Source organism: Schistocerca americana, chromosome 2, assembly GCF_021461395.2.
Source record: "Schistocerca americana isolate TAMUIC-IGC-003095 chromosome 2, iqSchAmer2.1, whole genome shotgun sequence".
NCBI classification, from domain to species: Eukaryota; Metazoa; Arthropoda; class Insecta; order Orthoptera; family Acrididae; genus Schistocerca; species Schistocerca americana.
This window is the reverse complement of record NC_060120.1, coordinates 841,845,624-842,999,056: the sequence shown is the minus strand read 5'-3', so window position 1 is coordinate 842,999,056 and position 1,153,433 is coordinate 841,845,624. Positions and strand designations below refer to the sequence as shown.

The window sequence follows — 1,153,433 nt, the reverse complement described above, 5'->3', positions numbered from 1 at the left end:
CAAGAGCGCACATATGCTATTATCTATCAATAGAAAGCCACAGCTCCGTTCGTGACAACCTATTAGATTAGATCATTCCACAGTATTCCGATGCTGTTGACGCACTGCAGAGCGGTCTAAAGCGCTGCAGTCATGGACTGTGTGGCTGGTCCCGGCGGAGGTTCGAGTCCCCCCTCGGGCATGTGTGTGTGTGTGTGTGTGTGTGTGTGTGTGTGTGTGTGTGTGTGTGTGGTGTGTGTGTGTGTGTGTTTGTCCTTAGGATAGTTTAGGGACTGATAACCTTAGCAGTTAAGTCCCATAAGATTTCACACACATTTGAACATTTTTTTGCTGACGTAACTCAGCGCCTTGACTTCAATATCGTTGTGAGAACCCAGTGTATATCGCTCACATTTATCATTTTTATATCTTTGGCTATCTTTTGCTAGCAAGCTGTGGCTACACACACGTAATGTTTAATACGGTTTAGTTGTAAGTTTATATTTCACGTGCTCTTGTCGTGCGTGAGATATCTAATGAGACTAGATTGTGTCAGGTAGCTAACATTTTTTTTTCCATGAACTGTTCGTGAATTTGTACCTTCTGAATCAATAAGGAAAGATATATGTGTCGGCCAAACTTTGCCATCTCCAGTAGAAACACAACAGTACTTTATTTAATATGCTCGATCTGGGAAAAGAAAAGAATATTTATAAATTTCACTGAATAATATTCATTAAGTACCAGTCAGAAGAATAAAACCAATTAGCTATGGGAGGCCACAGTCTGGACATAGTTTTCTTTTCTTCGGCAAGTCACTTTCATAATAATAAGGGAAATATATTTTCTGTATGAGTCTGCCATCACTGTGAATATTTTGTGAATCAAACCGATCTAGATCGCTTAATAAAATAAATTTATTACACCTTGTAAGCTACTGCCAGCTTTAGATACCTGCAACTAAGATTGAAGAAACGTAAAAAGCGGTAGGTGTTTGTTACACAAGAAGCTACACAAATGAAAAATCTGCTTTAGAAAAGTTGTTACATAAAAATTTAGAACTTACAAAACAAGGTTTAGTGTCGATATTAAAAAACCTCTTCCTAATAGGGGCGAGAACTAACAATTTTTGCTCAAAAAAACAAAAATATTTACGAAGGATTAAGTTGTAGCCTCCAGGTGGCGCTAGTGTGGTGGGCGTTATCGTCAAATTTTATTTATTTTTTCCCTTTGTACTTATTAAAAACAGTCTTTAAATTACAAACTTTCAAATTATAAAAGTTGATTTAAATTAGTATTGCTTCATACTCATAAAATTAAATTTACAGGTGCAGGCAAATGGTAAATAAGGAGTTCATTTAACGACAGCTTTCATTGAATCTGCTACACAATATTTGTATTCTAACAACTTTTCTTTCTTTACTGTTATTCCAGTTGCCGACAGGATAAAATGGGCTGCAGCAGATAAGGCAGCTTCTGCCAAATGTTATATAAATTGAAACTGTTGAAACTTCTTAAAATGATTTTACTTACTTGGGCTGAAATAATTGGGAAGATGAAACTTCTTTATTTAAATTTTCTGCTTGTATTGCTAAGTGAAATTTACTATACTGTCTCTTTACCATTCTTTATCATTTCAACACTGACCCACAGTATCCTAGCGCAACGCAATCAGACTGCTCAAAAAATGATAACGTGAATTCAAATAATTAATACTAGAGAATGGCCCTGAATTAGAGGAAATCCTAACAATAACCTACACATTACGTAAGTCACTTACCTCACCAAAATCTTCATTACCCGAACTACTGCAACAAAGCAAGAGCGAATACAGCCAGATAAATAAAAGATTCTGACTACTGAAGGTTCTAACTACTAATAGGCGTGTGGTTAACAAAGGAAAGATTTTGTTGCAAAGCAAACATTGTATTTTTATATTAATAATGTGACATCCAGTACAAAAAAATATATTTGTCGGTGACATCCAGGTCCAAAAATTATATAATCATGAATAATATTCAATCTCCAAGTCGGACACCTCCAGATCGTCCGCTCGCGCTAGTACTGCAAACCTCCAACATTGCTAATTATTAACCGCTAACGTCAATCATTGCTGACTATTCACTGCCAACTGCCATCACCACTGACTTAACTTCCAACTGCCAGTGCGACCAGCCACAGAGTCTCTTACAGAGTGCGCACAACGATGTCAGAGTTATTAATGCAGAGCGCTACATAGCGCTGCCAACATACAAACACATTAACAACATACTTACACAGTATTTTTAAAACACGAAAACAGATGACAATTTTTTAAAAATATTACAGTTGGCCGAGCGGGGACACCTCTGCGTGAAGTCATGATAGCCGTTGGGAACCTCTGAAGTATCTTCGACATTAGTAAAACATTATTAGCGTTCAGTCATTTACTTACAATATTTACAAGTCGTCGTCGTCGTTTGGCACCAGCCCAGGCTGTTGTCATTCAGTTGCTTGCTGGGTTCTAGCTGAACCCCGTCGAGTCAGCTCAATGTGTGCAAGCCCAGGAGATGTCAGCGACCTAGCGCTGCAGCGGACTGCCGGCTAGCAGGCGCGCCCACTGCGCAGCGCGAAGTAGTTGTGGCGCCGGACGCTACTGTGTGTGCTCTATCCCACTCCGAATTCTACGATGATCCTTGACGACCCATCCGCAATGTACTTGGCGCTGGTACTTGCGTGGCCGGATCATCTCCTCACTACCCCTGGTAGGTATCACCATTCAAAGGCGTCTCAATGTTGAACAGGAATCTGGACCCCACGAGGCCCTGTTGCTGGCTTCCACGTCGAAGTACAGCACTGACAGCAGTCTACGATGTTGTGTCGTCGGAAAACAGTCAGTTCCTCTATCACTAGAGGGTACTGTATTGTATTGTATTGTATGTTAACCGGGGACCTAGAGACGACGAAGAGGCTCCGTCCTCGCCGCAGCCGCAGTGGTCTACAACCCCACGACGACTGTCGCAGTCCACTTCACCCCTCCGCCGCCCCACACCGAACCCAGGGTTATTGTGCGGTTCGGCCCCTGTGGACCCCCCCCAGTGAACGTCTCACCCCAGACGAGTGTAACCCCTATGTTTGCGAAGTAGAGTAATGGTGGTGTACGCGTACGTGGATAACTTGTTTGCGCAGCAATCGCCGACATAGTGTAACTGAAGCGGAATAAGGGGAACCGGCCCGCATTCGCCGAGGCAGATGGAAAACCGCCTAAAAACCACCCACAGACTGGCCGGTTCAATGAACCTCGACACAAATCCGTCGGGCGGATTCGTGCCGGGGACCAGGCGCTCCTTCCTGTCCGGAAAGCCGTGCGTTAGACCGCACGGCCAACCGAGCGGGCCATCACTAGAGGGTAGGTAGGTGGCGGGTAGCATAAAGTTCATCCGGTGAAGGCCACAGATTGTGCTGGAGCGCCTAGGACAAAAATTCACTATAGTATCGTAATCTGACGAGAGCTGGATATTTAAAGGGAGCTAGGCTCGGTTCGTATAGACCGCATGAGTTATTTTGCTATATTCACTTAAAAAGCGGTTAACTGCTGCGCCAGTATCTCGCTATATGCTCTTATGGAAAATATGAGTTTCTTGCCACCTGTCTTACGAGCTACGAATATGCTTGTCTCCTTTCTGCTGAACACTTATCTTAACTCGGCAGACTGTGTGGTAATGTGTGGACGACCTGACCCACTTCCGACATACTGACTTCCTTCCTGCTTCCGCCTCCGTCTGTGGCATCACTTGAGTTTGCCTGTGGCAATGTCAATGAATTTTAATAAAAATTTTCTAATTTTTGTCTCTTACTATTCCGTGCCATAAAAATACATACAGTAACAATAAGAACTTTAGTATTCCATAGGTTTAGCATTAACAAGATGCTACGATTCTAAAAGCAGCTCTTGCTGTAATAATTACGTACGTCCGATAAACAAACTGTGCCCTGTGAATTAAAACTTAGCCGAACAATACACTAAAATGCGTTAAAACAGATTATAAAGAATAGACCAAAAGGCAGCTGCACGTTGCTCTCATGGCTAGGTCGTTGGCCGGCCCAGCACAACGTGAGGCGACCAGTGGCTCAGCCAACAGCTGGACAGAACGCCACTGTCAACACACGTCACACCAGTGTCGAAACACCTGTTAGGGCTATATCCATTCCGTTCGCTCAAAATTGTTTTCGAAGCTGTTTCTGTGGGTAAAAATTCTGGGTCTTCCAGCATTTTTAGGCATGTCCCTTTGGGAGTCTGTGGAATACTTCTTTGCTTTCACTTATCTGACCAAACTTCAGCTTTTTTTTTTTTTTTTTTTTTTTTAACTGTGTTGTTAATGCGCTAACGCTGGCATCTTAACATTGGCATTAATTTCCTCGAGGTGTTCGTGCAGGAACTTTTCACAATTGTTGCAGTTCATGTTATACACCCCTGTATCACTGTATTTTAAGCGTTTATTTCCAGGTTTAAGGACCAACATTTTTCCCAAGCTACGAGAGGCGTTCAATACGTAATGCAACTCTTTTTTTTCTGAAAGCAGGTTGGTTTTATTCAGGATTTCAATACGTCATATTATTCCCCACTCTTTAGGCTACAAAACCCTACTTTTCAACAATCTGTGTTCAATGCGACGGCGCTACACTGCTTTATTACGAGAGCCTCTATGCCCGCGTGGTACCACTACGGGTCGACGTCGGAGCCAACCTCTCACTGATCAGTAACCTCCCCATCAGCCACGTACTGCTGCCCTCGAAGTATATCCTTAAACTTCTTTATTTAAATGTGTGAATCTGTACTTAAATTGCCGAAGAACTGAGAAGATGAAACTCAAACAGCTGAGTAAAACTGAACGTACTGAGCCTACTTTCTCTTTACTTTTTCTTATCATGTCAACACAGACCCACAATATTCTAGCCCAACGCAATCTGACTGCTCAAATGAATTACAACCTGACTTCACGTAAGTAATACAAAAGAATGGCACTGAATAAAAAGTAATCCTGACTATAACCTATACATTTCATTAATCACTTACGTCCCAAAATTCTTCATTACAGCAATACAGCGAGCGTCAATACTGCCAGCTAAATAAAAGATTCTAACTGCTAAAGCCACTAACTATTAATAGGTGTATGTTAGCAAAGGAAAGATTTTGTTGCAAACAAAGTAATGTATTTTTTACCTTAATAATGTGAAATCCAGTTCAAACACGAATATAAATCGTCATTGATATCCAGTACAAAGATGTATAATCGTGAATAATTTTCAATCTCCAAGTCGGATCGTTAGCCTACGCTAACACTTCAGACTTCTGCCTTCCATCAATGCTAACTTCTCACATTTAACATCCATTACTGCAGGCTGTTCACCTCCAACTGCCCAACAGTACTTCCATCATTGCTAGCGACTAACTTCCAACAACGAATCCGACAAGCCACAGAGTCTCTTCCAAAGAAAGACAGGTCAGAGATCCAATGCAAAGCGCTGCCAACACACAAGCAGCCCACTTACAATCCTCCACTGGACCAAACAGGTGAAGTCGGAAGGTGCGAGATCTGGGTTGTAGGGTGGACAAGGAAGAGCAGTCCAATGAAGCTTTGTGACCTCTCGGAAGCACAGGTTTCAGTGTTGATTGTTGCGCCATGAGGGAGAACATGAAATATAATAGCTCCCTCAGAGATTCAGAAGTCGGTCACCGTGACTTCCGGCTGCGCGTGCGGCTACGAACTTTTTATTTGGGGGAAAGGGTGTGGAGCCATTGTGCTTGTTTTCGGTTCGAAGTGATGAACCCATATTTCATCCCCTGTGACTATGTTCGGCAAAAAATTGTCGCGATCATCCTCTTAACGCCCAAGCAATTCCGCACAGATGGTCCTTCGTAACTCTTTATGGTCTTCTGTTATGTGGCGAGGAAAGCAGTAGACACACACCTCCGAGTACCCCAACTGATGGACGAGTGTAAGCACTACCAAGAGAAACGTCCAGTTGTAGAGTGAGGTGTGTGAGATGCGTTGATCACCTCGAATGGGAGCGGCAGCACGTTGCAGCACAACAGGAGCCGTAACTGTGCGCGGCCGACCGGCACGACGGAGTACGGACAGGTTTGTGCGGCCATGTTGCTGCGACGACAGACGCCTCCCCCACGACTCACCGAGCTTCTGTTCACTGCCTGGTCTCCGTAGACACTCCGCAGCCGCCTATGAACATCTGAGATCATCTGTATTTCCACCAACATAAACTCAGTGACAGCTCTTTGCTTGGAACCTTCGACCATAGATAACTAGTAGACTGGCCTTGCTGTGCAGAAGCTGTGGCTCCAACATAGACCACGTGACTGTTGGCAAAACGTGGCGGGATTTCAAATCAGCGGTCTGCCATCCTATCGTATTTTACCCACATTTCTCAATTGACTGTCAAACGCTTCCAACGAAAATTACTTTTCTATTTGCGAAAAATTATGTCAGAACTACATTTGACCTGAATTTGTTCACAGAACCATTTATAAAATCTAACAAATACATCGAACGCCCCTCTGGTGGGCAGTGGGACGAAATTACTATAAACTGTCAATTAAAGTAAACTGTCGTTAAAATTCTTTTAAACAGTAAGAGTGGGCTCGTGTCAAAACTTTAAATATTGGATTCGCCACGTTTTGAGCTCTGGTCACTTATAAAAGAAAATGGGATATGGGAATTACGTCAACTATAGGTGCCAAAATTGTCGACTTTAGGAGCAGGTCCATTTTAGAGTATCAATTTTAGGTGCACTTCTAAGGTTCAGTTCCTACTATTTTTACAAAAGTTTAAACTATCAGATATTTTAGATGATAGGTGAGACTTTGAAGTTTCAGAAAATAATTTTGGAGCCTACATTTATTTAATAGTATTAAAAGGCAGAAAAAATTATCTTCGTGTGTCGACTATAGGTGCTCTTACTTTACTGTAATCTCACTTGTATATACAAAAAGGCGCGTATGTGCAGATGGCTTAAAGTTTTTCCGTTTGAGGGCATGTATCGAAAGCTGCCTTCGGTTTTCATCCTTAGTGAACCTATGAGTAGGAACGAGAAACAGTTATACTTATTTCTGTAACCGAATTATCACAGATACTTTCCAAAATGTAATAGGAGTCTGATTTTACAGGCATCACTTTCAACACTTCAATTTGCGTGATACTCTATTTCAAGTGTAAAAGTCACTTCAGCAGATTTCAATAAACGCATCTGCACTATCATAGAAACACACGTGAAATGTAATGCCATTTCCGCTGACAAAAAGCTGAGTACAGCCATAAGCGCAACACGAAACAACCATGTTTTGCCAACATTCACGTGACTTTAGCCCAGAGATGTTGGAGCCACGAAAATGACGTCAGGACCAGTCTATTATATTTATGGTCGAAGCTTGGAACACATTTCCGTTATAAACGCCATTTTGGTGGCTACGCGGAGCACCGCCGTCTATCGGAGCTTCATGTAACTATAGGGGCTGAAGCAGAAGTATTTACCTTGTCCCACAGCAAATTCTGCATTTTTTCCAACCGAAACTGGCCGAGAAAAAAAACGGTGCATTATTTATTTATTTTAAGGCCTGTATCGACTACTTTATTGAAAGGGTGAGCACTACTTGCAGAATAAGAGCCACTAAATTTGGAAGCGGCGTATCTTATTTTATTGCATTCCTACTCGAGTGCTTTTTCCGTATGTAAAGGTCTAGTGCTTCTTGATGATACTATTACTGTATCCGCTTGCACGACCTGTTTGCATAATTATTTGAAGCTCTTTCTCAGTCTCATCTATGGATAAATTCAAGATTTTATGTATCGTAGACCTGAAACAGGCATACTTATACCTCCGAGGATGACAATTCCGCCACGCGGGGTAGCCGCTTGGTCCCTTTTTTTTTTTTTGGTGGGGTTTAAGGGCGCTCAACTACTGAGGTCATTAGCGCCCAGTCACAGTTGTTAGAGCACATGGAATCTAGTAAAACTCAAGGGGAGGGGGGAACACCAGAAAGTCCTGACAAAGACGCAGATAAAATACGTAAAAAAGTTAGATGTCTTTGGACAAGCCAGTCAAAGTTATAAAACGCAAAACACGAGCAGCTGCTCGAGTGTCATCAGCTAAAATATCCGGTAAAGTAGATGGCAGGGACAGGGCAACACGAGATTGACTAAAGCGGGGACACGACAATAAAACATGGCGCACTGTTAATGCCTGACCACAAGGGCACTGCGGGGCTGGGTCACCGGAGAGCAGGTAGCGGTGGCTAAACCGGCAATGCCCAATCCGCAACCTGGTCAGAAGGACCTCTTCTCGCCGAGATGGTCGGGAGGAGGATGTCCAAGCAGTTGGGAGCTGTTTTACTGCCCGGAGCTTGTTTCCTCCGCGTGGTCCAGGGCGCCTTGCCACGGTTCGCATGGCTCCCCCCGTCGGAGGTTCTAGTCCTCTCTTGTGCGTGCGTGCGTGCATGCGTGCGTGCGAGAGAGATAGCTGATGAATTCGCAATTGCAAATAATGACCACCATCAGCTGTAGAATGGAATGACTACAATGAAAATTTGTGATAGACGGGGATTCGACCCCAGATTTCCCGCTTATCGCGAGTGGTCGCCTTACCATTTGGCTATCCGTACACGACCCACGGCGAGACCCGAACTTCCATATGTCGTCAGCAATACGTCTACGATCTGTACTCTGACATCCATTATGTGTATTCCCGTACAGATCAGACGTTGTTCTTGAAAGACGCATGCCCGGTATCGACAGATGAATACGATATTGCAGTGCCCTGTGTTATTCTGATGGCGATGCCGGGCATGTGACTTTCAAGCACAACGTCCGGTCTGTGCGGGAACACACACAATGGGTGTGCGAGTACAGATCGTAGACGGATGACTGACGACGTATGGAAGTTTGGGTCTCGCCGTGAGTCGTGCACGGATAGCCAAATGGTATGGCGATCACTAGAGATAAGCGAGAAATCCATGTTCGAGCCCCGGTCAGGCACAAATTTTCATTGTCATTCCATTCTACACTTGATCGTAGTCATTATTCGCATTAGCTAATTCATCGATGTATTCCGCATTAATGCTCACATCTGTGTTTGTTTCGTGTGTATATTTTGTACCGCCATTCATTGTCAGTAATTAGCTCCAGAATGGTTATGCTCGGATCCTTCTGTAACTCTACAATGACAATTTTAGAATCCGTGGCACTCATCTTCCTAGCCATTTATTTTATTTCATCGGCACTACCTCTGTATAATAAAATGCTATCGACATCCTATACCATTCTCTATGCCCTGGTTTCCTTAAACGAATACGACCTCTGCTATTGTACTGGATAAACATTGGCTATTGCTAGTCAGTCTTTCTGTCGATACTGTCAAAGGTGTTAAAATACTAACTTGAGAAGGTCTCATTTTATGGTACTTCAATAATTTCTAATGATTCTGACAACAGTTAATTTGTATTCTTGTTTAAAGGTTCAGGGATTTCAATTTCGTTTACAAATGCCACAGTCATAATAGTTCTTAACACCACAGGATTTAGTATCTAATTTTTATAGCTTGATGTAGAAAAGACGACTGTCGCTCTTCATTTTCTTCTAATCTTAAGGTACCACCTGATTGCAGTGCCGAAACGGTGGAATTTATTAAGCGGTCTACATGGTTTTATTATGAAGAAATTTTCCACTTTATTAGCGAACAAGCAAACAAAACGCTCAATTCCGTTCCTACATTGCATACTTGTGGTAATGCAGCTACTGTAAGAGCAGTAAAGCCACTTGACAGACAAAAGAGGAAGGGGGCAACATTTTATTTTTTTACGAGTTGCTGGCCAACGCCGCACACGTGAATGTACACAAACGTTCATTTTTCTTTGATTGGCGTAAAACGACGTTGCCTAGAGCCGAAGCAAAAATTTAGTTGAGCGTCTGGTCTCAGCATTGTCAAGGGACTTGGTAACAGAAACAAAGTCGCTACAGTTGTAAGACGTATATATTTCTATTGTTTATTGTCAAATCACAATTTATGAAAGATGTTTGTATTTTATTAATAGGATTAAGTAGGAATAATTAATATTTGTCATGTTGGAAATAATTGTGGTAGCAGGGAATGTCTGCACCAAAGTATTGTTGACAAGAGAGACCGCAAATTGATATACGAGTAATTTTAAAAAGGGCGGGAGAGACCGCGTATGGATACATTTTAAGAAAAGAGCGGGAAAGACCGCGCATATGTACATTTTGTAATGGTAGCAGGGATTGTCTGCACCAGAAAGCATTGTTGGCAGGAGAGAGCACTTCAGCGTTCGTAGGAAGTCAGTAGTAAGCGAGAAGTGAAGCGAGTCAGTAGCAAGTCTGAAGCGAGAGGTTGAGAGGAGCGGTGTGCCTGCCAGCCACTAGCTATGATATACATGAGATTATAAACGGATGTACAGAGACATCAGCTAACTATTATAAGAGAAACTAGTATTATTGAATTATTTTCTTTGCGAAACTCAAGACTACTGAAGGTATGTTTGCGCAATGCTAGTTGTAAGATTATTGTAAAACTTAAGCCCCATTTGAACGTTTGTAAAATCATTTCATTACCAACAGTAAATATTTGAAGTGTTTTCAGAATATAATTTTTGCCAGCAATGTTGCATTACTGATTATAATCCATCCCAAAAACCATCAACATAAAACTTTGCAAAAACTTTATTGTTGTCAAGAAAAAGTAACTATGAATTACGTAACTTCAGTCAAATTAATTAAAGAATAACGTCAGCTTTGCTAATAAAGAATAACGTCAGCTTTGGTAATAAATACAGCCACTTATGACAGGCCACCAGCAGTTAATAGAGTATAGTAAAACAGAGTAAGTGTATTCATGTCGCAGTTCGATGTAGCAGTCAGATGGCGATCCAGTAACAGTAAAAAAGGTAAGGAACAGTTTTGGGTTATTGCAGATAACGACTGAGGGCACGACGACGACACATTCTATGTTTCGTCGAAATAATCGGAAAATAACTTTTAATAAGCAGCATTTAAATTTGTATGCTAAGATTGAGAAAGAGAATTAATTTCAAAGGGAAGATTTCATTTGTTATTATTATGCAAGAGATAGAAATCCCAAGGAAAGGTTTCATAGTTTATTGTAAAAGGGAAGGTTATCAATAACAAAAGAGATATAGAGGAGACGGGAAGGTTTCGCAGTGAAGGAAAGGAACGATGGGAACAATTACATAACCTTCACGAAATCAGCGGAAATTTATTAGTATTATGATAAATGTTCTGGTTTCGATGTTTACTGCCACTGAACGTTGTGTTGTGGCTAATCATAACTGAAATACTATTCTGCGGTTTCGTTGTCCTAACGTCGCGCTACAGAACCGCAACGTCCATTTCGAACATCGCACGCCACCAATCACTTCGTATATATTTTCAGCAAAATTCTCAATTTAAAAAATCATATATGGTTTATATGAGAACGGAGTTCTCGAGGTTCTACATTTTTTCGTATGTCACCCTAGTATGTGGCGTTTTTAACTGACTTGCCTTTTTCTGTAAACAAGTTCTGAAGTAAAGAAATACGTGAAGGATAAGACATTGAAAGATTTGTGGTTAATAAGCTGACTTTTGCAGAATCTTAGTTCTGTAGATTGTTATTGATTAAAAGTGTGTTGATTTGTCGCACCTACCGAAGCTGATATGAATTCAGAGGACGTTGTAAAGTCTTCAGCCGGCCCATAGTGCTCAGAGCCATTTGAACCATTTTTTTGTAAAGTCTTCAAGTACTTGCTGGGAATCTTAATAGGTGCGGAATCGGATCCACGGTTCGACCGTCGAAATTTGAGTCAAACCATCATTATTAATTTTCGGCCTGTTACTCTGTATGATCGTTTCCAATACAGCTTTGAACTATTCTAAGAACGGAGAGGAGGCAAAACGTCGATACTATTTGGTTTAATGTCAATCGAATGTAAGGTGAATCGAAGTTACATTCTGAAACGTCCCCTTAGAAAAATTATAAATGACTGTGCTTAAACTGGCAATACTTTTAGCGCAACGCAATCTGACTTTCAAAAATTCCTACAAAAGAATGGCCCTGACTAACAATAACCTATACGTTTCATGAATCACTTACCTCACAAAAACCTTTTCTCGAACTACTGCAATACAGCGAGCGCCACTACTGCCAGCTAAATAAAAGATTCAAACTACTGAAGGCACTAACTACTGACAGGCATAGTTAGCAAATGAAAGATTTTGATAGAACAAACAATGTATTTTCCTTAATAGTGTTCAAAAGTCATAATATATATATCAGTTCATGACATCCAGTCTTACAAATTTACTGTCTCTGATAGACACGTCCAGATCATCCGCTCTCAAAACTGCGCTCTCTCCCTCCCCACATCCACCACTGTTGGCGGCTCACCAACTGCGGAACGCTACGCGCTGTTACCAGCTACAGTGGTCACCCAGTAGCCAAACAACCATTTCCAGTCAGTGATCGGTTCGGTTGGACCAGAGGACAGTCCATTCCATGTAAACACAGCCCATACCATTGTGGAGCCACCAGCACTTTGTACAGTACCTTATTGAAAACTTTCATGGCGACTATTCTAACAATGCAATCCAACCACAGCCTTCACACAGCAGTCAGTGATTTTCATATAGAGCGCTACGTGGCGTTACCAACATAAAAACCTAAACACCCTACTTACAATTCTTGAATTACTTGTTTTAATAAATGTAACATTTTGTTAGGGTAGTTAATTATGTTACTATAAATATATTTCTGACCATCTTCCCATTAATTAACTGATAATCATGTTTCTGTATTACTGTGTATCAATTGTGACAGGCTAAATTCCTTGCTTGAAGTGAGAACAGATCATTACGCATCTACACTGAGATGGGATAGTGATATACACGTATATAGATGACGATTGTATCGCATACACAAGATATAGAAGAGCAGTGCATTGACGGAGCTATCGTTTGTACACAGGTGATTCATGTGAAAGATTTGACGTGATTATGGCCACAAGGCGGGAGCCGACTGAACGCGGAATGGTAGTGAGAGCTAGACGCATAGTACATTCCATTTCGGAAATTGTTAGGGAATCAATATTCAGAGACCCGCAGTGTGAAGAGTGTGCCGACAGTACAAAATTTCAGGCATCATCTCTCACCACTGACAGCGCATTGGCCGACGGCCTTCATTTAACGACCGAGGGTAGCTGCGTTTGCTTAGAGTTGTCAGTGCTGAAAGACCAGCAACGCTGAAATAACAGCAGAAGTCAATCTGAGGCGTATGACGAACTTATCCGTTAGGATGGTAAGGCGACATCTGGGGTTAATGGGCTGAGGCAGCCGACGATTGACTGAAGTACCTTTGCTAACAGTACGACATCGTCTGCAGCGCCTCTCCTGGGCTCGTGACGATATCAGTTGGGCTCTAGGCGACAGGAAAACCGTGGCCTGGTTGGATGTGTCCCGATATCAGTTGATAAGCGCTGATGGTAATGTTCAACTGTGGTGCAGACCCTATGAAACCAAGGATCCAAGTTTTCAACACGGTACTGTACAAAGTGCTGGTGGCTCCACAATGGTATGGGCTGTGTTTACATGGAATGGACTGTCCTCTGGTCCAACCGAACCGATCATCGACTGGAAATGGTTATGGTTATGTTCGGCTACTGGGAGACAATTTGCAGCCACTCTTGGACTTCATGTTTCCAAACAACGCTGTCATAGTTCTGGCAATACCGGCCATAACCTCCTCCTGTGCGGATGCACACACATTCCCCAAACTCTTACGGGACTTTGTAAGAACGTCTTCCACGAGTAATGAGTGTGTTGGAGTGGGACACTACGAATGTTGTGTCTAGACATAAGGTGAGAATGTGTGTCTCGCGGGAAGTGTGCGCGAGATAGTCACTGTAGTCGCACTATCCCGTGTGCCCTCGGTGGCTCAGTTGGATAGAGCGTCTGCCATGTAAGCAGAGCCCGGGTTCGAGTCCCGGTCGGGGCACACATTTTCACCTGTCCTCGATATATATCAACGCCCGTCAGCAGCTGAAGCTATTCATATAATTCTGATTTCTTTCTACACTGCTGTAGCTCATGAACAGACACCATATCTATATAAGCGTGGTAGTAGAGATGACAGGGTTGCGTTGAGGTGACCAAACGCGTCACCACTGTGTACGCCAATGACTGATACTGCCTTCGAGGGCGAACGGCAATCATATCGATTCGCGACTATCAACATCACTAACATCGGGTCGCGTGCGAAGGTGTCATTCCTACACGACACACGTTATGCGCCCGACACTGTCATGACCTTGTTGCAGGAAGTATACGTTCTTTGCTTCCAGGACATCGCAGGATACACGACATGCGTATTACACGCGTCGGAAACGTTCCGTGGCTGCGCAGTACTTCTCAAAGAAAGTTTAATAGCCACCAGTATACGATACCTACAGAATGCCAGGGCTATGGCGCTTAAGGTCCAAGGGAAACACTTCGTCGATATTTACGCACCGTCCAGTACGAGCAAGAAGCGTGAACGTTCACTATTCTTTACTGAGGGATTAACCAATCATGCCAAGGCAGGACAGATGATATGGTGAAGGAGTGATTTTAATTGTACACGATCAGCTAATGACCAAATTCCTCAGCATTCACCAATCCCAACACTTGGCGCTGTCATTCGCTAGCTCGGTCTGGTAGACACTTGGGACATCGTCTATGCCGATAGACAGGGTTTCACGCACTTTATTGAACTGTCATCTATCAGAATTTATAAGATATATACCTCTTGGTCTCTCAGGAATGCGGTCACGGCAGCCGAGTTGTAGCCGGCTGCATTTACTGACCACACTGCTTACGTTTTTACCATCACGCTTCGACGCCAACATGTGTGTCGCAGCCGCAGCCGGTGGAAATTTAAACACCGCTCACTGGCCTCAACGGAATGCCAGGCGGCGGTGGGTGACCTGGAGACGAGAGGCATATACGTCTGCTTTACAGTGATGGCTGGACTGTAGCAAGCCGAAACTTCGAGGATCTTCGAAGATGATTAGTATGGAAGCTGTGGCAGGGAGGCGCAGTACTACGGAGTTCTATTACGCCATCCTCTGAGAGCTCTGTTACGCCTCCATCAACCGACCGCCAGATGAGTCACCCGAGCAAAAGCAAAGACATATTGACACGTCAACATCTGGAAGGGATCATTCGTACAAGTCAAACTGTCAGAATCGCCAACTAAATGCTCTCCACGGAAAGAAAGCGCAGACACAGAACATTGATCCATGAGGTGACGACAGAAGACTGCGTCCTTCACGTCAAACACACAGACATAAGCAATGCATACTTTACCCATTATTCTCACCTGTAAGTGGAGACGAGTTCTGATCCAGAAATCATTACTGCTGTCGCTGGTTTGACGCACAGTTACTCTGTAAATCCAACAGGAATTGCTAGAACCTGTGACAAGTGTTGGATGCCATAGGAAAAAGGGCACCCAATAAGTCACTAGGATCTGATGGGGTACACTGAGTTTTCTAGGACTTTCCAGGGGCTATTGGTGCCCTGCTCGACTACTATAGGAAACTAGAGGTGCAACTTTGGGCTGCCTTTGTGGAAGGCATCATACCAATCCATAAACCTCACGGACGATCACGTATTATTGACTACCATTAACTTTGAGCTTTGATATGAAAATCTTCACACCTCTACTGGTAGCTCGAATTCTGCGTACGTCGTCTCGTGTCTTACCAACGGATCAGGCATCAGTAGGTGGGAGCCCAATACACGCGCCGCCCTGTGGCGTTACAGGGACCTGACTGCCCTCGCTGAAGTCGCTTCCTGTACCGGGAGCGCTGGCTGTGATAGTCAAGCATTTGATCACGTCAGTCGTATGTACTTCACTGCTGTTCTTCAGACCGCATTACCCGAGCGCTATCGTCAAGGTGATACTCCTACGTGGCGCAACATCTGAAGTACTTAACGGTAGGCTTTGTACCTTGCACATTCGTCGCTCTGTTAATGATGCCCATTATCGACAACGCTGCACGCTTTAGCATCAGAACCTTTGTTGTACAGTCTGCGACAACGCCTCACGGGTTCGTCTCTTGGTTGCTTCATTTTTAGGTACACTTTGCATGCAGATCTGATAACTTGGTGACGAATATGCTGTACACGGTGCTTTGGAATGGTTAGTCACTTATGGTGAAGCTTCCGGAAGCCGTACAAACGTACATAACCATGGTCTAACATTTGCACTGGGATGACACCTGCAAGCGTCGTCCCATTCAGACTGAGAAAATCCGCTGTCTCGGTATCTACTTCTTGAACGACATCTCACGCATGACGACCCTTAATTATCGGAGCATCTTGCAACACATCCGCCCTGGACTTGTGGATCATCGTGTCCATGCCTTGGACCTTCACAATGGACTGAGTTTACTAATTTATCAAGCATCACGAATTCCGCATGTAGCGCGAACACTACCAATGCCTAAACACACAATACGAACATCATGGCAGCATTCGGTTTGTCAGCGCTGGAATGTAACGTGCGATATGATTCGTTCACTCGCCCTAGTTTCATGATTGAGCAGTGTCTATACGTTAGTGGCCACCTCAAGCTTTGGCGGCGGTCCTAGATTAGCCTCATTGGCTTCTTGACCTTCCGGTGGCGCTTACTGATATACTAATGCTTTTTTCGTACAATGGGACGTTTTATCCGGAGTACAGCTACCTAAGGGACGTCCTCCCTTCTCACCAACGGCCGATGACCTCTATCGCACACTACTTTGACGCCGGACGCCTAATGTCGTCTGAGATGTCCCATGCATTGGAACGTCAACGCGGTAACGCTAGATTCAGAGGTACATTCGACCTGGTATTTGACGGTTAACAGAAAAATTGCCCGAGAGGGACTCCAAAGGATCCATCTTGCAGATTCGCTTTTATGTGTGAGCTGCAACGTCCGGGATGGAGAACACTGGCTACATCGTTGCCTCAAATTTTGGCTCTTTTTATGGATGTCGCCCGCCTCTGTTTATCTCCCCTCTCCTCTATCCGAATACTGTTTATTACCCGACTAAGTCACTCCATGATGGGACAGCGACGTCCGTGGAGTAGAGCCGCATGTGCGTGTTACAGGAGTGACTTTTCCAGAGACAAGTCATGGAGAACGCGGATTTATTTGTTTGTCCAATAAATGAATATCCTTCCGTCGCTATTTATCCCTTCCAAGTGTTCCTGTTTGGCGGCTGAGACATGCCTCGTAAAATGACCCTTGCTCACGTTGCCCCGAGACTATTCCTTTACCCTGTGGTTAAAGAAGTATTCGAGCTTCGTAAGAGCAAACATGTAGCAGGCGACAGTTCCACTCCTGCTCAAACTCAGTTTTTAATCTATATTTTTTCATCACTTGATATTTAATTTGTATGTCATGTGATAGGTAATAAAACAATGTATTTGCATGAACTTTTATTGAATCTCGTGTGACTAATTTTTAACTAAATTCAATAAGTAGAACTAACATTTACAACTATCTACAAGTAAATGAAAATCTTGTTTCATGGAAAGGTATGCCTGGCGTCATTTACGAAATCACTTAAGTTCGAACGTTAACCACTTCACCATTAACAACGTTCGGCACCTACGGTACATCAATCATATAGTAAATGCGTAAAACTCTTGCAACTTTCTCTGAATTTCCAAATAAATGCATTTTATTATTCCCACATTGTTTTAATGGCTTACGAAAGGTGTACAAACTTTGAAGGAAATCTATGATACAAAAGTCGTGGCCCCATCCTATAAGGGAAGTCTTAAAACATCCTCCGATTCTTTGAAGTTGTTGCCACCAATCGCCGCCCACCTAAATGTCATATTGCATGTTCGTCTATTATGATTTGAGTACATTTAGTGACTTGCAACGTTTTATTTAGTGATGTAAACTTTTCACAACTTATATTTTATTATCTATATCTGTGTTTATTTTGTACCAGACCAGTTACTTTGTTGCAGCTTTCTTCTGTTTTGATTGAGTAAATACTTACGCTGTAATGTTCTTTACGATGTTACCTAACGACGCAAGTTTCATGCTGTTAGTATGAGTTTTTCTTCCATAAAATTAGTATAAATGTATTTTGTCAAGTTGTTCACGATGTGCTGATATACTTAATCGCAGTGAAGAGAAGTTACTCTGACTAGCTCTCTGTGGTTAATGCTAGCGCCACCTACTGGACTTCGTTTACCTCTGATAGCTTAATCGTCACACACTTTGCACTGGTTATATTCGGACTGACGGCACTGTCAAATGTGCCCATATGGGAGTACCGGTAACTGAAATTTCTGTGTATTTGAATACTTAGACGCGTACTTAAGCATATATTTCGTATCAGTTTTCTTGTACACTTCATTCCACAGCTTCAGCCTGATGAAAATTTGAAATGCGTAACGTTTAATAGAAAACTGTGCGACCAAGACCTTTATTTCCAACTTGAGCCAAATCTGGATGGTCGCCTTCCTCTACCATGGGTGTATTTCTCTCCAAGTAATTGTACATAACAATGTTAACCAAGTTTAGCAATTTTCAGCTACGTTCCTCAGAAATTTTGTGAAACAACTGCTTTTGAGTATTCTTCACATATAACAAAGTACCCTGTTAAACAGTCTTGTGTGACAGGTCAAACAAGTTAGATTTTTGCATTTTTGTACTTTTGTATTTTTGTTTTTCCTGAGTGGAAACGTTTATACCTTACATGTTTTAAGAGTTTAATTATTGAACTTCCTGGAAAGAAAATTTATCGTTCCAAGAAAAGTACAATGGGTCTAGTTCTCTCTGCTTTCGACACAATCATTTAAATATTTCAGTAGTTCTTAAATGCAAATTGTTTTTCTCGTTTAATATTTAGCATGAATAAGTCTGAAATTGTTTTGTTAAAGAGGAATGTCGACGTAGTACTAATTTTAAAAAGAAAACCCGTTTATACAGTTCAGATTTATTTTGTGAAGTTTTTTTTACCAAGCACCCAAGGCAATGCAACTAATGAGAGGGAGGGAAAACGAGAGAGAGGGAGGCGCCAAATGGAATATTTGGGTGGAAAAATATATTCTTGAACTAGCCCTGAAAACGAGAGTCTGATATTTGATAACCACAGCACAGATACAGCAAGACTGATGTAGCATATCGGCAGTTTGCCCTTGTCAAGTGTGCATACTCTCAAAAAGATGTGTCGTAATCCCATCACAAATGCCACGTAAAGGAGGAATGTGAAACAGTAATTTCTACAGGGTAGACCGAACATTTCTCCCTCAAGTTTTGTTGGAATATTTTATTACATAATTCTGTATAAAAAGATGTTTACATTTAAATGAATGATTTGGGTGGTCATCTGCTCACTTTGTTTTCTATGGTATCCCTGATTATGAAAACATTCGTCTACAAAAACTGTAGGTACTATCGCCTCTTCAGGGAAGACAGTTCTTGCCTCCCGCACATGTGCAGTGAGCTGGTCTGTTGCGTGGACGATGTTCTTTGAGGACTGCATCCTGTGGTGTGCCCACAGGTGCTGCTGCACCATAGGGTGTAAGTCTGGACTGTTTCCAGGCCAGCATCCCCAACAAGGAATCTCTCCCAAAGTGCTATTTGGCTGAGTGAGCTCTCACTATCTTGCATAATAACAGCATTCATTGGATTTGGTAGACTACTATTCTTTCTGGACCGCTTCAGCACAGACAGGTGCAATCCTTTCCCAGTAAGCACCAGAGACATTTCTGTATCAGTCAGAAGCAGTTCAGATTTCCCATAGCCACACACACTGCCAGGAACCATTATCTTAGCAAATGGGCGTTGTTTTACTCTTTGCTTGAGGTATGGCATAACAGAACCCTTCCCAAACTTTCACAAAATTCCTGATCAATATTTTTTGACAGCACGAGATTTTGACTGGACGTAAGCATGTTTTCCCAGGATTTTCTACGAATAAAGTCCTTTACAACTGTCCTACAGATGGCCTGTCTTTACTGGTAATCATACAAGAAGTCAGACTTTTGGCAGCTGCCTAAGTAGCAACGCCAATTTCTTACTTTAGTGTTTCGTCTGAGTTGTTGGTTGTCCAGCTCCGTTGCTGTCATGTTACCTTCACCTCAATTCACCCAAAGTCTACTAGCTTTCAGAACAACAACCAATACGCAAGCACTTTTGTTAGACATTCTACTGACATGGGGGCATTTAATCTGGGAACAAACATGTTCACATTTTGGTCCCATTAATGACGCCCTTAAAGAAAAATAATTTTAGGGCAGTATACAGATGAAGTTAAAAACTCAAGTAAGCAATGTGTAATCCATTACGTTGAAGAAAAATTTTAAATGACTATATCCCTACTTAATATTTAGAGAATTATTTTTCTGTTCTTTGATTAGGTGAAAATATACTTGAATACACAAAAATGGACTTTTTCATTAACTTACCTAGTACAGATGTTTTAAAATTATGAAAATGATCTGCTCGGAAGTGTACCACCACAATTCTGCCAACAGTAAACTAACAGCTGTGGGAATTTTTCTACTATGATTCATCAAGTAATACGGACTGGCATAAAGTTCATACAGGGAGCACGTTCTGTGAGTAAAATGGTACTCTAAGACATCAAATCTAGTTTGATAAAAAAACTGGAGAAACTTCCCACCACCCTCCATTTTGCAAATGATTTCATACTGTAAGTTCACATTTGCTTCAAGCTTTTTTCTGAACACTTCGAATACAAACTGTTAATGTTTCTTCAGTACCTGGTACATCTATTCATTAACCTTCGAACTCTGATTTTACACAACGCAGAGTTTTACAGATAAATAGCGATGAGTGACAGCTAATTTCACATTTTTTATTCAGTTTCACCCTTTCGAACATCGAATTTCTGTATGATCATTTTACTGTATTTAGATGTTACCTGTATGATTTGAATAAGTTATCGAAATTTGGAACAAGGCAGTTTACAGAATGTGTGTAAGTGATTATCCTACTTATGAAACTACACTTAGAAACTAGTATTTTGCAAAGCTACCATTGTTTGAATCAAAGTATGTTCGTAAAATAGGAGTTTTGCACGAGAAACGATATAGGTTAGATCTGACACTTCACTATCTTTGGCATTTTGTTATACTGTGCAAATAATAAACTTTTTTTTGCTTATTTAACACCCAGGGCCAGTAACCGTTTTAAACATAGTAATGATAATTTTTCCCTATCATCTTGTATGTATGGAATCACTATCCTGAAACGGTGTTGAATTATTTATGACCAATTTGAAATATGTCATGGGGTGCAGTTAACAAGCCCAACTGCTTGAGGAGAACCTACATGGTGACCCCAAGTGGCCACATTCTTACTGCTTGGTTTTGTGCAATCAAAACTTTTTAAGTGATAGGCTACCCCAGAAAGTTATTCCATATGGCATTATTAAGTAGAAATATACAAAATATATCAAGAGTTTCTTTGTTTCTGTGACTGGCAGTTATATGAAGAGTGAACTCATCTAACAACTGTTTGAGCTGCTCAGTAATGTGTTTCTTCCAGTTCAAGTTTTCATCAGTACTTACACCCAACATCTAGCATTGTCTCATTGTTCGTCTGCTATGTACATATGTACGTATGTACATATGTACGTAGTGTGGAAGTGAATGTTGTGCGTGTTCCCAAAATAGAGTCCATTTTCAGGGAACCACTTTTGTCACTAAAGTATTTGGAGTAGTGTAAACTGCACCTACTTAGAGTTTGTGGTCTAAATATGCTTAACTGAAATTCTTGTGGTGTAGGCAACAAAGTATAATAATTTCATCACACTTAACCTTTCTGGCAGATGAACTAATATTTGTAAATACTAATGAGATCAGTATACTTGTTTTTGTTTATAACTGACCTAAGAGCCTTACCTTTTCTTGGAATGAATCGAATTTCTTCAACACTGCATGTCCATTTAATTTCAAGTCAGATCCAGACATTTCCTGATCTTCAACTTTGTGGTGACTAACAATTTTAGAATTTGACTTTACTTTTTGATTGTCATATGGCAGTCAGCACCGTGTACTTTGTGTTGTCACTGTATGTAATTTGACAAACAGGACTCAAAACAGGATTCAAAACAGGCAATTCTCCTGTTATAGCTGAATAATGAAAGAATTAAGAATCTTGCTTTTATTAAAAGTAATCTTAAAATCTGGTCTCACTGTCCATACATCTCAGCACAGCTCTTGTCATAACGAAAATAGCTCTCAAACTTAAGTGTTGTCACCCATTTGCGATGACTACATTCGGCATGATAGCCATTCTGCACATTGCGGCCACAGTCTTTAGTCCATTCACATTGCGGCCACAGTCTTTAGTCCATTCACATTGCGGCCACAGTCTTTAGTCCATTCACATTGCGGCCACAGTCTTTAGTCCATTCACATTGCGGCCACAGTCTTTAGTCCATTCACATTGCGGCCACAGTCTTTAGTCCATTCACATTGCGGCCACAGTCTTTAGTCCATTCACATTGCGGCCACAGTCTTTAGTCCATTCACATTGCGGCCACAGTCTTTAGTCCATTCACATTGCGGCCACAGTCTTTAGTCCATTCACATTGCGGCCACAGTCTTTAGTCCATTCACATTGCGGCCACAGTCTTTAGTCCATTCACATTGCGGCCACAGTCTTTAGTCCATTCACAAAGCAGCTTCCATCATCTCAGATCAGTGCTCTCCATTCACTTTCCTAGAACAAAGGAATACCATTATTCATGAGCTGAAATGGTAAGACACTATCAGTTTTATAAACTTTGATGAATGCACTAACAGGAAAAGGTTTAGGAACATGTTAACTAGATTTCTACTTGCAAAATCACCATCAAAATGGTAATCAGAAACTGGCATAGTGTTAAATATCTTTCGAAAGGCGAAAGCCTACAGATTTATTTCAAATATTCGGTAAAGTCGTTTATCAAACCATCTCAAAAAAAAACTGAAAATAGGCTTTGAACAAACAGACAGGCTACATGGAAGGGTTAACAGATTTCACTGAGCATACGTGTTCAGATTACAAAAATATGGAACTTCATTTACGTTACTGCACTTTTACTGATTTTGTACGCCTTGTCTGTTTCCTATCCATCATGAGATATGGTGTTCCGCCATCTGTGGGCGTCACTGCATCCGAGATAGCTGAGCATATTGCTGGCCGACTGGCTGTCGACGAACTCTGTACAAATTTTGAAGACAATGTCGTCATATCCTTTAATTAAAATTGAAATAAAATGAAACGTGAAAGTGGTACTACTTTGTATCTGGGCTAGTGAGCACACCATTAGGAAGTTTTTCTCTGTAGAATTCTTTGTCCCATGACTGCGAGTGATGGGAGATGATTATGAAGAGAAGTTATGTGGAGGATCGAAGCACTGAGCAGCTATAACGAAAAAATATGTAGTTTCAAGAGACTCCGAGAGAATTTTCAAAAGGTGAATGGGAAGTTTTAAGCGGAGATTCTCTTACTGACATCTTACAGGAAAAACGAACGTTCTTAGGCGCCAGTTTTTACCAACATCAAGGATGGAAAAACTTATGACTATTGAATTTGGCTATTGTGAAACGTGTATAACTCGTTGCATAGATTTGGTAATTTGTCTGGTCTTTGAAGGTTTCAGTGACCTGTTAAAGGAAATGATACGATGCCAGTAACAACTTCATGTGTGTTAAGTAACAATATACACAGCTACGAAATCTGAGCAGAGTTTCAGTGTTGCTACTTTGATGAGGCTTCAGTAAAAGATATTACCGACTCCCTATTTCATAAATCCTAGTAATATTCATAGCTAGATAGTACAGAGGAACTTTGTTGAGTATTAATAACTGTTTAGGGGGGAGACGTTCTTGTATGTGACAACATGATCAGTGGCTGATTGTGCTATATAAATACATTATGAAGTTACTGAAGAATGTTTTGGCAGGCATTTTTTCATTTTACGTCGAAAAAGCTGAGCCAGTACGAGATTAAATCGGCACGACGTCAATAACAAAGTTAATTTAGGCGTTGAAAGAAGAGATTAACAGGCTACTTTATTAATAACTCTTTGGAAAAATTCGCAATTACAATCCGAGTTTTGACATGCATTTTACGACCAGGACCTTATTGCTTTTGTTGCGCAGCCCATTAATTTGAGGATGATGTGACTACGAAGTGAAGGGAGATTTCCTGTTTGCACTGAAAGCACAGTTTTCAGTGTTCTACGACCACTTGCGGATGCCGGAAACACTCCTGACATTATCAAGCTAAGGAATCATTGAAAATCGTCGTCCAGTAAGCAAATTTGTCGAAAGTTTGAGCGAACCAGAGACTGTCCGTGGAAGGGTTATTATAGCATAGTCACATAACCGAACCACTTCTTTGAAAAGTATTGCCTTAAAACTGCTGAAGTGTCTTACCTTGTGCACCCTTCTGACCGGATATTCATCAACCCGAGGTACGTGATTTTTTCACGTACTTTTTGCAGCAACTAGCCGAGGGTCATGCACCCCAGCCACCAGCTAAATTCTGCAGCTGAGTACTAATCGTCTGGCGTGGCATTCTGCAACACTGCAGCGGTAGGATAGCTTACTTCATGCAGTGGCGCAGCGCAATTATCTGGCAGCCGTCTACGTGACGGGAAACTGCCTCTTGTAATAAACCTCAACTCGTCCGTTAACAGCACTTGTTGACTTCTGCCGGTGCCGTGAGTCTCCAGAGCAGACGACTGTCCAATCTCAGTCACTACAACCTCATCGAAGAACATGATCAGTTAGGTGAGGCCGCTGGTCGACGAGCCGCCATATGGATCCAATGGTTCTGGGTCTAATTTTTACAGCCCAAGAGGAGACGTCGCACTGTGTGTTATCACTTGACACTACAGCAGATTGCAAGGGTCCTGGGTTCAAAAAGCAGCGTCTCCTCGCTCTTGCTGGCCAATTCGAGTTGCCTACGGTATATGTACGGGCATTCATAAACTCACAAGCCACCGAGCTGACTTCAACAGTTCATCAGCAAGTCCACACTTGTTGCCAGCCATCTTATACTAAGATAGCACGCCACCATCCTCGTGTACACATTCCCCGCCCAGTGCCTACGCGCAGACAACGCCTCTTGTCTAGAATCCATATTTAATCCACTGAAGTGACCGATGTCGTGGGATACCACCACTTATCTTGGACCTCCTTTGCCGGGCTTAGAGCACCAACTCGACATGGCATGGCCTCAAACCGTTCGAAGTCCCCTGCAGAAATAGCTATGCTGTCTCCATAGCCGCCCTTAACTACGAAAGTGTGGCCGGTGCAGGATTTGTGCACGTAGTGACCTCTACTATCTCCCATAAATATTCGATGGGATTCATGTCGAGCGGTGTGAGTGGCCAAATCATTTGCTCTGTCTTCAATTGCGAACAATTATGGCCCAGTGACATGCCTGGGAACATTAAGGCAACAAATGGCTGGAAACTGTAAGTAGCCGAATGTAAGTTTCCAGTCGATCGGTTCAGTTGGACCGTATGAACAGCCCATACCATTATGGAATCAACAACAACTTGCACAGAGCCTTCTTGACAACTTGAGTCTGCTGTCATAGCCCATTAACGCGAAATTTCGCCGTACTGTCCTAAAGGATACGTTCGTGTCGTTCCACAACGTTTTCCGTTATTTCAAGCAGAGTTGGTTGTCTGTTAGCACTGACAATTCTACCTAAACGCCACTGCTCTGTTAAGTCAAGGCTGTCGGCCACTGCTTTGCCCGTGGTGCTAGGTAATGCCTGAAATTTGGTATGCTTGGCACTATGGATTCCCTAACGTTTCCCGAAATGGAATGTCCCATGCGGCTAGCTCTAACTACCGTTCCGCGTTCAAATTCACAATTCCCGTCGTGTGGCCATAATCACGTCGAACCTTCTCACATGAATCACCTGCGTAGAAATGAAAGCTCCGCCAATGCATTGCCCTTCTACACCCTGCGTACGCGATACTACCGCCATTATTATATGTGCATATCGCTACCCATGAGCTGTTACCTCAGTGTGAATAACTGCGTTATGGAATGACGATCAACCCCGCACTCACCGCGGTATTGGGAGATCAAAATACATAGATCCCACACGCGCCATTCTAGGGCAGAAGTGGTCGCGTTGGCTGGTAAGCCTACTGATGTCTTGACCAACTCCACTACGCCATTACACATAGAAAATAAACACCGAGAATTATTTCAAGGAAGTTTCGCAAACATTTCATTGTAAGTACATATTTGTGTTTTGCTAATCATTTTCAGAACTGACATGTAAGATCACCTGCATAATTAATAGAATCGTCCACTGTTTAGTAAAGCAAGCTGCGAGCCATTCCCTTTTGTTATTTGCCTCAAAGGATTTTTTGTTTAATTGTGCCGTAAGATAAATGTGTCTGTAATTCCGAGTATAAGACCAGGCCCAACTTTACTAAACTGCTGAAGTCAGAATAATTTCCTAATTAACCACATGAAGTATCTAGTTCTGCTCGATTACCTAACAGTATTTTCTATTCCAATGACACTGTTGACATGTAAACAAATGAAATTACTCTATTACTGATAAAGTTAGGAAAATAACCCATAGTAATCCTTTAGGTATTCATGTAGCTAATTTCCAAAACATGGTAGCAACATCAGTACTTAGTTTCTTGGTAATTAACACATGTATGGTATTGGCAGTCAGCTGTTTTTTTTTACAGGTTTCGTCATCTAAGGCGTATTTCAGTCAAGTCCTTATTGAAACAAATTTCAAACCAAAACCAATTTCTCTGCATTATTCAGTTAATTTGAGCTGTAAAATTCGAATCGTAAATCATCGAAGTTGCGGATTTCACAATTTTCAACTTTGTAGCTATTTTTGCAAAGCTATGTAAGCACTGGACGAAAAAGCCATTTTAAGTCAGCCTGTTCTGAGATCTCGAGCTTGGCACCTGTGTCAGTCAAAACAGACAAAATGTACAGGGCTATTACAAATTATTGAAGCGATTTCATAAATTCACTGTAGCTCTATTCGTTGACATGGTCACGACGCACTACAGATACGTAGAAAAACTCAAAGTTTTGTTCGGCTGAAGCCGCAATTCAGGTTTCTGCCGCCAGAGCGCTGGAGAGCGCAGTGAGACAAAATGGCGACAGGAGCCGAGAAAGCGTATGTCGTGCTTGAAATGCACTCACATCAGTCAGTCATAACAGTGCAACGACACTTCAGGACGAAGTTCAACAAAGATCCACCAACTGCTAACTCCATTCGGCAATGGTATGCGCAGTTTAAAGCTTCTGGATGCCTCTGTAAGAGGAAATCAACGGGTCGGCCTGCAGTGAGCGAAGAAACGGTTGAACGCGTGCGGGCAAGTTTCACGCGTAGCCCGCGGAAGTCGAATAAAGCAAGCAGGGAGCTAAACGTACCACAGCCGACGGTTTGGAAAATCTTACCGAAAAGGCTAAAGCAGAAGCCTTACCGTTTACAATTGCTACAAGCCCCGACACCCGATGACAAAGTCAAACGCTTTGAATTTTCGGCGCGGTTGCAACAGCTCATGGAAGAGAATGCGTTCAGTGCAAAACTTGTTTTCAGTGATGAAGCAACATTTTTCTTAATGGTGAAGTGAACAGACTGTGCGGATCTGGGCGGTAGAGAATCCTCACGCATTCGTGCAGCAAATTCGCAATTCACCAAAAGTTAATGTGTTTTGTGCAATCTCACGGTTTAAAGTTTACGCACCCTTTTTCTTCAGCGAAAAAAAAAAAAACGTTACAGGACACATGTATCTGGACATGCTGGAAAATTGGCTCATGCCACAACTGGAGACCGACAGCGCCGACTTCATCTTTCAACAGGATGGTGCTCCACAGCACTTCCATCATAATGTTCGGCATTTCTTCAACAGGAGATTGGAAAACCGATGGATCGGTCGTGGTAGAGATCATGATCAGCAATTCATGTCATGGCCTCCACGCTCTCCCGTCTTAACCCCACGCGATTTCTCTCTGTGGGGTTATGTGATTCAGTGTTTAAACCTCCTCTACCAAGAAACGTGTCAGAACTGCGAGCTCGCATCCACGATGCTTTCGAACTCATTGATGGGGACATGCTGCGCCGAGTGTGGGAGGAACTTGATTATCGGCTTGATGTCTGCCGAATCACTAAAGGGGCACATATCGAACATTTGTGAATGCCTAAAAAACAGTTTTTGTATGTATGTGAAAAGCATTGTGAAAATATCTCAAATAATAAAGTTATTGTAGAGCTGTGAAATCGCTTCGATCATTTGTAGTAACCCTGTACTTGTGCAATAATGTTTAACTTAATATGAAACCGGAATGTGAATTGAAACTTTATGACAATATGAGGGTTAACTAAAATGCAAAACCGTCAGTACCTAGATTCCGAGTGTGGAAACCACGTCAGTCTGAAGAATAATAATGTGACGGTACAATTTTGTGTTGTGAATAAGAAGATGGACAGTGGTGGACAATTAACATCGATTGCTGCTTAGTTTTTATGTTAAAGTGTAACACGTGTTGTTCACCTGAGTCAGACTGTTGGTTAAGCTATACTGCACAGTGATTCTCATGTAACTAAAAGGTGCAGCATGTGCATACATGGTAAATGCAAATTATGTAATTAAGACACGGATTGGCCATAACTAATTCAGTAAGAGGTCTGACATTTATGGAAGTAAATGTCTGAAACATTTTGTGTGTGTGGGGGGGGGGGGGGGGCGGCGGGGAGGGGAGGGTGGCTGTCCTATTCTTGAACGTAGATAGTGCAGTACCCACCCATACTTAATTTTTCGCCCTGATCGCTGCCACCGAGGACCTGTGCAAGCTGAAGCTAAAATATGGCCGGGCATGTCACAAACGCTGGCAAGCTTCTTGCCCCATTACCTCGTAATAGTGATTGGTGGCACTGTTCCGTAAGTCATTCTCAGCCGTTTCCGTTCATTCGAGAGGGACAGCGATTGCTATTACACCGACCGCTTAAGAGCTATCGTGGAAAATAGTGTGATTCATGATCATTTTTTGTTTGTACAACCCTGTGCTTCAATATTTGTTAGTGACCTATCCAGCACAGACAATAAGCCGAGGAGAAACTTTTCACACCCCAGGTTCTAGGGAGAAGGCTGCTGTGGCAGGGCAATGGTTCTGGTCAGGGTTGAACCCAGAGTTGCCTCTTAAGTACGTTTGAAATTTGTTTTGCTTGTAGGGGAGACTATGGCGTCTATTGAAAATCTCCCTCAGCTCTGAAAACAATTTTTGTTGAGGTCGTATGTCTTCATTCAGCACATTACTCGCAGTCTTTGAAAAGTTAGTGTTTCTGTGGGTGATACTTATGACTAGTGAGAAGATTTCAAGTTTTCAATTTCAAATTCATTTTGTTAGACATGGGAAATGGCACAAGAAGTCATGTACTTAACGAAGTTTTACAAACCCATGGCAGTATGACTAGGCTCTATGGATCTGAAACTTTCGTTCCCACGTAAAAGCAAGTGACTGTGGTTCAGCCTTCAGAAGAGAAATTTCTCCATAGCGTTAAAGCGTGCACCAGAGGAAACTGCTTCAGAAATGAAAATATTATAAATGAATTACTAGTTCATTCACTACAAGAGAAAATAGATGTAAATCGAAACCGATTGTGGGAACTTGTTGGTAGAATGCAAGGCAATAGACTTAAAATACTTTATGACAAACAAGATGGACAGAGAAGACCACACTAACTTGTTGAAAGGTGAAATCACCTAATCCATGAAAAGAGTAATCGAAACTGCATTATTTCCATCAAATAACACAGTCTTAATGCGACTACTACGTGGAGCTGAGTGTTCCTAACACTTTTACAATGGTCTAGGGATAGAGTGAATGTTAAATCGTCCTAGCTCTCCAGTTCGAACAGACATTGTTTAAATTCTGAATATAAATCAGCAATGCCGGCCGAAGCCTTCCCGCATAAGAAGTCACCATTGTTCTTCGAACAACTTTGTCGAAGATGGCAGAGGAGTGGATAGATGTTAAGCACACACTTGCCCTTTGGAAGGTAAACTACTCCAAAAAGGAGATGAGCAATGACCAACGGCGTGAGGATATAGAAGGCAAAGAAAATCAGTGCATTTGAGATAATGTGTATCAACAGGACATGTGGCCTGTAATTGAGTCATTATCTCTCCATTGGCGAAAGATTTCAGATTAGTCCCACATTCAGGTCTCCAGGAACAGACTGACAAGGGGGTGGAGACCATGAGAATGAATAACCAGCTATGAAATAACATTCTATGAACCAAGTTTAGAAAGTCAAAAGTTTGAACGTAGGTAGGAAACCTAAAAAATTATAAGAGGGAATACAAAGGCGTATGTAGATAGAGTGGGTGTCAGTGAAGTGAAATGGAAAGGTAACTTTAAGGCCAGACAAACAAGGGTAATAGCATCATGAAATTGGATAATTAGAGTTAAATTGGTAAAGCAGGACAAAGAGTTATTGTTAATAGTTCAGTGATAGGGTTGCTCTCATTAGATCTGACAGCAAACTAACACCGGCAATGATAGTTCAGGTACACATGCCAACGTCGCATGCAGGAGACTGAGAACGTATCGAAGTATTGAACGGGAAATTCAATATTAAAAGGGAGATGAAAATCTCATGTGATATTGGAATGCGGTTGCAGGAGGAGGAATAGAAGAAAGTGTTACAGAAGAATAAGGGCTTAGTAATAGGAACGAGAGAGGAGAGAGTTTTGCAGATTTCAACCAGTAATACTGAATACCCTGTTCAAGAATCAGAAGAGGAGATAGTATACTTGGAAAAGGCCGGGAAATATAGGAAGATTCCAGCTCGATTAAATGACCGTCAGATTCCGCAATCAGACATTTGGTTGTACGGTGCACCCATGTGCAGATACGACTGTAGACTGATCACAATTTAGTAACGAGGAGTCTACAAGCTTAAAAGGAACGTAAGAATCAGTGAGGAAGTGGGATGTTTAAGAAAGGAGGAATGATGAGACGTGTTTTAAGTTTGCTGAAGACATTGGCAATACGCTAAGGAATGCCACCGTAGGCACTCCAGTTACTGAGTGGACATCCTTAGAAAGGGCAATCATGGAGGTTGGAAAACCAAATTTAGGTGCAGGGAAGATAATCGCGAAGAAACCTTGTATAGTAAAAACTTAGAACTGACTAAGAAGGGGAGTAAAAGTGCTCAGAAAAACCGGAATACAACGATGTAAAGTTAATAGAAAGTGCAGTCCAAGGCAAAATGACTGCAGGAAAGAGGGGGAGAAATGTAAAAGTAGTGATCGTCTTGAGGACTGACTGTAGAAGTGTCTAAACAACCTTCGATGAAAACAAAAGCAAGAGTGGTAATAATAGTGCAATGGGAATTCCACACTGTTTAATGCAGAGGAAAGAGCGGATAGGTGAAAAGACACGCAAAGCCTACATGCAGGAGAGGAATTGATGAGACAGAAGAAATTGGAGTCTATATGGAAGACAGGAGATCCATGTATTAGAATTTGGAACAGTTCTGCAAGACTGGAGATCAAATAAGGTAGAAGGGTTATGTATCATTCCATCAGATTTTCTGGAATCAATGCAGAAAGTGCCAACCAAACGATTATTGAAGTCTGTGTGTAGAATCTGACACAGGCGACGAACCATCAGACTTTCGGAAAATCGCACAGGTTCGAAGATAGCAAGGACAGATTAGTGCGAGCACTATCTTGCAATCAGTTTAACTGACTAAGCATCCAACCTACTGACAAGACTAATATACAGAGAAGTGGAAAAATTTTAGTTGAGTAGTTTGGCTTTAACATTGGTAAGGGTGCGAAAGAAGTTGCGTTTGACAATGGAAGCAAGATAAAAAATCTAACCACAATCATACGATTTTTTTGACCTAGGAAAAGGGTTCCACAATTTAAAATTGTACAAGATGTTCGAGATTCTGAGAGGAACGGGAGTAAGCTGTAAGGAAACATGAGGAATATACAATATGCACAAGAACCAATAGAGAACAGCAAGACTGGAAAGCCAAGAACGAAGTGCTCGGATTAGAAAAGGTGTAAGACACAAATGCAATCTTCCGCACCTACTGTTGAAATTATACTTTGAAGAGCCATGACGGAAACTGAGGACAGGTTCACAAGTGAAATTGCAGTTCAGAGTGAAAGCTTTTGAATATGGTTCGCTGATGACATTGCTATCCTCAGTGAAGATAAGAAATACAGCATCTGTTGACTGGAATTAATCTAATGAGTATAGAATGTGGATAAAGAATAAATCGGAACAGGAGTAATAAATAGAAATGAGCACAACAAAAAACTTATCAAATTTTATGACGAAGTTACGGAATTATGTTACCTTAGAAGCAAAGGAGCCATGACAGATGAAGCAAAGGCATAAAAAGCAAGTTAGCACAGTGAAATAGGGCATTCCTGGAGAAAGGAAGTCTTCTGGTATCAAATATTGACCAATTTGAGAAATAAATTTATGATGAGAATGTGTGTTTCTAGCACAATAGTGCAGAGTAATCTTAGAATGCGAGAAATCCAGAAGAATAAGCATTTGAGCTGTGATGCTACAGAAGGATGTTTAAAGAAAGGATGTGCGACATGAAATGCAGAGGTTCTCCGCAGAATAAATGAAGAAAAAGGGCCTTAATGATATGACGTGTTCAGACACAGGGTATAACCTCTTTGGTACTACCGGGAGCTGTAGACGGTAAAAACTAGTGGAAGACCGATTGGAATAGACCCTACAAATAACCGTGGGCACAGGGTGCAAGTGCTGAGCTGAGATAAAAATGTTAGTGCAAGAGGAATTTGTGGTGGGCCATATCAAACCAATCAAAAGACGTGACTGAGAAAGGAACTTCGTAATTTCTTCGGTTTCTTTGCAGTCAGGAATGTAAACAAAAGCAGATCTCTTTGGGGTCCAAAAAACTGGTGAATCTTGATAAAAATTGGCACATAGCTTTCACTTACGCATACTTTGCTAGATGTGCATACTTAAATTTTACTCTTCACGAGGAAAAATCACTATTGACTATTTTAGTGGCGGCAAGAATACGGAATGTTCTGACGGAAACTATGTTCGTTCCAAAAAGCGAGGGCTGGGAAGAGATTGCCGAATGTTTGAAATTGCATTGTTGCACTCCTTGGGAAGCATTTCAGAAGGGAAAAACTGGCGAACAGTGGTTCAACAAAATTCATTTACAGATCGTACCATTTGTGTTAATGACATGCTGCGGACTATGGATTACTTACTACGGTCGACACGGATTATATTTAAAGGAACAGTGACTGAGAAATATTTAGTGCTTCTACTATCAAGATAAAATATGAAGGCCTATTTGCTCGATCGTACACGGAAATATTCTGATTATTTTGTTCCTTAGATCGTAAGTATGCACATCTAGTTTACATTTTAAGGAAATGTAGTCTCCTGTCTTTTGCGAACGGTAATATAATTTTTAGATGACTACATGAGCGCTCTCGGCCTCACGAAAGAAAACTCCCAATATTCACTTTGTTGCATATTTTCTCCCATTAACAACTGCGTTGTCCGTGTGTGGAGTGCCTAATTTATATAGTTCTATGTAAGTAGCATTATTTCAGCTTTTGATCTAATAAGGCCCACTATGTACCTCCACATCTTGTTATAAACCTGTTCACTGTTTAGTATTTTCTGTTGTGCCATGACAAAACTTTTACTCCAAGGTTTTCCAATGAGTTTTGGATGTAATATCTTGTGCAGAGTTATTCAACAACATTTTATTTTCTTCGAAAGCCATCATTTACTCTCCGTCAATGGTCTGCTACTATGAGAAATAAGAAATACTACGTAATATGCACTTTGTCCAATAATATCAAATAAAAAATCCTATTTACAAGCTTCTCACTGTTCGCCGTACGCAATATTTCACGTGTCTGAACGTGAAAATATTCTATCAGGTTGCAGCGGACAAATTTATTAAAGTTTTAATCTGTTGAGACATTTTACCTCTTAGTGTTCCTTAACATCCTTTGTTGCGCCGTAACTGACGTAGGTAGTTTTTAGAACTATTCGACCACAAAAGCGAATTATAATGCCCGTTCTGGTAGACATACGCAAGTCCAATGGCTTGCTTAATTGACATACAACAGATTTTGTAACTCAACACTAAACTTGGAATAAAGTCCAAAGGGATGGGAATAATTTGTAATTCAAAATTAGTAAGTACCGCAACAAAACAAAGTATGTAAATCTTTTAAATATTTCTAATTAAATGAACGAAAGTGCTACGCCGTTAACAGTAAGACTAATTGTTAGTTTCAGCAGTCTTCCTACATTCAGTCCATTGTATCAGCCTGTATTTATGAAAGTTTTGGAATACCTACTGAACCACGTCTATGGCAAGAGCAAAAGAAATTCAAGAGAACGAAGTCAGAGCCAGAAAATATTGTTATGGTTTGTACATTGCAACAGATATGGTAAGAGGCCGAATGCAAAACCCCGAGATATCTGCATCATGCACCAAACTATAAGAAACTGGGAATATCTGAAGCGCTATCACTCTAGCTAGATCGATAGGAACATGCACTTAACGTACTCCTGTAGATTCGATCTGTTATTGCAGACCGTATTATTGTGTGCCTCAATCCATTGGAAACAAGGTGTCGATTACTAAACAGTTCTAACAGAAGTGGGATACGTTTACAACAAATTGCAGTAACCCCTCCCTCAGACAAATTTTAGTAATTAATATTAGTTGTTTAGGAAAAGTTAGGACTGAATTTGTTTCCAGTGTTCGCTTACTTTTATTGCACAGAAACCTAATGATTACTCAAACAGGCACTAGTTCACTAACAATGACTTGTGCTGTCTGACAAACTCTACTTATACAAATTTGCAATTTCAGTAAGAATTGGGGTATTTGTGATTTAACAAAACTCTACTACAAAAATCCCGAAGTTTTACTCACATTTTAAGACAATTTTTGAAAGATTTGTGAAAGATTGCTTTTATTGAAAACAATTGCTGCCAATGCATGAAGTATCACTTGCAAAGTTACGCGTATCTAGCAAGCAACTGGACCGCCTCCAATTGGTACAAGGTACGGACAAATAACTAACGCTATCGGCTCAGGGCTCAAGCCGCTCCGTTATCAGTACGGGCGAGTTTAGGTACAAAGAGCAGCAACGTCACCGGAAATGGGTAAATCCCGAAAGTAGGGAATGTAGGCAGTTGTTGCTCGCATTGTCTTCATGCAGGAAATGCACCAGAAGTGGTGGAGTATAAGACAAGCTGAAAGGCGGCTTCCTACAGCTCATTTAGAATCTATAATAATTTACGGTCAAGTATTAAAGCAAATCTACACACACATGGGAATTCAGAAAAATGGGGTACATCGAAGGAATTCAGAAAAATGGGGTGATCGAATGAAAAGATTTTCAATACCAAACAATGGAAGTTAACATTGCACAGTCAAAGACTTTCACAATGAATCTCTGAATTAATTTACTAACTCTTTTATACGATTTCAACAAACGATATTTTCGATGACAGCACTGCACCACACTATCATCCCTGAAAGTCACTCATCTGTGTTTTATTGACTTATGACGTCTCTTATGAGACTGTGACATATCACCATTCTCCACAATTACTCAGCAAATAATTATAGCACGAGAAGCTCACATACAGCTGCGTAGTCATTTAATGGCCAGTTCACTATTTTGCCAGAAACTTTATGTAAATAACTACAACTTATACAAAACCATGTTAATTTAAGAATTTGTGAAACATTGCTTAACCAATACCTCCAGTGTAAGAGTGCCAAAGGATACTTCTGACAAACGGGCCTAAATAAGTGTTCAGACAATATTTGATGATTGTCTTATTTATTGCGAGCATATTTGCACGAAAATATTGGGTTTTTGATTTGTGGACAAATACACTACTCGCCATTAAAATTGCTACGCCACGAAGGTGACTGCTACAGACGCGAAATTTAACCGACAGGAAGAAGATGCTGTGATATTGAAATGATTAGCTTTTCAGAGCATTCACACAAGGTTGGCGCCGGTGGCGACACCTACAACGTGCTGACATGACGAAAGTTTCCAACCGATTTCTCATACACAAACAGCAGTTGACCGGCGTTGCGTTGCCTGGTGAAACGTCGTTGTGATGCCTCGTGTAAGAAGGAGAAATGCGTACTATCACGTTTCCGACTTTGATAAAGGTCGGATTATAGCCTACTGCGATTGCGGTTTATCGTATCGCGACATTGCTGCTCGCGTTGGCCGAGATCCAATGACTGTTAGCAGAATATGGAATCGGTGGGTTCAGGAGGGCAATACGGAACGCCGTGCTTGATCCCAACGGCCTCTTATCACTAGCAGTCGAAATGACAGGCATCTTATCCGCATGGCTGTAACGGATCGTACAGCCACGTCTCGATCGCTGAGTCAACGGTTGGGGACGTCTGCAAGACAACAACCATCTGCACGAACAGTTCGACGTCGTTTGCAGCAGCATGGACTATCATCTCTGAGACCATGGCTGCGGTTACCCTTGACGCTGCATCACAGACAGGAGCGCCTACGATGGTGTACTCAACGACGAACCTGAGTGCACGAATGGCAAAACGTCATTTTTTCGGATGAATCCAGGTTCTGTTTACAGCATCATGATTGTCGCATCCGTGTTTGGCGACATCGCAGTGAACGCACATTGGAAGCGTGTATTCGTCATCGCCATACTGGCGTATCACCCGGCGTGATGGTATGCAGTGCCACTGGTTACACGTCTGTCAACTTGTTCGCATTGACAGTACTTTGAACAGTGGACATTACATTTCAGATGTGTTCGATCCCTGGCTCTACCCTTCATTCGATCTCTGCGAAACCCTACATTTCAGTAAGATATGCACGACCGCATGTTGCAGGTCCTGTATGGTCCTTTCGGGATACAGAAAATGTTCGACTGCTGCCCTGGCCAGCACATTCTCCAGATCACTCCAATTGAAAACGTCTGGTCAATGGTGACCGAGCAACTGGCTCGTCACAATACGCCAGTCACTACTCTTGATGAACTGAGGTATCGTGTTGAAGCTGCATGGGCAGCTGTAATTGTACACGCCATCCAAGCTCTGACTCAATGCCCAAGCTTATCAAGGCCGTTATTACGGCCAGAGGTTGTTCTGGGTACTGATTTCTCAGGATGGATGCACCCAAATTGCGTAAAAATGTAATCACATGTCAGTTCTAGTGTAATATATTTGTCCAATCAATACCAGTTTATCATCTGCATTTCTTCTTGGTGTAGCAATTTTAATGGCCAGTAGTGTATCTATAGTGAATGGTCTGAGTATGACTAATTCAACAGTTAAGTCGAGCAAGTGGTCAAGTTTAGTCAAATGATGTCTGTAGAAAGAACGAGGAAATGCAAACCGGCTTTTTATAGTGAAGAGTTCACGGAAGCGTTTCTGGGGACTTCTACATTACTTCTGCAAAGAGGCAGACCTGCCTGTGGAAACAAGTGGTGTTCAATCATTGAAGTGTTTGATGTTGTGCAGTGAAAATTCGCTACCTTACTTCTGAAGGAACTATTTTAAGGGGTCTTAATGTGCTCCATAGTAGGACTGACGTTTTCCACTTTTACTGCGAAACTGAGCAGTACTAGTTACTATTCTTTGTACCACATGCAGTAATTTGTAAATCATCATGTTTAGCTCTGAGCTGTTTAATATTTGATGTATTACGATTTCCTGTCTGTATTTTAACCGAATATGACATGTATTATTTGAGATGTCCTTTCTTGAACAACAACAATTCTGTCGTCTACATCAATTGCTGACATAATGCAACCCCTATTATTAAATGATTCATTTAGATTCGTGTATTTTTTTAACTCTCCATTTTAGCCAATGTATAAGCTATTTGACTGTGGGATCGCAGCTACAGTTTATTTACAGAGAATTAGCTGCAGGTCATCAAAAACGTGCAGCTTGATCCTATGACTACATCGTGTTATTCTTTTTAAACAGAAGCCGTGCATAGGCCAAGTACCTAAAGTACAAGCAACTGCAGGGAAACGAGTGGTTTGCTTGTCTGGGACGCTGTTCAGAAGGGCAACTCAGCAGCAGAAAGCTGTTAGGTGCCCTCACACACTACGCAAATCACTGTTACAAAATACACAACCTAACAAAAATTGTTTTGAGTCACTTTTATTCACTAAAAAATTGAGCTACTGCATGTCAGTCCAGTACATCCTCTACACAAGGAAATATCTAAAAGCAAGTGTTTTGCTACTATCTAATTTTTAATCTAATTTTGTATAGAACTCTGGGAATATTTATAGCAAATTACTACCAACGAATACCACTTACATCTTTATAAACTGAAAAATTCAAATTGGCAAAATTATTTTAAGTACTATTTAGTTTTTATTCTTAATGATACTCTTCAAATAAGATAACAGGAAATAGGTTCGAATTTCAATTAAAAACGGCCAAAGAAAAAGCTTTACAACTGAACTAATTCTACAAAACCATATTCAGAAATAAAACCAAACAGAACACAGTCAGGAGTACAGTCTGAAGACAAACTGTTCTTCCTCTGACCGTGCCGGCGACGACAGTATGTAATAATGTCTGTTATAGAAAAGCTTACTATCAGATTCTTCAGTTGTCCCACTATCACCAACGGCTCTAATTATGAAAGAAACTCCTTTTCATTGGTGTCGCGCCCAGTGCTATGAAAGAGTTCAAATAGCGTGACAACTAGCATATCATGCGTCTCAATCTCGCGACACACCTTGACATGCATTCGCGATATACAGGCTGCTGGAGGGATATGACCGTTCAGTGATAACTATTGTTTTTTAGTTTTGTAAAAAATCACCATCTTCTGGTGACACCACTTTCAGTAGGCACCAAAGGATCACGATCACTCGTACAATGAACATCCTTGTTGGTTTTAAATTGTTTATTGCTGTAGCAGTTTCTCACCGCCTTGTGCAGCAAGATGAGAATTTAGCCCTGTACTGGTTCGTCGTAAGAGTAATCATACGAACATTACAATATGCATCCTTGCTGAAACCTCACTGGATTTTGTTTCACGTGGAGTGGAAACCAAGTTGAGTACAGGCAAGTAAGACAGCAACGATACGTTTTGTGCTCCGAGTCAAGCGCACATCGACTTCGCGATGATACAGGACAACTTTATATCTACATCTATACTCCGCAAACCACAGTGAAGTGTATGACATAGGGTACGTCCTATTATACCAGTTAAGGTTTCTTCCTGTTCCATTCACATATGGAGCGCGGGAAGAATCAATGAATGCCTCTGCAGCCAGTAATTATTCTACTCTTATCCTCACGGTCCCTCTGTGCGATGCGTAGGGGCTGTAGTATGTTATTAGAGCTGATATTTAAAGCCGGTTCTTGAAACTTGAATAGATTTTCTCGGGATAGTTTACTTCCCGTCTTCAAGAGTCTTCAGTTCCTTCAGTATCTGACACTCCCACGGATTAAACATGTGACCGACCATTCGTGCTGCTCTTCTCTGTGTACGTCCAATGTCCTGTGTTAGTCCTGTTTGGTACGGGTTCCACACACTTCAGCAACATTCTAGACTCGATCGCAAGAGTCATTTGTAAGCAATCTCCTTTGTAGACTGATTCAACTTCCCCAGTATTCTACCAATAACTAATTCTACCACCTCCTTTAACACGACAACCTATGTGATCATTCCCTTTCATGTCCCTACGAAGTGTTACAACCAGGTATTTGTGTGAGTAGGTCGATTCCAACACTGACATTGTGGTCTTACTATACATTTTTTCGTTTTGTGTAGTGAACAGTTTTGTATTTCTGAACATTTAAAGCAAGTTGCCAATACCTGCATCACGTTGAAATCCTACCAAGATCTGACTAACTCGTCATCCAGGATGCAGAGTACAACATATTAATTAAAAAACATCCCATATTCTTTTGAATCTGAACCATATCGAGATTATCCACAATTATTTATACGAAGTCATTTTATGTGAAACATACAATCACAGCAGAAAGAAGACGAACAAATACTGTAAAAATACCTCAGCAGTGAAGTCATATCAAAGATCTTTGATGTAACTTGACGCTGAGGGACAAAAAGAATACTGCACCCTACCACCTATTTGCTATAAATTATTTCGGAAGAGACATCAGAAGTGACGAAGGGACTGGAAAATACGATGGTCAGCAAGGAACAGGAGGATGATCTTACTGTTAAACAAAATGTTGTAAAGACTGCAGTGCATAACGTATGTCGAAGTGGACGTATTAAGCCACGTAACGTAAAGAAAAGAAAATAACCGAAAAGTTGCACAAATAGTTGACAGAAGTTTAATATCTTCGTCTTCAATTTCAAAACATTCATGGGCTGAAAACGGTGCCTCAGGCTAGAGAAAAAACCATTAGTACGGTTGTGTGACGTTTGAAGTTCTTTAACCCAGAAAAACACTGAGAAAGAAGAGAAATTGATGCTTTGAGTGAAAAAGTTGCTTAACGTATCATTAGTATTGTGATTAACAGCGACATAAAGCCTCTACCATGTAGACTGCTATGCTAAATTAGTGTAATTCCTCCTATGTTCGGAAAGAAAGCGTCTTCATTATACCAACTTTGATACTGTTTTCCAAGAAGTTGCAATTTTGTGGATTCCTCAGAGGAACGTGAAATTTCAGTCCACGCTTTATTGTAGAATGACAGTCTTCCAGAAGGGAAGACACTGATCATAAAAACACTAAAGACAAGGTGGAGCCAGTTTTGCCACAATGGCTTAGGAAAGAAGGGTTATTTTCGTGACAGTTGCCGTTAATTGTTGAACCAATGGTACAATGAACGAACTGTCAAATAGATGAGCTAAAAGCGGAAGGAGCTGCAACCATCAACGGTGAAGATACAAGGCAGTCTCTATAAAATTACCGATTACTCAAATGTCACAGATTTCACTCCAGTTACGGTTCCTGAATATTTAAAAGAACTTGTAAGGAGTGTGGCCGTTTCAGAAGATATGCGTGTTGAAGATGCTGAGGAGAAAGCTGCACTAACACGACATTTTACAGAACATTGAGGACAGTTTATGTATATTATCTATAACTGCTGATTTGTTCAGCAGAGACATACTTTAGATGTGTGTTTTACGTATGATTCTAACTGAACTGTAAGGAGGATAATTTTTGATTAGTTCTACAATAATTCTAAATTCTGATGGATTTTGATTTCAGTATAAATATTAAAGTGCGTAACATTGAGCAAAATCTACAGAATTTTTCTGAATCGATAAATAAGTTTTAAAAGTAACTTCACTTTTTCACTTTCAGATTTAGTACTAACATTTATGTAGGCCTAATACATAAATGTTTGTTGTATGCGGAGCAGGTTGCTGTTCGGAAACTACAGAAAGATTTTGCTGATTTAGAACCAAAGTTGGAAAGTGTATGAACTTTTAGGCTAATGGATTTTTTATCTCGCAGATATATTGTCTCGAAAACTGGTTATGCTTCCGACATGTATATGACCATCTTTCAGAAGTACACTGGAAGTATTTTGTCAATGTCTTCGAAAAATGAACCGTTCTACGTAAAAATTGAAAATGTAAAAATTGAGAGGGAACTTTTCTGTTTCTTACCGCCACTTCGCCTAACTTTTCCCAGAGCTCCAAAACTTAAATTATTTTCCCTAATTTGGCTGGTGTGCAACTGTTTAAATGTGTGAGCCTGAGCAGCTCTGCTGCATGGGAGCAGCAGTCAATGTAGGTCAGTGCAGTGCTCTCACTGCTGGAATAATCCTTCGCGTTTTATTGCCCCTATTAATAGACTTCAGTAAAACTAATCTCTCAAGAATAATTTTGTACTGCTCTGCCGAATGTGCACGTAAGATTGCAACAATTGCCGACATTTTCTTCAAAACTTAAAATTCCGCCTAGAAATCATTTTCATTGTAACGGGAAAGAAACCTTTTCCGTTGATACTGGCCGTCGCATGAAAGACGTGATCTGTATTTGTTTGGACTGACTCCATCTACATATCGCAAAAACGATATTGCTGATATCAGCCGAAACACCAGAACAAATGCTCCTGACGATTCTTAGGACCGACACCCTAGACAAAGAGTGAGTGTGTGTGTGTGTGTGTGTGTGTGTGTGTGTGTGTGTGTGTGTGCGCGCGCGCGCGCGAAACCGTTTCCGTGAGTATCTAAAATAATGGGAGAAAAATCTAAGTGTGCCCAAGAAAAAAATATTTTCTAAAATAGATCTCAGTTATTACAGGAACAAATAAATTAACTAGGGAAGTCTCATAGCTGTCCTCAAAGAAGATTTACACCACGAGTTTGGAATGAAGAGTCCTGAGTACGAGATACGGGTATGGTAGCCGAAGAAAGCCAGATTAGATGTGATTAGCGATAAACTTATCAAAATTGACGACAGAAGTAGAAGTGAAAGTTCTATAAGGTTTGCAGGAGAGCTTCTGTGAAGTTTGGGAGGTAGGAGACGAGATACTGGCAGAAGTAAAGCTGTGAGGACAGGGAGTGAGTTGCTTGGGTAGCTCAATTGATAGAGCACTTGCCCGCGAAAGGCAAAGGTCCCGAGTTAGAGTCTCGGTCCGGCACAGTTTTAATCTGCCAGGGAGTTTCTTAGAAGTGACAGCATTCTGTTTCCTTTGAAGCAAAATAACGTGACGTACGCAACGTGGGGAATATAAAAACCAAACTAGCACTGGCAAAGAGGGTATTTATGGACAAAATCTACCAGTCAAAGATAGGCCTTAATTTGAGGAAGAAATTTCCGAGAATAGTCATTTGGTGCAGCAGCATTGTGTGTTATGAAACACGGACAGAGAAGCTGAACGTTTGATATGTCGCACTATAGACAGATCTTTAAAATTAGATGGATAAGATAATGAATTTGGAGGTACTCCGCGGAGTCTATGAGGAAAGGAATATATGGAAAACGCAAAAGGTACAGGTTCATAGGACACGTGTTGACATCAAGCAGCAACTTCCACGTTGAGAGAGCTGTAGAGGATAAAAGCTGTAGGGAACACATTTAACAAACTGAGAACATTGGCTGGCTAAAGCTACTCCGAAATTAAAGACAGGAGCGACATTTGTGGTAGGCCGCAGGAAACGACTTAGGTTGAATTTGCTTCAGCAATACAAACTAGTATCTTCCAGTGCACTTTGATATTTTCAGTTTAATATGTATGAAAGAGCATCACTGCCCAATAGCTCCTTACTCCTGGGATGGGGGTTCCCTACTCGGTGTCTTGTATTCTCCGCCCTGCGAATTTTCCGCCCAGAAAAGGTCGAGAAAGGGTACACTAATCCACTGGGGACGCGAGCTAGAATGCTCAAGCTGTACGGTACTGGCCATACTATAAGTTGCATATAACAATTTCAGTGTTATTAGTTCTGATATGTATGTTTTAACGAAGGGAGTTCTTACTGATTAAAAGTAAAAAATTATTCTATTAATTTATGCAGAAATTTGGTTTAGAACACATACACAGCGACGTTGTCAAAGTGGAGCACAAAATAAGTAAATAAATAAACAAGTAAATCGCGGTCAGGTTTTTGAAGGGCCATATGTTGGCTGGTTCAATGCTGAAATTTGTTAAAGTTACGCCAGAGAAGCACTCAACCCAAAGCACTTGAAAGAAAGCGCAAAAATATTATAGTTCAAGAGTGCATTTGTAGATGAAAAAATTGAGACTAACAAAAATTAAGGACCTACTAAGGAGGTGGTTCTTGATAAAACTGAAGGACTTAAAACGTAGAAAATTTTGCACGTAACTGTCATGCAAAAGAAAACAGTATTAGTTGAAAGAGCAAATGAAGAATCCAATTAAAGTAGTAGTAATATCTTTTCTGACATTTGTCAGTGACCTTTGACTGTCTTGGAAATCTAACAATTGAATCATCAAAATAGTAAGTGACAAAAAAGTTAAAAACAAACATTACTCATTCGTTTTTGTTTAATAGACAATGAGATAAAAAGATGCGTTAACCAACAGTTAACGTCTGACTGCTCCTATATCAGCCACAGCGTGAGTTTTTAGAACTTTGATGGCACATTCAACTAAAAATCACAGTTTGTACTATTCTTGTTTTAGTCTCTACCACAGAGAGTCTGGTAATAATGCAAATACAACTGGGTAGATAGTAGTCTCATTTTTATTACTTTTAAAATCTGCATGGATTGTACACATCTGAAAACTGCTTGCTACATCACTAAGTACCATCTATGAAAAAGTCTGACTTTTTAGAGCCTTTCTCCCTGCTCTTCCACAAAAAACTTATTATCCTGTCTCCTGATTTATCTTCGCTTAACAGGACACTGCTGCCATCATTCATAGTTATTAGCTCTGCTTTAAGTCCAATCTTCTTTTGTCTCTGGATCCCTCTCACTTCCCTGCGACTTTGCCCTTTCCTTGTATAAGGTCCTCTTCGTTGTTCGCTGCTCCTTCATTTCTGTCACAAAGTCGTACCCTCTATTATACAGGCTACCTAGCTCCTCTGAATAGATTTTGGGAATAGACGTATTTTCCTCTGGTGCCCTCTTCTTTGCCTGGTTTAGAGTCCTCTGTACTTCCAACCTTGCGTCATCCGGAGCTCCGCATTGATGCTCGTGCGAAAAGAGCACTGTAGAATCCTTGAGTTTAAGCTTTCCACGGCAATGCTTCTCTTTCTGTTTTGAACAGCGCCAAATCCCAGTCCCATCTTCCTTCGTTTTCTTCGCTGTGTAAGAATAACCTTCATAGTGGCAACTACGCTTACCACGAATTGCCGTTGAAATTTCGGTATCACAACTACTGAGATGGTAATATCCAAGTAGCGCGATCTGAAGTCTACGAAAACTAGAGCGATACTAACAGGCAGATGGGACTGTGCGGGCGGAGTTCGGCCAAGTCCAGGGAACAGGTAAAGCAAGGGGATTAGGACTGTCCGGCTGCGGGTAGGACGGGACACAATGGACGCAGGTACGAGGCGGAGAGTTGGCAGGGCGGAGAATTCATACATTCCTCCTACTCAAATACATATGACTGTAGTCACAGTGAATGATATCGTTTAAATATGTTAACGATATGTAAAACTTATTACCCTTCGGATTCAAGCGATATATAGAGCACTATAATGCCAAGACTGCATACACAATTTCGTGAATCTGTAACCTAACACCATGTACAGATCGAATTCATGAAATTTACTAACTCGCTCATTTTTTAAATAACATCTCTGAGTTATGTAAACAACTGACATAACTATGGCAAATTTAATTCAAAGCTTGCTCTTCCGCAACGCAATAAAAACATTTTCCAAAAATGCGACCTTTCCAGCCAGTGTTGCTTTAATTACGTGACCAACTTTTTGGACTGACTTTGAATGCTCATACTAAAAGAGGTTGAAAGTAGCTTAATGTGAGCTGAAGCTTTTTGTTCCTCTAGTGAAAGACAACGCGAACAAAGTTTCAAAACTGGGCAACAATTTTAGCGTGACAAGTTTTAGGGGCAGTCTGCAGGCATGTTAATGTGTCAACCAGTACCGTACCAATCCAGACGAGAATCGGAAAGGCTGCCCTTAAAGCCTAGACAACAGTTTGGAAAAATCTGTATGCATTCTTAAGACGAAAATGTTTCAACAAATTCCTTAGAAAAGGAAACCAAAGAACAAAAAGATCATGTCCCAGTGAATGCCTTAAAATACGCTCCTACCCACAGCGCTATTACAGTGCAATGTAACACGTACATGACCGTCCTTTTAGTTACCTAACGGGATAAACGCAGAATTCTAGCCATGTGATTGAAGTGAGTTCCATGTCTGCTATTCCGTTTCCAGCAGGATGGGAAACGGATAACGCGGTGTTGATAGCATCACGAGTAGTGAGCAGTGCGTCAACAAGTCAGCTTTCACCAGCTGCGTGATCGACGACACAGTTACTCGACAGCACACGTATTCACCACGGCTACAACATGTCGTAATCTGGATTTTTGATGGACTTACCTCATCTATCACCGAGCTTGAATTACCATTTGTCACGCGCGAACAATGCTACGAATGCTATAGTTACATCAATTTGACGGGAATACACAATTGAATCATTCGATACCACTTCGTTAATGCCGCTTTGCCTTGCGCACACATGGCAACATTAAGGGACGAAGCCAACAGTGTCGGTAGGTGTGCCGCGTCCTTTTATACAACTGAGGGGTATTTTCATAAAACAAGGCGATGAATAGCCAACATTAAGACCATGTTCTTTCTTTACAGCAAAGATTATGCTTAGACACTTCGTGTCATCACTTCAGACTGGCACCAACGGTAAAATCGCGTTCGTCAAATACTCATCAGTCCAGGTGAAACACTCCCATACCGTGGATCTGTGGATGCCAGTTAATACAAAATTGAATTGTTTTTAAACAGTGAGCACTTAATTTCACACAAAAGTGATTTAAATGTGCAGCACAAAAAATAGAATACAACACCGTCGTTGCCAACCAACAACCTTCAATAAAAGAAATGTCAGGATAATTATGGCCAACTGCGACGTCCCGCAGGGGGGAGGGGGCAGAACAGCATTACGGTGAATTGAGATTAGTCACACGATACCGCGTGGATGGATATCCAGTTATAAAACATTTAGGTACCTAACATGAAAACATCACAATGCGACATTTACTGGACCTCCGCGGTGATAGGGTGGTTGTGAGGAGACTAGGTTCACGTCATTAACGCCTGCCAACTTATCAAAGAAACTAAAATCTTACCACAGTGTGGGGAGGGGGCGGGGTGAGAAAACTGCTATTCAACAGACTGTTTCTGCAAGTTATCGGGCATCTCCATTGCACCTGTGTGTCTAGTAAACTACACAATGTAGCACCAATACCAAGCAAAAATTATTCACGACGTTACACCTTTAAGACATACCAAAAATTCTAAAGATTTAATAATATGAATAGTAGTATGTACAGAACGAGATGAGAAAACCTCAGATTTCTGCAATGACAATGCCACCAATAATTTATGGTGGTGAAACTACAACTGCAACAACTGGAAAATAATGAATAGCAGCTCCGGAAAAAGAATCTTTAGAAAACAGTAACTGGCTACTGACGTACGACAAAAATTAGGATTTCAAAGAATAAATGAATAGATCAAATAATATAAAAATGGAGAAATCACGACAAGAATAAACGATAATAGAATGCCTGAAACAGTTATGACTTATCGACCAACAAGGATATCAACAGATCAAGAAAGAGGGGCACAGGTCAAGCAGTAACCAACCATATACTGCAGTCATTGAAAAGGAGGATGTAGCAGAAAGTGCGTACAATTTTAAGAAAGACATGTGGAACAATATACGGATGGTTCGCACTATCTACAGACTCTGGTGTATTGTATACAGTAATTTACCAATCTCTTCAATAGAACTGCCATACGCTATGCTCACCTTTAGTGGTTGTCGGCGGCACAGTTCCGCTGCTCTGTCCAGCTTCTGCTACCCCGCGTGTTGTTTGTGGCGCCTTCCGTCGCAGAGAAGCAAGCGCAGCAGCATTAGAGAAGCAGAAGCCCTTAGAAGATTTAGCGGCTCCCCCTCCACGCTGGGCGTACACAATAACCATGGGTTTTAATCGTTTCTGCCTCACCGGAGCCATCCGCATGAGCTCCATACGCTCGAGTACGTCGGCTTGTTCGAGAGTGGGCCACTCTTCCAGGCAAAGATTGAGAGGGCCCTGTGGTGTCTGGGAGTACACCACCACCCTGGGCGTCTCCACAGGGGATGACGCCTCTCCCTGTTCCACCACCCTGAGCTTCTCCGAATGTGGTGACGCCTCTCCCTGCACCATCACCCTGGGCTTCTCCGAAGTGGTGCTGTTCGCCCCAGACTTCAGTATGACCTTGACGGAGTGGCGGTAGTGCAGGGGGGCAGCCACGGCCACGGCCTTACCCCGCTCTACCGGCGACAAACAAGCCGCCTCGCCACAGCCTTCGGTCTCGACGCGCTGCGGTGTGTCTGGCGACAGCATGGCTCAGCAACTGGCGAGCTGGGCGCTGGGCGCTGGGGGCTGGCGGTGGAAGCCTCTGGCCGCCACACACTGCTGCCAACTTGTGGCGGAAAATCACACTGCTGCAGGCGAACCTCGGAATATTCGGCAGGAAATTCCAGGAGGTTCGTTTGAGCAGTTACCAGACAACAGGCTGTACTGCGCATGCGTAGCTACGCTGACGAGACAGTCCGTGCTCGGTGCTTGCTCTTCTCATACGCTTTTCGTCGCATTTCTGGTGGAATTTCGTCCGTGGTGAGGTATCACGTGACCATGTGCAGCCCTGCGGCATGTTGTTGAGAGGACATACAGAGTTGTATGTAGAGCAATTGTTTTATCATATCCCACGCAGGTAAAGGATGCAAATAAGGAAGCAGTTCTTGGCAAAATATCATTTTAAAATTAGACTCCACAGTTCGGGGTGAATTTGACAGATTTTTTTTTTTTAATTAGTACTCTGCAATATTGTTATGTAGCATTTCCAACAGGCTTACATCTACACAGCACTGCATAAAGCTAGTAGGATGGAATACAAATGTCTTGCAAAAAAAAGAAAAAAAAAAAAAAAAGAAACAGAAACAATTTCTTCTATAACTTACACCGGAATAAAGGACAATAAATTTCATGACTATTTCAAAATGTGCAAAAAATTAACAAGGTTGTCTGTGAGGCAAAGAAACTGTACAACTGACAGCTGGGATTAAATATGAAGCCATGTGCGGAATTAAAACGATAAAACACCGTATGCCGCCCGTCTACAATTTACCATAGAACAGCATTCTATAAATTTAAGACGTAAACACAAATTAAGAAATAACTTCAGGCCTAGAGGAAGTGCTAGACACGTGCCTTGTGATCGAAAAACACTTTCACAGAAGGCAAATTTGTAAAATTCTGCAACAGCTCTCATTATATTTGAAACAAAAAATTTAGTTTAAAACTACTGACCAAATTTGCCTACTTAAGTCAGCTTCAAGTAAATGTTTACATATGTTCGTACGTATACAGCATTAGGAGATCTTACAGTGTCATAAAAGGAACAGGACATCAGAGACTACTCCAGCCAGGATCGGAATTTCATAAACCATACTAATATCCTTCATTCCGCTCTAATTGCGCATTTCTATGTCCAGATGCACTCTGAAGTACCTGATATTCAGCTTTTCATGTGGTTTTCGTGATACGTTTTCTCGGAGGTCCAGTACTGTATTCTCATGTTTGGTTCTTTATTATCGTATAATGTCATTCCTCCCAGAAAATGAAAATTTGCACTTGAAATTGAACGAAGTTGAAAGTAGACAATAGTGCGGAAATAAACTAACTGCCTCAGCGGAAAACAAATTAATAGAAGCAAATTTCTCTACAAAACAGATAGAAATAGCTTCATTAAGACATTAATGGTTGATTGCTAATAAGGTGGAAATAATATAAAATCAGAAAATTGAAACTACTAACTTATTTTGGTCTTTCATGGTTATGAGAATGTATATTAATTCACTTGATGGCTCCTGGCCACAGAAATCTGTTTTGATTTCATTTGACGTGGGAGCTGTAGACGGAGACACCAGCAATATTACGAAGACACAAAATATATACACGGGTCACGTGGGGTAGAATCCCTCTCCCCCCACTATAACTCAGCTTGCTCTGCGCATGCGCGAATCCGGCAGCTTGGGCGCGCCGGAAAAATTTTTCCGGGTAGCATCTGGCTACTTGCTGCTACTGCTCATACAGGAAACAGCCTCGCTTCAAGTAGCCAGAAGCGGGAGGAAGGCACTGCTCATACGCGAATTCAGCTCTGCGCATGCGCACGAGCCCGCTGGCAACTGCTCATACGAACCTCCTGTTACCATACGCCAGTCACGAAGCGTTTGAAAACGATATTGTCTTGTATATACCACTTGGTTGACACAGTGTAACTTTTTAACAGTTAAGGTCTGCTACTCACGCACCAACTTAACGGCCGGTCAACTGACCGACCACTTCCGTGACAGCCTACACACCTCCCCACCGATTGCACTCAGCGATTACAGGGCCACCCTGTTTTTGTGATTTGTTTATCTTTAGTTTATTGTATTTACGTCTTGGTTTTACACAGAAACAAAAACGGGGGCTTGACTTGGCTGTTTTAAAGGTAACAAGGCAAAAAAAAGAAAGAAAATGACCAAGAGAAAGCTGTGGACAAATAAGTGGACAATGCAAAGCAAGAAATACACTCGCGTTCTCTTACGTAAGCAATTGGGAACTGGTGATTTTCGTTATTCAAATGGCTCTGAGCACTATGCGACTTAACTTCTGAGCCCGGTTCCAGACTGTAGCGCCTAGAACCGCACGGCCACTCCGGCCGGCATTTTCGTTATTATGTAAGACTGGGTGAATCATGAATTTCGGAGCTACTGAACATCATCAGACCATTCTTAATGAAAAAGAATACCGTCACCAATCGCTTATCTTGGTCCAAAAAGGAGTCCAATATTCAGGAACACACATTTTCAATAAATTGCTAGCAACCATTAAAAACTTATGTAAGTCCGCAGGCTTTCGTGGCCGTTGTTACTATAGGTAAAATCTTCTGGATTGTTAGGCCACGTCATATTTCCTGTAAAATAATCGACGTTTCGACCGCCCTGTTGGGGGCTTCTTCAGGATCTTCCGGTGTTCACTGTTGCTAGAACACTTAGAAAATTTTAACATCATTAAAAAATTATTTTCAGATAAAGTGCAGTTTAAACAGAGTTTGAAAGATGAACATCTTAACAGGGACTGTTAGACCACCTTAAATAAAAAGGTTGTTAGATTTCAGGTTTGACAGCACTCAGTCACAGCAGTCAAGATCAGGTATTTTGTGTATGATAAATTTACTAAAAGTGTATACCTATGTTTTCTTCTGACAGTGAATTAATTCTGTAAATATTAGCAGATCCAGGTTACTGTAGCGTTTTCACATATCTTGACAATCTTCTGACAAATGATCAAGGAAGTGAGTATTACATTCAGAGAGAGGTCGTAAGCTGCGAGGAGAGGCTGCTAGCTACTCTACGATTTCTAGCCACTGACAGAAGTGGTCTTAGATTAAGTGCTGTTGTATTCTTACAGTTATAAACTCCTGAATCCTGCAAGTTGGTTCATAGCTGACCGAGGAAATACATCACGATAATGCAAAATAACTAAAATAAAAGACCTCCATGTAAACGTTTTCAATTTATTTTTGTACATTGCATAGAAGATGACCTGCAAGATTAGAAAACTCGTTTCAGATCCGAAGAAGAAAGACAGCACACTGCGGTAGCACACATCACCTATTAAATACAACAACATAAGAGATGAAGTATTTAGGAAATGTTAAAAAAAAAAAGGTCCCACACATTGCTCTTCACAGCAGAGGGCTCGGATACCTAGACTGGACTTTTAAACACTTATAACAGTGAAGCACGTAAGCTTTATGGATTAACATCCATTAAATGGCGATATTTCGGTTTTTAGATTTCATTTTTGGTAAGTATCGAAAAAAACCTAAAAACATAATTACTGAAGGTCGACGGACTTTTATTCTCTCGACGTGTCACACCAGTTATGTATTTGTTAAAAAAGCGAAAAAATGCATTTCTTGCATCGATATTGCTATACTTCTCGCACGACATGTCCCACAGACATCTACAGTTTTTAAGTTTCTCCAGAAACTCTGTCTTTAAAGTTTCGTCCACCCCACACCCTGTCACGTATAACAGCATTTAATATTATGCGCAGTGGCGAAAGACGATTTTTCCCGGGCAGCTGGCGCGATAGCGCTACACAGGACAAAGTTCCTAGGGCACGGCTGTGGGCTCGGGGGTGAGGACGGCGGGGTGAAAGCGGTTGCCTTTGAGTGGTCCTGTCCTCCCGCCATTCCCACAAGGAATGTTCGTCGGCCGGTCGGTCGGTCAGAACGTATACGTCCGTTGGCTGGTTCGTGTGTAGAGCCCTGAACAAGCCAGCGAATGCAAGCATTTTATGAAACTGAACGCACATCCCCTTCGCCTCATTACGGTACAAGCTTGCTTCTACAATCGTATGTTTGTACTTCCAAAACGTGGTGCTCGAACGACATTTCCTTGTTTTACCCAACCTTGGCGTTATGATGTGAAATAAAAAGACAAAGAAGAAGACGTGTGGTCTAAATATTGGTTAGTAATATGGAAAACTTATTCTCAGACTAATGTACTCTGTAAGTTGAAGATTGATTATTTCAGGATCGATGGAGAAAGATATTTGTAGCTTCTATCAATCGTAACAGTATTAATTGAAAAGCGAGATACAATAGTGAGAGAAGCTGTAACACTGCACGAAAGACTGAAAACAATATTCCGATTTCTTGTCAGCTGAAGCTTTTCTTTTCATCAGTCTTCGGACTGGTTTGATGCGCCCCGCCACGACTCCTCTCCTGCGCCAACCTCGTCATCTCAGAGTAGCACTTACACTCCACCTCCTCAATTATTTGTTGGACATATTCCAATCTCCGTCTTTCTCTACAGTTTTTACACTCCACAGCTCCCTCCACAATCATGGACGTTATTCATTAATGTATTAACACACTCCTGTTATCCTCACCCCCCACCCCTTGTCAATGTTCTCCATATCTTCCTTGCCTCGCCGATTCTGAGAAAAACCCCTTTTCCCCACAGTCCCTGATTCGTTTCCACATAGCAGTGTACTCCAAATGCACGTTCTCAGAAGTTTTTTTTTCTAGAATTAAGGCTGATGTTCCATAGTATAATAGTAAGTTTCTTGTGTCCAAATGGTTCAAATGGCTCTGAGCACTATGGGACTCAACTGCTGTGGTCATAAGTCCCCTAGAACTTAGAACTACTTAAACCTAACTAACCTAAGGACAGCACACAACACCCAGCCATCACGAGGCAGAGAAAATCCCTGACCCCGCCGGGAATCGAACCCGGGAACCCGGGCGTGGGAAGCGAGAACGCTACCGCACGACCACGAGATGCGGGCTCTTGTGTCCAGGATACCCTCTTTTCTGTGCTAGTGTGCTTTTAATGTCCGGCTTGCATCCTCCATTATGTCCGCCCCCGGTAGCTGAGTGGTCAGCGCGACGCACTGTCAATCCTAATGGCCCGGGTTCGATTCCCGACTGGGTCGGAGATTTTCTCCGCTAAGGGACTGGGTGTTGTGTTGTCCTAATCATCATCATTTCATCCCCATCGACGCGCAAGTCGCCGAAGTGTGCTGGCGCGGTAACTCAGCGCGTTCGGTCAGAGGGTTAGCTGCCCTCTGTAATAAAAAAAAAATAAAAAAAAACTGAGTTAATGGATCAACGGCGAACTAAAACGGGTGTCTTGGGACGTCCGCCCCGAGCAGATACAAAGAACGAAGACGAACAAAAATGAGATTAAAAAAAAAAAGTAGTGTCAAGTCGAAAGACTTGCACCAGGCGAGCGGTCTACCCGACGGAAGGCCCTCGTCACACGACATTATTATTATATCCTCCATTATGTGACTTTTTTTTGCGAAGTAACAGAATTTCTTCACCTCATCTACTTCTTGGTCGCCAATTTTGATGTTCAGTATGTCGCTGTTCTCATTTCTGCTACTTCTCATTAGTTTACCTTCTGTACTCGTTAGACAGTTTACTGCATAAATGGCTCTGAGCACTATGGGACTTAACATCTGAGGTCATCATTCCCCTAGAACTTAGAACTACTTAAACCTAACCAACCTAAGGACATCACACACATCCATGCGCGAGGCAGGATTCGAACCTGCGACCGTAGCGGTCGCGCGGTTCCATACTGAAGCACCTAGAACCGCTCGGCCACATCGGCCGGCTCACTGCGTTCAACTGCTCTTGTTATTCTTCTTCACTTTCCTTTCATCTTTGAGTTTTAATACCATTCCTGAAACTTTCATTTTTAAACGAAATTGCTGCTTGGATGCATAGATTGGTTGACGCTATCCACGGAAATGTGCGGATACTGATTTTCCAAAGTCTGATGATGTATCTCCAGTCTCATAGTTTCTAAAAACCACTTTGAATCGTCATTTCATTGTCACTTGCCTCAATGATTTTAGAAATTCCAAAGGAATTATTAGTCGCCTTCAAATCTTGCTAAACTCTTTTAAGCTGAAGGTGCTATGAAACTTCAAATACGCGTCTATATATTTGTAATACGCGAGTGTTGACTATGTACCTCATCTTACCCTGTCCCATATTAGCTAATATTTTCCATATTTTCTCTCCTGTCGTTATTTCTGGGAGTATTTACATTTTTAACAGCGAGGTGTCTCCCTGTGCAGGGCCCCTTGCTTTGTGCCTGGTTAAAACTATAATACATGCGACATATCTCTTTGCCTTTCCGTGATAGCCTTACGATTTAATGCCACTGAAGCAAGGTTATCTTCCACATACTAGAATAAGATATTCCAGCGATTTGCATTATATAGCTTCATATTGTTCGACATAGTGGCGCTACGAAGCTTCCCTCGCTATTGACGTATACTTGCGCACAGTCTGTACACACGCTCAAGCGAGTGCTCGTTTGTATTTTGTACAATCTTCCATGACTGAAAATCGATCGATGCTCAAGCAGTTTGAAAAGTCCGAATGCTTACGCAATGTTGCCCTGTTGATGGTCAGATACGTTTCTTTTCAAGCTTTTGCAGGTACTTGTGTGGTCACCTTCACAGTGCGACGACATCTTCATATTCTAATTGCACTGCGGACCGTAATTTGAATAATACAGAAGATAAAAGTGAGACCAACTTTGTTTCTCCTGTAGTCTTCCTGAAAACCTACTACCTATAGTGAATGTCGCGTTGGGAAGCCGTGTGGTCTGAGGCGCCTTGCACGGTTTGGGTCGCCCCCCCCCCCCCCCCCCCACCCTCGTCTCGTAGGTTTGAGTCCTCCCTCTGGCATGGATGTGTGTGTTGTCCTTAGTGTAAGTTACTTTCAGTTAGATTAAATAGTGTGTAATCCTAGGGACCGATGACCTTAGCAGTTTGGTCCCATAGGAACTTATCCCTACCACTATAGCGAATTGTTTCTTCACTTTGTAATAAATAAACAAAAACTGGCATCATCCGGAGGGTTGGTTTGAAAACAGCAGTGTTTACTGAGTATGGCGCTATTTTATTTTGCATTCGTAAAATCTTTCATCAGTGGTACCCTGACATGTACAGTGGGACCTACAGTTTAATGTGGACTTTGAAAGACGACGCCGTTCGACATTTTTCATATTAACAAATCAATGGCAGAGAGCACTGCCTTCGGATGGTGGTCCAGCACTTACCCACTGAAGCACAGAGCCGTACTTTCCTGTCTGTAGCTTTCCAATTTACCAAAGTATCGGCCTTAGGCGTATTTTGGGTTTCCAGTTTTTAGTGTAATAATTTTTCGTGGGAGTTCTGTTGTTCTCTTGTCGTTACTACTGGTCGTGTATCGTTTGTCACGACTGAGGGCAGAACTCTCGCTCATTTTCCTAATAGCTCCCCATTAGGGGGAGTGCTAAATGTGTTCCGTGTTTCTTAGAGCTGCATTGGTCCGTCGGGTCGTTAACTTGATTCTTCGTTTGAGGAAACTTTTGAATCGGACTCAACGAAATTCGTATTAATCGCCTTACGTTCAGTGTGTACTTGCTGTAAATAAGTGGGAAACAAAGTGCCTCTGAATGACATCAATGTATGAGTGTATTACATGCAAAATTTACATTTTCAGCAGGGATACCACAAGTACACCACAAGTCAGTGCAATCAGCACGACCACAACCACGTGGTCCAGACCATATTGTTGCAATACTGCCTCCATCTGATGATGAACCTGCAGTGACACGGATAATGAATCATATCAAAAATCCAGAAAACAGTTTATACCCAAATAAACCGCCAGTTTAAATAGCGGCTGCAGTTCACCTTTCACGATGGATGTAGTGAAATATTGTCTTTCGTGTTATATCTTGTATTGCTTGCAGATAATTTCAATCTTTAACAAGATAATTGAAAATATATCATTGAAAAATAATAAATTTACTTCACGCAAACAATACATGAGCACTAACAGGTGGCACTGGTTTTACTTTCATTACACAGTGGCTCACATGGTGTTACAAAGTAAATTATATAATAAATTGAGAAATAAGAGAAAAATTAATTGTATGTTAATGTCTTGAATTTCATGTGTTATTCCGACTTGTATACAATGATGCATTAGATACAATGATATAACTACTAATCACACATCATAAAGTCAGTAAAACAGTATACAAACTGAAAAAATAGCCCTCTATGAATTAACAATATGTATACTGGAACAGTTCCCAAAGAGCATACCTTTAAAGCTTTTTAAATAAAACCATTCTACATTTTACTCTTCATATCTACATATTTATTTCTCAACGTAGTCACCCTGGCGACGAATACCATTCTCCTAACCAGACCTGTTTATTGATACCGTCACTGTAGAATGTTTGACTTTGTTGGCAGAACCACAACCTCATCTCTGCTTCCACCACTTCATCACTGTCAAAGCGAAGTCCTCGAAGGTGTTCTTTAAGTTTTGGAAACAGATGAAAATCGGATGGGGGTTCCAAGCCGGGACTGAATGGAGGATGATAGACGACGGTGTATCCGTGGTGACGGGTTGTTGCAGGTGCCGCAGCTCTCGTGTGTACTCTGGCATTGCCATGCTCCAAGTGTGGACGACTGGAAACTCGATTGCAGTCCGCTGTTTCTCACGCCCCCACGTACTCGTAGTTACGTTACACAAAGCTGTTTTACACGCTCAATTCGAAGCCCTCTAGCAGCAGAGTTCCAGCTTGCCTCAGTGAAGCGAGAAAGTCAACCGAGTAATATGCATGGCATGTAAACACCTCAACCGACACTGAGAACAGAAGAAAACATTTGGAGGCTTTACTTTTCAGCACGCCTCGTAGAAATATGGACTCAGCCACAGTAGAATTTACAAAAGTGTTTCCAGATGCTTTCGATAAGGATTAGCGTCTCTCACGCATATCCTTAAATCTGTCCAAAGCTTACATGATACTATTGACGATAACATTCTACTAAACAAAGTAGAATCATTAGAAATAAGAATTGTAGCTAACGAATGGTTCTAACTCTAGCTTGCAGAAGGGACACAAAGAGTAGAAATGAAAGCTAAAATAAGATCAAACTTCTAGTGAAACACCAATCAGAATTAAAACACATTAATATAGGGTTCCCTCAGGATGGCACATTAGGACCAATACTGTTCTTCGCAGTAGTGTTAGTCACGGAAAGAAACTTCGCTTTGCTGAGTACATTATAGCTACTAAAAAAATCTAAAAAAAAAAAGCAAGACAAGTATTTGCAGAGGATCAGATGAAATCCTGAAGGAATTCCACAACTGATCAATATGTAGTAAAGCAACATTAAACACAAAGAAACAAGTGCCATGTATTTCAAGTTGAAGAGGGAAGATGACTCTGTTAAAGTAAATGTAGATGGTACCTTTATAAACAGCGGAACAGACTCGACATTTCTAGAAATGAAAGCTGATTATCATTTGAAGCAGTGTGAACGCATAAATATAAATGCAAATTGAGTGTCATCAGCATGTTATACTCTTAGAGTCCAGGTCATCAGTGTGTGGCATCCAGAACCTTTCAGTTACACTCAGTTCTTAGCTATGGTACTCCTTTCTGGGGAACAAATGTCCACAATATGAGAATAGTTTTAAACTGTAGAAAAGAGCCATAACAGTAATAAATGAAAATAGTAACTGAGTTGTGGGTAGAGCAAACCAAAGACTGCGATTCATTGGCAGAACACTTAGAAGGTGCAACAGGTCTACTTAAGAGACTGCTTACACCACGCTTGTCCGCCCTATTCTAGAGTATTGCTGGATGTGCTGTGTGGGATCCGTATCAGGTGGGACTGACGGATGACATCGAAAAAGTACAAAGAAGGGCAGCTCGTTTTGTATTCTGGCGAAATAGGGGAGATAGTGTCACAGACATGATACGTGAATTGGAGTGGCACTCATTAAAACAAAGACGTTGCGACGGGATCTTTTCATGAAATTTCAATCACCAGTTTTCTCCTCCGATTGCGAAAACATTCTGTAGACACCCACCTACATAGGGAGAAATGATCATCAGGATAAAATAAGAGAAATCAGGGCTCGCAGAGAAAAATTTAAGTGCTCGTTTTTTCCGCGTGCCGTTCGAGAGTGGAACGGAAGAGAGACAGCATGAAGGTGGTTCATTGAACTCTCCGCCGGCCACTTCACTGTGAATATCAGAGTAATCACGTAGATATAGATATAGAGTTCATTGTAAAGATAAGTTCAGAACAATGTGGAATTTAACTACTGTACTCTATTTGAGTATATCTACGAACCATTCAAGCACATAAAATAACTTGATTATTACTGCACAAACAGCTCTATCCATGACAATAAAACATAATCTAGACTTAACTTACACTTGGTAAAAACAATAAACATAAAACAGCATTTTCTGCCCAGGAATAAAATAGTACAATTAATTATCTAAAGGGATTAAATAGATCACTAAAACAAATTTTAAAACACAGTTAAAAACTATGTATTGCACATTACATTATGTACAGTGAGTGACTGCGTAGATAATACAGAGTAGTGGTTTGATAAAAAATAGTCTAACAGAAATAACTCACTATGGACATGTGCGGTCTCAATTTTTCAGGGAAGCTAACAGGAATTTGGAGAACATAACATGGAGACCAAGCGTGATTCTCTTGGTCCTGATGCCAACCGATACAGTGTGCATAGTTGTGCGTAGTGTGTGCCGGGATTGACGTCGGAAAATGAATGAGTATTCTAGATTTTTAGATTATGAAATCAATTGTTTACTGGAATGTGTAAACAGAGCGGTATTAAACGTTATTTACGTATCGGACGAGTTCTGCTGTTCTCAACAGACTGGCGTTATTCGGGAGAATGATGACTCCAATCTCCGCCATGTCATCTTGATTTACGTTACATCAATCAAATGTCTGGACGGTTGCTACTAAAAGGCTACAGCTGACTATCTGTGCCCTTTTTATCCTTAAACTATAATATGTCCGGTTTCATCTTAAAAGTAATTCACGCTTGAGTAAACTATTACTACTACTATATTTAAGTCTGTTGAACATTGTATATTAACATGGAGGAGAATAGGCAGACTCTCTGATTCGTATACAGATGCGAAAGCTAAAAGAAGAATCTTGATTTCGAATAAGCTTCGCGTTATACTAGAATGAAGAATCTTTTTCTCATTTTTGTAATATTTATTGTTGAAATAAATACAGGTGCACTGTATTGAATTTCTGGCTACAGTTGCTAGCAACTAATATCTTCAGCGTTCCAGCAACGTTGGTTATAGCAAGATTTTCATGTCTCCAGATATGTTATTATGTTTCAGAAAATCTAGGCCAGCATATAACGAGAAGCTGCGGCCGTAATTGAGTATCGTATTCTATACTGAAGCAGTTGTCAATTAGGGAGTGAAGAAGAGCACGAACTAAGAGCACCGGGAGACTTGGCCCACAAGATAAAAGTATCTCGTTAGATAAAGGGGAGGAGGGGGCGAGGGGGGGGGGGGGGGGGGGGGGACAAGCGTGGATGTTCTCGTACGTGACAAGGGGAAGACTATACGGTATGACATCAGCAATGCTTGCTACCACAGACTCCGCTACAAAGAGGTAAAGAAGTTTGTGTATTTCAATTGTGGTTCGTTAATACAACACATCCACTGCACAGCACCGCTTCATTTCGTCTGTCTAACTATGACGAAAATGAGGGCCTGAAACAAACTTTTCTTTGGATGCATACGAGGGTTGGAACTTAAATAGTGGCAACTATTTACTCACAACCGATACGAAAGAGTTACATGTTTGCACCTGTTACTGTCCTTCAAAGTAGTCATCAGTGTTGTGTAGAACCCGTCGCCAGCGATGTGGAGGGCGTAGTATACCGTCAGCAGAGCCTGTTCTGTTGATGGTGCGAATGGAGCGGTCTACTGTCTGTCGAACCTCTGGAACAGTTCTGAAGCGAATGCCACCGTTAATGCACAGTATTACTGTTCGTTTTTGGAGCATCACCTGCGACCAGCTTTGCGAAAGAAACGGCGACAGCCTACCCATCATTCGGCCCGACGCTGCGCGGGCGCATACAGCGCAAGCTGTGGCTCCTGTGCTCGGTCTATGGGACTGGGAAGTACTGTACCATCCACCATACTCCCCGGACTTAAGTCCTTGTGACTTTGATTTGATTCCGAAGATGAAGGAACCACTTCGTGGCATTCGCTTCAGAACTGTTCCAGAGATTCGACAGGCAGTAGACAGCTCCATTCGCACCATCAACAGAACAGGCTCTGCTAATGGTATACTACGCTCAGATATTGAGTGATCTCTGTGAAGGACGCGGAGATGCCTCATACTCGTACGATACAGCGTTATCAGCACCTGACTGAGTTTGAAAGAGGCCTAATTGTGGGTGTCCATTTAGCCGGCTGGTAGAATCGTTCAGTATCCAGATTTGTGTGGCGTTCTGACGCGACAGCGGCCCGATGTGACATGGGAACGTGAGGGCAGACTCACTCGTCGTTAAGGTTCTGGTGGATCACGTCTGACCACCACAACGGAGGATGGCAGTATTGTGCACCAAGCCTATCTTATCCCATTCACATCTGCGCCTGCCATCCGGGATCAGGTAATGGATGCCCCGCACTACTGGACGGAGACTAGCAGCAGTCGGACTAGGGAATTACCGTCGCATGGGTGGAATGCCGTTAACGCCATGATCGGGAGGCATGAACTGCTGATGAATGGCATGTCGAGCTCAGCGATGAATCGCGGTTGTGTTTTAGTCCGAATGGCGAATATGGCGGTGACCTGGGGAGAGGTCCCACTCCATTGTTTTGGAGAGAGACAGCGATGTTACTGCTGACGTATGATATGAGGAGCGAGACCTACGAAAAAGACAGGACGCGGCGCGTACGTCACGAAGGTAGGCCCGCGCTCGCTCGCTCAACTGAATAAACAAACTACGTTTCTACACCTGTTAACTCGTAACTAGGTGTGTACGTTCAAACGAGAATTGCATCTTCTACTGGAATCCGCTATTGTGGAGTCTTACTGTTATTATTCCTACAGTCATCGGAGCTCCATAGGCGTACTTATAATTTGTAACAACTGTACTGGGGCACAATAAAATTAATATCATGCCAAAATATTATCAATTGCATAAGGCACCACTTCATGTATGAAATGAGGACTGTTAAGCAGAAGAGACTAAATGCTATAAAACAAGCCGTTCATTTATATCGAGTACTGGTCTTAAATTTTGTTGTAGGACTGTTAAACGGTAAGACTTCATAACAACAGATTTCAGTAGAAGAAGCTATTCTCGTTAGTACGTTCATGCTCATCTGAAAGTTAACAGGTTTAGAAACGCATTTTGTCTGCCGAGCTGAGCGAGCGAGCGAGTTGAGGCCTACCTTCGTGACGTACGCGCTGCAGCCTGTCTTTCTCCTGGGCCTCGATGGGGAGCCAGCGAGTATTATCTTTAGGTCAGGGCTGGTAGTGATTGAGAGAATTCTAATCGCATAGCGCTATGTCATGTGTTACCTCTCATGCGACAGTATCATGGAGTCATTTTTCAAAAAGACAATATTCGTCCGCACATGACATGTGTCTTTACAAACCGTCTGTGCCAAGTTGACACATCCCGCTAGTCAGTAAGATCTGTAAGTCTGTCCCCGATAGAACACCATCGATCGGACGTCAACTCTCTTACAATGCCAGCATCCAGTATATTAAGGACCTGTTACAACAATCGTCTGCCAGCTTGCCTCATAAGAAGATACAACGCCTCCATGACACTTTCCCAAATGAAGCAATGCGTGTAGCAGTGGCGGCTCATTACCAAAACAGATGGTAGTGCACTTAGTTCGCCAAGAAACCAATTAACAGAGAAGAGAAAATGGTTCAAATGGCTCTGAGCACTATGCGACTTAACTTCTGAGGTCATCAGTCGCCTAGAACTTAGAACTAATTAAACCTAACTAACCTAAGGACATCACAGACATCCATGCCCAAGGCAGGATTCGAACCTGCGACCGTAGCGGTCGCGCGGTTCCGGACTGAAGCGCCTAGAACCGCTCGGCCACACCGGCCGGCCGAGAAGAGAAAAATAGCGCACTGCTCGTGATATAAGCAGATCGCTCAAACATGTTACTATAACATCTACTCATAATAACACCAAAACGTGTATACAGAAGAAAGGAAATTAAAATGAACTGCAAATCTATGCACGCGAAAAGTAGTAGGCGTACCGTATGAACCTGCGAAAAGTAGTGGGCCTGCCGTATGAACCTTTCTAGAAAGATCGATATTTATACTATTCGACAAGTGTCTGCCGTTTTATGTGGTGGTGATCACTTTTGCAGGAATTACAGTCTTCTTTCCTCCATATCTGCAGCCTTTTCAGTCACTCTTTGAATGAAGTCAGGAGTTTCTAAAACGAGGTCTCGGTCAATAGAGATCATTGCAAGCGCTGATAGTCTTCGTTGGCCAGTAATATTCCCTAAGATGGTTCTGAGAATTTCAGTGATGGAAGACAATGGTCTGCTTCTGACACGACCATTGTAATTGCAATTATTGCTTTCAAGAGTTACGCAGAGTCGCTCAGTTGTTGCCTTCAGTCGCTTCAACAATGTTTACAACGCATTGCGCGTTGCCGTATTGACTTTGCTATTACTGTCGTTGTTGTTATTGTTGTAATTACCGTCAACACGGTTATTAAATCATTCATCAGATTTCACAAGTTTGAAGAATTAGAAATCAAGAAGCAAGCTATTTAGGCCGACTCCTACTTTAACAATTTGGCAGGTGGTTAACATGAAAAGTCCTGAACTCAATAGGAAATTAAACTCCAAACTTGTAACGGCACTTGCTACATGTTTCCAAAGACTTATACGTAAGATAAAAAAGGAAGCGTTGCGTTGCAGCACAGATGCAGTTAGATGAGAGAGATATGACTGTCGCGGTTTTTTTTACCGCTCTTACTATTGCAATAGTTTTGTTAATAATTTTGGATTTTGGGTTAATATAAATAACATGAAGTTAATTACAGTGTCTGTCTATTTATTTGACAAAAAGTTCATCACACCGCATCAAAATATGAGTTCCTTTCATTAGGTGACATTGTACCCAATTAGCAACTTCTACAGCGGATGTATTCAAGACGACCATCGCCGCAGGAAGAAGAGGTAAAGATTCCCACCGAAAAGAAAATAAACTAAGAACATTTACCATTAAATTCCCTAGATAATTTATTTCAGATATATTTGGTGGTGTCTGTTCGGGAGCTGCCTATAAAAGCATTTCATTAACTTCCAGTTATGACTTCACAGTTAAAAGTCAGAAAACATTTCCAATTCAAAAACACTAATTCATTATGCATCCAATAGTAAAAAATAAAATAGAATACACCGAAAACCGAACAGAGACCAGGTCTCGCAATATTCGGATCGTCAGTAAAACACAATGTGATTGTTGAAATATTAATATTGTATTCTTTGTTCCATATATACATCAATGAGGACACAATGAGAAGATGAGAACTCTACAGGTAAGAAAGGAATAAAATTAAGGAAACTGAAGAAAGTTTCTCCAGAGACCAGTAATTGAACTTCATGGAATGTGGACTGAGATACGTCAACCAAAGGTAGGATCAAGAACATTCCATTGATTACAGCACGCAAAAGAAATTTCGCCACAATATCCTGATCATTAAACTGCTTAAAACATTTTTGCAAGCAACAATATTTATGGCAGAGTTGGTTTTTCATTGCAATAGTAAACGGTTTTTATATATGCAACAGAACATAACAGAGGCCATCTTGTCGCGAACGTACATAGCGCGTGAAATTTTTCACACCTATTGAGTTTCTGTTACCTTTCAACAATTCAATTACAGTATGTACCTTTTATTGTCAGTAAAATGGAGTCAAGTGTCAGTGAGAAAATTAGTACTAACAGTGCTCGTCACGGAAGTACTGAATCAGAATGTATTAGATAATGAAAATTACAAAGCATCGCAAAAGGATAGCAATGTTGCAGTCGAAAACAGTACACAACTGAACTCAACTACAATGAATGGACAGAATGTTAGACCAAATGATGTCTCGTGGCTAACAGTCGATGATATTAATTCGCAATTCTCAACAGAAATTTCTCTTTTCAATATAATTTGGACAGAAACAATGCAACAGACATAGGAAATTTTCCGAGCTCGATACTGAGCGAACGGAACGAACACACATACAGTCAGGCTATACCACATTAGACAATCATCATTCATAGGTATTAATCATAGAACAATCTTTACAGAAATTAGTACAAATGAATACTGAGTTACGTACAGACGTGAGCGCAAAAATCGCAAACGTGTCCACTGGTCTCTACAAATTTAGACCAAATTACCTTAGGCAAAAAAATCACGAAACTTTCGAACGGCTTCGAAAATTTGATTGCTAACTTTTACACACAATTGCCATATGCAAATTAGATACAAAATTTCCTAATATATACAACCGTCTAGACAAAAAACTTTCTAGTATGAGCGAAGATCAAAGTGCTCGTGAAGTTGAGGGACGCGGAACGGCCCACAGTGTTTCACAAAGCGCACTTGAAAGCTTAGCTAAAGTGGTAATAGTTCAAATACATGTATCTGAAATGAAGACTGCCTGTGAAAATTTACTGAATGATGAATGGGACAGCGTGAAGGTGGTTCATTGAGCCTTCTGCCAGGCACTTTATTGTGCGTAGCAGAGTAATCACGTAGATGTAGATGTACAAAAACTCACGCATGACGCAGGTTCAAATGGCTCTGAGCACTATGGGACTTAACTTCTGAGGTCATCAGTCCCCCAGAACTTAGAACTACTTAAACCTAACTAACCTAAGGACATCACACACATCCATGCCCGAGGCAGGATTCGAACCTGCGACCGTAGCCGTCGCGCGGTTCCAGACTGTAGCGCCTACAACCGCTCGGCCACTTCGGCCGGCCATGACGCAGGATTTCTGATTTTAGGACAAACTTTTTTGAAAACCAAGTACGAACATATCAGAAAGAATGTAAAAAGATTAAATGAGAGATCTGCAGCCGGCGCCTCTGACAGCGATTCTATCCTAGTTGAAACGCGCACCAGGGAACTAAAAACTTATGTTGACGCGATTGAGAAGGTCATAAACAAAAGAGAACATAAAATTCTCGCGAAAATGGATAGTGATACGAAAGCAATAGACGGTAAGATTCGTTCCGAGCCAATCAGTGAAAGAGATAGTTCGAACGAACCGCTTTCCGCCGCCAACCAAGAGAGCAAAGCAGTACGAGAACGGTTTTCAAACATCAAACTTAATAGCCAGTGTCAACACTGCCGCCTCCGAAGAAGCGTAGGACGGCGTCGCAATCTGATGACGTAACGCCTGAGCTATCGTTAGTCATAATAGAGGAGTGTCTAATGAAACATAGACAGTTCCCAGTCATATCACAAGAATCCATGAAAACACATGCTGTTGTCTTTGTGAGAGCTTTTCGTTATGTTTTACTTCGCATTGGTCCGGAATGCAAAAGTTTCAGTTCGTTTCATACAAGTTGATGCGCTGCTGTGGGCAGGCTAAGAGGTAGGTCCTTGTCGAACGTATGAAGAATCTGAACAGGCCTTCGTACAGAAATACTGGCAGCAGGGAATTCAGGAAAGACTACGTATGGAAGGTTTTGATCCACAGCCATTGAAACGTGAAAGAAGGCGGACTGCGCCGGTATTTCGAATGATACATGAACAAGACTAGATGCTGGAGCATTCCGATATCACATGTCGATGTTTTGAGAATATTAAACAGCCATTTGCCGAATAACATTAGTGAGAAACTGATAAATGTGCCAGTTTATACCCTAGAATACTTCCTCACAGTCTTGGATTCGATTGACCTCATTTCTGAGAGCAATCAAAACACAAATGAATGTAACAGAAGCTAGTCGGTCCTCAGTAGTCTGACAATCTCTTAGTTCCTTCCTTATCCCAATCCGAGACATACATTTCAGTTCTGGAACTGTTATCTGCTACGTTGATAACGAAGCGATCAACAACGGAATCCAGGAAGCCAACCTTCTCTTCATTTATGACCTGCCGTTCTATATCCCGCCAGCGTTCGGCAGACATGTGAAAAAGCTGAGTTCTTTAGTTCCAGTACGTGTGCCAGCGTAAATCTTGTTATTTCTTGGGTCAAATCTTTTATCTTGGCCCCAGTTCAGTTCTGTTGGGTTCTTATTGTAACGGTGCAGCAGCAAACGTAAAACTGCTGCATTTCTACACGTGTTCAATGCTATGAAAATAACTGCTTTTCATGTTTCTACGACACTTACCTGCATCTGCGGTATAAAACAATGGACATAGTCCAAATAAAAAGTATTTGGTTTTTCATTTCTGCCTTAAGTAATTAAACTGTTATGTTTTGTTAATTTAAGCAACCTTTATTAACAGTCTTTCATAAAACATCGATAATTAAGAATTTATGCTTGAAATGTAAACAGGTATTTCGTGTGCAATATGTAATTAGAAACAAGAAGAACTGCATTATTCATAAAAAATGATGATGAATTTTATAAATACGAGATGTAGGTATTTCAGATTGAACGAGAGAAAAAAAGACTGGAACCAGCGTGTCATAAATTACAGTTATTTATGAGTCTACCACGCTATCAACTCTGCTACCAGGCTCGTATTTCGGTACGAGCTGTAGCTAATAGTCACTCGAAACTTCAAAGCCGATTTTTTTCACTAAATTTATGAAAAGCATTAAAAACAACCTATTTCTCGGCACTTTTCAACAATGTTTCATACGCGTGTTTCACTACGGAAGAGCAAGCAGACTCAGCCATTTTCACAGTGGGTATTAACAGCGCGACAATCAGATCCCAACAGTGCAGAGGCTGTGACTGTACACGATTTTTGAAACAAAAGCTACATTGCTAAAGCGTGATTAAGAAAAACGTTGATGGCTGTCAATACATTTGAATATCTTAAAGATTCATTTAACGTAACTTTGTAGTAATATATCGAGTACATAAGTAGGATCTACTTCCAAGAGCATGACATCAGTATACGTGTGCTACGGCTTCTGACCAGTCATCGCGTTTGTGTTTGTTTACATCAGGTTTATTCTTATGATGAATGGAGTGTAGGAGCTTCAATGTCTTGATGCGATTTTGCAGCTCTGCGCTTGCGCTTATCCTCGCGGCGTGGTGAGATGATGTCTCGTTTGTGCGTGTTGGTCAGCTCGCTGCTGTCTTCCCCGCTCCACTCAGCGAGGCTCACCTGTGGTGTTTACACACCAAAGTCCCTTCTACGAGTACAGTGTTGCCAAGTATTGCCTGCGCACACACGCCGCCCCCACCCTCGCCCTCCCACGCCGAGACACCCCGATATGCGTTTCCAAGCGTGCTGCAACCCAAGCCGCCGTCAGAAAGATTTTGTCCCACTCAGCTGCGTTCGCTGCTTAGAGCCGGGTATTTTAACAGAGATAACTGGTGCTTCTTCACTTTTATAGGAAACTCAAAAAGCAAAAACAGTTAAACAAAATTACTCCTGAGGGTAGCGCAAACTTGCAAGCCGATATACGAGCTGCACCTGGCGTGTACCCAGAGCAGACGGTGTTCAAAGGCGTACTGAGAAGTGGTCTCACACAACCATGTTCTTTACAAATTTTATTTGATTTTGTAACGGTGAAATAACATCTCAACCCATTAAGTTTGCTTCTTTTTCCTCCTCTGCTTCTGCATGCTTTCACTTCTTTTGTCAGACAGTACATATGGGTGTATACGAGCTTCACTCAAACCAAGAATCAACGTGCCACTGATGCAAAAGCCAGGATGCAAATGCAGACATCAAAGCTACCGTTCTTATGTTAAATATTGAAACTATTACTGAATACAAATAGATAAGAATATAATAATTATCATATGCTCTAAGACAAAAATTTAGTGCACCACAAAGGAATTAACCGATGGGATAGAAATCGGTTGATGCGATATGCACGTACAGATACACAAATGGTTACAATTCCAGAAAAACTGGGTGATTTATTCAGGAGAAGGAGCTTCACAAATTGAGAAAGTCAGCAATGCATTGGCCCTTCTCTGGCCCTTATACAAGCAATTGTTCAGCTTCGCATTGATTGACAGGGTTGTTGGTTGTCATCCTGATGGATGTCATGTCAGATTCTGTCCAATTGGCGCGTTAGATCGTCAAAACCCCAAGCTGGTTGGGTGACCCTGCCCGTAATGCTACCAAACATTCTCAATTGGGAAGAGATCCGGCAATATTGCTGGCCAAGGTATGGCTTGACAAGCACGAAGAAAAACAGTAGAAACTCTCGCAGAGTGATGGCGGGCGTTATCGAGCTGAAATGTAAACCCAGGCTGGCTTCCCATGAAGAGCAATTAAACTGGGCGAATAATATCATCGACGTACCTCTGTGGTGTAAGAGTGCCCCGGCTTACAATCAAAGGCGTCCTGTCACGAAAAAAAAATATGTCACCCCAATCCATTACTCCCGGTTGTTGGGCCGTATGGCAGGCGACGGTCGGCTTTGTATTCCACCGCTGTGTGGGCACAAACAGACACGTCTTCGATCTGGAATCTTATTGGCTGGAGCAGAATTGTCTTCAGTGATTAGTCACACTTCGAACTGAGCCCCGATGACCAACAAGATATGTCTGGAGATGACCCAGGCAGTGGTGAGACACCAACCTGACTATCGCCTGCCATACGTTCCGATAATCAAGAGCGATGGTCTGGGGTGCCATTTCATTTCATAGCAGGACACCTTTGGCTTTGATGCACCACACCCTTACAGCGCAGTAGTACGTCGACGATATTCTGCGCCCCATTTTATTGTTCTTCATGGTAAGCCACCTTGGGCTTGCATTTCAGCCCGCCAGCACACTATGAGAGTTTCTACTACTTGCCTTCATGCTTGGCAAACCTCACTTTGGCCAACAAGGTCGCCGGATCTCTCCCAACTGATAACGTTTGGAGCATTATGGGTAGGGGCCTCCAACCAGCTCGTGGTTTTGACGATCTAACGTGCTAACTGGAAGACATCCAACAGCTGTATCAATCAATATCAAGCCTAATAACTGCTTGTTTAAGGATCAGAGGTGGACCGACACGTTCTTGACTCGCTCAGTTTGTGAAGCTCTTTCTCTTGAATGAATCATTCATTTTTTTCTAAAATTATAATTATTTTTTCGTCTGTTCATGTACATCACATATACCGATTTCCTTTACCATTCAGGTAATTCCTTCGCGGCGCGTCGTGTTTTTTATTTGTTGTTTTTTTTTGTCTTGGAGTATATGTAAAGGAGCAACAAACGAATTATTGTAATGTCGTGAACCACACGAGGGATTTATTCAGGAAACGAAATGATCAGTACAAAAAGGCAGCAGTGAGGCAGGGTGATGGAGCTGACGTTGCCCGAAGCTGTCTTTGAGAGAAGACGTAAGATATACCCGGATCAAAATAACTAAGTGATTGACAGCGAAGCACCGTTGAGCGTGGAAGGGGGCGATACTCCTTTGCCGGTCCGTGTGCGCGCATTATGGCTGTAGTAGTAACAGCTGTATCCGCCTGCTTAACTGGGTGGTAACGTGCTTGCTTCCCATGCACTGGGTCCGGGTTCGATTCCCGCCCAGTGTGGCGCCGCCTGAAACAAGACTTGCACTTGGCGGCCGAATCCGACTGGGACATCCCGGCCAACAGTGCCATACGATCATTTCATTCCAGCAACAGCTGTGCGGTTTCTTACTGGACTACCTTCTCACGCCGCCTTCTAATGTGCGGTACTGAGTTCGCTTTACAGGATCGTTATTTCCTTGTCGCTTGACAAACGCACTCCCGTATATAAAATGATACCGTGTTCCTGTTATTTGTATATCTCAATAAAAGCAACAGGAAGAGCATTGTTTTTACAATAATCAGAATGAACCACGTTCGGTTGTATTCGATGCATAAGGAGTGTTAAAATGGATCTGAATCGTTCATGCAAATACAATAACAACATTCCTTGAGTACTTAGGAATCACCCAATCACTGTAGGGTGTACGTGATCTGTCGTACTTGTGCGGAGGAGTAGTCCTTATTTAATATGATATTTATTGTGCAACTGTAGTATACTCCATTCAGTCAATAGTATGAAATACAAACACAAAAATAAAGACAAATTAAGGCAAAGGGTAAATGCCACTTAGTTCAGAATTACTTGCTTCCTCACACTATCGTCATCTGAGCTCTGGTCCGTGGACGAACCACTGGAATTGCCCAAGGATATAATTATATTTTCTTTATTACCCTCGACAAACACTTCACTTTTCTATGCTTCTTTAACAACCGTTTCCGTATGGCGTACAACATTTCTCCACTTCTCGGGCGTTGTTTGTGCCCTGCTTCCTCTAACAGTCTTTGAATTACTGCAACAGCGAGGCTTTTGTTATTCGTTGCCCTGTAATTTTTAATTTGTGCCCGAGTCATTTCGATGGCGTTAAAGTGGCAGTGGTATGGTGGAAGCCTAAGAACCCTGTGGCCGTGTTCAATAGCTACCTCGTGCACAACATACTGTTGAGACTTTGGCTTATTTTACTTTACTATTCCCATGATCTCTGCCTTACGTAAATCGTCCTGAATTTTCGCGTTGTAGCGTTTCAACAATGTCGGCTTTTTTCTTTGCCATCGTTGGATAATAGCTGAGTGGCATGGGGTATTATCCATTACAATGACAGACGGCCGATTTAATTTAAGTTTTCCTATAGTTGCCCCTTGAACCACTTCAGGAAACGATCGTGGTTCATCTGCTCGTGGTAGTCATTTGTTTTCCTCGATTTGTAAACGAGGAGACAGTTAGGTACGAAACTAAATGGCTCTGAGCACTATGGGACTTAACATCTGTGGTCATCAGTCCCCTAGAACTTAGAACTACTTAAACCTATCTAACCTAAGGACATCACACACGTCCATGCCCGAGGCAGGATTCGAACCTGCGACCGTAGTACGAAACTAGATGCAGTTCCAGCATGAAAGACAATAATGCTTGCTCCCTTTCCCACCGGAACTTCCACATATGCTGTCATCTGCCCGATCTTTTCTGACAGAATGAGCTTCGTTTATCCAGGTTTCATCGAGCCACACAATGTCTTCAGACTGCACTGTAACTATAGCTATCAAAAATCGACAACGGCATGCTACGGTGTCGCCTCTCTCCATTATAATTTTCTGTCCATTAATTTTTTTATAGCGAAAACCGAGGGCTCTGACAACCGTTAACAAAGACGCATTGCTGCCACTGAATAACTCTACCTCGCGCAGAGTAACCCACGGTTTTTTAAGAGTTGGACATTCTTTTCTCTCGTAATGTCCATATACGTGGTGGCGTGTTTATTGCAGTAAAGAAATTCGATAAAATCCAGCGAGGTTATCACGGATTCCGAATGTAAATTAATCTGGGTGAAATTGAGTGTCAAAGAATGGTCAAAAATGGTGATCGGATTCTTCTACAGACCACCTGTTTCAGGATCTGTAGCTGTAGAGCGTTGCAGACAGAACTTGCAGAATATCATTAGTAATTTCCTGTCACGCCGTTGCAACAGGGGGTGACTTCAACTTGCCAGGTATACATTGGGAGTGTTATGCCATCAAAACTTGTGACAGAGACAGGGAATTCGTGTGGCATTGTCCGAAAATTGTCTTGAGCAGATAGTACGAGAACCAACGCGTGAGGGTAAGGTCTTAGACCTCCTGGCAACGAACAGACCTGAACTTATCGAATCAGTTAACGCAGAGGAAGTTATCGATGATGATTAGGCTGACAGCATCTATGATGACGGGTCCTACAAGGAATGTTACGAAAAGTAAGAAGATATATTTGTTCAGCAAGAGTGACAGAATGCAAATCTCAGAATATGTCAGCAGTCACCATCAAATATTCGGTGATGAGGACGAAGATGTGGAGACCAAATGGAAAAAATTCAAAGGCATCGTTCAATATACCCTAGACAAGTATGTTCCGAATAAGGTCTTGAGGGATAGAAAAGATCCACCACGGTTTAATAGCCGTGTTAGAAAAGCGCTACGTAAACAAAGAGCACTTCATCTCAGATTCAAGAGAAGTAAAAACCTAGCTGACAAACGGAACGAAGCGAAAATGAGCGTAAGGAGAGCAACGAGACAACCGTTCAACGATCTTGAAAGTAAGACGTTGTCAACCGACCTGAGTAAAAACCCTAAGAGATTTTGGTCGTACCTAAAATCAGTAAGTGGGCCAAAATCATCTATTTATTCTCTCAGAGACCACATCGGCATCGAAATGGGTGATAATAGAGAGAAGGCCGAAATACTGAATTCTATCTTCCGAAGTTGTTTCACCGCGTAAGATCGTAACACTGTCCCTCCCTTCAATCGTCGTACAAACGTCGAAATGGCAGATATTGAGATAACCGATCGCGGAATTGAAAAGCAGCTACAATCGCTTAGTAGTGGAAAGGCGTCAGGACCAGATAAGATACTTACAAGAGTCTATAAAGATTATGCGGAAGAACTTGATCCCTTCTAGTAGTAATTTATCGTAGATCGCTTGCGCAACGAAATGTACCTGGAAAAGCTACCACTGGAAAAAAAGCGCAGATCATTCCCGTTTTTAAGAAAGGCCGTAAGACAGACCCACGCAATTATAGATCTTTATCTTTCACGTCAATCTGTTGTAGAATTATGGAACAAGTTTTTGGAAAATGAACATCTCCGTTATAAAAATCAACATGGATTCCGCATACAGAGATCCTGCGAAACTCAGCTCGCTCTGTTCCTCCATGAGATAAACAGCGCAATGGACAACGGCGCTCGGGTTGATGCTGTGTTCATTGATTTCTGTAAGGCATTTGGCACCGTCCCGCGTTGCCGTTTAATGAAAAAAATACGAGCTTACAGAGTGTCGGAGCAGACTTGCGTTTGGATTCAAGACTTTCTTGCAGACAAAACTCAACACGTCGTTCTTAACGGAACAAAATCGACAGATGTAAAGATAATGTCCAGAGTACCACAGAGAAGTGTGATAGGACAGTTGCTGTTTACGATATATATAAATGGGCTAGTAGAAAGCGTCGGATGCTCTTTAAGGCTATTCGCAGATGATGCAGTTGTCTGTATCAAAGTAGCAACGCCAGAAGAAGTTGCAGAACGACCTTCAGAGGATTGATGAATCTTGCAGGCTCTGGCAGTTGACCCTGAACGTAAATAAATGTAACGTATTGCGCATACATAGGAAAAGAAATCCACTACTGTACAGCTACACTATTGATGACAAACAGCTGGAGACAGCGTCTGCCATAAAATATGTAGGCATAACTATCCAGAGCGACCTTAAGTGGAATGACCACATAAAACAGATAGAGGTGAAACGTCCCCTTTGAAAAATTATGAATGGCTGTGCTGGTAATCTTCTACGTTATTTGATTTTCAAACAGCTGAGCAAAACTCAACGTACTCAGACAGTTTTCTCTTTACTTATTCTGATCATCACTAAACTGACGCACAATATTTTTAGTGCAACGCTATCTGACTTTCAATAATTCCTACAAAAGAATGGCCCTGACTAACAATAACTTATGCCGCGCGGGATTAGCCGAGCGGTCTAGGGCGCCGGGATTAGCCGAGCGGTCTAGGGCGTTGCAGTCATGGACTGTGCGGCTGGTCCCGGCGGAGGTTCGAGTCCTCCCTCGGGCATGGGTGTGTGTGTGTTTGTTCAAATATGGTTCAATTGGCTCTGAGCACTAGGTCATCAGTCCCCTAGAAATTAGAACTACTTAAACCTAACTAACCTAAGGACATCACACACATCCATGCCCGAGGTGTGTGTGTTTGTCCTTAGGATAATTTAGGTTAAGTAGTGTGTAAGCTTAGGGACTGATGACCTTAGCAGTTAAGTCCCATAAGATTTCACACACATTTAACAGTAACCTATACTTTTCATGAATCACTTACCTCACAAAAATCTTCGTTACTCGAACTACTGCAATACAGTGAGCGCCAATCCTGCTAGATAAATAATACACTAACTTCTGATAGGCATAGTTAGCAAATGAAAGATTTTGGTAGATAACAAACAATGTATTTACCTTAGTAGCGTTCAAAAGTCATTATATATATATATATATATATATATATATATATATATATATATATAATTTTGCGACATCAAATTAAACAAATTTCTTTTTTCTGATGGACAACGTCCAGATCGTCCGCTCAAATCTCTGGCATCTCCCTCCCCACATCCACCACTGCTGGCGGCTCACCTCCAACTGCCCAAAGCTACGCGCTGTTCACATCCAGCTGTCCAACACTACAATAGCGAATATTCCAACAATATGAACTAGCCACAGACTGCACACAGCACAGTCAGTGATTTTCGTACAGAGCGTTACGTGGCGTTACCAACATAAAAACCTAAACAGCCTACTAACAGAGGGAAAAGCAGACACCAGACTCGTATCATCGAAATAATCTTAAGGAAATGTAACTCATCCACGAAAGAAGTGGCTTATAAGGCGCTTGTTCGCCCGGTTCTTGAATATTGTTGATCTATCTGGGATCCATATCAGGTAGAAGTGATACGGGAGATTTTGAAGATCCAACGAAGAGCGACGCGTTTCGTCACAGGATAGTTTAGGTGGTGAGAGAGCGTTCCGGATATGCTTAACAAACTCCACTGCAGATGTTGACAAGAGAGGCGTGGTGCATCACAGACAGATTTACTATTGAATTTTCGGGACACCACTTTTCAGGAGGAGCCGGACAGTACATTATGTCCCCCCACATACTTCTCACGTATTGACCACGAGGAGAAAATTTGAGAAATTACAGCCAATACAGAGACTTACCGACAATCATTCTTCCCACGCGTTCGAGTGGGACAGGGTTGGAGGGATCAGATAGCGGTATCGGATGTACTCTGCGCCACACACAATTAGGTGGCTTGCGGAGTATGTCGTAGATGTAGGTGAAAAGCATCTTGTTGAAAAGAGTCCAAGTTTGTTACATGTGGTTCTGACCATTTCTTCTTTCCGGGTTTCCGCAGTTTGGATGAACTTCTCCTTCTGCACAGTATTTGACGATAGTATTTTTGTATATCTTCTAGGCACCTGCAGTTCTTTCGACTACCTTCGCCAGAGGCAAAAGAATTGCACTATTATTCCTCTCTTTGTCGAAATATTCTCGCACCGAGCACACAAACCCAAGTGATGACCACGCGAAACATATGTAGATCGCTGGCTGAACTTCCCGTTTATCAGCCACAATTTTTTGCACACTTCCACTGCAAGCTTTAGACATTTTGAAGCAGAAAATAAACTCCCCGCACACAGAAACAAAGCACACAACGAAACGAACTGCAGCTGTTTACGTCATCGGCCGCGAGCATCGTCTACAATTGGCTACAGTAGCTGTTACCTGTAGTGGCAGAGAGATCTGACAACGGTGAACGGTACAGGAGGTGCGGCCAACCGCTTTCTATAATAGGCTGCAGCTGTGGAACAGTTAGACGTCAATCACTTTGTTATTCCGAATCGTGTAGCCAGTGAGAGTGGGACGAGGCGTGAGGCATTGGCACTTGCCAGTAGCCATACCACAACAGCTGATGGACCGATGGATCGCCAGGAGACAACGACACACCACGTTGTCTTCTCAGAGACTCCAGTTAAAATCACATGTCAGGTTCATGGAGCCATTACTATCAAACAGGTGTTACTGTCGGGGCTAATGACCGATCCTATTAGCACAACAGCATAGGAATAGGACGCTACCACTGTTTTTAAAACTGCCCTAGTAGACTCAAAAAGTTTTTACTACCGCGGACGATTTTAACTGTAATGTTTCACAGTTCCACTTCAGTACCTTACGATTTATGCTGAAGATAGTTGATTTTGCGCTAAATGCACTGAACTTCAGCGTACGGCCATATTTCTCGATGCCAATGCAGTCACTGATACTACTCTACTCAGAACTTCCTTTTTCAAATGTTACCTTAACTGAGAACTACCAGTGAGCAGCTAGGGAGTCTGCTGGAGTCGACTTGCAGAATAAAGCGCTAAGAAGGCATCGCAGATTAAATGAAGTATAACACCATCACAGAACTGTGACCAGCTACGTTTGCCGGCCGATGTGGCCGAGCGGTTCTAGGTGCTACAGTCTGGACCGCGAGGTTCGAATCCTGCCTCGGGCATGGATGTGTGTGGTGTCCTTAGGTTAGTTAGGTTTAAGTAGTTCTAAGTTCTAGAGGACTGGTGACCACAGAAGTTGAGTCCCATAGTGCTCAGAGCTATTTGAACCAGCTACGCGAATGCATAAACTGAAATATTTCTTCACTTCCCACTGCCTATTTTTGTTTCTTAGTTAACTTTCAAGCTTACGTCTGGAACACATTTGTAACTTTCTAAAGACTAGACAACAACTAGTATCTTTTGTTCTAATGTAGATTGGGCTTTACTTCTTATCAATTGAGAATCGTCTTCTAACAATGCGGCAACGGCCTTGCCGCAGTGGATACACCGGTTCCCGTGAGATCACCGAAGTTAAGCGCTGTCGGGCGTGGTCGGCACTTGGATGGGTGACCATCCAGGCTGCCATGCGCTGTTGCCATTTTTCGGGGTGCACTCAGCCTCATGATGCCAACTGAGGAGCTACTCGATCGAATAGTAGCGGCTTCGGTCAAGAATACCATCTTACGACCGGGAGAGTGGTGTGCTGACCCCACGCCCCTCCTATCCGCATCCTCCACCGAGGATGACACGGCGGTCGGCACTCGTGGCCTGAAGACGGAGTGAGTGCTTCCAGCAATGTTATCTGGGATGTTGCATTCAAAGCTGAAGTTAGTGTGGTGTGACAGAACAAATATTTATAAATATATTATTTAATATATTATTAATATTATATTACATATATATTATATAATATTTTAAATAATATAAATATTATTTTATTATTTCAACTGTTATAATTTCTTAGACTTTCTCGGCGATTCGTTGTTATCTCGCAGAAGCACCTGATTCGACGCCCAGTTACGACATCGAAATATATTGGGAAGACGCGGCCATCGATAGTACACTCGGTCCTACAAGGCGATTTCAAGTGCTACTGTTGTGACGATTACATGTAATCGTTACAGTTAACTGTGAAGACTGGAGTGATCGCCATTGTGGACTTCCCTCCAAACGGTCGAGAAGTCATAAAGGATATCCAAGTCTTAGCCAGCAGTTATACTTTTGTGCGGGGTACAACTTTGTAAACGTGCAGCAGTGTCTGGCAGTAATTTAACGGCATCAACAGACTTCAGGCAAACACGCGTGTTCCTCTAGTCAATACTACTATAATTACTATAATGGGAGTGTTCTGTTGTATCCGTTGCAGTATCATAAGGAAAAGAGGTCCAACTGCCAAATTATTGTCAAGATATAACGAAAAAGACAGCTGTTTGTCATTTTATTACTTAGAAAAGACATAAAAGTCAAAGTAGAAGTAGTCGTGAAGGAACATCTTTGTTGAATAAAAGCATGATATAAATGTAACCAAGTGGTAGCGTTACAACATCGGAGGTCCTGGCTTTTCTTTCTAGGTGATTTATTCAGTGCATATTTAATGCTCTGGAAAAGATGCATTCCCAAATCCGTTATTTCAGTACACCTCTCATATCGTATTTAGAAAACCTCTTAAACATTTTATTGCTTTCTCTTGTAAGGTAAATGAGACTATATTTTGTTTAGATTTCCGCATTTTGTATTTTTCATATTGGTATACCTGTCAAGTTGGGAAAAAATTGGATATTTGTGGTAAGTTCCTATCGGATCAAACTGCTGGGGTCATCGACCCCTAGGCTTAATCCAACTTACGTTAAGGACAACACGCACACCCATGCCCGAGGAAGGACTCAAACCTGCCAGGGTGGGGTGGGGGTGAGGGGTGGGGGCTACCCCGCGCGTCGTCGAGTTGGATTTTGGCGCAAATACATATGACTGAGTAACAGCTAGTTGGCCAGACTGAAAAGGAAGTACGTTCAAAAAGCACAATCTTAAACCTCAGTGAATATTACGACATTGTCGGAAAATTTGGGACTATCTACAGACTTGGATCTGATACACATGTTGCTGACTGGGAGAAATCGTTTAAAGATGCCATGAAACCTCCCTCTGCATGCCAGAGGCCTTAATTAAAAAGAAAGGTCAGAGTCCTATTACTATTCAAGAGGAACAAAGTTACAACCCTGATACTGGATGTGGTAAAAGTATCTACAAGAAGGGTAAATCCTGGATGGGAGTAAAACCAGCGAAGGACTTGCTATCTGAGGACTTTCACAGGCCCTCCGTCTTGTGGAGAAATCTTCGAAGGCTATGAATATGCAAACCTCAATCTGCAGCTGAACCTCTCGCTCCTATTGAGGATTTAAATGAGGATCTAAATGAGTGTTTCATCACGCCTACATCACTACTTGACCAAAGCACAACGACGCAAACCATCGATTCCCTTTTAGTATCTGCGGCCAGCACAAACGAAAAATTTTTTTCTGCAGCCGGTAAGCCTTAACACTGGCAGCAAATCAACTGCGTGAATTGGTTGTGCAGTGGCAGGACACAACAGTATTACAATACAAATGATCAGTTTCCCCGTCGATCCATTACTGCCGATAATGATGTATATTTTTAACCATTCTCTAGCCTCCAGCATTTTCCCAATTGCCTGGAGAAGGGACTCATTAAACCTCTGCCCAAAAAGGAATCTGCCGAAGGACCTTCTGACTATAGGCCCATTTGCATTCTAGCAGCATTATTTAAAGCTATGGTTCACAATCAGCTTACCGGTTACTTAACCTCAAATAACCTCCTGGATGAATACCAATCTGGTTTCCAGATAAATCGCAGTGCGACGACTGTTCTTGTAAAAGTGAATGACGAACTGAAGCTATGGACAAACACGAGCGACTGTTATGTGCATTTGGGATTTCAACGAATCTTTCGACACTGACGATTTTGTTATTCTACTTGCTAAAGTCAAAACTTTTCTTCAAGTGCTGTACAATGGTTTCAGTCATACCTTACACACGGCCAAAAGTGTGTATTGAACGGAAAAAAAGAGGTCACAATGGAAGAATATAGTATCAGGTGTCCCACAAGGATCATTATATGTTAATGATGATATGTTGAGTATTATCTCCCACTGCAAATACCATTTATACGATGATGACCTTCAGTTATACCTAAACCCAACGAATCTGCGCACTGCATTCCAGAGCGTAAATGCTGACTTGCTTTATCTGAATGTGTGCAGAATATAGGTTTGAAACTTAAAACATCTGAAAAGCAAATTTTCTTCCACAAAACCTATCATCTGCCACTATCCCAACGACTTGCTGTGTGGCACGATTTGAAACAAATGTTAGAGTGGAAAATCATCGCGTCTTCCACGTCACCTTACTGCGGTCCTCTACTTGTTGTAAGGAAACCCAACGAGAATATCAGAGTTGTTTTGGATGCAGGTGCAATTAATGAGATTATATTACCTGTTCGCACGAAACATAAGAATTTAGAGGAGCAACTCCAGAAATTTTTAGATTCTAAGTATTTTTATACGATAGATTTGACCAATTGGTTCTGGCAAGTCGAAATCACGCCAGATTCTAGAAGGTATACCGCGTTTATATTCGGGGGCGAACCTATCAATTTTGTGTCCTTTCCTTCGGTCTGAACGTCAGTTCAGGCATGTTTGTCACCACATTGGATACTGTACTTGGTGACGAATTGGTTGAATCAGTTACTCTCTACATTGATGACCTGCTCATAGCTAGTAAGACTTGGTCTGAACACATTGATACTTTGAAAAAGATTCTGCATAAATTCACACAAGCTGGACAGTTAATCTCAAAAAGTCGAAATTTGCTTACAGTGAAATTAACTATCTTGGACATATTATTAATGCTAAAGGTATACGATCTGACCCAGGTAAGTTAGACACAGTCATGAATTTTTCAGTCCACGGAGTAGAAAGCAAATGAAATCTTTCCTTGGACTTTGTTCTTTCTTTCGATTTTTACCACAACAACTTTTAAACAGCAAACATCTGTCGAACCTGTTCAAAAATAATCAGATATGGATATGGTCTATTCAGTGCCAGAAAGACTTTGAAAGTATTAAGCATGCTTTGGTTAACGCAAACATTTTGGATCGCCCTGATTTTAATTTAGATTTTTGTATGACATGTGACGCCTCATCCTATGGCTTAGGCTGTTTATTTCAAGTCGTAAAGAATGGAGAACAAGAATATGTGAAAATTACTGGTTTTGAGAGCCACACACTTAGCGAATATGAACGCACATGCTCTACCACAGAACTTGAAACATTCGCTATTGTGTGGGTCTTTATTATTATTTGTCTGGTATGCACACTAAAATTTATACTGTCCACCAAACCCTCACATTTCTGTTAACTTGTAAGCCTGTACATCCCAGATTATCACCCTGGGCTTTATCTTTGCAAAACTATACCTTTGAAATTGTTTATATTAAGGGTAAAGGCAACATTATTGCCGTCTACCTCAAGGTTTGAATGAGTGTAACTCTGATCTGGAAAATGTGAATGATTACCGAATACTTCTTATGCAGGATAAGCTATATCACAAGTATTATATCGACTAATGTAGAAATATGTAAGAGTTTTACTCACAAATCAACCTGAACATCCTCTGTCTAGCCGATATTTGATACATAATGATGTGTTATTTTATCGCCGTCACTACTTGGTGTGTTTGTATTCCTAAGGATTCTGAACACAATCTAATATGGCACACACATTTTGTTTGGGGTCATTATGGTACCAAGAAGTGCCTAGCAAATCTTAGTACCTACTGTTACTTTAGCAACATGAGACGTAAGATCCACAGTGTACTCAAAACATGTGCGATTTGACAAGAATCTAAACCGCTGAACTTGGCTACGAAGACTGGTTTGCGTAAACCTCTAGAAACTGTAAGTTCTGACGTAAGTGGTCCACATCCCACAATCAGTGGTGATGTGAAATATATTCTTGCATTTTACGATTTATGTTAAACTGTTTGCTGTAAGATCTGCTACTGCCACTGCCATCGTTCGTCGTTTCTCACGTGACTACATTCCTCACGTGGGTAAACCAAAAGCTATTTTATCCGACAATGCTGCAAACTATACTGGGTACAAGTGGTGTAAATTTCTCAAACACTATAGTATTAAGAGCATTTTTATCTCAAGGTATAGTCCCGAGTGTAATCCCACTGAACGAGTGTTCCGTGAGATAAGAGATTTATGAGAACCTACATCTCTACCTAACATACCAATTGGGTAACATATTTGTCTTTATTTGAAGAGGTACACAACAATCTCAATGTTTATGAAACTCCGTATACGCCTAATGAGCTCATGTTCGATCGCAAAGAAGACAACGATTGTACAACGCCGTTAACAAAACTTTCTTTTTAGCGAACAACACATGATGTGTAAGGTGTCAGGCAAATCCAACACCTTCCATGAAAACCCTGACATGATAGCAAATCCGGCAGTATGTCACATAGCTCCCAATAAATCCTGACATTAAATTAACTGAAGTAATACGATCAACGAGTGAGCAAATGGAATACCACAGACTAACACAAGAACGCCTAAATGCATGTCATACCTTCCCACCGTGAAACAGAAGCAGTTCGGAGGGAAGAAACGAGAACAGAAGCCAAGAGCAGAGTCGTGTAGGCTAGGAGGCCCTACGATAAGGAACGGACACCCAAATCGCCAGCCGACCGCCAGGACCACCCCCCAGCCCATGTTAAAAGATACAGCCCTCCAGAAGAACAGTATAGATCTTACGATAACACTATAAGGACCACACCAGCTGAAAGTTTTAGCGTGAGACTATACGCGTCTCTGTTACATTGTAACACCCCACCCGTCACTTAGCTGGTTTTGGCGTGTGTTCACCCCAACTAATTGACCAACAGATCAACAGAGAGTGCAAAACTGCCGCAGTATCGGATAACGCAAAAAAGTAATATGGCCCTGTGACTCCTGATTGAACTGCGGTGGCAGTGTTGACATTAATTTATTCAAATTTGATCACTTTTAATTAAAAAGGGGTGCACATTGATGTTATATTCAGCTATTGAACACCAGATGCAAATGTTGAACATAAAATTAATTAAGAAAGTGACTTGGGATTTCAACTACTTGATTGAAAACAGATGAAGTCGATTAGCACAGATTTATTTTAACTCACGACCTTCAATCATCACATTACATGACTCTCCTAACAGGCAGTGGTAATAAATTGCGTTTGCCTGGAGTAAAGAGCGATAAATCAAAAGTAATTCCTATCGACTGACCCAGGCGTAATGCGAAGTGCGAGAAGAATTCTACAATACATGTCCCATGACACCGTCATGGAAACTTTGCTGACGTGATCCAGCAAATTAATCAGTGGCTGGAGCAGGCGCAATATCACCGAATTCAGCGTTGGGGGGCGGTGTCATTGTGCGGATGTCAGCTGACCTCATGGTGCTGCAACACTGCGCTTGTCTATTCACTCCTAGCTATCTTGCTCAATACATAGCTGAACCAAAACTTCCTATCTCCAAGCTCAATCGTTTCATTTGCTAAGTCCTAAACTGCAGAGATGCTCACTCTTTCTCAGGCAAGCTGAGTAAAGAACAACACGTCCACACTCTAGGCCTAGCTGGGAACGGAAGACCCCTACAGGGACTTCTCCCAGTCAGCTCTTCACCTCGGTTTCCCCTCCAGCAAAATCACTTACACCAATTGCAGTGCAAGCCGCATTAATTATGCATCGCTTCCCAGTGCCGACCAATGCCTGCTCTGGGAAGTGAACAAATTCCCACAAAATTTCACTTCCTCTCAACTTCTGCTATTTAGCACCTCCCAGGCCACCCATCAAGGTTAGCGTCTGCACAAACACCAAATTTTCCGGAATTCTGACTCCCAGGAGAGTACTTAAAATTCCTTGGTCCTATGTTCCCATCGGAGGCCGGCGTATTTCATTCGGTCGCTCTTCACCTGATGTACTTCAGACTCTGTGGACCGTGAATTCAGCGTGAAGTTGCTGTAGTCACGAACACGCATATTTTGACCTCTGTTGACCGCTCCACCGCAGCTTTCTCACATGTTTCACTGAAAACGGGACGATGGACATTTATCTACAGGCGTACAAGTTCCCGGTACACCAGCATGGGGTCAACCACCTACTCACTGTCTCTCATCTTAAGGCCGCTGGAGGCCGTGCCCCGTTACCACTTTCTCAGAGCTTGAGGCGCCCTAAGCTGCCTGTTGTTGCTTCCCTTAGCCGTTCCCCAGCCGCATGCCACGGTCAACTCTGTATACTTCCTTGGGCTAAACTACCCTCCAGTAAATTGACACGTTTCCACAAAGTTTTCATGTCGTGTGAATTACTTTAAAACCATCACCTGACAATGATTATTCCAGTATGTCCATACTGTACCATCTACAAGATGCATTATGCCTTGTTAGTCATTTTGATCATCCCTACTGTTCGCTCAATGTGAGTTAGGTGATTTTTAATGACTTCATGTAAGGGGCATGGCTCTTGCCATCATAGAACTAGAATAATGTGGCTGAACAGTGGGCAACAAAATTTAGATAAAGGAATACTTTTTGACTGACTTAGACAACAATTCAATCATTGCCTAACTTCAGTGCAAAAATTAAGTTCGAAGGGTGGTGATATGTAAGGTGTCAGGTAAATCCAACACCTTCCATGAAAACCCTGACATGATAGCAAATCCGGCAGTACGTCACATAGCTCTCAATAAATCCTGACATTAAATTAACCAAAGTAATATGATCAACGAGTGCACAAATGGAAAACCACAGACTAACACAAGAACACCTAAATGCATGTCATACCTTCCCACCATGAAACAGACGCAGTGACGAGAGAAGAAATGAGAACAGAAGCCGGGAGCAGAGTCGTGTAGGCTAGGAGGCCCTACGATAAGGGACGGACACCCACATCGCCAGCCGACCGCCAGGACCACCCCCCCCCCCCCCAGCCCATGTTAAAAGATAGAGCCCTCCAGAAGAACAGTGTAGATCTTTCGATAACACTAAAAGGAACACACCAGCTGAAAGTTTTAACGTGAGACTATATGCGTCTCTGTTATGTTGCAAAAGTGTAAAATATTGCCCCACCACGAAAAATATAACATTTCTCATTGGATAGACAGAATTTTTGTAGGCGGAGCTTAAGATTAACATTGAGACCCTGACTGGTCAGTTGAAAACACAGCCAGATACCTTTTTTACAAACCAACTTCGGTAAATTGTATTAAGGAGAAGTTAGGAGAGAGTTGCTTCCGAGATGGCGAGGTGCTCCGAGCTGCACCACCCGCCACCCCCTGACGCTGACTAAACACCAAGAAGATAATGAACGCACGCGATGCCGCCATAATGCTTCACTCAGAACTGCAGAAGTCTCATCTGTTACATCCCCTTTTTACGTAATACTGGTGTCGATCGTCAATTAAACTTCGTGGTATTCACATTTGCTACTAGAAGTTAAAATCTGAAACGCGATGATTTTTCTGTTATATAATTATTGAGAAGCCACATCAGCCACTGTAATTTACGACAAGTTAAATAAGTAATTAAAGATAATCGAGGGTCACTGTAGACCATTTTGATAATTTTCTCTTTTATGAAACTTAACTTAAATCTAGATCATAGAAGTGATATAGCATAGGTCATCCTTCGATCCATTGTAGAACTTGGAAACCCATTCAGGGAATATTCGTTCACATTTTTGTTGAACGCAGTTGGTTTTTATCATTTTGTATTAAAATACATCCTTTCATCAGTAGTCAATTTATAAACAATGTTTTGTGTGTAGAATAAAAATTCCAATAGTAAACTTAACTACTTTTTCGACGTTATTTTACCAGCTAACTAAAAAATAGGAAAGCCTTGAACCCCTTCCACTAAATTTAGTTAGTATTAAGATTCTCTTACAGGGAGTGCAGTGGAGTTGACGCTGAAATAATTAAGTATTTGATTATATCATCGCTAGTCTCTCTGAACTCTACATGTCATGTGTGGTCTGGCGTCTCCTTACGAACAAAAGGTTCCAGGTTCAAACTAGTCAATTCCCTAAAAAACACGCTCACAGTGTCGTTTCGCGAAAGTGGTAGGGAGACACGACTTAGAACAAACAGACACCATGCAGAATGTTAGAGAATGGCGACCCTGCCAGGTTGGTAAAATACCAAGATTGAAGGTCGACCACATGCCTAACTAGGTCAGAAAAATATCCTGTTGGAAAATTTTCGTAACAAAAAATTTTTCTGAAAGGCATAAATAGTCGAAAACAGTGGCTGCAGCAATAGATAGTAAGATAGTGTTCAATAGAAAGTGAGACATTCTAGCGGAGACAATAGAATAATTAAGTTATGAATTTTAATATTGTTAGAATTACGTTTTCTCTCCAATGCAAGCACACAGGTGGCGGATACATCGTTGGTTCTGACCCAACAAGTAAGTGAATGGATTGTCAGTCTTGGGTATAATAAGTGTCAAGTCGTGTGAGCATAAAGTTTATGAAAAGCGTGAGATCGTATGAGCGCATGTTGACGCGAAGTAGGGCGCGTGAATTGCTTTTAAAACAGAAAATAAGGGATTCGGGAAGATTAGCATTGGCAGATCGAGACATTGACCGAATTGAGGTAGAGACCCAGCATGAAGATGGACAGAGAATAGAGGGCAGTACAACAGACGATGCAGTATCGCGAGAAATAGGATAGATAACGCACCATAACGAGGATAATGTACGCCAAGGCATAGAAAACGTAGGTCAGCATACGACAGAGGAGCAGGAAAGTAGAGAGACAGTCGATGAGGATTCTAACTTGTGTCTTGAATACGTAGAACCCATAGTACAAGTAATCAGAGCTCCCTCACCACAGAGTACAAGGAATTCGAGCAGAAACGTGTCACCGCACAGTTCAATGCAATCGGTTGCAAACCAACACTTGGGCGAAAGTACACAGCGTAGGACGTCGGAAGAAAACGCAATGTTGTTGTTGTGGTCTTCAGTCCTGAGACTGATTTGATGCAGCTCTCCATGCTACTCTATCCTGTGCAAGCTTCTTCATCTCCCAGTACCTACTGCAGCCTACGTCCTTCTGAATCTGCTTCGTGTATTCATCTCTTGGTCTCCCTCTACGATTTTTACCCTCCACGCTGCCAGTACTAAATTGGTGATCCCTTGATGCCTCAGAACATGTCCTACCAAGCGATCCCTTCTTCTAGTCAAGTTGTGCCACAATCTCCTCTTCTCCCCAATTCTATTCAATACCTCCTCATTAGTTATGTGATCTACCCATCTAATCTTCAGCATTCTGATGTAGCACCACATTTCGAAAGCTTCTATTCTCCTCTTGTCTAAAACATTGATCGTCCGTGTTTCACTTCCATACATGGCTACACTCCATACAAATACTTTCAGAGACGACTTCCTGACACTTAAATCAATACTCGATGTTAACAAATTTCTCTTCTTCAGAAACGCTTTCCTTCCCATTGCCAGTCTACATTTTATATCCTCTCTACTTCGACCATCATCAGTTATTTTGCTCCCCAAATAGCAGAACTCCTTTACTACTTTATGTGTATCATTTCCTAATCGAACTCCCTCAGCATGACCTACTTAATTCGACTACATTCCATTATCCTCCTTTTGCTTTTGTTGATGTTCATCTGAAAACGCAATAGGACCCACCAATCTGGCAGAATTATTGCAACAAATGACGGAAACCACGACAAGACAAAATAAAGAAATTGCGAACCAAATTAAAATTCAGAATGCAGAAACGACGAAACAAATTGCAGAAACCACGAGACAAATGCGTGAGATAAAAGAACAAAACAAAAAAATTCAGTTACACCGAAGGCATATTGGAGACGAGGCAAAATAATCTCGAGAAGTGATAGGAAACTTAATAACAGGTCACAATCAATTGAGAACAGACACATACAAGGTACAAGCGGACGTACAAACATTGCGTAATGACATTCAGGACGAGATCAAAACATTACGTAACAACATCCAGGGAGAAGTCAAGAAACTAGAGAAACAGATAAACGTAATTACTAGACAAGCAGCAGGTACAGCGCGTGAAGTGGTTGAAAACAGTGTGTTACACAAACGTATCACAAAAGCAGCGCTGAAAATATATGATAACCGCATAGCCAAAATAGAAGCGCAAACGAAGCGACAATTTCAGAAATGGCGAACAGAGTTGTTGCAAACTATTGAAGAGCGTAGTGAACATGATCGAATAAGCACTGAGTCTGCAACCCCATCCGTATCTGTAATAGCACCGGAAAAACAAGCAATTAACGAAGATATTACGCATTTGCGATTCCAATCACAGGCGGAAGGTAATATACGTGAAATCAGACAGCCTGCACAGCAACAAGCACGTTTCGAAATTCTTGATGAACAAACGGCACCACAAACACATGCAGAACCACAAATGTATGTTTCAAGACAGTCCGGATCGTGCAATGAAGCGGCAAGGTTAGCCAGACAAGATACCGAACCAATACGTGACAATGGAAAGCCAGGTCGCGAAGAGTACAGTGCAATGCATTCAGCTACATGTTCACAACCCATGGAAGAAAATTATTGCGTACCACTCCAACGATACTACGCAAGGGTAGGCGAAAGTTACAGTGGACAATATCCAATGGATCTACCACAACCGGAAAGAACGACGGGAGAAATGATCAGAAACAAAAGTGGCGAAGAATCGTGAATTTCATATGGAACTATGACGAAGTACGACAACGATCATTTCCTCACAGTCAGAAAATTTCAACACTTTAGAGAAGGAAACTCATTACATCCACGAACTTTTATTGATCAATTCCGAGTAGGATTACCAGAACACTGGACGCTAGCACACAAATTAGACTTTATATGTGCACACATGTCAGGAACAGTCGCAGAAACCATGCAGAATGTTACAGCGACATGCCGATCGTACGAAGATTTCAGAGAGAAGTTTCTCTCACGATATTGGTCCAGCGAAGCACAGAACAGAGTGAAGTACGAATTATTACAGAACCCATATTTTGAAAATTCAGGAGAGAATAGCCCCGTGAAATTTTTCGAAGTAATGGCAAAGAAAAATCAATGCTTAGATGTACCATACAGTGACGGAGAGTTGATTAAATTATGCACGATGAAGTTACCATTGAAATACCAGCAATTATTAGTAGGTCGCGGAGGCAATGACGTCGAAGCATTCTAAGGAATTCTAACGGAACTAGAGTTTATATTTTCGGAAGATGTCGCAAGAAAAAGACGAAGCGCACGTGAAAACGAAAGCAAAAAGCAGTGGAATCCACAAGACACAGTACGAAGAAACAATAATTACGAACCACGTGATAACTTCGCACCAAGAAACGACAACAGATTTCAACAAAAAAACGGTTATGGATTGAGAAGAGAATACGGCAATAACTTCCCAGGAACGGGAGCTATTACAGAGGGAACAATGACAACCGGAACGGGTATTGGAGAACCAATAGATCGACAAATTATCAACAAAGAAACCAATATCATCAAGCGGAACAAGAAAAGAGAATACAGATAGAAGAGGTGGAGGTAAGACCACCAAACCCCGAAAAACGTTCGAATTGACAACTAAGCGCCCATGCTAAAGAGAATGACGCACCGACCCAGGATAATTGCAGCACCTTGATCAGAGAAGTAAATACCTTATCATGAGAAGAGAAGAAGCAAGAAACAAAACCGCAGGGACCAGATGAAAACGAAGACAAGAAAATAACAATATCGTGTTGGGACGAAATTAATTGAGAGAATACTGACGAGGAAGATGAATTACCAGAGGCATGCCCAACGATTGTAGGAGGAAAGGACGAAGTAATGAGTATTGCAGAGCTATTTCAGATGGAAAACAGGGGAAGCGAATTCAGTGAGGATAATGCGCAGTCGACAGAAGTTGAAAATAAGCTACTAGTGGGCACACAACCCAACGTATATAATGAACGAAGTTATGAAGCGATAATTAGAGCATTTAAATGCGATTATGTGGAAGTAGCGACGAAGAAGGAGAAGATAGACGAGGATGAGGAAAAAGTAGAGGATGTTTGAAGAAAGCGTAAATGAAGGAAGAAATAGAGAAGAGGAAATAAAAGAGAGAGAAGTAGCAGTCGAAACTTATCCTACAGAAAGTTCGAATTCACAAGGGAAATTCCTGAAAAGATTCATGTATGATTCAGTGGAGGATTCGTTGATGCAAGAAGAAGAAGAACAGAACCAACCCTTTCAAATTCAACCAATTGTGAAGGCCATGGTAAAGCATATCCCAGTCAATATTGTAATTGATAGCGGAGGTGAACTGATCGCGATCTCGGAAAATTTATTCATGCAGTGTAATGCCAGTGAGGAATTGCCAGTTCTGAAAACACGTAAGATTAAAGTAAGAGGTCCTATTAGACACAATGCTGCGGAAGTTACGAGACAAACAAGGTCAAATATTTCGTGCCAAGGTCAAAAGATCGAAGCCAACTTCGTGATTATACCTAAACTAACTGTAGATTTGATTATAGGTGCAGATTTTTTAAATGAGAGACGAGCGATAATAGATATGGGGAAAGGTAGCGTAACATTCGGGAATGTCACACTTCTCTTTGAGCAAAAGCTAAAATTAGAAGAAATACCAGTTATAAACAAACAATTAAGAATGATGCGAGATAAAGAGGATGAAGAATTAGAATGGTATGCACAAAAGGGGGAATCGCTTCAACTCATGTTAGAAGTCCATAAAGAAATCGATGAAAAATTGCAAGAAGTTCAAGGTATTTCGGAACACAGTAAAAGAGAATTAGAGGGTATTTTACGAGATAAAGCACAGGTATTTTTACCTAAGACTGGCAGTATTAAACACTTTCAGTACAAGTTTGAAGTAAAACAGCACAAACCGTTTAGAGTGCCACCCTATACAATCCCATTAAGCTACAGGAATAAAGTATTCCAGGAGATATCTCAAATGTTAGATGATGATATTATTGAACCAGCTACCTCCACATATAACAGCCCGCTCCGTATTGTACAAAAACGAGATGGGAGCATCAGGTTAGTGCTTTATTCCAGACAGATCACCACAATCATAATTACTGAGACAGATCGCCCAGAAGAATTAGAGGAAATGATACAAAACTTCCACGGTGCTAAGACATTTTCAACTGATTTATGGAGTAGTTTCTTGCAAATAGAATTGGCCCCAGAATGTAGAAAATTTACAGCATTTATCGTATTCGGTAGATGTTACCAATTTAAACGATTGCCATTTGGTTTAAACATATCATCAGCAGCGTTTATTAGGGGATTTAATACTATACTCAGTCCTGAAATTTTACAAAAAATTACTTGTTATGTTGATGATGTGATTATAGCAGAACCCTCTTGGGAACATCACAACGACACATTAAATCAGTTTTTACAGATCATGAAAGAGCATGGGGTCACAGTAAATACAACAAAATCCAAATTTGGAAGGCGAGAGGTCAAATTTATAGGAGACATAATTTCAGAGAAAGGGGTAATGCCCGACCCAGAAAAACTAACGGCAATCAAAGAATTCTGTACTTCATATATTAAGAAAACTCTCAGAGGATTTCTAGGTCTCACTGGATTCTATAAAAAATTTATTTGGATCGACTCTCTCGCAACACCACGCCTATATGCATTGACATGCCATGGGTATGGGATCAACAAGCCAATGAAGACTTTTTAAAAGTGAAAAACGCACTAACAATAGCACCGATTTTAGCACATCCTGATCTAACACAAAATTGTTGTATGGCCACTGACAGCGCGAAAACAGGTTTAGCAGTTGTTTTATTCCAAGAATACGAACAGGCAGGGCTAAGATCATATAGAGCAATTGCATTTGCCAGTCGTGTACTCACAAAAAGCGAGAAAAACTATTCATTCACGGAGCTGGAAGCATTGGCCATTGTATGGGGGCTTCCAACGTTTTCGATACTTGCTATTCGGAAGAAAAACAAAAGTATACACTGACCACAAAGCATTAGAATTTCTGTTATCCGCCAAACTAACTCATGGAAGGTTAGCCAGATGGATGTTAATACTACAAGAATTTGACTTCACTATTACACACATACCAGGACCAGCGAATGTATTAGCAGATGCTTTATCACGATGTCCACAGGGTGCATCCAAAAAATGGTTCAAATGGCTCTGAGCACTATGGGACTTAACATCTGAGGTCATCAGTCCCCTATAACTTAGAACTAACTAAACCTAACTAACCTAAGGACATCACACACATCCATGCCCGAGGCAGGAATCGAACCTGCGACCGTAGCGGTCGCGTGGTTCCGGGGGTGCATCCAATAACATAGGTTTGGAAGCAGCAGAAGACCAGTTTACAATGTACTACATGAAACAAGTACCTTTCGAAAACTACATTACGACAGCATTGAAAAACATAGGCAAAAAATAGGACAAGGATCCCGAAATACTAGGAATCAAACACAAGTGGAGAAGTAAGGATTTTCCAGACATTGAAAGGTGGCTACACTGAGCCACTGCGCCAGAGATTGCGCCAAAGAGTATTATTTAGCCGCCTCCACAGTGCTTGGAGAGAGCTCGTAGTAGTCGGTGCCTGTTAAGAACTCGTAGCAGTGAGTGCTTGGAGAGAGCTCGTAGTAGTCGGTGCCTGTTAAGAACTCGTAGAAGTCAGTGCTTGGAGAGAGCTCGTAGTAGTCAGTGCCTGTTAAGAACTCGTAGAAGTCAGTGCTTGGAGAGAACTCGTAGAAGTCAGTGCCTGTTAAGAACTCGTAGAAGTCAGTGCTTGGAGAGAGCTCGTAGTAGTGAGTGCCTGTCGAGGTCTCGTGGTAGTCTGTGCTGAGATGTTGTAGCAGAGAGTGTTTGTTGAGATGTGCTATTAGGCAGTGCTTGCTGAGATGTGATATTGGAGAGTTCTGGTTGAGATATAATGTAAGGATTAGAATGATTTTCGTCAATATAAATGAGGTAATTAACTCAGTTTGTTTTTATTTTAGTGTCCTAAATAATGCGTCATTACAGGTTCAGTCAACAAAGCATCTGGCGTGTGTTCTTGTATTAGAGTGTAATTCTGCTTTCCTTACGCAATTATCGTATTTCTAATTTTCTTTTATCACGTCAGTAAAATTGGTATTTAAAAATTCTTGTCTTGTTGAAGAAGAACCGTGCCAGATGTCCGTTGAGTCATACTTCCACATATAGAACAGTTATACTTATGCTTTGGTTTCGTAGGTTTCATAGTTGCTGGGGACTTAATTAATTAATTGTGTTAACGAAAAATTTCATTTTATTCTTGTTGTTGTTCTTTGCAGTCAGATAGCGTAATAATACTAGTCAGGGCCAACCGATTACGAGACACAGCGTAATCGGACATACAGCTACGAAAAATTTAAAAAGTATTTTCAATCATATTTAATTTGATAGCATTATCTCGTAAAAAACAATGTTTTATTTTTTAGACGAAATGTTGCAACGAATGAATGGTTAATTTATATCCCAGATCAACTAATTAATAAGTACTTGTGGTATACACATTTAAGTAATAGCCACTTTGGACCAAAGACATGTTTTTTAAAAATAAATCAAACAAGCCATTTTCCTAATATGGAAATGCAAAAAATGTATGAGGGCTAAACGTGTCACTTTCCAAACCAAACCACCATTGTTTCCAATAATCCCTAAAAAATTAAAACAAGTAGCTGCAAAAGATTTTATGGGGCCCCTCCCATGCACAAAAAATGGATATATTTTCATATTTGTCATTTTGGAACTTACTTCTAAATATGTTACCTTGACACCATTAAAACGGGCAACAGGTCTTACTATAAGTAAATCATTTAGACAAGATTTTCTCAGACAAGTAGGTCAAGTGGAACGAATAATTTCGGATAATGGCCCACAATTCAAATTAGTGCAATGGCAGAACACGTTAAAACAACACAAAATAAAACCCATCTACATATCTAAGTACAAACCTAGCGTAAATCCAGCAGAACGATCTACGAAGGACATAGGCACTTTATGCCGATTATATGCAGGCAAAAGACACAACACTTGGGATATATACCTTAAAGATTTTCAAGAAGTAATAAATGAAATGCCACATAGCACTACACTACTACCTCCAATTACTGTACTTAAAAATATTGAACCCCCAAACATAACCAGAGAAAATGTTAGATTTCCTATTGTACCACATAGACAGCACTAACAAGTCATAGCAACAGCACTCTCCAACATCAGATAGGCAGCCACTAAAAGAAAAGAAAGAGGAGATAGAACAGCAATTAAAAGAACATTCTCAATAGGCCAGAAAGTATTTGTAGAAACTCACCATCTCTCCAGCAAACAGGAACACAAAATACGTGTTTTATGCTGCATACAAAGGACTGGTCATAATTAGCCAAATTGCTCATGATAATGCTGTGGAAATAATGAACCTAAAAACAGGCAAAACCTTAGGACTTCACCATGTGAGCCATATCAAAAAGTTTGAAAATTAATTTTATTACTGGTAAATAATTAGCACAATATTTCAAGTTTATGTTGCAGATAAGATCATCAGGAGAAAGAAGAATGGAGAGAGAGGAAGGTGGGGAAAAGAAAGTAGTTTCAATAAAAACAAAAACAAAAATTACACCAATAGTAGCATAGATTAAGGTGAAGGGATAAAACATAGATAGTATAACAGCATGAAATACTAAAATGTTATACACCATGACACTACATAAAAATAAAAAACGAATTTGAGGATTCTTGTAGAAGTTAAGACTCAAAATATCTTAGAATTATAACATGGAAAGGGCGCCAAAATTTGTAAAGCTTTTTAAAAAGGTGTAAAACAATGTAGGTACTAGACATATGTTAGATGATTATAAGTAAAACTTTTTGTAAGAATCATTGTGAAAACTCCAGCAAGAAGTAAATGCAATGACCCACAAGTTGCAACAAGAGAAGTATCAAGAAAAGAAAGGACATAATTAGCAAGACAGGATTCCTACAAGACAGAAGCGTCGAGAGAAGGGAAAGGACAGCGAAACCAACAAAGGGAACTTGTATCCAAAGTCGGCAGTAAATCTACAGCTAAGGCGAACCCTGCTGGGACACGATACGACACGGAAGGCCAGAAAGGTCCCAGGACGCCCCGACTCAGCGGAGCGAGCAAAAAACGGCCTGACGAGAAGACCGCTTGGGCAATCCACCACTGGCAAAAAAAAGTGTGTAAAAGTCACACTACTGCTATTAAACAACATGCTGATGCACAAAACTGAAGAAAACTTCCACAAAGTAGAACTGACATGTCCAAACAATTGATCAAACTGTTACTAAGAGGAGAACTTCAAAGCAACTAGTTATCAACAAATATTCCCATATCCTGCCTAGAGAAGAACCAAGAATCAAGTATGAAGCAGAGAAAAATCAGGAAGAACAGAAGTTGACGATTCGCAAGATTGAGACCAAGAAAGAAGATGGGTGAAGAATAGACGACATACCTTCCCAAATCCCTATCCTATTATAAACTAGTCATTTGCGAACTATTACAATGAAAAACGACCGCTTTCAGCGGCACATAACGATGACTTTCACACATACAAAGCCAGTAAACCACGAAATTCTGCACTCACAGCTCCATTCCATTATGGGACCTCCACAACAGCAGCACACAGTTGCAAACCAACAAGGAATGATGGAAGAGGCTGTACATCAAATATTTGCCCACATCCATCTCGCTCAAGTCCATCAACTTCGTGCAAAAACATTCGTCAGCTTCATGCATAAACATTCATAGGATAATGAAAATGTGTGAAAGCATGTGATGTAGGAATTGTGCAGAAGACGCGTTTAAGAAACTAAATAATTAAAGCACACCAGTCAGCTAATAAACTACAAAATAACAGTCATTGTCTAAGGACTTAAGTAAAAAATAGACTATCGATAAAAATAAGTCATTAGTTCTGAAATGGACAGTATATAAAGAACAAAAGTAAGGCATAATAAACACTAAAACTATATGCCACTTATTTACTCCGCATAAAAATAAAAGAATAACTATATTTTACTTATTTTCTCCTTATAAAAACAAAGAATAAAAAATTATTTTGTTGGATGTTTTCCCCTTTTTTAACATTGTACCACTTGTAATTTCTTAGACTTTCCTGGCGATTTGATGACATCTCATGGAAATCGGGTTTTCTGCCGGATATCAGTGTCTTCCAAACACGATATTTCGACGTCATTACTTGACGTCTTCATCAGGTGTTCCCTGAGACTGGCTGCTTGCTGGACCGGGTCGCATATTTATGCCTGCCCGGTGCCTGGTGTTCTGTTTGCCGTTCCCTAGTCGGTCCGCGCCCGCGAGTCGCGCTACCCTGCCGCTCGAGGTGTTCCCTATTCCGTCCGCGCCCACTCCGGCCGCCTCCAACTGCGGTGGTGGCCTCCTGGGATTCCCTTCTCGGTCCGCGCCAGCGAGTGGCGCTCCCCTGCCGCTCTGGACGTTCCCTATTCCGTTCGCGCCCGCTCTGGCCGCCTCCGACTGCGGCTGAGGCTTCCTGGTGTTCCCTTCTTGGTTCGAGCCCCCAGTGTGCGGATGTCTGAGGCTCGTTGTTGGTGTTGGAAACATATTTTCTCCGGTATTGCTCCAGCAGTTCAAATGCCGGCTTCCATGCAGTGCTTAGGTGGTATCTTGCTTCCCGGTTAATCAGGTTTTGTGCGATCTTTATCTCTATAGATTCAGTGATGACACTATCTCAGAACCTGGGGGTCTGGATCATGACCTTGGTGTTCTCATAATCCATGGAATGTTCCAACTCTAGGCAGTGTTCTGCTATTGTTCAGCAGATATGCGACCTGGTCCAGCAAGCAGCCAGTCTCAGGGAACACCTGATAAAGACGTCAAGTAATGAGGTCGAAATATCGTGTTTGGAAGACACTGATATCCGGCAGAAAACCCGATTTCTATGAGATGTCATTGTACCTTTTGTTAGGATAATATCTCAATACTTGTGTATGTATATTTCTTTGTCAAAGCAATTCTTGGAAATAATTCTTATTTGTTAGTGTAACAACGTTGAAATGAGTGTCTAGAAAAAAAAACATTTTACTTGTACATGATGTTTAGAAAATGTGTTAGGGATAGATTTTACTTAATTACTACATTTATAAAAAAAATATTTCTAAGAAAATCGATGTGAAAGACTCCTCACTTTCGATAACAAACTTCTTAAAAAACGAACTTCACACTTAAATAAAGAAAGACAACAAATAAAAATTAATAATGATAATAGCATAAAAATATTCTTCACTTCTAAATAGAAACATATTTTTGAGAATAATGTGGAAGAATATAAAAATATAAATTAGTAATACAAACTAGCATAGAACTAGAATAACATGGCTGAACAGTAGGCAACAAAATTTAGATAATGGAATAATTTTTGACTGACTTAGTCAACGATTCAATCATTGCCTAACTTCAGTGCAAAAATTAAGTTCGAAGGGTGGTGGTATGTGAGGTGTCAGGCAAATCCAACACCTTCCATGAAAACCCTGACATGATAGCAAATCCGGCAATATGTCACATAGCTCCCAACAAATCCTGACATTAAATTAACCAAAGTAATACGATCAATGAGTGAGCAAATGGAATACCACAGACTAACACAAGAACACTTCAATCCATGTCCTACCTTCCCACCGTGAAACAGACGCAGTTCCGAGGGAAGAAATGAGAACAGAAGCCGAGAGCAGAGTCGTGTAGGCTAGGAGGCCCTACGATAAGGGACGACACCCACATCGCCAGCCGACCGCCAGGACCACCCCCCCCCCAGCCCATGTTAAAAGATAGAGCCCTCCAGAAGAACAGTGTAGATCTTACGATAACACTAAAAGGACCACACCAGCTGTAAGTTTTAGCGTGAGACTATACGCGTCTCTGTTATGTTGCAAACGTTAAAAACATTGCCCTACCACGAAAAGTATAACGTTTCTCATTGGATAGACAGAATTTTTCTAGATGGAGCTTAAGGTTAACATTGAGACCCTGATTGGTCAGTTGAAAACACAGCCAGATACCTTTTCTTCAAACCAACTTCGGTGAATTGTAGTAAGGAGAAGTTAAGAGAGAGTTGCATCCGAGACGGCGAGGTGCGTGGAGCTGCGCCGCCCGCTGCCCCCTGACGCTGTCTAAACACCGGCAAGGTAATGAACGCACGCGGTGCTGCCATAAGGCTTCACTCAGAACTGCAGAAGTCTCATCTGTTACATCCCCTTTTTACGTAATACTGGTGTCGATCATCAATTAAACTTCGTGGTATTCACATTTGCTACTAGAAGTTAAAATCTGAAATGCAATGATTTTTCTGTTATATTATTATTGAGAAGCCACATCAGCCACTGTAATTTACGACAAGTTAAATAAGTAATTAAAGATAATTGGGGGTCACTGTAGACTATTTTGATAATTTTCTCTTTTATGAAACTTAACTTAAATCTAGATTATAGATGTGATATGGCATAGGTCATCCTTCGATCCATTGTAGAACTTGGGAACCCATTCAGGGAATATTCGTTCACATTTTTGTTGAACGCAGTTGGTTTTTATCATCCTGTATTAAAATATTTCCTTTTATCAATAGCTCAATTTATAAACAATGTTTTGTGAGTAGAATAAAAATTCCAATGGTAAACTTAACTACTTTTTTGACGTTATTTTACCAGCTAACTAAAAAATAGGAAAGCCTTGAACCCCTTCCACTAAATTTAGTTAGTGTTAAGATTCTTTTACAGGGAGTGCAGTGGAGCTGACGCTGAAATAATTAAGTATTTGATTATATCATCGCTAGTCTCACTGAACTCTTCTGAACTCTACATGTTATGTGTCGTCTGGCGTCTCCTTACCATCAACAGGTCCCAGGTTCAAACTAGTCAATTCCATATAAAACACGCTCAGAGCGTCGTTTCGCGAAAGTGGTAGGGAGACACGACTTAGAACAAACAGACACCACGCAGAGTGTTAGAGACGAAAAGGTAAGGGAAGTCTTTGCGACGGTGTCTGCGGACGCCAAAATTAGGAACAAAACTTATGCACACACTGTCAAGAGGGAGCAGAAATTTAAAGTTGGTATGTTAGTGCTTCTGCATACTCACCATAAGTCGTCTGCTCTTCAGCGGCGCAACGCGAAGTGGCGTCTACTGTACGACGGTCCTTATGTTATTGTCAGCATTCCGCATGCTGCAACATCCTTAAAAACAGATTTATTGGACTATATGCTCACCGTGATCTTAGAGTATATCATGCTCAACAGTAAACACATCAATGGATCATGCTTAAGTTATACCTCACAGTACTTCTACAGAAGTTACGTAGTATAAGAGTTTTATTTAAGCTATTCTTGTCAGCAGCAGAAGGAGAAAGAAGAGATTCGTCTTCGCCGAATACTTACAGCAGCCACGTAAAATTTTAAAGCAAATTTTATATTAACTTTTATACAGGTGTGAAGAAGATAGATTTTCAGCCTACGAGATTGACTATCTGCACCGTCAGTCTTCGACTACTAACGTCTGATTGACGTGAATACTTAATCATTCTACACCCTTACACTTTCACCTTGAAACTGACTGGATACGCATCTCACCATTGAACACACACACTTACGATAGCTAAGGCATGCTTACAATGCACACTTACACTCGTGTCGAAGTATTTTTTGTGTTTGGTGTCAGTTCAAAAAATGGTTCAAATGTCTCTGAGCACTATGCGACTTAACTTCTGAGGTCATCAGTCGCCTAGAACTTAGAACGAATTAAACCTAACTAACCTAAGGACCAGAAGATATAACCTAAGGACATCACACATATCCATGCCCGAGGTTGGTGTTAGTTCATTGCTTTTGTTATTTGGTTATTTGTATTTGTGCGCTTGGTATTATTGCTGGTGGAGAATGTCGTGTCAAATCCTCCTCTATTTCAGGTGACATCATTTGCAGGAGCAAAACACGGATCTAAACTTGTGATGATTGTAAATACTGTAAATATTGTAAGCTTATGTAACGCTATATAAAAATATTTCTATGTGACCAATCATACTTGTATGCAGACAAAAGAAAAACGTTTCTATGTTTATGTAAAGCCAATATGTAATATGTTTGTATGTATTTGTACCTACGTAAAAACCTATATGTAACATGTTTCTATGTATTTATCTGTATATACGTAAAGCTAAATGATATATGCTTATTTGTATATGTTATCTGTAATTGCTACATGTGTCCATATATGAAAAGTTATGAGACTTGCATAACCTGAAACTATGTGTGGACGTTTACCGTACATTGCTGAACTTGTAACTACGAGGAAACTGGTGTGCAAAACCACATAATTGAGAAAGACTATTCATGATGTATTGCTGTGTGTATAGACGTGATGAACTATTTATGTTTGAAATTTGTTTAGAAACTGTTAATATAAAGTCGTGTTACGAATTGTTTGCAGAAAGACTTGTCAACGGACATCTGTTCCACCTCACAACTACTTGTGTACGAATATTTGTATATCGCCTGCCAAACTGAGTATGTGAAAAAACTGTCATAGTGAAGTGCACCGACACTTTTGAGTGCATCGCAAACTGACATTTACTGCGCTGCATCTCTGTGTATCTGCATCTCTCCAAGTACAAATGGTTCAGAGCACTATGGGACTTAACATCTCAGGTCATGAGTCCCCTAGAACTTAGAACTACTGAAACCTAACTAACCTAAGGACATCACACACATCCATGCCGGAGGCAGGATTCGAACCTGGGACCGTAGCGGTCACGCGGTTCCAGACTGAAGCGCCTAGAACCGCTCGGCCACCAACGGCCGGCCATCTCTCCAAGTCTGAATAGCAATAACTGGTTCACAACTGCACCTATGATGCAAAACGATTAAGACTACTCGACGGGTGGAGTAATTTTGGACGGGTCCTCAGCAAGCAAAATGTTCTCGGAAATGATGGACACTCTTACCTGGTCTAAAGGAGGTTCGTGCCGTCCGAGGTCCTACTTCCATGCCTTCACGAACTTATTCTGTGGAAAAGGAATCCACCAGTCTTCTATCAGGCGATGTACGACCCAGGGCAAAAAAAAACCGTGACATCAGTCTAAATAAACAGTGTAACCAGTGAAAAAATATAAACTGCAAACTGTGACATTTAACTGCTATAGACAGCCTTTATAATGTTGTATGTTTTTGGTTCGTGGAACTGTGAAGACGATACGTCTTGAAAAGACGTTATATCTGAAACATAAGACATTTCAAGCTCAATACTGTGCGAAAGACTATCAGCAATAAGAATTTGCAATTTTATGTTAACCAATGTTGTAACTTCAGGATTTTGTACCGGTTTTAAATGTTAATCCACATTTGTGAAATCCATGAAGATAAATCTTGTCTCTGCCACGTCGTGTGCACATGAAAACACGGATTGAGTATAAATTATGTACCATTGAGTCGTGTGATGAACTCGCTTCGCAACGGCCGCGCTAGTACTGAACTTCACGCGGTAGTTGCAATACCAACATGAAAACTATTACAGGCGCACGCGCCACATTCAATCATTGAAAATCTGTTTTGTGTAAATATTATTATATGTATGTTATATATGATACGTATATGTATTTGTAGACTTACGTATGCAATGTGATTTAGAGTGAGCTGTTCGCCTGCAGGTGTGCCCTTTCGCCTCGCAACAGTTTAAAGGCACATTTGCATGCTGAGCTTTTACTACCAGAAAACGTAATTATAAGTAATGAAATAAAGAAATAATTTGAGCCATAGATATTGTCCACGGCTGTATAAATATTGCATGCAGCCACTGGAAACATTTGAAGATTTTTGATCGCCAAATTATTAGCAGAATAAGAGGCCCTTTTTGTTTTCAAGGTCTTGTCCAGATTAGACGTATTTTGGCACACCGCCATTAATATTGCGTTATTTTATCAATACATTCACGAGTTGCAACCAAACAGCACTCGTAATTGCATAACACAAGTTTCAATGTAAGTGTCGTAATTTGTGTTTTATTTCAGAATATACTGTTATTACTAACCTATGTATGTTTTGTTTTGTATCTTTAGTCATTGTAAGATTGTTGGGCGACTTGGCATGGCAAAAGGTTCCGTACTTCTAAGCAAAAAGTCGTCCAGCTCGATCCACCGTCGTCTTCGACTGTCTTATTATGAAGTCCGATTGTAGTAACACACAGACAGAAGAAACACAGTTAAAAAATACATGAACTGACCTGTAACAAAAAAAAACCATGCTCAAACGTCGAGAGTTTGTATGATATTTAATATTCATTACTATAACTCAGTGTATTGTCTCGATCCAGGTACGAACGACCTAAAATTAAAGACTGTTTTGTGATATTTTTTGTATATATGTTTTCTGGCCAGATGTAAGAGAGGGTCCTAACGCCATAATCTGGTCAGGCTGAATAAGCAACAAATTCATTAAAAAATCAGGTGGTGACAGAAACGTCGTCCATGTTTGCAACCCTCCTCAGCACGCTTTGGGGGAGCTAGGGCTATCTACTTGCAAAGTTTTTTATGACACCAAATACTTAGCACACCTGCTGTTAAATTTCACATTCAAAGGCACGCAGTTCCTTGAAAATCTTTCTGATTTTTTTGTAGGCTGCGAATTGCGAGTGATCTTCAACAATAATAGACTAAGAGCGTTTTCAAACTAGATCTCATCAAGCTGTAGTAATTTGGAAAAAACGGCGCCACCTTGTGCTTTAAATTACTCTGGCAGACGCGATGAACAATGTTGGAAAGCGATCTTCAAACTTGAGAAAATTTGTGACCCAGTACATTTACACAACAAGTTACTTTCTTTTAACAAAAGATATTCACACAAAAAGTTAAAAGTACTCGAGCAGTTTTGTCACATGGCAGTTACCTTTATTTAAAACCATTTATGTGATGCTCATAAGAAGTTAATTTGGTGCTAATGGAAACTGTCATGCTTTTATCAAAAGAGTAACTGTATAAAAATAGCATAATGGTTTCTAAAGTAGTTAGGTTGAGTTACTAGAGTGTATTCAATCAAACGAACAATCTTTCGTATAATTTAAAGCACAGAACATTATCACGCTGGGCACTTGATGGGCCTCTTCGTATTCACTTGAACAATATTCAGTCTACAGGGTTAATGACGATACTGGCGCTCTGTAGATGATGTCAATAGCATCCATTATCCTGTGAGCTCCCTACCTTCTATTGTCACGAAACTTTTCATTGTTAATGGTGTTTTTTAAAACAAAAAGAGTTATCAATTGATGACCAAGTGGACATTCCTTTGTTGAGAAGCGGAACTCATTGTAAGAATCAAAACTGCTTTCAGAATTGTAGGAAATGTAGAGTGCAGTTTAAGTGGTTCACCATGGATCCTCAGATTATATGAACTGATAGTGGTTTGGAGACCTGCCATCCAATGTTTCATTGGACTTCTTCGAACAACACGTGGATAAGTTACGGCCAAAGATTACTTCATAGCTTTAGTAGTAAACAAGCCACCTCTGTCCTTGATTCGAGGTTTCCTACCGGTTAATGGATTCAGAAGTAGCCTATAATATCCAAAAAATTGCTACTATAAATTTACCCCATAAACAGGAATATGAATTATGGTTGTTGTTTTGTGGTTTTCAGTTCGAAGACTGGTTTGATGCAGCTCTCCATGCGACTCTTTCCTGCACGAGCGTCTTCCTCTACGATTTTCATTCCCCCCCCCCCCCCCCCACTCACACACACTCTTTCCTCAAATACTAAATTGGAGATCTGTTGATGTCACAGAATGTGTCCTTAATAACCTAATAACCAGTCCCTTCCTTTGGTCAAGTTGTGTCACAAATTTATTGTTTCCCCAATTCTATTCAGTACCTCCTCATTAGTTACCTGATCTACCCATCTAATCTTCAACATTCTTCTGTAGCATCACATTTCGAAAGCTTCGATTCTCTTTTTATTTAAACTGTTTATCATCCATGTTTCACTTCCGTGCATGGCTGTACTCGCAATACCTTCAGAAAAGTCTTCCTAACACTTGAATCTAAATTCGATGTTAAAAAATTTCTCTTCTTCAGAAACCTTTCTTGTCATTGTCAGTCTACATTTTGTAGCCTCTCTACTTCGGCCATCACCAGTTACTTGCCGCCCAAATAGCAAAATTCATCTACTAGTTAAGTGTCGTGTTTCGTAATCCAATTCCCATAGCGTCACCTGATTTAATTCGACTACATTCCATTATCTTCGTTTTCCTTTTTGTTGATGTTCATCTTACCCTCCTTTGGAGACACTGTCAATTCCGTTCAACAGCTCTTCCAAGTCCTTCGCTGCCTCTGACAGAATTACAATATCATCGACAAACCTCCTTCATCTTTAATTTCTGCTTCAGACCTTTCTTTGATTACCTTTACTGCTTACTCAATGTACAGATTGAATAACATTGGGGATAGGCTACAACTCTGTCTCACTGCCTTCGCAAAAACTGATTCCCTTTTCATACCCTTCTACTCTTATACCTGCTGTCTTGTTTCTGTGTAAGTTGTACAGTGAGCAAAAGACTGCCCCTGCTACCATCAGAATTCCAAAGAGATTATATCAGTCAATATTGCCAAAAGCTTTCTCTAAGTCTGCAAATGCTGTAAACGTAGAGTTGCCTTTCCCGAACCTATCTTCAAAAATAATTGGTAGGGTCAGTGTGGCCTCGCGCGTTCCTACATTTCTCCGGAAGCCAAATTGATCTTCCCCTTGATTGGCATCAATCAGTTTTTCCATTCCTCTGTAAAGAATTCGTGTAAGTATTTTGCAACCACGACTTATTAAACTGATAGTTCGGTAATTTTAACAGCTGTCAGCAACTGCTTTTTTTGGAACTCTGTAAAATTCTTCGCGCAGTGTCATATATCTCATCTCATCTTCATTTACGTCCCCTTCCCTGTTTATAACATTGCTTTCAAATTCATCTCCCTTATATAAACCCTCTATATACTTCTTCCACCATTCAGCTTTTACGTCCCCTTCCCCGTTTACAACATTGCTTTCAAATTCATCTTCCTTATATAAACCCTCTATATACTTCTTCCACCATTCAGCTTTTCCTTATTTGCTTAGGATTAGTTTTCCATCTGAGCTTTTGATGTTCATAAGCTACTTCTTTTATCCACAAAATATCTTTAATGTTCTTGTACGCGGTATCTATCTTTCCCCTAGTGAAATGTGCTTCTAAATACTTACATTTCTCCTCTTAGCCTTTTTGCACTTCCTGTCAGTCTGATTTCCAGGGGCAGATGTGGACTCTAACCACATTCCCTTAGATATTAACTGTACATTAAAGCCGAAGAAATTAGAGAAAGGTACGAAATTAAGGAGATGGGACCTACATAAGTTGAAAGAACCAGACTTTACTGAGAGTTGCAGAGGGAGCACTAGGTAACGGTTGACTAGAAGAGGGCAAAGGAATACAGTAAAAGACGTGTGCGAAGCATTAAGAAATGAAATATGAAGGCAGCAGAGGATCAAATACGTAAGAAGAGGGCCATTAGAAATCCCTGGATAACACAACAGAAATTTAATTTAATTGACGAAAGGAGAAAATGTAAAAAAAAAATTAAAAAAATTAGCAAATGAAGCAGACGAAAGGTAATACAAACGTTTAATAAAACAGGATGACATGAAGTGTGAAATGGCTATGAATGATTCTATTCAATAATATACAAACTGCCACGACCAACCTTTTTATTACCACCGTTTCATTCTGCTTTGCTCTACAACGCGAATATGAAAAATCTGTCCGAAATAATGCACACATAAATAACCTCAACTGTTTATGTACTTATCACTTATATTCCTCCACTCTGCGAACAGCGTATTCATCAGCGCTGTCGTGTTGGCAACCAACACAATATGCATCTACATCACCCCACTATTTACTCATATAACCACTTACACACTGATACCTGTTGTGTTGCCCTTTGTCCAAAGATAAGCTGCCTTTATCGAAGAAGACGGCTTGCCAATGGCTGAACCATTCGCCTTCCCGGATCGGTTTTCATGTTTCATTTTCTGTTTACACGGAGGTCACAAATGTCATGGGATAGCGATGTGCAATTATTATAGATGGCTGTAGTGTCGCGTACACTAGGTATAAAAGGGCAGTGCATTGGCTTAGCTCTCATTTGTACTCACAAGGGGAGGCCGCCAATTGTGAAATTCAGATTAGACTCATACAGCGCATAATAAAAGCTCATGGCCAGAGGTGTAATGTGGCAAAGCACCAAGATGCACTTCTCAGCCGTTGTCGAGAAAATGAACAGTTAAAAGAAACCGTTGCGGTGAAATACTCTCTACGATTTATATTTTCTTTAGCGTCGTGGCGCAGCGGTAAGCGCTCGGGTTCGTTAACCGAAGGTCGCTGGATCGAATCTCGCGCCATGCAAATTTTTTTTTAGTACTGTGACTAAACTCAAAATAATAAACAAAACACATGAAACATTTACAATACATCAAATTGGATACTCAAATAAATGCTGTGAAGGTGAAGTTGTCCATAAACTAGATTGTGACATTTATGACCAAGTGGTATGTGGAGCCAATTCCTTGCAACTCAAATCTCATTAGAAACACCCAGCCAACCCAACATTAATTGCTGCTACAGTAGTGATAACTCAGACAATGAACACCCAAGACAGAACAAAGTTAGAAAAGACGAACACGCGCACTCTGCTGAGCTCTGATTATCACCTAGCAAAATTCCCTGATTTTCCGGTGCTGCGGACGTACATTACCAAGCTGTCTTCTTAACTGCAATGACACGATCTAGCATACTGGAGGTGATGGCTGGTTGCTTCGATGTCCCGTCGTGGTGATGATAATGTCGTGAGTATACCCCGAAACAAATTCTCCTGGTCTGGTTGTTCCAGACTAAAGCCTTCCTAGCAACACAAATACGCCTCTGAGGGAGACAAAGAAGGCTCGCTACACAATCACTGACGGTACAGTGAGTGATTTTAACAAGAGAAGTCACACTGTAACTCCAGTACAGTCAACTTTAGCCAAAACTGCTCAAGACGGACAACATAGGCCGCTTGTATGCAGAACGCTCAATTGCCAACTGTACTCGGAAAGTTACATTGAAGTCGAAACTTCAGCAACTTCGTCAAACAGTTACAATTAAATGAAAGTATATTAGACAGCCAACGGAAGGCAGGCTGTCCAGAGCAGCGAGAGCTCAGACTTGTAACCTACTCTGACTGAAAGGCGAGAGCCGACTCTCTCAAGAGCACCTGTATAAGCCGAACACAGATCATTCCTGCCCCCACGACAGTGGCCGTGGTTAAACGTTCCAATCAGTAACTCGAAGACAGGCGGAAAATTCCACTCTATTGCCGAAGCACTACCATTCCACCAATGGAGATTCTTGGCGCCAATTTATGCGCCGATTTTGCTACGTCACGGAGATATGCCCTGAGCAAGCGAATCACAGTTACGATTTTGCAGAAAACGCGGGAATTTGCCCACCAAGACTGCCTGGGAACACAAGTCATTCCCACGCCTCGCTGGTAGCCCGCCAGAAAGTGTTTTCACGAAGTTTCTGCGAAGTAACGGAAACTCTAGCCCAGCCGCTGCGTCAGGCCCCTGTGGGCGTATCGCCGCCGCTCTTATGACAATATCGGCGTTTGGAAAGCATCCAATCGACTCCCTCACACCCGTCGGCTTAACACTTTCAAGCTCAGCAGAACTCGCCTGTCACCTGACCGCCCGGGTGATGAAAGACGCTGCGTGGGAAGTCCGCGTGTGAAGGAATAGCAACTTTTCACCACACGCAATTAGAGAGGAAAATCGAATTACTCAGAGTAAGATAGAAATATGAGAGGGGGCTCATGCCACCTCTCACATCCTCTTGACCTTTTTCCAAGTTTCCTCTTCTTTTCTTTCTTCTCTTCTTTCGGGACTCCTTAGTGGCCATCTGTGCTACATACTCTGCTTTATCAACGCAAACCTTGTCCATCTGCTCAAGTTCTCTGATGCAATTTGCTTCAGGATTAATTCCCATATGCTGTAGCGCTTTCACCCTGCCAATATTGCCATCATTAAAAGCAATAACAGCATCACTGACCCCCCACTTTAATGTCTTCAGTCCAAGAAAAAGATTTTTTGGTAAGCGAGTCCATATAAGATTACTGAACGACTCCTTGGGATTTTGAGTCTGACCACGCAGACACTTCTTCAGTAATTTAGGATCTGCCAGGTCTCTGTAAATAGGTTTTATGATACACATGACTGCTGCTGGGATGGAATGTTTATGGCTCTATGAACTGTTTGAGTACTGGGCATTGCGGTAATTGCACCATGAATCAGGTCCATGAGGGCTTATTTGGTGTACTGGTTTTTCATCAGTTAACAGCCTGTGGATGAAGGTAGCCTATACTGCCTGCTTCAACAAATCCTCAAATCCTCAGTATTATTTCTAATGGTCTTCCCATAATACTGCTGTAGTTCATCAATAATTTTGTCTGTCAACCTGCCTCTTATGGTTTTATCACCAGAACGTTTCTTGTCTCTCAAACTTTGTTTCAACTTCCACAACCTGATGCCCACCCTCTTCTGGACATGACCAACACATTCCAGTTTTGTGATAATCTTCTCACCATAAGGCTGAGCGGCTACTACACTATTATACGCTATTGAGTCTCCATCACCTAAGAACTTAGTCTAACACACTCCCCTTTTGTTCACAAATCGACTGAAAATTTCAATAGCTCCAGAGGCCTCCATACCACCACTTATGCCTTCATAATTTCTGTCACAGATATGCCCTTCTTCATTCCCTGATTTACACTTATAACAATGTTTGGTTAAAATCTGGAAATCTATTACCTTTACAGTATCCACACTGGTCACTATAGCAACTGAATTCTTAGAACTACAGCCACACTTCTGTCAAGTGCCATCAAAAGTTACAGTTATATCAGTCATACCATCATTTATTTCAACAGCTTCGTTTGCAGCACCCTTCATTGACTCACTTGCAACAGATTCCACAGCAGCTCAAATAAATCCTGCATACTTGTCGATTTTACAAGGTGGGCATGGCATATTCATCATGGCACACATTGTTTCTGCTGCAGTGTGTCATTTGCCAATAGCTCTCAATCCATAAAACCACCTAACATTTACTTCAAAATAATTATCTTTACACTTATCAGAATTCCAAAATGAATGAGTATATTTACAACTGGCACAATTAATGATAAGTTTCCTGGCTAGTCCATTTGGTACCTCACTGTCTTCATGTGTACTAACTGGCCCTCCACATATTTTACAACACACACATGAGGATGAGTAAACCTATCAGAATATAACCTAACCTGCCATTTACATCAGTTTTGAGAAAACTGTACATCACAACGTTTTTTTAATCTTCGAAGTACTAATGGGTGTTTCTCTAGATACTGACGAGTTTGCCTGTATTTCATTGTCCGTAACTTCACTTGCCACATGTTGAACATAGTGTTTCCCTTTATCCGAAAATCTATTACCATGAAACCCACATTTCTTAAAAACACTTCGTTTTGGCGTCATACTTTACTTTTTGAGAGATTTAGCAATCAATTCGTCGCTTTCCCTCGGAGAAACGTTATCACTTCGACATACAACGCGTGTTTATACTATGAAACGATACGATACTGTTTTTGACTGTGCTACCAATACAAACACGTAATTTAACCTTTATAACACAGCGATCCACAGTCTTCTATATAAAAGATTACCGATTTTATTAGATCTTGAAGTAATACACGTAAAAGTTTTAACATTTTCAACCGTTGTAGACCTCTATGCTGATTATTTGCTAGTTTTTTATGTTTTAATTAAAGACACACAGTTGTTAGTAATTCCTAGAATCACCATTTACACATTACAATAAGAGGTAGTCTTCTGCATTATATCAGGTGTTATCAAAGAGAAACATTTTTCCCTTTAGAATGAGATTTTCACTCTGCAGCGGAGTGTGCGCTGATATGAAATTTCCTGGCAAATTAAAACTGTGTGCCAGAACGAGACTAGAACTCGGGACCTTTGCCTTTCACGGGCAAGTGCTCTACCATCTGAGCTACCCAAACAAAACTCACGACCATTCCTCACAGCTTCAATTCTAGCAGTACCTCGTCTCCTACCTTCCAAACTTCACAGAAGCTCTTCTGCAAACCTTGCGGAACTACCACTCCTGGAAGAAAGGATATTGCAGAGACATGGCTTAGCCACAGCCTGGGGATGTTTCCTTTCTTCCAGGAGTGGTAGTTCTGCAAAGTTCGCAGAAGAGCTTCTGTGAAGTTTGGAAGGTAGGAGACGAGGTACTGGCAGAAATGAAGCTGCGAGGACGGGACCTGAGTGGTGTTTGGGTAGCTCAGATGGTAGAGCACTTGCCTGCGAAAGGCAAAGTTCCTTAGTTTGAGTATCAGTCTGGCACAAAGTTTTAATTTGCCAGGAAGTTTCATTTTTCCCTTTAGTTTCAAATTTTACTTTGCTGTCTGTCAGACGTGTTATATCAATTGCTAAGTGATCAAAATTTTGGTTGCAGCACTGTGGACCCTGTTTATGATACAAACACCCTTAATGTGGGTTAATGAATGTTATTTCTTTCTTCCGGTATTGCAATTATGCACATCATTCTTCCCATTGAAGTGCAGTGGATTATTTATAACAAACTTCAGGAGGCGGGTAGACTGACACTCACACACTGTATAGCGGAAACCACATCTTGATGTAGTTGTCCTTCCTCTATTTTGGTTGGCGCGTCTTAACTATCCATGTTTCCTCTTGTATAATCACCTATGTGATATATGCTGGTTGGTCTACAGATGCTACTACACAGCTACTTCTACGTTTACACCTACATACCCCGAAAGCCAGTGTTCAGTGCATGGTCGAGGGTACTTTGTACTTCTGTAAGTCATGACTTTCCTATTCCTCTCACAAATGGAGGGACGGAAACTGATTGGCTTCACGTCATTGTACCAGCAGTCATTTCCTTATTTAGTATTTCATGTCATTGTCTTGTTTTCTTGAAGGATTTCCATCAAATCTCAAGAATTATTTCTGTAGTAATGTAGCCTGTTTATATGCTTCTATGTTGGCAGTGCTATAGACTGTAATTAATATCGCTGACAGCGCTCTGCCCCCTCGATAAGGTTGAACAGACTTGCAGCTAGCAGTTAGCAGTTAGCAAGCAGACAGTGATGGGCTTGGACATGATCTGTTAGTGGAGACTCAGTGTTGGTAGGACATGCATTGTAAAATGAGGGCGGATGTAGTTGGTAATGTTTGGGTAATGGAATTATTGACAACTATGTAATTTTTGGAACTGGATGTCACATGAATAAGATCCATTAAATAATAATTTTATGAGCCACATTCTTAAAAAAGAGCACTTGGAAAGGAAAAAACAATAAATAGGAGAAGAGACTAGTAACAGGAACTGCATACATAATTCTCTTTTCAGGGACTTGGTAATTTTTTTTGGTAGAATAAGTTGTTGTGGTGCACCACTTTAGTCTTAAGATGTGATATAAAATCATTGCATTTCTCATGGGAGATAGAATAGATCTTGTTCCTTGTGCTGACACTTTGAATAGTTTTGATGATCACAGATACACATATGCTATTGTAAGCTTACAGATATTTCCCTTATCTGCATTGCTGTCTTTACTATAATATTTTTTCTGTTTGTGCTTTCTCATGTTTAGGTATAAGTTATTGTATTTGCTGCTGCTACCTGTCGGGCAATGTCCTACTGAATTTTACTCTGCATTACTGTGATAAGCAAGTTTTACCTCTGATTTATTTTCCTTGTCTACTGCATATTGCCTTATATTAATTGTAATGTTGCATTTGCTTTACTAATTTAGATATGCTGCTGCTGCTTGCTTTGCCACTTTGCATTTTTGCCATTTCCTCATTCTCTAGTTTATGTATCTGATCGCAGTAGATTTAAGTTAGCTTAAGAGGAGGTATGGTATATAAGAAAATGAGTTATGATGAGTTGGGAAGAAATGCATTGAGAAGCTATAAGAAAAAGGTTTGGCCAAAAAGTATTGTATGACAAGGAATAATTATTTTGAAAGAGGAAATGAAGTAGTTTTGGTTAAATACAGATAAATAGGATTTTTCTTTTGTGGAAACAAATGTTGAAGTAAGAGTAGTTGGCGAGAATCAAATGAAGTTTTTGTTGGAAATGAAAGTAAAGCAGGTATGAGCATAAAGTTGGTATAGAATGCTCAACACAAGTACTGCAGTACAAAATGTTACACTTAGACACATTTACACTTGAAAACAGACCCTGTTCTTTCCTTTTGTGTTATTCCGCTACGTTTCTGTATCCTTGTGTGTCTGTGTTCTTCCTATCTCTGTGTGTTTACCTGATAAGATAAATTTGGTAGAATTTTTTTGGTCTAATACTTAGCTGCATTCACTATGATGAGGAATGCTGTTATCCTTAAATCTAATCTCTGTTTCTGTACCATGTTCTTAACATTAGAAAGATCTTTAGACATTATTTATTCTGTTATGCTTCTACTGACATTCTCATTTTTCATTTATTTACTTATGTCATAATTCTGGTAATACTCGTATATATGCTTATTTTTATCTTTTTTGTAAAGCCTGGGTTACTACAAATGTTATTTGTGCTATCATATTCTTTACTATAATGATGTTTTCTTTACATTTGTGCATTCGGGAGGACGACGGTTCAATCCCGCGTCCGGCCATCCTGATCTAGGTTTTCCGTGATTTCCCTAAATCGCTCCAGGAAAATTCCAGGATGGTTCCTTTGAAAGGGCACGGCCGACTTCCTTCCCCGTCCTTCCCTAATCCGATGAGACCGATGACCTCGCTGTTTGGTCTCTTCCTCCAGACAATCCAATCCTTTACATTTGTAATTGTATTCGTATGCTGTAAGGCTGTAATTGTATAGACACCAGTTCTTCGACTTAGGTAAGTAGTAGGGATTCATTTTACTGCACATATTTGTCTGCTGGTCATACTATATATATAAAATCACAGAGATTATATGGCTGTGTTAGTGTTTGCATGTGTGTTGATAAATCAGCAAGGGATTGGTTAAGAGCATTGCTGGTTGTAAGGATATTGCAAAAAAAAAAAAAAAAATTAGAGTGCACAAGTGGGTTCATGGACTTGCTACATTATCCTCAAGATTCTTATGATTGTGCACTCTCACAATCGCAATGGATGGCTGCTGTCCAAGGACTACAATGGGTCTGCACCTTTGGTGGCCCAATACTACCACAATCTCTACAAGGAATACTGTAGGTCTGCTCTATGGTGACCCACCAATTTTACCAATATTCTTCAAGACTTCGACTGACTCTGCTGTGGGTCTGCTGTGTTGTGGCCCATTACCAATCTTCTCTACTGAACTCTTCATATCAAGAGTTAGCACTGTGTTTCCATGGGGAGGACAACACTACTTATTCAAGATTGCATGGTTGTCCACTAATTATGTGTGCATTTTCTTTTACTACTCAGCCTTTGTCCATAAAACTGGCATAGTCTTCTGCTGAATTAGAACTGTCTTTAGGGACTGTGAGGAGAATTTTTACTTTATTGACCAACAGCATGTTACTTAACCTTTGTGTGCATCTGATCTGTTTGATATTATTAATGTAATTTTTTTTAACAACTTAGTCTTGGTCACACTTTGTAAAATTTTTTGAGGGGAGCAGGGGTGCTATTAAGTAACCTGTTTACATGTTTGCATGTTGGCAGTGCTATGGACTGTAATTAATATCGCTGACAGCGCTCTGCACCCTCGGTAAGAGACCCTGTGGTTGGACGAACTTGCAGTTAGCAAGCAGACAGTGATGGGCTTGGACATGATCTGTTAGTGGAGACTTAGTGTTGGTAGGACTTATATTGTTATATGAGGGTGGATGTAGTTGGTAATGTTTGGGTAGTGGAGTTATTGACAACTATATAATTTTTGGAACTGGGTGTCACATGATTAAGGTAAACTCTGTCAAATACACTGTTTGCTCTTCAGCAAAATCTTTCTTTTCCTAACCATATGCCTACTAGTAGTTAGAGCCTATAGCAGTTTAAATCTTTTTATTCAGCTGGATGTAGTTGATGCTTGCTGCAGTTGCTGTAGTTCGTGTAATGAACATTTTCTGTGAGGTAAGTGACTTATGAAATGTATGACTTATTGTTAGGATTTCTTTTAATTCAGGGCCATTCTTTTGAGCTAATCATTTGAAGTCATGTGGTCATTACAGAGCAGTCAGATTGCGCTAGGCTTGTATATTGTGGGTAATAAATGAATAGTTTAAGTTTGAGTTGTCTTTGACAGGCAAAATTCGGTAGGTCAGTGTTTAAATAAAAAGAAATAATTAAAGACTTAGCTTCAGTACTTTCGTAGTGATCTAACCGACTCGTAACAAATCTAGCACCACATATCTAAACTGCTTCGACGTCTTCCTTTAATACGGCCTGGCAGGAATTCCAAACACTAGAGCAGTACTCAATAAGGCAACGAGCAAGCGTTCTGTATGCCATGCATTTTACGGAAGTGCTAATTTTCCCATAACTCTCCCCAATAAAACTTAGTCGACCGTTCACCTTCCGTGCAACTGTCATTACGTTCTCGTTGCATTTCACATTTAGCAACGTTACGCCCGGATATTTCCACTGCGTATTTTTTGTGATCTGCTGTAGGCGCTTGAGTAGGTAGATCACATTAATCACTCAGAAAAAGATGTGGACATCGGCGGCCTTCTAAAGTTACGATTAATTGTTTATGACGAATTTCTTTAGTGGTGTCGGTATGGACATAAGCTTCTTCCAAAAATGTGATGAATTGTTTACGATGAATTTCATTAATGAACACATATACACAGCGAAAATGCAGTTAAGATACCTAACTCCTTGAGGAGATACCTAAGAGATAACTGCGGGTGAACGCCTTAAGCTATTCTTACTGCTCGCTTTTGTGCAATCAATATTTCCTTTCTAAGTGATGAGTTACTGGTGAAATTATTCCATAATTCGTTAGCGAGAGAAAATACGCAAAATATGTCAGGAGGTTGATTCGTTTGTTTCCAAGACCAGCAATTATACGGAGAGCAAAAGTAGCTGAGCTTAATTGTTTGAGCAGCTCACTAATACATTTCTTCCAGTTCAAGTCTTCACCACTATGTACACCTAAAAATCTAGGAAATTTTACCCTTTTACTAACTTCTGTTCACGTGCTACATAATTTTTTTTGCATGACTAATTGTTGTAGAGAACTGAATACAGTAATTTTTCTCCAACTGAGGTAGAGTTCATTTTCAGACCACCAATAAGTAATTCTTTGGATAACATCACTTTCTGTTGATTTCTCGCTAACGGGATTCATAACACTAGTGTCATCTGCAAAAGGTACCAGTTCTGCTTGAGGAACGTTAAGCGGAACGCTATTCACATACATAACGAACAAGAGTGGAACAGAACTAGAACCCAGTCGCTGAAATTTTCTGTCCTTCGAACACTGCTGAATTATTCAGTATAATTTTTTGTATCCTGTTGGCTAACATGATTCAAACTAGTTGCTTGTAAAGCCATTAGTTTCATAAAACTTAACTTTCTCTGAGTGATTAACATGATCTACTTTTTTAAGGGCAAATAAAAAAAATCACTGAGGAAATACCCAGGCGTAAAGATATCCTGATTTGAACCTCATAATATCTCTTATGAAAATCAAGGAAAGGTCTTACGTCACGTAAATCACGCAATGGAAAAATCAGAATACAGCATCTACTTTTACCCATGTAAACCTCTCTTATTACACAGGGTGAGTCACTATTATTGCCACCAAGAATATCTACGAAAGTATGATAGGAGCTGAAAAGTTTGCGGGACAGAAGTTGAATGGGACAAAGGGGGCCATAATATGACGTTGATTTTTTTGTAGCTAGGTGGGGTCGCTTTAGAGATATGGTCAATTTGGTTTTTTTTTAATGGAATGCTATAGCTTGGTACTTATTTTCTGATAGCGGCTATCGAGACGAATCCAATGATGTGCAACAGTAAGGTCTTTGAGGGTCAACGATGGTCATACATTTGGCATAAACGTCCAGTTACAGAAGGTGTTTGAAGTGATGACCACTGGTATCAATGCAGTGCTGCAATCTTCTTATGATGGATTGAGTGGTATTCCTTACCACATCGGCACTTATCGAGGAACATGCTCTGACAATTCTCTCTCACATATCTCCAGGTGTAGTTGGAATGTCTTTATTAACAATGTCTTTTACGAATCCTCACAAGAAAAAATCCAGAGGCGTCAAGTCTGGCGAATGAGCTAGGCACGACACATCTCCTCCGCGTCCAATACAACGATTTGGGAATTGTCTCTGCAACTCATTTCTAGCCATCAGCAAAAATGTGCCAGACACCCATCGTGTTGATACCACATTCTGTTCCCTGTTCCTAAAGATATTTCTTCCAATAACAGACCTAATGTTTCTTGTAGGAACGTGGTGTACTTCCTACCATTAAGATTTCCTTTGATGAAATAGGGGCCTATAATTCCGTCCTCCAAAACTCCACACAATACATTCACCAGCCACGGTTTTTGGTATGCAACTTGCCGCAGCCAACATGGATTTTCGGTTGTCCAATAACGCATGTTATGCAAATTAACATTTCCATGGTTCGTGAATATAGCCTTGTCAGTAAATAAAATCAAATTAATATATGTGTCATCCCTCGGAATCTGAAGTTGAGCCCATCGGCAGAATTCAGTGTGACGCATACAATTCGCACCAGTTAATTATTAGTGGAGACTTATACGGTAAGAATGATATTTATGACGATGCAGAACACGAACAACACTTATCTGGCTCATGCCAGATTTCCTTGCGATTTGACGGTAACTAACATAAGGATCTCGAACCACAGTGGCAAGAGTAACAATTTCTGTTTTCTAGTTAGTAACTTTCCTTTGCCGGATATGTGTCCTATGCGTTGAAGATCCAGTTGTTCTCAGTTTATAAATTTACGACGTGTAGGGTGAGTACGTTGAGGATATCTTTCAGCGTATAAGTCTCTAGCTCTCATTAAGTTTTGTTGCCGTTCTCCGCACATGAGAAGCATATCGACTTGTTGTTTGAAGAAATACATCATTCACATTCGCTTGATTCGACGATATTAGTTTAACTGTTCCTGTTAGTATTGTATTGAGAAACCGTCGAATGGCGTTTACATGTCAATGGCACGTTAGATGGCTGCGCAGTATTCAGGGAATATTTACTATTTGCATAATATACGAGAGAGAACTGTCAGAGCATGTGCTTCGATTAATGCCGAAGTGATAAGGAATACCACTCAATCCATGATAAGAAGATTGCAGCACTGCATTGATACCAATGGCCATCACTTCGAACACCTTCTATATATGGACGTTCATGCCACCTTTGTGACCTTCGTTGACCTTCAAAGACCTTACTGTTACAAATCATTGGACTCAGCTCGACAGCCGCTATCAGAAAATAAGTACCAAACTATAGAATCCCATTTAAAAAAAGAAGAGAAAATCAAAGTTGACCTTCATATCTCTGAAGCGTCCCCTCCTAGCAACAAAAAACCAACGTCATATTGTGCAACATTTGTCCCACAAACTTTTCATCTACTATCGTACTTTCGGAGTTATTCTAGTGGCAATAGTTAGTGACTCACCCTGTACAACATTGCGTTAAAGATTTGACGGGATTGTAACTTGAGTTTCTTTTAAATATTCCATTCAACTGATTTATTCAAAAGTCATGATGAATGATGTACATAAAGAAAATGTACTCAACAATATAATGTACATGTATATTCTGCACTTTAAATAAAAATAAATTCGAAGATATATCAACACAGAATAGCTAATCTTTTATAAGAAGTTCATATTATTGCACAGGACTGTGTGGTTGGCGATGGAATGAATATGCTCACAAAAAATTGGGATTAGGATAGAAAATAAATTAAAGTGGTTCTCCACTACCAGTAAGTAACTGCTGCCAAATTTAACTCATACTCAGTGTAGAAATCTTGGCTCAATCCAGAGCACATACCAAACCGTGAACAATACATTAAATTACACGTCACAAAAACCAAGAAAATCAATGCACTTGTGTAGGTACTCGTTGTATTCCACAAGTTTAGATCTATTAAATCATTAGCAAAGTACTGAATTTGGATCCACTGTGAATGACACATGGCTGAACATTTCTGTTTTGCACACAAAGGAAACCCATATATTCCACAAGATAACTCAACCGCAGTGCAGAAACCCACACATATATTTTATCACTGCAAGTGCAAGTATTACCTGGAGATTAACGAAAGAATGAACTCAGTTTATACCACCAGTAATGTGGAGTCATGGCTGAACAAAGCCACTAACTTTTAACTCCCTACATATCATGAAAAATGCAAAAAACCTGCACCACATTTTGCAGAATTCTATTTAGGATATTTACTTTATATATTGAAATCAGTTCTACTTTACTAAGAAAACAACTAAATCACCGTTGTGATTGTAATATCAAATGCTTAAAATGTTGACCTTGAACACTGATACATGCTGTAATTGGATTTCGTAGACACAGTACACCATGCTGAATTTCATCTGGTCCCTTCGCAGCACAGGCTCGTATTGAATAAAAAGTTCTCGGTAATCTTGCCGAGTCTAAATTTGACGTGGTAATTTTACTGAGACCTTTCTTTCCAGTAACTCCGTCACGGAAGACTTCATAACCAGGTTTGTCTTGTACAGCATTCCTATCATTGCTGTTTCCTTGTAGACATGTTATTTTAATTTTCACTGCAGCTAAAGTGTACAAGTTTAGATTTGGTCAGCGTGCAGGCCATTTTGTGTCGCCAATGACCCATCCAGCATCTCCAAATATTCTCTTGAGACGGTCTGTAATTATCAATGTTAAATGGGCGGGAGAGTAATCGATTTGTTTCCACATAGATCGCCTCATGTCGAATGAGACATCTTCCAGTAACAGCAGCAGTTTATCTATAGGGAAATGTATTCACTAGTGGCTACTTAGAGTCTAATCAATAAAACTGGAACCAATGATGCGATGCTTGATAAACTAACAACACACGTTGACAGCTCGAGTCGTTTATCCTATTCTCTCAGCCAACGTGAATTTTCAACTGACCGGTGATGCACCCTCCAAAGATTGATATGTCCATGGTCCGTAAACGAAGCTTCATACTGAAAAAACTGTGCACAGAAACTCTGCATTACTGTACAATGTAGTTGACACCATTCGAAGAACTGTAACCGATTTTGAAAGCTATTGCCATGTAGCTGTCGACAGAGCGAAATGAGGAAAGTCGAAATGATTTGGAATGCAATCTACGTAGGATACTTCTTTGACCCCACTCACACATTCAGGCTGCCTCGTAGAGACGTGTATGTCAGTTGTACTTCTCTAATCCATTGCTGCTGTTTTTTGCTGGCATAATTTGTACGTCAAAACTTCAATTTCTTGAATTTTTCCATTATTTTTAGAAAGAAAGGTCGCGAGGACTTGATATCATCAGGATACATTTCATCATTCAATTGAACTGCTGCCGAAACACTTTCGCCACGTCTGCCCTAATCTAAAACATATCTGCTCTCTCGACTGTCCGAATGTGCGAAAGTCTGAATAGCTTCACGAACAAATCATCAGGTTGGTATAGCAGCACAACAGATCACAGAATGATGGATGGGTTTCAAGTGCACATATAAATACACGAAACGTAACTGAGCTACGTGATTACTTATATTGGATACAGTAGGGAACACGGGATATCGTCTTCTGATGTCGCTTTTATCCTGTTACTGTTAGATCAAGTTTCACATAAGTTATATCACTGCCGCACTAGATTAACTACTTAGATCCGCGATTCACAGTAGCGTTCGAGTTTTTTGTCTTTGTGTATTTTACAGTCGATTAGAAACTCGCTTAAGCAATTTCTGCCGCCTTTGTTACGAAGAGGAAAGCGGAATGGGATGAGTTAATTATGTCTCTACTGAGAACATGTCAGATGCCATTACTGGCTATGAGAATAGTATGTTCAGTTTTTTGTAAGAACGTTAGAGAGAAGTCAGTAAAGTGAGTTAATACACAATTATGGACTTGCCTACATAATTTAACATAGTTACTTAACCAGTCAGTCAGTTAGAGTAAAAAAAAAATCAACTTGCAATGCAATGGTATATCATATACAGGGTGTTACAAAAAGGTACGGCCAAACTTTCAGGAAACATTCCTCACACACAAATAAAGAAAAGATGTTATGTGGAAATGTGTCTGGAAACGCTTAATTTCCATGTTAGAGCTCATTTTAGTTTGTTCTTCCACCTACGCTCAATGGAGCACGTTATCATGATTTCATACGGGATACTCTACCTGTGCTGCTAGAACATGTGCCTTTACAAGTACGACACATGCACGATGGAGCTCCTGCACATTTCATTCGAAGTGTTCGTACGCTTCTCAACAACAGATTCGGTGACCGATGGATTGGTAGAGCCGGACCAATTCCATGGCCTCCACGCTCTCCTGACCGCAACCCCCTTGACTTTCATTTATGGGGGCATTTGAAAGCTCTTGTCTACGCAACCCCGGTACCAAATGTAGAGACTCTTCGTGCTCGTATTGTGGACGGCTGTGATACAATACGCCATTCTCCAGGGCTGCATCAGCGCATCAGGGATTCCATGCGACGGAGGGTGAATGCATGTATCCTCGCTAACGGAGGACATTTTGAACATTTCCTGTAACAAAGTGTTTGAAGTCACGCTGGTACGTTCTGTTGCTGTGTGTTTCCATTCCATGATTAATGTGATTTGAAGAGAAGTAATAGCTCTAACATGGAAAGTAAGCGTTTCCGGACACATGTCCACATCACATATTTTCCTTCTTTGTGTGTGAGGAATGTTTCCTGAATGTTTGGCCGTACCTTTTTGTAACACCCTGTATAGGGTGTATCAAAAAGAATCATCTGATTTAAAAAAATCATAACTATTATGTTATTTGAGATATGTGCTTGAACATTGTACTGTTGGAAAGAGCAAACTCGAGTTTTGCATGGTTCCCGCTAAGTAGCAGCAGTGTGCGTCCACTTCAGTTCTAGTGAAAATGGTGTCGGGACAGCAGAAACCGTTTCGTGTTCTACGTTTTGCGCAGAGCGGGTCAGTAATAACTGTTCAGCGTGACCTGTATACTAAATATGCTGTGAATTCTTCTACAACACAGAACATTAGGAGATGAACAATTCCAAGAAACAGGTTGTTTCTGCAAAGGCAAATCGCCTGGCCATCCCCGAGTGTCTGACACAGACGTTCAAAGCTTCCGTATCCGTCACAGTTTCACAAGGAGTTCGCAGAAATCCGTTTACCGTGCAGTTCGACAGCTCAACATGTCCCCAATGTCAGTCTGGCGTGCTTTCTGTCGACGTTTACACATGAAACCATACAAAATCCAGCTACTGCAAGATCTTCGTGAAGGTGACAGACAACAATGTGTCCAGTTCTGTAATTTCGTTTTTGCCAAGATGAAGGATGACAGACAATTTTCTTCCACGCTTTGTGTTTAGTGACGAGGCAACATTCAGTTTGAATGGAAAGGCGAACCGTCATAAAATGAGAATATGGGGTACGGAACAACCACGTGGAGTTGTACAAAATGAGAGGGACTCTCCAAAATTTAATGTGTTTTGTGCAGTTTCACAAGAAAAGGTATATGGACCACTTTTCTTTGCCGAGAACACTTTTACAGGAAGCACATATCTCGATATGCTTGAGAACCTTTCTTTTCCCACAGTTGGAGGCTGATTCGAACGACTTTATTTACCAACAGGATGGGGCGTTGCCACACTGGCATCCAGAAGTGTGGGAATTTTTAAATCAAAGAATTACTGAACGACAGATCGAACGCACTGGACCAAATGATTCATCCTTACATTACTGGCCTCCAAGGTCACCGTACATGACTGTACGTGATTATTTCTTTTAGTCGTTTATAAAAGACTGTCTTTATGTGCCTCTGTTACCAACAAGAATGAATGAACTGAGACATCGCATAACAACACCTATGGAAGCTGTAACTCAAGACATTTTTATACACCCTGTATGGTATTTGCCTCTCACAAATAAATACAGGTTGGTACCCATACCGAAATTTAAACAAAATACAGAAAGAGGAATTAGCAGTAAAATCGGAAAAGAAGTATATAACTGGAAACAAAATTATCCGATAATGAGCACCAGACGTGTAGGACGCCAAATAATGAATGTTGCTCTGGGACCAGAGAATGGACAGACTAAGAAGTGATGTCTGAATATGAAGAGTAGTTGTGGGATACGAGAAGCAATTCCAGTCAATCTAGGTACACATATGACTTATTATCTCGGATAACACTGCGGTAGAACATTCCTAGCATCTCTGTATGGGACGGGTGGGGATGGGACAGTGATAAAACTGAAAAATAATCGAAAATGACTGATATTATTGCCATTTCCATAGTCACTGGGGTCACTGACTGCTAACTATCATGCAATTATTCTTCTAAGACGTGCAAATAAACTCTTTTTACATAGAGGCAAATTTGATTTCTTTTACTATCTGATGTAAGACTGGGATAAATAAGTAACTGGGCAGTGACAGGCAGTCAACAGGTGTCATGTATGTGACATACATATATTAAGACGATACATAACAGGCTGCAACAGCAGCTTCAAAAATGGTTCAAAAAGATATAAAATGTGGTAATAAATCAGATTCCAACATTAAAATGATTACTTTATCTTTTATGAATGTCTCGTAAATAACACTTCTGCTTTGACTAAACATGTATGGGTTAAATGTCCTTTGATGATAACAATACAAGAACTGGAAGTGGCGCATGTTGTTTCATATAGCTAATGTTCATACTAACACTGCTAACAAGTTGGGAATGGAAATTAGCACGCACATGCACGGTTTGGTTTAGCGAAGAAGCCCACTTTCATTTGTATGGGTTCATCAATAAGCAAAATTGGCGCATTTGGGGGCTGGGAATCCTCACTTCGCGATCGAGAAGTCTCTTCACTCTCAGGAGGTGAGTGTTTGGTCTGTAATGACCACTTGTCCAGTCACGGTGTAATCAGTGCTATATTCCTTAATGGCACGGTGACTACCGAACGGTACATTGAGGTTTTGGAAGATGATCATCCCCATTATCCAAAGTGACCCTGATTTTGACGAGATGTGGTTCATGCTAGATGGAGCCCGAGTCGATCCCAGCAGGAGAGTGTTTCATGTCCCGGAGGAGGCATTTGGGGATGGCATTCTAGCTCTGGAATACCCATTTTTAGGGCTAGAGTACTTGACTTACTGATCACCCAATTAAACTGTCTTTGCCAACCGCGATCCACCAAGTGGAGTAGTAAATAGCCTGTTAGTGGTTTAGGGTATTCAATCTACACTACTGGCCATTAAAATTGCTACACCAAGAAGAAATGCAGATGATAAACGAGTATTCATTGGACAAATACATTATACTAGAACTGACATGTGATTACATTTTCACGCAATGGTACGCATTTCTCCTCTTTACACGAGGCATCACAACAACGTTTCACCAGGCAACGCCGGTCAACTGCTGTTTGTATATGAGAAAGCGGTTGGAAACTTTCCTCATGTCAGCACGTTGTAGGTGTCGCCACCGGCGCCAACCTTGTGTGACTGATCTGAAAAGCTAATCATTTGCATGTCACAGCATCTTCTTCCTGTCGGTTAAATTTCGCGTCTGTAGCACGTCATCTTCGTGGTGTAGCAATTTTAATGGCCAGTAGTGTGTTAACTTAATTACAAGCTCTGATACTGAGAGTAGGCGACATATGTCGACTTAGATTGCCATATTCAGAAAAAGAAAATAGAGAAGAGGTGTGATTTGTTCATTGCTGGCTCAGGACGACGAGGTACGTGACGACGACAGCGATCGCAGAGACGAGCAGGCGGCGGTCGATGAGGACCAACCCGGCGGCCGTGAATCGCAGCGGCGGGCCGTGCAGCGTGAGGCGCAGAAAGCGGTCGAGCTCGACGCTGTGCCAGTCGGAGAGCGCCCAGGCCCTCAGCAGCAGCACGCCGGTGTCGGCCGCCGCTGCAGCTGCCGCCGCACACGCCAGCGAGATGGCCGCCAGCCGGAGGCAGTGGTAGGCCAGCCACAGCGCCGACGTCGACACCGCCTGGCTCAGCGCCAGCCGCACGCGCTCGCGCGGCCCCGCCACCATCCGCACGACCTCGTACGAGCTGCACAATGCGCCCGCCACGCAGTAGGCCACTTCGACAGCCAGCGCCCAGCCGAAGTGCCGCTGCAGGAACTCCGCCGCCTGAGCTGAGGCCACGTACGCCTCTCGCAGCCGGCGCAGACCACCTGGACGCGCAGGCGGCAGCGACGTCGACATCCCGCCGAACAACGCGCGCATCTCGGGCACGCGGAGGGGTGGAAGGGATTCCCTCAGACTGGCGTTTACACTCCGGAACCTCTCCCACAACTCTAAAACCAGACAGACGAACTGCAGCGTTATCATAGACTCGAACAAGGTATGGACCACGTTACCGAGCGTCACGTGAATTTCTCCAATCCCTCTCACTGTGGTACCACACACGGGGAACACCACTAAAAAATAAACGGCCGGTAGCAATTTACCGAGGGCTTTTCCGTTTCCTCTTCGGCAGCCACTCAGGCAAGAGTCTACAAGCACGAGAGCCTCGATGTAGGACTGTAAATGACACAGTCCAGTCGAGCTGCATATTGCGTACACGACCAACACTTTCAATCTTCCTAACCACTCCTGTACCATGTACGCTACTGTTTCGATATCCCATTCGCGTAAATACCACAGGTCGTAGCTGTAGCTCATCTCTGCCGTGAGAAGCACCATCGTGAACAGCCAGAGAGACTGACGATTTAGCAGCCTCTTCACTCGACACTGCCTCGGTTTCAGCCATCGCATTTCGAGCCTCGTTTTCGTTTCCAGTGGTGCCAGGCCAGCCGCTTTCCACACCGCATACAACGCTGCAGAAATGTACCGAAAACTCGCTAAGCAACTTTCTTGCATAGTAGTTGCGTTCGTGTGTCTTGGTCGAGGCAGCTTGAGACTATCACAATTAACTGAAAAGCTGTTGCAGTGTGTGATCCGCTTTATAGCGCCTCTCAATTAATTAGCTAAGTCACCATTGATTTTCTGGAAAATTACTTGTTTTTCTTCGTTTTAATTTGGATATTGCCTGCACGTGCTGTCTCCGTTGTAAAGGAAGCTGTCCACTTCACTGCCAAAGCTTGTAATGTTCTTATCAAGGGTAAATTGGATTCAAAGTTTGCCATATGTCTTTGAAGTTGCTATTAGTACGTAAAATCCCAATTCGTTTTCAATTTTCATCAGATTTAATTAAGTGGCTGTAGCGAAAGACTTCATCAATAAATCTCATCCCAACAATTTTGTGACTATTTCTTCGGTATAGCACAGAAAAAAATATAAATTAACCCTATTTGTTATTAATTAATTAGACCTGATCGCAAAGAGACATTTGAGGTTAGCTCAAACGACACATTGCAATTGCTTATTGCTGAAACAGTTTCCAGTGGAAAATTAATCAACTTCGTATTACGTATACTCCAGTTTTTGGGACGTTCTGATGTACCTGTTAGACAATTACGAAATCGGAAGATACAGCTTACTTCCAGCTGTACCTCCGTGCTGACATTTATTCTGACTTGTAAAATGATTCGATGACTGACCTATTTGTCTGCCCTTGAAAGTATACACTCACTTTCTTGATTGACAGACTTGACCAACACTTTGTGTCCCAGTCCAATCACTTACAAAAGAAATGGATTACTTAAATGTTGCTGGTATCAGAGAACATCATGACCTGCTCTCTAACATATGCGTCTTTTCTAGACCATGAGAACATCTATGTATAATTAACAGCACATGAGAAGGGTATTTAAATAATGTACTGAAGAATGAAATATATGACCCAACTGGCCAGGGTGAGGTTCAAATAGCTCTGAGCACTATGGGACTTAACTGCTGAGGTCATCAGTCCTCTAGAACTTAGAACTACTTAAACCTAACTAACCTAAGGACATCACACACATCCATGCCTAAAGCAGGATTCGAACCTGCGACCGTAGCGGTCGTGCGGTTCTAGACCGAAGCGCCTAGAACCGCTCGACCACTCCGGCCGGCCCAGGATGAGGATCGAGGGCTGTAAGAGCATCACGTCGAAGAGCAAACGAAGAACTATCCAAGTTCTCAATGAAATTTACGTAACTGGGGAAGTTCTGTCATATTGTGAAAAGAATATTATCATTATTCTTCCATCAGGCTTGGTGGTCCAGTGGTAAGGTACTTCCTTGCAATTCGAAAGGCCATGAGTTTGAATCCTGGTCAGATCACAGAATATTTCAATCTGTCTTTAACGTAGTATTTACTTCTCACTTCTTACTTTTCCAGAAAGTAGACACTGTTCAGATTCCATGTTAACCTGTACGTCCCCTTCCCCACCCCCACCCCCCTCCCTTCCTTAGGCCATTGAACATTGTTTTAGCCTCTCGACTGCTTGTTCTCACATTGCTTATCCCCAGGTTCCAGCATGTCAAACAGATCGCAAAATCACCTCTAGTTTTACTTCATTGTTCGCCGCGATCTTCACAGTTTGGCGCTTCCAGTGATAAGGACTGCCATCTCGAGACAATGTAGTGGGGACTTCCTGCTCCTTGTCAGTCTGTCTCGGCCTGGCGTGCTGTGCACATCCGATGGGAGTTGCATTGCATCTGGTTTGTATCACTGGAGGAACGACAGGCTTAGCAGTGCCGAAACGACGATACTCTAATCGTAGCTACTTTCTCATTTACACTGATCAGTCATAACACCTTGATCACCGACCTACTATCGATATATACACGACCAGGCGATAGCAGCATCACGTGGCCAGGACACATGCACAGAGTCAAGGTGCTGTCTGTGTGTAGAATGGGGAAGGTGCACGGTCTATCTGAGTTGACCGAGGGCAGATAGTGATGGCCTGGAGGCTCGGCATGAAAATTTCTGAAACTGCATGACTTGTCGGGCGTCCGAGGAGTGCTGTGGTGAGTATCTTCAACACCTGGCGAAACCAAAGTGAAACCATGTCCAGACATCGGGGAGTTGGGTGGGCATCCCTCATTATAGATATCGGACATTATAGGCTGGGTAGACTGGTAAAGCAGGACAGGCAGCAAACTGTGGCGGAACTAACATCAGTCTCTAATTCTGAGCAGAGTAAAAATATGCCTGAAAACATAGTGCACCGAACACTCCTAATGATGGACTCCACAGCTGATGACCCCTGCTTGTGCCAATGTTAACACCACAACATCTGCATCTACGACTGAAATGGGCACGCGACTATCAGCACTGTATATTGGCACAGTGTCAGAATGTTGCTTGGTCTGATGAATCCTGATATCTTCTTCATCATGCCAATGGGAGGACGCGAATCCATAGTCTTCCAGGGGAACAGCACCTTGACACTTGTACTGCAGCACAGGAACAAGCTGGTGGTGGGTCCATTATGTTCTGGGGAACATTCACACAGGCATCCATGGGTCTAGTGGAAGTCGTGCAAGGCGCCATGACAGCCAAGGAGTATCGTGCACTGGTTGCAGATCACCTTCACCCCTTCATGACCATCATGTTTCCCAATGCCAGTGGCATTTTTCAACAGGATAATGCGTCATGTCACAAGGTCAAGAGTGTGGTAGAGAGGTTCCAGTTCCAATTGATGTGCTGGCCCCCTGCCACGCCAGATCTGAACCTGATCGAATACATCTGGGATGTGATCGAACGTGGCGTTAGAGCTCATCACCCCCCTCCCCGGGATTTGCGGGAATTAGGTGACTTTTGTGTACAGATGTGGAGCCAACTCCCTCTAGCGACCTACCACGGCCTCATTCCTTCCATACCACGACGCATCACCGATGTTATCCGTGCTGAAGATGGGCATCCTGTCTATTAGGTAAGTGGCCATAATGCTCTGGCTGATCGGTGTATAGGAGTTTGAAGGCACTTGGCATAGAACTGGCTGGAGCCTCTAATCTGCAATAAATTATTGAAGGACTCCATGTTTTCAGATTATGTCACTTAAATGATTCTGCATTTTTTGAATGGAGCATTTATAGGAAGCTTCAGATGGACCTTTCCAACTCGGAACTGCATCTGCAGGCCAGCCACTCATGCGGTTCTGCAGCTGCAGTGGTGCCGGCGCAGCGCCCTGCAATACCATATTTGCAGTGGTTGACAGGGTTACTACACGGTATTACACAATGCAGCGTTTCCATGTCATGGGAGTCTATCTGCTATCATAACACACCTGGCTGGAGGGAGTATAAATGCTCCCAGCTCAGTAGCATTATTCCTTTGGTGTCAAGCATTCGACTGGAGAAGTCTCCGTACCAGTCCTCTGTTAAATCCACAACCAAGCTACTCCAGCTTCATTGAGTAGCATCTATAACTTGCTCTTGTTTTGGGTATCAGCATGATACAGTTCACTGACGACATAGCAGTAGTAGCCGAGAGTGAACAACAATTGAGTTGCGTACTTAATGAAATGCAGAGTGTGCTAGACGATTACATTAGTATGCACATGAACTAAAAGAAAGCTAAGGTAATGTTGTGCATCATATGTGAAAATGCTGGATGACTACACCCATCAACAAGAGTTTTGCATACGAAACTAAAACTTATCTTGTTACTCTCTCTTAGGCGTATCCTCTCGCAACAATAGAACTATTGTGGAAATTAGTAAAACAGTGATACTTGTATTAGCAACCACTCGAGAAAATACCCCGTAATAGAGAATATCTCGAAACCATTCAATTTGTAATACACGTAACCAAGAACATAAGGAATAAATCCAATGTAACTGGTCTCAGAACAAACTATAATAATAAATGGGGACATTAGCGACAACAGAACACAGTCAAAAGTATTACACATTCATGTGTAACTTCTCTTAGCACCACCACGATTGCTTTTGATAATGTGTATAAGAATATCTAAAAACTGACACACACCATTTAATGTAGAAGGCTTACCACTACTGTATGTGCTTCCACTATTTGCTGATTTATTACCATTTGCAAATGGAAAACTTGACCTGAGCACAAACAAACGCATCCATACTTTCTCGAGGCTCAGGTCAAAATGACGAAGAGGATTCAACATCGATTTCAGTGTACGCAACACCGTTGAAATGGGCAATGTGCACTCGTCTAGTCCTATTTCGTTTTCATTACACCTCAGAATTTTCTAACACTCATCTAAACACATTTCCTTTTGAGTTGTGGGTCATTTTTATGTATTCCTTGTATGTGATCGATAGCAGATCATTTGAGTAGACAATTAAACAGTGAGTAAATATTGACGCCTAAGTAGGTCTGTTACTGCTTTCAAAATTTAAAGTTTGTACAAATATTCTTGTGCCCACTGACTGCAAAAGGTTTAGGCCCACATCCAAAAGTAACCAATGTAACCTGGTTGATCCACTACAGCCAACAACCAGTACACGGCTCAGAAATTTAAATTGGGCTAGAACGTCTATAGGGTAGGACGCTTTCAGCCACCAGCCATCAGGTTTTGTAAGTCACAGGCGGGCACCCAACGGAAACCAAACTGAGTCTTCCAATGAGGTAACACGTACCGCTTATTAAACGTTGTGTTAGGCAACTGATGAAAGGTTCTGGGTCAAAATTATCCAGTCCTACCTACTGACAATTTTAGTTATTCCCTCCCACCACACCAAAAATGAGTCCACGGTTCTCGAGTGCCAAATCCAAACCGACACCAGGGCTTCCCAGGCTCTCAGTCAGTTAGTGGCTGAAGGTAAAACCCCAGCCACATAAATCTTCCAGGGACCAGAAGAGTGTAAAAATTCCCACAGTTCACCCCTTAGCAGTTGGCCTTCTGTATTCGTAATAGACCAACGAGACTCACAACTGGAAAGGCAAAATGTTTAGTATACATTTTTCCAACAGGGAGACGAAGGCAGTTCCACAACATTAGAGGCCTCTCGCACAAGCGACGAGGATAAAACATTTGGTGCTCAGGTTTAGTAAACATCCGCAAGACTTAATGATCTGGAGTTGTTTATATGGCCATCGAAGTACACACTTATTGACATCTACTCCAGTACCAGCAACACAAACGGTTTCGTCAACATATACAATCTGTGATCCACTTTGTGTGAAAATTGCACTCATTCAGTGCCTCGACGCGTGAACCCGAATGAGAATAGAAAGTCTTTACGTTGTCACCACTGCCACACTACGGGCTTACGGAAGCTTACCCGGGAAGGCACAAAACCCCGGCCAGAAAGTGTTCCCGAGTCCCAGAGGTCTAGGCGTTCGCGCAGAGAATGCAATGCTGTCAGATCCTATGAGGGAAGCATGTGGATTATTCTGGCAGCCGATACACCATAATTTTTTTTCTTCTCCGTACCATGAATCTTAGTACCCGCGTAAGCAGCGCAACATGCTGTACAGAATAAGCAGTCGATACAAGCCGAGAATTTAATTTGCTTAACGACTATCGACCTCACCAGCACAATCAATATCAAATGAACCTTTCAAATTACGAAGAATCTAGCTGCTGATTCAGTCTACAGAAAACTCCACACAGTGGAAAAACCACGCAACGATATAATTTCCACTTCTGACAGATTGTTATGAAGTTGGAGAATATCAGAAACATAGGCGTATTTTAGTGCGGTAAGGAGGTTTAAAACCTTAGTCTCTGAGAATGTGGTTGAAACAGTATCCCTTCCATTATTGAGTTGGACTTACCTTACTGATTTTAAGCCCGCATCTCGTGGTCGTGCGGTAGCGTTCTCGCTTCCCACGCCCGGGTTCCCGGGTTCGATTCCCGGCGGGGTCAGTGATTTTCTCTGCCTCGTGATGGCTGGGTGTTGTGTGCTGTCCTTAGGTTAGTTGGGTTTAAGTACTTCTAAGTTCTAGGGGACTTATGACCACCGCAGTTGAGTCCCATAGTGCTCAGAGCCATTTGAACCATTTATTACTGATTTTAAAACGATTCTATTTTCGTTAGGGCGTCACGTATCTAACAAGACATTCACAGTTTGGTGTATTCATCTTTCATTCATTGACATTACACAAAACCTATACAGAGAAATGTGGAATAAGCTTCCCATACATCCTTTAGAACACGAACACTACCTGCTGCCATTTAATGTGCATTACAAAAAGCTTTAAAACAGTTGTTGTGAGATTGAAACTCAGAGACATTTTATTTTACTACAAGTTCCGCTGATACTAATAGCAGCAGAGTTGCTACAACGTGGAACGAGTTAGGGTTTCACTTTTTACTAAATTTATTTTAATGAGAACAGACGATGTACAGAATGGTACATATCCATCGACGTAATGTCTTAAAGCAGGAAGATAAATATAGTATCTTATACAATAAAACATAAGAATTGATTAAGAAGTGTTGATAGAGAACACAACCAGCCACAATACCGGCTTTGGCCGATTATGCTCATCTTCATATCGCTACACTTTTTTCAATACATTGTCAGAATCACCAGCAACATGTCGTCTGCTCTTTTCTTACAAATTTCTAGCAGAAGCGTTTAAATGTAAACAGCATTGGGGGGGGGGGGGGGTTGGTTGTTTGGGGGAGGAGACGAAACAGCGAGGTCATCTGTCTCATCGGATTATGGAAGGACGAGGAAGGAAGTCGACCGTGCCTTTTCAAAGGAACCATCCCAGCATTTGCCTGGAGCGATTTGGGGAAATCACGGAAAACCTAAATCAGGATGGCCGGACGCGGGATTGAACCGTCGTCCTCCCGAATGCGATAAACAGCATGAACATATGGCACAATGAACTATGTGACACAAATAATTCACAATATTCCTCATGAAATTTTCAGCTTCAGATACGTACTTTACATTTAAAGTTTTTGTCGTTCTCTATGATCAATCCTTAACTGAATAACAACCATTGAGTTCAACAAGATCCAACACGGGTAGAATAACATAAGAATTTATATTTACATCTACACGAGGGATTCATTCATATTAGTCCTCACGTCTAGTGAAGTAATGTATCTATACATGAAAATTAATATAATATAATTTATAACAAAAAGTAAGAATTTGTATTTGTATGTATATTAATTGGGCATCTACGAAACACAACAAAAAACGCGTAGCAGCATGCTCTTTTACTCCTAATAATTTTCCGATTGAGTAAAAGGAATTTTCCAGCAGATATTCCTTCATTTAGCTTTTTAAGTGTGGCGTTTTGATGTCTGTCGATACAGCATTGGACACTTTCGCACCTGTGTTGTTTACTCCTGCCTGAACAAGAGTGAATTTTATTTTATTGCTGTGCAAGTCCTATTTCCATCTCGCATGGTGACTGGTATGCGGACTAGTAGATTTAAAGTGAAAACAGTCGTTAATAACTAATCATACAACGAAGAAGATACATTATGATGCTATTGTAAAAACCTGTAGTTTCGGGAACAGGTGGCCGCCATTCTCCACTCTCTTCTGAGCAACAATTACTGTTTTTACCTTACGTGGATTGCCCCAAAATATGATGCTAACAGACAACAGAGCATAAAGTATTCTAAGTCATTCTAAGCAAACAATCCTGTACCCACACTTGCATGTGGAAACAAAAGTTGCTGAAATAAGTATTTTTGCCAGATCTAAAAGATAGTAGGACCAGTTCCGTGTGCTATCAGTTAGAGGAGTCTGCTTACAAGGCAGACTGAGAAAAGTGTTGCAGATGTACGAGATACTATGAAAGTTATTGGTTCTCGAATGCAGTCTATGTAACTGCTTCTCTCGAGAGGTTTTGTCATATTTGTGATATATCAGTCGTTGTGTGGCATCATAAGTAAATTGCCTGGCACAAAAAGTGAAGCACCCAGAAGGGGAGAAGGGAAGAAAATGGAACTTCAAGGGTCGAGAGGGTATATGCTGTCATTTCACCGGTTACGACATCGAGTCAAATTTACAAATTTGGCAGTATTAGTCAGCTTACCAGTATAACAGATGTAATAATTATAATTAAAACAACAGGATGACAATGATACTGAAGTTACGAATATTTCGATTTTGACGTTTCAGTGCTTCTGGCATGGATGCACGCACTGTTTCATTTACGAAAGATGTCATAAAGCCTATTCTGTTGAAAAATAACTCCACGACATCTTCGCAAGATAGGTAACACAATGTATGCTGCAGCAAGTCTGTGAGATATAGTTGCGCCATCAGAGCTCCCTCTGTCACTACCAGCGGTGACCTGAAGCCACACACGACGGCTTCCCACGCCACGACTCCCGGAGTAGCACAACAGTGCCTCTCCAAGATATTAGAAGAATGGGACTTGCTCCACGTCGCAGTCATACGCGCCGATGGTGGTCACTCAGGATAGTGCAGACCGCAAACCACTGTTGAGCACAATGTGAAACCAGAATGAGATTTTCACTCTGCAGCGGACTATGCGCTGATATGAAACTTCCTGGCAAATTAAAACTGTGTGCCGGACCGAGACTCGAACTCGGGATCTTTGGCTTTCGCTGGCAAGTGTTCTGCCATATGGTAGAGCACTTGCCCGCGAAAGGCAAAGGTCCCGAGTTCGAGTCTCGGTCCGGCACACAGTTTTAATCTGCCAGCAAGTTTCACAATGTGAAGCCGTTCATCAGCACTCAATGCTTCCCGGTCACGGCAACAATACAAACACATCCGTTTGTGTTGTGGCGTCGCCAGCAGTCCCTAGTTTGACTGTTGCTAGTCTCCGACGAATGGTGCGGGACGACGCACAGTATTGCAGGGAATCGGTTACTACTTCTGGGATGGCAGACGCAGATGTGAAGGGGTCCGAGTACAGTGACCCTCCCTTGTAGTGGTCAGATGTGATCGACCAGAAAGGATGCTAACACCTGTGCTCACGTTCCCATGGAGTTCACAAATGGGCCGCTGTAACATTCATATGTCCTCCAGATCTGTACAGGGTGGGCCGCGGTAAATTGCTGATTTGGAAATGAAATAAGGAAATAATGAATACTTAGAAACTTAAATTTTTATTTTTCTCATACTGGACAATAATGGAAGTTTCTTATTACACGGTTTAAAGAGTGTATCTGCTAAATGTCTACCTTCACAATCCACACACTACCGCAGTCGTTTTCTGTAATTGCCATGAACTCTTTCAAGCATGTCTCCTGCTATCCTTGTAATTTCAGCCTCAATATTGTTCTGTAGGTCTTCCGGGGTGTTGGAACGTTGCAGTACACCTTTGACTTCCGGTAGCCACAAAGAAAAAGTTCGCATGGGGCTGAGTGTCGTGAACGAGCGAGCCATTTGAGATCCCCCATTCAAGAGATAAACCTTCCAGGAAACATTAGCCTCAAAAAATTAATGGTAATGCCCGTCTTGTTCAAAACAGGTGTCCTGTAATAGCACTGCCTCGAGAGCCGGCTGGAAAAACTCTTGCGGCGTAGTTAAGTAACGATCCGAATTCACAGTTACAGCACGACGATTTTCCTGAAAAAAATAAGGGCCAGTGATAGCTACTCGTGATATGGCGCACCACACAGTGATGCGGTCTGTGTGCAGGGATCTCTGGTGAATTTGCCTTTGGTTCTTGTCGCTCCAGTACCGCATATTCTGTTTGTTTCCACACCCACTGCACTTAAAATGTGCCTTCACAAGATGTTCTTCGTGTTACATAATCCAGAACTGACAAATACTGGACCACGCACTGTTTACACGGGTGAAAATTCAATTCATTATAAAGAACCCGGTAGAGAGCGTCTTGCCAAGAGCAAGTGCGTGTTTCCGAGCAGAGCGCTTTGCAGATTGTAGTATACTGCTGCTCTAGCTCGTTCGACATTTCGTGATGTTGTAACGCTTCTCTCAGGTTCTCTTCGTGCAGATGACACATCCCCCGTTGTTCTGAATACATCCACCCAATTTAAAACTTATTGCCGTTCAGGAACATGTCCGCGTGCGGGTACTGTGAGTCGCAAATGAACAGCACTCTGCACTGCAATGATCAAATGAGAATTCGAGAAATACAGTTCAACACAAAATGAGCGCTCCTCACGTGTCCATTGCATAATCGCAACGGGACAACAACTGAATACAGACCTCCTGTCGGGCACTATGAATCATGCCCACTCTCCCCTCTATTCGACCAACAGTGCAGCCACAACGCGAATTCTAAAAAAGCACTTTACTGCCCCTCATCCTGTATATTGAACCGTTCGACCATATGATCAAATGGCAACAACAAAGAGGTTCATTTCAGTCTTTGTCAGACGCTGACAACGCTATCTCACACGAGTAAGCAACTTCTCCATGCCCTTCAGAGTAATCACTGATGTGAAGCTGTACACCCTCTTTATACACTTACGAGGCTTGGTAACAACACTGTCTGTTCTACCTGTCACACACAATAGCAAATCTAATCACTAACGTACCTGTGGATGGTGTGTATATCTATGAAGTCACATTGACCTCCAAACGTGCTACGATGAATCATATTATTATTTTTTTTCTTTCTGCGTTCTGTTTATATAAAGCCAAAGGTAAAGTAACGAGTTATTTTGTGGCAAAGGTAATGTTTTGATACAAAAAAAGAGAAGAGGTACGCTCTTCAATTGATTAATTCCAGTATTTTCACCTGTTTGTTTTTAGAAGTGGTAGCGGGCGGACGTATGACTAGCTCCGTCGTACCAGTATTGTTTAAAAATGTGTATTCCAACCATATACTAAAAAGTGTTATAAAAGTTATTAGGAAGGCCAAGTTTATTCATAAGTTTACATCAATCACACCCGTCTGTTCATCATTTCGCCCGCGCCGAGAGCCCTGCATCAGGAGGTTCGAAGCAGACAAGAGGAATTTGCGTGAGCAGCGCAGGGGCGATTCTGTGTCAGCATTGTCATAATCAGAGCTATGCACTATGGAACTAATGTGAAGCAGTACGTAACAAAAAATCTGAATATTGATCTTAAATGTATTGACATTGAAGGTCTGTTGATATTAGTACCAGTTAAAATTCACCCAGGATACGTGTACAGATTTATAAATTACCTTCCAGTTTCTTACAGTTATTCTTTCCCATCATTTTTTAAAATTATTCAAGCAGCAATTATTAATCAGTTTCAATTATTTTGCCCCCACTCATATGACACTACTCACTGCCATCCGGTGCATCCTAAAAATAATTTATGAATCGAGCGAAGTTTAGGCTCTGCGAGCTGATAAATGAGTAAAAATCTCCGAGTTATATATATTAGTATTTTACCACTGTGTGATATTGTTGAGTCGCATAAACGTCAAACATTGGTGTCCTGTAAAGGTGTAAGAAAGTTAATGACTTTAGAGACATCAGATTCATTTGTACTAATTATTTATTCAAACCAAGGCCAGTTTCGGTATTTTAAAATTCCATCTTCAAGAGTATGAAATTATTGTGTTTGGTAACACATAACATGCGGTGGGCCAGTCAGTGCAAGAGTGCACAGTTGTAGTTGGCATTCCTACAGTGTGGCTGCCACGCGGCCGACAGTTTCCGCCAACATGCAGTTGATTTGGAGCTCTTGCACTGACTGGTCCGACCGCATGTTATGTGTTATCAAATACAATAATTTCGTGCACCTGAAGGTGGGTTTTTAAAATCTCGAAACTGTCCTGGTTTGAATTAATAATTAGTACAACTGATGTGGATATTTCTAAATTAATTATCAAGCCTCTCAGTTGCGGATGTACTACACACCACATCTAGTGGAATAAGAAAGTGTCAGTGCATACATGTTAGTTTCCAAGATAGGCGCAATCCAAATGTGAGACCATGTGGAGTGAGCAAAATTATTTAGGATTTTAAACTGCGTCATTGTGAAAAACTAAAATCTCCGTAAAACTAGCGTGTCGATCGTGTTTGGAGTGAAACTCTTTACAGTGGCTAAACTGCTAGGTTCTAGGGACGGTCTTTCCAATATACACCATCCAATTTTGTATGTCACTTGGCAACAACATCACATTCTGATATGTCATTGGAGACTTATAAATCAAGATTCCTTTGAGGGTAGGTGAACGGAAAGCTAGTGCCTGTGTTACTCTAGCAGATGATTCGCAGGCACCAGCGAATCAGCAACTTGTACTCACTGGTTGCCTCTTTTTGCTGTAGTATGTCGATGCCGCATAGCAGTTGTCCTATGGTTGCTTGTTTATTTTGTTTGTCACTCTGATGTCACCCATTACAAAGACCTACCGAGCGAGGTGGCGCAGTGGTTAGCACACTGGACTCGCATTCGGAAGGACGACGGTTCAGTCCCGCGTCCGGCCATCCTGATTTAGGTTTTCCGTGATTTCCCTAAATCGCTCCAGGCAAATGCCGGGATGGTTCCTTTCAAAGGGCACGGCCGACTTCCTTCCCTAATCCGATGAGACCGATGACCTCGCTGTCTGGTCTCCTTCCCCCCAAAAACAACAACAACAAAAACAACAACAACATTACAAAGACCGTCGGAATATCAGCTTTGTAGCTGCATTAATATTTCATAATATTGCGGCCTAACATCTGCCGGCCGCGGTGGTCTAGCGGTTCTAGGCGCGCAGTCCGGAACCGCGCGACTGCTACGGTCGCAGGTTCGAATCCTGCCTCGGGTATGGATGTGTGTGATGTCCTTAGGTTAGTTAGGTTTAAGTAGTTCTAAGTTCTAGGGGACTGATGACCGCAGATGTTAAGTCCCATAGTGCTCAGAGCCATTTGAACCATTTGAAGCCTAACATTTACAGGGTTTTAATCTAAATGTTTTAGAATAGTTGTGAAGCAGAAGATAGACATCCATAAAACAAGAAAATATTGTTCGTATAACCAAACAGTTCGTAGAAGAACTCTCTAACTGTTGGTTCAAGATCTGTATGTGCATGTTATTGCCATTGTCTGTTCAAATGTGAAAAGAGAAAAGCGTAGACGATTTCCTATTTTTCTAAATCGTTTTATCATAATGAAGCTTCTACCAACTAGAGTGCCATCCCTGCACTTCTATGAAGATATCCAAATACACAGTAACTTGCGTTTATAAGCTTTAGCGCCTTATCGGGACTACTCACTTTAATTTCCATGTGAGTGTCTCCCAAACTTTGTTGCATTCTCATTATGCATTCTCTTCCAGGTGCAGCCTATGTCATGTAAAGACTTCGTTTTAACTCTAATGTACTTGCTGAAACGCAGCAGGCTGTAGTCAGCCTCGTGTTTCACTCTCTTTTTTTTTTTCATCCAACAAATTAGATTCGTGATATGACCTAACAATTTATTCTGTAATAGCAAATGTATATGCAAGAGAGAGCATCATTGTCCGTGGGAGTGTGTGATGATTGCTGCGGTTACCCTTTTCTTCTTTTTGATTATAATATGCATAGCTAGTTCGTTTCTTTAGTGGTTACCTGGGAGTGCTGTGGTGTGGCCCAGAGGTTCTCATTAACCGCAGCATCAGGCGGGGGGGGGGGGGGTCGGGGGGGGGGGGGGGACACAGTTCTGTCCTAAGCCCCCAGGGAGTGAGGAAAGAGGGCACTCAGCCCATTCACTGCGGCCTAAGGCGGCGCAGGCTTCGACGGATTAGCAACACTGGCGGTGAACGGTACCTGACGGGCCGTGAGTTTATTGAGCGCCATTAGTTCTCGCCTTTGTTGCAAATATGCATAATTTCCCCAGAAGACTTTTTATCACCCGCGAAGTCCCAAAGTCTAGAACAGATAACATCTCACTGCAGCGTGGGAGACACAGGACTCCTCCCTAGGCAAGGCTTTGTGTCGTGCTGCTTAAGGAAATTTTACAGACATTTCAGATGGGACGGCCTTTGATTTGGTCGGCATTCACAACCTTCGGGAACGGCGATTTGCCATAGGTTGGCACTCGCAAGTTCCAGAAAGTTGCATCGAACGTTCTAGAATATGGCTGCGGGAACGTTGTTAGAGGATTTTCAATTGGGAGAATTAGACATGCGGCCATGAATTCTCTTAAAATTCATAAGAGCACTGGGGCGTTCGTATTTAGGTGGAGTTCTACGATCAGGCAGTTTCCCGCTTTTGGGCTGAATCATTCATGCCGAGCCCTTTTTACATTCCGGGCGGAGACGCCTCGTGAGCTGTTGATGCAGGAGAGCAGAAGAGACGCGGCATGCCAGAGTACAACACCACCTTCAACCTTAGCTCACCTTGTCTCACACGTTTTGTGTGTTGCAGCGATCTGACGAGTACAGAACTCATACATGTTGACAGGCACGTTTTCACAGATTAATTAATCATTTTCTTTCGAGGTGACGTCTCGGCCATGACTTTCGACATTGGGGGTCTTATTCTTGATACTCACTAACCAACAGATGCAGTCGCCACCAATGACTTAATTCCGCATTCATCCAGAACAAAATCGCATGTTCTTTATCATTTCAGTTTTATCCTGTTTGAGCACTCCCATTTATTTCTTTTCCAGTGATTACTTATTATTACAATTTTGAGATAAGTACCCACGCTCATATTCTCCAGGCCAGGTATTCGTTTCAGTGTTTGTTTTGATTATTACATTACGCTAGTAACCAATAAATGTAGATGATCTGGAAACTTTGTCTCGTTCCAGTAGTCGATAGTTCCCATCACTACACAGTAATTATTAATGCTTATCGGGACACACAGCCACGGTTCACATGTCCAGGTCAACCTTCCTTCCATTACCTTCCGCACAGAACATTTCAGTATCTCTCAACTCGGTGCATTTCAGTGGCAAATTGATAGACTATAGCTTACCCCAGTCGCACGTTCCATTGCTTACGTGAATATCATAAAATAATCTTACATCGGTGTACAGGTTGTAGCAGCTGAGGAGTGCTCCGCCTACCATCCTCCAAGGAAGCCATGGGTCTGAAGATGGTTATATAAAAATAACCGAAACCGGTCACCTATGTCATTGAGACATAACTGTTGTGATCAAGACTGAACTTAAGTTAAAATATAATAAAAGAAGGTCGAGGAAGAGACCTGGAGACACCAGACTGTTTCAGATTGGTTAGGTAGGGATTAAACAAAGATTTAAGAATCAGATTTTAAATTGTAAAACAGTTCCACAGACAGATGTGGGCTCTAATCATAAATTATCGGTTTGAACTGCAGATTAAAATTGACGAAATTGGGAAAAGATAGGGCATTAAAGAGATGGGACCTGGATAAGTTGAAAGAACCAGAGACTTTTGAGAGTTTCAGAGGGAGAATTAGGCAAAGGTTGAATAGAACATGGGAAAGGAATGCAGTAGAACACGAAAGTGTAGCTTTAAGAGATGAAATAGTGAAGGCAGCAGAGGATCTAATAGAAAAAAAGACAAGGCCTAGTAGCAATCTTTGAATAATACAAGAAACATGGAATTTATTGAATGAAAGGAGAAAATTTTAAAATGTAGTAAATGAAGCAGCCGAAAGGGAATAGAAACGTTTAATAAAAGAGATAGGCAGGAAGTACAAAATTGCTAAGAAGGAGTGGCTAGAGGGCAAATGTAAGGACTGAGAAGCATTTTTCGCTAAGGGAAAGATAGACACTGCGTACAGGAAAATCAAACAGACTTTTAGGGAAAACAGAAGCAGCTGTAAGAAATCAAGAGCTCTGATGGTAAACCAGTTCTAAGCAGAGAAGGGACAGCTGAAAGGTGGAAGGAGTATACAGATTGTCGTAAAAGGGAGGGGAAGTTAAGAGCAATATTGTAGAAAGGGAAGTGGACGTAGATGAACATAAAATGGGGGATACGATACTGTTAGAAGAATCTGACAAAGCTCTGAAAGATCCAAGTCGAAACAAGGGCCCCGGGGGTAGACGATATTCCGTCAGAACTACTGACAGCTTTGTGTGAGGTAGCCATGACAAACTCTTCCATCTGGTGTGTAAGATGAATGTAGTAATATCAATTCCAAAGAAAGCAACTGCTAACAGATGCGAAAATTACCGAATTATCAGTTTAATAAATCATGGTTGCAAAATACTAACACGAATTATTTACAGAAGAATGAAATAACTGGTAGAAAACGACCTCGGGGAGGATCATTTTGGATTCCGGAGAAATGTAGGAACACGCGTGGTGATACTGGCCCTACGACTTACCTTAGAACACGGGATAGGGAAAGGCAAATCCATATTTATAGCATTTGTAGACTTAGAGAAAGCTTTTGATAACGCTAATTGGAATACTCTCTTTGAAATTCTGAAGGTAGGAAGGGCCAAACACAGGAAGTGAAAGGCTATTTACAACTTGTACAGAAACCAGACTACAGTCATAAGAGTCGAGGGACACGAAAGAGAGGCAATGGCTAAAAAGCGACTTTGGAATATGAATTAAAGTTTCTGGGAGAAGAAATAAAAACTTTGAGATTTGCCGATGACATTGTAATTCTGTCAGAGACAGCAAAAGACTTGGAAGAGCAGCTGAACGGAATGGGCAGGAACTTGAAAGGCAAATGTAAGATCAAGATCAACAGCAGCAAAACAAGTATAATAGAATGTAGCCGATTTAAATCAGGTGATGCTAAGGGATCAGATTAGGAAACGAGACACTTAAAGCAGTAGATGAGTTTTGCTATTTGGGCAGCGTAATAACTGATGATGGCCGAAGTAAAGAGGATATAAAATACAGACTAAGAATGGCAAGAAAAGAATTTCTGAAGAAGAGAAATTATTTAATATCGAATATAGATTTAAGTGTTAGGAAGCCTTTTCTCAAGGTAGTCTGGAGTGTAGCCATGTAAGGAAGTGAAACATGGACGATAAACAGTTTAGATAAAAAGAGGGTAGAAGCTTTTGAAATGGGGACTACAGAAGAATGCTGAAGATTAGATGGGTCGATCATGTAAATAATGAGGAAGTACTGAATTAAATTGACGAGACAACAACTTGACAAAAAGAAGGGATCAGTTGACAGGACACATTGTGAGACATCAAAGGGTCACCAATTTAGTACTGGAGGGAAGCGTTGGTGATAAAAATCGTAGATGGAGACCAAGAGATGAATGGAGTAAGCAGAGTCAGAAAGATGTAAGTTGCAGTAGTTATTCGGAGATGAAGAGGCTCGCACAGGATAGAGTGGCATGAAGAGCAGCATCAGACCAGTCTTCATCTACATCTACATCTACATCTACGTGATTACTCTGCTATTCACAATAAAGTGTCTGGCAGAGGGTTCGATGAAACACCTTCATGCTGTCTCTCTACCGTTCCACTCTCGAACGGCACGCGGGAAAAACAAGCACTTACATTTTTCAGTGCGAGCCCTGATTTCTCTTATTTTATCGTGATGATCATTTCTCCCTATGTAGGTGGGTGCCAACAGAATGTTTTCGAAATCGGAGGAGAAAACGTGATTGAAATTTTGTAAGATCCCGTTGCAACGAAAAACGCCTTTGTTCTAATGATGGCCATTCCAATTCACGTATCATGTCTGTGACACTATCTCCCCTATTTCGCGATAATACAAAACGAGCTGCCCTTCTTTGTTCTTTTTCGATGTCATCCGTCAGTCCCACCTGATGCGGATCACACACCGTACAGCAATACTCCAGAATAGGGCGGACGAGCGTAGTGTAATCAGTCTCTTTGGTAGACCTGTTGCATCTTCTAAGTGTTCTGCCAATGCATCGCAGTCTTTGGTTTGCTCTACCCACAATATTATCTATGTGATCGTACCAATTTAGGTTATTTGTAATTGTAATCCCTAAGTATTAGGTTGAATTTACAGCCTTCAGATTTGTATGACTTATCGCGTAATCGAAATGTAACTGATTTCTTTTAGTACTCATGTGAATAACTTCAACTTTTTCTTATACGTTGTCAGTTGCCACCACCACACAGATATCTTATCTAAATCATTTTACAAGTCGTTTTGATCATCTGATGACTTCACAAGACGGTAAATGACAGCATCCTCTGCAAACAATCTAAGACGCCTACTCAGATTGTCTCCTATGTCGTTCATATAGATCAGGAACAATAGAGGGCCTATAACACTTCCTTGGGGAACGCCGGATATTACTTCGGTTTTACTCGATGACTTTCCGTCTATTACTACGAACTGTGACCTTTCTGACAGGAAATCACGAATCCAGTCGCACAACTGAGGCGATACTCCGTAGGCACGCAGTTTGGTTAGAAGACGCTTGTGAGGAACGGTGTCGAAAGCCTTCTGGATATCTAAAAATATGGAATCAATTTGACATCCCCTGTCGATAGCACTCATTAATTCATGAGTATAAAGAGCTAGTTGTGTTTCATAAGAACGATATTTTCTGAATCCGTGCTGACTATATGTCAAGGTGCGTCAGAACGTTCGAATACAGTATATGTTCTAAAACCCTACTGCAAATCAACGTTAGTGATATAGGCCTTTAATTCAGCGGATTACTCCTATTTCCCTTTTTGGGTATTGGTGTGACCTGAGCAATTTTCCAGTCTTTAGGTACGGATCTTTCTGTGAGCCAGTGGTTTTATATAATTGCTAAATATGGAGCTATTTTATCAGCATACTCTGAGGGGAACCTGACTGGTATACAATCTGGACCGCAGGCCTTGCCTTTATTAAATGATTTAAGCTGCTTCGTTACTCCGAGGATATCTACTTCTATGTTTCTCACCTTGGCAGTTGTTCTTGATTGGAACTCAGGAATATTTACTTCGTCTTCTTTGGTGAAGGAATTTCGGAAAACCGTGTTTAATAACTCTGCTTTAGTGGCACTGTCATCAGTGACTTCACCGTTGTTATCGCGCATGAAGTTATTGATTGCGTCTTGCCTCTGGTGTGCTTTATGTATGACCAGAATCTCTTTGGGTTTTCTGCCAGATTTCGAGACAGAATTTCGTTGTGGAAAATATTAAAAGCATCTCGCATTGAAGTGTGCGCTATATTTCGAACTACTGTAAAAACTTTGCCAATCTTGGAAATTTTGCGTTCTTTTAAATTTGGCATGCTTTTTTCGTTGCTTCTGCAACAACGATCTGATCCATTTTGTGTACCATGGGGGATCTGTACCATCGCTTATGTGGTATATACCTCTCAATTGCTGTTGATACTATCTCTTTGAAAACATCCCACAACTTTTCAACACTTACATGATCAGATCGGAAGGAATGCAGACTGTCTCTTAAAAAGGCGTTAAGAGCATTTTTATCAGCTTTTTTTTCTTTTTAATGGTTGTATGCATTACGGTATTCAGCCTAGCAGCAACTGCCTTGTGGTCACTAATCCCTCTATTCGTCACAACACTCACTATTTGTCCAGGATTATTTGTTGCTAAAAGGTCAAGTATGTTTTCGCAACCATTTACTCTTCGAGTGGGCTCATGAACTAATTGTTCAAAATAATTTTCTGGGAAAGCATTCAGTACAATTTCGGATGACGTTTTATGCCTTCCGCCGGCTTTAAACGTATAATTTTTCCAGCATATCGAGGGTAGATTAAAGTCACCACCGACTATAATTGTGTGAGCGGGGTACTTATTTAAAATGAGACTCAAGTTTTCTTTGAACTGTTCAGCAACTATATCTTCTGAGTCAGGACGTCGGTAAAACGATCCAGTTAATAGTTTAGTCCGATTGTCAAGTATAACCGCTACCCATACTATTTTGTAGGAACTATCTACTTCAATTTCACCATAACGCAAACTGCAAACTACTTCTGACAGCAATAAATACTCCACTACCAACTGAATTTAATCTGTAATTTCTGAACACTGTTAGATCGTTTGAAATATTTCGGCTGAACTTATTTCCGGCTCTAACCAGCTTTCTGTACCTGTAACTATTTGAGCTTCAGTGCTTTCATTTAGGGCTTGGAGCTCTGGTTCTTTCCCAACACAGCTAAGACAATTTACAACTACAATACCGATCGTTTCTGTAACTAACTTACTGTTACTGTGTTTTACCTGTCCCATTTTAGACGGACACCCTTTCTGTGGTTCCCTGAGACCCTCTAACCTAAAAGACCGCCCAGTCCTTTCCACACAGCCCCCGCTACTCGTGTAGCCGCCTCCTGCGTGTAGTGGACTCCTGACCTATTAAGCGGAACCCGGAAACCCACCAACCGATGGCGCAAGTCAGGGAATCTGCAGCCTACACGGTCACAGAACCACCTCAGCCTCTGATTCAGACCCTCCACTCGACTCTGCACCAAAGGGCCACAGTCGGTTCTATCGACGATGCTGCAGATGGTGAGCTCCGCCTTAATCTCGGAAGCAAGACTGGCAGTCTTTACCATTTCCGCTAGCCGCCCTAAACCAGACAGAATCTGCTCCGATCCAAAGCGACACACGTCATTGGTACCGACATGAGCGACAACCTGCAGTTGGCTGCACCGTGGGCTCTTCATGGCATCCGGAAGCACCCTTTCCACATCCGGAATGACTCCCCCCAGAATGCACACGGAGTGCGCAGTGGCTTCCTTCCCTTCCTTGGCAGCCATGTTCCTAAGGGGCCCCATTACGCGCCTAACGTTGGAGCTCCTAATTACCAGCAAACCCACCCTCTGTGAATGCCCAGACCCTGCGGGCCGAGAAGCTTCCTCTGGAACAGGCTGCCATAACTATTGCAGTTGATTCAGGTTCAATTGAAGTAAGTGTAATATCAGAAAGTTCTGAAGATGAAGATGACACACTTAGAACAAATTCTAATGAGGTTGTCTGGGGGCCAGTTACGGGTAAATGCTGGTGTAAATGCTTCTGTTGTACAAGCTCCCAAAGGCAAGACATCACATGATTTCTTCAACACCGCAATGTTGAAAACTTCTTTCTACTGTAGCAATAGATGCAGGTAGACAAGCAAATATTTGGTACAGAGTGCCGTGCGGTCTAGGGCGCCTTAACACGGTTCGCGCGGCTCCTCCCGTTGGAGGTTCGAGTCCTCCCTCGGGCATGGGTTTGTGTTCTGTCCTTAGGGTAAGTTATATTAAGTCGTGTGTACGCCTAGGAGCCGATGACCTCAGCAGTTTGGTCCCATAGGACCTTACCACAGATGTTAATGATGTACAGCGTGTGCAAAGTAGGATAGTCAGATCTAGGACAAACAGACAACGCTTGCATAACAAAATCACCATCATTAAGGGCGTTTATACTCGTTTGCTTGTACTGAAGAATCCCTCCCGATAGTCTCTTTTTAATCACAAAGAGTGATTCTTCTTCGACTAGTACTTTTTACTTATTCATTCTTTCTGCTTCTGAATGTAAACTTGCTTCCTATTCGGCGAATAGTCCGTATTTATAACACTACGTATCGAAGGATCTCTGTAGAAGAAAACAGCGGAATATTCGCGACTTTTCTGGAACAAATGCCAGACAGAATAACGTATCGAGATCACTAGAATGGCCGCGACTTCTCTCATAGGTATGTGTTAGCTATCTATGTGCCAGACAGAAACGTATAAAATACGATGACGCTGAGGCGCGTGCTACATGGAAAAGTACAGCTGCTCGATAACTCAATTCAGTTGAGTCAACTGACGAAAGAAACGAACGAATAGCGTGAGGGCTGACTGGTGGGATCGGCGCGGGTGGCAAAGCGGGCGGCCCCACATTGCATGCATTCTTGCCTTATGTTGAAATGCTGTACTTATTTGTACAAAAAAATGAAACTGAATTAAGGTGTTGTAATACAACGCAGTTAGCATTAGAAAAATAGTGAACGCTGTTAGATCTCCGAGGTTGACAGCGATCTGAAAAACAAGGCCTTCGACGCGAAGCGATTGTTTAGGAGTTTAAATTCGTCCGTGGTGTGACACGACATTGTTAACTCTGTCTGTCTGTCTCACCAAGTTTCTCGAAGTAATCTGCTTGTTTTACGTACGATTAGCAATGCCGATGACTGAGAACAAGCGAAGTTGTAAATTCACGTAAGACTTGCAAAAAGAGTTCTATTTTTTATAGAAGCGTTCAACACATTCTGAGAACGGTGTAGCATATGCAAAGGGGTGTTTTCGGTTTCTCACGGGGGCAAACACAATATGCAACGACATTTCATCTGACAAGCTTGAAAAAGCGCTGAACTCTGCAAGTCAACTTACTTCCGTCAAGAAAACTACGGCGATCAAGAACTTAACAAAAGGTTTCTGGGCCTTCCATACGGTAAGTCACAGTCACAGTTTTAGATCGATGCAGTGCACTTCTAAATTAATTCAAAAAGTATTTGAAAGGAAGTTTCGCTGCGAGAAAACTAAGAGCGAGGCAGGTGTAAAGCCGTATTCTTTAGACTTAATGGTCCCATTATCTGTATATGTACAGATGTTTCAAACCATAAATACGTCAAAATATTTCCATTGCTAGTGTGTACTTTTATCCTACAACTTCAGTTAACGTCAAAATATTAGATATCCTGAATTAACCTAGCGAAACAGCAGTAATTATATATGATTCTTTAATGAACATTCTTGGAAAGCGCAACCTTAAAGAGAAATTGATTGTAATTTATGCTGATAGTGCCAATACAAATTGTGATGGAGTTCGACGTGAAGGAGAACGTAACGTTTTCTTCAAAGTTCAAGAGGGCTTAGGAATAAAAATAATTTGTGTGGGTGCGCAGCACACATCGCACATAACACTATACAAACATCAGCAGATTTCTTATCAGTGGACGTCGAATATATTGTTACGAAGATATATTCGTAGGAGCTCTCAAAGATTCTTGCGAAGAGTCAGAGATGCAGCAAAGAAGAATTCTGGGATATACTAAAACAAGATGGCTTGCACTTTTGGTTGCATTTGAGAGAATTTTGCACATGTATGTAGCATTGAAAGCTTACTTTTTATCGCAAGAAAAATGTCCAGCTGTTCTACATGCATTCTTCTCTAAAGAACGCTCGGAGATGTGGCTAAAATTCGTACATGTTCAAGCTGCATTATTTACCGATTCCCTGAAAATGATGGAAGGACACAATATTAGCTTTACAGAAGTTTCTCACTTGTTTGTGAGTATGAAAAACAAGCATACAGATCTCTTAGAAAACGATTATATTCCTCTGAGCACACAAAATAAGTTAAACAAACCGCAAATACAATATACTAACTGTCTGACCACCGTCCAGTACCCACTCTGTCTACCAGGGACGAACGCACCTACCGAACGAGCATTTTCGTTGACGAATGCCACGTAGACAACAAAAAAAGTCACTTAAAGCTGAAATGCCACGTGCAGTGGTTATTGTAAAATTTAATATGGCAATGTGCGAAATTTTTTATGAAATTCTAAATCAAAATCCAGAACTATGAATTTAAAAATTGATGGACACATTAGTAACTTACGTGTCATTTCTAATTTCAGTGCAACTGAGATACTCAGTCACTTACCTCCAGTGCCCACCCACAACCACAAAATGTCCCTCACTGAGTTTTTGTGATGTTGGTCGCTTTACTTGGCACTGCTCATGATTGCCGGCAGCGGTGATTACGAGAATGTTTGGTCACAAGAAGACCAGGCTCCGGACGGTTCAAAATGGTTCAAATGGCTCTGAGCACTATGGGACTTAACTGCTGAGGTCATCAGTCCCCTAGAACTTAGAACTACTTAAACCTAAGGACATCACACACATCCATGCCCGAGGCAGCATTCGAACCTACGACCGTAGCGGTCGCGCGGTTCCAGACTGTAGCCCCTAGAACCGCTTGGCCACTCCGGCCGGCCTCCGGACGGTCACGTGGCACTACCGACAGGAAAGACTATCGTGTTCGACGTATGGATCTGGTACGTCGTACTGCTTCTGCCTTAGCAGTTTGAGCAGTAGTTGGCACCACAGTGACGCAACGAACTGTTACAAGCCATTTACTTCAAGTACAGCAGCAAGTCAGATGCCATGCAGCGTGGCATTCCGCTAATCCCAGATCAACGCCATTTACGACTTTAGTTGTGTCAAGCGAGAACTTACTGGAGAGCAGGGTTGGGGTCAGTTATGCTTTCAGCCTCGATGCTAGTGATAGCCATGAGTCGGTTAGAAGAGGCTAGTTGAGGGCCTGGAAGCAACCTGTCTGCATGGAAGATGCACTCGATCTGCGCTGGGATTTATGGTCTGGGGTGCGATGACAGCAGGAGCACTCTCGTGGTTATGCCACGCACCTTGACTGCAAATCTGTGCGTCAGTCTGGCGATTCGACCTGTTGTGCTGCCATTGGAAGAACGGGGAAGTGTTGAACTTATTATAACATCTCTGTGGTCCCCTAGGATAGATGCATCCACTGTGCCTTCCAGAATGACTACATTACCCAGCAAATGCCACGAAAACATTGTACGGACCATAACACTCCCTTCCAGCCTCGACCCTTCCGATAGTTGTTGTAGAATGTTTGCTTTGAGATGGAGCATAAGACGTGATTCACCTGGAAACGCCACCTTCCGGCGCTCAGTGGAAATTCAGTTTGCCACGCCGGACATTTGCCACGCCGGACATTTGCCACCATTTTACCTGCACCGAAGGGTTGGATCCCTTGTCTCCCCCACCTCCTCCTCATGGCTGTCGCGCAGTAAAAGTACTTACTGAGCCTTTCCGCTGGTTTTCTTAACATAGGACCAGATTTTCTTAACATAGGACCAGATTTTCCGCCACATTTCTAGAGAGACTTTCGTTGTGGAAATGCATCTTGCATTGAAATCCGCACCAAATTTCGAGCCTCAGTAAAACTTCGCCAGTCTTGGAGATTTTGCGTTCGTCTAAATTACACGTGCCTTTTTCGGTGCTCCTGCAGCAGCTTTCTGTCGTGTTTTGTGTACCATGGGGGATCAGTTCCGTCTCTTATTAATTTATTTAGTATGAATCTCTCGAGTGCTACAGTCTATTAACTAATGTTTCGCCGCAAGGGATATCGGATTTTAGAGAGTAAATTAATATGGAGTATGTCGTTCTTCTTTTCAAACATTCACATACCCATTTCTTCTTTCCTTATTGTCTTTTGGGCATGCAGTTGTAGTAATTAAAGTAGGCACAAATGCAGTGATCAAAAAGAAATGATTAGCGTACATTTGCATTCTCTTTACATCGTTCCTTTCTTGTTGCTCCCTTGGCGATGGACTGTTTCTATCGCAATCAGTAAGCGTGAAAGGAAGCTACCGTACAGAGGGCTCTGTATTTATACTTGGCAGAACTAATTACATTCTGACATAATCGTTGGTATTGCTTTCGTTTCCCAAAAGTAATAAATATTTCGATTTCGAGAAAGATGCTCTGTATTTCGCCAAGATGTGGAACAAGAAGGTTCCTTATGTACTGGTTGTATCGAGTAAAATGTGGAGACGGAGGTTTGAAAGTGGACAGAAGAAGTACGAGGAAGGGCGTCCCTTACCTGAGGGATCGCTACTCAAGCTACCTGGCGAAGGGGCAAGTGTGGCAAATGTCCGGCGTGGCAAATGTCCGGCATTCGTGTTTCCCACGTCTGTCTGTAAACTCAAGAGCGAGCAGCGCTTTTGGTGGGGGAAGTGGCCTTTCCCGGAAGAACGCTGCCACCGGCCTACAGGGGCACCCAAAATCTGTTGCCCGTTACCTGTCCAGAGGTGTAGATCGGCGTGCAGTGATATACGTCGTTTCTGTTCGTCTGATCTTAGTTGCCAGTGTCAGTCATTTAACTTTGTATACTTACTGATATACTTCGATTTCCGGAAGTGATGAATAATCGTCTAGCATTGCAAGGAAATGTGCAGAATACGAGGAAGCGGAGGTATTTGCGGAGTAACGAGCGTTCGATCGTCTCTAATGTTATTACATCGTGTATTAAAGAGGCGACCCAAAAAGAACTGTTGGCTAATATTACCAGTCCCTATCAAAGGGCTGCAATTTATGCAAACGTCAGCCTCCTCCAATAGGACGCATAAGGAAGGAACGCGAAAATTAGCCACATGGTTTAGTGGAATTGCCACGAAGGAAAACTAACAATCTTGGGAGGAAACCGATCGTTATAGACAGTTTCTAAATCACGTATAACCTTTGATGCTTATGGAACACTAAATCTCTATCACGGTCACTCTTCACCTGATTCTGAGACACATTGCTTGAAATTTGTGCGCAATAGCTATTCTAAACACTGCTGAAATTTTCTTCGAAACATGTACGTGGATTCTGGACTTCTAAGCAAAAAGCTTGACATATGAAATGCGTTCACGTATTAATTTTTTTTTGGTAAGAACTTTATTTGTTAATCTACAGCATTACATACTATACACTTGTGCCATTGCTTTTTCCAATTTTCGAAATTCTTTAGGAACTGTTTCTTCGGGGTAGCTGACAGGTCTCTTAACTGTGCATTTTTAATCTCATCCATGCTTGTAAAACTGCTGCCCTTTAAGGCCTGCTTTGAAATGTTTATACCACTTGTATGGCCTTGGTTCACTTATAACAGGCTCACCAAAAGCAATATTTAACATTTCTAAAAATTTCATACACTTCATTACATTCCTATAACAAAATTTAATACAGATTCTCTAATCTATTTTTATACAAAACAAATAATCGTTGATGCTACCAAAACACATGTAACCTTTTTGACAGCTGACAGCAGAGTAAATACCCAATATGCATAATATTGTACACATACTTTTGAGACATGTTTACGAAGACAGTGACAAAAAGTAGTGCAAGTCGGACTAATACAACACACAAAATAATAAATTTCTGCTTACTTTTTAAACACTCTTCGTGTTGCAAAAATTGTTAAGTTTCAATGCAGTCCTTCAAAGAAAACTTCTATCTCTTAGTAGAAACACAAAGTAAGAACAAGCCTCAAATTCTACAGATTGATTGCATTATATGGGGTTCGTTTTACGAATAGCAACAGAGGAACATACAATACATTCACATGAACAGGCATTCGGTTCTATGTTTCTAGTATAGTCCTGACTTCCATTCTTATCTTAATATTATTTACTCTATAATATTGTGATTCGGAAGAAGGTATCGTTTTTTGTATTCCTTATGGTCTTAATACATTTGTCTAAAAATGAACGCAGCCCAGACGTATCTGTACAAGGCATTGCCACAGATTTAAAGTGCGCCCCGCGGCAGGGGCGGTACTACTTTGTGAAACAGTCTGTAGAAGACCCTTGTGACGTAGCTGACTTGGTAGAGTGGGGACTCGCTCGCTCGCTCTTCAATTTGCCGACAGACTGTATAACGCTCGCGACATACCGCTGTTATAACCCAACACGCTCTGCAGAGTGTCGACATGTTGTCTTGGCCTGCTCGATCACCAGATCTGTCTCCAGTCGAGTACATACAGGACATCATCGGACTACAACTGTAGTTATCAACAAATAGTATTAACTGTCCCTATGTTTCACTACTCTACGTTAATTATTTTTTGGTTTTGCGATTTTTTTCCCTTAGTTTGCAAGTACATCTGAAATCACTTTCTTTCCGGTTTTAAAATGTGCCAGTTGCCGTACCATTAATTTCAAGTTTGGATTATTGTTTTTTATCGGCTTTTTACTAATTTATTGCGATTTTAGGATAGAGCTGAATTTGCCTCATCGCCTCAAAAAAGGTATAAATGTCTGGACTGCAGGAATATAACTTTAACAAGCATTGGTGATTATCTATTACAGCTTAGTGTCTACTCACATATATGGAGGAAAGAGTGCGTTTTCTTCTAAATAAATTTCCACTAAGTAATCACAAAACGTTTGCAATTTTTCCGATGGAGGCATCACTGACATGAAATTCTCAAGTCACCAACTATACCAGGATCCACCATAGGCAAACCAAATATATAAGACAGAAACCTTCCAATTTCGCGTAACTGCCATGTGCAAGTCCCAGTGTTTGTATTTTCTTGCCACCAGTTCTGGGTTAAACGAAATTTGCATCCTTGGATTCTTATATCAGTCCATTTCACTTCCAGCTTTCACTACGCTGTCTTGAAAGTCTGAAAACATCATTGATGTGGAAATTTCAGAACTAGACATTACATTTATCGACTACTGTTTGAAAAACATACTGATAACGACGAAGTTTTCTTGTCGTTTAATAAAGGAGAAACCATTGGAATATAATGTCAATTAACCAGGCCGAATGTTGTGAACTGTTGACAAAAGACTGTGCAACACTTCACTGTTCCATCAACATATATTGTGTCACGCTGCGTAAGTATTTTAGTCTACAGATTCACAAAATATTACAACCTTATTCTCGGCTTTATTTTCTAACAAAAGAATTTGTCCCATTCTTTGTTTCCTCATTTAGCGTGTTGATAATACATGAATCTCTTCAGCATTCGTCGGCAATTTCAGCAGAATTTTCGGCTTAGCTTTATAAATAGATTTACGAAAGCTGTCAACATCTCTTGATTGTTATTTCTTGCGTATTTTTTTCCTTTTAACTGTTTGTAAATTAGATTTGATGGTTTCACAAATATCTTCTGTGGTCTTTCTCTTCAGATTACAAATTATTTTTTGCCTCTAAATTTTGTCACAAGGTATTTCAGCGTGATTGTGGTCTTCTTGAATCCCCACAACATCCAGCTCCTCAATAGAAACAATCATGTTGCACGTTCATCGAGCTACACCACTTTTCAACAATTTTTGAAACCAGAAGGTGTTAACCTTCAGAAATAATATTTTCCCTCTCATTCTGCCTACAGAAACTGTAAGCGCGTCAGAGGACATGTTCCCTCTAAACAGATCTGCCGTAGACTGAGAAATGAGCCCACGAACCGCTGAGAGGTCTCGGGGCTGTAACCTGCAGGCCATTAGGCTAGTTCGGGAGACATGGGTCCTGTTACTTGCTAACTTACCTGGTTTCGGGAGGAATAAGTCCTGCCGCCGACCTAAGATTTACCGAAAAGCATCTCCCCGGGTCGCTGCAGTGATGCCCCGCTTACAGAGAGTGTAGACCGATCTGCCTGACCGTTGCCCCTTGGCCAAGGGCGATGGCGAGCTATCCTCAGCAGTGGCGAATCTTTCAGAAATCGCGAAAGTCAGCGCCCAGGAGAGTTGCCTCATCCAGTCAACAGGACTCTCTTGAGACTGAGGAAGCTCGCTTTAATTTGACTGAGCGATAGAATTTTGCTAGTTCATTACCACTGAAACCATTTAACTGGTCGTACGTACGCGACTGTATGCATTAAAAGCTCCTTCAGGCATACAGTTCTTTGGTAGCTGGTTTAATATAGGTGACCATGTGGTTGCAGAAACTTGACCATGAGCGGGATAGTTTGTGCCTGTTACTAGAGAATAGCGGAACGCCAGCACCATTAGGCGCAAATGGGGCAGCTCGATTGCTAGTGTGAGCGACTCACCTGCCAGTACAGCAGTCATTTCTAAAACCTGGTCATCATTACTAATTTGAAATTCAGTCACAGCTGGCTCCGGCAACACCTTTAGACTGAGGTGATGAAAAGTCATGGGATACCTCATAATATCATGTTGGACCTCCTTTTGCCCGGTATTGTACAGAAACTCGACGTGGCATTGACTCAACAAGCGTTTGGAAGACCTCTGCAGAAATATTGAGTCATGCTGCCTCTATAGCCGTCCGTAATCGCGAAAGTGTTGCCAATGAAGGACTCTGTGCACGACTGACCTCTCGATTATGTCCCATAAAGGTTAGACGGAATTCATGTCAGGCGAACTGGGTGCCCAAATCATTCCTTCGAATTGCACGGAGTGGTCTGACGTGGCGCATTGTCATCCACAAAAATTCTATCGCTGTTTGGGAACATTAAGCATATGGATGGCTGCAAATGGTCTCCAAGTAGTTCCGAAATGGAATGTTCTACGCGTCTAGCTTCAGCTACCATTCCGCGTTCAAAGTCTCTTAATTTGCGTCGTGAGGCTATAATCACGTCGGAAATTTTTTGACATGCATCATCTGAGTATAACGACAGCTCTGCCAAAGCATTGATCTTTTTTACCGTGTCTACGCGATACTGCTGTCATCTTTATACCTGCATAACGCTATCCCATTAGTTTCGTCACTTCAGTGTATAGACTCGACCACGAATCATTGCCACATCGCGACTGTGAGGTGCTCCAGGACATTAATCACATCTTCTTCAGCGTCTCTCGATGCAGTAGAGAGATCAACTGGCTGATTACAAAGCTGATCTGCATGTATCACCATTTACACTACTGGCCATTAAAATTGCTACACCACGAAGTTGACGTACTACAGACCCGAAATTTAACCGAGAGGAAGAAGATGCTGTGATACGCAAATGATTAGCTTTTCAGGGCATTCACACAAGGTTGGCGCCGGTGGCGACACCTACAACGTGCCGACATGAGGAAAGTTTCCAACTCATTTCTCATACACAAACAGCAGTTGACCAACGTTGCCTGGTGAAACGTCGTTGTGATGCCTCGTGTAAGGAGGAGAAATGCGTACCATCACGTTTCCCACTTTGATAAAGGTCGGATTGTAGCCTATCGCGATTGCGGCTTATCGTATCGCGACATTGCTGCTCGCGTTGGTCGAGATCCAATGACTGTTAGCAGAATATGGAATCGGTGGGTTCAGGAGGGTAATACGGAACGCCGTGCTGGATCCCAACGGCCTCGTATCACTAGCAGTCGAGATGACTGGCATCTTATCCGCATGGCTGTAACGAATCGTGCAGCCACGTCTCGATCCCTGAGTCAACAGATGGGGACGTTTGCAAGACAACAACCATCTGCACGAACAGTTCGACGACGTTTGCAGCAGCATGGACTATCGGCTGGGAGACCATGGCTGCGGTTACCCTTGACGCTGCATCACAGACAGGAGCGCCTGCGATGGTGTACTCTACGACGAACCTGGGTGCACGAATGGCAAAACGTCATTTGTTCGGATGAATCCAGGTTCTGTTTACAGCATCATGATGGTCGCATCCGTGTTTGGCGACATAGCGGTGAACGCACATTGGAAGAGTGTATTCGTCATCGCCATACTGGCATATCACCCGGCGTGATGGTATGGGGTGCCATTGGTTACACGTCTCGGTCACAGTGGACATTACATTTCAGATGTGTTACGAACCGTGGCTCTACCCTTCATTCGATCCCTGCGAAACCCTACGTTTCAGCAGGATAATGCACGACCGCATGTTTCAGGTCCTGTACGGGCCTTTCTGGATACAGAAAATGTTCGACTGCTGCCCTGGCCAGCACATTCTCCAGATCTCTCACCAATTGAAAACGTCTGGTCAATGGTGGCCGAGTAACTGGCTTGTCACAATACGCCAGTCACTACTCTTGATTAACTGTGGTATCGTGTTGAAGCTGCATGGGCAGCTGTACCTGTACACGCCATCCAAGCTCTCTTTGCCCAGGCGTATCAAGGCCGTTATTACGGCCAGAGGTGGTTGTTCTGGGTAGTGATTTCTCAGGATCTATGCACCCACATTGCGTGAAAATGTAATCACATGTCAGTTCTAGTATAATATATTTGTCCAATGAATACCAGTTTATCATCTGCATTTCTTCTTGGTGTAGTAATTTTAATGGCCAGTAGTGTATTTCTCACGTTTTAATCCTTTTGCTTACGAAGAATTTAGACATTTACAACTTGCTAGTGCAATCTGTTTTACAAGCTGGAACTGAATTGAAGAAAACAAATACCAAAAGCACTATTGAATAATTTTATTTAGCCACCAGTATCGGTTTCGTCATAGGCACCGTCTTTAGCCTCCTATAGACGAACGTTGGTAACTCATCCAGTTGTCTGGGACCATAATGTCCAGCTGGGTTCTGTAGACTTCAAAAACTTTTCAGCCGATGAAGGCACTTCGCACCTCTAACGATAACTTGTTAGAAGCGTAAGGGTCCTTTTAGAAGCCTACAGAATGCAGTCTGATACAGTGGTTGCTATAATAGTGCAAACGACTGAATGAATACCTAGTTTCGTGCATAAGGGCCTAAAGATGGTGCCGATGAGGCACCGATGCTGGTCGCTAAATATAATTATTCAACAGAGATGCGGCTGTTGGTATTTTTTTTCTTCAACTCATCGACCAGCCAAAGTCTCATGCCATTCACACAAAATTGAATTACAAAAACTTGTACTGTAGCTGTAGCTTTTGGGTATGTGTTGTGTTTATGTGTTTGACAGGGGAGGGGAGAGAGGGTACTGGTGGTGGCGGGGGGGGGGGGGGGGCTGGAGGGGGTTTACTGTGTTGGTTGGAAATTTGAGTGTTATCTTACAGGGCCGATGTATTTTCATCTATATTACTTTGTTGTGTGTTTGGTTTTCTGCATTATTCACCAAGGAATTGCAGTTTGTTTTACAGTGTTAAAATATTGTATATTTGGACTGGCTGTGTGGGTGCGACTGAAGGCCAATAAAAAAAAAAGCTGGCAATGTGCACTCGAAGGACAACGGTTAAAAATATTTAGAAGCGACAGAAATGGTGGATACGGGGGAGTTATATCTGTAGTCGGAAAAAATTTAATCTTCATTGTTCGAAATACACAGACAAATAATATTTTCATATTTTCTTCATATTTCTGGTTGTGTTTCTTTTTCTTCTGCCCAGTATTTTTTCACACTTTCATTCTGCTGTTTCTTCCAATCCTTGGTGAAGATTCTTCTGTATTTGCTTTTTTTATTTTTCCTCGAAAGTCTCCAAATTTCGTAATTTAGGTTATGTAGTCTGTCTGCACTCAGTCATGTGATGCCAACTGAGGATCTACCTGACCAAGTAATGAGTCTACTATCTGCCAAAGGCAAGGAATGTAGTGTGCTGACTCTACCCCCCTGCCCCCGCCTCGATACTGCATACCGATGATGCTATTAGTTGAAGATGAAATGGCATTCGGTCAGACCTGACTGGCCCGGCTGTGGCTAGAACTACAGTGCTTTAATTCCATGGCGATACACATTTGTACTCAGGCGATTCATGTGAAAATGTTTGCGACGTGATTATGCCCGCACGACGGGAATTAACAGACTTTGAACGCTGAATGGCAGTTGGAGCTAGACGCGTGGGACATCTCATCGGAAATCGTTAGAAAATTCAGTATTCCAAAATCCACAGTGTCAAGAGTGTACCGAGAATACCAAATTTCAAGCACTGCCTCTCACCACGGACAACGGAGTGGCCGATGGCCTTCGATTAACGACCGAGACCAGCGGCGCTTGCGTAGAGTTATCAGAGCTAGCAGAGAGACAACTCTGCGTATAATACCAGCAGAAATCAATGTTGGACGTACGACGAAAGTAAGTGTTAGGACAGAGAGGCGAAACTCGGCGTTAATGATCTATGGTAGCAGATGACCAACATGAGTACCTTTGCTAACAGCATGACATCTCCTGCACCATCTCTCCTGGGTTCGTGACCATATTAGTGGACTCTAGATGATTGGGAAACAGTGGTCTTGTCAGATCAGTCTGGATTCCAGCCAGTAAGATCTGATGGTAGGGTTAGAGTGTGGTGCAGACCCCATGAAGCCATGGAACCAAATTGCAGATATGGCATTGTACAAGCTGATAGTGGCTCCATAATGGTGTGAACTGTGTCCTCTGGTCCAAGTGAGCCGATCATTGACTGGAAATGGTTATGTTACTTGGAGACCATTTGCAGACAACAACGATGGAATTTATGTGGATCACAATGCTCCGTGTCACCAGGCCACAATTGTTCCAGATTGGTTTGAAGAAAGTCCTGGACAGTTCGAGTGAATGATTTGGCCACTGCGATCGCCTGACATGAATCCCATCAAACATTTATGGGACATTATCGAGAGGTCAGTTCACGCGCAAAACCTGCACCAGCGACACTTCGCAGTTATGAATGACTATAGACACTGCATGGCCCAGTATTTCTGCAGGGGACTTCCAATAACTTGTTGCGTCCACACAACGTCGAGTTGTTGAGCTATGCCGAGCAAAAGGAGGTCCGACACAATGTTAGGAGGTATCCCATGGCTTTTGTCACCTCTGTGTATGTATTGGTACGTAAATGTAAGGATTCGTTTATGCTGCCACCTCCCTGCTCGCCGACATATCACAGCGATGATGAATCACGCCAACTGAGTTTTCTCGGCTCATTTAACCGGCACCATCGCTGCTCGCTACGGAAAGTGGCCAGGCGATGAAATCAAGCTGGTTTGTGTTTCACACCTTGACCATCGCCGTGTCCTGGAACATGAACCATGATTGGCTGGTCCAAGGTCACTCCAGCAGTGCCGCGTTTGACTATGCTAGCAGTCTGCTTGTTATATGAGCTGCTGCAGGATGATTATTCCCATTGAGCAGCGACGCTGCAGCGTAAATTTAACAAGGGACCCAGCGGATAGCAACGTTCCATGTGCCAGAAGTGAACAGTGAGGTGCCAGCATCAGGGCTGCAACACAAACATTTCCTTTGACTCTGTAGATCTCTGAGGAGGTTTCTGTAAGATATTTCGTTAACGATGTTACATTATATTCTTATTGCTTGTTTCTGTACAATAAACTCTTTTTTCGCCAGTAAATCTACTGCCATAGGACAGAACGGAGTGAAAGTATGCGAAGTGTGTCAGCAACCTCATCTGCAGGCCAGCACAATGAGAGAGAGATTTCTGAGAGCAAAGCAGGCAGGCCTGAGCTTTCTGGTTAATCTATCCATATGCTGGTGCCACCTCATTTTATTATCCATCTGGATACCGAGGAACTTCACACATGGAGGCTGATCTGGTATATGACCATTGATCTCTACTTCTAGTCCCTGTGGCCCTTTTTTATTTGCTTAGAATTGATTAATGTGAATTTTTGCAAGATTAATGATTAAATTGTTGGCTGTGAACCAGTTGTCAATCTGTTCCATTACTCTGTAACAATAATGGAAATTCCTGGATCAAGCAATAAGCAAAATATGGCAAAGGCAACCACTCATCTTTACTAGTCTGAGGTGTGGAGCATAGAAACATGTAACAGAAAACAGAAACAGAAGTTTCGAACTTCTTCTCTTTTTTCGGCAAAAGTAAACACATTCACACACACACAACCACACAGGCACCCAAGCCCACACTTCCGTGGCCACAGTGAGTCTCACTTTTCCCTTATTTTATGTGTTCCATTATGCGTTTCTGGTATGGATGTGCTTGGACCTGTTATCTATATACTTTTGTCATCAGCAAACATTACAGTTTAGGAAGCATCCTATAACATCCCTGGTAACTAGTTTATTTATATTAGGAACAGGAGTGGGTTAAGCACTGAACCTTTCAGGGCATCGTATTTAATATTTCCTCACTCTGAATTTGATCTGATTTCTGCTGCATTATTTGCTGATGTGACCTTCTGTTTTCTGTTGTTAATATACGACTCAATCCACGCAAGGGGGCCGGCCGAGGTGGCCGAGCGATTCTTGGCGCTACAGTCTGGAACCGCGCGACTGCTACGGTCGCAGGTTCGAATCCTGCCTCGGGCATTGGTGTGTGTGATGTCCTTAGGTTAGTTAGGTTTAAGTAGTTCTAAGTTCTAGGGGACTGATGACCGCAGAAGTTAAGTCCCATAGTCCTCAGAGCCACGCAAGGGAAAGACCTTTAATCTCATACCACTTTAGTGTCGCTAGCAGAATTTTGTGAACTAAACAATCAAAGGCCTTGGCAAGATCACAGACATTCCAAACATGGTAATTTTTACATTTTAGTTCCATCAGAATTGTTCTTGTGAGACCATATACTGCATTATCAGTAGTGAAGCCTTTATAGAAGCTAAACTGAGCTGTTGTTAAAATGTTATGCTCATATAGATGGTTCAGTATTCTGCTGTTAGCCACATTGCCAAAAAAATTTGAGAACACAGGAAGGAATGAGATCTGTCTATAATTAGAGGTCACTTGCTTGCGTCTCCATTATTGTATATTGGTGTTACTAAAGCGTACTGAAGTCTTTTAGGAAATACCCCTTGACTCATCGACTATCAAGTCAGCCCAAGTTTTTAGTACTTTGGCTAACATCACAGAAAGATGTAACCTAATGATTTTTAGGGTTTCTCTAACACATGAGTAAGGAAAACTGTCGTCTGAATATGGAGTAAGCATTACCTGTCTATGCAAATATAATGGATCTCCTGTTGGTGGATGATATTTTGTCCCTGTAGTTTCAACTACTGTTAGGAAGAATTCACTGAATTTAGTAACCAATTATTTAAATTTCGTGTCATCTGTCTCATTGCTACTGGCATCTGGTAGTTCAGTATCATTTGCATTGCCAAGTTTATTTATTTCATGTCTAATACCTCCCAAAATTGTCATGTTTTGCTCTTGGAATTTTCAATTTTTGTGAATAGTGCGTGGTTTTTGCCTTTCCGATGATGCACAGAATTTTGTAATACCACTTATAATGCATTTTCAAGTCTTGATTAGAGCACTGTATTAAATAAAGCTTGGTCTTTCTAGCACTTTGATCCCAGATGCTCGCCATCTTTTTTTCTCGGGTCCCACTGTAGGTGTTCCTGAGCTGTTGTAAAGGAAAACTGGATTCGTAACGTTGTTAGAATATTTTTAGGAAAGAATTACATTTCTCATCTGCTGTGAACCCTTGATAAACTACTTTCCAATTTTTCATCCAGTAAATTCTGTCTCGGTAGTATAAGGGTCAGCATTTATAATTCTGTAAAATTTTACTTTGCCTTTCTTAGTTAAACCCGATTGATGGGAAGCATTATTACTAGCATTTGACCATCATAGTCAGATAAACCATTTATTATGAGGCTTACATCTATTTGATTAAAGACAGATGAATTTAGAAATAAGATATCAATTAATGTTGCACTATGTCCTTCTATTCTTGTTGGAAATGTTACTGTGGAGGTCAAACCAAAGCTGGACATTAGTAGTCTTAGGTATCCTCGAACAGAACTCTCATGATATCTACCTTTAAATCTCTAGACACAATCAATTCCCAGTTATTTCCACTGAGTCTAATTGCTTAATGAAGTTTAAAATATTTACTGTTTGCCAGAACTGCCGTCTTGTATGAGTCCAATTCTATTACTGCTGTAGACATCCCAAACAGGTGTTGAATGCAGTATTCACAGAAGTCTATTGTCTGTGACTTTATTCCACTTTTTGTCTATATAGCCACCCAACACCTTCCCACATTACACATACTGAAATTATGGTAGCTTGTATTCTTCTAGCTGCATCTACTTAGGGTCTGTACATTGAAATGATATTCTGTTGTGGATAGTACGAGGGTTATTCCAAAAGTAAGGTCCGATCGGACGCGAAATGGAAACGACTATGAAAATCCGATAAAGCTTTGCACAGATGTGTTGGGTAGTGTCTCTAGTATAACCCCAGTTAGCATCACGTCGCTCTTCTCATTTCTGAGCTCGCAGTGAGTGCGTAAAGATGTCTATAAAATAGTGTCTGCCGCCAAGTACGAGGGCCTGGTGAGAAATTTCGCCTGAAGCTATGCAGCCAACATTACATAACTGTCGTGCTGTTTCGTCTTCACGACAATTCTCAGCCGCATTCTGCAGGGGCAATGAAGATGCTCCTGCATCGTTTTCAAATGGAAATGTTAGATTGCCCACAATACAGTCCGCAATTGTCTCCCCCTGAGTTTCATCTCTGGTCACATGAACCGCTGTCTTTGAAGACAACATTTTGACACAGACAACGAGGTGTAGGCCAGCGTGGAGAATTGGCGGAAAGCACTGGCGGCTGCCTTCTATGATGAGGCTATTGAAAAGTTGGTACAACGCTATGACAAAAGTCTAAGTCAGAACGGCGACTACGTAGAGAAGTAGCTGAAAGGTGTAGCTAATTGTTACAAGTAAAACATTTCTGATGTTCACTGTGGTTTCAATTTGGCAATCAATCGGACCTTACTTTTGGAATAACCCTCGTACATCTACAGGAATACGTTTAGATTTTTAACTGCTTTGAGAAGCTCATTTTCCTTATAGTACAGACTTCTTATGTTTTGCCGGTAAAGTTCAGATGTAGGTATTACGATTGTCATACTTCGAGCTGTCTCGGCTGCCAATTGTTTGTTTCTCCATTTATTATTGTGGTGTACCTACAGTTATTCGACAGCTCTGTTGCCCAGAAATATTTACCCCGAAATACCTACTGGCCTGGTTGTACTGAATGCTTTCATTCTGGAAATTCATGGTGTCAGCAAACTTTTTCAGGAAACATTCAGATGTAGATCATACAGTGTTTGCTGTGAGGTGTGATGCATCAGTCACGCCCATGTATGAAAACTGTTCCCAGCACTCCCAATAACCATTCCACGACTTTCTTTCAAAAGTTGTTTCCCCAGACAGATTAATCCACAGGTGACATCGCAGAGCCCTTCACTTGACGTAAAAATACTAAATAATTACCGGTACGTGGGATTCACTACCCAGGTAGCTTTTTACTGGTTCAAACATCACTCTCCCTCGACCACTTCTTAGCAGAAGGATCTTATTGATCTTTTTAGTTGATATTTTTTGCAGTGTCAACTTGTGGTACGGGTAGATCTGCCTAAACCAAATAGTGTTATCAAATGACGAGTAATGAAATTTTGATACTTAGCTACCAATTTACACTACCTGCAAGTTAACCATTACATGTATGTTTTACTATTAAGCTACAAACTTTCTTAATATGTTTTATTGATGTATTTTATATTTCATTATATGTGCCGTATATTCCTAATTCTTTCTGTACTTTAAGCTTGACGCAGTCTGGCCGTTAATGGCCGTTGAATGATTAAGATGCGGTAATACTTCATGCAGCAACAGTAACTCATGATCTATTTTCGTATTATGAGTGAGTGACTGGAAGTTTATCGCTTCCGACGATTATAGAACTTACAACAAATAACTTCTCGGCAATGTCGACAGCACTCGAACTGGTACTTTCTACAATATGATTCGTTTACTACGATGATCTTATCGGTTTCATTCAATATGTTACACATGTCGTTCACATTAATTTATTGATTTGTTGTGTCTTAGGGCCGGTTGTACGAAAGCGGAACTATTTCTAGTTAACATTTGTTCTCGGATTAGCGCACTAACAGTGTCGTAAAAATGCAGCATAACAACTAACTGGATTGTAAAGACTGGGTAAGCACCGCGATTTCAGGCGAGGACATAAATTTCACACCAATATTTGTTTAATGGCTGACCAATTTCTAACAATTTAATATACTATGAATATATTTCACAGCTTACAGTTTTAGATCAGCACTCGTCCGACTTTACTCGCCTTCAATTATTTATATTAACGAACTTAGGCCTACATCTTTTTTATGTACTGTACATTATACAAAAAAAACATTCCGAACAGCCATCCACGGTTGATTCTTATCTGAAAACAACCGTATACCCCTTCGATTCATTTACAAAAGACTCATCACGACTACACTATCATGACAGCCGAAGACGTTTTGTTAACATAGATGATACGATTTCGGAAATATCTTTGTTTCTCGAAGGCAAAAAGTCGATAGAAGAACTCATTGTTGTGTTTGATTGCCTGTATTTTTTTCGAAGACTGGAATTATTTTGTAAAAGGTAATGTAAAAATGTTTTAAATGAAGAAACAGTGAATTTTGTTTTACTTGAACTCAGTTGCAATTCCCGACGCAGTACATTCGTTCGTGATCAGAGTGCAAAACGGTTTTTTACATTTTCGTACACACTCTGCAAACACGTTGTACGGCGTGTTAGGGTTTCTTCACGTTTGGCACGCGGGAAGAATGACGGTTCAAATGCTGTAATCAGTTTAATGTTGTCTTCGCGATCCCTACGTTAAGGCTGAATCGTATTTCCAGATTCTTCACTTAATACTGAGTCTTGAAACTGTAAATTGTGGTGACAATTTTCATAATCCTCAAGCGTCTGGCTGTACAGGTTTTACTTTCCTCGGGGTGTATTTTTGTGAGCGTATAGCTGATATTCTCCCACGAGCAAAATAAATGTGATCATTCGTGCTGCCCCTCTTCGATTGCCCAGTATCCTGACAGTGAACCAAAGCCTTCCATCTCCTTTACAGCTGAGTTTTTGTATCATTCCCTTCGATATTCACACAAATTGTCATTCAGTTCCATATCCATAAAAGTTGTTACACTCTGGTATTTGTTTCAATTGGCAGATTACATTGATTGTGGTACTCATCAGTTTTAGTCATAAGATACTATTTTTCTCAATTTGTGAAGTGCAACACTTTACCATTAATTTATCTATGAAAATGGTTGTTGAACTGTGTGACTGTGGATTAAATTACTCGAAGAAATACACCTCCCAGCCTCTTTTTATATACGTTTGTTTATGCTGAGGTGCACTTAGGGTTTTCATCCATCCTCAGTTGATGTACCATAATATATTAAAATATCATAATCAATACTACTTTTTATTGACTGTATTTGTAACGCTGTAGCTGCCTGCTGTTCTGCAACTTGTAGCTCCTTGTTTGGTGTTTGCAAGCACAGTACACACAGCGTTTGCTTTTTTGATAGAGCTCAGGATTTGCCATGTGGATGACTTTTGTGTTTTATTTTTTATTTTTTTCACCAGAAATAACATCTAAAGTTGAGTTACAATGTTCTTATACATTCAGCAACTATCACTAACTCTGATTTGACATTCCAGCACTTTTATTTAAAGCAAGTTCCAATCTTTTCACCTTATTGAAATCTTATCAAGAGCGGACTGAGTATTTGTGTAGTTTTGTTCAGGTATTACTTCATTACATCTTCTGCAAAATGTCAGAGGTTGGGATCTGGTTGTACTACTAACATTGTCTGCCAGTTCGCCAATATACAAAATGGACAGAAAGGACCCTAACACACTTCCCTGGGAAACATCCTATGTTTTTTCCACTTCTGTTGATGACTCTCCATCAGAGGTCACAATCTGAGCCCCCCCCCCCCCCCCCAAAAAAAACCAATAAATCCTCAGCCCAGTCACAAATTTTGTTTGATATCACCTCATCTCACCCGGGATGTGGAGGAGGCCCTGCCGGCGGCGATAAAGAGCATTGGGTGCACCCGACTGCAAATTATTGCTCATGTCGGCACCAATGACTCCTGCCATCTGGGTTCAGACAAGCGATTGGCGGAGTTGGTGAAGGTGGAAAGCCTCGCTCGCGGGGTGGAATCTGAGGTAACTATTTGTGGTATCGTTCCCAGAACCGATCGCGGTCTTCTGGTTTGGAGCCGAGTGGAAGTCTTAAACCAGAGGGCTCAGACGATTCTGCGGAGATCTGGGGTGCAAATTTCTCGACCTCGGCTATCGGGTGGAGAAATGTAGGGTCCCCCTGAATAGGTCATGCGTGCACTACACGCAGGAAGCGGCTACAAGGGTACCGAAGTACGTGTGGAGTGCATATGTGGGTTTTTTTTGGTTAGAGAATTCCTTCCCTAGGCCCGACAAGACGTCTTCTGAGACGCAACAAGGTAGCAGTAGGCAAAACGCAACAGGGAATGACAATATTAATGTGGTAGTAGTAAACTGCAGGAGCGTCTATAGAAGGGTCCCAGAACTGCTCTCATTAATAAACGGTCACAATGCCCGCATAGTACTGGGGACGAAAAGTTGGCTGAAACCAGACGTAAACAGTAATGAAATTCTAAACTTAGATTGGAATGTATACCGCAGAGACAGGCTGGACAGTGAAGGGGGAGGCGTGTTTATAGCAATAAAAAGTGCAATGGTATCGAAGGAAATTGACGGAGATTCGAAATGTGAATTAATTTTGGTGAAGGTCACGGTTAAAGCAAGCTCAAACATGGTAACTGGATGTCTCTGTAGGCCCCCTGGCTCAGCAGCTGTTGTGGGAGAACACCTGAAGGAAAATTTGGATAATATTTCAATTAGATTTCCCGACCATGTTGTAGTTTTGGGTGGAGATTTTAATTTACCAGATATAGACTGGGAGACTCAAATGTTTATAACGGTTGGCAGGGACAAAGAATCCAGTGGATTTTTTTAAAGTGCATTATCTGAAAACTACCTTGAGCAGTTAAACAGAGAACCGACTCGTGGCGATAACGTATTAGACCTTCTGGTGACAAACATACCCCGAACTATTTGAAACAGTTAACGCAGAACAGGGAATTAGCGATCATAAAGCGGTTTCAGCATCGATGATTTCAGCCGTAAATAGAAATATTAAAATAGGTACCGTAGGATGATTTTTCTGTTTAGCAAAAGTGACAAAAAGCAGATTTCAGAGTACTTAACAGCTCAACACAAAAGTTTTATCTCAAGTACAGATAGTGTTGAGGATCAGTGGACAAAGTTCAAAACCATCGTACAATATGCATTACATGAGTATGTGCCAAGCAAGATCGTAAGAGATGGAAAAGAGCCACCGTGGTACAACAACCGAGTTAGAAAACTGCTACGGAAGCAAAGGGAACTTAACAGCAAACATAAACATAGCCAAAGCCTTGCAGACAAACAAAAATTACACGAAGCGAAATGTAGTGTGAGGAGGGCTATGCGAGAGGCGTTCAATGAGTTCGAAAGCAAAGTTCTATGTACTGACTCGGCAGAAAATCGTAAGAAATTTTGGTCTGATGTCAAAGGGTAGGTGGATCAAAACAAAATGTCCAGACACTCTGTGACCAAAATTGTACTGAAACAGAGGATGACAGACTAAAGGCCGAAATACTAAATGTCTTTTTCCAAAGCTGTTTCACAGAGGAAGACTGCACTGTAGTTCCTTCTCTAGATTGTCGCACAGATGGCAGAAAATTTGTAGATATCGAAATAGATGACAGAGGAATAGAAAAACAATTAAAATCGCTCAAAAGAGGAAAGGCCGCTGCACCTGATAGGATAACAGTTCGATTTTACACAGAGTACGCGAAGGAACTTGCCCCCTTCTTTCAGTGGTGTACCATACGTCTCTAGAAGAGCGTAGCGTTCCAAAAGATTGGAAAAGGGCACAGGTCATCCCCGTTCTCAAGAAGGGACGTCGAACAGATGTGCAGAGCTATAGACATATATCTCTAACGTCGATCAGTTGTAGAGTTTTGGAACAAGTATTATGTTCGAGTATAATGACTTTTCTGGAGACTAGAAATCTACTCTGTAGGAATCAACATGAGTTTCGAAAAAGACGATCGTGTGAAATCCAGCTCGCACTATTCGTCCACGAGACTCAGAGGGCCATAGACACTGGTTCCCAGGAAGATGCTGTGTTTCTTGACTTCCGCAAGGCATTCAATACAGTTCCTTGCAGTCGTTTAATGAACAAAGTAAGAGCAGATGGACTATCAGACCAATTGTGTGATAAGATTGAAGAATTCCTAGATAACAGAACGCAGCATGCCATTCTCAATGGAGAGAAGTCTTCTGAAGTAAGAGTGATTTCAGGTGTATTGCAGGGGAGTGTCGTAAGACCGTTGCTATTCACAATATATATAAATGACCTTGTGGATAACATTGGAAGTTCACTGAGGCTTTTTGCTGATGATGCTGTAGCACATCGATAGGTTGTGACAATGGAAAATTGCACTGGAACGCAGGAGGATCTGCAACGAATTGTCACGTGGTGCAGGGAATGGCAATTGAATCTTAATGTAGACAAGTGTAATGTGCTGCGAATACATAGAAAGAAGGATCCTTTATCATTTAGCTACAATATAGTAGGTCAGCAACTGGAAGCAGTTAATTCCATAAATTATCTGAGAGTAGGCATTAGGAGTGATTTAAAATGGAATGACGATATAAAATTGTCAGTAAAGCAGATGCCAGACTGAGATTCATTGGAAGAATCCTAAGGAAATGCAGTCCGGAAACAAAGGAAGTAGGTTACAGTACACTTGTTCGCCCACTGCTTGAATACTGCTCACCGGTGTGGGATCTGTACTAGTGGCGTTGATAGAAGAGATAGAGAAGATACAACGGAGAGCAGCACGCTTCATTACAGGATCATTTAGTAATTGCGAAAGCAGTACGGAGCTGATAGATAAACTCTAGTGGAAGACTCTGCAAGAGAGACGCTCAGTAGCTCAGTACGGGCTTTTGTTGAAGTTTCGAGAACATACCTTCACCAAGGAGTCAAGCAGTATATTGCTCCCTCATATGTATATCTCGCGAAGAGACCGTGAGGATAAAATCAGAGAGATTAGAGCCCACACAGAGGCACACTGACAATCTTTCTTCCCACGAACAATACGAGACTGGAATAGAAGGGAGAACCTATAGAGGTACTCAAGGTATCCTCCGCCACACACCGTCAAGTGACTTGCAGAGTATGGATGTAGATGTAGATGTAGATGCTCAAGCTTTTGTTAATAAACGTTGATTTGGTACAGAGAAATGCATTTTGGAAGTAAAGAAATCCAGCATCGATTTGATTGCCTTGATCCATAGTTTTCAGAATGCCATGTGAAAATGTACGGAGTTCACAGAATTGCGGTAGCATAATATATTTAGTCAGAAATCCCAACAGTTTTCATTTCAGGATCCAACTACCCACAGAATTGCTAACCAACCAGAGGAAAGCAGTGGAAATCAAATAAATAATAATTAAGACCCACTGCTTCAGACTTGTTGTCTCATACAATTTAAAATTTTACGTGTAGGTCTTACTTTTTTATATCAAAATGTTCGGTAAAAGTGTATGTATGGTGTTGGTGCCTTTTGCATTGCCATTCTGCAGTTGTTAACTGTTTGCACGGTGAATAGTGGGAGGTGAGCATGACAAATAATGATTCAGATGTCAGAACCAATGAGAAAATGGCATTCAATAAATGCCATCATGATGAGGAATGTATGAAATTACATGGTGGCGTAGTGGATTATATTGTGCAGGATGTCATATAAAAGAAGAATATTTCATAAAACTGAAACTGTACTCTCGGAGTCCTGCATAACCACAACCTCCGAAATCGAGACAGTTTGGAACAAAGTTTTTGAAATGATATTTGGGCTAAACTGGAGATCAATCCATCAACAGACTCAGTTTTCCTCCAGTCACATTCATTGGAAAAAAAAAAAAGAAAGAAAATAGCACTGGAATATGAAACAATATCCCAAGAAACCTTGCCATATTCTGAGAAATATACAAAATAATAAATACATACAAAAACCAGCAACTGACTTTATAATCCATGATAGCCAGCTCAATAATTGTCACTATACCCATGTCAAAAACAAAAGTCATCAATTTGTATTTTCCGCTAAAAAAAAGAAATTAGATTCAGCAATTTTCATTGGCTACACTATATTATCACCAGATTGACTACAACAAAGGGAAAACAAATTGCTAACAGCGACATGCAGTGGAAGGGCCACCAACACCACAAGTGTACCTTAACTATATGCTCAATTTAACCAAGGAAGAAAAGACTGCAGCAACTTCTGATTTATTCATCAATTTAATGTAGAAATTAGATTAGTATGGCCTTTCCAATGATATCACAGAAATTTTTCAAGTATGTAATCAAAGCAAAAGAAATACTGTGTACCACCTATAAGTAAGAGCTCACACATAAATTGACATAGATTCGTGACAATTGCAGACTGAAAAGCAGTGTGAACAATAATATTTATTTAAAATATGAAATTAAAGCAAAAGAAATACTGTGTGCCACCTATAAGTGAGAGCTCACACATAATTTGACATAGATTCATGACAGTTGCAGACCAAAAAGCAGCATGAACAATAATATTTATGTAAAGTGTGACAGTTGCTTTTATCAGTTAAGTTTCACAGCTAATTAAGAACTGTCATAGAAGTCCATGAATTGAAAAAGTGGCCTAGTGTAACTTATTATAACAAATTTCATTTGATAAACCAGTAATTAATATTTTTCGACATGAGATCAGATCTTAAAAATAGTATCTTTCCTTCCAGAAATTTTGTATAAAGATTGATTGCATATTCCTATCAACTTTTCCACCATCAAAGCGAATGGAAACTTGATAAACAACAAGCCGGAAGTCGAAAACATTTTGAATAATCATTTTTTAAATGTTGTAGAGAAAATAGGATCTAAATGTTCATTAGAAGAAGCAAGGCAGTTAATGGAAGAAACCTTACCCACACCATTTGATACAATTGAAATTCCACTCACCTCTCCTGCTGAAATTAGGAGGATGATAAACTCTCTCTAGAATAAAAGCTCACATGGAACTGATGGCATTTCCAGCAGGATAATAAGAACTTGTGCCCAAGAAATAAGTGGGATTCTTAGCCACACATGTAATAGCTCTCTGAAGCAGGGTATGTTCCCAAATAGACTGAAGTATGCCATTGTTAAACCACTGCATAAAAAAGGAGATACATCTCTCTTCTGACTGCCTTATCCAAAATTTTTGAAAAAGTAATGTATTGTAGAGTAGCTTCACACCTTTGTAAAAATAAAGTTTTAACGAAATGTCAGTTTGGTTTCCAGAAGGATTTTTCAACAGAAAATGCTATACATACTTTCACTAATGAAATATTAAATTTTCTGAGTAACCGGAAGTCACCCGTTGGGATTTTTTGTGATCTATCAAAGGCTTTTGATTGTGTAAATCATGGAATACTTCTATATAAGCTCAAGTACTGTGGTATGAATGGGACAGTGCCCCAATGGTTTAAACCATACCTAACTGGAAGAGTGCAGAAAGTTGAAATAAGCAGTTCATATAATATGCAAAAAACTGGTGATTTCTCAAACTGGGAAACAATCAAGAATGGGGTGCTGCAAGGTTCGGTCTTCGGTTCTCTGCTGTTCTTAATATATATTAATGACTTGCCATTCTATATTCCCAAAGATGCAAAGCTGGTACTTTTTGCCGATGATACAAGTATAGCTATCACACCCAGCAGACAAGAATTAACTGGTGAAATTGTAAACGATGTTTTTCAGAAAATCATTAAGTGGTTCTCTGCAAATGGGCTCTCATTAAACTTTGACAAAACACAGTATATACAGTTCCACACAGTGAATGGAATGACACCATTAATAAATATAGACTTCGATCGGAAATTGGTAGCTAAGGTAGAATATTCAAAATTTCTAGGTGTATGCATTGATGAGGGGTTTAACTGGAAAAAACACACTGAGGATCTGCTGAAACGTTTGAGTTCAGCTACTTATGCTATTTTGCAATTTTGGTGATATACATCTGAGTAAATTAGCTTACCATGCCTATTTTCATTCTCTGCTTTCATATGGCATCATATTCTCGGGTAACTCATCATTGAGTAAAAGAGTGTTCATTGCACAAAAGCGTGTAATCAGAATAATTGCTGGAGCTCATCCAAGATCATCCTGCAGACAATTATTTAAAGAGCTAGAGATCTTCACTGTAGCCTCACAATATATGTATATTCACTTATGAAATTTGTTATTAACAATCCGAACGAATTCAAAAGTAATAGCAGTGTACATGGCTACAACACTTGGAGAAAGGATGATCTTCACTGCTCAAGGTTAAATCTAACTTTGGCTCAGAAGGGGATAAATTATGCTGCCATGAAAGTCTTTGGTCACTTACCTAATAGCATAAAAAGTCTGACAGATAGCCATATAGCATTTAAAAGGAAATTAAAAGTATTTCTTAATGGCAACTTCTTCTACTCATTAGATGAATTTTTGGATATAGTAAGTGGGCAATTTCCCCAACCCCCACAAAAAAAGTGTCATGTAATATTTTGTGTAATGTAATATCTTGTATAGACACCTTTTATTAACCTGACACGTTCCACATCATTACAAAGTGTAGTATTCATGATCTGTGGAACAAGTACTACTCTAATCTAATCTAATCTACCATTATGTCTGGCAGGTAGTGTAATTCAGAAGCTGTGATGTTCCAAAAATACTTTTGATGGTTACAAATTGACAGTCATAAATTAGACTATATTTGCTGCTATTTTTCAGCTGATTTGCCATTTTAAATCTTTCTGATTGTGACGATACATCTTTGAAAAAGTATTACAGCTTGATCATCACAGAAATTCAAATTTTGTCAGCAAAATGACTTTGATGAAGAAAAATTGATTTAACAACAGTTCCTCCAACATTTAGGAGACTGTTACTGGAATTATAGAGCAGCAAATGACAAAGTGAAGCATCTAGTTACCAAAAGAATACTTTTGCAAATCTTCTTAACTTTATGAATTCCTTAGTTTTGCAAAGCAATATCATTATGTGAGCTACAAAATTAAAGTTTGCTTCAATTTTTAAAGTTATTTCTTTTTTCTCATGTCATCATATGATACTAAAAAGTTCAAAACTCACAGAATAAGCTTAATGGATCATAAATATTCATAGTTCTTATGTTGAATATGGGACATCACATACTGTGAAGTGTAATAACCAAAAGCCAGTATAATCATGCACCTGAGGAAACAATTAGTGCTTCACTTATTTTTTCAACAGCATGCAGTTAGTGACTTGCATTATCATCCTCCAAAAAAACAAAGGAGGCCACAAAATGTGGCTATGAACAGGCAAATTTTTCTGTTATAGTTTTTGGTGAAATTTATACCTCATGTTCACCAAGTCATATTTCCAAATTTGTTTTTTCCGGAGCAAATTGATAGCAAAACAATGAAATGTAGAACTTTAGTGTTGATTTGATGTGAGAGAGGACTAAGTTTTGTAAAAATTAATTTTTCGCATGTCCTTCCATATTTTTCTTGGATGATCCATTTGTCATTTGCTTGAGAAGCTTTACTGGATAATTGAACACCTTAAAGGAAAAAAAGCATTCATGGAAATTTAATACTTAGTAGAGAAAAAGTTGCTCTTTCAAATAGCGGTTAATGAAAGTATGAATCAGGCATCCCTTATCAGGTACAACAGTTCAAAAATTACCCTAATTACTTTGGCATTAACTTTGTTTTCAGGCAACTTCATCCCTGTGTGTCTCAAAAACTATAAACAGAAAAGTGATGAGGCTACCAAATTTTATAAACAAGCTACTAATCAATAATGTCACAAAAGAAAAGGCTTATAAACCAACTACACAAAGAGATCAAGTTCCTTCAGCTTGGGAGAAAGTTTGCTGCAACAAAATTTATTGACAACCTGAGTGCTACTTTGAGCAAAAATAGTAAGCCAAATGGCATAAAACTTACAAAATGTGCACAATGCAGACTGTTCAACTATCTTTCCAAATTTTGCAGGCAGACTAAAATTATCCTCTGTTGTAATTAGTTATAAGTACAGCACAACTATTATACTGAACACAACTTTATTCCACAGAAGCATTACCAATTTGAACACAGTATTTAAGTAACATTCAGCGGAAACCAATTACACACACAAAGAGCTGTAGCAGTACACTTAGAGAACTGAGGCTGAGTATAGCTTGGCTAGACTTAAATAGACTGGGGCCTATTGTGGGCCCTGATGGTGACCTCAAACACAGAAGCATACACACGCTCACAAACACATCCAAGCACACTCTGCAGATGACACAGCACTGCTACCAGCCATTTGAAAGTATGTGCGCATGTCACTGCATTTCTCCTTTCTTAGGGACATCATAGTTTCTTGAGATGTCAATGTTGTCCTTGTCCACTGGGCTCTGGGTAAGGTGCCATGTTGCAACGGGAATGTGCGGTCTGAAATGCATTGGATGCAGACACATTCTACGAGGGTCACTCCAAGAGAAATGCACACTATTTTTGTAAAAATACAGATTTCAGTCTGCACGTGTGAACATTTTACAGTGTGTAGATACATCCTTCCCGCTTGTGTTCAAACTTAGTTCAACCTATTCCCTTGAGTGACAGCATCACAGAATGTCTTCAAGATGGCTGCTACACTTGACGTTCGTGAGAAGCAACATGCTGTCATAGAAATCCTGTGCTGTGAAAATGAGACAATGGGAAACATCCATAAGAGGTTAAAAAGGTATACGGAGATGCTGCTGTCGATCGCAGTACAGTTAGGTGGTGGGCAAGCAGGTTACGTGATGAAAGCGGGCACGGCAATATTGAGGATTGTCCTCGCAGCGACAGGCCACGTACTGCACACACTCCAGACAATGTGCAGAGAGTTAACAAATTGGTGGCTGCTGACAGAGGCATCATAGTGAACGAATTGTCACGCTACATTGGGATAGGGAAACTGAAAGACTCTCTTTGTGGAACAAGGTTTGAAGATGATGACTCCCTTGTGCACGCTGCCAACAGTGGCTCCAACAGGTTGGTCCAGAATTTTACTGTGCGAGTATACAGGCGCTGGTTCCAAGATGTTGTAAGGCAGTTGAGAGGGATGGAAATTATGTGGAGAAATGAAAATATTGTTCCTAAAGGATGTATCTACACACTGTAAAACTTTCAAACGTGTAGAATAAAAGGTGGATTAAAAAAAATAGTGTGCATTTCTTTTGGAGTGACCCTCGAACACCCATCTTCCCATATCAAACCATATGGCAAAATCGGCGATGCTGGGGCTGTTTCCATGTCAGCCTCGGGCATTAGCTCTGGTGGCAGTGCTCACGGTGCTGATGACACTGGTATCAGTGGTTGCTCAGGGACTGGTGATGGAATCCCTGGCAATGGTGCAATGGTGTCAGAAGCCCTCACCTCCACTGGAGTGGAGAACTGGCAGCAGCAGGTGATGTGACACCTGATGTGGATGCACTCAGAGGCAGCGGTCTGACATCTGGTGATTCCCGGCCATCCATGCGAAGTCGAATCTGATCACAGTGTCTCGAGCAGAGGCCATCCCCTAGGTGGATGCCACAGAAATACTGCCTCCGATGTCTGGCAATGACAGCTGGAATCCATTTAGGGTGACATCTGAAACCGTAAGCCCAGACATCCACACTCAGTTGGAAGAGGTGCAGTGGTTGCACAGGTTGATGTCCAGGTGGAGGACGCAAGAGGTGTAGCAATGTCCTCAGCTGGCACCTTTGAAATAGCTCTGCCAGGCTCTTCTTGCCAAATTCATGAAACAATACAAGGAGAGAAACTGACTAAGTCAATGTTGAACAAAGAGTTGGCAACATACTTTTTCATTTCAGTGTTGAATGGTAACACTAGTCATTCCACTTCACCATTATGTTGTCATTCCACTTCACCATTATGTTGTGGATGGAACGGCAAGGCAAGGATGTGATGGACACCGTGGGAATCACAAAATGCCGCAAACATTGCGATGAAAGTTGTGAACCATTATGGGACAATAACATCGTGGGCAAGGCCTCGAGTGAAAAAAATTTGGACAAGGCTGTGACGGTGGTAGTTGTGGATGTGGAAACACAACAATCAACATACAACAGCATCAGCCAAGGGGAGGACGACACCTGGGGAGCTGCTTGGTGTGCCCCACATTGTAAAAAGGAAGCAACAAGGCAGGTAATGTCATCGTCCAAGCCAGGCCAAAGCACGTATCGACAGGCCACCACTTTTGCGTGTGATACACCCCTGTGATCTCCATGTAATAAATGGAGAACCTCCGAACAAAGCATTCAGGGGATCACTACTCAAAGGGCTGCGTAATCCTTGTCTAAAAGCAGAGCACCACCCACAAAAAAGAAACAATTTCAAAAGATGTAATAATTATGGAGGGGTCGGATCCACAAGAAGGTGGTGAATCCGGCCAGCCATGTTGTATGAATATTATGATCTTCCATAAAATGGGATCCGAAGCTACAGCCTTTGTGATCCATGTGCCAGTTACAGGAAAACCATCGACCATCTACTGTGCAGCGACATCAATGTGGAAACAAAGCAATGCTTCCTGATCAAATCCTGGGCCCAGACAAGCCAGCAGGCAGATAAGCATCAGCATTTGTGTGTCAGTTCATAGGGCAGAAATGAATCTCATAGTTGTAAAGTGAAAGGAAAAGAGCGCAACATTGAATGTGATGTGCGGCTTGATCTGGTAATGATGTTAAGGTCTGAATAAGGAAACCTTTTTTTGTTTTTTGATCAGTGACAAGGTGGAATTTGGCACTATAGAGAAAACATGGAATTTCTTCATAGCATATACAAAGGCCAAAGCTTCCTTTTCTATCTGAGATTACCTGGTTTGAGCAGGAGTCAGCATTTTTGAGGCATAACCAGTAGGCCACTTGGAGCCATTGGTATATCAATGAGTTAGCACCACCCCCAAACCGTACTGTGAAGTGCTCGTTGTGAGGACCAAGTGGAGGCCTGGTTGGTATGTAACTAAGTAGGGAGCAGACTGCAACGTGGTCTTAAGGATGGAAAACATGGTTTCACAAGCCAGCGATCAGCCAGCGAAACTGAGTCCCTTTGTGTAGCATTGCTGCACGATTGTCGCTGATCCAGGCAAAAATTTATAGTTGAGGGTGACTTTGCCTAGAAAAACCTGAAGTTCTTTGACTGACATGGAGCATGGAAGCCACACAATAGTAGAAACATGTAGATGCATGGATTTGAGAAGCTCGCAAGTAACTTCAGACCCAAGATAAACAATAGAAGGTTTAAAAGATTGACATTTTTTCTAAATTACACATCAGCCTGGCCACTTGAAGGACAGAGAAAAGAGTACAGAGATTTTGTAAATGTTCTTCAGTGGAGGCACTAGAAACTACAGTGTCATGCAAGTAACTCACAGAACCTGGTACAGCTGTAAGTCATTCCAAAAAACATTGAAAAATATCAGGAACACTGGCGACGCCAAAAGGCGTTCGGTAAAGTCCAAAAGGAGTATTGACAACTAACATGCATTGTGATTCTGTATCTAAAGGGAGTTATAAATAGGCATCCAATCAGTTAATTTTTGAGATGTATTGACCGGCTGAAAACTTTGCAAAAAGTTCGTCCAGATATGGTATCGGTCTGGGTGCTCATGTTTAATGAAACAATAAGGGCAGGATGAGGGTGTGAAATGCATATGTTGTTGTATACTGGCCTGTATACTTTGTTGGTGCGGCAGCTCTGGAAGCAAGGGCAACCATCTTGACCCTGTGGTTGTGTGCAGACCACCATGATGTGACCATGTCTTCCCCTGCAAACTATCTCAAGCTTGGTGTGGAGGAGAGGGTTGAATTGCTGACACCTCACACCATGACTCAGTTTTGTTACCCGCAGCTTGTAACACCTCAAATGACTTCAAATGACTGTGTAATAGCTAAAACCTTGGAGAGGGATGGATTTTCACACTGAAGAGCATGCTCTCATACCTCACAATCCAGCTATAAATGAATGTTAGCATCTCTCACCATCTGATCAGCATACAGCTCTTTGTCCATATTGGACACAAAATTACAATAATGACTTAACCCATGGAGTTCAGCTGCCCATGCTTGATAGGCTTGGTGTGGTTGTTTCCCTCTGCAGTGAAACTCAATCTGGGATGAAGTGACAGCAGGAATTACAGAGAAAACAACAAAAACTTTCACAGAGATTCCAGGAATGATTGTAGAAGAAATTGGTGATTAAATGATTGAAAAGATTATAGTAGGCCACAGTATGATCCTGTTGAAGGGCTGTCTGGGGGGGGGGGGGGGGGGGTCAGATAGATTTCTCAACTGGGGTAACGAGTAGGTATCACATCTGAGGTCTGATCTGGGATAAACACTGATAACATGTGACTCTTCAAGCTTTCCCAGTGGATGTGTTGTAAATAGTCTTCAAGGGTTTGCCGCCGGATCATGTTGTACAAATTCCACAATATTTCCTTAGAGCAACAGTCCGACATCTTCAGGTGGTTCAACCTTACTCATGGCTAGGTACAACTGACAGTATCCGCACACTGACGCCCAGTTTTTAGAAAACGTGTTCTAAAAATGGGGTGTCAGTGTGCGGATACCTTCAGTTGTACCTAGCCACGAGCAAGGTTGAACCACCTGAAGGTGTCGGATAGTTGCTCTGAGGAAATATTGTGGAATTTGCACAACATGATCCGGCGGCAAACCCGTGAAGACTATTTAAAACACTGATAATGCTTAGAAAAGGACCATGGGAGAAAGGCTGACTAAGGAATCAATGTATACACAATTGAATTCATTCCATATGGAGAAGGGGAAGGGGAATTTTTGGGAGAATTTTTTGAAACTGCTGAGAAGAAAAGGAAAATGAAATTCAAAGAAAAGGTTGTAAATAAGAATTTGAGGAATGTATTTCACTGGGCTGAATCAAGTGAAGAAATGAATGGTGAGAATTCAAATGTACATGACAATGAAAATCCTAGTTTAAAAATTTTGATGTATAGATAGTGCTGTTTATTCTGATGCTGCAGCTGATAATACAAATGTTGTGTGTGTGTGTGTGTGTGTGTGTGTGTGTGTGTGTGTGTGTGTGTGTGTGTGGTGAAACATAGGCTGTGACAACAAAGGCAGTGTGATCTGGTGCATTATAGGGGTGCAGTTTCCACACTGCATGGAACTCCTTTTGGACATAGGCGACCCTGTGATTCAGTGTCTGGAGCACTGCCTTGATTAGATTAGATGTAAAATTGAGCATTGATGGTCTGGCTAGTGGGTACAAATTCATGCTGCACTTATCCCCTTTGCATCAAACAAATAAAATGTGCATGGGCTTCACCCAGGACTTGCTTATGCAAGCATTCTTCTGGCATGGGGATGACATCTTGTGCCATTCTTCACTCTGCCTCTTAGACTCCAGGTCATTCTGAAAGATCCATGACTCATCCCCAGTGATCACATTGTCCAGGAAACTGGGTTCATCTTCATAGAGTTGCTTGAGTTCTTCGCACAATCTACTTGGTGTTGCTTTTGGATGTCAGTCAAAAGTCTGCGTACAAGTTTTGTGTAAATCTTCTTCATGGCTGAATCTTATGATACAATCTCATCAACAACTTTTTCAGCAAATCTGATATATCTGACATCAAGTAAAAACTCATGTGATGGTCTGAATTCAGTAACTGGTGCATACGAGTGACCTGGTTCATAATGTTCATAATGTTGATGGGCCTCCCGCACGAGGCTTGCCTCCTCCTGACTTTCTCTAACTATCTTGTGCCACCTGTATGACTGTGGTCTGGAAAGATAATCATCCCCAAAGGTTTCCTTTAGCATTCCAAGATTTTATAGCAGGGTCTTGTTGAGCCTCACACAAAACTTTATTGCATTGAATTGCTGTAAAGTTTTCTCCATTATCACTGGAAAGCTAAGGGGTTCACCCCACCTTCCCAACTGGTCCGACAGCTCTGTGACATATAGTCGAGTCATGAAAAATTGCATCTCATTACTTTCTGGGCACACCCTGTATGCTATTGCTCATGTTGATGCTAATATAGAGGTTGAAGTAATGGAAGTGGATCCACATGATGATATGATGTTGTGAGTGGTTGTAGAGGAGATCTTCCTGAAGTTATTATTGAAAACAGTGCTTCTGATGTTTTTGATGTAGCCAGTAGTGTTGCAGGATCAGATACTGAGTGTAATATAGGTGTTCTCAGTGTAACTGTTTGTTCAGGAACTGAAGGAAATATTTATTGTGGTGGCACTAGCAGTTATACCTAATGAAAATGGCATTGTAGTGGTGGCAATAAATGAAACTATGAGTAAAAATTGTAAACAGAATGGCATTTCATATTTTTGGGTAGCAAAATCAGGGCTAGATGAAATTAGTGGAGAAATTGTAAAAGTGGTCAGCAGTGTAGAGCAACAGGAGAACTGGCAGCCAGAGATATTAAAGCATTATGGAGAAAAAATTTACCATGGGGGAAATGAAATAAATAGAAAGTATTGGCAGCTACTGAAGAACCTTTTGACCAACCTGGTATAGTAGAGGGCAATGTTTTTCAATGTGATGTGAATACAGGAGTGAATACAAATAGTAGGTATGTAAATGTGAGTATAAAATGTGTTTAATTAAAATGTATGTAATGTTGTTGCTGGGAGTAGTAATAAGACAATGAATCATACAGAGGGATAATTCAATGTTATAACCATGGAAGGAGCTAGAGATGACTTTAATATAATTGAGGAGGATCTGTTTGAGGAAGAATCTTTGAGAAGTAACACGGTGGTAAGATTACAACCAAAAATTAAAGTAAATTTAGGGGGTTTCAGGCAGTGAGGTTAGTGTAATCTGTGAAGTGTTTTATGAACATCTGAAATCTATTACACAAGCTATGGAACTGTCAGCTGTTGGATTTTGTATTAGTTGTGCAATAAACAGGTTATGCAAACATGTTAGGACTCAGGTTATCATGTGTTTCAAGGTGGATGATACACAGTTTTGTACAGCTGTGTGAAAAGAAACCAGTTAAAAACAGAAGAAAGTGGCACTAATTTATTCATAGACTATAACAAGGAATTAACTGGGAATCACGCTTAGTGGACAAAATGGTAAGAAAATTAGTTAACAGTGGAGGGAATACTACAGGGATATGAGAAAGACAGTGTCAGAAATTACAAAATTACATTCAAAAGTTGATAATGTAGAAGGAATAAGTGAGAGACAGAGGGGGGAGCTGCATGGTCTCCTGTGTGACTATGATGATTTCTTTTCTGGTGTGTCAGGAAGGGTAAAAAGCTTTGAATATGCTATAAATGTTAAGCTACCATTCATTCAGAGACCACACCATATAGTAATTGCATTAAAGCAGTGGAAACTGAACTGGAAAGAATGTTGTGGAGAGAAATAATGGGGAAAAGCCATAGGAAGAGGGATGAATCTACTGAGGCTAGTATTGGACACTAAATAGCAGAATACCATAATCTGTAGGAAAACTTATCATTTAGAAAATATGGATGATATGCTCTATCAACTCCACCATGCTGAAATAAAATCAAGTGTTGACATGATAACTGGTGTCTGGTAAACGCCCCTGCCAAGAAGAGTAGGTAATATACTGCTTTCTCGTATGGGGCAGATGTTACCAATTTAAGGTAGTTCCATTTGACCTAAACATCTCTCTGGCAGTTTTCATAAGGGCATTAGAATTTGTTTTATGTAGGGAACTTATGAGCAAATGACAGTCTGTGTTGATGATATTTTGCTGGCATCTGTGTACTGGGAAAGTCACTGTCATTTACTGAAAATGTTAAGTGCTCATAGAAAGGGTGGCATGAAGCTAAAACTAAACAAGTTTGAGTTTGCAAGAAAGAGAATTTTTGTGACCTGTTATCACATCCATTGGAAAGTTGCCAAAGAAAGACATGGTAGAGGTTGTAAGTAAGTGCCCTATCGCTAATAGTGAAAAACAAGTCATTTCCTTTTTAGGAATGTGGAATTTCTACTGAAAACTTGTCAGGAATCAAATTTGGAACACGCCAGATGTTGGATGTCAATATCCTGTATCCACTTCCAACATTTGGCATATTAGGACTTTGATTGCACCAAAGATTTTCAGGAAATAAAGAATAGCTTGAGTTACAGTGGATTACTATACCACCCGGATCCAATCTTGCCTTAACTGTTTATGTACTGACAACAGTGACTGTGGCTTGAGGGTAGCAGTGTCACCAAAAATGGTAGGTGTGCACAAGGAACTGAGGAATATAGCTTTTGCGTCAAGAACACTTTCCAAACATTAGTGGAGCTGTGGTATCACTGAAAAGGATTTGTTAGCAGTTGTGTGGTGGGCATTCACCAAGGTCAGAAAATACCTGTGGGGTGATGAGGTGATTGTTTTCACTGACCATAAAGTATTGAGCTATTTACATAAATGTAAATTGTTGAACAGTAGATTAATGAGATGGGTTCCTACAGCAATTTAATTATATCATCCAATACATAAAGGGGACTTAGAATGCTGTGGATGGTGCTTTTTCAAGGTTGCCAGTGGGAAAGTGAGATATTTAGTGGACAAAGAGGATGAAAACAAAGAATTTAAAATATTACCTATAAAAGATTTGCCAAGTAAGAAAAACATCAGTGGAGTATGTAAGGACATGAGAAGATCACAGGATGAGGATCCCAACCTACAGTAGGTAAAGAGTTGCCTGGGAAGTAGAGGAGAGGAAAATTTGGATAAATATTACAAAATACATAAGGGACCTTTGTTCAGAAGGAGACATGAAAACAGTCACGAGTGGAAGTTACATTTACCGAAGGACTATGACAATAATGTAATTCAGTGCATGCACTTGGGCTATGACACTATAGATCTTAAAAATGCACTGAAGTAATCAAGGAAAAGGCTGTATTCAATAATGGTCAGACGATTATGAAAACAACTTGAGAGCTGCAACATCTGTGAGAGAGTTAAGGTTAACCAAGCACAAAGTCAGGGATACATGTGATGTATAATACCAGAGAATTTCAGACATCTGCTAGCAATTGATCTTTTTGGGCCATTCCCAACTGCAAGAGGTGGATGCAAATGCATCTTTGTAGTAGTGGATGTATTTAGTGAACATATAAAGAGTGGCCAAAAAGTTTCTGTTTGAGGGCTTTTCTGCAGCGTATGTGCAACATAGTTTGACTCTGATTGAAAGCACCGACACATAGGCAAGGGATTAGTATGTCATTTGTGTCTTTATGATGTGTGTGCAGTAAATTTGGAAACATGAAGTATGCCAATGTTACTACCAAATGCATCCAAAGAGGACTAGTATGCTGTTATTCTTTCCTTGGCTGCTGAAGAACAGCCAAGGACAAGCAGTGCTAGACATCCATCAGAGAATGAAGAATGTGTACGGAGCAGTAAGTCTGTAGAAAACCATCATTTTGCTTCCGCTTCATGGTAACACATGTCCCCATACCGCAGATTTTGTAACACAGAAGTTACACCAACTCAAATGGGATACACTCTAACACCTGCCCTATAGTCCTGATCTGCCCCATGTGATTATCACACCTTCAGTCCCTTGACAAAGGCCTTGAAGCATCAATGATACTTGTTGTACAAGGATGTGTAGCACACAGTTACGGACTTCTTCATACAGTAGGACACAATGTTTTATCAGACAAGTATCTTCAACGTGGTGCATCAGTAGAATGATTGCGTCAATGCTCACGGTGATTTTCTGTGATTGCCATACCATTTCTGGACTGTACAGTCTTCGAACAGAAACTATTTGATCACCCCTTATATCAAGTTGTATACAAACAAATAAGCAACCAGTAAGAGTCTGACCTCCAAGTTCACACAAGATTATTTTTGGTTGATTGCTGTACCCTAAGTAGCAACGCACCCCAGTTCATTAGTAATGACTGGTTGATTGCTGTACCCTAAGTAGCAATGCACCCCAGTTCACTAGTAATGATTGGAATAAGTTATAGACACTGCAGGAATAAAGCATATAAGAATATGAGAGTATAGCATCCTTCAGGTATTCCTGCAGAACGATGCAGGAAAGATTTGGGAAGACTCTGCAAGATATATTGCAGCAGTACAAGTCACTCTTGGGTTCAATATCTAAAAGATTTTGAAACCACAATGAACTGTGTGAGACATAGCCCAAAGGGGTTTTAGCATGGGTGGTGGAGTTTGACACAAAGTCACCAAATCTGTTCTCAGGACACATTCGTTTCTGTCCACAGAAGGAAGTGACAAGAGAAGAGTTGGAAACATTTATGAGGCAGAACATGGAGATAACAGCAATACAAAGAAAGCAAAAATGCGATAGAAAGATGAAAGTAATAGAAGTAAGAGTTGAGGGTCTGGTATTGGTGAGAACAAAGAAGAAGTCAGGTGAGCACAACAAGGAGAGAAAGAAATTTTTTGAATTATTTTATGGGCCTTTAGAGTCTGAGACAAAGTTTTATAAGGAATGAGGTTCACGATGGAACACCTTGAAGTGAGGAAGGCTGGAGAGACTGAGAGAGAGCTACTTTTGGAGGGTAAGGATTCTGTATTAGCTCTGAGAAAAGGTTATTAGTTCATCAGTCATCATGTAATAAATTCAGTTATGTGCTGTGTATTTACCAAGTTACACAGACAAAATGTAAGATGTAAAGGAAACATTTTGTACATTTTAAAAGGGAAAAGATAATTTTGTTTTTGTGGTCTGTGCTGTTTGAATATTTTGTGTGACTTTGTGAAGTGTGCATTTGAAGATTTTTGTTGTTGTATAGATCTTAACTTACATGTGGTTGTTATAGACACAGCAGGAGAGTAAAATGAATCATTTGATTTGTATGAGAGGTATAGTTGGGGTTATTAGTGGATATTTTTCTTGTGAGGTATGGCAGTTAGAGTTTTAGTTTTATTGATGCTGAGAGAACAGTTATGATATCACAGCTGGGAATTATTATTAATTTTTCATGTTAGTTTGAGAACTGAATCCCAACTAAAATGTATGATTTGTGCTTTGTTTTGTTTTGTTGATGGCTTGTCATAGTAAAATTTCAGTATTAGGAGTTTTATTTGAATATCTTGTTTTGATTGACGTTTAGAGGTCCAAGTATGTGTATGAGTAAGGATGGATGAATGGGCTGCAGACTGAAACTGATACTGAGCTCATTTCTTTTGTTATGGAGTCACATTTTGCATCACATTTTGCATGTGGATGCATAGGGAGATACTTGGAATGTCAGTGAGTGAACACTGGGGTGAACATATTGGCTTACCACTGGAAGAGGCAATACTGGTGAAACCTGAGGAATCTGTGAATGTTGAAAGCTTGTGCCATAATAGTGAAACTGAGAGCAGGGTACCAAAAAGTGCATAAAATATGCTTCATTGGTGTAAAGTTCATATATGTGTGGTTTTCAGGGACAAAGAAAAAAATTTAATTATCAAAATTCTGGCCTGAGCTGCCAGAGTTGGCATGAAGTGTGCATGCTTGTGTGCATGCATGGTGTGTGTTTCTCTGTTTATCTTTTGGTGATGAAGACTGTGGCCTTCCTGCAACTTAATGCATTTTCTTTATGATAAGTAGCAATCCATCTTTCCTTATGTTATTTATTTATTAAATTGACACAAAGATGTCATATGTTTGTTGCTTGAAAAAATTCTGAGTGGTATAAGAGTAAACTCATTTTAAAGCCATTCATTGTACCTTTTAACAATCTTGACAATTTTAAAAGATAAATGTGTATTTTTGTGTATGTGGCCATTTGACATTGCACGGAAAGTAATTTGAAGTATCTTCTACATCTCTGGTATGTAGGATAATGCTATCTGTATATGTTGTAAATATTTGAGTTTTGTTTACTTTTTAGTTGACACCTTATGTATTATTTACAATTCATTTTATTTTATATTGGAATGTTTATTGATGTTTGACCAAAATCTCTGGTGCTAATTATAACTTTTCAATAACATCAGTGGTTTCACCAGAAATCGGTACTCTTGGGTAGGGTATTCGTGCACTACAGAGGCACATGGGCAAAAATGTATGTGTCAGTCAAAACCCGTTTTTAGTTAGAACGCATTCTTGCTAGTTGAAACTACTGAGTCACTTTGTCAAAACTCATTTTGCCTAGAAATTGTAGTTGTAACTAAGGCTATCAGTATCAACTAGTTTCAACTAGTAAGAACACGTTCTAACTAAACTAAACAGAATTAATTTTCACTAAATTTATTTAGGGGCAAATATTAAAATTAACTGTGTGTTCATTAAAAAAAAAAAAAAAAAAAAAAAAACAGCATTTTTGTATTTTGCAATGCAATATTTATTGAGAATATTGATCATACATTTAAGTCATTAATATTAACTACAGCAATACAAAAATAACCATACACTGAAGAAACAGTTTAAGGAACATTACAGAGCCATATTGACAGTATTAGTTATGAAAGTGGAAACAAAATAATCATATAGTAAAAGTATATTAATTATTCATACATTTGACAAAAGTTGCAACAGCCTTAATAAAAGAGACACGTAACAAAAATATTTAACAATTGCTATCGCAAGGCAAGCTGTCATGACATTTTGAGTTACAAAGCTTTCTTTTTTTCCTACAAAAGCGCTTTTTAGAAATACATGCCTTCTTACACATACAGCGAACAAATCCTTGTCCTGATCCTAAGGCTACCATCTTGGCAGCAGTTCTTAATGATACCTTTGTCTCTGGCACATCTTCAGCAAGAATTTCTCTTTGGACACGTTGAATTTGGATCTGGAAGGGAACTTTTAATTAGCTTGTTTGAAAGGCGATTAAGTACTTAATGCATATTATAAAATATATTACAATGTAAGTTTTAAAACTTAAAATGTTAATTAATTACTTGAATAGTTAGCAACATTTTGAGAGCATTAAATCAATGAAGTAATGAATATGTCTGACATTTGTCCTTAATTATTGAAATCAATTCAGCAATATGTATGTGCAATACAATTTGTCGAGTATCCCATACAGGGTTATTACAAATGATTGAAGCAATTTTACAGCTCTACAATAACTTTATTATTTGAGATATTTTCACAATGCTTTGCACACACATACAAAAACTCAAAAATATTTTTTAGGCATTCACAAATGTTCGATATGTGCCCCTTTAGTGATTCGGCAGACATCAAGCTGATAATCAAGTTCCTCCCACACTCGGCGCAGCATGTCCCCATCAATGAGTTCGAAAGCATCGTTGATGTGAGCTTGCAGTTCTGGCACGTTTCTTGGTAGAGGAGGTTTAAACACTGAATCTTTCACATAACCCCACAGAAAGAAATCGCATGGGGTTAAGTCGGGAGAGCGTGGAGGCCATGACATGAATTGCTGATCATGATCTCTACCACGACCGATCCATCGGTTTTCCAATCTCCTGTTTAAGAAATGCCGAACATCATGATGGAAGTGCGATGGAGCACCATCCTGTTGAAAGATGATGAAGTCGGCACTGTCGGTCTCCAGTTGTGGCATGAGCCAATTTTCCAGCATGTCCAGATACACATGTCCTGTAATGTTTTTTTCGCAGAAGAAAAAGGGGCCGTAAACTTTAAACCGTGAGATTGCACAAAACACGTTAACTTTTGGTGAATTGCGAATTTGCTGCACGAGTGTGTGAGGATTCTCTACTGCCCAGATTCGCACATTGTGTCTGTTCACTTCACCATTAAGAAAAAATGTTGCTTCATCACTGAAAACAAGTTTCGCACTGAACGCATCCTCTTCCATGAGCTGTTGCAACCGCGCTGAAAATTCAAAGCGTTTGACTTTGTCATCGGGTGTCAGGGCTTGTAGCAACTGTAAACGGTAAGGCTTCTGCTTTAGCCTTTTCCGTAAGATTTTCCAAACCGTCGGCTGTGGTACGTTTAACTCCCTGCTTGCTTTATTCGTCGACTACCGCAGGCTACGCGTGAAACTTGCCCGCACGCGTTCAACCGTTTCTTCGCTCACTGCAGGCCGACCCGTTGATTTCCCCTTACAGAGGCATCCAGAAGCTTTAAACTGCGCATACCATTGCCGAATGGAGTTAGCAGTTGGTGGAGCTTTGTTGAACTTTGTCCTGAAGTGTCGTTGAACTGTTATGACTGACTGATGTGAGTGCATTTCAAGCACGACATACGCTTTCTCGGCTCCTGTCGCCATTTTGTCTCACTGCGCTCTCGAGCGCTCTGGCGGCGGAAACCTGAAGTGCGGCTTCAGCTGAACAAAACTTTATGAGTTTTTCTACGTATCTGTAGTGTGTCGTGACCATATGTCAATGAGTGGAGCTACAGTGAATTTATGAAATCGCTTCAATCATTTGTAATAGCCCTGTATTTCCTTCCAATCTTGTGCAAGCCCTGTTCATCTTTCTAAAGAACAATTCCAGTAATATTGGGGAGATCTGCTTTTGCTCTGTCGATAACAGGAATCGGTATAACTATATTGTCACTGATTTCTACAGTGGCATTTATTGAATTTGAAGCCATCTTCATTCTTTTGGCCTGTTTCATCAGGTTTTCATGAGTGTTTTCTCTAGCTGTTCATATTTGAGATTGTCGTTTCATAATAGCTTCAGCTTCTGGATCTTTGTGACAAGCTGGAGTTATTTGAGGCTCTGCACTCGTACTAGCTATGGCTTCTGGATCCTCTTGATTGGCTGCTGCTGTTGTTGGAGACTGTATACTTGTACTGGGCAAAGCTTCTGCATCTTCTTGTCTGGCTGCAGCTGTAATCTGTCCATTGCTACTAGCCATAACCGTTATCTTCTCTGAGTCATGTGATAGTTCCAGTTCATCAGGTGTCACATTTACTGCGTCTACCACATTAATTTTATTTAAAGCCTCTTTAAGATCATCTTCATCTTGTATCTCCTTAATAACATCTAGAGGCAAACTCGAAGTCATGAGCCCTACTTGTGGTTCTGTGCGAAACATAGCTTTGTAAGGTGTTTGCTTCGATACCAGAATGATATGCTTGATTTTTCATAAACTGAACAAAGCGAAGACCGTTTGACATGTTGGTGGTAATGTTGCCTTGCATCCATGAAGCCAATATTTTTTTCAACGTCTTGGTTGGCACGTTCAACAGAACCTTGACTTTGGCTGTGCCTCGGTTTTCTGTGAACCAGTTTACACTCAGCCCAAAATACAGCCAGCTTGTTTATGACAGAATTAACAAATTCTCTGCTATTGTCAGAGTGTAAAATATGAGCACCAAATGTCAAAAATATATCTGCTAAATGATGTGCCACTTCCTCTGCCCTCTTGCTTGTCAGTGCATGTAACAAAACAAATTTTGTCAGTTGGTCTTGATACACCATTATATGCTTAAATCCATGATCTTCTTGAGTTTGCATGTCGATCAGATCAACTTGGAAATGACTGTTCATTTCTGAATGAGGTATAGGCTTTGAAACATGCGCCCTTTTCTTTACGCTCCTTTTGTGCTGACATGTTTCACACATAGACAGGTAAATGTTCATCATCTCCACTGTTATGTTTGCATATTTTCTTGAAGTTTCAACCTTTAATCTGTCTCAACCTCCATGACCAACAGCCTGATGAGCTGCTTCAATAATGTCGAAAATTTCTTTGACACATAAGTACTACTTCACAGGCTCTTTTCTTGTCACTAACGTCCTGGTCCCACAAACATTAATAACCTTGAATCAATTTAATCTTCTGTACTGCTTCTGTGTCTTTTTCTCAGCTGATTGTGCTTCTTCAATTTCGTCCACTAATTTATCGTAAGATTCTTTTGTCATAACATTGTAGTGGTTTTCTCTTTTGTTGCGTTCTTCAATCTCTAACATCCTTCTCACAAATTCTTCTTTTCATCGCCTTTCTTGATTTAGATCTGCCATGATAAATACATACAAGCTGATCTGCACGTGCTTAACTCATTGACCTTGTTGTTTGTTGTGGCGAAAAGCACCCAGTGGCGGGCTATTGTCAGCCATTGCAGCGCTGCTCAGGTGGGGAATTTTGGTGCCTAGAACTGTTCCCGCACATGTAATTCTTTCTGCGCCTCTAGCACTTATTGTAGCGGCACGTATTTGACACGCTTACGTGTGATTGTTGTGGGGGCAAGTGATTATCTAACAACTGAATACTTAACAATTCGAAGGTTTTCACAGTAGTAACACTGTTGCAGAATTAAAAATTACTTATTTTTAATTTTTAGATAATGAGGAAGGGTTTTAGTGGTAGATCTAAAGGAAACACAGTTTCTTGAAGAATATTTATTAGAAATGACTCTTTGTATGGTATAGCTCAAAGCGTGGTATTGCACACAATCCAACATCACACTCTTCACAATACACATGTGTTTCTCTTCTTATGTTTTTCCCATAGTGCTGGACTGGGGCAGGTTACAGAGGATTTAGGTTCACTGTGTAGAGGCTTTACTAAGGAAGATGCAGTGGTTATTGTGGGTGGGCCGGGCAGCAGTATTGACAGAGATCTGGGGTACAGCATAGAGTGTGACCTGGCAAAAATTGCATCAACATCGAGTCATACCAGTGTTGGGTTTGTATCGGTTCTGGAGCGCCATGACTGACCTCATTTGAGCTCTTCTATCAGTAGAGTTAACTTGGAGTTAAAACGGCTACTTGGATCTGATGCAGGGTCACACATTGATGTGGTTCCTGTTGATTTACTCTGTAGGTGGGACTATACTAGACATGGCCTACACCTCAACAAGAAAGGGAAGGGTAAACTGACTGGGCTGATAGCAGGAAATTTAAAGGGGGGAGGAACTACATCTCATGGAGGAAACTCTTTTTTAGTGTAAGATCAGTGTCCAGTGGGAAACTCAGCCAGGCAAGTACTAAAGATGTTAAAAACATTCAAGATATTCACAAATGTAAAGTGAAAAATAGTGTTAGTATATTTCATCAAAATATTGGGGGATTGAAGAATAAAATTGATGAGCTTCTGCTTTGTTTAGAAGATACAGAAACTGAGAATGTAATAGATGTACTATGCCTGTCTGAGCATCCCCTTGTCACTGATATGCAAAAGGTTAGCGCCAATGGGTACAAATTAGCTGCACATGTAAGTAGAGATAATATGATGAGAGGAGGAGTTGCCATATATGTCAAAAGCTTCCACAGTGTAAAAAATGTAGAAACTAAAAAATTTTGTGTAGAGCAACATATGGAAGCATGTGCCACTGAACTTAAACTAAATGATGGCACTTTCATAATTGTAACACTGTATAAGTCCCCCTCAGGGAATTTCCAGCCATTTCTAGAAAACTTGGATGCTTTGTTGTGCTATCTGTCAGACAGGGGGAAGCAAATTATCATTTGTGGGGATTTCAATGTTGATTCCCTGAAAGAGTGTAATAGGAAGAATGACCTTGTAGTATTACTCAGTTCTTTCAGTTTGAGCTCCATCATTGATTTTCCTACTCGGATAACAAAGAACAGCAATACATTGATAGATAACTTTTTTATAGACCAAGATAAGTTTAAGGGCATAAATGCTTATCCTGTTGAGAATGGTCTTTCAGATGATGGTGCACAGCTAGTTACAGTACATGACATAGCTCCATGCAGTATATCAAATCAGACTTTCAAAGCAGTGCATTCAATTAACAATATAAATATTGCAAACTTTAGGGAAAGCCTACAGTAGCTAGACTGGGATGAAGTGTATAAGGAAACCGATGCAAACTTGAAATATAACTCATTTCACGATACATTTTTAAGGGTATTTGAAAATTGTTTTCCCAATAAAATAGTTAAACATAATTCCAAGAAAACATATAAGAAACCTTGGCTAACTAAAGGAATAAGAATATCTTGCAACCATAAAAGAGAACTGTATCTAACAGCAAGAGGGAGTACTGACCCCGAAATTGTTCAATATTATAAAAACTATTGCGTGGTACTAAGAAAAGTTATTAAAAAGTCCAGAAGCATGTCTATCATGTCTGAGATCAGTAACTCTGATAATAAAATTAAAGCAATTTGGAATATTATTGAAAGGGAAACAGGGCAACCAAGAGCACAGGAAGACTTTAGTGCCAGAAAACTGAATGACAAGAGTACTAACAAACAATCAGAAATTGAAAATATTTTCAATAATCATTTTTTAAATGTTGTGGAGAAAATAGGATCTAGATCTTCACTAGAAGAGGCAAGGCTACTAATAGAAGAGGCCATACCTGTGCAGTTTGAAACAACTGTAATTCCACCAACCTCTCCCTCTGAAATCAGTAAAATAATAAACTCACTGAAAAGTAAAAGCTCTTACAGAATTCATGGCATTTCCAGCAAGGTACTTAAAGCTTGTTCCCCACAGATAAGTAGGATTCTCAGCCACATATGTAATAGCTCTTTGGAGCAGGGTGTTTTCCCTGATAGACTGAAATATGCCATTGTAAAACCATTGCATAAAAAGGGGGATACGTCGGATGTCAACAACTACCACCCAATCTCTCTTCTGACAGCTCTATCAAAAAATTTTGAGAAAGTAATGTATTCAAGAGTAGCCTTCCATGTTTGTAAAAATAAAGTACTAACAAAATGTCACTTTGGTTTTCAGAAAGGCTTTTCAACAGAAAATGCTATATACACTTTCACTGATCAAATATTAAATGCTCTGAATAATCGACCATCACCCATTGGTATTTTTTGTGATCTCTCCAAGGCCTTTGATTGTGTAAATCATGGAATTCTTTTAGATAAGCTAAATCATTATGGTTTGAGTGGGGCAGTGCACAAATGGTTTAATTCATACAAACGGACTCTCTTTAAATTTTGATAAAACACAGTGTATACAGTTCTGTACAGTAAATGGCACAACTCCAGTAATAAATATAGACTTTGAACCGAAGTCTGTAGCTAAGGTAGAATTTTCAAAATTATTAGGTGTGTCCATTGATGAGAGGTTAAACTAGAAGCAACACATTGATGGTCTGCTGAAATGTCTGAGTTCAGCTATGTATGCTATTAGGGTTATTGCAAATTTTGGTGATAAGAATCTCAGTAAATTAGCTTACTATGCCTACTTTCATTCACTGCTTTTGTATGGCATTATATTCTGGGGTAATTCATCATTGAGATGAAAAGTATTCATTGCTCAAAAACATGTAATCAGAATAATTGCTGGAGCCCACCCACAGTCACCCTGCAGACATCTATTTAAGGATCTAGGGATCCTCGCAGTAACCTCACAGTATATATATTCACTTATGAAATTTATGATATGAATATAATAGAGGGAAACATTCCACGTGGGAAAAATATGTCTAAAAAGAAAGATGATGAAACTTACCAAACAAAAGCGCTGGCAGGTCGATAGACACACAAACAAACACAAACATACACACAAAATTCTAGCTTTCGCAACCAATGGTTGCCTCGTCAGGAAAGAGGGAAGGAGAAGGAAAGACAAAAGGATATGGGTTTTAAGGGAGAGGGTAAGGAGTCATTCCAATCCCGGGAGCGGAAAGACTTACCTTAGGGGGAAAAAAGGACAGGTATACACTCGCACACACACACATATCCATCCACACATACACAGACACAAGCAGACATTTGTAAAGGCAAACTCTTTGCCTTTACAAATGTCTGCTTGTGTCTGTGTATGTGTGGATGGATATGTGTGTGTGTGCGAGTGTATACCTGTCCTTTTTTCCCCCTAAGGTAAGTCTTTCCGCTCCCGGGATTGGAATGACTCCTTACCCTCTCCCTTAAAACCCATATCCTTTTGTCTTTCCTTCTCCTTCCCTCTTTCCTGACGAGGCAACCATTGGTTGCGAAAGCTAGAATTTTGTGTGTATGTTTGTGTTTGTTTGTGTGTCTATCGACCTGCCAGCGCTTTTGTTTGGTAAGTTTCATCATCTTTCTTTTTAGACACACTTATGAAATTTGTTGTTAATAATCCAACCCAGTTCAAAAGTAATAGCAGTGTGCATAGCTATAACACCAGGAGAAAGGATGATCTTCACTATGCAGGGTTAAATCTGACTTTGGCACAGAAAGGGGTAAATTATGCTGCCACAAAAGTCTTTGGTCACCTACCAAACAGCATCAAAAGCCTGACAGATAGCCAACTAACATTTAAAAATAAATTAAAAGAATTTCTAGATGACAACTCCTTCTACTCATTGGCTGAATTTTTAGATATAAATTAAGGTAGAAAAAGAAAGAAAAAAAAACTTAAACATTAGTGTCATGCAATATTTTGTGTAATGTAATATCTTGTACAGACATCTTTTATTAACCTGGCACGTTCCACATCATTACAAAGTGTCGTATTCATGATCTATGGAACAAGTATTAATATAATCTAATCCAATCTAATCATCCAGTTTGCAGCAACACTCGCCATTTTCATGTCGGTGCCTTCTTGTTTTCACTGTCTTGAATATGTTAGGATGTATGATCAATATTCCAATAAAAATTGCATTGCACAATACAAAAATGCAGCTTTTTTTTCTTTTTTTTTTTTTTTTTTTATTTCAATCAACACGTATTTGCTCTTAATTTTAATATTTGCCCCTAAATAAATTTAGTGAAAACTAGTTCTGTCTAGTTCAGTTAGTGTGCATTCTTACTAGTTGAAACTAGTTGATACTGATAGCCTTAGTTACAACTAGAATTTACTGCTGGTCAAAAGCGAAAGTCAGTTAAAAGTAGTTTTAACTAGGCAAAATGCATTTTGATGAAGTGGCTCAGTAAAAACTAATTTTAACTAGTAGGAACGTGTTCTAACTAGAAATGGGTTTTGACTGTAACATATGCTTTACATGACATGGAAAATTTTCTGTAGGAGTAAAACAAGGTATTTATATTTTATTAAGAACAATGAAATTTAGCTTAAACTATATCTTAGAATGTCCCCATGTTTAAAACTTGTGAACATTTTGTTATTTTAGAGGGGACTACTTGTATGTTGGAAATGTGGTAGAAATGTTGCAAGTGGTGAGAGGCCCAGGCATGTTGTTCAGGGTATTTTCTGTGTGTGTGTGTGTGTGTGGGGGGGGGGGGGGGGCAGTGCTGGAGTGTGAACTCTAAATGAAAGAAGGTGCTGTATGTCATTAAACTGTGATTTTATTTGGCACAATTTAATGTATGCATAGCCGCATACATTAAACAAATCGTGGTGAAACACTAATACTGCCAAGGAACTGAGTGACATTAGCATATTATAGAGAGGCACAGAGTAAACTGTAACTTCAACAAGATTTTCATAGTGAGCAATATGCTTGACATCTATTTATTGCAGATTATCGGAACATATTCTGGGCTCAAAGCTAATGAGGTATTTCAAACAAAATGACCGGTCAGATGGAGTCCAAACACATCAATCATGTGGAACCCAGTTAGCACTTTCCTCATATTATGTCCTGAAAATCATCAGTCAAGGCAGTCATGTAGCTGCAGTGTTTCTTGATTTCCAAAAAGCATTTGACTCAGCTTATTTTCAAAAGTACATTCATTTGGGGTATCAAGCAAAATTTTTGATAAGATTCGGAATTTCTTGCTAGTGAGGATGCAGCATGTTATCTTGGCTGGAGAGTCATCAGCAGATGAAGAATTAACTTATGGTGCTCCAGCAATATTCAGTAGGACACTTGGTGTTCATGTTGTGTATTAATGACCTTGCAGATAATATTGCTAATAACCTGAGACGTTTTGCAGATGATGCAGTTCTGTGTAATGAAGTACAATCTGAAAAAAGCTGCACAACTATTCAGTCAGATCTCAACAAGATTTCAAAGTGGTGGAGGAATTGGCAGCTTGCTTTAAAAGTGTAGAAATATAAAATTGTGCACTTAAAAATAAGAAGAGAACATATTATACTATGACTGCAATATCAATTATTCGCAACTGAAGTCTTCAACTCAGTCAAATATCTAGGTAAACAATGTGTATGGAATGAAATGGAAAGATTACATAGGCTGACTTGTAGTTAAAGCAATGGCAGACTTTGGATCTTGGTAGAATACTAGGGAAATGCATTCTATATAAAGTGGAGATTTGCTTATAAAACACTCAAGTGACCCATCCTAGAATAGTGCTCAAGTGTTTGGGACCTTTACTAGACAGAGCTTACATCGAATGGAGACAAAGAAGGGAAGCACAAGTGTTCACAGGTTTGTCTGATCTGAAACAGAGTGTCAAGACATGCAGAAGAAACTGAACTCTGAAACACTTTAATATAAACACAAAGTATACAGAGAAAGTCTATTCACAAAGTGTCAAAAACTAGCTTTAAATTATGAATCTAGGAATATCCACTGAACATTTATTATAATCTCAAATTAATTAAAAGCATCTTGACAAATCTAAAATAAGTTGTAGCATACTTACAATAATGAAATAAAATTATGCACAACAAGCTACATGCTTTCTGTCCAACACCACATAAAGTACTTACTTACATTGCCAACATGGCTGTAACTATTCATATTTTCTTAACAATCCTGAACAATCTTCAGCATTGTTTAAAATGATTATTTGATTAATTAACAATTAAAACTCTCATCCTAAAACAAGTGATACATTTCAATGATTACCTTGACTCTTATATATTAAACACATGAGTGAATTCTAGTCTCTATATAAATTGAAGTGTGTATAAATGCTTAGGTATCAAATGTTAACAATACACTTTTTATATTTACTAATTACAGACGATTCATATCATATAAAATATTCCTACCAATTAATGGACTTCTACACATTAAATTAAGATTCCATAATTATTTTCTTCATAACTTTTTCACAAGTATGTATTTCCATACACCTCTATGTCATAAATTACTGTTTATGGTTAAAATTTATGTGTTTAAATAGGTTTTAATTAGACTGTTGCATTTCAACAACCCTCAAAAGAATTTGTGAAACTGAAAGCTGAACAAAACCTTTTCTGACAGATCTGCGTAACAGTTCTCATTTTACAAGCAATTGGAGGAACAAACAATTTGCGAAAGATGTGTACTACCTCAGCACTATTCTCTGTAATTTATATTGAGATTTACATATAGTATCGAATAACAAATATATTATTACAATATAGCACAAGTAAATTCTTGGAGTATAGTTCCTCAGCAGTTAACATACTTCACCCTACATATATAGATAGAATGAAATGTCTGACAAATGTCCAATCTTTCCATTTTTCATATGTCAAAACACTTCCAATGCCACTTTCCCACCTTTACAATCATTCAAACATTAATTGATGTATATTTTTAGGAATATTTGTGCAACACAGTTGTTGTTTTTCCCTTCACAGTAAGTGCTAAAAATAATGGAATGCGACATAAGAGTGTGGTTATGTATTACTTTGAGTGATAATATACAATAACTTGAGTATGTGACTAATACATCATATTGGTTGTGTTTTATATGTAATTGAAACAGAACCAATAACTATGTGGTTGGGCCTTATATATAGGTATGTAATCACCACTTGGGTGTGAATACACAATAAATGAATCATAAATGAGATACATTGGTAAGTTCACCACTTAGGTGTGAATACACGATAAATGAATCATAAATAATTGGTACATCATGACAATTATATGGTTGAATATTATACATTGATAATTGGTTCATAAGTGCTAGATACATCACGAGAATTATGGTTGAGCATTATACATTTGTGAATTGGTACATAAGTGACAAATACATCATGACAATAATATGAATAGCTTTTATACATTGATAAGTTGGTTTGAGCTGAGCAATATATCTGAAAACAAAGATGATGTAACTTACCAAACGAAAGCATTTGTATGTTGATAGAGACACTAACAAACACAAACACACATACAAAATTCAAGCTTTCACAACCCACGGTTGCTTCATCAGGATAGAGGGAAGGAGACGGAAAGACGAAAGGGTGTGGGTTTTAAGGGAGAGGGTAAGGAGTCATTCCAATCCCGGGAGCGGAAAGACTTACCTTAGGGGGAAAAAGGGACAGGTATACACTCGCACACACACACACACACACACACACACACACACACACACACACACATATCCATCCGCACATATGTGCGGATGGATATGTCTAATATATATATAAGTAAATTCAGTATCTTCAATAGTGCAGAAATACTAGTTTGTTTCTCGGATTATACTATAAAATAGGCTTTAGTCAACAACGTCAAGTGTTGACACGGTAAATTAGAATGATCTCTGCAACAGAGGTATGTGAATGTGGACAAGGGGAAGAATAGCTTTATACTCTGATGAGAAGTAAGAAATGAAATAGAAAATTCAGAGTGTTGGAGTTGAAGAAGAAAAGATGATACACCCCACAGATTAGAACAGCATTACACATGAAACATAATTGCGTGACAGAGAATAGTATAAGCAAGTCATTCCTCATGACAATGTAGTGACAAAGCATCCTTGCATATAAGTGAGTGTTCACAATTTCGAGTGCTGGTATATAGCAAAATAAGTACATAAGTAAAATGTTTACCAATTTGGTGACAACATACAATAAAATCAGACATAAATGAATAATATAGACTCACAGAGCATAATTACATCTAATAACACAGAAATGCTAGCTTGTTCCCCATCTCCTCCTATAAAATAGGTTTTAGTCGCTTAGTAAAGCTGACACCGTAAACTAGAAGGGTCTCAGCAATAGAGACATCTGCATGTGGACAGAGGGAAGGATAGCTTGGTACTCTAATGAGAAGTAAGAAATGAAATAGAAGGTTCAGAGTGTTGGAGTTGAAGAAGAACAGACGACAGACCCCAAAGACAGGAAACCCCCTCTACCCAGGACCCCCACTGTTTCAGTACTTCACTGTGGTGCCGGAGGGAGAAGAGTGTTTGGCATTCCCTGCAGAATGGGCTTGCCACAGCTTCACCTTCTCAGTCCCCAAAAATTAATCTCAACACTCCATATTGACTGATCAATGAAGGGTGAACAATTAGTATTCTGCAGGACAGAGTAAATGACACGTATAAACATGAAAATATTAAAGTGAGGTACAGAATTATTGTGTTCTTCTGATATACACATGAAAATATGGAAATAAGGTGGCCAAATGCATCGAATTGCAGCATATCTCATATCAATAAGTAAACAGAGTCAACTACCTCATTGGGCAGATCATCCAAGTGTTACAATGTTCACATTATGTGAAGTACTTTCATATGCATCAATATATTTGCTAAACACTACAGAGTCAAGTGTGATAATGACAAAAGAAATTTTTGTTACATTTTCAAAATTAAGCAAGAGGCAGGTCTGATAAATAAAATTAAAGTTGATGGAATCTCAGCCAAGTGATATATAAGTTTCCTCCCCAATTGTCATGGCATATATAAGTCTTACATTAAGTTCAAGGACATAGTTCATGTGTTTATAATGTTACAAAATTTTATATAAGGCAAAGACAAAAGATATATGTTTTTCAAGTGGCAAGAAGTATAAATAAACAGTTGCTAGCAGAGTAATAGAATCAGTTTTAGTTATGATATTGCTGTTAATAATAGCTGGGGTAGGCTATATGCCACAAGAAAGCAGTTTACCTTTTAGACTATGAATAATTACAGAGAATTAGGTTGCATGTGACAGCACATCATAGTATAATATATGTGCCTGTAAGTTGTAGATTAATTAAAATAAGTATATTTCTTTGAATAGAGCATTGATAATAAGTGATTATTGAGAACCATGTGGCATGTAACAGTATATCATTGTGTTAAGTAGAGGTAGAAAATATTTCAAACAGCAGTGCGTATGAATAAACACTCATAAGTTTGAGAATACATTGGCAATGGGTGATTAAAAGAATTATATTGCATGTAACTGTATATCATTATATTAAGTCTAGATAGACCAGATTAAACAGATGATTATAGTATGCATTGTATCATGTAAAGGTAGTTGTCAAGTAATTTACAAGGAACAGTAATTGTTAGCCTTTCAGACATCTATTTTCATGGAAAAAATTATTTTAGTTTTCAACTGTTGAAATGCACTTAGACACAATGACTGTACCACTTGTAGGATCAAACATCCTCATTTCTTTACAAGTCAAACTCAAACTTTAGAGCAACTGAACCGACTTGAACATTTCAGGTCAGGAAACCACAAGGACGGATAAAGGGATTTGCCCACAATAACTGTCAAAGGCACCTTGTTCTCATAGCTTGAAAGTCGTCATCCCAAATTTTTCAGCATCTACTCGTAGAGACTGAGAGCCACTATGGCCACATGCCACTGTAGAATCAGATTTACATTGGTAAATTAAGTACCAGCAGGTTACTTCCAGAATACATACTGCTTAACAACTAGTTGGCTGATTTCTCATTGGTCATCACCACATTAGACATGATGTACCAACATCAGACCAGACAGTAAATAACATTGGGCACAGATAAGGTAAATTCCAACATAGGTTAAGGCAAGGGTAAAGTACCAGTGGTTAAATATGAATGAGTTAATATCAGGAGTAAAATGGTTAGTTCAGCCATTCTAAAGGTATGATAAATATATATTTCCTCATCAGTTGTGTATTAATGAATCAACTACACTTCAATTGAAAGTAGATGTCTGCAAGAACCAGAACTACACCTTGAATACAAATCCTCAATCTTTAGTTTTTGCTCTGCTACTCATTACACATGAATCATTAGTGGTCACCAGAATATTTTCAATAAGATATTGGAGAAATTTAACCAGTTTTCATTAAGAATCATATTGCATTGCATTGTATTTTTTATTGGTCATGTTGTCTACATATCACCTTAAGCATAAGACAGTGGACAAGTCAAGTTATAAATATACAGGCTGAAAGTCATTTCAAGGCATACATATTTAAGGTTGCAATAATACACTTTACACGTAAGTATTTATATAACACATTTCATAAATTTAAATATTCATCAGGCTGTAAATATGACTTTAGAGATTTTCCAAATGTATTGACCTCTGTGATAGCTTTTATGTTTTCAGGAAGTTTGTTATAAAGCTTAACTCCCATGTGAAAAGTACCTTTTTGGCACAGTGCTGTGCTGATTTGAGTCATATGTAAGTTTCTGTTTTGTCTGGTAAAGTGATCATGTATATCACAGTTTTTTTGCAGTCTCCAGTCGTTACCTGTCACATTTAATTTAAAGAACAAAAGGGTTTCCATAATGCATACACATGGTAATGGAGCAATAGCAGATTTCGTAAACAGGGGTTTACAAGAGTCTCTAGGCTTGCACCCAAACAAGATTCTAATGGCCCTTTTTTGTAGTTTAAAAGTGCTATTATCTGTTTTAGAGTTTCCCCAGAAGGTGACCCCATATCTAAGACGAGAATGAAAGTACGCATGATATGCATTCAATACTGTTTTCTCACTACAGCATGATTTTAATGAACAAAGAAGGTAACATGTTTTGCTCAGTTCTGCATTGAGATATTCAATATGCTTGTTCCATCTGATGTTACTCTACAGCCAAAGTCCTAAGAATTTGGTTTCAGTACTGTTACCAACTGGTTCGTCATTGATAGAGACTGATGGGAAAAACATGTCCTTGTGAGGAACATTGTGGAATTTTAGAGCAATGGTTTTCTTACTGTTTATTACAAGCTGATTACTCTGTGTTAGCTAACATTTGTATATACTGAAAAACATTGACTTGCTGTAACATACAACAGTATTGAACAGTTCAGATTTGTGTAGATATTGTGACAAAGAACACCTCGTCTCTATACTAAGGAGGTAGCACAACTTATACAGATACCAGACATATAGCAAACCATATCCCTATTTTATAGTACTAAGATTGCAAAAGAATAATTAAATAAGACTACCAGTGGTTTGGTCATTGAAGTGGTGTGACTCTTAAATCCTGGGAATCAGAACAGTTCTGTCCCAATAACTATCTCCAACATAAAATTCCATTTTCTTCATGCTCCACAGATGGATTACAGAAGTAATACAAACATAATAAATTTCTTTCTGATAAATGTTCCTTTTCTAGTTACACAGTAGATCTAATACATGTTAAGGATGAGATCATGACATAAAGTATTTTCATACTTGATAGTAAATCAACGTCTATCCAGTGACTTTCACATAATAGGTATAGTAACAGGTCAATCCAAATGAGAACACATATATATGGCTACAAACAGTCTAACCTAATTGTAATCACATCTCAGTTGTAAAGTGATAGGATGTCACTGTAACAGCACAGATATCTTAAGTAAACTTCACACCAACTCTAAACATTTTCTCAACTTTTCACAAAATCATAAGCACAATGAGAGTACAACATTATCATCACAGTGAGAGTATCACATCCACAATGTAAAGTAACAGAGCCTCATTATAACTGTACAGACATGATAAGTAAATATTACACCAACTCTCCTCAAAATTCATACTCTGGTTGTATTATTAAACCACACATTATTAAACCCACCCTAAGTTTTTACTCATATCCAAATAACCAGGTAAAGGCAGACCAATTCCTTTTGGCATCCAATCTCTAACTATTTGTCTGAATCGGAAAGTGTAAGAAGGTGAGTTTGTACAGAAAAGTGAGAGAGGATGTGACTTGAAAAGGAAAGAGCTATACCAGCTCGGTGACTTGGATTCGCCACCCCCAAACTGCAAAAAGAGCTTGCAACCTCCTGAGGAAAGACAATCCTCGTGATGTTATATGAGTGATGAAGGCTGTTTGTATAATTTCAGCTGCGTAACATTCCTGAGTCCAAATAATCTTTTGGACTTTCTCATGACCTTTTTTCCCTAAATAACTTTTAACAGGTTTCCAATGATCATCACAATTTTGATATCTTCTCAATTGATTACAGATTTTTCTAATTTCACTTTCCTCTTTGACACCTTTAAAATACATTATTTTAAACTTTCCCTCCTGACTATTGTTACCATTATCATTTCCATTCCCCACTGGCATTCTTGACAGGCCATCAGCAATGGGATTTTCCTTACCCTTTATAAAATAGGTTTTAATTAGTTGATATTCTTCATGGGTTTGCAGCCGGATCATGTCATCACCCAGATAATGACATGATCCGGCTGCAAACCCGTGAAGAATATCAGCAGTTATTACACCGGGAAAGTTTATGAAATCAGGTTTTAATTAGACTGCTACATTTCAAGTGGAAGATATAATTATGACTCTAGCGAAAATTAAATGGAGGTGGGCAGCACATACTGTATATGTGTTAGATGGACCAAAAAATTTTTGCTGGATTCCAAGAGATATGAAAAGACTGAGATAATAACTTAAGGCCTCTGGTAATGATCAGAATTGTTTGTGAAATTCACTGCTTCCTATCCATGAAATAGTCAAACAAGAACACAGATATACCAACAAAGTTCGTCAAATTTAACCCAATCTTTGAAACAGCTGTCAAGCCATGCATATTGTGTTCGCAAAGTATTTTAACACTAGTAATACAAAGCATTTTTTCCATTGACTTTAGCATTGTGTATAAAGAGGGGAAAGAAAATAAGATCTTAGTCCAAGAAAAGGCTGAAAGTGAGAGATAAATATACCCCAGAAAATCTGCTAAAGGGAATATCACATTCAGAACCTGATGATTACATCAACTTCCTCCAAATGGACAGTCAAACTTTTGATAATTTGTTAGAATTGTGTTGCACTTACTTTGAAAAAGAAGACAGTTATGTGAAAATCTATTCTCTTCTACTCAGACCTGAGATGAAAGTTCACCAAAATACTGCAAGATGGAAACATATACATTATCTGTGGAAGAACCACAGAGCTTTGAGTTTTTTACTTTATTGCGCTCCCGTTCGTATGACATGTATAGAGTGTTCATTTTCTTCTTAACTTTTTCCTGCATGATGTAAGGCTGGGAACCTCTACCATTTTGGTAACTGCATTATCCTCAAGTGTGGTTTCCACAATTGTGGAAATTTGCAATACAGTGTGATAAATTGTAACAAAAGCTCTTTCTTGCTTAATGTGCACAGTGAAATTTTGACCGGAGCTATATCCATCATCTCATCAAACCAGCCATTGATCAAAATTTCTCTCAAGCATATCAGATACAGTCTATGTTTGACAAACACAAAGCGGCACACACTCAAATAATTTGACAAACCTAGTGTATTCCAGAGAGTGGATGTAAAATTCAATCTTGTTGTCAGTGATTCAAATCCCTCTCTATGGCATCCCTCCCCTTTTTTATTTGGGAGAGGGGGGGGGGGGGGGGGGAGGGAGAGGGCATTGGCAATGTTCTTGCCAACATGGCTATCCATGCACAACTCATGACCTAGTTTCTCTACATGTATTTATTTACTTTACAGCTTATTGCCTACCATTCTACAATACACTATGTTTACTGTCTACAGTTTTCTCTCTACATTCACTTTAAATAAAATAGTAATGACTACCGCTAAAATTATACTTTCACTTCAAAATGGGTCAGTTGGTAAGACCAGTGTCTACAAAAGGCAATGGTCTGGAGTTGAGTCCTAGACCAGCTCGCAGTTTTAATCTCTCAAGAAGTTTCATAACAGTAAGCACACTGCTGTGTAGGTAAAGGCTAGTTCCCGTGATCAACCCTCATACACACACACACAAAACCACAATCACACACACATTCTCTCCTTGTCATCAGTCTTCTACCAGGTTCCATGTGTTGTCAAACCTATAGTGCACATAGCAAACTTGTCCCTTAGTGAAGGGATATTTCCAGACAAACTTAAAATCTCCAAAGTGATACCTCTATACAAAAATGGTGACAGACATAAAATAGAAAATTACCGACCTATATCTCTCCTCCCAGCCTTCCCCAAAATACTTGAGGAATTAATGAAAATCAGGGTTACAAAATATCTAGAAAAACATAAACTAATAAATAACAGTCAACATGGCTTTCGAGCAGGGCACAGTACAGAAACAGCCATATTGGACTACACAACAGAAATAGTAAGAAATTTGGAGTCAAATAAACAGGTTGTTGGAATTAATCTAGATTTATCCAAAGCCTTCGATACTGTGAACCATGTAATATTACTAGAGAAACTTGAAGCAATAGGCATCAGGGGTACTGTTAAAAAATGGTTTGAATCTTATCTGCAAAACAGGTCACAATATGTTGAGCTGAGGTCATCCAACAATCTTCACAATTTTAAACTCATATCTGAACCAAAACAAATTGAAATAGGTGTTCCACAGGGCAGCATTCTGGGCCCATTGTTATTTCTAATTTATATCAATGATATACAGGCTCCAGACAGCTCAGCCAAAATTCTACTATTTGCAGATGACACGAGTATCATAATTAGTGATATAAAAGAATCATTGTGTACTACAGCAGAGAAAATGCTCTCATACATACAGTCTTGGTTTTATTCAAATAAGCTGACATTAAATACAAAGAAAACAAACTTTATACAGTATGGAAGCAAGTGTCAAGGGGAAAATATGTGCCTTATTCTGGATAGCAAACAAATAGAAAAAGTGTGCACCACAAAGTTTCTGGGAATGCGAATTGACCAAGATTTAAACTGGAATGAACACAGTGTATATCTTACTCAGAAACTTAGCTCAGCATGTTTTGCCTTAAGAATAATATCCAAGGTATGCAGCAAAGAATGTATTAGAGCAGTGTATTTCAGTTATTTCCAATCAGTTGCAAGCTATGGCATAAGTTTTTGGGGAAAAACCAGGTTAAGACTAAATGACATTTTTATTATGCAAAAAAGAGCTATTCGTATCATGACACACAGCCCACCACAAACTCACTGTAGACCCTTATTCAGACAACTAAAGATACCTACAATACCATCAATATATATTTTTAAATGCCTGGAAATGATAAGTAAAAATAACTGCCATCTCCAAACCAACTCAAGCTACCATGATCACAATACAAGGCATTGTAAAGACTTCCACATTCCCTATGTAGCACAAACTAGAAGTCAGAAACATGTTAGCCACTTAGGAATAAAGCTTTTAAATGCACTTCCATCTCAAATTAAAGAACTGAGAGGCAAAAATAATTTCAAGCATGAAGTAAAAAAATACTTGATGGAAAAATGCTACTACAGTGTAAATGAATACCTGTCTCAGACTGTGGATTGAAACCTGTAGCCTACTTATTTTTTAAAAATTCAGACTAATTTTATGATGTTTTCAACTTTGTAATTATGATACTTAGGAAAAATCTGTTAAATATCCGTAATATGTTTTGTGTTTATCTGTAACACGTTTTGTGTATAAGGCATAGTTCATGATCTAAAATTGTTTATCGTGAGCACGTATTTTTGTTTTTTGGGTAATAAGTTCTTGTACACTACTTATGTACTATGTGTATGTAATTTGTTTGCTGTTTGTATATGTTTGTCAATTTATTATGTGTATGTGTTGTTATGTGTTACGTGTAATCAAATGACAAATCCTATATCACATGTGTGATCTATTGGATGCTAAATAAATAGATAAATAAATAATAAATAGGTTGACATGGTCTGCCATAATTACCTTTCTTTTGCCAATCTCTTCATCTCAGAATAATGCACCCAATGTCCTCAATTATTCGTTGCATATGTTCTAATCTTTCCCTTACCCTGCAATTGTTGTTCTCTGCAGCCCCCTCTAGTGCAATGGAACTTATTAACGTAAGTCCTTCTGCTACTTATGTCTCCCATGTATTCTTTTCCTTGTTAACTCTGCAGAGAATCTACTCATTTCTTATCTTATAAGTCCACTTAATTTTCAATGTCCTTGTATGATCCCACTTATCAGACCATTTGATTCTCTCCTTTCCTATTGTCCCACAGTCTTCACTTCTATACAATTCTATAGTCCAACTGTGCATTCTCAAAAATTTATTTCTCAGGCAAAGTCTGTGTCTGGTACTAGTACACTTCTTTTGGTGAGAAATGCTGTCTTTGGCTGCACGAGACTGCTTCTATCAGCATCCCCTTGTTTAATTCATAAAGTGTTATTTTACTTTCAAGTTAAAAAAGAACTCCTTCACTTCAACTACATGAGTGTTAAAAATAGTTGTATAACATGTTATTCATGACCCAAGGAACTCTAAATTAATCCTGCCATTACCTTCTCATGAGGGAACCTCAAGACCAGTGATCATCAAATTGTGGCCCATGGACCACATGCGGTTCAAATCAAGTATTCATGTGGCCCCCAGTAGTCAGCTGTATTTCATAATAATGTGCAACAAGCAACTAACAGCCAAATCTGAAAACATCAACTAATTAAAAGAGTGTAGGTCTCCTGCTCAGTAACAAATACTTAAGAGACAGTAATATTGTAAGTTGTCACTGAATTCAGCCTTGAGCTAAGCAAAGTTGTCTGCTTTCTTCAGCATCAGAGGGGTAACTACTGCAGCTACTTCGGAGGGGTTGGCGTGGATGGGAATATTTTACTGTTTATCTTTGAGTACTGACAACTCAAGGGCATTCGTGACTCACGCCAGTCAGCTGCTGTGGAAGGACAGGGAAGTAACATGAAATCATGATGCATGCACATTACAGAGATGATCATCTTCAAGCACAGTACATATCTGCAGCAACGGACACAAAATTAAATTAAATCTACTGTAATACAACACATCTTCAAGAAAGGGGATAAAAGGAGATGTGAGAACTACAGAGGAATCACCCTGCTATGCCACTATGGAAAAATCTATGAAAAGATCCTGGAGAAGAGAATAAGAAGCAGTATTGAAAGTAGACTGCAAGAGGAGCAGTATGGTTTCAGACCTCATATTTGCGGTGAGGCAACTGCAGGAAAGGCACTATGAGTAAGGGAAGGACTTAATCATGGCCTTTTTAGATATTGAGAAGGCGTATGACAGTATCTATAGGGACAAGCTCTGGGATGTGCTGAACGCAAAAGGGATAGATGAAGAGATAACATGAAAAGTCAGAAAAATGTATGAGGGAAGTGAGAGTTGTGTGAAAGTGGGGAGGGAACGTACTGCATGGTTCAAGCTGGAAAATGGACTGCGACAGGGAAGTGCACTTTCGCCTTTATTGTTTATTATTGTTATGGATGAAATCCTACAGCAAGTATCAGATGCAATTGGAGATCATAAAATGAAAGCAGTGCTTTTTGCCAATGACCTGATGTTATGGGGAAATTGCGAGAAGGAGGTGCAAGAGCAGTTAGATGTATGGGAGGCGACGGCAGCACAATATGGAATGCATTTCTCTGCAAAGAAAAGTGAAATAATTGTCACAACAAGGAAGAAGAATAGGCCAAATGTGGATATAACTTGTGGAGGGGAAAAACTACAAGTGGTAGAGAACTTCAAGTACCTGGGAAGCATGATTGAAAGTAAGGGGGGAAACGCAATGGAAATAAAAGAAAGGTGCAGAAAAGCAGGGCAGTTCTTCAAATGCATTAGGGGGCTTATTTGGAGCAAGGAGGTGCCACAGAAATCCAAGGGAATTATATACCGAACCTACTTTGTCCCCATATTGGCATACGGAAGTGAGACATGGGTAATGCACAAAAGCGACAAAAGTAGAATACAAGCTAGTGAAATGAAGTTCCAGAGGAGCAGGTTGAGTGTAACAAGACGAGACAGATTGCGAAATGTGTATGTGAGGGAAAGACTAAAGGAGGAACCAGCACAGGACAGGATAGAAAAATCAAGACTGCAGTGGTATGGACACATGTAGAGAATGGATGAGGGAAGAATTCCAAAGAGGATGTTTGATCTGCAACTGGAGGGGAAGAGGCCCAGGGGAAGACCAAGAGATAGATGGGTGAAGGGAGTGAAGGAATGTGTGACGAGAAGAGGAGAGAACTGGACGAAGGTGGAAGAGGGGGAATGGTGGAAAGACAGAACACGATGGAGAGGCTTGTGTTCCCGACGGACCCAGCCAGTGGCTGGAAACTGTCCAAGATGATGATGATGTAATACAACACAATGAGCAGAAGAAAAACTATGTTCAAAACATTTGTCGTCATGGTTCATGCAGCATAATGATTTGAATACAGCTACTATCATTAACCAGTTAGTCATCGCACAGACAGACAACACAGTAACACTTCTTCAGACCTTAACAGTGTCACAACTTTGGGGTCACTGAGGTGGCAGCAACCTGAAACAGAGAACAGTTGACATGAAGTTTGAGTACTTGGGAGCTGACAGCCAAATTATCATGTTGTTTGTATTTTGTATTTGTATTTGTATTTCTTTATTGGTCATGTAAATCGTGGTTAGGTACATATTTTGCACAAATGATGTAGGACAAGTCAGGTTGGTGCGGTATATACATCATCATACACATTGTTATTTTGAAAGGATAAATAATTAAAAATTATTCAATACATAATGAATATTGATGACAAATTTAATATAATAAAATAAAATGATAGACTTCTTAAGAATAATTGAGCAATTTTCTGGTACTCTAAAAACTCGGAAACAGAATAGAAGCAGTGCTCAAGCAAGTACTCTTTCAGTTTCACTTTAAACTTTTGTAAATTTTGAATATGTTTCAAATAGGATGGCATGTGATTGTATAGCATTATGCCAGTATGATACACTCCTCTCTTACAAATGTTTGTACTTACTGTATTGACATGCAAGTAATGCTTCTGCCTAGTATCATGAGGGTGGTAATCACAGTTATACTTGAAGATATTTCCATCTTTTAAAATACTTCCTTTTGTGAAATTTAATATTTCATACATATATAAGCAAGGAAGAGGCAATATACTAAGATTTTAAATATTGGTCTACAGGAGTCTCTGTACTTAGCATGGTTTATTATTCTAACAATCTTTTTTCTGTAGCCTAAATGTTTTGTTTGTACCTATGGAGTTCCCCCAAAAGATAATCCTGTACATCAGCAGTGACTAATTACTGCCATGGTACATTGTGATCATAGATGCATGGCTTGTATTTTGTGCAAGGATTCTTACTGCATACGTAAGTGTGTTTAGCTTTTTATTTACGTGGTTAAGATATGTCTCCCATTTTAGGTTTTGCTGAATATGTATACCTAAAAATTTTGTGTCGCTCACAGATGAGACAGTTTTTCCATCAATTTTAAAAATTGGTCTTGCAGGATGTAGTTTCTGTGAATTGTGGAAATTGACTGTCACTGTTTTTTCATTATTTATTATTAGCTTGTTTGTTCTGAACTATTGTGTCAAATTTTGTATTATACCTATAGCTGTTTTTTACTATAGTTAATCTGTTTGGGGGGGGGGGGGGGTCGTAACACTAAATTTATGCTGGTTAACAACTGAAGAGTGCAAGTGGAAAACAGTCTCATTGCCATTTTTTCAGAAAATGCTTTTTCAGTGCTTTCGTGTTCTCAGTACTCTGTTGCATGTCATTGGACATGTTCCAAGTGTCAGGTTATAGAGAAAATAGTTTGAAACATTTGTTACTAGATGGTGTACAGCCTTCATGTGTTATCAGTTATACCCAAAGGAGTTTCAAATGCCATACATCAAGATCTCCATGTAACATGGGTGCTAACATTTATTTCTGTGATGAGTAGAATAGTTTTTTGAACTGTGACAGAGATTTTGCAATTAAAGAGAAATGAAAAAAGATGAGCAAGGCCTTTGTTCCACAAGTGTCATGCAAGACTGATGAGTCAGCTAAAGCTATGAATCTGTTCCATGTAATTCCAGTGCATATATCTGACTTATTTAAAATCAAAGATGCTCTGAAACATTGTTGTCAACGCAGGGTATGAAATCTACCAAATGTAGCATCAGTGCGGTCACAGTGCCTCATATTTGCCCACCTCAAAAAGCTTTATAAAAGTTACTTTGAAACAGTTCAGTTGAAAAATGTCAATGTATTTAAAAGAGGAATGACCATTGCAGATGTATGCCATGCCACACTTCGTCTGAAAGACCAGCTTTGTTAATCATTTGTAAAACAGAAAGACCTGCTCACAATGTTGCCATTTCATCCTCAACAACATAGGGAGTTATACAGTAAACTTTGCAATAGCTGATGCCAAGAATGAAATTGTGTGAGAAATCAAAATTGATGCTGAGATATTTTTTCTTTGAATTTAGTTAATTTATTCCTTGTAAAAAACTTAAAAGAAATGTGATTTTTTTGTTGACTTCAATTCTACTAGTTAAAATTTCATGCTCTATTTCTATAATAGTATTACCAGAGATAAAATGTAGTGTCTCTATATTAATGATACTTGAAACAAAACATCGTAATTAGATCTTAGAACCAGCCAATTTCCAGGTATGTGTTGGACTGTTTCTAATAAATTTTTATTTTCTCATTTGTCTCATTATTTTGTGCACTGGTGATTTGAGCACCAAAATTTTGTGGTATAGAATATCTTCTCAAGTTTTTTGGTTACAAATAAGTGATGTACAAAAAGAAATATATTGTTTTTTTTTCATTCTCCTGAAAAGCATGAGATTTGGCAGTTAACATTTCGACTCTTCAGTTACTAACAATAAGGATGGAACATATGTGGCCCAACATACTGCACTACATTATCAGTATTGGCTCTTGAGGAAAAACATCTAACAAGCACTGCTCTAGACTGTTTTGATTCTCTTAGTACCAGGTTTGATGCATACCTTATTATATATTTTATCAGATGTCCATTTCCATTTAGCTTGTCTGCATACCTAAACCACTGGAGAAGTCTTGACTAAAATCTGCAGATGTTTAATGGAACACACTAATTTTTTATTTATTCATTTATTTTTTTTTTATTTTTTTTTTATTTTTTTTTTTTTTTTTATTTTCATTTTTTTTGTAGTTATAATAGAGATTTAACATTGATTGAAAATGGAACATTAATCCATCATGGTTAGTGGAATACCAACAAAATTACCTCAGTATAATGTTGAAATTAATAATTCAGACAAATAAAATTAAAATCTGTTTAGGAAATAGTTAAAAGAGAAAGTGCGAAATCACTTAAAGAATGTTGGGAGTGTATTGTTAAAGAAACAGACAACTCACTTCTGGAGGTAGCTCAGAATGTCGGCATGGACAATTCAAGTGATACATTGATAGAATACATCCACGTAACAATGCCACATGCATGCTGTTCCACTGCATTACTCCATGCTCTGCCAAACAAATTAATAATGTGATTAACTACATCTAAAGAGTTGATAATATCTCAAAATAAATTACTAAAATCCTTTGATTTTATCCATACTGGATGAGAGGTCATGGTTGTGAATGTCAATGTTAAAAAATATATCGGCTCAACCACTTGTTTATAGTGTAGAACACTAAGATGACAAGTTTTGGAAGTCAAGCTTCCATCATCAGATTAATAAAAAGTAAAAGAATCTTAGTGTTTTACACTATAAACAAGTTGCTGAGCCATATATTTTTTAACATTTACTAAAATCCTGTGCTTAATGCATATGCAATGTATTCAGTTGCATATGAAATATATCACATGGGGTGTGTCAAGGCAGACTGAAATGCATTACTGTCTTAGCACTATGCAAGGAAGGTGTTGAGATGTATATTAATAAATTTGACCATTCTCACTACTCCTAAAAGCTACTGGGAAAGATTATGTATGACAGATATAACAGGCCTGCACAGTTCTCCCATAATAAGATATTCAGTTTGAGTTTGGATTTCAGAAGTGTCTCTCCACAAAATATGCTACTATTCAGTTCATGAACCAGATCATACAAACCTTAAATGACAAAACATTGCCAACTTGTACTTTCTGCGACTTATCATATGCATCTGATTGCGCAGTCCACAGTATTCTCCCAGGAATTCTCAGATATTATGGTATCAGAGATTTTACTAATTACTAATTTTCACCTATCTAACTAAATGGATGCAGTGTGTCACATTACAAAACTGAGGGAGTGTACACAATGAAACAGCATCTTCAGCATGGGGACTGATCATGGGTTCACTCTTGTTCTTATTGTATATAAATGACATTCCATCAGATATCTAAAAAGCAGAAATAGTTCTCTTTGCTGATGATTCAAGTATTATAATCAAGCTTAATACAGTAACTGTAACTCTTAAAATTGTTAATTATATGTTCTTGAAAATCAGTGTCACTGAACTTAAATAAAACACAGTACATGCAATTAAGTACTGCACAAGGCCTGACTGCACAATTAAATATAATGCCTGAGGGCAAATGAATAAATGAAACATTATATTCTAGATGCTTTGATGTTTGTATTGATAAGAACCTGAACTGGAGCTCACATGTCACAAAGCCATTTAAACATCTAAGCTCTCCAACATTCACATTATTGATGACATCATATGTTGGAGATTTAAGTGCCAAACAGTGGCTTAATTTGACTTAGTTTTCTTGTTTTCATTTACTAATAACTTAATGGCACTTGGCATAATTCAACGTTGAGGAAAAGGATAATATGTGTAGAACCTCTTGTTGACAGCGCTTCAAACAGTTGGGTATTCTGACAGAAGTCAACCATACAATTAGTGCCTAAAGAAGTTCATTGTCAATAGCAGTCAGTTACAGTTTCAAGATAACACTGATATTCATAAATGTCATACTAGAATGAGAAATGGCTTTCACTCTCCACCTTACATCCTTAGTTTGGCTTGGAAATGATTAAGATGTTCGTGTAACTTACAGGAATGCAGCCAGGTGACACATCGACAGGAGCACACCCTACTGTTTTCTACGCAAAACTACGGCAAGTAAGTGCTGTGCAAGCGAATTTAAAACATCAGTTTTCAGAAAACTGTGTATTCCACACACACACACACACACACACACACACACACACACACACACACACACAAAGACACTACCATCACAAACCAAAGATGGCTGATGTCAGAAATTGTTGATAGTGGAATGAACAAAAAATGGGTGACATATAATAAACTCTGGCCCTCTGTTTTCTGACAAGTGAGAGAGCAGGATTCCATGCAGAATTTGAACAAAAGCACCAACTCTATTTTTAAGGTTACTTGCTAATTTAATCTCAAAAGCTTTTAGTAACATTCTCTCAGCTGAAAGTGCATGTCAGAATCTTCGTGTTGTATTCAGTAGGATGACCGGTGCCAAGATAATGTTCTGCAATGGCAGATTTGCTCAGCTGTTGTAAGCATGTGTGCCGTTTATGATCAATACACCAGTCCTCCACAGTCCTGATAGTCTGATCAATGTATGACATGCCACAGCTGTAAGGAATATGGTAGACATCCACCTTACACAAGTGAAGTTCATCCATTATGGAACCTATAATGATCCTGATCTTAGATGGTGATTGAAAACATGTTTCACATAATATTTCTGCAAAATAGGACCACTCTTGTTCGAAATGCTCCATGCGTAATGCAGAAAGACCAAAGATTTTGGTTGGTTGGTTGATTTGGGGTAGGGTACCAAATAGCGAGGTCATTGGTCACATCAGATTAGGGAAAGATGGGGAAGGAAGTCAGCTGTGCCCATTCAAAGGAACCATCTTGGCATTTGCCTGAAGTGATCTAGAGGTTGGCGAGACATGAGTTTGAACCATCTTGCTCCCAAATGTGAGTCCAGTGTGCTAACCACTGCACCACCTCACTCCACCTCACTCGGTGCCATAGACTTTGGTGCCACCTAAGTATTATCATCACTAACACAGTGCACAGTTGGTCGATAGCGCAAACCATGTCTAATCTATCTTTCACTATAACCATTCTGACAAAAGGTGGCTTCAAAAGGGACTAACTCAGCTGACAAACTCTCAGGGTGTGAGATGAGATGGGCCCTGTGAACCATGGTGTGAAGTACCCCTTCACACTGAGCAGGATGGTGACAACTATCAGCCTGTCAGTATGAGTATGCTTCCTATAAATGGCATTTCCCAACATATCATGCCCTTCCTCCTGACCTACACATTAAGGAAGGGAAGTCAGCCATCGTGAAACGAATATTCAGGTGGATTGAATTCAGGTGTTCTAACAAGCTGTTTAAATTCTCACTGCCATGAGGCCAAACAACAAAAGTATCATCTACATATCTGAAAAAACTCACAGGTTTCAAAGCCACTGACTCCAAGGCATGTTCCTTGAATCTTCTATACAATTGGCAATAATGGGTGACAACGGGCTTCCTATCACAACTCCCTCTTTGTACTTGTAGTACTGGTCATTGTATAAAAAGTAAGTGAAAGTCAACACACACTGAAATAGGTTTGTTAATTCAGCACCAAACCTAACCTCAATCAACCGCAATGAACAGAGGAACATGAGTGAAGAGAGAGATCAAACTTACTAGGACATCAGAGTCATTCAAATGCATTCCCTATAATCATTTAAGATCAGAGTCATTTTAGGTTCTGTAAACTATGAGCTCGGTTTGCATATTCCCTGCAGTTGTGGCATGTCATATATTGGCCAGACTATAAGGACTGTGGGGGATCTGTGTACTGAGTATAAGCAGCAGACACACAGTTACAACAGCCAAGCAAATCCGCCATTGCAGCAAATTGTCTTGGCACTAGTCAACCTATGGAACACTACAATACGGAGATTCTGGCATGCACTTCCAGCTATTGGGATACTGTCATTAAGGAAGCTGTTGATATTAAATTAGCTAGTAGCCTTATAAATAGAGAGGGTGGTTTTCATTTAAATTCTGGCATGCACTTCCAGCTATTGGGATAGTGTTATTAAGGAAACTTTTGAAATTAAATTATCAAGTAATGTTATAAATAGAGGTGGCGGTTTTTATTTAAATTCTGCATGAAATTCTGCTCTCTCACATATAAAAAAACAGAGGGACAGAATTGATAGCTCACCTGTTGATTAGCAACTTCATTATTAATAACTTCTGATGTCTGTCATCTTTGGTTTTGTGATTGCACTAGTGTTTACAGTGTGTTTGTTTGTTTGTTTTCTGTGTGTGTGTGTGTGTGTGTGTGTGTGTGTGTGTGTGTTCAAAATATTGGTGGTTGTCAATGATGTCACCCGGTTGCATTCCCATAAGTTATTTGAGCATTGTATATCCTGGGGAAAGCAAAGGTCTCACATGATTAAAAATATTTGACCACCTATTCAGCATTGTAAGGAATTTAGTATATGATCAAATTAACTTCAGACACAAAATGAAATCATATCTGCCAGCTAACTCTCCTGCTCCAAAGAAGAATTTCTGAATGAATGATAAGAATTATATGGTATTTATGTGTTGTTTAAGAGAGAGAGAGAGAGAAAGAGAGAGATTGTTTATTTATTGTGATACATATACCATAGGCCATTATTATGTGGTAGCATGTGGATCAGCAATGACTCAAAACATTTAATTCATTAATATGTTCATGTCATTAATAATCACATACAGAAGTTAAAATACAAATTAACAATCAAAAATACAACCAACAAATACTATTAATCAAACACGGAGTTTGTAAATACAAATTTAAGCTATTATCTAAGCACAGACTATGATTTATAAAGTATAAAGACTATTTTCTTGACTTACATCACATCACACAAACAATGTGATTTATAAGGTGTAAGTAAAACAGCAAAAGATATTAAAATTGGAAACACAATGCCTAAGGACAGTAATTACAGCATTAGGGATGACCCGGATGAAGTAGGAGTAGCCGTAGACACACAAATGTAAGTTTTTTGGAGGTCCTGCAGTTCTGTGACCAACCTTATTAACACCGCTCTGTGAGAACAATGGGTTGAGCGGGCTGCTGCTAATTGAAATGAAGTCTTATATGAGTGCAGAGTCTGTAGATCAATTGGGAGTTGTGGATATACTGAACACAGCCTACAACTGAACTGGAAAGGAAAAGATGGCTGGCTGAGCTTCTTGTAGATAACATACAGGGGACCAACATCACACAAAGCAATATCCATGTGGTTACTGCTGTAAGAGAGGTACCCTTTTTGCGTTAAAATTGGGATTCAGGCACCCTGTTTTGAAAGAAATCAAAATAGCAGAAGAATCCCACAAAAGGCTCAAGAATGCACAGAAAAGTAAGGATAGCTTTTTTCATAAAAATATTAGAGGATTGAGTAATAACGTAGAAGAGCTTCTTGTCTGTTTGGAAAATTTAGAGAGCTCTGAAGAGATAGACAACCTACACCTATCTGAGCACCATGTAATCACAGGGTTAGGTAAGACATTAAACAGGACATTAAACAGCCATATACAAAACTATGGACCACAAGAGGGATTTAAGTACCTTGTGAAAGGAGAATGGAAATACATCTGGTGGCAAGAACAAGTACAGTAGTTTCACACTACAAAAACTGCTCAGTATTACTGAGAAAGATTATTAAAAAAATAAAGGAACATGCACATAATGTCAGAAATTAGTAAGTCTGATAACAGACTTAAGTAGTGCAATGAGAGGCAGGGCAGCCAGCCACAGAACAGAATAACATCACTATTGAACTGAAAGGAAGGGCTATAAATGATGAGTCACAGATAGAAAATGATCACACATCCATACAGTTCACAGGCCTGCTTATAGAGGCTACCTGGGCTGGCTCTAGGCACACTCTGGTGAACCGCCAAAGAAACAGTATTATTTAAATGATCACAAACAAGTTCTTGTCCTATTCTGTAACCTGTATTACTGTTGTCCAGTAAACGTGTTCAATGCTATGCTCACCCTGAACTTCATTTTATCTTACATGTTGCTCTATAAAGTGCTATGTTCCGTAAATTGTGTTTGTTCTTGCTGTAGCAGCTGATACATTTAATAACAATTTGTTAAATGTTGGAGAAAGTATAGGGACAAACAGTTCAAGAGAAAAATCATAGCAATGGGTTGAAAAAGTAACTCACATGAAATTCAATAATATGAATGTATCACCAAACTCTCCTGAAATTAAGAAAAATATATATTCTTTCAAGAATAAAAGCACATCTGGTTTTGATGGTGTTTCCAAAGATTTGTTCCCACACAACAAGGCTAAGCTTATCTGAAATATGTAATGCATCATTAACTCAAGGCATTTTTTCAAAGAGACTGAAATATGCTGTTGTCAAACCTCTCTTTAAGAAAGGAGAGGGGAGAAATGTCAATAACTACCAACTTGTTTCACTGCTGACATAATTTTCCAAAATTTTTGAGAATGTGATGTATTCTAGAATAGTATCTCAGCTGAGCAATAATAATATTCTCAGTAAATCACAGTTTGGATTCCAGAAGAGGTGGTGTACTGAGAATGCCATTTTCTTGTTCACTCACCAAATTTTACAAGCATTAAATAATAAAATAGTGCTGGTTGATTTTTCTGCAACCTGTGTAAGGCATTTGTATGAATCAAAATATTTTCCTAGATCAACTGAAGTTTTATGAGTTTAATGATATAGCCAACCAATGGATAATGTTATATGTAACCAAAAGAATGCAGACAGTTGTACTTAATAACTCAAACAATATAGTAAGGGGACTTATTCTGACTGGGACAAAAATCCATGTGGGGTTACCCAAGGCTCAATCTTAGATCCACTGTTGTTCACCATGTATCCAAACAATCTTCCATCTCACATACAGCAAACATAATTAGTTCTTTTTGCAGGTGATACAGGTATTTTAATCAATCCAAGCGTACATACAGAAACAGAAGAAATGGTAAACAGTGTTATTAAAAGTACCATTGACTGGTTTTCTGTGAATGATCTTACTCTCCACTTCAAAAAGACTAACATATTCAGTTCTGCACGTCTAGTGGTACTACACCAATGATAAGTGTAATACATGGTGAGGAATTAATAGCTAGTGTGGAAACTTTACAATTTTTAGCTGTCTGTATTGATGATAATTTAAACTGGAGAAAGTACATTTTGGAATTCTTAGGCACATTTGCACATAGAGTCATTGCAAATCTTGGGGAGAGACAGATCAATAAGTTCAGATATTTTGCATATTTTCATTCAACAATGTCATGTGGAATAATGTTCCTGGGGAATTTGTCTTTAAGAAAGAAAGTCTTCATAGCTTAAAAAAGTGCTATAAGGATAACATGTGGTGCTCACCCACAATAATCTTGTAGATATCTGTTTAAGGATTTGGTCATTGTTACCAGTGCTGCAAAGCATATTTATTCCCTCATTAAGTTTGTTGTAAATGATCTATTGCAGTTCAAAAGGAGCCGCATGGGTTAGCCGTGCGCTCTGAGGCGCCTTTTTATGGTCTGTGCGGCTCCCTCCATTGGGAGTTCGAGTCCTCCCTCAGCCATGGGTGTGTGTGTTGTCCTTAGCATAAGTTAGTTTAAGTTAGATTAAGTAGTGTGTAATACTAGGGGCTGGTGACCTCAGCAGTTTGGTCCCACAGGAATTTACTGCAAATTTCCAATTTTTTTCAAAAGGAACAATGATGTACATACCAGGAGGAAAAATGACAGTCATTACTCCAAATGAAGCTTGTCCTTAGCCCAAAAAATGGTGCACAGTGGTACAACTAAAATGTTTGATCACTTACCCCAGGTTATAAAATGTCTGACAGACAGTGAAGTAAAATTTGAAAAAAAAAAAGCTGAAAAAGTTCTCCTTGATAACTCCTTCTATCCTGTAGAAGAATTTCTATTATTGTAGTGTGTGAAAGATGGTAGGTAGGAATTACTAACTCACATTTGTATATTTTAAGAAAAGTAAAAAGACATATTTGTTCAGCATGTAACTATATTGACAAATTAATTTTTGATGTGAATGTAAAATGACTCATTCCGCATCGTTAGAATTTATTGCACAAACATGAAAGTAACAGAATGATGTGGCTTCTTATGTCATGAAGATGGTATGACTCACTTGTTTCATATTGAGAAATGTGAAGCATGAATAGCATGTTCAAAAAGAGACATTAAGAGATAGTGGTTACTATCTCTACTTGCTTAAAAAGATTATGGCATGAGGTTCTTGGAGGCTTTCCACACACAACTCTGGATGGTAAAGACTTTTTCGATAGCAGTGAATTGGCCTAGAAGGTGATTCCATTACACATCAGTGAACAGAAGCAGCCAAAATAAGCAGATTTTGATGCATTGACATCTTCAATGTTAGACATTATTCACAAAGCAAGTATTTCTGAACTAACCCTTTTCAAGGTTTGGAGGATATAGTGTTCCCAGTTAAGTCTATCATCTACACAGACACCAAAGAATTTTGAATAGCATATCTTATGGATTTGCTGACTCTCATATGCAATATTAATCACCTGTGGGCTTTTGTGAACAGAATGGAACTGAATCTCATTAGTCTTACTGAGATTTTTAGCTACAGAGTTTAGTGCAAAGCACTTCAGAAAATCTGCAAGTAATTATTTGCCATATAAATCTAAGTTAGTGGATGTTTTGTTGTCTCCTGCAATGCTTAGGTTATCTGCATAATTTGTGAAGTTGTTTGCTTTGCTGGAGGACAGAGGTAGGTGATTGGTATATACAAGAAATAGTAGGCCACCAAGGACAGAACAATGTTGGACTCCACAGTGTATTGTTCCCCAGTCAAACTTTATCCTTCCTATGAGAGAGAGAGAGAGAGATCATAATTATTTACAAACCACTTGAACAAATCTATAGTTTAAGATAACAATCATGTAAGTGGTCAGTTTGTTGACAATCATCACTCAGAAAGCACACTGTAATTGTAAAATTGACTCATTCCACATCATTGTGAAAGGTCACAATTATGGTCCATGGGACTTGCAAATAACTAACTAACTCATTCCTTACATTCTCTTAATTAAGTTGATAAAGCATTTCACACAAAGAACAACAGTATGAGTCCATGTCTCACACTGCATGAAGTTATCACATTATCAATAGATACATTGCAAGTAATGACTGGTAATGGATTTCCACCAACTGTCATCACCACAATACAAGCTTCCCATCAAACTTTATACACCATGAACTCAAAAGGATGTTTGACAACATTGGACCAATACCACGCCTTAACTTCTAAAGCCAAGCATATCATGACTCCACCGGAACATCATACTACACATTCGATCATCTTTCCAAGATTATAAACAACTTGCTGTTCCTGATTCCATACTCGCACCATGTTTTTATTCTATCTAAGGTTACGAGACCTTTTTCCTGTTGATGTAACTGTTTAAGCATTCCGTGAATCAGAAATTTGATTGCAATATGTTTTAATCTGTGTATTTATTAGTTTGACCTTGTGGCTAACTGAGTAACAATCAGTCTACAATTTCAAAGGTCAAGGGTTCAATCATCAGTCAGTCCGAGGATTTTTTCATCTCTTGTATTACCTCTTTCGTCTCTGCCAATGATTTGCAAATATGAGAAATAGCAAATTGCATCAGGGTTCAGAGTCTACTTTAAACTGAAGATCTCCCTAAACTAGTTGAGTAAGCCTGTTGAAAGATCAGAGGACAGCAAGATTGTACCTCCAGGAGGACTGTGCCTGTTATAAAAGGCTGGCCTGCTCAAACCCATCTTCAGAATGATAACAGATTTGCATTTTACTTGTTTGTTACCTCTGCTCACAGTCACTCTTTTTAGAAGCTTGTTCAGTTTTTTTATTCATGTCTGATTTTCATTTTGAATCATATAACATACATATTTACAGACATCAACAAGCACAACAATGACATTCATTCATTCATTCTCTGTTCTGCAGATACCATAAAGAAGAATATTCTGGGATGCAGAATGATCACAGTACACATACAAAAAGAGCAGAGCAATCTTAGAAAGTTAATATGTTCACTGTGTCAACATGAACTGTCACTGTAGTGCTTGATAGTATGTGTGCTTATACCAGGTAAAAGTAACCAAGAAATTAGAAGGAAATCCACTACTTCCTCATATATATTAAACTGTTGTTGATTGCCTCCTACTGGAAACTTAACATTTATCTGAATGCATTGGTATTTTTGAAGAGAATGCTTTCCTACATCTGTAACAACATAGCCTTGTTTACAGTGTATTACTGCTTGTCATACAACTTTACAGGGAGATACTTACCTCATAGGCAACAGGAAACTAGCTAATCAGGTAATTTGTAGAAGGTGCAGCTAAATATATATAGTTTTTAATTTTCTTGTGCTTTGTGAGGATTCCCAATTTCTTTCTTTATCTCTCTCACTAAGAGAGTTTTGTAACAGATTTCTCAAAAAGAGCTTCCCACAGCTGCCATACTTTTTAAAGTAGTTCAGTATGCAATCCATTTGGCCTCTGTTTCTGAAGAAACCTTTTAAACGTTTTCTTTAGAGCAATTTCCATCATTCAGCAGCTTGTTTAAAAGCTAAAACATTACACCACTAATCTCAAAATGTATGAAAGATAGTTTTGCAATGGATATTCAGTTACATTTAGAATATATATCATATGGAACTTAGTGTTCTCAAGAACTTTTGAAAGTTACAAGATTTTACAATAATGCATGGACAACCATTCACAATCACTTGAGAATATTTAACACAAACTACATGTAATTCAAGCTGCATTAAGAAATTTTATGCCTCTCTTCTCAGCTTGTCATATGTCCCTATCCATATGTGCTTGTAGATATCCTTATTTTATGACATTGAATGATCTGTTTATGTATTGTTATTGTTTCACATTTTGTGCCCTAAGTTTCTTCCCATTATTGTCTATTGAGAATAAGGGGATAAAATTACTATTGCAACATTGGTTTACTTCATACATCATTGTGATACACACTTATATCCTTGTTAGTCATTTTGTGTATAGTATGCTTTAAATGATGAAAGAGCAGTAACTGGCAATGCTTAAGTTATTTATGACAGATTGGAAGAATGTCTCATAAAATATATCATTGGAAAAAATCTTTCCATTGCCACATGGCTTGAGTAAACTGGATCTGTTCCCCATGTTTATGCAGCTTCTGAATATGCCTTCAGTTTCTTGGTCAAAATCCATTAATATGTGATAAGCAGCTGTCGTAAAATTGCGTGTCTGAAAGAACAGATTACCATGCATTCATATAAATAAATAGAATAAGCATAACGCCTTAAAGGGCCTCACTGTTTGCCCCACTCCCATTCAGTCATGGAGGACTTGTTAAAGACCTTTTCTCTTTCTCCGGGCCCCTACAGTGAAAACACTTTTTTTGTCTTCAACCCTACCAAGTAGACTCAACCAAAGACCAATGCTGAACCCTGCCTGACTCAATTCACTCCTCCATCCTACTGTGGTCCACCCCGACTGTCACCAAATAACCCCCTGTTAACTTTTCAGAATTTCTTTACCTCAAACCTTGCCTCACCATCATTCCCCAAATCCCTCAACATGCTAACTAACCTTACATCTGCAGACCATTTAAAAACTGATCTTGACCTTATAATCCTAGCTCCTGACAAAGGATACACCATTGTTGTTTTGAACTGCAAGGATTATGTGATAGAAGGATCCCCCCCCCCATCTGTCAGTTTCATCCACCTACAAACTCTACTGCAGTGTCCCCATTCTAGAAATCCAGCAGGATTTCCAGTCTATCCTCAAATCCTTAGGCCTACCCCAGAACCTCTCCCTGGAGTCCATCTCTCCCCTCACCTCTACCATTCCGCGCACTCCTACCTTCTACATGCTTCCTAAAGCCCAAAGCCAAACCACCCTGGTTGCACCATTATAGCCAGTTACTGTGTCCCTGCTGAAAGGATCTCTGGTCTTGTAGACCAACACCTTCAGCCTATTGCCCACAGCCTACCCTCCTATATAAAAGATACCAACCATTCCCTCCACCAACTCTCATCCAGATCCTGTTCCTTTACTACTAGTGACCTGCTCATTACTGCTGATTCCACCTCCCTTTACACTAACATCTCTAATGCCCATGGCCTTACCGCTATTGAATACTACCTCTCCCAGTGCCTGGCAGATTCCAGACCAACAATCATCTACCTAGTCACCTTAACCAACTATATCCTCACTTCTCCTTTGAAAGCATTACTACAAACAAATCCAGGATGTGGCTATGGGCACCCACATATCACCATCCTATGCCTATGCCAATCTACAACCAGAATCCCAAACCCCTCACCTGGTTCAGATTCATTGATGACATCTTTGTGATATGGGTCAAGGGTCAGGAAACCCTATTCACATTTATCAAAAACCTCGACACCTTTTCATCGATTCACTTCACCTGGTCCTACTCAACCCAACAAACCACCTTCCTCAGTATTGACCTCCACCTCAAAGATGGCAACATCAGTACATTTGTCCAAATCAAACGTATTAACCACCAGCAGTACTTCCTTTGACAGCTGCCATCCGTTTCATGCCAAGAAGCCTCTTCAATGGAGCCTTAGCTACCCTTGGTTGTCACATCTGTAGTGACAAGTGGCCTGTGTTGAAATATACTGAGGATCTCACTGAGGCCTTCACAGGCCATAATCACCCTCCCAACCTTGTACAAAAATAGATCTCCCATGATTTATCTCTCCAGCCACCCACCACCTCCCAAAGTCCCACTGTCCGCCCACAGAAAACCATTCCCTTTGTGACTCAGTACCACTCAGGACTGGCACAAATTAATCGTATTCTCCACCAGGGTTTCAACTACCTCTAGTCTTGCCGTGAAATGAGGAATGTCCTTTTCACTATCCTTCCCACCCCTCCCAAACTGGTATTCAGCCGCCCACCGAACATATACAATATCCTTGTCCATCCCTACACAATCCTTGCTCTCGACCCCTCACCCGATGTCTCATACCCCTGTAATAGACATAGATGCAAGAACTGTCCCACGCATGTTCCCACCAACCCTACTCCAGTCCAGTCACAAACATCACCTATCCCATCAAAGGCAGAGCTACCTGTCTAACCAGTCATGTGATCTACAAGGTAAGTTGCAACCACTGTGCTGCATTCTATGTGGGCATGACAACCAACAAACTGTCTGTCTGCATGAATGGCCACCAACAAACTGTCGCCAAGAAACAGCTGGATCACCCCATTGCTGAGCACGCCACCCAACATGATGTTCTTCATTTGAATGACTGCTTCACAGCCTGTGCCATACGGATCCTTCCCACCAACACCAGCTTTTCTTAATTGTGCAGAAGGGAACTCTTCCTGCAATATATCCTACATTCCCATAGCCCTAATAGCCTCAACCTTTGTTAGTCATTGTTCTTACCCACCTAACCCCTTCCTGTTGCCTTTCCAGCACTACCAGCCCTCTGTTCCACCAGCGCACCTTCAGTCTTTTTATTTCTCTCTTTCTGCTACCACCCCATCCTCTGTCTAACCTCCTGACTGCACCTAGCTGCCCACCTGCCCTACCCTCTCTACCTCATCCATGTACACTCCCACAAACGGCATTTTGCTGTCCCCTACCCCTACCCTCTTCCCCCGCTCCCTTCCCGCCCCAGCCTCATCCTTACCCCCATAACCTGGTTGCCTCTCCCATCATGCACTGCTGCTCGCAGTCTGGCTTCAGCAGCCAGAGACGTGTGTGTCTGAGCTGCATTTGCATGAGTGTGTGCATGTATGTTGTCTATTTTCAACAAAGGCATTGTTGGCCAAAAGCTCACTTTCTGACAGTCTTCTTGTTGTGCCTATCTGCAATTCAACAATTCTGCTATATGGTGAGTAGCAACCATCTTTTTCATATTATTGTAAAATTGTTTGTTGTTGACAAAGATATAAGATACACATGTCAGTTTCTTCTTCTTCTATTTATCTTTCCATTGTTCACTTATAATCATTTGTGTGCTTCAGGCATTCATTTCCATAAACTTACAGCATTTCGTGACATTAATACAAGTACAGCTCTGTTTTTAAGAAAAGTTTGTTTGTTTGCACCAGTCTGTTTTTTTCTTTGCTTCTCTCCATCTTGTGTAATTTTGTTTCCTTAGCAGAAGACTTTTCCATATTTTCTTTTGTGTCGTGAACTAAAGCACAGAATTATGGGGTGCAAGAACACATACCAAATTAAACGCTGCGGAAAAAAGCTGTCAGAATTATTTGTGTTGCCAAACCCAGACATTCATGTCATAACCTGTTTCCAAAATTGTGCGTTTACTGCTGTAGCCCTGTATTTAATACTCGGATACATGCCGCAGGTCTGGCTATGGCATGCTACACTTTGAATATACTATCAATGGCATATGCACAGACTGGCCACCAGACTGCTGTGGGCCATATGACTTATGCACATAGTGTGACATCCACTGCGCTGTCTACCAGAGCCCTCTTCTTTATAAGTGCATTGCAGCAGGCACTACCCTCATATTGTGTTCATGATTATTGTCAGCGATGGCCCATATCAGTACCTGGATTGTCTCTATGTTTGTGTCTGTGTTCTCAACTGTTGTGCGCTTGTATGTGGAAGGAGAATAAACTTTGGTTCATTGTAGTCACACTGTTGTTTATGTTCTACAGTACATTACAGTTGGCAACAAGTGTGGTGTTCAGTTCCAGTTACTTAGGTGGTTGTTCCTTCGGTTCTTGTGTCCATGGAGGCAGGGTTCCAATCACTTCTTGAGCAGCTGCACACTCTTACAATCACTGTCACAAACTTGTTGGACACATTGACTATGCAGGCTTCCATGCTGTCAGCATACTCTCTGCCCGTCTCCATTATGATGATGTGGGCGAAGACTGGGAGGCTTGTGAAAGGTGGCTTCAGCAATACCCTCTCATTTTTAGTGGCACTGTTGCAAACATATGTAAGGCTTTCTTGGATTTCTCCTCAAACCTACCAAATGTGACAGTTAGCCCCATTCCAGGAACTTGTGTTGCTTTCATTTGATGAAATGTTGCCCAGTTATCAGTGTAAACACTCACTTGTCATTGCAGCACATGTAGAGTAAATGTCTGAAGATGGCCTTGTAAGTCAAAAACCGGTTAGCAATAAAAATAATATTGTAGAACAAAAGCAAACTGGTGCTTTTCATTTATTATTACATGCAGAGTTCTATCATTGGCACAAATAGCTCCATTAGTCCTACTGGGCTTGGGAGGTTGAACTCCACAGTCTCAGTTGCAAATGTCATTTTGTTGCTGATGGTTATTGTGATTCCTTTGCTGATTCTAAGGTCTGTGACACAATCATTCGGTTGGCTCATGACAAGGAAGTCCGTCATCGAGCACTACAGTCGAGAATCCATTTTCGACTGAAGTGTTAAATATTGTTTTGTCTTTCAAGGAATCTTGTGCTGCTGGTGATAAGATTGAGGATTGGTGAAACATGGCCATAGTGGCCCCTGTTTCTGATCATTGGGCATCAGTATGTTCTTGGAGAGAGCATGATGTGGCAGCTGTACAAAAGCAGCCTCCATGCTGCACTAGAAAGTGACATGCCCCACAACAACCACAGCAATGACAGGGCTCTGCACTTCCATCTCACCCATACTGTTTCGTGTAATGCAATAGGTCATGTGCCCTAAGTGCTGGGCACCTTGCAACAACTGTAGAATAAAAGGACATATAGCATCTATGTGTCATTCCCAGCCCCTTCATGCAGATGTGGACATGGATGTTAATTGTGTGTCTCCAGTGCTTGTGAATCATAACAAAGTGTTTATCAAAGTGCAAGTGATGGACAAAGTGCTCAAACTGCAAGTGAACATGGATGCAGCTGTGACTTTACCGAATTCACAAATTTATGTGGATTTGGGATCTCCTGCATTGTTTCCAATAACTCGACATTTGGTGAGTTTCAACAAGTAGCAAATTCCAACTTTGGGACAATTTATGGTTCCCACTGTGTATAAATCTGTGGTTTGCTCCTTGACTTTTTGGTAGTAGATGATATTGGTACCGCAAATTTGTCCTGTCTGGGTGGTTTCAATGCTTTCAGTTTTTCCATCACGGATATGATGCTCCTTATTTCCAATCAGGCCCCTTACTATCAATTAGGTTCTCTGTGTTCTGAGTTCTTGTCTCTTTTCTGTGATGGGTTCTGTTGCCCCACTAATTTTGCAGCCCACATTACCCTGAAACCTTACAGTATGGTCGTGCATTTTCACTCGCCCTATTCCAGTGGCTTTGCATGATCAAGTGAAATCATAGTTGAACAGGCTGACATTGCTGGAGGTCATATCCTATTACATTGAGTGAGGTTGCTAACCTCTCTCATGACTGTTAAAAAACTGACCGGTCAGCTTCACCTCTGCAGCAACTTTAAAGTTTCGGTTAACGCTCCCTCTATCATTGACACCAGCCCTGCCCCATCCAGATGAGTGATTGGCTACACTCACCGGGGGCCCGTTTATCCCCAGAATTGATTTGTCAGAAGCCTATTGACAGATTCTGTTGGATGAGGATTCTGAACGACTCGTGATATGTCAAAGAGCTCCAAGCAATTTTAGGTAAAACTGATTACTATCACAAATTTTTTCTGGGTGCATCTGGATTGGCCCAGTCTCTCAACAAGTTACTGCACAACAATATTTCTTTTCAGTTGTTGTTGGCTGCTTTCCATCGTGGCTACCATCTGGTTTTGGCTGTGGACACCTCTCAGTATGGACTTGGGGCTGCTTTCGCACATTGATATGAGGATGGTTCTGAACATCCAATAGGTTATGCAACAAAATTATCAGTTTCACTAAGCAGCGCTACTCCTAAGTTGAAAAGGAAGCACATGCTATCATCTACACTCACAAAAAGTTTCATGTGTTCTTGCGTGGGTCTAAGTTCCACCCATTACTGACCATAAGCCCTTGGTTTCATTGTTAAATCCTTCTTCTTCACTGCCCAACAAAGGAGCACATCGCCTCCAAGGTTGGGCCTTGTTTCTATCTCACTACAGTTTTGAAATACATTTTCGGCCTGTCAAGCAACATTGCAGGGTCGATGCAATGTCCAGTTTACTATTGGGCTGAATAATACTTTTTATGAGGATGAACTCCTTTTTTTTGTTAGATGCTGAGGTGCAGCATATAGTGGAAGGGTTTCCTATTACAGGTTCACGATTTGTAGCTGCTATTGCTGCCAATCCTGTTTTGCCTCAAGTTGTTCACTTCTTTCAGCATGTTTGGCCAGACAGGCTTTTGGTCAGGGCCTCTGATCCTTTGTGTAACTATTTTGTCCTCCATCATTGGCAGCATGTGCTTAATTTCTTACATCAGGGACTGGGTGGGGCCTCAAGTACCAAGTTACTGGGGCATCATAACATGTTTTGGCACAGCATCGATTGTGAAATTGTACATCTTGACATGGCGTGCTCTTAGTGTGGTACCCAACATGTGGAGCTGTGGGCAATGCCCTCTCCGTGGCCCTCACCACAGTACCTACGGGAACATGTCCATGTTGATTTTGTGGTACACTTCCTAAATTCTTCCTGGTTGTTGGTTGACATGCTTCTTGAGTTCCTACAGGTTTCTTTACATAGGCAGGGTATCAAAGTCTGGTCAAGATGCTCCATGGTCACCAGCCACACACTTTCTTGCAAGGCCCATCCTGCCCCACCAGTGCTTGTTGGCATGGCCCTCATGGCAGCTCATTCCTGGCTCCATCTCTGGGATCTTGTGTTCTGCTGCCTATTGAAGTATTCTGTCCATAATCCACAGCTACTGAGGCTGCTGCCTTTGAATGGTGCACACCAGTGATGGGCTGGTGGCGTGCTACCATGACCAGCTGTGTCCTTGCACCACTGCAAGGGGCATGGGTCCCCCACCTCTGCCTCTTCCCTCAGCACCTGTCCCAACCACATGGTTCATCCCTGCTGCAGAGGTGGACCTGCCCTCCTTGAGGATGTTGCCACCTCCTGTCTCTCTTCTGGGCTCCAGCTCTCCTGCACCTACTGCCGGGCCTTTGCACGATGCTTCACTGCCACTGGCAATTCCACCCTCAGCTGGGCCAGCACCTTTGGGCCCCTTCAACACCGGTATCCCCAGTGCCTTCCGATCAAGTGGCCAACACCTAAATGACATCAAGCAACCGGATGTCCATGCTACCAACACCCTAGTCGCCAGTTCTCTTATGGTACTTTGCAGGGGAGCGGCAACAAGCATGTCCACGGGTGTACCACTTTGTCTCCTACACACCGGTTCTGGTCCAGAATTTCCTTCTTTGTGACTGCTAGTGTGCTACACTTTGAATATTCCACCAACAGCGTCAGTGCAGGCTGGCCACCGAAGGCCACCTGCAGTGGGCCACATACCTTGTGCATACAGCATGGCATCAACTGTGCCATGTACCAGAGCACCCTGTTTATAAGTGCAGTGTAGTAGGCACTCGTAATATTGTATTTATACTTATTGTCAGCAGCTGCTCATATCAGTACCTGGATTGTTTCTATATTTGCGTCTATGTTCTCAGCTCTTGGTCACTTGTATGTGGAAGAGGAATAATCTTTGGTTCATTCTTGGTGTGTTGTTGTTTGTGTCTTACAGTAGGATACACTTACCCTTCCTAAAAATTTAACAGCCCTTCCTATTATCAAATTAAAAGGCTAAATCAGAATAATTTCAATAGAAAATCCATTTTATTCTGAGTTTTTTGTCTTCATGAAAAATAAATAGAAATGTTGTCCTTTGTAAATATTTGTCACAAGCAGTCAGATGACAGAAAAAATGTAACACTGTTTCATATACATTAAGAAATGTTAAACATATTAAAATGTAAAGTATATTGTCAAATTCAAAACCTTTGTTTATAAATTGTAAACTTTATTTTTCTTACCTAAGGTGTTCAAAGGAATAATCTGTGTGATGTCTGCATTAGTCATGAGATTGTTGCCGATCACCTTGCCACTGTGGTAACACATATTTCCATCAGATCACTGAAGTTTAGTGCCATCAGACTTGGCTAGCATGTGGATAGGTGACCATCGAGTTCTGCCAAGGGTTGTTGGCGAGGGGAATGCACTCAGCCCATCTGAGGCCAATTAGGAGACCTGTCATCTGTGGATGACAAGGCAGTCAGTTGGTACCGTTGGGCCTTCCGAGGTCTGTTTGGACGGAGTTCTTCTTGAGATTGTGATGATTATTCGATGTTGAATAAATGTTATTATAATTATTGTTATTATTGTGATGTTTAGTAAGAACTTTGTTATCCTGATTTTCCCTTAAACTGGCAAAGTGATTTACTTAGCTCACAACTGCCATGAAGGTACGCTTAAATTTCTTTATGTACCTTCCATCACTACTTCATATCATTCGCTGTTTCTGAAGAAAAATTACTTTCATTCAATATCTCATCAGTGTTTCTTTCTTTCTCTTTTCACACACACACACATCCAGCTCCACCTCCGTTCTTGGTTGGCTGATTTGGGTGAGGGGATGAAAGAGTGAGGTCATTGGTCCCAGCTCCATTGTGCCACCAGAATTATCAGTGGTGTGATTGTAGTTCGGCATCAGACAGGGATGAGAGAATGTGTTGGATGGAATGAGTGACAGAAGAAGGAAGCTGGAGGAACTGTTCGAGATAGGTGGCTGACATGTCAGAGGGAGGCAGCAGGTGTATGGGATGGGAATATAACAAGTTCACAGGCACCTGCTAAGTACATGCAGCACATGGGAAAGCTGATGTGGAGAAATGGATGGAGACAGGGTGATACAGCAAAAGAAGAGGAAATTGTGAGAAAGAGGATGTTGATGTTTATGCAAGCCCTCATCACCAGTTTTGTAAAGACCTCATTGCTACTGTTGTGGAGGCTGAGTTGCCACCGTTGTTACAGTAGGCTGAGTTTGTGGAGTGGCTTCTGGTGCAGTACACTGCTGAGATAATTTCTCCCTGCCACTATTACACAGCTATACCCCAGGGTCAGGTAACACGAGTGTTCTACAACATTCCAAAAAATTAGCAACAAACTCACAAAATTGAATTAAAAAGGTTTACTTATCTCTCTGTCTGACTTGTTGAATAATGAAGTCTGCAATACTGCATGTAATATAATGCAAGAAAATCCCTCAATGACTAGGTGCAAATAATTGTAGGTAAACTTCACAGTACATAGCAAAAGCAATTTACAACAACAGTCTGTTCACTTGTAAGAGTTCACTAAATAAAATTCCTTGTCTAAGGTGGTTCTGGACGAAGATCTATAACCAAGTGGTTGAGAGTTGCTCTTCTATCTTTCAAGTAGGCTTCTGTCAATTGACATCTGGTCATGGTCGGATTGTACTCAGCCAACAATTGGCCAAGATGAAGTCAATATCTTTATTGTCAGTGCCGCCTGTGGTGCTGGTGGAACTTGTGCAAGCAGTGAGTCTCTAGGCACTGGCACCGAATCGCATCTTAGTGCCTGTGGTGCTTTTTTTACCCTGGCTGTCTCTTGTTCAGATGACACAGCAGATGTAATATGAGTGAACTTGTGGTCCTGGGATAGGGCATTAATGAAAACTGTTGCCAGGGGGATCTCAGAAATGAGGAATGTATTGCAAGGATAACACTCATGATGTAGTTAAGAAAAACTGGTCAGAGGGAAGAGATCCAGACAGCACGGTTTCTAAAGTAGCCACTGAAGTTGAGCATTTATTGCAAGGATAACACTCATGATGTAGTTAAGAAAAACTGGTCAGAGGGAAGAGATCCAGACAGCATGGTTTCTAAAGTAGCCACTGAAATTGAGCATTTTGTGCTCATCTGCATGTTTCACCAGTGTTCCTGGCCACAGTTTGATGGTTGCCATTCATTCAGGTGGACACTCACGTAAAATGCTATGTAGAAATTGCACATGATATATGACATGACTACTTTCACAGGTGGGATAGTACAATCTTGTGATGCCATTGTATTATAACATAGCTAAAAGTGTTTCCTCTGTTGGGATTTGGAAAAACAGAGTAGGACTGTGAGTTCAGCACGACTGTACTTAGGTGTAGGACTGAAAGTGATGCCTTTGTACAGGATTGTACCTTCTGTAAGATTGAGATTTTTCGGTGGGTAGGTTGACAACAGTGTTTTTGATTTGTTTAGGCTCTGTTTGCTTTTGGGATGTTTAGAGGGAGTTGTGGGGGATGTGGCAGATAGAATAGGTTGTCATGGTAGCTTCTGGGAGCTATGAGGGGTTGATGATGGTGTTAACTGGGTTAGGATAGGTGTTTGTGGGTAGTGGTGCTCCGAGCAAGGAGTGGGATTTCAATAAATTTCTTAATTTGTGTGTCATTTTGGTCTGCATTATACATGCATAAGATGCTGTGAAGTTCATGTAATTTAAATTATCATTGCTACGTGTTGACATTGGTTGTCACTGTGTTACAGTTATTTTCATTGCATGCTCTCAACTCTGTTTACTCTGTTGATGAGTACTACTGATAGTTCCATCTCACCATGTTGTCTGAGTGGCTGCCCTTCCTTTTTAGTCTTCTCCAACTTATCCCTCTCTCCTCCCTGTGGAAGGAATGACTAGTTCTGAAGTATAGAACAGTGTTGTTACGTTCATTTTTATGTAGGTCTGTTAGTGGTACTAAACATTTAGCGGACACCAAGACAATGTTTTCTGTGATGTCATCATAGCAATGCACATGTCCCTACACTCAGATAGTTGCCACAATTTATTCACAGGCAGGACCTTAAACAAACAAAGTGGACAGAGTCAGTAAAAAATCAAAAATTCACCACTAATTGAGAGGTTTTCATCACTCGTCTTCGAGGGTCAATCAAATATAAACCAGATTTTTATTATACATATATTCATTTAAGCATCAAAAAAATTCATACACATTAACTTATTTTTATATATAGTCTCATGAACAGGAAACACATTTTCCCCACAAGACAGGAAGTTTCTTGATCCCATTTCTGTAAAATGAACATGGCTGTGACAGCAGCCATTTGCACATTAAGACTTTGACAGCCCCGTTGTCAAATCTGTATCCTCCAGCTGCTTTCTTTGGTGGTTCAAACAAATGAAAATCACAGAGTGATAAATCTGGACTGTAGGGATATATGCTGTATATAACAATGAAAATAATAAATTATTGATAGTATAATATAAATGGATAGATAAAAAAAATCAACTCAATAAGCTGTGGCAGGGGAACACACACAAAAGGATTTAACTTTTACAAGTTTTTAGAGCCAGTGGCTCCTTCTTCTGGCAGAAGAGTTGAAGGGGAAGGAAGAGGGGTGAAGAAAGAGGACTGGAGAGGTTTACGGAAAGGCGTACATTTCAGAAAAGTCATCGAGAACCCCAAGTCAGGGGAGACTTATCGGACAGGATGAAAACGGAGGACAGATTACTGGAGACTGCTCCAGACAAGATTTGAAAACCTGAGAGCCTAAAGGTGAAAGACAGGCTAAAATACAAGACAGAGATTACTAATAAAACCATGCACAAGTTACACTACTGGCCATTAAAATTGCTACACCAAGAAGAAATGCAGATGATAAACTGGTATTCATTGGACAAATATATTATTCTAGAACTGACATGTGATTACATTTTCACGCAATGTGGGTGCATAGATCCTGAGAAATCAGTACCCAGAACAACCACCTCTGGCCGTAATAACGGCCTTGATATGCCTGGGCATTGCGTCAAACAGATTTTGGATGGCATGTACAGGTACAGCCGCCCATGCAGCTTCAACATGATACCACAGTTCATCAAGTGTAATGACTGGTGTATTGTGACAAGCCAGTTGCTCGGCCACCAATGACCAGACTTTTTTAATTGTTGAGAGATCTGGAGAATGCGCTGGCCAGGGCAGCAGTCGAACATTTTCTGTATCCGGAAAGGCCCGTACAGGACCTGCAACATGCGGTCGTGCATTATCCTGCTAAAATGTAGGGTTTCGCAGGGATCGAATGAAGGGTAGAGCCACGGGTCGTAACACATCTGAAATGTAATGTCCACTGTTCAAAGTGCCGTTAATGCAAACAAGAGGTGACCGAGACATGTAACCAATGGCACCCCATACCATCACACCGGGTGATATGCCAGTATGCGACCATCATGATGCTGTAAACAGAACTTGGATTCATCTGAAAAAATGACATTTTGCCATTCGTGCACTGAGGTTCGTTGTTGAGTACACCATCACAGGTGCTCCTGTCTTTGATGCAGTGTCAAGGGTAACTGCAGCCATGGTCTCCGAGCTGATAGTCCATGCTGCTGAAAAAAACATCGTCGAACTGTTAGTGCAAATGGTTGTTGTCTTGCGGACGTCCCCATCTGTTGACTCAGGGATCGAGACATGGCTGCACAATCCGTTACAGCCATGTGGATAAGATGCCTGCCATCTCAACTGCAAGTGATGCGAGGCTGTTGGGATCCAGCACAGTATTCCATATTACCCTCCTGAACCCACCAATTCCATATTCTGCTAACAGTCATTGGATCTCGACCAATGCGAGCAGCAATGTCACAATACGATAAACCGTAATCGCGATAGGCTACAATCTGACCTTTATCGAAGTCGGAAACGTGATGGTACACATTTCTCCTCCTTACATGAGGCATCACAACAACGTTTCACCAGACAACGCCGGTCAACTGCTGTTTGCGTATGAGAAATCAGTTGGAAACTTTTCTCATGTTAGCACGTTGTAGGTGTCGCCACCGGCGGCAACCTTGTGTGAATGCTCTGAAAAGCTAATAATTTGCTTATCACAGCATCTTCTTCCTGTCGGTTAAATTTCACATCTGTAGCACATCATCTTCATGGTGTAGTAATTTTAATGGCCAGTAGTGTAATAAGAGTGAAAAGCTAAGTGCATTGTATGTAACAAAGTGGGAGAGGGGACAGTGAAAAATAGACAAGTCAAAAAAATTAAAGATGTAGAAAACTAAAATGGAGTGAAGAAAAGAGTAGTTACTGAGAATAAATGCTAAAATGGAAGGAACTGACGTAAATTAATGCCAGTTGGGTGGCAAGAACCAAGGACATGCAGTTCCCATCTGCAGAGTTCTGAGAAGGGCGAAGAATCCAGATGGCACATGTGAAGAAACAGGCACTGAGGTCATGATTGTTGTGTTGTATACAGCCTCTGTCTATCCCCATTCATCCTGACTGATAACTGGATGGTAGTCATGCCAATGTAAAAGGCCAAACAATGTTTACATGACAGGTGGTATATGACTTGTTGTTTCGCAGGCAGCTCTTTCATTGATACTATATGTTTTGCCAGTTACAAGACTAAAATCGGTGGTGGTAGGAGGGTGTATAGGGCAAGTCTTGCAGTGTGGATGGTCAGAAGTGTAGGAGCCATAGGGTAGGGAGACAGATGCAGAGTCTGACAAGGATATTGCAGAGATTGGGAGGGTGGCGAAACACTATTCTAGATATGGTGGGCAAAATCACAGACAGAATGGATCTCATTTCAGGGCACAATTTTAGGAAGTTGTGGCCTTGTAGAACTAGCTGATTGATACATTCAAGATCAGAATAATATTGGGTGGCAAGTGGTGTGCTCTAAAGTTGTTTTTTGGAGGGATCAGCAGTAACGGTGTTGGATGTGATGGCCCAGGAAATCTGCTTTTGTACTAGGCTGTTGGGATAATTATGTCCAGTGAAGGCTGAAGTGAGAGTGGTGATTTATTGCTGTAAACAAATACGTTTGCGTCAAATGCCAAGACTGTATGGGAGGGAATGTTTACCATGGAAAGGATGGCAACTGTTAGGGAGAGATCAACATCAATGAAAGCATGGGATTCGGAGTAGGACCATGTGAAATTTAATTGGGAGAAGGTATTTAGAGATTCCAGGAATTTTAACAGGTCAGCCTAACCATGAGTCCATTACAGCAAAGATGTCCTCAATGTACTGAAGTCAAACCAGGGGCTGAAGACTTATGGATCCCAGGAAAGCCTGAAGCCAAACCAGGGGCTGAAGACTTACGGATCCCAGGAAAGCCCTAGACATGGTATGTCTGCTGCTGAACATTTCCTCAGTAAATGCTCACCTGACTCCAAGACTATTACATCCATCTTGCTCATGTTAGTCAACTTTGTACTTACCAACAATGACTTCACTTTTGAGGGGTAGACATACAAACAGATAAGGGGTACAGCCATGGGAACAAGGGTGGTTCCTTCCTGTGTCAATCTTTTGTGGGTCACTTGGAGGAGGAGGAGGGGGGGGGGGGATGTTGGTATAGAGAGAGATGGCATCACTGGTGACAAGCAATGTGTGTGGTGGGATGTAGATTTCAGATGATGTAGGAAATGGTTGGTGTCTTTAATATAGGAGGGAGGTCTTTGTACTATGGGTTACAGGTGTTGATCAACTAAGGCAGATATATGTTCGGTATGTACTTTGAAGCGAGTAACTATAGAACAACCAGGATTATTGGGTTTGTGGATCTTAGGAAGAGGGTAAAAGGTGGGGGCACATGGATTGAGGTGTAAGTCCTTTGCAGCCCAGTCCCGTAACCTTTCAACAGCAAACTTGACATTCAGCCCTGCCTTGAACAGTTCCTACTATGATCCCAACTTGATCCACCACCACTACCTCAGAATCATCCCCTACAATCCTTCCAAGAGTTCCTCACATCCAGTATTTCTTCACAATACTTCCCTACAACATGACCCTAACCTGCCCTATGCAGAACTCCAGACTGTGTGTTCCCTAAAAGCTGATGACTCCATCATTATCCTCCCGGCAGACAAAGGCTCTACCACAGTGGTACTTGACCAAGAGGAGTATGTTATGAAGATCTACACCAGCTGTCTGATGTCTCTACATACAGTGTCTGCTGTCAAAATCCTTCCCTGTGATTCAAACTGACCTGCAGTCCCTCCTAAAACCCCCAGGCCCCTCACAAGGACTTAAACCTCAATCCACGCACAACCACCATTTACTTTCTTCCTAATATCCACAAACCCAATGATCCTGGTCGTCCTACAGTTGCTGGCTGAAAAGCACCCACTGAACATATGTCTGCATTAGTTGGCAAACACCTGCAACCCTTAATATGAAGACTGCCCTCCTATATTAAAGATACCAAACCTTTCTTAGGTCGTCTGAAATCTGTTCCTATCCCACTCCCACAACACGTGCTGCTTGTCACCATTGATGCCATCTCCCTCTATACCAACATCCCCCATGTATGTCGTATGTCTGCTGCTGAACATTTCCTCAGTCGATGCCCACCTGACTCCACGCCTATGACATCCATCTTGCTCATGTTAATCAACTGTATACTTACCAACAATTACTTCACTTTTGAGGGGCAGACATACAAAGAGATAAGGGGTACAGCCATGGGAACAAGGATCCGTAAGTCCAAGGATCCACAAATCTTCAGCCCCTGGTTTGGTTTCAATACATTGATGACATCTTTGCTGTATGGACTCATGGTGAGGCTGACCTGTTAAAATTCGTGGAATCTCTAAATACCTTCTCCCAATTAAATTTCACATGTTCCTATTCCAAATCCCACACCACTTTTGTTGATGTTGATCTCATTTTCAACAATGTCCAGCTGCATACTTCCATCGATATCAAACCTGCTAACAAACAACAGTACTTTCATTCTGACAGTTGCCAGTCAAACATTCCCTCCCCTACAGCCTTGGCATTCAAGGCAAATGTATTTGTTCAGATGCAGACTCTTTACAGCAATACATCACCACCCTCACTTCAGCCTTCACTGGACATAATTATCCCAACAGCCTAGTTCAAAAGCAGATTTCCTAGGCCATCACATCCAATCCTGGTACTGCTGATTCCTCCAAAAAACAACTTTGGAGCACACCACTTGTCACCCATTATTATTCTGATCTTGAATGTACCAATCAGCTACTTCTACAAGGCCACAACTTCCTAAAATTGTGCCCTGAAATGAGATCCATTTTGTCTGAGATTTTGCCCACACATCTAGAATAGGATTTTGCCGCCTTCCCAATCTCCGCAATATCCTTGTCAGACTCTGCACCCATCTCCCTACCGTATGGCTCCTACGTCTGTGACCATCCACACTGCAAGACTTGCTCTATACACCCTCCTACCACCACTGATTGCAGCCTTGTAGCTGGCAAAACATATAGTATCAGAGGGGGAGCTGCTTTGAAACAACAAGTCATATACCAGCTGTCATGTAAACAATGTTCAGCCCTTTACATTGGCATGGCTACCACCCAGTTATCAGTCAGGACAAATGGGCATAGACAGAGGTTGTATGTAGGCAGAGCATGCTGTACAACACAACAGTCATGACCTCGGTCCCTGTTTCACCACATGTGCCATCTGGATTCTTCCCCGGACACCGGTTTCTAAGAACTCCGCAGATGGGAACTAGCACTACAACATATCCTTAGTTCTAACCACTCACCTGGCCTTAATTTATGTCAGTCCCTTCCATCTCAGCACTTGTTCACAGTAACTACTCCTTTCTTCACTCCATTTTAGTTTTCTACATCTTTCATTTTTCTGATTTGTTATTTTTCACTGTTCCCCCTCCAACTCTGTCACATACTTGGCTTTTCACTCTTATTAACTCATGCATGTAATGTCTGTTTTGCATATTACCCTATCTTTCACCTTTAAGCTTTCAGGTTTTCAAATCTCATCTGGTGCAGTTCCCAACAATCAGTCTTCCCTTTTCATCCTGTCCGACAAGTCTCCCCTGATCCAATGAGGTAGGATCACATTCCAGATTGGAAAGAGCACCTTTTCTGGTGATATGAACATTTTGTCTGATCCAACAGTTGGCAGTAGTATGTAGCATTCCCAGTACGATGTTAATTGAGAAAATCAGCCAGAAGAACTCCTTTAAAATAAAAAAGGTCTATTGCAGAAACCTTTACCATGGGAAGAAGGTTTTTGACTTTGACTGTTGAACATTTTTCCTTTTTGCACTATTAAATGCTGCTTTTTTTTTTTAAATTCTGGGATGTAATGGTGCACCCACATTCATTGTAGGTCACAATCTGGTGCTAAAATGTTCTCTTTCAGTTTGGTAGCGTGTCAGTAATTGTTTGTGCACCTCAGGACGATTAAATTTGTGCTCTACAGTGAGAAGACAAGGCACCCACCTTTTGGAGCCTTTCTGAAATCGTAGTTTACCAGTCATGATCATCTGAGTGCTATTGTAGTTTATTTCAATGTTGGTAGCATTTCCAGCAACTGTTATTTGGCAATTTTGTTCAGTAAGCTTGCTAACAAAGCGAATACTGTTCTCAGTCATGCTGGGCCTCAGGTGATAGTGGTGAGCTGCTTTCTCAACTGTTTCTTGTCTTCATAAAAACTGTGGTTGCCATGTGAACACCTGAGTCTTTCTCAAGGTGTTTCTCCCAAACTGTGCCACAAGTATTTTCAAAATTTTGGACAGTTTTATGCCCTCTGTTGTGAGAAACTTGATTGTAATGTATTGTGCAATGGATGACAGTACCTCTTGTTCTGACAATTTGATTTCGAGTAAAGTAATGGTATGAAAAGGTTCTAGTCGTTGACAACAATCATTGCAAATGAAAGCAACAATGACCAGAGAGCACACTGCTCGCTATTTACAGAATGATGTGAAAAACAAAAATTCCAGTTTATATTTGATTCACACTCATATATTATTCTCCATTTTCCAAGTTTACTGTCAAAGGTTGAATAGTATGGGGTTTGAGATCTGTTCAACAACTGGTTGAGTTCCTTCCTAAGTAATTATAAATAAGCAGTAAGCATCAAGCACACTATTATCAATTTTCAAACGCTTACGAGAGTATAATCTAATTAAATATGGTGTAACTAAAGGATCAGTAATGGGCCAGTCCTGTTCCTTTTATGCATTAATGGTCTAACCTTAAATATAGATTCTCATAACGCTATCATATTTGTTTATGACACCACAGTTGTATTAAAGGAGAAAGTAAAGAAGAATTACAGCAGATACATAAAACAAATTAGCAAATGATACCAGACAAATCAGCTCATAATAAACAGTAAAATAATTTCACATTACTCTAAACAAGGATATGCACATCCCATTTGTCACTGTCAATGATGAACCATTTGGTAACAGTACAGAAACTGAATATTTAGGATTACAGTTGCAAATCAATTTCAATGGTTCAAATGGCTCTGAGCACTATGGGACTTAACATCTATGGTCATCAGTCCCCTAGAACTTAGAACTACTTAAACCTAACTAACCTAAGGACAGCACACAACACCCAGCCATCACGAGGCAGAGAAAATCCCTGACCCCGCCGGGAATCGAACCCGGGAACCCGGGCGTGGCAAATCAATTTCAAATACAATTAGCATATGGCATATCAGAATGCAAAATTAAGCAAAACCTGCTATCTTTTTTGCTCACTAAAATTCTATTGTAGTGAGAAAACAGTAAAGAGTGCATATCACGCTTAATGTCATTCTCACCTTATATGTGAGGCACATTTTGGGGAAACTCAAATGTAAATATGTAGCATCATAGTAAAGTACTGTCAAAACTGAACTGTTAGAATATCTGCCAAAAATGTATTTTTACATTTCATAACTGTGAGAAATATTATTCTTACCAAGACAAGACAGAAAGACTTTATATAGATGAAATATGGTTGTCACTTCCAACTAAATGCCATTTCATAATGGCAATAAGGTGAAACAAGACTGTTGTGTAAAATATTAAAACAACATATTACTTTATTGAAGCATTCATTTCCATGATGTCTTATACTGATATATACTATGCTGCGGTCCCAGCAAAGCATAAAAAGCTTGAAAGCAGCTAAAGCACATTCAGTTTGCAAAAATGGGCCATCAGGATCATGTCTAGAGACTCATGCAAACCACAGAGGTGATGCTTGCAATGTTGACTGTATTGCTGATAAAGCCACACATTCCCCATGGATAGTTGTAACTGGCAAGTACCTCATAGAGTTGAGCATTCACTTTCTGGGTATGAGATTGGTTAAACTGGGTTTCCTGAGCTGGGGAAGTGCCACCTGCCTTCTGTAACCATAAGCTCTGGGCGTGCTTCAGCAATCACATTGTGGCATGGTGGTGGAACGTTGTGTGTCACAAGGAATAGGGATCTTGGCTTTACCATATGAATTGCAAGGATGGTATAAAAATCAAGTAAAAAGATTCTCGATCTCAAGATGTGCCACACACTGATGAGGCACATTCCTGTTGAGGCAGAACAGTCATTGCAGAACAGTCATTAATGGGCAACCTCTGGGGAAGCTGCCTAACCTTATTTATCTAAGGCTTACTGAGGCGAACAGGACTCTGTCTGGTTGGACATTTACTTCCCTACATACTCATGGAATGTCCATGAAGCCTACATCTCTTTCTAATACCCCAGTGGTTTGTGACAAATTAAAACACCTACAGCCATCCTTATGATTTTATTTTATTTTATTTTGTTGCTACCAGTTTCAACACTACAGTGCGTCATCTTCAGGCTGTTTTAGATGCGGTACTTGTTGATATGAGCCCCATATGTAACACACCAGTTGCCAGCATTACTGGATATGCAGATAATGTGTCAGCACTCCAATCATAAATTGCAGTTGATGATTGGAGTGCAGACACATTATCTGTGTATCCAGTAATGCTGGCAACTGGGGTGCTATGTATGGGGCTCATATCAACCCATAGCGCATCTAAAACAGCCTGAAGATGATGCACTGAAATGTTGAAACTGGTAGCAACAAAATAAAATAAAATCGTAATGATGGGTGTAGGTGTTTTATTTCGTCACGATAGTAAACAGCCGTTGTCCCAGAGATCTCCTGCCAAAAGGATGGACATACAAAACCCAGTGGTTTAGGTGGTTCAGTGGGAGTATTGAAACCCAAGCCCAAAGAGGCCTTTTGTGGCTAGTCCACCCAAGATGTCTGCTTATATAAGAGAAAGTATTAATAGTAACAGACTACATTCTGTGTGGTAGATAATGTATTTATTATTGTTAAACATTTAGAAGGTTCATCTGAAAAGCTGCAGAGTGGCTGCTTAGAAGGGCAGTTGGGGCTTTAGTTCCACCACTGATGAAGTATACAACTACTTATTTTCCATGTAGGAGCTGGATTCTGTGTTATCTGCAACTTGTGACATGTTCCGTGATCATGGTAGGGTCCATTATAGTATGTTGCAGCACCCCACAGGGTAAAGCAAAGAAATCCTCTTCACCTTTTTTAATCTCATTTTGGAGTCAGGACACTTCCCCGACTCATGGTGACATGGGGAAGGACCATAGATACTCAAGTCTTATCATAGTGTTGCCCCCACTAATTGTATGAGAAAGAATGAGAAAGATCTTGGAGCAGGTGTTCAACTGCTGCCTTGCCTGGATCTTAGAATTCAGGCACCCTCGTAGTCACTTTGAGTGTGGATTCAGAAGATGTTGCTCGACCTTTGATAACCTGGTCCTCCTGGAAGCACCTTTACAATAGGCTTAACTGTAACAGCTTCACGTAATGTGTGTATTTTTTACATTAGAAAGGCCTATGATACTGCTTGTAGGCACAGTATCATTGGACAGCTCCATGAATGGGGGTTTTGTGGATGTTTTCCCATCTTTATATCATCTTTTCTCTTACCGCACTATTTTGAATATCGAGTCAGTGATGTCCTCTCTGACCACTTGGAGTAAGAGAATGGTGTTCCTCAAGGTATTATCTTAAGTTTGACTGTCTTTGTCATAGCTGTTAATTGTATAACATAACTGCACATTGCTCAGCCAACAGCAGCCTACTGCAGATTGACACTTAGGGACACCAAATACAAATCGGCATCGAGAGATAAGCCTTGTCATATGGCACTCGCGGTGTATACGCTTAAATTAAATGTAAATAATACCTCTTCTTTTGTGGGTATCGCTCTCCTGCAGTGTCACACATGATGCGTAAACAGGAAAACAGTAGAACATCTGTGTAGGGCCATGTTTTTAGCAAAACTGTCATTTGGTTGAATGTGTATAAGGCTCAGTGGCATCATTTAAACAGAGCCAAATCGTCACAGTGGCTGTCTCTCTGATAAAGGCGGCGTCTGTCCTCACCTCAGTGAAGATTAAAATGAATTCGGCCCTGTCCAGTGTTCTATGGTTGTTGGTGACTTCTTTATAGTTTGTTCCTTCTTGACCTTTGCACCAACAATTCATCAGTTGGAACTGACCATTTGATGGTAGGAGGAATGGATGGAGAGCAGAGGTTTGTGTTGTTTTTAACCACTCACATTGTGTTTTAAACTTACCTGAATTGAGGATAGGGGACACTTCTAAATTTTAAAGACACAGTGAGGTTTCTGGACCTCACATTTGGCTCCAACATTTCATAGTTGCCACACATTATGGATCTGAAATGACAGTTCCTCAACACACTCAGTATTTTAAACTATCTTAGCCAAAATTCAAGGGGAACAGAACAAACTTGTCTGCTCCTTTTACAGAGCCTTCATGTGGCTTGATTATGGATGCATGGCATATGGGTCTGCAAGACCCTCTTATTTAAAAATGTTGCACTTAATGTGTCATGAAGGAATTAGACTGGCTACTGGAGTCTTTTGAACTAGACCCATACGAATCTTTGTGCTGAAGTTAGTGAGCCACCACTCAACATCAAGCAGCAGTTCCTCCTAGTCTGACAGGCCTATAAAACAATGTTCACCACAAACACACCTGCACACCACACCACTGCTCAGCCACTAATGGAAAGGTTTTTTCATCATCAAAGAGCAACAGGGCCGTATGCAATTGACATGAAGGCTTGCCTTTTGGATATGGCTGATTTTAAAGTTTTACTTCAAGGTTGGAGCAGATCTGCACCTTGGCTCCTCCAGGGGCAGAGAATTATTTTAGACTTGATGAATTATAAGAAAGACTGCACTCCAGATTTTATATTTCAATCGCTGTTTTTTTTTTTTTTTTTTTTTTTTTTTTTTTTTTGGACAGACATCAAAGTTTCAAAGTTGTCTACACTCTGCCTTCAGGATTCGCCTTCCTTGTGAATTTACTGTATGTACTGCTAAGCACCAAGCAAGTAGATGAGGCACTGTCAGGACAAACTGTGTCTCATCTGCTCTGATTTCCTTAGTGGCCTACAGTCACTGCAGCATGTGTACCCAACAGAGAAAATAGTCCAGTTAATACACCAACAACTGTACTTTCCTCAACAATGGGAAAAGCAAGTATCATTCTGTTGGGGAAATTACTGTATTTTATGGACTACAAGACACACCTTCTCTTCGAAAAATTGCCTCCAAAATTCAGGTGCATCTTATACTCGAAATTGATATAAAAATGTACAGTGTTTGATTTAAAATTCCCACCAGTCTTAAAAATGGCCATATACTTGATGCTGCGCGAAACCTATCTCTATCTGGCAACACTGGATTCAACTGGCAGCAGCAGTGCACCGATGCGACGAACATGAGTTGTGGGGATTCACAAGCTTTCTAACACTGTCTCCATCCTGTCCTGCCATCATAATCCCAGAACAGTATCTAGGCTATAATGTGTCATGGCAGTCTACGGTGCCAGTGAACTTCTGTTGAAAGTGATTTATGTTATTGGTTGTAGTACAATATTTTTGTTAGTAACTTGTTTCATAGCATAAAAAACTGAATGGTATTCTTATGATACGGTCTATAATTTGAAAGTAATAGCATATGCTTAAGAACATGGAAACAGAGCAGCATTTTGGTCCTCCACCAACAGAAAAAACCATTTGCAATTGATGGGATAGTAAAGAAGAACTGAAAAAAATGAGGAAGACTAAATGTACACAATGGGCAAAACTAGAACTTGAATTCTATTCAAGGGCACCCTTAAAATGGCATTTGAATGAATACACAAATAATTCAAATACAAGCTCATAAGCTAGCGCTGCAGTGGAACTTGACAGACTTTAAGGGTGGAGATGGTTGGTGCTACAGGTTTATGAAACGTCATGGACTTAGGATGCAAACCAAAACCAAAGTACCTCACAAAATGCCAAAAGAGTATGAAGAGAAGATGTTATCTTTCCATCACTTTATTATTTAACATCAAAAGAAAACCAGTGTGGAACTAAGCCAAAAGCAAATATAGAAAGTACTAAACTTTTCTAGCACAAAACATTGCCAAAACCTTCTGAAATACCACTAGGTGGTGTTGTTCATGTACATGACAAGGGCTGGATGGACCTTGCTGGTACAAATGGTTCAGATGGCTCTGAGCTCTATGGGACTTCATCTGACGTCATCAGTCCCCTAGAACTTAGAACTACTTAAGGACATCACACACATCCATGCCCGAGGCAGGATTCGAACTTGCGACGCGTGGTTCCAGACTGAAGCACCTAGAACTGCTCGGCCATACTGGCCGGCCTTGGTGGTACAAAATTATGGATTAACAGAGTGTGGAAGAGAAGGAAAAGTGCTTTATTGAAGTAGAGTTCTCTTCTTGTGCTAGATAAGTTTAGTAGCCATTTGAAAAATTCTGTGAAGGAGAAATTGAGACAGGGAAATACAGAGCTTGCTGTTAGTCTGGTAGGACTTACATGATAATTGCAGCTGCTTGATGTCTTCATAAATAAACCATTTAAAGTGTATACAAGAGAGGAATGGCACAAATGGATGATGAATGAAACCCAACATGAATTCACACTGAAAGGAGCTTTAAAATTACCTACAATCAAACAAGTGTGTCAATGGATACAAAAGTCATGGTCTAGAGTGAGAGAAGACATTATTGTTAAATCTTTCAGGAAGTGTGACGTAAGTAATGCTCTTGATGGCAGTGAAGACCATCTTAAATATGAAGAGGACAACAATGATGATGATGAAGAAGAAGAAGAAGAAGAAGAAGGAAGTTCAGATGTCAGTTTTCAGGGAGTTTAAAGGCCAGTTCTGTTTTATAAACTAAGAGTTTTTTTTTTTAGTCAGGCTTTGCACTCTAATAATAAAAATGGTAAAAATTTATTTAAAAAAATTGCTTAAAAATTAAGGTGCATCCTATAGTCCATAGCATCTTATAGTCTATAGAACACGGTGACAAACACACCAAGCTTTCAAGGAGGCTGCAGAGAACATGATGTGACACAATATTTTATTTCACTGGATGCTGTCATTTCACTAGGGTATCAGAGACCCACAAAATTGTGGGAGAGAAGTGGCTGGTATGGAGGGACAATAAGCTAAGGTTGGTGAAGTCAACTATCTAGCTGTGGCATTCCTCATGCTAGCCACTCCAGCAGGATGAGTTGATCCTGACCAACTTCTGAATTTGCCATTGTCCCCAACACATAGCTTCCTACTCACGTGAGAAGACACCCCCCCCCCCTCCCCCTCCCCAGTCTGTAATGCCTATGGTTGGTATATCACTGTGTGCCACATTTTTAATGGGTGCATCTTATATTGTGATAAGCGGGCAGAAGCAGATTTAGGTGGAGAACTGTGCTCTATGTTAGCTGATGATGAATGTGGTAAAGCTCTTAAAATTTTGTTAAGTGTTTGGACTCTGAGGTAAACTTCTAAGCTGGAGATTTTAGTGTGTAGCAGAGTGACTGGCTCATCCCTTATATTCCTGCAATCATCCAACCTTAGCCATCTGTTGTATTATATTAATTCTTTCCACTGCCTGTTTTTCCCTTTTTTACTATAAGTTTTGGGTATAACAATGTGATTTTTGTTATTTTTTGTTTTGTGAGTGCATGTGTGCACATGCACACACACGTGCATGCGTGATTGAGGCATTCTTTATGTTTAATTTTGCAGTTCACATTTTAATAATTTGTGACCTTAACCGACAATTATAAAGTTTCAGTATGGGCACACAACCATGTCATATCGTCATCATCCTGTAAACTACTGTGCGAAAACATTGATATTTGTGATCACTTCATCAGAGGGAACAACAACTTGTGCATTGTCTTATGCATAAGCTGCTTTTATAGACAAGAGGACTAATACACATGTACATTTCTGTACAAAAAATTTTATGTGAACAGGTAAAATGTGTCCTGATCATATTATGCAAAATTTGACTTTTTGTTTCCTCATACTATCACAGTGACTGAACATGAATTGCTGCCTGCTCCTGTGCTTCAAGGAAATGTCAAGTCCTCCGAAAATCTGTAGCAGACAATGTAAAGTACTGTTCATGTTCTGAAGAAAGTTATTATCACTTGAACAATTTTGAACTTGGTATGAAGTGTGACAGCATGGAAACCATTATCACAAATGAGTGGCAATGTTGCAATGTGATTCATACATTCTTTTTTCTCATAATTTCATAGTTTTGTCAAGTGAATTTTCCTTTTGATATAATGCTTCTTACGGAGTTTTATGGGTGTAAAGGACTGCCATGTGTATTGAGAAATTTGTGTAAGCTGTGTAGATGCATTTCTGTAAGCTTCATTGCCTATCTTTATTTAGTTGTTTTACTTTACAATTGAGCACTACAGATATTATATTTTCAGCATTATAAAACTAAATTTAATAGTAAAAATTATTGTGATGATTGATTATTGCATTAATAAACTGTAATATTTATTTATGAAAAATGTCTTACATTTCCAAAAAGAAAAAAAAAAAGAATTTGGAGTGGACAGTTATACTGAGATTATGTGGTCTGTTCTTTTTTCAGCAATAAATGAGTGAAACCGAGATGAGTCTAAACACTGAAAGAGATGATTCATTCCCTGTAATTAATGATTATGAAGAGTTCCTGAAAAAGTCAAAAACTCACTTTGAAAATACCTTCAACAAGAAAGTATCGACCACCATGTCTATTGAAGAGTTCAGTTGTATAAGAACTCTAGGCACTGGTTCATTTGGCCGTGTCATGCTTGTCAGACATAAGGGATCTGGAAATTATTATGCTATTAAAATTCTGGATAAATCAAGAATCGTTAAACTAAGACAAATAGAACATACATTAAATGAGAAGAAGATACTCCAGGCTCTCCGATTCCCTTTTATAGTTTACCTAGAATATTCTTTTATGGACAGTAATTATATTTATTTTGCAATGCCATTTGTATCTGGTGGTGAAATGTTCTCTCTTCTCCGAAAGAGTGGAAAATTTGAAGAAACACAGTCAAAATTCTATGCAGCGCAGGTAGTTTTGGCTTTAGAATACATGCATTATCTTGATATTATTTATCGTGACCTAAAACCAGAAAACATTTTAATAGACAGATTTGGCTACTTAAAAGTTACAGACCTTGGTTTCTGCAAAGTTATAAGTTCTAGAACATGGACACTTTGTGGCACACCAGAATACATAGCTCCTGAAATTATTTTAAGTAAGGGATATGGCATGGCTGTTGACTGGTGGTCCTTTGGTGTTCTTGTATATGAAATGAGTGCTGGCTTTCCACCTTTCTATGCCAAAGAGCCAATGAAGATTTATGAGAAAATACTATCGGGCAAGTATCGAAATGCACCTTCTTTTGGTAGTGACATTAAAGACCTTATAAAAAACTTGCTTCAGGTTGATGTTACCAGAAGGTTTGGCAATCTTAAAAATGGTGTTGATGACATTAAGAATCACAGATGGTTCAATAGTATTAACTGGATGGAAATCTTAAACAGAGAAATCAAACCCCCATATGTACCATCTTTAAAATCTTCTGGGGATTCAAGCAACTTTGACCAATATAGAGAGGAGCCTCTGAAGCAGTCGGGGACAGACAGATATGCAAGAGAGTTTAGAGATTTCTAAATAAAATCAGAATTGTCATTCAGCTTAGAAAGGGAGATGGGTGGTATTATTTTTATAAAGTAATCAGTTGACAAAATTTCCTCCTGTAGATTATGTGGATGAGTAATATGACAGTTCCCTAATGACTGCAGTGTTAAACTACTGACAGTCTTACAATTTATCATGGAAGTTATTGTGATCATGATAAAATATATTAAATCCCTGTTTTTGTAATTAGAATATGTATTTCCTAAGATAAGATGCACCATCACATATTCCTCTTTATGATTCTTATTTGTGTGTGTTTGTGTGTGTGTGTGTGTGTGTGTGTGTGTGTGTGTGTGTGTGTGTGTGTGTGTGTGTGTGTGTGTGTTATTTTAATATACATTGTTGCATGTAACACTGCATGTTTATGGTGTGTAACCAATAGTATAGATGCTTACTATATAGTATAGATGATTGCTGTAACGTTGTAATTTTGTTATGTAACAAATATTTGTTCCAAATTGTGCTGAATATTAAAAAAAATATTTAATAGTTTGCTTAGAAAATGTAAGTGTTATTCACATTATCACTAATAAAAGTTTTAAAACAGTTGTGCATATGCAGTATACACTGAACTTTAATTAAAAACATTGCTTGGGACGTAAATCTGTAGTTGTTGTATTGTATTGTCTCTGTCTTGTTCAGAATATTGTCTATCTTGTTAGTCTCTTAGAACCATCATAACTGCAACAACATGTTTAATGAATTATTTATACTGATTTACCTTTGTCAGGTGCAAAGAACTCTTGCATATCACAAATATTTGCACCACAGTGTCATATCTCCATAGCCAACTGTGGTTAATGAGTGTATAAGTGCCATGTGGCCAATCAAAAGGTCTGGGGTTCAAGACCCAGTCAGTCATAGGATTTTTTTCTACTACTTATAGCTTCTTTGCCTTTGGAAATGATTTGTAAATGTGAAAAATGCCAAGTTCCATGGTGGTTCAGAGACTGTGTTAACTGTAGGATTTCCTATAATTGACTGAGTAAATCAGTTTAAAGATTGAGGCCAGGATATACCACCTCCAACAGGACCATGTCTAGTAACCCACTATGATGTTTAAAACACCCGTGGTTTGAAGCATCACTACTACTAGCAATATAAAAAATTAAATCCCAAGTATACATTTTTTTTATGATGTCACAGGATATATAGATTGCCATTATGGATTAGTTCCTGAATATTCATTGCAGTTTTTCTATGTATACAAGTAGATGATTAAAATTTGCTAGCAAAATTCAGTGTTTTGAGCATTTGTTGATCAAGAGTGTATATGCCTTAATTGGGGATCATAAGGTTCCCACCAGAAACTGTTACATAGATTATAGAAAGTGGCGTAAAGATGTCAAATGTTACTAGAAGACATAATTAAGACTTCATTCTTTACTCCACTTTAGATTAAAAATATTCATTAGTAACATGCTACTAATTCAAACTGCACTTCAGTAAAGATGTTTGTAGGTTTTGTGCACTTACATCCTGACAGTACAGAAAACAATAATGAAGCACTTGTACACAGCAATGAAATTACTATTAATTCACATCAGTTGCTGAATTATTGAATCACTGAATCAATCACTGACACAATAGGACAGCAAAAAACTGATATGTATGTGCTACAAGGACACAGTTAGCAACCGTTTGAAATGATACAGCAACAAAAGACAAATAATAGAAGGAGACTAGGTAACCACTCACCATTTAGTTGAGGCATGACAGGTCAACAAGTAGTTGAGCTGTGCATAAGAACAGTCTATCCAGGTGAAGCAATACAGACATGCATGTGAATGTACATTTTGTATTAGATAGCTCTGAAGAAGGAGATTGACCGAAAGCCCAGCAATATTTCTTGCCTATTTGAAGTTCCTGTTGGTGCTTGACATCTCAACTAAACATTGAGTGGTTATCCTTACTCCTTCTGTTATATGTGTTCCACCCAGGACTTTCTAGTATCATTCTAGTAACAGAAGACAGCTATGTTAAAACTTCTTTATCACTGGATAGGTAACATAACACTTATGATCTTACTTAGCAAATGTTACAGAACAAACCAAGGCAGAAAAATCAAACTGAAATTAGTGTATATGTACTCATATAATTTTCTTTTATTCAGTATAGACTATTAAATACATCCTATAAAAATCCAGGGTAAAATAACTATTGTATCATGAAAATGACTGACTGCTATTCATCATCTAGAGGAATTGTTGAGTTGTGGACAGGCACAACAAAAACACTGCTATACTTTCGGGATTTTGGCCATGAGTCCTCCTCCTAAATTAAAGTAGGAGAAGCCTTTTGACTGAAAGCTCATATGTTCAGCACAGTGCTGTAGCTGGCATAGCTGCTTGTTAATTGATGAGAGACGAGCAACTGCTACCTCATCCATCACTGCTGCTGCCAGCAGCTTAAACAGATGCAGTATTTCGTGTGAGTGAATGTAGTAACTGTTAATGAATACGAAATGTGAGCATATTTACTTGCTTTATTTCCTCCTTTAGCAACTCTGATGGTGTGTTGTGCTGCATGCTGTAGCCTCTCCTGTGATACAGTCATCCTTGTGACGATATTTCCGTGGTGATGTCACTGGTTTATCTTATCCATTTCTGTAGATGTTAGTTTTGTAATAATGTTGCTCAAAATGCTGAGGCTAAATTCATTCTTATGTGGTGTTTCTTTGAGTTACTTCTGCGTTTGTGTTACAAATAATTCTATTCCCTTTCCTCCATTATCCGTGATTCTCTTGCTCTGTATTTGTAATTGTTCCTTTTTTCCAGTCTTCTTTCCATGTCATAGGTTCAGTTATACTGAACAGAAGGCATACTTCCACAAGTTCTCCACTCAGTACTAAAGTGTTTTTTCCCCAACACAGTCAATGGCAGCTAAATAATAAGTGTCTCAGTTAATTCCCCCCACTTGTACACTAGCATTTTTGCCCTGATGAATCTTAATTAACTATTTCATTGTACTGCTGCTTATCAAAGATGATGCTGTTCTCAACAATGTTGACTTCATATTATTGGCAATTCTTGTACCAGTACTGTTGCCAGAAACCATCTTTCAATGCTTATTTTACTTAACCAAAGTTCACCCATTTAGCTACTCCATGCAGTCACTTATCTTGCATTTAGCCAGTAAAATCAAAATCCTTTTTCTGATTTGATGACCCTGTGGATATAGGTTATACTTACTTCAAGATAGCTGTTGGGTACAAGTTGCCAGACATCTTGAATCGTTGAAACTACTGCACATTCGGACAATAATCTACCGGTACCCTGTCTGATGATGCAACATGTGCCTCATTTGCTCAGCAGTCATCTTGTATTCTTCATGTAACAGCTATTTATGATATGAAACAATTCATACTGTGGTGCGATGGTAGATGACATGACATGATAGTGATTGATTTCAGAGAAAAATAGAGTATTGTAAGCCAACAATTCATTTTTACAGTTTCACTTTGTTGTACATATCCCCCCCCCCCCCCTCTCTCTCTCTCTCTCTCTCTCTCTCTCTCTCTCTCTCTCTCTCAAAAATTGGTCATTACAAAAAGGGGATATGTTGGGGAATGTAATTTTTGAGATAATAAAACATTTTTCTCCTTCAATAACTAAGTAATATTTATAGCCTTTTTCCTGGGCTCAGTTTAATGCTCAAGAAGATTAATAGTGCATATTTGAAGTGTAGCCTGCCTCCATAGGTGAGTGATCAGTGTAGGTAGCTGTCTTGCAGAAGGTTCAGGTTTGACTCCTGCTACTGCGCAGGATTTTTCCTTGTGGGAGGACAGCCATGGGTTGCACTCAGCATCATGATGCCAATTGAGAAGCTGCTTGAATGAGAAGTAGTGGCTCCATGATCTGACAAGTCAGCCAAATGGCTGGGAGAGTGGTGTGTTGACCACGTGCCCCTCCATACAGCAGCCACTCCTATAAAAAGAATTGAAAGGCACTGCATAGGAAGCAGCATTTTGTTACTGGTTTGTAGTATAAAAAATGCAATATATTGAAAAGCAACAGGAAATGAAGCATTAATGTAAACATCCTGCTTAGCCAAAGTCCTATAAGATAAAATAACTCCACATTAAAGAGACAAAATGGAGTTGCTTTCAGTAACCTTTATTACAGCTTAATAAAGAGCTACTTCAGTCTTATAGCAGATATTTCAAAGTGAACCCCCAAAGTTAAAGGTAGAACTTCAGATATATAAAGCATCACTTTGTCAAACCTTGTCCTCAGCTCATTCCTTGTCACAAGATGACCATTCGTGTATCTTTATAGAAGCAACTGTGTTGTGTCAGAATGTTCTGCTTCTCTTCTTGAATGTTCTGAAGTTTTTTCATAGTAATGGAAATTTTCACATTGAGTGCCTTTCGTCTCAGCAGTGTTACAGATACAGTGCCAGGTTTTTGTGAAGAAAATGCTGAGTAGCTTCATTGCCAGTGTAAAATCTAGCACATACAAATCCAGGTTTATTGTCTGAAATCGCAAATACTAAACTTGCACATTATTTTCTCTTTGCTTTTTACCCTGAGTATGACTGTTGAGCAGCAGGTCCTCTAATAATATTCTGGCCACCAGTCTTTTTAAGTTTGGAAGATCATTAGAAGTGACTGCATTTTCAGCAAATTTATTATTTATGCTAGCATACTTGATTGATGTATTATTTTGTTCTTGCAATTACACACTGTCTGGTCTTCTAACTTTTCATTTCATAAATGAATGACCTCATTGTTCAAATAGGAATGGTCTTACAAAACATTCCCAGATGAATCAGAGCAAGTGTAAGTTGAATAACACTAAGGTTTTTAATTTGACCCCTTCATTTGTCTGGAAAATACAGAGTTCTTTCACTGATGAGAGGCTATTATTCTGAAAATAATGAAGCAGAAATGAACATGCCTTATTTGGATACTGCCTTCATATAATGTAAAGAAACAGGTTTTAATGTCTTTCAGATTCTTAATACTACAGTTGCTTATAACAGAATATTTCTTGTCGTGATATATGCTACAAAAAAAGGTTCCATATAAAACTGAAACACACTTCTAGTACAGCATATTGTTTGTACATTTTTCCTGCGCTTCTTATATTTTAAAATAAAATATCTTACAACAATCTTTGAGAACCACAAGTTCCCCAACGGGTGCTGCCTTGTCAGAGTCACACACATTTGAGATTCATATTTTAACCCCTTGCTCCTCATACTTATTACAAACACCCACTTGTGGTCAGCCAAAGCGCAGAGAAACATTTTCAAGAAAGTAGTTTAAACAACCCCCCCCTCCCCCCCTCCCCCCCTCCTCCCCCATGAACCATGGACCTTGCCATTGGTGGGGAGGCTTGCGTGCCTCAGCGATACAGGTGGCTGTACCGTAGGTGCAACCACAACGGAGGGGTATCTGTTGAGAGGCCAGACAAACGTGTGGTTCCTGAAGAGGGGCAGCAGCGTTTTCAGTAGTTGCAGGGGCAATAGTCTGGATTATTGACTGATCTGGCCTTGTAACACTAACCAAAACGGCCTTGCTATGCTGGAACTACAAGCCGCTGCCGTAATTTTTCCCGAGGGCATGCAGCTTTACTGTATGGTTAAATGATGATGGTATCCTCTTGAGTAAATCATTCTGGAGGTAAAATAGTCCCCTATTTTGGACCTCTGGGCGGGGACTACTCAAGAGAGCGTCATTATCAGGAGAAAGAAAATGCATTCTATGGATCGGAGCATGGAGTGTCAGATCCCTTAATCGGGCAGGTAGGTTAGAAAATTTAAAAAGGGAAATAGATGGGTTAAAGTTAGATATAGTGGGAATTAGTGAAGTTCAAGGAGGAACAAGACTTCTGGTCAAGTGAATACAGGGTTATAAATACAAAATCAAATAGGGGTAATGCAGGAGTAGGTTTAATAATGAATAAAAAATTGGAGTGCAGGTAAGCTACTACAAAAACATAGTGAACGCATTATTGTGGCCAAGATAGACATAAAGCCCACGCCTACTACAGTAGTACAAGTTTATATGCCAACTAGCTCAGCAGATGATGAAGTAGTTGATGAAATGTATGATGAAATAAAAGAAATTACTTAGGTAGTGAAGGGAGACGAAAATTTAATAGTCATGGGTGACTGGAATTCGAGAGTAGGAAAAGGGAGAGAAGGAAACATAGTAGGTGAATATGGATTGGGGCTAAGAAATGAAAGAGGAAGCCGTCTGGTAGAATTTTGCACAGAGCATACGTTAATCATAGCTAACAATTGGTTCAGGAATCTTAAAAGAAGGTTGTATACATGGAAGAATCCTGGAGACACTAGAAGGTATCAGATAGATTATATAATGGTGAGACAGAGGTTTTAAATTGTAAGACATTTCCAGGGGCAGATGTGGACTCTGACCACAATCTATTGGTTATGACCTGTAGATTAAAACTGAAGAAACTGCAAAAAGCAGGAATTTAAGGAGATGGGACCTGGATAAACTGACCAAACCAGAGGTTGTATAGAGAATCAGGGAGAGCATAAGCGAGCAATTGACAGGAATAGGGGAAAGAAATGCAGTAGAAGAAGAATGGGTAGCTCTGAGGGATGATGTAGTGAAGGCAGCAAAGGATCAAGTAGGTAAAAAGATGAGGGCTAGTAGAAATCCTTGGGTAACAGAAGAAATATTGAATTTAATTGATGAAAGGAGAAAATATAAAAATGCGGTAAATGAAGCAGGCAAAAAGGAATACAAACGTCTCAAAAATGAGATTGACAAGAAGTCCAAAATGGCTAAGCAGGGATGGCTAGAGGACAAATGTGAGGATGTAGAGGCTTATCTCACTAGGGGTAAGATAGATACTGCCTACAGGAAAATTAAAGAGACTTTGGAGAAAAGAGAACCACTTGTATGAATATCAAGAGCTCAGATGGAAACCCAGTTCTAAGCAAAGAAGGGAAAGCAGAAAGTTGGAAGGAGTATATAGAGGGTCTATACAAGGGCGATGTACTTGAGGACAATATTATGGAAATGGAAGAGGATGTAGATGAACATGAAATGGGAGATACAATATTGCGTGAAGAGTTTGACAGAACACTGAAAGACCTGAGTCAAAACAAGGCCCCGGGAATAGACAACATTCCATTAGAACTACTGACTGCCTTGGGAGAGCCAGTCCTGACAAAACTCTACCATCTGGTGAGCAAGATGCATGAGACAGGCAAAATACCCTCAGACTTCAAGAAGAATATAATAATTCCAATCCCAAAGAAAGCATGTGTTGATAGATGTGAAAATTACCGAACTATCGGTTTAGTAAGTCACAGCTGCAAACTACTAACACGAATTCTTTACAGACAAATGGAAAAACTGGTAGCAGCCGACCTTGGGGAAGATCAGTTTGGATTCCGTAGAAATATTGGAACACGTGAGGCAATACTGACCTTACGACTTATCTTAGAAGAAAGATTAAGGAAAGGCAAACCTATGTTTCTAGCATTTGTAGACTTAGAGAAAGCTTTTGACAATGTTGACTGGAATACTCTCTTTCAAATTCTAAACGTGGCAGGGGGAAAATACAGGGAGCGAAAGGCTATGTACAATTTGTACAGAAACCAGATGGCAGTTATAAGAGTCGAGGGGCATAAAAGGGAAGCAGTGGTTGGGAAGGGAGTGAGACAGGGTTGTAGCCTCTTCCCGATGTTATTCAATCTGTATATTGAGCAAGAAGTAAAGGAACGAGGGGCATAAAAGGGAAGCAGTGGTTGGGAAGGGAGTGAGACAGGGTTGTAGCCTCTTCCCGATGTTATTCAATCTGTATATTGAGCAAGAAGTAAAGGAAACAAAAGAAAAATTTGGAGTAGGTATTAAAATCCATGGAGAAGAAATAAAAACTTTGAGGTTCGCCGATGACATTGTAATTCTGTCAGAGACAGCAAAGGACTTGGAAGATCAGTTGAACGGAATGGACAGTGTCTTGAAAGGAGGATATAAGATGAACATCAACAAAAGCAAAACGAGGATAATGGAATGTAGTCGAATTAAGTCGGGTGATGCTAAGGGTATTAGATTAGGAAGTGAGACACTTAGAATAGTAAATGAGTTTTGCTATTTGGGGAGCAAAATAACTGAAGATGGTCAAAGTAGAGAGGATATAAAATGTAGACTGGCAATGGCAAGGAAAGCGTTTCTGAAGAAGAGAAATATTCTAACATCGAGTATAGATTTAAGTGTCAGGAAGTCATTTCTGAAAGTATTTGTATGGAGTGTAGCCATGAAGGGAAGTGAAACATGGACGATAAATAGTTTAGACAAGAAGAGAATTGAAGCTTTCAAAATGTGGTGCTACAGAAGAATGCTGAAGATTAGATGGGTAGATCACGTAGCTAATGAGGAGATATTGAACAGAATTGTGGAGAAGAGGAGTTTGTGGCACAACTTGACTAGAAGAAGGGACCGGTTGGTAGAACATATTACTCAAGTCAAAGAGAAATGAAATAGCACCATGGAGGCTTGAAAAATGGGTCCTGTCCCACAGACCAAAGAAACTAATGAAACTACTGAAGCTAAGTCTTCATCTTCAGGACATCACTACGAATCTGATAAGAACATCCCTGTGATCATCGAAGACAGCAGCAATGCTCACATTGGTAATCCACAAGATGTTCGACAGGCTTCCACTTGACAAAAGACCTGCTTTATTAGGGAAGCTCCAAGAATGACTCATAAGGCAGAACTGAAATTAGGCAACCTGACTCAGAAAGTACTGGAGGGACTTCAGCTGCAGTAGTCACTACCACAGATGTCGTGAAGGCTTGCCCATATGTGATGACACAATTGACTCAGATCCCAGAAGATAGCAGGATATTATTGATGATTGTGTTTGAATGACTTTGGTCATGAGAGGCCCTTAAAGAAGTTGAAGAATGTCCTAAAAACGTGGACAACCAGCACTTCAACCCAGCACATTACTGCTATTTTTTGAAGCATCTAGAAAAAGTATGCAAAGAGCAAGGACGCCGTCTTTTGCTTTCATTGCAAACTTTTTTTAGTGGTCTTCAGTAAAAATTGCAAAGAATGATATAAGTGACTGGCAAGACCTCGCTTTTTATCCCAAAAGTAATGGGAAGTGTACCATACACTTGAATTCACACAAAAAGTGTATCATGCTTCCGGAAGGACCGAAAAATTCAAGTGCTGTTGATGGCCCTCATCAAAGGCTACTGAATACTGAAAACAAACACTGGAAAAATGTTCTTCAGTATTTAATAGCAATGACAAACATCCTGGGTCAGCAATGTTTGCCTTTGAGAGTCATGTCTTTCACATGACAACAGAAACATCTTGAAATTCATTGAATTATATGGAAAGTTTGTTGCTGTGATGAGGGGGTACCTGCACAGAACAAAGCAAGGTGAGAACAAGGGTAATCATCATCTTGGAAAAGACACAAAGAATGAAATAATTTGTCTAACTGGGTCATCTATAACCAACACCATTTTATTAATGATGAAATTTGCAAAGTATTACAGTGTCTATCTGGACTGTACATCAGATAATTCAAATGTTGAGCAGACGACAGTCATGGTACACTTCGTCCAGGAAACACAACTGTAAGGTGCATATGATGCCCAAATTTGTGAGCATTTTCTGGGATTACTTCCAGTGGCTGGTTCTTAAAGCTCCGCTTTGGTGCAGGTTGTACTCAAGTTCATGGAAGATGAAAAACTCTCGTTGGTTACTATGAGAGGTCAAGGGTACGTCAACTGGGCAAACATGAAGGGAAAGCAATCTGGTCTCCGGAAAAGAATTTTAGGTTTGAACAAGAGAGCATTCTATTTACCATATAGCATTCACTCACTGACTCTTGCTGTAAACGATTCCCCTATATCTTCCCAGTAAGCTGCTTCCATGTTTTCAACAATGAAGAGTATGTATGATGTCTTCTTGTCCTCCGTTCGGCACTGATGTTGAAGCCGCTGAGTGATACTAGGTGGGAAAGCTGCATCGATGCACTTACTCCCATGAGATTTCAAATTGGAGGAGTTTATGATGTGCTTGTTCACTTATGAGAAGAATTCAATGGCATGACCACTCACGAAGCCTCAACACTTGGAAATAAAATAAAAAATTACACCTTTCTTAATTCTCTACTACTTCACACTCATGTAGTCCTTCCAAAGCATTGACATAAATGTTTCTGAGGCAGAGGAAATGCTTGAAAGGATGAAAGCACATCTTTTAGATGTAATCACCACATCTTTGGATGAGAAATTTACTCAGTTGAGGTCTCATTTTGATTTTCTGCACAATGGCAAGTTGAAGAATACATCTCCTGATATCCCGGATGAAAAGTGTAGAAACCTCACAGTGGTTTTGCAAGACAATGAGTCAAGTGATGTTGATGCACTGGAGTTGAGGGAAGAACATGCAGTGCTTTCGGTGTTTGGTGAATATATCCAATAGAGACTTTGAAGTATATAGGAAGATATAATTTTTGACCCAATGTTAACATTGCTCCAACAGTTCTCCTGTACAATAAGCTAAACTCATTTAGGTGAACTTGCAACCATATCAGTTGAGCATGGGCATGCAGAAGACTGAAATTATGAGGACTGAGTGAAAGGTTTTGTGCAAGCGAATGCCAGGAAGGTACAATTTGTCTTTTTTTTTTTTTTTAAATATTCATTTGCTTAGTTCTTTACTGTGTTGTTTTTTATTTTGTTCAATGCAAAATAAATTGTTATGGTACACATTACTGTTCAAAGCAAATTAATATGAAAATTTTAAATTGTGTTGTTATTATACAGGGCTATTACAAATGATTGAAGCGATTTCATAAATTCACTGTAGCTCCATTCATTGACATATGGTCACGACACACTACAGATACGTAGAAAAACTCATAATGTTTTGTTCGGCTGAAGCCGCTTTCAGGTTTCTGCTGCCAGAGCGCTCGAGAGCGCAGTGAGACAAAATGGTGACAGGAGCCGAGAAAGCATATGTAGTGCTTGAAATGCACTCACATCAGTCAGTCATAACAGTGCAACGAAGTTCAACAAAGACCTACCAACTGTTAACTCCATTCGGCGATGGTATGCGCAGTTTAAAGCTTCTGGATGCCTCTGTAAGGGAAAATCAACGGGTCGGCCTGTAGTGAGCGAAGAAACGGTTGAACGCGTGCGGACAAGTTTCACGTGTAGCCCGCGGAAGTCGATGAATAAAGCAAGCAGGGAGCTAAACGTACCACAGCCGACGGTTTGGAAAATCTTACGGAAAAGGCTAAAGCAGAAGCCTTACCGTTTACAGTTGCTAAAAGCCCTGACACCCGATGACAAAGTCAAACGCTTTGAATTTTCGGCGCGTTTGCGACAGCTCATGAAAGAGGATGCGTTCAGTGCGAAACTTGTTTTCAGTGATGACGCAACATTTTTTCTTAATGGTGAAGTGAACAGACACAATGTGTGAATCTGGGCGGTAGAGAATCCTCAAGCATTCATGCAGCAAATTTGCAATTCACCAAAAGTTAACGTGTTTTGTGCAATCTCACGGTTTAAAGTTTACGGCCCCTTTTTCTTCTGCGAAAAAAACGTTACAGGACACGTGTATCTGGACATGCTGGAAAATTGGCTCATGCCACAACTGGAGACCGACAGCACCGACTTCATCTTTCAACAGGATGGTGCTCCACCGCACTTCCATCATGATGTTCGCCATTTCTTAAACAGGAGATTGGCAAACCGATGGATCGGTCGTGGTGGAGATCATGATCAGCAATTCATGTCATGGCCTCCACGCTCTCCCGACTTAACCCCATGCGATTTCTTTCTGTGGGGTTATGTGAAAGATTCAGTGTTTCAACCTCCTCTACCAAGAAACGTGCCAGAACTGCGAGCTCACATCAACGATGCTTTCGAACTCATTGATGGGGACATGCTGCGCCGAGTGTGGGAGGAACTTGATTATCGGCTTGATGTCTACTGAATCACTAAAGGGGCACGTATCGAACATTTGTGAATGCCTAGAAAAACTTTTCGAGTTTTTGTATGTGTGTGCAAAGCATTGTGAAAATATCTCAAATAATAAAGATATTGTAGAGCTGTGAAATCGCTTCAATCATTTGTAATAACCCTGTATTTTGTTTTCTGCAGCATACATTATCAGTACACAACTGTAAAAAAAGGTTCATTTACAGTAGCCATAAAATTATTATCAAGAGGTATATTTGTTTAAATTATGAGGCTGACTTTTCATGTCAGATTTCCTCATCTACCAAAAAATTGACAGATTTTAATATTACACAAACATCTTTTTAAAAATGGGTAGGAGGCAATTTTGTAGCTCACACAGGGCAGAGTTAGGCTTGCACCAGCCCCATTTAGGCCTCAATAGTGTTTCACAAAAATAGCATTGTCTTCTGCCCAAGAATTCCCATTTGATTTCATGAAGTATTCCTGTAATACTTGCATGTCGCTCGAACACATCGGTAACAAATATAGCAGCAGCACATCTGAACTGCTTCAGTGTCATACTTCAGTCTGACCTGATGGAGTCCTAAGCACTCAAGAATAAAATGATCTTCTTTACAAAATGAGCTACACTTTCCCAAAATTCTCCCAATAAACCAAAATATATCATTCTTCTTTTCTACTGTTGCCCTTACATGCTCATACCATTCCATACCAGTTTCCGACATCATGCACAGATATTTAACTGTTAAGACTGTGTCAAGCAGCACACCACCAATATTGTATTCAAACATTATAGGGTTGTTTTTCCTCCTGATCTGCATTACCTTACATTTTTCTAAATTTAGAGCAAGCCACCATTCATCACACCAAATAGACATTCTGTCTATGTCATCCTGTATCCTTCTACAGTCACTCAAGTGATGATACTTTCCTATATACTACGGAATCATCAGCAAACAGTTGCAGATTGCTGCTCACTCTGTCTATCATATCATTTGTGTATATGAGAACAAGAGTGGTCCTATCACACTTTCCAGGGGCACTGCTGATGATACCCTTGTCTCTGACGAATACTCGCTGTTGTGGGCAATATACTGAGTCCTATTACGTAAGAAGTCACTGGGCCCCTCACATGTCTGGGAACCTATTCTGTATGCCTTCACTAACAGTCTGCAGTGGAGCAATGTGTCAAATGCTTTCTGGAAATCTATGAACATGGAATCTGTCTATTGTCCTTCATCTGTGTTTAACAGGATATCCTGTGGAAAAGGGCAAGTTGAGTTTCACAGAAGCAGTGCTTTATAAATCCATACCCGCTGTCCACAGCTCGTGGTCGTGCGGTAGCATTCTCGCTTCCCACACCCGGGTTCCTGGGTTCGATTCCCGGCGTGGTCAGGGATTTTCTCTGCCTCGTGATGACTGGGTGTTGTGTGATGTCCTTAGGTTACTTAGGTTTAAGTAGTTCTAAGTTCTAGGGGACTGATGACCATAGATGTTAAGTCCCATAGTGCTCAGAGCCGTTTTCCATACCTGCCAGGGTAGTCGAGAGCGCTAATGCGCTGCTTCCTGGACTCAGTAGGCACGCCGGCCCTGGATTGAATCCGCCCAGTGAACTAACGACGAGGGCCAGTGTGGTTTTTAGGTGATTTTCCACATCCTGCTAGGTGAATACCAGACTGGTCCCCATATTCCACCTCAGTTACATGACTCACAGACATTTGCAACACACGTTTGCACTATTCCATGGATCACACTAGATGCAGACAGTTGGGGTACACACATTCCGTCCTGGGGGGGTATGGTGTGGTGACAGGAAGGGCATCCAGCCACCCCTTAATATTAACATGCCAAATTCGGTTAACCATAACAGCAGACCCCGCAATTCGGGATGACTGCTTGGAAAGAGAAGAAGTGCTTTCTACATACATGCTGATTTGTGGAAAGAAGCTGTTCTCCCCCGAATTTTTTTTATGTTCAAACTTAGAATATGCTCAAGAATTCTGCAGCAAAGGATGCTCATCTGTAATCTTCCATATCCATTCTTTTACTCTTCTTATGTCTGCACTTTCTTCCAGTCGCTTAGGACTATACATTGGGCACGAGATTCATGATACATAAGAAAGGAACCAGTGCTGAGGACTACTCTGCAAAGCCGAATTCCGATGCCACCTGGACTTATTTGTTTTCAACTCTTTCAATTGGTTCTCAAACCCAGGAAGTCTGTGTGATGGTCAAATGGTGGCATGTCTCTATGATCCACCTCTGTGAATGACATTTTTAAATGCCAAATTTAAAACTTCAATTTTCCTTTTGCTGTCTTCTGATGCTACATCAGACTGCTCAAAGAATGACTGGATAGAAGCCTTTGACCAATTTAATGGTTTTATACATAACTAGAATTTTCTCTCATTCTCAGCAAGATCTTTCTCTGATCTATGATGGTGGAATTAGTTGTATGTCTCATGCATTGATATCATTATAGTTGCAGGAATTTCTACAAACATTTGCCTATCAACTTTTCTACATCCTTTTTTGATCCAAGAGTGCAAAACTCTGCTCCCTCAGTTTTTTCCAAATTTTGTTATTAAACCACAGCATGTCTTTTCCATCCTTATTAACTTACTCAGCACATACTTCTCCAGAGCATGATTTACCATCAGTACAAACTTTGCCCATAATTCCCCTACATCCATCATAATTTAACTAAATGATAATAGTTTGTCGTCTAAGTAGGATGCTAATAACTGCTTATCTCATCTATCCAGCATAAAAACTTTCCTAGCCTTCTTGATGTATTTGTGAACTGCTGTAACCATTGACGCTATATTGACATCATGATCACTAATCCCTGTCTCTATACTGACACTGTTGACAAGGCAGGCATGTTTGTTGCTATCTATCTATATCCGAATCCCACTCCAGCTACTGCCGGGTCTGGGTGCTGATGAGTCCTCTCCATTTGGCTCAGTCCTCCCACCACTTTTCTTCCTCCACTTGCAGCCAGTCCACACCTCTCCTTTCTACAGATATTCTCACTTTTCCACCATGTTCTTGGGCACCCCTAGGTGTTTTCCCATCCATCTTTAGTTCTTCCATAATTTTGGGGAGTCTCTGCCCATGCATCCTCTTAACATGCCACACCATCTTAATCTCTTTCTTTCAATTTCTTCTCTCATACTTTCTTGTTTAAGGTCCTTTCTAATCTCTAAATTCCTTACTCTGTCCATTCTTGTTTTTCCCTTAACTGCTCTGAGAAATTTCATTTCCCCTGCTTGCAGTCTGCTCCAGTCCCTTTCTGTCATTGTCCATGTTTCTCCACCATAGGTGACAATAGGGATGTAATACTTCTTATACATAAGGAGTTTTGCTCTTTCTGAAACTTCATTATTCCAAATCAGGTGTTTTATTGTTTGGTAGAAACTGCCTCCCTTCTGTAACCTAATATTAATTTAGTTAGTTATTCTTCCATCCCTAGATATTTCACTCCCTAAATAAGTGAATCTTTCTACCACTTTGAGGGGTTCTCCATTCAAGGTAATATTTCCGTTGATCCCTTTCTCTCTTCCAAATATCATTACTTCACTCTTATCTTTATTTATTTTTAATCCATACCTTTTCATTATTTCCTTCCACGCATCAAGCTGTAACTGTACATCTACCTCTTTATCACCCCATATTCCATATCACCTGCAAAAATCATCTTTTTGTCTTTTTCTTTTACTATATCTTTAACTGCCCTATTCATTCCCTCCATCACAACATTAAAAAGTGCAGGAGATAGAATACTTCCCTGCTTAAGTCCTTGTCTTATTTCAAAGTATTCAGAGTTCTAATTCTACAATTGTGTCCTCTGTACATTGTCTTTATAACATTAATGTATCCATCTTCTATATCTATCTTCTTCATTTCTTCCCAGAGTCTTTCCCTGTCAACTGAGTCACATGCCTTTTCTATGTCTATAAAAACCATTATCAACCTTTTGTTATACTCCCAACTTTTTTCCATCAGTTGACAGATAGAAAATATCAGGTCGATAGTGTTTCTTCCTTTCCTGAACCCATGCTGTTCTTCACTCAGCTCCTTTTCTATCTTTTCACTTATTCGATTTAGTAAAATTCTTTCAAAAATCTTGGCTGTATGACTTGTAAGGGTTATTCCCCTGCAGTTTTTACAAAGTCTTTTATTGCCTTTCTTGAAGATGGGAACAATGTCTCCTGTTCTCCAGTCATCAGGTATTGTACTATTTCTCCACACGCTTGATAGGACTCTATACAGCCACTGCATTCCCACTGGACCTGCTGCTCTTATCATGTCCACTGATGCTTCATCAGGTCCTGGGACTTTCCCCCCATTCATCTTCTTCACAGCTTTTTCCATTTTTTCCCATGTAATTTGTCCTAATTCTGCTTCCCAACTTCTCCATTATTTGTTGTTTCCTCATGTACCTGCTCCTCAGCGTTTAACAGCTTCTTAAAATGTTCTTTCCAGAGATCTTTTATATTCCCTGGATCTTCAATAATGGTACCATCTTCTTTTTCCATCTTTACTGGTACTTCAGAAGCCTTCCTTTTATTTTTCATCATTTTATAGAACATTTTCTTATTGCTCTTCACATCTTCTTCAAGTTTTTTTTGTAAACTCTTCCCATGCCTTTTTCTTTGCTGTTTCCACTATTTCTTTGCACTTCTTCTTTTCCTCTATATATCTTTTATGGTCTTCATCATTTTTAGTTTTCCACCACTTTCTCCATGCTCCATTTTTTCTTCTAACTGCTTGGATTGTGGTATCATCCCACCAACTTGTCTGTCTTATTTTTTCCTTTCCAGATGTTCTGTCACGTACTTTTTGTGCTGCTTCGACTAAAGTGTCTTTGAATAAACTCCATTCTTTTTCTACATTGCAGGAAACTTCTTTTGGAAATTTTTGTGTGATTAATTCTCTGTACTTCTCAGCACATTCACTCTCCTTCAGTTTCCAATCCCATATTCTCATCACTTTCTTCTGTTTTCTATTTTTCACACACTGATTCATTTTCCATTGTCCCACCAGTAATCTATGGTCTCCATCTGCACTCACACTTGGAATTACCTCCACATTTGTTACTTTCTCTCCCCATTCGCTATCTACTAGAATATAATCAATTACACTCTTGGTTCTTCCGTCCCAACTGTATCTGGTGATAACATCACTTTCTCTCTTCATAAACCAGCTGTTTGCTATTTTCATTCCATTCCTCTGGCACAAATCCAGGAGTCTTTCCCCTTCTTCATTTCTGCCTCCATATCCAAAACATCCCAATACTTGCTCAAATCCCTTTCTGTCTTTGCCTACCTGTGCATTAAAATCTCCCATCACTATATTAGCACTCTCTATACGGTTTTCTAACACATTTTCAAAGTCCATCTTCTCTTCTTCGCTACATCCCACTTGAGGTGCATAAATCTGGATTACTTTTAGTGTTTCTTTTTGGAATCAAGGGTTTAAGATTATGATCCTGTCTGATATATATCTCACATTTTCAATACAGCTTTGTACATTCTTATTCACCATCACTGCCACACCATTTCTTCCAGACCTGTTATTCCCACCCCAGTACAGTTTTCCTCCTTCTCTCAAAATCTTCTCACCTTCTCCCTTCCACTTTGTTTAGCTTAATCCCAATATATCTAACTTCCTCTCTGTTAGTACATCTGTCATTTCTTACATTTTTCCATTGAGGATTAATATATTAAGGGTGCCAATATTTAGGTTATTTTTTAGTCCAGTTGGTTTCATCTTCTTGTACTGATGAATATTATCAGGTCTCCCATCATTTGCACCAGTACTTGAAGAAGCAGTGGGGTCAAATCCTGAGTGGTTCGTTCCAAGGCTCGTCTGTGTTTCGAAAGCAATATATGAAGACTTTCCTACTGGCTTGCTAGCCCTAACGCAAGAAAGGATTTTCTGTTGGGGTTGTCTCCCTTAGCCTTTGGAGTTTCTCCTCCATCACAAGGCATTGGTTCCCTTCTCATTTAATCCCCAGAAAGGAGGGTTGCCTCATCTGCCAGCTACGCCGTTCCGAAGTCTTCCTTCTCCGCCATCACTGCCATCTACATCTACATCTACATGATTACTCTGCAATTCACATTTAAGTGCTTGGCAGAGGGTTCATCGAACCACAATCATACCATCCCTCCACCATTCCACTCCCGAACAGCGCGCAGGAAAAACGAACACCTAAACCTTTCTGTTCGAGCAATGATTTATTTTATTTTGAATATCATTCCTACCTATGTAGGTTGGGCTCAACAAAATATTATCCCATTCGGAAGAGAAAGTTGGTGACTGAAATTTCGTAACTAGATCTCGCCGCGACGAAAAACGTCTTTGCTTTAATGACTTCCATCCCAACTCGCGTATCATATCTACCACACTCTCTCCCCTATTACGTGATAATACAAAACGAGCTGCCCTTTTTTGCACCCTTTCAATGTCCTCCCTCAATCCCACCTGGTAATGATCCCACACCACGCAGCAGTATTCTAACAAAGGACGAACGAGTGTAGTGTAAGCTGTCTCTTTAGTGGACTTGTTGCATCTTCTAAGTGTCCTGCCAATGAAATGCAACCTTTGGCTCACCTTCTGCACGATATTATCTATGTGGTCTTTCCAACTGAAGTTGTTCGTAATTTTAACACCCAGATACTTAGTTGAATTGACAGCCTTGAGAATTGTACTATTTATCGAGTAATCGAATTCTAACGGATTTCTTTTGGAACTCATTTGGATCACCTCACACTTTTCGTTATTTAGCGTCAACTGCCACCTGCCACACCATACAGCAATCTTTGTAACTGATACTTGTCTTCGGATGACCTTACTAGATGGTAAATTACAGCATCATCTGCGAACAACCTAAGAGAACTGCAGACCATTAAGGTCTTCACCCGTAACCCTGGGCATGGGTTCCGTGTTATACCCCACAAGATTGGGTACGTTTGTAGCTACCAAGTCTAAATTATTTTCATTGTGGCAGGTTGTTGAACTAGCTACTCAGGACTGTTTTTGGAAAATGTGTTCTGAACTGCTTCACAAGACTGACTGCTATGGATCCATAGATGTCCTAGTTGTGACGTATAATTTTATATATATAAATTTTCGGTGGCTACAGTGTCACGTCTTTCAGTGTCACACAAATTTTTGTTTTTAAAGGGGATCGCTTAAGACTATTTCCATGGGTTCGCCCCTCAAATTTCTCCCTCGTATCACAAAATTGTCGTCTGATGTAGTACAAACTGAAAAAATAAATTCCTTTTAAAGCACAGTTTCGAATATAATTTATATTCAAAACCTTACACCTGTGTCACAGAACAAATCCTACATCGAGAATACTTTACACAAGTTTAAGGGAAGAAATGCTTCCGATAATTATTGCAGTATTTAAAGAACATCAAAATATGAACAGCCTAAAATGAACAAACAGTACACGAGACTATGTTAATCAATTCAACTGTGAAAATCCAAGGAGCATATTATTAGCAAGATGAGAAATATGCAAAAGTGAAATGCCAAAATGAGCACTTCTCAACTGAGAGTAAATCCAGAATGGCTGAAAGACAGCACAATTACATGAGCCATAAACGAATAAGAGCTAAGCAACTAAGCAAATAAGAGAATAGGCAAATATGAGATGCCAACAAAATGAGAGCTGGCCGAACTCCGTTGGCACTTATACAAGGTTGCGCTCGTGGCAGCACCTCGCGGCCCGTATGCAGTCCGTGCACCTGCGATCGCAATGCACTCTTAGTGCTCGCGGTGGCGTCTAGCGGCCCGTACGCAAGTTGGGCGATTGCTGTCGCAGGTCAGCACTTAATCTATGATGTTACATAGTGTATACTAATTAGGTTATGTTAGTCACCTCCAACTAAAACTCCATGGTTGGAATACTTCTGCGCTACTGAACATAGACTTTCTTTGAATGATTCTTCAACTGTTACAGTGATTCAATTGAATTCACCTACGTCACTTACTTGCATCCAGATATCTTCACAATCAGAATCAATTTCAACCTCGATGATGTTTCCTGTAGTGTACAAACACTGAGGTGATTTGCTTTTTCAACATCCCAAAAATATTTCCATATCTAACGTCAGATAGTCCCATAACTACCCGGCCTAACCAAGAGACAGCAGTCATTGTTGAAAAATATCTCTGGATTAGAAAGTATACGATCTATGAAGCATATGTCTCAAGATTGAAGACGTCACACTGTTTAGTATTTGTTTGCCAGCCATCAATAGTGAACATTCTGAGTGAACTTGTGAAAATGGAGAAAATTGGTCATCATTATGTGATACAATATTTTTTTTTGAAAGCCCTCAACCAATATTAAAGCTGAGCTAGATTCTATTTTGAGAGTGTCTGCTCCTTCATTGACAACAGTAAAATATTGGGTAGCTGAGTTTCAACAAGGCCATACGAGCTGCCACGACAAGCATCACAGTGGTTGATCAAATCAGGTGACGACTCCAGAAATGGTGAAGAAAACCCACAAATTGGTACTGGATGATCGCTGCCTGAAAGTGCGCGAACTAGCAGACGTATCAGGAATTTCAAAAAGTGTGGTACATCGCATATTATGTGAAAATTTGGACATGAGAAAACAGTACACAAGGTTTGTGCCGTGTTTGTTCACACTCGAGCAAAAACAGTATGGTGAAGATGTTTCAATTGAGTGTTTAGCGAATTTTAGCTGGAACAAAGCTGATTTTCTGCATCATTTGATAATCATGGATGAAACATGGGTCCACCACTTCACTCCCAAGACAAAAGAACAATCAAAACAATGGACACAAATTGGAGAACCACTCCAAAGAAGGCGAAGATCGTTTCATATGCAAGCAACGTCATGGTGCAGGTTTTTTGGGATGCGCATTGGATAATTTTCATTGACTACCTTGAAAAAGGAAAAACTATCAAAGGCAAATATTATGCGAATTTATTGCAACATTTGGGCAAAGAAATCAAGCAAAAACGGCTGAATTTGGCCAAGAAGAAAGTGTTGTTCCTTCAGGAAAATGCACCAGCTCACAAGTCCATTATTGCAATGGCCAAAATTAATGAATTAAAGTTCAAACTGCTACCTCATGCACACTATTCACTAGATTTAACCCCCATCAGATTATTTTCTGTTCCCAAACTTGAAAAAATGGCTTGGGGGTCAAAGATTTTCAACAAATGAAGCTGTTATGTCAGCAGTTAATGGCTATTTTGAGGAGTTAGACAGTTCTCATTATAAAAAGGGTGTATAGAGCTTAAAGGAGATTATATTGAAAAATAAATACTTTATTCCAAAATTTTTGTGTTTTCTTTGTTGGATCGGGTACTTATCAATCCACCATTGTAAAATAGACATGATAAACAACTTCTTGACAACTAAATCTGTTACATTGTTTAGAACTTTCCTTGCATGAACAAAACTGTTTAAACACTTCACTAAACATTCCATGGCAAGTTTTTGTTTATATAAACTCTAAGGAATTTAACTGTTTGCAGTGATCAACTCTTTGCCCTTATAATTGAACTGTGGTATATATTCAGGAGTTAGTTTGGTCCTGATATGTGCAATTTGTGTTTTTGTAAGGTTCAGTTTTGTGTCATTGTTATGTATTGAACCTGTAAGTTCTTGAAGAGCTTGTTTTGTATTCTGTGCTAGTTCTTTATTGTTTTTGCAGCAAACTACTGCTATTGAATCATCTATGTACAGAATTGTTTCAAGTTTATCTTATATGACATTTTATTTACATAATACAGAAGCAGTAATGGTCGTAATATAAACTTGTGGGGTACAGCTGCTTGTATCTCCTTCCAATTAGGCACTTTCACTTTTTTGTTGCACGAATATCCTCTGTTTTCTATTTTTGAGATAGTATGAGAAAGAACTTTAAGATTTTCTATGGAAATTGTAAGCTGCCATTTTGTGGACAACAGCTTATGGTTTACTATGTCAAATGCTTCAGTGAGATCGCAAAAGCCAATGGATACGCACAGCTTGTTATCAAGGCATTTCCTTCCTTTAGTGACGAGTTCATCAAAAGCATGCGCAGCACTCCATCCCTACCTAAATCTGTACTGATTATCCAGAATAATGTCATAAATTCTGTTATACTCCCTTTGTCAGGACAGGTTTTCTTATTTCTGAGTTTGCAATACTAAAAAGGAACAAATGTTGTTATCTTACCTGGTATGTGTACTTCCTTGAAATGACCTTGACCATGTTTCTGCACAAAATCACTAGATGGCAGGGCTGTGCTTAGCAACACACTGTTTAGGTTCTTTGCACATTAATTATGGCGACACAATGGATGCTGATTGTGAGCAAACAGTGAACATTAAGTTCTGCATTGAGCTCGAGAAAAAGCCTAGTGGAACGTGGACAATGATTAAGAAAGCATATGCAGGTTAGGCACTTCGAAGAGTCATGTTTTCGAGTGGCATGAAAGGTTTTGAAGGCAGAGATTAATGCAAGACGATCCCAGAGCTGGTTGCCTGTCTACGGCACATACCAATTCAGCATGGAGGGCAGTTATTGCAAGAAGACAATCACATAACTTTGCGATAACTTAATTTGAATCATGATGTGTGTCACACAATTTTATGTGAAGATTTAGGGAAATGGATACTTTATGCAAAACTCGTACCTCAAACACCTAAAGACAAACAGAAAGTGGGGCAAAGAACTTCTGCTGAACTACTGGATAGAGCCAGACATGATCCCATACTCCTGTCAAAGATTATTGCTGAACATGAAAGTTGGTGCTACCAGTATGACCCTCACACAAGGCGTCAAAGTGCTGAATGGCAGAGTCCTGAATCATCAGCCTTGAAAAAAAATATTTGAGAACAAAGACAGTGTTGATCGCATTGTTTGATTGTAAAGGATTAGTTCACCACAAGTATGTTCTTTCAGGTGAAAAAGTGAACCAAACTCTTGACACTGAAATCTTAAAAAGTTTGCGACAAGCAATTTGATGTTGCCACTCTGATTTGTGACATTCTCATAAACGTTTCTTTCTGCATGGTGATGCAAGACCCCATACTGCTTTATGTTTTATGAGTACCTGGCCAGACATTCTGTTATTGCCACCCCAAATCCGCCATATTCACTCAACCTCTGACCTAGTAATTTTTTCTTGTTTATGCGAGTGTAAAGGTAACTGGAAAGAAAGCTTTCATCAACATATCACAGACATCCAACAGGCTGTGACAAATGAACTTACAAGCATTGCAGTTGATAACTTCCCTGCTTGCTTTCAAGACCTCCAGAAACGTTGGCAACTGTGTATAGATAGCCAAGGGGAGTACTTTGATAGGAGCTAGGATCATTACTTGGTAAGTGAAAATTTCTAAAAAAGGCTGTCCTGGAATTTTTCTGACTGATTACACACTGTTCACTTGGATATTTTAGAAAGAAATTTATAGTACTAGTACTAGGTGGTAATTTCCTATCTCATTCTGTCTAGCCCTTTTATGAATAGGGCAGAGGCTCAGAAAACTACTCACTTTAATCCCAAACTAGAAACTTATGGTGAAACTGTCAAAAGCTCCAGACAGACCTGTGAAGAATGCAATGTGTACTTTATAACTTCAAATTACTAAATTACTTCTCTCCCCCTTCGTATGATGTGTTATCAAAAGTTTTGCTAAAAGGCACAGGCAACAAAATAAGTGTCCAAGGAATAGAAAAGCAACTGAAATCACTCAACAGAGGAAAGTCCACAGGACCTGACAGGATACCAGTTCGATTCTACACAGAGTAAGTGAAAGAACTTGGCCCCCTTCTAACAGCTGTGTACCACAAGTCTCTAGAGGAATGGAAGGTTCTAAATGATTGGAAAAGAACACAGGTAGTTCCAGTTTTCAAGAAGGGCCATCAAGCAGATGTGCAAAACTATAGGCCTATTTCTCTGACATTGATCTGTTGTAGAATTTTAGAACATGATTTTTGCTCTTGTATCATGTCATTTCTGGAAACCCAGAATCTAATCTGTAGGAATCAACATGGATTCCGGAAACAGTGATCGTGTTGGACCCAACTCGCTTTATTTGTTCACGAGACCCAGAAAATATCAGACACAGGCTCCCAGGTAGATGCCATTTTCCTTGACTTCCGGAAGGCGTTCGATACAGTTCCGTACTGTCGCCTGATAAACAAAGTAAGAGCCTACGGAATATCAGACCAGCTGTGTGGCTGGATTGAAGAGTTTTTAGCAAACAGAACACAGTATGTTGTTCTCAATGGAGAGATGTCTACACACGTTAAAGTAACCTCTGGCATTCCACAGGGGAGTGTTATGGGACCATTGCTTTTCACAATATATATATAAATGACCTAATAGATAGTGTCGGAAGTTCCATGCAGCTTTTCGCGGATGATGCTGTAGTATACAGAGAAGTTGCAGCATTAGAAAATTGCAGCGAAATGCAGGAAGATCTGCAGCGGATAGGCACTTGGCGCAGGGAGTGGCAACTGACCCTTAACATAGACAAATGTAATGTATTGTGAATACATAGAAAGAAGGATCCTTTATTGTATGATTATATGATAGCAGAACAAACACTGGTAGCAGTTACTTCTGTAAAATATCTGGGAGTATGAGTACAGAACAATTTGAAGTGGAATGATCATATAAAATTAATTGTTGGTAAGGCAGGTGCCAGGTTGAGATTCACTGGGAGAGTCCTTAGAAAATGTAGTCCAACAACAAAGGAGGTGGTTTACAAAAAAACTCATTCCACCTATACTTTAGTATTGCTCATCAGTGTGGGATGCGTACCAGATTGGGTTGACAGAGGAGATAGAGAAGATCCAAGGAAGAGCGGCACATTTCGTCACAGGGTTATTTGTTAAGCGTGATAGCATTACGGAGATGTTTAGCAAACTTAAGTGGCAGACTCTGCAAGAGAGGCGCTCTGCATCGTGGTGTGGCTTGCTGTCCAGGTTTTGAGAGGGTGTGTTTCTGGATAAGGTATCGAATATATTGCTTCCCCCTACTTATACCTCACGAGGAGATCACGAATGTAAAATTAGAGAGATTCGAGCGCGCACAGAGGCTTTCCGGCAGTCGTTATTCCCACGAACGATACGTGACTGGAACAGGAAAGGGAGGTAATGACAGTGGCACGTAAAGTGCCTCTGCCACACACTGTTGGGTGGCTTGTGGAGTATAAATGTAGATGTAGATGCATATTTCAGCCTGTAGGTGAAGCAACCATCATCAGTTGACTGAATTGTTATGTTGCAGAGGGGCTATTATGGCAATCTGCCTTAATTGTATTGGTTTTAATTTCATCCCAGCCTACAGGTTTAAGTTTTTTATGGATTTTATAATGTTAGCTGCTTCACAATAAAAACAAGAGTGAATTTAAATCCTGCAGATCGTTGCTGCATTCTGTTGGGATTTACGAGGTGTGATCAAAATGTAATGGGAATTTTTTTTTCTTAAAGGATCTTTAATCATCATCATCAACCTTCTCCCCAGGAAAGTAATCCTCCTCAGACATAATACACTTGTGCCAGCACTTCTTCCAGTCTTGGGAGCACTTCTGAAACTTACTTTTTGTTATGATGTTAGCTCCTTCCTTTCATGGTTCTCTTCAGCCTCAGGAAGAGAAAGAAGTCACACAGGGCCACATCCAGTGAATACGATGGCTGTAACTACATAACAGTTTTGCTTTTTGGCAAAATATTACAAACAAGCATTTAGGTACAAGCGTGAACATTATCGTGATGTAATTTCCATGAGTGGTTTTACCATGATTCTGGTCATTTCCTTCGGATTGCTTCACTCAAACAGCACACAACTTCTAGGTGGTATTCCTTATTGACCATATGACCATATGGCAGGAACTCATGATGCACTATCCCATTGTAATCAAAGAAAACAGTGAGAAGAACCTTCACATGTGATCGAGCATGTCGAATTTTTTTCGGTCTTGGCTCTTCAGGCAGTTGGGATGGTTGGGCCTTAGTTTCAGTGTCATACCTATATACTCATGTTTCATCACCTATTAGAACCTTCTTTAGAAGTTCTGGATCATTGTTGACTTCATTCAGTAATTCCTGAGCAATGTCTACCTGATGTCACTTTTGGTCGTAATTCAACAATTTTAAAACAAACATCTTTGCTACATGTTTCATGCTCAAAACATCCAAAATAATTACTGGACATGAGCCAAAGGATATGCCAATGTCATCAGCAACATCTTTGATTGTAATTCAGTATTTTCCAGATCCACATTGTCATCAGTAAATGATGTGAAAGTGTATCTGGGCATTGTCATGTTCACAGTCTTCGCAACCCTCTTTGAAAAATTTATACCACTTGTAAACTCTTGTCTTACCCAAACAAGTTTCACTAAAAGGCACAGGCAACACTTTGAATATGGAGCTGCACTTTATTCCATTTTCTAAACAATACATAATGCAAATTCTTTGATCCTTCTTTTTAGAAAATAAAAATTTGCTGAGCATTCAAAAACATGTAGTACCTTTTCAACTGTCAACAATTACTAAATGTTCAAAACAGATGAACATGCAAACAATCGGATATATAAAATCTGCAAAATTAAGAATTCCCTGTTACTTTTTGATCACACATCGTACGAAGGGGGAGAGAAGTTATTTACTTATTTGAAGTTATAAAGTACACGTTGCATTCTTCACGGGTCTGTCTGGAGCTTCTGACAGTTTCAGATTTGGGATTAAAGTGAGTATTTTTCTGAGCCTCTGCTTCAGACTTGACTATCTGCAAAACAACATGTGATTTGTTTATGGCAACTAATATGAATTTGCTGTTTGCCATTTGTTTTGTGTGTCTTGACTGTCAAATATTCATTTGCATTTGCTTACATACTTCAGGAATTCTATATCACATTTGCTGTTTGCTTCTATGTCCAGCTTCCTCTTTCGAATCTACACATCTTGATGCCTTTAATTGTCCATGAGTTTGTTTTACTGTATTTAAGGAAAGAGAGGCACACAGCAATCAGTCGTGGTCCCATTAGTTTTTATTACTTTTGCATATCTAGATTTTGGCTATAAATAACCATCTTCAGTGCATTTGATTTACAACCCAACAAACTCACGGCAGTATCTGTCACCATACAATCTTAGTGGTGTGTAGGTAGTTTCCTCCTGCCTTTACACCAATAAGATTGTATGGTGGCACACACTGCTGCGAGTTTGCTGGATCGTAACTCAAATGCACTGACGACGGCTATTTATAGTCGAAATCTAGATATGAAAGGATAATAAAAACTAATGGGACTGCGACTGATTGCTGAGTGGCTCCCCTTCCTTATAGTCTACAGTCGCTGTACACAACAGTTCCTTACGGGATCAATGTTGGTTTTGTTTTACTGCATTTGTTGCATACTTTTATGAAGGGGAAACCTTCATTGAATAAACCCATGAATTCAGATACAAAGGCACTGCAGTTTCTGTTTATTGAATGACCAACCAGTTTTATTCTGTTTAGACACAAATATATTGACATTTTGTTGACTAAACCTCCTAACTTTTTTCACTAATAGGTGCTATCTAAATTTAGCAATGAGGAAAAAACAGCCAAATGGTCCGATATCCCCAAGTTGTTTAAAATGAAATTTTCTGTGCACTCGTTAGCAACATTTATTGAAGTACATACATGCCATGTTAAGCACTTTCTTTCATAACTACTAATGTCTCACAACATTAATAAATTTTGTAAAGAGATTTTTCAGTTTCAGATCAGTTAGTCTATTTTCTCTATGTACACTCAAGCAGTCTTATGGATCTTACCTGAGAGGCAAGGTTGTTACAGTTACATTGGTGAAATGCAGGAATTGCAGCACTGTGAGGAAATTTGTAATAAAGGCACTAGCTTCATTTCTACAGACGTTATTAGCAGCTCTTAAGAGACCACGACCATTATTACTTGTGAGATTGAAGCATTCTTCGTTTACATTCACAATAACACTGTCAAAAATTGCTTCAGGTTTTACAATGCCAGAAACGTGATCACTGTCATTAACATAGTTTACCAGTACTTCCGATATGTTGCATGCAAGACTGTTGACAAATCATTTCACCATCATCTGTAACAATTCTTCCTTTGCTAAAATGTTGTCCATTTTCCATTCACTATACGTCTCTGAAGAATTGTTCTTACAAGCGTCTATAAGAACATCTGAGATTACTGCATGGAGATGAGATTTGTTTTGCAGCTCCCTGATCGTTATGACTGTCTTCTTTTAATAATATACACTTTGTACAGTGAACCAGTATGTCCCATTTTGTTTATGACAAATTCTTGATTGTGATCTAGTGATCGAGAGACATGCACTTTCCTTTCCAAGAATGTCCACTTATCCTTCATAGAAATATAATTTGTATTTAGAGCAAATGTATCACTTTGAATATCTCATTCTTTTCTCTCATTATATCTATAGATTTGTTGTCACAGGTGCCACTAGCATATACGAGACAAGACCTTGAATAATTGTCACTACAAATTAATGCTTAATATGGAACATTTTTTCATGGAACTAACAGTGACAGCTCCTACAATGGATATCTTAATGTTAGTTTTTTGCTACACATCTAGTTTGCACATTTAGATCCATTTTTATTGGTCAAGGTTTCCTGTAAGACTTCCCATGTGGCACCATCTTGTGGTAGGTGAGGTGTGAACCTTTTCCTGATATCTGAACGAATACACCAAACAAGGGAAAATCCAGGATGGAATGTAACAATATTATGAAAATGAAAGTTGCTACTCACCATACAGTGGAGATGCCTGGTCGCAGATAGGCACAACAAAAGACTGTCACAAATAAAGCTTTCAGCCAGTAATGTCTCCATCAGAAATAGATGACACACACACACACACACACACACACACACACACACACACACACACATGACTGGGGTGGGGGTAAGGAGGAGGCTAGGGTGGGAGGGGGGAAGAATAATAGGGTAGGGGTGGCGGACAGTGAAGTGGGAGTGCTCAAAGTTATACGGAGGACAGGGTGACGGGAATAGTGGAAAAGGAGAGAAATAAAAAGACAGGCTGTGATGGTGGAATGAGGGCTCTGTAGTGCTGGAATAGGAACAGGAAAGAAGCTGGATGGCTGAGGACAATGATTAATGAAGGTTGAGGCCAAGGAGGTTACGGGAATACAGGATATATTGTAGGGGAGTTCCCACTTGCACATTTCAGAAAAGCTTGTGTTCGTGGAAAGGATCCATATGGCACAGGTTGTGAAGCAGTCATTGAAATGAAGGATGTCATGTTTGGCAGCACGCTCAGTAACAGGGTGGGCCACTTGTTTCTTGGCCACAGTTTGTCTGTGGCCATTCATGCAGCTTGTTGGTTGTCATGTCCACATAGAATGCAGCTTAGCTTGTAGATCACAGGTAGCCCTGCCTTTGATCGGATAGTTGATGATCGTAACCAGACTGGAGTAGGTGGTGGTGGGACGGTGTGTGCGACAGGTCTTGCATCTAGGTCTATCACAGGGGTATGAGCCATGAGGTAATGGGTTGGGAGCAGGGGTTGGTAGGGATGGATGATATATTGTGTAGGATCGGTGGACGGCAGAATACGACTGTGGGAGGGGTGGGAAGGATAGTGGGCAGGACATTTCTCATATCAGGGCACAATGAGAGGTAGTTAAAACCCTGCCAGAGAATGTAATTCAGTTGCTCCAGTCCTGGGTGGTACTGAGTTACAAGAGGAATGCTCCTCTGTGGCTGGACGGTGCGACGTTGGGAGGTGGTGGAAGACTGGAAAGATAAGGCATGGAAGACTTGTTTTTGCGCAAGCTTGGAAGGATAATTACTGATTTTGAAGGCTTCAGTGAGACCCTTGGTATATTTCGAGAGGGACTGCTCATCACTGTAAATTCGACGACCACGGGTGGCTAGGCTGTATGGAAGGGACTTCTTGGTATGGTACAGATGGCAGCTGTCAAAGTGGAGGTATCGCTTGTGGTTGGTAGATTTGATATGGATGGAGGTACTGATGTAGCCATTTTTGAGGTGGATGTCAACATCTGGAAAGGTGTTTGGTTGAGTAGGACCAGGTGCAGCAAATGGGGGAGAAGTTGTTGAGATTCTGGAGGCATGTGGACAGTGCATCCTCACCCTAGATTCAGATCGCAAAGATATCATCAATGAATCTGGACCAGGAGAGGGGTTTAGGATTCTGGGTGTTTAGGAAATATTCCTCTAGATGGTCCATGAATAGGTTACCATAGGATGGTGGCATGCCTCTCCCTCCGCCACTGTGCCATATTTTCACGTCATTTCCCACACCTTTCCAGTGCCACATGATCTTGTTTCTCAACCTACGAACCCCTCCCCAACTGCTCTCATTTTTTCTGCATGGGCTCTCTTCCTTTCCTCTGTCCATTTTGTTCCTCCTTTCTTTGGAGCTTCGTTCTCTGACAACTTCCTGTACGTCAACTTTCTGCTTATATACCTTTCTGTTCAAAATATCTGAATAATTTGTCAGAGCTTTTTGTGAGGCCTTCTTGTACCCCGGATATAGTTTTAAGTCCTTCTGTGTACCCAATAATTTCATGCATAAGTCTTGTTTTGGGAAGCCTGGAGACAAGCCCATAAAATTTTAATCGTCTTTTTCTAATGTCTGCTGCAAGGTCGGGCAATTTCGCAGTTGTTTGAAGAGATTGTAGTCTACAGCCTTCTTCTGTTTTCTTATATAATTTTTCTGTATAGATGCAGATGGAAGGAGCAAGGATCCATTGTGGTGGAAAAAATTACGCAAACAACATAGAATAATATCCAAAAAAATCTTACTCAAATATGTGTGGGAGTCGATGATAGCGAAAGTTGAAAACTCACTAAAATTGGCATGTTGTCACATTGAGATCAAAGAAAAGATACAAATAATGAATGTGTGTGTGTTTATTTTAGTGAGTTTTTGCCTTTCACTATCATCGATTCCCTCACATTTCATCTCACTTCCCCCTTTTTGCACCTGTTTAATCCTTCTGATTTTTCACATGTATTTGTATTTCTGCAATTTTTTCAGACATTATTTTATGTTATTTAAGTAATTTTTCGCATTTTTTGCACCACCATGGATCCTTGCTCCGTCCACCTGCATCAATACAGAAAAGTTTCCTTATCCCTAGCTAGAACTCAGTCCCACTTTCCCTGAAATGTATCCTACATTCCCTAACTCTCCTGGGCTCAACCTTCATTAGTCATTGTCCTCACCCATCCAGCCCCTTCTCTGTTCCCATTCCAGCACTACACAGCCCTCATTACACCATCACACCCAGTCTTTTTACTCCTCTCCTTTTCTGTTACTCCTCCTCCCCCCCTCTCCTCACATCTCACCTGCCCTCCATCTAACCTGCAGCACTTAACTCCACTGTCCACCACCCCTACCCAACTATTCCTCCCCTCCCCGGCTCTTCCTTTATTTTTATTTTTTTTCCAGTTTTATTTGTGACAGTTTTTTGTTGGGCCTACCTGCAACCCAGCATCTCCCCTATATGGTGAATAGCAACTTTCCTTTTCATAATACTGTAACTTAAAACACCACCTTACTTGGTAGTTTTATCAATGGTATTACCTGTTTTCAAACTAGTAATCCAGGGCAAAGCACAGTTGTACAGGATTTGGTTTATACATTAAAGTGCCATCATTCATAACTTGATATTGCTCTACCCATTGATAACCTGTATGACAACTAGGCTGTTTCTACCTTGTGTTCATTGCCTATGCACATGTTCAGTTACTTACTAGTTAGTAATGTGTGAGATAAGTGTTGGGCCCATTGGAATCGTGCAATTAATTTCCTGAAGGTACTACTATGAAGCAATGGGTTTAGTAATTAATTACACGTGCCACACATTGTGCTGACACTGACACAAACAGAACATAAGTGGATTTTACTAAGCAAGACCAAAGTAGCACTAAGAAGGAGGTCAGTGTACAATGTGTGGGGATAAGGTAAGAAATTGTCAGATTCACAATCTGATGGTTTGGAGAAACAGTTACATTTTATAAGCTGAATCCAGCTAACAGGCATACCTGCTTAAATGTACTTATTACAACTGAATAGATGAGTTGGAAAAGGAGTCATGTCCACTTTTTCTTTCAAATTACATTTACTGGACATAACTGTTCTTTATATCAATACACATCATTTGATAAACAGGGACTCATGTTCCATCAACAGAAGTGTTCGTTAGAAGGGCATTGTGTTAGAGAACGGATCCATATAAAGAAGCTTACAGGGGACTTGTTCCAATGAAGATGAAACCAGACAATGTAAAGAGAATTCTACAAGTGTACCCACCATTGTCTGCTTTGCTGTATTTTGCTTGCAATTGTTTTTTGGGCACATTATAAATATACTTGTATGCTCATTACACACTCTTTTATTGCTACTGTTTTAATGACTATGAGCAACATAAACTTGTATAACACAGTCCTTCTGCTGCAAACAGAACGCTAGTTGCCTCATCATCAGATTTGAAAGGGGTCATCTCCAGTACTTTCAAACTTGATTACTGAGCACAGTAGATTGCTAAAGTATGTTGTATTGGTGTACATTGTTTAACCCTGGGGCCAACTGCAACATGGCAACTCCACGACACCATGCTTAAACCCACTATGCAATAAAAGAGTTTTTTTGTCTCTTCTCAAAAATTTACTTACTGGGACATGACTACATTTCCAACTCACTGATTCAGTTACTTAAGTTCATACAGTTATACACGTTCATACAGTATACAGAGACAGATGACCACAGAATATTCCATTTTTCATAAAGGGACTTTACAAAAAAAAGTTAGTGAATGGGAACTCTAGCCAGAGAATTTCAATTGGCATCTGAAAGAAGAAAAAGAAGATTACGGTTTAGAGTCCCATTGATGCCCAGGTCATTAGAGACTTGGCACATACTCAGAAAGATAGGGAAGGAATCTGATCATGTCATTTTGAAAGGAACCATTCCAGTATTTGCCTTAAGTGGGACTTAGGGAACATACAGGAGACCAAAATCTAGATGGCGGAATGGGGACATAAACCATCATCTTCTTGACTATGGGTTCAGTACAAAGTTCAGTCATCGATAGGTACACACAAAAGAAAAAAGAAAACTTGCTAGCTTTCAGAAGATATCCCCCCCCCCCTCCCCCTCCCCTCGGAGGTTCGAGTCCTCCCTCGGGAATGGGTATGTGTGTTGTCCTTAACGTAAGCTAGTTTAAGTTATATTAAGTAGTGCATAAGCTTAGGGACCGATGACCTCAGCAGTTTGGTCCATAAGACCTTACCACTTAATATCCTTTGATGAGCTAGAGTATGCACACTATCTCCCCCCCCCTCCACCCCCCACACACACATACATACACGCACTTGCCTTACATTGTTGTCAGTTCAACACACAATACTGCAACTGCATTTGGCAGGACGACTAGGGTGGGGCAGGGGTTGCGTTGGATGGTGTGGGTAGAGGATGAACGAAGTGGGAAACAGGAATAGGAGTTGGAGATAGGTAACTAGTGGCTTGGAGGGAGGCAGCAGATGCACTGGTTATGAATGCAGGAGGGAGCAGTGGCAGATGCATGGGCTAGGCAAGTGATACCCATGTACTGGCGCTGGTGAGGTGCGGCACACAATGAAGATGACATGAAGGCATGGATTGGGAGGTGGTGACAAGGCAGAGGAGGGGAAAATTGTTGGGTAGAGGGTATGGGGGCAATGGGTTAGCAGAGACTGAAGGCAGGAGGATTATAGAAGCAAAGGATGTGTAGCAAGGATAGCTTCAGAGTGTGTGTTTGTGTGTGTGTGTGTGTGTGTGTGTGTGTGTGTGTGTGTGTGTACTCTAGCTCACTAGTAAGTGGCCCTTTACTCCTAAATTATTTACACATAAATATGACTTCAGTGTCTTAGCACTGTACCCCACTCAGTGGACATCTGGAGGCAAAGTGAGAGCTTTTACAAATGTTCTGTTGCATTTGCATATTATGGCACAGTTGCAGTCTGCACATTAACTGCCATGAAATCTTGAATTGATGGCTATGCCTGGCCATTCTGACATATAAGAAGTATCACCACACTAGAGTATAAGTTCAGGAGAATGATGCTCCAACAGCATTAAAAGAAACTTGATAGTTAAGTAATAATGATACACAAACATTCCTCACAAGCAAACTTTTTGTAAAGATTGTTCAGTAAAATAAAGCTCAGTAATGGACTTTCAGTCAAATAAACTTGAAAATTTTCAGTGTAGAATAACCCTGGGTGGAATATGAACATGGGTGTGTTTGAGAAAGACAATCACTCACCATATAGAAGATATGTTGAGCAATAGATATAATGGTCACCATACAGAAGATTGATTATTTTAAGCCAGATTTCAAACTTGTATTTTTCTTTAGAGCTGATAAAAAGAAGCCTCCTTCCACACAGAAATATTTACTCAAGAAATTTGCAATAATAAACAAAAATACTATAAGAAAACATCTGAAATCATTAATTACCAGACTTTGGCAAAACTTGCATCATGATAACTCACAGGAAAATGGTTGGTTCTAGAGGGTGTTCCAGAAGAAATGGTCAGAATTCAGGGATATGATTAGAATGATCATTCAAAGCCAAAAACTCTAGTAAAAATGGGCTCTAAAACACATACTTTAAGAGCTGTGAGCACTACTTCACCTTAATTCCTCTCAAATTGTAGAAAGCAAGGAGCTTGCAGTAGAAGAGATTTGTTTCTCAGTATCAAAGCTGAAGATCTGCTCATAGCTCATGAAGTATCCATTTTAGAGCCCACATTTACTAAACTTCTTTGCTTTGCACAGTAGCTCCTGTTATATCCCTGAATACTAATCATTCCTTCTGGGACACCCTGTACAATGGTTAGGCAACCAAAAATGTATCTTGTGGCAGATAATTGTTATTCAAAAATTCCTTTTGGGAACGCACCCTACTGCAATTAAAATGCATAAAATAAATTCTATTTAGTTTTATTTTAACATTATCAAGCATCATTCCTGAATAACTATTTTGTTTGCAGAAATAGTCATTTTTCTTCTGGATAGTCCTCATTACTTAAACTTTGAAAACTTCCTAATAATACTTTCAAACATGAAAAAATTAATTTTTGATATCAATAGTGAATAAAAGATAAGATATATTGCAAATGAATGTCAATTTGAAAATACTGAATGTCTGGTTACATTCTAAATTCTCAAATGCTTAAATGCAGTGTTTTTATAATTTTATTGTGACCAATGATATTATAAGGCTACCAATGCACATTTCCTAGTTGTCCATAATACGTACTGAAACAACAAAACTATGTTAAAGCTTTAGAAGCTACTCTGTCACTGCTTTTCTTCCTCTTCCAATGCAATTTACATAATAATAAATTAAAACAAAAAGTAAGAGAAACACAATTTCCTTCTGGAAGATATTTTTCTCCCATTTCATTTGAGTGGTATCTTTATTTATTCACTGAATTGCCTGCTACATCATCAACACTATACAAATGGACAACTAGATGAGCACATACACACACATGCAATTACACAAACAAACAAAGGAACACTGGATTACATATATTTAAGACACAGATCTCCTACAATAACAGAACACACTAATTCAAATGTAAAGAAGCAAACTAATACAACCAGAATATTTTGCACTAGTTACATTTAAAAATGACACATTTAATATCACAACATCATACGGCAACACCTAGTTACTACATTAGCAATGTATCACAAAAACGTTACAGACAGCTATTCTCATAATAATTTCCTTTTACATATCTTAGAGGAAAATGAGTAAAAAGTATGCATGTAAATAAACATATTTTACATATAAATACGTATTACCTGCAGGTGTCAGTAAGTATACACATGGAGTAGTTGCAGATCATTTTTAGGTCTATATGTAATTCACATACTGTATTGGAGATACTGTATAATGGACCGATAATCTTGTCAAGTAGTTTACATACTTGGAAGGCATGAGAATCTTACAGTTTATAACACCTAATTAACACTGAAGTCACAACACAGAAACATAGCTCTATTTAAATACTGCAGCATAATTACTTTCTTAAAACTGCAATGTCAGGAAGAATAGGCCTTATCTGGCAAACATGTCAACAAAGCTCACAAAGTCAAACTGCATGAAAAGCCATATAGAAGCAATTTATCCACAAAACAAACCAAAAATCATTTCTCTGAAAGAGAAATACTAAGGATCAACAAATTATTCCAAAAAAAGAACAGAATATCTGACTACAAATGGGCAGTGATCTTGTTGATAACGCATACACAGAGAAGCACCAAACTACAGTTTCACCAAAACTGTAACTTAAGCCAATGAAAAAATTAAACACATAATGTGACCTCTTGTTAGAATATAACGAAAATACAACAGTTAATGCAGAGTGTGAGCAATGGGCATGACAACAGAGACAGAAAGTAGAAAAACCCGTCAAGATAAATAAAGTTACAAAAGCAAGGTATTCTTTCATAGACACCTGCTCTGTGATCATTTCTCATCCTACAGGACTCAAATAATACATTATTTCCTCATCTTTTATATTTTCTACCTGCTTTTTTACTCTGTGCCTTCACTGCAACTACAGTTCTGTTTATCTCACATCCAAATATTTACTTTTAATTTCAATCAAATTCAATTTTCTCAAGGATTCTTTTCACAAATCCTGTAGTTATCATTTATTCAAATGTCATCATCATATTTCTTATTTACTTGGCCAACATGACCAAGGAAAGTTTTGTAACCATGTAGATGATGTATACAGCAGTTTGGATTAACTGCAATTAACCATCATTCTTTGTTTCATGCACATCACTTTTCCATCACTATAAAGACCAAATTAAGCAGTGGTACCCCTCAAAACAGCAATCTGACCCCCTGGTAACTTTTTAATGAGGAGGTGGAAATGAAATCACTGTTCTCTCTAATCTCTTTTCCTATCTTACAAAGCTCTGATATGAACAAATGAAATATGAAAAGAACAAGTATAGTTTACTATACTTCTGCACACAAGTAGATCTTCTCATCAGGTACTAGTTATATAGACCTTTATAAAAAAAATAGCTATCCACATACTGTTACTGACTTCAGTAAAATTTACTTTCTGTTTAAACAGAATAGATACACTGCACAAAAAAATAAATCACAGTATAAAAAGTAAAGAATACATTTCAGCGATTATCACTGAACAAAACAGTAACAAAAAATAGTTTACACTTGCATGCAAGCAATAAGAAATAAAACAATCAGTTCCAGTAAAGCAATGGGGACATGAAAACACTGCCTTCATAGCTTATCTGGTCTATATAAAATTAAAGTGAGTATATCATGTAATTATAGACTTCATGGAAGTTTTCTGAAAGTCAAGTCAATGTTATTACATAATTAATTACACACTTTGAGGTGTTTAAATAACTGAAGCTATGAAAAGGAGGAAACCTCATTTCTCTTCTTCACACCAATACTCAATATGTGGAAGTGACTCAAATCTTTCAAGGGTGTTACAATTACTGTGGTGGTGGCTGGTAACTTGGAAACCTGCTCTGGTCATATCCACCATACTGACTTTGAGGAGGGGGGCCATGTGGCCCAGGAGGTGGCATTTGGCCTGAAGGCGGACGATACTGGGAATACCCTTGTGTTGGCGGAGGAGGATATGACTGTGGTCCATACCCAGGTTGTCCATGAGATGGGTAGCCATGTTGAGGAGGATAACCTTGTGGCTGACCAGCCTGGGGAGGTGGCGGAACATAGGTCTGAGTTGTGGCTGGATGTGACTGGAGAGGTGGGAGGCCATAACCACTAGGAGGATTCTGTACTGAACCAGGAGGTGGACCCTGTGGTCCACCTGGACCTCCAGGGGGCTGAAAGCCTGCCTGTCCAGGAGCAGTGCTCGGTGGGTGCTGTGGAGGCATGTACCCACTCTGAGTCACAGGTGGATAGCCTGCCTGTGTAGTTGGAGGGTACCCACTTGATTGTGTAGTTGGAGGATATCCACTTGACTGAGTGGTTGGAGGGTACCCTCCAGACTGTGTTGTTGGTGGATAGCCACTGGACTGTGTTGTAGGTGGAAATCCACTTGCTTGTGTTGTTGGAGGGTACCCACTGGACTGAGTTGTTGGAGGGTATCCACTTGCCTGTGTCGTCGTAGGATACCCACTGGATTGAGTTGTGACAGGGTACCCACTACTCTGAGTACTTGGAGGATAATTGCTAGCCTGTGTGCTGGGTGGAAAGCTGCTACCCTGTGATGGTGAAGAATAAGTAGTTTGGCTCGTTGGAGGGAAGCTTCCACCCTGTGTAGACGGTGGATAATTGCTTCCCTGTGATGACTGCGGGTAACCACCAGCCTGGCTCGAAGTGGAGTACACTCCTCCTTGTGATGATGGAGGATAAGCATTTGACTGTGATGAAATAGAATATATCGCTCCACCTGACTGTGATGAAGCCTGATATCCACCAGACTGTGATGTTGAAGGGTAAGTAGCAGATTGGGTAGAAGGTGGAAAAGTGCTAACTTGAGTTGTTGGAGTATATCCACTAGCAACAGACTGTGCGGAAGGAGAGTAGTTGCTACTGGACTGCGTGGTGGCAGGATAGTTTTGTTGTTGTGGACCAGCTGAAGGCCCTTGAGGATAAGTTTGAGTAGAAGCTGATGGTGCAGAACTGGTAGTAGTTCCAGTTTGTGAGTAAGCTGTCTGAGGAGATCCAGTAAAGGGTGGTGAGGTTGCAGCAGAAGAGCCATAGCCTCCTACTCCAGGACCTGGACTTGAGCGGCCCACGTATGTACTAGTTGATGTCTGAGAAGGGCCTTGGGCTTGAGTAGATGGAGGTGCAAAATTTCCTGATGGACCATTCCCTGGACCTCCATAATTTCCTGGAGCTTGTGTTTGTTGGGACTGTTGCTGTGGTGGCTGCTGCTGCGATGATGGCTGCTGTGATGGTGGCTGCTGTGATGATGGTCCATGAGATGGATGTGACGGATGTGATGGATGTCCCTGATGTGGTTGGAAGTTGCTGCTTGTAGGTCCAGATCCTGGACTGGGGCCAGTGCTGTTAAATGGGGGTCCAACCTGTCCTGTCTGAGTTGAAGATTGTGCCACTGGTCCGTAACTTGTCTGAGAGCTAGCAGACCCATAAGCTGGTTGTGGCTGACTTGTAGGAATTGGCCCATGACTGTAGCCACTGTTAGCCTGATGAGATGGCGTACCACTTGACACTTGATAGCCACTAGGTGTTGACTGTGATAATGCCTGTCCAGATCCTGGAGGTGGTGGTCCATATGGTGAAGGTAAATTTGGTCCAGTGGGCCCACTGCCTGTAAAACAAAAAAATCTGTGCTACATATTTTGTTATCACTTGAACTTTTGTTATTGCTGAGAAAAACATTTAATTATTTGTGACTAATCTGATTTTCATATGACAGTGTAACATAGCATTTAATTTACTACATAGCAGTAAGAACTTTGCCAACTAGTACAAAGAAATCACGTTTTTGAGTAAATTTTTATGTGGCAATAACAATGTATATTTCACAGTTTCGATTAAATAATCAAAGAATAGATTCCTTCTGGTGGAGGACAGCAATGTTTTACCATTATACAATGTACATAAATTTGGAGTAAAACACTAGAGATAACATAAAGACCAACAACAGAACTATTTATCTCTCTTTAAGACCACAACGCTACTACTACAGACAATTTTTTAAGAAGAAATACCTACTATGTGGGAACTGTAATACGCCCTGTGGACTCCCTAGTTCTGACTGGTAACAGTTGGAAGACTTTACGCTGTAAGTTGTACGTTGCCAACAGTACAGCATACCACTAGCTGGTTTCTTATTTATTTATTTACACGTCAAGATCCATAGGGCCAAATTGAGGAGCAAATCTCCAAGGCCATGGAACGTCTCAATACATGAAATTACAACATAAAAGAAAGAAAAAATAAAATATTTATGAACCCAAAAAACAAGCCATAAGTTTAAGTAAACGCAATCAACAATACAACAAGAAAGTATTTTCCAAGGAACTTCTCAACAGAATAGAAGGAGTGACTCATGAGGACACTGTTCAGTTTTGAATTGAAAGTGCATGGATTACTGCTAAGATTTTTTTAATTCTAGTGGTAGCTTATTGAAAATGGATGCAGCAGTATACTGCACACCACAAGAGTTAAGGAAGTCCGATCTAAATGCAGGTTTGATTTCTGCCGAGTATTAACTGACTGAATGCCGTTTATTCTTGGGAATAAGCTAATCTTGTTAACAAGAATTGACAGTAAAGAATGTATATATTGAGAGGCCAATGTCAAAATACCCAGGCTCGTGAACAGGGGTAGACAAGAGGTTCATGAACTTACACCACTTATTGCCTGAACCGCCCGTTTCTGAGTCAAAAATATCCTTTTAGAATGGGAAGAATTACCCCAAAATATAATACCATACGACATAAGGGAATGAAAATAAGCAAAGTAGACTAATTTTCGTGTCAAACAATAACTCACTTCAGATACTGTTTGAATAGTAAAAATGGCAGTATTAAGTCTTTGAACAAGATACTGAATGTGGGCTTTCCATGACAGTTTACTATCTATCTGAACACCAAGAAATTTGAACTGCTCAGTTTCACTAATTATATTCTATTCTGTGAAATTAAAATGTTGGGTTTTGTTGGATTGTGTTTTATAAACTGTAGAAACTGAGTCTTACTGTGATTTAGTGTTAGTTTATTTTCTACAAGCCATGACCTTAAGTCATGAACTGCACTATTTGAAACCGAGCAAATGTTGCACACTACATTCTTTACTACCAAGCCAGTGTCATAAGCAAACAGAAATATTTTAGAGTTACCTGTAATAGTAGAGGACATATCATTTACATAAATAAGGAACATGAGCGGCCCCAACACTGATACCTGGGATACCCTCTATTCGACTGTACCCCACTCAAATCCCACATCGCAGCCATTCTCAACACTGAATAATGGCCTTTTCCTGTCTGGTGCTAAAGTAAGAGGTGAACCAATTGTGTGCTACTCCCTGTATTCCGTAAGAGTCCAACTTCTGGAGCAATATTTTGTGATCAACACAATCAAACGACCTAGTTAAAAAAAAAATTTGCCTAGCATTCGAAACCTTTTGTTTAGCCCATCCACTACTTCCACTACTTCAGATAGAGAAGAGAATATAGCATTTTCAGTTTTTAAACGACTTCTAAAGCCGAACTGTACATTTGATAGCAAATCATGTGATATAAAATGAACAATTATCCTTACTTACACAGCCTTTTCAATAACTTGAGCAGACACTGATGGCATATAAATAGGTCTAAAATTGTCTACATAATTCCTTTCTTCCTTTTCATAAAGCGGCTTTACTACTGAGTACTTTAATCATTCAGGAAACTGACCATTCCTAAAGAAAAAATTACAAATCTGGCTAAACAAAGGGCTAACATGTACAACACAGCACTTTAACATTCTGATAGGCACTCCATCATATCCATGAGAGTCCTTAGTCTTCAGTGACTTAATGATTGTCTCAATTTCCCACTTGTCTGTATGACAGAGTATTTAAGACACCCCTGTAGAAACTAAATTTTTATTTTATTCAACAACAATGCTCAGAAAATTATTTTAAATACTGTACTTATTGTCGTAGAAGAAGCTGAGTAGCACTGTCACTGTGGTGTAGTGGTTATGATACTAGACTGTTGCATGGAATTGTAAAATGTTGCACGAACTGCAAAATTTTAATTTCTATATTTGGCTCAAGGACATTCTAGAAGTATTCACAAATAACAAAAAACATTGTACTGGAATGTTCTGCAACTGTATATATACCGTATGTGTTCTGGCTGGAGGCAGTTCGCTCCGCGCTCTTGTATGTGCAAGTGCTCAATAAACCTTCATTAAGTGAAGTTAGTGTTCGTCATTCATCTAATTACACTTTCTTCTACGTGACATTATTCTGGTGGAGATGCTGGGTATTGGAACTTGTGATAGCGCACATTATCGACGACACAGTGGCTCCCATCAGGCCACGACAGTTTACGTGGCGAGAAACCCAAGTTCGAGCCATATTCCACAGACTGCACTCTATCGGAGACAGAAGAAGAGGAGGATGTTACGATTACAGCAATTGTGTGCCACCACATGAGACATCCTTCCAGGTTCTTTGGTGATGATGGCCAAGATCCAAACAAGTAGCTAAAGGTATATGAGCATATAGCCAGATTTAACATATGGGATTACACCGTGTATTTGGCTAATGTATTTTTCTACTTGGAGGGCACTGCCAAGCAATGGTATGAGAACAATGAGGAGAAGTTCACAAGTTGGGAAGTATTCCAGGCGGAACTGCTCAAGTATTATGGCGACACATAACGACAGAAGTGCAAGGCTGAAGATAAATTACAGTGCAGGGCACAGCGTCCAGGAGAAACGACAGCATCCTACATTCAAGATGTCTTTGAGTTGTGTAAAATAGTGGAGCCTAGAATGAAAGAGAAAGATAAGGTTGCACATCTCATGAAGGGTGTTGCTGAGCACATGTATCAAGCTCGACTCCTGAAGGAGGTTTCGACAGCAGACGACTTCATAAAATGGTGCCAGTATATCGAGACAATGCATCAAAAAAGAATTACACGCAAGAAGTTTGAACGGCTTTCAAATGTCGTATCGATGTCTGCGATGGAGGAAGATACTGATTTCACACGTGTTCTTCATCAGATAGTGAGAGAGGAAGTTCAGAAGGCACTTGGATTGCACGGCGAGCAAAAAACCGAGACGCTTCAAGAGATCGTAAGGGAGAAAGTGGAACAGACATTGAACCCAATCTCTCGTCCTTCATTTCCCCTTAAAACCATGAAAAAGTCAAGACCCAGGTGGAGTTACATTCCTACAATGAGGAATCTGTTTGAGCACCAAGGAAGACTGACGTCTGGAGGACCCAGGATATCCAATCAGTATGTTACCGCTGTAGATGATCAGGACATGTGGTACACTATTGTCGAGAAAGGCAGGGGATATTTGATGACACCTGTGCCAGAAGACAGCAGACCGATCTTAGTCAACGCCAACTCCGAGACAATGAAGATGAACAAGATGTGGGTGCAGGACGACGTATGTCACCATCGCCGCAAGCTAGCCACTGGAGAGGACGCTCCCCAACACACTGATAAAGGTCTCCATCACTGTTTAGAAGCTCCAGCCAATCACCTAGCCACCACAACCTGGAAAACTAAAGGGTGCGTCCTTCCTTGGAGGTGAGGCCGCCGAAGAGAAAAATCCTCCGCCGTCGATCACTACAAAAATGATAGGAACCTATGTCGAAATCTTCATGGATGGCCGACCAGCCCAAGCTCTTGTGGACTCTGGAGCATCATAGTCAGTCATTTCGGAGAAGTACCATTGCCAGTTGCAGAAAACCGTATTTGTCGACAACAAAACATCTCTGCTGAAGGTGGTTAATAGGAAATATGTACAACCTACAGGAAGATGTATCATTCGTGTGGGTATAAGTGGCCATACACAGCTCTTAGAATTCATTGTCTTACACAAGTGTAGTCATGACATCATTCTCGGATGGGACTTCTTGAAAGCTTCTCAGGCAATTATAGATTGTGGTCGCTCGAAGATTATGCTAGACGAGATGAGATACTATGGACAGGAAGATGCGCATCCGAGTGTGTGGAGATTGTGTGCTGGGTGAAGTGATCATTCCTGCAGTCAGCGCTAGAAAGGAAACTGTCATGTGTCATGCCATGCATCAACCCATGGATCTTGTAGTGGAATGTAAGAGAAGCATATCACTGAAGAATAACTTGGTCATCCCAGCTTCTGTCGTCTCATTTAATTGTGAACTGTAAATAGTTAACTGTCGCCGAGAACCGCACATCCTTCCAAGACGTATGTGTGAATCAAATACTGAGCCGTTAATTGCAGAACAGCTGAGTGTCATAGAAGCCACCCATGTCTGTGGGCGAAATTGGCACTACCACTACGAGACAAGCTCTTCTAGCTCAACTATCACCAGATCTCACTAAGGAACAACTGAAGAAGCTACTTGCCATTCTTCAAGAGTTCTCTGAATGCTTCAATCCACAGGTGAAGAGCAAATGAGATAAATCGATGGTGAAGCACCGGATTAGCACTGGATACCATCAACTAATAAGCCAGAGAGCCTACCGTGTATCACCAACGGAACGTCAAATAATTCGTGACGACGTAGAGAAAATGATGAAGAATGACATCATTCAGCCTTCACAGAGCCCATGGTCGTCACCTGTTGTTCTCCTCAGGAAAAAGAATGGCAGTTGGTGCTTTCGTGTTGACTACAGGAAGCTTAATAAGATAATTAAAAAGGACGTTTACCCTCTTCCACAAACTGACGATACACCAGATTGTCTGAAGGGGGCTAAGTTTTTCTCAACCATGGACATGTACTTGGGATACTGGCAAATTGAAGTAGATGAAGCTGATCATGAGAAAACTGCATTCATCACCCCTGAGGGCCTGTATGAGTTTAAGGTAATGCCGTTTGGTTTGTGTAATGCACCAGCAACTTCTGAATGGATGGTGGATAATCATCTAAGTCACTTGATGTGGACGATGTGTCTTTGTTATTTAGATGTCACTATAGTGTTCTCAGAGACATTTGATGAATACATAAAAAGTGAGGGCTGTTCTTAAGTGTATCCAACAAGGGGGACTGAAACTTAATTCAAGAAAGTGTCTCTTTGGAGCAAAAGAAATCAAAATACATGGCACCTTGTGTCAAATGAAGGTGTGCAGCCGGACCCAGAAAAGGTGAGATCTATAACGGAATTTCCTATTCTTAAAAATATTAGAGATGTGAGAAGCTTCCTTGGATTATGTTCTTATTACAGTTGTTTTATCAAAGACGATTGTATCAAAGCCAGGCCACTCGAAGAGTTGTTAAAAGCTGATGCTAAATTTATCTGCTCAAGAAGATTCTTTCGATGTGATGCGAAAAGCTCTGACGACTGAGCCTGTACTTGGTCTGTATGATGAGACAGCACCTACAGAACTACACACAGATGAAAGTGGGTATGAAATCGGTACTGTCCTGGTGCAAATTTCAGATGGAAAAGAAAAGGTTGTAGCCTATGCTTCTAGGGTGGCAACGGCCTTGCCGCAGTGGACACACCGGTTCCCGTTAGATCACCGAAGTTAAGCGCTGTTGGGCGTGGCAGGCACTTGGACGGGTGACCATCCGGGCCGCCATGTGCTGTTGCCATTTTTCGGGGTGCACTCAGCCTCGTGATGCCAATTGAGGAGCTACTCGACCGAATAGTAGCGTCTCCGGTCAAAGAAAACTATCGTAACGACCGGGAGAGCGGTGTGCTGACCTCACGCCCCTCCTATCCGCATCCTCAGCTGAGGATGACACGGCAGTCGGATGGTCCCGATGGGCCACTTGTCGCCTGATGATGGAGTGCTATGCTTCTAGGACACTAACAAAAGCCAAGAGAAACTACTCAACTACAGAAAGAGACTGTCTTGCTATGATCTGGGCCATGTGCAAATTTTGACAGTGTCTCTACAGAAGACCATTCACAGTTGTTACAGACCATCACTCACTCTGTTGGTTGACAGGTCTTAAGGATCCAACAGGACGACTCGCCAGGTGGGCATTACATCTTCAAGAGTATGACATATCACCATAGTATAAAAAAGTGGAAGAAAACACCCTGGGTAAGACCATCAAGACTTTGATGAAGATAGTGACTGTCTCGCACTCCAGGATCTCTCTGCTGAGTAGAAGGAGGACGCCAAGATGTCTCAAATTATTCTTGCCTTAAATCGATCAGAGGATGTGAAAGGACAATTCAAAGTAGTTAATGGATTACTTTGCAAGAAAAACTCTGATCTGTTTGGAAAGAGGTGGCTACCAGTGATTCCTAAACACATGCGCTTAGATGTTCTTCAGAAATTCCATGACATACCTGTGGCCGGACATTTAGGATTTATTAAGACATATGATAGGATCCATAAAAGATTTTTCTGGCCTGGTTTATATAGTAGTATCCGTCACTATGTGTCGCACTGTTGATAGTGCCAGTGGAGAAAGGCAGTTCCTCAGAAACCACCTGGCCGACTAATACCTATTTCACCATCCGAAACGCCTTTCCAGCATGTTGGGATTGACCTCCTTGGATGATTTCCAACGTCTGCTAGTGGCAATCGATGGATTATTGTTTGCACTGATTATCTGACATGCTATGCCATTACAAAAGGCATGAAAACAGCCGAAGTATTCGAGGTAGCCAAATTCATTGTGGAAGACGTTGTATTAAAACACGGTGCCTCAAGGTCGTTCATTACAGATTTAGAGAAAGTTTTTCAATCGAATCTTGTGACAGAGATAAACCATTGGTGCAACGTTACTCATCACATGACGACTGCCTACCATCCGCAAACTAACGAGCTTCCTGAACGCCTTAATAAGACCTTGGCTGACATGCTATCAATGTTCATCAATGTTGAGCAGAGCAACTGGGATGATGTGCTACCTTTTGTGACGTTTGCCTACAGCACAGCCAAACAAGACACCACAGGATTTACGCCATTTTTCCTGGGGCATGGGCGTGAAGCAACTACGACGATGGACACTGTGTTTCCGTTACATCCTGATGACGTGGACAATGACTACATCAGCCAGGTGTTAACCAGAGCTGAGGTAGCTCAGCAGTTAGCTTGACTGCGCATGCTGCAGGTTCAAGAAAACCATCGCCGAAGGTATGACGCGAGCCACCGCCCTGTTGTCTACCAGCCTGGTGATCTCGTTTGGATCTTCACTCCTGTTCGGAAGGTTGGTCTCTCTGAGAAGCTCTTCAGGTGCAACTTTGGACCTTATAAGGTTGTAAGACAGTTGTCTGATGTTAGTTATGAAGTTGAAGATTTCAACCCTGACACAAGACAATGAAGGATCCGAGATACGGTCAACATCAGTCATCGGGAGTCGGATTATGCAGGACCGATGACTCGTTCCTAGACGAGGACGATGTAACACCGAGATGCTGTTCTCTTAAGGAGGGAGCAATGTTGCAGAAGAAACTGAATAGCACTGTGGTGTAGCGGTTATGATACTGGACTGTTGCATGGAGGGTTGTGAGTTCAAAACTCACCTCAACTGTAAAATTTTAATTTCTATATTCGGTTCAAGAACATTCTAGAAGTATCCGCAAATATCAAGAATCATTGCACTGGAATGTTCTGTAACTGTATATATACCGTATGTGTTCTGGCCGGAGGCAGTTCGCCCCGCACTCTTGTATGTGCAAGTGTTGAATAAACCTTCGTTAAGTGAAGTTAGTGTTTGTGATTCATCCAATTACATCTTCTTCTAAATGACAATATAACTGATTTATCAGTAACAGATATATTTTTACTACGAACTGGCTTTATATAGCCGGCCTTGTGCTCCTGACCAGACACTTCCTTCACAGCTGACCATATGGTTTGAATTTCATCCTGTGAATTAGCTATTTAATTTGCTTACCACATACTCTTTGCCTTCCTAATAATATTTTTAAGCACCTTACAGTACTGTTTGTAATGGGGTACTGTAGCTTGATTGTGACTACTTCTAACATTTTGATATAATTCCTGCTTTGTTCTACACGATATCCTTATCCTACTAGTCAGCCAACTATGCTGCCTTCTACTGCTAGTACCCCGTTTAGAATGTTCTAATGTAAAGCAATTCTCAAAGAGCATGAGAAAGGTGTTAAGGAAAGCATTGTATTTGTTATGTATGTTATCAGCACTACAAACATCCTGCCACTCTTGTTCCTTGATGAGGTTTAAAAAATTCACTATTGCTGTTGGATTAACTTTCCTAAATACATTTGTAATTATATGCGACATTTGCTTGAGTACAAAAGCCTTTTAGTGTTAAAATTTGTGCATCATGGTCTGAAAGGCCATTCACCCTTTTACTAATAGAATGCTCATATAGTAATGAAGAATGAATAAAAATATTGTCTATGGCTGTGCTACTGTTCCCCTGCACCCTAGCTGGGAAAAACACAGCCTGCATCAGATCATATGAATTTAGGAGATCCACCAACATCCTTTTTCTTGCTGCATCATATACAAAATTAATATTGAAGTCACCACATATAACTAATTTCTTGTATTTCCTATAAAGTGAATCAAGAACCCTTTCTAGCTTGAGCAGATATGCTCTGAAATTAGAGTTAGGAGATCTGTAAATAACAACAATTAGAAGATTAGTTTCACTAAATTCAACTGCCCCTGCACAACATTCAAATATCTGTTCAAGCAGTGCCATGGACTGAAATGTAATACTGTTTTTTATGTACATGGCCACACCCCCACCCCGCAAGTAACTCCTTGGAAAAAGCCAAATAATCTGTATCCCGGTAAAGGAATCCTTTGAATTGCCAAATTATTTAAGTGGTGCTCCGATATACCAATAATTTCAGAGTCAACATCTACAAGCAGTTCACTAACTTTATCTCTAATACGTCTTATATTTTGATGAAATATGCTAATTCCTTTTCTATTTGGAAACATGACATCCTCTGAAGGCGAGCCCTTAGTTAGAGGGACTTTCTCTAAGCAGATATACCTATCAGCTGACTTCAATCTAAAAAAGGTGCAGCTCTAACACCAACTTCTACAGAAATTTTTCCATCAATGATCCCACCACCACCCACTACACTGTCACCTATAAGCTTTCCCAGCCTCCCCTTCCCATACCCATTGAGGTGCAGGCCATGCCTAGTGAAACCCGATCTACTGATAGGCTCATCAACTACACCACTGAAATGTGACCCATGACCTCTGCCATCAGTGCCCTCCCCAGGCCCCATGTTAAAGCACCTAACAGCCGCACTAAGAAGAGGCCGATCACACGATGTTGGAACAGCTACACGAAATGCACATTAGTGTTGACTGCATTGTATGTTTTGTCGCTGAGCTGTGATGCCACTGTCTGTGTCTTGTGGCACTACTTAACTGCATTATTCAGTAGTACTTAACTGATTATCACCTATGTCATGCACATTGCTGATTTCTTGGAAGCTCAAACCACAAGTTTGTGTTGGCTGCACTGTGTACTTACAGGACATGGATGCGGAGTTTGTCCCCCCTGCAGCATGCCCTGTGCCCTCTGCCACAACCCTCATGCTCAACAAATGTTGAGTTGTAGTTCGTGAGTACTACTATGTTTTAAATATATAACACACAATATGCCTGCCAACTTATTTAATCCATTTACATAAAGTTACGAGTTATATTGTAGTTTGTACTTTAATACAAATAGTTACTTACTCAACTTAAAACATCGAATAAAACATTAAACTTCAGTTATAAATATCATAATTGAAAGTCCTGGTGAAATGTGAATAATTTAAGGATTACGGTAACAACTCATCAAGTAGTAAGTAGAGGCACCGAAACATTAAAACGCACATAAATATGACAGGAAACTTTGCTAGCTTTAAGCTAAATCCTCTACTACAGCACATTCCCCCCTCCACGCACATATACCTACCTGTATCACCACACTACCCTAGCTAACTATACTGTGCCAGCACTTCAGCTTGGCTAGGTGCGGTGTTGTATCAGGTGGTGAGACCGGGGGAAAAGTAGGAGACAGGGAGTGGGAGGGAGGTTTCTGGAAAGGTGGCAGATTGCTGAGAGGGAGAATCAGCAGGTGCAAGGGATAGGAATGTGGCAATGGGGCTATGGTGAGTTAATTCTGGCCACTGACAAGTGCAGTTGTACACAGTGCACAATGGCATGGAGGAGTGGGTTAGAAGCGTGAGATTGAACAGGGGAAGGAGAAAGTAATGAGAAGAGAGTGCGTACGCAGGATGAGTTAAGTTAAGGTCCTGGGACAGTGGAGGAGATGTAGGTCAATGTGGGGCAGAGGCAAGGGCTAACAGAGATTGAGCCCAAAGGTCAACTCCCATCTATGTAATTCTGAGAACCTGGTGTTGAGAGGAAGGATTCAGATGGCATGCGATGTGAAGCAGTTAGCGTAATTGAATATGTTGTGATCAACAGCGTGTTCTATTACAGGGTGGTCAGCTCTGCTCTTGGTCCATTCATTCTGTTGGACAGTTCATTGGCGATCGATCATGCCCACATAAAATGCTCTGCAGAAATTGCAACACAACTGGTATATGATGTGCCTGCTCTTTTACAGGTGACCCAGCCTCTAATAGGGTACGATAGGATGGGAGAAGCCTATGATGGACTGGAATACAATGTGCTGGTTGGGTGTTTCAGTATCCAACAGTGACTTGGATTCTCCACCCAGCTCAAGTATTGACATGGATAAAAGGTTAGAGATACCTGGAATTCATGGTCGCAGTTTGCTCCCACAGGGGTTGCCATCACCAATGTGGCAATGTCCACTGATGCAACAGTGTCCGTAAATACATCTGCCCCCAAACTTTGTCCAGCAGTTCTCCATATGCTCAGATGCTTTCGTTTGTGCCACTGATAGTAAAGCAATTGATCTTGCCTGTATTTGCATTTTTCGATTTGGACTGTTCCCAGACTGTTTGCGTATGCTTAGTGTGAGAACAAAAAGAAAGCCAGTAGTCTATGTGCTGACTCGCCGCACTGGCCAGCATAGTTATACGCGCCTACTGAAGCACACAAAGATCGCTGGTTTGCCTGCTAGTCAAGGTGTAGCAGTGCCCTTATGGGTAGAATGTTATGTGCACTCCATTAGCTCTGTAGTCTTTCTCACACATTTCACATAAACAAATTGATAAAATAAAATAAAATTTCATGTTACTTATAGCTTTATATGTCAGCTTCATGGTGGAGGACCCATACTTTCAATAACGGTAATACTTAACATGATATTTGCTTCTAAGTACAACACTGTGAGGAATTCAAAAAAGTTTGCAAAGAAAAGTATGGGGCACTACGATTTTGTGTATGGTGCATATTACACCATATCTTGCTGCCAATGAAATTTAGCTAAGCTACTGACTCTTTCTTTAGGCTTGAGAGGAGGGCTGTACCTGCCTCCAGTGTCAAGAAAATGAAACTTATGTAGCACGATCACTTCTAACCGTACTCGCACGAGAATGAAATATTCATAACATATCTCTCGCAACTGTTCGAGATACCGACACGAGATTTTGGCAAGTGATAGCATGCAAAGAGGAGAGTATTTTGCTATGTGGTTAACACAGGGAACTTTCTTATCTACAGCAATATAGGAGAAACTATGGTTTTTATTTTATTTTTTCAATTCAATAGCGTAATTTTTAAAGAGTCTTGAACAACTATTGAAGAGAGAATTTGCTAGTATGAACCTAAATTGAAATTTCTTTTACAGCAAACCAAGACAATGAGGTTTTCCATAAGCTATCGACCAAACTAGTCGCCTATCACATTTTCGTAAGACACCCTGTTTCACAATTTTGTTGCAATAGGTATTGCAAGGTAAGTTAGTGCAACTTTTACCATATTATTACCAAAAAGAAAAGCAAAATTAAATTTGTCAACAAGAGAAATGTAGCTGTTCCTCATTATTGATGATGTTTCTTCAATGAGAAATAGTTAACAATTTGGACACAAATAAATTGCGAATTCTGTTGCAATTTTAGTGGAATCCTGAAATCCATCATATTTTCTACATCCACATGGATCCTCCACAAATCACATTTAAGTGCCTGGTGGATTGTAATAGAGTACAACTGGAATGGAAGCTTACAAAACGATTTTCTCTCAATTTTTTATCTGAGAAATATGAAAATTATTCGCAGCAAACAGTGTACAGTATATCTGTTGCTATCCCCATTCAGAGTGAAGTGGTGAACTTTTCCACCATAATTATCTTTTAATCTGTTATAGATAGATTGTATATACTTATGGTCTATTCTAACCTTAAGGAGTAGTTTCAAACGGTTCATGAAGTAAGGGAACAATGTAATTTTTAAGGACCATCAACAGTGAACTGTGGGTTTATACAACAACATAAGTAAAGAAATTGCACATTTATTTTCGTATCAAGGATGTACTTCTTGCAAGTTATCAACCTGATTTGTCCTCAGTTCCTCACTTAATAAACCACTGTTTCAGAAGGTTTAAGATGCAGAAGAAAAATCATTTACTAGGTTTCATACCTCCTGTTCCCTGTTGAAAAGGCACTTGGTTACAAGGCTACTCTGAAGTTGCAACAAAAGGAATAATTTATTTGGCTTGACTTGTTAACTTTCTCTCTTTCTCTCTTTCTGAAAAGCATAATTAGCGGTGAAAATAAATTGCCAGTTCTGTTACAATTTCAGGGAAAGCCTGTAACACAGTGTCTCTTTAATAATGAACAGCTGGGGCTGAAACTTACCAAAGGATTTTCTTTCTACACCTCAGATAGATTTGACACATGAAAAGGTACAGCAAATAGTGTACCATAATTCCATTCCTATCCCCGCACAGAGTGAGGGAGGGAATCTTCTTACTACAAATATCTTTTAAATCATCAGTGATACTGACTTTGACGAACAGTTCTGCAAGACAGTGTTCACAGATTCAGAGTTACGAAAGAGTTTTTACTGGGTCATTTCTACTTTGCAGCAAAAATGCAGTATCGTTCTATATGAAATAACAAATCAGGTGCCTGTGTCTCTGTGGATAACACTATTACAAGAACATGACAGTCATTACTTTATGAACTACTTGATACTACTCATTAAGAAAACATATCCCCTTTGATAAGTTTCAATTCCAGTCATTCGCTATTAAAAATATGATGGGATACAGGACTTGGCCAAAACTGCAACAGAACTGGCAAATTATTTTTGTCTGAATTGTTAACTATTTCTTATATGAAGAAACAACATAAATGATGAAGAATGGCTTTTTTTTGTTATAATATGGTACAAATTGCACAAACTTATCTGACAATAAACAGAGTCTTATTAAAATGCAGTACATGAATAGTCTGGCCAAAAGCTTATGGAAAACTTCATTGTGTTGGTTTGGTGTAAAACAAGGTAAGAAATTTCACATTTAGTTTCATACTAGCAAATTCTCTTTTCAATAGTTGTCTAATACTCTTAAAAAATTACAGTACTGGATTGGAAAAAATAAAATAAAAACCCTAGCTTCCGTTATATCACCGTAGGTAAGAAAGTTCCCTATGTTAATCATATAGCAAAACACTCTCCTCTTCACATGCTACCACTTGCCAAAATCTCGTGTCGATATCTCAAACAGTTTAGGAGATATAAGGTATGTTATGACTATTTCATTCCTATATGCATGTGGTCGAGATTGGAGACAGACAGAGACCTCCTCCCAAGTCTAAAAAAAATTTCAGTATCTAAGCTAAACTTCATTTGCAGCAATACGTGGTGTAATATGCACCAAATGAAAAATCATACCCACCCCATATTTTTCATTGCAAACTTTTTTGAATTCCGCCCAGCATCGTACTTAGATGTGAATATCATCTAAGTATTACCATTATCGAAAGTTTGGGCACTTCACCATGAAGCTGATATACAAAGCTATAAGTAACATGAAAATAATTCTTTATTTTTTTTTTTTTTAACGATCAGTTTCTGTAAAATTGTTCGAAGAAGACTGTAGGGCGTGCACCTCGATTCTGTCAGTGCAGAGAGTTGCCAACCCGCATGCCGAAAGCGAGTGAAGGATGTCTCGTTCATTCTGGCTAGCCGCCAGCTAGCCAGCAGTCACGGGCCCGCTAGCTCATTGGATAACAAGGGGATATTTCCCGCACTGGGTCAAGCTGCTTTGCGCTATTCCGCCTGTGCAGGTAGCCTGCTTTTTCTCTGTACATACCCTTATGTCACATTCTGAACTTTGCTTCTGGCTGGCTGTTTGCTTTGTGAACTCCACCCACAGAAACCGCCTGTTTAGTCTTGGTGTCCACAACACTGCCAGTATGAGTTATCATAAACTATGTTCTACCTAAGCTGAGGAGGATATAAATGTGGTGACAAGGACTTTCTCACTAAGTAACTGTTCACTGTGAGGCATATATCTGAACAACATATTACATATTTTCTTCAAAGTTTTTTTCTGCAACTGGCAATTTATTATCACTTGTTTCAGAAATTTTTGCAATTTTCAAGTGAGTTTCTAAAGTTCTGGCAGCAGCATTGCAGTTGCAGTTGCAACAGCAAGAAAAGGAATGGGGAGGCCAGTGGGAACAACAGCAACAACAGAAATTGGTGTTACAACTTTTGCAAAACCAACAAGTTCCCATTTGCTTGTTGTGACAACGCAAATGACAGTTTGGAGGCCTATTTACATTGTTTTGTTTTTCACTGCAAAGCACGTGATATAAGTAACTCTGAATATCACATTGCACCCTTACTGTCTTCCTGTAATAAACAGCATGAAGTGGTGCGAAAACTACACCTACTCTCAGACTCCACTAGTTTGTGATTTTCTGATGATTGTGGTTTGCTGACTGACTATTGCGGTCACTAAACCTGCATAGTTACAACTTGGGTCAAATGTAATCAATGTGTTAAGCAATGTAAGCAAACATATGTAGCAGGAGCTGCTGACTTGAAGGCTTACCATACAAGTGTAATTTGTCCTGTAAACAGTGTGGTACATCATATGTGGAATCATTAATCCATGATGATATTATACTTCTAGCTCCTGACACAGAAGTTACCATGAAGGCTTTAAAGTCACCAGATCCAACCCTGAATGATATGCTAAAAATTGCCAAAGCTCACGTAGCAACAGAATTAGTGCAATCTGTTTTTCACTATACTTCTAGTGTTGACTTTCTTAATAGTGCTAGTCGCCACTGTGTTCACCTTCAACTGATGACAAACTTATTATCTGAGTCACAAAGAAACTGATAGGCCAATAGTTCGGTGAGATGGGATGGGATGTAGTAGTTAGATCAGTTCTTAGTGCTCCGCCACCCTCACTGCTGGTAGATGCGCATGAACAGAAGCACTCTGCCCATTGTTGGCATGTCTCAAGCGTCGTTATCAATAAGTCCCAGAGAAGTTAATGCAGTCAAATCATGCTGAGACTATGGCCCAAGGCATCAACAATATAGCTGCCCGTTAAGTGATGTCATCTGTTCTGTATACCACAAACTGGAGCATCTAGCACGTGCCTGCCTTGGCCGACGCATGATAACAATGGCTGCCAGCGCACTGCACGCTATCCTCCTAATACCAACACAAGCAGCAGAAGATGGGACACACAAACTCATGGTGCAGCTGGACATTAAACAAGCAGAGGCAGAACCAGTTTGACACAGTTGCAGCCACTTCTGGTTAATGTGGGTACCCACTGGTGCATTGGCTCCCCACAGTTTCCTCAGTGCAGAATGGTGAGATGTAATGGACAGTTGATACTGTTGCACGGTCAGATCATGAACCAAGATAAGTATATGAATGCTGCTTGGTAACTAACCTTGCTGGTTGTAAACTCTTGGATGACAGCCAATATTTCTGAGCTTAGACACTTTTGCACTTTTCGGTTTCCAAATTCAATACAGAATAAATGTGGTTCCAACCATGATTCCACTGAAAGAACTTGATACACTGTGTGTGCAAAATAAGGGACTGTTTGAACCTGCATCAGGTTGTGCAACAGGGTTCCAAGAGTACCTATCCTTTGACCAATCAACACTAAGTATTGTTGAGCACGTCCAGTGTCTTCCACCATGTGCAATCAAGTTAAGACAGAACTAGATAGACTGAAAAGGATGGAAGTCATATTCTCAGCATTATCTAGTGAAGTGTAACATACCAATGACATACCCCCACAGTCGTAGTTAAGAATTCAAATTGGTCACTTCAAATATGAGGCGAATGTAAGTCTACCACTAATGCTCAAGCTAATCTATATCCAATTTCTAGGTGAGAGGATTTGTTGGCAAATTGGCTGGAGGTCATTATTTTTCCAAGATACATCTTGCTGACTCCTAATTTCAATCACCTGTAGACCATCAGACATAACAGTTTTTAGTAACTAATACACCATTCACCATGTATCGTTGCAGCAGACTGACATTTGGTGTAATAAGCACTCCCACAATATTTCAGAGGTACCTTGAGGAATTCATCCCAGGCACCCCTAACAGTGTTAATTATTTGGATGACTGGCTAATTATCATGGTCACATGGAGCAGCACCTACAAAATCTACAATTGATGTCTGAGTGGTCTGCAATGTTGTCTCGACAAATATAGTTTCTTTGAGTCAAGTGTAAAGTACAATGACATATGGCCACACACGATCATGTGAGCACCATCTGTAACTTACCTCTTAAGAACTACAGTCGTTCATAGGCAAAGTTAATTATTAAGCGATATTCATTCCCAGCCCGGCCCAAATTTCGTATTCACTTAATGAACTGCATAAAAAAGGTGTTGATTTCATTTGGTCAGAGGTATGCCACAAAGCTTTCCTATGATTTGAAGACTGCCTTAGATCAGTCTCTTGTTTAGCAATATTCCATCAAGGCGAATGCTTAACGCTAGCCACTGATGCAGCACTTGTGCAGTGCTGTCCCATAGTTATGCTAATGGCATAAATAGTCCTTTGTGTTTGCATGTCAGACATAAAATGTAGCCCAGCAAAATTATTTGCAAATTGAGAATGAGGTATTGACTACCGTACATGGTACCAAGAAGCTTCACATTTATGTGTTACTAAACTTCACCAAGCACAAGTCTTTCATTTCACTATTTGGTCTCCACTTGAAACTTCCTGATAAGATGGCGGAGTGGCTTCAACAGTGGGCATTGTTTCTTCCTAACTATTAACTATGAGATCCATTATAGGCTCACCATGCAGCACTCAAAAGCAGACTCATTTTCCCACATGCCATGCAGCCCAGATGCTGAGTTTGACAGGCACTAAGTGCTGTGTTTTGCCTTAGACACCAAGCAGTGACTCATCTCAATGAATTCCCAATTATGGCACAAGAAGTAGCAGCAGAAACAGACTGTAATCTGCTACTTTGCATGGTGTTGTCTGTTGTACAGTGCTGTTGGCTGGAATACCTTTCTAAAGGTGCTGATCCCACATGGTGCAACCAATCATGTCTTATTGTTAGCCACAGATGAATCTCAATGCCAGGTGGTCATTCTACCCTAGCTCTGACCCTGCATACTGACATTTTTCACACGCCACATTAGAGAATGTGCAGAATAGTGCAGCCTCATGTGTACTGGCCTGGTGTTACTTCCACCATAGGACATTCAATCTGGATCCGTAAGCACTGTACCCACAATCAATCAGCAGCGGCACAGTTTTCAGCCCTTAGCCACAACCTGACCACCCCTAGCAATGGGTGCATATTGATTTCACAAGACCATTCCAATCAATGGTGTCACTGGTAGCTGTCAGTGTGCTCTCCATCACATTTGCAATGGAGAGTCTTACACCCTGATTTCTGACCATAGCCTTCAATTCATGGCACCTGTGTTTTGGGACTTTTGTAAATGTGGTGGTATTGATCACCTACTCTTGGTCAGGCCTTTCAAAAGGATGATAACAGCTGAATCCAGGGAAGCACTCACCAGCTTTCTCACAACCTACTAGTCCGTCCCCATAAACAACTGTAGTCCAGCCAAAATTTTACAGTCGCACACAATCCTACCATCATTCATGAGGCTATCACATATGGGATTGCACTTTTAGCTGCCAGAACCCAAGCTGGTGGTGGTGGCAGCAATAGAGAACTGCAAATGCTTCAGGTTGCAGCCACCAGGAGCACACAGTAAGGCTTTGCAATCCACTCTGAAGGCAACAAGTTAAGTGCACCTCCCCCGCTTCCCCTCAGTAACTGACTGAGCATGAGTTACACAACCACACTTAGGACAGTTCTGCCCAACAGCCTGCTTGCCACTGCTACAATATCTACCCTTATTTTTGGTGCCAAATGAGAGTCAACAATGACCAGTGATTGAGGTGGAACCACTTTCACCCCCTAAGCCACTTATGGCTCCCACCAAAATAAAAATTTGCTCCCCCCCCCCCCCCCCCTCCCACACCAGGAAATCAGTGGAGGTTCCCAAGGAGGCCAAACTCTTGTCTTGACCTGAACTATGGCTAGCAGCCACTCTCCTACAGACAGGACCAATAAAAGCCCCGGAAACCATCGATCGGGACAAATCTATAGACAATGCCAATATCTGTTCTGGCCTTTCATGATGCAGATATATGGTGGGAGCCTTTGGTGGAGATTCCAGCTCTTCCTCAATGAAGGCGGCATAGTCCCTACATGCTGATTAAGAGAGGAGTAGATTCAGATTTCCTGCCTAGCCTGAGTAATGATGTGGAGAGGTACTGAGGCTTCATACCACATAGGGTGCTGCTGCAGTCATGTCACATGGACTGGTCCACTGATGCAAAATCGTTGGCAAATAATGTATCCCAAGAGTAGCCTGGCAGTTCTAGTTACACTCTGAAGCCCTTGTTAGGAACCACTGATAGTAGAGTAATTGACTTTGCCTATGTATGCGTTACTCAATTCAGATCGCTCCTGCTGTGGTAACACCAGTAGCCAGGCCAGGAGCAGATCAAAGGCACAACACAGCCCTGATCAGTGCACGCATGCCAAACTATTTCCTACCTCTGCTGAAACTAAGTGAGAGTCAAACAAACAGAAGTGTTACTCCACAAGATGACTATTTAAGGCCCATGTCCCACTGGCATTGAGCAGTTCCAATGTAGCCAGCTGCACTGGAGAGACTCCTCCTGGACAACATGCTACCATGATCAACTACTCTTTGAGATGTCACTGTGAAGTGGGATGGCCGTATGGAATGCTGCAGAGTGGAGAGGACTCCTACAATTGGAATGCATCGGAATTGGTGCCAGTATTACAAATTTTATCCCACAGACTTTTAAAGAGATTCAACCTGTGACTATTACTTTGTGGAACTCAGATTATTTTAGCATTCATTCAATCAAGAAAGCTTTTACTTTTGTTATTCAGAATTTTGTTATTGTGTTCATCCCAAATCTGTGAATTTATTTCTTGGATTCAAAATAAAACTGTTTAGCTGGTATAGCTGACTACTTTGGAAGTGGTGGGTTGGATGTTTCTCATTTCCAGGTACAGAGATAAATAGTCAAAGCCCTGGAAAAGGATATGGTTGAGCTGGCTCAGTCCAGGATGATACTGTGTAATTATTTTGTGTGTGTGTGTGTGTGTGTGTGTCCGCAGATGAGGTTTGGGAGAAACTGACTGATTGTGACAGCCTTACTAGGCTTCAGAACACTGGGCAAGAGATTTTTCCTCACTGTAGATATACTGTTCAGTGCTGACCAGATTATATGGGAGTGATTTTGTGATGTGAAAGCAATGACATCTGTCAAAATGCAAGTACTGGTAGGGGTTAGTGGGCTTGACTTAGAGATAGATTTGAATGAAGCAATCAAAGAGGTTGGGGTCAACAAATGTTCAGGACGGTGCCACACTGGGCTTACTAGGACCGCATGAAATGGATGGGAGAGAAGTGTTGGTGTCTTGGAAGAATGAGGATAGTGTGTTTTGGCTGTCGGTCCGTATGATGAAGGTATCAGTTAATCAGACAAGCAGTTTGGGATTAATTTTGGCTTGGAAGGTTTCCTCTATATGACATGTAAACAAGATGGCATAGAAGGGTGTCATGCAGGTGCTTATGACCATGCTGCAGATCTGTTTGTACTTCCTCCCCTCAAATGGCAAGTAATTCCATGTGAGGATGTAGTTCGATGCATAACAAATGAGGTGATGTGGCTTTGGAATTGGAAGGACGTTGGGAGAGGCAGTATTCGGTAGTGGCAAGGCCATAGGCATGACGGATGTTGGTGTACAGTGAGGTGGCATTGACAGTGATGAGTGGGAATCCAGATATTAACAGGGTGGTGATAGTAGAGAGCCAGTAAAGGAAGTGGTACATGTGTTTCATGTGGACGACTATGCTCCAGGCAGTTCATTGGAGACATTTGTCAATAAGAGCGAAGAGTCTTTCAATGGGAGCATAGTAAGCAACTACAAATTGGATGTCTACAACTGTTGCCTTTAATGGATTTTGGAAAGCATGCAGGAGGTGGGTGTGCGAGGGGGTCACTGAGATAAGGAGGGGGAAATGGATTCAGTAGCGGAATTCTGGGATAGGCATAAAGATTTTATAGGGCTTTGAGTGTATGGTAAACTTATGAGATGGAATCATTATTTTTCATGGTAAGGGAGCTGGGAGAAAGAGGGTGAGGCAAAGTTGGAGGTAAGGAATTCATGGAAGGTAATGATGGAATGCTAGGGTGGGGGAGGATGAGGGTCAAATGATTCAAATGGCTCTAAGCACTACGGGACTTAACATCTATGGTCATCAGTCCCCTAGAACTTAGAACTACTTAAACCTAACTAACCTAAGGACAGCACGCAACACCCAGTCATCACGAGGCAGAGAAAATCCCTGACCCCGCGGGAATCGAACCCGGGAACCCGGGCATGGGAAGCGAGAACGCTACCGCACGACCACGAGCTGCGGACGATGAGGGTCACAGTTAGATCTGGTGGCTCTGATTGGCTTTGGCAGGAGGAGTTGATGGCAAAAGAGTGCTTCCACTGGTAGGAGGAGGGTAGGTCTTTGATGAATCCAACTTGGCTGATTTTTCGTGTGAGGCTAAAAGATAAGGCCATTGGATATGACAAACTTCTGTAGTACAGAGTTTTTTTGATGGATAGGTTGACAAAAGTATTTTGGCAGATGGCAGTTGGTCTCCTTTTCCTCTGTTCCATTCCTCTCCACCTAACTGTGCACGGCTCCTCCTACCTGTGGCCAGAATTATCTCGCCAGTGTCCATTCCTATCACACTCACCTGGCATCTCACCGTCTCAGCCCTCAGTCACCCTTCCCAATGACCCTCCACTCTCACCCCTTTTCCTGCCCCACGCCAACATTCCCGCCTTTCCACTCTGCTCAACACAATCCGTAACTCCAGTTAAGCTGGAGTGCCAGCACAATATATTCTGTCAATAATATGTAGTATGTAGTTGTACAGATATATATATCTGTGCGTGTGGCCGCATGCGCACTGTATAGAGATGAAAAAGGAGAAAGGCATCTTTATTCCTTAAATTATAAACTTTGATCATAATCACTTTACATTAATTGTTAAATGTTGAGCTGAGAGGTGACTCTTGACTAAACATTTCTAGATATGAGATTGGTTTGTGATTCAGTTCACACTAAGATAGAAATGAAAGTGTGGTATTATCGATGCCTACGCCATGATGCCTGCTGCCACAACGCCGCAGGTTACAGGTCACACAGCCCACAGCTGGTAGTTTCCGACTCATGAGCAGTGCCACCCAGCTAGACAATGCGGGCAGAGCCTCTGCAAATAGCTGCTTCAGCAGTATCGTAGCAACACCTGGGAAGCGTGCCCTCATAAAATATCTCCCACCGGTGCTGCTCCAAACATGTCGTATCACGCCACCATGGATCACCAATGGTGGTCATATTTGTACCACACCAGGGCTTCATAAGCACACGCAGCACCATAGTCAGGGAAGTCTCATCCTAGAGTCCTCCACTGCTGTTACCACAAAGCCACAACACTTTAGGATTTCTTCTACTTACTACTCTGATCTCCAGTTCATCCACAGACTTTGTTAATCGCCATCCCAGTGGTAGCACTAGCAAGTCACTGAAGATGTGTGTAAGTCTGTTTTCTGTCTTTGTTGGTAGAGGAATAAACTGTGTTTGTTACTCATTAATTCTGTTATTTGTTGTACCTCCATTAACGGATACAATAAATTAGTGGCAAAAGAGGCTGGTTCTTGTATTGGCTTCCAATTCTTGACATTGTAGTACGCACTCACTTTCCAGTTCTGTCTAATCGCCTCCAGCAAGACTGTTGTGCAATTCATGAGTGGACAGTATTTAGCTTTAAGTTTTGAGGGAGTTCCAATTTGGTTATTTTTCTTTCTTGGATCTTGTCTTAACTTGTCACTTATTTTTTTTATACCATCATTATCACAGGGACAAGGTGACATTGCTGTTGGAGGACAAACAGCTTCTGCATCAAGCTCTGCTGCAACACGTCACTCAGGTTTATGACAAAGACAATAGACACCAATCTGCTCTGCCTTTCACAAGTTTGATTCAGTCACAGAGGGGTGAGTCAAATAAAGCCTCCAGCTGTTTCAAAACTTTGTGGCCTACAACATTTTGGTTTATGTTCAATGTTCATATTTATTTTCTTGGTTTGGCATAGACATTTTGTGCATTTGCATTAAGCTTTTCCCCCTTACTCAGCCTGTATTGGTTCCTTTCCCAAAGGTCATTACTGCTTTTGATAAGTATTTCGACTCCCAGGTGTTGGTCGCCACTGTGCGGTATCAGTTCTTGTGAATGAAATGACAATCTACCCAGTCCTATTGGCAATGTTTCATGGAGTTATGTACCTTTAGGACACTATTGTTGAATATGTTACTGATTCCCGACTTTGCACACAAATCCTTAAACTATCAGACGCCTCACTTGAGGATGTCATTTGTATAATTGAGGTAATTGTTTGACAATGGCAATGACGCCTCCTGTGGTGAGAGCTCTTGACACCTGTCAGTCTTCTCCATATAGCAGTTCTGCTGGGCTCTGTAAACAATCTATGGCACGCCTGCAGCTGCTGTGCATCGGCAGACAAATTGCAATTCTGCCCTCATAGCTATGTCACTCATGGTTAGGGACACTTGCTGGTTCCACAGAAACAATCGTCTGTTTTGCAAACAGATTGGGCACATCCGAGGCATTTGCTCAATGAAATTATGAGGCACATGTGTTAACATGGCTGCCCACGATTATGAAGCATGGATGTCAATCAAGTCAGTGTCAAATGATGTGGTGTTCCTGAACCATTTGGTTTCTGAGGAGTTGTTTCCTGTTGAAACCTGCTACAGCATTTCCTCAATGCATGAATCATCCTGGGCTGTCAGTCCCCTACAGCATCTTTCTACGGTTGTTTGTGAGCCAGAGAAACTTTTATTCAGCTGTGTATTCAAAACCGGGATGTCCAAATGTAGCTCGATGCTGGGTCATCCATTATGTTGATTAATAGGTGCATGTTCAAAAAGTTCGGCTCCCCACGGCTCGAAAATCCAACACAGGTTCTCAACACGTACAATGGGGACTGCATGTCTTCTACAGTGGCACTACAGATCTACAATTAAGGCAATCCCAATCACAGTACTTCATTCTTACAACAGTTATAACAATTTTGGCCTCAGCTCCTTTGACATCTTCAGCCTCCAAATCTCAGATAATATGGCAATGAACAATTCCCTTGTCCACCATTACAGCATCACGAAGCTATATGACAAATACCATCAGTTATTTCAGGACGCTTTGGATGAGGCAAAAAACTTTTTTGCCCGCATTACCTTGAAAGATACTGCCCAACCACGATTCATCAAAGCACAAGATGTCCCCCACGCCATCAGAGAGGAATTTGCGGCAGACTTGAGATGTATGCAGGACCTGGGGGTTATCAAGCCCATCTCTGCAGTCAATGGCTGTCACTCATCGTCATTGTCAGAAAATCAATTGGACAACTCCATCTTTGCACGGATTTTAAGTCCACCATCAATGCCCACTCTGTTGTGGATTTGCACCCTCTCCCTCACTGCAAACAGTTAATGGACAAATTACAAGGGGACATGCTCATCTTGCTGACTGATCTCAAGGACACCTATGTGCAACTCTAGCCACATGATGTGATGAAATCCTTCATTGTAATCAACAATTACATAAGGCTGTTCCAATGCCAGTGACTACCCTTTGGCAGAACTTCTGCTCCGGTCATCTGCCAACAGTTTTTAGAGCTACTGATGTCGAAGATCCTTTGGTGCTCCAAATATCTGGACACTGTCATCTCTGGCAGTACTCCAGAGGAGCACCTCTGGGACCCGGAATGCCTCTTCTAAACCCTCATTAACGCAGGACTCCAAATGCAAATTTTTCTGTACCCAAATGGAATACCTCAATCACGCCAATGACTCCCACAGTGTTTGCCCTTCTGCCAAATGCTTGGAAGCAACTTGGAAACTCGTTTCTCTGAAGAATCTTGTTGAACTCGAAGATATCCTCTGCAAGATCTCATATTATTTTCGCTTCATCCCTAACATTGCTCAGATTGCAGCCCCCTTTCATTTTCTAAGAAACATGTTCCCTCTGTCTGGCTGCGTCAGCAGGAAACGGCTTTCCAGACATTAAAAAAGTCTTGCTGTGCAGCAGATGTCTTGTCTGCTTTGATCCTATGAAACCTGTGATTCTTTCAGAAGATGCCTCCTCCTACAGCACTGGGGCAGTTCTGTCCCACAAGATCAGCGCCACAGACCACCCAACTGCTCTCACACTGAAACTGCTTAACAAAGATCATGTGACTTAACAAAACTCACGTGAAGTGTAGTCAACTAGAGAACAAGGCCTTGGCAATCATCTAAGGCATTTCCCAGTTTCATCAATGTCTTTAAGGATGGAATTTTTTCCTGGTAATGGACCACAAGCCTCTCACCAATTTATTCCACCCAGCCAAAATTGTGCCTGTCCAACCAGCAAAAAAACTCCAACATTGTGTGCTTACCCTGGTCATTTATGAAATTCTCTGGTATGCCACAGCAATGTGAATACTTTATCTCATTTACCTATAGGATCAGAGGCAGAGTTTAATTCTTCTCAGACTGCTTGCTTTCACATTGATCAGATCGACGAAACCACAGTGCTTACCTTTGTAATTGACCAATGTAAAAGTGCTACGGCAACAGGTTAGGATGGTACCCTCAAGCTCCTTCGCCAGGTTATTTAGTCAGGCTGGCCTGTGGATAGGAAGTTACCTCCCAATGAGTGTCTTAGGTGTTGGGTTTCCCAACAGGATGACTTTTTGGTCCAAAATGGAGTTGGCTCCTACACACACCTAATGAACAGACCTGGCTGCTGATACCAGTATCTCTGCAGCAGCAACTGTTGGACTTACTTCATAAAGAAGATTGAGGCATCGTCTGTATGAAGCAAGTGGCCAGACGGCACTGCATATGGCTGGGTATGGACACATGATTACATATTCGAAGTGATGCACTGAGAACCTGCCTGCTCCTTATCAGCAATTGTCTAACTGGCCCCAACCAGACACCCCGGGCAACGAATTTGTATTGGTTTCACAGGAACATTTTGGGTTCGTGATGGCCTCTCATACTGGATGTTTTTTTCAAATTTCCTTTTGTGGTCCCTATGCATCCCAAATGCTGGCCAGCACAATTTGAGCTATAGCAACTATATTATTCCAAGGGGGATTACCAACTACTATTGTATCTGATAATGACCTGCAACTGATTTCAGCTGAATACATGTCTTTTTGTAATGCAATGCAATCACCCACATCAGATGAACACCCTTTTCACCAAAATCTAACAGTGACATGGAGCAAGTCATGCATAATTTTGAGGTACAGATTTTGAAATTAAGGCAGTCCCACTCCAAGGAAAATGCTCTGCTCCTGTTCTTCTCAATGTAATGTAGGCCACCTCAGGGAGGTAAGTCACTGGCTGAACTTCTGCATGGCAGATCTCTTAGAAGTACACTGCACCTCCTCATCCTTCTCAGTCCACAGACACTCTTCTGTCTCTCACAAAATTCCAGGCCAATGCCAAAGTGTATCATCAGGGTCTTTAACGGTGGTTATTCATGGGAACCTGGGATTATAGTCAAATCTGTGGGGAGAGTAACCCCTGTTATTCAGGATGGATCAGGACACCATCATCGCAGACCTTTCTGTTCCGGAGAATGTTTGAGCAGACAGTGTCTCCTCCTGCGGGTAACATACCAGCTGCCTAGCGCTACCAGAAAAGTTTCTGCATCACAGCCACATTCATCACCGCCCTAGTCACCTTGGCCAAAGGTGCTGCACTCTCCATCACAGCAGGCTCAACCAACACAGACCCTGGTGTTGCTGCCTCCATCATTGCACTCTACGGCATCACCACCACTGCGGTCACCACCATAAACACCAGTCCTCTTGTCATCTCAGCCACTGTCCTCTTCACCGTCGGCTACCAAGATGCCCCTGGATGTGGATTCGCCTGTATCAGCGGGGGATTGTTCACACCAGGAAGGGCAGCAAGTGCATTTTGCCACCAGTTTTTCTGGGAACCTGTGCAGCGAATGCTGGAATGCAGGTCACCCAGCTCCTAGTCTGACCTCATCGCCCTGCCTCCAGCCCGGACCACCCCATCATCGTCATGGCCTCTCAAAGTACACCATCCCTGTGAGGCACCTTGTGGGAAAGTGTGGTATCATCAGTGCCTACACCATGGGGCCTGTCGCCACATGGGTACAGGTCACACAACACAATGCCCATGGGTCAGGTGTTTCCGTCTCATGTGCAGCATTACCCAGCCTAACAGTGTAAGCATGGCCCCTGCACATAGCTGCCTCTGCGGAATCTTGGCAACACCCAGACTGTGGCATCACCTCACGTAATAGCTGCACACCGGTGCTGCTCCAACAACGCCGTGCCCCGCCACTCTGGACTCACCAATTCCTATGCTGCCAGAGCTCCATAAGCGCACATGGAACCACACTCAGGCAGTCTCATCCTGGATTCTGCTATTGATGTTACCACAATGCCATAACACTTGGATCGCTCTGGACTTTGACTCTGCTTGGAGCTAGACTATTTCGGAATTCCTTCTACTTGGTGTCATCCATAGACTTTGATATTAACTGTCTCCATGGTAGAGCTAGCCACTCATTTAAGTTATGTATAGTTCTGCTTTCTTTCTTCATTGGCAAAGGAATAAACTGTGTTGATTACTCATGCCTTTTGTTCTTTGTTCTACCTTCATTCATGGATACAACAGTAAGGTTAATCAAAGCTTGTTCTGTAAACAATGAGATCAGTAGATGTGAAGCACATTGCCAGACTGGACAAGAATAGGGAATAAAACTGGCTGTATTCTCTTCAAGGGAACAACACACTTACAGATAAAGCCACAGGAGGCAATTCAGTCAATCTAGAGCTGTTTGATTTTGCAATAACGTAATTTATAGACAGATTCCTAAGCTTTGTAAATATGTCAGGTCACAAGATGATATAACCCCAGCTGGACTAATTCAAATGTCTTCCTACGTTCAAAAAAGGAGACCTGAAAAATTGTGATAACTACCAAGGAATAAGCTTACTAAGCTCAGCATATAAAATTGTTGCCAATATCATCAAAAATAAATTGTACAGACATTATAACCCCACTGTGGGTAAGGAGCAAAACGGCTGATAATATTCAGGTTACTTCCAGTACAGGCACCCATAGATCATGAGTCACTCCTAGTGCGTTAGTGTACTCCTCTTTTAAACTTAGTATTACAGTCACAAGAGGAAATATTTGTAATCTAGTGACATTTTATGACTTTTTAAGTGTCTACATATCATATATCATTTATCCACAGCTTCTCGTTTGTCTGTTCTTATGTTTTGTTTGTTATCTTTTTCCCTTTCTTTGATGTCCCTGTATATGGCACTGTACAGTGAATAAATCACTTTATTTCTTACAGTTTCACCATCGCTTAACAAACTATTCCATGCTGCTCTTTTTTCATTACCTCCTGGATTGCTCATGTCTTTTTGTTTCCACTACTGTGTTATGAATTCAAAGGACAGGCTAACTGCAAAATGTCATGTATGGCAACTAATTTACATATACTTTGAATGAACTTGTTCAAATGAAAAGCTATCGCATTCTGTTCCGACATGCCCCCAAACACCTTTCTTTTTTTTGTGCCCGATTCCAAAATAACAGAACTAATATCAATCATACAAAATCTATTAGTACAATATATTGATGTCTTTATACATTGTCTACAAGCCTGACTGTAAAATCCTTTAAAATCAAAGTTGTCTAGGAAGTACTATTCTGGCCATATTCCTTTGCCAACAAATAATTTTATCAGAAACAATTTAGACACTATGAAATTCTGTTGCAACATTGCCGCATTCCTACTTGAATTTTATCATGTTCTCACTAATTTACCCCAATTAATTTAAAAGAAAAAGACAGGAAAATTAGAATGAGAATACACATTTATGTTCATACCGTAATTACTACCCTGAGGTGGTTGTCCAGGCCCCTGACTGATGAAGCTGGGACCAGTACCAACAGATGTAGTGGTAGGGGGTGACGGTCCATATCCTCCAGATAACTGCTGTTGTGCCTGAGGCTGGGAGGGTGGTGGTTGTTGCTGTTGCTGCTGCTGTTGTTGGTGTTGCTGCTGCTGCTGTTGTTGTGACTGTGGCTGTTGCTGCTGTGATGGCAAGGAACCAGGTGTTTGCTGTGGTGCTCCTCCTTGCCCATAACCTTGCTGCTGTGGTTGCTGCTGTTGTTGCTGTGATGAAGGCCCACTATATGTGGTACTTGGTGCACCTGGTGGGTAACTACTACCCTGCTGTGGGGCAGAGTTTACAGACATCTGCTGTGGCCCAGTACCAGTAGTTGACTGTGGTGGTTGAGGACCTGGTTGTTGTGTTTGTGCAGATCCCTGTGTTGCTTGTGGTGGAGGTGGTGGTGGTGCAGACTGTGATTGTCCTGGGGCCTGTTGTTGTTGTTGTTGCTGCTGTTGTTGCTGCTGCTGCTGCTGCTGTGGTTGTGGTTGTGATGGTGGTGCAGTGCCCTGCTGCTGCGGTGGCCCTTGTTGTTGTGATGGTGGCCCTTGCTGTGGTCCTGGTTGTGGTCCCTGTGGCCCCTGCTGTGGTCCCTGCTGTGGTCCCTGTGGCCCCTGCTGTGGTCCCTGTGGCCCCTGCTGGGGTCCTTGTGGTCCCTGCTGGGGCCCTTGTGGCCCCTGCTGGGGTCCCATTGGAGGACCGTAACTCTGTTAAAAATATCATGAAATACATCAAATCTGCAAGAAAAATTAATTCACACAAAATGAATGATAAAGAATAGGTTCAGAAATATTTAATATGCTTTTGAATTTGCAATGTATGAATACTGCTGTGGTTATCAACACAAATATACTTCGTATTTCAACAGATACCCTGTGGCTAGAAAAGAGAGATCCATACAAAACAGACTTATTTTCTGTCTGCCAGTCACCATTTTTATCTAAAAATTATTCGTTTTTAGCAATGTCGTCCATCTACAGATCATTTCTCATAGTTACAGAGTAACAAGCGTTAAGAATTGCGTTTGTATTCAAGGTGCCCCCTACATTAGGTTGGTATACAAGCTCTTAGCATTTTTGTTTTACATGTTTGTTCCCTGGTTGCTATGGGTTTCTTTATCACCTGTCTTTTTCATTTGCTGTTTGAGTTTATGTAGTATCATTTTGTCATTTGGAGATAGTGAGTGGAGCTGTGGATGTTACAAGTGGGAGAAATCAGAACATTTCTGACATACTCTTTTGCACTATTTATGGGGATTATGCCACTGGACACAGCACGACAAGAAAATTGTTTTCTCATTTTAAGCAGGATTGTTATGACACTAGTGACTCTCTCTGTCCGGGAAGATCTTCAGAGTTTGGTGCAGATAATTTAAACACATTAATCCACAATGACAGACATCATTGTACTTGAAAATTGGCAAATGAGATGAACTGTAACCATTCCACCATTGTGCAAGATTTTCACATGTTATGGGAAAGGTCCAAAAATCAGGTGTCTGGGTATGCATGCTCAAAGCCAAAATTACAAAAATCAGCAGGTGGCCATATGTGCACCTCTCCTTGATCGTCATCAACTGACTCGTGAACAACACTGACCATTCCTATCCTGTATTGTTACTGTTGACGGAAAATGGTGTCTTTATGCTAACACAAGGAAAAGAAGGGAATCGCTGAGGCCAAACAAAGCAGCAACTCCCTATACAAAGACCTGCAACCATCCACAAAAGGTAATATGAATCTTGTGGAACAGTGACATGGTGGTGTACTATGAATTGCTTTCGCAACCATCACTGCTGCCATTTATTGTAAACAACTGAGACATTTTGCAGATGCCAACAAAGGACACTGCACAGGAAGACTGCATGAAGTAAAGTTACTCCACAATAACACACCCACATTCTGCTAGACTGACAAAAAGCACTATACAGGAGTTTGGTTGGGAAGTCCTTCCACAACCACCTTATTGACATGATCTTGAGTCCTGTGATTTTTCACTTTTTATGCTCTCCATTTAAAACCACCAAGGAACTTCCTTTCCAGATGAAAATGCACTCCTAACATGGGTTGAGAGTTGAGAATTCTTTGCCTTTAAACCACGTGACTTCTATAGTCACAGATTCGAAAAGTTACCCCACAGTTGGCAGACTATTGTAAATAGTGAAGGAGAATATATTGGTGCCTTAAGTCTCTGTTATGTACATATCTTGGGAAAATGTTTCAAACATATGCACCAACCCAATAGTTGTCAAATGATATTTTTATTAGAATCAGGGATGAACACAGTAATCAGCTGCATATAAATTTACATTTTATTGCAGATGCAGCTGGATTTCAGCTACAGAACAGCCATCATCAGTGCTAGAAAGAATAAGAAACACAGGGATCAGATATTTGAACTGATTACAACAAGAAGCATTTTAGCAGTTGCTCAGTTTAAATATTACATGACAAGACAAACATACCATTTAGTAGTGAGTCACTCAGACCCAGAAAGCTTGTCTGTGCACATTATTAAAATGACTTCAATCTGCTCACTTCACAAAACTACACAGCCAGCCACAGTGTAAGCCATACATAGTATGAGGTGTCCCCTATATTAGTTGCCATTTCATTACAATATACATCAAATCCACATAAAACAACAGCAGAAACTACCTTCCTCAGCACCTTTAAAAATTCTCTCAAAAATTTTGGCATACAAACATATTTGTGCTCTTTTTAACATGCAGCTCATCTCTCACTCCTGCAAGCTCCCCTAACTGTAACTTGCTCACACCCACTAGCCCTCCACTGAAAGTTGCTCATACCCATCCACTCCCACTTGATCATTCTCATTCACTCATTCAGCCCAACTCATTGGCATTATCTCTTTGTGTCTCTCAAACAGCCACTGTCTCTTGTCTCGTGGCCACAGTCTCCTTCGCTCTATCCTACTGCTTCTGTCTCATCTTTCTCTCTCTTACTGCTAATATATCGATCATTCCATCCCACTGCTGCTGTCTCTTCTCACCATCAATATCTCTCTTTCCCTCATTGTTACCGTCATACACTCTGTCTGTCACTATCACTAGTTCTCATCCACTTCCACTATCTCCTTCTCTTTATTCCTCTCCCACTTGCATTGTCTCCTTCACTCTTTTCCAAGCACTGTTCTGTCACTGTCAACTATGTTCCACTTTCACTGTGTCCCTCTCTTTTTCTCACACCGCCACTGTGTCCTCCACTCCTTCTGTACCACAAGCACTGTCTACTACCTCCCAGTATTTATTACTTTTCTGTCTCTTTCCCACTGCCACTGTCTCCTTCTATCTTAGTGTTAAAAACTGCAAATCCAGTAGTATGCCAAAGTTTTTGGAAAAAATTTTAATGGTGCTGGGGAAGGTAGAATGAAGGAGGTGGTACCCCACTGTTCAGTCAGAGTCTTTTAAAAAAACAGGAGTGTATTCGTCTTTTCTGTGCTCCGAAAGGAGCATTTTTCCACTGGCTCTCTTCCTTTCCCTGCTAAAGCAGGACATACTACTTATATGAAAAGAGCGTTATAGGTCAGCAAAAGTCTGGTAGTTTACTTACGTAAAATTGAAATAACACAAATCTAAATTTATAGTTCAGACCAAATGTTACATGCACAAAAATTTTGCATGTGTTTCAGTATTACAACAAGGGGTTCCCAAAATCCTTCTGATGATAATGGAGACAATTGACAATATCTTTCTCTGTGTTTATAAACTATGTTTTGCCTCACACCAGATGTTAAATGTGTACTTTACATGTACAACTGGGATAACTTTGAACATCTGAATCTTGGAAACGGATAAAAATATCAAGAAAATTTTCACCGCTCTTAGAGATTGGGATCTTAGGAATATATCGTAAACATTTCAGCCCAGTTGCTGTGCATAGCTGTCTTGGAATCCACAGCACAGTTTTGGTACCCTAAAGTCATGTTTTTTGGGTGTTTCTTGACAACAGACAAAGATTTTTGAAAACAAGAAGATGACACTTATAGATAAATGCCTAGAGAATATACCATTAAAATTTGAGCAATTTGCTGCAGTTAGTTATTCAGATATCTGCTGCCAACAGTAATAAAATTTTGAAAAATACTTTTTTTGAGTTTCTCAGTAACCTCCCATGAACTAAATGTTGCTTCCACAAGCCCCTTAAGGCACACCATAGACCACGTCTATTGCAAAAAGAATGAACTAATTACAACAATGGTTATTCTATAACTATAAGACATGATCTGAAGATGATGACATTGCCCAAAACTGGTCATTTTGAAATAAAAACAACAACTGACAAGTAGAAAATAAGTCTATTTTGTATAAGTAAGGAATGCAGATAACTCTATGTGACAAGTACATCCAGCTGATACAGACAGATCTATTAAAGCAGCCACTAATAAATATTCATCACTGATGCTACTGTAAAGTGCCCCACTCTAGACAACAAAATTAATGGAAACTGAGTAGCACACATTCTTTGTTGTTATATTTCATTGTATCAAAAGGTAAATTCATTTTTGGGACTGAAAATCCCTTGAAGTAATTTGCTGATGTGTGAAGTTTTGCTATCAGAAGCACACTGAAATTTAGCCAATTTCTTCCTTTGAGTTCACACTTATATCTAAAACAACAAACCCTTTCTGCAATTACACACTTATCAATATTCTGAAAAAATGGTATGTTTATATGCGGAAGCAAAATTTTAGGAATGGTTTCCAGATGGTTCTCACTAGCATTTATAACATGAAAGTTTGTATGTTCCATCTATCCCACTATTTTTCAAATTAGAAGTCCTGAATATTATTTGCCTGTATCATTATGTGATTACATTGAATAATCATTGTAAGTATCAGTTTTATGCACTTGTGGTGCCACCAAAAACATTTCTATTGCAGCTGTAAAATCTGCCCATTTTGTTGGTTCATATTCTCTGCTATGAAAAGCACATATGATCAGCACATACTTTTGCTTTTGATTTGTTTCACTTAACTGACATATTATTGTAGAAACAGATTTGTTCTTTGTCTGACTGGCTGCTGTTTCTCCCCCCCCCCCCCCCCCCCCCTGAACCCCCCCCCCCCCCGCCCTTTCCCACTGGCCACTCGGCATTTAACTAGACTGAGTGTCATTGGCACTGACACAAATATGAACATTATGATTAACATATTCCTCAAGAGTATTGATTATTTGTATCAAAGTATTTCTGTTTGAGGTCTTAGACTGCATCACTTAAACTTCGACAACAGCATTAGGCTATCGTCATTGTGACAGTGTCAGCAGCTGCAATGTCATTTTTTAAATGATTTTGTGATGGCTTCACCTAACATTTTATTTAGTTGAATAACGATTGTCATTTTAAAAGAATACCATTAGATTTGCAAGGTATAGAAGTTCTGTTCTAGTAACTTGGTATCTCCCTTACAAACATAGTCACAGTTCATAAATGCAGCGATACAACCAATGGTCAAGAAACACTTTTATTGGAGAAACTTTAGTTGGTTAATGTAGTCTGGGCTACCATGTTTCCAGTACAGGTACTCTTAGGTCACAAGTGACTCTTAGTGCAAGAGTACGTACTCAGGCTCCTGGTTTAAATTTTGTACCACTACCACAAGTGGAAATGTTTGAAATCAAGTGTGATTTTCTTACTTTTTAAGTGCCTACATGCTAAATGTGACATATCATTCATCTACAGATGTTTGAAAAATTCCCTCGAGGAAACTGTAAAATTGAGAGAGAGAGATGTTGGCAAATATTTAAATTCACGACACAAAATTTTTAGTAATGGTGATGAATACAAATAAAAGTACAAGAAACTATCCTAGCTTTCACAACTTGTTTATCTTTCCTTGGAGAGAAGAGTGGCATAGGTTAATGAAAATTAAAATGGAAGGACTGGTGTTAATATTGTGCCCTGCCGTGACATAACAACACACTATTTTCATTTCCTATCGAAATATCAAGAGTTAAAGATATAATTTAACCACCGAGTCAATGAACTGCGCTGCAAGTCAGCGAATATGTATGCCCAGGACAATGAGAGCGGCGCAGCATTATCATATCTGACTTTTGTTCTATATAAGAATGCGCACTCGTCTTTTCTTTCTCTTCTTTAGTCGTGCGCCTTTCCGACAGCATTTATGCCATCAGACTCTTATTTTCTTCCATTTTGTTCAAATGAACTAAAATTGTATTCCTGTTAGGAATTTGTTTAATTGTGCCATTATTATCGCCAACTGCGATTACTGATATGACTTTACTATGAATACTTTTTTCTTTTGCTCCAGAGTTGGATTAAGATTATTGTAATTTTTACGTATTTCTCCGGAATATGGCAAAAATTCTTTGTTATGTCCAAAACTGTGAGATTAATGCATGAGATGTCAGATGTCTGTATAAAAAAGCTTCTTTCAATAAATAATAATTGTTTAATTTGACATTTCTGCTTTCATTTCACAGTAACAATCATCAAGCCCCAATTTATAAATGTTACAGATTTTGCTTTACTACATTTTTTCTTATGTTGGCCAATATGATACCCATGAAATTAAATTAAACTATTCTGAGTTTTCTTGCGAGGTGAGAAGACAGTTAGTAATTTCCCTGAGATTATAGAAACTCAACTTAAATGTTTTTCAGCACGCCACAAGTCTGCCGACCATCACTTCAAACAATAAAAAAGGTAAAAAATAGTAGAATTAACTAAGGATGAGGTGATCTTTTTTTTTTACATAGTTGATAATATTGCGTGCTTTTTCTGACAAAAAATAATTTTCATTATAGAGGCTAAGGAAGAGGCGTGTGTGTGCGTGTGAAATATTTAGGTTCATTTTACTTTTCATTTAGTAGATTTCCTTTTAATTAATTATTTATTTAATTATTAACAATTATTATTATTACTATACTGGTCATTCGGGCCAATGGGAAAAAACAATGAGAAAGACTGGATTTCCCAGCAGCAGTACACCTAGTTTGTGTGTGATTGTTTTAAATATACTTCTTGGAAATACTTCAAGAGTTAGACAATTGAATAATAAGAGAAATACCTTAGAGATTTCCAGAGATCCAAACTTTTGGATCTGTTGACTCGGAAGAGGAAATCAGTGGATAATGCACAACAGGTCTTCTTCTTTTTTTTTTTTTTTTTTTTTTTTTTTTTTAATGTTGACCCCTTAGTTTAGGAACTGAAGTACATAGTTGTACACTTGAGTGTCTGCACTAGCTGTAACCCTACAGCACTAGCCACTTACAGTACCATGGGTACCACTGTTGATCTGACAGAAATTGATGATGGGCAACAATATTTCATTAGGTAAATGTAGGGATATTTGTAATGTCACACCACTAAGATCTATGTTGGCAAATGAGGATTTGGGAGAAACTGGAAATCAAACTTTCTCTCATGGAATGGGAGAAGATGTAAAGCGTAACTCTGAGATGGGCATTTTTTGGTTTCCTTTGATGCTTGTGTAATAGACTTCCCACTCATCCGTTATCCTTTAACAAACATCTTAAAACAGTATATATTTCCTTTATTTTCTTTCTTTTAGATTTTCTTTAATTATTTTGTAATCTTGTGGTCTCAGCTCTCTGAGACAGCAGGTGTGTGCAAGTTGCGTTTGTGTGTGTGTGTGTGTGGGTGTGTGTGTGTGTGTGTGTGTGCGCGCGTGCGTGCATGCGCATGCCTACTGCTGACATAGGCCTTTAGGGCCGAAAGCTTTATTTGTGTGAATCTTTTTGTTGTGCCTATCGCGACTCAGCATCTCCGCTATATGGTGAGTAGCAACTTTCCTTCTCTGGATTGTTACATTCCATCTTGGATTTTTCATTGTTTGATTTTGTAATCTTATTTATGTGAATATGTGATGTGAAACTTTTATGTAAATTAATAGAGTTATTTTGAATTTTAATATTATTCTAAATGTATCCATGTATACTGTCTATGTATTTCTGAAAGCTTTGGTCCAGTAGGGAAAATGATATCTTTGTAAAAGTTTTGCAAATGCCAGAGAGACAATGAGTGAGTTAGTTCCAGGACAGACCCAGCATTTTAAGATGAGTGACCAAGATTAAAACTGTTGGTGGAAAAGGAAGTAATATTTTATAAATGGAACCGTTTCTGATAGCATTGGTCCAAAGGCAAAATGTGGAAGAAAGAAACATGTTGACTGGAAGGACAATTAGTTTAAAGCAGGATGATGGAAGTGTTAAGTTGACTGGTTGTGAGCACGGTACAAATTGGTGGGAAGTTTCATTAAATTGTGGAGAATGTTTTAGCTGTGTTAAAAGAGTAATGGCATTAGAGGAAATCTGAGGTAGAAATTATGAGACAGAGGACGTCATTATTTGCGAGAACTGAACTCTGAATGTTCTAGAACACAGCTGCTGCACTATTGTTGCATCAGCTTGGTAAAAACTTCAAAGAACAACAACTTACTTTGAAACCCATGCAGAAGAGGGAGCGCAAGAGTAGAAGACATCAGGAGGAGAAAGAATAAAACACAAGCAAGAATATTTAAAACATCATCATAGAAGATGCCCGAGAGAAGACATTCAGCCACAGAACCTTCCGGAATCATCAGCAATCTAATTATGGGGCTGCTATCATGTGACACAGACAGACGACAAACCATAATAATGTTAAAATTGAAACAAACTAAAGACTGTGTATTTTACTGTGCTATGGATTTATGAGGCGCATTAGACATGTTGTGCACTGTGCTGCGAACTGTGAATCATTTTGTTCAAAACTGTGTTTAATGGTGTGTGAGGCCTAAGATTCCAACATTTAATTTGGAGCCAAAGTAATAAAACATAGTCTTGATGTTCAAATACACTACTGAGCAGTTGTCACTTTTAGAAGTGAAGATCTCTGTTTGTAGTGTTGATCCAACTTATCCCATCTTGCACATTTAGGAAACAGTTCAAATCCTTTATTTACTGTGTGTTTTATTACCAAACAACATGCCGGAGCAGCTGTTCATTAATTTATATTTTATTAATTAATTTTCTGAATCAACAAAACTGCCATCACCATCTAGCTCCACCTCAGTAACATTCACAAGCAGCAGAGCATCACTGCGTAGAACCATGTAGTCTTCACAACGTAGGCTACACCTGCTACTCACCTATCACCAATCCATCACCATTTGCGTTGCTGTTTTTGCACAAAACAAACCCTTAACTGAACATCATATAAAATTGCACCAAATGTAAAGGACAGTATCAATATTGCTTCAGACGATAACTGCCCATTTGCATCGCTCTGATTTATCTTGCTGCTAGAACTTTACAGTCAACATAAAGTAGCAGTGTGAACATTACAGTTTATGAAAGGTGGTACCTTCACTTTTCATTAGAACACTACATTGCTATTTAAAGAAATACCTGCAAATTAATTTGTAAGCAATATGAAAGATTACATGAATTTACTGTAACTCACAAGTTTAAAACTGAGTCTGTAGTGAAACAGAACAGTAGACTGCATTCAGTTGACTGCTACCTTCAACTGAGACTTCATACAACAGTGCCATTCTTAAGCATTACATTCAAGTACTAGTCAGTTTTACAAATCATTGAACTCCAGTTATGGTTCACATCCCTATATGCCATGAGACTGTACAGCAATTAACATTTGTTCATAATAATCAGTATAAATGTTTGCTGTAGTGATCTGTTAACATACACCACGTGTTCAAAAGTATCTGGACACCTGGCTGAAAATGACTTAAAGGTTTGTGGCGCCCTCCATCGGTAATGCTGGAATTCAATATGGTGTTGGCCCACTCTTAGGCTTGATGACAGCTTCCACTCTCACAGGCGTATGTTCAATCAGGTGTCGGAAGGTTTCTTGGGGAATGGCACCCCATTCTTCATAGAGTGCTGCACTGAGGCGAGATATCGATGTTGGTCGGTGAGGCCTGGCATGAAGTCGGCGGTCGGCGTTCCAAAAACATCCCAAAGGTGTTCTATAGCATTCAGGTCAGGACTCTGTGCAGGCCTGTCCATTACAGGGATGTTATTGTTGCGTAACCACTATGCCACTGGCTGTGCGTTATGAACAGCTGCTCGATCATGTTGAAAAATGCAATCGCCAACCCCGAATTGCTCTTCAACAGTGGGAAGCAAGAAGGTGTTTAAAACAGCAATGTACACCAGTGCTATGATAGTGCCACACAAAACAATGAGGGGTGCAAGCACCCTTCATAAAAAAAAAAAAAATAAAAAAATAAAAAAATATGACCACACCATAACACACTACCTCTGAATTTTACTGTTGGCACTACGCATGCTGGCAGATGACGTTCACCGGGAATTCGCCACACCCACACCCCACCATCGGATCGCCACACTGTGGTGTACCATGATTCGTCACTCCACACAACGCTTTTCCACTGTTCAATCAACCAATGTTTATGCTTCTTACACCAAGCGAGGTGTCGTTTGGCACTTACCGGCATGATGTGTGGCTTATGAGCAGCCGCTCAACCATGAAATCCAACTCATCTCCCGCCAAACTGTCATAGTATTTGCAGTGGATCCTAATGCAGTTTGGAATTCCTGTGTGATGGTCTGGATAGATGTCTGCCTATTACACATTATGACTCTCTTCAACTGTTGGCAGTCTCTGTCAGTCAACAGACAAGGTCAGCCTGTACGCTTTGTGCTGTACATGTCCCTTCACATTTCTACTTCACTATCATACTGGAAACAGTGGACCTAGGGATGTTTAGAAGTGTGGAAATCTAACATACAGATGTATGATGCAAGTGATACCCAATCACCTGACCATGTTCGAGGTCCCTGAGTCACGCAGAATTCCCAGTCTGCTGTCTCACAATGTCTAATGACTACTGACATCACTGGTATGGAGTACCTAGCAGTAGGTGGCAGCACAATGCACTAAATATGAAAAATGTATGTTTTTGAGGGTGTGTATGTCAGAAAGCCTATTCTGTTCACCTATTCTGTGCATCATCACTGAGAAACAAACTTGAGAAATTGGCATACATATCTACTTTCTATACCATACAGTTAACTGACAACAATTATCACTTCAGCAGCACCTTCATTTCTCTATTTGTGTGCTCCATTATATTCGTTGTTTTGTAAGTGTGGTTATGACAGTGTCCTTGTGTCACACTGATCATTTCAGTCGGGTGCAAGAAGAAAAGCTAGCTGTCACATATTTGCATAAATTCATTCATTGAAGTTGGAAGCCTCCCACATTAAGCAGAATTTCACAAAAAGGGTGTGGCATCTCAAGTTATATTTGTTGAATAAGGTGGTGTACTGCTCGCGTTATAAATGGAGTCATCGTGTACTTGCAATAGCGCAGAGTTTAAATATACAGTGTGGAGTGAATATTGACTTGGCTCATACTTCTTTATTACTGTTGGACAAGCAGGGTTTCCCCTTTATATACAAAGCTGGGGTACTATTCAATATCGGAGAGCCTTGGCAATATAGACGAATTAAGAAGGCGAAAATCAAGGTGGGCTCAGGTGTGAATTGAATTTCTGTTAGGGAGGGCATTGGACTAGGGTACTCTGTGCAGCTGTGTTAGCTGCAATGCTAGGGTGGTGACGTGGATAACACATCTGCCTAGTAAGTATGAAACCTGGGTTAAAGTTCTGACCTTAGCACAAATTTTAATTCGTCACTTCAGCTTGTATTCTTATTCAATATAAAGCTGAGACTCCATGTCTCTAGGAAAATGGTGGCCTGGAAATGTGTACAGGCACTTTTCTATAGTGAATATTGTTGTTTTGGGTGAAGAGTATAATGATGGTGAGTCTTTATGGGTTTTACGACTGTAGGAGGATGCAAGATGACTTAGAAAAAATTTTAGTGATGAATGGCAGCTAGCTATAAAAGTACAAAAACGCTAGTTAATACAGATAGGCAGGGAAAACAAATCTGTAAAGTTTGAATACAGCATTAGTAGTGTGCTGCTTGACACAGTTCTGTCGATTAAATATATAGTTGTAATGTGGCAAAGGGAAATGAAATGGAACGAGCACATAAGGATTGTAGTAGAAAAGTCAAATGGGTGATATCAATATATTGGGAGAATTTTAGGAAAGGGGAACACATATAGGGCACTAGTTTGTAACTAAAATAATTTAACAATATAAATGTTTGGAAATTTTTTACAACTTTAAGAAAAGAAGAAAAACAAATTTATAATAATGTTACGGTGTTCTGATCATTCAATTTACAGAGATTTAAACTTTTAAAAAAGGTAGATTAACATGGAAAGGAAATGTATGTTAGTGAAAAGTTTAATCAAATCTAGAAACATAACTACCCTGGCTCCACAACATGGAAGTCCACCTTCTCAAATCCTGTCCCATTTCTGTTATCAAGAAAGAAATACAGATAAATTTGTTAGACCTATACTGCTGCTGATGTTACAGCTGTGATTGTTTGAGTCACAAAATTAAATCGGTCACTTACAATATACGTATCTTTACCTGTGGGGGACCCTGAGACTGGTTTGCATACTGTCCTGGATAGCCCTGCGGTCCCTGCTGAGGATAAGCTCCTCGATACTGTTGTGGTCCGGACGTTGCTCCAGGTCCTATAAGTGTAATTTCCAATAGAAGAAAGTATGATTCACAGAGCAAGCAAGGAAACTAAATATGAGGAAGTTAGTGTATCTAGCTTTTAGTAAAAGTGTAATAATCTTACCTGAAGCTTCTCAGGAATGACAAGCAAAAATTAAAAGGAGAAGATTTAAAATAAGAAACTTGATACATATTAATTAGTACAAAGAAAAGACATAAAATACTATGCTTACGCTGGGGCATCGCTTGCTGCGATGGCATCATTTGACCTCTGTAGCCTCCCTGCTGCTGTGGGAAAGTCTGCATAGGCCCTTGTGTATTTGGAGGCATCTCACCACTCGGTGTTGGTGAGGGACCACCAGGTCCACCAGGTCCACCTGGCCCACCTGGCTGCCCTGAAGGTGGTGGTCCATGCATGCCATGCTGTGGAGCACCTGGAGGCTATAGATACATTAAAAAATATTTCCTTACAACTCAGAAAAGTAAGGTTTACTATGTTGATGCTAAATGGACGCTATCCTTCACAAAATGTAGCTGATAGTACCGTGTACATTTAACAATGTGTTTTATGGATGTGGCTTAGTCCTGCTTCTGAACAACATTGAATCCATACACATTATAAAAATGGATGTACATACGTATGTATGTGGGTACATATCTTCCACACCTACTATTAAACCACTGAACCGATTTCAATCAAACTTGGCACACATATCACTTATTTTCTGGAGACAATCAGTGTAAGAGTAAGAATGATATAGCTATTATAAGGGTGGGGTGGGTATGAAAAAGCAGCAATGGCCCATGACATGTGAGTATCTATACTCTATTCACCCAGTATTTGAGAATGTGAGCACTTAGTGACTTGCAACAAACTTAAAATAATTACAAATCTTTACAAAGCTTTTTCTGACAACCCTCACAAAACGAAGAAAGGAAAAAAAGTTTGTCATTTACTACATTTTTTCTGTTCATGCAGTAAAAGTGCTGCACGAAACATGATATCTGATATGACATTATAAACACAGAGATGCATGAAAAACTGTCACATCATGCATTACATTTAAATTTATTACTTCTTAGCTACTAACACTATTCGTAACACTTTTGCAGACAGTATCCCCATATTCTGTTACATGTACCTACGAAAATGTATAACTGTATGACACATAGTTCAAGGGATATGACATCATATACTGAGATGTGCGAAAAGCTGCTGCATCAAGCATAATGTTTTAATTTATTACTTCTTTATTACTAATGTTATTCACAACACATTTTGCAAACAGTTCCCACATACATTTCTGAATGTACTTACAAAAATATACACAGTACTACAACACACAGTTTAGGAGATACACTGTCACAAACATCGAGCTGCATGAAAATAAAACTGCAGGGCAAAATTGCCGGAGATACAGGTAAATACATGTACAAATACATATGAAATACACCTGACATGCATGTACGAGAGTAACGTCTCCTATTTTTTTAAATTACATAGACCTGTTTATTTCTACAATGGTTTACATCAGTTGACAGCTATTTTTTGACATAATGATCATCTCTATTGGTGCATTTTTGTAGACGCTGTGGCAGTTTTTGTGTGCCCATGTCATACCAGCTCGCCAGCATGCTGTTCAGAATGTTATGAACCTCTTCTTTCACCTTGTCGTCGGAGCTGAATCGCTTTCCGGCCAAATTTCTTTTAACTTAGGGAACAGGTCAGGACTACAGGGTGGGTGGGTGACTATGTTCCACTGAAACTGTTGCAGGAGAGCAACGGTTTGCCGAGCAATGTGCGACGAGCATTCTCCTGAAGAATGTGTATGCCCTTGCTCAACATTCCTCTTCTCCAGTTCTGAATTGCCCATTTGAGTTTTTTCAGAGTCTCACAGTGCCTATCAGTGTTAATTGTGGTCACAGTGGGCATTAAGTTGACCAACAATACCCCTTTCCGCCGGCTGTGGTGGCCGAGCGGTTGTAGGCACTTCAGTCTGGAACCGCGGGTCCCCTATGGTCACAGGTTCGAATCCTGCCTCGAGTATGGATGTGTGTGATGTCCTTAGGTCAGTTAGGTTTAAGTAGTTCTAAGTTCTAGGGGACTGATGACCTCAGATGCTAAGTCCCATAGTGCTCAGAGCCATTTGAGCCAATACCCCTTTCCAATCCCAAAAAATGGTTTTCATGACTTTATCAGCAGACTGCGTTTGTTTTCATTTCCGCGGCTTTGGTGAAGGAGGATGCCACCACTGGCATGAATGTTGCTTGGTCTCAGGTGTAAAGTGGTATGCCCAGGTTTCGTCACCCGTAACAATCGAGTCCTCGAAGTTATCCTGTTCTCCTATTCAGCTGCAAGGTGGTGAAGTATGTGTGGGAAGCTTCAACTCGTTGCCACATGTGGTCCTCAATCAGCATGTGTGGCACCCATCTTGTGCACACCTTCCGGTAGTTCAATGTTTCCGTTAAAATTCTGTGAGTTGTGCTTCAGGAAACCTCAGGAACCAACATGCAGAGATCATCCAGGGTGATACGCCGATCTTCACGCATGCTTTGCTCAACCTTCAACACTGTCTCCTCAGAAATTGACGGTCTCCCACTCCTTTGTTCATTGTGAATTTCGGTCTGACCAGTTGCAAACTCTCTACACCACTTATGAACATTTTTGACATCCATGCACGACTCACCATACACTTCCGTCAACTGGCGATGGATATCAATTGGCGCAGTGCCCTTTGCGTTCAAAAACCGAATAACTGCGTGCAATTCGCACTTGGCGGTAACATCCAATGGGAGCTCCATTCTCAACGGCTGCCAAGCCAAGACTGAGTGCTTCAGTGCGGCATGTGCATGTTTACACACAGTGCGTGAAGCACTCTTCATAACAGTGTGACCAACTGCCACACAAACAGAGTCCTGTACTTCTAAAAAAATAGGAGACTTTACTTTTGGGATTACCCTCGTAGGTGAGCAATAGCATGGGTAGAAAGCTCAACCTAAAACCCTGGAATCATTTCAGCCAAATTTGGTACACAGACTAGTTACAATGTGGAAAGAAATACAATGGTAGTGAGAACCAATAGCACCCTACTGGGGTGGGGGTGACAACGTGAAGAAAGAAGAGCGAAGGGTGGACACAGATAGAGAAAGGAGGAGATAGACAGAGAGGGGAGTGGGTAAAGGACAGAGAAAGGGGAGAGGAGGACATGAACAGAGAAAGGGGAGAGGAGGAGATGGACAGAGAGAGACGAGAGGAGAAGATAGACAGAGAGAGGAGTAGGAGGAAATGTACAGAGGGGTAGGAGGACATGGACAAAGGGGGGACAAGCAGATGGACAGAGAGAGGGGTAGGAGGAGATTGACAGAGTCATGGGTAAGAGGAGATGGACAGACAGTGGGAGGTGAAGGAGATGGACATAGAGGGGAGTGGAGGAGATGGACAGAGTGAGAAGGAAGGAGACGATTGGAATAAATACGTATCTGAGCAACATTGAGTACTCAGCATGTGTCAAATAGGCAGAAAGAAGATGTCTAAGAACATTACATGAAAAATGAGTATGTGCTGTCCAATTTATCTGCAACAATGAAATAAAAACCACATATAACAACATGCTGGTATCATTCAATGGAAGTGCAGTGATATATCTGTCTTGGTCCTGACTCATGTCTTGCAGTTGTTGTCTTATCACTGTACATCTCTTTCAACCAGTTTATGACATATTTGACGAGTTTCCATACAGTATATGCAGATGGATTAATCTGGAAAACATTGTAGCAAGTGATCAGTAAATGGGCCACAACTGATATCAAAATGTGTAATAAAAATCAAGATACCCATTCAAAAACTGCCCTTTAGACAACACAAAAGTAAGTATCCTCCCAACAACATGTAACAATCGATCAAATAAGTCAAGTCAGTCAGCATAACTAGTGAAAATGGCTTACATATAGTTCCAATGATTAATGCATCTTGCTGCAAAAAACTGTTCTGGAACTCACTTTCAATACTACTTCACGTTAACCGATTCTATAGTAACAAACAAGTACAAAAACGGAATGAGTAAGGACAAAACATATAAACGTAGCTACATTTCACAACTATGTGTATTCATCTGTTGCACTAATATATTTCTGTACTGCATACACAACATTGTTTCTACTACTTCTTGTTTTGTACAGGCCCACTAAGGATCATGACGTTCAACCAGCGTGTTTGGAGTGGTTTTGATATTCATTCGGCAGCTGCACATTCTCTCTGTGTTGTTCCATCATTTCCTTCGTCCAGAGAACACCTGTCTTCTTTCCTGGTAATTAGCCCTGGAACTTCACTTGCTTGAGCATTCTCCCACAAGATGTCCAGTCTTTTAAGTCTCTGTCTGTACTTCCCAATTCCTGCAGATCTTTATCACTTCCATCAACCATGGTGACTCAGTCTTCCGCTTTTGCCAATATGCGAGAAACCGAATGGTTAACCTGCTGGGACGCATGCTGTAGACATGTCCAAATAAGTTGAGACATCTCTTCCTTGCCATGTCCACAATTTTTTCACAGTATTTGTAGAGCTCCTGGTCTGGTCATCCTTTATATAAGGTACATCAAAAAGAATAATTCAATTTGGCACGACTATATTTCTGAAGCTAATAAACATATACAATGAATTTTGTTTTTTGATGAGCAGGCCACTCAAAAGCTTTTTTTCACATCTTTTCATAGGTGTTCAATACGCCTCTCCTTGAGATGCATGGTATATGTCAATGCAGTATTCAAATTGTTTCCGCAATGCAGTGAGCATGTCTTGAGTTACAGGTTTCACAATTGCTGTTATGCAATGTCTCAGTTCATTCATTGTTGCTGGTAATGGAGACACAGAGTGTCTTTTCATTTGGTCCAGTGCAACCGATCCATCATTCAGTAATCCTTCAATTTAAAAATTCCCGCACTTCCAGATTCCAGTGTGGCGGCGCCCCATCCTGTTGGTAAATAACGTCTTTTGAATAAGTCTCCAACTATGGGAAAATAAAGTTCTCAAGCATATTGAGATATGTGCTCCCTGTAGCAGTGTTCTCGGCAAAGAAAAATGGACCATACACCTTTTCCTGTGAAACTGCACAAAACACATTAAATTTTGGAGAGTCACTCTCATGCTGTACAACTTCATGTAGTCGTTCTGTACCCCATATTCTCACATTATGATGGTTCACATTTCCATTTAAATGGAATATTGCCTCATCACTAAACTAAGCATGGAAAAACTGTCATCCTCCATCTTTTTAAGAATGAAATTAAGGAACTGCACACATTGTTGTTTGTGAACTTCAAGAAGAGCTTGCAGTAGCTGAATTTTGTATGGTTTCATGTGTATATGTTGATGCAACACACACCAGACAGACATCGAGGGCACGTTGAGCTGTCGAGCTGCATGGTAAATGAATTTCTGCAGACGTCTTGTGAAAATATGACAGATGCATTCGATGTCTGTTTCAGATACTTGCGGATGGCCTGGCGGTTTCCTTTACACAAACAACCTACCGTATTTCTTGGACTTGTTCATCCCATCATCTAATGTTCATTGGAGTAGGAGGACCCACACCATACTTAGTATGAAAAGTCATGCTGAACAGTTATTACTGACTCGCACTGTGCAAAATGTAGAAAACAAAATGCTTTCTGTTGTCCCAACATTATTTTTACTAGAACTGAAGTGGGCGCACACTGCTGCTACTTAGTGGAAACCATGTACAACTGAGAGTTTGCTTTTTGCAATAGTACATTGTTCACGCACATACCTCAAATAACATAATAGTTATGATTTTTTAAAAAATTGGATGTTTATTTTTGATGCACCCTGTATTTGTTGTCTTCTCTGACTAGTCCCAGTATCTCTTTCTCTCCTGGATTTCACATATATCTGTTCACTACTACACAGTCTGGAACATACAGGGTATCACGGTGGATAACATAGTGCTTCATTTTTATGTTGCAAGAGAGAGAATTTTTTTGTTATAGGTGCTCTTATTCAGCTGTTAGGCCAGTTACAGCTTGTTTTCTTATGTTGATAAAGTTATTCTTTTGAAAAGACTGGGGTCCAGCCATTCTCCCACGTATTTAAATATGCTGCTTTTTGCCTTCTGCCTGCTTCAAGTGCAGTGTGCAAGGACAATCACTGCTGTTTGCGATGTAGTTTGTCTTTTTAAAGTGACATGTTTAGTCCCACCTTTGCTGCTTGTTGTCTACTAAAATTGAGCTGGCTCGCTAAGGTTCTACTGAATTAGAGTCATCAGCAAATTCCAGGAAATCAACACTGAGCCCACTGCACTTGTGCCTGAGAGAGAGACTACTGGCAAGTCTCTGTCTAAATAACTCCTTCTAATCACTCTCTTATTATCTTCTCCAGTGCATGATTAAAGAGAAGAGGTGAGACACCATCTCCCTGTATTGATTTAAAAACTTCTTGAAAGTGTTCCTCTGAACTCTACTTGTGATATGGTGTTGTCTTGTGGATAAGATTAAGGGCCTTCTGATTCAGTCATAGGTTTTACACAATCTTAATGAGAGTCATACAATTCTTCAAATCAATTCATCTTGGGTTTTCTGTGGAAGCCTTTAGAACCTTACAATTTATTACTGAGTGGCAGTAATCTTTTTGTGGTTGGGATTCATCCTTTGACATGCCCATAGAAAAAAGCTGTTCTTTTCCAAATCATGTCTGTAATGTTTTTCGATACACGTATGAAATCCAGTATTACAACACCTGCATTGTGTTTACTCTATAACTGGTGCCAACATTTTCCTTGGTGTTTTTCATTCTATGATTTCCAGTGCTTCCGTAATCACCATTTTGTTTAGAGCTATTCATTTTGTTGCATAAAAAAGCTTCTGTGTGAAATGCTGTAGTGTAGTGTCTAAGTTTAGCATTGAGGGATACCGATTTCTTATTAAATACGTTCTTAGTCAGGTAATACGCTGTTTTCATCTTACTAACTCTTGCCTTAATGGCTTCTTTATCCAAAGCATACAGTTCAGTTACTTTTCCTAGATACTTGAATCTGGCAGTTATCTCAATTTTCTCATATTTTGTTTTCATTATCTTGGCGCAACCTTAATGTTAGACATAAATTTCGTTTTCTCAAAGGCAATTTGTAAGCCTGCTTTTTCAGCTTGTTCTTTCAGCAATTCTATCTGTCAATCGGCTGTTTTCACCCAGTCTGATAAACAGATAGGGGCAAATCTGTTCTCAAAAAGATCTTTTCTTTCTTTCTAAAATCAGGCTATTACTTACCAATTTGGATGTCAAGTTGTTGTTTTGCCTTAGTTACTAGTGTTTTTATAAGATTTTGTATGTAATCAATAGGAGACAAATGCCTCTGTAGTTGTTCACAATAGTTTTATCACCTGCTTTGTGCAATGAGTGGATCTAGACTGTCTTCCAGTCTTCAGGAATCTCTTGTGGTAAACAAATATTTTGGACAATTTCTGTTATTATGGGACCTTCCCCTGGTGGTTTATTGTTTTTGAGGGATCTGGTGATTTCCTTCATTTTGCCTTTCAGTGTGTGATATGAAATCAGGTACTGACAGTGAGTGACATTCACCTGCTTTACTTATTTGTTGATAGTCCTTGGTGTCGACATACTGCGTTGCTATTCTGACTGAAAAGTGGGGGGTGGAAGTTCCACACTGACTACTGTAAATGATGTAGCCGACAGTTGCACTTCACAGTTCTTCATTTTCACTGTTCGCAACCCCCCAATATAACACAGTTAATATGGCCAGTTCACTATTGGTTAACTTTTGATAAGCCTCATTAATAGTTTGCAGGCAAACGTCAGCATACTGCTACAATAGTTTATCGTTGGACATCTATGAGCAGTGAAACTCTAACCACACTGTTCTTGGAGAATAATACAGTTTGTGTGGCACTATTGAACAGACACTGTCATTATTTTAACACAGGGCCTATTTGTGTTACACTTATTTCACAGATAAGTTGATGCATTGGTGTTGGAACTAACCAATACAGGTTTCTCATCTGAAAATCAGCCATTGACTGACTGTCTCTGGACCAAAAATCAGGCCTTTATATACCCTCATAATAACAGGCACTGAAACTATACATTGTTCAATGTTAAAGTTACAGAAATTACAATTAAAACAGAACTCATTCAATTAACTGAATAAATATAAAAATTCCTTCTTTTTAACAGTTTCTTCTACTGCATGGGTTAAGCCAAATTACTTGTTTAAATGATGAAATTAACATATATAGTTATACAAACAATACTTTTGACATAACTGGTAATTTGTTGTGACAGTGCCAAGACATTTAATAGTGCCACCACGACAGTATGCGCAAACGGCGATAGAGGCGCTCCGCAACTCGGCTGAGCGCGGGAGCGCCACCTAGCTACGAACGGCGCCGGCCGCATGTCACGGCACGGCAGTCAAATAAGAGATACTGAGTTGTTATCATGTAACGAACTATTGTTTCTAAGTGAGAGTGTTTGAATATCCACGCAATTATTGGTGATTAAAGGTTATAACATAATTACTTTGGAATTAATTAAGGGCTGGTTTTGCTAATATATTTTCGAATAGAGCCAAATAAACACTTTAAGAATCCTAGTGGGCTTTTTCCAAATGTTTATAATTAGTTCACAATTTATATTTGTTTATAAGTTAACAATAGAATCTAAGCTATGAAACTGATTTCACCCTATAACAAAAGATATTAACTAGGAATAGTCAAAATAAATTAGGAACTTGAGTACATACACAAAACTAAGCACAAAATTAGATCTAGTGCTATATTTCTTAAGACTGAGGGCAAACATTTTTTTAAAATGGAAATGCAGATTATACTCATGTATGCTAATGGTAATTAGTCAAAAATAAAATATGAATTTAAGGAGGCAGATGGCAAAACAAGAGAGGAAGTAAAAAGATCCCAGCTTGCTTCGTTACAAAGTTAAATTTGATTTAGGACTTCAAGAATTTAATAATTTTTAAAATACTTTGCTAAAATTTCAGAGTTTTCTTGGTTGTTATGTGCCATTTTCCCAATTATGATCTTTGAAGCAAAGATTTGATAGAGAGTATTTACTTATTTTGCTTTTGGAAGTCTTATAGAAATGTCTAACAACGTGAAAAGGATAGATTGTTACTTGCCACATACAGGATCCATTGTCACAGCTAGACACAATGAATTGACTGCTGAACTTTTAGTTTTCAGAAAAAAAGTCATTCTTCAGAAAGAGAAAACACTCACACCCATAAAGCATGACTCACACGCACATGACTACTGTCTACAATTGATCGGACCTGACTGCATCTGATGCGAGCAGCAATCCATGATGAGGGTAAGAAGCAGTCATGGGGTGGGGAGGGGAAGTGACAGCAGGATAGGGGTGGATGAGGTGTGCATGCAGCAGCAGCATGGTGGAGAGAGGGCAGAGCTGTTAGTAGCAGAGTTAGAAGGCTGTGCTGGGCAAGGGAGAAGGGGAGACAACAAGAGAGACACAGAGATGACTAGTACGTGTATAGGTGGAACTGATGGCATTGGTAGTGCTGGAGTGAGAGCAGGAAAGGTGGTGGAGGACAGAGATTAGCAAAGGTTGGGGCCAGGGGAGTTACAAGAAAGAAGTATACATTGTAGGCAGGATATGTTCTAGTATTGTTCATTTTGTATTAATAGGTTTTCATTAAAATTTCTCTTGGTATTTCTGATGTTTGGCTGTCTCCTTCCTAGTTTCAAGAAACCTTGTTGACTTTATTCAATTTTTGCTATGCACTTTGTCTTCTTGTGACCGATTCATAACATTCCAAATTCCACCACGCATACCCCCCCCCCCCCCCTTTTTTTGTTCAGAGAACTGTTTCCTTTGCTGTCTGAACTAGAAATTGCTCAGTTGCTAACAATTTTCTGGATTTTTGGTTTCCCATTTATCACTACAGTTCCTTCCTTGTTTGAAGTTTCCAATCTCACATTTTTTTCGTCCACTTACACTATAATTTTCCAAGCAAAGTTACACCTAGATCCACACAAAATTTCTAAAGACAAAAAAAGGGCTCCTTCAATTGTTATTTGATACGACCAAACTGGAAATACACAATGTGTAACTGTTTACTTTATTGGCTTCAGAAAAAATATTACTATTACTATTATTACTTCATTTTCTATGTCGATGGAATATTTATCTTCCTGTATTTTTATGGTGCATGGATTGGTGATAGGTACATGACAGTATAAGTAATTAGGTGCATACTATAATACTAACTCTTGTAATCCCATCAGACAGCTGGATTGATCGCTCAACAGAATTAAGCATGCATGTAGCAAGGTTGCTAGGTTGTGTGGAAAGATATATCTGCCAATGCCAGATCACATGGTAAAACACTTGTGGAAGATTTAATGGCTGCAGTGGACTGCCACCCTCTCAGTTGTCAATTAGCCGATTTTTACAGCAAACACTCCAGTGTATCTACTGATGATGACTCTGCCCTGTATGGTTTTCTCCTAATATGATTAGAACTCTGTTGTTACCCACTGATGACACTTTGTTAGCAAACAGATTTTCCTGTCTGTCTTACGCGGGACTGTCCCCATTCACTGTTCGACCATCAATTATCCTTTAACTGAACAAACTAACGGCATATGGGTGCATCAAGGGAGTGGTTCATATCTGAGTGTTTCCCACTCGAATCTCCAGTGACAAATAGTGATGTGTGAGTTATTCAATAAACATTCAAAGTACTGTACTGGCCATGAGGTGGTATGTTTGCAGAATAGTCATGAACTATTACTTTCTGTGCATTAATTGCAAATAGTAAGGCTTAATAAAAAAAACTCTGTGTTGTGGAAGAAGCAGTACAACAGCAGCTAGAGAACTGCATTCCACCCCATGCTAGAATAGAGCTTGTCAGGTCGTTTTGCCGAGTGTTTCAACTACTATGGACCATCACTTTTGGAGCTCTGGAAATCACAGCTCAAGCTACAGCATAAGCCCTTACAGAAGCTGTTGGACCTGGCATGTCTACAATCGCTTCTTGCATTCCTGGCTTCCCAAGTGTTCAATGAAACTCAAGACGGCTGGGAAGTGTATCAAAAGCATTTAGCATTTCATTTACAGGCAGTAACATTAAGTGTCCAGAGTAACAAGCAAGCATTTCAGTTATCTAAAAACCCAAAGCTTTTGTTAAGCACAAGATGTAGTTGCCTACTTTATAATGATGTCCATCAACACAGTTTTCACCAGGGTTGCACAGGAGATGTCTGTATGAGCCAGCCACATAATCATTAGTCGAGTGCTCCAATGAAAATTAATGACATCATAGAATCAAGGGTAGCATAATGCTGCCTTATGCTGCTGGCAATGATTCGTAGTATTCCCACATTATTCCTTCCTTATACTGGAGCCTCAGTCTCTATCATTAATCAGCCTATGTATCTCCAATTAGGATCTCCATCCTTAAAATCAGTAACAACTAAGCCGTGGATTTATGTTCATCACAAAATTCAAAAACAAGGCTCAATAAGAAACAGTTATGAGAAACCAACAACTATTTATTTCATCACGGTGTGACAGCACAACACAAGACAGTTCAATATATATACAAAAGAGGTCAGTTGGAGCTGATGCATTACAATATAAAGGGCATTTGCCCACCAGGGGTCACTGGCTTCCTGCTGCAGGCAACTGAGCTGCCATCCATTGTCAGTGGTCTCTGGCAGAGGTGCCTGGAGCCGCTGAATGGCAGTGGTGGCAGATGTGTAGTAATGTGTGGGTTACTACACTCCTCCTTCCTTAAGAAAGGGGGACAGGGGCAGCAGGGGGGGAGGGTTGGCTGGCTAGCTCCTCTCGGTGGCGCCCTGATGGTTGACGTGTTCAGATTGTTGGAAGCAGTTTTTCTGGGCACAAACAGGTTCCAGTCTGCACAAACTAGTGTATAGGGGCAGAAGTGGCATGAGCACTGGCATGTGCATCTTCCTCCCCGTCTCTTAGAGCAGATGGACAACCCGGGACCGTGAAGGCAGGGGTCATGTTGACGTTGGACCTGGCACTAGAGGTCACGGGCTGGGGAGCTGCAGTGTCCTGAGGTACTGTAGACAGCAACAGCAGGAGGCTGGCAGGCACCAGCAGCAGGCATTGATCACAGTGTAGGCAGTGCTGGCGTCACTGGAGGAGATGCTGCTGCATCGGTAGAGGAGGTGTCTGTCAGTGCAATGATGAAGCTGTGCCCCCACTCCCTGCCCCCTCCGCAAGAGCAGGGATGACAAGGTTGCTGTGAGACCAAGCTGTGTCACCCACATGTGGCTGGGCCAGCCACTTCAGGAGCAGCTGGAGACCAATCTGGGATGATGGGTGGGTACAGCCTGGGTGGTGTGCTGCCCACAGTGAATGGTGGCAGCAGACGGGACAGTCAAGGCACTGCCAGTGTTTTGTTCTATTAAAGGCTTGCCTTTTATGGTGGTTTTGGAGAATGGTCCTCAATAGAAGAGTTGGTGCAAGATGGGGTACCTCAAAAATCCACGAAAAACTGTTTATTGCACCTATACGTGCAATAAAATTAGTTGCATCTTTGAAGCAAGAATGAAATAGATCTGCTGGAAACTGATGGTAATACGTGTAATTAAAACTTTACTACCTCTTGCATTTGAGGCACCTCTAGGATGTACCTCCCTCTTGCCCAAAATGGTTCAGCAGTTGCTCAGGAGGGAGAAGCACATTCTGACTTTTGCGCATGTTGCTTTGCTTTCTCCAGCAGCTAGTTGGAGAAATGGTGGTGGATGATAGTGATGTAAGTGAAGCTTATGCAGACTCAGGCAGTGAATTTATACCCAGTAATGATACTGAATGCTCACAGGAAAATATAAAGGTGAGCCATCAAAGTGGTTGAAATCAATTTAGAAATCTAATGAAGCAGAAAAGGAATCTGAGGAAGCTGAAATGTGCTGGACGTGAATGATACACAAGTGTCACTGAAAAGTTATACCAAGCAGGAAGCCTGCTCAAGACTGCAAGTGCAAGGGGAACTGCTTCTCAATACTTATGGATGATGAGAAAAGTGACATCTTGACATATTCTTGTGAAATAGAAACTCAAGGACAACAAGATTCATACTTAAGTGGTCTAATAATGGTACATAGGAGTGTGACACACAGACTCACACTAGGGACAGGGGCTTGTCGGGCTTACAGTTTTGAGTATAAGGTACATGTGAAATGCAACACTTTCAGAAATGTAAGTCTACTTATATGTTGCTATGCAAAGTAGTGGAATTTCACACTATATTGTTTCTTTATAGGTTAGGATGGGAACAAAGGAATTTATGCTATGCAAGGCAGGATTCAGTTTAGTATATGGGATCAGCAAAAAGCATGTAGTGCACATTGTAAACATTACACCTCCACAGGACAAGAGCAGAAAACATGAAACCAGGCCCAGTGCCATCCCAGAAATCATCAGACAGCAGATAGACGGTCAAATTAAAATTGCAAATATGTCATGGACTGGCCACTGACAGAGGCCCTTACATTATTCTCAGTTCTTACAGAATGACTCCAGTTGAGGTCAAGAGCCTGGTTCAACTCTTGCATGGCTTGCAGCAGCGAATGCTTCTCCATGTCTTGCACCCTGGCAGTGGTCCTGCAGTGGCACTGATGTCATAATGAGCTGTGCCACAATCTCCTGTTAAGGCCCGAGCGTTCAGATGCCACCTGCTTTGGAATCCGGGCACCATCCACAAATAGCACGGGTTTCTTCATGGTGTTCATTGACGAGTGTCTTGGGGTGCACAACTCCAATCACTTGCACCCTTGGGTGGGCACTGACACCCTCCCAGCAGGCAGCCATGCTAATGCCTCTTCCAGTGCTCAATTGCTCCAGAGGTGGCCCAGCCACAAAAGGGCGACACAGCTCGGCCTCACAACACCCTTGCCATGCCTGTTCCTGTGAAAGGGGGCTAGGGCATGGCTTCACGTGCACCAACAAGGGCCTCCTCCAATGACGCGCACTTCTCCTCCAGCAACACTGGGACTGCCTACACTGTGGACAGTACCTGCTGCTCTCCTGCCAGCACTGTCTACATTGCTCTGGCCTCTGCAGCTGCCCAGCTCATGACCTCAAGCACAGGTTCCAATGTCAACATGACCCCTGCCTGCAGGTTGCCAGGGTTGTCCGCCTACTCTCAGGAAGGGGGAGGATGGCACTCATACCAGTGCTCACATCACTTCTGCCCCTACATGCTAGTTCGTGCAGACCAGGACCCGTGCACGCCCAGAAAAACTGCTTCTGACACTACGGACATGTCAACCATCAGAACGTCAAAGAGGAGCTTGCCAGACCCTCCCCTCCCCTCCCCTTTTGTAAGGAAGGAGGAGTGTACTAACCCACACATTACTACACATATGCCACCACTGCCATTCACCTGCTCAGTGACTCCTGCCACCTTCACAGAGATCACCAACTGTGGATGGCACCTCAATCACCTGCAACAGAAAGTCAACAGTCCCTGGCAGTCAAATATCCTTTATATTGTAAAGAATCAACTCTGTCCAGCTTATTTTGTATCTGTACTGAACTATCTAAGCTGTGCTGTCACACTGTGACAAAATAAGTAGTCGTCGGCTTCTCATAACCGAGGTTCTTGTTGTGTTTGGCATTATAACAACAACCATCTCATCAGCTATAGCCGCAGTCCAGATATCCATTAGATAAATTTTCTCCTTTTGCAGAAATGTGATTCTGCCATTGTATCAAGCACAAACATTAACTCTTTTGTCCACTTCAACTTACTATACAAGCTGTTTGTAACCACAATATACGCAGTATAAAAGGACTTCAAATCTAGAAAAAAATCAGATTGTGTATGACCAGGAAGAAGCCTTGTGTAGTAAAGTTACACCCCAGCTTTTAACACTGCCTTGAATAAAGGTTTGCGGTCATCATTTATACAATGTTACGACAACAGCAAGGGAAATCCTTGGCATCATGAGTCATGGCTGGCATAGTAATGGCAAGATGTGCACAGAACATACAAATGAAACAGTACAAAGGAAAAAACAATCTTCAAATAATTACAAGACATACAAAAGATGAAATTTATCAAACATGTGGTAGCCAAATTAGGGTTATTACAGAAGGAATAAAATAACAAGAACTATATAAAGGTTATAAATGTCAGATGGAGAGAAGGAAACATAGACTGGATAAGGCAAGAAGAAGGAAGGATGAAGAAATTATGTACATATCAAGAAAAACAATGGCAAAAGATTTTATGATAGCCATCAACAACTTCAAAAATGGGAATTTCATTTAATGGTATCATCAGGAATAAATTCCGTCACCTCTTATTGCAATTAATTGAGAAATTGTATCCATCAGTGCTGTGAAAGTAATTACAGCACTGAACAACATGGAATACTTGAAGACAAACCCTCAGGGTATTGGAATGAAGATATACCATCACAACACAATATCCTAGCTGACTAAATTCTTCAGTGGTATAACAAACATCATCAGGCAATTGTCAACTGATTGGTTTACAAGCACAATCGTTTCTATCTGTAAGGACGAGGGGAAGCCAATAGGAAAATTCTAATTACCATTAATTCATTTATAGGAGATCTGAAGGATCACTGCACACAGTTATCTTTCAAAGTTATACTGCTTTAACTGATACTGTTGCTCTCAATCATCCATTGACTATGCACTGCTGGCAGCAGTATGGTATTTTATGTATCTGTATACAGAAACAATGGTCTACAGATTGTGTCTTTGACTCGTAATTACGATGTTCTGAGTCCCGGGTCCGATCCCAACTACTGCTTAAATTCTGAATACAAGTCTTCAGCTATAGTGGGCAAAGACTTCTGGTATAAGTAGTTACCTTCATTCTGCCATGGCCTTGTCAAGAGGGCAAAGGAGCTGTCAAGAGTTTCACAGTAACCTCCTGCCCTTTGGTTATGAAAGCACACACTAAAGGCAGAGGAGTCAGCAATTACCAATGGTATGAGGATGTTGAAGGAAACAAGATAAGGATTTTTGGTCAGATGAATATAGGGTAATATCAACAGCAACAGAATATCGTACAATGCAGGGCCGGTCACAGTTTGCCACACTTCACACGTGCCAAATGTGCAGGCCAAGGCTTGGCCTGTCTCGGCTTTGCTTGGTCCTTGTCCAAGTACCCACTGCAGCATGAAATTTGATCCTGGCGATAAATGTGAACAAGAGAACAATATTTTATATCATATGGTGTATTGTAAGCTGAGTAGCTTAGACACAAAGCCCCCTAACTGCATGATAAGTAACACTGAGATAATCACAAAACACTTGTCCCATCCAAACTACAGTGCATTGACAGCGAGAATGTTACTGTTGTGTACAAATTTGTTAAAGTGCAGCCAACCTAAAGCCAAATAAGAAAAATATCCATTCTAATTGTAACAGGCTTTGAATGTCCAGATTTGTAAGTCTGATGTCTGTTCACATGTTTTGCATCCAGACATGGCAGGGCGACAGCAACGCGTATCGGGCATTTCGCGGGCTTTACAGCCGAAGACATGCCGTTAGCTGCTTTTGAATCCAAAAAAGATTTTTGACAGCCATTTTCGACGGGTTATAGCCCGTTTTACAACCTGACATATTCCATCATGTAGGCACTGAAAAAAATCTATACAGCCGTGTACCCATCTCAAGATGGACATAAAATGAATTTAGCGGCTTTTTCATCTGGGCTACTTGGATGTACATTTTTTATGAGTTTTTCTTTCTGTAATAGCATTTTTTATTACAGGTTCTGGAGATCCCCTTATCATCGGAGCACAAAACACTGATGACAATGAACAAGATCATACTGAAACAGATATTGTGCCTGAAAATGATGTGCTGGATGTTGCTGATATAGAGCGACATCATAATTTTGGGAAATTAACGCCTAAAAAAGATATATGGCGGAGGAAAAGAGGACTCACTTATGTATCTCCAATTATCGAATGGTACAAATGTTACTCTGAACCAGTGGATAACCTTGAGACTCCCTACCAATTTTTAAAAAAATATTTCACTGATGTTCTTGCACAGAAATGTGTGGGATGCACAAATATTTATGCAGTTCACAGAAGTGTAGGTAATTTTTCCCCTAAGACCGGAAAAGAAATACTTTTACTTATAGGAATTCAAATTCTGATGGGAAATTTGAGATACCCCACGATTAGATGTTGCTGGAAGTTGCAGTTATGTACTTCCCAAATAGCAGACACTATGTCAGTTAACCATTTCCTAAAATTGAGACAGAATTTCCACTGTGTTGACATAAAATGTGATCCTGATAAAAATAATTAATTCTGGAAAGTGAGACCAATATACAATTCCGTAAGAGAATGGTTGCTGAGTTTACCAATACAAGAACATCTTAGTGTCGATGGGCAAATGGTGCCTTTCAAGGGATAACTGAATGTAAAATAGTGTATGAAGGGCGAACCAAAACATGGGGAATAAAAATATTTGCATTCTGTGGAACAAATGGTCAAATGTTTGATTTTATAATATATCAAGGCTCGACGACAGAACTTGATCCAACAATGTTAACAATTTTTGGTCTTGGTGCATCAGTAGTGGTGAAATTAGCAGAAAGAATCAATCAAACAAATGTGCTTCTCATTTTCAATAATTATTTATCAAATTATAGTCTCCTACAGTACTTGAGAATAAGAATATGTATGCAGTAAGTATGGTGTGCCAAAATTGCTTCAAGAACCCACCATTTTCAAGTGACAAAGATGATGAAGAAACGCGGTACAGGCTCCGCTGAGGAACAGATAAGTTAAGACGGAGAAGTTACAGCAACAAAATGGTATGCCAATAAGCCAGTGGTAATGGCATCAAATTTTGTGGGAATTGGAAACAAAGATGTGTGTAAAAGATGGGATAAAACTGCAAAGAAATTTGTTGAAATTGACCGGCCAGAAGTTATTCAAGTTTACAATCAACATACGGGAGGGGTCGACAATGTGGATTTTCTGATTACAATTTACTGCACATTAATCAGATTGCGAAAGTGAACACTTCACATGTTCGCTCATGCAGTTGATATTGCATGTGTAAATGCATGGATTGATTACAAGAGAAGTGCATCAGAAATAGGGGTTCCTAAAAATAAGACCCTTGATTTGCTTCACTTTAGGGTAAGTGTGACCAAAATACTGACAAAAATAGATAAGCCAGCTGCCAGGAAAAGGGATGTCCCACCAGAGCGAGTCCAATGCCATCTCTGAGTACTTCAAAATGGGCCAATCTGGAATTTCGTCCAGAAGCTGATATTTGTTTGGACAATGTTTGGCCTCTTCCAGTGGTCAGTGACAAAAAATCATGTGACAGGTGCAAGAAACTGGGTTGCAACGGCAAAACCAAATTTTATCGTGTAAAATGTAACATTCACTTATGTCTGGATAGCAAAAAAATTGTTTCTTTAATTATCATTCTTCACAAGTGTAAAATCATTGTTTATGTATATAATCATTAAGTAAGCTTTGTGTAATTTATGTATTTTGGTGAAATAAAATAAAATAATTTGACTTTTCAACTTATACTGCACCCATTTGAACACAATGTCCTCATTTGGGGACGCATTGTATCCCCCTTAGTGGGGCACCACGAAATATTTTATACATTTGAAAAATCATAATTTAATTCGAAGAACTGAAAAAAATAATTCGTGAGTGAAAAGGTTAAGTTGATTTGAAAGGACACTGTACACAGTAAGACATTGCAAGGTGAGAAATAACTTTTTTCTGATATGATGGGGTTGTATTCAAAAACAAAACTGCGCTGCAAAGGGACACGTTCTAACAAACACAGTACATTTCCCTAAGCTCACTTTTTTTAAAGAAAACATGAGGTTTGATGAATTTATTATAGTCTTGAAAGAATTACAAGGATAGTTTCCTGAACATTTTGAGGACATTGCCAATCTTACACCTGTTTTCGAGGCTATTTGACATTTCAGTTGAAAGTGTCCCTCTGAATGTGTAGATATAACTGACTGATCTTCAATGTAATTCCCATTTTAAAGACAAATTCTTTTACATCTAAACTGTCCAGGATGTCTTCAGTGCCTTCCACATTTACAATCAACATGTGTGTGAAAGACCTTTTTTTGGCTATGAAACTAAATAAGGCAACCTGAGTGCGAAAATCTGTGAAATTGTCTGTGTCTGTATGCCAACAGTTTGTACCAGACAAAAATTATATTATGCCTTCAGCATACTAAAAATAATTAAATAATACTGAATTTTTTTTGTGATCAGTGTTGTTGATACATGTGAAAAACAAAACCAAGTCACGTGCAGTGTGAATGAATGCACTGCCGTTTAAATGTTAAGTGGTACGGAACTTGCGTCAGGGCAAGGCCCATGAGTCAAAGTCTTAGCGTCCCCGGTGCAACAGGAGTAGGTTTTGTTATTAACAGGAAGCCAGGGAAGATAGTGAGTTATTGTGAACAGTTCACTGATAGGTTTATTCTCATCAGAATCAACAGAAAACCAACTCCAACACCAATAATTCAATGAATATAATGAACGAATGATTCACTATGTAAAGAGAGATGATAATCTAATAATCATGGGAGAATGGAATATGGTAGTAGGGAAAGCAATAACAAAAGCAATCACAGAAGTTGGACAAAAAACTCAGGAACAAGCAAGGTAATGGCACAGAAATTTTGGGTAATAGAAGAAATACTTCATTTAACTGATAAAAGAAGCAACTACAAAAATGTTTAGGGAAAGAGAGGGATACAGCAATATTTCTACTTAGGAATAAAATATATAGGAAGCACAGTGACACCAAGGTGAAATAACTGCAGGGGAAAAAGGGGGGGGGGGGGTGAAGAAATTGAAAAAGAAATGGTTGTCAGAAAGGCTGAGTCAGCTTGGAGAAAAGTCAAAACCACCTTCGGTGAAATCAAAAGCAAAAGTGTCAACATTAAGAGTGTAATGGAAATTCCACTTTTAAACACAAAGGAAAGAACAGAGAGGTGGAAAGAGTACAAAAGAGTACACTGAAGACCTCTACAGGAGGGAGGACTTGTTGGATGACATGACAGAAGTCAATGCGGAAGGCAAAGGTGATCCTTTATTAGAGTCAGAATTATACAAACCTCTGGAAGACTTGCAATCAAATAAGGCAGAATGACTAGACAAAATTCCTTCAGAGTTTCTGAAATTGTTGTGGGCAGTGGCAACCAAATGACTGCTCAAGTTGGTGTGCACAATCTATGAGACACACCATTATACTTTTGAAATAATATATTCCACACAATCCTGAAAATAGCAAGACAGAAAAGTGTGAAACACTCACACAATCAGTTTTAACAGCTCATGCATTCAAGTTTATGTGTAAATTGAGACACATTCATAGGATTTGTCGATCTATGAAATGCTTTTGTCAACATAAAATGGTGCAAGAGGTTCAAAGTTTTGAGATAAAATAGGAGTAAGTTATAGGAAAAGACAGGTAATATACAATATGAACAAGAACCAAGAAGAAACAATATACTGTTATTGGAGGACCAAGAATGAAGTGCTCAGTTTAAAAAGAGTGTGGGACAGAGTTGCAGTTTTTGGCCCCTACTGTTAAATATGTACACTGAAGAAGCAATGATGGAAATAAAAGAAAGGTTCAACAGTGGGAATTAAAATTCAGGGAGAATGGATACAATGATAAGATTCACTGATCACACTGCTAATCTCAGTGAAAGTGAGGAAGAACTACAGAACATACCGAACAGAATGAACAGTCTAATGAGTACAAGATATGGATTGAGAGAACACTGAAGAAATATGGAAATAAGAAGGAGCAGCAGCAGAACAGATAAAAATAGAAAAGTAGTAGAATATCAAAAATGGTTACCATGAAGTAGACAAAGTGATTCTGCTTCCTTGGAAACAAAATGAGCAGAACAGAGATCATCGATAGACTTACTACCAAAAATGGTTACCATGAAGTAGACAAACTGATTCTACTTCCTTGGAAACTAAATGTCACTTGCTGGATGTAACAAGGAGAGGGGGGGGGGGGGAGGGGGCGGGGAGGGGGGGAGGGGGGGGGAGGGGGGGAAGCAGACTACAACAGTCAAAGAGTGCATCTAGGTCAAAAGGAGTCTGCTAGTGTCAAATGTCAGCCTTAATTAATTGAAGAAATATCTGTTGAAGTATTTTTTGAGCACAGCATTGTATGGTGGTAAATTAAAGACAATGAGAAAATTGGAAAAGAAGAGAATAAAGGTGTTTTAAATGAGGTGCTATACAAGGACTTTGAAAATTAAAGGGAGTGAGGAGGTTACGTTCTTTGCAGAACCAGTGAAGAAACAAATATATGGAAAACAATGTGAATAAGAAGCGACAGGATGACAAGGTATGTGATAAAACATCAGTTTCTAAGGTACTAGAGAGAGAGCAGCAGATGGTAAAAACTGCAGCGAAAGAAATTCAACAAATAACTGAGGATGAAGGATGCAAGTACATTTCTAAGATAAACAGGTTCACACAAGAGAGGAATACACGTCAAACCAGTAATCAGACCAATAAAACAGTAATTTTTTAAATAAAAAAACTGCTTTAAACAGAAAATTTTTAAAATTGGACTACAAAGTATAAAATAATTTTTCCTAGTCCCAAACAGCTTCTTAATTCTGTACACATAGTCCTGAAAATTTGTGATTGTGAATTTTTAATAGCTCTGAAAACAATTGTAAGATTTGAAATGAAAACCATGGAGCACACACAACTTATAATAGTACGGAGGTGAACTATTCATGCGTCAATTATGTACTGCACGCACCCCATGTTTTTCATAAAAATCTTATGGGGATTTTTGTAGCTGTTAAATATACACAATCTCAAATTTTCAGGAGTATCTGTAAGGGATCAGGAATCTGTTTGGGGCTTAGAGAAATTATTTTGTACTTTTTATTCCAAATTAAAAACATTTTGTATTAAAAACTTATTTTTATTCAATTAATTATTTTCTGCATTTTAGTCCTGTGTGGGTGAAATTTTTCAATTGATTTCAAACATTTTGAAGAGATTACAACGGAACATGTGACAAATTTCAGTTGTATTTCAGTTTGTCTTCACCTACGTCAACCAATTCAGTGCTTCCTTGTATGCATATTTTGCAAAAGACCATGAAGGCGACAAGAGATTTGAGCTTACATGGAAGCTTAGCACCAATGGATCTTCCAACAAACCATTTGTGACTAGAACAAGAACAAAGGGGTAAATGGCAGTGTTACACAAAGTATCCTCCACCAAACACCAGATAAGAAAGTGAGTTAATACTGCATTGTCACCCAGTTCTGAGCTATGTTGAAAGTTTCAAGTTTCTAGCTCAATGACATTAATTTAAAATCAACTGCAAAATCTCTACTGAACAGACAAACAGACAAGAAAGCCAGAGTTAAAAAAAAGAGTGATCGTATGGAATTTATACAGCAGTTGCATCATAACTGTGAAGTGGGACAGCACATGCTTCTTGCTGTTGTTAGCTTGAATGCAAGTGGGGGAAAACTTTTACACAAGTTTCGCCATTTCAATTTTATGACACATGTACAGGTATGTTTACATAAAAATTAAGTAATATTTTAGTCTTTGGATGGACATAGCTGAGTTTTTAAATTTAAAATAAATAAAATAAAAAATAATAATTTAAAATAAATAAAAATAATTTTATCTAGCTGTTTCAATACATCAAGGAAGATACAATGGCACTTGAAAATTAACACAAATAATTTTTTTCTCAAAATTTTAAAAAAGTACTAAATATATGGTTAACTTATCCACAGGATTTAGGAGTCCAGTCCAGTCATATCTGCAGTACACATAATTGCTACCCTATTGAGGGAGGTCAACATTTTATTTTCAAATTTTTGCAAGTTGTGCTCTACCTAGAATGCTGTTGGTGATATCTTGGATGTAGACACCATTATATGAGACTTGGAGCACAACAATCCTTGAACCTCTATGATCATGAAAGTATGTAACAATTTTTAAAGGATGGGAATTGTAGCAGAAAGTCCAGACATGGTAATATCACTTCAGTAAATTCAGACTCCAACTGAGTATTTCAAATCTGATACACATAAAAGGATAACATCATTAGGAATATGACAGAACTAAATAATCACACTAGCCTGGCTGTGATGGCGAGAGTTCACTGGGGCACTGTGTGACAAACAGCACATTCCTGATAACTTTTTAAAGGTTATTTGGCTTGTACATTACGCAAGTCAATGGAATAACGTAACATAAAAACAAAGAACTGTGCATTACAGTGCTTATTCTAATCAGAAAATAACCTAAAACATTAAATTTAGAGTGTCTGTGTAAATACTCTTCAATGGAGTAGAAGGAGTTTCCCTACAGAAAGTTCATTAATTTACTCTTAAACTACACCACATTACATTGAGGTGACAGAAGTTATGGAATAGCAATATGTAGATACGTAGATAGTGGCACGTACACAACGTACAAAAGGGCAGTGCATTGTTGGAGCTGTCATTTGTACTCAAGCGATACACGTGAAGAGCTTTACAATGCTATTATGGCTGTACAATTGGAATTAGCAGACTTTGAACATAGAATGGTAATTTTACAATATCAGAGAAGGAAAGTTGCTACTCACCATATAGCGGAGATGCTGAGTCACAATAGGCACAGCAAAAAGATTCACACAATTATAGCTTTCAGCCATTAAGGCCTTTGTCAGCAACAGACAGACAGACACACACACACACACACACACACACACACACAAATGCAACTTGCACACATGTCTGCAGTCTCAGAGAGCTGAAACCACACTACGAGCAGCAGCACCAGTGCATGATGGGAGTGGCGACTAGGGGGGGGGGGGGGGGGGGTAATGAGGAGGCTGGGACGGGGAGGGGTAGTATGGTGGAAGTGGCGGACAGTAAAGTGTTGCAGTTTAGACGGAGGGTAGGAGAGAAGGTGTGGAGGGCGGAGGGGGTAAGTAGCGGAAAGGAGAGAAATAAAAAGAAATTAAAAGACTGGGTGTGGCGGTGAAATGACGGCTGCGTAGTGCTGGAATGGGAATAGGGAGGGGGCTGGATGGGTGAAGACAGTGACTAACGAAGGTCGAGCCCACGAGGGTTACAGGAACAAAGGATATATTGCAGGGAAAGTTCCCACCTGCACAATTAACAAAAGCTGGTGTTGGTGGGAAGGATTCATAGGGCACAGGCTGTGAAGCAGTCATTGAAATGAGGGATATTATGTTTGGGCGCGTGTTCAGCAACAGGGTGGTCCACTTGTTTTTTGGCCACAGTTTGTTGGTGGCCGTACATGCAGACAGACAGCTTGTTGGTTGTCATGCCCACATAGAATGCAGCACAGTGGTTGCAGCTTAGCTTGTAAATCACATAACTGGTTTCACAGGTAGCCCTGCCTTTGATGGGATAGGTGATGTTAGTGACCGGACTGGAGTAGGAGGTGGTAGGAGGATGTACGGGACAGGTCTTGCATCTAGCTCTATTACAGGGGTATGAGCCATGAGGTAAGGGATTGGGAGCAGGGGTTGTGTAAGGATGGATGAGTATATTGTGTAGGTTCAGTGGACAGCGGAATACCATGTTAGGACGGGTGGGAAGGATAGTGGGCAGGTCATTTCTCATTTCAGGGCACGACAAGAGGTAATCGAAACCCTGGCGGAGAATGTAATTCAGTTTCTCCAGTCCCGGATGGTACTGAGTTACTAGGGGAATGCTCCTCTGTGGCCGGACTGTGGGACTTTGGGAGGTGGTGGGAGACTGGAAAGATAAGGCATGGGAGATTTGTTTTTGTACAAGGATGGGAGGATAATTACGGTCAATGAAGGCTTCAGTGAGACTCTCAGTATATTTTGAGAGGGACTGCTCGTCATTGCAGATGCGACGACCACGGGTGGCTATGCTATACGGAACGGACTTCTTGATATGGAATGGGTGGCAGCTGTCGAAGTGGAGTTATTGCTGGTGGTTAGTAGGTTTGATATGGATGGAGGTACTGATGTAGCTATCTCTGAGGTGAAGGTCAACATCTAGGAAGGTGGCTTGTTTGGTTGAGTAGGACCAGGTGAAGCAAATGGGGGAGAAGTTGTTGAGGTTCTGGAGGAATGTGAGTAAGGTGTCCTCACCCTCAATCCAGATAGCAAAGATGTGATCAATGAATCTGAAGCAGATGAGTGGTTTAGGATTCTGGGTTTTTAGGAAGGATTTCTCTAGATGGCCCATGAATAGGTTAGCACAGGATGGTGCCATGGAATAGGTTAGCACAGGATGGTGCCATGCGGGTGCCCATAGCTGTACCGCGAATTTGTTTGTAGGTAATGCCTTTCCGCTACTTACCCCCTCCCCCCCACCTTCTCTCCTGCCCTTCGCCTAAACTGCAAGGCCGAAAGCTGTAATTGTGTGACATTACCTCCAGGACTGATAAAGCAGTGGGCCATAGCCTTCACTCAATGACAGAAAACAGCAGAGTTTGCATAGAGTTGCCAGTGCTAACACACAAGAAATCCTGCATGAAATGACTGTAGAAATCAGTAGGGCATACGATGAATGTATCCATTAGGACGGTGCATCAAAATTTGGCATTAATGTGCTATGGCAGCAGATGACTTATGTGAGTGCTTTTGCCAACAGCATGACATTGGCTGCAACACTTCTTCTGGGCTCGTAACTGTATCTGTTGGATCCAATATGAGTGGAAAACCATGGCCTGGGCAGATAAGACCCAATTTCAGTTGGTATGTGGTGGTAGGATTCAAGCATGGTGGAGATCCTATGAAGCTGTGGAGCCAAACTTTCAACAGCCACTTTGCAAGCTGGTGGTGGCACCATAATGGTGTAGGCTGTGTTTACACAGAATGGACTGGGTCCTCTAGTCAAAATGAACTGATCATTGGCTGGGAAAGGTTATGTTCAGCTACTTAGAGACCTTTTGCAGCCAAACAGTAATGGAATATTTATGGATGACAATACACTTTGTCAGCAGGTCACCATTGTTCGCAACTAGTTTGAAGAATATTTTGGACAATTCAAGCAAATGATTTCCTGAACAATTAAATTTGCAAAACTAGAATTTTAACAGTAAGATCAACTGTTTAGAACAGAAGTTTACATTTTTACCGAAAACATTATGCATAATCAAATGGCTTGGTTCTCTATTGCAACAACCGGAAGAATCAAATTTTATCAATTACAGAGTAATCTACCACAGATTGAAAATAATGTTTCTAGTAAACCCTATGTATTTTTGGTGTTCAATCCAAATATGGAGTGAAAATGGAGAGTTCCTATTTGAAAATAAAATGTGGACCTCTCCAATGGGGGGAGGGTTCGGTGCAATTTTACCACAGGTAAATGTCCCTCTTGAAAATATTAACTTTTGATCTGGAACATTTTTTCAGGCAATAGTTATTTTTCAGGATATTTAATTGTTCCATGTTAAAACAAACACCCTGTAATATGGTAGTCAATGTGCTCTGGCAGCTTACTGAACACATGTGTACCCCTTCAAATCTTTGTGGAGGTTGTTTTTGTCCTATTGTTGTTGTCATACTTTTCACTATTTTTTGAGAAGAAGTAAATACTGTCAATGACAAATGACATTAATGAATATGTTGTGAGGCAGCTATCAAAGTACCAAGTGTTTTGAAGAGGCCTGTGCACTATGTTCTAGAACTAGGATAACACAAGATATGAATCTTATAACACACCTCTGCATTCTGAGAATAATATTCTTTGAAGTTGAATTTTCATAACTCATTAGTCAATGGCAAAACATAGAATAATGTTTTTTGCAAACCCTAGCTATTATTGGCATAGAATCCAAATCTACAACAAAAATGGAGGTTACCCATTTAAAAATAAAACGATGATCTCCGTCAATAGGGCAGCAGTTGTGTGTACTGCAAATACAACTGGACTAAGGCACTTAATTAGCTCTAGGTAGTTAGTGTTCCAAACTATTTTTACAGATTATGGAATTCTACAGAGCACGCTGGACTTTATGTATTGAACTTTGTCAAAATTCAATGGTATCCGTATGTGATGAACCATTCGTTGATGCCTTTTTAGTAACAGGATTGGTGGAAGATCATTTACATAAAGCAGAAGCAGAGGATCCAAAACAGAATCTGAATGATGATAAGTGATTGAAATGGAACTAATATGCTTTGCTTTCTGTCATTCTGTGATTCAGAAAATCATGTTTTCCTTTTCCATGAGGATAGTATGGTTCACAAAAGCAAAAGCTTTAATCAAGTCACAAAATATTGCCAATGATAGTAATTTCTGCTTTATTCATTCTAGTATCCTATCAATGTAAATATGGCAGTGATGATGACAATGATGATGTTTGGTTTGTGGGGCGCTCAACTGTGCGGGAATCAGCGCCCGTACAAAGTCCCAGTTTTTTCACACTCAAATTTTTTACACAGTCCAATCTAGCCACCATCATGAATGAGTCCCTGGGCAGAGAAAATCCCCAACCTGGCCGGGAGCCGAAACCGGGACCCCGTGATCCAGAGCCAACAATATTGGCCACCAGATGTCGAGCTGCGGACTAGTATGGCAGTGATTTTTGAAATCCAAACTGTTTGCTACTTAATAGATTTTCTTGTAATAAGTGTGTATGAAATAACTGTATATGATCTCCAAAAATTTTGAAAATACTGGCAGTAATGAGATCAGTTGGTAATTCTTTACTAATGCTTTGTCTTGCTTTTATGAAGTGGTTTGATGATAACCTGTTTAAGTCCCTCTCTGAGTAGTTTCACGCTACAAAAACTACTAAAATTCACCAAGAAAAGTTATTAAAAATCAAGGACAATGCACATAATGTCAGAAGTCATAATTCTGACAACAGACTTAAAGTTACATGGCATGTAGTGAAATGAGAGACAGGACAACCAACAACAGACTAGGATAACATCACTATTGAACTGGATGGTAGGGCTGTAAATGATGAATCACAGGTACCACAGATATTTCATAATCATTTCTTAACTATAGTAGAAAGTATAGGAACAAACAGTTCAAAAGAAAAATCACAGCAGTATACTGAAAAAGCAGCTCTCATAAAATTTAGTCATATGAATTTATAAATTGACAAAATTATATATGCTCTCAAAACAAAAACTCATCTGGTTTTGATGGTGTTTTTCCAATACAGAACAGAAGATTTGTTCCCATATAATAAGACCTGTCTCATCTGAAATATGTAATCCATCACTAACTCATGACATTTTTTCAGAGAGACTGAAATATGCTGTTGTTAAACCCCTCTTTACAAAAGGTGACAGGAGAAACATCAGTAACTACAGACCTGTTTCACTGTTGACATTTTTCAAAATTTTTCAGAAGGTGATGCATTTAAGAACAGTAACTCACCTATCTCACCTGAGTAACTGTAATATTCTAAGCAAATCACAGTCTGGATTTCAGAAGAACTGCTCTACTGAGAATCCCATTTAGAAATAGGCAACACATGGATGAAGTAATATCTAACCAAAAGGTGCTGAACATGCTGCCCAATGCAGCATTCTTCACTTCAATGGCTGCTTCACAGTCTGTGCCATCTGGATCCTTCCTACCAACATCAGCTTTTCTAAAATGTGCAGATGGGAACTCTCCCTACAATATATCCTATGTTCCCGCATCCACCCCTGGGCTCAACCTTTGTTAGTCCCTGTCCTTCACCTCGTTCTCCTCCTCTCCTTTTCCACTCCCTTTCCCCCATCCTTCCTCCCCTCATCTAATTTCCTGGCTGCACCTAGCTACCCTACCCTATTCCCACGATGTCTCTGCATGCTCCCACAAGTAGCTCTTAAATGTACCCCACCTCTACCATGTTATCCCTAGCCTTCCCTGTCCCTGCCTCCCTCTTACCCCCCCCCCCCCCCCCTTCCCCCACCTAGATTGCTTCTCCCATCACACATAGTTGCTTGCAGTCTAGCCTCAGTGCCCAGAGAAGTGTTCTTTTGTGTGTGTGTATGTGTGTGTGTAGTTCAGAAGAAAATTTTTGGCTTAAAGCTCACACGTATAGCAGTCTTTTTTGTTGTGCCTGTCTGTGACTCAGCATCTCTTCTATATGATAGGTGGAAGTCTATCCTTTTTATAATACTGCCATTACTTCATCCTGAATTTTCAATTGTTTGTTTAACAAATTGGGCACTCTGACTACTGCTTCCCAGTGCATTTATTCCCTCATGAGTTTGTTGTACATAATTCACTACAGTGATTAAAATGTCTGCCAGAGAGACAAGTAAAATTTGGAAAGAAATGGAACAAGCTTCCCCTAGACAACTCCTTTTATCCTGTAGAATTATTTCTATTACTGTAATGCATGAAAGTTGTGGGTACGGATTACTAACTCACACCTGTATACTTAATAATACAAAAATAATAAAAAAAAGACTTATAAATGTTCAGCTTGTAGTCAAATTTACAAGTTAATTTGCTGTGTGAATGTAAAGTGACTTGTTCCACATCATCCCTGACACAGGGATTAGTGATCTCAAGGTCGTTGTAGCTAGGCTCAATACCGTTTCTTCCAAATCCACCAGAAACAAACGCAAAATAATTTTATTTAAAAAAGCGGATGAAGTGTCACTAGAAGCCTTCCTAAGAGACAATCTCCATTCCTTCCGAACTGACTATGCAAATGTAGACGAGATGTGTCTCAAATTCAAAGATATGGTAGCAACAGCAATTGAGAGATTCATACCTCATAAATTGGTAAGAGATGGAACTGATCCCCTGTGGTACACAAAACAGGTCCGAACGCTGTTGCAGAGGCAACGGAAAAAGCATGCGAAGTTCAGAACAACGCGAAATCCCAAAGATTGGCTAAAATTTACAGACGTGTGAAATTTGGCATGGACTTCAATGTGAGATGTCTTTAATAGGTTCCACAACGAAACACTGTCTCGAAATTTGGTAGAAAATCTGAAGAAATTCTGGTCGTATGTAAAGTACACAAGCGGCAAGATGCAGTCAATACCTTCGCTGCGCAGTGCCGATGGTACTGTTACCGACGACTGTGCCGCTAAAGCGGAGTTATTGAACGCAGTTTTCCGAAATTCCTTCACCAGGGAAGACGAATGGAATATTCCAGAATTTGAAACACGAACAGCTGCTAGCATGAGTTTCTTAGAAGTAGATACCTTAGGGGTTGCGAAGCAACTCAAATCGCTTGATACGGGCAAGTCTTCAGGTCCAGATTGTATACCGATTAGGTTCCTTTCAGATTACACTGATACAGTAACTCCCTACTTAGCAATCATATACAACCACTCGCTCACCGATCGATCTGTACCTACAGATTGGAAAATTGCGCAGGTCGCACCAGTGTTTAAGAAGGGTAGTAGGAGTAATCCATCAAACTACAGACCTATATCATTGACGTCGGTTTGCAGTAGGGTATTGGAACATATACTGTATTCAAACATTATGAATCACCTTGAAGGGAACGATCTATTGATACGTAATCAGCAGGGTTTCAGAAAACATCGTTCTTGTGCAACGCAGCTAGCTCTTTATTCGCACGAAGTAATGGCCGCTATCGACAGGGGATCTCAAGTTGACTCCGTATTTCTAGATTTCCGGAAAGCTTTTGACACCGTTCCTCACAAGCGTCTTCTAATCAAGCTGCGGGCCTATGGGGTATCGTCTCAGTTGTGCGACTGGATTCGTGATTTCCTGTCAGGAAGGTCCCAGTTCGTAGTAATATACGGCAAATCATCGAGTAAAACTGAAGTGATATCAGGTGTTCCCCAGGGAAGCATCCTGGGACCTCTGCTGTTCCTGATCTATATAAATGACCTGGGTGACAATCTGAGCAGTTCTCTTAGGTTGTTCGCAGATGATGCTGTAATTTACCGTCTAGTAAGGTCATCCGAAGACCAGTATCAGTTGCAAAGCGATTTAGAAAAGATTGCTGTATGGTGTGGCAGGTGGCAGTTGATGCTAAATAACGAAAAGTGTGAGGTGATCCACATGAGTTCCAAAAGAAATTCGTTGGAATTCGATTACTCGATAAATAGTACAATTCTCAAGGCTGTCAATTCAACTAAGTACCTGAGTGTTAAAATTACGAACAACTTCAGTTGGAAATACCACATAGATAATATTGTGGGGAAGGCAAGCCAAAGGTTGCGTTTCATTGGCAGGACACTTAGAAGATGCAACAAGTCCACTAAAGAGACAGCTTACACTACAGTCGTTCGTCCTCTATTAGAATACTGCTGCGCGGTGTGGGGTCCATAGCAGGTGGGATTGACGGAGGACATTGAAAAGGTGCAACAAAGGGCAGCTCGTTTTGTATTATCACGTAATAGGGGAGAGAGTGTGGCAGATATGATACGCAAATTGGGATGGAAGTCATTAAAGCAAAGACGTTTTTCGGCGCGGCGAGATCTATTTATGAAATTTCAGTCACCAACTTTCTCTTCCAAATGCAAAAATATTTTGTTGAGCCCAACCTACATAGGTAGGAATGATCATCAAAATAAAATAAGAGAAATCAGAGCTCGAACAGAAAGGTTTAGGTGTTCGTTTTTCCCGCGCGCTGTTCGGGAGTGGAATGGTAGATGGTTCAAATGGCTCTGAGCACTATGGGGCTCAACTGCTGAGGTCATTAGTCCCCTAGAACTTAGAACTAGTTAAACCTAACTAACCTAAGGACATCACAAACATCCATGCCCGAGGCAGGATTCGAACCTGCGACCGTAGCGGTCTTGCGGTTCCAGACTGCAGCGCCTTTAACCGCACAGCCAGGAATGGTAGAGAGATAGTATGTTTGTGATTCGATGAACCCTCTGCCAAGCACTTAAATGTGAATTGCAGAGTAGTCATGTAGATGTAGATTACGATTTATCGTGTAAATGATCCATGGAGCATGAAACTAACTGGAAAGTACCATTGTGATAGCATTTTTCAGATAATTAACTCCATATCTTACTAAGTTTAGGTGAATAATATTTCCATTTAGTCTGGCTGCAAACAGAAACATAGAATAAAGTTTAGAAACGGTTTTGGTGAATTAGAAGCAACTAAATACTGACTGTGAAAAATTTAACGACTGGAGAAATATCTACAATAACACAAAAACATTATGGGCACACACCTTGATTTTACAAAGGCTGTGGGGAGGGGAGATTGGAGGGGGATGGGGTGAGGGATTTTAAGCAAATTACGCTTACTGTTTAACAAAGGACTTAAGTTTTTAGATTTGAGACTTGACATCATACTGTCATTTTGCCACTGATTTGAATTCACCTGCTGGAGCTTCAATTTTATCACGAATAATACAGTGAATTAAATATTGAAGCCAAGTATCTTGACATACTTGCAAGTTTAATGTCAATACGCATCTGTTCATACAGAATACTTTTAAACACATGCTTCAATAACTGCTCATAATTGGAGGCAAAAACAATAATACTGTCTTACAGTTCTGAAAAAACAACAGTACCAGCATTGAAAACACAACAGTACCAGTATTGAAAAAACAACAGTACCAACTTACAGGCAAAATTGCTTGGATGTTCTGATTGGCATCGGCAATGGACGCAAGGTACACCAGATTACGATGTAGTATTTGCTGGTATCTAAGGAGAAAAAAAGATACAAAAAGTCACTGTAACTGTACACAAAATGGAAACTGATTAAATGTTTTACAAGACATTTGATTTTTTCATATAAATCAAAGAAAATCAAAACATCAGTGATTACAATAAAATACACTCCAGAGAACCTGCAATGCTTGTGAATGTATACTGTAGAAATATGAAAGTTTCCCCATAACAGCCAAGTTTGCAAATACAAGTTGTAAAATGTAATTCTGATACTGGATAACAGTGGCAGTTTTATTATTCCATGTTCTTTATAGGCCCACAAAAATATTTACAAAGAAACATGCTACAAAATTAATTATAGTTTACTCAGAAATCAGGACACAACTTTTAGTTTTCACAAATGTACCAGTGATAAACTTCAGTCACAGGCAAATGGCAAAACCGGTAGAAAATGGTAAGGCTTGTTTTTACAGTCATTGTAAATAATGTTAGATCCTATATTGCGATGTTTCATTGTGTTGATGGTCAAAGCGGTGACTTCCCACTGTACTTTTTAAAAAAAATGGATGAAGCCTACCCATCAAGTATGCAAAAACATCAGGTACATGATATGCCACTCTGAATAAAAAAAATGGGAGATATTTTTTAAAGGCTATGAACACACATGATTGACAAGCAAACTCTTGGCCAACAATGGATAAATTCACAACAGGATCCTGAATTTTTAAGAGAACACAGCTCAGAGCTTCATATGAAAACAAAAACAATTTTACAAATCTCTTACTGGCTGGGCACAAAATCAGCTTCCACTAATAAGATTATGCAGTGCATGAGTACCACACACAACTGCTTATAAAAATTGTAACATGATTACAAAATGTGTATAAATCAGAAGTACTATTAATAATGCCTGATTAACAGTCATCTTATAAAAGAATATAATGGCAGTATTCTTATGTTCAGCTAAGAATTGGTTTTAGAAGCAATAAATTATGCATATGACGCTGGCTTGGTTATGGGAAGGTGACTAAACCTTTATGCTTTAATGTTTTCCACAAACTATTATCAGTCTATACTAGTTTCTTTCTCTAGGGATTATAATTTTCTTGATTTCTTTAATAGAAATGAAAGGTAACATGAAATTGCTTAAATGGTTGGTTGGTTTGAGGATTAAAGGGACCAAACTGCATAGGTCATCGGTCCCTTTGCTTAAATGTTTATACTATGTTTCTTGATATGTGTAAGAGAGCTTTTTTCCTTTGGATATTACTGTATTGGTATTCTTTGAAGTGCTTAGAAATCAGTTATTGAAAATTAATGTTATCAGCTCCACATAGGCTATAATACATTTGACTTCTTCAAAATTAAGCAAAACAAGTCAGTTTGCATGCTGTATGTACATGGCTAGTAAGTGGTTATGGCTGCATGTTCGCTTTTGAAATAGTGATATATTTGTTTTAGACATGTTATTAATTTCCAACTAAAAAAATTCTTCTAGAGAATAGTGTCCAGAAAAAATTATTTGCAATTAGATTTTTACTTTGCTTTAGTCCTTATCAGATAGTATCATGTTATTGAGCAAATGATCAGAGATTTTTCCTGCTGCATACTGAACGCCTTCATGAGCTACTGACATCTACATCTACATCTACTTGGATGCTCTGCAAATCACAACTAAGTGTCTGGAAGAGGGTACATCGAGCCACCTTCACATAATTCTCTATTATTCCACTCTAGAACAGTATGCAGAAAAGACTAACACCTACATCTTTCCGTGCGAGCTTTGATTCCCCATATTTTATTATGATGCTCATTTGTCTCTGTGTAGGTCGGTGTCAACGAAATATTTTCACTGTTGGAGGAGAAAATTGGTGATTGAAATTCCACGAGAAGACGCCACCATAAAGAGAAACACAGTTGTTTTAATGATGTACACCCCAAATCCTGTATCAGCTTTAGTAACAAGTAATGACTGCCGAGGTTTCTTCTAGTTACTGATTATTTATGATAATCTTAATAAGCAAATATAAGGTGTGCAACCCAAAAGTTTCCAGAATGTATGTGTAGTTGGTGAAGTCTAGCTTGTACCATGAAACACCACCAGTTGGCACATAATACATCCTTTGAGAGCTAGTAGTACAAGCAGTTTTGTGCTACATGGTTGCTTTTAGTTTTTGTGTACATTTCTCCATTCTCTTGAGTTGCGTGTCTTGCAATACTAATGATGGTGGGTGACTGTGATCAATGAGTGAGCATAACCTTTTGTTTCAGACTCAGAAAAATTTCTACAAAAAATATGACAAGCTGAAGCAAACATTTGGGGAAGACATCTTAGATCATAGACAACTTATGACTGTCTTAAACATTTTTAAGATGGCAGAACACAGTCTGATGATAATCCCATTCAGGATGGCTGTCAAGCAGCATTACTCCTGAAAATGTCACTCCTGTGTGGAATACAGCAGTGATGGAAAATCATATGCAAACCATAAAGGACATATATGCAATGTCATGAGCCCATCTTATGTGACATGTCAGGTGATTTTTGTCTGACAAAAGCAGGGTAGAAGTATCAACTCCTCCACCATGGTAATACGAGGTCATGCACTGCGTTGATTACAAAGGAGTTTCTCCCGAAAAACAAGATGACAGTTAACAGTTTTTGATGTTGCTGGGCAACAGGCATACAATAATTTTTACATGAACACACCACCATTTGACTGGATTGACATTTACTTAATTACGACCCAGGTTTCGCCCTTTTATGCTATTTTCAAGTGATTAAGTTTCTGTCATTAACGTACATTGCAGGACATACTCTGTGTAAAATCGAACTGGTATCCTATCAGGTCCAGCGGCCTTTCCTCTTTTGAGTGATTTTGTTTTTCTATCCCTCTGTCATCTATTTCGATATCTACCATTTTGTCATCTGTGCGACAATCTAGAGAAGGAACTACAGTGCAGTCTTCCTATGTCAAACAGCTTTGTAAAAAGACATTTAGTACTTCGGCCTTTACTCTGTCATCCTCTGTTTCGGTACCATTTTGGTCACTGTCCAGACATTTTGTTTTGATTCACCTACCGCTTTGACATAAGACCAAAATTTCTTAGGATTTTCTGCCAAGTCAGTATATAGAACTTTACTTCCGAATTTGTTGAACGCCTCTCGCATAGCCCTCCTCACACTACATTTTGAATTGTGTAATGTTTGTTTGTCTGCAGAGCTTTGGCTATGCTTATGTTTGCTGTGAAGTTCCCTTTGCTTCGGTAACAGTTTTCTAACTCTTTTGTTGCACCACGGTGGCGCTTTACCATCTCTTATGATCATGCTTGGCACATACTCATCTAATGCATACTGTACGAGGGTTTTGAACTTTGTCCACTGATCCTCAACACTATCTGTACTTGAAATACAACTTTTGTGTTGAGCCATCAAGTACTCTGAAATCTGCTTTTTGTCACTTTTGCTAAACAGAAAAATCTTCCTACCCTCTTTAGTATTTCTATTTACAGCTAAAATCACAAATGCTGTAATTGCTTTATGATCGCCGATTCCTTTTTCTGCGTTAACTGTTTCAAATAGTTCGGGTCTATTTGCCACCAGAAGGTCTAATATGTTATCGCCACGAGTTCCACGAGTTGGTTCTCTGTTTAACTGCTCAAGGTACTTTTCAAATAATGCACTTAAAAAAAAATTCACCGATTCTTTGTCCCTGCCACCCGTTATAAACATCTGAGTCTCCCAGTCTATATCTGGTAAATTAAAATCTCCTCCCAAAACTACAACACGGTCAGGAAATCTAACTGAAATATTATCCCAATTTTCCTTCAGGTGTTCTCCCACAACAGCTGCTGAGCCAGGGGGCCTATAGAGACATCCAATTACCATGTTTGAGCCTGCTTTAACCGTGACCTTCACCCAAATTATTTCACGTTTCGGATCTCTGTCAATTTCCTTCGATACTATTGCACTTTTTATTGCTATATACACGCCTCCCCCTTCACTGTCCAGCCTGTCTCTGCGGTATACATTCCAATCTGAATTTAGAATTTCATTACTGTATACATCTGGTTTCACCCAACTTTCTGTCCCTAGTACTACGTGACTGTTTACTAATGATAGCAGTTCTGGGACCTTTCTATAGTCGTTCCTGCAGTTTACTATTACCACATTAATATTGTCATTCCCTGTTGCATTTTGTCTACTGCTACCTTGCTGCATCTCAGGAGGCGTCTTGTCGGGCCTAGGGAGGGAATTCTCTAACCTAAAAAACCCACATGTGCACTCCACACGTACTCCGCTACCCTTGTAGCCAATTCCTGTGTGTAGTGCACGTCTGACCTATTCAGGGGGACCCTAAATTTCTCCACCCGATAGTGGAGGTCAAGAAATTTGCACCCTAGATCTCCACAGAATTATCTGAGCCTCTGGTTTAAGCCTTCCACTCAACATCTGCAGTTGTTTCCAGAATAATATTTGATAAAGCCTCCTTTCTCATATTTAAGTCTACAGTGTCTTCATTATCTAGAGTTTCAAAAGTATTTGTTAATTTCAGAAGATATTCTTCAACTTTTACATCTCCTTTTTTTAACCAATAAAACTGGATTTGTGGTTACTGTGTTTAGTTCTTTCTAACTCAGTATCTAGTTTTACTTTGCACCTCATTACTAAGAGATCGTGCACTGGATTAAAACTGATACACTCTGTACAGTTTGGTTCTTGTTTGATAGTACACTGTCAATCTTATTCTTAATTCCTTTTGATCCATTTCAAGTCCATTTTCTGCTTAGGTTTTTTCTTGAAAAATGTGTTTGAAACATACATTTGGTCTTGCTGTTCATGATATTGATCCAATGTTCCCCAATAAAGAGTCATTTTCAACTGGTTCTCTATTTTTACACTATTTCTTATTGTATATTGTGAATTACTTTAATTCTCTTAACTCCTCATGAAGATGTTCAACTTGCTTGTCAAGCTACGGGATGGATGCGCTACAAACATGTACTATTTTCTGTATTTTTTTATTTATATTCAGTACCATTCTTTATTCTTTGTCCGAGATTACGTCAATATCAACAATTTGATCTTTAATTTTGTTATGGGGGAATGCAGGTTTTCTTGGCAAATTTCACAGATGAATCTTCGTGAGTTATCCGAGGTGCCCCAGTGCGTTTGAGGGGTCCACATGCTGAGTCCTGGTGCTGTCCGTCTATTCCACCCAAAGCCTTTGCTGTCTCCACATCCAGACATTCCTGACCTATTTTTGTTAACATGACATGACACGCAGAGCTCAGTTGGAAACTGTTGTCTCAATTGAAAAGATCTGTTCTTGCAAAAGGTTTCATGCAGATGCTGTAACTCTGTGTACCAAGGTGTTGGGCAAGAGTTGCATTGCGCTGGATAGTGGAACCTATTGTTATTTAGATACAGGGTCATGTATGCCTTCCTCCTGTAGAGACAGATTGTCCCAAACTGCCATCAGTGTTGTTCTTTTTCATACAGTCTAGGAATGGTAGACATCCACTTTCTTCCGCCCCCATGGTAGACCCTGTAATCTACCCCTCCTTCTTTGTTGTTCCTACTGTCCACTATGGTGAAGTCTTTTCTGAAAATTCGAGGAGAGTAAGATTTGCAAAAAAACTTTTTACTTATCTTTTCTTGCACAGTTGACCCCAGTTCTTCATGTCTAGGGGTCTGATTCTTGAAGCTGAAATTCTCCCATTTTTAAGTTCTCATGGTTCAACTGAACTACATGATTTTGAAAAATGCCATTGCAGAATTTTTGTTTTTATGTTAATTTAATTTAATTTTACCATATCATGCTGTCTTTTGAACTTTTACATTAACAAAGCCGAAATTGTATAAGGTTCATTCAAATGAAACCTGGTCATTGTGTCTACCTTTGCTTTACATGTGACACCATGTAACTGCACGTATGGTGGAGCCATCTATTGGTAGGGAGACCGACGCTTGGGCACCGTTTGATGTTGCATAGCACTAATGTTGTTTCACACCGAAGAGAAGGTGGTCACACAAGTTATCATCCACTACCGAACATGTAGGCAAGTAAGCAGGAACAATGAGGAGTGATTCGATTTTTGGCAGCGGAGGGAGTTGGAGGCCATGACGAATGAAGGCTATGTACGGTGAGCACGGCCTGAGTTGTTCTAGTGTTGTGGAATGGCACAAACGATTCACTGAGGGGTGTGAGTCACAGGAAAATTATGCTCGTCCTGGAGAGGCTCATCATGTCATCACAATGGAAATGGTTGCGGAAGTGAATGCTTTAGTCTTGGACAACTGCAGAATCACTGTGGATGAGATCCATTGGTTACTGGGTATTAGCGGACATTGATTTGCAATGGACGACGAAGTGTGTGACGGGGTCCACGCCTGGATCTGACAGCAGCCTACTAGCTTCTTCAAGGACGGAATCGACTGGCTAGTGTTGCAATGGGATAAATGTGCCAACAGTCTTGGTGGCTATTTTTGAGTATGTGTACTGTGAATAACTACATTTTTGAGTTAATAAAATTGTTACCATCACTTTACACTAGTAACCGGGTTTCATTTAAATGCCCCTTATACATTGTTCGGCCAAAATACAAAAATACGTCCAATCACAGCAGAGGAATGCTTGAAACTTCTTCACTCTGTGGTAATAACAATATTCCGATGAGTTTACAATTTTTCTTGACAAATTAATATCTGTTAGGTTCAATTATTATTTTATAAATAGATCCACAAAAATACCCTGATAAACGGTACTAGATTGTGTAATTAATAACAGAAATTTTAAGTGTGCCAACTAATTCATGATTTTAAATGTTCCTAAAAACACAATTTTAACTGTACATTCACAGCTAGTACATATCAATTGTAACAACAAAAATAAAGTAATTCCTTTTCATAAATTTTATGCTTGAAATATGACATATTGTGTATAAAATTTTATGAAATTTTTCAGAGAAACAGCTGAGATAACACTGACCTGTCCAAAATTCGAAAAATATTACTGGTATTGACTACTATTGTTGAGGAAAAGTAACACTAGAGGAGGACGTCCCTTTACAACCTTAGATTGTCGTGTATGCTGTCAAGGTGGCACAGGAATTCTTGTAGGTCTTCTTCACCATGAGGCCATATTTCAAAGGTGTTGTCTGCATTTCTTTCTCGAGAACTGTTTCCTCAACGTGTTCTGTACATAAGTTAGCAATGCCTGGTGCTAGAGGGCAACGCTCAGTGACCCATCAATCTTTTCACAGGACTTTCCAACCAGTTTGGAAGTGGATTGTGGTGAGTGCGTATCAAAATAGTTTCATACTGTCACTGCTGAAGTGACACTCTAGTAACTCTAGGGAATCTTCTCATGGGTATTATTTTGCCATGGCAATGGGTCCTGGAATTTGGTGATCAAAGAGGCAGTGAAAATAAGAGTACTTGATGATGTTGTCAACAAGGACAGCACTTAAAAATGAATTACACTGCAGGAAACACTGCAATTGTGGCTGGTTGCAAAATTTCCTACAGTGTAATTTACAGAAACTGCTGCAGTGTTCTCTAACCAAAATGGATGTAATAATGTAGTTAAAACTTAGCTCCGCATGGAATGTGGTGTTAACAAAAATACATCAGGGGTCTGCTGACATGAAAGTAATGGAGGCAGTGGATAGAATAGACAAGCAACAACAGGACTCAACAGCTAGAACCCCACTCCTGAATGCAACATTTCTTCCAAAGGCATACAATTTTCTCACCAGGAGTCTGCAGCCTAGTGACTAGCCTATAAACAAATGAACTGGACATGGACCCACCTGAAGATAACAAACAGGAAACTTGTCAAAATGTTGCGACAATACAACTCCTCAACTCAGCTGATAGCCCCAGCTGACAACCCAAGAAGATTTCATCAATTTAATTTTCTTGTTAATAATAAAACACATTCTTGAGTACCTGCCATTGTACATGCCTCTTTAGTAAAGGACATTTCTTGACTGCAGCTGTATCTGATCCTCTTATTTTCTTTGCATCTCTGATACCCCAATGATACACCATATGATGTTATTTAGTTACACTTCCAGTTCCAGTAAACTATTTACCTTTCTAAGCGCCCTGCAGTTTATGGTCAGCATAAGGAATGTAGCAGTATCAGTCAAGTTTCCCTGGGTCTAGATATTTTGCTTTAACCAATCTTTATGTAGCAAGGTGTGGGTGTGTAAGTAGCTTGGCATCCTTTTTGTTGCGGATATACTGCATTAGTTGCCACAGTCCACTTCTTCCAACATGTTCTATCAGAGGCCAAGTTACACACATCATGTGAACTTACATGTAGCAACAAAGCTTCCAGCAACCCTAATCATGGTACATGAGTTTGCCAAGCCTGAAAACGTGTTTGTGAGACACATGTCTAGTGCTAAAATTGGAAAGAGTGGAGCTCACAGCAGTTTTAACCATATACAATAGCTTCTATACTTCAATTAAAATAATTTTGTAATTGACGTTTTGGGATGTAAATCATAGTTCTTTTCTGGACAACACATGTTCTTGCTGTGTTGCCTGTTTTGTTACCATGGCTACATGCCGCTAACTCCCCCTCCCTCCGCCTCTGCAGTCTGTCGATCATAAAATTATTTTAATTGAAGTATAAAATCTGAGGGTGGATATCCACATACTCACTTTGCACGAATATGCCAGGAAAGCAGAATCATATTATGGTTAGTCTGTTTCAGTCAATTTTCTACTGAAGAAAGTAAAGCGGTCTGTATGGGAGATTGCAAATGTATACTCTCCATTCTGTCTTCTGTGAAATTTGGAAATTTGCTCTTCTGTATTTGTTCACAAACTGAAGTCTGGATTGCTCTCACTTATGGCGTGCAGGGTTAAGCTGCACAGGTGGAACATGGGATTGGTGGAACACACTTTGTCTCACTCACCTGCTGGGACCTGCCTGGCATAATATGCCCTACCAATGGTCATGTTATGGCCATTGTACCTCTCAGTTTCATGTAAGCAGCAAAACAATCAATCCAAAATGTAAATACCCCAATAAGGTGGCATCCCCAGGAGATCTAATTAATATGAAATGCCTTACCAATAATTTAATTACATGGATACCCCAAGCCTGTGATGTCCATCAAACACTCAGTTTGTCTTGTGTACAGGTAAGGGAGCACATTTCAACATTGGAAACTTTGGTCAACATGTACACAATCAAGTTCAACAAAAGGACATAAGATGACCATAGGCCTCTCTCTATTATTATCTATGAAATGATTGCCTTCAATGAATATTGTTCCATATTTTGAAGAAATAAAGATAAGTTCTTTTTTCAATATTACATTTTTGTCCTTTAACATTGACTGAAGTAAATCAGATCCATCCACCCCCTTAAAAGATTAAAAAGGTAAATATACTATAAACTACTTTAAATATCTTTTCTAAAAGAAGTAATAGTACTCTAAGCTAAATGGGTGCACACAGGACAGATTTCAACAAATTCTTGTGAGTAGATGTCAATACTGTTGAAATGTGCTATTACATGGCAGGTAATTGCAAAGTAAGTTTTTTTCTTCCTTTTAGACTTTGGTATCATGGTTTGAACTTGCAAAAAGAAGCTCACTAAATCAGAAGGCAGAAGAGCCATGAAAGCAGTAAGAGATGTTGTCTCTCTTAGAACTGCTGCATATCAATGTGGGATGTATTATTCTACTTTTCTTGACAAATTAGGAAACAGTAGAGCAGTTGACATTAAGCAAAGTTACAATAATCAGATACCAACAGCATTAAATTGATATTTTGTTGTCATACAAGTTACCAATTTTTCACTGCAAATGAAGAACATGAGCTTTATGATTAAAAATATGAACAATGGAAAACAAGACAGCTTGAATGTAGCAATGCACTGAAGCACACAACATAGCTGGGATGTGCCTAGCTAAAACTGCAGGAATTGTCTGGATCAAGGGTTACATGAATCAGTATCAACAGTTCCTCTCATGAAAACCTGAAAGCACTTTTCACAGAATTATTTGGCTATTATGAATAACCTAACTGTTCAGATGTTTACACAAGAGACTAAATAAACAGGGTGTGTCAGCACAGCAATCACAAACTTTCAGGATGGATAGAGTATACAAAATTAATGAAAACTCTCATAGCAATGCATGGTTGGAAATGCTTTCCTGGCATGGTACTGGCAGCATTTAACACATGAAAGTAGGGACACGAACTGGGTGAGACAACATGTTTATTATCCTTAGCTGGATTTCTGAGTGATGGGGGCCCCTCACATTAAAGCCTTGATGTATCGTCAACACAAGATCTGCCGGTGTGGTCCGGTGCATTGGCCAGAAAGATTGCCAGACCTCACTTGCCTTGACTGTATCCTCTGGGGATATGTATGATTAAAAGTACTGCAAAACCTGCACCCATTATGGCAGCTGCTGAGGCATACCAGGACATGCTCTATATTTTCCTGAATATCAGATCTTACATACGCCGGAGATGCAGGGCTTGCATCACACCTTCTATGATGACTACCGTTTCTGTTTTTGTTCTCATTTCCTGGTTTCTGTAACAATGAGCATAATAACCATGTCTTCTCATCCTGTTCGTGTCCTTCCTTTCTTGAAGCTTTGTGTCATCACTACTGTGCCAGGGAAGTGTTTCCTACCTTGCATGGCTATTTCATTTTCCATCATTGTAGGTGTACTCTCTCTAACCTGAAAGTTTGTAACCACGGTGATGATACACTCTGTAGAACCTGAATGTTTTGATTGGTACTTTGCATGGTGAAGTGAATAAAACAGCTGGACAGGAGCATAGTGCAACCATGGAAAACAAAGTTTTTATGAACTATAATCTTAGGCCTACAACAGAAAAGGCAAAGAACTCTAAAGCAAGAATCAGTGAAGGCCATTTTGCGAGGTCTTGCCATCTTCCCCAAACTGGGTAAGAAAAAGAGGGGAGTTGAACTGGAAATCTTTGTGAGATTGGACTTTAGTGAAAGGTGGATTTAAATAAAATGAAATTTTAGAAAATAGACAAAGAATTATATGCAAGGCTGCAAGAATGAATCTTCTAATAGTGAAGCTTTTTTTACAAGGTAGGTCTGACATTAAAGACCTAGGTCATCAGAGCCTGGAAAAAATATGAACTTGTAAATGATGATTTTAGGAATACAAATAAATTACTTGATACCAGCAGCGTTTGCACAGTAACAAAGTCTTAAATGTAGGGCAGTATGAGAGAAATAATACAAAAATTATGAAATTACATTCATATGAAGCAAATAAAACTGATGGAAATGTTTGTTCCCTGAAAAGGGTGATATAACTTCTCAATTGGCTGATGTGATATTAGGATGAGGCATAACTTCTCTACAGGTATCCTCAATGGCTTTTTCTGTAAACTTGGTTTTAATTACGGAGACTGTAATGTAAAATTAAAGCCAGAAAATCAAATATAAGGGTACTAAGATAGTTTTTTAAGAGGACAGATCATAACTGCCCACACTATTTCTCTTTCATTTCTTGCATTTGTATCCATACATATATTATAGCCCTATTACATCATTAAAGTACATGTCTATTTTAAAAATAAAAAGAAGAGCTGTTAGGTGTTACCCAGGTTGTCACCCTTCATCCTAATTGTACACTGTGCTCTATGCTATAGTTCAGAATGTCACCACATCTAAGATTTCTTGCCAACTCACAACCAAACTGTCACATTACAACCTAACCTAGACATTGCACTGTGCTACGGATATAGTGTGTCACAGCAATCTACATTAGAAAAGCTATTCAAGTTGCAGACAGGCACAAATAAAACACACTCACACAAAGCTTTCGGCCACAGCATTTGCCAGTAACACACACATGTGTGTGTGTGTGTGTGTGTGTGTGTGTGTGTGTGCGTGTGTGTAGCCGAAAACTTTTTTGTGAGAGACTTTTAATTGTGCCTGTCCGCAACTTGACAAGTCTTCTTCATAGGAAATAGCAATCTGTCTTTCGTACATTGTTGACATTCCTACTTGGAGTTTCCATTGTTTGATTACAGAAACTATTTTCAGTATTCTGTTCTCTTTCTGTTGCACATGTAAGAAGCCACAGGCCACAACATCACAATTTTATTGGATGTCGCCAACATCTGGTATTGGTTTGTTTAGCTGACCCAGTAATGCTCTATCTAGGTCTGGAAAGTTGTCTACCTGACTGGCTCACTGCTATATTTTATGTTATGATAACTAATATTTTTAACATATTCTTGAAAAGTTAAAATAAAGGCAGAGCATATATCTCTGGTTTTTCTGCAGTCAGATGGAAAAAAATACAAAATTCAGGTTTGGAATGTGAAGAAACCATAAGGCACCAATGGGATTGTTTACTACAAATATGTGTTCACAATATATACAAACTATATACACTCTTCCATAATACACGTGCTGGCCAAAAGGAAATGTACATGATATTTATGGATTAACAGGAGGGCGAGAAGTGGTGTGGTTGGTACTAAGGGTATCTCCAACGGGGTGGAAGGAACAAGCAGACAACACCAAAGCACTATTTTATGTGTAAATAATTACATACCTATGTATAATTTAATTTCTAATATTATGGTATTGTTTACACACAAACACAAATGAAGGAGAGAATTACTTACTGCATGCACTCCTGTGCTTTTCCCTTGCTCTGATATTCTTGGATAGTCTGAATAAGGTGGCAGTTTTCATCCAACATCTGTAACAGTATAGACGATCTTCGAATCTGCAATCTTCAACTTTGTCAGAAGTAAATCTAACATTTTGTTGTAAGCGATTGTAAACTTGGTGCGTTTACTGTACTTCACCTTCTGTATCTGCATGGGATTCGGCGGTGGCCTACCGCGTTGTACGAAGGCGACAGACATGGTTTTCTTCACAACAAAACTATTCAACGAAAGTTTAAAATTTATCGCCGTACAATTACTTCCCACGAATCGTCACAAACGCACAAAGCCGTAAACACTGAGTGAAAACGAAATGGCTGGTGTCAACCCAACAAATACTATGTCTGCAACTCTTTAAATTCTATCGGATTCACCAAAAATGATACAAAAAATTATAGCGATGTAATCATCCTTTCCATCAAAGGAATGTGTTGGGCGCTTGCTTTTGTCACACTCTGACCATCAACGGAGTGCCTCTGTAACGTAAATATTGTTTTATTTCGTTGGCAATATCAAATAAGATCTTTAATACTTCCCGTCATTCCTTTCAAAATATTCCCTACCAACGCCAGGAATTCGTTCTGATCACGTGACATACTTCAGCTGTGAGCAAATGGCGTCGTCTTGGGTGAAGTACGCTTTAACGGGTTGCGAAAAAGATGAATGAAATCCCTGTTTTTGACGTTAAACCGTGGTTTGTATCACCGGAAAGTTGTAAATAGGTACGGGGAAGACGTACCAGTATTAAGTTTTGCGGTGTACGCAGTTTTCATCGCTTGTTTTGCATTTATATTTACGTGTCAAAAGTTTGTAAACAAAGTGGTCACGTAGTTTGACAATAGTGATGCGCGTTATCGACTAGAACTTTCGCCTTTAATGCTTTCCTGTACTGGAAGTGAGTGATTTTGAATTCAGTTTTCATTTACTATTAACTAAAGCATCAGTAATTTTATAAATATTGTTAAATTATTGCTTTCTTGTGCTGCCGGACACACAACTTGGAATCGTCAGTTTCGCCTTTTTTGGCCAAGCATGGAAAATCTTTCAGTTATTACGGGGTAAATAAAGAAAAGTGTGTGTCTGAAACTTGTTGCAGTTATTATCTGTATGTTTTTAGCTTAATATTAGTGAACTGAGGTACTGTTCCCAACGCGATGAATGATATCGGCGGCAAGCAAGAAATACCCAGTACATCAACATGGGAAGCTGTTACGCAGGTACAACCGCTTTCACATCCACATCATCCAGAAAATTTATCGGTTCTTGTTCCAACACCCATCAAGATTCCTCCAGGAGTGGACCTTGAAAATGCTATGCCTCATACCGCACCATTGCCTCAAATTCCCCAGACCCCTCAGGTAATAAAATTATCATTATTATATGATCATCTTTTCGTTATGCAAAACACGACTCCGTAAAGGTACTCTTCTCGTTTCTTTAATACATATTCACTTCTAAAATAGGGAATTCCTGTTGGAGGATTCATTGATGACTTACCACCAGAACTGATACATCAGGGTTGGCGGAAGTTCTGGAGTAAAAGAGAGAACAGACCATATTTCTGGAATAAATTGACAGGAGCATCACTATGGGAGATGCCTCTTCCAAAACAACAGGTTTGTGTAGTTATACAACTTGGTAATTAATTTTCCTCTGTTACTCAGAGCTATACGTTAGATGTTAAATCTGTAACCACTCATGTGGATTTCAGTTCAGTTGATGGCTTTTGTGATAGCTTTTTATAGTATAGAATACTGTCTACAGTACTGTTAGTTTATCTATACATCTGAACTTGTGTAGTCATCTCCATAGCTATTTTTATAACAAACAACACCATAGACACCTATTTTTAGTATATCGACTCCATTGAATGTTGTTTTTGAATGTCTAATCAAAATTAAATTATCAGTGTAATTTTTCGTTTGCATTTTCTTCATCTACATCTATATAAATTCTGTGTAAGCCACCATACAGTGTGTGGTGGAGGGTACCCTGCACCACTACTTGTTATTTCTTTTCCTGTTCCACTCGCAAAGAGAGTGAGGGAAAAACAACTATTGATATGCCTTCGTATGAGCCCTAATTTCTCAGACCTTATCTTTGTGGTCCATACGCACAATGTATGTTGGTGGCAGTAGAATTATTTGGCAGTCAGCTTAAAATGCCAGTTCCCTAAATTTTCTCAATAGAGTATCTCAAAAAGAATGTCGCCTTGCCTCCATGGACTCCCATTTGAGTTTCGAAGTATCTCTGTAACATGTATGTGTTGCTTAAATGTACCAGTAACAAATCTAGCAGCCTGCCTCTGAGTTGCTTCAATGTCTTCCTTCAGTCCAACCTGGTACGGATCCCAAACACTCGAGCAGCACTCAAGAATAGTTCCTACCAATGTCTTAATGCAGTCTCCTTTACTGGTGAACCACTCTTTCCTAAAATTCTCCCAATAAACCAAAGTCGACCATTCGCCTTCCCTACCACAGTTCTCACATGCTCGTTCCACTTCGTATTGCTTTGCATCGTTACTCCCAGATATTTAAATGTCTTGACTACACTAGTAATACTGTATCTGAACATTACAGGTTTGGTCTTCCTACTCATCTGCATTAACTTACATTTTTTCCACGTTTAGGGCTAGCTGCCATTCATCACACCAACTGGAAATTTTGTTTAAGTCGTCTTGTATCTTCCTGCAGCCATTCAACTTCAACGCCTTACTGTACATGACATCATCAGCCAAAAACCACAGATTGCTACCACCCTGTCTGCCAAATCGTTTATGTGTATAGAGAACAGCAGCGGCCCTATCACACTTTCCTGGGGCATTACTGATGATACCCTTGTCTCTGAGGAATACTCACTATCAAGGACAATGTACTGGGTTCTATTATTTAAGAAGTCTTCAAGCCACTCACACCTCTGTGAACTTACTCCATATGCACGTACCTTTGTTAATAGCCTGCAATGGGGCACAATGTCAAATGCTTTCCAGAAATCTAGAAATAGGGAATCTGCCTGTTGCCCTCCATCCGTTGTTCCCAGTATATCATGTGGAAAAAAGGACAAGCTGTGTTTCGCATGAGCAATGCTTTCTAAAATCATGCCGATTTGTGGACATAAACTTCTCAATCTCAAGGAAGTTTATTATATTCGAACGGAGAATATGTTCAAGGATTCTACAGCAAACAGAAGTTAGGGATATTGGTCTGCAACATGGTGGGTCCTTTCTTTTACACTTCTTACGTAGTGGAGTCACCTGCGCTTTTTTCCAGTTGCTTGTGACTTTATGCTGGGTGAGAGATTTATGATAAATGAAAGCTAGTGCCATAGAGTTCTCTTTGCAAAATTGAACTGGGATTCCATCCGGACCTGGTGATCTATTTGCTTTCAGATCTTTCAGTTGCTTCTCCACACCAGGTACACTTATTACTTCATTGAAGTATGTGTTTTGTCTTGAAGCCACTTCCTCAGAAAATCAGAATTTGGAAGAAACCTCAGTGCAGATTTAATTGCATTCGTAATAGGTCCTAGCAGTGATTGCTAATGCAAATAGATTTTTTTATTGGGTTGTGTGTAGTGCTTATGTGAATAAGGTTTTTTAAAATTGTATTGTACCTTTCGTCTTTTGGTCAAAGAGTATTCATTTGTTTGGGTCAGTGGATAGCTTGTGAAAGTAAATTGCCCACACAGCACATGCTCCATCGCCTCTAAATTTTTTGTATATTTCCTTCTAGCTCTCCCATAATATAACTGAAGATAATTAATTTCTTTAAGAGTCAGCCTGCCTTTTCCTCCTCGTTTTCCATCATCAAATGCTTCTCATCTCTTCTTGTCTAGCTTGTAACAAAGTTCAACACAGAGTCTCTTTTGAATGTGGCTACCACATTCCAGCTTTTCTATTGGAATGTTGTTCTGTTTATTATCTGTTACAGCTTTGAGATAAGAAGACTCTCCACACTATTTCCCGAATGTATGAAAAGTTGGAAGTGGCTGCAAGTGTAGAGCTTAACATTTCAAAAGCATTCCTGATACTAATATCAAGATCAAATTTATACAAAGCATACATTAAAATTTGTAGATTAAGAAAATAACAGTTTTGAAAAAATCGATTTTTTGGACCCAAATCTATCAGATACTCCCTCAAATGAAATATAATAAACAAAACGTATCACCAACATTTGCAACTGATAAATACAAATGAAAACATCCTAGGTACCATCTGTGTAACATATACCATCTCACTTTAAATAATATCTATGGTACACCTTGTTCATTACATTTTTATTCACTTTTTCAGATAGATCTCATGGACATTCAGTTTAATTCAGTAACAACATATCTTTGGAATGTTCCACTCATTTGTATTTATTTGTGAGGTAAATATTGACATTATTTTATCAATTTCAAAATTGTGTAATTGCATCTTCCGATGTCTGTGTGGCTCTCAGAATGAATCAGCCAAAAACTACGCTGAGCATTTGAAGTAGTGAACACAACTTTTGAAGCAGATGATTGTAGTCTGCACTAACAACAGTTATATTTCCATTGAGACACATGTATCTGTCAAACAGAAATGTTACAAAAAGCATTAGTGTAATGACCCCTCTCTAAATGGTGTTGAGAGCAACAATTGCACATAGGTCAATCCAAGAATGGTATAGAGAGGTTCATGAACATGTGAGATTGGAATTACGTAACTCCTAAGTGAATAACTACCATAGCAGTCTACTGTAGCAGTCTGTCTTACATTGTTGATATTCCTACATGGAGTTTCCATTGTTTGATTATCTACATGCCTGTCAGGCCTGATGGTCTAGCAGTAAAGCATTTGCCTGGAAACTGAGAGGTTGCAGGATCGAATCTCAATCAGACTATGGATTCTTCAGTCTTTGTTTTAACTTTGCGGTCTCTTCTCTATGATGCGAGGAGTCACCATAAACAACACATGGTTCCAATTCCACATTAAACTGTAGGTCCACTTTCCCCATTTGGATAACAGGAAGGATACGCTAGTTGCCGAAGTGGTGTCCAATAAAAAGGCTTGCACCAAGCCATTGAGCCACACAAAATTATTATTATTATCATCCACATAGGTACATAAATAAATTTGTACAGAACCCTCAGAGTTTCTCTCAATAAGCCCATAAACTTTTTTGATGAGTTGTTTGTGTCTTTATTAGCTTGCACATTTCTTCAGTTAGGACAGTTATGCTGATGTTCAGATCAGTGTGACATGTGCTGATTTCAAGTTGCACTTTAGAGCATTTTAGAGTATTCTGGAACACTTGTAGACATTCATTAACATTTGTGAAACTTCTTGAAAGCTGGAGGACATTACAGAATAGTCTCGAATTTCTTCCCTTGAAAAATTCATTGATGCTGTGGAGACGTGAGTGTTTGAAGTGGTCACATATTATGCATTTGTATGTGTCTGAGGGAGGGGGGGGGGGCAACATTTTTTCAATATCTCTCTTTCCCTACTACTCAGTGCCTTCTCTATGTGGTGAGTAACAACAGCATTTCCATTTCATATTGTTGTTACTCCATCCCAGATTTTCTGTTATAAAAAAAATCCAGCGCTAAATAACAATATGGCATAGATATATTGCTACTCATCACATAGAGGAGGCATTGAGCAGCAGACAGACACATTGAAAGAACACTGTTGCATATAATGAGCTAGACAAAGTACTTCTTCTGATGTAGTAAAACAAAGCAACTGTCTCTCTGGATACTAAGGCTTGACTGCAAAACTAAGTAGTTGTCACTTGTCATCAGTAATAAAATCTGTTAACAACTATGTTCCTAAATCCCGAAATCAAGAAGAAAATGTCTTGGCTGTAAGACCATTTTTAGTGAATGAATATTTTCACATGGTGAATTTTGATTCAAAATACAATTTCTTGGATTTCATAAGACACTCCACTAAAAACAGATTTTATTAAAACATAACTAACATTATGGTAGCAAAAGCTTGGTGGTTGGTATCCATTATTATCAGAGAATGTTAAGGCTAGAAATTCCATTTGCTACAACTTACAGGTATTTTTGACTGTGGTAACAATAAAAACAACAGAGAGGAATTGAAGGAACTTCGTGGCCTATGATGCTTGTTGGTAGTGCTAGACCAAATATAAAACAGATTTTTAGAAATAGGCAATATCAGTCATCTCACTGACTCGCTATTTTACTAATTATATGTTATTGAGCTTTCATCATTTTAAACTGTTTAGCTAGATGTAGGACATTGTTGGCGTATTGGCTGAGATATGAAGTCTCAGATACGTTGTGACCCATGTCCCAGAATTATTTATGGGAAATATTGGTGCAGTCTTGAAAGAAGACCTTATCCAAAATCCTCACCCATCCATTCCGAGATTGCACTTCCTCTGTAAGAAGTGTGGCATTTACAACATGTAAATCTAATACTCCTTCCCTTTCGCTCTGTTTTAGATGTGTACATGGTAAGTGCCCTCTGTGTGCTAAAATTTAGTAGTTGCTTATATTCTGATCTAAACTATACTGAACTGTGTGGTCACTGGACTTTAATTCCACTCTGGCCTTCCAGATTTAGTTATTAAAACATACTGCCTAGGTCTCCAAATAAATTAATTAATGTCTGTCACATGTTTCAACTCTTGCTAGAGCTCTGTATGTTTGAGTTCAAAGGCTTCCATCAGAGCAATAATAATTATTTTGTAATCAAGACAAGAAGTATTTTAACACATACTGCCTGTCAAAAAGTGAAGCATCCAACAGACATGATCAGATGTCAGTGTAACATCTTGCACCCTCAGACGTTTGGCAGGTAGATGATTAGAGAATTATTGCACCTAGAGTGACAGGTGGAATGGCCACCAGAGTGCACTAGTGTTGTTTTTGATTAATGTTTGTGCCAGGACTTGTAGAGGGTATAAATGAGACATGAACAACATCAGGTGCTGAGTGAGTGACCACATTGAAAGATACAGAGATGCTGCATACTTGTGTGAGACATGAGACATGAACAACATCAGGTGCCGAGTGAGTGACCACATTGAAAGATACAGAGATGCTGCATACTTGTGTGAGACAGTGTTATCAGTACCTTACAGAGTTTGAAAGAGGCCTTATTGTGGGTGTCAGTTTGTCCAGCTGGTTGAATCTGGAAATATCCAGATTTGTGGGGCATTTGGATGTGACTGGCCTGAAATGGAATGCACGACACCTGGAATACTCATAATCAAAGTTCCGTTCGACCATATCTGACCACCAGACTGTAGGATCGTCACATAGTACAACACAAGCAGCTGCATTTGAAGTGGTGCCATGGCCAGGAAGCCTGAGCTGCTGAGGAAAATTATCACATTGTCTTCAACAATGAATCGCATTTCTTCTCTATCCTAAATGAGCACTGTCAGCAGTGACCTGGGAAAGGTCTAATTATTCAGTTCTGGAGAGGCACAATGTTTTTATTCACATCATGTCGTGGAAAGCCATCGAGTATGACTTCATGTCACAGATGGTAGTTACTGGAGGAAATTTTGATGGCACACTTGTATGTCGTGGCCATCCTGTATCCTCCTGTGTTACCTCTCATGTGACAGTATTATGGTGCTAGTTTTCAACAAGGCAATGCTTGTTGACATAAGGCACACAGCCAGCGTGCCTCACGTGAGTATACAATGGTATTATGACTCTTTATCAAATTGAATTAGTGCATGCATACTGACCAGAGGGGTTGCATTTCTTTTTGTCAGGCGTATACATAATGATCACCTTGACAAACATATGGCTTCTGTAGAGAGGCAGAAGCCTTTGCAGTAGTTGCAAGGGTACTTGATGAAAACTAGGGAAAACTGCAACCTTTACTTATCTCAAAGACATGCAGCTCTATGGTATGGTTCTATGATGATGGCATCCTCTTGAGCAAAATACTCCAGAGGCAAAGTAGTCTGGGTGGGGCTACTCCGGAGGCTCTCTTCACCAAGGAAAACAAAACTGGTATTCCATGGGTCATAGCAAGGAGTGTTAGATTCCTTAATCAGGTAGGTAGTTCAGAGAATTTAAAGAGGGAAACAGGTAGTTTGAATTAGATGTAGTGGGGCTTAGTGAAATGTGATGGGAAGAAGAACAGATCTTCTCATCAGGTGAGAATAGCATTCTAAATACTTAATCAAATCTAATAGTGAATCAGAAAATAGTAGTGTGGTTAAGCTACTGTGAACAGTGTAGTGAACATATTAGTGTAGCCAAGATAAACATACATGCATGCATGCATGCATGCATACATACATACATACATACATAGATCATACTACAAGTGTTTATGCCAACTGACTCCACAGATGAAGAAATTTAAAAACAATATGACCTGATTAAAGCAGAAATTGAAAGAATGTATGATGTGGTTAAAGAAATTATTCAACTTGTGTTAAGAGAGACAGAATTGTAATTGTGATGAGGGACAGGAATTTGATGGTAGGAAAAAAAGGAAAGGAAAAATGGACTAATGGAAAATAATGAAAGAGGAAGCTGACGTGTAGAATTTTGCACAGATCATAATTTGATCATACTAACACTTGGTTTAAGAATTATACAAAAAGGCTGTACATACAGAAAAGAATTGGAGGCACTGGAATGTTTCAGATTTGTTGTGTAATGGTGAAGCACAGTTTGTGGAACCAGATTTTAAACTGTTATACATATCTACAGGCTGATGACTCTGTTCCAATTTAGATTATTAACTGTAGATTAAAATTGAAGAAACTGCAAAAAGGTACAAAATTAAACAGGTGCGGCCTGGATAAGTTGAAAGAACTAAGTTGTTGAGAGCTTCAAAGGGAGCAATAGGCAATTGTTGAGTGATGTAGGGGAAAGGAATATGGAAGAAGATGAGCATGTAGCTCTGAGAAGTGAAGTAGTGAAGACAGTAGAGGACCACATAGGTGAAAATAAAAGCCCCTGGATGAATATTCGCTATTACAGGAGATATTGAATGTCATTTATGAAAGGAGAAAATATAAAAGTGCAGCAAATGAAGCAGGTGAAAGGAAATACAGACATTTAAAATATAAGATTGGCAGAAAGTAAAAATGGATAAAGGACTGTTGAGCTTAGAAGCATCAGTGACTGTTGGAAAGGTAGGTGCTATCTGTTGGAGAAATAGAAACCTTTTGAGAAGGGAGAATCAGTTGCATTAGTATCAAGAACTCATGTGGCAAGCCAGTACCAAGTATAGAAGGCAAAACTGAAAGGTGGTAGGGATATGTAGAAGGGCTATACAAGAGAGTGAACTTCAAGACAGTACAGCAAGGGAAGAAAAAGTAAATGAGGATGAGATGAGAGATGTAAAAAATTTGCCCAAGTGCTGAAAGATCTAAGTCAAAACAAAGCACCTCAACTAATTGACATTCTGTCAGAATTATTGAGATGGGAGAGCCAGCCATAACAAAACCATTGCACCTGGTGTGTATGATATATGAGATAGGTGAAATACCCACAGACTTCAAGAAGAATGTAATAATGCCAATTCCAAAGAAGAAAGGTCTTGACAGTTTTGAATACTACCAAACCATTAGTCCCTTGCAAAATGGTAAAAAAGTTATTTACAGAAGAATGACAAAAACTGGAGGAAGCCAACTTGAGGAAGATCAGTTTGGGTTTGACCCTACAACTTATTATAGAAGATAAGATGACAAAAAGTAAACCTACTGTAATAGAATTTGTAAATTTAGGGAAAGATTTTGACATTGTTGACTGGAATACATTCTTTGACATTCTGAAGATAGTAGGAATAAAATATAGGAAGCAAAAGATTATTTACAATGTGTACAGAAACCAGACTGCTGTCATAAAAATCAGGGGCGTGAATTGGAAATGAATTGGAAGCAAAGGTTGAGAAGGAGTAAGACAGTATTGTAGTCTATCCCGAATGTTGTTCAGGCTGTACATTGAATAAGCAAGAAAGGAAACCAAGGAGAAATTTGAAAGGGAATTAAAGTTCAGTGAGAAGAAGGCAAACTCTGAAGTGTGGAGCTGTCATTGTAATTCTGTCTGGAGCAACAAAGGACGTGGAAGAGCAGCTGAACAGAATGGATAGTGTCTTGAAAATAAGGTACAAGATGCACATCAACAGAAGTAAAACTAGGGTAAAGGAATGTAGTCAAATTAATTCAGTCAATGCTGGGGGAATTAGGTTAGGAAATGAGGCATTAAAGGTAGTAGACAAATTTTTCCGTTTGATTAGCAAAATAACTGATGATGCCAAACCAGAGAAAATATAAAATGCAAACTGACTATAACAAGAAAAGCATTTCTCAAAAAGTAGACTTCTTCAATATCTGATATGATTTTTAGTGTCGGAGTGTAGGCTTGCAGGGAAATATAACATACAAGAAGAGAAGGGAAGCTTCTGAAATGTGGTGCTACAGAAGAATAGATGTTTAGATCAAGTAACAAATGAGGGAGGACCAAACCAAATTGGGGAGAAATGGAATGTATGGCACAACATGACTAAAAGAAGAGATCATTGACAGAACTCATCCTGAGGCATTATTAAATTATCATTTGGTAATGGAGGGAAGTGTGTGTGTGTGTGTGTGTGTGTGGGGGGGGGGGGGGGGATTTCAGATGGACACCAAGGGATGACTGCAGATGCAGATTCAAATGGATATAGGTTACAGTAGTTATGTAGGGATGAAGAGGTTTGCACATGATAGACTATTGTGGAGACCTGCATACCTGTCTTCAGACTGAAGACCGCAACAACAGTGGTCATGGACTCATATTAGTTTCTGTTTTTCATTATTAAATTCCAGATTTAGATTTTCACATAACTCAAGAAACAAAGCGGCATTCAGTGGAATGGCAACACACGTATTCCTGAGCCAAAATGAAACCCAAACAGACAATTTCCACCTAAAAATTATTGGCATCTGTGTTTTGGAAGAGTTTTGGTGTCTTGGTAATCCACTTAATGCCACAAGGGACAACAATGAATTCAGCTATATACTGTGCAACCTTGAGGAAGCTCCAGCATGCCATATGCCATACAGTATTTAATGACATAATCAGTTGGCATCTAATGTTTTGTTGCTGCATCTCGAATCAAAACCTCATTGTGCTCCTCAAACTCAAGAATAAATCAGATCCTTGGGACGGGAGCAAGTAGACCTCTAAGTGTAGATCCTGGACCTTGCACTTAGTGTACAGTCTGTTTTTCTAACTGAAGAGAGTTTTCTTTGGTCAGCTGTTGACATCAGTGAAGAAATGAAAAATCAGTTGGAGACCAGTTGTACTCATGTGCGCAAGAGGAGGTAAACAAATTAGTAAAACAATATTGAAAATGTTTAAACAGTGGAGAATAATATGTAGAGAACTAGCCAAATGAAATAAAACAAAGTTGGCAATATCTGTGTTAGTTTTTTTTACTGCAAAACAGACCTTACTTTTGAAAAAATCCTTGTTTTATACCATATCAGAGTGATGTGGGAAGACAGAAATTAATCTGCCACACTCTACTTTTGAAAAGCTTGAATAATTACCAATTAAAATTTCATGAAAGTGTGTAAAACCAATAACAGTTCCAGAAGAGCTTCTGATGGTTGATGATAACATCTACATCTACATACATACTCCGCAATCCACCATACGGTGCATGGCAGAGGGTACCTCGTACCACAACTAGCATCTTCTCTCCCTGTTCCACTCCCAAACAGAACGTGGGAAAAATGACTGCCTATATGCCTCTGTACGAGCCCTAATCTCACTTATCTTATCTTTGTGGTCTTTCCGCAAAATGTAAGTTGGCAGCAGTAAAATTGTACTGCAGTCAACCTCAAAAGCTGGTTCTCTAAATTTCCTCAGTAGCGATTCACGTAAAGAACGCCTCCTTTCCTCTAGAGACTCCCACCCGAGTTCCTGAAGCATTTCCGTAACACTCACGCGATGATCAAACCTACCAGTAACAAATCTAGCAGCCTGCCTCTGAATTGCTTCTACTTCCTGCCTCAATCTGTCCTGATATGGATCCCAAACGCTCGAGCAGTACTCAAGAATAGGTCGCATCAGCGTTCTATAAGTGATCTCCTTTACAATGAACCACATCTTCCCAAAATTCTACCAATGAACCGAAGACGACCATCCGCCTTCCCCACAACTGCCATTACATGCTTGTCCCACTTCATATCGCTCTGCAGTGTTACGCCCAAATATTTAATTGACGTGATTGTGTCAAGCGCTACATTACTAATGGAGTATTCAAACATTAAAGGATCATTTTTCCTATTCATCTGCATTAATTTACATTATCTATATTTAGAGTTAGCTGCCATTCTTTACACCAATCACAAATCCTGTCCAAGTCATCCTGTATCCTCGTACAGTCACTCAACGACGTCACCTTCCCGTACACCACAGCAAACAGTTTTAATGAACTAACTTGCATTATGAGGAAGTTACATATGAACACACAAATATCATGTTCACTGATAGAATACAAAAAATACTGCAAGACAGAATGGCTGCTGGTACTGAGATGACAAAAACTGAGAGTGATGAATCATAGGTATGAAAGACTGAATATTGTGGCAACTGACTGCAGACTACTTCATGTACTCACTTTGACAACATATTGCTACTAAGCCCATTTATGTGACATGTAGGTATCCACTTCATGCTCTGCTGCAAATGATCTTGGCCTTTAGATTGATTTTTTACACACCAAGTACCATAGGTTTACCCTACACCTAAATTTGCACTGGCATTGGTTGGAGACTGAAGACTTACATTCCTCTGAGTATTTATTTAACTGCAGGTGCATAATGATAGTGACACTGCTCCATATCAGGCAAGTCTGTGGCCTCTTGTTACCTATCTGATTACTCCAATACACTCATTAAACATCCAAAAATAAACAGGAGTCTTTCCACCAACCATGCTCTAAGTGACAGCCTATGCTGACAAATTTCACTCTGCCACGTGCTAGATACAAGCACAAGGGACGAAAAATTAGATACCCACAGGAGACATCACACTGATGTCACATAAAATTTACTTTAGTCTTAACAATGTCGTAAATTCGGTGAGGACATAAGTGGACAAGCTTCTTCGGGTACGCCATACCCAGCTGAAGTCACTCACTGATGATCAGATCCTGTAAAGCTAACACGAATAGGGTACAAATAATAAAAACCTCAAATGGTCTGTGACACTTTGATCCTCACTCAAAGTTAACAATGAAAGTAATATTTTGAAGATTCTTGACATAATATACCTCCACATATGTACTTGGATTAAACTTAATGATTACATTATGAAATGGATTTGCATTTTGTGACTCTGGGTTGATGTCCACTGTTTGTGACAAATAAAAATTTGAGCCGGAATGGACCTCCGGATTTCATGCTTATCGCGAATGGTAGCTTCAACCACTTTGGCTATCTGAGCACATCTCCAGACCAACCCAAACTTCAATGTGTCACGGAGTCCTGGAGGCATGCTCGAATAGCTGAAGGGGTTAAAGTGAGTGCTAATGATAAGTGAGAAATGTGGGTTTGAGTCCTGGTCTGGCACAAATTTTCATTGTCACAAACAGCTGATGTCAATCCAAATTTACAAAATGCAAATCCATTTTGTAATAGTTATCACAGCTACAGTTGTCAGAAAAGTGTCTGTTCCTTCAGACATGCACACATATAATGTGAAGATACAGACACTATGTAAACACAGACATTGTAACTGCAATGATGTAATGGTAACATACAACAACATACACAGTAATTAAACATTCTTGAGTGCGCATGTAAAATAGTTACCTCTTATTCTCAACAGAAATTATTTTTACTCTCATGTTTTCAGTGAGCTAAACACGAAATTTTTCTCAGCCTGTGCATTACCCTTTTTTTTCCCAATCCACAGTTTTTGAACCTATTTCTGAAATCTAATATTGAAAGAGGGAGAGGGACCAACTAAAATTCTGATCTCCTGATCCTCCAGTAGGTTATTTTGTTTGAACTACATCATCAGATACTCTTACTCTTAGTCTTCATCTTGTTTCTAATAATAAATGCACACATTTGCTAGTGTAAGAATAATACAGGACGTGAACCAAACATATGCCTCATGCAGGACTTGGTTTTCCTCCAGAGCCTTTCAGTCATGACTTGTGGATGGCTACCGTGGCACTGTAGTTCAGACAATGAAGGAAAATTGGGGGAGGGGAGATCATGTCTTGCAAATTTTTGCGCAGTGCTAGGAGGGAGTGTCAGGGAACAACATAATAAAATCCTTTTTTAAAAGTTTTTTGTTGAATAACTCAAAAACATTGGCACCTAGTAAAAATCTTTCCGAGTATAAACTTAAACTGCATTAAATTTCCTACAAAAGAAGTCCTATTCATTTTTTCTGTGGGACTGATAGTTTCTGTGTTGCAGGTGGGGTGGAAAAATCAGTAATATTGTTTTCACAGTATAAAATTAATTTTTACCTCTAAATGAAAAAGTAGGTTTAAAACAAATATTAAATTGTGTACCACATGTTAGTGCATTAGAGCTGGATTAAGGGATAAATTATGTTCTGAGGACGTAACAGGGTGAAGAGGGATGGATGTGTGAGATAGAAGCATGAGGGAAGGGAGAGCGCTGGATTGCGTTCATGCAAGTCCCCTCCTCCATATGTCTGCAGACTGAAGTTCGAGCAGGTGATTCCCCACTTTATCTACCCCCACTCTTCCCAACATTTTGTGTCCAGTTTGCTTATGTGAGTAGATAAATTACTTCACTGAGCTCATGTTTGTATAATGGAGTTATTTTCAGTTTATTGAGTGAGTATTTTTTGCAGGTGGGAAGTGAGCTTTTATGCAAAACATGTTCCTGTAAACAATGGCTGGGAAATGTTTAACTTGTAAGTGAGATGTTGCTGTGATCTTGTAGTGTTGGTGGGAAAGGGATTGAAAAATGTGACACCTTACTGCTGTATGTTGTTGACAGCATATTGTAAAGCCATATATTTGTGTTGTAATCACTTGATGGTGAATTAGTGAATGACCGGATAGTTACTGCACTTCTCTCCCCATCCATTGTGTTGCTTGTAGGGTGCATAAATCTTTTCCATTCAGGAATTGCTGGCACTTGTAGAGTGGGCTGCCTTTAGACACATCCACATTGTATCTTCCAACATGGATGTGACTGTGTATGATGCAATGGAACTGGTCATGTTCAGATGTAGAACATTATTTTCTGTAATGTGTTGCTTGACTTATGTTGAAATATCTGAAGTTCTATAACTTGTAGGTGACCTGTGGTAGAGGGATGCAGTTTAACGTTCTGAGTCTCTTCAGATGTTGAGAGAGCTGAGACTGAGATGACGCATTTGATACCTCTCAAGGTGTAAAAAGTATTCCTGACATTGCCAATGGAGACAATGAAACTGACATTGTCGAATACATATTGACAGACTCTTTAGTGTGATAGACAGTTGTCAGCTCACCTTTTGACCTTTTTTTTTTACACAATAGCTTCTTAACAACTGCAAATAAGTAATCAGTAAAGGGAAAATAGCTCTTCTCTATAAACATGAACTTAGTGAAGTTGTTGTGGCTACTCACATACAAGAATTGGACAGGGAATATGCTGAGGAGGTATAGTCTGTCTGTAAACTGAAAACTGAGCACTACTGATAATGGGGGAAGTTGCTTTTCTTGGAAGTACACTACACTGCCATACAGCAGACTAAGAATCAATTTCCACTATAGCAGTGTAGAACAGTGCGCTGTGATTTACGTAAATTCTATTCGTATATTTCTTTTGTTGGTGTTATTAGTAATTCAACTTGCATTCTATGAAGTGTTAACACATTTGTGTAAAATAAACATCCACTGGGCATGTATGCACACTGTGTTGCCAGTGATTCATAAGGCGCATTGTGGACGGTCGACATAACTTTGTCAGACACCATGTAGTTGCTTCTTGTGACATGGTGGGACAAACAGAGTGGGAAATCATCTGCAATCTTCTGTTTGCAGACCTATGAAGGAGGGAAGCATGTGGACACAGTTCTCAAGCCACATAGCCCTCCCCCCACCCCTCACTTCACACCCTTGCACCCTCGGCACAACTTAGCTCTTAATATGGCTGTGCTGCACTTACACACAGTACATAGTTTAGTATTTGTTTTTAACCTCCCGAGTTTAAAGATAAACATTAATTTTATACCATTAAAGCAATAGTTTTAATAATCTGCAATTTTTTCCATCCTTTGCAATGTGGAAACTGTTAGTCTTAGAGAAAAAATGAATAGGACCTCTTTTTGTAAAAAATTTAATGTAGTTTAATTTTGTACTGGGAAAAACTTTCACTGGAATCCACAGTTTTCGACTTATTCAAGAAAAATGTAAAAAGTTACCCTTAAAAGCCCCCACCCCAATGCTCACATACCACGGGCCAGGTCTTTAAGCATGTTATCTGTGCTACTACAGCAGTATTTTTAGTATGAAAGAAAGAGTTAAGTATGCAGTAGTAACACCTGTTTGTAAATGAATAGATAAGCATCTCCCCTGTAATTATAAACTCGTTTACCTGTGTCCTCAAAAATATTTGAGGCGGATGTGTACAACATAGTATTTTGCTATCTTTCTAAGAATAACTTTTAACAACAGCTCAGTTTGGCTTTCATGCTCTGTTGAGAAAGCAATAGATGATCTCACAAACTTAATTTCTGTAAAGCAAAATAAGAAAAATTACACTGTGATTTACCAAGGCCTTCGGTTGTGTGGATCACAAACTTCTACCAGGGAACTAAAATAATGCGACATTTAAGACCTTCCCATTGCATGGGCAGAGCCTTATAACAGCAGAAAACAGAGGTTCACATAAGCAAATTAAATAAGACTAAATTCAAAGTGGGGAAACACAAAATATTATGTTCCAAAAGATTTGTCGTTTGTACCTCTCTTGTTCTTGACTTGCTTTAATGATTTGCCTCTGTCACTGAGGACACGTCAGAATCTTTCATGTTTGCTGACACAAGTATTGATAAAGGACCAAAAACATTGACACCAGACACAGCCAATAGAATAGCAGAACAACCGTACTACTGATTCTCCTTCTGTTCTACAAGAACTGATATTATGCAATTCCAAAAAGCTTAAAATTGCCTATGGGTACCAGAAGTAGAAATCGATGGGCATACACTAGATGAGCTTACATGAGTGAAGTTCCTGGTCATCCAAATAGATGAGGCACTGAGGTAGTGCCAGCATGCAGATAAATTGACACTCAATCTGTCCGGTGAGTGTTGTTTAATAGTTAATTAGTTAATAAACAAAGTAAGTTTTACTTTACTGGGGTTGTATTCCATGACTTTTAATGTGCTTTGGAGGTTTATAATTTCTGTAAAAGACAAACATCTGTTACAAAAGCTGAATGAATTGTTAGAATTTTTACCTTACAAGACAGCAGCCAGTCATTCTGACCAGTGCAATATTTTTCAGGTTTCATGTCTCTAAAAGGCATAATAATGGGTTGGTACATCCACTTAGCTTATTTTATTTCATTATTGTGATCTCCTTTCCTCTTTTTCTTTACATGTTACTTTATTTAGTGGAGCATTGGGCATACATTAGTTGCTGTGCTCTGTCAATATGTTGTGCTGTGCAGAAGTTTAGTGCCCCTCATTATTATGATGTGTCAGTCTTTTCATCCAGATGAGCTTCTACAATTCCATAAAATTTGGAACTATTATTCTCAACCATGTGTCTTGTCTGCACACCCTTCAGTATGGCTCCCGCAGATGGCCTGCGCATATCTTTTTCAACATACTGGATCTTACCAGAATCAGCGCATAGATCCTTCACAAAGAGACAACAGGAGAAAAAGTTACCTGGTGAATGTTTCTTACCAGAATAACAGATCTCTTTTCTTTGTATTTATAAGCAAGGAAAGGGCCTGTTCATACATTCACTGTGACTACTGAAATATGTAAAGTACCAGTGTTGAAAACTTGCCAGATAGGAGAATGCGGAAGTTCAAACAAAACTAAAAATATGCCTGTGCAGTCCAAGAAATTCATTTTTGTCCATGTGTGGGAAGTGTTCATCGTGGGTGTACAAAGTGTTTTGATAAAGATGGTGACTTTGCCTGCAAACATGTTATAGAGAAAGGCAATGTTATTTTCTTGTATAGTGAAAAATTTTCTTTATATTTCCTAATAAAAATATTTTTATGGCCTGTTTGTGATTTAATTGAGAACAAGTCATAGAGATAAAAATGGTATTTTATAATTGTACACTCAGTGCCAAACAAAATGGTACAGGCATTTGTATTCAAATACAGAATACAGGCAGAGTACAGTGCTGCAAACGGCAACACCTATTTAAGACACAAGCATCTTGTGCAGTTGTTAGATCGGTTACTGCTGCTACTACTGCAGGTTATAAACATTTAAAGGAGTTTGAACGTGGTGTTATAGTTGGCACACAAGCGATGGGACACAGCCACTCTGAAGTGGTGATTTTTCCATACAACCATTTTGCAAGTGCACTGGGAATATCAGGCATCCACTAGAACATAAAATCTCCGACATCGCTGTGACCAGAAAAGATCCTGCAAGAACAGGACGAATGACGGCTGAAGGGAGTTGTTCAGCATGACAGAAGTGCAACCATTCCACAAACTGCTGCAGATTTCAGTGCTGGCCCATCAACAAGTATCAGTGTGCAAACCGTTAAATGAAACATCGTCAATGTGGGCTTTCGAAGCTGGAGGCCCACTCGTGTTCCTTGATGACTGCACGACACAAGGCTTTACACCTTACCTGGGCCCATCAGCACCAACATTGGACTGTAGATGACTGGAAACATGTTGCCTGGTCGGACGAGTCTAGTTTCAAATTGTATTGAGTGGATGGACGTGTGCAGGTATGGGGAGAACCTCATGAATCCATGGACTCTGCCTTTCAGTAGGGGAATGTTCAAGCTGGTGGAAGCCCTGTTATGGCGTGGGGCGTGTGCAGCTGGAGTAATATGGGACCCTTGGTATGTCTAGATATGATTCTGACAAGTGACACGTATGTAAACATCCTGTGTGATCACCTGCATCCATTCATCTTCATTGTGTATTCCGACAGACTTGGACAATTTCAGCAGGACAATGCAACACCCCATAGGTCCAGAAATGTTACAGAGTGACTCTGGGACACTCTTCTGAGTTTAAACACTTCCACTGGCCACCAAACTTCCCCAGACATGAACATTATTGAGCATACATGGGATGTCTTGCAACGTGCTGTTTAGAAAAGGTCTCCACCCTCTCATACTCTTACGCATTTATGAACCGCCCTGCAGGATTGATGGTGTCAGTTGCCTCCAGCACTACTTCAAACATTAGTTGAGTCCATACCACATCGTGTTGCGGCACTTCTGCGTGGTTGCGGGGACCCTACATGATATTAGGCAGGTGTACCAATTTTTGTGGCACTTCACTGTATGTTTATTTGGATTTGTAAGTGAAGTGATATAGTTTAGTTTCTGTGAATATTTTATTTATGCTGTAGACTTTACTCCAATTCTTTTTTCTTTAGATAATTATAGTTGTTATAGAAAAAATTTAAGCGTAACACATCAATAGGGTGACCAAAATACACTAGCGACATTTAATTTAACAAGTTAAGGTGAAAAAAAAAGAAAGGTAAATGTCATCGGCCAAACAGACCAATAGTGGTTCTTCCAAGTAGTTCACTAACATCGGTCCTCCTAGTGTTAACCAAAAAGCTCATGTTTTCCTATTCTGTTCTAAGAAATCTCTCTTATTGCTGTTCTAAGAAATCTCTCTAATTGCGTTGACCTGCAAACAGAATTTCTGACTTTGTGTACTTTCAGTCACTACTGCGCTATGGCATAATCTCCTGGGACAATGCAGCTAAAGTGAAAAATGTCTGATTTTAGACACAAATACATGAAAAATGTCATCTAAAGCTTATAACTGAACATTGTGCTGAAGTCTCTTCAGATACTTGGAGATTGTTGCACTGAAGAGTCAATACCCGTACTCCGTAATTGTATTTGTGGTTAGTAGCAAGAGTGAATATAGAGTGAACTTTGCAATTCACAGTCAGAAAATAGAAGTAAAAATAGTTTTCATGAAGACTACACATTCCTTTGTAGAGTTTACAATTGAGTCTTTATATTCTTATGCAAAAGTCTATATCAAGCTGCAAGTAGAACTGGTTGTAATGACACTGAATGGACTGACGATTTTCATATCTGTAAATTTTGGGCTGTCAGAGAGCTAACACTTCAAAAAGTAGCAGAAATACAGTACACCTACAGCATTTACACTATAGTGTTTGCAGAGAGAGACTGAAGAAGAATTTTTCTTTTTTTATGCAGTACGTACATCAGTAAAATACCAGAAAATGTAAAAACCTTTAATAAGTGAGGGAAGAAGTAGCAACAATGTAAATTGTTCAATAATGTTGAACATAGTCTTGGATAATGAACGCGATAAAATGTTGAGTGTGTTTTAAATTTGCTGTAAATGGTGCATGGTATAATAGTCATTAGTGGCACAACTTCGTTCCAGTTACTGTATTACAAAAATTAATCAGCAGTAGCAAAATGAGAAGACAATATTTTGTACATAAATTACACGAAGGCCTACAATTTCTCCTATGTTTCTCTTGAAAACATTGTACACATGTGATATACTCTACCTAACCCATGAAAAATATCTCTCACACTTAACCACATTGAAAATATCTCACAAATGTGCCCACAAAAAATTAATAACAAATACACTATCATTCGATATCTGTACTGTAAAAAAGTAACACACTTTGGAATGTAATTTTCTAGTTTTCTACAGTCACAGCACAGACAGTCTTGTTTGTTTTTTAAGCAGTTGATTTGACTTTAAAAGGGAGTACAATAATGCATACTACAGTGTACTGCCCTTCTGAAGGCAATCAGTTACCTTTGTTTCCTTTTTTCATTTAAGATTGCATACACATTTTGCATTAACAATGCAGATACCTCGACTTGCACTATAGGGTGGTGGCGTTTCGGGTTCCGCTAAATAGGTCAGGCGTCCAGTACACAAAGGAGGCGGCTACACGGGTAGCAGGGGCTGTGTGGCGTGGACTGGGTGGTTTTTTAGGTTAGACAGTCTCGGGAAAGATCAAAATGGATCCGGTCTCAAAGGGTACAGGGCAAAGAAACGACGAGAATTGATCAAGCAACAGTCAGTATTGTAGTTGTAAATTGTCGTAGCTGTGTTGCAAAAGTACCAGAGCTTCAAACGATGATAGAAAGCACTGAAGCTGAAATCATTATAGGAAGAGAAAGCTGGCTAAAGCTGGAGATAAATTCTGCCAAAATTTTTACAGAGGCGCGAACCGTGTTCAGAATGGATAGATTAAATAAAGTAGGTGGTGGTGTGTTTGTGTCTGTTGGTAGTAGTTTATCTTGTAGTGAAGTTGAAATAGATAGTTACTGCGAATTACTGTGGGTAGAGGTTTACTCAACAGCCATACCAAAATAATAATTGGCTCCTTCTACTGACCCCCGAGTCAGATGATATAATAGCTGAATGGTTCAAAGAAAACTTGAATCTCATTACAAATAAGTACCCCACTCATACAGTTACAATTGGTGGAGACTTGTAATAAATGCTTTCTCTGAGAATTACTTTGAACAGTTAGTTCATGAGCCCACACGAATTGTAAATGGTTGCGAAAACACACTTGATCTCTTAGCCAAAAATAATCCTGATCTAATAGCGAGCGTCATGACGGATACAGGGATTAGTGAACACAAGGTCTTTGTAGCGAGGCTCAAAACCATATCAACCGAAACCACTAAAAATAAACATGAAATATATCTATTTAAAACAGCACATAATTCGCTTGATGCCTTCCTAAGAGAGAGTCTCCATTCCTTCCAAGCTAGTTATGTAAGTGTAGACCAGATATGGCTCAAATTCAAAGATACAGTATCGACAGCAATAGATAGATTCATACCGCATAAGTTAGTAAGAGACGGGACTGATCCACCATGGTACACAAAACACCTCAGAACACTGTTCCAGAAGCAACAAAAAAACATGCCAAATTCAGAAGAACGCAAAATCCCCAAGACTGGCTAAGTTTCATGGAAGCTTGAAATTTAGCTAGGACGTCAATGCGAGATGCTTTTAATAGTTTCCACAATGAAACATTGTCTCAAAATATGCTAGAAAACCCTAAGATATTCTGGTCGTATGTAAAGTACACCAGTGGCAAAAAAACAGTCAATACCGTCACTGTGCGATAGCGATGGAAATGTTACCGACGATGGTGCCACTAAAGCAGAATTACTAAATACAGTTTTCTGTAATATCTTCATGAAAGAAGACGAAGTAAATATTCCAGAATTCGAAACCAGAACAGCTGTTAGCATGAGTGACGTAAAAGTAGGTCTCTTAGGTGTTGCGAAACACCTCATATCACTTAAAAAAGGCAAGTCTTCTGGTCCAGATGGTATACCAATAGGTTCCTTTCAGAGTATAGCACCTTTCTAAGCAGTCATATACAAATGCTCACTTGACGAAAGGTCTGTTCCTAAAGACTGGAAAGTAGCACAGGTCACACCAATATTCAAGAAAGGAAATAGGAGTAACCCGTTGAATTACAGACCCATATCACTGACCTCAATTTGCAGTAGGATTTTGGAGCATATACTGTACTCGAACATTATGAATCACCTCGAAGAAAATGGCTTATTGATACATAACCAATACGGATTCAGAAAATATCATTTTTGTGCAACACAGCTAGCTCTTTATTCCCATGAAGTAATGAGTGCTGTCGACAAGGGATCTCAGATTGATTCGATGTTTCTAGATTTCCAGAAGGCTTTTGATACCGTTCCTCACAAGCGACTATTAATCAAATTGCGTGCATATGGAGTATCGTCTCAGTTGTGTGACTGGATTCATGATTTCCTCTCAGAGAGGTCACAGTTTGTAGTGATAGATGGTAAATCATCGAATAGAACAGAAGTGATATCTGGTGTTTGCAAGGTAATGTCATAGGCCCTCTGCTGTTCCTGATTTACATAAATGATCTAGGTGATAATCTGAGCAGCCCCCTTAGATTGTTTGCAGATGACGCTGTAATTTACTGTCTAGTAAAATCATCAGACAATCAATTCCAATTACAAAATGATCTAGAGTGAATTGCTGTATGGTGCGAAAAGTGCCAATTGGCACTAAACAAAGAAAAGTGTGAGGTCATCCACATGGGATACTAAAAGAAATCCAATAAATTTTGGATATACGATAAATTGCACAAATCTAAGAACTGTCAATTTGACTCAATATCTAGAAATTACAATCACAAGCAACTTAAATTGGAAAGACCACATTGATAATATTGTGGGGAAGATGAAACAAAGACTGCGCTTTGTTGGCAGAACACTTAGAAGATGCGACAAACCCACTAAAGAGACAGCCTATATTACACTTGTCCGTCCTCTGCTGGAATATTGCTGTGCAGTGAGGGAGCCTTACCAGGTAGGATTGACAGAGGACATTGAAAAAGTGCAAAGAAGGGCAGCTCATTTCAAGTTATCATGCAATAGGGGTGAGAGTGTAACTGATATGATACATGAATTGGGGTGGCAGTCTGAAACAAAGGCAGTTTTCTTTCCGGCGAGATCTATTTACGAAATTTCAGCTACCAACTTTCTCTTACAAATGTGAAAATATTTTGTTGACACCCACCTACATGGGGAGAAATGATCATCATAATAAAATAATAAATATCATAGCTCGAACGGAAAGATGTAGGTGTTCTTTTTTCCCACGTGCTGTTCGAGAGTTGAATGGTAGAGAAGTAGTATGAAAATGGTTCAATGAACCCTCTGCCAGGTACTTAAGTGAGAACTGCAGAGTAACCATGTAGATGTGGACATTTTAATGCCTGATTTGAAACCAACAATTTGCAGAAAACAAGAGTTTGAAAATGAGCATAATATTGTTGTTTGTAATTTCCAAATATGTAACACACAAATATGAACATTGGACATTATAGCCAATATATTTGACCTTGGCGCCTGTTTCACTACATGCACTATCTGGATTCTTCCCCCAGACACCCGTTTCTCAGAACTCCTCTCCAGACACCAGTTTCTCAGAACTCCGCAGGTGGGAACTAGCACTACGTGTCCTTGGTTCTTGTCACCCACCTGGCATTAATTTACGTTAATTTCTTCTCTCTCAGCATTTCTTCACTGTAACTACTCTTTGCTTCACTCCATTTTAGTTTTCTACATCTTTCACTGTCTTTCCCATCTATTTTTCACCACGCCCCTCCCACCTCCGTTATGTACAATGCACTTAGCTTTTCACTCTTATTAGCTCATACATTGTGTCTTAGTAATCTCTGTCTGCATATTACCCTGTCTTTCACCTTTAAGCTCTCAGGTTTCCAAATCTTGTCTGATGCAGTCCCCAACAATCAGTCTTTCCTTTTCATCCTGTATGGTAAGTCTCCCGTGACCCACGGTTCTGGGTGACTTTCGCAAAAACTACCCCTTTTCCTAGACCTCTCCAGTCCTTTTGCTTCACTCCTCTTCAATCCTCCTGCCTCAACAAGGAGCCACTGGCTCCGAAAGCTTGCCTATTACAACAGTCTTTTATGTTTGTGTTCTTCTGCCACTCGACGAGTAGACTTTTTATCTGTTTGATTAAATAATAAGGCTAATTTTTGCTTGAGATACCTCTCAACTTTGCCAGTGTATTGACAGTTGGGAAATGAGTGTTTATAGGAATGAACTGTGACTCATTTCAAGTAGCTCCGTTATAACCTCCTTCGTGGTATACTCAAATCACCACCTTAACAGAAAAGGAGATCAGTAAATTTATCGGGTAAAAGACACTCATATTCTAACAGATTAGTTGTAGAATCCAAGTAAGTAAATTATAAACACAAGGGCATAATTTCCCAGAAAAATAACGGCTTGATGTCAGTGAAATTAAGCTTTTATTACATATGTTTACATTGCACAATAACATAACATATGGTATCAGACTAAACATAAGGAATTCCTAACATTCCTTTGGAATTGCTAAAACCATTGGTGGAATTGGTAACCAAATGTTTATTCAGATTAATGTGTAGAATTTGAGAGACTGGAAACATACGAAAATTGAGAATCTATGAAATAAAAAGAAGTGTATTATCTCTATTAAAAATAAAGGCATCAGAAGGGGAGTCCTGATGCTACACTTGTTAGTGGAAGCAAGACTTAATAGAAACCAAAACACTTTCACAGGATTTTCCCATCTAAAAAAAAAAAAGAAACATTCAACAATCTTATAGTGGTGTGAGGTGTTTGAAATCCTCATAAAAATAGGTATCCGCTATAGGGAAAGATGGGTGGTACATTACAAGTGCAAGGCCAAGACGGAACAATAAGAATATAAGACCAAGATAGAACAGCTCAGATTAAAAAGTGCGTAAGGCAGGGATACAATCTTCCTCCACTATATTCACCCCGTATAACAAAGAAGCAGTATAGGTAATAAAAGAAAGGTTGAGGAGTGGGATTAAAATTCATCGTAAAAGGATGTCAGTGCTAAATTCACTGATGACACTGATGTCCTCTGCAAAAGTGAGAAAGAATTACAGAACCTGATGAATTAAATGAACAGTCTGGTGAGCATAGAAAATGGACTGAAAGTAAACCAGAGATTGAAGTACTGAGAAGCAGCAGAAGTGAGATTAACAACAAAATTGGGGACAGAATAGGGAACAAAGTTCTAAGATTCTTCTATGTCGAAAACAAAAGGCGTGATGGACAAAGAAAGGAATAGAGGAGGACTAGCATCACAAATCAAGCACTCCTTGCCAAAGAAGTCTTCTAGTGTTATCTGGTTAAATGTGGGCATTAAATTGAGAAAGAAATATTGGCGAATGTACACCTGCAATAAAGCATTGAATCGTACACTACGAGAAAACCAGAAAAGAAGAGAATCAACATGATTGAGATGTGATGTTGAGAACTGAATGGACTGATAAGATAACAACTTAGGAAATTCTCTGCAGAATCTGTGAGGAAAGAAATATGTGGAAAACTGTGGCTAGAAACAAGAACAGGATTATTAGTAATGTGTTAAGACAACAGGGAAGAAAATTCCATTGTATTAGAACCATAAAGAGCAAAAATTGTAGAAGGTAGTGATTTGAATATATACAGTGAAAGATGGAAGCCATTGCATGTAGGTGCTACATGGACATGATGATATTGCTACATGCCTGCCACCACACTTGTCAGAAGACTGATGATAGATTTCCCCCTCCCCCCCCCCCTCCCCCCCCACAAGAAAAAACTTGTTGTGTGTCTGCTTTATGTGCAGAGTACTTTTTTCATGTGGCTTTTTAAAATATTCCTTTAGCATACATTAAATTCAAATTAATAGGTTTGTTTACCACAAAGTTGTCAAATTCTTTGTCTGAGATGGTTTATGACCAACAGATAGTCAAAGCTTGTCCCCCTTTGCACACATGGTCACTACTGTCTCCCCCCCCCCCCCCCCCCCCCCTGCCATTCCACACACACATACATATACATACATACGACTTTTTGTAGAAGTCTCTGTTCCCCACTCCTGCATTATCAAATCAATGCACTTTCATGCCCATCATCATGTCTAGAAAAAACAGGAAATCACACGGAGCTAAGTTAGGCGAGTAAGGTATGTGGAGTAGGGGAGTCATATCACTTTTTAGCCAACAACTGACACAATGTGATGGCCATGTGAGCACAAGCATTGCCATGGTGGGAAAATCAGTATTCTATCTGTCACAGATCAATTCTTTTTTACGCACACAGTCAATTTTAATTTTCCCAGAACCTTCAAATAGAATACATCATTAACAGTCTGCTGTGATGAGACAAATTCTGACTCCCCTGGTGTAAAAAGATGAGTACCTCCTTAATATTTGAATGCCTTTTGAAGCTTCTTTTGGGAAGGCAACAATAATGTTTTCAGTGGGAAAAATACTTGGATTAATTGGGAACTGTTCTTTCAGAGCAGATTGTGCTTCCACTCATGCCTCCTTGTGCTGGTCAGTGAGAACCCAAAGCATAAATTTGGCAGTGATACTTCCTGTACTGAAATCACACACACACACGGAGATAGGAAAACTGTTGCAAGCATCAAGGAGTTGCACAACACCCCTCTAGCAAGAAAAATGCTACTTTACAGGCTCCAACCAGGGCAGCGCTCTTCCTGGAACTTTAGAGTGCTCCCTCACATCACAACAAAAAAATTGGTACATCTTCTTCAATCTACACATATATAAATTAAGGCTCCGCACCACAGCCTACGTCTTTATGTTTGAGCTAATCACGGGAACTGCTTTAGAGAAGTTGATAAGGTTTTCTCTAATAGAGTTTCTCTCTAAAATTTACAAGTATTTTGTGCAGTTGGTTGAACTATGAAGAATTAAAGCCCCCTACCACTGTGAAAATGGCCCTAATGCCATCTAGCAGCTCCTTAGAATCAACCATATATATTATGAAAGCATGGCAGAGCATGCTTCATACTGATGTTGCTTAGTGGAGGGTACTCTGTACGAATGTGCAAAGGGTGCTTTGTACCTTTGTAACATGGCAGAGGATGCTTGGTACCAATATAGTGTGGTGGAGGCTGCTTCTTACTAGTGCTACGTGGCAAAGGGTGTTCTGTACCAAGGTTGTTTGACAGAGGATACATCCTACCAGTGTTGTGTGGCAGAGGTTGCTTCATACCAATGTTGCCATGACAGGGTGCTTCGTACTGATGAAACGTGGCAAGGGGTATTTTATACAGGATTGTAATTTTGACCCAAAAAAAGAAAAAAAATCCATACAGCTGGACTGTAATTGTTGTGAAAGAAGGTAGTCATCATATATGTATAACATTTACCCCCTAATGTGGTAGTCTTAATCCAGTCAATGAAACAGCACGTCATTGGTGCCACAAATAAAATTTATTGAGGAAGACTGCTGCAAAACCTGTTGATGAGAGCAGCAATCTTGAAACATTTTGGAAACAATTAACTGTGCTAGATGCTACTTATAAAGTGCTGAAGGCATGGTGTAAGGTAAAACAATGAACCATGGAGAAACATTAACCCTAAAATCGATAATCAATAATTACGCTGACGAAGAAGACTGCTCATTAGCAACGTCAGCTGCTGTTTTGAATAGTACTGTGCAGCGTGAAACTGTTGACAAAGAAAATGTTTCTAAATGGTTCTAACTTCAACCTCACAGAGATAGCTCAAGTGATGCTGATTGTCAGTGCTATTGTTAAGTATGTACAAGGGAAATCCTAGGAGTTGAATGACAGTGACAAAGATGACAACATTCCTCTAATTCAAGAAATATTAATCTTTCATGCATCAACACTTTAGTGGACTGAAGGCCTGGAATGGCAAGAAGTGTGCTTTATAAAAGACAAGCCACATCATTGAGACAGAAATCAATTCAGAAAAGCATAGTGTAATATAAAATTGTGTTGTACTGTATTCTTTATAAGTGCAATATTTTCACAGATACTACTCATATGACGAGTAAAGTAGAATTTACTATGAACATTAATTATGACTTTGTAATTGACTTTGGTTTTAACAGTCCTGATACATTACTGTGTACTCTAATTGTGGATTATTTGCGCAATTTGAGTATCCACAGTTTTCAAGTCTCCAGTCACTACAGGTAATCAAGAGTCTACTGTATATGAAAGTGAATGATATTCAGTTACCTAACATTGTTCTAGAATTTTAATCATAACTCTACACAGTGGCCCATAAACAAAATTGCCTCTGCACCAAACACATTGTCCAATCATAGATATTTAGTGCTACTCGTGCAAAGCCCAGGCAGATCACTAGTTTTATAAAGAAAGAAACTTTGTACAAAGATGTATGATGCATTTGTTAAATACTAACAAAAAACAAATGTAAGTTGAATTTCTCTGCAATTTTTCACATATTTTTGGAATAATTCAGCTGCTTTTGCACGCCAGTTTACAACTGTGGATGAAACATGAATCCACCAGTTCAACGGGACGGTGTGGCATAGCATGCTATTTCCATAGGTCTGGCTATGTTTCAATGGGACGATGTGGCATAGGATGATATTTCCATAGGTCTGGCTATACTGATGTAAACTTTAGAAAATGTTATGCAGTGTGTCATCCAAATAAGCATATTACGTTGCACAGTATATAAAAGATTGTTGACAAAAGAATGATTGCTGTTGTTCAAAAAGTGATTCAGTGATGACATTTACAGGGTGCATCAAAAAGAGTCATCCAATTAATAATAAAAAAACCATAACTGTTATGTTACTTGAGATATGTGTGTGAACATTGTACTGTTGGGAAGGGCGAACACTTGGGTTTTACATGGCTCCTGCTAGGTAGCAGCAGTGTGTGCCCACTTCAGTTATTTTTAAATCAAAGGATTACTGAACGATGGATTGATCGCTTGGGACCAAATGATTCAGCCTTACATTGCTAGCTTCCAAGTTGACTGGATCTGACTGTGTGAGATTATTTCTTGTGGGGGTTATAAAAGACTCTGTTTATGTGCCTCCATTACCAAAAACAATGAATGAACTGAGACATCGCATACCAGCAGCTGTGGAAGCAGTAACTCAAGAAGTGCTCACTGCAGTGTGGGGGCAATTTGAGTACCACATTGACATATGCCATGCGTCTCAAGAGGAGCATATTGAACACCTATGAAAAACTATGAAAAAGACTTTTTGCATTTCCCGTTCATAAAAAAACAAATTCATTGTATATGTTTATTAGTTTAGAAATATAGACTTGCCAAATCGGATGATTCCTCTTGATACACCCTTTATTATGATTATATTTGTGTCACAAAGGCAAAAAACAACCCTACTTAACAACATTTGTAAGATGCAGTCATTGGGTATAACATACTAAAGTGCATTGCATTATGAAATGGAGATGGTCCCTTTAATTTGTATAAAAAGTTATTGTGGGTTTATTTTTCCAAATTGAAGTAATTTTGATTTAAAAAATGCTTATTCGTGGGGAAAGTGTTACATTTCTGGTCACACCCCACATTAAATACAGCTGGGGATTTTTTTATTTTTTATTTATTTTTTAATTTTACTTTCTTCCAGTCAAGGAGACACGGGCACATTATCACAGAGAACTTAGCGTGCTCCCTAGGACAGTGATTTGTTACATAAGAAATGCAGGTGGTACACAAGTGAGGAAGCAGGCTACCTTTAATGGCACAGTTCATTAAGTGATCTGTGTTGACAAAAATTGTACAAAAATATGGTGATAAGCCCTGAGAAGTGAAGGGAAAGCTAAAGTAATTTTATTGTTTAAGCACCGATACCTATTTTCAAGAATTAACACTAACAAGCACTGGAAGTGGAGGGCTGCCTGTGGTAGGAAATGGTTTCCAGCAGTGGAGCTTGTGGTGAATGAGCAATTTTTTTCTCATGGTATACTCAGTTTTTTGTAGCAATGGCAATACTTGGTATCAGGTTTACAGATTAATCACTTCTGGTGAGCACGATTTAGATTTCGTCAATTTAGTAGGCTTGCAATAATGCCCATCTTCATTACCGCTTTTGTGTCTGTGATAATGTGGCTAGGACTAAAGACTGTTTTGTGACATGGGACCTTTGTAATTCAGGATTCTTTTTTTTGTGAAATTCTATCTGTATCTGAATAAGTCCCAACCATATTACAAGTGAAAGCTTGGCACCCTTGCAACAAACACATTAATTCCATATTCTGGGAAGGTTTTTGCAAAACACGGCTCATCTTACTTGTTACACTACAAAGAGTAAACAATAAGTTGCGTATATAGCAGAAGGCGTATGAGAGCTACAGAAGAAAGCCCATGCGCGTAGTAGATGTAATTGACCCTAGGACACTGAAAATTAGAATTGTTTGCAGAGGATCTTGAAATGTAACTATAAGGTAGAAAAATCTCCGGAATGAACTTCAACATCTGCAGATAAGAATTTCTGTCTGCAAACCCATACTGCCTCCCAGCTCATGTGACTCTAGGATGGTGCAGGTTTTCCATAAAGCACTCTTCAGATTTTGAATGTCTTTACATCGCTTGTACAGATGACTCCTGTTAAAAATACCATGGAATTTGTGCATATCTAACTCAATGCTTCTGCTTTTCGGTGGATGGTATCAGTTATTGTTTTGGTATTTAATAATCATCATGCTAGTAGACTTTCTGTTATCACAAGACTCAAGTGACGAGTTTATGGCTATAGCTGGGCGGTGATGGAGTCTTGCAATGTTAGTCTCTGAGTGTACAGAGTTGTTAAGTTCAGAGATGATGTCATTGGACCCACTGGGAACTGTAAAGCAAGTATTTGGAGCTTTGGCAAAAATTTGATTGAGAAAGGCTTAGTGTTTGAGGAGACAGTGTTCTTGTTACACACTGAGTGCGTCTGGAAATTAGTTACACATGTAATCTCGTACTGGAAATATTCAGATGTCCACTGTACCACATGTCAGTCACATCCATGATGAGCAACTCATGAAACTCTGCATTTACATGTTTGACAGAATGCTTCATTATGGGCTTGACATTTTGCATTCCCAACAATGGGTGTGATGTTATTGTCAGTTGCATAATCTTTACATTGTCTTATATACTGAGATAGTCGAGGGGCATGAAAGGGAAGCAGTGATTGGGAAGGGAGTGAGACAGGGTTGTAGCCTATCCCCGTTGTTATTCAGTCTGTATATTGAGCAAGCAGTAAAGGAAACAAATGAAAAATTCGGAGTAGGAATTAAAATCGATGGAGAAGAAGTAAAAACTTTGAGGTTCACCGATGACATTGTAATTCTGTCAGAGACAGCAAAGGACCTGGAAGAGCAGCTGAACGGAATGGACAGTGTCTTGAAAGGTGGATAAAGGGATGAACATCAACAAAAGCAAAATGAGGATAATGGAATGTAGTTGCATTAAGTCAGGTGATGCTGAGGGAATTACATTAGGAAATGAGTCACTTAAAGTAGTAAAGGAGTTTTGCTATTTGGGGAGCAAAATCACTGATGCTGGTTGAAGTAGAGAGGATATAAAATGTAGACTGGTGATGGCAAGGAAAGTGTTTCTGAAGAAGAGAAATTTGTTAACATAAAGTATAGATTCAAGTGTCAGGAAGTCTATTCTGAAAGTATTTGTATGGAGTGTAGCCATGTATTGAAGTGAAACATGGACAATAAATAGTTTGGACAAGAAGAGAATAGAAGCTTTTGAAATGTGGTGCTACAGAAGAATGCTGAGGATAAGATGGTTAGATCACAAAAGTAATGAGGAGGTACTGAATAGAATTGAGGAGAAGAGAAATTTGTGGCACAACTTGACTAGAAGAAGGGATTGGTTGGTAGGACACATTCTGAGGCATCAAGGGACCACCAATTTAGTATTTGAGGGCAGCGTGAAGGGTAAAAATCGTAGAGGGAAACCAAGAGATGAATACACTAAGCACATTCAGAAGGCTGTAGGCTGCAATAGATAGTGGGAGAGGAAGAAGCTTGCACAGGGTAGAGTAGCATGGAAGGCTGCATCAAACCAGTCTCTGGACTGAAGACCACAACAACAACAACAACAACGACAACAACATATACTGAGATATTTCCACTGAGACCCTAAATTACAGTCACCATTGCTTGACTTAAAAATATGCCAGTTACCTCATATTTCCCTGCCCAGAGGGTTCTGTACTAACTCACACTCCTCTACCTTAGCTGCTCCCAAGCAGAAGGGCTTCCAAGATCACGTTAGCCCTCTGATTACTATGTACTTCAACCTGCTCTTTTGCCATGTGTTATCAAAGTTTTCCTGAACTTACTGGGTTGTGTGTGTCATTTTATCCAGTCTCCAGAGCAGTGAAGCTGTTGAAGGCATCTAGTCTAATTATGCCAGGTATGCAGCTTCTGTTAAATCTCTTGCCTAATTTGGCAGTTTTGAGTGCAGTGCAGTCACCTACCCTACATTTCGCCTTATTGCTATCTGCAGCTCTAAACTGCTCTGATTTTATGTGTGCTATTGTCAGATAAACTTTTGAGTATTAAGGTGAACTGTTGCTTATCCATAATGACAAAGTTTTCCTTCGTTTTTAACCATAGTCATGGTATAAGAGTTCTTTGGGCATAAATCTTGCAAACATCCACCAAAGATAATAATTCAGATCACAGGTGAAAAGATCATTCCATTTACTTTCCCCATATAAAAATTGTCAGTAACCCACCAACAGTTAATTACATGGTTTTTTTTTTTTAACTGCCCTTGTACTCCGTGAGCATTATTTAATGAGCAAAATTCTTTTCTTTTTGTAATTCTTTCTTAATCAAAAGCAGTACTTAAGTCCTTGTGAATGTGAATCTCCAAAGAGAAGTTGAGAGTGAAATTAATTTGTTAAAAGACATCTTGTTGTACACCATGAGCTCCATGTCAAAATATTTAACTGCCAGACCAGCATTTGGGCATATACCCCATCATCAGTGTGATCTGGCATTTAACTATTTTTAAATGTAACTCACCACATACAGCAAGATGTCTTTTAATGCACACTTACAAGGTGCAGAACATCAACCATGCAAGAATTTCATTGTGAAATAAATGTTGTGTTATTGTGAAGAATTACCATATAGATCTTATTCCATTTTACCAACTTCCCCTTAATCATTTCTTTTATTTTGTGGTGTTAGCCTTAAAGTAAGGATTTTTTTTGGATTCTTTGGTAGTTTTCTAGAATTGTAAGAGGTGATTCAATTGTTGTGCTATTAACATGCACTTATTGTTATGCAGTTTGATCCAATTACGGATCCTTTGGGAATATGTAATCCACCACCTCCAATGGTAAATGGTCCGCCAGCAGTGGTTGCAATTAAGAGGAGAGCATCAGAAGAAGCTGTGGGGAGTCCGGTTATGAAGAAGTTCATTTTAGCGTAAGTCTGGTAACAGCCATATATCCACATGTGAACTTGCAAGGAATGTTTATTTGAATTATTTTATATTTCCAGTGGACCATGGGATCTAGAGGTTCCAACAAATGCTGTTATTTATGAAAGACCTCCAATTGTTATACCTCACCCACACCCAGATGTTGAAGCTTACAGATGTAATTTGGCATTGAAGCTCCGGCAGTGTTATGAAGAACTGTGTCATTCAAGAGAAGGTTTGTGTAACAAAATAATATTGGAGATAAATGTTTTTTTTTTCCCCAAAAATCTGATTTGTCTATTCCAATATATTGTAATCAAACAATGGAAAATCCAGGATGAAATGTAACAATACGAGAGAAGGAAAGTTGCTACTCACCATATAGCGGAGATGCTGAGTCACGATAGGCGCAGCCTAACCACCCGTGGTTGTCGCATCTGCAGTGACGAGCAGTCACTCTCAAAATATACCGAGGGTCCCACTGAAGCCTTCACTGACTGTAATTATCCTCCCATCCTTGTTCAAAAACAAATCTCCCATGCCTTATCTTCGCAGTCTCCCACCACCTCCCAAAGTCCCACAGTCTGGCCACAAAGGAGCATTCCCCTTGTACCATCCGGGACTGGAGCTACTGAATTACATTCTCCACCAGGATTTCGATTACCTCTCGTCGTGCACTGAAATGAGAAATGTCCTGCCCATTATCCTTCCCACCCCTCCTACCGTGGTATTCCGCCGTCCACCGAACCTACACAATATACTCGTCCATCCTTATACAAGCCCTGTTCCCAATCCCTTACCTCATGTCTCATACTCCTGTAATAGACCTAGATGCAAGACCTGTCCCATACATCCTCCTACCACCACCTACTCCAGTCCGGTCACTAACATCACCTATCCCATCAAAGGCAGGGCTACCTGTGAAACCAGTCATGTGATTTACAAGCTAAGCTGCAACCTCTGTGCTGCATTCTATGTAGGCATGACAACCAACAAACTGTCTGTCTGCATGAGCAGCCACTGACAAACTGTGGCCAAAAAGCAAGTGGACCACCCTGTTGCTGAACACGCTGCCAAACATGATATCCCTCATCTCAATGACTGCTTCACAGCCTGTGCCATATGGATCCTTCCCACCAACACCAGTTTTTCGGAATTGTGCAGGTGGAAACTTTCCCTGCAATACATCCTACGTTCCCGTAACCCTCCTGGCCTCAACCTTCATTAGTCACTGTCGTCACCCATCCAGCCTCCTCCCAGTTCCCATTCCAGCACTACACAGCCGTCATTTCACCGCCACACCCAGTCTTTTAATTTCTTTTTATTTCTCTCCTTTCCGCTACTTACCCCCTGCCCCCTCCGCACCTTCTCTCCTACCCTCCATCTCAACTGCAACACTTCACTGTCTGCCCTCCCGCCATACTATCCCTCCCCCTCTCCGCCACAACCTCCTCCTTACCCCCTCCCAGTCGCCACTCCCATCATGCACTGGTGCTGCTGCTCGTAGTGTGGTTTCAGCTCTCGGAGACTGCAGGCATGTGTGCAAGTTGTGTTTACGTGTGTGTGTGTGTGTGTGTGTGTGTGTGTGTGTGTGTGCGTGTTGTGTGTGCGTGCGTGTGTGCGTGTTTTGTGTGTGTGTGTGTGTGTGTGTGTGTGTGTGTCTACTGCTGACAAAGGCCTTAATGGCCAAAAGCTTTGATTGTGTGAATCTTTTTATTGTGCCATTATATTGTAAGTTTTTTTATGATACGCACTCATACACCTTAGTTGCATCACAAAATATTCTTAGTGGTGATAATTTCATCACCCATTTCACAGCCTCTGCTAGATAATGACCTCTGCTAAGCTGTTCCAAGCATTACAATTTTTAGCCATGTTGCTTCCGACTGACTTCTAATGCCATCTACACACTTTCCACCAGTACTCCATATCAGTCTTTTCTTATCTTGTGAAATTCAGAAAAGAACCTCCTTGATCCATCTATGATGCATTTACCTCAATAAAAGTCCTGTTCTGTTACATCACTAACCACACCTCAGATTTCATGTTTTACCATTGAAAGCCTGTATCTCACAATAACATTTCAAAATTATCATTAAACATTGATTTAAGTTATTCAGTGCTTCAGTTTGTTGTCGAAGTTTATCTGCATTTGAAACAAACCATCCAGTGACTTACGTAAAATGAAGGTGCTTTAGATACGTTACTTTAACACACATTCCTTCTTCATTTTCTCGTTTTAGGGAGTCTAATGGAAGATCTAGCATTGTTGTGTATCTTTTTCTCTTTACTAAGATAGGCCTTATTTATGAACAGATGTCAACACAGATTTATGTTGAGAGTGAATCAAAAGCTTTATCAAAAGCTTTCTCAAAGTCAATGAGTCCCATACTTAATGGCAATTCTTACTCATTATTCATTTGTGATTAGGAAAGGGTAAATTGTTCTACTTGCACTACTAAAGACAGTTTGTTCTTGCGCCTTATCAAAATCTCACACCTTTTTTCTATGTTCTTGGTGATAATTTGGGTGATTATCTAGTATCTGTCTGCCCTTGTGGTCTCGCGGTAGCGTTCTCGCTACCCGAGCGCGGGATCCCGGGTTCGATTCCCGGCGGGGTCAGGGATTTTTCCTGCCCCTAGATGACTGGGTGTTGTGTCGTCTTCATCATCATCATTCATCCCCAGTACGGTCGGAGGAAGGCAACGGCAAACGACCGGTGCGGGTCTCCCGCATCGTCCCCTACGCTCTGTAAAGAAGCATGGGACTTCATTTCGTTTTTCTAGTATCTAATGTGTAGGGGACAGATAGGGCAATAGTTTTTCTTATGTTCTGTCTTTTTCCTTTCTTATGAAGGAGAGTAATTACAGGGTTGTCCTGTTTATGAAGAATTTTCTTCCTCTATCATTCTTTAAATAATTTTGCAGTGTCCTTTTCTGTAACTATGGCCAGCTTTAATCATTTATATTGAAACACAACCATCATACGATGCCTTCCCTTCCTTCACATCTTGAATGACTTTCCATGCGTACTTTGGAATAAATTCTGGAATGTCATTATCGTAGTTAGGTATAGGGTCATTTCATGTCAAGTGGCCTAAATTTTAACAAGGTCTCTGGTCAACCCTCTCCAATATTGATGAAATTTTCCCAGGTCTTACATGAAACTACATCAAATTAAGGCTCAACAAGTAACGTGGTGGAGCCACTAGACATGTTTTGCAAAGCCTAGTTTTTCAATATTGCAGCTGATATGAATAACTCAGCCAGTTTGATTTACTGTTGGTCATGATCTAATGGGACCTCCATGCTGAAACATAGTGATTGTGCTCAACTTTTTAGGTGTAACAGGCCAGTAGCTGAACAAATTCCCAGTGTACAGCAGATTTATTACAATTCACTGTCAATGTAGCTCATAATTCTTGCCGTGAAATATTTGCATTGCATTTTGGCAGCATGTATCTTATGACAGAATGACTTTTTCATGCTAATGTTTCTCTATGACAGAATGACTTTTTCATGCTAACGTTTCTCTTGATTATCCGAATAGTTACAGGTTTATCCAAGATTAAATTCAGTTCAAAAAGCGAATTTCTCAGTTTTGTCAAATTTTCGAAAGGCTGTATCTCAAAAGGATCCTCTCAGGTTTGATTTTTCCTTGAATCATTGAAGAGGTCTGGTAAAATTTGCTTCAGTTTTGAGACAAACCAGTCCAGTGATAATAAAGAAGTTTAAAAACATCTTTGACTGCTATTAGGAATGCCGACTGTGCGGAGTTTTTGAATATGCACATTTGAAAGTGATGTAAAATCTGTTAGTAATTGTCTTTGATTTTCGTGATATAAGCATTCATTTGCTCAATCTTTTATTTTAGAATTGGTTTATCTGTTCATTTAGATTGTTTCTCGCTATTTTGGAATTCATCACAACACACCATCTATGAACCTTCAGTTTCTTTCAGGAAGACGTAGCCAGCATTTTTACACTCACCAGTTGAAAACAGTCAAGTGGAAATTGGAATCAAACTGTAGACAGATGGATATTCCAAGGCAGCATTTCAATGCAGTGTGGCATTGATTTTGCGGATTATTCTGCATATCACCTGAAAACATTTACATAACCAAAAGGCTCCAAAGAAATCAAAGAATTTTCTGCACAACAGCAAAAAATTACTTAACCAAAGAAGTGGATTTTGTATTAGTGAAAATGCCAAAATATGCTTTCATCACAAAGCATTTTTGGATAAGTATGAATGTCTACAGAAATTCTGCTGTAATCCTAAAGAACCATTCTGTGAAAAAGGATTATTGGTTGTTACTTTGATAATAACTTATCAGTTGAAAGTGATGACAAAGATCAATATTAAACCTGGTCAGAAAATTTGCCCAACATGTCAAAAACAATTTGCAGCAAAAACAAGGGCAGGGGGGGGGGGGGGGAAGAAGCCAGGTTCATCACAGTCAGAAGATAAAGCAGAAGAAGCACATCCATCAGAATCTCTCCTCTAAAATCTCAACATGTGTCAATGAGAGCTGCCATATTATACAAAAAGAAAGATTAGAGAAATTCAAGAAACAATTGCATGCTACTGGGGGTTTTGATCTACAAGATTTTCAAACATGCAACACAAATAAGGCATGTCCTGACTGCTTAGATCATAGGCTTATAGTTAAAGAACAGAAAAGTTGCAGTTGTCAAAGCAGTGAGAGAAATTGCAGATTAGATATTATCACCCCAAAGTTGGACTACAAAAGAAGTGATACAGGAGTTCGGTGTCTCAAAAAGTACCATAAAATGTTGTCAGGTGATAAGCAGAATTAGTTCCAAAACCAATGCTATACTGCACTTAAATGTAGCATTGAATGTCCACCAAGCTACAGTTTCATTCTCTCTTCCACTTGATTTTGTTTTCAGCTGTGGAATGTAAAAATGCTGGATGTATCTCCTTGAAAGAAATTGCACATTCATAGATGGTGAAAGGTGTTACAGTGCATTCCAGAATAGTGAGAAACAATCTAAATGAACATACAAACTACTTCCAAAACTCAATGGCTGAGAAAATTAACTTTTATTTCAAAAAAATGAAATACGACTAGTAACAGATTGTACATCCTTTTCAAATGTGCATATTTAAGAACCCTGCACAATCTGCACTGCTAATAGCAGTCAAAGCATGCTTTTAAACTTCTTTGTTATCATGGGACTGGTTTGCCTAAAAAATGAAAGAAACTTTTTCCTAACCAAACAAAATGAGCTCTTTTCAATGGTGCAAAAAAAGGAAAGAAAGCAAATATGAGAGGATCCATTTTGGATATAGCCTTTTGAAAATCAGACAAAATTGATGAATACATATTTTGAATATTCTTTAATCTTTTCTAAGTCTGTAACTATTTGGATAATCAGGAGAAAAATTAGCATTAAAAAGTAATTATGTCGTAAGATACAGGCTGCATAATCCAAATTTATCACAATGAGCTTTATGAGACACTTTGGCATAAAATTGTGATAAATCTGCATTACAATGAGCACATTTCAGCTGTTGTAGTTAAAATGTTGAGCAGAATCACCAAGTATCAGCATTGGCGTCCTCTTAGATCCTGATCAACAGTAAAGAAAAATTGGCGATTTATTCATATCTGTTACAATAAGGAAAAACTAGCCTTTACAAAAGCATATCCAGGGTCTCACCCTAGTGCAGGATGCTTAGAAAGTTACTTACCTTTTTTAATATTTTTCCTCCTAAAATATTATAGATATAAACTCAGTTTTTTGTTCACATGGAGTTTATTGTATACCGTTATCATTCCAAAAGTTACAACTCGGTATGTGCTCCAGTATTTTCTAGACATTGTCTTAAATGAACAGGTACATTTGTTGTGACCTTCCTCAAGAACTCAACACAAACACCAACTATGATGTCATGGATCTTCTTCTCAAGTTCACCAAGAATTTGTGGCTTGCTTATAAACTTCTTCCTTAGCCCATAGAAAGAAATCACTAGGAGTGAGGTGACCATACTGTGGGACATCCTTGACGTTTCTAGCATCCTTTGAAGCATTCATCAAGGCATCGTCTTATGGGCAAGGTTTTATGAGAGGGAGATCCAACTTACATTAATAACAGTTCGTGGGACTTGCCCCATTCAAAAAGTGTAGACCTTAAAAAGTTTTCTAACTTTTGCGGGTATCTTGCAGCATTCATAGTATGTCCCAACAGATAGAGTCTACTAATGTGGGGAGAAGTTAATCTAATGCAGACAGTTACTTTTGCCTTGCCCTGCTGCATATTTTCCAAATGCCTCTTTGGGACCATCTTCCACTCATCAATTACCATGACACTTAATGGAAACTCCTACATGAAACAAAGCTTCATCACACCACATAATTTTTTCCAACAGGTCTAGCAGATCTTCATGCCATGTGAGCATCCCTTCACAAAATTCTCGCTATTGCAGTCATCTGGATACAACATTTGGATATAACGCAGCTTTCACAGTCCGTAATGTTACTCTTTGTGGAGAACTGCATGCACAGCATAGCATGTAATCTCAGTCACTTTTTCAGCCTGCCTTATTGATTTTGAAGGGCTTCACTCGAATGTCTTCCTCACTGTGGCCACTTTTTCCTCTGATCTCATAATGTCCATGACAACTTAGATAGTCATTAATGTTATTTGGCAATTTTTGATTGCTTTTGGATCCAGAAGAGCTTGCTTCCCATGTTGGCCCTACACCACCATTTGGGCCATCTGGATACTCCTTTTCAGCACAAGTTTCTCTAACTCAGCTAACCTGTTCTACTGCCTCACCATTCCTTTTCCCTTCTCTTTTTTGTCCACATCAGTCCTTCTGCATCCAGAACATGCAATGCAATTCTCCCGTCACTCTTTCCCCTCCCCCCTCTCCAAATGTGGGCAGTCTCTCTCTCTCTCTCTCTCTCTCTCTCTCTCTCTCTCTCTCTCTCTCTGTCTCTCTGTCTATCTCCACCTGTCCTCTCTCCCCTCTTTTCGACCTCTCTACCTTCCTTTTATCCTTCTTCATCTTCACCTTTCTCTGTTTCTCTCATTCTTCCCCCCTCTTTTGCTATTCTCCTTCTTCCTACATCTCTCTTTGCTCTACTCTCTGCAGTATTTTTATGTTGTTGTGCGGAGATGGAGTCATTTGTCCAAAGACCCACCTCTTTCCTGCTACCCTTTCCTTGTGTCCTTCCCTAACCCCTCCCCACCTCCATCAGCTCAATTAATTGCTTTCAGTGATCAAGTATCAATAATTAATCAATTACCATGGCCATGTGAATGTATGAGTGTATATATATATATATAATGGAAGGAAACATTCCACGTGGGAAAAATTATATATAAAAACAAAGATGAGGTGACTTACCGAACAAAAGCGCTGGCAGGTCGATAGACACACAAACACAAACATACACACAAAATTCAAGCTTTCGCAACAAACTGTTGCCTCATCAGGAAAGAGGGAAGGAGAGGGGAAGACGAAAGGAAGTGGGTTTTAAGGGAGAGGGTAAGGAGTCATTCCAATCCCGGGAGCGGAAAGACTTACCTTGGGGGAAAAAAGGACAGGTATACACTCGCACACACGCACATATCCATCCACACATAGACACAAGCAGACATATTTAAAGACAAAGAGTTTGGGCAGAGATGTCAGTCGAGGCAGAAGTGTAGAGGCAAAGAAGTTATTGAAAGACAGGTGAGGTATGAGTGGCGGCAACTTGAAATTAGCGGAGATTGAGGCCTGGCGGATGACGAGAAGAGAGGATATACTGAAGGGCAAGTTCCCATCTCCGGAGTTCGGATAGGTTGGTGTTGGTGGGAAGTATCCAGATAACCCGGACGGTGTAACACTGTGCCAAGATGTGCTGGCTGTGCACCAAGGCATGTTTAGCCACAGGGTGATCCTCATTACCAACAAACACTGTCTGCCTGTGTCCATTCATGCGAATGGACAGTTTGTTGCTGGTCATTCCCACATAGAATGCATCACAGTGTAGGCAGGTCAGTTGGTAAATCACGTGGGTGCTTTCACACGTGGCTCTGCCTCTGATCGTGTACACCTTCCGGGTTACAGGACTGGGGTAGGTGGTGGTGGGAGGGTGCATGGGACAGGTTTTGCATCGGGGGCGGTTACAAGGATAGGAGCCAGAGGGTAGGGAAGGTGGTTTGGGGATTTCATAGGGATGAACTAACAGGTTACGAAGGTTAGGTGGACGGCGGAAAGACACTCTTGGCGGAGTGGGGAGGATTTCATGAAGGATGGATCTCATTTCAGGGCAGGATTTGAGGAAGTCGTATCCCTGCTGAAGAGCCACATTCAGAGTCTGGTCCAGTCCCGGAAAGTATCCTGTCACAAGTGGGGCACTTTTGTGGTTCTTCTGTGGGGGATTCTGGGTTTGAGGGGACGAGGAAGTGGCTCTGGTTATTTGCTTCTGTACCAGGTCGGGAGGGTAGTTGCGGGATGCGAAAGCTGTTTTCAGGTTGTTGGTGTAATGATTCAGGGATTCCGGACTGGAGCAGATTCGTTTGCCACGAAGACCTAGGCTGTAGGGAAGGGACCGTTTGATGTGGAATGGGTGGCAGCTGTCATAATGGAGGTACTGTTGCTTGTTGGTGGGTTTGATGTGGACGGACGTGTGAAGTTGGCCATTGGACAGGTGGAGGTCAACGTCAAGGAAAGTGGCATGGGATTTGGTTCCATCAGTTTCACCTGGTCCTACTCCAAATCCCATGCCACTTTCCTTGACGTTGACCTCCACCTGTCCAATGGCCAACTTCACACGTCCGTCCACATCAAACCCACCAACAAGCAACAGTACCTCCATTATGACAGCTGCCACCCATTCCACATCAAACGGTCCCTTCCCTACAGCCTAGGTCTTCGTGGCAAACGAATCTGCTCCAGTCCGGAATCCCTGAATCATTACACCAACAACCTGAAAACAGCTTTCGCATCCCGCAACTACCCTCCCGACCTGGTACAGAAGCAAATAACCAGAGCCACTTCCTCGTCCCCTCAAACCCAGAATCCCCCACAGAAGAACCACAAAAGTGCCCCACTTGTGACAGGATACTTTCCGGGACTGGACCAGACTCTGAATGTGGCTCTTCAGCAGGGATACGACTTCCTCAAATCCTGCCCTGAAATGAGATCCATCCTTCATGAAATCCTCCCCACTCCGCCAAGAGTGTCTTTCCGCCATCCACCTAACCTTCGTAACCTGTTAGTTCATCCCTATGAAATCCCCAAACCACCTTCCCTACCCTCTGGCTCCTATCCTTGTAACCGCCCCCGATGCAAAACCTGTCCCATGCACCCTCCCACCACCACCTACTCCAGTCCTGTAACCCGGAAGGTGTACACGATCAGAGGCAGAGCCACGTGTGAAAGCACCCACGTGATTTACCAACTGACCTGCCTACACTGTGATGCATTCTATGTGGGAATGACCAGCAACAAACTGTCCATTCGCATGAATGGACACAGGCAGACAGTGTTTGTTGGTAATGAGGATCACCCTGTGGCTAAACATGCCTTGGTGCACAGCCAGCACATCTTGGCACAGTGTTACACCGTCCGGGTTATCTGGATACTTCCCACCAACACCAACCTATCCGAACTCCGGAGATGGGAACTTGCCCTTCAGTATATCCTCTCTTCTCGTCATCCGCCAGGCCTCAATCTCCGCTAATTTCAAGTTGCCGCCACTCATACCTCACCTGTCTTTCAATAACTTCTTTGCCTCTACACTTCTGCCTCGACTGACATCTCTGCCCAAACTCTTTGTCTTTAAATATGTCTGCTTGTGTCTATGTGTGGATGGATATGTGCGTGTGTGCGAGTGTATACCTGTCCTTTTTTCCCCCAAGGTAAGTCTTTCCGCTCCCGGGATTGGAATGACTCCTTACCCTCTCCCTTAAAACCCACTTCCTTTCGTCTTCCCCTCTCCTTCCCTCTTTCCTGATGAGGCAACAGTTTGTTGCGAAAGCTTGAATTTTGTGTGTATGTTTGTGTTTGTGTGTCTATCAACCTGCCAGCACTTTTGTTCGGTAAGTCACCTCATCTTTGTTTTTATATATATATATATATATATATATATATATATATATATATATCTAAAAACAAAGATGATGTGACTTACCAAATGAAAGTGCTGGCAGGTCGACAGACACACAAACAAACACAAACATACACACAAAATTCAAGCTTTCGCAACAAACTGTTGCCTCATCAGTTTGTTGCGAAAGCTTGAATTTTGTGTGTATGTTTGTGTTTGTTTGTGTGTCTGTCGACCTGCCAGCACTTTCATTTGGTAAGTCACATCATCTTTGTTTTTAGATATATATTTCCTACGTGGAATGTTTCCCTCTATTATAACCATATATATATATATATATGTGTGTGTGTGTGTGTGTGTGTGTGTGTGTGTGTGTGTGTGTGAGTTCTTTTGTTAGAAAAGTAGTGCTCAAAAGCTTTTTTGATGTAAAATGGTACTAATGTTGTTGTTTTGTACTGAGTGAGGTCAATATTCAGTATTTATACATACCATTTTAATTTTTGTTAATGCTGATAGCAGGAGGTCAGTAACTTTTGCCATTGTATCTCATTTCCTGTAAAATGGGTTGATGGTGAAGTATTTATGTCTGTTGTGAAATATTGCATAAGCGGTGTTGTATATTACTATGTGAAGATGAACAACATTAGCTTATTTTATATTTCATTGTAAATAATTAGAGGTGATTTTTTTTACTGCTGATGACATTAATACTAGATATACTCAAATTTTATCAAACTTTTGGAATTCTTTCTTAGAACATACAAGTATAGGCCATCCACTAAGACACTATCCAATCCTAAATTATCTGATAATTGGTGAAGTATAAAAATAGTCTGCAGCTTGGGAGCCATCTGCAATCAACTCATTATTTTCGTTTAAAAGCTCCTCTCTCTCTCTCTCTCTCTCTCTCTCTCTCTCTCTCTCTCTCTTCCCCCCCCCCCCCCCCCCCCCCCCCCCCCTCCCTTAGACAGTGTTCACTGCTAAAGTTTTTACCAGTTAAAACACGTTTCAGTATTCTGATGACCTAGAATTAAATACATGCTTATGAACAGTTGTAGATAGCTACTGGCTACTGCATTGAAGATATAGCACTTCTGGTGTCACAGTCAGTAGAGTATTGTCCCATAGGAAGTCGGGCACTCACAATCAGCAGTGGGGAAATGGCTGATGTGTGGGCAGTCTGGCAGCTGAGCTGTAGCCTTCGCAGTCATACTGCACTGGCCGAGAAGCTGTGCATGAGAATGGCCAAGTGGCTCTTGCATGTGTAGAGCACTTGCAATAGGACTACATGATGAGTATCCTATGCTATCTGCACCTGCTCACAGGCGAGCTCATGAGTGGTCCTGGTTGCCTTTGCCCTGAGGCAGCATTTTAATGGCCTGCTGTGCACCAAAGTCCCAATTATCTAGGTTAATGCAGAGCCCAGATAACCAAGAAACATAGATCATCTGTAATACACGAAACTGCTATTTATTGTGTTAATGAAACATTCTACATTAGCTGCACATTACCCGCTGGAAACTAACTTATTTATACAATTACACAATTTGTTTTGTGTCACTTACTTTCAGTTCACTTTATTTTTTCATTTATGTTAAAGATTAATGAAAACCATATCAGCTATATTGTTACTCATTTATTATTTGAACATCTTCAGGTTTCTGAGTTTTGCTGACGATGTTCAAAGAAACAAAACCGCCATAACACAATAAGTGTGTACAAATACAAATGAGGTGGTTATCATTAATCATTAAGGCTAATGTCAGATGTGGGCTCAACATGATCAAAAGTATTTTTTTCATCTACTTTTTCCTTAACTGTAGTTCCCATATTTTGGAGAGTTGAAACATTGGTTTAGTGAAGTGGATTTTGTCCTGCATTCTCTAATAACAGTAAAGCACTTCAATGCCTTGATGTGCACGATAAAGGGTTTCTCAGTTTTTTTTATCTATGCTCTCATTCTCTACCGAACACACATTTCATGTTATCTTTTGATCACATCCAAGTTCATAGGTGTCACTGTGGATGTTATAACAACCAGAAATTTGTATTCCAAACAGAAATTTTTTTTCTAATTATTGAAATAAGGCTTCATTTTTAATTTTTTGAAAAATTGCTGAACTATGCACAAATAATCTGCAAGCTGATTAAAGCAGACTTGGATAGTCGGGAGATTATTGTCATTACTGCTGCCGAGTTATACGAATCTGGGTGGGGAGATGTGCTATATCAGCACTTTGGATCATGGACAGTTTTTGGGTGCCAAATGTAAGGAGCACAGCATCTCCAAGATTATGCAAATACTTATCTTTTTGGGTAACAAGTTTCACAGTAGCAGACTAATTAATATATTTTCCATTTAAACCATTTGTATTGTGTAATTCCTTCCAGTCTTTGCTACTTACATAATTCTTGAATTCCTCAGTTGTTTTTTTCATGTTTTATCCTTGACATTTTCTATCATTACCATGTTTTTTTGTCATCCATCATGATTATCAAATATAATCATGATCTCAAAGGATATATATAAGGGGTAAAAGATGAGATTTTGCAATCTGTAAGTGTTTATAAAAATGTTAATAGCATTGTTAATGGTTGTCGTAAACCTAGTAGAACTTGTACGAAGGGAAATAGATTGTATGAAACTCCTCAACGGGTAGAACTTCTTGCTGTTTTGTTGGTGTGTATGGTGAGAGTTACCTGCTCTCCCCTCACCCCCATCCCCTCACCCCTCACACAAACACACACACAGCATAAATGTGGTTCTGTGTGACTGTTTCAACACATCACTTACATGCTTTAACTAAGCCACTTTCTATATGATATTCATATTATGATCTAATTTTAATATTTTTCAAATAGGTCTTTTACATAGGAAGCATCAGTGTTTCAAAAAATCAGTTCTATGTGTTATTCTTATTTTTAAGTATTTATTGAACAATACTTTCTTTTCTTTTTCCAGCAATCGATGCACCTAAGGATTCATTTAATCGTTGGCTAATGGAGAGAAAAGTTATTGACACAGGTTGTGATCCTTTGCTTCCAAGTAATTGTTTTCCAGAGATTTCGGCTTCTATGTATAGGGAAATAATGAATGATATACCAATAAAGCTAGTACGGCCCAAGTTTACTGGAGATGCAAGAAAACAACTTTCACGTTATGCTGAAGCTGCAAAGAAGACAATTGAATCGAGGTAAATTTTGTCCATGTTTGAAGCAGTTCCCGTGTAGCGTTGTGTAAATGAAGAAAATCTTGCAGTATTTCCTTATAAAGATTTCTGATTTAAGAATTCCATTATAATATTTTAAAAAAACTATATTTCAACACTTGTTTTAAAGATGATGTAGAGAGTGAATGGGTTGAAAGTTAATTTGTAAGTGAAAGATAAGAGAGTCCATGAAACAAGGACTAAATTGCTATTAATATTCTAGATCCTTTCATAAGCAGTTAACAGAAACTGTTAACAAAAGTAGATTACATTTGTTCTTCATTTTGAGAAAGGGAAGTAATAAGTGACGCTTCTTCTTTTTCAACAATCTGTTTTCATTTAAATGTGATAGAAAAGCACCCATTGTTTTTCCTGTACATGGTAATGAGGTGTGAGAGGCTGCATTGGTGCAAAGAACTTGCAGAGTACTTGCAGCAGGTGTGTGGTAAGTTTCTGGGGAAAAAAGGGCTTTTCATTACTTTCTAAATTGCATTAAAAATTATCTTTGTAGTTTCCCACTACTTCATTGAAACATTCAGTTTCTAGCATTTCACTCTCATTGCTGGCACCACGTGCCGAATGAGGTGAAACTCAGTTGTGTCACAAATTCATTTGCACAGTCTTCCTCCTGATACCAAGCACTCCCTCCCCCCCCCCCCCCCCCCCCTTTCTTTAAGAAATTTACAAAAATGTTTCCAACAAATGTACATGTAATACATTAAATATAATACTGATCAAGCCATATGCAGGTTTGATCTGGGAAATGTGATCTAGACACTTCCTTGCTTTTGCAATGTCCTTTGAAAGACCTGTCACTGGAGGCTAAAATTCAGGAATTTGGTAAGGTTCCTGAAACTCTCGTAAGATTTTCCCCATCATTATTAACCCTGGCAAAATACCTCATGTAAGCTTCCTGCCTATGATGCCTATGGGCTGCTTTAATGTTTTTCCTGCCCGATGCCACTTTTCCTGAGTCTCTTCTAGGGCTTTCTCAGTAGGTACAAATTCATCAGTAGATCATAAATTAGACAGTGGTAAATTCAGCTGCCAGTAAATGTAAGTTCCACTGGATTGTCTTTATGTGCCTCAACTTTGGCAGTGTTTGAACACAACCACTCCAATTTTTCTCCCTCAGGGGCTCAGCATTTGTTTGCTGAGTAAGGGCTTGGCGACCCCAGGGTTCCTGAGCTGGGGACTGGTAAGCACCACCAGTCCTCTGTTACCATAAGCTCTGGTCATACTTAACGACCACCATGTGGCGCAGCGGTGGAATGTTGTCTGTTTTGGAGAATGGGGGTCTTGGCTTCAATGCTTGGACTGCGAGGAAGGTACCCATCTCTAAAAAAAAAACCTCAACCTCAAGTGTGCTATGTGCTGAGGAGGTGAATGGCTGTTGAGGTGAAACAGTCTTTACCGAGCAACCTCTGGGGCACCTGCCGCACCCCGGTTGAATCAGGCTTGCTCAGGCATTCAGGGCTCTGCCTGGGTCGACGGTTGTTTCCCTAGCGTCTCGTGGGATCATTATGGAACTGTCTCATGAAACTACTACTCCTGACGAGATGGGTGCACCATCAGGCAACACCTACACCCCCTCCTCAAAGAGAGGTTGGTTGGTCAGTCCTCCCGGAAAGAAGTCTCCGAGTAATAGTAACAGGGCATTAGTGTGCCATAACACTTTTATTGTAATTAAGCAAAACGGTGGATGCTTTGAGAAGATATCCCTTCTCTATATTAACATCTCATTGGAAGGTATTGCTGGGTCTCTGTAAAGTGTCAAACGACTACGTAATGGAACACTTTTGGCGGAAACTGCTAATTCCACCCAAATACCTAAGCTTCTGGGATTTAAGGCCTTAGGTGACTACCCAATGGAGGCTGAATTGCATAACAACGTTAACTATAGTAAGGGCGTGGTTACCTGCTCCGATATAATGGAGATGGACCCCGTGGAGTTACGTGAAGAGTGGAAGAATGTGGGCATCAAAGAGGTGCGGAATTATATGAGGAGAGTCAATGGCAAATTGGAAAAATCGGCAACGTTTATTCTAACGTTTAGTAATCCCGAATTACCAGAATATATCTTTGCCGGCTATATCCGCCTTAAGGTTCGCCCGTTTGTTCCTAACCCCATGCACTGCTATAAATGTCAAAGGTTTGGCCATACCACTATGGGATGTAACAGGAAGGCTACATGTGGAAATTGTGGAGGCTCCGCTCAAGAGTCAGGGAATACTTGTACACTTCCTCTGAAATGTGTTAACTGCTCTGGCGATCACCCAGTGTAGAGCAGAAAGTGTGGGGTTTACAACGAGGAAAAGAAAATTCAAGAGTTGAAAGTACAGAGACGCATACCCTATGGTGAAGCTAAAAAGGCTTACAAAGCCATGCAACCACCGGTTTTTGCAAATTCTTTTGCATCAGCACTTAAAACATCAATAGCTAAGTGTGATTCCTTCACACAAACTCAGACCACAGATTCAAGTACGAGCACATGCACTTGTCGCTGTACCTGTGGAGGAAACGCTCCACTTGCAACTGATGTCACTCGGAAGCCATCAGCAGTAGACTTACCACCTAAGCCACATGTTGTTGTTGTTGTGGTCTTCAGTCCTGAGACTGGTTTGATGCAGCTCTCCATGCTACCCTATCCTGTGCAAGCTTCTTCATCTCTCAGTACTTACTGCAACCTACATCCTTCTGAATCTGCTTAGTGTATTCATCTCTTGGTCTCCCTCTACGATTTTTATCCTCCACGCTGCCCTCCAATGCTAAATTTGTGATGCCTTGATGCCTCAGAACATGTCCTACCAACCAGTCCCTTCTTCTTGTCAAGTTGTGTGCCACAAACTCTTCCCCAATTCTATTCAATACCTCCTCATTAGTTATGTGATCTACCCATCTAATCTTCAGCATTCTTCTGTAGCACCACATTTCGAAAGCTTCTATTCTCTTCTTGTCCAAACTATTTATCGTCCATGTTTCACTTCCATACATGGCTACACTCCATACAGATACTTTCAGAAATGGCTTCCTGGCACTTAAATCTATACTCGATGTTAACAAATTTCCCTTCTTCAGAAATGCTTTCCTTGCCATTGCCAGTCTACATTTTATGTCTTCTCTACTTCGACCATCATCAGTTATTTTGCTCCCCAAATAGCAAAACTCCTTTACTACTTTAAGTGTCTCATTTCCTAATCTAATTCCCTCAGCATCACCCAACTTAATTCGACTACATTCCATTATCCTAGTTTTGCTTTTGTTCATCTTATAGCCTCCTTTCAAGATACTGTCTACTCCCAAGTCCTTTGCTGTCTCTGACAGAATTACAATGTCATCAGCGAACCTCAAAGTTTTTATTTCTTCTCCATGGATTTTAATTCCTACTCCAAGTTTTTCTTTTGTTTCCGTACTTCTTGCTCAGTATACAGATTGAATAACATCGGGGAGAGGCTACAACCCTGTCTCACTCCCTTCCCAACCATTGCTTCCCTTTCATGTCCCTCGACTCTCATAACTGCCATCTGGTTTCTGTACAAATTGTAAATAGCCTTTCGCTCCTTGTATTTTACCCGTGCCACCTTTAGAATTTGAAAGAGAATATTCCAGTCAACATTGTCAAAAGCTTTCTCTAAGTCTACAAATGCTAGAAACGTAGGTTTGCCTTTCCTTAATATTTCTTCTAAGATAAGTCGTAAGGCCAGTATTGCCTCACGTGTTCCAATATTTCTACGGAAACCAAACTGATCTTCCCCGAGGTCAGCTTCTACCAGTTTTTCCATTCGTCTGCAAAGAATTCGCGTTAGTATTTTGCAGCTGTGACTTATTAAACTGATAGTTTGGTAATTTTCACATCTGTCAACACCTGCTTTCTTTGGGATTGTAATTATTACATTCTTCTTGAAGTCTGAGGGTATTTAGCCTGTCTCATACATCTTGCTCACCAGATGGTAGAGTTTTGTCAGGACTGGCTCTCCCAAGGCTGTCAGTAGTTCTAATGGAATGTTGTCTACTCCCGGGGCCTTGTTTCGACTCAGATCTTTCAGTGCTCTGTCAAACTCTTCAAGCATTCATCTACATCCTCTTCCATTTCCGTAATATTGCCCTCAAGTACCTCGCCCCTGTATAGACCCTCTATATACTCCTTCCACCTTTCTGCTTTCTCTTCTTTGCTTAGAACTGGGTTTCCATATAAGCTCTTGATATTCATACAAATGGTGCTCTTTTCTCAAAGGTCTCTTTAATTTTTCTGTAGGCAGTATCTATCTTACCCCTAGTGAAATAAGCCTCAACATCCTTTCATTTGTCCTCTAGCCATCCCTGCTTAGCCATTTTGCACTTCCTGTCGATCTCATTTTTGAGATGTTTGTATTCCTTTTTGCCTGCTTCATTTACTGTATTTTTATATTTTCTCATTTCATCAATTAAATTCAATATTTCTTCTGTTACCCAAGGATTTTTACTATCCCTTGTCTTTTTACCTACTTGACCCTCTGCTGCCTTCACTACTTCATCCGTCAGAGCTATCCATTCTTCTTCTACTGTATTTATTTCCCCCATTCGTGTCAATTGTTCCCTTATGCTCTCCCTGAAACTCTGTACAACCTCTGGTTCTTTCAGTTTATCCAGGTTCCATCTCCTTAAATTCCCACCTTTTTGCAATTTCTTCAGTTTTAATCTACAGTTCATAACCAATAGATTGCGGTCAGAGTCCACATCTGCCCCTGCAAATGTCTTACAGTTTAAATCTCTGTCTTACCATTATGTAATCTATCTGATACCTTCTAATATCTCCAGGATATTTCCATGTATACAACCTTCTTTTATGATTCTTGCACCAAGTGTTAGCCACATACCACTCCCCAACTTCAGAAGCCACCTAAGCCATCCCAGCAACCCAGGCAGCCTTCTCCTCCTGCCAGTAAAGAAAAACGTTCTTCTAAAGTAATACTAAGTCCAAGAAAGTGGTAGGTAAGCATTCAGATCGACGAACGCTCTCCCTTTCTGATGGCGACTATGCTCTTAAAGAACTAGAGAACGCGGAACTGGGTAACGTTCCCCCTGACCTCCCCGGTAAATCTCCCCATGTGAGGGAAAAAGGAAAGAACCATCATTGCTAACCAATGGCTTCCGTAGGGACTTCTGTGTTGCAGTAGAATTTGAATGGATGTCGCTCACATTTGGAAGAATTGCAGCTGCTGGTTCAGGATAAACCATTCTGCATCTGCTTACAAGAAACGCATTTTACAGTCACAGACACACCTACATTACGGGGCTACCACATATACAGGAAAGACGATACTACTGTAAGCAGGGCTAAAGGTGGAGTGGCTATTTTTCTTGATGACAGATACCACTCCTCTGCTGTCCCTGTTGCCACAACAATCCAAGCAATTGCTGTGAAAGTTTTCTCACCATTTGCTTTCACAGTGTGTTATTTGTACCTGCCCCCCCCCCCCCCCCCTTCCCCCCATGACACTTTGGATGGGGACGCACTGGCAGACCTCTTCCGGGTACTCCCGCGCCAATTCTTTCTTGTGGGGGACTTCAATGCCCACAGTGTGCTGTGGGGCTCGGCCCACAATGTGCTCCAGGGGTAGGCTGATAGAGTGACTTGTCCATTTTGAGGATATCTGCCTTCTGAACGCGGGTTAGATGACTCACTTTTCCACAGCTACAGGATCTTTTTCAGCTATTGATCTTTGCTTTTGTTCCTCAGCTATGGCAGATTCAGTTCAGTGGGAAGGGGCTCCAGATTTACATTCTAGTGACCACTTCCCATTGTGGATTCGTCTGCCGCTTAGGACAGTGACCAACAGGAGACCACACAGGTGGATGATACAAAGGGCACATTGTTTACAGTACAGTCAACAGGCTATTTTTGAATGAAAGGATTGTGCACAAGAGGCAGTGGCCCATATCACTCATGAGATCCAAAGGGCTGCCGCAGACTCTATCCCCAGGTCCAGTAACCACCTCGGCCGAACGGCCTGTATCGTGGTGGAATGACGACTGTCAGTTGGCAATCAGGGCGAGGTGGACAGCTCTTTGGTACTTCAAACGGCGTCCAACTACAGACAATCTTCAGGTCTGTGAGAGCACATGCAAGGCGAGTGATCAAAGAACGGAAGAGGGCTCCCTGGAGGGAATTCACGACTTCCATTAATCGGTCCACTTCTGCTGCGCACGTTTGGGAATCAATTAGATGGATTTCAGGCAAGGGTAGTCCACATTCCCTTACGGCCTTGTCAAATAATGGGATCTTGGTGGACATGCCAGAAGAGATGGCTCACGTTTTAGCTGAACGCTTCTTTACTGTTACTAAGTCATCCAGACAATCTGCTGCTGTTCAGGTATTCTGTCGGCCTGCAGAGATGAGGAAGCTCAATTTTTTCTTGCGTAATGAAGAAGTCTACAGCCTTCCATTCTCCATGTGGGAACTGGAATCAGCTTTATCTGCAACCAAAGACACTGCTCCAGCACCTGAGGAGATCCATTATACCATGTTTCGTCATCTGTGACCTGAAGCAAAAGGTCAGCACCTCTCTTGTTTCAGTCAGATTTGGTTTGATGGACAGTACCCCATGACTTGGAAGGAGGCAATCTTAATTCCATTCTGGAAACCAGGTAAGGACTGGAGTGCCTCTAGCAGTTATCGGAGTGTCACCTTTACTAGTTGTATGGGTAAGACTCTTGAACGCTTGGTCAACCGCCGCCTCGTCTGGCTGCTCGAATCCCGAGGTTACTTGAGCCACTCCCAGTGTGGTTTCAGGTGCTACCGTTCTACTGAAGATGGCGATACGGGAGTCCTTTTTACACCGAAACCATTTAGTTTGTGTGTTTTTTGACCTCGAAAAAGCATATGACCCTATTTGGAGGTACAACATCCTTCACCAACTTCATGAATGAGAAGTACATGGACGCCTGCCGCTTCTGATCCAATCCTTTCTCGAGGACAGATGTTTTCATTATCGCATTGGTGATGCCATATATGATAGCTATGTTCAGGAGAATGGTGTGACCCAGGGCAGTGTCTTCAGTGTTACATTGTTTGCCATCGCTATCAATGGCATTTCCTCTGCAGTCAGGAGCCCTGTCAAATGCTCTTTTTTTGTGGATGACTTTGCAATCTTCTACTCTTCCTCTGATCTTATGACGACGACGAGGCAGCTACAACTGAACATTAGGAGGCTGGAAATCCGGGCCCAGACAATTGGTTTTCAGTTCTCACCTGAGAAGACTGTGTGTGTCAATTTTAATTATGGTCATCGGAGTTTTAACCATCCAGAGTTTACAATGAGGACCGTATTTTACTATTTCGAGACACATTGTGCTTTTTCGGTTTATTATTTGACTCGAAATTAACATGGCTCCCACACCTGAAAGACTTACAAACAAAGGGCTTCTGGTTGTTGAATATTTTGAAACGCCTTGGTGGAAAAACATGGGGAACTGACAGGTCCCGCCTCCTACAGTTTTATAAGGCATTTGTTCGATCACGCTTATGGCAGCTTGGTCCATGGATCGGCCCGTCCTTCCCACCTCGGGATGTTAGATGTTGTCCACCATGCGGGCATTCGGATATCGACTGGAGCCTTTCGGACCAGCCCAGTTCAGAGTCTGTGTGCTGAGGCTGGTGAACCACTACTCTGGATTCAGCGACGTATCCTTTTGGCTCAACAGGCGCTGAAAATCTCACCGTCACCCCAGGCGTTGTCATTTAGTTCAGTGAACTAACTATTCAGGAATCGGCCCCATGTGACCCAGCCATTTGGTATACGTGCTACGGCCTGCTTCAAGGATCCAGATCTCTTGGGCATGAAAATACACATACAGGGATGGAATGCACTGTCGCCTTAGTGTCTTCGGTGGCCCAATGTAATTCTAAGCTTGACGCAGTACTCGAAAAATTGTACCCCAGATATGGTTTTTCCAACATTGTTTTCGTCTCTTTTAAGTATGTACCATAGTTTTATCATTATTTATAAAGATGGATCCCAGCAAGGGAATGCTCTCAGTTGTTCTGTCGTTTTCCCTGATATGGTTTTTAAAGTGCGTCTTCCAGAACAATTTACAAATTATGATGCAGAGTTATATGGCATTCTAATAGCACTGGAGAGGGTTCACAAACATCACCGTATGAGTTTTCTTGTCTGTTCTGACTCTCTTGGTGCACTGCAAGCGCTTCACCAAATGTATCCGGTAGACCCGCTGATTCAGCTCATCCAGGACTGCTTACAGCGGCTCCAACGCAGTGGGAAGGAGATGATCTTTTGCTGGGTACCTGGCCACGTTGGGATACAGGGTAACGACATGGCTGATAAAGCTGCCAAGGAAGCATGTTGGGATGGTGCTGTCCATCAATGTCCCATCCCGTTGCACGCCGTTATCTCATTTTATGACAGATGAATCATGCGTCAGTGGGAGACTGAATGGTTGCAGGAGTCGGACAACAACAAACTGTGGTCACTCAAACTGACCACAAAAGCTTGGCTGACTTCGTGTCAGCCTCACTGCTGGAAGGAGATTTTGCTTACCAGACTGCACATCGGGCATAGCCCTTTCACACATAGCTTCCTCCTCCGGGGGGGAGGATCCACCTTTGTGTGACGCTTGTGGCGTGCCGCTTGCAGTTCAGCATATTGTGGCTACGTGTGTCCTGTATACTGATAATAGGGCAGCCCTTGGTCTCGCTGGAGATCTGCCTACCATCCTCGCAAATACCGATACCAGTGTTAACAGAGTGGTGAAATTTTGTGAACTATCAGGCCTCATCCCTAAACTGGTGGGGAAGGGCGGCAGACTTTAGTACTTTATAAACTGCTCTACATGTGGGGACAGCCTTTGCCATACCCATGAGATTTCATGTTGATTTTTCATCAGGGTGCTGATGGCCGTGATGTTGAGTGCCCAACTCATCATCATCATCATCATCATCCAGTTTTTCATTTCAAGAGTGATAGTCCATGATTAACAAACATGAAAATTCCATCTGACCTTCTCAGCAAATGTGGGTTTCGGGTAATACGAAGTGGTGGTAGAGTGGCTCACAGCAAACCCAAAATGAAACTACTTGAATGCCCTGAATTGAGCGCAGTACCATTATCCGATACAGTTATCCAATACCAAAGTCTTGCATTGGGCAAAGGTACCAAAGAAGCATATCAAACAACTAACAGCTGCCTACACTGTGACTGCATGGGGATAAACAGTCAAGAAACCCTCAAAAAGGCATCTACGCAAACAGATGCATACTTGTCTTTCAGACTTAAGCAATGAAATGGTCCCACAAAATCCACATACTGTATTTATCTGAGTATAAGACAACTATGGTGATAAGGCAGCCCCCTTTTTTTTAAGAGGCTCCATTACAAAATTTTATTTTTAAATATTCCGACTAATGAAAATAGGTATGAGGTATCTGCCTAAAAAAGGTAATATTATCCTATTCTAAACTTACACCATTTATTGACTGTCTATGTTTTGATATTACAAGAAAAAGTAAAATAAACAAAGGGAAATGGTTTACTTTAATTTTTATCTTCACTTCCTGTTTTGATTACCCTTGAAGCAAATTGTCTGTGGCACCATTATTTTCAGTAACCAGGAACACTTGTATCATTATCTGGGAAGGAATTTTTATATACAAACAACAATGAAATTTATAATCTTGGTAGTCACAAATCTGTGGCTGTTTCTCCCGAATATGTTGCAATTTCTGAGGTTGCGTTTACGGTAGGACGTGAGGACACAGCTTGTTTGAAAATGTGACAGTATTCCTTTGGCTCTTGCTTCCAAACATTTATTTATTTATTTACTTACATTTTCTTTGGGTGGAGGCATTATAATGTTGGCTTTTGCAAACGTCAGACTTAATACTATGGTTATCTTTACACTTATAAAATACACTATATTCTGTAGCTGTTGCTTCTTATATCTATTTTTTACATTTATCACGTTACAACTGATATGCTAATGCCTCATGTTACAGTCACTATCTTAAAATTCGTTGAAAGAATATAAACATTTTTCTATTAGAAAAGATTTTAATTTTGTTTTAAAAACATTTCCCGTGCACGTTCTTAGAGAGTTTGGTAGCTTGCTATACCAAATCAAATCACTGATATATGGACTTCTATCAGTAATTTTTAACGTTCTTCTGTTACTTAAAATAGTTACACTTTGTTTTGGTGTTGTGATCATGTACACCACTGCCCTTGATAGCTTCTGTTGGTTGACTTGTAAAAAATACAACTATTTTGAAGATGTACATAGAATATATTGGCAGATATTTGTGCTGCACAAACACTTCACGACATGAATCTCTATGTCCCATCCCATGTATATGTCTTATTGCTCTTTTCTGTAGAAGTAGTATTCTTTTTAAATGTACATCAGCTGCACACCCCCACAGTTCAATTCCGTAATTGAGAAAGTGGTAAAGTGTTCCATAATATACTAATTTCAGTGCTTGGCTAGGAACTATCTTTGCGAGCTGGCTGAGGAGATATATGGCACTACTGACTTTACCGCATACGAAATTAATGTGGTATATCCACCGCAAATATTCATCGACATATACACCCAGGAATTTACAGTTACCATTTTCTGTTGCAGAGAAATTACACACACTATTCATATTGTTGTGGTGAGAACTGCCTGTTTTAAATGTCAGTAGTTGAGATTTGGTGACACTCACCTTGTGTCCCTGATCATTGAAGTACTTTGTTACTTCTGTAACACCACGAGTAGTAAGAAATTCTAGCTCATTAGATTCACTCCCATAGAATAAGATTGATGTGTCATCTGCATAGCTTACAATACGGGAGTTAATGGGTTGTGCAATGTCGTTAATATATATAAGGAAGAGAAAGGGTCCAAGGATTGAGCCCTGTGGTACACCTTGTAATACAGGTTTACCGGTGGACTGGGAGTTCATGATTTTATTATCTAGTTTGTATGACAATTTAGTGTTTTACTTAAGATTCAGCAGGTATGTGGTTAGAAGATTCATGGCTTGATCCCCAATACTATAAGATTTTAGCTTTTTAAGAAGTACCCTATGGTTTACCATATCAAATGCTCCTGTCAGGTCCAAAAATATACCTGCAGTCTGCATCTTCTGGTCCAACAGACAGTAAACTTCATGGATGAACTGTGTAACTGCTGTGGTTGTACTTAGCTCTTTTCTGAAGCCATGCTGCGAATCTAGAAGCAGTTCATGTTTTGTGAAAAAGACACTTAGCTGCGAAAGGATAATGCTTTCAAATATCTTACTAAAACTGGGAATTAATGATATTGGTCTATAGTTGGAGACATCTTCCTTACTTCCCTTTTTATACACTGGTTTCACTACACTCATTTTTAGAACCGTTGGATACATGTTTTCTCTAATGCTGCAATTAATTAGGTGAGTAAGAGGCTTAGAGATTTCTTTTAAGCACGCTTTAGTAATAGCACTGGATACACCATCCCATCCAGATGAAAATTTTTTCTTTAGCATGTGTATTGCCCTGCTCATTCACTTCCACAAATTCAAATTCAGTACACTGGGTGAGATGGCATTGGGTCTCTACCTGTAAATCTATAATATGGGTTGATTGTTCACCAGAAATGTAGTAGTTATTAAAAATATTACATATAGTATCTGGGTCTTTTATAATGTTACCATCATGTCTTATGCTGAGTGGTTCCATGTTCATCTTGTTGGACCTTTTCGGTATTTGTCAATCAGTTTCCAAGATGCTTTGCTTATGTTGTCAGACTGTTCTATTGTTTTGCTGTTAATCTGCTTCCTTAGGTTAACAATTTCAGTTTTAAAAGTTTGCTTAGCCCTATTGTATTTCTCCTTGAAAACCTGCTTAGTACTAGCTTTATAAAGCTGGTTTAGATCATGTACTTGCTGCCTGAGCATAATCAGATTTGTTGGCTCACTCCCATCATACCTCACAGCAAGCAACATTGCTGCACAAAACACATAAGTACGCCACTGGCTCCTGCCTAGACTCTTTCCATTGACTGCAGAAATGTATACTATTGTTGATCATTTGTTTAATTTTAAAGTCAGTTCAATTCTTACTGCAAGTGGATTCAGCAAACTGCAGTTTAAATGTGATAGATGTTCATAAAAAGCCAAGGTACACAGTATATATTACCACAGTTGGCAGCACGATGAAATTTGCTGCCTCCTCATATCTCCCCTCCCCCATTCGTCCTAGTTCACTGCCAAATTGGTGTCAGTATTCCCCCTCAAATCCTTCTGAATGCTTCAAAATTAATCTGCATGTGTCCTCATTTGCCAAAGCTTCATCTGTAACTGAACAATGACCCCTAAGTTAATATATTGCATAACATATAGTTTAATCTGTGAATTTAAGATAACCATGCATTTTTGGATGATGAATTTGGGAAAAACCTCATTTTATAATCAGAAAATGTGGTACATGATTTTTAATAGGTTCTCCATTAGCTGTGAAGCTAACATAGCCTGCTTTGTGCCCTGTGGGGATTTATTAATAAAACACGTTCTACAAGCCCATACCATTGTCCTTGTGTCAGAATCCATACCCTTCCAAATAAACTATCACAAATCTTGGCAGCAGTTACAGGCCTTCAACTGTCCACCTGTAAGTGACATGGATTAGGCAAAAAGCATTGGAATCAACTCGGTGGGGTGGTGATCATTCCTGGCTTTACTATACAATATCAGTGGTGGCTGTTGTGTAAGAGCACAAGAGCATGTGAACACCCTAACTTGTGACACCTTTTGGCTTTATCGGTTATTTTTCTTTGAATGCTATTAAACATGATGTAGATGCAGTAATTGTAAAATTTGACATAAGGATCTTGAGCACAACTTCACTTGTGCATGTTTAAGCTTCTGCGCATGCGCAACTGGCATGATGTAATTGCTGTAAGGGCCAAATACATACAGATTTGATAAACAAAGTGCACAGTTTATGGTGTGAACTGCTAGCCCTTACCACTCGACTACTAATTTAAATCAGTGCTTCCAGGTGGTAGCACACTGCAGCAGACTGTATATCTACTTTTGCCATAAATCTTGCTAGGTGGTAGCACACTCCACAGATACGTGAAATCACACACTATATACTAAAATTAGATTGGACATCAGTATATGTTATACTGGGAGAAAACCTATTTTGTGGGATTATGAATGAGATATGGTGCATTCAGTTTTGGTTTTTATTATAGAGTAATCCATTTGAGACTCTGAGAACAATAAAACACATCATTGTCGATTATGAGATGGTGGCATTTAATTGTGCTTCTGACATCTATTGATCTTATGGTTTATCTGTACTGTAGTCAAAAATTTTAGATGTATATGAACATTCACAAAAAGCTGTCCCACTGGTTTCTCTAATATTCACTTAAATAGGGGAGGGGGGAGGGAGGAGGAGGTGGTGGTGGTTGTGGTGGTGGTAAGTTCCTATGGGACCAAAGGGGGGAGAAGGTCAAAGACAGTGTACTTTTGGCCCTTATGGCTCTCAGTGCCTCATTTGTTTTCGAGTCAAGTGCCCTTGCTGGTAGATAATACTACTTGAATTCAATCATTTTCACAAACAACTGCTTGTGTTTGAATTTGGTTGTCTACTGTACAGGAATTGGCTTTCCTGTGAAGTGTCAACATGAACTCTGTTGAACTTGTATTAAGCACTAACAAAAAAGAAAATTATCAGGAAAAGTTAGCCGCAAAGAAATTAGGGCATTCCAGACCAGATTTATTGTCCAAGAAAGTGACAAAATCAAATAAGTATGGCTGCAAGTGAGCATTTAACAAAGGAAAATCCTGGATCGAATGTAACAATTCTATGAAAAGGAAAGTTGCTACTCATCTTATAGCAGACGTGCTGAGTCACAGATAGGCACAACAAAAAGACTGTCACAAATAAAGCTTTCGGCCATTAAGGCCTTTGTCAACAATAGACCATACACACACACACACACACACACACACACACATACACGCGCGCAGATTCACCTCACGCACACGACTGCAGTCTCAGGCAACTGAAACCACACTGCTTGCAGACACTAACTACATCATAACTTGGGAGCTGCTCTCCCATTCTCGTGATTCCATCTCCTTCAGAATCATCCTGAAACATCTTTCTTAGTTCATCAGCAATTTTGTTATTTGTGCCCCTTACATGCTTCACTTCAATTGGGATGCTGAGATCTGAGTAGCCCACCTTGCTATCATACCACCAGGCGAGGTGACACAGTGGTTAGCACACTGGACTCGCATTGTGGAGGACAACAGTTCATATCTGCATCCAATCATTTTAATTTAGGTTTTCCATGATTTCCCAAAATAGCTCCAGGCAAATGTGAGAATGGTTCCTTTGAAAGGGCACAACCAATTTCCTTCCCCAGCCTTGAAAAAATCCAACCTTGTGCTCCATCTCTAATGTCCTGAATGTCAACAGAACTTTAAACTCTATTCTTGCTTCCTTTCTTTTTTCTATCCTACCATATGACTAGGGTGGGCCAAAACCCAGGTCAAGACCTGATTACTGGTTTCAAGTTGGCATGGCCTATGCTTCAAGTAAAATCATAACTTGTCAAAGGCAAATAACAGAACAAGTGCCTCCATCTTGTGCACAGACTACTTTTCCACCTAACCTCCTGATTTTCTTGCAGTAGGGCAGCTGTAACACCAGCTACAAAGCATTGGTCACAGGAATAAGTTGCTTATCAAAAAATAGAACATGAAAAAATGTTTCTTACAACATTTCACAGTTTTATGCACTGATCTTGCTAATGGTCAGCTGTACCCATACTAGATTTGTAATCTACAATACATTGATGTTTATTGAGTTTTTCACCAGTATTTCTGTCAGTCTTCTCTGCTTCACCCATGGTTCATAAATTCAACATCCTCACTTCCCTTTCATTGCATCAGTTGGCAGCAATCATATTGTCGTTTGACTTAAGCTCAATTCCTCCTCATTTCAGTTTCCTCTGCAGTTTTGGCATGTTACACCCATTCTCAAGAACAGTGCCACATGTGGTGGTTGGTCCATGATTGTGAAGCCAGAGGAATTGTCAACATACATAACTTGTCTCCATTCCAAATAAGATCTCATAGTTGTTGATTCTATGCAACACTTTTCCCTAAATTGTGGAGCCTAGTTTCTGCTGTTGCGCATGTGTATACAATGAAATCAAACATGTATCCAGCCTGACAATCATGTAGCACTAATGCCTTTACCCTGAATTTATTTCACTGGAATGGAATAAAAAGCTCAAAAGATAATGGAGCTTTGAACTACAAGAAACTATTGTCAGTGCAAAGCTTCTGATATGGTTAATATGCTGTGAAACATTGTACAAACTTTACTGACAGTGTGCCCAATTTTAAAGTCACCTCCAGTACTTGCAGAGTTGTCACTAAAGTGTAGCTTTCTCAAAAAGTAAAATAAAACTCTCTCACAAGACAGAATTTCACTGAAAACTGAAGTGTATAAATGTACATCTCTGGGTCAACTTTTTAACTTAAGCCATTAGAAGACAGATAGAAACAAAGCAATAAAGTTCCCCAAACCCAGTATCTTTCCACTTTCACAGTCTCTCTATCAGTGCAGCCGTGGTGACATGACATTTCTTTCACAGAAGAGAAGAATGTGAAGTTAATACAGATGAAAAAATGCAAGGCAATGACAGAATGTGCAATGAGGGACCACATCAGTGAACATAGATACACACTCGAACTATGCAGCCAGAACACAGAGAAGCTCTGGAAGAATGGTGTGTAAAACTCAGCACTGCATCTGAACACATGTAGAACACCCAGTTTCCAGTGTCTCAGTGCACTTACACTCATTTGCAGCAGTGAGAGGGCCAGCAGAATGCCTCGACTTCAAATTTATCTGCTGCACCTGGGACAACAGTCAAAGAGTTAACCTGTTTGGTTTTCACCATTTAACCTGCTCTGCTTAATCAAGCAACCACTTCCCACAACTGATGGACTTGCTCTTCCTGGTTGTGGCTAAAAATAACTAAATGGGCTAGGTAGTAGTACACATGGTTAAATTTGATATCCCAAAATATCAGGTCCAGCGACTGGGACAGAATGGCAGCTCCAGTCGAGAGGCTGAAGGGTACTCAATTAAATTCGAAGAGATTCCAGTCAGTAGTGAACACTGTAATATCTTGGAACCCTCATTGAGCAGAATCTCATGTAAAACTTGGTTGATACAAGATCATAAAAACTTGTGCCCCTGCAAATCAAAGAAAACAGGTGTGCCGATCAGGCAGTGGAAAAGAACTAAGGAACGCCACATTTAGCTTGCAATAATCCACTAGCATAGAATTGCCAAAAGGCTTCAGCACCAAGAAAATAGGTGCTGAACAAGGTGATGTGGAGGGGCAGATCATTTCCTTTGTTAGATTAGTGTAACATATCACTTTTGTTATGTGATGTGTTTCACAAGCATGTAGTGAATCGATGAATGGTTATTGCCACCATAAAAAGCTTGTTTAAGTAATGAGTTGGTATTCCCTGACATTTGGATTTTTTCCCCTTCTTTATGTGCATGATGTCTGTAGTAGATGGACGCAATGTATCTGCAAGCTGGGAAGATGATAGCAACCTTATTAGGTTTGTGGTACCTACCAGTTGGACAGTTTATTCCATGTCATCAGATCTTGCCTTGGAGACATGATACAAATTGTATAAGAACAGCAGCTGTGACAGTCACAATGACTTCAAGGGAACAAGAGATAAAACTCATCTGTATTCAATTGAAATCTTGAGCAGGCATTTTGGACATAGTCCATATTAACGTATTTGTGGTGTTCCAAATAATAAGCAAACTTTGTTATGTACAGTCATTGTAAATGAGACTGCAATGTATGACACATTTATTTCAAGAATTTGGATATTGGATTGTACTCTTAACTTCCAGCAATAACTGCTGAATTTTGAAATAGAACTCCAACTGAAAGATATTGGTGAGTGTGAAGAAATAACTGGGTGAGCAAATCAAAATAGGAAATTGTAGCTCCCCAGCAAACTTTACTTCACCACTCAGTATCACTATAACCAGCAAGGAACATCACAACTAGTGACTGTGACAGAACCCTAAACAAATACTGCTAGGAGTGAATAAAAGCCGCGTGGGATTAGCCGAGCGGTCTAGGGCGCTGCAGTCATGGACTGTGCGGTTGGTCCCGGTGGAGGTTCGAGTCCTCCCTGGGGCATGGATGTGTGTGTTTATCCTTAGGATAATTTAGGTTAAGTAGTGTGTAAGCTTAGGGACTGATAACCTTAGCAGTTAAGTCCCATAAGATTTCACACACATTTGAATGAATAAAACTGATAAAGAGTAAGACTAATAACCAGAAATTGAAATTGTTGAAGAAGATTGGTAATGTTTCCATGAAGATTTACTGGAGTTGATAACTGTTGTCCTTAGCAACGGAGGTCAACAGCCAAGATTATGCTGCAGTGCAAAAGCAGTTGATAGCACTGCGACTTAGGAATTTTGAGGATATTTAAGTAGCCGAACAATTATTAAATCCTTTGACTACAATCACAATGAAGAAACTAACTAGTTCATGAATTGGAAAATTTGTCGCTGTGACTTCAGAGGGCTTCAATTGTATCACTAGTCCCACGATGAGTTAACAGCAGGCATCAAGGATTGCCACTGTGGCCCATCAACCAGTGGCAGTGGCTGCGCCTGATGTGCTGTCATTTTCGGCAGCACAGTCTGGCCTTCACATCGATCTATCTTCCTGTTGGCATCCTGACGTGGCAGGCTACAAAAGAAAATGTGGTGAACTGTGTAAAATCCAAATTGATTTAATTTCGGATTCCTTTTTGGTGTTTCACAAACATAGTTTTCTGGTATACTACAGCATTGTGGCCAGCATTATTACAGTACTAAGATAAGTTTAATTATGCACATGTTATTGTACTTATTGTATGCCAATGGTGATTAGAGGAGTGGATGCAAAAGTTCTGCCAGAGTGGTTTGAAACTTCTAGTGTGCAATTAAGTACTTATGTAGCAAAAGTAACTGCTAGTACTGAGAATAATGCATCAGAATTAAAAAATTGAATAGAAACAACAAATACCACACTCGAGCAGCAAATTAACAAGTCCTGTCAGGAAAAACGAGATTCACAGTAGCAGATGAAACTTTCCACCTTAACAGAGGAGTTAAATTCTGAGGTAATTAAAGAATATAATTTAGTCTGTAAAGAAGTGAATGAGCAATTTAGAGATGTGAGCAAGGACTTAGAATAATCAAGAGAATTAACTGAGCAGGATTTTAATGTAGCGCTCAGACAAATCTCAGGCCCACAAGTAAGATTAAGAGTGTTGGATCAAATAAAAAGTTTGGATGTGGCTGTTATCTGAGGTTCTATTATTTCAGGCTGTAGTTTTGCTAGCTGAGAGGAGCATGTAGTTGATTTAACCGATCATAATGTATGAGAAAAGATTGAATCGTTTGTCAGGACACATCATTCTAATGCAGAAACAGTTAGAAATAGAGCGAACTGCAGAAAATTTGTCATGAGTTAACTAAAACTAAGGAGGATTTAAATTAAAGGTGGCCTAGTGAAAATAGTGGACTATCAGCAGAGCTGATAGAGGAGTTGCAGCTGTGAAATGGAGCCAATCTGTCCAAAGAATTCCCCAAGTTTAAGCCAGATGGGGAGATACAACTGCCTACCAAAGTGTTGGGTTGATTAAAAGAGGATAGATTTTGCACTAAGTTATTCACAGGGTGACACAGCTGAGTGGGGAAGTGCTCGTTCTGAAGAATGTACATCTTGGTTCGATTTTCAGGAAAAGTTTAAAAAGAAATACTGGTTTCCCAGCACTCAAAAAAAATTGACACATGAGCTTCTTGACCTATAGTATTATAATAAGAGTTGGGGAATATATAATACTTATACTGAGTGAGACCTGTTCAGTAGAGGAGAGTGGCTTAGTTAAAGTTAGAGTGGGTAGATTAACTTATCATGGAACGAGGGAGATTTGGTATTGGGGATGGTCAACTGTTGATGACTTTTTATGTTTATACAACAGAGATAATAGTCAGTCAGATAACAATGAAGGAAATTGTTATCCACCACTATTTCAATGAAGGAATGAAAGTAAATTTTGTAAAATAAGGGAGCATAATAATGATAGGCAAAAGAGTCCAGCAGGTAACCCGTCCCTGACAGTTTCTAGAAGTATATGAACAATAAATGTTCTTATACTCCTTCATACGATTCGAGTTTGAGCCATTCGTTTGGAAAAGATGAATGTTGTGGAGCCTGGGCTAGTATCCAGGATGTGACAGTGAAACAGTAATCCCTCATGTGGAAAAGTTAGTAGTTGTAACGACATTTAGGCATATGCGTTAGCGGTTGTTAAAGGAAGGAAATCAAGAGGAAAAGGAGTAAATGAAACCTACTGTATCAGGAAATATTTTTGACAGGGAATTGTATGTTCATTTAGATTCTGGGAGTGAGGTCTCTTTGTTATCACAATAGTTAATGGTAAATATGAGTACAAATAATATTGTCCAGCACTACCTGTAACTGGATTCATGTTTTTGAAATAACTGGGAGCAAAGGAAAGCTTATTAAAGAAGAAACCAGATTACCATTACCTATTAAGAATCTTTCCTTGGTTGTACCAAATCGCAATTTAGAGGTACTGCTTGTGTAGACTGGCTGCTTGGTTTCACTTGATTTTGATTTGAATAGAGGAACAGAGTAGTATCGCAAAAATATAAGTGTACCTATGAAGTGTCTTTGAAAAATTAGTCTGTACAGTCAAGTGGAGGTGACTGTAATGGGTGTGTGTAGTGTAGTGTAGTGTTGTGTTGTGTTGTGTTGTGATTGTGTCAGAGGTGATGCAAGAATGGAGAGGGTGAGACCTGGCAAATAACCTACTCCTTGCCAAGAGCACCTAGGGTGTCACCAAGCTTAATGTCCCTATTCAATGGACAAATCACCATCAGCAATGTTACATATCCCCACTTCATGAGACACTGCAGAGAGGTTTGGAATTTTAATCCTGACACTGACACGAGGAGTGGTGACCAGGAGCTTTGCACCACCAACTCTCTTTCCCTTTCTCACCAAATACTAGCAGTGAAAATTTCATCCACCTCCAGGATTCAAACCAGCTTACCGTCAAGTGAGCGCCACCACACAAGCTTGCGTTAGTGACCTCAACTATGGAAGTGGGTACAGTAGCAATGGATAGACAATTCACAGCAAGGGAATTTCACTTGATTTTGATTTGAATAGAGGAACAGAGTAGTATCGCAAAAATATAAGTGTACCTATGAAGTGTCTTTGAAAAATTAGTCTGTACAGTCAAGTGGAGGTGACTGTAATGGGTGTGTGTAGTGTAGTGTAGTGTTGTGTTGTGTTGTGTTGTGATTGTGTCAGAGGTGATGCAAGAATGGAGAGGGTGAGACCTGGCAAATAACCTACTCCTTGCCAAGAGCACCTAGGGTGTCACCAAGCTTAATGTCCCTATTCAATGGACAAATCACCATCAGCAATGTTACATATCCCCACTTCATGAGACACTGCAGAGAGGTTTGGAATTTTAATCCTGACACTGACACGAGGAGTGGTGACCAGGAGCTTTGCACCACCAACTCTCTTTCCCTTTCTCACCAAATACTAGCAGTGAAAATTTCATCCACCTCCAGGATTCAAACCAGCTTACCGTCAAGTGAGCGCCACCACACAAGCTTGCGTTAGTGACCTCAACTATGGAAGTGGGTACAGTAGCAATGGATAGACAATTCACAGCAAGGGATGAACTAATAGAAAATATCTTAGTTGAATCACATGAATGTAACATATTAACCCACGAACAGAGAAAGATACTATTGGTAATATTACTTAAGTGTCAGTGAGTATTTTTGGACAAACCTGGAGTGATTAGAGACTATACTTGTCTGTAAGGTAACGGATGATAAGCTTTTTCCTTTTTTCCCTGACAAACTGTATGCTGTGTCTACAAATCTTCACCTATCATTACAAGAGGAAATACAGAACATGATTGACAGCGATATTACAGAACATAATCTGAGTGCATATAATAATCCTTTGTTGGCAGTGAGAAGACCAAATGAGGCATCATTTGGTATTAGAGGCTCGGACTTTGAATAAACAAATAAAAACAGAGAGAGATAGACCTGTTAGTGTGGAAGAATTACTATCTAAGTTCAGAGAAACAAAGTTTCTTAGTTCAATGGATCTGAGACATGGATACCGGTAGGTTTCACTACACAAAGACTCTAGACCTTGTATGAGATTCTTGTTTGATGAAAAGTCTTACCAGTTTAGGATACTCCCCTTTGATTTTGAATATATCTGTAGCAGTTTTTGTATGGGACCTAGACAAAGCTTTGGGTAATGAGTTAACCCAGGAACTATTAATGCTTGTGGATAATCTACTATTCCAGAATGAGATTTTCACTCTGCAGCAGAGTGTGTGCTGATATGGAACTTCCTGGCAGATTAAAACTGTGTGCTGGACCAAGACTTGAACTTGGGACGTTTGCCTTTTGCGGGGAAGTGCTCTACCATCTGAGCTACTCAAGCACGACTCATGCCCCGTCCTCACAGATTTACTTCTGCCAGTACCTCGTCTCCTACCTTCCAAACTTCACAGTTTTCATATCAATGCACACTCTGCTGCAGAGTGAAAATCTCATTCTGGAAACGTCCCCCAGCTGGGGCTAAACCATGTCTCAGCAATGTCCGTGATTCCAGGAGTGCTAGTTCTGCAAGGTTCACAGGAGAGCTTCTATGAAGTTTGGAATATAGGAAACGAAGTACTGGCAGAAGTAAGGCTGAGAGGATGGGGCATGAGTTGTGCTTGGATAACTTAGATGGTAGAGCACTTGCCCGCAAAAGGCAAAGGTCCCGACTTTGAGTCTCGGTCCGGCACACCGTTTTAATCTGCCAGGAAGTTTCAATCTACTATTGGTTTCAAAACCATGAAGAGAACATTGCACCCTGCTTATTAAAACATTAAAAAGATTGCAGGAAAATGGCATAATAATAAAATAAAGTAAACCTCATTTTGTAAGGGAAGAAAGTTTTTACACCATATTGTAGGAGTGAAAGGGATAAAACCCAGTGTGGAACAAATTCAGGCATTTAAAGATTGCCCAGCTTTACAAAATGTAAAATAATTATGTTGTTTCTGGGGTTAAACTGGCTTCTATAGACATTTTGTAAAACAGTCAATCTGTGAAGGATCAATGACTTGAATCTTTTGAAACAACAGTCTCAGTATGCATGAGATGAAAATGTAACAGAAGTGTTCAACAACATCAAGAAGGCTCTATTGGAAGCTAAAATTGTGTCATCCTAAAACTGGGAACAGATGCATCTGAAAATGGACTCGAGCATGAGTTGTTTTGTGGGAAATGAGATCCCAGTAAGGGAGAATATAATACAACGGCTCTTGCAAGTAGAGGTCTTAACAAACATAAATTAAATTATACAGCTACTGAAAAAGAATTGTTGTCCATAGTTTGAGACTTACAAAAAAATCAATCCCTTATTTAGGGCGAAATATACACAGGTCAACAGGCCTTATCATTTTTAATGGAGAGTAGATTAGTATACAGTAGATTAATGAGAGGGGTATTTTTTTTACAGTAGTTCGATTAAAAATAGATTATGTGAGAGGTTCACAAAGCATAGTGTCACAAGTACCTGTGGGAATAAATACAGGAACAAAAACAGAAATTTGTGACACTATATTTAGAGTAAATATTCAGTTACACGAACAACAAGGTGTGAATTTTGGCCAGAAAAGTAAAAAATAAGCTGAAAACTGATGAATATTTGGCAGAAGAATAGTAGTATAAACAAATGAGATACTTGAACAGTGTTTTGGAGACAGTGTGACAAGTCATATCATTGGAAGTTAACCTAAAATAGCAGTAGAGGATCTAATTTGATCCATAAACAGAGGATTTTGGCATTTCGGTATACAAAAATGCATCCTACACATGACAAAGATTTATTGTTTTAAAAATTTGAGTAGATAAATAAAAAGAGTATTAATAAGTTGTGATTTACATCAGAAGGTTAAGGAAAATAATTTACAAATAACTTGTTCATTGCATTCCCTTTGCCAATGAACTTCATTGTAGTCTTCCCATAAAATTAGCAAATCAGTTGTCTAAGAGATAATTTTGAAGATGTGAGCGAACCAAATTACTTACTCACTAATAATTGAACTCTGTGTAACAGTAATACTTTCAAAGAGTTTTTAACAGGGGAAGGTGTGAAACATGTACTTATTTCAAAATATCGACCACAATCCAACCCATCTGCAAATATAATGAAAGCAATTGGAAGATTATCTCATACATATTGTTCTATGAAGCACACTAGCTGGGTATGGATGATCCTGGCGTTTCAGGTTATCTTCTATCGGCTGCCTCATGTGTCAACTGGACTTTCCTCAGATGAAGCGTTGAACAGAAAATTCATTTGAGAACCGCTGTTTAAGTTCTTTTCTTGGCTAGAAATATCTAATAGCAATTTAAAGAAAAGTTAAGAAGCCTCTAAAACAACAAGCATGATGTCAAGTGCAAGAACATAATATTAAGTAAAGTGTCCCAAATTTTAAAATAAATGATATCATCAAAAGTTGTGTGTCCTAGGAAACCTGCCTCAGATAAATTTCACATCCTGCATTAATTTAGCAGATGATACACATTAGATATTGAGTTGTCTGCTGTATTTCTTCAGGTTTAGATTTCCATAAAGCAGTCTTTTAGGTTTTTCTCTATCTTCTTTAAAACTTTAATTACTTTTTAACTATCCTGTACTTTACAAGTAATATGATAAAATAACTAATTTGTGCACTATGAGATAACTATGTGTAACAAATGACAGAGGTTTACATTCGTATTTGGCAAGTTACAGAAATTAGCAAACATTGGACAGAAGGCGGACTACAAAACCTAGATGAGTTATTTCCTTTAAGTGTTACTGGCTGGTAGCACTGCTGCTTTTGAAGGGGAATCACAGGGGATACTCCCTTATCTGTAAAGACTAAATATGGCAGGCTAATGTCCAGTTATGTTTGCTGACACATATAATAGGAGAGCTTTCAGAGTTACAGTAGCATATAGTTAAGTAATGAATGAGTATGTACAGAGGAGTACAAAGAATACAGTGTGATATTAATAGGATATGGTAGTCTAATCTGTTTGCATGATGGGGTGTTGGATAGGATAGGTGAACCTAGATGAAGAGGATGATCTATATCTGAGAGAGAGAGAGAAAGGAGAATACATAAGTAAGGACACTATCACTGCGAAAAGTTAAATGAGTGTGTAGCAGTAATCCTTCTGCGCAAAGAGGTGTATCTTGACAGGTACTACAGAAGTAGGTACCGCTAGTTTTGAGGTTCCTCCAAGGAAGCAAAGCAGATGAACTCCTGAGTTTGTTAATCTACTTAGTATGCTAACTTAAAGATGGAATAATAAAGATGCAAGTGTCTGAGTTTTGTATGCTATTCTTCAGCAATTGAACAATTAATTGGTCAGAACATGTGACTCCTCTGGTTCGATGGCAGTTTCATAAATACTAAAAGTATTACTTATCCCTGTATGTTATAATGTATCTCATAAGTGACTGATGAGGAAACCAGCCTCTTAGCAATGGATATTGTTTTCCCTATAACAACCTACACAGGACAATATGCCATTACAGCACTGTAAGTTATGTAGAGTTTCATATACTATTTCATGGGGAAGTGGGAATTTAGTCAAAAAGTTTGTATTAGAGGAATTTCTATTCTTTTTCTTGGGGTTTTTTTTATTAATTAGTCTATGGAATTGGTTTAATTTAAATGTTGGGTTTGCTGCTGAAAAAGTGATTACTGTGTTGTGTTGCTATCCTTTTCTCTAGGCATCAATAGAAGGGTGCTAGAACCACTTTTCTGGGTTTGGTGAGGAGAAGGCAATGGAGTTCATTATGTAGAATTTAGGAAAATCTTCATTCTGCGACCCATCAGTGAATAATCTCCCAGGTCAGGATCCTTGGGTTGGAGGGGGGGGGGGGGGGGATATCAGTCTTTGAGGTCTACCTTATTTCTTTCTTAGGTTCTAACATCCTAGTCCTTCTTTTCCTTTCTTTCTTTTTGACCTGGAGTACCACAGTTATCCTTGCTCTTTTCAATAATTGAGAGTCCAATCTTCTCATATTCGTTTATCAAAACCTGTATTCACAGGCTTGCCAGAAGAGCAACACACATCCAGTGTTTCTCAAAGGTGTAATGAATATGACCAGAGTTCTCCCTGAAATATACTTTGTTAAATGAAGTATGGACACTTGTAAAACTGTTTAATGATTAATTGGTAATAAATATTTGTTATCTGAGGATTCATATTCACAGTAAGAGAATGAGTGCCTGAAATAGCTGTATAGGGACTTAATAAAAGTGATGTTAGGTCAAATGTATGGTTATGATTAATGGCTTATAATTCATTGTGGGAATTCTACATGTAGTAAACAAATGAGTTGAAGTTACAGTTGTAGTTGTGCACAATAAAAAATGAAAAAAAAACAAGTAATAAACAAAAGCTGTTGATAATTTTAGTTAAGAATGTTGAAATTAGTTCTGAACTTAAAATGTTGCTTTTATGACTTTTGCAATAGCAATGACATCAAGGGAGGAATCTGTAGTGTAACATATCACTTTGATGAAGTGACTTGTTACCAAGCATCTACTGAAATGATGTACGATGTTACACAAGCGTCTACTGAAATGATGAACAATGATTGTCATCATAGAAAGTTTATTTAATTAATGAATTGGTATACCCTGCAGTTCGTAAGCTTTTCTTTATGTGCATGTATTCTGGAGTGGTTGGATGCAGTGTATCTGCAAGTAGGGACAACAATAGTAACCTTACTAACTCTGCTGTACCTGCTAGTTGGGCAGTTTATTCTGTGTCGTTCAGTCAATGCTTTGGAGATAATGTGTGAGCCATGGAAGAACAGTTGTGACAATCACATTGACATCACAGGAATGATTTCTAATATTCAGTTCGAATCTTGAACAAGTAGTATCCATCTTTTTGATTTGCAGCTCCTTGTATTGGCAGTGTTTGCAGTTAAAATTTTTGGATGTGAGGTCTGCCAGTTATACAAAACACAGTTTTTCTCAGTACCCAAACATGTTTCGGCACCACTGTGCCATCATCAGTGGGTTTTCGTTTTTATTTATTCTGCAACGTGAACATTTTTGTTAAATGATTATAAAATTATGTGCAGTTTAGTTCAAACAACAGATCGTTTCTTTTTGTAAATACCTTTATATTTGGTGTGCATGAATTTTCTGGATCACTTTTGTGTTAATTACTACAGGTAGCTTGTCATCTGCAACTAAATGATGTTGATGAGAAAGTTTTTTGCTGGGAGTTAACCTGTCTTCTAGAATGTAATTTAGTTTTTCGTAATGTTTTCGTTCCTATTTTCGTATTTACTTACGTTTTTGTGTGGCAAGCACTTCCATTCTCCGCATCTTGCTGAGATGTTGTGATGCATACGTAACTATAACAAGTATTTTCCACAAATAACATAGTAAAACACATTTCACTACACCAGAACACAGTGTGATTGTGGTTTGTTATGTGTCGCAGCCCAGTCAGTGTTCATTTGTTCACCAGAGAGTTCGGTGCCAAATTTGAATTTTGTTTGCATTTTATCTTTGTGTGTGTGTTTTCTGTGTGCTTCTTAGCTGTGTGTGTTGTCTTTTATATGGTATTCCTTTTGTGTGTAAATGGCGCGTTTCTGCAGATTTTAGTGTATCTATTTTTCGTGTGTGTGTGTCTGTGCAAACAAAACAGACTTTATCTGTTTGTGCTGTTTTTATTTGTAAAGTTCCTTTAATGTGTTAAATAGTGTGCCCTTGCAGAGTGTATTGTATTCGTTTAAGACCTGTTTTCCTTCTGCTATTGCCTTCTGTGTATGGAAGTTTTCATCAGTGGTCAGTTTGCTGTATAGGCTGTGGCTGGGTTTTAGTATTCTTAAGTCTGTTTCTATTGTGGTTGGGTGTTAAGGTGGTCAGCAAATGTGCTATGGGAGCTGTTGCTGTTTAAAGCTCCAAAATGTTCCGGATATCTTGTTTTGAAGTTTCTGCATGTTTGTTCTACGTATACTGACTGGCAAGTGTTGCTGTGAGTTCATATATTCCTGATCTGTTAAATTTCTCCATGGGTGTTTCTTGTGTTCTGATCTTTTTCTGTGTTGTGTTCTCCGTCCTGTATCCTATTTGGAGTCCCTGTTTCTTTAATATGTTGCCTATTCTGTGAACAATCTTGTTATTGTGAGTATGTGGCATTTCATTTTGTGTGTGTGTTGTTGATCTGTTGTGTCTTGTGTATGGTCATTGTTTGTGTTTTGTGTTGTTCTGTGCTGGTTGAGGATTTGTGTGTGTGTGATGTGTTCATTTTTGTACTGTTTGCATATTTTTTTATTTAACTTGTTTACCATATGGGTAGTATAACCATTTTCTACTGCTATTTGTTTTATTGTGTTTAGTTCTTGTGTGTAGTTCTGTTTGTTCATGGGTGATCTGTTTAATCTGTGGAGCATGAATCTGAAGTTTGCATGCTTATGTGTCAATGGGTGGTTTGATAGGTTGTCAGTTTCCTGAATATTGTGAAGTTGTGTGTGTTGTTTGTTTTTGTGGTGAGATCTAGAAAGTGTAGTGTGTTGTTAGTTTCTGTTTCTAATGTGAAGTTAATTTTTTGGCGTAAATTGTTTATCTCATTGTGTAGCTGTTCTATGTGTGTATGTGGTTCATCAGTCAGGCATATTATGTCATCAACATAACGGTACCAGCGTATAACTTTGTAGTTCTTTGGTTTTATTATGTGTCTGAAGATCATGTTCTCCAGGTTGTTCATGAACATGTTAGCTAGGAGGCCACTGATTGGTGATCTCATTGGCAGTCCTTCGTGTTGAGAATAAAATTCTTTGTTGAATACCAAATAATTTTGTGATGTTATGGTCTATAGTATGTTTGTTATTTCATTGATTTGTGTGTGTGGTATGTTTCCTTGTTGTTTTAATCTTTGTGTGATATTGTTGATTGTTTCATTTATTGGAATGCAAGTGTACATTGATGTGATGTCAAATGCTATGAGGGTTGCTGTGTCCGGTATGTGTATATTCTTGATTCTGTCTATTAATTCCTTTGAGTTTTCCAGATTCCTGTTGTTATCAAACATGTACAGTTTTTTCAGTAGTGTGTGTGTTTGTTGGGCTAGGTGGTAGGATGGAGCATTTCGGAAGTTAATGACGTGTCTTAATGGGATATTATCCTTGTGAACCTTTGGTAGGGAGAACGAAAACTGGTGTTCTACGGGTCGGATCGTGGAATGTCAGATCCCTTAATCCGGCAGGTAGGTTAGAAAATTTAAAAAGGGAAATGGATAGGTTAAAGTTAGATATAGTGGGAATTAGTGAAGTTCGGTGGCAGGAGGAACAAGACTTTTGGTCAGGTGAATACAGGGTTATAAATACAAAATCAAATAGGGGTAATGCAGGAGTAGGTTTAATAATGAATAAAAAATAGGAGTGCGGGTAAGCTACTACAGACAGCATAGTAAACGCATTATTGTGGCCAAGATAGACACGAAGCCCAAACCTACTACAGTAGTACAAGTTTAAATGCCAACTAGCTCTGCAGATGATGAAGAAATTGATGAAATGTATGATGAGATAAGAGAAGTTATTCAGGTAGTGAAGGGAGATAAAAATTTAATAGTCATGGGTGACTGGAATTCGACAGTAGGAAAAGGAAGAGAAGGAAACATAGTAGGTGAATATGAATTGGGGCTAAGAAATGAAAGAGGAAGCCGCCTGGTAGAATTTTGCACAGAGCATAACTTAACCATAGCTAACACTTCGTTCAAGAATGGTTGTATACATGGAAGAACCCTGGAGATACTAAAAGGTTTCATAGAGATTATATAATGGTAAGACAGAGATTTAGGAACCAGGTTTTAAATTGTAAGACATTTCCAGGGGCAGGTGTGGACCCTGACCACAATCTATTGGTTATGAACTGTAGATTAAAACTGAAGAAACTGCAAAATGGTGGGAATTTAAGGAGATGGGACCTGGATAAACTGAAAGAACCAGAGGTTGTACAGAGTTTCAGGGAGAGCACAAAGGAACAAGTGACAGGAATGGGGGAAAGAAATACAGTAGAAGAAGAATGGGTAACTTTGAGGAATGAAATAGTGAAGGCAGCAGAGGATGAAGTAGGTAAAAAGATGAGGGCTAGTAGAAATCCTTGGGTGACAGAAGATATATTGAATTTAATTGATGAAAGGAGAAAATACAAAAATGCAGTAAGTGAAGCAGGCAAAAAGGAATACAAACACCTCAAAAATGAGATCGACAGGAAGTACAAAATGGCTAAGCAAGGATGGCTAGAGGAAAGATGTAAGGATGTAGAGGCTTATCTCACTTGGGGTAAGATAGATACTGCCTACAGGAAAATTAAAGAGACCTTTGGAGAAAAGAGAACCACTTGCATGAATATCAAGAGCTCAGATGAAAACCCAGTTCTAAGCAAAGAAGGGAAACCCAGAAAGGTGGAAGGAGTATATAGAGGGTCTATACAGGGACGATGTTCTTGAGAACAATATTAGGGAAATGGAAGAGGAGGTAGATGAAGATGAAATGGGAGATATGATACTGCGTGAAGAGTTTGACAGAGTGCTGAAAGACCTAAGTCGAAACAAGGCCCCGGGAGTAGACAACATTCCATTAGAACTACTGACAGCCTTGGGAGAGCCAGTCCTGACAAAACTCTACCATCTGGTGAGAAAGATGTACAGGTATGAGACAGGCGAATTTCCCTCAGACTTCAAGAAGAATATAATAATTCCAATCCCAAAGAAAGCAGGTGTTGACAAATGTGAAAATTACCGAACTATCAGTTTAATAAGTCACAGCTGCAAAATACTAACACGAATTCTTTACAGATGAATGGAAAAACTGGTAGAAGCCGACCTCAGGGAAGATCAGTTTGGATTCTGTAGAAATGTTGGAACACGCGAGGCAATACTGACCCTAAGACTTATCTTAGAAGAAAGATTAAGGAAAGACAAACCTATGTTTCTAGCATTTGTAGACTTAGAGGAAGCTTTTGACAATGTTGACTGGAATGCTCTCTTTCAAATTCTGAAGGTGGCAGGGGTAAAATACAGGGAGCGAAAGGCTATTTACAATTTGTACAGAAATCAGATGGCAGTTATAAGAGTCGAGGGACATGAAAGGGAAGCAGTGCTTGGGAAGAGAGTGAGACAGGGTTGTAGCCTCTCCCCGATGCTATTCAATCTGTGTATTGAGCAAGCAGTAGGAAACAAAAGAAAAATTTGGAGTAGGTATTAAAATCCATGGAGAAGAAATTAAAACTTTGAGGTTCGCCGACGACATTGTAATTCTGTCAGAGACAGCAAAGGACTTGGAAGAGCAGTTGAACGGAATGAACAGTGTCTTGAAAGGAGGATATAAGATGAACATCAACAAAAGCAAAATAAGCATAATGGAATGTAGTCGAATTAAGTCGAGTGATGCTGAGGGAATTAGATTAGGAAATGAGACACTTAAAGTAGTAAAGGAATTTTTGCTATTTGGGGAGCAAAATAACTGATGATGGTCGAAGTAGAGAAGATATAAAATGTAGACTGGCAATGGCAAGGAAAGCATTTCTGAAGAAAGGAAATTTGTTAACATCGAGTATAGATTTAAGTGTCAGGAAGTGGTTTCTGAAAGTATTTGTATGGAGTGTAGCCATGTATGGAAGTGAAACATGGATGATAAATAGTTTGGACAAGAAGAGAATAGAAGCTTTCGAAATGTGGTGCTACAGAAGAATGCTGAAGATTAGATGGGTAGATCACATAACTGATGATGAAGTATTGAACAGAATTGGGGAGAAGAGGAGTTTGTGGCACAACTTGACAAAAAGAAGGGACTGGTTAGTAGGACATGTTCTGAGGCATCAAGGGATCACAAGTTTAGCATTGGAGGGCAGCGTGGAGGGCAAAAATCATAGAGGGAGACCAAGAGATGAATACACTAAGCAGATTCAGAAGGATGTAGGTTGCATAAGTACTGGGAGATGAAGAAGCTTGCAGAGGATAGAGTAGCATGGAGAGCTGCATCAAACCATTCTCAGGACTGAAGACCACAACAACAACAACAACAACATCAACATCCTCGTGAACCTTTGGTAGGGCATTTAGGGTGGGTGCTTTTGGATTTTTCTGTGTCATCCTCTTTACCTGGCCTTTTGAGAAAGTATTATTGATTTTTTTCAGTGTCTGTTGAATGTTTTGGGCGTAGTCAATATTACTGTATTTGTGAGGTTCCGAATAATGAACAAACTTTGTTGCGCACAGTCAGTTAAACAATAGTACAATAAATGACATGTTTTTGAGAAGCATCATATTTGTTTCGAGAATCTGGATATTGGATTGCACTCTGAACTTCAAGCAGCGACTGCAGCACTTTGAGAAAGAAAGTCTGACTCAGAAATACTGGTGAGTGTGAAGAAATAACAAGATGAGTAAATGAATAATAGGAAATTGTAGCTCCCAAGTAAACTTTTTATCACTACTCGATATCATGATAGCCAACATAGAACATTACAAGAGTCTTCAATTCCTTCATACTTGGAGGAGATAAATCATAAGGTGTTTTTCTCACTGCAGCCTTATGTGTAAGTTCTGTCTTATACTGACTGAGATTTGTTAACTCTGATTTATCAGTCAATACATCTGTGAATTCACTGTGTAATACACTCAGCCATTTGTTCTGAGGCAATTGTACATGATCCTTCTGTATCTTACTATCAACAACTTCCTTTATCCCAACAGAGACTAATGGAAACTCCATTTGTTTGCAAAATGAAAAGGTGTGATGTTTATTATAAAATTTAATGTAAAATAATCTTCCCTCAACTTGGAAATTAAATCAATACTGTGGATAACATCTGACCATAAAACAAATTCAGTAGACAACCTTTCAGCTACTCATAATGTAATAACCCAGATAAAGTCTTGAATAAACTGTTTTACCTTCACCCAACATAACACAGTCAGTGTTATGGAATTAGCCTTGACATAAGACAGGATCTGAGTTCATCTCAGACTACACACATACAGACTGGTGGGATCGGAACCTGCCCTCCCTCAAGACAGTAACAAAACTACCAGTGTCTAAAAGGAAAGTAGCTTGTTATTAATTTCATAGTATCTGAATGGGGTCTGATCCCGCTGATGATATGCGTCGCTTTTTCCTCACTAGAAGTAGTGACCAACCCACTGCTCCGAGTTGCGACCTTGCGATGACGTCACCTTGATTTTCCATTATCCTGTGCGTCTTGAAGACAATCACGTCTACAATGTCTAGTGGGTAGCATTGCTATCTCTGGATCACAGGGTCCCGGGATCAGTTCCTGTCCTGGTTAGGACTCTTCTCTGCCTGGGGACTGGGTGTTTGTGTTGTCCTCATCATTTCATCATCACTCATGAAAGTGGAAGACTGGACTGTGTAAAGATTAGGAATTTGTACGGACGCTGGTAACCGCGCAGTTGAGTGCCCCACAAACCAGATATAATTGTTATCAAGCTTTTATAGGCACTGTCTTTCAGGCACTATACACACAGTAGTCACTTCACTCCCGATCCTCAAAAATGACTGACACACTTAACCCCTTCAGTTTTAAGCGCCAAGCTTCCATGTTCATAAAGCTCTTGAGTCACTGGGCAGAGGTGATTCACGGCCTATTCAGTGGATTAGTTTCCTCTACAATGTTTGACATGACTTCCTGTAGTGTTTAAGAAAGACACAAGGCCTTTACTACAGTTTCCACTCTGTTCATGTATTTGCAAAAGGATTCCCTATCGCCTTCTTTACTTCAGTAATGTTTATCAGTCAGTCACATTTACCTTGGTGAGGATTTCCTATTGGCTAAGATGTCTGTGAAAGTCTTCAACTGTTTCCATGGTTTTATAGCTCTAGCCTCTTGCCGAACTAAACTCCCCTTTATTGTGGATTCAGTATTCTTGAGCCCAAACATTTGTTTCTGCCCATTGGGTGACACCAAGCAATTACAAAAACAGAACAGTGTCTGGAATTGTATCAACCAATAATGTTTATTCTTGTTTCATAGTTCCCAAAAGTAAGTGAGGCAACATTGAAAATTGTTTGTCACTCTGGCCAGCATCTACACAAAGGCTGCTAATTCCTGATCCTGACAACCTTCACCACCCTACTCCATGTTTAGTACAGCCATATTGCCCTATATCAAAGCTATTGAGTGTCATGTAACATTAACTTCAGCTGCACAATCTTTGCCTGGAGACACCCTACCGCATCACTGCCATGCCCTTACATAGGATCTTCCAAGTTAAACAAATGATTTGTCTAACGCGCTACCCTCCTTAACTGGGAATCGAACTTGACCGGAGTTAATTGAACCATTGTGCTGCCAATACTAGGTTACTTTGGACCCTAAAAGTTGACCAAACTGATTCCCCCAATATCTGTTGGAGCTGTTGGGTCAGCTCAGGCACTGTAGCTGCCATGACCTGCTTACGCATGGTGGCTCCTTGGTGTTCCTTCACCACCTCATCCTGGACACCACTAACAGCCTTAGTTGTAACAGCACAGGAGTAGAAAGACACAAATTCTCACCACTTTATTCTACACAATAGCTGAAACACACAACCGTGCTCAGCTACCATTGAAATGTTGAGTTTAGAATGGGGAATGGAACTGATAGGGAGTTGTGAGGGTTTAAATATAATTTAACATTCACACTATTTTACTATCAAGTCAAGCAATTCCAAAAGATTTATATAAAAGTGACCACATTAGTCATAAGAACCTTTACTGGCTCCCTTTAATTAAATTCTCAGCTCAGTTGTGCAGAAGTTCTGAACAATTGTTACAGAATGGAAGGGCCTTGGTGCTCGGTTCCTATTTCATCTAGGAACATGGGGTGAAAAGTTTTAGGTCTAGCCTAGACCAGTGGCCATTTCTGCAGATATTCAAACATCTGTCTTACTGTAGCTGTGTTACAATATAATAATCAGTATTTAAATGATGAACAGGAACCGTGCCCTGGCAAATTTGTCAATTGATCAATTCCTTTTGCAAAAGATTTTAATTGGGCTGAAATTAATGCTCAGCCAACAGCACCATTTGGATTTTAGGTGCAAAACCAGCACACTTAAATAACTCTGGACTGGAGCAAGACTGCTGGTTCAAATTTGGCCCACCAGTGAATCAGATCTAGGTCTAAGATAAGTTTTAATAGTTTGAAAATGTCTTGCTTTGTTTGGATTTCACAAGCAAAAAATATGTTTTTTTGGGGAGATAAATGAAACTTTTTATCCATTAATCTTTATCCATTGTCAAGATACAGTGTTTTAAAGTCGAGATAAATGTAGCATGTAAAATTCTTTCTTACATGAATAGAGTGTGCAGAAACAGTTTAAAATTAATCAAAAAATTTAAAAAATGCATTCTTACAATATAACTGAAAACCTACTTTCATGAATCTAGCTGCATCCATATTTCACACGCAAAAGATATATTTTTGTGAGTTGTTTTGCACGTGGCACTTCTGTGTTTCAAACTTTTGTGAACTGCTTCAAATTTTGTTAGGGGGTAGACAAATACATGTGATTAATGGTCGTGTTGTTTTGTGAAAGCTATATCTGTGGTCATGATACAGCTGTCTAAAGCTGTACGAAAGATGCATGTAAAATACGATTTTATGCAGATTGCACATGGTGAAGCGGTTTAAGTGATACAGATGATGATGAAAAATATGTTCTTACAGTAATTATAAGAAGCATTTGCAAAAATTTTTTATCATTCAGGTTTCATGTGTGAAAAATTGTGTTTGCACATGAGACTGTGTTTCGTAGAAATGTGTTGCATTTAAGCACTGTATTTGGATATAATTAAAAAAAACTGACTATTGAAGTTGATTACCCCTCATTTGTTTATACATTACAGATTTTATTACCCAGGGCTTAAGATCATTGAAAAACCTTTGAACTTACAAAACAATGTATGACCAAGCCAGAATTATGCCCAGCCCTGTACAAAATTATATGCTGTTGGACCAAGCATTTAAACCTTTATCAGTGACCACACAGAAAATTAAACTAACTAGAAAATTGCTATAAAAATAATTGTCAGAAAATAGGTCACTTTATTTTTAACCAATAGAAAATGTTTTACTGCATGTTCTTCAGAAACTACTATGCTGTCTTGTAGAAATTTTTTTTTGTACAAAACAAGCTTAAGTTCGTCAGTTTTCATACAGAATTGAAAAGTTGATAGAATTTTGTTGTGCAGTTGTTCTGTTTATTTCAGCCAATCCTACTCAAACTTTTTTCAGATTGGTTTTTGCAATGTTTCCTGCGTAATTATTCATGTGAGTTCTTCTAGTGCTGGTTCCTTGATTTTAAATTTTAAGATACGAGTTAATGACAAGATGTATGCTTTCCAATAGTTTATTATTTGTTGTTTGAATTGTTCTACGATATAATAAGCTTTTAAGTTGATGAATCTGTGTAATATGGTCGTACCATAAGTTTATCTACATAATGTAAGCTATTTACATCCATTAGTATCATAAACTTCTAACAGTATTTAATATTTTGTTTGGTATTATATTTATGTTTGCTGTTATTTTGTCCTCTGTATTAAGTATTTTTAGTTATTTTTCATATCTGTGCATATACAGTCTCACATGTATGTGAATAAAATGTGTCTTAACTATCAACCAAAAACAGTAAAAATCAACAGAAAAAATTAAACAAAATTAAAAATATAAAACAAAATAATAAAAAAAGAAAAAATCTAAGTAAATGAAAAGCCTCCCTTAGCCATGTGACCTTGACGTGGCGGTGAGGCTTTTGTGCTCTGAGGACATAATAGGCTAGACATAATAGGCTATACTGGACAGGTTCAATCATACCAGGAATGGAACCATAGAGGATCCAGATTAACAATGCCCAGCTCCAGCAACACAGTTTGAAAGACAATAAAAAAAAAAACATTTACTTTAACAGTCATTGCCAAAGTCAACATGACTCTATGTTGATTGCCAGGCTATCGTGGTTTAATGTTAGAATTATGGTAGAGTAAAAGTGGGAAACCAGAATGAAAAATGTGCTCATCACAGCACAAGAGAGGGCCAATATGCCCTGGGCAGAGTTAGAGATGAAACAGTAGGGAATTTGCTTTTTGACTTATCTGGCTGCTCCACATACATTTAAATCAAAACATCTTGACATATTTGCTCTTGTTTACAAGTTAACCCTACTTTCCCAGTCCAGTGAGCTCTCTTAGCTGCAAGGTGTTAAGGCATACTTGCATCTTGTAATTTATAGGCTGAAGTCCCTGATCCTGTGGCCAAAATCCAGAAGATTTGCCCATATGGCTGAAGAGCATACATGAGAGTATACATTTAATAGCTCAAAAAGTTTTTCCATTTCTCCCACAAACCCTGTTACATGTATGGTGAAGGATGTAAGAGCAAATAATACACAAATTTATGTGCTTCTAGAGAGTGGGATGCATGTACAGTAGGAAATATCCAATAGCAGGGCTGCATCTATAATAAGAAGAATCACAGTTTGGGACTTCATGCATCCTAAACTTTAATGACACGTTGTGTCATATTGTACAACATGACAGATGCCATGTTGGGTGACAAGATTGCATATGTCCTGTTACATGACATGACATCATGTTATTTTACATGACATGATGCATTATATTACACAGCATGGGAACTAAAAATAACAAGTAAAAAAATGTGATATGTCAAGCTGTTTTGATTGAAATGTCTTTGAAGCAGCCAGTTAAATTGAAAAGTTAGTTCCCTTCTTTTATATTGCTTACTCTGCACAGAACACATTCTTGTTGATTCCTACAACTTAATTAACAGTAGAATTAAACTGCACTTTAAATGTTCCATTACAAAAATTCCACAGAATAACTGAGCTCTAGTGTGAATTTCTCAATCATCAAAAAGGAAGGGGGCAGGGGGAATGAAAGCAACAGTGTTTGGAGACATTAACAGGAAACCCACACCACACTCATGATTTAAAATACATAACATTGCTGGGTGGTACACCCGAGCATTTCAGTGTCCAAACAACAAATCAGAGGCCTATCAAATATGATGGTGCCACTTGGGAGAGCCCTGCATATAGGACACACAGCACAAGGTGCAATCACTGTCCATGCACTCCAAGCACAGACTTCAGTCCCTGGTGCAGCCATCTGTGTGTTGTCATCCATTTCAGCCACCAGTGGTCTTTCTCAGCACATGCTCCATGTCCTACCCATTCTGCTCCTCCCTGCCAGACTGCACTTAGTAGCCACGGTTACACTTTCGTCAAAACCAGTGGCAGCAGGTTCCTTAGATCCTTGTGCCCTCTCTGCTGCAGCTTTCACCTGCTGAGTGGAGTGGAACATCAACTGTGCCATGAAGTCATAGCATATTGCTATAAAAAGTTGTATTGGTGTAACTCAATTAATTATGAATGTTGCTCTCAGAATTATGTTTGCATCTAAAAATAATACTTACCTCTCACAAATAATTCAGTTGGTATTTTTGCATTTTTAAGTTACAGCTATATTAATACGATTATATTGAAACTGAAATATATAAATAGTAAATCCCCCATATCAAGATAGACAACGTAACAGTGTTGATCAGAGCTGAAGTAATAACTTATTGTTGGAAGCAGAAATGTACTGACAGTGCGTGCAAGTACATTGCACTATCCACTGTTATTATACATTTTTCACACCATTTGAAAGCTGTACAAGCTACAGAAGAAGAGGACACGAGGATGCGAAATATATTTGGCCACTAGCTTTTTACCTGCAGCTTCACCCACATAAGTGTATGTCATTTACATTGCTCACATCTCCTCCTTCCTCCTTTTTCTGTCCTCCTCCTCCTTCCCCTTCTCTCTGTCTGTATACTCCCTCTCTCTTCCACCTCCTCCTTCCCTCTTTCTCTGCTCAGCTCTTTAATGCCTGGAACGCATTCTGTTACTACCTGCACAACACACCAGTCTTGCAGGGCAGCCAGGATGTTGGGCATTACCAAATCTTTACACACCCTCTCCTACCCCTGTGGGGGCTGTGTGGTTCTCACTCCCGCAGTAATTCATTCCAGACAATAAGCAGTATGTGCATCAAGTCAGGTTGAGATCGATCTGGTGATTTAGGAGTATATGTGGAACACACATCCATCTTTATAATCCGTGTGACTTATATAGATCATCATTTTATTAACAACTGCAAGTTTTGTGCTCAATATAAATGTTTCTAAGCTTTTGATGTTAACAAAGCTATGAGTACAGTACCCAGCGCAATAAGCAAAATAGGGCTTTTTATTGTGAGAATACTCATTAGAAGGAGCTAAATGTTCATGTAAATATTTCCTTGCGAATCACTGCACCTATGTCATAATGCTACTTGTGTGTTTTGTGTGTACGTAAAAGAGGGAAAATCTTTATTTTCTTACTTTTACTGAAATAATTTATTACACTCAGCTGCTAATATAAGAAATCCATAATGAGACGAACATTTACTTAAACAAAGCATATGATGTAATCTGTAAATAAAACCACAATTAAGATACACAAGAGAAGCAACAATCAAAAGAGACAAGCTGCAAATAGTGAGTAAGAAGTCCTAGAAAAGAAAAGACAATGACAATTGTGTGAAAATCAAAAAGAGACGTCATGGACGTCGAAGACCCATAGAGGTCTCTGCAGCATTGCGCCGTAAGCCGTGGTGGCGCGCACCTCCTGGCACACAGTGGAACGCGTGATCCCAGCGGCCAATAGCGGTCCCCCCGATCGAGTATTTAAGCGCCCGCCTCTCGCGAAGCCAGTGAGTCTAATCGTTGCGTACATCTTGACATATTGCCTCAACAACTGACAGTGTGTTTACCGTTCTTTGTTTTCATTACTAGTGGACATCTTGGATTCATTTGGTTGTCTCTTTCACCCTGTTGCTTCTTGCATGTTATCATTGTAAGGTCTCTCTCGATCGTCCGTCGTTTCGTGTCTGTCCATTCTGTTCGTTTGTTTGTTCGTGGGCCGCTCTTCTTTTAGTCCAGACGCGCTTTGTCAGCCACCCTGCGACAATTCCGGTCGCGGTTACAACAGAAAATACATGTGAAATTACCACTTGTTACAGTGTGAGGTACTGGTGGTTATAAGAATAACACGAAACATCACACCATCTGCTTGTTGATGCAGACACCAGGTTCACAACTTCTGTGTTGGTGGACAGTTGTTAGACTGTCTCATTTAATAATCTTCCTGTGTCCATTTGCCCAGGCTAAGACCTTTGCACAAAATAATCTTCCAGTGGACAGCAGTATGTCAGGGGACATAAGAGAGGTATTTCACTGTGAATAAGAGGTCATTTTGGAGAAATTCTACTTAAGCACTGGAGCAGTTGGTACTGTTGCCACACACTAATTGAGACAGTATTACAGAGATGTACTGTGTCATTTGCAGATTTATTTTGGCCTATGATGCCAAGCAGCATATCAGGCATGTTTTGATCTGGTCAGTCGTAGCAGTTATAGTTACCTTGTATTAACATTTATGTTCATTCTCAGACAAATCTGTAGTGAATGACATGAAAAGAAAATTTGTTCAGGAACTACGTTGATGATTTGTTATTGCATATTCTGTCCTAGCATGCAACACATTATGCTTAGTGCGGGCTACTGCACACTGGCTAGAGAACTCCCACAAACAACACATTTGAGACTAATATTTACACTGCAGCATTGAAATGTATTCTGAGTATAATATGATGTATATGCCTATTGTGATGGTCACCAATTTCATAGTATTATTGAAGTATATGCTAGACATGCAGAGATAAAGAAGCTAGAATGAGATAGATAAGTGTTGGGAAGTGCACATCTACAGTGTGGCGATCACAACTGCCACCACCCTCCAAACTGTACAAGCACATTTAGAAAAGCTTTGTACAAAGCTTAATGTTTCATGGGGAGTCGTAACAATGGCTCACCATTGCAAACCAGTATGACTTGATTAGATTGATGGATAGATGATAGTATTATTGAAACTAGATGTGAGTAAATAAAGTCATATTACAGGTTCTTGGCAGTCATCTTTTTTTTTTCAAGTTCAGTAATCTATGTTATGATGCTAATGATGGCATCCTTTTCTCTATGTGCAGGAATGCCTCATCTGAAAGCCGTAAAGTTGTCAAATGGAATGCAGAAGATACATTTCAGTGGCTTCGACGAACTGTTGGTGCCACCTATGATGACTTCCAGGACAGGCTGGCACATTTGAAGGTAACCTCTCTCTCTCTCTCTCTCTCTCTCTCTCTCTCTCTCTCTCTCTCTGTGTGTGTGTGTGTGTGTGTGTGTGTGTGTGTGTGTGTGTGTGTGTGTGTGTGTGTGTGTTACTCCCCTTTTCCTCACTCTGCGAAATTAATGATAGATACACTCCGCAGTCCATTATAAGAAATTTAACTGTGTTGCTTTTTTGCATGTTGTTGCAGCGGCAATGTCAGCCACATCTTACAGAAGCCGTGAAATCATCAGTTGAGGGGATCTGTTTGAAAATATATCACTTATCCGTAGAATATGCCAAGAAAGTGAAGGACAAGCACATTGAAATTCTTAAAGAACATGGAATATCTGGTGAGTAATGAGTTAAAACATTTAGTGACTGTAACTGACCACATATTGAGAACAGTTTGGTATTGAAATTAAAGCTGCTGACTTGTCATCTGTGCACAGAAAATGTCTGGTTACTTGTCAGTAAGTTCCAAAGACCTGGAAAGATTGCTGGGGAATTATGCTCTGAAAGGTGTCCTGTACTACACGAGACTGTTCAACAAATTAGAGAAACCATCAAAAACCTGACTGCATCAAATTGTTGTTTAAGCAACAAAGTAGATGTGTCAGAATCAATTATTTTAAAAGTTTTATACTTCACACTAAAGAAAGCAGTGTTCCACATTCAGGAGCTTCTTTATTTACACCACGAAGATTATGCAGCCCGCCAAATTACATGTTGATTTTGTAGAAGCTGGACACAATGAGCATCTCTAGGATCACATTTTGCTTGCTGATGAGGCCACATTCCGCATCTGTGGAAAAGTAAAAGACCAGGTAATGAGTCAAATGTTCCACAGGCCATTTGTACAATAAATTGTGATGGTGTGTAACGAGTCAAAGAGACACACCAGAAGTGACTGTGTTTGGATTCACAAAGACTTCAGTCTATGGATCCATCATTTTCACAGAAGAGAGAATTTCAGGAAACATTACCATTGATATGCTGGAGCAATTCCTGGAACTACAGTCTCAGCAAGAAGGCATTATTGTCTTCCAACAGCATGGAGCACACCCTCATTTTTGCTCTCATAATAAGCGAATGCCTAAATCATAGATACACCAACTGATGGATAAGCAGAGGTTCAACAAGATTATGCCCATCATATTGATCAGATATGCACATTTGGATTTCTACCTTGGAGTTACATAAAGCTAAGTGGTGTATAAAAAAGGTAAGGGATCTCTAGGCTCTAAGATCTCCAATCTGGGTTGCAGCATTCACTATTTCATAAAGTGTATGTTTCAGAATGTATTCAGGTATGCTCTTCCAACAATGGGGGCAATGCTTTGAAATGGATGGAGGCCATATTGAAATGTGACAAAAATGTATACATAAATTGACAATAAACAAACATACGCACTGTATAAATACATCTGCTATTTCATAGAAATGGACTAAGAATTTATAGTTGCCCTATTTTTTGGAGAGAACTGATTTTCATCTGCTACAGCAATACTTTTAATCTTGCACATCTGCGATTGCAATGTTGACATTTGTTGCATACGACTTGAGGCACAATATGATGGTCTCATTTCATGTATTGGAAATGCTGTACTCACACCATTCTTGACAGTTTCATTTGAAACTAGCAATGAAACAGTTCACAAATGACAGTCAGTCGTCTGTGTCTAAGAAGAACAGTCATTTTCAGTACTAAATTTTCTTGTGTACTTTGTGCACTTGAAACAGCTTATTGCAATCCCAATTTAAATATAGATGTCACTCTCATTTATTTGAACTAGATGAATTGAACAAATGTTTTGTTAACAGAAAATGTTGCAAGGGAAAGTAGTGACATGATCTAAGTTGTGGCTGGCTGCAGTGTCTTGTCTGCCGCATTGTCGTTTTCCCATCATAACTTCCAAGCTTCGAACAGTAGTATTTTTTGTGATAAATGCTTTACTTCCAATGGTTGTTGGACTTCATATTAATATACTGTATTTAATGTGTATTTTTCACAGTTAAGAAATAAATATATGAAAAAAGCCTGTACATGGGATTTGGCAAGAGGACATCTTTGCACAGCACTGTGTTTGTCACATTACTGTACTTTTTAAATAACTGTAGCATATTTTGCAAGCCCATCTGAGATAATCATGTGTAAAACTGTACAAGGTGTTGTTTCTTATGTGACAGCTATTTGTAGTCATAAGTAATATTCATGGAGAGATAAAAAACACCAACATTAAGTCGAAGAAAAAGAAAAAAATTCTTGGTGAAAAGTGTACTTAAAGATGGAAGGAAAGATAGCATTTAGAAATGCGATACTGGGTAGAAAAATTACTTACAACCACTAACTATATAACAGAAGATGTAATTTAAACTGTTAAGTTTCAAACAATGTTCAGCATCCATCTTGATTCTGGCAGGCAAAGAATACATCTTAACTCCATTGTCACAGGTGTTATTGAAAATAATAGACTATATGTTAAAATTCAGGGCAAAGTAATAAACATTTTTTCCCCAAAAAATTTGTGGCCTGACATAAGAGCCACTAAAGATGGTGCCTTGCACATAATATATTAAAATGCTGTTATCGCTGGACCAGTTTTTATACCAGCTGGTTATAACTAAACTTTCCCTATTTGGCACGTTATAACATGGAAACTAATTACTGTATGAATGCCAAACTTTGTAGAGCATTAATTTCAAGGACATGGGGAAGAGAAATAATGCAGAATCAATTTAACTGAAACACTCTTAATGTGCTGCCATGGTGCATCATACCATTACATACCGGTACTATTACTGCTACAAAAGGCGCACAATATGGCGCCCATTGGTGTCCGGAAGAGTCTGAAAGTGCAGGATTGCATTCTGCATAGCAGAATGAAGCACGTCCATAGGTATGCTGGCTACCTCTCTTGATATGCTGGACTTCAGATCAGCACATGTGTGAATGTTCCCCTGGTGAACCCTGTCCATGAGGTAGCTCCACAACCAGAAATTAAGGGAGTGAGATCGGGTGATCATGCCGGCCAAGCATTTAGAACCGATCGGCTGATAATTTTATTGTTTCCAAATGTGTTTCGGAGAAGTAGCTGAACTTCGCGAGCAATGTACGATGGGGCCCCATCTTGCATGAAAACTGTTGAGTTCAATGTATCTCTCTCCTGTAGGGTGGGTATGAAATGCTGACAAAGCATATCTCAGTAACACTGGCTAGTAACACTGCACTTCTTTGGTCCATGAGCACCAATCTGTTCAAAAAACAATGGGCTAATGATGAATGCAGCTGTGAAGCCACACCATACGGTGACACGTTCACCGTACAGAGGACTTCATGCACAGTGACTGGAGGTGAAGATCTCCACATTCAGCAATTCTGTGTGTTCACCTCACGCTTCAGAGAAAAATGAGCTTCATCTGTCTTTAGAGTGGTCCTGTGGTGCTAGCTGCTGTACGATATGGATCTTGCACAGATACCATTTGAGAAGGGTTCGGAGCACCTTCCATACAGTGTACCAAGGGATGTTCAACTGTTGTGACACAGCACATGCACTGCATGACGATTGGGAACTGCACATAGTGTTGTCTGCCATAGCAACAGTGATTTTTCTTGAGCCACCTGTGGTGCAACCAGTCATCAGCCTCTTCTCAGAGCGACACACAGTTCTCCAGTTGATTCAAACTACTTCATCGTGCTCCACACAACAGGTGGAGAAAGAAGACCCTTCCATAATCCTTTCAGCCAGCTATATTCTTGAAGTGCAGCTGCAGCATTACAATTATTTTGATAATAGAGTTTTGCCAGTAATGCCCTGCTCCTTTTGTCCAACCTTATGTTGACACATCAACAAGTGCACTGCGCTGGTCAGGTGAGTGAGACTATGAATCGGGGTGACTGATCACAACAGTTGGAACGCTGTGACGTGTGGAAATCATGCATCCCCATACTCTGAACATTAATGCTACCAAGTTTGATACGTGTACAGTAATTAGTTTCTATGTTATAACTTGTTAAATAGGGAAAGTTTAATTATAACCACCCAGTTTATATCCTCAGTTTGAAAATACGTGTGTCTCGTAGAATTTCGAAGTATTATTTATCCAAAAATGTTAATCCCAGTGTTTTTCATTTTTATTTATGTATATATTTAATTATTTATTATCATGCAGTACTAAATTTTCTGCACAGAAGTACTAATGCTTTCTAGTTGAACAATGCCATGCATTGAACTAGTTGTCATTGCCATATTCTCAGATTTCAGTGTCATGAAATGAAAATCTAGTCTTATTTGACAAAGCATTTCAATTCTTGAATATTAAAAGCTTCAAAACGCATATCCATATTTCAAGAGGTACACTTACAAACAGTTTGTCATTTGTGCACTTTCCTCAGAACCAAAATTTGCAATTAAATTATTTAAATAAATGTTCAGCTGAGTCAGTATCCTTCTTTGACATTGATGATGCCTTCCTGGAGAACCAATGGGAACTAGTGTACCTGCAGTCTTCAAAACGTGGTAAACTGAAAGTGAGTACTGGTGGTAGTGTTGCTGCCCCGCAACTGGAAAACTATATCCTGCAGCCTGTACATGTTATAGCACAAACTTCATGAGAATTTCATTTAACTCACAACTATAACTTCTGCAATCTACCAGTCACAATATACACCCAGTCCACAAACACCTCTTATGTAGGTTGTGAATTTGAATATTCTCCTGCTGTTTCTGAGATATTGTTTGGACATATGAAATTTCTTCTTTCTTACTCCTTTAAGGTTGTGCAGTGTAACTTTACCCGTAACTTAAGCCCATTCATGTCTCCTGGATTTCTTTCACTAGAGTACCCTGGTTGGACCATTCTTGTACGGGTGGAATTTGTTAGCTTCCTCTTTGGGCAACAGAATGAAGGCTGTTTATGTTTATGACTTCACCACTCTTATAAAGTCATCTGCATTCTGAATTGAGGCTGTGCTTGGTCTGGAAACAATATGTTTTGCAATGTGGTGCTTGAGCAGGCCTCCTGCCTCCTACACCATTACAAGGCCCCATCTTGTGACCAGTACCATGTACACTCCATTGCCATAAATGACTTTGTGAACTCAAACAGTTGGCAATGATTTCCGAATTGATGAAATTGATGAGGGGAAACATCAGAAATAAGGTGAATTTTTTGCCTGTGAATGTAACTGTTGGAAAATGTTGTCAATTGCCAACAAGGCGTATATCATTACTGTGTCTTTGTTGTAAGAATGTGACGCTCAAAAAAAAATTTTTGAAACTTGGGTCATTACTCTAATGCTAGTCTTGTTCTTTCTGTGGCAGACTCATTGGCCATTTCTTGCAAAATCACAGTGACACACTAAACACAGTTGTTGAGCCTTTACACATCCCTTCTCTTCTGCAGTATACCTTTGCTATTTTTTCAGATGTTGGTATGCCACTGCTTTCACTGTACATTTTACAAGTTCATCAATGGACAGGACTTATCTTAATGAGTTTATTCTTACCCTCTGTAGCATATGTAATTTCAGAAGAATCAACAGTTGTGTTTTCCGGACCATGTATCTGCAAGCCAAGTCTGCCTATCCAAGCTGGCCACCACATTCCTGAAACTAATAGGTTTCTCTCACTCTACATCACATATGTCTAACAACTTCACACATTCAATCAAGGTGTCATATACCACAGCTACAAGGAAGTTATTCTAAATTTGCAAAATTCAGATTTTGCACAATGCATACACTTATGTACATTTATAGGCAGGTGTGAAACCATTCACTTAAGTCATAGTGCATAAAATTTTGATCTTCCGTTGTGATTATAAAATGTTCCTTCTTACATATATACATCAAAAGTTTCATTTTTAAATGTACTTGGGTACTCCACAAAGCTGGATGGCATTGTTCAAATGATCCAGTATTACAGCAAGTTGACTTGTTGCTCTCTTCATGCAATCCTTATGTCTGGCCTTTCTTTAAACAGGCAGAATCGTATATGTCCTCTGCCTCCTGTTGTCGATCTTAGAACTGTGGTAATCAATGCAAGTTCAGGACACAAGCTGAGATGCTCAGTCTCTGTGCTGCTACCCTGAGGGTTAGGATGCTACTAATGTGGAGAAGATGCATCTGCATAATCTCAGCTCCTTAGTTAGCGTGGCATGACTGGATATTCTTACAGGCTGTTCTTGTACTTTAAGCATGCTCAGGGCTGGGTCTCAAGGGTTACCTAGTTGAAAACCACTGTCAGCTCATCATGTGGTTGGATCTCTCTAGATTATTTTGAAATGCATCCCAGAATGTGTTGGCCTTTTCTTAACAACTTTGGTGCCATCGTAATAAATGCTTTTCTCTGTTTTGACCATTTGCAGGCAGGACGTGGAACTGGCGTCGTAAGCGAAATAAGGTTTTTAGTAATTTTGACTTTTTCTCTGAAAACTTCTCGATCCTGAGGGTCATCGAATGAAATTTCAGCTTCCTGTAAATCCTTTTTAACTTGGCTTGCCCATTTTTGAATACGATTTTGTTTTTGAAACTGATGAATGTATGCGATGAGTAAGTCTTTGTGGGTTCATTCTTTCCAGATGACCAAAAAACACCATTCTCTGCTTCCTCATGCTGGTAACAACGTCTTCTGTATGTTCGTATAATTCACAGTTGTGTCTTTGGCGGAATTCTCCGTTTTCTTTGATAGGGCCAAGGATTTTTGTCAAAATTTTCTGGTCTTTTATTTCAAGTTTTCGTTGTGGTCCTTTCTTCATCATGTTTACACACTCTGATGGATACAAAGCCGATGGTCTAATTATGGTGTTATAATTACAGAGTTTTAGATTTAAAGACAGGCTTTTGCTTTTGTATAAGTCTTTGCACAGATGGAAGGCACCTTCTAGTTTAGGACACCTACTTTCTACAACTGCATTTTATGAACTGTCATGTGTAATTATTTCTCCAAGATATTTAAATTTCTTCGCCTGCTTGTGTTTCAATATGAGGAGGAGCATGTTTGATGTTTGTGATGAATTCAGTTTTGTTAAGGACTTGGAAGAGCAGTTGAACGGAATGGACAGCGTCTTGAAGGAAGGATATAAGATGAACATCAACAAAAGCAAAACGAGGATAATGGAATGTAGTCGAATTAAGTTGGGTGATGCTGAGCGAATTAGATTAGGAAATGAGACACTTAAAGTAGTAAAGGAGTTTTGCTATTTGGGGAGCAAAATAACTGATGATGGTCGAAGTAGAGAGGATATAAAATGTGGACTGGCAATGGCAAGGAAAGCGTTTCTGAAGAAGAGAAATTTGTTAACATTGAGTATAGATTTAAGTGTCAGGAAGTCGTTTCTGAAAGTATTTGTATGGAGTGTAGCCATGTATGGAAGTGAAACATGGACGATTAACAGTTTGGACAAGAAGAGAATAGAAGCTTTCGAAATGTTGTGTTACAGAAGAATGCTGAAGAGTAGATGGGTATATCACATAACTAATGAGGAGGTATTGAATAGGATTGGGGAGAAGAGGAGTTTGTGGCACAACTTGACTAGAAGAAGGGATTGGTTGGTAGGACACATTCTGAGGCATCAAGGGATCACCAATTTAGTATTGGAGGGCAGCGTGGAGGGTAAAAATCGTAGAGGGAGACCAAGAAATGAATACACCAAACAGATTCAGAAGGATGTAGGCTGCAGTACGTACTGGGAGATGATGAAGCTTGCACAGGATAGAGTAGCATGGAGAGCTGAATCAAACCAGTCTCAGGACTGAAGACCACAACAACAACAACAACAACAACAACAAAGGCTATTTTTAGGCCAGTCTTAGCAGCAATTGATTCTAGGCTGGACACCTGAACCTTAGCTTCATCAATATTATTTGCAATGAGTACTAGATCTTCAGCAAAAGCCAGTTTCCACTGAGGCCATTTCTTTTGTGTCCAATTTGAATCCCATAACATGGCGGTACAGTTGTTTTCCACTCTCTGACTATCTTTTCCAGGACACAGTGGAAAAGCAATGGAGAGAGCCCCTGTACAGATTTCAAATGGTTCTGATAGTTCACCTCTGAACTTGACCTTTGACACTGTGTTATTTAAAGTGGCGCTTATCAGATTGATTGTTTTCCTATATAGACCAAATTCGGCAGCAAGGGTGTTCTTTATTGTTTCTCAATCAATTGAGTCATACGCTTTTTGAAAGGCGACAAAGGTCACAACAAACATTATTGATCTTGATTTAGCGTATGATATAACAGATTTCAGGTTATGGATCTGCTCTGCACAGGATCTTGATGTCCTGAAACCAGCTTGATATTTACCCAATTGTTGATCTTAAGACTGATTCAGCTCTGTTTAACAACAGTCTGGAAAAGATCTTGTACGTCGTTGGTAGCAAAGAGATTCCTCGGTAATTATTCAGATCACTCTTATCACCTTTTTTATGTAGTGGGTGAATAATTGCTACTGCCCAATCTGGAGGTAAAGCTTCAGTTTCCCAAATCTTCATTATGATATCATGGAAATGATTTAGTGTATCATGATCTGTGTATTTCCACATTTCAGCCAAGGTGCGATCCTCACCTCCATATTTGTTATTTTTCAAGCCTTGTATAGTTTTCATGATTTCATCTAATGCGGGAGGGGGACTATCTGCAGGAGGAACAGTAGGACAGAAATCAAGCTTTTCATTTGGATTTTCAGCATTCAGTAGGGATGAAAAGTAATTTCCAAAAGCTGCAGCACATGATTTGTCATTCAAATTTAGTTTTCCATCGAGTCCTCTTATATGTAATGTAGGAGGTTTAAACTTCAGTAGTTGTGATTGAAAGGCTTTATAAAATTCCTGAGTGTGATGTCTTCTAAAATTTGCTTCTATTTCATCGATTTGGTTTTTGTTGAAGAATCTCTTAGTTGTTTTCAATACTTTTGATGTATCTTTCCTGACCTTCAAGAAGTTTTCGTGATTTTTGGAGGTTTTCTTGCTATTCCATTTTATCCAAGCCTGTCTTTGCTTTTCAGTTGCTTCGTTACAGTCTTCATTCAACCATCGGTATTTATATTTTTCATTGGTCAGTATGGTTTCAGTGGGTGATTGTACCATGGCTTCCTTAATTCTGTTCCAGTCTGTTTTATTTGGTTTTCTGTGTAGAGTTTCTGTAAGTTTGTTGTTGACATCTCTCAATTTACTTATATCAAATTTTGGAGGTCTGTTTTTTCTTGAAATGTTGGAAAGGTTCTTTCGGCTCTCTGGGATGGTATTCATTTTTACCAGAGACAAGTAATGAGCAGAATGAATGTTGGCATTCCTCAAAACTTTAACACTTAAAATTTCCCTGTTGGATTTTTTAGAAATAGCTGCATGGTCCAGCTGGAATTCTCCAAACATTGTGTTAGGGTGTTTCCAAGTTTTGGCTTTTTGAGGTAGACGCTTGAAGGCTGTGGATTTTAAAAGAAGATCACAGTTCTTACAAATATCAATTAGTCGCTCACCATTTGTATTGGTTCTTTTATGTGCAGGGTAGTCACCAACAATTTGCTTATACTTTTTTTCTCTACCAATTTTTGCATTAAAATCGCTCATCAAAATTATGGAATGGTGTTTCGGAACTTTGTCAATTGTTTCTTCAAGTTTTTCCCAAATTTTGTCGACTGATTCTGATTTGTTTGATTCATTTGTGGGAGCATGGAAATTTACTATCGTAAAAGCTTTATTCATAGATTTGAAAGACAGTGTTGACATTCTTCCACAACTTGAAGAGAAATCCAAGACTGAATCAATCATTTTCTGGTTGACAATAAAGCAAGTGCCTAGATGTGGTATATTTTTTGTGACTCTTTTGCCAGGTTTTCCTTTGAATATTCTAAAGGCTTCCGATTCAAAACAACATTCATCTCTGAATCTGATCTCCTGTATAGCTTATATCATTACATTTTTTTCTCTTAGTATGCGTAGCCCCCCCCCCCCCCCCCCCCCCCCCCCTGCCCCAAACAAGCTTCTTTTTTTGGTAGGGGTGAAAACATTTTATTTTCGGATTGCTCTTGTTTTCTCAGGTATTTGGTGTTCTTGCAACTTCCTGTGTGAAGTTCAAATGTTTTTGTTTTTCTCATAATATTGTGAAAAGGAAAATTGTTGCTCACCATATGGCGGAGATGTTGAGTCGCAGAAAGGCACAATAAAAAGGACTGTCACAAATATAGCTTTCAGCCAGCAATGCCTTCGTCAAAATTAGATGACAGACACACACATACACACTCACGCAGACGTATCTCACACTATCATGACTGGAGTCTCAGTTGCCTGAGACTGCAGTCGTGTGTGTGTGAGCTGCATTTGCATGATTGTGTATGTGTGTGTCTGTAGTCTAATTCTGACGAGGGCCTTACTGGCCGAAAGCAATATTTGGAACAGTCTTTTTGTTGTGCCTATCTGCAACTCAGCACATCCGCTATATAGTGAGTAGCAACTTTCCTTTTTACAATATTGTTACATCTCATCCTGGATTTTCCATTGTTTGATTTTGTTTTTCTCATATTTATCCACAAGAACTTTTTCGTATATGAGTTAGGAAAATGAATTATTTGAAAATTTGGACTTCCTCTCCCGCTGCAGAGTGACAAATTAATAAAAATTTAGAGTGTAAGCTAAAATAATTAGGCCTAATATTAAATTACTACTTATTGTAAAACTTACAAAAAATGTTTTTTTTTCCAGAGGTAATTGCTCCAGTGCAGGTAGCAAATTTGCGAAAAGTATGGTGCTATCCAGTGCAGTTCGCAACGCCACCATGCCCTCGTCTCCCACAGATAGATTATTTGCTGGAAAGAGACCAGGCTTTGCTGCGTTACCATATGGAAACAGTAACGATTAATGCAGCCCACTTACAAAAGCTGGTACAGTTTTACATGTTGTTTATTTAAAACTGATATTTACTTTCAGATTTTGTAGGTATCTTAGGTGTTGTGTCAATAATACATTATAAAGAAGAGAAACCACCTTGTATTCAAAAGTAAGTAATGTTGTTTTGAGGCATTGCTGTTTTGTGTAAAAGAGAAAGTAAAATAATTAGTGAAACATGACAGCAAGTGGTGGTGGAGAATATTAGATTAGTGATATAAAAATGTGGAGTGAGAAGAGACACTAGTAATAATCACAAGTTAGTCTTTAAAATATTCCAGTACTGGCTTACAGCTCCATGTCATCCCAAACAAATCATTGACAGATCACAGATCAAAAGTATGGGAAAGAGCTTTCCATTGACCTTTTGTTGTGATATGCTGACACTATAGCCATTATATAATTTTTGTAGATGTTAATATTTTTCGTGTAAAAATTAGTTGGCTGAAATTACACCACAATGTGTAGGAATAACGTGGCCAGTACTCTCTCCGGACTAGAATCCTGTTGAAGGTGTCTAGAGTACTGCATCATTGTCATGGAAATATGAAAACACTGTTGGTTGTTCACAATAACCATGCAGTATGAAGGGGATAGAGATAATGGTCGCTTCTGCTTCTGAGTTACTCCAGAGGTTAAAAAGGTCCTCCCATGTGTTGAGTCATATAGACAAGAGTTACAGCACACCTGCTACGGCATAATACAGTACATCAGTTGTTCTCGACCTGAGGGTAATTATTCCCAGAAGTGTGAAATGAAATTTTCAGGGGTAAAACAACTGGTTCTGCAGTGTTTCAGTCTTGATACCAAATTATTTAAAAAAATAATTATTATAATCACTAGTTCAGAAGATGTATGATTACATAAGTTACTAATAATTAATTTTTTTCCCAAATACTAGCATCAGCACGTGACTAAGTGTGGTGGGGGTTACAGCTTTTGAAAGTTACGTATGGACATCTTCCTCACACGGGCCACCCACTACACATCAACTTTGTACCATCCTTCCATGACAGTAAGATTGGGGCAGATGTATCACATAATTAAATGTTAACAACAGTATGAAAAGGATAGATCGCTACTCACTGTAAAGGTGTGTTTACACTTGTACGCCTTGCAGCCAGTTGCCACACAACTGTAGCTTGCCTCATACGGAAGAAGAGGTGCCCCCTGTGAACATAGGTGTGAAAGGAATCACTCACATGCACATGTTCTGGAAGAGGCTTGCACCTACACCTATGCCTCTACTTGCGTGTGGGATAAGCACAGTTGCACAGTGACTAACCGCAAGGTGCATGGATGTATAAATACACTTTAAAGGTTACACGTTGAGTTGCAAACAGGCACAACAAAAATACTTGTAAATGAGTTTTCAGCTGAAGCCTTCTTCAGAAGACAAACATGCGCACGCGCGCGCACACACACACACACACACACACACACACCTCATGCACACGTGACTGACTGCTGTCTCCGGCAAGAATGCAACTGTTGCACTGAACAAAAGCAGTGCCATGAAGAGAAGGGGGGGGGGGGGGGGGAGGGGGGAGAAGAGATAGCATGTTACAATGGGGGGGGGGGGTGGAAGAAGAATGCTGTGTGGCACAGTATGGAGGGACTAGATGGCGGCAGGACAAAGCTGACAGGTGCAGTGGGGGAGGGAGGAACAGAAAGGGAGAGGAGGTGAGAAGAGGAAAAGATTAGTAGGTGTGTTGGCAGAGAGCAGCACACAATGGAGGTGGTGAGAGAATGAGGGTGGGGGAGGCAGGAGAGAGACGTAGGCGGAGTGTATGAAAGCTGTAGGTTACCATAGGTTGAGGTCAGGATAATCTCTGGAGTGGAGTATGTTTTCTAAGAGTAAGTCCCATTTCTGCAGTTCAGAAAAGCTGGTGGGTGAGGATACAGATGGCCTGTGTTTTGAAGCAAATCAAACATGTTATGTTCAGTTGCAAGTTGTGCCATAGTTTGGAAGTGGCTATTCATCCAGGTGCACAACTCGTTGGTAGTCATACCAATATAAAAAGCTGACCAATGATTGCAGCAGAGCTGGTATATTACATAGCCGCTTTCACAGTGATCCAGCCCGTGATGGAGTTGGGTAAGCCTGTGACAGGGCTAGAATAGGAAGTGCTTGTTGGGTGGAAAGAGAAAGTCTGCATCTGTCTCTTGCACAGGGATTTGAGCCCCGTGGCAAGGGGCTGGAATTGGGAGTGGCATGGGGATGGACTAGGACATTGTGGAGGTTGGTTGGGCAATGGAACACCACTTTAGGAGGGGTGGTAAGGATCTTGGGTAGGATACCCCTCATTTCAGGGCATGACGATAGATAATCAAAACCATGACAAAGGATGTGTTTCATTTGTTCTACTCTGGGGTGGTATTGGATGACGAAGATGGTGCTCCTTTTTAGCTGGTCCCTGGGGGTGGGGGTGGATTGGGGCTATGTGGGGGTATGGCACAGGAAATCTGTTTGCAGACGGTGGCTGGGAAATAGTGTCTGTCTTTCGAGATGTTTGCAAGACCAGCTTGAGGGCAAAGGAGTTCTTGTCACTGCAGATATGATGATGATGATTGGTTTGTGGGGCGCTCAACTCCGTGGTCATCAGTGCCTGTAAAAAGTTCCAAATTTTTACACAGTCCAATCTATCTACTGTCACGAATGATGATGATGATGATGATACAAACACCCAGTCCCTGAGCAGAGAAAATCCCCAACCCGGCTGAATCGAACCCGGGACCCCATGATCCAGAGGCAGCAATGCTAGCTACTCGACCAAGAGCTGTGGACTTCACAGCAGATATCCTACCCTCAAGTGTCCAGGCTATATGAGACGGATTTTTTGGTGTGGAAGGGATGGTGACTGTCAAAATACAGGTACTGTTGTTGGTGGGTTTAATGTGGACAGATGTGTGGATTGGAGCCATCAGAGAGGTGGAAGACAATATCCAGGAAGGTGAAACACTGGGGTCAGGAGGACTAGATGAAGCAAACGGGAGAGACGGTGTTGGGATTGTGAATGAACGAGGATAGGGTGTGTTGGCCCTGAGTCCAGATCATGAAGATATCTTTGATAGACCTGAACCATACCGGGGGTTTAGTGGTTTGGGAGGCCAGGAAGATTTCCTCTAGGTGGCCCATAAACAGGTGGGCGAAGGAGGGTGCCATGCATGTTTCCAAGGCTGTGACTCAGTTTTATTTGTATATGTTCCCTTCAAAGGAGAAGCAGTTGTGTGTCAGCATAAAGTTAGTTAGATGTATTACAAATGATGTAGTTGGTTTAGAGTCTGAAGGACAGTGGAAGATGTAACAGCGAGACCATAGACAGGAGGGATGTTAGTTTATAAGGAAATGATGTCAACAGTGATTAGTAAGGATGCAGAAGGTAAAGGGATAGGGATGGTGGAGAGTCAGTGAAGGAAGTGGTTGGTATCTTTGCCATGGGAGGCTAGATTTTGGGCAATTAGTTGGAGGTGTTAGTCAATGAGGCCCGAAATTCTTTCAGTTGGGGCTCAGAAACCAGCTACAGCGGGGTTTCCAGGATTGTTGCATTTGTTCTACAATGGGGTATCCAGGATTGTTGATTTGTGGATTTTTGGAAGCAGGTTGAATGTGTGTACAGGGTGTCATAGGGGTGCGGAGGAATGGATTCAAGGATTAGGTTCTGGGAAGGGCGTAGGGCTTTAAGCATGGATTGGAGGTAATGTTGGACACTTCTGAGATGGGAGCACTCTGGCAGAATTTATAGGTGGAAGAATCACAATAAGATGTGGCAGTTACTGCACTTCATAACACCATTGGTGGTACCTTTGTCTGCAGGTAGGATGATTTGGTCAGGGTCTTACTTTCTGGCCTGGAAGAGTGTTCCAGACACCATCCCTATTAAATAATCCAACCTGCTGACATTCTACCCAACCCTTATCCTACTACAGTGTTCCTCCTCATCAATCCCTCGTAGCACCCAGACCCTGCCTAGCTGACCTTTCCAACTTGCCACATCCTCCAAAACTCCCTAGCAACATTCCACTCAATCCAGAGCCAGAACAATCCTGGATCACTTTTGTTAACGTTTCCACCAAAATCCTCAGTCCCACAGAAATTTCAGTTCTGTCCAGTGGCTTCCCCTTCAGCCTTACACCCAGATTTAACCTTGTTGGATTTGTGAAATACCTACTCCCTTTCTCTCAATCCATACAATGGAAACACTTCTTTGCCACCAGTCTCTCTGATTGCATCTTTCTCAGTTCCCACCACCATCTGGTAATCCCCAAGAATCAGCTTCATCACGCAATACCCAGATTGGAACAGCTGAATCACATCCTTTGTATCAGTGCTTCGATATCTACAGGGTGGTCCATTGATAGTGACCAGGCCAAATTTCTCATGAAATAAGCATCAAATGAAAAAACTACAAAGAACGAAACTCGTCTAACTTGAAGGGGGAAACCAGATGGCACTATGGTTGGCCCGCTAGACAGCACTACCATAGGTCAAACGGATATCAACCGCGTTTTTTTAAATAAGAACCCCCATTTTTTATTACATATTCGTGTAGTACGTAAAGAAATATGAATGTTTCAGTTGGGCCTCTTTTTTTCGCTTTGTGATAGATGGCGCTGTAATAGTCACAAAACGTATAAGTACGTGGTATCACGTAACATTCCATCAGTGCGGAAGGTACGAGGGTTGTTTTTTAAGTAAGGGCCGTTTTTATTTTTAAAAAAAGATACAAATACTTTTGTAAAAAAAACTTTTATTTTCTGATTCTACACACTTTTACTTATTTTTCTACATAGTTGCCTTGTTTACTTAAGCACTTGTCATACTGTACAACTAAGTTTTTAATTCCCTTCAAAGAATTCGGCCGCCTGCTCCGACAGCCAAGAGTTCACGGCCGCTTTCACTTCATCGTCGTCATTGAAGCGCTGCCCGCCAAGATGGTGTTTCAGGTACCGGAAAAGGTGAAAATCGCTAGGAGCAAGGTTGGGGCTGTATGGTGCATGGTCCAAAACTTCCCAGCCTAAAGAATCAATTAAATCCCGAGTCTTTTGAGAGGTGTGAGGCCTAGCGTTATCGTGCAGGAGCAAAACTCCTTTTGTCAGCATGCCGCGCCTTTTGTTTTGAATTGCTCTGCGGAGCTTCTTTAGAGCTGCACAGTAGGCATCTGAGTTGATTGTCGTTCCTCGTGGCATAAAGTCCACTAGCAAAACACTGCGCGGGCCCATAACACATTTGCCATAATCTTGCACTTTGACAGCGTCTGTTTGGCTTTGACCTTGACGGGTGAGGTTGTGTGTCACCATTCCATCGATTGTCGCTTGCTTTCGGGAGTGATACGGGATACCCATGTTTCATCTCCAGTGACAATTTGACTCAACATGTCATCCCCTTCTTCCTCGTAACAAATCAAAAAGTCCAATGAAGTGGCAAATCTCTTCCCTTTGTGGTCCTCTGTGAGGAGTCTGGGTACCCACCGAGAACACAGTTTCTTAAAGTTTAGGTTTTCAGACACAATTTTGTACAAAACCGATCTTGAAACTTGTGGAAATTCCAAAGAAAGAGTGGAAATTGTGAATCTTCTGTCCTCACAAATCTTTGTTTCGACTGCAGCCACCAAATCATCAGTGATCACAGAGGGCCAGCCTGAGCGTTTTCTTCGTCATGGACGTTTTGATGGCCATTTTTAAACTCTCTTACCCATTGACGCACTTTACCTTCACTCATTGCATTCAAACCATAAACTTCTGTTAACTGACGATGAATTTCTGCAGCTGATAGGCTTCTCGCGGTCAAAAAACGTATCACTGACCGTATCTCTCACGCGGCGGGCGATTCAATAATCGTAAACATTATAAAGTAGCACAGCGATGCGTACACATCAGCTAAAGAGCTGCAACTTGCATCAGTGTGAATGGGAAGGATGCCGGGAAGTGGCGCGGTGGCTTGTTCCAGCGTCCGCATGAACTACGGGACTACACGCGCGAACGGCCCTTACTTAAAAAACAACCCTCGTATTTGCTTCGTGATACATTACCCGTGTTAAAATGGACCTTTTACCAATTGCCGAAAAGGTCGATATCGTGTTGATGTATGGCTATGTGATCAAAATGCCCAACAGGAGTGTGCTATGTATGCTGCTTGGTATCCTGGACGACATCATCCAAGTGTCTGGACCGTTCGCCGGATAGTTACGTTATTTAAGGAAACAGGAAGTGTTCAGCCACATGTGAAACGTTGACCACGACCTGCAACAAATGATGATGCCCAAGTAGGTGTCTTAGCTGCTGTCGCGGCTAATCTGCGCATCAGTAGCAGACAAATTGCGCGAGAATCGGGAATCTCAAAAACGTCAGTGTTGAGAATGCTACATCAACATCAATTGCACCCATACCACATTTCTATGCACCAGGAATTGCATAGTGACGACTTTGAACGTCGTGTACATTTCTGCCACTGGGCACAAGAGAAATTATGGAGACGATGACAGATTTTTTGCATGCATTCTATTTAGCGATAAAGCGTCATTCACCAACAACGGTAATGTAAACCAGCACAATATGCGCTATTGAGCAACGGCAAATCCACAATGGGCTGTGACAAGTGGAACATCAGCGACCTTGGCGGGTTAATGTATGGTGCGGCATTATGGGAGGAAGGATAATTGGCCCCCATTTTATCGATGGCAATGTAAATGGTGCAATGCATGCTGATTTCCTAAGTAATGTTCTACCAATGTTACTACAAGATGTTTCACTACATGACAGAATGGCGATGTACTTCCAACATGATGGATGTCCAGCACATAGCTCGCATGCGGTTGAAGTGGTATTGAATAGCATATTTCATGACAGGTGGATTGGTCATCGAAGCACCATACCATGGCCCGCACGTTCACCGGATCTGACGTCCCCGGATTTCTTTCTGTGTGGAAAGTTGAAGGATATTTGCTATCATGATCCACCAACAATGCCTGACAACACGCGTCAGCGCATTGTCAATGCATGGACGGAAGGCGACTTCTCGCTGTTGAGAGGAATGTCGTTACATGTATTGCAAATGCATTGAGGTTGACAGACATCATTTTGAGCATTCATTACATTAATGTGGTATTTACAGGTAATCACACTGTAACAGCATATGTTCTCAGAAATGATAAGTTCACAAAGGTACATGTATCACAGTGGAACAACCGAAATAAAATATTCAAAAGTACCTACGTGCAGAACTGGGAAAACTCCTCAGAACTGTGGGTGTGTGCGTGTTTTGGAGAGAAACTGGTTTTTACCAGACTCTGCCTGGAAACTCAACAGGTAATCAACTTCCCCTAACAACCTGTTTGCAGCTCAACTGCTTGTTTATTTTGTGAGCAGTGATCAGTTATCCATCCTCATATAGGTATTTGTTTGCCATATGGTTATACACTCTGCAAATAAAATTTTGTTCTGTTGCTACATCTTGCATCAGCATAATGTGGTACTACCATTGTTGTTTGCACACCTTGTAGAGTTTTTAAGCACCACTGTGATTGAGTAAGAATGTTTGAAAGGTGACACCAGCTGTTGTCCCTAGTATTCCATACTATAATTGAGTGGGATAGTGCAGAGAAGAGCATATCATTGTTCCAGTTCCAAGTGGCAAAGCACAGACTGTTGAGGTTGATGTTGAGTCAACATGCCCAAATCAATACACTGTCTATTTACACAAACAGATTCACTATGTTGCAGCAGATGTCAGTGCAATCTGTTGGTTATCAGAATGGTATCCATCATACTGATATCATCCTAACAAGACTGCATTACCAGCAAACAGAAAATGATGCTCACAACTGATTTCCTCCCAAGGGGCTCGCCACTCTTTGGCGGGTTCGTTCTTGGCTACCATGGGGCCCCAGCCTTTGCCGCATTTCTTCCTTTCTGTGCTGCATGTCTATCCTCCTGCTGTTCTTTTTCCCCTCCCTTGGGGAACATGTCTGGGATATTATTGGGAATGTTCTGCATTGTCTGTCACTGACGTAAGAACAGTCTCACCTTTGTTTTTCACTCTCTTTTTCACCGAGCGAGGTGGCGCAGTGGCTAGCACACTGGACTCGCATTCGGGAGGACGACGGTTCAATCCCGCGTCCGGCCATCCTGATGTAGGTTTTCCGTGATTTCCCTAAATCGCTCTAGGCAAATGCCGGGATGGTTCCTTTGAAAGGGCATGGCCGACGTCCTTCCCTAATCCGATGAGACCGGACAGGCAGGATTCACACGTACCCCCTGGTACTGGCCATGCCCAGGGAGGGGTGATTGCCTGAGCTGCAACCTTCCCAAATTGCCAGTTGGTCCCCCTGTTAGGTATTTGAAGGTGTGAACATGATCTAAGGTGGGTGTGCTCCCTTGTGAAGGGGGCCCCCAGTTGGAAGTAGTGCACCATCGGAGACACTGACAATCATGGGGGATTTTCTCACAATGAGTCAGTAATCTTCCCAATCAACATCTACAAAACGTAAATGTTATGAGGCTAATAATCCAAAGACCCTTCCCACTGCACCACGGTTCTTGTGGTCTTACATACTGAAGACGGCCAGTCCTTCACCATAATAAATCCGTTAATTATTCAGAAAGGTGTTGATGCAATTGCCAGCCCTGTGAAATCCTGCTCTCATTTACCCTATAGCACTTTGCTTTTGGAGACTACTTCTGATTCTCAAGTGCAACAACTGCTTGCTGCCTCCCTTCTCCATGGCTGCTCTGTTTGTGTCAAGGTCTATAGAACTTTGAATTCTTCCCATGGTGTAATTTACACCAGGCTGCTTGACGGTCTTAACTGAGGCTGAAATCCAATCTTATCTCTCTGATCAGGGTGTCGTTGCTGTCCATCGCGTAATGAAAAAGGTAGATTCCTCCTTAGTGGCCACTCTCGCACTCTTTTTCTCACCTTTGATTGATTGGTGCTTCTGTCCAAGATCAAAGCAGATTATGAAATTATCACAGTCCAGCCATACATTCTAAACCCAATGTCATCATTTCAACCACACTAGAATGTTTTGTCAACACCCAGCCAAATGTTTAACCTGTGGTAGGGATGCGCATGAGGGCAATTACCCACCTCTTTTCCCCAGGATTGTCCCATGTATTTTGATGAGCAGGCTGTCCAAGAGATCCGGGTAAAGAAAAAAGTGCCATACCCAGTCGCTCACAAGTTACTGGCCAGTCGCAAACCCTGTGTTCTCCTGTCTGGCACCTATAATTTGGTTCTTGTTACCCCTCGTTCCATGAAGGACATAGCCATGCAGACATGACCGCAACAAGCCATCAAACTCTCACCTCGAGGAGCAAAGCCACCGGCTTCACAACCGGACAGAAGTAGTACTCCTGTGAAGTCTTCCTCCGTCCCTCCAGCCAAACAACACCCAAATCTTCCTCTAAGCAGAAAGGCTCGAAGAAGTCCACCAAAGGCAAAGTGTCTTCTCTTTCGCCAACTTGGAGATCCTCTTCGATGGTGTCGCCACGTGATACCTTAGCCCACCAATCGTGTTTTAGTGTTCAACTCCACAGACCGACCATACAAGCAAGTGGATGCTTCTGTGGACCCCATGGAGCATGATCCTTTTGCTTCTGTGCCCTGTAGTAGCGACTCTGCACTGGCTGTCACTCGGCTTCTGTGAACCCCATGGCACAGGAACCTCCTGCTTCTGTGCCCTGTAGTAGCAACTGTGCACCAGCTGTCACTTGGCAGCCGCCGAGGTGACACCCTTACATCTCTTCCTCATCGTGACTCTCCTTCAATGGAATGTTCATGGCCTTTAGTCCCACAAAGAGGATTTATGGCTGCTTTTAGCATCACAGTGTCTCCTTGTACTCTGCCTTCAGGAAACAAAAGTGCGCCCTCATGACCGCTTTGAGCTTTCCAATTTCTTACCGGTTCGTTTTGACTTTCCCCCTGAGGTCAACATTCCGTCTCATGGGGGCGTCATGCTGCTCATATGGGATGACGTTTGTAGTCAGCCCATCTCCCTGACTACCAATCTTCAAGCTGTTGCAGTTCGCCTTTTCCTTCCCCACCTGACTTTTTCTCTCTGTACCATTTACGTATCTCTGCCATTCAATGTTATCAAGGCAGACATCCTTCAGCTTGCTGGGCAGGTACCTCCCCCATTTTTGCTACTCGGTGACTTTAATGCGCATCATCCCCTTTGGGGTTCTCCTAGGACCTGCCAGAGAGGTGCCCTCTTGGCTGACCTTTCTAACCAACTTAACCTCTTCTGCCTTAACACTGGAGCACCCACTTTCCTTTCGGACTCCTCACACACCTATTCCCATTTGGACCTGTCCTTCTACACTGCCCAGCATGCCCATCATCTTGAACCTGTCCTTCTACACTGCCCAGCATGCCCATCATCTTGAGTGGTCCATTCTTTCTGACACCTACTCGAGTGACCATTTACCATGTGCTACCCGTTTGCTGACTCCTACCCCATTCGCGTGCACACCCAAATGGCAGCTTACTAAGGCTGACTGCTAACTTTACTCCTCCTTGGCAACCTTCGAAGAACAAGATTTCCCCAGTTGTGATGACCAGGTGGAATATTTCACAAACGTTATCCTTACTGCTGCATAACATTTCATTACTCGTACTTCTTCTTTACCATGTCATGTCCCAGTCCCTTATTGGACTGAAGCATGCCTTGATGCAATTCGTGCACGGCAAAGTGCTCTCCATGTTTTTAACCATTATCCTATGATGGCAAACTGCATTCATTATAAACAGACGAGTGCAAATTGTCGTCATGTTCTTCGGGACAGCAGAAGAGCTAGCTGGATTTCATTCACTAGTTCTTTGAACAATTCTACCCCTTCTTCTGTCATTTGAGCCAACTTCCATTGGCTCTCTGGGACCAAGATCTATTCCCCAATTTCTGGCCTGACAGCAGCAGATGATGATGTCATTGGGAACTCTATTGCTATCTCCAACACTTCAGGCTGCCATTTTTCGAAGTTTCGAGCTCTTCCCACTGTCACCCTGCCTTCCTCCATCAGAAACGACTGGAGGAGGCTTGGGTGATACCCTTCCATTCTCTGCTCAATAGGAAACTTACTTCGTCCTCCTGTGTGTCTTACCTGGCAGCCCGCTGCACGTGGTTCCTCAATGTCCTACGTGTCCTCAGTGGTACTTCCTGGGGTGCCAAGCGAACCACCCTCCTGCATTTGTACTGGTCCCTAGTCTGTTCGAAACTCGACTATGAGTGCTTTGTTTATGCATCTGCATGTCCATCCCTCTTACACCATCTCTACACTATCCTCCATCGTGGCATCTGTTTGGTCACGGGTGCCTCTTATATTAGCCCGGTTGAGAGTCTGTATGCTGAACTACCACTGTCCTACCGTCGTGACTTCCTCCTTAGCAGGTATGCATGCCGTTTGTCTGCCATGTGTGGCCACCCATCCTATGCCTCTTTCTTTGATGATTCCTTTGATCACCAATATGGGGCATGTCCCTCTTCTCTGTTACCTCCTGGAGTCCACTTTTGGCACTTGCTATGGCGGCTTAACTTCACACTACCTGCACCTTTCCCAGTGGGTGTGAACCCTTCACCACCTTGGCTTCATGAAGCAGCCCATGTTAACATTGGCCTTCATTCGGTTCCTAAGGACACTACTCCTGCTTCGGTCTATTGGCTTCAGTTTGATGAACTTCGCAATAGTACCTCTGTATACACTGATGGCTCTCGGACTGCCTGTGGGGTTGAGTGTGCCTTCGTCGTTGGCACCCGTGTCTTTCGATATCAGCTTCCAGCACACTGCTCAGTATTTAAAGCTGAGCTCGTCGCCCTGTATCAGGTCACGGAATACATCTGGGAACACAGCCTTTTCTGCTCAGACTCACTCAGCATCCTAAGTCCATGTGCGCTGTACACTGCCCATCCCTTAGTGCAGCATGTCCTGGAAAACTGTCACTTGCTTGCTCTTGGTGGAGCCAGTGTGATGTTTCTGTGGGTTCCTAGTCATCTCGGTCTGCTAAGAAACAAGGCTGTGATGCTGCCAAGGCTGCAGTCCTCGTACCTCAGCCCACTAGTTCCTATATTCCCTCAAATGATCTCTATGTTGCCATCTGTCAGTAGGTGATGTCCCTTTGGCATCGCCATTGGTCCTCCCTTCATGGGGATACACTCAGAATTATTAAGCCTCAGCGAGTGGCTTGGACGCCCTCCTCTCGGTCCTCCCGCCGGGAAGAGGTCATTTTAACTAGGCACTGCCTTTTTAGCCATCGTCATTTGATAAGTGGTGCTACCCCACCACTTTGTACACATCGTGCCCAAATTTTAATTATTGCCACTTCCTGATTGAATGCACGTTTTTTAACCGTTTACATTCCTGCTTGTGTTTGCTGTCTGAGTTATCGGCCGTTTTAGCAAATGATGCGCAGGCAGTCGACTGTGTTTTACTTTTTATCCGCCAAAGCAGTATGGCGAAGGCCATTTAATTTTTTGTCTTGGACCTCCGTTTCTGTATGGTATCTTTTTTAGCCCTTTTTCACATGCCTGTTTTTAGTGTCTTCTATTATGTCAATTGGGACTGACGTATAGTCGTTTCTTAACTCCTCTTTGTCTTCGAGTTCTATAGTTTTGACTTGGGCGCGTATGACCTGAGTTGTTTTTTGTGCCCTAAAACAAAACAAAACCAAACCAAACAACTGATTTCTCTACAGTATTAGTTTTACTGCCAACAACACCACTGGAATGCACACACCAAAATAGTAAACAGCAACAGAGAAATACAAATCAAGAGCCATTAGTTCTCCCTGCCTTTATGTTGAGTCCGAAGAGTCCATACATGGAACTGTATATTAAGTCCGTCAGAAGGATACCAATGAGCCCATCGTCTGAAACTTCTGTTGTGCCATATATGTGCATTTTCTTGTGATGTTCTACCCCTTTATGTAGCTACCTGAATAGTGATGTTAACAGTCAGCTGCCTCTTCTTCCCACAACTCATCTGTAAATGTAATCAATCTGGTTCCAAGACTCGCTATAAAAGATTCATTCCGTGAGTTAAGGGTGATTTTTAAATAGGAATCATAGGCTCCTCTGACAATCTCAAAGACCCAGCATCCATTTGTAAGATTAGTGAACTCTAGGGAAATCAGTACTGCCAGACTGATTACTATAACTAAAATTAGATAATCACACACTAAGACTATGGGGAACATTGAAAAAGAAATGACATCACAAAGCACCTAAAAGCAAAGATGAAAAGATTAGCTATTAAAATGCCAGTGTAAATTAAAAGTGAACAATGTAGGAAAAGATAAGTGGCTACTTACTGTAAAGATGACACTTTAAGTTGCAGACAGGCACAATTGAAAGGTACTTACACGTAAGCTTTTGGACACAGCCTTCATCAGAAAAAGAGACACACACACCATTCATTCACACAAGCAAGCTCATTCATGCACACATGACTGCCAACTCCGGCAGCTCGGACCAGAATGCGACTATCACTTGGGATGGAATCAGCAGTCTGGAGGCAGTAGGGAAGGGGAAAGGATAGCAGTGCATGGGTGGGTGGGGGGAGGGAAGACGAGGAGACGATTTGTGTTTAATGGCCCCTCTACAATGAGGTCATTACGAGATGGCGGAGCAGTGATGTCTGGCAGTGTGTCCAGGGACTAGAATGCCAACAGGCACAACGTTAGGAGTTTGTGGGGCAGGTTTCCCACCTGTTGCTATATAGGAATCTGCTGGCATTCTAGTCACTGCACCTCTGCCAGTCCGTGCTTCTCTTGCCCCCCCCCCCCCCCCCCCCCCCCGCCCCCCCCCCCATCGGTACCCTGCCATTCTTTCCCCTTCTTCACCCCCTCCAGACTGCTGCTTCCATTCCATGTGATAGTTGTATTCTGGCCCAAGCTGGCAGTCATGTATGCGTGAACTGTGCATGTTCATGTGGATGAGTGGTGTGGGTTTCTCTTTTGCTGATGAAGGCTGTGGCTGAAAATTATGTGTACATGTCTTTTAATTGAGCCTGTCTGCAACTTAATGTGTCATCTATACAGTAAGTGGCAGTCTGTCTTTTCCTACATTGTTGATATTTCTACCTGGAGTTTCCATCGTTTGTTTAAATTAAAAGTGAAGGTGTTTTATTGGAAATGGAAATGAAGTTCCATGCTTCTTGACGTGATGCAGGAAACCCACACCACCGTACTAGGCAAGGTCCTAATGGAGGTGGTTTGTCATTGCCTTCCTCTGCCATAATGGGGATGAATGATGATGATAAAGATGACACAACAACACCCAGTCATCTCAGGGGCAGGTGAAAATCCCAGACCCTGCTGGGAATCGAACCTGGGACCCCATGCTTGGGATGTGAGGACGCTACCGCGAGACCACAAGAAGCGGACTGTTTTATTGATCTCAGTTAATTAACATTTCTAGATTTTTACACACATTGAAATGGGAGATTTAATTTAGCCCCAGTAAGATCATTGGACCAAGTCCTTCCTGACCTCTAGTTAAAGAGAAAACCTACATATCCTCTGTATTCTACCAAACAGAATTACTTACTACCACCTGTAAATAAACTAGAGAAAGTTTCCCCATCAGCACTTTGCCTTTCATTGTGTCAATCTGCTGCTCCATGTAAAATTGCCATCTCTTCCTTCGTGCTGATTCATATTGCCTCTCACTTTATTTCACACTGTGACTGCTCACATTCCTTCATGCTTCTGCACTAAAACACTTTCCACCTTCCTTCTCTTGTAATCGGCCATTTCACTGAAATCCATAAAGCCAAGTGCCCATTGGTCACTTGGCTCCCATGCCACACTTCCCAATGTTGCGCTAGGCCCATCCCTGTGAATTTCCACGATAACATCATCCAGGAACCACAGCTATCACATTACAGAGGCAAAGAAACAATTTGCTGTTCTAAAAACCTACTGGACAAGTTTACTTTGATGTGTCCGGTGATTCCAAGACTTTTGCTCCTGAGTACAAAGGTGTCTTTCTTTCCGGCTTCACTATGCTGTTGCACAATACATACTTCTTTCACCTAGGACCATTAGTCACAAAGATGTTATTTTCCCCTATAGCAGGTGTGGGTGCTGTCCACAGCACGTTTCCCTGACTGACATTTAACACAAGAATGAGACACACTGAATTAAATATTCGGATAGTCACCCTCAGTGTATCATCATACCTCACCAACAAGGGAAAAAGTAGATATAGAAAAACTTCACCAATCAAATGTCTCCCATACCTTTGCAAAACCTAAAGAGGTCCAGGACACACATAAGAGAAGGTGAAACAATTAGCACAGGGGAGGCCATTGTGCCTATATTTCTGAGAGACATCTTTTTAAAAAAAGCTTCCCTCTGCTAAGAGGAAACGGCCTCCACAGAAAGGATGACATCAGTGTGAAGAGGGCTGAAGTTGTTTGGCCACATCCAACAACAACAAAATACCACACCTCACCTCTTCTCTTCAACACAAACTTGCAGGTAGATATTGCACTAGTTCATATGCCATAGTGGACCTTCAACAAGGCTAACTAGCTGTATCTGAACATCAGGATAGCATTCAGGAATGTGAGACTCACATTATAATGCTGATCTGCCAGACTGGTGATGCTTATATAACAATGTCTTCAGACTATATACTAAGATACTGGTTGAGTTAGGAGTGCTGCTTTCACTCAAGAGTTATGTGGGCAGCTCTGAAAAGGTTCAGATGCCGACCTACTATAGAGAACGTCACAACCTTTTGGGCATTGAGGACCAAATGTTGTTGCATTGATCAGGAGAGCTAGAAGAGATTGTAGCAAGAATTCCTGAATTCATTAAATGTATCCGCTACATCACCTGAAGTACAGGGCACCATTAGAAGAACTTTTGAAAGGGATAGTGGGCCAGTTGACCTTTACTGAAGGAGAAGTGTCTCAAACAACACTCAACCAATGGTACGGTATTTTGTCTCAACTGCTCTTACTGCCATCCTTAATCCAGTATCACATCCCCCATGTGATCATAGAAAGAGTTGTCTGACTTCAGGCCTAAAAACTCTAACAAGGAGATGATCCCACTGGCAGGATTGACTTTTTATACAATTTACACAGCAATATAGGTTAAGGTCCAAGGAATCACGTTGTGCAGGCATTCACCCTGGCAGTTTTAAAAATAGCATTTATTTATTGACTGGTTGCATAGCGTAATAGTTAAGGTACTGACTTTACATGCAAAAGGATGCAAGTTGAAATCTTATGAATTGCATTGAATTTTTTATTTTTAAAATTTTATTGAAATTACATGGATCATTATTTTTATTCAGTTACTTGGCTTAAATGTATTTTTTTTATTTTTTTGTCATGCCATGTTAGTCTTAATACAAAATACATCATTTGCTCTCATTTTTCCACCTATCAGTCTTTTTCCTTTGGCATCTTTATACATGTGATTTTGATTATTGTTAATATTAACTACTATTATCTTACATTTTTGTCCATGTTATTGCATTCATTGTTTTTATTTCTCCTTTTGATTGAATTAAATTTTATTATTAATCCCCAATTTTGTTTAAATCACCATCCGCATTATTTTGTCCATAGTGCAATGAGAATTTGTTTTAAATGTCTGTATGATAATTGCTATGTACATTTTGTAACGAAAAATATATTCTTGACACCATTACGCAGTCAAAACAAATATATTGTCTTGTCTTTGAATCAACAGACAAGCGTTTTCTAATGTTTAAACATTATGATAGATAAATAAAAGTAATTAAATTCACCTGCATGAAGGTTCAAAGTGGGAAAAGAATGATAGAAAGAAAAGTAAGAGAAACTGAAGAATTAATTACATTGAATAAAATAACAAGACAAATAAGTACAAATAAAAAAACTGCATATAAACCATGACAATATTCGAAGCCACATCCTTTTACGTGTCAAGTCAGTACCTTAACCATTATGCTTTACGACCAATTTGTAAATTAATATTATTTTTTATGGCTGCAGGATGTGATTCCTTGCCTCTTAAATCTACATCACCATGTAGACAGTTTCAAAAAGTTGATCCCACCACTGCGGACCTCTCATTGTAAGTCCTATAACTCCCCCTTTTCGATATGGGAACTAGATACTCCTTACCATTGAAATGTGGGTTCAGGAGGTACAGATCCATTATTGACAACCAGACCCTTCATTTGGTGTCTGTATGATAATACTTGGAGGAGGCAAAACTACCTGTGTCAGCTTCGTCATTGGGGCACTTCCATTGACACTCTACCTATGTTCATACAATTCTTCCCATATTGATTTTTTTTTTAGTTGAGTTGTCTCTGAAAGACTTGTGCAGGGGACTAGTACCACTTAAGGCAGTATTGTAAGTGTTACACTTTTTGCATTATCGTAAGCAATATTACATGAATTAAAACATCCCAGCGCAACGTTCCTTGTTTTTAAATGATTCTGTGGTGTTTTGTTCCTCTTCCAGCTCTGCAATAGCAACTCACCACCTTTTACTTGCTTTTTGAAGGTCAGAAGGGTGGGCTGTTCTTACTGATTTTAAATTTTCTGTGCGTAAATATGATATCTGAAAATGAGGCACATCATTTTACATTTTAAAGATTCACTGTGGCTTCTGGGTCTTATATTTGATTTAAAGCTGTCATGGCTACCACATCTGAAGACCAAACCCCTAAAATACTGAAAATCTTGAAGTGCCTTAGCCGCATATGTTGGGGAGCAGATGAGGTATCTTCTACAGTTTTATAAATCTTTTGTATGATCCCTGCTAGTTTACAGATTTACAGTTTATGGATCAGTGAGACCTATACACATCAAGACTATAGAAACTATCCACCATGAGGGTCTTAGGCTAGCCCAGTGAGCTCAAAGGTAATCTGGAAGTAGTACTGTGTATTATGGAATAGTCATGCTCAACATATTGGTGGACATATATCTGACCCTGTCAATCCAATTATCACTATACAGCTGACTAGCAAGTAGACAAGTAAATTTTACTTTGCCAATATCATAGGCATAATGTATCACATTTTATATCAAATTTGTATGTTTGATTTCGTAATTGCTCAATTGAGCAATTATTTGAAGATTGAATACCCATATAAAATAAAGTACTATTGATAAATAAATATTCTCTTCATGTTGCCTTTTTCATTAGCAGAAAAATTTGAAGTAAAAATTCCTTGGAGACATAACATTTATGTAACTTGGTCATAATCTTCATCAGACATCAAATTACAAGTTAGAAGACCTTCATTAGGAATAAAATGCATTATGTGCTTACAAAGAATTTAACATTCTGCAGTTTTTGTTTGTTCTATTAGTTTTTGTGGAAAAGGATGAACAAAATTTAAGGGTAAACGATATTCAATTCACCATTTACTTTTACTTATACTACAAATTTGTAAACAAAATGATTTTTGTTAGATCTCAATTACTTGGAGTCTCCATTGTTTGATTTTGTTAGATGCTGTTGCCCAGAACAACGTTTTCCCTGGAATTTACTAGTTCCAAAAGTTTTTGAGTTAGCTGTTAATCTAAGTTCCACATATTTAAAAATTTGTTTTTAATTAACAGGAAAATAGTATGACACCAAATTCACACACTGAGCATTAATCTTTCCACAAACATGCTGAGTAAAAGCAGTTGGATCAAATAAAGACTTTTTGCAATACGTATGGTCACTTACTTGGCCATTCTCAGAAATTAACAATCTGGCACACTCACAACATTTTAAATTTTTCAATATTTTTTGACAATAAATTGTGCTATGTAATACTAAATGTTGTTAATATAATTACTACGATTTAATAATTCAGAGTACTACAATAATTCAAACCGTGTGTCACTCAAGCACCATTTAAATCAATATTTTCATTCTGAACAGGGTCGTACTTCAAATTTGGCAGAGGGGGGGGGGGGGGGGGGCAGTTGATTCAGAATTAAAAACATTTGTCTTGCATCCAGAAGTCATGCTATTTATTAGAAATAGAGCTTTGAGAGCTGGTTGGAACTAAATGGTGTTTGTATTGTTATTCCACCCCCACCCCTCCTCTTTAACTTGTAATATTTTTAACTTATGTGAGTAGTAACAGTTTCTTTTTGAACCAATTGTCTCCTTGCAACCACCTTTTTCTGCAGATATTTAGAATCGTCTCTAAACAATCTTATTAATGCTCCTGGTCTTACTGGGTAGCAATTTTCTGTGAAGTGTTGGCTGCATAGTGTTCTGTACACAGCAGGGAACCAGTTATGTCTGAACCAGTTATCTCTGCGAATTGTTGTACCCATAATTTTAGAATTTCTTGCTAAGAAAATGTTAATCTGCATAGACAAAAGGCGAACAAAAATATAACTTACCTTTGAAACTGAATTCAACATCCTTTCCTCTGGAGTTCTTTACAACCATAATCTACAAAATACTTCACCATTATATATTTACAAAAATAATCAGTCATTCACAACTTATTTTCAAACAATGTAAAGTACAAAAAAATAACAAGACCTAGATATACAGAGTTGCCAATGTAACAATTTTCTCAGATCCAAACCAATATAGTTGTGTATTCTATTTTATTTTTGATCACTGGGCTAGCCATAGGAACCTGTAGGATTAACCATATACTTAACATATGTTGAGGCTGGTGAGCTGCCACTTGCTATCCAGCAGCAAGCTTCTCATGATTGTCAGGTGCACAGGTTCAGTGCTGTTCCACAAACATTGGCATGGCAAACTGTTGCTCTCCTCGCCACTGAGACGAATTTTCACAAATTAGTAGTGAATTTGAGATCTGAACAATTCACAAACAAGTGACGAATGGCACAAGACACTTGCCAACTTTAAGCCAAGATTGGAGTTGACTGTCACCCCAGTATCTGAAGAGTCTCAGCACTATTTTAGGCTTACTGAGGTACAGGATGGATGGTGCTCTATGGTAATTTTTTAGCTCAGTATTGTATGACTGAAGGTTCACAGATGAGTCTAATCAGAGCTTAACTGCTCAGTGATTTTGCCTAAAGTTGTCCTCCACATTTGTATACCAAATGCTTTTGCTGTATGTGATGTAGAATTATATCCAATCTTTATCTCATCTCCTCAGACTCCTTGAATGCTCTTAAATAAATAAAATGCATCTGCCCATCAGTTAAAATAGTCAAGACATCCAGAACTCCCTACTCTGCATACAGTGTATAGGGAAGGAGATGGTCCACTCCTGGGTACCAATGCATACTGGAATTCAGGGAAATGAGTTAGTGAATGTGGCATCCAAGGAAGCACGTACTCAAAACAAAATTCCATGGCTCAATGCCCCCCCCCCCCCCCTCCCTCCCTGCATACTACATTCTCACTGTTGATGCTCACAATTGTGTTGGTAAAAAGAAGAATGGCTGGAAAGGACTTTTAAGTGTGTCATCCTTAGGAATACTCCATTCCACTATGAGCCTTCAGGACAGCTACAGATGGCCATTATGTTTAGTAACTTCTCAAGTAATATGTAAGTGGGAAGCATTCACTGTGCACCCTCTGATCCGCTGCTTGTGGAAATGTGTAAACAGTAACAGGAGAGGGCAGCCTTGACGTGATGTAGAAGTCACTTGCTGTTGGGGCCAATTTATGCTTTGGGGCAGAGACTTGGTGGTGTTGTGAATTCCTGGGAGTAAGAGGGCCACTGATAATGTTCGGTGTATCCACTGGAATAACACACCAAGATAGTGTCAATTTGATGCATTGCTTATTATAAACAGTTATAGAGATGACAGAGTCCTCAAACAGGACGACCTCAATTTCCAACCGCCATGGACTTCGAAAACATCAGTCATGTGAAGCCCAACTCCCACTTTTCTCACGACATGTTGAAAGCTTTGCATCAAGGCAACCAAGTCTTTATTTTATATGCAGACAAGGTCACAGAGGCTAGTTTACCATTTGATCTGTTCTTTGTTTTATTGGATGATCAGAGGAATGTGGTGCAGTTATTAAGATCTTGTAAAAAGTATGACTTCCTCTTAAATTGTGGTGGAGGAGGTTGTTATAAATCAATAAGCTACATTTTCCTAATTCATTCTTATAGCCTTTATTCTACGTACATCAAAGAGGATTTTGACAGCATATTTTAACACTGATGTAATTCATGATGTGTGTCCCTCCCATCATGAACTGTTATCCTGAGTGCACTTCTGTCCAGCACTTGGTGAATTATTTTCCTAAATTTGAACTGCATTTTGTGCATCCCCACTCCTAGAACTATAAATTAAGAGCTCTTCCTTCTATTATGATACTATTATCTCTCTGTTTAGTTTATTGAACATTAATTTTAGTTGCCCTTTGTGCTGTGATAATCACTGTGGCTACAACAGCTCCTTGTCGCTGATAGAATTTTGAAGTGGTCTTCCTTAAAGAAGTCAGGTCTGTTTGTTGCTATTAGTCTATAAATTCTTGGCAAAAATCTTGTAAAGTTCTTAACTGATTCATTTCAAATTTTATATGATACTCCAACAAATGTTTGGATTGTTATAGGCTGTATATTTCTTTAAACAACAATGTTCTGGTCTTCTTTTAAAACCGAGTGCGAGAAATAAAATGCTGAGCTGTGAACATGTATGGTTTTGTTTTCTTTCTCACAGTCACTTTTAACACAACAGCAAGGCATTTAAAACGTCAGACATGTTGTTTCACTCACATTTTTTAAACAAAAATTGTATACACAACAATGTGCTGTGTTTTTTTTCCTCGTTAATTTTAGCAGAAAACAGGAGAGTTGTATATATGTTTTATTGGCTTGTCATTACAAACAATACTACTATGGTAACTAAATTGCCCAAAACTTTGTAATCCTTACCATTTGCAGATTAAAACTATGTGAAATACTGCCCTGTCATTGAAGCTACTATCGTCACAGATCCAGCAGCTGGGAAGGTCTCTCATACCAATAATCCCAAACAATTTATCCATTCATTTCAAGCTACTTCAGTTCCAGGCGAGCTTTCATTTGCAATAACAATGAACAAGACTCAAAATAGGGGGAGGGTGGATGGACAGAGAGAGGGAGAGGAGGAGATTAGAATGTGTATTCAATTCTCATACAGCGTTTGTCCACAGAGCTGTGTTATGTTTGTCAGCAGTGTGCTCTCCAATGGTGGGATTTGTGGTGATGGGTCTAACCTACACAATGCACCAGGAGGTAGTCGTATCAGAACTCTGATGTAGTGAGGATCATGCATGGCACCACAAGCTGTTTTTTGAGTTGTTGTCATATCAGAAAACATGAAAAATGGGGCATTTGCTGGAACAGTGCTACATGACTAAATTTTGCTTTCAACTGAGCAAAACCACTTCCAAGGCACTTGCCTTCGTTAACCCTAGGGCGAGCATGCAGTGTACCTTATACACATGTAAAGAATAGCTGTCTTTAAGTAGCCACAGTAAACCTGTATTAGCTAAATCACTGTCAACAACAACAACAACAACAACAACAAAATAAACTTTCATTATATCACTCTGTTGCCACAGATGACTTATATGAGGGTAATCCCAAAAGTAACGTCTGACTACTGCAGAAAATTCTCCTTTTCTTATAAAATGCCTCTTCTGCCATTATGTCCAAGATACTTAAAATTTTGCACCCGTTCTAGTATTCCTCAGGCCATTCACCACTGCTATATTAGCAGGTCTTTTGTCTCTCCATTTTCTGTGATCCATTGCTTCCATCTTAAGGCTGCTGTATGTTGTACGATCCATCGTGTCATCCAGTAACTGGTATCTCTTCCTTCCTCACTTCCTTTTCCCTTCTACATAACCTTCTAAAACTGTTCTTATCGGTCCGTCATTATTTCTTAATATATGCCCAATCCAATTTCTTTTTCTTCTCTTTATTACATCTAGTAACTGTCTTTTCTCTCCCACTCTTCTCAGTACCTCTTCATTTTTTACTCTGTCCATCCAACTTATTCTTTCCATCCTCTGCCATGTCCATATCTCAAAAACCTCCAGCCTTTCTTCCTCATAGTCCATGCTTCAGTGCCATATAGAAGAACATTCCATGCAAGACATTTAATGAGTCTCTTCCTGAGTTCTCTGTCCAGAATACTGCAGAACATTCTCCTTTTCTTATAAAATGCCTCTTTTGCCATTGATATCCTTGTTTTAATTTCTGTGGTGCACTTCCAATCGGTGTCTATCCTGCTTCCAAGATACTTAAAATTTTGCACCTGTTCTAGTATTTCTCCATTCAGCATAATTTTTATTTCCTTATTTCCTCCTAGTGCCAATACTTTTGTTTTATTTGTGTTAATTTTCATTCCATATTATTTTCCGTTAGCTTCAATGGTGTCCACCAAATCCTGTAATTCTTTTTCTCCTGTGGCTAGAAGGACCATGTCATCAGCAAACCTCAAACACCCTACTCTTCTTCCTCCAATTTCTACTCCTTTGTCATCTAATGAGCATTGGTCAATCGTATTTTCCAAGTAGAGGTTGAAAAGAGTAGGTAATAGACAGCAGCCTTGTCTTACTCCTTTTCCTAGTCCAATCCAGTTTGTACTTTCTCCTCTCACTTTAATTGAAACTTTTTGATTAAGATATAATGAGTTTACAAGTTTTCTGGTTTTCCAGTCCACACTCTTTTCCCTCATTATAGTCGCCAGCTTGTCCCAAATCACATTGTCAAATGCCTTTTCTAGATCGAAGAATCACATATATAGATCTCTTCCTTTTTCAATAAACCTTTCTCCCAAGATTCGTAGGAGTCCTATTGCATCTCTGGTGCCCGTATTCCGTCTAAAGCCAAACTGCTCCTCGCCAAGATTCTCCTCCATTACTTTTTCAAGTCATTATTCTTAACATCACTTTGGCTGCATGTGAAATGAGGCTGATTGTCCTGTGCTTGCTGCATTTCTTGGTTCCTTGTTGTTTCGGTAATGGAATCATTACTGTTGTCAGAAAGTCCTCAGGCCATTCACCTCTGTCATATATTTTATTACATAGCCTCAATATTTCTCTTATTCCATCTTTGTTCAAGCATTTTAATATAATATGTATCTATCACTTTGCCTTTTTTCGTTGCAGCTATGGCAGACTTTACTTCTTCCATTATGATGGTTGGTCCTTTCTCGTCATCACTTACACTGTTGTGTGATTCAAGTTCCAGAGTTTCTGGTTTGCTATTTGTGTCATAGCTCTTTTAGATACTCTTCCCATCTCTGGAGGACGTCGTCACGATCTTTGCACACTCCCTCTTCGTCTTTACTCAAAATTTCCATAGTAGCACTTCCTGCTCTGTTTTGTTCCCATGTCATTGTCTTTACTCAGTTGTATAGTAAGTCGTATCTTCCCTTCCTGTCCAGTTCTTCAATTTCATCACATTCCTCTTTTAGCCATTTTTTCCTAGCCTGCTCTGTTTCTCTTTGCGGTTCATTATTTAACCTATGGTATATCTTTCTTGCATCTTCAGTGTCCTTTTTTTTCAATTTTCTTCTCTCCTCCACCTTGGAAATCATTTCTTGTGTCAGGTGGTTCTGTACCTCGTAATGTGTTTAGAAACTCCCGAGACAGCATTTCTGTAATTTGTTCTTTGTTGGATCTTATCATCTCTAGATCCCACTTCTTCACCATAGCCGCCTTCTTCAGTTTTTTCATTCTTATTTTTATTTCTGCCACAAGTAAGTTGTGGTTGCTATTAACATCTGCACCTGGTAATGTGTGCACCTTCTTGATTCCATTCCTGTATCTTTCTTCTACCAGAATAAAATCAATTTGGTTTCTGTATTTATCCCCTAGTGATTTCCAAGTGTAGAGCCTTCTTTTGTGGTTCTTGAGCCATGTGTTTACCTATCAGCTGCCTTTCCCTGCAGAAGTCAATCAGCCATTCACCTCTGTCATTTCTCTTTCCAAGACCATGACTGCCTTACTATGTTTCCCTCTTTTCCTTTTCCCACAATGGTGTTCCAATCTCCCATTACTAGTTTGCAGCATTTTTTATTTTCGTCCATTACTCTCTCTGTTACATTGTACGTTTCCTCTACAATTTGGTTATCATGTTCTCAAGTTGGCATATACACCTGGACAATCAGTAAATCTTTTTGTGATCCTGTCATTTGCATAGTCAACATATACCACACATTTAGCCAATTCCTTTGTCATAATCATTCCAACTCCATTCATTCCTTTTACTTCTCCTCCTAAGTAGTACAATACATATTCATGTGACTGCAACTCTCCACATCCATTCCATCTTACCTCAGCATCTCCTACGAGGTCCATATGATTCTTTTCCATCTCTCTTTTAAAGTTTTCTAGTTTTCCTGCTTGTAGCAGAGTTTCAGTATTCCAGGTACCAATTCTCGTTTTGATTTTTTGCCTCCTTTCAAGTTGACCCCTCTGGAGATGCGAATGGGAGACTATTTGACCCCCGGACACTGATTTTAACATTAAAGGAAGCCATTTATGTGCATAAAATGGAGACTGCATTATGCAGGGAAGATAATCTGCAGTGGTATTCCGTTGCCTTCTGCAGTTCTGGAGGCCGCCTCTAACATTGGATACAGACACCTTTTGCAGCCGCCCGCTCCGGGTCAGACGCTGCATGAGAAGTACAGGTTGGAAAATGAAAGACCCTAGCCCTCGAAACCCAATAGCGTTAGGGTCGGAAAAGAACAAGAGCTGGCCAAAAGTGGCCAGATAGGAAAGATAGTAGTGCATAGACCTATTTATTTCTACAATGGTTTACATCAGTTTACAATTTGAACATTTTTCGACATAATCACCATTTCTCTCAACGCATTTTTGTAGACGCTGTGGCAGTTTTTGTATGCCGATGTCATACCAGTTCACCGCCATGCTGCGAAGAAGGGTGCCACTACTGGAGTGATTGTTGCTTGGTCTCAGGTGTAAAGTGGTATGGCCAGGTTTTGTCACTCGTGACAACTGAGTCCAGAAAGTTGTCCTGTTTGGCTGCAAGGTGGTGAAGAAATGTGCAGGAAGCATTTTCTTGTTGCCGCATGTGGTCCTCAGTCAGTATGTGTGGCACCCATCTTGCGCACGCCTTCCGGTAGTTCAATGTTTCTGTTAAAATTCTGTGAGCGGTGCTTTGGGAAACCTCAGGAACCAACATGCAGAGATCATCCAGGGTGATCCGCTGATCTTCATGCATGCTTTGCTCAACCTTCAACATTGTCTCCTCAGAAATTGACGGTCTCCTGCTCCTTTGTTCCTTGCGAATTTCAGTCCAACCAGCTGCAAACTCTCTACACCACTTACGAACATTTTTGACATCCATGCACACTCACCACACACTTCCATCAATTGGCGATGGATTTCAATCGACGCAGTGCCCTTTGCATTTAAAAACTGAATAACTGTGCGCAATTCACTTAGCGGTAACATCCAACGGGAGCTCCATTCTCAACGGCTGTTAAGCCAAGACTGAGCGCCCCAGCGCAGCGTGTGCATGTTTACACACAGCGCGTGAAGCACTCTTCATAACAGTGTGACCAACTGCCACACAGAGTTCTATACTTATCAAAAAGTAGGAGACCTTACTTTTGGGATTACCCTCATATTAAATCTAGCTCGCCACTTTTTGTAAGTGCACAGTGCACAACACCACCACTCTTTCAATGCAATATAAAATGACAGGGTCTTTCTGTGCATCAGTACCACTTGTTACAAATTTCTTTAGATCTGTGTAGCTACTTGTCTTGAACATTTTCGAGAACTGCTTGATACTTCTCACTTGTATGTGTTCTTTTGACATGTCCCTTCCAAAAAAAGCAGAAGTTACACCTTATGGTAATACAGTTAATTTTTGCTCACCCATGTCACCTACCATCCTCTTTTCTTGGTGGCAGGCTCCTTAATTGTCGCAACTCATGGTTCTTTGTATTTTCAAGGCAAGTCGCTGTCAGCAGAAGTGAAGGAATCTTAGCTCTTTCCAGTACCTGAGGCTTTACAGGAGAAAATGCTAAGCCTTTCAAGAAAAACTGTTATCTTCTTTTTTAGCTTACCTACTTTGTTTGAAAAATGGTTTGAGCATAAATTCCTGCTATATCTCAAAACATTTTTTGTCACACCCTCTTCTGAAAAACAAAATTATTTTGCCCCTCCCCCATTTTTCTTTCCTTTCTCAGTATTTGCCACAGAAACTGCCCACAGTATTTATTTACTTCTAATTGTTGCAACTATCAATTACAATAATAATTATTATTATTCAAACACATGAGAGTTAAACATTTTTTTCAAAATTATCATACTTTTGCATTATTCAAAGGTGGTGAAAGTTCACAATTAAAACTAGTTTATAAATAATCATGGCTGCATGTTCAGTTTTTGGCACTGAGCAAATATTTGTGTTTCACTACGTACATATTTCTGTAAAAAATTTGTTCCCAAATTAGTTAATTTAAGGTTGCCTGTTTCCACCTATATTGCTTTCAGTTATTTTAATATTTGAAAGATCATGATGTACAAATGAAGATAGAACAACAGTTGACATTTAAATGCTAACTTAAAAACTGTTATATCCAAACTGATCATCCAGAAGGGAAACAAGAACAAAAATGCACATGGTTCAAAATTTGGAAATTTTTGACATTTGCACGTTTAGTGTGATGTCGGTGCTTGAATTTGCAAGTCCACTCTTCATTGGATCTTTGAAGCAGCAGCTTGCAGATCCTTTTCCAGCTGCAGTCAGGACCGATGCTTCGTCTCGATTAATGCCACTTTGGCAAATGTTAAGGCCACATTATCATACTTTCGCATTATTCAAAGGTGGTGAAAGTTCACAATTAAAACTAGTTTATAAATAACCATGGCTGCATGTTCAGTGTTTGGAACTGGCACTGAGTAAAATGTTAAGTAAGTTGACGTGAAGGGTAGTAAAACATCCTCTGTCCTTGTTAAATTGGGATATTCATTCAGAGTCTGCATCTAGAAAGTTTCAAGAGACTTTGGTTTAAATTCATTTTGAAGTGTTCTCTCACCTGACAGTTCTATTAGTTCCTCCTGGTCTACTGTTGACAAGTGGTCTCTTGTGATTGAATCAAACAGACTGTGGATCCCACCACACTCAGTTGAAGCTTCTCGAAATTTATCTTCGAAGTGTTGATGAAGGTTTACGAGATGTACTACACTAATTCTATTAATTTTACCAACATCCAGCTCATTTTCCTTCATGAAATCATTCATAAAAGAAAACAATTCACAGTTACTCTATCTGGTTTCCCAAAATTCAAGTTTTCTCTTAAATGCAAATACTTTCTCACTACGAAAGATAATACTATTTGGCCTTGGAGTGATGCATTAAGATCATTCAGTTTCTCAAAAACGTCAACTCATTAGCATAATATTAGAACGCATTTTTCATCCAGAAACAGAGCCATGAGTTTAAGCCAATGCCTTCCTCCCTGAGCATCATGCGTATGTAATACCAACAGAAAAGGAGTTCACAAGAAAGGAAAGATCTTCACATGTAGTCCTCCCTTCCAGAGATTTAAAAAATCCACAGCCCTCGAACATTTCATTTTCAAAACAGTAATTCACAAAAACACAAAGCTGGAAAAGATTTCCAATGTTAGTACTGTCTTTAAGTTACAGGACTAATTTGGAGCTATGATGAAGATGTGGTAGCAACTGATTTCTGATCATATGAGAGTGGTCTTGACTCTCACCAAACCTTTCTCTATCCATGATTTCATGTTTCGACTGCTGCTGGGGGAGAATTAATTTCTCGCCAATAAAGTGTGGTGATTTGGATTTTGCACTTCAGTAGGATACCTCTGGGGATGCTCTTAAGGAACTGATATCCGCTTCTTGAGGAATCTGACACTTCCTTTTAGTTGTGGCCCATGGCACTTCGAAAATTCAATGGATTTAGATATGTGGTCTGAAAGTATTGTCTGCTGGTGACTAGTGTTATAGGCGTCAAGCTATCAGTGGCTACAATATCCAAAGAGCGTATTGACGTCATTCCTCATTATTCAAAAGAATGCTTGTAAGGTCAGACAATCAACTTGGTGCTTATGGACTTTTGTTTTGCATTTAGAACTAACTTTGCTGATCAGGACAAAGGAAGATGCGAAAGAAGAACGCATTTTGTTGAAATTTGAATCTTTTCTCCTTATAAGGACTGTATATTTTTTAAGGAGAAGAAATGACCAAAAGATAACAAAATAAAAATGACCAAGCCTTGGCGTACTTTGTACATTAAGTGGACACACTTGCTGTTTATTTTATACTGCTGCTCACATGAATGTATGACAACACAAATTATCATTGTGTTAGCTAAAGCAATAATGAAGCCAAAGGCACAGGCTTACGATTGTAAAACAACAATGGAATGGGCTCTCTTGTTACCACTGCGAATCAGCCACTTATCCAGTACTTAGGTCACTTCTTTTAAATATGATTAACTATTGCCACTGAACATGAACTAGAATTCAGTTTCTAGCTCACTATCCTTCAGCTGATTCCGTAAATCTGGCAGAAATCACATGGACAGTCACATTGGCTGTAATTAACAATCAATTTCTTGAAGGGCCGTGTGATTAAACATTACTCATTAGTTTTCTCAGGATTCCTGCTGACAAGCTCTACTGCTCGGTTCTTGTGAAATAATCCAGCATATTAAGGCCGGAGAAAAGCTAGTGCCCTCACTTTGAGGGCATCTACATTAGATGATAGAATATGACCAATGGTCATCTTCTTGTCACCTGTGCAATGGAATACGCACCAACCAGTTGGTTTTCTATGCAGACTTCTCCCTTTGTTACATAGTAACACAAAACTATCTCTGGTTTACCTGTAACTTGGCAATGGTTCCAAAATTGAGTATAGTTGAAACAGGTTAACCCCCCCCCCCCCCCACCCCCCCCCAGTACATATGCTTTAACATCATGTCATTCTGAAAACCAAACAGAGAGGAATGGACGGCCCTATCTTACTCTGGCAAAAATTCTTATCATAGTCTCTCTCTTTTCTCAATGACCAATTCATGTTAACCGCTTTTTCAATGAGGCGGCGGCTAAGGAATAACTGGTGTACTGGTTATCCATTGTAATGTTTGTTCTGGAGCCTTCAGTGTGAGTAATAAGCCATCCTACATGACACTGAGAAATTGAAACATTGTATGATCCTGTTGGTTGTTTCCCACAGTACACTTCAATATTATTGTGAAGAATGTATGAGCAAGCATCTGCTTATTTAAAAAAAAAAAAAAAAAAAAAAAAAAACCATACTTCGCTGGTTACGTCAAAACGGGTAACACATTTCCATGGTGAGTATTGTCCATAAAGCCTGTTGTTTCACTTGTGGCCCCTCAAGCAACATATTTAGGTCCAGGAAATTTTTTTGCAACAATCTTTCTTTTTGGTTCTGTGGTAACATTACCACACCTTTTATTCCATTTACATGTTTCCCTCTCAATAAAAATATCACCAGTGGAGAGAGTGACTGTTCAGACACCATATTGTTCTTATTCAGAATCTGAATTGCAGTTAGTTTGTGTGATAAGTTACTATTCTATCTCGGAGTCTTCATCTGGTACAGTGTTGAAACCTGGCCTTGAGTAGCCACTCAAGCTCTTTGTCAATCAGCTTTGATCTTGCCCTGCACAGAATACAAGAACTTGCTTGTTATGTGTTATATTTTGCTGCACATAAAAAATAACAAAATGATTGAACCTGCTTGTTATGGGTAATATTTTGCCGAGCATAAAAGATATCAAAATAAAAATGACCAAGCCGTGACGTACTTTGTACATTAAGTGGACACACTCGCTGTTTATTTTCTACTGCTGCTCACATGAATAACAACACAAATTATCATTGTGTTAGCTAAAGCAATAATGAAGCCAAAGGCACAGGCTTACAATTTTAAAACAACAATGGAATGGTGCAAGACAGTGCACTCTCACAGGCCCAGGTTTTCCAGTGGTTCCAGAATGGGAGACCGTTGGAAGACATGGAGTGATTTGGATGCACTTTAATGAGTGGTTTGGTCAAAACTGTGGCCAAAGTGAAAAATCTCATGGAATCTGACCATTGTTTGAATGCAAGATTAATCACCAAAAACATCAACTGTGCAAAATTATGGTTCACAAAATCTGAGCATGTGGAAGGTTTGGGCAAAATTGATAACTAAAGTGTTCAGTGATGAAAAAAAACTGAAAGTTGACTTTTCCTGTGAGATGTTGGAATAGTTGTATGGTGAACCAAACTTTTGGCAACATACCAACAGCTGACGAATTATGGGTGTTACAGTATGATCCTGAAACCAAGCACCGAATCTTGGCCAGCACCTCTCAAATCTCTAAATCCCCAAAGAAAGGGAGAATGTCAAATTCCAAGGCCTTATTTGACAAGCATGGGGAGAGATCCACAAACAACTTGTACCCAATGAGACTATTTTGAAAAAAATTAACAATACACAGTAACCAGAGCAATTAATTCTTTTTATCAGAACCAATCTCATTACTTTAAGAACAATCCCTCGATTTAGCAATTTCAATGCATTACCAGGTTTGCTAGTCTAATGTATTTCCATTATTGTTTACCTTCTTTTTTACCTCATAACACAGTGTGTGACTCACATGCATTTCCCTTCCCCCTCTCTCCTCCTTGAAGAGGGAGCAAGTTTCCAAAAGCTAGGTTTTATTTATTTTTGTCAGTTTTCTGTTAGTGTCAGCTGTACCTAGATAAGGTAAATACTAGCCAACACACCTGTCTGCCTGTATACTTTTCACATTTCTGTATGATATTTTCCTTTCATCAATAACAATGATTGTAACATCTATTTAGAGCTAAAACTACAATACCTAAGAAAGTGGTCTGTTTTATAATGGGGAAAAAAACTGAGATAAAATTTACTGATTCGCTGAAATTACTTGGTAGTTATATGCGAAGTACACAGCTTGTGGTCTAGTGGTTAGCATTGCCTCTAGATCGTGGGATCCTGGCTTCGATTCCTGGTTGGGTTGGAGTTTTTCTTCGCTCGGGGACTGGGTGTTTGCATTGCCCTCATCATTTCATCTCACTTTCATTGACCTGCAATCACTAAAGTGGGATTTAATGGAAATACTTGTACCAAGTGGCCAAACCTCAGATTGGGTCTTCCAGCCAATAATGCCTTGCAACCATTTTTTGCATGTGGAAGTTTTGTTTTGTTGAGGTTATTCTCATAAACAGACTGATGTAGACATGCTGTCCTTTTCACATTGTCAGCCTTCAACAGCAGTTAATACAGGTGATTTCTAGCAGCAGCTTTTGTTTCATAAGTTTATTTTGATGCCTGTAAAAATCAATAGATTTCTCTTGAAGCAGAAATTATTTACTTAAAAAGCTCACTGAACATGGTACACGTGTACTGATAAACTCCAACCCATCCACACCAAACAGCCAGAACAATAATGGAATGGCCTTAAAACTGCTTCATGTTGAAACAATAATTACAGGCTTACAAAATGTCTTATTAGGCAGTCCCAAACAAAAAAATGGCTTAGATGTATGCTAAATAATACACACTAATAAAACAAAGTGTGATATTTGTACGCATCCTGATGAATAACAAACCAATATTCACACATAAATTTATGGAATTTGCATCACTGGGCAGTACTGAATCTTCATGTCTCTGACAAGTTTGATTCAATGACAGAGGAGTATGGAAGTACCAGTTGGAATCTTTACAGTTGGACTTTCTTTTTATTGAAAATACCATTACATCAGGTTCCTTAAAAATATTTTGCTAGTAAATCTTGAACATTTATCCCTCATCATATAAAGGGATATCTGGTATCAGGATGATGGTTGTCTTGAACCAAGGCAAATACTGAATGCGATTCACCTTGACTAATGAGTGGAGGTTGTGGTGGCAACACTTCCCTGATCTCTCAAATCTCACCATTAGATTACACCCCCCCCCCCTAAAAAATGGGGGGGGGGGGAATTTTAATCTGATAATACATCATTTGCTCTGATTTAAAAACGTTTTACATGTTAACAACACACACACACACACACACACACACACACACACACACACACAAACAAACAAAAATTGTCTGGCAAAGTGCCAGTGTGCACAGTCTGTCTAAGAGAGGTATCAAACCCATATTTCACTCCCCTCCAAAATAAGAAACCTTCTGGGTAGCTGAAAGATAACCTTCTACTTCGTACATCTGGGGTCTATCACATACTGCATGAATATGGAAAACCCATACATCAGACAAACACAACCAGGCTGTGCCTCATAGCACAGAACATGTTTACAATGTATAATTTGAACAGGAAAATAAACTTGTTATAGCCAAGAATAGCTTAATGAAAAAGCACATGTTCAATTTTGAAATCTGCCCAGCTAATAGTTTTTGGGACAGCATTATTAAGGAAGCAATCAAGCTATGAGGAATGATAAACATTGTTAACCAAAGTAAGTGTTTTGCCTTCAATGCTGCTTGACAACCAACCTGTAAATCAAAAATACAGAAGAGGCAGCAGTGTGCAGCATTTAAAACCGCTCTGGAAGTTGAGTTGTCAACTACTTAATCAATCAGTAGGGCTCCTGTTAAACTATTATAGAGTGGCTGTTGCAAAAATTAAATGTCTGCCACTGATAAGGAATGTGTGGCACTGGTACATCACCAGAGGATGGAAAAACACACACACACACACACACACTGTAATATTTTAATTAGTAAATAATCCATATAATTTTATTTGACTAAACAAATAAAATGCCATGATCATTTTAACAGATCAATAGAAGCTCCAATTTATACAAATGGAAGAACAGTGGCTTAATACACTGTGTGATCAAAAGTATCCGCACACCCCAAAAACACAAATTTTTCGTATTAGGTGCATTGTGCTGCCATCAGCTGCCAGGTGCTCCACGTCAGTGACCTCAGTAGTCATTAGACATAGTGAGAGAGCAGAGTGGGGCACTCTGCAGAACTTCGAACGTGGTTAGGTGATTGGTGTCACTTGTGTCATATATCTGTACACGAGATTTCCACACTCCTTAATATCCCTAGGCCCGCTGTTTCTATTGTGATAGTGAAGTGGAAACGTGAAGTGACACGTACAGCACAAAAGCGTACATGCCGACCTCGTCTGTTGATTGACTGACAGTTGCAGGGGGTCGTAATGTGTAATAGGCAAACGTCTATCCAGACAATCACGCAGGAATTCCAAACTGCATCAGGATCCACTGCAAGTACTTTGACACTTAGGCGGGAGGTGAGAAAACTGGGATTTCATGGTTGAGCGGCTGCTCATATGCCACACATCACGCGGGTAAATGTCAAATGATGCCTCGCTTGGTGTACGGAGCGTCAACATTGGACGATTGAACAGTGGAAAAATGTGTGGAGTGACGAATCTTGCTACACAATGTGGCAATCTGATGGCAGGGTCTGGGTATGGCAAATGCCCGGTGAACGTCATCTGCCAGTGTGTGTAGTGCCAACAGCAAAATTCAGAGGCGGTGATGTTATGGTGTGGTCATGTTTTTCATGGAGGGGGCTTGCACCCCTTGTTGTTTTGCATGGCACTATCACAGCATGGGCCTACATTGATCTTCTAAGAACCGTCTTGCTTTCCACTTTTGAAGAGCAATTCAGGGATGGCAATTGCGTATTTCAATACGATCGAGCACCTGTTCATAATGCACAGCCTGTGGTGGAGTGGTTACACAACAATAACATCCCTGTAATGGACTGGTCTGCACAGAGTGCTGACCTTAATCATATAGAACACCTTTGGGACGTTTTGGAACGCTGACTTCATGCCAGGCCTCACTGACCGACATCAATACTTCTCCTCAGTGCAGCACTCCGTGAAGAACGGGCTGCCATTCCCCAACAAACCTTCTAGCACCTGATTGAACGTATGCCTGCGAGAGTGGAAGCTGTTATCAAGGTTAAGGGTCGGCCAACACCATACTGAATTTCAGCATTACTGATTGCAGGACACCACGAACTTGTAAGTCATTTTCATCCAAGTGTCTGGATACTTTTGATCGCATAGTGTACTTCTATGTCTTAAAATCCCCCTTTTGTTGAACAAGGAGTTGAGACACAAAATTATATGCAAGGCCTGCAAGCTGAAAAATGTAAAAGGTGTGGAAGTTGGAGCACCCTGCCAAGACACGAACCTTCTCTGAAAAAGATGTCAATGAAATAACAATTTACTGCAAACTGTTACTTCATCTGGTATGATTTGCAACAAGTTCCAGCTGTTGGTTCAGAATAGCAGGTGGCTTTATGTTTTTCAATTCCTGTTGACTTGTAAACATAGTACACACAAGCAACATAGGTGTTATATATCAAGTTCTGTAGTGCTATCCATACCTCGAAAAAACATTAGCAATTCTTGTAATAAGTAATGGTGGAGTTCCTATCCTTAGTGAATTTCAGTCAGTCATCACTTTCAAATGCATGAAGTCCAGTTCAGCAAAATTTGCACCTTCAATGGAGGAGAGACAGTCTAACGCCTTGGAACTTGGATTTAGAAAACCTTAACAAATGTAATAACACTGAACTTCTATTTACAAGAGGTTTCAAATGTAATTTAAAAGAGTATGCCAATTCATTAAAAAATGTGCCAATAACTTTGTAGATAATTGTTATTAAGAGTCACTTGCTACTTTGTATACAATCGCTAGCCAGATACTTCAATTTGATACCTAAAACTGTTTACCAAATATTCTAGGTATCGAATTTTGCAGGTTCACTTTGTAAGACCCACTGCTGTGATGAATAAGACACGCAACTGCTGAATGTTCAGTGTTAATATGATATGATATGTCTCTCTCTCACACACAATTTTGTTGAATTAAGAGTGCACAGATGGCCTGAGGAATTACTTGTGCTTTCAAAGTTGCATATTGCTTTTGTTTGGTTGATAATTATTGCCTACAGTCTGTATGTGTACAAACTGACACAACAGAGTGCAGAATATATATATGTAGTAAGAGAGTGACTAGGATGTATGTGCAAAGTAAGACAGATAGAAAGTGGACCATCACATGGCTCCTGCCAGATTTTGTAGTAAAACCCTGAAAAAGTAAAGTAAGCAAGTTTGTTAACTACATGTTCAGTAGATCACTTGAATGATTCTTTCATCAAAACGATGTGGAATGAATCAGTTTACAGGATAAATATACATGATTAGTGTATCAAGAATGGATGTAGCTTAGGTGAATTACTGAAGACATGACTGAACAGTAAATAAGCCGAAATAAATAGGTTCGATGCCAAAAGAAACGATGGGTGAAACAAAAAAGATTAATTTAATTCTTTATGCTTCTTTTGATTACGGTGCCTTCAGTTCCACAAGTACACACACATCCTGTGAACTGAACTGTCTCATTGCACATCATTTCAATAAAAGACTTGTTCAGCTGATCTACAGAACATCTAATTAATTAACAAAGGGAGGTTGTTCTTCATTTAACCTATTTCACTCTGAATCACATCATCAGTTTTTCTTTCCCTTTCCATTCCATTGCTCTCATTTGATTTACACAGTGTTTTTACCTCTTCTTTCATGTGTGCACTGTTCTGACTTATGTATGTATTTTTAAATAAAAAAATCACTTATGTATGTATTTTTAAATAAAAAAAATCAAGTTATAATTTGTCATTACAGGAACAACTTTATAGGTATAACTGCTTTGATGATAAAAAATTCGAACTTTTTTTGCCACGTGTATGGTGTTTGTTGAAACGGTACAACACGTTCATTGGTGCAACAAGCAAAGATGATGAACCAACTCAAGGATCACTTCCTATCACAGTACTTGAGTGCTTGAATAGAATGTTTGGTGTAACATTTGAATGCTTTGCATCTCCACTGAACTGCTACTTCAGGCAGTATTGTTCTGCATTTCCAGACACTGATTCATATTTTGGATCAAGAGGGTAAGAATGTTGTTGTTATCTTAATATATCTTGGCATCAATTCATGAAATGTCTCTTCAGTCATATGAGACTTTCACAGCCGGTATTTGCATTTTTTGTGATATGTGTTTTATGGGCATTAGATTGTGGTCCAAGGGATATTTCTCTTGCCTAACATTTTGTCTTCCAATGCTGGAGTCACCGTCAGGCTTTAACAACTCAGAAAGCAGTTGAACTTGTTCAAGTTCAGCAAGCCGAGCTGTTTATACATATTCAGGTAACGGTTGGTTTGTGACATCATCAGACTGCTGCCTGAGATTAGGGGAGTCGTGCCAGCATGTTTGTGGAGCTTTATTTAGTACTGAGGCCCAAAAATCATCTTATTTCAGTCCTCCTCCTTTTCTGTTAAAGTTGTTTTTGTGTCTTTGAATTTTTATGGCCCTTCTGTATATCCTGGCATAGTAATGAATCTTGATAATAGTAATAAATCTTGATAAAACCGTGGTATCAGAGAAATTAAATTTGATGGTTCCCTGGTTCCAGTGCATGTTCTCCTACCTATGATTTACTCTTGTGTTCCTTGAGGTGGCTGTCAATGCTTCTATCACAACTGAATCATTACTATGCAACGATTTATGGAGAAGCCATAGAAAATCAAAACCACAAAAGCAACTGTAACAGAAAAGAACAAAGTAAGGCAAATTGTGGATTTTAGTACTACATAAAGCTCTGTAACATGTGCCGGCACATCCCCACGACTTTAGCCAGCAGTTTGATGACATCATGAACCACCCCCCTGCCTAAATAAGTATGGGCTTGCTGAGCTTGTTTAAGACTGTAATTGCTTTCTGAGTTGTTAAAGACTCTGATGATATTCCAGCATCGGAAGATGAAACGTTAGACATAGAACTAAGCCTTGGATCATAGCCTAATGTCCATTAAAGAAATAACAACAAAAATGTCTCACTAGTTTTCATTTTTGAGCTTATATATGGGTAAACATGTAATTAAATGATTCTACATAACTGAAAATCCAGCTGCAGAGAAGAATAGTGGTACTGGTTATTAATACTATTGTCTATTTTTTTTTTATAGATAGTGTGCAAAACTATACAGGTTTTTCCAATTTGCTGAAGTTGGTGGGGCAGTTCATACATCAACTGTTCCTGGTCATCAGCTTAGTAATGAAAATGTAACACTGCGTGGATTCTGTATTATAAAGTAGTAACACATCAGGATATAATTGTGTGAGTAAAAAAAGAAGCCCTGAGAATAACAGCATTGTTGGAGAAAACCTACATCAAAAACATTACATAGTTAGCCATGAAATAATAAACATGATTATTATGCATTTTCTCTTTAGCTGATTAACTTCTTCAAAAACAAGCCACAAAAGACCACCACTGTTAAGTGAACTTGTCTTGGATTCAAAATATGTTCCACAGCCTATTCCATTTCAGCCACAAAATTCCACTTTTCCATCTGCAGTAGCAAAATAATTTACCTGGAGGACAATGTGCATGTATACTGTGTCATACATATTCATTTAGAAAAACATGTGACGTAATATCATATTATTCAATGGCTCTATCAATAGTTTGCTTCTGGTCATTGAGCATACTTGCTAAGCTTCAGTAGCACTCACTCAATAACGTTTGCTGATCCCAGCATGAAGAGCGAATCAAATAATTCTGTAGAATATTCTCGTTTAAAAGATTCCTTTTGGGAATCTTTACCCTACCAAAGCTGTTCCAAAAAGTTTTAGTATCCACCTAATAAAATACTGAGTGATTCTAGTCAATTTTAATCATCCCTCAGTAAGGAACTATTCTCACTATTTGATCACACAACTCTATTAAATATGATTTCCTTGCTTGACTCACAGAGGAAAAAGTGATTCAGTGAGGGAAAGTTGTGATTAAATACCTACGAATATTGACTTTCTTGATAAAATTCAAGGATTTTCCAAGAATTCATTTCATGAAAAAAACAATGTTGCTGTTATAGTCTCAAGGAATGCTTCATACAGTCTGATATTTCATTACAAAAGTCTAATAGGTTTATAAAGTTGTGTTCTTTGAACAGATGAAATTCTCATATTCTTTGAAACTTTATGAAATTTTTTCTCATATCTGCTATTGTCTGTAACCTTGGTTATTTCACTAATATGTAGTTCATACATTATTAATGAAGAGTGCATTCTATGAAGTAATGGTGGTGCCAACATAGCTGTGTAGATCTCTTCAAAGAGTGGCAGGATGCATACAGTAAGCCAAATTACTTATAAAAAATGGAGAAGGCCAAAGAAAAGATAGATGGAACAAAAAAAGAATTGTTTAACCCATTATACTGCTGTCGATTACAATGTCCCCAGTTATGTATGTACATACTTACAATAGTATTACTTTTACAATGGATCATGACACCATTAAAGTATAAGGTAGTAAACAGATTCTCAGTTTATTGGTTTTGTATGTTTACCCACAAGGCCATCATCTTAGGGACCATACAGCACACTAGTCCAATAGTATCCTTAAACCAAGATCGATCACTGTGGGTAATGCAAAGAACCAGCTTCTTGGGCATCCCTCAAAACTAACATTTGTATGAATGGTGACGTCAACTAAATAAGCTACCAGTAACTGAAATGAACTTTGTACCACAGACCAGGAATATGGCAATACACAAGTGGTTAGTTACAATACTGAACAACCTCTCACATTTTCAGAATTCAGTATGGTGTGAAGCTGTTAAGTGCATTCGTTTTCTTAACATCTCAATATGGAAGGGGAATTTCCCCCCACCCACTTTGCACTTGATAGCCTAACCTAAATACATGTTCCGTTTTCAGCACACAGGCAAACATTGGCATCTTGTTATTCTTTGAAGAAGACTTTCACAATCCTCACCACATACGGCTGGGCAAAGTCCTGTCAAAATATGGAATTGTAGACTGCAGTGGCCACTGGTCATATTGATGTCACTAGGCAGGAGTTGTTACCTCCTGTATCCAGTAGCATCTCAAACCACTGCATTTGTTTGCTTGCTATGTCACTCAAAAAATGCAGGCTGCTTGATTAGTCATCATAATGGTATCATTGAAGTCTAACCAGTATTCACCACAATAGACTATACTGTATTTTGTTATTCAACCTTTAATGATAGTATTCAATTTACTACTGTTGTCTGAGACCATTTGCAGTTTTTTACATTAGCCAGAAACCAATGTTGTGTGTGCCATCACTCCAACCTGCAGTAGACAAATTTGCAGTGCTCCAGTATGGGGCCAACACTGACAAATTGGTGGTTATCACCTAGAATGCTCATGTTAAGGTGATTCCCTAACGTCACTGCATACAACCATTTGTTGATTGGTTCACACCCTGTGGGAATGGACTCACATTCAGGAGGACAACGGTTCAAATCTACATCCAGCCATCCATACTTAGGTTCTCCATGATCTTTCTATCACTCAAGGAAAATGCCAGGATGGTTCATTTGAAAGTGCATAACCGATTTTCATCCCCATTCTTGAAACAGTCTGAATTTGTGCTCAGTCTGTAATGACCTTAATGTCAATGGATGTTTCCTGAAATTCCTTCCTTCCTTCCTTCCCTTCCTATTTTAATCCCCCTACATGTGTCACTTGTGTAACAGCATGAGAAACATATTGTCGCGAGATAGTTCGCCCTGTTCCAAATATCTCGCAGCTGATATTATATCCTGTGGTAAGATGCATCAGCAGTTTCTTTCACATTTCCTCATCATCTGATAGCTCCTCCCATGTCGAATGTGGCATAGCAGTGTTGTTTTCAGCCACACAAAAGAGAATGTAGCTAACTGTAAATGTGCGAGATCATCTCCTTCATCTCTTGTTGCTGATACACAGTCCTATTCATCCTCTGAGTTTGGATTCATCTTCGTGGGTGTTGTAATTTTCACAAATGTTAATGTAGACTGCATATACTTCTTGATAACATTGAAAGAACCAAGCTGATAAAACATTTTGGTAGAGCCTTAGGTAATTCCAGCACAGCTCCCTACATCTATGGAACTGATATTGCCAAAGAAGTTTCATAAATATGAAGGAAGTTAGCTCAAGTTGTGCCATCTAGGGAAGGATTTGCTGTTCAAAAATTGCTACTACTACTACTGTTTTGACAAAAAAGAAAGTTCCAGTTTTGTGCTGTAATTTTTTTTACATAAAACCATTGTTCATTTTATTAAGTGCCAATACACTGGAAATATGATATGAAAGAATCTCCTTAGTGCTGTAATGATATTCATGAGAATTACCTATTCGTAAGAAGGTGGCTACATACTCACAATTTCAAGATTTTTTTATTTTGATCCATACCCTCTTAATTAGGGGTAAGTATCAGCTGTTTTATGCATCTGCAGGTGACAAAAGTCGACTGTCCCAATACAATAACAACCATTATGGACTAATCACGTTTCAAAGTAATTTAATTTTTAATTGTAGCATCTGTTAGTATGAGGCATCTTCAAAAGTTAACATTATGGAATACCAAGTAACTTTTAGTCACTTAAAAGTAACACAGATATGGCACTATTTTTCAATATGGTCACCAAGTATATGCAAACAATGGTTGGAATGTTCTACCACTCATTCAATTCCTGAACGATAGAACTCCGCTCCGCTATACAAGAATTGCTGTGTGAATATCTGTATTGCTTCAGAATCTCATTGCCTGGATATTGTTGCATATGTCAGTATAACAGGCCTTCCTTTCCAATCAGCATCATTCGTGTTTGTGTGGCCCCTGTCAAATTAGTGTGACCATTTCAATTCTGCTGGAAGTGACACTGCATTTAGTTTGTATACTGCCAGAATTTCATGATGAATCTGTGTGCGATTTAAATGTTTTCCCCACAAGCATTGTACTGCCCCGCATAGTTCAACTTCAGAGTATGTTTCCAGTTGCCACAATGTTTCACTCATTCCCTGACAGCAGCAGAACTCTCTCTGCAGGAAACCCAGAACACACTGCTGACAATGTGCCACTCTTGTGCACAATGGTCTTTGTGTGACGAACATGTGTAACTTTTGTAAGTCCCTATATACATCTATCTACAAATATATATCAGTCATTAGCATTCCATAGAATGAACATATATTCTCTAGAAGGTTGTATTCTTTGCTAAAGAGCAATAGACATAAATTGTTGGGCCTTCTCATAGGAAAATATAAGTAAACTGACTACCTTTCAGGCTGATGCACATTTAATCTTAACATTTTGATTTCAGTCCAATATTAGACTTCAAACCTGTCAGTGGATCATTTGAAGCGAATCCTCCTTTCTGTGAAGAGTTAATGGAGGCAATGGTGAATCATTTTGAAAGGCTTCTATCAGAATCCCCAGAAGCTCTTTCCTTTATCGTATTTATCCCAGAATACAGAGAGCCAGCACCAAATGCACTGCTTAAACTTGAAGCAAGCCATTTTAAGAGGAAACAAGTAGTCGTACCAGCTCTTGAACATGAATATCGGAATGGTCTACAACATATAAAAGCAAAGTAAGTTATTCACTGCATGAATTATTTAAAAAAATTGCTTTCTTTGTTATATGATAAATTGCATGAATGTATAAACATAGTGTCATTTATCCTGCATGTAAAGCTATGAAAAGTAATAGAGACTTAGTGATTAAACTGATACACCATGTGATTGTTTTCTTTCTTTCTTTCTTTGCCACCTGCCTCCATAGCCAGACCTATCCTGTTAAATATAAAACTAAGTGTTAAGCATATGGACTGTTTTTAAATATCATCTGTCTTTTAATTTCTACCTAGAAGTAGCACGCAGGGAGACAGATACCCAAAATTTCAATTTTACTTCTGAGTACATGGAAAGACAGTATATTATGTGCCCTTATTCTGTAGCTTTTTCAAACTGTGTAAAGCAGAAAGATACCTTAATCTGAGGCTTATTGCCAAATATACTGTGTATTTTTAGAATTTGATTATCTTATTATAATTTGTGTTTTTTTCTGAGAAGGGGAGGTCCCCAGGGGCGAGAAACAGTGCTTTTGCAATAGCAACGTAGTGTAATGATTAATATCTTATCCTGACATGACAGAGGTTGTGGATTTCTATCCCATTAGGTGCTTTTTAAAACTTTTATTTTTAAATCTTTTCAAAATAACATTGATCGTTATTTTGATTAGTTTATATTTTTATTTTTAATTCTTTGCTGTCTTTTTAACCACTGTATTAAATTTGTTCTCATTCTTTGTTCCTATCACACTTTGTTTGAATTTGGAATCTTTGTGACTGTGATTTTAATTATTTTTACTGTTTTAATTTCATCAGTTTTATTATCATTTTATTTTTTGCCCACATTATTATTTCTGTTCCTTATTTTACTTGAATTCATTTTATTTATAATCCCTTCTTTCATCTGCATAACTTTGTCCATAGCAAAACAAGAATTTGAGACAACCAAAAACATATACTTGTTACAATGGAAGTGTGCACTTGTGTCAAAAATATATTTTCCTTTGTTTTTAACTGATACATCAGCATTTTAAACGTTTAAATATTGACAGGCAAACAAAAACTATGGATTCAGCTTCTTTACGAGCACAGGAATGTCCGCGGTGCCTTCGTCGAGTTCTGGACACACAGCACTGTGTAAATTTTGGCTAGTTGTTGTTCCTGAAATTAGAGTAGCCCAACTCACAAACCCCGGAAACCAGCGCAATTCACAATGATTAAAATTATGCAGCAAAGAATTAGAAATAAAAAATTAAAAGCATTTGTTGGGATCTGAACCTACAACATATGAGGAAAGGATCTTAAACACCACACCACACTACAATGCCAATCTGGAAGGCTGTAGTGCATCACTACAGAATTCTTTTTCATTGATTACTTGCAAATGGCAGCCCCCCCCCCCTTTTTTTTTTTTTGCTGAATGGCTGCAGGTTGTGATACTTACAGATTGTTGGGACCCCTGAAGACTTCCCTTGTGAGAGATTTACAGAAATAAAATTACGTGATGATTGTTTAGTCTCAGAAATGCAGACCAAGACACTTGTGAAAGAATATTTTATCATCCAAACAAGTGATCATATAGCGCAAGCACTAACAATATGTATTAGTATTCCAATATTGTTTATTGTTAAAACAATGAACAGTTGCTTTGGTTATCTTACCAGTAAATGGTACAGATGGCTGCTGTTAGATACACAGACTGGTCTTTTATATGATTGAATTCAAGAGTCCAAACTGCATATCAAAAATGTCTTTACAAATTTTGGGAGGAGAAAAGTATCCATGGAAACATTTGTTAGTAATGAAAGTTTGCTTTTAGCAGGTTTTAAGATAAAGGCTAATCACCTAAGATTATAGCAAATAAAAACAAATTGCGTTACATTACTGATATTTATCAATATGATGATTCAGCACTCTTACTGTGTTGCTATGTTTACATTTGACATATTTGTTGAGGTACAGTATAACTCCACTTGAACATTCCTGGAATTAACGTTTTCCCACCGCTTAAGACATTTTTTATCGGTCCCGTCAAATTTCCTATGCCCACAATGTTAATCTGCACCAGATTTTGTCATCATATTTATAATTTTCCCACAATTTATGCATTACGAAAAAATGACACTGGCATGATGTTGGCCGTCCAGTAGTGTTTACAAATATTACACTACCAAGCACTACTTGGTGTGGTGGCTGATGGGAGTAATTAGGTTCATCGAATGAAGATATCATGGCCAATCACAACCATTTCCACACTGTGTCTACTGCGCAAATGCAGTTTTGTGATCACGACACCTTTCTCGAACCATATTTAGCGTGTTTCGGCATATGGCCCCTTGGAGTGCTAGTTGACACCATCATTCACTTTTTGTAGCTCAAATGTTTTTAGTTTAAACGCAACGCTCGTTACGTATTTTATTCATGCTGAGAAACACGTTTTGAGAATTTATTCTCGTATTTACGTGTGTATTTTTTGTGATGTTACACAAACAAACAGTGAGTGTGTGTTTCTACATAACTGATGAGGCACAGTACCTGATAACCTCAAGACGACGACTACAGTGCAAGAGATGTAGACTACCACAAATAATACTAATTTACATATTTGCACTTGACAACGAGAAAAAATTCTCGAAACAGGTGTCATGCTAAGCATTAAAAAATATGCAACTAGTGCAGTATTTCATTATTTAAATAATGAGTGACAGCTGCAGGCTTCCAAAAAACATCGATTATGACATATGAAACTGAGTCAAATATTCCTACTTCCCAGACAGTTATCAGTTCCAGTTACACAAGTGTTTTTGTTAGATAACAAACCTTCATTAGATTATAAACATGTCCCTGACAAGTCTTTTGATGCTTGTTATGTACATATATCACACATAAAGTGAAAGGGGGCATCCTATATTACCTCTTACAGCTTAAAACATTATTCCCCACATTTCGCATTTTCCCTTATTTTACACCATTTTTTCACTGTATTTGTAGTTGTGAGTACCTGGTTTATTCATGATGGATATTCATCTTATGAGCAAGCAGACATTGTTTTCATATGAGGCCATTTAAATGGAGACAGTGGTGCTGTGTGAATGCATCAAAAAGCATTTTCAGGCAGCACCATAAATAATTGACCAAGATTTGATCTTATGCCCTACCAGGAAGAGTATGTTCTGTAAGCTGATGTCAAGTATCTATGCACAACACATCACAGTAACACATGAACAGTACTTCACACAGTATTCAGTAGCCATACTTATACTATTAATGTGTGAGTAGGAATACTAGGTGACCCCTGGTAGGTCTGTATGTTAAAATGAAAGGAAGCTTAAGGCTCACTGACCAGTCAATGGAACATAAGCTTGGGCTGTGGAACAAAAGTGGCCACATCCTTTCCAAAAGAACCATCCTGGGACCTTTCTCAAGTGATCTATTTAAAACATGGAAAAACCTAAATTTTTGGATGTCCAGACAGGTGTTTGAACAGCCAACCTTACATGCTAGTCCAACGTATTACCACAGTACCATCTCACTTAACGTACATGCAGTATCTGGCCACCCCTATGTAATGAGGAACTGACCACTGGATGTCACAGCGTTGGACTGGCAAGAAGTACTGTGTTGTTAGTAGGGAAGCAGAAGAGTTCAGTGACTAGTCTCTTGGTGTCACCTGAGTAACAGATCCATGAGGGACATTTCAATCCTTCTAAAGCTGCCCAAGTTGACTGTTGGTGAAGTGATTATGAAGTGGTACTGTGAAGGAACAACCCAGCCACAGCTAAACCAAGACAAGGACCCCATGCACTCACAGACAAGGGACCATCAAGTACTGCCGAGGGCGATCATAACAAATTGCATGAACCAATGGAAGGAAGTGAGTTCGGAAGTGAATTCCAAAGTACTGCCAGCAGTCCAGTTAGGACTTTGTAGGGAGTTAAAAAGAATGGGGTATAATTGTCAATCAGCCCCTCATAATCCATACATTTCTGCAGTCAGTGCTAAATGATGGTTGATCTGGTGTAAAGAGCACTGCCAATGGCTAGAGGATGACTGGAACTGAGTGATTTGGTGTGATGAATGATGTTGAACCCTGTAATAACATGATCATGTGTAGTGCCAATAGTGAAGTACAGAGGAATTGGTGTTATGGTATGTGGGGAGGGGGGCGGTTTCGTGGCTAGGTGTTGCCCCCTTATTGTGCTTAAGAGAACAACAAATGCAGAAGGATATGAATAAATTTTTCAGCATAGTGTACTGTAAACAGTAGAAGAACAGTTCAGAGACAATGACTTAGCATGACAATGCATTGAGCTGTAAATGAGCATTTGAGCCACTGGTTTGTGGTCAATAACATTCTTGGAACCCCTCTGAGATAAGTTAGAACATCGAATTCACTCCAGATCCCAGTGTCCAACATTACTACCGTCTCTCATTTTCTCTCTAGAGGAAAAATGGGCTGCCATTCCTCCAAAAACATTCTGGCGCCTCACTTGATGTGTCCTCAGCAGAACCCAAGCTGTCAATAAAGGTTAAAGGGGGACACATCACATATTAATGTCCATTAAAAGGTTTCCAGATACTTTTGATCAGATGGTGTATGGTTTCCCAGCACACCTTACAAGTATCGAACAAAATTTTTCAGGACGCTATTGCAGAACTGCTAAAGGGCTGTTCCTGTAAATAAAAAGCTGTGTGTGATTCATACATGATGGTGGTTAAGTGTATATCAGTTACAAGCTCTAAATAATACATACCATGTCAGACTGGTAGGAAAGAACATATTCCACGGCCATAATATTTTGGATTACTATTTGCAGTTACACTTAAGAGAATTGATTTATGCAGCAACAGTTCATCATGGCAAGGTGACCCGTAAAACCATTTGTCATCACCCAACAATGTTTGAAAACATGTTATTCAGCTTGCCTAGCCCAAGAGAGGCAATTGGATAAGATATTACTCCAAATGCTTGTCTTAATGAATTGTCCATCTCATATAAACTTCCTTTAATGGAATAACACATAGCCGAACACCTGCAGTGAAAAGTAGTGAGCTCTCACAGTTCTATCACTCTTAATGTTCAGCTCCAATACATATATACCAATGTAGTGGGGCATTTACTCGCATGTTATCTTTGCAAATAAAATTTAGTACTATTTCCTGACACCTTTATAGTGTGATTTTATATGGTTGTCACAAACAAAAAGAAGTTAATAATGGGAAAATGTTTAAAACCTACTCATTCTGTCATTAATTTTGTATGATAATGAATTTACTAACTACAAATATGTATACCGTTTTAAAACAGAATTATTTACTTTTGTAGGAGCGACATGAATGTCAGATCTCCACATGGGACACTAGTTGTATGGCTACAGAATAATGCTGGCTACGAACGATGGGGTCCAACGGAAGAGAGAGTAGAATCGTTATTGGAAGCATTCAGGCCAGGACGAGAAAGGGAAAGAGATCGTCAGGAACTACTTTCGCCACAGAGAAATAATGTGGTTGAACCAGTGCCAACAACTGTACCCTCACCACAAACACCTGACAAACCTCCAATTGTTGTGCAAGACCAGAGGCCTGTTTAGCGCCTAGCACTGCAGAATATGGATGTGATATTGACAATACACATTAAGGTGTATGAAGAAACTCACTAAGACAGACTTAATGCAGAAAAATTTTTGTTTCTGTCATCAGCAGTGATGTGTAAGTTTTGATCTCTAGCAAGGACACCTAATTTCATAATTCTTTTATAAGTGTTGATTTTAATGTATTTTATATCATTATCATCGGTCAGCAGATTTTTTTTTTTAAATCAAAGACATTATTCGTAAGCTTATTTACAATCAGTCACCGGACTGGTACTATAACTGTTCAATATGAACAGCAGCATCTGTATTTTTATCATCTCTTGTTTGCGTCCTTTAAAGTAGTCAATGCAACATAAACGTGATAATGGCATTTTTAAATAATTTTAAGCAGATTTTTTTTCTTGAAGTCATAAGACATCTTACATGTACCTGATCTTTGAAACTAACTGTTCTAAGATAAATTTAACTGATATTTTCTTTTTTTGTTAGTGAAGTGTATGAATCAGAACAATTCTATTTCCAAGTGATCTTTTCCTTGTTAATTTTATATTACTCTGTGATCACTTGATCCATGACTTCTTATGTGTGCTAGTCTTTGTATTATATTCAGTTACATCTAGATGATCTTGTTCATCTTCTTAATGTATATAGAATTTTATGAATTTTAAATGTAAATATTTTACTGTAAATAAAATAAATTATATTTTTTTTAGTAAAATAGATTCTGTAAATTTACTGATAAAATGAACAGCAGAATCTATTTTATATATGTATACAAAGTGAAGATTTCTCAGTAGATAGTTGAATAATCTAACATGTTGCTCATAGGAATTTTATGCAATGTTTCTACTAACCCACATACCTTCCTTGCACAATGTGTTTTAAAAATGGTTGCTGAACTGTGCAAATGTTGATAGTTATTAATTCCTGTAAAAGTAAGAGAGATCTGATATAAAATGCACCACAAGTGAAGATGTATATTAGAAGACACTTAGAAGGCAACTGTCCATATTTTAATAGTTAAAGTAGGGAACACCCTGTTTTCCAAATGTGAGCATTATACTTATATTTTTTTTAAAATAGGAAATTTTTATCTGTACATATAAAAATGTCCACACTGGTTGTAAAAAGATACAAATGTTAAAGTGTAAAGAAGATAGATTTGTTCTAAGAACACAAATATATATAATGCAAACATATACCTTTTTCTTTTCTTCAATATAGTCATTCTGTAAATGTCTGATAATTATATAAAGTGGGTCACAGCCCTGTGTCCATTTATTTCATTATGAAAGTAAGAAATTTGCCCTTGCAATTTCAGAAGGGTGACAAAAAGAATGCATTTTTCAGCCTAATTGGTTTTCATAGGTATATTTCTATTGTCCTGGTATGAAGAAGACTGCTACATCCTTCTTGTATTTCCGTAGCAAGAGTAAAAGAGGTCTGAAATTTTGAGCCATTCTGTAGTCTGTACATACGCTTTGTGGATAAAATAAAATTCTTTGGTGCCTGCACAAGCTGTGTGTGGATAAAAACACTAAAAATACCATTGAACAATAGAAACTCCAGGCAGGACTATCAACAATGTAGGAAAAGACAGGTTACCGTAAAAAAGACATGTCAAGTTGCAGACAGGAACAATATGCGAGTGTCTTTTTAATTGTGCCCGACTGCAACTTGACGTGTATTCTTTACAGTAAGTAGCGATCTGTCTTTTCCTGGATTGTTAAAAATATCTTCAGTTACAATATGCCATAAAATCATGTGAACAGGTGCATATTGCAGCTCTGTGTTCGAGTGAGTGTGGTTTAATGTTCACATGGAGCTGACACATAAAAAAGCACCCTCATCTCAACAGGTAAAATACAGGGCAGTTTCCTACTTGCATTTACGGCTTCAAAAGTATCTCCTGTAAACTATGGTGTACTGAAATATGAACAACACAAACTGTAAATTCTCCCAAAGCAGCAAAAATACATGCATCTCAATACAATGAGTCTCTCTTCCTGTGCAGAATCCACACTTGGGTGCTCTTTATATACGATAATTTTATTTGTTTGAAGAAAGCAGAAATGGCTTATGATTTTGACTGTGCCTTCACATGTAATGGCATGATATATGTAATGCAACAGACCTAAGAGGTCTGAAGATGGTCATTACCAACCGAAATTAATAAACTGATTACAAATAAATATTGTGATCCAAAACTGGAATTATAATAAAGTCTATATAATGAACCACATAAAGGATTGCTTCATCCCATAATCTGAGATGTACAATGTGGCCAGGACATTCGTTTCACCAATAAGTTACTTTCTTTTACCTGACCCCCTATCCCCATCTTGGGAATGGGTGGACTTTGACTTGATAGTAAGACGACAGTCTCCAGGAGAGGAGTAAAGTAACTGTGTACCTATAGCTTCATCAGATTTTGAGTCTATATTTTCATTGCCCTTGTACGCATGACACTAAATATTTCTTGCATTTCTGTATCAGGAGAATGGAAGTATAAAAGTTGCAAACATCTGCTTTAGAGAGCATTAAATAAGACATCTACCTGCAATCCTATCTCAGAATTCTACTGTCTTCAGAATCCACTACAGTTCTCCATTTTAAATCAAAATTTCATATGTGGATCAAAACTTGAAAAAAATCTGGTTACATCACTGAGTACTTAAGAAAGAACCACTGATTGATTCTTCAATATGTGCTCCATTAAAGTGGCCCAAATATGGACAGTAGTATTGTGCAACAATTTTTTGTGTAATATTTTCTAGTGTGAAATGTTGGACAGTCAATCCTCTTGTGGTAATTGCTCTATTTTGCTACAAGCAGAAAAAGACTGAATGAAAAATTTTGACACTTAGGCATTTGCTCACAATAACTTGTTGAGAGCACTGAGATTAAATGAAATAAATGATTTTCAGAACTTTTTAGGTGGTGATAGTCCAATATTTGATAAATTACTGGAGATGGGTGCACCTTTGTTTGCTCTTAAATTTAGTAAAAAACAACTCCGAAGTATAAGTTTTTAATTTTCTGGCTTTTATATTCTAATAACCCTAACACACATAAGGCCAGAAATGATTGGTATCTTTAGATGTATTCTCAAATGAATGATTTTTTTTTTCTCTGGGTTTGAACTCATTTCAGTGGGTAAACAACAGACTCCACTTCAACGAAGCATGTGATATTGTCGTAATGCCCACAAAAGGTACAATATTTCTCTGGGGGCACAATATATTCCAAAAGTTTTTGATCTCAATGTTACTGAACAGCTTCTCAACCCAACCCACATTCATTCAAAATTATTGCACATCTGGAAATAATGAAAGCAATAATACTGACCATATAGTGGCCACTTTAAAACTGTGATGATAACATAAAAATATCCAAAATCTTGGTATTAAGTGCATTATTTTTTCAATTCAGTCTAATCAAGCATAATTCGGAGTACCCCACAGGAAATGAAGCTGACATTCAGTTCAGTTTTTGCACAGAAACTATTATTCATCACAAACACTAGGAAAGGGATGTTCTTGGCATTATACATACCTTAACAAATGATTATTGAACCATCATTCATCGCTATGCAAGCATGTCAACAGTATGGTCTGCAAATGCCATAAGTGTAAATAACAGAAAGAGAGAATGGCTGGCTGGTAATTAGCTTAAGGAGGCAAAATTACAGTACTGCCCACACACACATTTCAAGGGGAAAGAACTAATCCTAGCTTTTTCCTTATTCAGTGAGCAGAGAGAGGTGTAAATAAATGAAGTATATTTCCAAAAATGTAGCAGAATGTGAGGAGACATTGGAGAGGAAGTTTTCAGAGGTCAAGGAAACTATTATAAATTGGGAGGATCTAAATAAAGCTTTATAGTGAAGCAGGTGTTAGTGGACACTTTGGGGGGAAAGAGGATGATACTGCCCAGAAGATTTGTTTGTGGCTAAGATCTGTGGGATTTTTATAGTACTATATAATACAGAAAAAGTTTTTGACAATGTTGACTGCAACACACACTGTGTCATTGTGGAGTTATTTGGAATAAAATACAGAAAGCAAAAGGTTAACTACAATTTGTGCAAGAAGGTTTGAAGGATATGAAAAAGAGGCAGTAGTTAAAAAGGGAGAGAGACAGTGTGGTAGCTTATCTGCAAAGTTTTGCAATCTGTACATTAAGTAGGCAGTAAACGAAATTGTGGAGGAATATGAAAGAAAGGAATTAAAATTTAGGTTGACAGGAAAAAAAAAGTTTAAGATTTATCAGCGGCAATGTAATTCTGTTAGAGATCTACATCTATGTATATACTCTGCAAGCCACCGTATGGTGCACGGTGGAGGGTGCCTAATTATTCGCTTTCCTGGTCCACTTGCAAATGGGGCAACTTAAAAGTAAATGTCTAAATGATTCTGTATGAGACCTGATTTCTTGTATCTTGTCTTGTCATCTTCATTGTCCTTATGCAAGACGATCTTCAGTGGCGGTAGGATTCTTCTGCAGTTTGTCACAAAAGATTTTTCTCAGCAGTGTTTTTTTGAAAAGAACATCTTCTTCCCTTCAGTGTTTCCCATTTGAGTACACGGAACATTTCTGTAATACTCGCACATTAATTGAACATTCACTATATATAAAAAAAACTAAACTCCACCCGAACAGGCCATAAAGGCCTAACGGAACCGACTAGGCGCTGTGTCATCCTAAGCCCACAGGTGTCACTGTATACAGATATGGAGGGGCATGTGGTCAACACACTGCTCTCCTGGATGTATGTCAGTTTACAAGATTGGAGCCGCTACTTCTCAATCAAGTAGCTCCTCAGTTTGCCTCACAAGGGCTGAGTGCACCCCGCTTGCCAACAGTGCTCAGCATACTGGATGGTCACCTATCTAAGTGCCATCCCAGTCCAACAACACTTGCCAACAGTGCTCAGCAGACCAGATGGGCACCCATCCAAATGCTATCCCAGTCCAACAGAGCTTAACTTCGATGATCTGACGGGAACCGGTGTTACCACTGCGGCAAGGCTCCTGGCGTTAAATGAACATACTGGTACCAAATCTAGCTGAACACCTCTGAATAGCTTTGATGTCTTCCTATAATCCAAGCTGCTGGGATTCCAAGCCCTCCTGCTGTACTAAAGAATGGGTCATACAAGTGTTCTCTATGCAGTCTCCTTCTCAATAAACTGAAGTTGACCATTCACTTTCCCTCCAACCAACCTTATATGCTTGTTCTCCTCCATTTTGCTTTGCAACATTATTACACCTAGATATTAACTGATGTGACTGCAACAAGTATTTGGACACTTGTTTTTACAGTTCATCTGCATTAAATTACATTTTTCCACATTTAGAGTAAGTTGCCATTCATCACACCAAATAGAAAGTCAGTTCAGGTCTTCCTGTAGCCTCCTATATTCGCACGACACTTTCCCCACACACTAAAGCATTATCAGAAAACAGTCACCAGTCACACATTGGTGTTCACCCTCTCTTTCAGATTATGTATATAGAGAACAACAGTGGCCCTCTCACTTCCCCTGGGCACTCCTAACAATAACTTTGTGATGAAACTCACCTTTCTGGATGACATACTGGATTCTATTACTTCAAAAGTCTTCCAGCCACTCACATATCTGAGAATCTTTTCCATATGCTCAGACCCCCGTTAACAGTCTGCACTGTGTTGTATGCTTTCCGGAAACCAAGATGTACGGAAGCTGCCTGTTTCCTTTCATCCATGATTAACAGGCTATTGTTCAAGTGTAGGCCAAGCTGAGTTTTGCAATATCAATGCCTTCTAAATCTGGTTTAATTTATGGACACAAGCTTTCCCTCTCAAGCAGATTCATATTTGAACTTAGAATATGCTCCTGAATTCTGCCAAAAATTAACAGAAAGGATATTCATTTGTAATTTTACAGGTCCATTCTTTCAACATATATTTGAGAGTCATTGCACTTTTTTTTCAATTCACTTGGGACTTCCACTTAGGTGAGAGATTCGTGATAAATAAATGCAAGCCAAGTAAGGGGCCAATGTCAAAAGGTATTCTCTGCAAACCAAAACTGGGAAACCGCAATACCAAACTGGGAGACCATATGGACCTAGTGGCTTATTTGATTTCAACTCTTTCAGGTACTTTTCAATATGTCCATATGGGAGTTACTGCAGCAACCAAACAACATTATGTCTGTATGATCTTCCTGCATGAATGATTTTTTAAAAGCAAAACGTAAAACTCTAACTTTCCTTTTGCGGTATTCATACCTGCCAAGTTTTCCCAGAAGATTACCCGATTTTTGGGTAGTCTTCCGGTTTTCATGTTGAACATCGTATTTTTTCGGATTTTCAACTCCCAGGCTTTTTCCCATCCACTGCATTCATATCACATTTCAGTTCCGACTTTCGATAAATAGCTGCTATTCTGAGATGCGACTGTTTGAAATTCAATGGAAAGTCAACTGATAATACTGTCGATAATCTCTTCTCCCAGAATATCGCGGCAATTTTTCATTAACTGTGTGTGTTAGAAACACTGCCAGCAAAAGTCAATTGAATGTTCTATTGATAATCACATCTCAACAGGTTACTGTTTCATTCTCTTTGTGCTTCGACTGTATGTTAGCAGGAAAGGTTTGTTTATGCTTGCTTTTATGCAGTGTTTGCTGTATGTTCTGGTATTCGTGCAATTGCGTGACAAATTTTTGTGCGATTTAGTGTTTTTGTGATGAGTTCAACTAAGAAACGATATCATCAGTCTTTCAGGGATGCACATTCTGCTGAATTTCCATGTATTATGGGATCACAGAAAGATGAAACATTCACTTTCTGTTCCATGTTTTCGTGTGATATAAACATTGCTTACAGAGAAAGAACTGAAGAAATAAGTTAATAAATCATGTTAAATCCATTAAACACTTTGCTACTGCTGAGAGTGAGAACTTGACAGATGGTACCAAATGGACTCGCTTGGTGAGCATTCGTGGAGCTGATGGTGTTCCTAAGTATGATAGGTTATCCAGACTAATGCTTTATGTTTTGACTCTTACCACACAACAATGCTGAATGTGAGCGTGTGTTCAGCTCGATGAAGAAGAATCTGAATCAGTTTAGGTAGTCCGTGTCGAATGAAACTCTGGGTTCCATTTCTGTTTTGAAAACAAGAATCAGCGGTCCACGTTACATGAATAGTTTTCCTTCAGAATTTCTGAAGAAAGCAAAGAAAGCTACTAATCTTCATCTCTCCTCTGTAACCTGTGAGGGAATATACCCAGTGTTCTGTGAACTTGAGAAAATTTTGTAAATAAGTGTAAGTAAATGTTCAGTTTAGTAGTTTTGACAGTGTTGCTCATATTGTGGCTTGCAAGATCATGAGGTGAAAAGCTCATTTTTTGTGTAGTGTGTAAACCGTTCCCAATGTTAAGTGACGAAAAATGAACACTCATCAGCAAGTAACTTGTGTAAGTACCTAATTCAGAGTTCAAAAATAGTGATCTTAAAATGTAGCCTACGTTATATGTGTCAACAGTATCTGTAATCTCTTTCTGTGTAGTCTTCTCTCACTATGTTTGAACACCTTGCGACGGATGCACGTGTTAAATTTTTGCAATTTGGGATCTTCTGGATTTCTGTTTTTGAAAGTTGGCAGGTATGGGTATTCTTTTGTCACACTAGACAATCTTATGAATGACTGAAGAGAAGGCCTTCTACCTTGCATAGATATTTTACATAGGACTAATCTTTCTAAGATTCTTGGCAAGACGTTTGCTAACATTTGATGACTGAAATTATATGCTTCACACATTGTCATTTTTACTGATGCAAGACTTTCTAATAACTATTGCATGTCAATATTTCTGTCTTCTTTTTTTTAACCGAGAGTTCAACAATCTCTGTTCTTTTCTCGGGATTTTTAGATTCTGTTGTTAAACCACGTCGAGTCTTTTCCACGCCTATTTCACTTACTCGGCACATACTTCTCCAGAGCACAATTTACAATCAATTTAACTTTTGCTCTTAATTTCACTACATTCATCATCGAATTGGAAGTAAAAGACACGCATTCACTGCCTAGGACAACGCTAACAACTACTTATTGCTCTTCCCAACATAAGAGCCCCGCTGGCCTTCTTGAAGGATTTATTAACTTTTGTAACCATCATGGCTGTGAAGACATTGTGATCACTAATCCCTGTCTGTATACTGACACAGTCGATAACACTACTTGTAGCTAGAACATTTAAAAAATTTCCAAGATGTGTGGGTTGTTGAAATAGTTGCTCAAGATGTCTTCGGAGAATTTTTTTAGAAATACTTTGCAAAATTGTCTGTCTTCCAACAAATCCACAGATGTCTCAGTCTATACTCAGTTGTTATTGTTACTGCCAACTAACATAGCATGACTAGGTTATTCCGCATTACTAAGCATGAAATTCTCTGAATGATTCGACAACTGTTACAGCAGAATTAGGTGGCCAGTACAAACAGCCAATGATTAATATGAGTTCATCCAGACCAGTCACTGCTGTCCAGATAACTTCACAGTCAAATTCAATTTTGATCTGGATGGGCCATGTATTTTTGTTGATTGCAATGAACATTACCTTTATTTTGTATGTGCTGTTATTCAAGTAGCTGCTTCCTCTATGAAGTGCACCCCTGACCTTATCTACGTAAATCTTACAATTCTCCACCCTTTAATGCAGGTCCAGAAATCTGCAGGCAAAACTGTCGTAGGAATCGATGGGCCCCTGGTTGCAAAGGACTTGGAACGTTAATTGAACTTAAATGGACAGCATCCTGAAAGGATAGTATAAGATAATGTCAACAAAAGTCAAAGACCAGTAATGGAGTGAGTCAAATTAAGTCAGCTGGTACCAAGACAATTATGTTAGGAAATAAACAATCAACGTAGTATATGAGTTATGTTATTGTAAATATATTTGAAAGTTTTGCTACAGGCATAGCTGAATTTTCTAAGAAAAAACTTTTGATTGTTGGCCTCTACCAATTCCCTCCTCCACCAGTTAACACTACAGGGTTTCCCTCTCCGACTTAGTGCTGAGGTAGGCTCAATCCTTGAGGTAGACATTGGGCTAATTTCGAGTAGGGATTTCACAGTAAATTTTCTGAGCGATTCTGCAGACAAAAGAATGTTAATGGATTTCTTTGAATCTTACAACCTGGCACAGGCAGTGAACTTTCCAACTACAGCTCAGGCAAACAGCAGCATCCCCGTAGACAAAATCTTTACAGATAGTGCTCTAGTTAACACATACAGTGTGAGAAATTTTAGTAAATGGCCTGTCAGATCATAATGTACAGATAGTAATACTGAAAGGAACTGAGTAGTGTCATATCCCAAAGTACTAAATAAGTGACCTTGCAATGCAAAAACTTAAAGCCAGCCTCAAAGGTTAAACTTAGTGATAAATTCACAATACAGACAACCAGAACAATAAATATTATATACTTTTACTCTGATTGGTCTTTCCCATTAAAAATTCAGGCAGATATGCAGTACCAATAAGCAAACAGTTTGGATAACTAATGACATTAGAATACCGTGTAGGATGAAATGACAGCTGTTTCGTAATATGATGGACAGCCATAGTACATTATAGAACTTACACAACAAACAATACTGCAAATTGCTAAAGAATGTCATCAGACAGGCTAAGATAATGCATTATACCACGAGGTTAATTGTGAAAGAGGTGTTAGGGCAGAATGTGATCTCTCAGGTTTCCTCGGTGTGACTGATTAATAGTGTGCTTCGGGTTTTCAACCAGTTTGTTGTTTCCATTATCTGCACAATATTCCGATGACCAACCCAGCTGTCTTCTTCAGGTGCTGTGAGGTTTGCTCACAGTCTGGTTGGAGTCCAGGCAGCAAGTACACATAATAGCAAAACTTGCAGCACCTAAGGAAGACGGCTGGCTCGGTCATCAAAATATTGTCCACAAAATGGAAATAAGAGCTTGGCTGAACACTGGGAAGCTCATTATAAATCAGGGAAGAATGTCGCTGCTCAAGACACTATCCCTCTTTTATGTGAGAATGAAACTGTTAGTCACTAACTGCAAAATATTTTATACATTTTTATCAATAGTCGAAAAGTTAAATCAAAATTTTATTGGTGCATGTAAATATGCAGAACTCTTAAGCGGGTATCGGGAGACAATTATATCATATGCAGCAACAGGAAACTAACAAATAAGAAACTGAATCAATTATTAAATAACTAAAGAGTAAAAGTTATTAGGACTGAACAACAGATTGAGGGCAGTCGATATTTTCTTGATTGTGTGGACCATGGAACACTTTTACAGAAGTTGGAACATTATGGGAGTACGGAAAAAGCTTAACAATGGTTCAGTTCATGTTTGGAAAGTATTAAATAGAAAACTGTCTTCCGGTCTCAACAGACAGGGAAGAGAGTTGAATCTGACTGGGACCATGTTAAATGGGGGTGGGTAAAGGAGAGATACTACAGCATTCTGTTTTGTATAGAATTGGAAGGAAAGTCGGCATTGGCCGTATTTTGTTGTTTTATTGTCAGCAAAATCGATTTTCAGTCACTTAGTGACCATCCTCAGTGCTAAAAGTTAAAAATTTTCGCATAACGATCAGAGTGTATAAAACAGAAAATCACAACTACACCTGCGTGAACATAACAGTCTGTATGAACGTACCTGTAATATACAATTAAAATTGGTAGGCACTAGTATCAAGATATAACCACAAGCTTAGAGCAATCACATAAACTGAGGCTGCTGTTTACATGCACCTGTACAACAGACCTCGGTGTGACAGGGCTTGGAATGCCGTCTAAGTGACACGTGTCATGTGAAGACTCAATATTACTGGTTTTGCAAGATATTAACACAAAATACCTCTTGTGCATTTGTGAATCATGAAGTAATTCAAATTTAAAATGCACATAAAAAACCTAGCAAACAAAGGGGGAAGGAAACACCTAAAATATACTGGTGTATTGTTTGTATAAAACCAACTTACAAAACATAGAACAGATTGATAATAAGTTGTCAGAGTGCAGGACAAGTAAAAGAGAAAAAGAAAAGGAAAAAGAATAATATATCAATAACATAAAATGAGGTATAACACAGTTTTTTAAAAAACATAGTACCCACCATCTGGCGTGGGAAGTTAGAAATACTTTTTTATAAATTCGACTCCTCAGTTTTAACGTAACATTTTATGTAAATCAAGAACGATATACTTCTAACTTCCCATGCCAAATTGTGGGTTCTATGTTTTACATTAAGCAACTGTGTATGTTTGATGTCATGTTATGTATGAGTTCTGACCCAGTGCTTGTGCGGAAGCGTATAACCATTGTTATAATAATGTTAGCTTGTCCAAAGGGACAAATGAGAGGTACATCATCAAGTCTGTTAAATATGATAACAAAATTGTTTGTCTACACCTTCAAAACTTTTTTGTAATGAATACTGTGTTTCACGGCATTTTAATTATTACGTAATGGCATCTTCGTACTATTACTATTTTTATATATTTGACTCCTTAGTCTTAACATAAAATTTTACGTAAATCACGAACGTTGTACTTCTAACTTCCCACGCCAGATGGTGGGTACTATGTTTTTTAAAAAACTGTGTTATACCTCATTTCATGTTATTCAAATATTATTCTTTTTCCTTTTATTTTTCTCTTTTACTTGTCCTGCACTCTGACAACTTATTATCAATCTGTTTTATGTTTTGTAAGTTGGTTTTATACCAACAATACGCCAGTGTATTTTAGATGTTTCCTTCCCCCTTTGTTTGCTAGGTTTTTTACATACATTTTAAATTTGAATTACTTCATGATTCACAAATGCACAAGAGGTATTTTGTGTTAATATCTTGCAAAACCAATAATGTTAAGTCTTCACATGACACATGTCACATAGAGGGCGTTCCAAGCCCTGTCACACCGAGGTCTGTTGTACAGGTGCATGTAAACAGCAGCCTCAGTTTATGTGATTGCTCTAAGCTTGTGGTTATATCTTGATACTAGTGCCTACCAATTTTAATTGTATATTACAGGTACGTTCATACAGACTGTTATGTTCACACAGGTGTAGCTGTGATTTTCTGTTTTATACACTCTGATCGTTATGCGAAAATTTTTAACTTTTAGCACTGAGGATGGTCACTAAGTGACTGAAAATCAATTTTGCTGACAACAAAACAACAAAATACGGCCAATGCTGATTTTCCTTCCCATTCTATCCACTACTTGGTCGTGGTGCACGCTACACTCCATGGAGTTGCCAATCAATTGTGTTTTGTGTCGGACACTTTTCTTGAAATACAAGATGCATCTGAAAAATTTGGTGAATGGTCTCAGAAATTAAAGAAAACAAGAGTAACAATGTTGGAAAAGACAGAATGCTATTTACCGTAAAGAAGACATGTCACGTTGCAGACAGCCACAATTAGAAGACACCTACATAAAGCTTTCGGCCACAGCCTTTATCAGTAAAATAGACACACATGCCATTCACACCCAAGCAAGCACACCCCACACATCCACTACCACAAACTCCAGCATCCTGGCCCAAGTACGCCTGTCTGCAACTTGACGTGTTTTCTTTACAGTAAGTAGCAATCTGTCTTTTCCTATATTTTGATATTTCTACTTAGAGCTACAAACAAAATACATTTTCTGGCCATCAAGGTAATCACCAACACATTTCTGACAGCAAACAGTTCTTGTGGAATCTCTCGAAGCATCATGATCACATGTTGCTGGATATCCAAGTTTCCAACAGTTTTACAACTGATGCTCAGAAGTGTGTTAGTGATTACTTTGAAGGCCAGTATGTATCAACGATCTTCCATTAAACATGAGAGATGATTAACAGAATGTTAAGAAATGTGTTTTCTCTCCACTTTCAGCCTGAGCAAGATTTGGATTATGATGAGAGCAAAATAAAGCATTTAGGCATGCGTGGATGCAAACAATTTCTGAAACATAAACCCATTAGATTTTGGTACAAAGCATGGTGCCTAAACACAAACACTGGTTATCTAGTGGATTTTCAAATATATAAAAAAAGAAACAAAGTGTACAAGAAAGCATTTGGAAAATGTGCTGCACCATTGGTTCAGATGATTGATTCACTTCCTGATAAAAATAAAAAATCTGCCCTACAGGTTTTATTTTGACAATCTGTTTATCTTCCCAACATTGTTGGTTCACCTAAAAGAATGATGTTATGGTGCAACTGGCACTATTCGTCACAATCGTTGGCCTAAAGAATGTCAACTTACTCCTAAGACAATGTCCAAAAGAAATAAGAGACGAGATTTTGACCACAAGAGGAGCAAGGAAAGTGGAATGATTATTACCAGATGACTAGATAATTCTGAAGTAACAGTTGCTTTGACCAACCATGGGATCAATCCAGTGAGCTCTGTAAGCTGATATTCAAGACAAAATAAGAAAAGAATACTTGTACCGGGACCCCATGTTATTGGAGAATGCAACAAAAATATGGAGCGTAATGACCAAGTGGATGAAAATATAGTGTTATATACAGTGAGCATCAGAGGAAAGAAATGATGGTGGCTAGTTTTTACGTGGCTACTGGTTGTGTCTGTACATAATGTGTGGCTTCTCTACAGAAAAACAGGTATGAATATGGCACAACTGCCATTTCAGCACTACATTGTGAAATGTTACCTGACTTCCAATGCAACATCCACTAGAGGTCCTTGTCACCCTGCAGGTAATCCATATTAAGGTAGGGTAATTTAACTGGATATATATAAAATCTACTCACCACGTGGTGGCAAAACACACACACAAAAGAAGATTGTAAATAGGCGAGTTTTCGGAGCCAGTGGCTCCTTCTTCAGGCAGAAGGGTTGAAGGAGAAGGAAGAGAGGTTGAGGAAAAGGACTGGAGAGGTCTAGGACAAGGAGTAGACTTCGGGAAAGTCACCCAAAACTGTGGGGTGAGGGGAGACTTACTGCATAGGATGAGAAGGAAAGACTGATTCTTGGGGACTGCATCAGACGAGATTTGAAAACCCGAGAGCTTAGAGAGGTGGGAGACAGGGTAATATGCCAGTCAGAGATTACTGCTTAAACACCAAGCATGAGTTAATAAGAGTGAAAAAGCTAAGTACATTGTACATAACAAAGGTGGGAGGGGGGGGGGGGGCAAAAAATAGATGGGTAAAACAATGAAAGATGTAGAAAACTAAAATGGAGTGAAGAAAAAGAGTAGTTGCTGTGAAGAAATGCTGAGATGGAAGAAATTAACATAAATTAAGCCCAGGTGGGTGGCGAGAACCAAGGACGTGTTGTAGCACTAGTTCCCTCCTGTGGAATTTTGAGAAACTGGTGTCTGGGGTAAGAATTCAAATGGCGCATGTGGTGAGACAGGTGCCGAGGTCATGTGTCATGTTGTAGAACATGCTCTGCAATAGGATACTGTGTGTTGCCAGTATACACCCTCTGCCTATGCCCATTCATTCTAACTGATAATTTGGTGTTAATCATGCCGATGTAAAAGGTTGAACAGTGTTTACATAACAGCTAGTACATGACATGTGTCTTTTCACAGGTGGCTCTCCCTTTGATAGTATATGTTTTGACAGTTACAGGGTTGCTACGAGGGTTGGAACTTAAATAGTGGCAACTATTTATTCACAACCTATACAAAAGAGTTACATGTTTGCACCTGTTACTGTCCTTCAAAGTAGTCACCAGTTTTGTGTAGAACCCGCTGCTCATGATGTGGAAGGCACAGTATACTGTTAGCAGAGCCTGTTTTGTTGATGGTGCGAATAGTGCTGTCTACTGCCTGTTGAATCTCTGGAACAGTTCTGAAGCGAGTGCCACAAAATGGTTCCATCATCTTTGGAATCAAATGCACAGTATTACTGTTCGTTTTGGAACATCACCTGTGACCAGCTTTGCAAAAGAAGCGGCAACACTTTCTGCACAATCCACCATCATTTTGCACAACAATGTGCGGGTGCATGCAGCGCAAGCTGTGGCTGCTCTGTTTGGTCGATGGGACTGGGAAGTACTGTACCATCCACCATACTCCCCGGACTTAGTCCCTGTGACTTTGATTCAATTCCAAAGATGAAGGAACCACTTGGTGGCATTCGCTTCAGAACTGTTCCAGAGATTCGACAGGAAGTAGACCGCTCCATTCGCACGATCAACAGAACAGGCTCTGCTAACGGTATACTACGCCTTCCATATTGCTGTATTCTACACAATGCTAGTGACTACTTTGAAGGACAGTAACAGGTGCAAACATGTAACTCTTTTGTATCGGTTGTGAATAAATACTTGCCACTATTAAAGTTCCAACCCTCGTATAAGTGGTGGTAGGAGGGTGCAAAAGGCAAGTCTTGTAGTGGGGACGGTCACAGGGGCACAAACCATAGGGTAGGGAGATGGGTGCAGAAGGATTGGATCTGATAAGAATAATTTGGAGATTGGGAGGGCGGTGAAAAGCTATTCGAGGTGTGGTGGACAAAATTTCAGACAGAATGGATCTCATTGCAGGGCATGATTTTAGGAAGTTGAAGTAGCTGATTAATACATTCCAGACTGGGATAATACTGAGTCACCAGTGGTGTGCTCCGAAGTTGTTTTTTGGAGGGGTCAGCAGTACCAGGATTGGATGTGATGGCCCGGGAAATTTACTTTTGAACTAGGCTGGTGGGGTAATTACGTGCAGTGAAGGCTGAGGTGAGTGTGGTGTGTTGCTGTAAAGTCTGCATCCAAACAAATACTTTTGCCTCAGATGCCATGGCTGTATGGAAGGGAATGTTTGACATGGAAAGGATGGTACTGTCAAAATGTAAGTACTGTTGTTTGTTGGTAGGTTTAATGTGGACGGAAGTGTGTAACTGGTCTTTGCTGAGGACGAGATCAAAATCACAGAAAGTGGCATGGGACTCAAAAAAGAGCAGGACCATGTGAAATTTTATTGGGAGACAGTATTCAGAGATTCCAGAGATTTTAACAAATTGGCCTCACCATGAGTCCATATGGTAAAAATGTCGTCAACCAAACCATGAGTTGAAGGCCAATGGATCCCAGGAAAGACCCCTCCAAGCAACCCATGAAAAGGTTGGTGTAGGAAGGAGCCATCCTAGTTACCATGGCTGTACCATGGATCTGTTTGTAAGTCTGCCTCTCAAAGGTGAAGTAGTTGTTGGTAAGTATAAAAATGATTAAGGTGAGTAGGAAGGATGTCATAGGTTTGGAATCAGGTGGGTGCTGACTGAGGAAATGTTCAGCAGTAGACAGACCATGTATCTGGGGGATATTGGTATGGAAGGAGGTGGCATCTATGGTGACAAGCAAGGTGTGTGGTGGGAGTAGGATGGTCACAGATTACCGACAATCTTGGAAATGGTTGGTATCTTTGATATAGGAGAGGAGTCTTTGTACTATGGGTTGCAGGTGCTGATCAACTAAGGCAAAATTACGTTCGGTGGGTGCTTTGAAGCCATGAACTATAGGATGGCCAGGATGATTGGGTTTGTGAATGTTAGGAAGAAGGCAAAAGGTGGGGTTGCATGGTTTGGGTGTTGTCCTTGATAGGTGCCTGAGGTTTTCGTTATTATATTAAGGTAGAGTGCTGCATGACATCAGATACGGTGAAAAAAAAAAAATTCATCTGGTAGCTATGGTGCTACAGAAAAAAATAAGATGCTGCACTGCAGAAAACTGCAAAGGAACGCCATGAATAGAGTGCTGCAAATGTGATGTTGGTTCGTGCATTGTTTAATACCACTATCACAGAAAATGAATGCTGTTGCCTACACGTAATATAAATGACATACATTGCTTTATTTTATTAACTGTCTTGTATTCCACTTAAAATATATGATCTGCCTAGTGTGACATATATGTTACCCTTGTGGGAACATGAATTGCGTTTTTGTTTAGCTTGTTATAGTACATTTCATCAATGATAAGGAACAAATAAATATCTCATTTGTAAAATTCAGAAGTGAAAATTAATTCAGGCAGAAATGGGTTAAATGCAACAAAATGCAATGCGAGTTTCTGACACAGAGTTCTTGTAAAAGTAAAATGTTTTGATATAAATTTGTGTATTAATGATTTGACACACAAAATTAATGGTAACTTCAGTTTCTTTGCAGACATTGTAGTTATCTATGATAAATGTCTGAAAAAAGCTGCACAAATGCCCTATCAGATCTCGATAAGATTTCAAAGTGGTGCAAAGACTGACAAGTTGCTTTAAATGTACAGAAATGTAAAGCTCTGCACTTTACAAAATGCAAAACAGTAGTATCCTATGATTTCAATACGAGTGAGTAGCAACTGGAATCAATCAACTCATACAAATACCTGAGTGTGACAATTTGTGGGAACATGAAATTGAATGACTACATTAGTTCAGTCTTACATGAAGCAGGTGTTAAGACTTGGGTTCACTGGCAAAACACTTGGAAAATGCAGTCATTCTTACAATTCGTTTGTGGATCCCATCCCACCTTATCCTAGGGCATAAGACACATACAAAATAGGACTAACAGAGCTTATTGAACATACACAAAGTAGAGTGGCATAAATAATCACAGATCTGTTAGACTCACAGTACAGTACTGCCAAAATACTGAAAAATGTGAATTAGCAGAAATTTGAAAATAGATGCCAATCAACCTATGATAGCTTGCTTACTTGTATGGAAACTATTTAAAAATGGGCAAAAAGAAGTATTAAGTGAAGACTCAAGGCATATAATTCAACCCATGTGTATCACGCTCAAAAGAACTGCAGAGATAAGATTAAACTAATTGCAGCACACATGGAATCAATAAAGCAGTCATCTTGCTGCTCTGTACATGATCATGCACAGTATATAGGTAGACATAATGCAAGCATCACCTGTGCTGACTGCTTTTAAACAAACATATTTAAAATGCAATCCACCACTGTATGCTTCAACTGATATTCAGTTGAAGACACCTCAAACAAGAAGAGTACCCATATGGAAAAATGACCTCTCAGGCTCTTAATATGTTTAAAAGCTGTCAGTACTAATATTAACAATAAATAACTACATGATAAGGACATATAGCCATTCAATATCGCTGGAAGAGCAAGATGATGATATTCAATCACACTGGTGTGAGATTTTGGGTTCGCACATGAAATGGCATTTGTTTCCACAGCTGGTAAATGCAGAGCATACAGCTCATACTCCTGGGTACTATATATTGTAAGAAACAACATGCCTAAATGTTGACAGCGCATAAAATCAGCATACATTTTCCAACACTGAGACCTTTGTGAAGGAAACTACATTCAGTCAACCTCTGATATGCAGATAGTGTAACATTACAAGGAAACAGAAATGTATAAAACAGGAGCATATGAGCAGGGACTTGATAAGAGAAGCTGAATAGAGTGGAATCGATCTGAATATCAATAGAAGAGGGATCTGTAATGATTTTGTAACACAGAAAAAAAAATACTGATAATGAGATAGTCACAGGATCCTAAATGGACTGAAGTTTAACGACTAATATCTCTTCAACACGGAGCATCTAACACAGAGATAATACAAAGTGATTGTACGCACTTTAAACAAATAATACAACCAGTATGGTAAATTGTAAACCTTGGATGCCAGCACACAAACTAAATGTACTTTGTCTAAAGTAACAGATGTTTTCCTGGAAAATTACATCATGACAGGAGCAGCAAGAGAAGACAAGAGACAGTCATATTAGTTAGCCACAGAAAACAAAATATTAATAACACATTTGTTAATGTGAGGAAATAGTCTGAAAAGAAGTGCTGAATGGAGCTTCACAGCTACAGAATTACAGAGATACTCACAGATGGATATGTGATGTAAGTTGAGGATGCACAATCTGCAATTATTAAATCTCTAGACAGATTAAAACAGTGTGTCGAGCCGAGACTTGAACCCAGAACCTTGCATTTCACGGACAATGCGCTTACCGACTTAGTCAGCCAGGCACGAACCACGACTCGCTCTCACAGCTTCAATTCTAATAATTGCTCGTTCCTACTTTGCAAACTTCACATAAGCTCTCTGGCATAATTGCTGTACTACCACTCCTGGAAGAAAGGTCATGTTGAAGAATTATGTCTGTTGCAAACACTGTGGCTAGTTTTTCATGTCAATAAAGTTTTTACAGGCATTCAGTCTTAACAATAAACTTGATAAATTAATAATAAATTAATGAGGTTGTTCGGTAGTGGCAATGGCAATGACATTGTGAAACATAACTGTAAAGCAAAGTAATAATAATTACAGATTTATGGCATGAATCTTTCTTTCTGCAGCAGTGTATGCATGAAGATTTACATATATAAAATTTGTAACATCCTCAAGAAATTGGAGGGCACGGGGGGTAGGGGCATTGGGCCTAGAGGCTTACTTACAGTGCTTCAAATGAACATTTGGTTCAAGCAATGCTTGTCATATTTCTAGGACAAAAACAAAATTAAAATAAAAAAAAGCAAGAGTTAGTAGTTTTCTTCTGTGTCACTGGTTGGTGAAGTGCTGGCTTTGTCCCATCAGCACTTATTTTCTATATCATGCAACATTTCTTCTGCTCTTATTCTACACTAATGAGCAATTGTGCTAGAAACAGTTGCTGAACTGGCAATACAGTGATTCTCTCAAAAGAGCAAGCAGAATAATTCGGCATGTCTTGTGACTGAAATGTCAGTTTTGTACTTGGCATTAGTGTGACAGTCAGGCACTGGATGCGAACACATGAAATATCAGGACATTTCATCACAATCGGACAAATGGGACACATTTCTCTCAGGTCACACAGGCATTGGGCTTCCTACATGCCACTTCATCAAGGATGTACCATGTGTATCTAAGAGAAAAACCACTGGCAAGTTGTTGGGTACTTAAAGAAGTACCACATACAGATCTTTCTGAATGTGTGACATTACAACTATATTGATAGTCTGAAATCATCCAAAAGACTGTTTTTTCATGCTTTTAAAAATAAAATCTTCCTAATAAAGTATAATTCTAACTCTTAATAAGGAGGCCAAGGTGATTATTCAGTTCAGACTTGGGGTAAAAACTATTATTTGTACATACTGTGATTAATTTTGCACACCAAAAAAGTTTCAAATCCTTTATTGACGACAAAACTTCTTGTGTCTTTTGAAGAAGAATGGAACAGAAAATGAAGTTATTGGAAGTACATACAGTCTAATGTGGACTCTGTATTGTGGCACAACTTCGTATTTTTCACATGCACAAATCACAGAGCCAACACACAACAGAAAAATCCTATGACTAGCCAACTAAAGGTTGAATCCCTTGACTTTTCAGATATGCAGCGAGACATTCACCACTTAGCTGTCGAGCCCCACAAAAAATACAGTTGTTATGTTCATAAAGCCTGTTTTAAGAAGATCTCCATTCCTGTTGCTCACCAGCTGTTGCCTTCATTTACACTTAGCTGCAGCATCCTATATCATCAATGATTTTCCTTAATGTTCATGTTTAGGACTTGCACTCCAGTTCTTTCCTTTGACCATGCCTTAAACTACAGTTTTCAGCAATGACTTATGTGCCCAACTGTTCCCTCACATTATTTGTTATTCAGTCAATTCATCTGATCTTACACAGTCTTCTGTAACATGACCTTTCAGAGACTTGTAGCTTTTCGTGAATCTTTTTTGGTCTCAAGTTTTATATTTTTAGATATTAGCAGCTGTTTCTTTTTAAACAATGCCCTTTTGCTTCCTGCAACCAATCCTACAATGTCTACCTTACATCACACTTGTTTAACTATTCTACTTCCAAGTTAGCAAAACTTGTTCTTTCTCGTCAAGAGTCTCTTGTCCGAGTATAAGATTATGCTATCCATCGTGCCCATCAGCTGTGCATACCATTACCTTAGTTTTCCTTTTGTTTATATGTTATTACAGCCACCAACTGGTTTCCATTTCATTAGCACCTGATTCAGATACTGATCACTTGAGAACTGAATCATGTCAATTACTTCTATCCACATTGATAGTACCACCACTACTCAAGAAAGGAAAATATTTCTTTCCATTTGCATTCCGCATCATCGAAAACTTCCTCCAGATTACAATTCCATGCATCTCTTGTGGTCTGCAGATGTTGCCTGCCTGGTGAATGAAAGGCAAAACTAGCAGGGTATCTTGTAAACACCAACCTTGTGGCGTACCAAGTCATCTTGGTGAAACCCAAAAGTGCTGCTGTCTTCTATGTAGGTACTTTTCAAGCATGTGACACTACACTAATTTTGCAGTAATTTTTCACATCTATCCACTCTTGCTGTTTTTCAACTGACATTTTGTTAGTACTAGGTTATGATCACTATCAATCTCAATACTTGGATAACTGATCTTTGTTTTACAGAAGTATAAACTTTTGGAAAGCATGGTGGAAGGCATTTTCTGGAATGGCACACAGGTCTCTTGTTGCACTGTTCACAGTCTCTTCTTCGGTTTGAAAGCAGCATTATTTCAATGTGGTTTTAAGTTCGGGAAACAGAGAAAAGTCTGCAGGGGCTAGGTCTAGACAATATGGTGGATGGGGCACAATGATAATGTGATGTTTTGCTTGATAGCTGGGAACAAGGAGTGATATGTGCGCTAGTGTACTGTCATGAGGAAATATCCAAGTTGATTTTTCCACAATTCAGGCCTTTCCTGCACACAGCATCACTGAAACATGCTAATATTTGCTGGTAGACTTCCTTGTTTACCATCCGACCAGGAGGTACAAACTCCTAAATGGACAATGCCTTTGCAGTAAAAAAACGTGACCACAACCAACCAACCATCATCTTGATCTTTGACCAGACTCATACATGGCTTTGCTGGACAAGATGACCCTTTGTCCACCCACTCAACAACTGTAAGGCTGTAGCTCAGGAACTAATGATCACAGTGAAATGAGGCTATAGCAGTTTGTTGTCCAAACCTTTTGCTACATGTGCTCAATAGCAGCAGTGCCCTCCCTCTGCAGGTTGGCATACTATTTCAAAAAGCTTGGTTTCTTTTTGAAAACAGCTTATATCTATCTGAATCATTACCATTCCTTCTTTTACATTTTGTAGTTTTTCAAAATGCCTTAACATTGTAACATTTCACGTGCCCATTTTAATTACCACTCTCTTTTGTCTGATAGCTGTTCCTAAGTAGTTCTCACCTGAATAGCTAATTTTATCTCTAGTATATTCCTCCAAGGAAGAAGCCATCATGATTTTTAGTAAACATTCGAATGTGCTAAATGAGGTGGTTTCTCACTGACTTTCACATAGTAGTACAGCAGCCATTGATGTCATACATGCAGGTGGCATCGGAATGTCTGTGCCAGTCTCGATTTCTGCCAGTTGTGACTAGTGGAGGAAATGCAGCCCTTTCGTTTAGATGATTTTTCTCTCTGTTCCAAATGCAAGAGAGTGAGTTTTGATACGTACTATGACCTCCCAAGAGAGAGGTCAGATTGTGAGTTTGTAAGAATATTTCTTCTTTAGTACATCTGCCTAATGACAGGTACTGAGTCTCTCCATTTTCATCTGCTCTATGCCTCTTCCTTAATTTGCTAGTAATTCAACTCTATTTTTAATGTCATCCAGTATTTCAAGTTCTCTTCTTCCTCTCCCTCTCTTCCCTACTATCTTTCCTTCAACAGTTTTTCTTTTCAGGCAATTTCTTTGTACTACTATCCTTCATCCCTAATATTTTCAATAGCTTTCCTTCCTCTCTAAAGCTTAGCAATGCTTCTTCTTCCATCACTTTCAGTCAATTTTATTTTTAACATGTTTTTCCATAACCAAATTTTAGAATTATCCAAGTACTTTTGAAACCTCTTTTTCACATTTCCTCCACACAGCTTCTATTTTCAATTGCCAAACTTCCTAAATAACTAATAACTCAGCACAATTAGGGTACAGTATTGGTGACTTTTTTTTCTCTTAGAGTTAGTTTATCAGCCTCCAGTCATTCTCATCTACTAAATATCATTCAAGGTCTTCAGTAGAATACACAAGTCCTCTCTGCAAAAGGCTTTTCCCTGGTCACTGAAACAGATGCAAACATCTCTTGTAAACTTCTTTGTTATAGTCTCAAACATTGGATAGCATCTTGTGTTTCTTTCCCTTTACTAAGTCCAAACTGACACTCACCCAAGTTTTCCTCGATTTCCTTCATCATCTTCAATTACAAGGCTTCAAACAGCCTTTGTAAAGTGGCATAGGAAATTAACTGTCTTATTATCTTTGGCATTGTAGTTCTTTGATAAAGACACTAGAATACAAAATCTTCAAGACAAACCCCTTCACCATATATTCTATTGATAAGGTTGGTCAGTGTGGATACTGCTCCGTTTCCCAAGACCTTTAGACCTTCGACTGGCATTTAGCTACAGCTAACTGTCTTTTTTATGAGATTCTTAATGGCTTTCTCCACTTCACATCTAAAGATCTTTAGTCCACAGCCCATTTTGTCACATTATAATTCATGCTTCAATCTTACTTGCAATGATCTTGTGCCTCTCATAATTCTCCATCATATGTAATCGATACTTGCTTATTATCCTTTATGTAAGCATGTCATCTTCCCATTTGTAATGAGTAAATCATGTATGCACACTTTTTTTGTATTAACTCTTCTGTACATTGCTTCTAATTTTCTTTGCTTTTTCATTTCTTCAATCTGCTCAACACTGATTCTTTACCAATTTCTCTCTAGCCTCATCAGTTGATCATCTTACTTCATTATTCAATTCTGCTTACTGATATTTTTCTGTCTTCTGTAGAGAGAGCATTCTTCTATTTCCTATATTTATCCATTTTACCTAATGCACTTGATGCAAACTATTCTTTCCCATTTTACACCTTCTTTACTTCTCCAGTCTCTTCTTCAAAGGTTTTCGGAATAGTATTTTAATTGTATTTCATTCTTCTGGCACATTGGTAATAATACTAAGAAAGTGCAATCCACCCACAAGAGAAAAGTTTGATCAGCACCTAAACGTCGTAAAATATGTAAAAATCTCAGTGAGTGATACTACATTACAAATATTTGCAATATGAAAATGCCTACTGTTACAACTGTGCAAATGTTGTTCCAAGATGAGTCAAAACAAACATTTTGTTTCCCCCTCACATATACAATGGCACTACAATTAGAGAAATTTGAGCTCAAACAGAGGTGTAACAGCAGTTCTCCTACCAACACACTAGCAGCAAATAGAATACGAAGTCAGCACTATTATACTGATAAGCCAAAACATTATGACCACTGCTCACCGAGATATTGGTTGCACTGCTGGTGCATGAGATGGTAGTAAGCAGTGCACACATGGATGGGGGATCACCCCAGCGAAGATATGGGCCGCAAATGGGGAAATCCACTGAGATAAGTGACTTTGACAAAGGGCAGACTATTATTGCGCAAAGCCTGTGAATGAGCATCTCGAACAGAGCAAAGCTGGTCGAATGTTAAGGTGCTACTGTCGTGAGCACCTGTGGAATGAGGTAGAAGAACAGTGAAACTACCACTAGGCACTAAATAGACAAACATCTACGACTCTTCACCGAACGTGGAGTTCGGAGGCTTGTCTGCTCTGTACAGTAGCATAGATGGTGATCTGTGGCATCTCTGCTGAAAGAGCACAATGCTGATGCACGCAACAGTGTTTTGGAGTACACCATTCATCCTACATTGTTGAACATAGAGCTCCGCAGCAAACCACCCCTACATGTTCACATGTTGACATCGTCAATTACAACTGCAGCAGGCAAGGGAACACCTGCATTCAACCATTGATCAATGGAAACATGTCGGCTCCTCATGTGAATCACATTTTTGGTACACTAGGTTAATGGTCACCTCCACAAAAACCGTCATCGAGGTGAATGGCAGCTCCAAACATGCAGCACATCACGGACACAGGCTGGTGGGAGCAGTATTATGCTATGGGAGACATTCTTCCGCAAGTGTATGGAATCTGTGATAGTAATCAAACACACCCTTAAAGCTGCGAACCACCTGTGTCCTTTCATGCTTGATATCTTCCCTGACAGCGATGTCATCTTCTGGCAGCATAATTGTCCATGCCTCGGAGCCAGAACAATGCTAAAGTAGTTTGAGGAAGATTATAGTGCACTCACATTGATGTCCCAGCAACCAAATCTGCCTGATGTAAATCCTATGGAACTCATCTGGGTCACTGTCGGGTACAATCACAGCATACACAAATCAGAGGCCCGTTATTTCCACTAATTACATGACCTATGTGTAGACATCTAAAGTCACATAACTCTACAAACCTACCTACAAACTGTTGGATCCCTGATATGCAGATGTGTTTCAGTCCCAAGGGACAAACAAGCTATTAAACAGGTAGTTATAATATTTTAGGTCATCAGTGTAAATTACTGTATAGGGGTTAGTGGAGTTCAAATGAGCACAGAAGTGAAACTAAAAATAAGTACCAAATTTTAAAGAAATTAGTAAAAGTAAAAATAATATACTAATCAAAACAATTGTGGTTTCTTTCAAAAACTGTGTCAGATATAATAAAATCCGTCATCATGTGTCATCAAATAGATAACATGGCACACACTTGCAACAAGAAAAATTTTGCTTAATGTGTCACGTTCCTTGTACTATTTAAAAACAGTCTCAATTTTTGATAAATAATTGTTTGGTTTCAATAGCTGAGCTACCTTCATCAGGTCTGTTGAATTTGTTCTACAATAGTTTTTCATACACTTTTGGTAAAAAGCAAGCCATAATGTGCTTCAAACTTCTTAATAAATTAAATAAATTATTTTATTCGACAGAGGTATTGGCTTACACAAAATCTATGGATTGAGACTGGATTGATGTGAGTTGGTTGTTAAGACGTGCATGCAGCAGTAGTTCTACAAAGAATAAATACTGTAAATAACTTATATCAGTCCTTGTCCTCCCATCCTAAAACTGAACTTGATTTTCAAACCGAATGTTTACTTCCTAACTGTATATACAGTCAACAATTTGAGTGAAACTCTGGATCTCCATAACTTGGCAATGGTTGACATGTTTTTACAGCAAATTAATAAAGAAAAAAGCTGATAATTAACTGGTATCTGAAACTTGAATCTTTTGATAACTGTCCTAGTATTTAAACAATGGAGTAACCAAGCCACTCTGTGTGGCATATACATCATCATCATAGCATGCTAACTGGACTAAATGTATTTCCACTGCACATATCAATTAATTTCAAGTGAATATTGGTTATCCTGACATAAGAGGCGCATTTCTTAATTTTATATTAAGTAGCAACTTATAAATCGTAGTTACACTGCCTGCATGCTGTTAAACTATATTAATGAAACAGTTAAAGTCCTGGATTGGTGAAACAGAAATAATAGAAGGATTATAAATAATCATTCTTCATTGTCAACAGGAACTTAAACAAGACTGTAATCAATGTTAAGTTTCTGGAACTAACGGAACACCAAAAACACACAAACATGCATGGCTAGGCCGTCCCTGGCAGCTAAACTGTCCATTGACATTGAGCAACTAAAAGCAAATGTACATCTGAGAGGAGAGGGATTGTTCAACATTACAGTTCTAGTGGAAGTGCTATTTTCCTATCTTCTTCTGCTTTTCAACGAGTTAGATGTTGATGACTCCAGTCTATGGAGGAATTTAATCAAAGGCTTATCACATTTTTACATTTTAAATCATTCACCATAAGTGAAAGTAACAGCAAATTAATAAAGAAAAAAACTGAGAATTATCTGGGATTTGAAATGTGAAACTTTTGATAACTGTGCTAGTATTTTTTATCAATGGAATAATCAAGCAACTGTGTGTGGCATATACATCATCATCATCATCATCATCATTGTTGTCGTCGTCGTCATTGTCCTTTCAAGGATTGGGCTGTTGCCAGTTCCAAGCTCACAAAAAAAATCAGTCTAATCTTTTTTGAGGTTTTCCAATATCTCTTTTCTCATTGGCTTGTAAGTGATGATCCTCTGGGGAATTTTGTAACCTGGCATTCTCATGAGGTATTGTCCCCATTTTAACTTCACAATCTTTCTTGATTTTTTCATTCATGCTGAAAATATTTAATTCTGTTCTAATATCTTCATTACTAAGCATGTCTCTTCTTGTGCAGGTCCTCGCCTTTCTTAGGAAACTCACCTCTGCCATTTGATTTTTTTGTGATAACACAGCTTTTGCTTCCATAGGATGATACAGGAATTGCCATTACTTTACAGAGTTTCATGAAGGTATCTTTTCATACTATATGGCCCCATGTTTTGCAAATGGCACCACAGACAGCTTGGAATTCTAGTATTTTATTTTCAATATCAAAACTTATAGCACAGCCTAAATAAGAGATTTGAGGCACTTGTTCTAAAACTATATCATCCAAAACAATTAGTGATCTGACTGGATATTTTCCTCCAAATGCCATTATTTTCATTTTATTACTAGAAATTTTAAAGTTGTACTTCCCACAAACTTCATGCAGCTGGTATACTGCACTTCGGAGATCATCTTTATGCTTTTGAATAATAATGACATCACCAAATAAAAGTACATTCAGGTATTCCTCATTTGTTATCTTAATTACTTTGTTTACTTCACATTTCCATTTCCGAAGAATGCGGCCAATGTAAATATTGAAAAGGGTAGGTGACAGTCCACTTGTGTCTAACACCTTGGCTAATAATTATTTTTTCTAATCAATCTCTACCTGTGTTTATTACAATGCATGTAGTTTTGTACTGATTTTTCACTACTTCCAATAGGTGGTGGTAATATTCACATTCAGACATTATCTTCCATAGGTTATCATGACACACACTGTCAAAAGCCTTCTCAAGGTCGATAAAGGCCGTATATGAGTTTCTATATTAAATTCTCCGCGTTTTTCTATAATGTTTTCAATTACAATCACATTGCCTAAACATGAACGATCTGTTCTAAATCCATTCTGTTCTTCATAAATAATAGCTTCCGTGATATTTTTCATGTGATTATTGATTATCTTTGACTGCAGTCTGTAGTCAGTGTTAGGCAACTGACACCATGATAGTTTCCACAGTTGTTATGTTTCCCTTACTTGAAAAGAGAGATTACATCTGCTGTATACCAAGGGTCTGGGATCTTACAGTTCATCGAATATTCATTTATTAATTGCAAAAGTCTTTTAACTAGCTGTAACCCTCCATATTTAATTACTTCTGCATTTATTCCAATAGCTTTTCTGTTCTTCATGCCTTTCAAAGCCTCTTGTAGTTCCTCCATACTAAATGGATTTACTGTTTCACTGTACATACTATACTAATTGATGATAAAATGTAAAATCTTATGCAAGATGTACATGTGGCACATACAAAGCGAAAAATTTAAAAAAAGGGTAAAAGATCTATATAGAAGTGCACAATTTTTTATAAAATATTTACATGCCAATTCTGTAACACCTCATTCATAATTTCCTCAGCATTTGCCCTTGAAATATTTTCCACAAAACTTGAAAAATAAATACAGTCTGTCAGTCTGACAAACTGTAACAACAATGAGAGAGGATCTTTTTTCTAAATCTGATCACTGTAGCAGTATTGGTGAGCTCCCTTTATATATATATATATATATATATATATATATATATATATATATATATATATATATATATATATATATATATATATATATATATATATATATATATATAAAAAAAAATAATAATTTATGGAAAGTTTCTCTGAGATACGCCGTGGTAACTGTATTCTTCTCTGGAAATTTCAACTGAACCACCTGACTCATCTGTTTGCTTGAGATGCTTAAGTAGCCACTAGCAGTAACTTAGTAACTTTCTGCTAGAGCAACAAACATGACCACCAAAAGTGATGGGGTCAATGACAGGGAATTAACCACTTTATTTTACAATGTGCAACTTCATGTATGAATATGCATTTGCACTTAATAAAAAAAGGAAACTCAATAATTGTAATAATCATAATAAGAATTAATTCACTTAGATACTTCATTCATATAGATGCGCTGCTTATTACTTAAAGCAGCAGAATTTATCACCTTAATGAATATGGCTTCTCTGATTTTTATTTGAACCAGAAAAACAAATATAGTTTTTATAAATCTGCTTTCTGCAAAAATAAAAGTTTTCTCATCTTTTAATCACCTAAAGAATGGAAACTATTGTAGGTACTTGAGTAGTCAGATCGGTTAAATCTAAATCTATACTTAATGTTTGGTTTTTCTCTGGGAACAATACTTAACATAAACATAGTAATTTCTTCACGACTACTGTCTTCAATGTTAAATTATTCTATTCTCTTGATGCCATTTTTGACACACTGTTGTTGACATATTTTCAATTGTGTATGGTAACTAGACACGTGTACTCTATCTTCTTGAAAAATTCTACAGGATTCCTATCTTGCGAACTTACTTAGTAAAGCAGTCAGCAATCTAAAAGATTTTGAACACCACAGTACTTGAACAGGCATGATCGTGTTGGACAAGGTCTGCCATTGCCTTCTATCAGCCTCTGATCTCACTTACCCAGCCAGTTACAGGGGGACCTACAGTTTAAAGTAGATTCTGGGCCATGGACAATTTAGCAATTGTTAAACACAAACTTTAAGGGTAACAGCATAAACATACATAATTATAAAGGATAATAATAATGACTGGGAATTTACTGTAAAAACACAGAAATTCGTATTTTATTCCAAAGGTCTTTGTCTAAACTCTGCACAGTACCTACAAGGGAGAACAGTTATTGAAGCTGCAACCTCATACGGAAAAATAAATTGAGACAATGGGCATAAAAAAAGTAATAGAAGAAACTGGCAGTACACACTATTTATTTACTTTTCAACATATTTACCTTTATATATAAACACAGACATCTTGAATACATGATGTATGCATGTAAGGTTGCACAGCCAGTATCCATCTGAAGAAAATCCTTTTAGCTATTAGACCACTTAAATTTACAGTTGCTTTTAGCATTTTAAAATGACACAGCCTTATACCCAAATGGTTTTATACTTGAAAACATTTTTCCTCAATACAATAGCATACACGAATGTAAGCTTTGTGAACGAACTGGCGTATTTCTAAAATATGTATAAAATGTGGAGATGGCAAGAAATGGAAATACTTAATATGTACAATTATGAAATAGCATCCAAAAACAAGACACAGCAAACCACAAATAGTTCACTTCTCAGATTTAAATCTTATTAAGAGCTTTGTTTAATCATAAGCAATGAGAAAGCAATTGACTAATACATCTACTCATACATTTACTCCAAATTAATGTAGCGCCCTCCATTTTATACGAAAGTTAAAAGTATAAAAAATATACTATCTAAATTTTTCTGAAATCTTGAATCTCTATTTCGTACAGCATCTGTGACATTCAAAGGATCAAGTTATGAGAAAATATTGAGTTACATGTAGGAGGAGAAGGGAGGGGGACAGAAAATATGTAGTAACCACCCTTACTTAAGTGCATAAAGCAAAATTACACATGTTCAAGAAGTAAGGTATATCAGAGCCAAATATTCTGATATAGATTTTACACAAACTTTAGGGATACATATAAACAGAATTTCATAAACACACAACTTAACAAGAAAATGGCTGTTTCCTTCCACACCTAGTAAACTAATTCACACATTTTGCATAATTATACAACTGTGCAAAATTCTCACAAAGATTTCAACAATGGCACTATTTTGTATATAACAGTTCTTGCAAAAGTTATCAGAGCATATTATTCAATCCATTTAAAATTAAAATGAAAAAAAAAAAAATAAAAAAAATATGTAAGTAATATCTGTGTCATTGTTAGACAATGAGTTCTTTTTCAGTCTGTACACACTTTCCAGAATAAAACTTAAAATTACTTTTACATATATAGTTAGGCAGTGTTCACATCTACCCTACATCTTACTGTATTTTTACCCAAACTGATGAAGACACAGAACTAGCAGTAGAGTCAGCTTTTAACAAAAGTATAATTTACACCATGGTAACTACCATATAAAGTAGTCAGTGGTGTACAGGTGCTACAGTTTCGCCAAGACAACTTAGAACAGAACTGACACTTTTTTCACTTTGCCAAAGGCTGTGCACTAAAAATCTGGAAATATTAAAATATAATTTTGAGTGTATGCACATAGACTCTATGAACAGCTTTTTGCAACTGAGAGAAAATTGGGAAGGTGGTGGGTAAGACTGGTCTGGCGTATGGTTGATATTGCTGTTGGGAAGGCATTTATTCTATGCATACTGCTTCTGAATGAGTCAATGATTATGACATCCAAATATTTGTTTGGATACATTACTGAAGAATAAGCAAGTGAAAGAAATTTTGCTTTCATACTGTTATGTTATGAATGCCATGATTCTCATACACATGCATTACGCACACATCCAATACAGAAGGCTTAAATTAATGCTGTCTGATATCACAGTGATTTAAAATAAAAGTACAATTACCAAGATCCTGCAGAAACAGTATATCAAAATGCATAGTCAATTGCCATATCTAAAAGAAAATAGTTAAAAGATTATATCTCAGGGAATGTAGATGAGCAAAATTTTGAAAGTAGTGATTTCATGGACCAAATGTAATATTTTTGTTGATCAAATAAATCCCACATCTGAAGCACTTTGCTCAAATTTCTGTCTAAGGGCTCTGTTTCTTTTTTGCATAAGTCATTGTATACGGTACGAGTACAGAACTACATATATCACATTTTCCCACTACAAGGTGTCCACCTTATGCAGACACCCCAATCCATTAATGACTATATTTAATCTTATGTTCAGGCCCATAGCTCATCTTAATTGTCCATTTGCAGCCCCATGTAAGTCTTGATATTTGACCTTGCAAGCCATCTATCATCTTCAGTCACTTATTTTCTTAATTATTAACTACCATAACAACTGAACTTTTTAACTAGATAAAAACATAAACTCTCCGATTTATGACACAAGAAGAGATAAGTGAATAAAGGCCAAAATTTAGTAATACACTCATGCTGAGTGACTTAAAAACAGAACAATTTGTCTGAGTCATATATTCTACAAGGTGTAGATGTCACAAATTACAAACAAAGGCTGTGGATGCCCAAATGATCGGAGCTAAGACCTGACTGACAATGAACCAAGAACAAACACACACACACACACACACACACACACACACACACACACACACACACACAGAGAGAGAGAGAGAGAGAGAGAGAGAGAGAGAACATTTTCATATTTCAGTTATGCAGACAGGCAATGTAATTTAGATCTTAACTCACTACTTCAATAACCTGTTATAAATCTTTTCAATGAGTTTGCTATTACTTGTACTGTATCACGAAAACCACATTTCACTCATGTGCAGAATAATCACTTTATTTTTATCTTCCAAATTCAAAAGTTTTATTTAATGTCTCGGTCAGCAGATTAAGCAACATTCCGAAGCAAAATCATTGTGCAAACTATATCTTCCATCCTGTCTCCAGTGAAGCTATGAAAGCACTGAAAGAGGTATTTATCACAAGGGGAGGGGGAGTGGAATGCAGAAAGGTTATTTTGTACCTCACAAGAAAAGTAAGCTCTGTTTCCAAGACTTTACTGTTTGTACCATATGTTTAGAAGTTAAAACATTCAAATCCCCCCCGCCAATAAAGTATGTCCTATTCAAAAGCACTTCTTCAGAAATCTCTATATGAGAAAAAGAAGAAACTACAGTGACAGTTCAGCTGACAGACACTAGTAATTGAAATTTTTTTAGCCAGTGACTGTGATGCAATAAATGAAGTATCAAACTATGCGGCATTACACAACTCTTTTTCAGACAGAAATGTCTTGCAAGAATTCAATGACACTTATTTTCGTGACAAACCTTGAAATAAAAATATCAATAGTTTTACTTTTCTTGCATGTTTTACCATTCCACACTACAACTTATTGACATTCTACATAAAATTTCCCACACTCTTTTGATAGCTCAAGTGTATGGCAGTAACTGTACCAAATATTTTAATAAATCCCATTAGCAAAATGATATCTAGTAATTTCCCGTAAAAACTGACTTCACCAAAATTTTTTGGTTTGGATACAGTACCCACCTTGATTGTCCATAATTTCTCAGAATACCCCTTGAAAATGTAAATGTTTTGACAGACTCACCTCCTTCATGTGACAATGCTTCACAATCAATAACATCAAGTAGGTCTAAACCTGTTGTGACCGGCTGTATCCCATCTGCAGATCCCAGTGTGATATGAGCTTTACTACCAAATCCTTTGGTTGGCTGCAATGAAATATCAGTCTCTGGTAAACAAATAAGAGATGCTTGACAATTTGGTACATGTTTGCTCTCTCTGTCCCTGACATCTATGTAAAGATCTGCATTCCTTTTCTGTTTCATTCTAGGTGAATTCTGAGGTGAAGATGTGGCTGATGAAAGTTCTCCTCCCCATAGTTTCATCTCTTCAGAATTAAGCTTCACTCGTGCTCCAAATGTCCTTGGAGTCATCACAAATCCAACTACATTCAAATCATAACATTTTCCATGTGCTTCTAGAACATCACGTTTTGACGAATATTCCAAAGCATCTGGAACTTCTCCACACTTACAGAACTTTGCCGTGCAGTGTAACAGCTTACCCCTCTTAGTGTAGTACTCCAGCATCTCTGAAAATAGTAGGTTACTGTCATTTACTACAACCATATCACAACGAATGTAGCAGAAATGCTAAGCAGAAACTGATTAACTGACTAATTAATCAAAATTATTATGCAACAAAGTTGTAAGAGATATCAAAGCATGAGGAAATTAGTAGATTAATTGCATATGATGCTTCTGATCCAGTTAAGAATCTGTTATTTTGCTTTCAGCAACCTGAGTAAAACAAAATTTTAATCGAAAGATTTGCCATTTGTTGCCGGAACAGTGTTAATGTTGTCATAACAGTGTTAACAAAGGCATCAATTTCACTTATTTTATCTTGAGCAGGCAAATCACTAACCTAATACCAATAAATAACTTAAGGAAAACATCAACATACAACGAAATTTGCATTTGGTAAGTGACCAAATAATTTGCACACAAGGGTACTTAGAGCAACAGAATGATTTCCTCCCTCTGTATTCCATTTGTAGATCATATGTAGGAGGGAATATTGTTCCTACATATCTGTATAAGCACAAATTAATCTATCCATTATTATTATAGCTATTACGCAAGATTTATCTGAGGCATTCCATGTCAAATAGTCTATTTTGGATAAAGTTTCCACATGGTCTCACAGATTTTGGTCAAATTTTGTGTGTACATCTGCACATGTTCCCACTGGACATAAGTAAAAGTTTTACTTTTGACAAAATAATACTTCCACAGATATACACATTTGTTTGACCCCACACCACAACTATCAAAAGTGCACCACTCTTCTGGCAATATTCTCCTGAAACAAAACAAGGCCATCTTTTTGTGCTCTATCAAGTGAAATAATGATAAAAGAAGGTTTCTTGAGCAATTTTCATGTGGATAATTTGAAGCAAAGTCAGCCAAAAAATACACACTACAAGATATCTGAAGTTTAACTTTTCACATCTCCGGATATAATTGCAGGGTGAACCTGAAACTTTTTGCAATAACTTATCAATATAAGGTTGCAGAATATAAAATTTGATTCTCCTACTTTTTACTAATAGTTTGCAAACTGAGAGTACAGTTCATGATTTTTGTAAAAATGCCAAATACGGTTAGTTTTATTCAGCTTAATAAATTAACAAATAAAAACATCTTCTACAAACTCTTTTGAACTGTTTTCATTAAAAAGACTATGTTCTAAACCACCTGTAAAAGTAAATTTGGTTTAGTAATACAAGCGTATAAGGCCCTTAAAACAACGAGGTGGAGGTGCCGCACAGTGATGACACCTTAAATGCTTGAAAGGAGCAATGTACTTCTCAATTATGAACACGCAAAAAGGATACTGGTAAATCAAGGTTAATAACAATGACTGGAAACAGACTGACTTCATAATTCCGAATGGCCTCTATCAAAGTTACGCCGTTTGGACTATGTAATGCTGCAGACATCTCTGAGTGAATGATGGACAACCTGTTTCGACACCTTGAATGAATGATATGTCTTTGCTACATGGATGACATAGTCATTTTTTCAAAGACATTTGAAGAACAACTTAGCTTCCTGAGAGCTTTGATGAAGTGCATTCAAATTGCAGGTCTCTGCCTGAAACAGAAAAAGGGCCTCTTTGTCAGCCAACAAATAAAAATCTTGGGGTGCAAGGTTACTTGTGATGGAGTCTGTTCCAATCCAGAAAAAATAAGATCACTGACAGATTTCAGATTCGCTGACACATTTGTGATGTGAGATGCTTTCTCAGAATGTTTTTGTACTAATGGCAGTTCAAAGAGTGTCTTACACAATTTTTTCGGCCATCAACAAGTTGCAGCCATATTTATATCACAAACCATTCAGACAGAATCAGATGCAATATCACTCGTCAGGTTCTACCAATCCATTAGACACAATGGGAGCCACTGTAAGGAATGCCAGCAATGCACACATATGCTGCAATTACCTGAAACACCTGGTAACAATTCCATCTGCAGCAGCACCATTCCACCTAATGGAAATCAACCTCTAGGTGAGAGTACTGAAGAAGATAAAAGAGAATTGATGGATAATAGTCTGCACTAACTATATTATTCACTACATTGTCACCAAAGCTGTATCCACTGTCGAAACTACAGAAACTGCGAGGTGCATGGCAGAGGGTACGTCCCGTTGTACCAGTTATTAGGGTTTCTTCCTGTCCCCTTCACATATGAAACACGGGAAGAACGTTTGACTGCCTCTATGTGTGCAGTAATTATTGTATCCTTATCTTCATGACACCGTGTGAGATACACAGAGGATCGTAGTATATGCCTACAATAATAATTAAAGCCGGTTCTTCAAACTTTGTTAATAGGTTTTCTTGGAATAGTTTACATCTATCTTCGAGTGTCTTCCAATTCATTTCCTTCAAGGCACACTCCCACAGATTAAACAAACCTGTGACCATTGGTGCTGCCCTTCTCTGTATATGTTCAATATTCCCTGTTAGTCCTATCTGGTACAGGTACCACACACTTCATCATCAACAGTCTAGAATCGGTTGCATGCGTGATTTGTAAGCAATATCCTTTGTTGACTGATTACACTTCCCCAGTATTCTACCAATAAATCAAAGTCTATACCTACTTTTGCCACTACTGAACCTATGTGATCATTCCATTTCATATCCCTACAAAGTGTTACACCCAGCTATCTGTATGAATTGGTCAATTCCAACGGTAGCTGATTGGTATTATAGTCATAGGATACAACCTTTTTTTTTTCCTTTCTTGAAATGCACAATTTTACATTTCTGAACATTTAAAACAAGTTACCAGTCTCTGAGCTGCGTTGAAATCTTATCGCGATCTGACTGAATATTTATGCAGGTTCTCTCAGATAGTACTTCATCGTAGATAACTGCATCATCTGCAAAAATCCTGATTTTACTATTAATATTGTCCACAAGGTCATTAATATACAACATGAACAGTAAAGGTCCCAATACACTTCCGTGGAGCACACCCAAAGCTACTTCAATATCTGACGATGATTCTACATCCACGATAACATGCTGTGCCCTTTCCATCAAAAAATCCTCAATCCAGTCACTAATTTCACTTGATATCCTATATTATCATACTTTTGACAATTACCGTTGGTGCATTACTGAGTCAAATGCTTTGCTGATACCAAGAAATACTGCACCTACATGGTTGCCTTGATATAAAGCTTTCAGTGTGTCATATGAGAAAAGTGTGGTTGGGTTTCACATGATCGATGTTTTTAAAATCCATGCTAGTTGTCATTGAGGTCATGCTCTTCAAATCACATCTTACGTTTGAGCTCAGTATTTGTTCCAAGATTCCACAACAAATCCATATCAGGGGTACTGGATGGTAGTTTTGTGAACAACTTCCACTAACCTTCTTATAGACTTTTGTGACCTTTGCCTTCATCCAAGAACTGGGCACAGTTTTTTGTTCGAGGGATCTACAACACATTATAGTTAGAAGTGGGGCTAACTCAGCTGCAAATTCAGTATAGAATCTGACACGGATTCCATCAGGCCCTGGAACTTTGCTCTCAATTTTAAAGATTTCAGCTGTTTCTCAACACCACTGGCTTTAGTACTCATTTCATTCATCTGTTCAGTGGTACAAGGATTAAATTGGGACAATTCTCCCATGTTTTTCTTTGTAAAGGAACACTTAAAAATGGAGTTAAGTATTTCAGCTTTTGCTTGGCTACAATTTCAGTTTCTGTCTCATTCACTAGCGACTGGACACTAACTTTGTTGGCACTAGCAGCCTTTACATACAATCAGAATATCTTTGGGTTCTGTGAGAGATCTCTTGACAATATTCTGTTACAGTAGTGACTGAAGTCATCACACACTGCTCTCTTGCTAGCTAAGTGCGTTTCATTCAGCATCTCTCTATCTATAGCCCTACATTTTGTTTTACACCCATTATGAAATAATCTCTGTTTCTTTATAAATTTATTTACAGTGGTTGTATACCATGGAGGTTCCCTCCCATTATGAACTGTTCTACTGGTCTGGTTAAATATCTATCCAGTGTATTGTCAACTATTCTTTTAAACTTGACCCCGAGTTCCTATGCTTGTTCCTGGTAGAAAACACCATTTTGAAGCACGGAGCACTCCATGTGATGATATCTGTCCATTAAAAAGTTTTCCAGCCATGACTAATATCAGAGGTACTTTCACGTTGTAACATCATGCAAGAACTCACCATCCAGACAAATTGCTTCACTCTTTAAAAAGAGGTTGGCAGGTTTCCTCTCAATGTATGTTAATGTCGAACAGAGAAAGGTATATTGCCTATCAAGACGTTCGCATATAACACAGTGAAGTAAGACACTACAGGCTTCACAACGTTCTTTCTGCTATACAGTTGTGAGGCCAAAAAGGCAATGCATACACCATTCGCGGTTCAACCAGAACATACTCTCAATGATTATGTGGAACACCTTGTCAACAGAACAGTTAGCCCACATACAACCCTGGAGGGCCAGGAGAATGATAGAACACTATAACGCCAAACACCAACCAATGAGATACAACCCTGGGGACTTGGTATGGATTTTTATGTCTGTATTTACAGGGGGACTCTCAGAAATGTTACAGAAGCGCTACTGCATGTCAAGTCATTTCCTCTCTCACTTATCGGACATTGTGCGTGAAGTCAAGGATTATGACCCTTCATCCGTCATATGAGGCACCATTATAGCCCTGAGCCTCAGACTGATGAAGGAGGTTTCTCATTCAAGGAAACTAAAGACCCTTTGACGATCACCAACCTTTGTGGGAGGGTCCGTCTTCAAAGTTCAGCATAGTGAAGAGGATGTGACAGAACAACCAGAAAGCAAGGATCCAACTGTGATGCCATACAGAGGACCATCAACAAGAACTAGAACAAGATCTACATCCAGGGTGCTGTAGTTAGCCTCAATGAGAACTTCTGAAACAGTGGGGCGTTACTTCCGCAACAGCGTGAGTGATGCCACAAGCTGTTCTACATGCAACACGGCATAGCAGTTAATAAGGTTAATTTGCATGCTGTGGCCCACCAGTTCAGACCTGAGAACCAGCAATTTCTTAGGCAATGGAAACTCAAGGTTGAAATATCAACAATATTAGGAAAAAGGACAGATTGCTATTCACCATAATGATGGCTCGTTGAGATGCAGACAGGAACAACAAAAAGAATTTTACACATTATAGCTTTAGGTCAAATCGTCCTTCACCAAAGGAACCACACATTAACAAACATAAGCATACCACACACACACCTGACCTATATCACTGGCAGCTCCAACCAAAATGTTACTGTCTTATGAATAGCAATCAGAAGTGGGGCAGGGAAGGGGAAGTGGAAGAGGAGAGGAGTGGCAAACGAGATAAGCAGGTAAGGGAAAGGACAGGTGGGTATATACGCAGAAAGCAGCACACAAGGAGGGTGAGGGAAGCATGAAAAGGGAGAAGGTGATAGGACAAGGGGGTGGAAACTATTGTTTGGAGGGATGGAGATAATAAGTTACCGTTGGTTAAGGCTGGGACAATTTTGGGAGTGGAGAATATGCCATAAGGATAACTCTCATCTGCACAGTTCAGAGAAGCTAAAGGTGGAGGGAGGATCCAGATGGCCCAGGTTGACCAACTTTACCCTTTCATGCTGATGCATGGACAGCAACTTCTCTGTCTCAAGGAAATTCATTATATTCGAAGTCTCAAGGAAATTCATTATATTCGAACTGAGAATATGTTCGAGAATCCTGCAACAAACCGATGTTAAGGATATTGGTCTGTAATTTTGAGGATCTGTCCTTCTACCCATATGCTCGTACCTTTGAAGGTCCATGCCAACCTGTTTATGGGTCATATAGAAGAAACCCTCCCAGTCTCCCAAACCCCTGGTCTGGTTCAGGCTCATGACCTGGATAGACGCTAAGACACCCTAACCTCATTCCTCACAACCTCAACACCTTTCTCTCCTGCTTACTTCATCTAGTCCTCCTCAACCCAGCATGCCACATTCCTAGACATTGACCTCCTCCTATCCAAAAGATCATTTATGTAGATAGAAATCAACAGTAGACCTACCACACTTCCCTGGGGCACTCCAGATGATACCCTCACCTCCGATGAACACTCACCATCGAGGACAATGTACTGGGTTCTATTACTTAAGAAGTCTTCGAGCCACTCACATATTTGGGAACCAATCCCATACACTCGTACTTTAGTTGGGAGTCTGCAGTGGGGCACCGAGTCAAACGCTTTCCGGAAGTCAAGGAATATGACATCCGTCTGATACCCTTCATCCATGGTTCGCAAGATATCACGTGAAAAAAGGGCGAGTTACGTTTCGCAGGAGCGATGCTTTCTAAAGCCGTGCTGATGCATGGCCAGCAACTTCTCTGTCTCAAGGAAGTTCATTATATTCGAACTGAGAATATGTTTGAGAATCCTGCAACAAACCGATGTTAAGGATATTGGTCTGTAATTTTGAGGATCCGTCCTTCTACCCTTCTTATATACAGGCGTCACCTGCCCTTTTTTCCAGTTGCTCGGGACTTTACGTTGGGCAAGAGATTCGCGATAAATGCAAGCTAAGTAAGGAGCCAATGCAGTAGAGTACTCTCTGTAAAACCAAATTCGAATACCATCCAGACCTGGTGATTTACTTATTTTCAACCCATTCAGCTGCTTCACAACCCCAGGTATGTCTATAACTATGTCCTCCACACAGGAATCTGTACGAGACTCAAACGGTGGTATGTTTGTACGATCCTCCTGCGTGAAAGATTTCTCAAATGCTAAATTTAAAATTTCAGCTTTCGTTTTGCTGTCTTCCATTGCCAGGCCAGACTGATCAGTGAGTGACTGGATGGAGGCCTTCGACCCGCTTACCAAGTTTACGTAAGACCACAATTTCCTTGGGTTTTCAGCAAGATCTTTTGCTAAGGTGTGACGGTGGTAGTGGTTGTATGCTTCGCGCATCACTCTTTTTACAGCAGCACGAATCTCTACTAACTTTTGCCTCTCCTCATTCTCCCGATCTTTCTTGTACCGCGAGTGCAACTGTCTTTGCTTCCTGAGCATTCTCCGAATTGCGCTGTTACACCACGGTGGGTCTTTTCCGACTGTAAACCACTTTTTCGGTACATACTTCTCCAATGCATGATTTACAATGTGTTTAAAATTTGCCCATAATTCTTCCACGTCCATCGTACCGGAAGTATATGAAGTCGATTCATTTACTAAGTGGGATGCTAACAACTGCTTATCTGCTCTTTCTACTAAGAATACTCTCCTAGCCTTCTTGACCAACTTTTTAACTTTTGTAACCATAGTCGTAACGACAACAACATGATCACTAATCCCTGTCTCAACACTGACACTGTCAATGAGGTCTGGTCTGTTCGTGGCTACCAGATCTAAAATATTTCCATTACGCATTGGCTGTCGATTTAGCTGCTCAAGACAGTTTTCGGATAATGTGTTCAAAAGTAATTCACACGATGGCTTGTCTGTACCATCTGTAATGAATCCATAGACATCCCAGTCTATACTAGATAGGATGAAGTCACCTCCAACTAATATAGCATGATCCGGGTACTTCTGCGATACAGAGTGTAGGCCGGACAGTGTGGCTGAGCGGTTCTAGGCGCTTCAGTCTGGAACCGTGCGGCCGCTACGGTCGCAGGTTTGAATCCTGCCTCGGGCATGGATGTGTGTGATGTCCTTAGGTTAGTTAGGTTTAAGCGTTCTAGGGGACTGATGACCTCAGAAGTTAAGTCCCATAGTGTTCAGAGCCATTTGAACCATTTTTGAACAGAGTGTAGACTCCCTTTGAATGATTCCAGAACTGTCACGGTGGAACCTGGTGGCCGGTAATAACACCCAACAATTAACTTTATTTCTCCTAGCCCTCTTAAACGTGTCCAGATAACTTCACAATCACACTCTACTTCGATCTCAGTACACACAATATTTTTGTCAACTGTAATGAAGACACCACCTCCTGTGGTGTCTAATGTCTTTCCGATACACGTTCCAACCCTCACTAAATATTTCAAAACTTCCTATCTCAGGGTTCAGCCAGGTCTCAGTCCCGAGAATAATTTGTGCCACGCACTTCCTGGAGGGCAGTAAATTCAGGAACATTATTCTGAACACTGAAAATTTACTGCTAATATCTTGATGGCTGAAGTGTCTTTACACTGAGCATGTCCTGATTTCCCTGCCTGCATGTCGACTGGTGAGTGTTCATCAGGACACCTCACGCTACTGCCTAGCCTAAAAAAAACCCATGTGCACGCCTCAAGTACTCTGCTACCGGAGTAGCCTCTTCCTTTGTGTAGTGCACCCCTGACCTATCTAGGGGTGTCCTACAATTCCCCACTCAATAATGCAAGTCTACAAATCTGCAGCCAAGACTGTCACCGAGTCAACGAAGCCTCTGGTTGAGACCCTTTGTCAGGGCTTTGATTATCTATCATCATGCCCTGAAATGAGGGACATCCTACCCAAAATCATTCCCATCCTCATAAACTAGAGTTCCTTCGCCCACCCAACCTTCACAATATCCTAGTCCATCACTATCCCATTCCCAATTCCAACCCCTTGCCACAGGGATCATTCCCCCGTGGAAGATCCAGGTGCAAGACCTGCCCTATCCACCCCCCAAGCACTTTCTGTTCCAGTCCTGTCACAAGCTTATTTTACCCCATCAAATGCCAGGCCACCTGTGAAAGTAGTCATGTTGTATACTAACTCTGCTGAAACCATTGTACAGCTTTTTATATTGGTGTGATTACCAACAAATTGTCCCCCAGAATGATTGACAAACAGTGGCCATGAGTAAAGAAGATCACCTTGTGGCGCACTGTGCAACTGAACACAAAAGGCTTGATTTCAATGGCTGCTTCACAAGCCAGATCTGGATCCTCCCCTCCATACCAGCTTTTCTCAAAAACAACCACAGGAGTTATCCTTACAACACATTTTGCACTTCCAAAAACATCTTGGTACACCCTCTCCATCCACTAGTTTCCGCCCCCTTGTCCTATCGCCTCTACCCGTTTCACATTCCCTCACCCTCTTTGTGAGCCACCATCTGCCAATGTACCTGCACGTCCTTTCCCCTTCTCCCCCCCCCCCCCCCCCCAACCATTTCCTGAAACTGGACCTGACAGTCTGTAACCCTGCATGCCCTGCTAGACATTACTCGTCTCTCCCCCCACCTGCATCCCGCTATCCCTCTCACCTTTCCACCCCACTCTCGATTCCTATTCACATGACAGTCGCATTCAGCCATAACATGTACAAGTCTTTTCGTTGTGCTTGTCTGCAACTCAATAGATCATGTTTACAGTAAGAAGCAATCTATTGTTTTCCTAACTCTGTCACCAGCAATTATTTGTTATTTAGTGCCTCTCATACATTTGATAAATGGGAGCACTCTCCATCTAGGAGTTCAGTACTGCTTTACCCGCATGTAACAAATGTGCTTTCAATGCTAAGTGTTGTTCTTCATTGATAGTACTGCTTTCACGTTTGTATTTGATTGTTGTTATGACATCAAATATGCTTAAGAGTTCCAATGGGGCATTTGTTTTGTTCCTCTGTCTTTGAACTATTATTCTTTTTGACATTAATATTTTATACCACTACTGAACACACAAAACTTTTCCAAGTTTTACAAAAACTTCCAGCAACTGGTTAAGTTCTGCGAGTGCTTGAAACAAGATGCAATACAATGTTTCCACTAACTGGAGGAAGCAATTTCTGGATTTTCCACATCTAAGGACTCGCAGAAGGAGCTTCTGTTCCATTCATTCATAATTGGTGTCCAGGAAGAATGATTGCTGACAAGCTTCTGTATGATCTCCAATATCTATGATATTCTCATCATAGCTATTTTGTGAGACATATGTGGGAGGAAGTAATATGTTGTCCAACTCTGCTTGGAGCGTAAGCTCTCAAAATTCTAACAACAAACCTCTCTGTGATGCACAAAGTCTCAACTGTACTGTCTTCTACTGGAGTTTGCTGAACATCTCTTTAATGCTCACACAACCAGTAACAGATCACTTGATGAAACATGCTGTTCTTTGTTGGATTTCTCTGTATCTCTTTTCATTAATTCCACTTGGTAACAGTCCTCAGACAGATGACGATACTCTTAAAAACCAGTCGAACAAGTGTTTTGTAATCAATTCCTTCAAGGATGAAATACATTTCCCTAAGATTTTCCAAATGAATCTCAACTTGACAGCTGTTTTTCCTATGACTTATGTGGTCTTCTTATATTAAGTCATTCTGGATAGTTAGTGCAAAGTGCTTTGCGGCAATTAATGTTTCTAATGGTTTAATACCAATAGTGTAATTGAACAGTAGTGGACCTCTTGGCAATTTATGTGTTATGACGTAAAGTCAAGCGCTGGCACGCCAATCAGGAATGACAAAGCAGAGAAGCCTGCGAAAAAGGGTCAGCCAATCGCATGCTGACCGACATCCCTTCCAGGATGACAACTCAACAGCAGTGGCCCCTAGTTGAAAAGGGCATAAGCGCCATCCCCATCTGGTGGCGGCGCACTTGGATAGCAGCTTCAATGTTAGTCACATTGTTAGGGCTCTCTATGTAGCACAGACTTGTATTTGCCTACTCGGAAGAAGATTGATTATTTTGTATGTCGCCCTGTGCTTGCGACACATTTAACAAAGTTAAGTATTTGTAATTTTCTTATTGTAATAAAACTCATTAATACAACTTGTTTGATTGATTGTCTAGTGAATCAAGTAGGCAGGATTCCTATACACAACAAATTTGGCGACAAGGTGAATGAATACCATAGTGACAACCTGTTAACAGAGCCACAAGCTACCACAGATTTTGTTTTGTCAGAAGTTTTTGTGTTTTGCTGGCGCCTTAATTCTACCTTGTCTTTTCTTTGCAGGGCTATGTTTACGTTTACGTGTGTCTTATAGTGTTTTTTATATTCTGTGCTTTCAGGTCGGTGCTGCAAAAATTTTCTTTGCTTGTGTAATTATTTTTATTGGTTGCATCGTCTGTTTATTGCTTTTGCCTACTCCAAAAAGGGTAACACACCTCTCCCATCCCCTGCTCAGCTGCTAGCGAAAGATGCAACGCCGCTAACACAGGTGTTTCAGTTTCAGACACAGAACATTACAACCCATCTAAACATGGTACAGAAGTTACCAACCAGGCTACGAACGCAGTGCATGCAACAAATGTAGCTCCAAGTGCCATACTGCCTTTTCACCAGTTTAACACAAAACAAAGCCGAATGACTGGAGTGGTTGCAACAGTATGAACCCCACATCACTGCTCACATAATATCAGATACTGTGAAACAACATTACCTTTTGTCAACAGTAGGAAGTGCAGTCTTTCGCCTCATTCAGAAACTGTTCCCTAACGCCACTCCGAGTGAACTTTACTATGATCAGATTGTAGTTTCTCTGACTATTATGATCGCTAAGTGAATGTGGTGGCAGCTAGGTACCAATTCTTTCATTGCAAGAAAAGGTAGAGCAACCTTACCGCGAGTAACAGATTTGCAGGATATGACAAGGAAATGCAAATTCAAATGGGCTTGTAGTGTTTTATATTCAGATGTTATGTTGCATGATGTGATATTGCACAATGTAACTGATGTCAAACTTAGAGAACAGATCTTGAAACAGTCAGATCCCTCATTTCATCACATAGTGAAAATTCTAGATCAGTATGATTCAGGTGTGTAGCAGCTGATAAATTTCAACAGCCACCAATTTGTCGGGATGAGTCATCCCTTCCTCACAACTGGCCCAATAAGCACCAACAGCACATGAGTGCCAATCCACATAAACAGTTCTCTAACAGGCGGCTACGTCGATGAACAGGTTCTAAACAGGCGGCTACATTGGTGAACAGGTTTAAGTCATGCCCTCGGTGCTATTCATAGCAAAAACGCAAGATTGCCTGTCCAGACAAGCACAGTGTTACGCTTGTGGCAATAAGGTCCTTGCAATCTGTATACTTGCAACAGAACAAACGTAAGAATTCTGCCCATTCACAAAAATCTAGTCACAAGGCTCATATAGTAAATGCAGTGTACTGAAAGTCTGCTGCAGGCATTAACAAAACTAGCAAGCAAACAGTTTCTTCAGTGCTACACCAGTCCATCAAACTTTTTATTCATTTGCATATTAGTGGAAAACATGTGACATTTCAGTTGAACATGGGTGCAACTGTTACATTGCTGAATCGTAGCACATATGAACTGTTAAGCTCCCCACGCCTGTCTAAAACTAGCATCCACCTGGCGGCTTGTAATGGGCAAGACATTCCCATTCTCGAAAAATGTACTTTGCCTGCCATGTATCACTCGCATACATGGACTGTGACTTTCACTGTGCTGCAATCACGTGATTGTGAGAACATATTTGGCTTTGATTTGTTTGGCTTTCAAATTCAGGACAATGTGTTGTCAGTGACTGCATTCAATGCCAACGGCAGTGTAGCTCGTTTGCTGAAAGAATTCCCTGAACCCTTTTCTGAAGGTTTAGGCACGGCTAATAATTTTGTTGTACATATTACTATGAAAGACAATGCTCAACCGAAATTTTACCAGGCCAGAAAAGTTCCCACTGCATTACAGGACAAAGTCACTGTTGAAATTAAAGAATTGCAAGATAGCGGAGCTACTGCGCCCATACAAACTAGACAATTGGCAAGTCCACTGGTTTTGCTCCCCAAACCTTCAGGTAACCATCCACATGGCTACTCAGCTAACACTATGGTTACCGTATTTACTCGAATCTAAACTGCACTCGAATCTAAGCCTCACCTGAAAAATGAGACTCGAAATCAAGGGAAAAAAAATTTCCCGTATCTAAGCCGCACCTGCAATTTGTGACTCGAAATTCAAGGGGAGACAAAAGTTTTAGGCCGCACCTCCAAATCGAAACAAAGTTGGTCCATTGTAATATGGGACACAATTTAGGTCGAATGAATGACGATACATCTATAGTAGTTTGGTTCGAGTTGTAAGCTTAGCAGTTAAGCTTTACCAGGTAGCCATTGCTATGTGTCAGGCGCTCCGTCCGTATTTATACGGGTACCCTTCCTTTATCACGTGCTTTGTCTGGTTTGAATTGATAGCTTAGTTTTCTTTGATAAGTGCGGTTCTCTTTGTTATAGGTGTTAACGTCACTCTAAAATGCATTACTGTACTGTGTCATGCATTGTTTGTCGCATTCTGATAATGAGTGTTTGCGACCTGTTGCCGCTCGCGGCATGGCTTGCTTTTGTGCACGATGCCGTTGCTTCAAAAAAAAAAAAAAAAAAAGAGAGAGAGAGAGAGAGAGAGAGAGAGAGAGAGAGAGAGAGAGGAGCCGTCTCATTAGCGAAACAATGGCAAGAGACTGCTATTTGTTGTTACTTACATGTTCTACACGAGAGTCTAGCGAAAATTTTTCTCCATTTGAAAATCTTTGCAGACGCCTCTTTAGTACATTACACTCTGCACAGAAATTAGAGTCATCTTAGATTTAAAAATCTAGTCAATTGCCGTGCTTCATTTCTGACTGTATCACTATTAGGCATAAGAATAATACGAATATAAACATGACATGATATGTATATTCTTCTGCGTTTGCTGTTGTCTCACTCTAGTTTCGTAGTTTATTAGGCAGACAGGATTTAAATGAGATAGCAGCACACACGAAAGAATACATGGCAAAATGTATTATTCTTATGGTGAAGAGAATACTGCAAGTGATTCACAATTCATAAAAGTTCCTATTACCAACCATCTCTTCTCACAGGTAGGAAAAAATTCAGAACGTAGAGTTGGCCATATTGACAAACATCCCAAACAGTTTTGCCAGTCGGATTTTCTTAGTACATTGAAATGCTGCTACATTCGAAGATGAACAATATGGAATTTGTATTTACTTCGTTGGATAATGTATGAAAATACAGTGGTCGAAACTCAGAGTGGAGAAAAAAAGCTCGTCTTCCACTTTTTTTTAAATTTATTTACTGACGCTGAGGTTTTGGTGCCAGTATTTATCTTTGTGCCTGCAAAGCATGCCTGTGTAGCGCTACATAAATCCGACGGCAGAAGTTAGTTGTGGCGGCACCTGCCAACATTTTTCAGAACTTACACTTACTTTGCACTCGATTCTAAGCCGCAGGCGGTTTTTTGGATTACAAAAACCAGAAAAAAGGTGCAGCTTAGATTCGAGTAAATACAGTAGTTCATAAAATATTTTTAGTAATCCAGAATGAGATTTTCACTCTGCAGCGGAGTGTGCGCTGATATGAAACTTCCTGGCAGATTAAAACTGTGAGCCCGACCTAGACTCGAACTCGGGGCCTTTGCCTTTCGTGGGCAAGTGCTCTATCAACTGAGCTACCGAAGCACGACTCACGCCCAGTACTCACAGCTTTACTTCTGCCAGTATCTCGTCTCCTACATTCCAAACTTTACAGAAGCTCTCCTGCGAACCTTGCAGAACTAGCACTCCTGAAAGAAAGGATATTGCGGAGACATGGCTTAGCCACAGCCTGGGGGATGTTTCCAGAATCTGCAAGGTTCGCAGGAGAGCTTCTGTAAAGTTTGGAATGTAGGAGACGAGATACTGGCAGAAGTAAAGCTGTGAGTACTGGGCGTGAGTCGTGCTTCGGTAGCTCAGTTGGTAGAGGACTTGCCCGCGAAAGGCAAAGGTCCCGAGTTGAAGTCTCGGTCGGGCACCCAGTTTTAATCTGCCAGGAAGTTTCATTTTTAGTAATGTTCCACAATGACTAGTTGATTTTGATTGTATCTCTTGACAATGTCACTCTAGCTTTACTGTAATAGATTATTTTTAAACAGATTTGAAGATGACATCTCGTTGAATCGGGTGTACTGCCAGTGGTCTGTATTTTTCTAACAAAATATTTCAACGTTTTGCCTCAGCGTCATCATCAGGTGCTCCCTGTGACTGAACGACAGGCTGATTGTGTCCTGTATTTATGTCTCGACAGTGTCTGGCGTTCCCTAGGCCATCCGCTCCCACTGCGACCATGTCGGTTGGTCACCAGACGTTCCGTCTTCCGTCTGCACCTGCTTGCGTTGTATTCCCCGGTGGCGGCCATTCAATGACGTACCCTACTAGGTCTGCACCCACCAAGTGCGTTTCTACCACAGTGCTGGGAATGCACCTGGCAGGCGCGGACCTCTTAGGGTAAGCCATGAAATGGCTGCCACCGGGGAAAACAGCGGATGCGGGCATGGACAGAAGACGGAACATCTGGCGACCAACCAACACGGTCGCAGCGGGAGTGGACGGCGTAGGGAGCACCAGACACTGTCCAGACATAAATACGGGACACGGTCAGCCTGTTGTTCAGTCACAGGAAGCACCTGATGAAGACACCGAGGTACGACGTTGAAATATTGTGTTAGAAAAACGCAGACCACCGGCAGTACACCCAATTCAACGAGGTGTCACAAAATCGTCAGGAAAGTCTAAGAAATTACAGATTTGAAGATGGTCACCACTGACTGAAATCAATAGCCTGAGGACAGAATTATTTTGTGATCACAGACTGGAATAAAACAAACAGAAAAGCCTTTGATGTACCAACACTGCAGAGGTTTGCACATAAGGCAGGTAGTGGGTTGATGCACAGTGGCAAGGACCAGTGTACCATGTGACACTCCAGCCAATACCATCATTCTGCCACGTCTGCCTGTGGTATGTACATCGGAGTGCTGCAGAACATCTAGCACTGATTTTCATGTTAGTTAAGATATAGTGAGGTTACTTAGCCATTATAGTGTTCACTACGGGTGGCATACAATAAACATGAGAAATATTATGTTAAGAAATGCTAGTGATAGTTTTTGATCATATAAATTCTGTTAGGTAAAGCCAGAATAATACACAGTGACCTGGTGTAGCGCTCACCCATATTGTCATTTACTACAGTAGACAGTGATGGGAGTGTGAGGTGTGGGGCAGGGACAGAGACAGAGAGCACACTGGCAGCACTACAAAGTATTCTCTGTCTCTCTCTGCACCGAACACACAGTGCTGCCACCTTCTTATGTGCACCCTACTATAGGATAGGTTGCTGATACCTGGAATGTTGCCACAGTACAAACTATTACAAGATCCCAAGACAAAGACCCTGCAGATCCCAACAATACAACAAATCAATTTAAGCAAATACAAGAATGTCTCTTTTGTGACTTCCTTCAAGTGCAAAGCAAATCTTATGGGGTTAGCTCACTTCAGTTTGGCTTCAGATGATGCCAGTCCATGTATGATGCTGTTAACCCGTAATGTACATAATACACAACAATTCTGACAAATTATATGATTACAATAACGACAGACATCACAAGTACCTTTGACAACTTATGGTGACAGTTGATATTTGTGTGAATATGGAAACTCCCGATGCTAGATGCACTTTACAAAAGCTTTTACAAGAACTGCAAAAGCAGGGTGACAGAAAGGCATACCATAAATCACAGAGCACTGATGCATATGTGCACCATCTGTTGGTGGTCATCTTGGCCCAAAGAGCTTGTGGCATGCTCGAGCACATATAGTGGTCAACAAGCTTGCTACTGAAGCAAACAAACTGGTAAACTGCATGTATATTCGGGTGAGATCCAATGCTATATAGAGCATTGACACATATAGTAAGCAAAGAAAACAAAATAATGCACATCGGCACGTGCAGGCTCCGCTGAATTCAAACTGGTACTTATGCTATCTGGAGCATACCATTCCACAACATTTAATGTTTGCGGTCATCATGGGGACACAATGTGTCTGCCTCTTAAGAAACAGGGAAAATGTGAGGCATGGTTACAGGGTTGCGCTACTATTTGGAGTTTTCCACCCAAGCTACTGGAATCACTTCCCATGATATTTGGAATATACCTGACCGGCTTGCCTATGAGGTATAGTCATGTGTGACACTGGCTGAGGATTGGTAACATCAATAAAGTCCAAAGAATTACTAAACTCTATAGTAGTAAGTTCCTGTTCAAAAACTGACATATGGACACAAGACAGACGGATTGGCAAAGTGATAAGAGCTGAAGTGTATACTTATTATTCATGGAGACATTAAACCCAGTTAAAGTGTGGTACACTTCTTAACAAGAATTAGCCTTTATCCCACATACTTATGAGGTATGAGACTCTGGAACACTTAATCCAAAACTGTAACATAACTGTAGTGGAGAGCAACGAACAGGAGTTATGTGTAAAAATCTGGTCAGTTCTCTATAAAATCCCTGAACCAGTGCAGAAACCGATGATGCAGCAAATGTGATATCCCACAAGCTATTTAGGGAATACTGGGACTCAGCATAGAAGATATATGAATGACACTGAAAGTGCAATAAAGTGTTCAGTGCAAATAGAGAGAACAGCGATCTAACACACACACACACACACACACACACACACACTCTCTCTCTCTCTCTCTCTCTCTCTCTCTCTCTCTCTCTCTCTCTCTCTTGGAGTTCACTGCCATGTAACATAAAACGAAAAGAGCTAACATAAATTGTAATTAACGTATTTTATGGACTATAAGACACACCTTTTTCCTTGGGGGAAAAAAGGCCTCAAAAATTCAGGTGCATCTTGGAGTTCACTGCCATGTAACATAAAACGAAAAGAGCTAACATAAATTGTAATTAATGTATTTTATGGACTATAAGGCACACCTTTTTCCTTGGGGGGAAAAAAGGCCTCAAAAATTCAGGTGCATCTTATACTCAAAATTAATATAAAAATGTCCAGTGTCTGATTTAAAATTCCCACCAGTCTTAAAAATGGCCATATTTTTAATGCTGAAGGAAACCTATCCCTATCTGGCAACACTGGATTCAACTGGCAGCAGCAGTGCACCGATGCGGCAGATGTAAGTTGCAGGAATTCACAAGCTTTTCAACACTGTCTCCCTCCCACAAGCTTGCTAACACCGTCTCCCTCCCACACCACCATCACAAACCAAGAACACTGTCTAACCTACGACTGGTCATTCCAGTCTACTGTGCCAGTGAACTTGAACTGAAAGAAATTTGTGTTAGCAGTAACACTACAATATTTTTTGTTGGTAACAAGTTTCGTAATGTAAAAAAAATAAAAGGTATTCATATGATGTGGGCTATAAATTGAAAGTAATAGCATATGCAGAAGAACATGGAAACAGAGCCCTTGGCCAACAGAAAAAACCATTTGCGGTTAGGGTGCTAGTAAAGAAGAACTGGTTGGGGGTGGGGTGGGGTGGGGGTGGGGGGGGGGGGGGGGGTGGGGGGGGGGGAGAAGGAGGAAAACTAAATTTGCAAATAGAGGACTGAATGCAAAATGGTCAAAACTAGAAGATGGTATTGTAATCAATACAAAAATGATTCAAATACACACTCATAAACAAGTACTTCAATGGAAGTTAACGGACTTTAAGGGTGGAGTTGGACAGTGCTACAGGTTTATGAAGCGTCATGGACTTTGCATATGAACCAAAATATCTTGGAAAATTATACCACAACATGAAGAGAAACAATTATCTTTCGATCACTTTATTATTTAGTATCGAAAGAAAACCAGTGTGAAACTAAGCCAAATAGTGAACATGGATGCAACTCCGACATTTGGCATGGCAAGTAACATAACTGCTGCCATGAAAGGTGCCACAACTGTAACTATAAAAAAGTGGACATGAAAAAATCCTTTCATGTTGTTTTGATGCTACTAAACTTAATCCAACGATAATTTTTCACAAACAAAACATGGAAAACTGAGACAGGGAAACATAAAGCTAGCTGTTTTTATAGGACAACTTACTCCACAACTGCAACCACTTCATGTCTTGGTGTATAAACCATTTGAAGTCTATTTGAGAGAGGAAATTAACAAATGGATGATGTATGAAACCTAACACAAATTCATGCTGAAGGGAGCTTTGAAATGACCTACAGTCAAACAAGCGTGTCAGTGAGTAACACAATCATGGTCTAGAGCAGTGGTTCCCAACATGTGGTCCACAGACCCCCACGGGTCCACGAGCTATGCCAGAGGGGTCCGCAAGATGCTATTAGAATAAAAAATATATTAACTATATTTCGTATCTTCCCCATGAACCATGGACCTTGCCGTTGGCGGGAAGGCTTGCGTGCCTCAGCGATACAGATGATCCGTACCGTAGGTGCAACCACAACGAAGGGGTATCTGTTGAGAGGCCAGACAAACATGTGGTTCCTGAAGAGGGGCAGCAGCCTTTTCAGTAGTTGAAGGGGCAACAGTCTGGATGATTGACTGACCTGGCCTTGCAACATTAAACAAAACGGCCAAGCTGTGCTGGTACTGCGAACGGCTGAAAGCAAGCGAAAACTACGGCCGTAACTTTTCCCAAGGGCATGCAGCTTTACTGCATGGATAAATGATGATGGCGTCCTCTTGGGTAAAATATTCCGGAGGTAAAATAGCCCCCATTCAGATCTCCGGGAGGGGCCTACTCAAGAGGACGTCGTTATCAGGAAAAAGAAAACTGGCGTTCTACGGTTCGGAGTGTGGAATGTCAGATCCCTTAACCGGGCAGGTACACTAGAAAATTTAAAAAGGGAAATAGATAAGTTAAAGTTAGATATAGTGGGAATTAGTGAAGTTCGGTGGCAGGAGGAACAAAACTTTTGGTCAGGTGAATACAGGGTTATAAACACAAAATCAAATAGGGGTAATGCAGGTGTAGGTTTAATAATTAATAAAAAAAATAGGAGTGCAGGTAAGCTACTCCAAACAGCATAGTGAACGCATTATTGTGGCCAAGATAGACACGAAGCCCATGCCTACTACAGTAGTACAAGTTTATATGCCAACTAGCTCTGCAGATGATGAAGAAATTGAAGAAATGTATGATGAGATAAAAGAGATTATTCAGGTAGTGAAGGGAGACGAAAATTTAATAGTCATGGGTGACTGGAATTCGAGAGTAAGAAAAGGGAGAGAAGGAAGCATAGTAGGTGAATATGGATTGGGGCTAAGAAATGAAAGAGGAAGCCGTCTGGTAGAATTTTGCACAGAGCATACGTTAATCATAGCTAACACTTGGTTCAAAAATCATAAAAGAAGGTTGTATACATGGAAGAATCCTGCAGATACTAGAAGGTATAAGATAGATTATACAATGGTAAGACAGAGATTTAGGAACCAGGTTTTACATTGTAAGACATTTCCAGGGGCAGATGTGGACTCTGACCACAATCTATTGGTTATGAACTGTAGATTAAAACTGGAGAAACTGCAAAAAGGTGGGAATTTAAGGAGATGGGACCTGGATAAACTGACTAAACCAGAGGTTGTACAGAGTTTCAGGGAGAGCATAAGGGAACAACTGACAGGAATGGGGGAAAGAAGTACAGTAGAAGAAGAATGGGTAGCTCTGAGGGATGAAGTAGTGAAGGCAGCAGAGGATCAAGTAGGTAAAAAGACAAGGGCTAGTAGAAATCCTGGGGTAACAGAAGAAATACTGAATTTAATTGATGAAAGGAGAAAATACAAAAATGCAGCAAGTGAAGCAAGCAAAAAGGAATACAGACGTCTCAAAAATGAGATCGACAGGAAGTGCAAAATGGCTAAGCAGGGATGGCTAAACGACAAATGTAAGGATGTAGAGGCTTATCTCACTTGGGGTAAGATAGATACAGCCTACAAGAAAATTAAAGATACCTTCAGAGAAAAGAGAACCACTTGTATGAATATCAAGAGCTCAGATGGAAACCTAGTTCCAAGCAAAGAAGGGAAAGCAGAAAGGTGGAAGGATTATATAGAAGGTCTATACAAGGGTGATGTACTTGAGGACAATATTATGGAAATGGAAGAGGATGTACATGAAATGGGAGATACGATACTGCGTGAAGAGTTTGACAGAGCACTGAAAGACCTGAGTCGAAACAAGGCCCCGGGAGTAGACAACATTCCATTAGAACTACTTACGGCCTTGGGAGAGCCAGTCCTGACAAAACTCTACCATCTGGTGAGCAAGATGTATGAGACAGGCGAAATACCCTCAGACTTCAAGAAGAATATAATAATTCCAATCCCAAAGAAAGCATGTGTTGACAGATCTGAAAATTACCAAACTATCAGTTTAATAAGCCACAGCTGCAAAATACTAACATGAATTCTTTACAGACGAATGGAAAAATTGGTAGAAGCTGACCTCGGGGAAGATCAGTTTGGATTCCGTAGAAATATTGGAACACGTAAGGCAATACTGACCTTACGACTTATCTTAGAAGAAAGATTAAGGAAAGGCAAACCTACGTTTCTAGCATTTGTAGACTTAGAGAAAGCTTTTGACAATGCTGACTGGAATACTCTTTTTCAAATTCTAAAGGTGGCAGGGGTAAAATACAGGGAGCGAAAGGCTATTTACAATTTGTACAGAAACCAGATGGCAGTTATAAGAGTCGAGGGGCATGAAAGGGAAGCAGTGGTTGGGAAGGGAGTGAGACAGGGTTATAGCCTCTCCCCGATGTTATTCAATCTGTATATTGAGCAAGCACTAAAGGAAACAAAAGAAAAATTTGGAGTAGGTATTAAAATCCATGGAGAAGAAATAAAAACTTTGAGGTTCGCCGATGACATTGTAATTCTATCAGAGACAGCAAAGGACTTGGAAGAGCAATTGAACGGAATGGATAGTGTCTTGAAAGGAGGATATAAGATGAACATCAACAAAAGCAAAACGAGGATAATAGAATGTAGTCGAATTAAGTCGAGTGATGCTGAGGGAATTAGATTAGGAAATGAGACACTTAAAGTAGTAAATGAGTTTTCCTATTTGGGGAGCAAAATAACTGATGATGGTCGAAGTAGAGAAGATATAAAATGTAGACTGGCAATGGCAAGGAAAGCGTTTCTGAAGAAGAGAAATTTGTTAACATCGAGTATAGATTTAAGTGCAAGGAAGTGGTTTCTGAAAGTATTTGTATGGAGTGTAGCCATGTATGGAAGTGAAACATGGACGATTAACAGTTTGGACAAGAAGAGAATAGAAGCTTTCGAAATGTGGTGCTACAGAGGAATGCTGAAGATTAGATGGGTAGATCAAATAACTAATGATGAAGTATTGAATAGAATTGGGGAGAAGAGGAGTATGTGGCACAACTTGACTAAAAGAAGGGACCGGTTAGTAGAACATGTTCTGAGGCATCAAGGGATCACACATTTAGCATTGGAGGACAGCGTGGAGGGTAAAAACCGTGGAGGGAGACCAAGAGATGAATACACTAAGCAGATTCAGAAGGATGTGGGTTGCAGTAAGTACAGGGTTATTACAAATGATTGAAGCGATTTCACAGCTCTACAATATCTTTATTATTTGAGATATTTTCACAATGCTTTGCACACACATACAAAAACTCAAAAAGTTTTTTTAGGCATTCACAAATGTTCGATATGTGCCCCTTTAGTGATTCGGCAGACATCAAGCCGATAATCAAGTTCTTCCCACACTCGGCGCAGCGTGTCCCCATCAATGAGTTCGAAAGCATCGTTGATGCGAGCTCGCAGTTCTGGCACGTTTCTTGGTAGAGGAGGTTTAAACACTGAATCTTTCACATAACCCCACAGAAAGAAATCGCATGGGGTTAAGTCGGGAGAGCGTGGAGGCCATGATATGAATTGCTGATCATGATCTCCACCACGACCGCACAAAACACGTTAACTTTTGGCGAATTGCGAATTTGCTGCACGAATGCGTGAGGATTCTCTACCGCCCAGATTCGCACATTGTGTCTGTTCACTTCACCATTAAGAAAAAATGTTGCTTCATCACTGAAAACAAGTTTCGCACTGAACGCATCCTCTTCCATGAGCTGTTGCAACCGCGCCGAAAATTCAAAGCGTTTGACTTTGTCATCAGGTGTCAGGGCTTGTAGCAATTGTAAACGGTAAGGCTTCTGCTTTAGCCTTTTCCGTAAGATTTTCCAAACCGTCGGCTGTGGTACGTTTAGCTCCCTGCTTGCTTTATTCGTCGACTTCCGCGGGCTACGCGTGAAACTTGCCCGCACGCGTTCAACCATTTCTTTGCTCACTGCAGGCCGACCCATTGATTTCCCCTTACAGAGGCATCCAGAAGCTTTAAACTGCGCATACCATTGCCGAATGGAGTTAGAAGTTAGTGGATCTTTGTTGAACTTCGTCCTGAAGTGTCGTTGCACTGTTATGACTGACTGATGTGAGTGCATTTCAAGCACGACATACGCTTTCTCGGCTCCTGTCGCCATTTTGTCTCACTGAACTCTCGAGTGCTCTGGCAGCACAAACCTGAAGTGCGGCTTCAGCCAAACAAAACTTTATGAGTTTTTCTACGTATCTGTAGTGTGTCGTGACCATATGTCAATGAATGGAGCTACAGTGAATTTATGAAATCGCTTCAATCATTTGTAATAGCCCTGTACTAGGAGATGAAGAAGCTTGCACAGGATAGGGTAGCATGGAGAGCTGCATCAAACCAGTCTCAGGACTGAAGACCACAAAAACAACAACAACACATACTTCGTATGATAACAGATTTTTTGTTCTGGCCGCTTGCTGCATGAGCAGAGCTTTAGCGAACTTCTTCTTCTAGCATCTTCCTAGAGCCAACAAACACTAGCAAACACTTGCGCAAAACTAGAATTAGATAGAGGCAAATAGTTCTGCTGTATGCCGTTAGACTGCGCGCGCTGCCTCTTTGCAGCTCACAACTGACAAGTCACTTTACACAGAACTCGCATTTCAGACAACAATTGCCTATTGTTAATTTATAGCCAGTGCTTTCACAGACGAGGGGGTCCTCGAAAAATTTTGTTGGGAACCCCTGGTCTAGAGTGAGAGATGACATTATTGTTAAATCTTTCATGAAGTGCGGTATAAGTAATGCTCTTGATGGCAGTGAAAACCATCTTGTATATGAAGAGCCTCACAATGACAACAAAGAGGAAGAGGAGGGGGGGAGGTCAAAGAAGAAGAAGAAGAAGAAGAAAGCTCAGATGATGATTTTTAGTAGTCTCGCTTTGCAATCTAATAACAAAAATTGTAAAAATGTTATTTAAGAAACTTAAGGATTCAGGTGTGTCTTAAAGTTTGTAGCATCTTATAGTGTGTTGAATACGGTACTATTTTTTATATTTAATGTAACTGTAATGTGTAACTGTTGCCATGTTGAAAAGTCAAATGTGTACAAAACAATAATAATATTGGAATAAGTGATATTTAGGAATGGAGCCAGAAGGGTAATTCAGACTCTAAACTCATAGATCTGAGGAGGGTTGACTAAGTTAACAAAAGTTGTTCACGGATGCTTGATTCAGTGTCCAGCCTGTGATGGTTGCTACTTTTGTGGTTTCAGGCATTTAATGTCTAGGTTATTAGCAGCCACAAATGTTTTCCTTGTTTGAGTGAGCTAAAAATACTAATAAAACATTTCTTATCCATTCAGTCGAACATCAGTAGCAGACCTAACACAAAATAATTTCCAATTTAGATCAACGCAGAAAGCGACACTGCATAGCGCATGGTGGAAAACAGACCCAGGAAGGTGTCTTCGCCCAAGAGATGGAGAATGAGTGGGACTGAAATGAGACGACGAGAAAGTGGGCTAAAGATCTCAATGCACGATGGACACAACGCACCATGTACGGTGCCCTTCCCCAATTGGCTCACTCTTCAGGAAAATTTTGAAGAATGGAGGTCATACCCTGCAGGGACTTTCACATAAAGGCCGAAAAGTGTGAAACTCCTTTTGGTTGCCTCTTACAACAGGTAGGAATACCTCGGGCCTATTCTTACCCCCGGACCCACTGGGGGGTTTAGGGAACAGTCATGTTAATTCACAACTTTTAAAATGTGTGCTATGTCACCACCTAAAATAGACGGCAAATCTTTAGGCTGTTGTGGGGCTGCACTGCTGCCAACAAATAAAACATATTCACTAAAACATGTCACACTGTCAGCACTGCAACACAAGCACTTCACACTGGTAATTTCTCTCCCTGTAGGAGAAACCTATGCGTCAAGATACAGAGGACTTTAATGACACTTAATTCTGCCTCTGTGACTGCAAGGAACTGACTGTGGTCGGATGACTGATTTCTACAACTGTAATTAATTTATTATTTGCCATTTCCAGCCACTACCAATTCCCATATCAGCAGCTACAGAAGAAATTAACACAGATTTTATTTACTCTCATCTAACCTAACAGCTTCTCCTCTGAGAATCATTACAGTCAGTAAGATTCTTCCTTCCACTCTAAAACAGCTTATCATGTTTCTGCTGTCAAGTACCTATTCAAACTTTTTGTATATCATTTAATTTTAAAATTTCAGTTGATTCTACAAATTACACTATAAAATAGTTAACAATTTACAAATTTTCAATTTCATACTATATATCCAACTTAGCAACACAACAGCAGCTTAAAAGTGAAATAGAGCAATAAATAACTAATAAAATGTGCATACAAGATCATAATAGGTGCCACTGAACTGTATGGTCAGACAATAAGGTAAACTAGAAAGTTGTTTTGGACGCCACAATGCTTTTTAGGCATGGTCCTATTTGAGGTGCTGTGCTGTGGGCTTCCTTTGATCTCTGAAGTGACTTGCCCAGTCAGTTATAAAGTGACCTATAGTTTAATGTGGACTCAGAATGCAACTCTGGAGTTTTCACAACAACATTGACAAACATGAAAGAAACAGAAGGTATGGGATAAAAATCCTTGGATGACTGGGGACTGAGCTCCAGACCTTTGTAACCATAGTCTGGCACTTAAGCACTGACCAAGTGAGTCACATGATCAGAAATCTAACACTGTGCTGACATTTAAGATGAAGCTCTTTGGCCTCCTCTCGCCATTCAAGGCATGGGTGTTCTGTTGCCTGGTGCTAACACCTTATTTTATCTACTGCTACATTTATGGCTCATCTAGATACCTGATAGCATTGTGTTCTGTATGAATTTAACAAAGCACATTACATCTGTAAAAGCTTATCATTAGTAATGTTCAAACTCTGCAATTTGATTATATGAGATCCTCCTGTGCCAATGAAGTGTAGTAATGCCACAGCAACATGTACAATTAGGGAGCAGTGTTTACTAGTCCCAAAAATCCTCTAGAAACTTAATTTGACCATATATGCTTCACTGTTCAATTACAGTCATTCACACACAGTAAACTATTTTCATAGACCAATAAGTTTCGTATCATTAGCATTGTAATGTACACAAAAAAGTAGTTTACATTAAAAGTAGCAGGTAAAGCCTTCTGCAGGCGCACACATACAAATTTTTAAGAACTGTTTCTGCAAATAATACAGTTTTCAGCTTCCTATGGACTGAAGTCATAGTGTTAATTAATGCACACTTCCCATGTACATTATTCACACATGTAACATGGAAAATATTCAACAATGGTACAATAAAAAATACATTCCCTCCTTAACAAGGAGACGCCTTAGACAGAGCCAACTAACTGGATTTGGATCATATTTGGCAGGTTGCTTGTGTACAAAATGAAAGATAAATGTAAATGTCGTGTGACTAGGGCCTCCCGTCGGGTAGACCATTCACCGGGTGCAAGTCTTTCGATTTGACGCCACTTCAGCGACTTGCGCGTCAATGGGGATGAAATGATGACTGTAAGATATTTTGGCTCAACACACCTCTGGTTTTTAGAAAACCGTCCCTAAAGTTCAGGGTATACAACTGAATCAAAAGTGACAGGATCTGCAGGTAACTGAAAACTGAGCACTGTTCATTATCATATACGTGGCCCGCAAATGCAAATTTTGCTATAAATCAAAGCAACAAAAAGTTAAGACTGCCACTTATATCCCAGAAAGGTTTATGTTAATCAATGAAAGTGTCACTAGTGTAGCAACCAAGGCACTTGGGTGGAGAGCGCAGAACCTTTGTTTGATTCCAAATGCACTCTGCACTTTTTTATTTATAGTGTCATCCCTATCAAAATTAGTAAGAATAGGTGGGTTAGTAATATAATCAGTAGGGAATAGTAACAAGGTAGGCAAATAAATTTCACCAACGACTTGGATTAGTAAAGCATTAAAATGTCAAATCTCATTGTATGAAAACAACTGTGAATAATATTGCTGCCTATTCTTTCCAAAGGATCATCAACAGCCAACTGCGCTATGCTCATTTACGGAGAAGTGTTGTACAGAACTTTAGTTTCAAAATTGCAATGCGCTTCTGGAAACCAAGTGGGAATTGCACAACTGCATGGGTGCAACAATGATTCAAACTATAATTCACGATCAACTTTCTGAATCGATTTTTCAGGTTATGTAATTGTATGAGAGTTATACACTAAAATTAATTCACAAAAATGAAATATTTTAAAATGTAAACCAATACTGTTTTTTGTGAAATTTTCTGAAGGAACGATTTAATTGTGCGAAGATTTCATTCATTAGATGTTCTTGGTGACACGTGTATAGCTTCATATGTTTAGATGACAAGTACCACCCATGTAGTTCACTGAAGGAAGCTGAGGACATTTAACAGAGTGTGTGAAAGAGCCATTGTAAGGCAAGCAGGATTAAAATTTTAATTCTCTACTAATCCATATCACATCAAAAATTTATTTGCCTATCTTATAATTATTACTTACTGATCATGTTATTAACCCTCCTATTACTATCAATTACAATAGGGGCAGGGGGGAATATACTTGCAGAATGCATTTGGGAATCAAACATAGGTTCTATCCTCCCCAGCCAGATCCCTTGGTTGGTAAACTAGCGGTACTTTCGTTGAACAGCATTCACTTTATGGGTGCATAAACAGCACTCGTAACAGTTTCTTCCCTCAATTTGTGGGAAAATACGCATTTGTGAACCTCAATTTCAAATATCTACCAATCATTTCAATTAGTCAATTATGTGTCACAAAATTTACATATGGGTTGTCTCAAAATGGGGGAGGTAGGATACTGAGCCAAAATATCTTAAGTCTTTCATTTTAGGTTGCACACAAGCAACCTGCCAAATATTAGCCAAATTGGTTGTTCGTATCTGAAGCCTTCCCCTCGCAAGTACAGTGGTAGCACAGAAACACATTTGTAAAGTTATACATATATTTGTTATTTGTCATAATTTCCCATTAGGAAACAATAGTCACAAGCTTCTTGTATGTTGTTGTTGTTGTGGTCTGCAGTCCTGAGACTGGTTTGATGCAGCTCTCCATGCTACTCTATCCTGCGCAAACTTCTTCATCTCCCAGTACCTACTGCAACCTACATCCTTCAGAATCTGCTTAGTGTATTCATCTCTTGGTCTCCCGCTACGATTTTTACCCTCCACGCTGCCCTCCAATGCTAAATTTGTGATCCCTTGATGCCTCAAAACATGTCCTACCAACCGATCCCTTCTTCTAGTCAAGTTGTGCCACAAACTTCTCTTCTCCCCAATCCTATTCAATACCTCCTCATTAGTTACGTGATCTACCCACCTTATCTTCAGCATTCTTCTGTAGCACCACATTTCGAAAGCTTCTATTCTCTTCTTGTCCAAACTAGTTATCGTCCATGTTTCACTTCCATACATGGCGACACTCCATACAAATATTTTCAGAAACGACTTCCTGACACTTAAATCTATACTCGATGTTAACAAATTTCTCTTCTTCAGAAATGATTTCCTTGCCATTGCCAGTCTACATTTTATATCCTCTCTACTTCGACCATCATCAGTTATTTTACTCCCTAAATAGCAAAATTCCTTTACTACTTTAAGTGTCTCATTTCCTAATCTAATTCCCTCAGCATCACCCGATTTAATTTGACTACATTCCATTATCCTTGTTTTGCTTTTGTTGATGTTCATCTTATATCCTCCTTTCAAGACACTGTCCATTCCATTCAATTGTTCTTCCAAGTCCTTTGCTGTCTCTGACAGAATTACAATGTCATCGGCGAACCTCAAAGTTTTACTTCTTCTCCATGAATTTTAATACCTACTTCGAATTTTTCTTTTGTTTCCTTTACTGCTTGCTCAATATACAGATTGAATAACATCGGGGACAGGCTACAACCCTGTCTCACTCCTTTCCCAACCACTGCTTCCCTTTCATGCCCCTCGACTCTTATAACTGCCATCTGGTTTCTGTACAAATTGTAAATAGCCTTTCGCTCCCTGTATTTTACCCCTGCCACCTTCAGAATTTGAAAGAGAGTATTCCAGTTAACATTGTCAAAAGCTTTCTCTAAGTCTACAAATGCTAGAAACGTAGGTTTGCATTTCCTTAATCTTTCTTCTAAGATAAGTCGAAGGTTAGTATTGACTCACGTGTTCCAACATTTCTACGGAATCCAAACTGATCTTCCCCGAGGTCCGCTTCTACCAGTTTTTCCATTCGTCTGTAAAGAATTCGTGTTAGTATTTTGCAGCTGTGACTTATTAAACTGATAGTTCGGTAATTTTCACATCTGTCAACACCTGCTTTCTTTGGGATTGGAATTATTATATTCTTCTTGAAGTCTGAGGGTATTTCGCCTGTCTCATACATCTTGCTCACCAGATGGTAGAGTTTTGCCATGACTGGCTCTCCCAAGGCCATCAGTAGTTCTAATGGAATGTTGTCTATTCCCGGGGCCTTGTTTCGACTCAGGTCTTTCAGTGCTCTGTCAAATTCTTCACGCAGTATCTTATCTCCCATTTCGTCTTCATCTACATCCTCTTCCATTTCCATAATATTGTCCTCAAGTACATCGCGCTTGTATAAACCCTCTATATACTCCTTCCACCTTTCTGCTTTCCCTTCTTTGCTTAGAACTGGGTTGCCATCTGAGCTCTTGATATTCATACAAGTGGTTCTCTTCTCTCCAAAGGTCTCTTTAATTTTCCTGTAGGCAGTATCTATCTTACCCCTAGTGAGACAAGCCTCTACATCCTTACATTTGTCCTCTAGCCATCCCTGCTTAGCCATTTTGCACTTCCTGTCGATCTCATTTCTGAGACGTTTGTATTCCTTTTTGCCTGCTTCATTTACTGCATTTTTATATTTTCTCATTTCATCAATTAAATTCAATATTTCTTCTGTTACCCAAGGATTTCTATTAGCCCTCGTCTTTTTACCTACTTGATCGTCTGCTGCCTTCACTACTTCATCCCTCAGAGCTACCCATTCTTCTTCTACTGTACTTCTTTCCCCCATTCCTGTCAATTGTTCCCTTATGCTCTCCCTGAAACTCTCTACAACCTCTGGTTCTTTCAGTTTATCCAGGTCCCATCTCCTTAAATTCCCACCTTTTTGCAGTTTCTTCAGTTTCAATCTACAGGTCATAACCAATAGATTGTGGTCAGAATCCACATCTGCCCCTGGAAATGTCTTACAATTTAAAACCTGGTTCCTAAATCTCTGTCTTACCATTATATAATCTATCTGATACCTTTTAGTATCTCCAGGATTCTTCCAGGTATACAACCTTCTTTTATGATTCTTGAACCAAGTGTTAGCTATGATTAAGTTATGCTCTGTGCAAAATTCTACAAGGCGGCTTCCTCTTTCGTTTCTTCCCCCCAATCCATATTCACCTACTATGTTTCCTTCTCTCCCTTTTCCTACTGACGAATTCCAGTCACCCATGACTATTAAATTTTCGTCTCCTTTCACTACCTGAATAATTTCTTTTATCTCGTCATACATTTCATCAATTTCTTCATCATCTGCAGAGCTAGTTGGCATATGAACTTGTACTACTGTAGTAGGCATGGGCTTTGTGTCTATCTTGGCCACAATAATGCGTTCACTATGCTGTTTGTAGTAGCTTACCCGCACTCCTATTTTTTTATTCATTATTAAACCTACTCCTGCATTACCCCTATTTGATTTTGTATTTATAACCCTGTAATCACCTGACCAAAAGTTTTGTTCCTCCTGCCACCGAACTTCACTACTTCCCACTATATCTAGCTTTAACCTATCCATTTCCCTTTTTAAATTTTCTAACCTACCTGCCCGATTAAGGGATCTGACATTCCACACTCAGATCCGTAGAATGCCAGTTTTCTTTCTCCTGATAACGACGTCCTCTTGAGTAGTCCCCGCCCGGAGATCCAAATGGGGGACTATTTTACCTCCGGAATATTTTACCCAAGAGGACGCCATCATCATTTAATCATACAGTAAAGCTGCATGTCCTCGGCAAAAATTACGGCTGTAGTTTCCCCTTGCTTTCAGCCGTTCGCAGTACCAGCACAGCAAAGCCGTTTTGGTTAATGTTACAAGGCCAGATCAGTCAATCATCCAGACTGTTGCCCCTGTAACTACTGAAAAGGCTGCTGCCCCTCTTCAGAAACCACATGTTTGTCTGGCCTCTCAACAGATACCCCTCCGTTGTGGTTGCACCTACGGTACGGCCATCTGTATCGCTGAGGCACGCAAGCCTCCCCACCAACGGCAAGGTCCATGGTTCATGGGGGTATGTATAAGCAATTTATCTAGTATGAGAACATACAACCACAGTTTACTTTTGTTTTGATTTGACTAATCTTCTTATTTTTCTCAACAATCTACATTTTAATGACATTCTGAATGTGTGGAATTGTGTGACAGTATATAATTTCAAGAGACCAAACATAGTTTTAAAAATGATGAAAAGTGATTACCTGACTTATCTTCCAATGAGCTAAAACTCTGGAAATCTTCTTCAAATTCAGGTAACTTCAGGCACTCTTCAAGATATGCCTGACCAACAAGTAACAGCATACGAGAATCAGATTCATTCAGAAACCAGCCAAAATAAAGTGGCAAGACTGTTTCCCACTGTTCCAATTTCTTTTGAATAGTCTCTTCTCGTACATTATGTTGATTCTTAATTGATAAAAAAAGGGGATCATCTTTCCATGGTGTTTGCGGTTCCACTAGGACAACAGTATAGCAAGTTTTAAACGCTAACAGAAAGTAGTACTCCATCGGCCACTTCTGAACATTAGTGTTATCAATAACTATAACATTTTCATTTCTTATGCAAGCACGTCTCGCTTTCTCCTGACAATATTCATGAGCCTCTCTCAGCTTCTTTGGATTAAACATGTACCTGAAATCAATTTTTCATGAATCACAGATAAATTGATCAAATAAAACTAAACTTGAAAAGCTGAATGAAAAAAATGGAAAGGGAACCAGAACAGCAGTAAGATTAGTATTGACTGCATTAACTCCTACATTAACTTAGTCATGAGATACAAAAATTCAACAATAGTCATGAGATACAAAAATTCAACAATGTAAGATGATGTGCTATCTAGTTTTTTAATAGTCCCCCCCCCCCCCCCCCTCCCCTTCAATATAAGCATTTAAAGGAGGATTTTCTTTATTAAGCCAGAGATGCTTCAAAAGCATTTACTTTACATAAAGAAAATATTTCTGTTTGTTGTCTTCATTATAAAAACTTCAGTTTGATTGATTTTCATTTTAGAAGGGGAGAAGAAGGTGGGAGGAGAGTGGGGCATGGCAATTGTGAGTGGGCTTCAATTTGAATATAAATTACTTTCTCCTCCATGTAATATTCCAATAGGAGTTTTTTTTTTTTTTTATTTTTTTTTTTTCAAACAACAAAACACTAACTTCCACAAGCTCACATATTACAAATGTAACGCACTGAAAAATTAATGAGCACTTCTCCATGAAGCTAAAAATTTAAAGCGTATTAGTTTGCGATCCATACATTTGAGTTTTGGGTTTTCTGAATGTACATGTCCATATATCACTATAGTGGAGATGAGGATGAAGTGGAACACAGCCAATCAGTTGCAGAAATGAAGGGTTCATTCAAACTCCTCGGCCTATGTTTTGACATATTTAAAAAGTCTTCTTCAAAAGATCAATGGTTACACTGGTTCCATATAATGTTGTGGAGATACATTAAAAACTAAAAATGTGCCAATGAAAGATAAAATTCACATCCATAATAGTAAAACCATGCAAATAACTCTGATTGTCATTAGGCAGTATTTCACTTGTTACATTTGTGAAGTACTGTCTAATGACAACCAGCTTGAATTGTATAGTTCTACTATCATGGAGGTACATTTTTCTGTCATTGGAGCTTTATGGCTACAATTTTAACATACCACCATAAAATTATCTACACCTACATCTACGCAGATACTCCGTGAGCCACTTTATGGTACATGGCATACCACTTCTTGTCATTTCCTTTCCTGTTCCACTTGCAAACAGAGCGAGGGAAAAACGATTGTCTATATGCCACCATATGAGCCCTAATTTCTCATATCTTATCTTCGTGGTCTTTACGCATAGTGTATGCTGGCAGCGGGAGAATCGGTCGGCAGTCAGCTCCAAATGCGGGGTCTCTAAATTTTCTCAATAGTGCTTCTCAGAAAGAACATCGCCTTCCCTTCCTAAAATTCTCTCAATAAACCAAAGTCGACCATTCGCCTTCCCTACCACATTTTTCACATGCTCGTTCCACTTCATACTGCTTTGCATCGTTACACCTGTATTTAAATGTCTTGACTGTGTCAAGCAGGACACTAGTAACACTGTATCTGAACATTACAGGTTTGGTCTTCCTACTCATCTGCATTAACTTACATTTTTCCACATTTAGCACTAGCTGCCATTCATCACACCATCTGGTAATTTTGTCTAAGTAGTCTTGTATCTTCCTACAGTCACTCAACTTCAACAACTTGCCATACACGAAAGTATCATCAGAAAAAAACTGCAGATTGCTGCCCACCCTGTTCGCCAAATCATTTATGTATATAGAGAACAGCAGCGGTCCTATTACACTTCCCTGGGACACTACCAATGATACTGATGTCTCTGATGAACACTGACTGTCAAAGACAACATCTAATGTTCTATTATTAAAGAGTCTTCAAGCTACTCACATATCTGTGAACTTATTCCATATGCCCATACCTTATTAACACCTTGCAATGGGGGACCGTGTCATATGCTTTTGGGAAATCTGTAAATATGGAATCTGCCTGTTGCCTTTCATCCATTGTTCGTAGTATATTATGTGAGAAATGGGCATGCTGAATTTTGCATGAGCTACGCTGATTCGTGGACATAAGCTACTCTGTCTCAAGAAAGTTAATTATATTTGAACAGAGAATATGTTCAAGGATTCTGCAGCAAACAGAAGTTAGGGGTAATGGTCTGTAATTCTGCGGGTCTGTCCTTTCAGCCTTCCTACATACTAGAGTCACCTGTGCTTTCTCCAGTCGCTTAGGACTTTGTGCCAGGAGAGAGATTCATGATAAATGCAAGCTAGGTAAGGGGTCAATGCCACAGAGTACTCTTTGTAAACTCAAACTGAGATTCCATCTGGACCTGGTGATTTATTTGCTTTCAAATCTTTCAGTTGTTTCTCTATGCCAGGTATGTTTATTACTATGTCATCCATACAGGAGTCTGTCCGATGGTCAAATATTGGTATGTTTGTGCAATTCTCCCGTGTGAATGATTTCTTGACTAACTATCTTTTGGAGTTTGAATAAACCTTTTGTTTCTGGAACTGACTGGCTGTATTTCACTTTACCCTCTCAACTGCTGCATCCAGCCATACTCAAAACTTTATAGTCAAGAGTTCCACATCCATCTTCCAGTTTTGCTGCATCAACAGAGGTCACACCGGAATGGCTCTGAACACTATGGGACTTCACATCTGAGGTCATCAGTCCCCTAGAACTTAGAACTACTTAAACCTAACTAACCTAAGGACATCACACACATCCATGCCCGAGGCAGGATTCGAACCTGCGACCGTAGCAGTCACGCGGTTCCAGACTGAAGCGCCTAGAACCGCTCACCCACTGCGGCCGGCAGAGGTCACATTGGAAGATACAGGAATGATAAGCAATTCAAAAATACAATTTGATCTCAAATACAAGCTCCTGTTCCTACATAACATCTGTTGTTATTATGTCACATTGTATGTTAGTTTCAGAAACAATTCTTTCGATATCTCTAATGGAAATAGGCACAGTACTCTGCATCTTACTATTGCACTCATGTTTTGATTCTGACTGGATGTGCGTTTCAAAACAAGTCATCGTCGTCGTCGTCGTCACCAGCACCAGCACCAGCACCACCACCACCGCTGCCACAATCACCATCAGCCTGCTGAGTGAAGCTCAAAGCTTCTGAGAGTACAGGGTGTACATAAAGTCCGAGAACACTTTCAATTATTTATTGTACCAGAACCAAACACTGTACAGATATCACGTACCATATACCACCACAGCATAGTTTAGTAACTTGCCAGTAGTCAGCACTGGTCACAAACATGGCGAATTCAGGTGCAGAGCGAGCTTTCTGTGTGCTGGAGTTCGACAAAAACAAATGTGCTACAGCTATTCAACGGATGTTTAGAACCAAGTATGGTAAGAAGCCACCAACAAGGAAGGCCATTTACCACTGGCACAACAAATTCGTTAGGACGGGTTGCTTGTGCCCGGCAAAGAGAAGTGGACATCCCAGTGTGAGTGAAATGGATGTGGAGTACATACGAGAGACATTCAGAAGGAGTCCAAAGAAATCGGTGGTTCGCGTATCAAATGTTTGTAAAAAAACTTTCAGAGTTTCTTTACAAAATGCAATATGTATGACATCTGTACAATGTTCAGTTTTTGTGCAATAAATAATTGAAAGTGTTCCCAGACTTTATGTACACACTGTATTTACAACAGTTAATGGTGGTGGATGACAGGCAATATTCACAGCCAGTTTTCTCCCTATCTCCCTACAGCATATTTCTAAATCTTGATTCTCAAACTTTTGTATGCAATCTACCTTAAAGCTAACTAACTTTGTGACCAGGCCTAGAGGACCACATGATGTTGATCATGTCCTCATGATATCCTCTGCCATATGGTATCATTCGCATGAGGTATGAAGGGGCACGGGGCCAGCACGCTGCTCTCCTGGCCACTGTCAGCTTCCCAGACCTTGGAGTTTCTAATTCTCATTCAAATAGCTTCTCCACTGGATTCACGAAGCAGAATGGACACCAGTCATCACACCAAGGAAAAATCCTTAGCAGTATTGGGTTGGGAACTGAACCCAGGACCTATGCATGGCACTCAGATGCGCTGACTACAGAGCTTCAGACACAGACGCTAAAAGGAATCACAAGATACAAATGGAAACAAAAGATAAAGAAAGGATGATAATGTCAAAAGGAGGAATATGTGATGGTACACTGAAGAGGAGAGATTAGTAGAGTGTATACAGAAAAGCAAAGGAAGACAGCCTTTGGAAGAGGATGCACATGCAAAGAAGCAAGAAACACTCGCTGTGAATAGACAGATCACGGGAGCCAGCTTCATATAAGTGAACCAGTCTCTATCTCCACAGATCAAGAGAAGTAATGCAATGATGGGGCCTATAACACTGTCAGGAACAATATACTTGATTCTGTAGCTGTAGATAATTTATTATAATTCATTTTAATATAGATGCTCATTATACTGCAGGGGTAGTCAACCTTTTATCTGCCTCTGCCCACTTTTGAAGCCCTTTTCGTGGTAAAATTTTCTAGCCACCCACTAATTCCACAGCAATGGCGATTTATAATGTAGGGAAATAATTTTACTTTACAACTTTCATAAAGCAGAATTCCTGCAAGTTAAAGCACTCAATAATAATTACAGGACTTATATTTTATGTTAAAATTTTATGAAAACCTACTGAAAATGTTTTCAAAATCCCTACCACCAAGTGTCCACCAGGCAAGCTGAAATGCCCACTAATGGGAATTAGGGACCACATTGATTACTTCTGTTCTAACATGTTGGATTCATTTGACACACAGTATGAGAGTCGCACAAGGAAGCAATGGGAGAACATTTGGATAACGTCAGGTGTGAGCAAGCAGCACATGATTAACAATTGAAAAACTGGCCATACTAAGCAAGACATATTTTTAAATTGGCAGGCTCTTGTACCTTTATTTCACATCTGTGGAAAATATTCAGGAATGACTTTACTGGCACAGCTGGCCACATATTATAGGGTCACTGCACGTCACGGGGACCAGGTGCCCCCACTTGACCCTCTCCAAATCTAATGAAATTTGGTGTGAAGGTTCTATATGATCTTAGATGGTTGTACACCAAAATTCAGTCCAATGCCTTCAGTGGTTGAATTTTTAGGGTTTTTTAAAGAGAAGCTACTCATCTTTGCATCACATGCGAAGGTTCAAATGTGACAAGTTTGCTATGCTTTTTGAAAAGTTCCAGCATACATTTGATCATTTGCTTTAATATACATAGACAACTTTTTATGCTGAATCTCACCATAGCAGAAATTAGGAATTTAGCCATACCTAAACACAGATACACGCCTCTAAAGTGGCTAAAAAACTGCGCACTATTCTGAGAGCCATTGCTACTTTTCATATGAACCACTCACACCAAAACTTCAGACGGTTCTTCCTACCTGTGATTTCTATATATGGATCAAATTTAGTTAAGATTGGACGCCTAGATGAAAAAGTTTGCCAAAATTTTCTATGTACAAATTTTAGGTTATTTTCAGGAGGAAATATCTCAAATGTGTCTCGTTCAATCCTTTATTTCTTGCTACAGTTGGAAGAGCATGCTTTAAGCTTCCCAAGCTATATTGTTTGATTTCTGGATCTTGTATTTTGATGAGTAAGAATATATTTCAAAATTTACTATTTTAACACTTCGAGAAGATTGAAAAGTGAAATATTTTCCTCATTAAGTCCCACAATTAATTTTTTTATTCCAGTTATAAATCAGTTTCAAACATTAATTTAACACATCTTAAGAACAAGTGTAATACACTACACAGCAAATTTGCAAAACAAAAATGCTAACAGTCAGTACCATTTTTGGTTAAACAGTTCTACAATTTTGTCAAGGGCAGATTGTGGATAACTGTATTGTCTTCCTGATGATGGTGTTGATGGTGCTTCTAAAAAGTCATGAAAATATGTTGCTCAGGAATCCAGCAGGTGTCTTTAGCAGCTGGCCAGTGGAAGGAATAAGCAGAACCATGTAGGTGCATAAAGTTGATGAGGACATCTTGCTGTTCATGTGAAATTTCACACACATTTCCAACACACCAAAAATTGTCATACATACATGCAACATATTGTCCTGGTTGTAAACTTGCAATTGAGATTGCTGGAGTTTCTTCATCTGTTTCGAAGGCATGAACTGTGAATGCTGTACCATCACTGGAAACTCTGCTAACTCTGAGCTGATTACAATTAATTGGCTTAAATTGATGACTTTCTCTTGTCACAGGTATTGCATGCCCCATGGAAAACCTTGTTTCTTGATCAGGCTGAATTTTTTCAATCTCTTCTTTTGGTACATAAAAAAACTTTATGCCCGGAATACCAACATTACAGAATTTGAATAAATCAATGGAGTCAATATTTGGTTACCTACGGGCCTCTGAAGACTAGCATGGCTTTTTTTTTTTTTTTTTTTTTTTTTTTTTTTTTTTTTTTTTTTTTTTTTTTAAAAAATTCCTTTCAGCAGTGATCCAAAAATCCTTTTCGTGCAGACATAAATTGATGAAATTTTTAAAATTCTTATACTGAGCAGCTGAACCATCACTAAAGTAATAAATGTTCTCAATGTTTTCAATCTTTGTTCTTAAATATGCTATTAACATTATTTGAAAGGCATGAACAGCAGTGGTATCATGACGGAGACAGTTGCTGATCATACAAATGCTAGTATTCTTGACATTCTTTGCCACCAAAATAGACAACAAATGGATGTAATGTGGCCTGCCTATTCTCTCAATGAAATCCTTGCAAGCATCTTGAACAACAAATGAAGAATTCTCAGCAAAGTCCATCAATATAATTAATTCATTTTCTGTAAGATTTCTTTTTAGCTGCTTAAGGTATAAACTTTGTTGTTTTGACAGAAAGTGATTGCTTCTCAAACCGGTAATTTTCAAAATTAGTGCCTCCATGAAATATTCAACAGTTCTCTGACATGTCTCTAATGTATCTCTGTCAATATGGACCCATTGCTTGTATTCTACTGTTTCTTCAGGGTCACAGTCTTTAAAAGCATCTTCAAAAAAAGCTTCTAGTTGCATTTTTCCTGGACATTCCTCACAACATTGCAGCACATAATCTTTTGATTCCGAACTGCATACAGTTTTTTTTCATCAAATCCTTGTCGTCAACTTGGAAGGGTGTTGCTGAAGCCAACATTAAATTGACATTTTGAAGAATTGCACACACACACACACACACACACACACACACACACTGAATGTGATCCAGAAGCACGAACTATAGTGCACCATTTTGGCCCAAGCTCACAAAATTTTGAGAAGCTTAGTCGATTTCCATGTTGTTTACAATAAGCAATGAACATTCCTTTCAGGTTACAAAGGAGCAGGCATTTCTGCTTGTGAATCTTTTCCCCATTTATTCTTACTGCAACACAATCCTCTTTGCCGAGACATAAATGGGAAAACTCATCATCTTCACACAAAAAAAAAAAAAAGAAAAAAAGGTGAGGACATTTTCTTTTACTTCAACACAGAGCTTTTCCCCTTTTCGGTTTGCATGTGTTGCCAAAATCTCATCTTCCATCTTTAGTTTCCTAGCCTTCTTCACCGTTTTAGCTGGAACAGCAAATTCTTTAACCAGTTTTTCAGTAGTACAGCTATTTGAGGCCAGGATCAAAATTTGAACTTTACTGCAATTACTTGAAGTATGAAGTTTAATCTTAAGTTCTTCAATTAAGATGTCTGGATCTTTACAGTTTTGGCACTCCTTGGTTTGTATTTGTGCAATACCTACTTTGCTCACACCAGCATCAGTGGCAATTACCGTAGTAATGCTGTCTTGGGCTTTCAGAACCTTGCACTTTTTATCTATCCCACTGAATCCCTTTTGCTGATCTGTTAAAGCTTTAGTGGTGACTCTCCACGTGATGATAATAAAGTAAAGAATCAAGAAAGAAAAAGTAAACAGTAAAGCAAGCATCAACAACATCCATATCTTCAGTGGATGGTGATTCTTGCTTATCCTGGTGGGATGATTCTTTTTGGTCCACTTCATGTCTACATTTGGTACAAATTTTCTGACCAGGTTTAAAAAGTTCATTAGTCAGTAACTTCGGCCTATCAGCATTGCAATGGGTTAATCAGCTCCATCTGATCCACCAAAGTAGCAGCAGAGTGCATAGGTCTCTTGGTTCATTTTATACAATAGTTTATTAACCTATAACAAGCAATTTTGAAAGCTCATGAATATCCTGGCTTGATGCATAGCAGATTCAGATTTGTTTGTATAAAAAATATACAATTTAGCATATCGTAACATCTTGTTTCAAAGCTTACCTTCAGCAATTATGATTATTCATTACTTAAACACTCAGTATTCGACATTAAAGATTGTACAAAGTCAACAACATAAATTACACTGTGCAGAAGACTGACACTGGGAAAACTGACAATAATGAAAGCAACAATGGAGAGTGGTGATTCACCAATGTCTCACTGCTGCAAGAATAGAGCATTAAAAAACTAATGCTGCTTTATAATGCTAATGGAAAGTGGCTGGCAATATATATGTGCACCACCAAGTCTTGTGGGGTTAAAACGTTCTAAAGTAAAATATAGCTTATCGTCGCGATCTTCTAGATTTTATAATCTGAAGAGCATTTTCTGAGGTTTTACTATGTTTATATTCTATACTGGAAAATAATGTAACAAACACTTCTTATCAGCATAGTTACATTCCCTAAACCATAGGCAAATACTACTATTAAAAGACACTACAGCTACATATTTTTTTAATTTTCAACTTCAAATTGTATTAATTTTTTGTATTTATCGATAATTCATTTTCCCTGCTTTTGATAGGTATTCTTACTCATCAATATGCAAGATTCAGAAATTACACAATACAGCTTGGAAAGCTTAAAGCATGCTCTTTCCAGCTGTGGTAAGGAAAAAAGGACCGAACAAGACTCATTTGAGTTCTTACCCCCTCTCACCCCCCCCAAAATACCCTAAAATTTGCATGTATATAATTTTGGCGAAATTTGTAGATGCATATCTTTTCATCTAGATATCCTATCTTAATTAATTTTGATCCACATATAGACATAATAGGTAGGAATAACCCTCTGAGGTTTTGGTGTGATTGGTTCATATGAAAAGTAGCAGTGGTCGGTCAAACCTTGGCTCTCACAATAGCACGACAAATTTTTTAGCCACTTTAGAGCTTTGTATCTATATTTAGGTGTGGCTACATTCCTAATTTTAGCCAAGGTGTGATTAAGCATAAAAAGTTGTCTATGTACATTACATCAAATGATCAAATGTCATCTAGAACATTTAAAAGAGCCTAGCAAACTTGGTACATTTGCACCTTCGTATATGATGCGGAGATGAGTAGCCTCTCTTTAAAAGCCCCTAAAACTTCAACCACTGAAGATACTGGATTGAAATTCACTAAATAACCATCAAAGACCATATAGAACCTTCACACCAAATTTCATTAGATTTAGAGAGGGTCGAGTGGGGACACTTTTTAATATTGCTCCCTTTTGACGTGGAATGACCCTATATCACTGCCTTAAAATTCTGAAAACATTTAACCAGAACAGCATCTTCTCTGAGCAGAGACTTTGTAGCAGCATCTGGGTTCCATATCTCCCATCAGACTGCATCTCATCAGCAATGACCCAGCAAATGTGATATCGAGTTAACCATGTGCAGGCCAAGGAGTTCCTATACACAACTGAGTGGCAGTGTATATTGGGGTCAGTTTCATCCTCTACACCAGGGCTTCCCAACGTGTGGTCCGCAAACCCCTTAGGGGCGCGCCGGCCCTTTCTAGAGGGTCCGCAGCCACCTTTCACCAAATCATGTAAAATAATGAGTAAAATTATTGAAAAAAAAAAAAAAAATGTGAAAATCAAATTCATCATTTTTTTATTTTTTGCGTTTGAAAAACATGTGTACTTTTACTTCAGGTCGTATTCCCAAGAAGCCTTTGCGGTTCCTAAGTGAGAACGCATACACAGTTTAATGACAGAGAATGCGACTTCTCTGATCGACTGTTTCGCAACAATATGGGGGTCATTTCTGCGCCGGCTCGCGGCGATAGATGCATTGAAACCATGTCATCGTGGATTGTGTAGCTGCTCCCGCCAGAGGTTCGAGTCCTCCCTCGGACGTGCGTGTGTGTGTGTGTGTGTGTGTGTGTGTGTGTGTGTGTGTGTGTGTTGTCCTTAGTGGAAGTTAAACTTAGGTTAATAGTGAGTAAGACTAGGGACTGATGACCTCAGCAGTTAAGTCCCATAGTCTTTGCATACAGTTGAACATTTTTCTTCGGATTTCACAAAATATGCATGCTCCTTGCACAACTGTAGCAAAACAGTGGAAGTGAACAGACCACAAGCGGCAGCTTGTAAACAGCGAACAGTTTGGACGTGACGTTGATTGCTCTTGGAGGAAGGCAGCTCCAGCGAGTGAAATGTCAATTACCAAGTAATTTTAATCAGGCTATAGTGTGCTGAACAAATGGAGTAAATCCACTAGTAAGTGTCTGGATACAGTGGGAATTCAAATTGGATCATTAATTTCAAGGTGTTTTCATTCATCTCTAAACCAAAGACTATTGATACTTCGGGGGTGGGGGCATTGGGAACATGGCACTTACATTAAGAAGCTTTCAGTTCCCATGGGTTTCGCTCTGAAATTTAATGTTACTATGCTCTTTGTAGTAACCAAAACCAACTGCGGGAACGCCCTGGGCTGCAGATCGGAGCCTCCAGGCGGGGAAGCCGCCGGCGGTGGAGCACGCACCACCGGGTAAACACAAGGACGAGTTGGACGACAGACCAACAACAACCGACAACGACCGACTATGACCGCCCCAACAAGGAAGAGATAAACAACGGAGGCTTGTAGAAACCACAACACCAAACACAAACAGTAAATCCACTCAGAACCAGAGCCAGGCAAATGTCAACAACGACCAGAACGCAGTACCGCCGAGATAGAGACGCAATCCAGAGCGAGTACCAGACTGACTGGACTAGGGCAGAGCGGGTCCCTACATACGAAACCGGAGGGAGCGGCTATTGGCCGCGATCTGCACATGGTGTAGCGGTGGCGCCCTCGCTGCGTGAGAGCCGCTGCGCAGAAGAGCAGCCGCGGACGCGGTGCCCTCTATGGGCTGGCCACGTCCATTTGTTGTGGCGCGTGTTCAACTTCTGCGGCGGGAGGTACTAGACTCTTGACTGACTAGGGGTTCGCCATGGATTTTCGACTGAAGAAGGGGTCTGCCAAATGAAAAGGTTGGGAAGCCCTGCTCTACACGTTTGGATTGTCCTGGAACAAATTCTACTCCATCACTGTTGTTGTTGGTGGTTGTGGTCTTCAACCCAAAGACTAGTTTGATGCAGCTCTCCATTTTACTCTGTCCTGTGCAAGGCTTTTTATCTCTGAATAACTGCTGCAACCTACATCCTTCTGAATCTGCTTAATGCATCCATCTCATGGGGTCCCCTTATGATTCTGTACCCTCCGCACTTCCCTCCAATATTAAATTGGTGACCTCCTGATGTCTCAATGTGTCCTACCAACCAGTCTCTTTTTTTTTTAGTCACAATGTGCCACAAATTTCTTTTCTTCTCAATTATCTTCATTACCTCCTCATTAGTTACATGACCTACCCATCTGATCTTCATCATTCTCCGGTAGCACCACATTTCAAAAGCTTCTATTCTCTTTTTGTATACACTGTTTATTGTCCATGTTTCAGTTCCATACACGGCTACACCCCATACAAATACCTTTAAAAAAAAACTTCCTAACACTTAAATCTATATTTGATGTTCATAAATTTCGCTTCTTCAGAAACACTTGCATTGCCATTGCCAATCTGCTCTCCCTACTATAGCCATCATCATTTAATCTGCTGCCCAAATAGCAAAATTCATTTACTACTCTAAGTGTCCCGTTTCCTAATCATCATCTGATTTAATTCTACTACATTCCATTATCCTCGGTTTGCTTTTGTTGATATTTATCTTATATTCTCCTTTCAAGACTGTCCATTCCGTTCAATTGATCTTCCAAGTCCTTTCCTGTCGCTAACAGAATTATGTCTCCAGCAATTCTCAAAGTTTTTATTTCTTGACCCTGAACTCAAATTCCAACTGCAATTTTTTTTTTTTTTTTTTTTTTTTTTTTTACTCATTGCTCAATATACAGATTGAGTAACATTGGCAATAACATACAACACTGTCTCATTCCCTTCTCAACCACAGCTTCCCTCTGATGTTCCTTGACTCTTTATAGCTGGCATCTGGCTTCTGTACAAGTTCTAAATAGCTTTTCACTCCCTTTATTTTACCCTGCTACCTTCAGGATTTCAAAGAGACTCAGCTTTATCAAAAGCTTTCTCTAAGTCTACAAATGCTATAAACATGGGTTTGCCTTTCTTAATATACCTTCCGAGATAAGTTGTAGGGTTAGTATGGCCTCAAGTATTCCAAAATTTCTCTGGAATCCAAACTGACATTCCCCAACATTGGCTTCCACCAGTTTTTCTATTCTTCTGCGAAGAATTCATGTAAGTGTTTTGCAACCATGATTTATGACATAGATAGTTTGGTAATATTCACCCCTGTCAGATGCTGCTTTCTTTGGAGCTGTAATTACTCCATTCAACTCTCTCATACATCTGGCACACCACACGCAATAGTTTTGTCATGACTGGCTCTCCTAGTTTTGTCATGACTGGCTCTCCCAAGGCTATCAGTAGATCTGACAGAATACTGCCAACTCCAGGTGCCTTGTTTCCCCTCAGCTCTTTCAGTGCTCTGTCAAATTCTTCTCACAGTATCACAGCTCCCATCTTATCTTCATCCACATCCTCTTCCCATTCTATAATATCACCTTCAAGTTCATCTCCCTTGTAAAATTGACTAACTGCAGGGTTGGAATCCTGACTGAGAATGGAGGAAAAAAGGTCCACAAATGCATCGTTGGCACAGTAGATGGCACTGACAAATGACAGTTCCCCTGGCATGCCATATGTTCCTTGTGTGTTGCAGGCTGTGTGATTGTCGCAGCATACTATAAGCAGCAGAATGATCCGGTATTCAAGTTGGAAACCAGCCAAGATGAAAACAGCTGAAAGGCAGCACGGCTGTACCAAAACAAGTATCCTCACAGACACTATCAAAATCATGTAACATTTGAAGCCTTTTTTTGGGCATTCGTGTGATCATGGGTGTTTTGAGACAGCCAAACATGCAGGGAGGGAGTGGACTGTGCTTACACCAGATTTGGAGAACCAGTTTCTACAAGAGATTGAGATAAACTCTAGTACAAGCTCCAGGCAAGTGGCCCGCCAACATACTGTAAGCCAGAGTACGATTGTGCGTATCATGGATGACAACTGTTAGTATCCCTATCACTTGCAATCCCATGGAAGTCACACTGAACATCTGTTGTGATGTGGATGCAATGCTGCACTGTACTGTGTTCTGGGACACTTTGTTCTTGTTGCATGCACACTGTCAATTTCTGGACACATGTACATAGGGCAGTTTTTCTTCCGTTTCCAGTCAGGGATCCATCCCTGCAGTTTGTCGGTTTTATTTATGTTCACTCTGTGCTTCTTCCACTCTTCAGCTTTCCCTTCTTTGCTTGGTACTGGTATTCTATCTGAGCTCTCGATATTCATACAGCTGCATCTCTTTCTGACAAAGGCTAATTTAATTTTTCTGTAGGTGACATCTATCTGTCCCCTTGTGATACAGGCTTCTAAATCCTCGCATTTATCATATGGCCATTCCTGCTTAACTATTCTGTGCTTCCTGTCAGTCTCATTTTTCAGATGTTTGTATTCACTTTCACCTGCATCATTTACTGCATCTATATATTTCCTCCTTTCATCGATTACATTCAGTATGTTCTGTGAAGTGCAAGACTTTCTATGCCTTGTTTTTTTTTTTTTTTTTTTTTTACCTATCTGATCCTCTACTCCCTTCACTATTTCATCTCTAAAGGCCACCCATTCATCTCCTACTGTATTGCTCTCCCCACTTCTAGTCAATCACTGCCTAATGGGTCCTCTCAACAACCTGCAGTTCTTTCAATTTCTCCAGGTCCCATCTTCTTAACTTCCTACCTTTTTGCAATTTCTTCAGCTTCAATCTCCAGTTCATAACCATTGAATTGTGGTCACAGCCCATATCTGGCCCTGGCAATGTCTTACAATGCAAAATCTTCTTCCTAAGCCTCTGTCTTATCATCATATAATCAACACGAAACCTTCTGGTGCCTCAAGGTCTCTTCCACATATACAACCTTCTTTAACGATTCTTAAACCAAGTGTTAGGAATAATTAAATTATGTTCTGAGCAAAATTCTACCACATTGCTTCTTCCTTAGTTCCTTTCCCTCAGTCCATATTCACCTAGTATTTTTCCCTCTCTTCCTTTTTCCACTATCAAATTCTACTCCTCCATCACAATTAGATTTTCATCTCCCTTACCTATCTGAATAATTTCTATTATCTCATCACACATTTCTTCAGTCACTTTATCTTGTGCAGAGCTGTCTGGCATATAAGATATTACTACTGTAATGGGTGGAGGTTTTTTGTCTATCTTGGCCACAATGATTTGTTTACTATGCAGTTTTCATAGTATCTTACCCACATTCCTATTTTCTTATTCATTATTACACCTACTACTGCATTACCCCTATTTGATTTTTTTATTTATAATCCTGTATTCACCTGACCAAGAATTCTGTTCCTCCTGTCACTGAATTTCACAATTCCCGACTGCCTACCCTCTTAAGGAATCTAACATTCCACACTCCACCGCACAGTACACCAGTTTTATTTCTCCTGATGACAGCATCCTTCTGAGTAGTCCCTGCCCAAAGACTTGAATGGGAGGACTGTTTTACCTCTGGAATATTTTACACAAGACAATATCATCATTTAATCATACAGTAGAGCTGCATGCCCTTGAGAAAAATTACAGCTGTAGTTTCCCCTTGCTTTCAGCTGTTCACAGTACCAGCACAGCCAGGTCACTTTAGTTTTAGTTTAGTTAAATCACCCAGAATGTTGCCCCTGAAACTACTGAAAAGGCTGCTGCCCTCTTTAGAAGCCACATGTTTGTCTAGTCTCTCAACAGATACCCCTCCACTGTGGTCACACCTACAGTACAGATATGTGGCTGGTGGGGATGGGGGGGGGGGGGGGCTATTTATTTTTATCTTATCTAATGAATTATAAAGTTTGACCACACAGGCCAGTTCTGGTGGAAGAGTTGTTGGAACATGAAGACAACACGTGTAAAGTTGCTAACTCATTCATCACACTTAAATCAGACAAAGCATACACAAGATGCTGTAGGCCAAAAATTTTCAGCTCCAATACCAGTATCACAGACCATTACTGCCCTCCAAATGGAGCTCATCCAGCAGTGGCAGGTGTTATGGAAAACTATGCTGAACATCCTGTTCCAATGTATGAGTACCCACTCCACATCCTATATTGCTGATATAGATGATTTATATGCTGCCAACGAATGGAAACTGCATGTCGTAAGAACCATGAACTGCCCGTGACAAGTTTTATAATGTACACTGTTCTTAGTATGTGTAATAATTTCACCAGGGCAAAATATAATGCACATAAAAATTGGTGTACCTCATGTTTTCAAATCCCAAAAATCTCTTTACTTAATAATGTAAATTTATAATCATCCCTTCTAGCCAATTACACTTTGCTACAAGTTTCAAAAGAAAATTACCCTCTGACAATAACACCTAAGAGTATTTTAGACACAAATTTTATGTTACTTCACTGCTCTTTCATATCTGCAAACGAAAAATTACTAAAAATGTCAAACAGTGATCACAAAACAAACACTCTGAACTGACATTTTCTGTAGACCTAAAAGATAACCGATACACTGATTCAAGCTAACGTGTGGCAGTATCTGATTTTGGGATAGGAATTTTAGTTACCTTTTAGACGTGCCTCATACAACACTGTTGTGTGATAACATGAAAGTATGCTGAACATTGAAATGTAAAACTTAATTAACTTGACAAGTGGTAGTTTTATTACATATGAACATTCAAATTACGTGCATCCATTATGAACACTACATAACATCATGACTACATATTACATGAAGTCCAACTAAGTATAGCTGTGGCCAGTTACCTATGAAATATTTCTTTATTTTCATGACCTAGTTTTTGAGCCTTTTGAAGCTCATATGCAGATGCGGAATGACGAAAGTTTACATATTCATACCTGTAACATTACATTGGGCACAGTCGTAAGGAGATAAGAGACAGTTTAATGTAGTGCCCTCTGTGTTAGTTGGTGGCAAGTCATATCAAAAAATAAATTTATTTAGTTACTATGACTGCCTGTATGGCAGTGTTAGTTTCAAATTGGCATCATTTTTATTGTCATTTTGAATAATCAACATTATAAACAATGATCTGCAAATGATCATAACATCAGTGTCAGTACTAACCTGCCTCTGACTGTGAAGAATTGGTCTGCGGAGCATATTACAGCACCTTTGTATGTCTCTTCAATTTCTTTTGCAATTGTTGATTTTCCACTGCCAGCAAGGCCGCGTAAAATGAATATTGTTTTTGAGGTGCGTATGTAATCTACTGTAGATGGATCAATCAAAAAAGTGAAGTTTAAATACTGTTTACTTGTGGTTACTTTCTTTTCTGGTTCAACAGTTGCCAGATGGCACTGTTCTGTAGCAGTTTCTATAGTTTTGTTTTTAACTTGCACTTCATCTTGAGCTTTACCAAATATCAGACCCATTTTTAAATTAAAAGTGTACTCAACTGATCACAGTTCTAAATGCAAAATCCTGCAAAGAATTTTAAAATTATATAATCAGAATTGTGAAAAAAGGAAACATTAAAGTGTCAAGTGCAAACTATTTTTATGCTACACTTAGTTACATAAAACAGAAAAAAACACACATTATGGTCAGTAATAAATACAAATGGTTAAGGTAGATAATACAATCTGAATTTTAAACAATACCTAAGAGAAAGCAAAAAAAAATAAAAAATAAAAAAAATAAAAAAAAAAATGCAACATAAATACCTAATAACTGACAAATCGTTAAAGATACATTCATTACTTCAATACTGCCTAATGGTCTGATTAACCAACTAATAAACGAAATACAATTTATTATAACTTGAAAAAATGCTGAGAAAGATTACAAGTAACTGCTCTTTTCCCTTAAGATGAATGGACAATAAACTGTATACAAAAATATACATTAACCTTCCAGACAATTTAGTCTCCAGCAGTGGTATCAAACTACTAGAGGAACAATTAAAAAATAAAGAACTTGATTATCAAAATCCTGTAGTAATCAGATCATATCTGTGTGTAAACAGCAAAATAGTAATGTAACTGTTCTTTTGCTTCTTGGTTCCTCATTTCTTCACTGTGCTTCTCTGCTAGTTCTGTTGGTACAAGCTGCTGATCTGCCACCACTGCTTTTTTTTCTACTAAAATTATTGGAAATGTTTTCGTATACTTGTCTTAAATAGGTTGGACCAAATGAGATGAGACAGAAGAGAGATTTTTAAAAGCCACTGAGCACCAAACAACTTTTTTTTCTTTTTATTTTTTTTTTTTTTGGCATCAGTCTACTGACTGGTTTGATGCGGCCCGCCACGAATTCCTTTCCTGTGCTAACCTCTTCATCTCAGAGTAGCACTTGCAACCTACGTCCTCAATTATTTGCTTGACGTATTCCAATCTCTGTCTTCCTCCACAGTTTTTGCCCTCTACCACTCCCTCTAGTACTATGGAAGTAATTCCCTCATGTCTTAGCAGACGTCCTATCATTCTGTCCCGTCTCCTTATCAGTGTTTTCCACATATTCCTTTCCTCTCCGATTCTGCGTAGAACCTCCTCAATCCTTACCTTATCAGTCCACCTAATTTTCAACATTCGTCTGTAGCACCACATCTCAAATGCTTCGATTCTCTTCTGTTCCGGTTTTCCCACAGTCCATGTTTCACTACCATACAATGCTGTACTCCAGACGTACGTCCTCAGAAATTCATTCCTCAAATTAAGGCCGGTATTTGATATTAGTAGACTTCTCTTGGCCAGAAATGCCTTTTTTGCCATAGCAAGTCTGCTTTTGATGTCCTCCTTGCTCCGTCCGTCATTGGTTATTTTACTGCCTAGGTAGCAGAATTCCTTAACTTCATTGACTTCGTGACCATCAATCCTGATGTTAAGTTTCTCGCTGTTCTCATTTCTACTACTTCTCATTACCTTCGTCTTCTCCGATTTACTCTCAAACCATACTGTGTACTCATTAGACTGTTCATTCCGTTCAGCAGATCATTTAATTCTTCTTCACTTTCACTCAGGATAGCAATGTCATCAGCGAATCGTATCATTGATATCCTTTCACCTTGTATTTTAATTCCACTCCTGAACCTTTCTTTTATTTCCATCATTGCTTCCTCGATGTACAGATTGAAGAGTGGGGGCGAAAGGCTACAGCCTTGTCTTACACCCTTCTTAATACGAGCACTTCGTTCTTGATCGTCCACTCTTATTATTCCCTCTTGGTTGTTGTACATATTGCATATGACCCGTCTCTCCCTACAGCTTACCCCTACTTTTTTCAGAATCTCGAACAGCTTGCACCATTTTATATTGTCGAACACTTTTTCCAGGTCGACAAATCCTATGAAAGTGTCTTGATTTTTCTTTAGCCTTGCTTTCATAATTAGCCGTAACGTCAAAATTGCCTCTCTTGTCCCTTTACTTTTCCTAAAGCCAAACGGATCGTCACCTAGCGCATTCTCAATTTTCTTTTCCATTCTTCTGTATATTATTCTTGTAAGCAGCTTCGATGCATGAGCTGTTAAGCTGATTGTGCGATAATTCTCGCACTTGACAGCTCTTGCCGTCTTCGGAATTGTGTGGATGATGCTTTTTCGAAAGTCAGATGGTATATCGCCAGACTCATATATTCTACACACCAACGTGAATAGTCGTTTTGTTGCCACTTCTCCCAATGATTTTAGAAATTCTGATGGAATGTTATCTATCCCTTCTGCCTTATTTGACCGTAAGTCCTCGAAAGCTCTTTTAAATTCCGATTCTAATACTGGATCCCCTATCTCTTCTAAATCGACTCCTGTTTCTTCTTCTATCACATCAGACAAATCTTCACCCTCATGGAGGCTTTCAATGTATTCTTTCCACCTATCTGCACTCTCCTCTGCATTTAACAGTGGAATTCCCGTTGCACTCTTAATGTTACCACCGTTGTTTTTAATGTCACCAAAGGTTGTTTTGACTTTCCTGTATGCTGAGTCTGTCCTTCCGACAATCATATCTTTTTCGATGTCTTCACATTTTTCCTGCAGCCATTTCGTCTTAGCTTCCCTGCACTTCCTATTTATTTCACTCCTCAGCGACTTGTATTTCTGTATTCCTGATTTTCCCGGAACATGTTTGTACTTCCTCCTTTCACCAATCAACTGAAGTATTTCTTCTGTTACCCATGGTTTCTCCGCAGCTACCTTCTTTGTACCTATGTTTTCTTTCCCAACTTCTGTGATGGCCCTTCTTAGAGATGTCCATTCCTCTTTAACTGTACTGCCTACTGAGCTATTCCTTATTGCTGTATCTATAGCGTTAGAGCACTTCAAACGTATCTCGTCATTCCTTAGTACTTCCGTATCCCACTTCTTTGCGTATTGATTCTTCCTGACTAATGTCTTGAACTTCAGCCTACTCTTCATCACTACTATATTGTGATTTGAGTCTATATCTGCTCCTGGGTACGCCTTACAATCCAGTATCTGATTCGCAATCTCTGTCTGACCATGATGTAATCTAACTGAAATCTTCCCGTATCTCCCGGCCTTTTCCAAGTATACCTCCTCCTCTTGTGATCCTTGAACAGGGTATTCGCTATTACTAGCTGAAACTTGTTACAGAACTCAATTAGTCTTTCTCCTCTTTCATTCCTTGTCCCAAGCCCATATTCTCCTGTAACCTTTTCTTCTACTCCTTCCCCTACAACTGCATTCCAGTCACCCATGACTATTAGATTTTCGTCCACCTTTACATACTGCATTACCCTTTCAATATCCTCATACACTTTCTCTATCTGTTCATCTTCAGCTTGCGACGTCGGCATGTATACCTGAACTATCGTTGTCGGTGTTGGTCTGCTGTCGATTCTAATTAGAACAACCCGGTCACAGAACTGTTCACAGTAACACACCCTCTGCCCTGCCTTCCTATTCATAACGAATCCTACACCTGTTATACAATTTTCTGCTGCTGTTGATATTACCCGATACTCATCTGACTAGAAATCCTTGTCTTCCTTCCACTTCACTCCACTAACCCCTACTATATCTAGATTTAGCCTTTGCATTTCCCTTTTCAGATTTTCTAGTTTCCCTACCACGTTAAAGCTTCTGACATTCCACGCCCCTACTCGTAGAACGTTATCCTTTTGTTGATTATTCAATCTTTTTCTCATGGTAACCTCCCCCTTGGCAGTCCCCTCCCGGAGATCCGAATGGGGGACTATTCCGGAATCTTTTGCCAATGGAGAGATCATCATGACACTTCTTCAATTACAGGCCACATGTCCTGTGGATACATGTTACGTGTCTTTAATGCAGTGGTTTCCATTGCCTTCTGCATCCTCATGTCGTTGATCATTGCTGATTCTTCCGCCTTTAGGGGCAATTTCCCACCCCTAGGACAAGAGAGGGCCCTGAACCTCTATCCGCTCCTCCGCCCTCTTTGACAAGGCCGTTGGCAGAATGAGGCTGACTTCTTATGCCGGAAGTCTTCGGCCGCCAATGCTGATCACTTATCAAACCAAACAACTACAGCTGACACACACAAACACATGTAAAGCTAGACTGTCCCAGCACTGCAGATTGATTGAAGTATGGGTTGTAAATGGTGGAGCGGGTGAAAGGAATAAAGAGGGTGGTAGGGGCTGGAAGGAGTTAGGGAAAAGAGGATGACTTGACTTACATGCGGCACTCAAATAGAGGAGTGGGTTGGGAAAGGCATGGGAGAGGAGGATAGAACACACAGGAACAGGGAGACTTCAGAGAGAATGGTATAGATGTAGATTAATGGGCTCAACTGGGGGCATGGGGGAAGGGATGGAGATAGGCTTGGGAAGGGGACTAACAGAGATTGAGGCCAGGAAGAGAACAGAATCAAAGGAAGCCAGGAAGAGAACAGAATCAAAGGATGTATTCTACTGACAATTCCCGTCTGCGTACTTTATAGAAGCTGATATTGTGGGGGATTATGAAGATGGAACAAGTTGTAAAGCAGCAACTGCATTTAAGCATGTTTTGCACAGCAGCATACTCTGCCACTGGGTGGTCAACTTTGTTGTTGGCTCTCAGTTTGGTGACAGCCATTCATTTGGGTGGACAGCTGATTCATCGACATGTTCACATTAAAAGCAGTGCAAAAATTACAGTAGAGCTGGTCTATGACATGACTGCTTTTCCAGGTGGCCCTGCCACTGATGGGGCAGGGTATAACACGGATGTACTGGGTGGGTAAAAATTACATGGGCTTTCACAGCGATATGACCCCTGTAACAAGAGCTTTGAGGTAGGTGTGCCACAAGGATGAACTACAACGATTCATAAACTGAGTGGCCAGCAGAACGCTACATTAGAATAGGAAGGAAAGATTGTGGGTAGGTTGTTCAGAGCAGGATGGGAGGTAGTAGAAGACCTGGCAGATGAAGTGGTGAACTTTTCCCAGTCCCAGGTGATAATGTGCAATATGGAGGGATTGTGGGGCTAGTTGCAAGTTTTATGGGCATTTGTGTGCTTCAACATACTGGGCAAAAGATTGACCCACACCGCAGATGCAGCATCCACAAGTGGCTAGGCTGTAAGGGAAACACTTTGTAGCATGGAAGGGATGGCTGCTATCAACACAGAGGAAATGTTAATGGTTGGTTGGCTTTCTGTGCGAGTTTTTTTAGGTATCGGAGGGATGGAAACACAAGAGGATGGTACACTGAGATGAAGAGGACAAGTGAAACAGATAAGCATGAAAATGTTAAGGCTGTGAAAGAATGGGTTCTCATCCAGAAGAGAGCATCAATGATCTTAAACAAGAAAAAGCTTCTAGCATCTTACATGTCTAAAAAAAGTTTCCTGTAGATGGCCCACAAACAGGCTGGCATACGAAGGTGCTGTGTGGATGCCCGCAGCTGTCTCATTGATTTGTTTGCATACTTGTGGACAAGGATAGGGATAGTTAAGTTTATAAGGAAAGAGGTTAAGAGTTTAGAGTCAGCAGGACATTTAGAGAATTAGTGCTTAATGGCACAAAAACAATGGGTATAGACAAATGAAAGTAGTCTGTATCACTGTTACAAGAAGTTATCATGTGGGTAATGGGTTGTTGGTCAATTAGAAACTTCCTTTTGTGGAAGTAGTAACCAACTACAAGGGAATGTCCAGAGTGATTAGGTTTGTAGATTTTAAGAACTGTACAAAAGGTATTGTAAAGTACAGTGGGGCGGGGAATACTTTACATGAACAGGAAGATGGATTTTGGAGAGAAGTTTGGAGGTGATCCAAGGAATTTTAGTGGAAATTGGAGGTTATGCTGGACTTCTGGTATAGTATGACTTTGAGACGGATGTATGTACAAGGATTATTATCATTTTATTATCATCATCATCATCATTATTATTATTATTATGAAACTATGTGATTTAGAAGAAAAATGTTTAATAAAATGTTCAACAATATAACAAAATTATATTACAGTAAAGTATTATGCACGAGCAAAATTTCCTCATACCATGCCAGTAATTTTTTTTTAGCACAATAATGAAGCAGAAGTGATATTTTGTTGGAATCTATTTCTTCTAAAATTTTTAACCCTTTTTCAATTTCACTGGGGCCTTCTCTCAAGTTTGCATCTATCATTTGATCTTCTGATTGAACTATGTCTAAAGAATCACACTGTCCGATGTTTTGCTTTTGCTTAAGCATTTCTGTAAGCTCGTCAGTTGTCAGAAACTGATTGTGTGAAACTAGCAGTTCTTGAATGTCATCGCTATCCACCATTAAATTTAATTGCCTGGCAAGATTGACCACTTCCTCAATCACACTATCAATTTCATGAGAACCTGGTGCTGATTCCCCCTAGGTTTCAGTGGTAGGAGAAAAAAAAATGGGGGGGGGGGGGGGGGGGGGCACGACAGTTTTCCCAGATTCCATTTAAAGTTAGTGTTACCTTCATGCAGATGTGCAAACTATCGTCTCATGTTGTAAGCTTTAAATGTTTTCATAGCTCCCTGGTTCACTGGTTGAAGAAGCTGATTGCATTCAGCGGCAAAAGTAAAACTTTTACGTGCAGATCGGAATTAATTAGAGTAACAGAATGATGACCTCGTGCACTGTTGATTAATAGAACCACTTCAAATAGAATCTGTGTTAACATTCCACTTCAGGTGTGAAGTGATGACCAAACCAGTCCTCAAAAAGGGAAGCTGTCACCAAAACTTTAGCATTTAACTTCCAAATCACAGGCAACCCAGCTTTACATGAATTTTTTGAAGCTTTTGGATTTCATGAGTGATAAACGAAGAGAGGTTTTAATTTGCAATCACCAGCTGCTTTCACTCCAGCTGTCACTGTCAATTGATCTTTGGCTGCTTTGAAACCTTAAAAGGTTTTTCTCTTTACACACTTTAAAAAATTCTTTTAGGCATATTATTCCATAACAGATCAGTTTCATTTACACTGGATATGGTTTGGTTGGTATAGACGTCTTCTCCTATCATTGCCTTCTCTGAATAGAGATGCACAGTCTCTTTATCAGTGCTTGGTGCTTCATTTTCTGCGATGCTACACCAATTATAACAACTTTTGAATTGCCTAAATCAACCATTACCAGCTTTAAACGTTTTATCTTTGGCAATCTCCTGAACTACTTTCAGTCTCTCAAAAATCAGCTTAGCTTGAGAGCACACCATGTTCTAATCAACAGGACAATTTTTCACTCGTACTTGATTACCACACAATAAATGTTAACATTGTTTCCACCCGAATGCTACTAGAATTCAAAGACTGAGCATTTTTCACATCTGTTATAATTATTCCACTGTTGATTCTAGCAGATCAAACTTCTCTACCAATTCAAAAATTTTAATTTTTGCATTGAAGTCTTTGATAATGTTAAGTACACATTCCAATGATAATGACTTACTTTTCTTGTTTCTGCAAATGAATCAGTTCTGCTTCGTTTGGATGACACAGTTAGAATCTCTCAATCAAGCCAGCTCCATGGATAACACATACCTGCGAGTAACAAGACCAAATCTGTTGTAAGCCAAACACTACGTGGGCTGAGAGTATGAAGAGACATGCATGGTGCTCAAACAGCAATATCGCGTTACCTCCAAAACTCAAATGGCTCTAAGCACTATGGGACTTAACCTCTGCGGTCATCAGTCCCCTATACTTAGAACTACTTAAACCTAACTAGCCTAAGGACATCACACACATCCATGCCCAAGCCAGGATTCGAACCAGCAATCATAGCAGCAGCGCGGTTCCGGACTGAAGCGCCTAGAACTGCTCAGCCACAGCGGCTGGCCGTTAACTCCAGATTTTTGTAAAATGGGACAATGCAAGTCGGGGTATTACTGTACAATAACTTGAATTGTCATGGGTTGAAACAGAAAAAAATTAATAAAAGCATATTAATAGTATCTCTGAACACATCTTGAAAACCAAATCAGACATTTCATGGAGACCCTCTGTAAGGTAAGAACTGTGGTTTGAGAAACAACTGTATGGAGCCTTTATACGGAAGGAGGAATGACCACACCATGGTCTCTTTTAAGATTGTAGGTGACTGCTCTTTTCCTACACTGAATTTGAGACATTTGGGAGAGGAACATGAAGCTGGTTGGCGGTAAAGTGTTCCTTAAAGTTAACCAGGTGGCAGTTATATCTGAGTATGGTTAGGTCACGATAGGGCAGTGGTATGATCTAGGAGAGGCAAGGTTCATGGTTAGCTTTTAGTGGAGCAGTTTGCAGCAAAAAAGGTGTTTCCCTTGTAAGGTCTGGGTGAAGGGGGCACATCCTTGACCAGCACAGGGTGATGGAATCTGGGTCTGGAGCTGAAAGTGAGACCTTAGGAGAGGATTGAAAATTTTATGGGATTGAGGTTCCTAACCCTTTTAGGGGACATTTTTCATAGCAACTCAGTGAAGATAATTTTTGCTCTATCCTATTACAATTGTGATCAACTGATTATATTTATTTTTTAATAATTTTATTTTTATGATTTAGGACTAAAAACTATGGTGGTACATATATCACTACAGCACCTTTGTGAGGTTTTAAAACGATGGGAGTAAATGGATTACCCACTCGTAAGCTGTTACATGTTGCCATTACACGTAAAAAAATAAGGAACAACGTTTTCTGTTTTTTCTTTATGTTTTCTTTTACTTAACTTAAAAAAATATTTGCAACGGATATTAAAGCTTATTTACCACAATGTGAAAACAATCCTTGAAACTTTATCATACAATAAAGATATGAGCTGATGCAGGTCACAATAATGTATATCACAAAAACAAAGCAACGTGTTCCAACAATAGTAGTGATCTCATGACAAACAGAAACTAGTGCTGTAACAGTTTTCATACCTCCGGTGCAGTGTACTACCACATGATGTCAGGCATAGACAGAGGCTAAAACATATTCCCAAAATCTTTTGGCTAACCCTAACTTAGAGGTAAATATGTTTCCCAAGGACCACAAATGACAGATTAATTTTGTAATAAGTATACTTCCCAAGCACCTTCCAGAAACTACTTTGGTAGTAACCTTACTTCCCAATAACCATTTAAAGACCGTTATTTGGTGGGACATATACTTCCCACAGTCCTGAAGGCTATATTTCACAACAAACATAAACTATAGCTGTTGCAGCAGACTGCGACTAGATGCCAGGAGCATACAGAAGTGGTAACACATATTCCTTTAAAGGCGGTAAAGAAATACATTTAGTGGGAAGTATATCCCCCATGACCTGCGAAAGGGTTTCTGTTTAACTTGAAAGCACTGTCCTGTGTTTGTTTGGGTTCTAGGTTTTGTGGAATGCAGGGAAGGAGGTTTCAGAAATGTGACAGCTGTAATTGTCAGAAAGGCAAGCTGGAATGGAAAACCTCTAAATGGCCACCTCCATCTCCTGCCTCCCTGCTACACAAGAATTATCCTACCTCCACAAACCTGCAAGTCAACCCACATTAACACTCACATCTTATCGTCTTTTACCTGCCTCCTCCCACAAAGTACTCCTAAAAAAAAAAAAAAAAAAAAAAAAAAAACATAACTCAAACAAACCCTGGGCATTGTTGTCAATCTATCCACTAAGAATGTTAATCCCACACAGGTTTCAGTCCTCTAATAGTTCTAACTTTCAACCCACACACCAAATTCAGTCACATCAGACTTGTCAAGGATCTACTTCCTTTACTGAATTTGTACTGTGGAAACACTTTTTTGCCACAAACCCCTCTGATTAAAACTAACTGAAAGTAGCATTAGCAGAAAGAAACTGAAGAGGATGTCATGTAGTTATAAAGAAAATTTATTTTTGCTATGTTTCATTTCAATGAGTTCTGCAAAGTGTTTGTGGGCTTTGATGGAAATGCCAATCAGGAGCGTATCACGGTGTAGCACAATACCCATTACTAAAATAGTCCCACAACTGAACAGCTGTGTAGGGGAATTTTGTTACCCTTCTAACACAATTCTTGAAATAGATTGTAGCCAATATGGATGCATTCCTGGCAGTGAACACTATTATCAACAATCTTTAAGTGAACAAAAATTTGTTGATACAACAGATAACGAATGTACATCATCAGTACACAAGGTATCACTTACAAGTAAGATTGAGCATATGATCAGGATGCATGTTCCACACTTGTCATGATGTTATTCTATAGAAACTAACTTGTAGTAACAGAGCTCATTGAATGTAGTTCTGCGATGTATTTTGGCACCAATTAACTCTAAGATCCAGAACTCAGACATGAAGTGATGTTTACACATGATATATATTTCTCTAGAGAAGATTTTAATGGATGGCAACTCAGTACTGACATTAATAGCTTTTGGGTTACCACAAAGACTTACATTGTAATACATATCACAATCCACCTGTAGTCCCACATGACTGGTTACAACTGATCCTTGTCAAAAGGGAAGAGGGCTTCTACTCTGTATGGTCTGTTCCCAAAGGATCAGATACAAAATACAATGTGTATCAAAAAGAATCATCCAATTTTGCATGTCTATCTTTCTGAAACTAATACACAGACACTGAATTTTGTTTCTTTATGAATGTGAAACTCGAAAAGATTTTTTTTTCATACCATGCCCCCTTGAGATACGTGGCATATGGCAATGCAGTTTTCAAATTGTTCCCACATTGTAGCGAGCATGTCTTGAGTTATAGCTTCCACAGTCACTGTTATGCGATGTCAATTCATTCACTGTTGTTGGTAACAGTCGCACATAACAGAGACAGTATTACCTTCGAACAGTGGGTCACAACTGACATGCAAGAAATGATAACAGTGGTTAAATCTCAGGAAGAGTACTTGGAATCTTTAATTGATAACTTAAAAGAACTCAAAAGTCACCCCTATGTTTCTAAAGTCCAAAGTAAGTTTTTGAAGGACAAAAAAGCAGAACTTCATGAAACTGAATTCATAGTGCTAGCTGATTTTGCAGAAAATTTTACATTCGTGGTTGATGATGCAATACTAGGGTACCACTGAGTCAAAGACCATGCAACAGTGCATCCATTTATTCACTACTTTAAAAATGAGAAACATGGAGTTTGCAGTTCTTCAATTTGCATTCTAAGTGACTACTTGGAGCACAACACTTTGGCTGCACATGTGTTTCGAAAGTATGTAATAAATAACATAAAAGAAAATTTTCGCAAGGTTGAGAAGCTGATTACTTTTCAAATGTAAGTGGTAGTCAGTATAAGAACCGCAACCACAAAGTAGACTGGGTTGGAGGCTAAATGGAACTTTTTTGAATTTGCCATGGTAAAAATGCACGGGATGGAGTAGGAGGTACAAGAAAACGTGAAGTAAGTAAAGCCAGCCTACAAAGACCAACCACAGACCAAATTCTCACAGTACAAGACATGTATGTCTTTTGCAAGGATAATATTAAAGGCATTACCTATTTTATGATCAACAAAGAAGAAGTGGTTCTGCATATGAAAACAACACTTCAAACCAGATTTGAAAACTGTATAGCAATAACAGGAACAAGGCATTTCCACAAATTCCTTGGCACTGCAGAAAACTTAGTTGTAACATTAGAAACCGAAATTTATGATCATCATTGTGTCAGTAAAATTACATCTCTGTCTTGAACATGGAATGACATAGTGGTATGTGTGTATGATGGGCAGTGGTGGCTTGCAGAGGTTGAAAGAATAAGTTTTGAAAACAATGATGTTTTTGTGCATTTTTACCACCCTGCTGGCCCAAGAACATTATTCAAGAAATCTACTAGTGACAAAGTGTGGATATCAGTGAAAAATGTTTTAAGGAAACTTCCAGTGCTTGAACTTACCACAGCAACTGGGAGGTCTTATTCTAAATCACAGCAGCTGTCTGAAGAAATAAGTGTTCTTAACATTCACCACCAGGTTTAGGAACAGTTGCATCTCGAAGGACGTCAATTGAAAATATTTATTTGAAGTAGGTCAAAATAATATAAATGTTAATTTCAGTGATGTTTCCACTTTTTGTATATAATTCAGTATCTTACTTCAATAATAATTGATTATATTCTGCCAATATCACACATGAATAGGCAACAGTCATAAGATCAGTTTCATAGTAATGTGAATTATCTCCTCATTTTCAAAAAATTCGTATCTTTGTTCACAGTCAGATATCAATGTTGAAATTTTTACAGTACGTTGCTATCATATAGGTGTACGAACCGTGTAAAACTCATATTTTTATATACAGTCCCACCTGGAATAACTAACCCCAAACTTTACAAAAAATGAAAATTTTCAAATTTCAAAAATTCATAAAAAATTAAGGAAACATAAGTGTTCATGCTCTATATGAGTCTAGTAGTGTATGATACCTAACTATAGGAAAAAAATAGATTCCCATAAATCACTCCTTGTTTGTTATTTTTGGGCCTAAAAAGGGATTTTTGAAAATTGGATACCAAATTTTGGAGGTCATTTTGACTGGTTATTTTTGAATTTAGGGTATTTTGTGTAATAGACAATGTTGTAGAAACACTTTTCTGAAAACAATCATGTCAATTGTAATGTTGTACCTTAACTCAGTGCAGAGATATTCATATGTTTGCTAACGTCTCTAAACTGAAACATTGTTGCGTGCTTACAAACAAAAATGGCCGGCATTCAGTAAAGGTGAAAGGTAATTTTTTTTAAAAAACTGATTTGAACTTCTCAATTATAGGTAACCACATATAAAAAATTAAAATATTTAAAAATATTTAAAAACCACTTCATTTGGACTGACCCTTATGTAACATAAATCATTTTACAAGCCCTTTTCAGAGATAAGAATTACTTTTGCAAATGCATTCAGTTACATTACAATACCTTACCGCATAAGAGAGTGAAAATAAGCAAATTAAATAAGCTTTTGTCTTTTATTTTCAATGACAGTGGATATTATTGACAATGAAGACAGCAGCACCCAACTTCAACGCATGTTCCTGAATGCAATACTAGCAAAGAAATATCTTTGTATCCCTTCAGTCCTACATATTTAAAACACAGACCTTCACTGATGCCTTGATTATCTTGCACTAATGAACAGACATTTTGACATGTGCTGTGTTTCAATTGCTAAGTACTGTGTTTTATTACAGGTAGGATACACAATAATTACAGTATCAAAAACACATCTCCCTTATGTTATGCACTACACTACCTGCTACTATTATTGCATTATATTCTACCCATTTCCCAATGACTCTCTGCAACTGCAAACAAAACATTCTGGATGTGTTTATTAATTTTTGTGCCAGATCACACACATATAAAAGGTAGGGAAGAAAGAAGAGCAAACTAACACCATTAAACAAGAAACTAATAATGAACTTTCACATACTATTGCAATGTTTCAAATTATGCAAGAATACCACTTTACGCACATAATCAATTTTCCCCCTTAAATTAAAGAAGATAAATACTGTATTCAACTTCAGATTTTGTCCTGCAAGATTGTTACAGAAAAGAGAATAAATCACACTGCACAGCTGGCAACGTTCTTAAGTCACTCAATGTAAACTGCTGCCTTTCCAATAATGGCATCATTCATCCATTTTATTCATGGGACTTCAGGCCACAAGTTACTACAGTTCCTAACAGATGTGCTGCCACAGTTACTGGAAGACATCCCACTAGACACATGGCCTGTAATAAACCATAATGGATGTGATCTGCCTATTCCATACACATAATTACAGGCAGCAGAAAACTGAAGATCACTGAGTCAGTCACTGAAGAAACACAACGCAACCCACAAAACCATCAAACTTAACACCTAACTTTTCTCTACAGAGAAAATTAAAAGAGGTTTACAAAGGTAATACTGATAACTTCCGAAGACATGAAATGCCAAGCAACACAGGCCTGTGCTGCACCAAATACAATTTAACATGCAGTATCGCCTGTACAGAATTTCTTTACACTGCTGACCTTAAGTACATTTCGGGTCAACTGAAAAATGAGATACAACGCGTCAGTTTTGACCAATGACATTATAGTTTAGTCACAGAATTTAATGTCTTTATTTTCGAGTCATAGATAATAAATAAAAAAATTAATAATAATAACAATAAATCCCCCCCATGAACCTTGGACCTTGCCGTTGGTGGGGAGGCTTGCGTGCCTCGACGATACAGATAGCCGTACCGTAGGTGCAACCATAACGGAGGGGTATCTGTTGAGAGGCCAGACAAATGTGTGGTTCCTGAAGAGGGGCAACAACCTTTTCAGTAGTTCCAGGGGCAACAGCCTGTATGATTGACTGATCTGGCCTTGTAATGCTAACCAAAATGGCCTTGCTGTTGTGGTACTGCAAACGGCTGAAAGGAAGGGGAAACTACAGCCGTAATTTTTCCCGAGGGCATGCAGATTTACTGTATGATTAAATGATGATGGCATCCTGTTGGGTAAAATATTCCAGAGCTAAAATAGTCCCCCCCATCCGGATCTCCGGGCGGGGACTACTCAGGAGGACGTCATTATCAGGAAAAAGAAAACTGGCATTCTACGGATCTGAGCGTGGAATGTCAGATCCCTTAATCGGGCAGGTAGGTTAGAAAATTTAAAAAGGGAAATGTATAGGTTAAAGTTAGATATAGTGGGAGTTAGTGAAGTTCGGTGGCAGGAGGAACAAGACTTTTGGTCAGGTGAATATGAGGTTATAAATACAAAATCAAATAGGGGTAATGCAGGAGTAGGTTTAATGATGAATAAAAAAAATAGGAGTGTGGGTAAGCTATTACAAACAGCATAGTGAACACATTATTTTGGCCAAGATAGACACAAAGCCCACGCATACAACATTAGTTCAAGTCTATATGCCAACTAGCTCTGCAGATGACGAAGAAATTGAAGAAATGTATGATGAGGTAAAAGAAATTATTCGGATAGTGAAGGGAGACGAAAATTTAATAGTCATGGGTGACTGGAATTCGTCAGTAGGAAAAGGAAGAGAAGGAAACGTAGTAGGTGAATATGGATTGGGGGTAAGAAACGAAAGAGGAAACCACCTGGTAGAATTTTGCACAGAGCACAACCTAATCATAGCTAACACTTGGTTCAAGAATCATAAAAGGAAGTTGTATACATGGAAGAAGCCTGGAAATACTGACAGGTTTCAGATAGATTATGTAATGGTAAGACAGAGATTTAGGAACCAGATTTTAAATTGTAGGACATTTACAGGGGCAGATGTGGACTCTGACCACAATCTATTGGTTATGAACTGTAGATTAAAACTGAAGAAACTGCAAAAAGGTGGGAATTTAAGGAGATGGGAACTGGATAAACTGAGTAAACCAGAGGTTGTACAGAGTTTCAGGGAGAGCATAAGGGAACAATTCACAGGAATGGGGGAAAGAAATACAGTAGAAGAAGAATGGGTAGCTTTGAGGGATGAAATAGTGAAGGCAGCAGAGGATCAAGTAGTACATGAGAATCTTGCATTATACACCGCTAGTACGTGATAACCTGGATCAGGAATTGGAACGCTTGCAGGGATGCAATCATTAAGGCAGCAGAAGAATTGCTAGGGAAAGAAGGAAAGCAATTGAGGAATTCCTGGTTTGATGAAGAATGTAAGAGAATGAGTCAGGAGAAAAATCGGCATACAGGAAAAAGCTTTAGAAATCACATACTCTTTTAGCGATAAGAAATTATCAAGATAAAAGGAAAGAAAAGAAGAAACTGCATCGGAGAAAGAAAAGGGATTGGGAAATAAAGTAGATTGAAGAATGGGGACAATTGCAAAAACAAATGATGTCAGAAAATTTTATCAGAAAATTAATAGTGAAAGAAGAGCATTTAAGCCGCGCATCAGCCTGTGTGAAAGTAAAAATGAGACACTACTAACTGATGTCAAGAGGAATTGGAGCCTTGGGTAGAGTATTTCAGTGAACTGTTGGATGCTCCATAGTCCCCTATTGTGGATATCCCAGTCACTCCAGCAGATGATGCCACAGTACCTCCCCCTTCCCAAGGAGAAGTGAACAAAGCAATTGCCCGGTTGAAGAACAATAAAGCACCACGGACTGACAATATAACATCTGAACTATTGAAAGCTGGAGGACCGTAGGATCTACAAGATTGTGTGCCTCATCTGGGAAAAGCAAGAGTTACCAGAAGAATGGAATGTAGGGATAGTGTGTCTGGTGCATAAGAAAGGAGATCGATTTGAATGCAGCAACTAGAGAGGCATAACACTTTTAAATATTATATATGAAGTACTATCAAATCTCCTGTTTAGTAGACTTTCACCTATCACAGAAGGTATTATTGAAAGCTATCAATGCGGGTTCAGACAGGAAAATCACCTGTAAACCAGGTATTTACTCTCCGACAAATAGTAGAAAAGACCAATGTGTTCAATGTTGGTATGCACCATCTTTTCATTGACTTTAAATCTGCATACGACACAATAAACCGAGCCAAACTTTATGAGGCAATGCGGGCATTTTGAGTGCCTGGAAAATTGATGCTTCTAATGAGATCACCCTAAAGTATCCCCAGCGTACCATGCGAGTGCAGTCAAGGCTATCACCTCAGTTTCCCACTCAAACTGGGCTAAGGCAAGGAGATGGGCTTTCCTGCCTATTGTTCAACCTGAAAAAGTGGTATGCAAATCATATATTCAGACAAGAGGAACTATCTACTATAAGTCTGTACAACTGCTGGGATATGCAGATGACTTGGATTTAATGAGCAGAACACTTAGAGATCTACAAAGCGTATTTTCAGCTCTGAAACTGATTGCAGAGAAGATGGGCCTGAGATTTAACGAATGAAAGACGTAGTATATATATATTGGCACCAACCAACCCCTACAGCCCACAATAACCCTTGATGGAACGACTTTTGAGTGAGTGGAATATTTCACTTATCTGAGCTCAAAGACAGAAACAAATGGCACCACTTTTACTGAAATTATGGCTCACATAAGTGCTGCTAACCAATGCTACTTAGGACTGTTGCGACATTTTAAATCCAAGCCTATATCATGAGGGACAAAGTGCCGACTTTACAAAACGCTGATACGCCCAGTACTTACTTACGGCATAGAAACATGGACAATTACGAAGCAGGGTGATAACAAACTGAGATCACATGACTGCTATAAGGAGAATGATGTGGTAAAGTTCATAAAGCTGTGTAGACTGAGATGAGCTGGACATGCTTTCCTTTGTTTCTCAACATTCATCTTTGCTGTTAAATCTGTGAAATACATCTTCTAACATCTGACGCCATTGGTCAAAGCTGTCAGGTTGTATCTCATTCTTCAGTAATCCCAACATTTCATGCTTCGGGAAATCATATGGGAATTGTTGGAGGGAAGGCGACAATCTTTTCTAGAAGAGCTACTGCGGAAATTTAAAGAACCTCTGCCAGGCACCATGTGGTGGCTTGCAAAGTAGGCTATGTATGTAGATGCAGATTTTTAGCACTTGAGATGGCAGTCATTATCATAATAGATACGGTAGCTGTTCTCAAGTTATGTACTTGCTTACATCTGATACAGTGGAGCAGACTTTTTGGGATCGCCTTTTCCTGCAGCAGTGTAGTGATTTGATGCACTGATACCTTGTTATTATCCCAATCATGTTATGTCACTGAAATCCTATTTAAAGGTCCTTCCCAATGTCACAGAAAGAAGTATGCAGGCTAGTACCATTTTATAATGATGGTGTCATAATTTGACAGCTATAAATGTTAAAAGTTAGTTGATTACAACAGAAAATTTATCTAATTTTCCACCTTAACTTATTGAAACCATACATTGATGCAGTTACTTATTCTAGGTACATTTGAGGTGGCCTCTCTTTACTTCCTAACCATGAGCATCCAAGAAGCAGAAACATTTCAATCTGTGACTGATGCATGTATTAAAATCGCACCTAACAGAGAGCCTGAAAATGTAAACAAAATTGTCTTGAAAATCGATAAATGGTTCTCTGCAAATGGGATGTCACTGAACTTAAATAAAACCAAAAACATGCAGTTCTGTACTGCACAATGCCTGACCACATAATTTGATGAAATAATGAACTAGTGTAAATTAATAAATGTAAATGAATATTTTAAATTCTTATTCTGATAAATCTGAACATGAAATCATGTATCATACACCATCCTAAAAAAAAGTGCCTTAGCTCTGCAACTTCTGCGTGGTGGGTAATAGCAGATGTTCAAGACAAAAAATTAATTACCTTTTTTCAACATTGTGTTACATAATATACTGGGAAATATTTCGTTGGGGATGAAAGTTCATGTTGCACACTGAAGCATGTAATGGGATAATAGGTGAGCAGTTCTTTCAACTGTTGTGTACAATAACAAGACTAACAGCACATTTATCCCCTTATGCTGTTTGCTGTCAACAATCACAGTTTAAAAATAACAGAAACATTCATACTTATAACAGAGGTGGCTCATAAAAACTTTATCCATTTATCACGTGAAAGAATTTAACAGATAGTAAAGTAACTTCAACACAAAATTACTTTATAGTTGTATGGCAACCACTACTCTATACAACAATTTCTGGCCATGAAATTAAATAATGTGAAAAGGTCGGAACGCTGCTATGTATAATAGGCATAACTGTAAACAAATTGACTCATTCAACAACAAAGCAAGCTGTCTCACATTTTAATTTTTTTGGTGTGTCGATTTGATAATGTTTTCCACATTGTTTGATTAAGGCACTACACTGAACACTAGTAACAAAACATCTTACCGTAGCATGCAGTCGCTGTTTTAGTGCATCTCTTTCCGCTTATGTAATTCTGTATTAATTCTCTTAAAATATCTCTGTCTGCTCTTGTATTTCTAAATTCGTTCCTCGCATCTGAAACATCTCCTGTCCGATGGCACGAAAGTGTATGCGTACATACAGGCATTTAAATAAGACTGTCGTCACCCTGCAACATTTGTATCATTATTTTAGTTGACTGTTAAATATAATGTTCGGTGGTACTGTACGAATCCAGTCGTGCACAGCAGAAGTCTACAGCCGACTTTATAGAGCAGACAATTCAACCACGTACACTTGGGTATTTATTAAAATTGCTATGCTACAGCCAACTTACAACAGTGTAACAATGACACACACTTTATGTCAAACAAAGCAAGCAAAATAAAGTGAGGACAGGATGTAACAATACTAAAATACCGACAATATCGCGGGCATTATCAGAAGGGCTTAAAACTACCTGCCTTCAATCTGGAAAATTTGAAGTCTTACTCACAATTCACAACATTCAACTATTTCAAGTACTGTAATTTTTTACCTATTGTTACGACAGTGACACTAATCACTCAGTATGGAGTTCTGAGAAATATAAGTAGCTCCTAACCCATGATACTCAAACCCGCACAATTCGTTTAAAAAAATGGTTCGCACAAATAACCCAACATAAACACAAATCACCAACAAACGGCTTTTGTCAATGAACTTCGTATGGTGTGGTTCCGAAGTGCATACATTACATTCAAAGATTATAATTATCCCACAATCATAGTACGATCTCCTTGATCCCGCTAATTGCTATATATAGGATAATCAGAGCCTTTGAAAGTACTGCATGAACAAAACAGTACTGAAAACTGAGAACTGCGTTTGTTTTGTTACGGGTGGTATGTGTTTTGTTCACGGAGTGGAAAATAAGTGACAGATATGTGTAACGTAGAGCAAGCTTCTGTAGTTGATATAAAGAGTGAAATATCAAATTGTAGCCAGACCAGTTGCGGAATACCAGTAGTAGGAGATGATTTGTCATACGCAGAATTCTTCGAGAATTTTATGTTGAAAAATTATCCCGTAATAATAAAGGGTAATTTTACAAAGGAATGGGAGAGCGCTACAAAATGGGTTAAAGATGATAAACCCATGTTTTCGTACCTTAAAGAAAATTTTGGTAAGCTTTCGTGTGTTTTCTCTGATGAGTGTCCGGAATTTATGGTGCTTCATTCATTCAAACTGTTCTGGCTATCCAAAAGACAACGGGTGTAAACGAATTACAATGGAATGGATATTGTAAGAGACACGTACAGCCGGGCCCCTCCGTTTCCTCAGGCAGTTTACGTACAAACGCGAAGAAAAGCTTTTCAACTTCCAATCCAACGTAGACCTAAGACTATACTGCAAAACAATCTTGTCACTGTAAAGAAAAATTTCGCAGATATATTACTCGTTTTTAGTTCTTCGAAGCTGGAACAGTTATTTGTGAGTATCAAGAACACAGTAATATAAAATATGAGTATCAGCTTTTTTGAATGGTGTGATGTATTAGTAAATATTATCACCATCAATTTTCTTTTATTTTGTGTTATTAGGATGCGCAAGTTGATTAGTATTGAAAAAGGTTTTGTTTACTTTGGAACCATCGCCTCCGGAATGTTGTAGTTGTATATTTCGCTTGTATTTTTGTGTTTATAATACGTTGTTTCTCTCTTGTGGGTGCTGACTTTGATCATGTGTTTTTCTGTGCTAGACCTCTATGGGTTATGTAGTACCAATGTATTAGGTCGTCTTCCAATTTCATTTGCATTTGGAGCATAAGAAAATTAATTGCTTGAACACTAGTGATTACTAACTAATATCCTAGGTTTTTGCAGGACAGTAGTGCTAGTTAATGTGCTTCAACATATCCATTGCACTTTCTCATGAGTCGAAATAAACAGGTGACTGTTTATGTTGCCCTTCTCGGTAAAGTCTTTGTGTATCGCCTATTAGACTTAAAGAGTATAGCAAAGTCCCATACACTGGAGCAGTATATTACCATGGGCCATATGAGTGTTTTGTATGCAATCATGTTTGCAAACAATCTGCAATATCCAGTGTCCTACCAGTGAAATTGTATCTACTACGTGCATTACCTGTGATTGAGCCTCTGTGATTGGTCTATTTCATATTCACACTCATTATTACAGCCAGGTATTTGTATGAGTTGGCTGATTCCAGTTATGACTTGCTGATAGGGTAGCCATAGGATTTTGCATCTTGTGAAGTGCACAATTTTACATTATTCAACATATAAAGCAAATAGCCAATTTTGCACCATTTCACAATCTTAACATGATGTAACTGAATATTGTTGCTGCTGTTTTCAGACTGTAATCTACTTCTTTACAGATAACTCCAACATAAACTGAAGACCTAAAGTTACTAATGTCGAAGGTCTAAAGTTGCTAAATTACCTCCAATAACCATGGACCTTGCTGTTGGTGGGGAGGCTTGTGTGCCTCAGCAATAAAGATAGCCGTACTGAGGTGCAACCACAATGGAGGGGTATCTGTTGAGAGGCCAGACAAACGTGTGGTTCCTGAAGGGGGCAGCAGCCTTTTCAGTAGTTACAGGGCTAACAGTCTGGATGATTGACTAATCTGACCCTGTAATGTTAACCAAAACAGCCTTGCTGTGCTGGTACTGTGAACGGCTGAAAGCAAGGGGAAACTACAGCTGTAATTTTTCCCGAGGGCATGCAGCTTTACTGTATGGTTAAATGATGATGACGTCCTCTGGGGTAAAATATTCCGGAGGTAGAATAATCCCCCATTTGCATCTCCAGGTGGAGACTACTCAAGAGGAGGCTGTTATCAGGGGAAAGAAAACTGGCATTCTATGGATTGGACCATGGAATGTCCGATCACTTAATTGGGCAGGTAGGTTAGAAAATTTAAAAAGGGATATGGATATGTAAGATATAGTGGGAAGTAGTGCCATTCAGTGGCAGGAGGAAAAAGACTTCTGGACAGGTGAATATGGGGTTCTAAAAACAAAATCAAATAGGGGTAATGCAGGAGTAGGTTTAATAATGGATTTAAAAAAAAGTAAGAGTATGGGTAAGTACCGCAAACAGCATAGTGAATGCATTATTGTAGCCAAGATAGACACGAAGCCCACATATACCACAGTAGCACAACTTTATATACCAACTAGCTCCACAGATGACTAAGAGATTGAAGAAATGTATGATAAGATAAAAGAAATTATTCAGATAGCGAAGGGAGATGAAAATTTAATATTCATGGGGGACTGGAATTCGATAGTAGGAAAAGGAAGAGAAGGAAAAGTGGTAGGTGAATCTGGAATGGAGGTAAGGAATGACAGAAGCAGCCACCTGGTAGAATTTTGCCCAGAGCACAACTTAATCATAGCTGATACTTTGTTCAAGAATCATGAAAGAAGGTTGTATATGTGGAAGAGGCCTGGAGACACTATACAGTTTCAGATAGATTACATAATGATAAGACAGAGATTCAGGAACCGGGTTTTAAATTGTAAGATGTTACCAGTGGCAAATGTGAACTCTGACCACAATCTATTGGTTATGAACTGTAGATTAAAACTGAAGAAACTGCAAAAAAGTGGGAATTTAAGGAGATGGGACCTGGATAAACTGACACAACAAGAGGTTTTAGAGAGTTTCAGAGAGAGTATTAGGGAATGATTGACAAGAACGGGGGAAAGAAATACAGTAGAAGAAGAATGGGTAGACATCTTCAACTTTTATAGTCCTGTCTTCCTCAGTTGCGTGTAATATTACGGTATATTAATAATTTTTACTTACGGACCGTCTGACAGCAACTGAATAAAACACACTTTTAGTGCCATATGCGTTTCGCATTTATTTTCTGCAAGGCATCATCAGTGGCAGGTTGCGTGGACAATTTCCTACATATTACGCTTCTGTTGCATTTTTTTGTGTTGTTCTTCTTCTTATGAATTGGCGTTCATAAGAAGAAGAACCCCCCCATGAACCATGGACCTTGCCGTTGGTGGGGAGGCTTGCGTGCCTCAGCGATACAGATAGCCGTACCGTAGGTGCAACCACAACGGAGGGGTATCTGTTGAGAGGCCAGACAAACGTGTGGTTCCTGAAGAGGGGCAGCAGCCTTTTCAGTAGTTGCAAGGGCAACAGTCTGGATGATTGACTGATCTGGCCTTGTAACAATAACCAAAACGGCCTTGCTGTGCTGGTACTGCGAACGGCTGAAAGCAAGGGGAAACTACAGCCGTAATTTTTCCCGAGGGCATGCAGCTTTACTGTATGATTACATGATGATGGCGTCCTCTTGGGTAAAATATTCCGGAGGTAAAATAGTCCCCCATTCGGATCTCCGGGCGGGGACTACTCAAGAGGATGTCGTTATCAGGAGAAAGAAAACTGGCGTTCTACGGATCGGAGCGTGGAATGTCAGATCCCTTAATCGGGCAGGTAGGTTAGAAAATTTAAAAAGGGAAATGGATAGGTTGAAGTTAGATATAGTGGGAATTAGTGAAGTTCGGTGGCAGGAGGAACAAGACTTCTGGTCAGGTGACTACTGGGTTATAAACACAGAATCAAATAGGGGTAATGCAGGAGTAGGTTTAATAATGAATAGGAAAATAGGAATGCGGGTAAGCTACTACAAACAGCATAGTGAACGCATTATTGTGGCCAAGATAGATACGAAGCCCACGCCTACTACAGTAGTACAAGTTTATATGCCAACTAGCTCTGCAGATGACGAAGAAATTGAAGAAATGTATGATGAAATAAAAGAAATTATTCAGATTGTGAAGGGAGACAAAAATTTAATAGTCATGGGTGACTGGAATTCGAGTGTAGGAAAAGGGAGAGAAGGAAACGTAGTAGGTGAATATGGATTGGGGGACAGAAATGAAAGAGGAAGCCGCCTGGTCGAATTTTGCACAGAGCACAACATAATCATAACTAACACTTGGTTTAAGAATCATGAAAGAAGGTTGTATACATGGAAGAACCCTGGAGATACTAAAAGGTATCAGATAGATTATATAATGGTAAGACAGAGATTTAGGAACCAGGTTTTAAATTGTAAGACATTTCCAGGGGCAGATGTGGACTCTGACCACAATCTATTGGTTATGACCTGTAGATTAAAACTGAAGAAACTGCAAAAAGGTGGGAATTTAAGGAGATGGGACCTGGATAAACTAAAAGAACCAGAGGTTGTACAGAGATTCAGGGAGAGCATAAGGGAGCAATTGACAGGAATGGGGGAAATAAATACAGTAGAAGAAGAATGGGTAGCTTTGAGGGATGAAGTAGTGAAGGCAGCAGAGGATCAAGTAGGTAAAAAGACTAGGGCTAGTAGAAATCCTTGGGTAACAGAAGAAATATTGAATTTAATTGATGAAAGGAGAAAATATAAAAATGCAGTAAGTGAAACAGGCAAAAAGGAATACAAACGTCTCAAAAATGAGATCGACAGGAAGTGCAAAATGGCTAAGCAGGGATGGCTAGAGGACAAATGTAAGGATGTAGAGACCTATCTCACTAGGGGTAAGATAGATACCGCCTACAGGAAAATTAAAGAGACCTTTGGAGATAAGACAACGACTTGTATGAATATCAAGAGCTCAGATGGAAACCCAGTTCTAAGCAAAGAAGGGAAAGCAGAAAGGTGGAAGGAGTATATAGAGGGTCTATACAAGGGCGATGTACTTGAGGACAATATTATGGAAATGGAAGAGGATGTAGATGAAGATGAAATGGGAGATATGATACTGCGTGAAGAGTTTGACAGAGCACTGAAAGACCTGAGTCGAAACAAGGCCCCCGGAGTAGACAATATTCCATTGGAACTACTGACGGCCGTGGGAGAGCCAGTCCTGACAAAACTCTACCATCTGGTGAGCAAGATGTATGAAACAGGCGAAATACCCTCAGACTTCAAGAAGAATATAATAATTTCAATCCCAAAGAAAGCAGGTGTTGACAGATGTGAAAATTACCTAACTATCAGCTTAATAAGCCACAGCTGCAAAATACTAACACGAATTCTTTACAGACGAATGGAAAAACTAGTAGAAGCCAACCTCGGGGAAGATCAGTTTGGATTCCGTAGAAACACTGGAACACGTGAGGCAATACTGACCTTACGACTTATCTTAGAAGAAAGATTAAGGAAATGCAAACCTACGTTTCTAGCATTTGTAGACTTAGAGAAAGCTTTTGACAATGTTGACTGGAATACTCTCTTTCAAATTCTAAAGGTGACAGGGGTAAAATACAGGGAGCGAAAGGCTATTTACAATTTGTACAGAAACCAGATGGCAGTTATAAGAGTCGAGGGACATGAAAGGGAAGCAGTGGTTGGGAAGGGAGTAAGACAGGGTTGTAGCCTCTCCCCGATGTTATTCAATCTGTATGTTGAGCAAGCAGTAAAGGAGACAAAAGAAAAATTCGGAGTAGGTACTAAAATTCATGGAGAAGAAATAAAAACTTTGAGGTTCGCCGATGACATTGTAATTCTGTCAGAGACAGCAAAGGACTTGGAAGAGCAGTTGAATGGAATGGGCAGTGTCTTGAAAGGAGGATATAAGATGAACATCAACAAAAGCAAAACAAGGATAATGGAATGTAGTCTAATTAAGTCGGGTGATGCTGAGGGAATTAGATTAGGAAATGAGGCACTTAAAGTAGTAAAGGAGTTTTGCTATTTGGGGAGCAAAATAACTGATGATGGTCAAAGTAGAGAGGATATAAAATGTAGGCTGGCAATGGCAAGGAAAGCGTTTCTGAAGAAGAGAAATTTGTTAACATCCAGTATTGATTTAAGTGTCAGGAAGTCATTTCTGAAAGTATTCGTATGGAGTGTAGCTATGTATGGAAGTGAAACATGGACGATAAATAGTTTGGACAAGAAGAGAATAGAAGCTTTTGAAATGTGGTGCTACAGAAGAATGCTGAAGATTAGATGGGTAGATCACATAACTAATGAGGAAGTATTGAATAGGATTGGGGAGAAGAGAAGTTTGTGGCACAACTTGACCAGAAGAAGGGATCGGTTGGTAGGACATGTTCTGAGGCATCAAGGGATCACCAATTTAGTATTGGAGGGCAGCGTGGAGGGTAAAAATCGTAGAGGGAGACCAAGAGATGAATACACTAAGCAAATTCAGAAGGATGTAGGTTGCAGTAGGTACTGGGAGATGAAATGCTTGCACAGGATAGAGTAGCATGGAGAGCTGCATCAAACCAGTCTCAGGACTGAAGACCACAACAACAACAACAAGAAGAAGAACAACACCAAAAATGCAACAGGAGCGTAATATGTAGGAAATTGTCCACGCAACCTGCCACTGAAGATGCCTTGCAGAAAATAAAGGCGAAACGCGTATGACACTAAAATTGTGTTTTATTCAGTTGCTGTCAGATGGTCCATAAGTAAAAATTATTAATATACCGTAAGAATGGGTAGCTTTGAGAGGTGAAATAGTGAAGGCAGCAGAGGATCAAGTAGGTAAAAAATCGAGGGGTAGTAGAAATCCTTGGTTAAAATAATATTGAATTTAATTGATGAAAGGAGAAAATATAAAAATGCAGTAAATGTAGCAGGCAAAAAGGAATACAAATGTCTTAAAAATGAGATCGACAGGAAGTGCAAAATGGCTAAGCAGGGATGGCTAGAGGCCAAATGTTAAGGATGTAGAGGCTTATCTCACGAGGGGTAAGATAGATGCTGCCTACAGGAAAATTAAAGAGACCTTTGGAGAAAAGAGAAAGACTTGCATGAATATCAAGAGATCAGATGGAAACACAGTACTAAGCAAAGAAGGGAAAGCAGAAAGGTGGAAGGAGTATATAGAGGGTCTATGCAGGGGGGTGATGTTCTTGAGGAGAATATTATGGAAGTGGAAGAGGATGTAGATGAAAATGAAATGGGAGATACGATAATGCGTGAAGAGTTTGACAGAGCACTGAAAGACCGAAGTCGAAACAAGGCCACGGGAGTAGACAACATTCCATTAGAACTACTGACAGCCTTGGGAGAGCCAGTCCTGACAAAACTCTACAATCTGGTGAACAAGATGTATTAGACAGGCGAAATTCCCTCAGACTTCAAGAAGAATATAATAATTCCAATCCCAAAGAAAGCAGGTGTTGGCAGATGTGAAAATTACCAAACTATCAGTTTAATAAGTCACGGCTGCAAAATAATAATGCGAATTCTTTACAGACGAATGGAAAAACTGGTAGAAGCTGACCTCGGGGAAGATCAGTTTGGATTCCGTAGAAATGTTGGAACACGTGAGGCAATACTGACCCCTCGACTTATCTTAGAAGAAAGATTCAGGAAGGGCAAACCTATATTTCGAGCATAGACTTGTGGAGAGAAGAGAACCACTTGGCCGTACCGTAGGTGCAACCACAACGGAGGGGTATCTGTTGAGAGGCCAGACAAACGTGTGGTTTCTGAAGAGGGGCAGCAGCCTTTTCAGTAGTTACAGGGGCAACAGTCTGGATGATTGACTGATCTGGCCTTGTAACATTAACCAAAACGGCTTTGCTGTGCTGGTACTGCGAACGGCTGAAAGCAAGGGGAAACTACAGCCGTAATTTTTGCCGAGGACATGCAGCTTTACTGTATGATTAAATGATGATGGCGTCCTCTTGGGTAAAATATTCCGGAGGTAAAATAGTCCCCCATTTGGATCTCCGGGCGGGGACTACTCAAGAGGATGTCGTTATCAGGAGAAAGAAAACTGGCATTCTACGGATCTGAGTGTGGAATGTCAGATCCCTTAATCGGGCAGGTAGGTTAGAAAATTTAAAAAGGGAAATGGATAGGTTAAAGCTAGATATAGTGGGAATTAGTGAAGTTCGGTGGCAGGAGGAACAAAACTTTTGGTCAGGTGATTACAGGGTTATAAATACAAAATCAAATAGGGGTAATGCAGGAGTAGGTTTAATAATGAATAAAAAAATAGGAGTGCGGGTAAGCTACTACAAACAGCATAGTGAACGCATTATTGTGGCCAAGATAGACACAAAGCCCATGCCTACTACAGTAGTACAAGTTTATATGCCAACTAGCTCTGCAGATGATGAAGAAATTGATGAAATGTATGACGAGATAAAAGAAATTATTCAGGTAGTGAAGGGAGACGAAAATTTAATAGTCATGGGTGACTGGAATTCGTCAGTAGGAAAAGGGAGAGAAGGAAACATAGTAGGTGAATATGGATTGGGGGGAAGAAACGAAAGAGGAAGCCGCCTTGTAGAATTTTGCACAGAGCATAACTTAATCATAGCTAACACTTGGTTCAAGAATCATAAAAGAAGGTTGTATACCTGGAAGAATCCTGGAGATACTAAAAGGTATCAGATAGATTATATAATGGTAAGACAGAGATTTAGGAACCAGGTTTTAAATTGTAAGACATTTCCAGGGGCAGATGTGGATTCTGACCACAATCTATTGGTTATGACCTGTAGATTGAAACTGAAGAAACTGCAAAAAGGTGGGAATTTAAGGAGATGGGACCTGGATAAACTGAAAGAACCAGAGGTTGTAGAGAGTTTCAGGGAGAGCATAAGGGAACAATTGACAGGAATGGGGGAAAGAAGTACAGTAGAAGAAGAATGGGTAGCTCTGAGGGATGAAGTAGTGAAGGCAGCAGATGATCAAGTAGGTAAAAAGACGAGGGCTAATAGAAATCCTTGGGTAACAGAAGAAATATTGAATTTAATTGATGAAATGAGAAAATATAAAAATACAGTAAATGAAGCAGGCAAAAAGGAATACAAACATCTCAAAAATGAGATCGACAGGAAGTGCAAAATGGCTAAGCAGGGATGGCTAGAGGACAAATGTAAGGATGTTGAGGCTTATCTCACTAGGGGTAAGATAGATACTGCCTACAGAAAAATTAAAGAGACCTTTGAGAAAAGAGCACCATTTGTATGAATATCAAGAGCTCAGATGGAAAGCCAGTTCTAAGCAAAAAAGGGAAATCAGAAAGGTGGAAGGAGTATATAGAGGGTCTATACAAGGGCGATGTACTTGAGGACAATCTTATGGAAATGGAAGAGGACATAGATGAAAAGGAAATGGGAGATACGATCGTGCGTGAAGAGTTTGACAGACCACTGTAAGACCTAAGTCAAAACAATGCTCCATTAGAACTACTGATAGCCTTTGGAGAGCCAGCCCTGACAAAACTCTACCATCTAGTGAGCAAGATGTATGAAACAGATTAAATAGCCTCAGACTTCAAGAAGAATATAATTATTCCAATCCCAAAGAAAGCAGGCATTGACAGACGTGTGAAAATGAGTAAACTATACGTTTAATAAATCCCGGCTGCAAAATACTAACACGGTTTCTTTATAGACAAATGGAAAAACTGTTAGAAGCCAACCTTGAGAAAGATCAGTCAGGATTCCATAGAAATGTTGGAACACATTAGGCAATACTGACTGTACGACTTATCTTAGAAGATAGTTTAAGGAAAGGCAAAGTTACATTTGTAGAATTTGTAGACTTAGAGAAAGCTTTTGACCATGTTGACTGGAATACTCTCTTTCAAATCCTGAAGGTGGCAGGGGTCAAATGCAGGGAGCAAAAGGCTATTTACAATTTGTACAGAAACCAGATGGCAGTCATAAGAGTCGAGGGGCATGAAATGGGAAGCAGTGGTTGGGAAGGGAGTGAGACAGGGTTGTAGCCTATCCCCAGTGTTATTTAATCTGTATATCGAGCAAGCACTAAAGGAAACAAAAGGAAAATTCAGGATGAGAATTAAAATCCATGGAGAAGAAACAAAACTTTTAGGTTTGCCGATGACATTGTAATTCTGTCAGACACAGCAAAGGATGTGGAAGAGCAGTTGAACGGAATGGACAATGTCTTGAAAGGAGGCTATAAGATGAACATCAACAAAAGCAAAACAAGAATAATGGAATGTAGGCAAATTAAATCAGGTGATGCTGAGGCAATTAAATTACGAAAGGAGATACTTAAAGTAGTAGATGAGTTTTGCTACTTGGAGAGCAACTGATGATGGTCGAAGTAGAGAGGATATCAAATGTAGACTGGAAATGGCAAGGAAAGCATTTCTGAAGAAGAGAAATTTGCTAACATAGAGTATAGATTTAAGTGTCCGAAAGTCTTTTCTGAAAGTATTTGTATGGAGTGTAGTCATGAATGGAAGTGAAACTTGGATGATAAATAGTGTAGACAAGAAGAGAATAGAAGCTTTCAAAATGTTGTGCTACAGAAGAATGCTGAAGATTAGATGGGTAGATCACCTAACTAATGAAGAGGTACTGAATAGAATTGGGAAGAAGAGGAATTTGTGGCTCAACTTGAGTAGAAGAAGGGATCGTCTGGTAGGGCATGTTCTGAGGCATCAAGGGGTCACCAATTTAGTATTGGAAGGCAGTGTGGAGGGTAAAAATCGTAGAAGGAGACCACGAGATGAATACGCTAAGCAGATTCAAAAGGATGTAGATTGCAGTAGGTACTTGGAGATGAAGAAGCTTGCACAGGATAGAGTAGCATGGAGAGTTGCATCAAACCAGTCTCTGGATTGAAGAAGAGAACAACAACAACAACAACAACGAAGTTACTAATATTGTCTACTAGGTCATTAACATACTGGTATGTGAACAGAAAGGATCCCAACACAATTCCCTGTTGCATACCTGAAGATGAGTATGTCGAGGACTCTCCATGTAAAGATTACATGATGTGGCCTCCTAACAAATAAATCGCCAATGAAATCAAAAATTTCATTTGGTACCCTGGTGATCATGTGCTTGATAATAAGTGTCTGTTTGGTTCTGAGACAGATGCTTTGTGGAAGTAAAGAAAACTGCATCTGTCTGAGTGTATTGATCCGTGGCTCTCACGATGTCACATGAGAAAAGAGCAAGTTGCATTTCACATGATCAGAGTCTTCAGAATCCATGCTGGTTGGTATGGAGGAGGCCATTCTGTTTGACACACCTCATTGTGTGTGAGCTCGTAATAGTTTCTAAAATTCTACAACATGCTAATGGTGATATTTGGTGACGGGGTTTTGTTCTACAGTTCTACAGAATACTCTAGTTAACACTGTCATGAATTCTGAATATAATCTCACAGATTCCAACAGGACCTTTGTTCAGCTTTAGTAATTTCTGTTGTTCTTCAATGCCATTGACACTAATATCTATCTCATTCACCTTTGCAGTGGTGTGTGAGTTTACCCTTCTTCCACTTTTGTTTCACCAAGTAATTTTCCTTATTGGAAATTGTTCAGGGTTACAGGAGAAAATGTTGAAAAAAGTGAATAGATGCATTCTTAACTCTGAGGAAAAAAAATTATTTTAATACTCTCTGCATTGATGCAAAACTGTGTGTAACTTATCATTTTGACTCATACATGAAACTTTGTACTTATGCAAAATTGTATGACATTTACACTATTCATATACTTTCGTTAAGTATAAAAACATAGTTGTAAAGACCAAATGAACAACAATTTTGATATAATCAGTAGTACTGTCGTAATTAGATGACTAGCGCATGGCTTCAGATACTATAGAATACAAGATAGCTATTTTTGGCCTTTATGTAAAAGTAAGTTTAATTTGCACTTCTAACACATGACAAAGGTGTAGCCTTTGCAGTTAGGGCATTTGCACATTGTTCTCTTCTCATTCCTCACCGACCTATGATTAAAGGTAACTAATCTTACATCCTTTGGAGATAATGATGATCCCTGATGATCTCTATTGGATCTGTGTTACCTGGTGTATCTCGCTTTTTTGCTCCAGCACCAGTCTGGCTTACAGTTTTAGCTAATTCAGTTCTAAACTACTTCTGGTTCATTGGCATGCCTGCTGTTCTTCTTACCAGAGTATCATTCTGTAGAGAATCCACGAATATATTAAAGTTACATCAATCATAGGAAAATCAGATTTAAATACCATTATTTAGATGTAATCTTTATATGACATCTCCCAATGTTGCTATCTAGGTTTACCATTTGTGAGCTGTAAACAGAAACATAGCAGACATTGTATCACTCTGTGTTCTCTGTCCCGCCTGTCAAACCGTTCCACTTCAAATTTTGGCAACTTGCCAGCAAAAGTAGACAGAAAACGGACAATGCTATTGTCTTTATACAAAATGGAGGAAATATGCACTTTGTCAGTGGTAGTAATTGATTCTTCAGAATACCTATGTACCTCTTTCATCAGATCCTTTTCATTTTGAAATTTACCGTTTGGTATCCAGTTCCTTTAGGTTGAAGTGCAGTGTTACGTGCAGTGTAATGCTGTGTGCGAGTGATTGCCATTTGTAATTATCATCTCTGGCGCAGTCTCTGACTTATGTTTCCTCATTTGTTTTTATTCTGTTCTGTTGTTTAATTTCCTAGTAAAGGAGTCGTATGAGCTACAGGGTGTTTTTATGTTGCAATTAAGTAAATACAACTAGTCCCGCAACATTGGTGACCCCGACATGATGTCCAATGGTCACTATCATGAAATTTGACAAACTCTAACACTCCATATTGTGCCGCGTCACTTTAAATATGAACATCCATATCAGCTGTGTCGTGCAACTTCCGTGTTCCATTTCGCCGTAACTCATGATGGCAGACCCACCACCAACTGCAGAAGTGTATACTGGTGCAGTAATTAATCGCGTGACAGTAAAACCGCCACTGTTTTGGCAACAGAATCCTGTGCTGTGGTTTGCTCAAGCAGAAAGTCAGTTTGTGCTAGCGCACACAACTGCAGATGAAACAAAGTTCAGTTATGTAGTTGCTGCACTCAATGAAGGTATGGCCGCAGAAGTACAAGATATTTTGGCATCACCACCAAGTACTGGTTGTTACACAACCATCAAGAATGCTCTGATTAACCCGGCTCTCGCAGTCCGAGGCGAAGAGATTGGAGAAGCTTCTCCACACAAAGGAGCTAGGCAATCACACGCCATCGTAGCTACTACGCCAACTGCGTACATTAGCGAGCAGTGTGGTCAGTGACGACATTTTGCGGAATGTTTGGCTATCGCGTCTGCTACCCAAGTCGCAGAAAGTATTGACAGTATGTGCCGGTGATCTGGATGTACTCACGCAGACTGCGGATCGCATAGTGGAAATGTATCCATCCACATGCGTTGCAACAGTTTGCTCACAACCTCGGGCAGATAACACTCTCACCGCGCTACAAGCACATGTTGCCGATCTAACCGCGCAAGTAGCTGCATTACGGACCCAGACTACCAGCCTCGGATCTCGTCGCCACCGCTCACCAGATAAGCCCAGCCGCTCACCTTCGTCAACAAGAATGTGTTGGTATCGCCGACAGTATGGTTCCGAGGCGTGCAAGTGTAAACTGCCATGTGAACAGGGAAACTCAGCAGGAAATCAGTGATGACGGCCATTAGCTCTCCAGATGGCAGCCGTTGACTGCTTGTAACAGAACATAGCACAAATTTACAGTATTTGGTAGACATGGGTGCTGACGTGACAGTCTATCCGTCTGCCTGTCTGCCACATTGCAAATGTGATGACTGCCACCTTTTCGCGGCCAGTGGTTCCACAATAACAATGTATGGTCGTGTCACATTAGTTTTGAACTTGGGCCTGTGGCGCAAATTTGAATGGCAGTTTCTCGTAGCAGTTGTGACGCACCCCATACTTTGAGCAGTTTTTTTATCATTTTATGGACTCCTGCCTGACCTCCGTCACCGACGCCTATGCCTTCTTGACACTACTACCTAACCTAGCAAGCCAAGATCGAGTGCATTGTGTGAAAGACACAGCAGTGCGAGTCGTTACTGGTGATTCTCCATTTATAGAGCTCCTCAGACAGTTCCCAGGGATCACATGCCAAACTCCCACACTAACACCTCTGCAGCACTCAACGTTGCACTATATTTTGACTACACCTGGGCCACCACTACATGCTCGACCGCACTGCTTGACACCCCAAAAAGTGAAGATAGTTAAGCAGGAATTCTTGTACATGCTAGCACAAGGAATCTGCCGCCCATCGGCCAGTAGTTGGTCATCTCCTCGGCACATGGTACCAAAGAAGAATAACGGATGGCGTCCATGCGGCAGCTGCAGACAGCTCAATGCCAGAACCATTCCAGATCGTTACCCAGTCCCGCATATCAAAGATTTTACTTTCAGTGTCCCCGGTAAGCGAATCTTTTTGACGTTGGACTTAGTTCATGCCTTTTACCAGTTACCTGAGGCACCTGACGATGTTGCTAAGACTGCCGTCTGCACGCCGTTCGGACTCTTTGAATTTACCCAAATGCCTTTTGGACTTCATAATACTGCCCAAACATTTCAACAGGTCGTGGATGAAGTGACACATGACTTAGGCTTCTGTTATGTGTATATTGACAATGTTTTGGTCATGTCAAATTCAGAGGCAGAACACCTATCATACGTACGACAGATCTTCACTCGTTTACGTGCACATGGCCTGCTTATCAACCCGTCAAAGTGCATTTTGGGAGCAGCTGATGTACAGTTCATAGGCTACACTATCAACGCTCAAGGCATACGGCCGCCACAGGAGAAAGTAGATGCTATACTGAATTTTCCCCAGCCTACAATGGTTAAAGAATTACGTACATTTCTTGGCATAACAAAATTTTTACAATCGATTTGTTCACAATCGTACCTTCCTAGCTACACCACTTAATAAGTTCTTGCAAGTTTCACCGAAGCCAAAAGACAAACTCCAGTGGGACAGTGAGTTCGAGTTGGCATTTAACAAGCTGAAGACTGCCATCGCAGAAGCTACATTGTTAGCACACTCAGTTCCACAGGCACCTCTCGTCCTGATGGTCAATGCATCTGCAACTGCAATCGGTGCTGCACTGCAACAGCAAATAGACGGGTGCTGGCAGCCCTTAGCCTTTTTCAGTAAAAAGCTATCACCATCTCAACAGAATTGGTCCACATATGATCGCAAACTGTATGCTGCTATTAAGAAATTTCGTCACGTATTGGAAGGACAGCAGTTTACTCTCATCACAGACCATAAGCCACTAATATATGCTTTCCGCCACTGTCCTGAGAAGGCATTTCCACATCAGCTGCGACACCTTGATTATATCGGACAGTTCACCACCAATATTATCCAATTTGAAGGAGAACTAAATGAGCCAGCTGATGCACTCTCCGGGATTGAAGCAATCACTGAAGCAGTTGATTTTGAAGCTCTCGCCATAGCGCAACAATCTGATAGTGAGCTCCAAGATTTGTTGACGCAACCATCAGGCCTACAACTCCGCTGTATTACACTGCCACTGTCAGCAGTGCTGCTGTATTGTAATGTCGCCACCAACAAACTGAGACCTTTTGTGACTATTGACTTTCGCCAACAGGCAATCGCCTCTTTACATAACTTGTCACACCCTGCAATACGAGCCACTACCAGCATGGTGAAGTGAGCTTTTGTCTAGCCACACATGGACAAAGATTGCAAGCAATATGTGCGACAGTGTGTGGCCTGTCAACGGAATAAAGTTAGCCGGCACGTTAGGTCACCTCTTGGCACATTTCTTCCTCCAAACCAGAGATTTGATCATGTCCACCTAGATCTCGTAGGACCTCTTCCACCATTGGAAGGATACACCTACTGCCTTACAGCCATCAGTCGTTTTACACACTGGCCCGAGGTGTTCCTGATCACCGACATCACCGCCGAAAGTGTCGGGACTGCATTCTTCACGGGACGGATCGCTTGTTTCTGAGTGCCGTTACGAATAACAACAGACCAAGGAAGACAATTTGAGTTGTATTTGTTCAAAACACTCTCTATTCTACTGGGTACAAGGCGCATTAGAACTACAGCTTACCACCCGTCAGCAAATGGTTTAATTGAATGCATGCACCGCCAACTGAAAGTGTCGCTTCAATGTCACAACTCACTACAGTGGACAGAGACGTTGCCCATTGTCCTCCTGGGTCTCCGTGTGTCGCTGAAAGAAGACTTGAACACCACAACTGCAGAACTTGTTTATGGCCTGCCAATACGACTTCCTGGCGAGTTCTTTGCTAATGTGCCAGACAACTGCATTGACGCTTCAGATTTAGTGCAAAAGCTGCGTACACAAATCTGGCAACTACGCCCCATTGCTCCAAGGGATCAGCAGACCTGTCACCCATTTGTGTTTGACAAGCTATGGGAATGCCAATATGTCTTCTTGCAGCATGAAGCAGTACACAAGCCGCTGCAGTCACCCTACGACGGACCTTATCGTGTCATCAGTAGGGAGGACAAACCAGTCAATGTCGGTGTGATGGGTGCACCAACCACCATCTCTGTCGACAGGCTCAAACCAGCTTTCCGCGCTCCCTACACTGGTACGGACGCATCTACACACACGAATGACATGACCGAAGCTCCAGCCACTCCAAGCACGTCACATGTCAGCCTCAACAGACGTCTGAGGCTACCTCTAATGCACCATCATTAGCCTGTGCATGACCCGTTGTAACCCGGTTCGGACAACATGTCTGTTTCAACATAAAGTACCGTTGATGCTAAGGGGGCAGTGGTGAAGTGCAGTGTTACGTGCAGTGTAATGCTGTGTGTGAGTGATTTGCCATTTGTAATTATTATCTCTGGCACAGTCTCTGACTTATGTTTCCTCATTTCTTTTTATGCTGTACTGTTGCTTAATTTTCTAGTAAAGGAATTGTATGAGTTACAGTGTGTTTTTATGTTGCAATTAAGTAAATGCAACTAGTCCTGTAACAATCATTCCTACATGCTGAATCCGTAGCTTGAATAGGTATACAACTAAATCTAGGGTCCTTCCATGCCAATTAGACTAGAGGTTTCCACACGACTGTCACGGATTGTGATGAAATTTTGTATGAACATTCACACATTTTCCCAGTAAACAATGGTAAAGTTTCACTATTACTAATTCAATACTTCTGGAGGTACAGTCATTTGTTGGACTCTATAGTGCAGCTAAAACTGTGCACCCGTGAGTTTTCGCAGTTTAGAGACATTATGTCTCCGCCAGTATGTTCTTGAAAGAAACAAAACTGGGCTATCATGTACAACTTTTTTGTTTCATATGGATAATTTGGTGTAAAGTCAAGCAAGGGGAAAAAAAAAAGAAAAAAAAAAAAACAGATTCTCGAAAATAATGTTAAGTTTAAATTTTTACATCCCCGTAAGTTATTGTGGGATAAATCAGAAATTTTGCATGTTTTGTCTTACTAATACACGGTCTTAGAATATAAAATTTCATTCTCCTAATGCTTTCCAGCGGTTTACAAATTGAAGACAAAGTTTACGATTTTTCTAAAAACTTAAAATTGCTTATCATATAAGGCACTAATAAATGATGACAAGGCGGAGGTGCATTGAAAATGGGCCCATATTCTGCTGGCACTCAAATTACGTCTGACACCTTTTATCATATTCTTCAATAATTTGTTTCATTCTCCCTGGGAAAAGCAATATCGAAAGTCTTGATAACTAGAAACAAGTAAAATCTGATAACTCAAAAAACTTCAGACAAGGAGTGTCTTTTGTCGTGACTCATTGTGACATATTTCAATGTGGTGTTCTACTATAACTACAGAATCAAACTGTTTGTAAACTTTGCTATTTAGTTAAGCATTACCAAGGTGGCAGAGATCACGGTAGTAAAATTGGTACACAACAACTGCAGCACACATCATATAAATAGCCTTCTGGTTTTACACCATTGTCACATTGTGTAAATTTTGGTGAAGCCCGTAGCAGACTTCCAGATTTTTTTGGATTGAGTTCATGTTATAGAGAACTATTAGTATGCTCAAAATTGTTAAGGCTTTCGTGGCCAGTTGTTGACAAACTACCTATTTGCTTCTGTCTCGGGTTCTTCGGCCGACGTTCGTTTGATGATTTTACTGACGTTTCGCCAGCATGATTGGCTGGTATTGTCAAAGCTTCGCCCTCCATTGCTGGTGGTGAACTGGAGCCGAGCTCGCGGCCACAGACTATATGTACCTGGCGCGCCAACGTCATTTCCGGTGCGGTTCGCCTCTTACTACCTGCGACGGTCGTTCGCTGCAGTACGGGAAGCCAGGATCCATTTACTTTAAGACTTTCCTCTCTCCTGTTGAAGCTGTTCCCGTGTTGGTGTATTTGTACAGCTTCTCTAAACAAGCGGATGTGATAGTGCTTCTCTACAACCAGAACTTCCGTGTCGCAGAATTTTATTACATGGTCGGTCTCACTCAGCGCATGCTCTGCCACGGTCGATTGGACAGGTGGAGAAATACAGATTGTAGTACTGTGTACCCATCTCTTCTAAATCGACTTGCTTTTAGTTTCACCGAAGGTTGTTTTGACTTTCCTAAATTCTGAGTCAGTCCTGCCCATAATTATTTCTTTTTTGATTTCTTCACATTTTTCATGTATGCACCCGTTTCATCTTAGCTTTCATGCACTTCCTATTTACTTCACCCCTCAGCGACTTGTATTTCTGTATTTCCCTGAAAATTTTTGTACTTCCCTCTTTTGTCGATCAACTGAAGTATTTGGAAAACCAAATATAGCTTTTTAGGTGGTTTAGAAAATGGTTTAAAAGAGTTTACAGAAGACTTTTTTTTTTTAAGTGGACCAAAATAGCCATTCTTGTAGGTTTTAGAAAAATCATCCACTTTGTCCTCAATTTGTGAACTGTTGAAAAGCAGTAGGAGAATGAAAATTTATATTCTAAGATCTTTGGTAGTACATGCAAAGTTCCTGGTTTACCCTGCAATAACTTCCGAAGATATAAAAATATAAACTTCACATTATTTTCGAGCATCTATTTTGCAGCCAACTTTGTTTCAAATTATCCATATGACAATTGCCAGGAAGTATTTTTTTTATTACGATATCATTCCAGAGAGCACAAAAAGTTGTACACGATGACATAGGCCTAGTTTTCTTTCTCTCCAGGTGAACCGTATTAGTGAAAGTAAAACTTCACTGAAGCTCATCGGGAATGTGTGAATACACAAAATTTCAGCAAAATTTGATGGTCATGCAAGAACTTTTTCCAAAATTAGACCACTTAGCATGGAATGGCCTTCTATAGAGATATGTTACCTTTTAAAATAGATCCTGTAGTTCTGACTGTCTTGGAATTTTCCGTGCAAGGAGAATCACATTTCCAATTGCTCCAATATCAGGTTCATTAGGAATCAAAGCACTTTTTTGAATGATTTAATTTTTCTGTGTCTTGAGATGCTTGTAGTATCTCCTCTAGTAGCCTCAGGCTTACTATCATCCGAATTGTCGAAATCTAAGCGATCTTCACCACCAGACAGACATTCTAGAGTCATGAATTCTTCATAAGTCATCACTTTACATTGTCCATTTTCAAAATACGAGAATGACTCAATTACAACACTCAAAGTAGCACAAGGAACTAGAACAAAACAAAATGAAGGAAACACTAATTTGTTATCATTCAAATGTAGGTGAGAACATTAAATTTGATTATATTTTCATTCCCTAGACCAATAAATTAAATGATTCTCATGGGTATGTAACATATCAGAAAGTATAACATAAAAAACATAAAACATTTGAATATAATACACCCTATACTGATCATTTATCAGGGGATTGTCAAAATAGGTGAAAACATTCCAGTAAACTGGAACCGCTAATTTTTACAGAATTAATATATTGTCAGAATGAAACATAATTGTGCACTTTTAATATATTTATCATACACAAAACATCTAATCTTGACTGTTTGACCAAGTGCTCCCAAAACTGATATATAACAGACATTTTTACCTAATCTGGTCTAACAGTTCCTGTTAAGATATTCATCTAGAGAGTATACGGAGTTGGTAGTCAAAAAGTCTTTCAAACCCTGGGTAAACTGTGCTTTATCTGAAACCAAGTTTTTAATGGTTGCTGGCAATTTATTGAAAATGTGTGTCCCTGATTATTGGACCCATTTCCAGACCAAGGTAAGTGATTTTAGGTCTTTGTTTAGACAGTTCTGATTCATTGTATTAATACTGTGTGTTGAGCTATTGGTTGGAAATAGAGATATATTACATGCAACAAATTTCATTAACGAATACATATACTTAGCAGCACTGGTTAGAATACAAAGTTCCTTGAATACACGATCTTGAATTTACACCACAAATGTTTTTTATTACAAGCTTTTGCAGGATAAAAATGTTTGCTCTGTTTAACGAGTTACCCCAGAATATGATTCCATATGATATAATAGACTGAAAGCATGCAAGCTTTCTTATACTTATATGTCCTACGCCTGACATCATTCTCACTACAAATACAGACTTGTTTACTATGCACTGTTGCAATTATGCAAACAAAATTGATCTGCATACTGCTTAATGTATTTATTAGCAGAAATACAAGCTGAGCTGAACCGTACACTCGCCGAAGGTTATGGATGCACTACAGATTTTTTTTGTTCACACTTTCTTGGTTGCAACTAACAACAATCACCATCAAAAGAGAGCAATGTGTGCCAGGCTGACAGTGCTACAGGGAGCAACACACATTGCCACATCATGAGTTCAGTGGTGGATCCTAGTGGTCGATTCTATTCAGTTACCTTCATATAGCGACACTGTCCATTTGCAAGGTAGTGTCCAGTGTTAAACTTCAAGGACAAAAATGAAAAGAGTTGATAGTTTGCTTGGCACATCTCCATACCAGCACAGTGAAGGGTTAATATGGGGCATTAGCACCTACTCCTAGATTTTTCTTTGTAAAAGAACATTTGAAAACGGAATTCAATATTGCTGCTTTTGTATTGTTGTCCTTCATTACAGCTCCTGTGTCATCCATTAATGTCTGGACACTAACATTGGTGCTGCTAATAGCTTTTACATATCACCAGAACTTCTCTGGAAATTGTGAGTGGTCTTTTGATAAGACCCTGCTAAGGTAGTCATTGACACTTTCATACATTACCCATTTTCAACCGAATATGGTTTATTTATCACTCTATAGCAGTGTGCATTATTTTGCACCTGTTGTGCAGTAGTTGCTTTCTCTTTAAAAGTTTCGTCTTTAAAGTTTTGCTACAGTGACTGTATAGCATGGAAGTATCTCCCGTAACAAGCTGTTCTGGTACATCTATATCTACATACATATTCTACCAGCTTTTTCAGCCTATGTGATCATTCCATTTCATATCCCTAAATTATTACGCCCTTGTATTTGCGTGATTTGATCGATTCTAATTATGATTCGTTGGTAATGTATTTTGTTAAGTGCACAATTTTACATCTCCAAACATTTGAAACAGTTTGTCTATTTTTGATCAACTTTGTAATACTATCAAGGTCTTACTGAATATTTGCGCACCTTTTTTCCTAATACTAATTCACTATACACTGAAGTGACAAAGTTATGGTATACCTCCTAATATGTCCTACCTCCTTTTGCCCGGTCTAGTGCAGCAACTCGATGTGGCATTTACACACCAAGTTGTTGGAAGTCCCCTGCAGACATATTGAGATGTGCTGCCTCTGTAGCCATATATAACGGCAGAAGCATTGCCGATGCAGGTTTTAGTGCACAAACTGAGCTCTTACTATGTCCCATAAATGTACAGTGAGATTCATGTTGGGTGATCTGGGGGGTCAGATCATTCACTCAAATTGTTCCAAATATTCTTCAAAGCAGTCATGAACAATTGTGGCCCGTTGGGATGGCTCATTATTGTTTGGCAATGTGAAGTCCATGAACAACTGCACAGTGTCTCCAAGCAGCTGAATATAAGTGTTTTCTGTCAATAGTGGGTTCAGTTGTACCAGAGGACCTAGTCCATTCCATGTAAACACAGCCAGCACCATTATGGAGCCACCACCACCTTGCCCAGTGCCTTGTTGACAACTTGGGTCCATGGTTTTGTGGGGTCTGCACCACAGTCTTACCCTACCATCAGCTGGTACCAACCGAAATTGGTACTCGTCTGACCAGATCACAGTTTTCCAATGATCTAGGGTCCATCTGATATGGTAACAAGCCCAGGAGAGGCACTGCAGGTGATGTTGTGGTGTTAGCAAAGGCACTTGCATTGCTCGTGACTGCCCTAGCCCATTAACGCCAAATTTTGCTGCACTGTCTGAATGGACATGTTTGTTGTATGTCCCACATTGATTTCTGCAGTTACTTCACGCTTTGTTGCTTGTCTGTTAGCACTGACAACTCTATGCAAATGCCACTGCTCTCAGTCATTAAGTGAAGGCCTCAGGCCACTGCATTGCCCGTTGTGAGAGGTAATGCCTGAAATTTGGTATTCTTGGCACACTGTTAACACTGTGGATCTCAGAATATTGAATTCTCTAATGATTTACAAATCTGAGGTGGCATGTTGCAACCCTCTTACCAAGAAATCTTCAGTCGAGTCACAAAATTTATTCATGCCCCATATGATTGTACATTTGATGATAATTATTGGTGTGATATTGAGTCAATAGCTTTTTGGAAGTCAAGAAACACTGTAACCACCCTAGTGCTTGAAACATGAATTTCAGTATATCAGGCGAGAAAAGCACAAGTTGGGGTTTGCATGATTAGTGTCTTCAGAATACATGATAGTTAGCGTGGAGTACATCATTCTCTTCAAGGTATTGTGTTGTGAACCTTCTCACGTAATATGTCAGCTTTGTTCCATAAAATAATGATGATGTGGCATGTGGTGTCCCACATGGAAAGCAGAAACAGAAAAAGAAGACTGCCAATATTTCTTTTGCATCTATTTTCCTTTTTGGAATGTAGGTTGTGGTGACTGATCGATAAGTAGTACAGCCCTAAGTATAGGTTAGGATGAAAGGAGACAGTTTGGTTGTGACTTGAGGACATCAACAAGTGTATTATAAAATCTTAGATGTGGTGACTTACTGATCTTTAGTGTAGCCTCTGGTCTAAATTAGGTTGAAAGGCAACAATAGAGTTGGGAACTGGCAGAGTGGAATTAAATGCTTCAGTTAATTCAGAAAATGTTCTAGGCTTCTATAGCAGATAGACATCAAAGAGATAGGACTGTAACTTTGTTGATCTCTTCTAATATTCATTTCATACACATGTGTGACATTTGCCTCCTCCTCATCATTGGGCACAGTTAGGGGATCTATGGTATATGACAGTTACAATGGGAGCTAACTCAACAAAAAATTGTGCACAGAATCTTACAAGTATTCTATTGGTCCTTGGAGCATTGCATTGATTTTAGCTGTTTCCCAGCACCATTGACACTAATGTTTATATCAAGATCCCAAGAAACCCATACACAGTACCACAAATTTCACTGGACTCCACGGAATGTAAACCAATATCCACGACATCTGCCTGCCACAGTCCAACACAATTATCAAACATTAACAAGAAAAACCTTAAAATCGATGAAAACTTGCATCATGACTGATAACTATAAACAGAAATACACGATTAGCGAAAACATAATGGCCACTGCCCACCGCAAAGTTGGATGCCACCTATTGGTGTTGCAGGCATATGACTTGGTAACAAAAGTAAATAAGCAGAGCAGACATGAACGAAGGATCGCCCTTGCGAAGACATGGGTTGCAAACGGGGAAATCCATTGAGATAACCGACTTTGACAATGGCAGATTATTATTATGCAGAGCTTGTGAATGAGTACCTCAAGAATTGCAAAGCTTGTCAAATGTTCGCGTGCTATTGTCATGAGCATCTGCAGAAAGAGGTAGCACAGCGAAACTACCACTATGCTCTAAATGGTTGGACTCGCACGACTCTTCGCAGAATGTGGGGTTGGGAGGCTTCTCTACTCTGTAAAGTAGGATAGATGGTGATCTGGGGCATCTCTGCCAAAAGAGCACAATGCGGGTGCATGGAAAAGTGTTTCGGAGCACACCATTCATCGTACATTGTTGAATATGGAGCTCCACAACAGACCAGCCCTACATGTTCACATTTGACCTAATGACATCAGTTACGATTGCAGTGAGCATGTGACCATCAGGATTCGACCATCAATCAATGGAAATGTGTCGGCTCTTCGAGTAAATCACATTTTTGCTACACTACATCAATGGTCGTCTCAACAAACACTGTCCTCGAACTGAACAATGGCTTAAAACGTGCAGCGCACCACAGACGCAGGCTCACGGGAATGGTATTATGCTATGGGAGATATTCTCCTGTGCTTTCATGGGACCTGTGGTAGTAATCAAAGACACAGTGACAGCTGCAAACCATCCCTTCTTACTTGATGCCTTCCCCACCAGTGACGTCATCTTTCAGAAGCGTAACTGTCATTGTCTCAGAGCTGTAACCCTGCTACACTGGCATTTTAATGAACTCACATTAATGTCTCGGCAACTAAATTGACCTATTGTAAATCCCATGAAACCCAATTGGATCGCTAACAGACACCATCACCACGCACGCAAATAATCGGCCTGTTACTTACACGAGTTACATGACCTGTGCATAGACATCCAATGCCACATATCTCCACAAATCTACCAATAAACTGTCGGGTCCCTGATACGCAGTATCAGTGATGTGTTTCATTTCAAAGACGGATGAACAAGCTTTTAAGCAGGTGGTCGTAATGTTTTGGCTCATCAGTTTATGAAGACAAGAAATAAATAAAACCACAAAGAAATACATGCACGACAAAGCCATCATCACACAAATTTAGGCTGACCATCCCCTCCTCTGCAGATGCCCCCCCCCCCCCCCCCACACACACACACACAACTTTAAAAAAATCCTCAATATTACCCATACCACCCACACAAGAAGCCTCCCCGAAAACACCAAACCCCCTTGCCCCAACTAATATGCATACTAAACATAATACCCAAAACAAAATATAACTGATAAAAATTGGCAACATTCATATTTTAAAAACACAAAAAAAGAACCAATCCTAAATAAAAATGGCGAGGAGCGAGCACATTGAGGGTTCCGTACAAACTTAATTTCGTATGTAGACAGGTCATCCATTCCAAGAATGTAGAATATGAATAATTTTGCCTGTTATTGACATTGATACTGGCAAGATATCAGCCTTAGCCCCAGAGATTTTAGTATTTTCGAGAATATTTTAATTTCTATAATATAAATCTGACATGAAGTCATGCAGGTGGCAGGTGACCATTGTTATAATAATCAGTAGCTCTCCATATGGGTTGACTGGGTTGCAATGGTAAAATTCAAACATCAGGCAATGAATGACTTTATTGCTCTTATGACACATTTTGGAACCTATCCAACATCAGATATCTAGAAGGGCTTACTGCACGTAGATATGGCATTTCAGGTTGGGACAAATAATGACAAAAGAAATAATTTTGTGTGGTATAATTACAACAAATTAACAATTTTCGGTTTTTTTCCTTTACTTGTACTGTGAAACCTCACTTTTTACCTGTAGGTTTTGTTGAGCGAGTTTGTGACTATCAAAATATGTGACATAAATGGGCGTTTCTTTAGATTGCATTGACTTAGAAGCTTAAAACTGTTACACCACCAAGGGCTTATGGCCCTTAGTATATGACATAAATTTTGTCTTGATACGTTTACCCATTCCTGAGAAAAAGGGGGGGGGGGCGTCTTAACAGACAGACAAACAGTGTGTCAGAAAAAAATGAAAAAAAAAATCGTGTGATATAATTACAGATTTACAGTTTTTGGATTTTTTTTCTGTAATGGTGCTGTGAAATCTTTTGTTTTGCCAAATTTCATGATTCCAGGCCAACGGGAAGTACCCTATAGGATTTGATGAGTGAGTTTGCGAGTATGAAAGTATGTGGCATAAATGGCTGACTTAGAAGCTTCAAATTTTTGCACTGCCAGTGGAATATAGGTCTTAGTATGTGACATAAATTTCAAAGTGATATGTTACCCTTACCTAAGGAAACATACAGACAGGAGGACAAGAGTGATAAGAGTGATCCTATAAGGGTTCCGTTTTTACTAATTGAGTCACAGGACCCTTAAAAACACCTGAATAACTCCTAAACCCAACCTCAACCATTTCGCATGCACCTCAGACAACACTCCCCCCCCCCCCCCCCCCCCCCCGCCCCCCCCACACACACACACAAAAGCCCTCTATTCACCTAATAAATATCAGCCTATACAGTTTCTTTACAGTCCTCAGAAACATGAAAAACAATGAAATGGACAAAACTTATCTGGAACAATCTTTGCCATCAGCACTCATCTAAATGAAACTGCAAGGTGGAAGAGTGCCTCTTCATCCTCACTATCACAGATTTAAAAGCCCACAATACCTCTCTGTGTTATTATTATGAGCCCCAGTACTGTTGTTGTTGCGGTCTTCAGTCCAGAGACTGGTTTGATGCAGCTCTCCATACTACTATATTCTGTGCGAGCTTCTTCATCTCCCAGTACCTACTGCAACCTACATCCTTCTGAATCTGTTTAGTGTATTCATCTCTTAGTCTTCCTCTATGATTTTTACCCTTCACGTTGCCCTCCAATAAAATTGTACTATAATTCTACTATACTACTACTAGTACTAATTGTACTATAATTCTTAAATAGAATACTGTGATTTGCCACTAAATGCTGAAACCTTCTTTTCACTAAATTCCTATAAGAAGTAAAGGCCTCAGAAAATATAGTTGTATCCTCAATCTAGTTGTATTCTCAATCTAGTTGTATCCTCAATCTGACTCACTCATATTCACTTCATCCTATTCTCAACAACCAGAAAAGAACATATGGAAACCCAGGCCTGACACAACAGTCCCCCACCCACACCCACAAACTGCAATGAGGAGTGAACTTCTTTTTTGCAATCTGTGACTCTTCTATTTCCACAAGCACCCTCTCTCCAGCTTTCCCCTGTACTTCATAAATTCAGAACAACTTTCCCTACAAAAAGCATTCAGTGCACACAGAAATCAAGGTCAACTGATACAAAAAATAATACCCAACTAAAACGTTGCAAAATCCAAGATGGAGTATGACAATATTATGAAAAGGATAGTTGCTACACACCATACAGTGGAGACGTTGAGTCGCAGATAGGCACAACAAAAAGACTGTCAGAAAGGAAGCTTTTGGCCAACAATGACTTCATCAGGAATAGACTAAGCGCGCGCGCGCACACACACACACACACACACACACACACACACACACACACACACACACACAGGCGCAAATGCCGTTCACCCACACTAGAGCACAGTCTCTGACTGCTGAGTCTGGCCTCACCAGTCAGAGACTGTGTTCAGGTGTGTGTGTGTGCGCACATGTTGTCTATTTCTGATTAAGGCATTGTTGCTAAAACAATCTCATGAATGGCCTACATAGAATTCTCGAACCAGGAACCCATACAGATGGATCACCAAACATTTTCCCACTGACAACGCCGCATATACCAGTCCATGGTCCAAGAAGCAGCTGTCAACTTCATATCCTGATGACACACGACACCTCATGTACTCCATAACTGTAAGAATTTGATTGCTGACAACTTATCTTTGCGCATTGCAATAATTAGCGAGGGGTGTGTGTGTGTGTGTGTGTGTGTGTGAGAGAGAGAGAGAGAGAGAGAGAGAGAGAGAGAGAGAGTGAGTGAGTGTTCATTTGAAACATTATTGGACTGAATATGTACGCATGGCATTCATCGTGAATACAGTGCTAATGTTACAACAGATGCTTGAAGTTTGCATTATCAGATGGCAACATGCCTGACATTGGTGGAGCACTGACTGCCAGACATGCTTAAACATGCCAGGGGTTTCTTTGATTGGAGCATCTCTGTAGACAAGTCTTGCAGTGAGATCCATTTCAGACTCCACAGGCTTGTGATACATGAGAGATTTCATAGCTCTCCATACAAAAAAATCAAACCTCAATAAATCCAGGGAGCATGGGCACTAAGAACCACTCCACCATACCCAATCCATTGATGTGGGAATGACCTGTTCAAATGCATACAAACAGTCAGTCCAAAATTAACAGGTACCACATTATGTCGGAACCACATGATGCACCTTACACTTGTGGGAACATCAGGCAAGCCGGGTTAACTTTTTCCAGAAAGATCTGATAATTTGTAGCAGTCAAGTTGGAGAGTAAAGGTACGGCCCGACTAAGAAGTTGCCAACCACACATGTCAACACATTAACTGTGAAGCTGTGTGGTATCGTGCACTGTGGAGGTTTTCTGGTGCCCATAAATGCTCGTTGTGGCAACTGAATACGCCATTCCTAATGTATGTGGCTGCATCAGTGAATGATACATAAGCTGGAAAATGCACGTCTCGGCGACTTTGATGCAGAGGCCACTCTGCAAAATGCAGATGTGCAGGATGGTCATTGGGATGCTTGGATTAGTCTCCACAGCATCGAAAACACTTTTTTCACTGCCATTTCATAATATCCTGCCACTTCGTAATGACCCATACTCACACAAAGTTCGATGCAGGCATGCAAACAAATTGTGGTGCAGTTAATGTCTGAACAAATATTGCTCATCATGCATCTCATGTGATGACCAGTGTCGAAGGAAAGTGTCAATTTGTTTCATGCTTTAAAAAAAAAAAAAAAAAGGGGGGGGGGAGGGGGGTTTTACATGTCTACTTGATAGGGCAGTCCCAAATTAGTATAGTGCAATATTTGTTTTATCAGTATGTATTAACAGGAACAGTAAAACAAGAACAACCACCAATACTCTAACTCAACAGCACTGTCGTGGCCGGCACTAACTGCTGCCGCAATGTATTAGCGCTTGCTGGATTACTGATATTCATCATGTTTTACTGTCCCTATTAATACATCAATGAAACAATTCTCACATAAGACTGATTCTGGGACTGCTGTATCAAGTGAGCATGCAAAATTCCACTTTAAAAATAATTTTGTTTGCAACAGGAAACAGACCCACCTTCCTGTCAGCACTGGGAGTCACATGAAAGACTTGATAAGTGATGTTTGTTTGCCTGACTCCAGCTACACGCTGCCAACACTGAAATTGCAGATATCTGCCAAAATACCACATTGCCTTCATGGCAGCCAAATGCATTTCATTCAGCATGCCTATCTGGAGCCCAATGCTTTGTTCTACATATATTATGTTGTAGTCACTGTGCCTTTAAAAGTTTCTTTTCTGTGACTGTCTACATGGAGGATTCCCCCTCGGTCATGAATTGTTATACTAGGTGCAAATTGCAAGCGTGTCAAGTGCAGGGTCAATCATTCTTTCAAGTTTGTGCCACATATCTTGGCATTGATTGGTCAACTATTCTTTTACACTTGAGCCACAGAACCATTAGCATTATCCAGGTCCAACTGATGAGCCGCTGACGCTGCTTCAATTCTGCCAGTATCTCTCTACATGGTCCTGTCCAGAGGTAAATGTTTCAAGTTCCTAGTTGAGATATGACACTACTGGCCCTTTATTTGGTTTGCTGAATATGTAAATCTTTCTATTTGTTTTAGTTGTCCTTTGTACATTGATTAATCATTGATGCTACAACCACCTGTTGATCTTTGATACCAGTTTTAATATTGACATCGTCAAAGAGGTTAAGTGTATTTGTTGCCATCAAATACAATGTATTTTCATCATGAGTTAGCTTTTAGACTATCTGCTCTAGATAGTTTTCAGAGAAGGCATTCAGTATTTATTTAGAGGATGTCGTGTCACACCCCCAACATAAAAAATTGTAACAATCAATTGTTGGATGATTGAAGTCTCCTCCAGTGATGTCAGTATGGTTGGAGAATATACACGCTAGCAAGCTGATATTTTCTCTGATCTTTTCACTTAGATCTGAGGATAAATCAGGTGCTGTACAGAAAGATCCAGTTACAAGTTACTTCCATCCTTGATACTGAGTCTTGCCCAAACATTGTTACATACACATTCAATTTCTATCTTGGCAGATTTGAGCTTCTTGTCTTCTGCAACAGATACACCATCTCCATTTCCCATTAGCGTATCCTTTGGCATACAATTAGATTTATCCCAATAATCTCACTGCCCTCAACTACAGGCTTTAGCCAGTTTCTGTAACTAGTATTCAGTGAATGCCACTGCTGTTTTAGGAGTTCTTCAAACTCTCTTTGCTGCAATTTCTTTTGATCATTAGGATTTTAATAGTCTTATATGTGTGGCACATATCTTTGAGTCTTACAACAACACAGGATGTCTCGCATAAAACCAGCACGCCTAGCTAAAAAAGCATGGATAATAGTAACATTCAAAAACATGTTGTTACATATTTATAAGAGATGCTGAAAGTGGTGGTCACAGCCATTTAGGTGTCGCTGCCTTTGTGTGATGACATTACCAACAACACACTGTAATTTTGCATGAAAATTAACAACATACACTTTGCTTTGCCCTATAAAGAAATATCGCACAGTGTGAAGTCTGGGCACGTCTGTCTTCAAGGAATGTGTTGGTGATGTGGGCCTTACTTTGGTTGTAAGTGTGTGGGCAGTTGTTCTATCTTGTTGGAATACTGCCCACAGTTTCTCTGCATCTGTTAATTGTGCATAGAAGGAGTCAAACATCTCTAGATATCTGGCACTGTTTAAGGTGTAATTGAAAACTTTGGGCCAATAATGCATTAGAACTACTGATAGCTTTGGGCGTGCCAGCCACGACAAAACTCTTCCATCCATCTGGTGAGCAAGATGTATGACAAAGATAGAATACCCTCAGACTTCAAAAATATATAATAATTTCATTCCAAAGAAAGCAGGTGCTGACGGTTGTGAATATTACTGAACTATTATTGTAACAAGTCATGTTTGCAAAATACTAACATGAATTCTTTATCAACAAATGGGAAAACGCGGTATAACCTGACCTCGGAGAAATGTAGGAAGACGTGAGGCAATATTGACCCTATGAGTTATCGTAGAGGATAGATTAAGGAAATGAAAAGCCAAGTTTATAGCGTATGTAGACTTAGAGAAAGTTGTTGAGGCTTTCGTGGCCACTTGTTGACAAACTGCCTACTGGCTTCTGTCTCGGATTCTTTGGCCGACGTTCATCTAATGATTTTTCTGACGTTTCGCCAGCACGAGTGGCTGGCATTGTCAAAGCTTCACCCTCCATTGCCGGTGGTGAACTGGAGCCGAGCTCGCTGGCACAGACTATATGTACCTGGCGCGCCAACGTCCGAGGGCTTCTCCGCGGTCATTTCCGGTGCGGTTCTCCTCTTGCTACCTGTGACGGTCGTTCGCTGCAGTACGGGAAGCCAGGATCCGTTTACCTTAAGGCTTTCCTCTTTCTTGTTTAAACTGTTCGCGTGTTTTTGTATTTCCACAGCTTCTCTGAACAAGCGCGTGTGATAGTGCTTCTCTACAGCCAGAACTTCCGTGTCGGCGAATTTTATTACGTGGTCGGTCTCATTCAGTGCGTGCTCTGCCACGGCCGATTTCTCCACCTGCCCCAACCTGCAATGTCGCTTATGCTCTTTGATCCTGGTGTTAATGGATCGTCCAGTCATTCCGACATAAACTTTTCCACATGTGCATGGTATACGGTATATTACCGACATTGCAAGTGGGTCTCTTTTCTCCTTCGCCGATCTAAGACACTCTTTGATCTTCCTTGTCGGTTTGAAAATCGTCTTTACGCCAAGTTTGCGCAATATACGGCCGATTCTGTCCGTCACTCTGGGAATGTAGGGCAGAAAGACCGTACCCGACATTTCTTTTTCTGGTTCCTTACTTCGCCGAGTGTTTGGCTCTGTTACACTTCTAATATAATTTGTGGAGTACCCATTGCTCCTCAGGACAGTTTCCAGGTGTTGCATGTCTCGTTTGAGGTGTTGCGGCTCACATATTCGTCCTGCTCTCGCTACGAGCGTACTGATCATGCCTCTTTTCTGGGTCGGGTGGTGGTTTGACAGTTTGTGCAGGTATCAGTCCGTGTGTGTCGGTTTTCGATACACACTGTGTCCCAAGTTTTCGCCGTCCCTTGTGACCAACACGTCTAGAAATGGCAGTTTCTTGTCCTTTTCTACTTCCATGGTAAATGTTATGTTGGCATGGAGGCTGTTCAAGTGTCTTAGGAAGTCACCGATCTGTTCTTCACCATGGCTCCACACCACGGAAGTATCATCGACGTACCTGTACCACACCTTAGGTTTGCAAGTCGCCGAGTCCAGTGCCTGTGCTTCGAATTGTTCCATGAAGAAGTTGGCCACCACTGGACTGAGAGGACTACCCACGGCGACGCCTTCCAGCTGTTCGTAGAAATCGCCATTCCACGTGAAATAGCTCGTGGTGAGACATGCATGGAAGAGCTTCCTGATGTCTTGCGGGAAAATGGAACTGATGTGCTCCAGAGCGTCACTGAGTGGCACTTTCGTAAATAACGAAACAACATCAAAGCTGACCAGGATGTCGTTTGGTGCAAGTTTCAGTTTTTTCAGCTTCTCAATGAAATGTCCTGAGTCCTTAATGTATGTGTCGGTCTTCCCCACGTGTGGCTGGAGCAGAGAGGCCAAGTGTTTTGCCAGTTTATATGATGGTGATCAAGGAGCGCTAACGATCGGTCTCAGTGGAACATTGTTCTTATGGATCTTGGGTAATCCATACAGCCGAGGTGGTAGGGCTTCTGTGTTGCGCAGGTTTCTCTGTATGTCCGCCGGCAGAGAAGACGCCTTGATTAATCGATTCGTATTCCGTGTGCTACGCTGCGTCGGATCTGCGCTTAGTTTTCGGTACGTCGTCGGATCTTATAGGTCTCGGATCTTTTGCTCATAATCTTCGGTCTTCATTACGACGGTCGCATTCCCCTTATCGGCAGGCAGTACCAATATACTCTTGTCGGCGTTGAGATTCTTAATGGCTTGTACCTCTTCTCTCTTCAGGTTGTAAGCTGGTGGTTTTGCTCGGCGCAGTATCCTGCTGTTTCAGTGCGTATTTCCTCTGCCCTTTCACAAGGAAGGGTCCGAATGGCTTCTTCGGTGTTGGCAATGATGTCCTCCATAGGTATAGTTCTCGGGATGATAGCGAAATTCCCTCCTTTTTGAAGAACAGACACTTCCTCTTTGGTCAGTTGTCGTTCAGTGAAGTTGACCACTGTGTGTGACATGTCGGGAATCGCCTTGTCGGTCTGCTTCCGGCATCTTTCAAACTTTTCCTTCTGTCGCTCGGTGCAGCGCTCGAGTTCGTTCTGGATGCTCCTGTGAGTGATGCTGTCGATCTTGTCCCAGTCGTCTCGCTGCATTCTGCTACTTAGTTGGTAGAAAATGTCCAGTAGTTCCTGATCCGTTCTTGCCAAGTCTCTCCGTGTTGTATGTATTCGCTCACGCAGAAAAGCTCGTTCCATTCTGTCGTAGATACGATGTGCTTGGGGGTGGTGAATAGGCGCTTACATCTCAAGAACTTCGGTGTAGCACATTCATCTCGGCACCGTGACAGAAAGGCGAGAGAGGACATCAGTTGCGCTTTCTTCTTCCGTCGTTGGTCACAGTGTGTATCGAAAACCGACACACACGGACCGATACCTGCACAAACTGTCAAACCACCACCCGAGCCAGAAAAAGAGGCATGATCAGTACGCTCGTAGCGAGAGCAGGACGAATATGTGAGCCGCAACACCTCAAACGAGAAATGCAACACCTGGAAACTGTCCTGAGGAGCAATGGGTACTCCACAAATTATATTAGAAGTGTAACAGAGCCAAACACTCGGCGAAGTAAGGAACCAGAAAAAGAAATGTTGGGTACGGCCTTTCTGCCCTACATTCCCAGAGTGACGGACAGAATCGGCCGTATATTGCGCAAACATGGCGTAAAGACGATTTTCAAACCGACAAGGAAGACCAAAGAGTGTCTTAGATCGGCGAAGGAGAAAAGAGACCCACTTGCAATGTCGGTAATATACCGTATACCATGCACATGCGGAAAAGTTTATGTCGGAATGACTGGACGATCCATTAACACCAGGATCAAAGAGCATAAGCGACATTGCAGGTTGGGGCAGGTGGAGAAATCGGCCGTGGCAGAGCACGCACTGAATGAGACCGACCACGTAATAAAATTCGCCGACACGGAAGTTCTGGCTGTAGAGAAGCACTATCACACGCGCTTGTTCAGAGAAGCTGTGGAAATACAAAAACACGCGAACAGTTTGAACAAGAAAGAGGAAAGCCTTAAGGTAAACGGATCCTGGCTTCCCGTACTGCAGCGAACGACCGTCGCAGGTAGCAAGAGGAGAACCGCACCGGAAATGACCACGGAGAAGCCCTCGGACGTTGGCGCGCCAGGTACATATAGTCTGCGCCAGCGAGCTCGGCTCCATTTCACCACCGGCAATGGAGGGTGAAGCTTTGACAATGCCAGCCACTCGTGCTGGCGAAACGTCAGAAAAATCATTAGATGAACGTCGACCGAAGAACCCGAGACAGAAGCCAGTAGGCAGTTTGTCTTAGAGAAAGTGTTTGACAGTGTTCACTGGAATACTCTCTTTGAAATTGTGAGGATAGCAGGAGTAAAATACAGGGAGCGAAAGGCTGTTTAGAACTTGTACAAAAACCAAACGGCCGTTACAGGAGTCAAGGGACATGAAAGGGAAGCAGTGGTTGTGAAGGGAGTGGGACAGGGTTGTAGCCTATCCTCGATGTTATTCAGTCTGAACATCGAGCAAGCAGGAATTAAAACAGAAGAATAATTTGGATTAGTAATTAAAAGTCCAGGGAGAAGAAATAAAAACTATGAGATTTGCTGATGGTGTGTAAGTCTCTGAGATAGCAAAGGTAGGTTAGGAATAGAGACGCTTAAAGAGGAAATTAGTTTTTGGGCAGGAAAAAAAAAATCATGATGGCAGAAGTAGAGAGGATATAAAGTGTAAACTGGGAACGGCAAGAAAAGTATTTCTGGAGAAGAGAAATCTGTTAACATCCAGTATAGAGTTAAGTGCCAGGAAGTCTTTTTCAGAAGTATTTGTATAGAGTGGGGCCATGTATGGAAGTGAAATGTGGACAATAAGCAGTTTGGACAAGAACAGAATAGCAGCCTTTGAAATGTGGTGCTACAGAAGAATGCTGGAGATTAGATGGATAGATCACGTAACTAATGAAGAGATACTGGATAGAATTGGGTTGCAAGAAATTTGTGGCACCTGTCAGAAGAAGGGATCGGTTGGTAGGGAATATTCTGAGACATCACAGGATCACCAGTTTAGTACTGGAGGGAAGTGTGAGGGTAAAAATCGTAGAGGGAGACCAAGAGATGAATACAGTAAGCAGATACAGAAGGATGTAGGTTGCAATAGTTACTCTGAGATGAAGAGATCTGTACAGGATAGAGTAGCGTGGAGAACTACATCAAACCAGTCTTTGGACTGAAGACAACAACAACAACATCAATGTGCACCACACACACCAACTATCTTCTCTGAGTGAAGTGATTTTTCATGCACAATATGTGGGTTGTCCTGTGAATAGTTTCTGCAATTCTGGGAGTTAACATAACCTGACAAATGAGACCGGTTCTCATTTGACATGAAGTAAAGCAAGTGGTGCAGGTAACGGCTACCGATTGATGTTAACAGCCTGTGACAATAATGAACTCTTTCTTTCCTGATCCTCAAATTTCAACTCTTGCACCACACTCACATGATAGGCTTTTAATTTCATATCTTTTAGTACGTGATGACACGTTGTATGAGATATACCTATCTGCTTCAATAACGTAGTCGATTAGACTTTCAATGACTTCTCGTGATTTCCATGCAAATTCTGTCTGTAGTTTCAGTTGTCCTCACTGTCGGTTGCATATTCCTCTGCACATTCTGAACAGAACCCACAGACCTCCATCTCTTATACAGATAACGAAACAGCATGGTCGTGGGAAGTTTCCTACCAGGATATTTGACTTGAAACATCCCTTTACATTCGTTGATGGTGCCTGTCTTTGTGTAACACTCCACACTATCAGTTCGCTGTTCTAATGCAAACTCCCCCATGTCTTTAAAACACAACATTAAGAGCTCCTCACAAATGACGCACGAACACACGGCTGCACTCCACTTTCCAATAAAATACAGTGTAACCAACTTTCGAGACAGCGTTTCTACTTTCTGATAGTTAACTGATATGTGAGGAGTACCGGTTTTCTGTGGGACACCCTGTACTTCGGGGTCTAATGGAGGCATCATTATCTCGACTGTGTGGAGGGTGCCCAAATCTAAAAGTGAACTCTTGTGTGCATCCACACAGCGTGAGCCATTGGAAGAGCAGATACAGATCTGTAGTGCATCCTTGATCCATTTAGGGTTCTCAGCAGAGCAGTGCAGAGTAGCTCGCCGCGCAGTACTCGAGCCCACGGCTACCCCAGCCCGCCGCATTCAACGCGGCCGTCTGTCAGCCCTTGGCTCTGGGCTGCCGCATCCCACCAAAGTGCTGCACTATCGAAGGGGCGCACGCAACACGCCGAACTTCACAGTGCGGCATGCGCTTCCCACTGCTCCGTCACCTGCATTATCACTGAAAGATTTTTTCACTCACCGATGTCTTGCTCACATCGCTAGTGATATCTGAACAACAACAGTGAATGTATGATGACGACTTTACATGTTATTTCGTAACAAGATACTACTGGATTTTTAGTTCTGATAAGGTGACTCTACATTAGAAATCGGCAAACAGTATCTGCACTTAAGTCTGCAGGCTTTCGTAGTTTGTCACTCAATTAGCTGCGTCATATTTCCTTCTAAAATAATCGACGTTTCGACCCTTCTGCTCGGATCTTCTTCAGGATTTTTCGGTGTCCACTATTGCTAGAACACTGAGAGAGATCAGTGTCGCCTTCTCTTATGAAGGGGAGTTTTCCCGAGTTTGTGCTGGTGAAGTGGGAGTATTGGTTAAAATTCTCGTGGCTACCGTTGGGAGGCCATCGTCATAGGCTATATTCCACGCTGATGCAGGAAAAGGGGCGTTTTGGCTAAATTCTTGTGGATACTATTGTTGGCCCATCGTCACTGGCTAGAAAGGCACTGTTCCACACTTAAGCTGGAGAAGGGTTATTGGTTGAAATTCCTCCTACTGCTATTCGTTGGCCATCACAAGAATGTACAAGCACAGGGTGAATCACGTAAAACTTGCACTGCAAATATTGTGTAAGTGGAAAGTGGTATTGATGTGCAGCTTTTTTTGTCAAAAATACACGTATTAAAATGGAATAATGCCTGTTGAAATTAAGTGGGAATACCAGTGTTGTTTGTTGCAGTATTCTAGTGCAAATCACTTACGAAATATTATATTTCGAAAAGTTCCCACACTGATTCTTGTACAATACCTCTGGTGGCAACCACTAAAGAACAACACAAGTGCATACACTAGTTATGTGGATTCTGGCCAGTAACGAGGCAACTGACCATCACAGTTTGTGTTGAAAATTACTACCGGCAGCAGCAGTACGCGCTTCCAGTCTTCTGGGGAACAACTGCAGCACGCGTGCTAGCATTTCAGGGGAGATGGCCAAGCAGGCTGCTGTAATATATAATTGCATACCATCATCGGACGTAGTTGATAAGCCCTTGTAGACAGCGTCTTTCAGCTTTCCCCACAGAAAAAAAGGCTACAGGCGCCAAATCTGGGGAACGGGCCACCCATGTTACATGCCCTCTGCGTCCAAACCAACGATTTGGAAGCAGTTCATGAAGACATGCTGTAGTACTTCGTGCACAATTGGCCGGACAGCCGTCAGGTTGGTACCACAGGTTCCTCCTAGTCTGTAGAGGAACATCTAGCATCTGTGGAAGATTGTCTGTTAGGAGGCTGCAGTACTTGTAGACGTTCAGTGTTCTTATATGAAAAACAGCCTTATGAGCCGATGGTTCAGTATCCCACATAACACGTTTACACTCCATGGACACTAATGTTCCACCTGACGAAGCCAACTGCGATTGTCAACAGACCAATAGTGCATGCTCTGGAGGTTTGCCTGGCCATGACTGGTAAACGTGGCTTCATCGCTAAACAAATACAAGACACATCTGCAGTATCCTGTGTTAAATCCCATGTACACAAGTTAACACGAGTGTCATAGTCATTTCTATACAGCTCTTGCTGGAGAGAGAGGTGTGACGGATGGAACCTACGTCAATGGAGAATGCATAGGACACTTGCATGACTAATGCCATTTCCTCGTGCGATTACGCGGGAGCTAACATGCGGATCAGTTATAACAGCAGCAAGAGCATTAATTTCCACCTCTTCCGTCGCCAACTGTTTCCTTTTGTTACGTTGACTTGGTATGCACTACCACTTTCAAGTAATTGGTTGAAGAGGTTGATAAATAATTGCCGAGGTGGTTGACGTCTGTTGGGATATCTTGCCACATACACCGTACAAGAACAAATTGCATTCTTCCTACATTCCTTATACCACGAAGATGTCGGCTTTTTCTGCATTGGTAAATCTGATCGTACACTCACAACCTACTCCGTGGACTGTCGCACACTGACTAGCAAGTCGCAGTGCACTCAAGAAACACACGAGCACACTTGTGAGCAAACATAACAACATGTACCTAGCAACTACGCAGATTGAATGGCGCAAACAAATTTCGGTGTGGAAACTTTTCAAAACACGACATGTCATAAACGACTCGCACCAAAATCCTGCAACAAACGCCACTGACATTCTAATTTACCCTACTTTTAGTTTGTCAATGCCAATAGGAATGGTTCCATTTAATAAAGTCTATGGTTGCACAAAAATAACTTTCTAATTATTATTACAATCTGTTTATTGGCTAACGATACGAGTCCCCCGACCATTCTGTGAATCAAGACAATTTGAATAAAATGACATATTTTTCTAAATGCTAAATTTGAAACATGATAACTTGATGCTGAAATTAAGCTGCCAATATTGACCCTGCTGCTCTGTAATAATTTAGAAGTAAAGTGACATTTATTTCATTTAAAAAATTCAAAACTAATTTGAAAAACAGTGTACGTAAATCAAAGATACGCAACAAAATGTGCAATAAACGAATACTTTCCTGCTACTACAAACAATGGAAGATGAAACTTACTGTACCAAAAGAGTTTTAGCGTACGTTTTCACTCACTCGTTTCAGGCACAGTTACTATGAATAAGAAGAAGAGCATCAACATTGTCCGGTTGTAAAAGGGACCGTATTGCGTTGAGAATAAAACAGGCAGAACTAAAATCTGTCGGAAGCAGAGTTAGATGCTTGTATAGGTTACACAATATATTTCTGGCGATATTCTGAAGAGTCGGAAAATTTTGCTCGCTCGTCTTCCGGGAAGATGGAGTAAGACTGTCATCGACACCTGCTAACAAAGCAAACTTCTTTACTCTGTCTGGTGGTGGAGTTTTTATGGAATTGATGAAAGAATTGCCTTTTCATGACTCGTACATACCTCTTTCATCGTAAGGTTTTCTACCTGATTGGAAAAATACAAAAGCTCTTTTATATAACTTTTTGCTAATTGGTGCCAATGTGAATCGGAATATGAAAGTTTATGGAAAATAAAACCAAATGTTCTGTTGTTGAAGGTATTTGAATTATTTCACTCAATTTCAGGGCTCAGCTGACCTAGCCCACAAATCTGATCGGGCGATCTGATAAAAGTATTCACATAAATTCGGCTATTCTTTAGGAGAGGGAACATTGACTCTGAACCTATGAGGCTTATACTCGATTCTGTGACCGACCGTTGGTTTCGACTGAGAGTCATCTCTTCCGTTTGGAACTGGCCACTGAGGAACTATTAACATGGCAATAAATGCGTAGCACGTCTTACATCTGCCATGACTTCATGCCCCATCAGATACCTTTTTAAATGACGAAGCGGTGACGAGAGAAAAGTTGCTACCTCGTGGCACCTCTGGACAATTTAATTTGAGGTGTTTACATAAAGTCTTATTCAGAGGCTTCTCTGTTCTGGGGCGCCTGATTCAAATGCTGTAGTAGTGTCATCTTTCCTGGCAAGAGAAGATGCAATGTAGGTGTTCTCCAGCTCTAATTCCTTGTATGCCTCCATGAAGGGCTGCAAAAATCCTCATATTTTAAAAGCTATAAACTAAACGATAAAGTGTAAGTATTATGATAATAGAATAGCATAAATACCGTGAGAAGAGAAATTAGTTCGTCCATCAGCGTGATATCAATTCCTTCAGTTTGAACTATTTGTCCTTTCTCTGAGAGCTTTTCGCACGATGCCGAATATTGGCTCTCTATCGATTCTAACATTGTCAACGGCGCATTGTAGCAAGCATCGTTGGCTGTTCCAGAGTTCTGTCAAATGGTTCAAATGGCTCTGAGCACTATGGGACTTAACTTCTGAGGTCATCAGTCCCCTAGAACTTAGAACTACTTAAACCTAACTAACCTAAGGACATCACACACATCCATGCCCGAGGCAGAATTCGAACCTGCGACCGTAGCGGTCACGCGGTTCCAAACTGAAGCGCCCAGAACCGCACGGCCACACCGGCCGGCAGAGTTCTGTCAAGCGCATTAATAAAGCCGCTTTACTTTGCGTAAGTGACTAGTTCATTTGCCACAGTCGAAGGACAATGAACTTCTGAGGACAATTGGTGCATATATACTCCGCATTAAAAGAATTTCATCGAACTATATTTAGCACATGACAAGAAAAATTGAGTCGTGAATAATCTCTCAGTGCAGCGACAATGTTGGCACTTTGATCAGTCGTAAAATGCATGAGCAGTGTCGTGGATACCAAGAGCCATAAATCGATTCACCAGCTTTCTTTGAATACTATCGCATATTTTTGGTTCATCTGAAAACTAGATTGCAAACAAAATATGAGATTTGAGAGTCCAGTCAACATCATAGGAGGCCGTACATGTCAGATACTGGTTTCTTCCTGCGCTGCATGTCCACTTGCCTGTAGTTGCTGGGCACTTACCTTCTGTTACATGAACAATTAGCTCAGCCATAATGATATGAAAGTGCCGCAACACAGTTGCGGATACTTTTCCGTAAGTCGTTCCAGTGTCGGCTAACATCTGGACAAGATCAAAAAAACCTTCATCGCCTATAATTCCGCACGACTTTATGCGTCGCTCACACACAGCTGCGCATTTATCAACAATTATCTCCTGTGCAGGTTCAGGAAGCCGTTTCTCATACACAGAAGACCGTTATTTATTCGACAGGCATGGATGGCGAGAAATGTGCGAAGTGTCACTTGACCCCTTAGCATGAACGTAAATTCCTCAGCGAACAGCAAACAAAATCAACGTCTTTTCCATCGCCACCTACTACTGGTTAAAATATCATCCAAAAGAAACTTGGATAAACTATTGAGATTCGTTTCAGGCTGTGTGGTTCCTTACTCGCCACTGATTAGTTTTTCTTTTACTCCCTCTTTTCTTTACATACTCTTCTGCGCACGCCATTTGGTTTCCGCGCTCATTTTCTGTGAAAGAAATGGAGAAGTCGCGTCACTCCACAAGCACTGCTCTACTAGGCGCTCGTAGACCGCAACTCGCGATGGCGATCAGCGGTAGCACCAGCCTGTAGGCTGTCGCGCACCGACCTTGCTCACAGCACTGGCCGGTCCATGCAGTGACATCACAGCCACACTCAGCGCGGCTGCGGCCCGTGGCCTGCGTCTTAAATTCGCGAGTCTGCTGAGCCCATAGCACAAGGGTGCATGCATACCAGCACTGCTCGGCCCTTGGTGATGTCACGGTCTCGGTTGGTCCAAGACAGTTGTAGTCCAGAGCGGACACAGCCTGCGGACTGGGCATCTGTGCAAGAATCTGGTTCTAAGTCCTATGTACAAGTCAATGCCTTTACTAAGACTGTGCAAACAGACTGAATAATGCATAGCTCAAGGCCTGTGTTAACTTGCAAGGTGACTGTTTTTGAGTCGGCGAACAATTGTTTTAAAAAATACATATAGTGCATTCCATATTTCCTTAACATCACTGATCAAAATCACCATTTTCACACTAAACTATAGTTAGAACATTCCCCATCAAAAATCCATTGTCCCCCCAGGGGGCCCACAACTCTTTTGTGTGTACGTTTGTGGCACACACAGGTCCCTGAGCTATTGTAGGCTTTCTTCTTTTCCAACCTGTGTTGCCTTGCCCATCCTTCTCTCTCCCTGTCCTTATTCCTTTCACTTTGCGTTTCCTTTCACTCTCTTGCTGTTCTTATTTATGTCAGCCCGGCTATCCTCCTGACTTTGTGTCATCTTGCAGTTTTGTTTTGTATGCTTTTCCTCCTCCTTTTCGGCTTTTCCGTTTTGGTTGGCCTTAGGGATTTGACATCTATCTTTAAATTTGAAATCTGTAGTGTGAGCCAGATGGGGAAGAACTCCCTCCCTGACAGCTTTGCCGTGGGTTCCTCTTCCCCCTTCCTCCTCTCCCTTTCCTTTTCCCCCGTTCCCCACCCTTCCGACCACAGCCCTTTTGCCTCCTTCCTTGGTCACCAGCTCATTAGCCAGTCTATGTAGTGGAGCTGTTGTGTATCCATCTGGCTGAGCCCCCAGTCAACACAGGCATCGCACTGCTGGTACCTGTGCTGCTAACACCTTGTGAAAGCCTACGAGTGGTTGCCTTTCTTTTTGAGGCATTGGAACTCCCAGCAATGACCGTCATGTCAGGTGGCTGTGGTACCCACAGGATAGTGTGGGCAGTACCAGGCCAGAAGTTTGGCATATGAAACATGTTAAACACTCTGGCCACTCTTCCATGGCTGCGTCTCTTCTTACAAATAGTTCCACCTCAGATCCTGTTTCTGCCTTCCTGGCCTTTCCCCACTTGGCTACAGCTAGAAGGAGAGCCAGGTCCACCAACTTGGGGCAAAACCCTTTTCACAATTCCTGGTCTGTACCAGGATGGGGAGACTTTAGCCACCACCAAACACCTTTTTTTGTGGAACGCATTGAAGAAAAGTTCAGTGAAGTTGAGTCCTTAAATAAGGTGAGATCTGGCTCCCTCATTACCTTCTTATAAAGACAACTTCTGCCAGTGAGATGGCCTCCGTCTGTGCCTGACTGCTTAGCAGTCATCTCAGTGTATATCACTCCTGGATATGACACAGGGTGTAATTTTCCCTGGGGACCTTCTACTCCAGTTCTGTGATGAACTTAGGGCAAAACTGGAACAACATGGCTTTAATTTCATCTGGCGTGTCCAGAGAGGCCCTAAGGAGGGAGGGGGGGGGGGGGGTACTCTTCCAAAGAAGGTCTAGGTAATGGTATACAGATGCGACATCAAACCATATATTCCATCTCCCATGAATTGCTTCAGTTGCCTGAAGTTTGGCCACATGTCCTTGCGATGCAATACCATCGACCTTTGCTTCAGTTATGTCTTCCCCTCCTCTCCCCTCCTCCTTACCACCAACCTGCCCCCTTTCCCTTTCCACCTCCCCCCTCCCACCTGTTCCACTCTCAAGGAACTGCTCCTCCTCCTCCACCTCCTCAGCCAGAGAAGAAATCCTCTTCTCTGGCTTTTGCTAGGGATGGAGCTCCCTCTTGGAACACTCCTCCCCAGCGTTCTCAAGATAGGAAGTTCAGGTTGGATGAGGGACCCACACTCTGAGGGCCCCAAGCCATTCACTCTCAGTTCAATCTGCAAGTCGCTGCCACCTGTTCCCTTACTGAGGGAGAAGAAGAAGCAGCGCAAGTCCAAGGACGAGGCTTCCCCGGGATCCCGGGGGGCTGCCCCTTCCTTTTCACTCCTAATCGGGCCCAGTTTTTATGGATGTCACCCTCTCCATGTCGGTGATGACCAGTGACCCGGTGACAATGACCACCCCTTGGATTGTTTATGTCTAACCTGGACTCTTGCCACACGATAATCCAGTGGAATCACAACAGATATTACCGACCCGTACCAGAAATACAATACCTTGTTTCCTCTTATTCTGCATTCTGTCATGCTCTTCAAGAAACACATTTCCATGATGACCACTCTCCAATGTTTCGTAATTGTCAGGCATTCTGTCAGAACCATGCTGGCCCCGAGGTAGTATCTGGAGGGGTCTGCACTTTGGTTCACACCAATGTCATTAGTTTTAAACATTTTTGGGAGGTGACAGCCAACAGCCATTAAGTAATGTATAAAATGTATATCTGAACCATCAGCTGTTTTTTATTTTAAACCTAAATTCTACTGGTTTCAGTCTTGGACCATCTTCACGGATGATGGGTTAAAATGGTTTAAGCCACCATATTGCCTTAGTCATTACTTAAAATGTGTAGTGTGTTTCAAGAACGTAAAAATGACACAGGATTTTGAAAGCAAACATCCAAATATAAATTGTGTACAGGGGATACAATTTGTATTTGGATATTTGCTTTCAAATTCCTGTGTCATATATTTATATTCATGACACGCTCTACACATTTAAGTAATGACTAAGGCAATATGGTGGCTTAAACCATTTTAACCCTTTGTCCATGAAGATGGTCCCAGACCGAAACCAGTAGAATTTGGTTTATTGTACAGTGTCATTAGTGACTGGACTGCTGTTTGTATCAATCTAGAAGCAACAACCATATGAATGTGAACAACCCCAGCAATCATCATTTGCAATATCTATCTCTGTACACATTTTGAATAATGACTAAGGCAATATGGTGGCTTAAACCATTTTAACCCTCCATCTGTGAAGATGGTCCAAGGCTGAAACCAGTAGAATTTCGGTTTAAAATAAAAACAGCTGATGATTCACATATGCATATTATACAGTGTCATTAATGACTGGACTGCCCTTCGTATCAACCTGGAAGCAACATCCATATGAATGTGAATGACCCCAGCAATCACCATTTGCAATGTCTATCTCTCTCCAGGTAGGCCACTTCCTTATGTTGAAATGCCTATCCTGATACAGCAACTCCCACCCTCATTTCTCTTCCTCGAGGACTTCAATGCACACCACCCCCTGTGCGGAGTGCCCCTTCAACAGGTAGGGGTCTTCTAATTGACCAACTTATTTGAGACTTTGATTTGTGTCTCCTCAGTGATGGTTCTCCTACTCACTTCAGTGCCATTCATGGCACCTTTTCTGCTATCAATCTCGCGATTCCTCTCCTGCTCTTGTGGTTTCACTACATTGGTCACCCCTTGATGATCTTTGTGACAGTGACCACTTTCCAATTGTTCTGTCATTCCACTGCCACTACCAAGCAGACAGGCCCCACATTGGGCATTCCGCAGAGTCAATTAGCCTTTATATACATCTTCTGTGCACTTTGACACCTCTCTCTTGGATTGCATTCATGTCATTGAGCAAGACATCTCTGTCATGATTCTTCATGCTGCTGCCAATGCCATCACCCTATCCACAGGTCTCCCTCATTGCTGACCACTACCATGGTGGACCAAGGATGTAGCAGTCACTATCCAGGACCAGTGACGGGCCCTACATTGATCTAAACAACACACTTCACAGACCAACCTTATCACTTTTAAGCATCTCCATGCTAAGGCTCGCTACCTTATTAAGCAAAGTAAAAAGGAATGCTGGGAATGCTATGTTTCCTCCCTGGGGACATATGCCTCTTCCTCCCGGGTTTGATCTAAGCTCTGTAGCCTTCTGGGTCACCAGTGACAATCAACTCTCCAGGGTCTTATCCTACAGGATGCTTGCGTACTTACCGTATTTACTCGAATCTAAGCCGCACTTTTTTTCCGGTTTTTGTAATCCAAAAAACCGCCTGCGGCTTAGAATCGAGTGCAAAGCAAGCGGAAGTTCTGAAAAATGTTGGTAGGTGCCGCCACAACTAACTTCTGCCGTCGAATGTATGTAGCGTTACACAGGCATGCTGTGTAGGCAACGAGATAAATACTGGCGCCAAAACCTCTGCGTCAGTAACTAAATAAAAAAAAGGTGGAAGACGAGCTTTTTTTTCTCCGCCCCGAGTTTCGACCACTGCATTTTCATACATTATCCAACGAAGTAAATACAAATTACGTATTGTTCATCTTCGAAAGTAGCAGAATTTCAATGTACTACGAAAATCCGACTGGCAAGACTGTTGCTAATAGGAACCTGATGAAATGTGAATCACATGCAGTATTCTCTTCACCATAAGAATAATACGAATATAAACATTTTGCCATGTATTCTTTCCTGTTGTTGCTATCTCATTTAAATCCTGTCTGCCTAATAAACTACGAAACTAGGGTGAGACAACAGCAAACGCGGAAGAAAATACGTATCGTGTCCTGTTTATATTCGTATTATTTTTATGCCTAATAGTGATACAGTCAGAAATGAAGCACGGCAACTGACTAGATTTTTAAATCTAAAATGACTAATTTCTGTGCAGAATTTGATTTACTAAAGAAGCGGCTGCAAAGATTTTCAAACGGAGAAAAATTTTCGCCAAACTCTCGTTCAGAACATGTTCTATAATACGCAGTCTATTATTTGGTTCTTGTTGATCATTATCAAAGAAAGCAGCAGTGTAAGTAACAACAAGTAGCAGTCACTTGCCATTGTTTCGCTAATGAGACAATTCCTCTCTTTTTTTAATCGTAAGCGGCGGTAGCGCGCACAAAAGCAAGCCATGCCGCGGGCGGCGACAGGCCGTAAACACGCACTGTCAGAATGCGACAAACAATGCATGACGCAGTACAGTAATGCATTTTCAGCATAGAGTGACGTAAACACCTATAAGAAAGAAAACGGCACTTACCAGATCAAAGCAAAATAAGCAATCGATTCAAACCATACGAAGCACGTGAAAAAGGAAGGGTACCCGTATAAATACGGACGGAGCGCCTGACGCATAGCAATGGCTACCTGGTAAAGCTTAACTGCTAAGCTTACGACTCGAACCAAACTATTGTAGCTGTATCGTCTTTCATTCGATCTAAATTGTGTCTCATATTGCAATGGACCAACTTTGTTTCGATTTGAAGGTGCGGCCTAAAACTTTTCTCTCCTCTTGAATTTCGAGTCTCAAATTTCAGGTGCAGCTTAGATTCGGGATTTTTTTTTTTTTTTCCTTGATTTCGAGTCTCATTTTTCAGGTGCGGCTTAGATTGGAGTGCGGCTTAGATTCGAGTAAATACGGTATCCATTGGTCCTTGCAGACCATCTCGCAACATACTTTGCAACAGCATTGGCATCCTCTTCCTATTCTGCTACTTTTTTTTCCAGCAGAAACAACACATTGAAGAAACGCCCCTGAGATTGAGGCCCCACCAAGCTGAAACCTATAATGAACCTTTCACTGAATGGGAATTCTTGCAGGCTCTTATCTCTTCACATGACACAGCCCCAGACCCGGATTCCATCCACAACCAGATGATCCAACACTTGCACATTACCCAGAGGCAACATCTACTCAGGGTCTTCAACTGCCTTTGGCTCATGGGTTGTCTTCCTCTCACAATGGTGAGACAGCATAATTATCCCCATACTTAAGCCTGGGAAGCACCCAACGTCTCTCGATAGCTATCGACTGATTAGCCTAACTGAAATTGCCTATGAGGCCACACAGTACATTCGGTGACACAGGCTTTTTAATAGTGTCATATTCTACGACTCTCTCAGTGCCCATCACAGCCTGTGTGTGCTGTACATGGTTCACCCCTTAGTGCAACGGGTCTAAGAAAGCTTCCACTTGCTTGCTCTTGAGGAAGCTGCTGTGATGTCTCTGTGGGTTCCTGGTCTTGTCGGTCTGATGGGAAACAAGGCTGCTACCAAGGCTGCAGTCCTCCTAGATCAGCCCGCTAGCTCTTCCATTCCTTCCGATAATCTCCATGTTGCCGTCTGTTGACAGGTAGTGTGTCTCTGCATGGGAATAATCTCCAGGTAATGAAACCTCACCCAGCAACTTGGTCAACCTCCTCTCAGCCCTCTCGCCATGAGATCATTTTAGTTAGGTTGCATATTGGGCACTGTCATTTTAGCCATCATCATTTGTTAGGTGGTGATCCCCCACCACTATCTGCTCATTGTCGTCAGCCTTTGATGGTTTGTCACTTTGGATGGTACCCCCTTTTTTTAACCACCAGGTATATAGTCTTGCCTCCAATTTTCTTTTAGTTTTTCATGACTGCCTATATATTCACCTACAACAATTTCTTTGAAGGTATTATCTACAAATAAATTTGTGATTCTGTCATGGCCACTAGAATGACACTGTCCTGTGCTAACCCTTTCATATGCCTTTACAAGAAAACCCCAGAATCATAAACGGATCATCTGTTTCAAATTCATTGATGACAGATGGTAAGATATTGAGAAAATGCAGTTATAAATTAGACTGCTTACAAAACACTCGTGCATACTATACTAGAATTTTGCTCAAGTATGTGAATCACACACCAAATAGGATTAACTAGTGATACTGAATCTGTACCGAGGAAGGCAGCACAGCTGGTCACAGGCATTTTTTACTCATGGTAGAGCATTGCAGAACTGCCAAAAAGCCTGATCTGAAGGTATAAGTCATATACTCCACAAATGCCTTCTTACAAAATGTGTTGTAATAACATTCCACAAGAGTTGCTTTTCTATGTATCTTTTTTATTTATTGCCACCAGTTTCGAGCATAGCTCATTTTCGAGCTGTACGCAGTGAGATTGTAAATGCTATTTTCCAAATAATATTTCACCCATAGGGCAGCAAAGACAAGGTTAGACTAATAACAGTGATCACAGAGGACTTTAACAATCTTCCTTACTGCACTCCATATGTGAATGGAATGGGAATTATCCCTAGTTTGTGGTACAATGGAAAGCACCCTCTGTCATGCACTTCACAGTGGTATGCAGAATATAGCTTTAGATACGATCATGTGGTAAGGGTGATGCAAAACCTCTTTTGAACTATTTATGTTAGTATGAGCATTAATAAACAAGTAACACATTCAGGTGAATGGCATAAATGATTATATCGTGCTGGCATGTAGCAGGTTGTGCAAGATAATGCATAATGTGATTGGCTTCAGCAGTTACTCCACGAACTTGCAGTCCAAAGTGTCGCCCCTCCCCACACCCCCATCCTAACACCTCTGCTTCCCACTCCACCCTTCTTCAGTTTCCACTTCTCCCTGTCATCCATTTGTATCCACCTACTACACCCCATTCCACCCTTAGGCCTTTGCTGCCCAACAAACCTCCTATCTCCCTGTTATTTTTCTACTCTGCACAACTTGTTCCTTTACTCTTCTTCTTTGTCGTTCTTCTTCTCCTTATATTATTTTTTTCTTTTTTATTATTTTAATGAGTATCTTGTACATTATGAAGAGGAAGCTGATAGGCCTATAGCTTTTTATGTTTTTTTCTGTCTCCTTTCATGTGAAGTAAAACAATTCAGCATTTTACCAGTTTTGAGGAATTGTCTTTTTCTGCAACCATTCTTCAAACATTGTGCTACTTTTCCTCCAGCTTTAACCATATATACTGAGTCACTATCATTTTCTAGGATCTTTCCTTGCTTCTTATTAAAATGCTTGATCAGTTTTCTCCTTTATGTCAGTTACTGTATTATTTGTCATCTTATTTGGTTATAGTTTTTCTATAAAGACACATCTTAACTGCAGACATAATATAAACAACACAAATCTTAAACAACTGCACATCAGAACTTGGTAACCATAAGTACAGTGGTGCTACCCAACATAATTTTCTTCTCTGTTTTCTTCATATTCTTATTGTTTGTCTTATCAAATTTTCATGGTACCATCTTACATACTCTTGGAGACATTTGTCAGTAATTTTGTTTGAACATATTGTACCATATTCATATAATCATTTACTTGAAACTCTGATCTTCTCTTTAATTATTTGCCTTTTTCTGTTTGAGATTTTCTTTTGTTTTGATTTCTTCACTCTTAAAATATGTTTTGATGTTAATGCATACCATTTATTCATTCACATATTGTGTTCTGTAAATTCTATTATGAAAAAGAGCCTATAGGGATGTGGAACAAGTCTAGTTATACTTCAGATGATCCACAAGACCCTTTTCCACTTACAAAATTAGAGCAAGAAAAGTCATTCTGCTAGGTTCCAGTGTACATGGGAATTCATGGTAATGAAGCAACAGATGAAGCAGTTAAGAATGCTTGCTTGGAAAATATATTTACCAAATTTACTGCCCTTGTATATGCAGTTTCTCACTTTTGAGGTACAGGATCATGTCTCTGTGGGAGGAGGGCTGAGTGGGCTTGCGGAATAACAAGTTGCTTTCAGTGAAATGAGTGACACAGCCATGTTTTTCTGCCTTTTGGCCACTGTGATGGAAGAAGTACTCTTTAATGTGCGTCCTTATTGGGCACTGTCCTCTGCTTCATGGATTCCTCCTCCAGTGGCATAATCCACCAGTATGCAGTGCTTGTTGTGTATGGGTATATCTAAACCACATTTTAACAGAATGTGTTTTATATCAAGATATGAGGTCTGCAATTAGCTTACCCACTGATCTGCTCTCTTTTTTAGGAGACAATGAATTGAATGTGATTTGTGTTTTAATATTCCATGTGATGTCCAGTCTTCTAGTTTATTAGAAGATTTGAATATGTTTCCAGGGCGATTGCTACCTCTTTTATTATTCTATTGATCAAGCAGACATGGTTCCTTGCTACATTATTTTAATTGTTGTGTAAGTAGAGTCTGTGAATTTTAACTGTAAAATGACTTGAGGCATATGTCATTTGGGCTTCTATATTGAAGATTGAGTGGGATATGATGTAGCCGAATGGCTGCGAATTATAAGCATACCGTCCAGTAACAGAAAAATACCCATGTTCATCCCCACCTCACTTGGTAAGGGCGCTGATGGCCTTACGGTTGAGTGCCCTATACATTCCACTACCACCACCACCAACAACAACAACAACAACAATAACAAGTTATAAATCAACAGACAGAAGAAAGCATTGCTTTTGTGAAATATACTAACAACAAATTATGGCTATTGTAAATCTGTTCAAACCGATAATTATGGTTACTCCTTCATTAATTTGTATATATATATAAGACAAAGAGTTTGGCCCAAACTCTTTGTCTTTAAATATGTCTGCTTGTGTCTGTATGTGTGGATGGATATGTGCGTGTGTGCGAGTGTATACCTGTCCTATTTTCCCCCTAAGGTAAGTCTTTCCGCTCCCGGGATTGGAATGACTCCTTACCCTCTCCCTTAAAACCCACTTCCTTTCGTCTTCCCCTCTCCTTCCCTCTTTCCTGATGAGGCAACAGTTTGTTGCGAAAGCTTGAATTTTGTGTGTATGTTTGTGTTTGTTTGTGTGTCTATCGACCTGCCAGCACTTTCGTTCGGTAAGTCACCTCATCTTTGTTTTTATATATAATTTTTCCCACGTGGAATGTTTCCTTCTATTTTTTTTATATATAACACACACACACATGGAGGGAGAAAGACAGATAGACTACTTTGATAAATACCACTGTTCCTCTTTCTTTGTCATTCAGCTGTTGTTATTACCAAATACTTTGAACATTTACGCAACCTTTCACAGACCACTATCAGAGGTGTAAGAAACTTACAGTCTTGAATCAAAGTATTCTGATAATTTATGGGAGTGGCTAAAGAGGTATTCTTTTACTTTGTTTTTAAATATTTGGGGACATTTTTACATATACAGACTGAAGCAGCGAGTGAAAATTTGTACCAAGACTGGGAAGCAGGTGACCCAGGTTCGATTCCCAGTCTTGGTGCAACTTTTCACATGGCGCTTCAGTCTGTATACATAAAATCATACTGATATGAGACCAGTAAAGTCTCTGAAAATGTGTAATTTCATTCGTATTTGAGGATGTTCTGTTTCTTGCCTGATGTCCTTTGGTATCCTGTTTTGGACCTCTACACTAGAATATAAAACTCCATTCTGAACCCTAGAGAGGGTTAATATTGTGATTCTGAATTGCTAAGTTCATCCTAAATCTACTCTTATTGTTAACCACAAATACCATTAGGTAAGGTATGTTTTGACATCTAAGTTTAAGAATCCCTAGGTCCTTGAAAAGGCTTCTGGTAGATGTTTGGTTACGAACAAATGGTTCAAATGGCTCTGAGCACTATGGGACATAACATCTGTGGTCATCAGTCCCCTAGAACTTAGAACTACTTAAACCTAACTAACCTAAGGGCATCACACACATCCATGCCCGAGGCAGGATTCAAACCTGCAACCGCAGCAGTTGCGCGGTTCCGGACTGAGCACCTAGAACCGCTCAGCCACAGTGGCCGGCTGTTACGAACATAACACATATTCTTACAGCATGCTTTTGTAGAATGAATTTTGTTTTCACCTTCACTGCAATGCCTCAGAAGATTATGCAGTAGGACAGACATGAGTGAAAATATGCTAGCAATCTTGTCTGCAGGTCAATACAGTGAGAGAGATTTTTGAGTTCAAGGTAGCCAGAAATGATCTTTTTGGTTGATTTACCCACCTTCTGGTGCCACATCATTTTATTTTACATCTGGACACCCATTTTATTTTCCATCTGGACACCCAGGAATTTCACATACTGAGCCTCATCCAATGTATGACCATTGATCTCTACTTCTGGTATTTGTGTTTTTATTTGAGTATGAGTTTTTGAAAGATCAAGAGTGTAGCTGTTAGTTGGGAACCAGTTTTGCTATTCTGCTGGCTGTTTCTGGTCTGGCTGTGTTTGGACCTTTTATCAGTATACTTGGGTGATCAGCGAACATTACAGTTTCTGAAGAATCCTCGAGTGTCTTCAGTACATCACTTTTTCAGATCAAGAAAAGGAGTGAGCCAAGCATCAAACCTTGCAGCAGACTGTATTTAATGTTTCCCTGAAATTTAATCTTATTTCTGTTGTATCATTTGCTAACATGACACTCTGTTTTCTGTTATTTAGATATACCAGTACTCTATCCAAGCAAGGGGGAGCCCTTTAATACCATAACATTTTAGTTTCCCTTGCCGAATTTTATCAAAGTGCCTTTGTTAAATATTTGCCTCTTTCATTTATGTTGGCATAAACATCATCTTACAGAATGTTTAAATGGTATAAACATCATCTTACAAAATGTTTAAATTGTTGCTTAATTTGATCCAATGTACTTCCCATTCATTAAATAAATTCATTACTTTGTCCCATTCCATTCTAGTGGTTGATAAAAATGTACCAACAACTCATCGCCAGAAATATACTGCAAAAATATTCCATCAACATCTTACTGATGCATGATATCGCAAATAACATTTTGCTTAACAGGTGCATGGTGGGTACTCATTTTACATATACTCCATGGAACTTCAGTTCTCAAAGAATAGTGTGACAGGGCTGTTCCTCTGTATAAGTTTAGTGAAGATGCTACTTCTTTACCATGACAGAACAGTTTTCCATGCTGCATTATTGTCCCCATAGCTACCACAGATGATGGATCTGAATGAGGGAGTTCTCTTCATAAGAGATTCCATTATTCAGTTCATCAGCCAAGCTGCACACTGTTGTACAGTTCACACACTCCTCATCAGTTCTAAATCTTCAAGTAATAACTAATTTATATATATTAGTGCTTTGTGGCTACTTCTGCATTTATCTCTCAACAACATTTAGAACCAAACATGACCAAACTATTCCGGGTGTACAAGATATATGGAACTAGCAAGATAGCATAAGACTTTAAGAAGACTCTTATAATCTCAATTCCAAAGAGGACAGGTGCTGACAGTAATGAATATTATCAAACCATCAGTACAATAAAAATATTAAGAAATAGATAGATTACAACTCACTATATAGTGCAGAAGCCAAGTCACAGACAGACACAACAAAAGCAGCAGGAGGGCGGAGTGGGGTGTGGGGGAGGAGCAGAAAAGGAGGGAAGTAAAAATACTGTGGGTGTGTTAGTGAAATAGAAGGCTGCATAGTGCTGGAGTGGGAACAGGCAGGTGAAGGATGGTGACTAACAAAGATTGAGGCCAGGAGGGTTATGGGAACATAGGATGTATTTCAGAAAGAGTTCCCACCTGCATAACTCAGAATAACTGGTGTTTGTAGGAAGGATCAAGATGGCACAGGCTGTGAAGCAGTCATTGAAATGAAGACCGTAGTGTTGGGCAGCGTGCTCAGCAACTGGATGGCCCAACTGTTTCTTGGCAACAGTTTGTTGGTGGCCATTCATGCAGACAGTTTTCTGGTTGTCATGCCCATGAAGAACGTATCATAGTGGTTGCAGACTAGCTCGTAGATCACATGACTGGTTTCACAGTAGCCCTGCAGTTGATGGGATAGGTGATGCTTGTGACCAGACTGGAGTAGGTGGTAGTGGGAGGATTTATGGGACAGGTCTTGCATCTCCCCTCCTGCGCCAACCTCTTCATCTCAGAGTAGCACTTGCAACCTACATTTTCAATTATTTGCTGGATGTATTCCAATCTCTGTCTTCCTTTACAGTCTTTGCCCTCTACAGCTCCCTCTAGTATCAGGGAAGTCATTCTCTCATGTCTTAACAGGTGTCCTATCATCCTGACCCTTCTATATATCAGTGTTTTCCACATATTCGTTTCCTCTCCAATTCTGCGCAGAACCTTATCAGAAATGAATGTTGGAAGGAGTGACTCAGCATAGCGAAAAGTCACAAAAACCTTCAGTGAAATTAACAAGTGTGGAAACATTAAGAGGGCAATTGGGGATTCCATTGTCAAATGCTGATTTTTTTTAATTTTTTTGTTTTGTTTTTTGTCTTCTGACTGGTTTGATGCGGCCCACCACGAATTCCTCTCCTTGAGCTAACCTCTTCATCTCAGAGTAGCACTTGAAACCTACGTCCTCAATTATTTGCTGGATGTATTCCAATCTCTGTCTTCTTCTATAGATTTTCCCTCTACAGCTCCCTCTAGTACCATGGAAGTCATTCCCTCATGTCTTAACAGACATCCCATCATCCTGTCTCTTCTCCTTATCAGTGTCTTCCACATATTGCTTTCATATCCGATTCTGTGTAGAACCTCCTCATTCCTTACCTTATCAGTCCACCTAATTTTCAACATTCATCTGTAGCGCCATATCTCAAATGCTTCGATTCTCTTCTGTTCCTGTTTTCCCACAGTCCATGTTTCACTACCATACAATGTTGTACTCCATACATACATTCTCAGAAATTTCTTCCTCAAATTAAGGCCTATGTTTGATACTAGTAGACTTCTCTTGGCCAGGAATGCTCTTTTTGCCATTGCTCGCTGCTTTTGATGTCCTCCTTGCTCCATCCAACATTAGTTATTTTACTGCCTAGATAGCAGAATTCCTTAATTTCATCTACTTCATGACCATCAATGCTACTTCTCATTACTTTCGTATTTCTTCGATTTACTCTCAGTCTATATTCTGTGCTCATTAGAGTGTTCATTCTGGTCGGCAGATCATGTAATTCTTCTTTACTTTCATTCAGAATAGCAGTATTATCAACGAACGTATCATTAATATCCTTTCACCTTGAATTTTAATTCTACTTGGCCCTTTCTGTCGTTTCCATCATTGCTTCTTCAAAATGTACATTGAAGGATAGGGGCAAAAGACTACATCCTGTCTCACACCCTTTTTAATCTGAGCACTTCGTTTTTGGTGTTCCACTCTTACTGTTCCTTCTTAGCTCTAGTAGATATTGTATATTACCTGTCTCTCGCCATAGCTTACATTTATTTTAACTCAGAATTTCAAACATCTTGCACCATTTGACATAGTCGAATCCTTTTTCCAGATTGATAAATCCTATGAACATGTCTTGATTCTTCTTTAGAGTCGCTTCCATTATCAACCACAATGTCAGAATAGCCTATCTGGTCCTTTACCTTTCCTAAAGCCAAACTGATCATCATCTAACCCATCTTCAATTTTCTTTTCCACTCTTCTGTATATTATTCTTGTCATCAACTTGGGTGCATGAGCTGTTAAGCTGACTGTGTGATAATTCTCACACTTGTCAGCTCTTGCAGTCTTCCAAATTGTGTGGATGATATTTTCCAAAAGTCAGATAGTATACTGCCAGACTCCTACATTCCACATGCCAGCATGAATAGTCATTTTGTTGCCATTTCCTCCAATGTCTTTAGAAATGCTGATGGAATGTTATCTATCCATTCTGCCTTACTTGACATTAAGTCTTCCAAAGCTCTTTTAAATTTTGATTCTAATACTTGGTCCCTATCTCTTCTAAATCAACTTGTGTTTCTTCTTCTATTACATCAGACAAATCTTCCTCCTCATAGAGGCCTTCAGTGTATTTTTCCCACCTATCTGCTCTCTCCTCCGCATTTAACAGTGGAAATCCTGTTGCAGTCTTAATGTTACCACCCTTGCTTTTAATGTCACAGAAGGTTGTTTTGACTTTCCTGTATGCTGAGTCTGTCCTTCCTACATTAATTTATTTTCCAGATTCTTCACATTTTTCATGCAGCCATTTTGTCTTAGCTTCCCTTCACTTCCTATTTATTTCATTCCTCAGTGAACTGTATTCCTGAGTTTCCCGGAACATTTTTGTACTTCCTCCTTTTAGTGATTAACTGAAGTATTTGTTCTTTTACCCATGGTGTCTTCGCAGTCTTCTATGTATCTATGTTTTTCTTTCCAACTTCTGTGATTGCTCTTTTTACAGATGTCCATTTCTCTTCAACTCTGCTGTCTACTGAGCTATTCCTTAATGCCTTATCTACAGCCTTAGAGAACTTCAAGCACATCTCATCATTCCTTAGTACTTCCGTATCCTACTTTTTTGCATATTGATTCTTCCTGACTAATGTCTTAAACTTCAGCCTACTTTTCATCACTACTATATTGTGATCTGAGTCTGTATCTGCACCTGGGTATGCCTTACAATCCAGTATCTGATTTGAGAATCTCTGTCTGACCATGATGTAATCTAACTGAAATCTTCCCATATTACCCAGCCTTTTCAGAAGGGTACTCCTCCTCTTGTGATTCTTGAACAGAGTATTCACTATTATTAGCTGGAATTTATTACAGAACTCAATTAGTCTTTCTCCTCTCTCATTGCTTGTCCCAAGCCAATATTCTCCTGTAACCTTTTCCTCTGCTCCTTCACCTACAACTGCATTCCATTCCCCCATGACTATTAGATATTCATCTCCCTTCACGTACTGTATTACCCTTCCAATATCCTCAATATACCTGTCTATCTCTTCATCTTCAGCTTGCAACATCGACATGTATACCTGAACTATTGTTGCCAGTGTTGGTTTGCTGTCGATTCGGATTAGAACAACCTTATCACAGAACTGTTCACAGTAGCACACTCTCTGCCCTACCTTCCTATTCATAACAAATCATACTCCTGTTATACCATTTGCTGCTGCTGTTGATATTACCCTCTATACTCATCTGACCAGAAATCCTTGTCTTCTTTCCACTTCACTTCACTGACCCCTACTATATCTAGATTGAGCCTCAACATTTCCCTTTTCAGATTTTCTAGTTTCCCTACCACATTCAAACTTCTGACGTTCCATGCGCCAACTCATAGAACGTTATTCTTTCGTTGATTATTCAATCTTTTTCTCACTGTCATCTCCCCATTGGCAGTCCCCTCCCGGAGATCCAAATGGGGGACTAATCATGACACTTTTCCAATTACAGACCGCATGTCCTGTCGATGCACATTACTTGTCTTTAATGCAGTGGTTTCCATTGCCTTCTGCATCCCCGTGCCATTGATCATTGCTGATTCTTCTGCTTTTAGAGGCGAGGTTCCACCCCTAGGACAAGAGAGGGCCCTGAACCTCTGTCTGCTCCTCCGCTCTCTTTGACAAGGCCGTTGGTAGAATTACTTCTTATGCCGGAAGTCTTCGGCCACCAATGCTGATTATTAACCAAAATTTCAGTGGCGGGTTTTGAAACCGGGACAGGGGACATTTTGATTACTAAACAAAGATGCTACTGCTAGACTATGGGTCTATTAGAGGGATGTGAACCGTGACTTAAGTGGCTGGGAGCAAGGGTTGAGTAGGGATGGATGAGGATATTGTGTAGGTTTTGTGAGCAGCAGAATACCATGGTGGAAGGACTGGGAAGGATAGTGAGTAGGACATTCCTCATGTAAAAGAACAAATACTTCAGTTAGTCACTGAAAGGAGGAAGTACAAAAATTTTCAGGGTACAAAGAGAGATAGTCTAAATCCTGGTGGAACATGTATGTGATTCAGTTGCCCAAGTCCTGGATGGTACTGAGTCACTAGGGGAACGCTCCTCTGTTGCTGGACGATGGGACTTTGGGAGGTGGTGGATGACTGGAGGTATAGGCATGAGAGGTCTGTTTCTGTATACTGTTGGGAGGGTAACTAGAGCCTATGAAGGCCTCAGTGAGACCCTTGATATATTTCGAAAGGGAATGCTCTTCACTACAGATGCAATGACCATGGGTGGCTAGGCTGCATGGAAATAATGTCTTGGCATGGAATGGGTTGCAGCTGTCAAAGGGGAGGTATTGCTGGTGGTTAGTAGGTTTGGTATGGACAGAGGTACTGATGTAGCCGTCTTTGAGATGGAGGTCAACATTGAGGAAGGTGGCCTGTTGGTTTGAGTAAGACCAGGTGAAGTGAATGGGAGAGAAGGTGTTGAGGCTCTGGAGGAATGTGGATAAGTGTCATCACCCTTGATCCAGACAAAAAATTTCTTCAGTGAATCTGAACCAGGTGAGGGGTTAGGGATTCTGGTTGATTAGGAAAAAGGTCCTGTAGATGGCCCAAGAATACGTTGGCATAGGATGATGCAGTGCAGGTGCCCATTGCTGTTCTCTGGATTTGTTTGTAGGTTATGCCTTCAATGGAGCATTCCCCTCATGACTTGGTACCACCCAAGACTGGAGCAACTGAATCACATGTTCCGCCAGGGCTTCAACTACTCCTCCTCATGCCCTGAAATGAGGGATGTCCTACTGACTATTCCTCCTACCCCTCCCACAATGGTATACTGCCACTCACAGACCTATACAATATCCTTGTCCAATTTTACTCAACCCCTACTCTCAACCTCTTACATCATAGCTCATATTTCCGTAATAGACCTAGATGCAAGATCTGTTCCATACATCCTCCCAGCGCCACCTACTCCAGTCCGGTCACAAGTATCAACTATCCTGTTAAAGGCAGGGTTACGTGTGAAAACAGTCATGTGATCTACAAACTAATCTGCAACCACTGTGAAGCATTCTACATGAGCATGACAAACAACAAGCTGTCTGTCCACATGAATGACCACCGACAAACTGTGGCTGAGAAACAGCTGGAGAACGCAGTTTCTGAGCTTGCTGCCCAACACCGCGTTCTTCATTTCAGTGACTGCTTCACAGCCTGTGCCATGTTTATCCTTCATACATCACCAGCTTTTCTGAATTGCATAGGTAGATCTCTCCCTGCAATACATCATATGTTCCTGTAACCTTCCTGCCCTCAACCTTCGTTAGTCACTACCCTTCACCTCCTACCCCCTTCTGAGTTCCCACTCCAGCACTACACAGCCTTCTGTTTCACTAACACACACACTATCTTTCTACTGGTATCCTCCCCCCCCCCTTTCCTCCCTGGTCTCTGTCTAGGCACTTCAGCGTCCCCCACACCTCCCATGCTATCCCTCCCCCTCCTCACCCCAGGTTCCTCCTTACACCCACAATCCAGATTGCTTCTTCCACTGTGCACTGCAGCTCGCAATCTGACCTCAGCAGCCAGAGACCGTGGTCATGTGTGTGTGTGTGTGTGTGTGTGTGTGTGTGTGTATGTGTGTGTGTGTGTGTGTGTGTGTGTGTGTGTGCGTGTGTGGTGTTACCTAATCGAGAAGAAGACCTTTTGGTTGAAAACTTTCTTGTTTAGCAGTCTTTTTGTTGTGCCTCTCTGTGATTCAGCATCTCCAGTCTCTGGTGACTATCATTGTATCCTTTCCGTAATATTGTCATTGTTCCATCCTGGATTTTCCATTGTTTCAAACTATCAGTTTATGCCACTCAAAATATGACACAAATTATTTACAGAAGAGTGGAAAACTGGTACAAACTGACTTTGGTGAAGACCACTTTGGGCTCCAATTTATCTTGAAACGTAAACTGAAGAGAGCCAAACCTATATTTTTAGCCTTTGGAGACCTGGAGGAAACCTTTGATAGTGTTGACAAGGACATAAACTCTTTGAAATTCTGAAGATAGCGGCGATCAAATACAGGGGACAAATTGTTATCTACAACTAGTACAGAAACTAGACATCAGTTGTAAGAGTTCAAGGGCATGAAGAGAAGGCAGTGGCCGAGAAGGGAATGAGATGGAGTTGTCGCCCGCAGACCATGTCATTCAATCTGTGCATTGAGCAATCAGTAAAGGAAACTAATGAAGACTTTGAAAAGGAAATTACACCTACATCTTCATACATATATATACATAAATACATACATTTCTCTTTGAAATGCATAACAGAGGGTATTTAGCATGGTACTACATATTATTGTTTCTTCCCATTTCAGTTGTGTATAGAACCTGGGAAGAATAACTGTCTAAATGCCTTTGTGTGTGCTGTAATTACTTTACTAACCAATTCCTATGAAACTGATGTGTAAGGAACTGAAGAATAAATTAAAATTAAGAGAGAAGAAATAAAAATGTTTAGGTTCACATTTGCCATTTTAAATTCATTACAGATGGCATTGGCCTTGGAAGATCAGTTGAGTGGAATGTATAGTGTCTTGAAAAGAAGTTATAAGATGAATGTCAACAAAAGTAAAACAAGGGTAATGAAATCTAGTCAAAAAGAATCATCTGATGCTGAGGAAGGTCATGAAAAGGAGGCAGTGGTCGAGAAGGGAAGAGATGGGGTTGCCACCTGCATACCATGTTATTCAGTCTGTGTATTGAGCAATCAGTAAAGGATTAGGAAATGTACACTGGGAAACAAGACACTAAAAATAGTAGATGACTTTTGCTAATTGGACAGCAAAATAACTGAAGGTGACTGAAATAGAGAGAATATTATATGCTTACTGACAGCCAGAAAAACATGTCTGGAAAAAAGGAATTTGTTGACAAAGAATATAAATTGAAGTGTTGCAAAGTGTCTCTTTTTTTATCTAAAATGTAAATGAGCTTAAAATTTTCAATTATAAATAATACAGTTTATCTTTTATGATGAAAATTTCTACTTATTCTTCTCTTCCAGGGCAAACTGAAGTACCTGTAGCTGATTGTGGTAGAAGACACTATAATGTCCAGGAAAAAAGCACATTTAAGCTTTGTGATTACCTTGATTATTGGTCAGATTATATAAGAAATGACTACCCAGAGACAATGCCGTGCTTTTACTTAAAGGTGTGCCTTTCAAGTTGTACTGTGACTTTATAAGATTGAGCTCATTCACTATTTATAAAATAATTAATTTGTAAATGTGTTTGATTTTTAGGACTGGCATTTCACAAGAGACTTTCCCCTACATTTGATCTACCGCACTCCTCAGTATTTTGCCAGTGATTGGCTTAATGAATACTATTATGACCATAAAAATAAAAATGATGATTATAGATTTGTGTATATGGGTCCTAAAGGTTCATGGTAAGACTAAAAGCCACACACAGAACAATTTTAATATAGTTTAGTCAGTGAAAGTGGTTCCTTTATGTAAATCACATTTCATTCTTAACAGCAATGTGATGAAGAACAAATTTCTACTTATCACATAGTGGAGAGATTGAGAGGCAGACAGGTGCATTTAAATACACATAAAAGTAGATTAAGCTATTCGACAAAGTCCTTCCCAGATGTAGAAAAACTACTCCCATGCATACATGTGCAATGGACACACACGTGTCCACTTTCATCTCCAGGTGCAAAGGCATCATTACTGAGGTGACAGTGCCCATGTGTATGTGAGTTGTGCGGGTGTGAATATGTGTGTGGCTTTTCTACACCTGAAGAAAGACTATGTCTGATAGCTTAGTCTGCTTTTGATTATATCTGTCTATAGCTCATTGCCTCCTCTATGTGGTGAGCAGCAATCTATCCTATTTCATATTGTCATTATACCATCCTGGACTTTTCATTGATGACTCAGCTTTGTTATACATAGCCAGCCATGATATGTCCAATTTGTTGAGTTTTTGGCAGCCAATGCTTTGAAATGATCATTTTATGTTAATTAAACTTCTACTTTATTGAATACTACAATGAACATAAAAGGAATATAGAATCTCTCTTACGTTCAGTTACAACATCCTGAATACTTCAGTTACAATGTCCTGAATACTTCAAAAAGCACTGTGAAAATGAATAATTGCAGTTTTTGAAATGTTCCACGTGTTCGGCTGTCTGACACAAAAATCCACACCATGAAGAAATTAATGACTATTAATCGTACTGCATGTGTAATATGTGTTTCTTTATTGCCACAAATATAAAACCTGCATGGTCTGCAACACACCATGGTAAAAGAACATGTAGAACAGCGGAACCATAATAAGTAATTTAAAAGGCAGAGAGGTGGTGTGCACATAGCCCCAACAGTGCCCTCTTTTGCATGACTAGACAGATCATCATTATGCAATGCTCAGTCAGTTCAGAGCCATCGTAAGAAGTGCAAAAGTGTAATAAGTTGCCACCATGCCTCACCGTCTTCACAGTGTGGAATATCAACATGTGAGTGCATTCAAACTGGTCAGAAAGATCGGGATCCAGGTGGTGGGTCTGTCATTCTCTGACATTGCAGCTCGTACAGAGCACGCTGCTTCAACAGTGAGGCATATGTGGAACCAATGTAGAGGGGACGGCTGTACACAGCACCAATGGTGTACTGGGCTAGACTACGTGGTCACAGTGTGATATGATCACCACCTTGTTTGCTTAGCCTTAACGAACAGAGTAGCTTCATCCATACTGTTGGCATGATGTTGGAGTACTGCAACGAGTGTGGACATTTCTGAATTGACGGTTTGACATCATCTCAGGCAGGCTGGACTGGTGGTACACAAGCCATTGCATCGATTTCCATTGACCAGAACCACCAATGCTGCAGACTGCAATGGACATGTGAATGCTGACACTGGAATGCTGAGTTGCAAAGTTCTGCTTGAACTTGTCCTACAGTGGTGGCTCCGTATATGTTTGACACCACTGTGGTGAACACAGTCAGGCAGACTGTTCTGTTGTGCGGCATAGAGGACAAACACCAAGTATGATGGTTAGTATACAAAAAATTACAAAACCAAACTGGTACTTTTTCATCATTCAGGGGAATATATGTTGTATTTATGAAGTCATAGCCCCATTAATTGTATAACTGTTATGTTTGAACCTTCAGTTTATGGTATTATCCAGAAAAACATAGGATGTCAAATACAAACATCAGTCATGCCCCTTCGTCCTCTTTCTCCTCCTCCTCAACTATCCAACAGGCTGTTTGTCATTACAAGAGACTGTCAACCAAAATACTTATAAAATGTATCTCCATGTAGCACCCGAAAGAATCTCATCTATTAATGTACTAATGTTACATCATAAATCTCCAACTAGGTTTCTTTTAACTGTTGAAGCTCTGAATACATTTGCTGCAGATGTATGAATCCTTACCTTCTTGTAGCACTAACCAGTGTTTTCACCAGATTTCTTTAACTAGTTGTCATATGGCTTTTAAAACCCTGTGACCTGAACTTGTGAAATTCCTACAGAAAATCTACTGTCACGTAATGCAAGCAAAATTGGTAGCAGACAGTGAGGGCTGTGAGAAAGATATTCTGTAACATGACAGGCATGTTGCATGAATGAGAACTGAGTTTGTCAGATAGTAGGTGTGATTTGACCAGGCCCTTTGCTTGGTAGAATATGCACTTAGTCCGTAAATTTTAGTGATCTGGGAGTGTACAGTAAGACCACAATTGGATCGAAGGTCGCAGGGTCCATTGACTGCAGGTATCTAGTGAGACAGCCAATTAATCGCAGGTTGTGCTCCAAAAGTGAACAACTTAGAGACAGAAGTGGCGACACTTTCTGCATGACCTACCTGTCATTTTGCAGGACAATGTCAGGTGCATATGATGTAAATTTTGACTGATTTCTTGGATTGATTGGGATGGGAAGTACAGTCCACCCACCACACTCCCCAGACTTAAGCCCTTGTGACTTTAACTTCATTCCTAAACTGAAGGAAGCACTTCATGGCATTCGCTTTGGAACTGTTAAAGCAGTTCATTGGGCAATAGACCGCTCCACTCAAAGTATCATCACAACTGGTGCTGCTAAGGGTATCCTATAACTTCCTCATCACTGGTGGTGGGTTATACACAATGCTGGTGACTACTTTGAAGGACACTAAAACTTTGAAACATGTATATGTTTTACATAAGTTTTAAATAAATGGTTGCCACTATTAAAGTTACACCCATATTAATTACAGATCTTGTTTGACAAGGATGGGACAGGTAGTCGGCTACGCCTTTATAGTCAGAACTTTTGGTATTTTCCTGAAGTAATTTAGGAAAACTACAGAGGTCCTAAATCAGTATGGTTGGATGAACATTAGAGACTCTACCCTCCCAAATACAAGGCCAGTCTGTTTGAACCTCATTTGGTTTATAGAGAACCATTGAGTCCCCCAAGTAACCCCCCTGTGCTGCAATCTTCCCATCACAGAGCAATAACAAGAGGAAAGACTGAGCGAAACCTCACCATTAAGATGGCTTCCATACTTCAGTGGAACTTGTGGACACCTCAGGAGGAACTAAATCTACTGGCTAAGAATAGACAATGTGTATCTGCCTTCAAGAGACATATTTTAAATTCTCTGACACCCCTGAGCTACATGGCTATATTCTTCACAAAAAGAACAACTTAAGTGGAGAGAGATCTAAAGGAGGAGTGGCTGTGTTTGTAAACAATGCCTACCATTACTTGCTTCTCTACTTGACAACTAGCCTCAACCAATCACTGTAACAGTGCATGTGCATTGTAGGTTGATAGTTGGTTGACTCTAGGCCTGCTCCCACATGAGGTGCTAGATGAGGTGGCTCTCCATGACCTCTTTACTCAGTCTCCCCACCTTTTCATTCCCTGCTATGATTTAAATACACACTATGTGCTTTGGGGCCATGTAACCACCTCCCTGCGGGGTACTGTAATTGAGAACTTTCTTGTGTGCACATTTATTGAACATGGTGTGCATGAGGTGGAACACACACTTCACAGTTGTTCCCTGCTATCAGTCTCGCAGCATGCTCCCCACCCCTCACACACATCACTCAATGGGAAGTGGCCAATGACTTGCATTCAAGTGATCACTTCCTGATTTGGATTCACCTTTGCAGAGTGGTACTTGAAAAAAAGCCGCTTGACTGGGTCCTCAGTGGGACAGATTAGATGCTTTACAGCCAACTTGCTGTGTTTGAACACCACGTCAGTGTCCAGGCAAGGGTGAATCACATGTACATCTATACTCTGCAAGCCACCGGAGGCAGGTACTTTGTGTACCACTATCACTTCCCCCTTTTCCTGTTCCAGTCAAATATGGCTTGCAGGAAGAACAATTGCTGGTAAACCTCAAAGCAATGTATTGGTTGACTCTTCTAGCAATATACGCTCTTGAAATTTTAACACTAGACCCTACCATGGTGCAGAACAACTCTCTTGGAGTATGTGCCAGCGGAGCTGATTGAGCATCCCTGTGATGCTTTTGTGCTTACTAAATGAACCTGTAACAAAATGTACTGTTCTTCTTCAGATGTTTTCCATTTCCTCTATCAGCCCTATCTGGTGCAGATCACAGACTGACAAGCAGTATTCAAGTACTGATTGAGTAAGTGTTTTACAAATACTAACAAAGAGATAGAGGAGCTGGCCAGTACATGCCTCAACTCAGTACAGCCGATAGATACACAAAACAGAACAGAAAATTTACATTCCTAGCTTTCGGAACTTTGTTCCTTCATCAGGGAGGAGAGAGGGGAAAAAGGGAAGAAGGGAAAGTGGGTTCAGTTACTCACAACCCAGGTTATGAAACAACAGAGAAAGGTAAACAGGGAGGGTAGTAAGGATGGAGGCATGGTCGTCAGAGGGAAGCCAAAGATATTCTACTGTAAGTACTGTGGCAGCTTCAAACCAAAGAGGATGCATACAGAAGTAAAGAGGTGTATAATATAAAGATAAACACAACTATGTAAGTGTTTTGTAATCTACTTCCTTTGTTGATGGACAAAATCTCCTGAGGATTCGACCAATGAATCTCAGTCTGGCATCTGCCCTACCCGTAACTAATTTTGTATGTGGTCATTCCACTTCATATTGCTCTGTAGATATTGCTATTTATTTTATGGAACTAACTGCTTCCAGTGATTGTTTTGTAATTGTGTAATCATACAATAAAGTGTATTTCAACCTATGTATTTGCAGTATGTTCCATTTGTGTATGTTGAGGGCCAGTTGCCACTCCCTACACCAAATGTCGATCCTCTAGGTCTTCCTACATTTTGCACCAAGTTCTTAGCATTGTGACATCCCTGTATACAATAGCATCACCTATGGGGAGCTTCATGGAACATCCAACATTATCTACTAAATCATGTATGTGTCTATATATATATATATATTATAAAAACTAATGGTCCTATAACATTCCCTTCCACATGCCCAGAGTTGCATTTACATCTGAAGATTTCTTTCCATTCAGAATGATATGCCGTGTTCTCTTTGCTAGACACTCTTCAATCCAATCACACAATTTGCCTGAAATTCAGTACGCTCGTATTTTCTTCATTAAACGGCAGTATGGAACTGTATCGAATGCCTTCCGGAAGTCAAGGAACACGGCATGTACCTGGGCACCTCTATCTACTGCTTTCTAGGTCTATTGGATAAACAGAGCAAGCTGGTCACACAATCATTGTTTTTGGAAACCACATTGATGCCTACACAGGAGATTTTAGGTCTCTACTAATGTCATAATATGCAGTCATAAAACATGTTCCAAAATTCTGCAACATACTGATATCAGAGATATAGGCCTGTGCTTTTTTTGTGTATGTTCGACAACTCTTCTTAAAAACAGGAATAACTTGCACTTTTTCCCAATCATTTGGAATGCTTCGCTCCTGTAGAGACCTATGGTACACTACTGCTAGATGAGGGGCAAGTTCTTTTACATACTCTGTGTAGAATTGAACTGGAATCCCACCACAGCAAGTGGACTTTCCTCTGTTGAGTGATTTGAGTTGCTTTTCTATCCTTTGGTCACTTATTTCAATATCTGTCACTTTGTTGATCATGTGATGATTTAAGGATGAACTACGGTGTGATCTTCCTCTGTGGAAGCATCCAAAGCATCCATTCCACTCTCTTTAGCCCATGTGTTCGATGTTGGCCAACTGTAGAGAACCTCACAGACTTTCAGGTAGCAAGGGAAAAAATGTCGCCAAATTATTGTAGAGAGCAAGATGAGATCAGAACAACATAGCCTGGCCACCATAAACCATTTGATTAAGAAAACAGCCATGTGGAAGACCACCAGCAGTATTTCTGGGAGATGAGGGAGGTGCCTGTGGCTGCTATAATAGGGAGTGGAAGACTCCAGATCAACACATGAGACATTATGAAGACTATGGCAGCTTAATGTGCCATGCTTACCACCACTGCCAGTCAGGATTCAGCATTTTGACACCGTAGAGTGGCTGCTGAGTGGGGCAGTTGAGACTTCAGTTCCACCACTGATGAAGAATGCAACTGCCCTTTCTCCACATGGGAGCTGGATTCTGCATTATCTGCAGCTTATGACTTGTCACCTGATCATGGTAGGATCCATTATAGTATGTTACGGCACCTCACATGGTGGAGCAAACAAATCCCATGTGCCTTTTTTAACCTCATTCGAGTGTCACAACACTTCCCTGACTAAGGAAATTATAATTCTGCTTTTAGTTCCCAGAAAGGACCACAGATATGTGAATAGTTATTGTAGTTGGGTGGTTTGCTGGCTGGTTGGTTGATTGATTTAGAGGAGAGGTCCAAACAGTGAGATCGTAGGTCCCATCAGATTAGGGAAGAATGGGGAAGGAAGTCGGCCATGCCCTTTCACAGGAACCACCCCAGCATTTATCTGAAGGGGTTTAGGGAAATCATGGAAGACCTAAATCTGGATGGCCGGATATGGGTTGTTGCTATCACTAGCTGCATGGGAAAGATAATGGAGTGAATGGACAGCTGCCATTTTGTTTGGATAATAGAATGCAGGCAGCTTCTTAGTTGCTTTCAGTTTAGGTTCTTGAGGTATCGCTTTACCTTTCATATCATGGCCCTCTTGGAAACGGCTATGCAACAGGCTTTCCTAGCTTTTAAATTCTCAACCAAGAAACCTGTGAGAGTTCTGTTTAACTGTTCATGTTCTGTTTCAAACTTTCCACAGCTGAGGATGAGGGATGCTGACATGATTTCCAACAATCTTTATAAATAATTTCAAACCTTTACAAAACTTTTTCTTGCTGGCATCCCTCACAAAATTATCAAAGGAAAAAAGTTTATTGCATACTACATTTTTGCTGTTCGTCCAATATAGCTTCAGAATCCAGCATGACTTATAATTTATTACTTCTTTACTTCTAACTCTGTTCTTAACACATTTTGCGGACAGTATCCACATATACCACTGGATGGACACGCAAAATTATATCATTATACGACACACAGTTCAGGAGATATGACATCATAAACACTGAGATGCATGAAAAACTAGGTTTTGCTTAAAACAGAGTGCAAATTACCCAGACTATACTCATCCAGTCTTTCACAATGAGAGCACTAAGCGACTTCCAACAATTTTTAAACATAATTTCAAACTTTTACTCTTGTATATATTTAACATCAAATATTTAACACGTTAACTCATTTGTAAAGTAATCGATGTCTGAAGCTGTTTTACACTTGGGAGTTCAATTCCTTAAAGAACTGAGGGTTTCCTAGTTGTTCAGTATTGTATTGACTGTATTGTAAGATGCTTTTTAAACATAAGTGTTAATGATTAACACATTTGTCAACATACTTACATATAAATTCAGGCAGTCCTTCACAGTATAAAAACACTTTCCAAACAAAGAGTATCACTTGAAGTCTTGTGTTTTGTTTTTGTCTGTGATTACTTGTGGAAGTTTCTTGCATATTTTTTTATTTAGTACAATCTTATGGTCAGTAATATCAAAAGCCTTATAAAAATCTAAAATGATGTCTGTGACATACTGAGCTTTGTCAAGAGCATCAAGTACCACTTTTGTGAATCGTTGAAGGTACTGGCAAAATGCTATCAGTCTACAAAGGAGCCTGCTAAAAAATCACTTATGCTTCCGAAGTCAAAATACTGCTCAAGTGTGTGGACCATGTTCCAAATACAACTAACAGGGGATACTGAACATATACCAAGAATGTAAACATGAATGGTAACATGTTTGTGTGCCTCACCAGAAGAGTACTACAGAAATGTCGAAAAACCTGAACTGGTAGGATCATTAACAGAAATTATCATGCAAAAGCCTACTTATCAAATTTCTAAAAAGTGAAAGCTCTTGAGATATTCTTCAGCTCCTTCTGTATCACTTCCGTAGGGACTGCAAAGATAGTATTAGACTAATTACATCATCCACAGAGGCATTTAAGCAGTCATTCTATCCACACGCCATAAGTGATTGAAATGGGAAGAAACACTGACATGCACTACTATGCTAAGTACCATCTGCCATGTATGTTACAGTGGTTTGCAGAGTATATATATAGAGGTGGATGTCACATTATTACTCAACAACTCCTGTCCTCCATAATAATCATCATTTTACAGCATTCACATTATCAAGCAGAATTTTATGGAACAACTTCACAGTAATACTTTTTTTTGTTCAGTAACATCAGTTTTAAGCCTTTTTTCACAACAATGTCATGTGCTTTTTAAGAGATATGAAAATAACATACAACTTCAGTGAAATATGTAATTTATTTGAGAAGTTGCCTGTGATTTGCACAATACTTTGTAGTGGTATGTACTGCTCCAGAGGATTGATCCATATCCCTACATCTTCTTATTGGTGAATGATACAACTAAAATAAAAATAAAATAAGGTATGAAATGTATTGAGTCGGATTATTATTTTAATTTGCATGTGGTGAACCATGTTAGGGAGTGACATGCATCTTCAGTATCAGATAGCAATCACAACAACTTCAGAAGAGGAAATAACTGCTTGGATGTAAAAATATAAGTTCCATCAGTCACTGGCCTGCCTTGAAGGTGCCTCGAGTTCCTGAGGTGGACATTCAACAGGAATCTCATGTTATTTGGGTGAAGTTTAAAATGTGATATAGCTTTTCTTATTCGAGTGCAAGATTCAGCAAAGAAAAAATTTGATTAGTCTTAGGAGATACCACAGTCAAGAATAAAAGGTTAAGAAGAGCTAATTAGTATTACACATCAGTACACTTCATTTGTAGTGCCCAAGTGCAGGGTGTATGACAGCTTAAAATAAACAGGAGACTGATGTACACCACTAAGAGTGATAAAAGCAAGAAATATTAAACCAGAATTGAAAATGAAGGTTATTGAAAGAATCAAACAATGGAAAATCCAAGATGCAATGTATTGATGGTTATTGTTGGTCGTATTGTATTGTTTTATTGTTGGTTATTGAAAGAAAGTATTTAAGAAGAGAAACCAATTTACAAGAAGAACTATTGTGAAACTGTGATGTTGCCTGTGGCAATAAAATAATTAATTGGTTGAAGAAAGTAAGTGCAAATGTTAATCTATGCATCGAAAAGCAGTTTACCAAGAAATTTGTTGCTGATGACATTCAATGAAAAGTCACAGCATTGAATCCATCCAAGAAGATTGTTTTAAGATAACAAAATGGAAGACCAACTGCTGCTTTGTCAGATGGTGACCAGTTGCACTGAGCAGCCTGCAACTATGCAGCGATTTGCAGTGCAAGAGACAAATGTGCAACCACTTCACTGCATTACTGATAGTTATGGCAGCACTTACAATGCGACTTGTCGCACAGCAAATGAGTGATTTCCTAAACAATTATGGGCAACTTTTGTGAACGGGGTAAGTGGTGTGTGCGAAATATTGTTTGGATTGTATGCTGATACTAACCAGAAATATGAAAAAGCATTTAAATGATTTTTTGAAAAACAATTCAAGTCAGATGCAGAGATGAGATCTGAAAATTAAATGTCAGATGTAATTAATGAGAAGATAAGGCAAACCAGGGTTGATGAAGGAGCACAGATAGAACAAACTAATGTTAATATAAGTGTCTCACGTGTTGAGTTTTAAAAAGGCTTCATTGAGATAAATGTTGAAATTAGACCAATAAACAATAAGTTAGAAGAACATATTGTTGAGTCACATCAGGAAAAGCTCGAGATAAATCGAAAAATATGAGAATTTAAATCCACTGCATTAGATTTAAAAGTTAAATTGCAGTTTAAGGTAATTAAACAAAGTTATTTAGTGAAGAATGAAGTAAACACACAGTTTAATGGAGTAACGATGGATATAAAACAAATTAAAGAGTCTAATACAATAGAGGGAAACATTCCACGTGGGAACAATATATCTAAAAACACAGATGATGTGACTTACTGAACGAAAGTGCTGGCAGGTCGATAGACACACAAACAAACACAAACATACACATGAAATTCAGGCTTTTGCAACAAACTGTTGCCTCATCAGGAAAGAGGGAAGGAGAGGGAAAGACGAAAGGATGTGGGTTTTAAGGGAGAGGGTAAGGAGTCATTCCAATCCCGGGAGCGGAAAGACTTACCTTAGGGGGAAAGAAGGGGTATACACTCGCACACACACACACATATCCATCCGCACATATACAGACACAAGCAGACATTTGTAAAGGCAAAGGCCCAAACTCTTTGCCTTTACAAATGTCTGCTTGTGTCTGTATATGTGCAGATGGATATGTGTGTGTGTGCGCGCGAGTGTATACCCCTTAGGTAAGTCTTTCCGCTCCCGGGATTGGAATGACTCCTTACCCTCTCCCTTAAAACCCACATCCTTTCGTCTTTCCCTCTCCTTCCCTCTTTCCTGATGAGGCAACTGTTTGTTGCGAAAGCTTGAATTTCATGTATATGTTTGCGTTTGTTTGTGTGTCTATCGACCTGCCAGCACTTTCGTTCGGTAAGTCACATCATCTGTGTTTTTAGATAAATTAAAGAGTCTACTAAACAAGAATTTGCAGAAATAGGTAAACAAATTTCAGATACTAGTGTAAAGCTAAACATTGTAGAATGATGCAAAGACACAAATAATAGCTGTCTCAGGTTCACTTTCACAAAATTGGAGGAACGTGTAAGTGATATGACTGTACAAAACATTCAAGGAAAAACAGAGTCATGCATTTCTACACCTCATTTGTCAGTTGATCTTGAGAAAAGAGAAGCAAAAATCTTAACTGGAAAGAAAATATATTTAAATTTTATGGTATGTAAGGAATCTGTTTGAGAGAGCCTTTTAAATTTTTACAAAACTGCAGCTTGACTGGTGGTAAAAAATGTAAATACTTTTATAAACGTTTTAAATTAATTCAAATTACTTTGGGTGTCGTGTATTAATTGATGTTGGTTGTTTGATTTTGGTGGAAACTATGTAATTATGACTTTTAACAGTGGCAGTAAGCGAATGAGCTACTAATGAAAGGAGAGTTAGTTTTGTTCCTGTTTAAAAAAACTACGTGGTTTCGCTTTAACTATGGAATTGAAAGAGAGAGTGTGAACAAAATGTAAAAGTAGCATTATGGTTGAAATTGGAGCTATAGTGGAAAAGGTACTGTAGGATGTATTAGTAAAGAGAACCAAAAAACCACCCAACAGATTTAGTGCTCCCTCAGGGAGTTCACATTCTTTGTCAGTTTTTAGCTGATGCCAAGAAAGTCCTGAGCTGAACATTTTATTTCTTCATATTTCTTATTCCATAAAGTGATCCTACCCTCTTACAAATGTATATATCTGTCTGTAATTTCTTTTGCTATCAGTACCTGTTTTTAAAAAAAGTAAATTAATGAAAATAAGTTAGTTGTTGTACAGACTTGGTTATACAGTCATGTTCTATACTTTTCTGTCAAAGCAAGATTGCTATATATGTTTTATTTCATGCTTGCACTGATTACTAACAGTTATGGTTACACATTCACCACAGAAACTGACTCTGTCAAAGACATGTTGCGACTTTTCCTTAATTTTTTTCTCCTTGATGGTACAGTTAAGTTAATTGTGACAAGAGTATGCTTTTTCAGTTTGCACTGCTGTTGGTTTTAGTTTTTGCTTTCAAATGTTAGCAACATCACATTGAGAAGAGGAAGAATCAGTAAGATAGTCAACCACCAAAAACAGTTATTATTTTCACATATCATTAAAATAATAATTATAATGTGTTCATATGCTACTAAAATAATATTTATAGCATGGTAACATAATTTTAAAATGAGTAACTTAATAACAAGGTTTGCTGACTACAATGGGATAGATGAGTTCTTAAAGGACTGACATAAGATCAAATGACAAAAATGTGGTTTAATTTCCTTTATGCAAGGTAAGAGTAATAAGATTGTCATGGGGGGAAAAGTGGATGAATAGGAGGAGAGGGTGTGGGTTTGGAACAGAGTGGTGAACCCAAACAATTATAAATAGTTGTAGTGAGGTATGAGATAGAGAAGTGTACCAAGGAAGTGTTTCCTACATCATTGGCAAGGTGCGGGATAGTTTGGAAGATTCTGTATCTAGGGACACAATCTCTAATGAGAAATGGATAAAAGTTGATGTGAAATGAGATGTACATGTGCCTGAGGAAATGTTGTATGAGGTAATTTAAATAGCAATGGAATGTGTGATTCTTGAGGAGTTCAACATTGTGCAAAATAAAATCAGCTTGAATTGTAAGTTGAGTTGAATTAAAGAAGTTAAGCATAGGAAAATATTATGAATGTGAAGAGTGTCTGAATTAAAGAAGTTAAGCTTAGGAAAATATTATGAATGTGAAGAGTGTCTGAAATTATATGGCAGAAATATTACAGAATCAAGTAGGACAAAGGAATGAGAGTTAAGTTTAAGATTATAAGACCCCAGAATGTAATTTCACTAAGTTAAGTGTTAAACCGAATATAAAACCCATTATGAAGTGTAAGGGTAATCGGAGTCTGTTTCTGCACTTATGAGAGATTAATGTTTTGAAGATGCTTCCTTGTGACTTCAGCATGAGGGCCTCTAACTCTCACTATAGTTGTTGTTGTTGTCGTGGTCTTCAGTCCTGAGACTGGTTTGATGCAGCTCTCCATGCTACTGTATCCTGTGCAAGCTTCTTCATCTCCCAATACGTACTGCAGCCTACATCCTTCTGAATCTGTTTAGTGTATTCATCTCTTGGTCTCCCTCTACGATTTTTACCCTCCACGCTGCCCTCCAATACTAAATTGGTGATCCCTTGATGCCTCAGAACATGTCCTACCAAACGATCCCTTCTTCTTGTCAAGTTGTGCCACAAACTCCTCTTCTCCCCAATTCAATTCAATACTTCTTCATTAGTTACGTGATCTACCCATACCCATCTAATCTTCAGCATTCTTCTGTAGCACCACATTTCAAAGGCTTCTATTCTCTTCCTTTCCAAACTATTTATCACCCATGTTTCACTTCCATACATGGCTACAAATACTTTCAGAAACGACTTCCTGACATTTAAATCTATACTCGATGTTAACAAATTTCTCTTCTTCAGAAACGCTTTCCTTGCCATTGCCAGTCTACATTTTATATCCTCTCGACTTCGACCAACATCAGTTACTTTGCTCCCCAAATAGCAGAACTCCTTTACTACTTTAAGTGTTTCATTTCCTAATCTAATTCCCTCAGCATCGCCCGACTTAATTCGACTACATTCCATTATCCTCGTTTTGCTTTTGTTGATGTCCACTATAGTTAGTTGTCATTAATTTTCTAAGATTTGTCATGAAAACCAATACACTGTGCTTATGTAAAGCCACATTACTTCAACTATAACAGTGTTGTTATTCATTTTGTAGTATTTGCCAGGATGAAATAAATAATATGTGCAAATGGGAAGTACATTATCTGCCTGGGTCATTCCATGTCAGTTCAACCAGGGGCTCCAGCTCATAGTCTCAGATTTGACTGAAGTTCAGTACACTAATTCTATCATGTGTGGAACACTTGTGTACAAAGTATTAGTTTCTCCTGCCAATTAGTTCCAGAATTATGACTTGTGAAAGAAGGTGGCATGACCCGGAAATTGCAACCCGCATCTGGCAATCTATCTTCAGACCCAACTTCAGATCTTAATAACTTTGGAACTATTCCGCACAGTCCAGTGAATTTTTTACAACCCAGTAACATCCACTTAGAGAACATACTCTATGAATCAAAACACCAACAACATATTTCTGAGGGAAAATAAAAAATTCCAAAATGGGATTAAAGAAATGTAATGCATTAAATGGTATTGCCCTCTATGCCAAATATAATTCACTCAAAAAGGGTATAAATTTTTTTGTGGTAAGCTTAACATGGCCTAAACACACACAGAACTCATCATGCCCATATCAGTCACAAAAACTGAGTTACATGCGCACGAAAATATAAATAAGTTGACAGATGTATTTGGCGATGTGGCCATTGTTCCACAACACAATTTTGTAAAAACATATCGTAAACTGTTCTGCCTCTTCTTATCCTCTCCCACAACTGTTTAATCACTAAGCAACAACATATAGGCAGATTAACACAACCTATTATTAATGTTTACTGCACTTTAACTGCTAAAAACCAGTCGATTGTGCTTCGAACAGTTCTCCCACACTTTAGCTATTGTACTCTGTACATGGAGTGGCAAATTGTACTGTCTTGCTGACACTGTGGTAGGAACTGGAACTGTCTTAAGAATATGTTCAAAAGGAATCCAACACCTGTCTGTCAAACGTGGCCAATTAAATGATCTTGCTGGTCCTGCTGGTGCCATGAAGTTCACAAATACATCACCTTCTGCTCCACAGCATTCTGCAACACATCCTAAGTACCATTTGTCATCATAAACAGCAATAACATAGCAACCTGGTTGTATGTTGCTGCTTTTGCTTCTGAATCCTGAGTCAGACACACCGTGAAGACACATGCTGTGCATGAACCTATAGTTATAACTGGACAGTCTGCTCATCTGCACATTGTCAGAGTCCGCTGGAGAGAAGTGATGATGGCTCCTTGTGCCTGCAACAGTTGTAACGTGTTCTAGTCTGCTCCTTAGCAACTCTTCGACTGATTTCACCTCATCTTTTGAAACATAGAATGATTGTATGCCAGAGATAGTTTTCTGTACCCAGGTAAATAATTGAAGAGGTGTTAGAATGTGACCTCCTGTAGGGTGTTGCTGACTAGCTCGTGATGCCATGCGCTTAATGGTAGCACCAATACCATCACATACATTTTCACCATGACTTGTTGCGAAAAAATTCCATTCTGCGTGAATCTGAAAATCATGGTAATGTATGCATAAATTTTTGAGATTTTAACAGTTTTTGTACTGACTAGCTGCCCCATCACTGAAGTTTTCCGCAAAATGTATGTGAGGCAGCTTGTTTTTCACATATGCCATGACAGTGCGAATGTGGGCATGAACTGCAATGGCATCATGAATTAAACAGTCACTAAAAACGCGCAGGTTCATGACAGACGCATCACCTGTTTCACCCCTATAGTAAATCGCAAATGGCTGGAGAGTTGCTTGACTGTTGTCCCAATGATATCCTTGGATGGCATCTTGAACTATAAATGCATAATTTTCAGAAAAGTCTAGTATTAGGATAATTTCATCTTGTTTCAAATTATCCTTAGAAAACTGGAGATAAGCTGATTGTGCTGTTGCTGTGAAGCTGTGTGTGTGGTCAGTCTGTCCGTTTTTTGACAACACATTTCAACAAAATCTTCCACTGTACTTTGCTTTGTTTCAAGACTTGTGCAATCCATGTGTGTCCATTGTTTATAAGAAACAAGTCCATTGTCATCCATAAGGAGTTCACCATAAAGTTTGTTATTCATCTTTTCTGCAAGATTTGCCTTACCAGGACACTTTTCACACTTGTGTATCATGCACTGGTAGGAACTGATGTCGCACACTAGCAGCTTCATTGCACCTATGTAATTCAGACCAGAATCCTTTATAGCAGCAAACATCAGCTTAGCATTTTGATGGGTCTCACATACACAAACATTGTGTGTGCCCCTTGCACTTACAGGCACAACCCATTTTGGCCGAAGATTGAAAAAAGATGATAAACCTACTTTGGTATTGTGATACTTTTCCTTGCATTCTACATGTAGTTCTGGTATGTTGCATAGCAACAGTCTTTTTTGCATCTGTACACGTACCTTTCCCATTTTCACCGTTACATAGTCTTCTTTTCCAGGTGTTATTCGGCTGTAGTCATTATTTTCATAAAACTCCGACACTAGCACCTTTATTTCTGAAAAGAATTGCTTAACCTGAGCCTGCTGAAGTTGTGGAAGCACTCCTTGGGTTGCTTTTATTTTCCTAGCTTGCTTTACCATGTATGTAGAAACACTGAATTCCTTTGCAGTGTAGTCAATAGACCAACTGGAAGGTGCAAGGGTAAGAATAGCTATTTTTTTCTGGCGTGTCGATATGGCACATTTTTCTTTCAAATCATGCACAATTTTGCCCAAATCGGAGCATTTCTGTTCCTTTGGAGCAGATAGTTCTTCCTCTTCCACCATTAGTGTGTCAGCTATTTTGTGTTTTAATTCCATTTGAGCTTCTTGTAGTTTTCTTCTACCATAGCTGGGCCTGTCTCTTTTTCCAACTTTGTGTGTCTTCATGGGAGACAATCCAAGAGCAGTCACTGAAGTATTTAATTGCTCATCTGCTGTGGTTGTAGGTGGCTGATACTTTTTCTTCACTGTCATGTAAATTATCAGAATATTCTTCATTTTTTAGCAGTGTAACACACCTGGAACATAACTTTTGTCCTGGTTTCATTTTAAGTCCCATGCACTGATTCACTTTCAATACTGATTTTATATCAATTTCTCTGAGGCTACACTTCAGTCTTCTTATGAATCCGAAATGGATCAAAACAACTTCTTTGTAGGAAAGAATACTTATCCAGAAACACTTTCATATGATGATAACAAACACTAAAGTTTCCTGGAACTGTACTTCTTGTGCCCACAGGGTGTATCCCGGATCTCCATAGCAACAAATCTTGGTCCGATTCATCCAGATCATACAGTACAAAGTGAATGCCACATTTTGTTCCATATGTTGTTTTATGACATTCAGATGCTTGTGCTCTACCAATACTGGAACTTGTTTGAACAAAAGCACCACTAGTACACTCTTCTGCTTCCATACTGACTTTCCACAACAGTACTGACCAGTCTGAACTACAATCTTAAAAACATGAGTAACCTGTAATTGTTGCTTGTTTCCTTTGTTGTTCCTGCCTAACAATAACTCATTCTGTCCCTGAAAACTACCATTGTTTAACTTGCTGTTGCCTAATGGTTCCCAACAATTGCTGCAGCTTTATCTGAAACAAGCTGTCTGTATCATCACTATTACTTGCTAAATCGTGTTAAAAGAAATGTAACCAAATACATCTCTGTCAACTTTTATTGTACACAAATGCCTTGCAATAACAATTTGAAATTTTGCCACATATTATATTATGGTCTACTTATGCAGTGTTTGAAATTTGGCTTGGATATCACTTGTTCCTTTTGTGCTACCATACTTAGAAAATCCATGTTTTTCAGGTAATTTTTCAAATATTTGTATTTTCGTGTGCATGTAACTCTGTTTGTGTGACTGATATGGGCATGATGAGTTCTGTGTGTGTTTAGGCCACATTAAGCTTACCACAAAAAAATTTATACCCTTGTTGAGTGAATTATATTTGGCATAGATGGCAATACCTTTTAATGCATTACATTTCTTTAATCGCATTTTGGAATTTTTTTATTTTCCCTCAGAAGTATGTTGTTGGTGTTTTGATTCATAGAGTGTGTTCTCTAAGTGTTACTGGGTTGTAAAAAATTCACTGGACTGTGCGGAATAGTTTCAAAGTTATTAAGACCTGAAGTTGGGTCTGAAGATAGATTGCCAGATGTGGGTTGCAATTTCCGGGTCTCGCCACCTTCTTTCACAAGCCATAATTCTGGAACTAATTGGCAGGGGAACTTAAAATTTTGTACATGACTATTCCACACTTTGTAGCATTGGTGTGCTAAATTTCAGCCAAATCTGAGACTATCAGCTAGAACATTCTCTCAGATTGGTTGAATTGACATGGAATGACCCCCTTGTAAGTTGCTATTAATTTTCTAATATATCAGCAGTTATAGAGATGCAAATGGATTATTACAAAAAACATACTTAGCAGATTGGGTATGTTATGGATAACTATAGATGGGGACATGTATCAAAAGAGTTTATTACTAATAGACAAAGGCTATTTAATGAAAAAAATGGAAAAAACTACTTAGGACATAGAGCAAGTAGATGTATTTACATCATTCTCCAAAGTTAAAGTGGGGGGTGGGGGGTGGGAGGGAGGGGAGTTGTACATGGTGATATGCACTATTCCAGAGGAGTGGTGTGTATTCCTCTGTCTTCTTTTTGACAAGTGATACTCACAACAAAAATGTTATAAAATAAGGTATCAGATATGAAAGTACAGGTATGTGACAAGTCATGTCGAGGGATGACGTGCACCATCAGCATAAGACAGCGATCACAGAAACTTTGTGTGAGTAAGTAACAGCTCAGGCATGACAATAGAAGTTCCACAGATTGCCAACCTGCTTTGAAGCTGTACCGACTTCCTAAGATTAAATATGTGAACAAAGGACATTATGTTAGGAGAAACAAGTGAAATCTGTGGCTGATCATGAGCATTAATGGAAGGTCTCTTTGATGTATATTTAAGATGTCAGCATACAAGTTAGTAATTCAACTTGGACAACGTGTGTTATTTGGTTGAAGATTAAAACGTGGTGTGGCTTTTCTGATTTATGTGCAAGATTTGGTGAAGAAGAAATCTGATTAGTTTTAGAAGATATCACGGTCAAGAATTAAAAAAATAAAGGAACTTATTAGGTTGTTGTTGTCATGATTCTTATGTAACATAAAAAAATTTGAAGTACACAATTTGTTAAAAAGAAAAATACTACATGAATACAGTTCTAAATTGATCAGAAATGTGATAATCATAGGTGAGAGCCAATAGTAACCACAGAATTCCCAATAATAAGATGTCATGCAGAATCTTGGGATGCTAGGATTTAAAGGACAGCTAAAACTGGGGTCTTATTCTAATCTTCTTCTTTTCCCTACAAAATTTGCAGAATTATTTTTGCATTTTGTTGTTTGTGTTCTTTGGCAAGTATGCTGGCAAATGAAAAAAAAAATGACTTTGGGCACTGTGTGGTGTTCAGGTAGCAGTTTTGAAACATTTGAAAATCATGTATGTTCATTCTGTAGGCCTCACTGCACCTGTTATAAAGAAATATGTGATTTATTGAGCATTATGTGGAATAAATTTACAGTTTCCACTTTTTTGCTCTTGAGTTGACCCCTTGGCTTCCATGCAAAATGTGTTTAGTGTACGGGTTTGTTTCATTAGTGGTGAACTGAAAAACAATTGTAAACATGCAAAAGGAGTCCCTTGTAACAAGGCTGCTTTTTGTTGTTCTGCACCTGCAAATTGGAGTGTTTGTAAGTCAGCAGGTTGAACTATATGCCACTTCCTCATTACAGTTGCTGACATATGTGGGCTGTTGATTTTCTCGTACGTAAACTGCATGTTGAGTGCATTTTTCAGCAGCTTGTGAAACTTCACTCACACTGCATCTGCTATTACTGTTTGCAAACATTGGAAGGCATCTAAGAAGTCAGATTGCTTCTTGGAAGAATCACACTATGTCAATAATACAGCATTATCAGACATCTTCATAAAAAGACAAAAAAAAGGGGATCAGTTCCAATAATGTGACTGTAAAAGGAGTTTATTGTATGATCTATCTCCTGAAAGGAACAAGAGTGCAAAAAAGACAAGTGTGTTGCTAATGAGTGTAATGTCTGTCACTCATAAGTTGAGTAAAGCATAATGAGACTTCTAATAGAACTATGAAGAATTCTATTAGAATAACGATATGCAGAAGCCAAACATTTGTCAAAAGAAAATTCAGTCAAGAAAACTAATAAATTATGAGGCAAAGTAGCTGACCATTACTTATCCTTGCTGTGAAATGTTTGTGTCATGTGATATTAAAAAAATAAAATAAAATAAAATAAAGTAAAGATGGACCCAGACAAAAGTGCAGAACAACGAAAGGCAAAGACAAATTTCAGCACCTAGCAAACATTTAAGGAAGAGCCCAAAAGTGGACTCCACAATTAAGTACTAGATATGGGACACCAAACAAACTGCTATTATGCACCATATGTGCAACTCACAGTGAATGTGTGAAAATCACTGCTGTTTCCTGCTGCTATAGCAAATTGTTATTTTTGGTTCATTATTGCTAATATTACAATTCCAATAAATATATTTTCTGAGCAGGTGGTATTATAATCAGCCATTTTGTTTATAAAGCATACGTGTAAATGAAAAAAATCACTATAGAGCTGACAAATAAATAAGATGACCTTTATAGAGCTGGTCATGACACATTCACACATGGAAAAGGTAGTACAAATTACATTTTTGGGGGTATCAAACAAAATTTGTGACTGTATTGAGGATATCTTGACAGAGTAAGTTTCCTTGGATACAGATTCAGCAACAAATGTAGAAATAAATTTAGGATGCCCAAGGGAAATGTGTAGAAATCCTTGCTGTTCATATAATATATTATTGATTTTACAGACTCGAGAGTTTTTGCAGATGATGCAGTTATCTACTAAGCTGCACAAATATCCAATCAGATGTCAATAAAATTTCAAATTGGTGCATAGACCGTCATCTTGCTTTAAATGTTCAGAAATGTAAAGTTGTGCACTTCAGAAGACTAAGAAAATTAGTATCCTCTGACCATAATATCAGCGAGTCTTATTTGGAGTCAAGTCATATAAATACCTGGTTGTAACAATTTTTGGAGACATTAAATGGAAAGAACACACAGACTCAGTCAAAGGTAAACCCGTTAACAGACTTAGGTTCATTGGTGGGGTACTAGGAAACTGCAGTCAGTCTACAAATAAGATTGGTGACAAAACATTCATGCAACACATGCTAGAATATTGCTGAAGTCTACAGGATCCATAGCAAATAGGTCTAACAGGGGATACATGGAAGCAACACATAGAAGACGTAACATATCTCCTAAAGAGATTGCTTACACTATGCTTGTCTGTCCTCCTTTGGAGCATTGATGCAAGTTATGAGACCCACACCACATAGGATTGATGGAGGAGATTGTAAAAGTTTAAAGAAGTACAGCTCTTTTGTAATATCGCGAAATAGGAGAGTGAGTGTTACAGATATAATAAGTGGGTAGGGGTGGCAGTCATTAAAAGAAAGGTGTGACCTTTTGCCAAAATTTTAATCACAATTTTTCTTCTCTAAATGCAAAAATATGTTGTTGACTTCCATCTACGTAGGGAGAAATGATCATAGTAATAAAATAAAAGAAATAAGAGCTTGCATAGAAAGATTTAGGTGCACATTTTTCCCACATGCTGTTTGAGATTGGAACGGTCAAGAAATAGTGTGAAAGTGATTCTTTAAAACCTTTTGCCGAACGCTTAAGTGTGAACATCACAATAATCATGGCGATGTAGATGTAGGAAATGGGTGCAAAACCATCCTTTTAAAACAAGAATAAGTGGATAAACATAATGTAAAAGTCAATGGGAGAGAGGTAAAATCTCTGAGGCTTTGTTGCCAACAAGTAGGCCATTTTGGAAGCTCTCATCTTGTCTGAAGCTCTTAATTTTGAAAGGGAAAGGAGGCAATGCGACATATCAGAAAGTTAAAAAATATGCATAACTGTATTCATTTTCGAGTTATGACTAATGTTTCTTCCGTACAGGTTACATGAAAGCTGACAGCATTCACACAAGCAGAATACACTGAGATCGTCCTGATATCAGAAGGGAGGAGCACCCATGTCAATGTCAATCACTGCCATCCGGACAGACCACTCACTACTCACAGTGTTGTGGTGAAACTTTTCTCAGATTCTATGAAGCTGGCTCTGCCTCAGAGAAAGCAAAAGCTGAACATTCAAAAATAACTGTAGATGAAGCAGCATCAACTGCAGTTTTGACAGCATTTAGTAAGAGTCCAGAGCATAGTACTCACTGCATCTTGCAGGAGACTAGGGTTAGCTCTTCATCAGTAATGAGAATTTTGACACCCTTACAAAATAAAAATGTTCCAGGATCTCACTGAGGACAATCCAGATTATTCAGTTCAGTTTTCAGAATAGGTAACACGTGAGCTGGATGAAAATCATAATTGCCCTAAGACATACTGCTTACAGATGCAGCTGGTTTCTGTGTGAAGTGTCGTCCTAACCGCCGCCTGCTTCACGTCTGCTGTGCAACGAGCTACCTTAATTTAAGTATTAACTGTATTTTTCTTACTTGTCACTTCTTCTTCCGTGTGTTTTTGCTTTTAGGAAGCTTTAATTGTCGAGTGCTATTAATAGTGTTCCATAGATTTCATGTTTGTTTTGAATACAGTCAGAGAGAGTCCCTTTAGTCAACCATTGTGCCAGTAGTGCTAGTGTTTGTTTTCAATACAGTCCAGAGACAGGTAGTGCTATTTTCATTGTTTTCTACAAGAAGTGGCTAGCAATCGCAGTTCAGTCAATAATCAGCCGCCTTTAGTGAATTAGCGGTCTAGTTAAAAGTTGATTAACTCTCTTCAGTAAATTGATTCCTTAGGATGGATAGGATGTGTGACTGCTGTGCACGGACGCAGGAGGAGCTGGCCACTGTTCGCGAACAGCTGAACGTGTTGATGGCCGCGGTCAGCTGTCTTCAGGCTGCTGCCTCGAAGTGTAGTGGCAGTGGGGAGTCTGGTGCGTCGCAAGGTACACCCCAGGTGTTACATGCTTCACCCACTGTCCCTGCTGTCGAGACATCTTCGCGGGTACCGGGCGCGGTTGGGCCACCCTCTCCCCAAGGGGAGTGGCGGGTTCAGCGGCGTTCGCGGCGCACGAGGCGGAGGGTAAATGTGGAGGCTGGCCGTGTGGCATCGCCCGCTCTGCCTGTGAGTGGACATGTGGCTGCTCCTTCAGCAAGGTCCGAGCAGGCACACGGGGGGAGGGGTTTATTAGTTATTGGGAGCTCCAACGTTAGGCAGGTGATGGAGCCCCTTAGGGAAATAGCAGAAAGGTCGGGGAAGAAGGCCAGTGTTCACTCTGCTTGCCGGGGGGTCTCATCCGAGATGTGGAGGAGGCCCTACCGGCGGCGATAGAGAACACTGGATGCACCCGACTGCAAATTGTTGCTCATGTCGGCACCAATGACTCCTGCCATCTGGGTTCAGAGGTCATCCTCAGTTCGTACAGGCGGTTGGCGGAATTGGTGAAGGCGGAAAAACTCGCTCGCAGGGTGGAATCAGAGCTAACTATTTGTAGTATTGTTCCCAGAACCGATCACGGTCCTCTGGTTTGGAGCTGAGTGGAAGGCTTAAACCAGAGGCTCAGACTATTCTGTGGAGATCTGGGGTGCAAATTTCTCGACCTCCGCTATCGGGCGGAGAAATGTAGGGTCCCCCTGAATAGGTCAGGCGTGCACTACATGCCGGAAGCAGCTACAAGGGTAGCGGAGTACGTGTGGAGTGCACATGGGGGTTTTTTAGGTTAGAGAATTCCCTCCCTAGGCCAGAAAGTTGGCTGAAACCAGACGTAAACAGTAATGAACTCAGATTGGAATGTATACCGCAGAGACAGGCTGGACAGTGAAGGGGGAGGCGTGTTTATAGCGATAAGAAGTACAATAGTATCGAAGGAAATTGATGGAGATCCGAAATGTGAAATGATTTGGGTGAAGGTCACGGTTAAAGCAGGCTCAGACATGGTAATTGGATGTCTCTATAGGCCCCCTGGCTCAGCAGCTGTTGTGGCTGAGCACCTGAAGGATAATTTGGAAAATATTTCGAGTAGATTTCCCCACCATGTTATAGTTCTGGGTGGAGATTTTAATTTGCCGGATATAGACTGGGAGACTCAAACGTTCATAACGGGTGGCAGGGACAAAGAATCCAGTGAAATTTTTTTAAGTGCTTTATCTGAAAACTACCTTGAGCAGTTAAACAGAGAACTGACTCGTGGTGAGTCAGAACAGGGAATCAGCGATCATAAAGTGGTTACGGCATCGATGATTTCAGCCGTAAATAAAAATATTAAATAAGGTAGGAAGATTTTTCTGTTTAGCAAAAGTGACAAAAAGCAGATTACAGAGTACCTGGCGGCTCAACACAAAAGTTTTGTCTCAAGTGCAGATAGTGTTGAGGATCAGCGGACAAAGTTCAAAACCATCGTACAATATGCGTTAGATGAGTATGTGGCAAGCAAGATCGTAAGAGATGGAAAAGAGCTACTGTGGTACAACAACCGAGTTAGAAAACTGCTGCGGAAGCAAAGGGAACTTCACAGCAATCATAAACATAGCCAAAGCCTTGCAGACAAACAAAAATTACGCGAAGCGAAATGTAGTGTGAGGAGGGCTATGCGAGAGGCGTTCAATGAATTTGCAAGTAAAGTTCTATGTACTGACTTGGCAGAAAATCGTAAGAAATTTTGGTCTTATGTCAAAGCGGTATGTGGATCAAAACAAAATGTCCAGACACTCTGTGACCAAAATGGTACTGAAACAGAGGATGACAGACTAAAGGCCGAAATACTAAATGTCTTTTTCCAAAGCTGTTTCACAGAGGAAGACTGCACTGTAGTTCCTTATCTAGATTGTCGCACAGATGACAAAATGGTAGATATCGAAATAGACGACAGAGGGATAGAGAAACAATTAAAATCACTCAAAAGAGGAAAGGCCGCTGGACCTGGTGGGATACCAGTTCGATTTTACACAGAGTACGCAAAGGAACTTGCCCCCCTTCTTGCAGTGGTGTACCGTAGGTCTCTAGAAGAGCGTAGCGTTCCAAAGGATTGGAAAAGGGCACAGGTCATCCCCGTTTTCAAGAAGGGACGTCGAACAGATGTGAAGAACTAAAGACCTATATCTCTAACGTCGATCAGTTGTAGAATTTTGGAACACGTATTATGTTCGAGTATAATGACTTTTCTGGAGACTAGAAATCTACTCTGTAGGAATCAGCATGGGTTTCGAAAAAGACGGTCATGTGAAACCCAGCTCGCGCTATTCGTCCACGAGATTCAGAGGGCCATAGACACGGGTTCACAGGTAGATGCCGTGTTTCTTGACTTCCACAAGGCGTTCGATACAGTTCCCCACAGTCGTTTAATGAACAAAGTAAGAGCATATGGACTATCAGACCAATTGTGCGGTTGGATTGAGGAGTTCCTAGACAACAGAAAACAGCATGTCATTCTCAATGGAGAGAAGTCTTCCGAAGTAAGAGTGGTTTCATGTGTGCCACAGGGGAGTGTCATAGGACCGTTGCTATTCACAATGTACATAAATGACCTGGTGGATGACATCGGAAGTTCACTGAGGCTTTTTGCAGATGATGCTGTGGTGTATCGAGAGGTTGTAACAATGGAAAATTGTACTGAAATGCAGCAGGATCTGCAGCGAATTGGCGCATGGTGCAGGGAATGGCAATTGAATCTCAATGTAGACAAGTGTAATGTGCTGTGAATACATAGAAAGATAGATCCCTTATCATTTAGCTACAAAATAGCAAGTCAGCAACTGGAAGCAGTTAATTCCATAAATTATCTGGGAGTACGCATTAGGAGTGGTTTAAAATTGAATGATCATATAAAGTTGATCGTCGGTAAAGCAGATGCCAGACTGAGATTCATTGGAAGAATCCTAAGGAAATGTAATCCGAAAACAGAGGAAGTAGCTTACAGTACGCTTGTTCGCCCACTGCTTGAATACTGCTCAGCAGTGTAGGATCCGTACCAGATAGGGTTGATAGAAGAGATAGAGAAGATCCAACGGAGAGCAGCGCGCTTCGTTACAGGATCACTTAGTAATCGCGAAAGTGTTACGGAGATGATAGATAAACTCCAGTGGAAGACTCTGCAGGAGAGACGCTCAGTAGCTCGGTACGGGCTTTTGTTAAAGTTTCAAGAACATACCTTCACCAAAGAGTCAAGCAGTATATTGCTCCCTCCTACGTATATCTCGCCAAGAGACCATGAGGATAAAATCAGAGAGATTAGAGCCCGCACAGAAGCATACCGGCAATCCTTCTTTCCACGAACAATACGAGACTGGAATAGAAGGGAGAACCGATAGAGGTACTCAGGGTACCCTCCGCCACACACCGTCAGGTGGCTTGCGGAGTATGGAAGTAGATGTAGATGTAGAGAAGGGAGAGGTAAATAAACAGAAATTTAGATACTGGTAATATGTCAACATTTTCTGGATGGATCCATTAAAGATAGCTAGTATATTGAAAGTGGTGGTTTGGTATGGCATATGGGGTTCCCATATTGTTGGGTCCTTCTTTATTCAGGATACACTGATAGCAGTCCTTTATCTGCAAGTATTGGAACAGATGTGCTGCCATCGCTTCTGTCTGAAGACAGGACATTTCCAAATTTCTTTCAACATGATAGTGCCCCACCTCATCACAGGCTAGCCATGTGGGGATAGCTGGATATTCTGTTGCTCCAAAAATGGATACATCATAGAGGTCCCATGGAGTGGCCACCACATTCTCCAAATTTAAGATCATTTGATTTTTATCTTTGGGGACATGTGGAGACAATTTTGTATGTGGTGAAAATCAAAACCATTGCACACTTCATGGAGCAGATTTTTACGCTTGTGCTCAAATTCCAGTACGTGTTTTGGTTAAACTCTGTGAGGAATCAATGAACTGGATAACAGTGACCTTACAACATGGTGACAACACATCAAGCACATCCCATAGCCTCTATGTGTTGTCATTAACATCTGTACAAAAGTGACATAACTCGAGAATGAATAAAGTATGTTCATATGAAAGATACCATTGTTTTCCTTGTGTAAATCTCTGTCTGTTTGGTATGTTATATGAACCCTTCCCATTTGAAATTACAAGATTCAGATTTTTTATTTGCCATTGACCACATGCAGTGAAATAGGCATAAATGATGTCAAGATACATAAGAAGTTACTATATTAGCTAGTGTTTACATTACAAGTACAAATTATTTACGCTACATTAATCAATTGTACAGTATTGCAATCAATTTCTGTTCTACAAGTATCCAAGAATTCTGTACGACTGTTGTATGGATTGTCTATTAATCATTTGTTCAGTTTACTTTTAACGTCATTGAAAGGTGTATTGAGTGTGTAGGTGGTAATTTGTTAAATAATTTCAAACAGTTCACTTTGTGGGAGTTACATCCACGAAAGCAGCTTGAGAAATGGCCACCATGTTGATAACAGCCTCAGCAGTTTTCCCACTCTACCATCTCATACTGCTTGACTTTTAAGTTTCGTCCATCCACCTGTTTTGGTTTTAGAATGGTAGTTCCATGCCAATGGACCATTCTGTACATTTAGTCAACAGTGTACCAGATTTTGAGTCACACTTTATCTTCAGTGCATGATTTGGTTTGTTCCCTTCAAAGAGGACCATGTATATTATTACCTTATGGGTACTAACACTGCAATGGCATGAATATCATGATTGAAATTAGTGATTTTAATCCTCATTAATACATAATGAAGGGCTGTGCCCACCATCCCCTCTCATTCTTTAGCTGAGTCACTTTTTGTAAACATTTGCATATGTTTTCATATGTGTGAGACATATGAATTCTATATTATGGAAACTTCAAGGCATGACTCAAAACATGTGCATTCTAAGACAGAAAAACAACTCTCCACGAAGGAATTATCCAAATGGGATGGTAATCAGTGGATTTAATGTACATGTACAGAAAAAAATCAGAAAATTCAAGCCAATGATGCATTGATCCACCTCTGACCCTTATGAAAGCAGGTATTCAGCCTGGCACTGATTGATAACATTGTTGGATGAACTCGTGAGGTATAGCATGCCAAATCCTGTCAAGTTAGTGTGTTAGATCATCAAAATCCCAAACTGGTTGAAGGGTGCTGCTCATGATGTTCCAAATGTTCTCAATTGGGAATAGATATGGCAACCTTGGTGACCAATTTAGAGTTTGGTAGGTGTGAAGAAAAACAGTAGAAATTCTCAAATGTCCCTAAGCACTATGGGACTTAACATCTGAGGTCATCAGTCCCCTAGACTTAGCACTACTTAAACCTAACGAACCTAAGGACATCACACATATCCATGCCCGAGGCAGGATTCGAACCTGTGACTGTAGTAGCAGTGTGGTTCCAGACTGAAGTGCCACAGCAGCTGACTAGAAATTCTCGCTGTGTTCTTGTTGGCATTATCTTGTTAAATGTAAGCCCAGGATGGTTTGCCATGAATGACAATAAAATGAGGTTTAGAATTTAGGTGACATACCGTTGTGCTATGAGGGTGCCACAGATGACAACCAAAGGGGTTTTGCTGTGAAATGGAATGGCACCATAAATGATCACTCCTGGTTGTCAAGCCATTTGGCTGGTGACAGTCATGTTGGCTTCCCACTGCTGTACGTGTTGTCTCCAGATGCATCTTCATCCTGGAATCTCATTGACTGGAGTAGAATGTCCTCAGTGATGAGTCCTGCTTCGTATTGAATCCTGATGACCAGTGATAATTCCTTCGGGGTCTGTGCCATGTTTTTTTCTTTTCATTTGTCCCCCCTTGGAGAGTATTTTATTCATTCTTAATAGAATATTTGGTCTCTTTAGTGTGATGCTAAATTACATATTTAGAATAAGAAAAAACTATAGCATTCAGATCTGTTAGTTCCTTCTTGAAAGACCAGTAAAGGATATGTTCTGGAAAGTTGGGAAGAAGGGGCAGATCACTCAGAACCCTGGATGAGATGTATCCACCTGTTGTAAGAATGATAGGGAGACAAAGATGGAGGGCTATGTGTTAGAGTTCAAGACTAAGGATAGTACATTGATAAGCTCTGTTCTGGGTTCAGTCCGTGTGTGATAGGAAGACAGAGTGAGAAATAGAGATGGGTTGAGAGGAAGAGAAATGAGAAGTTGAATGAGTAGTGCAATTAAGAATAGGGAGGAAATCTGAAAAAGAGTTGAGGATAAACCAAAGACAGAGTTAAAGATGAAAATAAAAAGTGAAAAGAATGAAAGTGAGTGAAGGAAAAAGAGGAAGAAAAAGAAATATAAAAAACGGAAAAAAGAACTAGAGTAAGAAGTTGGTAGATAAGGAAATACTGCCAATGAAAAAATATAAATAAATAAAGGGACTGTTAATTAATTTTAAATCCAGGAGGGTGGTCTAATGTTTTGGATGACTTGAAGTGGTGAAGTATGTGTGCAAACTTCAAACTTCTTTAACGATACGACTTACTTGAGATGGTCATCCGATTTTCCTAGCTGGTTAGCCTGCTGCTACAAACTCCCTTTTCTTCTTCTCTTCAGCATATTGCTGGGAACAGGCATTTCTCAAGACTCTTGCTACTTATAAAAATAAGTAGACGTACACAGTTTCTTTTGCTTCACTTAATGACGTATATTTAAACATCAAACTTTTACGAATCTCACTCTCCACATGAATAAATACTGTTAAGTAAGTCTCCTCGTGCGTCCAAACATTAGAAGCACAGTTACATTTACAACAGCGTTGGCTGGCTGACCAGGACTCTATTATACAGAAATCATACACTTCTCTTGCCTCTAGCAAGTTCAAGTTAAAAGTTACTACAAATCTTTTTTCACCTCAACTGTTTTTGTCACTAACAATAGTCACAGTTTTAAAACAGCACAGAATAACACAAGAGTTCCTCGGTTCTGCTGTGTGCTTTCATTACAACTTCAATGGCACGACCGACAAGTACTTGTCAGTGCCATTCGACCACCGTGTCTACCGTCTTCTCACAATAAACTTCGAACCTGCACACAGAGACAGGTGACATGCAGTAGATAGGGTTTCTTTCTCCCACTCACATCTAAAATATCGTGTGTTCGAGATTGTGGAAGGCCGAGTGGTTTTAGAATTTATACTGAAATCCTCGAAGCACTACATATCCCCCCCTCCCCCCTGCCTCAGATCGAACATGCGATATTTTATACAAACATTATGTACATTAATATCACACATAATAATAATTCACATTTCAACAATATGAATTTCTTTTCAATCGTAAATTTCAGGTGTTTATGACACATGAGTAATTTACTTTCTGTTCTCACCTTTTGTACTAGCAAAGCTGCAAATCTATCTTACACCTCACATTCACTTTTACAATACATCATTTAATCCCTGGAGTCCTCCTCTACTTCTCAACTCCTATACCTTTAGTATATACTATGTCTACCTATAATTCAAGTATCAGTATCCTACTATTCATCAATTTATCAGAGTATTTGTTACACTGACTTTTCTTAAATAAGCATCTCGATAAACTCCAATCTTGCTTGCATTCTCTTTCATTACTCATGCCTCCTTTTTATATATACTTGATGTAGGATCATCATAGTGTATATATAAAGATTGACGAAGAAAAAGAAGATAGCCCGAAAGACAGAAAACCCTTCCCACCCCCTTCCCCAGGATCCCTACCTCGCAGGTACTTGAGTGAGACGCCAGAGGAGGTTTGGTGTTAAATTGTCTCCTATAGAACGGACATTCCCACCTTCATCGTTGAGGTCCCAGAAGGAAATCTTAGCAACCCTATGGAAATGGCAAATGATGAAGAATCAGGCACACTTGTTTGTGAGGGTTGTTTGAAAGGTGTGATGTGTGTTTTTTTAGTCAGTCATGATTTACGTGTTCTTGTAAATCATGCTTTTATCTACAATACCCACCCCTTTCAAACTTAATACAAACCCTCCCATTTATATCACATCTCACAAAAGGTGTAAAATATTCTATACAAAATAGAAAATCTATATACTATGATATATTAGTTGTTCAACTAGTCACACAATATTATATTTTCTCCAAACATAATATTCCATTCAGTTTACTTTATCTAAATATCACTTTTTATCTGTGATTCTCTAGGATTGTTTTTTATTTGACTGTCATATCTGGTTTTCTAATATATAAGATTATAAGATAAGATTTTAGGAATAGATGACAGAATAGTTTAAGATTTGCAAGGAATTCGGTGCAGGAAACTATTTTGGAAGAAACACAAAAAAAAACTCGGGATCTGACAGTCGTCACTCCACCTGTTAACTCAGAATGTTAACGTCCCTGGGGGCTGTACAACTATACGTCCTTTACATTGTACTTTCCCTTTTCTGATCTAGTTATAGGATCCACTAAAAATAATGTCTTGGGATGTATTACATTTTGTGCTCGGTATGGTCCTTCATATTTTTGGAAAAACTTGTGTGTCTCTTTCTTCAGGGCAGAGCTTTGAAGACGTTGTTTGACCAGAAATAGGTCATTGACCTTGCACTGAGCTTCAACAGCTTTTCCATTATGTTTACTTACTCTTTTTTGTGTCTTTTCAACTAAATTCTATAAACTATTTCCTGGTTTATTTTGTAATTCACACTCGGTTGTTCAGGCCAACTAAAATATCTAATGAGAGGTTCTCCTACAACGGGTTTGCCTATTACTTCTAAAGGTGTCAACCCAGTCAATAAATGTGGTAATTCATTTAGAATAAGTTCAAAGTCTTTAATTTTCGTTGCCCATAAAGTATGTTTTTTATGGCAGTAGGTACGGCATAGTTTTCCAATTTCCTTCATTGCTCATTCACACGGATTTGAGTATGTGATATAGTTGGATATTAACACTTGACAAATACCTTCCCACACTAGAAATTCTTTAAATTCATTGCTCACGAATTGCGGACCATTATCCATAAGAATCCATTTTGGTTTACCTACTTCTAGATGGTATTGTTGTAAACAGTGTATAACTGTCTGCGTATTTGCTTTTTTGATGGGATATAGCTTAACATATTTTGACCGACACTCTATGATGACCAAAATGTATGACACTCCTCCCTTTGCTTTTGGAACTGGTCCAAAAAAATCTGCTGCTGTGAGATCGTGTAAGACTTAGGAATAATCAGATAAATTTTGTATTTCACATGAGCATATTCTCTTTCATTTTCTGACAGATTTCACAAGTTCTAATCAAAGATCCTACTTTATGCACTAGCTTCTTAAAATAATAAAACTTATTCATATGGGTTATACACTTTTTGATTCCAAAGTGTCCATATCCTGTATGAACATACCACACAAGCACATCTTCCAATACCTTCGGAATGCATAAGCGCCAATGTTGTGATATTGCGCTGTCTCTCCAAAACAAATTGTGACCTATAACTTTCAATTTTCCTACTTGATTAGGAGGTAAGGAATTTCGGATTCACATAGAAAACATTTCTGTAAAATAGGGATTACAATGGATATTTTCTGTTTTTCTTTGAGCCATCTCCTGTACCCTGATGTTTGGATATTCTACTGACGTAAAATTAACTGCAAAAATAATGCCAGGTCCTTCCGTACATTTTCATTCTTCCATTCCTATGGGTAACCTAGACAAAACATCCAGTACAATATCCTCGGAACCTTTTACATATTGTATTCTGATGTATTCCTGTAGGAAAAGCATCCATCGCATTAATCTACTATGTAACAATCGACTAATCATTCTAAAGGATAGAGCTTGATGATCTGTATAAACATGGATTTCTGACCCCCATACCAGTGTTTGAAATTTATGGATACTCCACACAATTGCCTACAGTTCTTTTTCAGTAGCCATGTAATTTAATTCATGCTTATTTAGACTACAGCTAGCAAAAGCTATGGTTTGGTGTTCTACATCTACATCTACATCTATTTACATCTACATGGATACTCTGCAAAAAACATTTAAGTGCCTGGCAGAGGGTTCATCAAACCACCTTCACAATTCTCTATTATTCCAATCTTGTATAGCGCGTGGAAAGAATGAACACCTGTATCTTTCCATAAAGATACATTATTTACATCCCACTCTCCTTGGAAAATTTCTGCAGCAATACCGTAATCAGATGCATCTGTTGAAATTTTAAATGGTTCGCCCATAACTGGATGATGTAATAGGGATGATTCGACAAGTGCTCTTTTGAAGTTTTCAAACACATCATTTGCCTCTTGATCCCAAATCCATGGTACTCCCTTCCTTAATAAACGTAAAATTTTTGGGTCATTCAGTTCTTGGCCTCATATGTATGGCCAATAATATCCTGCCATTCCTATAAATCCCTTCAACTGTCTTACATTTCTAGGGTGTGAACATTCTTTAACAGCTTTGATGGATTCAAAGTCCAGTCTAATTCCCTGCACCCCTACAATATGACCTAAAAACTTCAGCTCTTGGCGAGCAAAGTTTCACCATAATACCTATTGGTAAATTTGAGCTTCATAAGAATAAAATTCACACTTTGCTTATAAACATTTAACTTCCCGTAAGTATCTCGTATCAAATCACGTTAGAAACAAATTCGAGTCCAATTAGAAAAGAGTTGGCTTAACAGCCATCTCTCTACTATAAATGTATTGTAAAATATGTCTTGCTTCCAGCATGAGGTAAGAGTTTTTTCACACTTCAAAATCTCAATTGTTCTTTTGTCGATAACAGTAGTCACAATTACAAACAGCACAGAATAACACAGAAGTTCCTCGGTTCTTCCATGTGCTTTCACAATGACTTCCATGGATCGCCTGACAGGTACCTGTCGGTGCTGTTCAACCGCCGCATCGACATTTTGCTCATGACTGATTTCACACCTGTACACACAGACAGGTGACATGCAGTAGATAGGGTTCCTTTCTCCTGCTCACGGCTAAAACATTGTGTGTTCGAGACGGTGGAAGGCTGAGTGGTTCTAGAATTTACGCAGAAATTCTCGAAACACTACAGTGGGTTGTTGTGAGAATATGCTTAAGAATAAGTTCCTTTATCTGAAGCTCAGGGAAAATTGGTCCTAAGCAGTATAGCAAGCACTCAGGTCCCTGAGTCATGATGCGATGGGGCATGGGCATTGCTGCAGGAAAGTTTTTCCTCATCTGTGATTCCAGACCAAAAGACGGGGGCAGTGGGGAGGAGACTGCTTCTGAGCACTAGGAATGCTTAATCCATGCAGCCCTTGAAACAGTTGGCATAGTACGGAGTCAACCTGGTTCCTTTAATTGCCCCCCCCCCCCCCCCCCCCTCTCTTGATTTGTTTGTAGGTTTGGCCATCCAACAATGTGAAGTAGTTTGTGTGTGTGTGTGTGTGTGTGTGTGTGTGTGTGTGTGTGTGTGTGAGACAGAGAAAGAGAGAGAGAGAGAGCTCTGAACAATGATGTGGAAGTGTTGATCTACCAGCACCAGATGCATTCAACAGTGAAATCCTACTACAATTGGGCAGCTGGGATAGTTGTTTTTGTATATTTTTAGAAGTAAGTTGAAGGTCAGAGTGTGGTCAGACGGGTTCAAGAGCTCTACTGAAGTAGTTGTGAGAGTAATAAGGTTTTTAGGATTGTCTATAGCTCAGTCTGGAAGGAAGGAATTGGGTTATCAGGAACAGTTTTTGTACATTGAGGTGTCCAAAAGATAATGAAGTCCCTCTGCCACATTCTCCTCTGCCCAAGTACCTCAGTGGAGCAGCGTTTATCCAAAGGAACGATACTGACAGAGAAGCCTGTCATCAAATTATGGATGAATTAGGAGTTAGATTAAGTAAGGTTTTTTAGGCTTTGATACAGTTTTTTTCAGGAAGAATTGGCAGGCAATGTTTGAAGTGAGGAATTTCTGGACTGCATGGACAGGGTACTTTTGGAGAAGAGGAGGGAGGTCTCTTTGGGATTTGGATTGGAATTCTTCATGGCAGGGTTTGATGCTCTGGCAGTGGGTTGGAACTGGCCAGTGAAAAGGCATTTCCAATTGAGAGTACAAATAAATGGGATGAGATCCTTGTCCAAGGCAGTGGGATTGAATTTGGCTGGGAAATTAAATGTTATGCCTTGTGAAATAATGGGCTTCCTTTTATTGGAGAGCAGTCTGGATGAGAGGTTTAGGACTGAATTGGGGCAGGGATTGTAAGGTTCTGGAGCTGTGATTGGCCTTTGGCCTGATAGTATATTACCCAATTATAAGATGACCATGAATATAAGACAACACACTTTTTTTAAGAAATTCATTGAGAAAAATTTATTTTTAATGTATACTGACTAATTAAAATTCTGAACTTTCTCCGCCTAAACAGTTAACTTACACCTACTCATTTTTTGAATGACAAATCTGGGGGAAAAAACCTCATCTTACAATCAGGTAAATATTGTATATGCTAGGATTGGGAGGTTAAATATGGCGATCAAAATACACTAGTTGGATAGGAGAGGGAGTTGTTGTGGATAGTGGATATGAAAGGGACACCACTTTTGAAGTATTTTAGTAACAGGGTGCATCCACAGTTGGTGTGAAGTGTTTTGTTCAAGTTTATGGCTGGCTTCAAGAAGAATTACACTGAGGTGTATTATGGGTGGAGGTTACACTAAACAACCGAACTAGGTTAATAATTGGCTCCTTTTACCGACCTCCCGACTCAGCAGCATTAGTGGCAGAACAACTGAGAGAAATTTTGGAATACATTTCACATAAATTTTCTCAGCATGTTATAGTCTTAGGTGGAGATTTCAATTTACCAGATATAGACTGGGACACTCAAATGTTTAGGACGGGTGGTAGGGACAGAGCATCGAGTGACATTATACTGAGTGCACTATCCGAAAATTACCTCGAGCAATTAAACAGAGAACTGACTCATGGAGATAACATCTTGGACCTACTGATAACAAACAGACCCGAACTTTTCGACTCTGTATGTACAGAACAGGGAATCAGTGATCATAAGGCCGTTGCAGCATCCCTGAATATGGAAGTTAATAGGAATATAAAAAAAGGGAGGAAGGTTTATCTGTTTAGCAAGAGTAATAGAAGGCAGATTTCAGACTACCTAACAGATCAAAACGAAAATTTCTGTTCCGACGCTGACAATGTTGAGTGTTTATGGAAAAAGTTCAAGGCAATCGTAAAATGCGTTTTAGACAGGTACGTGCCGAGTAAAACTGTGAGGGACGGGAAAAACCCACTGTGGTACAACAACAAAGTTAGGAAACTACTGCGAAAGCAAAGAGAGCTCCACTCCAAGTTTAAACGCAGCCAAAACCTCTCAGACAAACAGAAGCTAAACGATGTCAAAGTTAGCGTAAGGAGGGCTATGCGTGAAGCGTTCATTGAATTCGAAAGTGAAATTCTATGTACCGACTTGACAGAAAATCCTAGGAAGTTCTGGTCTTACGTTAAATCAGTAAGTGGCTCGAAACAGCATATCCAGACACTACGGGATGATGATGGCATTGAAACAGAGGATGACACGCGGAAAGCTGAAATACTAAACACCTTTTTCCAAAGCTGTTTCACAGAGGAAGACCGCACTGCAGTTCCTTCTCTAAATCCTCGCACAAACGAAAAAATGGCTGACATCGAAATAAGTGTCCAAGGAATAGAAAAGCAACTGGAATCACTCAATAGAGGAAAGTCCACTGGACCTGATGGGATGCCAATTCGATTCTACACAGAGTACGCGAAAGAACTTGCCCCCCTTCTAACAGCCGTGTACCGCAAGTCTCTAGAGGAACGGAGGGTTCCAAATGATTGGAAAAGAGCACAGATAGTCCCAGTCTTCAAGAAGGGTCGTCGAGCAGATGCGCAAAACTATAGACCTATATCTCTTACGTCGATCTCTTGTAGAATTTTAGAACATGTTTTTTGCTCGCGTATCATGTCATTTCTGGAAACCCAGAATCTACTATGTAGGAATCAACATGGATTCCGGAAACAGCGATCGTGTGAGACCCAACTCACCTTATTTGTTCATGAGACCCAGAAAATATTAGATACAGGCTCCCAGCTAGATGCTATTTTTCTTGACTTCCGGAAGGCGTTCGATACAGTTCCGCACTGTCGCCTGATAAACAAAGTAAGAGCCTACGGAATATCAGACCAGCTGTGTGGCTGGATTGAAGAGTTTTTAGCAAACAGAACACAGCATGTTGTTATCAATGGAGAGACGTCTACAGACGTTAAAGTAACCTCTGGCGTGCCACAGGGGAGTGTTATGGGACCATTGCTTTTCACAATATATATAAATGACTTAGTAGATAGTGTCGGAAGTTCCATGCGGCTTTCGCGGATGATGCTGTAGTATACAGAGAAGTTCCAGCATTAGAAAATTGTAGCGAAATGCAGGAAGATCTGCAGTGGATAGGCACTTGGTGCAGGGAGTGGCAACTGACCCTTAACATAGACAAATGTAATGTATTGCGAATACATAGAAAGAAGGATCCTTTATTGTATGATTATATGATAGCGGAACAAACACTGGTAGCAGTTACTTCTGTAAAATATCTGGGAGTATGCGTGCGGAACGATTTGAAGTGGAATGATCATATAAAATTAATTGTTGGTAAGGCGGGTACCAGGTTGAGATTCATTGGGAGAGTGCTTAGAAAATGTAGTCCATCAACAAAGGAGGTGGCTTACAAAACACTCGTTCGACCTATACTTGAGTATTGCTCATCAGTGTGGGATCCGTACCAGATCGGTCTGACGGAGGAGATAGAGAAGATCCAAAGAAGAGTGGCGCGTTTCGTCACAGGGTTATTTGGTAACCGTGATAGCGTTACGGAGATGTTTAATAAACTCAAGTGGCAGACTCTGCAAGAGAGGCGCTCTGCATCGCGGTGTAGCTTGCTCGCCAGGTTTCGAGAGGGTGCGTTTCTGGATGAGGTATCGAATATATTGCTTCCCCCTACTTATACCTCCCGAGGAGATCACGAATGTAAAATTAGAGAGATTAGAGCGCACACGGAGGCTTTCAGACAGTCGTTCTTCCCACGAACCATACGCGACTGGAACAGGAAAGGGAGGTAATGACAGTGGCACGTAAAGTGCCCTCCGCCACACACCGCTGGGTGGCTTGCGGAGTATAAATGGAGATGTAGATGTAGATGTAGGGAGCACGAAGATCCAGGTGCTGGATGGTCGAGGATTCTGAACAGACAGTAGTTGGGAATGGTGGTTGGCAAAAGCATTGTCTAGATAAAGGACGAGGTTGATAAAAGCAGTTTGGACTTAGGGATGGATATGAATAAAATCTTCCTTTTTAAACTGATTTGGAAACAATATTTACTAGAACTATCCAAGTGCTCTATAGTGAGACTTTTCCACACAAGTTTTCTCATACAAGACAGCTGAAACCTTACTGTTCACCACTGCAGAGTGTTAATCAGAAAATAATTGTTGTGAACATTTCTGTGCAGTTATTCACACTGCAGATCCCATTATCACTTTCTAACTGTAAATTGCAATTGAAATGTCAAGTGAAGTTTCAGTTTCTAGAATGATGAAGTACTGACATTCTGTTGGTTTTTAGTCTTCAGTCTCTGCTCCACGTAGACAATCTCAACAGGTTAACCACTTCTGTAGTTGGGCCATCTGGCTTATACAAGATGAGACAGTTAAAACCAGACATGCTAAATATATTGAGAATGATTGGGTATGTTGAGGTGTAGGTGTTACTGAGCTCAAGGGGACAATGTGGCAAATTTTCTGGCATACACAAGCAATTTTTAGTGTTTGTAGCTGTCAGATTATACACCAACTTTTAAAAAATAGAACTGTATATTTTTCTGTGATGCTGCAAAGAGCGTTCAAAGCAGACATCAGTGACTCATGTGTGGAGCTGGTATATGATACAGTTGCTTCCACAATTGGTCCTCAGTGATAACCTCACTGTTGAACACCCTTAAACTCCTTCCTTCTATAGTTGGCACTGCCTCTGATGGGATAGGATATGCCTGTAATGGAAATGGAGTAGGATGCGCTGGGTCGGTGCATTGGACAGATCTTGCACCTTAATTTTCTACTGGTATATGATGTTTTTGTCAAGGTGTGGTAGACTGTGTGGGCTGTGAATTCCATTTTTGGAGGGGTGGGTAGGATTGTGTATATATTGGTCCTTATTTCCAGACATGGTAGTAAGAATTATACTGTTGAACCTTAAGAATGCAGTTTTGTTGTTTTTCAGTGTTAATCAAAACTTTTTTTAGGACTTGAAGTCTGATTTCATCAGTGTCTCATGCAATTTGCACCATTTGTTGTAAATTAATTGTAGTCTCTATAAATTAATTGTAAAAGTCACTGGAATGTGCTCACACAAGATCACTGGGAGTGTCTTTTATAATTTGAATTTTTCTAGTATGATATCTTGGTTGACTCAAACTAGACTGTGAAGTATTGTTGGTGTTGTGCCATAGAGTCTGTCAAAATAAAAACGTCAAAAAACCTACAGCTGGAATGGAGATTCGAACATAATCAAGATTTGGGTTCAGACACTCAATTTATTAAGATCTCATAGCCTGTCTGCTCCATCTGAGTTGACAAAATCTGAGAGAATATGTGTTCATGGAATAACAGTGCAGTCTCCAAAATCACAAATTAGCATTAAAGGGCATAGCAGAGCCAGGATTCTAACTCTGCTGTAAATAGCAATGCGGCACCAACAGTACTTCGCAGTCTGGTTGATATCCAGGCGGTGAGTGTGCTTAATACCATAGTCCACGGCACCTGAAGAAGATGATTGGTTTGCTCATCAAAATTTCATGTAGAAAAATGCAATCAAAAAGTTGGGTTAATACCTGGCACACTGTGAGGAGGAAGGGGGAAATAGGCTATTTTCAACATTCCATTAGCTACTTCCGTCACAACAACCACTGAATACACCTGCAGAATGCTGTAGAATATGAGGTGGTCCCCTTTAATCTCAAGATGAAAATGTGATTCAGTACCCTAAAGCTGCCCCTTTCAGTAAAGTGTGAGTGAAAGTTGGTTCCCGGGTTCGATTCCCGACGGGTTCAGGGATTTTCTCTGCCTCGTGATGACTGGGTGTTGTGTGATGTCCTTAGGTTAGTTAGGTTTAAGTAGTTCTAAGTTCTAGGGGACTGATGACCATAGCTGTTAAGTCCCATAGTGCTCAGAGCCATTTTTGAGTGAAAGTTGGTTTGCACTCATCCCACAATGCCAAATCAGAAGCCAGTCTGCAGCAGGTAGGGAGAAGGTAGACAGGGCTAAGGAATAAAGTACGCTGATGTTAGAGATGGACAACAATGAATTTATTGTTAAAGGCTGCTGGTATGTTGGTTGGAGATGAATTTCAGTAGTTGACTTATTAATGGAAATCAGGATATATTAATTTCAAAAGACAGTTACTAGTGAGAAATGACAATGTAATTCAGTACCTAAAGACAGTCATCTTGTGTATAATTTTCTTACGAAGTGAAGTGTGTTACAGTTATTTACTGAAGCATTATACTCTATAAAACTGAGGCAGTTTTAAAATTAACAGTGCTATAAAGGCACATTTGATTAATGTTTGATGATTTAATTATTTTCACATTAAATAGAAAACTGCAAAAAAGTAATGAATGTTCACATTTCAAAGGTTTATGAATATGTTTATCACAAAATACGCAACATCATCAGCGAGAAAGATACAGATGTATGATACAAGTAATAGTACAATATTGGATATACAGTAGATAGTAAAGAAAATAGGAAAAAAACAAAACAGTAACCGTATTTGTGACTTAAATAAATTTGTACCTTGTTAAATTCATCATCAGTTATTCCAAGTCTGTGAGGTTGTCCACATGCACTGAGGAGAGTCAAAACTAATAGCTGACAGCACAGTATATTAAATTGTTTTAGTGGTACAGGAACTTGAAACAATACTGTTTGTATCTGCTCTTAAAATAATCAGTATTTGATATACGTATTAATGGACAATATTTTTCTTTTGTAGGACTCCATTTCATGCTGATGTATTCACATCATTTAGTTGGTCTGTAAATATTTGCGGTCAGAAGAGATGGTTGCTGTTTCCTCCAGGACAGGAAAGTTTTTTAAGAAATAAGTTTGGGAACTTACCGTATGACTGTACAAGTGATGAACTTAAAAATGAAGATTTGTTTCCAGAATATAAAAAATTAAATCCTCCATATGAAATATTACAGCAAGCCGGTGAAGCAGTATTTGTTCCTTCTGGCTGGCATCATCAAGTTTGGAACATGGTGTGTAATCCAGACATCTAATATGCAGAAATTTTATACCTAAACTGTAAATAGAAACATAAAACTTGAAGTCTGCCTCATTATAAAAGAACCTCTTCTTTCTTTGTGTACAAGTGGGACCACATGTGTCAGATAAATTTATTTTGGCATTCTAGATTCTAATATTTTTGTGTCTTTTCACTGTTACCTCTAATTTATTTATACAAAAACTTTTGAGTGTCATGGTAGATTGTGTTTTTTTATTGTAATATTTTTGTGTCTTTTCGCTGTTACCTTTCACTGATTTATACAAAAACTTTTGAGCGTCATGATAGATTGTGTTTATATATTTACAAGTGCAATATTTCCACCTTTTTCCACTCATTGACAAGTTTGTTCTAAAGATGTATTCAGTACCCTACAATCATGATGAAATGTAACTCATACAAAGCCGACTGCTGTGTTGTAATATTGTGTTTTGCACATGGTATAAGCATCATATCATGTTCCAGTGCCCCCTTCAACAGTTGTGCATACACATTCTTTATCTCAAATTCCATCTTTTATGGGTTTATTCTGTGAGTCTGTTAGTAAGCTTAAACTTACCAAACCAAAAGCTCCAGTCACAAACTTCCAAATAGCTTCAAAGGGTTCAATACATTTTATCCCAATTTTTCTCTCATTACAAAACAAACCACCTTTGGCCATTGTAGTTTCAGTTTAAAATAGAACTTGTAATTCTTGTACTGTAACAGATCCTGAAACAGAAAAGAATCAGTAATATTAATTTCAAGTTAGTCACCAGGTGTTTACTGTTGAAAAATACATTTTACCAATCAGAATGCAGCCCCATTGTGAGTGCTGTTTGCAAGCACTGAATGACTTGGCTGCTGTTTGCAAGCAGCTACAAATTGCTCTGTTTGCTGTCAAATTACTGGAAGATGTTGTGTATGGGTGTACTGGGTGAACTACAGGGAGTCACATATCAGAGACACCAAAAATACCTCGAATATGATACTCTCTTATGGATATTGCATCCTCTGTAGGAAGTAAAGGACCTGTAACTATTTGACATATAAGTTCTGAGTGGTGAGTAAGTGCCTTATTGACAGGTTTGAGATGATGTCTCCAACTCATACTGAAGCTGAGCCAGTGTTAAACACTTCATCTGAGCGGAAGCCAGCTGTGTCCCACATCAGGGGGGAGCCAGGGGGAAGTGAAAGCAAAAGGCTAGGGGTCAAATAATCATTGGCATTTTATTTTTTTATTTAGTCCAAGAATCATTTTTAGTCCATTGTTTGTTCTTATACTGTAGCACAATGGTAAACATAATTAATTTACAATTACAGCTGTCATTGTGACTGCATGGTCAACACAATCGAAGTGCATAATAATATTAATTGACAAATCGACATATTACATTGCTTTTAAATTTATAGCAGAGGTTAGTAAGAGAGACTAGATGATAAACACAAAGTAATTTATAGTGTGAAATGATGTAAAACATAATTATAATGTAACTGGCTAGACAGAAAAAATCTACTACTCACCAAGCAGCTGCAAGAGAACACACACATAAAAGAAGGTTATACTTGTACAAGCTATCAGAGCCAATGGCTCCTTTTTGCAGCAGAAGGGTTGAAAGGCAAGGAAGAGGGTTGAAGGAAAAAGTCTGGAGAGTTTAGGAAAAGGGGTAGAGTTCAGAAAAGTCACCCAGAACTGCAGGTCAAGGGAGACTTACCAGACGCAATGAGAAGGAAAGATTGAGTGTTGGGGACTGCCCCGTACGAGATTTGAAAACCAGACAGCTTAAAGGTGGAAGACAGGGTAATATACAAGATAGAGATAACTGCTAAAATGTCATGCACAAGTAACAGGGGTGGAAAGCTAAGTGCAGTGTGCATAACAGATGTGGGAGGGGGATAGCAAAAAACAGACAGGTCAGAAAATGAAAGATATGGAAAACCGAAACGGAGTGAAGAAAGGAGTAGTTCCTGAAGAAATGCTAATATGGAAGAAATTAACGTAAATTAAGGCCAAGTGGGTGGTGAGAACCAAGGACATGTTGTAGCGCTAGTTCCCACTTGCAGAGTTCTGAGGAACTGGTGTCTGGGGGGAGAATCCCGATGGTGCATGTGATGAAACAGGCACTGGGGCCATGACTGTTATGTTGTAGAGCATGCTCTGCAATCGAATATTGTGTGTTGGGGGTATACACCCTCTGCCTGTGCCCATTCATCCTAACTGATACCTTGGTGTTAGTCATGTGATGTAAAAGATCAAGCAGTGTTTACGTAACGGCTGGTATATGACATGTCATTTCACAGTTGGTTCTCCCTTTGATAGTATGTTTTACCAGTTACAGGGCTGGTATAAGTGGTGTAGGTGGGTGAATGGGGCAAGTCTTACACCATGGATGGTCACAGGGGTAGGAGCCATAGGGTAGGGAGATGGGTGCAGAAGGAATAGGGTCTGACGCGGATATTGCAGAGATTGGGAAGACAGTGAAAGCTATTCCAGGTGTGATGGGAAAAACATCAGACAGAATCAATCTCATTTCAGAGTACGACTTTAGGAAATCATGGCCTTGTCAAAGTAGTTGATTAATACATTCAAGACCAAGGTAATACTGAGTGACAAGTGGTGTGCCCAGAAGTTCTTTTTTAGAAGTATCAACAGTACCAGGATTGGATTCGATGGCCCAGAAAATCAGCTTTTGAACTAGGCCAGTGGGGAAATTACATCCAGTGAAGGCTGAGCTGAGTGTGGTGGTGTATTACTGTAAAGAGCCTGCATCCAAACAAATATATTCGCCTTGAATGCCAAGGCTGCAGGGAGGAAAAGTTTGACATGGAAAGGAATGCAACTGTCAAAATGTAAGTACTGTTGTTTTCTAATAGTTTTAAAATGAACAGAAGTGTATCTGACCCTTGGTGAAGATGAGGTCAACTTAATGAAAGTGGCATTGGATTCAGAATAATACCATGTAAAATTTAATTGGCAGAATATATTTAGAGATTCCAAGAATTTTAACAGATCAGCCTCGCCATAAATCCCTACAGCAAAGATGTCATCAGTGTACCTAAAGCAAACTAGGGGCTGAAGATTTATGGATCCTATGAAAGCCCCTTGCAAGTGGCCCATGAAAAGGTTAGCATGGGAAGGAGCCATCCTGGTTCCCGTGGCTGTGCTCTTGATCTGTTTGTTTGTCTGCCCTTCAAAGATAAAGTAATTGCCGGTGAGTATAAAGTTGATTGAAGTAAGCAGGAAGGGCATCATAGGTTTGGAATCAAGTTGGTGCAGATTGAAGATATGTTCAGCTACAGACAGACAAAATACATGGGAAATGTTGGTATAGAGGGAGGTGGCAATGAGTGGTGGCAAGCAAGGTGTGTGGTCAGAGTGGGACAGACACAGATTTCAAATGATCTAGGAAATTGTCTGTGTCTTTAATATAGGAGGGAAGCCTGTATATTATGGGTTGCAGGTGCTGAACAACTAAAGCAGATATACAGTGAAGAACCAAAGAAACTGGTACACCTGCCTAACATCATGTAGGAGCCCCGCGAGCTTGCAGAAGTGCCTCAACATGACGTGGCATGGACTTATTTAAAGTCTGAAGTAGTGCTGGAGGGAACTGATACCGTGAGGCTGAATCTGTAAGAGCAGGAGGGGGTGACGATCTCTTATGAACAGCACATTGCAAGGCATCCCAGATATGCGCAATAATGTTCATGTCTGGGGAGTTTGGTGGCCAACAGAAGTGTTTAAACTCAGATGTGTTTTCCTGGAGCCACTCTATAGTAATTCTGGATGTTGGGGCATCGCAGTGTCCTGCTGGAATTGCCCAAGTCCATCGGAATGCACAATGGACATGAATGGATGCAGGTGAACAGACAGGATGCCATATACATGTCACCTGTCAGAGTCATATCTAGACGTATCAGGGGTCCCATATCACTCCAGCTGCACATGTCCACACCATTACAATCCTCCACCAGCTTGAACAGTCCCCTGCTGACATGCAGGGTCCATGGATTCTCCATACCGTACACTCCATCCACTCGATACAGTTTGAAATGAGACTTGTCCGACTAGGCAACATGTTTCCAGTCATCAACAGTCCAATGTCAGAGTTGACGATCCCAGGCAAGGTGTAAAGCTTTGCGTTGCATTATGGAGTCATCAAGACTATACGAGTGGGCATTTGCTTCCAGAAGTCCCTATCAATGGTGTTTTGTTGAATGGTTTGCACACTTACACTTGTTGATGGTCCAGCATTGAAATTTACAGCAATTTGTGGAACGATTGCACTTATGTCACGTTGAACAATTATCTTCAGTCATCGTTGGTCTCGTTCTTGCAGGATCTTTTTTCGGCTGCAGCGATGTTGGAGATTTGATATTTTACTGGATTCCTGATATTCATAGTACACTCCTGAAATGGTCATATGGAAAAATCCGCACTTCATCACTACCTCGGAGATACTGTGTTCCTATCTTTCTTGCACCAACTGTAAAACTACGTTCAGACTCACTTAAATCTTGATAACCTGCCACTGTAGCAGCAGTAAACAACTGTGCAACACTTGTTGTCGTATTTAGGCGCTGCCAACTGCAGTGCTGTATTCTGCCTATTTACATGTCTCTGCATTTGAATAAACTTGCCTATACCAATTTCTTTGGCACTTCAGTGTACGTTCAGTGGGTGCTTTGAAGCCAGCATCTATAGGACGGCCAGGATGATCAGGTGTATGGATCTTTGGAAGAAGGTAAAAGGTGGGGGGGGGGGGGGGGGGGGGTGGTTTGGGTGGGGTAAGAAATTCTTTTAATTGAGGTGTTAGTCTTGTGAGGGGCCTGAGGTTTTAAGTAGGGTCTGCAGGTCAGTTTGAATGTGATCTTGATGGCTTATGCTGTATGTAGAGGTGTCCGACAGCTGGCATAGATCTTCACTAATATGCTTCTGTTGTTCAAGTACCACAGTGGTAGATCCTTTGTCAGCTGGGAGGATAATGATGGAGTCATCAGCTTTTAGGGAATGCAGATCTTTTTACATTGGCATGTCTATCACCAAGTTATCAATTAGGATGAATGGGTGTAGGCAGAGGGTGTATACCAGCAACACACAATACCCTGTTGCAGAGTGTGCTCTACAACATGACAGTCATGGCTTCAGTGCCTGTTTAACTATACGTGCCATCTGGATTCTTCCCTCAGCACTACTTTCTCAGAACTCTGGAGATGAGCACTACTGCTACAACATGTCCTTGGATCTTTCCACCCTCATGGCCTTAATTTACATTAATTCTTCCATATCAACATTTATTCACAGTAGCCACTCCTTTCTTTACTCCATTTTAGTTTTCTACATCTTTCATTTTCTGACCTGTCTATTGTTCGCCATCCCCCTTCCTATCTCTGTTATGTACAATGTACTAAGCTTTTCACTCTTTATTAACTCATGCATGGTATCCTCAAGAATAAGTCTTTCCTTCTCATCCCATTGGTAAGTCTCCCGAGACCCACAGTTCTGGGTGACTTTCCCAAAATCTGCCCCTTTTCCTAAACTTCTCCAGTCCTTTTCCTTCATCCTTCTTCCTTCCCCTTCAACCCTTCTGCTGGAAGAAGGAGCCACTGGATCTGAAAGCTTGCATAAGCACAGCCTTCTTTTACTTATGTGTTCTCCTGCCACCATATGGTGAGTAGAATTTTTTATCTATTCAATTACATTATATTGCCAAAAATGGATTATTTGCATTGTTATAATACATAATTAACACTATTTGGTAAGTGAGGTTCACTTATAATGATGTTTCAGAAATTCCAGGACAGAGTAGAACTATTTCAGCTTTACCTTGAACGTGTTTAATCTTGGTAGGCATTTTAAGTATGAAGTTATATGGTTATATAACATAACTCCAGCATGATACACTCCTCTTCTGCACAAGTTTGTGCTTATTGTGTTTATGTGTAAGTTTGGCTTCTTCCTAGTTTCATATGCATGTATACCATATTTATGTTTGAACAGGTTCATTTATTTATTTATTTATTTATGAGATGCTCCCTTGTGTAAAGTTTTGTACATTGTCACCATTGATGTGCAGCTTGTATTTTGAGTGCCAGTTCCTGCAGCATCCATTAGTGTATTCAGTTTCTTATTAAGGTTAGTGATGGTGCATTTCCAATTTCAAATCCTCCTGAATATGTGTGCCTAAAAATTTTGTATGACTGATGTTTGAGACATTTTTGCCTTCAGTGGTGAAAACAGGGTTTGCAGGATGGAGGTTTTGCACTGTATGAAAGTTGATTGCCACCATTTTTTCTTCTTTTTTTCAGAATTTATGATGACCCTATTGATCTTGAACCACTGTATTAAACTATGCATAACTGATGCTGCAATTTCCTGCAGATTTTCTTCACTGTGTGATTCAATTAGAATATTAGTGTCATCTGTAGAGAGCACTGTGGTTCAATCATGTATGTTACCAGCCAAGTCGTTTACATACAGCAGAAGTAGTACAGGTCCCAGCACTGTTTCTTGTGAGACTCCATACTTGATTTTTGATCACATTCTGCAAAAACTAGAATTTTTTTGTGATTCACTGTCTTTGTATTTTATTTCTGTAATTTGTTGATAATTGTTGAGGTATGATTGGATCCATCTTTCACACTGGCTTCTAATGCCATAATTACTTAATTAATGCAAGAGAATTTCATGATCGATAACATCAAAGGCTTTACTAAGATCAAGAAATATTCCAGATACATGTTGCTTATCAACCAGTACTTTTAATATTTCATTTAAAAAGGCGAAGATTGTGACTGGGTTGACATTCCAGCTCTGAACACCTGTTGTGAGTCATTTATCAGCCTTTCTTTAAGAAGCCCATTAATCTCCTAAGGAACATTTTTTCCATAATTTTGCTGATGCCTGACAAAACTGAAACTGGTCTGTAATCAAAAATTTCACATTTTGCAACCTTCTTTCGCAGAGGCGTTACTTTTGCAGTTTTAAGACTATTTGGAAATAATAGCTCCCAAATGAATGAATGTACTATGTCTACTAGGCAGTCCTTTAATGATTTTTGGCTGCTGCTTGGGTATCACCGGATACATGAATAATGTATTTGGATGAATTTTTTGAGCTGAATGTATTATCTTACTATCTGGCTGTTTGTTGTGATGTGTAGTTATCAACTGCTGTGCTCTGTTTGAAAAATAATGGTTGAATGCACTAGCCACCTGTCTGGTGTCAGTTAGCTTACTGTTATCCATAATAAACTCTATATTGAAATGGATAACTTGTGTTAGTATTCATTTGTGTCTTTTGAAATAGGTAGTAAAATCAGGACTAGTATTTTGTTTGGAGTACTCATACAATCTCCTCTTATTTTGAAATGATGTCCCTTTTGTAATTCACTTGCTTGTTTTTTGAATGGAGTTAAATGTTGTTTTCTTGAAAAAAGCTATTTCAAGAAATGCTTATGTGTGGCCATAAACTTATATTTTTCATTGGTTCCTTGCAGTTGTACACATTATTCTGGTTTTCACCCTTCAGTAGAAAACAAAAATATTCCACATTTTTTGTATTGAAATTCCTTACAATGTATCTTATTCCATTGAGTTTTGAGTTTTCTGTGGCACTCATTGTAAGAATTTGAACATAGTGATCACTAAGACCTGTGTTTTCCACTTGTGTGATATAGACAGTGCATCTTATTGCATTGAGTTTTGAGTTTCCTGCAGCATTCATTGTAAGAATTTGAGCACAGTGGTCACTAAGACCTGTGTGTGCCACTTGTGTGCTATAGACAGATTTGCACGTATTTATCAAAATCTGGTCAATGATAGATGCAGGGGTTGTTGTTTCTCAAATTGGTTCAATTACAGCTTAGCTTACATTGAATTACTGTAGTAAATTTATATCATCATCTTTGAATTTATTGGATTGTGAGAAATTAGTATTGAAGTCACCAAATATAATTATATTTTTCTTGGGAGAGTGAATTTCTCCCAGAAATTCCTACATGAGATCATAAAACATATTTGTCCCCATCTGATGACATATACACACAAATAATAATTGTATTTTGCCTTGGTAATTCAACTATAGGAAGTTCTATACGTTTTCCACTGGACAGATTATTGTATTTAGTTAAACCGCACAATTCAATATTTCCTTTAACATATATACAGGAGCCTCCATGACTTGATATTTTCCTACAAGACACACTTGCAAGTTTGAACTGAGGGAAGTATGTTAGCTCCGATGCATCTTTTTTAAGCCAGGGTTCAGTAAACCACAGGGCAGAAATATCATTCAGATCATTTAACATTATTTCTGTTTCATTAAGTTTATTGTACAGTGATAGAACATCCTGGTGGAGCAATTCAAAATTAGGTATACGGAATAAATATGGCGCCTATCTGCAACTCAGAATACATATGTTTCTTGCTTGACCACTTCCCTCACTTTTTACACTAGTCACTCAAGTGGAAAAAAAATCCTAATTTTTTTCCGGGGATGGTACTCTTCATGTTTTACTTGTGGCTTGTTTTTTCACTAGCTGTAGGATTCTGCCTTTCTTCTGTTGAGATGTTGCCATTTTGCACTTAATTACAGTTTGTTTTCCACCATTTATCCATTAATTCTCTTGGTGCTGTATTTTGTGTTTTGAAGTTCAGCTTTGTAAGTATGTTGCTGTTTTTTTCTGTTTAGATACTGGTCCATAATGGTCTGTCTTTTCTTGTGTGGTACTTTCACTTCAAGACAGTCACTTTTTACCTGTTTGTCTGTTTGTATATGCTATATTTCTGTACTGGGTTTTTCTATTTTTACCATGTGTATGAAAGAGGCAAGCCTATTGCAAATGTGAATCTTTCCTCATTTGTTTAGATGGAGTCCATGAGCCGTATATTCGTTTCTTTCTGATCATTTGATTTTGGGATTCACAGACAGTCTCTCTTCCTACACACATTTGTAGCAATATTGGTTTTATTTAATATGACACGATTCACAGTCTTGATTCTTCCATTCAGCCTTGCATGTCATGTCTAAGAGGTACTGGATGAATTACAATGTTCATTTTGTTTGTTTCAGTACGCAGTCGAGAGAATCCATCAAATTCCTCTGTAATTCTCCCAGAGGTTTTTCATTGTCATTTGAGTCAGCAATAACAATCAATGCATCATTTACTGAGAAGTTATCACGTAATTTGTCCACAGTATTTACAGCTTCGTTAATTGGAGCACCAGGTTTTACAATACTTTGCACACCTTGTTACCTAATTTGTCTTTTACTATATTCTCACAGTTATTATCTTGACTATCAAATATGATAAGAACTTTACCTTCTTTAGAAGCAGTTACTGTAGGCCTGACGGATTGTGTGTTTCCATATGAAACATAATTCAGATTCTTCACTACTTCTTATTCATAGCAAGTTACTTGTGTTTCTGAATCCCTGATTTTAAACTTCATAACACTGGTTTCTTCTTGCAGCACTTTTTTAGCTTTGCCCTTGGTAACTGTAGACCATTTATGAGAAAAGAGCCCTTTTTCTGGCAGAATTTTAGCCTCATTTTGCTTTGTCAGCAGTTTATGTATTGTACACGGATACATGTTCATTTAGTTTTGATATCTTCTTATTACTGTTTGCACACAGTTAGATGCATGAAATACTTTTAAACTGGCCACCACCTTCTTAAAATAGCTATCAGATGTATAACAGGTAATGATACAGCTCAGGGAAACAATGGCAAGGGGTAAGAAGGACCCACCTTGCGCACTCTTTGTGTATGCCTGGCAGCCTCACTAATGTTTAAGAGTCTGTTCTGGCAACCACTGAGAGAGCAGGTGTGCACCATAGAGTTGTAACTGTAGGGTCCCCATAATTGGATCAGGGGTGCACTACACATCAGAAGCTGCTAGCCAAGTAGCTGACAGTATGTGGGGTGCACACAAGGTTCTTTTTTAGATGAGGTGATTCTCCATCCATTACAGATAATGATAGTTGTCTGATGTACAAGAAAATGGCCACAAAGAAAGGTTTATTAAAATTGTAGTAATCAACTGTTAAAGCATTAGCAGCAAAGTCACAGGATTGAAGGATTCCTGTAAGAAATGGAGCTCATGTAATACTAGGTACAGAAAGCTAGCCAAAGCCTGAACTGGCAGCTGTGAGATTTTTGGTGTAAATCTTATTGTACATTGAAAGGACAGGCAAATGGAGGTGGTGTAGTCATTGAATAAGTGAGAAACTCAAATACACTCAGTTAAGAATTGAAACTGTGTGCTAGATTGTTTGCCCAACCCAAAATAGCAAGTGTGACTATAAACTTTATTAATATATCAACTAACAGACTCCCTTCCAGATATAAACAAAAGCTGTAAAGGAAACCACATCTCTCTAATGCATATGTTCCCCAGTGATACTGTCACCATTGGAGGAGACTTTAACCCCCCAACAATTGATTGGGGAACTGCAGTTTTGTAAGTGGTGGGCTTCACAAGACATCCTGTGAAATGATACTTAATGCTTTCTTCGAAAACTACTTAAGAGCAGAACGCAGCAAGTGCCGTATTCTGATATTTCAGAAACTTCCCTCATTGGAAGAGCAGTCAAAATAAGCATACACGTATCTCAGGTTATACGTAGATACTCGACCGTTTCTGAGAAAACGACATCAAAGTTTTTGAAGTACTTTATGTGCCTTTTAGTGAGTAAATGCTTCAAACCAAAATGGTGGCATAGTGGCTATCATCATGGCTTCATGCTTTTGCTCCCATGTTTGAAACCCAGTTATCATTTTTATTTTTGTTTTGCATTTATTTACCCGTGTCTGTGGAAGATTGCTGCACATATGTTTTCCAATGTATATTGAAATAGCATTGTCCTGCTAACTATATATTTGGTGAATGAATTAAAAAAAAATTGAATGAGAAAATTATTTGAAATTGTTTTTAGTAAAATTCCTGTAGTATTTCTTGATTCATAATTCAGTTACAAGTCCCAGTTTTCAGAAAAGTGATCCATAGTGATTTGCTGTGAAATTATTGCCAACACATGAAATCTTCAACAAAGTTAATGATGTTTCTTTCCCGAGTGAGATTCATGCGAAAAAGTGTCATTAACTTGCCTTTGTGCAGTGCTCACAGTGTTCTGAATTTCTATGTTTCCAATGTTTCTACAGTCAGTATCATCCAAGGGAATGCACCAAATCTTCCTGAACAATAAACATATAAGAATTGATATAAGAATGAATTATAGGAATATCACAGTTTAAAAAGATTGTAACCCCTGAAAATACCATACATACATGTATTATGTAATAAATGTATGACACTGTGAAACCCAGTTGTAATTTTACAATTAATATAACGCCCTTGTATCTCCTAACTTGATAAAAAATGTTCTTGTATTAACCTTCTACAGACATATGTAGACAAATGGAGGAATAAAAAAAAAAAAAATTAAATGAAAGCAATAATCGGTTTTCGAACTTGGGGCACAAAAGTGACAGGCTGTGATACTAGCTACTGTGCTACTCTTTCAACTGACATTATTGTGAAACTTCCTGGCAGATTAAAACTGTGTGCCTGACCGAGACTCGAACTCGGGACCTTTGCCTTTCGCGGGCAAGTGCTCTTGCAAGTGCTCTTGCCCACGAAAGGCAAAGGTCCCAAGTTCGAGTCTCGGTCGGGAACACAGTTTTAATCTGCCAGGAATTTTCAGATCAGCGCACACTCCGCTGCAGAGTGAAAATCTCATTCTGGAAACATCCCCCAGGTTGTGGCTAAGCCATGTCTCCGCAATATCCTTTCTTTCAGGAGTGCTAGTTCTGCAGGTTCGCAGGAGAGCTTCTGTAAAGTTTGGAAGGTAGGAGACGAGGTACTGGCAGAAGTGAAGCTGTGAGTACCGGCCGTGAGTTGTGCTTCGGTAGCTCAGTTGGTAGAGCACTTGCCCGCGAAAGGCAAAGGTCCCGAGTTCGAGTCTCGGTTGGGAACACAGTTTTAATCTGCCAGGAAGTTTCATATCAGCGCACACTCCGCTGCAGAGTGAAAATCTCATTCTGGAAACATCCCCCAGGCTGTGGCTAAGCCATGTCTCCGCAATATCCTTTCTTTCAGGAGTGCTAGTTCTGCAAGGTTTGCAGGTGAGCTTCTGTAAAGTTTGGAAGGTAGGAGTCGAGGTACTGGCAGAAGTGAAGCTGTAAGTGCCGGCCGTGAGTTATGCTTCGGTAGCTCAGTTGGTAGAGCACTTGCCCGCGAAAGGCAAAGGTCCCGAGTTCGAGTCTCGGTTGGGCACACAGTTTTAATCTGCCAGGAAGTTTCATATCAGCGCACACTCCGCTGCAGAGTGAAAATCTCATTCTGACATTATTGTGCTCTGAACCTGTCATTTCTTCAGAACAGTCAAGTACCTACGAATAAGAGTTGAAATGTATGTTTACTTATTTTGAATACTCTTCCACCTAGCAAAGTTTTTGGGAAATCAGGTTAAGCCACTTGCTGTGTTTTCCTCATTAGATCACACAGTTTGGAAGCCCATTCATGACAAAAATATATTAGGCCTAAGGGAACAAATACACCTGATTGCTTTAAGGATGTCCACAGTGACTATGAGGTAATTGAAGCAACCACTATTACCAGAGCAAAAGAGGGCAACTAGAATGAGTAGAAAGTTAACATCCCCAGTAAAGTCGATAAAGGGCCAGTAGTGTCTTAACTCAAGGAGGTGCTCAAAAACATGCATGAGCATGTAGCTCTCATTTAAGTTGCAATTCCAATGAGGTAACTAAGATGACAACTGGTGCATGATCTGATGCATACGATCAGAGCCACACATTCCTAGCCCACACCTTAACATCCAGTACCACAACTTTTAGCTGTTCCATGACTTCATTGCACGTGGTACAGGAAGCAATGTTGTTGTTGTTGTTGTGGTCTTCAGTCCAGAGACTGGTTTGATGCAGCTCGCCATGCTACTCTATCCTGTGTGAGCATCTTCATTTCTGAATAACTACTGCAACCTACATCCTTCTGAATCTACTTAGTGTATTCATCTCATCATTGGTCTCCCTCTACAATTTTTACCCTTCATGTCTGCCTCCAGTATGAAATTTGTGATCCCTTGATGGCTCAGAACATGTCCCACCAACTGATCTCTTCTCATAGTCAAGTTGTGCCACAAATTCTTATTCTCCCTGATTCTATTCGGTATCTCCTCATTAGTTACTTGATCTACCCATCTAATCTTCAGCATTCTTCTGCAGCCCCACATTTCAAAGGCTTCTATTCTCTTCTTGTCTACACTGTTTATCATCCATGTTTCACTTCTGTACATGCCACTTAAATCTATACTTGATGTTAACAAATTTCTCTTCTTCAGAAATGCTTTCCTTGCCATAGCCAGTCTACATTTTATATCCTCTCTACTTCGACCAGTATCAGTTGTTTTGCTCCCTGAATAGCAAAACTCATTTACTATTTTAAGTGTCTCATTTCCTAATCTAATACCCTCAGCATCACATGATTTAATTTGACTACATTCCATTATCATCGTTTTGCTTTTGTTGATGTTCATCTTATATCCTCATTTTCAAGACACTGTCCGTTCCACTGAACTGCTCTTCCAGGTCTTTTGCTGTCTCTGACAGAATTACAATGTGCCAATGATTCTCCTCCTTTTGGCATATACAGTGTGTAAATTAGAAAAGTGTATTGCTTCCTGTAGGAAGTAGGAATTAAAATCCATGGGGAGGAAATAAAAACTTTGAGGTTTGCTGATGACATTCTGATAGTCACAGCTCTGATCCTTGAAAATTCCAAGGCTAGGCTGAACAACAACATAGAGCACACAGTTTAAAGAATACTGAGATCCTGGAGCAAGTTGCATGCTGACCATGACTTAACTCCAAGAAGCGTAATCACGATACTACATGTTTCACTCGTATATAGAAGTGCGCTAGAATATTATGTGATTTTGTTTATTTGACTATTGTTTTTAATTTCCCTATGTGAAATTATTCCTTTTTAAACAGATGTAGTAATTACTGTCAGACTTTGTTAATTAAGTTACTGATATGAGCAGTAGCTATTAAAATATACAGAACCAAGTTATACTTACACTGTGGAAATTATTGACTTTTAGGTATGGTATCCATACTGATTATTAGAATGTGTGTATTAAAAATTATGCAGTTCTTAATTATGGCAATTATGTATTTGGTATTGCTATCATTGGGTTCAGAAAATTTAGCACAGCAATAATATGTTGATGTATGTTAACATATTCCAGAAATTTATAGTGGTTTGGTCACAATATGAGTGGAAAGTTTGGGGTGGTTGAATCTTTGGTTAATTATATCTCCTTAATTAAATAGGTTTGTGATAAAACAAACACATCATTGAAATGAGCGAAAATTGGTCTACAGTTTAGAGATGAGCTACTTTTCTGAATCCTTTTATCGGCCCTTTTTAAGGGTGCTGTCTAGATCAAAAACTTTTAAATAAAATAACTTTTGAAATACATTATTTCCAGCAAAACTAATTAATACAAAACATTCAGAACAGTGAATTGTGTAACCTGAGTAAGTAGTTTCACAACAGAAATTAATTAGTGCCCAGATAATGGATTCTGTCATCAAAAGTTTTGGGGAGAATGACAGCAAGAGAAAAACTAGTCCAGACCCTGGCTATTAAAATTAGGAGTATAAAAGACGAAGTAGGACGGTGGGAGCCAAATTAGCTTTGTCACCCCCCCCCCCCCCCCCCCTCCCCTCACTCCCATGGAATTATACAGGTGAATATTATGAAATAAAAACCTGGATAATTCCATGGTAAAAAAGATTTACCTTTATACCATGTGAAGCCAATATTTTGAATATTATATCTCAAATTTCAGTGCAATGTCACTGGAGACATTGGACTTTGGTCATCTACAAAATTTAATGTCTTTATTTGTGACATATTATTGTAAATAGCTGTAAATATTACTGTAAATAGCTGTCATTTTTCCACCAGTTCACCTTCTGTACACTTATTACATTTCCCAGATTCTTACACATACCAATACAAGCACAAATACATACATAAACCTTTTATCAGCCCCCCCCCCCCTCCCAAATAATAATCGTATAAACTGTTGGATGGTTTGGAAGCTGTCCCTATTTTACCCTCAGGACTCAAATGTTCCTTTAATGCAAATCTTAGTCTCCAATCATCCTCTTCTCAGTGTCAGTGAGCTCAGTTTTGTGTCACATATTTTGTAAACTTTGTAATTGAGGCCCTCTTTCTTTGCCTGTCTCCACATTTTATTTGTACCCTGAAATTTTCAGTTATTATTATCCTTTGCAAAGAAGAAAAAAGTTATTCACCTACTTTTCAGTTTCCATGCACAAAATACTAACATTTTCACAACATCACTTGATAGTTTCATATAGAATATCCATACCCACCACTACAAAATCACAAGACAATATTCTTTTATCAAAATTTATTATTCTAACATTTGAATGGTATCAGTTCAAGGAGGTTTGGTAGAATACTGCTACAAGAGAAGCACAATGCCTTGTTTTTTTTTTTTTTTTTTTTTTAATGGATGGAAAGACAAAGCTGTGGTAATGCTGAAGAGGGTTAGCCTAAGTCCCCTCTCATCAACCAAGAAGAAAGAAAGGATAGATTCAATGATAGGGTAAAAGAGTAACTAATTAAAATGGCAGGGCTTTGAAAAATAACTGAGGAACATGCAACGGCAACCACCCACCAATATAATTTATCATGCCAATTGGCAGAAACGGACGGTTGTGATTGTGCTTCAACAGTAGCATAAGAAACCTTATCACTGAAACTTTTCCCTAAACTCCTAACAGATGATATCAAACTTTATTAAAGTCACTCATAATGCAAAATAGTTATCAGTAATATATAAGTAAACAGAATCAATACCAAGCATGACAATAATAATACCAAAGTAAGATAATTCTTTCATTTAAAAAAATAGAAGATATTTTTATATAAAATATGTAGTATTCAGTTTGTTGGTAGAAGTGATATATATTGACTTTTTATTAGTCAAAGTAAACCTATTAATTTTTTTTTTTTCTATTTTTGAGCAAAATTTTTGTAAATACAAACACTGAAGTTCATCATAACTTATGATAAACATGCCTAAGAATATACTAAGTATGTTCTTTTGTGTGTGTGTGTGTGTGTGTGTGTGTGTGTAGGGAGAGGGAGAGAGAGGGAGGGGGGGAGAGAGAGAGAGAGAGAGAGAGAGAGAGATGTATTGATTTGTTTGGGTTTTATGTTATGAATCTTGCCTCCACTGATGAGGCTTTTAAATAGTAAATACACATAATAATAATAATAATAATAATAATAATAATAATTGAAATAATTTTTGTGAACTAGCCTCTACCATGCAGAATTTTAAAAATAGCATGACATATTCAGAAAATTAACAAAATACACTATAAACATGACCAATGAAATTTGCCTCTTTTGACGAAGACTGTAAGCCAAACCGGTAAGGCTATAAGTGAAAAAACATGAGTGGTACTAATGGTTTTCAAAGATAAAGATAACACTAAAGCAACTGCAAAAGGATCTCTAAAGGGAGTGTTGGACCAGAACTAGGGTATCAAAGGAAGAATGTCACTAAAGCAGAATCTGTATATGTGAAACCTACTGCAACAGAGCTATTAAAGATTACTTATTGACCTGTAATTGTAATACTTTTATCAAGAACAAAAGAATGACATAAGAAAGTGATCAGACTACTATTACAAATTTTGCAAGTGTTCTTTTCTGACTGGATCCAATGCCCCAAATCTGGAGGAAATAATCCTTGCCAAATATTAAAACAGTTATTAAATTGGTGATTCCTTGATGCCTCAGAATATGTCCTACCAACCGATCCCTTCTTCTAGTCAAGTTGTGCCACAAATTTCTCTTCTCCACAGCCTATTCAGTACCTCCTCATTATTTATGTGATCTATCCATCTAATCTTGAGCATTCTTCTGTAGCACCACATTTTGAAAGCTTCTATTCTCTTCTTGTCTAAACTATTTATCATCCATGTCTCACTTCCATACATAGCTACACCCATACAAATACTTTTAGAAATGACTTCCTGATACAGAAATCTATATGTGATGTTAACAAACACTTTCCTTGTCATTGCCAGTATACATTTTATATCCTCTCTGCTTTGACCATCATCAGTTATTTTGCTCCCCAAACAGCAAAACTCATCTACTACTTCATTTCCTAAACTAATTCGTCATCTAGCGCATCCTCTATTTTCTTTTCCATTCTTCTGTATATCATTCTTGTAAGCATCTTGGATGCATGAGCTGTTAAGCTGATTGTGCGATAATTCTCGCACTTGTCAGCTCTTGCCATCTTCGGAATAGTGTGAATGATGCTTTTCCGAAAGTCAGATGGTATGTCACCAGACTCATACATTCTACACACCAATGTGAATAGTCATTTTATTGCCACTTCCCCATATGATTTTAGAAATTCTGTTGGAATGTTATCTATCCCTTCTGCCTTAAGTCCTCCAAAGCTCTTTTAAATTCTGATTCTAATACTGGATTCCCTATCTCTTCTAAATCGACTCCTGTTTCTTCTTGTATCACATCAGACAAATCTTCCCCTTCACAGAGGCTTTCAGTGTATTTTCTCCACATATCTGCTATCTCCTCTGCATTTAATGGTGGAATTCCCGTTGCACTCTTAATGTTACCACCCTTGATTTAATGTCACTGAAGGTTGTTTTGACTTTCCTGTATGCCGAGTCCATCCTTCCGACAATCATTTCTCTTTTGATGTCTTCACATTTTTCTGCAGCCATTTCGTATTAGTTTTCCTGCACTTCCTATTTATTTCATTCCTCAGCAACTTGTATTTATGTATTCCTAAACTTCCCGGAACATTTTTGTACTTCCTCCAACCATCAATCAAGTGAATTATTTCTTCTGTTACCCATGGTTTCTTCGCAGTTACCTTCTTTGCACCTATCTTTTCTTTCCCAACTTCTGTGATGGCCCTTTTTAGAGACGTCCATTCCTCTTCAACTGTACTGCCTACTGAGCTATTCCTTACTGCTGTATCTATAGACTCAGGGAACTTCAAACATATCTCGTCATCCCTTAGTACTTCGGTATCCCACTTCTTTGCGTATTGATTCTTCCTAACTAATGACTTAAAACTTCAGTGTACTCTTCATCACTACTATATTGTGATCTGAGTCTATATCTGTTCCTGGGTATGCCTTACAATCCAGTATCTGATTTTGGAATTTCTGTCTGACCTTGATGTAATCTAACTGAAATCTTCCCATATCACTCAGCCTTTTCCAAGTATACCTCCTCAAATTGGGCTCTAAGCACTATGGGACTTAACTGCTGAGGTCATCAGTCCCCTAGAACTTAGAACTACTTAAACCTAAGTAACTTAAGGACATCACACACATCCTTGCCAGAGGCAGGATTTGACCATGGTGGTCACGCAGTTCCAGACTGTAGCGCCTAGAACCGCTTGGCCACCCCGGCCAGCTATACCTCCTCCTCTTGTGATTCTTGAACAGGGTATCCACTATTACTAGCTGAGACTTGTTACAGAACTCAGTTAATCTTTCTCTTCTCTCTTTCTTTGTCCCAAGCTCATATTCTCCTGTAAACTTTTCTTCTACTCCTTCCCCTACAACTGCTTTCCAGTCCCCCGTGTCTGTTAGGCTTTCATCCCCCTTTACATACTGTATTACCCTTCCAATATCCCCATACACTTTCTCTCTCTCTTCATCTTCAGCTTCAGCTTGCGACGTTGGCATGTATACCTGAACTATCATTGTAAGTGTTGGTTTGCTGTCATTTCAGATAAGAACAACCCTGTCATATCGTTGTCAATGTTGGTTTGCTGTCGATTGTGATAAGAACAACCCTGTCAATGAACTGCTCACAGTAACACACTCTCTGCCCTGCCTTCCTATTCATAACGAATCCTACTCCTGTTATACCATTTTCTGCTGCTGTTGATATTACCCTCTATACTCATCTGACCAGAAATCCTTGTCTTCTTTCCACTTCACTTCACTGACCCCTACTATATCTAGATTGAACCTTTGCATTTCCCTTTCCAGATTTTCTAGTTTCCCTGCCACGTTCAAGCTTCTGACAGTCCATGTCCTGACTCATAGAACATTACCCTTCTGTTGATTATTCAATCTTTTTCTCATTGTCATCTCCCCTTGGCAGTCCCCTCCCAGAGATCCAAATGGGGGACTATTCTGGAATCTTTTGCCAATGGAGATATCATCATGACACTTTTCCAATTACAGACCACATGTCCTGTAGATGCACGTTATGTGTCTTCAATGCAGTGGTTTCCATTGCCTTCTGCATACTCATGCCGTTCATCATTGCTGATTCTTCTGCCTTCAGAGGCAGTTTCCCAGCCCTAGGACAAGAGAGTGCCTTGAACCACTGTCTGCTCCTTCGCCCTCTTTGACAAGGCCATTGGCTGAATAAGGGTGACTTCTTATGCCAGAAGTCTTCGGCATAAGAATGTCTTGTTCCATAATGACTATAATTTCATGCACGTAATCAGTCAAAGTATCCACATGCGCTCTGGGTAACATACTGTAATTTCCATTCCTGATTGTCTACAGACTTCCTTCTAAAAAGCAATCATCTTCATCATCAGTTATGTGCTATATTAGCAGGTCCTTTGCCTGTCCATTTTCTGCAATACATTGCTTCCTTCTTAAGGCTGCTGTATGTTGTACCGTCCATCATGTCATCCAGTACCTGGAATTTCTTCCTTCCTCGCTTCCTTTTCCCTTCTACATAACCTTCTATAACTGTTTTTATCAGTCCGTCATTCTTTCTTAATATATGCCCAATCCAATTTCTTTTTCTTCTCTTTATTACATCTAGTAACTGTCTTTTCTCTCCCACTCTTCTCAGTACCTCTTCATTTTTTACTCTGTCCATCCAACTTATTCTTTCCATCTTCTGCCATCCAAAGCAATCACATAATATTATTTATTTTTGGAAAATTATCAGAATTGTAATATTGTCTAACGAGTTTTATCTTGGGGGTGTGCATTTTGCTCTCTCCTCATGTATTTGCAAATTCTTCTAACAGTTTTTTCTTCCTTCAATCCTTGCATATAGAATATTTTTATGAAACCCCTTTCTGTTTCTTGGATGTTACCCCTTCTCCCTTCTGGTAAATGGGACAGTGCATCAGCAGTAATATTATCCTTTTCTTTTATGTATATTACCTTTGCATCAAATTGTTGCAACCACATGGTCAAACTTGTCAACCTGTTCTGCTTCAACCTGCACTACTGCAAAATACTCAAAGCTCTGTGATCGGTATAAACAATTGTTTTGTATCCTAATAAGTATCCCTCAGATTTCTGAAAAGTAAATATAACAGTTAATGCTTTTAGCCCTGAAACCCTATAATTTTTCTTGTGAGAATGCAACATTTGACTGGTAAAGGCTATGTATGGTCCTATGTTAATTGTGTTTTCTGTTTTGACAAGTTGAAAAACTTCTACCCTCAGCCCACAATAATTAGCATGAGTACTCCTACAGAACAGCAAAGAAAGTCTGGATGATTAACCAATTGATCTTTTAATTTTTGAAAAGTTTCCGTACATTCATCTGTCCAATTCCAAACTACATTGTTCTTTGATAAATTCCCTAAATGTGGGTGACTAAATGACTGATCACATACAAACTTATAGTAGAAACCAAACCAGCTCAACATGGCTTTCAGTTCGTTTTTATTCCTATGAGATGGAAAATCTTTTATAACCTTTAACTTCTTGGGGTCTTAATGGATTCCCGTTTCATTTATTATATGTCCCATGCAATCTCCTTTTTAACCACCTCTGATTTGGATACATTTAATTTCATGGCCCCCTTGTTGAATAGCCGTAAAACTTCATCTATTGAGCTACAGTGCTCAAACCAGCTGGAATTTGCAATAAGTATGTCATCTACATCAACATTTATTCTATTTAGTAATTCATTACATATCACCTGATCCATAGCCTTGACGAATATACAAACTGATACATTCAGTACAAAAGTCACCACACAATAATGATAACACTTACTGTCATTTAGGAAACCAGTGCAAGTCTTGATTCCTTAGCCAACAAATATTCCATTACCCATAATTGACGTCAAAAGAAGTTAAAAATTTTGGACAATGGAATTTTTGTAGAATTTCATGTATATTAGCAGGCCTATCATTTTCTCTTAACACAATTTCATTTAGTCTTCTGGCATTTAGTACTAATCTCACACCCCCATTCTTTTTGCCAACTACTACTGAAGGTTTTTTGTATCTGCTATCAGATCCATCTATAATTCCCCATTAAATCATTTTTTTCTCTTTCCCTTTTAACTGCCTCTTTTCTTAAAAATGGTATTGCATAAGGTTTCTTAAAAAAAAGGGTTTGTGATCTTTAAATTTTAATTTACTCTCAAAGTTTTTTTACTAATTCAGATTTTTCAGAGAATTCCTAATTATTTTGCATTAATATTTTAGCTAAATAATCCTTTTGTTCTACCGTTAAACCTTCAATATGTTCTACTTTTTCCCTGATAAGTTCAATAGTCTTCTCTCCCTCTCTTTTATTTCCATTATCCACAGCAAGAAACCTTAGAAGAAAATCTCCTTCTACATGTCTCACATTATCCACTTTACCAGGAAAATTTATTTAATTGTATTACCATTATAATCAAAAGAAAATTTTACAGCAGAAAAATCAATTTTGACATTCCATCTGCACAAAAACCCACTTCTGAAAAGTACATCTTACCTTTCATCAGCCATTTCTGTGGTTAACATTACCTCTTCTTTAATGTTCTTTGACATTTTTCCAGCCGCACCAATAATACGAATTCCAGAAACCATCATGGCAACCACTCCCCTTTGTTTTTTTATAGAACCAAAAAATGCTTGAGATATTCTGTTTAATTCACTCCCCCTGTCCAAAAGGCACTTAACTACTACTTCTTCTACCTTAGGCATAACCAAAGGATTACATATTTCATTGTTATTCTCTGAAATTTCTGGTTCATACAACAAGTCTATTTATTTTTCTTCTAGAAAAACTGTCACCTGGATGACCAAAGTTGTTTTCCGCTGAAGTCAAGTGACACATAGCAGGATCCTTCTCACTATTTACTACATCTGTACTCCTCTCTTCATTAAATCCCAATTTTTCAGAATTACTCTCTCTTTACTAATTAAATTACTTTAATTTCATAATAAACAAATTCAATTACTTCTTCCTCATCATCACTACTTTACAATTCATCATTTACCTCATCTTCTGAACTGCTACTGGTGTCACTATCATTATCATTCAACATTTGGTTAACCACTTGATCATTTTCTTCATTATTATTAGACCAAAAAGCCAGACACTTCAAAAGTTGATGCTCCTTGTATGGACTTACCTTCTGGTATCTCCTCTTGATTGCCATTGTTTTCAATTTGTAACAGTGGAACAGTATTTTCATTTTCGACTTAACCTGTTGATATGGTTGATATTGTCCTTTTTTTTAATTACACTACTTTTTGGTACATAACCAGTGTTATATTTGAAATTCTATTGCTCTTTGCAATCCTTTTCCTAAGTCTGAGCCTCAACTGGTGCAAATCTTAGTTTCCCTGACCCTGATTTGTATGACCATTTCTCCTTCCATTCCAGTTATCTGAGTTTCTATCTCTGTCCTTACTTCTTCCGTTACTGTTACTTCTCCAGTTATCCCTGTGATTATTTTGGTCATCTGATCTACTGATCCTACTCATTTGGTAATAATTGCTACTCCAATTTTCCCTTGATGAAGTGCGTTCACATTCCCCAAAATTAGTTTAGCTTTTTCTACTCTTCCCATATATATTAAAAAATCATTTAAATTTTCTCTAAGGGCAGATAAGAGTAATTCTCTCACTCTTTGGAGCAATTTGTTTTCTAACCCCAAGATAAATGATTCACTACCCAAATCCTGATCAATATATTTGAGTTTGTTTATTTAAACTGACTAAACAATTTTATTATGCCTCTCTTGTGGTCATATTTGTCTCTACCCCAAAGATTAGATTAGATTAGATTAATACTAGTTCCATGGATCATGAATACGATATTTCGTAATGATGTGGAACGAGTCGAATTTTCTAATACATGACATAATTAGGTTAATTTAACAACATACTTAAGTTAATATAACAACTTTATTTTTTTTGTGTTTTTTGTTTTTCTTTATTTTTTATTTTTATTTTTTTTATTTTTTAAATATTTTTTCTTTTTTTTCTTAATTTATATCTAAAAATTCCTCTATGGAGTAGAAGGAGTTGTCATTCAGAAATTCTTTTAATTTCTTCTTAAATACTTGTTGGTTATCTGTCAGACTTTTGATACTATTTGGTAAGTGACCAAAGACTTTAGTGCCAGTATAATTCACCCCTTTCTGTGCCAAAATTAGATTTAATCTTGAATAGTGAAGATCATCCTTTCTCCTAGTATTGTAGTTATGCACACTGCTATTACTTTTGAATTGGGTTTGGTTGTTAATAACAAATTTCATAAGAGAGTATATATACTGAGAAGCTACTGTGAATATCCCTAGATCCTTAAATAAATGTCTGCAGGATGATCTTGGGTGGACTCCAGCTATTATTCTGATTACACGCTTTTGTGCAATAAATACTTTATTCCTCAGTGATGAATTCCCCCAAAATATGATGCCATATGAAAGCAATGAGTGAAAATAGGCGTAGTAAGCTAATTTACTAAGATGTTTATCACCAAAATTTGCAATGACCCTTATTGCATAAGTAGCTGAACTCAAACGTTTCAGCAGATCATCAATGTGTTTCTTCCAATTTAATCTCTCATCAATGGACACACCTAAAAATTTGGAATATTCTACCTTAGCTATATTTATTAATGGCGTCATACCATTCCCTGTATGGAACTGTATGTACTGTGTCTTATCAAAATTCAGTGAGAGTCTGTTTACAAGGAACCACTTAGTAATTTTCTGAAAGACAGTGTTGACAATTTCATCAGTTAAAACTTGTTTGTCAGGTGTGATTACTATACTTGTATCATCAGCAAAGAGAACTAACTTTGCCTCTTCATGAATATAGAATGGCAAGTCATTAATATATAATAAGAACATCAAAGGACCCAAGACTGACCCTTGTGGAACCCCATTCTTGATAGTTCCCCAGTTTGAGGAATGTGCTGATCTTTGCATGTTACGAGAACTACTTATTTCAACTTTCTGCACTCTTCCAGTTAGGTACGAATTAAACCATTTGTGCACTGTCCCACTCATGCCACAATACTTGAGCTTGTCTAGCAGAATTTCATGATTTACACAATCAAAAGCCTTTGAGAGATCACAAAAAATCCCAATGGGTGGTGTTCGGTTATTCAGATCATTCAAAATTTGACTGGTGAAAGCATATATGGCATTTTCTGTTGAAAAACCTTTCTGGAAACCAAACTGACATTTTGTTAGTACTTCATTTTTACAAATATGTGAAGCTACTCTTGAATACATTACTTTCTCAAAAATTTTGGATAAAGCTGTTAGAAGGGAGATTGGACGGTAATTGTTGACATCAGATCTATCCCCCTTTTTATGCAAAGGTATAACAATAGCATATTTCAGTCTATCAGGGAAAATGCCCTGTTCCAGAGAGCTATTACACAGGTGGCTGAGAATCTTACTTATCTGTTGAGAACAAGCTTTTAGTATTTTGCTGGAAATGCCATCAATTCCATGTGAGTTTTTGCTTTTAAGCAAGTTTATTATTTTCCTAATTTCAGAGGGAGAAGTGGGTGAGATTTCAATTGTATCAAATTGCATAGGTATGGCCTCTTCCATTAACAGCCTAGCATCTTCTAATGAACACCTGGATCCTACTATATCCACAACATTTAGAAAATGATTATTAAAAATATTTTCAACTTCTGACTTTTTGTTTGTAAAGTTTTCATTCAATTTGATGGTAATACTGTCTTCCTCTGCTCTTGGTTGACCTGTTTCTCTTTTAATAATATTCCAAATTGTTTTAATTTTATTATCAAAGTTGCTGATTTCAGACATGATACACATACTCCTGGATTTTTTAATAACTTTTCTTAATATAACACAGTAGTTTTTATAATTTTTGATAGTTTCTGGGTCACTACTCTTTCTTGCTGTCAGATACATTTCCCTTTTCCGGTTACAAGATATTTTTATACCCTTAGTAAGCCATGGTTTGTTACAAGGTTTCTTACGAGTATATTTAACTATTTTCTTGGGGAAGCAGTTTTCAAATGCATTTACAAAAATGTCATGAAATAAATTATATTTTAAATTGGCATCAGGTTCACGGTACACCTCATCCCAGTCTAACTGCTGTAGGCTTTCCCTGAAATTTGCAATTGTTAAATCATTGACTGAACGTACTACTTTGGAGGACTGTTTAGTATTGCTGAATGGAGCTATGTCATATATTGTAACTAGCTGTGCACCATGATCAGAAAGACCATTCTCAACAGGCTGAGCATTTATTTGGTTAAACTTATCTTGGTCTATAAAGAAGTTATCTATCAGTGAGCTGCTATCCTTTACCACCCGAGTAGAAAAATCAATAACGGGTGTCAAATTGAAAGAACCGAGTAATACTTCAAGGTCATTTTTCCTATTACCCTCTTTCAGAGAATCTACATTGAAGTCCCCACAAATAATAATTTGCTTCCCCCTGTCTGACAGATAGCACAACAAGGAGTCCAAATTTTTCAGAAATAGATGAAAATTTCCTGATGGGGACCTATATACAGTTACAATTATAAATGTGCCTTTATTTAATTTAAGCTCACAGGCACATGCTTCTATATGTTTCTCTACACAAAACTTTTTTGTTTCTATACTTTTTGCACAATGATAACTTTTGACATATATAGCAACTCCTCCTTTCTCCATATTTTCTCTCATTACATGTGCAGAGAGCTTATATCCACTTACATTTACCTTATCCATATCAGTAACAATGTGATGCTCAGACAGGCATAGTATATCTATTTCATTCTCAGCTTCTAAATCTTCTAAACAAACCAGAAGCTCATCTACTTTATTCTATAAACTCCCAATATTTTGATGAAATATACTTACGTTATTTTTAATTATACTTTTATGAGAACCTTTCCTTATTCTAACATTTGCAGTACTCTCCTGTCTGAGTTTCTCATTGTGCTTAGGCCTAGTTCCTATACCAGTGGTCACATGGTGTTCAGAGAGGCAGATTATGTCAACTGGGTTGGGTGACTTTAATTCATCAATGCAATTACCTAGGACTGAGATACAACTTGGTGGAGATAAAATTTCTGGTGATTGGTGAAAATTTATAATTGATAGCTGTGATTGGTGATCAAATGTGCTAGAATTGTGCTGTTTAATTTCTTTCCTAAACTGAAGATTTGTTTCAATCCTGACCTCTCGTAGAACTTGACATCTTTCTGTCTTACCTATCCTAAAAAAGGTGCTGCTCCAACACCTGTAACCACTGGTATTTTACCATTCATGGCAGTGCCTCCCCCCCTTAAATTTCCTGCTATTACCCCAGCCAGTTTCCCCTTCCCTTTCCTGTTGAGATGTAGGCCGTGCCTGGTATAGTCCCACCTACTGAGATAATCAACAGGAACCACACCAATATGAGCCCCCGCACCCGACCCAAGCAGCTGTTCCAACTCCAAATTAACTCTCCCAACAGAAGAGTTCAAATGAGGCCGGTCATGGCGTCTCAGGACAGATACAAATTCAACATTGGTGTGTCTCGATGCCGACACAATCTTTACCAGGTCACACTCTATACTGTACCCAGGATCTCTGTCGATGCTGTTCCCTGGCCCTCCCACAATAACCACGGTGTCTTCCCTGGTAAATCCTTTACAGAGTGAACCTAAATCCTCTGTCACCTGATCCAGACTAGCACTTGGTTTGAAAAAATTTGTGACCTGGTATTCTGGTCCTAATTCCTCCTGCAGAAGTTGGCCTACACCTCTGGCATGAGAACTGCCTAACAACAAAACTTTCTTCCTTTTCGATGACTTTCCTACATTCTTTTTCAATTTCCTATTGAAAGTTTGTTGTGTCCTGTCTACACCTACCTCTGTTTGAGGCTCATCAGTTTCTAACTGAAGCAACAGGTCAAACTTATTTTTGACATTCACCACAAAACTGTCAGACTTAGTTCTAGGCCTGTTCCTTCTGCTACCTGTTGCCACTTCCCACCTCTCTTTGCCCTTCTCCCTCCTTAACCTGTCCAGATCTTCCCTAGCCTGATCTAGCTCAGCCTGAAGGGCAGCAATTTTCCCCTCCTGTTCCACTATCTTCCTATCTCTGCTGCAAATCCTACATTACCACTGATGAGCCTGATCCACTTTCCCAACACCCACGCCACTGCAGTCCCTCCAGTGAAAAAAACTACTGCATCCATCACACCAAACCCTGGAACTAACAATTCTCCGGCTAGTCAGGCACTTCTCACTCATGGCAAAAATAATACTTTAGCTAGAATAAATCAATTAAATTACCGAAAATCAAAAAAGACGTTACAAGAATTAAGCCTATTCACAAATGTATATAAGCAAGTTTCTGATTTAAAATTCCGCTGTTTTTCTGAGATCTGTATTAAAACAATGAAGGTATACGCTATTTATTATATATTTCACTCGATGGAGTGAAAAAAAAGGACAATTAAACGAGATACTTTAACTTTGTTTCTCCAAAAACGTTACGAGAATTAGGCCTATAAACAAATGTATATAGGCAAGATGTTCTATTGTTCTAGTTTGGACCAATATTCTTTTAGGAAGACCTTTCTGAATTCTTCCCGAGAACCACATTCACTTGCTACTTCTGCTGCCCAACCATAAGTATCCCCTTTCATAAAAACATTTACAAAAGACATTTTTTCTCTATCACTCCATCTCTTGGGTAAATCATCAAATTTTCTAATAAAGTCCATTAGGTGTACATTGCCACAAGGTTCAAAATTGTTACATTTCTTACAAATAATGAAAGATGAAACATCTGACAGAGAGTAATTGTTTCAACCAACACTGTGGTTCACCTTATTTTTAATTTCAGTAGATTTTGAATTCATGATTTCATTAACCCCCAACAGTGTGTCCTTAATTATAGAAATACATTTATTTTCTACTTTACTTTCCAGATTTGGAATTGAATTTTTCCCTGTTTTGTCTCTTCTAACTGTGCTTTCAAATCATCTTTATTTTTGTCACCATAAGTTTTGTTATCCTCATGAACTTCCTGATAGTTAGCATTTACTGCTTCCAACCCATCCTACATATTTTTACATTTTCCTAACTAGCTTTACAATGATTGGCTACTTCCTCCAATTTAGAATCTGTTTCTATATAAGCCTCACTCAACTGGTTCTCACAATTACTTTCTACTTCAGCAATTCTTTGGTCAAATTTTGTTAAATTTTCATTTACAACCCCATATCCCAGTTTATTTCAACCATGTTTGAATATTTTCTCCTTTTAGTTTATTTATTTTTGTGTTTAAATTACTAAGCAAAGCTATTACCATTGCCATACTATTATCCATACCACCATTTTGTTCTGTTTTAACTTTAAAACAGTTGGTCGCTGACAAGTTCTTGCTTGACATTACAGTGATGTATCAGTTCATAGATACTGGACATACCTTTTTCCCATTAGTGGGTGAAGCCCTTGTCATTTGAACTTCTTTCATTATCTACCTCAGTATCATTTAAAATTTCAATATTAATGAGAAAATTAGGTACAACCGTTACACTATTATCCCGATTCCTTTACATCAACAGTTTTCTTACCACTAATGCTCTTCTCCATATCATTTTTATAGAGTTAAATCGCATGCTGAATTAAACAGTGGTATTTTAATACATCTACCTGATGAGTTCAGCAATGCTACCTCCAGAACTATTTGGTACCATCTGGTAACATCTGCTATGCCACCTGCTACAGCATGCCAAACATGGGATTGGTCCTGTTTTCAAGATGCCTGCCCTTTCATCTGCTCCAGTATTCAGCATTCCCTCTCCTATAGATTGGTCCAGTTATTCACAATTTCCATGATTTTCTTCTGTTGTTCTGCCTCACTGTCCAGCTCCAGTTATCTTTCAAAATAGTCAGTTTGTTCCAAAAACTTTTTACCAGTCACTGTACCTTTCACTCAGTCATGTTCTTGTTCTTTACATAAGTGTACACTCTGGTAAAAGTCACTTGAATGTTTCACAAGTTCCCACCTAAAGTGGTTTACCAAAGTTTCCTTGCACAATAAGTTGTTAATGTAGACTTCTGCTAATATTCCACTAAAAGTCACTTTGTTACAGTATATTCTCACAGTCGCTTGTTCATAAACACTATCAATTTTTTTAATGCTCTTCACTTCATCTAAAAGAAGCATGTGTAAACACTACTTGTGCCACTTTCTATTAAAAGTCACTTCTACACACTGTTCTTACTACCTGTGAGTCGGCAAACAAACACTGTATCAGGCCTGATATTGTTCCTCAAATGGAGCAAAAGATCTAAGGATCCAAGGGAGCCTCTCTGTAGAGTAATGTTGTCTCTCAGTAGTTGTGCCACTGGCCCTTTAGCTGAAAATGTTCCTGGAAGGATGTGCATTGGTGGAATACAGGGTTGTGTAGTGCTGTAATGGGAACAGGGAGGGGGCCAAATGCGTAAGGACAATGACTAATGAAGGTTGAGACCAGGAGGGTTATAGGAATGTAGGATATATTACAGGGAGATTTCACAACTGTGCAGTTCAGAAAAGCTGGTGTTGGTGAGAAGGTACCAGATGGCACAGGCTGTGAAGCGGTTGTTGAAATGGAGGACATCATTTTTTGCAGCTGCTCAGCAAGAGGATGGTCCAGTTGTTTCTTGGCCACAGTTTGTCTGTGGTCATTCATACAGACAGACAGCTTGTGGTTGTCATGCTCACATAGAATGCAACACAGAGGTTGCAGCTTAGCTTGTAGATCACATGGCTGGTTTCCCAGGTAGCCCTGCCTTTGATGGGATAAGTGACATTTGTGACAGGACTGGAGTAGCTGGTGATGGGAAGATGTATGGGACAGGTCTCACATCTAGGTCTATTACAGAGATATGAGCCTCTCGGCTTATCTCCCTGTAACAGACCTCCAAATATTATGAACGTAATATGTGGAAGAAATGTATCAGTATCTCATTGACAAGGTAAACAATTTTTGGAAATTGGTTCAAATGGCTCTGAGCATTATGGGACTTAACATCTGAGGTCATCAATCCCCTAGAACTTAGAACTACTTAAACCTAAGTAACCTAAGGACATCACACACATCCATGCCCGAGGCAGGATTCGAACCTGCGACCGTAGCAGTCGCGCGGTTCCAGACTGAAGCGCCTAGAACCGCTCGGCCACCGCGGCTGGCCAATTTTTGGAAAAAATTTTGTACTGAGAAAATTATGTTTCAAGTTTATAAATAAAGAAGTGAAATCAGATACTACAGGATTTGAAAATAAACTGTACAATTCAATTTTTGCTATAGATTAGCATTTCTAACAGTTTTTAAAAATCATTTACAAATAATTTGAATTTATGTCTTCAACAAAAGGAATGCAATAGTTCTGATATGTTTGCTGCAAATGGATTCCAGTGTAACACACATTGTTTAAATAGAAACTAAATAAGAATAATTGTTTTTATTTCTCAAGTATACTATGCATTGAAACAAGAATACAAGGAACTAAAATTTTCAAGATTTACTTCCATTATTGATGAAGCCTCCAAAAGTTTCTTAGTCATTTTAAAGATTTAAATCTCTTGAACTGGATGTCATTTTCTTTGATAATGCAATGAAGATTAGTCTTCAAAGTATTTGGAAAATTGACTTTCAAGAAGACATGTGGAATTAAAAAAATATCCATTCATACTATCCTGAACCGTAAGAAAAGCTGAAATTTTGTAAGTCGTGCTATAAAATCATTACCCATAACTTGATGACTTCAGTCTTAAAATAAAATCATCTTTTGGACCAACATATATATGTGAAAGTACATTAAACCTGTTCAGCAAGCAGTAGTGAACAATGAATTATTGGTACATCAACTTTGCTTCACTACAACACAAACTGAAGTTGATACGCAGAAATCGTCAAGACCAAGTCAAATAAATCTAGCCTATGTATTTAAGTATCCCATTGATGTAAGTAAACCTTGCCACATATAATGAAATGAAAATCAAAGTTTTAATAATTTATGTATTGATACATTTACATATAGGGCTCATGATTCACAATAATCAACAGTTGGCCTTGCAATTGGCTGGTGTGGCAGTGACAAGGCCATGCCAGCAGTGCTCGAGTCTGAAGGGAAGCGCTCACTGGAGAGACATGGCTTACAAACCACACTTTGCCAGACTTGTTCCAAACTTGCACTCATGATCAGAAGGCCATCAGCAACAAATGATCTGTATAAAGTATAGAGAACGTCCTCTTCATAGGAAGGTGCTGCCAATGAAGACAGCCACTGCTGAACACCATTTTTTGCATCGTCATTTCTATCAAAGTGTTTTCCTCCAAATTGTGCTTCAAGTTCAAGAACAAATGGCGGGTAGAAGGTGCGAGATCATGGCCATATAGCAGGTGATCAAACTGCTCTCAACCAAGTTACTGAATAAGGTTTTGAGAGACACCAGTAGAATGTGAGCATGTGTTCTCATGAACCAATACAATGACTTGCTTGAGCATTCTATGCCTTATGTTTTGATTTTGCTCCAAAGTTTTCTCGTTGTTTCACGGTATCGTATCACACTGACGGTTTCACATCTGAGGAGGAACTCAACAAGCAGAATGCAAGAAATGGTCTTGAGCAGTGGCTGTCTTCCGTGGCAGCATTCTCTATGACGAGGGCATAGAAAATCTGGTTTGTTGCTATGACAAATGGTTGCGCAATTGTGCCAACTATGTAAAAAGAAAAAAATCAAGAAATGCTCTTTGTTGTAGAAATAAATTTTGGTTTGAAGAAAAAAATGTTTTCATGAGGATCTCTCTCTCTCTCTCTCTCTCTCTCTCTCTCTCTCTCTCTCTCTCCCCCCTTTGTTTCCTCTCAAAACAATACTTACTTTCCGTACAGACCTCGTAGATAATTAGGATCATGTAACTTACTGACTGTATGTTCGAGTGAAGGTTCATTACACGACATAAGCTTCGTACATTACCCTGCCTCTTTTTATTATATTGTCATTATCACACTATATTTTTATTAATTCCATTTAAAACCACAGCCTATGCAACAGTACTTAATCAGACTTAGGCAACTGAAAATGAACGAAGACAAGCTTATTACACAAGCCATGTAAAGCTGCCATTTGACACACATCCTCCTCCTGTCGACATCTGACACATTCTTGCAAACAATGGTCCATCACACCCACTTCTAAGTTGCTTGGGCTACTGTGACATCAGCCAGTCCACTTTATTAATATTTTCCCTTTATGTAAATATAGATTCTTACATCAGTTTCTCCAGTGGAGATGCTTACATAACAGTATTTGAAATAATTTTCTATCCCAGTTAACTCTTACACAATATGTTTTCCTGAGGGACCATTTTCCTTTCCTGAGCTGCACAACCTGGAACAGGTCCTCCTATTCACCACCAAGGGGTGTCAAATATTTAGTTGTTACTCCTTTTATATTCTTACACCAGCCTTCCAGAGTCCCAAAGCCTGGTTCTGAACCCCCACAATAATGCCTGCCAGTTTTGGATGCTCCATCACCACACCACATGGCAATGGCTCCTCATGGCCATCACCCATTACTGTCAGCTCTGACTATAGCACACAGTCAAATGTTATCTCGAGCTTGGACCATGATGAGATTTTTGTTATCTTAATTAACTCTTGTAATTCCAGGACTTTAGGAACTTTGAATGAGTGAGATCAGTGAGAGTACATATCACTGCCATGTCTCATGTTGACCAAGAAGGGAGATTGGATAACCTATTTTATGAAGAATATTTCAAAATTCCCTATATTCAGTGAGAAAACTAAGAGTGTACTGGAGCCCCCTATGTTTCAGTTATTACCAAATGGAATAGAAAGAAACCATAATATGTGGTTCAATGGGAAGTACACCCTCTAACATGCAGATTTTCAGAATGTAAACGAAGATGTAGATTTAAATTTTCAGATGCATGTGCATATCTTCTTGATGTAGAAGACAACAGTCATGTGAGATTTAAATTATGTTTTCTGCAATGGCTCATCTGAAGATGACAGGCAGGTGTCTAGTTGAAACTTCATGGAGTGAAGTTTACGATGGTTGGCTGCAATCCTGAAATCTCTTTGAACGCAACAGTCATATTACAATCAAGTATTCTTTTTTATCATCCAATGACATGTTGCAGTGATGCAGAGTGAATATTTTATTTTCTGTGTGACTGATCCTACAATGCATATGTTTGAGGTTACATTGCAGTAGTGTTAAAACACTACATATCAAACAGTTTTGCCTCAACTCTGTGTCATAGTCTCTGACTGCATGATTAATGAGATAGTGTTGCCATACAAATAGCACTATGTGATGTTGCACAGTGGTAGGGCCCTGGATGACCCTGAACTCATACTCGGCAGGACAATTCAAATCTCCATCCTGCCATCCCTCCATTTAGGTTTCCTGTGATGTCCCTAAATTGTTTAGAATGAATACGGGCATGTTTACATGAAAGGGCACAGCTGATTTCCTTCCCAAGTTGAGCATGTGCTCCATCTCTGATGATTTGTCATTCATGGAACATTAAACACTAACCTTGCTTCCTTAACACAAACTCTTGTAAGTAAAAATGTGTCGTGATATGTGAACATAAGTGATTATGTATAGGTCAAGAAAACTGTGGACTTTGAATTACAGGTAGGACAAATGACTTGCCTTTGCTTGAGTAACACTACATCAACTTGTCTGGCATAGAAGGGGTGGGGGTGGGGGGGGGGGGGGGGGGGTGGCAGCAGCTCGACTGATGCACTTGGCAGGTTGTATGGTTCTGAACTACTGCTTGACATGTGTGGTCAGTAGACATAGCAGTAAGCCAACTGTTTCACCCAGGTGTACCCCAAATACAACTGGTCGAGTGGCTGCAACACCCGTTGTTGCAGGGATTTTGGTGCCACAACTTGGCTATTTTCATCTTTGTGCATTACTAGCAAGATATCCTGATGCAGATGAAGTTGATGTCGTTGGATGAAGGTGTTGGTGTTGGTGTGGTAAAGTCATCCCATGTGTTCAAGCTGGAAGATCCACTGCAGAAGTTGGTAATGACTGAATGCTACTACCGCATCTCTAGAACGGTTGATAAATCTTCTAAGAATTGCTCTGTGTGGGTGTACATTTGGAAACAGACTGTTTCCTGCCAGTTGAAGTCCAGGTCCACTTAAAGATCCAGGGAAAGCTGAGACAAGGTAGACAGTCAGTACTATGTAGAGTGCTGATAGTTTGATAAACACGTGGCTCACTGATGCAGGCGATGGACACTGCATTCTTGGAGCTTAAGATGGTGCCTAAACAGTGGTAATAATGGCTTATGATGTGTAGTTAGATGGAACTTTTGCATTTAAAGAGAAAGAAAAGAAAGAAAGAAAAAGAAATTTGTGTATGCCAAAAATGATAGCCAGCACCTCTTTCCCAATTTGTGAGCAACATTCCTAGCCCAGATTTAATATTTTTGACACAAACACTAGATTGTTCAGCACCACTGGCAAGCTTATGAGGCAGGATGACCTCAGTGCCATGCAGTGAAGCACCTGTAGCCAGAATTAACAGTAAGTGAGACTGTTAGATCAGAAACAGGGTGCAGACTGTAGACATGATTTCAGGGCTTGAGATGCCTTTTTGAAAAGTGTCCGAGTAACTTGGTTATGTTTGACTGAAAGTTGCATCTGGTCTAACAGTGGAATCTCATGATGTCCGTACATCCATTTTTGAGTGCACATTGTCAAATGGCAGACCACAAATGCTGAAATAGCTGACTGATTTATCATTGAGACTGTGCACCAGTACCAAAAAGAAACATCACTGGCATTTTCTATAATTCTGTATTTAACAGTATCTTTCTGGATGCTTCCACATGGCCAGTGTCTGTAACATTAATCAGGGTGGGCAAAGGACATGGTCTGATACTTATCACATCTTGACATAACTTTGCAATCTTTCCTTTGTGAAACCAACTGCAGCATTTTGCTTCATAATGAAAACTTTGTGGAATGCATGCAATGTAAAAGTCTGGACAACTCAGGAACAACTGAATCCCCCATCTCAATATAATACATGTTGATGTAGAACACAATGGGGCTCAAAGGCTGGCTCTGTGTAGGACATGCTTATTGCATTAGAATCTAATATGGTAGTCTTTTACACTGGTGTGTTTTTGCCAGAGCTATAGTGGAGATTTGAGAATCAGAAAAAAACACCTGCTGTGCGACTTCAAAAGCACATGTAGTGTTTAACAATTTTGTTTGAGAGGGATGTAACTGTCATAAACTCTGTGTACAAACATCTTTATCGCAAGCTAAACAGGTTACTTACCACATCTCTGATTAAACTTTCAGTGTAGGCACCAAAGTATAACTTCACTCCAGCTATCACAAATGCAGGCCTAGTATATTTGCACAACAGTAAGAGCAGTTGGATTCGATAACCTGATTAGTCCGTAAATATAGTACTGTCATCTAGGAAAGCATCAGTTAAGATCAGAACATAATATTGACTGACTCGCAGAGGATGAGAGCCATTTTTTGCCACTTGGGCTTGAACTGGCTAGCTCGCTGGTCTCATGCAATTGACCAGTTGTAGATGCTGTTTTCTGTGAAGGTAGTGCCCTCGCTGTGTGTAGATGTAATGACACTTGTCGATAATTCCATATTTTCACTCAATACATCCAGCAGGATTACAAGACATATCAAACTAGATTAATAGGATACACCAAGAATGTACAACGAAGGACAGTAGGCATGTTTGACTCATCGAGTGTGTAATAAAAATATGAAGAAATTCACATGGGCAACCGCTCAAAGAAAGATATTTAAAATCTCATAGGAATGTACTTAAGATACTACAGTAACCATTTTTCAGATTGGAATTTATGATATTTCTTCAACAGTCCTATTTATTGGTCCTGGAGAGATTGTGAAGATAATTTTTTTAATAACAAGTAGCACTGTGAATTATAAGCAGTCAGTCTTTCCACAATCTACATCTGAATTAAATAAGAAGGAAATTAAATATATGTTGCAATAAATATGCCATCTGCTATTTGTATTGCAGTGATTTTCAGGGTGTAGTTATTATTAGCATCAATTATGTAACACACAGAGCACAGTGAGGCATGTAAAGCAGATCATCATGTGGAAAGTATCAAGAGACAACTTTTGGAGTCTAAAAAAACATTCTGTGCATGAGAAAATTCAAAGAGGACCGTTTAATTTTATATTACTGATGCTGCAGTTAAAATCTGTGTGTGGCATAAATTTACTGACAAATTGTCACCATATGGCTCTGCCCGCCTATTACACCTGTACACTGATGAGCTAAAACATAATGACAGCTTGTTTTTGCATCTTTGGAACAAAATCCATCACTGATTCTGCATATTAACATTCTGTTACTTTGTCAGTAGGGTTGTGGAGGTTTTGGCATTAGATGTCAATGCACAGGTCATGTAATTCGTGTAAATAACATGCCGCTGATTTGTGTACACAGTGATGGTGCCTGACAGTGATCCAGATGGGTTCCATAAGATTTACAACAGGCGATTTTGGTCATTGAGACATCAGTGTGAGTAAACTATAATGCACCTAAAAAAACCACTGAAGCATGGTTCTGGCTCCTAGACACTGACAGTTAAACTGCTGAAAGATGAAATCGCTATCGGGAAAGACATCAAGCATAAAGGGATGCAGGTGGTTCACAGTTGTCAGTATGTCGTTAATTACTACCACAGGTTCCATCCAAGCACAGGAGAATGTCTCCCATGGCATCATACTGGTCCCATCAGCCTGGGTCTGTGGCACACTGCACGTTTTGAGCCGCTGTTCGGCTCGATTTCGGAATTTGTGGAGGTAACCATCGACGTAGAGTACCAAAAATATAATTCACCTGAAGAGCCGACACATTTCTATTGATCGATGCTCAAATCCCAATGGTCTCTTGTCCATTGCTATCATAATGACAATGTCATTGAGTCAGAATGTGAGCACGTAGGGGTGCTCTACTGCAGAGCTCCATGTTCAACAATCTACAACAAACAGTGTGCTCCGGAGCACTTGTGTTTGCACCAGCATTGTGCTTTTTGAGCGGAGATGCCATAGATCACCATCTATCCTACTTTACATAGCAGACAAGCCGCTGAACCCCATGTTCTGCGAAGAGTTATAGACTTCCAACCAATTAGCACCTAGTTGCAGTTTCATAGTGCTACTTCTTTCCATAGATGCTCACAACAGTAGCACGCAAGCATCTGACCAGCTTCACCATTTTTGAGATATTCGTTCACAGGCTGTATGTAATAATAATCTGCCCTTTGTCAAAGTCGCTCACCACGATGGATTTCCCCCCATCTTCGCTAGGGTGATCCACATCTGTTAAACAATTTTGTTACCAAGTCACGTGCCTGCAATGCCACCAGGCGGCATCCAACAACATGGTGAGCAGTGGTCATAATGCTGTGTCTCATCAGTGTACAGTTGCTATGTGTGGATATTTTGTGCTAATTGATAACTCTTATGCTACTATGGTTCATGTTTTTGATTCAGGATATTCTTTTGTCATTTCCTGTTATTGACAGATAATTAAGACAACAGGTTTACATGTGACATAAACAAATATTTCTATGAAGATGGACTGTAATAAATATGTAGTGACAATTGAAAATTTGTGCCAGGATCAATTTTGTATTTCACACTTATTGAGAAAAGTTGCCTTAGCTATTAGGATACCTGAGTGCAGTTCCTGGCCTGGCTCAAGCTTTCATTATCACTAATACTTCCATCTATTTTCAAACACTACCAACATACACTAGAAATTTAAATTTTTTGCTAGTGAAGTATTTCTCAGATGGCAGCAATAAGAAAGATTGGATATTTGTAGGGTGTGAGGCTATAATATCTTGAACCATTTTGCATATGACTGCATCTAATTTTAATCATAAATAACTTGTGTGCAGTACATAAAAAATTATTTTCTTTTACTTTTTGATAATTTAAATTTTCTATATAAATTTGAATGTATTTTCTCAGACAGTGATATTGTTGCAGAAAGACACAATTTCCATCAATCACAACTGGGTTAATGGCTGCAACATCAAAACAATGTGGTTGTCATTGAAGAATCATTTGGCTGCTGTGAAAAAGGAAATAGAAGATTGCAAGGAAATGGAGGAATGGAATAGCCACTGTCAAATAATGCTTAGAGCTTCTTTTGGGTTAGACTATGAAGAATTTTATAGGTTTTTATTACATATTAGCAAGAAAAGAATTGAGTCTCTTCATGGAAAGGATGATTTAATAGTTTATGGAAATTGGAGAATTGGCAGAAATCATATTGTTTTTGATTTACTTAAGATAAATGAAGTTTTGAACCTCTTCCTCTCTGACACTGACTGTGAAATTGCACTGAAGGAACTGGATGTACAGAAACCAAAAGACTTGTTGTCTGAAATAAATTCAGTGGTATAAATTCAGCTGAGGGAAAGCAGATGGTGCCATAGTGACAGTTTCAATACTGCAACATGGTTCATAACATTGTTTTGCAGAGGAGTCTGAAGTACTGGTACTGAACACATGGAAAAGATCATCTGGGAAACATACCAAAGACAGTGATAGTACTACACACACACACACACACACACACACAGAGAGAGAGAGAGAGAGAGAGAGAGAGAGAGAGAGAGAGACCAGCCATCAGCCAACCTTGTCTAATACACTGTCCTGCTCCCCTCCTCCTTTCTTCTCATCCCATACAATCCTCTCACAGTAGGAAAACTGCAGTACTGGTTTACTTACATCATCAGCAACTATCAGCTTTGTAATGCTGGTCTCAGCAGGTCACATGAAATTTCACACAGAGAGACTTGCCAAAGCCTCACCACTCAGTTACAGAGTACTACAAAGAAACAGTGACTGGAGTTCCTAATTTAATACTTCAGCAGCAAAAACCAGTTTTATGTACTATCATCATCTTCCACTTTATCATGGTTATGAAAATAATACTACAGCATTTATGCTCTTTGTTTGTAGATTATATGCAGATTCATGACAGTCTGTTGTAAAAACAAAACAGGATTGAAACTGTTGATGTATTTGTCTCATAATACAGGGTGATTCAAAAAGAATACCACAACTTTAAAAATGTGTATTTAATGAAAGAAATATAATATAACCTTCTGTTATACATCATTACAAAGAGTATTTAAAAAGGTTTTTTTTTCACTCAAAAACAAGTTCAGAGATGTTCAATATGGCCCCCTCCAGACACTCGAGCAATATCAACCCGATACTCCACCTCGTTCCACACTCTCTGTAGCATATCAGGCGTAACAGTTTGGATAGCTGCTGTTATTTCTCGTTTCAAATCATCAATGGTGGCTGGGAGAGGTGGCCGAAACACCATATCCTTAACATACCCCCATAAGAAAAAATCGCAGGGGGTAAGATCAGGGCTTCTTGGAGGCCAGTGATGAAGTGCTCTGTCACGGGCTGCCTGGCGGTGCACAAACACTCATTCTCTGTAAACTGTTTATACCAACGTTTAATACACCACCTATGAGGAGGTTTAACACCATACTTCGTTCGAAATGCACGCTGAACAACTGTCGTCGATTCACTTCTGCCGTACTCAATAACACAAAAAGCTTTCTGTTGAGCGGTCGCCATCTTAGCATCAACTGACGCTGACGCCTAGTCAACAGCGCCTCAAGCGAACAAATGTACAACTAAATGAAACTTTATAGCTCCCTTAATTCGCCGACAGATAGTGCTTAGCTCTGCCTTTTGTTGTTGCAGAGTTTTAAATTCCTAAAGTTGTGGTATTCTTTTTGAATCACCCTGTATATCTGCAAGGTTGGTACATGAAAACCGAGCAAGGTGGTGTGGTTATTAGCACACTGGGCTTCAGAGGATCTGACTGTCCTGATACAGGTTTTCTGTGATGTCCCTAAAATAGCTTTGAACTATGTGTTAATAAAAATGAAAACAGTTTACTCTGAAAATCATAAACAGTATACTTGTTGTTCAATCGATGTAATAAAGGTTGTGGACAGGCACGACAAAGTGCTGGTAGGCAGAACAGTTTGTACATTTATATTAATTTGCAATTTTGCTTTCATAGAAATGCCTGTCTCCATCTGATCATTCAATTAGTACCTTTTCTTACTATTAGGAATTACCTCATGCACTGTGCTTGTCAAAAGTGCTGAATACAGCAGGATAGTAATGCTGATTCATTTTACTGTAGACAAACCACAGCATAGATTATGCATAAGAAGTCAATTCACAAACAAATACAAAACATAAAACAACAAATGCAATCAAATGTCATAGTTTCAATTAGTAAATAAGATAATTAGTTGCTCTTTGTCATTTCAGTATTTATATACTGTTTGATGAATTGTCCCTGCAGTAATATTCAGCTCTGCTGTGTCGTCATCCCCCCCCCCCCCCCCCCCTCCACTCCATTCCTTTTGAACTTTCATAGTATTTTAAGGACTGGTTATTCAATAATATATCTTCAGTAGGAGACTAACAACAGATTCACGAGACGCACTTGAGAATGTCTTCCAAATTGCTGCTTATATCTCATACTATCTTATTTTCTGACACACACACACACACACACACACACACACACACACACACACGTCTAACAATACCAAGACATTTGTAAAATAAAATTAAAAAACTTTAATTGTGGAGACACACATTTTAAGAGCTAAATTGTATTTTTTTATGACAAAATTGTCAAAGATGCTCACAGTGAAATTGTATATACTTTCTCAAAGACTTTACAGAATGCAAAGTAAAGGCAATAAGACAATGTTTTGTTGTATTTTTTCTGCCCAAACCATGACAAAATGCCGTAAAACATAAATATGCTTCATCTCATAACTGCATAACAGCCTTATGACTTATTTTTAACAAATTTCTTTGCAACCCCCACAGTACAACCCAAGAAAAATGTCCCACACCACAACAAGGAATGGAATGCAAAATAGAGTTTGTATACTGAGAGATCCCAAACTTTACCACTATGTGTTAACAAAAATGAAAACAGTTGATGCTGAAATTCATAAACAGCATTCTTGTTGTTCAATCGATGTAATAAGGGTAGTGGACATTTTGTTTATTCCACATTCATTCACCCAGGGATTTTACATGACTGTTTTCAGGTATCTGTCATGCAGTACTAATGTTTTAAATGAGTGAAGAGTGTCATTACTTTTCTAGATTTAATGCATCACATAGGTTTCTAAGGGGATATCAGAGTTGAGTTACTCACAAAAAAAATGTTCCTGAAACTTCCTGCAGATTAAAACTATATGCAGGACCAGGACTCAACCTTAGAACTGTCGCATTTTGTGGGTAAGTGCTCTACCAACTGAGCTAACAAAGCACAACGTATGATCCTGTCTTACAGCTTTGCTTCTGCCAGTAACTCTCTCCTGTCTTCTAAACTTCACAGAGATTCTCCTGCATTTGCTTGTGGGACTAGCACTCTAGGAAGAAAGGATATATAGTGGAGAATGGCTTAGCCACAGCATAGGGAATTGTTTCTAGAATAATGGCTCATCAGCCATGCTTAGATACCTTTGTTAGCAGAGCACTTATCCATAAAGGGCAGAGTTCCTGGATTCAAGCCCCAGTCCCACATACAGTTTTAATCTGCCATGAAGTTCCAAATCTGCACCCATTTCACTCTGTTGCAGAGTGAGAATATGTCATGGAAATGTTCCTGTTCAGCTACTGATGTAATTGCATATGGATTACCTGCATAACTTGACAATGTGTTGCCAATACTTATGCACATTATATAGAATAGAAGAACAAGTGTACATACTTCAGAGGTGTCTTCACCATTCTGAGTTTAGGTTCCTAAAACAATCATGTATGAATTTCTGTATCATATTTTCTATAATTTATATGTTAAAGGCCCTAATAAGTGTCGCTTGTGATTCTAAGATCAGTTACTCTTGTTTAAGCCCCACTACACTTTGTGCCTCTAATCCAGTCCGATTCCCTGTTGAGTACTTAGTAAGAAGGCAAACTGAGAGTCTGACTATTATTATCTGTTGAACCCTTATGTCAGACCTACCCAGATACCTATGCAGGTTAGAATGCCACATCCAAGTTTTGGGGAGGCACCCTAATCGAAACTGCCCAGGGGATTAACAATGAGAGCTGGTGTGCCGGCCAGCCTGGATGTGGTTTTTGGGCGACTTACTGTATCGGGGTACATGAATACCGAGCTGGTACCCACATCCAGCCTCAGTTACACAATTTGCAAATGTTTCGAGCACATTCTCACACTTTTGGACGAGATGGCACTCTAGACACAGACAGATGGAGTACACAAGTTCTGTCCCAAGGAGAAGGGGTGGTGACGGTAGGCAACTGGCCACCCACTACCACTGCCAAATCCAGATTAATGTACTGACCATATGGAGACACTGGGGTCATGGTCAGGAAAAAGAAGAAAAACATGATGATTACTTTACTGGTAAACCACTGTACCCAGGTAAGTTAGTATAATTTAATAATAGCACTGCGTCTTCAGGCCACAAGTGGCCGATCGGGACCATCCGACCGCCATGTCATCCTCAGTTGAGGATGCAGATAGGAGGGGCATGTGGTCAGCACACCGCTCTCTTTAATAATAGCAGTCAGTCACAAAGTTTTTGGCATCACTCATGACATAATAACAGTAAGAGAAAGTATGAAAAGTAAACAATCTGTCCTGTTGTAATATAGCAGGTGAAGATTCACCTGCTGCATACAATACATCCAGTAAATAAACACTACTATAGACTGAAATTTTATTTTGTGGCTGCATAAATTTTAATTGCAAATTCCTTGAAATACCATTTCTAATAAGACATAAGATTGTTTACATTGTTGAAATGTTATGTAAGTGATCATGGCTGTGACCACAGGGGCAGTTTTGGCAATATGCAGTTGATATTTTGGTCAGTTTGACACAATTGTGACACAACAGTTGTTACCGAAAAGTTTTGTAATGGAGAAGTGAAGAAATTACAAGTAAGTCACAAATGTTGAACAAGAATATTGGTTGTGGAAAAGTTATTTGTAATGTCATAACAATGCAGCATTTTTAAGTGTAATGGTATCGTGCTTGTGTCATGACTGCTACCGACACCAGTGTTGCAGCATGGCCATTTCTGTCTGCAAAGTTGCATGTGTTTGTGTGGAGCCAGGGGGGCGGGTGGGGGGGGGGGGGGGGGGAGGCAGCTGTGGGATGGGATCTCCAGTGTACTGAGAGGCAAGTGCAGAGTCATCAACAATGCTTACTCAACAACAACATTGTTTATTAATAAGCTTCCGTACTGGAGGTTGATGACTGTGGCCCAAGAAGCAGCCATGGATAGTGGGCAGTGAGTTAGTAAACTGTGATAGCAGAATATTGTGGCAGCAGAACAGCATTGGTGGCTACAGTGACCTTGCTGATGCAAGTCAGGAGTCTGCCCAACAACAAGTGTAGTTAGACAACAGAGCTGGTGTACAGTGAGCACAGCCCAAGAGGCTGGGTGTAATACGTAATTGAACCCAGTACTCTCAGAGATGGGCTGGAATGCCAGGCAATGGCACATGATGGGTGGCCTCACCCAGCAAATCCAATTTGAAACCGGAACCATCACGGCCTCCTGATGGCTCGTAGATCTTCATTTGTCGATGGTGCTGCTAAATGAAGCTGTAGCTAATTGGTTGCACATCCTACTGATGACTGGCACAGAGACAGCACTGAATGAATGCATGGTTCCAATGGAATAAAGTTACCAACTGAGCGGGGGCACATATGCTTGCCCTGGCCACCTTGAACTGATATAAATTTTTCAAAAAAAAGTGTTTGCTGCTCCAAACAAAACTTCATTTAATTACTTATAAGTGCACCTATCCAGTGTTGAGTGTAATACAAAATATAAAACTGAGTTTTCAAATTAATTACCTACAGTATAAGAGTAGAAACAATTCATTGAGCATCTGCTTTCATGGTCTTATCAAATTTATAAAGCAACAAAGTGTCTTAATATTTTGTTGGTGATATGACCCTCCACTGTGAGGCTGAACTGATAAATAAATACACTCCTGGAAATTGAAATAAGAACACCGTGAATTCATTGTCCCAGGAAGGGGAAACTTTATTGACACATTCCTGGGGTCAGATACATCACATGATCACACTGACAGAACCACAGGCACATAGACACAGGCAACAGAGCATGCACAATGTCGGCACTAGTACAGTGTATATCCACCTTTTGCAGCAATGCAGGCTGCTATTCTCCCATGTAGACGACCGTAGAGATGCTGGATGTAGTCCTGTGGAACGGCTTGCCATGCCATTTCCACCTGGCGCCTCAGTTGGACCAGCGTTCGTGCTGGACGTGCAGACCGCGTGAGACGACGCTTCATCCAGTCCCAAACATGCTCAATGGGGGACAGATCCGGAGATCTTGCTGGCCAGGGTAGTTGACTTACACCTTCTAGAGCACGTTGGGTGGCACGGGATACATGCGGACGTGCATTGTCCTGTTGGAACAGCAAGTTCCCTTGCCGGTCTAGGAATGGTAGAACGATGGGTTCGATGACGGTTTGGATGTACCGTGCACTATTCAGTGTCCCCTCGACGATCACCAGTGATGTACGGCCAGTGTAGGAGATCGCTCCCCACACCATGATGCCGGGTGTTGGCCCTGTGTGCCTCGGTCGTATGCAGTCCTGATTGTGGCGCTCACCTGCACGGCGCCAAACACGCATACGACCATCATTGGCACCAAGGCAGAAGCGACTCTCATCACTGAAAACGACACGTCTCCATTCGTCCCTCCATTCACGCCTGTCGCGACACCACTGGAGGCGTGCTGCACGATGTTGGGGCGTGAGCGGAAGACGGCCTAACGGTGTGTGGGACCGTAGCCCAGCTTCATGGAGACGGTTGCGAATGGTCCTCGCCGATACCCCAGGAGCAACAGTGCCCCTAATTTGCTGGGAAGTGGCGGTGCGGTCCCCTACGGCACTGCGTAGGATCCTACGGTCTTGGCGTGCATCCGTGCGTCGCTGCGGTGCGGTCCCAGGTCGACGGGCACGTGCACCTTCCGCCGACCACTGGCGACAACATCGATGTACTGTGGAGACCTCACGCCCCACGTGTTGAGCAATTCGGCGGTACGTCCACCCGGCCTCCCGCATGCCCACTATACGCCCTCGCTCAAAGTCCGTCAACTGCACATACGGTTCACGTCCACGCTGTCGCGGCATGCTACCAGTGTTAAAGACTGCGATGGAGCTCCGTATGCCACGGCAAACTGGCTGACACTGACGGCGGCGGTGCACAAATGCTGCGCAGCTAGCGCCATTCGACGGCCAACACCGCGGTTCCTGGTGTGTCCGCTGTGCCGTGCGTGTGATCATTGCTTGTACAGCCCTCTCGCAGTGTCCGGAGCAAGTATGGTGGGTCTGACACACCGGTGTCAATGTGTTCTTTTTTCCATTTCCAGGAGTGTATGTATATTTATGGCTCTTTTTTTATGTTTCCAACATGTAATGTTGCAATTACTACTCATTTGTATGCTAAGGTTTTTAATGCTGCAGAAGTCCAAAAATATATTAAAAATCTGTGAATAACTTCTTTTAGGCTAGCATTTTCATAAGACAGTTGTGTTAAGACACAGGCACTACTCACTTTATTCTTTATTTTTCATATAGGTTGCATAAAAATACTTCCATAATGTACACCTGAGAACATAACCATGCTTTTTTTTTTTTTTAATTATATCCTAGATCTTCCCATGTCACATTTAACAATTCCATTTTTATGTAGAGACATAATTTCATCAGAACTGTAATTGAGGTTCTGAAGTATTTCCACAGTGTGCTGTCCATGTTTTGGTTGAGGCTGTGATGCCAAGGAAATTGCTGGTGTTCTGAGAAGCCGTGGTGCAGGTGAAGGAACGGGTACTTGAGAATCTGCAGGGCTAATGAATGCCTTTCTGCTTGCATTATGTGGATGTGTGACAACATCTTCGAGTGATAAGACTGGCGTGACACAAGCATCAAGGCTATCAAATATTTTAACCCATTCTTTCTGTGTTTTCTGAAGGAATTTTTCTTGAAAAATCAGTTTTGCTTCATTGAAATCACCAATCTGTGGGCATTCTTCACTAGACAAACCTAATCCTTTGATTAGTTCATCATAGAACTTACTTTCTATAGCACCAACAGCCATGTACTTTCCATCTTTTGTTTCATATACTTCATAAAAATGTACACCAGTGTCTAACCTGCAAGGAGCGTAAAATATAATATTAGTAACTTCCATTAGCTGTGCAATGTCAAGTTAATAAACACAAAGTTACGTTGAAGAATATAAGAAATACAATAAAAATTCTGATTTCTTACAAGATACTACATCTGACAATGGAAACTCCAGGTTGGAATATCAACAATATTAGAAAAAGGATAGATTGCTACTCACCGTAGAGATGACCCATTGAGTTTCCGAGAGGCACAACGAAAAGACTGTTACACATTATAGCTTTCAACCAAAGCCTTCTTCAGCACAGCAAAGTACACACACACACACACACACACACACACACACACACAAAAGCAAACACAGCTCATGTACACACGATCACTACCACTGTCAGCTCTGATCAGAGTGCCAGTGATAATGGTCACAAGTGCATGAGAAGAGCTTGCTTGTGTGAAAGTGTGTGTGTGTGTGTGTGTGTGTGTGTGTGGGAATATAAATAAAGAAAAAAGTAAAGGTAGCAACTCACCACATACATGAGACAGAGAGTGATTAACAGGCATAAAGCAAGACTAAAGATATTTTTAAGCTTTTGGAGGAGTATGCATCAAAGCTAACAGATTAGGAAAGGATAGATTGCTCTTCAGCACATATATCTACATCTATACTCAGCATGCCATCTTACAGTTTGTGGCAGAGGGTACTTTGTGTGCCACTGTCACTTCCTCCTTTTCCTGTTCCAGTCGTGTACGGTTCACAGTTGCTGGTAAGCTTCTGTGCAGTATTGAATCTCTCTAATTTTATCTTCATGATCTTTCTCTGAGATATACATTGGAGGAGACAATATATTGGTTGACTCTTCCTAGGAACGTGAGCTCTCAGGTCTTTAACATTAGACCATGCCTCTCCTGTAGCGACCGCCAGTGGTGTTGGCTGAGCATCTCCATAATGCTTTTGCACTTTATAAGTGAACCTGTAGTGAAATGTGCTGCTCTTCTTTGGATCTTCTCTGTTTCCTCTGTCAAGCCTATCTGGTACAGATCTCAGACAGATGAGCAATAATCAAGTACTGGTCAAACAAGTGTTGTAAGCTACTTCCTTTGTTGATGGATTACATTACCTGAGGATTCTTCCAATTAATCTCAGTCTGACATATGCCTTACCTGCAATTAATTCTGTGTGTTCATTACACTTCAAATCACACCATATTCATAGTCATACATATTTTACGGAAGTAACTGCTGCCAGTGATTTTTCTGCAATCATGTAATCATGTAATAAAGTGTCTTTCTAATACATTACATTTGTTTATGTTGCGGTCAACTGCCACTTCCTGCATCAAGTTATTATCGTCTGCATGGCTTCCTGCATTTCAATACAATTTTCTAGCATTGCGACTTCTGTCTACAATTCCGTAATCTGCAAAAAGCCTCATGGAACATTGTCTACTAGGTCACATATATATACTCTGAAAAAATAATGGTCCTATATCACTCTCTTTAAGCACACCTGAAATTACTTTTACACCTGAAGACTTCTGTCCATTCAGAATGACTTGCTACATTCTGTTTGCTAGAAACATTTCAATGCAGTCACACAGTTGGTCTGATATTCTGTACACTTCTATTTTGTCTATTAGGTGGCAGTGTGGTACTGTACTGAGTGCCTTCTTAAAGTCAACTAACATGGCAGTTAGCTGGACACTTGCATCTACTACTTTCTGAGTCTCTTGGATGATCACAGCTGGCTGGGTTTCACATGATCATTGTTTCCAGAATCCATGTTGACTCCTACAGGAGGTTTTTGGTCCCCAGAAACATCATAATATGCAAGCATAAAACATGTTCCAAAATTCTACAAGAGGCTGATGTCAGAGATCTATGCTTAAAGTTTTGCGCGTCTGTTCAACGACCATTCCTGAAAACAGGAATGACCTGGGTTTTTTCTAATCATTAGGAATGCTTTACTCCTGTAAATGCATACAGTACACTGCTGCTAGAAGAGAAGCAAGGTCTTTCACATATTCTGTGTAGAACTGAATTGATATCCCATCGGGTCAGTGGCCTTTCATCTTTTGAGCAATTTCAGCTGCTTTTCTCTGCTTTTCTATCCCTTATCACTTATTTAAACAGCTGTCATTTTGCCATTTGTGTGAATATTTATATGAAGGACTACAGTATGATCCTTCTCTGTGAAACAGCTGTGGAAAAAGACTTAGTATTTCGACCTTTTCTGTGTCATCTGCTGTTTCAATGCCATTATGGGCACAGAGTGTCTGGACAGATGGCTTCGATCCATTTACTGATTTAACATAAGACCAGAACTTCTTAGGATTTTCTGTAAAGTCAGTAGATAGAATTTTGCTTTCGAATTTGTTGAACGGTTCACACATAGCTGTCCTTATGCTAATTTTGACTTCATTTATTTTTTGTTTGTCTGTGAGGATCTGGCTGTGTTTAAATTAGCAGTGAAGCTCACTTTGCTTTCAGAGAAGCTTTCTAACATGGTAATCAAACCACCTGAAATCTTTTCCATCCCTCACAATTTTGCTCAGCGCATACCTGTTTAAAGCATATTGCATGACGCTCTTGGATGAATTTATTCATTGATGCTCAACAGTGTCATTACTGGAGATGAAATTTTCATGCTGACCATTCAGCTAATCTGAAATCTATCTTGTCACTCTTGCTAAACATAGAGATCTTCCTACGTTTCTTTATATACATATTTATAGCGATATTCAGCAAAACTGTAATGGCCTTATGATCCATGGTTCCCGGTTCTGTGCCAACTGATTTGAGAAGCTAGGCTCTGTATGTCACCAGCAGATCGAAGATATTACCTTCCTGAGTCCATTCTCCAATGAATCACTTTATGCTCTTTGACCGAGCGAGGTGCCGCAGTGTTTACCACACTGGACTCGCATTCGGGAGGACGATGGTTCAATCCTGTCTCCAGCCATCCTGATTTAGGTTTTCTGTGATTTCCCTAAATTGTTTCAGGCAAATGCCGGGATGGTTCCTTTGAAAGGGCACGGCCGATTTCCTTCCCCATCCTTCCCTAACCCGAGCTTGCGCTCCATCTCTAATGACCTCATTGTCGACAGGACGTTAAACACTAACCTCCTCCTCCTCTTATGCTCTTTGATCGATTTCACATTACCCCTAGTACCTGTCTGAATCACTTGAGTCTCCCAGTCTATAGCTAGTTAGTTAAAATCACCACCTAAAACTATACTGGCCAGGAAATTTATGTAAAATATTCTCCAAGCTGGTGCTGCTGCTGCTGCTGCTGCTGAGGCAGGCGGCCTATAAAAGAATCCAATGACATGTTTGGTCCACCTTTAACACTTATCTTCAGTCAAATTATTGTGTGTTCTGTATCTGTACTAAGAGCACTCAGTGTTATCATATTTTTTATCCCTATAAGCACACATTGAGGTATTGCCCACTGCTGAAAGTACATCTGAGCTAGCATAGGTGCTTCACCTGTTGACGTGGTGCCCGATTTCTCTGAGAGGTCTGGACAAGCCGCAAGGTGTTGCAAAGCCACCGCAGCCTGAAGTCTGTCAACTGTGGCCAACATAGCTTCCAGCTGTTTATTAACTAGTGGCCAGTTCCCCTGCATCCATACACAACCAGCATGGCCCCTATCCATCTTTAATCTCAGTATCAACCTAGCTTTGTGATATATATTTCAGCCTGAGTTTAGAATTTCATTTCTCATAACATCTGGTCTCAGCGTGATTTCTGTCCTTAGTACTATGTGGACATTGTTACTATTTATAAGTGAGACTATTTCTGACGCCTTTCAATAGATCAGGCATTAGCTAATACTATGTTAACATTTTCTTTCTCTGATCTGTCATATTGAAATCTAGCATGTCTGCACACAAAATGCATCTTATTGGACCTGTGAAGGGATTTCTCTGTCCTAAAAAATCTCCATGTGCACACCACATGTACTCTGTTAACCTGATAGCCACTTCTTGCATGTCTGACCTGTTAAGGAGGGGGAAGGGTGTCTTACAATTCTCCACACAATAGTGCTGGTGAAGAAACTGGCATCCAAGATTGCACAGAATAATCAGAGCCTCTGGTTTAAGCCTTCCACTTAGCCCCAAACCAGAGGACCACAATCAGTTCTGGGAAAGAAGCTATGTAACAATAACTCTGCTGCCACTCTGAGACCAAAGCTAGCTGTCTTCACCTTATCACCAGCTGCATGTAGGAACTGAGGATGGCCTCTGAACGCAGACAGAAGGTGTTATTTGTGCCGACATGAGCTATAATTTGCAGCCAGGTGCACCCAATACACTCAATCGCTGCCAGCTGAGCCTCCACCACATCTCAGATGAGACCCCGTGGCAAGCAGAGTGAACATGCCTCCTTTCTCGACCTGCCTGCTATTTCCCTCAGGGGCTCCATCACCTGCATAACACTGGAGCTCCCAATGACAAGCAATCCCACCCTCTGCACTTGTCCAGACCTTCAGATTTACTTTCAGCAGTGGGCAATACCTCAAACCCATTTTCGATGCACAAGGGTACAGCCATAAAGCCAGAATCCACTTTCACCTTCCACCAAGAGATTTGTGACTGCCATTGTTCGCCAGTCACTGTCAGGCAAGTGTCGACTGGTAGGGGCATGTGAATCTGAAGACACAACAGCACCTGGGATACCAGGCAGTGCTATAGGTTACAGAAGTGCCAAACCATTCATCTCAGGTGCCGCAAAGCCACCGCAGCGCAGGGTAGCAGCCTGAAGTCTGTCAGCTGTGGCCAGCACAGCTATTTATTGACTAGAGGCCAATTCCCCTGCATCTGTGCACAACCAGCATGGTCTGTATCCATCTTTAATCTCAGTTTTTGTCTGAACCACAAGTAACATAACACTAATCCAAGAAAACAATCTGGTGCAATCTAAGTTCTGCTGCTAAGCTACCTCTAGTCTGTACTACCCAAGAAAGTAACCTCGTATAAAGATAATTCACTAAAATTTAAGCAAAAAGTTTAGAGTAAGTTAGTAAATACTAGTCAGTTCAATAAAATAGGCAGGTAAATTTCACTTATTCACAGATGTACATGAGGAACGGGGACTAAACTAAATTAGATGGACTGCTACAGCTACAGGCATGTAATCTCAGTTCTGCAACAGCCACTATACACAGGAGGCGTTGAGCTGAAGACAGGCACAATGAAAATGACTGCTAGGATATTAAAGTTTTTGGACAAAGTTCTTCTGCAGCAGAAAGCACATACACAGTCACACAAGAACATTTCACACACACTTGGGCACTGTCTCAGGGGATGCTCCAGTGCCCTAAGGCAGTGGCCAAGTGTGTATTAACTTGTGCATGTTTGTGTGCTTTTTACTGCTGAAGAAGGACTTGGTCCAAAATTTTTAATATTTTAGCAATTTTCTCCACTGTGCCTGTGTGTGACTCAGCACCTCCTCTATAGGGCAAGTAGCTCTCTATCCTTTCGATATTATTGTTATTCCATTCTGGACTTTCGATTGTTAGAGAATACACATTCACTTTCATCCCATCAAATACATTGTACCAGCATTACAGGTCAAATGAGATGGGGAATTGTGTCAGGTGGAGTGGGTGAGGAGAGAATGGAGGGGTGAGGAGAATTATACAATACTAATGTTAATGTTTGATTTAGGATGAAAACAAAACAAATTATTTCAGTGATGTGATGTATGAGGAGTGGCTATAAAATAATGGCACTATTTCTGTAAAAAATTTTATTTCGAAATCAAATACATTTAATTATTATCAAGTTCAATATAATCCCCTCTTCTATCCCTGCAATGCCCAGAAGTGAATTCCTTATTGATGGAAACAGTGCTGTAAGTCTTGCCCTGTGAGCTCCTTGATGATGAGTGCCACTTTTTCTTTCATTGTTTCAATGGACTGAAATCTTGTTCCATTTAATGCAGATTTGCCCTTGGGGAATACATAAAAGTCACATGGTGCTACGTCAGTTGAATAAGGTGAGTGGTCTAACACTGGGATGCTGTACTTCCCTGTAACCCTCTTAACAGACAATGCAGTGTGTTGTCTTGATGCAAAACACAAGACTTTTTCTCCACAATTCAAGTTGGTTTTTTTTTTTTTTTTTTTTTTTTTTTTTTTTTTTTTTTTTTTTTTAATTTGTTTATTTTGTCATGGAGCTGAGCAAGAGCCTCAAGGCAGTAATGTCAATTAATAGTTTGTCATTCAAGTACACACTGAATATAGATAGTTCCTTGAATATCTACAAAAACAATTATAATCACTCTAAATCCTGAGTTTTTTCATTCGAGCTTTTTTTTGCTCTTGTTGAAATTTGGCCCTTTCAATGCTTGAATTGGCACTTAGTTTCTTGGGTCATAAGGATAAAACCACATGTTATCACTCTCTACAAGAAATTAGGATCATTTTCAGTGCTGTTTAGTGTGTAGGTACAAACATTTTGATAAGCTTCCTGTTGTTCAAATGTGAGAATTTTCAGCGTCAGTTTCACACACACCTTTCATTCGTTATGTGAAATTTTCTTTAGACATTCTTTGTCAATTCCTATAGCTTCAGCAATCAGTCAAATACTAAACCAACGGTCAGATTGAATCAGATTACCTATTTTGTGATATTTTCATCTATTTTTTATGTTGAAGGGTGTCCCAGGTGCAAGTCATCTTCAATTTCTACTCAGCCATCTTGCATATGCTTGAACCACTCCTAAACTTGCGTACATGATAAACAGTCTTTTCCATACCCTTCTTTTAATGAAAGATAGGTTTCAGTAGCATTTTTTCCAGATTTCATGGGTAAGAAAACTGTTAGGTTGAAAGAAGCTACTACATCCTCAGGTTATACTGTACACCTCCTGTTCATCTGCTAATAGCTTAATATGTACTTCATTACAATTGTATTTTTTGGAGAAAATATTTTTTACATATGTAAATACTGAGTCCTATTTATATCACATTACTACTTGTCATGCAGTTTATAACTAACCTTGGTGCTTGCACCATAGCTGACTTAATATTTTGACCCCTTAATCACAGAATTTGTGTAAAGAGTGGCTAATGAGGTATGTTTTTAATTTTCTTTTGAACTGATAGGGATTACCAATTTCTTGGTTTATGTTTACTACAGAGAGGACATAAGTAGATGAGGAGGCAAACTCTGTATGAAAATTATTTTTTGCCTTGTGTTGTGACTGTCTACATTACAGTGCAGCTGAATTTGATTTCTACACTGAAGAGCCAATGGAAGTGGTGCACCTGCCTAATATAATTTAGGGCCCCCATGAGCACGCAGAAGTGCTGCAACATGATGTGGCATGGACTCGGCTAATGTCTGAAGTAGTGCTGCATTGAATTGACACCATGAATCCTGCAGGGCTGTCCATAACTGTAAGAGTATGAGGTGGTGGAGATTTCTTCTGAACAGCACATTGCAAGGTATCCCAGATATTCCAACAATGTTCATGGATGGGGAACTTGATGGCAGTGGAAGTGTTTAAATTCAGAGTAGTGTTCCAGGAGCCACTCTGTAGCAATTCCAGAAGTGTGAGATGCCGCATTGCTGGTATTGCTCAAGTCCATCGGAATGCACAATGGACATGAATGGATGCAGGTGAACTGCAGGATGCTCACGTGTGGTCACCTGTGAGAGTTGTATCTAGATGTATCATGGGTCCCATTTCACTCCAACTGCACACGCCTCACACCATTACAGAGCCTCCACCAGCTTGAACAGTCCCCTGCTGACATGCAGGGTCCATGCATTCATGAGGTTGTCTCCATACCCGTACACATCCATCCACTTGATACAATTTGAAACGAGACTCATCTGACCAGGTAACATGTTTCCAGTCATCAACAGTCCAATGTCGAAGTTGACAGGGCCAGGCAAGGTATAAAGCTTTGTGTTGTGCAGTCATCAAGGGTAAACAAGTGGACTTTCACCTCCAAAAGCCCACATCAATGATATTTCATTGAATGGTTCGAATGCTGACACTAGTTGATGGCCCAGCCTTTAAATCTACAGCAATTTGTGAAAGGGCTGCACTTCTGTCATGTTGAACGATTCTCTTCAGTCATCATTGGTCTCATTCTTGCAGGATCTTTTTCCAGCCACAGCGATGTCAGAGATTTGATGTTTTACCAGATTTCTGATATTTATGGTACACTCTTGAAATGGTCATGTGGGAAAATCCCCACTTCATTGCTGCCTCGAGATGCTACGTTCCGTTGTTCATGCACTGACTACAACACAATGTTCAAAGTCACTTAAATCTTGATAACCTGCCATTGTAGCAGCAGTAACCAAACTAACAACTGCGCCAGACACTTGTCTTATTTAGGCATTGCAGATCACAGCACTGTATTCATCCTATTTACATATTTCTGTATTTGAATATGCATGCCTATACCAGTTTCTTTGACCTTCAATGTATCGTCAGCAACAAAAACCTTTAAGGAGTAAGTGAATTTTGTTGCAAGGGACTGAGAGAGTAGGTATGGCATAAGGATGGACCAAGAAGTTTTGTACAAGTAGTTTGGATGTATAGTGGACTACCACTTTGGGAAAGATTATGTTCCTCATTTCTGAGAATGACGATAAGTAGTCAAGCCCATAGTGTTCTAAAAATTTATTCCAGACTAGCTATTATCCATGGGTGCCCTCGCATATCAGTAGCTTTTTTTTTTATGATGAATGATGGTGAGTAAATAAACTACTGAATCTACAGTCTGTCCTCAGCAAACAGTGACAATGGTCGTGTATGTGTGAATTGTGTTCAAGTGAATGAGTGTGTGTATGTTGTCTAATTCAGAAGAAGGGCTTTAGGCCAAAAGTTTACTTGTTTAGCTGGCTTTTTGTTGTGCATGTCTGTGATTTACCATATCCAATATATGGTGAATAGCAATGTATCCTTCTCATAATATTGTCATTATTCTATCCTGGATTTTCCATTGTGATAATGAAGTAGCTCTACATTGTACAACATGTACATTATGCAACAAATACTGTGAAAGCATGAATTAAACACATTGCAGATTGTATAATCATTGTATTCATGCTTTGAATCCTATCACATAACACTTATCAACCAATAAAAGCATTTTCATTTTCATTGGTATGGCAAAGAACAAAAATCAAAGAGAAATAGCTTTTCCAAAGAGTAAATATTTTTCCCTAATTCATATAATATTCTTAAAATTGTATTAAAATGCTTCCTAATGAAGCCTATGTTCTTGCTTAGCATTCAAGCTATCTCCATACCAAATTTCATCAAAATCTGTCCAGTTGGTTAGTTGTGAAAATGTAACAGACAGAGTTACTTTTGCATTCATAATATTAGTATGGACAGAACTTCATTTATGGTATTCTTTTTTCTTTAAATGATACAATTTTGATTAAATGAAACCTGTATGATGCCCCATGCTATGGTAAAGCAAGTTTTGTAGATTAGTATGTTCAAACAGAGAAACAGACAGATATGATGATTTTAGATAAAACTTTAAATCACATATTTTTTCCACAATCCAATTTTGAGGAACTAAAGCCTATATGGTGCCCCAAGCTATGCTCACTTTACCTGCGAAAATTCTATGAAAGTTCATCTGACAGTTTTAGAGAAGCAGGTTCAAACAGACAGACATGATAGTTTTACAGGTTTATTATTAGCATTGATATGATGATTAAGATATGGCTTTTTAAATATTTTGGCACAAGTAATTTATAACAAAATGAGTTTTACACTTCAACTTACTGTTTGTGGACTGCATTGGACACAATCCTCCATGCAAGCTCTCACATCATTTATGGTACGGATACTGTTAGGACTTATTACATTGGCTCACATTAGTATTATTAGACATGAGTCACTTTCCAATGAGAGCAGAGAATGAAATAGCTTGCCTTGACATTTTATACTCAGCATGAATTGATTTGCATGCAGTCATAGTAACAATATGTCGGTTCCATAAGTCAATGAATAATACCACTTATTACGCACTGCGTGTGTTCTTTTGGACAAGTCCAAAAGAAAAGACACCACTCTTGATCCTGCAGTTGCACTTGTAGATGATCAAATGAAAAATTCTGACATCGGCCACAAATGGGGACTGCAGAGACAAGTGGAAATTTGTGCTGGATCGGGACTTGCATCTGGATTTCTCAGTTTATGTGAGTGGTCACCATAACTGCTTCGGCTACCTGAGCACTTTTTCCGTCCAACCCAAATTTCCAACATCTCACACACTGCTTACATCCAGCATACTCACTACTTGCGCGCATCACACGGGATTTCTGCGAGAGTTCAGGAAAGAGTGTACATTTGCATTGAAATTATCTTAATGGGCATCAAGTCGTATATATTTATATATGTATGGTGGACAGGGGGAGGTAAGTAAGTAGTGGTGACAAGTGGGAAATTTGGGTCAGACAGAAAGCGTGCTCAGATAGCCGAAGCGGTGAAGGTGACTGCTCACATAAAGTGGGAAATCCAAGTTCAAGTCCAAGTCTGGCACAAGTTTTCACCCTTTAACAGTAAATTCATTTCAGTGCCCAACTGTGGATTATGTCAGAATTTATTTCATTTCATCAACAATAGCACTGTTTTCTTGAATACTTTTCCTTCATTACATTAGTGATAACTGGTCTGCATTGAACTTATGTCCTTCTACAAGCTACGCTAACCTGGGAAGCACAGAGACTCGCTCATTTGCTTTCAGAAAACAAGCCAATCCTGATTATAAAAGGTAGGATCGGCAGTATAAAAGTTTCAGATAAAATAGTAATTGATAGCCATTCCTTGCAGAAATTACATAAAAAGGGATATTTAAAATACACTGATGGAAAAAAATTGCAGCATCAAGAAGGAGCTGTGCAACATAAACAAAAGTTGGTAGGTGTGTTTCTACATCTGAAAGATGATGTTTATTAAAATTTCGAGCATGTCACACAAGGGCAACATTACTAGCACCACTATGACAATGCAAATCACGTCTGCTTCAAGTACCAATGTAATGATCGTGAGCATTAGTCACCTTTTAGATTGGAGGCAATGAGTTGATATAAGTCGTGAATACCTTTAAGATGACAAAGACGCCATTATCAACACCTCACTGATTTTGAACAAAGTTGTGTAATTGGCTACAAGAAGCTGGATGTTCCTCCTGCACTACTGCAGAAAGATTTGGCAGGAATCTAACCACTGTACATGACTGCTGGCAGCACTGGTCACAAGAATGTACGGTTGCAAGAAGGTCGGGCTCAGGACGTCCATGTGACACTACTGTGAAGGAATGTCATTGTGTTTGGTGTATGGCTCTGGTACATAGTGCTGCATCTGGAGCAGTAAGTTGAGCAACAACTGGCACCATAGTGACACAACAAACTGCCAGAAACCAATTACTTTAAGGGCAGATCTGAGACAGATGCCCTGTAGTGCGCATTCCACTGACGCCAAACCACCACCATTTGTGACTTCAGTGGTGTCAAGCAAGAGATCATCGGAGGGCAAGGTGGAGGTCTGTTGTGTTTTCTGATGAAAGCTGGTTCTGGCTCAGTGCCACTGATGGCCATGTCTTGCTTAGAAAGGGGCCAGCTGAGGGCCTGCAACCAACCTGTCTGCATGCTAGACGCAGTGGACCTACACCTGTAGTTAGGGTCTGGGGTGGAATTTTTTATGACAGCAGGAGTACTCCCGTAGTTATCCCACACACTCTGACAGCAAATTTGTACCTACATCTGGTGATTCAACCTGCTGTGCCAGAATTCATAAGCAGCATTCCAGGCAGTGTTTTCAGACAGCATAATGCTCGCCCTCGTACTGCTGTTGTAATCCAAAAGGCTCTACAGAGTGTCAAACACGTTGCCTTGGCCTGCATAGTCACCATATCTGTTCCCAATCGAGCACATGTGAAACACCAGCAGAAAACATCTCCAGCATCATTCACAATCAGGTTTAACTGATTGTGTATCAACTGACAAAGTGCAACAGGCAGCCCACAAATCGACATCCAGTACCTCTACAACACAAGGCATGCACATTTGCATGCCTGAATTCAACATTCTGGTGGTGACACTGGTTATTAATGTACCAGCATTTCACATTTGCAATGCCTTACCTCATGCTTTCATTAACCTGTGATCTTGCAATGTTAATCACTTACATATGCTACATAGACAAATTTATTCCCAAAATTTCATTACTTTTTGGTGTTGTGATTTTTTCCAGCAGTGTATATTATTCAAAAAGTTGGGCAAAACGCTAAAAGCTCTGGTGACAGATATTGTCAAGTTCTTACACTTTGGAGGATAATGGATAAGGGGGGTGCTCCTTTGCAATTGGTTCATAGGGGGGTGACCATAGGATTAGTGCTGTGTGTGTGTGTGTGTGTGTGTGTGTGTGTGTGTCAATATGGCATAGGAAATCTGTTCGTGGACTAGGTTTGGGGCATAATGGCTGTCTGTGGAAGCCATAGGAAGACTTCAGTATACTGGACCTAGGAATGTTCACCACTGCCAACTCACTGTTCCTAGGTGCCTGACTATGAGAGAGACTTTTTACTGTAGAAGGGATGGCAGGTATCAAAATGGTGGCACTGTAGACATTTAGTTGGTTTGGTTGAAACAAACGTTTGTCATGGAAGTATCAGTAGCATGGAGGACAAGGTAGATGTCAAGCTAGGCTCAGGAGTATCCAAGTGAACCATGTAGGGGAGATGAAGTTGATTCTGCGGAGGAACAGAGGCTGGGTCTACATCATAAAGATATCATCAATGAACCTAAATCAGACAAGGCGTTTGGGGGTCTTTATTAGCTATGCAGATTTCCATAGATTGCCAATAAACAGGTTGACATATCGATGTACCATATACATACTCATGGCCTTGTTGTGGATTTGTTTCAGTATCTTCCCCACAAAAGAGATGTAGTTATGGGTAGGGATATAGTTTGCCAGATGTAAAAGCAATGAGGTGGTGGATTTGGAGTTGGCTGGGCAGTGGGGAGGAAGGGTTCAATGATAACATCATAGGCATGGGGAATATTGGTGTACGAGGATGTCGTTTCAACAGTGATGTGTAGGAATCTAGGTATTAATGGGATGGATGATTGAATTGTAGTCTGTCTTAAAGTTGTGGATGGATGTTCTTATCTATTGAACAGTTTTTTTATGAGGTAGGAACCTAGGAAAGGGGAGAGGGGGAGGGAGAGAGAGAGAGAGAGAGAGAGAGAGAGAGAGAGAGAGAGACCAAATTGGAGGTAAGGACAGGCTTTACCCTCCAAACCTAGTCAACAGATTTTCCATGCCATATCCTCATGTGCTTCTAATCCTATCACCCCACAAACCAGTTGCAAAGAAACACTCCCTCATTACCCCAAATGAGGGCTTCTTGTACTAATCATCGTGTCCAGAAATGAGGAACACCCTACCCACGGTCCTTCCCAAAGTGACATCCCACTGTCCACTTAAATTATAAAACATCCTGGTCCATCCTATGCCACACCTACTCCCATCCCCTTGCCAAATGGTTCATATCCCTGTGGCAGACCCAAGTGCAAGTTCTGTCCTAAGCACTGTGAGGTAACGGGCGAGTTGTGGGGGCCTGAAAATATTCGAAGTTCAGAGTTAGCATGGCCGGAGAGAGAGGGGTAGCCCCAGCACATGGTGCAGGCCAAATGCGTGGCTGGGAATTCCATGTTGACCCAGTGTCGAGGACTGTGCTTTGTGTCAATGAAGGAGATTTGTATGCTGGGAGTACCAAAGATGGCGGACTTTGTGAAACCACAATGGCAGACATTTCACAGTTCATGTAGAAATTAATGACAGCCAGAGGAATCATGATACCTCAAAAAGAAACATGTACATTACCCATTCCCACTATTTGCGTGACGATTCTGATGGTGTAATCAGATTTTCAATATCTTTATTAGTTTAAAGTTTAGTATCTGACTGTAACACCCAGCAACGAATTTCCAAAATCTAAACAGTTCATCTGATTTTGTCGATTGACGTGTCTTTATAAAGCAATTAGTGCAAACCTAAATTGGTATGAATTATAGGCGTGTAACTTGAATTGTAGATGAGTTATTGGAGGTCAAAGTGGGCGATTACTATTGATCACATCAGGCCATAAGTACTCGACAGTTACACAAAAAATTGGTAGCAGCATGCTTATAAATATATTTATTTGTCTATGTCTTTGTTTATATCTGATATATACTATTCTTGAAGAAATTGGTCAAATATTTACTGTGTTTAGAAAGTACATTGACATTAGGCTACTGGCCTGCTTTTGTTTCTGTTCCTTTGATATATGTTTATTTGATTTATTTATGGATCTGATAATGTGTGTTAGAGCGTGTTTATGGTCCAGCCGTAGGAATATTTATTTCCAGTACTTCGTATGTGTTTCAATATGTTTGTGAGTGTGAGTTGGCTTGGAGACATAGCGGGAATGCTCTAGCCAATCACAGTGCTTGTTACTACGGTAGGCGACTACCGAAGAATAGAGAGACTGCATGGAAGTGGGGGAGGAGCATCGGGTTGCAGACAGGACATGGGGAGTGCTGGATGGGAAGCAGTGACAGTCGGTTGCAGGAACTACATGGAGTGTTGAGCAGTTTGCGCGTGGATGCAAGAGTCAGAAATATTGTGTAGTGCCGACCTGTGCACTTGTGAGATTCTCGTGGCTTCTGCAGTGAAGACGTAGTATGTGTTTAGAAGTGAATATTTCACGAGATATGTTGTTGAACATAACTACGAGGGTGACTCAAATGAAAACCTTAAATTTGTAATAAATTGAAATTTTGCGCCTTTACCCTGTAAGTTGGTAAGCATGCTACAAACAGCGAGCAGAATGGCCTGTAGGTGTCAGCGTAGTGCAGATGCACACATATCGTCGCAGTATCAGTATAAAGATGGCCACCCCACTTGCAACTTGAACCAGGGAAGAACAGCGTTCTGTCATTCGATTTTTGCGTAGTGAAGGTGTGAAACCTATTGAAATTCATCGATGAATGAAGGTTCAGTTCAGTTAAGCATGTTTGTCACAGCAGCAGGTCTATGAATGTAGTAGGAAGTTCACAAATGGTGTGACTTCAGTGGAAGATGCTCCTCGTCCAGGTCAGGCACAATGAGTTGTGACTCCACAGAACATTGCAGCAGTTGAAACCACAGTGAAGGAAAACTGCCAAGTGACACTGAATGACATTGCAGCATGTTTACAGATTAGTCATGGGTCAGCTCACCACATTGTGCATGATGTGCTCCAGTTTCACAAAGTGTCTGCACGATGGGTTTTCACAAAGTGTCTGCAAGATGGGTGCCATGGCAGCTGACTCCTGAAATGAGAGAACGACGTGTTGATGCTTGTGAAGAACTTCTTTGGTGCTTTGGACGAGAAGGTTATGGCTTCCCTGCAATAATTGTTACTGGGGACGAAACCTGGGTTCACTTCCACCAACCGGAAATGAAGAGAGCGAGCAAGGAATGATGCCATTCCTCATCACCAAAACCAAAGAAGTTTCGAACAGAACCATCAGCAGGGAAGGTTATGCTGACTCTCTTTTGGAACAAAAAAAGACGTCAGTTTGGCGCATTACATGCCTAAAGGGACCACTGTCACCAATGCATCATACACAGATCTCCTAAAAAAATCATCTGCAGCCTGCAATCAAATCAAAGCGACATGGATTGCTGTCAGCAGGTGTCCTTTTGCAATATGACAATCCAAGGCCCCACACTGCCCGTACAACAGTTGCAACAATCACAGAGTGTCTTCCTCATCCACCATACTCACTAGATCTTACCCCAAGTGATTTCCATATGTTTGGACCACTCAAAGATGCAATGGGAGGAAGGCAGTTCCGTTCTGATGAAGAGGTACGCCACACGGTGCATGAGTGGTTGCGCGGACTGCCAAAAGAATTTTTTTCTAAAGGAATTTATGCACTTTGTAAGTGCTGGAGGACTTGCATTGAGCATGGGGGAGATTATGTTGAAAAGTGATACAGCTTTGTACCACTTCTGCACAATAAACAATATTTTAAAAAATATTCAAGGTTTTCATTTGACTCACCCTCCTAACTAAGTGAAGTAGGACTCCACTGTTTCCCTCTTATTCAACTTATATTTTATTTAGTTGCTGGACCATCAACACCAATAAGTGTTTTGCAGTAATGAACAGCATTCTTAAAGGTACTTCTGCTATCATACTCATCATTTAAATTTGTTAAAGATAGTACCCATAGATTTTATTTAATTGCAATCTTTCATTTACAAATTTCTACATTACGTTCAAAATTCACAATCGCCGAGTGATAGGAACCTTCAACCATTCGATTCATGTGTATTTCATATTGTATACTGTAGAGTCAGCAGTATTTGGCTTGTAATGCGGCAACTACGTATCCCAGCCCCTAGACAATGAAACCGGCCAAAACTTTTAATATTTCAGCTCTGAGTCTGAAAGTACATAGTTCAGGGCCACCACATCATAATATTTTTGAAAGCCCGCGATTGGGGGCTCACCCGGGATTTGTGTCCTGCAAAGTGGTAATTCCTTTGGACTCTGTTATTCAGTGTACTATCCGAAGTATTAAAACCTCTGCAAAACCAGTAGAGATTTCTGTAGAGTGAACATCTCACAAAACACAGTGTGACATCTGTTTTTTCTTCCGCAAGTAGGTTTCTGGAAATAGTGAAATTATGCGGTAGTTTTCACAACTAACACATGCTATCAATAGAGGTCCTAATCTATCACGTTAAAGGCAATTTGTGTGGGGGCTCAGAGTCTAAGTAAGGTGAGTGCAGGGAATAGGGAACAGTAGCGGTTAGTGTGCTTAACAGACAGCTGTATCGGAGATGGTTGGAACAGGCGATAACCGGCAGCAGCTACAGTTACTTCAGGTGACTTCTCCAGTGGCAGACGCAGAATAACAGCAGTACAACAGCAGCACCTTTGAGTACTCCAGGGCAGTCTTCAATGTCGACATCCACTACAGCTGACAGCATCACCATGGCAGAGAAAACAATGTCAGATCAGGTAAGTGCCTGCTCAAATAGTGAGATAGTGTTTAACTCTGAAGTTCAAGCTCTGGTTATAGATCTCATGAATATAAAACAGTCACCTAGTATGTGTAATTCTGAAAATGGAAGTGAGCCGGTCAGTCCGAAATCAGAGCGCGAAATTGTAACTAGTAGGAATTCAGGCAAGGGGAATGAATGTGGGGGAGATATGATGTCTCAGCCAATGCAAGTGATCCAGGGATTGGGAAATAATATTAATACAATGGCAAATAATATCAGTACAATTCGAACAGTTACGGATACAATTCGGACTGATACGGGTACAATGCAAAATGAAAGGTATCGCTATGAAAGAGGAAGTTGAAAAAATTATGGGTAACCTTGAAAAAGCAATTGATGATAAATTAAAATGTGTCCGAGTGGATATGGGGTAAGTTATAGATGAAGTTGTAATAGTAAAATCTAAAATCGAATCAGTGGAAAAAGATCTTTGGAAAAAAAATGGATAAGATACAGACGGAGCTTGGGGGCAAGGTAAGCGACTGTATCAAAGCACAAGATGCTTATAAAAGCAATATAAATTTAACAATTAGTGACACTGCCAATCGTGTAGGTGAGGGGGAGAAAGAGGTGTGCAAAATTAAAGATAAAATAGTGAAAATGAATTTAAAAAACAAATGCAACAGATAAAAAGTGATTTAAATTCGTTAGCCTCCCAACAGACCATGTTGGTTATAAATATACCTTGGGCAAATATCGGATCTGTGAAATGTTTCACAGATGACGGAAGATATCACCCAATAAATTTCTTGGCTGCATGTAGGGACACTTTTGTTCACAGCATGTCGGACGAAGCGAAAATAAAATATGTTAAACGGTATTTGGATGAGACCCACAGTCTCGGGCAAATGTTAAATGAAGTTCATGCGAATTGTACGAAGTGTTTGAAAAATGTGTTTTTTGAATAAATTTTGGAGTGAGGCAAAACAGACATGGATCCAAAATGAATTTTTAAACGGGCCTAGTTACAGGTATGGTAATGGGATGATGAGAGATCTTTGCAAGCGCGAACTTGGCAAGTTTATGCATGCGAAACATCCATTGGGGGTTTTAATGGAAATCACCACGTTAAAAAGGCTATTACCCGAAAATTTGCAGTGGGATCTTGTCCATAGTCCATGTGATTCCGTGGATGAATTTCTAGAATTCATAGAAAAATTAGAGAGGGCTTTGAATTTCAAACCTCAGAGCAAACCGGGTGGTAGTTATCAAAACGAGAATCCAAATAATCATCACCAAAATAATAATCGTGAGAGAAATCAAAGGAATTCTCAGGGAGATAGTAGCTGGAATGAGCAGGATGGTTGGAGAATGAACAGGAGTGATAACTTCCATGAATAGGACCCAAGTAAAGAATGCATATTTGACGGGGGAAATTCGTGCGAAGTGCAGTCATGTAACAACCAGTCGGGAAACTGATGTTCGCCACATCTCAGGTCCGGGGATGGCGATCTGAACAGGCAATGAAAAGAACTGGAGATAATCATAATGGTAGAAATGTTGATAGGTTTGGAGAAAGGCAACAAATATGTAATATGGAGTATGTTAAAGAGGATGGCTATATAGGTGGCTCTTCCAATAAAAGCAGGCATAAATGGTGGAAGCAGAGATTTGAGAGAGATTTAAGTAAAAGTAATAGGAATGAATTTGTGGGGAATGATGTGAGTTATGGATGTGGTGTGAATGGTGATGAATGGAAACATTCAGTGGTTCAAAAAGAAGTTAAAGAGGAGATGAATTTTGTGAAAGCAAATTGTGTGAAGAGTACTGAAGAGGTATTAACAAATAGTAGCAATTGCAGTAAGGATGGTGTTGCAGCAGCAAGTATTTGTGAGTTGGCGAAAAGCATCAATGTTAGTGCAGGTGGCGTAGCTTTGGTCTCGCCAGCTGAAAGTGAGGGTGATTGTGTTTCGGCAGTGTCAATGTTACAAAGGGAGGCTTAGCACTGGTCTCACCAGCATTTGAAGTTAAAAATGTATTGGCAGAGGTAGATAATTTCTGTTTAAAGGAACCGAGTAATGGTAATTTATGTAATAATGTAAGAGCCACTGGTATTGATACTTTGGAGGAAGGAATTTACGCGTTTCTAGTCACGAATAAAAGCAAAATGAAACTTATTGATAAATTTGTGGATCTAAAACGTTTGTCAGAGTATAAATGTGAGAATGTATGTAGAGCAGGATCGAGGTTTAATCTGGATGAAAAGTGTGTAGAAATGGTAGTGTGTGCTGATTTTTGTCTGACTACAGCGGAATGTAGCAAGTCTGGAAGTCCCAAATTGTATGACAAGGCAGCAGCAATTTGTGTGATGTAGCAGCGGAGGATAAAGTTGTGTTCAATTCACATAAAGTTAATTTGTTGATGGAGGAAAGTAAGGTTTCTAATGTGAATTTATCTAGTGATTTAAATGGTGTATCAGCAGATAAGGTTGCTGAGATGAATATTTATGGTGATGATGGTTTAGGCATCAATGTATTATTTCAGGAAGATAAAATGTTTAACAGTGAATTGATGTGTAATTTTGTTGAAGCTGCTAGTGTCGATACTTTGGAGGGGAGAAACAGTAAAGTTGTGCATGCTGTGGGTAGTGAATCAGCAAAAGATGTGGAAGAACTAACAGAAAATTTAGAGAGGGCTGAAGTAAATAGTGTAGATGGGGATATTTTGTTTAATGAAGTTTGTACGAATTGGTATATGAAGGAGGAGTGTGACTTTAGTGTGACTGATTGGCATTGGTACGGTAGAACGTTATGGTCTTTACTGCTGAATATGTGGAAATGAGAGTAGTTTAAAATTGCTAGAGGTTTAGAAAAGGGAAGGAATGAATTTGTGAATTTGGGGCGAAGGAAATATTTAATGAATTATTTTGGGATAGTCACTTGGTGCAGGGAGTGGCAACTGACCCTTAACATAGACAAATGTAATGTATTGCGAATACATAGAAAGAAGGATCTTTTATTGTATGATTATATGATAGCGGAACAAACACTGGTAGCAGTTACTTCTGTAAAATATCTGGGAGTAAGCGTGCGGAACGATTTGAAGTGGAATGATCATATAAAATTAATTGTTGGTAAGGCGGGTACCAGGTTGAGATTCATTGGGAGAGTGCTTAGAAAATGTAGTCCATCAACAAAGGAGGTGGCTTACAAAACACTCGTTCGACCTATACTTGAGTATTGCTCATCAGTGTGGGATCCGTACCAGATCGGTCTGACGGAGGAGATAGAGAAGATCCAAAGAAGAGCGGCGCGTTTCGTCACAGGGTTATTTGGTAACCGTGATAGCGTTACGGAGATGTTTAATAAACTCAAGTGGCAGACTCTGCAAGAGAGGCGCTCTGCATCGCGGTGTAGCTTGCTCGCCAGGTTTCGAGAGGGTGCGTTTCTGGATGAGGTATCGAATATATTGCTTCCCCCTACTTATACCTCCCGAGGAGATCACGAATGTAAAATTAGAGAGATTAGAGCACGCACGGAGGCTTTCAGACAGTCGTTCTTCCCCCGAACCATACGCGACTGGAACAGGAAAGGGAGGTAATGACAGTGGCACGTAAAGTGCCCTCCGCCACACACCGTTGGGTGGCTTGCGGAGTATAAATGTAGATGTAGATGTAGATGTAGAACATGAGATTAAGGGATGAATAGAACAGGATGTGCGTATGCTAGAATTGGAAGAGGAGAGACGAGACGTAGAAAATGATTTATTAAGGGAGAAATATTTAGAATGAAAGGAAATGGTACATGTACAGCTAATTATTGAAATTAAAGTTGGCAAAGAAATGCTAGAGACACTTCTAGATTCAGGTAGTAATGTGTCAGCATTGACAGAAAGTTTTATGAACATGATCAAAAATAGGAAACTAGTAATCTTCCCAGTCACTAGCGTTCAGATTAAAATGGCAGTTGGTGGTATGAGTAAGCCAATAAGACAATAAATACTTTTAGAATTTAAATTTGGAGAAAATAAATTTGAGGTATAATGTTTTGTAGCGAGTGGTCTAGTAAAGGAGGTAATTCTAGGAACTGACTTCCTGTGCAAATACAATACTTCGTTTAATTGTGTAGGGAAATGCCCAGAATTTGAATTTCAGAATGAAAAAGGGCAAGTAAAATTTAAAAGACTTTTAAAAGGTGAAATTCAGATTGCTCATGCCATTGCTACTGAGGGTTGGAGTGAGGAAGTCGATATGCATAACAGAATTAAGGAAGTGATTGACGCAGTCAAGGGTATATCAGAAGAAGAAAAGGAAGAGTTGTGTGGGTTGTTGTATCGCAACGTGGACATATTCTTGGATCGACCTGGTCAAGTTACCAATTTTGAGTACTCTATAAAAGTGAAACCTCACAAACAAAGTGCAAACTGTATGTAATACCTATAGCTGATTGGGATGCCATCAGCATTCGATTAAAACAAATGTTGGATTGGGGTATAGTCTAACAATGTAGGAGAGATTACTGTAATCCTATCATTATTGTTAAAAAACGTGATAACTTGGTCAGAATTAATAAAGTAATTGCAAGGGAATTAGACCAGCCAGGCAATATGAAGGAACTGCTACAGAATTTTAATAATATGAATTTAATGTCCAGTGTTGGTCTGATCTTGGGATTTTGGCAGATCCCGTTGGCAGAGGAAGGCAGAAGGTACACTTCTTTCCTTTTTGAAGGGTGAAGCTACCAGTTTAGGGTAGTACCATCCGGATTTACAATTTCTGTGGCAGTTTTTGTAAGAGCGTTGAGTCAAGTCGTGGGGAGGGTCTAATGAGCAAACTTACGATATACATAGATGATATATTGATCGCTACAGAAATGTGGAATGAGCATTGTCGAGTTTTGGAGGAGGTACTCGCGGCTCTGAGATGAGGTGTAATGACTTTAAAACTCCCAAAATGTGAGTTTGTTCGAGCAGAATTCAATCCCTCGGGCATATCCTTACTTCGGAAGGAATTTTACCTAGTTCTGAAAAATTAAAGTCCATTGCCGAATGTAATAGACCCAAAATTAGGAAATAACTGAAGTCACACTTGGGCTTGTGTGGTTTCTACAGAAAATTCTTGGGGGAGGGAGAAATGAATCTTCTGAATTTAGGCGAATTGTTTAAGAAAAATGCAGCTTGGAGGTGGAACGAGGAATGTCAAATGGAATTCCAGGGTATAAAAGACAAATTGTGCAATAGTAAGATGTTGTACTACCCAGATATGAATATCCCTTTCTGTTTAGTGTCAGACAGTTTGGACGAGGGAATAGGTTGTGAGCTATTTCAGGAAAAGCTAGTCAATTGAAAAATTGAACACCATAATGTGGCATTCTCCAGCCTTATGCTAAATAAGCACAAACGGGGATAAGCATATTGGAGAAGGAGATGCTCGCGATCGTGCATGGATTTAAGAAATTCTGCATGTATTTAGAGGGCAGAAAAGTGACAGTGCTGAGTTATCTGCAGGACTGCAGGATACTGAATGACCGCTTACTGCATTGGACAATGTTAATGCAGCAATTCGAATATGAAATCTGCTACATCAAGGGCACAGAAAGTTGTGTTGCTGATGGCTCTGTCCAGATTACCAGTGGGGGCAGAAGACGATGGAAGGGAGGAGCCGAACGAATTTAAACTACTGTATATGAAGGAGGTAGTGGGAGAGAAAGAAATTCGTGAGGTGTGCAAAAGATATGCGGCAAGCACAAAACGATGATCCTGAACTGAAACACATTAAAGTGAATTTCGACAGCAAGGGATATGAGAAAGTACCCAAATATTTTAAGATACACAAGGGAGTGTTATTCCAGCAGAAAGATGACAAGACAGACAAATGGAGACTGTGTTTTCCCAATAGGTATGTGGAACAGTTAATAGACTACATCCATTTAAGTCATGGACATTACGGGGCCAAAAAGTGCACCGAAATCATCAAGGAATAACCGCCCATAAATAAGCTGGCCAGACGGGTCTGTGCACAGCTGGTGGCATGTGACCGTTGCCAATGGGTCAAATACTGCATGACCGCACAATATGGGAAAATGCAAAGCATTGTACCTACTAATGTGGGCGAGTTACTGGCTGTGGACAATTTTGGCCCACTACCCACAGGATGTGGCTGCATGAAGTACATCTTTGCTGTGGTGGACGCGTTCTCTAACTTCATTAAACTGTATCCAATACAGAAAGTGAACACTAAAACTCTGATCGCCAAACTGGAGAAGTATTTCTTCAAGAATATTGTAAAACCAATAAGGCTGTTGCCTGACAACGGATCACAGTTTACTCTGAATGATTAGAACATGTTCATGAATGACCAGGCTGTGCAACATATCCAAATATCCGTTTACAACACTGCGTGCAAACCGTGTGAATGGTATATGTGAGAAGTAGGACGTTTATGTAGGACGTCTGCCGGCAATTGTCATTCCAAGTGGGTGGAGTATGTGAGTGCGTTTGAGGATGTACTCGACAGTGTAAAAAGTAAGGCTACGGAGTACTCACCTTTGGAAGTCATGACCGATGTGAAACCAAAGTTCGTACTCACAGAAACAGTAGAATTCCCGCCGTGAAAAGCTGAATTGGCTGCTGAAAGAGAGCAGGCAGATTTGTCATGATAAACAGTGGAGCTCGGGGTTCAGAGGCAGACACGATTTCTGTGAGGCACCTGGTCAAAAGACTGATGTTAGTTGATCTATACTTCGTGCTAAAATCCATGTGAGCATGTACATTACCCATTACCCATTGCCATTATTTGCATGACGATTCTGATTGTGTAATCAGACTTTCAATATCTTTATTAGTTTAAACTTTAGGATCTGACTAACACCCAGCAACGAATTTCCAAAATCTAAATGGTTCATCTGATTTTGTTGATTGATGTGTGTTTAGAAAGCTATTAGTGCAAACCGAAATTGGTATGAATTACAGGCATGTAACTTGAATTGTACACGAGTTATTGGAGGTCAAAGTGGCCAATTACTATTGATCACGTCAGGCCATAAGAACTCCACAGTTATACGAAAAAACGATTGTAGCAAGCTTATAAATATATTTATTCATCTGTCTTTGTTTATATCCGATATATACTATTCATGAATAAATTGGTCAAATATTTACTGTGTTTTAGAAAGCACAGAGACATTAGGCTACTGGCCTGCTTTCGTTTCTGTTCCTTTGATATATGTTTATTTGATTTGTTTATGGTCCAGTCGTAGTAATATTTATTTAATTTCAAGTTATTTAAATGTATATCCAGTATTTTGTATGTGTTTCAATATATCTGTAAGTGTGGGTTGGCTTGGAGAGATGGCGGGAGCGCTCTAGTCAATCACAGCGCTTGTTACTACGGTAGGTGACTACTGAAGAATGGAGAGACTGCATGGAAGTGGGGGAGGAGCATTGGGTTGCAGACAGGACACGGGGAGTGCTGGATGGGAAGCAGCAACGGTTGGTCGCAGGAACTATGTGGAGTGTTGAGCAGTTTGCGCGTGGTCACGGAAGATAGAAATATTTCGTAGTGCTGACAAGTGGCACTTGTGAGATTTCCATGGCTTCTGCAGTGAAGACGTAGTATGCGTTTAAAAGTGAATATTTCATGAGCTATGTTGCTGCTCATAACTAATTACGTGAAGTACGACTCTATTGTTTCCCTGTTAGTCAACTTATATTTTATTTAATTGCTGGACCATCGACACCAATAAGTGTTTTGCAGTAATAAAAGGCGTACTTAAACGTACTTCTGCTATCATACTCATCATTTAAATTTGTTAAAAATAATACCTGCAGATTTTATTTAATTGCAATCTTTCATTTATAAATTTCTATGTTACGTTCAAAATTCACAATTGCCAAGTGATAGGAACCTTCGACCATTCAATTCATTTGTATATTCATATTGTATACTGTAGACTCAGCAGTATTTGGTTTGTAATGCAGCAACTACGTATCGCAGCCCCTACACAATGAAACCAGCCAAAACTTTTAATATTTCAACTCTGAGTCTGAGGGTACAAAGTTGAGGGCCACACCACATTTTCTATTTGAAAGCCCACAGTGCCCACCCAGCACGTACTGCTCCCACCCTATCAGACGCATATCCTATCCTGTGAGAGGCAGGACCACCTATGGAAGCGGTTTTGCATATACCAGCTCTGTTGTAACTTCTGCACAGCCTTATATGTGGGCACGACCAGCAGCTATCTGTACACCAGAAAGAACGGCCTCTGCCAAATTGAGAACAAGAACAAAGTTGACCATCCAGTGGTGGAACATGCTCTATTTCAGTGGTTGCTTCACAACTTGTGCCATATGGATCCTCCCCAATATGAGCTTCTGTGAACTACATAGATGAGAATTATTTTTACAACACATCCTTCTATCTTGCAATCTTCTTTTCCTAATTTCTGCTGCCCCACACCCACCTCCAGCCCTATCTTCTTCCCTCCCTTCTTTAATCATTATATATACAATCAAATACAGAGAGAGAGAGAGAGAGAGAGAGCTGGCAGACAGCTTGTTAAAAATGGAAGACGTACAGTGTATTCATGTTACCCAAAATTTGTACTGAGTACAGAGGATATCTCAAATCTATACAGATTGCCTGATGAGACAACTGAATGTATAATTGTTATAGAGTAAGGATTCAAACAGCTTACTTTACAGTTTATTGTGATGGTAATGGACTGTGTGTGATAACCGCATACAACATTACTTACTTCCACATACCAGTGCCATAAAACTACATATATGCAAAAAGAAGAATATATATGCTTTGTAATTTATGTGAAGAGATCAGGCAAATAAACTAGAACAGTTACCAGTGCTGAGCAAGACTGTAGTTTTAACATCATCCCAGTACAAGATAAAATGCAGCCTACTCACCAATGGCTTGCAAAACAGACTTTTAGAAAAATATAAAGGGTCTCATATGCATGTATTTTGCAAATAGTGCTCACCATATTTAAGAGTTGTGAAGAGAGTTCTTTCCGTAATGCATTGACTGCAAAAGAATGATCATTGCCTACTCAGAATTATTGTTTTATTCTCGATTCATAATTTCCAAAGAGTAACTCTGAATAGTATGTTTGCATTAATAGCTACATAAAGTAAAGTTTTGAAGGTGGTGTCTAAATTGCAAATAATTACTTTGCTAAGATTGGTAAATGTTCAGACTGAACAGAAAGTATGAAATTTCATAACTGATGTAACCACCAGCAGAAAAATGCTCCTATCGAGCACAAAAAAATGTGAATATGTTCCTGTTTATTTAAAAGACTGACTGAAAAGTCAGGTACCAGCTGCCTCATTCTACCTTCCTCAGCACCTTTAAAAATTTTCTAAAAAATTTTGGAAAGTGATCATATTGTTTCTTTCTTTAAAAAAATAAAATACAAATAAAAAAGGTTAAAAAGTAAATAAAAAGCCACACAGACCATGCAACTCCCTTCAAACTTCCACAAGCTCCCATAACAGTAACTCACTCATACCCACTAGTTCATTGTTGTAAGTTGCTCATATCTATCCACTCCCAGCTGCACTTTCTCACTCACTCACTCTTTCAGCTCTATTCATTGTCATTATCTCTTTGTCTGTCTCTCTCCGACTGTCTCTTGTGTCACAGCACAGTCCCTTTTGTTCTGCCCCACTACTACAGTTTCATTTCACTGTCACTGTCTCCTTTGCTCTTTCTATAACACAACCACTGCCTACTATCTTCCACTATGTATTACTTCGCCATCGCTTTCCCTGTGCCATTGTCTTTCTCTCAGCATAAAAATGCGCGAATATGTTCGCATGCCAAAATGTTAGGGAAAAATTTTAAAGTTGCTGAGGAAGCTAGATGAGGCAGCTGGTACACCACTTTGCAGTCAGATTTTTGAAAATACGGAGATGGCTCTTCTAGATAAATGTCTAACGAATATACCCTTAAAATTTGGGCAGCTTGCTGTGGTTATTTATTATTTAGATTTTGCCTCATACTGAATATTATGTGTAGAAGTCGAGTAACTTTCAACCACTATATTTTGGAAATGGATACAAATGTCACGAAAATTTTCAAGGGTGTTTGAATTGTGACCTTAGGAATCTTTTGTAATTAATTTATAGTCAAAGACCATGGTGTAGGATCCATTTTTGTTCAAATGGAATATATAGAACACTCAAAAATAAACAGTTTTTCTGTATATGATCAGTCCACAACATAATAGTTCCTGAGAAAGCCAAGAATTAATGCTTTTGACCCACTATCAACATATGTAAATGGAGAATTAAAATATTGTTATTCTTGTGGTGATTGAGGAATCAATGTTGGGTACACCTATGAAGAAATTTTGAAAGGGGGTCGAATGTAGTGTAAACAACAGGCACTGCTTTCAACAGCAGACAGCTGAAACCAATTTTCAGGCTGTGTTAGGAAAGTCTCTATTCTATAAGGTTGACGAACACCTCAGTCCTCCAGAACGTGGGGAAAAGCAACATACTTTCAGAGTAATTTCACGGTGGCAGGGATGGTTTGCTGTGCCTATCTCTGGAGATTGTAACATTTTTCTTCTTTCATTCCAGCTTTTTCAGTCTACCCCTCTTCTTTCATTTTCTGGTACTGAGAAAAACTCAAGTTTATCACCTATTTGCCCTATCCATACACAGGATGAATGGGTATATGACAAGGAAAGAACATGTCAGATACATCTTTCAGAAAACAAGCTGCAATATTTACTTCTTAAAATGTCTTGCAATTATAGTATTTCCATCTGATCTATGATAAATGTACTATGGATAGACCACTCATGTCTGCAATGTGGGATTCAGATCTGGAGAGAGGCATCTGCAGTCTACATCATCAAGTTTGGTTGGTTAGAATAATTGCTAATACAAGAAAACATGAATCTAGAAAGAAAAATTGTACCAAGAATAATTTACTGACTTTATTTGTGGCACAACTTCACTAGAATAAGGGATCAGTTGGTAGGACATGTTCTTAGGCATCAAGGGATCACCAGTTTTGTATTGAAGGGTAGTGTGGAGGGTAAAAATCTTAGAGGGATGTAACGCCGGAAATGCATATCCTCCTATTTCCATCTATTGTACTATTATTTTTTTCCTTGTTTTGTTACCTCAAGATATGACATTTCTGTCTCTTTATATATTGTAATTGCTTTACTGTTTGGATATATATATATTTATGCACTTATGTCGATGTATAATTGGTTTGTTTCGTAAATATTATTTGTATTTTACGCTGGGTCTTGCCTAGGGAAAACTGCTATCGAACGATTACATCGATAGGTCGTGTGAAGACTCAAAGTGTGTAGGATCTTTGGTAGTGGGAACTCTGCCGCGTGGAGCGCGGGCAGAGAAGAGTGGGAGTCTGGCGGGAGTAGCGAGTGGAGAGATGTTGTGTGACGCTCCCGCGAGTTGCCGCGCTTTCGGGGTTTGGCAGCATGTAATTGCGCTCGACTCGCGATGATAGTTTCTGACATGGTGTCGCGGACGGGTAGCATTAGCTGGCGCACATCAAGAGCCCGTTTCGCCTGGTGACCGTGTCGAGAAGAAGGCGCGCCAACATCCAGCTTCTGCAACAGCGACGGCCGACAATGAGTGACTGTCGCCACCTCCTCGATCGACGGCTTCAAACCTTCAATCAACCAACAAGGAAGACTAAAAGCACGTAAAGTTTCAGAACTGTATGGCAGACCTCAGCTTTTCAAATTGTTCCATTTGCCTCGCAAAATTACAGCAACTTAGCATGAACCTTTGTTGCTCATTGTCCTAATTGCATTGCCAAGCAGGGTCCCTTCCTTTTCCGAAATGAACCCGAGTGTCGTTGAAATTCAAAACGCCAGCATTAAAATAATATAATTAGATTTCACTGCTTTAATTTCAAAGTTCAGTAGCTGGCTACAATATTTAGGTTACACGAGCACAAATTTAGAGTGCGAGTTTTGTTAGCATATTTTAGCTTACCTGTGACTGCAGCTCAGCTTGGTACGTACTAAATTTCACTATTGTTAATAGTTCAGAATCATTTAATTCAAGTTCAAAGTTAAATCTCTTGTTTCTAAATTGCGTAGAGTCAAGTTGCTTTTGAAATGATTGTTGAGGTAGTCCAAGACTAACCGTATTTTACTGGATTTCGATGTGCTTCAGAAAGAAAGTTCACTATTAACTTCAGTCACTAAATTAACTTTCGATTTTCCGGTTTTATTAATTCTTTTGCTAAATTAAGTCAGAGTGTAGCGAAATTTATTACTTCTGACAAACTTTCAGTTTTCACACTACACGTGTCAACCTTCAGTTGCCACGCTTCTAGTGTTAATTATATGTGTAATAACCTTTCTTTTTCAGTTACTATAGTAAATGTCCATAGGACTGGCGACCGTAATTTCCCCCAAATCTCAAATATCTAATTACCGCTAGTTGATTGTTAACGTAACGGCCGCACATTTACTTTCTTTATTAACTTTATCCCTATTTCAAAATTAATTTCCACCAGTTTCACTTGCATTTTTCCTTTCATTAAGATGTAACCCTTTCCTCCCTCTTTACCGATAGATTAACTTCGGTGGCGATTGCTTTTCCCAAATTTCCATTAGGTACACGCGGTTTAATTTTTCACTGTCTTTAAGGTCGATAAGTGAGGGGGGAGGTTACACGTGGCGACCTGGTGACAGGACAATCTTCAAATTTGAGGTTGTTCTGGACACGAATTTTGCATTGTACAAATCTCGTAACAAAGTACTGGTTACGAAATGGTCGATACGTCAGCGAGAATATTAGTGTGAGGAATCCTAATTAGATTTGAGATTTGGCATTTATATTGAAAATTATTAAAATGAGTGAAGGCAACAATTGCCAAAATTTGGTTGACTTGGATACGGAACAATCGGTCGAACAGTGGGAAACGCGCACCGCGGTACCCATTGTTCAGGGGCAGGCGGCTAGGATGAAAGACGCGACCGCCGAAACGCAACAAAGAGCAGAAATGGAATTCCACACTTTAGAAAATGTTTCGGAGTCGGAAGTGAAAATCAAATGCGAATCCCTTGATGACGAATATGGGGGGACAATTAAAGAGGAAGCCGCTACGGAAGTAAAACCGGTAGTTTCCGGGAATTTAACTGATTTATTGAATGTTTTGATTAACGAAATCAAGAGTCAATCGGTCAAGCAAGAAGCTCAGTCTGAAAAATTTGAACGGATGCTAGACAATCAGAACAAAGCTATTAACGTTGTTAACAACAATGTTGGAGTTGTTAACACAAAAGTTGATAAAATCAAAGAAGATATTGTTGTAATTAATACCGAAATCGGTAATCTTAAACAGGAAATGATAGGCGTTCAGGCGGAAATTGCGAGCATAAATACTCGTTTTTATTCCGAAATTGGCAGAATCGAGAAAAGTGTAGGAGAATCAGTTGCTCCTATCATCGAGAATAAGGTGGCGGAACAAATTCAATTAGTGAAAAAAGAGGATCAAAAGAAGGTGGAAACTTTAAAGGCTTTAGTATCCGAAGTAGATACCAAAGTGACGAAGCAGGCTAATACCTGCGAAGAGAAAAAGAGGGAAGTGGAAACGCTTGCGACAACCACTTGCCAAGTGATTACGAGGGTGTCGGAATTAGAAAGGAAACTTGACGAAAAACAGAGCTATGTGCCAATCTGTGCACATAGTTCGGAGTTGTTGACGAAAGAGGAGCGGTTCGACCCCTTGAAAAAAGGCGGTATACACCCGACGGATTTCATTAAAAATTGTGAAAGAGTTTTACCCAGATCATGGACTGATGAGAGAAAAATTAATGCGATTATTGATGTGTTGGCTGGTGATGCCAAGCGTTGGGGCTTAAAGCTCAACATTACGGACCTGACTTTTGACGAATTTAAAAATTTGTTTCTGGCTGAATACTGGTCAGAGCAAAAACAGCAAAGTGTCTGGCGCGAATTTGTCGTATCGAGGCCTTTCGATGCGAATTCGCGCGGTTCGATGAAGGAGTTTTGTGAGGGCTGGATCCGCAAGTTGGAATACTTGCGTGATCGCCGCACGGAATCCGAAATAGTCTGGGAACTCTACAAGAAGCTTCCAGATGATACAAAACGATACGTAGGAAGCAATTACAGGACAATCAATGATTTCCTGGAAAGAGTGGAGGACGAGGACTATTGGCGCAATAATCGCGACAGTGGTAGAGGCCGTGGTAACAACAACGGGTACCACAGCAACGATAACCATGGGAATAATGCATACCGCAACCATGGCAGCAATAACAATAATGGTTCGGATCGTAATAACAATCGGTACAATGCAAATAATAACAGGAATGACGGAAACCAGTATCATACTAACGTGATACGGGCTTCACAGAATAGTAATAACGCCAGAGGGTGTGATCAGCCGCCTCAGCAGCATCCGGGGACCGTATCTGCTGGGACGAGACAGGGAAACCATTAGCCGCGCCGGTGAGGGGCCGACCAGGCGTGGAGAAATTTTGGCGGCCCAATAACAGGAGAAAACCGAGGTGTCGTCGTTATGAAAATTCCGTATGGTCTAATCAACGGCGGGAGAGTGTGCCAGTGTTAGTAGAAAGGAGTGCGTCCACAAGTAGTAGATCAGCTGTATACACGGCAGTAGAAAATACATTCACTGTCAGTGAGAACAATGTTAGTAGTGTTCCGGAAATAGATTATAAAGTGGCAGCTGTAATACCCACAGCGGAACTGGAGATTGACTTTAAGAATGATTCGCAAGTGTTGAAAGAACATCAGATGTCGGATAAAACGTCCGTCATCGAGCGAGGGGATGCAGAGAGGGATGAGGTCTGGTTAAGGCAGTTCGGTCGCTTATACGACGAACTAAGAGATTATAGGGGCCTGTACGGGAGAAGTGTTTATGGGGAGCGCGGGCAGGATTTGCCGCGTCTCGTCCCGCAGGAAGATAGTGATTGTGAAGTGATGGAAAGTTCTGGCCCTAACCGGCAGACTTTACTAGAAATAGTTGATGTTAAGGGGGAGCACGAGCAAGATGCGTCGTGTTTCGTCCCGCAGGAGTTGAATGTTGAAGTAGTAACGGAAAGTTCTGGCCCTAACCGGCAGACTTTACCGAAAGTTGTAGTGGGAGAAGTAGCCGACCCATCCGACGCGAACATCCAGTTTAAACAATGCGAGAGTATTAAGGAGAAAGATTACGAAAATTTTAGTGATAGCCGGACACGATTGGTAGAAAAGCACATAGATTGCAGCGTGTATGAGGTTAGAGCTGACATTATACAGTCAGACGGTAGCAGTGTGGGTTGCGCAGATCCAGAGGAAGTAATTGCAGATACTACTGGGCACATTTCTCCAGGTGGATTGGCAGATGAGATCAATCTGGCCAAAGAGGAATCAACAAAGGTGACAATTAGTAAATTGATAGCAAAGCAACACTCACTAGTTGACGAGCTACAGGAAAAGGTTTCGGTATTGGAGGCGAAGCTACAGACTAAGCCTCAGGACAGACGTGTTGAAATTAAAACTGTATGTGAACAGAGGCTGAAGAAGCCGCCAGATAAACCGGATTTAGGATCAAAGCCGGATGGTTTTTTGTGGAATGACCTGGATATAGACGAGGATTTACTGTGGGAAAATAAAGAAACAGTCGAGGGCAAGTGTAGACAGGTAGTAGTGTCTGTTAATATGCACGACCTACAACTAAACGTGTTGATTGACACCGGTGCAGAATTGAGTGCTGTATCTGGGAAAATATTTGAGTTACTGAAAGACAGACCTGGCATCGTAGTTATGCCAGTAACAGGAGTGAAAATTATCGGTGCTACTGGGAAGGCCAGTAAACCGGTCACAAAACAGATTTTTTTCAACTTCGAGATATGTGGGGCACGATTTGAACAAGGGTTTGTCGTCGTGCCAGACTTAACTACGGAAGTAATTATCGGGTTAGATTGGCTATTAAAGTACCGTGCAGTGATTAACTGCGAAAGGAAAACTTTGACATGTATGTCACTAGATAAAACAATGGTAGTTGGTTTTGACGAGGCAGGAGACGGTGTGCATAGGCAATACCAGCCTATGCACATTGTTAACTGGCCGGATGACATTGACGTAGGAATGAGTTTGAACTGCCGTAACATGAGGAATTTCGGCATTGACAAAAGTGTAGAAAGTGAATTGGAAGAGATAATCAAATTCCCTCCACGGATTAACATTAGTATTGGTGTGAAAAACGATCGTTTGCGAGAAGAAATGAAGCTAAAAGCCGATGCTCGCATACGTCGTCATGACGCTAAAGCGCGTTTTGCTAAGTTTGCAATCGGAGACTTAGTACTTGTAAAAGCTCATGAGAAATCGAGCGAGATAGACCATGAAATCTCTAAATTTAAGTTTGTTTATAATGGACCATATAAAGTCATTGGTATACCTCACACAAATGCTTACGGAATATTGTAGACTTGAAATTGTACCAACCAAGGATTGATTAGTACCACAGATAGGGTAATTTGTACAGTGTGTAGATATAGAGTGTAAGATTTAAGGATGTGCCATGTTGCGATGCTTTTGCCTGACCTAGAGGTCTTTAAAGAGGTTGTAATTAATAAGTAATTAATTTTGACTAAATGATTTAAGAGAGACTGATTATTTATCAATTGAAAAATCCAAGCTGCTAATTTAAGTTTTCAGCTGAGTCACAGTAGATTAAGCAACGTAAATATGATTTTGTAACTAGCTGTAAGATTTCATGAATATGTGTTTTACTAGTCATTGCCGATGTACTTAGACGCTGTTTTAAGTTTCAGGCTAGTACATGCGTGTGATGATGGACAGTGTTGAGTTATCCACTGTGATAGTATTAAGGGACTCCTTGAGATTACTCGGGAGTGAGTTTTTCCTAAAGAATTCAGTGAAACGGACGTTCTGGAAAGGCCGTCACAAGGGCGAGTGAGATCAAGCGTGCCGCACACGCGGGCGCAACAATACTGGCGAGGCGAGCCGCTGTCGGCTCTTGTGCCGCTGTTGGCTCTTGTGCCGCTGTCGGCGTTCTTTGTACTTGCGAGTACGAAAGGCGGAATAGTTTTTCTTCCCGGACAGCTGATGTGAAAGAATTCTGCTGTCAATATTTATGTTTTTTTCGATCTACTGAATATTATTTTCTTGTTTAGCGTTAAGTGGAATCTCATGACGAGATATTAATTATGAAAAGGTTATGTAAAAATGTGTATTCTATGTAATTAATTATTAATTTGCGTATTTTGATCTACCTGTTTTTATGACCATGTACTCTGATTAATTTTGCAAATAGTATTCCATTTCTCATAGTGTTACGAATTTTAATGATTTTGGAATAGCTAAACCATTTTCTATATCTTCTATGAATTTTAATATGTTGTCAACCTGTTTTATTTTGTGCAAGATGACAGAGTGGAATAAGATTAGGAGTGTCCCCACTCAATTATTATGGTCTAAAAATTGATTTATGATTAATTAGACGAATGCTAAATTTTGTTGATGTTTTGAGCATATGCATTTCCGCTGTTTCTTTTTTGGGACATTTTCTGAGTCTGTTTACGTTACACGAACATCCTCAGACAATGTGGGGCACGTGTAACGCCGGAAATGCATATCCTCCTATTTCCATCTATTGTACTATTATTTTTTTCCTTGTTTTGTTACCTCAAGATATGACATTTCTGTCTCTTTATATATTGTAATTGCTTTACTGTTTGGATATATATATATTTATGCACTTATGTCGATGTATAATTGGTTTGTTTCGTAAATATTATTTGTATTTTACGCTGGGTCTTGCCTAGGGAAAACTGCTATCGAACGATTACATCGATAGGTCGTGTGAAGACTCAAAGTGTGTAGGATCTTTGGTAGTGGGAACTCTGCCGCGTGGAGCGCGGGCAGAGAAGAGTGGGAGTCTGGCGGGAGTAGCGAGTGGAGAGATGTTGTGTGACGCTCCCGCGAGTTGCCGCGCTTTCGGGGTTTGGCAGCATGTAATTGCGCTCGACTCGCGATGATAGTTTCTGACATGGTGTCGCGGACGGGTAGCATTAGCTGGCGCACATCAAGAGCCCGTTTCGCCTGGTGACCGTGTCGAGAAGAAGGCGCGCCAACATCCAGCTTCTGCAACAGCGACGGCCGACAATGAGGGACTGTCGCCACCTCCTCGATCGACGGCTTCAAACCTTCAATCAACCAACAAGGAAGACTAAAAGCACGTAAAGTTTCAGAACTGTATGGCAGACCTCAGCTTTTCAAATTGTTCCATTTGCCTCGCAAAATTACAGCAACTTAGCATGAACCTTTGTTGCTCATTGTCCTAATTGCATTGCCAAGCAGGGTCCCTTCCTTTTCCGAAATGAACCCGAGTGTCGTTGAAATTCAAAACGCCAGCATTAAAATAATATAATTAGATTTCACTGCTTTAATTTCAAAGTTCAGTAGCTGGCTACAATATTTAGGTTACACGAGCACAAATTTAGAGTGCGAGTTTTGTTAGCATATTTTAGCTTAACTGTGACTGCAGCTCAGCTTGGTACGTACTAAATTTCACTATTGTTAATAGTTCAGAATCATTTAATTCAAGTTCAAAGTTAAATCTCTTGTTTCTAAATTGCGTAGAGTCAAGTTGCTTTTGAAATGATTGTTGAGGTAGTCCAAGACTAACCGTATTTTACTGGATTTCGATGTGCTTCAGAAAGAAAGTTCACTATTAACTTCAGTCACTAAATTAACTTTCGATTTTCCGGTTTTATTAATTCTTTTGCTAAATTAAGTCAGAGTGTAGCGAAATTTATTACTTCTGACAAACTTTCAGTTTTCACACTACACGTGTCAACCTTCAGTTGCCACGCTTCTAGTGTTAATTATATGTGTAATAACCTTTCTTTTTCAGTTACTATAGTAAATGTCCATAGGACTGGCGACCGTAATTTCCCCCAAATCTCAAATATCTAATTACCGCTAGTTGATTGTTAACGTAACGGCCGCACATTTACTTTCTTTATTAACTTTATCCCTATTTCAAAATTAATTTCCACCAGTTTCACTTGCATTTTTCCTTTCATTAAGATGTAACCCTTTCCTCCCTCTTTACCGATAGATTAACTTCGGTGGCGATTGCTTTTCCCAAATTTCCATTAGGTACACGCGGTTTAATTTTTCACTGTCTTTAAGGTCGATAAGTGAGGGGGGAGGTTACAGGGAGACCAAGAGATGAATACACTAAGCAGATTCAGAAGGATGTAGGTTGCAGTAGGTACTGGGAGATGAAGAAGCTTGCACAGGATAGAGTAGCATGGAGAGCTGCATCAAATCAGTCTCAGGACTGAAGACCACAACAACAACATATTTTGTGTATGCCTGTAAGACTATGTTCATAATGTAGAGTGTAAGAGTTAGCATCATGAATGGACAAATTCACCACTACATTTCATGAACTAGAAATGATCATCATATGATAATGAATAATAAAAGAGCTATGGACCACAACATACATCCTGCAGGAAAACATTGCTTTATGTACACAGACTAGGCTACTGCCTTGAGGAAACTGTGGCAATCTTTTAACTTTTTCTTAAATTGTATATTTCAGCCTCAGGCAACAGAAGTTATATCCTTAATGGTTTCAACTTAGTACAAATCATCAGCAGCAGATAAAAAGATGAAGAAAAAGGGGACTGCAATACACTAGAAAACCAAATTAATTTCTATATGCAACAGTGTTTATTTGAATATATAACATAATCACCATACAGGGGAGTTTTAGTGTGGCAGATTTGCACAATGAAAATAAATACTGGATATTATTCAGTTATCTGAATAATCCTTCATCAGACATAAATAACAAATAATACACATATGGTCAATGCTGTACAAGGCTCAACAGGCTGGACTGGGTAGTGGGGCTACAAAGGAAGAATGGGGTTGGGTGGGAGAGGGACTGAGGGTAGGCATGGGTGAAGATGCTACTAATGCATGTGGGAGCATGCAGGGATGTGCAGAATAATGGGTTCCTAGGTGCAGCATCAGATGGCATTTTGGAAGGTGGAGGTGGAGGTGGAGAGGGAAGGTGGGGGAGCAAAGGGAATAGGAGAAAAGTAGGGAAGGTGAAAGATTATGCAGATTTGTTGGCAGGGTAGCAGATGTGTTTAGAGTTGGAATGAAGGAAAGGAAGGGGATAGGCAGGCGGATATCGGGGATAGTGAAGGTTGAGGCCAGTGGGTTTGTGGGTTTAAGGGAACAAAGGATATTTTGCAGGGAGAGTTCCAACCTGTGCAGTTCACAAAAGCTGGTGGTGGTTGGAAGAATCCAGATGCCTCAGGCAGGCTATGAAGCAGCCAAAGTCAAGAATATGTTGGGTGGCATGCTCGGTAGCTGGGTGATCCAGCTGTCTCTTGGCCACAGTTTGCAGTAACCATTCATGTGGGCAGATAGCTTGTTAGTTGTGATGCCCATGTCAAATGTCGCACAGTCATTGCTGCTAAGTTAGTAATGACTGCATTCAGAAGTGACTCTTTCTCTGATGAGATAGGGGATTCCTGTGACAGGACTAAAGCAGATGACAGTGGGAGGATGTGTGGGACAGGTTTTGCATCTAGGTCTACTGTGGGGATATGAGCCATGGGGCAAGAATTTAGAAGCAGGGGTAGAATAAGGATTGACAAGATTTGATGAGCTGAAGAATACCACTGTGGGAGGGGTGCGGAGGATATTTCTAATTTCAGGCCACAATAAGAGGTAGTCGAAACCCTGGCTGAGGATGTGATTCAGTTGCTCCAGTCCTGGGTGGTGCTGAGTAACAGGATGTGCTCCTTTGTGGCCAGACAACTGGTATGGAGGTGATCATAAGTGAATGAGGAGACAGAGCATGGCAGATATGTTTCTGGACAAGCTTGAGATGGTAATTTTGGTCTGCAGGCCACAATGAGACCTTTAACACCCTAAGAAAGGGATTGCTCATCATTTCAGGCATGATGAGCATAGGCGACTAGGCTCTATGAAAGAGACTTATTGGTGTGGATTTGGTGGCTTGTACTATTGGTGGTTGGTAGGTTTGATGTAGACAGAGGTACTGAGTTAGCCATCCTTGAGGTGGAGGTTGACATTGAAGAAGGTGGCTAGTTGGGCTGAGGATGACCTGGTGAAGCAAATGGGGTTCTGGAGCAATGTGGGTAGGGTGTCCTCACCCTCGGTCTGCATAATGATTCTGTCAATGAATTCGAACCAGATGACGGGGTTTTGGATTCTGGGTGGTTAGGAAGGAGTCCTCTAGAGGGCCCATGAATAGGTTTGCATAGGACAGTGCCATGCAGGTTCCAGTTGCTGTACCATAGATTATGAGTGTTCTGGGTGGATGGAGGCGTGTAGAAGATAGGTGTGGAGGGAGTGGTGGTGGTGGTGGTGGTGGTGGTGGTGGTGGTGGTGAGGAGGGAGGGAGACTCAGGGGAGAAGTTATAGGATGGACTTAGGGATTTGAGGAGAGACTGGAGATGGTGTCATTAAGGCAAATTCAATTCAGAACCAATACTGATACCTGTCTGAGTCATTTTGCTGCTCCATTTAACTGTAGTCTCCCCCCCCCCTTCCCCTCCCACTACCCCCAAGTCATCCCTTGTTAAATTTCCAGAATTTCCTAATCTGGAACCTTTCCTCCCCATCCTTCCTCAAATTCTTCAACATCACAACCAACCTCACATCACAGAAAGAACCACTTGCAAACTGATCCTGACCTTATAATTCTACCTGCCAACAAAGACTTCACCACTGTTGTTATGAGCTGCACAGATTACCTGGTGGTGAGACTGTCACCTGTCAGGTACATCCATATATGAGCTCTGCCACCGTGATGCCATTCAAGAAATCCAGCATTATCTCCAGTCTCTCCTCAGTTCTCTCACACCCACCATTCCGTGCACTTCTACCTTCTACATGCTTCCTAAAGTACGTAAACCCAACCATACAGGATACCCCATTGTGGCTGGTTACTGCACCACCAAAGAGAGAATCTCTACCCTTGTCAACCAACATCTCCAGCCTAATGCCAATAACCTACCCTCATATATAAAAGACACCAACCATTTCCTCTACCATCTTTCCACAGTGCCTGTTCCTTTACCACCTACCCATGTGGTGGCACAGTGATTTACACATTGGTCTCTCATTTGGGAGGACATCCAAATTTAAGTTTCCTCTGACTTCCCTAAATCACTCCAGCTAAATGCCAGGATGGTTCCTTTGTAAAGGGCACAACCAATTTCCTTCACCACCCTTCTGTAATACAAGCCTGTGATTAATTTCTAATGACTGCACTCTCTATGGTGTGTTAAACTCTAATCTTCCTTCCTTTACCAACTGACATCCCACATGTCACTGTCAATTCCATCTCTCTCCATACTAACATCCCCTATGCTCATGGCATTGCTGATCATAGCCTTTAGCAACGGCTGACTGGCTCCAAACCTACAACCTTCTTCCTGGTCACCATGAGCAAGTATATCTTCCTCCACAATTATTTTTACAAACAGATTCATGGTACAGAAATGGGCTTCAGCAGGGCAGCATCCTATGCAAGCTATTCGTGGTCTTTCTAGAGGAATCTTCCCTAACCACATTGAATTCCAAACCCCTCAGCTGTTTCAGGTTCATTGGCAACATCTTCATGACCTAGAGTGAATGTGAGGGCTCCCTACCTTCATTTCTCCAAAATCTCAACACCCGCTCCTCCATTTGCTTGATCTAGTCCTCGTCAGCCCAGCAAGTCACCTCTTTTGATGTTGACCTCCTCCTCGGAGATGGAGCCTCCATGCATATCAAATCTATCAACTGCCAACACCACCTCTACTTTGGCAGCTGCCACCAATTTCACACCAAGAAGTACCTTCCATACAGCCTAGCCACCTACAGTCATTGCATCTGTAGTGGCAAGATGTCCATCTCCAAATATGACAAGGGTCTGATTGAGGCCTTCTGACTGAACTTACCCTCCTCACCTTATACAGAAACAGATATTCTGTGCCTTGTCTCCCAATTACCTGCTGTCCCGCACATACCCACTATCCACCCACACAGAAGAGTACCCTCCTCATGATACAGTACCTTCCAGGACTGGAGCTACTGAATCACATTACCTTCTAGGTTTTGTGGCTATCTCTAATCAGCCCTGAAGTAAGGAATAGCGTCCCCATCCCTCCCACAGTGGTATTTCACAATGCACCCGACCTATGTCTCATATCCCTGTAATAGATGTAAATGAATGACCAGTCCCACACACCCTCCCATTACCATCTACTACAGTCCTCTCACAGGCATCTCCTATCCCATCGGAGGCATGGGCACTAGTAAAAGTAGCCATGTGGTCTACTAACTCAGCTGCAACCACTGTGCTGCTTATATGTGGGCATGACAACTAGCAAGCAATCTGTCTGCATGAATGGCCACTGACAAACTGTGGCTAAGAGACAGCTGGACCACTTAGTTGCTCAGCCAACTGCCCAAAACGATGTGCTTGACTTCTGTGTCTTCTTCCCACCAACACCAGATTTACTGAACTGTTCAAGTGGGAACTCTCCCTGCAACATATTCTCCAATCCCAGAAACCCCTAGCCTTACCATCAGCAGTCCCTATCCTCTAACTGCCTATCTCCTTCCCTTCCCCCACTTCAGCCCTATGCATGCCTTCTATCCTGCCTATCCTCTAACTGCCTATCTCCTTCCCTTCCCCCACTTCAGCCCTATGCATGCCTTCTATCCTGCTAACACATCTATATAGTGCCCTTGAAGTCTTTTGCCGCAGCATGACTGAATAAAATCTTCTTGGTTCTCAAGCCACATCAATTAGAATAAAATTCTCAAGCTCTCAATGGCTACTTCCACCATCGTCATCAGGAGTAAAACTACTGACTGCCGGAGCTGGCACTATTTCCTGCTTATATATCTATGATTACAGCTGCTGGCATTACAGCTGCTGGCACCAATCAGAGAGGGCTGAAACGATGCACATGTGGAAGATGAGTTGGGCAGCTCATAGCAGCTCCAGACCCCCGCGGGACGAAGTGACGTCAGATGACTCAATGGGCTGGCACCACATTTGAAACTGCTGCTCCCACCTCCCTGCAAGTGTTAAGCATCTGCCGTTGCTTCCTTTTGACATCAAAATCCTGCCCCCATGCCCTACCCACCTGGTCTCCATAAAATGTAAACTTTCAGGGCCAGAATTGTCACAATTAATAAGATATTCCAGGCTATTGTGCCATGGTTGAATGGCTTTCACTTTAAAACCCAATATTTTGTCCTCCACAAATGGGAATGAAACGTTGAGTTTTAAAGTGAAATGCAATCAACCATGGCATAATAGCCAAGAATATTTTATTAATTGTGAGACCTGGTCGCTGTTGACATTGTTACTTTCACTCTAATCTCAGCCACCTCTTTTATAATGGAGTCCCAGTATGTTGATGCATGAGCGAAGACTCTCGTGTTCTCAAACTGTATTTTGTGTCTGTTTTCGAGGCAATGCTCAGCTACAGCTGCCTTGTCGAACTCCCTTTGCTTAATATGTCTCTTGTGCTTGGTAAAACACTCTGCATTAGTGCCTATATAGATGCTGCCACACTCGCAAGGGGCACCCACTCATCGGGCACACGAAGAGCTCTGTCATCTTTAACAGGGCGCAACAAATCTTGTATCTGCAGTACATGTCCTAACTTGCTGCTCATTGCCCCACAGTATGGCATGAAGGCCACCAGCTTGGCTGCATCTGCCGATTCACAAGGCTTCCTTCTTCAGTGACACGTGAAAGCATTTGCAGTATCACTTTTGCTGTAGCCATTCACCCTGAACACATCTCAAGTGTTGCAATTCAGATTGTAGGTGATCGTTATCAGAAATAACTTTGGCTCTGTGTATTAATGTGTTTAGGATCACTTTATTGCGTACAGGGTGGTGAAAACTACTGGCGTTCAAATATCGATTAGTGTGTTTCGGTTTCCTGCTCTTGGAATGACCAACCCGCCTCCTGCATTCACTCAACCAAAACATCTAAGAGCAGTAGCTTGCCATTCTTCTTCATGTCAATGGTAAATTTAATGTTGGGATGGACACCTTTCATGCGATCCAGAAACTGCTGCAGTGTATTTTCACCGTGAGGCCATATCAGAAAGGTGTCATTGATGAACCTAAGGGAGCAAGATAGATGCAACACCGCAGAGTTCAGAACATGCTCCTCAAAGTGCTCCATGAAGAAATTTTTCATTGCAGGAGACAGCGGTGAGCCCATTTCTGAGCCATGCTTCATTTCATAATATTTGTCTCAGTACGAGAAGCATGTTGTCATTAAAACTTGACAGAACAACTTGACGATTCCATGTGGAAACTGTTGGGCTGTAAGATCCTGCCTGTCTTGTACTGGCACCCTCATAAAAAGTGACAACATCCGGACTAACCATTATGTTGTTTTGACCTATTTTTATATTCTTGAGCATTTCAACAAATGTCTGAGTTGACAGCATGCCTTCACAATGAGCCAGTTTCGGCACTAATAATCCTGCAAGATGTTTTTCCATTCTGTAGGTGGGTGAACTGACTGCACTAACAATGGGCCTAAGTGGAACATGTTCTTATGTATCTTTGGCAGTCTATAAAGCCTGGGAGGTTTGGCAGCATGGGGCATTCATTTCACCACCACCTCATCTGGTCCTGCGTTGAGTTTTCATAATCTCAAGCGCTGGATTCCAGGCAGTGCTGATTTGGTATCCCAAGTCACGGTTGATTAGATTGTCTATGACCTTAATCTCAATGGCTTCAATGCAGGACACTTCGGGATTCTACAAGAAATAGAAGTGGAGACTGAGAGAACAGCTGTGAGACAAGGTGTAGGACATTAGAGACCAGATTTGACACACCCCAGATCATGAACTCGACTTCAGAAGACGGCCAGGACTTGCACAGATGGCGTTTGGAACACCGGCGACCAGAGAGGGCCAATGTAGCCACATCTGGTGGGCGTGGACTGCAGATGGAACACACGACGCAGCACGGACCGATTATGGAGTGCCCAGCACAAAACAGAAGTGGAAATCATACTAAAAGTCATGAGACAGAGTACCCAATATTTCAGATAGGGTCTGACACACCTCAGATGACGACCACAACCGTTGAGGATGGCCAAAACAGGTGTGGACGGCAGTCTGAACATCTGCGACTGGATGGGTACATGGAAGTCGAGTCTGGCGGGCGTGGACCACAGACGGAACACTCGATTCAGTGCGGACCGATTAGGGAATGCCCAACTCCTTCCAGGCATAAATGCTGGACTCGATTGACCCAAGGACGAGTCTCAGGTAGCACTTGAAGAAGACAGAAAGGCACGCTGTTGAAATATCGTGCGAGAACGACGCAAACATCTGGCTGGATTCCCGAATATCCAAGATGTCAACAGATCACCGGGAAATCATGAAGAATTACAACAGGGCTTACGCTTCTTTCATGAGTACAAGGACTTGGTTGTCTTGCCAGCCGACAAAGGGAATGCCACTGTGGTTCTGAACACTGAAGACTACATCTGAAGGTGCTAGCTACATTTATTAGAAGATGATGCATACCAGAAGCTAAGTTGCAAACTGACAAAGGCCATAGTCAGGAAGACAGGGAAGCTATTAAAGGAATCTGGTTTACCAGATGAAGTGGTGAAGAAATTAATGCCTTGCACCACCAGACCTCCCTGGCTTTATGGACTACTGAAGATACATAAGGAACATGTTCCTCTTAGACTCATTGTTAGTACAATCAAGTCACCCACCTACAGACTGGCAAAATATCTTGCAGAAATATTAGCAATGATACTGGATCATTGTAAACACCATGTTGTAAACTCACAGACATTTGTTGAAATGCTCAAGCAAATGAAAATTGGTCGAAACAATGTAACAGTTAGCCTGGATGTGGTGTCACTTTTTATGGGGTGCCAGTACAAGACATGCAGGATCTTTTAGCATAACAGTTTCCACCTAGAATTGTCAGGTTGTTCCATCATGTTGTAACGGCAACATACTTCTTGTAACACGATGAATATTATGGAATGAAGGATGGCAAAGCAATGTGCTCATCACTGTCTCCTGCGGCGACAATAAATATTTTTGCAGCAAAACAGGAAATTATCTATGATTAGGAAAGTGAATGCACCTCTAACCTCAAATTGTAAACAAAAGTTTTCCCAATGCACAATTAAACTATCAAACTTGGTTCCATCTCCAAATGAACAAAAAATGCTAGAGAAAGGTTTTAAATATGCTCCTCCCCACCCTCTATCAGAAAAACAAATGGATGTTATGAAAGTAGATATTGAATATGCTCTAATGAAAGACACCACTGCAAAATATTTAGTTGCCCATGCACTAAAGAATGAAATCATATTTGTGTGTAACATCCCACGGTCTATTGACTTTCACACCCTCAAGTCTTTAAAACAGAAATTACAACACCAAGATACCATTGCTACAAAATCTGGTAAAGGCAACATTATTGTACTTTTGAACAAATATGATTATGTGAATAAAGTTAATGATTTCCTGAATACTACAGGCTTCCAAGTCCTTTCTAAAGATCCTACTAAATTATTCAAATAGGATGTTAAATATGCAATCAGTTCATGCAAAAGCATATTCTCTGAGTCTGAAGCAAAACTGTTAACTAATAGGAACCCAGTGCCTCCTAGAACTTATGGGCTTCCTAAACTGCATAAACAAGCTGTTCCTATTCATCCAGTTGTGTCATCATTAACTGCTCCATCTTACAAACTAGCTAGTAAACTGGATGTCCTAATTAAGAGCAAGACTAAATTCAAACCAAAGTATGGTATTTCAAACTCTGTTGACCTAGTAAATAAGTTAAAAGGTATATCTGTCTCACACAGTGATAAATTAGTATCCTTTGATGTCTGCAGTTTGTTTTCCAACATACCAGTGGTGGAATGCATTGATATTCTGACAGAGCTGATGCACAAGTCTAATGTCATTCCTGTGGAACTGAATGACTTGAGACTGGCTACTCAGTCATGCTTGGCACAGAATTATTTCCAGTTACAAGGGACTCTTTATAAACAATTTGATGGCTTAGCTTTGGGTCCCCTCTTAGTCCACTGTTGGCTGAAATATTTATGGACCATTTTGAACAAAATTTTCTAAAAACAGAACCTTTGAATGCAACTATCAAATACTGGTTTAGATATGTAGATGATGTGTGGTGTATGTGGACTGGTACTACAAGAAACTCAACACATTTTTGTAAAAGCTAAGCAGTCAACATAAAAATATTCAGTTCACAATGGAGGTTGGCAACAAATCCATAAACTTCTTAGCTCTCACCACTGACATCAGTACACGCACACACATTATTTCAAAATTTACAGAAAAACTACAACTACAGACAGAGTAAGACCTTCTTGCTCACAACACCCCATAGCTCACAAACATGCAGCTTTCCACTCAATGGTACACCATCTCATATCTACACCCATGTCCAGAGATGATTTTAAAGTAGAGTTAGATACAATAAAATTTATTGCCACAGCCAATGGCTACAGTCCAGTTCTTATTGGCCACGTCTTGCACAGGAAACAAAAACAGAAAAATGCCCCACCTACTTCCCCATCCTCTGTCAGCAAGAAATGGTGCACACTACCATATCTAGGTGAGGTATCACAGATTGTAGCCGAAGCACTGAAAGCCTGCAAGTATAGGCTTCCTACTATGTTAAGAACACAACATCCCAGTGTATTTTTAATAGCAAGGATAAGATCCAGTTATTAGCCAACAGTGGGGTATACAAAATCACCTGTTCTGATTGTGACAAATTTTACATCGGTCAGTCAGGCAGAGACATAGCAACTAGGCCAGCTGAACATGAATGCAGCTGGAGTTTTCAAAATTCTGACTCCGCATTTGCTGAGCATGTACTGAGTGAGGGTCACAACTATCAGCCAGTGTCCCATGTACTACACTTAGCAAACAAAGGCCATAAACTCAACCTGCTGGAAGCCCTGGAAATTAACAAACATCTTGCTCACAGTCCAGATCTAATCCTAAATGACCAGACACAGCTCAACACTTCCCCTCTCCTAAACTTCACATAATCATCTCTGTTGTTCATTACTTCCCACACTGTCTGTTCCTACATATTCCTATTTTCCTGTATTCTTTTGTTTTATTGAAGTTGTCTATGTATTCCATATAGACTGCAGTTTCAATTGTTATGGCCTTTTTTCAACTGGTACTTGTATTATTGTCCACGTTTAACATCTCTCGTAGTTGCTTCATCAGATATTGTTTATATTTTACTTGGTTGATTTATTTAATGTAATCTGTTACATAGCCACAGTTTTGAATTAAATGTTAAAATGCAGTACCAGCACACTCACAAAGACTGCATATGTTCCCTCAAACTCTTCCATTTTCCTGCAATTATTTATTTCTGTTTGTCTTATTGATATTTCACAAGTTCCTTGTGTATTCTGTAGTTACATTGATAACTGTTTCTTCTTTTAATTGATTTGTGTATCACTCTCCATGTTTTATACCTCCTGATGTAGCCTTGTCAAGTACTAATTTTATTTTATTTTATTTTATTAGTTTTGTTTATTAATAGAAACTGTTATGTGGGCATGCTGTTCCTATTTTGTGTTAAAGTTTTCCTGTCTACTCCACTTTATTTATTTACAGTTCAATTTTTTACTTTTTATTGCATTACCACCACACTGTCAAAGATGTTACATTCTGTATGTTTCTGCTTCAGTCTATACATGTTACTACTCTTCCAACGTTGTTTGCAAACATTGTAACTTCTTTGGTGACAATACTCAGTAAATGTCTCAAGATGGCCTTGTAACCCAAAAACTGGTTAACACAATAAAGATTAATACTGTAGAACAAAAGCAAACTGGTGCTTTTCTTTTATTACAATGTTGTTCTACCAAGAACCAATGGAAGATTCTGTTAACATAAAGTGACAGATTTCTTCATGGAGCACTTTGAGGAGCAAGTTCTGAACTCTGCGGTGATGCGTCCATCTTGCTTCATTAGGTACGTCAATGACACCTTCCTGATATGGCCTCACAGTAAAAATACACTGCAGCAGTTCATGGATCAGATGACGATGTCTATTCCCACATTAAATTTACCACTGACATGGAGAAGGATGGCAAGTTACTGTTCTTAGGTGTTTTAATTGAATGGAAGGCAGGAGGTGGGCTCGGTCATTCAGTACAGGAAACTGATGCACACTGATCGATATTTGACTGCTGGTAGTTTTCACCACCCTGTACACAAAAAAGTGGTGCTGAATACATTAATACACAAAGCCAAAGTTATTTCTGATGACGGCGGCCTACAGTCTGAATTGCAGCACTTGTGACATGTGTTCAGGGAGAATGGCTACAGCAAAAGAGATATTGCAAATGCTTTAAGTTGTTGCTGAAGGAGGCACCCTGTGAATCAGCAGAAGCAGCAAAGCTGGCAGCTTTCCTGTAATACTGTGGGGCAATGAGCAGCAAGTTAGGAAGTTTACTGCAAAAACGTGGATTGAGACCAGTGTTCCACCCGCCCCCAAAATATGTTGGACCCTGTTAAAGATGACATAGCTCTTCATGTGCCTGATGAGTATGGTGTCCCTTGCAAGTGTGGCAGCATCTATAAAGGCCAGACAATATGTACAGTTGCAGAGTGTTGTACTGAGCACAAAAGACATATTAAGCAAAGGGAGCTCAACAAGTTGCTCATAGCTGAGCATTGCCTTGAAAACGGTCACAAAATACAATCTGAGAAAACAAGTCTTGACTCATGCATCAACACACTTAGACTAATATAGAAGAGGCTGCTGAGATTAGAAAGAACAGCAACAATTTCAACAGAGACCAGGGTACACTACAGGTAGGACATGGAGGCAGGCTTTGGATGTCAAAAGGAATCAATGACAGATGCTTAATGCTTGTAGGGAGGCAGGAGTGGCAGTTTCAGATGTGGCACTGGCCCCTCACACCACTGGACAACAATCGGCCCGCAGCACGCCGGGGGTGCTATGAGCTGCCCAACTCACCTTCGATTCACCCATTGTTTTGGCCCACTCTGACTGGTGCCAGGAGCTGTAATCGTAGATATATAACCAGGAAATAGTGCCAGCCCTGGCATTCAGTAGTTTTAATCCTGACAACGAAAGCTGAGCTAGCCATCGAAAGCCCGACGTGGCTTGAAAACCAAGAAGTTTTCACTGACATCTACGTAGTCTTTTTCCCTTCCCTACTTGGTCTCCTTTCCCCTTTGACATCTCCCCCCTCCAATAGAGCCTCCCAAAGCTACACCTAGTAACCCATTATTCTGACTATCTGTGCATGCTCCCACTGCATCTTTCCTCACCTCTAACCTGCTGTCCCTCCCCACCCCACACCTCCTCTTAGCCCCCTTTACCACCAGAACGAGGATCACTGCTCACTTCAGATGCAATGAACAGTCATAAGCCTTAGTATCCAGAGACAACAGTGGCCATGTGTGTGTGACTGGTGCTTATGTGAGTGGGTTTTTTTTTTTTTTTTTCCTACATCTGGTTAAGGACTTACTCTGATAGCTGAATAATATTCAGCAGTATTTTTCTTTGTGCCTGTCTGGCAGTCAGTGCCCCATCTATGTGGTGACTAACAACCCATTGTTTTCATATTATTATTATTCCACTGTTTGAATTCATATCATAATAACACATCACTGGATGTCACAAAGATACCACTTGTAACCTGAGATTGAAACATATTTTTAATAATATCTATTTTAGGGAAAATATAAAAATACAATAGCATCAATTAACCACTTGTCTCCATGGACAGTATGATGTTCTTTTTGATACATTTCTTTAAAAAGTTGTCTAATGATATACAGCAAATCATGGAAATCCTTTTAAGGACAAATTAAAACTTATCAACTGAAAGATTTTTTATGCACTTAAGAGATTCTTGAACATTAAGTCTGCTATAATTTTTTTGTAAATACCTAGTTTCAGTAGTATTTAATGAGCTATTGTTTGTAGCACAGAAAATATACAGTGTGAAAGTATAGATAATAATGTAATGATGGCTAAAACACATGTGTATGAACAGCTTGAAAGCATAAACCATTGAAGCTTATCAGCATATTTACTAAAAGCAACTCTCCTTGTGAGAAGATGGACTTACAGATTTTCTCCTCGGGAATTCCCCCAGAAAGGCAAATGCTGGGAACGGAAAATCCAGCTACCCAAGTATGCTGCACCCTCTACCATACTTGCATCAATAACTTGTCCCTTTCCGGATTTAGATCTTTCCAACAATGCCATTACAATACCCAAAGCACACATCAGGCCACCGCCTCCAAAATCAGCAAGTAAATTGAGTGGTGGTGTTGGTTTCTCATTTTTCCTGCCGAGAAATGGCAATAATCCTGAAAGTGATCATATGAAAGCATAGTTCAGATTGTACAGTTTTGTTTATTTTGCACATAATAATAAAATACATAAAGTTGCTTGATTTGTTTTAATAATGTGGGACCACATTTCAATAAAATGTGGAAATAAAGTTTTTATTCACAAACTAATTTACACAGGGAATGTCCCTTTTAACTCTGTTCACTTCACTTTATGCACTTACCCAATATGTATGCCAATTCTGAAAGATGTTTCAGGCTAATCATATCTTTCGGAACAAATTCCATGCTATTTAAAATAACATTTTGTGATTTAAACCTACTCTGTCACCACTACAAACCCTCAATTTGTGTAATGAGAATTTATAATAAGGTTGTGTAAAACTCATGAATCTGGAAGAGCATTTGTGCAGTCACCTTTGTGTGGAATAAAACCACAATCATACTAGACTGTGTCCTTTTTTACAGGCATATATAATATTCTGGACTTCTTCATTAAAGTACATTATTGTCTGTTACCGTATAATAAACTTCCATCAACATTTTTTCTTCATCTGTGCCCCTGTAAATATTAGTAAATACTACTGTACTTCTTATATAAGTACTACTGTACAGTTTTCTAAATCCATAAGTCCGCCTATTTCAGATATTCATCAAACACACAATAAAAGAAGAAAATAAATAAAATTACAAAAACCTAACTATCATAATCAAGTAAAATAAAATGAGGCAACACTGTACAATGAGAAGTGGAGTCCACAAAACATTATGTTTAGTGGGTTATTTAACTAGCTGAATCACAAAGTTATGAATATTTTAAAATATGGCCACCTTCAGTACATTGTCAGCAGCACATGTTCCTACATTAAAGGCATCAACTGGCCCCCTACCAACTTTCCAAAGTTGTTATTCAGTTACCAGTAGGCACTCTGCTTGTTACTGTTGATATCATCTCCCTATTAACACTCCAGTGGCATTGTCTTTGCTATCAGCAACACTATCTGTCTCAACATCTGCATACTACAAAACAATAGTTTTTCAAACATATCCATGACAGGCCATAGGCACCTGTACAGTACCTCTCTATATTAAAATGCTTATGGACCATCAAAGGGAATCCTTTCCAAGTACGCAAAATCATAGTACCTAGTTTGATCCAGGTTAATGGATGACTATTATTATGATCTGAACTAAGAGCCAAGTCACCCTTTCCATCACTCCTTCAGCACAACATATTACTTCTAATTTGTTTTACTCTTCTGTGCAGGAAGTCACCTCCTTTGATGGTTTGCTAAAACTTTGGTCTCTTTTAACTCTTTATACTGGACTAACATTCATTCAGTTTGACAACTGTCAATCTTCCTCACCAAAAAGGACTGTTCTTGTCCATCCCCCCCCCACCCCCCCACACACACACACTTCCTGTAGGGTGCAGCTCTCATCAAAGTCATCACAGATGAACGTTACCTTACCAAATAGTTGCAAGCAGATCTCCCATGCCGTATCTCCCACTGCACCAGTGATGGAAAAAAATACAGGAAACTTCAAAGAGTGATGTCTGTGCTCTCAAACTGACAATAAAGCATGATTGCTCAAATAGAAGTTAACCGAGAAACCTGACAAGCTTGCGCAATATCAGAGATGCAATAATCTCAGATTGTTCAAGATTCTAGAGATCACAGATCAAATAGTGCTGAATCTTGTATTAGAGAAGCTAGGCCTGCAGGTGACAATGAACAACATCGACAGAAGTCACTGAGTGGGATGCAGGATGCCAGATCCTGTGAAACCTAGACCCACACTAGTGAAGTTACTGTCATATGGGAAAAGAATTGAAATGTGCAGAATGAAGTCAGGTCTGACAGTAGGTGAAGATTTTATTTGGACTACATAATGTGCTTTAGCACACAATGCAAATGAACACTGGCTGTCGAATTGGTTTATTGATAGGCTACAACACACAACTGCACAAAGTACAACAAAATGAAACTGCCCAGAGGTGATACAGTGTCAGTAGCATAGCAACATCCAAATCTTGAAGGCTGCACAATAAGTAACAGTTGAAGGCATGGTGTGGACTGAGCTGGGAAGCTCACACTGGCCTACATATAGACAAGTGTAGACATCACTGATGGAATTGGCACGCACAGTCGGTATTGTACACTTGCACTTGAGGCCAATGGTGGAACCTCTGGTGTCGATCCCTACATCCACAGCTAGAGAGCCATAGTTCAGTGCATCCAGTAAAATCTGTGGTTTGCCGGCACAGGCAGTTGCATGTGCAGCTGGCACACTGTGCAACGAACAGATGTGGAGCGAGGTGGACAGCGAAAGGTAGTGGTAACTGTGGGTTTACCACACAATGTATGGGCGAGGTGATGAAAGATGAAAGCACAATGGTGAAGAGTGAAGTGTACTTTCTCACCTATATTTTATGGACACCTCAGGATTGATCTCTAAAGTATGTGACCGCAAGGAGAAAAGAAAAAAAATACATCAAATTATCATATCTATAAGTCACTGCATCAAGTAAACACACTTCAAAAGTGATGGAACTGAAGCCATAAAAATTACTTGAAAATGACTTTTCAAAAATATTCACATCAAAAATTCTTATTTGAATAAGACTAATGTGCATTGTTGGCTCCAGTTATTGCTTAGTGGCATTTAACTGTATAAGTTATTGAAATTATCAGGCAGTAAAATGCTAATTCAAATATAACTGAAGTTAACATATGAAAGCAGGTTCTTCGTGGAAAGCAGGAAAATGTACACTACTAGTGTGCAACCATTTTAACCACTAACAAACCTAGTCCCATGACTTCTCGAATTACATACCGTGTAAGAACATACTATATGCTGACGATATGACATTAATGAGTACAGGAGAGAACTTACAGAGTGTACTGGACAAAAATAGAGAAATGATGCAAATGGCTAATTACTGGTGTCAGGCTAACCAGCTGTGCATAAATCAAACAAAAACAGAAGAAATAATATTTAATCTCAAAGTAACTAAAAAAGAAAACCAAACAGTGAAATTACTTGGACTACTCATAGACCAAAAGCTCTCATGAGAAGGACACACCAATTATCTATGCAGTAAACTAGCACCAGTACTTTTCTTATTGTATAAATTAAGAAACAGTGTGAGCAAGCAATTGCTACTCCACTCATACTATGCTTTTTTTCATTCCCATCTGCAACATGGAATATTGCTTTGGGGTAACTCCCCAGGGGCTGAATGTATTTTCAGATGGCAGAAGAAAGCAATCAGGTGCATGGAGGGGTTAGCACCCAGAGAGTCCTGCAGAAATTATTTTAAATCTCTTGGCGTAATGACAGTGCCAAGCACGTACATATATAACTGTCTAATATATGCCAGAGAAAATCTGAAAAAATTGAACATGAGATGTGATGTGCATGCACACACTACAAGAAACAGTCACCTGCTGGACTTGCCTTCCACAAGACTTGCTGTAGTCCATAATAACTATAAGTACTTAAGCATAAAATTTTTCAATAAGTTACCATGCTCAGCTTGTACAGTACCACTAAATAAATATAAGAATACATTGCAAACCTGGCTAAAAAACAACGAATTCTATACAACTGAAGAATTCTTAGAAACTAATCATCAAAATATATGTTTCACCTAAGTTATGAAGAAAATGTTTTGATATTATATAAGCTAGTTATTTACTGTGATTCTTTTCTTGTGTGTGTATTTAATTACTGTATAAAACATTGTTTTACATAATGCTGAAGAAAAGGTCCTTAGTTCCTTTTCTCCCCTTTCTGTAACTATTTGAATATCGTACCGAAACTAAAACTCTCTGTATGAAAAATACTGAAAGGCTAATAAAAATATTCTATTCTATTCTATCTCTTTTTAAGGCCAATAATTTCAAATACATGGAACAGATATCTTTAATATAGTACTGGTGAAGGAAATGAGTTTTTTAAAATTGATCCTTATAACCACATTTGGTTTAAAATACTTATTAACATAAAGTTCCTTACATGACATGACACATCCTACCAGTCGAGCAACAAGAGAAGAAGGAAGAACTCATCTAGAAAAGAAACAAGTGACGTTCACTCAAGAAAAGACAAATGATATACAGAGTAGTTTCTTTGGCTGTAATTTTATATTTTATAGTACTAAGTCTTTGTCACATAGTGGCTTGTTGATACATATTCTTCTCTTTATACACTGTATTACACTTATTACCTGTGTGTGATGGAGACAGTACAAAAAGTGAACAACCATAAGACAGAGACGGAAGAAGCTCAATATACAATGCAAATGAACTTAAAAGCCTGTGCTTTAGGGGTTAAGAACCTGTCAACTCTTGTTGCAGCTAGTTCTATGTGTGTTTATATTGTTTCTGTAGTCAACCGTAGATTACTAACATATTAACAGGCTTTAAATTGCCAGTTAGTATAATAACTTAATGTTGCTTTCATTTTTATTCAGCAATTTATGGTCAGCATTGGTGTTACTCAACATTAGTGTCATTAATCTGTTTTTATTCTCTTTGCCTTACTTTTAATACTGTTGCATGTCGATTATTTTTGCTCTGTATAGTGAAGTTTGTTTTCCTACCATCTCTCTGCTTTCTCACGAGTGCTGCGAACCCAGCTGACCTTGGGCACAATATGTCCATCCAACCAGAAACAACCTGAGCTGCTTTCATCTCCAGCACCTTCCACCCCAGCACATTCCTGTGTGGGCACTGACCCAAAGCCAGATGTCATATCAACCAGCATTGTCCTCATGCACACTCTACCTGAACACACTATGCACCATGTCACACATGCAAATGTCTGATCTCTTCCACCTCATCTTGATGAGTTCCACCTTATTTATCAAGATATAGAAATCCACGTAATATTTCTATCACAGAGCTGGCTCAAACCAAACATTCCCATCAGTTCCATAAATCTAACTGACCATTTCTTCCTAACACATGTCAGATGTAACAGATGAGGATGTGGAATAGGGGTGTACATAAGCTCTGATTTACTGCCTATCATACCACACAAATTCAACAATTATGAAGATAAAAAAGTGGGATACATGTTCATGGAGACCAAATCCTGTAACCGAAAGCGCCTAAACTGTGTCCTTTACAGACCTGGAGAGGGCAATAATTCTGGCACTACAATAATCCAAAATACCTGGGAGTAAAGTTGGACCACATTCTTAAACTCAGAGATCATTTCCAAGAAACAAATCTAGAAGTTTCTGCCCAGAAAAACATCATATGTAAACTTACTGGCACCGCCTGTGGCTCACAGCCAACAGAAAGTTTCTCTAGGGTGTCCTAGTAATACAATGAGGGTTGCTGCATCGTCTGCATGAGAGAAATTACAATTGGAGTGCCACACAGTTCAATTATTGACCCAATGCTGTACTTGCTTTATGTTAATGATCTGCCATTTTATTTGAATAAGGAGGCCAAATTAGATCTGTATGCAGATGATACATGCATTTTGAGAAGTAAGCATCAACAGAGAACATAATAAATTATGTTTTTATGAAAATTGTTGTTGTTGTTGTGGTCTTCAGTCCTGAGACTGATTTGATGCAGCTCTCCATGCTACTCTATCCTGTGCAAGCTTCTTCATCTCCCAGTACCTACTGCAACCTACATCCTTTTGAATCTGCGTAGTGTATTCAACTCTTGGTCTCCCTCTACGATTTTTACCCTCCACGCTGCCCTCCAATACTAAATTGATGATCCCTTGATGCCTCAGAACATGTCCTACAACCGGTCCCTTCTTCTAGTCAAGCTGTGCCACAAACTTCTCTTCTTCCCAATCCTATTCAATACCTCCTCATTAGTTATGTGATCTACCCATCTAATCTTCAGCATTCTTCTGTAGCACCACATTTTGAAAGCTTCTATTCTCTTCTTGTCCAAACTAGTTATCATCCATGTTTCACTTCCATACATGACTACACTCCATACAAATACTTTCAGAAATGACTTCCTGACACTTAAATCTATATTCGAAGTTAACAAATTTCTCTTCTTCAGAAACGCTTTTCTTGCCATTGCCAGTCTACATTTTATATCCTCTCTACTTCAACCATCATCAGTTATTTTGCTCCCCAAATAGCAAAACTCATTTACTACTTTAAGCGTCTCATTTTCTAATCTAATTCCCACAGCATCACCCGATTTAATCCTCGTTTTGCTTTTGTTGATGTTCATCTTATATCCTACTATCAAGACACTGTCCATTCCGTTCAGCTGCTCTTCCAAGTCGTTTGCTGTCTCTGACAGAATTACAATGTCATCGGCAAACCTCAAAGCTTTTATTACTTCTCCATGGATTTTAATACCTACTCCAAATTTTTCTTTTGTTTCCTTCACTGCTTGCTCAATATAAAGACTGAATAACATCAGGGAAAGGCTACAACCCTGTCTCACTCCCTTCCCAACCACTGCTTCCCTTCCATGTCCCTCGACTCTTATAACTGCCATCTGGTTTCTGTACAAATTGTAAATAGCCTTTTGCTCCCTGTATTTTACCCCTGTCACCTTCAGAATTTGAAAGAGAGTATTCCAGTCAACATTGTCAAAAGCTTTATCTAAGTCTACAAATGCTAGAAACATAGGTTTGCCTTTCCTTAATCTAGCTTCTAAGATGAGTTGTAGCATCAGTATTGCCTCACGTGTTCCAATATTTCTACGGAATCCAAACTGATCTTCCCCGAGGTTGGCTTCTACTAGTTTTTCCATTCGTCTGTACAGTATTCGTGTTAGTATTTTGCAGCTGTGGCTTATTAAACTGATTGTTCGGGAATTTTCACATCTGTCAACACCTGCTTTCTTTGGGATTGGAATTATTATATTCTTCTTGAAGTCTGAGGGTATTTCGCCTGTCTCATACATCTTGCTCACCAGATGGTAGAGTTTTGTCAGGACTGGCTCTCCCAAGGCCATCAGTAGTTCTAATGGAATGTTGTCTACTCCCGGGGCTTTGTTTCGACTCAGGTCTTTCAGTGCTCTGTCAAACTCTTCACGCAGTATGGTATCTCCCATTTGATCTTCATCTACGTCCTTATCCATTTCTATAATATTGTCCTCAAGTACATCGCCCTTGTATAGACCCTCTATATACTCCTTCCACATTTCTGCTTTCCCTTCTTTGCTTAGAACTGGGTTTCCATCTGAATTCTTGATATTCATACAAGTGGTTCTCTTTTCTCCAAAGGTCTCTTTAATTTTCCTGTAGGCAGTATCTATCTTACCCCTAGTGAGATAAGCCTCTACATCCTTACATTTGTCCTCTTAGCCATCCCTGCTTAGCCATTTTGCACTTCCTGTCAATCTCATTTTTGAGAAGTTTGTATTCCTTTTTACCTGCTTCATTTACTGCATTTTTATATTTTCTCCTTTCATCAATTATTCAATATTTATTCTGTTACCCAAGGAGTTCTACTAGCCCTTGTCTTTTTACCTATTTTATCCTCTGCTGCCTTCACTACTTCATCCCTCAAAGTTACCCATTCTTCTTCTACTGTATTTCTTTCCCCCATTCTTGTCAATCGTTCCCTTATGCTCTCCCTGAAACTCTGTACAACCTCTGGTTCTTTCAGTTTATCCATGTCCCATCTCCTTAAATTCCCACCTTTTTGCAGTTTCTTCAGTTTTAATCTACAGTTCATAACCAATAGATTGTGGTCAGAGTCCACATCTGCCCCTGGAAATGTCTTACAATTTAAAACCTGGTTCCTAAATCTCTGTCTTACCATTATATAATCTCTCTGAAACCTGTCAGTATCTCCAGGCTTCTTCCATGTATACGGCCTTCTTTTATGATTCTTCAACCAAGTGTTAGCTATGATTAAGTTGTGCTCTGTGCAAAATTCTACCAGGTGGCTTCCTCTTTCATTTCTTAGCCCCAATCGATATTCACCAACTACGTTTCCTTCTCTCCCTTTTCTTACTCTAGAATTCCAGTCACCCATGACTATTAAATTTTCGTCTCCCTTCACTGCCTGAATAATCTCTTTTATCTCATCATACATTTCTTCAATTTCTTCATCATCTGCAGAGCTAGTTGGCATATAAACTTGTACTACTGTAGTAGGCATGGGCTTCGTGTCTATCTTGGCCACAATAATGTGTTCACTATGCTGTTTGTAGTAGCTTACCCGTGCTCCTGTTTTTTTTTTTTTTTTATTCAATATTAAACCTACTCCTGCATTACCCCTATTTGATTTTGTATTTATAATCCTGTATTCACCTAACCAAAAGTCTTGTTCCTCCTGCCACCGAACTTCACTAATTCCTACTATATCTAACTTTAACCTATCCATTTCCCTTTTTAAATTTTCTCACCTATCTGCCCGATTAAGGGATCTGACATTCCACGCTCCGATCCGTAGAACGCCAGTTTTCTTTCTCCTGATAACGACGTCCTCCTGAGTAGTCCCCGCCCAGAGATCCGAATTTTTACCTCCGGAATATTTTACCCAAGAGGACGCCATCATCATTTAACCACACAGTAAAGCTGCATGCTCTCAGGAAAAATTATGGCTGTAGTTTCCCCTTGCTTTCAGCTGTTCGCAGTACCAGCACAGCAAGGCCGTTTTGGTTAGTGTTACAAGGCCAGATCAGTCAATCATCTAGACTGTTGCCCCTGTAACTACTGAAAAGGCTGCTGCACCTCTTCAGGAACCACGCATTTGTCTGGCCTTTCAACAGATACCCCTCCGTTGTGGTTGCGCCTACGGTACGGCCATCTGTATCGCTGAGGCATGCAAGCCCCCCCACCAACGGAGCTCATTCAGTTTAATACTGTCAAAAATGTCCCACCTCCTATTAACCTAGTATGTCAAAATTTAGTTCTTAGGTCTGATGAAAATTTAAACTGGAAAAACCAAGTAATACACCTGCTACAACATTTAGGTTCAGGTACTGTTGCCACAAGAATAATTCCCATTTGTAGGGCTACAGAAGTCAGTAAGTTATCATAGTTTGTATATTTTCATTCACTGATTTCTTATAGGTAATATTTCAGGTAACTGCTCACTTAGGCAAAATATATTCATTGCACAAAAGAAAGTAATTCGAATTAAGTGCAGAATTCACTCACATTTTGCAGGTATCCCTTTAAGCAACTGGAAATATTAACCACAGCTTCACAGTACACTTATTTGCTTATGAATTTGCCATCAACAATCCATCGAAATTTGGGAATAAGAGGGTATTCACAATTACAACACTAGAAGGAAAAATGATTTGCTTTACCCTTTAATGCTAACTTTGGCACAGAAAGAAGTAAAGTATGCAGCTAACCAGCTCTTCAACTATATATCCACAGAAGTAACTTATATGGCAGATAGCAGAAGTGTTTTCAAATATAGATTAAACATGTTTCTCTCACAGTTCTTTCTTTACCAAAGAGGAATTTTTAAATAGAGATAAATAGTCACTGAAAAAACCTGTAAGTGGCCAGCATGTAATTATCATAACAATAATAATAATCATCATCATCCTCAGTATTATTGTTATGAACTTCATCTAAGGAACAATGAAACAGCCAGGGAAATAGCTTCTTGAGAGTACGTGTATTTCAAGGAAGTCTCCACTAACTGCATCTGATTGACTGTGAAATATATTTCTATCCTGTTTCAGTAAGTGTCAACAATGTTAGGCCTACTTTATAATGTGAGTGTAGTTGTTGGGCAGGAATAAACATGAAGTGGATCTGACTTAGAATTATATTCACTTTAAGTATTCCCTAATTCATTTTATTATTTTCTTTATGCAGGATGTTTCTAAAATGAAAGTAAAAAAAATGAGAGGACTGGGAGAATGGGGGCACAAAGTACTCCATAAAAGCTTACTTTGGAATTTTCCTTTGTGTGAGACCACGTGTACAAGATTCACGTGTCGATTTGAAGTTCTAGATTCGCATATTTTACTGTTTCCGTTGCTTCTGCCTAATCTTTCACTAATCATATGAAGACCCCTTTGCATTGTGATATATTATGAAATTTCAAACGCAAGCGAGTACCACAAACTCTTACTGTTATTGTCAATTGTAGGCTTAAATGTAATTGTGTTCTTCTAAAAATTTTGAGAACGGTATGCCTAGCCTTATTCACAACAATCATTCTCTAATTTCATTGCACAGTTGTGTTATTTTTGAGAACTTCTGATCATCGCAAGTTACAAGTATGAGTGGTTTGGAAACGTAATTTTTTCATAGCAAATCAACGTTTGTGGTTCACAGTTCTGCTAAGGAATACATCACTGCTGAATACCATTGTATATCAATGCAAATAAACATGCGTTTTTAGAATTTTTCGAAGCTATTACTGTCCTTTGCATAATCTATGAGCAATCTGCAGTAAATCAGCATTTGTGATTTAGTTACTGTAGCTGATATTCTAACTAACATATCGCGTTACATCTAGTTTTCCCTTAAAAAGGAGTAGGCCTATACATTATCTGCATTTATCGTAAATTAACTCTGATTTCAAGTTTGCTAGCAACTATAATAATCTCAAAACGTTTTAGAAAACTGGTAGCTTTTACCACAGGTTTCTGTGTTGCCTTAATAGAAATCTTGTTTTGTGTGTTTGCTTCAATTATCATATGGAATAAGCAATGTTGTAGCTCAACAAATTGAAAGACAATCAGTGGGTTTGATTTAAAGTTATTTGTTCAGTGCCTTGTAATACACTGCATCAGTCAAAATGCAGCCACACTGTGAATGTTTTTCTTGAACATGGGAAGAGTTGGTTGACATTTGTAAGCAGTTGAAATTCAGACAACTGTCAAATGATTGGCAGCTGCTGTGAACTGGTGTGTTGGAAGAGCTTCTGAGATTTGTGTGCATGTGACACCGGTACCAGAAGGACCTCAAGTACAGTCCACTCCTGTGAATCCTGTCTCCTCTGCAGAAAGCACAGAATCTGTCATCAGCTGTCTATTTGACTGTGAGAGGCATGTCAATAGTAGATTTAGGCATCCTGTACAGTGTGCATGGGGACCAGGGAAGACAGCGTGCAATAAGTTTGAGATCCTGTCTCAAACTGAAACTGAGCCAGTGGGACTCACTTCACTTGTTTTGGGAAACATGTTTTTTCTGGTGTCAAGAGGATGTGAATACAAAGGTGAAGGGGTCTATTAATTAGGGGGCAGGGGTCTATTAATTAGGGATCTATTAATTGTCAGCAATTCAAATGTATGGTAAATGATGGTAGCCCTCAGGGAAATGGCTGCAAAGGCAGGAAAGGACACCAAGTGCACTCAGCGTGTATGCTCGGGGGCCTCATTCAACACGTTGGAGAGGCTCTCAGTGAACTCTGAGGGAACAGGGTGCAACCAATTGGAGATTGTGGCGCATGTTGGAACAAATATGCCTATTGCTGGGCTCCAAGGTCATACTTCAGTCATTCCAGTGACTGGTGAAAAAGGTTGAGGAGACCAGCATTGCACATAGGTTTCCACAAAGCCCACAATTAAAGCATTTTCCCCAGAACTAATCGTGGACCATGGTTCTGAGTCAAGTGGAAGGACTGAACCAGTGACTTCGAATGTTCTGTGACACATTTGGCTGCAACTTCCTGGACTTGTGTCATATGTTTGAATACTGTAGGGTCCCCGTAAATGGGTCAGGTGTGCACTACACATCAAAGGCTGCTACTAAGATAGCTGACTCTGTGTGTAGGGTGCACACAAGGGTTTTTTAGATTAAGCAACTCTCCATCTGATCCAGATAATGATCGGTGTAGTAAATCCACAAGCATCAGCGTAAGATCAAAAGAAATGCCTTGTATACGTGATTATTAAAATTCTAATGCTAAAATGACGAAGCATTTGCAATGAAGTGTCAGAGTTTGAAGCGCTCATGAAAAGTGATGAAACTCACAATATTAGGTACATAAAGCTGGTTGGAACTTGAAACTGATAGCAGTGAGATTTCTGGGGAAAATTTAAATGTATATCAAAAGGATAGGAAAATGGGGGTGGTGTTTTTGTCGCAGTAGACAACAAACTCAGTATCAGGGGCGGGCAAAAAATGATAACTGGATCCTTCTGTCACCCACCAGATTCATCTCCTAAGGTAACCAAAAACTTAAGAGAAAACATCAGTTCACTTGTTGTGAATTTTAAAATTTTCCTGGTGAATTGACTGTTCAAACAAATTTCGGGCCTGCTCCGGTTGTCGTTTAATACCTCGCATGATATTTCAATTGGGCACCTGCCAGTCATCTTCAGGTGAGCCATCGCAGACTGGCGAAAACATCCTCCTTTTCGCAATATATAGCATGCTGTAACTATTCTGCGCGTGCATCAAAACTTGATGGACGGACCACACTGCCTGCCGGCAGCACCCTCGCTGGTGGAATAGCGAAACTCAGTCGCCCTCCGCGTTGATTGTTTGCCACAGCCATCGGTGCACTCTGTCGTCTTTGATTAGAGCAAAACCTGGAGATGAAGGGATTCCATGCACTGTCCACCTGGTAGCCGCTGTCACAGTTCAACAGATTTTCCTCCAGTCGTATTTCTATGGATTCTTTAATAATGGAGTCCCAGAAAGACGTTGCTGTGGACAAAATCATTGTTTTCTCATACTCCATTGAATGTCTAGTAGAAATACAATGTTCAGCAATAGTGGACTTGCTTGGCTGCAAAGGCGAGTGTAACGTTGATGTTCAGTGCAGCGTTCTTTCACGGTGTGTGGTTTGAGCTATGTAAGCCATAACATATTGGCACAGTATCTTGTAAATTCCGGCCTTTCGTAGTAACAGATTGTCTTTAACTGATCCCACAAGGTCCGCAATCTTCGATGGTGGGTGGAAAACCAGTTTTACCTGAAATTTTTAGAGGATTCTTGCTTTTTTAAATGAAGTGTTGCCAACGAAAGAAAGATAAGCTAAAGATTGTTCTGTTCTCCTCTTTATCCACTTCCTGCTTCTTAGTTTTAAATGTTAGTGCCCTGCTAATCTGCCAGACAAAATACCCATTTTTGCTGAATACTGTCTTTAGATGGGCGAGTTCTTGAGGTAAGCTATCTAGATCTGAGACAGTATGAGCTCTATGAACAAGTGTTTTAAGCATACTCAAGGTTTGTGATGGGTGATGGCAACACGATGCTTGCGGATACAAATCAGTATGAGTGGACTTCCGGTAAACTGAATCCCCTAGAGAACCACCATTCTTCCTTCGAACGAGGACATCCAAGAAAGGCAAACAACCATCTTTCTCTATTTCCATGTTGAGCTGGATGTTGCTGTGAATGGAGTTTAGGTGATGTAGAAACTCCATTAATTTGTCTTCTCCATGAGGCCACACTATGAAAGTATCATCCCCATACCTGCAAAAAACTGTTGGTTTCATGGCAGCTGATTCAAGCACTCTCTCCTCAAAATCCTCCATAAAAAGGTCGGCCTCCAAAGTAGACAGGGAGCTACCCATGGCGACACCGTCAGTCTGTTCAAAATATTCTTGATTAAACATAAAATAAGTTGAGGAAAGAGCGTGCCTAAACAAAGCAGTGATATCAACAGGAAACATGTTACCAATCAGTGTCAAAGAATCTGCAAGGGACACTTTTGTAAAAAGTGAGACCTCATCAAAACTTACTAGAAGGTCTACACTGCTAAGACGAAGAGCCCCCAGTCTATTGATAAAATTAGCTGAGTTTTGTATGTGATGTGAGCACTTGCCCATGAAAGGTCTCAGCAAGGAAGCGAGATGTTTTGCTAAATCATATGTAGGAGCTCCACTGTTGCTCACTATTGGACGCGCACTATTGGTATGGCTTACATAGGTCAAATCACACACACTGTGAAAGAACGCTGCACTGAACATCAACATTACACTCGCCTTTTGCAGCCAAGCAAGTCCGCTATTGCTGAACATCGTATTTCTACTGGACATTCAATGGAGTATGAGAAAACAATGATTTTGTCCATAACAACGTCTTTCTGGGACTCCATTATTAAAGAATCCGTAGAAATACAACTGGTGGAAATCTGTTGAACTTTGACAGCAGCTATCAGCTGGACAGTGCATGGAATCCCATCATCTCCACAATTTGCTCTAAATGAAGATGACAGAGTGTGCTAACGGCCGTGGCAAACAGCAATGCCGAGGGTGACTGAGTTTTGCTATTCCACCAGCGAGGGCGCTGCCGGCGGGCAGTGTGGTCCATCAATCAAGTTTTGACGCATGTGCAGAATAGTTACAGCATGCTATATATTGCAGAATGGAGGACATTTTTGCCAGTCTGTGAAGGCTCACCTGAAGATGACTGGCAGGTGCCCAATTGAAATATCGTGCGAGGTACTGAATGACGACCGGCTGCAAACCTGAAATTTGTTTGAACAATCCGTTAACTTGTACACAAGTTCCCAAATCATACCGTAATCATCAGTGGAGACTTTCATCATTCAACAATCAATTAGGAAAATTACTGTTTTGTTAGTTGCAGGCATGATAAAACCTGTGAAACATTATTAAATCCTTTCTCTGAAAACTACCTTGAACACATAGTAGAAACTTTGGTCATGATGGAAATGTACTGGATCTGATGGCAACAAATACACCTGACCTCTGTGAGGATGTCCACAATGAAACTGGCCTCAGTGACCATGACATGGCTGTGGCAACAATGATAACCAAAGTACAACTAAAACAAGCAGAAAGATATATATGTTCAGTAAACTAGATAAAAAAGTATTGGTGTCTATCTCAATGAGGGACTTGAAACTTTGAGCACAAGGCAGGAGCATCTAGTGGAATTATGGCTCAAGTTCAAAAAATTTAGTTGAGCATGCACTTGATAGATATGTACCCGTTGAACAGTTCATAACAGTCACTGTAAATAAACTTCTAAATAAACAGAGACTACTGCATAAAAGGTTTAAAGTAAAGTTTAGGACTATAAATAGAAAGATGCTGAATGAAATGTTTTTGGCTGTCAAGAGAGCAATGCATGATGCCTTTGATGACTATAGTAGAAAAGTACTGTCAAACGATCTCTCACAAAACCCAACAAAATTCTAGCCATATGTAATGGCTGTTAGTGGCACCAAGTTAAGTATCCAGTCACTCATGAATGGGACAGGAACTGAAATTGAGGGAATCAGAGCAAAAGATGAAATGTTTAACTCCATTTTCAAATGTTCTTTTGCAGAGGAAAACACAGGAGGATCGCCACAATTTAATCCTTGTAACACTGAAAAGGTGAGTGAAATAAGTTTGAGTGTCAGTGGTGTTGAGAAACAGCTGAAATCGTTAAAATTGAACAAAGCACCAGGGCCCAAGGGAATTCCTGTTAGATTCTGTACTGAATTTGCAGCTGAGTTAGGTCCTCTTCTAACTATAATCTACTGTAGATACCTTGAACAAAAAACTGTGCCCAGTAGTTGGAAGAAAAAACAGGTCACACACATTTATCTTGAACAGAATGACCTCATCCATGTCAACCAGCATGGATTCCGAGAACATTGATCATGTGAAACCCAACTCATACTTTTCTCACATGACATACTGAAAGCTCTGGATTAAGGAAGTCAGAGATGCAGTATTTCTGTATTTCCAAAAAGCATTTGACTCAGTGCCACACATAAATGTATTGTCAACAGTACAGTCATATGGGGTGTCAAGTGAAATTTGTGATTGGATTGAGGACTTTTTGGCAGGGAGGGTGCAACATGTTATCTTGGATGAAGAGTAATCGTCAGATGCAGAAGTAACTTCAGATATGCCCCAGGGGAGTGTGTTGGGACCCTTGCTGTTCACAATATTAATGGTAACCTCAGAATTTTTGCAGATGGTGCGGCTATCTACAATAAAGTACTATCTGAAAGAAGCTGCATAAATATTCAGTCAATTCTTGATAAGATCTCAAAGTGTTGCAAAGACTGGCAACTTGCTTTAAGTGTTCAGGAATGTAAATTTATGCGCATCACAAAATGAAAAAACATGGTATTCTATGACTATAATATCAATGAGCAATTGTTGGAATCAGCCAACTCTTAAAAATACCTGGATGTAACACATTGTAGGGATATGAAATTGAATGATCACATAGGTTCAGTCATGGGTAACGTGAGTGGTAGACTTTGGTTTATTGGTAGAATACTGGGGAAGTGCAATCAGCCTACAAAGGAAATAGCTTACAAAACAGTCATGCGACCTATCCTAGAATATTGCTCAAGTGTATGGGACCCATACCAAATAGGACTAATAGGGGATACTGAACTAGTACAAACAAAGGCAGCATGAATGTTCACAAGTTTCTTTGATCCATGGGAGAGTGTCACAGTGATACCGAAGGAACTGAACTGGAAGACTCTTGAAGATAGATGTAAACTTTCCCAAGAAAGTCTGTTAACAAAGTTTCGAAAACCAGCTTTAAATGATGACTCTAGGAATATACTACAATCTCCAGTGTATCACTTACATAGGGATCATGAGAATAAGATTAGAATAATTACTACAAGCACAGAGGCATTTAAACACCCATGCACCATAATAATTGGTACAATGGCAACTACACGCTCCCAGGCACCTAGCGTCAGTTTGCGAAGTATATATACAAATGTAGATGGAGCGTCATGGGAACTTTCCCTGCAATACATCCTACATTCCCGTAACCCTCCTGGCCTCAACCTTCGTTAGTCACTGTCCTCACCCCTCCAGCCTCCTCCCTGTTCCCATTCCAGCACTACACAGCCGTCATTTCACCACCACACCCAGTCTTTAAATTGCTTTTCATTTCTTTTATTTCCCACCTTTCCGCTGCTTACCCCTTTCCCCCTCAGCACCTTCTCTCCTACTCTCCATCTAAACTGCAACACTTCACTGTCCGCCACTCCCACCATCACCATACTATCCCTCCCCCTCCACCACAGCCTCCTCCTTACCCCCACCCAGTCGCCTCTCCCATCATGCACTGGTGCTGCTGTTCGCAGTGTGGTTTCAGCTCTCTGAGACTGCAGGCGTGTGTGCAAGTTGTGTTTACGTGTGTGTGTGTGTGTGTGTGTGTGTGTGTGTGTGTGTACTGCTGAGAAAGGCCTTTAATGACAAAGCTTTGATTGTGTGAAGCTTTTTATTGTGCCTATCACGACTCAGCATCTCCGCTATATGGTGAGTAGCAACTTTCCTTCTCTTGTATTGCTACATTCCATCCTGGATTTTCCATTGTTTGATGTAGATGTAGATGTAGATGTCTGCATCCACTAGCTTTTGGTGCTAAGCACCATTTAACAGCATCTTCAGCCAACATGAAGGTAGGCATGCAACCAGCAATCTGACTCGACATAGTAACAGATCTGCAGGGCAAAATTTTCAATTTCTTTGTGACACCAAGGCAAAAGAGAGATGGTGTTGGCATTTCATACCTTTATTTCAAATATTTACAAAATGAATGCTCAAAATTATGGACTCTTTGTAATCTCCCCACGGACAATTACCCTCTACCACGCAATAATTAATAATGGTCAACCAAATCATCCACATGTATTTACGTTTGAAAAGTATCTGATCAGATTTTCTAGTAATATATGCGCCGACAGCTTGTCGACGCCAAGGTATTTTTCTAGTACGTTTATTCTTTGGAACAACAGAGGTACAGAAATGTATGCTCCATGGTTATTATAGAGAGAGAGAGGAACAGCTTCGGAAGTATCGGTTGGAAGATTGTCGGATTGCTAAAGGAGATTTATTTACTCTTCTTCGCGCTAAAGCGAGCTAGGAAAGTTTGTGCCGCTAGCGTGATAGATAAAGAGAAAGAAAAACCTGTAAAAGAAAATTACATGAGACTTGGAAACAACAGAAAACGGAACATGTACGGAAATGGATTCAATATACAATTTTCCTCAGAAATAAGGTTTGTGACCATTTTATTCTAGAGTGAATGACGAATGAGTTCTCTGTCTGAACCATTGATGATTGTCTGGGCCCTGTAATTAATTGGGAAGTTTCAGCTGTGACGAAGAGAGCCTGCAATCTCTGAGTTTTTTTGAAATCGTCCAAAAAGGCTTCGTCCACATCTGAAATTTTAGATCTGTCGTAAACTGAACGAATTGTTCAAACGATCGATTTTCCCAACTGAATGCAGCGCTTAATAATAATAACAAATGTAAAGATCTTTTCTAGCAAGCCAGCCGCTGAATATTAAGACGAAGGGCTCCACCAGAGATTCTACTAGGCTGATTTCACGTAAATAATATATTTAAACTGTACACAGATAAAGGACAGAGAGAGAGAGAGAGAGAGAGAGAGAGAGAGAGAGAGAGAGAGAGAGAGAGAGAGAATCCTCCATTAGCATAATTGTTTCTCTGTCTTTTCACGGATCAGCCTAACTAGAAAACACGAAGCCCTGACTTTATTGTACCGATTTATGTGTGAGAGGGAAAGAGCGATAAAGGCGACAGATACACTTCTGTACAGACAAAACATTACACCAAGTTAGCGGCAAGTTGCATTCACATAGACTTTCATCATTTACAAAAGCAGAGTAGAATTCATTATATCTTGCTTGAATCCACACTGTGCAACAATGCCGGAGTGATTGTTTCACCCTTTGATACGCACCTGGCACAGTGAGAGTGAATCAAAGGTTGCCATAATTTGTGCTATCAGCTCTTCATCCATATCAATAGGTCTTTTATAAATACCAGATTTCAGCTATCCCCAGATGAAAAAAATCAAGGGGGCATCAAATCAGGGGGAACATGCCGACAATGCCACCAGCTCACCACACCCTATCCACTTCTCAACGAAGGTCTCATACAAATTATTTCACATTGCATGAGCATTGTACCAAACACTGTTGCACATTGAGTGGGTCATTTTGGAGAACTTAGGCAGTGTTTTTCTAAAGAAGATTAAGTATTTGTTCGCAGTTAGTCGTCGGGGAGCATGTATGGACCAATCAGATTATTGCCCACCAAACCAGCACAAACATTGACAGCAAAGTGCTCCTCATGATCATGAACAAAGGTAGTGTGCAGATTTTTCCATACCCACATTTTGTGGCTCTTAAAGACACCTTCTGTTGTAAAGGATACATCATCCGTACAATGTATAAAGTGTGGGAATTGAGGTTGAATGGCACAATTCTGCAAAAACCACTGGCAGAAGTCAATGAAATGTGGAAAATCTTCTAAGTTAAGTGCTAGAACTTTTTGAAGACATGGTACACTGTGGAACGGCTTACATCCATTTTGCAAGCAACACTCAGTGAGCTTGTTCAGGGTGTGTTTTGCAGTAGTGCTATCAACTTCTCTTCAAACTCTGGCATATGCACTGTGCATTAATGTCCGCATCTGTCCAGCCTTCGCATCTGCATCGCAAAATGAATTTACTGGGTTTCAATGATGACCTTAAAAGCACAGGTGCCATTACAATACATTAGTGGACAACTGAAGTGCACCTATCTCTCTTAGGCAGCTGTGGGTGGCAGTGAATGTGCATGGATTTGGCACTTGCTGATTCAGAAACTGCTGAATCCACAACTGTTGAGCAGTGAGAGCATTTCTATCCATTGTGCCATAAGCACAATACATGTCTGCCCTTTCCTCCCAAGAAAAGCACTCAATTTCCCATCCACTTCTCACAGTACCAAACGCAAGGGTGTGTTTGTGGACACACTAATGCAGGGCGAACCAGACTCTGCAGTGTGTGCTGTGTGACACTGTATCAAACATGCATTTGCACTGCCAAACGCAATGCGTTCACATCCCAGCAGTTGCTGGAAGAAACTCCATGATGTTGTCCTGCCTGGAATACCTGCCACCATTTTTGCTCTAATAGCAGGTTGTACGCCTACCTTCCCAGCAGTGTATGATGCGGTTAAATGATGCTATATCATTCTTAATTCCTAAATTAGTTTTCATTGTGAGAAGCAACAAAAGCAAGAATTTGTTTTCAATACATAATGCTAATATCAAAGTTTGAATCTTTTTACGGACCATAATGAATTGTACAGTAGGTTGGTGTGAGTCATTTCCTGCCATGATTTTTATCTTCCATCCAGCATTCCCAGCACCATATTATAATCAGAATTTATATTGTCAAATGTTCATGTAACATTCCCTCTCAGAGCAGAATAAACATATTTTAAATTGTAATTGCAGCACAAAGAGAACCTCCTCAAAACATGAGAAAGCTAGCAGTAAATATGTTTGAATTTATCACCTTTCATTAGCAAATTGAAAACTTGAATTTCTTTTCAATTTGTCATTGGAGCAGAAACTTTTGAATTTAATTTTCTTGAACACATTTTACTTAATAAGTTACTGACTTAAACATTACTTACCACTCATTGCCACATAATTTAGGTCATGTCCTCCTTTTTCACAATAGGTGCCACTCTGACCATATCCTGTAAGTCTGGCATATATCAAGGAAGGATTTTCAGCAAGCAGTATTTCTGGCCCAAGTCCCAACTTTTCCATCACACCTATCATAAATGGAATACAGATAAACTTTAGGAAAAATATTTTGTTACTTCACTTTGAACTAGCAACATATCTTTTTAAGAAAAAGAGAATCAGTTTTATGGATATTTCGAAACTTTGAAGGATGACGTTTCATCTGAAAGCACATAACCAACTGCAAGTCAACAATCATTATTTGCCCATAAATAACTGATAACAACTGGTTTCTATTACAAAGTTATTTCTGATTAATGTCTTAGATGTATTCATTTTGAGCAATGTACCAGAACACAGCAGGTACTCTCAAATAAGTAAACATCCTGTGGTGAGTAATCTTGTTTTCATCCTATTCCATGCTACTGATACACATACACTGGGGTCTTGTGACAGACAGCTTGAAACAGTTATGTATGCCATTTCATGCGGTTATACAATACTGCAAGAAATAAGTAAAGGATTGAGGCAAGAAAAGTAATATAACCTACTTATAAAAATACTTTTGGAGTAAATGAGACCAAACATCAAATAGTTGAAGCACTGAGTCATTGTGACAGGTACACATAAAAGAATGATAATTTGCTAGCTTTTAGACAAATTTTTGTTTCAGCCAGTGTACTGTGTGTGTTTTGTGTGCCTGTCAACAACTTGACACTTGCTATTTGGAGAGCGATTACCTCTACTCCACCAAATGATTTACATTTTACCATAACTTGCTGGATAATAAAAATAATTAATACAATGTATCACAATCTGTAATGCTGAGAATTGACAGGGACAAAGATGTTGCTCACTGTTCACTGTCAGGATGCCATTTTGTAGGAAAACGTCTAAAGAACTGAATACAGGAGAAGAAGATGTTGAATTCTATCAAGAGTCAACTTACAATTTAATGTAGTCTTTAAGTGATGACAAACACAGATAGAAGAAATTGCACTACTCAGATTAATCATCATCTGCATCTATCAATCACTGGATATGGGCTCACCCAGTATGTGCATTGATTTTAATAGATTCCATATGCAAAAATTTCTATCATGAAAATCTACTCAGTACTTGAGTGTGTTATAATTTAGAAAATTCATCCACCACAGATACCCAAATATGTGTTACAACCCATCCCTCAGTTGATGATTTCTTTATTAATTCTGACACTTCAAAGTTAGTAACTAGTTAAATATAATAGAGGGAAACAATCCACGTGGGAAAAATATATCTAAAATCAAAGATGATGTAACTTACCAAACGAAAGCATTGGTATGTTGATAGAGACACTAACACAAACACAAACAACACACAAAATTCAAGCTTTCGCAACCCACAGTTGCTTCATCAGGAAAGAGGGAAGGAGAGGAAAAGACGAAGGGATGTGGGTTTTAAGGGAGAGGGTAAGGAGTCATTCCAATCCCGGGAGCAGAAATACTTACCTTAGGGAGAAAAAGGGATAGGTATACACTCGCACGCGCACACGCACGCACGCACGCACACACACACACACACACACACACACACACACACACACACACAAGCAGACATATGTAAAGGCAAAGAGTTTGGGCAGAGATGTCAGTCGAAGCGGAAGTACAGAGGCAAAGATGTTGTTGAATGACAGGTGAGGTATGAGCGGCGGCAACTTGAAATTAGTGGAGGTTGAGGCCTGGTGGGTAACGGGAAGAGAGGATATATTGAAGGGCAAGTTCCCATCTCCGGAGTTCTGATAGGTTGGTGTTAGTGGGAAGTATCCAGATAACCCGGACGGTGTAACACTGTGCCAAGATGTGCTGGGCATGCACCAACGCATGTTTAGCCACAGGGTGATCCTCATTACCAACAAACACTGTCTGCCTGTGTCCATTCATGCGAATGGACAGTTTGTTGCTGGTCATTCCCATATAGAAAGCTTCACAGTGTAACAGGTCAGTTGGTAAATCACGTAGGTGCTTTCACATGTGGCTCTGCCTTTGATTGTGTACACCTTCTGGGTTACAGGACTGGAGTAGGTGGTGGTGGTGGTGGGAGGGTGCATGGGACAGGTTTTACACTGGGGGCGGTTACAAGGATAGGAGCCAGAGGGGTAGGGAACATGGTTTGGGGATTTCATAGGGATGAACCAAGAGGTTACGAAGGTTAGGTGGACAGCGGAAAGACATTCTTGGTGGAGTGGGGAGGATTTCATGAAGGATGGATCTCATTTCAGGGCAGGATTTGAGGAAGTTGTATCCTTGCTGGAGAGTCACATTCAGAGTCTGATCCAGTCCCGGAAAGTATCCTGTCACAAGTGGGGCACTTTTTGGGTTCTTCTGTGGGAGGTTCTGGGTTTGAGGGGAAGAGGAAGTGGCTCTGGTTATTTGCTTCTGTACCAGGTCGGGAGGGTAGTTGCGGGATGCGAAAGCTGTTTTCAGGTTGTTGGTGTAATGGTTCAGGGATTCAGGACTGGAGCAGATTCGTTTGCCATGAAGACCTAGGCTGTAGGGAAGGGACCGTTTGATATGGAATGGGTGGCAGCTGTCATAATGGAGCTACTGTTGCTTGTTGGTGGGTTTGATGTGGACGGATGTGTGAAGCTGGCCATTGGACAGATGGAGGTCAACGTCAAGGAAAGTGGCATGGGATTTGGAGTAGGACCAGGTGAATCTGATGGAACCAAAGGAGTTGAGGTTGGAGAGGAAATTCTGGAGTTCTTCTTCACTGTGAGTCCAGATCATGAAGATGTCATCAATAAATCTGTACCAAACTTTGGGTTGGCAGGCCTGGGTAACCAAGAAGGCTTCCTCTAAGTGACCCATAAATCTGTTGGTGTACGAGGGGGCCATCCTGGTACCCATGGCTGTTCCCTTTAGTTGTTGGTATGTCTGGCCTTCGAAAGTGAAGAAGTTGTAGGTCAGGATGAAGCTGGCTAAGGTAATGAGGAAAGAGGTTTTAGGTAGGCTGGCAGGTGATCAGCATGAAAGGAAGTGCTCCATCGCAGCGAGGCTCTGGACATGCAGAATATTTGTGTATAGGGGAGTGGCATCAATAGTTACAAGGATGGTTTCTGGGGGTAACAGATTGGGTAAGGATTCCAGGCGTTCGAGAAAGTGGTTGGTGTCTTTGATGAAGGATGGGAGACTGCATGTAATGGGTTGAAGGTGTTGATCTACGTAGGCAGAGATATGTTCTGTGGGGGCTTGGTAACCAGCTACAATGGGGCGACTGGGATGATTGGGTTTGTGAATTTTAGAAAGTAGGTAGAAGGTAGGGGTGCAGGGTGTTCCCAACCCAAGTTCACCACAGGATCAACATAGCTCAGCTTTAACCAACACCTTTTCAACTTTTTTCACACCAGATCTCCAGTTGCTTTGTAGTTCACGTTTATCTCTCCCCATATATTTTTATTTTCATATTCATTTCAGCCTCATGTTACACTTTCCACCTTCTAATACCATGCCACCCTCACAACCTCCCCATAACAACCCCATTAAGTTTTATTTACTTTCCCTCCACAAACATGCCTTCGCCCTAGCCAGATTACACTCGCATATTTTATTTACTCAGGCTTGTCTGACATTTGACATTACCCCCAAAGGCCTCATCTCTGGCTGTAACCCTTCTTTCCATCAGTCCCTATACCAGTTCCAAACTGAACAATCCATAGCCCTCACCTGCCTAATCCTTCACCTACACATCAACTCAGCCAATGAACACACCCGTCAACTCCTATCCTTAATAAAAGTCCTCAATCTTTACTCTCCCACATCCATACCGGCTGTTCAGAGCATCCTCCTACAGGCCAATCGCAAATTAGAACAGCATGCCGCCCTCCACCTCAAAAAACTATCCAGTCTCCTGGTTTCCCACCTCCGGAATGGCAACTCACTCACCCTCCACAACCTTTCCAGCAAACCTCAACCTCCTCTCATTGCACACACACCCAGTCTCTCCCATCTACTCAATCTCCCACTTCCAGCTCCACTCCCCCCAAAACCTCAAAATTCTAATCAACACAATCTGGAACCACAACACCCTAATTCAGTAGTTAACCTTTCCTCCAAACCTCTCTCCCAATCCGAAACCTCTGTCCTATCCAAAGGCCTCACCTTCAGCCCTACTCCCAGATTCAACCAAACAGCCCTCGTCAAAGATTTACTGTCCTACACTCGTACTCTCTGCTGGAAATATCACTTTGCCATGAAGAAAAATAATCCTAATCCTACTCCTAATGATCCAACTCCCTAAGACACTATCCAAATTGAACCCTGCCTGGAACAGTTCCGTCCTCCGTCACAGTGGGACCCACCTCCTCTTCCTCAAAATCACCCTCTCCAAACCTTCCAGGAATTTCTCACTTCCAGCCTTGCCTCTCAATCCCTCTTGAACAACCTTAATCCTACTCCCAACATCACCACAGCTGAAGCCCAGGCTATCTGTGATCTGGAGGTTGACCGATCCATCATCATTCTTCCAGCGGACAAGGGTTCCACGACCGTGGTACTTGATCGTCGGGAGTATGTGGCTGAGGGACTGCGTCAGCTTTCAGACAACACCACATACAAAGTTTGCCAAGGTAATCCCATTCCTGATGTCCAGGCAGAGCTTCAAGGAATCCTCAGAACCTTAAGCCCCCTACAAAACCTTTCAAGTGACTCCATCAACCTCCTGACCCCACCGACACCCCTCACCCCTACCTTCTACCTACTTCCTAAAATTCACAAAACCAATCATCCTGGCCACCCCATTGTAGCTGGTTACCAAGCCCCCACAGAACGTATCTCTGCCTACGTAGATCACACCTTCAACCCATTACATGCAGTCTCCCATCCTTCATCAAAGACACCAACCACTTTCTCGAACGCCTGGAATCCTTACCCAATCTGTTACCCCCAGAAACCATCCTTGTAACCATTGAAGCCACTTCCTTATACACAAATATTCTGCACGTCCATGGCCTCAATGTGATGGAGCACTTACTTTCATGCCGATCACCTGCCACCCTACCTAAAACCTCTTTCCTCATTACCTTAGCCAGCTTCATCCTGACCCACAACTTCTTCACTTTCGAAGGCTAGATATACCAACAACTAAAGGGAACAGCCATGGGTACCAGGATGGCCCCCTCGTACACCAACAGATTTATGGGTCACTTAGAGGACGCCTTCTTGGTTACCCAGGCCTGCCAACCCAAAGTTTGGTACAGATTTATTGATGACATCTTCATGATCTGGACTCACAGTGAAGAAGAACTCCAGAATTTCCTCTCTAACCTCAACTCCTATGGTTCCATCAGATTCACCTGGTCCTACTCCAAATCCCATGCCACTTTCCTTGACGTTGACCTCCATCTGTTCAATGGCCAGCTTCACACATCCATCCACATCAAACCCACCAACAAGCAACAGTAGCTCCATTATGACAGCTGCCCAGCATTCCATATCAAACAATCCCTTCCCTACAGCCTAGGTCTTCGTGGCAAACGAATCTGCCCCAGTCCTGAATCCCTGAACCATTACTCCAACAACCTGAAAACAGCTTTCGCATCCCACAACTACCCTCCCGACCTGGTACAGAAGCAAATAACCAGAGCCACTTCCTCTTCCCCTCAAACCCAGAACCTCCCACAGAAGAACCCCAAAAAAGCCCCACTTGTGACAGGATACTTTCTGGGACTGGATCAGACTCTGAATGTGGCTCTCCAGCAAGGATACAACTTCCTCAAATCCTGCCCTGAAATGAGATCCATCCTTCATGAAATCCTCCCCACTCCACCAAGAGTGTCTTTCCGCTGTCCACCTAACCTTCGTAACCTCTTGGTTCATCCCTATGAAATCCTCAAACCATGTTCCCTACCCCTCTGGCTCCTATCCTTGTAACCGCCCCCAGTGTAAAACCTGTCCCATGCACCCTCCCACCACCACCACCACCTACTCCAGTCCTGTAACCCAGAAGGTGTGCACAATCAAAGGCAGAGCCACATGTGAAAGCACCTACGTGATTTACCAACTGACCTGTTATACTGTGAAGCTTTCTATATGGGAATGACCAGCAACAAACTGTCCATTCGCATGAATGGACACAGGCAGACAGTGTTTGTTGGTAATGAGGATCACCCTGTGGCTAAACATGCCTTGGTGCACGGCCAGCACATCTTGGCACAGTGTTACACCGTCTGGGTTATCTGGATACTTGCCACTAGCACCAACCTATCAGAACTCTGGAGATGGGAACTTGCCCTTCAATATATCCTCTCTTCCCATTACCCACCAGGCCTCAACCTCCACTAATTTCAAGTTGCCGCCGCTCATACCTCACCTGTCATTCAACAACATCTTTGCCTCTGTACTTCTGCCTCGACTGACATCTCTGCCCAAACTCTTTGCCTTTACATATGTCTGCTTGTGTCTGTATGTATGTGTGTGTGTGTGTGTGTGTGTGTGTGTGTGTGTGTGTGTGTGTGTGTGTGTGTGTGTGCATGGGCGACTGTATACCTGTCCCTTTTTCTCCCTAAGGTAAGTCTTTCCGCTCCCAGGACTGGAATGACTTCTTACCCTCTCCCTTAAAACCCACATCCTTTCGTCTTTCCCTCCCTTTCTCTCTTTCCTGATGAAGCAACCATGGGTTGCAAAAGCTTGAATTTTGTGTGTGTGTGTTTGTGTTTGTTAGTGTCTCTATCAACATACCAACGCTTTCGTTTGGTAAGCTTTATCATCTTTGTTTTTAGTAACTGGTTATATACAAGTGGAGTGTCCCTGGACAATACATGCAGTTCAGTAATGCACAACACCTGACCACATCATTATAAACAATACAATGGAGTGAACAAATAGTGAAACAGATTATTCTAAATTCTTAGGTATTTATATTCATAAGAATCTTAAAATGTGTCACATATTACAGATCATCTTAACATGTAGGCTCTGCATCATTTGCATTATGGACAATATCAGATTTTGGACATACATTACTTTTCCTATTAGAGAGAGAGAGAGAGAGAGAATGTATATTATAATCATGAAACTGATTCATTTCATATCATAGTGAGTGGTTACAATTACGATCTACGAAACATGCAAGTGACTGCACAATATCACCATTGGCTTATCTGACCATAAAACTAATTCTGCCAAGAGTAAACTGTAACATGGCACTGGATCCTCACCCAGTTTATAAAAAAATAGTAACTAACAGGTAATATAGTTGCTTCAAAATGTGAGATGGGTACATGTACAGTCTAAAAATAGTAAAATAGATAATTTCATGATCACCTTAAAAAATTTACCATGTACTGAAGCTCTAGGTCAGAGGAAAGTATCCAGTGTACAATTAGATCTTCCCAGAGTTTTCAACTGTGTCTATTAGAGAATTCTTCGAGAGAGATATGCTCTGCTATGGCATGAGAGTTAATTCTTCCAACATTTAAACTTTCCTTGAAAATATACAGCAGCACCGAAAAATAAAGCCATAACTCTGGTGATTTTGAAAAAGTGTTTATTCTGATTTTTTTGAGGTAATATATGGAGTAGCTCAGGGTTCAGTACTAGGATCTCTACCCTTACTCTTATGTAAGTGATATGCCTAGTAAATGGCACGGTGATCATGTATGCCCATGACAACTCTACTAGTGTGTAGTGACAGTAAAAGAACTAGAGAGAGATGAGCCAGTGAGGAAATACAAATGACACAAAGTATTTCAGAGAAAATAACCTATTCATAAATAAAAAGAAAACAGCATGCACAAAGTTTTGAACAAACCAGACCAACAACTCAGAGTATCTTATTCTTAGCATTGGGGGTACAGACATAAGAGTGGATTGTAATAGGTTCTTGGGAAAGATGTGACAAATTTCTGATGAGGAAAAACGACATTTCCATGATCCACTCCAAATGAAGTATAAACATATTTTTAAAAGAAAATGTCCTCTGTAATGGATACAAAAACATTATTTAAATTTTACTACAGGCTTATCTTTCCATGCGCATTGTACTGTATACCAGTTGGGGAGGAATACCAGATGAATGTATTATGAGCATTTTAAAACTTCAAAAGAAAACCATCAGATGCATAGGGAAACTAAAACTTCAAGAATCCTGTGAATATAAGTGTAAAGAATTTAAATTATCAACTCTACCTAGTTTGTACGTATACAAGATAATTCTCTTTTTAATGATAAACTGCACTGCACTATTAACAGAGACTTTTGTGGACACATGAACTAGACAAAATTGTTGTATTCTCAGTAAAAAAACTTAAAGTAACAGAGTCCTAATAAATTAATGCACACATGCTGTGAGGAAATGCAGTCAGATGCTTAAAAATTCATGCAACAAATCACACCGAATGCCCATTGTCAAAGTTGTACTTCGTATTTCAACCAATGCAGACCATGGACAATACTCTCATTGGAAGGAAATCACATATGGGGTTCTCCAAGGCTCAATCTTAGGCCCACTATTGTTCCTCATATATGTAAATGATCTTCTGCTTAATATACAAGTAGAATTAGTCCTTGCAGATGACACTAGTATTGTAATCAGTCCAAGGATACATGCAGAAACAGAAGAAACGGTTAGTAAACAATGTTCTTAAAAGTATCACTGACTGGTTTTCTGTGAATGATCTCACCCTCAATTTCAAATGGACACAAGATATTCAGTTCTGCACATTTAGGGGTACCACACCAATGATAAGTGCAACAAATGGTGAGGAAATAATAAATAGGGTGAAAACTTCAAAATTCTAATATGTTCATGTTGGTGAGAATTTAAAATGGAAAAAGCACATTTTGGAACTCCTAAAACAACTTAGTTCAGCCACATTTGCAATTAGAATCATTGCAAATCTTGGGAAGAGACAAATCAGTAAGTAGACATATTTCGTATATTTTCAGTCAATAGTGACATCTGGAATTATGTTCTGGGGCAACTCGTCTTTCTTTCTTAAAGTCTTCATTGCTCAAAAATGTGCTGTAAGAGTAATATGTGGTGCACACCCATGATCGTCAGGTAGACATTGTTTCAGGAGTTGGTCAGTCTGACAAGTGCTTCACACCATATTTATTCCCTCACAAAGTTTGTTGTAAATCATCCACTGCAGTTCAAAAGAAACAATGATGTACATAACTACAATACCAGAAGAAAAATGATATTCATTACTCCACATTAAGATTGTTTCTAGAATAAAATAGACCCTTTGTGCTGCAACATAAATCTTTGATAATTTATCCAGAGATATAAAATGTCTAACAGATAAAGCAAAATTTCGAAACACACTAAAGAAGTTTCTCTTAGAAAATTCCTTCTATTCTGCAAAATAGTTTCTATTACTGTAACATGTAAAAGGTGGTTGTTAGGAATTATTAACTCACATCTACAGATTTTTTTTTTTTTAAAAACAAGAACAATAATTTTATAAATGTTCAAAATGTAGCCATATTTAAAACTTAAGTTTCGGTATGTATGTAAAATGACTCATTCCACATCATTAAGGTTTATCATGCAAATGATGCATGAAACAAACAAAGAATACACACACACACACACACACACACACACACACACACACACACACAGAGAGAGAGAGAGAGAGAGAGAGAGAGAGAGACAGGCAGACAGAGTTATACCAGTTATGGCTTAAGGGCCCCCTCTTGTCCACAGTGCCCGGAGGAGAAGTATTACAATATTTTGTTTAAAACTGTGTAAAGATGACATAGCTAATACAATAAGATATGATGCATGTACAAAATAAACACAGTATTTCCTGCCCAGCAAGTAAGAGGGATAGTCATTAATTCAAAGTTATCGCCTTGAAAAAAAAAGTTACATTATTAATTTTTTGTCTGTTTGCATGTACATGTCAACAGTTCTGGTACACATTGAAATCCCCACACCAAAGCACCACAGCAGGCCTCTGGAGGAGCCAAAATATAATAGCACAGACCATTGACAAAACAGAGGTGGGTTGTGCCATTTTGTTTTGGCTACTATATTGGGATGCTACAGTTTTTTGTTTTGGTGATTCCATTGTGTACCATGCCTGTAGACATGTACCTACAAACAAACAAAAAATAATTAAATAACTATTTTTTAAGTGTTGATTAAGCTTTATGACTGCCCATTATACATGGGCGGAACCAACAAAAATTTGATAGTTGACAGTGGCCATATGTATATGTTTTTTCCTGTAGAATTAAAAAATGACTGTACACCTATGATAAAACTACAGATAGCATTATTTTTCACAATTATTTCAACCAGTTCAAACAAGAAATCCAAAGCTAAGTGGTGTCTTCGGTGTGTGTTTGTTCGGCGCTTAAATAATTACAGTAAATCCTTGATCACACAATTGTAAGTGTGAGTATGTGTTCTTACTCAATAAATGGAGTGTTAGCTCATAAGGTAGTTAAGTCCCTGGCTGTTGAGTGTGTGTCGGCACCACACATCAATCAACTATTCATAAGTATTTCCCTTTTTCATATTTTTGTGAAAGTGTTCACTGAATATGACAAAACTTTTATGAGTTTTATAGCAAAATCTGATCACCTTAGACATTGGGCTTTTATAAAAAGAAGATAAGGATTTAATGCTTCATCAACACCAAGGTCCATCATTAAAAATGGGGCACAAGCTTGGGATGTTTCAGTGATGATGAAGGAAATCATCTGTGCTCTTTCAAAGGAACCACCCTGGAATTTACCTGGAGCAATGTAGTAAAATCACAGAAAACTCAAATCTTGATGGCCAGATGCAGATCTGAACCATCATCCTCTAGAATGCAAGTCCAGTGCATTAACCACTGCTTCACCTCACTCTGTTTGTGCTTGTGCTGTTCACAGCATGGATAAGTAAATGGGCAATATAATACTTTGTATTTATAAATATAACAATCACTGATTCTGTTGATATGAACAGGTGAAAAATTATATCATGGATGATTTTTTAATGCTACTTAATGTATACAGTACATACCTTTTCTATATGGTTCTACCAGAACATCTGCAGTTTTGCATAAGTGTCTGAAAATTGCTGCTCCTTTAGGATGAGTTATGTCAATTGCTACTGACTTCTTTCCATTTGCTATGCAATCAAATACATTTCCATCACTGACCTGCATTAATAAATATTTATTGAGTCGTTATGAACTGAGGTATGGAATAATGGATAAATAATGTTAGCAATAATACCTTATCTATTCTGACAACTGTAGCTCCAAATTCAGCCAGAATCATACCACAGAATGGCGCTGGAGCAAGACCAGCCAGCTCAACAACATGAAGTCCTTTGAGAGCCATTCTCCTGAAAAAAAAAGTTTTTTTGTTACTGTAACTGATGCAAAAGCATGACTTTGTTGTTTCCTTTGATTTCATGATATTTTATTTTTTTCTAAAATCTTAGGGAAAATATTAATTCGCTTTGTGGTAGTTATTTACAAGAACCTATAAAGCTTACAAAACCTGAGATCACTATCAGTATCACAGTAGACAGAGATACTCCTTTAAGACCAAAGAAATTTATGTGCATTATCACTTGCTTATTTGTTGCTGCTTGGTAGAATCAATCAACAATGGAACAAAATGTTTTAGCAATCACCTGCTCAGCTGGAGTAAAAAATATGAAATTATGAAGTGCTTATAAAGATTGGAATGAAAGGCTTGCACAAAAAAAGAATCATCAGTACTGTAAAAGCTGTAGCTACCAAAGTGTTCAAACTGTTGTAAATCTTTATAACTGAAGGATTCTGTTGATGTAATTGTGCAACACAATGAATAAAAGTTTTGTTGGTGTAGTGCATTTTTGTGACACAAAGCTATCACATGCATTTTTCTATCAATGTTTAACCTTACTTGTATTTCATAATCATGAATATCCATGTATAGTGTTAACAAAATCCTCAATCTTTGGTTAAGCTCATTTCCAGAAGAACTATTCTACTCTGCTTTGACAAGTGTTTTTCCTCGTTGTCAAATACGGTGCAGTACTGTTGCAGGGTACAAATATGGATGCTTCAAGTCTTTTACACTTGAAACAAAGACATAGAGGGTGAGCGTGAAGTTGATGCATTCATAGCATGGGTGTCCATACAAAGGTTTGTGAGGGGGCAAGGGGGGGGGGGGGGGGGGAGGTTAGACCTTGGGGTATGGAGCACTTTTAATATTTTGGAAGATGAATGGTGACTTGTAATAGCCATAACAAAGTTCCGGTTCCAATCCTGTTGGAAACCTACATAAAACCATCTTTTAAATCATTTGCTTAAAAGAAAAACACCTGCCTACACTATATTCTTTTTTTTTCCTTTCCCTGAGATGCAGGGGCAACCTGCAGCTCCCCTTGCCCCCTGGGCTTGAGCATAGATAGTTTATAGTGTCATGACTTTATTGAAGTTCTGTAAATTATGCTCTACATTATTATCTTTGGTTAAGCTCATTTCCAGAAGAACTATTCTACTCTACTTTGACAAGTGTTTTTCCTCATTGTCAAATATGGTGCAGTACTGTTGCAGGGTACAAAGATGGCCATTGAATTTGCTTCTCAGATATTGTACCAAACAGGAATCTTTTATGTTATTGTATAGACTATTACACTGTTGCATTTATTACTAACTAATATTTTATTTTTATTTTAGACAAATAACATTTAGAATAAATTTTGTGCTATTCTGAATCACGCAAGGGTCTAAAATGGGCATGGGCAAACTTTGGTGACCTACGGGCTGGATTCACACACACATTTCAGCTCGCAGGCCACATTACATGGCAGCAGTGCTCCTAACACAAGATCAAAACTAATGGGCCTGTGACATTAGTATTTAAGGGGTAACGGACTGATATGAATGACACTTCTTTTTCCCAACAAGCCACACCAACAAATTATGATACGAAAATAACACTGTTGAATGTAACTTTACGTTCATCCATTGGTCACATTTTCATTTATTTGTGTGTCGTAAACAATGCATCTTTTTCTATGACTTTTTGCAATGACTGGTTTAAAACTTCCATTGGAAAATTCTGCAACTCTGTTAGTAAAGAAACTATGCTCATGACATGTAAATAAATGAAATTATATGAAGATGGGATGCCAGGCTACTTGAAATGTCATCATGGAGAAATAAATTCCTATAAAAATAACTGATTGCCACTAATTCATTATAAATTACCCACAATTTCAACAGCTGTAGTGTTCTAATATGTCCATAACAGTCAAGACTAGCTGCTAATGTTTATGTAAGAAAGAACTGTAAACATGTGAACAGAATGACAATTTGTCAAACTGATAATAATTGTCCTCACACACAACACATGTTGGTAATACTGAGAATATTTTGGATGACATCAGTACAGTTGCTCGATATTTATAGTATTAACAATAAGATAACATTCACCCTCAGATGGTCATTATATTGACATACTGACAATAGTAGTGCAACTGTGAGGGCCTCCTGACATTTATGTGAAATTTGTATCATTTCTAATTGTATGCACAAATCATATGTTGTTTACACTGCACAGAAAGGCCAAAACTGCTCACACCAATTTCATGAAAAACATCTTCACCAGCAGTGGCTCCTTTTGATGACTATAATGCTAGTAATTCTTCTGTTATTTTGAAGTCCACATCTACACCACGAACAAAAATGGTTAATTGAGCTGTGTCTGACAAATGAGTGCTCTCGTCCAAAGCAATGGAAAATGCTTTGAATGTGGCAGCACGATCATGCAAACTTTTTTTAATGTCACCAGCCATCAACCCAGTTCAACAAACTACTGTTCATCATGACAAACTTATTTGTTCAAACTTTTTTTTTTTTTTTTTTTTTTTTTTTTTTTTTTTTTAAAAAAAATCAGGACATGGTACATCTGCAACATCCAAAGGCACTCCTCCACAAATTCGCCTTCAGAAAAATGCTTTAATGGCTTGTCAATGTTTCTGCTCACTATAAAAATAGCTTTAACCAAACTGTCACACTGTGTCCCCATTTGTCCAAATTGGAAATTAATAACTTAATTTGCTCTTTCCGCAGTCATCCTGTTAGCTGTTGTTGAGCAGTGTGTTTCAAAGAAAATTGCCTTTTCATGTTATATTCTTTTACAACAGATAATGATTCACTACACAATAAGCAAACAGGTTTATTATTGCTGTACATGTGAAGAAGTAATCCTCAGTTGATTTTTCCTGGAACTGATGATATTCATCATTTACTTTCCTCTTCTTAACACCAACCATTTTGTGAATAAACTTGACACTCGCACAAAATTAAGAAATAACTAGCACAGAACTTCACGCATGAACTGACAACAGAGAACTAGTTTGTTAAGCACCATGGCCTTAGATGTGTCACCAGGCTGTGTTCTGTTTGAGTCTTTAAGCAAGACTTTCACTAGTCTGCAGCATGAGCTGCAAACCTGTGCTGAGCCTAGCCGAGTATTGGCAGGAATACCAGAAAATGCATCCTTGGTGGAGCACAGTATGAGTGCCTTGCCCTCTCCCACGGATATCATTCACAGGCCTGATTGAAATCAATTTCAGGCTGGATCTGGCCCACGGGCCACCGGTTGCCACCTGTGGTTTAAAATATTAATGTAAATAAGTAGGTTGAAAGACGACCAATGAGAGCATTTCTTCATGGGTGCAGTGAGTGGTGAAAGACACATGAGGGTGGATCCTTTGTGAAACAGAAGTGGCTGAAGTTTGACAAACGCAAAGGCTCAACGCTGCAAGTGGGCAAATCCATTGCATCCAGCTGGGGTTCTTCACCACAAACTGGCGAAGGAGGATGCGGCACCAGCTCCACCTGACCTGCCTTTATATGCAAAATTTCTGATGCTGTTTTGGAGACTCCCTACAGAATTACATGCCAATTCAGCTCACAACACCTAGGGAGCATTGACTCTGTGGGCACTGGTCTTGAAAGTAAAGAAGGCCACCATTTTCTGCATAAAATAAAGGAAAAGACTGTTGCCATCTTGTGAAACAACCCCTGTAGCTTCAGAGACTTGTTGGAAGAACATTTTACCATCTGATCTTAAAGCTGGAGCAATGGTTCAGAATTGCTTTTACATAAAATATATGTTTGCTGGAAATACATTATTTATAATATATATTTAACCATTCATCATCACTGTAAATTACTGAGTCTGTGCATTATAAACTTTATTTCAGAAAATTTACTGGAGTACAATATCAGAATAGGTAGGGAGCTGTCTGACAACACCATTCCTCCCACACAAATGTGGGCCACCAAACAGAATTCTGGAAGTATCTTCCAGGACTGCCAAAAAAAGAAATAGACTACCAGTACTGTTGCACAATGCTGGAAAGACATTGCAAGTAATTGAACTTACAGACTGCCTAGAACTATGACATGTTTAATTGCAAATAATAGACTTAACTACATCAAGTGTCTTTCACTTGATTAATGCTGTCACTGTTGTGGCTTGGTGCTGAAACAATAATTACAAATTTCTTTCAGTAAAATTTCAATTTCAGTAGTAAAATTAATAAGAAACTTTTATTTTTAATCTCATTCTTATAAACACCATCTATACAAAAAGTTTAGCAAACAATTTTATTCCTGTGTCCAACCAATATCAGTGTAGAAAGTATGGTGGTAACAAGTGTAAACAAAAGACAGGCATTCAGCCAACCAGTTGTGAGCAGGCAGTGTTTAATAGTGGATGTATGGCAATAGTGTATCAATGTTGTCATGTCACAAATTACAATGAAGAACATCTTTAAATCAGGTGTTTAAGACATTCTTCCAGATGATTTGAAGATGAGAGAAATTTGTGCTAAGTTTGGCCTGCACCTTCACCCCCAAACAAAAAATATGACATGGGGACTTGATTGAAATGCAAAATGCAGGCAATTATTTTTTGGAAAAAATATCAACACAGGTGACACAACTGTGTTATCAATATGAGCCTATGACAAAATGCAGAAGCTCATATGAAGGATCAACACTTTACAACATAACTGACTCTCAAAGCAATGTCATGTGTGAAATGAATAATATTCCACAGGATAATTTTTCTAATGGTTTCACACAGCCATATGAACATTCTGTGCATGGTACTCATTTGGGGGGAGACTACGTAGAACTCCTGAAGTGCTTAAACCACTATCTTAACTTTTCTCTATTTTTTATTAATCCAGTCACAAAATTTTTGGACTGACGGGATTTGTGGAACTTACTTCCATAAGCTCAAGAACCTCCTTTCAGTATTTCCAGAATGAGATTTTCATTCTGCAGCGGAGTGTGCGCTGATATGAAACTTTCTGGCAGATTAAAACTGTGTGCCGGACCGAGACTCAACTCGGGACCTTTGACTTTCGTGGGCAAGTGCTCTACCAACTGAGCTATCCAAGCACGACTCACGCCCCCGTGAGGACGGGGGAAGTTTCATAATGGCGCACACTCCGCTGCAGAGTGAAAATCTCATTCTGGAAACATCCCCCAGTCTGTGGCTAAGCTATGTCTCCGCAATATCCTTTCTTTCAGGAGCGCTAGTTCTGCAAGGTTCGCAGGAGAGCTTCTGTAAAGTTTGGAAGGTAGGAGACGAGGTACTGGCGGAAGTAAAGCTGTGAGGACGGGGTGTGAGACGTGCTCAGGTAGCTCAGTTGGTAGAGCACTTGCCCGCGAAAGGCAAAGGTCCCGAGTTCGAGTCTCGGTCCGGCACACAGTTTTAATCTGCCAGGAAGTTTCACCTTTCAGCATTGTTGCCCAGTGCACTGTGTTCAGAGTTCAGGTTCTACATCTACATCTACATACACATCTACACCCATTCTCCGCAAGCCACCTGACGGTGTGTGGCGGAGGGTACCTTGAGTACCCCTATCGGTTCTCCCTTCTATTCTATTCTATTCTATTCTATTGTTCGTGGAAAGAAGGATTGTCGGTATGCCTCTGTGTGGGCTCTAATCTCTCTGATTTTATCCTCATGGTCTCTTCGTGAGATATTCGTAGGAGGGAGCAATATACTGCTTGACTCCTCGGAGAAGGTATGTTCTCGAAACTTCAACAAAAGCCCGTACCGAGCTACTGAGCGTCTCTACATCTACATCTACATTTATACTCCGCAAGCCACCCAACGGTGTGTGGCGGAGGGCACTTTACGTGCCACTGTCATTACCTCCCTTTCCTGTTCCAGTCGCGTATGGTTCGCGGGAAGAACGACTGTCTGAAAGCCTCCGTGCGCGCTCTAATCTCTCTAATTTTAGATTCGTGATCTCCTCGGGAAGTATAAGTAGGGGGAAGCAATATATTCGATACCTCTTCCAGAAATGCACCCTTTCGAAACCTGGCGAGCAAGCTACACCGCGATGCAGAGCGCCTCTCTTGCAGAGTCTGCCACTTGAGTTTGTTAAACATCTCCGTAACGCTATCACGGTTACCAAATAACCCTGTGACGAAACGCGCCGCTCCTCTTTGGGTCTACTCTATCCCCTCCGTCAACCCGATCTGGTACGGATCCCACACTGATGAGCAATACTAAAGTATAGGTCGAACGAGTGTTTTGTAAGCCACATCCTTTGTTGATGGACTACATTTTCTAAGGACTCTCCCAATGAATCTCAACCTGGTACCCGCCTTACCAACAATTAATTTTATATGATCATTCCACTTCAAATTGCTCTGCACGCATACTCCCAGATATTTTACAGAAGTAACTGCTACCAGTGTTTGTTCCGCTATCATATAATCATACAATAAAGGAACCTTCTTTCTATGTATTCGCAATACATTACATTTGTCTATGTTAAGGGTCAGTTGCCACTCCCTGCACCAAGTGCCTATCCGCTGCAGATCTTCCTGCATTTCGCTACAATTTTCTAATGCTGCAACTTCTCTGTATACTACAGCATCATCCGCGAAAAGCCGCATGGAACTTCCGACACTATCTACTAGGTCATTTATATATATTGTGAAACGCAATGGTCCCATAACACTCCCCTGTGGCACGCCAGAGGTTACTTTAACGTCTGTAGACGTCTCTCCATTGATAACAACATGCTGTGTTCTGTTTGCTAAAAACTCTTCAATCCAGCCACACAGCTGGTCTGATATTCCGTAGGCTCTTACTTTGTTTATCAGGCGACAGTGTGGAACTGTATCGAACGCCTTCGGGAAGTCAAGAAAAATAGCATCTACCTGGGAGCCTGTATCTAATATTTTCTGGGTCTCATGAACAAATAAAGCAAGTTGGGTCTCACACGATCGCTGTTTCCGGAATCCATGTTGATTCCTACATAGTAGATTCTGGGTTTCCAAAAACGACATGATACTCGAGCAAAAAACATGTTCTAAAATTCTACAACAGATCGACGTCAGAGATATAGGTCTATAGTTTTGCGCATCTGCTCGACGACCCTTCTTGAAGACTGGGACTACCTGTGCTCTTTTCCAATCATTTGGAACCTTCCGTTCCTCTAGAGACTTGCGGTACATGGCTGTTAGAAAGGGGCCAAGTTCTTTCGCGTACTCTGTGTAGAATCGAATTGGTATCCCGTCAGGTCCAGTGGACTTTCCTCTGTTGAGCGATTCCAGTTGCTTTCCTATTCCTTGGACACTTATTTCGATGTCAGCCATTTTTTAGTTTGTGCGAGGATTTAGAGAAGTAACTGCAGTGCGGTCTCCCTCTGTGAAACACCTTTGGAAAAAGGTGTTTAGTATTTCAGCTTTACGCGTGTCATCCTCTGTTTCAATGCCATCATCATCCCGGAGTGTCTGGATGTGCTGTTCGAGCCACATACTGATTTAACGTAAGACCAGAACTTCCTAGGATTTTCTGTCAAGTTGGTACATAGAATTTTACTTTCGAATTCACTGAACGCTTCACGCATAGCCCTCCTTACGCTAACTTTGACATCATTTAGCTTCTGTTTGTCTGAGAGGTTTTGGCTGCGTTTAAACTTGGAGTGACGCTCTCTTTGCTTTCGCAGTAGTTTCCTAACTTTGTTGATGTACCACGATGGGTTTTTCCCGTCCCTCACAGTTTTACTCGGCACGTACCTGTCTAAAACGCATTTTACGATTGACTTGAACCTTTTCCATAAGCACTCAACATTGTCAGTGTCGGAACAGAAATTTTAGTTTTGATCTGTTAGGTAGTCTGAAATCTGCCTTCTAATCACTGATTCCCTGTTCTGCATATACAGAGTCCAAAAGTTTGGGTTGTTTGTTATCAGTAGGTCCAAGATGTTTTCTCCACGAGTCAGTTCTCTGTTTAATTGCTCGAGGTAATTTTCTGATAGTGCACTCAGTATAATGTCACTCGATGCTCTGTCCCTACCACCCATCCTAAACATCTGACTGTCCCAGTCTATATCTGGTAAATTGAAATCTCCACCTAAGACTATAACATGCTGAGAAAATTTATGTGAAATGTATTCCAAATTTTCTCTCAGTTGTTCTGCCACTAATGCTGCTGAGTCAGGAGGTCGGTAAAAGGAGCCAATTATTAACCTAGCTCGGTTGTTGAGTGTAACCTCCACCCATAATAATTCACAGGAACTATCCACTTCTACTTCACTACAGGATAAATGACTACTAACAGCGACGAACACTCCACCACCGGTTGCATGCAATCTATCCTTCTAAACACCGTCTGTACCTTTGTAAAAATTTCGGCAGAATTTATCTCTGGCTTCAGCCAGCTTTCTGTACCTATAACGATTTCAGCTTCAGTGCTTTCTATCAGTGCTTGAAGTTCCGATACTTTACCAACGCAGCTTCGACAGTTTACAATTACAATACCGATTGCTGCTTGGTCCCCGCATGTCCTGACTTTGCCCCGCACCCGTTGAAGCTGTTGCCCTTTCTGTACTTTCCCAAAGCCATCTAACCTAAAAAACCGACCAGCCCACGCCACACAACCCCTGCTACCCGTGTAGCCGCTTGTTGCGTGTAGTGGACTCCTGACCTATCCATCGGAACCCGAAACCCCACCACCCTATGGTGCAAATCAAGGAATCTGCAGCCCACACGGTCGCAGAACCGTCTCAGCCTCTGATTCAGACCCTCCACTCGGCTCTGTACCAAAGGTCCGCAGTCTGTCCTGTCGACGATGCTGCAGATAGTGAGCTCTGCTTTCATCCCGCTAGCGAGACTGGCAGTCTTCACCAAATCAGATAGCCGCCGGAAGCCAGAGAGGATTTCCTCCGATCCATAGCGACACACATCATTGGTGCTGACATGAGCGACCACCTGCAGATGGGTGCACCCTGTACCCTTCATGGCATCCGGAAGGACCCTTTCCACATCTGGAATGACTCCCCCCGGTATGCACATGGAGTGCACAATGGTTTTCTTCCCCTCTCTTGCTGCCATATCCCTAAGGGGCCCCATTACGCGCCTGACGTTGGAGCTCCCAACTACCAGTAAGCCCACCCTCTGCGACCGCCCGGATCTTGCAGACTGAGGGGCAACCTCTGGAACAGGACAAGCAGCCATGTCAGGCCGAAGATCAGTATCAGCCTGAGACAGAGCCTGAAACCGGTTCGTCAGACAAACTGGAGAGGCCTTCCGTTCAGCCCTCCGGAATGTCTTTCGCCCCCTGCCACACCTTGAGACGATCTCCCACTCTACCACAGGTGAGGGATCTGCCTCAATGCGGGCAGTATCCCAGGCAACCACAGTCGTAGTCTGATCGGGGGATGCGTGGGACGAGCTGGCTGTCCCCGACAAACCCCCATCTGGACCCCCACAGTGATGCCCATTGGCAACAGCCTCAAGCTGTGTGACCGAAGTCAACACTGCCTGAAGCTGGGCGCGAAGGGATGCCAACTCAGCCCGCATCCGAACACAGCAGTTACAGTCCCTATCCATGCTAAAAACTGTTGTGCAAAGAACGTCTGAACTAATCTACAGAGAGCGCAAACAAATCGACACAAAATTTAAACGGTTATTAAAATACAAGATTGCCTAGTAAATGCAGTAATGCTGCTACTTGCACACTGCTGACACACTGCTCAGCGGCGGAAGGAGACTACGCGATTTTACGCTATTCAGGTACTAAAACGCGATGCTACAATTCTCAAATACTATAATACGCCCGAAATTTATGAATTAAACAATGCAAGTACCAAAAACACGCAAAGAAATGAAGAATTAAACTATGTAACAATTGAGTGAGCTAGGAGTATACGACTTGCTGCTGCAACTGCTTATCCAACGACGGCAGGGAGCACATTGACTGTGACCAACCGACACTGGCCGTTCAAAACAAAAACAGAAGACAGACGACTACGAGAATTTACACTATTCAGGTACTAAAACGCGAAGCTACATCTCTCAAATACTATAATACGCCCGAAATTTATGAATTAAACAATGCAAGTACCAAAAACACACAAAGAAATTAAGAATTAAACTATGTAACAAATGAGGGAGCTAGGAGTATACAACTTGCTGCTGCAGCTGCTTATCCAACGGCGGCAGGGAGCACACTCCTGCAGAGTCTTCCACTGGAGTTCATCTAACATCTCCGTAACGCTTTTTCGATTACTAAATGATCCTGTAACGAAGCGCGCTGCTCTCCGTTGGATCTTCTCTATCTCTTCTATCAACCCTATCTGGTACGGATCCCACACTGCTGGGGGTTGATGTGTAAAGTTCAGGTTGATGTGAAGCAGTGGTATGAATACCACGAGTTTTACTTTGTAATGAGTCTGCTATGCTCAAATTTGAGGAAGAGGCTAGAGAGTGTGAAAGTCGATGAGGTTGCTGCTAGAGCTGTTGCCAAGGGAAGAGGTTTTTTTTGTAAGACTCTTACAACCCTAGCACAATGGGAACAGAGTTTGCAGTGGCTACATAGAATTATCTTTGTATCATCAATAAACTTTGCTTTGAAGATGCAGATGTTACAATACTGAATCTAACTAATATTGTCACTAATACAAAGTCAGGTAATGAAAAGCATTGTTGCAACCTAAAAGAAACAATAGCTTTTGTAATGGCTAGTGCATGGTGCATTATAGGTTGCAATTTGAATGTCTCAAATGTTAGCAAACATTACAAGATCTTCTACAGTTTGAAGAATTAGTCTTTCTTTTTTAAATTACCACAAATGTCAGTAAGCTACACATGGGCATGAAACAATCATATTATATCCTTTGATCCCTTAATCATCTTTGCCTCAATTTCTGCTAACCTCTTCCCCACACTAAACTCCACGCTTGCCCCAAAACCCTAACTTCACTCATCTTGCACTCTCACATCTTCTCCACAACCTTCCTCTGATTTACCTCTCAATTCTAGCCCTCTCCTCCATAACACTGTGTGCTACCCAGAAGTCCACCTGCCTGTGGTGAGAAGGAGCCTAATGAAATCACATTCTGATCCCGTGCTCCTGCTGTCTTTAGCTGATTTTTTTGAGGTCACAACTACTTTTAGATTAGGATTTCTATGATTTTTTTTTACCATTTTAGATGAATATGAATTGATGTTCCCAACTTTCTTTTTTAAGAAATAAGGACAATATATTTGTACAGAAACCAAACTGTGCTATTACATTAATTTTGTCCTTCCTTGCAAGGCTGTAGCTCATTCCCCCCACACCAAACTGTTGCCTTCACGCAGTTTTTATATTTTTTCTGTTTTTTACATGGACTATTCCTGTAACAATCTTTACTTAATTTCTTAATAAACTGATTGATACCATCTGGGCAGAGAAAACATACACAGAAATTAAGGACAGCAATGGACCCAAAAAAATTCTTGGGGTGTCTGATAGATTCATTTTGTGAATGATGGGCCACATATTTCATCTTTATAGCAAACCTGTACTTTCCGATACCTTTCTCGCAGTCAGAACTTGAAACAGTTCATGCCATTTCCTAGACATGTTAACAATATCTCTCAATAATTAACCGATGACAGATAGCATCAAAGGTTCTTGATAGATCTATATACAGTCAACAGCATGGTTCATCATCATCTATTGCACTGAGAGCTTTAATTTTATTTTCCAAGTAATGTGACTAACGAAGCAATTTCAATTTTTGTTGTCACTCTAAGTTTGCCACACGCTGTATTGGAGAATGGCATTACGGAATCCAAAATGTTTAACTCTGGCCATGAGCATGTAGAAGAACCTTGGTTCCAGATTAAAAGAATAGCTGAGCATGTATTGATTAGATAAATATGTAGTAGAACATTTCATAAAGGGTGTACCCTCCTTCAAATACAGTCAACCTAAAGAAACAGCACCTGTTACATAATAGGTGTAAGAAAGAGATGCTGAATGAAATTACTTTGGCTGTCAGGGGGGCAATGCTTGAAGCCAGCAGTTACTACTGTAGCAGAATCTTTTTGTTAGATCTCAGAAAGTCATATATAAGAGCTATCAGTAGCACCAAAGTTAGCATCCATACACTCATGGATGACACAAGAACTAAAATTGATGGTAGTAAAGCAAAAGCATAAATGCTGGATTCCTTTTCCATATGTTAATTTACTAAGGAAAATACAGAGGTACTGCCCAATTTGCTTCTTGCACCATTGCAAAGATGCATGATGTAGACATTAGTGTCAGTGGTGTTAAGAAACACCTAAAAATCACTGAAATAAAAACAAAGCCCCAGGACCCAATGGAATCCTTGTTAGTGTCTACAGAATTTACAATCGATTTAGCTCCCATTTTAACAACAATATATTGTAGGTTCTTTGAACAAAAAACTGTGCCTAATAATTGGAAGTTAGCTCAGGCCACACCACAAAAAGGGTGACAAAAATGATCCACAAAATTTGCATCCCAACTCATTGCCATCCATCCCTTGTAGAATTCTAGAACATATTCTGATCTCAGAGGTGACCACTCACTGAAAAGCATGGAGCAAGAGTCAATTGGAGTAGGGATGGTGTTAGGTAAACGGAAAGTGATGCAAATAATTGATGAGTGCAAGTGTTAGGTGGTTATAAGGTGATCTGGATAACAGAGCAAGAGTTTGGGGAGTGACTCAACACTTCTCTCTTTAGTGAGTTCTCTCCTTTACTGCTAAAGTATTTACGTAAGGACTTATCTTCAACAGAATAACCTGCTTCATGCCAACCATCATGGGTTCCAAAAATACCTATCATGTAAATCCCAAGTTGCACATTTGTCATGACATCCCAGGTGGATGCAATATTTCTTGACTTCTGAAAAAACATTTGACTTGTTCCAGACCAATGATTCTTAACAAAACTACAATGAAATGGAGTATTCCAAAATAAATAAATAAAAAAATATGACTCAATTGTGGATTCCTTGTTAGGTGAGACACAAAATGTTTTCATGGATTAAGAGTCATCAATGAAAAAGTAGAAAACTTCAGGCATGCCAAGGAAATGTGTTGGTATCCTTGTTCTTCATAGTGTATATTAATGATTTGGCACACAATATTAATAATAACCTCAGAATTTTTGCAGATGATGCAGTTATCTATAAATGAAATACTGCCTGTGAAAAGGTTCACATATATCCCATCAGATCTTGATAAGTTTTCAATATGGTGCAAATAAAGGCACCTTGCTTTAAATGTACAGAAATGTAAAAGCATAAACTTCAAAACTGCTGAAAAGTAGTGCCCCACTACAACACCAGTGAGTCACAATTAGGATCAGCTGACTTGTACAAAAACCTGGCAGTAACAGTTTGAAGGCATATGAAATGGAATGATCACTTAGACTCAGTTATGTGTGAAGCCGGTGGAAGGCCAGTTCATTAGCAGAATACTACGATAATGAGATTGCTTATATGTCATTTGTGTGTCCCATATTAGAGTATTGCTAAAGTTGTGGTATACATACCAGATTAGGACTAACAAGCAATAAATACTCTATGTATACAAAGCAGGGTGGCACAAATGTTCACAGCTTAGTCTGACACGTAAGAGAGAGTTACAAACGTGTTGAAAAACTTCGTTTGTTAGATGCTTTAAGATAGATGCCAATTATCCCATGAAAACCCACTTACAAAGTTTGATGAAGCCACATTAAGTGAAGAATCTTGAGATATTCTTCACCGCCCTATATATCGCTCTCATAAGGACCGTGAAGACAAAAATACATTAATTACAGATGCACTACATTTAAGCAGTTACTCTTTCTGTGCAGTGACTGTAATGGGAAGAAACTAACATGTGTACCATGCTAAGTAGCCTCTACCATGTACTTTACAATAGTTTGAGGTGTACGTATTTAGAAGTAGAATATGTCATGTAAGGTTAATTTTAATAATTGAAACAACAGCAAGCTTTATTATGTTTCATACAATCTTATTGAGATGCAGTAAGAGTAATCTATATATTACCATTTTATTGTGCACAATATTTGATTTTTATTAGGTTTTAGTGAAATAAGTCATGAACAGCGGAAATCAATTATTCTCTTAAAGCACAAAATTATGTCCTGATAGATATGTTTACCAATATTTCATTTCATTTCAGAAATCCATGTTCAGCCAACAAAATCACAGTTATTGGGCAGATTACCAGTTTTTATTTTTCACAGCAATCAGCAATCCTCTTCAAACCACATGAATATCATGAAAGTAATCAACAAATTATAGCATGCTTGAAAAATGCATCACCAAAACTGAGATGCAGTGCTATAATGCCATTTTCTTTCTTTTCAGTTTGGTTTCCTTCTCCTGCAATTGTGGCCATAAGCAATCATCTTTGTGCTGTCAACTCTTAAGAGTTTCAAGTGTGTGTCACATAGCTTCAACTTGGAATCTGACAATGTTGAAACGTGCAGCTTCTGTATGGTTATTCTCTGTAGCTGCAAGCTTCTCTCCCATCACTGCTGGTGGCTGATTCTGTATAGCAAGGTAATCTTTTTAGTGTGGTATATTGTAGTCTTCACACGCCCACATCTAGTGAATGTACATTTATCAGTGCAGGTTTCAGCAAAAGGTTCTTTACAATGAATAAGCAGCATGCTGCACCTTTCATCCTTAAGTGGTGTCCACATATGTAGTCACTTTCACAGAGACATCTGTTTCTGACATTTTGCCAGCATGAGTGGCTGACTGACATTTTTAAAAATTTGGCCTCCATTGTTGGTAGCAGATTGGAGCTCAGGATGATGTGCACAGAAGGGGAGGGAGAAATGAAATGAAACTTCATGGGTTGAGAGGGTATGTGATGTTACTTCAATGATTACAAAATCAAATTAGATACACCAAGAACTTTGTACCCCTCTGGCCTGGATGCATACATTAATTCAGATAGGAAGGGTGTCATAAAACCATTGTATCATCTCTTGAGGCAAACTAATCCACAACTATTGTAACTGCTCCTAGATATCCTTGATACTGGGACAGAACTGATGTTCAAGCTGGTCCTACACATGTGACGGATCTGAGGATCTTGCCGGCCACAGGAGTACCTCAACGTCATGCTTACAGTTCATAGGGCTGTATGCCAAATGTGGATGTGCACTTTCCAGATAAAAAAATGGTACTATGATGCCGCCAGATGAGAGGTAACACAGGAGGGTGCAGGATGTCTGTGATATAATGATGTGCCATCAAAGTTTGTTCAATCACTACCAACTCTGACCTGAGCTCATACCCAATAGTCACCAAGGATAACACCACTGTGCCTCTATGGAACACTGGAAGAATGGGGCCTCTCCCCAGGTCGCCACCATACTCTCTGATGAGGGTCATCTGATGTAGTGGAGAACCATGATCCATCACTGAACACAATCCAGTGCCATTCATCAGTAGTCCATGCTTCTGTATCACAGCACCACTCAAAATGCAGTGTGTTGTGTCAATGGCAGCCTAATCATTCCAGCTACTGCTAGTCTCTGACCAATGGTGCAAGTTAATATACACTGTACAGGGAGTCCATTACTTGTTTTAAGATAGCCCACCCTGATGTAAAGGGTGTTACAGTGTGTTGGGTGCAAAATAAGTTGATCCTTTCTTATGGTGGTCAGATATGGTCAACTGGAACCATAACGAAAGTATGCTTGCCCTCACACTCCCTCTGGGCTACTGTCATATCCAAATCCTTATGAATCAATTAGATGGCAAAATAAAATGAGGCCTCCAACACCTGTCTGGTGCCAATAACACTGTCTCAATTGAATATGTGCCATCTCTGTGTCCTTTGTAGTGATCACTGAACATCTGATGCTGTTGGCATTTGCATACCTATCAGGACATGTAACAATGCCAAAGATGAACACTGAAGCTCTCCAGTGGCCATTCTACCTGTCACTGAGAAATGAATCTCTAATCATTTACATACTAGTTAATGGAGTGTATGTGTGTGAAGGAATATTGACCTCTGACCATTTCTTCTGGGTGCTTCACTTTGTCAGGTAGTGTGTGTACTCTCAATGTTAACGTCTCAGTGGATGTTTTCCTGCTCATTATTGCTGTAGCTCCTCCAGCATTACTTATGACAATTGTTTATTGGAGCAAAGGAATCCAGGGTCTGCATATCTTGAGGTTTACTTCTGTCTTATTAAAACTATTGTCATGTTTAAGAACTTCAGTGGCTTCCTTGAACAAATGTTAGTGGTGCTTCTCCAGAGCAAGGGCTTGTATGTCAGAAAATTTTATTACATGGATGGTCTCACACATCGTAAGCACTCCTAGCTCATTGACATATAAACTGGTGAAACTTTTGTCCCCTGCTTCAGCCACACATTGGAAAGACTGGCACAAACACAAAGAACTTGGGATATTTCATTGAGAAATGAAGAAACAGAAATGTGGACCTGACGAGATGCTAGTCAGCTTTTCTGCTGTTACGTTCTTTACCATAGTGGCACACAGTGGCTCTCTGTAGCATATCAATTCCATTTTTCCTACAGGATTTCACCAGGCTGTTTCATGCATATCTTACCAAGAGCTACTTGATGTGGAATGGTGATTGCTCTGAGCAGCTGAAGGGTGTTATCATGGGCAGTCCACTTTGTCCCATGGTTGCAATTTCATCATGGAGAATTTCAAAAGACAGACACTGGACTTGACAACTTGTAAGCCTAAGGTGTGGTACAGGCACATCATGTGGATCCATGTTGAGGAACAACTTGGTAACTTCTTAAGACGTCTGAACTGTTTGCATGCCAACATTAAATTTAGTATGGCAGTAGAAAAGCGGTAACAACTACCTTTTATAGATGATCTAGTTATGAGGAGTGGTGAGAACCTAAGCAATAGCATACATCAAAAGCTGACACACATGGACTGATACCTGCAAGGACTTTCAAACCACCAGCCAAGAAAGAAAACAGGTATGATAAATATGTTCATAACAAGTGCAAGATGTGTATGTGAGTCATAGCACCTCTGATGCAATATGCAACACCTGGAATGTGTACTCCACCACTTATATAAGAAGTTTCATGAAACATCATGGAGGAATAACATGCCAGAAGAAGAAAGGTTGGGTATGGCCTTTCTGCCATACATCCCCAGGTTGATGGATGGAATCAACCATATTATTATATAAATATAGCTTGCAAGCTACATACAAGCTTATGAAGATAATCAGAGTGTGTCTTAGATCAGCAAAGATCGAAAGAGATGCACTTGCAGTGACAGGTCTATACTGGATATCATGTACTTGTGGAAAAGTCTGTATTAGAATGACCACGTGATCCATCAGTACCAGGATCAGTGAACGTACGGTACTGCAGTTTGGAGCAGGTGGAGAAATTGGCAGTGGTGAAGCACACACAGAGACCGACCATGTAATAAAATTCGCTGACATGCAGGTTCTCACTGTGGAGCAGAGCTACTTCATCTCTCCGTTACGGGAAGCCACTGAAATTTATAAACATGACAACAGATTTAATAGAAAAAAGAAAGCCTCTGTATAAACAGAACCTGGACACACACAATAGCTACAGACAAAAGTCAATAAGTGCAGGCTATGCCATGAGAGTAATGAAACTGCACCACATTTAATTTTCCAGTGAGAAGTGTTGGAGGCCAAAAGACAGTATATTCAGGTCATTAATTCCTGAAGGAACTGTCTCTAATAAATAATTATGAAAGAATTCCTACTACTCTTTAAAAGTACTGGCTGTATTTTCTAGAATTACAGGAATACAAATTGCACAATGAACTCAGTTTTGGTGTGGACAACGATGGGCTATGACCATTGTCGTCTTCCTGAGTAAATCAGTCAGTCAGTCAGTCAGTCAAAAAGGATCATTAACTCTCTTTCATTCTACCTGCCTTTTTGTGTCACATGTTCAACAGTAAGAGGAGTAGTAGGATGACTTTACCACTTGAGCTTCAAGATCACTATAATTTGTGTTTACACATTTTGCAGTATAGGGTGTGTTAACAAATATTTGGTCCACAGTAGTGGATGAAGTTTTTGTAATTCTTGTTGGGGCTGTAACTGTTTGCTTTAAATTGAATGTATCTGTTAGGTTGTGCAACAGTTTTTTTCTCCTGCTTGTTGCAAAAAAGTCAATGTTGAAATCCCCACAGGGTACTATTGATTTCTTGCCTACATGTATTCTATTTAGTAATGTTTCAAGTTTATTGATAAATACCTCAAAGTTCCCATTTGGAGAGCAATAGATACATACAACAACTGTCTTGACTTCGGAATGCTTTCTGCTCCTGAGATGTTCATCCATGTGGCTGCCTCTCTAGTGGTGCTGTTGTTGGTTTCTTGCACCCCATCATTTCCGCAGATTTTCTTAGATTGCTCAGGCTCATTGGCTGCTTGCATTTGATGGTTTTCGGTCTCATCTGGCACAGAGATAAATGGTCCACTTCCAGTCTTGAGAGATGTCACTTCTGTTACCATAAACTTCTTATTTATAGAATTAGACACAACACATTTGTTGTTGAGAGGTATGGCTACCAAGATACCCTGCTTAAGGTGTAGTTTCTGACCTACTATTTCTAAAATCTTGCAAATAATGAATTTCTTTCCCACTCTGTTGAGATGGAGGCCATGATTTGGGTGGAATCTTCTTCCAAGTTCACTTATATCCATGAATGTTGCATTTTTAAACCCTCTGCAGATATTTTGAATGTCTTTGTTGCTTTTTGTACCACTTCATATACACAGGACAAGTCTGGTAGGTCATGGTGATATGCAACTGAAAAAACGATCACATTTGTGTTTTATAAATTCAAGCAATCTTCACTTAAGAGAAATCGTGAGTTCCTTTTCCGTATGTTCCAGTGAGGAAAACAGAAGTCATTTGTGCTCAATTCCAATACTTTTTCATGGCTTATTGCAGTCACAGCTTTGAAATTGGCACCTGGTTTCACAATGGTGTTGATTTTGTAAATACATCTATTACTTAATTCGGTGGCTATTCCTTGTCCTTGACTATCTGTAAACAGATCAAATTTAGCTGCGCTTGTTGAGGGAAGTTCACATGTTTCAAAAATACTATTGTGGACTGCTATGCTTTCTTTTGAACTAGTGCCCTTGATCATTTTTTGTATAGGAGACATCAATGTCCCAATTTGTTTGCTTGAGTTTGGCAGGTTTTTACTGTTCACAATCACTTTTTGTTCAATCTCTTCCCGCAGTGTAATACTTTGTTGTTTAAGGCCTATCTGTGTTGCACAGTCCTGTTTATATCCATGTGGTTCAATGTTAACTTCTTCATTACAGTCAGCAGGTCACTATTCACTCTCTTCATCATGTCTCAAATTTATGTTATGCCATGACTTGCCTTTCCTATTCTTTTTTGACAGTTGTTCCAGCTCCCGAGCTCTTCCTCACTGTATACAAACCATTACTGGGTTGTACCACCCAAGTAAAAGTAGGTAACTACCCATTGTATTTAGCAGTACTGTCAAATTCTTTTAAGCTATTTCATCAGATCCTGACCAGCATCTAATGAAAATACTGGTGGGAGCCTAATGTGCAACTCATTCACCAATGTTTTAGTATTCAGTGCTGCTCTGACAATGGGGAATGTAGGCGGAATGTATTGTTTGTATTTGGGTCCTGATCATGAAGGACTCAGCTTTCATATAGTCTTATTGGAGCCATGGCGATGTCGATGTGTATGATATCTGGTGTCTTCAACAAACAGTGTGACATAGGACCCGTAATAAGAGAAGGGCTGTCAACAAGAACTAATACTTCACCCTGAGGAGACATTTAGGGAGCACACTTGCTGCTTCAGTGGTGAGTGCTCTTATTTATAAATATAGGGAATTTTCCAGTGACCTACAATATTTGATAAATAAGAAGGTCCCAGAACCTTCGAGAAATCAAATATGACTGCAGGAGTGGGACTCGAACTGGTGACCTACATACCACTAGCCAGTGACTATAACTGCTAGGCCACTATACCGATGAACATGATGCACAGTATGCGGAAATATCACAGACAGCTGCATGAAAGAGAACCTTCAGAGATGTGGAATGAGTAGACATTACTCAAGTTCAGTTTAACACAGTAAAATTAAAAGAAATACACTAATTATGACAAAACTGTAAGAAGCCAATACCCTGGTTTAAAATCAATGTAATGAGAGAGACTAAGTGCAACATACACTGGTCCTGGGCTTCTTGATCAGTTTTTCTGTGTGTTGATGCCTTATTAGCTGGGTCCCAAGGAAAGTCACACTTAGTGCTTCACTTAGTATATGATGGTTTGTGTCTATTCTAGCTGGTAATTTCTATTTGTTCGAAATTTTACAACAATAGTCTTTGTGGGACTAAGACAAATTGTTCTTTGTAAACCAGTTACAAGCATGTTCAGCTATCATTAGGACTGCTTCTTGTATGGCTGAATATGGGCACTTTGTTAGTATGCCTGTGTCACCAACAAACACTGCAGTTTTAGAAAACTGTTTTAAAATCACTAGAAGAGTATTATTTATGCAGTTAAATTCTTCCATTCTGAGTTTAGTTTATTCTTTTGGTGGTGTTTGTCAAAGTGATCTTCTGTTTTCTACAACTAAAGTATTGCAACAAGTTAACCCACTTTGATTCAAAGAAAAATAGTCCTTGAAATGCTTCGGTAAGTAGTGCACTTCTCACGTTTGAAGGCTTTGGTAAGTGAATATCTCTCTCTCTCTCTCTCTCTCTCTCTCTCTCTGTCTGTCTGTCTCTCTCTGTGTGTGTGTGTGTGTGTGTGTGTGTGTGTGTGTGTGTGTGTTTTAAAATCCTAATCAAGCTATAGAATATTAGAGAAACATAACTCTGAGAAATACGAGTGGCTCATTACTTCAAAAAACCCTAGCAGGAAGCCATGTCATTGGATTATGCCCTGCCTGTAGTCAAACAAAAGGAACATCTCATCACAGTGGCTGGCAGGAAGTATGCCATTGTTGTGTAGTTGTTTTTAACAGCAACAGCTTATTGTCCATCACTTCTAGCCACTGGCACACAGCTCTGTACCTCAATAGCAGGAGAGTGGCACATGGAGCAATGTGATTTTGAGTACACGCTTAACAGGCTGCAACATCTGCTAAGTAACCTGATATCCTGCAGAATGAAAGCTCATTCCTCAGCCTGTGTAAGCAGAGCAGGTAACCATGGCTGTTTTGGGCATATCTGTTTGCTGATTATGTGTGTTGTATGGAGGTAGGAGCACTAAGTCAGTCAGAGCAGATAGCACAGATATGTCCCACCTTCTTCAGTGTCCTTTAAATATTACATAATACCAAAACAAACAGAATTAATTCACATGGTGAATCAATTTGGAGGACATTCTTGGGAAAAACCATTGAACATCCAGCAGTGTCCCCTATTTAGACCCATATGTAGAAGAGATGATTCAATATCTTGTAAAAATTCTAAAGTTAAAAACATATCATGGAGAAGTGACACCAAACCCTGGATTAGAATTTGTACTCTTCATATTCCAAGTGCCATTAGGTCCTGCTTTGCACAGATCCCAAATGGCCTCGTTGCCTGTAGACATTTGCTTCCATGGTAGGGTAAATGTGCTTTACATAAATAGTTCTGGTGGCTTAATCTGACGTAGTGAATTGGTTCAATAATTTCAGGAATTCTTGATTTACTCTTCATTACTAATACACTGTCGAACCATGCCATTTGGATAACAGATTCTCTGCTGTTGGTTAGCATTCGAATGTGCACAGGGCCAACCACCTGACCATGGCTGCAGGAGTGGCATTCTTTACTTTACCAGGCCACAAGTTATTTAGACAGTCTGAAGACTTCAGGATGGATTCATTGGTAGCTTGGTGGATCACCATTGTAACGTGATCCACCCATTCCAGGATACTGCTCAATTTTCAAATACAGATGAGCACGCACTTTGGTGGCTTACTTTCGAGCACTGCTTGATATGCCAGAAGTATTCTATACAGGGATATGGAAAAGAACCTGGAATGAGGACATAAAAGAGAATGATAATGTGGAGAATTACAGAGTGCTGATTTTGTAATGTCTGAAATGTTTTAATAAATCTATGGTACAAGGTATATGAGTGACATGAGTACACAAAAGGATATTTTAATTATCCAAGAATATGCACCAACTCATCATGGAAACATACCACTATAGAGAGAATTATGAAGGAAGTTTGGAGTTTGCAGTTGTTGCACAGTAGCGATGAATTATTTGAATGCTACTGTTGGAGAAGAGAGTACAGAAGCCATAGCGCACATGCGGTTGTCTTAGGCTGATTGATTTCTGCAGGGGAAAAAAAATCTAGTATTAGTTCATAAATCATAAAAGTACATTATACACTTGAAAGCCACCTGGAGATAACTTCAGAAATCAAATTCTACATCAGCACCTACATTCATACTTCGCAAACCACCGTATGGTGCATGGCAGACAGTACCCTGTGCCACTACCAGTCATTTCCATTCCTGTTCCACTTGCAAATAGAGCAAGGTAAAAATGACTGTATGCCTCAATTTGAGCCTTAATCTCTCTAATCTTATCTTCAGAGTCTGCACACACAATGCACATTGGCAGTAGTAGAAAAGTTCTGCAGTCAGCCCTAAATGCCGGTTCTCCAAATTTTCTCAATAGTGCCTCTTGATAAGAATGTCGCCTTCCATCAAGTGACCCATTTGAGTTCCCAAAGCATCTCCATAAAACCTGCGTGTTGTTTGAATCTATTGGTAACAAATCTAGCAACCTGCCTCTGAAATGCTTCAATGTCCTCCTTTAATCCGACTTAATGCGTATCCCAAACACTCTAACAGTACTCAACAATGGATTACACTATACTCCGTTTAAAATTACTTGATAGTTTTTGTCTGTCACTTGCCACTACAGTGTTGCCACATTGGCTGCCATTTATAAATAACGCACAAAACACAGCAAGTCAGTTCACAAATGCTGTTAATGTGTGACGAGCAATGTGGGAAGTGGATGCAGCAATGTATGTTGGAAATGAGAGATGCTCTCTCAACAGCTGATTTTAGGCAACCAATGACTAACCTGCTGTTTGTACCCCTAAATTTAAACACATATCTTAAGCTAACCACAACCATCCACTATCCAAGAAAATGGTGGTCAACAGTCTGCAGCAGAACTAAAATCAAGATCGCTTTGTTCATGGCTATTAAAGCCAACCACTACAAACACTCAGACAGAAAAAACTTCAGTTTCAGTGCTAAAAGCAAACCGTGATTTCTTGCTATCATTGTTAACCTAAAGCTGTCCTCTCAAGGGCTACGTGAGCTGCCACATTACCAACCTACGAGCAGTCCTCGCTGGCACTTGGTTACAGATTATAGGCGACACAGGCAGATGCCAGATGAAAAGATAATGATAGGTAGAAAAATAAGAGCAAACAAAAAAAGTCAATGTGATTACGAAAATGATGTGGCAAAATAACTAGAAATAAAAAAAAAATTACATTTAAACCAGTTAATTGAATAAAAAATGATAATCAAACTCTTTTGATTAGATTTAGAAATTAAAATATTATCATGACACTTGATGACATTTGAATCTATGACCTTAAGCATGACAAGTGATTACACTAACCGTTGCGCTAAAGCACATCACTGAGTCAAGTTGTTATATTTTTTTACTGTGATCACCTGGTCACAATTATGAATTGCAGCCTTCAAAAACTTAGTTTCACACAGTGTCATACGATACTTATCTAATGTAATCTGATCTCTATGATGATACCACACATGTGATGCTGAATCATGTCTTCTGCCAAAGTATCCAGTGGTGTTTAGTTAGTGCTGTGTATGAAATGTGTGTATTTCATTAGCATCATTATATAGAGAGTGTGTGTGTGTGATGTAGTTATCATGTATGATGAAATACAAAATAAAAGTGCCAGATCCATGGTTTCAGATTCAAACACACCAAGAAAGAATGCCTGACAAGGAACAGAAAGTGAACTGACCGACTGTTGTGGCAGTTTGGCAATGGCGTACGGTTCAGGCATGACGTTAAGCAATCCAATTGGAGGAAACCAAATCCAATGCGTGAAGTGCCAACTATCAAGTAAATTTAATCAGGCTATAGTGTCCCATATGCAGTCTTCTTCACAAATGAACCACACTTTCCTAAAATTCTCCCAAAAAACTGAAGTCAGTTATTCACCTTCCCTACAACAATCCCTACACGCTCATTCCATTTCATATTGTTCTGCAACATTACACCTAGATATTTGATTGATGTGACCATGTCAAGCAACACACTAATAATGCTATATTCTTAACATTATGAGTATTTTTACCTACTCATCTGTAATAAATTACATTTTTCTACATTTACAGCTAGCTGCCACTGATCACACCAACTAGATATTTTGTCCAAGTCTTCTTGTATCCTCTGAAAGTCAGTGAACGATGATATCATCAAAAACACCACAGCATCATCAGCAAACAGCCACAAATTGCTGCTCATCCTGTCTGCTAAATCATTACTGTAGCTGGAAAATAATAGTGGTCCTATCACAGTTCCCTGGGACATTCCTGATGATATCCTTGTCTCTGATGGACACTCGCCATCAATGACAACACACTGGGTTCTGTCACTTAAGAAGTCTTGAGACACTCACATATCTGGGAACCTATTCCATGTGCTTGTATTTTCGTTAACAGTGTGTTGTAGCATCGTCTAAAATGCTTAACTTCATACAGATGGATCAATGGTATATAAATGGAATTCAGAAAGTGCACACATTACCAGGGCAAAGAATACTAACAGTAATCACAGTTTATGAAAAGCCAAAATAAAAAACAAAACTAAAGAAAATGAAAAGGATTACAACAATAAGGATGTTTGATATAGACAGAATTAGGCAAGGGAAATAAAATATATACTGATATATTTCGAATGAAGTGATCAGTGCTCTAAGCAGGCATGCATACATACATGACATTGTCAAAGAACAGCCCAAGTAGGGTTGAGGAAGGAACAGCACAAATAAAAAAGAAATTTATAACATATGTGAATGGAAAATGAGTAAAAAACACAAGAAGTGATTTATACAATGGACAGGAGAAGAAAATACAGACAAGAAAAGGAATACCAAAGAGGATGAGCAGAAGACTAGATAATGAATTGCAGAGATGAGTTGAACATGCCAGGAAAGAAGTGGCATGAAGTGGAATGGAAGGAAATTGAGGTACTTTAAAGGAAGATACGTTATGATATCCTGTATTAAAGATTGAGATATACAATATGATACAAACACAGATGTGAGAATTTAGCAAAAAATATTAATAATGATGATAATAATAATAAAGCACAACGTTTGTGAGAGAGTCCTACAAGAATGGGACTTGCAACAGCTTTATGATACAAAGTACAAAGCTTCAACTTGAGTCTTTGAATGATGTGGATGAGGAGGACATGGGGTCATCATCTTAGTAGAGTAAGTAAAGGTTGTTTTAACTGCAACAAAGAATGGTAGCAGTAGCAACTTATACAATCTCAAGGGAAGAAACAGGGAATCAGAAAATGTAGTGCACACTGAACCACCAGGTTCATTTCTCATGCTGATGATGTTTAAGAACCACAAATACACGCTGAAAATTAAAATGGAAGGAACATCTGAAGGCAGATTTTGATTTAAAAGAAATGGTGGGACAAGGGACGCAATAGGGCTTTTAAGCAGTCTAGGAGAGAGATTTACTGAGAAGAAAAAGAATGTGTATCTACATTTGACGAAGCTTTCAACAGCACGAACTGGGAAAAATCTTATGAATGCATTGAAAGAAAATTGACTTGACTTATAAACTCGTAAATGAACCAAAAAGCTTCAGTAAAACTGAAAGAAAAGAATATTAACTGGATAGAATCAGGGAAAGATGTACATCTACATCTGCATGGATACTCTGCAAATTGTACGTAAGTGCCTGGCAGAGGGTTCATTGAACTACCTTCACAATAATTCTCTATTATTCCAGTCTTGAACAGCGAGTGGAAAAAATGAACACTTATATATTTCCATGTTAAGCCCTGATCTCCCTTATTTTATTATGATGATCGCTTTTCCCTATGTAGATCGGCGTCAGCAAAATATTTTCGCATTCGGAAGAGAAAGATGGTGATTGAAATTTTGTGAGAAGACTCAGCCACAGCAAAAAATGTCTTTGTTTTAACGATGTCCACCCCAAATCCTGTATTGTGTCAGCGACACACTCCCCTCGATTTGACGATAATGCAAAATGTGCTGCTCTTCTTTGAACTTTCTCAATGTACTCCGTTAATCCTACCTGGTAAGGATCCCAGACTGAACAGCAATACTCTAAAAGAGGACAGACAAGCGTAGTGTAGGCCGTCTCTTTAGTACATCAGTAACATTTTCTAAGTGTTCTGTCGAAAAAACACAATTTTTGGTTTGCTTTCCCCAGATTTTCTGTGTGTTCTTTCCAATTTAAGTTGTTCATAATTGTAATTCCTAGGTATGTAGTTTAATTTATGGCCTTTAGATTTGACTGATTTATTTTGTAACCGAAGTTTAACAGATTCCTTTTATCGCTCATATGATGACCTCACGCTCTTCATCATGTAGAGCCAAAGTTTTTGTCTATCATCTACACTCTTCAACATACACTGAAACATTTTTTTAATGTTTTTTAACGATCAAGAGAGTAAAACTCAGAGGCCAAAAAATGTAGTTAATGCTCAAGATTCACAGACAATACGGTTCTTCTAATCCGGAGTGGCTACAAGCTCCAACAAGTGGTGGAGGTGGCCAATAAAGTTGAAAAGGATTAAAACTAGCAATTAGAAAATTAACGTAACAAGAGAAGATGAAAGGATAAAAATAATGTTAAATGGAGACTAAATCAACTGGTGGAACAACAGACATTAAATCAGAAATAGCAACAGCAAAATTGGTATTATCCAAAGGTATTTTCTGCGCTGTGTGTAAACAAGATTAAGGAAATGATTAATGAAGTGTTCTCTGGAGTGTCCAACAATATAGAGCCAAAACTTACATGAATAGGAAAGAAGATATGAAGCAGTTTGAGGTTTCTGAAATGTGGATTTGGTGTGGGAAAAAAAGGCCAAACTGGTGGACAGTGATAAATGAAGAGGTGCTGAGAACACTGAGGAGAGTGGGAGAAGAAAAGCAACTACTGGTTGTAATTAAAGAGGATAAAAAATTGGAATGAGCATGTACTCAGAAAGCATGACAATTTAAATCTATGTGGATGGGAAGAGATGAAAAGAACAAAAGAAGGCTCAGGTCGCGACAACCAATATAATAGTTGTAAATACGATAGCCTGAAAAGTGAGTGCAAAAAACTGGATACAGTGGGGGCATGCTCACAGACCACAAAACTAATTGCTGTTGTGGTAGTTATTATTGATATTATGGCTCTTTTGTTCTCAAACAGCACTATGGATCAGGCAAACTTTTGACTCCACAAGAGACTGTAGAGGATTTGGTTTGAGCCAGGACTTAAGTAAATCATCTGGTGATTAGGAACTTTGAAACAGCAGCTCTCCTCCCTTCAGCATAATATTTAAACTAGAATTTCTTCCTGCAACAGGATTCAAATTCGGTACCTCAGGTCAAGTACCACAATACTGAGGTGTTTTCAAAAAAAAAAAAAAAAAAAAAACGCATAAAAATCACTGTCAGTGCATCATCTCTAAGATATTACACTCAATTTCGTGTACATTATTCTTCTACTTGACTGTAGTCTTTAATTTCTGGAAGCAAATCGGCAATTTTCAAAGACCGTCAACAATCCTTCAAATACACAATTACTGGCAACTATAAAGCATATGGGATGTTGTGATTTTTGAAAGGCAGAGTGGAATAAACATAGGAAAAAGAAAATGACTAAAGCTGATTAAGAATTGGCAACACTTTATTTATACATTTGCTTTGCACTTAGTTCAAAAACGTTTAATGTATCAACACAAATAACTCTCCAACATGAAAGTTACTGATGAACAAAGTTTCATGTTCAGTAGCTGTAGTGCCACGAATGTATTATTAGAACTAAAAAGACAACATTTAAAGCAAGAAGTTTTTGGAAAACGAACTGAAGGCAGGAGATTACACAGGGTCCGATAAACTTACAGTTCAGGTACGAGCAAGTATTTTCAGTTTGTGATAGCCATTAAAACTGCCTTTAGAGACACGCAACAAGGCTAATTTTTTGTGTACTCAATGAGGATTCTATCCTGTGGACTTTCCAAACATGCTTTGGCTTTATGTGAACAGGCACAGACAACAAATGGTGGAAGGAAACAAAGTCACATATAGTAATTAGTTAGTGTCAAGGGGAAGATAATTTTATTTTGCAAGCTCGGATTACAAATTTTTTCTTCAAATATGACCAGATCTTGGTTTATAAACAACTCATCCTTTCGTATATCCTTGGCAAAAAGTAATTTGACAGTTTATGAAAAAACCCCACTACGATCACTGACAGCTACATAAACATTAACGGTACTACAAAACCTTCGCATGCAATAGGGCAACATACTCAAGTCCGATGTGGATTGAATCCCGAGAGCCTTTTTAAAATGTATCTCGTCTTCCCGCCACTAAGCCTTCAGTTAAATTTTGCCAATCGCACGAGTAACAACAAGCAATGCACACACGTCAAATTTCTGCTATTAATATCGGTAATTTACTTCCTTCAACGACAACAAACGGTAGCAGACGATTAACACACATACCTCACGACCAGTCATCCCATCAAAAAGTGCTCCTCATTGTACTATGGATCCCAAGTCAAACTTTGAGTATCATTGTAATCTTTTTTATCTTATAAATGACAGAGGTGAAAGTCCTTGATTAATTGACGTAACATATTTCAGATGGAGATACCTACGCTCCACAAGCTGAAATCAACTTCACCACCATACTACAGAATTTCGGAGAATGAAAGCATGTGCTGTAATGATTTAAATATTCATGAACACAGCAATTCCCTACACGAAAATTTTATTATAAAATATTTCCTCCTTCCCCAAGAGTTTCTTCCGTTTCCAAAGTTATGGAACCTAACCAATTGAAGCAGGAGGTCCCGGGTTCGATTCCCGGTCAGGGCACATATTTTTTTCAACTGTCCCGGTTGGTATTAATCAGCGACTGCAAGCAGCTAAAGGCCTGATTTCACTGTAACTTCACCTAACCAATTTGTCCAACGTATCTCTCTTGCAAAAGTATTACGGTACACAAAACCTGAACAGGGTGACCAACTTGAGAGCTCTAATTGTCACCAGTTTCAACATAAAAACATCTCTAGAAAGCCGCTACATTTTTGACATCAATAAATAACTTTACCGTGCATATAATAAACATAGGAAAAAGTTATCGCTCAAATACGTTACAAAACGTGCAAATGAATGTGTAATACACAAATACAGATTTTAATAAGTTTTAGTTAAGAAGTACTAAAATAGTAACACTGACTTAAAATAAAACACAGGTTTCCCGTTTAATCGTGTTATCCTCTGCTGTCACCACCTCGTGCTCAATTATATTTCCTCGAATTCGCTGTCCAAAGAATAGAACTAAAGCTAATTCTCAAGCTGAAGTTGCATGATTGTACCTTATCCTTTGAGACAGCTCTTTCGGCATTTCATATGAATAGCAACCGTTGCTCTCCGTTTTTAGTGCAAATTTGACACACAATACGTAATGTAATGTCCTCACTTTCATCCTGTACTTTTTTTTGACTTCGTATTATTTACAAAACTGAACATACATTCGACATCTGCATTAGAATGTGGGAGTGATTAACATTTACCGCGAAATCGGCTAGTTTCTGGAAAGGATTTTTCTTCTCTGGAGTCTCTATAATAGTGCACGTCTACCCAACATTTAACACTGTCATTCAGTTCATGCCACTACGCTGCGTAAATTTTTCCTTTGTGATTCAACAGATGCTAATATATGTTTACCGCCTGTAAACAGTTTTGATATTCCATATACAGACCGTTTTACAGGCCTGTGACATTCGTCAAGTGAAAATATGGTACTTAAACTTGAATGTTCTCGGGAAGACGCTGATGTAGTTGATTTACTAGCCCAGACAGACCCCGTTCACGCATATCGCTCCAAATTTTCTGAAGAAATATTTCAGGAGACACTTCAGTCAAATTCATTGCCAAAGTATTGTTTTGGATCTAAGCGATCTTTCAGTTCTTTCTGTATACTATCTAATCCGGAAGCACAATTACTGTACATAAGAGATTTAATAAGCAGCAATAAATCATCTAGAAGTTTTGTGGGATCCTCATTTTCACTATCAAAGTTTTAGTTTGCCGTATGAACTAGCTATAACGCTCTAGAGTATCGACTTAAGAAAAACAAGAAATAATTACGACGGTCTGCATACATTTGGTATCAGATCTCTTCGGTATAACAACACTTACCGATTCTAGCTACACTAAAATGAGTTTTCAGCTCAAGCGACTGTTTAAGTATTCTGTTCGCTGCTACAGAAACTCTCTGCATTTACATGCGACACGTCTGAAAGACGAAACCGAATTTCAGTAACCGTTTGTTGCTGTCATGTTTACGTGTTGATGTGAAGCGGATTTGCTAGTCCAGTTACATACGGAAAACAGCTGTTCTGAGTTAGTCAGCACAGTCGCTACTTCTCTGCACTTAGTTGCTAGAGGTAGTCAGCTTCATGCTCAGTCTAATATTTCTGGTTCTCCTTCACTGCACAACAAATAAATAACTAAATAAATAAAAGTAACTCCATCCATATTACGCTGAATATTTTGAGAACATGACATAACCTGACAACCGAAGCACTCTTAAAAAACGGTTGTGCGTTTACAAGGGAGCGAAAATCGAGTGTGAGAATAGAAAACCGACAACTAGATCTGGATTTCCAGAATCGATTTCTGAGTGTTTACGTGACCAACCAGAAGCGGAATTGGAAAATCATGTTACAAAATCCGGCCAGTTTAAACATAGTGACGAACAGCCGATGAGTTTTGCTTGCGCTTAAATTTTCAAAGTGAGTTCTCTTTCATTAACTGCTCCATACACATACTTGTATGCGAGTTGCCCAACTCACACGTGGGAGAACCTCTTGTAGGTTTCTCTGATTAGAAAATCTAAGTTCCTAGCAAGAAATTCTGCAGTGTCATGGGAAATTTCTGGCTGTACAGAATGACACATGCATTTAATTAGCTGCGCGCGAGAAAATTCAGATTTCTGCTTGGCATACACGCCATTGTTGACACTAGTAATCATTGATGCACTGTCACTCCCAATTGACATTAATTTCACCAAATTAAAACCTTTGCCCTTTATACAAGCCCTTAAGGCTGAGATAAGAGCAGCAGCAGTGGCGCATTCATTTAGCTGCATTACCTGCAAGTAGGTTGTAACAATGCATTTCCTTGTTTGTGAACAGTACCTGATGGCTATACCTAATAATTTTACAACTGAACAATCATTACTTTTATCAATGAGTAAGCAGTAACCCTTATTACCGATACCTTTTAACAACTGTTCCTCAAAGTATGGTGCTATGACATTGCAAATGACAGCAGCACATTTTGTTCTGTGTAACTTCAGTTCACTGGCACCCCTTCTATACAAAAAACTCAATTTATAGAAAACGCACATCTGATCAGTTACTCTGAAATAATACTGCTTTGAAATGAATAATGCAATTTGTGTCTCCACTTGCAATGTTCATTGGTTTGAATGGTAACACATGTTGATGTGGATCACAAAAAGGTGCTTCTGCCTTTTTATGCTTGTTAGTTAAATCACGTAATTATGCCAAACATGCACTTTAAAAATACTTATAATAGCACTTTGTGTTGTCTCCCTCCACCATACACAACCACTTTTTTTAGTGTTCATTTTTTAGCCACTCTGTTCCAAATCTTTGCAGGTACAGCAGTTTACCCTTTTCGGTAATTTTATTAATACTAACCAGCTTCTTAAAGCAGCGAATGAGAACTAAATTTATTTTCTTACTGTCACTTCGACTCTATGCTAAGAACTAAGGTCCTGAGTGCAGATAAATTAAACATTAAGCTTTTGGTGTCAAGTGGTGGTAACCCAGGGAAAATGTGTGTGTCCTTGTATCGCAGGGCAACTCTGGTTCATGTGGCTGACAAAAAGGGATGCCCACAGTGACTATGAACAGGCACACAAAACTGAAAAATGCAGAAATTAGGCAGTTTACCCCTATCGTGTGATAATGTAAACCATCTAACAGAAGAAAAATTATCATTTGAAATTGTACTTCTACATTGTCATCTGATGTAAGTCAGTTCCCTAATCTGCTTAGGGTACTGTACCATTGCAATTCTGTGTGGTACAGGAAACATAAGCGTACTTAGAGTAGACTGAAAATTTTCTCAAGACCACAGCACTTCACAGTTTTATTGTAACATTTCACTTACATGTGCAGTTTGATGTTAAACATCATATTCTTTCAGCTAAGCTCCAGAGTATCAGTGTTCTGAAGAAATTAGTATAAAAGGAACTGCTTCCACAGTGTTTAAAAGTGTATGTTACAAGGAAAAACCCCTATCACATTCACCTTAGACTTAGTGTTGAAATGGCTCGGTGGATACCCTGTTAAAAACAGAATACAGATCAAGCATGAAAACAGAAAGGCGTGTCCTGAACTGTGAAAAAAGAAGTAAAACAGAAACAGTGAATGGTCCAAACTTACAATATACAACACCAAGCGGACTGCAAAAGCCATGGCATTATGGTTTGTGGTCATGGTGTTTAACAGTAAAGTGGTAGATCCGTGTTCAGATCTTTATGCCTTTTTTCCACAAATTTATTAACTGTCTGTCCAGTAATTGATCTGTCTGTTCTCCTTCTGTAGTCTTGGCAGTTGTCATACTATACATTGGTTATACAATGTGGATCATGTGCTAAGAATATATTACCATCACAAGGAAATGTGATTAATGGTAAGAGTAGGTGAGATGCTGCATAGTTCTTCCACAGAAATTAAAACAAATAAACAGATGTTGCAACAAAGGAATTCAAGAGGCATAATATGTGGTCCTTGTGTGAGGCAAATAGAAGGTACATACATCTGGAGGTCCCTTCCTTACAGCATGCTATTGCAAATTGACGTTACACCATGACAAAAATCTGAATACAGTGTACAGACCTATCAATGACAGGATGGACAGTTCATAATTTTGCGGGGAAAAATATGGGGCTTGAGGGAGATTTGAACACAGATCTCCCCTATTGCAGTCCAGCACCATGACCACATAACCGCAACACTTCATCAGTTCAAATTTGCTCGATGTTGCAAACCTTGAGCTTGGACTGTTCACTGTTTCTATTTTGCTTCTTTTTTTCACAGTCCAGTACACCTTCTTCCTGTTTTCACGCTTGATTTGTGTTCAGTTTTTGACAAGCTATTCACTTGGTCATCTAACCACTAAATCTCAGGGGGTGCGATGGGGAGTTTCCATAATTAGTTTTACTGCATTCAATGTGATGGCTCCCACTACCTGGCATCATAATCGCTGAAGCAGTATTTAAAAACACTTGTGAATGATGCATGTTACTAACTCTTTTACTTTTTCGTGGTAATATGCAACTTTCCATTGTCATAATATCCGCGAATTAAAATTTGTGTGGTCTGACAGTTCTGCTTTCAAATTTCAAAAACTATTGATTCAAGTTAGAGGCTTCACAATATGAAAATTCGTGATCGAAGGTTCTGCAAACTAAAAAATTACCCTTTCTTGGTCGTTGTATGCCGACAGCCTTGTCTCAGTGTCAACACCGGTTTCCATCAGATCTCCAAAGTGATGTCAGGCTTGGCTTGCACGCAGAAGGGTCCTCGTCCAGTCTGCCAAGTGCTGTTGGCAAGCAGGGTGCACTCAGCTATTGTGAGGCCAATTGAGGAGCTCCTTGATTGAGAAGTGGTGGCACCGGTCATGAAAACAGGCAGCAGCTGGGAGAGTGGTTTGCTGAAGACATGACCCTACATATCTGCAATCGGTGACATCTAAGCATGAGGATGACATGGCGGCCAGTCGGTACCATTGGCCCTTAAAGGCCTGTTCGGATGGTCTTAGCTTTTTAGTTTTAGTATAATATCTGGATACACTATTTATTGTACGATGAAATACAGGCTATAGCCCCGCCACATTTGAAGAAAACGCAGTTAATGCCTTCTTCTCTACTATGTGTGTTGCACCTCCATCTTATACCTGCTTCCTTAGAAACGTTAGTTTTTAGAATGGATTTGTATTTTTTCCCTTCTATTAGGCCTACAGCTACTACTGTGTAATCCCTAAACTTTAATGCGCTGCTTTTGTTATTCAATTATGACAGGTATTGTTACTGTGCAACCTAATACACTGACGAGCGGAAGAAACTGGTACACTTGCCCAATAACGTGTAGGGCCCCCAGGAGCACGCAGAAGTGCTGCAACACGACCCTGGCATAGACTGTACTAATGTCTGAAGTAATGCTGGAGGGAACTGACACCATGAATCTTGTGGGGCTGTCCATAAGAGGGGGTGGAGATCTCTTCTATACAGCACGTTGCAAGGCAACCCAGATATGCTCAATAATGTTCATGTCTGGAGAGTTTGGTGGCCAGCGGAGGTGTTTAAACTCAGATGAGTTTTTCTGGAGCCACTCTGCAGAAATTCTGGACGTGTGGGGTGTCGCATTGTCCTGCTAGAATTTCCCAAGTCCGTTGGAAAGCACAATGGACTTGAATGGTGCATGTGATCAGACAGAATCCTTACGTATGTTTCACCTGTGAGAGTCGTATCTAAAAGTATCAGGGGTCCCATGTCACTCCAACTGCACAAGCCCCACACCACTGCAGAGCCTCCACCAGCTTGAACAGCCCCCTGCTGACATGCAGGGTCCATGGATTCATGAACTTGTCTCCATACCCGTACACGTCCATCTGCTCGATACAATTTGAAACGAGATTCGTCCGACCAGGCAACATGTTTCCGGTCATCAACAATCAATGTTAGTGTTGATAGTCCCAGGCGAGGCGTAAAGCTTTGTATTGTGCAATCATCAAGAGTACACGATGGGCCTTCAATTCGGAAAATCCATATCGATGATGATTCGTTGAATGTTTCGCATGCTGACACTTTTCTACATCTACATCTACATTTATACTCTGTAAGCCACCCAACGGTGTGTGGCGGAAGGCACTTTACGTGCCACTGTCATTACCTCCCTTTCCTGTTCCAGTCGCGTATGGTTCGCGGGAAGAACGACTGTCTGAAAGCATCCGTGCGCGCTCTAATCTCTCTAATTTTACATTCGTGATCTTCTCGGGAGGTATAAGTAGGGGGAAGCTATATATTCGATACCTCATCCAGAAACACACCCTCTCGAAACCTGGCGAGCAAGCTACACCGCGATGCAGAGCGCCTCTCTTGCAGACTCTGCCACTTGAGTTTGTTAAACATCTCCGTAACGCTATCACGGTTACCAAACAACCCTGTGACGAAACGCGCCGCTCTTCTTTGGATCTTCTCTATCTCCTCCGTCAACCCGATCTGGTACGGATCCCACACTGATGAGCAATACTCAAGTATAGGTCGAACGAGTGTTTTGTAAGCCACCTCCTTTGTTGATGGACTACATTTTCTAAGGACTCTCCCAATGAATCTCAACCTGGTACCCGCCTTACCAACAATTAATTTTATATGATCATTCCACTTCAAATTGTTCCGCACGCATACTGCCACATGTTTTACAGAAGTAACTGCTACCAGTGTTTGTTCCGCTATCATATAATCATACAATAAAGGATCCTTCTTTCTATGTATTCGCAATACATTACATTTGTCTATGTTAAGGGTCAGTTGCTACTCCCTGCACCAAGTGCCTATCCGCTGCAGATCTTCCTGGATTTCGCTACAATTTTCTAATGCTGCAACTTCTCTGTATACTACAGCATCATCCGCGAAAAGCCGCATGGAACACCTGACACTAGCTACTAGGTCATTTATATATATTGTGAAAAGCAATGGTCCCATAACACTCCCCTGTGGCACGCCAGAGGTTACTTTAACGTCTGTAGACGTCTCTCCATTGATAACAACGTGCTGTGTTCTGGTTGCTAAAAACTGTTCAATCCAGCCACACAGCTGGTCTGATATTCCGTAGGCTCTTACTTTGTTTATCAGGCGACAGTGCGGAACTGTATCGAAAGCCTTCCGGAAGTCAAGGAAAATAGCATCTACCTAGGAGCCTGTATCTAATATTTTCTGGGTCTCATGAACAAATAGAGCGAGTTGGGTCTCACACGATCGCTGTTTCCGGAATCCATGTTGATTCCTACATAGTAGATTCTGGGTTTCCAACAACGACATGATACTCGAGCAAAAAACATGTTCTAAAATTCTACAACAGATCGACGTCAGAGATATAGGTCTATAGTTTTGCGCATCTGCTCGACGACCCTTCTTGAAGACTGGGACTACCTGTGCTCTTTTCCAATCATTTGGAACCTTCCGTTCCTCTAGAGACTTGCGGTACACGGCTGTTAGAAGGGAGGCAAGTTCTTTCGCGTACTCTGTGTAGAATCGAATTGGTATCCCGTCAGGTCCAGTGGACTTTCCTCTATTGAGTGATTCCAGTTGCTTTTCTATTCCTTGGACACTTATTTCGATGTCAGCCGTTTTTTCGTTTGTGCGAGGATTTAGAGAAGGAACTGCAGTGAGGTCTTCCTCTGTGAAACAGCTTTGGAAAAAGGTGTTTAGTATTTCAGCTTTACGCATGTCATCCTCTGTTTCAATGCCATCATCATCCCGGAGTGTCTGGATATGCTGTTTCGAGCCACTTACTGATTAAACGTAAGACTAGAACTTCCTAGGATTTTCTGTCAAGTTGGTACATAGAATTTTACTTTCGAATTCACTGAACGCTTCACGCATAGCCCTCCTTATGCTAACTTTGACATCATTTAGCTTCTGTTTGTCTGAGAGGTTTTGGCTGCGTTTAAACTTGGAGTGACGCTCTCTTTGCTTTCGCAGTAGTTTCCTAACTTTGTTGTTGTACCACGGTGGGTTTTTCCCGTCCCTCACAGTTTTACTCGGCACGTACCTGTCTAAAACGCATTTTACGATTGCCTTGAACTTTTTCCATAAGCACCCAACATTGTCAGTGTCGGAACAGAAATTTTCGTTTGGATCTGTTAGGTAGTCTGAAATCTGCCGTCTATTACTCTTGCTAAACAGATAAACCTTCCTCCCTTTTTATTATATTCCTATTAACTTCCATATTCAGGGATGCTGCAACGGCCTTATGATCACTGATTCCCTGTTCTGCACATACAGAGTCGAAAAGTTCGGGTCTGTTTGTTATCAGTAGGTCCAAGATGTTTTCTCCACGAGTCGGTTCTCTGTTTAATTGCTCGAGGTAATTTTCGGATAGTGCACTCAGTATAATGTCACTCGATGCTCTGCCCCTACCACCCGTCCTAAACATCTGAGTGTCCCAGTCTATATCTGGTAAATTGAAATCTCCACCTAAGACCATAACATGCTGAGAAAATTTATGTGAAATGTATTCCAAATTTTCTCTCAGTTGTTCTGCCACTAATGCTGCTGAGTCGGGAGGTCGGTAAAAGGAGCCAATTATTAACCTAGCTCGGTTGTTGAGTGTAACCTCCACCCATAATAATTCGCAGGAACTATCCACTTCTTCACTACAGGATAAACTACTACTAACAGCGACGAACACTCCACCACCGGTTGCATGCAATCTATCCTTTCTAAACACCGTCTGTACCTTTGTAAAAATTTCGGCAGAATTTATCTCTGGCTTCAGCCAGCTTTCTGTACCTATAACGATTTCAGCTGCGGTGCTTTCTATCAGCGCTCGAAGTTCCGGTATTTTACCAACGCAGCTTCGACAGTTTACAATTACAATATCGATTGCTGCTTGGTCCCCGCATGTCCTGACTCTGCTCCGCACCCGTTGAGGCTGTTGCCCTTTCTGTACTCGCCCAAGGCCATCTAACCTAAAAAAACCGCCCAGCCCACGCCACACAACCCCCTCCACCCGTGTAGCCGCTTGTTGCGAGTAGTGGACTCCTGACCTATCCAGCGGAACCCGAAACCCCACCACCCTATGGCGCAAGTCGAGGAATCTGCAGCCCACACGGTCGCAGAACCGTCTCAGTCTCTGATTCAGACCCTCCACTCGGCTCTGTACCAAAGGTCCGCAGTCTGTCCTGTCGACGATGCTGCAGATGGTGAGCTCTGCTTTCATCCTGCTAGCGAGACTGGCAGTCTTCACCAAATCAGATAGCCGCCGGAAGCCAGAGAGGATTTCCTCCGATCCATAGCGACACACATCATTGGTGCCGATACGAGCGACCACCTGCAGATGGGTGCACCCTGTACCCGTCATGGCATCCGGAAGGACCCTTTCCACGTCTGGAATGACTCCCCCCGGTATCCACACGGCCTAGTGCTGAAATCTGCAGCAATTTGTGGATGGGTTGCTCCTCTATCTCGTTGAACGATTCTCTTTAGTTGTCGGTGGTCCAGTTCTTTTTCCGGCAGCAGCGATGTCAGAGATCTGATGTTTTGCCGGATTCCTGATATTCACTGTACACTCGTGAAATGGTCGTACGGCAAAATCCCCATTTCATTGCTACCTCTACCACCTGCAATCTCACTTAAATCTTGATAACCTGCCTTTGTAGCGGCAGTAAGCCATCTGACAACTCGCCAGACACTTGTTCTCTTATACAGGCACTGCCGACCGCAGTGTCGTTTTCTGCCTTTTTAAGTAAATCTGTATTTGAATAAGCATGCCTGTACTAGTTTCTTTGGCGCTTCAGTGTATTTTTTTTTCAGCTCTAGACTTGTGACAACGAATTTTTTATGAAATAATAAATGCTGTTATGAACGACAACATATAGCCATGAACAGCAAGTATAAAAGAAAAATGCACTAATTAATAGCTAAGACTCGTATTAAAGCAAGTAAAGAACATTTTGTGTAAGGACCACGAAGACAAGGTAAGAGAATTTAGGGCTCATACGGAGGCATACAGATCATCATTTTTCCCTTGCTCTATTTGTGAACGGAACAGGAAAGAAAATAATACCCTCCACTATGCACCATAAGATGGCTTTCGGAGTATGTATATAAATATAGATACTGGGTAGCAACACTCCCCCCCATCCCCCACTCACAAGCGTGCACACACAAATTATACATGTGTGAGGTGTGATTTCATGCAGTGTTAAAATAACTGAGTATTGCTTATGGCAGTTTTTATATTGTTTCTATTGGTTGCCAGCAGGAGGGAGCTGAATCAACGAAACAGCGTCTTCCCTGGTGGCGGTTGACCATGAAATCCTAATGAAGAATGATTCAAATGGCTCTGAGCACTATGGGACTCAACTGCTGAGGTCATTAGTCCTCTAGAACTTAGAACTAGTTAAACCTAATTAACCTAAGGACATCACACACATCCATGCCCGAGGCAGGATCCGAACCTGCGACCGTAGTGATCTCGCGGTTCCAGACTGCAGCGCCAGAAACGCGCGGCCACTTCGGCCGGCTAATGAAGAATGAAAAAAGTTAATTGTGACAGTCATTTCGTATTTCATGTCCAACTGAAACTTGCAATTTCTTGCCATTCTATAAAAAACTGCAGATTAGTCACTAAACTGCATTTAAAAACTCAAGAAATGGAACATGGCACAAAGTGTAATATCTAGATTCCAGATTGAATTCAGAGTCGCTAGACCTGGCGAGAGTGTCGTTAAGTTGGTCACCCTGTCTATAAATGAAAAAATTAATGATTACAATGTCGCCAACAGTGAAATAGGATTTCCCACTAAAAAGCTAGATTTTTCCCCCGTGTGTTAAAAAAACCATGTTTTTTTTATTTTTTCAAGCATTGAGTATGTTGAGTAACCAAAAATATGCGACTAATTTATCCCTTACCTAAGAAAAAATGAACAACACGGGATTGTCAAAGTTTTCTTCAAGAGAAGATTCAACATTAGAGGCAGCGGAAAAATGCAATCAGAGCATAAAAAAGACCAACGTGCTCCTATTCAAAAGGCTCACTGGAAAGTGGAGTACCAACTGTCTCACTCTCTACCTTGCTCAGCAGTTTTAAAAATTTTCCCAAAAATTTTGGTTTGCGAAAAAATTCTTGTTCTTTTTATCATACAACTCACCTCCCACTCCCACAAGTCATGGGATACTTCTTAGTATCACGTTGAAACTCCTTTTGCCCAACGTAATGCAGAAAGTAAACGTGACGTGGACTCAACAAGTCGTTGACAATCCCCTGCTGAAATATTGAGCTATGCAGCCTCTGTAGTCGTCCATCATCACGAAAGTGTTGCTGATCCAGGATTTTGAACACCAACCTACCTCTCAGTTATGTCCAATAAATTTTAAATGGTATCCATGTTAGGCGATCTGGTTAGCCATATCAATCACTCGAATAGTCCAGAATGTTCTGACATGATGCACTGTCTTTCATAAAAATTCCATGATTGTTTGGGAAAGTGAAGTCCATGAATGGCAGAAAATGATCTCCACGTAGCCGAACATAAACATTTCCAGTCAATGATTGGTTCAGCTTTACCAGAGGACCCAGACCACTCAATGAAAAAAACAGCCCACACCATTGTGAAGCCACCACCAGTTTGCACAGTGTCATGTCGACAGCTTGGATCCACGGCTTCATGGGGTCTGTGCCACATTTGAACCCTACCATCAGCTCTTACCAGCTGATATCGAGACTCATCTGACCAGGTTTTACAGTCGTCTAGGGTCCAATCAATATGGTGCCGAGCTCGGGAGAGGTGCTGTAGGCAATGTTGTGCTATTAACAAAGGCATTCGTACGAGTCATTTGCTACCACAGCCCATTACGCCACATTTCACTGCATTGTCCCAACAGATATGTTCGTCATATGTTCCTGATTGAGTTCTGTGAATATCTTAGGCAGTGTTGCTTGTCTACTAGCACTGACATCTACGTAGACACCACTGCTCTCGGTTGTTAAGTGACGGCTGTCGGCCACTAGATTGTCCGTGGTGATAGGTAATGCCTGAAATGTGGTATTCACAGCACGCTCTTGACACTGTGGATCTCGAAATACTGAATTCCCTAATGATTTACAAAATGGAATGTCTCATGCATGAAATTCCAAATACCAGTCTATGTCCAAAGTCTGTTAATTCCTGTCGTGCAGCCATAATCATGTCAGAAACATTTCCACTTGAATCATCTGAGTACAAATAGTAGTTCTGCCAATGCATTGCTCTTTTATATTTTGTGTACACAATTCTTCCCCATCCGTATAGGTGCGTAATGCTATCTTGTACCTTTGTTACCTCAGTGTAGGTCGCACATATACATCATTCTCACTTGCACATTCTCACTAATTCACTCAGCCAAACTCACAGTCATTATGTCTTTGTATCTCTCTAACTGTAACTATAATCTGTTTCACAGTCACAGTCTACTACTACTACTTCTACTACTACTACTACTACTGTCTCCTCTCACTGTCACTGTCTGACTCTTGCTCTGTCTTACTGGTACTATCTCATTCATTTCTTCCCACTGCTGCTGCCGCCTCTTCTCTTGTCATTATCTCTGTCTTCCTTTTTGTAATTATAACTCAGCACTGGGAACAATATTAATCGTTAATATTGTTGTACTTTTGCTGCTGTTATGTCATCAATTTGTCATTTACACTACATGGCTCTTACTTAGGTTTTAGCTGGCTATGCTGAAGAGTCAAATAAATAAATAAATAATATTCCTTGTCATTGTCATAGTCATAGACTCTCATTATCACTGACTCTCATTCACTTCCACTTTCATAACATACATAACTGCATACATAACTACATAACAAAGTTAGTCACTTACAGGATAATGATCTATCAGTCATGGAGTCATTGTTAGTTCAGTACAGAGATTTGTTTAATTCAGAAGGTTCTTCACCAGTCACACCCATAATACAGCATTGTCTTCCAGAAGGTAATCATGCATCAGTTCACCATAAGCAGTGTAGGTTAGCAAAACGTCTGCAGCCATTAATAGAACAGTTTGTATATCAAGACGGCATAACAGTGCACAGCAATAGTTCTTGGTTAGCAAGTATAGTAATCATGCCAAAGATATCACCAGACAGAGCAAGAAAATATAAATTTGTTGCGACCAGTACCCAATGCACATGTGATTACTAATATAACTGAAACTTTGGATAACCTGGGCAGTGTAAATTCTTTTCTACAATAGATTTAAAGAGTGGGTTCCACCAGATTGAAATAGGTCCAGAAGGCAGGCCAAAAACAGCTTTTATAATACTGTCTGGTCATCACAAGTATCCCAGAACGCCTTTCAGGTTAAAAAACGCACCCACAGCATTTCAGCACTTATTAGATTGAGTCCTTTGAGGGTTAAAATAAAAAAAAGCATGGACTATTGCGATGACAATATCGTTTTCCAATAGATCCAGATGAATAGTCAGAGTGCCTAAATGAAGTACTGGTATGTGATAGATTGAAAACAGCTTGTCTCAGATTAAGCTTTGACAAATGTCGTTTTGCCCTTTACAAGTTACTTATGTGGGGCTTATTATTAAGCAAGGGGTGAGGGCAGATCATCTCTACATGGTTCTTCAGTTCCACAAACAATCATTTCTTCGATTGACAAATTATTACAGAAAATTCGTCAAAGGCTTTGTGGAAATTGTGCAGCCATTGACTAGGTTACTGAAAAGTGGTTATTTTTCACTGGATGCAGCATTTCTAAGTCTGTAAGAGATACTGACTTCAGACCGTGTATTAATTTTTCTGATTTTACTAAATGATTCATATTACTATGAGATGCAAGCAACACAGCTTTGGGTGTGATTTTACATCCAACTGTAGTTGGAGAAGAACATGTGGTACCTTATGCATCTTGCCAGCTGGATAATGCTGAGCCTAATTATTCTATTACAGAAAAGCAAATATTAGCTTCGATATATAGTATTTTGTAACTCCACTACTACCTCTACAGCATAAATTTAAAGTTATTATAGATTATGCATCCTTGAAGTGGTTATTAGAACTAAAAGACCCTTAAGTCTATTAATAAGATGGGCACTGTAATCTAGTGAATTTCAATGTGAAGTAGTTCATAAGCCTGGTGTTGTGCATATGAATAAAGATATACTCAGTAAGAGAATTGCAGTGCTTCAAGTATTGGGATTGCATTTAGTAATTTTGAAAAAGGTGCAAGTAGTAGCTACAGAATGTCAAACAGACAAGTTGCAGAAAGATGAACACAACTTGGTGATGTGGAGCAATATGTAAAAAATTACATTTAATGTGCTCAATGAACAGATTTGAGTCGCCAATAGATACAGCTTCAGAGATTACCAGATTTGGAAAAACCTTTTCAAATGACAGGAATTTATTTACTGGGACCTTTCAATAAAAGTTTAGTGTATAGTAAGTATGTACTGATGATAATCGGCTATTTTCAAGAGATCTTGTAATGATAGCAATACCAGACCAAAAAGCAAGCACTGTAGCTCAACATGTGGTTAACAATGGTATACTTAAGTTTGGTGTGCTAGAAACTATAGTCACAGGTCAAGGAGCTAACTTTGTGCCTGATGTGATGAAACAGTTCTGTTGTCTACTGAAAGTAAATAAACTACATACTAGTCTGTTCTGCCCAGAAGCTAATGGTCAGTTGGAATATGTCTCCTGTACCATAGTGAAGATGTTAAGTCACTATGTGAATAGTCCACATTTAGACTAGGATTTCTATTTAGGCTGTGGTGAGTGAATACAACTAAAAAATCCACACAGGTAGAAGTTTTTAACCATGCATAGTAGTGTATGGGTGAAAGATTCCATCACCTTTTGATTTAGTGTAGCCAAAGATTGGAACTCAGTGCGAACATTTAAAGCAATTCACAATAACATCAAGAGAAATTTGGCAGGGAGTGAAACATGCAAATAAGAAGGCACTGGAACATCAAGAGCGAATTGGACAAGGTACGAGTAAATTACCACAGTGGAGATTAGGACAAAGTGTGCTACTAGCAAATTAATATACCACAAAGGGTAAAACCAAGAAATTCTTGATAAACTTTCAAGGACTCTTCCCAGCAGTACACATGACTTCACCAGTCACATTTCAAGTTGCAGTTCCTGACGAAAATATCGGTTGTACATTAGTCGACTTAAACCTTTAAAGGGCACAGTTGATATGCTACAGAAAAATACCTACATCATTACTGCAGTACTGCAGAAAAAGAACTTACCACACAAAATGAGAGTAGCACATTGCGTACCTTATGAGATTAGATCTAGGGATAAGTGATGAAACAGCAGTGTGCTGTGTTTAATTTTGTGTTGGGTTATCTAGATTAGTTTTGTTTGTTTGCTATAGCAGTTTTCTATGACATACACTTTAGTCCTGAGAAAGGTGGGGACTTATGGTAATTCCTTTCTCCTAGGTGGTTTCGAAGATGACATCAAAGTATCCTATTACGGATACAATATTCTTGCAGATATGTAAAGCAGAAGTGATTAAAATGCAGCCATTGGAGAATAGAAATTGAAGTGGTACAAGAAGCAATATATCATGTCTCATAGGAATAGTTAAGTACAACGTTGTTGACACCACAACATATTCTATCGGGACTGCAGCAAGCGGGAAAAGAATTTCTAACAGGAATACATGTTATACATTAGTGAAAAGTAATATGGCATTCTGCTTTCGCATTTCTATAGTTAAGGTTTATTCAGACCGAGCTAAGGTGTATATTAACACACAGTTTCCAGCTGCAAGTTTAAAATCTCGCCTCGCGGAGTGGCCATCCGGTTTGAGGCGTCACCACCTGCTAGAGTTCGAGTCCTACCTCGGGCATGTGTGTGTGTGTGTGTGTGTGTGTGTGTGTGTGTGTGTTTGTTCTTAGCATAAGTTAGTTTAAGTAGTGTGTAAGTGTAGAGCCCGATGACCTAAGCTGTTTGGTCCCTAAGGAATCCACACGCATTTGAACATTATTAAATTCTCGTTACCAATGATTCATAGTCCATCTGTATCCAGTCAAATGGAAAATTATCGATAAGCGGATACAATGCAAACTAATGAAGTGTTAGTTGTGTCAAAACAAAGCATTGCATATGTCGTGATAGCAAACCTTCGCAATTGTGTCAAGGAGTTTGTCACCATTTATCCGATGCAAGTGGTTCGATCTGAAAAATGATCGTGTGAAACTGAGTTGTCCCTAGGAAATATGGAAGCACCATAGAGTAAAAAAGTAGTATAAACATCCTAACCACATTTTTAGTGGACTGGCGGTCAGTGGTTATATTTTGTGTTTTCGCCAGCGACAGAAATAGTGAATTGGTACAATAAGACATTTATGAGAATGACGAAATTAGACTTAAAACAAAGTGGATTATAAGTAAATGGAATCATGTGTGATACAGCGAGAACAAAGTTTCAGCTTCCGGCTACGATTACAGGTACCACTAAAAGTACAATAATCCGACGAATGTTGTATTGGCTCGAAAAACGTTTTAGTGTGTTACCTATCGGACAACATAACCTACCCGAATAATCATTAGATCCCACGCTGGGAAGCTTAAACATTTCAAAACTGTTACTCGATCAGGAAGATAACAACCTCGACACTTTTGAGCGAAGCTGCGAGCGAGCTCATCAAAAAATCTTTAAAAAAATGAAGAATGAACTGTCTTCATAAAGGCGCGTGTCCACTAGCAAGTAACTTCTGCAAGTACTTGCTGAGGTGTTTACATTAGCATGAAAACTTGCGTAAGTTGACTTCTGCTAGTCGCTTCGGCAAATTAATTTCACGAACTTACTGCAAGTACTCGCGTTGTGAGACAGGCAAGTTGTAGATTACAATGTCGTGTGCACAAAAGTTTCCAAGAAGCACTACTGAACGAACTGAAATTAGAGAATTTTGCTCACATTACAAACTTTCTGAGAATGTCTTTTGCAAGTTTTGCACACCTCTTCTCAATTGTAGAATCAAATATACGGAAACAGGATACAAATCTGCGACAACCTATATCACCAAAAGATCGTCTGTTCATTACTCTTCAATTTTTAGCCACAGGTAAGAGAACACCACACGTAAATGTCAAATAAATATTTATTGTCAATAGTCGTACATTTATATTTGTTTAACCGAATTACTTTTTTAAAAGTTTTAGGCGATAGTTTTTACTCTTTGATGTTCCTTTTCCGAGTACCCGTTTGCACAATCTCTCGAGTTGTTACGGACTGCTGTGTGGCTCTATATGAATGTTTGAAAAGAGAATATTTGAAGGTTAGTATTTTGATATTTCATAACTCTCTCAAATAATTCGCTTAAGCAGAAAATTTACGAAACAGTTACCTTGTGGGTGATGAACTTGTGTAGTATCAGAAATAATAATTCACCTGACATCCAAGAATTAGTTATAGTTTTATCTTCCTCAGATACTTCGAGTATTGCCTTTTGTATTATCCTCAATTTTTTTTTCGACTTGGCATTTGTGTTAATAACCGTAATTCCGATGACACAGTCTCCAAACACCTGATGTTCATCAACAGGTTTGTGCATCGCTTCTATTGCCTTGTTTAGAATAGTGTCTTAATTTTCCTCAGTATTTTTTTATTCTTTTCAAAATTCTTCTTTCCTGTGCTTTTCCCTAGACTATATCTGCCTCACAATCATTATCTTCCCTGGCGTTTTCTGATCCCTAAAATAAACATTGCAATGTAATATTTATCTTCAAAGGGGTACATTTCAGGTATAATTTTGTTTTCTATAATTTTAGGTACCTCAACAGAAGAAGAATGGTTACCAATCGCTACTGATATTGAGAATAGATGGGATTTTCTAAACGTTATTGGCGCTGTGGATGGAATACATATACAGGCTCCCAAGAAAGAACTTTAATTATAAAGGCAACCACGGTATTGTGCTATTGGCACTGATTGGAACTGACTACAGAGTTATATACTTCGATGTGGGCAGTAATGGTATAATATCTGATGGAGTTTTTAATAATTGTAGACTGTCAGAATGTCTTGAGTCTAATTCTTTGAATTTATCAGTTCCTCGAAATTTACCTGGTAGAACTGCGCAGATACCTCACGTCATTGTTGCTGATCATTTGCTCTAAAAAAATATAATATGAAGCCCTACCCTTTTAGAGGCCAACCAGTGCAAAATCGCGTGTTTAACTATCGGCTCTCTAGAGTAAGAAATGTGTCTGAAAACGTTTTTGGGCTTATATGCACACGTTTTCGAGTATTACGAACGCAAATTCTTCTAAACCCAGAGATATCGAGGCAAATTGTCAAAGCGATTTGTGCTCTCCACAATTTTTTACTCACAGAAGAGAGTAGAAATTCCGTTTATGTCCCACCTGGAACATTTGATTCTCAAGATTTACAGACGCAAGGAGCATGGCGCAAAGACATATGGAGAGAGACGAATATACCGCTGGGACCAATAAATATACATAATTGGCCACAGATGGCCAAGGAAGTCAGAAATGAATTCACAAACTACTTTGTTTCACCAGAAGGGGAAGTAGCCTGGCAATACAGACGCCTTTAAATCTCAATTGATTTCTGATGAGAGTGTAAACATAAATACATCTGTAATAAAAGTAATAAATACTATATGCACAATATTAAATTTGTTTCACTTACCATATCATCTTCGGTTTTTTTCGTGTGTAGGAACGAAACATAAATTTCCCCATTCACTTTTATATAAGTCGTCTGAACTTTGTCCACTCTTTCTTTTCTCCGATTTATTTAGTTCTTGATTATACTGCGTAAGCATATTGTGGATTTTTTCCGTATTTCTGGCTCTGTAGTGTCGAACTCTGACTCAATAATTTCCAATGCGTCTTGGTTTTTTAACCGATTTTTAAAGTCCATGTGTTGTGTGTCCCACAACACGGGAGAACACTCCATTCGCTGAATATGCCATTGTGTTTTTCCACTTATTCACACGAACTTCAAGACTGACGTTTCATACTGTATACACTTCTGCAAGTTACGAAAAATCTTTCCGCAACTGGCAAGTCCAGCAAGTAATGGCAGCAAGCTACGGAGAACCGTTTACACTAGCTTGCGGAAGCTACTTCTCCAAGCTGACGTAACTTGTAGAAGTAGCTTCTGCAACCGACTTGCCGAAGTTAACTTGCTAGTGGACACGTGCCTTTAACATTGTTTAAGAGACGCTAAGCAGGACGCAGCATTGCCTAGCAGGGGTTTGATTAAGCAGTAAAGACACTGTAACAAATTCGTCCAGCATATCTAGTGGAAATGAAGACTGCTGACGGCTCGAGAAGAGTAGAACTGATTCAATCATTGCGAATGACGTCGTGGAGTGGAGTGCCTCTTCAACGTCATAAATATTCCATACCCACTAGCCTAGAACACTCGATCCGCTGGATCGATGGCGTACATGTCGTTCGCACTGATTCTCTGCTTATGGTATGGTAACATGTTTTGTGTGAGATTGTTATAGCGTTGGTCTGGCACTTGCTGCCTTACGAGAAGATCAACGACCTTTAGCCATGGCAGTGAATTCCAGCAACCAGCAGTGAAGTCAGCACAGCAGCTGGCACTGGTGGGTAGTCCAGGGGGCTAGCAACATGGCTCCAATCTAGGACAGAAACTGCCCTAAATTCCAGCGTCGCACGAGTCCGGCGGCCTACCACACCAGTTGGCCAGGTTCAGCATTAAGCACGAAATCGAGGCATCCGACATCGCGGTCCACCTAATAGGACACTGTGAGCAGTGATCTGGGAGTGACAGTACTTCCTGAAACGGCGTGTGAATCAACACATACATCGCGGCCATCATCGTCTGCAAGCAGACTTCCACTCTGAGCTACTGCAGCGTCCTCAGAAGCCTTTAGTCCGCTGTTGGATTCGGCGGATTTCTCTCTGAATTAGGTAGCCAGCGGCCATCGCGGCGACCCCCGCACTGCAAACTACTAATGCTGTATTCGAACATTACAGGATTGTTCTTCCCACTCATTCGCATTTACTTACATTTTCTACATTTAGAGCTAGCTGCCCTACATTGTACCAACTAGAAATTGTGTCCAAGTCATCTTGTATCCTCTTACACCCCTATCAGCAAACAACCACAATTTGCTGCTAATCCTGTCACATCATTTACGAATATACGTTAGATAATAATAGCGGTCCTCTCACACCTCCCTGGGGCACAGCTAGCGGTACTCTTGTCTGATGACCACTCGCTGTCGAGGACAACATACTGGATTCTATTACTTCAGAAGTCTTCGAGCCACTCACTTATGTGGGAACCTATTGCACATGCTCGTACCTTCATTAACAGTCTGCAGTGGGGCAGTTTCTCAAATGCTTTCTAGATATCTAGGAATATGGAGGCTGCCTGTTGCCCTCCATCCACGGTTCGCAGGACATCACGTGAGAAATGGGGCAAGTTGCGTTTCACATGAATGAAGCTTTTTACAACGGTACTGATTTGTGGGCAGAAGCTCTTGTGTCTGAATGAAACTTATCATATTCTAACTGAGAAAATTTTCAAGAATTCTGTTGTTGAGGATCTTGGTCTGTAATTTTGCTGGTCCATTCTTTTATGCTTGTCTTCAACACAAGAGTCACCTGCGTATTCTTCCATACTTTTGAGACTTTGCAGTGAGCGAGAGATCCGCGATAAATGCAAGCAGAGCAAGAGGCCAACCCTGAAGAATACTCCTTGTAACACCGAAGTGGAATTCCACTGGACCTGGTGACTTCTTTGTTTTCAACTCTTTCAGTTGTGTCTCTACGCCTGGGAGTGTCTATTACTATGTCCTCAATACGGGAGTTAGTCTGATGGTAAAACTAAGGTATGAATGTACGATCCTCCAGTGTGAACAATTTTTTAAATGAGAAATATAAAAATTTAGATTTCATTTTGTTATCTTCTGACCAGACTGGTCTATGAGCCACTGGACAGAAGCCTTCGAACCGCTGAGCAACTTTACGTAGGACCAGACTTTTTTCTGGTTCTCGACAAGATCTTTTGCTAAGGCATGTTGGTGATATTTGCTGTATGCTTCGCGTGAGGATCTTTTTATAGACGCACAAATCTCTATTAACTTTACCCTGTCGTTGTATATTCTCTTTTGAACCGAGGGTGAGACATTCTTTGCTTCCTTAGCATTTTCTGAAATTTGCCATTGTTCCGTCCTTAATCCCTTACTCGGCACGTACCTCTGCATGTACGATTCACAATCCGTTTAAACTGCCCATAATTCCTCTGCGTCCATCATACTGGAGATGTATGGTGTCCATTCATTGTCTAATTTGGATGCTAACAACTGATTACCTGCTCTTTCTAGCAAAAAAAAAAAAACACACTTCTATCCCTCTTGGCTTGATTTATTAACTTCAGTAACAATTGTCACTATGATAACATCACGATTGAGCACTGAACCCTGTATGCACTTGGCACCATCGATAAGGTCAGGCCTGTTTGTAGCTACAAAGTCTAAAATATTTCTCTCCTGTGTGGGTTCCCTAACTAGTTGCCCCAGAAAGTTTTCAGAAAACGTGTTCATAGGTGCTTTACAAGTCTGTATAGATGTTCCAGCCTGTATTCGATTCCTCGAATGACAGACTGTCACGATGGAATTGGGAGGCCGCTAAAACCATACAACAATTAACTCCATTTCACGTAGATCTGTTATACGCATCCACATAACTTCACAGTCACACATATATTTGACCTCAACAGAGACAATACTTTTGCCAACTGCAAAGAACACTTTCCCTCCTATGATGACTAAACTGTCTTTTGGATATATGTTCCATTCTTCGGTAAATATTTCATAGTATTGTTCTTCGGGTTTCAGCCAGCTCTCGATCCAGAGAATAATTTGAACGCGACAAATTTCATGGAGGGCAGTAAGTTTGAGAATTTTGTTACGAATATTTCGACAATTATAAAATTTGAAAGTTTAAGTATCTTTACTCTGAATGTGGCCTTTGCATAACACACACCTGACCTATCAACAGCAGTTCTACAAATCTCCACCCATTAGCGGATGTCCAGATATCTGCAGCCAAGACCATCGTAGAGTCACTGAAGCCATTGGTTGAGACCCTACACTCGGCTCCAAAGCAAAGGACCTTGATCAACTCTGGGAACAATGCTCTAATTTGCGACATCTGCTTGCACCCCGTGTGTGAAGCAAGCGGTCTTCACCACTTCCGCTAGCCGCCCATATAAACTGAAGATGGCCTCAGAACCCAAGCAACACGCGTCACTGGCGCCGACATGAGCCACAACTTGCAAACGAATGCTCCCTGGATGCTCAATAGCTGCAGGTAGGGCTACCTTCACTTTTCAGGTCAGGATCCCCCAGCAGACACATCGAGTGCACATTGAATTTCTTTCCTAATCTGAATTCTATTTCCATAAGGGTCTCCATAACGCAACCAATATTGGATCCCCCAATAACTAGAGAACCCCTGCCCCATTGCGCTGCTTGGAACCTGCAGAACGGCCTTTTGTTCACTCACAGGGTAAATGGGCAAGGCCAGACTGACCTTCTGCCTCGAGCGAAGCAAACGCCTTACCGCCCGCCACTCACCTTGCGGATCTACCACAATGGGTACAACGGAAGGTGTCCCGGCAACAGAGCCCGTGGGCGACACTGGTGTCACCTGGGGTGTCTCATGCGTCACACCAGATTTTCCGTTATTGTTCCAGTGTGGAGACTGCTGACCGTAGCCGAAAGCGCCTTCAGCTGTGTGCGAAATACCGCCAGCTCCTCCTGAGTCTCCACACAGCGTGCACGCATCCTATTCTCAGCAAATATAAGAAGGAAACTATAAAAGCACACAGAGAAACCAAATTTGCAACTTGCTATCCTCCTGACGTGTTACAAATGGAGTCTGACGCCTTACTGAGCTGTGTAGCTAGCCGTTCAAAGGAAATGACAACTGTGCTACAGACTGCGTGAATTTACGCTTCACAAAAACGCGAGATTACGCATCTTAAACAGAAAAACACTCAGCGAATTCAAGTCTTAAACTACACATTAATACAGAAAAAGGTAAGTATGTAACTTGCTGTTCTGCTGCTGCGTAATGGGTGACGGCTTTATACTGTTTCGTATTTACTCTGCCTTCATGGTTCAAATGGTTCAAATGGCTCTGAGCACTATGGGACTTAACATCTGTGGTCATCAGTCCCCTAGAACTTAGAACTACTTAAACCTAACTAACCTAAGGACATCACCCACATCCATGCCCGAGGCAGGATTCGAACCTGCGACCGCAGCGGTCGCGCGGTTCCAGACTGACGCGCCTAGAACCGCTCGGCCACTCCGGCCGGTATGTGCTTGGTCTAGCTTAAAGTTTTGTCTAAGTGATATCAAGATATTCCGTGATATCTTGTGAAGTGACGTCAAGGTTTCAAATGCTTTCTTCCACCTCACTGGTGTTTTGCTTTGGTTGTCGTCCTTAAATTTAGTGTCAAAAAACGTCCATTTGGGTCTTCAGCGCATCTGGTTTTACCTTCCCAATTTTGAGCCTAGGTTTGAGAAAATCTATAAATTTTTCTCTTTGTTGGTTTAGTTCTTTTGATGAACGAGCATGGCACGGCAGCAAATAGTATCATGCCATCATAAATCAGCAGTGTAATAGCTATATAAGTGAAGTGAAAGTATATGTTGTTCTGGAATGCCAGCTGGCGGGTAAGCACGATGGTATGTTATTTATAGAGACTCTTGCTGGTCTTTTATCGAATATGTTGGCTAAGATTTTAATAAGTCGCGTTGGTATTCTCACTTTGATAAATTTATAGTAGAGCCCTTGATGCCATTCTTTACCAAGAAAACTGCTGATGCATAATCTGCAGTACTGAAGGCACTGATCATCCCACGACAAACTCTCAAGATGGGGTCCACTGTAACACGTCCTTTCCTGAAAACAGCTTGTATTAGTGGGAGTAGATCGCGTTTTTTCGCCTTTTAGCATATTTTCAGAAGCGAGCTAGTATGATGCATTCGTAGCAGTTTCTTATAACAGGGAGGAGGGTAATGGGCATACAGAACAGCTGATCATCTGGAGATCCCTGTTATGGGGGCAAAGCAATTTTTGAATTTGTCCATTTTTTTTTTGACTGAGTTTAGCACTGGACTGTGTTCGTAAGCATTTAGTAAACTTCCGTGGAGCAATGCGTAGGTGCTGCCCAGTGATGCTGTCGGTGTCAGACGGTGGGGAGTATTTTGACTAAGTTCCTATTAATACCTCTTGATATCTATGTTTTCGAGGTCTGCGATAGGCTTTCGCTGTTTGTAGCTTCGTCTTTTGCAGTAGGTTTGCTGTGAGAATTAGGCGTAGATGGTAGCTTCCAACACTGTCGCATATCTAGGAAAGTAGTAGTTGCCTGCACATGAATGATATAAAATGGGTCTGGTGTTGTTGATCCTTTGTGACTAATAAATATAAAGAAGTCGTATTGGAGCCCGACTGCGGTGTCATTTTGTAAGAACTGCCGTAATATGTAGGCATTTCTGTTGCGCGCATGTCAATGAAATTTTCTTGTCGCTCATTCGGATTTCTCATGATGAAGTAGCCTTGAAGTCTATGACTTCTATTGGAAGAACATAATAATTTTGGTGGCGTGTAGCTCGTGTAAAACTGAGGACGATGTTAGGGTTTTGGAGAACACTTCTGGTATGTCAATTCTTATTGCATGGGATGCATTTACTGTGGAAAATGGCTACTATAGCTGCTGATGTTCAAGCACTGGAGCCTAGGGGCATGTCTTGTTGATAGCAGATATAATCTTTTGGATTGGTGGTAGTTCCTTCGTTTTTGTTTCCATGATTCAAAAGATTGAGATTGGTGTGTGGTGACGAAGTTTTTTGTCTGACATTGATTGCTTCGAGCGGTAGCCATTTGCATTTGAGACTTAACCCCAATATACTCTGCCCATGGTGCAAAGCGATATGAAAGATTCCCCAATGCGATGTGATGTGACAGTGCGATCAGGCCACTGAGGAGGAGTAGTAGTTGCTGAGCATTCTTGAAACTATGTCGTTTTTCTTCGACCCTCTAAATTCGATTTTAGTAGGAAACAATATTCTCAAAATGCAAGGCAGTCGTGAATGGGCGCATAAAATCGACAAGGAGAGGGGGGGGGGGGGGGGGAGGGATGTAGGAGAATAACATTATTGATACAGTGGCTTGATAAAAGACGAAGACAAATTTTTGGAATAACTTCAAAATGAGTACAGAGACACGGAAAGTAAGGAGCGATAGGTTGCGAAATGGAAACCACAGTGAAAATCAAAACTGTTTTCATTGAAACAGTTACTACAACTTCCAGCTACTTATCTCCAAAGTCGCCAATCCGACTTAGACGTTTGTCGTAGCATTGTACCAACGTTCCAATACCCTTGTTATAGAAGGCAGCCGCCAGTGCTTTTCGCCAAATCTCTACGCTGGCCTACAGCTCGTTGTCTGTGCCAAAATGTTGTCTTCATATCAGCGGTTCATGTGAGCAGAGATAAAACTCAGAAGGTGACAATTACGGGCTGTGTTGTGGGTAATCAAACATTTCCAATTGAGAACGATGCAGGAGCATATTCATTGCCCCTGCATAATGCGGCTGAGATTTGTCTTGAAGAAGAAAACGCACGACAGTTATGTAACGTTGGATGCAGAGCCTCAGGCGAAATTTCTCACCAGGCCCTCCTACTTGACACTATTGTTCTAGGTATCTTGATGTGCTCCCTGTGCGCTCAGAACTAAAAAAGAACGACGTAACGCGATCGACGGGCATACTAGAGGTATTGCGCAACACGCCTGTGCAAAACTTCATCGGATTTTCACTGTGGTTTCCATTTCGCGATCGGTCGTTCCTTACTTTCCGTGTAACTCTCGTGTTTGATTGTATTGCGTTGTATGTTTGAAGTACATTACAGGAGCGAAACAAAATTCAGGAAGGCTCTTACCTCTGAAGAGAAATTTGTAGTCATGATTAGGTAAGTACACATAGTTAAGTTTACAAAACGCATTTTACCATCTGAAATTTACTATATGTGACATTTTCTAAATTATAACATAGCTAAAATGACGTTGAAATAATGCTCGTGGCAGTTCATTGGAAGTATCAAAGTTTCCATACGGTTTCAATTCGAAACGACGCTTTCAACTTGATTTCAGGTTCCAGAATGAAAGTATGTGCAGTTGAAGGGGGTGAACATTGTTCCAATCGCTCTAATCAAATCTGCTACATTTTGATTCTAGCTCAACTGAGCTTCAGGTGATAGTTTTCGCCTAACAGGCAACAAACTTAGAACAAAATGGTAACTCCTTTTGACGTTTGTTGCTCCGTAGGCTTCAGTTTTTGTTTTTCTGTATTGAGTAACTCCGAATCTGTAGATTTCCTTGGTCTCTTATTTTGGTTGTCTAGGTGTGAGGAGAGTGAGGGTGGAGGCATTTAACTGTTGCCCTCTGAACTTTCCAACAGCCTCAGACAGCTAGCCTCTGATGAACACTGGTTGCTCTCGTTATTTGAAGCTCTCTGGGTATCTGTAACAGCTGTTGACAACTGTGCGTCGGCTAGTTGAGATGTGGTTCGTTTCTTCTGCGAAATGTTCCTTTTTTATGCTGTGGAGTCATGTCTGTAAGGGATGTCAGTACTTCATACCACGGTCAAGTAGACTGTAACAGTGGCAAACCACCTTCGTCTCCTGAACGTTCTGCACGAGTTTTTTTTTTTTCAGTTTCTTCACTTCTTGCCTGCAAATACAGACACGAATATATGCATAAATAGTTAACAGTATTATGAAAATGAAAGTTGCTACTCACCATGTAGCGGAGATGCCTTTGTCTAAAATAGACGACACACACACACACACACACACACACACACACACACACACACGTGACTGCCATCTGGCAGCTGAAGCCACACTGAACAGCAGCATGATGGGAGTGGCAACTGGGTGGGGGTAAGGAGGAAGCTGTGGCGGGGAGGTGGAGACACGGTAGGGTATGGGTGGGAAACAGTGAAGTGCTGCTCAGGAGCCTGCAGGACGACGTGGAGAGGGGGTAGGGCAGCTAGGTACAGTCAGGAGGTTAGAGAGAGGGCAGGTGAAAGATGGGAGGGAGGTAGCAGAAAGGAAAGAAGTAAGAAGACTGCGTGCAATGGTGAAATTATGATGTGTAGCCCTGGAATGGGAACAGGGAAGGGGCTGGATTGGTGAGGACAATGACGAAGGATGAGGCCAGGAGGGTTACAGGAACGTAGGATATATTCAGAGAAAGACCCCACCTGAGCAATTCATTGAAATGAAGGATGTTGTATTGGGCAGCGTGCTAAGCAACAGGGTGGTCCACTTGTTTATTCGCCACAGTTTGACAGTGGCCATTCATGTGGACAGACAGCTTGTTGGTTGTCATGCCCACATAGAATGCAGCACAGTGGTTGCAGCTTAGCGTGTAGACCACATGTCTGGTTTCACAGGTAGCCCTGCTTTTGATCAGGTAGGTGATGTTTGTACTGGATTGGTGTAGGTGGTGGTGGTGGGAGCATGTATGGGACACATCTTGCATCTAGGTCTATTACAAGAGTATGAGCCATGAGGTAAGGGGTTGGGAGCAGGGGCTGGATAGAGATGGATGAGTGTATTGTGCAGGTTCGGTGGATGGCCGAAGCATAGTGGTCAGGACATTTCTTTTTTCAGGAGAGGTAGTTGAAACACTGGTGGAGAATGTAATTCAGTTGCTGAAATGTGTTAATTTGTTCAATCTGTAGAAATATGAAATTAACAGAACAAATAGTTCACGACTCTTAAGATTTTTCGACTCTCCAAAGAGCACACCACTGGTTCCTGTAACTCTTAATATACTGTTCAAAGGCATTCCACTTTAAAGACCATCTGCAGCCTGCAAGGAATGTAGTCTATGAGGTGATGATAAATCTCTCATTTACTGCCAGCAGGTAAGCAGCTAGGGAGACAGTCCAAAAGTGATTAGATTAGTTTGGTGTTAAAGGGACCATGCTGTGTGCTCATCAGTAACTCCATCCTACATGCATCAAGCTGCAAGCTGGGAAGAGTCCTCATAGAAGAAAGACAGACAAGAAAAATCTTCAGGCACTCGATTGGAAATGAGAATCAGTAAAACCAATAGACAGGAGCTAGCAGAAGTGAGAGATGGGTATGAGGCGAAAGGTGCTCCCAGCAAACAGCTGGAGACCCTTGAGGCATGTTATGTAATGGGAGATGCGTCTTTTGAATCTCACTGCCCACTACAACGAAAAAGCTGGCAACACAGGCAAATTGATAAAATCTCAGGAAAGAGAACAACGACGACAAGACAGTAAACCAACGACAGATGTAAAAGAATATGAAGAGTTAAAACGGTGAGTAGGACAGGAAACAAGATGCACTATCAAGCTAGGGCAGCCATGGACTTTGGGTCAGTGTAGCCAACAGTGCATGCCCCTCCCCGAACTTCTCAAGTCGGTGACAAGGTACCTACTTCACAGAGAGGAGTAGAAACCACCACCATGGGCAAAATGTAAGACCCATTCAGCCACTTTAGCATTATCCTCAAGCACCAGAAGCAGTGTGCCAGCAAGTTCAAGGTTTCGCCGTAAGGTGGCCAAATTAGAGCAGGATGTTTGCCACTGTCAGATGGGCACCACACCAACAGTGTGGTTGATCCTCACATTGTAGGATGTGGCTATGTGTCATCCAAGTGTGGCCAATGCAAGGCCATCAGAACAGTAGATTCCCTATGAGAAGCACAAAAGTAATACCGCCATATGATCACCACCCCTTTCATTCGTCACAGTTTGTTTGGAGAAACCAGAGTTCACCAATCCATGTTCCAAGCCTCCAAAAATTGACAGTGTAGATTGTACTGTGAGTCCAGTTCCGGTACCTCCATCTCCAAAGTTGACACCCTGGTAGCCAACGTGGTCAGTCAGTCGGCACGTTCATTCCCTGGGATCCCACGATGACAAGGAAGTCCAGACAAAGAAGATCAACCATTCAGCGTGATGGAAGTTAGAAAATTGATCCCTATTAGTCATAACCAGTGGGTGTTGAGAGTAGCATTGGATGATAGCCAGAAGACTACTCAAGGAGTTACTGCCAACTAAGAACGCCTCATGCAAAAACGAATACGACTGTGGGCTCGACTGATGAACGTCAATGCTGCAGTGAATACACTGCATCTGTTTGGTAGGTATCCTAGTTCACTGGTTCATTTGTCAACTGTAGAGCCATCAATGTATACCACTTCTGAAGCCAGAAAAGCATCAAGGACAGCCAGAAACGGTCGGCGAAAAAACATGTAGTCATGAGACATGTAGTCGAGACTTATTCGAGGACCAAATACATACTGTTGGGGGATAAACAGTTCTTCCCTATGAATAGACGACAGTGGAGGAACTGAAGTTCAGAACAGTTGGGACTTCAGTCCTGGGTACATAAAAGTACATGTTAGATCAGATGGCCATGGGAGTAATTATGCGTATAGCACAACTGAGCAGCAGTTGCTGGCACCTGATGTGTAGTGGAGGGATTCCTGCCCCCAAGTAAGCTGTTTGCAGGGCTGGTCCATAAGACATATGCTGAAAGTCAGACCTCACAATCGCGCATCAGGTCCAGCATCTGCAGTGATGCTGAGCGGATCTGGGCCCTAGTTGGTGTTACTGAGTCGTTGAAGAGCATTGAGGTGTCACCAGTATTTTAGCTTAAGTTGGCAAAGATAGTGTAGTCATGTCAACTAGGCATCAAAGACCAGTCAAAAAAAGTACTAAGACTCCATGACATTGAGCAATTGGTCATCGAGGTAGAGTTCTGGGTGGGAACGGTCAGTATGATGGAGACAGAAGTGCTTGACACATCTTGATCGCTGAAAACCTGATGCCATGGTTGGGAACCCAGGATTGCGCCTTTCATATGTCACCCAGCAGTTGGCATTCACCAACACCCACAGTGGAGATGCAATAGCAAATTTACATATCGTTGGCATACAGGGAGGGTGACACTGTAGACTCCACAGCAGCTAGACCTTTTATAGCCACTAGAAAAAGGGGCGCACAGTGTGATGGTAAATTTCAGACAAAAATCAGGTTCAGGCTCCAGAGACCCCACTCATGTAATGTAAGGTAACAAGATTGTTATGATGCCATGTGGTGTCATAAGCCTATTGCAAGTCGAAGAAGACAGCAGTAAGGTGGTGATACTGAGCAAAAGCTAACTGGGTAGCAGTCTCCAGGCAGACCAAATTATAAGCAGTAGAACGACCTTGGCGAAAATCGCTCTAGGAAAGAGACACCAAGACTCAAGGTACTAATGCAGCTGCCAACTAACCATAAGTTGAAACAATTTGCAGAGAACTTTAGCAAGACTAATTGGGCGACAGCTGTTCATCTCAAGGGGGTGTTTGCCCATTTGATTACCAGGACGATCACACTTTCCCGCCAATGAGATGGGAACTCAACCCCGCTTCAGTTACAGTTGAAAAAGGCAAGAACATGACACTGGCGATCCACCAATAGGGTCTGATCATTTGGCTGTGGATACAGTCTGACCTGTGTGCCAAGTCAAGGCAAATGGCTGTGTCACTGAAGAATTCCCACTCACTGAATGGAGAATTGTATGGCTCTACGTGATGAGCAGTGAAAAGTAAGTGAATTCGGTCCATCCACTGTTTGAGGACACGAAACACAGGCTGATATTTCTCACCTGCAGAAGCTCAAGCACAATGCACACCGAAATGTCTGGCAATAGTGTCAGTGTCTGGGTCAGTGAAGACAACACCATTCAGTGAGACACATGGTACACCTGTGTGGGCCAGTGTCCAGAGGTATCAAACCTCTATCCAACCCTGCGAAGGAGGGGTATGTGGTCCAATTGTAGTAACATCCCATTCCCAGTATTGTTGTTCGTCATTTTGTTAGGTATCAGACGTGGGCATGGAGCTGTTTAAAGGCATTGAGGTGCTCCATCGACGGATGCCACTTACAGCGTTGGAGAGCCTGTCTGCAATCTCTAATGGCCACAGCGATTTCTGAAGTCCGCCAAGGTAGTCTCCTGACAGGGGGATCCTAAGGAATAGAGGATCACTAAGTCTGCTGCTGATGCAATGGCTGCAGCCATACTCTGGACAGCCACATTGATATCTCCACGTGATGGGTTGCTAAGGGCTATGCTAGAGGCAAAGGCATCCTCGTCAGCATTGTTGAGAGCCCATCTGACTGGATGCCCAGCTCAGTGGTGCTGACGGAGGAACAGGACGATCCCAAAATGATCAGTGTCACACAGGTCGTCATGGACTCTACAGTGGATGGAGGGGGGTACAACAAGGCTAGAAATGGAAAGAGCCATATGTCACAATGTAATGTGTGGCAGCACCAGCATTAGAGAGACAAAGATCGTGCTCTTTGAGCAACGGTTCCATAATTTTACTGTCGCCAGTGGTCATAGTTTCATCCCACAATGGATTGTTGGCATTGAAGTCATCCAAAATAAGGAATGGTGTGGGGATCTGAGATATCAGTGCAGATAACGTGATCTGAGACACTTCACCAATAGGTGGGAGATATACATTACAGTCGATAAAATCCAGAGACGATCTCATGTGCACAGCCACAGCTCCCTAAATCTTATCGAGTGGCGTGTGCTTGCTGTAGACAGAGCCCAGAATGTAAGTGCAAACTCTGCCCAATGATCTGTCGTAGTCAGGTAGAATCTTTAAATAGCCCTGATAGCCATGGAAGGTAGGGATTTGCAATGATTCACTCCATCATCTAAACCATAGCAGTAAATCATGTCTGCTATTTCCCTTGCAAAATAAAAGACATCCATTGCTAGGTTCTGTCAGAGTTTCTGCAGGAGAGAAAACATGTTTTACTGCACCACAAACATTACAATAACATGTGCTCTAAACATGACCTGTAAGTAGGCCAAACATCACAGTACGCATCCGCAGTTAGGAGAAATGTATGTGAAAGTAAACAGATGTAACAAGACTACAGTACAATCACACAACTCACTGCAGACCACTGAACCAACTGATGTTTCCATCAATACTACATGACAGTATCCAGTGTGCTTTTGACCCTGGTATGACATGGAGCGTCAACGCAACAATGGTCCTCATATCTGCAAACACAATAATAATAATAATAATAATAATAATAATAATTTTATTGTCATTCGGCCATTACAGCAATAGACAACGTCATATACATACTAAAATACAATTAATAGTTTGAAAGAAACAACAGGTTTCTTGTTAACATTATAGTATTATATTACAGTTGATAAATTCTCTTATGTCATAGAATGGGTGGAGGACTAGCCAGTCATGAATTGTTTGTTTGAATAATTGTTCAGGTAATTCTTGAACAGATTGAGGAAGTTTATTAAATAATTTGTACCCCATGATTTCGTAGCTGTTGAGTGACTTTGACAACCTGTGGTAAGGAATATAGAGGCACCTATTCCTTCTTGTATTGTGGCTGTGTACATTTTCTCTGGTTTTTGTTTCTGGTAATTTCTTCTTCGTATAAATTAGAACATAGTATATGTACAAGTTTATAACAGTCATGATTTTCTGTTCACAGAACAATGGTTTACAGTGTGCCTTATATGCAGAACCAGTAATTATCCTAATAGCTTTTTTTGCAGTATTAATATGTCATGTACACAGCTAGAGTTCCCCCACAAAATAATTCCATATGTTATTATACTCTGAAAGAATGAAAAATAGGATGTTCTAACATATTTTTCAGGAACACAATCCATAAGTCGCCTTAACAGGTAAATAACTCTAGACAATTTACCACTAATATATTGTACATGTTGACCCCAAGATAATTTATCATCAATGTATACCCCCAAAAATTTGACATAACTTGGATCGTCTGACAGAAGCTTGTCTCTAAGACTACAGACCATCTGCTGTGTTTTGTTTTCATTCAGCAGGAATCCATTTGCCTTGAACCAATAGGATGCTTGGTCAACTGTCTTTGCTGCACAAGTTTTAAGGCTATTGAAATCCTCACTAGCATGAAGAAATGTTGCATCATCTGCATACAACACAGTGGTGGACTTGATAAATGACGGCAGATCATTTATCATTATCAGGAACAAAAAGGGGCCCAGCACAGATCCCTGCAGAACACCTACCTTGACTTGCTCTATACTCGACATTTCTCTCCCTACACAAACAACTTGCTTACGATTCTGAAGATATGATTTTATTAATTTAAGGCTGTTATGTCTAATGCCATAGAATTCCAGTTTTTCGAGGAGTGGCTTATGCTTTACACAGTCAAAAGCTTTGCTTAGATCACAAAATGTGAGTTGAGCATAGCCCTTATCCTCAAACACTTGATGTAAGTATTTGACTACAAAGTCTATAGCATCCACAGTAGACAACTTTTTCCTAAAACCATACTGAGATTCACTAATTATTCCTAATTTTTCAAAATAGACAGATAGCTGTTGGTAAATTACACATTCCAGTATTTTAGAAAAAGCTGGGACTATGGAGATTGGTCTGTAACTGCAAAGTGGGTCCATATCTCCCTTTTTATATATTGGAATTACCCTAGCCACTTTGAGTTCTTCGGGAAAATATCCTTCAGATATGCATTTATTTATACAGAATGTTAAGGGGTACACAATATAATCTATTACTTTCTTTAGTAAATTACAGGATATGTCGTATATATCTACACTGTCTGAAGATTTCATCCGTTTTACAATGCTTAGGACATGACTAGGTGAGATCTCGGAGAACATAAACGTACCTGTGTCTGTTGGTGTTCTGCAAACATTTTTAGAAAGTAACTCTGATGAATTGATATCAGATTTGATTATAGTATTTCCTACATTTTCAACAGATTTAATAAAGTAACCATTGAATTTTTGGGGACTTATATTAATTTTTTTGCTTCTTACATCTTTAGCAACACCATTTATTAATTTCCATGCAGCTTTGCACTTATTTGTAGAATTATCAATGGTATTGAAATTATGTGCTTTTTTGGCTTCCACGATGGCTTTTTTATACTCATTCCTGCATTTTATATAGGCTAATCTGGCATGTTCTGTTTTCTGATTGCTACATATATTGTACAACACCAAACTTGGTTTTTCATACTTGATAATTGTTTAGTGAACCATGAATTTTGTCTGTTTGTAGCCCTGTTTGTAAAGCCTTTGTCAGTTAATTTGCATTTCTTTATGGGGATATTGTCATTAAATTGTGTCAGAAATGTTTTAAAAAATCTCTCAAATAATAGTTTCCCTGACAAATCAGCACTATGACTATAACTTGTGTCACCATGACATTGGTTGAACCAGTCTCTCTCAGCAAGGGACTTACAGATCTGAACAATTTTGTCATCTGTGACAGGCCTGGTGATTATAACTTTTGGGACAGGCTTAGGAATATTACTATTATCAATACAGAACCTACTTGTATAGTTTAAAGATACAGAGTCATGATCTGAAAATGGAAACGCTGTAACAGCACATGATTCTTCTGTAGTTTTAAAGTTGACAAAAATATTGTCAAGACATGCTTTATCTCTTGTGGGCCTGTTATTGATTCAGTGCAAATTGCACTGTCTTAAAAGGTTTTTCAACTCAGTCACAGTACGTTTATGTGTTGTTATATCAAAATCTGCATTCAGATCTCCACCAATTACTATGTCATAATGCAACCATCTGGTCCCTCTTAGTACATCTAACAGCATGTCCAATTTTTCTAGAAATACATTGATGATACCCTTAGGTGACCTGTAAAGGGATACTATCACTAACTTAAGACTGTCCATAACTATACCAGTGGCTTCAAAGTTCTGTTCCTCACATAAATAATCTAGGTCCAACTTAACAATGGAGCAGCTGAATGACTGATTAATATATATTGCCACACCACCTCTTATATGCAGTTTTCTACAGTAACTATTTGCTACATTATAGTTATCAAGTTTGACAACTGTAAGTACACTCTCAGTAACCCAATGTTCACTCAGACAGAAAATATCAAATTTGTTATCTAGTCCAAAACTGTTTACAATAAATTCTTTATCTATTAGTCCTTGAACATTCAGATAGCAAATTTTAAGATCATAATTGTTGTTTATTTTAGATTGAACGTTTTGGTGAGGTGTTGTGAAATTTGTTACACTACTTATCTCCTGGGCTGCTTCATCCTGCTGCCTTCCACTAAAAAATCATTTAGATGGACAGGAGGTGCTGTTTTCCGTCTACACGTAACACTTGATGCTGCTTCTCCTGCTGCAATTCTCATTTCTCCTTTTAGAGGCACTATAGTTACTGTTGCTGGTGAAACTTCTGCTGTTGATGCTACTGTTACTTCCTTTTCCACTGCTGTTACTGATAATGCCACTGGTGACTGTGACGCTTTACATGTTTGCACAGTTGTAATTTTTTCATCATAGGGTGTATCTGCAGATGTTTCTTCCTCATATGCTGTTGGTGCACTTTTCTGTTGTCATTGTTCGTGATGCCTTCCTACGTTGCAGTACTCCATGCAAGGGGTTGTAGTTAACGTTAATTATTGGGTATTCGTCTGTAGTATGATAAGTAATGCATTGCCATGGATGACGTCGCAAGAGCACCTCCTACAAACATGTGTTCATATTTCGTATGCCAGAATTATGTTTTGTAGCACCCGTGGTCACAATACATTTTTGTCATACCCTGAAATATTGGATAGTTTTTTTAACACCCCGTATTTGGGGTCGAAACTAACACAATGCCGCATTTATGTTCTTAATGGACCATCATTCGCTATGGTAAATCTTTAACTGTCTAAAAAGTTTCATTTCGCCAGTCACGACAAATAGTTTCCTCAACAAACGCTAACCAGTGGAGCCGATTATCATCCCCTGTCGGCCACTCCTATACTTCGTGCTCCATCCTCCCGAAGCCAACGCCAAACAGTGTCAGCCGACCCAGGACTAGCAGTAAGATGTTTTAATTGCACCGCGTTAAAAAAACATTTTGCCCTGATATGTTTACAGTGTCGTTGTTCTGGACCAGTGTTACACATTCTTTCTGGATCCTCCAGCACCACGATATCGTTTTAGTAGTAGTCATCGTTGCATTTTGAGCTTAGGAACGCCGTACAATGTACCAGTCTCTGCCTCGACAAAAGCAATGACGCGGTCGCAAATGACACTGTTGATGAGGCTGAAGTCAAAGGGAGGTGGTTCTGTCTGCGGACGTTGAACGAAGTACTTCCATAGGCTATTATAGAATGAATGATGCAACGACATAACTCGCCACATTGGACTGTCAGTCAACGCAACAGAACATTGCCACCACATACGCGAATAATATCTAACGTGATAAATTACTCCACAATGACTCTTGCCTTCGGATAAGGTGATCTCACAAGGAAATTGTTTCCCCGCGGAAGATCGTAACGATGATTTGAGGGGAGGGGCGCTCAACATCTTGGTCATCAGCGCCGTGACGAAAAGTCAGCATGCCAATCTTATGGGTGGGGACGAAGGCTGTCCCCACATGCGGAGCAGTTTATAATATATTAAAATCTGCCTTCCTTCGCCACCGATTTAGGGATGAGGCCTGACTGTTCACAAAATTTCATCACTCTTGTAACACTGGAATCAGCAGCATCGAGGCTGACAGGCAGCTCTCCATCGATACTGAGGGCTGCCGTAATATCAGTATGTGGGGTACATGTTGCCAAAGTCGCATGGCTTGGTCACATGGGGCCAATTCCTGAACAACCTTTGGACCACTGCCCTAAATGCCAATGACTGAGCTGACGCTGAGATTTTCACTGACTGTCGAGCCAGAAGGATACATCGCTGAATCCAGAGTGATGGTTCGCCAGCCTCTGCACACAGAGACTGAAATGGTCTAGTCCGAAGGCTCTAGTCAACATCCCAATGCCGTCATACTGGACAGCGTCTAACATTTTGAGGTGGGAAGTACAGACTGATTCGCAGACCACACTGCGATGATCTAAAAGTGATCGAACAATGCCCTATAAAACTGCAGGAGGTGGGACCTATCAGCTCCCCATGTTTTTCTGGTAAGGCATTTCAAAACATTCAATGACTGGAAGCGCTTAGTTCGTAGGTCTTTCAGAGGTGGGAGCTAAGTTAATTTCAAGTCAAATAATAAACTCAAAAAGCTCGCACTTTCTTGAAAAATGTAAAATATTGTCCCTCATTGTGAGCACAGGTTGGTTAAAACTTCGACTAGCACGGTTGCAATTGATACATGTAGTCTCCTCTGGTGAGGACCGAAATCAGGTTTCCAGCCTCCTAATGGTCAGCTGTAGCTGACTCGTCGTCCTAAGATCAGAGGAAGAGTAGAAGATTGCAAAGTGATCAACAAACAAAGAGCATTTGACAGGGCTCCTGACTGGAGGAAATGCCATTGATAGCGCTGGCAAACAATGTGACACTGAGGACACTATCTTGGGGGACCCCGTTCTCTTGAACATAGCAATCAGATAAGGCATCGCCCATGCGATATCGAAAACGCCGCTCCTTGAAAAAGAAATGGACAAGAAGTGGCGAGCATCCATTTAGTCCTCACTCATGAAGCTGGCAAAGGAGCGATGGATGTTATACCTCCAAGTAGTGTCGTGTGCGTTTTCGAGGTCAAACACACAAAGTAAATGGTTTCGGTGATGGTTTCGGTGTAAGAACGACTCCTGTTTCGCCGTCTCCAGCAGAATTAAGTTATCAAGGGTGGAACGGTAACGCCTGAAACCGCTCTGGGAGCGGCTCAGGTGACCTTGGGATTCGAGTAGCCGGGCGAGGCGGCGGTTGACCGTGCGTTCAAGAGACTTGCCCGTACAATTGCCAAGGGCTGCACTCCCGTAACTATTAGGGGCGCTACGGTCCTTGTCTGGTTTCCAGATTGGAATTAATAGTTCCTCCTTCCAAGTCGTGGAGTACTGTTCATCAAATCAGATCTGATTGAAACAAGGAGTTGTTCTTTCACTTCAGGGCACAGATGACGAAGCATGGCATAATGAATCTCATCAGGTCCTGGAGCAGTGTCCCTGGCGCAGACAGCTGATTCCAGTTCCCACATGGAGAATGGAAGGTTGTAGACTTTATTATGCGAAACACTTGAAAAGCAGAAGCTTGTCTGGATGACGTAGTGACAGTAAAAAAGTGTCCAGCTAAAACCGGGGCATGTCTTCTGGCTTGCCCACCAACACCCAATTACCTGACAAGCCCGTAAAGGGACGTGTACTGCCCAAGCCTGAAATCTGCCTTATTGAGTCCCAAGATTGCGCAGGGGAAGTGGATCGATTAATGGAAGTCTTGAATTCCTTCCAGGAATCCCTCTTCCGTTCTTTTATCAGCCGCCTCGCTGGCGGAAGATCGTAACATAATCCCTCCTTTCAGTCATCGTATAAACGTCGAAATGTCAGACACCGAGATAACCGATCGCGGAACAGGAAAGCAACGATAATCGCTTAGTGGAAGGGCATCAGGACCAGATGAAATACCTATAAGATTCTACAAAAACTATATGAACTTCTCACCTTTTAGTAGCAGTTTACCGTTGATCGCTAGAGCAACGAAGGGCACCTAGCTACTGGAAAAAATCTCAGTTCATTCCAGTTTTTAAGAAGGGCCGTAGAGCAGGTGCACACAGTTATTGACAAATCGTTGACATCAATGTGTTGCAGAATTATGGAACATGTTTTATGCTCAAGAATTATGACTTTTTGAAGAACGAAAATCTCCTCTATAAAAAACGCATGGGTTCCTCAAACAGAGATCTTGCGAAACTCAGCTCGCTCTGTTCTTGCATAAGATCCATTGCGCCGTAGACAACGGTGCGCAGGTTGATGCCGTGTCTCTTGACTTCAAGAAAGCATTTGACACCGTCCCGCACTACCGTTTCGTGAAAAGAAACGAGTTTATCGAGTACCGGACCAGATTTGCGATTGGATTTAAGACTTCTTTGCCGATAGAACTCATCACGTCTCTCGTAACGTAAAAAAAAATCAACATAGGTAAAGATAATTTCTGGCGTACCAGAAGGAAGTGTGATAGGACTGTTATTGTTTACAATGTATACAAATGAGCTAGTAAAAAGGGTCTGGTGGTCTTTAAGGCTGTTCGCAGATGAAGCGATCGTTTATAACAGAGCAGCAACGCCAGAAGACCGTATCGATTTGCAGAATGATCTGCAGAAAATTTGGTGTAGGCTCTGGCAGTTGACGCTGAACGTAACTGTAACATATTGCGCAAAAACAGGAAAATCAAGCCACTGATGTACAACTACACTACCTATGAGAAACTATTGGAAACCGTAACTACCCTAAAATATCTAGGAGTAACTATTCAGAGCGATCTTAAGCGGAATGACCACATAAGGACAGTGGGAAAAGTAAATGCAAATCTCAGATATCTTAAGGAAGTGTGACTCACACACGAAGCAAGTGGCTTACAACGCGCTTCTTCTACATCCGTCTACATGATTACTCTGCAATTGACAACTAAGTGCCTGGCAAAGGACTCATCGAACCACCTTTAAGCTATTTCTCTACCGTTCCACTCTCCAACAGCGCGCGAAGAAAACGAACACTTAAATCTTTTCGTGCGAGGTCTGATTTCTCTTATTTGATTATGATGGTCATATCTCCCTATGCAGGTGGGCGCCAACAAAATATTTTCGGACTCTGAGGAGGAAGTTGGTGATTGAAATTTCATGAGAAGGTCCTGTCGCAGAGAAAACCGCCTCTGTTTTAATGATTGTCACCCCAATTCGTACATTATATACGTGGCACTGTCTCCCTATGTCGCTATGATACAAAACGAGCTGCCCTCCGTCTGTTCTATCTGTTGTGGATCCCACAACGCACAGCAATACTACAGAAGAGAGCGGATAAGTGTAGTGTAACCAGTCTCTTTAGTAAACCAGTTTTAGTTTCTAAGTGTTCTGCCAATTAATCGCAGTCTTTCGTTCACTTTCCCCCACAGCATTATGTATGGGATCGTTCAAGTTATAACTGTAATCTCTAAGTATTTAGTCGAGTTTACAGCGTTTAGATTTGTGCAATTTTTTGTGTAATTGGAATTTAGTGGATTCTTTTTAGTGTTATGTGGATGACTTCACACTTTTCATGACAGAGTCAATTGCCACTTTTTGAACCATACAGATATCTTGCCTAAATCATTTTGCAATTCGTTTTGATCATCTTATCACATTACATGACAGCATCATCTGCAAACAATCTAAGAGGACAATTCAGATTGTCTCCTAAATCGCTTATGTAGATCAGGAACAACAGAGGGCCTGAAACTTCCTGGCAGTTTAAAACTGTGTGCCGTACCGATACTCGAACTCGGGACCTCTGCCTTCCCGGGCAAGTGCTCTATCATCTGAGCTACTGAAGCAGGACTCACGACCGTCCCCCCAGGGTTTCAATTCTGCCAGTACCTCGTCTCCTACCTTCCTACCTTTCTTTCAGGAGTGCTAGTTCTGCGTGGTTCGCAGAAGAGCTTCTGTGAAGTTTGGAAGGTAGGAGACGAGGTACTGGCAGAACTGAAGCTGTGAGGACGGGGCGTGAGTCGTGCTTGGGTAGCTCAGATGGTAGAGCACTTCCTGCGAAAGGCAAAGGTCCCGAGTTCGAGCCACGGTCCGGCACATAGTTTTAATCTGCCAGGAAGTTTCATATCAGCGCACACTCCGCAGCAGAGTGAATATCTCATTCTGGAAGTAGAGGATCTGTAACACTTTCTTGGGGAACGCTAGTTGTTACTTGTTGCACTCGATGTCTTTCCGTCAGTTATTACGAACTGTGGCCTTTCTGACGGGAAATCACGTATCCAGTCACATAACTGAGATGATACCCTGTAGGCACTCAATTTAAGGGGGAACGTATGCGAAGTTGCAACACTTTGAAAAAAAATCTTATAAAACCCAACTTTTCCAAGACAGTAACACAAGTTTTCATGCTAATTGACTTTACATGAGTTTAATTACAAACAACGGAATTTTTTTCAAAAATCAAGTAAAATTGTTCCTTTTTCAGAAATCCATCAGAACTAAACTAATGCATTTTTGTAGAAAGTTTGATACACCGTTCATCTATGGAATAGAATTTTGATATCTTCTCCTGAATTTTTACAGCTGTACAAATATCTGTGAAAAAATGCTCCAAATTTTATGCTTTTCTCTTTCATAAATGTCTTATTATCACATTAAATGAAAATACCTCCCACAGTATCTTTCACTGTAGTATTGAGTAGTTGCCTGACAACTTTAAATACTATAACGTCAGTGATTTGTGAGGGAGCGGTACATAAAGTATCGAAAATTTAAGTTATTGGAATCCTGAAGCAATTATTTGACAGCGTTTACAATAGTCTTTATTTTATCTGGGTGAATAGTGCATACCTTATGCATTCTCTTCTTCATTCTCAAGCAGTCTTTTCTTTGCTTGGCTTCTTAGGTTAATTGAATTTACAAAGTGAGTAGCAACAATGTAAGCTGCAGTTCTTCTGTTATCGATTTCCTTCAATATCGACAGTGTGAAAGCTCCTGGATCAAATTCTAGCCTCTGTAGACTTCGTAGTCTGCCAAAACTAGCACAGTTAAAAATTTTAAAAATGTATCAACGCTGCAATTTCAACAGCAGTTGTAGAAGCAAATGTCATGGGGCAACGTTTCCATATCACAGACTTCCGACTTTCATTAGGATTTTTAGTTTTCCGTGCATGCACTCCGTAAATCTTCTGGATCTGCTAAACACTTAAATATTCCTCATATTGTGATTGCATAAAATTCGAGAAAAACACCGCAGGGATAGATAGTATAGAGAAATAGAGAACCAGGAAGAGCCGTGGCCCCATGCAACTTTTTGCCAGTTATTTTTATCACACTTAGGAGTGGAATTGAAATACAGGGCTTGCCGCCACTCCTCCTTGCGACGTGCCATTGGCGAGTGGAACAGGTGGGGGAACCAGTTAATGGTACTAGAAGTATCCTCGGCCATTTAACATAAGATGACTTGGGAAGTATGATGTAGATGTAGAAATTAAGCCATTTAGTCTCTCTGAAGGTGTCCGTAAAGCCACTATAACTGAGTTTTCAAAAGATAACAACATACAGTCATCACCTTTAAGTGCTTTACTACTTCCAAGTGGGAAGTTGGTGCAGCGATTAGAACGATTACTTACCACGACTAATTAATAACATTTAATAAAATTGCAGATTAACTTTACTTTGTGCAAGAATTGAAAGATAATTTAATGTAGGTAAGAATAATACGATATGCAGTTATGGATAATCATACGCGTTTTGTTTCATATTATCATTCAAGGTAGTCTATTTGCTAATTAATTACGCACTAACGCGTAATATAATATAATCCTAGTTTATCATATAATCCTAGTTTATTTTCGGGTACTTTCAGACGAAACAAATAATATGCATGCGCCAAAGTGTCTTAATATGCAAAATGTAGAAGATTTGTATGTTTTGAATTCTTTTATGATATTTATCATCCTACGTATTGTCACCAAAATTTTCAGAAAGAGACTGAACGATAATACACAATGATGTGTTTTCGGGAACTAAGGCCTAATGACCCAAACCCTTTTGCAAGAGCTGCTTTTCAGTGAGCCTTAATCAGTGCGTTAAAACACGTCGAAATCTATGGATCGTCGACGGTAGCCTCCCCTAGCCAGAAATTTTAGTGATTCAGGCACAAGAAAACCTCAGTGTTCGTGCTCCTGCTGTTGTGTGGACAGAATAATCAGCTTTTGATAGTCTTGACCTTCTGATAGACTGTCACGGAATCATCACCATTATTTACCCCTCCTCTTCTTGGAGGGCCAACCAAGGTCGACGTGCCATTTTGAGTTCCTTATTCATTGTTCTTTTTCCTTTCAGTATTCTTCCATCTGTTCACTATGTTTTTTCTTTCTGTCTTTCAACCACTTCATAACAATTATCACATCATCATCATTATCACCTGATCATCATCATTATCACCCCATCATCATCATCATTATCACCTGATCATCATCATTATCACCTGATCATCATCATTATCACCCGATCATCATCACCCCATCATCATCATTATCACCCGATCATCATCACCCCATCATCATCATTATCACCCCATCATCATCATTATCACCCCATCATCATTATCACCCCATCATCATCATTATCACCCCATCATCATCATTATCACCCCATCATCATCATTATCACACCATCATCATCATTATCACCCCATCATCATCATTATCACCCCATCATCATTATCACCCCATCATCATTATCACCCCATAATCATTATCATCCCATCATCTTCATTATCACCCTATCACCCCATCATCATTATCACATCATCATCACCCCATCATCATCACCCCATCATCATCACCCCATCATCATCACCCCATCATCATCATCATCACCCCATCATCATCATCATCACCCCATCATCATCATCATCACCCCATCATCATCATCATCACCCCATTATCATCATCATCATCACCCCATCATCATCATCATCACCCCATCATCATCATCATCACCCCATCATCATCATCACCCCATCATCATCATCACCCCATTATCATCATTATCTCCCCATCATCATTATCACCCCATCATCATCATCATCATCATCATCATTATTATCACCCCATCATCATCATTATCACCCCATCATCATCATTATCACGCCATCATCATCATTATCACACCATCATCATCATTATCACACCATCATCTTCATTATCACACCATCATCTTCATTATCACACCATCATCTTCATTATCACACCATCATCTTCATTATCACGCCATCATCATCATTATCACGCCATCATCATTACCACGCCATCATCATTACCACGCCATCATCTTCATTACCACGCCATCATCTTCATTATCACGCCATCATCTTCATTATCACGCCATCATCTTCATTATCACGCCATCATCTTCATTATCACGCCATCCTCATCATTATCACGCCATCCTCATCATTATCACGCCATCCTCATCATAATCACGCCATCCTCATCATTATCACGCCATCCTCATCATTATCACGCCATCATCATTATCACGCCATCATCATTATCACGCCATCATCATTATCACGCCATCATCATTATCACGCCATCATCATTATCACGCCATCATCATTATCACGCCATCATCATTATCACGCCATCATCATTATCACGCCATCATTATCACGTCATCATTATCACGCCATCATCATCACGCCATCATCATCACGCCATCATTATCACGCCATCATCATCACGCCATCATCACATCATTATCATCATCATTATTTGCAGAAGTCTGAGCCATTCTATAAGGCTGGACTAACAGCAAATGTTGCTGTCAATTTTCTGTAATCGCCACCAAGTGACCCAGCTGGCTTACAGTCTAAAAGACTGTCACATCTACTGTGGAAAATTAACTACACATTATCAGAGTAGAAGGCTGTATTCCAAGAAGAAAAATAAAAACTGTTGAAACAGGGCCGGTTCGGGAACATTTTTTCGCCTCTCGCAAGCGACATTCCATTTGCCCCCTCTCCCTTTACACCCTGTCCCCCCCCCCCCCCCCCAGACTTTCATTTCCTTGGAGGTCTTGAAAAGATCTTTAAAAATAAATTTAAATCTTATGACCACTGCATTTTAAAGTAAGTACTAAACAGAAATTCCTCTGCAACAGTACTGAATGTTCAACTCTTATTCCACTGCTAAATATTAAGAAGAGAAGCAAGTCATTTCTATTTAAGGTGATTCCTGAGATCTTTACAAGCCTACAGTGAAAAAAAAGTACATATACGTGGTGGATCGCTATTACTAGCGAAAACTGACACCCTGAAAGTGTTCGATAACAGACGGAAAAATGTTAAAGTTTCGTGCTTTTACTGGCTGAATGAAACTTTCGTGCTTTCATTTTTTAACTTGCTTGTTAAGAGTCGACAGTACCTCTACTACTGGGCGAGGCTCCTAACTCACATGCATTAACAATACCTCATATAGTCCTGAAATGAATCAGCATTTAATTTGCGCAACGGAATCCCGCTGTGTAGCTGTGCCACATTTCACAGACTCGTGCTTCGAGTACACTTACGCTGAAAGAAAGAACATTTGTGTACCAGGTGTGTTTGCACAATGGTAAATACTTGGAGCTGAATGTTACAAAAATCCGAAATTGTGACCTTTCAAAAGGTAGTCCGTAGGTTATGGGATTATGAAGCGGTGTGCGCATCAGTAGCTACAGTTTCAAATTTATCTATGTTGAGACGAACATAAACGTAATGACGGTTCCGATCAGAAGGCAAGCACGCACGTGGGCGAATATTAAAGGCAGACAATGCGTGACCACGAGTTACGAAAATTAAAGTCTCACGAACTGCTAACGATGATTACAATTACAAAAAGACGTTGAAAAATAGATTAAGAATAGGTATCACAAAATATCAAGAACGAATAGATGAAGCAAAACCTTCAATGTTGGCCAGAACACTTGTTAAAGTACCGGTCGGTCGTTAAGCATTCTAATGTAGTTAGTTACATGTTCCATAGGTCATTTGAACGATTACTTTATCGAAATGATGTGGAACGATTGAGTTTATAGGATATATGTACATTATTAGTGTTAATATCAATGAACACTAATTTTAATCCTGCTCATGGAAGTACACTTAAAAAGAAGTTTCTTCACATGCTACCAGTTTGTAATGTTATGTGAGCTTCACTGCCCCTTTTTTAAACTAATTTGTGTCTGATTTTATACTGAGAAGCTCAGTAATGTATGTAAATATCGTAAATGTAAATGTGATTCAAACTGTACTTGAAGTGAAGCGCAGCTGGACAGCAAGAAACTCTTTAGCGCACTATCCCCGCAACGACAGTAGTTGTGAATTTTGACTATGGACTCTAAAAAACAAGACAATTGATTTATTTAAAAAAAGGAACTGTTAATCTGTATCTTGTGGAAAGAGGACGTGTTGCTAAGCCGTCGCTCAGAACGTATAGGTGCATTGAATGAAAATTGATATTTTAGTGATATAACCGAGTAAAGTATGTGTAAGAGTTGCCAAACATTTATGTACACAAATTTTTTGGAAGTGAAGAACAGAAATATCTTGTTTTTGGAAAACGAGGTGAACATTGTCGTCACCGTCTATCAATCGATATAATTGTAAGTGTACAAAGTTCACTAAAATACAGGAAAATAAATGCATTCTCTATAGTTTTCATTCAATTAACAACAACCTCGCATAATTTCTTAATTACAGTAATTGGATTATGTTCTTGCACAATAGTATGGTGCTGAACTCCACTGACCAATTTTGATGTGGCAGGACGTGTAGTTTGAAGGAAGTTTGTGTGCCAAGCAATCTCCTTTTCTCACGAAAAGCAGATTGCTGTTTGATCTTATTTACTTATAACAGTGGTCCCTTAGGTATGAAAAGCTACGAAAACTTGGGCTCAAAGCGATCCGCAATACGGCCAAGTAACTAACAGAGTCGCACTTTAAACCTTAAAGAACAATAACTTCCTCCAAATTGTAATACGTCACCAACTGGTGCAGAAGCTGTTCATTCAAGGAGGCAGCAACCAAAATTCAGGTACCAGCTACGACTTAAAGGAAAAATCTCAATCAAAAATCAATCTCTCTCTCTCTCTCTCTCTCTCTCTCTCTCTCTCTCTCAAAACACATATATAAATATTCATATTATTAAGATAAAAGTCATTTTATAAGTTTTCAAACAAATTCCCTCCTAAAATAGGAGTTGTCGAGAAGAAATGATTTTAGATTATATTTAAAACTTGCTTTGATACCTGTTACACAATTCATGTTATTGGGCAAATGATCCAAAATTTTTATTGGTGTGTATTGAAATTCTATCTGAGCTAAGAACAGCTTTAATAATCGGTAATGACGGTCATACTTTTGTCAGTGTTGAAGGTATGTACATTACCGTTTTTCTCAAATTGTCGGATTATTTTTGACGAATTTCGTTAGCGAATATACGACGGGCCCTCAATACGTAATGCAACATTTTTTTTCTGAAAGCAGGTTGGCTTTATTCAGGATTCCAATGCACCTACTTTTCCACACTCTCCTGGTTACAAAACCCTATTTTTCAACATAATCTCCCTTCAGTGCGACGGCCTTACATCTCCTAACTGGGAGGGCCGGTATGCCCCGCATGGTACCACTCTACTGGTTGACGTCGGAGCAAACGTCTTGCTGCATCAATAACCCTCCCATCATTCACGTACTGCGTCCCGAGGAGTGAGTTGTTCTTTAGGCGAAACAGATGAAAATCTGAAGGTGCACGATCCGGGGTGTAGGATGAATGAGGAAGCACAGTCCAAAGAAGTTTTGCGAGTCCCTCTCGGGTGCGCAAACTTGTGTGAGGCCTTGCATAGTCAAGGAGAAGTAGTTCGTTTGCACTTTTTGTGGCGACCAACACGCTGCAGTCGTTTCTTCAATTTCCTGAGAGTAGCACAGCTGTCGGCAGCCCGCCGGGGGTCAGAGAGGTTTGCGGGACCTTGTTGCGGTGAAAACGCGCCTTGCCCAATAATTCACCGTACTTCTGTTCAGTGCTAGGTCTCCGTAGACGTTCTGCAAGCTCCTGTGAATATCTGCGATGCTCTGGTCTTCCGCCAAAAGAAACTCAATGATAGCTCTCTGTTTGGAATGCGCCTCCGTTGCAGACGCCACTGCGAAAGCTATGTACAGCGTTGCCATCTAGAGGAACCTCATGAAACTACAGAGGATGAAGCGAATTATTCCACGAAGTCCCACAAGAAATTCCACATTTTTTTCCATCGAAATTGGCGGTGAAAAGAAAATGTGTTCTATTGCTTATTGAATGCCATCGTACGAGGGTTATTCGGAAAGTAAGGAACGATCGGTCGCGAAATGAAAACCACAGTGAAACCCGATGAAGTTTTGCACAGGTGGGTTGGGTAGTATCTCTAGTATGCCCGTCGATCGCGTTACGTCGTTCTTTTTTAGTTCTCAGCGCACAGGGAGCACATCAAGATACCTAGAACAATAGTGTCTTCCGCCAAGTACGAGGGCCTGGTGAGAAATTTCGCCTGAAGCTTTGCATCCAACATTACATAACTGTCGTGCGTTTTCTTCTCCAACACAAATCTTAGTCGCATTCCGCAGGGGCAATGAAGATGCTCCTGCATCGTTTTCAGTTGGAAATGTTTGATTACTCACAATACAGCCCGTAATTGTCTCCCTCTCAGTTTCATCTCTGCTCATATGAACCGCAGGCTATGAAGACAACATTTTTGCACAGACAACGAGCTGTAGGCCCGCGAAGAGAATTGGCGGAAAGCACTGGTGGCTGCCTTCTATAACGAGGGTATTGGAAAATTGGTACAACACTACGACAAACTTCTAAATCGGAGCCGGCCGGCCGGTGTGACCGAGCGGTTATAGGCGCCTGAGTCCGGAACCGCGCTCCTGCTACGGTCGCAGGTTTGAATCCTGCATCGGGAATGGATGTGTGTGATGTCCTTAGGTTAGGTAGATTTAAGTAGTTCTAAATCTAGGGGACTGATGACCTCAGGTGTTAAGTCCCACAGTGCCTAGACCAACTTACAGCATATTGAACAGCCGGTCTGTGTGGCCGAGCGGTTCTAGGCGCTACAGTCTGGAACCGCGCGACCGCTACGGTTACAGGTTCGAATCCTGCCTCGGGCATGGATGTGTGTGATGTCCTTAGGTTGGTTAGGTTTAAGTAGTTCTAAGTTCTAGGGGACTGATTACTTCAGAATTAAGTCCCATAGTACTCGGAGCCATTTGAATCTTTTTTTTTTTTTTCCAAAATCGGATCGGCAACTATGAAGATCAGTAGCTGAAAGTTGTAGCTAACCGTTGCATATAAAACAGTTTTGATTTTCACTGTGGTTTCCATTTCGCGACTTATCGTTCCTTACTTTCCGAATAACCCTCGTGCGACCGTGCAGTTAAAAAGCCTAACTGCTTGAAGAGGTACCTGCAAGACAGAAGATTCGCGAAAACCATCTAATCTAAATTCTGTGGCTGTAATACAGCCTGAATGTGTCTTCAATACAACGAAATAAAGAAAGCGATAGGAATGAGCAAAAGCCCTTTCGCGGAGCACGTACAAGGAGTGCGGAGATTACGTTACTCACAGCTTGAGGAGCAGGCCATCAGTACCGCATCGCCTTGGTCACATGGTCGTACAGATAGTGTCTATTCCCACCAGGCGCTTCCGTGCCACCGGAAAGTCTCGTTACGCAATCTCACCCCAGACTAGCAAAGACGTGCTTCGGGAATATCGATACTCACGCTGTATCTTTGCTTCAGCAAGTACGCCGTCTGCTGAGACCGTGGTTAATGTCTGTCTGTTGTTCAATTGACGACCGACATCTGTACGAAATTAATTCTAAATAAATTTGCAGTTGCGAATGTCTGGAAAACTATTGCCGGACCGGGACTATACCTCGGATTTCCCGCTTATCACGAGAGGTCACCTTAACAACTTCGGGTATCCGTGTAAAGTTCCAATGGTATAAGGAAATAGAAGACGTGACATACTCGTATGGACGTTTGGGTCAGTCCGATAGGCGTGCGAGTATAGCCGAAGTCGTAAAGACAACTGCTAGCGATAAGTGGGAAATACGGGTTCGTGTCCAGTCCAACACAAATTTTTCACTAATAAGTAGTATATCAAAGCCTAATACAGTTGAAGCTAAGATATTTGCATTTGCGAATTTATTTCCAGTTAAGTTCCAAACGTCCCAGTAAACAATGGCCTGCAAACATGTCTTTGGTGAGATAATTACGAATGTTTGTTTAGGAGCCGCCACTGACTTCACTATGAAATATAGTCCCAGCTGGTATAAATGTATTTGAAATGTAGACTTTTCGATTGAGTCCCCATCTAACTTGGTTCAAATTATACCTGTAATATTAGTATCTGTTTCGATAGCTTAAAGAAACTTACATTCGATAATCTAACCACGCAGGCTCATAAAAGCCATACAATTTGTGTAAAGTTTCTTAGCGACCACCTCATATTTCAAACAATATCGTACGCGCCACGGCGCAGAATACGAATTGTTCATAAACTGTATCGATATTCTCTGTTTCTTATTTTTTGACAGCTGAAGAATCGTAATCCTCTTCTTTTACCACGGTAGACGCTTACGTGGCGTGGTCCGCAATCACTAATTAGTTATTAAAAATATTACTATTGTTCAGCGGTCTGTAAGAATTTGTGTGTGCAGCTAAGATGAAATGTCGAAAATTTTATAGGACTTTATTTAAAGAAACAGCCGGCGAGATAGAAAATTGATATGTTACGGGGCCTATTGTTAGCAATACTGACTAAGGTTATTAAATTGGTTATTGTGCTCTCAAATGCTGTAGTGCCTGCTTATTACTTAAAGTATTTCCATGCTATCCATCTCCTATTAATGGCAACAGAAATAACGGCGTTTTTATAGTTTTCATACAGCTACCAGGGACCGACTGCATGTCGGCAAACGTCGTTAAGGCAGAAGGCGCATTGCCAGTTACCTTGTTTGTGATTTAAGTCCAATTTCTTTTAATGTGTGATGTAGTATAGCAAAGAAAATTCCCAGCTCTGTCTGGTCCCTTAGGTGTCTCTGTTCGTAGTTGCTTTGTCTCATATCCGGTCGTGATCGAACATGATCACCTCACAAACAAATTAAGTGGCAATGCGAACTCTGTTCTTAATCTTGAGAACATTACGCCTTCTGCAAACGATTTCAGGTGACGTATAAGCTATCACATACAGTACTTAAGTTTTTGAAAAATCTTTGCTCTTCCCGCCAAGAAGTGGTGCAAAACTCTCAACAGATTTCTGAATCTTCCCAAGAGAGTAATAATTTAATCAAAACATAAATGTATATATTTTTAAAAAACACCACACACCCAAGTCCTAAGTTACTTTGCGCAACGCTGGATAATTTGCTAGACGCATGAAGTGGCTCGGAGACATCTTACTGCTAATATAAGACATCCAACTCATCAATTTCGTTCAAGATGGATAGGTCCAATACAGCCTGTAGTCAAATACAGCCTGTACATTGGCCCCCAAAGTCACCCCACCTCAGTCCTCTGGGTTTTTCTGACTCAGGTCATCTCAATAGTTAACTGTACAGCACTCCCACTGATATGATTCAAGAATTGGTGCAGGGATTCTACGGTCCTTTCAATATCTGCGAAATGATACGGAGGAGTTTGAAAGAATTTGTAGCTCACTGCAGAGACAATATCAGTATTGCCTCCAAATGTGAAGACGACACGTGAAACCCCTTTTAAGAGGTACGAAAAATCAGTGATTTATGACTTTTAACAGGCTGAAGCAGTATTTTACACTGACGTAAGAATCTCTACACCAAGACATTATTAATGCAGGGTAATGAAATTCCGAGAATATGTTTGTCTATGTAACACATGTAAGTGATTAACGTTGCAAGATCACAGGTTAAAGTAAGCAAGAGATAGGCCATTACAAACGTGAAATTAATAACCTGTGTAACCGCCTATGACAAAAAGATGGAACACGCTTTAATGTATCGCCATGACTATTGCTTATCTGTCGATATGGATGCAGCCACCCGCTGTCCGAGCGGTTCTAGCCGCTTCAGTCCGGAATCGCGCTTATGCTACGGTCGCAGGTTCGAATCCTGCCTCGGGCATGGATGTGTGTGATGCCTTAGGTTAGTTAGGGTTAAGTAGTTCTAAGTTATAGGGGACTGTATTCAAACGTTATGAATCACCTCGAAGGGAACGATCTATTGATACGTAATCACCATGGTTTCGGAAAACATCGTTCTTGTGCAACGCAGCTAGCTCTTTATTCGCACTAAGTAATGGCCGCTATCGACAGGGGATCTCAAGTTGATTCCGTATTTCTGGACTTCCGGAAAACTTTTGACACCGTTCCTCACAAGCGACTTCTAATCAAGCTGCGGGCCTATGGGGTATAGTCTCAGTCGTGCGACTGGATTCGTGATTTCCTGTCAGGAAGGTCGCAGTTCGTAGTAATACACGGCAAATCATCGAGTAAAACTGAAGTGATATCAGGTGTTCCCCAGGGAAGCGTCCTGGGACCTCTGCTGTTCCTGATCTATATAAATGACCTGGGTGACAATCTGAGCAGTTCTCTTAGGTTGTTCGCAGATGATGCTGTAATATACCGTCTAGTAAGGTCATCGGAAGACCAGTATCAGTTGCAAAGCGATTTAGAAAAGATTGCTGTATGGTGTGGCAGGTGGCAGTTGACGCTAAATAACGAAAAGTGTGAGGTGAGCCACATGAGTTCCAAAAGAAATCCGTTGGAATTCGATTACTCGATAAATAGTACAATTCTCAAGGCTGTCAATTCAACTAAGTACCTGGGTGTTAAAATTACGAACAACTTCAGTTGGAAAGACCACATAGATAATATTGTGGGGAAGGCGAGCCAAAGGTTGCGTTTCATTGGCAGGACACTTAGAAGATGCAACAAGTCCACTAAAGAGACAGCTTACACTACACTCGTTCGTCCTCTGTTAGAATATTGCTGCGCCGTGTGGGATCCTTACCAGGTGGGATTGACGGAGGACATCGAAAGGGTGCAAAAAAGGGCAGCTCGTGTTGTATTATTACGTAATAGGGGAGAGAGTGTGGCAGATATGATACGCGAGTTGGGATGGAAGTCATTAAAGCAAAGACGTTTTTCGTCGCCGCGAGATCTATTTACGAAATTTCAGTCACCAACTTTCTCTTCCGAATGCGAAAATATTTTGTTGAGCCCAACCTACATAGGTAGGAATGATCATCAAAATAAAGTAAGAGAAATCAGAGCTCGAACAGAAAGGTTTAGGTGTTCGTTTTTCCCGCGCGCTGTTCGGGAGTGGAATGGTAGAGAGATAGTACGATTGTGGTTCGATGAACCCTCTGCCAAGCACTTAAATGTGAATTGCAGAGTAATCATGTAGATGTAGATGAAGACCTCAGATGTTAAATCCCATTGTGCTCAGCGCCATTTGAACCATTTTTGAACAGCGAGACTTTTCCAGTAACCAGCATGCGCTTTAAAACTGTTGCTTGTAACAAATATCTTGACATATAAGGGCAAATATTTTAATCGGACTGGCGATAACATCAGAGCACAAAATAAAATAAATAAATAAATTACTACAAGAACAAACTTCAGGTGATCTGATATCTTATTTCTATTTGCATATTAACGTATAATACAGGCAGTTTATAGCAAATATTTTGATCATGACTGGCATTAACATGAATGCCCAGGAATCAGTGATACTACTGAAGTCGCAAATGGCGCTGGCTTGGGACCAGGTTCGGCTCGGAGCTGTCCTGTAAGTAGCCTATTTGTAAGAGCTCGTTGTGCCACAGTGGTATCAACTGCTGCTCAGATTGCTGCTGCAGATGCAGTACGATGCGCCAGAGCCATTCGCCGAATACGATGATCTTCCCTGTCTATAGTGCCACGTGGCCGACCGGACCCTTGAGACCGTACATTCTCGTGACCACCGCTGCCAGCAATCGAGTGCAGTGTCTAAATTCCCGCCAAGCTTTTCTGCAGTATCGCAAAAGGAAGATCCGGCATCTCGTAGCACTATTACTCGACCTCGCTACAACTCTGTGAGGTGCTGATAATGGCGTCTTTGTCGCCTTAAAGGCATTCTTGGCTAATCAACGCACCACGACCAGTCTCAAAGGTAATTACCGCTCACGACCAAGAATCAATATTCACGCCCGCTGGTTTCGCCAAATCGCAACCACATTATCACCTTCCAAAGTAGCGTAGACCTCGGGGGTTGGGCTGTTTGGGGGGGAGAGACCAAACAGCGTGGTTATCAGTCTCATCGGATTAGGGAAGGACAGGGAAGGAAGTCGGCCGCGCCCTTTCAAAGGAACCATCCCAGCATTTGCCTGGAGTGATGTAGCGAAATCATGGAAAACCTAAATTAGAATAGCTGGACGCGGGATTGATCCGTCGTCCTCCCGAATGCGAGTCCAGTGTGCTAACCACTGCGCCACCTTGCTCGGTGTAGACATCAGGATACGCTACAAATCAGTGTCACAACTTTATAGATCCAGTTTTTGAAAAGAAATCGTTAATAATATTTCCAAAGTGCTGTATCTGCAAAGAAACGCCAGTCAGTGGAAAAAGAATATGGACGGATCGTAGACAATGTGAGTAGTTTGCATAATTTTGCCACCAAAACCAAGAGTCGTATGTTAGCACTTCTTCAAGTTGTAAGGTACTATCCTTCGCAGCTCGTCGGAATGTCCGTGTATGCATACGAGCCTAACGAACAGTGATGTGGGTGAGTTGAGAATAAGAAACTGCATCTCTGGCTTCAACAGTGGGACTGTTTGCTCTGTATTCATCGCCGAGGGCGCTGGTAGTCTGTCGGCATAGTCTTTGGCGAGTTGTCGCAGGGGATGTTTGTAAGGGTCAGTCGCGATACACTTTATGATTGTTAGAGGAAAAGAAGTTTTTTGATATACCACTTGGTCATACAGCATAGGTTAAGGTTTAATTAAACTGCTGACCACATAGCTCAGTTATAGGCAGCACTATGTGGTATTCTGTAAAATTTGCTAAAGGTAAAAAGTTAACAGTAACAATAAAAGGTTATTATCAATCGAAACCATCGTGCAACACAATTCAATTTCCCCATTCGTGCCGCATCCCGCTTTATGATAGATGCAAATGATCAACTTGGCCGCATACCGAAGGCGGTGTGTCACAAGCACCTCCGCACGCAAGCAGTTGCGGTAGGGTATAAAGCAGAGCATTTTGTACTTAATTTGGTACGTAACATATCATTAGAGATCTAATAACTGCAAGTAACTAATGCATAACCTATGAATTATGATCGACTTTGCATAAATCTGGAACACTAAAATTTACGATGGTTAGGAGCAATGTAACATTTTCCCCCTTTAGTGTTCCAGGGATAATGCACAATGGGACATTCTATTGCAAGTGAATTTGTACCGCACACACGCCACTGAAATGGCTGTTGGCGGACCGCTATTCCTGCTTAATTTTCAAAATCGTTCCGTATTCGGCTGAGTATGGTTCAGTGTCTGCCTATGGTGACATGTGAGGCAACTAGCAGTCTTCAAGCAAAGCGACGAAAGAGACTATGAGCAGATAATACAGAAGACATCCATTCTTTGTTGTGTGTTCGATGTTTCCTGTTCGTGGGAAGTGGATGTTGAAATTAATTGCTTTGATACAGAAAAGATCTGTGATATGGCGCAAGATTATAGATATGCACAAAAGTAGTATTCTCTGAAATCAGACATTCTCCAGAATGACAATTCTGGAAACATCCCCCAGGCTGTGGCTAAGCCACGTCTCCACAATATCCTTTCTTTCAGGAGTGCTAGTTCTGCAAGGTTCCCATGAGAGCTTCTGGAAGTTTGGAAGGTAGGAGGCGAGGTATTGGCAGAAGTAAAGCTGTGAGGAGGGTGCGTGAGTCGTGCTTGGTTAGCTCAGATGGTCAGCGTGTTCGGTCAGGGGGTTACGTGCCCTCTGTAATAAAAAAACTGAGTCAATCGATCAACAACGAACATAAATGGATGTCTTACGGCGTCCGTCCCGAGCAGACACAACGAACAAAAGCGAACAAAACGAGATTAAAAAAAAAAAAAAAAAAAAAAAAGATGGTAGAGCACTTGCCCGCGAAAGACAAAGGTCCCGAGTTCGAGTCTCGGTCCGGCACAGAGTTTTAATCTGCCAGGAAGTTTCATCAGACATTGTGTTTGTCAAACTGTAGTTCATAGTGCTTTTCATCATAAAGTTTGTAGACTTCTCTTCAACCGATAACGCAATTGTCGAAACTTAACAGACATCCAGTAGAAATTAAAAATTATTTGTTCTTGTTTATTCTAACCCCTTCAAACCGCAGCTGAAAAGCATCGAACCATTTTCTTTTTAGCGCTCCGTACCTTAATCCGTAAAACGGAATCTTTACAATATTACTTTGTTGTTCGTTTGTCTGTCCGCCAGCCCGTCTGTTAAGCCCCTTTTTCTCAGGAGCTAGTAGAGGTATCAGCTTGAAATTTGCGTTAATTTACAGTCTCTTGGCGATACGAAACATTTAATCTTCTTATTATTCAATGCAATCAAAAGATAACGGCCATGTCCGTCAGATGTTTTGACACTGTCAAACTCACTCAGAAAAACCTATAGGATAGTTCCCGTTGACCTAGAATTGATATTTGGCAAGGAGCAAGGTTTCACAGTATAAGCATAGGAAAAAACCTGAAAATTGTTAATTTGTAATAATGACTCAAACGTTCCTATTGCTGTTGTGTCTGTCAATCCGTCTGTTAAGACCCAACTACAAGTTGAAATTTACGTTAAATACTAAGGCCGCCATGTCACGGACTGCGCGTCCCCTCCCGCCGGAGGTTCGACCCCTCACTCGGGCATGGGTGTGTGTGTTGTTCTTAGCATAAGTTAGTTTAAGTAGTGTGTAAGTCTAGGGACCGATGACCTCAGCAGTTTGGTCCGTGAGGAATTCACACACACGCAAGTACTAAGTTCAAAAGTCTTTGGTGTTATGAAAAATTTAATTTTCTAAGTCAATAAAGTCAAAAGATACGATCGTTTATGTCACATTTTTTAATACTGACTAACTCACTCCTGAAAGCTACTGCCGGCTTACCTATATGATTACTAAGTTTGTACGGAGCTCTCGAAGCGCTAGTCCTACTCACATTTGTTCTTTTTTTTATTTGTGGAACGAACCCAGTGGACCCTCTGGAGCCATTGTCCAGAGCAGACAAAGCACTGAACTTTCATCTACCACTGTAGAAATGACTGCCCGCCTCAAACCTGCTATAGGTCTGCTTGTCACATTACAGCGATAGAAATGCACTGATTTTTAAGTTTAAAAATTTTTCCAAACTTTAAGCAACGTTTCATATGCTGTAATGTATGTTCTAAAATGTAGAGAACGATAGGTTACATGCAATCACACTTTTACAATACATAATTTGTGAATCAAATACATAGGCCAGACTACTAAGATTTCACAATCACAGTGATAAGGTAAGGGATTGGTACCAGAGATACTCCCGTAACAGATTTGGCACCTTAATTTACATAAGAATGTCTTAGAACAATGAAATTGGACACGCCGACACACAGCTACTAGGCGCGGCTCATTGTTGGATCGTGTGAAAAAACGGTTACCACAGCACAAAGCAGTTCGCCGTACCGCGGAACTCTTGCGTGTGAAAGAGGACAATTGTTCGCACGCGAGTCCAGCTAGCGCGATCGCAACCTCGGCTATTTCACCTCTTCGAATCAACCTTAGCTTTCAGCCGTGATTCTTTCACAGGAATGATCAGGGCTTTAACTTCACAAATACTGCATTTTGCAGCAGATCAGCTTACGTACCGTAAACGACTTTGCGAGTTAAATCTGTTTTTTTAGGCTAGCTGCTGATTAACAAGGCCATTGGCGATTTCGGACTACCTTAAGGGACACCAATGCAGATGTTATATCTTAGCAACACATGATCAACAGGCGCTTACTTACACTTCACGTAGGCTGCTCGGCCGCAGTTACTGCTGTGGTGGCAGGATGTGTGTGCCGTCGGACAACCTCAGCACAACTGAAACACGGCAGCAGGCACACGTGATTACGTCACTGATTGCAGCACAGAGCTGCTTCGTCCAACGGGTGGCGTGAGAAAGCAGTAGAGATGCGCCGGCTTAGTAAGATTGGTTTAAAACAAGAACTTGATTTCAGCAGTCTCGTAACGATTTTCAGTTATCGAAATGGATGGACGCGACAGAGTTAAATACTTACCATAAAGAAAAGGCTCACAATTTACTTTCTTGTGTAAAACAGTTGTTTTAAATTCAATACTGTCATTTAATTTGTTTGTTTTCTTTATTCAAAGCAATAGTTTTACACTTGGGCTAGAAGATATAATTGCAGCAACAAAAGATCACAGCATTTCTTCCAAATTCGAACAGAGAGATGATATGACATAAAAATTTATAAACTTCGAAATATGCGGGCGGCCATTACACTGAACCATTATCCGATAAAAGAGAAGTATTTTCTGGAGGATCTTGTGTATATGTCAGATTAGAACTGTATCTGAGGTCCCACTGCACTGACGCCAGTGTTTCTCTCCGTACCGGAGCCAAACTGCTTCGGACTTGTGTGAATCCGACCATGATTGGACCAGTTGTGTTCTGTCGCAGCGTTTGCCTAATGCACAGTAATCTCCACCAGCTCTATGGAGACATGTGATTAGCAGCAGCCCACGGGTAATTTTCCAACAAGAAAGCAACACTAGTTCAAAATTCCGCTAAATTTTGGCACAATAATTCCAGAGTCAAGTAGAAGTAAATTCCTTAGTGATGCTGCATAATCCATTGCTCGATTTTCCTCATTTGCAGTATGAGCTCCTCCCTTAAACTGTGGGCCCAGAAGATTTGATACTGTGTGGATCATTTTGCACGTAAACTGTCACAGCAGTTGTTATAAGTGATACCTCGTGATGACTGGGTGTCGTGTGATGTCCTTAGGTTAGTTAGGTTTAAGTAGTTCTAAGTTCTAGGGGACTGACGACCATAGGTGTTAAGTCCCATAGTGCTCAGAGCCATTTGAACCATTTGTTATAAGTGATAGCTATGCAGAAAATTTTCAGTGGAATAATAACACAGCGAGCTGGTTGAAAATAATTTTTAATACATTTATCTATTTTCGACACCTCTAAGAATGTCTTCATCAGAATAAAAAATTTAAAGCCCTATAAAATAATAATAGAAAAATAAGTTTGACGGAAACATTAGCCAAGATGAAAAATGTCATAACATAGAAAGATTACTTACGTAAAATAACACTGCGAGAAGGCAATAGTCAAATTTTAGAGCAAACATACTCAAGACAAAAATTTAAAAGAAACGTCACAGTCTTTGGCACATACGCCTTGCAAGCGTCTCAGTGGCTTACATCGCTGCTACGAAAACAAGATACAAGTTGCGCCGCCTACCTGGTGCGGACAGTACCCATTATAACGGTAATAATCGAATTAAAAGACAGTTAATTATGAAAGCACCATATTCAAAGGATGAGAGCTTAATATACACTCCTGGAAATTGAAATAAGAACAGCGTGAATTCATTGTCCCAGGAAGGGGAAACTTTATTGACACATTCCTGGGGTCAGATACATCACATGATCACACTGACAGAACCACAGGCACAGAGACACAGGCAACAGAGCATGCACAATGTCGGCACTAGTACAGTGTATATCTACCTTTCGCAGCAATGCAGACTGCTATTCTCCCATGGAGACGATCGTAGAGATGCCGGATGTAGTCCTGTGGAATGGCTTGCCATGCCATTTCCACCTGGCGCCTCAGTTGGACCAGCGTTCGTGCTCGACGTGCAGACCACGTGAGACGACGCTTCATCCAGTCCCAAACGTGCTCAATGGGGGACAGATCCGGAGATCTTGCTGGCCAGGGTAGTTGACTTACACCTTCTAGAGCACGTTGGGTGGCACGGGATACATGCGGACGTGCATTGTCCTGTTGGAACAGCACGTTCCCTTGCCGGTCTAGGAATGGTAGAACGATGGGTTCGATGACGGTTTGGATGTACCGTGCACTATTCAGTGTCCCCTCGACGATCACCAGTGGTGTACGGCCAGTGTAGGAGATCGCTCCCCACACCATGATGCCGGGTGTTGGCCCTGTGTGCCTCGGTCGTATGCAGTCCTGATTGTGGCGCTCACCTGCACGGCGCCAAACACGCATACGACCATCATTGGCACCAAGGCAGAAGCGACTCTCATCGCTGAAGACGACACGTCTCCATTCGTCCCTCCATTCACGCCTGTCGCGACACCACTGGAGGCGGGCTGCACGATGTTGGGGCGTGAGCGGAAGACGGCCTAACGGTGTGCGGGACCGTAGCCCAGCTTCATGGAGACGGTTGCGAATGGTCCTCGCCGATACCCCAGGAGCAACAGTGTCCCTAATTTGCTGGGAAGTGGCGGTGCGGTCCCCTACGGCACTGCGTAGGATCCTACGGTCTTGGCGTGCATCCGTGCGTCGCTGCGGTCCGGTCCCAGGTCGACGGGCACGTGCACCTTCCGCCGACCACTGGCGACAACATCGATGTACTGTGGAGACCTCACGCCCCACGTGTTGAGCAATTCGGCGGTACGTCCACCCGGCCTCCCGCATGCCCACTATACGCCCTCGCTCAAAGTCCGTCAGCTGCACATACGGTTCACGTCCACGCTGTCGCAGCATGCTACCAGTGTTAAAGACTGCGATGGAGCTCCGTATGCCACGGCAAACTGGCTGACACTGACGGCGGCGGTGAACAAATGCTGCGCAGCTAGCGCCATTCGACGGCCAACACTGCGGTTCCTGGTGTGTCCGCTGTGCCGTGCGTGTGATCACTGCTTGTACAGCCCTCTCGCAGTGTCCGGAGCAAGTATGGTGGGTCTGGCACACCGGTGTCAATGTGTTCTTTTTTCCATTTCCAGGAGTGTATTTTTGAAAGTACAAAGTAGTCAAGTAAATGACGTATGACGTTCTGCTAAGAACCGTCTATTGGGCTTTAGGAAATGCCAATTACACAAAGTACAGTCAAAGGAAACTTTAGTAGTACACATCTATATGAGATTTGAAGAAAAGATGTTTCAGAACTAGAGTCAGTAAAACGTAGTAAAAAAATAGAGGAATCAAAAGTAATGGATTAAAGCCATTGAAAAAATGTTTGTTAAGTAACTGTAATTGTTCGTCGAGGATGAGGCCATCGTTCTTAGAAAGATGCTTCAAAATCTCCAGCCCTTCGAGTGCGTCGAGGCTGACCTTTCTTTTCCCTAAATAAATAGGAAATTTCTTCAGCACTTTTCTGTTTGTGATCAGCAAAAGTGTAACTATATACATTAGTGCCTCTTTTACCCAGTAAATATTCTTCATACCAGACAATGAAAGATTTCCAGTTCATCCTATGTAATAACCATGACAAGTATCACAAGTGATTTTATAAACTTCTGAAATGTGTATAGGAGCAACAGCGTCTTGAGATTGCGATAGGGTTTTTCTGCAAGTTATTGCTAATAGAAAAGGCAACTTTGCATCCATATTATTTTACTAGAAGACGACGAATTCTATAAGAAACAGATCCTAAAACTGGAATCGAATAATATTTTTTATATTCGTTAGGGTCAGATACAGGACTGATGCCTAAAGGAGCAACTTTAGTGTCAGTTTTAACTTTGAAGATCGTTCATAAATGTTATTAACTGCATTTCTATAAGAAACAGGCCCTAACAACGCAACCGAAAAAACATTTTTGTACTCGTTACTGTCAGAAACAGCATTGATGCCTAAAGGAGTCATTTTGGCGTCAGTTTTAACTCTGAAGAGAATAATAACTGTTATTAACTACAATAGTTTTAATTAAATCCATCTCATCATTAAGCTTGTCTGGTGACGAAGGCACAGAAACTCCAAGATAAATGGCTGAATAGAAAAATGCTTTTTTATGGAAATGAGGACGCACTGAACTAGCGGGAATAATCTGATCTCTATTAGTGACTTCTTGAATAGTGCCGAATGGAAGTCTGTCGTTGTTTATGGCAATACGGGGTCCAAGTATCGTAGCTGACGATCAATACTTGAAAGGGTACAGTACCGCCCGACATTGAAAATAGGTACAACATACTTCATTATTTTTGTCAGAAGAACACATTTTTTTTGTAAAATAACTCAATTTCAATTACTACAGCGAAGCCGGATACCAGTGTGGGAAAGAATGACAATTTATTTATTTAATTGATCACATGTGCACTCCCACAAAGTAAATCCCTACATCCAGTTTAGTGAGATCTGTGAAATGAATGAATGTATGGTCGTCTACTAACCACAGATAGTGAATGTGAATATATGATCATCTTTGCGTCGATCCTTTGGCCACCTTTGGTGGAACCAAAGAGATGAAATTTGCCTGAGCTTTGAGCGCCTGAAATGTGGCTGACCAATACGATAGCAAGGTGCTTCCCCCACCTCGACAGAGATGGGAGAGGACCTAGAGAACGGCCATGTTTCAGCACTCTGCCGCTGGACCCTGTGCTGTTAAGACCTGTTTTAGTTGTGCTCCGTAATGACGAAAGAGTGGAGACATGGTATGCATGTAGAATATTTAAGAGTAGTTTGAAATATTAATTTCTCTATTTCAGGAACTTTTGTGGGGGGAAAATTAAATGCCAGGCAGGTAATATTAATGGGATTCTAGCAATCTTCGGAAGTGACCAACGGTCACAATGAAACCACGTGCAGCAATAAGTTGAAATACTTCCGTGTGCTTAAGTTAAGCTGAATTACTAGCGTGTGTACAATAAGTTGAAATATTTAAGAAATAGCGTGTGTACCATAAGTTGAAATATTTAAGAAATGGCGTGTGCAGGACTTGAAATTAGAGACGAGTACTTCCAAGTGGTGAGTACTGTGTGAGTCTCAAACTGTGTATGAGACAAAAGATAAAGAGAAGTACTCGTCCATGGTATCAGTTGAGGACTCGCGTGTGTGATGAATATGTTCTTAATATTACCTTGCGTGATATAATTCCGTGTGACGCTAGATTCAAACTCTGAGAGAGAAGCAAGGTGAGTCGGCCGTCTATCCAGCAACGCCACTTGGCTTGCATTGCACAGGAAGACGTGCAAATATCTCCAGAGTTCATAGTAGGAAAGTAGAATTACAAAGTGGGTCAGTGTCGTGTGAAACTGGGATAAATACTAATAGAAGTGGGAAAGCTGAAAGTGATAGTGTTGTGACTATTTTGTGTTTTGTATTCCATGTCGTAGTGTGGTGTATGTCACGTAATTTGGGTATGTGTGGTTTGCATGCGAGAGTAGCGAGGTAGTTTCAAAAGATTAGTGGATTATGCTTGTTCCTTCGGTACCGCTCGGTCTGGAGGAAAGTTTAGTGATGATGATTGTGAGAATCGAAGTGTGAGGTATAATAAAAGATCCACCATCCTATCCAGAAAGTGAACTGTAGCGTTAAAATAATTACGAGACCATAATATAGAGATTCACCGTTGTAAAGCCATGCCCACTGGGCGGAATTTCTCATGTGTTATTGTTGTAGGTTATAGAATTTGTGTGTTTAGGTTAGAGAATTTATCGGAATAAATAAGATAGTGAAAAGAAAAAGATTGGTGGACTTTTCCTTCGAATTGTATGTTGTCATAATGTCCCGAATTTATAATGTGTGCGCCACTCATATTCAGTGCGGTGGCCACGTGTTGACAAAAGCCGTTAAATAAAAGACAAAAAGAAAATGTGGTATTGCCAGTGCATAGTGTACAGTCAGAGTTCTGTAAATTACTGATAGTCAGATGCATGTTTCCGTTGCGTATTAATCATACAGGAGGATAACTTGTAACTTAAGTGTGGGTACTAGAGTTCATGTTACTCGATAAGTAAGAATGAATCCACTCGCTTGGCAGACCACTGACTGCTTGATGCCACAGTATGAGCAAGGCATGTGGGTGCCTCTCATAATTTCGACCCTGCCAGGATATTTTTCTGCCAGGATATTTTTCTGTTAGGATATTTTCTGCCAGGATATTTTTTTGTTAGGGTTTGCTGTTAAGATTTTTTTTATGGAATGTATTGTGATAGCGATAGGAAGTAAAATTTTTTTCTGTTTGCAATTTCTTTCTGGATTGGTGAGGATCTTTTATTTTTTTATGTAATTAATTGCTATATCACCCAAGGCTGGAAGATCGTGGTATAATTTTTTTTGCATAATGTCCGTGGTAACTAGGTCGCAGTCGAAAAGTGTAGTCATCATGGAGAATAGCGATTCTGGGTTGAACGTAGCAGCGCAGCAGGAAGTAGCTGTTGACCATGGGTTAATGAGCGAGAAAGACAAACACTCCGAAGGGGCTGAATTATTCAGTGGACCGCTGCTGGGTGATCCTTGATGCAGCGGGCTTTGTTCACAATCGGGGGCTTTTCCCGACGACGCGGGCGAGCCGGGACTAGGTCAGGTATGCAGTGAAAGTGAAGCTACCCTTGGCGAGGTTACGGTTTCTCAGGCGAACGAGGTGAGCGTGTCGAAAGTAGCAAATGACAATGTGATACTGCAGTTTTTACAGAAGATGGATAGGGAGGCTAAGGAGAGAGATAGGGAGGCTAAGGAGAGAGATAGGGAGGCTAAGGAGAGAGATAGGGAGGCTAAGGAGAGAGATAGGGAGGCTAAGGAGAGAGATAGGGAGTTTAAGGAAATATTGGACGCGATGGATAGAGATAATAAGGAAAGATGGGAAGCGATGGATAAAGGTACTAAGGAAAGTACGAAGGCATTGGATAAGGGAAATAAAGAGGCAACGAGGAAGCTACACACAGTTATCGATGAGTGTCTGCCCGCAGTTAATAATCGGTTAGATGAGGGGGAGAAGAATCTGGGTGCGTCGAAGCAAGTACAGGATGCTGTGAAAGAAAAAGCCAATAATTTGGAGGTACGAATAAGTGCAATAGAGAGCGATATTACAGAACGTAGGGACGTGTTGCCGGATGAGCGAATCAAAGAAGTAGTGGTCAGAATGAATACGATTAGTGCAGAGGTAGAAAAGATCAGTATAAGAGGCAAAACAGGCTCTGACAGTACGCAGCGAGAGGTTTATGCCGACCAGGAGGAGATACAATCACTATTACAGTTTAAAGAGGCACAATTAGAAACAAATAGGAAACATAGGGAAGAACTAGCACAGTTGCAATTAGCGTGCAGAAGCGAAGGTGAAATACCACCAGGTAGACTGCAGAGGGAGAGTGAGATAAATTCAAAAAACGAAAATAGGCAGAAAGAGGAAGACGAACTCAGAGAGTTAGAAGAACGGTTGTGTCGGATAAAGCAGGTGGCAAACCCAACTGGGTATAGTCCAAGGTCGGAAAACATAAATGCGGAAGAAGAATGTAGGAGGCACTTCGTGTCGGTACAAACGTACACTTGTTTTCCGGATCCTGATAATTACCCACATCCATGCCTGTGGCTGTCTCAGTTTCAAGATTCATTACCTTCATCGTGGGGACCGCTCCTCAAAATGAAGTTTGTGTATAACCATTTGAGGTTCGAGGCTAGAGCGAAAATGCAGGAAGTTAATAAAGACTGTAGTAGATACAAGATATTCTGTGACAAGTTTTTAAATGAGTTCTGGTCGAAAAGTAAGCAGGACCAGGTTAAGCAAAGCATATTGATGATGCCAAATTGTAACGAAGGTGGTATAAGAGATCCAGTGTCGTGCTATCAGGAAATGCTGAGACGAAATAGATGTTTGGGTGTGCCATACGTAACTGGGGAGCTCATTAGGATCTGTATAGCGAAGTTGCCTGTGAAATTGCGCAGAGATATAGTGATAGCAAGCAGAGGCGTAGACGATTCTGCGTCACTTCAGCACTTGTTACAAGAATTGGGTAATGAGAGCAATATCGTGAACGGAGACACGACTCATAGGTCAGATAGTGTCGACGATAGGAACGGCAGAAACTATCAGAATGACAGGAGAGCATGGAATCCTGGCATTTCATTCTTGTCATAATGGATTGAAGGATAGGAGAAACTAATCCAACATATCAGCCCTTAACATCTTGCTTTAAAACACATGCAGCTGGCACTGAAAATTGTCTGTGTAGCAGACATACTCTACTGATATGTAGGAATGCAAATACCATGTAAAAAAAGTAAACATTGTAATCTGTATGGAATAGGGTACGTTTATACTGCTGTTACAGGTAACATCTGTAATGTGATCGAAGTTTTTTAAATTAGATGCCATCAGATGTCATTGTCGTGGTGACATTTATAATGAGGTGCTGCGTATGGTTGCTCGGGATCTGGTGTTAGTGAAAGAGGCAACTAGCACCAAAGTTACTAACACTTGGGCTGCCCATTTCTCCCAGCTTGTATATTCTCTGCATACATTTAATTTTCATATAAACTTAGATTCCTAACTAGCAAATTCTTTACTGTGTATAGTGGACCATTCAGAGTGAGGCGGATTGTCCATGAAAATGCTGTACTGATTGAGACGATCAAGGAAAAACAATCTCGTGGGCTTCATCACATTTCTAACACCAAATTATGGAAAAGTTAAGGATAGATCTAAAGTAGGCAATTTATGGTAGATAGTCAGTGTATTTATTTGTGGTGTGTAACGTTGTGCAGGGTCAAAATCGAACAGAAGAATTTTCAGGCGGGATGTCAGGAAGTATGACGGAATAGACTGGTCGAATGAGTCATGAACAGGAGTCGACAGAGTGGTGTATGTACGTATTTTTTTTTGTCATATGAATAAGGATCAAGCAGAAACGACGTGATGATTAATGAGTGGATAAAGATGGTAGATAGAGAAGCGACGTGATAAATAGTAGTGGATAAAGGTGATATATATAAGGAGAACAGCGACATGGAGCAGTGTGATTAATAAAGAGAGATTCGACGTGATGAAACAGTGGTAAATAAAGGTGAGTAGAATTGAATAATGTGGAGATGTCTTAGATGTATGTTACAGGGAGGCCGGTGTATGCTGCGATAGAGATAAATGCGAATGGCGAAGGAAGACCAGGAAATGATGGAGTAATGGACGGACGGAGAGCCGAAATACGAATGAAGAGATGAGGACAACTGCACAACGTGAAAGGACATAAAGGGAGTATGAGATCCAGATGGTGAACGTTGTGGAATACTGACGTAAGATGTAATATAAGTGTAAATCTAATTCTTACCATAAGATATGCAATTTGGCAAAAATAATTTTTGTTGTTGTTGTTCTTGTTGAAGCCTGGTACCAGTATAACTAATCAAAACGGTACCAAGAATGTGTACAGTTATTTTGCAGGATGAATAATTTGTGTATTTTTTGTTCTTAGATGAAATGTCGCAATTCTAAGTGATATATAGCAGGATGAATAATCAGTAAAGTGAATGCAGTGGTAAGCCGATGGAGAGAGGTGCCAAAGTGAATGGACGAATTCGGAGACTGGAATGCTATCTCCGAAACAGCTTCATGTGTTATGTGGTTGAGTATAAGGGAGCAAAGGTATGGTATGTTGTTGTGAGTGTGGTGGTGTTATGAGTATAAGGGATCAAAGGTATGGTATGTTGTCGCGAGTGTGGTGGTGTTAAGGTTAGCTGACTTCTAGACCTATTCTGTTAGTGTATTAATGGCTTGAATGAGAAGGAAAATGTGATGTCTGGTGAGTGAGAGTCGTAGAGTAGTGTGATCAATGCGCACACTCCTGTAAAGGGGATGCTACCGATCCATAACTAAAACATTATTGTGTATTGTTTGATTGGGATGAACCTCGATGTCAGGTCAGCATCTGACATGTGGATGGCACATACGTGTCCTAGAAATGTTGTTATACATAATAAAATGAAAAATGTGTAGAGAGATACTAATTTCAGTCTGTCACAAGCACAAAGGTGCATTGTATGTTGTAGATTTAGAGTCATCAGTTTCTAAAATGTTTATTGTGTTGGGATGTTAAAGTAGTTTACTAGTTAATAACATGTGGTAGGAAGTTGTGAGCTAGGTAGATTATTTCTTATTTTTTTGTTAGAACACTTTCAAGTGGTATTAATTTCAGTCTGTCACAAGCACAAAGGTTCACTGTATATTGTAGTTTTAGAATAAACAGTTTCTAATATTTTCACTGTGATAGTATGTTAGAGTAGTCTACTATTTTATATTGTAATTATGAGTTGTATAGATTGTTTATTATTCCTTTTGTTTTTTTCCCTTTCATGTTTTGTATGAGGGACGAAAGGTACAATCAATAGCACAAGTGTGGGCTGTATATAGAAAGGGGATCAATGTTGATGTTGTATTTGTAGAAAACTAGGGGGTATGATTTTATGTTTTTTTTAGAACAAAGATTCTTTTATTACCAATGTATCTAATAGATCATACATGTAATCAATGAGTATTTAAATATATCCTTTTGTCTGTAATGTTGCGAGATGCACGGAAGGGTCTGACTGATTGGGTGCGTAACGCCCGTACCGCTAGCAGGCCGAGCTGACGTCGCCATGGCGACGGGCGACAGAGCCGCGGCACTCCCCACTCCACTGCCGGTGGGGGTACACTCCACGCGCCCGCTACAGCAGGTCAACAGCCTGGGGGGACACGCATGTACCACTGGCCAATCATAAGTTCCGCCACCCTTACGAGTGGGGAAAGTATCCCGCGGAGGCAACAGCGGGTGGTTTCTTCTGCTCAACGGCGGAGCGACGGCAGAATGAACGACGCGCGGCAGAGCCCGGCGGGCATTTGTTACCAGCAACTATTAACTAGTACTGGACTGTGGAGCCGTGAAGCAAGATTACTGCTGGTATGTCTCCATAAGGTGGAAAGTGAAGGACTGGTGTTTCCACGTTGTGAGTGGTGGAAAAGATTTTGTCTTTAGCAGACAGGACGATCGTTTTGTTTTGTCTTGACCACTGAACGGTGGGATCCATAAACTTTTGGCAGTGACTTGTTAAGTGTGCTTTGTGAATTGCATGTGGGACGCTTGGTATCCTTAAAGAGGACAGTTGTCGTTTGGTGACTAATTATTGTATGAACGAAAGAAACTAAAGTGGGACATTGACATTTGCATTTGTAGTAGGAGACATTTCTTTAATTGGTGCGGGAATAAGTGCTGCTTGTTGGAACTTACGACTTTTAATTACACCATGAACTGAAAGGACAGAACCGGTGGTAATAGTAGTTGTAGGGCCATTTCTGGACGACCAGATTCGTGTGGATGGTACGCTGAGAGTGACTATGACATTTGTGTTTAATGTGAGATACAGTTTACTGTTCAGTGCGTGTTCAAAATGCGATTTGAGTGACTTAAAGACTTTCGTCCGGGTAACCATGGGAGAGCTTTGACACCGAGACAGTGTTTCTAGGGAACCTGTCAGCAACTTTTTGACCCCAAGAAAATCACAGAATGAAATGTTTCCGTGTGACTCGCAAGATAGGGAATAATGTACACTCCTGGAAATTGAAATAAGAACACCGTGAATTCATTGTCCCAGGAAGGGGAAACTTTATTGACACATTCCTGGGGTCAGATACATCACATGATCACACTGACAGAACCACAGGCACATAGACACAGGCAACAGAGCATGCACAATGTCGGCACTAGTACAGTGTATATCTACCTTTCGCAGCAATGCAGACTGCTATTCTCCCATGGAGACGATCGTAGAGATGCCGGATGTAGTCCTGTGGAATGGCTTGTCATGCCATTTCCACCTGGCGCCTCAGTTGGACCAGCGTTCGTGCTGGACGTGCAGACCGCGTGAGACAACGCTTCATCCAGTCCCAAACGTGCTCAATGGGGGACAGATCCGGAGATCTTGCTGGCCAGGGTAGTTGACTTACACCTTCTAGAGCACGTTGGGTGGCACGGGATACATGCGGACGTGCATTGTCCTGTTGGAACAGCAAGTTCCCTTGCCGGTCTAGGAATGGTAGAACGATGGGTTCGATGACGGTTTGGATGTACCGTGCACTATTCAGTGTCCCCTCGACGATCACCAGTGGTGTACGGCCAGTGTAGGAGATCGCTCCCCACACCATGATGCTGGGTGTTGGCCCTGTGTGCCTCGGTCGTATGCAGTCCTGATTGTGGCGCTCACCTGCATGGCGCCAAACATGCATACGACCATCATTGGCACGAAGGCAGAAGCGACTCTCATCGCTGAAGACGACACGTCTCCTTCGTCCCTCCATTCACGCCTGTCGCGACACCACTGGAGGCGGGCTGCACGATGTTGGGGCGTGAGCGGAAGACGGCCTAACGGTGTGCGGGACCGTAGCCCAGCTTCATGGAGACGGTTGCGAATGGTCCTCGCCGATACCCCAGGAGCAACAGTGTCCCTAATTTGCTGGGAAGTGGCAGTGCGGTCCCCTACGGCACTGCGTAGGATCCTACGGTCTTGGCGTGCATCCGTGCGTCGCTGCGGTCCGGTCCCAGGTCGACGGGCACGTGCACCTTCCGCCGACCACTGGCGACAACATCGATGTACTGTGGAGACCTCACGCCCCACGTGTTGAGCAATTCGGCGGTACGTCCACCCGGCCTCCCGCATGCCCACTATATGCCCTCGCTCAAAGTCCGTCAACTGCACATACGGTTCACGTCCACGCTGTCGCGGCATGCTACCAGTGTTAAAGACTGCGATGGAGCTCCGTATGCCACGGCAAACTGGCTGACACTGACGGCGGCGGTGCACAAATGCTGCGCAGCTAGCGCCATTCGATGGCCAACACCGCGGTTCCTGGTGTGTCCGTTGTGCCATGCGTGTGATCACTGCTTGCACAGCCCACTCGCAGTGTCCGGAGCAAGTATGGTGGGTCTGACACACCGGTGTCAATGTGTTCTTTTTTCCATTTCCAGGAGTGTATTTGTAATTGTGTAAGTGTTTTTTATATGTTTCATTCCTGAAGCGACAGCAAGTGTAATTGTATTTCATTAACATTTGTGTTTAGAATAGTTAGTGTTTGTTTTTTGTTTGTTCTGGGTTATCAAGTTCACGTAGCATGTTTATTAGAATATTTGGTACAATGATGCTTTAATTATTAGCCAGTGGCGTAATACTAACGTAGCGGCTCTTGTAGCATTGATCAGTAAGGTTGTCACAGGGGAGAAGAGTTTGCATTGCATAACAAATATCGGAATTAATTGATGCATTTTGATGTCATGGACAGTAATGATCTTGTTGGTGTGTTTGACTGAAGCCACTTATTTTCATTATCACAGTGGTGATATTTTACATTAAAGTGTAACGAAGGCTAGTCGAAATGCAAGTTCTTGTCGTCTAAATGTGTAACAATAGAGAAATGAGCAGTAGAGTAAGATACGAGAGCTACTGGTGGATTCAAGCAGTTATTGCTAACTATTTATTGCGTGTATTGATATGGAGCCTGACTTCTACGTGTAACTAGTGTACGCATTTTTTTTCTTTTGTTGATTTTGTTTTGTATTTAGACATTGCCATGTAAAGATTATTACAACGCTATTTATGAATGTCAGATTACTTGTTCTGTGTTTGGACGGTGAGCTATTTAAAATTTCATGGGTACAATTAGTATTTTTTTATTTGTCATAGAATTAGTGAAGTTTGGATTACTCATAAAAATAGCGAAGATCCCAGTAACTAAGCAAATTTTTATCTCAACATTATTTTTCATTTGTGTGATGTAATGTTTTATTTGTCATGTGGATTGTTGCAAACTTGTATGTGTACGTTACTCCGGATTGTGGAGAGTACAATAATGGAACAACTGTGTCAATACTTTGGTAATGTAACAGCATTTGGTCGTCTATTTGAGGTCACCAGGGGCTAAGGTCTCCTCCTGGTTATTTTGATGACTTGCTACGTTTGTTCTAATCCAGCTTTCTTAAAAAAATGTTCGGAACTACCCTCGCATTGCAAGGATAGTACCGTGCCATTTTTTTTCTGCATGGGTAGCCGGTGGTGAAAGGGTATAGTACCGCCCGACATTGAAAATAGGTACAACATACTTCATTATTTTTTTCAGAAGAACACATTTTTTTTGTAAAATAATTCAATTTCAATTACTACAGCGAAACCGGATACCTGTGTGGGAAAGAATGACAATTTATTTATTTAATTGATCACATGTGCACTCCCACAAAGTAAATCCCTACATCCAGTTTGGTGAGATCTGTGAAATGAATGAATGTATGGTCGTCTGCTAACCGCAGATAGTGAATGTGAATATATGATCATCTTTGCGTCGATCCTTTGGCCACCTTTGGTGGGGCCAAAGAGATGAAATTTGCCTGAGCTTTGAGCGCCTGAAATGTGGCTGACCAATACGATAGCAAGGTGCTTCCCCCACCTCGACAGAGATGGGAGAGGACCTAGAGAACGGCCATGTTTCAGCACTCTGCCGCTGGACCCTGTGCTGTTAAGACCTGTTTTAGTTGTGCTCCGTAATGACGAAAGAGTGGAGACATGGTATGCATGTGGAATATTTAAGAGTAGTTTGAAATATTAATTTCTCTATTTCAGGAACTTTTGTGGGGGGAAAATTAAATGCCAGGCAGGTAATATTAATGGGATTGTAGTAATCTTCAGAAGTGACCAACGGTCACAATGAAACCACATGTAGCAATAAGTTGAAATACTTCCGTGTGCTTAAGTTAAGCTGAATTACTAACGTGTGTACAATAAGTTGAAATATTTAAGAAATAGCGTGTGTACCATAAGTTGAAATATTTAAGAAATGGCGTGTGCAGGACTTGAAATTAGAGACGAGTACTTCCACGTGGTGAGTACTGTGTGAGTCTCAAACTGTGTATGAGACAAAAGATAAAGAGAAGTACTCGTCCATGGTATCAGTTGAGGACTCGCGTGTGTGATGAATACGTTCTTAATATTACCTTGCGTGATATAATTCCGTGTGACGCTAGATTCAAACTCTGAGAGAGAAGCAAGGTGAGTCGGCCGTCTATCCAGCAACGCCACTTGGCTTGCATTGCACAGGAAGACGTGCAAATATCTCCAGAGTTCATAGTAGGAAAGTAGAATTACAAAGTGGGGCAGTGTCGTGTGAAACTGGGATAAATACTAATTGAAGTGGGAAAGCTGAAAGTGATAGTGTTGTGACTATTTTGTGTTTTGTATTCCATGTCGTAGTGTGGTGTATGTCATGTAATTTGGGTATGTGTGGTTTGCATGCGAGAGTAGCGAGGTAGTTTCAAAAGATTAGTGGATTATGCTTGTTCCTTCGGTACCGCTCGGTCTGGAGGAAAGTTTAGTGATGATGATTGTGAGAGTCGAAGTGTGAGGTATAATAAAAGATCCACCATCCTATCCAGAAAGTGCACTGTAGCGTTAAAATAATTACGAGACCATAATATAGAGATTCACCGTTGTAAAGCCATGCCCACTGGGCGGAATTTCTCATGTGTTATTGTTGTAGGTTATAGAATTTGTGTGTTTAGGTTAGAGAATTTATCGGAATAAATAAGATAGTGAAAAGAAAAAGATTGGTGGACTTTTCCTTCGAATTGTATGTTGTCATAATGTCCCGAATTTATAATGTGTGCGCCACTCATATTCAGTGCGGTGGCCACGTGTTGACAAAAGCCGTTAAATAAAAGACAAAAAGAAAATGTGGTATTGCCAGTGCATAGTGTACAGTCAGAGTTCTGTAAATTACTGATAGTCAGATGCATGTTTCCGTTGCGTATTAATCATATAGGAGGATAACTTGTAACTTAAGTGTGGGTACTAGAGTTCATGATACTCGATAAGTAAGAATGAATCCACTCTCTTGGCAGACCACTCATCTTGCAGGCCTGACTGCTTGATGCCACAGTATGAGCAAGGCATGTGGGTGCCTCTCATACTTTCTAATTCACAAGTCAAGCTGATTTTTTCTTGAAGGCTATCAAAAACTTCAAACAAATGCTCAACACCTTCCCAGGAACCAGTGTATATTATCAAAATGTCTACGTACCGAGAATATGGCATAATATCCAGATTAGTAGCTGAAAAATTAATCAAGAATTTTTCTTCCAGCGAATTAATGAAAATATTGGCCAGTGGATTACCCATTGCCAGGCCGTCAGGTTGATGGTATCCTTTGTCACTGAAATCAAAATAGCTATATTTTACTACTGTTCTTAGCAGACGAATAAGGTCAGTGATTTGCTCATAAGAAATATCTTTTTTAAAAGTACGTAGATTTTTTTAATGCTGTCTATAGTTGTTTGAACAGGTACATTAGTATGAAGGTTCGTAATATCTAATGAAAAAAATTAGCATTCTGAGCACACAGCAAATCGTTGATTTTATTCACTAGGTTTTGACCATTGGTGATAAAATAAAAAAGTCCCTAGTTTTTCGAAATAATTTTTCTGTCGTCAATAGTCAAAACCTAATCAGTAAAATCAAATAATCATGTTACCATGCAGCGTGGTCTATCGGTTAGTACACGTGGTTCTGCTAAGAGTTGTTAATTGTTTTTGGGGAAGGAGACCAGACATCGAGGTCATCGGTCTCAACGGATTAGGGAAGGACGGGGAAGGAAGTCGGCCGTGCCCTGTGAAAGGAACCATCTCGGCATTTGCCTGGAACGATTTAGGGAAATCACGGAAAACCTAAATCAGGATGGCCGGAAGCAGGATTGAACCGTCGTCCTTCGGAATGCGAGTCCAGTGTCTAACCACTGCGCAACCTCGCTCGGTCTGCTAAGAGTATTATGACACTGGGAGATAGTCCGTTCTTTTAATTGACAGGTCCTTAACATGTTCTGTTAAGTGGCTATCACAAAAAAACCCACCCCTCCCCCTCCCTCTCCTCTTCCCCCTCCCCCTCCTGCTCCCCCGCCCTTCTGGGAAACCCCTTACCGATACATGCACACTTTTGATATCAATTTGATTGATTAAATAATTAAATCGATCAATTAATTAACTCCTCCCACTATGGGAAACCCCCCAGTTCTCCCTCCCCCCCCCCCACTCCCCCACATGGGAAACGGCGGGAAAAAGACTCATCTGATTGGCCATTTGCCGGTAAATAGGTTGCAGTGTATGGAATATTGTTTTAACAATTTAGTCTATGTGTGGAATATTATTCATTTAGACAATTTGTCGGATACAAGACTGTGTAGTATATAGTTTATTTGTGTAAAGAATTCGATGGGATATCGATATCAATGTATGTTTTATTGTTTAAACAATTTAGAAAATATGTAGAATATTGTTTATTTAAACAATTTATGGGATACAGGGCGATGTATGGAATATAGTTTATTTATTTATAGAGGGTGATTATAATTAAAGCTAAACTTTCAAAACGCTGTAGAAATAACACCACTGGTCTGAATGACGTCAAATTGCAACGGAATATTATCGGAGAAGGAGGAAAACGTATGGCAGAAGAAAAAAAATAGTGTGAAAGTTGATCAATAGATGACGCTGTATGTGTCAGAATACGTAAGTGTAATCACTTTTCATGGGCACGACCCACTGAAGTTGGTATAAACACGCCTGGTACAAGGCTTTTCCTCCTTGCGCGTCTGCAACGTTTGCAATGATTGTCTCAATGCAGGATCGCGCTCTGCTTGTAAAGCTGTATTACAAGAATGATGACTGTGCACACGTCGCTCTGCAGAAGTTCCGGACACTGAAGGGTTTGAAAAAAGGCGTTAATCCGATGACTGCCTTGAGTCTGGAGAAAATGATTCGGAAATTCGAAAAGACGCTTTCTTTTGGTGTGCAACCTGGTAGAGGGAGGAAACGATTTGGCGTCAGTGGAAGAAGTGCCCACAGCAATGCAGGAGGAGACGAGTAGTGGTGTGCAAACGTGTAGCGCACGGAGAATTGCCCGAACACTGGACATACCCCTGAGCATGGAGCATAAAATCCTACACAACATCCTTTTTTGATATCCATTCAAAATTACCCATGTGTACGAGTAGCTTCCTGTTGACCTGCCAGCAAGGGAGACCATTGCTGTAGAATTTCTTGCTCGCATGGAAGTGGACAATGATTGACTGTGGAAGATTCGTGGACAGACGGAGCCCACTTCCAGCTGACAAGATATGTCAATACACAGAATATGGGCAACGGAAAATCCACACGCAAATCAATCAGTACGGCTTCATCCTGAAAAGGTCAGTGTGTGGTACGGGTTTATGGCATCATTTATCATAGGGCCATATTTTTTTGAAGAGATAGGTGCTTCCGGTCCAGTCACTGGTAATATGCTGTCACTGGTAAGCGCTATGAGTGCCTTTTGCGCAACCACGTCATTCCAGCTCTCCAACAGCGTGGGCGTGTGGATGCGATCACTTTTATGCAAGATGGCGCACCTCCGCACTTTGCAAACCTAGTTAAGCAGCTGCTAAAGTGACATATTGGTAATGCTAGAATTATCAGCCGCCATTTCCCTACAGCCTGGCCGTCCCGATCACCTCATCTTAATCCGTGCGACTTCTGGCTGTGGGCCTATCTGAAAGATGTTCTGTTCAGTGTTCCGATTGCAAACTTAGCTGCATTGAAGGCACGCATTGCGCAGCACATTGTGAGGGTGACCCCGGAAACACTTCGATCAGTTGTAGAACATGCTGTTTCTTGATTTCGACTCGACTTGTTGCGGAAAACGGTGGACAGCATATTGAGTCGGCCTCTGTGACCGAGCGGTTCTAGGCGCTTCAGTACGGAACCGCGCTGCTGCTACGGTCGCAGGTTCGAATCCTGCATCGGGCATGGATGTGTGTGATGTCCTTAGGTTAGTTAGGTTTAAGTAGTTCTAAATCTAGGAGACTGATGACCTCAAGTGTTAAGTCCCATAGTGCCTAGAGCCACTTACAGCATATTGAATAGCCGGCCGGAGTGGACGAGCGGTTCTAGGCGCTACAGTCTGGAACCGTGCGACTGCTACGGTCACAGGTTCGAATCCTGCCTCGGGCATGGATGTGTGTGCTGTCCTTAGGTTAGTTATGTTTAAGTAGTACTAAGTTCTAAGGAACTGATGACCACAGAAGTTAAGTCCCATAGTGCTCAGAGCCATTTGAACCAAGCATATTGAACATGTTTTGCACCAGTCACACGAAAATTAATAATCCGATTTGATTTTGATTGATGATATATATGCTGTTTTTGGGGTCAGCACAATTGAAAGCTGAACTGATTGATGCTTTTTATGCGGTTTTTGGCCTCAGCACAATAAAAAACCGATGTGAGTGATACTTTTTATGCGGTTTTTGGCCTCACGACAGTAAAAAACCGATTCTTCCCATCCGAAGTGATATGGCGTTGCCGTGGTAGATGGGCTTACGTAACTAACGGTATCACACCCGTACACCCATGCACACTGAGCAGTACAGTTCGTTTAACGTCAAACGCACACGTTAGTCATTGTTGTATGACTCATTTGTCATTTGTAGTCGACCACTATTAAATTATGATACTTACAGCACTATCTAATGCTGCATTTTGTAACTATTTATCTTTCTTCTGCTATACGTTTCCCCCTTTTCGAATAACATTCTGTTGCAATTTGACGTCTTTCTGACCAGTAGTGTTTTTCTACAGCGGTTTGAAAGTTTGCCTTTAATTATAATCACCCTGTATAAAGCATTTGGACGGAAATCGGTTGAAGTCTATGTAATACTGATTAAACAATTTAGACAACGTGTTTAATATTGTTTATTTAAACAGTTAATGAGATGTATGGCAGTATGCGGATTATAGTTTATCCATTTATTTAAAGAATTTGACGGGAAATCGATTGCAGTCTATGGAATATTGTTCAAACAATATAGAAAATATGTGGAATATTGTTTATTTTAATAAATTACTGGATTCAAAGTGGCAGTGGCTAATACATATGGGGGCCGCCCGCATTGCCACCCGCGCCGCCCCCGCCAGTCACCCCATCCTCTATTCGTTCGTTTCTTTTGTTAGTCGACTTGACTGAATCGAGTTAGCGAGTAGTTGTACTTTCCTATGTAGCACGCGCGTCCGCGTCAGCGTATTTTATACGTTTCTGCCTGGCACATAGGAATCGACTTAATGGCTTAGCTCTGTTGAACGCTCACCCTGACATTGATTGTCCTATTGACGATGTAATTAACCAATTTGCCAGAAGAACGGGCCCATAGAATTCATCATTTAAGGAAGAGAACAACTGTAACTTTTTATATCATAAGATAGCATTGTCTTGTATCTGTGTATAATCAGTTTAAATAAAACTTTCTTGAACTTGGCATGTGACTTAATTATTTTTTATTACGGCAAAATTAATGGTAGCTCAAGATATCTTGAGGTTTTTATGTATCCGCCACTGCAGTTGGTGTAGGGATAATTTAAACAATTCTTGTAAGGAAACGCATAATTAAACCTTCACAGATCACTTAAAGATATCTGTAATAGAATGCGATTTTCGCTCTGCAGCGGAGTGTGCGCTCATATGAAACTTCCTGGCAGATTAAAACTGTGTGCAGGACGGAGACTCGAACTCTGGACCTTTGCCTTTCGCGGGCAAGTGCTCTACCACCTTTTCATTTGAAACTTCCTGGCAGATTAAAACTGTGTGCCCGACCGAGACTCGAACTCGGGACCTTTGCCTTTCGCGGGCAAGTGCTCTACCATCTGAGCTACCGAAGCACGACTCACGGCCGGTACTCACAGCTTTACTTCTGCCAGTACCTCGTCTCCTACCTTCCAAACTTTACAGAAGCTCTCCTGCGAATCGTAGAAGTAAAGCTGTGAGTACCGGGCGTGAGTCGTGTTTCGGTAGCTCAGATGGTTGAGCACTTGCCCGTGAAAGGCAAAGGTCCCGAGTTCGAGTCTTGGTCGGGCACACAGTTTTAATCTGCCAGGAAGTTTCATATCAGCGCACACTCCGCTGCAGAGTGAAAATCTCATTCTGGAAACCTTTTCATTTATTTATTTTCTTCCATTTCGTTCGGTATTGTTCGTTCCGTTCGGTCTGGGTGGACGTCGCAAGACATCCGTTCAGGTTGATCGTTGATTCCTTTACTCAGTTTTTTTCATTACAGAGGGCGAGCAGCCCTCTGAGCGAACACGCTGAACTACCGTGCTGGCCACCTGAGCTACCCGAGCACGGCTCACGATCCGTCCTCATAGCTTTGATTCTGCCAGTACCTCGCCTCCTAGATTTTTGGACAACATGGTTGTGGAGATGAAGCAGCGATTAGTATGATTAATCAATTCTTCAAAAACAGTCTTAATCGCATTTATTATTATTATCATTATACCGCCAACCGGTTTCAACCCAACGTGGGGATCATCTTCTGGGCGTTTACACCATTGATCGACTGCTGATGGTGTCACACCTGTCTACATAACACAGTTTCCTGCCGTTATGTGGACAGGAGTGACACCACCAGCAGTCGACCAATAGTGTAAACGCCCAGAAGATGACCCCTACGTTGGGTTGAAATCGGTTGGCGGTATAATAATAATAATAAATGCGATTAAGACTGTTTTAGGATAATTGACCTCGTCTCCTATCTTCCAAACTTCACAGAAGCTCTTCTGCGGACCTTGTAGAACTAGCACTCCTGGAAGATCGGATATTGCGGAGACATGGTCTCGCCACAGCCTTGGGGATGTTTCCAGAATGAGATTTTCACTCTGCAGCGGAGTGTGCGCTGATATGAAGGTCCGTCCGGCACACAGTTTTAATCTGCCAGGAAGTTTCATATCTGAAATTCCATTTCGCGTCTCGCCACCTGCGCAGGCTGTCCAGAGTCACGGTGAGCCGGAGGGACTTGGAAGCACCGCCGGGCTCGTCACGCTGTTGTTGGCTGCCATCTCAAGTGACACGTCCTGTTTCTACATGCGTGAACCAACCTGCCCGATCCCAGCACACGCGAAAGACGCCTTCCTTTCAAAGCAGATACATGAAATACTACCGAAGTTAATAATCAATTTCCGGTCACATAATCGTCATGTATGGAATATAAGGCGGTCGCGGTAACTATTTGTGAACACACACAAACTGACGATGTCACAAAATTAGTAGCAGGCTGACTCGAAATACACTTTAGAAAAGATCGCTGCATACAAAGAAAGAGAGAGAGTTTGAGAGGAAGAGCTGTAGTTTGCTTTGCAGATCACGTAACAACTGGCATGGGATATTTCATTCCGCCATGTACTCCAAACTACCCCAGCCTGCCTGGTGCACTTTCCTGTGGTACACGTCACGAACTGCTTCAGCAGTTGATAATTCTGGTGCCGAATATCACATCCACAAGATGTCACAAATCTTGCTTCAGAAGATGTGGCACAGGAAATATTGATTAAATCGTTAATATAGGCGTTTAAACAATTTGATACACACGGTTTAAAACTACTCGAAATAAAAGAGGAAAGATCGACACTGCACAGCAGTTTGCATGCATAAACAACAGTGTTATGTTTCTGACGAGAAATCTCATTAAATAATCCAAACGTATTATTATTTGACATCATGGTTGGAAGCAAAGACGAATGAAATGATTGTTGGACTTTCAAATTTCGACATGAATTTATACGTCATGGTTATCGAATTTCCGACCATTACAGGTCTGCTAAGTGTATTTTCTTTTTAAAGAATTACAGAATTCCTAAACTGATTCTCTCTGCTACAGCATCACGAAGAAGAAGGGAGGAAAGGGTCTACCACATGATGGAATAGTAGCAAAAACAACAACAACAAATACCGCTGCAAGACAGTCCACTGCGATGTATTGAGAAGCACTAAACAGGACACACCTAAACCTCGATCCAATCCGTAGTAATAAGATGTCATGGATAGGTGCCCGAGCTCGCTCTCATACGGGAATCTGACGTCACGATTGGACTTTTCAAGAGCTACAGAATTCCTAAATTCGTTCTCTCTGCCACATTCGGAAGGAGGAGGAAAGGTCTACTGCATGATCGAATAGACACAAGGCAAATACCACTACAAGACAAATTCCACTGCACTTTAACCACGATCCAGTCTATAGCAGTAGTTGTCGTGGTTAGATGTCGAAGATCGCTGAAACACTCGCACATCCCGCATGCTCATGACCCGAGGTCCACACGCAGTGCGCCAAACCTCTCATATGCCACCTGTGCCAACGCTCAGAGGTCAATGAAAACTTCCGCCGTGGCCGCAGCTACAGACGTGGAAGTGCATGTAAGCCAGAGTGCACCATCCACGGCCTCAGAGGGTGATGACTGGTAGGAATTAGGAAGTTACCAATACATCCAGCGTAAACACCCATCATTTTCAGTATTCTCTCACACAACACATATATCCGCTTCTCCCACTCCTCTCTCAGGAGACTGGTTGAGCCGTGGAAAAAATTGCTGTTTTGAAGAGCGCGCCGCAGCGCGTAGTGTGAAGCAGTCGCCCTCCGTTTCTGGCGGTGGCGCCGCTATGGCAATCACAGCTTTGGTGTCTCCCTCTGGTGCGAAATGGGAAAGGTTGCCTGTTCACGTGCATTTAAGGGGCGCTATGATCTCGCTAGGGGGGAGAGAGGGCCAGTTGGTCAGCCGGATCAGTGTGGGGCAATCAGTGTCTGTCTGTCGCCCGGAGTGCTAGTATGTCTTAGGCCACCAGTCTGCTCGAGTTTGTTCAGGCAATGGTCATTGGCGGTCGGATCGATCGGTTGGTCGGTCGCACACTGGGACACAAGATGACTAGTCCGTCTTGAGCGTTGGCGCATGAGAGGTCCCCACATGAGTCCACGGGAGTTAGTAAATAAAGTAAATTTCTTAAGAAAAAGTTTTGAAAGTGTAAATTCACGGTTCACAGGTCACTTCACCAGCCCCCGCTATCATGGGCTAGATCAGGGAGATAGGCGCATTCTTTGTACCTAGACCCGCGTCACATGCTGAGCTAATCCGTTACTTCCGGCTGCCGATTCCTCGTAACCGCCTCTGCAGCCATCCGCAGTGCACTGCGAATCAAGCAGCTACGGCTTGGACGTATACAGTAGCTCTAGCCGATTCTGCCCTGATATAGACCGACCTCCCCCCCCCCCCCCCTCCTCAGTTTACAAAACCCACTTTACCCAATTTGAGGCAGCGATGTTGTTTACCATACACCTCGAATTTCTCACACAAAATGTAGGTTTCTCCGTTTTACACAAGTTATTTCCGAGGACAGAAGTAATTGGGGCTTTTTCACATCGCTTAAATATCGTTACTTTTGTGTGAAAATCCTGTGACAGTATGGCATACGTTACATTTCCTCTAAGTATTCTCTCATCAAGTAGAAAAAAATCTGTTCTAATCAGCTTAATAGCTGTTCGTCGTTCATCACAGGACTAGAATTGTCAACGCTTTTTGGCTTATGACGGAATGCTAAAATCTACCTCTGATGTGTTAACATCGAGTATAGATTTAAGTGTCAGGAAGTCGTTTCTGAAAGTATTTGTATGGAGTGTAGCCCTGTATAGAAGTGGAACATGGACGATAAATAGTTTGGACAAGAAGAGAATAGAAGCTTTCGAAATGTGGTGTTACAGAAGAATGCTGAAGATTAGATGGGTAGATCACATAACTAACGAGGAGGTATTGAATAGAATTGGGGAGAAGAGTAGTTTGTGGCACAACTTGACAAGAAGAAGGGACCGGTTGGTAGGACATGTTCTGAGGCATCAGGGGATCGCAAATTTAGCATTGGAGGGCAGTGTGGAGGGAGACCAAGAGACGAATACACTAAGGAGATTCAGGATGTAGGTTGCAGTAGGTACTGGGAGATGAAGAAGCTTGCACAGGATAGAGTAGCATGGAGAGCTGCATCAAACCAGTCTCAGGACTGAAGACCACAACAACAACAACAACCTCTGTCACAGAATGCCTCCTCCCTTTCGAACTCCCTTAAGGTAAACAAATGCCTCGCCACATACTAAGTCTCTTAAGATAACAGCACAGAGAAGTTGTGAATATCAGGTTTACACTACGTATAACTTTATAAATTTAGTAATACATCTGATTTTATTACGATGATTGTCTCTCCCTGTGCAGGTGGGAGATTGAAATTTCGTTAAAAAATATCGCCGCGACGAAAGAAATGCCTGATTACCGCTCCAAGTCAAGAATCATATCCATGGTGCCCTAGCCATCGCCTCCACCTGACAGACAACATGTTATTGATATTAAATTGGTAGGCAAATTAATTAGACTGATCATCAGAGTCACTTTACATGGCGAGTAATTTTCCTTTTCAGCAGTTGGATTGCACTCACCAGGTTGTTCAAATGGGAATCCCTGGAGGGAAGACAATGTTCTTTTGAAGTAACACTATTGATAACCGACATTTGATGCTCACCACAGAAGGATTCTACCGCCGGAACATACATTTCGCGTGAGGACCGCGCTATTAAAAACACTATCACAACGACCATGTTGCAGTTACTCTGCACAAAAAGCGGTCTTGGTTCTATAGGCGCACACAAGAGTCGCTGACAGCGTTGCACTTTCTGGTAGAAATGCCGTCTGCAATTTGGAATCAAGTCTATCTGTTCAACCACATACTTGCTTTGGATTCTAAGGAGACGTCTTTTAATGATTGCAGCCACTGGAGAATCATGTTCATGCCACTCTCATACCTCGAAACAAGTCACCTTTTTCTAAACTATCTGCTAAGTAATCCATACAGCATAAACTCCAGTGCGGTTTTTTAGACAGTCCCGGTGCATCCTGTAACAGCTCCCTGCAGCTTCATCCATATCATCGTCCCAGTTTTAAGTCGGAACTGAAAGGAAGAGCACTATATCTAAGACGTTCCGCTTCCCCTCGGAGAAACAGTGTGAGCTGAGTTATTGCGACAGGACCATGTTTTGACCATTGGGTGTAAAACGAGAGCGTGCTCTTTGTAGCACCGCCAACTGTGTACGATGTGAAAGGCCAGTGTCAAACGAAACTTTCTCCTGCAGCGCTAGGTACTAGAAAAGACAGTATGAGCAGTTACAAGAACTGGAAGAAGGATGATGATTTTGCTACTGCACTGAGGTACGTCTCCAAACTACATACAGATAAGAAGTCTGAAGGAGATATGCATCACTCAGGGTACAGTCATGTGTGTCATCCAACCATTCTCTCTATCATCGTTATTTTGTACCATCGAACAGAGAGAAAAAATTACGAACTATAGAAACTCCACTAACGTCACCCTGTAGAGAGCTCGATCAGATTTTACTGCGTCCCCGTCTCCCGATATATATATCGAAAACAAATACCGCCTGTGTGCCAGCATTGACCATATGTGACTGTCCTTTTAAATACACAAGTATCGGTTCATTGGAGCAGGTGGGTCGTGATGGAAGTCGTTTCCACAGCCAATGTATAGTTTCGTCACCTGTGGTGTAGGAGGACTATACCCCACAGACTGTCCACCGCAAGAAAGAGTCCCTGTGTTGTTATTTGATACATCGTTTTTTTTTCTAGTGTAACACATCCGAGCGGTGTATGACTACAGCTGCATACACCACCGTCGCAACTGCAAGGTCTGCATCATGTTCTAAACTGACATTAACACTTCTTGATCCACTGGCTCTCACAGAAAGCTATACATCGCACGGTATAAATTATGCAGCTACTGCTTCCACAACGCACACACAATGATTGAAATAAAAGACAGAGGCGGTATTTCTTATTGACAGAAAATGTGGAAGACATCGCGACATACGAAAATTGGTAGAGTTTTGCAGCTGTCTGAGGGTAAATGATCACCTCTACATTTAAAGTTATCTTTCAGAGTGACGTGGTAGCAGATGACTAGGCGTTCCATTTCGATTGATCCCTCATACTGAAGTCCTGTATGGCATCACTATTTCAGTGCAGGTCATACCGGAAGATGTTTCTCCCACTAAGACTCTCTCTCCATCTCAAACAAGTGATGTTAGTCAATGATTATGTGGTAGTCAACAGCGTACCAGTCGACGATTGGGATGGAAAAACACACCGTTGATGAGGGACAATGTGCTGTAATACTTTTTTTCCGTAATTTCAATGCTGAAAAGTGACACGACAGCATGCTTGTGAGTACCACGTACTAGATTGCGAATGTAGGTAGATGACTGTGCATTACATACATTCATAGTTAATTCTCGATACCAAAGTATACCCGACAGCGTCCTATACCGATCTACATATTTTTAGCACTTCGACCATAGTGCGTAATTTCGATTGCGATTGCCCATGTTTCCCCATGCGATGAGATTCACAGAGCATTCTCGCATTCTTAGGATAAAGTTGGAGATTGAAAGATCTCCCTACATTGTCTTTGAGCAACCTTCCCTGCACAACTGTGACCGATGTAATTTACAGCTGACTTAGAAGTAAGAGGCTACTATATGCACTACTTCCCAGGTCTCGTGAAGAAACAAAGTGAACCGAGTCCATAACTGCTGTTCAGCGAAGACTTTTCCCCACGAATCTTACTCACGGCGCATATCCAAGTGCACGTGATCTCTCCAGACGTGCATATCGAGGAGGTTACCGCCCCTTATCAGTATATAGTAGATATGAGAGTGTTGTGACGACATAACAGACGTTTATGAAGAAGAACTGTGTGGTTTATGCATGATGGATCTCCAGATGGATGTAGTTTGAAGCATTTTACGTAAATCAAATGCTCCGTCAATTCAGAAGTATTGTTCTATTGCCTGGGGTCAATAACAAGAAGGTATCGGTAAGAGATAAATAATCGTGGAAAGCAAACACATACATTCCTAATGCTGCATGTTTCTGCACTTAAAACACACCATAATGCTAGAGCAGTGGTGCTTCCGAGCTATTAGTCGTGTGGAATGCAACGCTGTTAATATTCCAATGTAAGAAATATATTCCCCGTGCATGACGTACATTCTCTCTGCAAGTATCTCTATGATAAGCTATGGTGACAAACTGTAAAGTATTAAAACTACTACCTTGCACACCAAAGAAAACTTCAATTCTTTGTAACCAGTGATCTCTATACTAACTGGATGGCGAACTTCGGCTGTCACAGCGTGCCGTCGTCTGTTAGCGCCGCCATATTGCAGTTAGGCAAGAAACTGTATGTGATATTTTAGTTAGAAAGGCGGCACTCGTTTTCGTTCGGAAGTATATACATTCTTGACGATAATAAAACTAACTAGATTAACATTAAAGCAACGAACTACCAATTTCGTTTTACGCTCATGAACACTAAAGTCTACTGTAATATCGTAAATATAAAGTACCTAAAAGCGAAACAATATTTTTCCCAGGCGTAAGGAACAGTTTTATTCACATATGTAATGCACTTATCAGTGGCGACATCATCTTTGGCGTGGGCAAAAAACGTAATGGGGTATTTAAACGTGAATTTGGATATCTACAACAATATGCTAATTATTGTCAGGCACCATATGAAACAACCAAAATTACGTGAGACACTGACACGAAAATTGTTCTCTTCTTTTACTGAACTAATTCAAATGTACCAACGTGGAAATTGCGATGAAATCAATTAGTTTAAAGTACATATTTAACTGAGAACTAACGTATATAAACAGTTCAGTCAATCTGGGTAACTTTGCACCACTTTTTTCCGTCTTTTTGAAAGTACTGCACACACAATCTACATCACAACAGACACAAAAATTCACCCGTATTGCTGTGTGTTTGGCAATGAGGAAATGTGTACTACAGACGCTCTCTTGGAGTAAAATTTCAATTTTTATACTGGTACAAAATTACTCGGTCATTCTAGGTAACTTTAGTCTTAAAAAACATAGTATTTTTCCCATATCTAATGTTCTGAATAAATTTACATCCCAACAAAAGGAAATCAGATGTTAATAAGAAGTAAAAACAGTGTTGATTCAGTTTCCAGATTTACTTTGAAATATCAAGATATTTGTATCAACCTGACTGTTCAACTTAAATCACTGTCAGAAGCTCACTTCACAGTCAAAGCAATTAAAGAAAAGTCACAAGCCTAAGAGCTTTTAGGGAGATGGAAAGACATTTGAATGAATCAAAGAGGTAATAAAAACGTTACATTTGGTACAAAATAATACAAACAGGTGAAACACCAGCCATTTGAAACAAGAATAGCAATTGGTACAAAGATATTATGATTACTTAAAAGTTACCCTGATTGTAACGTTCCAAGGAACGCCCTCATATGTCTATGTACTTTTTTTATCATTTGTAAAATGATGAATACTGTAAACATTAAGCATGAGCAAGGGTATTGAAATGAGAACACAAAAACACATTGAAACACGAAATTTATTTTTGTCATTTCCATACATTTTTAACCACTGCTGCAATGTTACAGGCACAACACTACATATTACTGAATAAAATAATCTTACTGAGTTTTTGTCTTACACTAGTTGTATCGTGACCTATTTTCTCAAGTGAAAACCTTTTCCCATATGTTTTCAGCCGCACCTGAATGTACCTGGATGCAATCTTACGTACAAGCTGTGTCTCATGCAAATCTTCAATTCCGCATTCATTATGGAAGTCATAGTCAAGTTTAGGGAATGAATAGTTCACAACTTCTTTAAGAACACACATGACAACATTACTAATTAAATGCTTTTGCCTCATGTCACCATTGACAACAAACATTTGAAACAATTTTTCTGAGTGCTCCACCACAGAGTATACAGCATTACTTGTTTCAATTAGCTTGCCTCGGCTTACAAATTTTGTGAATGAGCTCTTTTCTGCAGTACTAAGAAGTGCATATGTTGCATCATTGCAAACAATGGGTGGCCTAAGAATGTAGAGGCAGTCTTTACATGTAACTTGTTTTGAAATTGTGAGGGCAACATACCCTGCAATGTAGTACAAAATTTTCTGCTTGTATGTGGAAAACAGAGTACCCTCTTCAATAAGTGAGGGCCATTTTTCAACTTTGTCTACAAACATACAAGAGGACACTTTTGTGATCGGAAATCATACAGTCCTACAGGTACCATTGAACACATGTTAAAATTTGTACAGTTTCCCCCAACAGTGCTAACATTAGTGCCTAAAAGCAACTTGCGCATAGCACACTTCAACTGATATGAATTTGGGTTGTTATTCCAACCCCCTCTAGATCTCACACATGAGAAGAAGAGTTCAACATGATCTTGGGAAAATTTATATGTCAATAAATATTGCAGAGGAGAATTTTCCCTCATCATTATTTCCAGTGCAATGGCTTTAATCAAACGCATGTTTAAAATTATGCCAAAGGCAAAAGTATTTCTTGGGTGCTGCAGGAGAGAAACACCATTTACTTTTAAACTTCTTATATAAGATTCTGTCTGATGAAAAATATCAAGCCAATGTGCCTGATTACTGAGCTTCAGGCTGGCTTTATATCCTGAAGCTAGAGGATTTCTGGAGTTAAAAGACATCAAAAATTCTGTCTATAAATCTCAAAAACTCCACTGTTGCCTCACTACCATGGAATCTGGGATTGCCAGCTCCTCTCAAAAAATCTATAGTATCTGCAACACTAGAACTGAGTGTTTGAACTGCTAAGCTGCCATTCATCTTTTTATTAACATAATTAATATGTTGTCCTGATAACTTGTTAGCAAATGTCATGCCTTCTTCAATTTGCAACTCATTTAGTTCTTTTAAAAACTGCCACTTAATATGGCCATTTGTAGACTCTATAACACCTATTTCTGATAATGAATTTTGAGCAGGTTTCACTAAACGATACATGTCCAAAACACAGTAAACATTGCGGTTTGAAACTGGGCGAAGGAACTGAGAAGAAAAAACGTTTTGATGAAAATTAATACTGCACTCCAATGAACGAAGATTACGTATATTTGTCCTTGTTCCATCACAAGTGACTGCCCAAATTCTGATGCCTGAATTGCTTAGCCTCTCCAGAGCAGAGTTTATTAACTTCGCCTGCACACTACAATCAAAGCCATTCACTAAAAAATACGCTACAGCACACTTAAATTTACCTTTTATGGACACAATCATAAAAACTAATGCCTCTGAAGCTTCTTTCACTTCTTTTGATTGTTCAACTTCTCCTCCAAAATCTACAAAACCTGTATACCTCTTAGTTTCCTGGTCCCACACTACCTGTTTTCTAATTGCCATACTGTCTATTATGAGGCTAGAATCTTTAAATTCAGTCCTCACTTGATGGTTAAATTCAAAGTACCTAAACACATCACTTAAAAAGCCAGGATCACAATTCACAGTCCCTGCCCAACGAGAAATCAGTGATTTGTGAGGCAGAGGCATTAATGTCTGTAAATATTCATACACCTTAGGAGAGTAAAAATACACTGTCATTGCAAACATTTTAATGTCTGTTTTGTACCTGTTTCCCTTGGATGACACACTATTATTCAACAAATTGCACACTAATTCCACCTGAGTCCCTGTTTGTTGATTCAGGAATTCATGCAGCTTCTCTGTTAGATGACCCTTCTTTTTCAGAGCACTTTGATTGAATAGTTTTTCTTCTTTCTTCTCCTAATTTTTTCCTGCAGGCTCTTGATTTTTCTTCTCAGTGTCTCCACAACATCTGGTAAAAAACTGCATGTGTCAGTGGCCTTGCCAATCATTTCTATTTGTGTTTGAGATCAACGTTCCTTAGATGTTTCACAACTCTGAGAAAACTGAAACAAGAATAGAATACAAGTAGTATAGGCATGAAACAAAGTTTGGCAAGTACTTATGAGAAAACATGTTTGTTTGAAAACAGAAACAATGTTTATGTGAAGTGACTAACCAGTTCAATATAATCATGAGTCTCTACAGTAGGCTGCTCAGTTGTTATTCTAATCTGTCGCCTTGGTTACTTTTCCTCGAGCATTAAATGCGTCGGAAACGCAAACTGTGATGGCACTGCATCAGGCTTGAGATGCCTTCTCGAAGTACCAGGCCTTACTAAAAAATCTTCTTCCAAGAAGTGATCTCCACACTAGAAACTAGCCCTTGTAGGCGTGAAACCTTTGCGTTTAGTGGCAATGACCCACGGTTTCAGCAAATCGCCTTTTTGCAGAGGAAACCTGTCCAAAACAGAAGACATATTGTATCATGCAAGGCAACGACCAAGATATTTACGAGATTGTTGTCATTTCTTGACATTCAATTATTACCTGTGGAAAGTTAAATTACTTTCCTTGTTCCACCGGTTCGTACAGTTGTATGCAGAGCACGAAATAACCATTTTACACTCACAACATACACTTCGTTAACACCAAGAAAAACTTTTTGCCTAACCAGAAGATAGCGGACGATATAAACAAACACTCCTGAGCCGGCACGGATAAGCGCTATGGTCAAAGACAGAAGATGTACATCCAGCTAGTATGGAGATCACTGTTTGTATCACAAACAGTGGCACGTAAAGTACCCTCCGCCACACACCGTTGGGTGGCTTGCGGAGTATCAATGTAGATGTAGATGTAGAACACTACATAGATTTCCAGAGGTGTATAACGCCTGCTGTTTACAAAGTTTAAACCCAGTTACGGTTCGGAAATTATGATATGTTCACAACAGCCTTATAAAATGATCATCGACAACCAAAAATGCATACCAAGAAGCAGTGACATGTTACGAGGAAATAAACAGTACGATCAGTAGCCAGAGACGTAACAGTCTTACCGCAGTTTACCACCATCCGATAAACTTTCTCTTGCACACAGAAGTCATAGCCCGATGTTAAGCTGTATCGCTCATGTGCGCAATAATATTGCGCCGCCACCTCTGTACTATGGGGCATGAGAGCCATCTGCGACACAAGCACAGCTGTGTCTGTGCCCCAGACACAGACTTATAGAAAACAAGCAGACGCACTGCAACTGTAGAATATGTGGTTAGATGTGACTGACTGCATTCGAGTACAGTGTTATACCATTTCGCCCGACCAGTAAAACAGTGCATTTGTACTAGGTGTTGATAACTGTACTAGATTTACAACCAATTCTGGAAGACGTGACGAGAAGTGATATCATGATTACATGAGTGGAAGTGACATAAAATCTATAAAAGTACGGAAAATGACGGAAAACATGTGTAAATTAAGGGAGAATACGCAAAAATGCGGGGCGAAATTGACGGAGTACTTGCATTTGCTCTGCTTGGTGCAGGAAAATTCTTGTACTGTACAGGAGACTAGTTTGTGACAGCAAGAGCAATACGAGAAAAAGTTGACATGGAAGCACTGGAAACGAGGGAAAGAATCATTTTTCGTCGACAGCGATAAGGCAGTTGGAATAGATTGTTTGACATTAATGACCAGCAAATGTAGAGTAATAAATTTATACATGTCGGATCACAACCCCACGTGTGACGCCAAAGTTATTAGCAACCGCCTTATAAATTTTTAGAAAGTGCCTTAGCTGAAGAGTATTGAATTACCAGCTGGTGTGACTGCAGTATACAACAACAGAATAGATCGCGTGTTTGACCCTGTACAGGACAATTTAGGTGTTTTCAACCTTAACAATCAGTATTTGCTTCAGAGCTTCTTTGTATTCTCCACCAATCACAACCATGCGGTGTCAGCTAACAAATACCTTACAAACAGTTGTTGTATAGTTTTTTTAACAACATTCGACTGTGTATCTGTTGAGCAAACAGTGAAACATGCAAGTTAACTGCTGTCTCTGATGCTTTCCTGGAAAAGAGAGTTATCTTCCTCGTAACTGACATGGATCCGGATTAAAAAATGATAGAAAGTAGATGGAGTGATCGTTTGAGATGGGTTGTGACGAGTTATGATGTAATGGTAGACTGATGACCCATTCTAGAGACAGAGAGATGTTGCTGCAGGTCTTTTAACACGCCTTTAAGGATTTTTTCCGTTGTTCTCTCATGGTGTATCAGTTGTGTGGTGTAACCTGCGATCGACTCTTATGCAATTACTTGTCCTGTGTGTGACTTAGAGCACTATCAATCTGCGATCGTTAACAGCAAACGTCTCCATACCAGTGTCATCAGAGGACGTCCAATTCATGTGTGACGATGAAACATGTCCAACGATGGAAAACCTGCTTTGGTACCCTCCTCTAGACGAACGAAGATGTATATGAAGTACTCCATTTCTCTGTCACATGTTGGAGATAAATCGAGGCTTCAGTTTCATATAGGCACGAAGTGACTGTTTCTCTACTATTCGTGTTCGTGCTATCCAAAACGCATGTGTGGGGATCATCGGGGACAGGGGTAGCCTTATTCATTATTTCTGACTTGTGCACACAACTGTTTTAAACACTAAAAATTTCTGTGCTTACGTGAATAACATAGTGTCAGGAAGCCAATTTCGAACGTTCTTCTGTTTTGTAATGCGTATTTGCTCTGGTAATACGACACATTTGGCCCCATTAGTGTAACTTTATTTCTGTTGACACGTTTCAAATAACCAAGAAGAAATGGAACTTATGTGCAAAGCATGCTTTCATAATGCATTTAATTCCACTTTTACTGTATTTCTATCGATAGCAAATGAAGCTGCAACCCCGAAACCAATGCTTGTTTGCTTACTGGTACCACTTCTTGTTCGTTACATTTTAAGCTTTCAACTCGTATGCTCAACATTTGTAATGTCTACGGTAACAAAAAATAAATAAATAAATAAATAAAAATACCTAAGTGATTTTTGCTGTCCCATAAATGTGTGTAAATCCGGACGACACAAGGCATATCGTATCTTGTTCATGTCAACAAAGTGAAGGACTGCTGAAATGTCAAAGAAATAGAACAACATAGAGGTTTACCCCATACAGAATAGAGTACTTGTTTTATTAGATTGTCAGTGCATTAGTTTCAATGTAGTTTATGCATCTTCTCTGTAAAACCTTATCTATATGCGTCATTCAGTGTGTGACCAATAATAGAAATTTACAAGGTAAAAAACCGATATAATTTTAGGCGTGTTTCAGCATTGTGCAATGCTATAATTGTGATTAAGCAAATGGTTTCAAATGCTTAGATCCCGTAAAATGATTATGTAGCTTGAATATCTATGTAAGTCATGTGTACGTACAAGTCTCCCCATCCAACAATAGCCTGTTTGCCTATTTTACCAGAATATTTCTCGCCAGTAACTGTCAGTTTTTCAGAAACAGTCAATTATAGCGTAACTGGAACGTGCATCTGCTTTGATCATCTGTTTCAGTTTACTTTTGAATTTCATTTTGAAGTTTTCAGAGTACTGTATACAAGTCTATACCATTCTTCATGATATCCCAATAGTTAGTTACTTAGTTTCATGTTCCGTGTATCATTTGCATGACAAATCGTAATGAAGTGGAACGAGTCATTTTATATTCAAAAAATTTGTTTCGTAAATATGGCTCCTTGCTGATCATTTATTAGATTTGTGTTTTCTCATTAAAGACAGACAGCTGTTAGTAATTCCTACCCATCACCACTTACACATTACAATAACAGTCAGTCTTCTGTGGAATAGGAGGAGTTGTCAAAGAGAAATGTTTTCAGTTTAGTTTCCAATTTGACTTTGCTGTTTGTCAGGTATTTCATATCACTGGAAAATGGATCAAAACTTTTGGTCACAGGATTACGAAGCACTGTTTGTGCTGCAGACAACCTTAATGTGGCGTAATGAATGTCATTTTTTTCTTCTGGTACTGCAATTATGAACATCATTGTTTCTGTTGAAGTACAGTGGATTATTTACAACAAACTTCAAGAGGGATTAACTATTCTGTGAAGCAGATAGATTGCTACTCACACGTCGAACAGCAGGCAAGCGCAATGAAACGAGTGTTCAAATAATTTTTCGACCAGAGCCTGCTTCAGAAAGGAAGCAAAACTCACACACAGATTCATACAATCATACACACAAAACATACACACATATGACCCCTGTCTCTGGCTGTTCTAGCCAGAATCTTTTTTAAAGAGGGAGGAAATGTGAACAATGAATAATTGCCGACGGGAGGAATTTAAGGCATGAGACGCTGCACCAACAGTAAGTGCGGTCACGTAGTCGTGTGTTGTGCGGGGACGAGGCCGTTGAGGCTCGGATTTCTGATCGTTTGCAGTTTGCGAGGCAATGAAAAACACGGAAATGAATAAAATCACAACCACAATTCATGCATTCAAAATAAAATATTGCTTCCCCCAATGGCTCTACTTCCGAGTTAAATCTAATTGTTTTAAGCTTTATATTACGGCCAGACCGATTAGTACACACGCAAACGTCGCAAGCTGGGCATTTTTGATGGAACAACTACGTTTGCACACAATCAAAGCACACGATGCTATTCAGGACATGATCACGAAAGACCATAGACATCCCCAACAGTCGGAAATGGGCCCGGGCGCGTCAGACTGACATCAAAGGCATGTATCACTGTGCTGAATGATGGAGACGTGAAAGCTGGGAACATAATATTTTGGGCTACATAAGATGGTGGACATTGGCTTTAAGTTGATGACGTAATGACAACTCCATTCTTATTTTATGTACTGCGATTCTAAGTCGACTGAATAAATCAGACAACTACAAGTGTTTCCAGAATGAGATTTTCACTCTGCAGCGGAGTGTGCGCTGATATGAAACTTCCTGGCGGATTAAAACTGTGTGCCGGACCGAGACTCGAACTCGGGACCTTTGCCTTTCACGGGCAACTGCTTTACCAACTGAGCTACCCAAGCACGACTCACTACCTATCCTCACAGCTTCAGTTCTGCCACTACCTCGTTTCCTACTTTCCAAACTTGGTAGAGCACTCGCCCGCGAAAGGCAAAGGTCCCGAGTTCGAGTCTTGGTCCGGCACACAGTTTTAATCTGCCAGGAAGTTTCAACCAGAAGTGTGCACTTAAACAATACTTTTAGTAAATGTCAAAAACAGTCGAGAAATTTTTTATTGCTGACGTCTGTTTGTTCACTGAGTTTGTACTGAGGTAGTTTTTTGAAAGCTCTATAAAGTCAATTTGTTCTAGAACGTCAATTAATCTTCCATTCTCTACGTGTGTAGTACCTTCAGGGATCGTCAATGCTGTTGGTGTTATGATTATAGTTTCGTAGATGTGCACTAAATGAAGGTTTACAGTTCTCACTTATGTTTGTGTGCTCTCTAAATCTGGTAGAGAAACGTCTACCTGTTTGCACCACAAAGAAATTTTCACATTCACCACATTGGAGTTATAAATCCTTGATTGTGTAAATGGTCTTGTTTTGTGGGTTGTGTGTCTGATTATTGTCCCTACTTTATTGTTTGTGCGCCACCCAATTCGTACATTAGTTTTACGAAAATTTTCAGTTATTCTGTCTGATACGGCACCCTAATGAGGTAAATCAGTATTTTTCAATGTTATTTTTTTATCAGTATAATAGGTTTTATTATGTAATTTTGTAGTATACATTTCTCTAGTTTATCAGCGTTGCAGATTTTACTTCTTCCTATATGTTTTAATATACACCACTCTTCAGTAATTTCGTTCTGTTGTAAAAGGAGGTTAATGATTCTGTTGGTCATGTAGAGAAAATAGTCTTTCTTAACCATTTTTGCGCGGCACGAACTGTTGTGGATTATGATGTCAGTGCTGGTTGGTTTCCGTGATATTCCGAATTTGTGGGCGCTTTTGTCATTCCTTATAGTCAAATCTAAAAAAATGGATGGGCTGTTGTTTCGCTACTTTCGTAGTAAAACCGATTTTTGGATGTGTACGGTTAAATTGTGACAGTATACTTTCGATTTCAGCAATGTAGTGAATAATACTAGATAAAATGTGAAATATGTGATGAGTTTAAACGTAAGCAGAAGCTTAACAGGAAACTGTATCTGACCCATATAACATTAAGGTGAGAAATTAGTTCTTTGCCGTCCGATGCAGTTTATAAATTGATTCACGACTACTTACACATATATGACAAGCTGAAAAAATCGTAGTTCCACTTTATGCGCTGTGAGCAGTCAGAATGTAAAATGCTTCCTGTTTTGAGGTCAGTATACTGTTTGTCACTTGGCGGCAAATGTTAATTTATTTTGCGAAGAGACTGTTGGCGCCAAGAGAAAACGCAGTGGCTATTGAGAAGAATGACTGTGCACTATTGGTAGAGTTGTTTTATCAGAATGCAGCAATAGCAGCACTACGTGGCGGGAATATCACAGACACAACAGCTGTGAGAAAGAAAGTACGAATCAAGAAGTTTGAAGAAACAGGCGAATTAGGTCATGCAGGAGGGAGAGGAAGGCGACCTATTCCCATGTTAGTTGATGAAGTTACTGTAGCTATAGCTGACCGTGCAACACATGCCTTATACTCTGCAACCAGTGCTTGAGTTGTGTAACAGTAATTGTCTCTCCGCAATCAATAGCTCAGAAGATTTTGTGGGACACTTTACACTGGTATCTTTACAAGATTCAGAATGTGCACCCAAATAACGCCCAAGACTGGCAACAATGCCGTAACTTTCCCTTCGATTTTTGGTATGCATGGAAATGGATGACATGTGGGCACGGAATATTCTCAGAATGGAGGAGCCACCTTTTACTCTGCATGGTACTGTGAATACACTTACCTTCCACAAACGGGTTCTACTCTGCCACATGTTGTACGGGTTACATCCACTGCACTTGGCTTATGTGAATGTGGCGTGGTTACGTAAGCTGTTTCATTCTTGGTCTGTTTTTCTTGGAGTAGACGACACCTTGCGGGGCTGTTAGGTGTACAGTCACATCTGCACATTTCAAGGACCTCCATGTGAAGCATGTGATTTCAGCTTTGCAAGAAAGCAACTCTGTTCATACCACTATTTTCATGCATGATGTGGCGACACATGTCACTTGCCAGGTGAAAGATTTTCTTCGAGAAACCTTTGGTGATGACCGCATCATTCCTACACAGTGTCAAGATATGTGGCTTTCCAGATCCCCTGTGGGAATATCTGAAAGACTGTCTATATGGGATGTACCCGGACTCTTCTGGATCTGAAGGATGGCATATAGTGACATATCGTCTTGTCTTCACCAGATATGCTGTGAATAGCTGTTGAACATTCCGTGTTATGTATGCAGCATGCTGCTGAGTTGGAAGACCACACTAAATGTATGTTGTAACTTGAAAGGTGCCAGAACCACCGTTATCATGCGTTTGATCATTTCTCCCCTTTTCCTGCACCCACATCATATTTTGAGTGTATACAGCGGCATATTTTCACTTGGTGGCAGAAAATAGGTTACTATATTTTCAGCATACACCGAAGCACACCAATTAATTAACATACCCACTTTTGTACACCCTCGTCGTCATTTTTGTAAAGGCCTCGTCGTGACTGCTGTGGAGGCCGAGTTGCCACTGTTGTTACGTAGGCCGAGTTTGCGAAACGGCTTCTGGTGCAACACACTGTTTAGACAATTTCTCCCTGTCACTATTACACAGCTGTTCCCCAGGGTCAGGTAACAGCATAGGAGAACGAAGATTCTACAACTCTCCAAAAAATTAGGAACAAAGTAACACAAATGAGTTGGAAGGTTTACTTATCTTTGTGACTAGTAGAATAATGAAGTCTGCGACACTGCTTGTGATACAACACAAAAAAGGCCCTCAATGGCTGAGTGAAAATAATAGTAGGTAAACCTCACAGTTCATAGCAAATGCAATGCACAACAACTGTCTGTTCACTTCTAAGAGTTCACTAAGCGACGTTCCCTGTGTAAGTCAGCCCTGGAGAATGATCTATAACCAAGTAGGCGAGAGCTGCTCTTCATCTCCGATGTAGGCTTCAGTCTGTTGTCCTGTCTTTGGCGGATTGTACTCGGCCGGCAATTGGACCAGGCGAAGTCGATATCTTCATCCTCAGCGCCGTCCAAGGCACTGGTAGAACTCGCACTAATGGCGAGTCCCTGTGGCAGTGGCACCAGCTCACATTTTGCACCTGTGCTTCTTTTGTCCTGGCTGTGCCTTGTTCTAACGACACAGCACCTACGATGTCACAGATTTCTGTGATGAACATTGCCCGTACTGCATCATCCGAAACTCTGCCAGTTTACTTATAACCACCCACTATGTTGTCTCTCAAGGTTCTGTATTGGGTACCTCGACTCTTATTACATAAATGATCAGAATCTGAATATAGAAGAACATAAGACAACACTGTTCGCAGATAATGCACCAGTAATAGTTAAGGTTTAAAGAATGGAATGACATCAGGAAATAATAAATACTGCTAAAACTCAACTGAGGAGCTGGGCTTGTAACAACAAACTTATGATCAACAGTATTTAAACTGTTTCTATAAGTTTCTTTCATTCAGCAATTAAGAATATATAGTCTGTATTAATCAGCAAAATTCGAAGACTGTAAAGAGCCTAACAATAAGTTCTAGCTTATGTGGAACCAAACTAACATTAAATAGAGTAAACATTGAACCCATGAACTCAAAACAGAGTAGAGTACATACAACATTATTTGGCCCTAGCTGCACAGATGGTAGTTGTGCACCCTAGCTGCACAGATGGTAGTTGTGGGGGTTCCCTTGCCAATGGGACAGTGTGGTTGGTACTGGAGGTTTAGTTCTATGCTGAATCCTTTAGACAAATGCCTTCCATACAGAAATTGTAAACTACAGCTAGTGAGTCTGGAATAGATCATATTACCAGTAATATGTCGAAAATTTAGTTTTAAAACACAACTGGAACTGCAATAGAGAGAAAGATTTATTTTCACCTGTCTTGTACATTTTCTTTCTTTCTCTTGTTGCCATGCTAAAATTAGTCTCTTTTCCAAAAACGCAGTGGGGTTTATATAATTTCATCTCACTAACATACTAATGCAGTTGCAATTGCGACGCAATCCTGAAACAGTCTGCTGTTAATCAAATGACTGAAAACAAGTAAGGACAATAATTTACTATGCACAATACAAAAATGAAAAATGTTGTTATAATCTCGTACTAAGTGTAGTGTGTAGTGAGAGAAGTGTTATGAAATAATGTGTGTATAGTGTGTACAGTGACTGATAGTGAGATATGAGTGAACGGTGTGGCATTACATTATTTAATAAGTTATTTGTAAAAAAAGTACCAGGAGTAAATCTAATAATTATGTCTAACTAGAAGTCTGTAAATTTATGTGTATACGAATGTCGAAAATTTAGTTTTAAAACACAACTGGAACTGCAATAGAGAGAAAGATTTATTTTCACCTGTCTTGTACATTTTCTTTCTTTCTCCCCCCATGAACCATGGACCTTGCCGTTGGTGGGGAGGCTTGCGTGCCTCAGCGATACAGATGGCCATACCGTAGGTGCAACCACAAAGGAGGGGTATCTGTTGAGAGGCCAGACAAACATGTGGTTCCTGAAGAGGGGCAGCAGCCTTTTCAGTAGTTGCAGGGGCAACAGTCTGGATGATTGACTGATCTGGCCTTGTAACATTAACCAAAACGGCCTTGCTGTGCTGGTACTGCGAACGGCTGAAAGCAAGGGGAAACTACAGCCGTAAATTTTCCCGAGGACATGCAGCTTTATTGTATGGTTAAATGATGATGGCGTCCTCTTGGGTAAAATATTCCGGAGGTAAAAATTCGGATCTCTGGGCGGGGACTACTCAGGAGGACGTCGTTATCAGGAGAAAGAAAACTGGCGTTCTACGGATCGGAGCGTGGAATGTCAGATCCCTTAATCGGGCAGGTAGGTTAGAAAATTTAAAAAGGGAAATGGATAGGTTAAAGTTAGATAAAGTGGGAATTAGTGAAGTTTGGTGGCAGGAGGAACAAGACTTTTGGTCAGGTGATTACAGGGTTATAAATACAAAATCAAATAGGGGTAATGCAGGAGTAGGCATAATAATGAATAAAAAAATAGGAGTGCGGTTTAGCTACTACAAACAGCATAGTGAACGCATTATTGTGCCCAAGATAGACACAAAGCCCATGCCTACTACAGTAGTACAAGTTTATATGCCAACTAGCTCTGCAGATGATGAAGAAATTGATGAAATGTATGACGAGATAAAAGAAATTATTCAGGTAGTGAAGGGAGACGAAAATTTAATAGTCATGGGTGACTGGAATTTGTCAGTAGGAAAAGGGAGAGAAGGAAACATAGTAGGTGAATATGGATTGGGGGGAAGAAATGAAAGAGGAAGCCACCTTGTAGAATTTTGCACAGAGCGTAACTTAATCATAGCTAACACTTGGTTCAAGAATCATAAAAGAAGGTTGTATACCTGGAAGAATCCTGGAGTTACTAAAAGGTATCAGATAGATTATATAATGGTAAGACAAAGATTTAGGAACCAGGTTTTAAATTGTAAGACATTTCCAGGGGCAGATGTGGATTCTGACCACAATCTATTGGTTATGAACTGCAGATTGAAACTGAAGAAACTTCAAAAAGGTGGGAATTTAAGGAGATGGGACCTGGATAAACTGAAAGAACCAGAGGTTGTAGAGAGTTTCAGGGAGAGCATAAGGGAACAATTGACAGGAATGGGAGAAAGAAATACAGTAGAAGAAGAATGGGTAGCTCTGAGGGATGAAGTAGTGAAGGCAGCAGAGGATCAAGTAGGTAAAAAGACGAGGGCTAATAGAAATATTGAATTTAATTGATGAAAGGAGAAAATATAAAAATGCAGTAAATGAAGCAGGCAAAAAGGAATACAAACGTCTCAAAAATGAGATCGACAGGAAGTGCAAAATGGCTAAGCAGGGATGGCTAGAGGACAAATGTAAGGATGTAGAGGCTTGTCTCACTAGGGGTAAGATAGATACTGCCTACAGGAAAATTAAAGAGACCTTTGGAGAGAAGAGAACCACTTGTATGAATATCAAGAGCTCAGATGGCAACCCAGTTCTAAGCAAAGAAGGGAAGGCAGAAAGGTGGAAGGAGTATATAGAGGGTTTATACAAGGGCGATGTACTTGAGGACAATATTATGGAAATGGAAGAGGATGTAGATGAAGATGAGATAGGAGATAAGATACTGCGTGAAGAGTTTGACAGAGCACTGAAAGACCTGAGTTGAAACAAGGCCCTGGGAGTAGACAACATTCCATTAGAACTACTGATGGCCTTGGGAGAACCAGTCGTGACAAAACTCTACCATCTGGTGAGCAAGATGTATGAGACAGGCGAAATACCCACAGACTTCAAGAAGAATATAATAATTCCAATTCTAAAGAAAGCAGGTGTTGACAGATGTGAAAATTACCGAACTATCAGTTTAATAAGTCACAGCTGCAAAATACTAACGCGAATTCTTTACAGACGAATGGTAAAACTGGTAGAAGCGCACCTCGTGGAAGATCAGTTTGGATTCCGTAGAAATGTTGGAACACGTGAGGCAATACTAACCTTACGACTTATCTTAGAAGAAAGATTAAGAAAAGGCAAACCTACGTTTCTAGCATTTGTAGACTTAGAAAAAGCTTTTGACAACGTTAACTGGAATACTCTCTTTCAAATTCTGAAGGTGGCAGGGGTAAAATAGAGGGAGCGAAAGGCTATTTACAATTTGTACAGAAACCAGATGGCAGTTATAAGAGTCGAGGGGCATGAAAGGAAATCATTGGTTGGGAAAGGAGTGAGACAGGGTTGTAGCCTCTCCCCGATGTTATTCAATCTGTATATTGAGCAAGCAGTAAAGGAAACAAAAGAAAAATTCGGAGTAGGTATTAAAATCCATGGAGAAGAAATAAAAACTTTGAGGTTCGCCGATGACATTGTAATTCTGTCAGAGACAGCAAAGGACTTGGAAGAGCAGTTGAACGGAATGGACAGTGTCTTGAAAGGAGGATATAAGATGAACATCAACAAAAGCAAAACGAGGATAATGGAATGTAGTCAAATTAAATCGGGTGATGCTGAGGGGATTAGATTAGGGAATGAGACACTTAAAGTAGTAAAGGAGTTTTGCTATTTAGGGAGTAAAACAACTGATGATGGTCGAAGTAGAGAGGATATAAAATGTAGACTGGCAATGGCAAGGAAATCGTTTCTGAAGAAGACAAATTTGTTAACATCGAGTATAGATTTAAGTGTCAGGAAGTCGTTTCTGAAAGTATTTGTATGGAGTGTAGCCATGTATGGAAGTGAAACATGGACGATAACCAGTTTGGACAAGAAGAGAATAGAAGCTTTCGAAATGTGGTGTTACAGAAGAATGCTGAAGATAAGATGGGTAGATCACGTAACTAATGACGAGGTATTGAATAGGATTGGGGAGAAGAGAAGTTTGTGGCACAACTTGAGCAGAAGAAGGGATCGGTTGGTAGGACATGTTTTGAGGCATCAAGGGATCACAAATTTAGCATTGGAGGGCAGCGTGGAGGGTAAAAATCGTAGAGGGAGACCAAGAGATGAATACACTAAGCAGATTCAGAAAGACGTAGGTTGCAGTAGGTACTGGGAGATGAAGAAGCTTGCACAGGATAGAGTAGCATGGAGAGCTGCATCAAACCAGTCTCGGGACTGAGGACCACAACAACAACAACAACAACGAATTAGCTTATTTTAAGATGCTCTAAAGTTATAAATACATTGATATGTCCTATATCCTTATAAAAAGAGATGACAGATGAGTAAAGCTACTACTAATACACTACTATTACTACTTTATTGAAAAAAATTGGAGTCACTTATATATTGCAGTAGATAAGAAAGTTTTACAGTTTAGCTGTTCAGCAAAATATTCTTTACTTTACATGCTATTATTTGCCAAAAATTTGTTTTAGAATCTCGAACCGCTTCCACTCTATCATTAGCACATGTGATCTGAACCAAGTGCACTACATACAGTGCATTTTCTTGAGACTGGTGATACATACAAAGACAGCAATGGAAATCATTATAAAGGCAGGGATTCATGAAAGTAATAGTACAATGTCTGAAGCACACATGATAGAATTTACTGTGAAAGTAGTAGATACATGTAAGATATAAACTATCATAATGGAATTATGAAGTTTCTTTCATAGCACAAGTAATAAGAAAGGAGTTAGCATTTCCTGGACGCCAATTTATGTTAGGATACTTACTGTCCTGTTATGATGTTGTTGCATTGTTAGTACTCTGTCAGGCCTCTGTTCTTCCTAATTGTCTCAAAAATTATATTCAGCATTGATTTTCTTAAGGTTTGTAGTTATTGCAGTGATATTGTCACCCATTCTTCTTGTATCGCTCGGTTCAGCTCACCTATATCGCCTCAAATTGCCTTCTATTGTAATTGACAGCGCTTGCAAGTATTCTACAGATGTTTTCCACGGGGTTCAGACCTGGGCTACTTGCAGGCCAGGATAAGACATCTATCTCTTTATCTTCAAATCATTTTTTGGTTCTAACAGAACCATACACAGATGCATTATCTTGTTAAAGCATTAGACTTTCGTCTCCTAGGTTCTCACACATTCTAATCACTTCTATTCCTAGTATGGTAGTGTACATATTAGAGTTTGTCCTAGTGTTTAGCTAAGCAATGCATGATTTACCTTTAGTGCATGATGCTGACCAAGTCATAATACTTCCACCAACAAAATTTATCCTCATTCTTACCTAGTGCTCTTTTCTCAGATCATGCCAGTAATGCTGAAATCCATCCTACCCATCTAAATTAAACCTCTTCTCATCAATTAAGATCACTTTATCCCATTCTGAAGTCTATGACACGTTTTTCAGTGAACTCCGATCTAGCGTTTTTATGTTTGGGTGTTAATGCAGGTTTCTGCAGTTGTTTTTGAATGCAAAGTGTTTCTTGTGTGACAAAATTAGTCGTACAACGTCTGGCAATTACTGGCAACAGTAAATCAGCAACAAGTTGAGAAGAATAACGGTTTGTGCCTCTTGCTTTGTGCAAAAGTAACCCTTCCTATGCCTCAGATAATTTTCCACTTTGCTCATATTTTCCATTCTGTCCACATTGTGCACCTAATCTAATGACAATATCAATTGCTGTACATGAACAGTTCATCTTCTTGAGAATTGGTCGATTGGAACGTCCCATTTCGTTGTCATATAATCAGATGATGAACGTTTTATGTATGACATTGTCACAATTGTGGTTTATGTATTCAACATCCACAGTCACTAATTGTGTGTTTCCTATCTACAGTAAAGGAACATATGCACACACTGATATGGCTTAGAGCTGACTGCCTTTATGCTGAGTTCCAACCTATGCCAGCTGAAACGTTGATTTATTGTTTTGTATTCTACTACTGACGTCAATGCGACACCATTTGATCGAATTTGTCGCAATGCTGAATTTCATGCCATTCCAAATACATTTTGCATAACTATTTCAACCAAAAGTGTTAATTTTCTTGTTAATATCCATGCCTTCATACTGAGGTTGACTACTGTGTAGATCTCTTCTCAAGTTTAAAGAAGAATTCAATACATTCACTCCAGTTTCTATACAGCAATATGTGATGTAGCATGAATCTAACTCAAACTCATAGCCGCCCCTGTTTTTCATTGCAAACTATTCTAATATAGCTCAGTACCTTACATAGTATAGAAAAAGCACAATAACTATGACCGTTAATGGAATGGAAGGCAGTCGACCGTGAAGCTGACAAATGAGTTAATGAGCTGCCTGAGAACCAGTTTTCTTTTTTTTTACTGAATAGTTTCTTTAGAATCGTTTGAGAAAGGTTGCAGAGCAGCTGGCATGTGCATGTCTCCAGTCTTGCAGTGTAGCTGAGGTGGGCAGAGAACACTTCATTTATAACAGATGAAGCACACAGCTCAGCAGACAACAACAAACTGAGTTAAATCTCCCACCCCCCCCCCTCTTTAAGAAGAAAGGTATAGACTTACCCATCTCTGGGAATGAGAGAGTGTTTCTGTGCATGGGCCAAGTAATCTTGCCCAAGCTCTGAAATGTGGTATGCGTATAGAACCATAAATAAATCTTCAAATGAGACTACTTATGTATCATGGTTAGAATTGTGGGAACCAACATTTGGTCTACTACAGCTTTCCTTAACCATGAGAGAAGATGTTTGCTTAGTCTGCTGGTGCAACTTCCATTCACAAATGCTACAGCATAGGCAGATGCATGCAATCTGTCATTTATTTCGTTGTCAGAAAAATGTTTAGTCTGTTGATGTAGGTTGTACTGGTGTAATAACAGTTCACTAATAGACGTTGCAGATGATCGGAATAATGTTCATGGTTTTTACTGGTGTGAAAATACGATAAAAATGAAGTATAAGCTACAACTGTGATCTTTGGACAACAGGTTAGTGATCCCCGAGAAAAGAAAAAAAGAAAATAGTTTCCCCCCTTCTCCTCCATGTGAACTTTGGTGCCATGAGAAATACTTGGAATCTTACATACCTGTGCTGCAAAAAGTGCATGCTACTCATTTTTATATAGTCACTCATCACAGTGACTCATCTTCTGGGAAAACTCACAAACAGCAATAAATACTATCAAAAAGTTATTAGTAGAATAACCTGCAAAAAAGGTGGAAAAACAGGGAATCACATATTTATGAGTGCGATTCAAATGAAATTCTTAAAAGTGCTATAATATTTTTAATTGTAACAATGACCAAAAACTTACATGTCATTTTTCAGCATAGTCTCCCTGGCACTGAATGCATGTATTCCACTGCTTTGGAAGTGGATAGATACCATGATGAAAAAATTGTTTTGGTCATGTGTGTAGTCAGTCATGCAGCATGGTTTTCACCTCTTCATCACTTATATAATGCCTGCCTCTTATTGCTTTTTTAAATGCACCAAACAGATGAAAGTCACTAGGAGCGAGGTCTAATGAATAAGGAAGATGTACCGGAAATTCAGATTTAATTTCCTGGACAGTCTCAAATGTCTTATGGGCTGAATGCTGTCAGGCATTGTCAGGGTGTAGCACTACTCCTGAAGTCAGAAGTCCCCATCATTTACTCCTGATTGCAGAGCAAAGACATGTCTGAATAAGGTGCACCAGTTACCATCACTCCCCTATCCATGTAATGCTTCAGAGAGGATGAGGGTGACTTTTTCAACAGAGAGCTGAGGGTAATTTTATTTTTTGTTTCGGTAGATGAGGTGTGACTCCATTACTTGCTTAAAGTTTTCGTTTCCGGTTGGTGATAGTGGGCCCAAGTCTCATCTCCTGTAACAGTTATTCACAGAAATACGTCATCTTTTCTATGGAAATGATGCAGAAGTTTTTCACAAGCATTGATGTGATGGTCTTTTGCTTCAGCATTCAATTGATGTGGCACTATCTTGCAGACACCTTATTGAAGTGCAGTGCATTGTGAACAATATTCTGCACTGAGCCAATACTAATCTTTAGACTTATGGCCATTTCGTTCAGTTACACATGTGTTCTCCTTTACAAGGACTTCCAATGTCGCAATATTCTCATCCATAACTACATGTTCAGACTGCTGTGGTTTTGGGCCATTCTCTACAGAAGTTACACTACTTTTAAATTTTCTGTATCTTTTGTACACGTGCTGCAAGAATGAACACGAATCACTGTATTGTACTATCATTCTGTGATGAATTTCGATTGGTTGGAAATGTTCGATTCGCAATAAACGCATCACAGATCGCTGCTTATTTGCTGTGCATGTTGACAGTTGGGCAGCCATCTTGTTGTGGACGTTGCTGCCTTCTCCTGCATTGTAGCATCACTCAGCCACCTGTCAGTCACTTTCTGGACTTCAAAGAACACAACTGCCACCTACCAACACTATCACACAATTTTTCGAAACTTCATGGAGCTTTTTGGGGTTTTCATCCTCATATTTATTTATCGTATGGCAATACAGACACATAAGAAACAAACAGAGAAATCACTAATATAACAAACGTTAATAATTGGAAACCAACATTACTAATATAACAAAGTTTGCGGATTATAAACAAACATCAAGTCTATTAATATAATCTATCGACTCTGGAGTTGCGAGCAGGAAGTCGTCGGCGCTCCCATTATAGGCTCTTCTGGAATACTCTTCAACAATGTGGCTGATGGTCTGACTTTCTCCGCAGTCACATTGAGGGGATGGTATTTTACCCCATTTATACAGGGAGTAAGCACTTCTGCCATGACGAGTTCTAATCCTATTTAGAGTGGACCACGTTTTGCGTGGTAGGTCAAAACCAGGTGGTTTTTGTGTGATGCAAGGCATGTTATGATTTTGCCATGCCTTCCATTTTTCAGACCATGCGTTTGTGATACTGAAACCTTCTTGTACACAGTTCCTTGCTGTTCTTGTTGGCGGGTTCCTAGATCGAAGCCTATTAGTGTTTGCAGCCTCAATGTCTTGGTGGATTCGCAGGATTCGATTTCCCATGATGTTTTTGTATTCACGTACAAGGGTGTCAGTATGTCGCAGGTGTGGCGGCGGGATGTGGCTTGATATTGGGAGCCATTGCGTTGGAGTGGGTTTAATTACTTCAGAAATCATCCTTAGAGCGTTATGCAACTGGACATCCACCTTTTTTACATGTGGGCTGTTTAGCCAAATCGGAGCACAGTATTCGGCAGCCGAGAATACAATTGCTATAGCAGAGGTGCAGAGAGTGGAGGTCGTTGCTCTCTAGGTAGTACCACAGAGCTTTTGAATAATGTTGTTTCTTGTCTTTAATTTTTCGGCAGTCTTTGTTAGGTGCTCTTTAAAAGATAGTGTTCTGTCCAACATCATGCCCAAGTACTTCGGAGTTTTATTATGCCTGAGAACGGTGTTTTCAAATCGAATGTTGAGTTCCTTTCCTGCGAGTTTGTTGTTGAGATAGAAGCAACTAACCTCTGTTTTGGAAGCATTTGGTTGAAGTCTCCACTTACGGAAATATTCACCCATTATCTTCAGGTCTTTCGTTAGGATATCCTCAGATGCTTCAATTGTGCTACATCTTGTAGCGAGGGCCCAATCGACAGCGTACCCGAACTTTCTTGATTGTGTTTCCGGCAGGTCTGCAATATAGAGGCTAAACAGCAGTGGTGCAAGCACTGATCCTTGTGGTAAGCCATTTTTTAGTTTTTAGATGGAGCTGTAGTCAGTGTCCATACTTATTTGGAACACCCTATAATTGAGCGTGCTGTTTATTAAGTGTGCTATAGATTTGCAAGGAATTACTCAAAGAATTTTGTACATGATGCCTTCTCTCCACATAGTGTCGTAAGCTGCTGAGAGATCAATAAAGGCGACTGATGTTTTCAATTTTCTCTGGAATCCCGCCCCAATGTAAGTAGTGAGTGACAACACCTGGTCAGTACAACTTCTTCCTGGCCGAAAGCCTGCCTGTTCAACTGGGATCGACCTGAACAATTCTGGGCTAATTCTGTTATATATAAGCCTCTCTAGTAATTTGTAAATTACAGACAGCAGGGCAATTGGTCTGTAGCTTTTTGGGTTGTCAGCTGGCTTCCCAGGCTTTAGAATAGCTATTACTTTAGATCGTTTGAGTTCTTGTGGGATATTGCCAGTTTGCATTATGTTTGTGAAAAATTAAGCCAGCCATACTTTTGTATACTTGCCACAGTTTATTATGAATTCAGGGTGAACGTTGTCGAAACCTGGTGCCTTTGTTGGTTTGACATCTTTCAGAGCTTTTTTTTATGTCTTTGCTAGGGAAAGGGCGAGAGTGTTCAGTTTCTGTGGCTTCATGTTTTAAGATTTTGAGTTCTTGCTTCACTTGGATTGTATGAGTTTTATCCTTTGGTGTCCTAGACGTGTTAACTAGATGTGCAGCTATAGCATTTGGTCTTACAGCTGCTTTTTGTCGTTGTGCTGGTGGGCTGCTACCTAGTTTTCTCAGCAGTGACCATGCTTGCCTGCTAGATGTTTGGAAATTGAGGCTTTCTACAGTTTCCATCCACTTTTGTCTTCTGGCAGCAACCAAGCTGTGAAGCAGTTCATCCGCTATTTCCTGATCTCCAGATTCAAGGAAGCTCTGGTATAGTTCGTTCTTTGCTGGTTTGGGACCATCCAGGGATGTATTCTTTGCGGTACCCTCTTGGTATGTGCTTCTTGACCATGCTTATCATGGCACCAACAAATCTTTGGCAATTTTTGCTAGTAGGTGGTATCCATCCCAAACATTTGTCCAGATCTGTGGAGAACCCAGTCCAATTGGCTTTTTTAAAATTCCATCATGGGTGAGGAATAGAGGTAATTAGGGGAATCTGAGTTCCTACCTCTATTACGATTGGACGGTGTTGACTGTGCGAAAAGTCAGACAGAAATCTACGCGAGGCTATGAGAGGTTGGTCTCTGTTGTTGCATGAGATGAAACACAGGTCAGGGTTGTATTTCCTGTGTCCAGGCAGCTGATCTAAACGTAAATCGATCCTTAGCATAGAATACATGGTATAAGTATTCGTCTTCTGCCCATTTTGCTAGTGCTTCTCCATTTGCATCATTGTCTTTATACTTCCACTGTTCATGATGACTATTGAAGTCCGTAATGTATACAGCAGGATGTGGTTGAGTTTGATGAACGTTATCATCCTCATAGAAAACTAGATATGTTATTGTTATCTTGCCCCTATATTCATGAAATTTCTTACCTTAGTGCTGATGTCAGCCGAAATAAGTAAATAAATAAACAAATAAATAGTAGTGTCCATAATTCTAGCCCAAGAAAGCAGACAAACTGTATTTGCTACATGTGAACTCAGTCTTCATCGGAGAGGGACTTTGAATTGAGAACTGAGCTATTTTATAAATTACCTGTACATTTTAAGATCACTGTTGATAAAGTTAGTTCAGAGATCACTTAGTGCATATCCGCTACAAAACTATTTCTATTCTTTTGAAGAGATGTGAATTAAATACAGTAACTCACAAAATTTTATTGTATGCTGAGAGGTGAACAATCCCTCCAGTGTACTGTTGTATTGTAAATAAAGTTTGGATCTAAACTGTATACCATTGAAAACTACTCTTTTAGTCAAGACAAAAAATTCTTTTGTTGTATTGTTGTACTGAACAGAAATTTCAGATCCGGAAGTATACTGCTGAGTATGTAAATGAATTTTTAATATTGTAGTAGAGGGTACTACAGTGTCCAATATCACAGTACATTTTTGCAGCTGACATTATCAAATGGATGAAAGAAATATACAAGCTGGGAATCATGATCAATTCAATGGAAACTTAAAAACATTCCCCATCAGCCGCTCCTTCGTTTTATCTGGATTGAATGAGTGTAGATTTCGTGGCAGTCACATAGCATGTAGCAATGATCATATCAAATGGCTCCAAGCACTATGGGACTTAACATCTTAGGTCACCAGTCCCCTAGACTTTGAACTACTTAAACCTAACTAATCTAAGGACATCACACACATCCATGCCCGAGGCAGGATTCGAACCTGTGACTGTAGCAGCAGTGTGGTTCCAGACTGAAGCGCCTAGAACTGCTTGGCCACAGTGGCCGGCAGCAATGCTCATTGTTAATGTAATGACCAGTAGTAATATATTGTAAACTGGACTCTACACTTAAGATGCAGAGGAAAGGTCTGACCGAAAAATACCAGTTTAATCAGATGTACTAGTATTGATAGGTTAATACCTACCAACACCAGATAAATGGCAGTTATTTAATTTATATGAAAAAAACAGCAACCTGTTCCCAGCTAGCCGCTTGCTTTCTAATATAAGTCCTTGTTTACATTTAAATGGCGTAAGTGTAAATAGTATTAAGGCACTATTATGCTGTTAAATAACTTTCTCAAGAGATATTTTATAAAATGCTTTTTATAAAAGATTTTATAGTGTTCTGCTGTACTTTTGTGATATATTTAATAAGAGGCAGTGTGGTCACTGCTGCCATAAAAAAATTCAAACCTCTGACAATGTAATACACACCTAACTGACATAGTGTAATAAAGTTTATGGTCTAGGCTGATATGATCTGATTGTCTTTTGTTAAAGTATGCTTTTACCTGTTACAGACATCTGAAGGCTCCTCCTGTGAGCTCACTGAGGTATTTTGTTATGGGACATATACCAATGTAATCAATTAATGAGTGATGATACACAGTTATATATGTGTAGGGTAGGAATTTCTAATCTCTGTTTATATGGCTATGTATGCATTGTATGTGTGGATTAAATTATGTTAAAATTACTGATACATCAGACATGAAATAAGGAAAAACAAATTAACCATAAAATACAGTTACTTGAAATGGTGAAGTAACTTGAAACGATTTTCTGTTAACTTGTTTTTAATGTTTGCATCACAGTGTGTGCAATATAATTCTTGGGTTTTGTGTCTGATATTGAACAACCATAGGAGGAGCAGTAGGCTTAGCAAGTAACTGAAGTGAATAAATGAAGTGATTACCCTCTAGATATCCTTAATATTGTTGACAATCTTAGAGCTGAACAGTTATCTTTGAAAACTTCATTCCTGCAAGCCAGCATATGAAATTGCTCGTAATTTTATGAAAACATAAACACATAAACACAGCCTATCCTGCTGCTGATGATGTCATTTTCATAAATCTTTGTTATCTCAACATGCTTGTTAAAATTACTTTTTTGAATGATTCTATGTCTAAAGTGTTATTATATATTTACATTCAAGAACGTCCTCTGAGCCTGGATTTTAGTTTGTAGCGTCAGATAATTGTAATGAAGCCATGTGCTGAGCATATAAATTCTACATGGTATTCACACAATGTTCAGGACATCAATTATGAAGATGATCTCTGTTGTAGTGATGGCTATACTAGAGTAACAAACCAGAGCTGAGCTTAAAGATCAACAAAGAAGAAAGTCAGAAAATCTAATTTTTCAGAATTTCACAATCCCATATGAGTGATTATGTTGTGGATGTTAAGCCTTTCAGCATGTGTGCTATGCATTTGGCTTTGTCTATTGAAGTTGTATATGTACATTCACTTTTTAATTAAACACAAAAATTTCTTAAGATATTTACAAATTGATGATTCTGATTACATTATTTACATGGAAGCATTTCTCACTACATATCTGCTCAATGATATATGAATAAGTACAACATATCTTCCATTGCATATCTGCATATTAATTACAGAAGTTCACATATTTTCTTCTTGTTTCAGATTGTGTGTATTACTTTGAAAGTATTCTTCCACTGAATAACATGCCATATTTTTAAACCCTACCTCTAATACTACATTACACTTACTTGAGCGAGGATTTTTACTGATTGTACCTTCATACTTAGCTGTTTGTTGCTACTATCCATCAGGGACAGCCTTGAGTATGGTATGTATAGCATGGAATTGTTTCTGGTACCGCTACTAAGTATGTGTACATTCATTCTCAGAGTAAATTTCTGCACATTTTCATTGACATATATTTAGCAGTTATCCATATAAAAACTTGGGAGTAGGATTAGACTGAGTTGACTGAAATGTTTATTACAGTTCTCTAGAACTCAATCCTCAACTATATCTTACTGCTTTTTCCTGTCTTGCAAATACTCAGGTTTCACCTAGTGAATTTTCCCATAACAGTGCCCATACCACGGCTGTCACTGAGAGACTGTGTAGTAACAGAAAGCAGTAATTTTTTGTTGATAGAATATTTTAGTTTATATTGTAGAAAAACTACACATGTAAGTTTAGCGGTCAGACATCTTGTTTACTATCCCACGATAGCCTTTGGCTTGTTATGAGACCTAACAGTTTGATATTTTGTTTCCTTCTTTTTATGTCTTCAAAACTATATTTCCTCGGTTTTTGTTTTATTTATACATAGCTAGTTAGTCTTACACCACTTGCTATTTTTTTTCAACTAGTTTTTTTTTATTTTTGTCTATAACTACATATTCTCACCACATGAAATTATAGTCATAGCACCAGCATATAGAACATTTTTTCGCGCCATTTAACTTGGAAAGTCATTAACATAGTCATTAAAAGGGAATGATCTAAGGTCAGAGTCTTGTGGGATTCTTCTCTTAATTTTCATTAGTTTCGATGTATCCTTCTTTACACCTACTAATTGTTACCTGTTGCTTACGTAAGATATTACTAAATTTATTGGTTTATCCACAAAACTATAGTATTCTAGCTTTTTTCCAATAAGCTCGTGTGGTGCAGAATTAAAAGTTTTGCTTAAGGTTTTAAGTGTAGCACAGGTCATCAGTTTCCTTTCACAAGCACTGTGAATTGCAATTAACGAACTTTCAATAGCTTTTATGGTTGATTTGAATCCAAACTGGTTTTCATTCATAGACAACAGTAAGAAGTTATTCTAAAAATACTTGTAGATGTGTGTATGTAAACAGCTCCCTATGATTTTGACGTACTGCTTATTTGTGTGAAGTTCGTTGCCCAAAGTGAAAAAAAGAAAAACCAATTTAAAGCTCCTAGTTGCCACCGTATTTGACCGAATTACTGAAGTGTCCAATCAAGACAGTCTTTAATTCCTCAAACTTTTTAGTACAGTAATTAATGATTTTACAGGCAAGTCATTTTTGTGTTGTTGTAGTTGTGGTCTTAAGCCCTGAGACTGGTTTGATGCATCTCTCCATGCTACTCTATCCTGTGCAAGCTGTCATTTTTCTCGGGTTTTAAAAACATTTCCAAAGTGTTCCTACTTACACCCGAGGCTTTTACTATGTGATCTAACGCCAGAGACAGTAGTGTTTCAAAAAATCCCCTACCAAATTGTAACTTGAAACATCCATATTTTCCTATTTGTGTAATAGTAAATATGGATTTATAATTTTATTACCTATTGTAAAACTAAACTGGGAGCATAGCTCGAAGTCTGGAATTCATTTCATTGTGCTTTCTTTCATTGTTGTGATGCAGGACGTCTGCGAATTTCCAAAGTGTTTCATGTAACACGGGGAAACGGTATATCGACAATAAGAGCTATTGTTTCTTTAATTTTTCTCTGCAGTCGTAATCTATGTTAAAATGTATCTTAAAACTGATCTGTTGTCAACATATTCAGTGTTCTCGTTATTTCGATAGATTTCTCCTTTTTCGTTTATAAAGTTTTCCGGTTTTTGTATCTTGCTGTAGAAGTCAATCGACGGCTTTGACAGTTTGACTATTCATAGTACTGACAACATTCCGGATAAAAAATATTAAACATAATTTGAATTTGTACGGTGAAAATACGTTAGCTAAATGCAACAAGTCGTTTACATTATTACTATTTTACAAATATTTTGAACAGAAATGGCAAAATACATGGAAATAACAACAACTTTCTACTGTCATTGAATATCATTTTTGCGCCACGTCGTTTGCGCTTCTGTAGCATGTGGACCAATCAACATCAAACACATCCAACCAAAACAACTGTGCCGTGCGGGAGGATGGCATCTGCGGGTGTGTGTCTTCTGCTATGTGTAAATTTGTTTTTTAATGTGCTGATAGTGCTGGCAGGGTAAGTATGTAAAATACACGTTAAACCTTATTTGTAGAGGAGTTGCATTTTATATCTGTAGTATTTTTTGTACGTTGTCTGTCTGTACACAGTGAATCGTAAATCACATGTTCGTGGAGTATTTTATCAGAATAAAAAATTCATTAGCTGTATCACTTAACAAAATGAAAATTTCTCACTAATTAAGTTGTATGCGCGTGTACGGTTCTTAACACACTCATTAGTACCTTCACTAGTGGTGTGCCCAGCAGGTTGTGCATGTTTAAGGAAGTCCTGTTGTAATCTTTCAACTATTTATTGCAGACGTGATTTTTACAACATATTGGGAGTATCACGAAGTGCAAACTTAAATCAAATAAAGAAGGCGTATCGCCGTCTGGCGAAGGAGCTCCATCCTGATAAAAATCCTGATGACCCTGATGCTTCACAAAAGTTTCAAGACCTTGGTGCCGCGTACGAAGTTCTCTCTGATGAAGAGAAGAGGCGGAAATACGACCAATGTGGCGAAGAGTGTTTGAAGAAGGATGGCATGATGAATGGCGCCGATCCATTTGCAAGCTTTTTTGGGGATTTTGGGTTTTTTGGAGGAGGTTCTAGCAACCAGCAAGAAACACCTAAAGGTGCTAACATTATTATGGATTTGTATGTGACATTGGAAGAACTATATAGTGGAAATTTCGTGGAAGTAAGTTATACCTAATTTACTAGTTAATTTCGATCTTCATTGTTTGTGGTCTATTTGTTCACTTTACATGCAGGTTTTTGTTTACGAGTATGTGTTACAGAAATATTGCATGTTTGATTGGGGTTTTCTTAGTTAATTAATTTGCATACAAGAACCAGCTCTCATCACCTGTTTGAATGGATTTATATTGCTGTTACTCAATAATTTTCAGATTGTTTGTATATTTGTCTTGACCGAAGCTTCATACACTACCTACCCCTCCCGAAACAGTTTTTGTAGTACAATTTTGCTGATAGCCAGAGTAAGTATAATGTAATTGATCAGATCTGCTCAAAACACAACACTATCAAAAGTGATCCAGGGAACTAGGGTCTATGTGAATTTCGTCAAGACATAGTAACGTATGTTATAAATAGTGAGAGTACTTTCGTGTTTCATTAAAAAGAAACTGGCTATTTAAAAGTTTAATTTACATCTCAGAATTGGGGGATTGAATAGTTTATATGAGCTCTTATTATATTAGTTTTTGTACAGATTGTGTGAGGATGCACCGATAAGTGGTGCAAAACCGGTTGCAGATTTGGTAAAAATTTGAATTCTCCTTTATTTGTAAAGCTGTAGATCATATTAGTTGAGCTGCTAGATTTTTGGATGTTATCTATGGGAGATTAAGCATATTAAAAAAGGTTCTATATTGAAAACTGTTGAATTCAGAGAGACTTCACAGGTTGACCAGAACATGTTTTTAAATTTTCATGTTGTCATTGGAAACCAATTCACCATTTCATATCTTCAAAAAAATATATATATATACTTCCCTTATAGGTTTTAGTTGTGTGACATAGTTTCATTGCTACATACTGTTATAATTTTTTTTTACATCCTTCTTTAATTGGTTAGATATGATTGTGTAGTGCTGTGCATTTTGGTCTCTGTAGAAGTCAGCTGTGTACCTGGGTCAGTTAATAGTTAATTATGCAAGTTCACAACCATTTTCTTAAATTCACAAATTTCAAGAGACATATTTTTACATGTTTATATGATGTGAGTCCTTCCTAGAATTAATCTATTCTGTATCACTTCTTTCACCTCTGGAAGTGCTTTGTTAGTTTGAAAAGTACCAAGTCACATTGTGGCTTGGAGTCTACATTATTTCTAGGTCCCCTGAAACTGCCTGGGTAAATCAACTCAAAGATCAGACCAAGGGAAGAGCATCTTATCTCCCATAGGTGCATGGTGTTCAAACTATATTTCAGGTTGACAACTTTTTACGGTGTGTTTTATCTTCTTCATGGTAGAAGCAGTTTGTTATATTCATGACAACAATTTTTTTAGCATACATAATTACATCTGTCGCAGAATGGTTGTAGAATATTTTTTAGGGGCGTTTCATTGTTATGCACCAATCTCATCACTGGATCTGTGGTTGTATATGTTTGTGTAGTGGTGTACTTAATCCGGATAATGTGTTTGCCATTGTTCTGCACATTCTTCTTACAGTTTGTTGCTTTAAGTGGGATGTGAAGTAGGATGCTAGGACTTTATCAAGATGTCTTTGCTCTTTGTACTCAGCTTGTTTTGCTAACTGGTCTGCCTTAGCATTATGTGGAATGTTGTTACATGCTTTCACACGTGTGACTACCCACTTTTTTTGCAGTAACACCCAGTCTGCTGTGACTATCAAAATATACCGTATTTCTTACATGCTGTGTTCTTCAGCAGGTGGAAAGCTGATGAGTAGTTTGACATTACAGTAATATCTTATGACAAGTATTTGATGAATGCCTCTAAGGTTGGTACCTGCTGTTCTGTTGTGTAATGCAAAATGGGTGTTTGTTGTATTAGTGTAAGCACTTTTGATTACATTGTTTATTTGTTCTCCCCTTTTTTATGTATATAAAAAAGAGATGGTACTGCATATTGAGTAATAGTTTCTTTGAGCTATTCTTGTACTAGTGGGTGGAAGTTCCTTTTTTACCCAGGGTTGTTAGGCATTGTATAGCTAGGCTTTGGACTGCGCGAATTGGGTAAATGTTCATCGGTTGGCTGCATTTGACGTTAAACTTACTTAAGTTGCACAGCTGAAATGTAACAGTAGTTCTAATACCTTTACCCTAAGTGCATTTGTTCTCATCAGTTTCTCACTCCCGTACTTGCTCTTAGTTTAACTCACAGTACAGTCAGTAAAAACAAATAAATATAGATAGCAGTACTACTAGCTTTTGGAGTTTTATTTTACATCTTCTAAGAGAAGAGTAGAGTTGGCCGAGGGAAATTTTGATGGCTGGACAGGGGATTTAGAACTTGGGCTATGTGGGCCCTAAATCCTGATACCCTGCTGCAATATTTACATTTAATACTGTATATGTTAACTGTACTATTGTGATACAGGAGGTCCACATTTGTCATTGAACTTCAGTCAGGAGATGCAGATAATGTCTCTGGACTTTTCATTGTTTAAATAGAAGTAAAAATCTTCAAGGTAACATGTTTGCAAGGATAAATTCTAGCATATGATTCCAGCTTTGATCAGTGGCATCATACTGGACCCAGTGGTGAAAAATGCACAGAATTTCATAATGGCAATAAATACTCATAAGTTTCCACAGTACCAAAATGCAATCACGAATTACAAAATTGTGGGAGCTGTTAATAATGAATATAGAAACAGGACAAGATGAGAAAATGGGGTTCTGGGTGGCTTGAAACTAACATATAACTTAAGAACTAACTTAATTACTAGTAAAATACATGAAAAAAGACAGTGACAGGAAGAAGATATTGCCAAAAATCGCATAATGTAACAAAGCTTGGAATTGGCTGTTAGAATTGACCTGTGTAGCACAGTTACAGAGAGAGATACCAAAAAAGTAAATCATAAGGAAAATCACAATACCCTTCTAATGACTAATCACAAAAAAAAAAAAAAAGAATGTGAAATCAGAAACTAAAATTTAACTGTATGGCTGAAGTACAGAGATACCAAAAAACTAATCCTAAAAAGATCGCTCTACACTCTTCACACAAAATAACAAAATCTAACGGAGTGCAATATTGAAAAAATAAATTCAGGTGTATTACACAAGGTAAGATGCCAACACAAAAATGAAAAAGCAACTAAAACATAAGGAAACTAGATTCATTAGAAAAATGTAACATACTTGACATGGAATTACAGATGAGTGAAAGATCAAGCTGACACCAACACATCACCAAAAAAAACCATAAAATACAGTGAAAACTAAACTACTCAGATACAACTTAATCTACAAGAATCAAAACAATAGTAATACCCAGCAGTTAACAGAATGGAATGCCAAGCCATGAAACACCTCCCACACCTATTGGAACCATCTCCACAAGGAACACAGGCAACACACCGCACCAACCCAACCAAACTGCTCCCTCCCTCAACTGAGCCGAGCCACCCTCTCCACCCAACTAAACAAAAGCTTTAAAAATTCCCCTTCATACCTCTTGAAAGAAGGACCAAAATACAAAAAACTACAAAAATAGAAAATCCAACCACACTCAACTGGAAACATGTGGCCTGTACATTTTCCCAAATAATTTCATAAAAACTTGAAAAACACAAAACCTCTCCAGAATGCTTGTTTTCCAACAATACTCTTGCAAATGGACCTGAAGAACAGAGTACCACCTCTTACCCCTTTCAACAACAGATTTAATGGCTCTTCAGTATTCCTCAATAGTGTTGGTTCATACTTCAGTCTCATAATTCTTAAATTTAATGTTATGATTCACCACCAAGTGATTGTGCCACCTATGGCCCAACCCCTTGTAAGACAAAAGTGCATGAGACATCATAGTTGCCACCTCTGCTAAATACTCTTCTATTAAAGATGTGAGAACCTGTGTAGTATGATTCATTACCACCATAAAAACATTTGCACAACTCCTACCTGAAATAACTGGCCCAGAGAGACAAGGCCAACAACATCATGTCCCCTTCCACTCCCTCTCTTCCTAAAATGTGGTTCATCAATTTCAAGTCTGTGAACCTTTTCCCCCCACCCCGTCCATTAAATCCCGATACTTAATAAATTCCTCACAAACCGCTCAACATAAAGAAAGCCAGTCAACAACAGCACTACAAGCAACCCCAGATTCATGCATGATGTAGCAGGCAGATGATTTTGTAAAGAAAATGAGTCAACATGACAATGACCACCAGTGTCAGCATCAGATATTCTTGAAAGAGGGCCTTGCTCAACTTCATATTAGTAACTACATATGTATTACTTACAGTAATTGCTGATGACTCCTAATTTCTGCAGAATTGAATACCTGACGCAGGGTCCCTCACCTGTTGCGAGAACTTCCGTGCACTAGATAAAACTGTTGCATCCGGTACAAAAATACAGAAATCATGACTAATACAGAACAGTCTCAATATCTCAATACACAATCACTATTGAAATACCAATGGGCCTATCACAAGCACAATATGATAGGAAACCAAACAAATATACCACACAAATACAGGATAATACAAATGCAACCCTTAAATTACAATCACAGCTCAAAGGTGTAGTGGCGAGTAAAGGAAGCTTATTGAGCCCATGCACATTGCGCTTCACAGCCCCCCCCCCCCCTCTCTCTCTCTCTCTCTCTCTCTCTCTCTCTCTCTGCTCATCAGATTTTTAAAAAATGGTAATAAATGTTGTTCACCTCAAAGAGAGACATCCATTAACATAACGCTCGACTCCCCTGCACAATCCCTGGGGAGGGGGGGTGTCTTTGAAATCTTAAAAAGCAACTCCTATTTTATATTGCAGATTTGGATTCTCCATGAAAAAATACATAACTTTTGTATGAAACATTTCTTTCGTTTCATGATAGATAGTGCCGTAATCGGCACATACGAATATGGGGTGACAATTGTTGGAAAACAGTAATCTCTCACAAAAATGCACATCCAGTTCGGAAAATCAAAGTACATTATTTGATATTTGGGAAAATGCTAACATGTGACACTGTCTGCCCTCCTGCAATGCATTCTTAGACTGCATTTAGTGTTACCACTTCGCGGCGCTTGATTGCTGTGAGTCCCCGTGCCTCTCACTAGCTCGCGGTCCTTGATTACTGTGAGTCACCTTGCCTCTCTCAAGTGTTTCAATGCAGCAAATGTTTGATATGTTGGCCATTGTTTCTTACACATTGCAACTCAGTGTGTGAATGACAATCCAACATGTATTAATGTCTCTGCACCAATATTTGCACTTTCATTGCGAATTTGCTGCCGCATTTATTAAGGGGTTGTTGGTACATCCATGTAAACTCTCTATTTTAGCCATCCCCACAGAAAAAATTAGCAGAAGTCAAATCGGGTGAATGTGTGGAACATCGTCCATTATTGTGGATAAAACACCGTCCACAATGTCACTGTACATTACCTTCTATGAAGTGCAGGAAAGTTACCTGCGTACGTAAAATACTGCACCAAGTGTTAACACTCCAAGGGTGTTGATGTTCAACTTGCCTTATCCTATGGGGATTCTCCACTGACCAATACTGCATATTATGTCGATTCACTTGACCGCGATTTGATTCATTGGATAAAAGTATCTGTGAAATGAAATTCTAATTGACTGCCAGTTGTTCCTGTATCCAATTGCAGAAATTCAGGTGATTGTGAAAATCGTCACCATGCAGTTCTTCACGCAGCGATAAATGAAATGGATGCCATTTGTGTGAATGCAGTATGTGCAGAACACTTCTTTGTGAAATTCCTGAACCTCTTGTGGTTTGGCAAGAACTAATGTGAGGATTTGCGACAACCGCAGTAAAACTCTCACTCTGTTGTTTTTGTTTGTCACAGTCCACAGTTGAACCCTTTCTCTAGGTTTAACACTTTCCGTTTCAGTAAACTGGTGGACAGTACTGCGAAAAGTCATTGCTGATGGAACAATCGTATCAGGGAACAGAGTAGCATGCCTTTGACGACCTCCAACAACGTTTTTATGAGCCTGAAAATACGCGGCACTGACATCGAACCTTACTGCAATCGTTAACATCGTGGAACAATCGTGATGAGATGTGTACAGTCCGAATCACTGAAGTAACATGCACAATCTGACCGCGGACTGAGCGCATTATCGTGGTCTGTGCTTCATTAAATTGTGGAGGTGTCACATGGTAGCATTATCAAAAATATCAAAAAAGTACTTCAATTATCTTAATCGGATGTACATTTTTTTGAGATAGTACTGTTCTGCAACAATTGTTGCCTCATTACCATGTTTGCCAATTACGGTGCCATCTGTCATGAAAGAAATTGTTCATACAAAAGTTACAAATTTTTTCATGGAGAATCCAAATCTGCAATAAAAAATGGACAGTCCTATTTAAGATTTCAAGGTCACCACCCTCTCCCCCTCCCCTCTTGCCCCCGCCCGAGAGTGGTGCAGGGGACTTGAACATTATGCTAATGGATTTCCCTCTTCGAGGTGAACAACGTTTATTACTCCTTCTTCTAATCCGATGTGTCTTTCGCCAGACATTCAGACAAACAATTTTAAATGCCTCACTCTCTCTCTCTCTCTCTCTCTCTCTCTCTCTCTCTCTCTCTCTCTACACACACACACACACACACACACACACACACACACACACACACACGTGCGGGGCCTGCTATTTCTTGGGTTTGGCTCGATTTCAGCCACATTTGGCACAGAAACAGCAGACCTCACAACTATCAGCACTGTGGAATTTATAACCTCCTAGCTCCAATACAGCGGAGATATGGGCAAAATGAGTCTTTTCCTGCCCCAGGCATATAGGCTGCCTTGCACGACTGTGTGGGAACAGTATTGGCCTTCCAAATCCATTTGCTTTGCAAGGTTGTCCACATGTCAGGTGCAGGTTTTCCAGTGTCTGACATGTAAGGTGCCCTGTGTGACAGGCATATTGTGTTGGAGTATTATCAGGGCCTCACATGTAAGCTGCCCTGTATTACAGGCATGTTGTGTTGGAATAGTATCAGCATGCTATATTAACCTGTTTTGCATGCTGCCTGTATGTTAGAGGCAAATAAATGATTTTTCAAGCCCCTGGTGTACAGCTTGCACCGTGTGGCAGGCAGGTGGTGGGAATAGTATTGCCCCACTTTATTGAACTGTATTGCAGGGGTTAAATGGGCCAATGAACATGGATGGGGACAGTTTGATATGGGTAGAGGAGGGGATGAACACAGTGATTGTGAGGAGGAAGTGGACAGAGAGGGAAGAGGAAGGGGAGATGTATGAGATGGGTGGAAGGTGTAGAAGGATAGTGGGCAAGTAGGAAAAGGAGAGAAAAAGGAGGGTATGGACAGAGGGAGGGGAGGAAGATACAATCAGAGAGAGGGGGTGGAGGAAATGGACAAAGCGAGGCAGGAGGAGGTGAAGAGACAGAGTGTGGCAAGGAGGAGATGGATAAAGGTGGGAGAATAAGGTGGGCAGACAGAGACAGAAAGAGGTGGTTTCAGAGAAGGGGAGGAGGCTCTGTGTTCAATGTACATGTCAAATGCATATGCAGGAGAGCCCTGGGGGAAAGGCTAGTATGTACATGCCTTTTCACCAGTATGCTTTTGTCACTCGTATTGCACACATCTCTTCCTTCCCCACTTTCTGTAACAATCTCTTTTATCTCCCCCTGTCTCTTTGATAACCTCATCTCCCCCTGTCTCTCTGATAACCTCATCCTTTAGCAGTTTTGCGCCCTAAAACCATAAAAAAAACCTCATCCTTCTGCATTTGTCTGTACATGTGCTCCTTCCGACTCTCTCTATCTCCTCTCCCCCCCCATTCTAGTCCCCCCCTCAACTGTATCTTCTCCCCTTTGGCCCATCGTCTCCTCTTCCCCCCCTTTGTCCCATCGTCTCCTCCTCCCCCCCCTTTGTCCCATCGTCTCCTCCTCCTCCTCTTTGTCCCATCGTCTCCTCCTCCCCCCCTTTGTCCCATCGTCTCCTCCTCCCCCCCTTTGTCCCATCGTCTCCTCCTCCCCCCCTTTGTCCCATCGTCTCCTCCTCCCCCCCTTTGTCCCATCGTCTCCTCCTCCCCCCCTTTGTCCCATCGTCTCCTCCTCCCCCCCTTTGTCCCATCGTCTCCTCCTCCCCCCTTTGTCCCGTCGTCCCCTCCTCCCCCCTTTGTCCCGTCGTCCCCTCCTCCCCCCTTTGTCCCGTCGTCCCCTCCTCCCCCCCTTTGTCCTGTCATCTCCTCCTCCCCTCCCCCCTTTGTCCCGTCATCTCCTCCCCCCCTTTGTCCCATCGTCTCCTCCTCCCCCGCCGCCCTGTGGCACATCACCTCCTCACCTCTTCCTTTGGCCCGTCACCTCCTCCCCCCTCCCTTTGGCCCATCACCTCCTCACCCCTCCCTTTGGCCTGTCACCTCCTCCCCCCTCCCTTTCTTTGGCCTGTCGCCTCCTCCCCCTTCCTTTTTTGGACCTTTACCTCCTTCCTCTTACTGTCTGTCCATCTCTTCCTCTGCCTTTCTGTGTCCACCTCATCCTGTCCACTTTTCTCACTAAGCGTCTGCCTCCCCTCCTCCTGGTTACCGGTGTTCATTTGCAAATGTAGCCCCTGAAAGACATGCTGATACTACTCACACAACATACCTCCTCCCCGTCTCTTTGTCTGCCCCTTCTGAACCCCTTTCTTTGTCCACCCCGTCCTGCCACCCTCTGTTCCTATTTGTTCCCTCTATCCACTGCAAACTTCCCTCAGCTTCGCCCTTACACACATGTAGCTCCTGCAAGTTGGGTCGATAATGCTCGCCGATACTACTCCGACAATCAGGCCATCATGAAGGGCAGCCTGTGTGTCAGTGGTTGGAAAACCATTTTTTGCCCCTGAAGTATAGGATGCACTACAGAGGAGGTCAATAGGACAGGCCAATACTACTACAACGCAACGTAGAGCGTATTCTTGCCTGTGACATGTAGGCTGCCCTGCAAAGGAGAACAATAAGGCAAGGCAGACCCGATAGAATTCCTTACATTTCATATCTGCTCTCTGTGTGTTTCCCAAGTTTTTATCTGGATTTGTAATTACAGTACTTTCAATATGTGTAGACCAATTTAAGTTAGTTGGAATTGACATTTAAGCTCCAAACTTGCAACAGTGTTGCAACTCTCATTGTCAGCAAGCAGCCACCACATCAGAAAAATTATTGGACTCATTGACGTAGTTTATATTATTCTTGTTGGTTATGTGAAATACCTGATTCAGCAAAAGGAGATTTTAAAGTTTCATGCCACATTGCATTTGTTATCTACAAGCTTCAGAAAATTGAGATTTTTGTCAATATTTAACTCATAGCAAATATATGGTTTAAAGTCCCTCCTACATGCACACACAATCTGAAATTCACATGTGGTGTATCTCTATAGTGTTGCTAAGCATGGCCAACACTTATTCTTAATTTTAATTAGGTCTAGAGATATAGTTTTTATCTGAAATAGGTGAAATTTTTTTGCCCAGAAGGATTTTCTGTTTGAGAACTGGGAGAAACAGTTCTTTATGCAGTGAAAGTGGCTACAGAATGAGGGCCAAGAATTCCAGTTTCTGGTTACTGTATTGCTGGCAGGAGGATAATTGACATCATGTGACAATCTTAAGTAATTAATTGTTTGAAGTCAGCCTAAAGGAAGACTAGTACTTAATTTTGTGCTTGGAAAAAATCACTAGAGCACAAATATATTAGTGACCATGCTGCAGTTTGATTATATAAAACAGTCAAGGAAACTTAAAGTGTAGTTCAAAGTATTGTCTACCAAACATCTCATATTCAGTAGGTCATCAACAACTTGTACTGTTTCCAGCTGCTAGTTGGGTCTGTTTGGAACAGCAGCCTCTCAATCATCTTCTGTCCTCCCACCATCTGCCCATCTGCACCTTAACCCAGTATTCTTCTTTGTTTTGCATGCAATCCTTTATTCCTTTCAGCCACCTGTCTTACGGTCTTCCTTGTCTTTGTCCCTTCCTTTTCATCTTGTGTATCTTTCTGGGTATCCTCCTCTTCTCCATTTGCTTAACATGTTCATAACATCTAAGCTGTGATTCCTCTAGCCTTTCCTGTATTGTCTTCTTGTTAACTAATTCTGTGATCCTCACATTCATTAACTTATCAATCTTTGTCACGTCAGTACTATTTCTAAAGAATTTCATCTCACTAGCTTACATTTTGCTTCTCTCTCTTTCATCATCCATGTCACCGAGACATACACCTCACACATAGTTCACCCAATATGTAACCCGTATTGTGTTCCTCAGAATACCTTAGCTTCATATTAAGCTTCTTACAGTCTGCCGATATTTTTCTGCTTGTCTTTTTCACTCATTTACTTCTATGTTGTTTCTTCCATTAAGGTCCCCTGATACATGAAACACTCCACCATCCCCAATTGTTATTCTAGTCATAATTCTCTCCTTCTTTCTGGTTGTGATAATTATTTCATACCTACTTATGCTGACTTTCATCCCATATTATTATACTATTTTTTACTATATATCCAACTGCTCCTGCACTTGCTTTTCCTTGTTTTATCAAATCGTAAAGTAGTGTGCAAGCACCACTGCTTTCATCTTTCCTTCACCAATTACTCGTGCCACTCTGGCCATTATCTCACCCATCATCGCAGTGGAGAGTGTGGTGAGAGTGGTCTTCCGTGCGTTAAGCCATTCTTCTCTTCCAGCCAATGTGATCGCCTTCCTTCCATTTTTACTTAGAGCACACTCTTGTTGCACATTTCTCTTGTCCTTAATACAGTCTGCTTTTTTACGTCTTTGTTTTGTAAGGACTTCCATAATTTATTTTTACATACGCTGTCATATGGTTTTTCAATCTCCAATGTCCATATTCATAGTGTTGTTCCTGTTGATGCCTTACTGTGAAAATTAGATCTGCTCTGGATGTTCCTGCTGTGAACTCGTGTTGATCTTCTGTCAGTCTTCCTTCTAATTTTATTCGAATTCGTGTTTTCTAAACTTTCACAAAGATCTTTGCACAAAGGCTCATCACCATGATTCCTCGATAGTTTCTGTACACTTTCCTATTACCTTCCTTGAAGATAGTGACAATTATTCCTTCATTTTGTCTTCTGGGGTCCCCTCTCTTTCCACACAGTTTTTATCATTGATAGAGCCATTGTATCCCAACTTGTTCTGCTGCTCTGACCATCTCTACACTCAGCTCATCCAAACCTGGGAGACTTCCCTCCTTTCATTTTTGCCAATGCATCTTGCATTGCTCTTCGTGTTAAGTCATCTTCTGTTTGCAGTCCCTCTCCTTTCTCCTCAGTTTCTCCCTGCTCACCCAGGTCTCCATTTGCGTTAAAGCATTTTTCAAAATACTCCCCAACATGATCTTGAAGAGTAATAGAATTGTGCTACATTCATATCCAGGCAACACTGGTTATTCAGCTAGTAAAAAATAAAAATGATTCTCAACTTACAAAATTGAGTTAAATGTTCAATGATTGAAATGAATTTACAGGAAGTCAGCACCTCGCTGTTTGATTCTGTTATGCAATTTTTCTAGTCTGTTCACTTCTTCTGTTCTTTTATAACTAAAGTAGCTGAGTTGTCCTGGTGCATGTTTATTCCAATTTTGTTACTTCTTCTCCACCTCCCCCCTCTCTGTCAGTCTCCTTTGATAACCTTTCTGTACATTCCCTCCTGCCCCCCCCCCCCCCCCCCGCGCTCTCTCTCTGCGCCCATTTCCACCTACCCATAATTGTCTGTCCATCTTTTCCCCCCTCCCTCATACTCTCCACATTATCAGCCCCACCTGAGTATGAGGTGCTGGTTCTTACTCCCATAGTATTTCTACTCAAACAGTAACGTGTACCAAGTTTGACTGAAATTGATCCAGGAGTTTAGGATTTTTTTTTTTTTTTATCTGCAGCTTTGACCGCATATGCATTTGTCATGTATATCTCAAATTTATCAATATATCTCACCTGCATGAGTCACTAATTTCATTCTGTAATTTCATTTTCATGCAGCTCAATGTCTGACGTCATATCTCTGGACCTGTATGTCGTACAGTGATATGGTTTTGCAGGTACATTTGGTGGCATATGTGAATGCTATCTGCGAAAGGTGTTTGGAGTAGAGTTAGTAGCAAAGCAGCAATAAATTTAAAGGCGTGCATGGTATGGCACAGTGGTATCTGTAAATATTGTCTGCAACTTGTCTTGTGAATACAATTGATAGAAAAGAAGTAATACGTTAAAATGCCGTGCCTGATGCGTCAGTTTTACTCCACGAGCAGTGAAAATGTAGTAAGGGAGAAACTTTCTTCCTCTCATCATTTTGTGGAGTTTGTCAGTGAGTAGATGTTGCATCAAGGTTTGAAATTATATGTAAAGTTTGTTGCAGGTCTCTAAGTGCTCTCATTCTCAAATACTGGAGGAATAAAGTCTGTGTATTCGTGTGTAATAAGCTATACTTCATGCCGCCAAAGCAATTCTTCTCAGATAGTGAGTTATATGTACCAAGTTTGTTTGAAACTGGTTTATTGATTTATGAGGAGATGTGGAATATACAATTGTGTGTGTGTGTGTGTGTGTGTGTGTGTGTGTGTGTGTGTGTGTGTGTGTGCAGCCATTTTTATAATAGGTATGGACACTTAATTCCTGAAAGTTGATTTTCTTCCCCAGGTTTCTGGGTTGTTATAGAAAATGTAATACATTTTTAGCAAAAGAACATTCAGGAAGTAAGTTTATGGTAGCAGCGAAAAATGTAGGAAAATTTAAGTATGCTAACCGATGAAGAATATATGGAACTCCATATTGTAATTGTAGGTTAGTCCAGGGGGCTTTAATCAACCTATTCACTTTGATGTATTGTTGTTAGCAAACATTGCGTTTTTTTCTTTACTTTAAATATAGTATTTTTGTTTGTATATAATGTATTAATGGACATTAATTTTTTGTCTTAGATTACCAGGAATAAACCTGTTATGAAACCAGCTAGAGGGACAAGACAATGTAATTGTCGCCAGGAGATGGTCACCAGGCATCTTGGACCTGGAAGGTTTCAGATGATGCAACAGACTGTCTGCGATGAATGCCCAAATGTTAAGTAAGCACAACACTGTAGGTTATATGGAAGCAATAATTATAAGTGACAATTGGATTATTAGCATTTTAAAAATTTAATGCACCATGGTTTTCAAAACAATCTTCGGATTGATGTCTGCTTTAGTTAAGGTATTGTTGCAGAAAGATAAAAAAAATGCAATAAATGGGTGTTCTTTCTATGATGCATGATATATATTAATGCAAGTATCCTTTTCCATTTTTTGGATAGGTTGGTTAATGAGGAACGAACTCTGGAGATTGAAATTGAACCTGGAATGGTTGATGGGCAAGAAACTAGGTTTGTAGCTGAAGGAGAACCTCACCTTGATGGTGAACCGGGTGATTTAATTTTGAAAATCAATACAATGCCTCATCCAGTATTTGAACGTCGAGGTGATGATCTGTACACAAATGTTACACTATCACTGCAAGATGCCTTGGTGGGATTTTCGATGGACATAGAGCATCTTGATGGCCATAAAGTACAGATAACAAGAGATAAAATAACATGGCCTGGAGCAAGAATTCGCAAGAAAGGAGAAGGAATGCCAAATTATGAAAATAACAATTTGCATGGGACATTGTATATAACATTTGATATTGAATTCCCGAAGACAGAATTATCAGAACAACAGAGAGAAGGTAAGCTACACCCATTATTTCTGTGTGATAATGGAAAGTTTTGGATTGAATACAAATAACTGAAGAAGTAAATGTACAGTTGAGGCATTGAGTGTTCTATGGGCACTTAAAAAAGATCGATAACATAACTAAGCTTTTTCAGAGCTAATTAGTACAGAAAAAAACTCGTATGAAGGGCTACATTGTCTTGGCCGACTACTTTGTCCCAGCTTTACACCTCGACTAGAGTATAAGGGGCTGTGTCGGGTGAGTGGGTGAATGTTTGTATCATGCGAGTGGTCTAGAGAAGCAAGGAGGGGCATTGAGTGGTAGAAGGAAGGGCGGCTGAAGTTTGGGAGGGAAAGACAGCAAGAGAACATTGTAGAACAGTGGTACTGGTGAACTCATGTTGGTGAAGTCACAAGGGGTTGCATGTGGCCCAAAAAGAAATGGAGCAGTGGGTTAGTAGCATAATGAGTGAACAGGGGGAGGGAGGGGGTGGGGATGGGGACAATGTTAGATTGGATGTGGGGCAGCAGCTAACAGCAATTTAGGTTAGGAGGGTTGCAGGATTAAAGGACTTATAGTCAGGATAAGTCCTCCCTCTATGTACATCAGAGAAGTGGGAATGTCGCAGAGGTGAAAAGGGGAGGTTAGGGAGGTTTGGAGAGCCAGCTGACTCAGGTTGTGGAACAGTCTGTGAAGTTTAGCAGGGTCTGTCACTGGGTGGTCAGTTCTGCTCTTGGCCACAGTTCCGCAGTGGCCATTCATCTAAGTGGACAGTTGATAGTTGGCCTTGCGAAATAAATGACTGTTGACCAGGTTGAGATTCATTGGGAGAGTCCTTAGAAAATGTAGTCCATCAACAAAGGAGGCGTCTTACAAAACACTCGTTCGACCTATACTTGAGTATTGCTCATCAGTGTGGGATCCGTACCAGATCGGGTTGACGGAGGAGATAGAGAAGATCCAAAGAAGAGTGGCGCATTTCGTCACAGGGTTATTTGGTAACCGTGATAGCGTTACGGAGATGTTTAGCAAACTCAAGTGGCAGACTCTGCAAGAGAGGCGCTCTGCATCGCAGTGTAGCTTGCTCGCCAGGTTTCGAGAGGGTGTGGTTTTGGATGAGGTATTGAATATATTGCTTCCCCCTACTTATACCTCTCGAGGAGATCATGAATGTAAGATTAGAGAGATTCGAGCGCGCACGGAGGCTTTCAGACAGTCGTTCTTCCCACGAACCATACGTGACTGGAACAGAAAAGGGAGGCAATGACAGTGGGATGTAAATTGCCCTCCGCCACACACTGTTGTGTGGCTTGCGGAGTATAAATGTAGATGTACAGCAGACTTGGTATATAATGTGACTGTTTTCACTGGTGGTTCTACCTTTGGTAAGGAAGGATATGTCTGTTAGGACTGCAGTAGGATCTGCTGGGTGTGTGCGTAGGATAGGTCTTCCACAGGAGTAAGACCCATGTGGGAAGGAGTTGAGAGTAATTATTAGAAAAGGACTGATAGGGAGATTTCCTAGATTCTTTGAGTGGCAGAATAACACTTTGGGAGAGGTTCTGATGGCTCCCACTACCACGCGTTACACTTTATGCAGCTATTGTTATATGTTAATAGAAGGTTTAGTTGAAGCTGAATGATGAACTCAAAATGACTTGACTTCTGAAAAACTGAGAAAATTAAATCTGTTAAGGAATCATATGCAATATGATAGAGCTCGCAAAACAGAGCAAAAAATATCTGTATCCTGTACTGAATCTTTTCTGGAAGAATGGTTATGTTTGAATTTTGATTTTGGTTCCTTCAGCATTTGTTCAGAATAGTTGAAAATGCTGAACTCCATAAAATGGTGGTGATTTGTGCCAAATTAAAATGGGATGCCAAAAAATCAGCACAAAATCGTAGACTAAAAAATGAATAATTATTTCAGCCTTTTAAATAATTTTTCCATGTGAGATTAAAATTCTGAGCATTTATTATTATGATTATGGTTTATGGTGGAGGGTCATCTGCGGAACATTTATTAATTGGTTTCCATCATAGACATGAAATATCCCTATGTTTGTGCATCAAAAATCATTTAAATCAAGGTCTGATTAATGAGCCATGCTTACATTTGAAGATAGTTACTGCAGATCACACAAAACCCCTATTCAAAATTATTTTTCCTAGTATAAAAAAAACGTAGATCTAGTAACAGCTGTGTGATTCTGAACAGTTTAATAAGTTTACAAATCAGTCTCTTACAAAATGGCTATGAGCATAAAATATTAAATTTTCAGAACTAATCCTGGGCAGGGGCACTACAAATGTAGTGTGTGGACAGAAAGTTGGAAAGTATGGGTCTCATGGGGCACGTGACAGAGATAAGTCCCTGTAGTCGCACTATTGTCTGTGTCCTCGGTGGCTCAGTCGGATAGAGCATCTGCCATGTAAGCAGAAGGTCCCGGGTTCGAGCCCTGTTCAGGGCACAAATTTTTCAACTGTCCCCGTTGATATTTATCAATGCCTCTAAGCAGCTAAAGGTCTAGATTTCATAATAATTTCAATCCTGGAAAGGCCTGAAATCAAGTGACGTCAAATTAAGTGTCCTCCTGTACATATAAAATAATTTGTTGTTAATTACAATGGTGGCCTTTGCTGTACAAAAGAATAGGTGTTAAATACGTTGTTTTCTTTTGTGGTCTGTTTCTTCTTAGATGAAGATAATTTTACTTACGCGTTTGAAATAATTTGACTTACGCTTTTGAAATGTGCGTTTATTATACTAGTATAGTAATTCCCTCCCATGCAACTCTTGCAAAGATGATTCAACCTGATATTAATTAGGCATCTTGCATTCAAAATTGACAGCACAGAAAGACATTTTTTTGTAATGAATATGGGTCAGAATACAAAGAACAGAGTATTTTTTCATATCAACGATTGTACATCTAGCAAAATGTTGTAATATTGCTAAAAGAAGTAAAAAAAGAAAATACTGTGTGGTAACCAGTCAGTTGTATTTGCCTTCATGTGGAACAGCAACAAAATGATACTGTAATGAATCATAATAAATAAACACAAATCAGTGAAAATATAAAGAAAGACGATAAATTGTTCCCAGACTATTTTAAAAATCTGCTTACTCCCTTACACAGTGTGGCACTCATTAGAAAGTGGGAAGGATTGTGGGTTAGTTATTCCTAATTTCTGTGCTCAGAAATTAGGAGTAACCAACCCACAATCCTTCCCACTTTCTAATGAGTGATTGCTACTTAAAGCTTGGCCAGTGACATTAAGTTCTTTCTGTGTAGAGTGATATGGGTAATTGGGAGGGGGAGGGGTATCTGATCCATCTGCTGCTGATCCATATGGTTGGTTGGAGAATTAGAAGCATTATGTGGATATGGTGGAAAAAATTTGCTTGGAGCCTGGTCTTGAAGGGTAGTGCCACCTGTCTGAATGTCTTAGTAAGAGTTTCAGCACACTTTGCAAAGGATTGCTCATTGTTGCAGAAGGGATAGCAGCTATCAAAATGGGAGGTGCTGTTGATTGTTAGTGGCTTGATGTGGACGGAGGGTTTTGTGGAATCATTGGGGAAGTGTAGTTTCTAACTACCACTCCCTTATTAACTGAAAGTTACAAGTTTCAAATTAAGTCAGCAAGAGGTACGTTTTGATCACTATGTAGTTCTTGAAAACAGTAATGGGAATCCCTGGCTTGAGCAGTACATAAAGTAAAGGAAAGACAACTACTCAACCCTATCAATTCGATGTGTGGAGTACAGACACACGTAACGGAAAACAGCATTCACAGTAACTTTCAAACACTAGCTATTTTTCTAGCAAAGGTACACACACTCGCAAACACTACCACACAGACACCCACACTCACACTCCCATGGTCACAGCTAGACTAATTATGATAATCAATTATTGAAAGCAGTTGCCCAAGCTGAGTGAGTAATCAGTAATAAATCATATCAGTTGTAAATGTGTTATAATAAAGAAAATATCCAAAAGAATTAAATATATCAATAATAAACAAATCATACAAAATTTTCAGGAATGAATATGCAGTTCTCAAAAGTATTTTACATTGACACATATAATATGCATACATAAATAAATGACCTGGTAGGAAACTCCCAGGGGGCTCGCCACTCTTTCGCCGGTTCGTGCTTGGCTACCACGGGGTCGCAGCCATTGCAGCATCTTTTCGCTTCCGTGCTGCATGTTTCTCCTCTAGCTACGCTTTTTCCCCTCGCTTGGGGAACATGTGGGGTGTTATTGGGAATGTTCTGCATTGTCTGTCGCTGGCATAATAACAGTCTCACCACTGTTTTTTGTTCCTTATTGCTTTCTTTGTTTACCTTCTCCTCTCGTTACTCTGCTTCGACATTTGAGGTTCCTCGTTTTCCTTCTTCTTCCCTGTGCGCTCCTAAAGGCTGGCCCATGCGTCTGATGCGTAACAGGTGGCTGGGTAATGCGCAGTTCCCAGCTCCGGGTCGACAGGTAGGGGTCGCATGTACCCCTCCGGTGCAGGCCAGGCCAAAGGAGAGGTGATTGTTTGAGCTACGAACTTCCCAAATGGCCAATTGGTCTCTCCATCACATGTTCTGAAGGTGTGAACAATCACCTAAGGCTTGTGTGCCTCATTGTGAAGGGTGCCCCCAGTTGGAAGGAGCGCACCATCGAAGATGCTGGCAATCATGGGGGATTTTCTTGCAATGAACCAATCATCTACACAGTCAAATGTCTATGGAATGTAAACATAATGAAGCTATTGATTCGGACCATTCCAGCTGCACCACAGTTCCTCATGGTCTCATGTACTGAAGACAGTCAGTTGTTCGCCACAGTAAAACCATTTATTATTCAGAAAGGTGTTGATGCAATTGCTGCCCTTGTGAAATCCTGCTCTCATTTGCACTCTTGTTCTCATCTTTGATAGAGTGGTGCTTCTGTCCAAGATCAAAGCAGGCTATGAAATTATCACAGTCTGACCGTACATTCCAAACCCGATGCATTGCTACCAGTGTCATTGTTTCAACCACACTAGAATGTCTTGTTGGTACCTAGCCAAATGTGTAACCTGTGGTAGGGATGCACTTGAGGGTGATTGTCCGTTCCCATCACCCCACTGTATCAATTGCAATGGCGACCATGCCGCCTCCTCTTGGTATTGCCCCGTGTGTCGTGATGATCAGGCTGTCCAAGAGATCTGGGTAAAGGAAAAGTGCCTTACCCAGTCATTCGCAAGTTATTGGCTCGTCGTAAACCCTGCGTTCTCCCGGCTGGCACCCATAGTTCCGTTCTTGTTACCCCTCGATCCATGAAGGACATGGCCATGCAGACATGCGACCTCAAATTCAGCTCTGAGGTTGCGAAATGGCCCAGTGTCAAGTTAGCATCGCCTTCCCCCATCCAGCCACAAACCCTTGCCTCAAGGGGAAAAGCCACCAGCTACACAACTGGTAGGACAAAAGGAATACTCCTGTGAAGACTTTCTACGTTCCTCCAGCCAAACAACACCTGAGTCTTCTTTTGCTAACCGGAAAGGCTCGAAGAAGTCCACCAAAGGCAGATGGTCTTCTCCTTCGCCGACTCGAAGATCCTCTTCGACAGTGTTGCCATGTGACACCTTAGCCTTGCCAGCCTCTGTGTTGCCAGTGTGCACCACCAACCGTTTTTCTGCATTGGACTCCACAGACCGACAGCACAAGCAAGCCAGTGATTCTGTGGACCTTATGGAGCATGATCCTCCTGCTTCTGTGCCCTGTAGCAGTGACTCTTCACAGCTGTCACTCGGCAGCTGCCGAGGTGACACCCCTTCATCTCTTCCTCATCTTCACTCTCCTCTAGTGGAACGTTCCCGGTCTTGGGTCCCAGAGAGAGGATTTACGGCTGCTTTCAGCATCACAGTGTCCCGTATTACTCTGCCATCAGGAAACAAAATTGCATCTTCATGACCACTTTGAGCTTTCACATTTCTTCCCAGTTCATTTTGACATTCCCCTTGAGGTCAGCATTCCATCTTATGCGATGTCATGCTGCTCATATGTGATGACTTTCATAGTAAACTCATCTCCCTGACTACTCATCTTCAAGCTGCTGATGTTAGCCTTTTCCTTCCTCATGTGACTTTTTCTCTCTGTACCATTTATGTCCCTCCATCATTCGGTGTCACCAGAGCAGACTTCCTTCAGCTTATTGGGCAACTACTTACCCCATTTTAGCTACTCAGTGACTTAAATGCGTATCATACCCTTTGGGCTTCTCCCAGAACCTGTCAGAGTGGTGCCCTCTTTGCTGATCTTAATCAACTCAATCTCGTCTGCCTTAGCACTGAAGCACCCACATTCCTTTCAGACACCTCACACACCTATTCCCATTTGGACCTATCCTTCTGTACTGCCCAACTTGCCCATCATCTTGAATGGTGCGTTCTTTCTGACACCTAATCGAGCAACCATTTCCCACATGCTATCTGTTTGCTGACTCCTTCCCCACCTGCATGCACACCCAAACGTCAGCTTGCTAAGGCTAACCGGCAGCTTTACTCCTCCCTGGCTAATTTTGAAGAACAGGATTTCTGCAGTCGTGATGACAAGGTGGAATATCTAAGAAACATTATCCTTACCACTGCAGAACGTTCCATTCCTCTCACTTCCTCTTTACCGTGCTGTGTCCGTGTCCCTTGGTGGACTGAGGCATGCCGTGACGCACTTTGTGCATGGAGATGTGATCTCCACATTTCTGACAGTCATCCAACAATGGCAAACTGCATTTATTATAAACAGATGTGTGCAAAATGTCATCATGTTCTTCAGGATAGCAGAAAAGCTAGCTGGATTTCATTCACTAGTTCTTTCAACAGTTCCAGCCCTCCCTCTGTCATGTGGGCCAACTTCTGACAGCACTCTGGGATCAAGATCCATTCGCCAATTTCCAGCCTGACAGTAGCAGACGAAGTTATTGTGGGCTCTGTTGCTATTTCCAACACCTTGGACTGCCATTTTGCAGAAATTTAGAGTTGTTCCCACTATTAACCTGCCTTCCTCCTTCAGAAACAAGTGGAGGAGTGAGTGCTACAATGCCACCTTTACTATGAGGGAGCTAGATCATGCTCTCATTTGGTCCTGATTCTCTGCCACAGGGCCAGACACTGTCCACATTCAGATGTTGCAGCACCTTTCTCTTGCGGGCAAGCGATCTCTGCTTAACACGTACAACTGCATTTAGGCAGAGGGCACATTTCCTGGATTTTGGCATGAAGCCACCGTCATACCCATACCTAAGCCCCCTAAGGACGCAAACCTTCTTTCTAGCTACCACTCCATCTCTCTCACCAGCTGCATTTGCAAGGTGATGGAATGTATAATCCATGCATGGCTGGTATAGTGGCTCGAGTCTCGCAGTTTACTAACGACTGTACAGTATGGATTTCGAGCATGGTGTCCTGCAGTTGGCCATCTCTTTACTTTGTCCACCCATGTCATGAATGGTTTCCTGCGGAAATCTCAGATTGTGGCCATGTTTTTTGATTTGGAGAAGGCCTACAACACCAGCTGGAGAACTGGTATCCTCCGTACTCTTTATACGTGGTGCTTCTGTGACTACCTGTCCTGTTTCCTTCAGGAATTTTTAAAAGACTGAGTTTTCAAGGCGTGTGCATTGTCAGACACCTTTATCCAATAAAACAGTGTGTCTCTGGGTTCTGTCCTGTCATCCTCTTTGCTATCATTATTAACCCCATAATGGCCGGTCTCCCACCAAGTATCTCCAGCTCCCTTTGTGTTGGTGATTTTGTCATCTGTTGCAGTTCTCCACTGACCTGTCTTACTGAGCAACGTCTTCAGCAATATCTTGGTTGTGTTTACTCCTGGAGCATCGACAATGGCTTTCTTTTTCCACTGACAAAACCGTCTGTATGAATTTCTGCTGGTGCAAATGGGTTCTCCCACCATCTTTCCACCTTGGTCCTGTTGCCCTTCTGTTCGTTGAAACTACGAAATTCTTGGGCTTCATGCTCGATAGGAAACACTCGTGATCCTACCATGTGTCTTATCTGGCATCCTGCTATATGCAGTCCCTCAATTCCCTACGTGTCCTCAATGGTACTTCCTTGAGTGCCAATCCGTTTGTACCGGTCCCTTGTCCGTTCGATACTAGACTATGGGTGCTTTGTCTGTGCATCTGCACGTCCATCCCTATTACGCGGTCTCAATACTATTCACCATCATGGCATCCATTTGGCCACTGATGCCTTTTACACTAACCCAGTTCACAGTCTGTATGCTGAAGCTGCTGATCTACCACTGTCCTACAGCTGCGACTTTCTCCTCAGCAGGTATGCATGCCATTTGTTTGCCATATGTGGCCACCCATCCTATACCTCCTTCTTTGATGATTTCTTTGATCACCAGTGTGGGGTGCATCCCTCTTCTCTGTTACCTCCTGGAGTTTGCTTTCGGTGCTTTCTTCAGCAGCTCAACTTCACACTACCTGCAACTTTCCCGGTAGATGTGAACCCTTCACCACCTTGGCGTCATGAAGTGGCTCGTGTTAATGTTGGTCTTCATTGGCTTCCTAAGGACACTACTCCAGCCTCTCTCTATTGCCTTCAGTTTCATGACCTTTGCATGAAATTTCGCGATAGCACCTTTGTGTACACTGATGGCTCTTGGACCGACCATGGTGTCAGGTGTGCTTTCATCACTGGCGCCCACGTCTTTAGGTATCAGCTTCCGGCACACTGCTCAGTATTAAAAGCCGAGCTCGTTGCCTTGTATCAGGCCACGGAGTGCACCTGGTGAAATCGACTTTTCAATTGTGTCGTGTGCTCAGACACTCTCAGCGCCCTTCGAAGTCTCTGTACGCTGTCCACCACCCATCCCTTAGTGCAACGGGGCAAGGAAAGCTCATTTGCTCGCTCCTGGTGGAGCCACTGTGCAGTTTATGTGGGTTCATGGTCATGTTTGTCTCCAGATGTTGCTGCCCAGACTGCAGTCCTCGTACCTCAACCCGCGAGTTCCTATGTCCCCTCTGATGATCTCTGTGTTCCTGTCTATCAGGAGGTGATGTGCCTTTGGCATTGCCATTGATCCTCCCTTCATGGGAATAAGCTCAGGATTATTAAACCTCTCCCAGCGGCTTGGACAACATCCTCTCAGCCCTCCTACCAGGAGGAGGTCATTTTAACTAGGATGCTTATTGTGCACTGCCTTTTTAGCCAGCATCATTTGATAAGTGGTGCTCCCCCACCAATTTGTACACATTGCACCCAAGTTTTAACTGTCCACCACTTCCTGACAGTGTGTCCATTTTTTTACCGATCACGTTCCTGCTTGGGTTTGCCATATGAGGTATCAGCCGTTTTAGCAAATGAAGTGTGGGCTGTAGAATGCATTTTTACTTTTTATCCATCAAAGCAATGTGGCAAAGACCATTTAATTTTTAGTTTTGGGCCTCTGTTTCTGTATGGTGTCTTTAGTAGTCCTTTCTCTGCGACCCTGTTTTTAGCTGTCTTATGTCAGCTGGGATTGACATTTAGTCGTTTTTTTTTTAACTCTTCCCTGTTTTTATGTTCTATAGTTTTGAAGTGGGCGCGTATGACTCCAGTTGTTTTTGCGCTCTAAAACAAAACAAAATAAAACAAACAAACTTGCTAGTAACAGACAGAGAATGAGGACTTTGTGCATATTACAAGTGAAATATGTGTATCAGGTTGCATACTAAAGTGATGTATCAACTGATGTACTAAAAATGAGTGTGAGGCATTGTCCAGTTTCATTACGAAGTCAACATCCAGGAATGTGGTACGTTGAGCTTACAAGGACTGTGTGAAATATGTAGGAGAGAAGGTACTGAGGCTGTGGAAGAATGAGATCTGAATCATGAAGATGTGCTTGGGAGTCTAGGAGGAAATCTTATAGATGTCTTGTAAACAGGTTGGCATATGCAGTTTCCAATGTCTGTGCTGCAGATTTATTTGTATGTCATGCTCTTGAAAGACATTTGTTGTTGGTAAGGATTTAGTTGGTCTGACGTATGAGGTGGTGTGTTTGGAGGCGTAGTATTTGACAACTGCAAGACCATGCACATGGGGAATATTGTTGTGTATTTAGGTGGCATCAAAAGTAATGATTCGGTGTCTTGTTGGAAATTATATGGGGACATTTGAGGGATGATGACAGAAGTGGTTCCTGTTAATATGGAGAGCTAGGGTGCAGCTGATGTGTTGCAAGTGTTGGCCAGTAAGAGCCAAGACTGTTTCCATGGGAGCACAATACAATGGGATGATTAGGTTTCAGTGATTTTGAAATGTAGGAAGTGAGTGCGCAAGTGGTTAGTTGGGCTAAGGACGGAGATGGACTTGGTGGAAGAGGTTCTGAATGAGGCCTAGGGATTTCAGTAGGTACTGGAGTGTGCTGGACTTCTATGATGTGAGCACTTTGGTAGGGCTTCCAGGCGGAAGAGAGGGACAGTTGGGGGTACCTTCTGTCATGTACACACACGGTTCGTCATTACAGTGGTGGGACCTTTGTCTACTCTGTTCTAATTTTCCCTCCCATTTCATTCTTTCACTTCACGATGTTTCTAGGACATATCGTCTCCCTCTTCCTCCTCCCCCTCCCACCTACCTGAGCCATGGAGCACTAGCAGTGCCACATGTTTATCATCTTCTCTTGCTGGCTGTCCCATCCAACCCTCAGCTGCACTCTGCTCCAACAAGGCCTTCTCCTTCCTCTCTTTCTTCCTCTCTCACATCACTTGATCTGACATAACCTCATAATGTCAGCTGAGCTGCTATGTGAGGACATTGTCGCTCATATTTAGCTCTGAAAGAAGTTGACCAAAAGCTTAGCAGCATTTTCAGTCTTGTTTGTATGCTTATCAGTGCTCATTGCCACAGATATCACCGTTGCGTTATGAACAGAATATTTGAGTACCTTGCTGATATGTGTAGGCTTTTGTCTATTACTATATCAGCCGTGATATTAGAAAGGACCATAACTAAGGCACTGAACAGTAGATAGGCACACAAACTAGGTGTATAAACTAGTTTCCAACTGTTACTTGTGTCCTACCCAGGATTTTCCAATGTAATATAACATAACTGTAATACCTGGCATAGTGTACCATGTACCATATCTAAATAACTGGTTTTTTTTTTCAGATATAAAGAGAATATTGAACCAAAATTCAAATAACAAAGTTTACAATGGTCTCCGTGGATTTTGATGATAAATCTGCAGCTATTGTAATTGAATCAAAGGCATTGTGAAAATGCTTTCCTGTACATATTTTCAAGAAATAATGACAATTGTGTGAGAATCTTGTCAATGAAAGTGTGGAGTGCGTGAATAAAACATGGGAAGTATTTTGAATATTGTGAACTTCATGTACCAGTGTTGCATACCATGCATATTGATGTGATACTTTATGTATAGGACCTAAACAGCTGCAAGATACTTGTGTACATTTGTAATTTGCGTGTGCCAAGTAGTGTGCTGTATACAATATGTTCCTTACGGACAATGGGATTTCATTTTGAGAACTTGTTTAGCTTCACAGTGGAGCTTGGTAAATGTGGATTCATTGAAGCATGATGCTCCTGTTTGTTGTAGAGCACCGTAACTGATATTAGTTCTATGTTTTTGCGGCATGAATTACAGAAGTTTGTAGCTTATTTATTGTTATGGAGTTGTCAGAAATGTTTGAAGTGAAATTGTTGGGTATTTGTGTTAAAGCAGCTATGTACCAAGTCATTTGAGTGGGAGATGTTTCTTATATAATATTACTTCAGTTTTGAAAATTTTTGTAACGATTGCTGCAATCATTGAATCGAGACCTATCATTTAGTACATTTTCACATTCCCAAATACCTTCACAATTTTAAATGTACAAGAGTGTTTCACTTTCTGTTGAAGAATCCCTTTGTACCTGACTGTGTGTTTGCTAGTGAGATTTAGTTCTCACATATAATCTTACATTAATTTAACAGTCATATTTATGAAAAAGTGCTTTCTGAAGAATTTTGTAGTAAGTGTGAAATTTCACAACATAACACAGTTATGACTGTAATTGTTATAGAAATGAAAGTTATAATGCTGCAAATATGTTTAAATAATCTAAAAATCATTTTATAGTTGCTGTTTTGAAATTTTCGTACAAAATTTATTATTTTGATTTCTAACTCTGTATTTTGTTTCTTCCATTGCATACTGCCTTTGAGGATGATTTATTATAGTTCCTGCAGTTTTGTGAGATAAGCCTGCTCTTTATTACACACAAATAAGTTACTGCCACAGACTGATATGCCATACTAGATCTCCTTAAAGACTGGATCCCTATACCATTTATACACAATTCTTTGTTGTATTATTGTACTGGAAAGAGAGAGAGAGAGAGAGAGAGAGAGAGAGAGAGAGAGAGAGAGAGAGAGAGATGGAGATGTTTCTTGAGCCTGATTGGAGATTATGCTCCAATCAAACATTTCCTAGGTCACACCACTGAAATTAAACTATTTGTGTTTGAAAAATGTATGAACGTGTGCATCTACAGTATGAATAAACATGACAGTTACTGTTATATTGAAGACTGTTTGAATGATTCTGAATTTCCATTGCATATGGAACACTTATGATTTATATTTCATGTATATTCCATTTGCACAATAATGGATTTGCAAAAGTATGAGTCACAGTAGGTGTTAACTAATAAGTATTACCATACAGTAGTTGCATAATGTACAAAATCCTCAGTAGTTCATTACAAATTAATGCTAAAGCCAAGCAAAAATTATTGCAACTAGACATTCAATTAAGGAAGGTTTATCTGTCCAGTACTATGATACCTGTATTGTCAATGTTCCGTTATTGCTTCAGTGAGAATGCACAAAATTTTAATCCACTTGAGCCTTCCTGTCATTTCATCTTTTTCTTTTGTCATAGCTACTCATCTTTATTGGCAGAATCAATGCTCAATGGATACAGCAACAAAGCATTAACACTGTTATACAGTTGATGTAATATTAGAATAATATGGGAAATAAGCAAGTGCAGCGGACATAATATTATGCTTTGCCAGTTAACATGTTTTTCCACTGTGTCAAATATACATTTTGATTTCTGCAAATATGTATTGGGTATACAGACTTACATGTTGATAGCAGCTGGCATCTGGATAAAAATTCATTAGTATTGAAACATTCCTTACTCTCAGTTTGTAGATGTTAGCTGACTTGCTGACTCTTTTTCCAGCATTTTGTGTGTTGTGTAGCTTTCATTTCAAGATGTTTACTTATGAGGAGAAAATGCCAAAAGTACTAAAGGAGGCAAAGGTGAAAGGAAGAGAACAGGTATTCTGCCACAAAAGAAGTATTCTTGCATTGCACTGGAAGGGTAATAGAGAGACACAACTACAGTGCAGAGTGTGACAACAAAGACATCCACTGTTAAAATGAAAGCTGTGGCAGTTGCTGAGTGGAGTGACCTGTTTCATCAATGTTTGACATTGGAGCACTGCACACAGTACAATTAGTTGGTGGAGAAAGCTGGCTTTTCATTGCATTGTAATGGCAGTATTGAATGCATGCCTGGTGCACAACATAATGACAAAGGAGAAACTGTCTACAACAAAGTTTATTGAGAAAATGTGTAAATGATTTTTGTTGTCAGCTGTACAGTCAAGAAAGGTCAGGAAAAGTAGCTCAGCTTTCAGAAAAAGAACACTTCCTTAATTGCATCACTATTGTAGAAGATAATAAAAAAGAAAAAGGTGGTATAATACATAGATTTAGTGCGGGAGATGTTTCCTAACAAGTTCCCAAGAACAACTGTATCCCATCGTACCATAACGACTTACGAAGAAATTTCAAGAGACAGGTTCAGTGTTAGTTCCAGAACAAATTCGTAGAGCCCCGAAGTTACAGCTGTGCAAGAACAGAAAGATGCTTATCATGAAAAGCAAATCCCTTACTGCAAATGGTTTACATCTTTTATGGAAAGGAATGCCTTATTCTTGATGTCGTGTTCTATACAGAAGGTTCTGGTTCCATCTTTCTGGTTATGTTAGCACACAAAACACCTGATTATGGCCAACAGAAAATCATTGTGCTGTGCTTGAAACGCCATTACATGAGCAAAAAATGGAGTGTGAGTAGCAAAATCCAGATGGAGCATTATTGGGTCTGTATTTTTTGAAGAGACCATGAACAGTGAATGTTATTGTTTAATGGTAAATGGTACATGATCTCATTGATGATGTAAAGGAAGACAAAATTAGTACTCATGGTTTCAACAAAATGCTTCTACTGCATGCACAACTAACTGTGTTATGTGTCTTCTGGAAGAGTTTTTGGGGAACGTGTGATCTCAAAAGACCTGTGACCACCTCACTTGCTGGATCTTACTCCACCAGGCTTTTTCCTTTGGGGAGCAGCAAAATCTGTAGTGTAACACAATTGTCCACATACAGCTTCATGACTTAAAAATGAAAATAACTACACATGTAAGAAGCATGTCACAACTAGATCTGCAGAAAATGTTTTTCAATAAAATTAAACTGATTCAGACATGCATAGCTGCCCACTGATGTCATTTCCAAGATAGGTTATAATTGCACATGAACTTTCCAAACATCTATCATAAGTTGGCAGTGCCGAACATTGCATGATTTTTACATATGGAGCAGTCCATGATGGGACAGCATGTTGTCAAAGTGAAAACTTATTACAAATGTGGTGAATGTGACAGACTTCACAACTCTGTGGAATGATTGATCAACATACGCCGAATAAGTCGACTGTGTTAAGACTGATTGCTAAATTTAAGAAAACTGGTTTGGTTATGGATATTAAACCCTTGGACCATCCGCATGTTAGCCCTTGTGTGGGAAACATCACTGCTATGAGTGATGATGTTGCTGTAAACCCACTGAAATCTGTTCGCTAACATTCACAACAATTGGATATTTCCAGCACCAGCATGCAGTGAATTCTGGTAGATAATCTGCACCTTTTGGCCTAAAAAATCCAACTGATAAGAATTGAAGCCAATTGATCATGAAAAAACACAAGCCTTTGCCCATTGAGTGTTTGTGAAACAGACAGTGGACACAATTTCATCAAGATAATAATGTTCACTGATGAGATGCACTTTCTGCTGAATGGCTTCATGAAGAAGCAAAACTACAGGATTTGTGGCACATAAAACCCTCTAGTAATTCTGGAGAAGATGTTACACCCATAACGAGTGATTGTGTGGTGTGGCATTTAGGTTGAGGGCTTCATTGGGCTGTACCTCTTTGAAGATGGTCCTGGAAACCCATTAACAGTGGATGGCGAATGCTATTGCAATATGTTGGGAGAGTTTATGTGATCTGAGCTGGATCATGTGAATGCTGAAGAGGAGTGGTTTCAACCAGATGACGCATGTCACACATTGATTGCAACAATTAACTTCTTATGAGAGAAGTTCCCTGCCTGAGTGATTTCTCACAACAATGATGTGAATTGGCCACTCAGATCTTGTAATTTGACACCATGTGATTTCTTTCTGTGAGGCCATTTTATATCTTGAGTGTATGTGTCAGCAAAACCTGTTTACTTCCAGAGCTTTAGGCCAAGATTCAATGTGATTTTGGAACTAGAGGTGCAAGTTTGCCTGAAGGTTATGGAAAAATTTCATTGAAATGACTGTGTGCTTGCAGTCATAGAGGGCATTTGAGTAGTATCATGTTTCATACATAATTACACGTAGCGTACACTACAATAAAATAATACATAAATTACATAATTTCATCAATAAATTTGTGTGTGATTACGCACTCAAAAATGTCGTTCTTTATTAGAATCGAGTTACAAATTGGATACGAAAAACAGAGGTTAGAAGTCTCTATAATCTCCACTTCCTGTTTAATCTAATATCTCCTACAAAACCAAGAGAGAGGCCATAGGGATATGTTACTGAACTTGAATTCTGGAGGGGAGCAGTTCAAATTCAGCCATCTAGGTTGAGCTTTTCCAATCGTTTCCCTAAATCACGTAAGTCAAATTCCTGAATATTTCCTTTCAGAAAGGTCAGTTTCATCTAGGAGAGCATTATTTTATGTTTGATTTTTAATTAGTTGACTAAAGAAAATAGGGTAGAATAACTATGCAGAACTGTTTGATTAAATTTTGGCTTTAACAAACTGCATGTTTACCTAAAGACAGACATGTTGTGGAAGATTGAAATAAATTTGTTCAGGGGTAATATTTCAAATGAAGGTAGGAAAAGAACTAAAAAAAGTGAGAGAATACACAGAATGATGCTTAATATTCGGAGTATGACATAAACATTACGGCCACTGCCCACCTCAAGACTGAATGCTGACCGGTTGCACTGTGTGCACTTTGCTTGGTAATAAAAGTATAGCAGAGATGAATGAGGAAATCCTAGTGATGACATAGGCCGCAAGTCCATTGACTTAAGGGCAGATTGTTGTGACCCACTGGCTGCGAAACAAGCATCTATGAAATGGTGAATCAGGTTGGCTGTTCATGTGCTAGTGTCATGACCATCTACGGAAACTGGAAAGGCAGTGGAACCACCAGCAGGTAACAATGTGTGGGACATCCATGTCTCACCAGAAAACGTGGAGACTGGAGGCTTATCTGCTGTGTAAAGCAAGATAGTTAGCAATCTGTGGCAGATTTAATGACAAACAGTGCTGGTGCAGGTGCAAATGTTTTGGAGCGCAACAGCTAGACCGCATTGTTGAGTGTGGTGCTGCTATAGCAGGTGACCTTAACATCTTCCTTTGTTGATATAATGATATCTTCAATTGAGATGGCAGTGGGCTTCGGAGCATTGAGATTGGGCCATGGATAAATGCAAACTTATCACCTGGTCAGACAAATCACTTATTTGTTACACAAGGTGGATGCTCACTTCAGAATGTGCCACCATCCAGATGAACTGCTGCTTGAAACATGCACCGTGCTGGAAGATACGTGAATATCTCCAGTAGAATAATAATGCTCCCCAGTAGAATAACACTGTTTCCCACTGGCCTGCACCTGGAGTATTATTCTACTGGGGACATTCAAGTATCTTCCAGCACGATAACTGTCCATGTTACAAGACCAAAATCATTACACTCAGCCCAGTCAACAAAGACCAGAATAGGTCGATTAGGGTTGGAAATCGTGTAATTGGAAAGTTTTACACAACAGTAGAAGGGAGTGTCCTGAACAATATACTAAAAATCCTGACTGTTGGGGTGGTGTGGGGGGTGTTTAATCCACAATTGCTCACACCTGTTGCGGTCAAGCAATAACTTCCATAATGAGGTTTTCACTCTGCAGCAGAGTGTGCGCTGATATGAAACTTCCTGGCAGATTAAAACTGTGTGCCTGACCGAGACTCGAACTCAGGACCTTTGTCTTTTGCGGGCAAGTGCTCTACCATCTGAGCTACCGAAGCACGACTCACGCCCAGTCCTCACAGCTTTACTTCCAGAAGTAAAGCTGTGAGGACCGGGCGTGAGTTGTGCTTCGGTAGCTCAGATAGTAGAGCACATGCCCGCGAAAGGCAAAGGTCTCGAGTTCGAGTCTCGGTCGGGCACACAGTTTTAATCTGCCAGGAAGTTTAATAAATTCCATGTTAGGTATTTTCTAACAAAGGTAACTTTTATGTTTTTAGAAGTTCCATACAAAACTACACTTATCAAGTAAATTTGTTCTTCATTATTGCAAATAAATTATAAATATGTATTGGTCATTAAATGAAACATATATATTGTTTAACCTAAAAATATTTATGTATGTAATGGTCATAGTTTAGCATTCCATTCACAACATCTCTCCTAACAGTACTTCAACACAATCATAGGTAGTGAACAACTAATGTGAACCTCACTTCTGTTTTACCACACTGAGTCAGATTCACCTTCTTGTGACTTTTTCACATCTGTGAGATATGTATAAAACACAGAGAGCTGATATTTCTCCAAAATTTTATGTGGACAGTTTCAAGCACTCTGTGAACAAGCTGCTACCATACTGTGTAAAATATCTTTGTTTGTGTCAATTACAATGTCTGGAAGAAATAATTTCCAGCAATGCATTTTTTGTTTCCCCCTTTAAGCCTGGAAAAAGTATGATAGTATTCTGACAAACAGTTTTTGCAGGAGGAGCCCCATTCTTGAACGATTTTGTTTTCCAGCCCTTCCCTGATATGAATCACGGTTTGCCGAAGTTGGAGGTACTATTGACGCAGTTTCAGAATCTCTGTCCGGCTGCTAAGTTGCCGTGTCAGTTTCTTCATGTTCAGATTGCGCGTCAGAGGACACCACCTGTGGATATTCTCATCCAGTGATTCTTCTAGCCACATCAGTAGTAATTCATCTGACAGATCTTTCCTGTAAAATTATATACACTTACGCATGTGATAGAGCATGTCATGTACTCGGTGTATGCAACTGCTTCACTCAATATATAAAACCCAATAAGAAAAATCACCTTGTATATAAAAGACGTAATATTTGCAGAGAAAGTCCTGAAGAAAAAATTAACCCACTCGGATGTTAATAACGCAAAGAATCCCAGTAAGACAGAAGTGAAGCAGGTTTTCAGGAATACGGAAGACATTGCTATATAATAAATCATATGTGAGGAAAAAATGGAACAATGTACACTGCTTCAAACCAACTGCTACTAGCTAGTTTTAATTGTGATTTGTCCAATGAAAGACCCATCGATTGCAGGTAGAGATATCAAAGAAAGCACTGCTAGATCAACACTTCAGTATCTTTAAGATACATTGAAATATTTCACTAAAATTGTGAAATTTGTTTTTCAAGTGTGTATGAATGTGGATTAAAAGTCAATGTCTTATTTTTTTATTATATCTCAAAAGCTGGCTTCTAACGAAAATCTTTCCTCGAACAAAATTAAACTACATTAAATTCTGTATGAAAAAGGTCTTAAGGATTTTTTCTCAAGGGCTAAGTTTCCATGTTGCAGGGGATCGAAAAATTGTAGATCATAAAAAAATGTCATTCTAACGGTACAAAATTAATGTTTTTCATTAAATAAAGCGGGTTAAAAACAAATGTTATAGGCAGTACCACATCTAAGTGTGCTAGAGCTCTATTAAGGGACAAATTGTATTCTGGGAGTGTAACAGGATTGAGAGGGAGGGGGAGGGGGGATGGGGGATGGGTGGTGTAGAAGTGCAAGGGAAAGTAGGTTACTGTATTGTGTTCATGTACTTCCCTCCTTCATACGTCTGCAAACTGAAGATCAAGCAGATGATTCTCCACTCGGTGTGCTCCACTACATCACAAAAAGTGACTACAGGGTGTTTTACAAAGTTATTTTGACCCTCCACAGCATGCGTTATGAATCACAGGTGACACAGTGCACAGACATGCATGGGAGGGTGTTCATTTTCCACAAAGTTTGTTGACACTAATGCTACATAAAAAGCAGATATGAGTTTTTATTAATACTGTAGGGGTCTGGGACTCTGAGCTCATAGTGTAGGGGTAGAGTCTTTAATTACCAATTGAAACATCCTCGATCGCAGGTTCAAACCTAGCCACCACTTAAATTCTGAATAAAAATCATCAGCAATGGCGGCCAAAGACTTCTGGCATAAGAAGTCACATTCATTCTGCCAACAGCCTTGTCAAAGAGGGCAGAGGACAGGACAGAGGTTTAGGGCACACTCTTGCCCTTGGGGTGGGAAACTGTCCCCAGAGGCGGAAGAATCAGCAATGATCAATGGCATGAGAATGCAGAAGGCAATAGAAATCACTGCATTAAAGACACATAACGCACATCCACAGGTTGTGTGGCTTGCAGTTCAAAAAGAGTCATGATGACCTCTCCATTGGCAAAAGATTCCAGAATAGTCCACCATTCAGATCTGTGGGAGGGGACTACCAAGGGGGAGGTGACCATGAGAAAAAGATTGAATAACTAACAAAAGGATAATGTTCTAAAAGTTGGGGGTGTGGAATGTCAGAAGTTTGAACATAGTAGGAAAGCTAGAAAATCTGAAAAGGGAAATGCAAGGGCTCAGTCTACATATAGTAGGGGTCAGTGAAGTGAAATGAAATGGAAAGAAGACAAGGATTTCTGGTTAGATGAATGGAGGGTAATAACAGCAGCAGAAAATTGTATAACAGGGGTAGGATTCGTTATGATTAGGAAGATGGGGCACAGTGTGTGTTGTTGTGATCAGTTCATTGATAGCATCGTTCTTATCAGAATCGACAGCAAACCAACACCAACAACGATAGTTCAGGTTTACATGCTGACATCGCAAGCTGAAGATGAAGAGAGAGAGAAAGTGTATGAGGGTATTGAATGGGTAATTCAGTACATAAAGGGAGATGAAGATCCATTAGTTGTGAGGGACTGGAATGGGGCTGTACGGGAAGGAAGAGAAGAGTGGGTTATGGGTGAATATGGGCTAGGTACTAGGAATGAGAGAGTAGAAAAACTACTCAAGTTCTCTAATACATTTCAGCTAGTAATAGCGAATACTCTGTTGTTCAAGAATGACAAGGGGAGGAAGTATACTTGGAAAAGGCCGAGAGATACAGAAGATTCCAGTTAGATTACATTATGGTTAGACAGAGATTCCGAAATCAGATACTGGATTGTAAGGCATACCCAGGAGCAGATATAGACTCAGATCTCAATTTAATAGTGATGGAGAGTGATCTGCAGTTTAAGAGACTAGTGAGGAAGAAATGGCGTGCAAAAAAGTTGGACATGGAAAGAACAAGGGATGAAGAGATACTGTTGAAGTTCTCTGAGACAATAGATACTGCGATAAAGAATAGCTCATTAGGCAGTTCGGTTGAAGAGGGATGGACATCTCTAAAAAGGGCTATTGCAGAAGTTGGAAAGAAAAACATAGGTAGCTGCGAAGAAAACATGGGTGACAGAAGAAATACTTCAGCTGATCGATGAAAGTAGTAGTTCGGAAATGTTCAGGTAAATTCGTGAATATAGAAATACAAGTCACCTAGGAGAGAAATAAATAGGAAGTGTATGGAAGCTAAGATGAAAGGGCTGCATGAAAAATGTGAAGAAATCGAAAAAGAAATGATTGTAGGAAGGAGTGACTCAGCATACAGAAAAGTCAAAACAATCGTCAATGAAGTTAAGGCAAGACTGGTAACATTAAGAGTGCAATGGAAAATCCACTCTTAAATGCAGAGGAGAGAGCAGATAGGTGGAAAGAATACATTAAGGACCTCTATGAGTGAGAAGATCTGTCTGAGGTGATAGAAGATGAAACAGGGGTCGATGTAGAACAACAGGGATCCAGTATTAGAATCAGAATTTAAAAGAGCTTTGGAAGACTGAATGTCAAATAAGTCAGAATGGATAGATAACATTCCATCAGCATTTCTGAAGACATTGGGGGAAATGGCAACAAAATAACTATTCATGTTGGCGTGTAGAATGTACGAATCTGGAAATTTACTTTCTGACTTTTTGGAAAAATATGGTCTACACAATTTGGAAGACTGCAAGAGCTGACATGTTGGAGAATTAACGCACAGTCAGCTTAACAGCTCATTCATCCAAGTTGGTGGCAGGAATAACACACAGGAGACTGGAAAAGAAAATTGAGGATGTGTTACACTACTGGCCACTAAAATTGGTACACCACGAAGATGATGTGCTACAGATGCAAAATTTAATCGACAGGAAGAAGATGCTGTGATATCCAAATGATTAGCTTTTCAGAGCATTCATACAAGCTTGGCGCCGGTGGCGACACCTACAATGTGCTGACATGAGGAAAGTTTCCAACCGATTTCTCATACACAAACAGCAGTTGACCGACATTGCCTGGAGAAACGTTGTTGTGATGCCTCTTGTAAGGAGGAGAAATGCATACCATCACGTTTCTGACTTTGATAAAGGTCGGATTGTAGCCTATCACGATTGTGGTTTATCGTATCGCGACATTGCTGCTCGCGCTGGTCGAGATCCAATGACCGTTAGCAGAATATGGAATCGGTGGGTTCAGGAGGGTAATACGGAACGCCGTGCTGGATCCCAGCGGCCTCGTATCACTAGCAGTCGAGATGACAGGCATCTTATCCGCATGGCTGTAACAGATCGTGCAGCCACGTCTAGATCCCTGAGTCAACAGATGGGGACGTTTGCAAGACAACAACCATCTGCACGAACAGTTCGACGACGTTCGCAGCAGCATGGACTATCAGCTCGGAGACCATGGCTGCGGTTACCCATGAAGCTGCATCACAGACAGGAGCGCCTGCGATAGTGTACTCAATGACGAACCTGGGTACATGAATGGCAAAACATCATTTTTTCGGATGAATCCAGTTTCTGTTTACAGCATCATGATGGTCGCATATGTGTTTGGCAACATCGCGGTGAACGCGCATTGGAAGCGTGTATTCGTCATCGCCATACTGGCGTATCACCCAGCGTGATGGTATGGGGTGCCATTGGTTACACGTCTCGGTCACCTCTTGTTCGCATTGACGGCACTTTGAACAGTGGACGTTACATTTCAGATGTGTTGCAACCCATCGCTCTACCCTTCATTCGATCCCTGCGAAACCCTACATTTCAGCAGGATAATGCACGACCGTATGTTGCAGGTCCTGTACGGGCCTGTCTGGATACAGAAAATGTTCGACTGCTGCCCTGGCCAGCACATTCTCCAGATCTCTCACCAATTGAAAACGTCTGGTCAACGGTGGCCAAGCAACTGGCTCGTCACAATACGCCAGTCACTACTCTTGATGAACTGAGGTATCGTGTTGAAACTGCATGGGCAGCTGTACCTGTACATGCCATCCAAGCTCTGTTTGACTTAATGCCCAGGCCTATCAAGGCCGTTACTACGGCCAGAGGTGATTGTTCTGGGCATTGATTTCTCAGGATCTATGCACCCAAATTGCGTGAAAATGTAATCACATGTCAGTTCTAGTATAATATATTCGTCCAATGAATATCCGTTTATCATCTGCATTTCTTCTTGGTGTAGCAATTTTAACGGCCAGTAGCGTAGATGATGATCGGTTTGGCTTTAGGAAAGGTAAAGGACCAGAGAGGCAATTCTGAGATTGTGCTTGATAATGGAAGCAACAGTAAAGAAGAATCAAGACACATTCATAGGATTTGTCAACCTGGAAAATGCATTTGACAATGTCAAATGGTGCAAGATGTTCAAAATTCTGAGGAAAGTAGGGATAAGCTATAGGGAGAGACGGGTAATATACAGTATCTACAAGAGCTACGATGGAACAGTAAGACCAAGAACAAAGTGCTCAGATTAAAAAGGGTATAAGATGCAGATGTAGTCTTTCACTCCTACTGTTCAATTTATACACTGAAGAAGCAATGATGGAAACTAAAGAAAGGTTCAAGAGTGGAATTAAAATTCAAGGTGAAGGGATATTGGTGATATGTTTGTTGATGACCTTGCTATCCTCAGTGAAAGTTAAAAAGAAATACATGATCTGTTTAATGGAATGAACAGTCTGATGAGTACAGAATATGGCTTGAGAGCAAGTCAAAGAAAGACGAAACTAATGAGAAGTAGCAGAAATGAAAACAGTGCGAAATGTAACATCAGAATTGTTGGTCATGAAGTAGACAAAGTTACGGAATTCTGCTACTTAGGTAGCAAAATAACCTATGATGGATGGAGTAAGGAGGACAAAAAAGCAGACTAGCACTGGCGAAAAAGGCATTCCTAGTAGTAATAAACATAGGCCTTAATTTGAGAAAGAAATTTCTGAGAATGTATGTTTGGAGCTAGTGAAATATGGATTGTGGGAAAATTGCAACAGAAGAGAATAAAAGCATTTGAGATGTGGTGCTACAGATGAATATTGAAAATTAGATGGACTGATAACTACAGGAATGAGAAGGTTTTGTACAGAATCAGAAAGGAAAGGAATATATGGAAAATACTGACAGGAAGAAGGGGGAGGATGGCAGGACATCTGTTAAGATATCAAGCAATAACTTCCAGGTACTTGAGGGAGCTGTAGAGGGTAGAAACTGTAGAGGAAGACAGAGGTTGGAATACATCCAGCAAACAATTTGACAACATAGGTTGCAAGTGCTACTCTGAGATGAAGAGGTTGGCACAGGAGAATAATTCATGGTGGGCCACGTGAAACCAGTCAGAAGACTGATGTCTCAAAAGAAAAAGAAGGGGTCTGGGTTGAAACACCTACTGTTGCTGGGATGAGAGAGCATGGAGCCCAGTGGAGCAGGCTGGTCGGTACACTGGGTGCTAATGATACATTAGTGGAACGAGCATTTATTCCATTAATATGTACAATCATGTACTCTTCTTAGTGTTGGCACCCATGCCAGCTGCAGCCTAACATTCGGCGATGGAACATGCTGATGCTGTTTCAGCAATCTCGCAGAGGGCGCTGCCCACAGGCAGCCGCTCATGTAAATATGGTGTTGGGCAGGTAGTAGGCCTCACTGGTGGCTGTTGTAACCTGTACAGCAGGCATTGCTGCCCAGGACAGCATCTGTGTACTTCCAGAGTACTTTTGAGGACATCGACTGCATGACGTGGAGATGAACAACAGTGTAACCCTTCCACCATAGAAGGCCAGGATGTTGTTGACTGCTTGGAGGTACCAGTTGAAAGTAGCAGTGGTTAGAGCACCTCCTGAGTACTGCAACAGGTGGATGGTGCATCTAACATCATCAGTTCAACTTAGCAAGCCAGAGGTAGAAGTCTGCAAGTCTCCTCATCAGTGGCTGTGAGCAGACCAGACAAGCAGCAGTCTTGAAGGTAGAAGTCATCTTGGTGAATGGTGGCAGGGCATGACTGGTTTGGCCTCGTAGCCGGTGTAATGCAATATAAAGATGCCAAGGCTCAGAGGCCTGAGTATTTATTACTGCTTGTCTGAGGCAATGTCATTATACACTACTGGCCGTTAAAATTGCTACACCGAGAGGAAATGCAGATGATAAACAGGTATTCATTGGACAAATATATTATACTAGAACTGGCCTGTGATTACATTTTCATGCAATTTGGGTGCATAGATCCTGAGAAATCCGTACCCAGAACAGCCTCCTCTGGCTGTAATAACGGCCTTGATATGCCTGGGCATTGAGTCAAACAGAGCTTGGATGGCATGTACAGGTACAGCTGCCCATGCAGCTTCAACACGATACCTCAGTTCATCAAGAGTAGTGACTGGCATGTTGTGACGAGCCAGTTGCTTGGCCACCATTGACCAGATGTTTTCAATTGGGGAGAGATATGGATAATGTGCTGGCCAGGGTAGCAGTCGAACATTTTCTGTATACAGAAAGGCCCGTACAGCACCTGCACCATGCGGTCGTGCATTATCCAGCTGAAATGTAGGGTTTCGCAGGGATTGAATGAAGGGTAGACCCACGGGTCGTAACACATCTAAAATGTAACGTCCACTGTTCAAAGTGCCATCAATGCGAACAAGAGCTGACCGAGACGTGTAACCAATGGCACCCCATACCATCACGCTGGGTGATATGCCTGTATGGCGATGATGAATACTCGCTTCCAATGTGCATTCACCACGATGTCGCCAAACACGGATGCGACCATCATAATGCTGTAAACAGAACCTGGATTCATCCGAAAAAATGATGTTTTGCCATTCATGCACCCGGTTTGTCGTTGAATACACCATCGCAGGCACTCCTGTCTGTGATGCAGCATTAACGGTAACCACAGCCATGGTCTGCGAGCTGATAGTCCATGCTGCTGCAAATGTCGTCGAACTGTTTGTGCAGATGGTTGTTGTCTTGCAAATGTCCCCATCTGTTGACTCAGGGATTGAGACGTGGCTGCACGATCCGTTACAGCCATGCAGATAAGATGCCTGTCATCTCGACTGCTAGTGATACGAGGCCGTTGGGATCCAGCACAGCGATTCGTATTACCCTCCTGAAGCCACCGATTCCGTATTCTGCTAACAGTCATTGGATCTCGACCAACGCGAGCAGCAGTGTCGCGATACGATAAACCGCAATACCGATAGGCTACAGTCCGACCTTTAACAAAGTCAGAAAAGTGATGGTATGGTACACATTTCTCCTCCTTACAAGAGGCATCACAACAACGTTTCTCCAGGCAATGCCAGTCAACTGCTATTTGTGTATGAGAAATCGGTCGGAAACTTTCCTCATGTCAGCATGAGGTGTCACCACCGGCGCCAAACTTGTGTGAATGCTCTGAAAAGCTAATCATTTGCATATCACAGCATCTTCTTCCTGTCGGTTAAATTTTGCGTCTGTAGCACGTCATCTTTGTGGTGTAGCAATTTTAATGGCCAGTAGTGTATCTGGCCAGCTGACGATGGCCAAATTTTTTTTTTTTTTATTTTACATGTCTAGTTCCGTAGGACCAAACTGACGACCAAATGTCCAAGATCATGGAATGTGTCAGTACATGAAATTACTACATAAAAGTAATAAAAGATAAAATGAAATGTTTGTGAACCAAAAAAAAGGCAAGCCACAAGTTATAAGTAAACACAATAACAATATAACGCAGGAATTGGCTTATTTTTTCAAGGAACTCCTTAACAGAATAGGAATGACCCATGAGGAAACTCTTCAGTTTCAATTTGAAAACGTGTGGATTACTGCTAAGATTTTTGAATTCTTGTGGTAGGTTATTGAAAATGGATGTTGCAGTATACTGCACACCTATCTGCACAAGAGTCAAGGAAGTGCAATCCAAATGCAGATTGAATTTCTGCCTAGTATTAACTGAGAGAAAGCTGCTAATTCCTGGGAATAAGCTGATATTTTCAATAAGTAACAACAGTAAGGAATATATATTTATATATATGAGTCTAATGTCAGAATACCCAGATTAGTGTACAAGGGTTGACAAGAGGTTCACGAACTTGCACCTCTTATTGCCTGGACTGCCCATTTCTGAACCAGAAACATCCTTGAGAATGGAAAGAGTTACCAAAAAATATAATACCATACAACATAAGTGAACAAAAATATGCAAAATACACTAATTTTCATGTCAAATGATCACTTACTTCAGATACCAATCAAATAGTAAAAATAGCAGCATTAAGTCTTTGAACAAGATCCTGAACATGGACTTTCGAAATCAGTTTATTATCTGTCTGACACCTAGAAATTTGAACTGTTCAGTTTCACTAATCACATGCCCATTCTGTGAAATTAAAACATTGGGTTTTGTTGAATTGTGCATTAGAAACTATAAAAACTGAGTCTTACTGTGATTGAGTGTTAATTTTCTACAAGCCATGAACTTATGTCATGAACTGCACTATTTGAAACAGAGCCAATGTTGCACACAACATCCTTTACTACCAAGCTAGTGCCATCAGCAAACAGAAATATTTTAGAATTACCTGCAATACTATATGGCATACCATTTATATAAATAAGGAACAGGACTGGCCGCAACACCGATCCCTGGAGCACCCCCCATTGAACTGTGGCCCACTCAGACCCCACATCACAGCCATTCTCAGCACTCTGAATAATGACCTTCTGCTGTCTGTGGTTAAACTAAGAGGTCAACCAATTGTGAGCTACACCCTGTATTTAATAATGGTCGAACTTCTGGAGCAATGTTTTGTGATCAACACAATCAAATGCCTTAGTTAAATTAAAAAATGTGCCTAGCATTCGAAACCTTTTGTTTAATCCATCCAGTACCTCACAGAGAAAAGGGGATATAGTATTTTCAGTTGTTAAACCACTTCTAATGCCAAACTGTACATTTGATAGCAAATTATGTGATATAAAATGATCGCTTATTCTTACATACAAAGCCCTTTCAACAAATGTAGCAAATACAGATGGCATAGAAACAGGACTAAAATTGTCTACATTATTCCTTTCTCCCTTTGTATAAAGCAGCTTTACTATAGTAGAGCATCGATTATCCGAACGTCGGTCAACTGAATGACCGCTTAACTGAACTGTGTACTCACTCCCACCTGTTACTCTCCCACCCTACTGCCCATCATCCCCCTCACTCCCAAATCAAGCAATAGATTGCCAGGAATGTGATGAAGAAGACATTCATGAATGGATGACTATTGATGATGCAGATCCAGGACACCAAATCATGCAAGATAGTGAGATTGTAAACGTCGTCACTGATAAAGATGACACCGCCAGCATCTCATCAATCAGTGCTCCAGAAAGTGAAGATGAAAGTATACCAACAGCTTCTGAGGCGTTCACTTGTTTAAATACTGCCTTGCGATGGTTTGAAGCCCAAGATGAAAGTGACCAGTTTCAGATATCTGTAATGAAAAAAGTACATGACTTAGCTGCTCGTAAGCTTGTATACTTGCTTAGACAGACCAAAATAAAGGATTTTTTTTAAATGTTAATTTTGTATACTGTGTGTATTGTTCATGCAAAATGCGTATTTAATATGTATATATTTTTGTTTAATAAACTGTACCACATACTATATATTCCTACTGAAGTTGCCTTTGTATGTTACTTTGTAATACTAAAAGAGGTGCCTGTTTTTATGAATAAATTTACTGTACAGTACTTCTTTTTGGCAAATAAACATGTACAGTTCGATTATCCGAACAAACCAGTTTACGGAACACCCATGTCCCCCAATTACTTCGGATAATCGACGCTCTACTGTACTAAGTATTTTAATCGTTTAGGAAACTGACAATTCTTAAAGGAAAAATTACAAATATGGCTAAGTATAGGGCTAACATATGCAGCACAGTACTTTAGTATTCTGGTAGGTGCTCCATCATATCCACGAGAGTCCTTAGTCTTCAGGGAATTAATTGCTGACTCAATCTCCCCCTTGTCAGTATCACAGAGGAGTACCTCAGACATCAGTCTCGAAAACTGTTTTCCTAGAGTGTTATATGATTCCCTGTAGAAACTAAGTTTTTATTTAATTTACCAGAAACGTTCAGAAAATGATTGTTAAGTGCTGTACATATATCTGACTTATCAGTAACAGAAATATTTTTACTATGAACTGACTTTATATTGTCAACCTTGTGCTGTTGACCAGACATTTCCTTCGCAACTGACCATATTGTTTTAATTTTATCCTGTGAATTAATTATTCTATTTGTGTACCACATACACTGTGCCTTCCTAATAACATTTTTAAGCGCCTTACAGTACTGTTTATAATGGGCTATGGGAGCTTGATTGTGACTTCTTTTAACATGTTGATATAATTCCCACTTTGTTCCCACTAGTCAGCCACCCAGGCTGCCTTTTACTGCTAGAACCCTGTTCTAATGGAAAGCAGCTTTCAAAAAGCATGAGAAATGTCTTAAGGAAAGCATTATATTTGTCATTTATGTTTTCAGCACTATAAAAATCCTGCCACTTTTGTTCCTTAATGAGGTTTAAAAAATTCTATATTGTCGATGGATTAGCTTTCCTACATAGTCAATAATAATAATAAATAATAATAATAATAATAATAATAATATTTGTGTTATGCTCTTGAAGAGCACATTTCCCTGTTGTTTTCTCTTTATGTTATGCCCAAACTTCCCTCATTTGTGTGTTGTTTTTCTGCTTCTGTTCTTCGGTCCACTTTAGGTCCTGTGTTCTCTTCGTCTTCTCTTTTTTCCTGTTTGCCCAGTGTTCTCTCATCCTCTGGCTGTGTTCTTGTCATCTCTGTTCGGTCCATTGTGTTTGTTTGTTGTGTGATTTCTCTTGTAGTTTGTTTCTCCTGATCAGGTTCTTAAAGAGTGTTTTGTTTTGTATAGGTTCATGTGTGATGTTGAGTTGTTCCCCGTCATTTCTTACTTCATTCATCCATTTGTTGTTTTTCCTTGTGCTAACCCAGTCCAAGATCTGTCTCCTTATCCTACGTGTCGTCGTCCTATGTGGTGCCAATCTGCCGAGGCGTCCGTAAAACTGTAGTCTTCATTTCCTGTTTTGGTCTGTTATTTTCTCTGTATGTTCATATATTCTTCAGCTGGCCTCTTTATCCATACCCCGTCTTTTTGCATTGCCCCGAATATTTTCCTGATTATTTTTCGTTCTGTCTTCTCTGTGTGTTTGATTTGTGTCTGTCCTTATACTACTGTGGTCTCAGCTGCGTATAGTGCTTCTGGTAGTACCACTGCCTCGTAGTGTCATAGCTTGGCGTTTTGTGAGACAGCTTTCTTATTGTAGTGATTCCAAGTCAGTTTGTAGGCCTTCTGTAGTTTCGCTCTTCTCTCTTCATTAGATACCTTATTTCTTCCTGTAATCTGTATTGTTTCTCCTAAGTACTTGAAATTTTCTGTTCTGTGTATTGTCCCATATTTTGTGTGTAGTGATGGGTGTTTTTGCGTGCTCGTGAACTGTGTTTTCTCGTAAGATATCTGTAGTCTGGTCTTGGCTGCAATTTCGTGTAGTTCCTCTATGGCTCTTATTGTTTCTGTTTCTCATACCGTTGCGATGGCTAAATCACCTGTGAATGCTAGACACATGACTCTTACTTTTCCTAACTGGACTCTTTTTCTGTGTCTCTTCCCATTCCTTCACTATTTTGTCCAGTACTATGTTGAACAGTAATGATGAGAGACTGTTGCCCTGCCTGAATCCTGTTCTGATTTTGAATTGTTCTGAGAGCTTTCCACAGAACTTCACTTTAGGTGCTGTGTTTATTAGTGTTTGCTGAATTATGGTTGGTGTCTTCCTAACTACTCTGTATTCTTTCAGGATTGTAAAGAGGTTTTCTCTGTCTGTTTAGTCATATGCTTTCTTGAAGTCGATGAAGGTGATGATTATTTTCTGTTTGTGTTGCAGTATCATATTAAGGTTCCATATCTGTTCAGCGCACGACTTTTGTTTACGAAACCCAGCCTGGTATTTTCCAATCAGGTGGTCTGTTTGCTTTTCTAATATATTTAGCATTGCTTTCAAATGTATCTTACATGTGACAGGTAACAGTGAGATGCCCATGTAGTTGTTTGGGTCCGACTTATCCCCTATCTTGTGTAGAGGGTATATCAGTGCTGTGCACCATTCTTTCGGTATCTCTTCTGTTTCCCATATATGTTTCATGATGTTGTGTATGTGTTCTGTGAGATCCGGGTCTTGTAGCTTCCAGAATTCCACAATCACTCCATTGTCTCCTGGTGCTGTATTGTTCTTGAGGTTCTTGATGATTTCTCTTACTACTTCTGTCAGTGGTGGTTCACTATCTGGGTTTGGTGTGGATTCCTCTGTGACCAGTTAGCCTCTTGGTTATTTGTATTTTGCTAGGAGGTTACAGTTGTTCTTGGTAATGGTCTCTAGTGTACTGTCTGGTCTCCTAAAGCAGAGGTTTGGTGCTTGGTATTTCATCCTGTTTTTTCTGAACATCCTGTAGAAATTCCTCTTGTTGTTCTTTGTGAAATCTGCTTCTATCTCTTCTAGTTTCTGTTTGTCATAGTTTTGTTTTTCTTTACAGATAATTTTACTTGTCTGTTTCTGTGTTTTGAGAAATTCATCCCAGTTTTCTGGTGTATTGTTGCTATTGAGCTTCTTCCATGTGTTGATTCGTCTTCCTTGACGTGCTGGAATTCTTTACAAGAACAGGATTTGGATGTATAAACAATTCAATGTGCTAAGTGAATTGAGTAAAAGGTACACCTTCATACTTCCCATAAAATTTTATTACTGTATTTTATGGACTATGAAACACACTTTTTTTTTCTTCGAAAAATTTCCTTCAAAATTCAGGTGCATCTCATAGTTGAAATTAATAAAAAAATTTTCAGTGTTTGACATGAAATTCCCATCAGTCTTAAAAATGGCCATATATTTTGATGTCACGGGAAACTTATCTCTATCTGGCAAATTGTATTCAACTGGCAACAGCAGTGCACCAATACGACAAACGTCAGTTGCGGGGATTCACAAGCTTGCTAACACTGTTTGCCTCATGCCTGGCCACCAGCAACCCAGAACACTGTCACTGCAATCTGTGGTGCTAGTGAACTTGAAATGAAAATGATTTGTGCTAATTTATATGATGTGGCTTTAAATTGAAAGTAATAGCATAGGCAGACAAACATAGAAACAGAGCAGCTTAGCAACATTTCAGCCCTTCACCAACAGAGAAAAACCATTTGTAGTTGGCGAACTAAACTGAAGAAGACAATGTGCAAATAGAGGACTGAATGCAAAATGGACCAAACAACATGATGACTTACTGAAATGGATTCAAGGTCACCTCAAAATGTGTGATGAAGCTAGCTACGATCTCTTTACTTCTTCTTGTTTTGCCATCTGCCTCCTTAAAATCAGTTTATTTTAATTTTTTTGCATAATTACCATTAACATGCATGAGTATAATCAGCATTTCCATAAAAGAGAAAAGTTGGCCCTCAGGCTTAGAGAATATAGCACCAGGTCTAATTTTGTGCTTAGCTTTATGTATGTAATTAATTTCCCAGTTCATTTTGACCATTCCTAGTTAGTACTTTTGTTATAGGGTGAAGTCAGTAATTGTTTAGTGACTTAAATTCTATTGTTGACTTATAAACAAATTTAAATTGTGTACTAATCATAAACATTTGGAAGAAGAACTACTAGAATTCTTAAAGTATTTATTTGGTTTTATTTAAAAACGTATTAGCAAAGCCAGCCCTTAATTAATTCCAAAATAATTACCAGCTTTGTATATCAGTTAATTTCATTATTTAAACAATAATTCAGCCTAACCTTTATGATAGAAGAAACTGTTAAAAAGAAGGAATTTGTTGATGTATTCAGTTAATTGAATGAGTTATGTTTTAATCGTAATTTCCGTAACTTAAAACATCAAACAATGTATAGTTTCAGTGCCTATTATTGTGAGGATATATAAAGGACTGATTTTTGGTCCCAAGACAGTCAGTGTTGAAATTTCACCCCCCCCCCCCCCCCCATTTTTCATCCAGTATATCAATGCAGTACATCGGCACCGAGGACCATCAACAAAGAAATGAAGCAGGTAAACATCACAATTGACATTGGAATTAATACAAAAATGATATAAATCCACACTGATAAGCTAGTGCTACAGTGGATCTTAACAGACTTTAGGGGTGGAGTTGGTTGATGCTTCAGGTTTTGGAAGTGTCATGGACTTAGCATGCGAACCAAAACCAAAACACCTCCGAAAATGCCACAGGAGTATGAATAGAGAATATGATCTATCCATCGCTTTATTATTCAACATCTAAAGCAAAACCATTGTGGAACTAAGTCAAATAGCAAATTAGGACAAAACTCCTCTGACATTTGATGTGCCGACTAAAAGAACTGTTCCCTCAAAAGGTGCTAAAACTTTAAATATAAAAACAAATGGACATAAAAAAAATCACTACACTGTTGTTCTTTCATATTGTGGTGACAATACTAAACTTGTGTAATCCAAAGATAATTATAAAGTGCAGAATAATGCCAAAACCTTCTGAAACTCCACCAGGTGGTGGTGTTCACGTACATGACAGGGGCTGGATGTAAAAGACTGGTATGAAATTATGGATTAATGGAGAGTGGGAGAGAAGGAAAGGTGCTTTATTGAAGAAGAGTTCTCCTCTTGTGCTAGACCAGTTTGGTAGTCACTTGAAAAATTCTGTGAAAGACAGACTGAGACAGAGCTTGCTGTTATTCTGGGAGGACTTACTTCACAATTTCAATCATGATGAATAAACCATTTAAAGTGTGTATGAGAGAGAAGTGGAAGAAATGGATTATGGATGAAACTCAACATGAATTCATGCTAAATGGAGCTTTAAAATGACCTAGAATCAAACAAGTATGTCAGTGGATAAAACAATCATGGTCTAGAATGAGAGAACACATTATTGTTAAATCTTTCAACAAGTGTGGCATAAGTAATCTAAGAATTTTTTTAGTTTGGCTTTGCAATCTAAAAGGGTAAAAATGTAGTTTCTTTAAAAAAAAAATTGCTTAAAAGTTATGGTGCCTCTTATAATCCACAATGTCTTACAGTCTGTGAAATATGGTACTCAGAGGGACATAGTTGGTCCATCACTAACATCAGATTAACAGTCAGCCCTGATCTCCACAATTCTTACAGTTATGTACATTTTCAAACACTTGCTTCGTTGTTAGTATTACAATTATTAGAGATTGCAATTAAAAGTTATCACCTCAGGTTAATTTGACATACATACAGAAATGTTACAATTGCTGTTATTTGTTTCATGTTCTCACTTTTGCTAGAAACTGATGTTACCACATAGATTTCCATGAAATAAGTAGAATGAACAATGTTTTTTAAAACTTCATTAATTTATCGACTGCAAAATTAAATACACTATTTCTACTATGTTTTTGATATACATATGATCAGAGCTTCTGTTATTCTTTAGTTCTTTTACACAAAAGGTATCTTCCGGTAATTTGTTTACGCATATTTTAGATTTCATAATTTGCAAAGTCTTATAATTATTTCGAAAATTAGCGAATTTAGCTATCTACATAAGTTATACAGATTAATAATAGCAGTACATATGTTAATCCAAACATTAAACAAAGGAAAATCCAGGATGGAATAATGACAATAATATGAAAAGGATAGATTGCTATTGGGTATATAGTGGAAGTCACAGACAGGCAGTCACAGACAGGCACAACAAAAAGACTAGTAAGCACATAAGCTTTCATCCAGAAGACCTCCTCCTTCTGAAATTGTCAAAACACACACACACACACACACACACACACACACACACACTTATTCACGCAAATACAGCTCACACACACATGACCATTGTCTCTGGCTGCCGAGCCCAGACTGTGACCAACTGTGCATAATTAGAGAAGTGACCTGGATGATGGGTGTGAGGAGGAGGTTGGGACATGGAGGAGGAGGAACTGCAGGGTATGGGTGAGGGATGATAAAGTGCTGTTTGTGGGAGTGTACAGGGATGAGGTGGAGAGAGGGTAGAGAAGTTAGGTGCAGTCAGGTGGTTAGATGGAGGGCAGATGGGCGGGGGCGCAGGGGTGGGGGGGGGGGGGTGGAGGGGGGGTGGAGGGAGGGAGGAATGAAAAGGAGAGAGGTAAAAAGATTGTGGGGGCATTGGTGAAATAGAAGGCCGTGTAGTGCTGGAGTGGGAACGGGGTTGGAGGTAGGTGGGTGAAGGGCAATGACAACGAAGGTTGAGTCCAGGAGGTTTAAGGGAATATGGGATATATTGCAGGGAGAATTCCTTCCTGCACAATTCAGAAAAGGTGGTGTTGGTGGGAAGGATCCAGTTGGCACAGACTGTGAAGCAATCATAATAATGAAGAACGTTGTGTTGGGCAGCATGCTCAGCAGTTGGGTAGTCCAGCTGTTCCTTGGCCACAGTTTGTCAGTGGCAATTCATATAGACAGACAGCTTGTTGGTTATCATGCCAACATAGAAGAAAACACAGTGCTTCTGGCTAAGCTTGTATATTGCATGACTGGTTTCACAGACAGCCTTGCCTTTGATGGAATAGGTGATGCTTGCGACTGGACTGGAGTAGGTGGTGGCTGGAGAATGTATGGTACAGGTCTTGCATCTAGGTCAATTACAGGGATATGAGGCGTGAGGCAAGGATGTCCCTGTAGATGCAAGACCTGTACCATACATCCTTCAACCACCACCTACTCTTGTACAATCAAAAGCATCACCTCTCCCATCAAAGGCAGGGCTACCTGCAAAACCAGTGATGTGATCTACAAGCTAAGCTGTAAGCAATGTGTGTTGTTCTATGTGGGCATGACAACCAACAAGCTGACTGTCCACGTGACTGACCACTGACAAACTGTGGCCAAGGAACAACTGACCACTCAGTTGCTTAGCATGTTCTTTACAGCCTGTGCCAACTGGATCTTCTCACCAATACCAGCTTTTCTGAAATGCACTGGTGGGAATTCTCCCTGATATACATCCTACATTCCCTTAAAGCTCCTTGTCTCAATCTTCATTATTCATTGTCCTTCATCCCTTGCTGCCCCAGCCTCCTCCTTACACTCACCACTGCTGCTCCCATCATGCGCTGTTGCTTGCAGTCCAGACTCAGCAGCCAGAGACAGTGGTCATGTGTGTGAGAGCAGTGTTTGCATTTGCATGAATGTGTGTGTGTGTGTGTTGTCTGTTTCAGAAGAAGGTCTGCTGTCAAAATTATGAAAAGGATAGATTGCTACTTCCTATAAAGCGGAGATGTTGAATCGCAGACAGGCACAACAAAAAGACTACTTAACACATAAGCATGTGTTTAGTAGTCTTTTTGTTGCTCCTGTCTGCAACTCAACATCTCCACTTTACGGGGAGTAGCAGTCTATTCTTTCCATAATATTGTCATTAATCCAAACTTCGTTTCATGTATTTTGGCTGTCAAATGGAACTGAGTAGTGTGGAATAACATGATTTTATTATATGCTAATTAGAACAGAATGCAATAATTTCAGATGTCTCTACCAATTAACCGAGTTCTATAGGTTTGGTATGTTGGTATTTCATAATCATTTACATATTATATCAATCATAAAGTAGCGATTGCTGATTCTGATATTATAATTACCTTGTTAATTGTAATCTGGATGATCACTTGGTTTTAATGTATAGAGAATTGTAGTTACAGACTTTACAATATGCCTTGTGCATTGATCTGTTATTTATCAGTGCTCCCCCCCCCCCCCCCCCATCCCTCCCTGAAGAGTACTGTACATCTCCAAAATGTGCAAGACTCTTCCAGGCAATCCATGTAACAGAGAACCAATAATGAGAACAAATTTAAAGATTGACAACAAAATCTTTGAACATAAATGAACACAAAAGATAAGAAGTAAATAGTGCTACACAAGTACTTAATATTGAACAATTTAGTATTACACGGATTCTGCAAAGAAAATATATTTTAATTGTACAAGCCTTTAACTTTTCATAATCTGACTTCTCCTCCTCTTCCACTGCAGAAGGTTATTATCGCTTCCAGTCATTTAGTCCTAGAAAAATCACAAATGTGGTCACATTTTCTATCAACCAAACCATTTACTTAAAGCAATGTATATTTCTTGTAGATGATTGACAGCACAATGAGAAACATAAGGTAGAGAACATGTAATGAAATACACAAAGATAGAATGAAAGTTTTAGTGCTAACTACAATTATGTGCAGTAAGATAACATTGCTTGTGACCCAGTAATGTTGATAATAATTCCCCTTCCTCTTGCATTTAATATTAAAGGTTAATTGTTCTTGTTTATTGGCAAGAAGAGAAAGTGGAATTATGTTAACAGCAAAAGCTGAGGCAGAAATCAGCGTAAACAGTGATTTTTGGCTTGTTGTTAACAGGGTGATGCATGGCCTTGAGAATACACATCACTTAGTAATTCAATGGCAGCTTTTGTTTTGTACTGCAGCATTACTTTAAAAGGTGTTAGACTTCATTAGAAGAGTTTAGAGTAAATGCAGGTTCTTTTATTGACCATATGATAAGCATTCAGAGCTGTAGCATTGGCAGCTGATAAGTAGCATCATTATATAATTTATTTTCCAGATTTTTGTCTGATACTGTAGATGATCTTATTAGTTGTTTAATTATTATGCACCCCAACATGTGTGTAATCAGTCTGACACATCACTAATGTCCAAAACATGCACAGCAAGCATCCATGTTAAACCTAGTTTCACATCTATCTTCGTCATGGTGTCTGAATATCTTTAATGACACTCAGCATTGACAGTCAACTTTGTCTTGCATCATTGGAATTGTCACTGAGTGCATACATGGGAAGGACTAACAGTCAGCTGGTGATACTCTAAAGTGGCTACTGTGTTCGCATCTCTGCCTGTGTGGAGTGCCTCATTAACCTGCTTATGGAATACTCTGTCTACAAATTAAACCACAGAAAATCATTTGCTCTTGGGATTGCACCCAAGTAAGTGAAGTTCACAGTTTTGTAAAGCATTTGCATTGGCAAAATTATTTGTTTGCACTATGCAACACATGCCAGACACAAGATCTCACTCACACGTTACCCTGTCTATAAGTCCCCTTATCCCAATTTCAAATGTTTAGTTGCTCTTAGGTACACCCCAGATTTCACAGTAGTTTTAACGCAGGTTTTGCTTTAGGGGTTCTGTCATTCATGTTACATAGACATGTCTCAAATTCATCCCATCACAGATCTCATTATTTTTTAATGAAAAGCAAAATCTTTTCATGATGTATATATAAAGAATATTAGTTTTACATTTATCTGTATCTTTTTTGTTCTTTAGAAAAATATTTACAGTGCATGATAGTACCCTTCTACTAGTGAACTACTGGTTGGGTAGTTATTAGACCAATTCTATTTTGAGGATTTTTTACTGTACAGTCTCAACACTATTCAAGGCTTGGACAACAGAGTTTTGTCTGTTCTTTGAATGTAGTTTCATCTACTCATAGCAGAATAATGACCATGCATACATACCAAATACACACAAACTGAACAGAAAATTCTAAAGATAGGCTCAATGACAGGAGCATCGTGTTTTATTATATGCTCAGAATTTTCATTAAAATATTTGTCCTTCACTTCATTACAACTACTTATCTACTTAAAATTAATGAACTAGAAGTTTCCCTCATTCAGGCTCATGAATCTTGATTTTGTAAACACAAATTATTAAAATATAGTGCAGCTATATCCAAACCAATAATTTCATCGGAAGCATTTTCATTTTGTTCTCAGCACTCTGCTTGAGAGCTCACATCAACTTCAATCATTTCACTGTCACGGTCAAATAACCTATTATGCACATAATAAAGGTAGTGAATACCTTGAAGATAAAACTACTTATTTAACCTCCATCGAGGAAAACTAAGAGTCTCTTTCTAGACAAAATTTTAGACTTGTACGAAAGTACTTCCCTGTCTTAAGCATCCGTTAGTGGCACAGATTGGCACACTGTACATGCAGTACATCTTCTTGCAGTATATTGTTTTTTTCATTCAGACTTGAACTATTACATAGGAACTCATATACATAGATATTTCTTGCTAAACAGTTCAGGGTGTTATGCAGCATTCATTGTACTTAAAGGTATTGATATATAGCAGTAAAACTGTTCAGATAATGGTTTATTTCAAGTATTTCCTTACAGGTACTTGATAGCTTAGTACAATGACTACACAAAAATTGTTTTTTCCCCTCCTTTTCTTATTTTTCTTCTTTTTTATTTTTTTCACTTGGATTCATATATGAAATTCCTTAAAGTATATTTTCACATGAATCACTAGCCAAGGAATACCTTTTACATTTTCTCACTTCAAGGAATTTAATCATCGCTATTACCCATTTAGATATTTTTCAAATCTTGGCAACTCTAAAGTCCTTCTATTTTGTTTGTTTTTGGAAAAGCCAAAAGGTAACTACTTGGGTGTGGAATCCTGATAATCTTGTATGGTCCTATTTACTGCTTCTTTTCTGTAGGGCAGAAGGTTTTGTGCATGATTTAAACAATACATTCTTCCCAACTAAATATTCATACACATATCCTGACATTTTGTCAGAGGTGTTCTGTCTAATGCTGGCATGTTTAGTGAGTGCAGTCAGTGTATCCATTGTCTTTTCCTCCAGTGTAGATTCTTCTTTATGCAGGTGTGGCAATAGGTTTATCCAGTCATAACTTCTTTACTGTTAGTTCACAGCTCTGAAGGGATTTAAAGGATTGCGTAAATTGGCAAATAATTTATGATGTATGCAATATGTTGAGTAAATTCTATTCAACATGTATGTTGTGTACTTGTGGATGCACACATAAATTGATTAAATTCTTGGAAAATACATTCAATTGGATTAATTTGCAGATGTATTTTTTATATAATAATGTGTTTGATGTCACAGTATTATGAGAAGGAAAGTTGCTACTCGCCATATAGCGGAGATGCTGAGTCACAGATAGATGCAACAAAAAGATTTTGGCTGAAAGCCTTAAGTGTGAAAATCTTTTTGTTGTGCCTATCTGCGATTCAGCATCTCTGCTATATGGTGAGTAGCAACTTTCCTTTTCATAATATTGTTACATTCCACCCTGGATTTTCCATTGTTTGTGTTTGGAAAAAAAAAAAAAGAGTAAAGGGCAAGTAAATGCTTAACTCCACATTTTGCAAAGGGTACTGGACTGGTAACATAGAATGTAGTTCTGTGCAGTGATGCTTGTTTCTGAGTTTAATTTTCTGACAGATCAGACAAGTTTTCAACAATTTTGCTACATATCTTCGCATATTCTGAAAATAACAATAACAGTACTGTATGAGTTTCTCAGATTAATTTTACGTGAGTAATGTCTTTACTTTGTTCCAGCTATGCTCTGCATCTTATACTGTGACCATTTATCACACACATCTAGATAGTATTGTTTATAATGGGTCTCTTTCATTAAGGGAATCCAGAAATCAATGATTTTTTTCAGGATAGTCCATAAGATCACTTAGACCTTGCGGCAGATGCAACAAGGTGTGTGCTACTACATTGTCTTTACCTTTCATCTACATTATTTCAGAACTATATTCCTGATGGAATACTGTCTACTTTGTGATCTATCATGGAGTAACATACAGGTGAACAAAAATCTCAGTGCATGGTGATCATAAAATACTTTAATGTGTTTACTGTAAATGTAGTAGTTAACTTACTTGAGCACCCATACTATGGCTAGGACTCCCACCTCAGTAGCTAAATAAACATGCTCACATTCTGAAAGTGTTAGACTTGCAAAACTGATCATGTTAACTTCAACTCTATTGTCTTTCTCAGGTATTCGAAATAGAAAGGCTCCAAGTCCAGAAAAAGGTGTATCCATTGCAATAAAAAAAATCTAAATTCATGTCAGGATAACACGGAATCTCAGAATTTACAAACCATTTTTTATAGCATCAAAATCTGACTGACATGTCTCCATCCTACACCATATTGCATTTTTCTTTAGTAAGCTTAAGAATGCTGGGCTACTGAGCAGTTTGTTAGGAACAAAGTGACAAAAACAAGAAGAAAAAGAACAGAGGCCAGTGAATGCCTTTAGCTGCTGCTTTGCTGTAGGAGCTTATTTTACTAGGATCAGGTGTTATTCCTGAAGGAGGTATAATGCGTCTTGGAAATTTAATTTCTTCGTTACCATATTTTAATTTTTGTAAGTTGTTTGTCACTTCAGCCTGTCAAAATTTACATAATGTTCCATCAAATAAATCAAGATGTTCCTCCCACATAGCTGTAGCAATTAAGATGTCATCTACAGATAGTGCCACTTTATCTATCAGGTCTGGTGCAGGAATAAACATACCATAACTTACAATGAGCCCAAAGAGTAATACTCAAAATGGTAACTTCTGCCAATATGGACAAAAGCCACATATTTCCTAGATTCATTAGACAATAGAAGTTGCCAGTAGGGAGCTTTGAGATTAATGCTCATTAGAAAGCATCTACTGTGAAACTTCTGCAGTAGACCCTCTAAATTTTCAGGTTGTATAGACTGGCACAATTATTCTGTTAATGGCACATGCACCCAAGACTAAATGACTTTGGCCACAAGGCATATTGATTGCTAGTAATGAACTATACTACAGAGAGTGAGATGGTTCAATGGCATTCCAGTGAAGCATTCATTTTACTTCTCGGACAACAGCCTCTCATTTTGCCCATGTGCTGCAGTACGATTTTTGTCAAAATGTGTCTGTGGCATCACGTCCACATAGTTCACATACGTATTTTTATACCTAGTTTTCATCAAATACATGTAAATTTTTCGTAAGTGTATTGCTTAATTTTAGTTGTTCTGAATGGAGTTATGATTAGTCCATTACTTTATCGTAGGTATAAGCTTTGTTGTTTTCACACTATCCACAGAGACTCGAAGAATTATTTTCAGATGCACTCTTTGGTTTCACAAATTTTATCTTAAAATTCTGATAGCGTTTACCATGTTATACTGGGGTTTGTATTAAATCAACTGTGGTATCTTTGTCCTCAGTGCACAAATAGCATTTACCTTAAAAAATCTAATTTTACGTACTTTTCTTGGAAAAACTCCATGCCAAGTAAATGTTTGATTAAGACTGCTCAAAATTAGGAACTGGCATAGCATAACTTGATTTCTAGTTATAACAGCCATTTGTGTCTGCCATTTGACAAGTTGCAGTTTTGCAGCCAGAGCTGTAGTTACACAACAGTTCTGTACTGGGTAAATCAGCACTTTTTTATCTCCTTAATCTTGTTGATCAAGTTCTGTGATATAACATTAATAGAGGCATCTGTACGTAGAATAATTGAAGTACAAATTTTCCCAAGTATAGCCTTAATTAAGCTTGAACAATACTTGTGGGTGATGATAACACTTGTTGATCCATATTCAGTTCATCTCTTGTATCAGTTTTGTCATTAGATCTTAACAGGTTAGTGTGATTGCCCCACCACATGAAATGCCTGTCATTGGAGTGCTTAATGAGGCCAGGATTAGTTTGATGAAGCGTGGTTATTGGTAGCTGGCTGTGGCTCATTGGTCACTTCAGCAATGGTTGGTGACTAGCTTTGATTTTGCCGCCTACTATCAGATGAAACATGGTGTATCTGATTATTTTGTGGATGAGTATTCATATTCTCCTGGTTCTGGTTTGCAGTACATGAATTCCAGTAACCGTAAGTGTTATTTCTGTAAAACTGTCTGCCGCATTTCAATGGTAGCCAGGATGATACTGATTAGTGTATCTTCTTCTGTCATTATTCAGATTTGACAGGCGGTGGTCAGTACACTGTGTGTCATTGCAGAGTAACATAGGAGGTGACATCATTTGGGTAGCACAGTAGCCATTTGGTCAGCCTGAATTGTGATTTTGGATGCGCAGCTGACTTGTTGCTGGTTGCACTATTGTAGCCAATACTGATACTATATGGACATAATATGTTCTAAGTTATCATCCTGTACATTTACTAATTTTTTATGAGCTCTAAAGGCAACTTTGCCTTCAGAATTCTCAGCACAACTTATGAGAAATTACCTAGGAAGTTTTGTCGAAGTACTTCTCAAAATATCTGAAGAGGCTACCCTGTTTAGCATGAAATGGTTCAGAATTGAATACCTGTTTCCTGAGCCTCTTCTGCATGCATCCTTACCAATATTTAGGTAAAAATTTTCTCTCAAATTGTTCATATGTTTGACAAGATTCAGCCATTTAAGTTGTCTAAAGGATGCCATCACCCTTAATATAGCCTGTTGTGAAGTGAGTCTTTTGTTATTCATTCTATGATTGAGGTAGCACACCTCTGAAGCTTTTATGAACACAACTGAATGTTGGGTATGTTTATACAATGAAAGACCTGGAATTGTCTGTGCTTAAGTAAACTGTTTTCAAGTTGGATAGAGGCTAGTAAACGTGCAACCCCTTCTTTGCGGCTTGATGATAAATCATTGGAATTCATTTTTTTATTGTACATTGCACGATACTCAGCAGGATTATTGTAACTATCACATTTTATTAGCAGTTCGTGGGGTGTCTTGACCTGTTCCTTTAACTGTGCAGAATTCCTGTTGCAGAGTAGTAATCTGCATTGTAACTTGGTCATGGTATTCTGGGAAACCTTTGCTTAAAGCAGATTTTCTTTCAGTTAAGTCTGACTTTATTGATTCACCAATACTGTCCCTTTTGGACATAGCAGCTCTGACTGGTTTATTTGTGACACATTCTAATTCTAAATCAAGTTTGCTACTAATTCTTCATTCTTGTGTGAAAGCCATTGCAAAAAGTGAACAACAGTGTGCTGGCACCAATTTTCATTTTGTGTCTGTATTTAATCCCCCTGCTCTTGACAAAAGTATCAACTTTATTTTCTAACTGTCCTACAGTATTCTTTGTTTTTGTCCCATAGAGAAAGTAGGTATAGGACAAGGAACAATGATAGTATTAAATAAATACATTATGACTTTCATCCAATTATTATTAGTCTAACAATGGAAACTTCAAGTTGAGATAACAATGTGGGAAAAGGTAGATTGCTACTTACCATAAAGATGATACATTAAGTTGCAGACAGGCACAATTAAAAGACACTTACACATAAGATTTTGGCCACAGCTTACATCAGAAAAAGAAAGAGAAACTCCCACCATTCATTCAAAGAAGCAAGCATGCCTCATGCAGGGACCAAACTGCCAGCAGGTGAAGTGTCAGGAGGTTGAGAGGCATGAGGTGGCAAAAATGGAGCGAGAAAGGAGAGGAGTGGCGAAAGATGGGTGGGTTCATTGCCAGAGGTCATCAAACAAAAGAGAGTGGGAGACAAGAATGGGGAGGAGGTGATAGATCACAGTGGATGGAAACTGTTTGGAAGAGTATGTGGAGACAGGATGACACCGTAGATTGAGGCTGGGATGATTACAGGAGTGGACAATGTGTTGTAAGGATAATTTCTACCTGTGCAGTTCAGAAAAGCTGGTGGTGGAGGGAAGGATCAAGATGGCTCAGGTAGTGAAGCAGCCATTGAAATCAAGTATTCATCTGCATGTAGTGCCACAGGGTGGTCTACTTTACTCATGGCCACAGTTTGACAGTGCCCATTCCTCACGGTGGCCAGCTGGTTGGTAGTCATACCAATATAAAAAGCTGTGCAGAGATTGCAGCAGAGCTGGTATGTGACATGGCTGCTTTCACAGTTGGCCTGGCCCTTGACGGGGTAGGATAAACTTGTGACAGTTCTGGAATAGGAAGTGCTGGGTGGATGGGTTGGGCAGGTCTTGCACCTGGATTTTCCACTGGGATATGATACCTGTGGCAATACATTGGGGTTGGGAGTGGCTAGGGCTGAATGAGGGGGGCTGTGGAGGTTGGGTGCATGAAGAAACACCACTTTAGGAGGGATAGGAAGTATCTCGGGTAGGATCTCCCTCACTTCAGGGCATGATGATAGGTAATCAAAGCCCTGGTGAAGGATGAGGTTCAGTTGTTCCAGTGCATGTTGGTACTGGGTGATGAAGGCGACACTCGTCTGTGGCTGGTTCTTGGGGTAGTGTGAGGATATGGGGTCTGAGTGGAAATGGCACAGCAGATCTGTTTATGGGCTAGGTCTGGGGGATAATGCCTGTCTGTGAAGATCTTGGTGAGACCCTCAGCATACTGAGCAAGGGAGCTCTTGTCAACACAGATACACCATCCCCGGGTGGGAAGCCTATTAGGTAGGGACTTCTTTGGTGTGAAAGGTATGACAACTGTTGAAAAGCAGGTACTGTTGGTGGTTGGTGGGTTTAATTTGGACAGAGGTGCAGGTGGAGCCATCAGAGAGGAGGAGGTCAACATCTAGGAATGTGGTATGCTGGGTTGAGGAGGACCAGGTGAAATGCATGGGAGAGAAGGTGTTGAGGTTTGGAAGGAATGAAGATAGGATGTTTGGCCCTGGGTCCAGGTCATGAAGATATCATCAATGAACCTGAACCAGATTGGGATTCAGTATTTTGAGAGGCTAGGAGGGTCTCCTCTAGGTGGCCCATAAAAATTTTGGCGTAGGAGGGTGGCATGTGGGCGCCCATGGCTGCACCATGGATTTGTTTATATACCTTCCATTCAAAGGAAGAGTAACTGTGAATTAGGATATAGTTAGTAAGTGGTAGTGGATTTGGAGTCTGAAGGATGCTGGGAAAGGTAGTGTTCAATAGCAGTGTAACACTTCTGACACTAAATGTAACTGGGTTTTCTCTTTTGATGCTAGACAATTGTCAAGATAAGCATTAATGCAAAGGGCATTTGATTCTAAAGCATTATTTCAGGGTGAGAAACACTAAATAAATTACTTTTTCTCTCTTAACAACATGTGGTCTTCAGCTCCAAAACTGAGCTGAAAACTACTCCTCTCGGGCCCACTGCGTCTCGCGTATTTATTTACTTCAGTTTTCTGGAGGTGAATGACTTCACGGTCATTGCCTCTTCTGTCACGTTGATAAGCTTCTCAAAGAATCTTCTTAACGTCTGTCATTGGCTCTTGGAATGTGGGCGAGGGCCTTTGATCACATCCGATAATTGAGAAACACGTGAGCCGGTCGGGCGATGCCCTGATGGTTGAATCGACAGCGTCCACTTATGTGGGGAGGGCGATGGCTTCTTCTGTCATGTTAAAAAGCTTCTCAGAGAATCTTCTTGACGTGAGCCAGTCGGGCGATGCCCTGACGGCTGAATCGACAGTTTCTGCTTCTCTCCTGAACGTGCTGACTTCAAGTGCCGGCCGTTGCCACTGCTGCTTTGCCCGCTGTTTGCCAGTGTGTACTTTTCTAAACTAAACTAAGTTTTTCATTTATTTTCTAATTTCTACTTCACTTTACATTGACTTCACTAATTTATTTACCTATATTAAGTACCACTCAACATTCCTCCCCTCTTCAGAGAAATTCGCTCTCAAATTTACCACTCAACACCTATCTTAAGTACCACTCAACAGCAGTAAGACCATGGGCACGAAGGATGTTGGTAAAATAAAATAAAATAAAATAAAACAAATGGTGTGTTGGGAGATGGTGTCAACAGTGATGAACAGGGCCCTAGGAAGTAAAGAGATGGGGATGTTGGAGAGACAGTGAAGTGGTTGGTGTCTTTGATGTGGAAATCTGGGTTACGGGCAGTTGGTTGGAGGTGCTGGTCAGTGAGGGCCAATATTCTTTCAGTGGGGGCACAATAACCAGCCACAATGGGACATATAGGATTGCTGGGTTTGTGGATTTGAGGAGCATGTAGAAGGTGGGTGTGTTGGGTGTCATAGGAGTGAAGAGGGAAATGGATTCAGGGGAGAGGTTCTGGGAAGAGCCTAAGGCTTTAAACAGGGATTGGAAGTTGTGTTGGACTTCTGGGATGGGATCACTCTGCAGAGTTTGTTGGTGGAGGAATCAGATAATTGGCAGAGGCCTTCCAGCAGGTAGTCACTGTGATTCATAACAGCAATGGTGGAACCTCATCTGCAGGTGTGGTGATTAGGTCAGGATTTGATGTGAGGTTGTGTACAGCTATTCCTTCTTCCACTGAAAGGTTGGTGTTCTGAGGAAGGGACTTGGGGAAGGACAGTGAGGTTAAGTTGGAGGTAAGGAATTTCTGGAAGGTGACAAGTGGATGGTTAGGTGGGAGACAGGGGAGGAGGAGTGTGTGTGTGTGTGTGGGGGGGGGAGTCAATCATGGTTTGTATGAACTGGGAGAGGCATGGTTCAATTTTGAAATCAGGTTGGAATTGGTGGGAGGGAGTGTAGGACTAAAGGTGAGGCCCTTGGATAGGACTGAAACTTCTATGTATGGAAAGATTAACAGTAGTGTTAAGACAGTGCTTCTCTCTCCCCCCATCTATACATTGCTATACCTTCCCCTTTCCCACCCCCTCCAGGCTACTGCTTCCATTCTACATGATAGCTGCATTCTGATCCAAGCTGCTAGAGGTGGTAGTCACATGTGTGTGAGGTGTGCTTACTTGTGTGAATGAGTGGCATGTGTGTTTCTCTTTCTTTATCCGACGAGGGCTGTGGCGAAAGCTAATATGTAAGCGTCTTTTAATTGTGCCTGTCTGCAGCTTAATGTGTCATCTTTACAGTAAGTAGCAATCATTTTTTCCTACACTGTTATTATTAGTCTAAGTAGTGTAATGATAAAATGAGACTGCCATATGGTAGCAGCTCAGTCAGAGAAAAAGCAGTGAGAGAGTGTTGTGCAGGAAGCTGAAACTGATTCCCCAATGGCCTTTCAAATAAAATCCCAACAATTATCTAGAGTTTAGATACTTTACAAATATTTATACCATTATCCTAGACTTTATAAGGCTGTCTGGGTTTTTTATACATTGTTCTATTATATGATCCATTTCTTCACAGACAGTTACTTATCTACCATTGAACTTTCTATACACAAGGACATCCACAACATTTTTCCATAGTGTTTAGCTTTGCCTTTCTGAACTAATCTCTCTCCTTTCTCTTATTTCTTATATGAAGTTCAATGTATTTCCATCATACCTCTGTTATAATAAACTTTATAGCTTTATCATTTCCCTATAATTATTTTCAGTGTTGTATTGGGTGCAGTGGCATGTATTAAAATATATTTTCATATAGGGTGCAATGACATTCTACAGCATACAGGGTGTATCAAAAAGAGTCATCTGATGAAAAAAATTATAACTTTTATGTTATTTGAGATATGTGCATGAACAATGTACTGCTGGAAAGAGCAAACGCTGGAGTTTTACACGGTTCCTGTTAGGTAGCAGCAGTGTGCACCCATTTCAGTTCTAGTAATAATGGTGTAGGGACAACAGAAAGCGTTTTGTGTTCTACATTTTATACAGTGCGGGTCAGTAATAACTGTTCAGGGTGGCTTTTGTACTAGGTATGATGTGGATTCTCATATAGCACAAAGTATTAGACGGTATCATGAACAGTTCTGAGAAACAGGCTGTTTGTGTAAAGGCAAATCGCCAGGCCATCCCTGAATGTCTGACAGAGATGACGAATGCATCTGCCATAGTTTCACAAGGAGTCTGCAGAAATCCATTACCTGTGCAGCTCAACAGCTCAACATGCCCCCGATGTCCATCTGGCATGTTTTGTGTCAACATTTACACATGAAACCATACAACATTCAGCTACTGCAAGCTCTTGTAAAGGTGACAAACACTAATGTGTGGAGTTTTGTAACTTCATTTTTGGCAAGATGGAGGATGACAGTTTTCTTCCACGCATAGTGTTTAGTGATGAGGCAACATTTCATTTAAATGGAAATGTCAGAATAAGGGGGATGGAACAACAACCACATGAAGTTGTACGACTTGAGAGGGACTCTCCAAAATTTAATGTGTTTTGTGCAGTTTCATGGGTAAAGGTGTATAGTCCATTTTTCTTTGCTGAGAATACTGTTACAGCAAGCATACACCTTGACATTCTGGAGAGCTTTCTTTCCCACAGTTGGAGACTTATTTGAATGACTTCATTTACCAAAAGGATGGGGCACCACCACACTGGCATCTGGAACTGTGGGAGTTTTTATATCAAAGGATAACTGAACAATGGTTTGATCACACTGAACCAAATGATTGAACCTTACATTATTAGCCTCCAAGGTTACCAGACCTGATTATATGTGATTATTTCTTGGGGGGTTTATAAAAGACTGTGTTTATGTGCCTCCATTACCAACAACAATGAATGAACTGAGACATCGCATAACAACAGCTATGGAAGCTGTAACTCAAGACATGCTTCCTGCAGTGTGGGAACAATTTGAATACTGCATTAACATATGCCATGCATCTTAAGGGGGACATATTGAACACCTACTTTTATTTTTTATTTTATTTGAGATACATATTTCATAGATCCAGTATGGCATGATTATGCATGGATGTGGAACGAGTCAAAGCAGATACAATATAGATATCATACAATACAATACATACTGGTATATTACACATGGTAGATGAATGAGTCAAAACTGGTACAATACAATAATATAATAGAGATAATAAACAATACATTACAAAAAATAATAGTGATAAAAAATAATACAGATACAATGACAAAGGAAATAATCTGAATTACTACTCAAATTATTTATCTCTGCTGAAGAATTCTTCTAAAGAGTAGAAACATTTTTCCAGTATGAATTCCTTTAGCTTTTTTTTAATAGCATTTTATTTTCTTTTGGACACTTTATATTACTCAGGAGTGTGTTAAAGATTTTTGTACTTGTGTACTTTACCCCATTTTGTACCAGAGAGAGATTTTTCCATTCACAGAGCATGTCACCTTTCCGTCTTGTTTTATAATGTTGGTATGCCTCATTTGTTTCATATTCAGAGGAATTGAGAAGTGTGAATGCCATGAGTGAGAGGAGTTATTGTGAGGTAGCGGTTAATACACCTAACTGTTTAAAAAGATTGCGACATGAAGTTCTTGGAGGAACACAACATATAATTCGGACTAATTTTTTCTGGTGTACAAAAATTTTTTTTGAAACTGGTGAGTTTCCCCCCAAAAATCATTCCATAGCACATCACTGAATGAAAGTAGCCAAAATATGCAGACTTTGATACGTTGATGTCTCCAATTTTGGAGATTATTCGGGTGGCAAATGTTGCTGAGCTAAGCTTTTCAAGTGTTTGCTGTATGTGGAATTCCCAGTTGAGCCAGTTATCTATGTGAACACCAAGGAACTTTGTGCACTGAATGCTCTGTAACTGTTGGCTCTCGTGTGTGCAATGTTAATCTCTTCTGGGCTTATGTAACTGGATTGGAACTGCATGTAATTTGTTTTACTGAGGTTTATTGCTAGAGAATTTGCTGTGAACCAGTTCAGAGCATTTGCAAGTGCTTGATTGTCATTTAACTCTATGTCAGTGGAGGTTTTGCTGGCTATCACTATACTTGTGTCATCTGCAAACATTGTGATATTGCTAGCACTGTTTGAGGACAGGGCTAGGTCATTAATATACATAATAAAAAGGAGAGGACCAAGGGCTGACCCTTGTGGAACTCCATGATGTACGAAACATCAAAAAACAAAATTCATTGTATATGTTCATTAGTTTTAGAAATATAGATGGGCCAAATCAGATGATTCTTTTTGATACATCCTGTATAGCGTCACAGCATGATAGTCAGTGTCAATGGATCAATCATACGTCATCATGCTTTCCTTTCCAGGACATAATACATTTTACCACCATTAAGCACATCTAATAAGTGTGCTAATTCAATTACAGCATTATGCAATGAGACTGCAAATCAGTTATAAAATCCTATTGCTTGAATAAACAGTGGGTATGATTTAAAGTATCATATCACTGTTACTCACTCGCTGAAGCACATAGCGTAAGTTTGCCTGTAGGTGACACAGTTGCATCTGTATCTGTTCAGGCCAGTCAATCATCAAATGTAGAATTTGTGTTATAAGAAACTATATTTTTTGAGTGCAGTCAGTGAATTGAATTATAATAACTAGGTAGAGTTTAGGTTATTCAGACAATTTATATACATTTTACTTCCATCCCTAAAACCTTTGAGTAGACATTTTAGTATCAACATGTTTTAGATCATTGATTCATATTGAATTAGTTACATATGGCAAAAAGGATAAATAATAATTAATCAAAGAATGGAAAATCCAGAATGGGATGTAACAATATTATGAGATGGAAAGTTGCTACTCACCATATAGCAAAGATACTGAGTTGCAGATAGGCACAACAAAAAGACTCTCACAATTAAAGCTTTTGGCCATTAAGGCCTTCATAAACAATACACCCCCTCCCCCCCCCCCCTCCCCGCCCCCATGCACACACACTTGACATTTACATTGAGCAGGAATGAAAAATACTAAGATTTTAAGGCACTATCAATTGTGACCTTCAGGTAAAGTTTACATTGGCAAACATATTCCATGGATAAGCTTCATATAGATGGATAAGAAGTGGTACCTTTCATTTAGAAAAGGCAAAGTAGTAATTTAATGGCTCATTCAGGTATTAACTCCTTAAGTGTGAGGTAACAGATGTAAGTTGTGTTTCAATCAGACAAATAATTAGACCACTGTGGTCCTGGTGTGACGAAGTTTAAAAAAGAATCATAAAACAATTCATTTCATCTATAATGTTGTAACTGAATAAAGTCATGTTAGCGTGAGGGTCATGAAGGTGCACAGAAACTTTAAAATGTGGAGTCACTTACTATTCTCTTCCCACCCACACTGAATTAAGTAGTCAGTACATGTGTCAGGGTTCAGACTGTAAGAAAACACTGTGGCAACAAGCTCCTTTGAAAGTTAGTAACTGTTAGGAAGTGTAAAGATAATCTCAACATTAGAAGATCATTTAATAAACAGTAAGAAAGCTATGTAATGTATCTTAACATAATGTAACATTGACAAAAAGATGAAATATTTAAAATATGTCATAAAATACTATATGATGGACAGTTATGCTTTTACAGGTACAATACATCATAGCTACATTTGATGACATGTGGATGTTCCAAGCAGTTTGCCAGACACTTACACAGAACTGGTCACTAAAACATATAACAATTACCATGAACAACAATGTAGGAAAAGACAGATTGCTACTTACTGTAAAGAATACAAATAAGGAGCAGATGGGCACAATTAAAAGACATTTATATAAAGCTTTAAGCTACAGGCTTCGTCAGCAAAAGAGAAAGACACACCATTCATACACACAAGCAAGCACACCTCATGTACATGAGTTCCAACTACAGCATCTCAGGTTGAAATGCAACTATCATGTGGGATGCAAGCTGCAGCCTGGAAGGGGTGGGCAAGGGATAGTTGTGTATGGGTGGGAAGAGAGATGAACACTGTCTGCTGGAGTGTGCAGGGACTAGAATGCCAGCAGGTGCAGTGTCAGGAGGTTGTGGGGCAGGGAGGGGTGGAAAAAATTAGTGAAAAAGGAGAGGAGATGGGAAAGGTGGGCAGGTGTGTTGCCAGAGGACAGCAAATAAACGGGGTAGGAGACCAGAACAGGGAGGAGATGATAGGACAGAGCAGGTGGAAACTGTTTGGTGGAAGGTGTGGGGACAGTATGACACCACAGGTGGAGGCTTGGTTAAGTATGGTAGTGGAGAATGTGTTGTCAGAATAACTTCCATTTGCACAGTTCAGAGAAGCTGGTGGAGGAGGGAGGATACAGATGGCTTGGGTACTGAAGCAGCCATTGAACTTAAGTGTGTTTTGTTCAGCTGCATGTTGTGCCATAGGGTGGTCAATTTTGCTCTTGGCCACAGTTTGGCAGTGGACAGTTGGTTGGTAGCCATACCAATATAAAAATCTGCGCAATGATTGTAGCAGAGCTCGTAAATGACATGGGTGCTTTCACAGGTGCCCGCCCACTGACGGTGTAGGATAAACCTCTGACAGGACTGGAACAGGAAGTGCTGGGTGGGTGGATTGGCCAGGTCTTGTACCTGGGTCTTCCACAGGGATATGATCCTTGCGGGTAGGGGTTAGGGTTAAGGTTGGGATTGGGATGGGCGAGATTGGGATTGGCATAGGGATGAACTAGGATGTTGTGGTGGTTGGATGGGTGATAGAACACCACTTTAGGAGGGTTGGGAAGTATCTCAGGTAAGATATCCCTCATTTCAGAGTATGATGATAGGTAATGAAACTGGTGAGGGATGTGGTTCAGCCATTCCTGTCTGGGGTTGTACTGGTTGAAGAAAGGGACACTCCTTTGTGGCTGGTTCTTGGGAGTTGTGATGTCCCCTCTCCCCTTTTGTTGTCACTGTTGATGTTGAGCCGCTACTGCTACAGCTCGGTTGGTGGAATGGAGACACGACACGCAGTGATACTTGTCCCCGTTGGACAGTGTGGAACAGCACCTGAAAATGTCTTAAAGAAAATTGTTCCCCGTGTAATGTATGAAAGCCCGTTTGCAAGTCTGCACAGTCTTCTCAGCTATGCGAACTGCTGATTTTAATTGTCTGTTATGGTTTTATGATGATTTGCTATGTCCGGTTAGTTAGTTATTGCAGTATTGAGTGAATCATTCATCACCATCATTGTTTCACACCACTGAAGTGAGGAAAAATTCATTTGTGGTTCAGTATCAGTAGTTGTTTCGTTGCTAGGCAGAACTGTTCACTATGGCACGACACAAATCCAGAGATAATCTATAATGCTATCTTGCTTTCATATGTTGCAATATTGTTTTGGCAAAACACTCCTTTCAATGCTCAGTGTTCATCAAGTCACTCTTTCAATTAAAATGTTCACAGTTATTAATTTTGATCATCAACTATCACACAGTTCAATTAATGATGAAGCCAACACATGAGATTTCCATTACCGACGAACAATTTTTATTGTTCCTTCTTAGCAGTTAGTTTATAATCATCACGCCACATGCTCTGTGATAGATCAGATCAATTATGATTCTTTTCAGTTCGGTGATCGTGACAATTATGACAACTTTTACAATCGGTGTATTTGCATTATCTTTGTGTGGTCGCATTAATGTTTCCTACTCAACACTAATCAGGTATTGCAGTGTCTGATACTATGTCCATTCTTCATTGTAACTGTTGACTTTGATGAATGTTGAGTCCAACAATAATATCTCCAAAAATTAAAGTTTATTAACTCATCGTACGCTATCAGAATATCACTTCAGTTCAAGTTTTCAAGTCAGAATAACTGAGAACAAAGTCCGTGCATCTCTATCATGCGATAGTACTTTTTTTGAACAGAAACAAACTCATAGCATTCTGTTTGTAGTACTATAACAAGTGGTGCTCTCTCATGACTTGATAGCAAGCAAGCTAGCAGGCGACTAACATTTCCATGATCGAGCATTGTAGACACATTGAATTTCCTTCTCGCTGCATTTACAACTCTCTTTCACAATAAATGTTATCTCTGACTGACATATTACTTTGGACTTAACTTTCGACATACTGATTTACAGTTATTACTGAAATGTTTGATAGCTAATTAAAAATAACCTCTAGTGGAGATGCAGAGTTGTGATAGGTGCAATAAAAATATTCACATAATCATAGCTTTTGGCCATTAAGGCCTTTGTCAGCGGTAGACACACATGCACATATGCACACGCACTCATGCTCACGCAAGTGCAACTTGCACACACGTTTGCAGTCTCAGAGAGCTGAAACTACACTGTGAGCAGCAGGACCAGTGCATGATGGGAGTGAGGGTAAGGAGGAGGCTGGGGCGGGGATGGGGGGGGGGATAGTATGGTGGGAGGTGGGAGTGGGGGACAGTGAAGTGTTGCAGTTTAGATGGAGGGCAGGAGAGAAGGTGTGGAGGAGGGAGGGGTAAGTAGCAGAAAGGAGAGAAATAGACATAAAAATAAAAAGAAATTAAAGGACTGGGTGTGGCACTGAAATGATGGCTGTGTAGTGCTGGGATGGGAGCAGGGAGGGGCAGTAACTAATGAAGGTTGAGGCCAGAAGGGTTACGGGAAGGTAGGATGTATTGCAGGGAAAGTTCCCACCTGAGCAATTCAGAAAAGCTGGTGTTGGTGGGAAGGATCCATATGGCACAGGCTGTGAAGCAGTCATTGAGAGTAGAGATATCATGTTTGGCAGCGTGTTCAGCTACAGGGTGGTCCACTCGGTTTTGGGCCACAATTTGTCAGTGGCCGTTTGTGTGGACAGACAGCTTGTTGGTTGTCATGCCTACATAGAGTGCAGCACAGTGGTTGCAGCTTAGCTTGTAAATCACATGACTAGTTTCACAGGTAGCCCTGTCTGTGATGGGATAGGTGATGTTAGTGACCAGACCGGAGTACGTGGTCGTAAGAGGATGTGTGGGACAGGTCTTGCATCTAGGTCTATTACAGGCTATGAGCCATGAGGTAAGGAATTGGGAGCAGGGGTTGTGTAAGGGTGGACGAGTGTATTGTGTAGGTTCGGTGGACGTTGGAATACCACAGTAGGAGGGGTGGGAAGGATAGCGGGTAGGTCGTTTTTCATTTCAGGGCACGACGAGAGGTAATCAAAACCCTGGCGGAGAATGTAGTTCACTTGCTCAAGTCCTGGACGGTACTGAGTTAGGAGGGGAATGCGCCTCTGTGGCCGGACTGTGGGACTTTGGGAGGTGGTGGGAGTCTGGGAAGATAAGGCATGGGTGATTTGTTATTGTACAAGGATGGGAGGATAATTACGGTCAGTGAAGGCTTCAGTGAGACCCTCGGTATATTTAGAGAGGGACTGCTCATCACTGCAGATGTGATGACCATGGGTGGCCAGGCTGTACGGAAGGGACAAGCCACTTTTTCATCTGCACAAATAGCAAAAATCAGCTGGAGCATAGTTTGGGCAGTAGGGCAAATGCTTAGAAACATCTCATTTGAACTGACGCTCTAACTCTCACGTTTTTGAGGCAGAATGTGACTGACCATTATATTGTTAAAGTGCAACACTGTAGTTGAGAGACAAAGTCAGTTGTTTTGAATGGTTCTTCCTACCTTTTGTAATGTTTTGCAGTATGCTTCAGAATTGATTGACCTTCCTCATTCCATAAAATTGATATACAAAATACTTTCAACGCCCCCCCCCCCCCGCCCGCCCGCCCCCCCCCCCCCCCCCCCGTCCCAAAAAAAAGATAACAATACCTTTCTCACTGAAGGAGTTTGGAAAGATTTTCAGCTACAATTTTGAACAGTTGTTATAGGTGAATAGTGCATGTTTGTTGTGTTTGAAAGTACCCACCACCCATACCTCCTGTCTCCTGCCATTTCCCATCCTAAATGAAATGAAGGTTGGTTTCCAGGTAGCTCTCATAATAAAAGGGTAGTTATTTCTTTCTTTACAAAAACCTTGAATTATGTTTTTAGCACTTCCAGAAACGTTCATGCAGATACTTTGTTATGGGTACTATTGAGTGTGGTATCACTGGTATCTTTAACCTTTAGATTCTTGTGATTTTCCTTGTTTTCTTTTGTAAGAGCTCTGTCTTCTGGGTACAGTAATACTGTGTATTTACTCCTGACAAGGTATTCTGTTAGTAATATGTGCTTAACGGTATGTATAAAAAAGTGCAGGAAAATATACAAAATTGGGAGCAGTTTTCTCAGCTTCCACTTAGATTAGTAAGAATTAAACAACATGAATGCATTCAGTTGCTGGGCAAGATATTTCTAAGGTGACTCGTTATAGTAATATCAAACAATGGAAAATCCAGGATGAAATGTAACAATACGAGAGAAGGAAAGTTACTACTCACCATATAGCGGAGATGCTGAGTTGTGATAGGCACAATAAAAAGATTCACACAATCATAGCTTTTGGCCATTAAGGCCTTTGTCAGCAGTAGACACACATACACACATGCACACACACTCACGCAAGTGCAACTTGCACACACATCTGCAGTCTCAGAGAGCTGAAACTACACTGTGATCAGCAACACCAAGTGCATGATGGGAGTGGCGACTGGGTGGGGGTAAGGAGGAGGCTGGGGCAGGGAGGGGAGGGATAGTATGGTGGGAGTGGCAGACAGTGAAGTGTTGCAGTTTAAATGGAGGGTAGGAGAGAAGATGCGGAGGGGGGAGGGGGTAAGTAGTGGAAAGGAGAGAAATAAAAATGAAAATAAAAGAAATTAAAAGACTGGATGTGGCAGTGAAATGATGACTGTGTAGTGCTGGGATGTGAACAGGGAGGGGGCTGGATGGGTGAGGACAGTGACTAACAAAGGTTGAGGCCAGGAGGGTTATGGAAACATAAGATGTATTGCAGGGAAAGTTCCCACCTGCACAATTCAGAAAAGCTGGTGTTGGTGGGAAGGATCCTTATGGCACAGGCTGTGAAGGAGTCATTGAGATGAGGGGTATCATGTTTGACAGCGTGTTCAGCAACAGGGTGGTACACTTGTTTTTTGGCCACAGTTTGTCGATGGCCATTCATGCTTGTTGGTTGTCGTGCCTACATAGAATGCAGCACAGTGTCGGCAGCTTAGCTTGTAGATTACATGCCTGGTTTCACAGATAGCCCTGCCTTTGATGTGATAGGTAATGTTAGTGACCGGACTGGAGTAGGTGGTGGTAGGAAGATGTATGGGACAGGTCTTGCATCTTGGTCTATTACAGAGGTATGAACCATGAGGGAAGGGATTGGGAGCAGGGGTTGTGTAAGGATGGACGAGTATATTGCGTGGGTTCGGTGGACAGTGGAATACCACGGTAGGAGGGGTGGGAAGAATAGTGAGTAGGACATTTATCATTTCAGGGCACGACGAGAAGTAGTGGAAACTCTGGCGGAGAATGTAATTCAGTTGCCCCAGTCCTGGATGATACTGAGTTATGAGGGGAATGCTCCTCTGTGGCTGGACTGTGGGACTTTGGGAGGTGGTGGGAGACTGGAAAGATAAGGCACGCGAGATTTGTTTTTGTACAAGAATGGTAGGGTAATTAAGGTCAGTGAAGGCTTCAGTGAGACCCTCGGTATATTAGAGAGGGACTGCTCATCACTGCAGATGTGATGACCATGGATGACTAGTCTGTACGGAAGGGATTTCTTGGTATGAAATGGGTGACAGCTGTCGAAGTGGATGTATTGCTGGTGGTTAGTAGGTTTGATATGGACGGAGGTACCTATGTAGCCATCTCTGATGCTGAGGTCAACATCTAGGAAGGTGGCTTGTTAGGTTGAGTAGGACCAGGTGAAGCAAATGGGGGAGAAGTTGTTGAGGTTCTGGAGGAATTTGAATAAGGTGTCCCACCTTCAGTCCAGATAGCAAAGATGTCATCAATGAATCTGAACCAGGTGAGGGGTTTGGATTCTGGGTTTTTAGGAAGGATTCCTCTAGATGGCCCATGAATAGGTTAGCATAGGATGGTGCCATGTGGGTGCCTATAGCCCTACAGCAGATTTGTTTGTGGGTAATGCCTTCAAAGGAGAAGTAATTCTGGGTGAGGATATAGTTGGTCATGGAGACAAGGAAGGAGGTTGTTAGTTGGGAATCCATAGGGCATCTGGAAAGGTAGTGTTCAATAGCTGTACACTAACATTCCTAATGCCCATGGCCTTACTGAGTTTCACCCAGTCCACATTCACCTACAGTTTTTCCTTCTCTTCCTTTTCTCCCTATCGAATTCCAGTCCCCCCAGCACTAATTTTTCTCTCCCTTAAATATCTGAATAATTTCTTTTATCTCACCATACATTTCTTCAATCTCTTCATCATCTGTGGAGCTAATTAGCATGTAAACTTGTATTACTGTGGTGGGTGTTGGCGTTTTGCCTCTCTTCGCAATAATGTGTTCAGTATGCTGTTCAGAGTAGCTGTCTGCATTCCTGTTCATTATTGAACCCACTCCCGCATTATCTCTATTTGATTTTGTATTTATAGCACTGTACTCATCTGACCAGAAGTCCCGTTCTACCTACCACCATACTTCACTAATTCCCACTACATTTAAGTTCAACTTATCCATTCCACTTTTTAAATTTTCTAACCTGCGTACACAATTAAGGGAACTAAAATTACACACTCTGATCTGTAGAACACCAGTTTTGTTTCTCCTGGTGGTGACATGCTGCCTGGAGATCCGAATGGGGGACTACTTGACCTCCAGCATTCTGTAAGTGAGTGCTCAGTCAAGAGTTACTTCTAGATATATGGGACTGAAGCGGTGTTCTAGTTGCTTACCTACCCAGATCACTTGCAGTTGTCTTGCTGTATGTCTCTCTTTGAGGTGGGAGACACAGACTTGTGTTTCAATGGATTCAGCTTCAATTGGTTCTCTTGATAATAACTGTATAGAGTTTCTAGACAGAGCATGGGAGACCCTACCTTTGGCATCTCCAAAAGTTGCCACTTGAGTGGCTAGGGTGACACCAAATTTTAAATTTCAATTTATTGCTCGTAACACGTAATTTTACATGCATGTGCACTTTCAGCTAAGTACAATTTTTTTACAATTACAATTTTTTAGTTTACGTTATTTCTTCTTACATTATAATTAACGATAAATTCAAGTTATAAGGTCATTTTTGGATAAGCCACTACAGGACTCACTTTTTAAAAGTATCCCCTGTCAATATATTAACTTCATTTGGTAACAAGTTATTAAAAACTGCTCCTTTGACAAAGGGCCTTTCACTGTTAAAGTTAATCTTCTGTTCACCACAAAGAAGTCTTTTCTATGCCTTGTTTCATAGTTGTGAATGTCCATGTTTCTTTTTGTGATCTTAGTGTCTTCTTTCACTAGCATTTTAGCTTATAGTATGTGCATGGCATAAACTATGAGAATATTATGTATAATGAATAGGGGTTTGCAAGAAGTTCCTGGTTTTGCTCTTGCTATGATCGTCAAGGCTCACTTCTGCTGTATGAAAACCATTTTCATATTAGTTTGGCATGTCCCACCTCACAGTGCTATTCTATAAGACAAGAAAGGGTACACTAATCCATAATATACTGTCCTTAGGGTTTCAGAATTACGATATGGTGATAATCTTGTTAATACATACAGACTGGGTGTTATTCTTTTACAGACATAATCAGCTTACTGCTTCTGTGAAAGTTGATCATCTATGCATAAACCCTAGAATTTACAATCTGTACAGGTTTTTGGTAACATTTCATCAATTACAATATTTTGTCTGTTTGCATCACTTGGTTTAAAATGAATAATATTAATTTTTACTACGTTTACTTTTAGGTTGCCTCTTTCAAAGTAAGCTCTTGCCTTTTCAGTAAAATTATGTGTCTCTTCAACCAGCCTGGGCTCACTGTCTGCATAGCAGACACCAGATGTATTGTTTGCATACATAGTGATCAATTGCATGTTCTCAAGAGTACTAGAGAAATCATTTACATAGCATATGAATAGGAATGGGCACAAAATAGAACCCTGAGGAACACAAAAATGTACAAAACTTATGCTTCATCTGCTCCTCTCCAGTACTTCTCCATTAGCGTGTATAACTGCTGTGCACTGCTGCCCCTCATTTAAATATGTTTCTAGCAATTTTTGATAAGAGCACATCATGATCTACTCTGTCAAAAGCCCTTGAGGGGTTCAGGAATACTACTGCTCCTTGCAATTTTTCGTTTATTTTTTCAAGTACATGATGGACAAATTGTACTGCTGCTGACATTGGTACTTTGGCCTCGGCTAAAATCATGCTGGAAATCAAAATGTCAGCATTGTTCTAATGTTCCAGGATGTTTTCTTTTTTTGATGTTATTTTCTCTATCACTCTTGTGAAAGTTGAGATTAGGGCAATGGGTCTGTAATTCTGTATATTCTTTATTTCCCCATTTTTGTGTATTGGTTTAACTACAGCCAGTTTCAACTTGTCATGGAACACACTATGTCCGAGAACACGATTTATTAGATGAAATAATGGTTTCATTAGTTCATGCTTGCATTTCTTCAATAGAGATGGAGAAATTTCATCTAATCCTGCTGATTTTTTGTTTCTAAGGCTATCAATAAGCTGTAGAATGTGATATCTGCTTAGTGCGAGTAGTGTACTGCAGTTCTGTTTGTTACTGGACTCAAGTGTGTGCGGTATATCCTGTTTCATAGAGACATCATTTGACAGTATCTATGATGTAATTATTAAAAATATTTCTGACTAGAAGGGGATCAGAGATATCATCATTATTCACAGTTAATTGTATATTATTAATTTTAGTTTTGGTTTCATTGTTTCTGATTTTATTTACAATTGAACAGCAAGTCTTTGAAACATCTGAACCTCATATTGGTTGGGTGTTTCTTTCTGATTGTAATCTCCTGACTTCTTTGTGGTGTTTGCGTTTGTACTGCTTGTAGAGTTTTTTTTATGTAACTCTGAGTTAGTCAGTCTGTGTAAGCTATACATGCCTTCCATTTTTTCTTTCAGATCTTTTGTTTTAAAATTTAATGGCACAGGTTTTGATTTTGAAGGTTGATTTTTCTGGATACTTACTTTTTTTAATGGCATGGCTCTATTTAAGTGCTCAGTCAGAATTTCTGAACACATTCCAGTTATTGTTGACCCCAATGGTAGCCATAACCGATTCCCATGATCCCTGGCTTAAACTATGTCTTAGTGTAACAATATTGTTTGCATATAGTATTCACCTCTGCTCGGTACATTTTTCTTGGTTTGAATTTGATATTACATTTTAGCACTAGTGTTTGGCCAAATGATCTGAGAGATGACCATTTATGATACCTGTTAAGATGATGTGGTCATAATTTGTAATAACATGATAAATTGAACTACTATGTTTGTTAATTATTCTGGTGGGTACTAGTCCAAGAAGGTGTTTAGGCCCATAGGACAAGATACACCTGTAAAAGGTTTGCTTTCCTGATCATCATGTAAAGTGTTGATGTTCAGATCTCCCAATATAACAAGATTTACATGTCTACAACCTGACATTAATTTACTTAAAACTCCATCAAGTGATTTCAGAAAAACCTTTGAATAACCTAAACAGTCAACATAAATATTTTCAGTTCACAACGGAGATTGGCAACGAATCCATAAACTTTTCAGATCTCATCATTGACATTAGTACAAACATGCATTGTTTCAAAATTTATAGAAAAGCTACTACAGACACAGTAATACCTTCTTGCTCAAAACACCCCATAGCTCACAAACTTGCAGCTTTCCACTCAATGGTACACTGTCTCATATCTATCCCCATGTCCAGAGATGAGTTTAAAACCGAATTAAATACAATAAAATTTATTGCCACAACCAATGGCTGCACTCCACTTCTTATTGTCCACTTCTTATGTGGGAAACAAAAACGGAAAATTATACCCCTCCTCTATGCCCCATCTGCTTCCGCATCCACTGTATGCAAGAAATGGTGTACATTACCATATCTAGGAGAGGTATCACACATTGTAGCCAAAGCACTGAAAGCCTGCAAGTATAGGCTTTCCTGCTATGTTAAGAACACAACAGCCCATTGCCTTTTCAATAGCAAAGATAAGATACGGTTATTAGCCAACAGTGGGGTATACAAAATTACCTGTTCTAACTGTGACAAGCTTTACATTGGTCAATCAGGTAGAGACATAGCAACTAGGCTGGCTGAATACGAACTCAGCTGGAGGTTGCAGAATCCTGACTCTGAATTTGCTGAGCATGTACTGAGTGAGGGCCACAACTACCAGCCAGTGTGCCAAGTCCTTCACTTAGTAAATAAAGGCCATAAGCTCAAACTGCTAGAAGCTCTGAAAATTAACAAACAGATAGATCACAGTCAAGATCTAATCCTAAGTGACCAGACATAGCTCAACACTTCCCCTCTCCTAAACTTTATATAATCTTCTCTGTTTCTTTCATTACTTCCCACACTGTCTGTTCCTACATATTCCCATTGTCCTGTATGCATTCCATTCTTTTATTTTATTGAAGTTATCTATGTATTCCATAGAGACTGTAGTTTCAATTGATAAATCTTTCTTTTAACTGGTACTTAAATTACTGTCCATGTTTAATACATCTTGTAGTTGTCTCATCAAATATTGTTTATATTTTACTTGGTTCATTTATTTAATACATACTGTTACATAGCCACAGTTTCGAGTATAATGTTAATGTTTTTCCTGTTTACTCCTTTTGTATTTGTGTATTGTTCAGCCTTTTTATCTTTTAAAATGCAGTACCACCACACTCTCAAAGATTGCATTTACTGTATGTTCCCTGAAACTCCTCCATTTTCATGCATTTATTTATTTCTGTTTATCTTATTGATATTGCTTAAGTTCCTTACGTATTCTCTAGTCACATTGATGTCGTTTCTTCTTTTAATTGGTTTGTGTATCACTCTCCATGCTTTATACCTCCTGAAGTAGCCTTGTCAAGTACTAATTTTATTTTATTAGTTTTGTTTATTAATTAAAACTGTTATGTAGGCATGCAGTTCCTATTTTGTGTTAAAGTTTTTTCTTGTCTACTCTGTTTTTATTTATTTACTGTTCAGTTATTTAGTTTTTAATTGAATTACCACCACACTGTCAAAGACGTTACTTACTGTATGTTTCTGCTTCTATCTAGATGTTCTAGATGTATAACTTCTCTTACAATGTTGTTTACAAACATTGTAACTTCTGTGGTGACAATACTAAGTTAATGTCTGAAGCCGAAAACTGGTTCACACAATAAAAGTATTACTGTAGAACAAAAGCAATCTAGTGCTTTTCATATATTATAATGTTGTTCTACCAAGAACCAATGGAGGATTCAGTTAACATGATTTCAGAAAAGCACTAAAATTTCCACAAGTGGCTCTATATACACCATACAAAGGAACAGTGCAACATGTGAGTTTAAGAATTGTGATTTCAAAATCATTGTCAACACAGAAATTGTTCCCCCATAGCACTTTTTCCATGGTGGTTATGAACTCACATTTTCATGAATAGATGGCAACATGGCAACACTATCACCTTTATTATGTGTTCTACAGTAGAAGGTAGCTAGGTTGTAGCCTTCTAATTTGCAATATTGAATGTTGTTCACTGGTGGTTACTGGTGTTCTGTAACTGATACTACATGTGGAGATAGTTCTGTGAGAAATGATTCAAAAGCCTCTATTTTGTTTCTTAAACCCTGTACATTATAATGCAAAAGTCATAAATTATTCCCATGTGCAGTGAAGTATCTTCAAGGCATGTATGAAACACACACACTTGAATCTGGTGTTGCACTGGTGGAAGGTTTTATTGTCCTAAAAAAAACATTGCTCTTGTTCTGCCGATGCATTATTTTATTGATCTGGGATTTTGTGGTTGATTCTCCAAAGTATTCGTTATTCTTGTCCTTGAGAGCGATGGCCTCTGTAGCACAACACTGCACATTCAATTTGCTGTTCACTGCTACTTGGATCCGTGTTATTAGTTAATGATTTACACATTGCAGTGCCCAAAGAACAACCCACACATGGAGACTTTTAGAGATTTCAAATGCATGATTATATCTGAGCTTACAGCTAACACCTGTGATATTTCTTGACAGACAAAAGTAGGAAGTAACTTTGACATAAATAATGGAGTATCTAATTTCACAGAGAAACTCAGTAAGTTGTATGAGAAACATGATCCTGTAAAACCAGCATGAGTAAGAAGAAAACTGACACCATGACTTACAGACCACCTCAAACATCTTGCGAGTGTCAGAGATGCAGCATACAGGACTTACAAATGGAACCCAACCTCTGATAACCATCTCACCTACAAGCAACTATGCAACTGAGTTAGCCAATCTGTGAGAAATGCAAATCTCAGGTATTTACTCTTACTAAATGAGGACTTTCACATGCCTGCTGTCCTGTAGGAAAAAATATACAAGGTCTAGGAATAAGCAAACCCAAATCTACAGCTGAACCTTTAGTTTCTGTTGAGGATCTAAATGAGTATTTTACCAAACCAACCTCTTTACTTGACCAACACACAAGGGCACAAACCATCAATTCCCTTAAAGCCTCAGTGGTTGGTACAAATGAAAATTTTTTTCTGAAGCCAGTACCCCCTAACATGGTTGGGAAACCAATGGCACAAATTCGTTCAGAAGCCACAGGACATGATAATATTGCAGTTCAGATAATCAGTTTTCTCTTCTATCCACTACCGCAAAAAAATAATGGACATTTTTAACCAATCCCTGATCTTACCAATAGCCTAGAAGCAGAGACTCATAAAACCATTACTCAAGAAGGAATCTGCTGAACAACCTTCCACCTACAGGCTCATTTGAATTCTACCAGAATTTTACAAGTCTTTAGAATATACAGTTTATGACTTCTGAAGTTTGCAGATGGGTAGTATGCTTACAACACATTCTCCACTCCCATCATTATCCCGGCCTCAGCCTATGGTAACATACTGTCCCTACACTCTTTGTCCAACAGTTTCAACCCATCTGTCCTATCACCTCCTCCACATTCTTGTCTCCCATCCTCTTTGTTTGCTGCCCTCTGCCAATACACGCGCCTATATTATACCACTCCTCTCCAATTTTGCTCCGTTTTCCCCACCTCCATGCCTACAATCTCCTGGTGCTGCATCTATTGGAATTCTAGTCCATGCACACATTGCCAGACAACACTCCTCTTCTTCACCACCTCTACACTGCTATCCCTTCCCCTTTCCAGCCTCATTATCCTGGCCTCAGCCTATGGTAACATACTGTCCCTACACTCTTTGTCCAACAGTTTCAACCCATCTGTCCTATCACCTCCTCCACATTCTTGTCTCCCATCCTCTTTGTTTGCTGCCCTCTGCCAATACACGCGCCTATATTATACCACTCCTCTCCAATTTTGCTCCGTTTTCCCCACCTCCATGCCCACAATCTCCTGGTGCTGCATCTATTGGAATTCTAGTCCATGCACACATTGCCAGACAGCACTCCTCTTCTTCACCACCTCTACACTGCTATCCCTTCCCCTTTCCTGCCTCCCCAGACTGCTCCTTCCATTCCATGTGATAGTTGCATTCTGGTCCAAGCTGCCCGAGTTGGCAGTCATATGTGCTTGTTTGTGTGAATGAATGGTGTATGTTTCTCTTTCTTTTTCTAGTGGAGGCTGTGGCTGAAAGCTTATGTGAAAGTGTCTTAATTGTGCTTGTCTGCAACTCAACATGTCATCTTTACAGTCCGTAGCAATCTATCTTTTCCTACATTGTTGTTACTAATTATTTAATATCAAATAATAATTTAGATGTACCAGTCTGGTATCTGGCAAACTTGCAGCACAACTGCTCTTACAAAAGTGACTGATGAACTGAAACAAGCTATGAACAAACAACAGGTGACTATTGTTGTTGTTGTAGTCTTCAGTCCAGAGACTGGTTTGATGCAGCTCTCCATGTTACTCTATCCTGTGCAAGCTCCTTCATCTCCCAGTACCTAGTGCAACCTACATCCTTCTGAATCTGTTTAGTGTATTCATCTCTTGGTCTCCCTCTTTGATTTTTACTCTCCTCGCTGCCCTCCAACACTAAATTAGTGATCCCTTGATCCCTCAGAATATGTCCTACCAACTGATCCCTTCTTCTAGTCAAGTTGTGCCACAAATTTCTCTTCTCCCCAATTCTATCCAATACCTCCTCATTAGTTATGTGATCTACCCATCTAATCTTCAGCATTCTTCTGTAGCACTACATTTCGAAAGCTTCTATTCTCTTCTTGTCTAAATTATTTATCGTCCTACTTTAAGCATCTCATTTCCTAATCTAATTCCCTCAGCACACCCGATTTAATTTGACTACATTCCATTATTGTGTTTTTTATGATTTCAGCAAAGCTGCTAAGACTGTCAACTTTGGCATTCTACATGCTAAACTGACAAGTCAAAATTTTTATTCAAGTGCTGTATAATGGTTCCACTCATACCTTGCATCCTGCCAACAGCATGTAATGATTGGAACAAAAGTATCACTATGGAAGGATGTAGTATCAGGCAGGGGCCTCGCAAGGATCAGTACTGTGGCCATTATTTTTCTCATTATATGTTAAAGAAGTGCCACCTATTCTCTCTAACTGCAAATATCATCTGTATGTTGATGACCTTCAGTTATATCTAAGTGGAAGCCCAACAAACCTGTGCACAGCCATACAGCCATCCACTATGTGAATGCTGATTTACTTGCCTTACCCGAAAGGGCGAAGAATTTAGGTTTCAAACTTAACCCATCTAAAACACAGGCAATGGTCAGGCTAAATAAGCAACAAATAAATTTGTGTGTGGTAATGGGGGCAATTCTGTGGAACAGGATGAGTATGAACTGTGCTGTAATCCACTTTGTGCACTTTAATAAAAATTTGAATAGTCTTGACTGCAATAAAATACAAAAATCGCTAGATCATCATTACTAACTGTAACATGACAGTAGTAAACAGTTGGTCAAACATGGCTGTTAAATGTATAAAACCATCAGAAGACTAATCTCTGTGAATGCTTGCCCATGCCAGCCATAGTATGCCAGTTATAAATAACAGGTGGTATGCAGAAACAACTATAAATTATTATAAACATGATGACAAGATTTATAAAAGCATTGAGACAAGTCCAAAAAATAACATAAAAATGGTAATCAAAATATAGATAAAACTAATTGACGAGAATGTAATGACATTTGAAAACATACCTGCAGATAAATTACAAATATAATCAAAACCCTTGAAGTAATCACATCTCAAAATTACAGTACTTCCAATTTGAAAAGGAATGTTACTTCAAAAACATGACCCTCCAACGGTATCCCCAGTATCAGAAGCTTTGGCAAAAATGTTTATCAACCACAAAGAAAATGCAATCTTTTGATACAATAACCACAAAGAAAGGATACAAAATTGTTCACAGATTTGTGGATGATACAATTTGTGTGACAGATGAGCCAATAGAGAAAATAAATCAATTTAATGCAGATAAACAGTATAGCCTACATAAAAATATCTAGTTAGCAGTAGAAAAAGAAACACAAAAACAAATACACTTCTTGTATATAGTAATAAAGGTGGATGATGATAAGCACAAGATTTACATTTGCAGGAAGCAAACATCAACACAAAATTATATATGCCACGTGAAACTACCCATAAAACCACAAAAAAGCAGCTTTACAGCACATAATACACAGACTGAATAAAATCCCACTCATCAGAGAAAACTATGAGAAAGAAAACAATAGAGTTCATAGAAAAAGCAATGGATAAACAGTCACATAATTTAAAAACTTAGCCACAAAATCAAAACAAAATTAAAGAAAAATAAACAGAGGAAATAAGCACCAGAAAACTCCACAGACAATGCAGATACTATAGTACACACAAACACACAAAGGAGGAACACCCATGGCATGTCTTACAGAAACGGAACACTTCAAAGGTGAATGTGTATGGAGGATGTACTGGTCGCGTTTTAGGACCACTGAGAATTGACAGTTTTGCTCAGGCACAATAAATTAAGAGCCCTGCGTGCCCATCAGATGAGTTATGTTCATCATCTCCAAGAATAAATATGTTATTCATGTTAGCTGTGTCAAGAGAAGGACAAAAATTATTTATCAGCTATTAAAACAAAGGTCAAGAGATAGAAATGTAATTTCTATTTTCTGAATGAAATGAACACTGACGAGAAGAGTGTTTCACACTAATATTAAAATTTTTGTTAGCAACCAGTGGTCAGGCACTGGGGGTAAGTAGAGTGGCACAATCCAGAGGTCGTGCACAAAATCCTACAGTAGCAACACTTCTGCAATTATGGACAGCTATAGATGTGGTACGGCTCAGTATTTCTGCAGGGGGTTTGAGTCCATGCCACACCAAGCTGTTGTACTGTGCTGGCCATAAGTAGGTCTGACACAATATTAAGAGGTCTATGGTTCAAATGCCTCTGAGCACTATGGGACTCAACTGCTGAGGTCATTAGTCCCCTAGAACTTAGAACTAGTTAAACCTAACTAACCTAAGGACATCACAAACATCCATGCCAGAGGCAGGATTCGAACCTGCAACCGTAGCGGTCTTGAGGTTCCAGACTGCAGCGCCTTTAACCGCACAGCCACTTCGGCCGGCATTAAGAGGTCTACCACGACTTTTGTCACTTCAATGTATAACCATCACAAAAATCAGTACCAAGGGCAAACAGTCCTGCAACGATACAGGAAGATCAAGTGATGCTTGACAATTTAAAAAAAAAAGTTAGCTGAGGTCACAGAAGTCATCCAATAGAAATACTTGTTGCCAAATGTCCCTCACTGGGTTCATTTTTCTTTTGTGTTGCATCTGCAGTGTGGTGAACAAAATGATGCTGCATGTAGCATTGCACTGACAGATGCCATCAGTCTGTGACTTGTCCAAACCTTCAGGCGACAACATGTTTGGGTGGGTCTCCTGAGTGTCCAAAGTGCTTACCTTTCAATTCTGCCTCAAGCTGATTGGAAACAAAACAAAATCTCGGTCATTGCCTCCAGAAGCTCTGTGTTTCAATGGGACCACTTGAATCATGGCGGCTATTTAGAGTGCAAGCCGCTCCAAGAACACACTCTGAGAGGGTGGTTCTGTGGATGCAGCACCCGTTAAGTCTGGCAGGCGGGACCTATCGCCCTCTCTAACGGGACGCTGTAACAATAGCTGATCGGTAACGAGGCTCAAAGGTAGCATAGAGGGAAGGCCTCTATCGCCAAACATCCCATGAGCCGTAAACGGCTTATTAATTATTTTATCATCTGCACTGTTTGCAATCATCAGTAGACAAAAAGGGGATTCCTCAAATATGTGTGCACAAGATGGCGATCAGATAAAAATCTGCACCAGAAATTCGCTACACAAAAAGTTAAAGGATCATTTTTTGGAAACCCCGTAATTCCCACCCTCTGCGATGCTTAAGTTTCAAATTTGGCTCGAAGGAATGTACAACCTTCCTCTGTGGTGTGTAAAAGGGTATTAATGATGTCACACTGGCACCAAATTTCAGCGCAATTCTGCCCAGTGTCATTGTGGACGTATCACACGATCGGGAAGTCGTCATACCTCCTCTTACCCACACTTCACCCCCCACATTTGAAGCCACAGCAATGGAGGTCAGAGCCGCGACGCCAAGAGTTAAATCACGCGGTTTTTTTGTGAATGGGAGAGGAAAACATTACAAACACACCGATGCCCAGAGACAACACAAAAAGCTTCAGGGGGTGGCATGAATGACGTCAATGAAACCACCCCTTGACCTGGGACGTTGATTGTCGCACATTTCGCTGTCGAAAACGACAGTTTTCAATGCGATTTGAAACAGCAAGACGTTCTTGACAACCTTTGACACTGTTGACACCCTCGGGTGTTTCAGCCCTTCTCTAAGGACGTTATGGGCTGCATCCCCATCGAACGCTACTGCACCTGTTTGGAACACACGGTCATTTTTGCTCTCGTGTACGGTTTGGAACCGTCACGGACCCTTTAAAATCATTCGACGAAATTTAAAGATGATCCAAGGCAGTTAAAGGAGCTTATACTTTTTCAGCGCTACTGGTTTGTGTCCGTGTGGCGTATCACGGGAAGAAGCGATCGGCAACCCATTCGACACCCTCCAGTTCCTGATGGCCTACTATCAGAGGCAAGAGGAGCATTGTAGCGCCGAAAGAGCAGCAGTGTAGGCTGCTTACAAGTGCCTGGTATTCTCAACACGGGTTCTGTCTGTACATTTTTAAAATTCTCAGAGGTGGGCGGGTGCTACTGAGGGTTTTGCCGAACTGGGGGTCTTAGAGGAACCCTTTATTCACACATGAGTCAATGTCGCATCCCCCAGTGATCGTGACACAGAAAGACACAAAGTGGAAGCGCTAAAAGAGCATAAGTCTTAGCTGCTTAGAATCATACAAATTTCGTCGAATGGTTTTGAAGTGTCCCCAGTGGTTCCAACTTACGTAGTAGAGCGAAAATTTCAGTCGCTCTGCGCTCCAAACGGGCGCGATCACGTTCGATGTCGATGCAGCCCCGCAATGTCCTTAGAAAGGACTGAAATTCCAGATGGTGTCACAGTGTCAAAGGTTGTCAAGAACATCTTGGTGTTGCTCATCGCGCCGCGAACTGTCGTTTTCGACCGCGAATCAACGTCCCAGGCGAAGGGGTGCTTTCACTGACGCCATTTATGCCACCCCTGATGGCTTTTTGTGTCGATTCTGAGCGTCAGTGTGTTTTTAATGTTTTCCTCAGCCACTCAGAACAGAGCTGCGTGATTTCAACGCTGGGCGTCGCGGTTCTGTCCTCCGTCGTAGATGCATCAAATGAAGGGGTGAAGTATGGGTAAGAGGGGCTGTGATGACCTTCCGATCGTGTGACACGTCCAAGGTGCCACTGGGCAGAAGTATGATGAAATTTGGTGCCAATGTGACACTATTCACCCACCTGACACGTCACACGAACTTCTGAGCTGTGGCCTTTTTTTCGTAAGTGTCGACAGCTTAGCGTTTGAATCGCCGTCGAGCCTAAGGGAGACGCCGCAGGGCTCCACGCTTTTCCACCATTACAGAGAAAGGTTGAACGCATCTTCGAGCCAAACTTCCAAACTTAAGCGTCGCAGAGGGTGGTATTTACGGGGTTTCGAAAAAGATCCTTTAATTCTGTTGCGCAATGTATATTTGAATATTTAAGTAATGAGTTAGGAAAGTAGATATGGGTAACAGAAATGCAAGTAAATTATCGAGATTGCCTTCAAATTAATTATGTAAAGGCAACGGAGCAATTGGCGTTCAAGATACACGTGGGCATAAGACCTTCAGTATTCGTACAGACTCAATTCTAAGGGTACGCCAACAAGCAAAATATAGAATGACGAAATTGAATGCTTAGTGCTTCACAGTGAATGACCAAACACGATTACGTAACCAGTATTAAGTTCACGAGATACGCAACGACTCTGAACGTCGTAACGCCTCACGCATAGCGAAGAGTTCACGTTCAAAATCACAAGTTTACCACGCGAGAAATAATGGACTTAACAAGTTGGAAGTCCCCTGCATACCTACTGAGTCATTCTGCCTCTACAGCCGTTCATAACTGCGGTAGTGTCCACGGTGCACGATTTTGTGCACGAATTGACTTCTCGATTACGTCCAATAAATTTTCGATGGGAGTCATGTTGGGCGATCTGGATGGCCAAATAATACGCTCGAATGGTCCAGAACGTCATTCAAACCAATCGCCAACAATTGTGGCCCACTGACATGTCTGTGACCATGAAGTTCACGAACGGCTGCAACTGGTCTCCAAGTATCCGAAAATAATCATTTCGTCAGTGATCAGGTCAGTAGGACCAGAGGACCCAGTTCATTCCGTTGAAAGAGAAAAAACGACATTATGGAGCCACCACTAGCATACATAGTGCCTTGTTGACAACTTGGGTCCATGGCTTCATGGGTCTGCTCCGCACTCGAACCCTACCATCAGCTCTTACCAAAGGAAATCGGGACTCGTCTGACCAGGTCACGGTCTTCCACTGGCCTAGGGTCCAATCGATTTGGTCACGAATCCAGGAGAGGCGAAGCAGGCGATGTCGTGTTGTTAGCAAAGGCACTTGCGTCAGTCGTCTGCTGCCATAGACCATTAACGCCAGATTTCGCCGTACTGTCCTAACGGACACGTTCGACGTAAGTCCCACACTGATTTCTGCGGTTATTTCGCACTGTGTTGCTTGTCTGTTAGCGCTGACAACTTTACGCAAACGCCGCTGCTCCCGGTCATTAAGTGAAGGCCGTGGGCCACTTCGTTGTCCGTGGTGAGAGGTAATACCTGAAACACGACATTCTCGGCACACTCTTGACACTGAATTCCCTAACTATGTCCGAAATAGACTGATTCATGCGTCTAGCTCCAATTACCATTACATGTTCAAAGTCTGTTAATTCCCGTCGTGCGGTCATAATCGCGTCGGAAACCTTGTCACATGAGTCTATCTATATCCGAATCCCGCTCCAGCTACTGCCGGGTCTGGGTGCTGACCAGTCCCCTCCATTTGGCTCGGTCCTCCCACCACTTTTCTTCCTCCACTTGCTGCCAGGTCACACCTCTCCTTTCAACAGATATTCTCACTTCCATTTTCCACCGTGTTCTTGGGCGCCCTCTAGGTCTTTTCCCATCCATCTTTAGTTCTTCCATAATTTTGGGGAGTCTCTGCCCATGCATCCTCTTAACATGCCCATACCATCTTAATCTCTTTCTTTCAATTTCTTCTCTCATACTTTTTTGTTTGAGGTCCTTTCTAATCTCTACATTCCTTACTCTGTCCATTATTGTTTTTCCCTTAACTGCTCTGAGAAATTTCATTTTCCCTGCTTGCAGTCTGCTCCAGTCCCTTTCTGTCATTGTCCATGTTTCTCCACCATAGGTGACAATAGGAATGTAATAATTCTTATACATAAGGAGTTTTGCTCTTTCTGAAACTTTCACATGAGTAACCTAAGTAAAAATGACAGCTTCACCACCGCACTGCCCTTTTGTACCTTGTGTACGCGAAACTATCGCCGTGTGTAGAGGTGCGTATCGCTATCTCATAACTGTCGTCACCTCAGTGTACAAGAACGTATCCATGTCTGTTCCGACACTACAGCCATTCATATAAACATGTCGTCCATCTGACAGATTATGGAGTATGATCTGCACTACTAGCTCTACTATCATGATTAACCATAAACTCTTTACAACTGAACACGACTATTCAGAAGCACACTCAAATTTGTTTTCAGAAACAGCGTCATCTATGAAGCAACAGTGATCACCTCAGTTCAAACTGATCCTGCGTTAGTCAGGACAGGATATAGACAACATATTCTGCTGAACAAGCAAGACATGCTAAAGACAAACGGCAAATAACATTTTAAATATATCATCCCGCCACCCCCCTCCCCCTCCTCCTCACGAAGAAAAAAAAAAACCGCAGAAATATACACAAATCTCATGACTGAAGAATTCCTGAAGTGGCAAAACAAAAAGTAATAAGTTTTAGAAACAAGGCCAAGGGAACGTCGAACGGCTAGTTAAGGTTAAGGGGAAGCATTTTTCACTCTTCAATTTATACACTTTGTTTAAACAAGACCCAAAATTTTTCAATCAAAAAAGTTACCGGGGTCTTCAGAAACATAATTTAAATAAAAAAACACGTAGCATAACCCACAAGCCAAATCAAGCGCTTCAGAAGGGTTCACAGTTAACCAATTCTTAAGAGATGTGTTAACCATCAAAACTTACACTTTTCTCTCAATTAAAAGCAGCAGGAATTTTTTTAAAAAAAGGTATTAACCATTTAATAAAAACAACCATTCAAGAGACAGCTCCAACATACGCTTTCAAGGCAAGCGTCGAATTATGTATGGCTGCACAAAATATTAAAATCAAAATGATTCCACCACATTTAATAAAATCTACAATTTCTTTCAGTTAAAATAAAACAGGAAAATTCTTAAGGTATTACCCATTTAAGAGAAGACCAACCACTTGAGTAACACCCGCAAAATATACCTTCAACGCAAGCTTTCAAATATATATAATTAATTTACGTAACTCTTGATTCTGCGAGCCGTTTGCAGCGCCGTCATCCCTCGGTTGTCGCAGGTGCAATCATCCTTCCACCCTGTCAGACTGGCGTCGTCTTCCGTAAGGTGTGGCCCTCACGCCAGCAAAACTGGACCACACTAAGGCGTGTGTTAAAGGCTGGTTCGATACCATTAGTCGAGAAGTAGTTTCAATGAACACACACGGGAGCGAAATAGCACAGTGCGAAATAGCAGTGCCTTTGTGAAACCACAGTCATTATGGAAGCACCGAGCTATCAGGGACTCAAAAAGCAACAGGTAGAAACCAAGGCCCGTAATCCCACGCGGCCGTATCGAACCAAAATACAAGAGAGACGTTACGGAGACCCAGAGCTACTGAAGGGGTAGCCGACAGATGCATAGATTAAAGTAAACAGCCGATCAACTCAGGTGACGTCTGGAGAAGACAGCAACTTGAACAGTTCAAGGGTGAGGTTAATGATAAACACCCTTTACCCTGCAATTGTCAGGAAATATCTAGAATAGAAAAGTGCATCGGCCTTCAGATTAACTTTCTAGGGTAACTCTCTCAGGAACTCATGTAAGCAAACAGTTAAATCATAAGTCAGAGTTTGTAACTAGGATCAAAATTCGTGTCCAGCACCAGAGCACTACAGCCACCCCACCAAATAACAGAAGTTAAACGAGGTCAATAGGCAGTGGAAAAAAGAAAATGGCGGACAATGATCCCTTTCAACCATATGAAACACCTGCGGCCCTCTCGTTCTGAAAAACGGTGGGGCCGCCTCCTGTCCATTATGGTGGTCGCGTCCTCTCTCACGCTCTCACTTCCATCTGGCCAGAGCCGCTCCACTTGGCTGCCCTGCATCGATCACTCCATCTGCCGTACTGCCGATCGCGCTCTCTCGTGGCCACTGTCGCTGAAATCAAGCTGCTGCCGCGAGGCGAGCGCCTCCACCAGAACAAGAACATCTCAGAAGTGAACAAAGAACAGACAGACCCTGGGAATTCGAAGGAAGCTGAGCTGCACGGCCCAACTTCCCCCACCAAACCCACACAAGCCCCCTGCCCTTTTTGATGTGTTGAGTGCTCAGGGAGGAGGCTAGTGTTCCTTAACCTGGGAGACATGAACCCCAGATAGCTTACCCAATTCAAGACTGCACACAAACAAGTTGACCAGATGCAGTCTGGGATGATCTCAAAGGGACCCAAAAACTGGGATACTAATACTAGAATAGTCCTTCTCCCTTTCTGATTAACATTAGGGTTGTACTCAAAAACCCCATCACCTACCTTGTCCCTAAATTCTCTTCACCCTTGATTATCATGATTAGCCAACCTCTGATTTGGCCACTAAATATTTCGATGGACCTTCCTCCAATTTCGCTGCCAAACCTTAGCATCAATATGCCCGGAGAGCAAATCGTCAACTGACCACAAGTTGGCCAGAAGTGAATTAACTTGTTAGCCCAACACAAGAAAACCTTGAACAGCCTTCAGTGTCTCACATTAGGCTGTATTAAAGGCAAAATTAAGCAACTCTAGGGAGCAGTCGCATTTACTCTGCAAATTACTATGGAAGACAATAAGAAACCCTTTCAAATTTTGGTTAAATGAAAGAGTCTGTTCAAAACAAAATTTCCTAAAGTCAGGGCATTATCAATGACCAAATACCTCAGCAGGCCAAAGATGGAAATTATCCCCAAGAGATGCCTAATAGTAGAAGGAGCTACAACCCTGTGACTAAGATTAACCAAAACAAGCATGAGAAGGTGTCCCCCACCATGAGCACACACTGGTTACCATCATGAGCACATGGCAAAAGACCAGTATAGTCTATGAAGCATTTATCCAAGGGATAAGTTTACCTAGTGGATTGCAGATGACTTTTACTGGGGCTAGAGTTAGGGTTGGCTCTTTTGCAAATTTCATCTGCCGGACATCCTTTTATAAGGAAAGCCAAGACACATGGCGCTTAGTATTAGGGATAGTTTTGTGGACACCTAGATGCACTCCAACCACTAACCAGTGAAAGCACCAGAACAAAGACTGGATGAGCTGACTGGGCAAATACATCCAGAAACCAACTGATCCTGCCCCATGACAAGAAATCAGGCCTTTATGCATGAGGTAACCAGCTTTCTGTTCCCCATTCAGCAGTTTATTCTTAACGGCCTTAATACTGGGATCACTGTCCAGTCTTTGCCTGATGTCCCTGAAAAGTTCTGGGACTTCGGATAGTATCCCACTTACACAATCTTCAAGTCAGAATACTTCTCCAACTGCTGAACCCCAACCTCAAACATTCGATTCAGATCATTGGCATCCTGATTGTCGGTGCCACGGAAATACTTCATTCACCCTGAACTGGAAAGCTGAAATTGGATGGCCCATTGAACTACACAATCCGTCTTATGTCGGTGTGCCAACATCCAACTGAGAGCTGATTACCAGTTTCAAGCAAGAATCCACTATGGTCATGGCAAAATAAGCGTTTCTAAAGCGAAAAGCACCTCTAGCGCCTCCCATTCGTAGACAGAATGATGTTTATGTTGATCTCTATTCCAATTTTCTGCACAGGCTGCAGAACTCTCGGAACCGAGGTAATGCAAAATATTTTTTGATGTGTGCATTTACTCAAGTGATGACTACTTGACTGCTTAATGCTTACACTGCAACTCATTGTTCAAACAGGGTGACAGTATGAAACTGATCACCCATTGACGTAACTCCTTCAATCCCTTTCCCTCGCGCCAGATATCAGTAAATGTTTGATTCAATGACCCACTTGTTATCGGGTACAATAACTAAAGAACTTGATCATAAAGCAAATTCAACGCGTCCACATGACAAATTTAACAGAAAGCCATAAAACTACCTCAACATCACTCGTGGACTCAGTCGACAACTTGTCAATTTGCCTCAATAAAATTCCCATAGGTTGTGGCAGTTTGCTGAAATTACTCATAGCAAAACGCTGAGTCGAAGGAAGCACCTGTCCAGGATTATACAAACCAAATTGGGTATCAGAAATTTGGTCACCACTCGAACTTGCTACATCCTGCAAACCAAGCTGATTTGCAACCCATTGCAATTTAGCAACCTGACCCTGCGGTTGTTGAATAACTTGCACTTGGTCTGCATCAGGCTTAAGATGGCCAAGATCACTACCCCAATTTTCCCAATGCAATAGTTGTGCCTGAAGGCTAGCAAGTTGTTTGCGAATGGGAGGAGCTCCCTCAAAAAAACCAATGTTCTACCTCACCAACAGTTTCCGTGGTGACTACCCTTCGCCAACTTGGAGGACAAATCTTAGCCTCATAGGCAATCCGCTCTTTCTTAAACAAGTTTAGCCCCGGGCAACGCTGTGCCTCAATAGTGAACTGTGGCTTGAAGCTCACAAATGTACAAGTAACAATAATTTACCTTGACTATTTTATCACCAAATAAACAATCAAGGCGAAAGATGCTTAAATATTTTCCACTCAGCAACAAAAACTACGCTATGAGTAAGCAGTGACATGGCTGAATAAAACAAAATATTTTTAAAAACAAGGCCAAGGGAACGTGGAACGCCTAGGCAAGGTGCAGGGAAAACATCTTTCACTCTGTAGTTTACACACTGTATTTAAAGAAGACCAAAATTTTCCAATAAGAAAATTCCGGTGCTTTAAGAAATATGATTAAAAAAAGAAACACGTAGCATCACCCATAGGCCAACTCAACCGCTTGAAAAAGGTTCACAATTGCCCAGTTCTTGACAGAAGTATTAACCATCTCGCAGTTAACGCAACGAAAATATTTTTAAAAAAGGTATTAACAATTTAAGAAAACCATTTATTAGACATCCCCAACATATCCTTTCAAGGCAGGCTTTCAATTACGTATGATTGCTTTAAAATGGTTCAAATGGCTCTGAGCACTATGCGACTTAACTTCTGAGGTCATCAGTCGCCTAGAACTTAGAACTAATTAAACCTAACTAACCTAAGGACATCACACACATCCATGCCCGAGGCAGGATTCGAACCTGCGACCGTAGCGGTCACGCGGTTCCAGACTGAAGCGCCTTTAACCGCACGGCCGCACCGGCCGGCTGCTTTAAAATATTAAGGTCTAAATGATTCCACTATACTTAACTAAATCTACAATTTCTTTCAGTTGAAGAAACAAAGAAAAATTCTAAAGGTGTCAATCATCTAAAAAAAAAAACAACCATTTGAGAGAAACCCCAAACATACACCTTCAAGACAAGCTTTCAATTATGTATAATTGCTTTACGTAACTGTTGATTCGGTGAGCTGTTTGCAGAGCCGTTATTCCTCGATTGTCGCAGGTGAAATCATCCTTCCACCCTGTCAGACTGGCGTCGTCTTCTGTAAGGTGTGGCCCTCACGCCGGCAAAACTAGAACAAACTAAGGCATGTGTTGAAGGCTGGTTTGATACCATTAGTCGAGAAGTAGTTTCAGTAAACACACACGGAAGCGAAATAGCACAGTGCGAAATAGCACAGTGCCTTTGTGAAACCACAGTCACTATGGATGCACTGAGCTATCAGGGACTCAAAAGGCAACAGGTAGAAACCAAGGCCCGCAATCCCACGCGACCGTACCGAACCAAAATACAAGAGACGTTACAAAGACTCTGAACAACTGAAGGGGTAGCCGACAGATGCAGAGATTAAAGTAAACAGCCGATCAACTCAGGTGAGGTCTGGAGAAGGCAGCAACTTGGACAGTTCAAGGGTGAGGTTAATGATACACACCCATTACCCTAAATTGTCAGGAAATATCTAAAATGGAAAAGTGCATCGGCCTTCAGATTAACTGAATAAGTATAAAACAACTGCCAGCAAGGTGACACTATGTAGGCTTACTCTCTCAGGAACTCATGTAATCAAACAGTTAAACCATAAGTCAGAGTTTGTAACTAGGATCAAAATTCGTGTCCAGGATCAGAGCACTAGAACCACAGAAGTTAAACGAGGTCACCAGGCAGTGGAAAAAAGAAAAGGGTGACAAAGAACCCCTTCCACCATATGAAACATCTGTGGCCCTCTCTTTCTGAAAAACGATGGGACCACCTCCTGTCCATTATGGTGGTCGCGTCCTAACTCACGCTCTCACTTCCATCTGGCCAGAGCCCCTCTACCTGAATGTGCTGCATCGCTCACTGTCTGCCTTACTGCCGATCGCGCCCTGTCGCAGCCTCTGTCGCTGAAATCGAGCTGCCGCCACGAGGAGAGCGCCTCCACCACAACAAGAACATCTGAGAAGTGAACAAACAAAGGACAGACAGACCCAGCGATTTCTAAGGAAGGTAAGCCGCACGGCTCGGTTCCAAGGACTACCACAAAATATACCATCCCCAATCAACCTACTAGAACTTGCTGAATCCGACGAAGATGAAAACTGATAAACAACGACGACGACGACAACAATAACAACAACACCGGTAATTAAACAGAATGCCAAAATCAACACATATCATTACTGCGTCCACAAATAGCTTAGAATGGCCATAGTCTTATACATACAGAATCTTTCACTCCACTGTCTCCTAACTACTATTATTCTGATAGATTTGTTACGTTACATTACTCAGAACCATGAATATCCAAACGAACAGAACGAACTGTACAGAACGTCAGTATTATGAAACATGTATTTTTTAAATCCAACGGTTCTCCAGCATTTTTATACATTGAAGAGCCCAAAAACTGGTACATCTGCCTATTACCATGTAGTGCCCCCGCGAGCACGCAGAAGTGTCGCAACACCACGTGGTACGGACTCGCCTAATTTCTGAAGTAGTGCTGGAGGGAACTGACACCATGAATCCTGCAGGGATGTCCATAAATCCTTAAGAGTATGAGAGGGTGGAGATCTCTTCTGAACAGCACAATGCAAGCCCTCCAAATATGCTCAATAATGCTAATGTCTGGGGAATTGAGTAGCCAGCGGAAGTGTTTAAACTCAGAAGAGTGTTCCTGGAGCCAGTTTGTAGCAATTCTGGACGAGTGAGGTGTCGTATTGTCTTGCTGGAATTGCCCATGTCTGTCGGAATACACAGTGGACATGAATGGATGCAGGTGATCTGACAGGATCTTTACATACGTGTCACCTACCAGAGTCGTATCTAGAGGTATCAGGGCTCCCATATCACTCCAGCTGCACATGCTCCACACTATTACAAACCCTCCTCCAGCTTGAACAGTCCCCTGCTGACATGCAGGGTCCATAGAATATGAGGTTGTCTCCATACCAGTCCATCCGATCGATACAATTTGAAAAGAGACCCGTCCGACCAGGCAACATGTTTCCAGTCATCAACAGTCCAATGTCGGTGTTGATGGGCACAGGCGAAGCGTAAAGCTTTGTGTCGTGCAGTCATCAAGGGTACACGAGTGGGCCTTCGGCTCCGAAAACCCATATCGATGATGTTTCGTTGAATCGTTTGCACGCTGACACTTGTTGATGGCCCCGCACTGAAATCTGTAGCAATTTGCGGAAGGGTTGCACTTCTGTCACGTTCAACGATTATCTTCAGTCGTCGTTGGTCCCGTTGTTGCAGGATCTTTTTCCGGCCGCTGCGATGTCTGATTCCTGATATTCATGGTACACTCGTGAAATGGTCGTACGGGAAAACCCCCACTTCATCGCTACTTCGGAGATGCTGTGTCCCATCGCTCGTGCGCCGACTATAACACCACATTCAAATTCACTTAAATCTTGATAAGCTGCCATTGCAGCAGCAGTAACCGATCTAACAACTGCGTCAGATACTTGTTGTCTTATATAGGCGTTGGCGACCACAGCGCCGTATTCTGCGTTTATATATCTCTGTATTTGAATACGCATGTCTATACCAGATTCTTTGGCGCTTCAGTGTATGTACCTTCATTTTACACAGTCCGATCACATTACTGTACCACAGCCTATGTTCGAAGTTATCGTGCCACAAACATTCACAGGCATCAGGTGGCAGCACTAGCAGTGGAGGATATACACTACTGGCCATTGAAATTGCTACATCAAGAAGAAGTGTAGATGATAAACGGGTATTCATTGGACAAATCTATTATACTAGAACTGACATGTCATTACATTTTCACGCAGTTTGGGTGCCTAGATCCTGAGAAATCAGTACCCAGAACAACTACCTCAGTCCGTAATAACGGCCTTGATACGCCTGGGCATTGAGTCAAACATAGCTTGGATGGCGTGTACACGTACAGCTGCCCATGCAGCTTGAACACGATACCACAGTTCATCAAGAGTGGTGACTGGCGTATTGTGACGAGCCAGTTGCTCAGTCACCATTGACCAGGCGTTTTCGATTGGTGAGAGATCTGCAGAATGTGCTGGTCAGGGCAGCAGTCCAACATTTTCTGTATCCAGAAAGGCCCGTACAGGACCTGCGACATGCGGTCGTGCATTATCCTGCTGAAATGTAGGTTTCGCAGGGGATCGAATGAAGGGTAGAGCCACGGGTCGTAACACATCTGAAATGTAACGTCCACTGTTCAAAGTGGCGTCAATGCGAACAAGAGGTGACAGAGACGTGTAACCAATGGTACTCCATACCATCACGTCGGGTGATTACGCCAGTATGGCGATGACGAATAGACGCTTCCAATGTGCGTTCACCGCGATGTCGCCAAACACGGATGCGAGATCATGATGCTGTAAACAGAAATTGGATTCATCCGAAAAAAAAAAAATGGCGTTTTGCCATTCGTGCACCCAGGTTCGTCGTTGAGTACACCATCGCAGGCGTTCCTGTCTGTGATGCAGCGTCAAGGGTAACCGCAGCCATGGTCTCCGAGCTGATAGTCCATGCTGTTGCAAACGTCGTCGAACTGTTCGTGGAGATGGTTGTTGTCTTGCAAACGTCCCCAGCCTTGCGGATAAGATGCCTGGCAGCTCGACTGCTAGTGATACGAGGCTGTTGGGATTCAGCACGGCGTTCCGTATTACCCTCCTGAGCCCACTGATTCCATATTCTGCTAACAGTCATTGGATCTCGACCAACGCGAGCAACAAATTCGCGATACGATAAACCGCAATCGCGATAGGCTACAATTCGACCTTTATCAAAGTCGGAAACGTAATGGTACGCATTTATCCTGCTTACATGAAGCATCACACCAACGTTTCACCAGGCAATGCCGGTCAACTGCTGTTTGTGTATGAGAAATCTGTTGGAAACTTTCCTCATGTCAGCACGTTGTAGGTGTCGCCACCGGCGCCAACCTTGTGTGAATGCTCTGAAAAGCTAATCATGTGCATGTCACAGCATCTTCTTCCTGTCGCTTAAATTTCGCGTCTGTAGCACGTCATCGTCGTGGTATAGCAAGCGTGCAGTGGTGATGGGGTAAGGGGGAGGGACGCGGAAAAACACCCGTTGTCGTAATTCGGAAACGGTGCGATTTATCTGACGTCAAAAAGCGTACCATCGTTTGCTTACGGGCCAAGGGGAAAGAATCTCCGAAACATCTAAGTTTTTAAACTGGAAACTGGTGAACCAAGGGGCTACCAACAGTGTCTCCTCAATGGCCGTTCAGAGAACGTTGCTGCGTATGGGCCTCCGTGGCAGGCGCCTGGTCCAGGCACCCACACCCATGCTGACTGCTCTTCATCGGAGACAAAGACCGGAACTTGCACGCCAGTACCTCAGTTGGACGTCCACAGAGTGGCGACAGATGGCGTTTTCAGATGAATCACATTTTATGCTCGATGAGACAGATGGCCGCTGACGTGTACAGCGTGAAAAATCTGAAAGCAAACACCCTCCAACAATCGTCGGAAGGGCCCAGCCGGAAGAGGGAGCGTTATGGTCTGAAGAATATTTTCGTGGCATTCCCTGAGTGATCTCCTCATTATGGAAGGCACAGTGGATCAATACAAGTATGCATTTATCCTTGGGCACCATATTCAGACTTTTAATAGGTGGCCACATTAATATGACTGTACATACAATGTGAATGCCTACCCTGACCCCTTAACCTGTTGAATTCCAAAATATATCATCGTATCATTTCTTCATGCATCCCTATCCCGTGACTGTAATAAATTAAAGCTAAGAATATGTTAAAGCTAAGAAACCTGTAAAACTCGCAAAAGACAACGAATTATAGTTGCACTTTAATCATTAGACGAGTCAATAAGTTTAGAATTAAGATAGATCATAGTAACATTTTATAAGCTTGATGCATAAGTTCGTAGCGTTTTTTTTCATAAGTTTACTAAGCTGGACAGATAAACGTAACACATGCTTTAGTCATCAGTAATATGTTTTCCTTCACCATTTACAACAGTCTGCCAACGCTGGGGTAACTATAATTGCAGGATTGTAGAAATCACGTGGTTCTGAGGCGAAGAAAAAGAGTCATGTTCGGAGCGCATGCTCATCTGGAAAGGAAGTCCCTTGAATTACATTCGACTGAGAGTGGCAAAGGTGAAAATCTGGGGGCACGAGATCAGGTGAATAAAGTGGTTGCGGAATGACTTTCCAACCCACCTACTGTACAGTGTTTTCAGCCAATCTAGCAGGATGCTGGCGGGCGTCATGGTGAAGTAGCTTCTCTTCATGCAGCCTTCCTGATCGTTTTGGACCGCGTCTGCAAGACGTCTCCGTTCCTGACAATAATTGTTGGCAATGATGGCTACGCCTCGGGGTAGCAATTCATAGTACACGATACCGTCGCTGTTCCAACAGATGCATGACATTATCTTTTGTGGATGTGTGCAGGTCTTTGTATGGGGGTTGCAGCTTTGTTTGGGATCAACCATTCCTTTCCTTATGTTACCATAGAGTGAAAATAGCTCGTCACTAGTAACGATACAGGATAGGAGCGATCGGTGTTGTCCACGTACCAATTGATGACAAGAAAACAGAAATGCTCCCATGGCCACCCGCAGATTTTAAAAAAAAAATTATTTTTGCTTAGAGCATACAACCGATTCTTGAACCTCCCCGTTGCATGAAAATGTCGCATGATGGTAGAATGCTCTCAGTTCATCAAATTTGCCAGTTCTCGAGGACATTAACGTGGGCCATTGTGGGTTAATGCGCTTGAACGATCTTCATCAAACACCGAAGGTTTTCGTGAGATTCTCCTTGAAACGAGACAACCATTTTCGTGCCGTGAAGGGCATGGCATTATCCCCATACAAGTCGCAAATGTTTATAGCCCAGTAAAGATGGCTCTGAAAATGGGGTTGGGTTGCAAAAGGTGGAGTAATTTTGATTTCCAGGTATGTTGTAAGTGTTACTCCTCTCGTGAAACAGCCAAGTTTTAGACCTTCTCTCCCTCGTACGTTAGCCGCAATCCTGAAGAAAAAAAAAGTTAAGAAATGTCCCTTTTCCAGCTTTGTCTCGGTAAATCGCTTCCAGTGCATTTTAGGCAAAAAATTCTAGTATCAGTTTTAAAGAGATTTAAATTTCCTGCAAGTTTGTTATATGTCTTGATGGAAAATTAAGAACAGCTACTGAGATGCGAGTCCGTGAAAATCTGTAAAAATGTCAAGAAATTGCAAAAAGTTAGAATTATCAGTGGCTACACCTTAATAACTTTTTGTTGATGCATTTAATGTAGAATGTATAATAACCTGTGTTGCAGAGGAATAATTTCCTCCAGTTCAAAAAATGGTTCAAATGGCTCTGAGCACTATGCAACTGAACTTCTGAGGTCATCAGTCGCCTAGAACTTAGAACTAATTAAACCTAACTAACCTAAGGACATCACACACATTCATGCCCGAGGCAGGATTCGAACCTGCGACCGTAGCGGTCGCACGGTTCCAGACTGTAGCGCCTAGAACCGCACGGCCACACCGGTCGGCTTTCCTTCAGTATTCATAAAAAATATACGTAATGTTGCATTAATAATTATAGTGAAAGTGGTATATAACTGTTAATGCAACATTTCGCAGCGCGTATAGGGAGTAATTTCAGATATTTTATCTGAATCTTGAAGGAAATTAAATCCTCTAAAATGTTCAAATGTGTGTGAATTCCTAAGGGACCAAACTGCTTAGGTCATCGGTCCTTGGGATTACACGCTACTTAAACTAACTAATGCTAAGAACAACACACACACCCATGCCCAAGAGAGGACTGGCGGGAGGGGCTGCGCAGTCCGCGACATGACGCCTCAAACCGCGCGGCCACTCCGCGCGGCTTAAATGCTCCGCAACATTGGTTATTATCCATTCTGTACAAAACTGCATTAACAAAAAGTTGTTAAGGTGTAACCACTGACAGACGCCGAGCCGAGCGGACGCGCCAGCAGCAGTAGCTGCAGCAGGAGTTGTTTGATACACAGTAATTTAGTTTAGTTTCTGTACTTTTTTTTTACGTGCTTCTGCCAAGAGGTGAACTATACTTGTGTGTTTTACTTTGTGGACTAGTGGTTAGCAAATTTCTCTTTGTTTTTGCGTAAATCTTGGTACATATCCTTGTGTAAGGCGGCTTCCTAGTGTAATTTTCCCACCGCCAGAAGATCCTCATCTCGCCACTAAGTTAAAATCTCGTGCTGGTACACTGCATATAGTTTAGATCATTGCATTATAGTTTGCGTACATATCTCGTGCAGTATCCTTCGGCTAAGCAGAGTATCTAGTAACAGGTAACTGTAGGTACATCCACTTCAGTACAGAAATTTATTTCCGTTTGAGAGCTTACAGTTTCAGGGTATAGTGAGAAAGCTGCAGAGCGATTTTTAGTGTTTCTTTATTTTCCTCGTTACATTTTGCGTACGTTCCAAACTCAGTAGCGCCATTCGAGATCTTATTCTATTTTTTACACACTACGATATGGCTAGGGACTATGCTTGTTGTGAGAGGACACAAGGAGAATCGGCTGCTCTTCGTAAACAGCTGGAAGCTGCGTTGGCTAATGCTCAAAGTTGCAGCGCCCCGCTGGGGACGAGAACTGCAACATCTCTGGTGCCGTTGGAATCCACTGGTGACCCGGGTGGCGCTGCATCTTTTGATGCACAACATCTGACCGATCCGTTCTCACTCGAGAGTGGGTGGCTGACAATGATGAGTTCGCGAGTCTCTGGGCGGAAGGCGATAAAGAGGCAGGGAGCGCGGCTGGCTCCTTGCGCCTTAGCAGCAGGTACGAGGTGCTACACACACTCTGAGCCAGCACGGGATGGCTTGGTTCAAATGGCTCTGAGCACTATGGGACTCAACTGCTGTGGTCATCAGTCCCCTAGAACTTAGAACTACTTAAACCTAACTAACCTAAGGACATCACACACATCCATGCCCGAGGCAGGATTCGAACCTACGACCGTAGCAGTCGTACGGTTCCGGACTGCGCGCCTAGAACCGCGAGACCACCAGCACGGGATGACTCTTCTGTTGGACCAGCGGCCGATCTTCCTGCCCAGTCCAGGCAAGTGCACAGATTGGGTATGCTTGTCATTGGGAGCTCCAGTGTTAGGCGGGTGATGGAGCCCCTCGCGGAAATGGCAGGCAAAGCGGGAAAGAAGCCAGTGTGCACTCTATGTGTTTGCCGGGGGGTCTCGTCCGTGATGTGGAAGAGGCTCTGCCGGTGGCCATCGAGCGCACTGGGTGCAACCGGCTGCATATAGTGGCATGAATGACGCCTGCTGCTTGGGTTCTGAGGACATCATCGGCTCCTTTTGGCGGATGGCTGATTTGGTGAAAAATAGTATCGCACGCAGGATGCAGGCTAAGCTGTCTATTTGTAGCATCGTACCTGGGGTTGCTCGTGGTCCTCTGGTATGGAGCAGAGTCGAAGGTCTAAACCAGAGGTTCAGACGATTGTGCAATGGTATGGGATAAGAATTTCTCGACCTCCGCTATCGTATGCAGAATTGCAGGGTTCCCCTTAATCGGTCAGGCGTGCACTACACGCAGGAAGCGGTTACTAGGGTAGCAGAGTATGTGTGGCGTGCAAATGGGGCTTTTTTTAAGTTAGAGAAAAACTCCCTTAGGATCAAGACGATTTTCTGATAAATTAGCCACGATATCCTCAGAGCCCCCGGAGTAGACAATATTCCATTGGAACTACTGACGGCCGTGGGAGAGCCAGTCCTGACAAAACTCTACCATCTGGTGAGCAAGATGTATGAAACAGGCGAAATACCCTCAGACTTCAAGAAGAATATAATAATTCCAATCCCAAAGAAAGCAGGTGTTGACAGATGTGAAAATTACCGAACTATCAGCTTAATAAGTCACAGCTGCAAAATACTAACACGAATTCTTTACAGACGAATGGAAAAACTAGTAGAAGCCAACCTTGGGGAAGATCAGTTTGGATTCCGTAGAAACACTGGAACACGTGAGGCAATACTGACCTTACGACTTATCTTACAAGAAAGATTAAGGAAAGGCAAACCTACGTTTCTAGCATTTGTAGACTTGGAGAAAGCTTTTGACAGTGTTGACTGGAATACTCTCTTTCAAATTCTAAAGGTGGCAGGGGTAAAATACAGGGAGCGAAAGGCTATTTACAATTTGTACAGAAACCAGATGGCAGTTATAAGAGTCGAGGGACATGAAAGGGAAGCAGTGGTTGGGAAGGGAGTAAGACAGGGTTGTAGTCTCTCCCCGATGTTGTTCAATCTGTATATTGAGCAAGCAGTAAAGGAAACAAAAGAAAAATTCGGAGTAGGTATTAAAATTCATGGAGAAGAAATAAAAACTTTGAGGTTCGCCGATGACATTGTAATTCTGTCAGAGAGAGCAAAGGACTTGGAAGAGCAGTTGAATGGAATGGACAGTGTCTTGAAAGGAGGATATAAGATGAACATCAACAAAAGCAAAACAAGGATAATGGAATGTAGTCTAATTAAGTCGGGTGATGCTGAGGGAATTAGATTAGGAAATGAGGCACTTAAAGTAGTAAAGGAGTTTTGCTATTTGGGGAGCAAAATAACTGATGATGGTCGAAGTAGAGAGGATATAAAATGTAGGCTGGCAATGGCAAGGAAAGCGTTTCTGAAGAAGAGAAATTTGTTAACATCCAGTATAGATTTATGTGTCAGGAAGTCATTTCTGAAAGTATTCGTATGGAGTGTAGCCATGTATGGAAGTGAAACATGGACGATAAATAGTTTGGACAAGAAGAGAATAGAAGCTTTCGAAATGTGGTGCTACAGAAGAATGCTGAAGATTAGATGGGTAGATCACATAACTAATGAGGAAGTATTGAATAGGATTGGGGAGAAGAGATGTTTGTGGCACAACTTGATCAGAAGAAGGGATCGGTTCGTAGGACATGTTCTGAGGCATCAAGGGATCACCAATTTAGTATTGGAGGGCAGCGTGGAGGGTAAAAATCGTAGAGGGAGACCAAGAGATGAATACACTAAGCAGATTCAGAAGGATGTAGGTTGCAGTAGGTACTGGGAGATGAAAAAGCTTGCACAGGATAGAGTAGCATGGAGAGCTGCATCAAACCAGTCTCAGGACTGAAGACCACAACAACAACAATCCTCAGAGAATGTTCGTCGTCGCAGATCAGAGATAGAAACGGGTTAAATAAACTGCAGGAGCATCCAAGGAAACGTCCCAGAATAAGTATCGCTTACTGAAGGTTATAACGCACAGATAATATTAGGAACAGAAATTTGGTTGAAACCGGACTTTAATGACAACGAAATCCTAGGTTCAGATTGGAATATTTATCGTAAGGATAGGTTATTCGCCAATAGTGATGGCGTGTTTATTGAAGTAAGGAATTCGATAAAATCTAGCGAGGTTATCACGGATTCCGGTTGTGAATTAATCTGGGTGAAGTTAAATATCAAAGATCGGTCATCGGATGCTTTTATAGACCGACCGGGTCTGGAGCTTTAGTGGTAGAGTGCTTCAGACAGAACTTGCAGAATATTGTTAATAATTTTCCTGATCATGCTGTTGTAATACGGGGTGACTTTAGCTTACCAGATATGGTTTGGGAGTGTACTGCTATCAAAACTAGTGCCACAGATAGGGATTCGTCTGACATTCATCTGGATGTCTTGTCCGAAAATTACCTTGAGCAGACTGTTAGAGAACCAACTCGTGAGAGTAACGTCTTAGACCTCCTGGCAACAAACAGACCTGAACTTATCGAATCAGTTAACGTAGAGGAAGGTATCAGTGGCTATAAGGCTGTGACAGCATCGATGACGACGGGTCCTACAAGGAATGTTAAGAAAGGTAGGAATATATATTTGCTCAGCAAGGGTGACAGGATACAAATTTAAGAGTATATCAGCAGTCAGCATCAAATATTCGGCGATGAGGACGAAGATGTGGAGAACAAATGGAAAAAATTTAAAGGCATCGTTCAATATGCCCTAGACAAGTATGTTTCGACTAAGGTTTCAAGGGATGGGCAAAATCCACCATGGTTTGATACACATGTTGAAAAACTGCTACGTAAACAAATACAACTTTATCTCAGATTCAAGGAAAGTAAAAACCTAGCTGACAAACAAAAGCTGAACGAAGTAAAAATGTGAAACTTCCTAGCATATTAAAACTGTATGCCGGACCAAGATTCGAACTCGGAACCTTTGCCATTCGCGGGCAAGTGCTCTACCATCTGAGCTACCCAAGCACGACTCACGACCCGTCCTCACCGCTTCAGTTCTGCCAGTACCTCGTCTCCTACCTTCCAAACCTCACAGAAGCACTTGCCCGCGAAAGGCAAAGGTCCTGAGTTCAAGTCTCGCTCCGGCACACAGTTTTAATCTGCCATGAGGTTTCATATCAGCGCACACTCTGCTGCAGATTAGAAATTTCATTCTGGAAGCAAAAATAGGCGTAAGGAGAGCAATGAGAGAAGCGTTCAATGACTTTGAAAGTAAAAGTTTGTGAACCGATCTGAGTGAAAACCCTAAGAGGTTTTTATCGTATGTAAAATCAGTAAGTGTGTCAAAATCATCTATTTGTTCATCAGTGACCGTACAGGCACCGAAACGGAAGAGAGCAGAGAGAAGGCCGAAATACTGAACTCGGTCTTCTGAAATTGTTTCAACGATGAAGTTCGTAACACGGTCCCTCCTTTCAACCGTCGTACAAACGTCGAAATGGCAGATCTTGGGTTAGTCTATCGCGGAATGTAAAAACAACTACAATCGCTTAATAGTGGAAATGTGTCAGGAAGAGATGAAACACCTATAAGATTCCACAAGGATTACGCGAAAGAACGTGCTCCACTTCTTGCAGTACTTTACCGCAGATCGCTTGAGAAACGAAGGGTACCTAACAACTGGAGAAAGGCGCAGACCACTCCTGTTTGTAAGAAGGGCCGTAGGACAGATGCACACAATTATAGACCTATATCGTTGACGTCAATCTGTTGTAGAATTATGGAACATGTTTAAAGCTCAAGAATTATGACGTTTTCGGAGAATGAAAATCTCCTCTATAAAAATCAAGATGTATTGCGCAAACAGAGATCCTGCGAAACTCAGCTCGCTCTGTTCCTACATGACATCCACAGCGCCGTAGACAACAGCTCTCTGGTTGATGCCGTGTTCTTTGACTTCAGGAAGGCATTTGATACTGTTCCACACCACCGTTTACTGAAAAATTACGAGCCTATCGAGTATGGAAGCAGATCTGCGATCGGATTCAAGGTTTCCTTGCAGATAGAACTCAACACGTCGCTCTTAACGGAACAAAATCGACAGATCTAAAGGAAAAATCCGGGGTACGACAGGGAAGTGTGATAGCGCCGTTGCTGTTCACAATATATATAAATGAACTAGTAGAAAGCGTGTTGTGCTCTTTAAGGCTGTTCGCATATAATGCGGTTGTCTATAAAAAGTAGCAAGCTAGAAAATAGTAAGATTTGCAGAATGATCTCCAGAGAATTGATGAGTGGTGCAGGCTCTGACAGTTGACCGTGGACGTAAAAAATACATGTAACATATTGCGCGTACATAGGAAACGAAATCCACTACTGTACAGCTACACTATTAATGACAAACGCCGGCCGAAGTGGCCGTGCGGTTAAAGGCGCTGCAGTCTGGAACCGCAAGACCGCTACGGTCGCAGGTTCGAATCCTGCCTCGGGCATGGATGTTTGTGATGTCCTTAGGTTAGTTAACTAGTTCTAAGTTCTAGGGGACTAATGACCTCAGCAGTTGAGTCCCTTAGTGCTCAGAGCCATTTGAACCAATGACAAACCGCTGTAAACAGTATCTGCCGTAAAATATCTAGGAGTAACTGTCCAGAGCGGCATTAAGTGGAACGATCACGTAAAACAAATAGTGGAAAAGGCAGATGCCGCTCTCAGACTCATGGGAATAATTGTACGGAAATATAACTCACCCACGAAAGAAGTGGCTTATAAGGCGCTTACTTGACAGATTCTTGAGAATTCTTCATCTACCTAGGATCCCTCCTAGGTAGGACTGATAGAGAAGATCTAACGACGAGCAGCGCGTTTCGTCACAGAATCGTTTAGCCGCCGTGAGAGCGTTGCGGAGGTGCTCGATAAAGTCTACTGGCAGACATTACAAAAGAAAGGTTATGGATCACGAGGAGATACAATAGTGAAATTTCGAGATAGCACTTTCCGGAAAGAGCCGGACAGTACATTACTTCCCCACAAACGGCTCGCGTAATCACGATGAAAAAGTTCCAGAAATTAGACCCAATACAGAGGCTTTCCAATAATCATTCTTCCCACGCGCTATTCGCGATTGGAACAGGGTTGGAGGGCTCAGTTAGCGGTACAGAAGGCACCCTACGCCGAAAACCATTAGGTGACTTTGCGGAGTTTGCGATTTCTTTACATTTTTACAGATTTTCGCAGTCTCGTATCTCAGTAGCTGTCCCGAATTTTCCAACATGTTACATATGAAACTCGCAGAAAAGTCGACTCTCTTTAAAACAGATAATGGCATATTTTTGCCTAAAATGCACTGGAAGCGAGTTACTGAGGAAAAACATAAAACAGTGTCATTTCTTAGCGGTTTTTTCAAGATGTCGGATAACACACAAGTGAGAAAAGATATAAAACTTGGGTTTTTCACAAAAGGTGTAGTAACACAAAATACCTGAAAACCAAAATTGCTGGCCGTGCAGTTCTAGGCGCTACAGTCTGGAACCGCGTGACCGCTACGGTCGCAGGTTCGAATCCTGTCTCGGGCATGGATGTGTGTGATGTCCTTAGGTTAGTTAGGTTTAAATAGTTCTAAGCTCTAGGGGACTGATGACCACAGCAGTTAAGTCCCATAGTGCTCAGAGCCATTTGAACCAAAATTGCTCCACCTTTCCCAATCCAAAATGGTATTTCTACTGCGTTATTCCGGCTCCCTCCGCTGCTGTTACTCCTGTACTGAACTCAAATAGAACCATATGTGGGAATGATCCGACATCTCCACTTGGCAGTCTATTTTTTAGCGTCCACAATTCCTATTCACTAACTCCAAGTGACAAAATGAGAATATGTAAATCCAAATAGCGTCACTGAATGGCAAATAAAAAATGACAGTCGACAGATAAACCCATAGCAACCGGAATACCAAAATGCAAAACAACACGCTGCGAAGTTATGCACCGACGTGATAAAAAGAAATAAAAAAGCTGTAAAATACAGCGTTAATGTGCTGACGCTCTCAGTAGACGCCAACTCCATTAACGATGGAATGGGAAAAAATGCACATCAAAGTTCGTTATTTGCTATCGTCAAATGGTTCTGAGCACTATGGGCCTTAACTGCTGTGGTCATCAGTCCCCTAGAACTTAGAACTACCTAAACCTAACTAACCTAAGGACATGACACACGTCCATGCGCCAGGCAGGCGCCTAGAACCGCTAGGGCACTCCGGCCGGCGTTATTTGCTATCGTCGCTTGTTTCGGTAATTAGATAGCCAGCAGTGTATGGCTCTGAGCACTATGGGACTCAACATCTTAGGTCATAAGTCCCCTAGAACTTAGAACTACTTAAACCTAACTAACCTAAGGACATCACACACACCCATGCCCGAGGCAGGATTCGAACCTGCGACCGTAGCAGTCCCGCGGTTCCGGACTGCAGCGCCAGAACCGCTAGACCACCGCGGCCGACCCAGCAGTGTAGATGCTGTGTGTGTGTGTGTGTGTGTGGAGAGAGAGAGAGAGAGAGACAGAGAGAGAGGGTGAGATTTCAGTAAAACATGTAAGGCACAGCTGAAGTGCAAACCTGGGACGCAGCTAAATCGCAAGTTGCGAAACACGTTTGGAACGAGCGGTGTCGCTGCCACATGTTGCTTGTACATCAGCTCAGAAATCGGCAGTGGTTCGGCAATGGCGCTGGCTCTCCCCGCGCAAGTGTTTGCTCGCACCTGAGCTCCGGCAGGCGTCGCCATGGCGACGCGCGACTGCGCACTGGCGGCGGCGGCTGCGACAGCGGCGACTATCGATGTCTGCTCGCAGCGGGCAGTCGGCTCCGTCGCTGCAGCCGCAGCCGCAGCGCCGCGCCGCCCCACAGCCCGGCGACGGCGTCGGAGTCGGCCGGCGGCGCACACGGCGCGCTGCGCCCCGCGCCGCAGACGAGGTACTGTAACTCCGTCTCTCTGACACGTCGGCACCTGAGCTGCCCTACCTCATCACTGTGACAATTTCCGGACAATAGGAATATCTGTAAAATGAGCGTGCAGATGCGCATAACGGATTTTTTTTTTGTCACCAACCTACACCGGCCCCAAAAGACACGTGACTACGGTGCTGCGTAAGGTTTTTCGTGAGGTATCTGCAGATTTTGAATGGCATTCGTTACATCACTAGCGACCACAGATCCCGTTCAAAAGTACACCTATTTCATTGGCATCTTAATAATTTGCGTTCGATATCTGCAATGAACTTGGCTTAAAGCATTGGAAGAGATAAGTGCAAGAACATTTCGCTTGACTGCGGCAAGTGTCACAGCTCGTAACAAAATAAGGGATGGTCACTACTGTTTAATAAGTTTTACAATGCACTCGACCGTATTCCGAGTCTCGTTTTTCTTAACTTGTTTTACAGCGCCATTGCGGAATGTTTTCCTAGTATGCCAAAGTGAAAGTTACTCTTAATTAACTTCGAATTTTGAATTGTGGCATGCAGGAAATTAGCGATTTATTACACAATCAAATATTATTAGTGGCGAAATTTATCCATTTTCTTCCTGTCTGGTGCCACACGTTTAGTTTTAGAGAACTAATTTATTAATCGCACATACTTATTCTCCATAGGATAGATATTAGCAATACAGTTTCCTACTGTGACTACTTTAGAATAAGCACGAAGGTTTGGAGATTTTTGTTACCTAGAGTTATTTACTCAGGCTGTTGTATATAAACCTCATCTGCGGATGAAAACTACTCTGAATGTGTATGCGTTTAGTGGAATGATTGGCAGCACACTCTTACATTAGGGCTTGTCTCACGAGTATGTTACTGCCACACATTTACGCATATTAGCCCCACGATGTTAATGTTTATTACATAGTGTCTTAATATTTTCAACACACAAAGCGGCTCTCCTTGGTATCGTAACTGGAATCCTACCTTTGTGGTTCTTAGGTATCAAATGTAACTTTTTCTCCTCTGACATACTTGTATCTATAGCAACAGCAACAATAATTAACCTTAGCTATCACGAATAAACGAATGTACAAAAACTTGGCAAATACGTCTAATATTAAACTGACAGTCTTAGTTCAAAATGTAAACAAACGGCGATATGCATAAGTCATGTGACAATTTGGCTCCGTCGACTTGCGCAGTACATTGTGCTCACTCCTGCTGTACGCGAATTTCTTGTCGAGAAATTGACCGCAGTTTTGTGTAATTAGCTACTGAGGTGCAAACATTCACTAATGCTTTCCCGCTCCACTGTCGGTCTCGGCCGATGTACTGATTTTCCGCTCTGGCTCCAATGTCGAATGATGTTCGGCGTACTACTTCACTTCGGTATACGAGGTGTGATAAAAAGGAACGGGAATTTTTATTTCTCTTAAAGAATCTCTATTCACTCATCAACATTAATTTTGAATTCTTCAAAGCAATCCCATTCAGATATAATACATTTCTGCCAGCTCTTTTTCCAATCTTGAAAGCAGTTCCAGAACTCGCTTCTCGTTATGGTGCTCAGCTTCTTCAGCAATTCTGTTTCCATCTCCCCAATGGCGGCAAAACGATGTCCTTTCTTGGTTCTTTTCAGCCTCGGGAACAGAAATATGGATGTACAAAATACTGACCCTACGACTTATCTTAGAAGAAAGATTAAGGAAAGGCAAACCTACGTTTCTAGCATTTGTAGACTTAGAGAAAGCTTTTGACAATGTTGATTGGAATACTCTCTTTCAAATTCTGAAGGTGGCAGGGATAAAATACAGGGAGCGAAAGGCTATTTAAAATTTGTGCAGAAAGCAGATGGCAGTTATAAGAGTCGAGGGGTATGAAAGGGGAGCAGTGGTTGGGAAGGGAGTGAGGCAGGGTTGTAGGCTGTCCCCGATGTTATTCAATCTCTATATTGAGCAAGCAATAAAGGAAACAAAAGAAAAGTTCAGAGTAGGTATTAAAATCCATGGAGAAGAAACAAAAACTTTGAGGTTCGCCGATGACATTGTAATTCTGTCAGAGACAGCAAGGGACTTGGAAGAGCAGTTGAACGGAATGGACAGTGTCTTGAAAGGAGGGTATAAGATGAACATCAACAAAAGCAAAACGAGGATAATGGAATGTAGTCGAATTAAGTCGGGTGATGCTGAGGGAATTAGATTAGGAAATGAGACACTTAAAGTAGTAAAGGAGTTTTGCTATTTGGGGAGCAAAATAACTGATGATGGTCGAAGTAGAGAGAATATAAAATGTAGACTGGCTATGGCAAGGAAAGCGTTTCTGAAGAAGAGAAATTTATTAACATCGAGTATAGATTTAAATGTCAGGAAGTCGTTTCTTAAAGTATTTGTATGGAGTGTAGCCATGTGTGGAAGTGAAATGTGGACGATAAATAGTTTGGACAAGAAGAGAATAGAAGCTTTCGAAATGTGGTGCTACAGAAGAATGCAGAAGATTAGATGGGTAGATCACGTAACTAATGAGGAGGTATTGAACAGAATTGGGGAGAAGAGGAGTTTGTGGCACAACTTGACAAGAAGAAGGGACCGGTTGGTAGGACATGTTCTGGGGCATCAAGGGATCACAAATTTAGTATTGAAGGGCTACTTGGAGGGTAAAAATCGTAGAGGGAGATCAAGAGATGAATACACTAAACAGAGTCAGACGGATGTAGGGTGCAGTAGGTACTGGGAGATGAAGGAGCTTGCACAGGATAGAGTAACATGGAGAGCCGCATCAAACCAGTCTCAGGACTGAAGACCACAACAACAACAGAAATAGGCTGTAGGGGGCCACGTCCGATGAATGTGGTGGCTGAGGAAACATAACTGTTTTGTTTTTTTTGCCAAGAAATGACGAACAAGCATTGAGATGTGTGTGGGTGCGGTGTTGTGATGCAATTTACACGACTGATTTTACAATTCTGTTCGTTTTCTTCGGATTACTTCACGCAGACGGCGCATAATTTCCAGGTAGTATTCTTTATTGACAGTGCAACCACAAGGCAGGAGCTCTTAATACACTATCCCATTGTAATTAAAGAGAACAGTGAGAAGAAACTTCACATCCGCTCGAACTTGTCGAAACTTTATGGGTCTCGGCTCCACACGCAGTTTCCATTTGGACGATGGGGTCTTGTTTTCGACGTCATACCTATATACTCCTGTTTTGTTACCTGTTACAACCTTCTTTAGAAGTTCTGGGTAGTTTCGACTTCATTCAGAAACTCCCGAGCGATGTCTGCGCTAAGTCATTTTTGCTCGAAATTCAACAATTTCGAGAAAAATTTTGTTGCTACACGTTTCACGCCCAAAACATAAAAAAATGCTTGGCATGAGTCAGAGGATATACCGACATCATCAGCAACCTCTCTGATGGTGATTCGGCGATTTTCCAGAACCACAAGTTCTTTCACACTGCCGTCAGTATCTGATGAGCTAGAGCTTCCAAGGCGGTCGTGGCCTTCAACGTCTTGTCAGCCCTCTTTGAAACTTTTATACCATTCGTAACACTTGTCTTACTCATAGTACATTCGCCAAAAGCCACAATCAACACTTCGAATCCGGTGCTGCACTTTATTCCATTTTTCAAGCAACGTTTCTTGCGAATTCTTTGATCCATCATTTTCGGAAGTAAAAATTCACTGAGCACTCGAAAACACGTATAACCTTTTCGACTGTCAACAATAAACCAAATATTCAAAATAGCTGAAAATGCGAACATAAATCAGGAACATGTGTACCAACGAGATAAAAATTAGATTGAAAATCGCATTATAAAAGCCCCCGAAATTAAAAAAAATTCCCGTTGCTTTTTGATCACATCTCGCATATGGCTTTTTTATTTTCGGTTGGCCCTCTACTGCACACTGTCCAGTAAGTTTTGTAACGTGCTACCGATTGTTGAGGTGTTACGCACTCCTTCTAGGCATACTGCCGTCATAGTGTGTTAATTTCACCAATTCGTCGAACTATTGCTCATGGCTCAGCTTCGCAGTAGTTGGAGTAGTGTAACAAGTGATATGCACTGCGTTTGTCGTATCCTTTTCAGCGATTATAAAGCTGAATAATATTACGGACGCATGGCGGGTGCTAAGCTCGGCGGCCCTCTTAGTACTACAGTATTCGAGAGAAGTAGGCTATGTGCCGGCATCTGGTTTCACCCTCCCTCTCCCTCCCCCTTCATCAATAACAACGCAAACCTAACACTGCACTGTCGAAACTCTCAACACGGTCATCCACATGGTACGGATACACAGTTGACACTTCATCACAGGTCGGAAGAAGGCGACGGCAAATCACCTATACTGAGGCCCTACCGTGAGCGGTAGAGCCTTAGTATAGCATCTCCTTCCTCTACGTGCATTTCGTGGATATGTAGTATTCATTGTTATAGTGCTATGGATCTACCTTAGACGCGTAGTCTGCATCGTGTTCTCGTTCAAATCATTAAAAACTATTTTCACATCAACGGGGATAAAAATATTACTCCGTTCGAACAGGTTTCTTAAGGCCCAACGGCACCGGCCGACCGCCGTGTCATCCTCAGGATCACTGGATGCAGATATGGAGGGGCATCTGCTCAGCACTCAGCTCTCTCTAGGTCGCTGTCAGTTTCCGAGACCGGCGCCGCTACTACTCAATGAAGTAGCTCCTCAATTGGTCTCGTAAGGGCTGAGTACACCCCGCTTGCCAACAGCGCTCGGCGGATCGTCATCAACCCAAGCCCGTTATTATTGCCACACAGTTACACAAATTGACCCTACAATATTAATATTCATTGCACTGTGTCTCAATAATTTCAACACATAAAGCGGCTCTGTGTGGTACTGTAGTCCGCAGCTCGTGGTCGTGCGGTAGCGTTCTCGTTTCCCGCGCCCGGGTTCCCCGGTTCGATTCCCGGCGGGGTCAGGGATTTTCTCTGCCTCCTGATGACTGGGTGTTGTGTGATGTCCTTAGGTTGGTTAGGTTTAAGTAGTTCTAAGTTCTAGGGGACTGATGACCATAGATGTTAAGTCCCATAATGCTCAGAGCCATTTGAACCATTTTTTTTTTTTTTTGGTACTGTAACTGGAATTCTACCTTTGTGGTTCTTAGCTATGAAAACTAATTTTTTCTCCTTTGACATGTTTCGATTTGTACCTGTATTATTCACTTTGCTGTTACCAATAAATTAACGAGTAAAAACGTGGCAAGTAAGTTTAATATTAAGCTTTCAGTCTTTGCTCAAAATGCAAACAAACGGCATTATGCATATGTCACGTGACAATTTGATGCTGCCGTCATTGGCAGTACACTACGCTCACTCACGCTGTATGCGAATTTCTTCCGGAAAAAATTATCTGCAGTTTTGTTAAACTATCTGCTGAGATGGAAACACTCACTGATCCTTTTCCCGGCGGAGGTTCGAGGCCTCCCTCTGGCATGGGTGTGTGTGTTTGTCCTTAGGATAATTTAGGTTAAGTAGTGTGTAAGCTTAGGGACTGATGACCTTAGAAGATAAGTCCCATAAGATTTCACACACATTTGAACATTTTTTTGATCCTTTTCCGCTCCAATGTCAGTCTTGTCCATCGTACTGATTTTATGCTCTGGCTCCAATATGGAACGACGTACAGTGTACTACTTTCCTTATGTGTGTGTATATATATATATATTTCTTTTTTGTTAGCCAGTCCAGTAAGTTTTGTCATGTACTAACGATTCTTGGATTTCTTGGTTGTACTGTCTTAGCACAGTGTATTAATTTCACCAGTCCGTCGAATTATTGGTCCTGGTTCAGCTTCGTAATACTCGGAGCAGTGTAACAAATGATATGCAATGCCTTTGTCGTATCCTTTTCAGCGATTATAAAGCTGAATAATATTAAGGACGGATTGGGACGTTAACCTCGGCGCCCCTCTTGGTGCTATTGGAAAGAAGTAGACTATGTGCCTGCATCACCCTCGACCTTCTCTTCAGCCGGCCGGAGTGGCCGAGCGGTTATAGGCGCTACGGTCTGGAACCGCGTGACCGCTACGGTCGCAGGTTCGAATCCCGCCTCGGGCATGGATGTGTGTGTTGTCCTTAGGTTAGTTAGGTTTAAGTAGTTCTAAGTTCTAGGGGACTTATGACCTCAGCAGTTGAGTCCCATAGTGCTCAGAGCCATTTGAACCATTTGAACCTTCTCTTCAATAACAACACAAACCCAATACTGCACTGTTCAAACATTCATCACAGTCATCCATAAGGCACGAATACACAGCTGACTCTTCATGACAGGTCAGAGGAATGCAACAGCAACCCTCCTCCTCTTTGGATTAATTCTCATTCCGCCACTAAACACAATGACAACGCAGATCTATTAGCGAGGGATGCAATTTTACCAGCGGAAGACATCTGGACATGAAACACCCATACATACGAGGTGCGACAATAAAGTAATAAGTCTGATGTGAAAAAAGTGTTGCTTACCGTTTTAGTCAAGTTTAGTGTTGTCTCCTTCAAAGTAGTTCCCTTCTGATTGCACCCACTTTTTCCAGCGCATCTGCCATTGATGGTAACATTTCTGCAACTCATCTTCTGCAATTTCCACCAAGACCCTCGTCACAATTTTTTAACATCTTGTGTTGTTTGAAAATGGTGTCCCTTGACCGCTATTTTGACTCTTGGAAACAGAAAAATGTCGCCCGGAGCGATATCTGGTGAATAAGGTGCCTGTGGTAGTACTGAAATTTCTTTTGAGGTTAAAAATTGCTGTACTGACAGAGCAGTATGGGATGGCGCATTATCGTCATGCAGAATCCAATTATCAGCAATTTTGTCACAGACGCGAAGAACTCCTTTACGAAGTCTTTCTAAAATTTCTTTGTAGTAATATTGGTTAACTGTTTGTCCAGGAGGCACCCACTGTTTATGAACAATTCCCTTGGAATCAAAGAAGCACACAAGCTTGTATTTCACTTTTGACTTTGACATGCGAGGTGATCCCTTTGAGCACCATTGCAAACTTTGGCGTTTTGTCTCTGGATCGTACTGAAAAAAACAACTTTCATCACCAGTGATAACATGGCTCAACAATTCTGGATTGATTTCCGTTTGCTCTAACAGATTGGCTGCCATATTTTTCCGTGTTTCTCGCTGTTGTGGTGTGAGATTTTTGGGGACCATTTTTGCACAAATCTTTCTCATACCAAGATCTTCAGTTATTTTTAGATGAACCGTTTCTCCATTGATGTTCAGTTCTTCTGCAATTATTTTCATGGATAATCTTCGATCAGATCGTATGAGTTCACGCACTCTGGTCAAGTTGACATCTGTCCGTGAGGTTGATGGTCGTCCACTGCAGTATTTATCTTCAACATTCCTTCTGCCTTCACTAAATATTTTATGCCATTGAAGAACTTGAGCTCTTGAGATAGCCTCCACTCCAAAAGCCTTCTGAAGCTTACTGTAACTTGTCGTCGCGTTTTCACCCAATTTAACACAAAAAGAAATGGCATACCGTTGCGCAATATTATGCAGTTCCATTTCCGTGACGAGAGACATAAAAACGTGTTAACGTATTACAGCACAACTCACGACTGAGCAGTTGCATCGATGTGCCGCCTGGACTAGAAGCAGCTTACCGACCAAGGTCAAAGATATTGTGTCTACGCAAGCCTGCAGGGTTCCCACATCTTGCAAAGAAAATCAGTCTCATTACTTTATTGTCGCACCTCGTAGATTACCTCCTGAAACTTAAACAACAAGCTACTCTTTTGTGGCAGGAAGACCAGGACGAAAGTCAAAAAACAAGAGGTAAAAGCTATGAAAGTATACAATGATTCATACCAAGACAAACATGGTTTGTAAAGTACAGACAATCAAGGAAAATAATAGCAAAGGCCCCTCCATTGCGAGGACCTGTCTGAACCATAGACATTTCCATGAACAATTACCTAAAATCGGTGCTCTGCAGACACCTTACTGTCTTGTAATGCCATCACAACTGACCATTGCGATTGTGAGAATTACAGCTAATAACAGCACAACCTGACATTGCTTGCACACACTCAAAATACCTTCACTTACAGATAACCCACAACACAAGAGCAACTAAGCAGAAACAACACTCACGAAATCATACAGCCACCGACATACAAATACGGACGCGAAGAGTTTTATTTTGACGTCATGCGTACAATGACAGAAAAAAGTTTGCTTCTGCGCAGCGTGTACTGCGTCGCCCTCTTTCCCATCCCCTCCCCCGCCCCCCCCCCCCCTCACCCCACAAACCATTTTTACAAGAGCACATCAAACGCAACACAGAGGCACTTTAAACATAAGCTCAACAATTTCATTATTTCAGTTCATTTATTTTAGTAACAGTTAAATAACAATGCCCAAGGATGGCGCAGTCCTCCTGGTCGAAGCTCCTGCGATCGGGACTATACAGAGGACGGTTCAGCAGATCGTCTTCGCTTTACTCAAGATGGACTTCGCACTGCCGCAGTCCTGTTCGATAGATATGACACAAAAGAAGACAATGCGAGAAATTATTTCTTACAATTTATAGAGATTAATAAAAATCTTAAATATATATTACGACGCAAACAGCCGCTGAAGCATTAGGAACGAGGAAATACACTGACTCGAAACACCAAAAATTTTGCGACATAAACGAAAGTTGGTAGGTGTGTTTCTACATCTGAAAGATGATGTCTATTCAAATTTCGCACCAGTCGCGTAAGAGTGGCGCTAACAGTGTCTATGAGAATGCAAACCAGGTCTGCTTTAAACACACGCTGTAACGGTCGTGAGCGTTAGTTACCTTTGAGGTTGTACGTGGTGACTTGACGCTAGCCAAGAGTACCTTTAAGGCGACAAAGACGCCGTTATTGACAGCTCACTGAGTTTGAACGAGATCTCTGGACGGCCACATGGCACTACCGAGAGGGAAGACCATCGTGTTCGGCGTATGGCTCTGTCGCATCGAACTGCATCTGCGGCAGCAACTGGAGCAGCAGTTGGCACCAAAGTGACACAACGAACTTTTACTTCAAGGACAGCTCCCTGTAACGTGCATTCCGCTGGCCACAAGCCATCCCCATTTGCGACTTCCGTGGTGTCAAGTGAGAGATCACTGGACGGCAGGGTGGAGATCAGTTGTGTTTACCGATGATAGTGGTTCTGCCTCGGTGCCACTGATGGCCAGCTCAGGGCCTGCAATCAACCTGTCTGCCTGCAAGACATACTGGACCTACACCTGGAACTATGGTCTGCGGTGCGATTCCATATGGCAGCAGGAGCATTCTCGAGGTTATCCCGCGCACATTGACTGCAAATTAATACGCCAGTTTCATGATTCGACCTGTTGTGCTGCCGTTCATGAACAGCATTCCAGAGTGCGTTTTCGAACAGGATAACGCTCACCGACATACCGCTGTTGTAACCCAACTTGCTCTACAGTGTTTCTACTTGTTGCCTGGGCCTGCACGATCATCAGATCTGGTTCCAATCAAGCACTTATGCGGCATAATCGGATGACAATTCCAGCTTGATCCACAACGGGCGTTAGCCCTCCGTGTGTTGATCGACCTGGTGCAACAGACATGGAACTTAATCCATCCAAAAACTGACCTCCGGCACCTGTAAAACACAACAGGATGCACGCTTGCATTCAATATTCTGGCGGTTACGCGGGTTATTAACGTACCAGCGTTTCACATTTGCAATGACTTATCTCGCACTTATACATTGGCCTGTGATCTTGCAATGTTAATCACTTAAATATGTTACCTAGACAAATGTATTTCCAAAATTTCATTACTCTACGTTAATTATGTTTTGGTGTTGCGATATTTTTCCGTCAGTGCAGAAATATTCTAAAAGCGAATTAACGATTTGGAACGCCCATATTAGCAAACTAATAGAAGAAAAAAAGGAGGCACACCGAAAAACTTTGTCATTACCTAGTAACATGAATTACAGAGATGATCATAAACGTAAAACTACATCTAATAAAGAAACAAATTCGAAAAATTAAACTGGGGAGTTGTGATCGATTTGTGAAATAGAACATTATATTCGCAGAAGACGAAACAAAGCATACGAAATCGTTGAAACACTTGAAAAAACAAGAACGAGATGTAACTAGATATAATGTTCTAAGAAGGACGACTGAAAATGTGTACGGAGATAGTGAAAAAGATCCAGAAATACACACAAGTACCAATGACACTGCAGACCTGATAACACTGGGGGAATTGCAAAAAGTTATCCAAGAAACAAACACCAAAACCTCTCCGGGCACTAGTAATAATATAAACATGGAGTTGATTGTATAAACGTCTGATCAACTAAAGCACAGACTTGTAAATTTTATGAATACTTGCTGCCAGAGTTGACATGTGTCAGACGAATGGAATGAAGCTTCCTATTTACAAGCAAATAGATAAATCACAGTGCGCAAATCACCGGCTGAGCCTCTGTGATAATTCCATTTTACATCCCTATAATCAGTTACGCCCGATTATTTGTGCGAATTGACCGATTCCAAATGTGTGTCACTGATTTTTTCGAACTATACGATACTACGTTTTCTCGTTTTGTCAGGTGTGCAGTTTTAAATTTGCCAATGTTTGCGCCACTTATCATCTGACTGAGTGATCTTGCTAAACATCTGAATAGTTGTACGTCAGATTTAGTTTTACACTGAAAAACTGCACTCCTCTAGACCATGACATGCCTCGAACAAGTGGCAGATTTCTCTGAATTGAAAACGGTTCAAGCCAATGCTATAGGTAGCATACAGTAACACTGTTTTAATCTTTATGACAGTTATCCTTCCGAGGTGGGACAAGGCACGTCGCTGGCTCGTAATTTACAAATTTATAGTAGAGGTTCTAGTTTCACACTAACAATGGGCAACATTTTACTGTCTGTACTTTTGCCACTAATTATAGGCGTTACTGCTAGCACAGGCGTCTTTTGAAACATATTGATTTACTAACTTCACAGCTCATGTAACTTCTATCTCTACAGCAGCGGTCATTAATCTCCGTTTTAAAACGTCACTTTATTCGATATTTGACAAAAGCGGCGGGTTGTGCACTTCCACACAACTACATATTTGAATAGTGATCGTTAAAGACAGCCAATCACATGCATTCTCGAAAGCTATCGATGATGTCCCATTAAAAATAATTACTCGTAACTGACGCAATAACTTTTTAGGAGAGCACAGACCGTAAACAAGCCACGCAATAACTTCAGGACAACACGGGCTCTAAAGAAGCCTATCTACCGAGCAAAGTGCGCAGTATAGCCAGATGCTGCACTCCTACAACGTCACGTGGCCAGAAAACTTACGAAATGCGGCAAGAGCTACAGACGGTCAGTAATTGGTGCAACGACTAGATAATAACCTCAAACATAAATAACCTGTAATGCGCGTAATCGAGAGAAAACTCCAGGTATAGTATGACGACACCATCAGTAGTCAGTTGCTGGACTCAAGCAGAGCCGTCCAGTATCTGTCCAGACTTTCATAGTTTATTTACATCTAACCAGACATCCTTCGTATTTACCTTTCAGTATCTGTAGTATATTAGTAGAACGCATTGGCATTATCTGATTTATGACATCGTATTCTTTTCCTTTTGGTTGGATTTCCATTACTTCTTCATTCTTGCTCCCTCTTGTTCTCTTTTTTCTTCTGCCCCTCTCCCTACACTCTTTTTTGTGTTTTCTCTTGAAAATCCTTGCCTTTTTCTACCTTTTCCGTGAATTAATATCTGTTTTTTATGTCTTTTTCTTTTATTCCCAATCCCTGTAGATCTTTCTTAGCTTCTATAAACCATAAAATGTTTTTCTGTATTTCTGTCAAAGAAGTTGAATATGCTTTTTATCAGCCTTTTGTTGTTTATTCTTTTCAAATGGCCACAACATATAATCCTCCATCTCATTGTATCTATTACATTCTCAAGTTTTCGTACAACTAACTGCTGGATCTCAATTTCCAATTCCGTTTCGTGCTTTGAACCCAAAATTTTTCAAATAATAATAATTATTATAAGAGTGTTGTACCTGGAGGACAGTGTACCTTGGAAGACTTGATGTTTCCTGGTCAGTGTTTCAATACAGTAACCGATTTTAGAGTCTCATCAAGAACTGTGCCCTAGAGACCCCCATAAGCAGCTTCCGGAATTTTCTATTGTTTTTATTGTTGTGGGACATGGGGTTGTATTAAGTGTAGCGTTTGTGAATATTACGAATTCTACATATTTAAGTACTAACGATGTATTTGAGTGTATTGTTAATTATTAAGTTACAGAATCTTATGGTGAGAAAATACTGTATAATTCTAAAACTAGTTACAAAACTTATTGACCATGAAGCCATACTTCGTTAGTCGTACACTATCATGTACTTTGAAACGAAAGATGCTGTACCATGTAACACGTAACATTTGCAAATACATTTTTTTAATGTCTCTACAATTTTCCCTGTTTCTAAAATGGAAATTTGTGTTATTTGCCAACAGTATCTACTTCAAAATGTTTTAATTCGTAACTGGATTTAGATAACACTACTTCTTAATTTCATTTCACTTACTGAATAGTGGTGTGTCTAGAGTAGTAGTGTAAACATAGACTATTAAATACTGTATTGACAAGCTTTTCTCGGTTGCAACACTTTCAAATTCGAATAAAATAATCGTTCCTAGGTACATGACTGTGTTGTACCTTGGAACAATTTTTGGCATTTGGAAAACCCTTACATTTCCGGAATAACTGTGATTCAAAAAAAGATTCAGATCACATAAAGTGAACTGTATCACATCAAAACTGAATAATAAAATTTATTGGCTTCCATTACAGTGCTGGCAAGTGGCAAAAGTCTATGTTCTAACGTACGGCATTGCCCTCCCCTCTCCCATCTGCCCTACTTTCAGAACTTCACAGAAGCTCTCCTGCAGACCTTGCTGGACTAACACTCCTGGAATGAAGAGACTGCGAAGAAATAGCTCAGCTAGAGCCCAGTATGGCTTTTTTCCTGAAGTTTCAAAACGAGCGCATACTCAATTGCAGAGTGGAGGTTCATTCTGGTAACAATTTCTCAGCCAGTAGCTAAGCCGTTTCTCCGCAATATGCAGTATGGTGTGGAGCATAGCTACTCTTAAGTTGGGAAGACAGGAGGTGAGATACTGGTCGAAGTAAATATGTGAGGAAGTGTCATGAGTCTTGACTGGATAGTTCATTTAGTAAGAACATTGCCTACGAAAGGAAAGGTTCTGGATTCGAGTCCATTTCATCACCACACTTCAACTATGAGAGGAAACAGCACTTGATTACGTGTACGCTGGCTACCATACTCACATGTGGGAATCAGATAGACCACTTACACAGCTATTTAAAACGAAAAAAGAACTTCCGCCGTATGTAGTTATATTACCTACAATAGCGAGTTTAAATAAATATACACTCCTTGTGGAAATCTTGTTAAAAGTTGGCATTAAATGAAAATTATCGTGTTTGTGTATTTGTGTTTACTTCTCTTACTTAGGAATTTGTTTGTTGATCTAATAGGGAGAGACTATTTCTCCATTGCACTGATTTAACTGTTATCGTTAATGTGAATGGAACTGGAGTTTCCCGTTACCCAGAAATCTGTTGAAAATAAAACCTTGTCAGTACGGTATTTAATAATCTGTGTGTTACATTATTACTCTACTGCGCATCAGCAATGAGTAAGTGAAATCACATTAAGAAGCAGTACTATCGAACACCAATTACAAATTAATTACAAGCTAAAAACTTTTAAAACAGAAAATTTCCATTTTCGGCACAGGAAAAACTGTTAAGATATTAAAGAAACCCACAAATGAATGGTCCAATTCGAGATGTCGAAACCTAACCTGAAATTTTTCGTACAGGAAGAATACACCGAAAGGAATACACTGTCAAAATATTAGCTGTTAAGGCGCAATGCAATTATTTAAAAAATTTAAAGCTACTTTTTTTTACCACACGAAGAACCGCTTATAATGACAGTTTGTACTGGCCTTCCAGCACGGCGCGCAAAGCGGTTAATAAACAGATGCAGCCGTCAGAAGAAAACGTAGCGACGCGTAGCTCGAAGTCCAAACTACACACCTGCGAATTTTAAGCTCTTAAACGATACCAGAAATGTCTCAAATTGTTAATTTTTTGAATAGCTTACAGTTCATACCGTCAGCTAAATTGTTGAAGATGTGATTGTTACACGAGTGGCTAACAGTGGAAAGAAAATTAAGGCACCGTTTGATGTTACAGACGATTTCCATCGATCGAAAATTTAATATGTTGACATGAAGTATTTTGTATTTTGTGCTGCAGAAGCACAACTCTTACGATAATTTTTGAATATGGTATGTTTTACTAACAAGGAAACAGTTCCTTGATTACCGCCAGTAGTGGCCACAAAAATACAAAGTGTCTATTGAATGACGAAAACAAACATACTCTTTACACCAGGCACACCTGAGAAAAGAAAAACTAATGCATTTAAGCGCGTCACAGTTCTTACTAATTATATGTAGACAGAACTGGGATGGATTAAGAAATGATCGTGGCCTTTGTTATGGATGTTGTGCTGCGTAGCAGGGATACTTAATAAAATTCGTAAATCCTAGCTACGCAAATTGACAATGCATAGGTGACTAAACGTTAACAGTACCAGTCCACTGATAAAAAAATGCTTTACGGTGTCGAAAAATTTCTTCATCGAGAGGCTGAAGCATTTTATACCTCCTAAAGACAGATGTGATATTATGTCCAGACTAAAAGCCCAACAAAACCAATGAATTATTTGTTGCATCTGGTAAGAAGACGTTTCGGATGTAATTCTGGAAATTATTCTCTTCCAGTTTTCCAGATTTTGCTACGTTGATTACAAGATTTGTGCAACTAAACAGCCCTTTTTTAAAATTTTTGTTCTTAATTTGCCGTGAGGTTTTTCAAAATAGGTAAAAAGCTGCGAAAACAGTAATCCACAGATACTTGTCATTGGCATTGTTGTAAACAAATGTGTCATAGCGACTTTATCTCTCTCCTCCTCGAAATGATGAAGAGCGGTTTGCTCACAGTTCTTGCACGAAACGTGGCTATGTGCACAGCGTTTTAGGGGATAAGGAGTTTTGTGTTTACATCAGCGACGAATTTCTCTATAGTATTACCCATTAATCACCTACCTACGCATTCACTTGAAGTAAACTGCGTAATATTGCGACTTCCTTTTCCGTATAATTTCCTGAATCTGTTTAACTAGGACGAAGAAACCTGTAAATCAGTAACGATTTAGAGGACCCCATCACGCAGATCTCGGTAACGATGCACTGACTCTCACGAGGAGTTCTAAATATTTCCAATAGTTTTTATTTCACTATTTTTCGAGTTTCATTTTGGCGTATATTTCGTACTTCGTGTAAATCGTTGTTCCATTTATACAATTCACTTTCAGATTTTACAAAACAGAACCGGTTTTGCGCACTGTTTGGCTTTAAGTGTTTGCTCCCTCCATCATCAATCAAAAACTTTACAACCGTTTCTTTAACACTGAAAGCTATTAACAAACATGTTTCTTTCGGGCTAGGGAGGTACTTTGTTTTTCGTTCAAATGGTTCAAATGGCTCTGAGCACTATGGGACTTAACATCTGAGGTCATCAGTCCCCTAGAACTTAGAACTACTTAAACCTAATTAACATCCATGCCCGAGGCAGGATTCGAACCTGCGACCTTAGCAGACGCGCAGTTCCAGACTGAAGCGCCTAGAACCGCTCTGCCACTGCGGCCGGATACCTTGTTTTTGTTCTGGATTTTAATCAGCATCACAACCGTCGTTCGTAGCACTCAGAATGGTCAGTTATTTCTTGTTTCTTCTCTCTCTCTCTAATGTTTCAATAATTTCTAACGAAGTATCGACGTCATTCAAACAAATGTACAAGACATTAACTAATAAATAACACTTATCAGGGGCATCAGGAGAAGAAGATGATTTTGACAACATACCACATTCTTCATATTTCATCTTTGCGAAGCTGAGAACATTAACTGGATTCCGCGCAAAGACAAATACTATTAGCTGAAATATACGAAGAAAATAAGAAGAAAATTAATTAATTTTGTATTTCGACATAACTGTCATCGGGACGCGTGACTGAATAAAATTTAAATATTTATTTGATACCACCAACGGTCGTCAAGCCACAGTTACCGAAACAATGAAATTTTTAAAAGGTTACATAATTAGTTTCGACGCATTGAGGTCGTCATTTTCAAATGTAATCGCAAACTTGGAAACTGCATTAACGACTACAACTACACTTCTTTCAAATATTACGAAAAATACACTAATAAAGTCTCGGTAGTGAAGCCACTTTATAAAAAGGGAGACAGGGATAATGTTGACAATTATAGACCTATTTCTATGCCATCGGTGTTTGCTAAAGTTATCGAGAGGGTTGTATATACAAGGTTACTGGAGCATTTAAACTCACATAATTTGCTGTCAAATGTACAGTTTGGTTTTAGAAATGGCTTAAACACTGAAAATGCTATAGTCTCTTTTCTCTGTGAGGTTTTGGACGGATTAAATAAAAGGTTGCGAATGTTATGTGTTTTCTTTGATTTAAGGAAGGCTTTTGACTGTGTTGACCACAAAATATTACTGGACCATTATGGAGTAAGGGGAGTAGCTTACAATTGGTTCGCCTCTTACTTTAAGAACAGAAAGCAGAAGATAATTCTCCGCAATATTGAGAGTGGTAGTGATGTTCAGTCCCAATGGGGCACTGTTAAATGTGGCGTTTCCCGAGGGTCGGTGCTGGGGCCACTGCTGTTTCTTATTTATATAAATGATATACCTTCTAGTGTTACAGGTGATTCAAAAATATTTCTGTTTGCTGATGACACCAGCTTGGTAGTGAATGATCTTGTGTGTAATATTGAAACATTATCAAATAATGTAGTTCATGAAATAAGTTTGTGGCTTGTGGAAAATAATTTGATGCTAAATCACAGTAAGACTCAGTTTTTACAGCTTCTAACTCACAATTCAACAAGAACTGATATTTTAATCAGACAGAATGGGCATATTATAAGCGAGACGGAACAGTTCAAGTTCCTAGACGTTCGGATAGATAATAAGCTGTTGTGGAAAGCCCATGTTCAGGATCTTGTTCAGAAACTAAATGCCGCTTTATTTATCATTAGAAAAGTATCTGAAATAAGTGACATTTCAACAAGAAAAGTAGCCTACTTCGCATATTTTCATACGCTTATGTCATATGGTATTATTTTTTGGGGTAATTCTTCTGATTCAAAAAGGGTATTTTTGGCTCAAAAACGGGCTGTTCGAGCTATGTGTGGTGTCGACCCATATTCAATAGTCTGGGAATTTTGACATTGCCCTCACAGTATATATTTTCTTTAATGTCGTTTGTTGTTAGCAATATTAGCTTATTCCCTAGAGTTAGCAGCTTTCGCTCAGTTAATACTAGGCAGAAATCAAATCTGCATGTGGAATGCACTTCCTTGACTCTTGTGCAGAAAGGAATGCAGTATTCTGTTGCATCCATTTTCAATAAGCTACCACAAGAACTCAAAAATCTTAGCAGTAGCCCAAACACTTTTGAGTCTAAACTGAAGAGTTTCCTCATGGCTCACTCCTTCTATTCTGTCGAGGAGCACCTGGAAGAGCTAAAAAATTAAGCAAATTCCAGTGTTACATTCTTGATTTTCTTTATTTAAACTAACGACTTGTCGCCTGAATATGTTTCTTATATTTCATTTTATCTGTTTCTACAATCTACAACTGAATATGTTTCTTATATTTCATTTTATCTGTTTCTACAATCGTGTTATAATTTCATGTATTGACCGTTCCATGACCATGGAGACTTCTCTTTAATGTGGTCCCACGGAACAATAATAATAATAAAAAAAATAAAAATAAAAATAAACTGAAACAAAGGAGTGAGACACGGGTCACAAGACGTCATCACAATTTTTGGTTGATCAGTCATTTCACACATGTAATGCAGTGTAGATGAAAACTGAATCGGGATGAAAGATACTATGTACTCTTGCATTACGTCCTGCAGTGATGCAACGGTCATTTGGCAAACAAAGACTCTCAAGTCGTAATTTTTTAATAACGTGCAGTAAGTTCAAAACCAGAACATAGCACGCAGTTGCTGCGTGCTGTGTTTTACTAATGAAATATTACAAAGACGATGAACTCCCATTTGGGGCTAACACAAAACTAATCGACAAACATGACGTCGCTTCAGTTGCCTAGTTGCACGGGCATTTTGACACTGTGTTTCATTCCGTGTATTCTTCTTGCGTAAAAATTTCAGAACAAGTTTCAACATGTCTGATTCGACAGTTATCTTGTGAGTTCATTTAAAACTATCATGCATTCCATAGTAAGAAGACGTTCCATTTGAAGGTACGGGATGGTGCACCACTGACGAAGAACGGCTTAACAGTTCACACATTCTGCAACTAGTTTTAAAAATATGCAGAATTTTGCTGACCGTTATTCTCTGTAACTGATGAATTAACAATAGCTTCAAAACAGTTTTAATATATTATAAAGCAGTTAAATATGTGGAACTCGCACCATAATACTTAAAAACTCTGCACAAAATATAACCTTATGCCTCGCGACAAAACAATAAAAAATTCTGGAAACTGATTATTGCGGTCTCTGTGCAACAGTCCTTCATGAGATTCTAAAATCAGTCATATGATTGAAACACAGATGAGGTAACATTATGTGTTCCTAGTTACGTTATCTTCCAGGACACTCGCCCCTACCGTCTCTTCCTGACCACTCACAGAAAAATGAAAATGAGAGAGGGACCAATATTCGTTTTATGAATCTTTCTGATGGTTACCCAGGCACCTATGAGGTGTCAGATATTACATATGTTATTACTTATTATATGCCAAGCAACTGAAGTGAGACTACTTTACAGGAGTCCTTGTTGTTGTTAACAGTCAGAAGAGGATTGATTCAGCTGGTCAAGCTTGTAAATCCTGTGCATATTCCTTTACAACTGCTACGATCTATGCCCTTGAACCAACTTACTGTAGCCAGGCTACTGCCACTCTTTACAGTTTTTTCGCTACACAATTTTCTTTATCATCAAATTAAGTATTCCTTGGTGCTGCAAGGTATCTTTTGTCGTCCTCTCACTCTTCATTAAGTCAGATTGTGACAGAAAGGTATCTTCTCCTCGATTCGATTTATCTTGGTTGGTTATCCGATGTACCCATCTAATCTGCGCCGGTATTCTGTCAACCACATTTTATTCTCTTCTTGTATGTACTACGTTTCGCTTCCTTATGAGACTAAACTCCACACAAATACTTTCTGTCTGACGGGCAACACGTTCAGGCTTCGCACCGGTAGCATTAAGTACAGCGTGGTTATTATTAAACTTTCGCTACTTGACTCAGGGCAGGTGGAAAACTATTTACCGTAGTTCAGACTGTGCATCGCAGGATTTGCGTTGTTAGTAGCGTTTGTGTCACGATTTGCAGTTAGACGCCGGTACTGGTACGGCGACGAAGCGTTGAAACACAGGAATCAGTGTGCATTACGGTTGCAGACAGGCGACATAGGTCTGGACAAGGTGAGAAGGGCTTGTAAAGCTGTTTTATCAAAACAACAGGAACAGCGCTGATGCTCTTCCCGAGTATCGGCGCATTAAAGGAATACGGAGAGGTCCTCTTTCCGCACCGGAAGTTTGAATTACCTGGCGATTTGGGAATTACTCCTGGGAGAGGTCGACGGCCAATTGCGCCGCAAATTGTTGAAGAAGCTACTGTTGCTATGGCTGAGAAGACTGGACGCAATGGGCGAACTTCAAGAACTGCACGAACTCTGAACATTCCATGGTCCATCGTTAGAGAGTTGCTACGAACGATTGTGAAATGGTATCTAGTGCTGTTTCAAGCTGTCGTAGGTGCAGATGGTCATTACGTCGAGCAATGTTTGTAACCTCATAAACATGGTACGCAATTAACAAATTTTTCCCCTCATATGGGAATGAACCATGGACCTTGCCGTTGGTGGGGAGGCTTGCGTGCCTCAACGATACAGATAGCTGTACCGTAGGTGCAACCACAACGGAGGGGTATCTGTTGAGAGGCCAGACAAACGTGTGGTTCCTGAAGAGGGGCAGCAGCCTTTTCAGTAGTTGCAGGGGCAACAGTCTGGATGATTGACTGATCTGGCCTTGTAACATTAACCAAAACGGCCTTGCTGTTGTGGTACTGCGAACGGCTGAAAGCAAGGGGAAACTACAGCCGTAATTTTTCCCGAGGGCATGCAGCTTTACAGTATGATTAAATGATGATGGCGTCCTCTTGGGTAAAATATTCTGGAGGTAAAGTAGTCCTCCATTCGGATCTCCGGGCGGGGCTATTCAAGAGGACGTCGTTATCAGGAGAAAGAAAACGCGTTCTACTGATAGGAGCGTGGAATGTCAGATCACTGAATCGGGCAGGTAGGTTAGAAAATTTAAAAAGGGAAATGGATAGGTTAAAGTTAGATATAGTGGGAATTTGTGAAGTTCGGTGGCAGGAGGAACAAGACTTTTGGTCAGGTGAATACAGGTTTATAAATACAAAATCAAATAGAGGTAATGCAGGAGTAGGTTTAATAATGAATAAAAAAATAGGAATACGGGTAAGCTACTACAAACAGCATAGTGAACGCATTATTGTGGCCAAGATAGACACGAAACAAACGCCTACTACAGTAGTACAAGTTTATATGCCAACTAGCTCTGCAGATGAAGAAGAAATTGATGAAATGTATGATGAGATAAAAGAAATTATTCAGGTAGTGAAGGGAGACGAAAATTTAATAGTCATGGGTGACTGGAATTCGAGAGCAGGGAAAGGGAGAGAAGGAAACATAGTAGGTAAATATGGATTGGGGCTAAGAAATGAAAGAGGAAACCGCCGGTAGAATTTTGTGGAGAGCATATCATATCATAGCTAACACATGGTTGAAGAATCATGAAAGAAGGTTGTATACATGGAAGAACCCCGGAGATACTAAAAGGTATCAGATAGATTATATAATGGTAAGACAGAGATTTAGGAACCAGGTTTTAAATTGTAAGACATTTCCAGGGGCAGATGTGGACTCAGACCACAAACTATTGGTTATGAACTGCAGATTAAAACTGAAGAAACTGCAAAAAGGTGGGAATTTAAGGAGATGGGACCTGGATAAACTGAATAAACCAGAGGTTGTAGAGAGTTTCAGGGAGAGCATAAGGGAACAATTTACAGGAATGGGGGAAAGAAATATAGTAGAAGAAGAATGGGTAGCTTTGAGGGATGAAATAGTGAAGGCAGCAGAGGATCAAATAGGTAAAAAGACGAGGGCTAGTAGAAACCCTTGGGTAACAGAAGAAATATTGAATTTAATTGATGAAAGGAGAAAATATAAAAATGCAGTAAATGAAGCAGGCAAAAAGGAATACAAACGTCTCGAAAATGATATCGACAGGAAGTGCAAAATGGCTAAGCAGGGATGGCTGGAGGACAAATGTAAGGATGTAGAGGCTTATCTTCTAGGGGTAAGATAGATACTGCCTACAGGAAAATTAAAGAAACCTTTGGAGAAAGGAGAGCCACGTGCATGAATATCAAGAGCTTTGATGGAAACCCAGTTCTAAGCAAAGAAGGGAAAGCAGAAAGGTGGAAGGAGTATATAGAGAGTCTATACAAGGGCGATGTACTTGAGAACAATATTATGGAAATGGAAGAGGATGTAGATGAAGATGAAGATGAAATGGGAGATATGATACTGCGTGAAGAGTTTGACAGAGCACTGAAAGACCTGACTCGAAACAAGGCCCCGGGAGTAGACAGCATTCCATTAGAACTACTGACAGCCTTGGAAGAGCCAGTCCTGACAAAACTCTACCATATGGTGAGCAAGATGTATGAGACTGGCGAAATACCCTCAGACTTCAAGAAGAATATAGTAATTCCAATCCCAAAGAAAGCAGGTGTTGACAGATGTGAAGATTACCGAACTATCAGTTTGTTAAGTCACAGATGCAAAATACTAATGCGAATTCTTTACAGACGAATGGAAAAACTGATAGAAGCCTACCTCTGGGAAGATCAGTTTGGATTCCGTAGAAATCCACGGAGAGGTTCGCCGATGACATTGTAATTCTGTCAGAGACAGTAAGGGACTTGGAAGAGCAGTTGAACGGAATGGACAGTGTCTTGAAAGGAGGGTATAAGATGAACATCAACAAAAGCAAAACGATGATAATGAAATGTAGTCGAATTAAGTCGGGCGATGCTGAGGGAAGTAGATTAGGAAATAAGACGCTTAAAGTAGTAAATGTGTTTTGCTATTTGGGTAGCAAAATAACTGATGATGGTCGAAGCAGAGAGGATATAAAATGAAGACTGGCAATGGCAAGAAAAGCGTTTCTGAAGAAGAAAAATTTGTTAACATCAAGTATAGATTTAAATGTAAGGAAGTCGTTTCTGAAAGTATTTGTATGGAGTGTAGCCATGTATGGAAGTGAAACGTGGACGATAGATAGTTTAGACAATAAGAGAATAGAAGCTTTCGAAATGTGGTGCTACAGAAGAATGCTGAAGATTAGATGGATAGATCACGTAACTAATGAGGAGGTATTGAATAGAATTGGGGAGAAGAGGAGTTTGTGGCACAACTCGACAAGAAGAAGGGACCGGTTGGTAGGACATGTTCTGAGGCATCAAGGGATCACAAATTTAGTATTGGAGGGCTACTTGGAGGGTAAAAATCGTAGAGGGAGACCAAGAGATGAATACACTAAACAGAGTCAGAAGGATGTAGGGTGCAGTAGGTACTGGGAGATGAAGAAGCTTGCACAGGATAGAGTAGCATGGAGAGCTGCATCAAACCAGTCTCAGGACTGAAGACCACAACAACAACAATGGGAATTAAAAAGTGTTTCATTCAGTGATTTATTTTTTATTTCTCTGCTGCATATCTTTACAAATGTTTACGCAGAGTTTCATTTTCTCACGATCATTCGTTATTCCTGGGGGCCCTCTCAAGTAGCGAAAGTGTAATAATAACCACCCTGTATGTAGAGTGAGCCGACCTGTGTGGCGTAGGCGTATTCTGCGTGCTGTCAGGCCGGTGTGGCCGAGCGGTTATAGACGCTACAGTCTGGAAGCGCGAGACTGCTACGGTCGCAGGTTCGAATCCTACCTCGGGCATGGATGTGTGTGATGTCCTTAGGTTAGTGCGGTTCAAGTAGTTCTAAGTTCTAGGGGACTGATGACCTCAGAAGTTAAGTCGCATAGTGCTCAGAGAAATTTATTCTGCGTGCGACTGCTATAGCTGTGAATAAATTTCAGAGAACCACTTTAAGTACCATAACTGAATTCATCACTTGCGTACAACTTACGCGATGTAACCAGTGCATGGCAGAAAAGCTGTCTGGAGGCATCTGTTGCGAAGCTTAATATGTACTTTTCTTGCATTGTTGAGAGCCGGCCGCTGTGGACGAGCGGCTCTAGGCGCTTCAGTCCGGAACCGCGATGCTGCTACGGTCGCAGGTTCGAATCCTGCCTCGGGCATGGATGTGCGTGATGTCCTTAGGTTAGTTAGGTTTAAGTAGTTCTAAGACTAGGGGGCTGATGACCTCAGATGTTAATTTCCATAGTGCTTAGAGCAATTGGAACCATTTGCACAGTTGTGACTAACTGCCGCAATTCTTTGTCGTGGTCTCTTTGTGGGGGCTTCTTCGCCGTGGCTTGAAAAGAATCGTGTCCACATCTAGGTTTAATTCAAGGGAGGCAGAAAGCTGAATGTTGGGTCATCGGCTGCGATGCTGAAAGAACGTATTTAGTGTAAACTAACATAACATTGAAAGGTAAATGCTACGTTAAAAGGCAGAGTGGAAAAAATTGGCCCAGGCGGAATTTGGCCGCATAACCACTCAATTTCCAGCCATACACTCTACCGCTAGGCCAGCATACCAGATGCAAATTAAACCCCACTTGTGATTCTTCAATTTCCCAGGCGTATTTTATGACGAAATAAATCTCGGATGAACAGCCTGGTGTGAGTGTGCTTAGGACACAGTTTTTCGGTAATCGACCACGTTGCCATGATCAGGTGCGCTGATGTACTGACCGGCGGTGGTCCGGCGCCATGTATATATAGGACAATCCCCCTCCAGCTCCTGCCTCAGGCGCTTCCTGTAAATCGGTGCGGTCCGCGCCCCGCGCGCGGTCCAGGTACAGCGTCCGTTCTTCCGCCGTCTGGGCGCTGCGTCCCTGGTCTTCTCGTTCAGGAGGGTCTGCCGGCACCGCTCTCGTTATTCTTTCCTCCTCCCCTGAAGTCGGTATACTCTGGGAAATATCCTTTTTTCTTCTTAACCCGGATGATCACGGGTTCCCACGCCTTGCTAAGGATGTAACCGCTGTCACGATTTAGTTGTGGCTCCCTTACTCTGATCTCTATGACTTCTTTGATGACACAGTCCCAGGATTTGGGAGTCTGCGTCAGGACTTTGGTTTGGTCATAATCCATGTTGTGGAGTTCCGACAGGCATTGCTCAGCGATTGCCGACTTACTGGGCTGTTGCAGTCTAGTGTGCAGCTGATGTTCTCGGCATCGGTTCTCGATGGTACGAATAGTGTGCCCTATGTATACACTTTAGCATAGGCAAGGTATCCGATAAACCCTTGATTTACGTAGATCAAGGTTGTCCTTGACACTTATTTCGTCATAAAATACGCCTGGAGAAATTGAAGAATCGCATCACATACCTCTACGGGGAGAAGATGTATCGCAGCATGAAAAGGATTGACAAGCTGCCTCATCGGAGAAGTCGTCTACTGAGTTCTTTTGTTTTTCTTATGAAGTGCCAAGAAGAACGTGTGGTGCCGAATTTTGCTAAGGTCAAGCATCACATCGACTCAGCAGCGGCCAGAAGAATCAAGAAACGTGCCAGCTAGCTTTAGTACGAGAGAGAGTTCGCTTCACGCGGTGTAGTTACATCTACAATTGGCCAACCGCTTCAACCCCTGGACGTGGGATTGGGTTGATGGTGTCATATGGGCCACAGCGGACTCAACCCAGAGGAAGTCAGCCGAACGACAGGCATCCAAGTTTGAATGTATATCGGAGAAACAACCTTCTAATGGCAGCGGGAAGATCATCATCAATCTCACTAACAAGGAACTGGATGATGACGCTATTTCGGTTCTTGAGAAATGATTGAATTTCGCTCCGACTCCTGAAGATGTACCCATTGCTGACATCATTAGCATAGTGGAACAAACAGCTGCTCGACTTCCACCTGAAGCTGCTGAAAAAGTTCGTCACGAAACCTGCAGAGCTCTAACCAAAACAAAGCTGATGAAACCGAACATCTCCTACAGGGAGAGGGCCGCCATACGGGAGCTAAGAGAAGATCCAGACATAGTAGTATTACCTGCAGACAAGGGCAACGAAACAGTGATCCTATTCCGACAGGATTATGCTGAGAAGATGCGGGACCTACTTGGTGACAGCGCATACCGCAAGATTGACACCGATCCTACCAAGAGGGTCCAGAGGAAGACTCTGGCGCTTTTCAAGGATTCCGGCTTCCCCGACGAGATTAACAAGAAGCTACGCCCGAGGGCTGCTGTTCCTCCTAGACTTTACGGACTGCCGAAGTTGCACAAGGAATCGATTCCGTTGCGTCCTATTGTCAGCAATATTGGTGCCCCAACGTACCTTCTCGCCAAGCACCTCAAACAACTGCTTAGCCATTACGTTGGGAGATGTATACACCATATCCGTAACTCAGTGGATTTCCTGGGACACATCAACAACCTTACGCTTAAGGAATCTGACATACTGGTGAGCTTCGACGTGGTATCTCTGTTCACTAAAGTTCCGTTACAAGAATCCTTGGAACTCATCAGCCAGAAATTTGACGAACAGACCACCAACCTCTTCAGACATGTTCTGACATCAACTGACTTCTTATTTGACGGTGAATACTACGAGTAGACAGGAGGAGTAGCCATGGGAAGTCCACTCTCACCCGTTGTCGCAAATATGTACATGGAACATTTCGAGGAGGATGCTCTTGAATCAGTACATCTAAAGCCCACCTGTTTCTTCAGATATGTGGATGATACCTTCGTTATCTGGCCACATGGAAGAGATAAACTGGCAGACTTCCTCACACATCTCAAGTCCAGACACGAGAATATTAAGTTCACCATGGGGATCGAAACGGATGGGATGCTCCATTTCCTAGATGTTTTGATTAGAAGACGAGCTGACGTCACTTTGGTTCACAGCGTGTATAGGAAGAAGACGCACACCGATTTGTACCTACATGCGGATAGCTGCCACCACCAGGCACAAAAGAATGGCGTGCTCAAAACTCTTGTACACAGAGCTCACACCATCTCCGACAGGGACAGTCTCCAACAAGAATTAGACCATCTGAAGACCATGTTTCGGAGGAACGGTTACAAGGAAGGGCAAATTCGGAAGGCTCTACATCCCACATCTGCAGCACCGACGGAAACTGAGGATGAACCTCAGGAGGAGGCAGCCTTGGCTATTATTCCGTTTTGTGGGGCCTTATCTGGAAAAATTGGACGCATTTTACGTAAACACCAAGTGAAAACCATCTTCCGTCCTCCAAGCAAAACCAAGAGCCTTCTTGGTAGTGTCAAGGACAACCTTGGTCTACATAAATCAGGGGTTTATCGGATACCTTGCCTATGCTGTAGTGTATACATAGGGCACACTATTCGTACCATCGAGGACCGATGCCGAGAACATCAGCGGCACACTAGACTGCAACAGCCCAGTAAGTCGGCAATCGCTGAGCATTGCCTGTCGGAACTCCACAGCATGGATTATGACCAAACCAAAGTCCTGACACAGAGTTCCAAATTCTGGGACTGTGTCATCAAAGAAGCCATAGAGATCAGAGTAAGGGAGCCACAACTAAATCGCGACAGCGGTTACATCCTTAGCAAGGCGTGGGAACCCGCGATCATCCGGATTAAGAAGAAAACAGGATATTTCCCAGAGTGTACCGACTTCAGTGGAGGAGGGAAGAATAACGAGAGCGGTGCCGGCAGACCCTCCTGAACGAGAAGACCTAGGACGCAGCGCCCAGAACGGACGCTATACCTGGACCGCGCGCGGGGCGCGGACCGCACCGACTCATAGCAAGCGCCTGAGGGAGGAACGGGAGGGGGATTGTCCTATACATACCTGGCACCGGCCCACCACCGGTCAGTGATTCCCGCTCACGCCGCGGAGAGTACACGTTAGCTGATTGACGCTGCTGCTACTGAAGATGTTGGGACGCGGAAGGGGACGCAATGCTGCTGCCTTGGCGGAGTTGCTGCTCACGCTAGCAGGACCAGCCGGGAAGAAGAAGAGGAAGACTACACCGCAGTGCTTTCGCTGCCAAAAGCTTGGCCACGTCGCCAAGCAATGCAGCGGAGCAGTCGCGTGCTTGAAGTGTGCGCAAGCACACGATACACGCGACTGCAAGAAGCAGAAGGACGCCCCCTGCACCTGCGCCAACTGCGGTGGCGCACACGCGGCTAACGCCCGTTCCTGCGCCTACAGGAGAAATTGGCGCGGACCAGAGAAGACGCAGAAGCAAGTGACCACCACACACGAAGAGGTGGTCACTCGCACAGAAGATGTCATCACCAGGCGCCTCAACGACGCCGTAGAAGAAGCCATGTCCGCCTTCAAATCCGCCATGGCGGAAGAGAGGGCGGCCATGCTGGCGGAACTGGGCGAGGCTCGGCGTCAGATTGCTGAGCTGACGCAGGAGCTTCGCTCAGCCAAGGCAGCTTCCGCCACAGCGGTCGACACCGCCAGCCAGACGACTCCTCCACGAGAGAAGAAGATTGCGACGGTGGCCACGCAGACCGACGTGCCTGCCGAAAGGGAGCCCAAGACGGACACCGAGGCAGCAGCGCACGAAGACGAGTGGGAAGAAGTCCCATTCCTCCCGCTTCCGGACATGTACAGCGCAAGCGCTGTGACGCAGAAGATCGCTGCATCGCTTCGCGACGGTACTTACCCCCACCACGACAACCCTTATCCTTTCGTTCCTCCTAACCATCCTAAACCACAACTCCCACATCGCCCACTCGGGTATCCAGAAGGCCTTCTGGGTCTTTCTAGGGAGGAGTTCAATCTGATTGACTCCTACCCTATCTTCACAGAGTGGCAAATGCGCTGTATAATCATCGCTCTCGTCAACGGTGAATATGATAAGGCGGGATGCATTTTGCACAACATCCCAACCGAGGAAGAGCCCTCAGCCACAGCAAAGAAGAAAAAGAAGAATCGTCATAACGACAAGTTCAGAAGATAGGTCATCGGCACTCCTTGCCAGTACAGAAGAACCTACAAGTCAAGAAAGAAGACTCATCAATCATCCCAGGGGAGTAAAGGCCAACAGGCCACAAACTTCCACCTGAACCTCCTCACAGTGAGGAAGTCAGAAAAGGAGCAGCAGGCACCGCCGGTCAGTTCGCCAGCGCACCTGATGATGGCAATGTGGTCGATTGCCGAAATATTGTGTCCTATGCAGACTCATAGCAGGCTGTTCATCCGAGATTTATTTCGTCTTAAATCCCACTTGCTGCATTCTCGAGACACTGCTGCTCTCGCTGGTTATGGCGGCTATTCGGTAGGTGGCAATGGCATCGCTTTCACCATTTAACTTTAATTCATAATAATTCAGAGAATTTGTACGAAATATTTATAAATCATATCGAAAAACCTTCATCATGTATTAGTGTATCTACCGTATTAGTCAAAACCGGATCAACATTCCTACACCTGTTCTCGAGATTAACCTCCATATGCAGTAAGCGACTTCATTTTATGTACTGGGTGATTCAGATGCCTCTGTCTATGGGTTTTATGCAACCCGCAATGCCTTCAAATAACACGCAAATGGTTCAAATGGCTCTGAGCACTATGGGACTCAACTGCTGTGGTCATCAGTCCCCTAGAACTTAGAACTACTTAAACCTAACTAACCTAAGGACAACCCACACACCCATGCCAGAGGCAGGATTCGAACCTCCGACCGTAGCACCAGCGCGGCTCCGGACTGGAGCGCCTAGAACCGCACGGCCACCGCGGCCGGCTAATAGCACGCACTAGATTTTCATATTGTCTAACACACTGTGCATAAAATATTAGTCTTACAGAAAAAATGAACAGGACTTTTTTGTAGGAAATTTAATGTAGTTAAATTTTGTACTGCGATGCGTTTTCGCTAGAGGCAGTAGTTTTCGAATTATTAAAGAAAAACGTAGAAAAGTGACCTTCAGACGCTTTTTTCTTTAATTATTCGGAAACCTAGCCTCCAGCGAAAACGTATACCAGCACAAAATTTAACTACTTTAAATTTCCTACAAAAAAGTCGTGTTAATTTTTTCTGTAGGATTAATAGTTTGAGTGTAAAGAGCGAGAGAATGTGAAATTCTCACACATGGTTTTTTAAGGCACTATATGTTTCTTAAAACTTATAGATAGGGACAAGTGAATCATCCTGCATATATGGAGATGTTAATATATTTCTGTTTTTCAGAAATAGTTCTCTTGCCAGTACCAGTCTGCACCTGATATCACCTGTACTTGCACTGTCGTCAGTTATACATTATCAAACCTTGTCCACTACCTTTAGTTTATCTTTTTCTAATCAAATTCCCTGTGCTTTGCCTGAATTAATTCGACTCCAGTCCATTTCTCCTATTTTACTCGTATTGGTGTCCATATCATAGCCTCTTCTATGTCTGCATCTACATGCGTACTCCGCGAACCACCATACAGTGCATGGCGAAAAGCATCTTGTACCACTACTAGGTGTTTCCTTTCCTGTTCCACTCGCACATGACACGAGAGAAAAACGACCGTCTGCGTGGCCCGTATGAGCCCTTATTTTTCTTATCTTGTCTACGTGTTCCTTAAGAGAATTGTACGTTGGCGGCATGCGAATCTTTCTGCAACCAGCCTCAAATGTCGGTTCTCTAACTTTTCTCAATAGTGCTTTTCGAAAAGAACGTTGCTTTCCCTCCAGGGACTCCCATTTGATTTCACGAAGCATCTGCGTAATACTAGGTTGCTGGTGGAACTTACTGGTAACCAGTCTAGCAGCACGCCTTTGAAATGAACCGATTTCTTCCTTTAATAGACACGGAGGGGATACCATACACCTGAGCAGTACTCAAAAATGGATTGCACCAATGTTCTGTAGTTGTCTGTTTTACAGATGACCTACACTTACCTAAAATTCTTCCAATAAATCGAAGTCGACCATTCGCCTTCCCAACTGACATCTATACGTGCTCATTCCATTTCATATTGCTCTACAACGTTAGGCCTGGATATTTAGCGGACCCACTGTGTCAAGCAGCACGTCGTCAGACGCAATAAACCAGTATTCAGTACTGTTCCATTTATTACTCAGAATACAGGTCGTTGCTGTGTCTTCTGCGACGACTGTTGGCTACGTAATCCGGAGAGAGATCCGCTGAATCCAGCAGCGGTTTCACGGGTGCCCGGTGCCGCGGTTTGTCTCCTGCTGGCTGGATAGACACATCCCGTCGGTAGCCCTGGTAATAACCGTGATGTGAGTGTGTGATTCACACGCCGTTTCGGGGAGCACTCAATCCCTCCCTGTGTTGTCCCATCAGATAGACCTCGATGTCGTATGCCGCGATGTCGTGCTGAATGGTGAAGTTACCCCTCAAGGGCTACAGTCCGTCAGACCTGAGCGACGCTGGAGTTTTAGGGCAGCTTCTACCCGGACCGGAGCCGTGTTGGTAGATCCCCGGACCGCCCATCAGTACTGCCTACTATCATGATTTCAGTACTGGCTGCTGGACTTCATCATCCGTGGCTACGGATCGCTGATCTCATAAGGCGCCAAATGTGAGACCAACACAATAACAATGTCACACACAAGATGTTACCATACGATAACCAAAGAATCGAGTGCGATCGAGATGAACGCCATTGGTTCTACTTATCGAATGCTCTGAGCTGGTAGGGACGGAGTATTGATATCGTCGAGGAAAGGCTACCTTCTACGACGTCATTCGTAATGACCAAATCGATTCTGCTCTTCTCGAGTTCTCGGCGCTCTTCAGTTCCGATACATCTGCTTCAGGAATTTGTTACAGTGTCTTTACTGCTTAGACTCCTTTTAGGCGATGTTGCGTCCTACCTACACGACATTACGAGAGTCATGAAGACAGTTCTGCTGAGCTCGCTCGAAGTCTCTCTCAAGAATGTCGAAGTTGCGGTGTTAAAATGTTTACACATTCCGACTGGCGGCTATTGATACTTCCGCCTAGATGAGTTAAGCCGGCTGTTCGAACTTAAAGTTTTACTTTCTCGTTTCCTTGCTAATTTGTCACGTAATACAGTTTTGATAGAAATATTTATGTCCATTTCTTTTCTTTAAATCTGTGAAGCAATTTTAAATTTTCAGCGAAATAGTAAGCCATCTTTCGAAACTCTTAACTAGCAGCATTAACTTTCAATCTAAATGGTTCAAATGAGTCTGACCACTATGGGACTTAACATCTGAGGTCATCAGTCCCCTAGACCTGTAACTACTTCAACTTAACTAACCTAAGGACATCACACACATCCATGCCCGAGGCAGGATTCGAACCTGCGACCGTAGCAGTCACGTGGTTCCGGACTGAAGTTCCTAGAACTGCTCGGTCACCGCGGCCGGCAACCTTCAATCTAAATCTCCCGTGTGCTACAAACATTTATTCTTAATTTTCTCGAAATGTTTCTTTGAAAAAACCCCCAATGGAGAGTCATTGATGTTTGCTAATTACCTACAACGGAATTTAATCTCTTTTGCAATGTTGCTTTAGGAAAATTAAAGCACTCGCCAGCAGTCCTTTCGGTCGTTTCGCCTTCCAAAACACTTGAAACCTCAAAAAAAAAATAGAGACCTACTTAAATATTTATATTAGTGTGATAATATTACTTCTTACCTTTAAAAGTATAAACTGATTCTGAAAATTACACCATTCACCAGCTTCTACACTCAAAAAGAAATAAAATTTAATTGTAACACAAACTCAACAACTGCATCACTCAGGTGCATGTGGCGGAGTGATGTCTGCGCTTTACTCCAAGCTTTGCATGTGTCCACTGTCTAACAGCAAAACCGAAAAGCATAAAGTGGCCCATGTTAATCGGCGGTCCCCTACTTGACTGTTGTGCTCCCCATATTCTCATGTAATGGTGATTTTGCATTTAAATGGAACACAGCTGCCTCACAATAAAACTAAGTGTGAAAACAAATTGTTATCTTCCATCTTCTCGCTCAAAATGAATTCACAAAACGCTACAAGTTATTATTTGTCACCATCACTACGATTTTATGTTTGTTTGTTTTCAAATTCTATGTACAGCTACTGTGCGTTGGCATACGACAAAAATAAATAAATAATGGGCTTAGAGCAACTGAATCCTGCATTGTTTGAAACACAAACCTCTCTGCAAAACACGCCAGACAAATACACGAGGAATTGCTAACTCTCGGCTTGCATGAGGAGTAGACTTCTGTGGACTTCTTGCAGAACTGTCGAACGTCTCTTTCTTGAACGAGCACACGGGGGTGACCTGTGGTTTTCTCCGTGCGTAAACAACCAGTGTTCTAGGACAGCTGGTACCATCGTCGAATGCTCTGATGTGCAGGAGGTGCAGTAACGCACTCACGACGAACATCACACTCATAGCTGCAACTGAGCTGCACCTGCAGAAACGGAGATCGGAAACGCCTTTTGATGCTGCGTTGTCGCCATCATCACTCGAAGCACAATGGATAGTGAACGAGAGAGCGAGCTAGCTGCCCCTAGTAATGTTACGCGTATGTACGCGAGCGATTCGTCCGCCTAGAACTGGTTCGAGGTAAGGTGAAATTGCTGTAGCGATAGACGCTAGCAAGACCAGAACTCAGGCGCACCGCGGCAGGTTCGGCTAGGCGAGTGAGGTGCAAAGACGAGCAGCGTGGCTGGAAGTGGGTGAATCCCAAAGCTAGGAATTTGGGCGTCTGTTGCTCGCAGGGCCTTTCTGCTGGAGAGGCACCAAAAATAGTGGTGTATCAGACGAGATGAAAGACGACTTCTTACAGTTCTTTGAGAATCTGCAATAATTTACAGTCAAGTATGAAAGCAAACTGAAGGCATTTGCGATCTCAGAAAAATGAGGCGTATTTAATGACAACAGTATTTCAATAGCTTTAAAACTACAGAAGTTAATATTTCACAGCGGTAAACGTTTTCACAAAGAACACCTGAATTAACAACTTTTAAATGATTCATGCGATTTCAGCATATGATATCTCAAATGATAGCTTTACATTATAGCTATCATCTCTCAAAGCTATGTATCTATTGAACGGAGATCGGAAACGCCTTTTGTTGCTGCGTAGTCGCCATTACGACGCACAATGGATAATGAACGAGCGAGCGAGCTAGCTGCACCTCGTAATGTTACGCAAATGTCTTTTCACTATGCAGATGTTCGTCAGAACATTGTATGCTCCACACTCAAACAGCGAATGTATACAGAATTACCTCACATTTTATCATACCTGTGGATTTATTTAATGAACAGTTTACTATTTTAATAGTAAATTTATTTAAATATAAATTACAATTAATACTACAAAATCATTGTTATTTAAGAACTGGTCAATCAAATGTGCTACCTGACACTACTTTTGTAAACAAATGCCAAAAGATGTATTCTGACAAGTAGGCCTAAATAACTATTTAAACAATATTAACGAAAATTCGTTGCCATTTAAAGTGAGCCCACTGGCACACGAATACTAGCTTATTTATTTACCAACAAACATTTATTTGGAATTATTGTGAGTGATATGAGTGTGACCGAATATTTATAATACTTTCCTTTAAATTTTGTTGTCATACATTTGTTTAGTTTGGGAAGTGGTCAAGTTGATTCAAAGGATGTCTTTAGGATGCAAGAACAATATATTTTTGGCGAGGACAGCCTTCAGCCAATGGAAAAGTAGACAATAGCGAAACACTACGGGAATCAAGTGGGAAGTGCGACTTTTCGAGTGAAGAGCTCAAGGGAGCGATTCTGGGCACTTTATGTTGAATGCTGTGAGAAGGCAGACCTCCGTATCGTAACGTGTGTGATTCAGTCGTATAGGTGACTGATTCTGGGCGGTGAACGGCCGCTACCATACTTTAACTTTTGAACCGACAGTGTATTTTCAGAGGACTTAATGTGCTTCAGATTAGGTCTTTAAGTTATTCCACTTTTGTTGTGGAACTGAGGACAGAAAGAGTATGAGTTACTATTCTTTCTATCACATATGTTAATTTATAAATCATCATGTTGTACTCTGAACTGTTTTGAGCAGATGAATATTTAGTGTACTGTGATTACAAAATCGACTTAGTTTCCACATACCTTTGATGGCTAGTTAGTTTTGCTGTCATTCTCGTCACACACTGGATGGAACTTTACCGGAGTTTAGAATAGTGTTTCTGCCTGTATTATACTTGACTATCACAGGACTACTTCACATTTATTTGAGACGTCCATTCGTGAATAAACATTATTCAACTTAATTCTCTGTCATCCACATCATTTGTTAGACTAGAGCCCTTGTTATTAAATTATTCATTTAACTTTTATTTTATATTTCCGTCTACTTTATTAATTTGCAATTCTACCTAATGCACAGACTTTTTGAGTGCTGTATCACAGCTACAGGTTATTATTTGCAGTGAATTAGCTGCGGGGCATGAAATCAGACGTGCGCAACTTGAACCTATGACTACATCCAGCTATTATTCTTAAACAGAACCGTACACAGCTCAAGTATCTAAAGTGTGAATAACCGCAGATAAGGACGAAACTGGTTTGCTCGTATGGGGTGCTGTTTAGAAGAGCAACTCAGTGGCACAAATTAGTTCGGTACTGTTGCAACCTGCCGACAACCACATGAATTAGAAACTTTCAAATGACGCCAAGGGAAACGCAACGTTTCATTTAACATTGCGGTATGGCGTTTTTCTGTCGCCGGGATTTTCTTCTGTTGAGCAGAATCGCGGTATCAGCGCTGTTTATGCTACGCTACTTGTGTGTGGTATAAAAGTAGATCACAATTCCAGTGGCTGTCTGCACAAAGAGACGAAATCTAGCGATCTATCGTCACAAGCTTTTAAAATAGACTGGGAATGATAGGCTAGAAGGATAAGAATCCTCAACAGCTATTATGCCATAAAAAGTTGAATAATCGATGGAAAAGCAGTCAATAGCGAAACACTACGGGAGTCAAGTGGGGAGTGCGACTTTCCGAGCGAAGAGTTCAAGTGAGCGATTCTGGGCACTTTAAATTGAATGCTGTAAGAAATTTGCTATGAAACGGCATTACAACGCAATGCAGAAAGAATTTAAAGATTCAGTTGACGGTGAAAGAGCAAAAAATTGCATCAACAGACGGGATTCATTGTTCTGTACATCAAGAAGCACTTTGCGCTAAATTTTCAGCCCTGGAGCATGTGATGAAATTGGTGATCAGATGAAACAGTTTTCGAAGGAATTGAACTAAGAGTATGGAAACTTTATATGTTACTGCCAAGTACGTTCTAACATTCTGCGTGGTGTCTGTTGTTCTATATCGTGTCTCCCTACCACTTTCGCGCAACGACGCTCTGAGCGTGTTTTTTAGGGAATTGACTAGTTTGAACCTGGGACCTGTTGCTGGTAAGGAGACGTCAGACCACACATGACATGTAGAGTTCAGAAGAGTTCAGTGAGACTAGCGATAATATAACCAAATACTTAATGATTTCAGCGTCAGCTCCACTGCACTCCCTGTAAAAGAATCTTAATACTAACTAAATTTAGTGGAAGGGGTTCAAGGCTTTCCTATTTTTAGTTAGCTGGTAAAATAACGTCGAAAAAGCAGTTAAGTTTACCATTGGAAATTTTATTCTGCTCACAAAACATTGTTTATAAATTGCACTATTGATAAAAGGAAATGTTTTAATATAGGATGGTAAAAACCAACTGCGTTCAACAAAATGTGAACGAATATTCCCTGAATGGGTTTCCAAGTTCTACAATGGATCGAAGGATGACCTATGCCATATCACATCTATAATCTAGGTTTAAATTAAGTTTCACAAGAGAGAAAACTATCAAAATGGTCTACAGTGACCCTCAATTATCTTTAATTACTTATCTAACTTGTCGTAAATTATAGTGGCTGATGTGGCTTCTCAATAACTATATAACATAATCATCGCGTTTCAGATTTTTACTTCAAGTGGCAAATGTGAACACCATGAGCTTTAATTGATGATCGACACTAGTATTACGCAAAAAGGGGGGGGGGTGTAACAGATGAGACTTCTGCAGTTCTGAGTGAAGCTTTATGCGCTGTTATGCGGCATCACGTGCGTTCATTACCTTGTCAGTGTTCGTCAGGAGGCGGCGGACAGCACAGCTCCGCTCACCTCGCCGCCTTGGAAGCAACTACTCTCTCCTAACTTCTCCTTACTACAATTTACCGAAGTTGGTTTAAAAAAAACTATCTGGCTGTGTTTTCATCTGACCAATCAGGGTCTCAATGTTAACCTTAAGCTCCGCCTACAAAAATGCTGTCTATCCAATGAGAAACGTTATACTTTTCGTGGTGGGGCAATGTTTTTAAAGTTTGCAACGTAACAGAGACGCGAAAAAGTCTCACGCTAAAACTTGCAGCTGGTGTGGTCCTTTTAGTGTTATCGTAAGATCTATACTGTTCTTCTGGAGGGCTCTACCTTTTAACATGGGCTGGGGGGTGGTCCTGTCGTAACAGAGACGCGAAAAAGTCTCACGCTAAAACTTGCGGCTGGGGTGTGGCCCTTTTTGTGTTATCGTAAGATCTATACTGTTCTTCTGGAGGGCTCTAGCTTTTAACATCAGCTGGGGGGGTGGTCCTGACGTAACAGAGACGCGAAAACGTCTCACGCTAAAACTTGCGGCTGGGGTGGTCCTAGCGGTTAGCTGGCGACGTGGGTGTCCGTCCCTTATCGTAAGGCCTTCCAGCTTAACACGATTCTGCTCTCGGCTACTGTTCTCGTTTCTCCCCTCGGAACTGCGTCTGTCTCACGGTGGGAAGGTATGACAAGCATTTAGGCATTCTTGTGTTAGTCTGTGGTATTCCATTTGCTCACTCGTTACTCGCATTACTTTGGTTAATTTAATGTCACGATTTATTCGGAGCTATGTGACATACTACTGGATTTGCTTATCATGTCAGGGTTTTCGTGGAAGGTGTTGAATTTGCCTGACACCTTGCAACGTTGGTCAATTTAAGTGGCATGCCTGGAAGGATTTTTCGATTTGAAACCCGCTATTGTAGCGTTTATTAAGGAAAAAGGAGAGCGGGACGAAAATTAGGTCACCTGGAATGGATTGCAGACCTCTAATTTTAACTGGGCTTCACCGCATACTGCCCGCAGTAAGACACTGCAAAGTGAGAAAAAAATGTTTCTGATTTGATGGAGATGCATTTAAAAAGCTAATCGCCTTGTGGAAGGGATAATTTCTACAAAAAACACTGTCCATTTACCCAAGCTCACTTAAAGAAACCGCCAGGTTTGAAAAATTCATTGTGGCTTTGAAAGAATTACAAGGGCTATTTTGAATACGTTTTGAGGACACTGCCAATGTTACGTCTGTTTACGAGACCGTTTGCAGTTGAAATTGAAAGCGCCCTTGTGCATGCGCAAATGGAACTGACGGATATTCAATGTAATTCCCGTTTACAAGACAAATTCTTTTACGTTAAAACTGTCCAGGAGGTCTAAGGTTTGTTTTCCTCAGAAAGAGTTTCCATATCTCCGTAATAACGTTGCAAACGTGATAAAAGATTTCAATTAACAAGCCGCGCGGGTTGGCCGAGCGGTCTTGGGCGTCTTGTAACAGTCCGCGCGGCTTCCCCCGTCGGAGGTTCGAGTCCTCCCTCGGGCATGGGTGTGTGTGTCGTCCTTAGCGTAAGATAGTTTAAGTTAGATTAAGTAGTGAGTAAGCTTAGCAACCGATGGCCTCAGCAGTTTGTTTCCATAAGATCTTACCACAAATTTCCAAATTTCCAATTTCGATCAACATATGTTTGCGGGAAGGTCTTTTCGATTGTGAAGCTAAATAAGTCACTATTATGTTGCAATCTGAGTGCGAAAATCTGTGAAATTGTCTGCGTCTGCCCGTATGCTTACAGTTTGTACCAGATAATTGTATTTGTCTTCAGCGCGCCAAAAATAATTAAATAATATTGAATTTTGTTTTGCTTGTGATATATATTGCTGAGAAATGTGAAATACAAAACCGGACTGTATACAGTTCGACTACAATGACATTTAAATTCGTCGCTTTCGCAGTTTCCCCGTCTTCTTCCTCCTTAAGTTCAGCTTATCCTTCACTGCTAGTTCAATATACAGCATGAAAACATCTGGCACAACTACTACTTCTTTACATGACCTTCGACTCTTATTTCTGCAATACGGTTTCTGTACAACTTATAAAAAATCTTAAACTATCTTTCGCTTCCTGTCCCACCAAGCTAGTATCTCCTGCTACTAACCTAAAGCAAGAACGGGCCATCAATTTCCGGTAACGACAGACAGTTCCAAGAAAGCAGGAGAGTACCGTATCCAGAAGTCCTGGCCCTGGCATTTGTAGAGCTATCGGTTACAATAGGCTATAGGGTACTGAGTAAGAAGATTTCTTAAAATCAGAGGTTGCCACTAAATTTTAATTACTCTCCTACCACGGGGCAATGCAAAGTTACATTCGATGAAAGTGACTGGAATTATACTAGGGAATATAGACATTTGCAAGAGGGAACGGGAGAAGACGGAAGGAAGGAGGGAATAGGGAGGAGGGGCCCTCGCCCATCGTAGAAGCTGGCGTATACACTTTTGATTTCGTAAAACATTTTCTCGCGTTTGTAGTGATGATTCTATGATTGCCTGCGAAGCTACGAAACCGTAGAATTAACATTATTGAGATCGACGGGAGATGCCAGTAGATATGGCTGGACAATACTGTGTCAGACTGGAGAGACGAGCGCTGCCTTGATTCAGTCGTATTCTTTTAACAATACATTATACCGGCCAATACAGGCCGATTTCGGGAGGTTTCCAGTGTTCGTCTGATCGAATGCTTGTGCTGACTTACATGTTACGGTAATGCCCGTAAAAATGTAGCTTTCAAAACATAGAGCGTCTTTATAAACTAGTATTCCTGACACCAGAACATTACGAAAGGTCCTTATGAACAATGATTGGAAAATCTTCTGTTAGCGAGTTACATACGAATACATTTAACAACCTACATTTAACAAACTGCTCCAAACAGATACAGAAAGCAGTAGATACCAGTGCCCAGGTTGATACCGTGTTCCTTGACTTCCGACAGGCGTTCAATACAGTTATGCACTATCGCCTACTGAAAAATATTTCTATTACTGTTCCAATGAAGAATGTATGAAAAATAATAAAAGTACTTTTTTCACAATAAAATTAACTTCTAAAAATTAGTTAAGATATAACCATTATTTAAATTATGTCAAGGGGTAGTACATATTAGTTTTGGGAACTAAGGCTAGGAAGTATTTCCTACTACAATCGATGTACCCGATCTGTAGTGAAAAGTGCATTTCAGTTACATGTACGTTTTCTGATGTTGCAATAACCGCGAATTTTTGTGTAGAGTTTTCTCAGCGAGCTTCTCTAATAAATTATTTCCTATTTTCCCACGTCGAATTATTGACAAATGGTAAACGCAGTTGCTATGAAATATGGTAATGATGGGAAGCCAGGGAGGGGTCAATACAGATTTCTCCTGAAGATAGGAAACAAAGATACATTTTGCATGTGCTGCTTGACTAGTAGCCGGCTAGGAGCACTTTAGTAGTAGCCCCTGGGCACCTGTGAGGGTTGCAACCAGCAAGACTGGAAAGCGCGCCGGGTCTGGCGCCTGTGTATCTGCAGGCGCTCCGCGGCACCGAGGCTGGAATCGATATGAATCGGCGCCATCGCCAGCTCTCTCCCTCTTATACCTTTATCACTCATGATTACCACAGCAACAATGAATCAGGGAACGGGATCGGTCGCATCGTCATCAGAGGCAGCCCTATCCGGGGTGCACTGAGACTTCACCTGAACGACAGCTCCAGCGAGCTGACTATAACTGAGCGCACTATCCGTTGCTAAGCTAATCACTAATTTTCGTTTACATATGAACACGGGCAAGGGACCCGGTTTAGCTTATCTGTTGTGAAGGCATAGTACAGCTCTATCACGGTATCAGCAAGGAGATGACGAGGCACGAGTTGTGAAATGAGTGATTTATTTAATCATGTTCCCATTAAGTTCACTAAACAAGGAAAACACTGACAACGAAAATAGTATAGGACCTAGCACCGAACCATGGAGGACGCCTGATTCTACCTGGTTCCATTGTGTCTTTATCGTGCTGGACGTGATTCATCGCTAGCGAGATGTCAGGTATGAGCGATACCCCTGCACTGCACTGCACTTAGCGTTGAATTTAGGCTGCTAAGTTTGGAAAGTAAAATGTCATAGTCGACAGTGTCAAACGCTTTGCTGAAATCTAAGATGCACGTGATAGTTCCCTCCTATGGAGCCGTGGCAAGCTTCAGGTCGCCTGTTACCTCTACTAGGGCAGTTGTGCTGTGATGTTTACCGAAGCCTGACTAGTATCGTCTAGTATGTTATTTGTGGTTAGATTGTTTGTTAGCTGGTCATAGACTATGCATTACAAGGCCTTCGACAGCGCGGAAAGAACGCAAATAGATCGGTAATCAGAGGGTGCTGTGGCAACGTTTCGTTTTACGTAATGGCTTGACTAGCCCCTGTTTCCAGGCTTCAGGGAAAGCCCTTGTGATTTAGGAGTGCTTCAAGACATCTTTTATAGTGGGCAGTTGTCCAGTAGATGCTGATCTGATAAGCATGGTAGCTTTTTTTTATAGTGTTGCAACATACTTCAGACGAGTCCATATCTCGTTCGTGTTTCAATTGTGATCGTGGATAATGTGAAGTACTGTTTCAGTTCAGCGGCTGGCACAATGGGGTCAGCTGCAGCTTTTACTTTGCCTATACCAAGGCGGCGCAGGTTTTTCCATAGGACAGCTGGTCTCTCTCTGTGTTCGGTTAACGTATGGGCACGCCTATGTTCTGCATTTCTCAAAACGTGAGTGATTCCGTTCCACTTCTGCTTATGTCATGGACGGACATGCCAGATACGGATATTTGAGAAGTTCGAAATACTTTGTTTGGGGATTTCGTTCCAAATGTGTCTGGTGTGACCACTATTTCTATGACGGGTACGAGCAACCTGAAGTAGCGACTCGTTTGAAAAAAAAAGCATCAGCTTCAATTCCACACTGGATGGACTATTGTATAGAAAATGTATGTTAGTGTCACCAGCTATAATTATATGCTCGTATGTCGATCCGAGACTTGAAAGAGCAATTTCAAAGCCGGAAAACCTCCCTACTTTAGGAGGTTTGTAGAGGACACATATCAGGCACTTTCTGTTAAGGGATTTGATCTCTATGAAAATGTATTCCACTTCATTATTTTTTGTTGTTTGTAGCACAGTATGTGATAAATCAGAGCGTATCTACGCCCCTACTCCAGCCTCTCGCCAGCTACATCGGTCATGTCTTACAAAGTATAACCATCTAGATTTAACGAATATGTGGGAATACTTGATTTGAGCCAGGTATCCAACAGAAGTGTTATGTGAATGTCTGTGTCTTGAAATGTGTGACTGTGTAGCTGCGTTCGGATGTGAAGCTCGCAAGAATGCCTGCGCTAGAAATTAGCGGCTCTGGACCAGTGAGGATGGGGGAACAGAGCATAGGGGTTGCTCGGTGGAGGTAGGAGAGCAGCGTTCTCGGAACTAAAAAGCCGCAGGTGTCTTCAGGGAGAAGGGAGGTACTGTAGCCAAGGCCAACCGCTATTGTACCGGTCATTGAACAGCCGACTGGAGACAGGAGATGAAACTCGCTAAACATAACTAGAATAATCTGTGCGCAACAGTACTGAAAGCGCCGAGCGGTTCTAGGCACTACAGTCTGGAGCCGCACGACCGCTACGGTCGCAGGTTCGAATCCTGCCTCGGGCATGGATGTGTGTGTTGTCCTTAGGTTAGTTAGGTTTAAGTAGTTCTAAGTTCTAGGGGACTGATGACCTCAGCAGTTACGTCCCATAGTGCTCAGAGCCATTTAGTACTGAAAGCAAGATAAACGAAAAGAGCACAGTTTGTTATTCATGGTTCAAACAACAGCAATATAACAATAAATCGCTAATTAAAAATGGAAAAATATGGTAAACTAACGACGTGTATCAGAGCCCTGTGAGAATTGTGAAATAACAGTCTGTGCTGGGACTGAAATATGAGAATTGCTCAGAAAACTTATAATTAGTGCTAAAACTAAACCTAAAGAAACAAATGATAATAACAGGAAACTACTTTAAGGAAAGTATCACAAAAATAAATCGTTTCTTTACAAAATAAAGACACAGATATACACACAAACCAGAGGCAGCAAGACAAGACATGTTTGTAGCTCCTAAAGCAAAGGTATTCGAGTTTATCCACGTTGCAGATGATTTTTTTCCCATTTTTAGTCTTCACCATTATAGTAACGTCCTCTGCCCTCAAGTCTTGTGACGCAATTCTCAAGATAGTACTGTTACTCCTCACCACCCACAAAGCACAACCGGAAAATGTCTTAGCAGAAGCTACTGCCCGCTCACGAGAACGCACTACGAATACTCTTAGTCTTGCACGTACGCACGCGCGCTGATCACGAACCCCAGTCTTCCAGAATACTCTCCAAACATACCACCTCTGCTGCAGAGGTCACACGGACTGCCGAACGGCTGCCACGATTTCGTGAGCTACCCACCGCTCCACGGAATTGTTTAAATTGTAAGCCTTTTAGCCACTCAGAAAACTAAAATAAAACGTAGACATCGTCATTGACCATTCCTCTGCACCTGCTTAGAGCACTTCTGTCAGGTACCGTCTCCTGGTAGGACATTCCCGTTGTCATAAGATACTTTGTCGCCAAGCCCGCCACGCAAGCTGCAACCAACACCATACAGCGGGATTAGGAAAACGCTGTCCATCATTTTTAACCGAACAAAACCCCTCTTCCGTCTGCGAGCGGAAACTCGCCGAGGCCGCTAAAATGTGAAACAGGGCCAATACACATGTATGGCCATGAGAAGACATGTTACAATAAATACATCACAGATATTGGTTTTCAGACTTATCATTACAGGAACTTTTCTTCTAGTTTTGACCAATACTACCTCTTGTATGAATAAGTGACACTGTTCTTTAACACTCTGTATGTAGTTCAGTAGTTCAGACTCAACAGTTATTGACTAGAGTATTAAAAAAAAAAAAAAAAAAGGAAATCTTTCAGGTATCCTTCACGTTATTTTTCAACAAGATAACCCAAGATCGGATGTTGCCCAGGCTGTCCTCACACTCCTCGAAACAGGTGTTCGAATGTTGTCCTGGCCTGCATGTTCTCCTAACCTCTCAGACGTTGACAACATTTGGTCACCGGTTCCCAAGAGACTGGCTCATCACGACTCGCGAGACACAGTAACTGTGAGTGCCAGAGTTTGAATGACGTGCCTATATCTATCGTCCAAGCTCAGTTCGAATGGATTAAAGCCACTGTTGCTGCCAGAGATGGTAGTTGTATGTGCCATATTTCGTATTCTTTATGCCTCCAAATAATCTACAAATTCAATCACGTGTTCTTGCTACTATAATGTACATCATAATACGCGAAGTCTCGTCATTTGCTAGCCTTTCTGGTGTTTAAATTTTATTGGTTAGCATTGCGCTAATGGATGCAGGTCCTTTTATTCCAAGAAGAACTTAGACATAAAATTGCATGGTAGATAAACTCAGGTGATTCATATTAAAAGTTTTCCGACTTGATTATGATCTCACGACGGAAATTAACAGACTCTGAATGCGGAATGGTAGTTGGAGCTAGACGCATGGGGCATTCCATTTCGGTAATCGTTAGGGATTTCAATATCCCGAAATACACGGTGTCATGTGTGTGCCGAGAATACCACATTTTAAGCATCACCTCTCACCATGAACAACGCAGTGCCGACGGCCTTCACTTGACTACCAAGGGCAGCGGCGTTTGCTTGGAGCTGTCAGCGGTAACAGACAGGCAACACTGCGTGAAATAACCGCAGAAATCAATGTGAGACGTACGACGAACGTATCCGTTAGGACAGCGCGGCGAAATCTGGCGTTGATGGACTATGGCAGCATACGACCGACGCGAGTGTCTTGCTGACACCTTAACATCGCCTGCAGCACCTCTCCTTCATTGGAGCTTCATATGGTACAAAAGCAATAATTAGCATATCAATTAATTTTTAGCACAGACGGTATTCTTTGTAACAAATGCTCAGCGTGTCGGCCGTGGTTCATCAACAATACCTGTAGTCAAGGGACAGTGTTGTGAACAGCACTGTACGGCATATCAGCAAGTATGGTGAGAAACTGCCGTCGGATGTTGTCTTAAGAGCCAACGATCGCGGTAGACTTGCGATTTCAGGTAACCCCACAACCAACTGGAGACCTGTGGGGCTTAGCATGACCGACGTAGCGGTTCAGCACGCGATCCCCACCAAAAGATGTCTGCAAGAGATCTTTCATGAGTAGCATATGGGCTGGAGTGCCATCCTGTATGAAAGGCTTACTTCCCAGCAGGTGTTTATCGGCCAGGCTGGAGATGAGGTGACTCCCTCTTTCACTACAGCTTATTTTATACACGATTTTCATGCAGCGTCACTGACGTGTTGCAGTCCAGCGTCATCTGACGACCAGTTTCTGCACTCGGTTTTGGTTTCATGTTATTTGAGGTACGTGTGTCAAGTTTTACCTCTCTACCTACATTATTCCGTGAATCAGTGCTTTTTCAAATATCAACGGACTTTTGGGTCACCCTGTATTTACCAGTTCTTTATCTGATTGGGGTGGAGTTCCTGTGAACTCACTACACACGGCACGTTTTCATAAGATTTTAATTATCATCACGAAAAATTAATTTTTCAGGTTGCAATTAGCTGTCTGCACATGTGGTACACTTTGAAACCCCCACGTCTCAGCACCATAGCACGCCGCTAGGGGACCCAAAACAAAATGATACATTCCATCTCCAATTAATGGGGCTACTCAATTTCTTTTCGCCCACTAGCTACGTGTTAAGGTAGTGTGACGCGGAGATTTCAATGCGTACCACGCCTACAGATACATACCTGCAAAAATAAAGAAAGCCGCGCGGGATTAGCCGAGCGCTCTTAGGCGCTGCAGTCATGGCCTGTGCGGCTGTTCTCGCAGGAGGTTCGAGTCCTCCCTCTGGCATGGGTGTGTGTTTTTGTCCTTAGGATAATTTAGGTTAAGTAGTGTGTAAGCTTAGGGACTGATGACCTTAGCAATTAAGTCCCATAAGATTTCACGCACATAATAATAAAGAAAAAATAATTAAGTGACATTTTTTGAAGTTGATGATTAAAACTTCATTAGTATCCCTCGTATATGCTAATCTAACAGCCGTGGTCGACAACGAACAACGCTATACACAAATGATCGCGATGATGGTACAGGCTGGTGAAACAGCCGCCGTTCCTTGGCAGTTGCCGCAAGAGAAGATTGATGTTGGCTGGTCGTGTCGAAGTGTTTTCTTTCCGGTTCGCAACGGCCTAGAGAGCGCCTCGAACAGAGCCAATGATCACAGGCAGACGCTGCTGGCGGAACCAATCGCTAGCCAGAGGCTGCAGCGCCCAAGCGTGCCAAGGGCGCCAGGTATCGACCCGCGCTCTCGAGTTTCGATGCGTCAGATTTTGTCGAGTGCATGCTTATTATCGCTCCGGCTCCTCGAGAGTGGTGTCGTCGCGCAAATTGCCATCCAGCAACCGAAACACTGAGCTTGAGACGCCCTTGGCCTGATTCCTCTGACGCTGTACGCGATCCTTACAATCTAATAAGCAAATTGTGAAGATAACACAAGTTTATATATATATATATATATATATATATATATATATATATATATATATATATATATATACTCCTGGAAATGGAAAAAAGAACACATTGACACCGGTGTGTCAGACCCACCATACTTGCTCCGGACACTGCAAGAGGGCTGTACAAGCAATGATCACACTCACGGCACAGCGGACACACCAGGAACCGCGGTGTTGGCCGTCGAATGGCGCTAGCTGCGCAGCATTTGTGCACCGCCGCCGTCAGTGTCAGCCAGTTTGCCGTGGCATACGGGGCCCCATCGCAGTCTTTAACACTGGTAGCATGCCGCGACAGCGTGGACGTGAACCGTATGTGCAGTTGACGGACTTTGAGCGAGGGCGTATAGTGGGCATGCGGAAGGCCGGGTGGACGTACCGCCGAATTGCTCAACACGTGGGGCGTGAGGTCTCCACAGTACATCGATGTTGTCGCCAGTGGTCGGCGGAAGGTGCACGTGCCCGTCGACCTGGGACCGGACCGCAGCGACGCACGGATGCACGCTTAGACCGTAGGATCCTACGCAGTGCCGTAGGGGACCGCACCGCCACTTCCCAGCAAATTAGGGACACTGTTGCTCCTGGGGTATCGGCGAGGACCATTCGCAACCGTCTCCATGAAGCTGGGCTACGGTCCCGCACACCGTTAGGCCGTCTTCCGCTCACGCCCCAACATCGTGCAGCCCGCCTCCAGTGGTGTCGCGACAGGCGTGAATGGAGGGACGAATGGAGACGTGTCGTCTTCAGCGATGAGAGTCGCTTCTGCCTTGGTGCCAATGATGGTCGTATGCGTGTTTGGCGCCGTGCAGGTGAGCGCCACAATCAGGACTGCATACGACCGAGGCACACAGGGCCAACACCCGGCATCATGGTGTGGGGAGCGATCTCCTACACTGGCCGTACACCACTGGTGATCGTCGAGGGGACACTGAATAGTGCACGGTACATCCAAACCGTCATCGAACCCATCGTTCTACCATTCCTAGACCGGCAAGGGAACTTGCTGTTCCAACAGGACAATGCACGTCCGCATGTATCCCGTGCCACCCAACGTGCTCTAGAAGGTGTAAGTCAACTACCCTGGCCAGCAAGATCTCCGGATCTGTCCCCCATTGAGCATGTTTGGGACTGGATGAAGCGTCGTCTCACGCGGTCCGCACGTCCAGCACGAACGCTGGTCCAACTGAGGCGCCAGGTGGAAATGGCATGGCAAGCCGATCCACAGGACTACATCCAGCATCTCTACGATCGTCTCCATGGGAGAATAGCAGCCTGCATTGCTGCGAAAGGTGGATATACACTGT

At 40.3% G+C, this 1,153,433-nt stretch overlaps 7 protein-coding genes, 1 non-coding gene and 2 pseudogenes across 19 annotated transcripts; 7 read left to right on the top strand and 3 right to left on the bottom strand.

Moving 5' to 3' along the window:
* Positions 1–13,956: 13,956 nt before the first annotated feature.
* Positions 13,957–14,028, top strand: Trnat-ugu. The gene has a single exon. It is a non-coding gene; the product is annotated as a tRNA-Thr (tRNA).
* A 62,746-nt stretch (positions 14,029–76,774) lies between these two features.
* Positions 76,775–76,892, top strand: LOC124597482 (annotated as a pseudogene).
* Positions 76,893–247,941: 171,049 nt separating this feature from the next.
* Positions 247,942–249,000, top strand: LOC124594479 (cAMP-dependent protein kinase catalytic subunit 1-like). The gene has a single exon (XM_047132854.1). It carries the CDS (start codon positions 247,942–247,944, stop codon positions 248,998–249,000), a length of 1,059 nt encoding a protein of 352 aa, XP_046988810.1.
* Positions 249,001–283,472: 34,472 nt separating this feature from the next.
* Positions 283,473–375,631, bottom strand: LOC124595604 (trithorax group protein osa-like). 2 transcript variants are annotated; one of them, XM_047134409.1, is made up of 8 exons: positions 375,272–375,631; positions 375,086–375,162; positions 362,376–362,457; positions 330,026–330,233; positions 329,917–329,922; positions 329,700–329,806; positions 317,152–317,923; positions 283,473–288,359 (listed from the first exon to the last, which is right to left on the bottom strand). In XM_047134409.1, the coding sequence occupies exons 1-8, from the start codon at positions 375,329–375,331 to the stop codon at positions 286,549–286,551; spliced, it is 3,123 nt and encodes a 1,040-aa protein (XP_046990365.1). In that variant the 5' UTR covers positions 375,332–375,631; the 3' UTR covers positions 283,473–286,548. The 2 variants fall into 2 exon arrangements, with proteins under 2 accessions (XP_046990365.1, XP_046990367.1); XM_047134411.1 differs by lacking the exon at positions 329,917–329,922 and having other exon boundaries at positions 283,474–288,359.
* Positions 294,187–294,304, top strand: LOC124597407 (annotated as a pseudogene).
* Positions 375,632–375,745: 114 nt separating the features above from the next.
* Positions 375,746–522,882, top strand: LOC124595600 (mRNA (2'-O-methyladenosine-N(6)-)-methyltransferase-like). 2 transcript variants are annotated; one of them, XM_047134403.1, is made up of 12 exons: positions 375,746–376,025; positions 376,248–376,488; positions 376,594–376,746; positions 408,968–409,107; positions 409,183–409,337; positions 422,137–422,368; positions 462,716–462,836; positions 463,046–463,187; positions 473,536–473,714; positions 510,355–510,626; positions 515,874–516,143; positions 521,449–522,882. In XM_047134403.1, the coding sequence occupies exons 2-12, from the start codon at positions 376,285–376,287 to the stop codon at positions 521,711–521,713; spliced, it is 2,133 nt and encodes a 710-aa protein (XP_046990359.1). In that variant the 5' UTR covers positions 375,746–376,025; positions 376,248–376,284; the 3' UTR covers positions 521,714–522,882. The 2 variants fall into 2 exon arrangements, with proteins under 2 accessions (XP_046990359.1, XP_046990358.1); XM_047134402.1 differs by having other exon boundaries at positions 375,746–376,488.
* Positions 463,534–624,062, bottom strand: LOC124595601 (2',3'-cyclic-nucleotide 3'-phosphodiesterase-like). 5 transcript variants are annotated; one of them, XM_047134404.1, is made up of 8 exons: positions 623,743–624,062; positions 623,190–623,373; positions 611,849–611,940; positions 604,080–604,436; positions 587,163–587,593; positions 554,994–555,500; positions 468,344–468,448; positions 463,534–463,639 (listed from the first exon to the last, which is right to left on the bottom strand). In XM_047134404.1, exons 4-8 carry the CDS (start codon positions 604,385–604,387, stop codon positions 463,557–463,559), a joined length of 1,434 nt encoding a protein of 477 aa, XP_046990360.1. In that variant the 5' UTR covers positions 604,388–604,436; positions 611,849–611,940; positions 623,190–623,373; positions 623,743–624,062; the 3' UTR covers positions 463,534–463,556. The 5 variants fall into 5 exon arrangements, 4 of the variants coding, with proteins under 4 accessions (XP_046990360.1, XP_046990362.1, XP_046990361.1 ...); XR_006978227.1 differs by lacking the exons at positions 463,534–463,639; positions 468,344–468,448 and adding exons at positions 504,088–504,313; positions 540,732–540,851 and having other exon boundaries at positions 623,743–624,059; XM_047134406.1 differs by lacking the exons at positions 463,534–463,639; positions 468,344–468,448 and adding an exon at positions 504,092–504,313 and having other exon boundaries at positions 623,743–624,058.
* Positions 624,000–765,611, top strand: LOC124595603 (2-oxoglutarate and iron-dependent oxygenase JMJD4). The gene is made up of 5 exons (XM_047134408.1): positions 624,000–624,369; positions 685,365–685,513; positions 685,605–685,753; positions 726,335–726,602; positions 764,980–765,611. Exons 1-5 carry the CDS (start codon positions 624,129–624,131, stop codon positions 765,397–765,399), a joined length of 1,227 nt encoding a protein of 408 aa, XP_046990364.1. The 5' UTR covers positions 624,000–624,128; the 3' UTR covers positions 765,400–765,611.
* Positions 765,612–772,614: 7,003 nt separating this feature from the next.
* On the bottom strand, positions 772,615–941,206 carry LOC124594907 (alpha-methylacyl-CoA racemase). 6 transcript variants are annotated; one of them, XM_047133382.1, is made up of 7 exons: positions 883,395–883,420; positions 883,307–883,361; positions 854,291–854,402; positions 854,076–854,214; positions 843,020–843,163; positions 822,484–822,727; positions 772,615–773,234 (listed from the first exon to the last, which is right to left on the bottom strand). In XM_047133382.1, the coding sequence occupies exons 2-7, from the start codon at positions 883,336–883,338 to the stop codon at positions 772,724–772,726; spliced, it is 1,182 nt and encodes a 393-aa protein (XP_046989338.1). In that variant the 5' UTR covers positions 883,339–883,361; positions 883,395–883,420; the 3' UTR covers positions 772,615–772,723. The 6 variants fall into 6 exon arrangements, with proteins under 6 accessions (XP_046989338.1, XP_046989341.1, XP_046989343.1 ...); XM_047133385.1 differs by lacking the exons at positions 883,307–883,361; positions 883,395–883,420 and adding an exon at positions 941,130–941,206; XM_047133387.1 differs by lacking the exons at positions 883,307–883,361; positions 883,395–883,420 and adding an exon at positions 883,606–883,627.
* A 56,059-nt stretch (positions 941,207–997,265) lies between these two features.
* On the top strand, positions 997,266–1,024,403 carry LOC124593755 (dnaJ homolog shv). The gene is made up of 5 exons (XM_047132091.1): positions 997,266–997,421; positions 997,725–998,106; positions 1,011,051–1,011,193; positions 1,011,422–1,011,834; positions 1,022,989–1,024,403. The coding sequence occupies exons 1-5, from the start codon at positions 997,294–997,296 to the stop codon at positions 1,023,051–1,023,053; spliced, it is 1,131 nt and encodes a 376-aa protein (XP_046988047.1). The 5' UTR covers positions 997,266–997,293; the 3' UTR covers positions 1,023,054–1,024,403.
* The last annotated feature ends 129,030 nt before the right edge of the window (positions 1,024,404–1,153,433 follow it).

Bases quoted from the DNA above. Each gene is read 5' to 3' on its own strand.
- LOC124594479 (XM_047132854.1), top strand. From the start codon at position 247,942: ATGAGTCTAAACACTGAAAGAGATGATTCATTCCCTGTAATTAATGAT.
- LOC124595604 (XM_047134409.1), bottom strand. From the start codon at position 375,331: ATGTCTGTCGCCTTCGTACAACGCGGTAGGCCACCGCCGAATCCCATG. The intron at 317,924-329,699 runs GTAAAGATACGT...TATTTTTAACAG, and splicing joins AGTCTCAGGGTCCCCCACAG to AGTTACGGTCCTCCAATGGG. The intron at 288,360-317,151 runs GTATGAACATAA...TTTGTTTTACAG, and splicing joins ACCTCAGGGTAGTAATTACG to GCAGTGGGCCCACTGGACCA.
- LOC124595601 (XM_047134404.1), bottom strand. From the start codon at position 604,387: ATGGGTCTGATATTTGGTAAAGCTCAAGATGAAGTGCAAGTTAAAAAC. The intron at 555,501-587,162 runs GTAATCACTTTT...TACTATTTTCAG, and splicing joins CTCATTGGAAGATAAGTCAG to AGATGCTGGAGTACTACACT. The intron at 468,449-554,993 runs GTGAGTCTGTCA...GAAACCTATTAG, and splicing joins AGCATTGTCACATGAAGGAG to TTTCAGGAATGTGGTGGCCA.
- LOC124594907 (XM_047133381.1), bottom strand. From the start codon at position 883,338: ATGGTGGTGAAGTTGATTTCAGCTTGTGGAGC. The intron at 854,403-883,306 runs GTAGGTATCTCC...TTTTTTTTTCAG, and splicing joins TTGATTTCAGCTTGTGGAGC to GAGAATGGCTCTCAAAGGAC. The intron at 854,215-854,290 runs GTATTATTGCTA...TTATTAATGCAG, and splicing joins CAGTTGTCAGAATAGATAAG to GTCAGTGATGGAAATGTATT.
- LOC124593755 (XM_047132091.1), top strand. From the start codon at position 997,294: ATGTGGACCAATCAACATCAAACACATCCAACCAAAACAACTGTGCCG. The intron at 1,011,194-1,011,421 runs GTAAGCACAACA...TTTTTTGGATAG, and splicing joins GATGAATGCCCAAATGTTAA to GTTGGTTAATGAGGAACGAA. The intron at 1,011,835-1,022,988 runs GTAAGCTACACC...TTTTTTTTTCAG, and splicing joins ATCAGAACAACAGAGAGAAG to ATATAAAGAGAATATTGAAC.
- LOC124595603 (XM_047134408.1), top strand. From the start codon at position 624,129: ATGTGTAACGTAGAGCAAGCTTCTGTAGTTGATATAAAGAGTGAAATA. The intron at 624,370-685,364 runs GTAAGCTTTCGT...CTTCTCTTCCAG, and splicing joins GTACCTTAAAGAAAATTTTG to GGCAAACTGAAGTACCTGTA. The intron at 726,603-764,979 runs GTGTGTAATCCA...ATATTGTTGCAG, and splicing joins ATCATCAAGTTTGGAACATG to AAAGACACAATTTCCATCAA.
- LOC124595600 (XM_047134403.1), top strand. From the start codon at position 376,285: ATGAATGATATCGGCGGCAAGCAAGAAATACCCAGTACATCAACATGG. The intron at 376,747-408,967 runs GTTTGTGTAGTT...ATTGTTATGCAG, and splicing joins TGCCTCTTCCAAAACAACAG to TTTGATCCAATTACGGATCC. The intron at 422,369-462,715 runs GTAAATTTTGTC...CTCTATGTGCAG, and splicing joins AAGAAGACAATTGAATCGAG to GAATGCCTCATCTGAAAGCC.